The sequence below is a fragment of the Moschus berezovskii genome, chromosome 3 (assembly GCF_049115385.1).
Source record: "Moschus berezovskii isolate FMDL1 chromosome 3, NW_MosBer_1.0, whole genome shotgun sequence".
Lineage (NCBI taxonomy): Eukaryota > Metazoa > Chordata > Mammalia > Artiodactyla > Moschidae > Moschus > Moschus berezovskii.
The window spans coordinates 45,255,979-46,409,411 of record NC_142462.1 but is presented as its reverse complement, the minus strand read 5'-3'; the positions used below and the strand labels follow the sequence as shown (position 1 = coordinate 46,409,411).

Here is a 1,153,433-nt window from a genome sequence, read left to right as displayed (position 1 = left end):
TTGCAGAAAGTTCTATTAGATAATGTTGATCTAGTCTAAGATGTCATTTAAATGTGATTATAGGCTCAAACAGAGGGGTAGAGTAAACAATGACTTTGAAAGATGTAAGAAAAATAGAATACTAAAAAATAATCTGTATGTTGGTGACATTTATTGATACTTTGAAAGCCCCCCACTTTCTAGTAGTATTTTATATTGTTGGAACAAGTATAACAGGACACCAATTACTTTATCTTTTGAACATAAAATAGCTATGACAGAAGACAGGTCGACAGCTCATTGTTTGGAGAATATGTCAGCCACACAGGACAGACACACACACAGAAAAATTTGTCATGCGAAAAACTTTTAAAATTAGGTATATTTTTAACAAGACACCTGTCTACTATGGAATGTGATACAATCCACACATACTGAGAAAGTGGCAAGCTTTTGTCTATTACTCTTTTTTTAATGACCTAATTGAAAACGACTGGAAGGACTTAATGATACATTATAGATGTAATGTAAGGTGTTTTAAATTAATTCAACAGCGCTTAACCACTAAAATGATTAATGATTACTCAATCAAATCATACACTCAACCCTCACCCCAATTTTTGCCATCCTCCCAGGAAATCTGTTGCCGAATTTGTGGTAAGACCAACCACAAGGCAACATCCAGAAAAATGACAATAACATTGTCCAAGGTAGGAATTGTCAAGTGTGTAAAAAAGCAGTGTTATTTTTTTCCTCTAGAAATGTGTCATACATCACTTTTCTTCGTGAAGTTCATTAATGTCTATAAAGCAATAGCACAGTGGATTAAAAACATTCTTCTAAAATCAAAGGATAGTCATATGATTAGAGCTGTTCCTTGTCTTTGGGGAGTAAAGAGAAGATAGGCATTGAGAACACCCGGAAATCTGAGCTAAAACTAAACTCTATGATGTTGCATTTTCAGTTTTGTTTTCTGAGCCACGAGGGGCCATTCTTTGAATCTAGGGGGCCTAGTTAACTAACACTCATCACCTTGTGCTCAGAGGCCAGCTTTTATGTATTTCCAGGTGTTGGCTGCTTTGTTAAATCTGGGAGTGCCCCCAAACTTATAAACCCTAAGCATTCCACACCTGGGATGTTGGATACTAGTATATTAGTAAAATGTATGAATTTAGGGAATCCATGTCTTTTCTCTGAATTTAGAATCCAACAATGATTAAATTATAGTGTAAATAAACTGAAATATTCACAACGAGGTATTTTTCAAAGCAACTGTTTAATCCATTTATTTTACATCTTAAAAGTCACGTAATAAAATTGAGGTTTCCTTTTTTATTATATATACACGTTGCATGTTTATTGTGGTCTTGGGGATAACTGGGGGCAACTCCATTTACCAGATGGCACTCGATACCAGGAATTACATTTCAAACTAGAGAGAAAAAGTCTTCACCTAGCTGAGTACTGCTTTTGTGTGAATGTATATGTGGGCAGGTGGGTGGGGGTGCTTGTTTGCTTAAACTATACTGTAGAGAGCTCATCTGGTCTATTGACTCTGCTTATGAATTACTTAAAGAGATATCTAACTAATGCTATAGTAGCATAGTCCCATATGACATACTAACAGTAATCTTTTTAATGACTGAATTTCTATCTAATTTGGTTGTAAGGCAGTACAGTTTAGGTTGTTAAATAAGCTTACCCTTAAATTCCTAATCTATGAGCCTGGGACTCCATTCTGTATATGGTGGGGTCCTTGGCTGATTTGCCTCTCTCAAGTTTGGCAGTATTTCGACCCCTACAGAATTTATAGAGCCAAGGGACTACCATATCCATCAGAAATATCACTTTTCACTGGCCACACAGTGTTGAATGAATATGTGGAAGCAATTCAATTTATGGTTCCTAAAACTATCTATATTCTTTACTTGTTTAATCTAGCTAAAATGTACATGCTTTTTCAATTAACAACAATGTTTGGGGGAAATAGCAAAATTATGAAAAATCCAGGCTTAAAGAATAGATGAAGAATGTTACTGGATGTTTTAATCTAATACTGAATGAAGGGAGAAAAAACAATTCTAGAGTGAACCAAATGTTGTCACCCTGAAACTCTAAAACAGATTTCTACCTCAAATATTGAATAGGTGATGACATTCAGCAGAATACCCATAATGGAGAAAACTAGATTGTAGTTATTTTGAACTTTTATTTTTTATGAATAAGAGAGGTTATAATCTTTTAAAAATAAATAAAATATTTTCTTTATTCCATCTACCCTCCCCAAATAATATATTTATTTTAACATTTCTTATGTTTAAATATTTTATTTTTCAGGTTTTAGGTTTTGGATTTTTATTTTTTTTCCCTGTGTTTTTGCTCAGAAACAACTTCCTGACTCTTTAAAGTACTCTTTCACATTATGGTTATTCTGCATCATCTGACAACTTATCAGGAAAAAAAAAAAAAAATGTGTCTTGCTTAATTTTCAATTTACCATTTCTTGTTAAAGATTTATTTAATTCTTTCTTAATGTATGTCAACAGTACAAAGTCAAGACTAGCTAATTGAAGTCCTAATTATCTAACTTACTGAGCAAACCTGGAAAAATTAATTCACTTTACTCATTGGCAAAATGATTATAGTAAGGGTTGTAATAATTTATTTTTAAGTGAAAACAAATTTATTCAGGAAGATGCACACTTCATAGATAGTGTATGGGCCATCACAGAGGGTGAGAGGCCTGAGACATAGAGTGATTAACTTTTATGGGCTGAGTAATTTCTTAGGCTAATGAGTGGGAGGATTATTCCAACTATCTGGGGGAAGGGGAGGAGATTTCCAAGAATTGGATCACTGCTCACTTTTTGGCCTTTTATGGTCAGCCTTAGAACTGTCCTGCTGCCTGGGGGTATGTCATTTAGCATACTTATATATTACAATAAGATTGAAGTTCTACTGGAACTCAGATCTACCACTATCTTGGGCCTGGTTGATTCTAATCAGTTTTTGTCATATCCTCAATGGCTAATAGTTGTGCCATGCTGACTTCCCTCCTGTCTCATTCCTCGCTGGAAGATTTTACTCCCATAATTTTATAGGAAGCAGAAGGACAATGGTTCATTAGAGCCCACAACATGTCTGAAGTATCCTAGTGACTAACAAAAGTTATTTAGATTCTGAATACGCTTTATGAATTTTTACCTAACATATAGAAAAAATTTTGATATTTTTCTTTAAACAGCATGACAAATAGTAGTAAATTCACCATTTAATTTTATGCACTTCAGTTCAGTTCAATTCAGTCTCTCAGTCGTGTCCGACTCTTTGCGACCCCATGAACCACAGCTCACCAGGCCTCCCTGTCCATCACCAACTCCCAGAATTCACTCAAACTCATGTCCATAGAGTCGGTGATGCCATCCAACCATCTCATTCTCTGTCGTCCCCTTCTCCTCCTGCCCCCAATCCTTCCCAGCATCAGAGTCTTTTCCAGTGAGTCAACTGGTCGCATGAGGTGGCCAAAGTATTGGAGTTTCAGCTTTAGCATCAGTCCTTCCAATGAACACCCAGGATTGATCTCCTTTAGAATGGACTGGTTGGATCTCCTTGCACTACAAGGGACTCTGCACTTAGGCACACATATACACATGACTACATTAAAAGGGCAATGGCAAGCCACTCCAGTACTTTTGCCTAGAAAATCCCATGGACAGAGGAGCCTGGTGGGCTACAGTCCATGAGGTCGCTACTAGTCGGACAGGACTGAGCGACTTCACTTTCACACATTGGAGAAGGAAATGGCAACCCACTCCAATGTTCTTGCCTGGAGAGTCCCAGGGATGGTGGAACCTGGTGGGCTGCCGTCTATGGGGTCGCACAGAGTCAGACACGACTGAAGCGACTTAGCAGTAGCAGTAGCAACATTAAAAAAAAAAAAAATTATGTAGGCCAAAACTACCATAAACTCCTCTAAGGAAAGTCAGGTTACCATTTAATAGGCCACTAGTTTTTTAAGTAACCCAAAATCTATCATTTTACAGAAAAGAAATTTAAGCTGAAAGCAAAGTTCTGCTTTTGTAGAATACTGAAAGATCCCCTATTATCTGACATACAACTTTAGACATTGATTTATGATAAAAACACAAGATCTATGTCCATTGATACTCTATTGAGATTGATTTCAGCTCTAATAAATACTATCTTAATAGTATGTGACCTGTAATAGCAAAACTTAGAAACTATTTACATGCATCAACATTATTTTTGATAATTTAACAAAATCCAATGGTTTATTTATAGGTCTACTGTTGCTGTTTAGTAATTAAATTGTGTCTGACTCTTTGAGATCCCGAGAACTGTAACCCACCAGACTCCTCTGTCTATGCGATTTGCCAGGCAAAAATACTGGATTGGGTTGCCATCTCCTTCTCCAGGGGATCTTCCCAACCCAGGGATCAAACCCTGCGTTGGCAGGCAGATTCTTTACCGATGTGACATTTATAGGCCTATACTTAAAATAAATTTGAAACTGATATATCTGAATCTTTAGATTTGAAAACTTTTGCATCAAACAACTATATATTTCTGTGGTCATAGCCAGGTCTTATAAATGTATGTATACTGATGTCGCTCAGTCGTGTCCGACTCTTTGAGACCCCATGGGCTGTAGCCTACCAGGCTCCTCCATCCATGGGATTTTTCAGGCAAGAATCCTGGAGTGGGTTGCCATTTCCTTCTCCAAGGGATCTTCCACACTGAGGGATTGAACCCGGGTCTCCCGCATTATAGGCAGACGCTTTACTGTCTGAACCACCAGGGAAGTCCAAATTTATGTATAAGTGATGTCTATTTCCAAAAACTGAAACACATTTTTTTTTATCTTTATGTGCCTTTCTATTCATTCATTGGTTCAAAACGTGTATGGAACATTCTGTTAGGTGCTTACTATATCACAGGGATTATATATGTTTAGTAAACAGAAGAATACTTCAGTATTCTTGCCTTGAGAACCCTATGAACAGTATGAAAAGGCAAAAAGATAGGACACTGAAAGATGAATTCCTCAGGTCAGTAGGTGCCCAATATGCTACTTCAAATCGGTGGAGAATTAACTTCAGAAAGAATGAAGAGATGGAGTCAAAGCAAAACTAGCATCCCGTTGTGAATGTTACTGGTGATGGAAGTAAGGTCCAATGCTATAAAGAGCAATATTACATAGGAACCTGGAATGTTAGGTCCATCAATCAAGGCAAATTGGAAGTGGTCAAACAGGAGATGGCAAGAGTTAAAATAAAATGGACTGGAATGGGTGAATTTAACTCAGATGACCATTATATCTACTGCTGTGGGCAAGAATCCCTTAGAAGAAATGGAGTAGCTGTCATAGTCAATGGAAGAATCTGAAATGCAGTTGTACGCAATCTCAAAAACGACAGAATGATCTCTGTTTGTTTCCAAGGCAAACCATTCAATATCACGGTAATCCAAGACTGTGCGATGACCAGTAATGCTGAAGAAGCTGAAGTTGACAGTTCTATGAAGACCTACAAGACCTTTTAGAACTAAAAACCCAAAATGATGTCCTTTTCATTATAGGGGACTGGAATGAAAAAGTAGGAAGTCAAGAAATACCTGGAGTAACAGGCAAATTTGGCCTTGGAGTACAAAATGAAGCAAGGCAAAGGCTAATAGAGTTTTGTCAAGAGAACGCACTGGTCATAGCAAACACCCTCTTCCAACAACATAAGACAAGACTCTACACATGGACTGTAGGGCGCAGGCTGAAAAAAGACACATGGCAAAGGCACACCCATAAAGATAGCGCCTGACCGATGTCAGGAGGGCGCGGCCCCAAATAATCACAAAAAATTGTGATTGGCCCCTGAACAATTCCCCTTGCATGAACAGTGCATGATCACCCTAGACCTCTGTTGTGACGTCAGCACGTGACAACCTGACCTTTAATGTGATTGGAGCAGACCGCAGGAAGTCCCTTGCAAAACCCCCACGCTCGCCTTTATATGACAGAACCCCCGCTGCCTCTGAGTGTCTTTCTCTGGGCGAGGAGGGCTGTGGGGCGGGCAGCCAGCTCACCCTTCCCCTGGGGTTTCTTCCCCACCGCTCAGGCGCGGGGAGGCAAAACGGGCTCCACATCCAAGGCCGAGGACTCGCTGACACCTTGCTCTCCCCCGCGGCACCACTGGGGGAGAAACAAGGGGACCCTACATCTGGCGCCGTGACTCGGATTCCTTCAGAGAAAGAGAGCCCTCATCGCACGGTCTTGAAAGAGAGACGACGAAAAGGTTCCACAAGCCTCTGTGTGACGCTCCCATCGAGGAGTGCAACCCCAAGGCAAGTGTATTAAGGTTGAAAAGAAACCTTCAAGGATGAGGGCTATAATCCTTCTCTCTCTCTCTCTCCCCCTCTCTCTCTCTCTCTTACTCGGGGAGTTCAGTGAACGGCAATCAGTTGCTGGTGTAATTGAGGCTACCTGCCCAGGGCACTCCCTGGGGGAAGCCAAAGACCCCTCGAGCTGAAAGCTTAGTAACGGGAGCCCAATTGGGTGAACCCCCCCTTTTGTTTCCCTTTCTTTCTCTCACTTCTTGCTGAGAGTAAGGCCAGAACCCCTGTGGGCACGGGATGGGCACTTAAAAGCCGATAGGGCGCCCGCCACTTGAAGACTCCCGTGACAGGATAAGGGGGTCACGGAACGGGCTAGAGGCCCCTAGGGCGCCCGCCCCCATCAAGAAAATTTCCGTGCATCGACAAAGGCACATGGTTCCATAAGAATCACACAGGCCCAATCACTCAGCCACCACTGCTCCCGATAGGACCTTTCTCGGTGGACACTCTCGGCAAACATGCCTTCCTCTGTCTGCTCACCATGGGGACTGCCATTAGCAAAACCGATGAGCCCGCTCTAAAGGCTCTGAAGTACATGCTTAAAAGTAGAGGACTTGAAATCTCCGACACCCAGGCTATCAAAGTCTGGGGGGCTATTACCAGATTGACCCCATGGATAGATTCGGCCAACCTATTCTCATGGGATACCTGGGATAGGGTCCAAACCCTAGCTAGAAAAAGGGAAATCCAAGACGGAGAGGGGCCACCCTTGGGGTTCTACCCCACAATCTCCGCCCTTAAGACCTGTTTCACCCCTGAAAAGGGACAGGTAAACGAGGGAGAAACCACCACCCATGATACCAAGAGGCAATGGGAACAATTTGACAATGAACAAGCCACCGTAAATTCCGGGGAGAAAGAAGGAAAAACCACTATAGCCAATAATTTATGGCCTCCCTCGGGGGAAGAAAAAAGCCCCAATCAGACTGAAGACTTCCTTAGCACTCCCAGCACCCCAGAGGCCCCAACTCATAAGTCTAACTTGTATCCTCCTCTAGCCCTCCATTTCAAGAGGGGACTCAATAACGCCCCCCCTACCCCCGGAGACTGGTGGAATCCCCATGGAGAGGAAGGACCTACTCTGAAGACCCTTGGGGGACACCATCACCATTTAATGCAGACTCAATACAGGCCTTCCCTGTAAATGTAAACCCCAGGGGGAACCGGCCGGCAGCCTGGTACCCTTGGGAAGCCCAAGACCTAAGAGAGCTCAAGAAGGCGGTAGCAGAAGATGGCCCCAATTCTCCATGGGCAGAGACTATTCTCCAGGGTCTAGCTCATCAGCCTTGCACGACCCAAGACTGGAAAATGCTATGTAAGGTGATACTCCCCAGTAACACCTACATTAAGTGGTGTGCCTTTTTCAAGGAGGAATGTCATGCCCAAGCGGAAAGAAACCAAGCTGCTAACCCCGTCATCCCTGTAACTTTCGGGATGTTATCTGGGACGGCAGATCAATGGAGCACAGGACCCCAACAGACCACTATCCCTGCTCCTTATACGGACCAGGTGTGAACCATATGCCTAGCTGCCTGGAGAAAATTAGCTGAAGGTCCCAGCGAACCCCCCATATCCGGCATTACCAAAAAAAATAACGAGGACCTCTCCACCTTCATAGATAGAGTAGAAAAAAGCATGCAAAGAAAATTCCCCCCAGATCCCTTAAGAGATCAATTTGTCAAAATGCTGGTATGGGAAGGGATGGATTCCGACCACAAGGTGGCCTGCGCAGGGCAGAAAGATTGATCCATGGAACGACGGGTGGTAGCCACCAAAGATATTGGGACACAGCAACACCAAACTCAAGCAATGGTGGCTGCAATGGAGGCTCAAACCAAGGCGATAGCTGACGCCCTCGCCTCTGCCTTCAGCAAGATGTCCATGGCCCAGGATGCCTCCCCTGAAGGGACCCTCAAAAATCAAAAAACAGGCAATTGTTTCAATGTAGAAAGGAAGGGCACTTTAAAAAGGACTGCCCCTTGAGGGCCAGGAGAATTGGAAATAGAGGGCCATCTACAATCCCCAGTCCACACTGTAAAAAGGGATACCACTGGAAAATAGATTGTAGGTCCAAGTTTGATAAAGACGGGAAACCTTTAAACTAAATGAGGGGCACTCCCCAGCCCTGTCATCCCAAGGGGAAGCCCCAAGCCCTCCTCCCAGGGTATGCCAGCCTGAGGTTACTGAACTCTCCCAAGAGATGTCTGATAGATTAGAAAAGCCCTTCCCCGGGTGCAATTCTACCAGGAGGCCCCCTTACCAACTAATGGGCATTAATAAGCCCCTACCTACCAGGCAAGAGATCAAATGGACTGTCCCTATAGTACCAGGGCTGAGACCAAAAATGGATATAACAATAGGAGGAAAAAGATTTAGATGTCTAGTAGATACCGGGGCAGACAGAACTATACTGAGGCAAGAAGAGGTTCCTCCCGCGTGGCCCATGGCCGAGGGACCTCAACTATCGGGCGTCGGGGGCGTTACATCCTCAAGAATCCTCTAATTGGCTCAAATGGGAGGATCCTGATGGCTCCGAGGGCCTAGTCAAGCCCCTAATCGCCACAGGACTCAATGCCAACCTATTAGGGCAAGACATTCTAGGGCAAGCCAACGCCTATATAACCACTGACTATCAGGGTTTTTACCAAGATTTATTAGATGAAGAAGAATATCAACAGCAATTCCAACCTCCCGGAATCCCCAACTACCGGGGGGATCCAGAATTTGAAAAGATAAGGAAGGAAGAACCACTGACTTGATGGAAGCCTCACCCCAATCCTAAGGGCCACTGCTCCCTCGGTGCCTCCTATCGTTTGAACGCCAGGACCCTCTATATGGGTGGAGCAGTGGCCACTTCCCCTTCCCAAACTCCAGGCATTACAATCTTTAGTAGAGGAACAACTTAAATTGGGACATATCCTGCCATCTAACAGCCCTTGGAATACCCCCGTCTTTGTTATCAAAAAGGCCTCTGGAAAATGGCGCCTCTTGCAAGACCTCAGAAAGGTTAATGAAAGGATGAAAATTCAAGGGACACCCCTAAGAGGGATACCCTGGGTCCCCGCCATTCCCGTCGCCCTGCACCTCCTGATAATAGATATTAAAGATTGTTTCTTTTCAATACCTCTGGACCCACAAGATTATGAGAAATTTGCCTTTTTGGTACCTTCTGTTAATTACAAAGGTCCGGACAAATGATATGAATGGGTTGTCCTGCCTCAAGGGATGGCTAACAGTCCATCCTTCTGTCAACAATATGTGGCTAAACTTATTCAGCCCGTCCGACTGCTATCTAACATCTTATCATACTTATATATGGATGATATCATTCTTGGGGCGCCCAATACCACCGAGCTTACACGGGCCTCCAAATTACTATTTGATTGTCTTGCCAGGGGGCAACTCATAATCTCTCCTGACAAAATCCAGCATGTCCCGGCTTTCAAAGTCCTGGGGACCCAACTTACCCTTGAGGTGGTCTCCCCCCTTAAGCCACAGACAACTATCAAAGAAACTTATTCCTTGGTTGAGCTCCAAAAATCAACTGGCTACGGCCCTGGATCCCCATATCCACAGGGGACCTAATACCCCTCTTTAATTTACTAAAAGACAGACTCCCCCATGAAAAAATCACCCTGTCCCTGCCCCATAAACAGGTTATTAAAAGGGTTCAACAGGCTCTCAATACTGCTCAACTTTCTCGCTACAACCCCACTCAAGAGCTTCAATTATGGATCTTGGCCTCCCCAGAAACACTCCTGTCCGTGCTAATACAAACAGAAAAACCCTTACAATGGATCCATGTCTCTCTGGGGGGAGGACCCCGAGTCTACACCTGCCTAGACCAGATGGCTGATCTAATACAAAAGGGAAGGGACACTTCAATCAGGTGCTTTGCCCGTGAACCCAATAAGATTGTTGTCCCCTACAGATTGGGCTTCCCTGGTGGCTCAGAGGTTAAAGCGTCTGCCTCCAATGCGGGAGACCCGGGTTCGATCCCTGGGTCGGAAAGATCCCCTGGAGAAGGAAACGGTAACCCACTCCAGTATTATTGCCTGGAGAATCCCATGGACGGAGAAGCCTTGTAGGCTACAGTCCACAGGGTCGCAAAGAGTCAGACATGACTGAGCGACGGAACGGAACGGAACAGATTAGCTGACTTCCAATGGATCCAGAGAAACAACAACCGAATGGCCTTAGCTTTCGAAGGGTTCTTGGGAAAGATTGACTGTCACTATGGGCCTCACAAATGGGTTGCCGCCTTTTGCCGGTTACCCTGGAGGGCACCTCAATTATTTCCTTCCAAGCCCATAATAGATGCTTCCAACGTCTTTACAGAAGGAGGAAACCACGGTGCAGCCATTGTCATCTTTGAACCCTCCTCAACCCCTACTGGCGCCCCCCACTGACACCATTGCCCATACCAGGGCTCAGCACAATACAAAGAACTCTTCGCCGTCATTCTGGTGCTCTCTAAGGTCCCAGGTCCCATGAATCTTTTTCCCAACAGTCTCTATGTGAAAAATCTGCTCCCTGGGTTTCCCCAATCTCATATTCGGTTAGATGATAATCCTATTACCCCTCTTATGATACAGGCACACACGCTTCTTCAGGCAAGGGATCAACCTATCTATTAACATCACCTCAGAGGCCACCAAAACCTGCATGGAATGCTATCATTAGGGAATTCCATGGCAGATCAGCTGGCATCTACCCATGTATACACACTCCAACAGGCACAGGATCTCCACAACCTAACCCATATTAATTGGAGAGGCCTGCACCAAAGGTTCCCACAAATACCTATCAAGGATCTAAAGAGGATCATACATACCTGCCAGTCCTGTATCCCATTCTTGCAGGTTCCTCCATTGCAATCACCAGGGGTTAACCCTCGAGGACTAAAACCTAACGTAATATGGCAAACAGATGTCACTCACTACGCTCCCTTTGGTAAACTAAAATATATCTTTGTATCTGTAGATACATAGTCCCATGCCTGCTGGGCCACCGCCCATACAGGAGAGAAGGCACAACATGCCAAGAGTCACTTTCTCCAATGTTTTGCTACTCTGGGCCTCCCAGCCCAAATAAAAACAGATAATGGCCCTTGCTTCGTAAGCAACTATTTGCAAGATTTTTTTAAACAATGGAACATCCAACACACTACAGGCATACCCCATAATCCTCAAGGACAGGCTATAATAGAACGCCAAAACAAAACTTTAAAGCTGCAACTACAAAAATAAAAAGGTGGAATAAACCCTCATCAGCAGTTAGGAATAGCCCTTTTTACTTTAAATATTTTAAAGTTTTCAAAAAATGAACCACTCACTCCATTCCAGAGACACTGGTCCAACCAAGAGCCAAGACCAGAGATAACAGTTAGATGGAAAGATCTCTTTACAGGGTTATGGAGAGGGCCAGACCCACTCTTAACATCAGGAAGAGGGTTTGGATGCGTGTTTCCCACAGGGGAAACAAGACCCATCTGGATATCAGCAAGGAATCTTAAATATCTACATGATAACCACCAATCAGCCCAAGAACCATGAAAGTTCATGAGGCCGCCTTCTACTTTTGATATCTTACAGATTGGCAATGTCTTGCTTGCTGCCTCTTCAAATCTAACTTGCCTTCTTAATACCTAGTCCTCTAATACTTCCTATTATAACGACACCCACTCTTGCACCTCATGGGCCCCATGGAACAGTACAAGCAACTGCACCAGCCCTGGGATCTTTCTCCTCTGTGGGACCTATGCCTATTTCCTGCTTCCCTCTGGACCCTACAGGGTGCATCTTGGTTTTCTTAGCCCCAGGACTAATCTTCATCAATGAAGGGGATATGGATAAAATCATTGACCATCATGAGGGGTTACCAACAAAGCCTCCTCACAGAGGACGGCGGGCTATCATTGCTCCTATCCTAATCAGGCCTGGCATAGCGATGGCCCAAGGTGCTGGGATCGGGGGCATTTCAACTTCTGCTCATTTTTATTACAAATTGTCTCAGGAACTTAATGAAGACATGGAACAAGTGGTAGAGTCCCTTGTGCCCATCCAAAGATGGATTAGTTCACTGGCCACAGTAGCCCTACAAAATAGACGGGCCCTTGACCTCATCACTGCGGAAAAGGGGGGAACCTGTCTCTTCTTGGGGGAAGACTGTTGTTACTTTGTTAATGAAACAAAGCATAGTCCAAGGAAAGGTAAAAGAGTTAAGAGATAGAATTGAACGCTGGAAAAAGGAATTGCAAAACTTTTACAACACCCAAGGCCTATGGCATCAATTCCTCCCCTGCTGCTCCCCTTCCTGGGACCAATAATGATCATTGTTATACTTCTTTTAGTTGGACCCTGCCTTGTCAACCTTTTCCAGAAGTTCCTGCAGGAGCGGATTCAAACCATTTCCCAGGAACAAGTGAAGACCATTTTTCTCGCTCAAATGTGGGCGACAGACCCAAAGTCCCAAAAGATCCCTAACAACCGTCTGCCAATAGGTTACAAGCCTAAGATGGGGGGCACTCCAGCTGCCCAAACGAGCCAATCTACTCGCCCGGGACATAAAGGGCCCAAGAAACTCAACACATGATGGGTCTAGGGCCCAATGGCACTTGCGTAAGGCCCTTTACTAGTCCTACTCCTGTCTGATACAATATACCTCCATCCAATGCCACCCCAAAGATCGGTTATAGGCCAAGTCCCTCGCCACAAAGCTTAAGTCCAGCCAGCCTTCCAAAAGGCCTTCAGCCAGGTCTTAAGCCACCAGGGCCTATGCTTGACTGGATAGCCAATGACGGGTAAGATCCCCAGAGGGGGACAACCTAAGACAGGCACAGTCACTGAGTCTCTGGCGAGGCCATGCGGGTGGCCCCTGATGGCTCCCAAAAGAGACCCCACAAATAAATAAATAAATAAAAGGGGGATATATAGGGCGCACGGCTGAAAAAAGACATGGCAAGGGCGCACGACTGAAAAAAGACATGGCAAAGGCGCACCCATAAAGATGGTGCCTGACGGATGTCAGGAGGGCGTGGCCCCAAATAATCACAAAAAATTGTGATTGGCCCCTGAACAATTCCCATTGCATGAACAGTGCATGATCACCCTAGACCTCTGTTGTGACGTCAGCACGTGACGACCTGACCTTTAATGTGATTGGAGCAGACCGCAGGAAGTCCCTTGCAAAACCCCCACGCTCGCCTTTATATACGGAGAGCTTGTAACAATAAAGCGGAACTGCCTTGACAGAACCCCCGCTGCCTCTGAGTGTCTTTCTCTGGGCGAGGAGGGCTGTGGGGCGGGCAGCCAGCTCACCCTTCCCCTGGGGTTTCTTCCCCACCGCTCAGGCACGGGGAGGCAAAACGGGCTTCACATCCAAGGCCGAGGACTCGCCGACGCCTTGCTCTCCCCTGCGGTGCCACTGGGGGAGAAACAAGGGGACCCTACAATGGACATCACCAGATGGTCAACACCGAAATCAGATTGATGATATTCTTTGCAGCCAAAGATGGAGAAACTCTATACAGTCAGCAAAAACAAGATTGGAAGCTGACTGTGGCTCAGATCATGAACTCCTTATTGCAGAATTCAGACTTAAATTGAAGAAAGTAGGGAAAACCACTAAACCATTCAGGTATGACCTAAATCAAATCCCTCATGACTATACAGTGGAAGTAACAAATACATTCAAGGGACATTAGATCTCATAGACAGAGTGCCTTAAGAACTATGGATGGAGGTTTGTGACATTGTACAGGAGACAGGGATCAAGACCATCCCCCCCAAAAAAAATGCAAAAAGGCAAAATGTTTGTCTGAGGAGGCCTTAAAAACAGCTATTAAAAGAAAGAAGTGAAAGGCAAAGGAGAAAAAGAAAGATATACTCATTTGAATGCAGAGATTCAACCAGTCCATCCTAAAGGAAATCAGTCCTGAGTGTTCATTGGAAGGAATGAATGTACTTCGTAGCAGTACTGCTGCAAAGAACTGACTCATTTGAAATGATCCTGATGCTGGGAAAGGTTGGAGGCAGGAGAAGTGGATGACAGAGGATGAGATGGTTGGATGGCATCACCGACTCAATGGACATGATTTTGAGCAAGCTCTGGAAGTTGGTGATGGACAGGGAGGCCTGGCATGCTGCAATCCATGGGGTCGCAAAGAATCGGACACGACTGAACTGAGACAGAAGAATTGCTCCTAAAGATGTCTCTGTCCTAATCTCTCAACCCAATGAATATATATAGCAAAAGAGATTGTTTATATGTGATTAAGGTTAAGGATATTTTTATAAGAGATTATTTTAGATTATCAATGTGGACAATTTCTCATGACATGTCTTTTTTTTTCCTTTGTGACTAAAGTTTTTATTTTTTTTTAAACCTTTTATTTTATAAAATACTTTATATTTTGTAGCTGATTAACAATACTGTGATAGTTTCAGGTGGACATCAAAGGGAGTCAAACATACATATACATGCATTCATTTTCCCCAAACACGTAAGTTCTTTAAATCAGAGACACTTTCCCAGCTGTTTCAGAGAGAGCCTTGATGACTGATGAATAATCAAAGAAATGCAAATTGCTGACTTTGATGATAAAGGGAATGGGACACAAGCTAAGGAATTAGAACAGACTCTCCCCTAGAACACCAAGAAAGAACATTTCCCTATTGTTACCTTGATTTTATTCTAGTGAAACCCAAGTCAGACTTCTGACATACTAAGAAGATAACTAATTGTATTGTTTAAGCCAAGATTTTGTAGTTTATGGTTTGTAGTTATTGGTTACAGCAACGATGAAAACCAATACATATGTGTATGTCTAACCTCCCTGAGTCGGAGAAGGCAATAGCAAGCCACTCCAGTACTCTTGCCTGGAGAATTGCATGGACTGGGGAGCCTGGTGGGCTGCAGTCCATGGGGTCGCTACTAGTCGGACACGACTGAGAGACTTCACTTTCACTTTTCAATTTCACACATTGGAGAAGGAAATGGCAACCCACTCCAGTGTTCTTGCCTGGAGAATCCCAGGGACGGCGGAGCCTGGTTGGCTGCCATCTTTGGGGTCGCACAGAGTCGGACACGACTGAAGCGACTTAGCAGCAGCGACCTCCCTGAGTAGTTTGTAAAGTCTTTAAAGGTAGGAGTTGAGCCTTACATTTCCTTATTATCTTTCCAAATTAGCTTTAGAAAGGTAATTTGAAGAGATGCTTTCACTTAGTATTTTCACTTGGTAAGTATTCAAAATGTTTTGATTGAATGATATAATAAGGAAGTTAAAAAAAAAGTTTGTACTAACCAGTTTGTGATGGCAATCTTAACCTCACTGTGGTTTCTGCCTTGCCCTTTGCAATGATGCACTACTTGCTCTCTGAGAGAAACATTTTGCAATGTGCTGTTTATTCAAGTAATCAGGATAAAGGAAAAAAGACAGAAAAAGTCACACTTGACATTGCAGGAAGATTAGCAAACAATAGTGCTGTTTTGAAAGACAGAGATCTGTATCTTTGAAAGGGGAAGTTGCAAAACTGTCTTTTCCTTTATCTATTCAGATTCCTAAGGAAGGAGGATTTTACAACTAGTCTTATCCTTGTTGTAGACTCTTGAATATGTCTGGCACTCTTCCAGTCCAAGTTTATCTGATACCCTAAGACTTCCCAGATGCTCCTCTGGGATGTAAATCCAAAGTTCTTGTGCGAAAAATAACTGAAAAATGGATGTAGCAGTGCAAAGAAAAAGTCAAATAATTCATTTTAAAGGAGCAGAAAAATAGTTATAGGAATTACACGAAGTCTGTCAGACACAGGTGGGTTTTGCTAAAACTCCTGGCCACCTAATCTAAGACCTGTGGGTATAAAGTGGGTAATTGAAAGTACTTTTATCCCCCAACCTCATTGGCCCATTTACTTTTCTTGGATGACTGTTGTATTTACACATCTTATTACTAACATAAATCATTTATTAAAACCTACTCCAATTCTTGCACCTGCTGGGAAATGACATTAATAATCGTTGAGTGCCCAATGTACTAATAAATGTGAGATCATACAAAGGAATAGGAGACATGATCCCTTCCAAATGATGGATTATCTACCAGTAAGCCTAATAATGATAACCTGAGAGAGCCACTGAAGATATACTGTATTATTTCATGTATTTTTATATTTAATTTTGTGTTTCCATTCTTTGTATTACATTTCTTGTGATTTTTAAACTGTTGAGTAAGCAAGTAGAATTAGGTTTATTTTCTTTGTTTCTTTCTCACTTATCATAGATTTTGGCGATGATGATCATTCATTGCCAGTCTTATTATTTTTACTGTATTTTCTAATTTAAAAATAGCTAGAAATACAGTTTTCACTAATTTAAGAAATGTGCCTGGGAAATCATCAGGTTATCTCCCTTATTGATTTTGCAGGAAATAATTTAAATGCATTAACTCCAGATCATAAATAATAGTAAACATTTATGGGAGCACTATTCAATACACAATGTATATTTTATACTTTTAAAATATCTTTTAAAAAAAATCATCACAACAGAGATAGGGATAGGTACTATTGTTATCTCCACTTTACAGGTGAAGTTCTGAGTTTTACGATATACAGCTAGTATATGGCAAAGATAGGATTGGTACCCAAGCATTCTGCTTCTGAAGTCTGTAATGCTAGCCTGTCTCTGCAAAAAAAAAAAAAAAAATAGAGGAAAATACTGCACGGTAGCCTAAGGACAGAGGATAAAGAGTTTCCTCTCATTTGAATTTGAATTAAGGATGGAAAATAGGGAGAAACCTGTCCATTAATATAACTGATATCCCCATCTGGTAGGTGACAGTATGGATTAGTCACATCTCTTAATCGTTACTCAGGACTGCCTCACTCCTGTATACATCTATATAACTTTCCTTTTTTTTTTTTTTTCCGAAGTCTTTTCATGGTTACAGTTTTCTCAGATATTAAAATAAAATATTGATTTCAAATTCCTAGTTGCCCTTTCTCTCAAATGACATATGAACTACTAGTCACACACTCTTATTTCCTCGAAGACTAGAAATCTACCATCATTTTAAGTAGCTCTTTCTGTTGTTTAGCATTTGTACTGTTAGATAATTCTCTATCATCTTGATCTGAAGGCTACCAACTTATAACTTTCATGTATTTGGCCCTATTTCTGCCTCCCAGAATGGGAAAGACTAGAAATCTCTTCAATAAGATTAGAGATACGGAGGAAACATTTCATGCAAAGATGGGCTTGATAAAGTACAGAAATTGTATGGACCTAGTAGAACCAGAAGAGATTAAGAAGAGGTGGCAAGAATACACAGAAGAACTGTGCAAATAATCATGATGGTGTGATCACTAACCTAGAGCCAGACATCCTGGAATGTGAAGTCAAGTGGGCCTTAGAAAGCATCACTACGAACAAAGCTAGTGGAGGTGATGGAATTCCAGTTGAGCTATTTCAAATCCTGAAAGATGATGCTATGAAAGTGCTGCATTCAATATGCCAGCAAATTTGGAAAACTCAGCAATGGCTACAGGACTAGAAAAGGTCAGTTTTCATTCCAATCCCAAAGAAAGGCAATGTCAAAAATTCTCAAACTACCACACAATTGCACTCGTCTCAAACGCGAGTAAAGTAATGCTCAAAATTCTCCAAGCCAGGCTTCAGCAATATGTGAACCGTGAACTTCCAGATGTTCAAGCTGGTTTTAGAAAAGGCAGAGGAACCAGAGATAAAATTGCCAACATCTGTTGGATCATGGGAAAGCAAGAGAGTTCCAGAAACATCTATTTTTGCTTTATTGACTACTCCAAAGCCTTTGACTGTGTGGATCACAATAAACTGTGGAAAATTCTTAAAGAGATGGGAATACCAGACCATCTGACCTGTCTCTAAACATCTATTTCTGCTTCATTGACTATGCCAAAGCTTTTGACTGTGTGGATCATGATAAACTGTGGAACATTCTGAAAGAGATGGGAATACCACACCACCTGACCTGCCTCTTGAGAAACCTGTATGCAGGTCAGGAAGCAACAGTTAGAACTGGACATGGAACAACAGACTGGTTCCAAATAGGAAAGGAGTACGTCAAGGCTGTATATTGTCACCTTGCTTATTTAACTTCTATGCAGAGTACATCATGAGGAACGCTGGGCTGGAAGAAGCACAAGCTAGAATCAAGATTGCTGGGAGAAATATCAGTAACCTCAGATATGCAGATGACACCATCCTTATGACAGAAAGTGAAGAGGAACTCAAAAGCCTCTAGGTGAAAGTGAAAGAGGAGAGTGAAAAAGTTGGCTTGAAGCTCAACATTCAGAAAACTAAGATCATGGCATCTGGTCCTATCACTTCATGGGAAATAGATGGGGAAACAGTGTCAGACTTTATTTTTGGGGGCTCCAGTATCACTGCGGATGCTGATTGCAGCCATGAAATTAAAAGATGCTTACTCCTTGGAAGGAAAGTTATGACCAACCTAGATAGCATATTAAAAAGCAGAGACATTACTTTGCCAACAAAGGTCCCTCTAGTGAAGGCTATGGTTTTTCCAGTGGTCATGTGTGAATGTGAGAGTTGGACTGTGAAGAAAGCTGATTGCCGAAGAATTGATGCTTTTGAACTGTGGTGCTGGTGAAGACTCTTGAGAGTCCCTTGGACTACAAGGAGATCCAACCAGTCCATTCTAAAGGAGATCCATCCTGGGTGTTCATTGGGAGGACTGATGGTAAAGCTGAAACTGCAATACTTTGGCCACCTCATGCGACGAGTTGACTCACTGGATAAGACTCTGATGCTGGGAAGGATTGGAGGCGGGAGGAGAAGAGGATGACAGAGAATGAGATGGCTGGATCATATCACTGACTAGATGGACATGAGTTTCAGTGAGCTCCAGGAATTGATGATGGACAAGGAGGCCTGGCATGCTGTGATTCATGGGGTCACAAAGAGTCAGACACGACTGAGCGACTGAACTGAACTGAACTGAACTGAATGCTGTGTATTGTCACCCTGCTTATTTAACATATATGCAGAGTACATCATAAGAAACGCTGGGCTGGAAGAATCACAAGCTGGAATCAAGATTGCCAGAAGAAATATCAATAAGCTCAGATATGTAGATGACATCATTCTTATGGCGGAAAGTGAAGAGGAACTAAAAGGCCTCTTGATGAAAGTGAAAGAGGAGGGTGAAAAAGTTGGCTTGAAGCTCAACATTCAGAAAACTAAGATCATGGCGTCTGGTTCCATCACTTCATGGGGAAACAATGTCAGACTTTATTTTGAGGGGGCACCAAAATCACTGCAGATGGTAATTGCAGCCATGAAATTAAAACTCTTACTCCTTGGAAGGAAAGTTATGACCAACCTAAATAGCATATTTAAAAGCAGAGACATTACTTTTTCAACAAAGGTTTGTCTAGTCAAGGCTATGGTTTTTCCAGTAGTCATGTATGGATATGAGAGTTGGACTATAAAGAAAGCTGTGCACTGAAAAATTGATACTTTTGAACTGTGGTGTTGGAGATAACTCTTGAGATTCCCTTGGACTGCAAGAAGATCCAACCAGTCCATCCTAAAAGAGATGGGTGTTCATTGGAAGGACTGATGTTGAAGCTGAAACTTCAATACTTTGGCCACCTCATGCGAAGAGTTGACTCATTGGAAAAGACCCTAATGCTGGGAAGGATTGGGGGCAGAAGGAGAAGGGGATGACAGAGGATGAGATGGCTGGATGGCATCACCGACTCGATGGACATAGGTTTGGGTGGACTCCGGGAGTTGGTGATGGACAGGGAGGCCTGGCATGCTGCGATTCATGGGGTTGCAGAGTTGGACACGATTGAGTGATGATCTGAACTGAACTGAACTGCCTCCCAAAGTCAAAAAATTAAGTAAGTCCACTCCCATTCAAGCACACAAAGATGTGTACTGCATAAGTGATATACCTCATCCCAGTCCTTTCAAACACTCACTTCAGCTTTTTCTTAAATTCGACTGCCCTCTTAAATCACTAAGGCCAGAGGAGAAAGAAATACCATAAATATGATCTAATCCACACAGAGTGAAACGCAGATTAACTCTATCATGAATTAAAAACTAAAGAGATGTAATTGGATCCAATTCTTATAAAGCATCAATTGACAGATTATTATATGTCTAGAACTGGGAAATGGAGAAGGGAATGGCACCACACTCCAGTACTCTTGCCTGGAAAATCCCATGGATGGAGGAGCCTGGTGGGCTGCAGTCCATGGGGTCATGAAGAGTCGGACACGACTGAGCGACTTCACTTTCAATCTTCACTTTCATGCATTGGAGAAGGAAATGGCAACCCACTCCAGTGTTCTTGCCTGGAGAACCCCAGGGACGGGGGAGCCTAGCGGGCTGCCATCTATGGGGTCACACAGAGTCAGACGCGACTGAAATGACTTAGCAGCAGCTGCAGCAGAACTGGGAAATAAGTTTGTTAACACCATACAACTTAACCCTCATAACAATAGCAAGAGATAGATACTATTGTGGGCATCAAAGCATACCATTTCTATCCAGATGCAAATGTTGCTTCCCCACATTTTGTTCACTGTGATCTCTCAGTGTTCACTCAGTGCCACTTTTCAAGCAGTTTTGTGAATATTCACATATTCATGGATACTTAGGAACAATTAAGTATAAAATGTACATAAATATATTTATAGGAGCGTTAAAATGATGTAGTAAAGCTTTTCCCACATAATAAATCCTCATAAATTTTAAACTGTTATTTTCCCATGTAATCCATTATTTAACTCATGCTTATAAGGTTATGTCAGCTTGTATATTTACATATGATTTGATTATTTAATATTTACAGATAAATATTTGGTAATAGAATGTTTATCTTTTTTTCAAAATTAAAATTCATTATAATAGGAAAAAATGCATGTCATTAAGTGAAAGCTGTTTGAAACATAAAAACTAAAACAGCTATGCAAAAAATATTCATAAATCATAAAGAAAAGCCTTTGAAATATTTGCTGCTACTGCTAAGTCACTTCAGTCGTGTCCGACTCTGTGTGACCCCATAGACGGAAGCCCACCAGGCTCCCCCGTCCCTGGGATTCTCCAGGCAAGAACACTGGAGTGGGTTGCCATTTCCTTCTCCAATGTGTGAAAGTGGAAAGTGAAAAGTGAAAGTTAAGTCGCTCAGTCGTGTCCGACCCTTAGCGACCCCACGGACTGCAGCTTACCAGACTCCTCCATCCATGGGATTTTCTAGGCAATAGTACTGGAGTGGCTTGCCATTGCCTTCTCCGTTGAAATATTTACCCACATTTAAAACTAAATATTCTGCTTTTTAACTGAAATAAAATTTAATTATGATACCATTAGGATCAGGAATAACTGTCCAATAATGTGTTTTAAATTAACCAAATGGCACCTTACACTCTTTCACATCTACTCTAGGAACCCCTGATCTTCATAGTTCACAAAAATATAAACAGACTTGTCAGATCTCACTAAATTTATTAGTGAGGTTTGGCAGAATGCCTGCAGGAGAAAAAAATTATATTGCAGAATAAATTTTAAAATGAGTAAGAAAAATAACCTCCTGAAAGTAAAGCAGCAAAGCAAAGCAGGTTGAAGCTAAATGATGAAATAATGAGTTCCTTTAGTGTTTATCTATCATATGCTTAACATTCCTTTTGTTTTATTTATTTTTTAAAATAAAGTTCTAAAATAGATTTGCTGCAACCTGAATTCTACTCATTCTGGTAAACGTAATCAAAATCTTACTGAAGTAAATGTGTCATGAAAATGAGTGAGAAAGATGAATATAAGCATATTAACTAGATGATTCTGTCACATACACTGATCTCTTAAATTTGTTTTCACCTAAAAGTTGAATTTATATAGAACCTGGGTATATAGAACTTTGATCACTCTTGTATTACTGGACTTTAGGCATGGAATATTAGGCTGTGACTTTTTCAAAAGAAACAATAAAACAATGGATAAGAAGTATTTTTTAAAATTTATAGAAATAAAATGCATCTAATTACCATTCTTTATTAAGAAAACAAGAAAATATTAATGAAACATGAATGCGCATATGTAAATATTTTAAATGTGTGCAGAGAACTTACTGTGTTGCTTTTATTTACAAAGATTTTGATAGCTATTCATTAAAGATTTCTGGAAGTATAGTATTTTTAAAAGAAAAATACATTTTAAAATTTAAAAGTGATTCAAAATATTTAAGAATGAATTGTTGTCAATAGGATAAAAGTTACCCAAGGCCTTATTGATGTGGTACATTAACTGTGTTCATGATTAACCTAATTTTCTGCTACTATGGTTAAAAGTGTATACAAGATATAGTTATATAAATAGAGAATGTTAACCTTCTAGATGGACCTATAAGTGATTGTTAATGACAGAAAGGAAAATGACTTTTAAAAAAATAGAAATGTTTTAGAGATTTTTTGTTTTATTTTAATTCTTGAAATAAAAACAAAGAGCCTCAATTTTTTTCACTTTCCATTGAATATATCATAATAACAAAAACATTCAAGATAAAATAGTCAAAACTCAAACAAATTTGGAGACTAAACTATTAAGTACACGATACCCCATGAGCTACAAATTGAGTTTAACTTTAACTAAAATAAAAATTTTAGTGGTAGTAATTAAAATGTAATTTTAATTTTCTGCCAAGAGAAATACTGTTTTCATTCTTGCTAATCTTTTCCAGCTATTGAACTAGCACTAATGTTACACTTATCTCCAAATAGGGCCACTGATTTCAGAGGAAAATGATGATTATGTAACAGGCCAAATAATGTGTTCTGATGTAGAGAAGGATAATTCCATTTAACTGTTCAGATGTAGCAACTGTTTTCTATTGTTATTAAATGCTTATTATACTATGTAAATGTGATCTAAAATCACATACAAATTTGTATTGCAGATATCACCATTGAAATATTTCACGAATGTTTGGAGCAAAAAACCAAATTACTATACATTTTTAACGTATTGGGTTGGCCAAGAGTTCTTCTGTAGGATGTTATGGAAAAACCTGAATGAACTTTTTTACTAATCCAGTATTATGTTTGAATAAGACTGAAAGATGGAAGGGTAGAGTTAATAAGATAGCATCTAACTAGGCCCTACATATTTTTCCTATCTCTGAAATTAATCAGTGAATACAATTTAATTTGTTATCCTATTATCACAAATATTCACCACAATGAATTTTCTCGTTTGGTTTTTATATTATTTTATCAGATTCTTATTATGTGTTTTTCATTTTCTTTTTCCTTGTATCAGTTTTGTCTCACACACCGTATCTTTGGCTGCTCTCCAGAGTTAAGTCTTTCATTTTGTCTTTATAGCTAAATACTTTCTCATAGAGAACTGTTTTACAGTCATGGCTTAACTCCTTAACACCAAGTGATAAGCGTCACTAAATTATGAATTCTCAGTATTTAACTCCGAGACATGCATACATTTCAGCTTAATTACTTGCAGTTATTCCTTCTTTCACTTTTCTTTTGTATAAAAATTTATTCATTGTCTACTTCCAATAAAAGTTCTAGGCTCTGAAGATACACTGGTAAACAAGATAAGCAAAGGCCCCTGGTCACCTGGATATATTTTAATGGGAAAAGATAGCAAACAAGTAAATAAAAAAATGATTAAGGCTATTTCAGAAATAATAAGTGTTATGAGAACATAGAACTGTGACAGATAGAAATGTAAATTGAATTAAGGGATACTAAGTGGGAGAGGTAACAGGAGAGTTAAGACTAGAATATCTAAAGGAAATAGGAGGTATAATTTTAAAGCTGTATGTCCAGAGTAAGCTTGTCATGTGACCTACCCTCTTAATTATCTTTAGCTACCTTCTGGTCATCTCAATAAATATTTGATGTCAACTCAGAGTCAGTTTAACAGACCACCTTATTAACTTCCTCTTTAAACTTGCTAACCCTTTACCTTTAAAATGGTTTTTGGTGATGTTACCATTTTTGATATCAAGTTCAGAATCTTGGGGCTTCCCTGGTGGCTTAGATGGTAAAGAATCTGCCTACAATGTGGGAGACCTGGGTTCAGTCCCTGGGATGGGAAGATTCCCTGGAGAAGGGAATGGCAACCGACTCTAGTATTCTTGCCTGGAGAATCCCATGGACAGAGGAGCCTGGCAGGCTACAGTCCATTGTGTCGCAAACAGTCTGACATGACTGAGCAACTAACACACTTTCAGAATCTTGAGTTAGCTGACACCCACTTCCTTTCTTTTCAGAAATCATCAATCAATATTCTTTGGTCGTGCTCTCCCATCTCTTTCTTCTTACTTTCCTGCAGGCATCAGCCTAGACTAATTCCATGACTTTCTTAAAACAAATTTACTTCTGTAAAGCAAAGGTAATAATTGTATATACTTGTAGAGGAAATAACATGGGCTTTGGAAAGAGGCAAACAAATTTAAAATGTAGCTCACCACTTATTAGCTATGACCTCAGAAATGTAATAACTTAGTTGTTTTTTTTTTTTTTGCTTTTTTTGTGGTAACTTATTTACTTTTTAATTTTTTTCTTATTGAAGTATAGTTGATTTACAATGTTATGTCAGTTAAACATATAAGTTTATCCATTATTTTTTAGATTCTTTTCAAGAATAGGCCATAACAAAGTATTGAGTAGAGTTTCCTGTGCTATACAGTAGGTCCTTATTAGTTATCTATTTTATGTACAGTAGTGTGTACGTGTCAATCCCAATCCTCCAGTTTATCCCTCCGCTTACCACCCACCCACGCCAGTAGCTATCAGTTTATTGTTTATATCTGTAACTCCATTTCTGTTTTGTAGATAAGTTCAGATTTTAGCTCTCTTTAAGATCATGCATATAAATGATATCATATGGTGTTTTTCTTTCTCTGTCTGCCTTACTTCACTCAGTATGACAACTCTACGTCCATCTATGTTGGTATAAATGGCATTACTTTATTCTTTTAAGGCTGAGTTATATCCCATTGTAAATGTGTACCGCATCATTTTTATCCATTCCTCTTTTGTTGAACTTTTAGATTGCATCCATGTCCTGGCTATTGTAAATAATGTGCAATGAACATTGGGGTGCATGTATATTTTCAAATTATAGTTTTCTCTGGATATATGCTCAGGAGAGGGATTGCTGAATCCTATGGTAGCTCTATTTTCAGTCTTTTTGAGGAATCTCCGTACTGTTCTTCATAGTGGATGTATAGGTTAATATTCCCACAAACAGTGTAGGAGAGTCCCCTTTTCTCCACACCCTATTTATGTGACAACTTACTTTAATCTCAGTTTCCTTATCTTAGAGAATTCATAAAATAGATATGGTGTACTTGCTTCACAAGAATTTTGTAAAGGATAGGGGAAGATATCACACGAAAAACCGAACAAGTATTTAGCTAATGTTAAGCAAACTTCCTTGTCCCTTTTGATTGTGGAACTGAATGATTTAAACAACTACTTTATTGATGATATAAAATATTTTGTCAACTACTTTGTTGTTTTCTTTTTTCTTTTTTTTTTTTTTTCTTGTTCTTACTTTCCTAATGTCACTATCTGATTCAAATCCTCATCTCTTCCCAGTTGAATTTTTCTCTAATCTTTGGCTAAGTGAAAAACTCAGAATCCTTCTGTCTTTACCTCTACTACCTAGCGAATGGAAATTGTTACACTGGAGCATACAGCCTGGAGATTTGACTAGGATTGATTATAGGAGATGAAAACTGTCATTGAGAAGAGCTGTGACAGTTCAAGTATTTGATTTCCCTCTACCAGAAATAGTCCCTTGGGAATGAAGGCCTAAGTCTGTGCAAGTTAGAAAGAGGATTTTAATCTCCATCAGAAGGAGAAACTTCTCCATTTAACTGTGACTCCTGGGTGGGTCAAAGCCAGGTCTTATTCAGTATCCCCTCAGTATCCCCTGTGCCTAGTTTCTAGCATAATTCCTAGAACATGGTAGGTGCTTAAAATGTTAAAATGTATTTATTTTCAAATGATGCTAATATAATCTTGAGTACGTTTTCAAATAAGAGGGGGATATATTACTAAATATGAAACTTCCCATGATTGAGTTTCTAAGGGTGCAGAGATTCACATGGGGAAATCTGTGACCCCTGGCACTGTGTGGTTTGAGTGACTGGTTATTCTGAAAGGATTGCAGTCATTGAGCCAATTGGGAAGGGAGTCCTCGTCTAGTCCTGTAAACCCCACACCACCCCCTGTGATCAGGAGCCTGGCAGCTTACTCTGCAGATTTTGCCAACAGAGTGACTATAATATCATAAAGCAGGTCATAGCCCTCAAAGATCAAGAGAGAATCTCTTTCTGAAGCTATCATTCCTTGCACTGGGAGGTCCAGCAAAGAGGGTCTTTTGCTGTGGTTGCTTTATTTGGTTTTGGTTTTGTTTTGATTTTTTTTTTTTTAAACCAAGTTCAAGGCCAAAGAAGTGTATCGCCCATAAAGTAACCCCAGAACTTCATGCCAGAGGAATTTCTGACAAAATGAATGGTTTCAAATGCAACAGCTTGCTACCAAGTTCCCAGCTTGCGATCTCCCTGGAATCTGCAGTTTCAGATTAACCCTCTGCTAAAAGCCCCTCATTCTGATGCCTCTGGCATCCAATTGTCTGCTCCAACTCTGGGGACTCTCCAGGCTGGATAAGCTAATTTGGACAACTAGATGTTTGGTCATCCTTAAAGGCCATTTTGTTCTATTCCTTCCAAATATATATATATGTTTGGTTTTTTTTTTTTTTTTAAAGAATGTAAGGAAAAAGTGCAAAGCCTCTTTAAATAAATTCAAAACACAGCAGATGGAATACAGGAAGTTTTACCAAGTAATTGAAGTGATTACATGCAAAGCCCTTTCCCATAATCAAGGAGTTTCAAAGGAGGGTAGAGAGTGATTGACAGTGTTGGCCACCCTTGAAACTACATCCTGATTGGAGGAAATAATTACAAACAGGGAAAAAGGGACCCAGTCTCTACATTCTTTATTCTCAGATCTAGTCTGGCAGAAGAGAGCCAATAGTGGAAAATAAACTTTGAAAAGTTTGAAATCTTGTTCTTGGGGAATAAGCAAGCGGGAATTCCTGATATACCTATGACAGATTTCCTTTTCCTTTTTCTTTCTTTATTGTTCCTTTAAAATTCATTTACTGAACATCTACTGTGTTCGATTGTAAGAAAGATGAAAGAATATGATGCCATGAAAGCTATTCATGTGAATTGTAAACCTAAAAACAGACATAAGCAGTCAGTGTGACTATTAATTTTTCAAATAAAGTGATTAGGGCAAAGAGACAAGCTGTAAGGATTATTTGTTAACTGTCTGCTGGAATGTACATGTATACACAAATAGTGAAAATAGGTGCAGAGCAACTTCATTTGAAGCAGGCATGTTATTACTTGACTCCAGGAATTTCAGAGTTCAGGAGAGCACTTGGAAGCCACTAGGCTAGAAGAGCGTTGATGCATCTGTCTGCTCTTGATAATCTGAGACTTCAGAAGGAACAAGGCTCTTTTCTTGATATCTTTTAAATGCTTCCTCCTTTTCCCCTTTCCCCTCTAACTTATTCTTCCATTAAGTGCTCCCACCTTCAATTCTTAAATTTTTTTCTTTTCTTCTTTTTTTTTATTTTCTAAAAAATCAAAAACCTGACCATCTTCCCTGAAGATTCCCAGATTCACATTTACCTTTTGATTTCCCTCATTTGTCTGTGGTAACTATTAAACTCATCGGACTTAATTTATTACTTACTCAATGCATGAATTCTGGTAAGTCCCAAGAAGGTCATGAGATAATTACGTATACCTTTTTGAAAACTTATCACACGTGCCCAATCTTTGGAGTCAGCTTGCAAATACTAGAATCCTGGCTCTACCACTTAATTGCCACTGCCCTGTAAGTAAGCTACTTACCATCTCTATGCTTCATTTTCTTCATCTATAAAATGGTGATAATACCAGCATTTGATTTTTATGGTTGTTTTAAGTGTTACAATAATAAATGTGCAGTGTTTAGCATAGTGCCTCGCATGTACTACATACTCAGTACATTTCAATTACTATTGTTATTATCAGCATTGTGATTATTTTCTCAGGAAAATCAATCAAACTAAATGGAATTCTGTTGAATAAAAATTAGAATAGGTCTAATTTCCACATTCTTTCCCAAAGAGAAAAATGGAAACTTTTCAGAATGTCACCCATTCACAAAAATGCATTGCTGCAGCCAAATGGGAAGGAACTAGAAAATCCTGAATGGAACTGGCTAAGCAGAAAGTATGTTAGGCTAAAAGCGAGACTGGTGATGTACAGGAATAAGCCATTAATACAAAGAACACTGGCTTTGAAACCCCTGGTCACCAATGGTCACACTGGTAGAGCAGGAAGTGATGTGGCTCAGCTGCCTTCCTCACCGCAGCTTTGTCCATGATGCAATCATTTTCTTATCATAGACTGAATATCAACAGTATTTAATCCAACTCTCAGGTATTCCATTCCATTTTACAATTAATCATTCTCTAAGGTCCTTAGTGGACTTTTTTAAGTAATTATAAGTGGCAGAGGTTAATTGGTCTAGAACCAAATGTGGAACTTGGGTGTTTTTAGAGAATCAGATAACCAACTACACTCAGTGAAGGAACTGGACCACCAGATCTGCTGAGTGCTTTTTAATTGTAAGAAAGTTATGAACCATTCGTGCTGAGCAAAATTTTACATATACCAAACAGAAAACAATATGACATTTACAAAATGAAATATTTCACAAAAAGCATATACAATGAAGCACCTTAAAAGGATATATCTTTTTAATCATATTTAAATAAATGATTTAATCTTGTACATTTTTATAATTCGGTTGACATACTTTCAGAAATCTTGTTAGCTAAATACCTTATCTATTGGTCCAACACCATCTTATGTGTGAAAAAAGCTACTTTAAAAATAACGGATATTTTAATTATGTCATCCTATATGTGGCATACATATAGGATTAAAAAGCAAATTTTAAAGTAAATAAGCTAGCTATGAATTGCATCAATCAGTCAGTCAGTTCAGTCACTCAGTCCTGTCCTGCTCTTTGCAAACCCATGGACTGCAGCACACAAGGCCTCCCTGTCCATCACCAACTTCCGGAGCCTGCTCAAACTCATGTCTATCGAGTTGGTGATGCCATCCACCATGTCATCCTCTGTGCCTCCTTCTCTTCCTGCCCTCAATCTTTCCCAGCATCAGAGTTTTTTCCAATGAGTCAGTTCTTCACATCAGGTGGCCAAAGTATTGGAGTTTCAGCTTCAGCATCAGTACTTCCAATGAATATGCAGGACTGATTTCCTTTAGGACTGGCTGATTTGATCTCCTTGCAGTCCAAGGGACTCTCAAGAGTCTTCTCCAATATCACAGTTCAAAAGCATCAATTCTTCAGCGCTCAGCTTTCTTTATGGTCCAACTCTCACATCCATACATGACTACTGGAAAAACCATAGCTTTTTGTTGGCAAAGTAATGTCTCTACTTTTTAATATGCTGTCTAGGTTGGTGATAGCTTTTCTTCCAAGGAGCAAGCATCTTATAGTTTCATGGTTGCAGTCACAATCTATAGTGATTTTGAAGCCCAATAAATAAAGTCTGTCACTGTTTCCATTGTTTCCCCATCTATTTGCCATGAAGTGATGGGACCAGATACCATGATCTTGGTTCTTTGAATGTTTGAGTTTAATTCACTGAATACATTAGTGCTCTTAAAAGTAAGTAATTTCCCCAGACTCAGTATATAATGGACATTAATGGGGGCAGAATAGAAGAGATAGTATTTTTAATTATTATTTTTAATAATTTCAGTTATTTTCCCTATTTTTAGAAGCCAAAGAATCAGGACAGAATTCAACCACTCATTTAACATATTGTTGAATACCCTCTATGGCTCTAACAGTTATAATCCTCTGGTATGCAAAAATTTATTTATGTTTTATTATATATACCTATGGTGTGTGCATGCTCAGTCACTTCAGTTGTGTCTGACTCTGTGACCCCGTGAACTGTAGACTGCCAGGCTCCTCTGTCCTTGGAATTTTCCAGGCAAGAATGAGTGGGTTGCCATTTCCCACTCGAGGGGATCTTGCCAACCCAGTGATCGAACCAATATCTCTTGCATCTCTTACATTGCAGAAGGTCTCCTGCATTGCAGGCGAATTCTTTACCGATGATTCATCAGGGAAGCACTATATACATTTACATGTATATATATGCATATATGACCCTTGTGACATGAAATATATGTGTATAAAACATAAAAATACATGAAAAGTGAAAGTCGTTCAGTCACGTCCAACTCTTTGCAACCCTATAGACTATACAGTCCATGGAATTCTCTAGGCCAGAATACTGAAGTGGGTAGCCTTTATATATTTATATATAATAAATATATATAAATAAATATTATATATATAACTAATATATATATATATATATATCAGCAAGCAACTACAGAGCTCTTTTTATGTTTCTGTGTGCTGGAAATTGCTCAGAGCACTTTACTCACTAATACTAATGAAATATATATTATCTCCCATTTTGTAGATGAGTAAACAGACACAGATATTAAACAAATGTCCTAAAGTCATATAACTATTCCGTTCCGTTCCATTCCGTCTCTCAGTCGTGTCCAACTCTATGCGACCCCGTGGACTGTAGCCTACCAGGCTTCTCCCTCCATGGGATTCTCCAGGCAAGAATAACTGGAGTGGGTTACCGTTTCCTTCCCCAGGGGATCTTCCCGACCCAGGGATCGAACCCGGGTCTCCCGCATTGGAGGCAGACGCTTTAACCTCTGAGCCACCAGGGAAGCCCCAAATATAACTATTAATGCCTATAAATTTGGATAATATCTATTCACAGAAGATGGATGAATGGAAGAACCTAACTGTGAAAAAAAGTTTTAACAAGGAGAAGAACAGAACAGTACATTTGTTTTTGCCAAGTTCTTAGCTGTTGATGGCAAAAGTTTCCTTTCTTCTGAACTTGAACAATAGGAGTTGATTTTCAAGAGAAACATTTTAATCATTTCTGATAAAGCTGATTTCTCTTCAGTCCTTAAATCATTCTTGAATTGGTAGTATAATAGAGAGAGGTCTGGATCATAATATTTGCCATTTACATATAGTTTATTAAAGATTATTTTTAATAGTTGTAACATTCCAAAACAGAATTTTTTTAAAAAGATTCTTCAGCTCCAGTTTGAAATTTTACTTGCTTTTATTTTTTTTTCATTACATCAAATTATTTTCCAAGCAGCAAGGCAAATGTCATTTTGTCCATTTAACAGTTTCAAAGATTGTAGTATAAAGAGGTCAAGGAACTGGAAAAATCCCATTACACCAAACTGAGATGAGTCCTAAAGTCAAATCTCTTCATTTCTACTCCTGTTGTCCAGCCACTTCATGTTTCCTTCTCACATCAACTTGTGCCTAATATTCCAGAAACAAATGATAGTTAATCACTGGGTTTAGATAGTTAGGATGATGTTGTCCTCCCACTCAGCATGTCCCTTCTCATCCACCCATCCACTGTGTAATTTCGCTATCAGTGTTCAGCATCTGTGACTCTTCATCTGAGGGTGACTGCAAGGGCTTAGAAATTGTTATCGCTAAATGGTAAGCAATACTGAAAGTTTCCAAAGCGCCCTTGCCTGAAGGAAAAACACTGAGACAAGTCTTAAACTTCTGAGTTCCTCTACAGCGTCATGGTGAAGCTACCCTCTGGAGGGTTTGCCTGAGATGCTCCTTAGTTTGGCTTATTCCCCTTCCCTGTTTTGCCTCTCCCCTCCTTTCCCACATTACCTGGGGTGACTCCTTCATAAATCACTCATATGTTTATCCTTGTTTCAGAGTCGGTCTCTGTGGAACTTAATTATTAATATTATTATTATTCTCTCTTTTTTTTTTTGCTTTCTGTACAGCCCAGTGAGTGCAATACTGTTATGTCACGTCTCTACCTCTTCCTGAGATCTAGATTTGAGCTGGTAATTACTGAGCACCATCAATGTGGACATTTTGAAAGTCCTTCAAATATCCAAAAGGGACTTCATTATCTTCTCCATACACCCTCCCTGCCTTACCATCTTATCTCCAGTAGTGGGAATTTTTTTAAGGAAGAAACAGCGATTATTTTCATTTTTTCTGCTTTGTTTAACCTTTTCGTATTAAATAAGTCCCTGCTATCTACCTGTTGGCTCATATTTTTCAAATAACCTTTATTACTCTTTTTTTCTTATTTACATTCTTATCACCTTTTTCCTTGTACTACTCTAATAATGTTATAAATTTCTACAGTGTCTCCATTATCTATCTCAAATTTATTCTACACCAGAATGATCTCAAAATATGGTCATGACATTTATTTGCCTGAGAAATTGATGTGAATGTTGTTACTTTTGCTTTAACAGACCACAAGTTATGATCAGCTTTCAGTGAGTATGGCTTCAATGTCAGCTCCTTTTTCAAAGCCTTTTCAGTGCTAATCTCATCAGCTCCATGGATGTATCACCAGTGGCCAGCCTGCAGTCTTGGTGGTGGTCTGTCTCTTAATTCAGCTCTCAAAGTGTAGCTGGCTGTTAGAGTCACATGTACACTTGGTGGTGAACCCAACCCAGTTCCAATCAAAGTCTCCAGTTTCATCTCATGGCAAATTTCTCCACTCAAGGAAATGTCAAAGCTCACCAGAACTATTGGCAAGCTTTATAAATGTCCTGTGCACTTAACCCAAAAATGCCCATGGAGGACCCCCTCTACTTGGAACATACTTTTCCCAGTTTATCTACCTCATAATCATTCATCATTCCATCTTATAATCCAACACCTTTACTGAATTCTCTGTCTTCACCAGACAAAAAGTAGTTCCTTCCTCTTGATTTGTACATAAACTGAATAAAATATTTATCACATGACTTCTCTCTCACTTTTGGCTCTTAGCTCCTTGAAAGCAAAGCCTTTATTAACATCGTGTATTTTTAGTTTGAAGAACATACTAGAGGAACAAATGTTGAAAGAACAAAGAATGTTGAAAGAACAAATGCTAAATATTTTGTGAATACAGATGAATATATGTTTTAAAGTTTCCTACTAATTCTGAGGCATAGGTCAGTAGAACTGCTAAATTACTTTCTTGAATTCAGAAGCTTGTTGAACTCACGTGCCAATTCCAGCAAGCCCATAAACCAGTGTCCCAATTATTCATGGTTTGTCCACAGTCTGCTTGGAGACAATATTTTGGGTTTAATTTCATTGCTTGCAAATGGGGATAATTATATATATCTTACAAATATTATGTGAAACAAACAAAAAAATTCAGACATTAATCAGATTTTACAAATTCAGATGTTTAGTGTTGGCACTAAAGAGTAACAGCAAGAGAAGAATGACCATTGAAAAAGGGCCCATTGGAAAGCCATTCCCAAGATTTGTCAATTATATTTGAACAAACCCCTTCTTTTTTGAAAAACCTTTAAGTCCACATTACAGTAAACAGTGCTCAACCTCTTAAATTGCTAATGGAAATGTCATACGGTACGCTTTCAAAAGACAAAAAGTTAACACCTCTTAAGCCTCCAGAATCTTTCAGTTCCGTTCAGTCACTCAGTTATGTCCGACTTTGCAATCCCATACACTGCAGCATGCCAATCCTCCCTGTCCATCACCAACTCCCGGAGTCCACTCAAACTCATGTCCATTGAATCAGATATGCCATCCAACCATCTCATCCTCAGTTGTCCCCTTCTCCTCCTGCCTTCAATCTTTCCGATCATCAGGGTCTTTTCAAATGAGTCAGCTCTTCTCATCAGGTGGCCAAAGTATTGGACTTTCAGCTTCAACATCAGTCCTCCCAATGTATATTCAGGATTGATTTTCTTTAGGATGGACTGGTTGGATCTTCTTGCAATCCAAGGGAATCTCAAGAGTCTTCTCCAAAACCACAGTTCAAAAGCATCAATTTTTCTGTGCTCAGCTTTCTTTATAGTAGAACTATCACATACATACAGGACTACTGGAAAAACCATAGCCTTGACTAGACGGACCTTTGTTGACAAAGTAATGTCTCTGCTTTTTAACAGGCTGTCTAGGTTTTTCATAACTTTCCTTCCAAGGAGTAAGAGTTTTTTAATTTCATGTCTGCAGTCACCATCTGCAGTGATTTTGGAACCCCAAAAAATAAAGCGTGCCACTGTTTCCACTGTTTCCCAATATATTTGCATGAAGTGATGAGACCGGATGCCATGATCTTAGTTTTCTGAATGTTGAGCTTTAAGCCAACTTTTTCACTCTTCTCTTTCACTTTCATCAAGAGGCTCTTTAGTTCTTCTTCACTTTCTGCCTTAAGGGTGGTGTCATCTGTATATCTGACGTTACTGATATTTCTCCTGGCATTCTTGATTCCAGTTTGTGATTCATCTAGCACAACATTTCTCATGATGTACTCTGCATATAAGTTAAATAAGCAGGGTGACAATATACAGCCTTGACAACTCCTTTTCCTATTTGGAACCAGGCTATTGTTCCATGTCCAGTTCTACTGTTGCTTCTTGACCTGTATACAGATTTCTCAGGAGGCAGGTCGGGTGGTGTGGTATTCCCATCTCTTTCAGAATTTTCCACAGTTTATTGTGATCCACACAGTCAAAGGCTTTGGCATAGTCAATAAAGCAGATTTTTTTTTTTTAATTCTCTTGGTTTTTTGATGATCCAGTGGATGCTGGCAATTTGATCTCTGGTTCCTCTGCCTTTTCTAAATCCAGCTTGAACATCTCGAAGTTCATGGTTCACATATTGTTGAACCCTGGGTTGGAGAATTTTGAGCATTACTTACTAGTGTGTGAGATGAGTGAAATTGTGTGGTAGTTTGAGCATTCTTTGGCATTGCCTTTCTTTGAGATTGGTATGAAAGCTGACTTTTTCCAGTCCTGTGGCCACTGCTGAGTTTTCCCAATTATCTGCCACATTGAGTGCAGTACTTTCACAGCATCATCTTTTAGGATTTGAAATAGCTCAACTGGAATTCCATCACCTCCACTAGCTTTGACGCTTCCTAAGGTCCACTTGACTTCACATTCCATGATGGCTGGCTCTAGGTAAGTGATCACACCATTGTGATTATCTGGGTCGTGAAGATCTTTTTTATACAGTTCTTCTGTCTATTCTTGCCACCTGCTTCTGCTGGGTCCATACAACTTCTGTCCTTTATCGAGCCCATCTTTGCATGACATGTTCCCTTGGTATCTCTAATTTTCTTGAAGAGATCTCTAGTTTTTCCCATTCTATTGTTTTCTCTATTGCTTTGCACTGATCACAGAGGGAAGGCTTTTTATCTCTCCTTGCTATTCTTTGGAACTCGGCATTCAAGTGGGTATATCTCTCCTTTTCTCCTTTGCTTTTCGCTTCTCTTCTTTTCACAGCTATTTGTAAGGCCTCCTCAGATAGCCATTTTGCTTTTTCTCATTTCTTTTTCTTGGGGATGCTCTTAATCCCTGTCTCCTATACAGTGTCATGAATCTCCATCCATAGTTCTTCAGGCACTCTGTCTATCAGATATGGTCCCTTAAATCTATTTCTCACTTCCACTGTATAATCGTAAGGGATTTGTTTTAGGTCATACCAACAAAAGTCCGTCTAGTCAAGGCTATGGTTTTTCCCGTGGTCATGTATAGATGTGAGAGTTGGACTGTGAAGAAAGCTGATCACAGAAGAATTGATGCTTTTGAACTGTGGTGCTGGAGAAGACTCTTGAGAGTCCCTTGTACTGCAAGGAGATCCAACCAGTTCATTCTAAAGGAGATCAATCCTGGGTGTTCATTGGAAGGACTGATGCTAAAGCTGAAACTGCAATAGTTTGGCCACCTCATGCATTGAGTTGACTCACTGGAAAAGAGTCTGATGCTAGGAAGGATTGGGGGTGGGAGGAGTCGGGGACGACAGAGAATGAGATGGATGGATGGCATCACTGACTCGATGGACATGAGTTTGAGTGAGCTCCGGGAGTTGGTGGTGGACAGGGAGGCCTGGCGTGCTGTGATTCATGAGGTCTCAAAGAGTCGGACACGACTGAGCGACTGAACTGAACTGAACTGAATGGTCTAGTGGTTTTACTATTTTCTTCAATTCAAGTCTAAATTTGGCAATAAGGAGTTCATGATCTGAGCCACAGTCAGTTCCCAGTCTTGTTTTTGCTGACTGTTTAGAGTTTCCCAATCTTTGGTTGCAAAGAATATCATCAATCTGATTTCGGTGTTGACCATCTGTTGATGTCCATGTATACAGTCTTCTCTTGTGTTGTTGGAAAAACTCTGATAGCCTTTGCCCTGCTTCATTTTGTACTCCAAGGCCAAATTTGCCTGTTACTCCAGGTATTTCTTGACTTCCTACTTTTGCATTCCAGTCCCCTATAAAGAAAATGACATCATTTTGGGTTGTTAGTTTTAAAAGGTCTTGTAGGTCTTCATAGAACTGTCAACTTCAGCTTCTTCAGCATTACTGGTCAGGGCATAGTCTTGGATTACTGTGATATTGAATGGTTTGCCTTGGAAACAAACAGAGATCATTCTGTCGTTTTTGAGATTGCGTACAACTGCCTTTCAGACTCTTGTTGACGACGATGGCTATTTCATTTCTTCTAAGGGATTCTTGCCCACAGTAGTAGATATAATGGTCATCTAAGTTAAATTCACCCATTCTAGTCCATTTTATTTCCCTGATTCCTAAAATGTCAACATTCACTTTTGCTATCTCCTGTTTGACCACTTCCAATTTGCCTTGATTGACAGACCTAACATTCCAAGTTCCTATGCAATATTGCTCTTACAGCATTGGACCTTACTTCCATCACCAGTCACATGCACAACTGGACATTGTTTTTGCTTTGGCTCCATCTTTTCATTCTTTCTGGAGTTATTTTTCCACTCTTCTCCAGTAGCATATTGGGCACCTACTGACCAGGGGAGTTCATCTTTCAGTGTCCTATCTTTTTGCCTTTTCATACTTCTCATGAGGTTCTCAAGGCAAGAATACTGAAGTGGTTTGCCATTCCCTTCTCCAGTGGACCACATTTTGTCAAACTCTCCCCCAATACCTGTCTGTCTTGGGTAGCCCTACACGGCATGGCTCATAGTTTCATTGAGTTAGGCTAGGCTGTTGTCCATGTAATTAGATTGGTTAGTTTTCTGTGATTGTGGTTTTCAGTCTGTCTGCCCTCTGATGCAGAAGGATAAGAGGCTTATGGAACTTTCCTGATGGGAGAGACCGACTGAGGGGGAAACTGGATCTTATTCTGATGGCCATGCTCAGTAAATCTTCAATCCAATTTTCTATTGATGGGTGGAGCTCTGTTCCTCCCTGCTCTTTTCCTGGGGCAAACTTGGTGGAGGTCATGAAGATAATGGTGACCTCCTTCAAAAGATCCCATGCGTGCACTGCTGCACTCAGTGCCCCCAGCCCTGCAGCAGGCCACCACCGAGCCACGCCTCCGCTGGAGAGTCCTCAGCACTCACAGGCAAGTCTGGATCAGTCTCTGGTGGGGTCACTGCTCCTTTCTCCTGGGTCCTGGTGCACAAGGTTCTGTTTGTGCCCTCCAGGACTCTATTTCCCAGTCCTGTGTAAGTTCTGGCAGCCCTATGGTGGGGTTAATGGTGACCTCCTCCAGGTGGGCTTTTGCCATACCCAATCTGCTGCACCCAGAGCCCCTGTCCCTGTGGCAGTCCACTGCTGGCCCGTACCTCCAAGGGAGATGTTCAAACACAGTTCTGTTTCAGTCTCTGTGAGGTCCTTAGGTCCTGGTGCATACAAGGATCTTCAGGGACTGTCAATTACTTTAGATTAAATCATTCAGGATATGCCATTAGATGACCAACAGGGTTACTGTAGATTTGGTTGTTTCTAGATTTATTATAAGTAATTCTACATTAAATATCTCATTTCTAAAATATTTTTTCATTAAGAAACAGGTTAAACATTGTAGATTATTTCTTCTGTAATGTGATTCATGTCTAACATGATATCATTGCTTCTAAATATTCTTTGGCTTCATGTAATTATCTGATCCCATAAAAGAGATTGAATGTTGAAAAGCTCATGAAATTCTCCAGACCAGAATACTGGAATTGGGTAGCCTTTCCCTTCTCCAGGGGATCTTCCCAACCCAGGAATTGAACCTGGGTATCCCGCATTGTGGTTGGATTCTTTACCAGCTGAGCCACAAGGGAAGCCCCAACAAAGGTCCGTCTAGTCAAGGCTATGGTTTTACAGTATTCGTGTATGGATGTGAGAGTTGGACCATAAAGAAAGCTGAATGCCGAAGAATTGATGCTTTTGAACTGTGGTATTGGAGTAAACTCTTGAGAGTCCCTTGGATTGCAAGGAGATCAAACCAGTCCATCCTAAAGGAAATCAGTCCTGAATATACATTGGTAGGAATGAAGGTATAGCTGAAACTCCAATACTTTGGCCACCTGATGAGAAGAGCTGAAACTCATTTGAAAAGACCCTGAAGCTGGGAAAGATTGAGGGCAGGAGGAGAAGGGAATGACAGAGGATGAGATGGTTGGGTGGCATCACCGACTCAATAGACATGAGTTTGAGTGGACTTCGGGAGTTGGTGATGGACAGGGAGGCCTGGAGTACTGCAGTGTATGGCGTCTCAAAGAGTCAGAAATGACTGAGCGACTGAACTGAACTGAAGATAGAGATAGATGTACAAATGTGTCTGTACATATTGATTGCAAGTACACATATATGCTTTGTTAATTCAAAATGCATAAGAACGTTTAAAATTTCCAGATTTAAATCCTGGTGTATTTAGTCATGCCTATAAGATTCTTTCTATAATCCCTATGTCTGATTTAAAAGAACTTTAAAATGTATGTATTTACAAATACTTAGATACTGTAATAAAATTCCCTGATTGATCTTTATCTCCCTAATAATACCTTAAGGAATTGTATTTCATTGTTTCAAAGAATGCAAATATTTTCAGGTGAATCCTATAACGCACATTGTCCAGTGATATTCTTGAGCTGGTATAAATGGTAAGAACTTTAAATGACTCCTGATGGAAATGTAGATATAGGGTAGAAAATGGTCAAGGCTCAATAGGAAATATGTTTACCTTAAAATGTAGTGTGTATATTTCTTTATGTTTGAGAAAATAAGTAGGAGTTATTTTCTTCATTGTGTTATAACCCTATGTTGAAAAGGTTTCTAATAGATTCTAACTATTAGATAATGGCTAAAAAGAATATTTGTATAGAATTTTAAATCCATTTACCAGTGTTGGTTAGAAAATCTCCACCTCTATTGCCAATATGTGAAATCAAAATGTAAATAAAGATCAAAGGCTTTGCACAGCTGGCGATGGTGGCCACTCAGTTCACACCAGGCCTCACTGAGCAGTTAACAAAGTCATGTTTAATAGTTATGCTGAGTGTCAGTGTCACCCCCAAAGCACTGTATAGTTGGAGATCAGGGAAGGTAAATGGAGAGGGGGTTGTAAGAGAAACTGAAAATATTGGCAAAATCCCCAGGAAAAATTTGCTCTACAGAGAAGAAAAGTGATTTGGGCTTTAAAATTATTTCATCTTTAATAAGCTGATTAATTTTATACATACTTTTCCTAAACTGTTTCTTGAACTAGTAAATATTTTGATTTTCAAACAAAACCACAGGACACTATCAAGTAAACTTAAATAAGATTTGACACACTGTACATCATCAATTCCTCTCTTTAATTCAGGCATGCAAATTCCAAGTCACTTGCTAGAGATCAGGAGTGAATTATGTCTTGCTTGTATAAGGTTGCTCTATGCACAGAATCTTCATTCATGATTTCAAAGAACATGATGATGAATATGAATTGAATTCTTCTAGAATGAGATTATTATGCAGAGCAACAGTGGCTGGATCCCACAGTTTGAGAAATGGATCATTCCCCCACAACACCACCCCAGCCAATTTCTCTTTATAATGCCCTTTAAAGTCTGTCTATAATACATCTGGTGTTTGTTCTCCTAGACCGAAAATAACTAGTAGACCACCAGTAATTTAAATTGTACCCTGTTCCAAGGATATTTGACATGTGGTCCCTTTGGAAGAGCTAATGCAAAAAACTGGCTCTAACCCTGGAAATAAGGTTACCATAGACTCACAGAAGGTTGCAATTAACCAATATCAAGAAGGTTAACCTGCAAATTTTTCTCTCAAATACATACTAATCTCATTTGTAAACCATTTTATGCAGTTGCAAAGAATGAAATAATAAGGGTTATAATGTTTAATTCTAAATTTGATTTCTTTTCTCTGAAAGGAAAAATAAGAAGGAAATGTCATATTAAGTTAATAGTTACCAGTCTACCAAAGAACACACACATACACAGTGAATTTTATTCAATGCCTAAAATCTATAGATAGATCTGAGAGCCTTCTGAAGACCATGAAAACTGTTTTATTTCTATTTAAACATGTTTAAAGGAAATAAATAAAACTATATAGTTTGAAGTCTTTCTCATCATTCTCCATCATTGTGATTTCTTAGTGAGGTGGGGAGAAAGAATAGACTCATTAGAATATTAGAGCATAAAGAGTTAGAAATTATGTAAATTAACCATTGCACTTTGTAGATCAGGAAACTAAAGTCCAGATCACTGAAGTGATTTGCTGCAGTGTGTACTGACAGTTACTGGCAAACATGAGCTAGAGATCTGTTTTCCTGATTCAAAGACCAGAACACTTTTTTACAATTCCATAGTGTCTCTCATAAAATATTCTGCATGTATATCTGTAATTGACCAAATGTGTGCATATTTAACTAGAGGTTAAAATGGAAGCATGTAAAACTAGGTGACAAATTTAAATAAATTCTTGTGGAAAGAAGTTTTCATTTTAGATATATTTTTTTTAATGGAGTAGAGAAAAGAGTGTGAATTTCTGATAAAAAGAAGTAACCTGTTTATTTGATCCTTATTAAATAAAAGAATCTGATCACGAAACAATTAAGACTTACGTGTACTTTAAAGAATTATTTTAGTTTTGTGTTGACTAATTGGAACAAAGTCCATAAACTGAAATAGGGAGGAACATTACTATGTACCCTTTGAGTTGTGATGCTATCCATCCATGCACAATAAGATCATAGAATTCCTGTGATATTTTTTCTTTTTTTACCTCTGTTGCTTAAGAAAGCATGTTGCAGAACCACACACCAACTAAAAAAAGCAAAATAAGATAAAAATTGAAATGGACATGAAGTATTAATTTATAAGACAAAAATAGATTTGTCTATAAAATAACAGAAACTATTATATAATCATCCCGAGAATAAGTAAGTTATTGATTATTTCAGTCATTTAAATTTTCCCTATAGCCCCGCAGCACCATCTTCCCAGTGACCACTCTCTTATGCCCTCCAGCTCTCTTTTCCCTTGGCTGGTTTATCTGTGGAAAAGTGGATCTTTCATTTATTTCTTCTATGTGAGTATTAAATACTGAAACATAACTCATAACACCACTAAATCCGAAAACCTTAAATACTGTTGCACTAAAGTCATTCTTTATTTATATATATAATATATTCAAAATAGACAAAACTGAAAAACAAAGTTGACACTAAAAATGTGAACAATTTGACTGAAGTGCAGACCTTCAAAGTGGGAAAGGAAGCAAACATTTGAAGAACTTGAAACAATGTCACTGACAATAAAGTGAATAATGGAAATAAGCTCAGCAATATCTACAACTGATACTTTTACAAAGGGAAATGAAAAGAAAAAAAACATTATTTTGCAAAGTAAAAATGTTACAAAATGTTTCTTTCTGATCATGAAATTGTGACATACTCTTGACAAATTTACTCCTGGAAATTTGATCTTGAAAAGTATCAGAAAGTCAGGAAAGATATCAAATTTGAATAAAAACAGTATTCAGCAACTCCTTCATATATCAAGTTAATTTACAAAATAAGCCTAGGCCACAAAGGAATATATCAAATTTTATCCTCAATTTCCCTTCAAAGTCTAGAAAGAAAATCTTGTAGAAAGTAACGTGAAAAAGTAGCTATGAAACCACAGCGATTATCAGTGTGATTCTCTTTGGTGTCCTGAACCACACTTTTCTCATCTGAAAAATATGGAAACTTACAAATGTCTTGCAGAGTTGTGCTGAGTTTCACAAATAGCATGTGCAAAATGCCTGATGCAGAAGAGGAATTTAATAAATGATAGCCTGTGCTACTTATGTGATTAGGACATAGGTCCGACAAAGCATGGGAGAAACTTCAGACAGAGGATAGGAATAGAAAACGCCACAGTTTTCCTAGGTTTGGCTCTATTTAATATCATCTTGGCAAAAGCAAATAATTTGTACAGTGCAGGATTTTTTATGCAGGTGCAAATGCATGATTTATGCTCTTGTAAGTAAATCTGGCTTTACACATGGCTGACTATATATATAAAATTGGTCTTTTTTTTCCAGAGAATTGTGATCATGGTATTTCTGTGTAAAAGAAAGTGGAATTATTGAGAACTCATAACAATAGGAATTGTGGAAATGATGTCAGGAAAAGACTGAAATACTCGCATGTAATTCTTTTAAAGCCATTATACCCAAGCTCCTGTTCATGGTTCATGTTTTAGAAAATAATATCTAAAAGAAGCTCAAAATTAAATCATAGGCAGTGTGCTATCCATAAAGATCTATATGGAGGGGATTGCTAAACAAGAGGTAAATTTTCAGTTATTCACTTGCTATTTGTTGGGCCATAGATAAAACACTGAAAACATTGTTTTATTAACAATAATGCAGGTCAGTGTCTCACTGGCTTTTTATCATCTTATTTTATTTAATTGTTTTTTTGTTTGTTTGTTTAATCATCAAATCCTTACTTCAAAAGATATCTTACTCATATGCCTGATATCTAAGAAAAATAAAACTCCATCTTCTCTGATTGAAGTGGAGATGGTACCTTGGCATTCTTCCAGCTTTGAGCATAACCTACATACTTCATCCCAATCATCTTACCATTTTAATGTACTGTGGAACCCAGTTTGAAACAGTCTTTTCAGGAATTTTTTCATAGTTTTTTTTAAAAAGTCTGGTCCAATGAATCCTTAATAATGACTACACTTTTAAGTAATCTTTTCCATTTATTTAGCAAAATATTTGACGTGAGTCATCCATCAGTTCAGTTCAGTTCAGTCGCTCAGTCATGTCCGACTCTTTGTGACCCCATGAACCGCAGCACACCAGGCCTCCCTGTCCATCACCAACTCCCAGAGTCCACCCAAACCCATGTCCATTGAGTCGATGATGCCATCCAACCATCTCATCCTCTGTCATCCCCTTTACCTGCCCTCAATCTTTCCCAGCATCAGGGTCTTTTTCAATGAGTCATCTCTTCACATCAGGTGGCCAAAGTATTGGAGTTTCAGCCTCAATAGTGGAAAATTCTGAAAGAGATGGGAACACCAGACCACCTGACCTGCCTCTTGAGAAACCTGTATGCAGGTCAGGAAGCAACAGTTAGAACTGGACATGGAACAACAGACTGATTCCAAATAGGAAAAGGAGTATGTCAAGGCTGTATCTTGTCACCCTGCTTATTTAACTTATATGAAGAGTACATCATGAGGAAACTCTGGGCTGGAGGAAACACAAGCTGGAATCAAGATTGCCAGGAGAAATATCAATAACCTCAGAGATGCAGATGACACCACTCTTGTGGCAGAAAGTGAAGAACTAAAGACCTCTTGATGAAAGTGAAAGCGGAGTCATCCATAGTTATCCTGAAAACACATGTGGTATGAAATAACAGTGGATTTTGAGAAAAAAAATCTGGATTGGTTCTGTTTGCCTCCATTTTCAGCATGGGTGACCTTGGCAAAATCTAACTACTCTGAGCCTCTGTGCTCTCAAATATCTAATGTGCATAATGATCTCTACTTATCTCAAAGGATTGTTGTGCGTTTCCAATAAGATAAATATAGAAAAGTGTTTGTAATATTTATAGCATTCACATTATGTGCTATGGCACTGATTTCCAGATTCAGGTTATGAATTTTTATTCAGTATTCGAACTGGTTGCCAATTTACTTCTCACTTTAGGTGTTTGAAAGAAACTACATTTCTCATGAAAATGCAAATTTATACAAGCGTCATTAAATATTACAGCATTTTTACACTTGTAATAATAAATACATAGTTATACTTAAATTACTAATAGAATTCAACATATGAAATACACAAGAATCTTTTACTCCAAAAGCAGTAAATACTCAAATGTGAAAAATAAATCTGAACTGGAGGGGCTGTTACTTTTAGTGACATTGATATGCCAATTAAAGTTCATGGGAACTCAGTTACTTTTCAAATGCACGCATGCTCAGTTGCTCAGTTGTGTCTGACTCTGTGACTCCAGGGACTGTAGCTGGCCATACTCCATGTCTATGGGATTCTCTAGGCAAGAATACTAAAGTGGGTTGCCATTTTCTCCTCCAGGGTATCTTCTCAACCCAGGGTTTGAACCCGCATCTCCTGCGTTGGCAGGCAGATTGTTTACCCCTCAGCCACCTGGGAAATCAACTTTTCATATACAAGCTGAGAAATGCCAAAATGACAAGGAAGCTTCACCTTTTTGACTTTCCAAAAAGTGAGGTTGAAACCAAAGCCAATTAGCAGAAGTAGGCCAAATAAAAAGCTGAAGGAAAACTTTGGTGCATCTCTCAGTTAAGTTCAGTCGCTCAGTCGTGTCCAACTCTTTGTGACTCCATGGACTGCAGCACACCAGGCTTCCCTATCCATCACCATCTCCTGGAGCCTGCTCAAACTCACATCTTTTGAGTCAGTGATGCTATCCAGCCATCTCATCCTCTGTCATCCCCTCCTCCTCCCACCTTCAATCTTTCCCAGCATCAGAGTCCTTTCTAATGAGTGAGTTTTTCGCATCAGGAGGCCAAAGTATTGAAATTACAGCTTCAACATCAGTCCTATCAATGAATATTCAGGACTGATTTCCTTTAGGATGGACTGGCTGGATATCCTTGCACTCCAAGGGACTCTCAAGAGTCTCCTCCAACACCACAGTTCAAAAGCATCAGTTCTTCGGTGCTCACTTTCTTTATAGTCCAACTCTAACATCAATACATGACTACTGGATAAACCACAGCTTTGACTAGACAGACTTTGTTGGCAAAGTAATGTCTCTGCTTTTTAATATGCTGTCTAGGTTACTCATAACTTTTCTTTCAAGGAGAAAGTGTCTTTTAATTTTATGGTTGCAGTCACGATCTGCAGTGATTTTGGAGCCCAATAAAATAAGTCTCTCACTGTTTCCATTGTTTCCCCAACTATTTGCCATGAAGTGATGGGACAGAATGCCATGATTTTAGTTTTTTGAATGTTGAGTTTTTGCCAGCTTCTTCACTCTCCTCTTTTACTTTCATCAGGGGGCTCTTTAGTTTCATTTCACTTTCTGCCATAAGGGTGGTGTCATCTGCATATCTGAGGTTATTGATATTTCTCCCAGCAATCTTGATTCCAGCTTGTGCTTCATCCAGCCCAGCATTTCACATAATGTACTCTGCATATAAGTTAAATTAGCAGGGTGACAACATACAATCTTGATGTACTCCTTTCCCAATTTGGACCCAGTCTGTTGTTCCATGTCCAGTTATAACTGTTGCTTCTTGACCTGCATACAGGTTTCGCAGGAGGCAGGTCAGGTGGTCTGGTATTCCCATCTCATTAGGAATTTTCCACAGTTTGTTGTGATCTATACAGTCAGAGGCTTTGCCATAATCAATAAAGCAGAAGTAGATGTTTTTCTGGAACTCTTTTGCTTTTTTGATGATCCGACAGATGTTGGCAATTTGATCTCCAGTTCCTCTGCCTCTTCTAAATCCAGGTTGAACATCTGGAATTTCACAGTTCATGTACTTTTGAAGCCTGGCTTGAAGAATTTTGAGTATTACTTTGCTAACATGTGAGATGAGGGCAATTGTGTGGTAGTTTGAACATTCTTTGGCATTGCCTTTCTTTGGGATTGGAATGAAAACTGAATTTTTCCAGTCCTGTGGCCACTGCTGAGTTTTCCAAATTTGCTGGCATATTGAGTGCAGCATTTTCACAGCATCATCTTTTAGGATTTGAAATAGCTCAACTGGAATTCCATCACCTCCACTAGTGATGCCTCTTAAAGCCCACTTGACTTCACATTCCAGGATGTCTGGCTCTAGGTAAGTGATCACACCACCATGATTATCTGTGACGTGAAGGTCTTTTTTGTACAGTTCTTCTGTGTATTCTTGCCACCTCTTCTTAATATCTTCTGCTTCTGTTAGGCTCATACTATTTCTCTTCTTTATTGTGCCCATCTTTTCATGAAAAGTTCCTTGGTATCTCTAATTTTCTTGAAGAGATCTCTAGTCTTTCCCATTTTCTTGTTTTCCTCTATTTCTTTGCATTGATCACCGAAGAAGGCTTTCTTATCTCTCCTTGCTGTATATCTAAATGTATTTAAACATCTCCTTGGTTCATCTCTAAATATATTTAAACTTCATGAGTTCTTTCTTGTCTCCTATTTTTTTTCCCTTTATTATGTCTTACTGTTGGTTTGTGGAACTGATTATCATTTCAAATCTCTCTAAGAGTAGCCCATAAAGATTTATTCAAGTTGTTTCTGTGTTTTAAACAAGAAGGGCCTGCTTCATGGGTATGCAACTGTGCATATCACAGAGCCCTGTCCTTAGAAGATGTTTCGTGACCTCATGCTCTGCTATAGCCATCTAAAATCTTTAATAATTTTTAAATAAAGGGCCCCCAATTTTTTTTCACTGGGCCCTGCACATTATATGATTGTGTTCCTGATCTTAAGTCTGCTCTTCCTTCTTGGGTCAGTTTTATTCTCGTTGTTTGCCTTTTCCTGCTTCTTTTCTATGACTCTTCAAACCTCTTTGGTTGCTTGTCCAGTGTTTTTAAGATGAAAAGATTAAAAATGGTCTTGGTATTCCTGTGTACACAGACAAGGACTTTGCTCTGTCTTAAAAGTGCTCAGGTAAGGAGCCATCCCCTTCTGCAGGGACTTAAAGCTTGTTCTTGGGACATTCAATTTCTACATGGAACAAATTTCTAATTAAGTATAACCTGATAAAATCACCTTTCAAGCTAGAGTCACACCAAGGTACAAATGAAAACAAACCCATCTTTATCTTTCCCACATGTAGCAGAATACAGCTATATAAATTATTTTCCCAGAAAAATCCATCTTCTCTGATGATCTTCGTATAATCTTATCATCAAACATTTAACAAATGATTCACTTCAAGAGTTAATAGAAAATTTTACAGTTGACTTAATGGAAGAAATGCTGTTTGAGTAGCTAAAGGACACTCTCATTATATGAAGTTGGTTCAGGCATAGAAGATAACAAGGGAATTTCAAGATAAGATTTTTTAATGTTTATTGTGAACCTGAGAAAATGTTAATAAGGCCTGTGTGTCCAATACACACATATGTGGGTATTTCATCCTCTATAATTTTAATTATAGAAAGAGCTGGCGCATTAATAAGAGTTAGAAATATTCAGAAAATCCTATCAATACCTAGAAAAATTAGTAAAATCAAGTTTCATTTTAATTGTCTCACTGACACCCATATCATAATCAAAGTGTTGGTAATTTTAAAATTTGAAAAATAACCCAAAGTGCAATTTTTCTAGTAGTAATTTCCAGTCAGTAATTTTTCTCAAAATGTACTCAAAAGAATAAAATATCACTGTATCATTTCAATCTATGTGACAGAAACACAACTTAAATTTGTAGCAAAATAAAATATGATTTTGCATTATTAATATAATATAAAATATACATAGTATATATAATCTATTATATATTGTATATTATAGTATATTATCTAACATAGAATATATATGGACATCATTGCCTATAAAAGTCATATTTCTTGGTTTAATTTCTCAGTACACATTTGTATAAATCAGTTTAGTTCAGTTCAGTCACTCAGTCATGTCTGACTCTTTGCAATCCCATAAACCGGAGCATGCCAGGCCTCCCTGTCCATCACCAACTCCCGGAGTCCACCCAAACCCGTGTCCATTGAATCGGTGATGCCATCTAACCATCTCATCCTCTGTTATCCCCTTCTCCTCCTGCCCTCAATCTTTTCCAGCATCAGGGTCTTTTCCAATGAGTCAGCTCTTCGCATCAGGTGGCCAAAGTATTGAGTTCAGCTTCAACATCAGTCCTTCCAATGAACACCCAGGACTGATCTCCTTTAGGATGGATGGTTGGATCTCCTTGAAGTCCAAGGGACTCTCAAGAGTCTTCTCCAAAACCACAGTTCAAAGGCATCAATTCTTCAGCGCTCAGCTTTCTTTATAGTCCAATTCTCACATCCATACATGACCACTGGAAAAACCATAACCTTGACTAGCCAAACCTTTGTTGACAAAGTAATGTCTCTGCTTTTTAATATGCTGACTAGGTTGGTCATAACTTTCCTTTCAAGGAGTAAGCGTCTTTTAATTTCATGGCTGTAATCACCATCTGCAGTGATTTTTGGAGCCCAGAAAATAAAGTCAGTCACTGTTTCCACTGTTTCTCCATCTATTTGCATAAACTGATGGGACCGGATGCCATGATCTTAGTCTTCTGAATGTTGACCTTTAAGCCAACCTTTTCACTCTCCTCTTTCACTTTCATCAAGAGGCTCTTTAGTTCTTCTTCACTTTCTGCCATAAGGGTGGTGTCATCTGCATATCTGAGGTTATTGATATTTTTCCAAGCAATCTTAATTCCAGCTTGTGCTTCCTCTAGTCCAGCGTTTCTCATGATGTACTCTGCATATAAGTTAAATAAGTAGGGTGACAATATACAGCGTTGACGTACTCCTTTTCCTATTTAGAACCAGTCTGTTGTTCCATGGGAAATAGATGGGGAAACAGTGGAAACAGTGTCAGACTTTATTTTTTGGGGCTCCAAAATCACTGCGGATGCTGATTCCAGCCATGAAATTAAAAGACGCCTACTCCTTGGAAGGAAAGTTATGACCAACCTAGATAGAATGTTCAAAAGCAGAGACGTGACTTTGCCAACTAAGGTCCATCTAGTCAAGACTATGATTTTTCCAGTGATCATGTATGAATGTGAGAGTTGGACTGTGAAGAAAGCTGAGCACTGAAGAATTGATGCTTTTGAACTGTGGTGCTGGAGAAGACTCTTGAGAGTCCCTTGTACTGCAAGGAGATCCAACCAGTCCATTCTAAAGGAAATCAGTCCTGGGTGTTCATTGGAAGGACTGATGCTAAAGCTGAAACTGCAATACTTTGGCCACCTCATGCGAAGAGTTGACTCGCTGGAAAAGACTCAGATGCTGGGAGGGGTTGGGGCCAGGATGAGAAGGGGACAACAGTGAATGAGATGGCTGGATGGCATCACCGACTCGATGGACATGGGTTTGAGTGAACTCCGGGAGTTGGTAATGGACAGGGAGGCCTGGCGTGCTGTGATTCTTGGGGTACAAGTGAGCGACTGAATTGAACTGTTATTCCATGTCCAGTTCTAACTGTTGCTTCCTGACCTACATACAGGTTTCTCAAGAGGCAGATCAAGTGGTCTGGTTATTGTGACCACACATCAAAGGCTTTGGTATAGTCAATAAAGCAGAAATAAATAGGTTCTCAAATTTTAAAAAAGACTAAATTAAAATGAGAAGTCTTACCATAAAATTGCCTCTTGAGAAATCTGTATGCAGATTTCTGTATGCTTCTTCAAGAAGCAACAGTTAGAACTGGACATTGAACAACAGATTGGGACCAAATTGGGTAAGGAGTACATCAAGGCTGTATATGGTCACCCTGCTTATTTAACTTATATGCGGAGTACATCATGCAGAATCCCAAGTTGGATGAAGCACAAGCTGGAATCAAGATTGCCAGGAGATACATAAATAATTTTAGATATGCAGATGCTGCTGCTGCTGCTAAGTCGCTTCAGTCGTGTCAGACTCTCTGTGACACCACAGAAGCCCACCAGGCTCTGCCATTCCTGGGATTCTCCAGGCAAGAACAGTGGAGTGGGTTGCCATTTCCTTCTCCAACGCATGAAAGTGAAAAGTGAAAGTGAAGTTGCTCAGTCGTGTCCGACTCTTCGAGACCTCATGGACTACAGCTACCAGGTTCCTCTGTCCATGGGATTTTCCAGGCAAGAGTACTGGAGTGGGGTGCCATTGCCTTCTCCGGATATGCAGATGACACCACCCTTATGGCAGAAATGAAGAGGAACTAAAGAGTCACTTGTGAAAGTGAAAGAAGAGAGTGAAAAAGCCGGCTTAAAACTCGACATTCAAAAAACTAAAATCATGGCATCCAGTCCCATCACTTCATGGCAGCTAGATGGAAAACAATGGAAACAGTGACAGACGTTATTTTCTTGGGCTCCAAAAGCACTGCAGATTATGACTGCAGCCATGAAATTAAAAGACGCTTGCTCCTTAGGAAAAAATCTGTGACAACCCTAGACAACATATTAAAAAGCAGAGACACTAGGAAAGGAAATGGCAATCCACTCCATTATTCTTGTCTGGAAAAGTCCATGGACAGAGGAGTCTGGCAGACTGCAGTCCATATGGTTACAGGACTGAGCACGTATGCATGAGGAGGGTGGAGGGATATGAAACTGAAACTGAAGTCCCTCAGTCATGTCCAACTCTTTGCGACCCCACGGACTGTAGCTTACCACGCTCCTCCATCCATGGGATTTTCCAGGCAAGAATACTAGAGTAGGTTGCCATTTCCTTCTCCAGGGGATCTTCCCAACCCAGGGATCGAACCCGGGTCTCCTGTATTGTAGGCAGACGCTTTACCTCTGAGCCACCAGGGAGACCCTGGAGGGGTATGGGTTGGTAGCAATAAACTGGTAGAACTAAAAAAAAACAAGAAAGCAGAGGCATACTTTGTTAACAAAGGTTCATCTAGTCAAACTATGGTTTTTCCAATAGTCATGTATGGATGTTAGAGTTGGATTATAAAGAAAGCTGAGCACCGAAGAATGATGGTTTTGAATTGTGCTGTTGGAGAAGACTGTTGAGAGTCCCTTGGACTGCAAGGAGATCAAACCAGTCCATCCTAAAGGAAATCAGTCCTGAATATTTATTGGAAGGAATAATGCTGAAGCTGAAACTCCAATACTTTGGCCACCTGATGTGAAGAACTGACTCATTTGAAAAGACCCTGATGCTGAGAAAGATTGAAGGTGGGAGGAGAAGGGGATGAGAGGAATGACAGAGGATGCAGAGATGGTTGGATGACATCATAGACTTGATGGACATGACTTTGAGCAGGCTCTGGCAGTTGGTGATGGATGGGAAGCCTGGCGTGCTGCAGTCCATGGGGTCACAAAGAGTCAGACATGACTGAGTGACTGACCTGAACTGAACCATAAAACTATTGTCACTAGAATGACTTTATTATACAATTAATGCCCCAAATCACTTATAGACTTGTGGGCTGTACATATGTCTGTTTGAGTCTGATGAGTCTGTGTTCGTGTGTGTGTGTGTGTGTATTTTTCCCCTGAAAAAAGGAGACAAAAAAGTTTCAGAATTATCAAATCCTCCATGGATATGAATGTTGGCAAAGTTTGAAAATCATTCTTTTTTATGAAACTAAGAATACAGAGCAGTGACAGAATTTGGGGAAAGTAGAGGGATATCTTTCTTCAACTTTTTATCCTTGCCACTCCAGTAATTTGATTATCATTGTTTTGGAGAAAAATGATAGATATGTTTAAGATTTGGTGATATAAAATTTCAATTAATAGGTTTCTCTGACTCTAATTCTGAGGTAGAAATCCCACAGCCATCGCAGAGTCTGCCTGTTTTATTGTGAACAAGAGTGTTTTTAAAAATGACACCTCCTACTGTTTTCATCTAGGGAATGGGACTGGTAGAGGATTTGGGCATCAGTGACAAGGAACTTTTTCTTTGAAAGCAAGGAATATGTGACTTTTTATTAAATGATTGGCAATGTATTTATTACTGGTTTTGCTTTTAAAAATACACAAGTAGCAAAAACAATTAAATTACGCTATTTAGATTAGAAAGATATGTTTTCAGAGAAAGCTATTTTAAATTCTCTACCATAAAAAATTATTTTTCTAAAATAATACTGACCTTCATCTATAGCCTCATATACATAGCCTTATTTTTGTTATGTACTTGATACTACAGAATTTTAAAAATAATATATTTAACATATATTTTTAGAATACATTTGAGTACACATTATTTTCAAAGATCTCTGATTTTATATTTATTTTTATGAGAAGCAGCTGTATCAAAGCACTTTCTGCATCTGTTTTAAAACAGCTATTAATGGTGTCCATAGGGATTAATAGCATGAATCCAGAGGTAGGATATGAATTCTAATACCATCCCTTATCATCTGAGTGTCTCTGGCAACTCACTTATGAAAATTACAGTCATCAATTGGTATCCCATCTTCGTAGGGAAATTGTGAGGATGAACAAATGTAAAGCATCTCAAACAGTGCCAGACAGATAAAAGGCCCTTACTGAGTGTCAGGTTAGCTACTCTTGCTGTTGTTCTTGCCACTGCCACGCATGATGAACAGTGATACATTTGGATTGATTGCCTAGCAATCCATTTCCCCTTTTTAAAGACAATACTGACCTTCTGTTGGGGAATTTCCACTCCCACACTTTGTGTGGCTTGAAGAGATTGTAAATTCAGCTCCTTCTTTCCCACTAGGGAAGCCAGTGTGGTCCCTGGAGGCTCCTTACCTCAAAGCCTTCTTCACTCTTCCATATAGCAGTTGTAAGTGATTGTATGTCACCAAACTCAGCAAGCCACTCCCTAATGGGACTTTATCCTGAGCTCCTTACCCATATGAAGCCATTAAAAAATCTATATCCAATATGCTTTTTTGCTTTTGTGGGTGCAGCCTTATATCTCTCCTTCCCAGAAGGCGATAGGTTTCCTCCCTCCCACTTTTTCCTTCTGCACTCTGGTCAGGGGGTAGGAGTGAGGAGGAACAAGACTAAGATTCCCATTTAAAGTGTTTCATTTTCTCCTGAAAACTTCCGTCTCTGGGAGCAATGACCTGTAGTCTTATCAGATTACTAAATTTCACTCTCATTTCAGTGCAGTATTCCCTCTCCCCTCAGAATAATTTGCTTAACCATATTTATCTTGACCTGACAGGGCTACTAGCTACTGGCATAATGGGATGGGGTGGAGGTTGACATTGATGGCAAGAGAAGGAAAGCAGTTACAGAGTTCGAGTGACTGCCACAATTAAATGCCTGTTACAAAGGCAAACGTAATGGAAAAGTTGGACTCGTTCATTAGAGTGATAGTGCCTGGGAGAAACTGTCAAATACTTTCTGCTATTGAGACAGGAGTCACCTTGTTATAGTAATAGACTCAGGGAGAGCAGGAAAGTGGGACTTACTGAACTGTTATTGCCTGAGAGTGACTGTCAGATCATTCCAGCTGTTGAGACTCTTAAAAGTTTGCTTCCTCTTGGGTCCAAGTCTAGTTTTTTCTACTGTCCCTTTGAGTCTGCAAGCTGCATCATATCTTTTAGAGAATTTCTCAGGTTACCCAGAGGTGGTTTCTGCTGTTTGAAGCTGAAGACTAACAATCAGTGATGTAGAGTGTCACTTATGAGATAAACTCCTGAAAATTAGTGGTAGGAGAAAATGTGCTTTCCTGGCATTCTGTCTCACGCTTCCCATGAGATAATTTATTCTATTTCTCTTTTTGCCTAGCCACTAGGAACTTTAGGACCAGAAATAGTTCATGACTATAGTGGTTATCTTTAAGCTAGGATTTGGGGGAAAATAATAATGTCTTTTTTCTGCTATTAGTACTTCTTTACCTTATTTTTAAGTTTTTTTTAAACTTACTTTAAATTTCAACAAAGGTTTGCCTTGTATTCCAAGTTGCTCCCGTTATGTTTAAAAAATAAATCAAAAATAAAGATGGTACTTATCTTTTATTTCAGACTCTAAAGCATTTTCATCTACTCTGCTGCTCTCCTATACATAGCCCAAAAGAATCAAATGGGAAGACATAAATTTTTACTCGACGTAATAAATCAGTCTTTAAATTTGTTTTATCAGATTTCCTTTAAATCTGAAATTTGCTTGCAGGTATAGTTATGAAACTTTAGTATCAGTAAGACAGATTATCATGAAAATTTGCAAGATTCTTTTTTCCTCTGATATTTAATGTCATTGGATCCTGTTCTTTATATTTAAACTCCTCAGTGACACTCACTAATGATTAATGACCCACTGGCTCGTGCTGCCTTATAACATGAAAGTCACCGAAATGCCTTTTCCTCAGAGAGCAATTATTCTATGGAACAATATCCCCTACCTGGTGCACTGAAGTCCCAAAGGCTGGCTGTTAAACTCGCAGTTGTAATTCGTGAAAAAGTCCAGAAAGCCAAGTTTTGAACTGCTGGGGATTTTATGCACAGTTTCATTTTACTAGAACAATTTGTTTCTTTTCTGCATTTTCTTGCAAAGATTTTGAATAAGTGGCAAGAGTGGCAAAGACTTGGTTTAGGTATTTTTCTATTTAAGTCCAAGGATACCTAGCCAGGAGCTGTGTATCTTCCAGCTTTTTGATTCATGACAATATACTGCTGACATGAAAAAAAAATGCAGAAATTCAGCCATGTGTATGTGTTCAGATGCTCATCCATTTTGATATTTCAATAGGGAAAGACAATTAGAAAGAGGATGCATCTCAGACATTACAGTTACATTTTAAAATACCAAAGAATGTCAATATGTAATTCTGCCTATAAATCTCTGGTCCATGAAATAAACAATGCATCTTATTCTGATACTTCACTTGTCAGTAGAATATTCAGAGTAGCTGCCTCAGGATAAGTATTATAAATAAAGTCAAAATGGTTAGACTTGTAAAATCTAAAGAAGTCACTGACCTCTTTGAGATATTTGATACTGAGGGATACCTTGCCAGCTTTTCCTACCTGCTTATAAAAAATAATAATGTATGTTTAGTGAATTAGCCAATTATTATAATATCACTTTTATGTGACTTGAATTGTTTTGGTGCTATGAAAAGTGCAATTAACATTAGTTCTACACAATAAGTATGTATGGTCTCTTTGGTAAAATAAACACACCATATCCATTAGAGCACAATGAAGGCCCAAAGTAAATGATACTGATGAGAATCATGTGAATTCAGAAAATGGAAACATCATTATGAACTTCCTTGATCATAGAAGATATGGGACAGTGATTTTGAGGTGGCCTTCCAAGTGTGGTTACAGTTTTAATAAAAGAAAGATAAGAAGGAAGAAAGATAAAGTATTCAAGCTAAAGTTTTGAAGGAGAAAGAAGGTGACTTTGTGCGGGAGAATGTGTGGAAAATGGCTTCCCTTGAGCTGAGAGTAAAGGTTAAGACTTTCCTAGAAAATAAACTTAGATTAGAAAGGTCCCAAATCCCAGAAGAAGTGTTTGGACTAGCTAGTGGCTGTGCATATTGACGGGCCACTGATCTGAGGCCAGAGTGGCAGGTGATGGAGTGTAGGCAAGGGAGTCATCCTGAAGGCTCTTTCAGTAATTTAAGCCTGAGGTGATGAAAACCCCTAGTAGTGAGGTAGCTGAGGGGATCCAGCAGGGGAGGCAAAGATGAAGGTATGATAACTCTTGGGGACAGATTGAAATTAGATGATGAAGGAGCAGAATGAGTAAAAGATGTCTCCAAAATTTCTAGTTTCGTTCAGATGACTAGAAGAGTAATAGTATCTGTGAGAGATATGATGCAGTTAGGACTTGATAAACTTAATGCAGTGGCAAACAGTTCAGTGTCAATACCCTAAAAGTGGTTGGAAATATGACTCAGGAGAACTGTTGAAAGTTCTGATATATATATCTCTTGAGATAAAAGTGTTTATATATCTCTTGAGATATAACTGTTTCTATGACACTCAGATGCATACCATAGAAATTAGTAAACAGGAAACTGGGAAACAAATTAATTTCCATTCTGGTATGAGTAAAAACAAAATGGTATATGAGGAAATCCCATTTATTCAAACTTACTATCTGTTGACCCCAGATAAGTGCTCCAGCCACTTTGCATATCAGTCTCCTTATCTGGATGTTGGAGATAATAACCTTGGCCTTTCCAAGAACATATATCAAAAAGACATACATAATTTTTTAATCTAAAAATTCTTTATATTTACTTTTTTAAAAAATCTCTAGTTAGTCAGTTGCTGTGCTGTGCTGTGTTCAGTCGTGCCTGACTCTTTGCAACTTCATTGACTGTAGCCCACCAGGCTCCTCGATCCATGGAATATTCCAAGCAAGAATATTGGAGTGGATTGCCCTTTCCTACTCCAAGGGATATTTCCAACCCATGGATGAATCCCATGTCTCTTGTATCTGGTTAAAAGTTAGCCAATAAGTAAAAAAAATTATTTTGGTTTTTTTTTTTTTGGGGGGGGGTGTGTATTTGTTTGTTCTTATCTCTTAGTGACATAAAGATATTTGCATAAGATATAAAATATATATGCAAATTAATTTCTGACTACTACGCACATCTGTGTTGGCTATTTACTGATAGCTACCTCAACAAGCCAGCCAAGGGGCTTACCCTATGTATTATTATAAAGTGTAACACTAACCTTACCCATCTGATGGGAAACATGACCCGACTGATGTCTAACAAGTCTACTGCAACCCACCACAACTGTCTAACACCATTTCTTTCTGCTTATCTCATTCTAGAAGCCCATGGGAGCAGTGGGACATGGCTGCCCTGACAGTTGAGTGAGGAGAAGGGAAGCCTGAGAAGAGTGTCCTGTGTCCTAGATGTCATTAGGTTGTTAGTAACCAGAGTATTCTACAGCTCTCCTGCTGCAGCAGAGAGGAAGTGAAAAGGAAAGAGGACAAAAAAGAAGCCAAGAGTGAAATTGAGAAGGAGAGCATAACATGGGAAAAAAGAAAACAGAGTAATTTTTAATCACCAGCAAATGTTCTGGTGAAGCAAAGTGAAAGTCACTAAGTTGCACCCAACTCTTTGGACCCTTTGGACAGTAGCCCACCAGGTTTCTCTTTCCAGTGAGTTCTCCAGGCAAGAATACTGGAGTGGGTTGCCATTTCCTTCCCCAAAATGTTCTAGAACCCCTCTTGAATGCTTCACTCCTATTTCTTGGTCCCTAACTTCTGATAGTCAAGGCTGTATACTGTCACCCTGCTTATTTAACTTATATGCAGACTACATCATGCCAAACGCTGGGCTAGATGAAGCACAAGCTGGAATCAAGATTGCCAGGAGAAATATCAATAACCTCAGATATGCAGATGACACCACCCTTATGGCAGAAAGTGAAGAGGAACTAAAGAGCCTCTTGATGAAAGTGAAAGAGGAGAGTGAAAAAGTTGGCTTAAAACTCAACATTCACAAAACTAAGATCATGGCATCTGGTCCCATCACCTCATGGCAAATAGATGGGGAAACAGTGAGAGATTTTGATTTCTTAGGCTCCAAAATCACTGCAGATGATGATTGCAGCCATGAAATTAAAAGACACTTGCTCCTTGGAAGAAAAGTTATGAGCAACCTAGACAGCATATTAAAAAGCAGAGACATTACTTTGCCAACAAAGATCCATCTAGTCAAAGCTATGGTTTTCCCAGTAGTCATGTATGGATATGAGAGTTGGGCTATAAAGAAAGCTGAGCACCGAAGAATTGATGCCTTTGAACTGTGGTGCTGGAGAAGACTCTTGCAAGTCCCTTGGACTACAAGGAGATCCAACCAGTCCATCCTAAGGGAAATCAGTCCTGAATATTCTTTGGAAGGACTGACGCTGAAGCTGAATTTCCAATACTTTGGCCACCTGATATGAAGAGCTGACTCATTTGAAAAGACCCTGATGCTGGGAAAGATTGAAGGTGGTAGAAGAAGGGGACCACAGAGGATGAGATGGTTGGATAACATCACTGACTTGATGGACATGAATTTGGGTAATCTCTGGGAGTTGGCGATGGACAGGGAGGCCTGGTGTGCTGCAGTCCATGGGGTTGCAAAGAGTTGGACATGACTGAGCGACTGAACTGAACTGACTGAACTTCTGATACTTGAATTCTGCTGTGTCTCCTCCAGCCTCTACCTGGAGTCCTTTCCAGAATCTCTAGGTCCAGAGTCTTGCAGACAGTGCCATTGGCCTACAGTTGGGGTAAGTGTTCTTTATTACCATTTCTCAGCATCTAGCAGGACATAAATGGGATAGAACGGTAAGAAATGGGACAGTTTTCTGCCTTTACATTGTTGTGCCATCACAATGGTGACCTTTTTGACCTCAAAATTCACTATTATGAAAAGAAGTTGATGTCATTGAAGGTAAAGATTTTATATTCCTTTTCCTTTCCTGTCATGATACACAATGCATTTTCAAAGATTTCTTAACATTTAAGCCTTGGGAATTATATTTTCCATTGTTCTGTTCATAATGTGTTTGTTGTAATTTTTTAATTTCTAAGTGAGATTCAGTCAATGATATTTCTGATTTCTTGATTTTTTAATGAAATATTTGAGAACTTCTCTACATTTTTGTATGAAAAAAGCGCTGAACTAAAATTTTTGTTTATTTAAATTTTTTTTCACTCCAAGCCACTTGCAGAATCTTATTTTCCTGACAAAGGATCAAACCCACTCTTATGGCAATGATAGCACTGAGTCCTAACCATTGGACCACCAGGGAATTCCCTGAACCAAATTTTTTTTTTTTTTTAATCTTATCCCAATTCTGCTTCAGGGGACTTGGGCAAATCACACTGATTTCAGTCTTTTTAAATATATGTCATCTCTGAAATTTAGTTTCCTCAATGTAAATTTGAGATGATAATATTCATCTCACTCAGCTCTTGTGACCTTTAAAGTAAGTAATATACTTAGAACATTTGTTAACTACTAGTATTTGGAGATAGCTTTGAAGTTCTATTTTTTATTACTTTTTAATGAGAGAATCACAAATGTTTTGCAATATGGGATGACATCAGTAATAGATTGCATAATGAAATTTAAAAAACAAGTTGTATAATGAATTAAACATTTTTGAATTATGTTTAATTCAAAACTCTTGATTTTATGAAGATTTAAATATCTTTTTCAAATAGAGAAAAAGGTTGCATTTTAAAACAAAGGGAAGTTGGATAAAAATAGTATCAATAGATGTTTAGAACTTCAAACAAGTAGACAGACACGTGTGCTGTTGAAAGATCAAGCAGTCCCAACCCACTGACAGTTTGCCACTGGCAGAATTTTCCTTACCCAATTGCCACCTACACTGTATCTAAATAATGTTTTAGGCTCATCATCAAGGCAGTGTCAGGAAAACAGGTATGGAGGGAATCATCCAGGTGCCTACTTTCACAGACATAACAGAAAACAAGCACTGACGATGCTTATAATGCTATTGCAAATAAATTTGTGAATATATATTTTAATTTAGCTTTAGTTTTTATTGATTATTAGAATCATGAAGATTAAATAAAATTTTTAACTTTAACAAAATACAACGTCACACTAGAAATAGCTTTAAAGATTTATAACTTGCATATTATGAACACATCTCTTTTCTTTCATTATATATTAATCCATTTGGGCACTAAGCTTATTTTATGCAAGTGAAATTATAAATTGCATCTGTATTCAATTGAAATTTAAGTAAATATTTTAATAATAGAGCAATATAATATATGTGTATTTTCCATTTTAAGAAAATTTTCCTCAATTTTGATAAACTTATGAACTTCCTACAGGCATTTCCATGTTTAATTAATGAAATGTAAAACACTATGTTTAGTCATCTGAAAATCAGTGATATTTTTCTCTATTCACTCACATTCTGAGGGAAACTCTAATGTTTTGTGTTGTGATTCCTATCATAAAGATACTATACAAATGATTCATAAGAATTCTGCTGTATTCCCTGGCACCAGCAACCTTCAGTGGAAAAGATTCAGTTTCCTTTATTCCAGAGTTTGGCGTGTAGAATTTTTTTCATAAAATGCTTTTTAGTTTCAGAGACTTGGTCTATACCATACCCAGAGATAACATCAAATGTGTCTAAACACTGAAATAAGACAGTTAGTCAAATATCGGCTCAGCTTCCAGGACAAGTCATTTCATTTCCCTTTGCCTTTTCTATGAAATAGGACTAATCAGGCCTTTCTTTCTAGGCTTTTAGGAACAATCAGTGAGGCAACCCTTACAGAGACAACATAAAAACCTAGTAAAACTCTTAAGCACCCCCACCATGCTTGGCACTGTTCTGGGAACAGAGGTTAAGGGCATGAGCTTGTGTACATGCAGCACACACACACACACACACACACACACACACACACACACACACCACTCTTCTTCTTGGGGCTAAAAGATACAAATGGCACTGTTCTGAAAAGTCTCTGTTTATTGTCCTCCAACAAAACCACAGTTTATAAATACAAGCTCGGTGCACACTAACACGAATTGCAATAGAGATGAGTCCATATTCTCTCTGGACCTCGAGTATGTTACTCTGCCACTCACCACTCAAGAGAACGCAGTGGGGACAAGGTTTACTCTCTACCCTGGACTGCACAGCTGCAAGGAAGCATCGTCTCAGCCTCCCATCAGCTGGTTTATAACAATCCCCACTCAGGTCTCACTTAGAAGAGCTCAAATCTAAGGGAAAGTCATTCTGTTTGAGACACTTCCCAAAACATTAAACTGAGCATTAGAGCAAGTTTTAAAGGGAAACGAAATCTTAGAAGCCCAGCTTGAATGCCTCTTTGCTATGCTGCTTTGGGGTTATTGGCAGCCTGTTGCGAGACACCTTACATGCTCATGAGAAAAACTTTCTTAGATTTTCTTTAAAAGTTTCATCTATAATTTGATCCCGTCAGTCATAAGCACCAAGTGGGGGAAGTGAAGTTACGTATGTGGTCACACCAGAAATACCAAAGTTAATTTAGGGAACTTAGCAAGAGTTTGTGACACAAATATATTTATAGTGGTATAATCTTTACATTTTGATACTTTCCAGAGTTGGTATCGCCAGGCTTAAGAGAGCTTGGTTTTAACTAAACATTAGAGCAATGGCCCTTTACAGATGAAAAGAGAAGCAAGTGATACTGTCTTCAGAAGAAACCTTAGTCGCTTAGGGATCTGGAATGAAGAAAGACTACAAGCCTTGCTTACAGTGGTCAGTGAAAGACTCTGAACGCCCCACCAGTCTACATGGTCATGTGGTCCACCAGAGTCTTGTGCTGACAACATGGGGATTGCTTGCTGAGGCAGCAGGATTATTTTTAAGCCTTATTTAATGGTCTTGAGTTCATTGTTGTTGTTTTTTTTTTTTAAAGCAAATGAGAGAAAAATTCCTCTTTTTTTTCCTAAGTAAGGCAACACATACATGGAGACTCTGACCAAATCACCAAGACCTGATGCAGCAAAGTTAACCATGTGAAATAAAGTTCCACTTCTCAGCGGACTGCTTGGCACCACACAAAGCCTACTTTAGAGACAAAGAAAAGGCAGCAAATTCTGTAATATCCATCCAAGAGTCTTCATTTCTGAAATTACTATGCAATACTTTGTGAAGAAAACCAGACACTGAATGAATAGGTCAGCCCAGTAGACCTTAATATTGAGTGACTCTAACTGAAAGTACATGTCTGTAAACACAGGACATGGAGTCACTATGGCCCACACTGCTGGTCTTTGGGGATAAGGTAACTACGGTGAGATTGGGTTTGGCCAGCTATGTGACTTTCTAAAAGGCTTCACAGTTTGACAGTTCCCTAAGGGAGTTATACAATCTTCATAATTAAAAAGTGTAGAAATTTTAGTCACCACACCAGAAGTGGTTCAAAGCAAATATATTAATCTTGTTCACAGTAAACTCTGGGTAAACCAGAATGACAATTATCAATCTACAGCAAGAAATACAGTTGTATGGGAAATTGAAAACCTTGCCCATGTGACCAGCTCATTTTCTGCATTTGAGAAACTAGCATGGGCATCCAAACAAATATTCATGGTGAAGCACAAAATCTGAACAGAGAGAATTACATTGGCAGCATCTGGATCATAAGCTCAAGAGCTTGCTAAAAACATAGATTATCTAACCATTCTCTGGAGATTATGGGTGGGGAATGGGAATTGTACTTTGAAAGTAGCTCAAACAGTTTTGGCACCACTTTGCATGTGATGTAGAGATCATCCAACGTGCACTGGACTCGCTCTACGTCAATCAAATGTGCTGACCTCCACATCAAACATATACCAGCCTCTGACTAAACAGCTCATCTCCTTTTCTCCTGTCCCCTGGCTGTAAGTAAATGAGCACTGCCAGTGAAATTTCTTCTCAAAATGTCTATGGCTGAGTAACTGCTTTGTTAAAACCAACACCCTCTTTGTTTATATACATTGCTACCTCCCTTTGATTTTGGTATCAACTGGGATCTATTCTGTTTGCTCAAAGGCAGATGTCTCAGATAATAGTTATATTTACGGAGCACCAATTTATTATGTACAAGACCTAATTAGTTCACACATATTTTCTCATTTAATTTTCACATTTGTCCTCATAACTTACTCCTATTTTACTAATAATGAAAATTAATTTAAGAAAATTTAACTGATTTGCCCAAAGTAAAACTAGTAGAAAAATGTGGTGAGACTGGAAATCAAATATATTTTGGGTTAATTTAAATCTCAGTGTCACAACCACTAGGCATGTTTCCTTGTACTTAGTTTTATACTTCAAGTCACAAAGGATATTGCAAATCCAAACAACTGCTGTCCTCTGACTGTTTTCTTTTTCTCAGACTTGATATCTGAGAAATGTCTAACAATGCATTTGCCTGGTTCGGACAAAGGATTCTGAAATTTTATATATTTATTTATGTTGTCCCTTTCTTCATTCTACTCATAAGTTCAGTGAGAAAATATTTCAGTTCTACTAATGAGCACACCTTGATTTTAATAGAACATTGGAAGATGTATAATATCAAGGAAAAGATCTTAAGTAAATTTTTATTATGGGATTTAATAATATGTAGTAATTTTTATTAGGAGAATATGCACACGTATGATGGAATAGGAAATGGCTAATAAATATTGAAGAAAATACACTCTTAATTCACCATAGGATTCTTTAAACACATACATTTCTTAACTTTGAAATTCAGGAGGTCAGGATACTTCCCTCCTCGTTTTTGTCCGTTCCCTTCTCCACCCATGGTGTTAAGATGAGGGCAGGGGATATCTTTGGTAAGGGGAGGACTATACCAGCAAAGGCAAAGTTTACTTAGCTTTTGTGATGCTCCAATTGTAAATATATGAAATATTTTAAACCTCTTCCAGCAATGAAAGGTAAGGCACCCCTAGCTGCCTTCAGGGAGCATAACATAGAGTCTTCATTATTGGAAGGATAGCTCTCCTAAGTCATGAGCTAGGTGACTTGACAGAGAAGTGAAAAATGTTGGAAGATAATGAGAAGAGAGAAGACAGTAAGAGAATAAGGTCAAAAGATTTTAGAACATGGGAAAAGTCCTAATTGGGCTAAAAATTAACTCAATAGGAAAAGGAAATAAATGTTTAGACATTGGGTGGCCTCTAGATTTCACTAGCATTCTGTGTCATCTAAAATGATTTTTTTGTTTCAAGCAGAAGACTATATCTACATGTCCTGCTGGATGCTGAATATATAATGAAGAGATTAGCTTATTCACATTTTCTTCTAGCACCTTGTCCAGAAATTAAAATAATGTCATTAAACCTCAGATTCTTCCAAAGTCCTCATCTTTAATATTGCAAAAAAAAAACATCGTAATTGGCAAATGTTCATTCTATCTCCTCCATAATTTCATACTTGATTTGAAAATTGTTTAACTTTTATTCACTCAACAAACTTTTATTGAATAAATACTACCAAGGAAATCAGTCCTGAATATTCATTGAAAAGACTGATGCTGAAGCTGAAACTCCACTACTTTGGCCATCTGATGTGAAGAACTGTGTCATTGGAAAAGATCCTGATGCTGGGAAAGATTGAAGGCAGGAGGAGAAGGGAATGACAGAGGATGAGATGGTTGGATGGCATCACCGACTCAATGGAGATGAGTTTGAGTAGACTCCAGGAGTTGGTGATGGACAGGAAGGCCTGGCGTGCTGCAGTCCGTGGGGTCACAAAGAGTTGGACATGACTGAGCAACTGAACTGAATTGAACTGATCAGTCTGCCTGTGGATTAAAACTTTACCAGTTTTGTTGTCTTGAGTTCATAACAAATACCATCCCAGGCTGTTTAAAGCTTCTTTACTTTCCACTCAAGGTCTGTCTTCTTGATGTCTCTTCTTGCATGTCTTACTACAATGGTATAAAAATTAAACATCTTCTTTATATTTAAAACTCAGGCCTAAATTTACCTAATCTCTTAAGCCTTTCTTGACCCCTCCCATTGCTCTAGAATTCCTGACACCAATTCCTTTGTGCTCTGATTAAGCTCTTCTCTATTTCTATAATAATACCTAAGTTACATAGCAAATCCTTAAAATATTCATCACAAACATCTTATTTTACCTTCTTAGATACTTTGTGGAAAATTATTTCTCCTCATTTTGGTCGCTACAGTTCGGACTGAACTGATTCCACCTTCCTGCTCACAGGATAGACACACAAGCTAATCATAATACAAAATCCCTCTGGCCACAATGAATAACTGAGGAAGAACAAATGACCCAAGTGGTAAAAGCCAGATTTCAGTTTAAAATTGATATTGATACTTGAAAAGAAAGGCCTCTTTTCTGAGACTGCAATTGCTAGGCATCATGTAAATTTGAGGGTCGGATTTTCCCCCATTTGTTGGAAGCATGCCTGAGAGTGAGTTATTAAAAAGTAAAGAACAATCAAGAAGTCAAGAGGAAGAGAATGAACAGTAAAATGCTATTTTAGTGCCAGGATTTAGCTTTGGCTGAAGCCATTTGTACCCCCTGGATATTCCAGGTATGCTTGCTAATGGACATTACTCCCAGCTAGTTTAGGCTGAGTTTTCATCATCTGCAACCAGAAGAGTCTGCATTATTACATCATGTCTGTGTCTGTCACTACACTGTGATGTAGAAATTGCCTCTTCTGTTCTATGACAGGACTTGGAACAAAGTGCGAGTACTCGGTTTATTTACATTTAAGAAATGAAGAGATGAATGGATGAAAGAAAGAATTAAGTGAAGTGTATCCTAGGAATACAGGAAAACACATATTTTTGTTGTAGTTCCAGCACACCAACAATTTGGTGCCCTTCTCGGAAAAAAATTCCTGAGTTAAAGTTATTTTCAAACTATTGTACTGCATGGTGCTGGGTGACGGTGATGTCCGATTCCGAGAAAAAACATTATTAAAGTGGCTTACTCAAGTTTGATGGATTTAGTAAATATCTCAGGATAATCAAGCCCTTTATTTACTTCTTAACACCAAATGACATCATCCAGGTCCTAAAGTTATTTTAAATGACACATGAGATGGCGTCTCTTTCAGTCCCCTTGGGATTGAGTTTCATGGTTTAATCAGACTCACCATTAACGATCTTCTCCTGGACAGAAATGGAGCTAATATAGTGTGATGAGAGAGTGTTGGCCAGTGGCTCAACCAGCTCTGCAAGTCTGCACATGTGGATTCTATTTTCAAACCTATGATTGATTTACTTTCTGACCATGGCAAACCACTTCATTCTCCCATATGATGCTTATCAACAAATGGTGTCTGCTCAACTCATTTATTGAGAAAATATAACTGCATTTCAAAAATTGGAGATTATTTCCCGTGAATAATTTTAATTTTTTTTTTTTTTACCGCATTGTTATTCTCCATGTGTGATTTACTACTTGATCAAAATACAGTTATTTGGGGATAGGGATTTAAAATTTTAGGAATTCATTATTTCCTTTTAATAAAGTTATTGACCTTTGTAGATAATTTATTATTTCTGTTATCTCAATTTACATGTCATTTACAATCTCTACTGTAAAAAAAATACTTTTTGAGGATACATTCTTTTTAAATGTTCTCCAATTGGATCTCTACAGATTGGAAACTACTTAGAGAGGAATGGGTGTTCAACAAATATTTGTTGATTTGACTTACTGACTTGAACTTGATGCAATAATCATCAGTTTCACATATTCATATGCAGTGATGTGTGTGTGTAATCTCCAAATGCAAATCACTAGAGGGAAGGACTGTTCACTTGGGATTCATTTTTCTTTTGATGTTATACAAATTTGAGTCGGCTTGTGAGCTTGTGATGGGAGAAATGGCATGGGCTGTGAAAAATAATTATAGATTCTAAAATACTGCTGTACCTTACACTCAAGAGTTGGGACAGATGACTTAAAGGGAGTAATTTTGTTATTTGAAAACTGATACTAGACAACAGGAGAGATTATCTAAGACATTCTCATGCATAAATTTTCTTTAAATTTTAAAAAATCTGTATGTGAATTTATGTTCAGAGTTATGCTATTATACTTACTTGTCTCCATGTTATGGAGCACACTAAATATCAGCATTGTCTATTCCTTCAAGGATTGAAAAGGAAAAGTTACCTGGGAAATTTTATCTAAGACTGACACTGCAAGAAATATTAACCCATGGCAATTTGTTTCCATGGTTAATTGTTTACTCAGTGTTCTCTTTTCTAGGATCACATTGGTATTGTTATTTTGTTTTTGTTTTTTAGTTGATTATGTAGTAGTATTAGACGCTCAGTAGTGTCTGACTCTGCAATGCCATGGGCTGTAGCCCACCAGGCTCCTCTGTCCATGGAACTCTCCAGGCAAGAGTACTGGAGTGGGTTGCCGTTTCCTTCAAGTTAATTATGTACTTTGGCTTTTATTGCAGAAAATCTTCCATTTCTTCTGTTTCTGCATTCATTTACCTTTACTTTTGCAAAATAGGGCACTAAAAATTTTTTACCTCTGTGTCTGTGCCTTTTTACTTTCCAGGTTTTATGATTGTGTAACTATGTTTTGTTTCTTTATATAAATTATTTTATCTAAAAAATTTGGTTCTTCACTGTATTTTTTCTATTTGTAATTAATGTATTACTGCTTTTAACTCTATTTGTTCCCTTCATTAATCTTCTGTTAGGTTTATTTTGTGATCTATTTTGTTGTATTAAATGTTTAATCTTCTCCATTATTATATATCAAATTAAGTAGCATTAATCTGTAAAGCTCTAAATTTTTCATCTAAGACCCAAGTTTAGCTCTTATCATATATTTTGTGTATGTGGTGATTTCAGTTTGGATATTTTCTATCTATTCTGAACATTAAGTATATTCACAAACACAAATATCTTTCTATATATTTATATGAGAATGTTATCCAAAATATACTATTTTTTTGGAAATGTTATAAAATAACAAGGAGTCTTACTTTAGTGTACAAATATTTTTTCATACATATATTTGGATCAATCTTATTTACAGCTATGTACATTTATGATGTTTATCCACCTGTTTTGTCTGGGATTACAGAATTTCTTGAGTTACTCTCTTATTTGTCCTGTTTCTATAGATTTGTCTTTGAAAATCTACCATTCTTGTTTGATATATAGTTGACCCTTGAACAATATGTAGATTAAGAGCACTGACCTTCTGCATGTCAAAAAATCTGTGTATAACTTAGGCAGCCCTCTGCATCCATTCGAAGATTCAACCAACTGCAGTACTATAGTATTTATCATTGAAAAAAGTCTGTGAATAAGTGTAAGTGGACTTTGCAATTCAAATCTGTATTGTCAAGGGTCAGCTGTATTAAATGATTCATTCTCTAGTTCAGTAACATTAGGGACATCTCTTAGTTTAGTTTTAATTCTGTGCCCAATATAAGCTATCTTTAGCTGTGGTTTTTTTTTTTTTTTTTTTTCAGTCTTCCCTGGTGGCTCAGACAGCAAAGAATCTGCCTGCAAAGCTGAAGACCCAGATTCAATCCCTGGGTCAAGAAGATCCCCTAGAGAAGGGAATGGCTACCCACTGCAGTATTGCTGCCTGGGAAATCCCTTGGACAGAGGAGCCTGGCAGGCTATAGTCCATGGGGTTGCAAAGAGTTGGACATAGCTGAGTGACTAACACTTTTACTAACTATTTTCTATGTCTTTTTTTATGTCATTATTTTAGGTTTTAGGTATGCATGTTTATTTTTTCCTAGTAGTCACTTATTTGTTCATTCTATAATGATATGTTTTGATTCTCAATTTGTTTTCTTAATTCCACCATTTCCACATATGTCTGTCTGAGGTTTCACTATCTTAATCTTGATTTATTTTTTGTTTTATTGATTTCATCTTTCTTAGCAATTCATCTGAATTTGAGAGTATTTTTTAAGAGTCTTTTTCAGTATTTGTATAAATTCCATAAGAAGTGTTTTTAAGCTTGTATTGCATTTTATCTTCTTAAAATTGTGGTGGCATTTTTTTTTCCATAGTGGTCAGTGTTTTTCTTTCCATCTTTCTCATCTTTAAAGTGGGTAGTTACGTCTGACTATTTCTCTTCAGGTATAGTTTATATAATTCCCTGTGATTCTTTTACTTTCTTATCTGAATTCTTTTGGTGTTCACCCCAGACTATCATGAAATTTGAGGGCTGATTATTTTTGCTTTGTGTTCTGTCTGTACTTTTGTTCTCTTGTTTTACATAGGAGGCATGGATTCATCAGGAGAGGCTATGTGTTGATATGATCAGTACATTTGTTCTCTGATTTTTTTTTATTAAAAGTTTCATGCCACCTACTTACAGGTTTCTCCTAATGCAATAGGAGATACATTTGCATATTGAAGTCAAATTATGAAGACTCCATCTCTCAAGGACTCAATCAGAGGAGCTGAGTTCTGTACTTCTGCCAAACTTTCCCCAACAGCTGTCCACTTCCTTTCTTAGCCAGAGGAGAGAAAACTAGACAAATTTTGTAGAGCTCAAATAGAGCTTCCTGTGAGGCCCTTCCCTTGGGTTCTTACACAACCTCAGAGATTCTCATGTAAGTTACTTTCTCTCTTGTGTTTCTGTCTGGAAAATTCCATCTTTATTGTTGCCTCCCTGCCCTTCTACCTGTAGGAAGACAAACTCATTCATCTTCAGTGAATAATTCTTATGATAATGATGACATTTGCCTTTTCTTCTTTTTAGCCATCTGTCTGCATATAAAATTAATTATTCTGGAAATGAGGTTTGCCAATTATTTAGCCTGAAGTAATCCCATTTTCCACAGCTCAATCAAAATTCTGGGAGGTAGGTAAAACTTCTGAAACAAATGTTCTTCATATCAACTATGATCAGTCCGCCAGAATACTCATTTTCTTCTGAAAATATTCATTTTTACCTTTTGTAGTTCCATAATGATGATGAGATAACACAAATTTTATTAAAATTTTTATTTTTTAAAATTTTAATATTTCTATTCCTTGTGATTTCTGCAACTAAAGACAAGGCTATTTCTTTAGCTTTGCCACATTAATTTGTCCTGGTCAGGCCAAAATATCATTTTAGTTCATGTGGTATTTAATTGTGAACAGCAATGGCTGGAGGATTTTAAGGGTCACTAGGTCCAGATGTTTGGTCATTAGTCACCACCATATAACCCACCTTCAATATAATAAATATGGATAAAATAAGGAAACACTTCAGCCGTCAACAAGATTAGTGTTCAAGACTAATAGGAGCCTGATTTCTGCTTTTTAACTTTGTTAACATTTAACCCTTTGAGGGCAGAGGATTTCACTTGAAGTAAATCTCTCCTCACACACTCTGCTCTTATTTACTGAAGTTTATATATGTTCATTAATGACACGTCCATTCACCAAAGAAGTGCAGGCATGCTTTTAAGTACTTTAATACTTAACATCACACTTCATATCTTTTTCTTAACAACATATTGGAATGTTTAAGAAGGTGGTTTTGTTGGACAGTCAAGTAATTGTCTGATAAAGTGACCTATGTCTGTGGCTATGAGCAGCCTTTTTAGAAGAATTTATTGGACGTATTTGGCTGATCTGGACTCCCACAAACAATAGAGATTCTTTCAAAGCCTTCTTTGTATGTTTACTTTTCTTTTTTGTATTTGTATAGAATGAATACCAAATATATTATTTGTTTTTATTTCTAATGTATTGAATAGTATTTCTCACCTGCTGCAATAGAAGCAAAAATGTGCAACCATATGGTGCAGACCTTGGATTCTAGCTGCCCTGGAAGTCAGCAGGTTCCCCTGCAGAAAATTGGGAATAATAATACTAATCAGGTAGAGTTGTTGTTTGGTTTTAATCTTACATAAGTAAGCTTTCAATTAATGTTAATTCTGTCTTTCTTATTTGCATAGGTGTCATGCAATATTCTGACATATATACTTGCAAATCAAATATCTACGAGGAAAAGTAGATAAGAATATTGTCCACAAGGTCAAAGTACCCAGATTGGATACTTTTGCTAATATTTTTCTGGCATTTTGGCATTATGTACTTCTTACAATTTCTATTATTTTATATCTAGCCCTTTTATAAAAATTCTTATGCTATATTATCTGATTAGATATCTTGTTGATTCCATATTAGGGTAAGTTTTTCCTCCTGTCAAATTAACCCTCATTGTGTACTATTAATATGTTGCTTAAATTCTAGCTTTATATTAAAAAGCTTTTTAAAAAATAAATAAAAAATATATACCTCTGGCTAGTTGATTCAGTTTATTAGCATGTATTTTTAATAAAGACAAGATGGCAATAGTGATACCCCCCCTTGAGAACAGATTATTTTTGTTCCATTCCATTGCTCCTTAATCCTAGAGCTGGCCCTGGTAAAATCATAGCTTGCCTCCCCCAGGACTTTGAATCCCTTTTTCCACTTGTCACAGGAACAAAGTGGCAAAACTCCAGGTAAAAATAATAATTGTTCAACTGAGGAAAGCAGTGGGCAAACAATGGATCTCTAGTCCAACCAAGAAGTGGGGGTCAGTTGATTCAATCGTAAAACGGTCTCAGAAATTCTTCCTCTTTTTATGAATTGTATAGTTTTCTGTTTCCTGCTCTCACTACTCCTGCTTCCTCTTTTCTCTCTTTCTAAAATTTATTCATTCCTCTGTTCCAAACATTAAGAAGATTAATTACATTCCATATGGTCTATCCTCACATTCCATTTTTTTGAAGACAAAAAACAAGCAGTTTATTTATATACAAATTTTGTGATCATAAAAAGACAAATTTTTATAGCCATCTATGTAATAACTATCTGAATTATTCACTTTTTATTGAAATATTTTAATTTTGAAAACTCAGCTTTTGGTTTTATTTACTTAGTTGAATGTTAACTTACCCATAACCTTTATTTTTCAAGATGAATTCTCAATCAAAATATATGAAGTGGCTACATTTAGCATGTGTGTGTAGAACATGCATGAATAACTATTATTGAATAACTTTATGCTGTTCATACCAGTATATACATATGTGCACCTAAATATGCAAATTAATATGTGTATTTGGATGCATTTGCTCCTGAAAAATCTAGAAATATGCTTTACAATTCTTATATCTATCCCTATTGAATCTGGGAACAGTATCACAATTTATGTCATACACTGCTATGAGGCTATGGAGAAAATATCCAATTTCTTTTTCGAATGTCGACCAAACACTTTACAGACTTTTTCCCTCCATCCCCTCCTGTAACTCTTTTAGTTAAATTAGCACAGCTGTCTAAAAACTTAGATGTAAAGCCTTCAAACATTTTCTTGGTTTTAGAACAGATGCCTCAGGAGACTTTCCACCAGGAAGGGTACTTTGGATTAGCACAGCCTGTTTTCCTACTACATTCTTTAAACATAACTGGCAGCCCCAAAATAAGAAGGACAATTTATTTTTAGGACATGTATGGAATTTAAAGAGAGAGCATATTTTCACCATACCAGTATGAATGAGACCAGCATAAGTTTTTTAGGAAACAATTTCATACCATTTCAATGAACAGTAAGAGGTCAGATAAAATACTTAAACGTGGCAGGCTTCTATTAGTAAAATGGATGCTTGCAAAATGAGAAGAAAGGTTTGATGGTGAAGAAAGTTAGTGTGTCAGCTTAGAAGAATTATCACTCCAGGCATAATTCTGTGCTAAGGATACTTGACATATGATGGCATTCCTGAGTGTGTACTTTATGATCTGGTTTTATTGGAATACACACATCAATAGAAGCCATGTTTATTGATTAGGCAGAAATGAGACATCATGAGATCTGAGACAGAATCTGCTACCCCTCAAGAAAAGAATAGGTTTAGCAAAGAATGCAGCACCTGCTGCTTGTCACCAAGTGAGTTTAAGGATTTTTTTTTCCTCTTAACACTGAACTGAGAAAGTAGACTTTGATAATACAAGAAAATTAGAAAACACAACTCCAAGCTGAAAGGTAAAGTTATGTCACAAATTATAGAGAGCTGACTCATGAAAAATAAATAGGAAGTACAAGCAAAACAAAAATAATTTTCTTGCACTCCTCCAATTATGTGTGTGTGGGGGGGAGTGAGTCTGAGTATAAACTTGTGATTTGAGCTGCAATGCTGTTCCTTTTCCACCAAGGGATTTTCCATCAGGGAATAGTAGCTTTTGTATACTGCATTCTAGTTTCTGACTTACGTTATACAGACACTGGTTATGCTAGTAATGAGACACTTCCCTACACAGTGAAGACCAACAATTCCCACACAAACAACCTGCACATCTGTTTTCACTTTATTATTTTAATAACAAAGTACACATTTTTAAAGAAACCTTTTTATTTTGTATTGGGATATAGCTGATTAACAATGTTGCAGTAGTTTCAGGTAAAGAGCAAAGAGATTCAGCCATATATATACATGTATCCATTCCCCCCAAAATTCCCCTCCCATCCAGGCTGCCACATAACACTGATCAGAGTTCTATGTGCCATATAGTAGGTCTTTGTTGATTATCCATTTTAAATATAGCAGTGACAAAGTGCACATTTTAATACATGTGAGGCAAAAATGCACCTAATTATGACTTTTCTAATTTTATATTTTAGAAAGTTATGCAAAATAGAATAATTTTATTTAAAGAAACAAAATGGTAGACCCTCAACAACAAAATAATTCTATATATGGTAAAGGTAAAAAGAAAAATATAAAATAGATAAGAGACACAATATTTGTTGAGTATTTAATATAGGCCAGTTGAATTTTGATTTCTGATCCAACATGGCAACAGCTTGGTAGTCATCATTCACATCCAGGCATGCTGCTGCTGCTGCTGCTGCTAAGTCACTTCAGTCGTGTCCAACTCTGTGCGACCCCATAGACGGAAGCCCACCAGGCTCCCCCGTCCCTGGGATTCTCCAGGCAAGAACACTGGAGTGGGTTGCCATTTCCTTCTCCAATGTGTGAAAGTGAAAAGTGAAGTCGCTCAGTCGAGTCCGACCCATAGCGACCCCACGGACTGCAGCCTACCAGGCTCCTCCATCCATGGGATTTTCTAGGCAATAGTACTGGAGTGGCTTGCCATTGCCTTCTCCGCCAGGCATGAGAAAGGCTAAACAAACTGAAAATCAAGAAATCTTAGATACGTCAGAGAACTGAGGCTGTAGCTCTGTTACTCTGACCACTAGAAAGACAGACAGACAGATACAGAGAATCACTACTTAACCTGAAGCAGACTCACTGGAGCAGAATCTGTAATGGAGCTAGTATCAATAGGAATACTTTAAACTATGATTAATGAATTGCTGGAGGCACAGTGAGATTTAAAAACAGAGCTGGGGGCTTCCCTGGTGGTCCAGTGGTTGAGTCCACATTGCAGTGCAGAGGACACTGGTTCCATCCCTGGTCTGGGAAGATCACACAGCTCTTGGAACAACTAAGTCCGTGCACCACCAAATACTGAACCTGCATTCTGGAGCCCATGAGCCACAATTACTGAAGCCTGAGTGCCTAGAGTCTTGTGCTCTTCAACTAAAAAAGCCACCAAAATGAGAAGCCCATGCACCACAACAGAGCAAGCCCCACTCACCTCAACTAGAGAAAGCCCACATGTAGCAACAAAGACCCAGCACAGAAAAAAATAAATAAATACTAAATAAAATAAAGAAATAGAAACTAATCTTCATTAAAAAAAAAAAAAGAAAATCAAAGGTGGCACATTCTCTTGGGAGAGGAGCATGCTTTCATGATTTTTACTCCCAGTTGCCTTATCCAATTCTGTGAAGATTCAAGAAAAATTACTTCATGTTTGCAGCAGGGGGCAGGAAAAAGTAATCTTTCTAATATATTTTCCGAGTTCTCTGTTCCTGGCCCCAAAGAAACTGTTTACCAAAGTCTAATTGATTGAGATTCTATCAGAGGCTACCCACCTGGAGGAAAATACCCAACTCAAGCCTCATCTAGCCTTTGACATTAGAGAAGGGAAATACACAACTGAGACTCACTTTTAAAAAGAGAGAGAGAGACTTAATTATGGTACTAGAGACAACTTTTCTTCCCCTACACCTTACCACCATATCAACAGGGTTCCTGTATAATAGCAAGAACACAACTAAAAGAAGTTCAAACCTCAGACACTATTAAGAAGTCTCTAGGAAAACTCAGAATCACAGGAGAGGCAAAAACATAGACAGTAAATGTTAGTCTCTGAAACTATGGTTACAGCAAGCATACACACAACCTAAGGCCTGGACAGAAAAGTCAAGCTACCTCATTTCTTTTACCTGATAGTCATGTCTAGCTTTCAGCAAGAAAATCATAAGGTCTGGTAAAGACAAAAATACACTCTAAGAGGCAGAGTAAGTGTCAGAACCAAAGCCAGATATAATGGAGATTTTGAAATTATCACACTAGGAATTTTAAGTAACGATGATTAATATTCTAAGGGCTGGAAAAATTGGACAACATGCAGGACCAAATAGGTACTGTAAGTGAAGAGATAAAACTTCTAAGAAAAAAATCAAAAGGAAATAGTAGTGATCACACGGCTAACAGGAAAAAGAATGTCTTTGATAGCAATCTCATCACAAGATTGTACATAGCTGTGGAAAGAATCAGTGTTTAAAGATATGTCAACAGAAACCCCCAAAACTGACCTATAAAAAAAATTAAAGAAAAAAAAGCTAGCCCCATGCAAGGCTTCAAAGATTGTGGCCCCAGCAGTCATCTTTCCTGCAATTTCATGAGAGACCCTCATCAGAACCTCTCAGCTAAGCAGGTCTCATAGATCATCTTTGCTTCTTCAACTCCCAGTAAGTCTTTCCCAAAGATAATTTCCACTAGTTTTCTTTGGGCTATTTAAGTGCTTGTGCGTTTTACTTGTGATATGAATTTACCTTTTGGATATACAATTCCCAAATTAAGTTAACATCCATCTTCTGGAAAATCACTTGCAAACAAGGTCATTTGAATCAGAATTTGAAAAAAAAAAAAAGAAAATGATGGAACAGACTATCCAACAACTGATGAATGATTATAAAAATTGTAACATATGTATAATGGGAATTCCAAAAGAAGAAGAAAAAAAAAGTAGAAGAAAATTTTGAAACAAAAAAATGAATGAGAATTTTCCAAAATTAAAGGTAGTCACCAAATAACAGATACAGGGGAAGCTCAAGAAACACCAAGCAGGAAAAATGCCAGAAATTCTATACCTGAGCTCATCATATTCAAATTTAAAAAATCAAAGACAAAGAGTAAAACTTGATAGAAGCCCAAAGAGGAGAAAACTGCGTTACCTACAGAGAAAGAGAGATAAGAATTGCATTGGACTTCTCTTCAGAAACTATGCAAGCAATATGAGAAATGGAACGGAATATTTAAGGTGCTAAGAGAGGGGAAAAATGACAACCTAAAATTGTGAATCCAACAAAATTATCCTTCAAAGGAAAGGAGAGTACTTCGGTGATTTTGATGTGTCTGTTTTGGTTCACCATTGTAACAATCATACCACTCTAGCAGGAGATATTGATAGTAGGGGAGGTTTTGATTCACCTCAGTTTTGCTTTGAACCTATAACTGCTAAAATATAAAGTCTTTGAAAACATTGCATTTTTATATTTAGAAAAAAGTGAAGCAGAAATACTTTCTCAAACAAACAAAACTTCAGAGACTGTTGCCACTGGATTTGCCTTGCAAGAAATATTAAAAGAAGTTCTTCAAAAAGAAGGCAAATTATACAGATTAGAAACTCAAATCTACATGAAGAAAGAAAGAGTATGAGAGAAGGATAAGCAAAGGTAAAATACCTTATTTTTCTATTCCTAATTGATCTAATAGATAACAGTTTATTCAAAATAATGACAACAACATATTTGGTGATTATAGCTTGTGGATAGGTGAAATGAATGATCGCCATGGCTTAAGGGAAGGGAATATTCTGTTATAGGTACTTGCATTGGGGCTTCCCTGATAACAGCTGGTAAAGAATGTGCCTGCAATGGAGGAGACCCTCATTCGATTCCTGGATTGGGAAGAGACCCCGGTTCTATTCCTGTGTTGGGAAGATCCCCTGGAGGAGGACTCCAGTAATCCCCACTCCAGTAATCCTGCCTGGAGAATCCCCACGGACAGAGGAACCTGGTAAGCTATAGTCCATGGGGTCACAAAGAGTCGGACATGACTGAGCAACTAAGCTCAGCACTCAGCACAGGTTCTTGTATTACCCATTGGGAAATATAGTATTTGCATATGAATTTGGATTAGTTGTAAATGTGTATTGCAAACTGTAGGCAAATATGGATCAGCTCCCATGATTCCTTCAACTCTGTAAATACTGGTGTTCTATTACAGATGTGAAAATTAAACATAGTAGCAAAAGCAAACAGATGTGAAAATTAAACATAGTAGCAAAAGCAAACTAAATATTTTGTAGACGAGAAAACTAAGACTCATAGAAATTAGTTAAATCACATCAACAGGACTCACAATTTTAACCCATTTCCCTCACCTTTCAAATCTTATAATTTCCACACAGTTCATGATGCTTCTCATTTGTGAGCCATCTTTAAAATATCAAGGAGCAAATTCATAATTAAATGATCAAAATGAAGCAAAATAATAATATTTTTCTTAAAAATTTATATCAATATAAGAAATATGTTTGGAAGTAGTAAATCTGTTTGCCACATTAAATAAAGGATGGAGAATGATGAGAATACATATGATTGAGAATACATATCCAAAGAAGTCTTAACTTTTTTACATTCCTGAGACAGTACTATCATCAACCAACTTAAAGGTATATGTATTGTCAAAGAATGGAACACTGATGTCTTCCTATGTCCTAGAGAGGCATCCAAGTCTTATCCCCCAACCCAATTCAAAGGTTTATTTATTCCTTCAATAAATATTTATCCACCAGGTGCAGCATGCCTTACACAAGAAGATGCTCTGATGTTTCTGTGTCAGAATAGCTCTAACCATTAGAAAGTCCTTTATTACATTGTACAAAAAGCTGCCTCATTAGTCCTAATCCTGTTTTTCAAATAACCATTACATTTTCCACACAGTAGTCTTGGACATATTTGAAGTATGTCTCATGACTTGTCTGGACTAAACATTATGGTGTTTGTCCTTTCTGGGGAGAAAAGTCACAACTTGAATTCTTCTAAAAGCTACCCTGAGGAACAGTCCCTTGTGTGCAGAATATTTTTCTTGGCCCATTACATAGCTAAAAGCATCAGCTGCCAAGATTAAAAATCAGAAGATAATAGATACTAATAAATATATCTCACATTTTGGTAAATACTTGAAGATCTCAAGATCAAAGACCCTTGGAGTGGTAGCCCCTTAACGGGTCATGCACTACACAGTTCACCACATGCTTTGCCTGTTCTAATTTCCTGAGGGTGGCCAAACGCTAGTTGCCATTTAACATCTTGCTCTCTCTTTCTCTTTGTTCCTCGCCACCCCTTTTCCTCCTTCCTCCTTTGCTCCCTTCCTGCCTTCCTTTCTTCTTTCTTTCTGTTCTAGGTCCACTTAACTTCTTTACAATACATACCTGGTACCTTAAGCAATTAAATTTGTTCCTAAATTATATGTCATTAGCCCTCATAAAACTTTACATCCAGAACTAAGCACAATACAGCACTTTTTAGACCACTCTTATTGATCATGATGCTATATTCTTATATGACAACTGAATTATATTCCTAGGTATCCAAAATTAATTTATATTGAATTCTCAGTCAAGTAAAATTCTCAAGGCTGAAGCAGCACTCTATATAGCTGGAATTCCTTGCAAACCACCCGCAGACTCAGTACTTCCTTACATCCTAGAGGGATACTTGGAGCTCTTGCTGACTATCAGACTAAACAGAAGTCACCCCTGCAATGACCCACAGCTATGTTCAAATAACTCAGCTTTTACCTTATTCTCACTTGAATCTCTATTCTAACTGCATATTTACCTGTGCAGAAGCTCCTGCTTGGAACATTGCCATTCCAAACCATATGCTTGGACCCTAAGCCCTAGCACAATAACTGATGCTATTACTGACTTTAGACAAATGGTAAGTTGCTTGTGTCTCACAAAGAATCTGGCTATTGTGTTTCCCTGCTATCCCAGCATCCTCATTTGTAATTGTTCCTTTACTACCTGTTGCATTGATTTGTGTGCTTCTGCTTAGGCTCTGGATCCCTTAGTGTCAACTCCATAAGAAGACAGGGCCAGATTCAGGTCCCACTCCTGGTGATCTACATGATCTGCTAAGTATTGATAAGTCATAGCCACTTTTATCTTTTTAAATGTAAATAGTAGTTAACTGAGTGTTGTGTAACAGTTTGAATTATTTTTAGTCTTAATAATAGTATTTACTACCCATATAATTAATGATGTAAGTATGTGACCATTTCTAAATTAGCATATAGTCCCAAAACATTCACAAAGGGCCTTTCGAGTGTTCATGTTTTCTGTTTGTTCTTTCCTTTTGGTTGCTCCATGTTGCTTGCTTTAACAATAAACTGTAAGTTATAGTTTACTTTTTGAACCTCAGTATAGAAAACCCAGGTGCTGCTGGTGGTAAAGAACCCACTTCCCAGTGCAGGAAACCTAAGAGATACCGGTTCAGTCCCTTTGTTGGGGAGATCCCCTGAAGGAAGTCATGGCAACACACTCTAGTATACTTGCCAGGATAATCCCATGGACAGAGGAGCCTGGCAGGCTGTAGTCCGAAGGGTCACAAAGAGTCAGACACGACTGAAGTGACTTAGTAAATAGAAGACCCTGAGCTTCCCATGTGGTGCTAGTGGTAAAGAACCCACCTGCCAATGCAAGAGACCTAAGAGACCCAAGATCTATCCCTGGGTTGGGAAGATCCTCTGGAGAAGGAAGTGGGAACACACTCCAATAGTCTTATCTGGGAAATACAATGGACAGAGGAGCCTGGCAGTCTACAGTTCGTGGGGTCGAAATAACTTAACATAACTTAGCAACTAAATAACAAAAATAGAACTTCATTAATGTCCATACAATAAACTGGAAAATTCTGAAAGAGATGGGAATACCAGACCACCTGACCTGCCTCGAGAAACCTATATGCAGATCAGGAAGCAACAGTTAGAACTGGACATGGAACAATAGACTGGTTCCAAATAGGAAAAGGAGTATGTTAAGGCTGTATATTGTCACCCTGCTTATTTAACTTCTATGCAGAGGACATCATGAGGACCGCTGGGCTGGAAGAAGCACAAGCTGGAATCAAGATTGCTGGGAGAAATATCAATAACCTCAGATATGCTGATGACACCACCCTTATGGCAGAAAGTGAAGAGGAACTAAAAAAGACTCTTGATGAAAGTGAAAGAGGAGAGTGAAAAGGTTGGCTTGAAGCTCAACATTCAGAAAACTAAGATCATGGCATCTGGTCCCATCACTTCATGGGAAATAGATGGGGAAACAGTGGAAACAGTGTCAGACTTTATTTTGGGAGGCTCCAAAATCACTGTAGATGCTGATTGCAGCCATGAAATTAAAAGACGCTTACTCCTTGAAAGGAAAGTTATGACCAACCTAGATAGCATATTAAAAAGCAGAGACATTACTTTGTCAACCGAGGTCCATCTAGTCAAGACTATGGTTTTTCCAGTGGTCATGTATGGATGTGAGAGTTGGACTGTGAAGAAAGCTGATCACTGAAAAATCGATGCTTTTGAACTGTGGTGTTGGAGAAGACTCTTGAGAGTCCCTTGGATTTCTAGGAGATCCAACCAGTCCATTCTAAAGGAGATCAGTCCTGGGTTTCATTGGAAGGACTGATGCTAAAGCTGAAACTCCATTGATCTATATTCCTGTCTTTATGCCAATACCATACTATCTTGATGACTGTGGGTTTGTAGTAGAGCCTGAAGTCTTTGATTCCCCCAGTTCCATTCTTTCTCAAGATTGCATTGGCTATTTGAGGTTTTTTGTATTTCCATACAAATTGTGAGATTTTTTGTTCTAGCTCTGTGAAAAACACTGTTGGTAGCTTGATAGGGATTGCATTGAACGTATAAATTACTTTGGGTAATATATTCATTTTCACAATATTTATTCTTCCAATCCATGAACACGGTATAATTCTCCATCTATTAGTGTCCTCTCTGATTTCTTTCACCAGTGTTTTATATACTAAGATATATTCTTAAGTATTTTATTCTTTTCGTTGCAACGGTGAATGGAATTGTTTCCTTAATTTCTCTTTCTATTTTCTCATTATTAGTGTATAGGAATGCAAGGGATTTCTGTGTGTTGATTTTATATCCTGCAACTTTACTATATTCATTGATTAGCTCTAGTAATTTTCTGATAGAGTCTTGAGGGTTTTCTGTGTAGAGGGTCATGTCATCTGCAAACAGTGAGAGTTTTACCTCTTCTTTTCCAATTTGTATTCCTTTTATGTCTTTTTCTGCTCTGATTGCTGTGGCCAAAACTTCCAAAACTATGTTGAATAGTAGTGGTGAGAGTGGGCACCCTTGTCTTGTTGTTGACTTTAGGGGAAACGCTCTCAATTTTTCACCATTGAGGATAATGTTTGCTGTGGGTTTGTCATATATAGCTTTTATTATGTTGAGGAATGTTCCTTCTATTCCCGCCTTCTGGAGGGGTTTGATCATAAATGGATGTTGAATTTTGTCAAAGGCTTTCTCTGCATCTATTGAGGTAATCATATGGTTTTTATTTTTCATTTTGTTAATGTAGTGTATTACGTTGATTGATTTGTGGATATTAAAGAATCCTTGCATCCCTGGGGAAAAGCCCACTTGGTCATGATGTATGATCTTTTCAATGTGTTGTTGGATTCTGATTGCTAGAATTTTATTAAGGATTTTTGCATCTATGTTCATGAGTAATATTGGCCTGTAGTTCTCTTTTTCTTTTGTGGCATCTTTGTTAGGTTTTGGTATTAGGGTGATGGTGGCCTCATAGAATGAGTTTGGAAGTTTACCTTCCTCTGCAATTTTCTGGAAGAGTTTGAGTAGGATAGGTGTTAGCTCTTCTCTAAATTTTTGGTAGAATTCAGCTGTGAAGCCATCCCAGAGATAAATCCATGTACCTATAGACACCTTATCTTTGACAAGGGAGGCAAGAATATTCAATGGAGAAAAGACACACTCTTTAACAAGTGGGGCTGGAAAACTGGTCAAAAACTGTATAAGAATGAAACTAGAACACTCCCTAACACCATACACAAAAATAAACTCAAAATGGATTAAAGATCTAATTGTAAGACCAGAAACTATAAAACTCCTAGAGGAGAACATAGGCAAAACATTCGCGAACATAAATCACAGCAGGATCCTCCATGACCCACCTCCCAGAATATTGGAAATAAAAGCAAAGATAAACAAATGGGACCTAATTAAAATTAAAAGCTTCTGCACAGTAAAGGAAACTATAAGCAAGGTAAAAAGACAGCGTTCAGAATGGGAGAAAATAATAGCAAATGAAGCAACTGACAAAGGATTAATCTCAAAAATATATAAGCAACTCCTACAGCTCAATTCCACAAAATAAATGACCCAATCAAAAAATGGGCCAAAGACTTAAACAGACATTTCTCCAAAGAAGACATACAGATGGCTAACAACACATGAAAGTAGCTCAACATCACTCATAATCAGAGAAATGCAAAACAAAACCACAATGAGGTACCATTTCACGCCAGTCAGAATGACTGCTATCCAAACGTCTACAAGCAATAAATGCTGGAGAGGGTGTGGAGAAAAGGGAACCCTCTTACACTGGTGGTGGGAATGCAAACTAGTACAGCCACTATGGAGAACAGTGTGGAGATTCCTTAAAAATCTGGAAATAGAACTGCCATATGACCCAGCAATCGCACTCCTAGGTATACACACCGAGGAAACCAGAATTGAAAGAGACACATGTACCCAAATGTTCATCGCAGCACTGTTTATAATAGCCAGGACATGGAAGCAACCTAGATGTACATCTGCAGACGAATGGATAAGAAAGCTTTGGTACATATACACAATGGAGTATTACTCAGCAATTAAAAAGAATACATTTGAATCGGTTCTAATGAGGTGGATGAAACTGGAGCCTATTATACAGAGTGAAGTAAGCCAGAAAGAAAAACACCAATACAGTATATTAACGCATATATATGGAATTTAGAAAGATGATAACAATAACCCTGTATACGAGACAGCAAAAGAGACACAGATATATAGAACAGTCTTTTGGACTCTGTGGGAGAGGGCGAGGGTGGGATGATTTGGGAGAATGGCATTGAAACATGTACATTATCATATGTGAAACGAATCGCCAGTCCAAGTTCGATGCATGATACAAGATGCTCGGGGCTGGTGCACTGCGATGAACCAGAGGGATGGGATGGGGAGGGAGGTGGGAGAGCGGTTCAAGATGGGGAACACATGTACACCCAGGGCAGATTCATGTCAATGTATGGCAAAACCAATACAATAATGTAAAGTAATTAGCCTCCAATTAAAATAAATAAAGTTAAAAAAAATAAAGCTGAAACTCCAATACTTTGGCCACCTCATGTGAAGAGTTGACTCACTGGAAAAGACTCTAATGCTGGGAGGGATTGAGGGCAGGAGGAGAAGGGGACGACAGAGAATGAGATGGCTGGATGGCATCACCAACTCAATGGACATGAGTTTGAGCAAACTCCGGGAGTTGGTGATGGACAGGGAGGCCTGGCATGCTGTGATCATGGGGTCGCAAAGAGTCGGACTGGACTGAGCGACTGAACTGAACTGAATTGAACTGAACATTTGCCTAGTTAGATACATCATTTCATTTCATGTTTAAACACCTTTTCAACTGTAAGTTACACATATGCATTCTAGTTTTAAAGCTTCTGAAAAAAATAATAATTATCCCCTTATATCTACTAAATTAACTGAAGCAAACTTTGAACAAGTCAAGAGTAGAGACTTGTAGCTCTTTTATATAGACAATTCTCTGAGTTAATATATTCTTTGATTTACTAAGTCATTAGTAAATCTATGAGTTTTAGCCCTTCCTTTCTTGCTGCTATAACATTGAAGTTGCTAGTAGTTGTAAAATATTCAACAAATAAATGTGTATTTAGCATTTAAAATTCATAGTTAAAATTTCTTCTTCATTGGTAAAATACAAATATTCCAGGTAGAAACAGTAGGTATCTGATATAAGAGATATTAAGTAAATAGTTGAGTGTAGAATCTGCAGAACTTGGGCTAATTCAAAGTGAATTTTTAAAAAGGGAAAGCAGAATCTGTGTTGTGTGTGATGGAGTATATGCAGCACCACAGCTAACAGAGGATGAAACTTAGGAAGAGGTACCTACAACAACAAATGATATTGTAGATGTGTGATGTGTCAGGTTACGGTGGGATATCCAGGCATGGATGCAGAAAGCATAGATAGATATGCTAATCTGGAGCTCTCGAAAGTCTAGAGAGGAGAAAAAGATTTGGAGTTCATTAGTAAAACAGGCATGATGTGACACCATAGGGAATGATGTACTTAAGAAAAATGTGTAGATGAGAAAGAGGAGCATGCAGAAGAAAGAATCATAGGAGAGACATCTATGGGAGACATCACAGGACTCAGTTAATCGTGATATTAACTACCCAACTGGAAAGATAATATTTTAAAAAACTGAACAGCTTCCTCCAAACTCCATACAACTCCACATGAGGTACCAAATTCAAGTGGTTCACAGAGAAGTTTCACAAACATTAACATTTTCCAAATTATACACCAGAGGATTTCAACCAGGGAGCAATTTTTTTGCCAGGAGATATTCATCATTTTTGGTGATATTTTTGATTGTCACAACTGGGAAAGGGACTGGTGTAAGGAGAGTATTCTATTGGCCTCTAATAAGAAAAGGTCAGTTCAGTTCAGTCACTCAGTCATGTCCAACTCTTTGCAGCCCCATGGACTACAGCACGACAGGCTTCCCTGTCCATCACCAACTCCAGGAGTTTGTCCATACTCATGTCTATCGAGTTGGTGATGCCATCCAACCATCTAATCCTCTGTCATCCCCTTCTTCTCCTGCCTTCAATCTTTCCCAGCATCAGGGCCTTTTCAAATGAATCAGCTTTTCGCATCAGGTGGCCAAAGTATTGGAGTTTCAGCTTCAACATTAGTCCTTCCAATGAACACCCAGGACTGATCTCCTTTAGGATGGATTGGTTGGATGTCCTTGTAGTCCAAGGGACTCTCAAGAGTCTTCTCCAACAACAGTTCAAAAGCATCAGTTCTTCGGCGATCAGCTTTCTTCACAGTCCAGCTCTCACATCCATACATGATCACGGGAAAAACTATAGCCTTGACTAGACGGACCTTTGTTGGCAAAGTAATGTCTCTGCTTTTTAATATACTATCAAGGTTGATCATAACTTTCCTTCCAAAGAGTAAGCATCTTTTAATTTCATGGCTGCAATCAGCATCTGCAGTGATTTTGGAGCCCGAAAAAACAAAGTCTGACACTGTTTCCACTGTTTCCCCATCTATTTCCCATGAAGTGATGGGACCAGATGCCATGATCTTTGTTTTCTGAATGTTGAGCTTCAAGCCAACCTTTTCACTCTCCTCTTTCACTTTCATCAAGAGGCTTTTGAGTTCCTCTTCACTTTCTGCCATAAGGGTAGTGTCATCTGAATATCTGAGATTATTGATATTTCTCCCAGCAATCTTGATTCCAACCTGTGCTTCTTCCAGCCCAGCGTTCCTCATGATGTACTCTGCATATAAGTTAAATAAGCAAGGTGACAATATACAGCCTTGACGCACTCATTTTCCTATTTGGAACCAATCTGTTGTTCCATGTACAGTTCTGACTGTTGCTTCCTGACCTGCATACAGGTTTCTCAAGAGGCAGGTCAGGTGGTCTGGTATTCCCATCTCTTTCAGAATGTCCCACAGTTTACTGTGATCCACACAGTCAAAGGTTTTGGCATAGTCAATGAAGCAGAAATAGATGTTTTTCTGGAACTCTCTTGCTTTCTCCATGATCCAGCGGATGTTGGCAATTTGATCTTTGGTGCCTCTGCCTTTTCTAAAACCTGCCTGAACATCTGGGAGTTCACGGTTCACGTATTGCTGAAGCCTGGCTTGGAGAATTTTGAGCATGACTTTACTAGCGTGTGAGATGAGTGCAATTGTGCGGTGGTTTGAGCATTCTTTGGCATTCCCTTTCTTTGGGATTGGAATGAAGACTGACCTTTTCCAGTCCTGTGGCCACTGCTGAGTTTTCCAAATTTGCTGGCATATTGAGTGCAGCAGTTTCACAGCATCATCTTTCAAGATTTGAAATAGCTCAACTGGAATTCCATCTCCTCCACTAGCTTTGTTCGTAGTGATGCTTTCTAAGGCCCACTTGACTTCACATTCCAAGATGTCTGGCTCTAGGTCAGTGATCACGTTATCGTGACTATCTTGGTTGTGAAGATCTTTTTTGTACAGTTCTTCTGTGTATTCTTGCCACCTCTTCTTAATATCTTCTGCTTCTGTTAGGTCCATACCATTTCTGTCCTTTATTGAGCCCATCTTTGCATGAAATGTTCCCTTGGAATCTCTAATTTTCTTGAAGAGATCTCTTGTTTTTCCTATTCTGTTGTTTTCCTCTATTTCTTTGTATTGATCTCTGAGGAAGGCTTTCTTATCTCTCCTTGCTATTCTTTGGAACTCTGCATTCAGATGCTTATATCTTTCCTTTTCTCCTTTACTTTTCGCTTCTCTTCTTTTCTCAGCTATTTGTAAGGCCTCCTCAGACAGCCATTTTGCTTTTTTGCATTTCTTTTCCATGGGGATGGTCTTGGTCCCTGTCTCCTGTACAATGTCACGAACCTCCATCCAGAGTTCATCAGGCACTCTATCTATCAGATCTAGTCCCTTAAATCTATTTCTCACTTCCCCTTATAATCATAAGGGATTTGATTTAGGTCATATCTGAATGGTCTAGTGGTTTTCCCTACTTTCTTCAATTTAAGTCTGAATTTGGCAATAAGGAGTTCATGATCTGAGCCACAGTCAGCTCCTGGTCTTGTTTTTGCTAACTGTATACAGCTTCTCCATCTTTGGCTGCAAAGAATATAATCAATCTGATTTCGGTGTTGACCATCTGGTGATGTCCATGTGTAGAGTCTCCTCTTGTGTTGTTGGAAGAGGGTGTTTGCTATGACCAGTGCGTTCTCTTGGCAAAACTCTATTAGCCTTTGCCCTGCTTCATTCCGTGCTCCAAGGCCAAATTTGCCTGTTATTCCAGGTGTTTCTTGACTTCCTACTTTTGCATTCCAGTCCCCTATAATGAAAAGGACATCTTTTTTGGGTGTTAGTTCTAAAAGGTCTTGTAGGTCTTCATAGAACTGTTCAACTTCGGCTTCCTCAGCATTGCTGGTTGAGGCATAGACTAGGATTACTCTGATATTGAATGGTTTGCCTTGGAAACGAACAGAAATCATTCTGTCGTTTTTAAGATTGCATCCAAGTACTGCATTTTGGACTCTTTTGTTGACCATGATGGCTACTCCATTTCTTCTAAAGGTTTCCTGCCCACAGTAGTAGATATAATGGTCATCTGAGTTAAATTCACCCATTCCAGTCCATTTTAATTCACTGATTCCTAGAATGTCTATGTTCACTGTTGCCATCTCCTGTTTGACCACTTCCAATTTGCCTTGATTCATGGACCTAACATTCCAAGTTCCTATGCAATATTGCTCTTTACAGCACCGGACCTTGTTTTTATCACCAGTCACATCCACCACTGGGTATTGGTTTTGCTTTTCCTCCATCCCTTTATTCCTTCTATAGTTATTTCTCCACTGATCTCCAGTAGCATAGTGGGCACCTACCACCCTGGGGAATTCCTCATTCAGTAGCCTATCATTTTGCCCTTTGTCACTGTTCATGGGGTTCTCAAGGCAAGTATACTGAAGTGGTTTGCCATTCCCTTCTCCAGTGGACCAAAATCGGCTGTGGTCCATGTGATCAGATCGGCTAGTTTCCTGTGACTATGATTTCAGTATTTTTGCCCTCTGATGCCCCCTCCCAATACCTACCGTCTTATTTGGGTTTGTTTTACCTCGGTCGTGGAAAATCTCTTCACAGCCGCTCCAGCAAAGTGCAGCCGCTGTACCTTACCTTGGATGAGGGGTATCTCCTCAAAGCCGCCCCTCCTGACCTTGAACGTGGAGTAGCTCCTCTCGGCCCTCCTGCCCCCGCGCTGCCACCGCCTGTTGGACGTGGGGCAGCTCCTCTCAGCCGCTGGCCCTGGCCTCAGGCGTGGGGTATCTCCTCTCAGCCGCGCCTCTTTGCCTGGTCGGTTGCGCTGGGGCCGGCGTCTCTAGCGTCTGCGCCACCGGGGCCAGCGTCTCTAGCGTCATAGCTACTGGAAAAACCATAGCTTTGACTAGATGGACCTTTGTTGGCTATGTAATGTCTCTGCTTTTTAATACACTGTCTAGGTTGGTCATACCTTTTCTTCCAAGAAGTAAGTGTCTTTTGATTTCATGGATGCAGTCACCATCTGCAGTGATGTTGAAGCCCAAGAAAATAGTCTGTCACTGTTTCCATTGTTTCCCATCTATTTGCCATGAAGTGATGGGACCAGATGCCATGATCTTCCTGTTTCGAACGATGAGTTTTAAGCCAACTTTTCACTCTCCTCTTTCACTTTCATCAAGAGGATCTTTAGTTCTTCTTCACTTTCTGACATAAGTGTGGTGTCATCCACATATCTGAGATTATTGATATTTCTCCCAGCAGTCTTGATTCCAGCTTGTGCTTCATCCAGTCCAGCATTTCACATAATGTACTCTGGGTATAAGTTAAATAAGCAGGGTGACAATATACAGCCTTGATGTACTTCTTTCCTGATTTGGACCCAGTCTGTTGTTCCATGTCCAATCTAACTGTTGCTCCTTGACCTGCATACGGATTTCTCAGAAAGCAGATCAGGTGGTCTGGTATTCCCATCTCTTTCAGAATTTTCCACAGTTTGTTGTGGTCCACACAGTCAAATCTTTGGCATAGTCAATAAAGCAGAAGTAGTTGTTTTTCTGGAACTCGCTTGCTTTTTCAATGATCCAACAAATGTTGACAATTTGATCTTTGATCCCTCTACCTTTTCTAAATCCAGCTTGAACATCTGGAAATTAATGGTTCACTTAGTGCTGAAGCCTGCCTTGGAGAATTTTGAGCACGGCTTTACTAGCATGTGAGATGAGTGCAGTTGTGCGGCAGTTTGAATATTCTTTGGCATTGCCTTTCTTTGGGATTGGAAGGAAAACTTTTTCCAGTCCTGTGGCCACTGCTGAGTTTTCCAAATTTGCTGGCATACTGAGTGCAGCACTTTCACAGTATCATCTTTCAGGATTTGAAATAGCTCAACTGAAATTCCATCACCTCCACTAGCTTTGTTCATAGTAATTCTTCCTAAGACCCACTTAACTTCACATTCCAGTATGTCTGCCTATAGGTGAGTGATCATACCATCATGTTTATCTGGGTCATGATCTTTTTTGTATAGTTCTTCTGTGTATTGTTGCCACCTCTTTTTAATATCTTCTGCTTCTGTTAGGTCCATACCATTTCTGTCCTTTATTGTGCCCATCTTTGCATGAAATTTTCCCTCGGTATCTCTAATTTTCTTGAAGAGATGTCTAGTCTTTCCCATTTTATTATTTTCCTGTATTTCTTTGCACTGATCACTGAGGAAGGCTTTCTTATCTCTCCTTGTTATTCTTTGAAACTCTACATTCAAAAGGGGATATCTTTCCTTCTCTCCTTTGTCTTTAGCTTCCTTTCTTTTCTCAGCTATTTGTAAGGCCTCCTCAGACAACCATTTTGCCTTTTTGTATTTCTTTTTCTTGAAGATGGTCATATTCTAGTAGGAAAAGGTATAGGTCAAAATACTGTTAAATATCCTACAATATACAGGACTGCCCTACAGCAACAAATTATTAGCCCAAAATGTCAAGAGTGCCAAAGTTGAGAAATTCTGGAATAGAAGAAAAAGTTGCAAAATGCAAAAAGCTTATTCTTGGTTTGTATTTAAAGGGAAAAGAAAATTGAAAACTATCAAAGATAGTTGTGATAAAATTATTAATAAAGCTTGCTTCCAGTGGTTGATGCAGTTATTCCAATAAAATATGAACAAGGCCTACGTTTTTATTAAAATAATACACATGACAGAGAAGGCTTTTTTTCAGAAGTGTGTGGCTGATTCAACAAAATCAAATCTGGCAATATTTAATATAAAAAATAATGTAGAATAACTGCATTTCAACATATCCCAAATAGTATTCAAAAAATTTAATATCCAATCCATATAAAAATTATAATCCTATTCTAATGAATGAAAGAAACTTTCTTGGCTTGGTAAAATGTATATATTAAAACTTTTAAAATCTTATTCAACAGTGAACTACTAGAGTTATTTCTAATAGAATTTTGAAAAAGAAAAGCATGACATACATCACCATGTTGGTTTATTCTCTATATTATAATAACATAAGAAAAGATCTAATAATACATTTTCAAATGGAATAAAGTAATTATTATATATTTTGAATGCTTAGAGAATTAAATAAAATGAAAAATATTCAAATTTCAGAAAATATAGAAAAATTTTTAAAGCAAGATTTAAAAACAATTTAATATCAGAAATAATCAGCTAGTCATCAAATTAAAACTGTTATTCTAGTCACTCTAGTATTAATGATAATAAGCTTAAAGTAGAGTCTACTTTGGTTTTTGGCTACCCACTGTCTCTTCCTCCTTTTCTATACAGCAGACTCCTCACTCTATGGTGGGCATCTGGAGATGTCCATTACATGCTACTGTGTGGGTCCCCAGAGTTACTCTGGCCATCTGCTTTTTCTGAATCCATTAATTTTTGTTTGTTTGTTTTTACCCTATAAAGGTTCAGTTGATTTGAAATGGTTTGTTAGAGTAGTTTTATTGCTGTCAACCAAAGAACTAAAAAACTAGATATAAAGGACCAAAAGAAAGAAAAATTCAATCACAAAGAAAAGAACATGTGAGCAATTAGGTATGGGTTGCTCCTGGATAGAGAAACTCAATCAGTAAAGATGTAAGTTTTCTTCCAAATTAATTATTATAATTCTCTGCAATCATGATTCCACTGTAAGGATTGACTCAATCAATTTATTTGAAAAACAAGAAAATAGGACAACTTTACAACTGGAGTTCAGTGGATCATCCCATCAGTTAAAAAAAAAAAAAGACAACAAATAAGCTGTTTATTGTAGGAAGGAACAAGAATAAACACATGAACAAACATAAAAGAAATTCTGGCAATAGCTTCATAAATGATAAAATTTGAATTGAAAACTAGTAAAAAGTTATTCAAACAAGTTATACCCTCCCCCCCCAGCCATATTATAAACACACACTCACATGCTCCAGTTTAATTAAAGGTGTAAATTTAAAGTATAGAACCATAAAAATTTAAGAAACATTTAAGAGACTATTTTCATCACCTTGGTGTAGGGAGGGTCTAGGTTTAGAAAAAAGCTTTTAACAAACATCATAAGGGAAAAAACAGATATATTTGTTTACATAAAACAATAATAAAAGTTACTACATAGCAAAAGCCACCATAAATGAAGATTGGAAATTCATTTGACAAGTGAATATGTACTTTTCCTTATTAATATTCCAAGAACTGCAATTTTAAACAGCTAGTCAAATTGAGAATGATTGAAAGACCTGTTGAGAAGGAGGCTCCAAACATTGGATAGAGATAAGTATATTTCTGATGGGCAATTTGGTAAAGGACCTTAAATTATAGTGAAGTGAAAGTCACTCAGCTGTGTCCACTCTTTGTGACCCCATGGGCTATACAACCCATGGAATTTTCCAGGCCAGAATACTGGAGTGGGTAGACTTACCCTTCTCCAAGAGATCTGAATCCAGGGATTGAACCCAGGTCTCCTGCATTGCAGGTGGATTAAGTGCACAGCAATTTCAACTCACCAAATTTACTTCTAGGAATTTATTAAATGGAAATATTTTGACAAGTACAAAAATATGACATATATTTGATCCTTTGAGCATAGTAATAATAACTTGGAAACAACCTGAATGATCAACAGTGGTTGATTATTCACACACAAAAAAATAAGCAAAACCATGCAGGAAAATATTTATTATACAGTCATTAAATATTCTAAATTATGACTAGAAATAAACAGATATTCATAAGACATCAAGTAATATAAAGCAGGTTACTGTCTATATTCAGTTTGTGTGTACACTATGGAGTGCTGGAGAAGACTCTTGAGAGTCCCTTGGACTGCAAGGAGATCCAACCAGTCCATTCTAAAGGAGATCAATCCTGGTTGTTCATTGGAAGGACTGATGCTGAAGCTGAAACTCCAATACTTTGGCCACCTCATGCGACGAGTTGACTCACTGGAAAAGACTCTGATGCTAGGAGGAATTGGGGGTGGGAGGAGACGTGGAAGACAGAGAATGAGATGGCTGGATGGCATCACCGACTCGATGGACATGAGTTTGTGTGACTTCCGGGAATTGGTGATGGACAGGGAGGCCTGGCATGCTGTGATTCATGGGGTCGCAGAGAGTCGGACACGACTGAGCGACTGAACTGAACTGAACTGAACACTATGGAGTATAATCCCAAAATATTAAGACAAAGTCTAAAACAAAGTCTAGTAGAATATACATCTAAGAATTAGAATGATCTCTGGAAGATAAAAAATTTTAAATTTTAGATTTTTACCTCATATATTTTTGTACTGCTTGCAGTTTTCACACAGCTCAAATATTTTTATGATTATAAAACTTTAACATAAGATCAATTTTGGAAGAAAAGTTGGATCAGAAAAAAGTCATATATTTGGACCCAATAATTTCACTTATTCTAGCTAATCCAAAGAAAATAATTCAAAATAAGAAAAATCTACAGAACTAGTTTATTTATAAACTATAATTTATGATTTATAATTGTTAAATATTAAAAATAGTATATGTGTACAACAATAAGAGAATATGCTATTTGATGTGAAATTGTACAGCCATTAAAAAGTAATTATGAACCTTTATAGGAACTTGACAGAGCATATTCAACAAAAATAACAAGTGAAAAAGCAATATCTAAATTGTATGTGTTTAATAAATATCCAAGTGTGTGCAATGGAAAGTAGATTTAAATGGGCACTAAGTTCAATAGGATTCTTCTTAGTATGTATGTATGTTTAAATTTTAAACTATTAGCAATATTATTTAATTTTATTTCATGAAAATATTTAAAACGAGCATGCTTTGTTTCTTTCCATTAAGTCTCCTTGGCTGTTTTAGTTAATTCCAGGAGGCAATCAGTTTGTTTTACCATTGATTCTTCACTGCTATTTCATATCATTTATCACAGTTTGTGATAATTATTTGGGTATTTACTGGTTTTTAATGCTTTCAAGTTTAATCATATATTCGTAAGTTCCATTTTTTCCCATTTTTCTCACTAAATTCTAAGGAACATGAGGGCAACTACCACGTTTATTTATACTCTTTTCTAGTAAATATATTATAAAGGTTCCACATTTACCCCTAAATTTTATTAACCTTTCAGAAAATAAAAAGCTGCCCAGATATGAGAAATATATCTATAAAAAAGGTAAAGCGGGAAAGGACAATACACAACACTTACACAGTCCTTTCTTAGGTGCTAGGCACTGTTACAAGCACTTTACAAACATCAACTCCTTCAATCCAGATTGTTCACCGTCTGAGCCACCAGGGAAGCTCAGTGAATCTATGAAGTATGTACTGTTGATAAACTATTTTATAGATAAAGCTAAATTATAAAAAGTTAAGGACTACATAAATCCTGGATATGAACTTAGGCAGTCTGGACATACTGGCTCCAGAGTCTGCAATGCTTTACCACTAGTGTTATCTAACATGGCTCTTTGGTACTCTTATTAAATGTATCAACTAACTAGTGGAGGACAGGGAAGACTGGCATGTTGCAGTTCATGGGGTCACAAAGAGTTGGACATGACTGAGAGACTGAACAAAAAAATCAACTAATATCATGTGATACACACATTGAATAATTCATTTACAGAATGAATGATACTCAGGCTGAAGGATGGAGAGGGATTTTTTCTCCCATTTCAAAATGGACTATTGATAGCTATACTTGCTGCTGCTGCTGCTGCTAAGTCACTTCAGTCATGTCCGACTCTGTGTGACCCCATAGACGGAAGCCCACCAGGCTCCCCCTTCCCGGGGATTCTCCAGGCAAGAACACTGGAGTGGGTTGCCATTTCCTTCTCCAATGTGTGAAAGTGAAGTTGCTCAGTCGTGTCCAACTCTTAGCGGATGGTCCTATCTCATCTAATAGTATTGTTTTTGGTACATTTGACAATAAGGTACATAGTTATCATTTTTATAGACTTGGCAATGGTACTGTGAGACATTAACAATCAAAAAAAAAGCAAAATACTTAAAAATGTCATACCTCTCTTAGGTCAAGCAAAAGGATAATAATGCTCTACTGTTTTGTGATATATGGCAATTTTTGTTTTTTCTTATTTTTAAGTGTCCCATGGCTTTATAGAGAGTGGATCATACTCCTCAAACCGTGAGTGTAAGACAAGATAATATATGTAAAATCACCATGGAAAGTGTAAACTAGGTATTCTTCTTCATCATTCTTACATCTTTTTTTTTATTATATTACATCTCCCTCTCCCCATCCTTCAGCCTAAGTATCAAAATGCCCTCCTTTCATTCCACGCAGGGTAGATTTCTGACTAGTTATTAATCAATGAAGCCATTATACAGAGTATGGTCAGGAAACTTATCTCATATTCCAAAATTTTAATTTGCTGTTTAAACAATGGGAAGATTTGAGCTATCAACTCACCATAGTGCCATTTTAAAAATCCAGCATTTCTAGTTAAAGTGTTTGTGATCTGATACTGCCTTGTGGGTCTTTAAATTCCTATCTCCTCTTCCCTCAAATAGATCCTAGTTAGATTCACAGTAGGAAACATCAGGTGAAATAAAACACATGAACTCTGGAATCAGTGGAATCAGACAGAATTGGGCCCCCATTCCTACTTTGTTATTTTGTGTTTGTGGGTTTACCACTGAACTCACCATTGAACTATGTAATCTTTCTCAATATCAGTGTCCTTGGCTGTCTAGTGAGGACAGACATGAAAACTCTTAAATTGTTATAAAGCTTAATATACAACCTACTACATTTAGTAAACTCTCTATGTGTGAGATTTAGTACATTTTCCTATAACAATTAAGGTCAATTTGTATTTGGAGAGCTATTTATTTTTAAGTGTTTTTTAATGGTACCCATGTCATGTACAATAATATTGTCTTGCTATGGTGTACACTTGAAAACTAATAAAATATTGTCAGTCAGTTAGACTTCAATTTGAGAAAAGTGGGGAGGGAGAGAAACTAGGATGAGGAAGAGGAACAGGGGAGGAAGAAAAAGATGGATTGCCTTGGGGGGCAGGAAGAGAAAGGATAGAGTGGACACAACAGTCAGGTGAGTGCAAAGGGTAAAGAAAATTAGGCCAACAAATACACTCCAAATGGTGGTTTTGTAAGTAAAATATCAAGATTTGGTTAACACGGTGTCATCAAGCACACGATGACACACAGGCCTCACTTGACAGGGGAGTTCAGGACCATCAAATGACCCTGAAAGCTGAAGCTGAAAAAGAAGTCATCATTTTCATCCATGGCTGAAAAATACCATGGTCCCATGACATTCAGAAATCCTATAAAAACATTTAAAAACTCTCTTACTCACCGTTAAAAATGTAGAGAACATAAAAGTAGTGAAAAGTATGGTGGATGGATGGTAAAGGATCTGCCTGCAATGCAGAAGACCTGGGTTTGATTCCTGGGTCAGAAAGATCCCCTGGAGAAGGGAATGGCAATTCACTCCAGTATTCATGCCTGGAGAATCCCCATGGACAGAGGAGTCTGGAGGGCTATAGTCCATGGGGTCACAAAAAGCCAGACACAACCGAGCAACTAACACATACACACATGTAATAGGAGCTATAAACTCTTTGCCTCTTTGTCTTAACAGGGGTGGCCAAATTATATGTAAACCAAATATTCTTAAAAGTTCAAAGTGATATGGTATTTGTTTGAGAATTAGATGTATCTTACAGACTAATTTGGATTCTTGATGTTTAGTTTCCGCTTTCATTCTGCTTGCAACCCAGATGATAACTGAAAAGAGATATAAGAAATGTTTACAGTTTAGTTTATCCTCTCGTGTTCTGCGTTAACTTACTGTGGGTGTTCTTTTAAAAGGCCAAGGTTCACGGTTCTGTTTTTTAATTGCAATTCACTCTTTCCCACTTCTTGCAGGAGCTTCAGCTTTATCATTGCTGTGAGATTTACAGCGCTTCCTTCCATCGTCAGCTTGCTAATAGGCAGTGGTTGAACTCCCAAGAGTCTAAACTAGGAAATATGAGCAGTATATAATTGCTATGGCTGGAATCGCATTCCACTTCAGAAGCTTCTTAACAGCATTCTCAGATGTGTGAATATACATTAGTGACCCAAGGGGATTATGCCCTGGCACCAAGTTTACCTTTATGAGGGGCCTGGATGATGAGACCTTCCCTCCCATAAGCAGAAGGTAAGGAGAGGCAAAGGGCTCTGATGAATTCAGAAGAAAATGTGTGGGAAAAGAGAATGCTTTTAAAAGACAGGAATTCAAAAGAAAAACTATAAAATTTTGCCTTGGGGTATGAAAGTTTAGTATTTATATTGAGTAAGTAGCTAACATGTTTATCAAAACATCCAAGGGCAATAAGGCTAAGTAACATGACTTGATCTTCCTGTGTCTGTTTATGTGGATGGTAATTGACAGTAACCAACACTGAACTTTCACTTCCTGTTCGCTGTAACTAGGACAGACAATACTGGGAGGATGATTCAGTTGCTCCAGCAGTAACTGCCCTTTGAAGAAAAAGCTTCCTGATTTCACCATGTCTCTTTTAAAATATTTCTGCCCTTCCTGCCCACCCCCAACACCTCTTCAGCTTCTCTTTTTTGCAACATCTCTAACCACTGTCCCCTAGAGGCCATAGCAATCAGAAAGGCTACCCTTCAGTTTTTAGAGCAAAGAATTTTTTTGCATGGATGTGCCTATTTCACAGAAGAGGGTCACAAGTTTTCTTACAAAAACAATGACATTATCACATATGCACAATCAGTGTGAAAGTCTACTGTACACTCAAGTAATATGTACAGTAAAAGGATAAGCAAAAAGAAAAGTATAGGGTTAAACTGAAAAAAACCATGATATCAGCAAAGTGAGGAAAGAGCTCATTCAAAATATCAGACTCTGGAAAGTATCTAGCCACATTGTATAGCTTTTCACAACTCCTAGTAGAAATCTTTGGTTTTAGTAATAAATACACTATTTATTGTTAGTACAACAAATACAGGATTTAATAACATATGGTTTAAAATTATAAATTTTGAATGTATGTATGAATGAGTGAATAAGTAAGGATAATTTAATTAGAATTAGAAATTTCCTAGGCCGAAAATAATGGCTCATATAGTTCACGAACATTTGGGTATTCAGATTTCATCCATTAGAGTGCATTTCACAACCCTAGTTATACATTAGAATCACCTAGGGAGCTTTTAAAAAATGCTGCCCGAGTCCCACCTCCAGAAATGCTGATTTAATTGGTCTGTGGTGGGCCTAGGCATGGGTATTTATTGAAAGCTCCCCAGGTGATTCTAATATGCAACCATGGTTAAGCATCACACCATTACAGCCTCATAGGTAGGCTTTTGGAATAACTTGCAGATTATAGGAATGAATATCTCTCACTGATCTCTTAGGGTGAGGGAGCTGTGGAAGAGAGAAAGAGGGAAGGATGTGGAAAAGGAGAAAGAAAGAGAAAGGAAGGAAGAAAGGGAGTAAGAAAAGTAAATTCTGGCTATTCCACATTAATATTGAGTTCTTACTGGATATCTGTTAAATATTGACCCTATAATAATGAATATAAACAGACTATTGTGGAGCTTATAGGCTATTGACAGAAAACAGACATAAGTAAAACAGAAATGCCTATAAAATTATAAACGAAACCTTGAAACAAAAGGTACATAGTGCTATAGGAAAGTTTTTCTCTACTGTTTGGGAGGCACGGGTTTCTCAATGAAGTGATTTTGAACTGAGATCCTAGTTATAAGAAAAGATGAGGGAATGAAGTGATGTAAGACAAAGGGAGGGGCTTCCCTGGTACCTCAGCTGGTAGAGAATCCCTCTGCAATTCAGGAGACCCTGGTTCAATTTCTGGGTCAGGAAGACCCCCTGGAGAAGGGATAGGCTACCCAATCCAGTATTCTTAGGCTTTCCTGGCAGCTGAGATAGTAAAGAATCTGCCTGCAATGAGGGAGACCTGGGATCAATCCCAGGGTTCGGAAGATCCCCTGGAGGAGGGCATGGCAACCCACTCCAGTATTCTTGCCTGGAGAATCCCCAAGGACAAAGGAGCCTGGTGGGCTACTGTCCACGGGGTTGCAAAGAGCCGGACATGACTGAGCAACTAAGCACAAAAGACAGAGGGGACTGCATGTGCAAAGGCTCTGAGTCTCCGCTCTTTACCGAAAGGAAACCGGTAAGGTTCCTTTATAGAGACTTTCAGTCTCTCCACTGGAGGATCAGTTCAGTTCAGTTCAGTTCAGTAGCTCAGTCGTGTCCGACTCTCCGCGGCTCCATGAATCACAGCACGCCAGGCCTCCCTGTCCATCACCAACTCCCGGAGTACACTCAAACTCATGTCCACAGAGTCGGTGATGCCATCCAGCCATCTCATTCTCCATCGTCCCCTTCTCCTCCCGCCCCCAACCCTTCCCAGCATCAGAGTCTTTTCCAGTGAGTCAACCCGTCGCATGAGGTGGCCAAAGTATTGCAGTTTCAGCTTTAGCATCAGTCCCTCCAAAGAACATCCAGGATTGATCTCCTTTAGAATGGACTGGTTGGATCGCCTTGCAGTATAAGGGACTCTCAAGAGTCTTCTCCAACACCACTGTTCAAAAGCATAGATTCTTTGGCGATCAGCCTTCTTCACAGTCCAACTCTCACATCCATACATGACCACGGGAAAAACCATTGCCTTGACTAGATGGACCTTGGTTGGCAAAGTAATGTCTCTGCTTTTCAATATACTATCAAGGTTGGTCATAACTTTCCTCCCAAGGAGCAAGCGTCTTTTAATTTCATGGCTGCAATCAGCATCTGCAGTGATTTTGGAGCCCCAAAAAATAAAGTCTGACACTGTTTCCACTGTTTCCCCATCTATTTCCCATGAAGTGATGGGACCAGATGCCATGATCTTTGTTTTCTGAATGTTGAGCTTCAAGCCAACCTTTTCACTCTCCTCTTTCACTTTCATCAAGAGGCTTTTGAGTTCCTCTTCACTTTCTGCCATAAGGGTGGTGTCATCTGCATATCTGAGGTTATTGATATTTCTCCCGGCAATCTTGATTCCAGCTTGTGCTTCTTCCAGCCCAGCATTCCTCATGATGTACTCTGCATATAAGTTAAATAAGCAAGGTGACAATATCACTGGAGGATACAGAGCTTTATTCATCCTTACATCCATTGCAAAGCTTGATAGAATATCTTCCACATAGTAGATTACCCTAATAACTGAAGTAAGGAGTCCATCATTCAGTTCAGTTCAGTTCAGTCGCTCAGTCGTGTCCGACTCTCCGCGACCCCATGAATCACAGCACGCCAGGCCTCCCTGTCCATCACCAACTCCCGGAGTTCACTCAAACTCATGTCCACAGAGTCGGTGATGCCATCCAGCCATCTCATTCTCTGTCGTCCCCTTCTCCTCCCGCCCCCAACCCTTCCCAGCATCAGAGTCGTTTCCAGTGAGTTAACTCTTCGCATGAGGTGGCCAAAGTATTGCAGTTTCAGCTTTAGCATCAGAGTCCATATGTAGGACTAATTTCCCAGAGGTGGTTAATTTCACCAATTCTTACTCTCACATCTCAGGACAATGGGAAGCACAAGATGAAAATAAAAAGAACAGTTGTAGTCAACTTTCCAGGAGTGCTCACAGCCACATATAAACCTTCAAACAAGGTTCAGTTACAGTTTAGTTCCAACCAATACATTTGAAAGTGAGTTTCTTTTGCTGCAGCCAGTGCTCATTCTGTATAAGCCAAGTCCCTGATTTTAGTGTTTTCCCTGATTTTATAGTACCTATAGTTTCAGGGTCCTAAAACTGTTAAGCTTTTTATTTTTTATCCTGCAGAAGTCAGCTATGGAACCTACTTTAAAATTGAAAATGTAGAATTGCATATCAAAATATATTTTAAATATTCTCTAATACTCTTGCTTTCTGAAATATTTTAGGTAAATGAAAAAAGCATTTATATGCTAAGGTATGCATATGCTAAGTTATAGCATTGAGTCCCATCACTTCATGGCAAACAGATGGGGAAAAGTAGAAGCAGTGACAGAATTTCTTTTCTTGGGCTCCAAAATCACTGTGGATGATGACTACAGACATGAAATTAAAAGACACTTGCTCCTTGGAAAGAAAGCTATGACAAATGTAGACAATATATTAAAAAGCAAAGACATTATTTTTTGACAAAGGTCCATATAGTCAAAGCTATCGTTTTTCCAGTAGTCATGTACAGTTATGAGAACTGGACCATACAGAATATTAAGCACTGAAGAATTGATGCTTTTGAATTGTGGTGCTGGAGAAGACTCTTGAAAGCCCCTTGGACTGCAAGGAGAGAAAACCAGTCAATCCTAAAGGAAATCAACTCTGAATAGTCCCTGGAAGGACTGATGCTGAAACTGATGCTCCAATATTTTGGCCATCTGATGTGAAGAGCCAATTCATTGGAAAAGACCCTGATGCTGGGAAATACTGAAGGCAAAAGGAGAAGAGGGTGGCAGAGGATGAGATGGTTAGATAATGCCACTGACTCAATGGACATGAATATGAGCAGACTCTGGGTATAGTGAAGGACAGAGACTCCTGGCAAGTTGCAGTTCATGGGGTTGCAAAGAGTAGGTAGGATACAACTTAGTGACTGAACGACAACAACAAAAATACATAAACTATTTAATAGAAAATAAAACAGAAACTTCTAGTATATTCATTATTAAGAATATAGAATTTTTTATAGAATATAGGATAGGCATTTCTGAGTTATGAGTAATACTCAAGTATGTTTACTATCAATCAAAAAGAGGAAAGGAAAGGAAAGAAAGGAAAAAATAGATATTTGTAGGATACAAGGAAAAAAGTATGTTTTTATGTATATTCAAATACATGTGGAATTTTATGGAAAAGTGATATATATATTTGGGTATAATTCTGCTGCTTATATTCTTCTACTCTGAAATAAACTAAATTATATGGATCTAGGTAAGAAGGTACTGGGACAAGTTGCCAGGAATTGAACCTGTTCTGCTACCATTACCTTAGGAAATTAATTTCATGTAGGTTTCAATTTGAAAAAATGACATAATAATAATACCTACTACAAAGTGTTGTTCAGAAATTCAAATTCTGGTTCAAATAGAGAAGTTAGCATAGCACCTGAATCAATAGTGGCCCAAGCATCTAAAACTTATATAAGAATATTCTGCAGTGTAAGGAATTATTATTCACTTTTAGTTGTCATAACTATATTATGGTCATGTTTTTGTTTAAGTGTATGTGTCTTTTAGAAATTTATTGATATACGTACAGATGAAGTAATATAATGTCTCAAATTCACATGAAAATAATTTGGAGGGATGCAGGAGATAAGATAATTAGATATATTACTGAAATTAGAATATACATACAAGGGTTCCATTTTACTATTCCATTCATTTTTGTATGAATTTCAAAAAATTCACAATACAAAAATAGCCAATAAGATTAATTGATTGAATTATACTTTCTTGTGCTTTAATTCTAGTTGTTAATGGCAACCCACTCCAATGTTCCTGACTGGAGAAGCCCAGGGGCGGGGAGCCAGGTGTGCTGCCGTCTATGGGGTCGCACAGTGTTGGACACAACTGAAGCGATTTAGCAGCAGCAGCAGCAGTCTCTGGAAAGCCCAGCTCTCAAGTAGGCAGCTGCCTTGCCTGTATATCCACAACATCAGTGACTGCCAGGATGTCCAAAGTTTCCTGAAAGGTGAAGAAAATGCTTGATTCTGGAGCACCCTCCTAATAGCAAGTACGTTTATTCCCCCTCCCTGTCCATCAGTTCAGTGCAGTTCAGTTCAGTCGCTAAGTCATGTCCAACTCTTTGCAACCCCATAAATCGCAGCACGCCAGGCCTCCCTGTCCATCACAAACTCCCAGAGTTTACCCAAACTCACGTCCATTGAGTCGGTGATGGCATCCAGCCATCTCATCCTCTGTCATCCCCATCTCCTCCTGTCCCCAATCCCTCCCAGCATCAGGGTCTTTTCCAATGAGTCAACTCTTCGCATGAGGTGACCAAAGTATTGGAGTTTCAGCTTCAGCATCAGTTCTTCCAATGAACACCCAGGATTGATCTCCTTTAGAATGGACTGATTGGATCTCCTTACAGTCCAAGGGACTCTCAAGAGTCTTCTCCAATACCACAGTTCAAAAGCATCAATTCTTCAGCGCTCAGCTTTCTTCCCAGTCCAATTCTCACATCCATACATGACCACTGGAAAAACCATAGCCTTGACTAGACAGACCTTTGTTGGCAAAGTAATGTGTCTGCTTTTTAATATGCTATCTAGGTTGGTCATAATTTTCCTTCCAAGGAGTAAGCGTCTTTTAATTTCCTGGCTGCAATCACCATCTGCAGTGATTTTGGAGCCATGAAAAATAAAGTCTGCCACTGTTTTCCCATCTATTTCCCATGAAGTGATGGGACTGGATGCCATGAACTTAGTTTTCTGAATGTTGAGCTTCAAGCCAACTTTTTCACTCTCCTCTTTCACTTTCATCAAGAGGTTTTTGAGTTCTTCTTCACTTCCTGCCATAAGTGTGGTGTCATCTGCATATCTGAGGTTATTGATATTTCTTCTGGCAATCTAGATTTCAGCTTGTTCTTCATCCAGCCCAGTGTTTCTCATGATGTACTCTGCATAGAAGTTAAATAAGCAGGGTGACAAGATACAGCCTTGACATACTCCCTTTCCTATTTGGAACCAGTCTGTTGTTCCATGTCCAGTTCTAACTGTTGCTTCCTGACCTGCATATAGGTTTCTCAAGAGGCAGATCAGGTGGTCTGGTATTCCCATCTCTTTCAGAATTTTCCACAGTTTATTGTGATCCACACAGTCAAAGGCTTTAGCATAGTCAATAAAGCAAAAATAGATGTTTTTCTGGAACTGTCTTGCCTTTTCGATGATCCAGTGGATGTTGGCAATTTGATCTCTGGTTCCTCTGCCTTTTCTAAAACCAGCTTGAACATACGTACATACAAATAAAGGAAAATTGTATGCAAGTAGCATTATTATATAAGAATGAACTGATTTCTCAGTAAATATGAGTAAGAACAATACTTTTTTGAAGCTCAACGATTCAAAAGCCTAGTGGATTTACTGTAGAGTTGTATGTATAGTTGTATAAACTCTGTATAGTTGGATGAAGCAAATCTATATATGATAAGACAGGAAGGAATAAGGCAATTTCAGGATTAAGTTATATCAGAGTATAGAAAATATGCTAAATGTTGGCCATATGACAAATTTTCCATGGCTATAAAAATGTGAATCCTTTTCCAAATTTTTCAAGCCCACCCTTATGGAAAACCTTTCTAAGTAACAAGATATGTTCTATGAGAATCAGAGGGAAAATGCAAATATAACAATGAACTTCATTTAGCCTAACTAAATCCCACATAATTGATAGAAAGCAGTTTTCAAGAAATCTCAAAATAAATAAATTTATCTCAAGATAAAAAAGTATACATGCATTTGTTCCACTTAAATCTAATTTTGGCAGCCTTCCTTATTGGTTAGGTTTTCATTATAATTATCAGAAAAAGATTGCTCTTAATCTTAGTAATTATTTTTCGTTTAATTCATTGTTAGATCATTGTTGTGATGAAGGCAAATGTTTGACTCCAAATGAATTTTTATGATAAGGAGGTATTGTACTTCAGAGTAATGTTGTAAAGTGACTTTGGTAACGGCTGTGCTTTAATTAGACCTACTCTTAAAAATGTCTTAAAGAAGCCTAAATTTGTTTGGTTTTATCCTTTAAAAATATTTTTATCCTTTAAAAATATATGACTTACTGACATCCAGATACTGGTAATTAAATATAGACCCGGTGTAAACATGAGAAGCCATAAATCATATAGTGTCTTTTCAAAACTAGCTGAGCGCACCATGGAGGCATTTCAGAAACCTGAAGCACCTCAAGCTTGCTCAAGAAAGCAAATAAAACCCCACTTATTGCATTTGAATTTTATTGTTTTTACTGTATGGTGATCAAGAAAAGCAATGGAGACAAACTTCTGATTCAGGAAAACTGAGGGGGAAAAGCCCTCAGAAAAACTTGTTCTGATTTATCATCTAATCCTGATGATCAGACTATTGAAAAGGAGTCACCTTCTGTTAAAAAAGAAAAGGTTATGCTGAAATGTCATTTTTTAAAATAAATAACATTACAGAGCATGTGCTTTCAGCTGAATTTATTGATATGCATGAACAGAATTCATGGCATTTTTCTACTTTAATGATTATTTGCATACGGTTTGATTTTTGTGCAAAGGATACATTTAGAAACCACACAGGTTATCACTTTTTTATTAACCTTGCATTCTTAAGTTTACGGAAAAAATATTTAGCATCCACAAGTATTTTCCTCTAATTTTAAGCTTATGCTAGCAATGTGTGAAAGGAAGTAAAATATGTCCAGATTAAGTCTCTAGAAGAAAATGCTTCAGGTTTTACAGTTTGGGGATACATCTGCCTTTTTTTTTTGAAATTTACAAAAAGCCTTCCTTTGCTCACATGGAATTATTATAGGAAGTTACTGACCATTGGTGATAACCCTTGACTTTTGTCGTGCTGTCAAGTGGTAGGCTGAAAAAACAAATAGATTGTGATACGATTGAACACTTTTCAGCTGGATTTAGAAAGTATTCGTGTTAGGTTACATTGCATTCATCATGATGACATAAATACGAATGATGTAGTATAGGAAAAGACACTTGACCCAAACTTCTGAACTAAGAGTCATTCTCCTTCTCCTGGGTGCTTCTTGATCCGTGCTCTAAATAACAGATCAACCCTTCAGTTTGCCTGACATGCTAATCAAACCTGAGCATACAAGTGCATCAAATGTCTCACACTACATTTCAAACTTTTTGTATCTTACATTTTAAATTGTATTTTATTTTGTATTTCATTAAGTTACATTTTTTTTCCTTTGTGTACATATCTCCTGATATGAATTGCTATTTGGAGTAGCCCCTGAAATCAAAGTATGTTCTCATAATAGAAGGAAAAATTGGCCAAAATGTATTTTGCATTTGTCATAAGCATATTTTAAAGGATAGGGAAAGGGAGAGGGAGATGTAATACAATAAAAGAGACAAAAATTATGACATAGCATTTAGGTCCATATGAGTCTTAAAGAAAATACATTACCACTGATATGAGAAAAATGTTATTGCTCTTTGCTTTTTCTAATAGGTGAAGTATGTTTTCTAAGTTTTATGAAGCTCTCAATACAGGAAGGAAAATATGTAATATATTCTGGATTTTTTAAAACTCAGATTTAGAAATAGTATTTTTAAGGAAATTTTGCAAAAGAATCGAACAGACATATCATATGGACTATGTAAGCCTATGATCACTAGATTATACAAGCAGACATAAATTTTAAGGTATAAGTTTAACCAACTGTCATCATAGCCCAAAGGATTATTGCACAGTTTTGCAATATGATTGGCCTAAGTATTTAGTTTTAGTGCTAAAACAATGTGACAGAAGAATATATTTAATAGATATAAACTCTATGAGGTTACTAATGGTATGATTATTGATCAGAAGTTATTCATTTGTTTCATTTTAAACCTATAATTCTTCCTCTCTATCCCTCCGACGGAGAAGGCAATGGCAAGCCACTCCTGTACTCTTGCCTAGAAAATCCCATGGATGGAGGAGCCTGGTAGGCTGCAGTCCGTGGGGTCGCTAAGGGTCGGACATGTCTGAGCGACTTCACTTTCACTTTTCACTTTCACACATTGGAGAAGGAAATGGCAACCCACTCCAGTGTTCTTGCCTGGAGAATCCCAGGGAAGGGGGAGCCTGGTGGGCTTCCGTCTATGGGGTCACACAGAGTCGGACACGACTGAAGTGACTTAGCAGTTAGCAGCAGCATCCCTCCAAGGTGTGAATAATTTTTCAGTTTTGATATCTACTGTGGGTTATAAAGGGAGTAGGTGTACCAGTGGTTTTCATAAATCCAAGAATAATTTTTCCATCTACAACCTTGATATTGGTAAGCCCTTTCTTCAGAAAATATGTTTGTTTTTTTTCAGTCCAGTCCCTAGTGGAGAATAACTCTCTAGAATGATGAAATTTTTATTAGGGCTCAAAAGATCATAAATAAAATTTAAAATATATTAAATTTAAAACAAAGCATGGAATCACTTTCTTGCTTTAAACATTTTAAATTTTATTGAAGGAAATTCTCATTTACTACTTAGATACTTTACAAATATAAGTATTATACTACTTATTAACAAAGTAGTATAAGGAGTCATGTAATTCTAATGAAGATATATTATCATTAACATTTTAGGGTTGTGAATTCTAGACTAGAATTATAGTGAGTTACATGGTGGCAGTCAAAAGATATGATTGTATCCTAATCCCAGAACCAGAGAGTGTGATCTTCTTTGAAATAAAAAGTCTACTAAAATAAGGATGTCAAAATTAAATGATTAGGCATTTATCGGGATGGGTCCTAAATCCAGTGATAAGTGTTCTTAGAATAGACACACAAAGGAAAGACATACAGGGAAAAGGAGAAAAAACAGGTAAAGATAGAGTCAGAAATCATGGTTCAGCAGCCACAAATGAAGGAATGTCAGTGGCATCAGAAGTTGGAAGAGGCATGGAAGGATTGTCCCCTAGAGCCTTTTCAGGGAACTTGGGTCTGTTGATACTTCAGTTTTACACTTCTGACGTCCGAAATTGTGAAAACATACATGCTGTTGTTACAAGCCACCTACTTTATGGTAATGTATTTTGGCTGTAGGTGCTGTGTATGCTCAGTCATGTTCCACTCTTTGTGGCCCCATGGAAAGTAGCCCGCCAGGCTCCTCTGTCTTTGGAATTTCCCAGGCAGGAATACTGGCGCAGGATGTCATTTCCTCCTCCAGGTTGTCATTTGCTCCAGACCTTCCCAACCTAGGGATAAAACCCATGTCTCTTAGCAGGTGAGCTCTTTACCACTAGCGCCACCTGGGAAGCCCAATTTATTTTGGTAGCCCTGCTGCTGCTGCTGCTGCTGCTGCTAAGTCACTTCAGTCGTGTCCGACTCTGTGTGACCCCATAGGCGGAAGCCCACCAGGCTCCCCCATCCCTGGGACTCTCTAGGCAAGAACACTGGAGTGGGTTGCCATTTCCTTCTCCAATGTGTGAAAGTGAAAAGTGAAAGTGAAGTCGCTCAGGTGTGTATGACCCTTAGCGACCCCATGGACTGCAGCCTACCAGGAAACTAATATAGTATCCAAGGTTACAAATTAAAGAAAATACACCCTTCAGTTGTGATTAGTTCAGTTCAGTTCAGTTCAGTCGCTCAGTCGTGTCCGACTCTTTTCGTCCCCATGAATCACAGCACACCAGGCCTCCCTGTCCATCGCCAACTCCTGGAGTTCACTCAAACTCATGTCCATCGAGTCGGTGATGCCATCCAGCCATCTCATTCTCTGTCGTCCCCGTCTCCTCCTACCCTCAATCGCTCCCAGCATCAGAGTATTTTCCAGTGAGTCAACTTGTCGCATGAAGTGGCCAAAGTATTGCAGTTTCAGCTTTAGCATAAGTCCTTCCAATGAACACCCAGGATTGATCTCCTTTAGAATGGACTGGTTGGATCTCCTTGCAGTCCAAGGGACTCAAGAGTCTTCTCCAGCACCACAGTTCAAAAGCATCAATTCTTCGGTGATCACCTTTCTTCACAGTCCAACTCTCACATCCATACATGACCACTGGAAAAACCATAGCCTTGGCTAGATGAACCTTGGTTGACAAAGTAATGTCTCTGCTTTTTAATATGCTATCTAGGCTGGTCATAACTTTCCTTCCAAGGAGTAAGCATCTTTTAATTTCATGGCTGCAATCAGCATCTGCAGTGATTTTGGAGCCCCAAAAAATAAAGTCTGACACGGTTTCCACTGTTTTTCCATCGATTTCCCGTGAAGTGATGGGACCAGATGCCATGATCTTCGTTTTCTGAATGTTGAGCTTCAAGCCAACCTTTTCACTCTCCTCTTTCACTTTCATCAAGAGGCTTTTGAGTTCCTCTTCACTTTCTGCCATAAAGGTGGTGTCATCTGCATATCTGAGGTTATTGATATTTCTCCCAGCAATCTTGATTCCAACCTGTGCTTCTTCCAGCTCAGCGTTCCTCATGATGTACTCTGCATATAAGTTAAATAAGCAGGGTGACAGTACACAACCTTGACGTACTCCTTTTCCTATTTGGAACCAGTCTGTTGTTCCATGTCCAGTTCTAACTGTTTCTTCCTGACCTGCATACAGATTTCTCAAGAGGCAGGTCAGGTGGTCTGGTATTCCCATCTCTTTCAGAATGTTCCACAGTTTATTGTGATCCACACAATCAAAGGCCTTGGCATAGTCAATGAAGCAGAAATCGACGTTTTTCTGGAACTCTCTTGCTTTCTCCATAATCCAGCGGATGTTGGCAATTTGATCTCTGGTTCCTCTGCCTTTCCTAAAACCTGCTTGAACATCAGGAAGTTCACGATTCACATATTGCTGAAGCCTTGCTTGGAGAACTTTGAGCATGACTTTACTAGCGTGTGAGATGAATGCAATTGTGCAGTGGTTTGAGCATTCTTTGTCATTGCCTTTCTTTGGGATTGGAATGAAGACTGACCTTTTCCAGTCCTGTGGCCATTGCTGAGTTTTCCAAATTTGCTGGCATATTGAGTGCAGCACTTTCACAGCATCATCTTTCAGGATTTGAAATAGCTCAATTGGAATTCCATCACCTCCACTAGCTTTGTTCGTCATGATGCTCTCTAAGGCCCACTTGAGTTCACATTCCAAGATGTCTGGTTCCAGCTGAGTGATCACGCCATCGTGATTATCTTGGTCATGAAGATCTTTTTTGTACAGTTCTTCTGTGTATTCTTGCCACCTCTTCTTAATATCTTCTGCTTCTGTTAGGTCCATACCATTTCTGTCCTTTATCGAGCCCATCTTTGCATGAAATGTTCCCTTGATATCTCTAATTTTCTTGAAGCGATCTCTTGTTTTTCCTATTCTTGTTTTCCTCTATTTCTTTGTATTGATCTCTGAGGAAGGCTTTCTTATCTCTCTTTGCTATTCTTTGGAACTTTGCATTCAGATGCTTATATCTTTCCTTTCCTCCTTTACTTTTCGCTTCTCTTCTTTTCTCAGCTATTTGTAAGGCCTCCTCAGACAGCCATTTTGCTTTTTGCATTTCTTTTCCATGGGGATGGTCTTGGTCCCTGTCTCCTGTACAATGTCATGAACCTCCGTCCAGAGTTCATCAGGCCCTCTATCTATCAGATCTAGTCCCTTAAATCTATTTCTCACTTCCACTGTATAATCATAAGGGATTTGATTGAGGTCATATCTGAATGGTCTAGTGGTTTTCCCTACTTTCTTCAATTTAAGTCTGAATTTGGCAATAAGGAGTTCATGATCTGAGCCACAGTCAGCTCCTGGTCTTGTTTTTGCTAACTGTATACAGCTTCTCCATCTTTGATTGCAAAGAATATAATCAATCTGATTTCGGTGTTGACCATCTGGTGATGTCCATGTGTAGAGTCTTCTCTTGTGTTGTTGGAAGAGGGTGTTTGCTATGACCAGTGCGTTCTCTTGGCAAAACTCTATTAGCCTTTGCCCTGCTTCATTCCGTGCTCCAAGGCCAAATTTGCCTGTTATTCCAGGTGTTTCTTGACTTCCTACTTTTGCATTCCAGTCCCTTATTATGAAAAGGACATCTTTTTTGGGTGTCAGTTCTAAAAGGTCTTGTAGGTCTTCATAGAACTGTTCAACTTCGGCTTCCTCAGCATTGCTGGTTGGGGCATAGGCCTGGATTACTGTAATATTGAATGGTTTGACTTGGAAACGAACAGAAATCATTCTGTCATTTTTAAGATTGCATCCAAGTACTGCATTTCAGACTCTTTTGTTGACCATGATGGCTACTCCATTTCGTCTAAGGGATTCCTGCCCACAGTAGTAGATATAATGGTCATCTGAGTTAAATTCACCCATTCCAGTCCATTTTAGTTCACTGATTCCTAGAATGTCGACGTTCACTGTTGCCATCTCCTGTTTGACCACTTCCAATTTGCCTTGATTCATGGACCTAACATTCCAGGTTCCTATGCAATATTGCTCTTTACAGCATCGGACCTTGCTTTTAGCATCAGTCACATCCACAACTGGGTATTGCTTTTGCTTTGGCTCCATCCCTTCATTCTTTCTGGAGTTATTTCTCCACTGATCTCCAGTAGCATAGTGGGCACCTACCGACCTGGGGAATTCCTCATTCAGTATCCTATCATTTTGCCTTCTGATACTGTTCATGGGGTTCTCAAGGCAAGTATACTGAAGTGGTTTGCCATTCCCTTCTCCAGTGGACCACATTCTGTCAGACCTCTCCACCATGACCTGTCCGTTTTGGGTGGCCCCACACGGCACGGCTTAGCTTCAGAGAGACGCCGGCTCCGGCAGTGCAGACGCGCGAGACGCCGGCTCCAGCGCAACCGACCACGTGCAGAAGTGAGCGTGGCCGAGAGGAGCTACCCCACGCCCAAGGTTAGGGCGGTGGCCGAGAGGAGCTGTACCATGTCCAGGAGGCGGTGGCTGCTTGGGCACCGGAGGGCCGAGAGGAGCTGATCCACATTTAAAGCAGGAGGGGCGGCCTTGAGGAGATACCCCTCATCCAAGGTAAGGTACAGTGGCTGCACTTTGCTGGAGCAGCTGTGAAGAGATACTCCACGACCAAGGTAAGAGAAACCCAAATAAGAGGGTAGGTATTGGGAGGGGGCATTAGAGGGCACACACATTGAAATCATAATCACAAAAAACTAGTTGATCTGATCATATGGACCACAGCCCTGTCTAACTCAGTTGTGAATTACAGACCATTAAATAGGCGCTGCTGCTGCTGCTGCTAAGTCACTTCAGTCATGTCCGACTCTGTGTGACCCCATAGACGGCAGCCCACCAGGCTCCCCCGTCCCTGGGATTCTCCAGGCAAGAACACTGGAGTGGCTTGCCATTTTCTTCTCCAATGTGTGAAAGTGAAAAGTGAAAGTGAAGTCGCTCAGTCGTGTCCGACTCTTAGCGACCCCATGGACTGCAGCCCACCAGGCTCTTCCATCCATGGGATTTTCCAAGCAAGAGTACTGGAGTGGGTTGCCATTGCCTTCTCCATTAAATAGGCGCAGGCACCACCAAATGCAGAAAGCCAGGCACCTAAGAGGTGCTCAATAAATATGTGTGCTAAGTGGCATCTAACTTCTCTTTTAATACCATAATTCATGTAACACAAATCATGTAAAGGACAAAAAGCAAAGCAAAGATATATCCCATGGGTTTTTAAATTTTCATTAATGTGATGGGGAAGCAAAGTTTTAATATTTCTAATGTTAACATGGAATCAACATGAATCAAAAAGCCTGAATGAGAACCTCACTCCTGTCCTTCGTGAAAATACATTGTGCAATGTGTATCTTTTTCATGAAGGGAAAGTTTCATTTGAAAATATTTGTGATTTATTATACCTTGCTTTTCCCACAAAACCATGAACGAAACAGCACAACAGATTTAAACTGTTTCTAGGTAATAGGACGGAGAAGGCAATGGCAGGCCACTCCAGTACTATTGCCTAGAAAATCCCATGGATGGAGGAGCCTAGTAGGCTGCAGTCCATGGGGTCGCTATGGGTCGGACACGACTGAGTGACTTCACTTTCACTTTTCACTTTCATACATTGGAGTTAAGGAAATGGCAACCCACTCCAGTGTTCTTGCCTGGAGAATCCCAGGGATGGGGGAGCCTGGTGGACTTCTGTCTATGGGGTCACAGAGTCGGACACGACTGAAGTGACTTAGCAGCAGCAGCAGCAGGTAATATGAGATGCATACAAGAGAAACAAGTATTAAATATTTCATATATGGTATGAAGCACAGTGAGACTTCCCAGGTGGGACTAGTGGTAAGAACCCATCTGCCAGTGTAGGAAACATAAGACGGGTGGGTTCAATCCCTGGGTCAGGAAGATCCCCTGGAGGAGGGCATGGCAACCCACTCTCATATTCTTGCTGGAGAATCCCATGGACAGAAGAACCTAGCAAGCTATAGTCCATGGGGTTGAAAAGGGTCAGAGTAACTTAGCACACACACATGAAGCACAGTAAAAGAGCAACCATGAATCCCATTCCCCGCTTCATTTAAGACTTAGAACATTAAGAATAAGGTAGTTTTTACCTTATTGTCTTTCTTGGATTCATAACCCTTCCTCTTCCATCCACTCCACCTGTTTTATCTTTCTTTTGCTTCAGAAAAAAAATAATAACCAACTTAATAACTTAGAACAATGCCCATGTATTATCTCAGAACTTGAGTCCTCTGCCTCATGAAAAGATTTAAGTCACCTAGCATCATTAATCGGAGAAGGCACTGGCGACCCACTCCAGTACTCTTGCCTGGAGACTCCCATGGACAGAGGAGCCTGGTGGGCTGCAGTCCGTGGGGTCGCGGAGAGTCGGACACGACTGAGCGACTTCACTTTCACTTTTCACTTTCACACATTGGAGAAGGAAATGGCAACCCACTCCAGTGTTCTTGCCTGGAGAATCCCAGGCATGGGGGAGCCTGGTAGGCTGCCGTCTATGGGGTCGCACAGAGCCGGACACGATTGAAGCGATTTAGCAGTAGCAGCAGCATCATTAATGGAGAAGGAAATGGCAACCCACTCCAGTGTTCTTGCCTGGAGAATCCCAGGGCGGGGGAGCCTGGTGGGCTTCCATCTATGGGGTCGCACAAAGTCAGACACGACTGAAGCGACTTAGCAGCAGCAGCATTAATAAAAAGTTGCTGTCTCCCTATACAATTAATTGGACCCAAAATGCTAGTTTTCTTAAGACTGTTTCTCAAGTTTTCTGACCCAGCATGCCAAGGGTATACTAAACCAATTGAGAAATAGATACAAGGATCAGATGGAACTTCAACTTTTCTCTTTTATTTCCAGTAGAGCTAGATTAGAAAACGAGATTCAACTGCCAAACAAATTCAGAGGTCATGCTATTCCTTCTGCAACTGAGTTAACCACCCAGCCAGAAGGAGCAAATGATAAACAGCAGAGCCCATCAACATAAGTTTACCATGAAGAACAGAAAGCATTAGGAAGCACACAGCCTGTGAAAGGCAACTTATCGATTTACCCCAGAGTAGAGTCTTTCAACTTCTTAACTTTCCTTAATAGTATGCTGCTTCTTGCATGTCCCTGGCTCCTTCTCACTGCCCGTTCTCACACTGGTATCTGCACTAACTGTTGCCTTATCTTAGCCTTCCCGCCTCCAAACAAGTTTACTGTAATGTCACCATCCTCCAGAGCCTCAGCCACGCAAAAGGTCCTGTCCCTCAGTGTATTATAAGAAACTTGAGCTACAGCATTTAGACTCTGAGAGTGTGATTGCAGACTGAAAGCCACGTTGAAATGTGGGTAAAATATAGTAGCCACAAATGAAGAAGCACTCTCAAATGTCCTTGTAAAGAGAGAAGATATTGAAATATTCATTAATTTGATACATTCCTTAATATTTGATTGCTTTTTATTCCTTAACAGATTGCTAGCACTTTGCTCAAATAGTCATTGTAGCAATTATGTTGTATTATATATATATTTGGGTTTCCCTGGTGGCTCAGTGTGGTAAAGAATCTGTCTGCAATGCAGGAGACTCAATCCCCGGGTTGGGAATATACCCTGGAGAAGGAAATGGCAGCCCACTCCAGTATTCCTACCTGGGAAATCCCATAGACAGAGAAATCTATGGGGTTGCAGAGGAGTTGAACATGACTTAGGGGTTAAACAACAACGATACATACATTTACATATCTATTACTCTGATTATGAATATTTCAGAATAAGACATCATTCTTACTCATGTTTCTCTTTATAGTACTCAGTGTTATTGCTGGCTCTATAGGCACTCAAACAGTTTTGAGAAATGATTTATTATGAGCTATGAAACTTTATAAGTGAACTGGAAGAAAAAAATCTTAGCTACAGTGATTAGGAAAAGATTATGCCAATGTTGTATTAAACCAGTTTGGAGAGCTGACCTAGAGAATCTCTTTGATTAAAGAAGATGCCCAGCAGACCCAATTCTGTGATCCAAATGGATATGATCCACGTAGGTTTGATTTTGACTGGCCTTTCTATTGAAGGTAGCCTGATTTGGTGGAGGAAAGCCAAATAGCTGAAATCCTCAAGGAATCATATTACTTTGAGTAGGGGGCAATGTTATTGATCAGGATATCAGTTCAGTTTCAAATAGTGTGCCAGTCAGCAAATGAAAGTACAAAGAGTAGAGCGTACAGGACTCATCTTTCAACCCAGATGTGGGCCTCTGAGTAAGCTTTAAGTCTAATGAGGAAATTGCAGAGCTAATTAGCAATTGGAAAAAGCTGAGTTGTAGGGAATGACTAAGAGGATAAAAGAAAACTCTGGATTAGTGGGTTTTCTTGGGTGCAGAGTTCAATCACAGAAACTTCTGTACATAAAAGTTTCAATATTAAATAATAGTAAGCATTTTATAAAGCTAGCCTCGGCCAGGAAGCTTCACTTTCAGGTTAAAAGCAGGTGTGTATAAATTTCAAGGATACTTTAAAAGATGAGAACAGAATAGAACACTAAAAACTTTAGAAGAAACATCAGTAACTTACAGCAGCATAATATTTAACTCCTTTAAGAAATGGCAATATAAAATTACATTAGTCATCCATTGTTTCATAAACCTGCATTACTGAAAGAGAATTATGTTTTTTCTGTGATCTTAGTTTTCCTTTCAACAAGGCAAGATAAAACATGAGATATATTTGGTGGTGGTTTGTTTCTGAATATATGCCATTTGTGAACTCTTAATTTCTTGCATTCCTCTCAGCGCACAGATTTAAGGAACTTTACTATATTTAGCTATAGATCTCTAGAGAACCTGTAAATACAAGGACATAGACACTTTATTAGCATCCCCTGGGGATCTTCCTCACTTCACCTATTGGGACACAGCCTGATTACTCGTATCTACTTCTCTTCCTAGGAATCTAGGAAGCTTACATTTCCAAGATCCCTTCAAATTAAGTTTGGACCAAGTGACTGGCTTATCTTGCATTGGCTGCGGCCTCTTTTAGGCCTTTGTGTTCATCCTCACTCCACCTATTTCAGTAGTGATCTTGGAGGCCATATGATCAAGGGAGCAGGATCACAAGGTGAAAGAACCTGGGCCCCTGAGTCACCACTTGCCCAGACTATTATCTTTTCTATTATATGAGAAAGAAATAAACCTTCATCGTGTTAAACCATTGAATTTGGATGGCTATACATTACAATCACATGCATTAATTAACTTGAGTAATACTTCTAGCCTGAGTTTAACGTCCTCCATTTCACTATAGTAGCATCATATTTGTGCATCTCATAACTTTTGCCTCAGTAACTCTCCCCTTGCCTCTCTCTCTCCCACCCCCACGTTTTGCTTGAGATATAAACATGAGCCAAACTAGCTAAAAACATTAACAAGTAGTAACTACTATGAATGGTTGAGTTTTGTTTTGTTTTGTTTTAGCATAGCTGAACTGTAAAGAAAATGAAACTTGAAGCTTTCAGAAGGAAATTTGAAGCTTCATTTCATTCCAGTAATGAAGAGGGAATGTCAAGGCAAATGGAAAATTCACTAGTTCATGCTTCAGCAAGAGAATTAGGCCCCAATATAGAATCTACATCTAGAGAGCTGCCATTTTATAAAATTAACAAGAGAAAAAGTGGTATTGAATCTGAATTAAGTGTAGAGTTGAAAATAAGACTTCAAAATACATCTGGAATTCACAACGTTTGTCCACTTAAGACAAAGAAGAGGGCTTAGAAAAAATAATTCTCCTTGTCCCAGGGTCACAACAGGGAAATTTTGCCTATGTCAGGATTTTGGTATTGAAAACAGTCTTTCAAACAAAGTAAGAATTCCACGCTTTTACATAGTTCTGTGCACATGGCATCCTTTGGTGAAGGGTTGGGATTGTGATGGGGGAAACTCACAAATAAAAATTAGAAAGCCACAGTTAGAAAATATCTGCCATAAAGAAGAACCAGTAAATTAGAGGTCTGTCACAACAGACCCTCAGATCGATCTGTCAAAGCAGACATGCCAGAAAACAGCTGCTGCTGCTGCTGCTGCTGCTGCTAAATCACTTCAATTGTGTCCAACTCTGTGTGATCCCATAGATGGCAGCCCACCAGGCTCCCCCGTCCCTGGGATTCTCCAGGCAAGAACCTGGAGTGGGTTGCATTTCCTTCTCAAATGCATGAAAGTGAAAGTGAAGTCGCTCAGTTGTGTCTGACTCCTAGTGACCCCATGGACGGCTCCTCTGCCCATGGAATTTTCCAGGCAAGAGTACTGGAGTGGGGTGCCATTGTCTTCTCCGAGACAACAGCTACTCTGCCACAAACATGAGGAAAATGGCTTATCCTCACTAGTATTGAGAGATATATATCTTTAAAAGCCTATGTAACTATAGACATTTCTTTTTAGGTATTTATTGTATTACTTTTCCAAGGTTGCTGTAACAAATTGCCACAAACTGGTTGGCTTAAAACTACAGAAATTTGGAAACTTAGTTTAGGAGTCCAAAATCAAGTTGTTGGCAGGGCCATGATCCGTCGAATGACTGTAGGGGAAAATCCTTTCTTGCCTCTTTTAGTTTCTGGTGGCTCCTAGCGATCCCTATCGTTATCTTCATTTGTGGTAGCCCAGCTCCAGTCTTTGCTCTGACTAAAGAGGACCTTATACCCTGCTATCCTCTGTATCTCCAAAGCTCCCTCTCCTTATTAAGAAATGAGTCATTGGATTTAGGGCCCTCTTTAATCCAGTATGACCTCATCTTAAATTCATTAATCTGCAAAGGTCTTATTTCCAAATAAGGTCACATTCACAAATACCTGGGATTAAAGCTTCAACATGTCTTTTTGGGACACAATTCAACCCATGGCAGATATATACATGCTTGTGATGTTCAAAGAAACAGACATTTCATAATGTGCTATCAAAGATCTGGCAACATTTCTGGAGGAAATTTAGCAGTAATTATTGAGATGTAAAACGTTCATATTTTTGGCGCAATGATTTCACTTTGAGAAATGTATTCTCTAGAAAATAGTTGGAAGTATGTAAAAGAAAAGTACAAATCTATAAAGGCATCATTTATAATAAAAATTTAAGTACATATTATTTACATAGTAATAAAGCCTTTATGGGCTTCCCTAGTAGCTCAGTTGGTAAAGAATCTGCCTGCAATGCTGGAGATGCCAGTTTAATTCCTGGGTTGGGAAGATCCCCTGGAGAAGGGATGGGCTACCCACTCCAGTATTCTTGGGCTTCCCTGGTGGCTCAGAAAGTAAAGAATCCACCTGCAATGTGGGAGACCTGGGTTCGATCCCTGGGTTGGGAAGATCCCCTGGAGGAGGGCATGCAACCCTCTCTTAGCATTCTTGCCTGGAGAATCCCCAAGGACAAAGGAGCCTGGTGGGATGCAGTCCATGGGGTCCCAAAGAGTTGGACATGGCTGAGTCACTAAGTAGCAGCAGCAAAGCCTTTATATTAAATAATTTTTGATTGATAGTAAAATATCAATAAAATAGTTAAAATTATGTACCACAGTTTTTTGAGGTATTCATTTGTCAAACTGTATTTTTCTAGATGCCACTTTTTTTTTCTTTTTACATATTTATCTTTTTTTTTTTAATTTTCTCTAGTAGTCATACCCATGTGTTACTATTGCAAATCAGGAAAAAAAATAAAACAATGTTATTTCAAAACCCACCTATTCTGTGTTCATTTCAGCTGTAGTGACCTCTCAGTCTGCAGTTATAATAGATAATATCTGTTCATCTGCTTTTTTTGTCTTTTGTTTTTCTGAATTGTAATCACATCTTTCCTCAAACTCTTTTGATCAACATTGTTATCATTTTTCATATCCTACTGAAATAATACTCTACTGGTGTGATCACAGACCTGCTGAGGTAAATAGAAAATGATTTTGAAAAACAGCAACTTAAAAAAATAAGAATGCTACAAAAATCTCTCAGCCACCATTTAGCAAGTTACACAACACTCTAAAACATGCTGCGAAGTTATGCTATTTCACAAATATAGCAGAGAACCATCAGTAAAAAGGTAGTAAAGTAACACTACAAGGAAAGAAAAGGAAAAAGAAAGTCATAGTAATCCAGAACTCAGAAACTGAACGACTGAGTGGCTAAGACACACCTGGAATTTTCACATTATTTCAATGTAACAGAGGATTTCCAATCTTGTTGTGTTATCCTTGTTTTAATAAAAGGTATATCCTACCATGGAGAAGGAAATGGCAACCCACTCTAGTGTTCTTGCCCGGAGAATCCCAGGGATGGGGGAGCCTGGTGGGCTGCTGTCTATGGGGTCGCACAGAGTCGGACACGACTGAAGTGACTTAGCAGCAGCAACAGCAGCAGCAGCAGCAGCATATCCTACCAAGCAGACTCTAAAATTCAGAAATGAGCACATGCTTATAATTCTTTAAAGCCCAACGTGTGTTGAGCTCTTCTGCTGCTGCTGCTGTTGCCAAGTCGCTTCAGTCGTGTCCCACTCTTAGCGACCCCATGGACTGCAGCGCACCAGGCTCCTCCGTCCATGGGATTTTCCAGGCAAGAGTACTGGAGTAGGGTGCCATTGCCTTCTCTGGTGTCGAGCTCTATGGAGACTTAATCGGTCCATCCATTCTATTGGCCTGTGATGTAGGAATTTACGATCTCATCAGGAACAACCACTTGACATTTAGAACACTGCAGAAAATGTTAGATTAACTTTGAAAATAACCTTTCAGAATATGAAAATAATATAAAGTGATGAACTGAAAAGAGAGAAATTAGACCAGAGATCATTAATTTTAAGTTGAAAATTGAGGTCAAGAAAAGCACCAAGAAAAAGTCAGGAGGTAGAGAAACTTGAAGGGAAGAATAAGCTATAGCCCAATAATATCTCTGGTGTAAATATGTGTCTTGATGACATCCAATGGAATGAGACTGAATTGTTGATATACTTGATATATCAGTAACAGAGGATTACTGAAACATCTTTGACTCCATTTGACTTCAGTCTTCCTCTAAAATCCTCATGGATGATAAAAGTTTTCAGAATTGTATATATAATATTTTAGTGAACTGAAATCATATGTGGGTGTTGCAGAGATATGTGATCGCGCTGAGGTGCCACTATTTATTAATCTGTTATGCACTTATTCTTACATTAGGTTTTTTTTAACTACAAGCAATTATCAGTAAGAAAATTATTTAAAACAACATGCCTTGCTATTTTTCTTATATCAATTGTAAAACCAACAAAAACGACTGTCCTGAATGTTGATCAGTACATGAAGAAATATACATTCTCATGTGTTTTTCTAGGATTTGTGAGTTGGTATCCAGTTTCTAGAGGGAAACTGCTGTTTCTGTTGACCAGGCCTACCTAAGAATTTTGCTTCTGGCATTCTCCCCAAGGTAATAGGAGGATACCATATAGTAATATATAAATAAATATGTTCATTCTTATTTTTAAAATGTCTAAGGAAAAAAGCCCAATGTCAAAATGTGCTTACTAACTGTGAAAAATTTTATATAACAATAATAATTTAAAACTAAATAGCTATAAATATAATCCTTTAAAGAAATTAATAAAAAATAATATAGATACAGATTTATTGATATGGGAAAGTATCTCTACTATATTATTTACTAAAGAGAAATTACAAAGTAAATTTTAATTACTAAAGATTATCAAGAATATTTCAATGATCCTGTTTTTATCTAGTGTGTGAAGTACACACCAACAAGTTGTTAGTTGTGTGTGAGCAATCAAATGTAAGGATATTTTTGCTTCTTTATTTTGTCTAAGACTATACAATAGCCATGTGATGATGGATAATAGCAAAATAAAATTCGGAGGCAGTATATTCAATTCTTCAGCCATCTGGCCCACTAATTTGGATTGTTCTGTATAGTCATTGGCTTTTTTAAAATCTTAACATACTAACTTTCTGCTGCTGCTGCTGCTGCTAAGTCGCTCCAGACGTGTCCAACTCTGTGCAACCCCATAGATGGCAGCCTACCAGGCTCCCCCATCCCTGGGATTCTCCAGGCAAGAACACTGGAGTGGGTTGCCATTTCCTTTTCCAATGCATGAAAGTGAGAAGTGAAAGTGAAGCTCAGTCATGTCCGAATCTTTGCGACCCCATGGACTGCAGCCTGCCAGGCTCCTCCGCTCATGGGATTTTCTAGGCAAGAGTACTGGAGTGGATTGCCATTGACTTCTCCAACTAACTTTCTAATAAGTCTTAATACACAAGAGTCAAAAAAAATGGGTACATAATTGTTAAAAATTGTTTAAATATGTTGTGAAAACATTTTATTTTAATATTAGGTTGTAAAGTTGTCATTGTAATTACAGCAGAATATATGTACAGGGTCTCCCTTTAGCCCTTGGACAATTTTTGAGTAATTGAACTGAAGCTGTGCCTGAGAATTTCATCCAACAAATATCCATGGGATGCCTATTATATACTAAGCCCTACTCTAGGCACTGTTCAGTTCAGTTGCTCAGTTGTGTCCAACTCTTTGTGACCCCATGGACTGTAGCACGCCAGGCCTCCCTATCCAACACCAACTCCCAGAGTTTACTCAAACTCATGTCTGTTGAGTCGGTGATGCCACCCAACCATCTCATCCTCTGTTGTCCCCTTTTCCTCCTGCCATCAATCTCTCCCAGCATCAGGGTTTTTTCCAATGAGTCACCTCTTCACATCAGGTGGCCAAAGTATTGGAGTTTCGGCTTCAACATCAGTCCTTCCAATGAACACCCAGGACTGATCTCCTTTAGGACTGGTTGGATCCCCTTGAAGTCCAAGGGACTCTCAAGGGTCTTCTCCAAGACCACAGCATCAATTCTTCTGTGCTCAGTTTTCTTTATAGTCCAACTCTCACATCCATACATGACCACTGGAAAAACCATAGCCTTGATTAGACGGACCTTTGTTGGCAAAGTAATGTCTCTGCTTTGTAATATGCCATCTAGGTTGGTCATACTTTCCTTCCAAGGAGTAAACATCTTTTTAATGTCATGACTGCAGTCACCATCTGCAGTGATTTTGGAGCCCCAAGAAATAAAATCTGCCACTGTTTCCACTGTTTCCCCATCTATTTGCCATGAAGTGATGGGACTAGATGCCATGATCTTAGTTTTCTGAATGTTGAGCTTTAAGCCAACTTTTTCACTCTCCTCTTTCACTTTCATCAAGAGGCTTTTGAGTTCCTCTTCACTCCCTGCCATGAGTGTGGTGTCATCTGCACATCTGAGATTATTGATATTTCTTCTGGTAATCTTGATTCCAGCTTGTTCTTCATCTAGCCCAGTGTTTTTCATGATGTACTCTGCATATAAGTTAAATAAACAGGGTGACAATATACAGCCTTGATGTAATACCTTTCCTATTTGGAACCAATCTGTTGTTCTATGTCTGGTTCTAACTGTTGCTTCCTGACCTGCATACAGATTTCTCAAGAGACAGATCAGGTGGTCTGGTATTCCCCTCTTTTTCAGAATTTTCCACAGTTTATTGTGATCCACACAGTCAAAGGCTTTGGCATAGTCAATAAAGCAGAAATAAATGTTTTTCTGAAACTCTCTTCCTTTTTCAATGATCCAGCAGATGTTGGTGGAGAAGGCACTGGCCACCCACTCCAGTACCCTTGCCTGGAAAATCCCATGTACGGAGGAGCCTGGTAGGCTGCAGTCCATGGGGTCGCTAAGAGTCGGACATGACTGAGTGACTTCACTTTCACTCTTCACTTTCGTGTATTGGAGAAGGAAATGGCAACTCACTCCAGTGTTCTTCCCTGGAGAATCCCAGAGAAGGGGGAGCCTGGTAGACTGCCGTCTATGAGGTCGCACAGAGTCGGACACGACTGACATGACGTAGCAGCAGCAGCAGCAACAGATCTTGGCAATTTGTTCTCTGGTTCCTCTGCCTTTTATAAAACCAGCTTGAACATCTGGTGGTTCATGGTTCATGTACTGTTGAAGCCTGGCCTGGAGAATTTTGAGCGTTACTTTACTAGAGTGTGAAGTGAAGTGAAATGAAGTCACTCAGTCGTGTCCGACTTTTTGCGACCCCATGGACTGTAGCCTACCAGGTTCCTCCGTCCTTGGGATTTTCCAGGCCAGAGTACTAGAGTGGGTTGCCATTTCCTTCTCCAGGGGAATCTTCCCAACCCAGGGATCGAACCCAGTTTTCCTGCATTGCAGGCCAACACTTTACCATCTGAGCCACCAGGGAAGCCCACTTGCCTGTGAGATGAGTGCAATTGTGTGGTAGTTTGAGCATTCTTTGGCATTGCCTTTCTTTGGGATTGGAATGAAAACTGACCTTTTCCAGTCCTGTGGCCACTCTAGGCACTGAGAATAGAGCAAAACAGGGAAATTCATGAAGCTCTCATTATAAAAGAAGAGACAAATAATAAGCAAAATAAGTAAGTAAACTATAGTTTATTAAATATGACAGTGTTATTTGGAAAAAATTAAGGAGGGAGTGTGCAGATTTTAATAGGGAGGTCAGAGTTCAAAAAGGATGCTAGTTACATCCCTTTTGCCTGTTTAGATCCATTCTTCACAATTTTGTGTCCTGTCTTGTGCCCCAGGAAAATGATCACTATGACTGTATCATCTAGTTCTCTTGTCCTCTGGATTTCTAGTTGAATTTGAGCAAAGAAGTTACCAGTAGGAGATATGAAGTGAGAGAAGTCTGATTATTTACTTCCCCCAACCAGCCACTGTGTTTCATTTCTTTGGTGCACTAACCTAACCATGGTTACTGTTGGGAAACTTGTATACTATGGAGATAGCTCTCAAGTTTCTCTTAATAGTTTCCTACCTCTGTCTGTCAAGCCTAAGTGTTTTAAGGGATTCTCATCAGTGAATCTTTCTGGGTGCAATGCCATCTGCTATTGCTTCTCTTTGGGCTTCCCCTGGTGGCTCAATGGTAAAGAATCTGCCTGCAATGCAGAAGCCACAGGAGATGTGGGTTTGATTCCTGGGACAGGAAGATTCCCTGGAGGGCATGGCAACCCACTCCAGTATTCTTGCCTGGAAAATTCCATGGTTAGAGAAGCCTGGCAGGTTACAGTACATAGGATTGCAAAGAGTCAGGAACTACTAAAGTGACTTCGCACACATGCATTGATTCTCTTTATTGTCCTTCAGTTCAGTTCAGTCGCTCAGCCGTGTTCGACTCTTTTCGACCCCATGAATCACAGCACGCCAGGCCTCCCTGTCCATCACCAACTCCCAGAGTTCACTCAAACTCATGTCCACAGAGTCGGTGATGCCATCCAGCCATCTCATTCTCTGTCGTCCCCTTCTCCTCCCGCCCCCAACCTTTCCCAGCATCAGAGTCTTTTCCAGTGAGTCAACTCGTCGCATGAGGTGGCCAAAGTATTGCAGTTTCAGCTTTAGCATCAGTCCTTCCAATGAACACCCAGGATTGATCTCCTCTAGAATGGACTGGTTGGATCTCCTTGCAGTACAAGGGACTCTCAAGAGTCTTCTCCAGCACCACACTTCAAAAGCATCAATTCTTCGGTGATCAGCTTTCTTCACAGTCCAACTCTCACATCCATACATGACCACGGGAAAAACCACAGCCTTGACTAGATGGACCTTTGTTGGCAAAGTAATGTCTCTGCTTTTTAATATACTATCAAGGTTGGTCATAACTTTCCTTCCAAGGAGTAAGCGTCTTTTAATACCTACCTAAATTGTTTCTCCACTAAACTGTTGAAATACTGTTTTGAGTGTATTGTGTCCTGCTTGGATAATTTCTAATATTATAATTTTTAGAAAATTTTGGCATCCCCAAATAGACCTTCTACATTAGATTTGGAACTATTGCTCACATATTGAAAGATGCAAACCAAGAATCTCCTTGTAGGAATAAATAAGACACAATTTGTAGCTTGCATTGTATTAGCATTACTCAGATTATCACTGGTAGTGACATGGTATGGAAAGCTGGTGGAGAATAAAGCATTTGCAAATTTTGCAGTAGTAAAGGGTTCAGTTACTCTGATGATGATGATGATTAAGAACTGTGGGATGACCTAGTCATTTCTGAATAACTCAAAAACATGAAAACAGAGAGATATACTGAAAGCCCCAGTATATAGTCAAGACCTAGCATAATCCAGAGATTAGGCAACATAAGTGAAAATTATTTACAACAGTATAAGAAAAAGTAGGATCAAATATTGATTTATTGATTTTGGCTGAACTTAGGGAAACTGGGATGCATCTTACATGTTAGCTTGAGCACTTGGTAGTAGAGTTAACAGTGGCTTGATTCATTAACCAAATGAAAACTGAACTTTGTGGTGAAATGCTATCAATGAAACTGAAACGACAACACTACGTGGCATGCCAAAGGAATGAGCGTGAAAGCCTGAGGGATGTCGGAGTGGATCTATATGCGCTACTCATGTAAGTTGCTCAGCCACATCCTGTCTTCTTTGAAACCCAGAAGCTATGCTCTTTTCCAAAGTATTAGCGAAAGCTGTGGGATGACGATCTTCTGTAGACCATATATAATGAAGGAAATGAAATATTTGAGTTTAATTTTAATACAAAACTCCTGGTCAAATGTGCCAGAAACAGGCCTAACCATTAAAGACAATAGACCATAAGTATTTGAAAAAGGACACTGCAATGTGGCCACAAGTTATACCATGACTCTTTCTTTCAGTCTTCTCCAAATTGAGGGAGGGGGTGGTAGAACTCTCTACCAGAGAAGAAAATGCAGTGTTTTCAGAAGGCTACACAGAGGCTCTTGACTAAAACTAATCCCTACAACTCCAAAATGCCACTATAGCTACAGCTTAGAGTGGAGCTTTATCAAAGTACAGTGATAGATGGAGTCTTGATCTGAATCTGTCTCACAGTGAAACCAATAATCCATCCTGTGGTTATTTGTCTAGTCCAAGCATGCTCGGTAAGAATGCATATACTAATTAGCAACTGGCCAAACTCCCCACATTAATTACCTGACCATGGAGTAAGGGCTATTATGATTAAAAAAAAAACAGTCCAGTGGAAGCCTCTATAAATGTTGCTCTACACCCAAAATGGTACATTCAAAGCAACATTGTATCTCTAGGAGAATTACACAGATTAGCACTATTATTAAGGTCTTGAAAAATGCATGGTTTGTAATTCCTCACAGATCCCTGTTTAACTTGTCTCTTTAGCCATTATAAAACCAAATGCTTCTTTAATAATAACCGGATTTTCTTGAGGATGGTCAGTAGCCTGGGATAATTATAGCTGCTCTTCTTGATATAATTGCAGCAAATCAGTTCTTGGTACCTGATATACAGTTATTGATGAGAAAACACTTTCATTTCAGTTCTCACCAACAAAGAGAAGGAGCTGACTTGCACCTGGAAAGGTGGAAGATTTGCTTGCTGCATGTGACATGCAAGCACATTAGGTACACTCTAATAGTCTGGTAGGATGTAGTTATAATGAGCCAGGAAGATGACTGTGGTTCCTCTGGACTGTAATACAACAGAGAGACGAGCTGGCATAACCCTGAGGTAAGCAGTGAGAACAGACTTCTGATTTTTCCAGGTGCAAGTCAATTACTTCTACTTATATTTCTTGGTGGGAACTGACTTTTAAAATGCCAATTTTGTGGCATGTAAAATATTTTGCCGGTACGGTTATTATTTTTTTGAAAAACAGTAGATTCTGGGAGTGGGGAAGGGATGAACACCTGTGATTATTTGTCATTTTACCCATCAGATCTAGTCCCTCTCTTTGTCCCCACTCTGCGCTTTTAGAGTATATATCCAAGATGTCCTCACTCTTTGGCTTTTATTGAAATACAGCAAATGTAAGATCCCACCAGTAAGTTATAGAATGAAAAGAAAGAGAAAGTGAGAGGTCAGCATATTTATTTCCCCTTATTCTCTCCCTGATGAAGTATAGTTTGTTAGCACCTTTGTTTTTATATTTACAGGTGCAAGCTTCTGTCAGGTAAATTTCCTCTTAATTTTACAGCTCTTACTACTTTCAGATAAGAGTCTCTCTCCTTGGTGCTTTCACCCTAGGGATGGTAATGGCTTACAGCTGTTGCTAATTTTTGGCTGCTTCACCATCATTTTGTAGTTTGCTTAAGCCTTTACACAGCTTTTGCGAATAATCCCTGATGATCACAAATTTGAGCTACCAACTCATTTCTGCCAGGACGCCGGACAACATGGAGGTATGAGAAGGTAAGATTTGCAAAAGTATTTTAAGAGGGAGCTAGCAATATGAATATGTTTGGAAAGAGGGTTCTGTATTGAGATGAGAGAAACACTAAGGCCTTGAGTCAAGAGTATGACCATTTTCCTTGCTTAAGAAGCAGCAAAGAGATCAAGTTTTGATGAAACGGTATAGGCAAGGTTACTTTTATGACTGATTAGCATTCCTGTGTGTGTATGTGTTTGCCACATCTTTATTCATCTATTGATGGACACTTATGTTGCTTCTATGTCTTGGCTACTGTAAATAGTGTTGCTCTGAACATCGGGGTGTATGTGTCTTTCTGATATATTTTTGTTTCTTTTCAGATATGTTACATATTGTTTTATTGTTGTTGTGTAAAGATTCTCTAGGTCAGCAGTCCCCAACCATTTTGGCACCAGGGACTGATTTCGTGGAAGACAATTTTGGGGGATGATTTTGGCATGATTCAAGTGTATTGTGCACTTTATTTCTAATATAATGCCATCACTGATCTGACAGAAGGTACCAGTCGACATCCCTGAGGTTGGAGACTGGTGATCTAAGAGAAGTAGTTGAATTTTTCACAACTTAATTTATTCATTTTAAAATACACATGTTTTCATGCTTTATTTTCATAACACAGTGTAAGAAGCTATATAAACCGAAAACTAATTTTTTGATAATGTCTACTCAATGTTTAGAATCATCCTTTTTCCATGTAAATAATATATTTATATTACTTAGAAAATGAAAGCATTTCTGGGGAATGGCTAAGACTTCAACAATCATAAAATATACTGTCAAGGACACTGTAAAAAATGTTGCAAGAGAAAAATAGTACATGTGGTTAGGTCACTGGCGTCAAAGCAATGATGTGTCTTACAAGTACAGCTGTAGGGTTTTTTTTTAATTGCTTAAATTAAACTGTTTTCTTAGGAGTGTTTCAGTTTACAGTAATTAGAATCTGATGTTTAGTTAAAAGAATCAGAAATTATTGTTATAACTGATCCTACCATTTGCATAAGATAAAAACAAACAATATCAATGAATTGTTAAGATAGTCAAGACTCTATATATTTTTAAAAAGGACTTATTGAAACTTACAAAGAGAATTTTATTAAGTTTTTATGCAGAGATAATTTAAGGAAGTTAAACATGACTAAACAAATAGTCATTCTCCAAACACGGATGCATTAAGGGAAAATGCAAAGGGAGAGAATGTTGCCTTTGATTCCTTTCAGTGCAAGCTTTAATGTATTCATTTTCCTCTGGAAATTATTCCTTTAGAGAACTATTTCAATGATAGGCAACTGAAAGACTGTGTCTTAATCTTTAAAATTTCAAATGTAAACCTGACAAGGGCAAAGGTCGTAGAAAAATTCATATCTGAATGTCTGCAATAATAGTAATGAGTAAAAAAATCACCATTCCAATGTTTACAATAGCGTAGTATTTAATTAGGACTTCAGAATGATGATGCCTTTCATAATTGAAATTATATTAATTCATGTCTTTCTAACAATGACCCCATGGTGGGCAATCTAATTAACTTGTGCATATGTGCACCACGACTTGTACTTCCCTGGTGACTCAGATGGTAAAGAATCTGCCTGCAGTGTAGGAGACCCAGGTTCGATTTCTGGGTCGGGAAGATCCCCTGGAGACTGGAATGGCTACACACTCCAGTATTCTTGTCTGGAGAATTCTATGGATATAGGAGCATGGCAGGCTATACAGTCCATGGGGTCACAAAGAGTTGAACATAACTGAGCAACTTTGACTTTTCACACCATGACTTAGATTACAAAAATTCCCTGGAAGGGACTTAGAGTGGTGGGTTTTTGAGGACTCAGTATCTTTTTAATCTTTCTCTGTGTATAGTCTTTTTTTATAGTAACCTGCCTGATGGCATTTCCCAACTGTTGAAGTTGACCAAGTATTAGTCATTCTTTCTTCATGTCTCTCTAACCGACCTATGCTTATCTTTGCTCCTTATTTCTCCCAGCCTCCCAAACTCTACCTCTAGAATCCAAATCCCAATGAGCAAACACACCAACAATGAAACAACCCCTCTGCCCTTTGTCTCAGTCATGCTGATTTCCTCGACCATTTATTTCCTGAATCGACCACACTCCCCCTCCTTGCCTCCAGTCTTTGTACATGCTTTTGTCTCCACCAATTTTTAGAATAATTTAAAAATTACCTTTCAATAAGCATTGTTAGACCCTCCTGCCTTTTTAAGGACTGGTTTAGATGGTCCTCTTGTCACATCATAGCATCCCCATCTATTAATCATTTTATTTGTCTCCCCTATCTAATTGGAAGCTGCTTAAATATGTTCTGTATTTTTATTCCCAATGCTTAGTGGATCCCCCATCTAAAACATAAAATTGATTTGATGCAATCAAATTTAAATTTTGTGGAAAATTTATTTTATTTGAACTCATCAAATAAAAGTTGCTAGCACAATAGAGACTAGGCAAAAATTAATATATTAATAATTACAATTGTTGGAGTCCCCCATTTCACTCTGCAGACCTGCTCACCTAACAGTAGTCTTAACACAATAGATATGGGGCAGTTCCAGAGATAATTTAAAACAAAAGTAAACTGTTTTACTTCTTACATAGTCTGTAAAGATTTCTATGATCCAACCCCATCTCCTACCACTATCAGGGCTGCTCAAGCCTCTATAGCTATCTTGGAGATTTCTGGACACTGGATCCTTTCCTTAGTTCCTTCTACATGGAATTCTCTCAGTCCCGAGTTACTTGCACAACCCTCCTCCCTCATTGAGGGCTTGCTCAAACAACACTCAAAGAGAACAGGCTAATCTGGGCACCATGTCTAAAATATCAGCATCTTATATATCATTACTCTCTTGCTTTATTCTAATAGCTGTGCTTTCTTAATAACGCTTTTCAATATCTGTTTTGATTTGCATTTTTGGATTTATTACTCATCTAATTATAAGCTCAATGATAACAAAGATTTGTCTTATAAACAGCTCTATTTCTAGCACCTGGACCAGGGCCTCACACTGGGTATAATTTCAATGAACATTGCTGGAAGAAAGGATAGATTAAAGATCTTAAACTCCAATACTTTGGCCACCTCCTGCGAAGAGTTGACTCACTGGAAAAGACTCTGATGCTGGGAAAGATTGGGGGCGGGAGGAGAAGGGGACGACAAAGAGTGAGATGGCTGGATGGCATCACCGACTCGATGGACAGAGTTTGAGTGAACTCCGGGAGTTGGTGATGGACAGGGAGGCCTGGTGTGCTGTGATTCATGGAGTCGCAAAGAGTCGGACACGACTGAACGGAACTGATCTGAAAGAACTTAAACTGTTAATTTTCAAGAAAAAAGTTTATTCATTGCTTCAAATCAAATTGAGGAGATGACATTCTCATATACTCAAACTAGGCATGTAGTCATCTCTGTCTTCAGTTCAGTTCAGTTGCTCAGTCATGTCTGACTCTTTGTGACCCCTGAATCACAGCATGCCAGGCCTCCCTGTCCATCACCAACTCCCGGAGTTCACTCAAACCCATGTCCATCGATGATGCCATCCAGCCATCTCATTCTCTGTCGTCCCCTTCTCCTCCTGCCCCCAATCCCTCCCAGCATCAGGGTCTTTTCCAGTGAGTCAACTCGTCACATGAGGTGGCCAAAGTACTGGAGTTTCAGCTTTAGCATCAGACCTTCCAATGAACACCCAGGATTGATCTCCTTTAGGATGGACTGGTTGGATCTCCTTGCAGTCCAAGGGACTCTCAAGAGTCTTCTCCAGCACCACAGTTCAAAAACATCAATTCTTCGGCGATCAGCTTTCTTCACAGTCCAACTCTCACATCCATACATGACCACGGGAAAAACCATAGCCTTGACTAGACGGACCTTGGTTGGCAAAGTAATGTCTCTGCTTTTTAATATGCTATCTAGGTTGGTCATAACTTTCCTTCCAAGGAGTAAGCGTCTTTTAATTTCCTGGCTGCAATCAGCATCCACAGTGATTTTGGAACCCCAAAAAATAAAGTCTGATACTGTTTCCACTGTTTCCCCATCTATTTCCCATGAAGTGATGGGACCAGATGCCATGATCTTTGTTTTCTGAATGTTGAGCTTTAAGCCAACTTTTTCACTCTCCTCTTTCACTTTCATCAAGAGGCTTTTTAGTTCCTCTTCACTTTCTGCCATAAGGGTGGTGTCATCTGCATATCTGAGGTTACTGATATTTCTCCCGGCAATCTTGATTCCAGCTTGTGCTTCCTCCATCCCAGCATTTCTCATGATGTACTCTGCATAGAAGTTAAATAAGCAGGGTGACAATATACAGCCTTGATGTATTCCTTTTTCTATTTGGAACCAGTCTGTTGTTCCATGTCCAGTTCTAACTATTGCTTCCTGACCTGCATATAGGTTTCTCAAGAGGCAGGTCAGGTGGTCTGGTATTCCCATCTCTTTCAGAATTTTCCACAACTTATTGTGATCCACACAGTCAAAGGCTTTGGCATAGTCAATAAAGCAGAAATAGATGTTTTTCTGGAACTCTCTTGTTTTTTCCATGATCCAGAGGATGTTGGCAATTTGATCTCTGGTTCCTCTGCCTTTTCTAAAACCAGCTTGAACATCTGGAAGTTCACATATTGCTGAAGCCTTGCTTGGAGAGTTTTGAGCATGACTCTACTAACGTGTGAGATAAGTGCAATTGTGTGGTAGTTTGAGCATTCTTTGGCATTGCCTTTCTTTGGGATTAATCTCAAATAGCAACAACAGATTGATTAAATGGTGGATTTAGTGATTATGTAGGAATAATCTTGTCAGAATTAGTAGAAATCATCTAGTACATTTTAATTCCTTGTGACTACAGAGAAAATTTATATATATACATTGTAAAAGTACAATAATTACAGTTTATCAACACAAAATGTTTCTTAAGTACTTGGGCTTTTTTCGATGTTACTATTTTAACAAAGTTGTCTTTGGCATAGTAATTCCATAAATACGTGTTGGGAATTTTAAGGCACTGGAGACAGAGCAGGAACTCCAGCTTTATCACAAATGATATTTTATTCTCCCAGCCGTAGTGGTTCATGTCAAAAAATGACCCAAATTGGCCCTTTTGAAAAGCAGATGGTTTTTAAAGTTGTTTTTCTATTATAAGCATTTTTGAAAGTATTTGGGTACAGAGTTGTAGATGGCTACCTCCACCCCCATCTTGTAGAGAAGTCCATCTATGGTTAAGACAATAAAGGCGACCCACAGGAAGAAATAGAAACCAGTGACAGCCAAAATCTTACAGCAGGTTGTTGTGTGGTTTGCACTGGTCTAATTTTGAAGCTGTCTTCTCTAGGGTTTGGGTGTTTAACTTTTCTTTCAGGTCTCTGTGCTACCACTATATATGTCTAATACATTGCTTTTTATTGATTAAGCTATTACCAATTGATTTCTGTCTTTGCAACTAATAAAATTTCTAACCAACATCATTATTCATAACAAAATACTTTTTTTGAAAATTCTTGTACTTGAAACTTATGAAATTTTATAATGCTGTTAAAGAAAATAAAGACACATAAATATTTGGAATTTGCCTCAGTGCATTAGAAGAACAAATTAAAAATAGCTTATATCATAAGATACCATTGGGGCTGGAGGCTGAGAATATTGAGGGGGAAACTTTATACATGGCATATTATAATTTTTGGTCATTTAACAATATTTGTTATGTTTATATTTTTAATAAGAAATGTAGAAATATTTTAAAAGTAAAAAATAAAATTTAAAGCAATTCAACTCAGACTGAGAATACTAAGCCTGTGTCTATACTACTAAACCATGTTATGTGTATTTGTTAGGCTAAATTTTTCTCTTGTCTTTAAATTAGGAGTATACTAGTAATCTGATTTTGGAAATTTTTTTGATTGCTATAAGCCACCAGCCATGATAAGGCAACTTCTTAGGTATAAATCATGTTTCTAAGATCAAGTCAGTGCTTATTCAAGTTGTTTTATATATTACTATACTGTAAGAGTTTAACAATATGAAACAAAAGATACATAACAAAAGAAAAAATCTTTCTATAATTAACTGAGAGAGGAAACACAGAGCTACTGTTACAAATAGATTATTTTGTGTAAAGAAAAATTTTGGACCAATATCCTTTAACTGTATTATTATAGACAGAGAATGAAGCTGCTAGCCCTATGGTTCACCTGCTCTGTGGTTTCGTAGCAACAGACACAGAAGCAAGAATTGCTCTACACTTTAGATCTAGAGTCCCACAGAAATATGATGTGACTTTCCAGCTGCTGGAATGTATTAACTTCACATAGAATATACATGATTCTTCTCCTCACATCAAGCACTGATGTCACATATGTGTTACTTGAACTAATTTCTGATTCAACATTGCCTGGATCCTTTTCATCACGTAAAGATGATGCATCATAGTGGAAAAGAACAGGACTTTTGAGTCATTCAAATCTGGGTTTGAAATCCTAATTCTCTTACTTACAAGCCTTGGGATTTAGGCATATTACTTAACTGTTTTATGCACAATTTCCCAATAGGAGAAATGGGCTGCTAATGTTGAACATACAGATTTTTTGTTAATTGTGAGCAGTTTGACACATAATGTTGTTGTTCAGTTGCTCAGTCATGTCCGACTCCTTGCAACCCCAGGGGCTGCAGCACACCAGGCTTCCCTGTCTTTTACCATCTCCCAGAGCTTGCTCAAACTCATGTCCATCGAGTCAGTGATGCCATCCAACCATCTCATCTTCTGTCGTCCCCTTCTCCTATAGTATCTCAATTATTTATAGGCATTGTTACCATTACTCTATTCAACATCCAGCTGTCACACCAAAAAGCTGTTTGAATAAAAGCCTTATAACAAATAATGACAGAATAGAGGGAAAGTCTCTTGTAATATTTTGCTATGAGCAATTAATTTAACCTTCATCAAATAGAATCATTGTTGTTATTTTAAAATACACTTTGCTCAGACTATTAAATCATCCTGTGTCAGTTCTAATAACAATATAATAAATTCATTATGACTATAATAAAATCAGCATAAATCCTAAACTCTCAGGGATGATGTGTATAGTGAAATTATCTGTAATTGCACACATAAAAATATTCATTCTCTCTGGAGTGTATCTAAAATGAACTGCCCAAATGTACCTGTAAGATTTTATGGAAAGTTTATTCCAATGTATACTTTACCCTATAGTCATGGTTAACCCTTAAGAATTTACAAGGTTTAAGCATTCTCTTGAGAATAAAGATTAAAAATAAGGTGAATTGATTAAGCAGCAAGACAACAAAAGACATTTTTTTTTTTTGAGACTCAGGAAATTTTAACCCAAGTTTCTTCTGAGTGTTTGCTATAATGTAATCCTAATTGTTGTTTAGTTGCTTAAATTGTGTCCTACTCTTTGTAACCCCATGGACTGTAGCCTGCCAGACTCCCCTATCCATGGGATTTCCCACTCAAGAATACTGGAGTAGATTGCTGTTTCATTCTCCAGGTGATCTTCCTGACTGTTCAAACCCGTGTTTTCTGGACTGGCAGGTGGATTCTTTACCACTGAGCCACCAGAGAAGCCCAATCTAATTATGTGAGTTATATGATTTTTCCATAACTTCTGAATTTGCACAGACAACAAAGCCACCAAGTGTGATTTCCTTAAATGTACAGATAAGGATATAGTGTCGATTTTGTGAGTAACAATTGATAGTAGAGGACAGAACAGATAACAGACCAATAATGGGAAAATAAAAAGTGGCAAATAGGGTTTCCAATGCCTCCATTGGATCAGGCCAACTTCTGATTAGTTCAACTGTATCAACTTCTGATCCTTTAAATTCAAATATTTCAGTAAATGTTGTAATCCGCAGGCATATTTTTTTTCTTATTAAGAAAAATCTTTTTTATTAAGAAATAAAAGAAAAATATTTTATAAAATATTTTTTATTTCTTAATAAGAAAATCGATGGTGATCCACAAGCCATCCTGGGAGAGCTTTTCATTCATATGTTTTATATAACATTCAGTTCAACTCTTTGTTTACAAACTTCAACAAATATTTGTTCATTCCACCGTATATCCCTGAACAGATCTAGAAATGAACTTGCCTCTCTGCTTCCTCTAATAAATTGAGAGAATTATTCCCACAAGAGCTTTTTGGATACTAGATATCAGCAAAATATACTAGAGTATTCAGAATCTCAATATTGTATGGCTCTAATACATCAGTATCTTACCTATACAGCACATTTTAAAAATGAATTGCAATATGTGATAATTAGGAAATACAAGATGAAGTCTTATCTCCTACAAAATAATAATAGTGGCAAAATCTAGATTTGTTCAGATTTTTAAGTATAAATTATGAAAACATACTAAAAGGAAATACAATTAAAGCAAATCTGCATTCTAGCAGTTGACCACACAAAAACTGAATGTATCAAAAGCCTTAGAAAGATCGTCATTTAGGACCCTATGATTTTGCTACAAGGAATTTATTATAAGTGAGTTATCAACACTATATATATATACAATTTATTGTACAGAGATGTTTATTGCAAATAGATTGATATTAGTAAAAAATAAAAACAAAACCTAGAAATCAACTCTAGGTCTAACAATAGAAGAATGACTAAATTTCATTTGTTATAACATAAATAATACATTTTCATACAGTTTTAGGAGTTGGGATAATGCTAATGATACAATAGTAAATGAAAATTTGACACATACCCTATGCAGTCCCATTGATGGAAAACAACAAAAGGAAATATTTATAACTATTTGGATGATTATTCTCTTTCTTTTATTTTCAATTTTAAAAGATCATATAGTAAGTTCTGATTTTAAAAAATAATCATCATAAAACTAAATAATACAGAGAGATGGCATATATAAGACTACATATGACTGAGTAAAGAATCCACCTGCAATGCAGGAGACACAGGAGATGTGGATTTGATCCCTGGACTGGAAAGATACCCTGGAAGATGGCATGGCAAAACACTCCAGTATTCTTGCCTGGAGAATCCCATGGACAGAGAAGCCTGGTGTGCTGCAGTCCATGGGGTCACAAAAAGTCAGACACAATTGAAGTGACTGAGCACTCATGCACATATGTCTAGCTTCCTTTCATGTATGTGAGGAAGATGCTCTACATCTATTTTTGTCTTTCCAGTTCGCATTAGCTTTTTTAATCTTCAGTTCAGTTCAGTCACTCAGTCGTGTCCGACTTTTTGCGACCCCATGAATCACAGCACGCCAGGCCTCCCTGTCCATCACCAACTCCCGGAGTTCATTCAAACTCATATCCATCAAGTCGGTGATTACATCCAGCCATCTCATTCTCTGTCATCCCCTTCTCCTCCCACCCCCAATCCTTCCCAGCATCAGAGTTTTTCCAGTGAGTCAACTCGTCACGTGAGGTGACCAAAGTTTTGGAGTTTCAGCTTAGGCATCAGTCCTTCCAATGAACACCCAGGATTGATCTCCTAGAATGGACTGGTTGGATCTCCTTGCAGTCCAAGGGACTCTCAAGAGTCTTCTCCAGCACCACAGTTCAAAAGCATCAATTCTTCAGCGATCAGCTTTCTTTACAGTCCAACTCTCACATCCATACATGACCACGGGAAAAACCATAGCCTTGACTAGACGGACCTTGGTTGGCAAAGTAATGTCTCTGCTTTTTAATATGCTATTTAGGCTGGTCATAACTTTCCTTCCAAGGAGTAAAAGTCTTTTAATTTCCTGGCTGCAATCAGCATCTGCAGTGATTTTGGAGCCCAAAAAGACAAAGTCTGACACTGTTTCCCCATCTATTTCCCATGAAGTGATGGGACCAGATGCCATGATCTTTGTTTTCTGAATGTTGAGCTTCAAGCCAACCTTTTCACCCTCCTCTTTCACTTCCATCAAGAGGCTTTTGAGTTCCTCTTCACTTTCTGCCATAAGGGTAGTGTCATCTGCATATCTGAGGTTATTGATATTTCTCCCAGCAATCTTGATTCCAGCTGTGCTTCTTCCAGCCCAGCGGTCCTCATGATGTACTCTGCATATAAGTTAAATATGCAGAGTGACAATATACAACCTTGACGTACTCCTTTTCCTATTTGGAACCAGTCTGTTGTTCCATGTCCAGTTCTAACGGTTGCTTCCTGACCTGCATACAGATTTCTCAAGAGGCAGGTCAGGTGGTCTGGTATTCCCATCTCTTTCAGAATTTTCCACAGTTTATTGTGATCCACACAGTCAAAAGCTTTGGCATAGTCAATGAAGCAGAAATAGATATTTTTCTGGAACTCTCTTGCTTTCTCCACGATTCAGCAGATGTTGGCAATATGATCTCTGGTGCCTCTGCCTTTTCTAAAACCTGCTTGAACATCTGGGAGTTCATGGTTCACATATTGCTGAAGCCTGGCCTGGAGAATTTTGAGCATGACTTTACTACCGTGTGAGATGAGTGCAATTGTGCGGTAGTTTGAGCATTCTTTGGTATTGCCTTTCTTTGGGATTGGAATGAAGACTGACCTTTTCCAGTCCTGTGGCCATTGCTGAGTTTTCCACATTTGCTGGCATATTGATTGCAGCACTTTCACAGCATCATCTTTCAGGATTTGAAATAGCTCAATTGGAATTCCATCACCTCCACTAGCTTTGTTTGTAGTGATGCTTTCTAAGGCCCACTTGACTTCACATTCCAAGATGTCTGGCTCTAGTGTGAGCGATCACGCCATCGTGATTATCTTGGTCATGAAGATCTTTTTTGTACAGTTCTTCTGTGTATTCTTGCCACCTCTTCTTAATATCTTCTGCTTCTGTTAGGTCCATACCATTTCTGTCCTTTATCGAGCCCATCTTTGCATGAAATGTGCCCTTGGTATCTCTAATTTTCTTGAAGAGATCTCTTGTTTTTCCTCTTGTGTTGTTTTCCTCTATTTCTTTGCATTGATCGCTGAGGAAGGCTTTCTTATCTCTCCTTGCTATTCTTTGGAACTCTGCATTCAGATGCTTATATCTTTCCTTTTCTCCTTTGTTTTTTGCTTCTCTTCTTTTCACAGCTATTTGTTACCTATCCAAGAAGAGTTTATTCATAGTTAAAAAAAATTCAAACAAAAACTAAGAAAAATTCCTATAAATGCCCATTAAATTATCAGTGAGATTAATGAGGTTTGCTCATAACAGCTTTCTCTGAGGAAATTGTAACATACAGCACATTTTACTTTTGATCATCATATATGATTATTTTCTGAAAAATAAATAATTTGATAACAGTAGTACATATGGGGTAGTTTTTGAATATTATATATAAATATGTATATATAAGAGCCTTAGAACAATATCCCCTTAAATGGAAATAATACAGGATTTTGTATGCTGTCTTGCTCAAGAATATCCACTTGCCTTCCAGGGTAAAATGATGTTTGTTCTTCCAGTATGAAACAATATTTTTTGGCAATACAAAAGTATGGGAATATAATACAAACTTTAAATCTTTTTAAAAATATTTTATGTCATATTGGAGTATAGTTGATTTACAATGTTGTGTTAGTTTCAGGTGTATGGCAAAGTGAAAGTGAAGTCGCTCAGTCGTGTCAGACTCTTTGCAACCCCGTGGACTGTAGCCTACCAGGCTTCTCTGTCCATGGGATTCTCCAGGCAACAATACTGGAGTGGGTTACCATTTAATATATACATATCCATACATATGTACATATATACATATCAATTCTTAAATTATTTTCTCATTTATACTATTCAGTTCAGTTCAGTTTAGTCACTCAGTCGTGTCCGAATCTTTGCAACCCCATGAATCACAGCACGCCAGGCCTCCCTGTCCATCACCAAGTTCCGGAGTTCACTCAAACTCATGTCCATCAAGTCGGTGATGCCATCCAGCCATCTCATTCTCTGTCGTCCCCTTCTCCTCCTGCCCCAATCCTTCCCAGCATCAGAGTCTTTTCCAGTGAGTCAGCTCGTCGCATGAGGTGGCCAAAGTATTGGAGTTTCAGCTTTAGCATCAGTCCTTCCAATGAACACCCAATTACAGAATATTTAACATAGTCCCCTGTGTTGTACATTAGGTCTTTGCTGGTTATATCAATCTCAAAATCCTAATTTGTCCCTCCCTTGACATTTCCCCTGTGGTAAGCAAAAGTTTCGGAGAAGGCAATGGCAAGCCACTGCAGTACTCTTGCCTAGAAAATCCCATGGATAGAGGAGCCTGGTAGGCTGCAGTCCGTGGGGTCGCTAAGGGTCGGACACGACTGAGCGACTTCACTTTCACTTTTCACTTTCCACTTTTACACATTGGAGAAGGAAATGGCAACCCACTCCAGTGTTCTTGCCTGGAGAATCCCAGGGATGGGGGATCCTGGTGGGCTTCTGTCTATGGGGTCACACAGAGGCGGACACGACTGAAGTGATTTAGCAGCAGCAGCAGCAGCAAGCAAAAGTTTGTTTTCTAAATCTGTGTGTTTCTATTTTTTAGATAAGTTTATTTGCATCATTTTTTATATTATGCATATTAATGATATAATATGATATTTAGCTTTCTGTGTCTGACCTATTTTACTTAGTATGATAATCTCCAGGTCCATTCACGTTGCTGCAAATGGCAATTTTTTTTTCATTTTTCTTTTTAATGGCTGAGTAATATTCCATTATATGCATACACCACGTCTTCTTTATCTTTTCCTCTGTTGATGGACATTTACATTGCTTCCAGGTCTTGACTGTTGCCAGTCATGCTGCAGTGAACATTGTTGTTGTTCAGACACTCAGTTGTGTCCAACTCTTTGTGACCCCATGGACTACAGCACATCAGGCTACCCTGTCCTTCACTGTCTCCCAGAGTTTGCTCAAACTCATGTCCATTGAGTCAGTGATGCCATCCAACCATCTCATCCTCTGTCACTCCCTTCTCATCATGCCCCCAGTCTTTCCCAGCAGTGAACACTGGGGTGCATGTATCCTTTCGAACCAAGGTTTTCTCCTAATATAGGCCCAGGAGTGTGATTGTCAGATCATATGGTAGCTCTGTTTTTCGTTTTTCAAGAACTTCCAGGGCTTCCCTGGTTTCAGTGGGTAAGAATCTGCCTGCCACTGCAGGTGACACACATTTGATCCCTGCTCTGGGAAGGTTTCATTTATGGCAGAGCAGTTAAGCCTGTGCACCACAACTACTGAAGCCTGTGTGCCTAGAGCCCATACTCCAAAACAAAAGAAGATCCCACAGCAAAGAGTATCCCTGCTCTCTGCAACTAGAGAAAGCCCTCATATAGCAACAAAGATCCAGCACAGCCAAAAATAAATCTTTTAAAAAAAAAAATCTCCATATGCTTCTCCATAGTGGCTGTACCAACTTACATTCCCATCAACAGTCAGAGGATTTCCTTTTCTCCACATTCTCTCTAGCATTTGTTATTTGTAGACTTTGGGATGATGGACATTCTAACTGGGGTGAGGTGACATTGATTTGCATTTCAATGACACCCCACTCCAGTACTCTTGCCTGGAAAATCCCATGGACGGAGGAGCCTGGTGGGCTGCAGTCCGTGGGGTCGCGGAGAGTCGGACACGACTGAGTGACTTCACTTTCACTTTTCACTTTCATGCATTGGAGAAAGAAATGGCAACCCACTCCAGTATTCTTGCCTGGAGAATCCCAGGGACGGGGGAGCCTGGTGGGTTGCCGTCTATGGGGTCGCACAGAGTTGGACACGACTGAAGCAACTTAGCAACAGCAATAATTAGCCATGTTGAGCATCTATTCATGTGCCTATCGGCCATCTGTAATACCTTCTTTGGAGAAATGTCTATTTAGATCTTCTGCCTGTTTTTTTAAGGATTTTTTTTTTTTTTAATTGAGCTTCATGAGTGGTTTGCATATTCTGGAGATTAATCCCTTGTCAGTCACCTAATTTGCAAATATTTCTCCCATTCTTTGGATTGTCTTTTCATTTTGCAAACACACACACCTGTGGTAATCAGTCAGCGATAAAGGAAGCAAGACTTTACACTGGAGGAAACAACAGTCTCTTCAGTAAATTATGCTAGGAAAACTGGACACCTGCATGTAAAAGAATGAAGCCAGAACATTTTTTTTAACACTGAACACAAAAATAAACTCAAAATGGATTAAAGGGTCTAAGTATGAGGCATGATTCCATAAATGATAAAACAATTAGAGGAAAAACATAAAATAATTGAGGAAAACATAAGAACACTCTTTGATGTAAATTGCAGCAATATCTTTTTTGATCCATCTTCTAGAATAATGGAAATACAAAACATAAATGGGACCTAATTAAGCTCAAAACTTTGAACAGTAAAGTATAAATCTTTTCTATTTAAAATCTTCCCTTACTCTGAGAATCCATTCCATCCAATTGTTTACACACTAACCAGATCTTCCACTCACAGTACAATGACTGATTTTCTTCTTTTATAAGCACATTGTAGTGATAGAATGTTTAGTGTAATATTTTTAATTGAGGTAAAATTGGTATATAACATTATATAAGTTTCTGGTGTCAACGTTATGATTTGACCTATATATTCATTACAAAGGGTCATCACCAAATTCTAGTTACCATACATCTGCATAACTTGATGCCCTGTTGTTGTTCAGTTGCTCTTCACATCAGGTGGCCAAAGTATTGGATTTTAGAGCCCAAGAAAGTAAAGTCTGTCACTGTTTCCCTTTTTTCCCCGTCTATTTGCCATGAAGTGATGGGACTGGTTGCCATGATCTTAGTTTTTTCCATCTTGTCAAAGCTATGATTTTTCCAGTAGTCATGTATGGATGTGAGAGTTGGACTATAAAGAAAGCTGAGTGCTATAGAACTGACACTTTTGAACTGTGGTGTTGGAAAAGATTTTTGAGAATCCCTTGGACTGCAGGGAGATCCAACCAGTTCATCCTAAAGGAAATCAGACCTGAGTATTCATTGGAAGGACTGATGCTGAAGCTCTAATACTTTGGCCACCTGATGTGAAGAACTGACTCCTTGGACAAAACCCTGATGCTAGGAAAGATTGAAGGTGGGAGGAGAAGGAGACAACAGAAGATGAGATGGTTGGATGGCATCACCAACTCAATGGACATGAGTTTGGGCAAGCCCCCAGAGCTGGTGATGGATGACATGCTGCTCTCCATAGGGTCACAGAGTCAGAGCAACTGAACTGAACTGAACTTTCACTCTACCCTTTTACCTTCGTCAAGAGGCTCTATAGCTCCTCTTCACTTTATGCCATTGGGGTGATGTCATCTGCATATCTGAGGTTATTGATATTTCTCCTGGCTATCTTGATTCCAGCTTGAGCTTTATCCAGCCTGGCATTTCACATGATGTACTCTGCATATAAGTTGAATAAGCAGGATGACAATATACAGTCTTGACATATTCCTTTTCCAATTTTGAACCAGTCCCTTGTTGACCCCCTAAATCATTTATAAAGGGAATTTCAAGACTAATGACATCTTTTGATAGCTTAATGTAGGCCATTATTATGAGACAACACAAATGATAGATACTATATAATTTTTACCTACATTAAATATATATATATATATATATATATATGACAATAGGTTTCCAGATGTGTTTGTGTGTGTTTCCTACTCTCATAACAAACGTGAGTTTCTGCCATTAGTATGCAACTTCCCTCAATCTTCTATGAAGTAATGAAGACAGTGACACCTATAAATGTAAGTTTTATTAGGAAAATAAGCAATGAACTGTTCAGGGGGACATAATAAATAAATGAGATAAAAGTGATTCATCCATCAGGAGACTATTAAGATAATATGACTGGCTTTCAGAAATTCAACCCTAGTATAATAGAAAAAAAAGCACAGGCTTGATTATACTTCATACTCTATCCCTTCCTAACAGTGTGGATGTGGGAAAAATAATAACTACCCTTCAGCAAGGAGTTACCCTCTCAGGTATCATAAATATATTTTTCCTAATCATTAAAAGTAGGTAAAAAACTTATCAGTGACTAGCATAGAGTAGGAACTTAACTAAGTATTTATTATTATTAGTTTTAAATATTTATGTAGGTTCGAAGAGAAAGTCTCACATGACACATAAAGATATCAATTTCACCTGCCAAGTCAAACATGAACAAATGTGTTTTATACAAGTGTGTTTAAAAGAGGCAGTAACATTTCAAATGTTCTCTTCAGCTCTAAAAATTGTCCTGTCTTTCTTGTGGAATCTTTTGGCCCTTGAACAGGTCTAGTAATGTTATTATGGCCTGTCCTCATTTCACTTTCTCCCCAGGGCTAGTGGATACCATCACACCTCTCTGTCAACCATAGATTTTTCTTTGCCTTTAGTCGTTTTACAAAATCTCCATCTTCACAATTCTCACAACAGCTCCTTTTGACAGTCTAGTTCTTGTACCACAGCTTTTTGCTGTTTAGTCACTAATCATGTATCCAACTCTTTGTGATCCCATGGACTGTAGCCCACCAGACTCCTCTGTCCATGTGATTCTCTAGGCAAGAATACTGGAGTGGGTTGTCATTTCCTTCTCTAGTACTACATCTTAGAATCAGGAAAATAGGATTAAGTATAAACTGACCACTGAAACAATTTTCATTATTGAAAACCCAAGATCTATTGGAAACTATGGGTGTTACTGAAGAAACCCACAAAGATGGTACTCATACTAGTTGCAGAATGTTAAAAGACTTTTCTTCGGTCTTGCACTTTTTCTCATATGCATGGTCCACAGAGGCAGAAAAGTCCATATTTCATCTATAAACCTACAGATAAGTATTTTCAATTTTTCTCTATAGCTTAAAAGCAGAGAAGTTTTTAATTTGATGCCACTATTTTGTTTTACATGATCAAAGCTGTTGACAGGAAAGCTTATACTGCCATGCTTGTTAACCTGGTCCCAGCTTACCTACAGTCTTTCAAGTTTTCATAAGACACCAGTTTCCTGGTCTTGTGGAAGTATTGTTTCTGCAGCACAAAATATACCCACCCTGATCTCTGTTAGGCTTGATGTTGCCATGATTTCTCCACCCTGTCCTTTGGAGAATCTCCATAGAGGTGACTTTTATATGGCTCTTCAGATTTCTTATAAGCAGTATTAACATTCATGTATAGTGATATTCCTCAGGTTTTCCTTCCACATGACTTTTGTTCAATGCTCTTCATTTTCTCACTAATTTGGTCATACCAAATTTTTCACAGCTTCCCTCCATTTTCTTTTCACAATCATAGTCTTGGGCTCCCAAATCCAACCTGGATAAGAGGTCAGTCAATATGAAAGATAGCATCATTCATTCTAAAAAGCAAATCTAAAACTGTAGATAAAGCTCTGAATATATCAATAAATCTCTTCCCGATGAATAATTAATTCCCACTTGATCAATAAAGAAATTGAAGCACAGAAATGTTAAGAAACAAATCTACCTAACAAGCAGAAGTAACACTGTGACCCACTGCCAGACCTTAATTGATTTTACAGGCTCTGCTCTCACCAGCCAACAGCTACCATCAGCAACCACGTGACATTCTTAACTTTCTGAACACTGACCCCGGTCTGGGACAGATGCTAATGGACCCTTTCCAGCCAAATCTGAACTTAACTCTCAATCTTTCTCAAAAGGAGTTTGCACACAAGTACTAGCAATTGGTTTTAGAAAATCCCATTGGTGGAGGAGCCTGGTAGGCTGCAGTCCATGGGGTCGCTAGGGGTCGGACACAACTGAGCGGCTTCACTTTCACTTTTTCCTTTCACACACTGGAGAGGGAAATGGCAGCCCACTCCAGTGTTCTTGCCTGGAGAATCCCAGGGACGGGGGAGCCTGGTGGGCTGCCGTCTATGGGGTCACACAGAGTCGGACACGACTGAAGTGACTTAGCAGCAGCAGCAGCAGCAGCAGCATTCAAACACAAAGCTATTTTCTATCACAAAGGTAGAATGCATTCTCTCCCTGAAATAATTTAGGTGTTTGTTTACCTATCTGCAGAATGGGAAATTTGAACAGGAAAATCTCTAAACATTCTGCCACCCTGAAATTATTATGAAGACCACCAATCTATATGTCCCCAGAGATTACATAATTTAGGAATTCCTAGGTGTTTTTTATTGAAAATATATTTGGAACACAGTATGTTTACAGAAAAGTAGTTTTACCCATGAACTTACATTCATTTTGCACCCTTCAAATATTTTTCCTCAGGCTGGAAATTTCTCATGCTTGATCACAACCCAAAGATAATTTGGTCCTGGAAAATACACACACCATATCTTTATTCATCTAGAAGGTCTATCCTGTATGTGAAGAAAACGGAAAAAAAAAATGAAGAGCCACACACAGTTGAAATATTCCATGTGTCTGGTCTTCACTGAGGTATATTCTCTTGAGAATAACCATTTGAAATATGTTTTACAAATTGAATTTTTAATGGAATATATGTAGTATGAGGTCAGGAGAAATTCTTTGTTATTTCTTTGAAGTTTAATGTTTTTAAAATGAGCCAATACAGATTTAGGAATCTTTCAAAATTACATAACTGTGGTTTAGTCTTACTTTTTAACCTAGAGGTAAAATCTTTTTTTTCCCTTTTGAAAGACATCAGCAAAGCATTGCTTTGAGAAATCTCTCCCTTTTCTACCCTCTTGCCTTTTGGCCAAAATCATGCTCGCATCTGTCCAGAGCAGAGGAAGTCCCAGCCACCACACGCAAGCCTTTGTGCTTTCAGCCTGCAGCCCAGGAAATTACTACCTGTGTGGGCAGATCCTCAGTGCATAACTGTGAGGTCCCACAAAACTGAGGACTCAGCAAAAAGAAAGAGGGGGAAGCAGAGGCCGGGGGCAAAGTGGAGAGAGAGAGAAAACAGGAAAGAAAGAATTTTCTGCCTCTTTCACCAAAATACCATCTTTTAGGGTTTCATAGCCAGAGCTGCACACAAAGCAGAGAGCCAGGAATGTATTTTCCCTTATAGGTGAAAACAAAAAACACAGAGCACCCTTAATGACATTTAAGAATGTTTTTACAAAAGTAAAAAATATTTATGAAACGAACGCTCTGTGCCAGAGTTTACCTATTTACTCATCACCTCAAGTCTATTTACTACAGATTGTTATCTCTGCTTTGTACATGAAGAAATTGAGTCACAGAGAAGTTAAATAAATTATCCAAAGTTCTAGGGCTTAAGTAGTGGTGCTGGGAGTTGACTCATGAGTCTCCAACTTCCACAAACTAGGACCCTGGCCTGTGCTGTCCCATCACTAGAATAGATTTATACATCTTTTTTAGAACCTTCATAGTACCATAGATAATAAAGTATTATAATTACTTTTTTTAGTTTTTAATAAAAGAATATGGAAGGGATCTGCTGTTTTGGGGGCCCGTCACTTACACAAAGTTTTCAACCCTTAGCACATACTATTTTAGAAATTCCCTGTCATTTTCTCCTCAGCGACAGCCCAAGACTCCCTCCTCTATAAGCCAATGAGGTGCCATATGACTCAGCCTTTTTCATTCTCTCACTGTTTTACAACTAATCAGATGATTTACTATAGTACATGGCAGGGCAATGATACTGAATCTGGAAATTCTCTTCTTTAAAGACCCTGCAGTGCCCAACATCGCATAGCATATTGGATGGGTATGTTCAGGGGAAGGAGCGTGACAGACATGTGGAGAATAATCACTGCGTGTCATTGTTAGTGTTATCCCTAGAAAACATTCTTTCCAATTTAGTATTCTGCTGCTGCGGCTGCTAAGTCGCTTCAGTCGTGTCCGATTCTGTGCGACCCTATAGATGGCAGCCTATCAGGCTCCTCCGTCCCTGGGATTCTCCAGGCAAGAACACTGGAGTGGATTGCCATTTCCTTATAATAAAATTCTTTGAGGAATGTAAAAGCAGTATTGTGCAGTAGTCCAAGTTGGCATTAATATATTTAATATATACTTAAGTAGGATGTGCAAATATGATGTTTTCCCACTTTGCATATGGAGCACTTACTAGTTTAACTCTAGTTTAAATATCTAAATAGTCAGCGTTAATCAGCCTCAGAGGTATCTTAAAAAAACAAAACAAAACAAATTTGTCTCGATCATTCTAGAGTTTTTCCTCCTCCCTTCCCTACACTGGAAGTGTTCACACAAAGGGTGGTAGCCTACCTTCCAGGACAGTAATAGAATACCTATATTAACAGAATTTGGATGAGATAGTTCAAGAGCACATCCTGTTATTAGCATTTATGATTCTGGGATATTATATTGTATTTCTATATTAGGAATATAGAAAAGCATATAAATCTTAATTATGAGTCCCAAATTATTTAGAATATAATTTAAACCTAAGCCAATTTCCATGTGAGTGGTGGTAAATTGAATTAGGTTTTAAAAAAATACTCTGGCTAGATTCCCTGCAGCTAATCTATATGGTTATGCCATGTGGTTGGGAACAGGAAACACCTGTCTCTCTGCTTGCTAGCACTCACTTAACATGATCCCTGGCAAAACAGTTTTTTCAGCCCCAGTCCAATTCACCAGAGGTCATTTCAGTATGGACTATTTCAACTTGCATTACAAACCATCAGTGTTTAACAATTTTCAAGCACTTTCTGGATATGAATCATTATATAGTCACAAGAGCTTTTTAAACTATTGTCCTGAGGTCCTCTGAAAGAGATCATTTGCAAATTCCAAATTCATTGGGATTTCAATACATAAAATACCTTATTTTTACATTTTTATTGTCATAGAGAGACTGTATCTCACCTTGCAAAATGGAATGTGTATTTCTAGTTCTTTGTTTCTAAAAAGCATATTAAATAAAATCTATTGTAAGAGTTTCAAATGTCAGTGCAATATATTTGTCTTAGGGCTTTTAGTTTCTTTTTTTGCCTTTTACAGTGCTTGAGAACAGAATCCTCATATTTAATATCCCACTCAAGTTCTGGCTTTGAGTTTTGCAATGCAAAGTTTGACAGTTACCACCATACAGATGCTTCAGATATGCTAGCAATTTCGGCTTTGGGAATGGATAGCTAGACTTTTTTCCCCCACATTTCCATGGTTTCATAATTGGCAGTCTGCCTGGGCTGACCAAGAAAGCAACAAGTTTGGGCATTCACTCTGGCTGTGAGTATACTGATTTTCAAAAGAAGGAGATTAGAATAAATAGATTAGACTTGCTTTTTTCTCCAGCTTGGAAAGGTTAAGAGGCAAATACTGACTTACAAATAGCAAATTGCTGAATATATGTTATAAAAAACGGTCCACAAATATTGTGCTATTTAGTCAGTCATTCTGTAGAACTATGTGGTTGCTTAAGAGAGCTGTTTTCTCTGATGTAACTGCTTTTTTCACCTGTGCACCAGACAAAAATATTTGATATCCCAAATAAATACTATATAGGTCTGGCTCTGAGTTATTTATGCTGCTACCTATCTTAACCCCTAAATTATAATCTGCTCTATATCATATTTTACAATCTGTTCTGTTAAAAGTCAATATGACAAACATCAACATAAGAGCAAGTATCTTCAATGGAAACAAAAATAAATTATACATCTAGATTAAAATTTGGATGCCTACCTGTGCATGGTTTATGGTCCATTTACTTGCCTTTATATACAGGTACTGTATATAACTAGTTAAACATAGATTAAGTAATCAGGCAATAAGGCAAAACCAAGACCGAGGGTTGATGTTGTTTAGTTGCCTAAGTTGTGTCTGACTCTTTGTGACCCCTTGGACCTTAGCCTGCCAGGCTCCCCTGTCCATGGGATTTCCCAGCCAAGAATACTGGAGTGGGTTGCCATTTCCTTCTCCAGTGATTGATGAGGTAGGTAGAATTAGAAATACTGGGAGAGGGCCACCCCTTTGTAATATCACTAAGCTGCATGCCATCTTCACTCCTCAGTACCTCGAGAAGTTTTTGAGCCATCAACTATTCCAGTAATGAGGTTCAGTTCAGTTCAGTCGCTCAGTCGTGTCCAACTCTTTGCGATCCCATAAATCACAGCAGGCCAGGCTTCCCTGTCCATCACCAACTCCCGGAGTTCACTCAAACTCATGCCCATCGAGTCAGTGATGCCATCCAGCCATCTCACTCTCTGTCATCCCCTTCTCCTCCTGCCCCCAAACTCTCCCAGCATCAGAGTCTTTTCCAGTCAGTCAACTCGTCACATGAGGTGGCCAAAGTATTGGAGTTTCAGCTTTAGCATCAGTCCTTCCAGTGAACACCCAGGATTGATCTCCTTTAGAATGGACTGGTTGGATCTCCTTGCAGTCCAAGGGACTCTCAAGAGTCTTCAACACCACAGTTCAAAAGCATCAATTCTTCGGCCATCAGCTTTCTTCATAGTCCAACTCTCACATCTATACATGACCACTGGAAAAACCATAGCCTTGACTAGACGGACCTTGGTTGGCAAAGTAATGTCTCTGCTTTTTAATATACCATCTAGGTTGGTCATAACTTTCCTTCCAAGGAGTAATCATCTTTTAATTTCCTGGCTGCAATCAGCATCCGCAGTGATTTTGGAGCCCAAAAAAATAAAGTCTGACACTGTTTCCCCATCTATTTCCCATGAAGTGATGGGACCAGATGCCATGATCTTGGAGGCTACCGGCAACAATGTATCAGAAACAGCTGCCAGTCATGAGTTCTCTGGGTGTAAGTCCTGCCTATGCATGTAGAAATACGCAGCCAAATGTTAACTTGTTTTCAGGAATCTGTTTCTATCAGTGGAGATATTTCTCTAGACTCCAGGAATCTCTGACAACTCTAAATTTATTGTGTAACTTTAAGAAACACATTACACTTTGGGAGCCATATTACCAAGGGAACTATAATTCAGGTCAACAGGTAGCTCAGGAGAAGAAAAGTAGACTTTTTCCTTAAATCAAGAATTTACCAATTCCTATATAGAAATATATCAAGATTGAAATTAATTCTTAAATTACCCCTATTCTAGCAAAATTCATAAAAATCTGTTTCCTGAAATACCCTTTAAACTATAAGTGAAGTTTCCTTGTCAGGATGACTCAGCACATTGTAGCCAATCAGCAATGACCTAAGTAAACTGCTTGTCAAAACCAATGAGAATTAAGTTCTATGAACTTCCTTTTTTTATACTCCATAAGCCTTATTGCAACCTTCTTGAAACAAACTTCTTTCCAGTTTTGATTTTGAAACCTCCTTGTTCAAGAACAATTTGTCTTTCATCCAATAAAACAGCCATATCCTTAATTTTCTTTTGACACCTTTTATGCGTAAAAATCATTTTCCAAGTATTTTAAACTCTTTATTATGAAATGTAGTGCATGCTCAGGAAAGTGCAAAGCATAAATGAATTATCACAAAACAACCCATAAGCAACCACCACAACTGCAGTACCCAAAGAAACTTATAAACTCCTACAAATCCTGTCAAAGTAACTGCTTTCTGAACTTTTTTAAAATTCTTTTTTTTTAATATTTCTTCATAGGCATGCATCTCTAAATAATAAAATACCTTATTACCTGTATTTTGAATTTTTTATTAATGCAGTTACACAATGTGTAATGTTTTGAATCTGACTTCTTTCACTCAGCATTTTGTTTGTAAGATTCACCCATGTTATTGAATATAGCTCTAGTCCATTCTTTTTTATTAATTCAAGTATAGCTGATTTATAATACTATATTGATTTTGTGTTTAGAAATAGTAATTCAGTATTTTATGGATTATACTTCATTTAAAGTTATTATAAATTATTGACTGTATTCTCTGTGCTGTATAATATATCCCTGTATCTTATTTTATACATAATAGTTTATATACATCTTAATCCCTTACCGCCATTTTTCCCCTCCCCCACTCCTTCCCCCAATGGTAACCATTACTTTGTTCTCTATATCTGTAAGTCTGTTCCTGTTTTGTTATTCTTATTGGCATTTTTCTTTTTTTTGACTCCTCATATGAGTGATAACATACAGTTCTCAAACGTCACTAAGCATAATACCCTCTAGGTTCATCAATGTTGTAGCAAATGTCAGAATTTCATTCTTTTTCATGGCTAAGTAATGTTGCATTATATATATGTATATATATATTTATACTTTATATATATGATTTCAAATCAACTATTCCTGTATAAAAATATAGCTACCATGTGATTCAGAAATTTAACTCCTAGATATGTACATATAAATGAAACAAAAACATTAATTTGAAAAGATATATACACTGTTCAGTTCAGTTCAGTCGGTCTGTGCGACCCCATGAATCACAGCATGCCAGGTCTCCCTGTCCATCACCAACTCCTGGAGTTCACTCAAACTCATGTCCATCAAGTCGGTGATGCCATCCAGCCATCACTGTAAAAATCTTAATTTGAAGACAAGAAGGGAAAAAGGGAAGAAGAGCCAGGAAGGTAACACATTTTATGGGAAATTTGGATGAGATAAAAATAAAATTTTGACTCTGATTTGTCTTCAGTGATAGCCTGAACAACTCGAGCCATCTCCCTGAACAGAAATTTAGTGAGATTTTCCTGTTGTTGAACATACTCCAGCCACAGGAAGATTATAAAGACACAGAAATAGTTAGCTTATAATTATTTTCCCTCCCAAAAGATTTTAGGAAGGTATTTTTTAGGTCCTAATAATAATTGTCCTAAGTTTTATTTTTTTTTAAAGATCCAACTAAAATTCCTCCTTCCCCCCAGTCCTAACCTTTTCTCTTCTCTTCTACCACCTCTCACCATGAGTTCACCAAAAATGGAAGCTCTTGTGAGTAAAATTTCATGTTGATTTTTAATTGACTGATTGAATGTCTCTTAAGTTAGTTTTAGAAATCTGTTCAAAATAATCTGATTTCTCTTGTGAGGGAAAAATAAGTCAGAACATTTTCTCAGTGGTGATTTCTCTAAGCAAGTCTGGCATGTTAAAATCCTTGTTATATAGTTTTGAAATAACTGGGAAACATGCTTCATATTGTAATTTGAAATCCAGAAAAAAGTCTACCAAGCCAAGAGTTCTGGGGGCCTTTGTTTAAAGTAGTGGAATATTTTAATCTAATTTTTGTGAACTCTAAAAAGGTCTTAAGAAAGGAAGAGCCATCAAAGACAGCATAGAGACATAAAGGCAATTTTTTTTAAGTCCTTCTCATGGACAAGTTTCTAAAATGACTCATTCCAAGAAGATTCCTGCAGAACTCTAAAGGGACAGTTCTCTGTCACTTACTAAATGAAGTTCATATGGGCAAAGGCATAAAATTAAAATTGGGTTGTGATGGGTAAAGTTGGGAAAACTTTAGGCATCTCTGTATTAACTCTGTTATGTACTATTTGTATTTGCCCCAGAATAGTAACATTTTCACCTCCTTTCCCCACAACATAATATGAAATTTCATGAATATACCATGGGGCAGGGGATATATTCTTTCTGCCTCATCTTTGCATAAAGGAGGTAAAAGCTGAGACTGTAGCTGTAGTTTGGGAGCAAGGTATTTTATCAGAGAGGGTACGACTAATGCTTGCTAAATAGCTGAGACTATCGCCAGAAAACTCTAAGACTGGTAAACATAGGTAAATGTCTGTTCTGTAATCTATCCCAGGATACTTTCCAGAAAAATGGGGTTGTGCTTCTCTCCCTCCTGCCACTAAACTACTTGAGGTCAGTTTCTTTTCCAATTAAGTGTTCACAGAATTCAAAGGAAATTCTCCATTTTCTGAACTGATTCCACTTAATGTGGGATTTTTTGGTGGATATTTTTGCCTCGGCCTTAGAGGCAATATTATGGACTCTCCTAAAGTATTTAGTTTATTTATATAAGTTGCCACTCAAGGAGGAGATGGGAGATCAACAGTATGTGAACTTTCCAATGCTGGAACTATTTCTGCAGAACAGAATCAGGAGTCTATATATCAATTTCACTAACAGCAAGAATCTGAAGACACATGGGAACCCTGCAGCCTTCTTTTGAAGATAACTGCTGCTCAGACAACCTCAGAATTGAAATGTGGATTTCTTTATTCATTTCTTGCCTGACAGAGACAACATCAGTAAGGTATACCTTGCCAAAGATGATGTCAGCCTTGAAGACGAAAGAAAAGATTTGACATGATTTCAAAGAGATGTCAGAGATTTCTGGGTTTCCTTAACATAAGCTGCCCTTACCTGGAGTATTGGCTATGAGAATTCACTCTGTTTCTGTTTGCTAACACATACTTTTACGAATATGGATTTTCTGCAGTTTTCTGTTAGATAGAAAATGGTCGAAATTAATTGCTTGTCAACAATAGCATGTACATTACCATGTGAAAGACAACTCACCAAATCAAATTATTATTCATACCCACAATGGCAGTCTTCATATTGAGAGTTACTTGGAGCAGAATTAAACTGATTTGCACAAGCTGAACTTAGTGACATTTTTAGGGAAAATAGCTGTAAGCTTTGTAGCAAAATTATTGGAGAAAGACCTTAATTTTTAAAATAGGATTTTTTAAATTTCCATTGTGAAATTAAAATTAATTTCTAATGCAACACAATTAATCTTAAGTAAGTTTTTTACTACAAGTGTTTGTACATATTAGAATAAGCAGAGAAGGAAGTTTTATAGATTTCTTCAGTCTTAAAAATTTTGAGTCACTTTTTCATAGGTTGCTTCTTTTATTGTTATATTTTTTCAGTGTTTAGCAGTCTATATATTATACCTGCATGAATTTAAAATTTCTCTTTTTTTTTGATGAGCAATGACAAATCTGACTTCCCTGTGTGTGTCAGTCACAATCATGTCCAACTCTTTGCAACCCCATGGACTCTAGCCTGCCAGGCCCATCTGTCCATGGGATTCTCCAGGGAAGAATACTGTACTGGGTTGCCAGTTCCTTCTCAAGGTACATAAATATTCAGTCACAAGAAAGGATAAAATTTAATCATACATTAGATTCATTAAAATAACTCCTGAGTGAATTAGGAAATTTCAAGTAGTCAATCAACATGGAGAGAGTAGGAGATCTGCCTAATGCCAAATGCCTGGTTTCCTAAGGACTGTCAATGATTTTTGTCAGTATTTTGTCAACGTTTTTTGTCAGTCACAGAACTACAAAGGGCATGTGTGATAAAAGGTCTAGCAAATTATCACTTTATTTCTACAATTCATTTACTTTTCATTATTTAAATTTATGTCCTTTAGAATACAAGTATATCACATTTTTATCTTTTATCTATTACATTACAATGTAATGTATTTAGACATTACAAAGGTGATTATTTTTCAAATATGTTCTACCCATTCTTATTTGTACTCTAAAATGAGACTTTGAACAAGCTTTAGGATAGTAAAATAAAGATACTGTTTACTGTAATTCTGATGAACTTCCCTCTTCTGCAATAACAGTTAACAATCATCTGAGCAGTGATGATACATCAAGCATTTTGCTAACTGCCTTATGTAGCCCTTGCATCTGTGCGCTGAGCTAGTAATTCATGTAACATTCATTTTCCAGTCAGAAAAGTAAAGCACAGAGAGTTTAAGTAACTTACTTGTTCATAATAGATGGTAATAGTGGAGCAAGGATTTGAAAAGTGGCAGGGCTGCCTGAACTTATCACAACTACATTAGCCCTACTCTCTGTCTTAATTAAACATCTATTAACTCACTCATTAAATATATATTTACTGAATGCCCTCTGTACTCCTCAATAGAGATACAGAGTTCCTAGACTCAAGGGGTGACAAAATAGGAAGCACAACAACACTAGAAAATGTCACTTCAGTTGTAATAAGAGCTGAAAAAAAGAACTTTAAAAAAGTTTAAGCAAAAGAAGAAACATTAAACCTAGAGACAAACTGTGGAAGGTAGAGAGAATGAGTTGGTGGTGCATATCAAAGAGACTAAAATCTGGAAAGGTTTTGTGGAAAAACCATGTGTAATGATAAGTAGCTAACCTGTTGAAGAATATAATGAAGGGTGTTGAAGATCATGACACAGTGTGTAGGCATTCAGGAAAGCTAAGTGTGAGCCCCTCTAGAGAAGGAAGAGGAGAAGCAGAGGCTGTGCTGGAACACAGACTCAGTCTCACTTTGCAAATAATGAGAATTACATCCTGAAGCAGAAGGGGAATGAGTATGGAACTTAAGGCTGCTGTTGTTTAGTTGCAGAGTCATGTCCAACTCTTTTGCGACTCCATGAACTGTGGTCTGCCAGGCTCCTCTGCCCATGGGATTTCCCAGGCAAGAATACTGGAGTGGGTTGCCATTTCCTTCTCCAGAGGATCTTCCAGTCCCAGGGACTGAACCTGCGTCTTGGGCATTGGCAGGCAGGTTTTTACCACTGAGTCACCAGGGAAGCCTTATGGAATTTTGGGTAGGAAAATGAATTTTTTAAATCTGAAAAGGATTACTGGCAGTAGTATGGAAAATGAAGTGAATCAAAGGGCAGTGGGAATCTAAAGCAAGAGGACACTTAGAAACACAAGTCAGAAATGATAGAGGCATGAACTGAGGTAGTGATGAGAACCAGGGCTGCTGCTGCTAAGTCACTTCAGTCGTGTCCGACTCCGTGCGACCCCATAGACGGCAGCCGACCAGGCTCCTCCGTCCCTGGGATTCTCCAGTCAAGAACGCTGGAGTGGGTTGTCATTTCCTTCTCCAATGTGTGAAAGTGAAAAGTGAAAGTGAAGTCGCTCAGTCGTGTCTGACTAGTAGTGACCCCATGCACTGCAGCCCACCAGGCTCCTCTGTCCATGCGATTTTCTAGGCAAGAGTACTGGAGTGGCTTGCCATTGCCTTCTCCAGAGAACCAGGGCAAGACTTCTTTAATGTGCTTTAAAAGGGAGATCTACAATGAGAGAAAAACTCTAAGTAAGGCATCGTATATTCTGTGCAGGATATAGTGTCCAAAAACATTAGTCAAGGACATAATGATAAAAAGTACTGGCTCTGAGAAATGACATCACTTTATAAAAAAATCTGAAATATATCAATGAATATTTTAATATACAAAACAAAGACTACCAAAAAGAGTCTGGTTTGACATATAATACTAGTATACAAAAGAAGTGTGCATTAATGCTGTCAGTATATTTCATATTAAATCCTTCTCCACTGTTTTTCCTTTAATAAATCCTATGGTCCGACATAATGTATCATATGACTTTTATACTAGAAATAAAATATACTTTCTGTTTATTCTCCAGACACTTGCAAGGTTTTAGAGCAGATTCCCTGAAGCTACTGAACCTTGAATTTAGTATATTCCCATATGGCTAAGAAACATGAAGTCAAAATATTTCTTAAGTGACAGGGTTTTTTTTGGAAAGGAATACTGTTCTTCCCTTACAACTCAATTTGATGAGTAGCTTTCAGATTATATTAAAACTAGCTATTTTATAAACATAGTGTGTGTGGGTGCTAAGTCGCTTCAGTCATGTCCATCCCATTGTGACCCTATGGACTGTGGCCCGCCAGGCTCCTCTGTACATGGAATTCTTCAGGCAAGAATACTGGAGTGGGTTGCAATGCCCTCCTTCAGGGAATCTTCCTGATCCAGGAGTCGAAGCCATGCATTTCCTGCATTTCAGGTGAATTATTTACCACTGAGCCAGCTGGGAAACCCCAAACATAGTATATAAATACTTAAAAACACTTAAAATTGGAGCCAAATAGTTATTTCCTCTATTGAGTGTATTTTTCACTTTTAGATTCTGTTTGTTACGAGTTGACTCACTGGAAAAGACTCTGATGCTGGGAAAGGTTGGGGGTGGGAGGAGAAGGGGACGACGGAGAATGAGATGGCCGGATGGCATCACCGACTCTGTGGACATGAGTTTGAGTGTACTCCGGGAGTTGGTGATGGACAGGGAGGCCTGCCGTGCTGTGATTCATGGGGTCGCGGAGAGTCGGACACGACTGAGCGACTGAACTGAACTGAACTGATACTTTTAAATATCTATATGAAGTATAAAGGATTATTTTTGTAGTTGACCTCCCACTTTGCAATCATATTTATTAAAATTATTATTCAGAACACAATGTGGTTAAATGCTTCAATATCTAACTGCTAGTGTTTTATTGTCCTGTTTTTAAGTATTTTTTATATGTTGAGAATATGTGTTAAATCATTTGAGCCATTTTCATATCTGAGAGAAACTTACTTCAATTCCAGTTTGATTTTTGTTCAATTTTGAATAATTTTTACTCTCCTTTAAATGTACATTGCAGAATGATATAAAAATTTTTATTATATTGCTTTAACTTAAAATGTATTTGCTAAATTTTCACAACATAAGGAAAGCCTGTTAGTTTTCTGAATAGCTAAGTATCTTCTTAAGTATAGAGTTCATTATATATTTTGTTTTGTTGTTAATGCATTTTTATATCATGTATAATTTTGTTACTTTATCAAGAATTCTCACACACTGATTCCTCTTCTATTCTCAATATGTGTATTTTTTTTCTTAAGTGTAACCTACTTGTCTATTTACACTTCATTATAACACTACACTTGAAAAATTTCTTAGATTTTTTTCTCTACTTAATTTGTATGCTATCTACCGTATTTACTGCCTAAAATATAAATTTTTACACGGCTACCAGTATTTTACTTGTTAAAAGATTATTTTAAAAATCTTATCAATGAATAATAAATGTTTTACACAGGAAAGAATATCCTTGCTGCTGCTGCTAAGTCGCGTCAGTAGTGTCCAACTCTGTGCGACCCCATAGATGGCAGCCCACCAGGCTCCCCTGTCCCTGGGATTCTCCAGGCAAGAACACTGGAGTGGGTTGCCATTTCCTTCTCCAATGTGTGAAAGTGAAAAGTGAAAGTGAAGTCGCTCAGTCGTGTCCGACCCTTAGCAACCCCACGGACTGCAGCCTACCAGGCTCCTCCATCCATGGGATTTTCTAGGCAAGAGCACTGGAGTGCCTTGCCATTGCCTTCTCCGTTAAATAGGCGCTGCTGCTGCTGCTGCTAAGTCACTTCAGTCATGTCCGACTCTGTGTGACCCCATAGATGGCAGCCCACCAGGCTCCCCCGTCCCTGGGATTCTCCAGGCAAGAACACTGGAGTGGGTTGCCATTTCCTTCTCCAATGCATTGAAGTGAAAAGTGAAAGTGAAGTCGCTCAGTCGTGTCCAACTCCTAGCAACCCATGGACTGCAGCCTACCAGGCTCCTCTGCCCAAGAGTACTGGAGTGGGTTGCCATTGCCTTCTCCGAGAATATTGTTACGTTGCTTCTTATCTTAGGAGGAAAGTACTTGGAATTTCACCACTATGTATGATGTTTCCTTTGGGTTATTCAGAGATACATTTTATCATATTGTGCAAATTTCCTTGTTACTAGTTTGTTAAGAGTTGGTGTTATGAATTGTTGTATTTTCTCTCTTCTTTTTTTAGTTTATAACTTTTTGATCCAATTTTATTCATTTCCCCTACATTTCATGCCCTGTGCTGACAATCTTAAATCTGTTCTCTGTATTTATGAATTCAAGGTGTTCTTTAAAAAATTCTGTATATAAGTAACAGGATAAAGTATTTGTCTTTCTCTGACTTATTTTTCTTGGCATAACATCCTCAATGTTCATTCACATTTTGCATGCCAAAATTTTATTCTTTTAATGGCTAAATAATATTCCAGTGTGTGTGTATGTCACATTTTCTTTACCTATTCATCCATTGATTGACACTTGACTTGTTTCAGTGTCTTAACTGTCATACATAATGCCGCAATGACCATGGGACACAATTATCCTTTTGAGAGAATGATTTTCATTTATTTAGATTAATATTCAAAGTGGAATTGAAGAATACTATGGGAGTTCTATTTTATTTTTTGAGTAACCTCCAGACTGTTTTCCATAGTCACTATTATTCCTATCATCAATTTACAACAGTTCCTTTTTCTCCGTATCCTCACCAACACTGAATATTTATCTTCTTGATAATAGCAATCCAAACATGAACGAGGTGATATCTCATTGGGGCTTCGATTTGTATTTGCCTGATGAGTAGTTGTGTTCAGCACCTTTCATTTACCTGTTAGCCATTTGGGTGTTTTCTCTGGAAAAATGTCTATTCAGTTCCTCTGTCCATGTTTAAATTCAGATTGATTTTTTTTTTTTTTTTGCTGTAAAATTGTATGAGTTTTTAAAAATATATTTTGGATATCCACCCTTTATCAGATATGTGATTTGAATATATTTTCACCCATTTAATAGAATAGCTTTGTTTTGTTAATGGTTTCTTTTGCTGTTTAAGCCTTTTAGTTCGATGTAGTCCCACTTTATTTTTGCTTAACTTGCCTTGTTTTTGGTGTCAAGTCTAAATCATTGCCTGCACCAATGTCAAGGAGAATACTACTGTGTTTTCATCTAGGAGTTTAATGATTTCACGTCTTACATTCAGTTTTTAATGTGTTTTGAGTGGATTTTTGTGTATATGGTATAAGATAATGGGCCAGTTTCATTCTTTTGCATTTTTTCCACTCTTTTTGCACCTTTTGTTACTGTCCATTTTTTCCAACACCATTTACTGGAGAGACTGTCCTTTCCCATTTTATTTTCTTGCTGCCTTTCTTGTAAATTAACTGATCATACACATCTGAGTTTATTTCTGGGCTCTCTATTCTCTATTGATTTATGTTTGTTTGTTTTTTTTAATGCTTTACAAGATGTTGTGGTGTTCTGTCATACATCAGCAAGAATCAGTCATAGGTACACCTATGCCCCCTCCCTCCCAAACTCCCCTCACATCTCCCTCCCCATTCCACCCTTCCAGACTATCATAGACCCCATGTTTGAGTCCCCTGAATCACACAGCAAATTCCCATTCAGTTCAGTTCAGTCACTCAGTCGTGTCTGACTCTTTGCAACCCCATGGACTACAGCATGCCAGGCCTCACTGTCCATCACCAACTCCTGGAGTTCACTCAAACTCATGTCCATTGAGTCTGTGATGCCATCCAACCATTTCATCCTCTGTCATCCCCTTCTTTTCCTGCCTTCAATCTTTCCCAGCATCAGGGTCTTTTCTAATGAGTCAGTTCTTTGCATCAGGTGGCCAAAGTATTATTGGCTATCTATTTTACATATGGTATTGTAAATTTCCACGTTACTCTCTCCATACCTCCCACCTTCTCCCTCCTCCCCTCCCCCTGTGCCTATAGGTCTGTTCTCTATGTCTGTTTCTTCATTGCTGCCCTGAAAATAAATTCATGAGTACCATCTTTTTAGATTGCATATATATGTGTCAGTACAAGATATTTATATTTCCTCTGATGATTTACTTCACTCTGTATAATAGGTTCTAGGTTCGTTCACCTCATTAGAACTGACTCAAATGTGTTCCTTTTTATGACTGAGTAGTGTTCCATTGTATATATATACCACAACTTCTTCATTCATTCATCTGTCTATGGACATCTAGGTTGCTTTCATGTTCTAGCTATTGTAAATAGTGTTTCAATGAACACTGGAGTATGTGTGTCTTTTTTAATTTTGGTTTCCTCTGGGTATACGCCTACGAGTATGATTTCTAGGTCATATGGTGGTTTTGTTCCTAGTTTTTAAAGGAATCTCCATACCATATTCCATAGTGGCTGAATCAGTTTATATTCCCACCAGGAATCCAAGAACTTTCCTTTTCCCCCACACCCTCTCCAGCATTTATTGTTTGTAGACTCGTTGATGATGGCCATTCTGACTGGTGTGAAGTGGTATTTCATTGTAGTTTTGATTTATGTTTCTCTCATAATGAGTGATGTTGAGCAGCTTTTCATGTGCGTATTAGCTATCTGTATGTCTTATGTGGAGAAATGTCCTTTTAGGTCTTTTCCCCACTTTTTGATTGTGTTGCTTGTTTTTGGTATTGAGTTGTATGAGCTGTGTATATATTTTGAAAATTAATTCTTTGTCAGTTATTTCCTTTGCATTATTTTCTCCTATTCTGAGGGTTGTCTTTTCACCTTCTTTGTAGTTTCCTTGCTGTGCAAAAGCTTTTAAGTTTAATTAGGCTCCATTTGTTTATTTTTGTTTTTATTTCCATTGCTCTAGGAGGTGGGTCATAGAAGATCTTGCTTTGATTTATATCATCAAGTGTTCTGCCTCTGTTTTCCTCTAAGAGTTTTATAGATCCTGGTCTTACATTTAGGTCTTTAATCCATTTTGATTTTATCTTTGTGTATGGCAAAGTTTTACAAGCACCACTTATTGAAGAGGCTATCTTTACCCCATTGTACATTCTTGTCTCCTTTGTCAAAAATAAGGTTACTCATAGGTGTGTGGGTTTATCTCTGGGTTCTCTATCTTGTTCCATTGGTCTATATTTCTGGTTTTGTGCTAGTACCATACTATCTTGATAACTAGCTTTGTAGTATAGTCTTAAGTCAGGAAGGCTGATTCCTCCAGCTCCAACTTTCTTAAGACTGCTCCAACTTTTTTCTTAAGACCTCTTTCTTAAGACTGATAGTATCCCAATACAGTATACTAACGCATATATATGGAATTTAGAAAGATGGTAATGATAACCGTGTATACAAGACAGCAAAAGAGACACAGCTGTATAGAATAGTCTTTTGGACTCTGTGGGTGAGGGCAAGGGTGGGATGATTTGGGAGAATGGCATTGAAACATGTATATTATCATATGTGAAACGAATCACCAGTCCAGGTTTGATGCATGGTACAGGATTCTCAGGGCTGGTGCACTGGGAGGACCCAGAGGGATGATATGGGGAGGGAGGTGGGAGGGGGGTTCAAGATGGGGAACATATGTACACCCGGGGCAGATTCATGTCAATGTATGGCAAAACCAATACAATATTGTAAAGTAATTAGCCTCCAATTAAAAAAAAAAGACTGCTTTGGCTATTTGGGGTCTTTTGCGTTTCCATATGAATTGTGAAATTTTTGTTCTAGTTCTATGAAAAATGCCATTGGTATTTGATTGGGATCGCCTTGAATCTGTAGTTTGCATTTGGCAGTATAGTGACTTTCACAATATTGATTCTTCCTACCCAGGAACATGGAATGCCTCTCCATCTGTTTATGTTATCTTTGATTTCTTTCATCAGTGTCTTATAATTTTCTGTACACAGGTCTTTTGTCTCCTTAGGTAGGTTTATTCCTAGATATTTTATTCTTTTTGTTGGAATGGTGAATAGGATTGATTCCTTAATTTCTCCTTCTGATTTTTCATTGTTCTTATATAGGAAGGCAAGTGACTTCTATGTATTGCCATAGCTAGGACCTCCAAAGCTATGTTGAATAATAGTGGTGAGAGTGGACACCCTTGTCTTGTTCCTGATCTTAGAGTGCTTTTAGTTTTTCATCATTGAGTATAATGTTTGCTGTGGGTTTATCATATATGGCATTTACTATGTTGAGGCAGGTTCCTTCTATGCCCATTTGTTGAAGCTTTTTTATCGTAAATGGGTGCTGAATTTTGTTGAAGGATTTTCTGCATCTATTGAGATGATCATATGGTTTTTATCTTTACATTTGTTAATATGGCATATCACATTGATTGATTTGTGTATGTTGAAGAATCCTTGCATCCCTGAAATAAACCCAACTTGATCATTGTCTATGAGCATTTCAGTGTGTTGGTGAATTCTGTTTGCTAGCATTTTGTTGAGGATTTTTGCATCTATGTTCATCAGTGATCAGACAGTTCAGTTCAGTCACTCAGTCATGTCTGATTCTTTGCAGCCCCATGGACTGTGGCACGCCAGGCTTCCCTGACCTTCACCAACTCCTGGAGCCTGCTCAAACTCACGTCTATTGAGTCGATAATACCATCCAACCAGTTCATCCTCTGTCATCCCCTTTTCTCCTGCCTTCAGTCTTTCCCAGCATCAGGGTCTTTTCCAAGGAGTCAGTTCTTCACATCAAGTGACCAAAGTATTGGAGCTTCAGCCTCAGCCCTTCCAATGAATATTCAATACTGATTTCCTTTCGGATTGACTAGTTTGATCTCCTTGCAGTCCAATGGACTCTCAAGAGTCTTCTCCAACACCACAGTTCAAAAGCATCAATTCTTCAGTTCTCAGCTTTCTTTATAGTCCAATTCTCACATCCATACATGGAATACTGGAAAAACCATAGCTTTGAGTAGGTGGACCTTTGTCAGTAAAGTCATGTCTCTGTTTTTTAACATGCTGTCTGGGTTGGTCATAGCTTTCTTTCCAAGGAGCATGCGTCCATTGTTTACTAGCCTATAATTTCTTTGTTTTGTCTTGTCTTTGCCTGGTTTGAGTATCAGGATGATTGTGGCCTCATAGAATGAGTTTGAAAGTTCCTTTCTCTGCAATTTTTTGGAAGAGTTTCAGAAAAATTGGCATTAACTTGTCTCTAAATGTTTGATAGAATTTCCCTGTGAAGCCATCTGGCCCTGGATTTTTGTTTTTTAAGAGATTTTTGATCACTGTTTTGATTTTAGTGTTTGTAACTAGGTTTCATAATTTCTACTTCTTCCTGGTTCAGTTTTGAGAGGTTGAACTTTTCTAAGAATCTGTCCATTTTCTTTAGGTTGTTCATTTTATTAGCATATAGTTGCTCATAATATTCTCTTAAGATCCTTTGTATTTCTGTATTGCCTGTTGTAACCTTTCCTTTTTCATTTCTAATTTTGTTGATTTAGTTTTTCTCCCTTTTCTTCTTGATGAGTCTGGTTAGTGATTTGTCAATTTTATCTTCTCAAAGAACCATCTCTTAGTTTTATTAATCTTTGCTTTTGTTTCCTTCAGTTCTTTTTCACTTGTTTCTGCTCTGATGTTCATAATGTCTTTCCTTCCACTGACTTAGGGGGTTTTTAGTTCTTCTTTTTCCAGCTGCTTTAGATGTAGAGTTAGGTTGTCTATTGATGTTTTCCTTGTTTCTTGAGGTATGATGGTATCACTATAAACTTCCCTCTTAGAACTGCTTTTACTGAATCCCATAGGTTTTAATATCTTCCCTGTAGCTTATATGGTAAAGAATCTGCCTGCAAGGCAGGAGACTTGGGTTCGATCCCTGGGTCAGAAAGATCCTCTGGAGAAGGAAATAACAAGCCACTTCAGTATTCTTGCCTAAAGAATTCCATGGATAGAGGAGCCTGGGAGGCTATAGTTCATGGAGTTGCAGAGTCATTCATGACTGAGTGACGAGCACACCTACTGCTATAGGTTTTAGGTTGTCATGTTTTCATTGTCATTTGTTTCTGGGAATCTTTTGATTTCCCTTCTTATTTCTTCAGTAGACTCTTCTTTATTTAGTAATGTATTCTTTAATAAGTTTGCATTTTTAATGCAGTTTTTTTTTCTTTAGTTGATACCTACTCTCATAGCACTGTGGTCAGAGAAGATACTTGATACAAATTCAATTTTCTTAAATTTACTGAGTCTTGATTTGTGGCCCAAGATGTGGTACATCCTCAAGAATGTTCCATGTGCAGTTGAGAAGAAAGTGTACTCTTCTGCATTTGGATGGAAAGTCCTGAAGATATCAGTTAGGTCTGTTTGGTTGGATGCTTTATTTAAGATTTGTGTTCCTTATTAATTTTCTGTTTTGATGATCTGTCATTGGTGTACGGGGGATGTTAAAATCCCCTACTATTATTGTGTTACTATAATATCTGTTAGTGTTTGCCTTATGTTTTGAGGTGCTCCTATGTAAGACTCTGATGCTGGGAAAGGTTGGGGGCGGGAGGAGAAGGGGACGACAGAGAATGAGATGGCTGGATGGCATCACCGACTTTGTGGACATGAGTTTGAGTGAACTCCGGGAGTTGGTGATAGACAGGGAGGCCTGGCGTGCTGTGATTCATGGGGTCACGGAGAGTCGGACACGACTGAGTGACTGAACTGAACTGAATGTTGGGTGCATGCATATTTACACTTGTTATATCGTCTTCTTGGATTGACCCCTTGATTATTATGTACTGTCCTTCTTTGTCTCTTACAATATTACTTATTTTAAAGTCTATTTTGTCTGCAATAAGGATTGCCACCCTGGCTTTCTTTTGGTTTCCATTCACATGGAATCTTTTTCCATCCTTCCATTCTCAGTCTCTATGTGTCTCCAGGTCTAAAGTGGGTCTCTTGCAGTCAGCAAATATATGGAGCTGCTGGGTCCATCTCTCCTGGAGACTTCAGGCTTCGTTTGAACGTTTCTTCCTCCAGATCCAATCTGGAAACCTATGTGTCTGTTTTTATGACAAACTCATACTGTTTTAATTGCTGTAGCTTTGTGGTATAGTTTAACATCAGGAAATGTGGTACATCTAACTTTATTATTTTTTCTCAAGATTGATTTGGTGATTCTAGTCTTTTGTGCTTCAAAACGAAGTATAGAATTTTATTTCGATTTTTGTGAAAAATGCCAATGGAATTTTGTTAGGGGTTACATTGAATCTTTAGATTGCATCTGTTCTTCGAACTTTCAGGTTACAGGTTTTTTTATCTCCTTGGTTACATTTTATCCTAACATTTTTTATTCCTTTTTAAAATTTAGTTTATTGAAATACAGTTGATTTTGTTTTTTAGTTGCTGAGTCATATGTGACTCTTTTGTGACCAAATGGACTGTAGCCTGCCAGGCTCCTCTGTTCATGGGATTTTCCAGACAAGAATAGTGGAGTGCATTGCCATTTCCTTCTCCAGGGGATCTTTCCCACCCAGGGATCAAATCTGCATTTCCTGCATTGCAGGCAGATTCTTTACCACTAAGCCATCTGGGAAGCCAAAACAAAAAAAGATCCCATGCTTTCTGGGGTACAGTCTGCATGCTTGAGGCCTTTCAAACATAAAGAGCCAGTTTTGAAATCAATCCATTTTCTTTATTTAGGGCAACAGCATTCTTTCTTAGCTGGCTGTATCTCAATAGGAAAGGTGTGTAGTCATCAGGATTCGAACCTGTGCAAGGGAACCTCAATGGGTTTCTAGTCCATAGCCTTAACCACTCAGCCATGGCTACTTAGATATAGTCAACTTACAATGTGTTAATTTCTACTGTACAACAAAGTAATTTAGTTATACATATATATGTATATGCTCTCTTTTGTATTATTTTTCATACTCTGTATGGTTTGTCACAGGATACTGAATGTAGTTCCCTGTGCTGTGCAATAGGACATTGTTGTTTATCCATTCTATATATAATAGTTTGCATCTTCTAATCCCAAACTCCCAGTCAATCTTTCATCCACATCCTTTGCCCTTTGGCAACTGCAAGTTGTGCTCTATCTCTCTTGAGTCTTTTTCTGTCTCATAAATAAGTTTATTTGTGTCATACTTTAGATTTCACATAAAAACAATATCATTCTTTTTCTGAGTTATTTCACTTAGTATAACAATCTCTGACCTTTATTATGGTGAGATATGTTCCCTCAATAGCCACTTTAATAAGAGATTTTATCATCAATGGATAAAATTGGATATTAAATTTTATCAAATGCTTTTTTCTGCACTTTTGAAATGATCTTTTTTTTTTTTTTGTCTTTCTGTTTGTTGATGTGATGTATCACATTGATTTGTATATATTGAACCATCCTTGTGACCATAGGATGAATTCAACTTGGTGGTGGTGGATGATCTTTTCTGTGTGTTGCTGGATTTGCTAGTATTTTACTGAGAATTTTTATATCTATACTTGTCAAAGAAATTGGCCTCTAATTTTCTTTTTGGGTAATGTCTTTGTCTGGTTTTGGTATCAGTGTGATAATAGCTTCATAGAATGTCTTTGGGAGTGCCCTTTCCTCTTCAATCTTTGGAAGATTTTGAGAAGGATCAGTATATGTTCTTTTGTAAGGTTGGTAGAATTCACCTGTGAAGCATCTGGTACTGGATGCTTATTTTTATGGAGTTTTCCCCTTAAAAATACAGATTTCATTCCATTTCTAGTGATCAGTCTGTTCAAATTATCTATTTCTTCCTAATTCAATTTTGGTGGAGAGTATGTTTCTAGAAGTTTGTCCATTTCTTCTAGGTTGTCAAATTTATTGGCATATAATCATTCATAGTATTCTCTTATATTTTGTAATATTTCTGCAGTATCAGTTGATACTTCTCATTTTTCATCTTATTTGGGTCCTCTCTCTTTACTTCTTGATAACCCTGGCCAGAGGATTTCTTTCCCCTGGTCAAATTTCTTTCCCCTTTCAAAGAATCAGCTCTTGATTTTATTGATTTTTTTTTTCTATTGTTTTGTGGATCTCTATTTTATATATTTCCTCTCTGATCTATGTTATTTTCTTCCTCCTGCTGACCTTAGGTTTTGTTCTTCTTTTTCTAATTCTTTTCAGTGATAGGTTCAGTTCAGTTCAGTTCAGTCACTCAGTCGCGTCCGATAGGTTAGATTATTCATTTGAGAGGTTTTTTGTTTGTTTGTTTTATGAGATGGGCGTGTATGGCTGTTACTTCACTGCATTCCATAGATTTTATATGGTGTGTTTGTATTCTTTTTGATATAATTATAAATGGGATTATTTTCTTAATTTATGTTACTAATACCTCATTGTTAGTGTATAAAATGCAATCGATTTTTGTGTATTCATTTTATATTTCTGACACCTTTACGAAATTTGTTAGTTCTAACAGCTTTTCAGTAGAGTTCTAAGGATTTTCAATATGTAATACCTTGTTATCTGCAAAAAGTGACAGTTTTACTTCTATTATCATTTGGATGTATTTTATTTTTTTATTTTGCCTAATTGCTGTAGCTAGGATTTCTAGTACAATATTGAGTAAAGGCAGAAATGGTAAGGATCCCTGACTTGTTGAGGATTTTAGAGGAAAAGCTTTCAGTTTTCACCACTGAATATAATGTTAGCCACAGGCTTGTCACATATGCTCTTTATTATGTTGAGGTACATTACCTATATACTCACTTTATTGTAATTTTTTAAATCACAAATTGATATTGAATTAAGTCAAGTGCTTTGCATCTATTCAGATTATGTAATTCTTACCCTTCATTTTGTTAATATTGTATATCACAGTAATTGATTATGAAAAATAAATAACGCTTGCATTTATGGAATGTATTATTCTCAATAATGTTATATGACCCTTTTAGAGTATTATTAAACTTGGTTTCCTAACATTTTGTTGAGAATATTTGCATCTGTGATCATGGGCATATTGGCTTATTATTTTCTCTTTTTAAATTTAGTTTTTATTTGATATTATAGTTGATTTACAATGTTCTATTAGTTTCAGTTGCAAAGCAAAGTGATTCAGTTTTAGATATGCATATATCCATTCTTTTTCTGATTATTTTCCCATATAGGTAGGTTATTAAAGAATATTGAATAGTTCCCTGTACTATATAGTAGGTCCTTGTTGATTATTAATTATATATATATAGTAATGAGTATATGTTAATCTCAACCTCAATTTACACCTCCCTCCACCTTTCCACATTGGTGACCATAAGTTTATTGTCAAAGTCTATGAGTCTTCTTTGTAAATAAGTTCATTTATATCATGCTTTTTAGATTCCACATATAAATGAAATCATATGCTATTTGTCTTTTGTCTGACATACATCACTTATGATCATCTCTAGGTCCATGCATGATTCTGCAAATGGCATTATTGCATTCTATTTTATGGCTGAGGAATATTACATTGTATACATGTATTACATCTCCTTTATCCACTCATCTGGAAATGGACATTTGGGCTGATTCTATGTCTTAGCTCTTATAAATAGTGTTGCAATGAACATTGGAATGCATGTGCTTCTTTGAATCATGGTTTCTTCCAGATATATGTCCAGGAAAGGGATTGCTGGATCAAATGGTAGCTTGATTTTTAGTTTTTGAAAGAATCCCCATGCTGTTCTCCATACTGGTTGTACCAATTTACATTCCTACAAACCGTGCAGGAGGGTTTCCTTTAATGAACCCCTTTCCAGCATTTATTATTTTTAGACATACTGATGATGGTCTTTTTTTAAAACTGGAGAATAATTGCTTTACAATATTGTCTTGGTTTCTGCCATACATCAACATGATTCAGCCACAGGTATACACATGTCCCCTCCCTCCTGAACCCCTCCTCCCATCTTCTACCCCACCTCACCCCATGTGTATGAGATCTAGAAAGATGGTAATGATGAACCAATTTGCAGGGCAGTAATGGAGACACAGACATAGAGAACAGACTTGCAAACACAGTGGGGGAAAGAGAGGGTGGGATGAGTTGAGAATAGCGTGAAAACATATACGTTACTATATGTAAAGTAGATAGCAAGTGGAAATTTGTGACACAGGGAGCTCATTGAAGTCTTGATTTACATTTATATAATAATGAGCATTGTTAAACATCTTTTCACATGATATTGGCCATCTATCTGCATGTCTTCTAGTGGTTTCCTGGTAGCATCTTGAGGATTTTCTATTAATATGTACAGTCTCACGTCATCTGCAAACAGTGACAGTTTTACTTCTTCATTTCCAATGGGGATTCCTTGCATTTCTTTTTTTTCTCTGATTGCCTTGCCTAGGACTTCAGAGAAATTTAATAAAAGTTGTAGAATGACCATCCTTGTCTTGTTCCTGATCTTAGAGGAAATGCTTTCAAACTTTCACCACTGAGAATGATGTTTGCTGTGGGTTTGTCACATATGGCCTATGTTATGTTGAAGAAGATCATCTTTATGCACTTTCTGGAGAGCTTTTATCATAAATTGATGTTGAATTTTGTCAAAAGCCTTCTCTGCATCTGTTGAGATGATCATATGGTTTTTATTCTTCAACTTGTTGAGGTGGTGTATCACATGGATTCATTTGTGGATATTGAAAAATCCTTACAATCCTGGGATAAATCCCAATAGATAATGGTGCATGATCCTTTTAAAGTATCACTTCACTTCAGTTCAGTCGCTCAGTCGTGTCCGACTCTTTGCGACCCCATGAATCACAGCACGCCAGGCCTCCCTGTCCATCACCAACTCCCGGAGTTCACTCAAACTCATGTCCATCGAGTCGGTGATGCCATCCAGCCATCTCATTCTCTGTCGTCCCCTTCTCCTCCTGCCCCCAATTCCTCCCAGCATCAGAGTCTTTTCCAGTGAGTCAACTCGTCACATGAGGTGGCCAAAGTATTGCAGTTTCAGCTTCAGCATCAGCCCTTCCAATGAACACCCAGGACTGATCTCCTTTAGAATGGACTGGTTGGATCTACTTGCAGTACAAGGGACTCTCAAGAGTCTTCTCCAACACCACAGTTCAAAAGCATCAATTCTTCAGCACTCAGCTTTCTTCACAGTCCAACTCTCACATCCATACATGACCACGGGTAAAACCATAGCCTTGACTAGACGGACCTTTGTTGGCAAAGTAATGTCTCTGCTTTTTAATATACTATCAAGGTTGGTCATAACTTTCCTTCCAAGGAGTAAGCGTCTTTTAATTTCATGGCTAAAATCAGCATCTGCAGTGATTTTGGAACCCAAAAAAATAAAGTCTGACACTGTTTCCACTGTTTTTCCAACTATTTCCCATGAAGTAATGGGACCAGATGCCATTATCTTTGTTTTCTGAATGTTGAGCTTCAAGCCAACCTTTTCACTCTCCTCTTTCACTTTCATCAAGAGGCTTTTGAGTTCCTCTTCACTTTCTGCCATAAGGGTGGTGTCATCTGCATATCTGAGGTTATTGATATTTCTCCCAGCAATCTTGATTCCAGCTTGTGCTTCTTTCAGCCCAGTGGTCCTCATGATGTACTCTGCATATAAGTTAAATAAGCAAGGTGACAATATACAGCCTTGACGTACTCCTTTTCCTATTTGGAACCAGTCTGTTCCATGTATAGTTCTGACTGTTGCTTCCTGACCTGCATACAGGTTTCTCAAGAGACAGGTCAGGTGGTCTGGTATTCCCATCTCTTTCAGAATGTTCCACAGTTTATTGTGATCCACACAGTCAAAAGCTTTGCCATAGTCAATGAAGCAGAAATAGATGTTTTTCTGGAACTCTCTTGCTTTCTCCATAATCCAGCGGATGTTGCAATTTGATCTCTGGTGCCTCTGCCTTTTCTAAAACCTGCTTGAACATCTGGGAGTTCACGGTTCACATATTGCTGAAGACTGGCTTGGAGAATTTTTAGCATGACTTTACTAGCGTGTGAGATGAGTGCAATTGTGCGGTAGTTTGAGCATTCTTTGGCATTCCCTTTCTTTGGGATTGGAATGAAGACTGACCTTTTTTAGTCCTGTGGCCACTGCTGAGTTTTCCAAATTTGCTGGCATATTGAGTGCAGCACTTTCACAGCATCATCTTTCAAGATTTGAAATAGCTCAACTGGAATTCCATCACCTCCACTAGCTTTGTTCATAGTGATGCTTTCTAAGGCCCACTTGACTTCACATTCCGAGATGTCTGGCTCTAGGTCAGTGATCACGTTATCGTGACTATCTTGGTCATGAAGATCTTTTTTGTACAGTTCTTCTGTGTATTCCTGCCACCTCTTCTTAATATCTTCTGCTTCTGTTAGGTCCATACCATTTCTGTCCTTTATCGAGCCCATCTTTTCATGAAATGTTCCCTTGGAATCTCTAATTTTCTTGAAGAGATCTCTTGTTTTTCCTATTCTGTTGTTTTCCTCTATTTCTTTGTATTGATCTCTGAGGAAGGCTTTCTTATCTCTCCTTGCTAGTCTTTGGAACTCTGCATTCAGATGCTTATATCTTTCCTTTTCTCCTTTGCTTTTCACTTCTCTTCTTTTCACAACAATTTGTAAGGCCTCCTCAGACAGCCATTTTGCTTTTTTGCATTTCTTTTTCATGGGGATGATCTTGGTCCCTGTCTCCTGTACAATGTCATGAACCTCTATCCAGAGTTCATCAGGCACTCTATCTATCAGATCTAGTCCCTTAAATCTATTTCTCACTTCCACTGTATAATCATAAGGGATTTGATTTAGGTCATATCTGAATGGTCTAGTGGTTTTCCCTACTTTCTTCAATTTAAGTCTGAATTTGGCAATAAGGAGTTCATGATCTGAGCCACAGTCAGCTCCTGGTCTTGTTTTTGCTAGCTGTATAGAGCTTCTCCATCTTTGGTTGCAAAGAATATAATCAATCTGATTTCGGTGTTGACTATCTGGTGATGTCCATGTATAGAGTCTTCTCTTGTGTTGTTAGAAGAGGGTGTTTGCCATGACCAGTGCATTCTCTTGGCAAAACTCTATTAGCCTTTGCCCTGCTTCATTCCGTGCTCCAAGGCCAAATTTGCCTGTTACTCCAGGTGTTTCTTGACTTCCTACTTTTGCATTCCAGTCCCCTATAATGAAAAGGACATCTTTTTTGGGTGTTAGTTCTAAAAGGTCTTGTAGGTCTTCATAGAACCTTTCAACTTCGGCTTCTTCAGTGTTACTGTTGGGGAATAGGCCTCAATTACTGTAATATTGAATGGTTTGCCTTGGAAACAAACAGAAATCATTCTGTCGTTTTTAAGATTGCATCCAAGTACTGCATTTCGAACTCTTTTGTTGACCATGATGGCTACTCCATTTCTTCTAAGGGATTCCTGCCCACAGTAGTAGATATAATGGTCATCTGAGTTAAATTCACCCATTCCAGTCCATTTTAATTCACTGATTCCTAGAATGTCTATGTTCACTCTTGCCATCTCCTGTTTGACCACTTCCAATTTGCCTTGATTCATGGACCTCACATTCCAAGTTCCTATGCAATATCGTTCTTTACAGCATTGGACCTTGCTTCTATCACTGGTCACATCCACAACTGGGTATTGGTTTTGCTTTGGCTCCATCCCTTCATTCCTTCTATAGTTATTTCTCCACTGAGCTCCAGTAGCATACTGGGCACCTACCGACCTAGGGAATTCCTCATTCAGTATCCTATCATTTTGCCCTTTGATACTGTTCATGGGGTTCTCAAGGCAAGTATACTGAAGTGGTTTGCCATTCCCTTCTCTAGTCGACCACATTCGGCTGCGGTACATGTGATCAGATCGACTAGTTTCCTGTGATTATGATTTCAGTGTGTCTGCCCTCTGATGACTCCTCGCAATACCTACCGTCTTAGTTGGGTTTCTCTTACCTTGGGCGTGGGATATATCTTCACAGCTGCTCCAAGAAAGCGCAGCCACTGCACCTTACCTTGGATGAGGAGTATCTCCTCAAGGCCGCCCCTCCTGACCTTGAACGTGGAGTAGCTCCTCTTGACCCTCCTGTGCCCACGCAGCCACCGCCACTTGGACGTGGGTTAGCTCCTCTCAGCCGCCGGCCCTGGCCTCAGGCGTGGGGTAGCTCCTCACTGCCACGCTTCTTTGCGTGGTCGGTTGCGCCCGGCCGGCATCTCTCCCGTCTGCTCCGCCGGGGCCGGCGTCTCTCACGTCTGCGCCACCGGGGCGGCGTCTCTCTCGCGTCTGTTGCTAGTATTTAGTTGAGAATGTTTGCAACTCTGTCCATCAGTGATATGAGCCTGTGATTTTTTGTGTGTGTGTGGTATCTTTGTCTGCTTTTGAAATCAGGATGATGGTGGCCTCATAAGTTTGGGAGAGTTACTTCTGTTTTTGGAAGAATTGAATAAGAATAGGTGTTATCTCTTTAAATGGTTGATAGAATTCAATTGTGAAGCCATGTAGTCCTAGACTTTTTTGATAGAAGTTTTCAAATTTCACTTTCAATTTCAATACTTGTGATTGGTCTGTTCATATTTTCTTTTTCTTCTTGGTTTAGTCTTAGACGATGCCTCTTAGGTACCTCTCTAAGAATTTGTCCATTACTTCTAGGTTGTCCATTTTATTGGTATTATAGTTGCTCATAGAAATCTTGTGATGTGATGTCTATTTCAACATCTTTTTCATTTCCAATTTTACTAATTTGAGCTCACTCCTTTTTATTTCCTAATGAATATAGCTAAAGCTATATCAATTTTGTTCATCTTTTCAAAGAACCAGCTTTTAGTTTCATTGATCTTTTCTATTGTTTTCTTAGTCTCTATTTCATTTATTTCAGTTTTGATCTTTGTGATTTATTTCCTGTCACACAGAGTCGGACACGACTGAAGTGACGCAGCAGCAGTAACTTTTGGTTTTGTTTGTTCTTTCTCTGGTTGCTCTACATGTAAAATTAGGTGAATTATTTGAGATTTTCCTTGTTTCCTAAGGAAACACTGTATTGCTATAAACTTCCCTCTTAGAACTACTTCTGCTGTGTCCCATATGCTGTGGATTGTCATGTTTTCATTTTCATTTGTCCCTAGGTAATTTTTATTTCCTCTTTGATTTCTTCAATGATCAATTAATAATGTATTGTTTAGCCTCCATTTTCTTGTGTTTTGTTGATTTCTAATCTCATAGTATTGTAGTCAGAGAAGATGCTTAATATGATAAATATCCCAAGGTCTGTTTTGTGGCCCAGCTTATGATCTATCTTGGCAAATGTGTATTCCACTGGTTTTGGATGGAATGCTGTATAAATATCAGTTAAGTCCACTGGGACTAATGTGTCTTTTAAGGCTTTTTTTTCCTTATTGATTTTCTGTCTGGATGATCTGTCCGCTGATCAAAGTGGGGTGTTAAATTATTGTGTTACTATCAATTTTTCCTTTTATGGCTGTTAATATTTGCCTTATATATTAGGGTGCTCCTACATTGGGTGCTCCTACATTGGGTGCATATATTTAAGATTGTTTTCTTGGATTGACCCTTGATGATTATGTAGTAACAGTATTTTGTCTGATATGAGTATTGCTACTCCAGCTTTCTTTTAATTTTACTCGCATAGAATAACTTTTTCCATCCCCTTACTTTCAGTCTATATATATCCCTAAATCTCAAGTGGGTCACTTGAAGACTGCATGTATACAGGTCTTATTTTCATATCCATTCAACCAATCTATGTCTCTTGGTTAAAGCATTCAATTAGTTTACATTTAGGTAATTATCAATATGTATGTACTTATTTCCATTTTTTAAATTGTTTTGGATTTGTTTTTGTAAGTCTTTTTTCTTCTTTCCTCTTTTGTTCTCTTCTCTTGTGATTTGATCACTAACTTTAGTGTTGTTTGGGTTGCTTTTCCTTTTTTGTGTATCCACTGGTGATTTGCAGTTTGCATTTACCATAATTCTCTGATATAACTGTCTATATATATACATTGTTTTAAGTTCCTGGTTTCTTAATTTCAAAATGCATTCCCAATATTGTACATTAGAAGTTTCTCTTTTTCTCACCATTGCTGATTTTGGTATCATACTTGTGTGTGGATGATTACCTTCTTTAACTGTATGTTTGGTTTTACTAGTGAGTTTTTCCATTCATAATTTTCTTGTTTATAGTTGTGGTCATTTATTTTTCATCTAGTGAAGTTCTTTTAACACTTGTAAAGCTGGTTTGGTGGTGTTGAATTCACTTAGCTTTTATTAGTCTATAAAGTTTATGATTCCTCTGTCAAAACTGAACAAAAGCCTTGCTGAGTAGACTATTCTTGGTTCTAGGTTCTTCCCTTCTATCACTTTAAATATATCATGCCACTTCCTTCTGGCCTGTAGAGTGTCTACTGGAAAATCAGCTGATAACCTAATGGGGATTTTCTTGTCTTTGTTCCTTTTAATATTTTCTATCTGTCTTTAATTTTTCTCAGTTTGATTAATACGTGTCTTTGTGTGTTGTTTCTTGGATTTAACCTGTATGGGACTGCTGAGCTTCTGTCTGCTGTGTCCCTGTTTAGCTAGTTGCATGGCCTGAGGCTTCCCAGTACCGATGCCAACAGACTGGTATTGGGGACTGGTTCCTGGTGCTAAATATGCTAGAAGCAAGATTCCAAATGGCACTTGACATCAATAGTGTCCATGTGATAGAATGAGCTTCCAGAAATGGCACCAGCCAATGTCTATGTCATTAGGGCAAGTTCTAGTTGCTTCCTCCTTCTCCAGGATACCCTCTGACATCAGCAAGTAGGTCTGACCTAGGCACCTTTCAAATTATTGTTTCTTCCCTGGGACCTGGAGCTTATGAGATGTTGTATGTGCCTTTTAGAAGTGAAGTCTGTCTCCCACAACACTCTGCACCTCTCAAAAGTAAGCCCTTCAAAGCCAATCATTTTTGGAGCTTTTCTTTCTGTTATAGGACCCCTGGTCTGGGAAACCTGACATTTGTCTCAGAACCATTGCTCTTTAAGGAAAACCTCCGTAATTGTAATTATTTTCTTATTTGTAATAAGGATCTTGACTATACTGTGACTTTGTCCTGCCTCATCTCATTGTGATTCTTTTTTATGTATTTATTTGTAGAAGATTTTAGTCTTTCTTATCAATATATGCTCTGTACATATTTGTAAATTTAGTGGGCCTATAAGTGAAGGGGATCTTTAAAAGACATAGGACTATTTGGCTTATCTATTTCTTCAATTTTAGGTGTTATGTGTCTTTCAAGGAATTTATTGCATCTAAGTTAGTGAATTTATAGGCATAGGCTTTTGGGGGGAGGGGTAACATTTTTTTATTATTCTTTTAATCAGTAGTTTTATCTCCATTTGATTCATGATATTGGTTAGTTTTGTTTCCTTGCTTTTTTTCCTGAGTAGAATTCCTAGATAGAATGTAGCCCTCACCTAATAAGACAGTGTGATTTATGGAGAGATACAAGGTACCAGAGATACCAGACTTCCCTGGTGGCTCAGAGGTTAAAGCATCTGCCTCTAATGCGGGAGACCTGGGTTCGATCCCTGGGTCGGGAAGATCCCCTGGAGAAGGAAATGGTAACCCACTCCAGTATTCTTGCCTGGAGAATCCCATGGATGGAGAAGCCTGGTAGGCTACAGCCCGTGGGATCACAAAGAGTCGGACACAACTGAGCAACTTCACTTTCACAAGGTTTTAATTTATATTTTTCTCTAATAAAGCAGGAAGATAATTAAAGATATAGGCCAATATAATTAAGAAAGTAGATCTAATTTATATACATCAAACTTTGTGTTATAAAAATGAAGAAATTATCTTCTTTTGCAGAGTTCATAGAGTAGTCATAAAAATTGACTATATTATATTTCACAAAGAAAATGTTCTAAAAGTACTACTTTTATAGTAATATTTTATATAGTATATTATATACTACCTATATGCTAGTACTACTATATGCAACATTTTCTGGTTACACTGCACAAAAACCAAATGTTAGTTAATGACAATTGCCATAAATGACTATGGTAGTAGTTCTAGTTTTATTGGATTGTAAGCAAGCTATAGAAGAAACTGGGTAAATCAACTATATTTCAGTAAAAAGGATAAGAAAAATCTAGAATTGTCTTGCCTTGCAAATAAAGGCAAAATGAAACTAAATAAAGCTAAAAAAGATATGCAGCTCCCCTTTGAAAAATTACTAACTCAAACAAAATGGTCCTGGTACATGGAACCATGTAAAAATTGCTGTGTGCTAGTAATGAATAGCATGTTTCAAAATTTTAAGTTCTTCTTACACATTTTTTGTTTAAGAAAGTCTTTGCACAACATCTCTTGGTTTGTTTCATGACTACATAATGCTTTTTTAAAACTTTAAAAAAATTATTCATTTTTAATTGAAGGGTAATTGCTTTACAATATTGGCTTGATTTCTGCTATACATCAGCATGAGTTAGCCATTGGTGTACATATGTCCCCTCCCTCTTGAATCCCCCTTCTACCTGTACCCTTTCCCACCCATCTGAGTTGTTACAGAGCCCAAGTTTAAGTTCGCTGAGTCATACAGCAAATTTCCATTGGCTATCTATTTTACATACAGTAGTGTATATGTTTCCATGCTTCTCTCTCCATTCATCTCACTCTCTCCTTCCTCCACCCTGCCCTTGTCCATATCTGTTCTCTATGTCTGTGTCTCCATTGCTGCCCTGCAAATAGATTCATCAGTATCATCTTTCTAGATTCCAAATATATATGTTAGTATATGATATTTGTTTTTCTCTTTCTTCCTTACTTCACTCTGTATAATAGGCTCTAGGTTCATCCACCTCATTAGAACTGACTCAAATGTATTCCTCTTTATAGCTGAGTAGCAGCAGCTTTCGGAGAAGGCAATAGCACCCCACTCCAGTACTCTTGCCTGGAAAATCCCATGGATGGAGGAGTCTGGTAGGCTGCAATCAATGGGGTCACTAAGAGTCCGACACGACTAAGCGACTTCACTTTCACTTTTCACTTTCATGCATTGGAGAAGGAAAGGGCAACCCACTCCAGTGTTCTTGCCTGGAGAATCCCAGGGACGGGGGAGCCTGGTGGGCTGCCATCTGTGGGGTCGCACAGAGTCGGACACGACTCAAGCGACTTAGCAGCAGCAGCAGTAGCTTCTTTATCCATTCATCTATCGGTGAACATCTAGGTTGCTTCCATGTTCTAGCTATTGTAAATAGTGCCACACTGAATATTGGGGTTCTGTTCTGTTCAGTCGCTCAGTCGTGTCCGACTCTTTGCGACCCCATGGACTGTAGCCTACCAGGCTTCTCCATCCATGGGATTCTCCAGGCAAGAATACTGGAGTGGGTTACCATTTCCTTCTCCAGGGGATCTTCCCGACCCAGGGATCGAACCCGGGTCTACATTTGTCTTTTTCGGTTTTGGTTTCCTCAGTGTATATGCCTAGAAGTGATATTGCTGGGTCTTATGGTGGTTTTATTAAAAACTGTTCACTGAAGAAGGCCTTCCTGTCTCTTCTAGCTATTCTTTGAAACTGAGTTTAATTGAATGTACCTTTCCCTCTCTCCCTTGCTTTTCTCTTCTCTTTGTTCTTCCACTATTTGTAAAGCCTCCTCAAATAACCACCCTGTCCTCTTGCTTTTCTTTTTTTTTTTTTGAAATGGTTTTGTTTGCTGCCTCCTGTACAATATTACAGACTTCGGTCCATAGTTCTTCAGACACACTGTTGTCTAGATCTAGTCCCTTGAATCTATTTATTACCTCTACTGTGAATTCATGTGGGATTTGATTTAAGTCATACCTGGCTGGCCTAGTGTTTTTCCTGTTTTTCTTTAGTTTAAGCCAGAATTTTGCTATAAGAAGCTGACAATCTGAGCTACAGTCAGTTCAAGGTCTTGTTTTTGCTGACTGTACAGAGCTTCTCCATCTTCAGCTGCAAAGAATATAATCAATCTGATTTTGGTATTGACTGTTTGGTGATATCCATATGTAGAGTCATCTCTTGTGTTCTTGGACAAGAGTGTTTGCTATGACCAGTGCATTCTCTCGTCAAATTCAGTTAGCCTTTGCCATGCTTCATCTTGTTCTCCAAGTCCAAACTTGCCTATTATTCCAGGTATATATTGACTTCCTACTTTTGCATTCCAATCCCTGATGATGAATAGAGCATCTTTTTTAGGTGTTAGTTCTAGGATTTCTTCTAGGGCTTCATAGAACTGATCAACTTCAGCTTCTTTGGTATCAGTGGTAGGGGCATAGATTTGGATTACTGTGATGTTGAATGGCTTGCCTTGGAAGTGAACTGAGATCATTCTGTCATTTTTGGGGTTGCACCAAATACTGTATTTTGGATTCCTTTGTTGATTATGAAGGTTATTCCATTTATTCTATGGGATTATTGCCCAGAATAGTAGATATAATGGTCACATGAGTTAACTTTGCCCACCAATGAACAATGTTTAACAATAGAAGAAAACAACAAAAGGGGAAAGACTAGAGATCTCTTCAGGAAAATTGGAAACATCAACAGAGCATTCTGCCCAAAGATGGGCACAATAAAGGATAAACATGGTAGAGATCTAGTAGATGCTGAAGAGATCAAGAAGAGATGAAAAGAATACACAAAAGAGAACTGTATAAAAAATATCTTATAACCAGATTACTACAATGGTGTGGTTAGCCACCCACAGCCAGACATTCTGAAGTGCAAAGTCAAGTGGGCCTTAAGAAGCACTTCTTTAGTAAAGCTAGTGGATGCAATGAAATTCCAGCAGAACTATTCAGATCCCTAAAGGAGGATGTCATCAAAGTTTTTCATTCATTATGTCAGCAAATCTGGAAGACCCAGCATTGGCCACAGGACTGGAAAAGGTCAATTCTCATCCCAACTCCCAAGAAGGGTAGTTTCAAAGAATGTGCTAATCGTTGGACAGTTTCACTCATCTTCCATGCTAGTAAAGTCATGCTTAAAATCTTGCATGCTGGGCTTCAGCATTATGTGAATAAAGAACTTCCAGCTGTCCAAACTGGGTTCAGAAAAGGAAGAGGAACTAGAGATCAAATTGCCAACATTTGCTGGATTGTAGAGAAAGCAAGGGGATTTCAGAAAACCATCTATCTGTGTTTCATCAACTACACTAAAGCCTTTGACTGTGTAAATCATGACAAACTGTGGAAAGCTCTTGGAGAGATGGAATCACCAGAACATCTTACCTGTCTCCTGAGAAACCTGTGTGTGGGTCAAGAAGCAACAGTTAGAACCCTGTGTGGAACAATGGATTGGTTCAAGATTGAGAAAGGAGTATGACAGGGCTGTCTGCCATCACCCTGTTTGTTTAACATATACTCTGAAAACATCATGAGAAATGCCAGGCTGGATGAGTTATAAGCCAGAATCAAGACAGATGGGAGAAACATCAGCAACCTCAGATATGTGAATGATACCACTCTAATGGCAGAAAGCAAAGAGGAACTAAAGAGCCTCTTGATGACAGTGAAAGAGGAGAGTGAAACAGCAAGGTTAAGACTAAATATTAAAAAAAAAAAAAAAGATCACTGACACAACGAACATGAACTTGGGCAAACTCTGGGAAATAGTGAAGGACAGGGAGGTCTGTGTGCTGCAATCCATGGATGGGGTCACAAAGAGTCAGACATGACTGGGTGATTGAACAACAACAACAATGGTGGTTTTATTCCTAAATTTTTAATGAATCTCCATACTGTCTTCTATAGTGGCTGTATCAATTTACTTTCCCATCAGCAACACAAGAGGGTTCCCTTTTCTCCACACCTCTCCAGCACTTGTTGTTTATGGATTTTTTGATGACCATTCTGACCAGAATGAGGTGATATCTCATTGCATTTTGACTTGCATTTCTCTAATAATGAGTGATAGTAACCATCTTTTCATGTGTTTATTAGCCATGCATATGTCTTCTTTGGAGAAATGTCTATTTACATCTTCTGCCCACTTGTTGACTGGGTTGTTTGTTTTTCTCATGTTGAGTTGCATGAGCTGCTCGTATATTTTGGAAATCAGTCCTTTGTCAGTTGTTTCATTTGCTGTTATTTTCTCCCATTCTGAGAGCTGTCTTTTCACCTTGATTATAGTTTCCTTTGCCATGCAAAAGCTTTTAAGTTTAATTAGTCCCCACTTGTTTATTTTTCCTTTTATTTCCATTATTCTAGGATGTGGGTCATAGAGATCTTGCTATGGTTTATGTCATATGGTGTTCTTCCTATGTTTTCTTCTATGAGTTTTATAGTTTCTGGGCTTACATTTAGGTCTTTAAACCATTTTGAGTTTATCTTTGTATATGATGTTAAGAAGTATTCTAATTTTATTATTTTACATGTAGTTGTCTGATTCTCCCAGCATCACTATTGAAGAGACAATCTTTGCCCCATTGTATATTCTTGCCTCCTTTGTCAAAGATAAGGAGCCCATAGGTCTGTGGGTTTATCTCAGTTTTCTATCTTGTTCCACTGGTTTGTATTTCTGTTTTTGTGACAGTACCATACTGTCTTGATAACAGTAGCTTTGTAGTATAGTCTGAAATCAGGTAGGTTGGATCCTCCAGTTCCATTCTTCCTTCTCAGGATTCCCCTGGCTATTCTTGGTCTTTTTTGTTTCCACACAAATTGTGAAAATTTTTGTTCTACTTCTGTGAAAAATGCCATTCATAATTTGATAGAAATTGCACTGAATCCATAGATTGCATTTGGTAGTATAGTCATTTTCACAATATTGATTCTTCCAATTCAGGAGCATTGTATATCTCTCTACCTGTTTATGTTGTCTTTGATTTCTTTCATCAGTGTCTTGTAGTTTTCTATATACAGCTCTTTTGTCTCCTTAGGTATATTTATCCTAGGTATTTTATTCTTTTATTCCCATGGTAAATGTGATTGATTCCTTAATTTCTATTACTGATTTTTTGTTGTTAGTATATAGGAATGCAAATTATTTCTTTGTATTGATTTTGTATCCTGTAACTTTACTAAATTCACTGATTAGCTCTAGTAATCTTCTAATAGTATCTTTATGGTTTTGTATGTACAGTATCATGTCATCTGCAAATAGTGAGAGTTCTACTTCTTTTGAAGTCTGGATTCCTTTTATTTCTTTTTCTTCTCTGATTGCTGTAGCTAGGCATTCCAAACCTATGTTGACTAATAGTGGCAAGAGTGGGTGCCCTTGTCTTTTTCCTGATCTTAGAGAGAGAGCTTTCAGTTTTTCATCATCGACAATAATATTTGCTGTGGGTTTGTTGTATATGGCCTTTATTATGTTACGATCAGTTTCTTCTATGTTCATTTTTTGAAGAATTTTTATAATAATTGTTGAATTTTATTGGCAGCTTTTTCTACATCTATTGAGATTATCATATGGTTTTGATCTTTCAGTTTGTAAATGTGGTGTATCATATTTATTGATTTGCTTATATTGAAGAACCTTGCATCCCTGGGATAAACTCAAATTGATCATGATGTATGAGCTCTTTAATGTATTGTTGAATTCTGTTTGCTAGAATTTTTTTGAGAATTTTTGTATCTCTGTTCATCAGTGATGTTTGCCTGTAATTTTCTTTTTTGTGCAGTCTTTGTCTGGTTTTGGTATCAGGGTGATGATGGTCTTGTAGAATAAGTTTGGAAGTGTTCCTTCCTCTGCAATTTTTTTTTTTTTTGCAAGAATTTCAGAACGATGGGCATTAGCTCTTCTCTAAATATTTGATAGAGTTCACCTGTGAAGTCATCTGGCCCTGGCCTTTTTGTTTTTCAGGAGATTTTTTAATCACAGTTTCTGTTTCAGTCATTGTAATAGACTTGTTCATAATTTCTATTTCTTTCTGGTTTAGTCTTTTAAGCTTGAACTTTTCTAAGAATCTGTCCATTTGCTCTAGGTTCTCCATTTTACTAGTGTATAGTTGCTCATAGTAGTCTCTTATGATCCTTTGTATTTCTACATTGTCTGTTTTAGTCTCTACTTTTTCATTCCTAACTTTGTTGACTTGATCTTTCTCTCTTTTTTCTTGATGAGTCTGGCTAACAGTTTGTTGATTTTGTTTATCTTCTCAAAGAACAGCTTTTAGTTTTATTGATCTTCGCTATTGTTTCCTTCATTTCTTTTTCAATTATTTCTGTTTGATCTTTATGATTTATTTCCTTCTACTAAATTTATGGGGTTTTGGTTCTTCTTTTTCCAGTTGTTTTAGGTGTAGAGTTAGGTTATCCATTAGATGTTTATCTTGTTTCTTGAAATAGGATTGTATTGCTATAAAATTCCCTCTTAGAAACATTTTTGCTGTATTCCATAGATTTTGAGTCATCATGCTTTCACTGTCATGTTTCTAGGAATTTTTTTGAAAAATTTCCCTTCTTATTTCTTCAGTAACCTGTTCAACACTTAGAAATGCATTGCTTAATTTCCATGTGCTTGTGTTTTTTACAGTTTTTTCCCTATAATTTATATCTAGTCTCATAGTGTTGCTGTCAGAAAAAATGCTTTATACAATTTCAATTTTCTTAAATACACTGAGTCTTGAGTTGTACCCAAGATGTGGTCTGGATATGTTCCATGTGCACTTGGGAAGAAAGTGTATTCTGCATTTGGATATAAAGTCCTGAAGAGATCAATCAGGTCCATTTGGTCTAATAATTCATTTAAGATTTGTATTCCTTATTAATTTTCTGTTTTTATGACCTCTCCATTGGTGGGGTGTTAAAGTCCCATACTCTTTTAGTGTTTGCCTTATGTAGTGAGGTGTTCCTACATAAGGAGTATGGCTGATGTTTCCATTCAACCAGTATGTGTCTTTTCATTGGAGCATTTAATCCGTTTACATTTAAAGTAATTATTGATATATATGCTTTTATTGGCATTTTCTTAATTGTTTGGGGTTTGTTTTTGTATGTCATTCCTTCTCTTGTGTTTCCTGTCTGTATAAGTCTCTTTAACATCTGTTGTAAAGCTGATTTGGCAGTGCTAAATTCTTTTAACTTTTCCTTGTCTGTAAAGCTTTTGATTTCTCCATTAATTTTGAATGAGATCCTTGTCATGTAGAGTAATCTTGGTTGTAGATTTTTTTTCTTTTTCTTTCAGTACTTTAAATATATCCTGCCATTCCCTTCTGGTCTGTAGAATTTCTGCTGAAAGATCACTTGTTAATAGTATGGGTTTTTCCTTGTCTGTCATTCATTGCTTTTCTCTTGCTGCTTTTAATATTGTTTCTTAGTGTTTAATCTCTATTAGCTTGATTAGTATATGTCTTAACGTGTTTATCCTTGGGTTTATCCTGTATGGGGCTCTACACTTCTTGGACTTGATTGACTATTTCCTTTCCCATGTTGGGAAGATTTTCAACTATAATCTCTTCAAACATTTTCTCAGACCCTCTATTTTTCTCTTCTTTCTCTGGGACTCCTATAATTCAAATGTTGGTGTATTTAATATTGTCCCAGAAGTCTCTGAGGCTATTCTCAGTTCTTTTCATTCTTTTTGCTTTATTCTGCTCATCAGCAGTTATTTCTACCTTTTTATCCTCCAGCTCACTTTTTCATTCTTCTGCCTCACTTATTATACTATTGGTTTCTTCTAGAGTATTTTTAATTTTGTAATTGTGTTTTTTGTCTCTATTTATTTTGTCTAGGTCCATGTTAATTGTGTTCATTGGTCTTTGCATTTTCTCCACTCTATTTTCAAGGCTTTGGAACATTTTTACTAGCATTACTCTGAATTATTTTTCAGGTAGCTTGCCTATTTCCCCTTCATTTATTTAGTCTTGTGAGTTTCTACCTTGTTCTCCATTTGCACTATATTTCTCTGTCTTTTCTTTTTTCCAAACTTACTCCATTTGAGGTCTTCGTTTCCCAGGCTTTCAGTTCAGTCGCTCAGTTGTGTCCGACTCTCTGCGACCCTATGAATCACAGCACGCCAGGCCTCCCTGTCCATCACCAACTCCCAGAGTTCACTCAAACTCATGTCCACAGAGTCGGTGATGCCATCCAGCCATCTCATTCTCTGTCGTCCTCTTCTCCTCCCGCCCCCAACCTTTCCCAGCATCAGAGTCTTTTCCAGTGAGTCAACTCGTTGCATGAGGTGGCCAAAGTATTGCAGTTTCACCTTTAGCATCAGTCCTTCCAATGAATACCCAGGATTTAGGGTTGGTCTATTCCTTCTTCCTTTTGGTTTCTGCGTTTTGGTCCTTACCCACCACAAAGTGGTTTGTGTTGATTTCCTTTTGGGGGTGACTTTTGAGTGTGTTCCAGTGGGAGGGGGTATTTTCTTTTTTCCTTCTGAGGGGCAGGGCTGTGTGAGGTAGTATATTTTGGAATGTCTGTAGGAATTCTGTCTGCTGAAGATTGGTTTTGTGCTTTTTGCCTTGCTTGTTGTTTGGGTGAGGCATCCTGCACTAGGTGCTGTCAGCAGCTGGGTGATCCCATGCTTTGTATACAGGTGTAGGCCTTTGTAGAAGATGTCACTAATTAATACTCCCTGGAATTAGGAGTTCTCTGGCATTCTGTGGTCCTGGACTCAGTGCTGCCACTTCAATGGCTCAGGCCCAATCCCTGGTCAGGAGACCAAGACTCCACAGTCATTTGCTATGGTATTAAAGGGGATTAAAACAAACACATGAAGACAAAAAGCAAAACACAACAAACAAAGGATGAACCCAGACAAATGGTAAATATAAGATCAGACATATAAATACAAAAATAATGGTATATACACACAAATATAACCAAAATATTCCAAAGAAAAGAAAGTACAAGAGATTGACTTGGTGAGCAAGGAAAGCAAAAATTATATTGACTAGTTAAAAACAGAGCTAACTAAAACTTAAACCAGGAAACTGAGCCAAAGCAGAGTGCCAACTGGGGAATAAAGCAAAGAATACAAAACAAGTTAACAAACATGATGAAAAAAGAAAGAGTGAAAGAAAAGAAAGAAAAAGGGAAAGAAAGATGAAAACAGCAAGGGAAGGATGACAAGAAAAAAATAGAAAAGCAAAGCTAAATAGAAGTATATATAAATGATTTATATGTGTATATTAAGGAATAACTGCAACAGGAAAAGGACAATAAGAAAAACAGTCAAACAGAACAAAAAACTTGAAAAAAGAAGAAGAAAAATTTTAATTATTTTTCAAAAGAGAAAATCTATAGCATCGCAGAAGGCCAATATAGAGGTAGAAGTATGTAAAGGGAATGAACAGTGTGATTTTTAAAAAAGATAAAATTTCCCAAGGTTATAGTTCTTCTTAGTTGTGGTGTCTGTCCCCTGTGGGTGGAGTTTTACTAGTACTCTGTGATGATTTCCTGGTTTGGGGGACTTGTACCAGTGTTCTAGTCAATGGGGCTGGATCTCATTTCTCTGAAGGGCAGCACTGTGTCCAGTAGTAACTTTTAGGGTGTCTGTAGGATTGGTATGACTTTGGGCAGCCTGTCTGCTAGTATGTAGCATTGTGTTTTTATTTTGTTGAAGGATTGGCATGGGGCTATCTGGGCACTGGTGCTTGCTGACCTTTGGTTGGTCTTGGTTTTGGTATTGTCATAGAGACCTTTTGGAGGGCTCTTGCTATTAATGTTCCCCGGTGTCAGGAGTTCTCTAGTGGTTCAAAGTCTTGGGCTTCTCATCTGAGGAGTTCAGGTTCAAAGCGAACCGAAACTCTAAGACCTCACAAGCCACACAGCACAAAATACAAGTTCCTAATATTCTCAGTGAAGGCAATACTCAGCAGCCCAGAACACCCAGAGGCTTACACCAAAGTTCTCTAATATTTCTAGGAAAGTCTCTGGACCTGTTGTGGGAACATGGGGTCAGTTCAATTTCACATCTGATCTTATTCCAGCTTGTAGTTGCTCCTAAGGTTCACAGTTGCCCCTAGAGTCCACAGTGTGTTCCCCAACTGTGCAAAGGCCAAAGTTCATTAGGACTCACTAGCTGTCTTGGGCTGGGGAGAGAGGAGGAAATGGCGGCCACAACTGGGATGTACTGGGGAGCACCTGGGAGATAGAGACCTGTTGGAGTTCTTACAGTCTGGATCAGGTTGTGATTTCTCCCAGAGAAAAAGGCCCCAGGTCGTGGGTCCCTAGAAAGAGCTCAACTACTTAAACTCCCAGCAAGGTGTGGGCAGTAACTTGTACCTGCTCATAGCCTGGTGGTAGCTGCAACCTCTGGCATTAGGACTGCATCAGTGGTGTTTTGTTCACTGCCTCTGGCACCATTCTGAGCTTTGGCAGTGGTAGTCATGTGTATTTCTGCAGCCATGTTGAAGCAGCCCTCTCAGCACATCCTCATGGCAACCAGCCCCCTACCTCTTACTGGAATCTTTGCTGGAGCCTCCACCCCGAGTCACACCCTCTGCTGCAGGCCTAAGCTTGCTAGCCACTTCTCTCAGCTCCCCATCCCCACCCTCTGGTCTGGGCTGAGGCTTGTGAGCTGCTTATGGGCTGAGAAGTGCTATTCTGAAGCTTTCTCTGTATTTTGCCTTTTGAGTCCCCACTGTTGCATGCCATTTTGAGGTTCCACAGCTCGCCCTTGGTCCCACCTGTGAGGGAGTTTCCTAGTACGTGGAAAACTTTTCCTCCTTCATGACTCCCTCCCTCTCTTGGGGCACAAACTCCTGTCCTAAAGTCCTCTTTTTTTTTCTTTAATTATTAATGTCTTTATCTTTATCCTACCTCAATCCAAAGAGATTAGCTTGTCATTTTGGAGTCCTGGTGTCTTTTGCTATCATTTAGAAGTTGTTCTGGAGAAGTTGTTCCATATTTTGATGACTTTTTGATGTATTTAAGGGAAGCCCACTTTCTTTTCACCGAGGCCATCCTAGAAACACTGGGAGAAGTAATATGTTTTATTAATAGTCTCAGGTGGCACTAGTGATAAAGAATCTGCCTGCCAGTGCAGCGGACATAAGAGAAGCAGGTTAAAACCTTAGATCAGTAAATCCCCTGGAGGAGGGCATGGCAACCCACTCCAGTATTCTATTCTTGCCTAGCAAATCCCATGGACAGAGGACCCTGGTGGGCTACAGTCTATAGGGTCACAAAAAGTCAGACACAACTAAAGTGACAGGCTGGCATGACATTAATAGATTCCATGCTGCTGCTGCTGCTGCTAAGTCACTTCAGTCGTGTCCAACTCTGTGTGACCCCATAGACGGAAGCCCACCAGGCTCCCCCGTCCCTGGGATTCTCCAGGCAAGAACACTGGAGTGGGTTGCCATTTCCTTCTCCAATGTGTGAAAGTGGAAAGTGAAAAGTGAAAGTGAAGTCGCTCAGTCGTGTCCGACCCTTAGCGACCCCACGGACTGCAGCCTACCAGGCTCCTCCATCCATGGAATTTTCTAGGCAATAGTACTGGAGTGGCTTGCCATTGTCTTCTCCAATAGATTCCATAGCTTATCTTAAAATATATCCACATTTGTATTCATATCATAATGGAAGCATTTGCAATTTATGTAATTATTATTACTTTTTTAATGACTTAGAGATAATGGAGATCCATGTACTAACTTGAGGTCAAACAATTTTTAAGTCATAGTACACCAACTCTATGGACATGAGTTTGAGTGAACTCCAAGTGTTGTTGATGGACAGGGAGGCCTGGCGTGCTGTGCTTCATGGGGTCGCAAAGAGTCAGACACGACTGAGCAACTGAACTGAACTGAACATGTATTTAATCCTGTATATTGAAAAATGTTAATCTTAAAATACTGTAAAATTTTTCTAATCAAAAAGCTATCTCCCACATGTTAAGACTTATATTGGATGACATATGCTACTGAAAGAAAAGTAAATCTCTCCAGCTTGCTAGAATTTTATGTCTGAAGAGAGTTGATGATATGTTCATTTCATGTTTGATACACTTATAGTGAATTTTCATTCTAATTAAAAATTTTACCATTGACTTAGTATTTTATTTTGAAAGGTTACAAATGGTATCAAGAATAGATCAGTAGTTACACTAAGAAAATCTGTTTGAAGCAGGATGATTGAATAATGTATGGTTACGACAAATAATTCAGACCTTACTGTCATCGTTATGAGACTATTGAGACTGAATAAAAAGATTTTCTATTGCAAAATTAAAAAAAAAAAATAAAGGTTTCCTGTCAATTTCATACTACAAATCAGTGATGACAATTGCCTCATTTAAGTTTCCTCAGACTTCTTTAGAGGCTGTTTGAATCCTACAGATTTTTCAATGCAAATGCAAATTTGGAAGAGGATCAAGAAGCAAAACAAACCCAACCTTCCCCTATATCTTTTTACAGTTATTCTCTGAAAAACACATTGACTCACTAGTAACATAACATGCTTTTAATGCCATTATCTCAATTCCTGTTTAATTCATTAAGGTTGGTTTCTGTCCTTACTTCATTGCAGTCACAGTCATTAAGGTCAGTCGTTTGCTGTCTTATACCTACTTTGTTTAATCTCATCAACACCATTAACCTATTAGGTTACTTTTTAGTCTCTCCCACACCCCACTCCTCTCTTCTTTCTGTTCCTCTTTTTCATGGCACTTTTCTGATATTGGGCATGAAATAAATCTTCAGTGAAAAGTTAAAAATGATAATTTGCCATTTCAGATAAACTGTATGTGCTGTGCTTAGTCACTCAGCCATATCCAACTGTCAGGGGAGTGTGTAATTTCCTCAGTCTGTCTTGCTGCAGAAAAGATTTGAAAAGGTGGACCAGTGATACAGCTCTGTTACAGCTCAGAGTTTTATTCAGCAAGCAAAGGAAAATACACCCTCAAGGCATGAGAGTGGGCCAGCCCCAAAGGAGAGGCCTTAATCCGTCTTGGCTTCCTCCTTTTATACACTTGTCTCCTCCCCCCACCTTGAGCCTGCCCTATGCAAATTGGGCTAGCTATGAGGGCTATTTGTTTCACCTGAGGTTCTCACGCTGGCACTCAGATTTTCTTTTGTTCCATTTTCATGGGTTTTTTCCTTTCTTTGTCTTTTAGTCACCGCTGTTTTGGACTCCTTTTTTGTATTCTAACTACCTAACATTCCCCCCTCAAAAGACGGGAGGCCCAGGCCCAATTCTTTGGGAATAGGGGCGTCGAGGTCTCTCTGGCTACTTCCCGCTGAGCTGGGATGGCAAGGGGCATTGGGCATTTGTTACCTGTGACAAGTGAACTGGCTGGAGTGGGCTGCTTCAGTCCTGTTGAACCATTGTGAAGGAAGGCTTGGCACTTGACCTTGAGGCTCTTGGGTCCCAAGGGCACAGTGCCACCCAATGTCCCAATTGATGGCATTTGTAGCAAGCCATTGTAGGAGACTTATCATGGTTTGGACACTCTTTGGTCCAATGTCCCCCCTGTCTAAAAATTAGGCATTTGCCTCGTGCCTTGTCCTTCAAGAACTAGGGATTTGCCATAGGGCTTCCCTGGAGGGCAGCCAGCATCTGGACATGCTTTGTCTCTCTCCTTCTCTCCCTTTCCTGGGCCTTGGCCTACCGCTGCTGTTCTGTTGCAAAAGAGAGGCTGTCTGGACCATCTGATCTAAAGAGGCAGCAGGGTCCTTCTGCTGTAGCTGTTGTAACTTTATCCTGATGTCTGATGCATATTGGGACAGGAATTTGTCCTTTAAAATCACCTGTCCCTTGTAAGACAGTATATTAAAAAGCAGAGACATTATTTTGCCAACAAAGATCCGTCTAGTCAAGGCTATGGTTTTTCCAGTGGTCATGTATGGATGTGAGAGTTGGACTGTGAAGAAAGCTGATCGCCGAAGAATTGATGCTTTTGAACTGTGGTGTTGGAGAAGACTCTTGAGAGTCCCAAGGAGATCCAACCAGTCCATTCTGGGGGAGATCAATCCTGGGTGTTCATTGGAAGGACTGATGCTAAAGCTGAAACTCCAATACTATGGCCACCTCATGCGAAGAGTTGACTCACTGGAAAAGACTCTGATGCTGGGAGGGATTGGGGGTTGGAGGAGAAGGGGACGACAGAGAATGAGATGGCTGGATGGCATCACCAACTCGATGGACATGAGTTTGAGTGAACTCCGGGAGTTGGTGATGGACAGGGAAGCCTGGCGTTCTGTGATTCATGGGGTCGCAAAGAGTCGGACACAACTGAATGACTGAACTGAACTAAACTGTCCTGTGTAAGAGTCTAAGTCCAGATTGGTAAACTTTTGGAGGGCCTCTTTTAACCTTTCCAGAAAGGCAATAGGGTTCTCATAGGCCTCCTGAGTTATTGCTGAGACCGGGCACAATCTCTCAACTAATATTCTTCCTTCTGTTTCCATGGGTGGACTTCCTTAGAGGTGAGTCTTTCTGAAGCTTATCCTACCCACTACTGTTGCAACCTGAGAGCCAGGCGTCCCTGGGTCAGGGTGCAGATCCCCAGGCAGGTTGAGGTGTGACAACCTCCTGGAGATAAAATCCCCGGGCAGGATGAGGCATGTCAGCCTTCCAAGAATTGGGTCCTTGGGCAGGTCGAGGCATGTCAACCTCCTGGGACCCCAGGACTGGCGGATCCCTGAGCAGGTTGAGGCATGACAACCTCCTGGAGACCAGATGTCAAGGCAGATCTACTTCCTGGGACCCCTGGACTGGTGGATCCCAGAGCAGGTTAAGGCATGAAAACCTCCTGAAGACCAAATCCCTAGGCAGGTCAACCTCCTGGGACCCCAGGTTGGTGGATCCTCAAGCAGGTTGGGTCATGACAGCCTCCTGGGGACTGGATCCCTAGGCAGGTCGACTTCCTGGGACCCCCAGGCTGGAGTTGGGCACCCCCAAGTTCTCTGGTATGACTAGTGCTGGGTAGGATTAAGGGGTTGTAGTCTTAACTCATTGCTGGTTTGTCCACTGCGGATGGGAATAGATATCATGATGTAAAGCAGTCCAAGCCTATGCATTGAGACTGGGAACATGGTGAAATAGCTGTATCCTCTTATAGCTCTGAGGTCATATAAGTCACTGATTTCCTCCCCTAGTCCTCCATAAGAGCAGCTTAGGGGGTTTCCAATGGTAAAAATTTCATTGTCATAGACAACTCTAGGTAATAACTGAAGTAACGACAAAGGAGTGGGTTATTTGGTACTATTAGGGGATTTAAGGACCCGACTGAGCAACTTCACTTTCACTTTTTACTTTCATGCATTGGAGAAGGAAATGGCAACCCACTCCAGTGTTCTTTCAAAGAGTATTTTAATAATAAGCGGGGTGGAGCAATGTTGCCTACAAGGGGGCAGGGTCCTGGTTGTAGGAGTTAGTAAGTGGCTTAAGAACAAATTGATGAGAGGCAACAGACTAGATGTTCCATAAAAGTGGAGTGTATATTTGATCCAGGGGATATGTTTTTAACTTTAGGAGAAGGGTGGTAAGGGTTTGGGCCCAAATGGCCTGCTGGGCTAACCCCCAAAATGGCAAACATTGTCCCTGGAAGACCAGTTGCCCTTGAAGGGATGCTACCAACAGATTGACTTCTAGCAGGCATTGTGTTCCTGTCACTCACCCTAGCGGGTTCACTAAGAGATACTGTTGACACACATGTTGTACGAAACATAGAAGATGAAGGCCTGAATATCTAGAGGGATTGGATATTATACAGTATTTACCTCCCAAGGGCCAGCTATTTTCTGGTTGTCCCTCCAGAAAATTGTAGAGACAACACTGTGGGCCCAGACGGGGCTCAGGAAAAGAGCACGAAACAGGAGGGAAGGGGGCCAGGCACAACTTTTGAAAGAGTGACATAGCCCAAGTGAATAACATAAACTGATTAAAATCAAATGGGTCCAAAATGGCAGACAAGTCAAACTCAGCAAAATCTTGGTCCTCAGTCTTCAAGCTAAATAACACCAAGAGGTGCCATGAAAGTTCCAAGGCACTATCAAAAGTCAAGGAGTGGGTGATTCCCCAATTGTTGGAATGATCCTCCCACTCATTAGTATATGATTTCACCCAGCTCACAAAAGGTAACCACACATTTCATGGCTGCCACATATACCCTCTGTGATGGCACATGCTCTGTGGACTGTGCTTCTCTCTGAATCCAAACAAATCTACCTGTTACTTATCACTGTGTCTCTCACTGAATTTTTCTGCAATGAGACCTCAAGAACTGAGTTTCATTAGGTCCTAAAACCAGGCACTGTGGGTTTTGACTGGGCTCAAGTCCCAGTCGGACATGACTGACTGACTAAGCATGGCACAGAGTCCCTGCCACATGGGTTTGAGTCCCAATCTTAGGTAAACAGTTTCAAACACAACTTTCAGAAATGGAAAGATGATGAGCTGCCCAATACTTTGTAAACAGTGGCATAGATGGAGAGAGGAGCTGAAGGACAGGAGGAAAAAGCAGTGAGAAAAATGTGCTGAGGAACCCCTTTCATAACTTGCTGGAAAAATTGCTAAATGCCTGACCTGTGCCCACAAATTTCATTGGCCTGATCCTTGGCACAAAGGAGGTTAAGGAGAGAAGAACCCACTTGAGCAACAATTACTAGGGCATAGCTGATAGTGGAGCCTTTGGGACACACTGGGGAGCAGTCCCTGCCAGAGTCCCTCAGTTACACACACTGCCACTCACCTGTTCAAAGGAGATTTGAGGAAACAAGAAACAAGAGATTGTAAAGGGATTAAGATTTTGTTAGCCATATGTCCTTCCAGCCATAGGGGCGAGGACCTCCTACCTTAACCAGAGGTCTTCTGGAATCTGAGACTGAGCAGTGTGAGCTTTCTACCAAGTTTGTTTTTGTTGTCCCAGTTTCCAGCACCCTGGGCTTCTTATCACTTCCACTGCACTTGGGTTTCCTTCGCGTCCAGCTCCCACAGTGTGAGCTTTTGCTGAATTGGGCTTTCAACCTTGGTCTCCACCTTGCTGGGACCAAGCCGAGGTTGTTTTAGCTAGGTTAAATCCAAGACATGGCACCAGATATGTTGGGGGCATGTGTAACTTCCTCGGTTCTGATGGACCAGTGTTACAGCTTGGTTACAGCTCAGAGTTTTATTTGGTGATAAGCAAAGTACACCATCAAGGTGTGAGGGTGGGCCAACCCCAAAAGAGAAGCCTCAATCTATCTTGGCTTCGTCATTTTATACAATCGTCTCCTCCCCCTACCTTGAGCCTGCCCTATGCAAATTGGGCTAGCTAGGAGGGCTGTTTGTTTCACCTGAGGTTCTCATTCTGGTGTTTAGATTTTCTTTTGTTCCATTTTCATAGCTTTATTCCTTTCTTTGTCTTTTAGCCATCACCATTTTGGACTCCATTTTCCTATTCTAACTACCTAACACAACTCTTTGTCACCCCATAGACTGTATCCCTTCAGGCTTCTCTCTCCATGGGGCTTCTCCAGGCAAGAATACTGGAGTGAATTGCCATGCCCTCCTCCAGCAGATCTTCCCGACTCGGGAATCAAACCAGGGAGACCCTGCATTTCAGGCAGACTTTTCACCACCTGAGCTACCAAGGAAGCCCAAACTCTGTGTACATTGTGGCAAAAATATTCCAGAGGTGTAAAAAACTTTTCATATAATCTTAATGCCATTTATAAAATTCATTTGAAATAACATGCCTTTTCTAAATTATATCATAAAATGCACTTCAGTGATAAATTAGCTATATTGCTCAAAGGGTGTAAAATGAAAAACTTCTGAAACAAAAATGAATAGATACAATACAGGTGTTTTGTTAATTTACACATCTTAAATGTCATTTTTCAAACTGTTTCAGTGGCCTGGAGCCAAATTCTATGCTTCAGATGAATAGAAATCTATCCTTTTTAAATGAACATTATAGGGTGACAGTTCACTTAGAGGAAATAAATGTTTAATATATTTTCTCTACTATAACTATCAATAATGATATAGATAAACTATAAAATATAAAAGAACTTCTTTGTAAAGCATAATCTTTGTGTCACCCCTGTATGGATATATATGCAGTTTGTACTCACAGAAAAAACATAACTTTAAACTAAAATGTAGTACCATGTCACATTAGTCTTATAAAGCTTACTTATGTCTCAACCATATGGATGAATATCAGAAAAAATAATGTCAACTAGATATATATTTTTAGCAAAAAAAAAAATTGTGTTTTCATTTTCTGACTTAAAATATTGCTGTTCTAGATGTTTTCCCCAAAACTCATGAATATACCATACATCTGAAGTAATACAGTGAATTATGAAACTGTAAACTAGTCAGTGTTTGAATAAATTAATAATGGATCTAAAAGTATGGAATAAACCCATGTAGCATGCAGCACACAATTAACTCTTCACAAGCTAATAATTTTTAAAATTCTGAAATGAGATTATTTTCCAATAAAACATGTCATAACAATTTATTTGATTGTGATAAGGACATTCAGTTCAGTTCAGTCACTCAGTTGTGTCCGACTCTTTGCGACCCCATGAATCACAGCATGCCAGGCCTCACTGTCCATCACCAACTCACGGAGTTCACTCAAACACCTCCATCAAGTCGGTGATGCCATCCAGCCATGTTATTCTCTGTCGTCCCTTCTCCTCCTGCCCCCAATCCCTCCCAGCATTACAGTCTTTTCCAGTGAGTCAACTCGTCGCATGAGGTGGCCAAAGTATTGCAGTTTCAGCTTTAGCATCAGTCCTTCCAATGAACACCCAGGACTGATCTCCTTTAGAATGGACTGGTTGGATCTCCCTTCAGTCCAAGGGACTCTCAAGAGTCTTCTCCAACACCACAGTTCAAAAGCATCAATTCTTCGGCGATCAGCTTTCTTCACAGTCCAACTCTCCCATCCATACATGACCACTGGAAAAACCATAGCCTTGACTAGACGGACCTTGGTTGGCAAAGTACTGTCTCTGCTTTTTAATATGCTGTATGGGTTGGTCATAGCTTATTCAATAAATAGTGATGTCATCAAAGTTCTTTGAATCAGTATGTAAAGACAAGCAACAGTGTTCTTACCTTCATTACAGCAAATATAGGAATGCTTAATAGTTTCAGTTACAGTTAAATAGAATGGATTCAAGTCTTGTTTATCTTAGAATCTACAGGAAGGAAATATAATTATTTGGAAAACTGGTGGAGGGAAGAAATGAGGTCAAGGTAGGGTAAACTTTAGGAGATAGGAGGAAGGTCTTAGGAAAAACTCAACGATGAAAAATGTGGGTCAGATCAGAAGACTACTGGTGTTATGTTGTGTTCTAAGGAAGTGCAAAGTTTTATCAGATTTGGTAAGAAGAATGAAACTGATGAACTACATAAATGCCCCCTATATCAAATAAACCTTGAAAGCCTGGTTTTTATATGTGGATTTCTGAGGAAGAAGTGGTCAGACTTCTGTCTGATTCATCTGTGATGGAATGACTACTAGTCAGTACCTTCATCCAGAAGACAATTCCTGCCTGGACAAAAGTCCCACTTTTTTTCAAGCTGTCTCTGCTAGGCTCCGTCACATCTGACTCTTCACAATCCTTTGGACTGTAGCCCACCAGGCTTCACTGTCCATGGGATTTTCCAGACAAGAATACTGGAGCAGATTGCCCTTTCCTTCTTCAGGGGATGTGCCTGACCCACAGATGAAACCTGCCTCTCCTGCATCTCCTGCATTGGCAGGCAGATTCTTTGGGGCTTTGTCACCTGGGATGCCCCATGTTTTTCAGTCTTTTCTTTTCCTTGATATAGTCTTTTTTAGACAACCAAAATAAGATTCTTAAAGTAATTTTCTTGTTTTAGCTTAGGAAAAATTAATATTATTACAGGTATCATTGTCCTTATGAACTTTAAAATTAACATGTTTAAAAAATGAATTCCTATTACATTTTTTGTGCTAATTTAAAAAATTAATTTAGAGATAACTGATGTCTTTATTACAGATTTTCTAATCATGCTCAAAACACACTTTTCTAATTATTCATTTAAGTTCTTTTGTAGTATTTATTTTTAAACATATTTTTCCACATTTCCTATTATATTTTTCCCCTAGATATTTAATCTTTTTATCCCTACCTTCCAGTGTATTGTTTGTATTGAGGAAGACTCCTAATATTGTATATTAATTTTGCACCTGTGAATTTATTATATAACTTAGTATTTGTGTTATTCTCTAGAATTTAACTATTACCATTTCATCAAAAATAATAATAAGTTTATCTTCTCCTTTCCAGTTTTTAAACTCATGTACTTCTTTCTTTCTTGTTGCATTATTTATATGGTATTATTCAAGATAACGAGTTAAAATGTTATAATTTCATTAGGTCATTTTTCAGTTTTTTGTGAAAGAATGTTTTGAAGGACTGATAAACAGAATAAATGAGAATGTAACTAATGGTAATATTTTGTGAGAAGCTTCTGAAGTGGAACAGATGACTGATGGGGACACTGAATGTAGCAAAAAATGATTCGTCAACCTCATATTGCTGATGTAGTGATCACAGCAGAAGTAGCATCTGGCTTTTACTTTTTGTTGTGGTTTATCTGGCATCATCTGGTTTGCTTTTTTCTCCTAAGCAGTTTCTAATGCTGATAGTATATATAGTGCTCAGGCACTCACTCAGTCATGTCTGACTCTTTGTGGCCCATGGCCTGTAACCTGCCAGGCTCCTCTGTCCATGGAATTTTCCAGACAAGGATACTAGAGCAGGTTTGCCATTTCATACTCCAGGGGATCTTCCCAACCAAGGGATCAAACCCACATCTCTTGCGTCTCCTGCATTGGCAGGCAGATTCTTGAATACTACTGCCACCTGCAAAGCCAAATAGGGGTCCTTCAATCGACTCTGGCCATCACCTCTCTATACTCTGTGGTCTTTCTTTAGTACTGAGGGCTAAGTGTGGTCATCTCAAATGTGCTACCAGTTACATGTGAGATCTACTGTCCACTTGGTTCCACTGGTCACTCATGTTAATCCTGGAGTGATAGCTCTGCCTACCCTTTGTTCTTTACTCCTATTACTGAAGCTTGACTTCACTGAGGGGACTGAACCCCAGTGCATTGTCCTGTGACCTGCTACTTCAAGGACAAAACTTTAAAATGACCATGTAATCCATTAGTTCCCAATCTTGAATGCATATTAAAATTATCTGTGGAGCATAAAAAATGTATACATGTCTCTGTTTCAACCTCAGATGTCTGGATTTCAGCCTTAAATATCCAATTTCAATAATCTGGAGTGGGCTCAACAACCATGTGGTAGTTTGACAATTGTGATCCTATTTGACTGTAATGAAAACTATGATCTTATGATCCTACTTTACTGTAAAATATCTGCCCATCTTCTCTGTGTAAATGACATTCTACCAGTACTTGGACACCTATAGGGGACTGGGGCCTTAGATAAGCCTGAGTTTATCTAATTTTTTTGAACACTGTTCTCTGTATTATCTCCCTGGTAGATGCTCTTTTGTTACCCTGTCTCACTTGTCAGCCTATTGAACTCTGGCAAAATATTTCCTCTCTCCATATGTAACCTAGGCTGTAGGGAGCCAGCATAATTTACACTTAAGTGTTGCTTACATTAGAAGTTAGCAGTAAGGCCAGGGCCTACAACCAGGTGTACTGACTTCTAGACATCTGTTCTTTACATTATGCCTGAATGCCTTTAATTTAGTTCATTATTTACTTTGCTGTGTTCTAGATTCTCCCTCTTTTCCCACATTTGGGTCTAGTACACTCAATAAATATAGATTAGTGATTATTTATATTTTTTACACACTTTCTCCCTTTGTACACGTATCTCATTTTAGACAATGCTGAAAAGATCATGATTCATTATTCCACATAGTAACTAACAGCTGGAGTCAATTAAAGTGAGTCTAACTCATATACCACATGGTACAGAAGCTGGATGAAGTTTTTACTGAAGATAGACACTGGTAATGTAATATGTAATGTATATTGACCCTTTATCACGTTTCATTTCACATTTCCTTGAACTTAGATATAAAAAGGCATGATCAGTTGATGAGAAATTATGATTTTTTTCCCCAAAGGCAAAGGTTCCCACAACTATGTTTTTAAAAAATTGGTAATACAAATTACTTTTCACATTCTAATACTGAAAGAATCTTAATATAAAATAGCAAGAATGTGACTTAAATCATTGGTTACTGATGTATCTTATAAGAAGTCATAATGTTCATATCTTTTTTCCCTCTCTAATTTTTGTCATTGATATTAGTCTTTAAAACCATTCTTAAGGATCATATTTCTGTAAATAAAGCTGTCATACTAGATATGCACATCACGTTATAGAGTTTACCCTTTGACAAGTAAAAATTTAAAGAAGTATCTATTTCCCCTACAAGAAATAATAGCAACGGTTGTGTTTTCAAAGTTATGTTATCAAGTACAGGTGTACCAAAATGAAAAAAATCATAAACTTTACATTTTAATCATAGGAAACCACATTAAAGTAGCTTTATATGTGAATCCCAGAGACATTTATAAATTTTAAGATCAAAACAGAGCCTTAGATCACATTCTCTAAGTATCAGGTTACATTGAAGACTGAAGTCTTATTCTTATCCATTCATTGATCATGGCATTTGTCTAAATGATGGAGAGTAAAATTGTACCCACCACATATGATTCAGCAGTGGGATCAAGATCTTTGGAAGAGACTAAGCTTAGAAAAGGAAAGATATAAGCATCTGAATGCAGAGTTCCAAAGAATAGCAAGAGGAGATAAGAAAGCCTTCCTCAGTGATCAATGCAGTGAAATAGAGGAAAACAACAGAATAGGAAAGAAAAGAGATCTCTTCAAGAAAATTAGAGATACCAAGGGAACATTTCATGCAAAGATGGGCTCGATAAAGGACAGGAATGGTATGGACCTAACAGAAGCAGAAGAGATTAAGAAGAGGTGGCAAGAATACACAGAAGAACTGTACAAAAAAGATTTTCGTGACCCAGATAATCACGATGGTATGATCACTCACCTAGAGCCAGACATCATGGAATGTGAAGTCAAGCAGGCCTGAGAAAGCATCACTACGAACAAAGCTAGTGGAGGTAATGGAATTCCAGTTGAGCTATTTCAAATCCTGAAAGATGATGCTGTAAAAGTGCTGCACTCAATATGCCAGTAAATTTGGAAAACTCAGCAGTGGCCACAGGACTTGAAAAGGTCAGTTTTCATTCCAATTCCAAAGAAAGGCAATGCCAAAGAAAGGCAATGCCAAAGAATGCTCAAACTACCGCACAATTGCACTCATCTCATACGCTAATAAAGTCATGCTCAAAATTCTCCAAGCCAGGCTTCAGCAATATGTGAACCATGAACTTCCAGATGTTCAAGCAGGTTTTAGAAAAGTCAGAGGCACCAGAGATCAAATTGCCAACATTCACTGGATCATGGAGAAAGCAGGAGAGTTCCCGAAAAACATCTATTTCTGCTTCAGTGACTATGCCAAAGCCTTTGACTGTGTGGATCACAATAAACTGTGGAAAATTCTGAGAGATGGGAATACCAGACCACCTGACCTGCCTCTTGAGAAACCTGTATACAGGTCAGGAAGCAACAGTCAGAACTGGATATGGAACAACAGACTGGTTCCAAATAGGAAAAGGAGTATGTGAAGGTTGTATATTGTCACCCTGCTTATTTAACTTCTATGCAGAGTACATCATGAGGAACGCTGGGCTGAAAGAAGCACAAGCTGGAATCAAGATTGCTGGGAGAAATATCAATAACCTCAGATATGCAGATGACACCACCCTTATGGCAGAAAGTGAAGAGGAACTCAAAAGCCTCTTGATGAAAGTGAAAGAGGAGAGTGAAAAGGTTGGCTTGAAGCTCAACATTCAGAAAACAAAGATCATGGCATCTGGTCCCATCACTTCATGGGAAATAGATGGGGAAACAGTGGAAACAGTGTCAGACTTTATTTTTTGGGGTTCCAAAATCACTGTGGATGCTGATTGCAGCCATGAAATTAAAAGATGCTTACTCCTTGGAAGGAAAGTTATGACCAACCTAGATAGTATATTAAAAAGCAGAGACATCACTTTGCCAACCAATGTCCATCTACTCAAGGCTATGGTTTTTCCAGTGGTCATGTATGGATGTGAGAGTTGGACTGTGAAGAAAGCTGAGTGCCGAAGAATTGATGCTTTTGAACTGTGGTGCTGGAGAAGACTCTTCAGAGTCCTTTGTACTGCAAGGAGATCCAACCAGTCCATTCTAAAGGAGATCAGTCCTTGCTATTCATTGGAAAGACTGATGCTAAAGCTGAAACTCAATACTTTGGCCACCTCATGCGACGAGTTGACTCACTGGAAAAGACCCTGATGCTGGGAGGGATTGGGGGTGGGAGGAGAAGGGGACGACAGAGAATGAGATGGCTGGATGGCATCACCGACTTGATGGACATGATTTTGAGTGAACTCCGGGAGTTGGTGGTGGACAGGGAGGCCTGGCGTGCTGTGATTCATGGGGTCGCAAAGAGTTGGACACAACTGAGCAACTGAACTGAACTGAAGCTTAGAATAAAAGTTTCTTCTCAGTGGAAATGCCTAAAATTATATGCTAGTCTAAATTTAATTTTAATTGATTTTTATAAATAAGCTTGCTTTCTCTCATTGATTCTGTGCAAAACTTTAATTTCTTTCATCTCTAAATCTAGTTAGCATGTTTCACCAGTCACATAATTGATTTACACACCTTTAGTATGTACCCAGTACATAAAAGCATGCTTGCAACTTAGTGCCAAAGCACAGTTGCAGCTTAGATATTCTTGGCTGTCACCAACATAAAGAAGACTAGGAAATTTCTGAGTGTAATGCAAAATGTAGTTGGTTTTCTGAACCAGTGTGTCTGCTGAGAATTCATGGTGGAATGAGGTAAAAGGATCTTGTAGCTGAGGCTATACAAAGATAGTCCAGGCTGCACTGGGAGGTGGCTGAGTTTAGAACATCAGTCTTTGCAACAAAGACTAAGATGAAACCCAGATTGACAGGAGGAGAACCAAAAAGCGCCAGTTCAGAAAAAATAGTGTACTTTTCTTATGAAATTAGACACCATAAGTTATTCCATCTGGGAACAAATTATTGCAATGGAGACAGTCACCAACATCCTAGGCCAGACACAGGAGGCTATCAAGGATAGACATCAGCACTTGGAGCAGACATAACTCTCTTACGTACCTCCTGTTCTCACTAATCCCTTCTATTAACCAGAGAAGCAAGATAAGAGTCTCAAGAGCCCAAGGTTAAAAACCCTAAATATCTGAGTTACTGTGAATGGACATATAGGAATTTCTAGTGCCAAACACTATTTGGGATTCATGAGCTAAAAACAAATTTCAGTTTGAAAGAAATATGGATACTCTATGGACACTGCAATTATGTTCATTTCATAACTGTAATCATTTAAAGCATATTATAAGCTCTGAGTAATTGCCATACTCTCTTCTCATATTGAGAATTGCTCTTTTAGTCTGAAAATTATTGTCATCAACACTTATTAACAACTTATTCGATCTAAGCACTGCACTAATCACTTTAAATTCTCACTCATAAACGATAGAAACTATTACTCCCTCCATTTTATAGTCGAAGTAACTTAAACACAAGTTAAGTTGAATAAGTTAAACAAGTTACCCCAGTCACATGGTTAGTAAACTTCAGCTCCTGACTCTAGACCTCATTGCGTACATACTACATCACTCAGACTCATGACAGGCATTTTCTCATTGCTTTCTGATTGGCTGTAAAAAAAAAAAATGTCTTTAGAAACTTTTAATATATTCTCCTTTATTTTTATGTATGAGTCCTTTAAAGAGATGGGCATCCGATGAACCCCTTTGTTTCTAAAAAGATGGCCCAAGTGGTAAAGAACCCTCTTGCCAATGCAGGAAACTTAAGAGATGTGGGTTTGATCCTTGGGTCAGGAAGAACCCCTTGCCTGGAGATTCTCATGGACAGAGGAGCCTGGCAGGCTACAGTCCATAGGGTTGTATAGAGTCAGATATGACTGAAGCAACTTGGCAAGCACTCATGCATCTCCTCTCCATCTTTTCTCTCTGTTTCGTGTGAGCCTCCAGAAATGGGATTGATAAGGGCCAAATTCCAGGGTAAAATATCCACAATAAAAGTCTTGGATTCTCCCTCCCCCACCACCAATGTTTGGATAGTACAATACGCCAAATAAAATTAGTTTAGATTTTGCTGAGGTAGCAGACAAATCAAAAATTTTTAGTGACGTTAGCAACAGTAGAGACTGGTACCATTGTTCCACATCTCTTCACTCTGGGTGTAGGCTGATAAAGCCACCAGCATCTCAATGTTGCTGACCTGTGATTGATGGATACAGAGTACTGCAAGGGTAACAACTAAATGGTCTTGTCCTCAAATGGACACATAGCACTTTCTCTGATAATTCATTGGTCATAATTAGTCACATGATCCTGCCCAACCAACAATGAATTTGCTTGGGAATGAATATGTATTGCTTATAATTTGTGTGTTCAAGATTAGAGAAAGGTCAGTTATTCAAAACTGACAATTTCACTAAATTTTCACCCTATTTTATGTTTCAGCACAACTCCTCACTCTAATGTGAGAGCTTCTGGTAGTTTCTGTATGAAAACTTGCTCCCTCCTTCTTGCTTCCCTCCTAGTTTCAGTTGCAGCTTCTCTTCCTCTTCAACAAAAGTGTTGATCTTTCTCCTTGGTCAGTGATGCTCATTCTACTCTTTTTTTCTTAGTGTTATATTTTTTCTTTTTTTAAATTTAATTTTTATTTTATATGATAGTTCATTTACAATGCTGTTTTAGTTTCAGGAATACAGCAAAGTGATCCAGTTATACCTATGTATTTATCTATTATTTTTCCATTTTTTTCCCTCTTCGGGTTGTTATATAATATTGAGCAGAGTTCCCTGTGCTATACAATAAGTCCTAGCTGGTTATCAATTTTAAAATAACTGTGTGTGTATGTCAATCCCAAACTCCCTAACTAACCCTTCCCCCACTACCCTTTTCCCCTGGTAACCATAAATTCATTCTCTAAGTCTGTGAGTCTGTTTCTGTTTTGTAAATAAGTTCATATGTACCACTTTTTTTAGACTCCACATGTATGATATCTTAAGATATTTGTCTTTCTCTGACTTCACTCAGTATGACTATCTCTAGGTCCATCCATGTTGCCCCAAATGGCTTTATTTCATTCTATTTAATGGCTGAGTAATACTCCATTGTGTGTATTTTGCTGATCCATTCATCTATCAACAGATACTTACATTGTTTCCATGTCTAGGCTATTGAAAACAGTGCTGCAGTGAACATTGGCATGCATGCATCCTTTCGGACCATGTTTTTCTCCAGATATATGCCCAGGAGTAGGATTGCAGGATCATACTGTAGCTCTCTTTTTAGTTTTTTAAGGAGCCTCTATACTATTCTCCAGAGTGGCTATACCAGTGTAAGAGCATTCCTTATTCCCCCTACAGTGTAAGAGCATTCCTTCTCTCCTCTCGCAATTATTGTGGATTTTTTGATGATAGCCATTCTTACTGGTGTGAGGTGATATCTTATTGTACTTTTGATTTATATTTCTCTAATAATTAGTGATGCTGAACAGTTTTTCATGTGCCCCTTGCCATTTGTATGGCTTCTTTGAAGAAATGTGTCTATTTAGATATTCTACCCTGTATTTGATTTGGTTCCTTGTGTTTATGATGTTAGCTGTGTAAGTTGTTTGTGAATTTTGGAGACTAACGCCCTGTCGGTCACATCATTTGCAAATATGTTCCCCCATTCCGCAGGTTGTCTTTTTGTTTTGTTTGTGGTTTTTTTGCTGTGCAAAGGCTTTTGCGTTTAATTTAGAGCCCTTTTGTTTATTTTTGTTTTTATCTCCATTACTCTGAGAGGCAGCTCATAAAAGATATTGCTGCAATTTAGGTCAGATGGTGTTCTGTCTATGTTTTCCTCTAAGAGTTTTATAGTATCCAGTCTCAGATTTAGGTCTTTAATCCACTTTGAGTTTATTTTTATGTATGGTGTTAGAGTGTTCTAATTGCATTTTTTTTTTACATGTAGCTATCCAGTTTTCCCAGCATCATTTATTGAAGAGACTGTCTTTCCTCTATTGTATAGTTGATTGGCACTTACAGTGCTTCCATATCTTGATCATTGTAAATACTACTGCTATGAATAGAGTGGTGCATATATCTCTTCCACTTAGTATTTTCGTTTTCTTCTGAAATACACCCAGGAGTGGAACTGCTAAGTTATAAGGTAGCTCCCTTTTCAATTGTTGGAGGATTCTCCATACTTTTTCCATACTGGCTGCACCAATTTGCATACTATCAAAAGGCTTCAGCACAAAAGTTCCCTTTTTACATATCCTTCCCAACACTTGTTATTTGTCGACTTTTTGATAATAGTTAAATTATGACAGGTAATATCTCATTGTAGTTTTGATTTGCATTTTCCTGATGATTAGTGATATTGAAAATCTTTTCATTTCATTTGGCTGATGATCATCTGTATGTCTTTGCAGGGAAAATATCTATTCAGATTCTCTACTTATTATTTAATCAGACTGTTTGTTTCCTTGATGTGGAGTTGAATGAGTTGTTTATGTATTTTGAATATTAACCCCATATAAGTCTCATCATTTAAAACTATATTTTCCCATTCAGTAGCTGGTCCTCTTGTTGATAGTTTACTTCACTGTGCAAAGGCATTACAGGTTGATGTAATCCTATTTATATTTGCTTTTGTTTCACCTGTGTGAAGAGACATAATCCCCAAAAAAGATAAATACTGTGAAGATTATTGTCAAAGAGTGCAAAAACATATTGCCAGTTTTCTTCTAGAAATTTTATGGTTTCATTTGAATTTATTTTATTCATAGTGTGACAGAGCAGTCCAGTTTGACTCTTTTAAGTGTGGCTGTCTAGTTTTCCCGTTGCCATTTGTTAAAGAGTCTCTTTTTTCCCCTGCTGTGATTTATGTCAGAGAGTGTTTTGCCTACGTTCTCCTCTAGGAGTTTTATAGAATCTGGTCTTACATTTAGCTCTCTAATCCATTTTGAGTTTATTTTGGTGTATGGTGTTAGGAAGTGTTCTAGTTTCATTCTTTTACAAGTGGCTGACCAGTTTTCCCAGCACCACTTGTTAAAGAGACTGTCTTTTCTCCATTTTATATTCTTGCCTTCTTTGTCAAAGATAAGGTGTCCATAGGTGCGTGGATTTATCTCTGGGCTTTCTATTTTGTTCCATTGATCTATATTTCTGTTTCCATATGTTCTTCCTTCTTTGTCATAGATTAGTTTTCTATATGAGTTCATTTCTGGAATCTCTATTTGATTCCATTAATCTATATGTGCTTTTTGTGTGTTCTACTATAGTTTTGATTACTGTAGCTTTGTATTACAGTTTGAAATCAGGAAGTCTGCTACCTCCACCTTGGTTTTTCCCTTCTCCAGATTGTTTTGGCTAGTCAGAGTCTTTTGTGTTTCCGTACTAATTTTGGAATTATTTTTCCTAGCATTGTGAAAAATGCCATTGGTATTTTGATAAGAATGCATTACCTGAGGTAGTATGGTCATTTTAACAATATTCTTGCAATCCATGAATATAATATATTTTTTCCATTTTTATTTTATACTCAATTTCTTTCATTTATGTATTAGAGCTTTTGGAATACAAGAATTCTACCCCCTTACTTAGATTAAGTCCTAGGTTCTTTATGATGTCATGGTAAATAGTATTATTTTCTTTCTTTTTATTTATTTTTAATATTTATCCACATTTTATTGTAATAGAAATAAGTTCTGGTTAATTCTGTCATTCACTAAACTTCAGAATTTTATTTGTTTCTGAAACATCATATGCAATAGTAATTTAATATGAAAATTACAAAAATGCTAATTTGAAGATTATAAATTAGGGTAGAATAGCATTTGGTCAGATGAGAACACATACATGTTAGAATTCAGTAAGATCTGATCTATTGAGTGGTTGAACATTGTTCTTCATGACTCTTTTAATTATAATTCTGAATCTACTACATAGACTGTACTACTGTGGAAGGACTTGTTAAATGTTTGATAAAGGTAAAAAATTATAAAATACTAATGAAAGAAATAAAAAATGACCTAAACAGATAGAGAGATAGTCCATGTTCCTGGGTAGGAAGAATCAATATTGTGAAAATGACTATACTACCAAATGCAATCTACAGATTCAATGCAATCCCTATCAAGTGACCAATGGCATTTTTCACAGAGCTAGAACAAAAAATTTCACAATTCATTTGGAAACACAAAAGACCCTGAATAGCCAGTCGAGAAAACAATGGAGCTGGAGGAATCAACCTTCCTGACTTCAGATTATACTACAAAGCTACAGTCATTAAGACAACATGGTACTGGCACAAAAAAAAAAATAGACTAATGGAACAAGACGGAAAGCCCAGAAATAAACCCATGCATCTTGGGTACTGTGGGTACCTTATTTTGACAAAGGAGGCAAGAATATGCAATGGGGCAAAGAGAGCCTCTTCAATAAATGGTGCTGGGAAAGCTGGACAGTTACATGTAAAAGAATGAAATTAGAACACTTCCTAACACAATACACGGAGATAAACTCAAAATGGATTAAAGACCTAAATGTAAAACCAGAAACTATAAAACTCCTAGAGGAAAACATAGGCAGAACACTCGACATAAAACAAAGAAAGATCCTCTATGACCCACCTCCTAGAGTAATGGAATTAAAAACCAAGTAAATAAGTGGGACCTGATTAAACTTAAAAGCTTTTGCACAGCAAAGGAAACTAAAAGCAAGGTGAAAAGACAACCCTCAGAATGGGAGAAAATCATAGCAAATGAAACAACTGACAAAAGATTAATTTCCAAAATATACAAGCAGCTCATACAATTCAATGCCAGAAAAACAAATAACCCAATCAAAGAGTGGGGAAAAGACCTAAACAGATATTTCTCCAAAGACATATAGATTGCTAACAAACAAATGAAAAGATGCCTCCCATCACTCAATAGAGAAATGCAAATGAAAACCACAATGAGATATCACCTCACACAAGTCAGAATAAGTAAGTAAGTGTTAGTCGCTCAGTTGTGCCTGACTCTGCAACACCATGAACTGCAGCCCACCAGGCTCCTCTGTCCATGAGATTATCCAGGCAAGGATACTAGAGTGGGTTGCCATTTCTTCTCCAGGGGATCTTCCCAACCCAGGGATCAAAACCGGGTCTTGGGCAGTACAGGCAGATTCTTTACTGACTGAGCTGCAAGGGAAGTCCCAAGTCAGAATGGACATCATCAAAAAGTCTACAAACAATAAATGCTGGAAAAGGTGTGTAGAAAAGGGAACACTCTTGAACTGTTGGTAGGAATGTAAATTGACACAGCCACTATGGAAGACGGTATAGAGATTCCTTTAAAAGCTAGGAATAACGCCACTATATGACCCAGCAATCCCACTCCTAGGCATATACCCTGAGGAAACCAAAATTGAAAAAGATACATGTATCCCATTGTTCACTGCAGCACTATTTACAATAGCTAGAACATGGAAACAACCTAGATGTCTATCAAGGGATGGATGGATAAAGAAGTTATGGTACATATACACAATGGAATATTACTCAGCCATAAAAAGGAACACATTTGAGTCAGTTCTGATGAGGTGGATGAACCTATTATACAGAGTGAAGTGAGTCAGAAAGAGAAAGATAAATATCATATTCAAATGCACATATCTAGAATCTAGAAAAATGGTACTAAAGTATGTATTTACAGGGCAGCAATGGAGAAACAGGCATAGAGAATAGACTTATGGACATGAGGAAAGGGGAGGAGAGGTTGAGATGTATGGAAAGAGTAACTTGGAAACTTACATTACCATATGTAAAATAGATAGCCATGGGGAATTTGCTGTATGGCTCAGAAAACTCAAACAGGGGCTCTCTATCAATCTAGAGGAGAGGGATGGGGACGGATATGGGAGGGAGGTTCAAAAGGAAGGGGATATATATTTACCTATGGCTGATTCATGTTGAGGTTTGACAGAAAACAACAAAATTATGTAAAGCAATTATCCCTCAATAAAAATTTTTTAAAATGACTGAAATATATTTTTAATCACTACAAATTTTCACATTCTAGATTTCACTTTCCACGTTCTTTTTTAATCTTCATACATACATGTGTGAATTTTATATCCTATAATTTTAGACTACTCTAAATTTAGACTACTCTAAAATTATAATTTTAAAGTATAATTTGCAATTTCTAATTTTTTGTGTGTATAGTTGATTTACAATGTGGTATTAGTTTCATGTGTACCACTAAGTGATTCAGTTATTCATGTATATATATCCTATATATATATATATAATATATATATACTTTTTCAGATCTTTTCCCATGTAGATGACTACAGAGTATTGAATTTATTTCCCAGTGCTATACTTAGAACCCTTTTGATTATCTGTTTCATATATAGTTGTGTACATATGTTAATCCCAAAATCCTAATTTATCACTTCCTGACATGTTTCCTCTTTGGTAACTATAAGATTTTTTTAAAAGTCTGTGAGTCTATTTATACTTTGTAAGTGAGTACCTTGGTATCATTTTTTATATACCACATATAAGCTATATCATATATTTGTCTTTCTCTGACCTACTTCACTTAGTATAATAATCTCTATGTCCATCCATGTTGCTACAAATAGCATTATTTCATTTTTTTATGACTGTGAAGTAATCCACTGTATATATGTACCACATCTTCTTTAGCCAGTCCTCTGTCTATGGACTTTTAGATTGTTTTTAGGTCTAGGCTACTATCAATAGCACTGCAGTGAATACTGAAGTGCATTCATCTTTTTGAACTATGATTTTTTCTAGATATATGCCCAGAAGTGGGATAGTTGATCATGTGATAGTTCCATTTTTAGCTTTTTAAAAGAACCTCCATATTGTTCTCCATAGTGGTTTACCAACTTACATTCCCATCAACAGTGTAAGAGGAGTCTCTCTCCACACCCTCTCCAGCGTTTATTGTTTGTAGACATTTTGGTGACAGCCATACAGACTGGTATGAGGTGATATTTCTTTGTAGTTTTTTTGCATTTCTCTAATAATCAGTGATGCTGCCCATCTTTTCATGAGTGTCTTGGTACATCTGTATGTCTGTCACTGCTTTTTGAATGACTTTTTAAAATTGTCTGTGAAAGTGAAATCGCTCAGTTGTGTCTGACTCTTTGTGACCCCATGGGCTGTAGGCTACAGGCTCCTTAGTCCATGGAATTTTCCAGGCAAGAGTACTGGAGTGGGTTGCCATTTCCTTCTCCAGGGGATCTTCCCAACCCAGGGATTGAACCCAGGTCTCCCGCACTACAGGCAAACGCTTTACTGTCTGAGCCACCAGGGAAGCCCAGTATCTTCTCTTTGTTTTTCTAAAGTGTAATGAAAATACATCTAGGTTTGAGCCATTTAAAGTGATGAGTATTTGATAAACTCTTCATTCTAAAAATGTATCTCCTATCAAATTTGTTTTTCTCCTCTCATTTGTGTGAATTTCCAAATACTAGAATTATAACGGATAAATACTGGGGTTACCAATATCCACAGACAAAGCTTGGATTTCCCACTCCCACCACCCCAGCTTATAGATAAGATGACAGGCAAAATAAGAAAAGATTAGATTTTGCTGAGATAGCAAGCAAGCAAATAATCTTAGTGACTTTAAGATAGAGACTGAGATCTTTGTCCACATATCTTCACTCTAGGTGCAGGCTGATAAAGCCACCAACATCAAATGTCTCTCTTCTGTAATTGACGGACAGAGAGTCTGGAAGGGCGGTAATTATGATCCAGCCTGCCAAAGTACACATGTCATTTTTCTGATTGTTCATATGTCATAACCAATCACATGGTCCTGTGCAAACGTATGGACCAGTTGGGAGTGAACATGGATTGCTGGTGATTTGAGTGTTCAACCTTGAAGAAAGACGAATGAGCTAAGGACGGTTATTCCATACTGACACTTCCAGTGAACTTCAGCTGTTTTTCATTTCCATGCTTTAGCATACCGCCTCACTGTCAGGTGAGAGTTCTGGAGAGATTCTCCGTGAAAACTTGGTCCTTCCTTCTTTCTTCTAGCCTATGCTCGGTTACATCTTCTATTCTACTTCAACAGAAGTGTTGATATTTCTTACTGGTCAGTAGAGGAGCCTGGTAGGCTATAGTCCAAGGGGTCACAAAGAGACACGACTGAGTGACTTCATTATGTATTATCTGGCATCTCAATCTGAAGCTGAATAGCAATTCTACACACACACACACACACACACCACACACACACACACACCACACACACACACACCACACACACACACACCACACACACACACACACACACACACACCACACAGGCCGCTCCGTTCAGCCTCAGGTTTTATTCTTTCACTGAAACACACTTAAATGTATGAGAAAAAATACATACAATGCTTTATGATCACCTCTTTTTACACATCAAAATTATATTATGAATCTGTTCTTACTAGATTTATGGGACCAATATCAGGTTTTTAATTGCTGTCACAGTGAGATTACAAAAATAACCTGCTCTTGTTTGGAAGAGCTCAGAATTCATCAGGGAAGGATGAGAAATAAACACAAATATACAGTGTTATTATTTTAAAATAGCAAAACAACTAGGAAATTAGAGAATATATATATAAATTCCTTTTCCTGTTAAATGAATGAGAGGCTGCATAGGAGAAGTAATATTTGAAATGAATATTCCTCCCCTTCTTTTCCCACCCAGTCCTTTACTTCTCTTTCGTATTCTGGATTTTTCCACTGCTATAAGTTCATTTAAGCCAAGTATGGGACACATTCAATTTCTTCATAGGAATTTATGAAAAATCCTACTCAGTATTTAGTGTTTACTTATTTAATCTAAGACCTCAGATATAGCTTCTCTATAAATTTACCTAAACAATGAGAAATTACGAACATACCTGTGAAAATGAGCACCTTTCTTTAAAGCATCCATTAGATCCTTTAAAATTCTACCTTTGTAAGAAATTTAAATAAATAAGATTGGCACAAACTATAGTTTAAAGTGAAAGCATTCATTACAATAAATACATGCTTATGGCCAAATATTCTTTTTATTTGCCTGGCTTTCCACATGCAAATTGATGACCTCAAGTGGTATTTATAAATGGACCCCTATTTATAATATAAAAAATATATTTTATAAAATATATATATTTTCCCTATGCATTTTCCCACTGACTCTTATACTACAGCTACATGATACCTTGTTATCTCTTGGGCACATATAACAAAACCTTGCCAATTGAACTCACGGTTTCTCCTCCAATCCCTCTCTTGACTTGCCTTACTTAGGGAATGGTTCCATCATGTGTCTAGAATCATGGTTCAACTTAGTCCATTTGTTTCCATTAGGGTTCTTTTGCTTCAAGAAACAAAGGCTGACTAAAATCTGATGAATTCTTTAATTATTATTTAATCAGTGTCTTTTTAACACACTGGTGAGAGAGGAGTTCACCAGTCTTGAGTTATAGGGATGTCTGTACACAACCTCCAACCCTGGGCAGATGAGACTGACAGCAGTTCACTTGATTAGTCACATATACCCACAGCCTGGGTTAGGAGGACACAGTACACACTGGGAGTCCACCTGGGGATTACACTTGAAAATACAGTGTACCGCCAGACATTAGAGAAGGTTTTGGGGTATCAGGAAGATAAAATCTCTATATCCAATAGCAAATGTGATTGGCTTCCTTGAAAAATTCCATGTGCTAACAGTGAACTGAAACTTGTTACAAAGGTATCTGCAGAAACTGTTCCTTTTACATGTGATAAAGAGACATCTTATCCACAGGAGTAGAGTTGTGAGAAGTTCCATTGGGCCGTTCCAGTTTCAAAGGTCAACCTGGCACTTAATATTCAGACAATTTTAGTTAGGCCTTACACACCTATTGTGTGTTCTTTTTTCTTCCAGTAATATTGAGATATAATTGACATAGAATTTGTATAAGTTTTATAAGTTTATGATGTATAGCTTAATGATCTGACTTACATATGTTATGAAGTGATAGTCACAGTAAGTTTAGTGAATATTCATCACCTTGTATAGATACAAAATTAAAGAAATTCAAGGAAAAAAGATTTATTTGCCTAATGAGAGCCCTAGGATCTACTCTCTTAAAAATATTCATATGTAATATAGGGCAGTATTAGTTATATTTATCATGTTGTATTAATAGATTACATGCTTGGGACTTATGTGTCTTATAACAGGAAGTTTGCACATTTTGACTTCCTTCAGCCAATTCCTACCCACACCTCCTTTCTGATAACTGCAAATCTAATCTCTTTTTCCCATGAGATTGTTTGTTCATTTATTTTTGAAGTATACTTGATCTTCACACTGTGGTAATTCCTGATACAGAACATAGTGATTTAATATTTCTGTATCTTGCAAAATGATCACCACAATAAGTCTCATTATGATACATCACCATATAAATCTGTTTTATAGTTTACCTGTATTCCCATCACTGTACATTTCATACCTGTAACTCATTTATTTTGCAATTGGAATTTTGTACCTCTTAATATTTACCTACTTCTTTCCCTTCCATACCAGCCTCTCCTCTGTTTGTTCTCTTTATGATTGTTTCTGATTTATATTTATTCATTTATTTTGCTGATTTATATTTCACATATAAGTGAAATCACACTATTTGTCTCTCTTTGACTTTTTTCACTTAATAGCATACACTATAGATTCATCCATGTTTTTATGAATGGCAAGCTTTCATTCTTTTTCATGGCTAAGTATATTATCTTTACCCATTCATTTGTTGATGGGCACTTAGGTTGCTTCCGTATCTTGACAATTGTAAATAAGGCTGCAATGAACATAGGGGTGCATATATCTTTCCTCCTCAGTGTTTTGGCTTTCTTCTGATACAGCCAGGAGAGGAATTTCCTATGTTTATATGCAGTTCCCTTTTTAATTGTTTGAGTAATCTCCCTACTATTTTCCATATTGGCTGCATCAATTTACATACCCCCCAATCCTCCAGCACAGAGGTTTCCTTTCTTCATATCCTTACCAACACTTGCTATTTGTTGCCTTTTTGATAATAGTTATTCTGACAGGTATGAAGTGATATTTCATTGTGGTTTTGATTTGCATCTTCCTGATAATTAGTGATGTTGAAAATCTTTTCATTTGACTGATGACCATTTTTGTCAGAAAAATGTCTATTCAGATTCTATACCCATTTTTTTAAATCAGGTGTTTTGTTTCACTACTGTGGAGTTGAAAGAGTTGTTTGTATATTTTGTGTATTAACCTCATATAAGTCACATCACTTAAAAATATTTTCTCCCAATCAGTGACTGGTCCTTTTCTTTTATCAACAGTTTAGTTCTCTGTGCAAAGGCCTTATAATTTGATGCAATCCTGTTTGCTTATTTTTGCTCTTGTTTCAACTGTGCAAGGAGACACAGCAAAAAAACAAATAAAAATATTGTGAGAACCAGTATCAAAATATGTATTGACAGTTTTCTTCTAGAAGATTAATGGCTTCATTCTGCATTTAGTTTTGTCATAGTGTGATAGAGCAGTCCAGTCTGACTCTTTTGCATGTAGCTCTCCAGTTTTCCCACTGCCATTGGCTGAAGAGTCTGTTTTCTCCCCATTGTATATTCTTGCCTTCTTTGTCATAGATTAATTTTCTATATAAGTGTGAGTTAATTTCTATATTTACTATTTTGTCCTATTAATCTATGTGTTTGATTTTCATGCCCAGCACTGTTTTGTTTACTCTATTTTTGCATTATAGTTTGAAATCATGGAGTGTAGTACTTCCAACTTTGATTTACTTCTCAAAATTGTATTGTTTTCTCTTTTGTGTTTCCAAACAATTTTGGAATTCTTTGAAAAATGCCCTGATATTTTGATAGGCATTTTATTGAATCTGTACATTGCTTTGGGGAGCATGGTCATTTAAACGATATTCTTCCAATTTAGGAACAGAGTTTATTTTTCCACGTTTGTGTCGTATAGAATTCCTTTCATTAGCTTTCTAGAGTTCTTGGAATACAAGTCTTTAACCTCTTTGGTTTGATTATCCCTAGGTGTTTTTTTCGTTTGTTTTAGTCTGATGGTACAAGGGATTGTTTCCTTAATTTTTCTTTCTTTTTTTAAAATTTTAACTTATAACCCTCATTTAATAATAGAATAAGCTTGAACGAAATTCTGGGTGATTATGTCATTCAGTAAACTTTGGAATTTTCTTTATTCTACACTGAATAAAGGACATCATTTACAATAGTAATGGAAAACTTTTTCTATTATTTAATTTTCATTTTATATAAAAATGAATTTATATATATATTTCATTTGTCTTTTTCTTTAATACTTTATATTAAAGTATAGTTGATTTACCTTATGATATTAGTTTCAGATATATAGTTAAGTATTCAGTTACACAAATACATGCATTCATTCTTTTTAGATTCTTTTCCCATATAGTTTACTTAAGAAAATTGAGTAGAGTTTCTTGTACTGTACAGTAGATCCTTGTTGATTATATATTTCATATACAGTAGTCTTTATATGTTTATACCAATCTCCTAATTTATCCCTCTCTCTCCTCCAGGCTTCCCCTTTGGTAACCGTAGATTGTTTTTAATGTCTGAGTCTGTTTCTGTTTTGTAAATAAGTTCATTTGCATCTTTTCTTTTAAGATTCACATATAAGTGATGTCATGTGATATTTATCTTTCTGTGTCTTACTGACTTCATTTAGTATGATCATCGTTAAGTCCATCCATGTTGATACAAATGACACTATTTCATTCTTTAATATGCTGAGTAATTGTCCTTCGAATATATGTACCATATCTTCTTTATCCAGCCCTCTGTCGATGGACTTTTAGGTTGCTTCCAGGTCTTGACTATTGTCAATGGTGTTACAGCAAACATTGGAGTGTATGTATCTTTTCAAATGATGTTTTTCTCCTAATATATGGCCAGGAGTGAGATTACTGGATCAAGCTGAAACTCCAATACTTTGGCCACCTCATGCGATGAATTGACTCACTGGAAAAGACTATGATGCTGGGAGGGATTGGGGGCGGGAGGAGAAGGGGACAACAGAGAATGAGATGGCTGGATGGCATCACTGACTCGACGGACATGAGTTTGAGTGAACTCTGGGAGTTGGTGATGGACAGGGAGGCCTGGCATGCTGTGATTCATGGGGTTGCAAACAGTCGGACACAACTGAGTGACTGAACTGAACTGATGGCAGCTCTATTTCTTAAGGAAACTCCACACTGTCCTTTATACTGACTATTCCACTTCACATTCCCATCAACAGTATAGGAGGGTTCATTTTCTCCACACGCTTTCCAGAATTTATTGTTTGTAGACATTTTCATGATAGCCATCCTGACCAGTGTGATATAATACCACATTGTATTTTGGATTTGCATTTCTCTAATAATTAGCAAAGTTGATCATCTTTTCATATGCCTCCTGGTCATCTATGTCTCTCATTGCTTTCTGACTAGCTTTTTAACAAATGTCTTTAGAAGCTTTTAATATCTTCTCCTTTGTTTTTCTGAAGTTTAATGAAAATATGTCTAAATGTGAGCCTCTTCAAATTACAGTGATGATCATTTGATGAACTTTCATTTCATTTTATTTTATTTTTATACTGCAAAAACTTTATTGTTTCCATTTGGTCCAAGGCTTGAGAGAGGGCTCCAGGGTGTTAAAAAGCTGCCGAGTGGCTGCAAAGAGAGGCTTCAGGCAGCCCTGATGTTAGGTGGGTTCTTCAAAGATCACTGGTCTCCAGAAGCTCCTAGTCGTGCTTTGAGGGTGAGCCTTTCGAAGAGATACTCGCCCAACCCAGCCTGGGGACCAGCCAGCCTGCGGAGGTTGGTCAGGTGGTCACCCATCTTCTTGATGAGTTTCACTTCCTCATCTAGGAAGTGGTTCTCCAGGAAGTCACAGATGTGGGGGTCTCCACAGGCAGAAGTCAGGCCATGCAGATCCAACAGGGTTTGATTCAGGTTCTTCTCTACTAGAAGGGCGGCTTCCATAGCATCCTGGGTTTTACCCCCCTCATCTTGAAATGGCTTCTGCACGTCCAGGAAGAGGGCGCAGCTGCCACGCTGGTTTTGCAATTTCAAGAGATGCTCCACGCCCTCGCACTTCTCCTTGGCCAATTCACGAATAAAGTAACCCACACCCTCCAGGGTCACATCGTCGCGGTCGAAATAGAAGCCCAGAGAGAGGTAGGTGTAGGAGGCCCGCAGTTGCATGTTAACCAGGTGGTTGAAGGCGGCCTCCACCTCGGAAGAATAATTCTGAAGAATCTGGGAGCTCATGATTGGTTGGTAATAAGGAGTTAAAAAATGCTGGCTGGTCCCTGCGATCACGGACAGTTGAGTGGCTGACTCCTGAGGTTGTGACTGGAAAAAAGGTTGGAGGGTGGTCGGAGGCTGGAGCAAGGGGCGTCCCTGGGTCTGTTCCATCCAAGCACTGTTGAAGCAAGAGACAGATCCGCGGGGCGCTGAGCGCACTTCCTGAACTTTCATTTTAAAAGCTGTGTTTCATGTCAAGTCTGTTTTTCTCCTAGCCATCATGTTTCTGTATTTTGTGTGAACCTCCAAATAATAGAATGCTGCTGCTGCTGCTAAGTCACTTCAGTAGTGTCCGACTCTGTGCGACCCCATAGACGGCAGCCCACCAGGCTCCCCCATCCCTGGGATTCTCCAGGCAAGAACACTGCAGTGGGTTGCCATTTCCTTCTCCAATGTGTGAAAGTGAAAAGTGAAAGTGAAGTCGCTCAGTCGTGTCCCACCCTTAGCGACCCCATGGACTGCAGCCCACCAGGCTCCTCCGTCCATGGGATTTTCTAGGCAATAGTACTGGAGTGGGGTGCCATTTCCTTCTCCGAATAAAAAGGGGTAAATTCTGTGGTACAAATGTGCAACCTAGACAATTGTATTTTCCACTCCCCCTCCAAATTTTGCATAAAATGACAGGCAAAACAGGAGTAGATTAGACGTTGCTAAGATAACAAGGCAAAAAACTTAATCACTTTAACAATAGTAGAGACTGGGTTCTCTTTTCTTCATCTCTTCACTCTGGGGTTAGGCTGATAAAGTCACCAATATCTCAGTGTTGCTGGCCTGTAACTGATAGAAGAGCTCTGGAAGGGTAATAGTTAAGTGATTTAGCCAACAAAAGACACAGGATATTTCTTTTGATTGTTCCTTCATCATAACTAATCACATGGTCCTGTACAAGCAACAGGACCATTTTAATTCCTTGTGATTGGTGTGTTCAAGTTCAGAGAAAGGTGAATTGTCATCAAAGGACAGTTACTCTGTACTAACACTTCAGCCCTATTTGTCATTTCTTTGCTCTAAGCATACATCCTCACTCTGAGATGACAGCTTCTGACAGTTTCTTTGTGAAGACTTGCTCCTTCTTTCTTCCTTCTAGCCTATGCTTGGTAGCGCCTTCTCCTTCTTTTCATCAAAAGTTGAACTTTCACATTGATCAGTCAGCTGTTCTTGGGGTTCTACTGTTTTCTTCCTCATAATTCATTCCATCTATTCCAGAGGAATCTGACAGAGAAGGGATACAAACTCTATGGATGAATTGACATCTTAAACTGGATTCAGAATAGTTTTTTCCCCCCATTTATTTTTTTTTTATTTTTTTTTATTTATAATTAATTTATTTTTTATTGGAGGCAAATTATTTTACAATATTATATTGGTTGGTTTTGCCATACATTGACATGAATTCGCCCCGGGTTTACATAAGTTCCCCCTCCTGAACCCCCCTCCCACCTCCCTCCTCCCTTTATCCTCCCTCTGGGTCATCCCCGCATGCCAGCCCCGAGCATCCTATAACATGCATGACCCTGAACTAGTGATTCGTTTCACATATGACAACATACGTGTTTCAGTGCCATTGTCCCAAATCATCCCACCCTCCCCCTCTCCCATAGAGTCCCAAAGACTGTTCTATACATCTGTGTCTCTTTTGCTGTCTCGTATACAGGGTTATCATTTGCATCTTTCTAAATTCCATCCCCCCATTTAGATTTGTGTTTTATTCTTTCTCTGAGACACACACACACACGGAAAAATATGAGTGCTTTGAGATAACCTCTTTTTATATATCAAAAGTATATTATAGATATGTTCTTACTAGATTTATTGGACAAGTATCAGACTTTTAATCTTCCTGTCAGAGTGGGATTACAAAGATAACTGGCCCTTACTTTGTGGATGCTCAGGACTTATCAGGGTGTCAGGGTGGGAAGATACATAAGTAAAAATATAGAGTCTTTTTTTTTTTAACAAAACAACTAGGGAATTACAGAAGACAAATAAATTAGTTTCACCTGTTAAATGCAAGAAACATGTACAGAGGAGAAGGAGTATTTGAAATGAATGTTCCTCATCTTCTTTACTCACCCAGGCATTTATTTCTCTTTCCATATTCTAGATTTTGGTGTGTTTTTTTTTCTGTCTCATAAATTTATTTAAGCTAAGTGTGAAACACATTCAGTTCCTTTATCAGAATTTGAGAATATTCCTACTAAATATTTACATTGTGTTTCAACTATGATCCAAGACCTCAGACATAGATTTGTTGTCAAACTTAATTAAAATGCAAGAAATTATTTGCAAATTAACACCTTTCTTTGAAACATTTGTTATATGCTTTCAAAATCTAAAATTTTAACAAATTTTTATATATAAGATTTCCACAAAAGAAAGTTCAGTCAAATGATTCATTAGAATAAATACATGTTTTATTGCCAAATTTTCTTTTTATTTGCCTGAACTTCCACATCAAAACTGGTGACTTCAAATGCTGTTCACATACTGACACTCCACATATGTCTACTTTCCTATGAATTTTCCTGCTGGAATGTAGACTCATATCCTACAGCTAACATATACTTGGTTCATTATGTTTCGGTTAGTTGCATTAGTTTCAGTTAGGGTTCATTAGACTCATAAAACAAAAATTTAAAGTATTTATAATTGTATCTTGTGGTTATTGTAATTGTTGCTTTTTACCACACTGATGAGATGAATTCCCATGCTAGAGTTTTAGGGGTGTCTGTACACGACATCCAATTCTGGGCTGATGAGACTGACAGCAGTTGGGTAATCACATACACCCACAGCCTGGGGTAGGAGGACTCGGCACTCACTAAAAGTGCACCTGAGGGCTGCCCTTGAGAACCGCATGAACCACCAGGCACTGGGGGAGGCTTTGGAGTATCAGGAGAGTAAAACGTCCTCTGGGTTCATTGAGTGATTATGATTGGCTTCCTTGAATAATTCCATGTATTAACAGGAAACCGAAACTTGTGACAAAGTTATAAGCATAAACTGTCCCTGGCATAGTTGATAAAGAAATATCTTGTTTACAGGAACATAGTGGGAAAGGGAACTTGCAATTGGGCCATCCCAGTTTCAGATGTCAATGGAGTCCTTGATATTCAGACAATTGTAGTTAGGCCCTACACAAATATTAAGAGTTGTGCTCTTTTTTCTTCCAGTTGTATTGAGATATAATTGACACATAGTTTGTATAAATTTAAGGTATACAGCTTAAGGATTTGACTTACATACATCAAGAAGCGATTATCACAGTAAGTTTAGTGAATATCATCTCATAGATACAGGTAAAGAAGAATAAAGTTTCTTTGGTTGATGAAAGGCCTTAGGATTCACTCTTAATAACATTCGTATATAACACAGGGCAGTGTTATTCTTATCATTTTGTAGGACTTAAGTGTCTTATTACTGGAAATTTGTACATTTTGACTGCCTTCATCCAATTCCTTCCAAAGTCCCCCTTTCTGGTAAACACAAATCTGATCACTTTTTCTAGGATCAGATATATGTTTGTTCAGACATTTTTGGAACATAGTTGGCCTACAACATTGTGTTAGTTCCAAATACTGAATATATGATTTGATATTTTTATGCATTTCAGAATGATCACTGCAGTAAGTCTAGTTATACATGTGTGTGCTGCTGTGCTCAGTCATGTCCGACTCTTTGCAACCCCATGGACTGTGGCCCATCAGGCTTTTTTGTCCACGGAATTTCCCAGACAAGAATACCAGAGTGGGTTGCCATTTCCTGCTCCAGTGGAGCTTCTCAACTCAAGGATCAAACCTGTGTTTCTAGTGTCTCCTGCATTGGCAGACAGATTCTTTACCACTTTACCGCCTGGGGAGGCCTTCAGTTCAGTTCAGTCCAGTCACTCAGTCGTGTCCGACTCTTTGAGACCCCATGAATCACAGCACGCCAGGCATCCCTGTCCAACACCAACTCCCAGAGTTCACTCAGACTCATGTCCACAGAGTCGGTGATGCCATCCAGCCATCTCACTCTCTGTTGTCCCCTTCTCCTCCCGCCCCTAATCTTTCCCAGCATCAGAGTCTTTTCCAGTGAGTCAACTCTTCGCATGAGGTGGCCAAACTATTGGAGTTTCAGCTTTAGCATCAGTCCCTCCAATGAACACCCAGGATTGATCTCCTTTAGAATGGACTGGTTGGATCTCCTTGCAGTCCAAGGGACTCTCAAGAGTCTTCTCCAACACCACAGTTCAAAAGCATCAATTCTTCGGCGATCAGCTTTCTTCACAGTCCAACTCTCACACCCATACATGACCATGGGAAAAACCAAAGCTTTGACTAGACGGACCTTTGTTGGCAAAGTAATGTCTCTGCTTTTTAATATACTATCTAGGTTGGTCATAACTTTCCTACCAAGGAGTAAGCGTCTTTTAATTTCATGGCTGCAATCAGCATCCACAGTGATTTTGGAGCCCCAAAAAATAAAGTCTGACACTGTTTCCACTGTTTTTCCATCTATTTCCCATGAAGTGATGGGACCAGATGCCATGATCTTTGTTTTCTGAATGTTGAGCTTCAAACCAACCTTTTCACTTTCCTCTTTCACTTTCATCAAGAGGCTTTTGAGTTCCTCTTCACTTTCTGCCATAAGGGTGGTGTCCTCTGCATATCTGAGGTTATTGATATTTCTCCCGGCAATCTTGATTCCAGCTTGTGCTTCTTCCAGCCCAGCGTTCCTCATGATGTACTCTGCATATAAGTTAAATAAGCAAGGTGACAATAAACAACCTTGACGTACCACTTTTCCTATTTGGAACCAGTCTGTTGTTCCATGTCCAGTTCTAACTGTTTCTTCCTGACCTGCATACAGGTTTCTCAAGAGGCAGGTCAGGTGGTCTGGTATTCCCATCTCTTTCAGAATGTTCCACAGTTTCTTGTGATCCACACAGTCAAAGACTTTGGCATAGTCAATGAAGCAGAAATAGATGGTTTTCTGGAACTCTCTTGCTTTCTCCATGATCCAGCGGATGTTGGCAATTTGATCTCTGGCGCCTCTGCCTTTTCTAAAACCTGCTTGTACATCTGGGAGTTCACGGTTCACATATTGCTGAAGCCTGGCTTGGAGAATTTTAAGCATGACTTTACTAGCGTGTGAGGGGAAGCCTTAGTTCTGATATATTATCATACAAACATTTATATAATTCTAGAATATATTTCCATCACTCATTTATCTTGACTCATTTATTTTGTAACTGGAAATCTGTACATCTTAAACTTCTTTACCTATTTCTTTCCTCCCTTCAACATCGTTTCCTCTAGCAGTCACCTGTTTTTTTTTTTTTCTCTGTAACTATGACTCTGTTTTATACACTCATTTGGTTTGTTTATGTAGATTTCACATCTAAGTGAAATCATGCCTGATTTGTCTTTCTTTGTCTTATTTATTTCACATAGCTTAATACCATATAGGTCCATTCACATTGTCATGAATTGCAAGATTTAGCTATTTTTTCATGGCTAAGTAATATTCCGTTGTATATATAGAGCATGTCATTTTCACCCTTTCATTTATGGTTGAGCACTTAGGTTGCTTCCATATCTTGATGATTGTAAATAAGGTTGCTATGAACATAGGTGTGCATATGTGTTTTCTACTTAGTGTTTTGGCTATCTTCTGATATATACCCAGGAGTAACATTGCCTATGTTTATATGGTAGTTCCATTTGTAATTGAGGAATCTCCATACTATTTTCCATATTGGCTACACCAATTTACATACCCTCAAATATTCCAGGGAGAAGGTAATGGCAACCCACTCCAGTACTCTTGCCTGGAGAATCCCATGAACAGATGAGCATACTTAATTTTCATTTAAGTGTGTGCTCATTTGTGGGAATTATGTTTTGTTGCATTGTTCTATGTAGTTTTTTTTTTTTTTTTGTACCTTTGTATTATAGTGTGAAGTCAGGGAGTATGCTACATTTAGCATTGCCTAATCATCTCATGGTTGTTTGTGCTGTACAGGGACTTTTGTCTTTCCAGATAATTTTGGAATTCTTTGGTTACAACTCTTTGAAAAATGCCATTTATATTTTGATAGGAATTTCATTAAATCTGTAGATTGCTTTGGTTTTTATGGTCATTTAAACAATATTCTCCAACTTATGAACAGACCATCTTTTTTCCCTGTTTGTGTCATATGCAGTTTTTTTTTTTCCTTTTGTCATGTCTTAGAGCTTTTGGCATACAAGTCTTTCAGCCCTTTAGTTAGATTCATTCCCAGGAATTACAAGTTTTTATGATGTGATGGTAGGTAGGAATTCTTAATTATTTTCTTTATTTCTAATTTACAGTCCACATTTTACTGTAGTATGTTAGAAATAAGTTCTGCTGATTATGTCTTTTACTAAATTTTAGAATTTGTTTACTATATGGGATATCATTTAAAATACTAATTTAATATAAAAATTGCAAAAATATTATAAATCAAGGACTGTAAATTAGGATGGAATAATATTTGTTCTGACTGTTGCTTCATGACCTGCATACAGGTTTCTCAAGAGGCAGGTCAGGTGGTCTGGTATTCCCATCTCTTTCAGAATGTTCCACAGTTTATTGTGATCCACACAGTCAAAGGCTTTGGCATAGTCAATGAAGCAGAAATAGATGTTTTTCTGGAACTCTCCTGCTTTCTCCATGATCCAGCGGATGTTGGCAATTTGATCTCTGGTGCCTCTGACTTTTCTAAAACCTGCTTGAACATCTGGGAGTTCACGGTTTACATATTGCTGAAGCCTGGCTTGGAGAATTTTGAGCATGACTTTACTAGCGTGTGAGATGAGTGCAATTGTGTGGTAGTTTGAGCATTCTTTGGCATTGCCTTTCTTTGGGATTGGAATGAAGACTGACCTTTTCCAGTCCTGTGGCCACTGTTGAGTTTTCCCAATTTGCTGGCATATTGAATGCAGCACTTTCACAGCATCATCTTTCAAGATTTGAAATAGCTCAACTGAAATTCCATCATCTCCACTAGCTTTGTTCCTAGTTATGCTTTTTAAGGCCCACTTGACTTCACATTCCAAGATGTCTGGCTCTAGGTCAGTGATCACGTTATCGTGACTATCTTGGTCGTGAAGATCTTTTTGTACAGTTCTTCTGTGTATTCTTGCCACCTCTTCTTAATCTCTTCTGCTTCTGTTAGGTCCATACCATTTCTCTCCTTTATCGAGCCCATCTTTGCACAACCTCAGATATGCAGATGACACTACCCTTATGGAAGAAAGTGAAGAGGAACTAAAAAGTCTCCTGATGAAAGTGAGAGAGGAGAGTGAAAATGTTGGCTGGAAGCTCAACATTCAGAAAACAAAGATCATGGCATCTGGTCCCATCACTTCATGGGAAATAGATGGAAAAACAGTGGAAACAGTGTCAGACTTTATTTTTTGGCGCTCCAAAATCACTGCAGATGCTGATTGCAGCCAGGAAATTAAAAGACGCTTACTCCTTGGAAGGAAAGTTATGACCAACCTTGATAGTATATTAAAAAGCAGAGACATTACTTTGCCAACCAAGGTCCGTCTAGTCAAGGCTATGATTTTTCCTGTGGTCATGTATGGATGTGAGAGTTAGACTGTGAAGAAAGATGATCCCCAAAGAATTGATGCTTTTGAACTGTGGTGTTGGAGAAGACACTTGAGAATCCCTTGGACTGCAAGGAGATCCAACCAGTCCATTCTAAAGGAGATCAGTCCTGGGTGTTCATTGGAAGGACTGATGCTAAAGCTGAAACTCCAATAGTTTGGCCACCTCATGCGAAGAGTTGACTCAATGGAAAAGAGTCTGATGCTGGGAGGGATAGGGGGCGGGAGGAGAAGGGGACGACAGAGAATGAGATGGCTGGATGGCATCACCAACTCTGTGGACATGAGTTTGAGTGAACTCCAGGAGTTGGTGATGGACAGGGAGGCCTGGCACGCTGTGATTCATGAGGTCATGGAGAGTCGGACACGACTGAGCAACTGAACTGAATATTTGTTCAGACTAGAGCACATACATGTTAGAATTTCAGTCAAGATCAGATCTATTGAGTGGGGAAACATTGTTCTCCATGATTCTTTTAAAAATAATTTTGAACTAATTACATGACTAGTACTACTGTGGAAGTACTATTTAAACGTTTGATAATGGTAACAAAACTGAAATATATATTTTAGTTGCTATAAATATGAACATTCTAGATTTCATTTTTCAACATTCTCTTTAAAATTTGACCTTTACATGTTTGTATTCTATATCATAGTCATATTAAAGTATAATTTGAACTTTCTTTTAAATTTAATTTTTATTATATATTGGATATACAATGTTTAATTTCAGATATAAAGCTAAGTGATTCAGTTGTACATACACACATATCTATACCCATTCTTCAGAATATTTAGTAGAATTATCTGTGCTATGCAATAGATGCTTATTGATAATCTATTTATATATAATAGTGTGTGAATGTTAGTACCAGTTTCCTAATTTATTCTTCCCTTTACCCCCTTGTTTCAGTTCAGTTCAGTTCAGTCGCTCAGTCGTGTCCCACTCTTTGCGACCCCATGAATCACAGCACGCCAGGCCTCCCTGTCCATCACCAACTCCCGGAGTTCACTCAAACTCATGTCCATCGAGTCGGTGATGCGATCCAGCCATCTCACTCTCTGTCGTCCCCTTCTCCTCCTGCCCCCAAACCCTCCCAGCATCAGAGTCTTTTCCCATGAGTCAACTCGTCACATGAGGTGGCCAAAATATTGGAGTTTCAGCTTTAGCATCAGTCCTTCCAATGAACACCCAGGACTGATCTCCTTTAGAATGGACTGGTTGGATCGCCTTGCAGTTTACCCTTTGGTAAACATAAGATTGTTTTTTGAAGACATTGAGTCTGTTTTGTAAAGAAGTTCATTTGTATCTGTTTTTCAAGATTCCACATATACGTGCTTTCATATGATACTGTCTTTCTCTGTCTGACTTACTTCACTTATTATGATAATATCTAGGTCCATCCAAAGAGCTGCATATGGAAAATTCATTCATTTTTTATAACTGCGTAGAATTCCATTGTATTCTATGTATTGTGTTCTACGCATTGCATATACCACAGTTTCTTTATCCATTCATATGTCAATGGACTATGTCTTGACTATTGCCAGTTGTGTTGCAATGAATGTTAGGGTGCATGTATCTTTTCAAATTATGGTTTCTTTGGGTATATGCTCATGAATGGGGTTGTTAGATAAAAACTCAGTTCTAATTTTAATTATTTGAAGAACTTTCATATTGTTCTCTATAGTGGCTGTACCAGTTTACATTCCCACCAACAGTGTGGGAGGGTTCCCTTTTCTCCAAACCCTCTCCAGCATTTATTGTTTGTATACTTTTGGGTGATAGCCATCCTGACAGGTGTGAGGTGTATCTCATTGTAGTTTTGATTTGCATTTCTCTAATAATTAGTGATGTTGCCAATTTTTTCATGTGCCTATTGGCACAGCTATATTTCTCTCATTGCTTTTTGAGTGACTTTTTAAAATCTATCTTTAGAAGCCATTAATATCTTCTCTTTTAATTTTCTGAAGTGCAATGAAAATATGTCTAAGTAGAGCCATTAAAGTGATGCACTCTTTCATTCAAAAAATTGTATCTCCTCTCAGATCTGTTTCTCTCCTCTCCTTTGTGTGAATTCCTAATACTAGATCAATAAGGGATAAATGCTGGAGTACCAATAGCCACAGAAAAGGCTTGGATTTTCTATTCCCCCTACACCAACTTGAATTTGGCAATAAGGAGTTCATGATCTGAGTCACAGTCAGCTCCTGGTCTTGTTTTTGCTAACCGTATAGACCTTCTCCATCTTTGGCTGCAAATAATGTAATCAATCTGATTTCTGTGTTGACCATCTGGTGATGTCCATGTGTAGAGTCTTCTCTTGTGTTGTTGAAAGAGGGTGTTTGCTATGATCAGTGCGTTCTCTTGGCAAAACTCTATTAGCCTTTGCCCTGCTTCATTCCATGCTCCAAGGCCAAATTTGCCTGTGACTCCGGGTGTTTCTTGACTTCCTACTTTTGCATTCCAGTCCCCTATAACGAAAAGGACATCTTTTTCGGGTGTTAGTTCTAAAAGGTCTTGTAAGTCTTCATAGAACCATTCAACTTCGGCTTCTTCAGTGTTACTGGTTGGAGCGTAGGCTTGGATTACTGTAATATTGAATGGTTTGCCTTGGAAATGAACAGAGATCATTCTGCCATTTTTGAGATTGTATCCAAGTACTGCATTTTGGACTCTTTTGTTGACCTTGATGGCTACTCCATATCTTCAAGGGATTCCTGCCCACAGTAGTAGATATAATGGTCATCTAAGTTAAATTCACCCATTCCAGTCCATTTGAGTTCATTGATTCCTAGAATGTCTACATTCACTCTTGCCATCTCCTATTTGACCACATTCCAATTTGCCTTGATTCATTGACCCCACATTCCAGGTTCCTATGCAATATTGCTCTTTATAGCATCGGACCTTGCTTCTATCACCAGTCACATCCGCAACTGGGTATTGCTTTTGCTTTGGCTCCATCCCTTCATTCTTTCTGGAGTTATTTCTCCACTGATCTCCAGTAGCATATTGGGCACCTATCACCTGGGGAATTCCTCATTCAGTATCCTATCATTTTGCATTTTCATACTATTCATGGGGGTTCTCAAGGCAAGTATACTGAAGTGGTTTGCCATTCCCTTCTCCAGTGGACCACATTCTGTCAGACCTCTCCACCATGACCCGCCTGTCTTGGGTGGCTCCACACAGCATGGCTTAGTTTCATTGAGTTAGACAAGGCTGTGGTCCATGTGATTAGATCGACTAGTTTTCTGTGATTATTATTTCAGTGTGTCTGCCCTCTGATGCCCTCTCGCAATACCTACCGTCTTACTTCGGTTTCTCTTACGTTCGTCGTGGGGTATCTCTTCACGGCTGTTCCAGCAAAGCACAGCCGCTGCACATTACCTTGGGCGAGGGGTGTCTCCTCACGGCCGCCCCTCCTGTTCTTGAACGTGGAGTAGCTCCTCTTGGCCCTCCTGTGCCCGCGCAGCCACCGTCACTTGGACGTGGGTTAGCTCCTCTCTGCGCGAGGTAGGTTGCGTCTGCACGCTCAGAGCTGGCATCACATCTTAAATTGAATAAAGTGGGGAAAACCACTAGACCATTCAGATATGACCTAAATCAAATCCCTTATGATTATACAGTGGAAGTGAGAAATAGATTTAAGGGACTAGATCTGATAGAGTGCCTGATGAACTCTGGACGGAGGTTCGTGACATTGTACAGGAGACAGGGACCAAGACCATCCCCATGAAAAAGAAATGCAAAAAAGCAAAATGGCTGTCTGAGGAGGCCTTACAAATAGCTATGAAAAGAAGAGAGGTGAAAAGCAAAGGAGAAAAGGAAAGATATAAGCATCTGAATGCAGAGTTCCAAAGAATAGCAAGGAGAGATACGAAAGCCTTCCTCAGAGATCAATACAAAGAAATAGAGGAAAACAACAGAATAGGAAAGACAAGAGATCTCTTCAAGAAAATTAGAGATACCAAGGGAATATTTCATGCAAAGATGGGCTCGATAAAGGACAGAAATGGTATGGACCTAACAGAAGCAGAAGAGATTAAGAAGAGGTGGCAAGAATACACAGAAGAACTGTACAAAAAAGATTTTAACGACCAAGATAGTCACGATAACGTGATCACTGACCTAGAGCCAGACATTTTGGAATGTGAAGTCAAGTGGGCCTTAGAAAGCATCACTACGAACAAAGCTAGTGGAGGTGATGGAATTCCAGTTGAGCTATTTCAAATCCTGAAAGATGATGCTGTGAAAGTGCTGCACTCAATATGCCAGCAAATTGGGAAAACTCAGCAGTGGCCACAGGACTTGAAAAGGTAAGTTTTCATTCCAATTCCAAAGAAAGGCAATGCCAAAGAAAGGCAATGCCAAAGAATGCTCAAACTATCGCACAATTGCACTCATCTCACACGCTAGTAAAGTCATGCTCAAAATTCTCCAAGCCAGACTTCAGCAGTACATGAACTACTTCCAGATGTTCAAGCAGGTTTTAGAAAAGTCAGAGGCACCAGAGATCAAATTGCCAACATCCGCTGGATCATGGAGAAAGCAAGAGAGTTCCAGAAAAACATCTCTTTTTGCTTCACTGACTATGCCAAAGCATTGGACTGTGTGGATCACAGCAAACTATGGAAAATTCTGAAACAGATGGGAATACCAGACCACCTGATCTGCCTCTTGAGAAACCTGTATGCAGGTCAGGAAGCAATAGTTAGAACTGGACATCGAACAACAGACTGGTTCCAAATAGGAAAAGTGGTACGTCAAGGTTGTTTATTGTCACCTTGCTTATTTAACTTCTATGCAGAGTACATCATGAGAAACGCTGGGCTGGAAGAAGCACAAGCTGGAATCAAGATTGCCGGGAGAAATATCAATAACCTTAGATATGCAGATGACACCACCCTTATGGCAGAAAGTGAAGAGGAACTCAAAAGCCTCTTGATGAAAGTTCAAGAGGAGAGTGAAAAGGTTGGCTTGAAGCTCAACATTCAGAAAACGAAGATGATGGCATCTGGTCCCATCACTTCATGGGAAATAGATGCGGAAACAGTGGAAACAGTGTCAGACTTTAATTTTTTGGGCTCCAAAATCACTGCAGATGCTGATTGCAGCCAGGAAATTAAAAGACGCTTACTTCTTTGAAGGAAAGTTATGACCAACCCAGATAGCGTATTAAAAAGCAGAGACATTACTTTGCCAACCAAGGTCCGTCTAGTTGAGTCTATGATTTTTCCAGTGGTCATGTATGGATGTGAGAGTTGGACTGTGAAGAAAGCTGAGCTCCGAAGAATTGATGCTTTTGAACTGTGGTGCTGTAGAAGACTCTTGAGAGTCCCTTGGACTGCAAGGAGATCCAGCCAGTCCATTCTAAAGGAGATCAATCCTGGGTGTTCATTGGAAGGACTGATGCTGAAGCTGAAGCTCCAATATTTGGCCACCTCATGCGACGAGTTGACTCACTGGATAAGAGTCTGATGCTAGGAAGGATTGGGGGTGGGAAGAGAAGGGCACGACAGAGAATGAGATGGCTGGATGGCATCACCAACTCGATGGAGGTGAGTTTGAGTGAACTCTGGGATTTGGTGATGGACAGGGAGGCCTGGCGTGCTGTGATTCACGGGGTAGCAAAGAGTAGGACAGGACTGAGTGACTGAACTGAACTGAACACCAACTTAGAGATAAGCTGAAAGGCAAAATAAGAAAAGATTAGATTTTGCTAAGATAACAAGAAAGCCAATAATCTCAATGACTTTAAGAACAGCAGAGATTTTTGTCCATATCTCTTTGCTTTGGGTGTAGGCTGATAAAGCTGCCAATGTTGCTGGCCTGTCATTGATGGAAAAGAGCTCTGGAAGGGTAATAATTAAGTGATCTGGCCTGCCAAAGACATGTCATTCTCTGGTTGTTCGTAAGTCATAACCAATCACACAGACCTCTGCAAACATCTGGACCAGTGCTTGGGAGTGAACATGGATTGCTAATGATTTGAGTGTTCAACACTGAAGAAAGGTGAATGACCTTCTGAGGCCAGTTATTCCATACTGACACTTACAGTGAATTTCAGCTCTGTTTTCCATTTCCATGCTTAAGCATACCACCTCACATTCAGATAAGAGTTTTAGAGAGACTCTGTGAAAACTTGCCCCTTCCTTTATTCCTTCCAGCCTATCCTTGGTTGCATCTTCTACAACAAAAGTGTTGATATTTCTCATTGGTCAACAATTCTCCACCCTGCCTCCTATTCTCCTGGGTGTTATACTTTTTTCTTCCTTGTAATTCATCCCATGTTTCCCAGAGGAATCTCACTGAAATGTGGAGAAAACTCTGTGTGTTATCTGGCATCTCAATCTGAAGCTAAATAGTGTTTTCCCTTAATAGTTTATAGTTCGGCCTTGTATTTTAGTCTTTGATTGGGACACACCTAAATATATGAGGAAAAATAGATCAAGTGCTTTCCGATCATCTCTTTTTACATATCAAAGCTATGTTGTAGATCTCTTCTTACTAGATTTATGGGACAAATATCAAACTTTTCATCTTTGATGTCATAGTGAGGTTTCAAAGATAACTGGCCCTTGTTTGGAAGATCTCAGGATTTATTAGGGAATGGTGAGAAACAACTATACAGTGTTTTTTTTTTTTTTAAGATAGCAAAACAAGTAGAAAAATTACTGAATAGGAATAAATTCCTTTTCCTGTTAATGCAAGAAAGTCTATATAGGAGAAGTCATATTTGAGATGAATGTTCCTCCTCTTCTTTTCCCACCCAGTCCTTTGCTTCTCTTTCCATATTCTTTAAGTCAAGTATGGGACATGTTCAATTCCTTCATAGGAATTTATGAAAAATCCTTCTCAATATTTAGTGTTTAGTTCTTATTTGATCTAAGACCTCAGACATAGCTTCTCTATAAAATTTACCTAAAATGTTAGAACTTATGGACATACCCATGGAAATTAACACCTTTCTTTAAAATGTCAGTATGATTCTTTAAAATTCTACCTTTATAAGAAATGTGAATAAATTGGCATGAATAGTAGTTTAGAGTCAAAGGATTCATTGCAATAAATACATGTTTATTGCAATTTAAAAAAAAATTTGCCTAGCCTTCCTCATGTAAACTGATGACTTCAAGTGGTATTTATAAATGGAACCTTCACATTTGTATATTTCCCTGTGCATTTTTCTGCTGAGATGTAGACTCTTATCCTACAAATACATGATACCTCGTTATCTCATGGCACATATAACCAAATCTTGCCAGTTGAACTCATGGTTTCTCCTTCAATCCAGTCCCTCTCCTGACTTCCCTTACTTCCATCATGTGTCTGGAATCATGGTTCATCTTAGTCCATTTGTTTCCATTAGGGTTCTTTTGGTTAAAGAAAAAAAGGCTGACTAAAATCTGAAGAATTCTTTGTCTTATCTACTTGATTGTTTGATTGCTGCCTTTTTTCCACACTGATGAGAGGAGTTCACCAGCCTAGAGTTATAGGGATGTCTGTACACAACCTCCAACACTGGGAAGATGAGACCAACAACACTTGACTAGGCGCATATACACATGGTCTGTGGTAGGAGACACAGTGCACACTGAATCCACCTGGGAGTTGCACTTGAGAACAGAATGAACCACCAGACGCTGGGAGGGGCTTTCGAGTATCAGAAAGGTAAAACCGCTTCTGAGTCCAATGGAGAATGTGATTGACTTCCTTGAGTAATTCCAAGTGCTAACAGTGAACTCGGAGAAGGCAATGGCAAGCCACTCCAGTACTCTTGCCTAGAAAATCCCATGGATGGAGGAGCCTGGTAGACTGCAGTCCGTGGGGTCGCTAAGGGTCAGACACGACTGAGCGACTTTACTTTCACTTTTCACTTTCACACATTGGAGAAGGAAATGGCAACCCACTCCAGTGTTCTTGCCTGGAGAATCCCAGGGAAGGGGGAGCCTGGTGGGCTTCCGTCTATGGGGTCACACAGAGTCGGACACGACTGAAGTGACTTAGCAGCAGCAGCAGCAGCAACAGTGAACTAAAAAGCAGAGACATTACTTTGCCAACCAAGGTCCGTCTAGTCAAGGCTATGATTTTTCCCGTGGTCATGTATGGATGTGAGAGTTGGACTGATCTCCGAAGAATTGATGCTTTTGAACTGTGGTGTTGGAGAAGACTCTTGAGAGTCCCTTGGACTGCAAGGAGATCCAACCAGTTCATTCTAAAGGAGATCAATCCTGTGTTCATTGGAAGGACTGATGCTAAAGCTGAAACTCCAATACTTAGGCCACCTCATGCAACCAGTTGACTCACTGGAAAAGACTGATGCTGGGAGGCATTGAGGGCGGGAGGAGAAGGGGACGACAGAGAATGAGATGGCTGGATGGCATCACCAACTCAATGGACATGAGTTTGAGTGAACTCCAGGAGTTGGTGATGGACAGGGAGGCCTGGCGTGCTGTGATTCATGGCGTCGCAAAGAGTCAGACACGACTGAGTGACTAAACTGAACTGAACTGAACAGTGAACTGAAATTTGTTACAAGGGTATAAGCAGAAACTATTCCTTATATATTTGATAAAGAGACATCTTATCCACAGTAGCAGAGTAGGGAGGAGAAGTTCCTGTTAGGACATTTCAGGTTCAGAGGTCAACCTGGCACTTAATATTCAGACAACTTTAGTTAGGCCTTAGACACCTGTTATGTGTTCTTTTTCCCTTCCGGTTTATTGAGATGTAGTTGACATAGAGCTTGTATAAGTAGAGAATGTATAACTTAATGATTTGACTTACATATATCATGAAGTAATTATCACAGTAAGTTTAGTGAATATTCATCATCTCATAGTACAAAAAAAGAAATAGAAAAAAATATTTCATCTGGTAAGAATCTTAGGATTTTCTCTCAGTATCATTCATATTTAACACTGAACAGTGTTAGTTATTTTTATCATGTTGTACATTATATTCCTAGTACTTATTTACTTTATAATTGGAAGTTTGTATATTTTGACTGACTTTATCCAATTTCCATGTACTGTCACCCTTTCTGGTAACCACAAATCTGAACTCTTTTTAAGATTATTTGTTTAAGTATAGTTGACCTACTGTACTTATTTTTCAAGTATAGTTGACCTACAATACTGTGTTAGTTACTGACACACAACATAGTGATTTGATACTCTTGTACATTTCATAATGATCATCACACTAAGTGTAGTTATGATGTCACCATATAAACCTGTTAAATAGTTGTGAACTACATTCCCATTACTGTACATATTATACCTGTAATTCATTTATTTTGCAACTGGTGGTCAGTACATCTTAAATTTCTTTACCTACTTCTTTCTTCTACCCACTATTGTACCTTCAGGTAATCATCTGCTTCTTTCTGTAACTATAATTCTGTTTCTGTATTATGCTTACTCATTTGTTTTGTTTATGTAGATTTCACATGCAAGTGAAATTATGCACTATTTTTCTTTCTTTGATTTATTTCACTTAGCATAATACCCTTTAGATCCATCCATGTTGTCATGAATGACAAGATCTGGTTCTTTTTAATGACTAAGTAATATTCTAGTGTATATAGAGACCACATCTTCTTTACCCACTCATGTATTGATGGGCACTTAGATTATTCCATACCTTGACAATTGTCCATAATACTGTAATAAATAGTTGTGGTTGTTTTTGTTCAGTTGCTAAGTCATGTCCAACTCTTTGTGACCCCATTGACTATAGCACATCAGGCTTCTCTGTCCTCCACTATCTCCCAGAGTTTGCTCAGATTCATGTCCATTGAGTCGATGATGCTATATAACCATGTTATTCTCTGTCACCCACTTCTCCTTTTTCCTTCAATCTTTCCCAGTATCAGGGTCTTTTCCAATGAGTCATCTCTTTGCATCAGTTGGCCAAAGTATTGGAGCTTTAGCTTTAACATCAGTTCTTCCAGTGGCTATTCAGGGTTGATTTCCTTTATGATTAACTGTTCTGACCTCCTTGCAGTCCAGGGGACTCTTGAGAGTCTTCTCCAGCACCACAGTTTGAAGCATCAGTTCTTCAGCACTCAGCATTCTTTATGGTGAAACTCTTACATCTGTACATGACTACTGGAAAAACCATGGTTTGACTATATGGACCTTTGTTGGCAAATTAATGTCTCTTGTTTTTAATGCACTGTCTAGATTTGTCATAGATTTCCTTCCCAGGACCAAGCATCTTTTAATTCCATGGATGCAGTCACTGTCTGCTGTGATTCTTTGAGCCCAAGAAAATAAAATCTCTCTCTGCTTCCACTTTTCCCCCTTGTATTTACCATGAAGAGATGGAAACAGATGCCATAATCTTAGTTTTTTAATGTTGAGTTTCAAAACAGTTTTTTCACTCTCTTTTTTCACCTTCAGCAGGAGGCTCTTTAGTTCCTTTTTGCTTTCTGCCATTAGAATCGCATCGTCTCCATATCTGAGGTTGTTAATATTTCTCCCTCTTAACAATTTTGATTCCAGCCTGTGGTTCATCTGGCCCAGCATTTCTCATGATGTACTCTGCATATAAGTGAAATAAATAGGGTGCCAATGTACAGCCTTGTACTCCTTTCTCAATCTTGAACCAGTCAGTTATTCCATGTCCCATTCTAACTGTTGCTTCTTACCTACATATCAGTTTCTCAGGAGACAGATAAGACAGTCTGGTATTCCCATCTCTTTTAAGAATTTTCCACATTTTTTTGTGATCTATACATTCCCAGTTGGCACTAGTGGTAAAGAACTCACCTGCCAATGCAGGAGACAGAAGAGACATGTGTTTGATCCCTGGGTTGAGAAGATTCCCCTGGATGAGGACATGGTAACCCACTCCAGTATTCTTGCCTGGAGAATCCCATGGACAGAGGAACCTGGCAGACTACAGTCCATGGGGTTTCAAAAGAGTCAAGCACGACTGAAGGAACTTAGTATGCATGCCTACACAAAGGTTTAGTGTAGTCAAGGAAGCAGAAGTAGATGTTTTTCTGTAATTCTGTTGCTTTATTCATGATCCAACAAATGTTAACACTTTGATCTCTGGTTCCTCTGCCTTTTCTAAACTCTGCTTATACATCTGGAAGTTCTTAATTTACATGCAGCTAAGCACTATGGATGCTGATTGCAGTCATGAAATTAAAAGATGCTTACTTCTTGGAAGGAAAGTTATGACCAACCTAGATAGCATATTAAAAAGCAGAGACATTACTTTGCCAACAAAGGTCCATCTAGTCAAGGCTATGGTTTATCCAGTGGTCATGTATGGATGTGAGATTTGCACTGTGAAGAAAGCTGATGGCCGAAGAATTGATGCTTTTGAACTGTGGTGTTGGAGAAGACTCTTGAGAGTCCCTTGGACTGCAAGGAGATCCAACCAGTCCATTCTAAAGGAAATCAGTCCTGGGTGTTCATTGGAAGGACTGATGCTAAAGCTGAAACTCCAATACTTTGGCCACCTCATGCGACGAGTTGACTCACTGGAAAAGACTCTGATTCTGGGAGGAATTGGGGGCGGGAGGAGAAGGGGACCTCAGAGAATGAGATGGCTGGATGGCATCACCGACTCGATGGACATGAGTTTGAGTGAACTCCAGGAATTGGTGATGGACAGGGAGGCCTGGTGTGATGTGATTCATGGGGTTGCAAAGAGTTGGACATGACTGAGCGACTGAACTGAACTGAACTGAAGCATAGCTTAAAGGATTTTGAGCATTACATTTGCTAGCATGTGAAATAAGCGCAATTGTTTTGTAGTTTGAGCATTCTTTGGCATTGCCTTTCTTGAGATTGAAATGAAAACTGACCTTTTCCACTGCTGAGTTTCCCAAATTTGCTGACATATTGAGTGCGGCACATTAACAGCATTATCTTTTAGGATTTGAAATAGTTCAGCTGGAATTCCATCATCTCCACTAGCTTTGTTCATAGTGATGTTTCCTAAGGCCCACTTGACTTCGCACTCCAAGATGTCTGGTTCTAGGCACATGACCACATCACCATGGTTATCTGGGTCATAAGACCTTTTTGGTATAGTTCTTCTGTGAATTCTTGCCACCTCTTCTTAGTCTCTTCTGCTTTTGTTAGGTCCCTACCGTTTCTGTCCTTTATTGTGCCCATCTTTGCATGTAGTGTTCACCTGACATCTCCATCTTGAAGAGATCTCTAGTCTTTCCAATTCTATTGTTTTTCTCTACTTCTTTGCATTTTCCATTGAAGAAGTCCTTCTTATCTTTCCTTGCTGTTCTCTGGAACTCTGCATTCAGTTGGGTGTGTCTCCCTTGCCTTTCACTTCTCTTCTCAGTTACTTGTAAAGCCTGCTAGACAACCACTTTGCCTTCTTGCATTTCTTTTTCTTTAGGACTGCATCAGCCACAGCTTCCCGTCTAATGTTACAAACCTCTGTCTGTGATTCTTTAGGCACTCTGTCTACCAGATCTATTTCCTTGAATCTATTCATCACCTCCACTGTATAATCATAAAGGCTTTGATTTATGTCATACCTGAGTGGCCTAGTGGTTTTCCCTACTTTCTTGAATTTAAGCCTGAATTTTGTAATAAGGAGCTGATGATTTGAGTCACAGTCAGTTCCAGATCTTGTTTTTGCTGACTGTATAGAGCCTCTCCATCTTTGGCTGCAAAGAATATATCAATCTGATTTTGGTATTGACTATCTGGTGATATCCATGTGTAGAGTCATCTCTTGTGATCTTGGACAAGGGTGCTTGCTATGACCAGTGTGTTCTCTCAACAGAACTCTGTTAGCCTTTTTCCTGCTTCATTTTGTACTCCAAGACTAAACTTGCCTGTTACTCCAGAAATCTCTTATCTTCTACTTTTCCATTCCAATCCTCTATGATGAAAAGGACATTTTTTTTTTTTTTTTTTGGTGTTAGTTCTAGAAGGTCTTGAAGTATTCATAGAACCAGTCAACTTCAGCTTCTTCAGCATTAGAGGTTGGGGCATAGGCTTGGATTACTGTAATGTTGAATTTTTTGCCTTGGAAACAAACAGATCATTCTGTCATTTTTGAGATTGCACCCAAACTGCATTTCTGACTCTTGTTGACTATGAGGGCTACTCCATTTCTTCTAAGGGATTCTTGCCCACAGTAGTAGATATAATGGTCATCTGAATTAAATTTGCACATTCCTGTCTGTTTTAGTTCACTGATTCCTAAGTTGTTGATGTTCACTCTTGCTATCTCCTGCTTGACCATGTCCAATTCATCTTGATTCATGGACCTAACATTCCAGGTTCCTATGCAATACTGTTCTTTACAGCTTCAGACTACTTTCATCACCAGACACATCCACAACTGTCATGTCTTCTTTGACCCAGCCACTTCATTCTTTCTAGAGCTATTAGTAATTGCCCTCTGCTCTTCCCCAGTAGCATATTGGATACTTTCCAACTTGCTGGGCTCATCTTCCAGTGTCTTTTTTTTTTTTGTCTCATTTATATTCTTCCTGATGTTCTTGCGGCAGTAATACTGAAGTGATTTGTCATTTCCTTCTCCAGTGGACCACGTTTCTTCTCTATGACCTGTCTATCTTGGGTGGTTCTGCATGGAATGGTTCACTGCTTCATTTAGCTGTGCAAGCCCTTTGCCACAACAAGGTTGTGATTCGTGTAGGGGGACCATGCACCAATTTACATACTCACAATCCCCTAGCATGAAATTTCCATTTTTTCATATCCTTACCAGCACTTGTTATTTTATGCCTTTCTAATAATCATTATTCTGACAGTGTGAAGTGATATCTCATTGTGTTTTTTTAAAAGATTTTTTAAAATGTGGACCATTTTTTAAAAGTCTTCATTGAAATTGTTATAATACTACTTCTGTTTTGTGTGTTGGTTTTTATGGCCATGAGGTATGTGGATATTAGCTCCATGACTAGGAATTAAACCCACTGACCCCTGAACTGGAAAATGAAGTTTTAACCACTGGACAACCAGGGAAGTCCCTTCACTGTGGTTTTGATTTGCATTTCCTTGATGATTAGTGATGTTGAAAACTTTTTTATTTGTTGACGACCAAATATCTATTCAGATCCCCTGCCCATTTTTTAATCAGACTTTATTTTGTTGATGTTGTGTTGTATAAGTTCTTTGTATCTTTTGGATATTAATCCTGTATAACTCACATGATTTACAAATATCTTCTCCCATTCTGTAGCTGGTCCTTTTGTTGATAACTTATTTCTCTGTGCAAAAGCTTCATAGTTTGATGTAATCCTATTTGCTTATTTTTGCTTTTGTTTCACCTGTGCTGGGAGACATATTAAAAAAATATTGTGAGGACCAATGACAAAAATTGTACTGCCATTTTTTTCTAGAAGTTTTATGGCTTCATTTTTTAATTTATTTTTGTGCATGGTATGATAGAGCAGTCCAGTGTGATTCTTTTGCATGGAGCTGTTCAATTTTCCCATTGCCATTTGTTGAAGAGTGTCTTTTTCCCCATTGTATACTCTTGCCCTCTTTATCATAGATTAAATTTCTGCATAAATGTGAGTTTGCTTCTGGAATCTCTGATTAGTTCCATTAATCTGTGCGTCTGTACTTTTGTGCCAGGACTGTTTTGAACACTGTAGCTTTGTAGTAGAGTTTGACATCATGGAGTGTAATCCTCTCATTTTATTTTTCCTTCTCCAGATTGTTTTGGCTATTCAAGGTGTCTGGTGTTTCCATATAAATTTTGGAATTATTTTTCCTAGCTCTGTGAAAAATTCCATTGGTATTTTGATAGGAATTGCATTGAATCTCTAGTTTTCTTTATATAGTGTGGTGATTTATACAATATCCTTCCATTTTATAAATGAGTATATTTTCCCATGTTTGCATCATATATAGGTGTTTTGCTTTTTTTTTTTATTCATGTCTTAGAGTTTTGGGAGTACAAGTATTTTATCTCTTTAATTGGATATGTTCCGAAGTATTTTGTTCTTTTTGATGTGATGGTAGATGGAATTGTTTTCTTAATTTTTCCTCTCCTTTTATTTAATATTAATTTCTAATTGACATTTTACTGGAATGTGTTATAAATGAATTCTAGTTGATTTTGTCATTCACTAAATTTTAGAATTTTTGTTCAGTATCAGTTCAGTTCAGTCGCTCAGTCGTGTCCGACTCTTTGCGACCCCATGAATCACAGCACGCCAGGCCTCCCTGTCCATCACCAACTCCCGGAGTTCACTCAAACTCATGTCCATCGAGTCGGTGATGCCATCCAGCCATCTCATTCTCTGTCGTCCCCTTCTCCTCCTGCCCCCAACCTTTCCCAGCATCAGAGTCTGTTCCAGTGAGTCAACTCGTCGCATGAGGTGGCCAAAGTATTGGAGTTTCAGCTTTAGCATCAGTCCTTCCAATGAACACCCAGGATTGATCTCCTTTAGAATGGACTGGTTGGATCTCCTTGCAGTCCAAGGGACTCTCAAGAGTCTTCTCCAGCACCACAATTCAAAAGCATCAGTTCTTCGGCCATCAGCTTTCTTCACAGTCCAACTCTCACATCCATACATGACCACAGGAAAAACCATAGCCTTGACTAGACGAACCTTGGTTGGCAAAGTAATGTCTCTGCTTTTTAATATGCTATCTGGGTTGGTCATAACTTTCCTTCCAAGGAGTAAGGGTCTTTTAATTTCATGGCTGCAATCAGCATCTGCAGTGATTTTGGAGCCCCCCAAAATAAAGTCTGACACTGTTTCCACTGTTTCCCCATCGCTTACAGCTAAGTTATTCAGTAAAACAGATACATGTGTGCTTTCTCTTTCAGATTCTTTCCTTTGAGGCATTCCAGTGCTGGAACCTGCAGGCTGTTAGATGGCACCTGGTCTCTGTGCTAAAATGCAGACCTTCAGGTGAGCTCAAGCATATCACTGTTTCCTGGGGCCTCTGCCATCAGTGTCCTTGTCCCTTCAATGAGCCATAGCCAACTATGACCTCCCCAGGAGATGCTCCAGGACTCAGAGGTAAGTCTAACTCTGTCTCCTATGGAGTCACTGCTTTGTGCTGGCTTCCAGTGCATGTGAATTCTCATGTGTGCCCTTCAAGAGTAGAATCTGTTTCTCCCAGTCCTTTTGGAATTCCTGCACTCAAGCTCTGCTGGTCTTTAAAGCCAAATATTCTGGGATCTTCTCCTCCCAGTGCCAGACACCCAGGCTGGGGAGACTGATGTGTCACTCAGAACTCTCACTCTGGTGGGAGAAGCTCTATGATATAATTATTTTCCAATTTCTGTGTTGTCCACCCAGTGGGTATGGGGCTTGATTACATCATGAAAATGCCTCTGCTGTTGTCTCACTGTGGCTTCTTCTTTGCCTTTGGATGTAAAATATTTTCGGTTGATTCCAAGTTTCTTTGTTTTTGTTTTTAAAATTTTTTTATGTATGGTTGTTCAGCATCTAGTTGTGATTTTGCTGTTTTTGTGAAAGGAGGTGAGCTCAGGTCCTCCTAATCTGCCACCTTGTCTGCAATCGAGCAGCTGCTTTTACTTTGGATGCTTGCTGACTCTTTCCTCAGTGTGTCCCAGCCATTATTCCTTTGATATGGGTTGTGCAGGTGTGGCAGCCAGTTCCTGCTCCCCAGAAGGCCTACATATGCCTGCTTTCCTGTCTGTTAGTGGCGGCGCTGCTTGAGCTCTCCCAGGACAGCAGGGTCAGTCCTTGGTGTTGCTCATAGGTTCCTAGCAGAGGCAGTTGCCTGTACCCACTCCCCGGAGCTTCTGTAGGTGGTATCCTGTTTCTTGAGAGCACACACGCAGGGAAAGAATCTCCTAAGGTGGTCTTGCCCTCTCCTCATGCCCACCCCTTTCCCCTCCCCCACAACAAGGGCACCTTTCTACTCTGACCCCTTCTGGCTGCACCCTTATTGAAACACTGCAGCCTCGTCAGCCTGTCTCTATGCAGCCAGCCTGAGTCCTTTCCCTGGGTCTCATCTCCAGAGACTAAGCTTCAGCCCCCATCCACACCCATGGGGGAACATCCCAGGCTGGGGAGTGTGTGGTGGGAGTGCTGGCCAACAGGTCAAGTGTTTTTACCATTAAAGGGTGTTGTATTGTTGTCAAATGACTTTTTTCTACATATATTGAGATGATAATGTGATTTTTATATTTTATTCTATTAATGTGATGTATTACATTTATTAACATGTTTAATTATCCTTATATCCCAGGAAAAATCCCAATTTGTCATAGGGTATTATCCTTTTAATGTGTTCTTAAATTTAGTTTGCTAATATTTTATTGGAATTGCTGCATCTATAGTCATCTGAGATATTGGTCTAGTTGTTTTTGAGATTTGGATCAGAATACCCAGGACAGTTTGGGTCTTCCTTCTTCCCAGTCCTGTAACTAGTTTCCATCTGGCCTTGTTCTCTAGTTTGCTATTTGTCTCTTATTACCAAGATCTTTTATTGCAATGATTTTTTAGAGTTAGTAATAGTATGTTTATCTATGTGAATTTTTGGATGAATTTTCTCCCCACAGTCTTCTATAGCTTTTGCTGTTTGTCTTTCTCATCAATGTCATCACTGTATCCATACTGTCCAGCAAGTAAAAAAATCTGAAGTTCTGGCAGTATCCCTCACACCTTAGAGATCCTCTTAATGCCAGTTTCTCAAGGCACTCCTGAAATCATCAGCATTAGAATGATTGAGCTTCTGAAACAAGAAGCAGAGGCTGGACAGCAATTAGATAGTGCCTATTAATTTTATACACAAATATTTGTGGAGTCAATAGAATAAATAAGACTGATATGTAACAGTTAGAGATGTTATATAACATGCACATGTGGGGGAGCTGGGATGTGACCCAGGTAATCTAACTGTAGAGCCTGGTATCTCTATCATACACCTAATGGCCTTGCTTCAGTCAGAGCTCTTTGAAGTTCTGTGGAATAGATGAATGGGGCAGTCTGACATCAATCTGAAGCACTTATATTTTTAGTGGATTTTAAAAAGTTTTGCTTAGCTTTTTATTGGGGAAGACATCATTTAATTAAATATAGTATCTATAAAAACCAGATTGTTATAATATTATTTCCTAATTTTATTCTGACTTGCAGTATCATTTCCATAAGAATGAACCTTATTGATGGAGTTCTCTGATAGTATTTATAGAAAACTGTGGTTCAACTCTGAGACAATTGATATCATCAATATGACTAATAGGAATAGAATTTTCTCTGGTAGGAATCGTCTTAATGATGGTCTTGTTTATCAACCACAATCAATGAAAACTTTATTGGTTATCAGCTATGTACAGCTATAGAATCTGGATTAGAAGAGAAAATAAAACATTAAAAAGTATAGTCCTCAGAAAAATTGCAGTTGAGTTGGAATCTTAGGTTATGTTGCCAAAAAAGTGTTCAAAAAGGGGGTTAATTTAAAATTGAGCCAGTAACATACATCTGAATTGGGTTTTGAAAAGTCTAATTCAGAAATAATCTGCACCAGAATTGTCACACCTGTCATTTAACATGCCCCCAGCTGGTGTAATGGTGACTGCACACTAGAAAGAAATACCTGAGATTCTGAATTAGAGTGGATCCTGAGTCAGCATTTTAAATAAAACAAACTAATTAAACTTCCAAAAAGGATTTCTAAATGAGTCCATGTTAAGAATCATTATTCTGGAGTATACATTCCAGGCATTAGAGAATGTATTGTCTTTGTATCCTCAGCAACTTACAAAAGATCACTGACAATATTTCTGAAGAGGAAGCCCTCATTTTCTCCTCTGGACTTGTTCCACCTGTCCTTATTTCTAGTACCCTCCATTCTTTCCTAACTTGGGGTACTGTATCACTCCACACAATATTAAACTTCAAAAACCTGGGAGTAATTGTACATTTTGTCCTTTGTTTTTAGTACAAGTTAATCATGAAATTCTCTCGTTTTCCTTCTGAATACTTCTAAAATCAGTCGGCTTTTTCTATCTAGCTTCCTATATGCCAATCAACAAGTTTCTCACCTTGACAAGAGCCTCTTAATTGGTTCTTTCCTGTAGGTGTTCTACCAATAACCCATATTTCATCCAGTGTTTTCCCTGAAATACCCATCTCATCAAACTGTTTTCTGCTTTAAAACCTTCAGCAGCTGCCAGTTACCTAATCCCATGTCATCTGGAGGGGGTTCCAGGCTACGGCCTTTTTATCTTCAGCGTCATCTTCCACTTCATCTTGAGCTACTTATCACCCTCCCCACAAGCCATACTGAACTCATAATCCGCTCCCTCCAGTTTCTTGCCTGCACCCCTCAGCTTTCACACACTCTCCATTCTTGTAATTGTACTGCTACCTCTTTCTCTTAACTCAGAATCATGGCAACCTCCTCTGGCCACTCAGTCTAGCTAGGTTATCGTATTGTAACTTCCCACAATATGAAATAATTCATTTCTTATTTGGATAAGAAATAAATGTGGGAGCAATCATTTCTTATAGCACTTTATCGTAAATTCTTCTTAAATTTTCAATATTGCTACCCAGCAGTTCCATAAAGGAAGGTGCTGCTTTTTATTTTAAATAAGGCTCTACTTCTAACACTTCAGTTGAATAGAAAATCAGTAAATATCTTAAATGACAAATGATGCAGATAATTAGGATCTGAAAAGCTCTAGGTCAAAATGATGATGCTGGCTGGGAAGATGATTGTGGTAACAATACATAATACTAATGGAGAGCTTGTTGATAGCTGACAGTCTGGGCCCTATATATTAATTATATCATTTAGTCATCATTACCATCCTACTGTGCAGTTACTATTACTTTTTTAAGGATGAGGAAACTGAAGCTTGGAAACATCACATAATTTGCACAGGGTTACACAGCTAGTAAGTAGTAAAGTCAGAAGCCAAATCTAAATAGCAGATTGCAGTTACTACTTGGCACACTGCTCTCATGATAAGGACTATCGAGATTTAGGATCTCTCAGATTTAGGAATTTTACAGATCAGTATAATTTTGAAATTAAAAAAGGAGGGATTAGAGTGCAGATAAAATGATATCTAAGGAAAGTTATGACCAACCTAGAGAGCATATTAAAAAGCAGAGACATTACTTTGCCAACCAAGGTCCATCTACTCAAGGCTATGGTTTTTCCAGTGGTCGTGTATGGATGTGAGAGTTGGACTATGAATAAAACTGATAGCTGAAGAATTGATGCTTTTGAACTGTGGTGTTGGAGAAGACTCTTGAGAGTCCCTTGGACTGCAAGGAGATCCAACCAGTCCATCCTAAAGGAGATCAGTCCTGGGTGTTCATTGGAAGGACTGATGCTAAAGCTGAAGCTCCAATACTTTGGCCACCTCATGAGAAGTGTTGACTCACTGGAAAAGACACTGATGCTGGGAGGGATTGGGGGCGGGAGGAGAAGGGGACAACAGAGAATGAGATGGCTGGATGGCATCACCGACTCAATGGACGTGAGTTTGAGTGAACTCCGGGAGCTGGTGATGGACAGGGAGGCTTGGTGTGCTGTGATTCATGGGGTCGCAAAGAATCGGACACGACTGAGCGACTGACTGACTGAACCTAATTTTATTAACAATTTCACTATTTACAATAGTTATCAGCTATCCCATAATTTCACAAAAGGTCATTTTTTCTTAAACAATCTGAGAAAACAGTTCTTCTCAATATAGAAAATTGCTATTGTTTCTCCAACCTTGGTACATTATATTTTGTCCTTATATCAGTGAATATGTTTTACAAGTAAACTTTAAAGATATTTTAGGGTCCTGAAATACTAAAAAACTACTATGATAAAGTAGTTTTGAGAAACTAAACCCATGCATCCAAGAAAACTCAAACTTTGAAAAAATTTTCACGAGTATGCAGTTTGGTAAATATGTTTTAATCCACTACTACTTAAAATGTGTAATCAGATAACTGAGTCCAGATTTAATCTTGAAAACATTCATGGCAGCAATAGAGAAACTGCCTAATTTATCATTACAATAAATGTGTTGAAGAAATGTTAAATCTAGCACACTTGACACTGGTGCATGCTATTTTTAAATTTCTTTATAATAGCTATGAACGCGTGACATGATTATTAATTTTAGCAAATTATATTGGCTTTCCAGTTACACAGTAATGTTAAATTTCTTTTTTAAAATATTCTTATTTAAAAGAATCTATTAAATAAAAATATTATTATATAGTATTGCTGATTATATACCAATTTATAGAAAACTGTATTGGTGCTTTGTGAATAATAACCCAACTTTAATATATAAAGAATTTGAGAATCAAGAAGTGCCCAAGACCTTGAAGTTATCAGACCTTCATACCAGTAACTTAAAATTTTCAGCGGTCACCCAAAAGGTCAGAGATAACAAGCTTTTCATATCTAAAATTCTAAGGCCTTCTTGAGATATTGCAAAGAATAAATGTTAAATACGCACACATGCACACACACACATTTTTAGGGTTATACTTGAGGAAGTAATGGGGCAACTGTGCAGCACTGGATAGTTGATTTTACTGTCTTAAATTGTTGTTTAGTCACTAAGTTGTGTCTTAAGTAGAGGTGTTCTGAATGTGTTTGCAGGTAGAGGGAAGAAAGTTTGTAGAAAAGGGAGACTGAATATGCTTGAGAAAGGAGAATTGATGAGGCGTGGTCCCCAGGGAAGAGGTGGGGATGGGATCAAGATGATTGATAGAGGAAATGAGGGTAGCAGGGAGTAAGAGGATTGATTGAGGGGATAAATTGGTTCAGAATGAAGCCAGATGTTCAAAAAGCAAATGTTATTTACCTTACCCTTTTTAGTAGTTTCCCTGTTAAAAGGCCTTGATCAGAAACAAGGGGTCAGATTTTCCAGTAATCACCATCATTGGTAACCCACATACTACATTCCTCTCCTGTGTAGCTATTCTTGCTCTCTCTTAAAGAGTTCCCAAAATGAAAAATAGGCTTACATTGTATTAGATTCTACATAATACCAGGCTCATTACTTATTAGGTGAGCATGGGAGGGCAGGTGGTAAGCTGGTCTAAATGTAAAAGGCAGATACAAGTTAAAGAATTCTGTGTCAGCTTCTATTTGCTATAACATAGCTATCAGCTAGGAGAGATATTTGTGTTAATCACATGTATTAACAGTTATGTGCATTTTATATATTTCACTTATTTCTTTCAAACTATTTTCCCAAAGTCTTTAAAGAAGCATAGAAACATTATTTTTGTATAGAAAAGAATTTCTTACATAAGTCAAAAGTTTGTTTTAATAAGTTCCTAACTACCTTGATGGCAGAAACACATGCGAGAAGGGTCAGAGTTGTGTAAAGGAGCTGCAATTAAATTTGTTTGTGAGTTGAGGTTGAAACTGTAAAAGCACTTTTGTAATGCCAGATTTTATTTTCACAATCTAGAATCCTCTCCACTGGAAAGCCTGCTTTCTTAAACTGTATGTATGACAGAGACCTCTGGTTCTTTGAACTGAATTTTAAATAAATAATCAAAGCTGGTGACTTTAAATGATAAACTTTTATTCTGAATATACTGTTTTTGCACAAGATTTAACACAACATTTTCTGGGATTATAAATATTTTTATAACAGTAATATACAAATTTTTACAAAAATGTTTTTATCAGGCTAATTTCCACAAAAGTGTCAAGAGAACATAATAAAGGGGAGAAAGGATCTTTTGTTCACAAAGCCACTTGGCCTTTTTCATGGATGCACACTGAGCATTTCAATAAAAGTATCCCTAATAGTAATGATCCAACAACATACAGCACAACAAAAAAGACAGCTCTGTCAGGTCACACTGTAGACTTGATTGGCATCTTTTCAAGACAGTATCCCATTAGTCTCAGAATTTCTTTGAGTTAATCTTGTGAATTAGAAATAAAGTACTTGAAACTGTTGGTAAAAGTTTTCTAAGACTTTAACATTCTGGAATTTTTTCAAGAAATCAAGAAACTTCATACCTTTGCTTTATTGATTTGTTCTTTACAGAAATGTACATGGAATAATAGCAGTATTAACATTCTATACTATGGGAAAACAACACAGGTTCCAGTTCCAGATATATTTGAAACTGTGGGCAGGTGAAACCATCATTCTACTGTATCCTCCGAGTCACAACATCCATTTTGTTTCCCTAGGTCAGCCTCTGTACCTCTAGACACTTTAATGTCAACTAACATGATTAATGGAATAGTTCAGAGTTTAAATTAAGACATAGAATTTAAGCTTTGGTGGAGAGAAAGATTTAAATGAGATGTAAAATACAAAAGAGCATCAAATAAGCAAGTAACACTTGGGTTGCAAAGGTCACTTAAAAGGGATACTGCCTATTTGAACCCAGTAAGGCCAGTTTTAAAGTTAATAAAAGGAATATTATAGGAAAACTTACAAATGGCAGCAACACTGTCTAGATTTTTCCAAGTTAAGCAATAATGCCTCAAGCATTAGAAACATGAATAAAGATCATACTAAAATCTTATTAGACCCAGGACCTAAAAATCTCTTCAGTCAAACTTGCTAACTATGTCATGTTAAAAACCTGTTACAAATATGGACCACGATTGGTGTCTGGCAGTAATGCTGGTTGTTCAAATGAAGAAAATATAAACAAATCACTAATGCAAAATCCATTCCTGTTATTCAACACCAATACAAGACTCATTTTAATTTTGTTTTAGTGAAAACTACACAGCTGCATGAGCATAGCAAAAACTTAGGTGAAGCAAAAGGAGTTTAAAAGCTTTTTTCTTGATCTCTTGTATTATTTAGTCTTTGAAAATTAATATTATAACAGGCTGTGATTTAAGTTATTGTCCAAAAATCAGAACTCAGAAAAATCCTAAAGTAAAAATAACAATTGATGGGATGAATGTTATGGTCTTTCAAAATGCATAAAGACTAGTGTTAGGCCTGAGGACAATTTTCAGTCAGAGAGGATGTTCTTACCCAATTTATTAACATATATGTGGCTGTCATAATATATGTTCAATTTATAACAGAAAATAAAGGACTCATGCACATAAATATATTTTGATGGCAAATGAAATCAAATAGGACCCTGCCAGGAGATGCCAAGTTTCACTGTGATGAACACAACAATGTAGTTAATGAAAACACACTTCGGTGACATTAGCCATGAAAATATATTTAATAGATTTTAAAGATAATTTTAAGGTAGTCTGTTGTATGCTGGAAGCAATTTGCTTGTTTTAATGTGCGTCGTTTATGTACACAAGCTAACATAACTATATTTCAATATCCCCTTCTCAACACTTTCATGATTTAAAATATTCTAGCAAAAGTTAACAATAAGTTTTAAATATTTAATTAACAAACAACATGATTTAAACATATTGTTACTAGAGTGAGAAGTTCCATATTTTTTTAAATCACTTTGGTGTTTTCTAAAATGTCAATACCAGTTACAAATGAGACTACAAAATCACAACAATGTATTAGAAATGGTAACTGATGTCAACTCTTAGAACAATAGTTGGCAAAGTGATTCCATTTCACCCTAGCCCCGTTTTTAAATAAAAAAATATTTTAAATAAGGAAATGTACACAAGTGGTACCTAGGGTATATTAGTGGTGAAGGGAATTACAAATGTGTGCAAAGCTAAAAACAAAACAAATATATCTTTTAAACTATGCCAAAGAATTGGTTATATCTTTGATATATGAAGCATATTAAAGCATACTGGATAATGTTAATAAGATTTTTACTTAAAAATCATATATAAGAAAATTTCCAGCATAGATACATACCAGTTTCTGGCATGTTTGAAAAAAGAACAAATATCTGCATACTTCCAGCCTTCAGCAGAATTATTCCCTATAATTGTTACACATTCATTGTTTTTATCCTTTCTTCAAATACTGTTTAACCCTGAAAATAATCTTTAAAAGCATAAATAAATTCTACCATATTACTCTATAATGAAATATCTGATTTAATACACTAACCATTTTCACTAATGAGGTTGTATAAAAACAATTTTGATTATTCACAATCAAGTATTCATGTGCATACATAGAGATTCAAGGTTTCCTATTTGTTCAGATTATTGTAAAACCCTCATCAAACTGTATGGAAATTTTGGTCAAGTGCTCATATCATTTAAAACGGAGGCAACAAAAGCAGCAGCGAATTTGGGATTGTACGTGCTACTATTCCAGTGAACAGAGAGGAAACCTAGGATGTCTCTTCACTGAGAACATATATGTACTCTTCAAAAAATAAATGTGTCAAATCTGATTTATGTACTTAAAATATCTGTACATAGGTTTTCAGGCAAAAGCACGAATCTGTATAAAATCCATTAATTCCCATTTCACCATTTACCTAATCCAATCATTCAGCATTTACATTGCACAGTATATTCAGAGTAGTTTAAAGACATTTTAAAAGATGACTTAAGTGCATTACACTGCAAGGTTCAGATTCTTACATAACAATAATGTCACTCAGTTAACTTTTCAATGGACTATACTCTACAGTAAGAGAGAAACAAACCAAAAGTTAAAATAGCAGCAGCATCATGCAAAATACCCTTGGTAACCAAAGTTCATTTATCACAAGAAAAAACATTTCCCCTCCCCCCAACAAGCTTTTCTTAAGAGCATTTTGAAGTATCTGGCTAGCACTACGGAACTTTACTGTGAACAAAAAGGACATTACATCGAAGCATTTATTAAGGGCTCACATTTATGAGGAAATATGTCACATATTAATTCTACCCTCAAGCACCTTTAATTTCTTAGTTATTATTTTCAAACAACCAATTCATTATACCCACCAAAACTTAGCCATCATTTGTGTTATATTTCTGGCAGAGAAGCCATTCTTCATAAGGCATTTTATTCATGACATTTTTTTTTTTTGTAGAAAATAAGCCATTATTTCTATTTTGCCAGATTATACCAATGTTAATTCTTTCTCCCTCTGTCTCTCTCTATATATTTCCAATAATAACTACTCAAACAGGAAATAATTTTTAACAGAATAATAAGTGAAGGAAAAAAAAGCAACTCTTTTCCCCAAGAGATTTTCTTGGTAAAAGAACAAGGATTGCAGCAAGTCAAAATCAAGACAATTTGCATGATCCATAAACAACTGTGTGGGGAGCCCTTTAACATGTAATCACCAACAATGCAACAACAAATTTTTAAATTTTCCAATAGAGCATGTATAGAATTTTGCTTCGATGTTATACATAGATGATGCAGCATTCACACAAGTTGAAGGATCTGACACCCTGACATGCAGCCAGTGGGTGCCTTATGAGTCTGTGTCTTAGATGGATGCCATGTGGTGGGCCCAGCTAGTGGTCTGCTGAGTTCGCAGTTGACCCTATTTTAATGCAGTTGAGGGCTCCTGTTTCAGCAGGGTCTGGAGTTTAATCTGCAGATTTGGTTTGAGAAGGTCATAACTCGTGGTGTCTGCTGCCAGATAAAAGCCAAAGTAGTACACACTGGATGCCGATGATGGACCACAGGGAGGGGTTTAATCCAGAGACACCACCACAGTCGGTATAATCCTCCTGTTGGAAAGAAAAGGGAAAAAACTCCTGAAAAATATTTAGTAAGACATCTTTCCAAGCACCCTATGTTTAGTCCACTTCTGAACTCACCTTATAATGCTGCTTTGCTTTGAATCCAGATAAATTACAATATCCTATATTTTCCTATTCAACAATTTTGGATTAATCAATTTTCCCAGTACCATTTGAAGAATGCTTTACATTTTTAGTTGCAGAGTCTGATGATTATTAAAGGAAATACTTTAATAATAAATGCTGAGTTGAATGACACACCAATTTCTAAAGTAAAAAAAAACCTTTCACAGTGTTAAGCATCCTTATATATTTATAAGATATAAAAATGTAAGTCTGTTTTATAATTCCAAAGAAGATATTAGCAATTATGCTATATAAGGCAAAGTTTGAGACTGGTAAAATAAAATTTGAAAAATGAGCATTTATTTTCCATATCCAGTTTCAAAGGTTGTACATGTAGCATCTGGACCTTCATCAAGAATTAAACGAACAATAATGTAGTTGAACCCTCAAGGAAGGACACTTTGAAACTTATATCCAAAATAAAGAGCTAAGCTAGCAAGAGAGATTTGTTCTGTTTAGAGAACCATGAAATATAAGCTACCAATTTGCTCATTTGGATACCCCACAGTCTACTGGTGGTTCATTAGATTCCTTGGTAACACAAAATTACTTTTATGCCTAGGTTCTGTATTCTGTAATATTTTTTGCATTCTTTGATTCCTTTATGAATTGCATTAAAAAAAAAAAACTTCCTACCTTATTAAGAGGTAAAATGACTAGGTATAAGATAAGCTACAAGGATATATTATACAGCATGGGGAATGTAACAATATTTTATAACTATAAATGGGATAAAAACCTTTAAAAGTTGTGAATCACTAAATTTTACACCTGGAACTTTAATATTATAGGTCAATTATACTTCACTTAAAAAAAAACTCCACAAGAAAACCCTTATCTCATTATTTTCCTAAACATCTTTTAAGAATTCACTAATCCAAGGTTCATCTTCCAATAAGCAGAATAACAGATTATGAAAGAAAATACATTTTATAGTCAGAATAATTTTACAAAGACTCTGAGCTCCCAGACACTAAAACAATGGCTTTTTGCTCAGTAGGGTTTAATACAGTGCCTGTCACTGAGCATATAAAATTTCTTCTTGAATTGTATTTTAAGGCAGTAGAAGTCTGTTAAAGGTAAATCTGAAGAAAAATAATCCATTAAAGAACATTTTGTTTTTCACATCTCAGAGGTGGGATTCCTGGATCATATAGTAATTCTATTTTTAACTTTTTGAGGAACCTCAATATTGTTTTCCGTAGTGGCTGCACCAATTCACACTCCCACCAACAATGTGTTTAAAGATAGTCCACATCCTTTTATCTACAGCCTTGCCAGCATTTATCTGTCATTTTGATAACAGCCATTCTAACAGGTGTTAGGAGATATTCCTGGTTTTGACTTGTACTGTTCTGATGTTTAGTGACAGTAAGTATCTTTTCATTGCCCATAAGTATCTTTTCTATTGGCCATCTGTATATCTTCTTTGTAAAAATGCTTATTGAGATCCTTTGCTAATTTTAAAATCAGATTTATTGAGTTATATGAGTTCTTTATAGATTTTGGATATTGGCCTCTTATCACATACACAATTTGCAAACACTCCCTCCCATTCTATGGGCTGCCTTCTAATTCTATTGTTTTCCTTTGCTGTACAGAAAATTTTAAGTTTGATCTAATCCCACTTTTTTGTTGTTGCCTTTGCTTTTCCATGGTGGTCCAAACAGTCATTACCAAAACCAGTGCCAAGGAGATACTCCCTGTGTTTTCTCCTAGATTTATTATGGTTTCAGGTCCTCAAGTCATTAAACCATTTTGAGTTGATTTTTGTGTATGGTGTTAAGACAGTGGTCCAGTTTCATTCTTCTGCATATGGCTGTTCAGTTTTACTATTACTGCAGCTGTAATATAGTTTCAAATCAAGATGTATCATGCATCCGACTTTTTCCTTCAAGATTGCTTTGGATATTTGGATCTTCTGTAGTTTCATATATATATTTTAGGATTGTTCTAATTCTGTGGAAAATGTCATTGAAATTTTGATGGTGATTGCATGGAATCTGAATTACTTTGGGTGGTATGGACATTTTAACAATTCTTCCAATCTATGAGCTCTGAATATCTTCCATTTATTTCTTTCATCTCTGCCTTATAGTTTTCAATATAGAGGTCTTTTACTTCCTTGGTTAAAATTATTCTTACTTATTTTATTCATTTTGATGCAATTGTAAGTGGAATTACTTTCTTAATCTCTCTGAGAGTTCACTGTTATTAGACAGAAGTGTAAATGTTCTTTGTACATGGATTTTATATTTTGCATTTTTACTGAGTTTATTAACTGTTTCTTGGTTGAGTCTTTAAGACCTTCTATACATAATATCATGCAGTCTGTAAATAAAGACGGTTTTAATTCTTCCTTTTCAATTTGGATGTCTTTTACCTCTTCATGCCTATTTGCTCTGTCTAGCACTTTCAGGAATATGTTGAATAAAAGTGGTAAGAGTGGGCATCCATATCTTGTTCCTGATCTTAGAAGAAAAAGCTTTCAGCTTTCACCGAATATGTTAGCTGTGGTCTTATCAAATATTGCCTTTATTATGTTGATACACATTCCCTTTAAATCGACTGTTTTGAGAGTTATCATAAATGGGTGTTGAATTATTGTTGAATGCTTTTTCTGCATCTGTTAAGATGATCATATGATTTTTAGCCTTCATTTTGTCAATGTGTGTATCACATCAATTGATTTTGTGGTTTGTGAACAATCACTGCATTCCAGGAATAAATCCCACTTGATCATGGTGTATGACCCTTTTAAAGTACTGTTGAATTAATTTGATAATGTTGAGGATTTTTTCATCTATTTTCATCAAGGATATTGACTTGTAATTTTCTTGCAGTGCCCTTGTCTGGTTTTGGTATCATGGTAATAAGACTGGCTTTGTAGAAATGAATTAGAAAGTATTCATTTCTCTCTTATTTTTTGGGAGTTTGGAAGGACAGGTATTAATTATTCTTTGAATGTATGGTAGAATTCACAAGTGAGGCCATCTGGTTATGGGCTTTGTTGGAAGGTTTTTGATAACTGATTCAATCTTCTTACTAGTAACTGGTCTGTTTAGATTTTCTGTTTCTCCATGAATGGGTCTTGATAGGTTATATGTTTCTAAAAAATTATCCATTTCTTCTAGGTTGCTGGATTTTCTTGAAATTTTAAATTGTATTATTATTTCTTCCTTTGTTAATATTTGCTTTATATATTTAGGTGCTCCTATGTTAGGTGCATGCTGCTGCTGCTGCTGCTAAGTCACTTCAGTCGTGTCCGACTCTGTGTGACTCCATAGACGGAAGCCCACCAGGCTCCCCCGTCCCTGTGATTCTCCAGGCAAGAACACTGGAGTGGGTTGCCATTTCCTTCTCCAATGTGTGAAAGTGAAAAGTGAAAGTGAAGTTGCTTAGTCATGTCCGACCCTCAGCGACCCCACGGACTGCAGCCTACCAGGCTCCTCCATCCATGGGATTTTCTAGGCAATAGTACTGGAGTGGCTTGCCATTGCCTTCTCCGTGTTAGGTGCATAAATATTTACAAATGTTTATATCATTTTGTTGGATTGACTCCTTTATTATTATGTAATGATCAGGATTGTCTCTTGCTACAGTTTTTGTATTAAAGCCTATTTTTCTATGTATATACCTACTCCAGCTTTCTTCTGGTTTCTATTTGTATGGAATACCTTTTTCCATTTCTGTCTGTGAATGTCTGTAAAGTTGAAATGGGACTCTACAGTTATTATAACTGTTATAAATATAACATGTTTATTTAAACCTCATAATATTTAGTGCTATATATACAATAAGTTGTAACATCTTACCGACTTATTTTGAGACTTAAGTTCAAATGTTTTCTAAAACTCTACTCTTTTCTCCATGTTCTATGCTTTTGATTTCACAATTTACATATTTTTACTGTGTAACCACTGATTATTGTATGATAGTTAATTTTACTATATTTGTCTGTGATTAACCCACTGTCATTACAATATTAGATTATTCTGAATTTAACTATTTTTACCAGTGAGATTTATATGTTGATATGTTTTCCTGTTAATAATTAGTGCTGTTTTGTTTCAGTTTAAAGGAGTACCTTTAACATTTCCTGTAAGGTCAGTCTAGTGGTAATGAACTCCAATATTTGCTTGTCTACAACTCTTTATCCTTTGAATTGGAAGGGCAGTTTTACTAGATAAGAGTATTTTTGGTTGGTAGGTCTTTTTCTCAGTACTTTACATACATCATGCCACTCACATCAGGCTCGCACATTTTGGTGGAAAGATACTGGTAGTCTTAAAGGTCTCTTTGTAACAAGTTGTTTTTCTTGCTGCTTTTAAGATTCTCTCCTTATCATTTACTTTAAAATTTTTTAATATTTATATAAGAATATAGTTGATACACATTGTCATGTCAGTTTCAGGTGTGTACTGCAAAGTGATTCATTTATCAGTTCAGTTCAGTTGAGTCGCTCAGTCGTGTCCAACTCTTTGCGACCCCATGAATCACAGCACGCCAGGCCTCCCTGTCCATCACCAGCTCCCGGAGTTCACTCAAACTCATGTCCATCGAGTCGGTGATGCCATCCAGCCATCTCATTCTCTGTCGTCCCCATCTCCTCCCGCCCCCAATCCTTCCCAGCATCAGAGTTTTTTCCAATGAGTCAACTCGTCGCATGAGGTGGCCAAAGTATTGCAGTTTCAGCTTTAGCATCAGTCCTTCCAATGAACACCCAGGATGGATCTCCTTTAGAATGGACTGGTTGGATCTCCTTGCAGTCCAAGGGACTCTCAAGAGTCTTCTCCAACACCACAGTTCAAAAGCACCAATTCTTCGGCGATCAGCTTTCTTCACAGTCCAACTCTCACATCCATACATGACCACGGGAAAAACCATAGCCTTGACTAGACGGACCTTTGTCGGCAAAGTAATGTCTCTGCTTTTTAATACTATCTAGGTTGGACATAACTTTCCTTCCAAGGAGTAAGCGTCTTTTAATTTCACGGCTGCAATCAGCATCCGCAGTGATTTTGGAGCCCAAAAAAATAAAGTCTGACACTGTTTCCACTGTTTCCCCATCTATTTCCCATGAAGTGATGGGACCAGATGCCATCATCTTTGTTATACATAGACATATATCTACTTTGGGGGATTATTTTCTTATATAGATTATTATAGAGTGTTGAGTGGCATTTCCTGTGGTTTACAGTAGATCCTTGTTGATTATCTTTTGTAGGTATATTAGTGTGCATATGTTAATCCCAATCCCAAAATGTATACCTCCCCTGACATTTCCCTTTTGGTAACCGTAAGTTTGTTTTTGAAGTCTGTGAATCTGTTTCTGTTTTGTAAATAACTTCATTTGTACCATATTTTTAAATTCCACATATAAGTGATATCATATGCTACTTGTCTTTCGTCTGTGACTTTACTTAGTGTGATAACCTCTAAATCCATCCATGATATTGCTGCAGACGGCAATATTTTGTTCCTTGATGGCCAAATAATATTCTGTTGCATATATGTACCAGTTTCTCTATCCATTCCTCTGATGACTGACATGCAGGTTGCTTCCATGTTCTATTGTAGAAAGTGCTGTGATGAACACTGGGGTGTATGTCTCTTTTCCAATTAATTATAGTTTTCTGCAGATACAGGCCCAAGAGTGGGAGTGATAGATCATATCGTAACTCTATTTTTAGCTTTTAAAGAACCTCCATATTGTTCTCCATAGTGGCCACATTCCCAGAAACAATGTAGGAAGGTTCCCTTTCCTGTGCACCCAGTGCTTACTGTCTGTGGACATTTTATGACAGCTGTTCTGATTGGTGCAAGGTGACACCTCATTATAGTTCTGATTTCAATTTCTCTAGTAATTAGTGATGTTTAGCATCTTTTCATGTGCTTTTTGGCCATGTATATTTTATTTATTTATAATTAATTTTTATTAGTGTATAGTTGATTTGCAACATTGTTGATTTTTTCTGTATAGCAAAGTGAATCAGTTATATGTGTGTATATATATATATAGATAGATAGATAGATTCTTTTCCCATGTAGGTCATTACAGATTGAAAAGAGTTCACTGTGCAAACAGGCTTTTAATATTTATATAATAATAATAACAAGTATAAATTATTTTATATACAGTCTATAAATGTCATTCCCAATCTCCCAATTTACCCTTCCTGCCCCACTTTTCTCCCTTAATAACCATAAGTTTGTTTTCTATATCTGTAACTCTATTTTTTTTAATATACTATCAAGGTTGGTCATAATTTTCCTTCCAAGGAGTAAGAGTCTTTTAATTTCATGGCTGCAATCAGCATCTGCAGTGATTTTGGAGCCCAAAAAAATAAAGTCTGACACTGTTTCCACTGTTTTTCCATCTATTTCCCATGAAGTGATGGGACCAGATGCCATGATCTTTGTTTTCTGAATGTTGAGCTTCAAGCCAACTTTTCACTCTCCTCTTTCACTTTCATCAAGAGGCTCTTGAGTTCCTCTTCACTTTCTGCCATAAGGGTGGTGTCATCTGCATATCTGAGGTTATTGATATTTCTCCCAGCAATCTTGATTCCAGCTTGTGCTTCTTCCAGCCCAGCATTCCTCATGATGTACTCTGCATATAAGTTACATAAGCAGGGTGACAATATACAGCCTTGACGTACTCCTTTTCCTATTTGGAACCAGTCTGTTCCATGTACAGTTCTGACTGTTGCTTTCTGACCTGTATACAGATTTCTCAAGAGGCAGGTCAGGTGGTCTGGTATTCCCATCTCTTTCAGAATGTTCCACAGTTTATTGTGATCCACACAGTCATGTATGGATGTCAGAGTTGGACTGTGAAGAAAGCTGATCGCCGAAGAATTGATGCTTTTGAACTGTGGTGTTGGAAAAGACTCTTGAGAGTCCCTTGGACTGCAAGGAGATCCAACCAGTTCATTCTAAAGGAGATCAATCCTGGGTGTTCATTGGAAGGACTGATGCTAAAGCTGAAACTGCAATACTTTGGCCACCTCATGCGACGAGTTGACTCACTGGAAAAGACTCTGATGCTAGGAAAGGTTGGGGGCGGGAGGAGAAGGGGACGACAGAGAATGAGATGGCTGGATGGCATCACCGACTCTGTGGACATGAATTTGAGTGAACTCCGGGAGTTGGTGATGGACAGGGAGGCCTGGTGTGCTCTGATTCATGGGGTCGCGGAGAGTCGGACACGACTGAGCGACTGAACTGAACTCTATTTTTGCTTTGTAAATAGGTTCATTTGTACCATATTTTTAGATCCCACCTATCATCTGTATATGTCTTTGGAGAAATTTAGATCTGCCCATATTTGATTGGATTGTTTATTGATATTGAGCTGCATGAGCTATTTGCATGTTTTGGAGAGTAATCCCTTGCCATTTGATTCATTGCAAGTATTTTCTCCCGTTGTGTGCACTGTCTTTTCATTTTGTTATGATTTCCTTTGCTGTGAAAAAACTCGAGTTTAATTAGGTTCCATTTGTTTGTTTTCATTTTCATTACTCTAGCAGGCTGATCCAAAAAGACAGTGCTGTGATTAATGTCAAAGAGTATTTTGCCTGTGTTTTCCTCTAAGAGTTTATAGTAACTGGTTTTACAATTAGGTCTTTAATCCATTTTGAGTCTATTTTTGTATGTGGTATTAGAGAATGTTCTAGTTTCTTTCTTTCACATGCAGCTGTCCAGTGTTCCCAGCACCACTTGTTGAAGAGGCTGTCTTTTCTTCATCATAGATTTACCAGAGATTGTCTTGCCACCTTTGTTATAGATTTACTGTTGATAATTTAGAGACCCATACAAAAACACATTAATTAAAATATATTTGAAATAAAACACTGTGTAAATTTAAGGTGTACAAGTTAATTTGATAATTTATGTACTGTAATATAATTGCCATTGTGATAATTAGCACCTCTATCGTATTATAGCCTGGCGTGCTGTGATTCATGGGGTCGCAAAGAGTTGGACACGATTGAGCGCCTGAACTGGACTGATATGCACACATAGGCATAAATTCCACCTCTTGTTTATCTGTTCACTGGTTTACAGACATCTAGGTTATCTCCATATCTTCGTGACCATTGTGAATAATGCTACAATGAATTGGGAGTATGGTTATTGCCTCAAAATCCTGTTTTCATGTCTTTTGCATATATACCCAGAAATAGAATTGATGGATCATAACCCACTCCAGTGTTCTTGCCTGGAGAATCCCAGGGACCGGGGAGCCTAGTGGGCTTCCGTCTATGGGGTCACACAGAGTCGGACACGACTGAAGTGACTTAGCAGCAGCAGCAGTAGCAGCAGCAGCAATGGTAGATTTATTTTTATTTGAGGAACCTCCATATTGGTAGTACTAATTTACATTTCAGCCAATAGTATGTAAATGTTCCCTTTTATTCATATCTCACCAATACTTGTTGTCTCTCATCTTCATGATGATATCCACTCCAACAGGTGTGAGGTGACAGCTCACTGTAGTCCTGTGTTTCCTTGAAAAAAGGTCTATTTAGTTTTTCTGCCTGTTTGTTAGTTGGATCATTTTGTTTTTGAGTTTGATAAGTTTTTTATATATTTTGGATTTTGGATATAAAACCCCTTATCTGATACATGGTTTGCAAATTTTTTTTTTTTCTTCAATCTGTTGCTTTTTCATCTGGTCAGTTGTTGTTTTTGCTGTGGAGAAGCATTCAAGTTTGATGTAGTCCCATTTGCTTATTTTTGCTTTTACTGTATATACTTTTGGTGTTACCTCCAAAAATCATTGCCAATAACAATGCTGAGGAGCTTCCTATGTTTCTATTAAGTTTTACAGTTATTAGGCTTTATGTTTAAATCTGTTATCCATTTTGAGTTAATTTTTGTGAATGGTGTAAGATAGGGGTCCAATTTCATTGTTATGCATGTGTTTATCCCATCTCCCCATCATCATTTGTCAAAGAGGCTATTATTTCCCATTGGGTGTTCTTGACTCCATTATCAAATATTAGTTGACAGTGTATGCAGGGATTTAATTCTGGGCTCTGTTCTGTTGGTCTCTGTCCATTTTAATGCCACTACCATACCTTTTGAAATAATTTATTATTACTGTAGCTTTGTAGTACAGTCAAAAACAGGACATATGATACCTCTGGCTTTGTTATTTTTTCTGAGAAATGCTTTGACTATTTGCAGACTTTGTCACTTCATATAAATTTTGAGATTTTTTTTTCTATTTCTGTAAAGAATACCATTGGTATTTTGTTGGAGATTGTGCTGAATCTACAGTTGGCTTTTGAGTAATATAGATTTTATAACAATATCAGTTCTTATGATCAGTTAACATGGGATGTCTTCCATCTGTTTGTGTTGGCTTCCATTTCTTTCAGGAAAGTCTCGTAGTTTTAATTGAATAGAGAACTTTCATTATGTGGGTTAAAGTTATTTCCAGATATTTCATTGTTTTTGATGGCATTGTGAATGTGACAGTTTCAGATGCTTCAAGAAATATAACTGATTTTTGTATGTTGGCTTTAGACCCTGAAATTTAATAAAACTGTTGATTAATGACAGTTTTACCTCTTCCTTCACTATGAATTTGGAGGTATTTCCTCTTCCTTACTTGGTTTGGGTGTTATTTGGATACCTCTTCGCAAAGAGTCGGACACAACTGAGCAACTGAACTGACTGACTATCTGTAACTCTCTAGACTTCCTAGATTTGGATAGCTGTTTCTTTTCTCAGGTTAGGAAAGTTTGCAATCATTATTTCTTCAAACAGTTTTCTACCCGCGTCTGCCTTTCTTTTCCTTCTGGGATACCAGAATGTGAATTTCAGTCTACTTGATGTTGTCTCTTAAGTTGCTTTAGCTATCTATCTTCACTTTCGTTATTCTTTTGGTTCCTGATGGAATGAATCACTGCTCTGTTCGTGAGTTTACTGATACTTTCTTCCACTTCATCTAGTCTGCTATTTGAACTCCTCTCTATTGGCCTTTTCAGTATAGTTATTGTATCTGTCAGCTCTGTGACATTTGTTTGATACTTTCTTGTATATTCTTTGATGAAATTCTCAGTTCATGCATTCTTCTCCTGATATGGTGACCATCTTTATGACCATTTTGAACTCTTCCTCATGTCAGCAACTCTTCTCTGTATCATTAAGGTCTGTTTGTGGAGTTGTTTTTTCTTTTAAAACATATTTTTCTGTTTCTTCACTTTCCTTGACCACCCTGTGTTGTGGTTTCCCTTTGGATCCCAGTAGCTGAGGGTGTGCTAACATCTGTCAGTGTCCCAGTGGGGAAGATCTCAGTCAGCACCAGAAATAGGCTGATTGGAGGCTGGATCCTCAGGCAGCTGCTTCCAAAGTATGTGAAAACACCTCTTTCAGGGAAAGACTGAGGGATGGGCATTTCTGTCTGCTCCCTCTGTGCTGAATTCTGAGGGGCTGGGCAGTTGAGAACTATTTGTTTGCTATGGTTCTAGGTCCTTTGGTGGATGTGAATGCGAGCCCTGCTGGCCCTCAGAGCCAAGTAACAAAAGGGTGTGTCCTTTGGGAAGCTACCTCAAAAGCCAAGGTGCCAGATGGGATCACAAGCTTCTTTTAGGAAGATACCACTGACCTGGAGAGAGTCAGAGGGTCAGTGGGCATAGTCTACCCCTTAGCCTGTCTCCAGGGAGTCTTGAGGTAAGTCCCTAAATGTGAGCCTAATTAGAAGCCTTACTTGCAGGCAATCTTTTAAAGTACGCAAATAGCCTCCCTAAGGGAAAGGTTGGGAGAAGGGCATTTCTCTCTGTTCCCTCTTCTGAGCTTTGGAAGGCTAGCCACAGGGAGTCCTTGCAAATCTGTTAAAAATTGTTTCTCTGTAGTTGTAGTCTTGTCGGTCTTATGGACACGAGCCCCATTAGGCTTTCTTAGGGGGCCCATCCCTCAGGTTAGAGTCTTAAAAGTTGGGGAGAAGTTTTGTACATATATACAATGATTCCATTGCTTAGCCATAAAAAGAAAACTGAGTAAAGTAAATCAGAAAAAGGAAAACAATTATCTTATATTGATGCATATATAAGGAATTGATAAAAAGGGTACCAGTGAACCTGTTTTCAGGGCAGAAATAGAGATGCAGAATGGATTTGAGGACACAATGGAGGAAGGAGAGGGTGGGATGAATTGGGAGAGTAGCACTGACATATATACACTATTATGTGTAAAATAACTGCTAACTGATGAGAAGCTGCTGTACAGCACAGGGAGCTCAGCTCGGTGCTCTGTGATGACCTAGATGGGCAGATGGGGACAGGGTGAGTGAGGCTCAGAGGGAGGAGGGGATATACGTATATTATCTATAGCTGATTCATGTTACACAGGAGAAACTAACAATACTGTAAAGCAATTATCCTCCAATTAAAAATAACAATTTTAAAAATTAAAAAAAAATGGGGATGTTAGATGTTCAGCCTAAACCCTGCACTGCTCAGGTTGAAGCTGGAAGCTGTGAGTTCCTTTCTAATTGTATGTTGCTGTGCCAAGTGTGTGGTTTATGGAGACAGTGTTCCTCAGCTTTTCCTACTCATTTGGATATGTATTACATTCACTCAGTGCAAAAGAGTTGCTCATCTACTTTCTACATTTCTCTCAGAGGGTATTGCTCTTTTTATAGCTGTAGGTTTGGTAGGTCTGTGGGTTAAGGTGAGTTTTAAGTCTCCTCTGTCACCATCTTGAACCAGAAACTCAATAACTCACGCTTCTAAACCTTTACCCTGAATGCTCCTCTGAGCTCCACATGCACTGAGCACTACCACCTCTCCTTTTGATTCTCAGAACTATCTTAAACTTGCCCCTAAATATTATTTTTCTGAATGATATTTCTAGGAGTAATGAAGCAGGTCAAAGACAACAAATCATCTGTGAGTCTTCCTTTTTTCAAATCTAATCTATCAGGCTGTCCTCTTAACTCTAGTTTCAAAATATATCCCCAGACCTACTACTTACTATGTCATGTCCAGGTTACTATTGCTTCTGGCCTACCCTCTTGCAAAAGCTGCCTCGCTTGACTCACTGCTTCTACTCTTGCTCTTTAATAATTTTCTCTCCAAAAAGCAGCCTTCTTAAAACCAAATCCTTTTATGCCCTTCTTGAAATTTCTCATAAAGGCCTACAAAGCCTTATGTGGTGTGCAGCTTGGCTGCCTCTCCGTCTTCCTCTTCCTCTATTCCTCCCCGCTTCACACTGCTCCAATAACACTAACTTTCTCTGCAACAGATAAAGGTATTTGTTATCTTAGGACCTTTGCATTTCCTCTTCTCTTTGTTCAAATACCCTTCCCTCTAGGTAGATTAACCAGGTGAAAAAACAGGATGCTGAATTACATGTGAATTTGAGATAAAAATTTACATTTTAGCATAAATGTATCTTAAATATCTCAGGCATATAATAGTGGCCTGACACATAGTAGGTGTACTACAAGTACTTGATAAATGAGTGAAGTGAAGTGAGGTCGCTCAGTCGTGTCCGACTCTTTGCGACCCCATGGACAGAGGAGCCCACCAGGGATTTTTCCAGGCATGAATACTGGAGTGGGTTGCCATTTCCTTCTCCAGGGGATCTTCCTGATAGTTTCAGTTCAGTTCAGTAGCTCAGTCGTGTCCGACTCTTTGCGACCCCATGAATCGCAGCATACCAGGCCTCCCTGTCCATCACCAACTCCCGGATCACTCAAACTCATGTCCAGTGAGTCGGTGATGCCATCCAGCCATCTTACTCATACTCAAATAAAGCAGTGGTTGGTTGATTACTTAGGAACACTACAAACATAAAATACTAACTTAAAGGCTTAATTGTCACTTCACTAGGAGAGCTTCGCAGTTCTGGTTACATATTAATTTGATAGAATGCAAAATTAGCAAACATACAAGACCCGTTGATGTATTAACACAAAATACATCTGTATGTTCTAGAAATGTTATGGAAAGAAAAATATTCTTTCTGGCTCTGCTGCCATTGTTTTTATATTTCCAATGTTTTTCTGAGGGGGGGGTGCGTTAATTTCCTCTGTGTGATGATGAGATATGTCTGTTTCAGTCTGAGAGGTGGTAGTTCAGATAACTTATTTGGAGTCCCTGAAGTCTGCATGTTGATCCACACTGAAAAATCTGTCCCTTCAGTTTCCTGATCGTGTTTTCTCAAATGTTTTGCATGGGCAACCACATATACCAAGACTTGAAATTATTATATGAAAATAAATTATGAGATACGTTCTAAAAACATTCTAAATCACAAATGCATAGATGTGGGAGAAACCTCAGCATTTTTTTTTCCTGTCTGAAAGAGACCAAATCCCACTAACATCATAACCAGATAAATCAGTCTGATTTTTAAAGGTTAGTGGAGTAGATAACAGACTGGTACCTTGTTTCAGCTTTAAACAGTAAAGGCACAGAGTGCCAAAATTATTTACATATATTTTAAGATATGAAAGAGTAATTTTAATTTCCTTCTAGGGATCTATCTCAAAATACTCTTAGTAAAGATAGCGACTAAGAATCCCTCATTCTTTTTTTTTTTCTGTCCCATTACTACTCAAGGAAAAAACATCTAAACCATGTTCTTGCCCTGAGGCTTACTTTTTCATGATTTTGCCCCGAGGCTTACTTTTTCAGACCAGATATACCAGTAAGTAAAAATCTCTTCATTATTCTCTTGTTAGACAAGTATTACTTAACTCTTACTCTTCCTGTCTTTTCCCACCCAGAACCTGGGGTGACTGACTAACTGCAAAGAGTAAAGGCTCACTGTGTGTGGATACTTGGTAGTGTCCGACTCTGTGCGACACTATGGACTGCAGCCTGCCAGGCTCCTCTGTCCATGGATTTTCCTGGCAAGAAAACTAGAATGGCTTCCCCTTTCCTCCTCCAGGGAGTAAGAGCTCAAATCATTGGTAAAAAGCATCCACTAAGTAAGAGCTAACTCTGGAATTTAGATAGGTCTATACTTACATCACCCACAGCAGCTTCAAAGAAAATGCATATTTAAAATTATTTACACAGGTAGATACCACACATTACTCTCTCAATAGGAATAAGATCCCTAACAAATCATTTCCTACATAGCACCTTATTACACTTACCACATTCAATCATGTATCAATGTATGCATACACACATATTTATTCTACATATTCATTTTTTGTGTTCTCAATAACATGCATTTACCAATTATGTTTGCATAAAATAATGAACTTCCTCAACAGTACATGTTATTGATTTGCTTTGTTTTTTTTTTACCACTTAAATCTTCAAAAGCATTATTATCCCAGAACATTCTGACACTCCCTCTGCTATTCCACTTTTCTCTCCTTCTGATGAGCTCACTCTTCAGTAATGGCCACATCTCCATCTAGTGGTTTCCTAACCAAAGACTACCTGGACAGCAATGAAGAAAGAACATAACAAATGCTGTCCAGTTACAACATTCAGGATTCCAAAACATGAAAAAAGAAACTGTAATGGAACTCTGACTATAAACTCAGGCCCTAAAATATCTATTCAGTCGTACTGAGTATGTAATTCAGAAATTTGTCAGAGAATAACAAATAATGATAATGCTAGCCTAGATAATGTAAATAATATTAAGTAAAATTAACTTAGAAATTAGAAGCACTTAGTGATACTAAAATAAAATATTTTACTAAGAACATCAATATCTAAGAAATGCTGTTTAGATAATATCCATTTACATAGGAAGGGAAAAATTACGATAATGAGCTTAGAAGGTACTGAATAATGCTTGATAAAACTGAAATATTTCATTAATTTTATGTTAGCAACTTTTGAAACAAAACTTATGACCGTCTCTAATAATTGTCCTTAGGGTATTTCTAAGTAAAAGTAAGACATCGTGAAGAATGTATACTCTTTTTCCATGTTGACTTAACCTTTAGTAAAACGTTAAGAAACATTTCCAGGGAATGGGGTGCCATTCCCTTCTCCAGGAGATCTTCCCATAAAAGACATTACTAATTTTTAACTAATTATAGGAAACTGATATGCTCTATTCAGGATTAGAAATGTGTAATATTTGAACGTTGTTATTTACAAAACAACATTACTACTGGCATTTTAATAACCTGGTTTCAGGACATTTATTGTAGTGGATTTAGGGATATGGATTACTTTTTAAAATTTCAAGCCAAACACAAAAACAAAGAAAAATTAGAGAAAGTGACTGACCATCCACACCACATGAAAACTTGCAGTAAAATGAAGATAGGAGTTGACATCATGGTACAGGCACGACTCGTTGTGCATATAAGTTGATCCTATTAATAACGGGCAAAGTAGCAAGTACAGGAAAAGGAAAGAAAACACAGAAAAGAAGACATACAAGATGAGATTTCATGCAATTTGCTGGCAGTTAGCAGTTTATGTGAGCCTCCATTCAGAGCAGATTCACAGTGACCATTGCAAATAAGCATTACCAAAATATTCCAGTGCTAAAAAAACACAAGACATTATTAGCACATTAAGCTACTGAGCAAGAGTTGTACTTTCACACACAATCCATTTTACAATTTATAGGAACCCTATTATTGGAAATTCCTGTCTTTGTAAAATCTTCTTGTGATCAAAAAATACAGTTTCTGATGGTGAAAATATTTTGGGTAATAGGTTTTTATATGATCTTGGAAGTGCACCTGAGTAAATTTAATCTGTCTTTGGTGATAAATAGTTGACATGTGAAGTTTCCCTAATGAGTGACACGAGTCTTGGGTCCAAAAATAACATTCTTCTAGAAATGCACATTACTGAATAAATGATCTACATATTTTTAGAATAAGCAATTCTGAAGATGATAATGCTTTGTTTGCAAACCTTCATGCAAAGAGACATGAAGACTAGAGAACTGAGAAATATTGAAGAAGTTTAGTTTTTATAAGCAGTGAGCACCTTTTATATGGGGTTTCATTCAGAATAAAGCTTATTAAAAATTAAAATAATTTGAAAAGTATAAAGCTACTTATATATACAGTAGTTTGGATAGTGCTTATGAAAGGAAGACAGCTAACCTATAGGAAAAGGACCACTCATCTCAGATAACATACATTACATATGGTGTGTACAATTTTATCAACTTAATCCTGTGTTACTAACCTAGTTTAATTTCAAACAATATAAAAAATAATTAAGAAAAATAATACAAAGATAATAGGTGACAGAATTAGAAACCAAGTAAAAAAGTAGAATTACAAAATAAGGGGACAACAGCAATTGAACAAGTTTTTAAATATACTGAATGAAGACTAAACAAATCAATAAAATACTATAATAAAAACATATCTTCAAGATTGGAATATAAATGAAGGTAGGCAACTCATATACTATTAGTAATATTTACTGTCAGTTACTATTTATTAGAAAGCCTTTAAAATCACTGGATTTATGATCTTGGAACATTAGTAAACTGGCATTGTGTTTGAAAGTACAATTTCTGTGGAAAGGACAGATAGATAGATAGAAGAAGCAACTGTTAAGCTTACGCTCACCATGAAAAAATACTGAAACGAAAAATCTATATACCAGCAATTATGTCATGTTAATGAGAAATACTATGGTTAAGACATTATGTTGGAATTAAAACTTTGTCCCCTGAAATTCTTTGGACACACTTACCAAGGCATTGTTATCAAAGCAGACATCAGGCCCTTTTCGGTATCTGGGTTGCTTCACCATATCACAAGGATCTGGACCATCAGCTAAAAAATCTTGTTAAGGGATATGAAGTTACTTTTTCCCCGCCACAGAACTGAAAAAATACAATGCCATATATTTATTTCTCAAAGCAATCAGGAGAAACCTATGACATTATTCTAGTACCATACACTACTATAGGATTTAAGGAACTAAACTGTCACAAATTTTCTTTTGTTAGTCTAGGGACTGTGTGAAGAGATCAACCTTTTATCTGTACTGTACACAGCATGGTTGCTGGCACAAGAAAGTACTCTGTAAATATTTGTAGAATATAAGTGGTTGAAATGTGCAAATGACGCACCTATAAGACAGTCATTCACATAAGACCATAACGGAGGACCTTGGTGCCTCCTATTTAGCACGACAGAAACAGAAACTAATTCTAGTAATAAACGTCAGTTCCAAACATAACATAACATATGGGAGGACTGTCTTCCCAGAAACAGCAAAAACCAGAGGCAGTCTACCAAAATTCGGCCTGTAATGCTTGAATAGTCACTGCATTGTTATTTAGCATATTTACCCGCAGAAGTATTTTGAGCATTGCTGCCATCGCAGTTGTAGCATATGACAGGACTTACCTTCTTTTAAAGGCTGAATAATATTCCATTGTGGGTATAGACCACACTCAACTCTATTAATGATGACTGGCTGTTGACAGCTTTCAAGGCACAGCAGGCCCTTTTTCCCTTCTGTTCTAAACCTGGGTGAGCTGACAGGGAAGACAGAGTACTCCCTCATCTGGAACCGTGTGGAAGTTTGGGCCAACAAGCCCCAGGGAGCACTGGCAGAAACCCAGCATCCTCCCAACCACCACCAAACCCCAAGCCAGGTATTCCCTGATGCTCTCTAGCCATTTTCAGAGCTACTTGGGAATCTGCATTGCTCTCTCCACGAAGACTCCCTGTGCAAGTGAGAAGCCTGTCGCCTTCTCTGAGTGCACGTGTAGCATCATCAGTCTTGACATCCAAATGAAATTTTGTGTGACGGGTCCGTGCTGCCTCTGTGAGGTGCTCTCAGCACTCTGTGGTATTTTTCTCTTTCTGTGATGCAGTTAAAAATGAATGGCTTTAAGATGGAATTTTCATTCCAAACGTCTCCCATGTGAAAGGATACAAGTCTGCTCTGCTTGTATGAGCAACCGTGTGTCACAGGGACAAGTTCCTTTGCTCTCAACCATTATGAATATTAAGTTGGTGTTCATAAGTTTTTCTACATGGAAGATTCTGTAGAATGAGTATTATCAAAGATTAGAGACAATGTCATTTGAGAAAAAAATAGTTTTCAAAGACTGTTACGTATTAAAAAGAAAGAAAAAACTTTTTGAAACAAAGCATCACATGCACAAACAGTAAAACTGAATGAGAATGATTTTTGAAGAGAAAGATTAACATGGACATATTATCTCTCAAATGAATACTAACAAATTCCAACAGATGTTTAAGTGATAAACCTCAATGCAAAATAAGTACCACTCTGTTGTTTAGACTTGTAAGAAATGTTTTATTTTACCTGTTTAAGGAAGTGTGGTATTTATCACTGAAAATGTCTCAGAGTTGCCTTATTTTACAGTGAAGGAAACTAGGAGTGTAAAATGACTCAGCATTTGCCCAAGCTCATGACAGGCTGAAGTCTAGATCAGGCTATTAAACAAACCTTCTGTGAAGATAGACATATTGTCCACTTTAACCAATATGGTAAACAAACACTTGCCACAGGATGCTATATTGAGCACCCGAAATGGTGACTAGTGTTACTGAGGTACAAAATTGTAATATTAATTAGTTGCAATGACTAATGATTAGATGACAGAAATTGCCATCTGTGGCTGGTTACTACTGAATTAGGACAACACAGGTCTACACAGAATTAAGGGCTTTGAATTCCATGTAGTGTTTTTTCCCCACATCTTAAGCTGTTTCTACCTTTCGCAATAAAAATGTAGATCTGTTGTTAAAGAGTAATTGAGTTTTCAAGGAAGTGGGGTTTTCTTTTTTTCTTAACCTGTTTAAGTTGGGACACAAGCATAAAGCAAATCAAAAGTAACCATGGTTCAATTTATTATACTGGTCTTTAAAAATGACTAAGTTAAACTGTAATGTAAAGTATACATTGCTACTCTTGGACATCAATTAATGAAAGACCGAAGACTCTCAACTGACAAAACCACTTAACTTGCCACAGTTCTATTTTCTGAAAGTGATGTCCTTATATTGCTAATCTCTAAACAAGATAGTCTGCTTTTTGCTGATTACAAGCCTGATTCCACCCCTTTCCTCTCCTCTGCATACCCTCCATCTCCTCTTAGGACATGGAGGTTTAATAAAGTAAGTCATGAAATCATATCACATCGATTAAAATTTTGTGCTTGTTGCAGTTAACCCCTTCCTGAAAATACTTAAAAAATAAAAAAAACTTATAAACTTCTTTTCCAAATTCCCTAGCAACCAACTGTTCCTGCCCTATCACCTGCTCAGATTACATCACCTCCTCATATTTCCTCTTCTCTCTGTTAACATTTCTTCTAGAATAAGCTGTCCTCAGTTACTAAAAACAAAGTATTCCAACTGTGTGCCTTCCTGCTCTGTTCTCAGGGATCCTGGGACATAGATTATCCCTTTCCTCTCAAAACTTCAAATCTCCACCCTGCCATTTGTTTTTTCTCTCGATACAAATAAAATTTTCCATTTCTTCCAAAAAGTTTTCAAAGTATTTTATGGACAGTGATGACTAACACTGACCTTGACTTCAGGAACTATGTTTAGTTTTTCCAGTTTCAAATCAAAGATAAGTGAATACTACAACTAAAACAATTTCCTTCCCAAGGATATGTCTGTTAATCTGTTTAGTAACTATAATTCTATCTTATCAAAATTAATTTCTGAAACTATCTCTACATTAGAAAAATTTTATTATGGATTCTTTCAGACAAAACACAAATTCCTTTATATTCTGCCTAAAAGTGGGTATCATTTTCTTGATTACATAATTACTAAAATAAGTTGAAGGAATTACAACTTATTAAAGTCAGAATTAATGTTAAAAACCTTCAGAGAAATCGAAAATCTGTTGTGTTTTCAACGTAAAATAGTTACTCATCTCTCTCATACTCAAATGATAATCTCTGTTATTTCCTGTAATGATTATAAAAGTGAGTACAATTTCTTAGGGAAATAAGACTAGTCCAGAATTGAAGAAACGGATTACCTGGAACAGTTTCCACAATCTAATACACCACTAAATGATTTACTATCATTGTCGAAAAAATACTGAGTTTGTTCAGTAATGCAACTCTGCTTTGACAGAGAGGCAGTAAAGTCATCATCTTCCATCTCAACTGTGGGGAAAACAAAGACCATTATTATAAGGGGTCTCTCCAGAGCCTCCATTTCTCAAAGAGCAAAACAGATCAATCGGTATAAGGGCAGGCACCATAATTGGCTACTTACTTCATGAGGTATATTGGCAGCTCCTAAAGGTACCCAATAACTATCATTAGAATAAATGAATTTGAATACATAACAGCTATAAAACAGAAATCAATGTGACCTAGGAATGTTTCTAAGGCATTAGGAAAGTTGTGACAAAAAGAATTTAACCTACAGAAGTGTCAAACGGTCGATCTCTCTCTCTCTCTCACACACACTCTGAATTTTGAACTCAGCACACCCAAAAAGAAAATTTTAAGTTATTATGATAGCATCTGAGCTAATACATACCTGCCTCAAGAAGTCGTGGAAAGGTCAAACTCAAGAGAAACTGCTGTAGAATAGACCTAAATTTTAAATACGAAAAACTATTGATAAAAAGCTAGGTGTTTTGTTTTATAAATTATATCATAAAAAACACAGTATTTTTGCATGTAAAACACAGTATTTTTGCATGTACACATAAACATATTTCTTTTTTCATCTTTCTGGAAAAACTGAGAATTTGCAAGCATTTTTATAGAAGTGTTTTTTAAATTATATAAGACATTGTAAATGTCTTTCTGTAATAGAAGTCATGAAGTCAGTTGTCTTCAGGACCCTGTGTGGGACAGGTAATGTGTGAAGACACCTAATATAAAATCTGAGTGAGGAGAAGTGATAAGTCTAGGGAGAACATCATCATTTTAGTGCACACTTTTGACATTCAAGATTTTATCCTTATTTTAGATATTGAAGCTGTATGGTAGGGAAAAAAAACAGCACAAAACAAACAAAAATGACTGTGTACCATGGGTTTATTAACTATTTATAAAATAAAATGCATAATGTGGCATTCATGAAATATATCTATAAATATATCTATTAAATGTGGCACATTTCAGTTTTACAATAAATGACAATTGAACCAAATACTGTTAAAAACTCATCTGGAACTGAGTTTAGTTAAAACAAAAGTGGGGAGAAGGGAAGGGGAAGTTGAGGAGGAGGGATTTTCTGGCCAGAAAATAGCATAAAAGCAATTAAGTATTTCAGGATGACTATTAGATGTAGAAAACCTTTGTAAGCTTATCTAAAATAGCATTTTTACAACAGAAAGTACTATTTTTCCATTTTTCATAATTTTTAAGAAAAAAAATCAGATTTTTAATCTAAAATCTTTGCTACTTTAATAAAATGGCATAATCATTTAATTTTAGCTGGGAAACCCTCAAAATCAAGTGAATGTTATATATTAATCTATACGGAATAAAACTTACACAATACAGTAGGGAAATGATACAAAAGAGAAACAGGGAGGAAGGGAGGGAATGGACCCAGACGTAACAGGAGGATTAGTTACTTGACTGACCAGACCCAAACAATGACAAATTTGATCTTCCAGACTTTCCACAGTGCCTCAATAAGCAATTTAAATGTCTTCTTTTCATTGGTGGCAGGATATAGGTAGAGGGGGAAGTGGGAGGAAGGGTAGAACCAGTGAAAAGAAAGAATTAGATCCATTTCAGGAATATGATGCCTCTAAAATGAGGCCAGCCTTTGTATGAAAAGTGAAGAAGTAGAAAGAGAAGTCATCATGTCATGAACCTGATGGATGAAGACATTTAACGTGGATATTTAAGACAATAACTAGTAACTTTCTGTCGATCAATGTGATGCCTAAAATTTAAGGACTGAGTACAATATAAAAACAAAATACCAGTGAAAAGAATGTCAACAGATCCATAGATAAAAGAATCCCCTGAAGAGGCTGAAGTTTGCATAAAACTATTTTCATAGAAAAAAGCTGAATAACTGTAATGGTTTTACACTGATCATTTAAGAAAAAAATACTTATGACTGTTAACAATATGTGCTGTAGGAAATAATGTAGTTCCCATAATAATTATCTACATGTCTGTATTCTCATCAAATTCTTTCCTATTTTACAACACTTTTTTCTCATTACCAATAAAACTAAAATTTGGACTTACCAGGCAGCAGCAGTGGCCCACCAGCCAATGTGTAATATGTCGGCTATTGATGGCTATAAAACAGGGTAAGAAAGTATTACACTGATGAACACTGCGTGTCCCTCTGACACAATGGGAAGGCGAGTGGATATTACTGACCACGTATGCTGAGCGATGCCCTGCTCCTTGTTTTGGTGCAGCTCCTGGCTCACACACTGACTGATAATCATAAGACTTGTTATAAGCATAAACTGATATATTAACCAGGTGTCTCATCAAACTTGGATCAATCTCTCCAAAAAATCTTCCAATCTGGTACAGAAAAAAATAATCAATATTTGGCTTACATTTGAAACTTTATTAACACTTGAATCAGTACAAAGAAAAGAAATGATACAAAGAAACTGAACTAAAACCACTGAGGAGCTTAAAAACAAAGGCAAGTAATAAATGAGTATATGAGACTTTGAAAGAACTCCCATGAGATTAGGTGTTCTCATTACTGAATGGCCCCCAATGCTATCTGTGTAAGAAATGGACAGTTTACTATGCACTAAGTCACAATCAAATGAGATAAATGGTGAAATTAGGAAAAGAAACTTGTGGGGTCTGTGATGAACTGGATTAAGTCCCATCTACAGGGACAACCTCGAACTCATCAATTCCAACCCATAAATAATGTTATTTAGGAAAACAGTCCAGGACTGAGAGATTTTTTGGTTTGTTTTTTAAAGAGAAGCCAGATATATCAATTCAGAAGTGGAATTATTTGGCAATAAATTCTACTTTGTTTAAAATCCTCTATGAACCAAAGAGCCTACATTGACAATTGGCAAATTTGGCGCTAGAATCTTCATCTGTTTCAAACCAGTTTGTATTAAGACTCATATTATCAACAGACTAATATGTGAAAATTTTCTAAATTCCTGAGAGATCAAAAATAAAAGAGTTCATATCATGTTAAAATCTTTAGCAAATAAGTTTTAACAGAAACAGTACCAGAAAGTAAAACTGATTAACAAGTAAAACTATTTTTAGGATGTATTTTTTTATGGTTTATATTACATTAAACACTTTGGTTATCAATTTTTATAGTGCTATGGAGGAGTTTCATAATGTTGATCAGGGAAACACACTTTGGTAACTCTACCCCTTCCCAATCTAGGTACATACCTGGTTAGTATAATCATCATGATTTGCCATCAAAAGGAACCCACCATCATCTAGAATAACACAATCCATTACCTATCAAAATAAACATAGCAGTTAATACATTTTTAAGGGTGGTTAAGTTACATTATGACTCCATTTTATGTAGATGATTATAAAAATAAAAATAGGAGAAAAGCTTAAATAACTACATCTTATCTTGAAGGTATGTGCTCAGGAGATTCTGATGAAATAAGGGTATGCATAGATTGCTATCAAACCATCAGGGCTTGAAATTCCACCACCATCCAGCCATTAAAATTGACAACTCAGTCTGAACAATACATAAGAACAAATCAGAAAAAATCCTTTTGTCTCTGTGGTCATGTTAATGAACCAGGAAACTGGATAAATCAAATATTTCATAATATGTAATAATTTTTTATTATTATATTTAAACACATACTTAAGATTTTGACAAGAAAGACATTTTAAAAAATCCATCTGGGGTACTATCCATCACAGACTTAAAAAGAAAAAGCAAACCATGAGGTTATTTATAATTGTTTTATATTACAAACATTTGGGTAATTTGGGATGTAAAAGCAAGAATCAAGAGAAAAAAAATGCCTTTAAGGAAAAATAATCATATACCCTAAAATGTTCCCAGTTTAAATTATGCTTAAATACTTGAATCAATTTAATAGTTTTACTGTATGAAATTACAATTAAAAGCACTGTTTTCAGAGTTCAGGACATAATGCATTCTGTTTTCCTAATATGGAAGAAGCTTGCTAAAACCTTTGCTCTAAAAACAGCTGATACAGAGTCTATGTAAAATGAATGTTACAATAATAATTAAAATTACTGGCTTATTGTTTCTCAAGATTTAGGAGTGATAAAACGATACGAAACTCCTGCTTCCCTTGGAAACATATAGACATACATATGAGGATGAGGACTCAAAGAAAATAGGGGAATTCATCCTTCTTATTGAGTATAGGCATAACTTATCTAGTATCATTCATACAACATCTTAAACTGGAAACAAAAGGTTCGTATTAGCTTTCTCAATTTCTCAAACAAAAATGGAAGTAATAGAATCCAATCCAGGCAAGTAAAACTTTTTTTATAATTCTAAGTTCAGTTAAAAGAAATTTTCTCACCGTTATAAATACAGCACAAAAATATTCAGATAAAATGCAAAAGATGAGGGATGACTGCATTGATAATAAGTATGCTTCAGTTAGAAACCATGGTCAGAAACAAAGCCGAAATAAATATATGCAAAAGAATCTAACACAAGTGGGTCCAAAGAGAATATAGTTCATATTGATATGGCTTTTAAATGAAAATTTGTAAATGCTTCTCAAGTTTAAATTTATGAATTAAAAGCATATAATTCAAATTCTCATCAGTGAATAAGTTCACAGTTCCATACAATATTATTTTGGTATCTGATGAAAACTTCCTGCATTTTTATTTTACCATTAGTCTTAGAAAGAGTAACACAAAAAGTTGTATTTAAAAATTCCATTTTAAAGAGTTTTCTTACATCACTGTTTCTTTTACAGTCACAAACTGGACCCGCACACTGAAAGACAGAAAGTACAATTAGCACCTCACATTTTCTTAATAACTGAATTTTAATTATATCATTTTAATTATTACCATATTATAATAATTTAGCTAGTATAAAAGATTGATAGTCTAATCATTAGTTTTACCTTACCTTTATAAATAAGAGAATATCAATAAATATTTAAATGGGCATTTTAAATTCTTACATTGATATTTTTATTATTGGTTGACTAAACAAAAAAAAAATCTCTAAAAAAAATAGGAATTCATAATTATGCTTCAATGTAGTAGCATTAAAAGTTGATTTTGCCACTGTATTTGACTTTTTGAGACTAGTAAATGTAACATAGGAATTAAAAAAAAAAATCTTACCGGATCCCTGATTGATGTTTTGGTGAAATTCTCTATCCAGGAATTTACATCAATTTTAATTCCAACAACTGAAAAACCATGTAAAGAAAAATTAACACAAAATTTTTAAGAAATATAGCCATAATTGTCACTTATCTTTCCTCTCACATTTGAAAATTCCTAAGGAGGCAAATGTAAGTTTCTTAAAAAAAGAATATCCATTTAATTGCAGATACACTGAGAAGTGCTGATTCAAATTCATGTAAAAGGTTACACATTTAATTAGTTAGATATATATTTTGCTATATGATAATTTAGGTATTTTATAAAATAGTATTAAATTGAATATAATGTTAAAATTAGAGATATATTTCTTGAGGTTCTCATTAAGAAGTAATATTAATAGCTCTTAAACTACTACATAAACTTCTTTATATTCATAGTTTATTTTCTATAACCTTACCAATTAATACAATAAGCTTAAAAAATTGATAGTGTCAGGAATAGATTTTATTTTTATTTATTTTTATTGGAGGCTAATTATTTTACAATATTATATTGGTTGGTTTTGCCATACATTGACATGAATCCGCCCCGGGTGTACATGAGTTCGCCCTCCCACCTCCCTCCTCCCCTTATCCTCCCTCTGAGTCATCCCTGCACACCAGCCCCAAGCATCCGTAACATGCATCGACCATGAACTGGCGATTCATTTCACATAAGACAACATACATGCTTCAATGCCATGCTCCCAATTCAGCCCACCCTCACCCTCTCCCACAGACTCCCAAAGACTGTTCTATACATCTGTGTCTCTTTTGCTGTCTCGTATACAGGGTTATGATTTGCATCTTTCTAAATTCCATATATATGCGTTAGTATACTGTATTGGTGTTTTTCTTTCTGGCTTACTTCACTCTGTATAATAAGCTCTAGTTTCATCCACCTCATTAGAACTGATTCAAATGTATTCCTTTTAATGGCTGAGTAGATGTCCTTTTCATTATAGGGGACTGGAATGAAAAAGCAGGAAGTCAAGAAACACCTGGAGTAACAGGCAAATTTGGCCTTGGAGCTCGGAATGAAGCAGGGCAAAGGCTAATAGAGTTTTGCCAAGAGAACGCACTGGTCATAGCAAACACCGTCTTCCAACAACACAAGAGAAGACTCTACACATGGACATCACCAGATGGACAACACCGAAATCAGACTGATTATATTCTTTGCAGCCAAAGATGGAGAAGCTGTATACAGTTAGCAAAAACAAGACCAGGGGCTGACTGTGGCTCAGATCATGAACTCCTTATTGCCAAATTCAGACTTAAATTGAAGAAAGTAGGGAAACCACTAGACCATTCAGATATGACCTAAATCAAATCCCTTATGATTATACAGTGGAAGTGAGAAATAGATTTAAGGGACTAGATCTGACTGATAGATAGAGTGCCTGATGAACTCTGGACGGAGGTTCATGACATTGTACAGGAGACAGGGACCAAGACCATCCCCATGGAAAAGAAATGCAAACAAGCAGAATGGCTGTCTGAGGAGGCCTTACAAATAGCTGTGAAAAGAAGAGAAGCAAAAAGCAAAGGAGAAAAGGAGAGATATAAGCATCTGAATGCAGAGTTCCAAAGAATAGCAAGGAGAGATAAGAAAGCCTTCCTCAGCGATCAATGCAAAGAAATAGAGGAAAACAACAGAGGAGAGATATAAGCATCTGAATGCAGAGTTCCAAAGAATAGCAAGGAGAGATAAGAAAGCCTTCCTCAGCGATCAATGCAAAGAAATAGAGGAAAAACAAGAGATCTCTTCAAGAAAATTAAGATATCAAGGGAACATTTCATGCAAAGATGGGCTCGATAAAGGACAGAAATGGTAGGGACCTAACAGAAGCAGGAGATATTAAGAAGAGGTGGCAAGAATACACAGAAGAACTGTACAAAAAAAAGCTTCATGACCAAGATAATCACAATGGTGTGATCACTCACCTGGAGCCAGACATCTTGGAATGTGAAGTCAAGTGGGCCTTAGAGAGCATCACGACGAACAAAGCTAGTGGAAGTGATGGAATTCCAGTTGAGCTATTTCAAATCTGGAAAGATGACGCTATGAAAGTGCTGCACTCAATATGCTAGCAAATTGGGAAAACTCAGCAGTGGCCACAGGACTGGAAAAGGTCAGTCTTCATTCCAATCCCAAAGAAAGGCAATGCCAAAGAATGCTCAAACTACCGCACAATTGCACTCATCTCACACGCTAGCAAAGTCATGCTCAAAATTCTCCAAGCCAGGCTTCAGCAGTATGTGAACTGTGAACCTCCACATGTTCAAGCAGGTTTTAGAAAAGGCAGAGGCACCAGAGATCAAATTGCCAACATCCGCTGGATCATGGAGAAAGCAAGAGAGTTCCAGAAAAACATCTATTTCTGCTTCATTGACTATGCCAAAGCCTTTGACTGTGTGGATCACAATAAACTGTGGAACATTCTGAAAGAGATGGGAATCCCAGACCACCTCACCTGCCTCTTAAGAAACCTGTATGCAGGTCAGGAAGCAACAGTTAGAACTGGATATGGAACAACAAACTGGTTCCAAATAGGAAAAGGAGTACGTCAAGGCTGTATATTGTCACCCTGCTTATTTAACTTCTATGCAGAGTACATCATGAGGAATGCTGGGCTGGAAGAAGCACAAGCTGGAATCAAGACTGCTGGGAGAAATATCAATAACCTCAGATATGCAGATGACACTACCCTTAGGGCAGAAAGTGAAGAGGAACTCAAAAGCCTCTTGAGGAAAGTGAAAGAGGAGAGTGAAAAGTTTGGCTTGAAGCTCAACATTCAGAAAATGAAGATCATGGCATCTGGTCCCATCACTTCATGGGAAATAGATGGGGAAACAGTGGGAACAGTGTCAGACTTTATTTTTTTGGGCTCCAAAATTACTGCAGATGCTGATTGCAGCCATGAAATTAAAAGATGCTTACTCCTTGGAAGGAAAGTTATGACCAACCTAGAGAGCATATTATTAGAGACATTACTTTGCCACAAAGGTCAGTCTAGTCAAAGTTATGGTTTTTCCCGTGGTCATGTATGGATGTGAGAGTTGGACTGTGAAGAAAGCTGGTCACCAAAGAATTGATGCTTTTGAACTGTGGTGTTGGAGAAGACTCTTGAGAGTCCCTTGTACTGCAAGGAGATCCAACCAGTCTGTTCTAAAGGAGATCAATCCAGGGTGTTCTTTGGAAGGACTGATGCTAAAGCTGAAACTCCAATACTTTGGCCACCTCATGCGTCGAGTTGACTCACTGGAAAAGAGTCTGATGCTAGGAAGGATTGGGGGTGGGAGGAGACGGGGATGACAGAGAATGAGATGGCTGGATGGCATCACCGACTCGATGGACATGAGTTTGAGTGAACTCCGGGAGTTGGTGATGGACAGGGAGGCCTGGCGTGCTGTGATTCATGGGGTTGTAAAGAGTTGGACACCACTGAGCGACTGAACTGAACTGAACTGAATACTCCATTGTGTATATGTACCAAAGCTTTCTTATCCATTCGTCTGTAGATAGACATCTAGGTTGCTTCTATGTCCTGGCTATTATAAACAGTGCTGCAATTAACATTGGAGTACATGTGTCTCTTTCAATTCTGGTTTCCTCGGTGTGTATACCCAGGAGTGCGATTGCTGGATCATATGGCAGTTCTATTTCCAGTTTTTTGAGGAATCTCCACACTGTTCTCCATAGTGGCTGTACTAGTTTGCATTCCCACCAACAGTGTAAGAGGATTCCCTTTTCTCCACACCCTCTCCAGCATTTATTGCATGTAGACTTTTGGATAGCAGCCATTCTGACTGGTGTGAAATGGTATCTCACTGTGGTTTTGATTTGCATTTCTCTGATTATGAGGGATGTTGAGCATTTTTTCATGTGTTTGTTAGCAATCTTTATGTCTTCTTTGGAGAAATTTCTGTTTAGTTTTTTGGCCCATTTTTTGATTGGGTCATTTATTTTTCTGGAATTGAGCTGCAGGAGCTGCTTGTATATTTTGGAGATTAATCCTTTATCAGTTGCTTCATTTGCTATTATCTTCTCCCATTCTGAAGGCTGTCTTTTCACCTTGCTTATAGTTTCCTTTGCTGTGCAGAAGCTTTTGATTTTAATTAAGTCCCATTTATTTATTTTTGCTTTTATTTCCAATATTCTGAGAGGTGGGTCTTGGAGGATCCTGCTGTGATTTATGTTGGAGAGTGTTTTGCCTACGTTCTCCTCTAGGAGTTTTATAGAATCTGGTCTGACATTTAGCTCTCTAATCCATTTTGAGTTTATTTTGGTGTATGGTGTTAGGAAGTGTTCTAGTTTCATTCTTTTACAAGTGGTTCCCAGCACCACTTGTTAAAGAGACTGTCTTTTCTCCATTTTATATTCTTGCCTCCTTTGTCAAAGATAAGGTGTCCATAGGTGCGTGGATTTATCTCTGGGCTTTCTATTTTGTTCCATTGGTCTATATTTCTGTCTTTATGCCAGTACCATACTGTCTTGATGACTGTGGCTTTGCAGTAGAGCCTGAAGTCCGGCAGGTTAATTCCCCCAGTTCCATATGAAGTCATTTGAAGGGTGAGCTTGAAGGGACTTCCCTAACTTAACCAATGCATGCAGTAGTTGCTGAATATTTTTTTTCCTTACAATACTTTACTTTTACAATACGTTTTTTCCTTAGCTTTTATTTATCTGTTTACTCTAGCCCACTTCTAACTTCTACTGATGCTCTTTTTAAGAACTTTGCATTTGCTTGACACAGTTTACCAAAAATTTCATATTCTTTATTCTAAGCTTTTAAAAAAGATCCTTACTTTTTAACAGATATATAATATAGATATGACATAATTTATCTTTCTCAATGATGGAAACAACTTTTTATGTTTAAAATATTATAGACATTTACATCCTTTGTGATATCTACCCTGCTACATGGCATGTGAGATCTTAGTTTCCCAACCAGGGATCAGACCCGTGCCCTGTGCAGTGGAAGCATGGAGTCCTAACAAATGGATTGCCAAGGAATTCCCTCTACTTTTGTTTATTTGAAATACTTTATAGGTTAGATTTCTAGAGTGAGATTGCTACATCAGTCAACATTTAGAATTTTGATATATCGTATAAAATTGACTCCATAAATTTGTGTCAACAGTGTATAAACATATACACACTTCTTTGAAAAATTTGTCAACTCTTTATAGTATCAATTTAACCCCAACTCATAGGTAACTGTGTCTCATTTTATTTTTCAAATTTGCATGTCTTTGACTGTATTTTGTTTGAAGCTTACTGATAGGCTTCCTGATAAGCACTGCTGCTGCTGCTGCTAAGTCACTTCAGTCGTGTCTGATTCTGTGCGATCCCATAGACCGCAGCCCACCAGGCTCCTCCGTCCCTGGGATTCTCCAGGCAAGAATACTGGAGTGGGTTACCATTTCCTTCTCCAATGCATGAAAGTGAAAAGTGAAAATGAACTCACTCAGTCGTGTCCTACTCCTAGCAACTCCATGGACTGCAGCCTCCCAGACTCCCCTGTCCATGGGATTTTTCAGGCAAGAGTACTGGAGTGGGTTGCCATTTCCTTCTCTGCCTGATAAGCACTGCCAGTTGATATTAGAAACAGTAGGTCACATTTAATTTCAGTCCTGTGTATGTGGACAGTATATATGCTTACCTGCAGGTTTAAGAAGTTTTCCTTGGATGTAAATTTCTACAGCTTTGCTTACCATAATGCCTGATTCATAAGCACCAGGTCCACTTTCTAAAAAAAAAAAAAGGAAACAAACTGCTCTAGATACATCAAATAATATTATATTTCTTTTAATATATATAGGAAAACAGTATTTTGCATAAATATTCTAGCATAAATATGTTATCAAGGAGTGGGTGGTCTCATCTTCCCTTTTCTTCCTTTTTACACCAGGCTAACTGGAGTATCCATGAATTGACTTTGCATTAATTGACTTTGGAATGGGACTTATTTAGCTTCGCTGCATCACTCTCACAAGTTAAAGGATGGACACCAAATCTCTGGTTTATGATACCTGCTAAAATAGAGGAGGCTGCTGAAGTGAATCAGAAAGATTGATCTTAGATTCATGGCACTGCTGTAAAAGATACATGTCCCTGGAAAAAACTGAAATTCCCTGAACTTCAGTTTCCCCATTTGTAAAAATGATGGTAATAGTAAAGCAATCATCAATCAATTAAAAATAAATAAATATTTTTAAATGATGATAATAAGCCCAACCTCTAGAAAGGCTGAAGGATTAAAATAGAACATTTTAGGGAAAGAACCCAACAGAATATTTTAAAAATATAGACTAGTAATAATTTATACAAATATTATTCAACTAATACTGATTCAAGTGGAGTAAACTGATTAATTACATTTTTAAAAATTCACTAAACGTTCTTTAGTGTATTTGCAATTTGTGAAATTAGGGATTATCTGCATGTGTTTCACTGTACCGTGCATGCCTGTAGATATGCTGTATTCACATTACTGGTTGGCTGATTTCCTGTAGATGCATTTCACTTCTTCAACTAAATGGATACTTCAATTTTTCCAGTGTCATGCATATGGTATATAATTAATAATGATTGTTCCAAGCAACTATCATAAAATATATTGTTTGGGAGGAAAGCAGGTAGTAGCAATAATTTATTTCAAAAAGGGGAATTGAGATGAATGAATTGTAAAGTAGTACTTACTGTTAAAGTAGGGAGCAGTGAAAACATAGTTATCGTTATCTAAACTTCTTTTATAGAAGCTGTCCTCATATGTTTCTGGGTTTTCTTGCCAATTTTCTCCAGCCCTAAGGAGGAAGTGGCTCATCATTTTTATTTTTTAATCTATTTGATAACTTACTTTTCCATTTGTGGACATCACTGAACTTTACAGATATGTCTGCATCTCTGGTACATGTAAGGAAGTTAGTGGTAATTGATGGTGTAAATGACATTCATTACTAAGCAATAGATCAGCACAGAGTTAAATTAAGGAGCAGAAAAAGCTGACTCCAAGTTTTACTCTGACATTTACTAGCCAGGTAATTATGGACAAGTCAGTTAGTAAGTCAATTAATATTAAAAAGCCTACAGAGCCCACTTTATGGACTCTTCTGAAGATAAACACAGATAAAATCCATACATGAGTGAAAATAATGAAGTGCTATGCAAATATTGCCAATAGTCATATTCATAATAACATTATGTTCATTTAACCAGGTTAGTTATGTCAACAAAGAGAAAAATCTCTTTTAAAACTTCTTAAATTTTGTGATATAGGTGACAAGGAGAAATACAACTGAAGAATCATAGCATGTTTTTCAAGAATGGAGTTTTTTTAATAATTAAGTACTTTAAATAAACTCTTTAATAGTGATCAGTTTCTCTGAAGAATAGCTTCCTAATACAGTAATGCACAGAACCTTGGAGTAGTCCTCTGTAATGTACTAACTTTTACAGATGTTATTTGAACTTACTCTTTTGGATAAACTCTGGTAATCCCACCATCAGTCACAACAAATCGTGCTTTCACTCCCTTGCTGAAACAGAAGACAGAAGAAGGAAAGTTTCATTTAACTGAGTCTTTGTACGATATTTAGATGTTGGTGGTACAAAGAGAAATAAAGTGGGTTCCTAAGACAAAGCTGAAACTCCAATACTTTGGTCACCTGATGTGAAGACAGAACTCATTTGAAAAGACCCTGATGCTGGGAAAGATTGAGGGCAGGAGAAGGGGACGACAGATAAGATGGTTGGATGGCATCACCAACTCAATGGACATGGGTTTGGGTGGACTCCAGGAGTTGGTGATAGACACAGAGGCCTAGTGTGCTGCGGTTCATGGGGTTGTAAAGAGTCGGACACAACTGAGCGACTGAACTGAACAAGACAAAGCAAGCCAAGGTAAATATATCCATAGATGCACACTACAGTTTAACAGTTAAAATACCTAAGAAAGTTAAAGAGAGGATCTTCGAGGAAGACATTTCATAAGAGACAATGATATAGTTGCATTTTGAAGACAAAATGGGACTTAACAGAGATGATAGGAAGACACCACATGTAAAGCAATGAGTACATGTGAGGGGAAGCTAGTGGAGAGTGGTAGCGTTTGATCGTGCACAAAAGCGTAAGGCATGAGCTCAGAAACAATAGGAAGTGAAATTCCAAGTATAAGCTTCTGAAGAATGGTCAGCTCATGTATGATCCTGAAATCCAAGCTGGAGAGCCTGCTTCACCTTTATCCTGAAATTAGGACTTTTATTTTTATTTTTTTATGTTTTTTGTTTTTTAATTTATTTCTTTTAATTGGAGGCTAATTACTTTACATTATTGTATTGGTTTTGCCATACATTGACATGAATCTGCCCCAGGTGTACATACGTTCCCCATCTTGAACCCCCCTCCCACCTCCCTCCCCATCCCATCCCTCTGGTTCATCCCAGTACACCAGCCCCGAGCATCCTGTATCATGCATTGAACTTGGACTGGCGATTCGGCTCTGTTTTAAAAGTGAGACTCTGGCAAGTCTGCGTGGAGAATAGATGGGGAAGGGCTGTGGGCAGAGAAATCAGAAGCACTAAAGGCAGAAAAATCACCTGCTGTGATTTCTTAGAAATGGAAAAACATTAGAACCTTGAGAATGAAGACGTAGAGGAAAACTTTTTTAGAAAAAAATATTTATCGTTTGGTGGTTGATTAGAAATGGAGTGGAGAAGAGACTGGAACAGAACTATCGTCAGATTTCTCAATTTCTTGTCTGGGTGTTCTGCTGCTGCTGCTAAGTTGCTTCAGTCGTGTCCGACTCCGTGCAACCCCATAGACGGCAACCCATCAGGGATCCCGCGTCCCTGGGATTCTCCAGGCAAGAGTACTGGAGTGTGCTGCCATTTCCTTCTCCAATGCATGAAAGTGAAAAGTGAAAGTAAAGTTGCTCAGTCGTGTCTGACTCAGCGACCCCATGGACTGCAGCCTACCAGGCTCTTCCTTCTATGGGATTTTCCAGGCAAGAGTACTGGCGTGGGTTGCCATTGCCTTCTCTGTGACTGGGTGTAGGGCAGTACTATTAGAAAGCTAACTGAACATGCACTAGAGATCCTATTTTACCTCAAACACTGAGACACATGCAAGCATATCAATTTAATTTGGTTATTCACAGTGCCCTGTGTAAATGTGTAAAGCTGAGTAATGGCTGATGTTAGTCCTGACACACACCCAATACTAAAAATTCAACAATTGCAAAATGGTATTCTTGAGAAACTGTTATTAAAGATAATAAACTTTAAATTTATGAGGCCAATTTCTCCCAAATTTCCAAGAGTTGCTAAACTGAAATACAGAATATATATCTTTTTATTAATAAGAACAAATACTTACATGTTTTTCTGCTTACTCCAGTAATTTTGGACAAGTTCATTTGTAAAGCCTGCATCCAGCAAGACTCTATTAATCAACTCTGTGTTGCCTAACACAGAAAAAGGAGAGGCTTAATTATATCTACATAGTTTAATTAGGATAATAATGAAACAAATGTATTTTTAAATTTCCAAAGCAATTATTTCTATGAATTTAAAAATGTACCCTTATTAATTATCTGCATTTTTATGTGTGTTCCTCTTCCTCCCAGTTTTCAGGATATGGACATAATTAGAAGTAGAAAAGCCAATTCTAAATGAGGCAAGTTATTTTCTAAATGTTATAAAAAATTGGGATTTCAAAGCATCATAATTTTATAGACAAATTTATATAGAATTATAAAACTGTATAATATAGTTTGTTTTCTGGCCAAGGAACAGAACACATTGAAATCTACTGGTATTGATGAAAGAGCATATGCCTCAGGTTGTCATTTCTGACATTAACTGAAGAGCATATTAGCCCAGTTCAAACAAAGGTAGTAGAGGGAAGAGATAATGAGGCCCAAGGGTCGATTCATACACATTCTTAACAAAACATGTTGTCTTCCCTTTTCTTGGGTCCTCTGTTCTAAACCCATAAATAAAGCTCCAAACTAACCTGTAAGTACTCTCTGAAACTTCACACCTATGATAAGATTTCATTTTATTCACATAAGGAATATATGGTCTTACTTAATATTGTATTACTATAAGAGCTGGGGGATGGATAGGCTAGAAAACATTTTAGTTCCTTTTAATTATTTTAACTTAATATATCTTACACTAAAGATTAAAGGATCAACTTAATCCACGTTAGACTTCAATTCACTCTAGGAAGTTTTCTATTACATTATTTTAAAAATAATTACTATAAAAAATAACCCATTTGGAAAGTGAATATTTTAATTCTTGAACCCTTTTAATTATTAAATACTTTTGGGTAAGACAAAAGAGACCATTATTTTAATCTATTATATATATATAAATCAATGCTGCAAGTAATTTCATAATTTCTTTTATATTTTCATTATGTTCTAAGCCTAAAAATGGTTCTTCCTCTATATTTCCTATGCTCTCTGAATTTTCTGCTGATATTATCTTTTAATAACTAGGGTATTTTTAGGAAAAAAAGAATAGTTAAGATTTTGAAATGTTTTAAGAGCCAAGAATCCATAAATCTCTATGAGGTTTCATAGTAAAAGGATGTAAATTTATCTAAAGACAAATAAAATGGTTAAAAACTAAGTAGTAAAATTTATCTATTCCAACTTGATTTACTTCATAAAATGGAGAATTACAGATCCATACTTTTTAAGATTAAAGTTAACTGTGATAAAAACAGAATATCAAGAATAAAGTTATTAGGTGTTATATCTTTTATTTAGTTTTGTATATATACTATCCATATTAAAACTCATTATATGAATTGGAGGATATAAATAACTTGATAAAATTGTGTTGTGTTTTCTTCTACATACCAAGAACAATGCAATGAAAAAAACCTTCAAAAGATCATTCCAAATTAAATTCCTCAAATTTGAGAGGAGTAAAGGTAAGCCTATCTTATTTACAGCTAACCACTTGTAAGTATTTAATACCTGGCTTTGAAAATTAAAGTTTATTTAATAATAGCATGAAATGTCTTTAATATATGCAAAAAATTGAGTAAAATTATTTCATTTTACCATTAAAAATTCAAAAAGTTAATAAATAAACCAGCATAGCAACAAACTGAACTGAACCAAGATTTGACCATTTATAATATAAACACAGTGAAACAATGATTGCATATAAATGCATACTTACATGATGGGTTGTTTGGAGTTTTTCTATCAATAAACTCATTAAAATTTAAAAGAAATTCGGTGTTATTATCTGATATTTTAAGGTCATTGCAGTAATCTCTGAAAAACATATTTTAGGATATTAGGTGTTAAAATCAGAACTTTAAAAAAATGTTCATAGCAATCATAGGTAGTGGAAACAATTTTTTTATTTTTAGTTTTATTTTTTTAGTTAGTGCATGATTTGTAAGCTGTTGAATTGATATCTCCATCTCCTCATCTCTATAATAGAACAATATTTTTTGATTCAGTGCTAAGGATTATAGACAATATATATTAAACTTTTGACTTGTGGACCAAAAGGTGCTCAATAAAAATTAGCTTCTGTTATTCCTGTGGGTTTGGTGGTTAAGTCACTAAGCCACGTCTGACTCTTGTGATGCATGGGACTGTAGCCCTCCAGGCTCCTCTGTCCATGGGATTCTCCAGTCAAGAATACTGGAGTGGGTTGCCACTTCCTTCTCCAGGGGATCTTCCCAACCCAAGAATCGAATCCAGGTCTCCTGCACTGCAGGCAGATTCTTTACTGATTGAGCTATTATTGAATGTTGTTTGTTAGTAATTTACATTTAGAAATTAATATCAAGAAATTAAAAAGCATTTATTTATTAAAGATCTCAATAAACCCATCACATGATAGCACTTGAATGAGAAATTACTGAATTTTCAGAAAATAATCAAGTAAAAACAGGTGTCATTGATGTGCTTATTTGCAAATTTCTGTAACTCCTGACTTAATAGAAGACAAATGTTACTCTGCATTCAATTGACTTCAAGATTGTTCTGGCACATGAAAAACATCAGTCCTCATACAAATAATCAGTTGGAATTGAGAGAATTATTTTACTTGTCTTCTCAGATAACTGTCACTATGCTTTAAAATAACACTAAAACTTGATTATTTGTAATTTCTTGCTTTGTAATGTGTGATACAGAATCTGAAACAATACCAATAAATTTCTCTACCCTGTTATATTAAAATTCAATGCACCATCTTACATTTTGAGTGACTCTTTCACCTACCCATGATTTTCTAACATCATAAATTGGTTATTTGGAAAATGTGAATAATGTAGATCTTTCAAACAATGACACATTATACTATACTGAAAATTCACATTCATAAATTATTTCACTGATCTTATTAGATAAGTCTATAATTACTGCAAAGTAGTCCTGTTTATATTAATAAATATAACTTTCCTAAAATTCTAACTTCTGTTTTAAAGTTCAGATTTTGTCATTGGGAACAATTACTTTCAGTTGTATTCTTGAAAGTAAAAGGCTCACTTAATGGATTTTTGAGAAAATGCCTGCCATCCCAAGTCTGAATAACCATACTTCATCTGTCATTCCTTCTTTCTAATAAAACATTTCATGAAAAAAATCAAGATGCTCCTATTTTAACTCTCAATTCAAACAATCACACAAGTGCTTTTCTTTCTTTTTTTTGGAGACAGCCAAGTTACTCGAGTATACAGTAAATTTCCATTTTCTTTATTCAGAGTATGAAAAGATACATGCTCGAGGATATTTTAAAGTGACACTGGCTTTTTCCCCAATGCGGTGTCTTGCATTGAACATTCAGTGACTACCAGTACACTTTAGTACTACTGCCTTGATTGCCACTGCAGTAACAGCTCACCATTGCCTTTGTACTGTCACAGCACTGCAAATATCAATATGATGAAAGACAAATGCCATTTAACATAGGAAAATAGCTTTGTCCTTGAGAATTCTTGGAAAGAGTGTTTGGAAACCGTTGTTTCCAACCATTGTTTGGGCTTCATATTTGAAAACTGCTGTCCTAAGTGCTTTGAAAATTCAGAATAAATGTAAGGTCCCATAAACATAAGAAGATGCAATCATAATATCTAGGTTAATACAACTAACAGGCTAAACAATCAAATATTCAAGACAAAAATGTAATTAAAAAGTAAACATTTTCAGATGCAAGCCCATGCTGTAAAACACAAAGCCTCAGGGAGCAGAGAGCAACAGAATGTCATAACTCCTTGGTTCACTGAAAATTTTAGTTTGGAGGCAAGGTTTAAAAAGTTTTCATAATTAATACTCAGTTTTTGACAGAGCTAAAATCGACTTCTTCCCACAAGGTTATGCTTTTTGGGAAATAACACTAGCCTGCAAGTCAAAAGGCCAATATATTGAAGTAGCATCTCACAGAATTAGAAGCTGATGGCAAGATTTTAGAAGGATTAAGTAAAATGTTGTAGAAAGACTAAATAAAATAATTATTAATAAAAATCAATTCCATGTTATTTAAAAGGCATTTCTAAAATTATCTTTGCTCATTTAATTCTAAAAATAACTTTATCAGGAGATAATTTAATATTTTAATGGTGAGGAAACTGAGATGTAAAGATGTAAAAAGATTTATCCAAAGGCACCTAACTAACTGGCAAATGGTCAAGCCCGGAGGTGAAGACAGTCTTCAGATCCCAAATTTGTGTTTTAACACAATATACAATGTGCTAAACTTTTACTTCATGAGCTTTTATACCCACAAAGCTTCAAACCAAAAGCAGGTTCGACCTCTATCAACAGAAGGCTGTTGTGAGCAATTAATTTAGACAATGTCATAATGTTTTGCTTTTGTTTTTATCCTTACTGGCTGGGTTATACCCAATTTTGAACTAGTCTCAAGGTATTATTGACTTGTTGATGTATTCTAATGGCAAAGCAGTGAAAGTGTTGGAGCTGTCATTAAGGAGAGAAGCTGAATTAGGATAGGAGCAGAAGTAAAAAACATTAAAGAACAGAAATGTGAGAAAACAAAATGTTGACTGTGTCAGAAGAAAGAGTTGTCCAGTAATAATAATGATCCTGGACAACAGAAAGTCACCCACCAGGCAGTAAGCAATAAGCAGCAATAGCCTGACTTAATATCTGAGGTGTGAATGTGTGGCTAAACAGACAGCATCAACATCAGTTGCCTGTTAGCCTACTGATTGTTTAGCACAGGGCTGGGAGCCTGACAATTGAAGATAATCACCACTTCTTGTTCCAGAGGAACCACCCCAGGCAAGTCTGTGACAGGCAACATACTGTGGTTACCACAATTGCTGACTTCCCCTTAGGATGCGTTGGAAAACTTGCTGGTAAACTTTCTATGATGCTCTGTTTTTAAGAGACCTGGTTTACACACTTTGGATCACTATTTTTCTGAGGATTTTTTTTTTTTTTCTTCTTCTAAAAAAGATTAAGTAGCAAGATGGAGAAACCTCTGGATAGGTTTTGACCAATTTCCATTTCCTGAAAATACCTTCAGGATCTAAAAGCTGTATAATCTCATTTACTCACTTTGTGTTTCTGACCAAATGTAACTTAAATTACTTTGCAACTAAAAGATCTTTGGTATTAGAAATTTGCCAAATTATTTCTACAATACTGTTTGTTCTCATTCTATTTCATTTACATAGGTCATACATCACAAATTAGTCTTTAACTACTGGGGATCACATACTTTTATTTCTTTCTCATTCCAACATATCTTTGAAGTGCTTTCTTATTTCTGATTATTCCAGAAAGATTGAAAAATTAATTTCATGTTTCATCCCTCTGATGGTAATTCTCATAAAGGGAGAAATCATGCTGCATGCATCTGTATTCTCAATGCTTCCCTTTCCAGTAGTCTTAAGACTGAAGGAAACGTTAAAACTGAGTACTAATCAGGATCAAATAGTATAATTATTTAGGAATTAACAGAAATGGTCTGTCTCTAAAATTTGCAAGCTTTTGCCTTTAAATTATTTTGAAAATAACTGCTTTTTAACATTCTTTGTTAAATAGCACTCCCTCCTCCTCCTACCTCTACTAGAACCATAAATAATAACTAACATTTATTTAGAGCTCATCTCTCACCAAGAACTATAATAAGTATTCTACATGTGGTATTATCTCATTTAAAGCTTATAAAAACTCTATAATATAGAGTCTAATATAGGTATAATTGTTAGCATTATTTTGCTAGTAAAGAAACTAAGATACAGGAAATCTGAGTAACAGCCATGGCAATGAGGATCTGGGAAACAGACTCTGATCATGTTGCTCTAATTTGCTTCACTGTTCCCCATTAATAATAGTGACAAAAACATATGCCTGATATTCTGGGTAACATAAATGTCTGTCTTTCCTCACTATTTTTTTTTTCTTTTTCCTAATTCTTATCAGTTTATTTTCCACAAATCTTTGAATATACATTCAATGCCGACTTTCACAGGAAATGTTCCCTACAAATATATTTGCTCAGCTGTACTGGATGTTTTTTTTAAATTCCCTAAGTATTTACATATTCACTGTAGATATTTGTACCTTAGAGTAGCAAGGAAATGGATTCAAATCCCATATTATTTACCACCTCTAAAACTGTTTCTTAATCTGTGAAATAGGATAATAGTACTAATTTATTATATTCTTCTGAGGGGTAAATGTAATCATAGCATGTAAAAGGCTTAACATGTTAACTGAGGGAGACACTCATTGATTTATCCTATAAGCTACAATGTGTCTTTCTTTCTCTGGTATTTACTCCTTCCCTAAATATACAGGCAAATTCCACTCTTCCAGCCATAATGCTGAATACACCTAAGGCTGCAGTAATGGTCCATATGCTAATCTTCGCTGAACTAAACAAAATCCATTGCCTACAAATTGGGATTGAGAGATATATTCATCCTCTTTGGGAGAACTTGGACATTTACCATGCTTTCTACCTTGTTTAAGGGTGAAATTGAAAAGGCCAATCTGCATGGTCTGCTATTTAAAAATTAAGAGAAATGAGTCAAGAAGCTACCCAGAGAAAATCACATATCTGAGCTGGAGGGATAGTCTCATCAACAGAGCACACTCAGTATCTCAATGCTATTTCATCTCTGTGCTATATAGTAATATTCTGCTTTCCATCTCCAAATAGTTTCAGCAGTTTGTTGTTCAAAGTTACTTGTAGCAAAAAATTGCTTATAAGATTTACATGCATTATTAACATGATTTTAAAAATACTTTTCATGTATTTATAGATTCCCCAGTCACTAAATATTTACAAAGCCACTACAGTGTGCCAGGCAGCAGATGTAATATTGAATATTGAATGGTAAGCCAAAGAGATGCCATCATGTCTCGGTTGGGGAAGTAAGTAAAATGAAATGTGGCCAGTGCTCTAGTATGGGAAATATAGGACTCTGTGAGGCAGTCAGCAAGGATGTCTAATCCCGTGAGGACAGGAAAGAAATTCCCAGTCGGAGGAGCTGTGAAGTTGGAGTCTGGAAAGGACTCGTGGTGCGTATGTTCGATCCAGAATAGAAGATTAATGTAAGGAGGATAAAACACATTTAGGAACTAAGAAAAGTTTAGTGTTGCTGGATTTTAAAGCAGAGGTTGGTAGACTGCTTCTTAAAGGGTAGGAGAGTAAATGATTCATGTTCTATGGGCTGAAAAGGTCCAGGTCACAACCAGAGATAGTACCTCAAAAAATGGCCATGGCTATGTTCCAGTAAAATTTCATGTGTAAAAACAGGCAGCCAGTATGCAGGCCAATTTGTCAGCCCCTGATTTAGAGCATGGGGTACCACACTGGTAAACTGGTTTCTAGTGACAGAACGTTTGAAAGCCATCCTGTGCAGAACAGATCATCATGAGGACAGTGCTAAGCCACTGGCTAGTATTTAGCAGATGAGAACCAAAACTTTATTGAAAGTTTAGAAACTCCCTCTAGTTACAAAAAGGAGACAGAAATAGGAAGTAAGGGAGAGATACTGGAGGCAGGGAGATCAATTAGGAGGCAGCCTTACTAGTTTAGATGCGAGAAGACACTGGCCTGAACAAAAGCAGCAGAGTCTGACAGACATACTGGATACTCATAAGATAAATCCTGCTTGGCAAGACTTATTGATTGACCAGAAGTTAGACGTCTTTGCTCCCTTTCTTTATATCTATCAGCTTTCAAGACGGGCATTTAGGGAAGACAGTATTTTTGTTACTGAGACATGGGAAGAAGAGCTCCCCCAAAAGAAGACAAATGTTCAGGAGATAATGAATTTGAAGCACCTTGAAGAGAGATTCCCATCAGTTTCCACAAACATGAATGTCTCATATTGACACAGGTAGGGTATACATGAAGTCTAGAAATAGGTATACTGTTTGATCTTCTAACATAAGGTTAATAAACCACTGCTGCTGCTGCTAAGTCACTTCAGTCGTGTCTGACTCTGTGCGACCCCATAGACGGCAGCCCACCAGGCTCCCCCATCCCTGGGATTCTCCAGGCAAGAACACTGGAGTGGGTTGCCATTTCCTTCTCCAATGTGTGAAAGTGAAAAGGGAAAGTGAAGTCGCTCAGTCATGTCTGACTTGTAGCGACCCCATGGACTGCAGCCTACCAGGCTCCTCCATCCATGGGATTTTCTAGGCAAGAGTACTGACTGGAGTGGCTTGCCATTGCCTTCTCTGTAATAAACCACATGTTATGTCTATTGTGTTTCTGGATGATATGACCATCCTGGAGACTTGGGAGCTGTCATCCCAAACCAGAGCACAGAATACTTGAGAGTCTGTGGTGTATCTATCGATGCACAATATGAAGATAAGAGGGACTAGGCCAGCAGCTCATGTGAATGATGTGCACAAGAAGGGAAGTTCGTGGAAGAGACCGAGCATGCAGCTGGGGAGGGAGGGGGAAAACTGGAACATGTGTCAACAAGCAAGAGGAGGCAAGTGTCGAAAGAGATGGGATTGGCAGTGTCCACACTGAAGGAAATCCAAGCAAGAAAGCTGCTCCAGGACAGTCACTCACAAAGCAGGAATATGCTTTGTTAACACAGATTTCTGAAAAAGTTTTATATATATGTGTGCGTATATATATATGCATATATTCCTTATTTTCAAGAAGAAGAGAAAATTCAGATATGCTTATGCAGAAATAAAATGAAAGAATAACTGAGACCAATTTTTAGGAATCTTCTGAAAGGAATTTAAGAAGGAAAAAATGAGAGAAGTCAACACTACAAGCTTCTGAATGTATTTTATTCAATAATTTAGCCTGGGGTAAAGAAATTATGTTGATGTGTACTATTACATGTGTCTGCTAGAGGCTGGGAGTCAAAAACTAAGGAAAGAAATAGGAATAAAGGATAATCTTGGATTCATGAATGGAGTCCCAAATAATTATACGAAAATAGAGGTAGAGATGAAGATGCGCAGAGACAGGAAAAGGGGGGATTACATGAAAGAGAAGTAAAATTGTGAAGGAGGAAAAAGAATGCTTATCTTAAAAATTATCTCAGAAAATCTCACTATACTAAAATATATTTTCCCAAAATTTGTGTTAAATCAATAATGAGGTTAGTCATGCTCTGAGGTATACACATTCTTCTTGTATACACACACATACAAGTATATATCTGTACATATCTAGCTGTATGTGTATATGTATACAGAGCTGTATGTGCATACACAGTCACAAATGCAAATATGCAACTCTTCGTTTTTGTTGAGTACACTGTTGGCTCCAACAAAAACAGAACCTCCATCTCTCCTAGTCACCACTGGATCCCCAAGCCGGCATACTGTTTAGCACAGTGAAGCTGCTAAGTACCTGAATGGGTGAATGAATGAATTAACAGAATTTTCCTTCAGTTTTAAACTTCTTGGTTCCATAATCTGACATGGAATAACCCAGAGCAGTCTTGACCCCCAACTCTGACCTATTCTTGAAGGCCTATACATCCACAACGAGCCTTAAAAAAGAAAACAAAACCTACCTTGGTGCTATGAACGTATAGCCAGATTCTTCAAAATTATCCGGTTTCAGAGTTTCTGAATCTGAAAACATAATATTATAGGGTTAGATAAGAATCAGAATACGCATCCTGAGATGTTATGTCAATAAGGCGTTAGAAAGAGAACCTAACAAGGAAAAACACAGACTTTCATCCTAAATTGAAACACATAAAGATTCCCCAATACTTCACAGTAATAAAATCTATTTTAACGTCATAACATGGATTACAACGGTCATATCAAAGACAATGCTAGGTCTATAATTTTCCCATTTACTAACTAACCCTACCGTAACCAAGATATCCTTTAAAAAATGACTTAGGTCAGCGTTACACCAGAGGTATTAATTTAAAATATCAACATAAATATTTTACCTATATTATAATAAAATGATTTCAATAAACCCATTATTGCCCTAGTGAATTAATGGCATTCTTCATATTAGTATGAATTAGTAAGTGGAAGGATAAACACACAAGTATCCAAGTTTAGGAAAAAACCAGAAAGTAAAACAGGTTATATATGAAAACACAAGTGTATTCTTTCCCCCTCTTCTGCTACTAAGGTCTGAGTGATCATGGAGGAAAATCTAGCAAATGAGAAGCACAGAGGATAATATCCAATAGGAATGAAAATATCAGTGGAAATGTCAAGTGTACTAAAGAAAAAGAAATTGAGCAACAAGAAAATACTTGCCCTTCATTCTGCCCTTTTTGGCTGTGAAAATCCATCAGAAAGAGAAAGCAGGGAAACAAAAAAAAAAAGAGGGTAAAGCAAAGGGGGTCACAAACAATATTTTATTCAATGACTTTCTTGAATAAAAATATTGTGCATAGATCAAAGGTTTATTTATGTACAGCTGTAGTTCTGGAAAAAAAAGACACATATTTTTGAAGACTGGAAAGTATGTCCAATTACTACTAGAGCACCCTCTCTGTACTGTGGTTATTTCAAGGGTCTATTTTGCAAAGTGGCTAATTCAAGTGCAATCCCAATGATGCTAGCCTATACACAGAAGCATTTACCAATCAGAAGCATTTACCAATCATCAAAGACCCACTAGTCATCCCTTCATTTATCAAGTGACAAACTAGCTCATGCAAAGTCAGTGGTTGTTAAAAGACCATCATATCTATCAAGTGAAAGTAGAAATATAAATGTCTACCACAATTTACAATGAGAACTAGGACTGCGGAGAGCAAAAAAAGAACTGACATAGAAACAAAAGAAATTGCAGTTTATGTAAGGTTAGATATAAAAAGTATATACATATATATATACATATGTATATTTTACTTTATCATAACAGGAAAAATTTTGGTGGTCAGGAATACTTGAGTGATATGTAAACGATATGATGGTCATTTTACTTTGCTAAATCTAGTCACTCAAAACAAAATAAAGATCAATAATGACTTGAAATATGCACTAGTGTTAATAATTACTCCACATTCCAAATGATGTTTGTTTTTTTTTGCTGAGACTTTTATGAAGTCTCAAACTTAACTTTATTTTTTTTTAATTTTTTTTATTGGAGGTTAATTATTTTACAATATTATATTGGTTGGTCTTGCCATACATTGATGTTTTAAAAAAACTAATCCATTTAGGTTACTTAAGACATTAATTTGGATAATCAGAAGGGAATTAATCACTAAACCAAAGCCAAAGACCAGTGCGATTTATTCAATGTCGCAGATGTGGAGCATATCATTTTTGCTGAATGCAAAAACAAGAAGAAAAGAAAGAAAAAAAAGAAGAAACTTTACTAGCAGAGTGCCATGAGTAGAGACTATGCGAAACATTTTGCGCCAGTTAGCAGACCCTTAAAACAACAGCAACAGAGGACAAGAGCACTGCAATGATTCTGTGAGCACAAAGCAAGGCAGGGGAGAGTGGTGGGGACCACCAGTGAGACTGGAGTACCTGCTCATATTCTATCCATGTAGAATATTTCTTGTTCCTTGCATGTTTGGAATGGGTTAGAATCATTGCTGTTGATTTGGTAATAACACCTACTGAAAGGTATAAGCCTTGGGTATTCAAAAGTCTAGATGTATTTAAACCTCTGGTACTAGGAGATAACAAATAGACCCTGAAGTCACTTTCACAGTACTTACATCTGGCCTGAGTTATTGTCTCTTCTATTTTGGCTTTTATATAGTAAAAACTGTAGGTTGGTAATACCAAGGCCAAACTGCAATAGAAACAAGAGAAGCATAAACACAAACAAACAAAAATGAAACATAACTTAAAAAAAATAAAAAGACACATCAAGTTCACGGGAAATCCAAAGATCTTCCTCATGGAAGGAAAAGACATTACTTTGACAGGAAAATGCTTTCAGCAAATAAGGTACTTAATTTGTCTTGCCATCCAGAGTTATCCAGTACTCTACATTGTAGGGAATCAGAATAGACACAAGGAAAATTAGCTACTAAGGGTGCCCATAAATTAGCTGAAGAAAATGTCATGGATACTATATTTCCAGAAAAGTATATTAAAATACTTTGTGAAAAAATAATAGAAGAATAGTAGGGATATGTTTAGGCAAAGTAATTGCATCATGCACACTGGCTATATCCTCCCTACTGAATTATACATAATGTTACAGTACTTGCTAGCAAATGTACACTATTAACAATAACAAACGTCATAAGTATTATTAGTATTATACAATGCATACAATCATTTGAAATATTTTCTTTTGAAGGATTAAATACCTACTATTATAGAACTCATCTCTTTGCAATTTCCCCTTTGTCTTTTGAAGGGGAAATTCAGATTCCTTTGCTCATCCCATTGGTTTTTATTCAACAGTATAACTGTATTTATTTCAAGTTCATTAACTGTGGATATCCCATATCATTTGGTAGATTGTTATTAGGTACAATAGGAGAAACATCGTGATTTTTATAGTTTACAAGAGCCACGGGGCTACTCTAGTCTTATGGTAGATGTACATATTGAAGGAAATCTCCAGTGCAAATCTTAAGCAAGATTCAGAACATTTTAGACACAAAGACTGTCAAGCCTGTCATCTAACCTTGTCTTAATATGACTGTACAAATTAAAAAACAGACAGACAGGTAACCCTACTCATTTTGATGTTGCCAATTAATGAACATACACACAAGAATTGTTAAAAAAAATCAGAATATTATGCAGTTTCCTGTAACAACTGCATACATGCAATTCTTCTACTCTCACAAGGGCTGATACACATGTGCAGAGCATAATTATTCCTTATCCATACTTACAGTTGCAAAAGACCTTTGCTATCCTTTGAATACAGAAGTAAACTAATGCCAAAAATGAGCTAATCTCTTAAGATTTCCAATTAAACTTATTTTAACATTTTTAAAAAGTGATGCTTGATTAAAGTGACCAATTGAGTTGTTCAGATTCATTTTTACAATTTAACCCCTAATTTAGCAATACACAGAAAAATGTGTCCATTTCTAGGCTTCTGAGATTTCTAGGTATTTGTAGAAGATCATCTTTTACATCACTCAAGCCTCATGTTTCCCAGGTTCTGAATATGGATGTAAAAACTGTAATCCCATTATGCATTTTTAATGACAGTATTGAACAGGACAAAATATAAAATTCCAGGTTTTTCTTCTTATGAATATATGTTAAAAATTCATTCCATGAAGAGGAAAAAAGCAAGGGCTGATTTGCTACAATTTAATTATGCAGTCAAGATAGCAAAATAATTGGATGCTTGTTACCTCCAATTCCCAAATCTTTCTCCATCATTAAGTAATTCACAGACTTCCCTTATGGGTAAAGGTCAGAGAAACAAAATGTTATATAGATCTAATGAAAATCTCTACATTCATTTTAAAGGTAACTTCCTTTAAAGTAGAAGAAGAGATTAAAATAAAAAAAAAAACAGTGCAATTAGTCTGAAAGTAAGATGACCTTTCATGATTCACTTGCCATTTATAAAATGTAGCACAGAATTAGTGAGCATTTTCTCCCACAAATTCCTCTCAAGGGAAATTAGGACATTTTAATGCCCCATCAGCATTTATTACTAAGAGAAACTTCAAATTAAAACTGATAACAATATATCATGTGGCTACTACAGTGTCACACTGCAAGCTTGGGTTACAGCTCACGTACCATAAAAATTAGTGTGGAAACCCATGAGGAACACAATAGAAATTTTAAAATTGACATATCAAATATACATTTTATTGGCCTGCAAGTATCAGGTTGCTATTATTATTAATAAAGTATAGTATTATTCTATACTTTATTTTATAGAAACATAAAGTTACACATAATGATTTTTTGTCTTGAGGCAATAGTTATTTTTTCAACCTATAGCAGATAAGATCTTTAATCAACATTTCAAGTTAATGATGCTGCCATATGCAGTCTTTGTTGTCTTTCTCCATATAAAACCAATAGACTAAGGCTGCTTTATTTTCTCCAAGGGATTAAAATCTAATAAAGGCAGTGGCCACCAGATGGATGGTACAGCCCAAGCAATATTTTTGCAACTCCCATAAACATGGTTAACTTAGTTAAATGGAATATAACACACTTTTCTATTCCATCATTTATATCATCATAAAATCACTCTTCATTAAAAAGAAAATATTAAAATAATTTCTATACTTCAAAATACGTTATATCAAGTTATATCAAAGCTTAAGGAGACAGAAATCACTAAGTAAAATTTGATATCACATACATTACATAAAAACACTTCCATTTTTTTCAATTTAGATGTAATGTTTTGTTCTACTTTGTTATTTGTGAATTTCTTTGCACAGAGATTCAAGGGAGTACTTACAATGAAAATAAATTTAATCTGTCCCAAAGTTATAGATTTGTGAAGGGAATGAGTGAAGAAAACATGCAAAGATGATGAAGTTGAGGCTTGTTCAGAGAATAGTGGTTACTGTGGGGAAGACAGTGGGGGAAATGACAGGGCAGAAAGGTAAGGCTAGAGATGCGTGATGTGAATTTCAAGCTTGTAAGTCTGAACTCAAATGAAAATGGGAAGAGACTAAAGTTCTGTCAACAAGGAGAGAAATACTCAGAACTGAAGAAAAGAACATTAATCCGGTTACCTGAGTTACGACTGGGGGTGGGAGGGGATGGGGAGGAATATCGGAGACATTTGTGAGATTATTAAAAAAATTTAAGGATAATAATTTATAATTCCCCCGGAGTGTAATTATGACTGCAGTAGGACCAACCATCAGAATGACTCACTCTCAGGGTCAAAAAGAAACTGTTTTTTCTAACTTGGAATTTATTTGTCTAACCAACAGAGGCAAAGAGCACATTCCTATCATGAAGTCATCTCTAAAGACACAGGACTCCCAGATTTCCTCTTGGCTATTACACCCTTTGTCAAGTTTATCCAAAAACATCAAGCTGGCAATAACCATGGAAGAGGAAGGAAAAAAATGACCTATGTATATCCTGATACATAGAGATGGTATATGTATAAAGAAATGCCTAATAGCAATGAGAGAAATCAAGAGATACATACAAGTAAAACAGTCATACTGGTATTTTTCAGTAGATTCAAAATTATGTGAAAAACTAAAACAATGGAGAAATATTGGCATGTAGTGGTATATCGTGACATTACTATCCATGGGCTCCTCTTCTAGATTGAGTCTCCATGCCATCCTAGCAACACAAAAGGCAATGGTCCCCTGTGATAATATTACAGCTTTAAGAGAATCCCAGCACTCTAGATTCTCTGGCAAAGTTAGGTGTATGCTCTGAGGCAGAGGCAGGAGGAATACAGTTTGGTTTTATTAGGAAATGAATGGTTGAGTCCACCACAGTCTATTAATTAAGCTACATATTAATCATACATTAACATATAGTCAAAGAATCCTTCATATTTGAGTATTTCAATGGAAGTTTAGACACTATTATTCGAATGACAGAAATTCAGGTTAAGTAGAAAATCTACTTTAACTGTCTAAAGATATACAGAATGGCTACTGTGTGCTCCTGTCTTATAATCTGAAGATTCAAAAGTAAATGAAGCAGGCAAAAATCTTATAACCTCAGAATTTAACAGTCCTAGAATGTTGCTTTCTTAGAATTTAATAGTGAGGGGGATACAAACAATAAACAGTAGAAATAAATTTCTTTATATATGCTTCATATATATGTGTGTATGTGTACATACATATATATAATGTGAAATGATGAGGCACTTTACATTCTAGAGAGAAATAAGTTCACGTGCAAAGGTCCTGAATCAGAGTGGTTACAGGTTTATGAGGAGCAGCAAGGAGGATGGAGATGAAGGTGGTTCAGGGAAGAATCTGAGATGACAACTTCAGAGAACTGATGGTAAATGAAGTCATATGCTGTAGGGCTTCTAATGGCTGTGGCAAACCTTAGATTTTATAGATATTAAGACAGCAAATTATTGGAGTATTGTGGGTAAATAAATGAAACAATATAACTCAAGTATTAACACTATGACTCTTGTGAAATATGACCCTTATGTTGTAAAAAGAAATAGAGATATAAGATGGAGAAATAGATGCAAGTAGTTATGTTCTATGGTGGTAGAAGGTCTCTTTTGATTGCTTCCTACTTCACTGAGAAAAATAAAGGTTCAAATCAACAGAGAAAATGGATGGGAAAGAGATGGGTTTGAGGAGTGAAGCTATCAAAAGTCATCTAGATGCCTCCTAAATTTATTGGAATATTGAGATCAGCAGGCACCCCTGAAGTCTACTTGAGGTTTAGAGGCTTTAGACATTATTAGTCAAGGAATATTTTATATTTCCCATCTGTAGCTGTGCAGATGCTGTGTGGTACTGGTAATAATTTAACTAGGATTGAAATTGGTCAAACTACTCTTTGCCACACTTGAGTACGAGTTGATGGCATTAATATAAGAGAGTGAACGTAATAAGATCCAATGAATTTATGCTGAAACAATGGGTACATGCACATGAGGAAGGCAAGGACAATGAAAGGTCTCAGGAGTTGATGGATTTCAGGTCTCAACTGAGTCAAAGGATTGCTGCAGTTGGGCTATCAGAAGGGTGGGATGGAAAGCTAAAATGTAGTCATCTGACAGTTGGATTGAAAAAATATATCTCAAATTAAGACTACAAAGGACTTGCAGTCTGAATGTTAGAGTTGTAGGACATGACTTTGAAGCAGGTAGCTAAGACTGGGGATTGACAAGATCATCAGAGAGGAGACAGAAAAACCAAGAGTCCAGGTACCAGAAAAATCATCTATGCCAGTGGCATTTAAAGTCTGTCCAGGGAGCCTGGCCCATTTGCAAACTACCCATTACCAGGTCATGATTAGTTAAGTACAGAAAATGAAAGTAAGCATTTAGAAATTTTTATAGTAATCTGACAGACCAATTTTATGTCTATGAAATCCAATAAAAACTGTTGTCCACTTGACTTTCAACTTTCAGTGTTTATTTTAGTAAACAATTTTTGTTTTATATAACTGTGGGTATGTCCCAAATAGTTTGAGACACAGTGATCCACGTGAATGGCAGAGAGGGTGGCAACCAGCCCAGGAATCAAAATCCCTGAAATGATAAAGGGATGACTATTTAAAGGGAGGAATGGTAGGCAGTATTGTCTGGTGACATGAAATCCAAAGGTGGGGATGTGAAGGAGGAGGCAGAGAGAATGGGTAAGAATACATAATTGTATCAGCTTCAGTATTACGAGGCTGTAGGAAGCAGGACCACAGGGAAAGAGGTGACTTTAAAAGTTAGAGCAAGCAAAGAAAATACTCAGCAAGTGTTGAAGAATGAAGAATTTCCAAGAAATTTTAGAGTATTAGTCTGTCCAGTTTTTCAAAGTCCAGTCAACTGGAAGAATCAGTATATTACAGAATTTCTACTCATGGGGTTAAATTATATCAGTTGAGCATTTTATATCAGATTATATGATGGTGTGAGAAGTTTTAAGTTAATGTGCAACCTAAATTTAAGTACTGTAAGCTACATAACAATTTAAATGAGGAAGTCAGTGGAAGTCATGTCTACAAAGTAAGGGGATTTTGTCAACTTTTACTAACATAAATATACAAAATATCAAATATATGTATATCATACAAATTTTCATTTCTAAATTTTATATTTCTAGCTTTTCCCCATCTTACCCATTTTGAAAATAATAATGTATGACTTTACTGCATTTTAATGTTGGAAAGGATAATATTTCTATTTTAATTACATTGAGAACAGCTTGAGAATATATAAAAACATTCATCTGCTGGAAAAAAAGATACTAAAAATAGGTAAAAGACACTAAACTGAATATTTCTTTATAAGCACACATATAAATATGGTTAATTACCTGTAATCTGTGCCATTGACAGGCGTCCATGTATATGTCCTGTTTCCTTTGTCAATATATCTCTAAAAAAGAGTTGGACTTGATTATGAACACTTTTTATCCAATGTTAATTTATAAGAACAGCAGAACATTAGGCTCTATTTATAAATTCAGTGGTGATTCAATACTCTTCTTCACAAATGCCTGATCTATTCCACTCTACAATTATTTATTTTGTTATGTATGTATGTAAAGCAAAATTTTAGGAAAAAAAGTACCCACATGAGAAATTTTAAGGACTTTTAAGTGGAAAATCTTAATTTAAAATTAGTAATTTATGCCAAATTATTAACGTCAAAACTTTAAAAACATGTCTTAAAAAATAAATTTTAATAATGAAACATAATTGAAATATCACATAACACTCAGGTTATTTCCATAATAGAGTTAAGATAAATTGGTAATATCACGATAACCCTGTATACGAGACAGCAAGAGAGACACAGATGTATAGAACAGTCTTTTAGACTCTGTGGAAGAGGGCGAGGGTGGGATGATTTGGGAGAATGGCATTGAAACATGTATATTATCATAGGTGAAACAAATCGCCAGTCCAGGTTCAACGCATGATACAGGATGCTAGGGGCTGGTGCACTGGGATGAACCAGAGGGATGGGATGGGGAGGGAGGTGGGAGGGGGGTTCAAGATGGGGAACACATGTACACCCGGGGCAGATTCATGTCAATGTATGGCAAAACCAATACAAATGTAAAATATAAATATACATATATATTAAAAAAATAAATAAATAAAATTAAACAAAAACATTTCAGATACAAATAAAAAAAAAGAATTATTTTACTAGAACAGCTTATCTTCTAATGTATAGAGAAAAACAATAAATATATTAATAAGTAAAAAAAAGAGATAAATTGGTAATATCAGGAATTTAAAGCAGTGTCTAGATCCAAATGTATGATTAGGATATTACTCTTCTGATTAAGGGTTTCCCATGTGGCTCAGTGGTGAACATGTGCCTGCCAAGCAGGAGATACAGGTTCCATCCCTCGTTCAGGAAGATACCCTAGAGAAGGAAATGACCACCCACTCCAGTATTCTTGCCTGGAGAATCCTGTAGACAGAGGAGCCTGGCAGACTACAGTCCATAAGTTTGTAAAGAGTTAGACACAACTGAGCGACAACAGCAGGATTAGCAGTAGCAGTTCTTATTAAGCTATTATTACAGTATTTATCTTAGATACTAATTACTTAATATTATTGAAGGTTAGAAAAACAACTATATCCACCAGGAAAAGGAAGAAAAAGCTAAATGACTTCATAGATATTGAATCTTTCTTATGTAGCTATTTAAGGGTAGTAAAGAAATTATCATTCCTTCTTCCATTAGATTTAGTACATATGCATCTTTTAATATTTTCAGTTATCTCCAGTGTTATCATCCTCAGCAGAACAATAATATTCACTAAAGTTATTACTTGATATTAGGCAATATACAAAAGATTTTACAATCATTGTCTCATTTAATCAACCCCCTGGAGTAAATGAAATACTATTCTTTTCCACAATTTACTGATTTGGAAAATGAATCATCAACCGAACTTTAACTGGCAAGATGAAGGAAAATGCATGATTCCAAGTTCATTTTATAACAACTACACAAAGTTGTTTTATACATCAAATATCCCCATGGCTTTATTTATATGTGTGGAAGATGGGGGAGAGAGGACAGGAAATGCACAGGAAGTTTCTGGATTCATAAAATTCTTAAAAGAATTTAAAAAAAATAATGTTTACATATTTACTACTAGTCCTAAAAAACCAGGGCAAGCTAGTATTGTTCCACAAGTTATAAAAAATAAAATATCAAAAACAGTATCAGATTAGAGAAATAAAGACATAAGACACCACTTTCTTCAAGGTTATTAATATGAAAAGTCTATGGGGGGATATTGGTCAAAAAAAAGAATTTACAGTAAGTTGGAGGAGAAAAATAAAAAAGTGACTTAATAGAAACAAAACTGATTTATAAGTTGAAAAAAAGAAGGTACAGGTCAAAGAGTTCTTTTTGACAGATCAACAGTGAGAAGTTGGCAGAATTGCTGAATGGTTTACCTCTTTTCTCAGAAAAGTGAAGGTATAAACAGCATGGTTAAAGTCTAAGTAAACAGAGCTGACATTTCAACAAAACATTTCAAATTTCAAGCCTGACACTGATGTATACCCCCATGTGTTCTGGTAATAGGGACTCTTGATTAAAATGAGAAAGGGCAGGTGCTAATGAAGTACTATGTTTGGATCCTGGCTTCATCTTAGGGAAAAAATTCTGCTGATTCAGATTCAGGAGACTTGTTACACTTAAAATGGAGTTAACAAACTCAGGAGGATCGTTACACTTAAAATGGATGAGATTATGAGGAAATAAGACATAAATTATACATAAAAGCTTAAGTTAAATTTCTAGGCTCAAAAGCTTGTGGGTTCTATGTATTTTTCAAATACCCAAATATACAAACACATGTCCCCATGTGACTGATAATGGATAGACACACTTCTAATAAACAAGGAATTTTCCAATGTCATTATAAAACAATACAAGCATTACATAGTTGTACCAGTGATTTTATGGTGGTAGCTATGTTTTCTCAATTTAATTTCAAATTTAAATGCAGGGCAATCATGCAAAAAGAGTAAAAGAAAATAAACTTAGCCAGAAACAAGTAAACAAGAAACAAAAAAAATTAATATATGGAACTCAACAATTAAAACATCTGCATGCACAAGCCATACAAAACATATAGCTCTTAAGTACTAACTTCAAATTCTATGACTGAAATGGCCTAAAAGAACATGGCAGGACATTATATTGTGTGTTCTATTTCTTATTGTGATAGGAAAAATGGAGACATAAAATGTAAGTTTTGAAAATGAACCAGGACCTACTGTAGAGCACAGGGAACTACATTCAATATTATGTAATAACCTATAAAGGAAAAGTATCTGAAAAGAATATATATGTATGTATAGCTGAAACACTATGCTATATACTTGAAACTTATATGATATTGTAAATCAACTATACTTCAATAAAATTTTAAAAAATGTAATTTTCAAGAATATATTATTAGCGATGTAAGAATACAGTAAGAAACCTATAGCAACATTATTTTACAAAAGTTTCAGATTTAAAAATCTTACTGAAAATACCCCTCCAGCAAAGAGTGCTTTAAATTGTTTACTAGAAACATCTCTGTTTGATAAATAAATATTGCTTTATTAGATCAGACTGACCACTAATGTCACTTATTATTATTAATATATACATTTTATTTAAGAATAAATCTGGCTTAATTCTTACCTCATCTTGAGATTTAACCAGAGTCCTGAATGTTTTTTCTCCGCTTTCTCCATCTATCATTTTATTTCGAATCTAAGGGAAATTGAAACAGTTACTTTATGCAGACACTCAACAGACCAACCAAGTGTGGAAATATTCTTTTAAATGTTACTGCATTATTGTTATTTTAGGTTATCCTGTCAGAACACTTTACAACAGATATTCACTGTTTACCTAAAATATCACAGCACTATGCCTCAGTCTAAAGTAATTATAATAAACAGACTTTATTGTTCCACACTGAGGGAGTAAATGTGTAAAATGTGGAAAGCCAAGTACAAATGTGTGACAAACTGTAAAAGAAATACGAGAGTCTTTGAATAGATAAGAGACAGAGTTAATCCACTTGAAAGAATCTTAGAAATCTCTGCTCTGGAGCATGAGAGCCAGGTTCAAATTCTGGTTCTGCTACTTACTATTAATAGCTGAATAACTGGAGATAAGTTATGTAAACTCTTGTATCTCAAATAGATCATCAGTACAACAGATATAATAATAATGATAGTAATAGTAGTAATAACAACAAAAACAATGTACCCATTTCAGGAGCTCTTGAAAAGCCATGACTGACACACATCACATACTCAATAAGTGTTGTTATTAATATTTATCTTGATTATTATGGAGGGCTTCCCTGGTAGCTCAGATGGTAAAGAATCTGCCTCAAATACATAAGACCTGGGTTCGATCCTTGGGTTGGGAAGATGCCCTGGAGAAGGAAATGGCAACCCACTCCACTATTCTTGCCTGGAGAATCACATGGACAGAGCAGCCTGGTGGGCTATAGTCCATGGGGTTGCAAAGATTTGGACACAACTGAGTGACTAACACTTTCACTTTATTATTATGGAAGGTCCCCTCAGAGGAAGTGGCATGCAATGTTGCTTTTGAAATAAAATAGAAATTTTCTGACAATAGAGTACTAAGAAAAACATGGCAGCTTCTTTCCTCATGTTGGTTATTGAGTGGTTAAATTCTCTGAAAACTTTCTTTCAATTCTATGGCAACATCCTCCTCCCTATGTTTTTTTAATTGAAATTTACAAGTTATATTTGTACTGAAATACACAACTCTACCTGTGGAAGGAGAAAGAAAGAAAAAACTAAGGTCACACCCAATTTTAAATATTTATTCCTTTTCATATGATCTTTTGGATGAGAGAGCCTAGGATCTGGAAATTTTTAAAGACAAAAAACAGTCATCTTTGTGTATATAGTCCAAAGTGACAACCAACACAATGAAACTGCTCAACAAATCCTGTGGACTGGAAGAATCCCAGCATCTGATGGGAGGGTGTTGTTCAGGCCGACTGCACTTACCTCCACTTTAATATCGTTCTCTAATTCTGCATCAAGGAAATCCAAAGTTACTGGCTCCTGAGATTTGGGGTTCTACACAGAGAACAATTAAGCATATATGTCACATTGTAAAATGCTGTATAGAGAATAATTCAATGGATATTTAAATATATAATTAATTCCAGAAAAGTTACTTACCTAAGATATATGAAAAAGCTGACTAAATAATTGTATAAATGTAGATTCTTTCTTATATATTTTAAAGTAATAACAAGTAGGCTAGGAATTTGAGCTTTAATTGTGGCAAATTTTGATTAATCACCAACTGAAGATACTTATATTTTGAGTCCTGTGTTAGATGGGACATTTATAGTCACAAATCCTGTGGGAATATGACTTCTGAAGATCCACTTACAGCTTTTTTCTTTAATCAGGATGTGAAGGGAGCAAAATATAGCCATTCGGATAATATATTTGGCAATAAAACAAAGGCAACATGTAAGTAATGTACATTGTTTGTATCCCATAAAAAATAAGAAATTACATGAGGGAAAATATTTTTTAAACATTTGAAGTTGCTTAACAAAACAGACGCTTCTAAATTTATTCTTCCATCTTAAAATGCATAAAGCAAAGATACAAGTTGATTCATGTATTTGAATCTCAGAAATTTTAAATTTTGATAATGTAATTATTAACATTATAAATAATAATTATATTATCAATTTTAAAGATAAAATTTATGATCAAGTCATAAGGGTTCTAATAAAGATCAGCTATGGAAATAAAGATCAGCTATGGAAGTCTAACTTGAAAAATAACCCACAGGTTCACTAATACTGTTTTCCTACTTAACATGTCCTACTGCTACTCCTTGCTAGTGTGTAATAAGAAATCAATTCACTATGAAACAGACAAATTATTTATTTATATAAATATATCAAATGAAAGTGTTAACCTGGTAAACTGACCTCACGTGACATTTAAAAATTTTCTTAATCATAATGTAAGAACATCAAAATATTTGATAAACAAACATATACTATTTAACACTATTAACACTAGTAATGCAACATGTCATAGTAGAATTTCAAAGTTCACTAGAACATAAAATCACAATACATGTCTATAATTTTACAACTTTAAAAATTTTTAGAGACTGGATTTTAATGTTATAACAAATTTAGATAGAAGTAATAGAACAAATTATGCCATATTAGTGCAAGGTCACTAGAATTTAAAAAATTACAGCCTCACAGGCTCTTCCAAAATATATTTGAATCATTATTTTAGACACTGTTTTACACCTGCTAACTACCAAAGACAATGCCAAAAAGGAAATGTATCAAAGTTAAATATTCATATCAAATGCTGAATAACACAATATACATAGCATGTATTCATTTTAAAATAATTACAGAAATGCCTTTAGGGAGTAATTCCATTTAAATAATGAAAAATATATAACTCCCATGGGTTTTGATGAATGGGAATTCTTAAAGAAAGAACAAAAAAACCTGTGCCTGGCACTTCTATTAAAAAAAAAATCACTGCTTATGAAACTGATATCTAAATTCAGAAGGTTCTAGAATATTGAAAATAAGTATTGGATTGTTTAACAGGTTAAAATACTGATTTTTGTTTAGGCAGCATTTTACTAGTTCAGAAGTAAATACTCTTTTGAAAAGTAACATGTTTCAGAAGAAGAAAATAAAAATCAGCATTGAAAATAATTCTAGTCCTTTGCTTAAAATATGAAATTGAGCACATTTCTATCAAAAGGAGACTCTAAAGTTGACAATGTTATTGTAAATTTCTTAAAGTCATATGAAATAAATTATCTTTACACAAACACCCTATCAGCATGACAATATTAACTCACTGCAAAACAAAGTCAAAATAAAATGATAAAATATAAACATAAATAAGAATATCATCTTACATGCAATGGATAATGCATAGCATGACCAGACCCAAACAGCATGCATGGAGGAGGCATTATCAGGAAGAATTGGCAATATGAAGATCATGTCCCAATCCAACATATAAAGACACAGAGAGGAAAAGGAAATCATAAAAGAAAAATGTCAATGCATCACTTGTACTTTGTATATGGCAATCTGGCTGACCATTTTTTAAAAGACTCATCACAGGTACAGTGACAGAAAAATTCAAAAGAAGACTCATACCGAAAAGTATGCGTCAAGAGACGCATGAGAACTGAATCCAGTCCCTGCGATCCCAATACTTTCATTTTTAAAATATTTTTCATTTTTTAAATGTTTTAAATATCCAACAATCCTCATTTGAAAAATTTAAATGTCAACTAATATAATGATTAATACTATTTGTGGAACTAAAATAAAAGGCAGAATGTAATGTTGTTAAATGTTAAATTGAAATAATTAACAGCATTATTAAAAATACTATAGAGTTCAAAAAATATTTTCTAAATTTAGAGTCTTGTGTGGTTGCTAGTTTGCCATTTGAAGTTTCCTTAAAACAAAAATAAATAAACCATTTTCCAGGTTGTTTTTATAAATTATATCACAATATTTACATGCAATATTTGAAAGTATTGCAAAACTAAAAATTCACTAAAATGCACATGACTGCAATGAGTATAATTTAAGGTAATACACAAAAAGAAACATGCAAGAGGAGTAACATAAAACAATTTAATAAATCAAGAAAAGACAAGTTTTAACTGTAGAGGAACCATAAAAGATACAAAGATTGACAAAACAACATGAAATTCGGATTATCACAGAATTTTAGAGCTAGAAGGGAACTGAAGCTTTTATTAATGCAAAGGCTCTGTTCTTTCGAATTCCCTGGGAATCTTTAAAACTATTCATAAGCCTAGGGCCCATCTCTGGCCAAATTAAGTCAGAATGTTCAGGAGATGGAACTGGGGATCTATATCTATATTTAAACTTCCTCAGAATATCCTGTGTAGCATAGGAAATAATTATTAGTTTAATCTTCCCATTTTTCAGATGAAGAAACTGAAGTACCATGGGGTTTAGTGAACTACTCAAGGAAACAATGTTGGTTATAAGTAGAACAAACTGGAGTTCAGTTCAGTTCAGTTCAGTCGCTCAGTCATGTCCGACTCTTAGCGAACCCATGAACCACAGCACGCCAGGCCTCCCTGTCCATCACCAACTCCCGGAGTTCACTCAAACTCATGTCCATTGAGTTGGTGATGCCATCCAGCCATCTCATTCTCTGTCGTCCCCTTCTCCTTCCGCCCCCAATCCCTCCTACAAATTCAGTGTAATGATCCATTAATATCACACTACCTCTCCATTACAATATCACCAATTTTTTAAAAGAAATAGGCGTACATATAAAACCTTAAGTCATACTGAACTTTCTTCAAAATTTTGAAATGCTCTTACTAAACTTTACTAAACTATAGGAAGAATCCTTTCATGGTGATTATTTTTAGTGTTAATGTTTAAGTTATTTTCTCACCAGAGGAAAGATTTTACAAATGAGTTTTCCAGACAATATTAATTTGCAATTTTGGACATTTTTAATTAGGTGACATGAACTTTCTCTAACTGCTAACCCGAAAATATGCTTTTAGAAATCCCCCAAAATTTTTGCTTAAATTGTATGATTCATAGAAACTAGACATCAGAATTGTATTTTTATTTCCACTTAGAAGTTAATTTTACAACCAGTTGTTAGGATTACATGGATTTGACACTGATTTCACAATAATATTTAATAACAAACCTAATTTTAATTTTATGATTATTCTGATTATTATCATTGTTACATAATTTGCTAGCAGTCTTTAGTCAGCAAATGCATACCCTCTGCCATCATTAATAACATTTTTGCTCCAATTTATTGAGAAATGATGCTCATCTCCATCTCATGCTCTAGAAGCTTGCTATCAAGAAAGGCAGCATTAATCATATGCTTTTAGGAAAAGAAGCTTGATTGCAACTCTGATTTAGCAAATTTGAAGGCACTGATAACTTCAGTTACCTGAACATTGGGTCTCCTTTTTCTTAAATTAATTGTTGGTATACCTATGCCAATAGGCTGAAGCAACAGAAAGATGGCAATTCATCATACTATGTATCAACCTGGGTAAAGGTTCTTCCTTATTATCAATTTTGGTCAGATATTTCCTCATTCAGAAACAGGTATCATCAAGTTCATGATGAGTTAATAAATGAAAGTTCAAAAATACTTTTAGTGAAAAAATATGTCAAGCTAGTAAAATTACTTAAAATTGTTCAAAGCAAAATTACTAATATTTTCCTTTTATTCCTAACAAAAAAGTAATAAAGTAGGAAAGGAGAAAGATGCTTTCTCTCAGACAATTTTTATGCTGATTTATTTTCACATGCTGCATGGCTTGCAGGATCTTAGCTCCCTGACCAAGGATTGAAACCAAGCCTATGTCAGTGAAAACATCAAGTCCTAACTACTGGATGGTCAGGGAATTCTCTATACTGTTTTAAAAATAAAACAAACAAACAAAAGCACAAAAGAGAAATATTTTAGAATGTATATGATTCATATATGTTAAAATATAAATATATAGGATACTGAACAGCTTTAATCTTAAACGCTTAAACTTTGTGGCCTTGGGGACTTGACTTTCCTGGTGGTTCTGTGTTAAGACTCCATGCTTCTACTTGCAGAGGCAATAGAAGTTCCCCCTAGTCGGGGAACTAAGATCCTGCATGCTGCATGGAATGGCAAAAACAAACAAAAACCCCCCAAATCTGGGCCTTTGTTAGTGACATCAAATATTGTATCTATGGAACAAATGGTGAATTCAATCATAACACTGTAAGTTTATTTTAAATATTGACTTCTAAAAAGTAAATTATTCACAATTTCCTATACAATAAATATTTCTTAAGACTGATAAAAAATGAGATACGTAGTAAGTATACCTAATCTGATTATGTCAATGAAACAAAATGGAGGAATTCTAAACTCTATTTTGGAATAAAGGAGGATACATAATTCAGCACTTGTCATGGTGGAGACTTTGAAGAGTCACATTGAGAAGATAAGTAATGATTCCTTAGAAAATTAGATATGCAAAAAATTCACAGCTATTTTATTTTCCATTATTCTTGGCTTTAGGATACTTTTTCTGCCTTCTAAAAACTTCAGAATTATACTCAAATAAGTTGAATTAGGGCTTCCCTGGTGGCTCAGAGGTTAACGCGTCTGCCCCCAATGCGGGAGACCCTGGGTCGGGAAGATCCCCTGGAGAAGGAAACGATAACCCACTCCAGTATTCTTGCCTGGAGAATCCCATGGATGGAGAAGCCTGGTAGGCTACAGTCCACGGGGTCGCAAAGAGTCGGACACGACTGAGCGACTGCAGAACAGAAGTTGAATTAAGATTCCAGTTTCAGGAGGAAAACACAAGGCATTCAGCAAAGAATGCCTGCGTAAGATTAAATGTTCATCTTGCTAAATAATAATGGGTACTATGGAACATGGCATTATTTTTCTATATTTTCACTGGTGAATTCTGAAGGAAAAAATTAAGATTAATTTTGCTAGCATGCGACTCTAACCATGTTGGTCCTTTGTATTTATCGATTTGTAAACAACTGTACTACGCTGTATTATCCTTTATCAGATTCTTGTATCTATCTGTATAACCAGCACCATCACCCACAAAAAGAAATATAATATCTAACCTGTTAATAGTGAGAATAAGCATATTTAATTCAAAAGCATGAACTTCTGAAAAAATACACTGATAGTTCAAACATTTTAAATGGTTCTCTAAAACTATTCTTTTAATAATTTCTCATATAAAAACATGAAAAAATAACATAATCCTGAAGAAAAATCAACCACTTGGGCTTTAATATGAATTTATAAATAATTTATATTTTGTTTGTAGCTTTCAGAATTTTAGTAAATTGATTATACTAAGTATGAGCCAGAAACATGTTTAAAGCATTCAAATAGTAATAAAACATTTTCCACATAAATACAGGTTATTAGTACAAGAATGTAGAAAAGGGGAAAAACTTCAAATAATTACCTCTAAATGATGGATTTATATATTTACATATATTCACTATTCACATTATTCTTCTTTATTATTTTGTCTATATTTTAGTTCCTTTTGGGGAAGGAGTTTAGACTTACAATCATAAAATGTCCAGCTACATAAAAGTAGGGGTCCTTCATACCCTTCAGCACATTGTATTATTATCACATTTAAATCATGTTACTTATGGGAATATAATTTAAATATATTGGCTATACAACATAATATAAAATATTACTATAAAGTCTTTATAAATCTTGAGTCAGAAAGAAAAATTTTCAATTATAAAAAAATCATGTTAGTCAATCGTTAACAACTCTATTATAAGAAGCTTGACATGTTTTTAAAGAGCTGTGACAGACTAATGATAACATGAGAAATGCTTATCTCATATTTACATTAAAGTAACAACTTTAAAAATAATTCAGGGTGATCAGTATCTACAAATAATTAGTAAATATTTAGATAATGATGGATTTTGTATGGAAATAATTTCCAGAATGAGAAATAAAATGCAGACATTAGTTATAACAATTCAATATGTTTTAATATTCAATATCAATGGTTCTTAATTATTACTTTTTTGAATAATTTTTAATGACCCCACTTGATATCCTAAAATATCTCTAACATTAAATATCTATGCCTGGAGGGGAGAAAGAAATAGTATGCGTAAGTCTGCATAGATTTCCCTGAAGCATGGCTTAAATTATCTTTAATATTATCTTCAAAGTTAAATAATAACTTGAAGCTGCTTATAAATAAAAATAAATAAGGTTTTGCCAGCTTTACTTATAGATACATAAGTGTTTTACCCGTGAAGCATTAATGAAAAGTGAAATGAATTGGATGAGATATTTAGGAAAATATTTTATATCCTGGGAAAATAGGAATAAAGATTAGGATAAAATCTTTAATGTATGGAATTTTATAACGTTCATGTAACTCACTGATTAATAACCTTCCCAGTTAATAAGTCCATCTCACTGAGTTTTACTTACTGCATTTCATACATATCTTTATAAGCCCAGGAGATGGAAAGGAGAGATAATTACCAGAAACAAAGAGAGAAATGGCCTATGCAGAGAGGAAATCAGGTTTACACCCATCCAGGCAACTGCCTTTACCACCTTACAGCCTAATTAAAACACCAAGGAGGATGTGGGAAGCTCAGGCCCAGGAGGTGATAATGACTGCCTCTGAGACAGGACTACTGGAGAGGAATATTGCACGGCTAAGCTGGCAAGCGAACATGAAAACTGCTTTCACATCTTCGCATAAACTGTAGCCTTGTTGTGTATTAACATTACACATAAAATGCTTTTTTATACTTAGTGCTATATAGTGAATTTAAAAATGATGAACCTAATAAGAACACTGATCATTAATTTTACAGAACACTATCACTGTAAACAAATTATAGACATACCTTTGGCTGAAGATTTGGATGTAATAAAACATAACCATTAGGATCAATTGCAAAATAATAGCCATTGGGGCACAACTGAAAAATAATAATAATAAATTCTTAAATACATATTTTAAAGCATAAAGAAAAGTAACATGATATAACATTCTTTTAAGAATTCTTTTAAATATTTAGTAGTTTTGCTAAGATAAATGTACAATTTTTGAGAATTTAAGTGCTTAAAGACAAGCTAAATTAGTACAGTTTTAAAATAAAAAAGATATCAAAAGAGAAAATTGCATCTTACTGTAAAACGTGGTGTTAGTCTTTTAATATCTTCCAAAGACACATCAACTCCCATCACACCGAGAATCAGCTGATTCTATAATAAGATAGCAAAAAGGCAGTGTATTTTATACCAAAAATTTACACATTTCTATACAAAATTATAACATACATTCATCCTTTTGCTCGACAATGCTTGTATTTCATGTTAGGTTAAATATATACATATATATTTATGTGTAAGGTTGAGGCACTTAAGCCATCAGTTTGTGGTGATTCTCAGCTGTGATTTTTCTTTTCCCTCAACTGTATTGTTATTAGATTAAAAGTGAAATCTTGATTAGTACAGCTAAAATACAAAAAATATATGAAATTTTAAATTTGTTGCTTTTTGTACTAATTACCCCTATAGTTTAACTGATACTGTACAGTCAACAGCTGTAAGTGGGGGTTGTATGTGTATTTGTGAGTATAAACTGACTTTGTGCTATAATACAATTCAGAAATCACCACTTAAAGTTAGACAATACCAAATTAAAAAACCATGTATTTTTGCTGCTGATAATACTAGTGTATATGTGAAAAGTATGTGATCTTACGTGTAATAAAATGGAAATTCTCACAACACTATTTCTGATTGCTGTTCACTTCTAAATACCAAACAATGGGCATCATAGTTTTAGTTGCAAATCAAAGAATTCATGTGGCAAATTGTTATCATAGTCCTTTATGGGACATAAGGATGGGAATGGTGTTAAAATTTGGAATCAGAAATCTGTTTAAATACAATTACATAAATTATAAAATAATCAAAATGTTACACAGAAAGTCATTAAATCCAGTCAATAGTTATTATAAGCACATTGTAAATCCTGTGCAGGCACACACAGAATGAGAAAGTTAGGTCACAACTATGCTGTTTTCCCATGAACCAATGCAGAGCCAACTCAGAGCATGTCCCCAAATTTAAGCAATCCCTTACACAGTCTATATGAGGAGTTAGAGAATTACTCCCTTCATGAGTTAGGATAATTAGAACCAGAAGATATTTAAGAATGGTAATGGCCCCTCAAAGAGGAATACCAATTTTTTCTATGGCCACATTATGAAAATAAGGAGTTCAACTGAAATTTATAATAAGTGAACAAATAATGCTTAAGTGCAACATTCATTATATTATAAACTAGAAGTAAATTTCCCTTAAATCAGGAATGTCAGCCAAAATATAAAATTAGTATTTAGTATTTAAAACTCTTAACTCTCTTAGATTTTTAAATTCCTTCTATTGCAAGCTAAGACACAGGAATGCAAACCTACTTTAAATCAAAAGTATTTTTTAAAATGAGATAATTTAACAAGCACAAGATATATATTTTTCAACATTTGTAGAACTTTAGGTTGGTGCATTGACAACGCCAGCGCTATAGAAGTTAAGTATTTTTATAAGACTCATTAAGCATTTTTCCCTCAATCTTAAAAGAGAAAAAACAGAAAGAAAACTATTCATTTAAATCATATCCTTAAGTTACATGATAATTAAAAAAAAAAAATTTCTTGAATGGGACTTGGAGGATGAGCAATCCTAAAAAGGTACCTATATATATCTGATATAAACATTACCATATTATTTTTTTTCCCTTTGGATTTTTTTTTTTTTCCTGAACTCCATGGGTATCTTAGACGCATTTAAAAATGTGCACACAGTAGTACTGCCCATTTATCATGTATTCCATAACATCTTATGGGAAAGCCAAATGAACTTTCTGGTCCAAGCAGTAATTACTCCCAGATCCTGAACTTGTGTTCTTGTCAAGTCACAGTTGAATAGAGTTAAGCTGAATCTTGTCTCTGGGGGAACTGAGAACTTTTCCTGCATTTCCTTTTTCCCAAGTGGTTATCACACAGACAGCTGCTGACTTTTACTTTCAGCCTCATGAGACAGTTACGTTGTATGTATTTCCTTATAGAAATATCTTATCCACACTGAGCTTCAACGTCATAGTTTATCATTTATTATTATTAATTTTATCAATTAACTTTTAACCTTTAAGTTTGTCTTATTTTCATTTTGGCCGGTTATGTTGAAGACCGGAAGAGTTCCAGTAATGACAAGTCCCAGTTCCTAAAAATAGATTCACAGAAAAAAGTCAAATTCAAATAACAATTTAAACTTTGTCATTATGCATTAGTTTTTCAATATCTGACACTTTATTTTAGTTGCTTTATAAACAGTCATAAAAATTAGAAATTGATTTTGAAAGCTTATTTAATGAAATAAATGTCTTAGAAATTAGTAGTATCAGTCAGTTCTTTAAGCATGCAACATCTAAAATAATACTCTTAAGAGAGAATTGCAATAACTTGAAAAGTCAAATTACACTAAACCTTGTAGTAACCCTGTACATCCACTCTCTTTTTTTCATAGTGAGTCTACCTAATATCAGAGGCCACTATGAACAGAGTGATATTAAAATATTGTTTCAAATGATTTAACTTTTATTTTTCAGCTCCATTCTTAAATTTTTTCATGCCCTAAGCCAAAGGCTTCAGGCTAAATCACAGATGTGTAGCAGAATAATATTATAAACAGAAGAAACATACTACTGATAATACATTTCTAGGATATTCTAGGTAAGCATTATGATGTTCAAAAGAAGCAACATTTCTATATGCTCTCCAAAAATGAATGTTTTGACAAAGTGAGATGATGCAAACAGGTGCAATAATCAAATATGAAAGTCCAGTCATGAAGCAGTTTAGTAGAACAAAAATTATCACACAGTATTAATCAGCATGTAGATAATTTCATATGTTACATGAATCCACAGAGATTAGTTGGAAAAAAATGATTTTCAGGTCAGAGGTTGCATTTTATGATTGTCATCTGCAATAATTATATTTATGTTATAAATATTTCATGTCAGAACTACTTTTTAACAAAATTACTCTTTAAAGTTATTTTAAAATTATTGTTGAAAATTCTGAATTTACTGATAAATTATTAGTAATCTTTTTGTGAATAATGACCCCAAATCCAAATCTATTGACTCTTGTTCTAATTCTAGAAACAGCACAGTCTTATAAAGAAAATGGTTTAGGCTATGGCTTATTATTAATTATACACATGGGAAGCTCAAAAACAGTAGAAACTGAATTAGTGGAAAAGGACAATCATACACTTTCAGCAGAACAAGATATCAAATTATTTGGGACCAAGAAAATTAAGGAAATGACGACATATAGTTGGCTGCATGATAGGCATGGTGACTTTGTATTTAGTATGAAGGAAGAAAATTTGACCATGAAAACATTCTTAATTGAATATGTGAATTAATATCTGCAATGAAAAATTTCCACCTCAAATAGTGTCAGATTATAGATAATTTATAAACTTAGTATTCAAAGACACCAAAATCCACGGATGTTCAAGTCCCTTATACAAACTGGGTACTACTTACATATAACTCATGCTCATCCTTCCAGACTTCAAATCATCTCTATATAACTTATAATACCTTTTACAATGCAAAAAGGTAAAGTAAAGTAAAGTGGAAGTTGCTCAGTCATGTCCGACTCTTTACAACCCTATGGACTGTAGCCTACTAGGCTCCTCAGTCCATGAAATTCTCCAGGCAAGAATATTGGAGTGGGCTGCCATTTCCTTCTCCAGGAGATTTTCCTGACCCAGGGATTGAACAGGGTCTCCTGTACTGCAGGCAGATTCTTCACCATCTGAGACATCAGGAAAGCCCCTTACAATGCAAATACCATGTAAACAGTTGTAAATACAATGTAAAAGTTATGTAAACATTATGCCAGTGTCTGGCAAAATGAAGTTTTGCTTTTTAGAACTTTCTGAATATTTTTCCTAAATATTTTCAATCTGCAATGGTTGTCCCTATACACACAGGACACAGATATGGAGGACCAACTGTGTATATATTGAGTATACGCACAATCTTAGCAATGGTAACATGGCATAAATAGAAGCAATCTTTTTCTTTGCATCACTTTAATATTTATACAGAATACCATAAATTTTTTCTAAATATGGTAATATATGCTCCCAAATGAGATACAAGGCTTCTAACATATTAGACAAACTTATAAACTGCACTCAATTCCAAGGCACTGTGCAAGTTTCTGGAGAACTAAGAGAAATAAAACAAGATATCTTCTCTCTTGGAATTTATTTGATATTTAGTTTCCAGAGTGCAATTCTTTTCATCTAACATAAAGAATCTTACTTTATCTCCCAAATAAAATGAACCCTCCCCAATACTGTCCCAGTCTTGGTATCTTCCATTATCTGCAAAAGTGACCAAAGTATCATCCTTTCAATATACATAGCACTTGTCCAATTTTCATACTGCTAATCCTTTCTGTAATTTCTCTACACATCACCAATTGTAGAAACCTTACCTAGACTCATATATTTAGCTAAAATAATACCATCTGTTTAACCTTATTCTATCACCAAATATGTGGCCTCTTTCTTCTGATTTTTAGAATTCTTTCCATTTTTCTCATTATATTTATTATATTTTGTCTTGCAGTACTTTTACCTTTTTTTTTTAAAATAACTGAATCTGACCAGATTATTTTTTGAATGTGCTATGTGCAAAGACTATAAACAAGTAATTGGAAATAAAAGATGGTCATGTTTGAGTCTTAAGTTAGAAGAAAGAATGCACTATGTATCCACTGATGACCAGTCAATTAATGTGTCTCATTTTTGTTCTTTTTTTTTTTACATTTAGTCTCAGCTAGCAGAACAGCAGACTCAGAACCAAAATCGCTTCCTAAAGTCATTTATGCTATCTGCAAGAACCTTACCAACAATGCAGACAAGCTGGTTAATGAACTTCTGGTTCATAGGAAATACAAGAGGGAATAATTATTGACTCCTCCTATCATACTCTGTCCTGTGATGGATATGAATGCGTGAAACATTTTGACCACAGCTTCAGATGACCATGTGACCTTAAATAAATATGTGATGTCAAGAAGGAACATTGGACAGTAATTTTAGCAAGGGCTTGAGGTAAGCAAGCTTCATTTTATCATTCTTACGTGCAAGGCTGCTGCTAATAGTGCCTGTTTTTCTCCTAAACTTCCTGTATATGTTTATTTTACAAGAACCAAATGATAAGTAATTCTTTCTAAATAGATTGCATTCTGCCCTGTGGGTTCATCACTGTATTCAGGAAAGTAGTATCAGCATATAATTAAACTCCAAGTAGGAAAAGGGGTCACTGAATCAGCATCTATTTTTCAGGGCTTAGTATTTTAAGTCTCTCGGATGTTACACTAGCAAAATTGTTAATTAAGTCTTCTCTAATTAAGTTAAGCATATGAATAAATCTTATTACTATTTATAACTTTCATATTAGGAAAGAAAAAGTTATACTAAAATATTACTTCTTAATTTCAGCCCTATTGACATTTTGAGCTGAATAATTCTTTGTTCTGTGTGTGTGTGTGTGTATGTGTGTGTGCGCGCGCATGAGTGTATTGGGGATGTGTGTGATTCTCTTGTACATTATGGGAATGTCTAACAGCATCCCTGACACCTATTCATTGGATGCCAGTAGCAAACTCTATCCCAGTCATGACAATCAATAATACCTATAGATATCTCCAAGTGATCTGAGGGGCAAAACTGCCCCCAGTTGAGAAAGAACCACTGCTCTGAAATATGATGGCATGTACTACAATTCCCATTGTACAGTGGACAACTTAACATGTTTTTGTTTTTCACATCAGACTGAATCACTTCAATGGGCTATTTCCATAAATATTTGGGGTTGACTCTAAAGCAAGAGGAGATCCAACCAGTCCATTCTAAAGGAGATCAATCCTGGGTGTTCATTGGAAGGACTGATGCTAAAGCTGAAACTCCAATACTTTGGCCACCTCATGTGACGAGTTGACTCATTGGAAAAGACTCTGATGCTGGCAGTGATTGGGGGCGGGAGGAGATGGGGACGACAGAGAATGAGATGGCTGGATGGCATCACCGCCTCGATGAACATGAGTTTGGGTGAACTCTGGGAGTTGGTGATGGACAGGGAGGCCTGGCGTGCTGTGATTCATGGGGTCGCAAAGAGTCGGACACGACTGAGCGACTGAACTGACTGACTAAAGCAAGATATTATAATATGAAGAAGTGATTAGGATTGTGATTGTTCCAGGGTGGGGTAAGATATTTGTTTATCTAATTGCAAGTACTTCTGAGTTTTGTTGAGTCTGGTTTGAGATATGGACGCTATCTCAAATATGGAGGAGACAGCAGACAGACTCCTGTTAGCTGAAAGTGTGGAAGTGTTAGTTGCTCAGTCATGTCTGAGTCTTTGTGACCCTGTAGAGATTCTCCAGGCAAGAATACTGGAGTGGTTGCCATGCCCTCCTCCAGGGGATCCTCCCAACCCAGGGATCGAATCTGGGTCTCCCACTCTGCAGGCAGATTCTTTGCCATCTGAACTACAAGCTTCTGCTAGCTGAAATCTACTTTAAAAATACTTTCTTCACAATTCTTGTTCAAAATCTACTAATTCACGTGACTTTAGGATTTTTTTTTACATAAAACTTCACAAAGTTACTAGAATGATCTTAAATTCAAGATTTGAGGTTTGAAACTCTATATCCTCAATGACAACTGAAAAATAACACTTTACTTCTCTGGTTCTCTACTGCACACAAGTCTAGATTTTTAAGTAAATTATGTAAATTCTAGCAAAGAAGGTTGTGATAGAACGAATTCTGAAAGGGTTTCATGAAGAGAAAAAGAGAAATGGCAGCTAGAGAGAAATAGAAGTTAGCTGTGTGCTTTTGTTATAACAGTCTTTGGTTGAACAGCCTAGCTTACCAGTGCATCCAGGTATACATTTGTCCACTGGACTTGCTTAGCTTTGTCTCCAGCTAAAACCATTGGTCTTCCCAGAACATCCAAATATTCCTATATATAAACACATTAAAAAATTTAAGTGGCTGATAACTAGGAATGCAGTTCTAAAAAAAAAAAAAAAAACTCCACACAGAAAAATTTACTTGGAGGTAAAAGTGAAGATGGAATTAAAATTATTAAGAGTGTTAAGCATATAATCATTCAATTTCTACTTTGGGTACTCCATAAATGGTATGTCTGCATACTCAGAATTAACAATATTTGACCTGTATTATTTATACAATGTATCTACCCCAGTTTTTTTTTTTCCTCCTAACAAAACATTTTCTTTCTGAGGTATAGCCAAGGATAAGTGAAATAAGTTCCCTGTGAATTGTTTTATGTTAATCTATTTAAGGCTCTGCGATTTACTGGATGGAACTGAGCAAATTTGAAATAATAAAGCAGCCACATACTTGTTTTCATATCACAGATTGTTTGGCTGAAATTCAAAACTACATTTAAACATATCAAAAATAAATGAAATACTGTGCCAAAACTAGACATCAGGCTTGAATGCAGCTGCTGTTTCATTTCAAACCTGAACATATTCAGTATTCATTTCCACAAAAGCCACGTTATTTGGGCTAAATTTTGACTTAGCTATTTTGTAGACTTTCAGTTGTGTTTAAAACTAAAAAATGATTTTAAACAGCAATTTATGAATATTTAAAGATAATATATATTTATTAACTTATTGGTTCAATCTACCTATTTAACAAGAATGTTTTCAACTGAATGGCTGTAGAAAAACCATCTTCTGTTGTAAGTTGCAAATAATTATTGTTTAATTTTCTTTGTTGAATCTATAATTTGAGGAAACTCAGTTAAATGATGTGCCATAGAAACAAGTTGAAATTATATGATGAGATTGTTAGTAAACTGATTTTATTTATTTTCAATGACGTTTTTAAAGTAGGAGAAGAAAAACAGAATTATACATCTTTGAGTTTCAGATATTTAAAAATACTTGGAACTTTAATGAAATAAAAACCAATACATTACCATAATACTCATTATTTTATTACAAATGTAATAGTATGAATTATTCATTCATGTAATACATCAATCATTTATTCATTTTTAACTATTTTCTTCATATTTAGCATATTTAAAGGAGCACAGAAATATCTTAGGTTGAAAAAGCACTTTAAACAAGTTTTAAATAACCATACCTGAGTATTGATTCTTATTGCTCCAATGGAAGGAATTTCATAATAATAACCTGAAATACACACATATATACACAACAGATTTATATGTTTACATATTATGATATAATAAAAAACACAGAACTATTTTATGGCTTTCTAGGAGAAACTGAGTACTTCTAATTCAGCAAACACTAAAATATCAATACCACTGATCAGTTTGGAAAATGTGTGATTAACGTAAATTCATAGCAAATACACAAGCTTTATCAGAAACTTCACTACATTTCTTATATTGTATAAAATAAATGTCATTTTTCTAGAAAGCAGTAGGAAACCTATTATCATCTAAAATTATTTTCATTGGAGAAATAATTAAAAGTATACAATGATGGATATCTAATAATTTTATATCTGCCAAAATATAACTTTGAGAATAAATCTAGGCTCTTGCTATTGTCATGTGTCATTTTTCAAATAACATTTTTTTCTGAGTATAAATGAAATATAGGTTCACTATACAAAGTCTGAATTATCTAGGAGTGTATAAGACATTTAAAAAAATAATTTAGCCACTCAGAAAAAAAGTACATATGTTACACTTTCTGATATCTAAGTTTTACACAATTCAGATATTATTTGATTCTTAATTCTTCATGCAAAGTTATATTTGATCAGAATCACTAGTAAAATTCAATAAAATATAACACTATAATGTCAAAGTAATACTATAATGTAATGTAACACTGATGTCAAAGTTTCTTGTGTGTTTTCTCTAGAGAAAACATCTTCTGCATCTTATTCTTGCCTCGATTTAAAAATTAGCTACAACTTTAGAGTATTTTAAATGATAATATGTAGAAGTAACAACTACTAAATTCATCTCTTATAATAAAATGTGGTCATGTAAACAGACTTGTTACCTTTATTTTCACAGGCCATCCACTGAATAGGTCCTCTGTCATAATTATGTTGACCAACTGAAAATGTGAATACACGGACCTAATGAATTTAAAAATGGGTATCTGTTAGGCTGCATAAAATTTAATTGAAAGGCAAAACAAAAGAGCTAAAATAAAAGATAAATAAAAGCATGTTTTTCAGTTAATTAATGTGACAAGAAAATTGAGGCCTCTAAATCACTTAGGAAGGCACCAGAGAGAAACCACATAATCTACTATAAATATAGACTTTAGTTACTAAATTTAAGTTAGTACTTGGGTGCTCTGCATCATATCCCAATTCTGTGGCAGGATCATGACTAAGGTTTCATTAGCAGAAATGGCATCTTTCAGATTCAACCCAACATCAGCTGTCTCACCTGGTTAAAACATATTATGCACATATCTATCTAGTCATTGCAAAAAAAAAAAATCCTACTTAATAGGTACAAGGTTACAAAAATCTATATAGAAAGTAAAATCTACGTTTACTTGCTTAGAGCATTATACTTAATGATAGTTTCACTACTTTTCACATCATGAAAATATTTAATATGCACATGTATGAGTATGATGTTAGTCATATGACTTACTTCTATAAAAGATGACTGGAACATATAAATAAATATTTTAAGCTAAGGGTCCGACACGACTGAGCGACTTCACTTTCACTTTTCACTTTCACACAATGGAGAAGGAAATGGCAACCCACTCCAGTGTTCCTGCCTGGAGAATCCCAGGGACGGGGGACCCTGGTGGGCTTCTGTCTATGGGGTCACACAGAGTCGGACACGACTGAAGTGACGCAGCAGCAGCAAGCATTTTTTAAAAGAATTAAAATATTGACTACTTCTAATATGCAAATATGTTAAAACGTAATTGCGATACTGTTTAATTATTTTAATTTATATATTCATTGAAAGGCGCTGAATTTAAATAGTATAAAAGTATAGAAAATAAATTCAATGAGGTCAACAAACATTTAATAGAACGGTTACTTGACTTATACTGATTTTTACCAATTTAGTAATCAGAGTAAACCAATACTCTAAGTTCAACAGTTTAGCTTTTTCTAAAGATAAACATGCAGAAAAGCACTTTTCCATGAATTCATGGTCTGGTTTGAACTATGTTAAGAGCTTTTCCCTAATTCATGTCGATTGACTGCTTGAATTGACATTTACTAATTGTTTCATCTGTTTCATCTTTCGCACATGATTGCAGAGCACAAATCTCAAGAGATTCCACATCTGGTCTCTGTTCTTTTGCTGGTCTTGGCCACACAGAGATCACATCATAACAACCCTTGCCCCAGAAAGTACACTGGGGAGGTTGTTGTTTCACTTGTAAAGTTTCACTCAAGCCATTCATCCAGGTTTGCCTTGGCTAGTTATGCAAGAAACCATTTGGTGAACACATCAGAGTTTTAATCACCCCAAACTGTAAAGACAGGTGACTGGTTCTAGCTTAACAGAAGTTGGTGTTACCCTCTCTTGCTCCCCAAGTTGGTGTTACTTACTACCCTCTCTCCCTTAATCCTTCAAAATGCAAAAATCTAGTTTCATTTCCTAAAATATTCAATTGGTCATTTTGGGGGATATGCATTTTAGTGGAATGTTACTACTTAACAGAGTTAAAATTACTCCTAAATGGATTATTTTTATGAACGGGGTTGGCCACTCTACTGATAATTCAATTTAATTGCCATACCTTAAACAATTGTCATGTGAATTCAGGACATGGAAACAATCCAGATGTTCTAGAAAGCACCTGGGGATCACTTTCATGATTAACATTTGAAAGCATGTCTCAAATTTTCAATTTAAAGCACTGCTCTGTCTGTTGTTTCTCTTACCACACAGTATTCCAATAAAATGGTTTTCATAAAGTACTTTTCAGTACAAGGACATAAATGAATAAGACAAAATGAATTATTATTACATATCTACATCCCTAGAAATCAAGCATTTCTAATAACACGGAGGCTAGACATACATAGACATACACCAGGTGAATATTTTGACTGATGTTATTCAAACAGTCCAAATAAACACAACACAGGCAAAAAACACACTAGTAAAAAACAACAAAATGTATCGCTTTGTTTTACTACAGAAGTTTTGCCTGACCCTAATTGTTGGCCTACATGGAAACCTCAGACAGATATTGTTCAAATTAAAGAACTTAGAATCAGAGCTGGGTGTCAAAGGGTACACTGTCATAATTAATTATAATTTAATAAAAGTTTAATACACAATTTTTTAAATTTACTTTTTCTTCTTATCTTTATTCATTTATCACATAGGTCCTTCCTTGGCTATTTGAATACAGGTAGGATGCATTACCGGAGAAGGCAATGGCAAGCCACTCCAGTACTCTTGCCTAGAAAATCCCATGGATGGAGGAGCCTGGTAGGCTGCAGTCCATGGGGTCGCTAAGGATCGGACACGACTGAGCGACTTCACTTTCCCTTTTCACTTTCACACATTGGAGAAGGAAATGGCAACCCACTCCAGTGTTCTTGCCTGGAGAATCCCAGGGACGGGGGAGCCTGGTGGGCTGCCATCTATGGGGTCACACAGAGTCGGACATGACTGAAGTGACTTAGCAGCAGCAGCAGCAGCGCCTATTTAACGGAGAAGGCAATGGCAAGGCACTCCAGTACTCTTGCCTAGAAAATCCCATGGATGGAGGAGCCTGGTAGGCTGCAGTCCGTGGGGTTGCTAAGGGTCGGACACGACTGAGCGACTTCACTTTCACTTTTCACTTTCACACATTGGAGAAGGAAATGGCAACCCACTCCGGTGTTCTTGCCTGGAGAATCCCAGGGACGGGGGAGCCTGGTGGGCTGCCGTCTATGGGGTCACACAGAGTCAAACACAACTGAAGTGACTTAGCAGCAGCAGCAGCAGGATGCATTACGGAGAAGGCAATGGCAAGCCACTCCAGTACTCTTGCCTGGAGAATCCCAAGGACAGCGGAGCCTGGTGGGCTGCCATCTATGGGGTCACACAGAGTCGGACACGACTGAAGTGACTTAGCAGCAGCAGCAGCAGGATGCATTATTTGAAAAGACCCTCATGCTGGGAGGGATTGGGGGCAGGTGGAGAAGGGGACGACAGAGGATGAGATGGTTGGATGGCATCACTGACTCAATGGATATGAGTTTGGGTAAACTCCAGGAGTTAGTGATGGGCATGGAGGCCTGGCCTGCTGCGGTTCACGGGGTCGCAGAGTCGGACACGACTGAGCAACTGAACTGAACTGATTGAATCATTCCCATATTACAAATGTATAATTTTTAATCACTTTGCAAATTATATTTGCCTTATACTAGATGTTTTTAAAGACATTTTTCTGAAAACATCCTCCCAATGGTTACTAAAATCTTAAAAATTACAAATTCAACCTTTCTATAGTTTCAGCAACTGTCTTACTATTACAATAGTTATAAAATCTTTCTAGTATATCTAAAATACTTATTTGGTCTCTTGGTAGACATACATACACCCAAAACATATGCATGTAAATAATTAATGATTTTATAGATTATTTTAGAATTTTCTAAAATGACTTGATAAATATATATATATTTGATTGAGAAAAGTTTAAATCATATCAAGTATAAGTTTAATATAAATCAAATATAAATTTTTAATTCTTTCTATGACAAAGAAAAAAATCCACATTAATATTACTTAAATCTCAAATAAAATATAAAAAGTTTAATATAAATTTTTAATTCTTTCTATGACAATGAAAAGATCCAGATGAATATTATACTTCAATCCCAGGTGCTGTACCCACGCTGACTTTTGTCTTTGCTTTAAACATGTGAACTAACTATGTAATAAGATTTTAACTAGATTGATTTCATAATCAGTTGTGATATCCAACATTTCATAGTACATATATACAATGAATTGATGAAGTTTAAAAAATAATTTTTGAACTCTAACCTTCCACTTGGGGAGTTTTATTTTCATTTCTCCTCTTCCACACTATATGACTGCCACCCTGTGGAAGAGTTAATGAACTAACTCCAATGCCAAGTTTTCAGAGAGGTTTGCTGTCCCCTCAGTCTGATGTTTTTCACTTCTTTAGCTATAAATTTGGGGAAATAAAATAATAAAATGATTCCTTGAAATAGGCACAATTTAGAGATTAAGGTAAATTACATTCTCAAAGATGTGTATTTTCAGAGGTCTTTTCTTTCTAGTGTACTTACGTGGTCTTACAGAAAAAACAAATAAAATGACATTAAAAAAAAAAAAATAACAACAAAACCTTGAAACACTTAATGTGCAGTCACACAAGCTAAATATTTCATCTAAAGTTTCCATTAAGTAAATTACTTTAAATTGGGCCTCCATGAAAGCAAAGTCAGCTTTTGTGGAGAAAAAATTCCTTTACTTATGCCTAGTAGTACATTTATAATCACAACACTAGATCCATAGAACAAGTACATACTGCAGACTCACTGTTCTAAGTGTAATATTCCTAGAAAATTTGTTAAATGATCCTGAACTGGTTGATATTATATATGCCATGTTTTAGAATGTTCACTTCTGTGAGGGTCATATATGAAATACATAGCTATAGATGGCTTTGAAAAATATTTTTCACATTGCTGGAGTCCAGGTATCTAACAGAAATAATATGGGAAGTTAGAAATTGAATAAATATTGGACTGGGTTAAAACAGTTTCAGGATTGCACTATTGTATCTATTTTAGTACTTTATATAGATATGAAAATAAATATTAAATGAAAAAAAATTAAATAGCTAAATGAGTGGTCTTAATGATTTCCCAGAGGGATATAAGACACACTTTGATATCATCTGATATATAAATTAGTTCATTATAACAGTAGAGCCAAAACCAGAGTGATAGAAGCCTTGTATTCATAATTATGGGTTGTTTCATTACACTTATATCATGGTAAATGCATAATCTTTTTTTTGTTGTTGTTACATAGTCTTTTTAATGGAAATGAGCAAATTTCTTCAGGCAAGTGTGTATAATACACATCATTTATATGCTGTATTGTTCTTAGAGAATAAAAAAAATAATTATTGACTCATGTTTAGTTATATAAGAATATTCAAAAAAGAAACTGCAATTTGAGAACATATTTAATAAAATTAAACTTAACTAAAAATCAATCTCTAATATTAGTTGCAATCTATATAATTTGGCCTTCACTTGGTTCAAAAATCATTTTTTCTCTGAACAGAAAATTATAATTCCAAAATGTAAATTTGAATTATAATTTACATGTTAAGCCTGGCCTATGTGACCAGAGAAAACTTTTAATTACCAGCAAGTTGGGTTACTGATTTGCTTCTTATAATACGCTACTGATGTATCCTTTAGTTCTAGACTTCTGTTACTCTGCTTTTTATTTTGTCTTGTTTGTTGAAGACAAAAATACTTGTCTTCAATTAAGATTTTTCCAAAACCACAGGGTCAACCTATTTTAAAAACCATAGGAATTTCTTGTTTCCCAGCAGAACCCAGTTACTGGAAACTGTCACCTCAACAATTATCAGTTACCCAGAGTTCAAGTTTAATTTACAATAGGCAAATCTCCAAGGAATAATGGAAATGAGACTATGAAGAAAGAAAGCCAATAAAACTAAAATAAAAACTTCAGCTATCGAATCATGTTAGAAAAATGATGTCAGAAACAGGTTTTATTAATTTACTGTGTGTACTAAAATTTTTGGCAATAAGCCTATAAAAATACTAGATTGGACTGAATATTTTAGGAGAAAATTCTACAGTCGTTTTCATAATTCACAAGTATACCAGGATCCACAGCGTTTAAAATAACCCACATCTCTAGGTTTATAGCATTATGACATAAATCCAAATGTACCTTTCACACTTAATTTATTTTATAAAGCCCAGTGATCTGAAAGGTTCTTGTAAGTCTGCAAAGATTTGATGGCTTAGTTTAATCCATTTTAGCCTCTTAAAGCTGTGAGAAGCATGTTCCTTAGTGGTGAAGTCTTCCTATCCGACTAGAAGGAAGGATCCTGGGTGGGCAAATGATGACTGGCATGGCCCCAAGGCTGCCCTGGAGAGAGAGATACAGGACTAGCCAGCACACTCCACATGAGGTTACGAAATTTGGACTGCAAAACATTTAAATGATTGATTTTGCCACTTAGTAGCTGTATAGCTTTCAGCAAGCTCGTTAACTTCTCAAATTTTGGTTTTCTTATTTCCAAAATGGGGATGATGTTGATGGTGATAAAAACCTTTTTATCATATGGCTATTACAACTGTGAATGAAGTGATACATGAAAAGCTTTTGTATTATATGGAAAATTATAAGCACAATAAATATTAGCTACAGTAATAAAGATGACATGATGATGACTACTATGTCTTCTATAGTCAAACTATCAGAATTCAGTGAGGTAACATTTTCCATTTTCATACCTCAAAAAGAACTTAACTTGAAATAATACCTTCCCAGAGGGACAAATCTGGTTTGCTTTACTGCACTTAAGAATAAACTCCAAAGAAAATGATACTGTCTAAATGCCGCTGTGTCCATATAAGATATGCCTGTATGGAATTTCCCAGGGCCTGACAAAGGAACAAATTTAGTAAGTGATCAGTGAGTTTAAGTAAATCACACCAAGCAACTTTAAAAAGGAAAACAAAATGCAGTCATTTTTGCTTACATGATCTTAAAGACCTAGCTGATATCTTACAAGTCTTGCATGTGGGTACACAACAAAGATACATGCCCTTGGGATTATGTTGGTTTTTAAAAATGTTAACAAGTACAATGAATCATCCTTGCATATTAAGATTATAAGGGAGTAAGTTCAGGTTCCCCTTCTATCTGCATGCACTGACAGGATTTGATAACAGAGGAAGAAGCTATGGATACATTTCATTTCTAAGCAATTTAGCTCTGCAGAGACTATTGTCAGCTGAGAGGTCACAACATAAGTGATATACGTATTTCAGATGTTCCTCTTGGGTAATGCTAAATACTTCACTGACACAAATAATGAGAATACTCATGAAAAACTATGTGTTGGACTGATTAGTATGAAAGGAGAGGTGGCATCAATACAATCATTTTTTATATGAACTTCAGTTCAGTTCAGTCGCTCAGTCGTATCTGACTCTTTGCGATCCCATGAATCACAGCTGCTGCTGCTGCTGCTGCTAAGTCGCTTCAGTCGTGTCTGACCCTGTGTGACCCCATAGACGGCAGCCCACCAGGCTCCCCCGTTCCTGGGATTCTCCAGGCAAGAACACTGCTGCTGCTGCTGCTAAGTCGCTTCAGTCGTGTCCAACTCTGTGCGACCCCATAGACGGCAGCCCACCAGGCTCCCCCATCCCTGGGATTCTCCAGACAAGAACACTAGAGTGGGTTCTCCCTAATTCTTACAATGACATATGCAAGGGTGGAACATTAATTTTACTCTACATTCCACTTTTGCCTTCTCACGCTGTTTATGGGGTTCAAAGAATGTTCAAACAGAACTCATTTCACATGCTAACAAGGTAATGTTCAGTCCTCCAAAGCTAGGCTTCAACAGTAAGTGAACTAAGAACTTTCAGATGTACAAGATGGATTCAGAAAAGGCAGAGGAAACAGAGATCAAATTGCAACATCTGTGGGATCATAGAAAAAGTTAGAGAATTCCAGAAAAACATCTACGTCTGCTTCATTGACTATGCTAATGCCTTTGCCTGTGTGGATCACAACGAACTGCAGAAAATTCTTAAAGAGATGGGAATACCAGACCACCTTTCCTGCCTCCTAAAAAACCTGTATGCAGGTCAAGAAGAACTGGACATGGAACAATGGACTGGTTCAAAATTGGGAAAGAAGTATGTCAAGGCTATATATTGTCACCCTGCTTATTTAAATTCTATGCAGAGTACATCATGCGAAACGCTAGGCTGAATGAAGCACAAGCTGGAATCAAGATTGTCGGGAGAAATAGCAATAACCTCAGATATAAAGATGACATCACCCTTATGGCAGAAAGCAAAGAAGAGCTGAAGAGTCTCTTGATAAAAGTGAAAGAGGAGAGTGAAAAAGCTGCCTTGAAATTCAACTAAGATCATGGCATCTGGTCTCATCACTTCATGGCAAATAGATAGGGAAACTATGGAAACAGTGACAGACTTTATTTTCTTAGGCTCCAAAATCACCACAGATGTTGACTGTAGCCATAACATTAAAAGACACTTGCTCCTTGGAGGAAAAGCTATGACAAACCTAGCAACATATTAACAAAAAGACATTTCTTTCCCAACAAAGGTCCATCTAGTCAAAGCCTGGTTTTTTCAGCAGTCATGTATGGATGTGAGAGTTGGACCATAAAGAAGGCTGAGTGCCAAAAAGAACTGATGCTTTCAAACTGTGGTTTTGAAGACTCTTGAGAGTCCGTTGGACTGCAAGGAGACCAAACAAGAAAATCCTAAAGGAATTAAACCCCAAATATTACTCATTGGAAAGGCTGATGCTGAAGATGAAGCTCCAATACTTTGGCCACCCTGATGAGAAGAGCCAACTCACTGGAAAAGACCCCGATGCTGGGAAAGACTGAAGGCAGGAGGAGAGGGGATGACAGACGACGAGATGATTGGATGGCATCACTGACTCATTGGACACGAGTTTGAGCAAACTCCAGGAGATGATGAAGGACAGGGAAACCTGGGACACTGCAGTCCATGAGGTTTCAAAGAGTCGGACACAACTCAGCAACTGAACAACATTCCACTTATAAGGAAAAAATATAATTTTAAATTATTTTCTTGTAAAAGGTCAAAGTTATTGAGTATCATATATGAATGTTTCATATATAGTTTACTATAGGAGATTATTTATTGCACATTTACATTTATTCATTTATGTTGGGCATCTTCAGTAATTACTCAGCAACCACTGTGCATCAAGCCCTTCTTAGCCTCTAAGGAGTCAATGGCAGGTTTACAAGCTGATATAACCCCTACCTCTTAGAGCTTTTAATAGAAGAGAGTTCAAGATAATGTAAATAAGTATATAATTAAAATAACTTTTTTAAAATGGTAATCTGGGAGAAAGAAAACAAAGAGGAAAGATGGTACTGAAATAGAGAATAATGAAGTGTGTAGGAAAAGGGGACCACTCTAGAAAGTCTGAGCTGGAGAGATCTCTGTGTGGAGTTACATGGCAAGCAGAGCTTTCAATCTGAGAAGACAGCCTCAGGAAAAGCAGAACAGAACGCCCTTCCTGGCATTGTGACTTCACATCAACAAAAGGCAATCCCAATTTTAGGTGGCACAATTCTACCTAGAAATTATTTCAAGTGTATTTGTGGCACTCTTTGGCCTATGTCATGTAATATACTTTGTGTTTAATGTAATACTTATTCTCACTTTTCAATGGATTTGTTCTAGCCATCAAATTAAGGACTCTGTAAAATGTATGGAAGTACTCAAACCCAAAGAAATTGTTCCTTAGTTTAGGTAATGAATGATCAATACTAATTTCTTCTAAGAACACAATGTAAACAAATCTATCAGAGAAGGACACTACACAAATGCACATGACATGAACTTTAAGTTGATCATCTATTAGCAGGGCCAATATTACTTAAAATTATTGTTTTTAGTTATACCTTAACTCTAGCACAAGTAATATATTTGGTGTTTATGAACACAGCTATAGTTCCCATTATAAAACTGAAAATCCTTTGGAAATGGGTGAAAGTGCCAAATTACATGAAAATTTTTAAAAGCAGTGCATTTCTAAACAGTATTAAATATTCTACAAGTCTGAATATCCTCTATTATCAGAGGTTTCAACATTCCTTCCAAAGGCTTCATTCTTGCCTGATGGAGAAGCTAGGCAGAGACTACCAAGAAGGCAATGAATTATTTCCCATGAATTATTTTTCCTACCATGTGTTGAAAAAGTAGTTGATGATTTTCACTTTTACTGTATAAAACACATATACAGATTTAGCCATTTGTGATTTGCTTTCGATTTTTGTAGGCTACAGATTATTTCTCTTCAGGATGTGACAAAAAACAGAAAAGACTGCCAATCATTTTTGAAAGAATATAAAAAATTAAAGCATCTATTGTCAGGCAATTATAATTTTTTAGCTATGCATTCTTTATTTTACAAAATTATTCCACATCTATCATATGTGTTTTTTCATTTGTTCTTCCCATTTAGTTTACTAGCTATTTTCAAATTTTCATTTTATAGATTTTTTAATGTCTTTTTGATTAATTCTGAGAATTAACCTAAGAATCCAAGAACAATTTTATAGCTGAGACTATCTTAACTGTATACTGCTAACCAATCTCTCTGCTAATCTATAGAACATTAAATATCTTTACTTTTGCTAGACCTGGGAATTATCTTTCAACTCTGTGTCTGGTGTCAGTTTCCTCTGTTCATTTGTTTGGAATCTATGATAGAGTTCATTTTGGTTTTGGCACCATTTTTAAGGCAGTCTCATGCACATGGTTGAGCCCTAAGGAATGGCAGAGTTGCAGGTAAAGATTAGAAAGTGAATGCATTTTAATGTGGAACAGCTGTGTGAGGAGATTAACATGGACTCAGTTTTACGCTGTACCTATCTATAATCAGGTATATTAATTCCCAAGAGTAATACATTTCAAAAGAACCGAAACATTTTGTTCTAATTCTCAAACCTTTTGGCCTCATTAAATTGTGCTCTGTATCTGCAGGCTCACTCATCAGCTCTATGGGTGGATCTCATCACACCTATCTGGGTTGCTCGGAGTGATTTCTAAAGTCACCTGGATGACAAATGGGCTTAAATGAAGCATTCAGTCACAATCATGCCAAGCAAGAGGGATGGGGAATAAGTAGGATTCAAAAAGAGGTTTTCAGATTTTTTTTCTTTAAAAGCTCTCCAAATTTTCTGACTTTGCAATTTCGATATTTTTAAGCTACAAGTGAATGTCTATCTTAAGGGGCATGTTTGAAAGTAAAATTATAGTTGAATATAGAATTTTACAAGTATTGAAAGTTTTTATTTTCTGAAATTTTATCAAATTTCAGTTTTACATGTTGGCCATTTGAAAGAAACTGTAGCTAGTTAAGTTCTGAGCTGATAAATTTATTGCATAATAAATATGAATTTTGCAGGTAAATAACTGCAAAATACACATCCTTAGATGACACAGATAGACAAGGATCTTCCATGCATCCACAAGTCTGAGGGTAGCAAATTTCTCACACTGGGTGGATGAGTGGAAGGTAGAGAAGTCAGAATAAGCAGGGAAAGTGAGAAAGGGTTTGACAGTTCATCCCAAACCATTTGAAGACATACTGAAGATGGTGGAAAAATCTCTCTTATACACACTAGTTGCATACATACACCCTTGGCATAAACAATTAACTGTAATGTTGTCTTGACAAAATACAAACACACTCAAAAACATAAGTGACTTAAAAATTGTCTGCTATCATCACTGTTAGTGGATAAGAACATGCAAATACCAAGAGACAAATTTTTTGTCTAACATAGTTTTCCACATTAGAAAATTTAAAAAGCCATTGAACTTGGAAGCAGAGTACAATGAAATGTGGCACAACAATGTTTTCAGAAATATAATTCCTAATTGTCGAATTCAGAAATCTGTGCTCTGTATCTCTCAATCCCTCCTCTTTGAAGGATCTCCATCAATTATCCTTTCTCTGTTTTGTATCTATAAGCTTTCTCTGTCTGGATATCCCTTTACTAACCTTAAGTTAAAATAATGACTTAGCTCTTCTACTGTTAAAAACACATGTATGCATGCACACGTATGTGTGCAAAACTTCACCCAGAGTTGACAGTCTTAATTTTTCCTAATTTTTCTTAGCAAATTTTGCAAAGATTTTAGAAAAAATTTAGTTTATGTTCAGATTTCTATTTCCTCATTCCTTGATCACTTTTTAACCACTTGTCAATGGTTGAAATTTACTCATAGCACTTTACATAAGAGAGCTAAACCAAAGTTCCACACATGGTCCCTTGTTTCTAGAGATATGATTGACAGAATCAATGTCCATTTAAAACAGATACAAATGTGTTTTCATATACCTGTGTATGTAAATATGTACACATGTATAAGAGTATGTATCACAGAACTTTGCTACAGCCCCTACGTTGCTGCTGCTGCTGCTGCTAAGTCACTTCAGTTGTGTCCGACTCTGTGTGACCCCATAGACGGCAGCCCACCAGGCTCCTCCATCCCTGGGATTCTCCAGGCAAGAACACTGGAGTGGGTTGCCATTTCCTTCTCCACAGCCCCTACATTGCTGCTGCTGCTGCTAAGTCACTTCAGTCGTGTCCGATTCTGTGTGACCCCATAGACGGAAGCCCACCAGGCTCCCCCGTCCCTGGGATTCTCCAGGCAAGAACACTGGAGTGGGTTGCCATTTCCTTCTCCACAGCCCCTACGTTAGACTCCCATTAAAAAAAAAATGTAGTTTCTAATTCCAAGGCCATCTTAATTTTTTTTAGCTAACTATACATTTATTTTAAAAATTATAGAAGGCACTGACTACTTAATTTTAAAAGTTTCTTTGGAATTTACAAAAATTCTATGTCCTTAGAAGTATGTGTCCTTACAGCAGAGAGATATTATTAATAGGCAAAAAGCAAGATTGTTGAGTAAGATTAGATTCATCAGTTTTAAAAAAGTGAATGTAATATGAATCATTTCTTATGTGGTTTAGAATGTCACAAAATGACTTTGTTTAAAACGTGGAGTTCCTATAAAAGGTGAAGGAGATGAGAAGCAGTATTTTAACATAGTAATATTTAGATTGGACATTTTTTGGATATATACATAGAAAAATGGCTTTCAACTAGTAAATTTTTCATTTATTCAACCAACTAGACAATTTGTGAAAATGGAGGGTAGGATACAGTTGATTTCCTTATGACATACAATCTCCTTTATGGAAAAAAAAGAAAATTATGATATGCCTCCAAGACATGTTATTATGTTACTTTTGCACACAAAAAGAGTTTTCGGAGAGGAAAAATTAAATAACAAGTTTATTGTTTTTCTCTTTGTATACATTTAAATTCTTTTATTTAAACTTGTTAAACTTTTTGTACTCTGAAATTAAACTATATCACTGGCACAAATTGCAATACAGAATGCAATATTCATTGCCATATTTAAGAACTTCTTCCTTTTTGAAGAAAAATATTCAGAAGCGAGTGATATTCCTGCTTATTAGTTTGGATGACATCAAAATCAAAGAAAAGATGATTTAATTAAACTTATATTCATTAAAAAATGAAAAGCACTGGGGCTTGTACTTATGCACCTCTATCATAAGATAATAAAATATACTTAAACTTATGACTAGAAGATGCTAAAAAGTCCTTTCTAAATTATCAGTGTATGACTAATTAGAAGAATACTGAAATGTATTATATTAATAGAAAATAATTTAGATTAAATTTATTTTATTACATTTGAATTCTTCAAAACATGGTAATTTCATATCACTGAGAATATTGAAATAAGTGAAATATTCTTTAACCCAGATTATTTTTTATGATTATGAATTTGTTCTATAACAGAAATCATGCTTCCAACTTTTGTTAGACACTCTCAAGTTCTATTTATTGCTCTGAATCTGTGCTTCTTATAGGATGTTGAGAGTTCATAGTTAAACAACACAAAGGCCTAGTCATGTGGGACCTTGTCATCCAGAGGGTGAACAGAGAAAAGATCTCATGGGTAGGGTAAGTGTGAAGAGACTTGGAGGGCTCAGACACTGTGCTGCAGGATCAAAGCACAAGCACCTGAACAACCATGAAGTGGAAGGAAAAGATGTCAGGGACTTCCTCCAAGGGGTGGTGACTGCCCTGAATTTTGAACAATGAGTAGTAGTTACTAAACAAAGTAAGAAATGTACATTATATCTTACTGCATCTGTATTTTCCCATTACTTTTCATTCTAATGATATTTCTGAAACAAATATTCACAATAACATACCACTCAAAATATTTATAGGCTATTAACAGTTCAGTCCATTTATCAACTTTTTCAAAAGGAATGGCTCTTCTATGTAATCAGAGTCACTAGATGTTTAAAAAAAACTTAACCCTCACATTAACTTATGTCATATAACATTATACTTTTTTTTTTTTGCCTTTTTATTTTATTTTATTTTTTTCTTTGTGGGAATTTTATTTTACATACTCATTTATATAATTTTTATATATAATGGTTAATACCATCGATATTTTTATAAGACATTTGTCCACACTCACTAGTAATTTGTTTAGCATAATGTGATAATGATACATTGACATATTTGCCCAAACTCAAATTTTCTGGATTGCTATGTAGCAAACACACAACTTAATGATGACTATCACTGTATCATTTTTGAATAGGATGCTACAATGGTCTATTTGCTTCTGTTGCATGTGAGACTTTTCCTCAGCTATATCTCTAGGCAAAGTTAACACCATGATTTTTTATTTTTTTTATTTTATTTTTTTCAGTTAAAAGCATTTTTATTGAAAAAGCACAAATGCAAAGAAATGAACAGAGGAAAATTTATGCGTCGAACCTGGACTGGTCACTTATGATAATATACATGCTACAATTCCATTCTCCCCAATCATTCCACCTTCACCCTCTCCCACAGAGTCCCAAAGACTGTTCTAAATGCCTATGTCTCTTTTGCAGTCTCTTATACAGGGTTCAGGTTATCATTTTTCTAAATTCCATATATATGCGTTAATATACAATATTGATGTTCTTCTTTCTGGCTTACTTCACTCTGTATAATTGGCTCCAATTTCATCCACCTCATTAAAACTGATTCAAATGCATTCTTTTTGATGGCTGAGAAATACTCCATTGTGTATATGTACCAAAGCTTTCTTATCCATTCATCTGCAGATGGACATCTAGGTTGCTTCCATGTCCTGGCTATTATAAACAGTGCTGCAATGAACATTGGAGTACATGTGTCTCTTTCAATTCTGGTTTCCTCGGTGTGTATGCCCAGGAGTGCGATCGCTGGATCATATGGCAGTTCTATTTCCAGTTTTCTGAGGAATCTCCACACTGTTCTCCATAGTGGCTGTACTAGTTTGCATTCCCACCAACAGTGTAAGAGGGTTCCCTTCTCTCCACACCCTCTCCAGCATTTATTGCATGTAGACTTTTGGATAGCAGCCATTCTGACTGGTGTGAAATGGTATCTCATTGTGGTTTTGATTTGCATTTCTCTGATGATGAGGGATGTTGAGCATTTTTTCATGTGTTTGTTAGCCATCTTTATGTCTTCTTTGGAGAAATGTCTGTTTAGTTCTTTGGCCCATTTTTTGATTGGGTCACTTAGTTTTCTGGAATTGAGCTGCAGGAGCTGCTTGTATATTTTGGAGATTAATCCTTTATCAGTTGCTTCATTTGCTATTATTTTCTCCCATTCTGAAGGCTGTCTTTTCACCTTGCTTAGAGTTTCCTTTGCTGTGCAGAAGCTTTTGATTTTAATTAGGTCCCATTTGTTTATTTTTGCTTTTATTTCCAATATTCTGGGAGGTGGGTCTTGGAGGATCCTGCTGTGATTTATGTCGGAGAGTGTTTTGCCTACATTCTCCTCTAGGAGTTTTATAGTTTCTGGTCTTACATTTAGATCTTTAATCCATTTTGAGTTTATTTTGGTGTATGGTGTTAGGAAGTGTTCTAGTTTCATTCTTTTACAAGTGGCTGACCAGTTTTCCCAGCACCACTTGTTAAAGAGACTGTCTTTTCTCCATTTTATATTCTTGCCTCCTTTGTCGAAGATAAGGTGTCCATAGGAGCGTGGGTTTATCTCTGGGCTTTCTATTTTGTTCCACTGATCTATATTTCTGTCTTTATGCCAGTACCATACTGTCTTGATGACTGTGGCTTTAATAGCATATGCAGTATCAAATAGTTGAGTATCAAAGCATTTTGTAAACAATTCAAAGTTATACAAATGTATGCTGTCAACTCTGAAAGTACTGGTATTTTTGAAGTGTTTTTAAAAAATTTTCATCAATACTCTACCCTATTATCCACAGTATTTTGCCTGCCAATATATATAACTTATGTATATTTACCTAAATGTATTAATTTACATTTTTCCTTCTTTTTAATGCTTCACACACACATAAAACAATTCTTTAGCATTAATGATGAGTCAATGATGAAAGTTCTAATTAAAAGCAAAGTTGATAGGCATTTTACCCTGAAGGGTGCCTTGTGAAATATATAATTTCTGTTGAAGTTCTGAAAGCATAAGATGTAAGCTATAATTTTTCATTACTTATTTATGGATCCTTGGCATTTTAGGAAACTAAGTTGAGAATCATTGTCCTCTTATAAAATATGGAGAGTATCAGATAATTAAAATAAGCTGACAGTAGGAGTGATAGAAAAAATAGTTACATTTGATATCTTCCACAATATCAATAGGTTCAGCTACACTGATGAACTTTCAAAACAGGCCTTTGTACAATACTTTTCTCGGCAGTAAAACAATCAAAGAAACAAATATATTCTATACAGGCCTCTATATAGGCCTCTACATAGGTTCAAATTATTTTATTAATGAATTAGTCATAAAGTACTTGTGAATTTCACAAAAGATATTTAACATTTAATTCAGTGATTGGCATATAATCCATGAGCTGTATGGCTTTATAGTCAGCACAGTAATGTTTTAACCAAAAACATCTTCCCTCACCACTCTTGCCGTACTCTCTCTTAAAACCACCTAAATTAATATTAAATTTAAAATATCAGAAAAATTACACTCACCTTTTTGTCTTTGTTGTATTTGGTAAATATCTCCTGAGCTCTCTCTTCTCCTCCATCCGTAAACAACATGATAATCTTATTGCAGTTGGCTCTAGACACATTATACTGTAAAATATTTCAATAAAGTTGTATATCATTCATAGTAAAAGGGAGAAAGTATAAAAGCAAAATGGAAAGAGTGTGCAGGTTGCAAGTGATGACTGAAGTATCTGCTCAATAGTCAATTCTAAGAACGGGTTCCTGGATCAAGAAAAGCCTGTGCCTCCCTACACAGGGCTCTGCCTCATTTTCAACACCCACTGCTCTCCCTTTCTTTGGGTTTCTGATCAAATGTCACCTGGCCTTTGAGGACTTTCCTGACAACTGCATTTTAAGTTGTAATATTCACTCTCAACCTGTATTCTTCTTTACAGCATTTCACATTTGTTTATATGCAGTACATAATTTGTTTTTTATTATTGACATCCCCCAATAGAATATTAAGTGCCAAACAGGTATAAAGTTTTGTCTTTTTAGTTCAATAGTTTCCTTGTCTGAACGAATGCCTAATACATAATAACCTCTCAGGGATTAATTAATACATGGGTTTTAAAGTGATTAATGGACACGGTATCAATTCTATACCTCTATAATATTTACCAGAAACAAAAAATAATATTAATAAAACATACATATCCTTTCATGTATATTTTCAATCCATTTACAAATATTTGTTCCTCTTTTACTCCTCCTTCCTCCTACTTTATTCAGTTTACATTTCTGAAATTATAATGCTGATCCCAACACACAGTGCTCTTTCATATTTTGGTAAATGTCGACAGCTATTTCCAGAATATTGTCTTATTTGCTCTCAACCTGCCACATATATTCTAATTCTGAAAGGCTCAATTCCAATGTTAAATCCTCTCTTACATTTTCCCTCAAAGAGCTGGACTTAGGAAAACAATGGATTAGCATCAAAAACTCACATGAAATATACAAAGTTGAGCTTCTTTGAGGCCTGAAATTATAATCTCAGCCTTCCTAATGTTGTAAAATGTGTTTGCAAAATTGCTGAGAATAAAAAAAAATAAAATCACACTAATTTATGACTGCTCAGCTTCTTTGAAAATGTCAACCCTCTAGTGGTATTTAAAGGTGATAAGAGGAAGAGTACTAGGCAACCCACTCCAGTGTTCTTGCTTGGAGAATCCCAGGGACGGGGGACCCTGGTGGGCTTCTGTCTATGGGGTCACACAGAGTCGGACACGACTGAAGTGACACAGCAGCAGCAAAGGTGATAAAATCTGAAGCTAATTTGTAATTTTATCCCTCTAATGGCCAGATTAAAAAATGTAAGAAGAAATATCTGAAATTTTAATAATAATAAATTTTATTTAACTCAGTCATTCAAAAATAGTCAATTCAACATCAAAATCATATAAAAATTGAGAAAATAAATTTTTTTAAATTTCATAGTAAATTCTAAAATCTCAGTGTATTCTTATAACACATTTCAGTTGACTATGCACATTTCAAGCACTCAACACCCACATGTGATTATGGTTATCATACTGGACAACACAATCTAAAAATCACTAATTCTCCAGTAGTGTTTGAGTTTATTGAAGGTCCTTATTTCTATTTTTCAAAAAAGGTAAATCACATTTCCTGTTGGAAAAGGTAATGAGGACAATATGTTGTTTTAACTGCTGAAAAATTCCTGTTTCATATATTTTCACTCCACTGACTAGGCCATTAGCCCAGTGGCGGTTAAAGCTTTTAAGTAAGCATTGTGAAAACTCAAGTATTGACTAATTCTATTTATCACATTCAAAACCCGTTCTTATCTTGGAAGGCAATTATCTGAAAATTTGACCATGAAATAGTTATTACATATTTTATCATCAAAATATTTTGTGAAAGCTGTTGAAATCCCTGAATCTAAAACTAAATTCTCTGATGACTTATCTCTTCTATCTGCATATGTAAAATGGGCAAAATAATATTTACTTAAAAGACTGTCTCAAAAAAGTGACAGTTTTTAGCACAGGACTTGGTTTCATTTTTTAAAATAGTGGGGGTATTATTATTATTATTATGGAATATAAATATCACAGTTAGCACACTGCATCTTGCTGATCATTTTTAGCACACTCACAAAAGGAGAACTGAAGAAATGCTTGTTTTCAACATTTTTTCTCTAAGTAGACTTTTCAGGATTTGTGGTAGAATAGAGTCTACCTCAGCAAATTCTCACTGGATTTTCAACTATCTAAAGAATCACACTGTCACAACAATTATACAAAATTGGCTTGGAAGGAATTAAGGTAAGGAAAAACTTGATTATGTCAATAAAAATACAATGGCTAGGGTTGGTAATTTACTTTAGTGTGGTGTTTCATAGCACACTTTGCTGTATCTCTGTAGCTCTGCAGCACAGCATCTATCATATACGCACTCAAAAAATTTTTTTTAAAAATCCATCTCATATATTTGTCAATATTTTATGAAATGTGAACTGAAGACTAATTCAAATCAATGTCTAATTCTTTTGGACACTTGATTCAGGGATCTTAAGGGTAAACCATGCCAGGAAAAACAGAAGATAAGAAATGGTATTGTGTGTAAGAAAAAGACAAAACATGCTTCAGCTCAACAAGGCATTTTGTGCATTTGGGAAAATTATTTTTAAATGAAAAATTGTAATACCTAAGGGACATGTGGAAAGCAAAACATATGAGATTTACTACAGGAATAACTAAGGACATGTTAAAAATCATTTACAACTTACAAAGGCAGGAGGAGAGGCCAATAGAAGTTAGACCATATTTTATAAGTAACTAATAATGAATGTGGGAGTTAACCTGGCCTCTGTATTGTAACTGCCTCTGAAGTAGTACATCAGGCTTGAGACTCCTCCTCCTCATTTCACAACAAAAACTTGAATATGAGGAAATGAGTGAGGCCAACTGACAACACTAAGAATAATTAAAATGCCAAGATCTAAAAAACTTGATTACTGACTCAAGAGAAAAAGAAGTTATGAAAAGCCCTCACATTCCTTTACTACAGAAAGGATATATCCTAGTCTAGTAATCACCTGTGCTTGAATTTCAAAAGTTTTGAGTTTTCATTTTTATTAATGCACATACATTATTTATTAATCACATGAATTTTACCAAAGATAATTTCCCCTGAAAACTGCAGTGCTGAATTTCTTTGCTTATCTAATTGTACCTAAGAAAAATATTACTTCAAACTCCAAATAATCGAAAATTCTACCCTCACATTCATGTAGACTCCTGGGCCACCCTCCACCTTGTTTTCCAGCTCAGAGAACTTGGAGTCACCCCCATTCCCTTCTACCACCCCAACCCCTCCTAGCACTGCAATAGTTACTAGGTCACTTCCTTAACATCACTTCTAATTCAACACCAGGATTTCTAAAATAGCTTCTTAACTTAGAACACTCTTCAGACCATATCATTCTCCTACTACACACTTTCCATTTGCTCTTACATACCTTACTAAAGGATAGCTCATGGCCTTTCCATTCCCATCATTTCTTCTCTACTGCTTATGGCCCAGCCATGCCAACGAACCTGCAATTCTTTCAATGTGCACAACCTCTCACGCTTCTGTGCTTTTTTAATCTCTGGTGTTCTTTTAATCTGAAATTATTTCCCGCCCCCCTCTTCGTCTACCTAGACTTTACTCATTCCTCACAATCCCATTTTCAAGGAAAAGCAACAACTTTCTGACTTCTTTGGGTAAGTTGAGCCACTTCCCCGAGATACTCTGAGCAAACACGCACTACATGTTATATGAGAAATGATGACTTAGCAAGTTATGTTAGACTTTCTTGACAGCAAATGGTCTTTCTTGTTTATTTCTATTGTTAGGAGCCCTAACATCTGAGTAGCCAGGATAGGCCTGAGACCTTGTTTAGGCCTAAGTTTTGATTTCCTGGAGAGAGGGTGGAGGCTAAGTCCACAGAAAGTCCTCCCTAAGAAGATCCCGCCCCGCAGCGCCAAAATTAAGAAACTCCTCCCTAGAAAAGTCCCGCCAGCGCCAAAAGTCGGGCCAATCAGAGTAAAAAGGGAAATCCCCCAGAAAAACCCCGCGTGCGTATAAACTGGCCAATGAGCTTCCGTGCGTGCATGAACTGGCCAATGAGCTTCTGCCAGCTTGATCTTTTGACCAGAAATAGGTGTTTATGTAACCTGAGATTATAAAAACCGCCGTGACCTGGGCTCGGGGCTCTTGTCCCACTCCACTGCGCTGGAGGAGGCGTGAGCCCTAGCTCGAGCTAGAAATAAACCCCATTCTTGCTTTTGCATTGCTGCGAGTGTCTTATTCTACCAGTATGGGGGAACCGGACTCAGGGCATAACACTATAATTTCATCAATGTGCTATGACAGGAAATTGTGAGGCACTGGGTAAATATTGGCTGAATGAACAAATGAATGAATCCAATCAGAGACCTTGAAAACTGTTTTAGAAGACACATGCAGGAAATGACAAAATCAAATTTGCAGTAAAGACTAAATATAAGAGCTTATTCAATGACTTAGCAAATTTGACAGGAATTATAAGTTGATTCTGTACCAGCCTCATGCTATTTATGTATCAATTCTTCATCAGCCCAATAACTACACTCTCATGTGGTTGGCTATATCTGCAGATTCTATGGACATTCCTTCTACAACCCCAGTGAGGGGACCAAGGCAGAGAGAGGTTAAATCTGTATTCTCAACCACTGCAATAATATTGCTTTATGAGAGATATAAATCTGAATGATAGCTCCTGCTTTCAAATAGTTCAAAATGAAACAGACAACACGACCATCTGAAAATATTAGTCTGCAGTATGAGATTCATGCTATAATACTGTTCTGATATGGGGCAGGGAGTAGGTGTGGAGAGTATAAAACACTAACTATAGACATCAATGACTCATTCAAAGGAATTTTCACTTTGGAAGGAATCTCTGCTCTGAGAGTTATCCTTCTGTCCACTTTGATGTTTACCATTTGGACCTTTCTATACATTTAGGAACAACCTACAGACTCAAAACCTGATGTTTAAAACTAAAACTAAAATATTTCATCAGAAACCATTTGATGATTGAAAGCACGTTTCCAAATAAATATAGTATTAATTGAGATAAGAAAAAATAAATGATATTCTAAATGTGTCAACTAAGTTTCCAGTGCTTATTCTAAATTAAATAACCCAACAAATGTGTTTTTAAAATATAGTTTGGGGAAAAAAAGGACGGAAGAAAAGATATAAAAGAAAAAAAAATCTATATTTGAATTTTGGTTTTAAAAAATTTTTAAAAAGCTCAAAAGATTTCTCAAACCTGGAGATATATGCTTTCTAAATGAATGAAAAATAGCACTATTACTTAATCCTACAGAGCTGTAACTACCAGGATATTGAAATTCAGATACTATAACTCAATAATAAAAGACAAAGGGGACAGCATTGATACTTACATTAAGCAGCTGTTCAAATGCAAAACTAAATCCCTTCTTATAATCTGTGATTCCTTTTGCTGTGATATTATTCACTGCATCTTTCAGCACTTTCTTATTTCTCACATTTGCTTGGACGAGGTGCTGAAAACAGCTTACATCCTGGGCATTGCTGTTAAACTGCAAAAAATACAAAGGTAAATATATAAATGAACATTAAAATCAATCATGTCATTTTTACTGAATTCATGTTATACTTCTCAAGCCTATACACTGCTTTCTCTTTCAGAAAGAAAAGTGAGTAAACTGATAACAAAAGTGCACTAAAGATCAAACAGTAATTTCATCTAATCCCCAACTCCTACTGTAACAGTAATTAAGCCTCTCAGTTACATCCCTGAAGCTAGCTTGGTTTCCCTGATGATAAATTTGGGATTTGAGTTATGTGAAGCCCCGTCCAGCTCTCAAATTTTATGAGCATTTAGATGAAAAAAAAAAAAAGACTCAACAAACAATGAAATAAATTCAGAATCCAGAAATGATATGATGGTGCCTGCAGAGAATACAAGGAGAAACAGCATTTTACTTGCCTCGCATAAGGAAAAGCTTAATGGAAATACAGTACATGGAATGATAGGAACAGAGGTTTAATATATTTGAAATTTGATGGTAGTCTCACCATGAGAGTTAAAACACGAAAGTAATCTGAAAGAATCAAGAACAAGAGGTTATACAAAGAAAACAGTTGAATCATGGAGCAAGAGCACAGGCAAGCAGGTCACTGCAGAGTTACTGCTGTGAGCGACAAGGGCCTGAAGTACAAAGAGGCTGCCAGAGGAGAAAACAAGCTCTAACAATATCTGCCTCAAACTGAAAATTTAAGAATGATCACCAAAGTAATTTCACCAACCATATACAAAGTATTAATATAGTTCACAGGATATTTCCAAAAAGACAGAAACAATAAGATTTCAGCAAGAAGACTAGGGAGCTGCTTATGAGGGGGATCATCCTATCATTTATTACCTCTACTGTGAGAATGAGATGGCTGGATGGCATCACCGACTCAATGGACATGAGTTTGAGTGAACTCCGGGAATTGGTGATGGACAGGGAGGCCTGGCGTGCTGTGATTCATGGGGTCTCAAAGAGTTGGACACGACTGAGCGACTGAACTGAACTGAACTGTGTATACAAGCACCTTAGGCTCTTGGGGCTAGACTGTCATATCTGCAATAGAATAATAATAATAAAAACATTCTTGCCAAAAGGGTCTAGACAGATCAAATATTGAAGATATTCTCAGATCCAAAACATAGGTGTGGGAGGGGGGAGGGAGGCTCAAGAGAGAGGGGAGATATATATATATATATATATAAAATTATGGCTGATCCGTGTTGTACTGTAGAAGCAACACAATACTATAAAGCAGTCACCCTCCAATTAAAAAATAAATTTAAAAAAGTGGATCATAAGCCAAAACATAAATTTTACATAGTGATTATATATTCTTACAAATATCATTCTTTTTTCTCTGAAGGTCCTCCCTGAACACTAATATGATGAACTGTACAACTCATCACTCTATGAAGCAAACATTCACTGGCAGCCTGTTGTGTGTCCCGGACTGTGTGTGCCAGGTGAGAGCCCTGTGCCTTCAGACATGAGGTAAATTATCCACACACAGACACAAGGTTTGCTTTGCGCTGCATTGACTATTTTCTCTACAAATATTACGCACTTCTGCTTTTAAAATGATCTACAATTAAGTTATTACTATCCATGAGAAACCTTAAGCATAGTTAAAAGACTTGCCCATACTCACATGGGAAATAATTAATAGAGAGTCACGATTCAAACCAGCACTGTGGCAGGAGTCTGGGATTTTAACTACCTGTGCAGCACCTCTCAAAATATTACAATAAATCATGATGTGTTCTGTAAAGCAATATGATATTAAGCTCTAAGATATAATGGGTTCTAATTCAGACTGTGAGCAGTTGGAGGAAAGTTTCCCCAAGAAATGGCATTTCCTGAGATTCCAAAGAAATGTTTCCTTGAGGACAGTAGAGGAAGAACATTCCAGACAAATAGAACACATGCTAAAAGGCCCTTAGGTGACAGAAAAAAAAAAAATCCCCTCTTAGGGAAACAAGAAAATGGAGAGCTTAGCTCAGTCATATAAAAATGACCTCAGGCACGAGGCAGGGATGGACTGTGCAGTGTCTATTGGAAATGCTGAACAATTAGGAACATATTTTCTGTTGAACAGCCAGTCACAAAAAGTTTTAAGCCAAATGTAAAATAATTTAACCTAGAACTTAAATAGCTCACCCTAGCTGCTGTTGGGGAAGTAGTTTTAAGGTTAGCAAAATGTAAAGGCTGAAAAATAAGCAGAAGGCTACTGCAGGAACCTAGCTTACTAGACCAAGGGATTTTGTTATTCATGGAAGTGGTCAAAGAGAGCGATTCAAGACTTATTTTGAAGATAGAATCATGAGGCAGTGGTGGTGGAGAGTAAGAAAAGAGTGGTGTCTTGAATGCCTGCCAGGTTTCTGACACGGGTATCTGGGTGGCCGGAGAAGGGATGGGTTCAGGGACACTTGAGGATTAGAGAAGAGAGGCAGAGAGTTCAAGTGCGGGTGAGATTTCAATATATGAGATACACAAATGAAAATGTCAAGAAATCATCTTGTTAAAAGCAACAGGCTCAAAAGAAGTCTTGATTAAATATAAAAAAAAATGGAAAGCTTCAGCAGAAAAATTTGGTTTAAAACCATGTGAATAAAAGTGAAGCAGACGAGGAGTCCTTGAGAAAACTGAGTAGGAGTAAGTTCCCATGGAGGCAGGAAGGAAATCAGGAGATGGGACCATCTTAGATGACGAGAGGGGAAAAAAAACCAATGGTCTCAAGTAGAACATATTGTGGTACAGAGACAGAAAAGATGAGGACTTAAAGGAGCCCATTGAACTCATCCAGTTACACAGGCAGCATCTGGAGGCGGGGTGGAACATAATTGGAACGATGGAATGCACTGAACAACAGTGAGAAGGATTAGCCTGTGCAGAGGCAAGTGTTCAGACACCTCGGTTGAGAGGCAGAGAAGGAAAAGGGTGGTCCCTACGGGGACAAACCAGGGTCAAGGAAAGTCTTCAAAGTGAAGGATCATCAGAGCAAGAGAGGATTTATATTGAAGAAAAAAGGAAGAAAATGATGCGGGAAACAGAACAGAGGTGAAAAAGCTCTTGCAAAGACAGGGAAGGATGCGATACAGATGGCTTGTAGAGGAACAACCCTTTAAGAAGCCATGTACAGTATCCCCTTCACTGCTCTAGGAAAGAAGACTGAGGGCTGAATACAGACATTGGGTGTATGGAAATTTGATGTGGGAAGATGACACTGTTGCTTGTGGCTTTTGTCTCGAATGGACAAGGAGGCAAGGCCATAAGAAAAAAGGCAGGTGGAAGGTTTGGAGGGACTACAGATAAGACAGGAAGTAAAATGTCATCATTAGAAAAGACCCCGATGCTGGGAAAGGTTGAAGGCAGGAGGAGAAGGGGATGATAGAGGGTGAGATGGTTGGATGGCATCACTGACTCAATGGACACGAGTTTGAGCAAGCTCTGGGAGATGGTGAAGGCCAGGGAAGCCTGGCATGCTGCAGTCTATGCGGTCCCAAAGAGCTGGCCACGACTGAGTGACTGAACAATGACAAAAATGTCCTACACAGATAAATACTCAGTTCTTTGTCAGTTTTACTCTGAACGCTATGTTCAGGTACATCAAAAATATGAGAACAAAGCTCTGAAATACTTGTTTTCTGTTTTTAATAAATTCAAACATTGAAAATTCCATATCTTTTATTATTATTGTCTGTGCCACAGAACATGTGGGATCTTAGTTCCCTGACCAGGTATCAAACCTGTGTCCCCTGTAGGGAAGAGTGGAGTCTTAAACACCGGAACAACAGGGACCAAGTCCATGAAAATTATCTTCATATCTGAAATGCACTGCCTTTTTTCTCACATTATGATAATCTGACACATTTTTAATCTACATATTCTGTTCTGAAAGTAGAAGAATGTGAGAATTCCCATGTTAGAAAGTAAAAATGAAATAAAACTAAATAAAGCAGAAGTAAACAGTAGATTGTCAATACATTAATAGTAAAATGTCTGACCTTAAAGAATAATTAGAAATTAGTACAGGGAATGTTATTATGTGATTTACTTAAATCATAAAACTTGATAAAGTTACAAGTTATGTAAAAAATGAACACTGAATAATGTACTGCCCTGAGTCTTTCAGTTGACCTTGACCTGCTTTTAACACAGAAAAGCAAAGTATCTCATTAAGTCACTTCAACACAAACGGATTAAATGTAAATTTGATTCATTAAATACAACTTCAGTGATGTCTAACAGAAATACCACAATGAAAAATGCATAAATAATGCAGATAAAAGAATAACTTACAAAGTATAAGTCCCTATGGCAAATTTTATTCTCAAAGAAAGAGATGAGAAATGTGAACAGTTCCAGCTTAGGTACGTATATATTTCACAGATATCTTAGGCTTACTTGCTTTTAGAATAGAAAAAGAATAACAGATTTACTTTCAAGAACTGAAATCTCACAACTTTCTTTCAACTGAACAACTTTACAACTGAAGAACTATCACTCACTCACTCATAAAGCTTTGAAATACTACATAGTATTGAAAACATACTTAAGGAGTCCTGCTTTTGCCATCTTTTAAGAAAATATTTATTTTACATATGTACACTTAACTAACCAAAAAAAGTGTGTTAGTTGCTCAGTCATGTCCAACTCTTTGTGACCCCATGGACTGTAGCCTTGCCAGGCTCCTTTGTCCATGGAATTCTCTAAGCAAGAATAATGGAGTGAGTTCCCATTCCCTTTTCCAGGGGATCTTCTTGACCCAGGGATCAAATCCAGGTCTCTCTTCATTGTAGGCAGATCCTTTACCACCTCAGCTATCAGAAAAACCCTAACTAACCCGACAGAGACTCAAATCCAAACTAACACCACACTCATTCCTTTCCTGATCCCAGAAAATTCAACTAAGTAGGTTCCTTCCTAGAAGTGCTGAGAAAATCTGCTAGCACACTGAGACAGGAAGGAATGTGGGTTAACGTGAGCATCTGGGGTAGAAATCAGGAGGGATGCGTCTCTCTGCCCCAGAACTCAGACGTTCTTTTCTTTTCCTCTTTCATATACTCTGCTCCTTCCGCTTATTCTTTTCTTCACTTGCTTGTCCACTTACCTCAACATTCTCTCCTTATAAAAGGCTTTCATGATCTTCCGTGACTAGGTCAAATCATCCCCATTAAAACTTCTCATAGGCCTAGATGTACCTTTTATATGGAATATATCATGTTCATAATTGTATATTTCTTTGTATGATATTCTCATTAAACTGTCAACTGGATTAAAAGCCATGGTCAAAGAAAACAGCCATCCTACCACTGTAATTGACACAGTATGCATATAGTTGGTATACAATAAACATACAAACAATATTTACTGAATGGATATGTGGAGTTTAAGAAAATTAGAAAACAGGGCACAAACATCAATTATTGAGCTAAAGGCTTCTAAGTTTATGAACTGTATTTTAGTTCTCCATTGAATGTGTACATCTGTAAATATACTTTGTCCAAACAGATACTACTAAAATATCCAAATGAAGATGTATGCAGAACACCCAGCATGGAACCCAACACACAGTATATTTTAAATCAACTGTAACGCTATGGTTTTAAACAGTATTTTAGTAAAAATGTTAGTATACTCCACATGATGAAATAAGAATGGATTCCTATATTCATGAGACAGATTCATATAAGTAATATCAGCTTTAGTTAGCTTTACATAAAGTTCATTAGTGTAATGATACAAGTGTCCCTCAAACATTAGTTTAGTGCTTGAAACAGTCTGAGCATAACCATGAACAGTAAATGCCAATGCTTCCAATGAACTTTTTTATTAAATATCACATATCACAGTCAAATACACACACCAAATTAAAAGATACTTTAGGGACCAAACAAATTGTTAATTTCTCAAATGAAATATTTTAAACCCTTGGTTTTGTAAAGGCAATATCTGTTTTTTCGTTTTGATATCCTATTCTGAATAAGAAAAAAAAAATTCTGAGAGAGGAGGCTCTCTGGCTCATTGGATTAATTTAGGATACAAACACTGAAAGGCTGGTATTGCCTGATACACACAAATCAAAGAAGCATCAAATTCCTAGAAAGCAACCCTGTTGAGGAATAGCAACCCAATAATAACCTTCAGGAAGCACAAAAGCTCACCCTGAAGAGGATGGTGGGCTCAAGCAGTTATCCTTTGCAATGCTGATGAAGCAAAGGGAAAATAAACCCCAAACTGACATTTTTCTACTTCGAACTGAAGAGAAAAAGTGGCCTATTTAATCACTGTCGATCACTCAGTATGCCTTGGGCTTCCCCGGTGGCTCAGAGGTTAAAGCGTCCGCTTCCAATGCGGGAGACCCGGGTTTGATCCCTGGATCGGGAAGATCCCCTGGAGAAGATGGTAACCCACTCCAGTATTCTTGCCTGGAGAATCCCATGGATGGAGACGCCTGGTAGGCTACAGTCCACGGGGTCGCAAAGAGTTGGACACGACTGAGCGACTGAACGGAACGGAACGGATGTATTTCAAATTATTTCTTCTATTGCCATGGAAAAGTAATATAGTGTAAAATTGTGGGCTCACACCGTGTAGATAGTCAGCAAAAACAAATCAAATTCAGACTGGCCTGCCTTGGAACATGGGTATTTTTTAAAACTAGAAAATATGTGTAAAATACTCTACATAGTTGACTACTATAAATAGTTTATATAATAAATTTATGTTATATAAAATAATTTAAATGGAGTATCTAAGTTAAATAAACTGCATAAAATTTTGCACGTCAGGCATTAGTTACAAATTATGGTATCAGAAGCTATCCACATTCTGGACACCAGATGGCAATACAGGAAAAGGAAAGCAAAGTGAACGGAGGCGGTGATCTTTAAAGTCTAGGTTGTTTTATTCCTACCAAATATCTTCCCTTTATTTTGATTTTTCCAGTTTTTGCAGGAAACTAGTAAATATTATAAAGAAACAAAATGGTTATCCTAAAATCTGAGAAAATAGCTCACAGTATTTACAATATGTATATGTACCTACGCTAGTAAAGTAATACTCAAAATACTCCAAGCCAGGCTTCAGCAATATGTGAACCGTGAACTCCCAGATGTTCAAGCTGGTTTTAGGAAAGGCAGAGGAAACAGAGATCAAATTGCCAACGTCCGCTGGATCATCAAAAATGCAAGAGAGTTCCAGAAAAACATCTACTCCTGCTTTATTGACTATACCAAAGCCTTTGACTGTGTGGATCACAATAAACTGTGGAAAATTCTCAGAGATGGGAATACCAGACCACCTGACCTGCCTCTTAAGAAACCTGTATGCAGGTCAGGAAGCAACAGTTGGAACTGGACATGGAACAACAGACTGGTTCCAAATCGGAAAGAGAGTACATCAAGGCTGTATAGTATCACCCTGCTTATTTAACTTCTATGCAGGGTACATCATGAGAAACGCTGGGCTGGAGGAAGCAAAAGCTGGAATCAAGATTGCTGGGAGAAACATCAATAACCTCAGATATGCAGATGACACCACCCTTATTGCAGAAAGTGAAGAGGAACTAAAGAGCCTCTTGATGAAAAGTGAAAGAGGAGAGTGAAAAAGTTGGCTTAAAGCTCAACATTCAGAAAACGAAGATCATGGCACCTGGTCCCATCACTTTAGGGCAAACAGATGGGGAAAAAGTGGCTCACTTTATTTTTGGGGGCTCTAAAATCACTGCAGATGGTGATTGCAGCCATGAAATTAAAAGACGCTTACTCCTTGGAAGGAAAGTTATGACCAACCTAGACAGCATGCTAAAAAGCAGAGACATTACTTTGCCAACAACGGTCCGTCTAGTCAAGGCTATGGTTTTTCCAGTGGTCATGTATGGAAGTGAGCGTTGGACCATAAAGAAAGCTGAACACCGAAGAATTGATGCTTTTGAACTGTGGTGCTGGAGAAGACTCTTGCGAGTCCCTTGGACTGCAAGGAGATCCAACCAGTCCATCCTAAAGGAGATCAGTGTTGGGTGTTCATTGGAAGGACTGATGCTGAGGCTGAAACTCAGACCCTGATGCTGGGAGGGATTGGGGGCACTAGGAGAAGGGGACAGCAGAGGATGAGATGGCTGGATGGCATCACCGACTCTATGCACATGAGTTTGGGTAAACTCCAGGAGTTGGTGATAGACAGGGAGGCCTGGCATGCTGTGATTCACGGGTCGCAAAGAGTCGGACACGACTGAGCGACTGAACTGAACTGAATGAAATGAAACTTTTTTTCATAAATTAGTTGACATAAACCTGTGAATTGTAAGTTCTACTTTTTCCAGTTTATTGTTTACCTTTTAATTTTAAATTTTGAACCTGTATTTTATGACTTCTTAAAATATTTTTACACTTAGAAAACTATCTACTATTAAGGTAAATGCATTTCTGTGCTCTCTACTGATATTTGATGCTTTGTTTGCTTATTTTACATTTTGGTGTTCAGTCATGGTGGAAATTTTTACCCCCAATATTATGAATGACAATAAGATTAAAATGGTTTTTCACATAGTCAATTTCTCTTTTATTGAATAATTTTTCATTCCTGACCCATCCTGTATAATAAAGATTATGGATACATTTCCTTTAATAACTGTAAATGTATCCCTTTACTGTTTTAATGATTTTACTGGCTTTTAACTTTTTAATAGTAATAATTAAAATATTAGCTAACATGTACTGAGAAGCACAACTATGCCAGTCAAAGACTGTCACATGTGTTAATTCACATAACCTTTACCAAGCTCAAGGTCTTAGCTGTAACATGTTACTTTTTTCCACTGTTCAGTTGAGGAAATGAGACAGAGTGTCAAAGAAACTGCTCAGAGTCACGGAGAAACCAAGGTCGGAACTCTGCTTCAAACTCCAACACTTGAGACTTGCTCCGTGGGGCCTCATCACTTTCAGTTTATACCAGGAGTGTAAACTGCCTTTCTCTGTCATGTTACTTTTGTCATTGATCTTCAGAATTATCTTCCGACAAAACCACATTTAGCAATAATTTTGGAACAAACTGGTATATTCACAAGAATCAACTTTTCAATCCAGGAAGAATTCTACATCAACTTCAATATATGTATACATATATTTCAGATAGTCGTCTCTCTTTCTTAAAAAGCAAGGCATCAATCAGGATGATCAATCAAGATCACAGAGTAAGAGGACATGGATTGCACCTCCCCTGACAAACACATCAAAAATTTATTTATGTGTAGAACGGTTCTCACTGCAACTCACTGAAAACTGGGTAGGAAGCGAAAACAAGTAATGGATAGGGACCTATGCCCCTCGGAAGGGACTCAAAGGAAAAGGGAGATTACACAGGTGGAGCGCCATAGAATGGGTGCCCTGATACTGGAAACCTACTCAGGGAAGATGAGACCCTTTTTCTGGTTGGAAGGCTCCTGGGAAGAACAGGAGGGCTGTGAGAGGCCTGGACCCCACTTGTGGGGGGCATGCATGAGTTAGCCTGCCCCTAAATCAGGGTGGAGAAGGTGGAGAGAGACTTCTCTAGTGGCTGGGGGTTTCCCACAAGCACCCTGCTGCTCACCTCAGTCCAAGCTGAGAGGACACTCTGGCCCCACTCACTCTATGTCACACTGGGCACTGGATCTAGGGTGGTCACAACCGAGCAGACTCATCCCAGGGACACAAAGGTTACTCTGTCCCCAGGCAGAGCCTGGGTGGGCTGGCAGCAGCCACTGCCAGCACTTACTCAAGCAGTGCCTCAGAAGAAGCCTGGGTTTATGACGGCAGCTGCTTCATCTCCATCACACCTCATGCCCCGGTACACTCTGAGAGTCCAGATGGGCCCTGCCTGCCCTGCGATGTGTCTCTAAACAGAGTGGGGAAAGCAAAATCTTGGGGTTGTGATCAGCTATGAGGGACAAAAGGGACTTGCAGCCAAGGCTGTGTCTGAGCAGAGCAAGAAAACAAGAGCAGGTGCCTGAAGGAGCAGCTCACTGGAGACAACTCAGATCTCTGTCTGCAGATGAGATAAGCCAAGAGGTCACTCAGGTCCCCCCTAGCTTGAGCACCCCTACTTCTCTGAGGCAAGGATCCCATCCTGGGGAGAGGGGAAAACCCAAAGAGAACAGAAACAGCTCAGGCTCACTGACCATAAAGGCTTTTCCCCCAGAAGGTGGGATCAGACCCCACATCCAATAGGGCAGTGGTATCCACTGAGCAGAGGGGAAGCCTCGCCTCACATCCAGCTCCAGCTTTAGCCCCTCTGTGTGCAGCCCCTCCTCTACCAAGGTGACAGATGTCAGCATATCCTGAAAAAAGATGTCACATGCATTCACGTCAAACCAGCTCTCCCACGAAAGCGCAAATGAGCACACGCAGTCTGTATAGGGACAGACTGCATCCGCATAAGAACACACGTTTAAGACTGCAACAGGGAATTGTTTCACCTAAATCCACAGAGACAGAGGAATTTAAGCAAATTATAAGGCAGAAGAACTGCGCTCAACTGGAAAAGCAAGAGAAAACCCACGGAAAAAAAAGAACGAATGAAACAATTTACGAGATAAAGAATTCAAAGCACTGGTAATAAAAATGTTAATTTATTAAGGAAAACAATAGATGAATACAGTGAAAAATTTGAGAGATCTAGAAAATAATATAAAGATCCAAACAGAAATGAAGAATCCAATAACTAGAAAAAGAAAAAATGGAAAACCAATACTGTAAGTAATGAGTAGGAGACTAAGTGATACAGAAGGATGCATAAGTGATCTGGAAGACTGAATAATGAAAATCATCCTTCAGAAGAGCAAAAAGAAGAATTTCAAACACGAAAACAGTTTAACAGCTCTTTGGAACAATAATAAGTATACCAGTTTTTGTATTATCGAGGTCCCAAAGGAGAAGGGAGAGAAAAAGGCATCTAAAATGTATTTGAGGGACCTATGGAGTAACAGGCAAATTTGGCCTTGGAGCATGGAATGAAGCAGGGCAAAGGCTAATAGAGTTTTGCCAGGAGAACACACTGTTAACAGCAAACACCCTCTTTCAACAACACAAGAGAAGACTATACACATGGACATTACCAGATGGTCAACACCGAAATCAGATTGATTATATTCTTTGCAGCCAAAGATGGAGAAGCTCTATACAGTTAGCAAAAGCAAGACCAGGAGCTGACTGTGGCTCAGATCATGAACTCCTTATTGCCAAATTCAGACTTAAATTGAAGAAAGTAGGGAAAACCACTAGACCATTCAGATATGACCTAAATCAAATCCCTTATGATTATACAGTGGAAGTGAGAAATAGATTTAAGGGGCTAGATCTGATAGAGTGCTATCTGATGAACTTTGGACGGAGGTTCGTGACATTGTACAGGAGACAGGGATCAAGACCATCCCCATGGAAAAGAAATGCAAAAATGCAAAATGGCTGTCTGAGGAGGCCTTACAAATAGCTGTGAAAAGAAGAGTAGCGAAAAGCAAAGGAGACAAGGAAAGAATAAGCATCTGTATGCAGAGTTCCAAAGAATAGCAAGGAGAGATAAGAAAGCCTTCCTCAGTGATCAATGCAAAGAAATAGAGGAAAACAACAGAATAGGAAAGACAAGGGATCTCTTCAAGGAACTTAGATGAGTCTGGCTAGTGGTTTGTCAATTTTATTTACTTTCTCAAAGAACCAGCTTTTGGCTTTGTTGATTTTTGCTATGGTCTCTTTTGTTTCTTTTGCATTTATCTCTGCCCTAATTTTTACGATTTCTTTCCTTCTACTGACCCTGGGGTTCTTCATTTCTTCCTTTTCTAGTTGCTTTAGATGTAGAGTTAGGTTATTTAGTTGACTTTTTTCTTGTTTCTTGAGGTGTGCCTATATTGCTATGAACTTCCCCCTTAGCACTGCTTTTACAGTGTCCCAGAGGTTTTGGGTTGTTGTGTTTTCATTTTCATTCATTTCTATGTATATTTTGATTTCTCTTTTGATTTCTTCTATGATTTGTTCATTATTCAGCAGCGTGTTGTTCAGCCTCCATATGTTGGCATTTTTAATAGTTTTTCTCCTGTATACGAGACAGCAAAAGAGACACAGATGTATAGAACAGTCTTTTGGACTCTGTGGGAGAAGGTGAGGGTGGGATGATTTGGGAGAATGCCATTGAAACACGTATGTTGTCATATGTGAAACGAATCACTAGTTCAGGGTTGATGCATGTTATAGGATGCTCAGGGCTGGCGTGTGCGGATGACCCATAGGAAGGATAAAGGGAGGAGGGAGGTGGGAGGGGGTTTCAGGAGGGGGAACTTATGTAAACCCGGGGCGAATTCATGTCAATGTATGGCAAAACCAACCAGTATAATATTGTAAAATAATTTGCCTCTAATAAAAAATAAATTAATTACTTCAAAAAAAAAAAAAGAAACTTAGAGATACCAAGGGAACATTTCATGCAAAGATGGGCTCGATAAAGGACAAAAATGGTATGGACCTAACAGAAGCAGAAGAGATTAAGAAGAGGTGGCAAGAATACACAGAAGAACTGTACAAAAAAGATCTTCACGACCAAGAGAATCATGATGGTGTGATCACTTACCTAGAGCCAGACATCTTGGAATGTGAAGTCAAGTGGGCCTTAGAAAGCATCACTATGAACAAAGCTAGTGGAGGTGATGGAATTTCAGTTGAGCTATTTCAAATCCTGAAAGATGACGCTGTGAAAGTGCTGCACTCAATATGCCAGCAAATTGGGAAAACTCAGCAGTGGCCACAGGACTGGAAAAGGTCAGTCTTCATTTCAATCCCAAAGAGGGAGGCAATGCCAAAGAATGCTCAAACTACTGCACAATTGAACTCATCTCACACGCTAGTAAAGTCATGCTCAAAATTCTCCAAGCCAGGCTTCAGCAATACGTGAACAGTGAACTTCCAGATGTTCAAGCTGGTTTTAGAAAAGGCAGAGGAACCAGAGATGAGATTGCCAACATCCGCTGGATCATAGAAAAAGCAAGAGAGTTCCAGAAAAACATCTATTTCTGCTTCATTTACTATGCCAAAGCCTTTTAACTGCGTGGATCACAATAATCTGTGGAAAATTCTGAAAGAGATGAGAATACCAGACCACCTGACTGGCCTCTTGAGAAACCTACATGCAGGTCAGGAAGCAACAGTCAGAACTGGACATGGAACAAGACTGGTTCCAAATAGGAAAAGGAGTACGTCAAGGCTGCATATTGTCACCCTGCTTATGTAACTTATATGCAGAGTACATCATGAGGAACGCTGGGCTGGAAGAAGCACAAGCTGGAATCAAGATTGCTGGGAGAAATATCAATAATCTCAGATATAAAGATGACACCACTCTTATGGCAGAAAGTGAAGAGGAGCTCAAAAGCCTCTTTCTTGATGAAAGTGAAAGAGGAGAGTGAAAAGATTGGCTTGAAGCTCAACATTCAGAAAACTAAGATCATGGTATCTGGTCCCATCACTTCATGGGAAACAGATGGGGAAACTGTGGAAACAGTAGCTGACTTTACATTTTGGGGCTCCAAAATCACTGTGGATGCTGACTGCAGCCAATGAAATTAAAAGACGCTTACTCTTGGAAGGAAAGTTATGACCAACCTAGATAGTATATTAAAAAGCAGAGACATTACTTTGCCAACAAAGGTCCGTCTAGTCAAGGCTATGGTTTTTCCAGTGGTCATGTATGGATGTGAGAGTTGGACTGTGAAGAAAGCTGATTGCCGAAGAATTGATGTTTTTGAACTGCGGTATCAGAGAAGACTCTTGCGAGTCCCCTGGACTGCAAGGAGATCCAACCAGTCCATTCTAAAGGAGATCAATCCTGGGTGTTCATTGGAAGGACTGATGCTAAAGCTGAAATTCCAATACTTTTCCACCTCATGCGAAGAGTTGACTCACTGGTAAAGACTCTGATGCTGGGAGGGATTGGGGGCAGGAGGAGAAGGGGACAACAGAGAATGATATGGCTGTATGGCATCACCGACTCGATGGACATGAGTTTGAGTGAACTCCGGGAGTTGGTGATGGACAGGGAGGCCTGGCGTGCTGTGATTCATAGGGTCGCAGAGTCGGACACGACTGAGCAACTGAACTGAACTGAACTGATGGCTGACAAGTAGGCCCCTCAGTCTAAAAGACAGGGCATGATACATTCAAAGTCCTTAAAGGAAAAATTCTGCAACCTAAGAAACTCTAGCCAAGATTATAATTTCAAATAGAAGCATAGACAAAGAAATTCTCAGACAAGCAAAAAGTAAGAGACCATCAATACTAAACACAGCCTAAAAGAAATGTCAAAGGGTCTTCTCTAAATGAAAAAGAAGTAAAAATCTATATGAAAGGAACAATCCTACTAGGAAATGCAAATATATTGAAAGTACTAAGGATCAACCACTTACATATGCCAATATGAAGATTAAAAGACAAAAAATTGTAAACGCAAACGTGCGTACATGCTGAGTTGCTTCAGTTGTGTCCAACTCTTTATAACCCTATGCACTGTAGCCCGCCAGGCTTCTCTATCCATGCGGATTCTCCAGGCAAAATACTGGCAGGTTCTTTACCACTAGCACCACCTGGGAAGCCCCTAAAATAATCATAACTATAATAATTATGGGATAAACATGAAAATGTAAAATATGACATCAAAAACACAAAATGTAAGGGACAGGAATAAAATACAGATCTTTTAGAATGTGCTTGAAAATAATTAGATACAGTTATAGGTCAACATATGTGAACCCCGAGATAATCACAAATCAAAAACCAACAGATGCAGAAAATTTTTTTAAAAAGGAACACAAGCATACTAAAAAAGAAACTTAGCAATCCAAAGGGAAAAAACAAAAAAAGAAAAAAATGGACCAAAAAGAACTACAAAAACAATCAGAAAACAATAAAACAGCAATAAGTATAAACCAACCAATAATTACTTTAAATGTACATTTAATCCAAGAATACACAGAAAGGATCATACACCATGATCAAGTTGGATTTATTCTAAGGTACAAGGATGGCTCAACATATGAAAAGCAATTTGACATACCACATTAACAAAACAAAGACAAAGACCACAAAACCATCTCAACAGATGCAGAAAAAATCCATCATCCAATTGTCCATTTGACAAAATCCATCATCCATTCATGATAAAAACTCATCACAGTGGGTACAGAAGGAACATACCTCAACATAACAAAGGCTATTTATGACAAACCCACAGTCAATGTAACATTCAATGCTGGGGGTATAAATTGTGTGTCACTATGGAAAACAGTATGGAGATTCCTCAAAAATCTAAAAAAGGAACTACCATATGACTCAGTAATTCTACTCCTAGGTTTACATCCAGCAAAAACAGAAACACTAATTCTAACTGATACATGCACCTCAATGTTCACAGTAGCAAAGATTTGGAAGCAATCCCAGTGTCTACCAATAGGCAAATATATAAAGAAGATATGGTATACATGCAGTGGGATATTATTCAGTCATTAAAAATAATAAAAAGCTGCCACTTACAACAATGAAGATGAACCTAGAGAATACTATGTGTAATGATATAAGTCAGAGAGACATTTAACATATCACTTTTATGTGGAATCTAAAAAATAAAAAATGTATATAGTAAAACAGAATTACAGATATAGAAAAAAAAACTAGAGGTTACCTTGGGAAGATGGAAAGGGAGGGACAAGCTAGGGGTATGGGATTAAGATACACATACTTCAGTGTATAAGATAGACAAGCAACAGGGCAATATTGTAAAGCACAGGGATTATCTTGTAATAACTTTTAATGAAGTATAATCTGTAAAAAGTACTGAATCACTATGCTATATACCGAAAATTGAGAAATAATTTTAAATATTCCCATTAACTTGAATCATGACATGCTCAAAATTCAGTCTTTTAAATTTTGTCAAAATGTTGAATGAATTTCTGAATAAGTTTCAAGCATCTTTTTTAATATATTCAATTTACATTTTGAGACAGAAAACTTTTAAACCTCTCTAATTATAGGCATTTAGAAGAATTTCAAACAAGCATATGCTATTCTTTTGCTCTAGAATTAATTTGTATTTAGCTTCCTTACTCATCTCTCCTTGATACTTGTATTTTCTCAAACAGCTTTACAATTAACCAGTGTACAATTCTGATTCCAGAGCACTCACCCAACTAGAAATATGGACAGCTGTCTCCCCTACATTGTCGAGATACAATAATCATATCAGTATTATTCCTAACACAGTATATTTTCATAGCCCTTTGGAAATTTGAGTGCCGGCTCTCAGATGAAGCTTTACTGAAATGAGCAAATGATCACGTATCAAGTGTTCTCACTCAAATTATCACTTTCTCTTCACCAACACATGATGCAGAGCTGATCAGTATGCTTAATATTTTGGTGGTCCTGAAGCTGATTACCTGGAACATCTTACCTAGTTGAAAAAAGAACTTTTGTGATGATGGTTGGATTTGCCTAAAAGAACACAATGAGAAAGAACATCTAATGCGTTTACAGAGCAGAGATATGTCATACTAACAATGAATCAGGATGACTCTGGTCACTTACAAACACAAAACTATTTCATCACTGATTCAAATTTACTATAAAATTCTGACATCTATGCAGAAATTTTTCCTCTAGCAAACTTTACTGTTTTCTTATTTTAAGAAATTGCCAGCTACCCCAACTTTCAGCAATCACCACCCTGATCAGGCAACCAGCGGTCAGCATCAAGGAAACACCCTTCATCAGCAAAAAGATTAAAACTTACTTAAGGCTTAGATGATGACTAACATATTTTAGCATTAAAGTATTTTTTAATTACGGTATGTATTTTGGTTTTGCTAGACATAATGCTATTGCATTCTTGATAGACCACAGTATAGTGAAAACATACTTTCATATGTATCAGGTAACTAAAAACATTCGTGAAACTTGCTTTATTGTGTTGCCTGGAACTGAACCTGCAAAATCTCTGAGGTACGGCTGAACTTTGAAAATTGTACTCATAAATGCTGATCTGTTCTTACTGGATGTGAAGTCTTTTCGTAATTCTTCTAGCCTTAACAAACAAGTCAATAATTCTCATAGCTTTTAAAAAGCTACAGTTCAATCCAAAATGAAAGTATTTCCTCTGCCTCACCTTAAGAATTACTTTGCTATTTCAAACTACAAATACAACTAATTTCTAATTACCTAAAACTATCTACATGCAATAAGTGCTGGAGAGGGTGTGGAGAGAAGGGAACCCTCTTACACTGTTGGTGGGAATGCAAACTAGTACAGCCACTATGGAGAACAGTGTGGAGATTCCTCAGAAAACTGGAAATAGAACTGCCATATGATCCAGCGATCGCACTCCTGGGCATACACACCGAGGAAACCAGAATTGAAAGAGACACATGTACTCCAATGTTCATTGCAGCACTGTTTATAATAGCCAGGACATGGAAGCAACCTAGATGTCCATCTGCAGATGAATGGATAAGAAAGCTTTGGTACATATACACAATGGAGTATTTCTCAGCCATCAAAAAGAATGCATTTGAATCAGTTTTAATGAGGTGGATGAAATTGGAGCCAATTATACAGAGTGAAGTAAGCCAGAAAGAAGAACATCAATACCGTATATTAACGCATATATATGGAATTTAGAAAAATGGTAACCTGAACCCTGTATAAGAGACTGCAAAAGAGACATAGGTATATAGAACAGTCTTTGGGACTCTGTGGGAGAGGGTGAAGGTGGAATGATTGGAGAGAATGGAATTGTAGCATGTATATTATCATAAGTGACCAGTCCAGGTTCGACGCATAAATTTTCCTCTGTTCAAAAAAAAAAAAAAAACTATCTTTAGTTCATCCTATAATTAATGGAAAATATATTTATCATACTGTCAACACCTTCTTATAAACTTTCCTTATACTTGCAAAGCAATTAAATTATCCTCTGGTATTCTCTCTTTTTAAAAACTAAATAACCTTGATTATTTGCCCTGTTGTTATTCCTAAATTTATCCTTTATATCAGAGTCTTTTCTGCACAGCCTATAATTTTTATGTCTTTTTAAATGAAGAAAATTTTAAGAAGAACTCATTTTTTCTTTTGCCTTAACAAGCAAACTTTTAATTTCCAAAGTATACAAGCAGCTCACACAACTCAATAGCAGAAAAACAAACAACCCAATCAAAAAGTGGGCAAAAGACCTAAACACACACTTCTCTAAGGAAGACATACAGATGGCTAATAAACACATGAAGAAATGCTCAACATCAATCATTATTAGAGAAATGCAAATCAAAGCTATAATGAGGTATCATCTCACACCAGAAAGAATGGACATAATCAAAAAAAAATACACAAACACTGGAGAGGGTGTGGAGAAAAGGGAACCCTCCTACACTGCTGGTGGGAATGTAAATTGATACAGCCACTATGGAAGATACAGATTCCTTAAAAAACTGGGAATAAAATCACCTATGACCCAGCAAGACCACTTCTAGGCATATACCCTGAAGAAACCAGAACTGGTAAAGACATGTATCCCAATGTTCACTGCAGCACTATTTACAACAGCCAGGACATGAAAGCAACCTAGTTGCCTGTTGACAGATGAATGGATAAGGAAGCTGCAGTACATATATAAAATGGAATACTATGCAGCCACAAAAAGGAATGCATTTGAATCAGATCTAATGAGGTTGATGAACATAGAGCCTATTATACAGAATGAAGTAAGTGATAAAAACAAATATTGTATATTAACGTATATATATGGAATCTAGATGGAGAAGGGAATGCCAACCCACTCCAGTATTCTTGCCTAGAAAATTCCATGGACAGAGCAGCCTGGAGGGCTACGGTCTATGGGGTCCTAAAGAGTTGGACTGGAGGAGGAAATGGCAACCCACTTCGGTATTTTCGCTTGGAGAATCCTATGGACAGAGGAGCCTGGCAGGCCACATTCTATGGGGTCGCAAGAGTCAGACACGACTGAGCCACCAAACACAGCACTGCACACGGAATCTCGAAGGATGGTACTGATGAACCTGCTTAAAGAGCAGCAGTGGAGACGCAGGCATAGAGAACTGACTTATGGACAAGGGTAGACGAGAAGAGGCAGAGGGTGAGAGGAATGGAGAGTAGCAGGGATGCATACACGCCAACATATGTAAACAGAGAGCCCGTGGGAATTTGCTGCATGACTCATGGAACTCAAACTGAGGCTCTGTAATGACCCAGATGGGGGGAATGGGCAGGAGGTGGGAGAAAGATTCAAGAGGGAGGGGACATATGTACACCTATGGTTAATTCATGTTGATGTATGACAGAAATCAAACGAACATTGTAAAGCAGTCTCAGTAAAAATAAGTATCAAAAATTGATATATATTTGATTTACAATATTGTCTTAGTACAACATTGTACAAGTACTTATACAAGTACTTACTTGTATACTTGTACTACGTACAAGTGTACAGTACAGTGATTGAGATTATTATTTTTTCCCTTGAAGTACAAGCATATAAGAGAGAGAAAACTTTGGTTCTTTTAATGAACATAATTCTACTCCTTCTTTCTGCTCTTTTTTAATACTTTCCTCCAAAAAGCAAATGGATATAAAATAAAATAGTCACAAATTTCCATTGTACTAGTAATTATGATTGCAAAGATGTCAAACTCTAAGACAATGATAAACATGATTAGTCATAAAAAGGCCCAGACAAATGCATTGATAGTGAAGTCCAATGACTTCGCTCACAGCACCTCCCTAAAGTATACCCTGATTTCCTCATTGCTTAATAAACACTTGGGAGGCTAGCTAAATGCAGATTCTGGCTCCTTAAGTCTGGGGTGGAGTTCGAGATTCTGCATTTCTTACAGGCTGCAGGTGCTGCTCAGGCTGCTTGGCCAGAGACCTCACTTTAAGTAGGAAGGGCATAAACCACAATATTCCTGTTCACTGACATAAATGAGATATGAATCAACATCAAGTTTTCCTAGATGGATGACTATTTTATAAGACATGAAATGAAATCACTCTCCTAAAATTCATTTGTCATATAATTGCACTGGCATACTAAATGTCTTTTATTATACTTGAATAATGGCAAAATAGGCTTGATTTGCAAGGGTGGAGAAATCACTTTTAAATTTAAGTTTTATGCCATAACCAACAATTGTGCTCACTGTCACATACAGAGAAGGAAAGTTCCTATCTAAGAAAAGCATGCCCTTGTCTAGGAACACTTAAGGATATTTTAGAAAAAAAAAAACCCTGAAATTTAAATCACATAGGAAAGTGAACAATCCAAATCATGTCTTCCTTGCATATACACTGTGATTTGATATTTAAACAAACCCCCACTCTGACATTAGTTGGTGTTAAACTGTCAAGCCAAGAACTGGGAAGTTTCTAAGATTTTATCCTTCTTGCAAGTTAACAAGTAATCCTCCTATAGCTTCACAGATACTGGCAGAAAAATGGAAGCCTTTTGGGTCAGAGAGCAAAGACTGCTGCTTATTACTCACAGCAATACCAATCGCAGTACCAGTAGCCAGAGTGCCATCTTAAATCCCCACAGAGGAATGGGAAGATGGCCGGGGTCATGCATAGGCAGTAGGTGTATTTCAGGCGAGGGATTGCAAGATGAGGAAGTCCTGATTTTATTCAGGGGCTGCTGACAGCTGACCCACCCCTCCTTCCCACAGACTGACGATATCGTAATTACCAGGCATTGTAAATCTTTACTGAGGAGGGAGACATCTCTATCTGTACTTACCCAATAATATATATAAATCTGAGCAAATTTATTAATGCTCAGACTTGAAGAAATGTGACATATTCACAAAGAACTGTCTGCTAATGGTTGGTAGAAAAGTGTTGGAAGATAACAAAAATAATAACCAGAATAATGGTTACAATAAAAAAAGCACTTTACATGTTATTCCATTTGGTTCTCAACAAAGGGTGGCAAGAAAATATTATTCTGTCCATTTCAAAGAGAAGGAAAAGAGCTAATCTCTTAAGCCTTAAGTTAATTGTATAAGCTCACATGGTGATGGTGGTTTAGTCACTAAGTCATGTCTGACTCTGTGACACCATGGACTATAGCCCACCAGGCTCCTTTGTCCATGGGATTTCTCAAACAAGAATACTGGAGTGCATTGCCATTTCTTTCTCCAGGGGATCTTCTGAGCCCAAGGATCAAAGCTGGGTCTCCTGCATTATTGACAGATTCTTTACCAGCTGAGCCACCAAGGAAGCCAACTGTATTATCTCTATGCAATTCTATGAGTCCATCTAAGAGGCAGGATTGTGGGAAGGTTGGGACAGAGGACACTGAACCAGAGGTGAACCTGATTACTGTTACCAGATCCTTTCATCATGATCATCCCTGCCCAGCCTCCAATATGGCGATGGGACCTCACATCTTATTTTGCCCTGGCGTTTACAGATTGTCACCTCTAGAACTATTGCTTCATGACTACAACTGGGAAAAGAATAGAGTTTATTTATTTATTTATAAAAGGCTATCTTGTACAACTAATAGCAAATATAAGGAACTATATTTTGATTATCTTTTTGATGAGTAATCAAAGATACCATTTTATAATGACCATAAATTAGGAGGGCTTCCTATAAGAAAACTGACTCACAGATTTACTAAATCATAAATAACATTTCTATCTAGTCCTTAAATAAAAAGATTTTTTTTTTAAACACAAGACCATCTTCTTCAGTTGTTAATTTTTACATATTGCCCACCATCAGCTTACATTTTCCTTTCATCCTTCACTGGCTTGCAGTATTTTACTCCTAAAGTGTCAAACTTGCTCAGTTTCATAAACAAATTCCCCTCTTTGTGTCAACATTTGATATTTTGCCTGTAAATCAGAACATGCTGTGACTGAATTGCTGCTCTTACCATCTACCACTTACTTTTATCAAAGCATATAACTGGATTAGTGGGAAAACAGCTACATTATGTGTGCATTAAAGCTTTGCCTAACAGCAGGCTTCCTTTCTGTAACAAAGAACAGCCCTGGAGATAACAGAAACACTAGGAAATGATGCAATATTTGTTTTGACATCTTATGTGTGATTGAAGCACAAAAATTACCAGTCTCAAAAAAAAAAAAAGAAACTTAGATATATAAGCCTAAAGGTGAGAAGCTGCTTGATTTTTCTGTCTGGTGGTTCTAGGCAACACTGTAGCCTAGACAATTTGTAGCGTTCATACAAATTGCATCCTAATTCTGGATGGCAGACATGATCTCAGGTATGAGGATGAAGAGAAACGCATGCCGGCTTTGTGGGAAGATTACTGTCAAAGTTACAGAATCACTACCGTGTTTCCTCAGTGCCTCATTATTATGCCTCCCTGAAGTTACAAAAGCTGAAAGTTATAAATATCTCTTTCTTAGACTTTCAAATAGTTTCAGAAAGAAAAACATATACAGGCACATCTGTGTGTGTACACACACACAGAGTCCAGGAGATTATAACTGTGTTAGTAGGTTGTATTTCCTGTTGAATCTCTGCATCGTTAGATTGTTACATTTCTATTTAACGAGAAAGGCCTATCTGTTAAAGACAGGAATAGGATTTCACTTTCCTTTGACCCAAATGTTGCATAAGAATTAATTCTCTTTATAGGTATTGCTTTCAGGTATTTTATTTTCACCTAACTAATAAAACTGAAGAATTTATTTTAAATTATGAGGTTGATATTTTTGACATTAAATATTATATAAATGCAAATAACAATCTAGGTAGTTTGACTTAAACAAGAGGACATATGATAAAGGAAGTAAATAAATTTATAAAAAGATACCTAAGCAAAAGGTACAATCCAGATACAATGTCTAAGAATTTATTTATAATTATAATAATCCAATTCATATATGCTTTTTCAAGTCAAAATAAAGCAGATTTCTTAAAAGAATTCCTCTACCAAAACAAATAATTTTCTTCTTCAAAAGTAATAATAAATTTAGATTTAAAAGAAGCATTTCTCCTCATTTTTATAACCTAATCATACTCTACTTTTTAATTTCTAAGAATTCTAATAGTTGGGAGTTTTACTTAAATACATCAGATATGCACTAAAATTAGTAAACTTATTTTACAATTTCCTTCAGGAGACAGTCACATAACTTTGTGGATAAATCTAGACTAACAAATGAAGATGGCTATTCTCCAATCCTGGCTTCTCCCTTATAAAAGCTACTACAAATAAAACCTTGAGCACCAGGAGACCCCACAGAGACTGAGCCAGACTTGCTTTTGAGTGTTTTGAGTGTCTCCTTCAGAGGCATGGGTCAGCAGTGGCCTGCCACAGGGGCAGGGACTCTGGGTGTAGCAGACCTGGTGTGGCAAAAGCCCTCTTGGAGGAGGTTGCCATTTCCCACCATAGAGCCACCAGAATTTACACAGGACTGGGGAAACAGATTCTTGGAGGGCATAGACAAAACTCAGTGCACCAGGACACAGAAGAAAGGAGCAGTGACTCCACAAGAGGCTGACCCAGACTTCCCTGTGAGTGTCCAGGAGTCTCAGCGGGGTGTGGGTTGGCAGTGGCCTGCTGCAGGGTCGGGGGCACTGAGTGTGTACATGGACCTTTCGAAGGAGGTAGCCATTATTTTCATTACCTCCAACATAGTTTGGCCTCAGGTCAAACAACAGGGAGGGAACACAGATCCGCCAATCAACAGAAAATTGGATTAAAGATTTACCAAGCATGGAGCAGCCAATCAGAACAAGACCCAGTTTCCCCCTCAGTCTCTCCCATCAGGAAGCTTCCATAAGCCTCTTATCCTTATTCCTCAGAGGGCAGGCAGAATGAAAACCACAATCACAGAAAACTAACCAGTCTGATCACATGGACCACAGCCTTGTCTAACCCAATTAAACTATGAGCCAGGCAGTGTAGGGCGACCCAAGACAGATAGGTCATGGTGGAGAGTTCTGACAAAATGTGGTCCACTGGAGAAGGGAATGCCATACCACGTCAGTATTCTTGCCTTGAGAACCTCATGAACAGTATGAAAAGGCAAAAAGATATGACACTGAAAGATGAACTCCCCATCTCGGTAGGTGCCCAATATGCCCCTGGAGAACAGTGGAGAAATAACTCCAGAAAGAATGAAAAGACGGAGCCAAAGGAAAAACAACACCCAGTTGTGGATGTGACTGGTGATGCAAGTAAAGTCCAATGCTGTAAAGAACAATATTGCATATGAACCTGGAATGTTAGGTCCATGAATCAAGGTAAATTGGAAGTGGTCAAACAGGACATGGCAAGAATGAACATCAACATTTTAGGAATCAGTGAACTAAAATGGACTGGAATGGGTGAATTTAACTCATATGACCATTATATCTACTACTGAGGGCAAGAATCCTTTAAAAGAAAAGGAGTAGTGCTCATAGTCAACAAGAGAGTCTGAAATGCAGTACTTGGATGCAATCTCAAAAAGACAGAATTGTTAGGTCGTTAGAATAGGAAAAAGGAGTCCAAAATGGTGGTGGCTAAAAGACAAAGAAGGGAAAACCCTGAAAAAAATAGTACAAAGCAAGGTCTGAGGACCGGAGTGAGGAACTCAGGTAAAACAAACAGCCCTCCTGGCTAGCTCAATTTACATAGGACAGGCTTGGGGGAAAAGAAAAATATATATAAAAAGAGGAGCCAAAATTGAGTCAGGGGACTGTCTTCTCTTTGCGTCTTTTGGGTCAGCATGCCCTCATGCCTCGAGGATGTATTTTCCTTTACTTTCTAAATAAAACGGAGCTGTAACATGGAGCTTTAACACTGGTCCGTCTATTGCTTCAAATTTTTGTTGCGACAACACAGAACCAAGGAAATTTCAAACTCCCCCAACAGAATGATCTCTGTTCATTTCCAAGGCAAACCATTCAATATCACAGTAATCCAAGTCTATGTCCCAACTAGTAATGCTGAAGAAGCTGAAGACCTACATGACCTTCTAGAACTAACACCCAAAAAGGATGCCCTTTTCATTATAGGGGACTGGAATGCAAAAGTAGGAAGTCAAGAGATACCTGGAGTAACAGGCAGATTTGGCCTTGGAGTATAAAATGAAGCAGGGCAAAGGCTAACAGAGTTTGGCCAAGAGAATACAATGGAAATAGCAAACTACATTTTCTATTTCTTTATAAAGCTTAGGTTAGTAATATTATCTCCCTCACAAGGTTGTTGTAGAGTCGAATGAGTAACTATTAAAAACACTCCCTGCATCATAAGCAGTGTTAAGAAAAATTAATAATTCACTATGATGTGATTAAATTGAAGATTAATACATAAACTGGATAAACAATGAACAAATATCTACTTTAGATCTTGTTTGTATTTATTTTCTGAAGAACAAATCTATATCTGGAATAATATGATGTTATTATCATTTAGTGACTTTTCAATTCTGAAGATATACTAATTGTTTTTCTCAGATAACAAAAGCAAACAAAAATATACAGTTAATAAAAAATCAGTGTATAGTTGACAAAAGTATCTCCTCATGGTAAATAAAAGCCATAAACCACTAAAATAAAGTAAGTTATACTAATGAACCTCAACCAAACAAGCCATTATACTAGGATCTAAGACCACTAATAAATTTCTCCAGGAGTAGAGAGTGAAATCACTATGACTTCATCTTCCAAATATTTTTTGCAATATTCACCTTAGAACTTGCACGAATTGTACATCTTTTAATATCACTCTTCTCCCCTATTTTTAAATATGTAACTGAGATATTTCCGTAATTTTAATCTGAGATATTGAGATACATTACTTCCATATCACATGCAGGCAGAGTTCTTTTTAAAAGCAACATATTCACTTTACTTACATGCTTTTGGTCACATATTCAAGCTACATCATGTGAGCATGCCCCAGCAAGGATTTACTGTGAGCTGTCAGAGAGCTGTCAATGCATCAGTAAAGTCTGTATTAACCTGATTCACAGAGATCACAATACTTTGGCCACCTCATGCGACGAGTTGACTCACTGGAAAAGACTCTGATGCTGGGAAAGGTTGGGGGCGGGAGGAGAAGGGGATGACAGAGAATGAGATGGCTGGATGGCATCACCGACTCTGTTGACATGAGTCTGAGTGAACTCCGGGAGTTGGTGATGGACAGGGAGGCCTGGCGTGCTGTGATTCATGGGGTCGCGGAGAGTCGGACACGAATGAGTGACTGAACTGAACTGAACTGAACAGAGATCACAAGGAAACATCTTGTAATTCTGTTTCAAAAGAACTTAGTTAATAACTCTCTTTAAAGAAACACACATTTGACAACTATAATATTTTCAGGAAAAGCAAAGGTCAATCACAATTCCATCTAAGTTCTTTATTTTAGTTAGGGAAGAATCATTAGTTGCTGGCTAAATGTTGAAAGCATAAAATTCATTCAAATTCATTTCTATTGTTTAGTCAGGAAATCTTTTAAAACATACTTTTAAAAGTATTGTTCAGTTTCAACCTAAGTAGATGCTACTGGTGCCCCACCCATATTCCCATACATGTTATCCCAAATTTAACTGCACAAGGTTTCTGGGAGCCTTCTGCTTGTGCCCAGGGTGGCCTGGGAACACTAGGAAATTAACATTCCTTGGGAGCCATCATTAACTTCAAATGCTCTAACATATCGTCCGCTTGGAGAAAAAGAATAATTTCAATTCATGCAATCTACATTGGTTCTCAGAATTTCTGAAGATTAGCTCTATTCACTCTGAGTGGTAACTTATTTGGTAGTCCATTGTGTATTAGTTCTCTTCTTTTTTGGTTTTATTTCTTACGTTTGTCTAAATCTTTCCCAGAATTACTTTCCATACAAGCCATTTGTACTTGAATCCTACCTCATGAACTATTTCAAAGGAAAGTCAATATAAATTGATACTAGCACAAATATTAGGAAACAGATCATCAGGATGGGATGATCCAAATAATTAAATCATTCACCAGCCATGTGGCAACAAATATTCCACTGGTAACTGGCTGTGCCTCAGTGATAAATGGAGCAAAACCCCTCAGAGGTGTTTTTTAATCTGCAGTAACTAGAACAACAATATAGATCACAAGAGAGTATTTGAGAAATATGGTGATAATAGTAATCATAAGGACTTGAGGTTGGTTAGTTGTTGTTAAGGGCTTCCCAAGAGGCCCTTGTGGTAAAGAACCCACCTGCCAATGCAGGAGACATAAGAGACTTTGACTCAATCTGTAGGTCAGGAAGAACCCCTGGAGGAGGGCATGGCAACCCTCTCCAGTATCACTGAAAAAAATGATAACCTCAGATCAGCTAACTATCAACTAAGGGCAAAGTGTGAAAGCCTGAAGACATATAGCAGCCAATAAAGACAACCTAATGCCCTGATGTCAAGTCAACATGCGCGAGAAAGAGGCACAGAATTTGCTTTTGAAAGTGACATAATTGTAAAGGAGGCCACATTCACAGACATGGCAGGATTCTATGCAAGAGTGAGGACACCGATAGACACAGGATGGGACCCTAAGAGGAGAATGGCGACATCCAGTGAATAGGACTGAGAACACTGAACTTCCAGGTTCCCCTATATCCGCTGAATAGGCAGAAGTAACCTCTTCCCTTACAGCATAGTAGTTTTTCCATGCTAGAGACCATACATGATGAAGCCTGCTATCCTCAAGATCTGAGCTCATCTTCCTCATGGTTCTAGGCAACAAACAGACCAGGTCTCAACATGGCTTACCTGGAAAAATAGTCTCTGTTCCAGGGTAACTGAAGAAGAGAATATGCAACAAAAGAGATGCAGTATTTGTTTAATATGAATCAGGAGATAGTGGGAGAACATGCCAGGGAATGGATGTTGATAGATTTTGAGGCAAAACCCACCTGGGCATTAACTTGGTGTGAAGGAGTAAGCATACTGAGATAAGAAAACATGTGGACTCTTGCACAGTGGCAAATGGCTTTGCTGGTTGGCCAAAGCCCTTGAAGAAACAAGACTGCAAGACCTTCCCCAAAGAGTTCTGGAGAAGAAGCATAAGGATGGATCTATGGGAGCAGACATCAAATGTGCAGATGTCCGTTTGAAATCAATCACCACTGGACATTCATTACAGAGGAGGTACTAAATAATGAGGAGGATAGGAGGACTTGTTCACTGGAAGTCATCCAGCCTTTGTATGTAGAAACCGCAATAAATGCAATAACCAGGTAGCAGAGACAGAGGGAATTTATGTGGACCTAAAAATATAGGCTTTTTCTCACATAGCATGTATACCTATTGCCACTAGTGAATGGCCAACCCACTGGAAATTATGCAATGCTGAGAATTCAACACATATTACTCTTCAAAAAGACATTTAACAACTTGATATCAAATAGGTTAACCAGTCTTTATAATTCTGGAATGGGGTAAGGTCAATTTTGTTTTACTTGTTATTGATACATATTTCAGTTAAGCATTCCTTTTTCTGTTTACATTTCCTCATCCACTAAGATAATCCTCTGAACTGTCTGATTTATCATGAAAGGTTATCATTATAGAATGTTGCATAATCTCGCTTCAAATCAAGCAATCTATTTTATGGTAAAGGAGGTCCAAAAACAAAGAAATGACCACAGAATCCTCTGGGTCTATGATATAATGCATCACTTGGGAACTGCCAGTCTGGAAAAAAAAAAAATTTGGGATAGTCTCTTATATGTTAAAGCTCCAACTTGGAGATTACAGTCTTTGAATTAAAATGCTGTCCATCAAGATGCAGTTTACACTTTGAACCATGGCATGAAGTCCACTGATGTCCTGGCACAAGACTGTATCCATTCATAAAAAAACAATGGTTACCTTGTCAGGAAATTTTAAATGGTAAAAGGATCAATTCAACAAAAGAATATAGCACTTGTAAATAACTATGCACACAATTTAGGAACACCTAAATACATAAAGCAAATATCAACAGACACAAAAGGAAAGATGACTTTAATAGGATTGAGTTCCATTAAATTGCTTTAATTGGTTTCCTTCCTTTCCTTGTCTCACTTCCTTTAAGTGGTTGTGTTTCTTGGGATCATGTCACAGCTAAATCCATTTACACTGGAATCCATGAGTAAGAATCAGGAAGAAGACATATTAAGACATTAATCATATTTAATGTCTGCTGGTTTTATATAAATTTCATTTGATATGCCAAATCTGTACTGAATTTAATGTTTTTACAATTTCCTCTTTTGCTATGCCAAACATAACATTTTGTTAACACCTTTGCAATGCAGTTGTAATAAACATGTCTCAGTTCAGTTGCTCAGTCATGTCTGACTCTGTGACCCCATGAACGGCAGCATGACAGGCCTCCCTACATGACTGAAGAGTCAGACATGACTGATCATGGCATCTGGTCCCATCACTTCATGGGAAATAGATGGGGAAACAGTGGAAACAGTGTCCGACTTTATATTTTGGACTCCAAAATCACTGCAGCTGCTGATTGCAGCCATGAAATTAAGAGACGCTTACTCCTTGGAAGGAAAGTTATGACCAATCTAGATAGCATATTAAAAAGCAGAGACATTACTTTGCCAACCAAGGTCCGTCTAGTCAAGGCTATGGTTTTTCCCATGGTCATGTATGGATGTGAGAGTTGGACTGTGAAGAAGGCTGATCACCGAAGAATTGATGCTTTTGAACTGTGGTGTTGGAGAAGACTCTTGCGAGTCCCTTGGACTGCAAGGAGATCCAACCAGTCCATTCTAAAGAAGATCAATCCTGGGTGTTCATTGGAAGGACTGATGCTAAAGCTGAAATTCCAATTCTCTGGCCACCTCATATGAAGGGTTGACTCACTGGAAAAGATTGATGCTGGGAGGGATTGGGGGCGGGAGGAGACAGGGACGACAGAGAATGAGATGGCTGGATGGCATCACCGCCTCGATGGACGTGAGTTTGAGTGAACTCCGGGAGTTGGTGATGAACAGGGAGGCCTGGCGTGCTGCGATTCATGGGGTCGCAGAGTCGGACACGACTGAGCGACTGAACTGAACATTAATCAGAGCTCTTATGCAATATCAAACTTTACTAATAATATCAAGGATATAACAAGCTAGGGTTTCCCTGGTCGCTCAGATGGTAAAGAATCTGCCTACAATGCAGGAAACCTGGGTTCCATTCCTAGGTTGGGAAGGTCCTCTGGAGTAGGGAACAGCTATACAATCCAGTATTCTTGCCTGGAAAATTCTATGGACAGAGAACTCTAGTGGGCTACAGTCCATGGGGTCTCAGATATGACTGAATGAATAATACTTTCTTGGATAAGCTAAAGGACTGTAACTGTTCAGATAAAACATAGAAAGAACTGGGCATGGAGGGCAGTTCCTAGGTGTTACGAGCTGAAATGTTTTCCCCTCAAATTCGTAAGTTGAAGTCCTAATCCATACTATCTCCAAATGTAACAGTAAACATAGGTAATTTTTTAAAGAGGTGACAGAAAACAACAAAATTCTGTAAAGCAATCATCCTTCAGTTAAAGAACAGATAAATTTTTTAAAAAGATGGAGGGGACACATGGAAAAAAAATTAGACCATCAGGGTAAGAGCATATGACACCAATATCACTGGTGTCCTTATAAGGAGAAGAAGAGAAATCAGTCTGCACAGAGGGATGACAAAAGGAAATGGCAGCAAGAGGGCAGCAGTTTGCAAATCAAGAAAGTGGCCTCAGGAGAAACTGACCCTGCTGGCACCATGATCTTGGACTTCCACCCTCCAGAACTGAGAGAGGAAAATTTCTTCCGTTTAAGCCACTCAGTCTGCGTTATTCTGGTTAAGTACTCTTAGAAAACTAATAAACCAGATCCTCCCTTACTGTATCGAAGACACTCTTCTGGGGCCAGATGAAATAAGTCTCAAAAGAGGTTTGAAGGGTTCCTCGTATAGTGGGAGTATTTAAACCATGAAATATTTCCAGTTTATTACCCAGAGTGTTATATTACCTACTAGGTATTTTTAAAGCCATCTTGCCACACTGATCTTAGAGTTCTATTTATGTTACCCTTGTGTGTGAAAGGCTCTCAGTTGTGTTCAACTCTATGTGACCCCATGGACTAGGCAGTCCATGGAATTCCCAGGCCAGAATACTGGAGTGGGTAGCCTTTCCCTTCCCCAGGGGATCTTCCCAGCCTAGGGATTGAACCCAGGTCTCCCGCATCGCAGGCAGATTCTTTACCAGCTTAGTCACAAGGGAAGCCCTATGTTACCCTTAGCTAGGGATATTCTGCTAAAACCATTTTCAAAGTAATTTGTCTTCCCCTTAGTAAACAATTTATCTAGCTACTTGAGGCTCTGGTTGACAAGATTAACTCAGTTCCTTTGACTACATTTTTCTTCCAGTGGTGCCCTTCCAGTGAAGGGAGTAAACGGACTATAAACCACCTGCTTTAACTTTGTCCCACGTGGTTTCAGAGACAGAGCCATTCTCTTATGTTCAATACAAAATGACCTCACCATAATTACTTCTTCTTTCACTTTCATCGCTATGAATATAACCACTTCAAACATGAAATTAAATCAACCAGTGCAGAGTCATGAAATTTTCTGCCAAAACAGTATGAATTAAAATGAGATACAGTAACATTCATTCTATCCTGCTTTACTTGCTTCAGAGTTCAAAGCTCTCTACTTACGAGAAGAAGGTCTAAAATGGTTCCTGGAAATAAGACTTTTAAGAAAGCACATTCAAATATCTATTAGTTCTCATGTTAATAATAATAATAAACTTTAAAAACATACTACATTATGGACATATGTCCAGTGTGAAAGTTGAGAATTATAACAAACAGAAAAGAGTCCTACAATTATACTGCAAAGTCAATACTTATTGGGAGTTACAATGACATCAATGAGTACAGGGGTGCGTGTCAGCTTTTTAAGCTCCTCTGAGTCAAAGAGAATATATGTATAATGTTTTCCCTTCATATTCACTGCTTTAATCATTTCTCCATGGGTACAAACACTGAGAAAGGACCTTGGTGTGGAATTATAGGAGAATGAATAACAAGAGAGAACAACTTAGTAAGACAGCCTTGTAACAGGACCAGAAATATCTCATCCCATCTATGACAAAACACAATCAGACACTTAAAATCAGAGAGAGATAAAAATTGCAGATTTAACTCAACAAAAATGCAATCATCATATACTTACTGAAGCTACATTCACAAAATCGTCATCCGAGAGGGTTTCCAACATTTCGGAGACAGATGTTCGGATCAGTTTAAGTGTCAATCCACTAACACTTCCACTCCTATTTTAAAACAAAAAACGGATCCACACATGTTAATGACTATGCATTTAGTCAACATCAGACACCCTAAGGAAATGCAACTTATGCACTGACACTATATAATATTAACATAATTTTGTCTTTAAAATATCAGTACTAGAAAAAGTCCTATTTTTGATACCAAATAGAGATAAATTACAAGAAATTTTGTCTTTCTTTGTTACAAGCATCAGAATGTATTTATTTCTAATTACAACGATGAAAATTACATTTCAAGTGATAATTTTAAGAAACTACAGATACTCATGGCATATTCATTTTTTCAAGAAATATATACTGAATATCAGCTTTATTACCCAAGTTAGAAGTGAGGCCTACAGAGGTTAATAAAATGCAGTAATTGCCGTAAGAGCCCATTATTTGACTTGATTAAATAATTATTATGTAGCAGCATAAGAATTTGATAATAGATTTGTAAACACAATGCCTTGTTCTATTCCTAAAGTAGATATTCTCAGGGATTTAGCCATCATTTATCTTGTCTTTACATGTTTTATGATCCTGGATGACCTCATCTATTTGTGTGGCTCATCTCCAGGCAATTTGTTGCTGTTGTTCATTTACTAAGTCATATCCAACTCTTTGTGACCCCATGGAATACAGCATGCCAGGCTTCCCTATCTTTCACTGTCTTCGTGGAGTTTCCTCAAATTCATGTCAATTGAACTGGTGATGCTATCTATCTCATCCTCTGCCGCCCCCTTCTCCTTTTGCCTTCAATCTTTCCTAGCAACTGGGCAATTAACTTTCACTATTGTATCTTTTGTATTCACTTTTGTAGCTCCCAACTTTTCCCCAGTTTTATTTTTCTAGCTGTTTGTTAAATGAACTATGGGTTCAATGTCCAAAATGACACATTAGTCTGAAAACTTATTTTTCTTTCCTACATATGTCCTTGATAACAACCACACTGGATCTCAGTCATTCAATCTCATTCTCCCTCTCAACCTTCCTTCCCATTCAGACAACCGCTCACTTAGTGTACTTTACAGTATTCTCTCCATCCTCTTTCCATTCTAGCTTTGTGTTTACCACCTCAAGATCCAGAGCCAGAGTAACAACCATTCATCTCTTAGTTCCTTCTCTGCCTCGTGCTAACAGGTGAAAATTCTGGCAGCATATCTTCATCCACTTCTGTTATCTATAAAATGTTGCTGTTTAGTCACTAAGTCGTATCTGGCAACTCTGCAAACCCCATGGACTGTAGCCCGTCAGGATCTCTGTACATGGGATTTCCCCGGCAAGAATACTGGAGTGGGTTGCCATTTCCTTCTCCAGGGATTCTTCCCGACCCAGGGAGTGAACCTGTGTCTCCTGATAGCAGGCAGATTCTTTACCACTGAGCCACCAGGGAAGCCCTACCTACAAAACAGTTACCTCCGAAACATTCCAGAATCTTAAAAGCCTTGCATTCAGAAAGTTTCACTGTCTTCTCTTTCTCCTACCTCCACCTTCTATATACTCCCTCTAGATGTTCTCAACAATGTCACTTTGCTTCTATCAATTCTCCCACCTGAAATTCCACTCTTTCTCTCCTTTGCATGCCTGCCTTGTTAAATCTTAGCTGTAAGGATTCATTTCTAATTTTATCTCCTTAATGAAGTCTTTCCTGACACTTCAAATTGAAATGTGCTCTCTCACCTATGTATTCCTTCAGTGCTGTGTCATCTTCATATCTCGCACTTTCTGTAATTGTTTTAAGTTATTTGTGAATATGGTTTCATTTCACTAATACATTTGAATCATCTTTGAGAGGAGGAACTGTGTCTTAATAATCTTTGTCTCTATATCATCACATTGTATATAAGATACTCTCAGTTTAGTTCTGTTGAAATAATTTTTTAAAATGCCATTACAACCTCATGCACATTTATTTTTAACTTTAGTGGACCTTATGCATTCTAAATATTTTAATATAAGAAATTATGTCTGGACATTAGCATATATCCAATAGGATTAGAACATATTGCATTCCCATTAGATTTATATTTCAGAAGACTATCAAGGATTAGCAAATATACAAAATCTATAATAATTTAACTTAAAAAGATGAAGTTTAAACTCATTTTAACAAATGAAATGAAATTTAATATTTAAGTTATATTTGTTGACTTCAATTATCTTCTCTTTCTCAGGCAAGATTATAAGATTTTAAACTTGTTTACTTCAGGTTATAATGGAGAAATTTTCAAATGCTGACAATATCCTGTGAAATTAATTTAGTTGCCTATAAAACATGGAATTTTGTTACTTCCAATGGCAAAGAACAGATGAAAGTGAAAGTGTCAGTTGCTCAGTCATGTCCAAATCTTTGTGACTCCGTGAACTGTACCCGCCAGGATACTGTGTCCATGGAATTCTCCAGGCAATATTGGAGTGGGTTGTCATTCCCTTTGCCAGGGGGTCTTCCTGATGCAGGGATTGAACTCGTCTCCTGCACTGTAGACAAATTCTTTTTGCACCACCAGGGAAGTAAAGAACAGATGAAGATATAATCTTTTTCTCTCAGGGAAAATAATAAAAGCTTTTATACCTCATGTTTTTAATTCTGTAGTATTGCTCTTAAAAACTGAATCTTCTTGTCAGGATATAGTCTTCTCGCTGTCCACAGTTTCAAATTTCAATGTCAATCTTATTGGAAGATTACACACACATACCTAACTTGAAACAATGTGACAAATAAATAACCAATATAAAACTAATGAATTTTTTTCTTGTATTTCTGCATTTCCCTTGAGAAAGTTCCAGTATGGATGTGTAATGTATCTAGTAGTAATCTATTTTGTGATCAATCCCTAAAAGATATTTGGATCAATACTGATTAAGTGCCATCTAAACAATTCTACATTTTTGGTAGCAGAAACTGATTGGTTTTAGCAAACATGTACTTTAATACTATTTAACAAGCGAAAAACTGGAAGCAAATTAATACTTTTTCCAAAAGCTTAGACTTCAGAACCAAGTCATAATTTTCAATTCTGATAAAGATCCTCTCATTTTCAACAGGAGAATTTTTGTTTGTTTTGTTACTGTCTTAATTTGACTTCTTTGTCTGGATACAGACAAAGTCATAATAATTATTCTTTGGTTTTTTTTCTTCCCCACCTATTTCTAGTCTCAAACTATTACTGCTACCAAAAACTCTTCCTATAGTCTCAGTATATAAAAGATAATGTATGTTTAACTACTTACACATCAACCAGAATAAGCATGTCTTTAGGAGATGCAGCTCCTTGGATGTACCTGAAACAAAAATACTCAAATGAGTATTTTTTTTTCTCTTGTAAAATCTCAAACACTGATATTTGTTGAATTGCTATTTACTGATCTCTGAGACATTTTCCAAGCATGGCTCTATGTCCTTCCTATCTGGGTAGATAATATTATTTAATTCACGATTCAGCAACATCAACTTAAAAACTCAATATTTAACATAATAGAGATATCAGAGGTATAATATTTAAATTACATTTTACATGTATTTATAACAAAGGAATAAGACACGTGCTTTAATACTAGGAGTACGAGAAATTAACTTCTGGAAGAGTATTTCCCTAAGGGTGGAAAGAAGTTATCCTAAATTCCATTTTACTGACCACAGTTTTCAAAACTCACTCTAAGGAATAATAAAAATAAATAATAAGATTGTGTCATTAATTTAAATATACACACATAATTCCCACAAAAATAAATAGGTAGTCTAGGAATGTGAAAAAGCAGTATCAATACAAGGGTATACAAAGGGACAATAAAGTAATTAGAAACAGAGCAATATATAATGTTATTTCCAAGAGTTTCAAGTAGTGGTTTTCAAACTTTACAGTATCTAAAAGTCATCTGGAGAGTCAGTTCAAAATGTTGATTGTCACACTAAACCCCAGTCCAATAGATTCAGATTCTCTGTGTATGAAAAGAAACTCTAGGAGAATAGCTTAGTGACTGTATACATAAAGTTAACTAAAGGTGAATAATCCCAAAAGCTTATGGTGCCTGTCTGTACACTGATGGGAACTAGGGGCCTGCTTTTGTTAGGGCCTGCCTAACAAAAAGACCTGAGTCTGAACTCAATGTTCTACTTATCATTCACCACTCTAAATCTAACTTCTCAGAAGCTTTCCAGATAACTTGCCAATTAGCTTTCAGACAACATTCAGATTATACGGTCATGGAACAGAATTTTTAGCTTGCATTCAAGTTTGCTTCTCTATCAGAAGGTAAATGGCAGGGTTTCTGGGTTATTTCAATGAAAGGCAAATCTAGTTCATGTCTAGCATTTTGACAAATAGTCCTGGCGTGTGTCTCCATGGGAAAATGAGAGGACAGAATTTCATCTGTCTCCTCTGGTTGGGACCTAATTTCTAATTTTCTGCCAAAACAACTGGTTCCTGAACCTAAATCACATGATGCCAGAGGGTTTGCCTTCATTCAGCAACCTATGGCTCCATAGCCACTAACTTGGAGAAATATTAACAAGAATAATATGTGGATTAATAGCATCTGGTAATATTATACATGGTTGGTATTAATGTAAATTGCTACCAGGACATTTAACAGAGCACTTAAAAAGCTTTAAATATATTTCTTTGAATTGACCATTATGTGTCTTAGAATTTGTCTGAATCCTAACAAAAAGTGAGAAATAACCTATATGTCTATTAAAAAGGGACTTTTAAAATGACTTACCATTTAGTCTTTCTTTTAAAATGTTAAGTGTGTTTCTCATGAAAAGGTACTCAACGGTATTGATATGAAATAGTAGCTTACAAAGCAGTATACTGTATAATAACATGCATACCCATTAAAAAATATATAGCCACACATGACATACATTTAAAAAATCAATTAAATACATAAGTTTAAGAATTATTTCCCAATGAGGGTAATTATTACTTTTTTTGGTATTCTACTTATATATTAGGATAATGAGTTTCTTTAGAAGGAACAATTAAACTTTCTTTTTGGAAAAATGAAACCTAAGCAATATGTCTATAACTAGGGGTAGCTCTTTCCTTGGGGCTAGTTCTCATTAATTCACTGCCAGAGGCAAACTACCGTCTACTGTATCTGGACACTTTGTTAGAGCCCTACTACAAGGAAGTGGGAGTATTTCACTAGAAATCCCCAAAAGCTAAACGAGATTTAGAGATGACATTAACTAAAAACTTAAAGGAAGTCCACTTCAAATGCATTTGATGAATCAGTTCAACAATATTCATTATCAGTGCCTACTGAACTCATCATTTTCATTTAAGTATTTTTAAAAGTAGAAGTGTATAGAAAATACAAATGTATAGAAGAGAAAAAAATGTATTATAGAGCTCTATAATAATCAGACAATACTAACACTAATAATACAATGAGTCCCTCCAACTTTTATACCAAAAAATGAAAGAAAAAGAAATAAAACCTATTTTGTCTTTTTTATCTTTTCATTATTACCCAAATGTTCTTACCATGGTCTCCTGCGTACATCATAAAGGTCAATCTTGTTTGGAGTTCTACTGTTATCAACCCATGGAGAAGCTTTAAAAAAAGAGAGACAAAAAATTAGAAAGGACAAGAGAAGTTAAATTTAAAATAGAGAATTGAAACCAAAATATTAGGTATTATCTAGAAAGTAACATTTTTAAAAGTTACAAAGCACTAAGGACACATTCCACTTATCCAGAGCAATGTTAAAATGGGAGATACCAGAGTTTTCTGTGCCTTTAATCTTTTTCTTTTTTAAATGGAAAACAACATAGCAATACAGAAGAAACTGGCTTAAGTCCATTTTTTTTCATATTATTTCAGAAATAACCTGTAGGCATAGGGATGTTCAGAGTGCCCATGAGTATGTTTCGCCAAGTGTCCAGAAAATATACATTTTCTTTCCTCTCTACTAACAGAAAATTTATTTGCCACTAATGAAAACTGTACTTTAAATTATTTGATCCTTTTATTTTCATTCAATGTTACACTATCTTGGTCTATAAAAAGACTGTTTTTCTTGGATTGTTATCACAAAATAGCATAATTTTTTAACCTGATTGTTGTGTTGCTCAGTCACTAAGTCATGTCCAACTCTTTGTGACCCTAGGAACTGCAGCATGCCAGGCTTCCTGGTCCTTCACTGTCTCCCACAGTTTCTCAAACTCATGTCCATTGAGTCAGTGATGCCATCCAACCATCTCATTCTCTGTCACCCCCTTCTCCTCCTGCCCTCAATCTTTCCTAGCATCAGGGTCTTCTATAATGAATCAGCTCTTCCAATCAGGTAGCCAAAGTACTGGAACTTCAGATTCAGTACTTTTTGTTGTTCAGTCACTCAGCTGTGTCCAACTCTTTGTGATCCCATGGACTGCAGCACATCAGACTTCCCTGTCCTTTACTATCTCCTTTAGTTTGCTCAAACTCATGTTCACTGAGCTGATGATGCCATCTCATCCTCTGTTGCCCCCTTCTCCTGCCTTCAGTCTTTCCCAGCATCAGGGTCTTTTCCAATGAGTCAGTTCTTCACATGTGATGGCCAATGTATTGGAGCTTTAGCACCAGTTCTTCCAACTAATATTCAGGGATTACTTCCTTTAGGATTGACTGGTTTGATCTCCTTGCTGTCCAAGGGATTCTCAAGAATCTTTTCCAGGACCACAGTTCCAAAGTATCAATTCTTCAGAGCTCGTCTTTCATGGACCAACTCTCTCATCCATACATAACTACTGGAAAAACCATAGCTATGACTATATGGACTATATGGACTTTTGTTGGCAAAGTGACGTCTTTGCTTTTTAATATGCTGTATAAGTCTGTCATAGCTTTCCTTCCAAGGAGCAAGTGGCTTTTAATTTCATGCCTGAGGTCACTTTGCACAGTGATATTTCAGTCCAAGAAAATAAAATCTGTCACTGCTTCCACTTTTTCCCCATCTATTTGCCATGAAGTGATGGGACTGGATGCCATGATCTTTGTTTTTTGAATGTTGACTTATAAGCCATCTCTTCTACTCTTCTTTTTCACCATCATCAAGAGGCTCTTTAGTTTCTCTTCACTTTCTGCCATTAGAGTGGCATATTTGATAATGGCTAGTTCATTTAAAATTATAACTTAAAAATTAAACTATACTTAACATAACTGCACCGAAAAAAAAACTTTTCCTGATATTTACTCGAATGATGTGAAGTAATTCAAGTACAGATTTAAGAATCTTCTATTAACTAACAGATGTTTCAGTCTTTTCCATTTTCAATAAATAGAAAAAAATATGTTTAACTGCTTTTAAAATGTAATTATTTTCTACTATTCCAATTAACTCTAAACTTACTTTAATTAAAATACTTTACAAAGTTTTACACATACACATACACCCCTTTGACCCAATGGAGAACAATAAGTGCTTATGAATTGGATGATAATTTTATGCCGAAGTCCTCCTCTCCTTGAACACACTTAAACATGTAACTCTTGGGAAAATTCCCAATAATACTTCATATGATGTACATCTCTCAATGTATTTTGCCCTTTTTTGATAAATGATGAAAATTATGTAGAACTTTTCTGAGAATCATGTTTATTAGCTGACTGAGATAATTTGGCTGATTAGGATTTGTCAAAAATATATATTACAGAGCCTCTCCTTGACTGTGAAATTGCTTTCTTATTAGCACCTACATAAGAAAATGATTTATTCATTTAAAATAACTAATCACATTTATAAGAAACAGTTGAGTTTAAATATAGCACTCTCCCAACAATATGCACTGATATAGTATGCTACTGAAATGGCAAATTTACTTTAATTATTCCCATTTTACATCATGTAGAAACTTAGTGAAATAAACTATGACATTTTTTTTTTCTTTTTGCTGTCAAGCACACAGGCAGACATTTCAGTTCACATTCAACTATTACATAATTCCTCAAGTCTGGGTCTTTGTAATAACTTCAAATCATCGCATTCTTCTTTCAGTAAAATCCTGGGCTGGTTGTACATTTATTCCCTCTTAACTCCAAATTCACTCTTTTATCGTGTGTTATGAAAATGTCTCTTGGTCCCTTAAATATTTTACCTAACAAAGACAATTTATGCTTTTTCAGCAGATGATGAAAAAAGACACTGTGAGAAAAGGATTTCTACATCCCGGTCTGGTTTGTTTGCTCCAAAGCTCTGGCAATTAGTGCAGCTTTCCTGGTGTGGCTCTGGCAATACATATTCTCCAGAGCTCATGCATAGCTTCTCCAGAACAAGGCTTATGGAGCGTTGTCTTGTTCTCCAGCAGGACCCTCGGGTATTTTTTGTGGAGAGCCTCTGATGAGACACCTGCAACTCAGAGGGTGAACTTCCAGCAAACTCTGTGACACTGCAGTACCTTCTCTGCCATTTGATGGGCCAGAACCATGTCTTCTGTAAAATGATCTGCATCTCAATCCAGGGGCACTAGGGAAACAAACTCTCTTCCTTTGGCTATCTATTTCTGCCCTACAGGTGGTATTCATACAATATTGTATCTGGAATTACTGCATTATTTAGACTTATCCCTACTTCTAGCCAATTCCTCTTTAATCCCTGCCAAAGTTAATAATTCTTTATTAAAAAATTAACTAGCCCTGTTTAAAATGTTGTATTATCTCTTTTCTGATTCAGACTGATATAAATATTTTCGTGAGAGAAGAACTGGGATTGGTTACCACTGACAATAAAAGTGATCACCATGAGTTGAAAGTGATCAACCAGTGTATTTGAAAATGGTTAAAAAAACAGAAATTTGAAAGTCACATTTAAATTAGATTTCTGCCATAGTTGTACATATGTTCCCTATGGTTGATACATGTTGATGTTTGACAGAAAACAACAAAATTCTGCAAAGCAATTATCCTTAAATTAAAAACTAAATTATTTTAAAAATTAGATTTCTGAATTCTTGACAGAGTACATTCAACTGCTAACTGAAATGAACTGTGATATTTATTAATATGTTCCATAAAATTTCTTTAAAGACAGAAAAAAGGGTCATAATTTACAATAGGATTCAGACATTAAACTGTAACATGTTTTATAATTTTAGATGGCTTCTATTTAAAAGTATTAATATTGTTCCCACAGAGGTCTGCAGAGATATTTACTAGAGGGAAATATCCATTGGTATTTTAAGATGTTTACATTATGTTAAAATTAAATAATGTACTTTCTTCTGTGATACTAATTAGTTGATTGTAAAATCCCATTGTGGTACTTATATGGTACATTATTTACACAGGCTCAGAAAGAAGGAAGGTCAAATAGTAAAAAAAGATAATAACCATACATTGCAATTCCCTGGAATAATCAGTTTCATAATAAGGTTCAATGAACACTGCGTAAAAGAAAATCAGAGTTTCTACAAACTTTGCAAATAGTGAAATGTTGCTCATTTTAAAAGTCCTTTTGCTTTCCAATAAAATTTTGGAATGACAGGATAAAGAAGTAGAAATGAAAGCCTACAACGTGGGCATCTCATTTCTGAAGGCCATCATTAATGGTAATAATGATCACTTGTTTTTTTATCCTGATAAAAAATGAACTGTGGGTGTATCTTTGACTAAATCTACCTGATGGCATTTCTACTTTACATGACATTTAGGGTGTGCTATGTCAGTGATCAAACCATTGATTTGAAGTGTTTACCTATATATTAACTCAGAATACTGAAACATTCTTGAGAAAGTATGCACACTTTTGAGCCATTTCTAGTAAATATGCTTAAAAATAAGAGTATGAGTTTTTCATTTCTGCTAGGAAGTAATAAAGTACAAAATTATGAACTGAGGGCTAATTCTCTGGTAAAAACACCATTTTGAATGACATCTAATTGAATGTTCAATTAACAAGTTAAAATGCACTTTTAAAATTCAAAAAGACTTCATATTTTTAGTCTCATGGAAAGACAAAAAAGTAAGTTCTCTCATACTAAAAAATGCCTGTAAAAGCCAACTGTCATTCTATTGCTTGGATCTTTCTCTCTCTCTCACACACACACACACACCACTCACACAGAGTTTACCTGCAGTTGCTTACATTGCCATGCATTTTTTAAAAGGGCATATGCAAATAAATTCTGAAGAAAGATAAAATTTGACAGCTGTTGTAACCTAGATTAAAAAACCAGTTCTCTGAGAGAACAAAACAAAGAAAGACTGCTCTGGGGAAAGCCAAATGTATTCTATTTGGAATTATGGATAAGTTGTATATGACTAGAAATGGGGCTCTGGGATCAAAGCATTTAGGGATAGGAACAATGGGGCAGGTTGTAGAAAATAAAACCAAATAAATACTAAAGGGGGGAAAAACAATTTGGAGTACATGGAGAAGATTTAACTGTACAATAAGAGGTAAAACTCAAAATGTAGATTAGGTTAGATTCTTTGGATGGCCAGATGCCACATTAAATGAGCCAGCTGTCATTAAGTGAACAGTCCCAGACAGCTGCATTTTAGTAAAGAAGTGATAATCTAAGTTAACTCCAGATAACTTTTTAATAAATATACTAGATGTCTCTTTGCATTGCATGCTAATGTGCTTAAGACATTTCCTGTCTCATGTACCTGTGAGCTTCTTCAGAGCAAAATTCTCTCCTATTTGTACCTAAATCCTTAGGAACCTCAGGTCCTTCAAAAACAGCAGTTTTGCTAGTTCTTATGTTTTTCTCCTTCCAACTTACACTTGAGTATATTGACATATTGAATCAAATTCTTTTTAGATTTTTTAATATTGTTTCTAAGAAATGAGACTTGATGTTCAATGATAGTATCGTATTGGTTTGAGAGTGCCTTTGACATCTGTATGGAGAAGGAAATGGCAACCCACTCCAGAACTCTTGCCTGGAAAATCCCATGGATGGAGGAGCCTGGTAGGCTGCAGTCCGTGGGGTCGCAAAGAGTCGGACACGACTGAGCGACTTCACCTTCACCTTAACCTTGACGTCTGTACGGTCATATGTCCAGAACACTTTTCTAATTTAGATAAATAAACATTGGAAACTCAAACAGATATAAGGTATTACAGACAAGGATAAATCATCATAAGTTTTAAAAATTAAAGCACTTGTTACAAAGCAATTTGCTGGTATTTCTGCATATATCAGACAGCCCATGTAAAACATTTCCATTTAACAAGGATTATTTGTCAGCAGAAGTAGCAGATAACAAGGACATGCTGTGAGATTAAATGAAATATTCAATAAAGTAAATGGTACACGAAGACTTAATCATTTAGATGGTCCATATGTTATTATTAGCTGTAGCACAAAAATAAACTTGCACCAACAAGTTCTATTAAGTAAAACATGAAGAGAATTTTACTGGAAAATAATTTCAGATGTATGCTAGGCAGAGAAAAATTGAACTCTGACAGAGAAAAAAGTTTCTACTTTTGTAAGCAAATAAATCCAGTTAGGTGATAATAGTGACACAGTTAAAAAAGTAAATTGTGATTCTATAGGAACAAGATTCTTATTTTTATAACTCAATAATCTTTTTAGAAAATGGGGCTAAAGAATGTATTTCTTACAAATTTTATATTTGGTGTATCTGAGAGAAGTGCTTAAAAAGTTGTCTGAATTTTGACAAAAATGTTTTAAATTTTTCTTAATAAAATATACTGAACACAACTTGAGCTGCACATCAAAAATGGTTCTATGTATCTAGAAATGGACAGCAAATTTAGCAATGTATCAAAGAAAAAGGAATAAATTGAACTACTTTAGAACTTAAAAAGAGCTAAAGATTTTTAACAATACTTATGCACGTATTTAGGGCTTCCAGGTGGTGACAGTGGTAAAGAACCCGCCTGCCCATGCAGGATACCTGAGAGGAAGTTTAATTTTTCCTGGGTCTGGAAGATACCCTGGAGGAGGAAATGGCAACCCACTCCAGTATTCTTGCCTGGAGAATCCCGTGGACAGAGGAGCCTGGTGGGCTAAAGTCCACAGGGTCGCACAGACCCGGACACGACTAAAGCAACTTAGCACAGACACAGACAGATGTACACATTTTACATACAGTTTTATCCTCCATCAAATTATGAGCACATCCCAGTTTCATATCAGGATCTTACTTAACTGTTTTCACTTGTGAAATGACTGGACCCATAGTTGACTGCAAAGTTAACAACTCTTCCAGCCTTATATGTGAAAAATAAGACAGATTTGGGTAAGAGATGCGGTCACATAAAATGAAACAAAAATAAGGTTACAGAATTACCTCTATAAATTGGGATCATGTGAGAATTTCAATAATATATTATTTTGTGTGTATGTGTATGCATTTTTATATATATGATGTTTTTGCAAGTAATACAACTGATCAATGGTATACAAAAAAGCAAATTGTATAATTTACAACATAAATTGAAGGTAAACTATGACCATGAGACCACTGAACTCTGGCCAGTGTTGCATAAGAGGAAAGGTTTTGTGTGATTTCCAGAAAGTGCCTTAAAAAGAGAGGAAATGGTATTCTTTGTGCCTTAAGGAAAAAACACAAGTAACAATGGTGGATACCGCAGAATATATACTCAGAGAATGTCACAGAAATAAGACAGGAGTGTAAACCCTTGTATGTGAAGCTTCCTTATCAGCCCTGGTCTCTATACCTGATATTCTAGACTGAGTAAGAAATAAACCTCTATAGTGTTGAAATCACCATTGTTTTGGATTTCCTGTAGGAGCTAGTTTTATTTCCTAACTGATGCTTGGACTCTAATCATTATTAGTATAAAAAAACAGTAAGGTAATCATTTCAACTTAAAGTGTATTTATACAGTATTCAACAAATATAATTAAACATATTTACAGTTAAACTTCATATCCATTCACAAATATCAAAGTAAAAAAATCAGGCTTTTTTTTTTTTAAGATAACTGATCACTGAAAGCAGTTATTCTTTCATAAATACCTCAAAATGCTGAGGCTCCATTGCTATCATGTTTTCTTCAAATTAACCAGAAATCTAGCAAATGCTCCCTTTATAAATAACTGAAAAAGTATTTTTTGGACTGCGCTGTCATCTGTTATTTGCTGTTTAAAACATTTTAAAGGTATTTTTCAAAAAGAGTTAATCAGCTTAAGAATAACTGGCTATACACATGGCAAAAATATGTCCCTCTGCATATACTCTGCACACAGGTTCCTTCCCATTTTATGTTAGTAAAATCCTAGCAGATCCAACAAGAAAAGAGAAGCATCTCCATAAGGAATATTTAACACTAATTCAACATAAACTAGGTTCCTGTTCTATAAACCCATGTTTTTGAAATAAATAAATGAAAGAGAATGAAGAAAGAACAAATGTTTGAAAAGACATTTAATTAAACAATTAACTAAAAATGTAACATGAAGTTTAAGAGATTTAAGTTTTTTTCCTTTTTTTATAAGTGGAACTAATTACCTAAAAAGAATAAGTACTGTCTATACTGGCATTCTGACAAGCCAGTAACTTCTAATTACAGTCCCAATTATTGCAGTAATTGGTACAATTTCAAGAGACACTAATAGATGAAATGTGTTGTCTATACCCATAGTTTTTATGATGCATAAAAATTCAAACAGTTGATAGCTGTTGAAAGCAGTTGGGAAGGATTGGGGGCAGGAGGAGAAGGGGACGACAGTGAATGAGATGGCTGGATGGCATCACCGACTCGATGGACATGAGTTTGAGTGAACTCCGGGAGTTGGTGATGGACAGGGAGGCCTGGCGTGCTGTGATTCATGGGGTCGCAAAGAGTCGGACACGACTGAGCTACTGAACTGAACTGAAGGTTAATTTATATAAATCAATTAAGGGTTTCTAAAGGAAGTGAAGTGAAAGTCGCTCAGTCATGTCTGCTTCTTTGCAGCCTCATAGACTATAGACCATGGAATTCTCCTGGCCATAATACTGGACTGGTAGCCTTTCCCTTCTTCAGGGGATCTTCCAAACCCAGGAATTGAGAAAGCACTCATAAATTAAACTGATTGTCCAGTCAGCACACATTCAACAAGATGTCATCAGATATGGGTTCCAGCTTCAACTCTGCCATGACAGGCTATATGACTAGAGCAAGTACCTCTAGTTTATCCTACAAAGCACGGACTGTGGTGTAGCAAATGAGGTCTAAATGCAAAAGTAAATAAAGATAGTGCTGGCCTTGGAAATCACCTTCTTCAATCATCCCAAGTTACTGGTTAAGAAATAGGTTCAGAGATATGACTTAGCCATCAAAGTTTTAATATGAATCAAGAACTCCTCTCTATACAATGTTCCTCCTTCTGTTAATCACAGAACCTACCTATCTGCTAAGCTGGAGAGGAGAGAGGCGAAAAAGGAGAGGTGGAGAAGGAAGAGGAAAAGGAGGAGAAAAGGGGAAAAAAGAAGAAAAAGACATACAACAATTTTTATACTGTATTTCCATACTTATCAACCAAAATTAGAAAACAGACAAATTACTGATAATCAATCTACGGACAGATGTTAGAGGTCAAATCCATCCCCACTCACATCAAACTGCTATCCAGAATTGGCTCTGCTGAGGTGCCCTTATATTATGTCAGCTCTAGAGCCCTCTGTGTGTGGAGGCAGTAGTGCCTCCATGCAGTTTAAATAACCTGAAAAATGGAAATAAGCAGAGTGGCTAATCATCACTTGCTTTTTCCTAAGTGTCTTAGCAAATAAGAAGCATTTAATTGTTTTCTCCTCTTAATTCTACTTTATCCTTTTTGTTTAACAGCTCAAGTCTGTGAATATTTCCCCAAGGGTACCATGATATCAAGATATGGCAGTGAGACTTAAACACTGGCTATCAGATTAACCCTACCTGGTTAACCCACTCACACTATTAACTCTGCTTTAAGCAGCATCTTCATATTTCACAAGAATACATTTTATTTTAGACCCTATATTGTGAGTTAGAGGATTCTAGTTTCTACAAAATAAATCATTTACAATAATATGGCAAAAAGGCTTTAAAGGTAGCTTGTAGAATTAAAAAAAGAAGAAAAAATAGAAATTCTGCATTTATATTAATACATGAAATAGATTCTTGGATCCTCACAATGCCATGAGGTAATAGGAAAGTTTATTTCTCATATTTTCTCATAAACTCAGTGCTGGAGAGATAGGATTAATAAATTTAGGAAAAGGAAATTAAGGACATCCAATTAAATTTCAATTTTAATTAAAAAAATTTTTTTAGAGTAAATACTAAGTACTTTTTAAGAGTAAATATTTCTCAAACATCATATACTTACACTGAAAAATTCTTTATTATCTGAAACTGAAATTTAACTGGGCATTCTTGAGAAGTGACTTAACTAAGGTCATAGGTTAAAATCTACATCTTCTGACCAACTCCACTATGTGGAGTTACTGCAAGTACTTTTCATTATATTATCTCATCGATCACAACTCTTGGGATAAATTGAAACATTTGTTGTTGTTGTTCTTTAGTCACCAATTCATGTCTGACTTCATGGCCCCATGAACCATAGCCCACCAGGTTCCTCTATCCATGGGATTTCCCAGCAAAATTACTGGGGTGGGTTGCCATTTTCTTCTCCAGGGGATCTTCCCAACCCAGGGATTGAACCTGTGCCTCCTGCATTAGAAGGCGGATTCTTCACCACTGAGGCACCTGGAAAGCCCCAAGACTTCAGTTTCCCAATTAGGGATCAAACCTGGGCTATCCAGTGGCTCAGTGTCCTAACCATTAGACCATCGAGGAACTCTAAAATTGAAACGTTAGTGCTTATATTTATTTTTAGATTTGATGACTAAGGCTCAGAAAATTTAGAAGACTCATCTATTTCTCACAGTTAGTAGGGAGATCCTAGCCTGAGGTCCAAATCCTGCCATGTAAAATCCAACTAGGTAGTATCTATTCTATTTCAACTCACAAGTAAGATAATTAACAATAATTAAAGGCTATTTTGACCTTTGCTTTAACAGACGGTAATCAGGGATGAGCTGTTCCACATTTTGTTCAGTATCAAAATGGAAAGACTAGAATCAGAGAGGAAAGTATGACTTACTAAGAAAGTTTTAAAAATCCTTCATTTTAAAAACTCTTTAAACCTGAAAAATATGTAAAATGTGTTGAAAGCATGCCTTAGCATACATAGAAATATAGAGATCCACTTTTAGATTATAAAAATGTCTTAGTGTCTTTTCTAAAGACATTTGATTCTATTAGAGCATTATTATCACGAAGAGCAACTCATTTAGCCTTCAGTTCAGTTCAGTTCAGTTCAGTCGCTCAGTCGTGTCCGACTCTACGCGACCCCATGAATCACAGCACGCCAGGCCTCCCTGTCTATCACCAACTCCCGGAGTTCACTCAAACTCATGTCCACAGAGTCGGTGATGCCATCCAGGCATCTCACTCTCGGTCGTCCCCTTCTCCTCCCGCCCCCAACCTTTCCAAGCATCAGAGTCTTTTCCAGTGAGTCAACTCGTCGCATGAGGTGGCCAAAGTATTGCAGCTTCAGCTTTAGCATCAGTCCTTTCAATGAACACCCAGGATTGATCTCCCTTAGAATTAACAAAGACAAAAATCCTGCCATTTGTGACAACATGAATGAACCTGAGGGATATTATGCTAAACAAAATAAGCAGGCACAGAAGGACAGGCACTATATGGTTAGTTAGTTAGAAGAGGAGAAAGGAGTCCAAAATGGTGGTGGCTAAAAGAAAAAGAAAGGAAAAGCCTGCAAAAATGGAACAAAAGAAAATCCCAGGACCAGACTGAGAACCTCAGGTGAAACAAACAGCCCTCCTGGCTAGCCCAATTTACATAGGGCAGGGTCAGGGGAAGAAGAAAAACCAAACAAAAAGAGGAGCCAAAATTGAGCCCTGTCTTCTTTTGGGTCAACCACCCTCATGCCTCGGGGATGTATTTTCATTTGCTTGCCAAATAAAACTGAGCTGTAACAGAGAGGTAACACTAGTCCATCATTTCAAATTTTTGCTGCAGTGAGACAGAATAGAGGAAATTAAACCCGCCCCTGACAATATGATATCACTTACACGAGAAATCTAAAAAATCAAATTTATAGAAGGAAAGTAGAATGGTGGTTGCCAGGGGAAAGTACAAAGTGGGGAAGTATCAGTTAAAGAGTACAAAGTTTCAGTTATACAAAACCAGTAAGCCCTAAAGATCTTCTGTATAGCACAGAACCAGAAGGTAACAATAAAGTATTGTACACTTAAAATTTTGCTAAGAGGGTATGTTGGGCTGTGTTCCACAGGCCTGCAGCTTTAAGGCTAAAGAGCCTGGAGACAGTGACGGAGACATCAATGGTTTAAAGGACTGGGGGATCTTATGGGTCTGAAGCAAGGTCCTGAAGCAATACTCCACATGTGTGGCTGCTGGTGGGCAGAAATATAGCCCACTCTTAGCTGGAAGTGGAGAGTGGGGAGGGAATGAGGGAAGGAAGGAGGGGAAGTTTCCAGTTATAGGGAGAACTGACACTGATCTCAGCTTAGCTGATAGGTTACCAGTGAAAGCAGCAGAGAGCATGCCCCTCACTGCTCTTTGACAAGCTATCAGGTATATAAAGCTGATATAAAGCTTAGAATAATCACAAGCTGGGGCTGGGAGCAAGTATGTAGGCATTTATTAATTAGCTTCTACCTATTATTAAGAGTGAAGGTCAGTCAGGTGAATAGATTGTAGCTGAAGCAGGGACTAGATGAGTGAGGATGGACAAAGAACAAGAGAACAGTCATCTTGGCTGCTCATGCCTTCCTCCATACAGGCTAGGTCTTATATTAAGTGTTTTTATAACACAAAATATAATAATAAATAAGAGAGTAGGAGGAAATTTTTCCAGATGATAAATAGGTTGATGACACTGATTGTGGTGATGGTATCACCAATGTATACTTATCTCCAAATTCATCCAGTTACATATGTTAACTATGTATAGCTTTTCATATCTCAAACAATTTTTTTAAAATAAAAGAGCACCTACTTATCTCCAAATTCATCCAGTTACATATGTTAACTATGTATAGCTTTTCATATCTCAAACAATTTTTTTAAAATAAAAGAGCACCTCATCAACATACTCACTAAATAAACTCAATGAAATTTCATTGAGTGTACTCCATAGCAATCAAGAGAGCCATTATGAGACTCAGAGATAATATGTTGAGTCAAATCTTAAAAAACACGATATTATAGGAAAGTCCAGGGTTGCTTCCACAACTAACATTCTGGGGAGACCATATGGATTCAGCTAAACTAAATCTTTATGGAGTTCTTCCAAGGTAAAAGTGGACAAATGTCAACATGTTAGGAAGTATATGCTTAGGATTAAAAAAAAATTAAAGCCATAATCCCTCAATTAGCATTTAAAAGAAAAGTTATTGGTGATTTACTGGTATGCTTAAAAGTTAACTACTTGTAAAAAGACTCATCTTTAAAATATGTACATAGTAGGATCTATCTTTCCTCCCACCTCTTGACCCCAATGTTCTCTCTCCCTTTCTTATACAATCTTTCCTTCCATTCTCCTTCCTATTTCTCTTTTATAATAATGTGTGTTTTTTCTTTTGCAGCATTATCAAATTCCCTGTTGTTCTGGGCTCTAGGTTTCTCATTATTATCATATTTTCTCTTACTTATATTTTTCCTCCTATCCTCAGCTGCTCATAAATGGAATTTTGTATTGAGTTAATACATTTTAAAGCTACATAATGCCGTAAGTTATTGATAAACATAAATAATTATATTCATGTACTAGTGTTATTGTATACTAATTATAATTATAAATGTACTTTTATAAGACCTGCCATAATATTAAGGTTTATTATATTAGGTTTACTATGTACGTGAGCAATAAATGCCTTTTCCTTTATACTACATATGAAAGTTTTCAAATTCCTGATATATATCAGTAAGAGTATTTTAGAAGAAGTTTTGTATTATACTGAACAGTATTTCCAAGTAGAAAATTCATCTATTATAGCAAGCTATGGGATATCTCCCCGACATCTCTGAACTGAACTGAACTGATGGGATATCTCCCCGACATCTGATATTAATGTTTACATTTCGGTAATGCATGAATTTTTTTCAACAATGAAATACCAGTACGCCTTTCCTAACCCACTGGATTTCTGCAAAAAGTAATTGTCAATGATCTTACTATCTGGCACTTACTGCAAGAAGTTATATATCTTTACCTTATTTTAGAGCTATTTAGTTTGATGATGCCCACATACTTTTATTCACAAAGACATACATTATCTAATTTCTAATTCACCCCCTTTTCACTGTTGTGACTTTTTATTGTTAACAACTCTAATGTTAAATGTTTAAAAAATGCAAGTCTAAATAAACTCTAATATATGCTGTGTTTTTTAAAGCCTAATGACCTAGTATGTATCCCATAACTCAGTCACACTTTGAGAAAGAAAACGCATTTGTGCTTGTCAACTTGCTTGGAAAGTTGGTCAAGTTAAAAATACCAACATACATTTCACTTAAAGTTATTTCAATAGATTCTCAGTATGTACTAGTGATTAATCTTTCATTTTCATTATAAATTTATTTCCTCTTAAACTTTTATATAAGAATAAAGGACATTACACAAGAATTTATTCATGTTAATTTGTAAAATATATTCATCTTCTCATTTTAACAAATCCACATTCACTGATTAAGGAAAAGCATCAGTACCTTTCATATAAACACACAGACTTAAAATCTGGAAAGAGACCTTTCAATTAGTTTCTAAAATTTCTATCCAGTCCTCTAATGTGATTCACAACTTGGCTATGCAGTTGGATTCTGAGAACTGTTTTAGGATTCATGACAACCTCCTGTTCCAGATCCACAGATACCTGCTCACAGTCTCAACAGCAGCCCAGCCTGATTTCACATGACAATGGTTCCAGCTGCTTCTCAGGTATTTTGACTTAAAGTCATTTTCATAGTTAAAGAGCCATGTAAGGAGAAATGTCTTTTCTTACAAAAGCCATCTGATAACCATCTTTTACCAAACAGGAGAAGGTAACAGAGTGTTTTCAAGAAAAACTAAGTCTAGTATTTACAATTTTACTTGATACCTATTGAATCACTAAGTACTTACCTGGATAATATCGGGCCAGGCCTGTGGCACTGCCAAACACCTGCCACAATAATGAAGGATCTTCTTCTCGATTTTTCTTGAAAACTTCATCTAAGGCACTTGTCCAGTTGAGTTCATTTAATACAATTGTTGCTACCAAAAGTGAAAGAATGGAAAAATCAATCAATTCATATTTGCAATTAGTAAGTGAACCTGTTTTCATATATGAGTAATGTTATATATATTTCATTGCTTTATCTATAAAAGCACGCTGATCTGGTGGTAATCGAAAAGTTTAGACATGGAATCATTTCGTCAAACAAATGTTTATACGATGGTGACCCTACTGACATTTAGGGGCTGGGTGACTTTTTTGTATTGGGAGTTGTTTTGTGCTTTGTCGGAGAAGGCAATGGCAAGCCACTCCAATACTCTTGCCTAGAAAATCCCATGGATGGAGGAGCTTGGTAGGCTGCAGTCCGGGGGTTGCTAAGGGTCGGACACGACTGAACGACTTCACTTTCACTTTTCACTTTCACACATTGGAGAAGGAAATGGCAACCCACTCCAGTGTTCTTGCCTGGAGAATCCCAGGGACGGGGGCCCCTGGTGGGCTTCTGTCTATGGGGTCACACAGAGTCGGACACGACTGAAGTGATGCAGCAGCAGGTGTTTACAAGCATCTCTGGCCTCTACACCCTAGATGTCAGTACCGTGTTCCCAGTTGTGATATGCAAAACTGTCTTTAGACAACATCACATAAGCCCTGGGGAGCAAAATTATTTTCTGCTGAGAACCACTGTGACACATAGAACAGGCAATAGTCAAGCTCTGCTGGCTGAGAGGTGGTGGGAAGCATTCCTCCAACTGAGGCAGTTCTGTAGAAACCTATAGGACACCTTAGGACAGAGTTTGATGACTACTTTCCTCAACTATTGATGATTCTCTGTAATATACTAACATGGTTTGATCTGTTACTTGAGTTAAAAAAAAATAGATGTCTGTCATTGAGCATAGCTTATTAACTGTATTTCTGTAACAACAAAAATGCATACATGTTGATAAAGAAAAACTCATTCAGAGGCTTGACAACATCAATAATAGAAGTAAGATGTAGCTGATACCTTATCACTAGCTTTATGAACAATAATTTCCTTTTCTCTGGTTAGTTCAACTAACAATTAGAGTGTGGTGCTAACAAGGGACAGGGCATTGATTTTGATACCTACTTATATAATGACTGACTGATCCTGCATAGGTATCACAAACATATGCCAGTCATTATAATGAAAGAGGAACAATTATAATGTAGGATATAACATGGGCTATATATAGTTTATAATTATGGCTCTCCATGATCATAGCAACCTATGTCTAACATGATAAAAATTTAATTGGCTTAGAATATTATTTTCCCTTTACACAAAAAAGGTGACACACAAGATAATCTCATCTTTCTTGGAGGGTCTTAATATATGTAAACTATGAACCATGTCCCCAGCAGATTAGCAGATTGGAAAAGCTTGCATTGGAGAATATATGTCCAAGCCTAAATAATGGACATTAGCTTGGGATAATGACTAGAAATACTGCCTAACTTTTTTTCCATTCATTTCTGTGACCATAGTAAGTAAAAGAAACAAATACAATCATGGTTAAAAAATATGCAAGATGTTTTGAAGGCAAAAGAACAAAGAACTTCTTTCAAGAAAGATGTACAGCATATGTGTTTGTATTTTAAGGTTTATCATTCATCCAAAAAATGAAAACAAGCATACTGCAAATTGTTCTGGGACCAGCATCCTAATTCATTTCTCATTATTGGAAACTAACGAGTTTCCCATCTTTATGGATGTGATTACCTTCAGAAAGATCAGTTGTGTGTGTAAATATTCATGAGCTGGGTCAGATCCATAGCACATCTGAGATACTAGTGAATTCAAATTCAAAAGCATGATCCAATGAACATTGAGTGACCAGTTATATGAAAATTTATATTCACATAGATAACCTAAACTGATACTCACTATCCATGAATATTTATGGTACTACACAAAATAGCACAGAAAAAGAGGGCCATCCTCTACCTTTTTTTTTTAAACATTCATGAATTATACAGTTATATTCTACTCAACAAAATAATCATGTTTATTTATGTTCCAGATACTTAGAATAGATTGGGGATTAATGAAGTCTGTCTCTTCAGTTTCCTTGGTTCTTTAATTCACATTAAGCAACAACTGAGATCTAATTATTTTTAATGAATTTTTTTGTTTTCAGAGTCTTACTCAGTTTTATTATCTAACAACTACTAAGTATTAGGCTCTGATACACTGATAATGAATTATACTTTTATATATTTGGGGAAAAGGTCAAACTCTGAAAGGTTATCATCATGGCAATCTGTTTTAAAGTAGTAGTTTATATGTTTGAAAATTCTTTTTCAGATAAGACACTGCAAAATGATTTCCACAAAAGCTGTTCACATGAAAATGAACAAAGTACAAAAAGCTTTTTCAGAATAGACACCTGAAGTGATTTACTCAGAATGAAAGAAATGGCATTGTGCACTTATCAAATAAGCAAAGTTTATAAAACTTGATGAGGATGTGTCGCAAGAGAGCTGCATTTATTGTTGTATATTTATAAAGACTCGAGTGCAATCATTATTCTTGTAGCCACAATTTTTATTTGAATGTCTATCACAAGAAAAAAATTCAAAGCATTGCCATGGGAGTACAAAATTAGTGCAGAGGAGAGTTTAGCAAAAGTTGTCTATCAAAATGCCGTCATTAATCCAACAATTCTATTTGAAAGAATTTATATTATGGGGAGACTACAGATATTCAGTCCTGAGGCAGAGAATTTTAGACCGAGAATCATTCTTTCAACTATACTGTTCAAATTCCTTAAAACACGAAAATAAATTGCTGCAGTAGGAAATATTTTTTCTCAAATTACACTGGAAACAAGTTAAAAATGTAAAAGGAGATATGTAAAATATAGAAGCAAACAAATAAGTATGAATCCTCTTTTATATCCATCTTGGGTAGAAGAAATGGCAACCCACTCCACTATTCTCGCCTGGGAAATCCCATGGAAAGAGGAGCCTGGCAGACTACAGTCCATGGTGTCACAGAGAGTTGAACAAAACTGAGCAACTAACACAATAAACATATATTACTTTGGCATTCTATGATAAATAGATTTTTACCTTCTTAACCTTGTAAACAGAGAAGGCAATGGCACCCCACTCCAGTACTCTTGCCTGGAAAATCCCATGGACAGAGGAGCCTGGTAGGCTGCAGTCCATGGGGTCGCTAAAAGTAGGACACGACTGAGTGACTTCACTTTCACTTTTTCACTTTCATGCTTTGGAGACGGAAATGGCAACCCACTCCAGTGTTCTTGCCTTGAGAATCCTAGGGATGGGGGAGCCTGGTGGACTGCCATCTATGGGGTTGCACAGAGTCACTCACGACTGAAGTCACATATCAGCAGTAGTTAGCCACCTTGTAAAAACTAAATATTAATCCAGAAATTACTAAAGTGCCCAACATTTCCCCAATTCTATGTTATCAGCATAACTAAGGAAAAACAATACTGAAGTAACTGGGTCATTTACAAATGATGGCATAAAAAACTAATGCAGAACACTGGCAATGCTGAAACTTTTCAAATGCAATTATTTTTTCTATAAAGCATAATCTTTGTATAAATATCCTGAGCAAGAAATCAAGACACAAAGGATTTTCTTTAAATGCATAATATTGATATAAACTAGTAGCTCACCAATATTTTATGTAATAACACCAGAATAAATCATCTTTCTAAAAGGCCTTGAAATACTTCTTGTCCACCAATAAAACTTAGCTTTCTATTTGGACAAATATACTCAAGAACATAGGGAATAGTTCTGATTGGTTTTTCCATAAGTCATTTGGCAGTCTTTAAATTTATATTGTATTTTATTTTCTCAATTATATACTGGATATGTATGGCCTTATTTAATATAGTATATTCTATATGCACCCACACCTTTCTTATCTGCCTCCTAAAGTAGTAGTAATGCTTTACATTCACACATTCAAATCTCTAATTTCTTGCTCAAATGGAGTACATGGTGTACACAGAAGTACATGAGTGGCTTGTGTATTTTTCACTGTGTAAGACATACTGGTCAACTGTGATCTAGCGTTGAACGTGCTGCCAGTTTCTAATGAACTTAGCCATCTGTCTTATGGCTTCTTTAGGAGTAACATGAGTACTGATTTTCTGTCAACTTTTAAGAAATGAAGATTTTTATCTTTGAAAATTAGAGTTTGTGAAAATAAATCTTTCATAGATATTCAAGGCTAAGTTTATTAAAAGCAATGAATGCTGGGAAAGCAAACCTTGACTTTGGGGCCTCTAATATGAATGGTATAAAAGGATTTTACCGCTAATTGATTCAGAAAGCCAAGCATAGGTTTCTTTCTATTCTTCTTATATTTAGTTTTCAAAAACATGGCCTTGGTGTTCAGCAATTCTCTCTTGTAGAGGATCCTTTTGTTCAGTTTGGCTTCTCAAGGGAAGAAGAAAAATCTAATTTGTAACAGCATAAAAAAAGGACCTTACATTTGCTACTAATTCTTCTAAAATATATGACATAGCTGTATCTTGTTTATGACATGAATGTGGAATCGTTAACAACTTCAGAATCCAATTTTCTTCTGCGAACTTCAGCCAAGAAGTACTCCACTATTGCTCCCACTTAAGTCTGAATTTATTTTCTTGACTTATTCAGGGTTCTGGGCCTACCCATGTGTTGAAGGCACTTTATGACTATTTGAAAAATCTTAAGATTATTTATAATATCAACTATAAATTAAATGAAGCAAAAATATGCTAGAAAAAAAGAGAAGCAACTTTTATGATTTACTGAAAATATAAAATAACTTTGGTAAATATGTATCACAAATATACTTTATAAAACATAAAATACCTTGGCAGGTCTTTCCTGAGACTTGTAAATCTTAAAGTTATATAAGGGAATGGATAGTAACAATTATTTTTAGCAATACTAAATATGATAAAATTAAATAATTTAAAAAAGAGAACTGTCCAAAACATCTACTACACTACTGCCATTTAATCATACCATTATCATAGACTTGCACTAAGATAAAATTAGCATGAATTATTTAAACTATTTCCACTGATAGTAACAAAGTCAGTAATATTGTATTAAGAAAAGCAGGTAAGTTAAATATTTTCTATCCACTATCACATTTAACTAAAAATGACACTTGAAACAAGATACTATTATGTTGGTACAAAAGTAATTGTGGTTTCAGACCATGAATCTTAAATCATTATAACTAGGCTCCTGGAAAACTCAGCAGTGGCCACAGGACTGGAAAAGGTCAGTCTTCATTCCAATCCCAAAGAAATGCAAGGCCAAAGAATGCTCAAACTACCACACAATTGCACTCATCTCGCAGGCTAGTAAAGTGATGCTTAAAATTCTCCAAGCCAGGCTTCAGGAATATGTGCACCATGAAATTCCAGATGTTCAAGCTGGTTTTAGAAAAGGCAGAGGAACCAGAGATCAAATTGCCAACATCCACTGGATCATAGAAAAAACAAGAGAGTTCCAGAAAAACATCTACTTCCGCTTTATTGACTATGCCAAAGTCTTTGCATGATCACAATAAACTGTGGAAAATTATGAAAGAGATGGGAATACCAGACCACCTGACCTGCCTCTTGAGAAACCTGTATGCAGGTCAGGAAGCAACAGTTAGAATTGGACATGGAACAACAGACTGGTTCCAAATAGGAAAAGGAGTACGTCAAGGCTATATATTGTCACCCTGCTTATTTAACTTTTATGCAGAGTACATCATGAGGAACGCTGGGCTGGAAGAAGCACAAGCTGGAATCAAACTTGCAGGGAGAAATATCAATAACCTCATATATGAAGATGACACCACCCTTATGGCAGAAAATGAAGAGGAACTAAAAACCCTCTTGATGAAAGTGAAAGAGGAGAGTGAAAAAGTTGGCTTGAAGCTCAACATTCAGAAAACGAAGATCATGGCATCTGGTCCCATCACTTCATGGGAAATAGATGGGGAAACAGTGGAAACAGTGTCAGACTTTATTTTTCTGGGCTCCAAAATCACTGCGGATGCTGATTGCAGCCATGAAATTAAAAGATGCTTACTCCTTGGAAGAAAAGTTATGACCAACCTAGATAGCATACTAAAAAGCAGAGACATTATTTGCCAACAAAGGTCCGTCTAGTCAAGGCTATGGTTTTTCCCGTGGCCATGTATGGATGTGAGAGTTGGACTGTGAAGAAAGCTGATCACCGAAGAATTGATGCTTTTGAACTGTGGTGTTGGGAGAAGACTCTTGTGAGTTCCCTGGACTGCAAGGAGATCCAACCAGTCCATCCCAAAGGAGATTAGTCCTGGGTGTTCATTGGAAGGACTGACGTTGAAGCTGAAACTCCAATACTTTGGCCACCTAATGCGAAGAACTGACTCATTTGAAAAGACCCTGATGCTGGGAAAGATTGAGGGCCAGAGAGGGGAACGACAGAGGATGAGATGGTTGGATGCCATCACCAACACAATGGACACGGGTTTGAGTGGACGTCAGGAGTTGGTGATGGACAGGGAGGCTGTGGTTCATGGGGTTGCAGAGTCGGATACGACTAGCGACTGGACTGAACTGAACTAGGCTCAAACATATCTTCATTTACAAAATAAGAACCATTAACAATGAACACATTTTTGCCACCGAAAAATGTTTGTTTGTTTTTTTTCCTGTAGCACAAAAATTTGTGCTTCAGGATTTGATGAACTCTTGGAAAGCATTGTCTGCCTCCTGCTGCTTATGGAAGCATTCTCTCTGCAAAAAGTTTTGGAGATGCTTGAATAAGTTGGTGAGAGGTCAGGTGAATATGGCAGATGCAGCAAAACTTTGTAGCTAATTAATTCAGTTTTTGAAGCAACCGGTTGAGCAATGTGTGGTCAAGTGTTATCATGGAAAAGAACTAGGGCCTTTCTGGTGACTTTTGCAGCAACTTAAAAATATTACTCCTTTTTAGATGATAAAAATAAAATCTAGAAGAGCAATTTACCAAAATTCATACAGAGGCAGTCATAGACACAGCACTCAAATGAGTCACATTTCAAGATCCTCACTGTTTATGAGCTATTTATTTCTAGCTTTCATTATTTATGTAGCTCTAATTTAGAATTTCAAATCTGAAAAAATAAAAATCACATATGCATTTGTAAACATTGTTTCTCAATCAATTGAGATTGTTCCTTTCAGCAATATCTACAGACATTTTTGATGGTCAAGACAGGTAGTATAGTCTGAAGTCAGGATGGTTGATTCCTCCAGCTCCGTTCTTCCTTCTTAAGATTGCTTTGGCTATTTGAGGTCTTTTGTGTTTCCATATGAATTGTGAAAATTTTTGTTCTATAATGGTTCTGTGAAAAATGCCATTGGTAATTTGATAGGGAGTGCACTGAATTTGTAGATTGCTTTTGCAGTATAGTGATTTTCACAATATTGAGTCTTTCAATCCAAGAACATGCCATATCTCTCCATCTGTTTATGTCTCCTTAGATTTCTTTCATCAGTGTCTTATAGTTTTCTGTATACAGCTCTTTTGTCTCCTTAGTAAGTTTATTCTTAGATGTTTTATTCTTTTTGTTACAATAGTGAATGGGATTGCTTGCTTAATTTCTCTTTCTGATTTTTCATTGTTAAGTGTATAAGAATGCAAGAAATTTCTGTGTATTGATTTTGTATCCTGTGACTTTACTAAATTCACTAATTAGCTCCAACAGACATTACTCCAAAGACATACTGATCGCTAATAAATTCATGAGAAAATTCTCAACATTGCTTATTATGAGAAAAATGTAAATCAAAACTAAAATGAGATATAACTTCACACTGGTCAGAATGGCCATTATCAAAAATCTACAAACAATAAATGCTGGAGAGGATGTGGAAAAAATTAACTCTCTTGCACTGCTGGTGGGAATGTAAATTGATCAGCCACTAGGGAGAATAGTCTGGGGATTTCTTAAAAAACTAGGAGTAAATCTACCATATGACTCAGCAAACCCACTACTGGGCATATACTCTAAGAAAACCACAATCCTAAAAGATACATGTACCCCAATGTTCACTGCAGCACTATTTACAATAGCCAGGACATGGAAGCAATCTAGACGTCCATTGACAGGTGAACGGATAAAGAAGTTTTGGTACATATATACAATGGAATATTAGTCGTCATAATAAAGGAACACATTTGAGTCAATTCTAGTGAGGTGGATGAACCTAGAGCCTGTTTTACAAGTGAAGTAAGTAAGAAAGAGAAAAACAGATATCATATATTAACACATATCTATGGAATCTAGAAAAATGGTACTGATGAACCTATTTGTAGAGCAGCAAAAGAGACAAGAGAACAGACTTGCATACACAATAGGGGAAGGAGAGACTGGGACAAATTGAGAGTAGCATTGAAGCATATATATTACCATGTGCAAAATATATAGACAGTGAGAATCTGCTGTATGATGCAAGGAGCTCAACCTGATGCTCTGTGACAACCTAGAAGGTAGGAGGTGCAAGGGAGTTTCAAAGAGGGAAGGGACGTATGTATACCTATGGCTAATTTATGCTGATATATGGCAGAAACCAGCACAACATTGTAAAGCAAGTATCCTTCAATAAAAAATAAAGGAAAAAACAAAAACACTAGTAGGAGGCAGGACTTCACTGAGGGTCCAGGATTTAAGTTTCTGAGCTTCCAATGCAAGGGGTGAGGGTTTTATCTCTGCTCAGGGAACTAAGATCCCACATGCTACAAAGTAGGGCCAAAAAAATAGAAAAGAAAGAACTAGGAGTTCTATTGGCATTTGTTAGGTAATGACCAAAGACACTAAATATCCTACAATGCACTGGACAATCTCCACAACAATGAATCACCCAGCTCAAAATGTCAGTAGGGCACAAGTTTAGAAACTTTGCTCAAGTACAAATATAAACAAAAGATAATCAATTCACTTTGTAAAAAATAATATTCCCAAAAAATTCTGTCCACAAAAAGCCATAACAAAACTTCTTCAAATGAAAGCTGATACATTTAAAAATATTATTGTTTCACACTAAATTATGTCAATATTTCAGGCTATATTTTGACACTCTTTGGGTTGAGAAATTTCCATTTCAGTCCCAGAAATTCTAATACACTATTCTCATAGTTGAAGAAATAAGTAAGGATTTCAAAGCCATGTTTTTAGTACCATTAAATGAAATATTATACAGCCACAAAAAGGAATGAAAATCATAAAGTAAGTTAGAAAGACAAAATATTACTATACATATGGGTAATCCAGAAAAATGGTATAGGTGAGCTTATTTTCAAAGAATAAATAGACACAAGGACATACAGAACAAACATATGAATACTAAGGGGGAAAGATGGGGTGGGAGGAATTGGGAGATTGGAATTGACACATATACCCTACCGATACTATGTATAAGAAGTTAACTAATGAGAACATACTCTATAGTACAAGGAATCTACTTAATACACTGTGGTGAGCTGAATGGGAAGGAAATCAAAAGGGAGGGGATATATGACTATATATGGGTGATTCATTTTGCTGTACAGTAGAAACTAATACAATGTTGTAAAGCAACTATACTCCAATAAAAATTAATTAAAAATTAATATACCAACTAAATAATAAAATGAATAAATTAATAAGAGGCCATGTACTTACTGCTACACTCTTCACCAAAAAATGTCATCCTTCCCTCTTCCTGTTCTTAGATATTCATAAAATATTATGAGTTTTGCTTTTTTTAAAAAATGATTTAACACTGTATGATTCTAAACTAAATTTAATTTTAGCTTTATAGCAAATGTTCATTTTTATCCCACAGTATATAACATAGTCATTAAAGGAGTTGCATTTAGTCCAAGAGCTGAGCCAGATGTCACTAATTTAATTCATCAACCTTAATCTCGAAAAAGAAAAATGTTAATAAGAAGAAACCCACTGATCCAATTAAGCACACAAACAAAAAGAATCCACTTTAAGGAATAAGCAGTGTTCATAAATATTAAAATGAATGAATCTTTTCGGTGGATTTGGCTAAAGGAATCTAATCTAATGCCAGTGTAAATGAAATATTAATAAAGTACAGGGAGATGGGAAGACCAAATCTAATCTCTCTAATCATATCTCAGGCACCACCACACACCTCCCACTGTGGGCCCTGATGAGGAGATAAGCCTTATTCCTACCGTTAATTTGGTACAAATATTAAAATGTTCTTGTCCTTGTCAATTCTCTAACCCCTGTATTGCTGAGATTTCTGGTCTCGCTCCCAATGTCTAGCTTCCCATAGACTGAGCACCTGGCTAATACCCAGAACACAGCTGCTCTGCTTTAAAAAAAATATGCAAATTGCGAAGCACATAGAAGCAGCTCAGGAGAAACCACTTTTATAAAAGAAAATAAGAATAAGGCAAGGGGAATAGCAGACATTCAGACCTAATGGGTTTGTTAATTGAGGATTTTTAATGTCATTTTCAATAAAATGATAATTACTTGCAAAATTTTTCTTGAAGGGGTAGAGGTATTATGCACAAGAATTTCATAAGATTAGGAGGCAGAATGTTTATCTTGCAAGCATTTTAAGTTTCTCTCTCATGGGCACAGCCTTAACTTCAAACTAGTCATTTAATGTTCTTATACTTTTGTTGTCCTTTCATCTAAAAAAATAAAAATAAACACATTAAGGGTGCCAGACAAAGTTAACATGAATGTGAAATAAGCCTATGAATAAAAGGATGTCAGGGTGCATGATATTATTATAGTCCTTTCCTTAGCTGGAATAAACATTTGTAAGATGCACATCTCCTTTAGATGTCACATAGAGAACAGGACCTTTTTACATCTTGACATAAAATTTTGTCAGTTATTTTCTTTTACTTGAACAATAACTTCTTTCAGATATAGCAACTAAAATATAACTTTATTTACATTCCTATGTCCACCCTCTATTTATTTAAAACCTCTCACATCATGAGATACTCTTCACTGGAATCATATATTGAAATACTATAATTTTACATTTTGGAAATACTGCATAATTTGTAAACATGAAGTGGGAACTTTACAGAAATTACCTGAGGAAGACAACACAATTTCCTCCATTGATACTATTTCACAAAGTCATTTTCATCATAAATGTGACTATTTGTAACTAAAATTTATGGAAAGATTGTTAAATATCTATTTTATACATTAGAGCAATATTTAGTTTAATACAGCTTGCTGCATTATAAACCAACAAAAAACAGACAAAAATGTTCTAAACCTTTTTAAAATTTAAACTTTAAAAAAGGAAATAAAATATACAAGTTTAAAAAAGAAATCAGAAACTATGAGAACGCAGAGGTGAAGTCAAAGCCATGTAAGAATAAATGTACAATTAAGACCACATATAAAGGACTTCAAATTGAGGTGCTGTTTTTAGATGCCTACTTATTTTGCTGATGATGTTTTTTCCTTTAAATAAATCGGCATTTTAGAATTCAGTTTATGCATGGCTTCCCTGGTGGCTCAGATGGTGAAGAATCAGCCTGCAATGCAGGAGACCAGGGCTTGATCCCTGGGTTGGGAAGATACCCTGGAGGAGGAAATGGCAACCCACTATAGTATTCTTGCCTGGAGAATCTCCACGGAAGGAGAAACCTGGCAGGCTACCGTCCATGAAGTCACAAAGAGTTGGACATGATTGAGGGACTAAAACAGCACACCACATATGTATGTATGCAGTATGAGCAAAGAATATTGTCACTTACTGTCCTCCCACCGAAAGGCTGAGTCTCTGTGAAGTATCCATTTGGCCTTGGGAAAGCATTTTCTCCTTTCTAAACCTCATTTTCCTTGCCTGCACAATGGGGATGACAATAGTGTTTGCCTCACAGATCTGTGCTGAGGATTACATGTACTTAGAACACTTTTGTCACTTAGTAACTGCACAATAAATGCTATCTGCCTGTATCATTATTTTCTTATTTACCTTTTAATACTCAACATTTAAAAGATTTTTTAAAAATATATATTTATGGAGCCATTCTGACCATGCTGCTAAAATGCTAGGATGAGTGATAAAAATCTAACATCCTCTCTTTTCCTCAAAGAATCTTTGTTCTTTCCTTGGCCCTAAATTAATGTCCAGAAATACTACTTAATTTTCTTGTTATAAATCTCAAGAAGAAAACAGCTTGTTACCCTTCCCAAACCACATACATTGTACAGAGAAGGCAAAAAGAAAAAGAAAAACCTCTGTAATGACAGTATGTAATGTACTGTATAATTTCAGTGAAGATAATTTTTTCATATGGAATGTTCCCAGTGCTCTTGAAAATAAACCACGATGTTGACTGTGAACACATACTGGTGAATACAACATGAAAACATTAAAACTCTGCAAGGGGATATTAAATTATATAAGACCTAATATACATATCAGACACACACAGGCATACACACACAAATGCACACATACACATGCACACACACACACACAGAATGATGGGTACACAGTTCTTTTAAGGCACAGAGGAAATTCTGGCCAAGAATTGCAGACTAAATTAGATATGGGAAATCTCTTGCCTTTGCTCTGAGACTGCCTAACTGCATAGGGAATTTAGTGTCTACATACAAATCTGGACTACTGAATTCACAAAGAAGGATCAAAAAGTATTGGAGCTGACTAATGAGATACAGTTGGAGAAGGATAACAAGGCTCCTGGGGGCAAGGGTGATACTGTCAATGAGGCACAGACTGCTTAGTACTGAAGAGTTTGTGTCAACTAGTTTCAGAACAAAGAGTTGCCTGGTGATTTTAAGATGGAATGATTAGATGCACTGAAATACAGCACAAAGTAGATTGCTATAATTAAGAACAATCGCTTAAACACCATGCACTGCTTCAGAGTGACATTAAACAAAAAATAAATCTTTGGTACTACAGATCACTACTTAGCGAGTTATGTTCCATAAAGGCATGGATGAAATCTAATTCTGTATCTAAGACAACATTAGGTTATATCCTTGTATCTTTAGTTGCATACAAATAAAGAATTGCCATATGCAAATAAGCATACATGCATACACAGCACTCATAACTTATTTTGTCATTTATAAAGATAGACATCTATATAGAAAAAGAAAAAACACATCAACTTTATCAGTTTTCAGGATGTTTACAACATAGTGAGCATTACTTGTTCAGATTTTAATATATTTGTTATAGTTATTGATGTTGAATTTATATTTATCAGTCTTAGCTACTGCCAGTTCAACAAATACCTTAAGAAATAATTATTTTTTTATTCCAATAAATCATGTATTTTTAATTTTCATGCATAACTTAATATCCCACAAAAATTTACATGTATCAATCAAATTGGTTGAAGAAATTCAAGTTATTCTGACATAGCTTTAAACTACTGTAAAGGATTCCTCATAAAATCATCATTTAGTGTAACTAGGAAATTAGAGTCATATGTCTCCTCAATGGCATCAAATGAATTCTTAAGTTATCACCCTGTATTCATTTATTTGGTCTTTTACCTAAAGAACAATGTTCAAAAGAACAAGTAAACCTTTTTGTAAAGTAAGAAAAAAATATTATAAAGGACTCAATAGCTGATCTAAACAAATAGTCTGCACACAAATTTTTACAAGTGGCTTAAAGGTTTTTGATCTGATGAAAGATCATAAGAGATGGTAAATGACCAGGTCACACTGGTTCTAGATCTGTGTATCTCTCAATCTTCTCTCACTCCAAGGCCAAACTCACTTGTCTCTCACAACAACCTTTAGTCTCCCTGCCTCCAATTTCACCTTATTTTAAGACATTTTTTCCTACCACCACTGCCATGGTGTTCTACATGGCAAATGACTTCCTGAATGAAAAGTCTTCAGTTAAGTCTCCATAAAAGTTGGTCTTTTATGGCTCCTTCTACCCCATCTCCAGACCTCCTTTCCCACTGTTCACCTTATTAATAGAAAGCTTTAGGATCTAGTGCAGTATTTCAAAGATAAATCTCACACAATTTTGCTGCAACACCAAAACATCCAAACAAAAATACATGGCACAAAAGGAATACTGTGACATTAAAAATGGTTTGGGTCTTCTTACTGTAATAGATTAAATTCTAGAGGTCTAATTCCAGCATTGTATTCAGTCCCTCAAAGCACATTAATAACCCTTGACTATGCTCTCAAAACTAAATTGTGACCATTCTTCTCAGTTTGCCCTACATCTAATGGAGGATGAGATATAAAGTGTCTTACATCCAATTTTGCTTTTGTATCATACACCCTATTAAAAACAGTACTGCCTCTCAGGAAGTGAGCAAATGTTTTGAGAGTCAAAAGGTTGGTCTTCAAAAAAGACTTCCCTGAGGAAGTGGTACAGTTTTAAAGAAGAGTAGTGAAGTGGTAGGACAGCTGGGTGACATTCAGTGAAAGCCTTGTGCAGAAAACAGAAGCTGAAACAAACAAACAAAAAAAAAGCATAAGGCACTTCAAGAACTCTACATGCTTCAAAATGGTTGAATAAAAGAAGAATATGGGGGGAGCCTGGCATGCTGCAGTCCATGGGTAGCAAAGAGGTGGACATGACTTAGCAACTGAACTGATGGCCCAAAGTGCAAAGTTAAAAGTACAGACCTACTGTTATAATGATACAGAAGTACTAAACAAAAATAATTGTATTCTGAGAATTACAGAGTCATAAAAGCTAAAATACAAAATAATCATATTTGTACTTGAGGATTCAAGAAGCCAACATGGAAGAAGACTGAAAGTGGACTGGGGAAAAGCCACATATGAATAGGGAGAAGAAGACAAAAAGCTAGAACAGTCAGGCTGGAGAGGAATGACAATGGTTGGAACTAAAAAACCAATGCTGGACATGGGGTGGAAGAAGATTAAATAATCGACAGACCGTAATGACAGATGGTGGGCAGGGGGAAAGAAGAGCCCTGGTTTTCTGCTTGGACCTGGCTGATACTATTAACAAAGATATGAACGTTGGAGGAGAGGCATATTTGGAGAAATTGATGTCATAATGTGAGGTGTGTGGGCCTTTTAATCAACTGAAAATGGTTATCCAAAAGACAATCAGAGAAATGAATCTGCAGCTTAGCCATGGATCCATACGGAAGAGTCAGATTAGGAAGGGACTGTTTCAATGACAGTCAAAACTGAAAGATGTTCCCGGTTACTGACATCAATAAGTGTTACAGATCCTTAAGTACTAAGGAGGCTTTACCTAGCTGAGAGAGATTGCCAAAAGGAAATAACATGGACCTAACACTCATAACTGAACACTCATAAACAAGAACACTGTTTCCCATGAAAAGTAACCAGGGCATAGTGTGCTGCGATACATACCTATTGTTTTCATTTATCAAAAACCACAAAATATGCCTTTTGAATATATTTTTTATATGTGCATTAAAACAACTGCACTGAATTCAACTGCACAAATTCAGTGTATCTGTGCCCAACTCAGTCCATCAAGAAGAAATAAAAGATATTGGAACCAATAAAAATCCATTATCTTCTAATGCACTGTTTTGAATTTTGCCTTTTTAAAAGAGTTATTGACTTAAATGAAGTACCCAGGGATACAATGCCTGAAACACTTGTATGTAGAGCACTTTATGCTTGCTGTGTACTTGAAGAATAAGCAATTGCCCTTATGTTCAGTTAGAATGATAAGGCAATCTATTGTGCTTCTATACTTACACAGAGCCCCACGAGACTGAAATTTGATGATTACATGGTCATATAAGACCATAAAGTTCTAGCACAGGAGTCATATACATATTATAAAGACACTTCAAATAGCCGACCATGCTATTCTTACCATCATTATGTAGCTATCTTCGGCAAATTGCTTGTGCCTTTGACTTTCAGAAATGATTTAAACCTGCATCAGTAGCTCTAAATTAACAAGTGCCAACCACCCTCATTTATCCCATACACAAGAGTGACAAGATTTAATTACTTAACAGCATCTCAGATATTTATTTCTAAAAACAAAACTTCAATCAACCTTTCAGTAAAATTTAATATCAGAAGGTTACATACAGATGAAGACTTCAAACCTTCTATTTCATAAAACATCAAATCAGGCACATGTAAAGAGGTAATATACAGCCTTGACGTACTCCTTTTCCTATTTGGAACCAGTCTGTTGTTCCATGTACAGTTCTGACTGTTGCATCCTAACCTGCATACAGGTTTCTCAAGAGGCAGGTCAGGTGGTCTGGTATTCCCATCTCTTTCAGAATGTTCCACAGTTTATTGTGATCCACATAAAGAATTTGGCATAGTCAATGAAGCAGAAAGATGTTTTTCTGGAACTCTCTTGCTTTCTCCATGATCCAGCGGATGTTGGCAATTTGATCTCTGGTGCCTCTGCCTTTTCTAAAATCTGCTTGAACATCTGGGAGTTCACGGTTCACATATTGCTGAAGCCTGGCTTGGAGAATTTTGAGCATGACTTTACTAGCATGTGAGAAGAGTGCAAATTGTGCGGTAGTTTGAGCATTCTTTGTCATTGCCTTTCTTTGAGATTGGAATGAAGACTGACCTTTTCCAGTCCTGTGGCCATTGCTGAGTATTCCCAAATTGCTGGCATATTGAGTGCAGCACTTTCACAGCACCATCTTTCAAGATTTGAAACAGCTCAACTGGAATTCCATCACCTCCACTAGCTTTGTTCGTAGTGATGCTTTCTAAGGCCCACTTGACTTCACATTCCAAGATGTCTGGCTCTAGGTCAGTGATCACGTTATTGTGACTATCTTGGATGTGAAGATCTTTTTTGTACAGTTCTTCTGTGTATTCTTGCCACCTCTTCTTAATATCTTCTGCTTCTGTTAAGTCCATACCATTTCTGTCCTTTATCGAGCCCATCTTTGCATGAAATCTTCCCTTGGAATCTCTAATTTTCTTGAAGAGATCTCTTGTTTTTCCTCTAGTGTTGTTTTCCTCTATTTCTTTGCATTGATCACTGAGGAAGGCTTTCTTATCTCTCCTTGCTATTCTTTGGAACTCTGCATTCAGATGCTTATATCTTCCCTTTTCTCCTTTGCTTTTTGCTTCTCTTCTTTTCACAGCTATTTGTAAGGCCTCCTCAGACAGCCATTTTGCTTTTTTGCATTTCTTTTCCATGGGGATGGTCTTGGTTCCTGTCTCCCGTACATGTCACGAACCTCCATCTATAGTTCATCAGGCACCCTATCTATCAGATCTAGTCCCTTAAATCTGTTTCTCACTTCCACTGTATAATCATAAGGGATTTGATTTAGGTCATATCTGAATGGTCTAGTGGTTTTCCCTACTTTCTTCAATTTAAGTCTGAATTTGGCAATAAGGAGTTCATGATCTGAGCCACAGTTAGCTCCTGGTCTTGTTTTTGCTAACTGTATACAGCTTCTCCACATTTGGCTGCAAAGAATATAATCAATCTGATTTTGGTGTTGACCATTTGGTGATGTCCATGTTTAGAGTCTTCTCTTGTGTTGTTGAAAGAGGGTGTTTGCTATGACCAGTGCGTTCTCTTGACAAAACTCGATCAGCCTTTGCCCTGCTTCATTCCGTGCTCCAAGACCAAATTTGCCTGTTAATCCAGGTGTTTCATGACTTCCTACTTTTGTATTCCAGTCCCCTATAATGAAAAGGACATCTTTTTTGGTGTTAGTTCTAAAAGGTCTTGTAGGTCTTCATAGAACCGTTCAACTTCGGCTTCTTCAGCGTTACTGGTTGGGGCATAGGCCTGGATTACTGTAATATTGAATGCCTTGCTTATTTAACTTATATGCAGAGTACATCATGAGGAACGCTGGGCTGGAAGAAGCACAAGCTGGAATCAAGATTGCTGGGAGAAATATCAATAACCTCACATATGCAGATGACATTACCCTTATGGCAGAAAGTGAAGAGGAACTCAAAGGCCTCTTGATGAAAGTGAAAGAGGAGAGTGAAAAGGTTGGCTTGAAGCTCAACATTCAGAAAACAAAGATCATGACATCTGGTCCCATCACTTCATGGGAAATAGATGGAAAAACAGTGGAAACAGTGTCAGGCTTTATTTTTTTGGGCTCCAAAATCACTGCAGATGCTGATTGCAGCCATGAAATTAAAAGACGCTTACTCCTTGGAAGGAAAGTTATGACCAACCTTGATAGTATATTAAAAAGCAGAGACATTACTTTGCCAACAAAGGTCCGTCTAGTCAAGGCTATGGTTTTTCCCCTGGTCATGTATGGATGTGAGAGTTGGACTGTGAAGAAAGCTGAACGCCAAAGAGTTGATGCTTTTGAACTGTGGTGTTGGAGAAGACTCTTGAGAGTCCCTTGGACTGCTTGGAGATCCAACCAGTCCATTCTAAGGGAGATCGATCCTGGGTGTTCATTGGAAGGACTGATGCTAAAGCTGAAACTGCAATACTTTGGCCACCTCATGTGACAAGTTGACTCACTGGAAAAGAGTCTGATGCTGGGAAAGGTTGGGGGCGGGAGGAGAAGGGGACGACCGAGAATGAGATGGCTGGATGGCATCACCGACTCTGTGGACATGAGTCTGAGTGAACTCCGGGAGTTGGTGATGGACAGGGAGGCCTGGCGTGCTGTGATTCATGGGGTCGCGGAGAGTCGGACACGACTGAGTGACTGAACTAAAAGAGGTAATAAATTCCATTTAATTTTAAAAACATAGCTACCATTTTCTGATATAAACATGAATAATTTATTAAAATGTTTTTACCATTCCTACCAAAACTGTAGTTTCCTAGAAATTAATCTTTTTCATGATTTTGAAACAAGACTTTACTTCCTGTCACTTTGTGTTTCACGTCAGACTGATAGAATCCAGTATATTTTACATCATTTGTCAAGTTCTCTGGCCTCTCAAATAAATTTGAAGCGAAGCTTTTTGATTTTGTATGTAATTTTTTCATATGTATTCCACTTAAGTATCAATTTCTCCCCGTCTTGTCCTTTTACCTGCTATTCCTAAATGTGACATCTCCAATATTTTTTTGTTTAAAAGCGAAAGTCTTTGCAGTTTGTTATTTCCATATTTTTTTCTATTTTTAAAATTACATGCCCTTAAACAAGGTAGCAATATCTTCTTAGACAAGAAGGTAGCGATGTGTGTGTGTGTGTGTTTGAATCACTGCGGGCACCAAATCACATAATTTAGTTCTCTATTTAAAATGATACATGCTTACGATGGGTTTCCAGGTAGCATTAGTGGTAAAGCACCCAACTGCCAAAGCAGGAGACATAGAGAGTGGGTTTGATTGATCCCTGGGTGGGGAAGAGTCCCCGGAGGAGGGCATGGCAACTCACTCTAGTATTGCTGCCTGGAGAATCCCATGGACAGAGGACCCTGGTGGGGTATGGTCTATAGGGTCATACAGAATCGGACACGACTGAAGTAACCTAGCATGCATACACGCTTATGATACACATAACCAATAACATAATCCATTTAGAAGCATTTATATAACAGCTCTTCTAGACACTGCCAAAACTGAATATAAATATTTTCAGACAGGATAAAGAAACTTTATGGCTTTGAAAAGTGCAAATAAACTGAGATTGAGACTGGATTTACCGTTTCTTTATAATATTCTGAATTTTCCTTTGTAATTTTCTGACTTTTCCTAAGTGCACATTTATTCCCACACTTTCAAAGTTATGCCTAGTGTTGGAACCCATATTACTATTTTATAGGAAATTTACTTTTAAAAAACTCATTAAAAACCTCATCTTATTGTCTAGAATTTAGTATCTTTTATTAAAGTTAACCTTGCACAGGGATTATCAGTTATTTGGGGAGTATAAATATGTGTTCATTAAAATGAAAACTTGCCAGAAACACATGAACATTGTTATTGTCATTTATAAACAATTTTCTTTTTTCCATTAGCTCAGAATAATTTGAAACTTATGCTATCAACATCAAAATACAGACTGGAAGCATACCCTTTTTCCTAGTTTAAGGTATTATTATCTGAAATTTGATTCAATGAACAGCTTACTGGGAAGAGTTCTATGCTTGAATAATATACATACATGAGATATATACATATGTGTAACATGGGGATTAAGTGGAGACCTGAAATAGTATCTTAAATATTTGAATTCTCAGAAAAATTTTCACCCATTTTTTTTTTCAAACTACTGTTTTTATTTTGGATCAAGACTGATTCTTTAACCTTTTTATACTTTTTCTGGCAAATGCTTTAATGTCATTTTCTAAGAAGAGTTCACAATTACAGTTTTTTAAATGTAGCTTGTGTTTTTGAAATGTAGAGAACCTGTAAATGTGATTTTTGGTATGTATAAATCATACTCAAGATCATGAGTTTGTAGGTAAATTTCTGAATTGAAACAGATTACTTGGCAGTATTTTATATTGAAATCTAGACCTTACTATTTATACCAAACACAAAAGTAGATGCAAACATGATAAATGTGTAAGTGTAATATTTTTTTATCCACTCCTTAACATGGAGGATTCTTATATATTATATAAAGAGATTAAATTTCTAGTAACTATAAACTAACAAAACATGAAAATCAAAAGAAGAAATCAACTATGCACAAGTACCACTCAATGTTACCAAAAGATTCTAAAGTTGGAAATTAACAATGTCTCAGTCAGAACAGAATTCTTAACTTTCACTGTTAAGATCTGCCAGTCCCTTACTACTATAAAAGGTCTGAACTTTTAAGTTTGGCCAAAATCTAACCAAGATAGATCAGATGATGGTCCACAACTTCTACATTATTTGCACAGAAAGTCAACCAATTAAAACCAGTAAATGTCAAATGAGACACTGAATTCCTAAGACAAACAAAAATCTAAAAATTCCAAAATAAAATTTCTTAAAAAATGTACCTTATTGTTAAACAGAAAATCAGCAAGGTATATAATATTGCTCTTTGACTGCAAACCTGCAATTTCATTAAAATTTTATGCTTCATAAAAATTAATGGAAAATATTTAAACTAAGGTGAGTATAGCAATGTCATACTTATAGTAATGGTATTATAATATATGGACACCTGTAATGCAAAAATGTTATGTTTTTTAATTTATACATTTATACAAAATGCACATTACTGAACTGAACTGAAGTATATATAATTTACATATCATTTATGTATATATTTTATACAGTAAACATATTTATATATATACAGTATACATATTTATGGATATACTTTATAGCTTACTATCACTGACTCGATGGACATGAGTTTGAGTGATCTCCGGGAGCTGGAGATGGACAGGGAGGCCTGGCGTGCTGTGATTCCTGGGGTCGCAAAGAGTCGGACACGACTGAGCGACTGAACTGAACTGAACTGAACCCAGGTTAAATTCAAGTCTCTTCATTTGAATATGTACTCTAGCCTAGTGATTAAAGAATACATGTTTAGTTAATTTTATTTTCTCATATATTACAAGCAGTATAATTCTTTCAGTGGGAAGGCAGTTAACATCACATATTGTGGATAATAGTTTAATGTTGAGTTTTATAAAACAAACTAATAAGTTTGGAGACAGTATTTTTTCAACATGTACAATTTATATATTTTTGTACTAGTTTGCTGACTTGGAAATGAGCACAAATGTAGATTTTAAATTGTTGGAGTCTGAAATCAATCTATCATCCAACCTCCTAAGAGAATAAGCAGTGAGTTTTTGTTTTCCCTAAGCTGTCATAGTTTTAAAATCTGATTCAAGAGAAAAAAAATGAAAAATTAAGAATAAGAGAATGGAATCGACATTTATTTCCTAGCTCAATATAAATCTGTTTGATGAGGGCTTTAACACTTAGCAAATAGTAACTCTTAACATTTATTTTGGAGACAAAATTTTAGATTGAAATTTTCAGTTTTTAAACATTTGGGGAGAAAATCCTGAGAAACTGAGAAAGTCAGATTAGTTGTTTTGTAAACAGAATGATGATGTAAAGATAATTAGATGAAGAATGATATGTTAGGAAAATCAATTATATAAAACTATTAGAATATTGGACATGAGTTTGAGTGAACTCCGGGAATTGGTGATGGACAGGGAGGCCTGGCGTGCTGTGATTCATGGGGTCGCAAAGAGTCGGACACGACTGAGCGACTGAACTGAACTGATTAGAATATTATTTGTTAAGTGAGCATGTATGTGTGCATTTAAATGTATATAATTTCAGTGGTTTAAATACCCAAGTAGTTCATTTGTCTATCTTTTGTCTATCTTTTGTTTCATTTGTCTCATCCTACAAACCCAGAGCTTACTGTTGGTGGAATCCAGGTATGGAAGAGGGGGTAGTCTCTAGTAGTGCTCATTCACCCTAGGGATGTAAACCGACAGAAGTTCCTTCCACGTGGTTCTACCCATCTGATCTTGGGGCAGGAAGAGAGTTCGAGAGTCTACTTCTGGCAATTTTAAATTCACCAACTTGAAAGTCACAGATATCACTTCCATCAGAACCCCTGGCTAGCACTAACCATGTACCTCCACCCTGGTAGAGGTGGAAACAGGTATAATTCTCCTACATGTCCAAAAGAGAGATTCAGATGCAGTGAAGCACTGCAGTATATACTAAGCCTTGTCATATAGCACAACACATTGAGGAAGGCATATTGGTTGAATGATGATTTTTAATTTCATTAAAAAAACCTATAAACTAGACTGTAATGGCTTTTCATTTAATAATGACTTTATGTAGAAGAATACAACAGGATCAACCTAATAAAAGACTGGTTTGGACCAAGCACTGAGAATAGGTTGGCCACTTTTTGAAATTCTTGAAAGGTAAAATGAATATCATGATTATACCATGTGACATACAGCCCTAATAACTAGTCTTTGTACCTAATTCTTAATGTTTACTATATATAATTTATACTATATATAGTCTAGAATGATATTATAATACACCAAAATACACATGAGCTTCAATCATCCAGTAGCCTTACTTATACATTTATAGTCTGATTTTCTTATGTTTGATATATAAATTAATACTAGTTACACAATTAGATCCCCATAAATTAGACCCTTGGATACATATTTTCAGACTTTTTTTAGAATACAAAAATAGAGATTGCTTCTAACCTCAACACATTATTTTTGAGACACATGAGAACAATATATTTGATGCCCTATGAGTAAAACACACTTAATCCTCAAATATGTATAGTTAATTCTATTCATTCATAATAACTGACTTTATGGAAACAAAATAATATTTTGTTTTTATTTTATGAGCAGTAAATTTAAAATTGAAACCTTAAAAACTCTAAAATATATTACTTGATTACAAGAAAAGGAGACTATAAATTAGTAAATTAATGATCCTCAAAATAAATATGCTTTCATATACAAATATTCAGATTCAAAATATATTCTTTAAAATATTAAAACACATCTCAAAACTATCAAAAAAACCTCATGTTCACAAGCTACTTACTATGATACCATAACAAAGAACTGAATACAGAACTATACCTGAACAAAGAACATAGAACCATAGAGAGATGATAGAACCATATCTGAACCAAGAACTATCAAAAGAAACTAATCATTATCAAATATTCTGAATAACTTAAGTTGCATTTTAAAAATTCCATAATTCTTCAATATTTGTTAAAATATCTTTCTTCATCAATGAAAAAAAATGTGTACACGTTCTCAGTTCTATGTTAAGAACTTCTAGTATATGACAATATTCTCATTAGACTCAGATAAAAGAGATTTATATTAAAAGACTGCAAGGAGATCAAACCAGTCAATCCTAAAGGAAATCAGTACTGAATAGTCATTGGAAGGACTGATGCTGAAGCTGAAACTCCAATACTTTGGCCACCTGATGGGAAGAACCAACTCATTGGAAAAGACCCTGATGCTGGGAAAGACTGAAGGCAGGAGGAGAAGGGGACAACAGAGGATGAGATGGTTGGATGGCATCACTGACTCAATGAACATGAGTTTGAGTAAGCTCCAGGAGTTGGTGATGGACAGGGAAACCTGGCATGCTGTAGTCCAAGGAGTCGCAAAGAGTTGTACACGACTGAGAGACTGAACTGAACTGAATACAGTTTCTCAGAAAAATAAAACCTGCTGATATATGAGGTAGATTTTAGTTTAATATTCATCAAGGAGTGTTCTAGTTATTTTACATGTTTTTAAAATTTTCATAACAGTCCTTTGAGGTAAGTAAGATATATATTAGATTAGTTTGACAAATGGCAACTTTCTCATGTACTGCTGAAAAGCTGTTTATCTAAATATTCACTGACATATCAACACTGATAACTGAAGAGGATAAAAGAATTACATTACTCGGAATAAATATGTTCTATGAGTCAAAGAAACCCTGTGGCTTAAAACAGATGGAGATTAAATAGAGAGGTCATTTTCAGTTTGAAAGAGACCATCCTTATACATTCATTTTTTTCAAAAATAGTCTTTCACCAATTCTCCTGGGGAGTTACACTCTGTACCTAATAATAATACTGATGTATTTTTTTATATAATGGGTAGTGACTACCAACAGTCATGTAAAAAAGTACAGAAAATACAGAAACAACAATTGGTCTTCACAGACCTGGCAGGATAGTCATGTTCTAGTCTGGATGAATGTAAGATAAAAAAAGGCCCCACCATGAACTGCCCAACAGCTTCTAGTTGCTATCATTTGCAAGAAACGATTAAAAACAAAATGATTTTTATGTAAGACTGAAATAACCAGCAAGGACTGCAGTATTTTTTGTCATGTATTATTCATTAGGGTAAAATTGTATATGACTTGATATGCTCTAATTAAAAAAATACTGACTAAATTCCATCTCAATGCAAGCATAACTCATAGCTCCATACTTTAAAAATCTGATCCTGTATCTTGTGACAAAATAGCTTTGAAATCTTTAAGCCCATTTAGAATCTTTCTCTTTGAATAATTGGATTTTAGAAATATCTTTTAAAAGCCTCTTTATCTCTGGGGAGAAATCTGAGTAAGATCTTATCCATGAAGCAAAATGCCAGATGATTAAAAAATTCTCATCTCAAATTCCAGACCTCTATTTTCTCTTCAGTTGTCAATCCCTTTTTAATTTGCGGCGAACAGTACTGTCAGTCTGTTTTGGAAGCTGTTCTAATTTAATATTTCATTATCTTTCTTCTTCAGCCTTTGAATGGCCTGTCACTTGTTATAGCCATCATAAAAAGCTAGCCAAGTAAACGTCTGATCTCCAGCTATCAATTTATAGAGATTCTGAATTGTGCACACATCCTTTTTGATGTCTTCCATGTTCCCTTTTTAATATCTTTTTATAAACAATGAGACAATGGATTTTTATTTGTATTCTCCTCTAAACAATTTTTTAAAGTACAGCAATAAACTGACCTTTAACAAATCCTTGAATATCCTTGTTCAGTAATAGATTTTACAAAATTAACAGAAAAAAATTTTCACAACTTCTGATAAAATACAAAAAATGAATAGAAATTAAGGAAGTTTAATAATCATATTATACAATATCTGAGGGCCCTCTTCCTTAGCAACAACACTGAGACATATATTTCATCTCCAAGAAGTTACAGAAAGATCTGCGATTTTTCTTTAGTGAGTTATGGAGGGTTGGCACCTAACTGACTTACCACATGGACATTAATATTATTAGATAAGACACACTGATGCCATACCAACAGTAACCATGTCTTTTGACAGAGATCCTTGAAAAACTTTTCTGGACTCACCAAACAATCTTCATGTGGCTCCTAGGAATAAAAGACTTTCCGGTGGCCCTTTCTTAAATATTTATCGAAATATGCAACAATATAGGAGAAACTTTGCAATGAAAAATAGTAAAAAACATACTGTAAAATATTAAGAATGATGTAACATTTTATGTCCAAATTTTGGCTGACTGGGTAGCATCTGCTAAGCCTGCCATGCAGCATGAAGAATGCACTATTCTCTTATAGTACCTTAGGTAGATCTGAGGAGACAAATCCAAAATGACACCCAAAGCCACAGAAACCGGTAGCAGAACATCTTCACATGGTATACAGATATGTGTCTGCTGGTTCAAAGGAACTACGGAGAGGATGCCCACGTAAGAAATTTCTAAATAACCCATACAATCTCTCCCCAAGAGAAAAAGTTAGTTTAAATTATTTACCACATAACTACATCTACCTAGCCTTGGCAAAGTCAGCCAGCCAGATACCAACCATTCTATGTCCCCCCTTGCCCTCAGCACTTCTACCTGGTGGAGGCAGAATACATACAGCTAGGAAATACCCCATCCCTTCTGTCTCTTTTCCACTGTAGGCTTCCATTAGCCCTAGTCTAGGGTGCAGGGTGGTAGAGCAGAAAGGGTTAATAATAAATCAAATTTGGAATTGAGACTTTGCTTTGTTTTTTATATACTGTATTTATGTCTGAAAGTGACTGAGGCCATCTTATTAACTGTTACCAGGAAAGTCATCTTTATCCAGTCATTTACTGAAAAAGTTTTAGTCTAACAAAATAAAGTTAAATCTTTACAAGAAACTGCCTGGCACAGTTGGACAAGGTGACTCAAGGAGATAACAAAATGAGTTGTAAGTTTTATCAAAAGTATTGTGGCACTTGCCAATAATATAAAAATTTTTGAGTAGTGTTATTATTTGAATTAAATGAAATATATGCTTATAGTATGTTGATATTACACAGTAATAGAAATATGAAAAATTAAATAAAATTTAGTCATTTTACTGATATTTCTAGCATAATTTCTCTGCACTTTTAAAGGTTAATAAGTACCAGACCACCTGACCTGCCTCTTGAGAAACCTGTATGCAGGTCAGGAAGCAACAGTTAGAACTGGACATGGAACAACAGACTGGTTCCAAATAGGAAAAGGTGTACGTCAAGGTTGTATATTGTCACCTTGCTTATTTAACTTATATGCAGAGTACATCATGAGGAACGCTGGGCTGGAAGAAGCACAAGCTGGAATCAAGATTGCTGGGAGAAATATCAATAACCTCAGATATGCAGATGACACTACCCTTATGGCAGAAAGTGAAGAGGAACTCAAAAGCCTCTTGAGGAAAGTGAAAGAGGAGAGTGAAAAGGTTGGCTTGAAGCTCAACATTCAGAAAACAAAGATCATGGCATCTGGTCCCATCACTTCATGGGAAATAGATGGAAAAACAGTGGAAATAGTGTCAGACTTTGTTTTTTTGGGCTCCAAAATCACTGCAGATGCTGATTGCAGCCATGAAATTAAAAGACGCTTGCTCCTTGGAAGGAAAGTTATGACCAACCTTGATAGTATATTAAAAAGCAGAGACATTACTTTGCCGACCAAGGTCCGTCTAGTCAAGGCAATGGTTTTTCCCGTGGTCATGTATGGATGTGAGAGTTGGACTGTGAAGAAGGCTGATCGCTGAAGAATCGATGCTTTTGAACTGTGGTGTTGGAGAAGACTCTTGAGAGTCCCTTATACTGCAAGGAGATCCAACCAGTCCATTCTAAAGGAGATCAATCCTGGATGTTCATTGGAGGGACTGATGCTAAAGCTGAAACTGCAATACTTTGGCCACCTCATGCGACGAGTTGACTCACTGGAAAAGACTCTGATGCTGGGAAAGGTTGGGGGCGGGAGGAGAAGGGGACGACGGAGAATGAGATGGCTGGATGGCATCACCGACTCTGTGGACATGAGTCTGAGTGAACTCCGGGAGTTGGTGATGGACAGGGAGGCCTGGCGTGCTGTGATTCATGGGGTCGCGGAGAGTCGGACACGACTGAGCGACTGAACTGAACTGAACTGAACTGAAGTACTAGGAATCTCCAAAGACGAAGCTATACAACATTTCCCAAATTTGTTTGGCCAGCAAACCATTACCCCAATTAAGAATCCTGTTATAATTTCATTACCTGTAAAAGAATTGAGAAAACATGGCATGGTTGAATGAACAATGTCAATACACGATACAGAAGACGGATACAATCACCATGATAGATGTTTATATACAAGAACTGAGTCGATCTTGCAGTAGAAGCTATCACAAAGGCTAATGTACCACTTTATTTTCAATAAGATCTAGGTTTTTTTTATAGACCTTAAATATAATTGTGGTTTAAAATATCCCTCAAATTTCAAATAAGAGACTAGAATGCTTCACAAATTCAACCAGGGAGAGTATTCTAATCACCTTGTAATATACACAGGACAACGTTTACTGAACAGACAAGAAAAAACTTGTCAGAGGGACTCTGGCACCATTTTGGACACAGGATACATGATCAAATGAATGGACAGTCAGTCAAGTTGTTACAATGTTCTTTTGCCCTCTCTTAAAAAACAACAAAACAAAACCACACTTCAGTAACTATAAATCTTAGGCTCTATATCTGCAGAGCCTATGGACCTATAAATTTAGGGAATTATAACTTAGGGAATGTTCCAAGAAAACAAATTATTACTGCTATATATACCTAGAATTACAAATTAACTGTCTCTCCAATAAATAGGTAAGTCTATTCATCTATTGAGTTGGCAAGCATTAACTGATTTCCACAGCACAACTACTTCAAAGGGGAAGTACAGAAAATAAGATTCTAAATTAAAATGCCAAAAATAGTTTTGCAAATCCAAATTTAAACAGCCAAATACTTTATATTCTAATGTATATTTAGAAGCATGACATGATCAGCTTAAATTTTCAGCTCATTATGATTCAGTTCAGTTTAGTCACTCAGTCATGTCCAACACTTTGAGACCCCATGGACTGAAGCACGCCAGGCTTCCCTGTCCATCACCAACTCCCAGAGCCTACTCAAACTCATGTCCATCATGTCGGTGATACCATCCAACCATCTCATTCTCTGTCATCCTCTTCTTCTCCTGCCTTCAATCTTTCCCAGCATCAGGGTCTTTTCCAATGAGTTGGTTCTTCGCATCAGGTGGCCAAAAGTATTGGAGTTTCAGCTTCAACATCAGTCCTTGCAATGAATATTCAGGACTGATTTCCTTTAGGACTGACTGGCTGGATCTCCTTGCAGTCCAAGGGACTCTCAAGAGACTTCTCCAATACTGTTTTATATATATATTTTTTAATTTATTTATATAAATATATAAACTTGAGTTTAAGCCTATTTACAGATATATATAAATATACACACTTGAGTTTAAGCTTATTCCAATTTTTCCCTGGAGACAAAACTGTGTCTTAGCCAGCTTGGGTTGCCATAATAAAATAACACAGACTAGGTATTTTCTCTGAGTTTACAGGCTGACAAGTCCAAGATCAAGGTGAGTGCCAATTTGGTTCCTGGTGAGAACTCTCTTTCAGGCCTGCAGACTGCTGCCTTTCCTGCTGTCTCCTCACATGGCCTTTCCTGTGCAGGAATACCTCTTCTTATAAAACCACCAATCCTACCAGATTAGGGCCCCATCCTAATGACCTCATTTAACCTTGACTGCCCCCTAAAGACCCTATTGAAATATAGTCAGTCACCACTGAGGGTTAGGACTGCAACATGTGAATCCATGTGGGACACAATTCAGTCCATAGCAATTTACAAGATCCATAAAACTGTTATTGCTAATTGGTCTGTTATTCTATAATTCTGAATGAATTAAAGGGCTAGTATCTGTAAGATCTGAAGAATACTATATTCTTTGGCATTTGGGTTTACTTTTGGTCAACATTTTTCTATCAGAAAATGAATACTATATTGCATTTATAAGAAGAATGTATTAAACATTGAAGTGCAAACTTTTCCTCAGAAGTGTAATTTCTTCTCTTTGTCTCATACTTATTAAGTATGATCAAATTATCCTATCCTAAAATTTTATTAGTACCTCATGTCTTCTCATGTTTCTACTATTTCATTGCTATGCTCTTAATGAGGAGTAATGCTAATTAATTAAGTCAAACCTTAAACACACACAAATGATGATCATTTTGTTAGAGAATCAATGGTACTTTTTAAAAGTGTCCGTTTTTTTTAGCCCTTACCGGACTTCTGGTTTCATGGCTTAGGATCATGTTTTTATGATTTAAATAGCATTTTTAAAGAAAAAAGAAAAGCTACTTTGTTAATATGATAACCATGATACTATTTTAAAGTCATTCACTTTTTTAGTCTTTTAACACACAACTCTATAGCATGGAATGACGTATCACCTAGAATTTCAAAAACTTTGTTTTTGGTAATTATCTGGTGAAAAAACTTAACACAAAACAATTTATATTATTGTAGACTAAACCAAAATCATATTTGTAATAAATAAAAGCAAGGAAACAAATACTCTAAAAACAAACAGGTATAGAAGTAGTGGGAATTTCTCAGTTCTCTTTAATCACTAGAGCAGTTTTTATCATTGGTAGGAGTATTTTGATAAGATTTTAATTAAAATGACTTCAATTAAAAATGAATGTAAATTTTTTCCATTTCTTTAATAATAAATTATGAGATGTTCACTAAATCTACTGTGCCAATCATTTCATGATACATGTAAATCAAATTATATTCTACACCTTAAAATTATATAGTTCTATATGCCAATCATATTTCAAACTGAAAAAAATAGGTAAATGCTTAATTCACATCAATTGATATAGAATATAAAAGCATTATTAGACATCTAAAATACTCAATTATCAAGTCAGTTGTTTTGTTACCAGGCATTATTCTTTCATTGCTACTTCGCTTGGCAATGTTTCCATTGAATTTTTCACTATTATTCATAAAGTAAAACTGGCTTATGATTTTTTCTTTTTTTGTGCTACATCTTTTTTTTATAATGAAGCGATATGATTTACTGAACTTTTCACATTTCTAGAAAAGAATTCAAAACTTAAAAGTATTTATTTGAAAATTTTATAGAAATGACTCAACATGAAGTACTTACTTTGGCCATTAATTTGAATGTGTTCCCAATTTATTTTATGATTACTGAAATATTATTGAGTTGATCTGATTTGATTTTATAATAAATCATCCACTCTTCTTACACATTATAGCACTTTACTGTAAAGTTGCCCCTAATGCCCTTTCATGGTTTTAATCTCCATTGTCTGGAGTTATACTTTTTACATTTAATATTTTTCTCTCATTTTCCAACATGGTTGACAATCTCTTTTTAAAGCTTGTGATTTTATTGCTAAAGTACACTTAAACACGTTTTGCTACTTGAAATTTTAAATGTATGCATTTATCAAACAAAGTTCAATTAAGCATAATCACTAAATTCAGGCTAATCGGTAAAAGTAAAAACTTTACAATATATGTTGTGAAAGATCTAGCATGTGGGAAAATCAGGGTAATTTCTAAACAAGTTTGTTACCATCCCTCAGGCAAACTGCTGCTACACTTCGTAGTGCCCTAGTATTTTATTTTACATAGTAATGGAACCTAGTGTTGAAGAAATAAACATATGACATTAATGCTGAAAAAAAAGGCAGTAAACTATTCCAATATATTATCAATATTCTACATAATCTATAAAACATTAATTAAAAGATAATAGTGTCATTGACAAATTGGAATTAGAAAGGAACTACTTCATTGAAGGTATAAGCTAATTTGGTACTAACGGGTAATATCAAGAAAATTTATCAATAGTTTTGTCCTTTTAATATCAGTTCTTATTTTATCTTAAGGTGATAATGAGAAATACAGAGATTTACTTATATCCATGATAAAATGGAAACAACCTAAATATAAATTAGTTATGGAACATATAACACTAAAATGTTATCCTCAAAAAGTATTATTAAATATATAATAATACTTTCTGATAAGGTAAAAGGTCAGGTATAAACTTTGTAGGGTTTCAGTATATTTGCTTAGTAATTATATATTTGCTACTAGTATATTTAATGAACACATACACAGACATACAGTATCTGTATCAGTGTAATTTTACATATTTTCCTTTACACTAGTTTGCATTTCATAAAATCATCATATATTTATTTCATAGTGAGAAAAATAAGCATTTTAATGTTATATTTGCCTCAAGAGCAATTGTAAAAATCGTAAGATGTTTAACAGGAACACATATGTTATTCCAATCAAGATTCTGGAAATGGAACAACCCTATTAACATTTTACTTCAAAGAAATAGATCATGCATTAATTCAAGATTATTTGTTTTGTTCAGAAAACAAAAGCTAAAACACTACCATGCACATACCTGTACATCAACAGTTACGAAGTTCAAAACTTGCCAGTACTGAGATGTGAATCCAAAACCAGAAGCCTATCACGGAAAATATTCCTGGCAAGTCTGCAAAAAGCTCAGCCGTTTGCACCAATGTAGGGATGTGTAAGGGTTTATGTAAACAGGTAAAATGAAATTTGTCTATATATTTTCCCTCTGTTTTCTGTAGGATTACTATCCCCTGTTTCTAACTTATAACAATGAATGATGAGGAGGAAACTAACTTGCATGGAATTTATTTATCTCGAAAAGAAAATTTAAAAGTTGTGAAGATAGACACAGAAAAAAGGTCTTGATATTCTACTGAACTTGAATTAATTCACCACTCTTTAAAGATCTCATTAAATTCATCTTAGTTTATTAGTTTTCAACTAAAAGTGTTTTTATAATGTTTATTATGAGGATAAAATTTGTCTGCCACACTATTTTGAGATAATTAAGTTAACTGAATAGAATGTCTCCATCATATAAAATTAGAAGGAAAAATATATATCTCAAAAACAGATTTACAATTTTTTAAAAATTAATTTTTTTTAATTGAAGGATAATTGCTTTACAGAATTTTGCTCTTTTCTGTCAAACCTCAACATGAATCAGGCATAGGTATACATATATCCCCTCCCTTTTGAACCACCCTCCCAATTCCACCCCTCTAGGTTGATACACAACCCCTGTCTGAGTTTCCTGAGCCATACAGCAAATTCCTGTTGGCTATCTATTTTACATATGGTAATGTAAGTTTCCATGTTACTCTCTCCATACATCTCACCCTCTCCTCTTCTCTCCCCAAGTCTACTCTCTATGTCCGTTTCTCCTCTGCTGCCCTGTAAACAAAAATCCACATATTTTAATGGGAATACTTTTTTGAGCTACAACCTTGGTCCACGGTCCCATTATTCCACCTCAATTCTTGCCTTTTATGTCTGATCTCAACCAATGATCCAGCATCTACCTTTTTATGAAAGTGCAATTCCATATCCAAAGAACACCTCGGAGTTCCCTCTCTGTTATGTACTCAATCTCTGTGTTTTCCCAAAACCTGTATGCTGAACGCCTAATCTGCAATGCAACAGTATTAGTAAGTGGGGCCTCTGGGAGGTAATTGGGCATAGATGAGGTTATGAGGGTAGAGCATTTGTAGTGGAATTAGTGTCTCACCTTCATAATCAGATTGCTGTCATATAAAAAGAGGAAAAAATACCAGATCTCTCTCTCTCTGCACGTGCACAAAGAAGTAGTCATGTGAGCATATGGCAAGATGGTGGCCATCTATAAAACAGGAGGCCCTCTATACTTCACCAGAAACAAACCTGTCAGCAACTTAATCTTGGACTTCCAGTGCCCAAAACTATAAAAACAAATATCTATTATATAAGCCACTCTGTCTACAGCACTTTTTTAGAGCAGTCCAAACAGAGTAAAATAATCTCAAAATAAAAATCAAAGTCTTTTGCAATGATCCACAAGGCTGTATACAATGAGGCCTCTGCTGCTACACCTGCTCCTTCCCACCTGCTACCTCAGCTATGCCCACACTGGTCTTCAGGCTCTTTGTGAACCTACCAGGCTCAAGATCTTGGTGCTTTCTCTTCCCTCTGCCTGCAACAGTATCTAGAGAATTTCAACTCTCATGCTCACCAACTACAAACTATGTTTTCTTATCCACAAAGCCTTCCCTATCTCCATGTTTTAAATATCAACTCCCCAACTCCTAACCCAGGAACTGCCTATGCTGTGCTGTGCTTACTCGCTCAGTTGTGTCTGACTCTTTTCACCACCATGGACTGCAGCCCACCAGGCTTCTCTGTCCATGGGCATTCTCCAGGCAAGAATACTGGAGTGGGTTGCCATGCCCTCCTCCACGGAATCTCCCCAACCCACGGATCAAATCCAGGTCTCCTGCATTGCAGGCAGATTCTTAACAGTCTGAGCTACCAGGGAAGCCCAAGGATACTGGAGTGGGTAGCCTATCCCTTCTCTAGGGGAACTTCCTGACTCAGGAATCAAAACGGGGTCTCCTACATTACAGGCGGATTCTTTATCAGCTGAGCTACCAGGGAATAGGGAAGCCCAGGAACTGCGTATAACCCTCTATTAATTTACTTTTATCTCAAGCTTTTATTATGTTACAATATATACCATTATTTAACTCTTTATTTTATACCCTATCTCAATCAGAATGTAAACTCTGTGAATACATGGATTTTTATATCTGTTTGTTCAGTGCTATATTACCATTATAAACAGATTTTTATAATTTTATGAATAGATTTTTAGTAAAAGTAAACTATTAGCACTCTAATTAAATAGTGCACATGTCCTGAAATAGATTAGTTGCTTATGAAAGACTATCACACAATCATCAGAAAAATCCTAGCAGTTTTCTCTTCTGTAATTTTTACACTAACATCATTTTATGTACAGTAGTTACATTTTCTATGACAAAACAAATGAATAAGAGAGGCAAGATAGAGATACGAACTAATATTTATAAAATAAATAAGCTACAAGGATATATTGAACAGCATAGGGAATATAGACAATATTTTATAGTAACTATAAATGGAGTATAACCTTTAAAAAATTGTGAACCACTATGCTGCACATGTGAAATTTATATAATACTGTGCACAAACTATATCTCAATGTAAGAAAAGATAAATTAGAACACAGTATTAGTAATTATAGATAATTTATAAAAAGTATTTTTGTTAAAGTACTTCAGACCTCCAAGGATACTAATACAACTCCAGAAAATTCTCCTGTCTTCCTCAATCAAAATCAATGTACCTCTGTGACAGAAGTATGTTCGTTTTTAAATTTTAAAATAGAAATTATAAATTGCCTAATTTACCTCAAAAGGTTGTATAAGGACAAAAGCATCTAGTACCTGAAAGTTACATACGTTGGAATTCCTTACTGTTTTCTCTTAGTAATGTATATTTTTTACAATATATTATAATTCTACAAATAAATATTAACATACATTTCTAATGACAATTGACCAAAGTATTCTATAAAACCATTCCCTATACTTGAGTCTAAAATAATTAGCACATTAATAAAGCTCTGTGATTAAAACAAATTGTCAGAATATTCAGCCCTTTCTATCGAGTTCACTATTTTAATACTGAAATAAATCAATTAGATTAAAAAATTAAGTGCAGTTTGGGTGACCTATAAATTAACCAGTAAAATCCTCAAAACTAAAAGCTTTCAGGCAATATTTTAATTAAATACATTATTTGAAAAATTTACATATATCATGGAGCAAAAGCAATCACACTGAATTCAAGAGAATTTCAAAAGTAATAACCTTTGGAAAATTAGAACACAAGATATCTTATGAGAATTCAGAGACACAAACTGTCTTTGAATGAAAGAAGAGGTTGTTCCCTTCAGTTAAGCCTTCAATTAAAGTATGCTTTTCCATTTATTAAATTCAGAATCTAGAATGATTCTGTATATCTGATATTTTTGATGAACTGCATGAAAAATGCCGGTAATTATTAAATTTTCAAGATCTTGTTGACATTTCTGATTTTACTCCTATATCATTTACTCACATAGCTCGTAACACCAGATATGAATTTCAAAGCAGTGCAGGCCAGGCAAGGTCAAACTTACTGATGAGATTTCGGCAAAAAAGAAGAAGCCAATATTAAGATAAATAGGACTATTAAATACACAATCCAAAGACAGAGCTTCTTTATCTTTTTTTAAATTATGCCATATACCAAAATTGCTTAAAATTTCTGAAGACATATATTTCAATATAATATCTTCCTGATTTTCAAAGTAATCAAAGTAGTACTTTTCAGCCTCTGAGACTATTAAAATCATCCTTTGTAAATATCCACTAACAGTTTTATTAAATTAGAAAGAAAAACATTTACAAAAAGTCAAAACTCTTCTGTAGGATTTTAAAAGAAGATATGTATACTATGTGACATCATCATCATCAAGTATCCAAGGATACTTGGATTTACTTTATGTGTCAATTTTATGTTTGTTCCAGCATAAAATAGATGCAGACATTAATGAATGTGACTTCAATGAAAAAGAAAGAGCAAAAGAAATAAGAAAATGAAGATTCTAATGCAAAATCAGTACATTAATAACTCCTGTGGAGTTAGATCTTGGCTCACAAGTAATATGAGTCAAAATTAAGTCAAAAGAAAACATTAGAAATGTTATCTATTACAGTACTGTAAAGTATAAAGTTTAGAATTAGAATTTATATGAAACTTGACTCCATTTTTTACTAGTGATGTGGAGTTTCATTAAAGACAGCTTGAGTTTCCTCTTCAAAATATTTTAACAAAGTTACAGTAAATAAATGAGATGCTATAATTTACTGGTGTATAATTTACTAGACTGGTGAATTAGGTTCTAATGATTTTAGGTTCTAATTACCTAGGGGAAAATATATTTTTCACTTATTTATTCAATATCACTTCATTGAAAATTTAATCAAAGTTATTTTGCTTTTCGATTCCCTGGGTAACCTACTCCTAAAGAGATCCCTTTCTCCTCTCTATTTTCAACCTTTTAATAGTTTAACAACAACAAACCTCTCTACTATAAGTGAGGCAAGCAGAACAGATTGGTGGGGAAGCAAGTTGAAAAGCAATATGAAAAAAATCCCATGTGGATTATTTCATTAGTTTGTGTTTACATTTAAATACATATTTTATAAGACTATGCCCCAAACTGTTAGTCATGATTAGCTTCAGGAGGTGTTATTGTTCGAGACCTTCATTTTCTATTTTAAACATGCATGCAATATTAAAATTTCTTCTACTGTGGTAACACAGCTTTTAGAAAAAGAAATTTGTTTTTAAAATGTGTGAGGTTGCTGTGGCCCAAAGTAGCCTGCTCCAAGATATGCCTCAGTGGCATATTGATTATTCTGAATTAAGAGTTATGTGAGAAACAGCCAATGGAAAATAAATGATAAAAAGATAAAACCATGTCTCTCTTACCCTCTAAAAGTAGGAAATACACCTTCCACATGAAGGTATGTACTCCTATCAGCAGAGGAAAGGAATTCAAAGCTAAGCAAGCTGTACAAACATGTCGTTCCTTCGTTAGTCAGCTATCCTAAGCACAAGCTGCCTTGTCTTATCTCTTCACATATTGTTTTTTTTGTCTAAAATGATATGTATTTGGCCTGCTTTGGACACTGTGAGGGTACCATTTTTATGACTTGGTCTGCTCTGATCTGTCGTGTCTGACTCTTTGCAGCCCCATGGACTATATCCTGCTAGACTCCTCTGCCCCTGGGATTCTCCAGCAAGAATACTGGAGTGGCTTTCCATTTCCTACACCAGGTGATCTTCCCAACCCAGGCATCAAACTCGTGTCCCTTGTGTCTCCTGCACTGGCAGGCAGATTCTTTACCACTAGCACCACTCATACATGCAAACCGATTTTAAATTAATCTATTAATCTGTCTTCTGTCAATTTTAGACCAGCCAAAAAAACTCAAGAAGAACGGGAAAAGAGGGAGATCTCTCTCTCCCTGGACAAAGTTCTGTTATCCTTCCTTGAGAATTTAATGGAAAGTTTGAGGATATCTGGATAATCACTATTGGCAACAAAACAGAAACACAATCATGAAAGTCTGCTAACAAATTAAAAAAAACACAAGCTGGAATCATGTTTGTTCAACATAGTAATATAGACCAGATAACAGTGACATGATGACCAGAGTATTGAAAAAATATGCTTTGACTAAGAAATTTTATATCCAATCAGTTTCTTCTTCTAAAGTGAATTCAAAAGAAAGATATAATTTCAGAGTAATAAGATTATTATCTTGTTGACATACCCAAAAAACAACAGGTGATAACAATTTCTAATAGAAGTGGATGAAACATTATTTTTAAAAAATGAGAAACACAACCATACAGCTCAGTATTATCTGATAATTATTGTTGTAAGTTATAAAATTTAATTGCAAACATCAAAAATATTCTCGAAAAAAGAAAGCAGCAAAGTAAAAACAAAAAAAATATAAAAATCAAACCTGGATCCTAGTTATTTCTGAAAGGACTTAGAACCAATAGGGTTAAGTTATAAAGAAATGAAATTATTTAACTACTTACATACACCATATTGTTCCTATCATACAGCCAAATCATATGTTTAATATCTTTAAAGAAATGACATGATGAAAACATGTACTTTTTAAAATACTAAAAAGGTGAAACAAAAAGAATGAATAAAATAAAACAACAGAAGATGAGAGTTATATTATGAAACTACTCAGACATGTACTTAAAAATTTCCTTTCAAGCAACAATCTCCGAGTGAATCCAGAGAACAAAAACGAGTTTCTTGTGTTAGTCCTGTACTTAATTCTTTTCGACTAAACAAACTCTAGTCTTCCCTGTAGCTCAAACAGGAAAGAATCTGCCCGCAATGCAGGAGACCCGGGTTCAATCCCCGGTTTGGGAAAATCCTCTGGAGAAGGGAATAGCAACACACTCCAGTATTCTTGCCTGGAGAATTCCATGGGCAGAGGAGCCTGATGGGCTACAGTCTGTGGAATCGCAAAGAGTTGGACACGACTGACTGACTAACATTACTACTAAATAAATTTCATTTGTAATTAGTCATAACAGCAAACACTTATATAATGCTTACTTTGAGTTTAACACTATTGTGCAAACTTAAATATATTAACTTACTTTATTCTCAAATGAACTTTTGGGCTAGTAATTTTATCCCCATTTTACAGGTGCAAAAAATGCTCGCCCAGAAAGTTAATAAATTTGCCCAGGGAAATACTGCTAAAATGTAGGTTTGAAATTTAACTTAACCTAGGCTGTCTGCATCCAGAATCCAGGCAATTATGTATACACTCTGGACACTCAATATACTTTATAGTGTTTTTAATTAAGGGGACTATTAGAAACACACTTTTTAAAATCTCAAGTGGTTCTTCCTCCTTACCATTTACTTATGTGAAAGGCAGGGTACAAGCAGGAAGGGTAGTTCGGAACCAGTTAGAAAAGGATAAGATCTAAAACCAGAGTTGTGATTGAGCAAAGACTCTGCTTTCTGGGTCACAGCTCATCTTCCTATGCTAGTAGGTTGCCCTCAGGAGAATTCCTAGTTAAAACTGTCAGGCTCTGCCCTTATTAGCACATAGGGTGTCCAACGAATATCACTGCCATAAGCTTCCTCCCCTGTATCTTCCTAAAAACTTACTCCCCTCCCTTCCTTGCAGTGAAGCCTTCTCACTCAATTTGAAGTTTTTCTATTTCTTTAGGGATATCATTTATTCCTTTACCCAACCCTTTTCTACCTTGAGTTTACAATAAACTAAGAAGGAGGTACCTTTACTCTACATCATACGGTAAGTCAGAGATCAGAGAGAGAGAGACAGGTAAAATACAGTAAGTTGTGGTAAGAACTGGAGAGTCTACAGTGTACATTGCTCTTTCTTTACCAATTTGGTGTCTTTGTAAAAATATTTGTGTGCACTAATGCTACATAGTTTTAATTTTTTATAAATGCATGTATTACTTTGGAAGTCACTGATACCAACTGGAAAGGCAGAATTATTTGTTAAAAGAGTAGGATACCTCCACGGCTACAGGCTCTCCTGCAATTATTCACATAGTGAGGCCGATGACAATATACTGCTCATGGAAATTAGGTTTCTTCTTTTGCATAAATCAGAGTTTACCACAGACTCTTAAATAACATGTAAATGAGAGCATCAAATTTGCTCCCTTTTTTTTTTTCAAAAATAAGATACATAAGATAGATTAAAAACATGGTATTCCAAGAGTTGTTCACATCCTTTTACTTACAGCCCTCATAGATGTCAGTGGGAATATGAACGGCTGCGTGCTGATAGGATATTTGTCGCCCAAAATTAGCATCATCGATAAAAACAGGTTTTATCCTCTGGCTGCCTGGTTCACTATCATTCTTTTCTGGCTATAAAGAAAAGACAGACAATAAAGAGAATATTACAATGTATCCTAACACAGATATTCTCACATTCACTTCTTCATTTGCCAAATGCATATTCTTGTAAGAATATTTTAAAATATTCCCATGATAATATCAGATGCCACAAATTTCCATTCAGCCACTAACATTCACACTACATCTTCATGAGAGGATTCACATTATAACCTAACTTCTATCCTAATTTCCTCAACATTGGGGTCACCCCAGAATATCCTGAGAAGACCAGAGCTTTCCCATGTATGGCACTTATTAAAGTGTACACTTAAAGAATAGAATACCACCAAATTAAAAGTTCCCCCTGGAAATAAATTCACCACTTATGCTACAACTTTATATAATTCTTGATTTGATAATTATCTTACACATGAACACAAAAACTAATAGCAATGAAGGATTATTTTGTCATATTTCCTTGATATTTTCATGTTTTCCAGGTATATCTATTTTTGCTTTAAAAAGGAAAGTACAAATGCTCAGAAAGAAGAGATCTATTGTAACTCTAAGTACAATTGAATCCTAACTTCAACCAAGTTGTCTCCTGAGGTAGGAGCAAAGATTCAATCAATACTGATTCAAGAAAATCCCATAAGAGTTTAAGGTTGAAGATTAATTTTGGACCTATTTGAACTATGCTTCTGATTATTAAATTACTCTGGCAAGGTAATTCAGTTACTCCTCTGGCAAGTAACTAAGAATCTCAGTGATTTATCCAAAATATATATCTCTAAATGTATTCCACTTTCCTAAGATAATTTCCACAAAACAAAACTGAAAAAAGAACCACAACATTTGACTATTTTACAGCACAGTGCAGTAATACAACTGATAAACAAGAGAAAGAAATTAAGAGGACAATCTCATAAGGGTGGTAAGATGTGGCAAAACAAACTTTACAAAGAAGTGATAGTGTCTATCTTTCTAGATGGCTCTGAAAATTTGTACAACCAGATAACCCATTAGTACCCCAAGATATTTCAATACTCTCTCTCTCTCACACACACACACACACTTCCTTGCTTCCCTAGGGAAGTTGCAACATGGGAAAGATTATTTAGACACAAATATTAGCAAAAGGGCTTAAAAAAATCAATGATTTCTAAAGCTTCAAGTCCAACTCATCATTATGTAATGAAATCAATTTAATACGTCATGACCAAACTATTTTTCAAATGAAACAACGTTGAAAGAAAACATGAAAATACACTCTCTATAATAAGGAGAAGGACTATATTTGGCAACTGTGGTTTAGTTAGATATGACTCTGTGTGTATGTGTGCACATCTGGGTATATGTCATTGGGACTGTAAAATTTGTTATCGATAAGCAGAGTTAAAGAAGGATCATTACTTATAACCCATGTGAAAGCAACAAAGATATAATTGCCCCTCCAGTAACAAACTGAATATACAAAATTATTAAACAGTAGTGCTGAAAGTCTAAAATTTGAAAAAAAGCCTACATGCAGAAATTACTAATTTGCATTATTTTCTAAAACAAAGGTTAGGTGTGTTCAGTGTTAAGGATAAGAAAAAGAAAGAATGATAAGGCAAAGAAACACCACAGAACAAAACACTTAACCTAACACATCTACCATGATTCCAACTGTTAATAAAGGAAAGAATAAAAATAATAACTGGGATTTGGTCCTGGAATCAGTTATGAATTTTCTTATAATTTAAAATTCATCCTCTGTTCTATGATTATCTATGGGCACAACTGACTTGCATAAGAGGATGGAACATTAAAATAAACTACTTCCATTAATAATATGAATGTAAAGAGGGTCTCACCAAATAAATGATGTCATTATGTTTCTCCACTGCAAACATTCTGAATTAGTAAAAAGCCTCAATATTTATTTTAAAGCAGAAGCTTCTAACAGTTTAGTCCTTGAAGAAGCAATATCACCAACCACTGAAACATTTTAGAATGCAACTCAGAGGTTTCACCCTAGGCCCAGTTAATCAGAAAGGTCAGGAAAGTGGTGTTAGTCGCTCAATCGCGCCTGACTCTTTGCCACCCCATGGACTGCAGCCCACCAGGCTTCTCTGTCCGTGATATTTCCCAGGCAAGGATACTGGAGTGGGTTGCCATTTCCTTCTCCATGGGATCTTCCCAATCCAGGGATCAAACCCAGGTCTCCTGCATTGCAGACAGATTCTTTACTGACTGAGCTACAAGGGAAGCCCCAATGTCAGGAAGGGGACCAGCAATTTAGTAATTCAACAAACCCTCCAGGTGATTGTGATACACTTTAAAACTGCAAGTTCACTGCTTTAAAATATCAATACTTTAAATTAGAGACACAACTTTTTTCATTAAAAAATGAGAATTGACTAGCAATAAGCATATTAACCAGAGAAGGCACTGGCGACCCACTCCAGTACTCTTGCCTCGAAACTCCCATGGATGGAGGAGCCTGTTAGGCTGCAGTCCATTGGATCGCTAGGAGTCGGACACAACTGAGCGACTTCACTTTCACTTTCATGCATTGGAGAAGGAAATGGCAACCCACTCCAGTGTTCTTGCCTGGAGAATCCCAGGGAGGGAGGAGCCTGGTGGGCTGCCGTCTGTGGGGTCGCACAGAGTCAGACACGACTGAGGTGACTTACAGCAGCAGCAGCAAGCATATTAACGGATGTCTGAATTTTTCTACCCTCCACAAGGCAGAAACAGTGTTTTATTATTACTGAATAACAGATGAATGCACATAGCAATATGGCCAGTAATGTTTGTCAAAGGATATTTGAAAAGAAAATAGTCCCTGCAGATTCTATAAGGGTTGGCTGCAACTTAAAATAAGTTGAGGTAGTAATACTCTTCTACTCTTCCATTAAGGAAAAAACAAAGCACAATGGCACATTAAAACTCTGAGATAAGCTCCACTAAAGAAAATAATATTTACCCTCAGTGTTCTCAAGTTCATGTGATGCTGATTGTTTGTTTTTTTCATATAAAACCTATTACAAACCACATACGTACAAAAAACCACAGAAAGGCTTGGTAGAAAGTAAAGATATCAGAGAGTTGGTTTTCCTCAGTTGTATTTAATAATGTCTTGGACTGTTTCTTGGACTTCAGCTTTCTGACTTAGGAATGATGCTGGGCTACAGGTGTGGTACCTATTCCCTGGGGCATATCAGAATCACCTGGGAAGCTTCTTCCCCCACCAATAAGCAGCAAATCACAGTGGGGAGGATGTTTTTGGAAAGAAACTCTCAATTAATTCTAATATCCTCTCCTACCTAAATTAAGAACATTCAAACTAAAGAAACTATAAAGCTATTTTCAGTTATGGAAAAATTACAGTTCCATTTCTACAATTTTAGAAAACATTATGTTAGTTTTTGCAAGCACATTTTTCCCAGAAATCCCATTTATATCTTGAGAAAAATTTAGATATATGAAAAGTAGAAAGATCAGGTGATAGATAAGAGATAGATAGTGAAGTACATATCTGAATTAGTATTAGGAACATGTGGATAAATGCAAATATTTCATTCATTCACTCAAAAATATTTATTGGTAGAGTGGAGGAGAGAGGATTTAATGATAATTCTTATAGAAATGTCATTTAATATTTAAATCTTGAAACAAACGTGCAACAATAGTAAAATGGTCACAATAATCTATTATGACAAATGCAATTTAATGTTGTTATTAAGTAATATAAAAGAGTGATTACATCAAGAATTACATATATGCTGTATTTGTTTTTAAAAGGTTTTAGGTTTAAAAGTAGATGTTAAGCACAGAGTAGGAAGAGAAAAACAGCCTATATTTTTAGAGGGATGAGAGGAAAAGAGAAATTAAAAGATGAGTACATTGATAACATTATCAGCACTATCATTAGTTTTATAGTTTTAATGGTATTCATCTTTGAGCTTTCTTGTTGTTTCCAATATAATACAATAAACATGTATTATACTTGTAATTAAAATATTAAGTTCTTTCTAGAGTACTATTAAGCATTATACAATTATCTTACTAAGGTAAAAGTTGCTTCTATTTCCTCTGAATCATTTCACACTTAAAAAACTGTGCTTTAAATGCATTTTAATAAAATGTTTGCACTTTTAAACTGCCACGCAGGGAATTCCCAGGTGGTCCAGTGGTTAGACTCGGTGCTTCAACTCCTGGTACTTGGTTCAATCCCTGACTGGGGAAATAACATCCTGTGGGCTATATGACACAGCCAATAAAGAAATTAAATAAATCATCATATAAAGGGCTTTGAAGAGTAACTGAAAATAATGTACTTCTCAACTTACATATTCATGAATCAAGTCTAGTTTTATTGTGCAGCTGCTAAATATATTAAGAAAAAAATCATACTGCTGTTGTCCATGGCCCCCGTTAATTACAGTTTTAATAAACTGCAATAAGTTCATGAAAATATTAAACTTTCTAAATACAACTCATTTGGTCAAATGTATGAAATTACTGTTTCTGATATCATAATCCATCTTTACTTGTCTTGGTATACTATGTAATTACATAGTATAGTTAATACACAGCAAATACCGGACACAAAGAAATTGGCTAAGAAAAGGAATGTGAAGAAAAGCTACTTAATACATATTGTTTAATGTGTTAGTTAAAAATGTCAAATAAATGCTCCCCCTGGAATTAAGATTTCCTTGTTTACCAGATCATATATTAAAAAAATTAAGTTAAAGTGTCTCTTTTCAACATGTTTTTCCTAAAACATATCTTCTTGATTCTCCACACTACCCTATGTAAATGCATAGAGACACTAAGGAGGTAAATTCCAAAATGTACTCAAATTTGCTACACATAAGTAAAACATGAGAAGCACGTTCCTCGGGCTAATCATCTAAATGTAACTTCAGTTGTTAAATAACCGATAGGGTACTCAGAAACAGAGGTATCATCCAGTGCTGGGTGGGTCATTCAGTTTTACAAACAGTACATACTACTAAAATTAATTTGGAAAGTCATAATAACTCTATGACACACACAAAATAATTTTGCATATTTAATATATTTTTCAAATGAAACACTAATAATTGATTATTATAATAAAAATTTGTTTTTTTTAATTTTGTTCTCTTTTAATGCTAAAATTATTTCTAACAACAGGAGATCATTCAGAAATTTAAAGTTTATATATTTCACATAATTGCAGTAGAAACTAGCTTAATCACTATGCACAATACAAACTAAACATATACACTAAAATCTTTGTTCACAATCACATTATGGCTACGTTTAACTCCTCCTACTCTCTGTCATTTTTTGTGTCCCCTAAAACCAAGAGAAAATGAAAGCAAGTGAAGGTGAAAGTGAAAGCCACTCAGTCCTGTCTGACCTTTTGAGACCCCATGGTGTATAGTCCCTGGGGTTCTCCAGGCCATAATACTGGAGTGGGTAGCCTTTCCCTTCTCCAGGGGATCTTCCCAACCCAGGGATCAAACCCAGGTCTCCCGCATTGCAGATGGATTCTTTACCAGCTGAGCCACAAGGGAAGCCCAAGAATACTGGAGTGGGTAGCCTGTCCCTTCTCCAGTAGATGTTTTCGACCCAGGAATCCAACCAGGGTCTCCTGCATTGCAGTCGGATTCTTTACCAACTGAGCTATGAGGGAAGCCAAGAGAAAATGAGTTAATACTAAATAAGAGCTGAGACTCTCCACAGAGATATCACAATTGTTATTTTTATCTCGCTAGTGAAGGGGTTGGAGAAGACAATGGCACCCCACTCCAGTACTCTTGCCTGGAAAATCCCATGGATGGAGGAGCCTGGTAGGCTGCAGTCCATGGGGTCTCTAAGAATCGGACACGACTGAGTGACTTCACTTTCATTTTTCACTTTCATGCATTGGAGAAGGAAATGAAAACCCACTCCAATGTTCTTGCCTGGAGAATCCCAGGGACAGGGGAGCCTGGTGGGCTGCCGTCTATGGGGTTGCACAGAGTTGGACACGACTGAAGCGACTTAGCAGCACCAGTGAAGGGGTTAAATGAATGGGTTTTTGTATACTGAACCAAGTTCTTCAAAAGTCAAAGACTACAGACTTGTATAAAATTCTCCAAAGTCTGTATGTGGATATTTTAAAACTTCCACCTCCAAATACATCCTAAATACATCCTTCTCTTTTTTACAATTACTTAATAAATATTATTTACAATAGGGCCTTGCCACTTTCACAATACAGATATTTTTGATTCTTGAAAATTTTTGTCACAGTTGTATTCCCAATATCAAATAAAATTTTAGATATATAATGTGCCTCTAGGCATACTATCACCTAATGAAAATAATAATAATAGATGTATGATATTTACAGTAGACTTTCATAGAGACACCAAGACGAAAAGGCTGCTCTATACTGACATGTTGCTATCAGCTCTATGGATTAAAAGATAAGATTGGCTCTGTAACCACTATTTACCAGTGGAATCTAAGCATTAAGGCTGGTTACCAGTTCTGACTGATATATAGGAAAGCCTCCCTTTTAGTAGATCACTTGCATCAATAAGCAGTGGAGATTCATCAGGGCAGCTGCAGCTGCCCATGCCTAGTTAATGAATAATGAATAGAGGGAAAAAGATGCTGAGCCTTCAGCCAGTTATAATTTTTCTGGTCAGGGTGTTAGGCCATGATGAACTGTAAATAATGAATTCAGTTATGTTGCAATACGGATACCGTCCAGTCTCCTGAGTTAATTGGTTGAAGCTGCAATTTTTCTCCTTGAGGACATATGATTCAAAGATGCACTGAGTAAATGAATAGAGCTGAAATGGAAATATGAGTTGGATGACACTGAATATATGACACTAAAATGATACTAATGATTTTGATATAATCTTTATACATATGCTTTATTGAATCCCAACAATAAGAAAATTAAAAAAAAATAAATTATAAAGAAATGAATAGCATATTATCCCCAGAAATAAAGATGAGTTCAGCTAATCATGTCTGATGAAGAAATAAGTTTTCTTCTAAATTCAGAATATTTCTCCGGGTCTCCAAGTAGTTAAAATTTTTAACTCCTTATAACTATAACATGGATTCCTCAGAGGCAATTTACTCAATATATTAAGAAAAGAATGTCTCACAGTTAATATAAAAGATACACATAACATCAGTGGTCAGAAGAAACTTGAATGAATAATTCTATTTCTTAAAATTAGATGCACTGTTCAGTTTTCATGTGTTCTTCTAATACAATTATGATAAATAAAATAGAAGAAACAGTCTGAAATAACCTGACTTTGGTGGCAGGGAAAACAGTAAGCAATTGAAACTGTACAATTACACAGAGGAAAAGTTTAAAAACACATAGGGGATATTAAAGCAAAAAATATATACATTTTTTAAATATGATGAAATGATTCAAAGATAAATACAAATATGAAACATAAAATTGAACTAAATTGTCAAAAAGGGATAGTGATCATTGGAGCAACTTGCATATTAAATTTTAAAAGCAAAGATAGGCATTCTTCAAATAAAACTTACTGAGGTTGCTGATGAAAATTACAATGATAATGTTTTGTGCTTAGTCGCTCAGTCATGTCCCACTCTTTATGACCCCAGGACTGTAGCCCACTAGGCTCCTCTGTCCGTGGTAATTCTCCAGGAAAGAATACTGGAGTGGGTTGCCAAGCCCTCCTCCAGGGGATTTTCCCAACCCAAGGATCGAGCGCAGGTCTCCTGCAATGCAGGTGGATTCTTTACCATCTGAGCCGCTAGGGAAGCCGATAACATTAAGTAGGAATACAGGATCTGAGGATATTCTCAAAATGAAATTGATGAATTTTTATTGATAGTTTCATGCTTGGATGAATAACCGTGAATCACCCACCCAGGACCTAGCACACAGTGAGCATGAAAGCCATCAAAACCATAGTACAGGAAAGTGTTATGACAAGAGCCAGAAGCTGATGTGAACTTTGTGAGCAGTACAAATTTGCAAATTATCAGATTTGAAAGGAATGTAATACTCTAAAAACATATACATATCTATTCTATATATAAATATGTAACCTAAATTTTAGGGAGTGACAGAGAGGGTATATTCTCTACTAAGGGACTGTGAAATGGTTTCTTGCATATGAAAAGCACTGTATGATTTCAAATAGTCTAAAAGTTCGATAAAGCATTCCCACTGAAAAGCAAATAGTGGTATACTTACATTGCATTATGAAAGATTTATGAGGCCAATCTATTTCTAAAAAAATTAAAAGTAAATTTTTATATTGTGAAGATAATGACAGACAGACAAACTTTAAAAAAAAATACTGTCAGGGCAAAAGAAGTTTAAAAAAATTGGTAGGGTAGAAAGATCAATCATTTATCTTTGACATCTGAGGCAAAGACTAACACTTTACAACTAATGTACAAACGGCCCAGACTAGGAAACCAAAATCCTACCATATTTATAAAGAAATGGAAACCTCTCAAGGGCTCACAAGCCTCCAAATGATCTACTTCTGGTCTGACTCTTCATCCACATCTCCTGGCTGTCCTCCCTGTTCATCGTGTTCAGGCTGCACTGGCCTGTTCTTCTGCTCCTCACACACAAATCATGCTCTTCCTGGTTTAAGGTACTCGTGCTTGTCGTTCCCATTGCCTGGTATGCTGTTTCCTGGTCTTTCTTAATAGTACCAATTCTTCAGATCTCAGCTGAAAAATACTCTCTTGGAGATTTTCCCATCTAAATTACTGCCCACAGAATCATGGAAACATTACATCACATTTATCACCTTCAGAACAATGTAGATGTGACTGATTTTATGGAATTTCACATTCAGTTCAGTTCAGTTCAGTCGCTCAGTCGTGTCTGACTCTCCGCGAGCCCATGAATCATAGCACGCCCATGAATCATTGCACTCAAACTCATGTCCACAGAGTCGGTGATGCCATCCAGCCATCTCATTCTTGGTTGATCCAGCCATCTCATTCTTGGTCGTCCCCTTCTCCTCCCACCCGCAACCTTTCCTAGCATCAGAGTCTTTTCCAGTGAGTCAACTCGTCGCATGAGGTGGCCAAAGTATTGCAGTTTCAGCTTTAGCATCAGTCCCTCCAATGAACACCCAGGATTGATCTCCTTTAGAATGAACTGGTTGGATCTCCTTGCAGTACAAGGGACTCTCCAGAGTCTTCGCCAACACCACAGTTCAAAAGCATCAATTCTTCACATTAAGGTTTGTCAAACATTCATTAACACACAAAATTTAAGTCATATCCTAAGCTATAACCTCAGGCTATATCTTAACATGGACAGAATTTGGATAGATGAATAGATGGCAGGACAACCCTTTCAAGATAAAAAATATAAAATAATAGCTGTGTATAAAATGTAAACAAAAAAAAGGATAAAGATTGGTTACATAACTGCTTTGGTGCAGTTGCCTCTAATTTCCATTCTGTCTTACATAGATTGTACCAAATTTGACTTTAGAAGCAATAATTTTACCACATTTTATTTTCAGATATCTTTTAAAAATCAAATTTGTAAATGCAACAAAGCTCATTCAATGATCAGAATTCTCTGAATTAAAATAATAAATTTGTCATCAACACATTGATATTCGAAATGGTGATTAAGGACTTATGGATGTGTAAGAATGTTCAGTTCAGTCGCTCAGTCGTGTCCAACTCTTTGCGACCCCATGGACTGCAGCACTCCAGGCTTCCCTGTAAATCACCAACTCCCAGAGCTTACTCAAATTCGTGTCCATTAATTCAATGATGCCATCCAACCATCTCATCCTCCATCGTCCCCTTCTCTTCCTGCCTTCAATCTTTCCCAGCATCAGGGTCTTTTCCAATGAGTCAGTCCTTCGCATCAGGTGGACAAAGTATTGGAGTTTCAGCTTCAGCATCAGTGCTTCCAAAGAATATTCAGGATCGATTTCCTTTAGGATGGTCTGTTTGGATCTCCTTGCACTCCAAGGGATTCTCAAGAGTCTTCTCCAAATCCACAGTACAAAAGCATCAATTCTTTGGTGCTTAGCTTTCTTTCTAGTCCAACTCTCACATTCATACATGACTACTGGAAAAACCATAGTTTTGACTGGATAGACTCTTACTGGAAAAGTAATGTCTCTGCTTTTTAATATGCTGTCTAGGTTGGTCATAGATTTCCTTCCAAGGAGCAAGTGTCTTTTAGGAATGTTACCAGCCATTTTATCTGTGCCATGTTTGCCGTCTCAATACACTAAAAAAAAATCACCATGAGGGCAAGAGAACTCATTGACACTGTTCAGTTGTGGCCCTAGCACCTAGCAAATTGTTTAGAACTGTATCTGCTTGCCCTATTTGTACTATTTGTTGAGTGAAAAAAATCAGCTTGAATCTATATTTCTTACTCCCCAAATTTATGCTTTTTCTACTTCAATCTGAAGCAAGGACAAACACTGGAAGCAGCCCAGTAAACTGACAGATAGCACCTAAGTCAGGAATTCAGCTTCTAATTCTCATTCCAATTCTTTGTGTTCTTGCTATGGCTCCTCAGGGTTTTTTGTTAGTGTTAGTGTTAGTTTTTGCTTGTTTTTTTAAAGAAACAGAGGAAAATAAAATCTGCAAGGCTCCTTCTGGCTCTGAAAATTACACTTCTGAAATCTATGAACTTTAACTTAAAGAGATTTGTTTCCAACCTTTTTTTTCCTAAATGTCATGTAACTACAAAAACATGTAAATGACGGAAGGTGGGTATAAAGAAGCATTTACCAAAGGATTCTCTAGGTTTCCAAACCCCTTGGCCTTGAGAATTTACATTTTAATTTGTGATAATGCATTCACAACATAGTTACATATGTCAATCAGTCAAACAGACATTGTGTAGGTGAACATAGCTTAGAACATTAGTTGGGCTTTTCACTTCAATTTCACAAGTAGAATTACTTCAATTACTTCCCTCAAGTGACAACCAAGACTTTCTCTCTATGAAGAACTTAAATAAAACTTAACACACCATGTGCCCATGGTCCCCAAAAGAATTCATAGGAAGGGTGGAAAAAAACATTGGAACTTACAGTTACACCCATTTCTAGTAAATGAGATTTTAAAAAATTAAATTTTACAAATATTTACTAAATGGAGTGACATTAGCACTCCTTCTACCCTGGCCTTACTAAATGTATGTGAGTTGGTCTCAAGTCATCAGTCATCCTCCAGGTACAACAGGAGAAAGGAAGGCTTACTTCTTACAAAGTCACTTTCAATGCACACTCTATGTGTGAATCACATCACAACAAACTATGGAAAATTCTTAAAGAGATAGGAATACCAGACCACATGACCTGCCTCTTGAGAAATCTGTATGAAGGTCAGAAAGCAACAGTTAGAATTGGACATGGAGCAACAGACTGGTTCCAAAAAAGGAACGGAGTATGTCAAGGCTGTATATTGTCATCCTGCTTGTTTAACTTCTATGCAGAGTACATCATGAGAAACGCTGGGCTGGATGAAGCACAAGCTGGAATCAAGATGCTAGGAGAAATACCAATAACCTCAGATATGCAAATGATATCACCTTTATGGCAGAAAGCAAAGAAGAACTAAAGAGCCTCTTGATGAAAGTGAAAGAGGAGAGCGAAAAAGTTGGCTTAAAGCTCAACATTCAGAAAACTAAGATCATGGCATCTGGTCCCATCACTTCATGGCAAATAGACAGGGAAACAGTGGAAAACGTGACAGACTTTATTTTGGGGGGCTTCAAAACCATTGCAGATGTTGACTGTAGCCATGAAATTAAAAGACGATTACTTCTTGGAAGAAAACTTATGACCAACCTAGACAGCATATTTAAAAGCAGAGATATTACTTTGCCAACAAAGGTCCATTTAGTCAAGTCCATAGGAGAAGGCAATGGCAACCCACTCCAGTCTTGCCTGGAAAATCGCATGGATGGAGGAGCCTGGTACAGTCCATGGTGTCTCGAAGAGTTGGGCATGACTGAGTGACTTCACTTGCACTTTTCACTTTCATGCACTGGAGAAGGAAATGGCAACCCACTCCAGTATTCTTGCCTGGAGAATCCCAGGGACAGAGGAGCTTGGTGGGCTGCCGTCTATGGGGTCACACAGAGTTGGACACAACTGAAGCAACTTAGCAGCAGCAGCAGCAACTAAGTATCTAGATAAAACTTTTTGCTTTTTTCTGGCAATTCTTATTGTGAAATGCCACTTAAACCAACACTTCATAAAACTTCACTTATCTTAAAAATTTGGAAGTCTCTTGGGAGGTTTCTCAGCATATCATTTCAGGTGTGTTTTTTGTGTGTGTGTGTTCACACATAATTTATAAGTAAATAGGTGAGCTTTTTAAACTGATACATATATGCAAGCAAGAAAAGGTTGAAGATATCATTCAAAGCAATCCAGTCCCCATATTTGTTTACCCAATATTGTACATAGGGTGAGTAGATAATGCCCACATAATACCTCCGAATTTTCCAAAATTCAGTGAGTTCTAAATAAATACACCATACACTACCCTCTGTAAAGTAAGAATTCCGTGTGGAATCTAAAAGAGAATTATGCATGCCACCACTCCAAAGCAGCTTAGGACCAATGTTTTAACTATCCTTGCAAAAGCAGCACATGCACAAGTGTACAAAGCATTACAAAACATTAAAACAGACCCGATTTTTGGAAGAAGGAACCAAAAACACATGGCACTATTCCTACAAGAAATAGACTCTGAAATAATCTTCCTTATTATCAGTTTTAACAGTTCCCCCTAAAAAAAAAAAATAAACAGTTCCCCCTCCCATGAATTCTAATAAGGCAATATTTCACACAAAGGTACATGCATTAATTTTAAGGTGTTCATGGTATATATGACTGGGAATGATGGATCAGATCAGTGAAGATTTCTGATTTAAAGTCTAACCATCTTTTTTAATCACAGAGATTTTATTTTACCTACTTGCAAGTCACTATTAACAACACAGTCAAGGATGAAGCTGGCTAGATAAATACAAGCCATATACATCAAAATTAAATATGGAAAGTATGATGGATAGGTATAATAAATTAAAATTTTAAATCAAAACCATCTTCAAAAATTTTAATTGAAAATCTTGATTTATAACAGCTCCATCACAGGGTCCTTCCTGTGCACCATGGATGCCCATGGCATATGCAGGGCAGCACAGCACAGTGACACATGGCTCTTGCTGTGTATCACTCTGCACTTTATTCAATTCTCTGCTCTTCCAAATACACATATGTGACAGGGGACAAGTCACTTAAGCTCACTAAATTTTACTGACATTTCTGAAAATTATTAAAATAATAATATGTGTCACAAAAGATAACTATGAATGATAACATTACCTACAAAGCATTTGTTTCCTAGTTTAGAGTAAGTATGTGCATGCATGTTAAGTCAATTCAGTCATGCCCACTCTGTGCAACCCTACGGACTGTAGACCACCAGGCTCTTCTGTCCATGGGATTCTCCAGGCAAGAATACTAGAGAGAGGTGCCATGCCTTCCCCCAGGGGATCTTCCCAACCAGGGGATGAAACTCAGTTTCGTATGCTTCTGGCAATGGCAGGCGGATTCTTTATCACTAGCACCACTTGGGAAGTCCATTAAGCTAACATAAGTTTGAGCGACTATTATTATGTATATTATAAAATATAATTATAACTATTATTATAATCTAATCTAAACAAAGAGCACTGAAAATATTCAAACCACTTATTTTAGATTCACACACAAAAAAAGGCAACTCTGATTATAACATATTACTGAAGCAATTAATATTCTATCTATGTACTATCTCCTATGAGGATTCAACAATAATCATTAGCAGAGCCTCAAATAAAGGCCACATACTATCAGAAAATTTAACAAAAGAGAGAGAGACCTAGACTTTGATTCCTTCTTTAATAATTATAACATATTTCATCACTGTTTGATACATACTGCTTTTGGTTCATTCTAGAAACAGAGTGATATTTCTATAAAATGAAATGAATGATTGGCCTTTTAAAAAGACATTTAGAAAGGACATTATGTTGGGATTAATTTTAATGTAGACAAGGCCAGTAAGAAAATAAATAGCAACATAAATATGCAAGGAAATTCAGCAGACTAGCCAGATGTCCCAGACAGGTAACATTTTTAACGTAATCAATAAACTAAAATGTAGCAAATAAATCAACCTAATTTATCGACATGGGAATTCTGGGTTGAATTTATTTCATTTGGATTTCAGTCCAAAACATAGATCTTAGAATTAGGTTAATAAGGGTTTGCAATGATCTGCTTTCTCTTTGCTTGCTTTATGCATTAAGAAAATAGTGCTGCATGCTAGCACAACTCAAGCCTTCTGCAGAATCTACTTCACTAAACCTTTAGGAAGTTAAGGATTTATTGGGACAGATGTCTCTAAAAACCTAAACAAGAACCTAAATAAATTTCAAAACTAAGGAGAGGGCAGTTCCTCACTGGTATAGTGGTATCTCCAGCCATCAAAACTAAGGAGAACCTGAATGTGGAATTTCATAACTAATTGATGCATTGTTAGCTATTTTCCATTTTATTTAGACATTTAATTAACTTTTCTAATCTGGATATATAGCACTCACAAGGATTTTACAACAAATTTCTGCATTGCAGTCACATGCATTTCTAAATGTGTTTTAGAAAATTCTATTTCAATTTTTATTTTGTTAAGCATTTTCTTGAGTTTTTCACACAAACATAAGGATATTCTTAACAATAAAATAATTCAAATTAGTACTCTTTAATTATTGTTAACACACCCACATGCATAAATGTGTACCCATGTGGAACTAAAGTCACTTCAAATCAATATTAAATGTATTTTAATAATATTAATAATTATTAATTTTAAAAATTACACTAATATTTCTAGATTGCCTAATGTAAGACAGGGAATGTTCTAAACACTTTATATGCATTAACTAATTTAATTTTCACAGTAACTGTATGAGGTAGGTATCACTATTACCTTTATTTTTCAGGCCAAGAGGGAAAAACAGAGAGGTTAGGTGATTGCCAAATCACCACGCTAGAAAATGGCACATTTGGGATTCAAATGCTTGCACTGGAACTCTGGAATATAATCTCTTAAGTATCATACTCTATTTCCTCCATATAACAATGTACTGATACATAGTAATTATACATGTATGTATTGTTATTAATTGGGGAAAATAGTTTCACATGGAAGAATTTAGGAGTGAAATATCATATCTCTATTTTATCTTAAAATATTTAAGCAAATAATAGATACAGAAACTATGGAGACTTGGTTTACTATTCTTTCTTTTTTATATTTAAAACACTTTTCCTGATAAAAAGTTAAAAACTAATCTTACATTAAAACATTATATGCACATTAATGCTGTAATCTCTCTGAAAATGAAATTCAGCAATTTACTCTTATTAAATTAGACAACATTTAGTTCAATGGACTAATAGACTTGATTTCACATTTCACAAAGATTCATAAAAACTTAGCTATCAGGTCTCTTCAGTATTAGAACCAAAATTTCTGATCTTATATTACTTGTAGTAACTGCCTACAAATATTCTAACCCTAATACTTATTCTCAACTTGAATCAATTTTAGACATAGGGCAAAGCAGACTGGCTGTCTTTACAGTCCTCATGACTGAACCAGAGGCTAACGGGAAGAAGGAACACATGAGTGAAAAGGAAGGAACAAGGTCCACTCTGTTCCCATCTTCAAATGTCTATATTAAAAAAAATTAATTCAAAGACAGTCCACAGTCAAAGCCAATCTTGCCAATCCTCTCTTAGTCTTATTTCCACCCAACCTTGAAGCAAAACAAACATTTTCTTTTCTACCATGCTTGCAAAGGGTTTCCTATTTACTTTGCAAATACTGCTGCTGCTGCTAAGTCACTTCAGTCGTGTCCGACTCTGTGTGACCCCATAAACGGAAGCCCACCAGGCTCCCCCTTCCCTGGGATTCTCCAGGCAAGAACACTGGAGTGGGTTGCCATTTCCTTCTCCAATGTGTGAAAGTGAAAAGTGAAAGTGAAGTCGCTCAGTCGTGTCCGACCCTTAGCGACCCCACGGACTGCAGCCTACCAGGCTCCTCCATCCATGGGATTTTCTAGGCAATAGTACTGGAGTGGCTTGACCCCCTAAAAAGTAAACAATCTTCATGAACACTATGTAAGCAACTGGGGAACTGAAGCACATAACCAACTATCCAGTTTAATAGCATGATGTCAACAATTGCTCTAAATCATTAAAGAGAGAAAGAGTAAGATCCTTATCTCAAGACATAAACATTTTAATAAAGAAGACTATATAAAAATACTACAGTGTGTGGTATTAGACCATCAAAACCAAAAATGTGGAACAAGTTATTTAGGGTACTCAGAAGAAGGAAATACCATTTGCTATCTAGAAAAACCAAGGCAGGCTTCAAGAGTAGGTAGTATTTGAATTAGTTTTTAAAGAATACTTAGCTCAAAAAATGTAGGATATTATAATCAGGTAATTAGAGGAGAGAAGATGCTAATATTAATAACACAAGGGACAGAAATGATTATCTTACATTTCTAGCATGGCTATGTACTGTATGTACCTTATGTCTACCAGGAGAATTGTGGCTAACCAAATAACCAAATAATTTAGCCCAGTAATACTTACATTTTGAAGTTCCAAAGCAAAAATCTGTGTGAATGACTATAGTCATAATTTTTATGTAATATTACACAATCCTAAGGGACATTACTTTTACCCTTATTTCATTCACCACTTTAGCTAAATCTGGCTGTCACTAAGTTTTTATTTTTATACGCAGAAGGTGAATATAAATAGCATTGATCTAGAGTAGCATGGAGATTATAAAATGCCCCTGAGGAACTGTCTTATATCAAAGTCCTTGAAAAGCTTACAACGTGACAGCTCTCCACAAACCAATTCAGATGTAGCTAATAGAAAGTAACACTCCAAAGAGATAACTGATCACCTTTAAATGCTTGCTTTACCTTTAAGTGAGGCCATGTATCATCATTATAATGAACAAAATCAATAGATTACACTTGAATATGTCATTCTTTATATTCAAATCTTAACTTGGTGATGGACAGATAAAACAAACATGGAAGAAAAATAGGAACAATTAGTCTTTAAGTCAACATCAACTAAAGTTATGCGCTTTTACATCTGATTTACTTCTATTATGAAAGCTACTTTTTCCTCATTTCCATCTACTCTTATTCTATACACCCTACCCTGCCTTCAAGACCTTTCCTTAATGGTTGGTGCACTGAGGATTCTATCCCTGTATTAGGGATATTAAGGCAATTCTACATTATTTTTTATGTGTGTAGATATGTGATATAGACAGAGAATAAGACAACAAGGAGAGTGGAATTGGGGCAAGCTGGAGAATGTATGACATCCAACGGCAATCAAACTCCTGGGCTTTTGTGTCAGCATATCAAAAGATGTTTACAGTTAAATCTGGCCTACCTATTTTTTATAGCTTGACATTACTGGCAAGATTTCAGCCCCTTGGTTTCAAAGTCCACTCATAGGTTAAATATATAACTATTCTAGAAAATAGAAAATTTATTTAGATCTCAGGTATTTATATCCCATTCAAACATATGAGGACAAATTTTTAAATGTATAACACTATTTCAATATTTAGCATTCCAATTAGTTCCTGTGTTCATTAGCTATTAGATATTGATGTATGAGATTATAAGCTCACATCATATAATTGCCAGTTGCCAATTTTTCATAATGAATATGGCTTTGTAGAATTTGAGCAATAAAAATATACAACTAAATTGGTCTATGTTAGTCTCTCAGCCATGCCCGACTCTTTGTGACCCCACGGACTGCAGCCCGCCAGGCTCCTCTGTCCGTGGGTTTTCCAGGCAAGGACCTAGAGTGGGTGGCAATTTCCTTCTCCAGGGGATCTTCCCAACCCAAAGATCGAACCTGGGTCTCCTGCACTGCAGGCAGAATGTTAACTGAGCTACCAGGGAAGCCCTAAAATGGTATATAGAAAAGTGAAGCAAATCACAGTGAGAGTAAGCCAATTCAAATTAAAGCAAAATGGCATTATGGTTGTACAAACATTTGATAAATAAAAATATCATTACACATATTAAGTTGGAGTATAAGAACCAACTAAAGCCAACTATACATTGAAAAATGTTTGGTGAGGGTGAATGAATTTCATCATCTATATAGGTCCAACTTCATCTGATAAGCAATTATCTTAAGAAAAAAAAAGTAGAACCACTAAAAGTCCTAAAGTGAATATCAAAGTTCAGTATTTACTTACACTTCTTAACTGTCTTTCATTTTCTTAAAAAAATAGGAATAAAATCACCATATGACCCAGCAATCCCACTCCTAGGCATATACTCTGAGGAAACCAAAATTGAAAGAGAAACATGTATCCCATTGTTCACTGAAGCACTATTTACAATAGTTAGAACATGGAAGCAACCTAGAATGTCCATCAACAGATGAATGGATAAAGAAGTTGTGGTACATATACACAATGGAATATTACTCAGCCATAAAGAGGAACACATTTGAGTCAGTTCTAATGAGGTGGATGAACTTAGAACCTATTATACAGAGTGAAGTGAGTCAGAAAGAGACAGATAAATACCATATTCTAATGAATACCTACAAAATCTAGAAAAATGGTACTGAAGAATTTATTTACAGGGCAACAATGGAGAAACAGCCATAGAGAACAGATTTATGAACATGGGGAGAGGGGAGGAAAGGGTGAGATGTATGGAAAGAGTTAAACTTACATTACCAAGTATAAAATAGATAACCTACAGGAATTTGCTGTATGGCTCGGAAACTCAAACAGGGGCTCTGAATCAACCTAGAGGAGTGGGATGGGGAGGGAGATGGGAGGGAGGTTCAAAAGGGAGGGGATATATGTATACTTATGGCTGACTCATGCAGAAAACAGCAAAATTCTGTAAAGCAATTATCCTTCAATAAAAAATAAATTAATTTAAAAAATAAAGACTATATATTTCTATTCCAGAAAACATTTTGGTCACAGTGATCAAAACATATGCATTAAGAACTAAATAATACTAAATACAGCACAAAATGTTAGAATCATTTCACTATAAATGAGAATTTTTGCTCAATTCTAAGTTGAAGAATTATATTAATATGTTTATAGAAGTCACTCAATTGAAAGGGTAGATGTGGGCACTAACTTCAATATGCCAGGAAGAGCAAATTGAAGTTAAGTATAGAAACTACTAATTAACTCCCAACTAGTATTCTCTCTATTCTCTCTTTGGTAATAGAACCTTATATTTTATTGCCTACATGCTTATGGGGAGGTGGAAGGAGGATGGGGAATTACACTGCACATCTTCTGGCAACTAGGTAACACTAGTAACTAAGTAGTAGACAACAGGTGCAGACAGATGTGTCTTCTATAATTTCCAGAATATGACCTTCAGAGCCATCTGACTCCTTTCTGATGTGCAGAATGCAAATATCACTGTGGATATTGCAGCATCCATTTTGGACCATAAAATGGAAAAGCTATTTTGAGGAAAGGAAAAAAATCACGAGAGAAAGATTTGCAGGACCTGGATTATACAGTTGCTCTATTAGGCCTTGTACACAGAAAGTGCCATTAGAGAGGAATAATCTTTTGTTTTGCTTTAGCATTTTCAGTTTAGCATATTTCAGTCTCTCTGTAATAGCTAAACCAATATACCAATCATAAAACACAGTTTATTATTCATTCACCATCTAAAGGTTTACAAGAGCAATACTATTAACATATCTAAAGCACTTTAAACTACCCCAAAAAGTTATAATGAATCGTAAAATATATTATCTTACAATTCTTTACAAATTCTTAAAAATTTTACATGAAATGGCCCAACTCCAGCAAACCTGATGAAGTTAGCAGGATTTGAAGAATATGTAGAATGGAAATGAAATTTTTGGATCACAGAATTAACTGTAGCACGTCTAAGATGACAGAAACAGTTTGAATGTAAATAGGTGTTAATGCTTATAAGCAACGACAATTTTAAAGCTGGATGGGAACATGAATCCAACTAAATGTACTACATGGTCAGCTTGTTTAGAAAGCCATTCACCTGAGTCAAGTTTAGCCTGTAACGTAAAACTTTTAATACTCACATCAAGATCATCCTTTGCATTGTAGTAGACAACTTCATTGCTCTATGAAAAAAGGAAAAAGGAATGCTTTACTGATTTGATTAAAAACATAAAAACATATTGGATCAAACATTAAGTATATTTTATTCACATATGAAATAATAAACCTCACATAGAATTCCTTTTATGATATATTCCACAAAGATGCATAAATATTAGTCAATATTTTCTACAGGAACATATTTAAACACTAAATCAGTGACATTAGAAAAGCACATCTTGCAACAGGGCAAAATATCTCAGTGCAAATCTGAGGTCAATTTGTCAAGAAAAAATTGAAAAATCCTTAACACAAATAATTTATACATACACACACACACTCTTTCTGTCTCTTTCACCTAAATCATGAAATGATAAGAAAAATCCTAGACAAGTAAATAACTGGCTTGTTAAAATTTGGCTAAAACCATGATGTTTAAAAAATTATAAAGTGTTGAAATTATTCTTTGAAGAAAAGTGTAACTGCATGATATTGGCAGGAATTTCTTCAGGAGACTCAGATAAGGAATCAAGATTGTCTGTGAATTTAGACAGCAAAAATATCAGATAATCCAACACACTAATGGTCTCATATTCCACTAAAGGAGCAAATGAGCATTAACTTTTCAAGAATGAATGTGTGTAGACATTTCTACTAGCTATTCAATGTTGCTGAGTATTTTGTAAGTATAAATTATGGACATAAATTGTGTTACAGAGGAAAAATGGAAAGAAAAGTGGATAAAACAACTGTCAAGGAATTTAAAATTCTTGTTCTATCTACAAGGCTAGTTCTACGCAATTTAAAAATAATACAGATATACTGATTTCTTTTTTATTTCTTTTCCTGAACTGATTGAAGATGCGTATTCTTCACCTTCTGTATGTCTTTTGCATTTTGAGTATCATGTAAAAGTGTATTTTCTCTGTCTCTTAAACATTTACAAACAAGGACCATCCAAAAGTTTATTAACAAAAACACAACTGATAGAATTTTGTTTAATTACTTGGGGAAAATAGACTAAATTAGTACTCCTTAAGCTGATCGCCGAAGAATCGATGCTTCTGAACTGTGGTGTTGGAGAAGACTCTTGAGAGTCCCTTATACTGCAAGGAGATCCAACCAGTCCATTCTAAAGGAGATCAATCCTGGATGTTCATTGGAGGGACTGATGCTAAAGCTGAAACTGCAATACTTTGGCCACCTCATGCGACGAGTTGACTCACTGGAAAAGACTCTGATGCTGGGAAAGGTTGGGGGCGGGAGGAGAAGGGGACGACGGAGAATGAGATGGCTGGATGGCATCACCGACTCTGTGGACATGAGTTTGAGTGTACTCCGGGAGTTGGTGATAGACAGGGAGGCCTGGCGTGCTGTAATTCATGGGGTCGCGGAGAGTCGGACACGACTGAGCGACTGAACTGAACTGAAAGTATGTTCTAAAGAAAATTACTAGTTCTTACAGATGTAATAGATTTTTTATAGGCAAAACTATTCTATGGTCATGATTTCAGAATAAATGATAAAGTTAAAATTGTCTCTTTTCAGCAGGAATTCATACAGCTTCAGTGTATGAATGCACATTATAATCTCCAAAAGAGATTGAGATCTTGTTTTGTTTTGATTTGGGCTTGGAAAGATCTCCTGGAGAAGGAAATGACAAGCCACTCCAGTATCCTTGCCTGAAAAATCTCATGGACAGAGGAGCCTGGAGGGCTGCAGTCCATGGGGTCACAAAAGAGTCGGGCACAACTGAGCAACTAACACACACAGATTCTGCCTATTTTTTGATTTGAGAAACATACTATGATAATGAAGATTTATAAAATACAGATCTCTCTAAAGACCAAATAACCAACCAAACACTACATACATAAATATAAGAATATATGATTTGTAATACTGAACGAAACTTGGGAGTTTTAATTTCAATGAGCATCATTAACATTTTTAAAATTACCATTTAATATTAGTTTTTTAAAAAAGAATAAGTAGCTAGAGAATTTTCACACACATAAAACTTCTCTGACCTGGAACATTTCTTACTTACAGCATTAGGTTTGTAACAAAGGAAAAATACAAATCAGAACTCATCACATACATAAATCAAGAGAATCTCTGGAATTCTCCTGAGACTCAAATCCAATTACTAGTTTATTGATCCCTCATGGAACCCTGTAATTTATACTTAGGAGACAATTTTCAATTTAGATTGTGGATTCTATAAAAAGTTAAAACACTGAATAAGTTTACTTCATTTTAGATATTGTGTTTGTCAACTGATTACTTATATTTACCAAATTGGAACATGTGGAAAACCAGGTAAAATAGCATTAAATTTCACGTGGTTCAGTAGCATCCTTTCAACACTCATTCAACACCTATTTGTAAATACATCTGTGCCAAGAAAGACACAAAATAAGTTAAAGATACCTACCTCTATTTTTAGGTAAAATAAAATGTTCAGGTAACTATATAAAATAATTCATTTATCTAGGATTACACTTAGTCCATGGAACCAGAGCTAATGGACTACAATGATTACTTAAAATCTTTTCTTATGTGTGACACGTGGTCACAGTAACAAAGAGAATTTACTTATTATATAAGATGACGAGTATCACACATAGTGTTAGAAGAGGGTAAGGTGTGATAAAGAAACACTAGTTTTAACTCAAGCTAAGTATTTGACTCTTTTAAGATAGAAGCTCTATATTGCTGCTAAAATTGTTATTGAAAATGTGTATTGCTAACTGTATGTAACTTTAATGTATGGATTTACAGACAATTTTCTGGAAATCAGGAGACTTATAATGCAAACCTGGCTTTTTTAAAAAGAATTTTTTAAGCAAACTGAAAACAAAATATGATAGGCATAAAGTAATACTGCATGCCAAACATCAGTACTTCTTGTGACTAGGTATTTTATATTTCTACATTTAAGGAGCTCTTTCCTTATACAAAGCCCAAGTCTAACATGGTCAAAATATCAGTTCAGTTCAGTAACTCAGTCGTGTCCAACTCTTTGCAACCCCATGGACTGCAGCACGCCAGGCCTCCCTGTCCATCACCAATGCCCAGAGTTTACTCAAACTCATGTTCATTGAGTCGGTGATGCCATCCAACCATCTCATCCTCTGTCGTCCCCTTCTCCTCCCACCTTCAATCTTTCCCAGCAGTAGGGGCTTTTCAAAATAGGAAAAGGAGTACATCAAGGCTATATATTGTGACCCTGCTTATTTAACTTATATGCAGAATACATCATGGGAAATGCTGGACTGGATGAAGCACAAGATGGAATCAAGATTGCCGGTCAAAATATAAATGCAAAGAAAAACAAGTGTGTCCTTTTTACATGACAACAACATATCTCAGAAGTACTGATCAAACACATTTGCTTAGACAGGCTGTCACATTTCAATAAGAGTAGACAGACCTGAATGGAATGTGCAACTGATTATGTCCACTATATTAAAACAAAATTTCTTCTCTTCAATAAACATGACATTGCTTTTGGCTCAGAAGGTTTTCCTTAACCTTTTTAAGTACACTTTCCTTTCTCAAACCTCAGACTCTGCATTGATAGCATGTACACTGCATTATTCCCTTTTTTTGCTGCTAAATCACTTCAGTCGTGTCCAACTCTGTGTGACCCCATAGACGGAAGCCCACCAGGCTCCCCCATCCCTGGGATTCTCCAGGCAAGAGTACTGGAGTGGCTTGCCATTGCCTTCTCCATTATTCCCTTTTTTTATCTAACAGAAAAGCTAAATTGATCAACATTAGTAAAGATAAATCACCATAGGGCATCAGGATTTGGGAAAGCTGTAACTCTGTATTTAATCTGTCAACCTAGTCCATCTACATGGAAGCATGATGCTAAAATAATATCTATGCAACCTTTAAATTGTGTAACCATATAAAAAACATTTTAGGTCACAATTCATCATAATTGCTTCTGGAAAATTGCAGTGACTTGCTTCACTGTGGCTTTTGTTTACATAACTTCAGAATTCTTTGATTCACAAATAATTTTGAATATAGACTCGAGAAAAATCATAATTTTAAAATAATGATACTCTTAATTCTCTTTCTTATCACATTCATTTAGAGCCATCTCTTCTGCCTCATAGAGGTACATATTAGCTCTGCTATTATATATATGTGTGTGTGTGTGTGTGTGTATATAAATATATATATATTTTTTCAGATGTGTGCAGCTACATTAAACTAAGTCAGTCTGAAATCAAATCACATAAATCACTGAGTCACCAGAATAAATCCAGAAACAATCTTTAGATGATTGGGTTAAAGGACAATTTCCAGGAATAAAGCACAATTCACAGTGAATCAGGCCTGCTTCTATGTCCTGATGTTTACATAGGGATAAATTTTGGTTAAAATGAACTCTATGCTAAAAGAAAATTAGGGAAAGATACTGTTTAAAAACAGCTAATAGTTAATGGTCTGTGTGGGGGACATTGGAGGAGAGGCAAGAGTATCAATCAGCTGAGTTCCTTCTCCCTTTACCCTGCTTCTGCCTCCATCTCACCTAGACTTTGTACAGGAAGATATTGAGGGCTCATGACCAAGAGATCAAGCTACACACCCCACTCATTCAACAGTACTCTTCTGACATCACTCTGTGCTAAATGTTGGGGAAACAAAGATGAAGACTATTAACACTGACCTAAGAGTCAGGTTCTGGCTCTCCTGATTCACATGTGACAAGATGTGGAGGCAGTTGGGCCAGTTGCTTCAATCTGCTATAACTGAAGAATATCTTTTTTTTTTTTTTGAAGAATATCTCTTTTCATACATGGATGGTATGACCATATAACACAAAACCTTCCTAGACATTAAAACAAGTGAGAGTTAAGAATTTCAGATATTTGAGACATTCCTCCTCTGTTGATCGACTCAAGCATATGTGTTTGCACATGTGTGTGTATGGTTCTTCCTAAATCATTTACCTATCCCATCACTCAAAATTCTTTCAGTCCCTTTTCCAGAAGGTACACAGTTATATCAGTATCATTTAAGACTACAAAACTATAGCATATAAACTAATTATCACTGGCACAGATTATAGAATTGAGTCATCTTCTTTCCCTGGTATCCTTCTAGTTGAACATTTTCATGCAAATTATTAAATATCATCATCTTAGAAGATATTTTACACCCAGACACGGGGGATATCCATGGATTTCAGTGCATTATGTGCAATCTGATAGGATAAAGCTAGCAAGAGCCTCAAACTAGATTCATAGATTAGTTACACCTTTAGAGAGCTATTTTTCCTAATTTAAGCACCACCAGATGACAGGAACAAATTGTTTCTGATTTTTAACCAAGTAGTTTAGTTATTTATTATCTCCTTGAAACAAATTTACCCAAATTGTTCATGCTAATACAATACTGCTGTTTACTGAAATTTAAAACATCCCCTAGCAAGCTGACAGATAAATGACTTTAGTTTCCCAATGTCTACTGGGAGTCAAAAATTCAATCTGGAAAAATAGACCATTCCATCATAAAAACATACTGTGAATGACAGTAACTTGCAAGCCACTTGCCTATAAAATGCAATCTCTGATGAATAGTTCATGTTAAAAACCTGAACCGTAAGTACAAAGCTTCAATCTGGGAATAAGATGTTGCCAAGTATAAGACTTACGCATAGGAACCAAAAATTAGGATTTTATAGCCAATATCTGAAATATATGACACATTTAAAACTCAAATAGATATTAACATCCTGTCCAAGTTACTAATTTTATTTTCTGGGTTATACACTTGACTCTACATATGATCCACAGGATGAAAAATTTGGGGCAAATGTATTGCCTGCTAAATCACTTTCAAAAAAAAAGAAACTCATTTTCATTTTATCTTTCTTTAGTTCCAAATATGAACTCAATAGGATAAACATTAAGGAAGTGTGTGTGTGTGTGTGTGTGTGTGTGCGCTCAGTTGTGTCTCTTTGTGACCCTGTGGACTGTAGCCCACCAGGCTCTTCTGTCCATGGGATTCTTCAGGCAAGTATATTTAACGGTACCATTTCCTCCTCCAGAGGATCTTCCAGATCCAGGGACAGAACCCATTCCTCCTGCATTGCAGGTGGATTCTTTACCACTGAGCTACCAGGAAAGCCCAACATAAAGGATACTCTATGTTACAAAGGAGTTGTGTTAATGATTCCTGCCAAACAAGAACCACAGTTTAGTTCAAATCATTTAAATTTCACATTTTTTTGATTAACATATCGTAGTAACAATTTGACCTGGTAATCAGAACCAACCTGCAAGTGAAGCAGACATAAGAGACATGGGTTTGATCCCTGGGTCATGAAGAAACTCTGGAGGAGGGCTTAGCAACCCACTCCAATATTCTTGCCTGGAGAATCGCAGGGACAGAGAAGCCTGGTGGGCTACAGTCCATAGGGTCACAATGACTGAAGTGACTTCGCATGCATGCACACAACCAGACACACCACTATTATTGACCGTGCCCCAATCAACCATGGTACATGAGATGGGATAACCAGCAGCACTGATTATAGCACTGTGTGAATAAAACAACACTGAAAGATGTTTTGGTGGGCGGGGTGGGGGGGGCGGGCAGGGAAGAATGTGTATGATTTTTGTGTATCTTCGTGTGTTTGGGAGGTGGTGTGAATGTAAGTGAAGTTTCCAAAATAGCTAAAAGTAGCTGAAGCACTAAAGACAGTGGTTTTTTAAAAAAAATTTTTTATGCCATTATATCTGTTTGGTGTTTGAAATGATGAAAATGTTGTTAATGAAGAGAAAAAAAGAAAAACATGGGCACAGATCCATTTAAAGATCTGTTCCCAGATCACTAGATTGAAAGCATGTGATAAACCTACATTGATTCACATTATTAACAGGCAATAAAGAATTGACGTCAAGTGCTGAACACAGTGCCTGTGTGGGCCCCCTACAAATTATCAGCTATTGTTTTACAAATTGAAACATAAAAATCAGGAATATCCATAGAATTTATCTATTAGCTTTATCTGGTAATTACATATGAATTAAAGCAAATGTTTACAACTTTATGTTCTTAGATCACATACTATGCTATGAGTCTATTTAACTCATGTAAAGTCCCTTCTTCAAAGATTCCATATAGCAGAATGGTATTACTAGCTGTTATTATTTTTAACCTGATAAATGAGGGGATTTATAAGAAAGTGTGCAGTCCATGGGGTCAAAAGAGTCAGACACAACTGTGCTACTGAATAATAACAAGTCTACTACAAAGGGTAATTGTTGGTTCTCACAATCCTGAATATTCATTGGAAGGACTGATGCTGAAGCTCCAATAATTTGACCACCTGATGTGGAATTGACGCACTGAAAAAGACCTTGATGCTGAGGAAGACTGAAGGCAAGGAGAAGAGGACAACAGAGGATGAGATGGGTGGATGGCATCATCAATTCAACGTACATGAGTCTGAGCAAACTCCAGGAGACAGTGAAGGACAGGAAAGCCTGGCCGGCTGCAGTTCATGGGGTTGCAAAGAATCAGACACAACTTAGCAACTGAACAATAACAATATGCAATCTGTCCATTTATTGCGTTCCTATGATCCAACCTTCTCTGTGATCTAAGCATACTCTTTCTAACCCCACAGCTCCTTTAAACATCCATCCTCATCTACCCGTCTAGAAAAATTCCAACTTTGTATTAAACCCAACATTTGTTTGTTCATCCTAACACCTAAACTGTGGAATCTTGCTGGCAAAAATTATACATGCTGTCCTCACATCAAGAAGGTTGGTGGTTCTTGCTTTGAAAAACTACAGTAGACATGTGGGTTTGCTTAGGTCTGTAATTTTTGTTTGTTTGTTTTTCAGAAACTCTTCTATCTTTGGGAAACTATTTCTTTCAATCACGTGATTCTGATAGCTGGCAAATCATACCATCCTATTTCTCTGATCACAGAAATTAACAGGTGCCTAAGTATATCCAAAAACAGAATCTCATCTCCTTATTCTTTTTCATAAAAATACAATTCCCTAAGAGTAGTTATAACTACAAATGCTGTAATGCTTAAAGCCTTAGTCTTTATGTGCCAGAGGCTACATCTATCTGATGGCTTCTTAATTACAGTCAATAGTATTTTTTTCCTTAAGCTTTTTAGAATGTGTTTTCTAACTCCTACAACTGATAGTACCAATACAAATACACTGTGCTTTTTTGTTCAGATTTTCTGTTACTAACAAGCAATAGTATTTACTTGAATTTTAATTTCTGCTGGTGGCCTTATGAGACTATAACTGTTCTAGAACGAACTCCCCTCTCCATGTCCTGGATGTGAGCCCCGCGTGCAACCAGAAAGATACCATTCCTTCATCCCTTGTCTTTCCTGAGTGTCCAGCTTCTCTTTAATAATATTCAGTGGTTTGCAAAGATTTATGGGATAAAAATCCAGAAGTCTTATGGCATAAAACTGCTTTTTTGGTCTAGAATTTAAAATTCCAGCAGAAGATTAAAGCAAAAAATCGAAGCAGCCAAGAGATGAAAATTTTCTTAGCTCATACATAAAGAAAAACCATTAATATTTTTCAAACATTTCTCTAATGAATTAAAGGTCAAAATCTCTTAGTGTCAAGTTAATACTTTGTGAGACTTAAGTCAGTAAATAATACTTATCTTTCAAAAAATGTTTACCAATTTCTTTACATCAACTCACTAGCCTTTAGAAACTAGTTGCATCATACAACATGAAATGACTATAATTTTTGATTATATGCTTGAATACCACAGTTTCTATCAAAGAGACAAAAGTAGCATACTATTGCTAAGATACTGTTCAATGACTGTAATGAAGAAACAAATTATTTAGTCCTTCTCTGAACTCAACATTCATTCGGAAGAAGAAATATATATTGAGCTTTGTACACATTCCAAGTTCTATGCTAGAAGCCTAAGAAAATGTGCTTTTTTAGGGAATGTAAAGTACATCATGAGGAACACTGGGCTGGAAGAAGAACAAGATGGAATCAAGATTGCTGGGAGAAATATCAATAAACACAGATATGCAGATGACACTACCCTTATGGCAGAAAGTGACGAGGAACTCAAAAGCCTCTTGATGAAAGTGAAAGAGGAGAGTGAAAAGGTTGGCTTGAAGCTCAGCATTCAGAAAACAAAGATCATGGCATCTGGTCCCATCACTTCATGGGAAATAGATGGGGAAACAGTGTCAGACTTTATTTCTTTCGGCTCCTTTTGGATGCTGATTGCAGCCATGAAATTAAAAGACGCCTTCTCCTTGGAAGGAAAGTTATGACCAATCTTGACAGTATATTAAAAAGCAGAGACATTACTTTGCTAACAAAGGTCCATCTAGTCAAGGCTATGGTTTTTCCCGTGGTCATGTATGGATGTGAGAGTTGGACTGTGAAGAAAGCTGATCGCCGAAGAATTGATGCTTTTGAACTGTGGTGTTGGAGAAGACTCTTGAGAGTCCCTTGGACTGCAAGGAGATCCAACCAGTCCATTCTAAAGGAGATCAATCCTGGGTGTTCATTGGAAGGACTGATGCTAAAGCTGAAACTGCAATACTTTGGCCACCTCATGCGACGAGTTGACTCACTGGAAAAGACTCTGATGCTGGGAAAGGTTGGGGGCGGGAGGAGAAGGGGATGACAGAGAATGAGACGGCTGGATGGCATCACCGACTCTGTGGACATGAGTGTGAGTGAACTCCGGGAGTTGGTGATGGACAGGGAGGCCTGGCATGCTGTGATTCATGGGGTCACGGAGAGTCGGACAGGACTGAGCGAATGAACTGAACTGAACTGAATTGTTAAGCTTAAATAGTGAGTAAGATACTATCAATCTCAATTTTGTATATTCGAAAGCCAAGACTAACAGCAATAAAACCAGTCTAACAGAGGTCTTCTTATACCTAATTGAGTACTTATTCCTCCCATGTCCTGCTATATGGGAATGCAGAATGATCTGCTTCTTAAGGACAGTGAGTCCTTTATATATGCAATATCCACATTTTAATAGATTATTTAATAATCATTAAAGCATACTTAGCTGTCTTATTTGTTCTTTTAACTTTGCTTTATCATTTGCTTTAAAATGTGAATGGAATTTAATACTAATTTCTGTATCTTACTCAAAAAAACTAGAAACTAATTTTGGCGTTTTTTTTTAAAGAAAGTTTGCTTCTATTTCTTGTACTAAGCACCATTTTACATTTGTTTGTCAGGTAATTGGTATTAGATTGCATATTTGCAGTACATATTTAACTTGCCACTATGAAGCCTATAACTTAAAGTATTACTTAAGACCTGGCATACTACATGAATAGATCAACAAGCATAGTCATATAAGAGCAACCTAAGAAAAAGAGAACAAAGATCATGGCATCTGGTCCCATCACTTCATGGGAAATAGATGGGGAAACAGTGGAAACAGTGTCAGACTATTTTTTTGAGCTCCAAAATCACTGCAGATGCTGACTGCAGCCATGAAATTAAAAGACGCTTACTCCTTGGAAGGAAAGTTATGACCAACCTAGATAGCATATTAAAAAGCAGAGACATTACTTTGCCAACAAAGGTCTGTCTAGTCAAGGCTATGGTTTTTCCCATGGTCATGTATGGATGTGAGAGTTGGACTGTGAAGAAAGCTGAGCACCAAAGAATCGATGCTTTTGAACTGTGGTGTTGGAGAAGACTCTTGAGAGTCCCCTGGACTGCAAGGAGATCCAACCAGTCCATTCTAAAGGAGCTAGATTCTCGGTGTTCATTGCAAAGAGTTGACTCACTGAAAAAGACTCTGATGCTGGGAAGGATTGGGGGCGGGAGGAGAAGGGGACGACAGAGAATGAGATGGCTGGATGGCATCACCGACTCGATGGACATGAGTTTGAGTGAACTCCAGGAGTTGGTGACGGACAGGGAGGCCTGGCGTGCTGTGATTCATGGGCTCGCAAAGGGTCGGACATGTCTGAGCAACTGAACTGAACTGAACTGAAGAAAAAGAGAATAACTTCAGGTGTCTTACTACGTTTAATGACCTAATTACAAGTTCGTTCAAGTATTCATGCCCCAAGCAACACTTAGTATGATGCTCATGACACAACTGGAACTACATCCTAGATGAAAAAACACATAATGTTCACAAAAGGAAATGTTCATTCAGTTCAGTTCAGTTCAGTCACTCAGTTATGTCCGACTCTTTGCGACCCATGGACTGCAGCATGCCAGGCCTCCCTGTCATGCATGTCACCAATGCACGGAGTTTACCCAAACTCATGTTCATTGAGTCAGTGATGCCATCCAACCATCTCATCCTCTATTTTCCCCTTCTCCTCCCGCCTTCAATCTTTCCCAACATCAGAGTATTTTCAAATGAGTCAGCTCTTCTCATCAGGTGGCCAAAGTATTGGGATTTCAGCTTCAGCATCAATCCCTCCAATGAACATTCAGGACTGAGCTCCTTTAGAATGGACTGGTTGGATCTCCTTGCAGTCCAAGGGACTCTCATGTGTCATTTCCAACACCACAGTTCAAAAGTATCAGTTCTTCGGTGCTCAGCTTTATTCACAGTCCAACTCTCACATCCATACATGACTATTGGAAAAACCATAGCCTTAACTAAACAGACCTTTGTTGGCAAAGTAATAATTCTGCTTTCTAATATGCTGTCTGGGTAGGTCATAACTTTTCTCCCAAGGAGTAAGCGTCTTTTAATTTCATGGCTATTGTCACCATCTGTAGTTATTTTGGAGCCCCAAAAAACAAAATTTGTCACTGTTTCCATTGTTTCTCCATCTATTTCCCATGAAGTGATGGAATCGGATCCCATGATCTTAGTTTTCTGAGTGTGGAGTTTTAAGTCAACTTTATCACTCTCCTTTTTCACCTTCTTCAGGAGGATCTTTAGTTCTTCACTTTCTGCCATAAGGGTGATGTCATCTGCATATCTGAGGTTATTGGTATTTCTCTCAGCAATCATGATTCCAGCTTGTGCTTCATCCAGCCCAGAGTTTCTCATGATGTACTCTACAAAGAAGTTAAATAAGCACGGTGACAATATATAGCCTTGACATACTCCTTTTCCTATTTGGAACCAGTTTGCTGTTCCATGTCCAGTTCTTACTTTTGCTTCCTGACCTGCATACAGGTTTCTCAAGAGGCAGGTCAGGTGGTCTGGTATTCCCATCTCTTTCAGAATTTTCCACATTTTATTGTGATCCACACAGTCAAAGGCTTTGGCATAATCAATAAAGCAGAAATACAGGTTTTTCTGGAACTCTCTTGCTTTTTTGATGATCTAGAGGATGCTGGCAATTTGATCTTTCTAAAGCCAGCTTGAACATCTGGAAGTTCAGTTCATGTGCTGTTCAAGCCTATCCTGGAGAATTTTGAGCATGACTTTCCTAGCGTGTAAGATGAGTGCAATTGTGCAGTATTTTGAGCATTCTTTGGCATTGCCTTTCTTTGGGATTGGAATGAAAACTGACCTTTTCCAGTCCTGTGGCCACTGCTGAGTTTTCCAAATTTGCCGGCATATTAAATGCAGCACTTTCGCAGCATCATCTTTCAGGATTTGAAATAGCTCAATTGGAATTCCATCACCTCTAGGAGCTTTGTTCATAGTGATGCTTCCTAAGGCCCACTTGACTTCACAGTGCAGGACATCTGGCTCTAGGTGAGTGATCACATCATCATGATTATCTTGGTCATGAAAATCTGTTTTGTACAGTTCTTCTGTGTATTTTTGCCACCTCTTCTTAATATCTTCTGTATCTGTTAGATCATACCATTTCTGTGCCCATCTTTGCATGAAATGTTCCCTTGTTATTTGTAATTTTCTTGAAGAGATCTCTAGTCTTTCCCATTCTATTGTTTTCCTCTGTTACTTTGCTTTGATCACTGAGGAAGGCTTTCTTATCTCTCCTTGCTATTCTTTGGAACTCTGCATTCAAATGGGTATATCTTTCCTTTTCTCCATTGCTTTTTGCTTCTCTTCTTTTCACAGCTATTTGTAAGGCCTCCTCAGACAGCCATTTTGCTTTTTTGCATTTCTTTTTCTTTTCCTATGTAAATGTTCATTTCATCTACATAAAAATGCAGTTTTTTAAAGCAGGAAATTTAAGTTGTTTTGATTTGAGATAATGTTCTATTATGTGTATATTCAATGCTACTGTCTGAAATATATGAAGGGCCACTGAACAGACAGATAATGGATAAATGACTATCACAAGCTTATAAAGAACTATTAGAAATTCTGGAGTAAAAATAACAAAATGCACATACACATAAATACTTGCAGAAACATACACACATACACTGCATCAGAGTAGAGAAACAGTATATAACTGCTAAAAAGCCTAAAATGAGTTAAGATAGAGACCACTTTCACTCTTATAAGAAATCAAGGTGGAATTCCAAGTGGACTGTGATTTCAGAGTTTCATGTTTTTGAACTTCGGAGGAAATCAATTCCTATTAAACATTAAGTGCAGCAACTTATTTCTTCATCTGGTAAATTTTAATAAGAATCTGCCTGTAAGCTTTTTTAGTGTTCCAAGGACATCAATAAATACATTATTTAAACTATAGGATAAAAGCCAAAGTAGAATATAATGTTAATTATGTTAATTTCATCTACTAAATATCCCAGGAAATTTAGACCAGAACTGAAGAAACATCTAAAATGCTGATGACCTAGCTTTAATTTCCTTTAATCTATGAATCTAATGAAGCTTGGGATATCATCAACTAAAATATTAAATTTTAATCCACCAAAATATTGCAGTTTCTATACTTCTTCCTACTGATTTACGCAACTCACAGATTTTCTTGACTCATGACCAAAGTTCACAGCACTTGATCTTAACAGCATATGATGCCTAGCAATAGATATGTATTGATTTTTCCAAAGGTATTACTGAAGGAGGAAACATACAGAACAGGCTTCATCTTGAAAGCAAGACTCCATCTTGGGCTGGACTGTGGACAGTGTCTATGGAAATGACATACCAACTGGAAAAGCAGACCCCTGGATGGAAGAGCCCCAGGGCTCGAACCTAGACTCTCTGAAACCTAAAAGAATACCCTAATTATCTGTGTAACTGAATAGAATCATAAATTCTATTATGCTTTTTGGGGTATGACCACAGGCCTATTGGTAATTGTCCACTGCTAACTACCTAGTCTTAAGGCATATGAATCACGGGTTAACTCTGATTGTATCTTTCTTTACCTTTGTTCAGACTAGTTTCAGGGAATTTGGGGAGGTGAGTTTGGGCACGTACACTTAGGGTATATAAGGTTTTCACAAAAACTGGTCGGGGTCCTTGGCGAGAAATTCTGGAGCAGACCAGAATTTGCCACCGTTCCTGAGATTCTGGAATAAATTCTTTCCACACTTAAATTATAGCCAGGAAGTTTTCTTTGTTGTGGACAACTTCCCCAGCTTTTCTAATTCAAATCAAAGTTAGGTATCCCTGTTAATGTTTCTCACAGCAGCTTCTGATATTTTTATCCTCTATAAATCAGGAAGAACAACAGTAGCTACCTTACTGGGTAATGCATGGAACTAATGAGTGAAAGTCTGATCCAAAGATCAGCTACAACCCTTTTTACAGTCTGAGCCCTGTGAGGGGACAGTCTCCATCACTTTTGCACTCCACATGTGGCTGGAGGTTCATCACAGTTAGGTGCCTATGACTCTTGAACAAGCCTGTCCTCCTCTGCTCAATGATCCTTCTCCTCTAGAGACAAGGTCTTTAACAACAGGTTTCTAGCACTGTGTGAGCAGACACTGAAACTAGGTTTAATTAGGGAAGTGATCCCAGAAAATACTGCTCGGAAAGTGGGGAAGTAAGACATGGCGGTGGAGAAGTAAGACATGGTATTAAAGCAATTCAAAACAAGGTGTGCTAGAGCAGACAACCAACCAAGTTCCTCCAAGAATGCTAGGATGCTCTCAAACATGGCTCAACCTTGTTATACCCAAAGACAGAAGATTGCTAATATTCACCCACATCAGTCATCACTGGTTGAAAGTGTTAAATTCTGTGAATTTCTGACTCCATAGAAAGCCCTCAAGCAAAGATCTATGGATGTTTAGAGTAGGAAGCTAGACAACTCTGTGTGTGCTCTGAATAGCTGCGGGCAGGAAACCAACATCAACCACAGTAACATAGTGTGTATATCAGAAATATTTACTGAGCACGTGGCTAAATCAACAAACGATTTTAAACACAGACTAGCTGGCATTGTGACTTCCTGAGGCTTCCATTCTTCAATTTTAAATGAGTCAGTGGACAGCCAAGGTCTCTAGAATTCTTCCATCTATATATTTTGATGTGTCCACTAAGTAACTGTTTTTCTTTAGATTACACAAGCCCCAGGAGCTGTCTGCCATTTATTTTGCTCAATGAGGCTTTGACAGGTTTGCTTCTCTTCTCATCTGAACATCCAACAAAACTCAATTGTCTTTCAATTCTTTTAAAACAAAGACAAAGCTATTTCTCCCCCACTTCCCCTCAACCCCATCCCGGACCCCGCCACACTGGAAATGTCTCTGACATATTTCTCTAGAAACATGTAAAAGCATAAGAAGAATTTCTATACTGTTATTTTTCTTTACGTCTTGAAACGTCAAGTCAAAGTATATTCATTCATCTATGAAAATCAGTAACTGTTTCTGAGGATGGATGTTTTGAGATAGAAGTTGATCCCCAAACTGGCTTAAATCAACCCCTTGCCTCCTACCATACCTATTCTGGCACTCTCTTCATTATGGTAGAAATGAACTGCTCTAGATCAACTGCTGCTACCTTTCATTAATATAATGGAATGCCATTCAGTTTTACTTAACTGGAGTAGAAATCAGTGTTTTTCTAGGGGATAAATTACAGCTTAAATAATTTGAGCTACCTCTCTGTGAAAATAATTTTGCTCACAGTACAAAAAAGAAAGGTTACTGCAGAAGAAATAAATGAAATAATTTCTGACATTTCTAAGCACTCCATTCCATCTGAATAATATATTACTGCTTTGGAAACCAACAAAAAATTTCCTAGTAGCATATACTTCATTAGCCTAGTTTTAATAATTGCATTTAATTAAGTCATAATTCAAAGAGCTTTTTTAATTCAAACTGTTCACTGATTCAGATATAACTTATCTCTAATTAAAACATGTATGATTGTTAAAATATTAATTTATGAAAGTCACAATCCAAAAGATTCTCAAATAATCCCAAAGACTCAACACATTCCTAAGGAGTATAATGCATTTCATCTGTTGTTCAAAATTTTTTAAAGGAGGGACAGGGAAAAGGAATTCTGTCGACCATGCTTGGTTTCTCAAATATGATGTTCTTTGAGATTGACTGGTTTGATCTCCTTGCTGTCCAAGGGACTCCCAAGAGTCTTCTCCGGCACCACCAATCAAAGGCATCTAAACAGTGCTTTTAGCATTCTATTCCTTTGTTCAATTCTTAGTCTGTGGCAGCAAACAAGTAAATTGATACAGCCAAAGTTGTTTTGTCATCTCATTTATTAGCTAGGCAAAGAACTCCAGCTTCAAAGGGTTGCAATAATAAATTTAAGTTCTGACTTATTTGAAAGAACTTTGAAATTTTAAGATATATATAGATAATATATACTACTACTTCCTAGTATTCAAATTATTTTAGGACTATTTTATGCAATTATAATCAATGCCATTACTTAAGTAACCAAAAAATATTTGTTTTAGAGATGTGATTATATAAATAGAAGAGACTAAGAGAAGGTTGAAACAGAAATAAATATTTCCTGAAAATAAAAAATGCACTCAACTTGGTTAAACATAAATAATGATTTTTGTTGCTGCTGTTGTTCAGTCACTAAGTCACGTCCAACTTTTTGAGACCCGTGGAACTGCAGCATACCAGGCCTCCCTGTCCCTCACCATCTCCCAGAGTTTTCCCAAGTTCATGGCCATTGAATCAGTGATGCTATCCAAACGTCTCATCCCCTGCTGCCCTCTTCTTTTGCCTTCAATCTTTCCCAGCCAGCATCAGGGTCTTATCCAATGAGTCGGCTGTTCGCATCAGGCAGACGAAGTGCTGCAGCTTCAGAAATTCCAGTAAATGTTCAGGGTTAATGTTATTTGAGATTGATCACTGGTTTGATCTCCTTGCTGTCCAAGGGCCTCCCAAGAGTCTTCTCCAGCACCACATATTGAAAGCATCAATTATTCAGCACTCAGCCATCTTTATGGTCCAGCTCTCACATCCATACATGACTATTGGAAAAACCACAGCTTTGACTATATGGACCTTGGTTGACAAAGTGATGTCTTTGCTTTTTAATACACTGTCTAGGTTTGTTATAAAGGTTTTCTTTTCAATAACAACACTTAGTTTTTAAACAAGAAACTGAGGGAAAACAGAGATTGATCAGCTTAAGTACTTGACTAATTGAAGTTATTTTAATCACAAGAGGCTGGTGTCTCTTCAGTGAAGACCAGAAATCTTGCAAAAAGACAAGCCAATTACAGAGTTGTCTACATTTTAAACTATGCTTCCAGATGTGTTACTGAACAAAGGAACACACAGACATACTTATCTTTTGATCAGAATCACTTCTCTCCTAGCACATAAGAAACTCAGTATGAAAAATATTTTACATTTAAAGAAGAAAGAAATTTCAAAGTTAATATCTAGGTGAGAAGTAGGAATGGAATATATTAGCAGCCAATTAACCTTTACAGACACTATTTCTTCCCTAAAAATATTAGAAGACTGTTTTTTTCCTCCAATCTGTTGCATATTTTGGCATCTTTCATGGATTGTTAAAAATAGCTCTTCTAGAAACACCCAAGAGAAGAAAGTAAACTGAAAGCAGATCAAGTCAAATTATCCTCTATATTTCATATTTTAAAAGTAAATTTGTCAAACTATATATAAACAGAGTACAAGACAAAGCTAAAAATTATTAACCAAGCTGATAAATACTAATATACATAATGTCCTTCCCATTCACCAAATAAATGATATAAAAGTTAGCTATATGATTAGAACTAGTTAGCTATATGATTAGAAATCATTCTGAGATTGTGCAAAAACAGACATAAGCATAGAAAGTTGATGAAAGCTTGAACTAAGAATTTTCATTTAAGAGCTTAATACAAGTATTTATAATACAATTTTCCAGATAAAACAGAGGACAATCAATTAAATTTGAATTTCAGACAATATTTTTTAGTAAAAATATGTTCCACACTTGCAATAAGAGATATATGTTATTTATCTGAAATTCAAATATAACTGGGAATGTTGGTTTTTCTTTTTAATGTGCTAAACATGGCACCCCTAATTTACAAGATAGTATTATATAATTTAAGTATATTTCATATTATTACCAACACTTTAAAAATTAAATGTTATTGCAGGAATTTTTGGAGGGGAGAAGGATGCTGTATCATTAAACATTACCTTTGAAATGAAATTTGGAACAACGATCTCAAAGGAGTGATATCAAAATTACAAACTGCTCCAGTCTTTAGAAAACTACCATAAAGGCCAAGGGATATTTGCTTTGCAAAGTTGGAATAAATGCTTAATCAAATGTATGGTATTGTCAATTTTAAACATATATTTACCTGATATTATTCATTTAATTCTCATTTTGAAATATACTAAAAATCATCAAAATGTTTATATTGGTAACTTAGTAGCAATGTGTTAAATTTTGAAGGCCATCATATCTACGATCGCGCAGACCACCTAAACTGATAACCGTGACCTGACAAGTCAGGTACATACACACTTACATTCCAACTACAGATTATTTGATCCTCCCACATTAGGTCAAATGGTATAACTTTCCCAGACAGAGGACATTCCTGTTATCAAAGTACAAAATTCTGACATCTTGGTAGAACCTGCAAACTATTTTAAGTGATGCCTAACTTGAAATTAAAAGACTCTTACTCCTTAGAAGGAAAGTTATGACCAACCTAGATGGTATATTAAAAAGCGGAGACATTACTTTGCCAACCAAGGTCCGTCTAGTCAAGGCTATGGTTTTTCCCGTGGTCATGTATGGATGTGAGAGTTGGACTATAAACAAACCTGAGAATCAAAGAATTGATGCTTTTGAACTGTGGTGCTGGAGAAGACTCTTGAGAGTCCCTTGGACTGCAAGGAGATCCAACCAGTCCATTCTAAAGGAGATCGATCCTGGGTGTTCATTGGAAGGACTGATGCTAAAGCTGAAACTGCAATACTTTGGCCACCTCATGCAACGAGTTGACTCACTGGAAAAGACTCTGATGCTGGGAAAGGTTGGGGGCGGAAGGAGAAGGGGACGACAGAGAATGAGATGGCTGGATGGCATCACCGACTCTATGGACATGAGTTTGGGTGAACTCTGAGAGTTGATGATGGACAGGGAGGCCTGGCGTGCTGTGTTTCATGGGGTCGCGGAGAGTCGAACACGACTGAGCGACTGAACTGAACTGAACTACTGTCCATACTGCTCCCACCAATCCTTTTGGTTCTCCCTGTCACCAAAGCATGACAAACACTAAAAAATACAGTGGGCAGAGATCTTCAAAGGTATTTTCTGAAAAAACACAAAAAGATTCTTTAAATATCCACTCTCTTGTCTTCCTCCCTCTCTGTTCCCATAACCTCCATCAATAGTAAGTATTAACATATTTGCATAGAAAGACAATAGACAACGATCTAATATCATTCTTTCAAGATTGTTTTTACATTTCTCAGCACAAAAGTGAAATGTTTTCTTAAGAAATGAGTTTTGTATGTATACAAAGGAAAACCCAAGAATCTGAGATTATCAGCACTCATTTCTAATTCCAGTAAAAGAACAACATAATACATAAAACATATATGCATGCTCACATAAACACTGAAAAGACCTGCACTGAATTTAAGGAGGTATAAAATATGATTCAAAGAATAAATCCCAGTTAATCTTTGTAGAGCTGTCTTTTGTAAAAACAGGTTACGAACAATAATAATGATAACATTATGTCATTTTACTGATAATTCAGTATATAAACACACTATCTCATGCAGAGCTCATCTCAAATATTAAAGATATGTATATTATTATAATTTACAGATGAGAAAATGAAGGTTTGAGAAGGTAAGCCAATTTCTCAAAGTTACTTAGTAAGAAGCAACACAGAATTAGAATCCAGATATATGTTAAAGCTTCCATATTTTCCTCAAGAGCAAATGAGCACTCTTCTTTCACTTACTAATTTCACATCCATACGCTATATATTTTAAAACTGTGAATATTTAATAAATATAAGAAACCAAACAAGCATCTTTAATATGGAAATATCAAATACTAAATCTCTCAATTTCTGAAAAACAATGTTCCCTTCCAGTGAGCTTCTGAAATGGTATTTTTTCCCATTAGCAAAAGGAAATCAGCTTCACAAAGCTAGACTTTTCTTTAAATTGGTCTTTGTGCTTCTTCAACTCTCCCTCACTAATTACTGCTAGCAAGTCAAATTATTGATATAATGCAGGTGATATAAAGACAAAGAAAATGACAAAGGGGGAAAGGGTACAGAAAATAAGGTTTCAAAGACAGCTCAAAGACTGTCTTTATTACTGTTTTCATTACTTGTTATTTCACTAGAGGGCAGCCTAAACAGATAGCTAAAAGTTAAGGAGAAACAGAAATACAGAAGCAAGACACAATTATATTTGGATAGAAACATATCCAGGATGGTATATTTGCTTATATCCTATCAGTATCATGTATTGTAATATTTTATTTGCTCCCTCATCTAATTCTTAAAACATTTCAATTCGCTTAAAAAAAAAAAGTCAAGTTTAGAAACAAATGAATTTTGCATCATTAAAGACTTGGTGCTAATATGTAAGATTTAAATGTTAAATGTATGCCAGGATATCATTACAAAATACCTATTGGCAAGATGATAAAAAATAATTTTACTCAAAATGTGTTGACACACTACACAGACAAGTTAATTGCCCACACATTTGCTTTAATTCAAAAAACCTTGCTTTTAAATGTAGTGACAATCAATGCCAATAAAGCCTATTTAGTGACCTATTTTGTTGTCATCTCTTTACTTTTGGTTTCTATTTACTTTTGGGATCAGGTGTCCCAGCAGGAATCTGCTTGTCACCAAACTGTCTGGTACAAATAAAGCTGCAGGGAAGCTTGAGAGCAGTTAAGCTCCTGCCATACCTCACTTTTTAACAAGGGAGAAGCTCGGAAATCAATCTACAAGCAACTTAGGCAACAGTTTGCCCAATTTTTCCAGGTAATCAACTTGCCCTTTATAATTCCAAATAAATACATAGCCACGCCAATTTTTCTTAAGAAAATATTACATATATGTATAAAATGGATATATATGTAACATACATACATATATTACATTTTTCTTAAGAAAAATTATACATATGTAATGAATATATATAATATTCATTTCACATTTACATTAACTGCACCTCTGAAAAAGTATAATAGAAAAAGAACCATGATTTTTAGTAAAAAGGTAAATAAACCCATACTTCTCAAAGGAAAAAAAAGATTCATGTATATAATCTCAAGTAACAGATAATAACCAAACTATTCACCACTAAAGGGCTTCCCAGGTAGTGCAGCAGTAAAGAATTTGCCTGCCAGTCCAGAAGATGCAGGAGACATGGGTTTGATCTTCTGGGTCAGGAAGACTCCCTGGATGAGGAAATGGCAACCTACTCCAGTATTCTTGCCTGGAAAATTTCACGGACAGAGGAGCCTGGTGGGCTACAGTCCATGGGCTCTCAAAGAGTCAAACACAGCTGAGCACACACACTTTAGTCTTCACTGCTAATCACTTAGAATACTTTTTCTTTCTCCTTTTATAATTGGATGGAGAAGGGGAGTGGAAGGAAAGCTAAGGAAATTTCACTCTTTGATGAAAATATGCTTGTGCTTTATAATCAGTTGTGAAAGTTTCTTATATTGTATAGTTTCTGTATTAGCAAATTGACTAGTAAAACATGATTCAACAGACTTTCTCTCAAACCACACAATAGATGTTTATACCTTTGAAGTCTAAGTATTTGATGAATTTAATTTGCTCAGCAGTAACCTTGAATTTTACATCTCCTGAAGAACTTGAAAGCTGTTGAAAGATATGATTCCTTGGCACTCAAGCAGAGCTATGAATTATAGCACAATTGCCCATCTTCATTCTGAATTCACAAAGCTTTCAACATGGCCAAGCAGTGCTTTCATAGCGAGACCTTGGCTTTTCTTGTCATTGCTATATTTTTCTGAGTCACATGGCATGACTCACACAATTCATAATCATCAATGAAATACCCTTGACATTTCACTGAGGAAGGAAACAAGAGCTAGTAAGCCAGACAAAGCTTCAGATGCCAGACAATCCAGCATTCTATAGTTCCACAACTCTTGGTGCTTATTCTGTGGCCGTTCAGATGAGAAAATAGAGTTTGATGAAAATGGTGTATAACTCATTTACAGATTAAAATTATTCATGTTTCCCACCACTTGTCCTTGCCAACACAAGCTGGTAGCTCACTATGAACCGAAATTTAAAACTAAAAGCCTGTAATATAGAAGAAACCAGAGATTAAAATCTAGGTCATCAAATGAATGACTTTCTGAATCAGAATTTCAGAGAAAAACCTGTAAAAGTTGCAGACACTTCCCGGAAGCCTTAAGATTAACATCTATGATACTAAAATAACAGAAACATTGATATTTGCTGTCACGTAGTTTCATTTCCCTTCGAGTCAAAGAAATGGACTTAAGTCAGCTTGAATATACGATGGGGTCATTTTCACTCAGCACAAATATGATGAAAGAAAATTTAGCAGTCAAACATATATTTTAGATTTATTACAACTTAAATTCTGTAATCAATTCTCTCCGGAGTATACTGCATGTTCTTATTTCACAACCAAAAGCCCTCTGAACAAAGAAACATTAATCAACATGGATATTTTGTACTGTTTACATTATTTACTGTCTCTTTTTTTTTAAATCTTTACAACCATGTTTAAAGGGAAACAACACATTTGCAAGCATAACTGATCTCAATTAAAAGGACTAATTATGTATATGTGAAGGGTGTTTCAAGACAGCATGATGCTGTCCACTTGAAACCAAGTGGGAAGAATACAAGTCATGTTTTTAAAGAAAACTAAACTGGATTTCTAAGCAAATTTCAGCTATCTCAAATGCTTAAATCTACTGTCAAAGACCTGCGTGAAGGGTTCCATGCATAATTTTCATTAAGTATCAAAATTCTGTGCTAACAGTTCCAATATTATCCCTTTTTTTATTGTTACAAAAACTGTGGTTTAGACATTAGTTAGCTAAAAATCACATAATAGGAAACAACCAAACCAAATCTTTCTGGGACTTTGGTCAGCATTTATTATTGTTTGCCACTTCTAATATCATAGGTTTTGATTGTTTCATGGCTCAAAAAATAATTTTAGACTGAACGTTATGCAACAAAATAACCTACTGAATGAAACAAGAAGTGCATTATAAGCTGAGAATCAGTAATTCTAACGTGCAAATGGTAACCTTAGGGTTTCTTATTTAGAGTATGTTCTGATTTCTCTACCTTAATAATGGTTTACATTATATTTTCTAACAATATATTTAAAAGTGGAATTTATGATATTCAGCTGGCATCAAGTGAATAATTATAGGTACATATTAATATTTGCAGGAAAATATGTCAGACATTCCCTATTATGACTCTGAAAATGTTATTAATCCAAACAAGTTCTACTGAAAACCATAAAACAAAATAAATCCTGGTAAGAAAGAGAAATGACAATCATCATATTGATTCAAGAAAAGCCATGACTTAATTGTTTTTACCATGTCTTATAGACTTCTTGAATGTTAACAACTGGCTGACAATGTACAAAGGAGCACAGCGAAGACCGTTCATCTTAGTGGAAAAGTCCTACGAGCAAAAGGCCTAAACTCTCTCTAAACTATCTTTGGTTCTCTCTTTTTTTAAAAAACTTTCATCAACTTCTATCAAATCATTACTTAATGCAAAGATTCTGGAACCTGCACATAGCCATTTTGGAAAAGGGAGGGAATATAGGAAAACTACCTTAACATATGAAATTCTAAAATGAAAGAAAGAATTAAGATCCATGACTCTTGAGAGGGTCAGAGAAACTGTAGATCAATTCTTTAAATTAAAGGGTTGAGGGAGAAGGCAAGGGGGAACAAAAGAAAATAAAAGAGGAGTTCAAAATATTAGTTAATAAACCAACATAAGTTGGCAAAGAAGCTGCCAGAACATAGAGAAAAGTGAGAGATACAAAAAAAAGATTATTTAGTGAAAAAAGACACAAGAAAACAACGAAAGCACAGATGCAGGTGAAAAAGCCATCATTCTAGACAGGCTTCAGAAAATCATATCAAATAAAATGTAATTGAATTAAAATGTACTTTTTTAAAACTGTAATAGGGAATATACAGTTATGGAAAATAGAACTAGAGATCCAACTTACACTAAATAATATTATTGAAAAACCATGAAAAATTACACACAGAAATATTCAAAACTATGCTGAAAGTAAACATAAACATCTCTGAAATGAAATTACAACTTTAGTAAGAAGACATCAAACAATTAACAATCAGATGTAAACCAGAGGCTAAAATCAGAATAGCTGTAGGTAGGGAGGGTGGGTGTGTGTGGGGTGTGTGTGGGTGTGTGTGTGTGGGTGTGGGTGTGTGTGTGTGTCTAAAATCAGAGTGTGTGTGTGTGTGTCTAAAACCAGAGTGTGTGTGTGTGTCTAAAATCAGTGTGTGTGTGTGTCTAAAATCAGAGTGTGTGTGTGTCTAAAACCAGAGTGTGTGTGTGTGTGTCTAAAATCAGAATAGCTGTAGGTAGGTAGGTAGGTGTGTGTGTGTCTAAAATCGGAATAGCTGTAGGTAGGTAGGGGTGTGTGTGTGTAGCTATAGGTAGGTAGGGGTGTGTGTGTGTGTCTAAAATCAGAATAGCTGTAGGTAGGTAGGTAGGTATAGGGTGTGTGTGTGTGTGTGTGTGTCTAAAATCAGAATAGCTGTAGGTAGGTAGGTAGGTAGGTGTGTGTCTAAAATCGGAATAGCTGTAGGTAGGTAGGGGTGTGTGTGTGTAGCTGTAGGTAGGTAGGGGTGTGTGTGTGTGTCTAAAATCAGAATAGCTGTAGGTAGGTAGGTAGGTGTAGGGGTGTGTGTGTGTGTGTGTGTGTGTGTGTCTAAAATCAGAATAGCTGTAGGTAGGTAGGTAGGTGTAGGGGTGTGTGTGTGTGTGTGTGTGTGTGTCTAAAATCAGAATAGCTGTAGGTAGGTAGGTAGGTGTAGGGGTGTGTGTGTGTGTGTGTGTGTGTGTCTAAAATCAGAATAGCTGTAGGTAGGTAGGTAGGTGTAGGGGTGTGTGTGTGTGTGTGTGTGTGTGTGTGTGTCTAAAATCAGAATAGCTGTAGGTAGGTAGGTAGGTGTAGGGGTGTGTGTGTGTGTGTGTGTGTGTGTGTGTGTATGTGTGTGTGTCTAAAATCAGAAGAGCTGTAGGTAGGTAGGTAGGTGTAGGGGTGTGTGTGTGTGTCTAAAATCAGAAGAGCTGTAGGTAGGTAGGTAGGTGTAGGGGTGTGTGTGTGTGTGTGTGTGTGTCTAAAATCAGAATAGCTGTAGGTAGGTAGGTAGGTGTAGGGGTGTGTGTGTGTGTGTGTGTGTGTGTGTGATTTAGTCGCTGAGTTGTGTCTCTGTGACCACAGGGACTGCAGCTTGGCTGTCCATGGAATTCTTCAGGCAAGAATATTGGAGTGGGTTGCCATTTCCTTCTCCATGGGATCTTCCCAACCAAGGGATTGAATCCTGGACTCCCACACTGCAGGCAGATTCTTTACTGTCAGAGTCACCAGGGAAGCCCCTTAAGAATTCTTGATGGCCACGAAAACTGACAGAAGACGGTAAAGCAATGTCCCAAAATTTTGAGTGGGAAAAAATGCACACTTAGTCAAGGTTTTCAAGCCGAAAATGAAACGCTCAGATATTCTCAATCACACAAGAACTCAGGAATTAAGGAATCTCACAGCTCGTCTTGATCTAATTACTTCACAACAAAATGCATTCAACCAAATTATGAAATTAAAGAGAAAAAATAAGGGCAGTAATGGGAGAATTATCATAAAAGTTATACTGATAGCATTTAATCCATTAAATTATAGAAGCAGTATTAAACACTTTGGTTGTAGAAGTAAGATGAATCTTAAAAGTAATAGTTTAAGAAGATTGGGGGATGTATGAAGAAAGTGAGAGAACACATGAACATGTTAATTTACTCAAATAGAACATACTCTTTGATTGCTTAAGCCTGCCTGGCTTGGAGAATTTTGAGCATGACTTTACTAATATGTGAGATGAGTGCAAATGTGTGGTAGTTTGAGCATTCTTTGGCATTGCCTTTCTGTGGGACTGGAATGAAGACTGACCTTTTCCAGTCCTGTGGCCATTGCTGAGTTTTCCAAATTTGCTGGCATATTGAATGCAGCACTTTCACAGCATCATCTTTCAGGATTTGAAATAGCTCAATTGGAATTCCATCACCTCCACTAGCTTTGTTCATAGTGATGCTTTCTAAGGCCCACTTGACTTCACATTCCAAGATGTCTGGCTCTAGGTCAGTGATCACGCCATCGTGATTATCTTGGTCGTGAAAATCTCTTTTGTACAGTTCTTCTGTGTATTCTTGCCACCTCTTCTTAATATCTTCTGCTTCTGTTAGGTACACACCATTTCTGTCCTTTATCGAGCCCATCTTTGCATGAAATGTTCCCTTGGTATCTCTAATTTTCTTGAAGAGATCTCTTGCTTTTCCTATTCTGTTGTTTTCCTCTATTTCTTTGCATTGATCGCTGAGGAAGGCTTTCGTATCTCTCCTTGCTATTCTTTGGAACTCTGCATTCAGATGCTTATATCTTTCCTTTTCTCCTTTGCTTTTCGCTTCTCTTCTTTTCACAGCTATTTGTAAGGCCTCCTCAGACAGCCATTTTGCTCTTTTGCATTTCTTTTCCATGGGGATGGTCTTGGTCCCTGTCTCCTATACAATGTCACGAACCTCCGTCCATGGTTCATCAAGCACCCTATCTATCAGATCTAGTCCCTTAAATCTATTTCTCACTTCCACTGTATAATCATAAGGGATTTGATTTAGGTCATACCTGAATGGTCTAGTGGTTTTCCCTACTTTCTTCAATTTAAGTCTGAATTGGGCAAAAAGGAGTTCATGATCTGAGCCACAGTCAGTTCCTGGTCTTGCTTTTGCTAACTGTATAGAGCTTCTCCATCTTTGGCTGCAAAGAATATAATCAATATGATTTCGGTGTTGACCATCTGGTGATGTTCATGTGTAGAGTCTTCTCTTGTGTTGTTGGAAGAGGGTGTTTGCTATGACCAGTGCGTTCTCTTGGCAAAACTCTATTAGCCTTTGCCCTGCTTCATTCCGTGCTCCAAGGCCAAATTTGCCTGTTACTCCAGGTGTTTCTTGACTTCCTACTTTTGCATTCCAGTCCCCTATAACGAAAGGACATCTTTTTTTGGTGTTAGTTCTAAAAGGTCTTGTAGGTCTTCATAGAACCATTCAACTTAGGCTTCTTCAGCGTTACTGGTTGGGGCATAGGCCTGGATTACTGTAATAATGAATGGTTTGCCTTGGAAACAAACATAAATCAGCCTATCATTTTTAAGATTGCATCCAAGTACTGCATTTTGGACTCTTTTGTTGACCATGATGGCTACTCAATTTCTTCTAAGGGATTCCTGCCCACAGTAGTAGATATAATGGTCATCTGAATTAAATTCACCCATTCCAGTCCATTTTAGTTCACTGATTCCTAGAATGTCTACGTTCACTCTTGTCGTCTCCTGTTTGACCACTTCCAATTTGCCTTGATTCATGGACCTAACATTCCAGGTTCCTACCTAGATAGTATATTAAAAAACAGAGACATTACTTTGCCAACCAAGGTCCGTCTAGTTAAGGCTATGGTTTTTTCCCGTGCTCATGTATGGATGTGAGAGTTGGACAGTGAAGAAAGCTGATCGCCGAAGAATTGATGCTTTTGAACTGTGGTGTTGGAGAAGACTCTTGACAGTCCCTTGGACTGCAAGGAGATCCAACCAGTCCATTCTAAAGGAGATCAATCCCGGGTGTTCACTGGAAGGAATGATGCTGAAACTGAAACTCCAATACCTGGCCACCTCATGCGAAGAGTTGACTCACTGGAAAAGACTCTGATGCTGGGAAGGATTGGGGGCAGGAGGAGAAGGGGACGACAGAGGATGAGATGGCTGGATGGCATCACCGACTCGATGGACATGAGTTTGAGTGAACTCTGGGAGTTGGTGATGAACAGGGAGGCCTGGCGTGCTGTGATTCATGGGGTCGCAAAGATTCGGTCACGACTGAGTGAATGAACTGAATTGAACTGAACTCTCTGATTATAAGTCTGTACATTCTATTATATTGACTATATCAATGAATTTTTGTATATATATCATGAAAAAATGCATGAAAAAAGTATAAACAGATAAACTGAACATAATGAGACAATGTAAACAAGGAATAAACCTTGCTATGGAGTTTAGGCAAGATTTTAAGTTTTCTTTTGTAATTATTCTAATTTTTAAATACTGATACTAAAACTCTTATAAAAACAATTAAGGTATTACACTTTTAGGGAAAAAGTGATTGCACAGCCCTGATTATGACTGTTATTGCTATTTTGTTATTAACTAAACCCAACTTCATAGACTTCTCAGGTGGTGCAGTAGTAAAGAAGCCACCTGTCAATGCAGGGAATGCAAGAGACATGGTTTTGAGGAGTAGAAAATTCTGCTCTAGAATGCTTGTTTGAAAATTCCACGGACAGAGGAGTCTGGTGGGTTGCAATCCATGAGGTCACAAGAGTTGGCCATGACTGAGTAACTGAGCAGCAGTACTACTCAGTTTTTTAAGAGCTCTACTTGCTTATTATAATTTTCTTTTCTACCTCAGGTCTATTTACCATTCAGTCCATTTTTTCCAACCTTTAGAACTGCATTTAGACTAATCATATTTATTTTCATAATTAGTAAGACTTCCAGTTAGTGTCTGTCAAGGTTTCTTCAGTTTTAAGACCCATGAGACAGAAATCACGTTCCAGTTATTTACACTGGCTCGCTGCAGAAGGACTCTCAATGTGTTGACTTTACCTCACAGGATGTCACAGAGAACCTTATGGCGAGAATGTAATAAAAGACTTGGTAAAACAAAAAAAGGATTCCACTTGATTCATATACGATCCCTAGGAGATCATACATAGTACACACACTGGTGAAACATTATAACAAAGTAGCTTTTGCTACTTTTATAATTTTGGAATCTAATAATTAACATATAATATATAATATATCCCATGGCACACAATACTACAATTCCCATGACAGCTGATTCTTACAACATCCAGCAATTACAAGCTCTCTTGATTACCTTCTCTCTTGGACTATAATATCTTCTAACAAAGCAGAAGTAGGCACTTAGAAATTGCTATTTTACAACCAAATTCATACAAAACTTCATATTTCGTATCATTAATTTTGGCTAGAAGTAACATTTGGCTTATTTTCCCTCTTTTGGTTACTTGTGCTGCCTGGATTTTACTGTTGTTACTGCTACATACAAACATTTTTCATGGGTAGTTTGAGAAAAGCAGCAGTTAATATTTCTATATTCAGCTCTGTGTTATTCAAACTACTCTATTTTGATATTTGCCTGACTTACTAGTTTAAAATTTGTACATCTTGTTCATCTTCTTTGCTGTCAAAAATGTTTGTATCAGAAGGATATATAAAGCTTCATTTCCCACCATCTTATAAAATTGTGGTAATTCTTTTAAAAACTCTCATTCTCTTCTATTCAACTGACAGTCTAAAATCTTATTTAATTATGTATGTGCTGCTGCTGCTGCTGCTAAGTCACTTCAGTCGCGTCCGACTCTGGTGACCCATAGACGGAAGCCCACCAGGCTCCCCCGTCCCTGGGATTCTCCAGGCAAGAACACTGGAGTGGGTTGCCATTTCCTTCTCCAATGCGTGAAAATGAAAAGTGAAAGTGCAGTTGCTCAGTCGTGTCCGACCCTTCGCGACCCCACAGACTGCAGCTTACCAGGCTCCTCCAACCATGGGATTTTCTAGGCAAGCGTACTGGAGTGGCTTGCCATTGCCTTCTCCGATGTATATCCTGGGCCACTAAAATTCCATAAAACAAACCTGTGGATTCCCTAGGACAGTGGAGTAGACTTCTGATTCATAATTTGATTAATAATTTCAAGATTATTCTGCCTGTGGTATCCCAGTAATTCAAATAAACATGGTGGCTGTAAAGAAGAAATGAATGGTTGCATGATATACATGGACTTGGAACAGAATTTACACACGAATTACAGTATGTGAGCAGTCGTGGCAGAGGGAGAAACAAAGTATTGTATGTGTGCGCATATGCTCAGTTGCTCAGCCGTGTCCAACTCTTTGCAACCCCATGGACTACAGCCCACCAAACTCCTTTGTGCATGGAAATTTCCACACATAAATAATGGAGTGGGTTGCCATTTCCTACTCTACGGGATCTTTCTGATCCAGGGATTGAATCTGTTTCTCTTATGTGTCCTGCATTGACAGGCACCACCTGGGAAGTCCTGAAATAAAGGATTATGACTTAATTTTGGATAGATGAAATGGGAGAACTTGATCTCACTTGAGGTGGAGAAATTAACAGATGATCAGGATACTGGGTGGTGGTGGCGGGTTGGCAGGGGTGATTGGATGGAAACAACAGCTCTTCTGGGCATGTTAGTGCCATGCAGGTGAGACATTTAAATGGAATCAGCAAATGATCAGTTGCATAAATGAGCCTAGAGCTCAGAAAAGAGATTTGGGTAGAAGTCTATATAATTTCAACAAAATGGATGCAGTGTCCTATTCCTTAAACTTAGAACAACTCTAAGACTGTTCCCTAAATTTAAACTGTTCCCTAAAATTACAGCTACAGTACAGTACTAAAAAAGGAGATTAAGAAAGAATAAATGGTGAGAAAATAGGAAAACCAGAAAAATGGAGTTTCCTGAAAACTAACAGAAGAAACGTGTGCTTGATGAAAGAATAAGTAGGAAGTGGTACACTAAAATGATAGGAAAGAACCAAGTACAGAGATAAATTAAAAAGTCCATTAGATTTGACAACCTGAGGTAAAAGTGACAACTGAAAACAATTTCACCATGGGTGAATTTTGTTGTTAGACTGGAGTTGGCTGGCCACTGGATGAAGATGAAAATGAAAAGATGGAGTAGGTCTACTTTTTTCTATTTTTTCTTTTATTTTTTGAGGCTTGAAGAATAAGACAGCAAAGAAATGTGGCAAAACTAAAAGAAGTGACTTTTTTTTAATGATAAAAGGGAATCAGTTTGTTATGCTGATGAGAAAGTAAAACTTAAAAATGTTGACAACTTAGAGAGAATAACATGAGGAATAAAATCAATTGACAAACTGACTTGTAAGGTTAAGAGAGGACACAAGCATGAACTTTAAAGAAGAAAGCTGATTTGCACGAATGGAAATAATAATTTCTCTAAATTTTCATAGTATTTTCCTATATGTAATCAAATCCCTCACTAAGTCCAATTAATATTTTTTCAGTCATGTGGATCAATATTCCCTAGGTTTCATTGTCTTTTCTTTTAAACTTATAAATTCAATGTAAAGACCTTTTTAAAATGTCTTCTGTCTACTTAAGAGACTTACTTGATAGACTTCTCATTGTAATATCCATTCTCTCAACATTATCCAGACCCACGTTTCAATAGTTTTCACGTATTCTGGACTCACATAATCCCTCCATTGAAACACAGTCCTCATGGTCATTTTCCAGGTGATGCCCAAAGTCAAATGTATCCTACTAGTGACTAAACCCCATGACTGTATATTAATTGCCTGCATCTTGTCACTTTGCTTCTGTATAAAAATTTCCAAATTTCATCACTGTAGTGTCAGTCCTTCAGGAACAAAAGCTCTCGATTCCAGTTCTTCAATTCCTGAAGCATTCTCTTTCCCATGGCAATATGAGCAAACAGTAACATATCTATCATGCCATTAAAGTGAAACTATTTCAACATTCAATGCTGCTGCATTTAAATCAACATTTAATACTGAAGCGGATTGCCATTTCCTTCTCCAATGCATGCATGCTAAGTCGCGTCTGACTCTGTGCGACCCCATAGATGGCAGCTCACCAGGCTCCTCTGTCCCTGGGATTCTCCAGGCAAGAATACTGGAGTGGGTTGCCACTTTTTTCTCCTACATCTAATGCTATTCTCAATATAAAAATTATCTCTGAGAATAGAGTTGTTACCCTACGTTTGATCATAAAGGATCTACAGTAAATAGAAATATGTATTAATCTCTGTACTTCCCAAGGATATCTTTAGATAAAACTGTTTTTTAATTCTACTAAGGTCTGAAACTCCAATACTTTGGCCACCTCATGCGACGAGTTGACTCACTGGAAAAGACTCTGATGCTGGGAAGGATTGGGGGCGGGAGGAGAAGAGGACGACAGAGAATGAGATGGCTGGATGGCATCACCGACTCGATGGACGTGAGTTTGAGTGAACTCTGGGAGTTGGTAATGGACAGGGAGGCCTGGTGTGCTGTGATTCATGGGGTCGCAAAGAGTTGGACAGGACTGAGCAACTGAACTGAACTGAAGGTCTACCGGGGGTGTTTTAGGCAGTGAATAAACCAGAAATTCATACAATCATAAAGACAAATATCAGTAAGAACAAAAAAAATTTCTTAGTCTCATGCTGAGTACTTGTCACTTCCAAATGTACTGATTTTTCATAAATGGAATATAAGTAAAATGGATTCAAGTCAATTTAATAAGCAATCATCTACTGTCTATTATGGGCAATACATAATTTCCTTCTTAAGCAGATATACCCAGCCACACTTAATCATTAAGAAGTAATGAGAACTTCTTCGAAGGAATAATGCTTGAAGAAGACAGTGCCTCCTCTATTAAAACTACCATTTTTGAGACCTTCCAAAGTGCTAAGCATAGTCCCATAAATTATCTAGTTTAATTTCAAAGAGCTTTTTGGAAATATGAATGTATTTAAAAAGAGAGGACATTCAGAATGAACAAGAACTATGATAATATAGGAAGAAAGCTGAAAAATTATCAGAAATCTATTTTCAAGCATTCGATTCCTGGAGGAGGACTGTTTTCTACAAAAGGAGAAAAACATAAAGAAGAGTTCACAGGGATATTTATAAGATGAGGATAAAGTTCAGTCCCCTCAAAGACTTCTAAGGAAAGGTGTTTCTGCCCTATTTGAGAGAAGAATGAGATAAATGGGCTTTTCTGGAGGCTCAGACGATAAAAGAATTTGCCTCCAATGAGGGAGACCTGCATTTGATCCCTGAGTTGGGAAGATCCCCTGGAGAAGGGAACAGCTACCCACTTTAAGGCCTGGAGAACTCCACGGACAGAGGAGCCTGGCAGGCTACAATCCATGGGACTGCAAAGAAACAGACATGACTGAGTAACTTTTACTTTAAATAAATGGGAATATAAGAACTAGCTCCACAGTCTGATGATGAGAAAGGCCTCATGTTGTTATTTTTGTTAATGGGTTGCATGGGCTTCTTATATATTTTGGAGATAAACCTCTTATCAGATAAATGGTTTGTATTTTCTCCCATTCTTAGGCTGCTTTACACTGTGGTGACTGTTCCCTTTGCTGTGCAGAAGCTTTTTAGTTTTGTGTAGTCTCATTTGTCTATTTTCGGTTTTGTTGCCTATGTTTTCGGTGTCACTCCATAAAATCATTGCCAAGAATAATGTCATGAAACTTTTCTGCTGTGTTTAAATATAAGTGTCTTACAGTTTTAGATTTTTACTGTTAGGTCTTTAATGCATTAGACAACTAACAAGCATTGGTGAGGATGTAGAGAAACTGCAACTCTTGCAAACTACTGGTGAGAATCCCAAATGGTGCAATCATTACACGAAACAGTATAGTTTCTAAAAAGAATTAAAAATAAAAAACAAAACTATCATTTAATCCAGCAACCCCATTTCCAGCTATGTGTCCAAAAGAATAAAAATCAAGATCTAGAAGAAATAATAACACTTTCATTTTCATTGTACCCTTATTTAAAATAGCTAAGATATGGAAATTAAGAAACTTGTTTGTAGTGATGCTTCCTAAGGGCCACTTGACTTTGCACTCCAGCATGTCTGGGACTAGGTGAGTGATCACACCATTGTCGTAATCTGGTCATGAAGATCTTTATTGTATAGTTCCTCTGTGTATCCTTGCCACCTCTTATTATTTTCTGCTTCTGTTAGGTCCATTCCATGTCTGTCCTTTATTGCGCCCATCTTTGCATGAAATGTTCCCTTGGTAACTCTAATTTTCTTGAATAGATCTCTAGTCTTTCCCACTCTATAGTTTTCCTCTATTTCTTTGCATTGATCACTGAGAAAGGTTTTCTTATCTCTCCTTGCTATTCTTTGGAACTCTGCATTCAAATGGGTGTATCTTTCTTTTTCTCCTTTGCCTTTACCTTCTTTTTTTTTTTCCTCAGCTATTTGTAAGGCCTCCACAGATAACTATTTTGCCTTTTTGCATTTCTTTTTTTTAGTCTTGATCACTGCCTCCTGTAGAATGTCACAAACCTCCATCCATCGTTCAGGCACTCTGTCCATGACCAACCCAGACAGCATACTAAAAAGCAGAGACATTACTTAGCCAACAAAGGTCTTTCTAGTCAAAGCTATAGCTTTTCCAGTAGTCATGTATGGATAAGAGAATTGGACTATAAAGAAAGCTGAGCACCAAAGAATTGATGCTTTTGAACTGTGGTGTTGAAGAAGACTCTTGAAAGTCCCTTGGACTGCAAGGAGATCAAACCAGTCAATCCTAAAGGAAATCGATCCTGAATATTCATTGGAAGGACTGATGCTGAAACTGACATACTTTGGCCACCAGATATGAAGAACTGACTCATCAGGAAAGACCCTGGGAAAGACTGAAGGCAGGAGGAGAAGGGATGACAGAGGATGAGATAGTTGGATGGCATCACCAACTCGATGGACATGAATTTCAGTAAGCTCTGGGAGTTGGTGATGGACAGGGAAGCCTGGAGTGCTTCAATCCATGGGATCACAAAGAGTCAGATACGACTGAGTGACTGAGCTGAACTGAAGACATGGAAACTACCAAAACATCCATTGACACATGAATGGATGAAAAAATTATGGTATATAAATACAATATATTATTATTCAGCCTCTCTAAAAAGTAGAGGGCTTCACCGACAGCTCAGCTGGTAAAGTACCTGCCTGCCAATGCAACAGACACAGGAGACACAAATTCGATCCCTGGGTTAGGAAGATCTCTGGAGAAGGAAATGGCAACCCTCTCCAGTAATCTTGTCTGGAGAATTCCATGGATATAGGAACCTGGGGGGCTACAGGCCATGGGGTTGTAAAGAGTTGGACATGACTAAATGCACACACACACACACACAAAATAAAGATTCTACAATAAATACAACAACATGGATGGATTTCGAAGACATTACACTAAGTGAAATAAAGAAGACACAAAGACAAATACTACGTGATTCCACTTATATGAAATAACTAAAACAGTCAACTTAATAAAATCAAGACTGGAATGGTGGTTACCAGGGTTTTGGAAAGAGGAAGAAATGGGAGTTAGTAATCAATGGCATAAAATTTCAACCAAGCTAGAGAAACAGCTATGGGGATCAACCAAACAACACTCCCCTTAGGTAACAACGTATTGTACTTATACTTTCTTAAGAGGATAGATCTCATGTTGTGTTCTCATGACAATCAATTTTCTGTAAAGAAAAGTAACTTTGATATTTTGTTCATAGGGGATGTTTTGTATGAACTTTGACTTTTTTAAATGGTACATTAAAATATTATTTATCTAGCAATGGCAAGCCACTCCAGTACTATTGCCTAGAAAATCCCATGGATGGAGGAGCCTGGTAGGCTGCAGTCCGTGGGGTCGCTAAGGGTCGGACACAACTGAGCAACTTCACTTTCACTTTTCACTTTCCACTTTCACACATTGGAGAAGGAAATGTCAACCCACTCCAGTGTTCTTGCCTGGAGAATCCCAGGGACGGGGGAGCCTGGTGGGCTTCCGTCTATGGGGTCACACAGAGTCGGACACGACTGAAGTGACTTAGCAGCAGCAGCAGCAGCAGCAGGTTTTAAAAACTGTCTATGGTTAGGAATAAGGTCATTTAACCTCTTTCTGCACAGAATACCCTAAGACTGCAGTTCAAAGGCTTTACAGTTTTAGGGATGCACCAGCTGATAGCAGCCTGAGCAGAATGGTATTTCTTTCATTAGAGCAATGAAAAGAGATCAAGTACCAGAGTCAAGGCAGCTGTGAGATGCTCACTGGACTAGAGAAACAGCCATCACAGGTCTTGCACCAACCTGGATGTTCGCACCTGAGATGCATCTCAAGGTTTCTAGTAAATAGCTTCTGTGTTATGGAGCTAGGGAGGGCACAGAGCATCTCACAAAAATAATTATGCCAGTGGAGACAACAGAACCAAGAGTTTCTATATAAAGAAATTAATATCAAAAGATTGCTATTTTTCTAAAATTGCATTGCAAGCTAGTGGGAAAGCCAATACTTAAAAGAGATTTGCATACCTCCAAGCCCAGTGTTCTGTAACTATACCACAGCTGTGGGCAAACATATTCAGACATTAAAAATGTGCAGTTTCAACCAACTTTAAAAATTATTTCTCCAGTAAAATTGACAATAAATGTTTAGAGTAAAAAATAGATATCCTAGTATTTTTAATTTAAAAATTACTTACAGACTACTGTCTATTATGTACTGCTGCTGCTGCTGCTAAGTCACTTCAGTCGTGTCCGACTCTGTGTGACAACATAGATGGCAGTCCACCAGGCTCCCCCGTCCCGTCCCTGGGATTCTCCAGGCAAGAACACTGGAGTGGGTTGCCATTTCCTTCTCCAATGCGTGAAAATGAAAAGTGAAAGTGAAGTTGCTCAGTCATGTCCGACCCCTTAGCGACCCCACGGACTGCAGCCTATCAGGCTCCTCTATCCATGGGATTTTCTAGGCAAGAGTACTGGAGTGGCTTGCCATTGCCTTCTCCCTATTATGTACTAGACTATAGTTATTTTGGTTATACTTTAGCCAAAGTTTTTTGATCCCCAAGAAGTTTACATTTCAGTGCTGCAAAAATGTGGTAAAAGGAAAATTATATAGGGAGTATATACCTGAATATGCATACATACTCAGCATTAGAGGACCACATAAAACAAACAATGAATCCAAGATTGGTATTTCAAAACCAAAAGGAAACTGGGGAGAGATGAAAGATTCTAGGCAGAAATTTTCGAAAGGTGAGCAGAGGAAGGAAATATTGTCTAAGGAAAACATCAAGTAGTTTACTCTGCTTCAAAAGTGAAAGTGAAGTCGCTCAGTCCTGTCCCACTCTTTGGGACCCCATGGATTATAGCTTACCAGGCTCCTAAGTCCATGGGATTTTCCAGGCAAGAATACTGGAGTGGGTTGCCATTTCCTCAGAATTTCAGGGAAAGAGTAATACTACTGGAGAAATGCTGCAATGGAAAACTTACTAAAGATAAGATGGGGCAAGATCATGAAAGGCCTGGTATACCATTTATTGAAAATGGAAAGTAACTGCAGATTTTTAAATAAGAAAATGAATCAGATAGAAGTTATAGAGCAAATCTTTGTAGACTCTACATTGATTTGTAATGCTGATACATTTTTCTTCATCTTTTCATTTCTTTTGCAGCGGTTGAGAAATTAAGATAGTATACCTCACCTTAATGCAAATAAGGGGTATCCAAAAACTGTAATAAAATGCAGTTCAGCTTATAGAGAAGTTAATGAAACGGGTACATTCAAAAGCTCTCTTGTGACAACTATAATTTAATATCTGCCGATGATAATAACTGACTCTAAATTATCAATGAGGATGATTTTGTGTGTTCTTCATGGTTATAATTTTTAGAACATGGCAGTAATTCCAGGAATCTCCCCTTAATGTAGTAATGTAAAATCAGCTCAATCCTGGAATACAGAGGCAGCAGATTAGCTTTGAAAATTATATAAGACTACATATACCTCCCCATTTCCTAAATCAGACACCTGTCCCAAGTTCTCTCTACCTTCCTGAGAGGACGGGGAAAAAATACTATTTACCAAGCTCCAATTAGATCTAAATATGCATTATTCCAGCACATATTGTCATGATGCTTTACTTGTGGGAGTTTTACTGTATCATCTTATACTATCATGTGACTTTGGCTTCAAAAGAAATAATAGTGAGGAGGACAGAATAACTACTAGAATATATTAAAAATTATTTTAAAAAATCAGTATTGGCTAGCTAGGTAAATAATGAGTAAATATGTTGATTCTTTTTTTTCCAATATAAGAAAAAAAAAGGGTTATCAAGATAATGAATCACTTAAAGCCCCTGGGTAGTATTTTCTACTCTGGTGTCTTACAGTCATGGGCTTTTATGTGCACGCACAAACAAAGAGTCAGACAACACATATTTGTCTGGATCTTTTCTATTAAATTGGTTTCCCACAATTTGGGGGTAAATCAGTTTTGCACTGTGGCTCCTTTTCATCTGTCTTGATGATGAGGAGAAAATTGATAAGACTCTAAAAAGCAGTAATAAAAAACTGATTACTTCCCTATGTAAGAAGTGTTGCAAAAATATACTGAAATATGAAAGCTCTTGATTCCAAAAGAATGACTCTACCAAAGGCAGAAACTAAGAAAGACTAAATCCAGCTACTGACTAAAGTATCTTGATAATCGATTAAATTCATTCATTCTTTCATTAAGACAAAATGCCACCTTGCCCTCCATTTTTCATCTTTTATTCCTAGAAAGTCAGCACTTTCATATCCAGCACCTGCACAAATTTAGAACAGTGTTTCTCTTATACATTGTAACCAAAATAAATATAGCATGATTTCATAGTTGCCATATTCACAACTGTTTGTGCTGCAATCAATAGAGGTAAGGCTATTTCATGAAATGATAAGGATAGATGAAATAATAAACATACAATGCCAGTGCTCATTAATTTAACTCATATAAACACAAAATTCAACACAGCACAACTTTTAAAGCAACATTTGAAAATATCACTAATAATAGCCTTACATGAAATAGCCTTACTCTACAGTAAGGTAATTTAAAAAAAAAAAAAAATATATATATATATATATATATAATTAAAACTAAATTAGCCTGATTAACACTCAATAGCATTCAACTTCACTAGAAAAATTTCTACTGTCTAATTTAGTTTCTCTGTGAAGCTAGAGCTAAAAGGAGGCTCGTCAAATGTTTTATTTACTGACCAATTTCTAGCCTGTCTGTACTCAGCCTTCACAGTAGCAAGCTGATGCTAATAAGCCATACATAAAGATCCCACTTATTAAAATACAAATTAGGTACCCCTTATGTTTATACATGTGTAAGTACAATTAATATTGCAGGCTTAGTTGGAAACAAAATTGCTTTAGTTAACCAACCATTGCAATGCAATCAAATGAGATTTCAGAAGCAATTGGAAAAGATCTGTTCAGTAGAAATAAAAGCTATTATTTAATGTGGAACAATTAATTTTCCAAGCTCCTTTTGCTTTCTCCCACCTGCCCTTAATAAAATAATTTGCCCCATCATACATGACATAAAAAGTCCCCTTTAATGCCAGTAACTTGCATGCAGACCTGAAAGGAAGCTGGTAGACACAGCTTATTTACAAATATTGGTTTGAACTTGTAAATGCATGACCGCATAAATCTTAATCCATTTAGAGTATACGCCTTTTGTTCCCTCAATGGTACATCCAAATGGGAATTGAGTGGAGCTGAGGGAGAGCGTGAATTACAGGAACCCTTTCTTGTTGCCAGCATTTTAGTGCTTTGCCTTTTGTTCTTGCTGTTCTTGAGATTTCTCTACTGTACAGACTACAGAATGTTAATCAACATTTTGCCTAAGTAATGTTAATGAAACCACCCTACTTATACTGGAGGGAAGAACTGGCATATTATATTTCTTTTTGAAATGTTAATGTACCTTTTAGTAAATTATTTCTGCCTTCTAAATCATCCTAGTGTTAAATTATTAAAGGGTGGCATTAAAGAAGTATTGCACTGATGCAAATAGTTAATCCCTTAAAAGATAAAAGGTTTATAAAGTTTAAAAGAAGGATCTTTTGGAGTATGGAAGCATTTAACGTCAAATTAAACATTTTTAAATGTTTGGTTGAGAAATTGATAAAATTTGCAGTTGTTTTGTCTGTGTTCACAAAATAAAGGGAGATTTAATGTCGATTTCTAATTTCCAATCACTCATGAAAATGAACTTGATTTTTTTCACAGTCTTAAAGGATTTGTTCATCCTTGCTGCTGCTGCTAAGTCACTTCAGTCGTGTCCGACTCTGTGCGACCCCATAGAGGACAGTCTACCAGGCTCCACCGTCCCTGGGATTCTCCAGGCAAGAACACTGGAGTGGGTTTAACCTTACTGTATGTAAATGAATTGTAGCACTGTCTAGTTTATCAGAGAAGAAAACAACCAAAAAGGAGGAAAAGGATCTCCTATTTTTGGAATATTTACTTATTTGAATCTGAAGGCAATCTTCATTCAGGTTCTATTCTTCAAATATAAGACCACTATTGTCTCAACAGTCCCTCACCTGTGTTATTTCAAAGGGCAGGGCTACTGTAAAGACTTCATGGAAAATATCAATTCTCAACATGCATATTGTGACAGGTATGTGTACTGTGAACACCATTTATAGTTCATCAAGAAGGGTACTCAGGAAATGAGTTGACAGGGCTCTAAAGTGCTCTAATTTGCTTTCCCTTTAATGGTCTCTTTTAATGACAATTACTATGTTTATAGATCTTGAATAAATTGTGAATTAATTTAGGGGGAGATTTAGAACTGAATTTGTTCAAAATTCTCCCACGCAGTGACGACTATTTGCTAAGAACTACTAACATTTACTGGGTAAATCATTTATTTTCCATTTAACAATAGAAGATCTAGTGATGGCATTACTGTCATTGTGGAACTGACTTGTTCTCTTGCATGACTTTTCCTAGCCATACTTCTGTATGGATACAGGCACTGAAAGAGTAAATTTTAAAAAGCTATATTTCAAAGTAAATTTTTACACATTTTGATATCCGAAAAGTATAACTATTGCTTTAATTTGTTGATGTATCATAATTTGATTGGTTTCTTTTTTTTCCTTCTTAGTTATACATAAATGGTAAAGTGCAATAGATGGTTTAGATTAAATGAACAAGTAATGGCTAGAACACATTTAAAGAGTTTTCATGTCATCTATTAAGAGTTTTCATGTCATCTACAATGGTCACCCATTACTTCTATAAGGAAAAATAAATCATTGCCATAATGTTAACTTAGTGTTAATGAGTCAACATATCTGGGAAAGGAAACTTTATATACTACATGCCTACTTGTAAAGTTATTTTTATACAGCATTTCTCCCTAGAAAATTTGAAAAGACATACCATTAATAAATGACTGAAATATTACCAAATTTCTTTATTGCAAGAGAAGCTTTTGAATGAACTTACAATTTTTAGATTCTCAGAATTACTCATGATTAAAACTAAAACAGCACCGACTTACTGTATCAAGACTAGGCAGGCTACAAGGCCTAACTTGACAACTATTATGCTTTTACTATGCCACTTCTAAGAGGGGAGGAAAATAAATTGCATTAATTATCAGTTCATCAAAAGAATATTTGGCTATTTTTGGTTTATTCAAGCCACACCAAATAAATGCAAGTTTACTTTCCTTTTATGTAACAGCAACAAACTGCAATGTAAAATCTTCACTGGATGAGTTTAAAATTTCCCCTCTATATTGAAAAAGATTGTTTTAACTTAATCACTAATTTTTTTCTTCATATATATTTTATGTATGTCATATTGACCTATGCACCTATAATAAACAATTGTGGATTAAGCCAGTATCTACATGATACCAATAAATCAAGCAATATGATCAATCCAAATGAAAGAACTGAACTGACAGTAATCAGAGTCTAAACTGAGTAGACCAGGAGTTTGCTTAAGAAATATAAATCAGTAGAAAAGAGAGTAAAAGTAAATAATATTAGAACTAATAAACACAAAAGAGTATTTAACTATTACCCTATAAGTAAATGAAGTGTGGTTTACTACATTTTCCTTTGATACACAATATAATCACAGAAGCACAAAGTAAAAGTGCTAATTTCTAAACCTTAAACCTCAATTCCTAAACACTAAACAAGTTTAGTGCTGTACTGAAGCACAACTTTCTTACCTTCAAATTTGAGATTTTTGATTTTCAAAACATTCAAAAACAAATGATCAGTATAAGCTATCATTCTTACTGTAATCATATTAGAGTAAGTTACTTTAAATGTGGGGAGGACACAGTTAACATTCCCCAAATGAGTTGTCTGGAATTGTTCTTTAATCAGAAACTAAAGAAATAAATATTCACTATAAATGAAACAAGTCAAATATGTTTCAGAAGTCTTTTAACTATTAAGGTCAGACTTTTTCAAGGACATAAGGAGATAAGACATAGCTAGAGGTGGGAGGAAGGAAGGGAAGGCAAAAGGGAGGGAAGAGGGAGGGAGAGAAGGAAGAAAGGAAAGAGGGAAGGAGGCAGGGTGGGAGGGAGGGAGGCAAAAACGAAGGGAATTCATTCACAAGAATTTCTGAGATTTGTATAATTAACCCCAATGACTCTTGAAGCACAAAACTAGTTTATCAAAAAGCTCAGACAAAAGTTAGTATTATCTGCTATTTGTAAAAGCAAGTCAGAGCAGACAAACAATAATGTCTAGCTAATGGGGAACAAATTAAAGAAACCTTAATACATTTATTCTAACTTCAATTGTATTGCCCACCAAAGTGATTACATTATGAATGTCATTTCTTAGAAAATGCCACTTGTTTTTCAACTATTATATTTTCATAATACATACAAAGATTATTCAAATATTACAGTTTAATGTTATTTTTCTGTTATTAAGTTTATAAATATCTTGGAGTATGGGAGAATATTTGAAGGTATTTTTTTAAATGAAGTATAGTGAACTGTTTTTTCGTCCCAAAGTCCATCACTAAAAATATATTTTAAATGCAACCATTTAGTTATCAAAACACAATACGTTAATGTAAATATTAATTCAAGTAGTTAAAAAGGGTGCTTACTGCAAAATCCTCTCTCCACTGGTGGGCTGCTTGAACTTTCTCTGCTTCCAAAGCTAGACGCTGAAAAGGAAACAAGATTCTTAGAATTCAAATGACCACATGATTATATAATTGTTATATAATGCTTGGGTTTTCAAATCGATTATTAAGACATGAAAGAGACATTCCTTATTTGTGACTCATAAATTCTAAATGATTTAATAACCTAATTTACTAAAGTTGATATATATGTATTTACTCTTCAGTAATGTAAATAGCATAATAACACTCTTGAATACCATTAAGTTTACTACCTCTGCCTCTGCAGTAGTGTGATGCTATCTATCAATGACTAACAATTATTTAAGAGAAAAGCTTTGATCACAAGAGTATATTAATCTTGATAAAATCTTGCTTTTAATGAATACCTTTATAACATCTATTGGAAACAAATGACATTAGGAAATCAATAAATATGGGCTAAATTTTGTACATGCACCTTCTTAGTAGCATTTTTGGCTTTTTTTTTTTTAACCAAAAAAAAAAAATTGTAATAATTTTCTCCTTGCTAAAATACATTCTTAAGAGTTTATTCAGATGCCTGTGAGGAGCAAACTATCAATCCACACACTCGAAAATGGCTTTATTTCCCCTTCTTTCTTGTATTCCAAAGTCATTAGAGAATTCTAGCCTGATTTATTTACCATTAGCACTTTAAAAATGTTATTTCATTAGGTTTAGTTGGAGATGAAATACCTGTTGTCAGCCTGCTAATGATTTTTTGCAGATGAATTTTTCTCCTTCTCTAACAGTTTTTATATTTTCTCTTTGTATTTCCCACTGATGCGATCATGTTCTCCATTGGGCTAAGTTTTCACAAAAGACAGTAACACTTAGTGATCAAGAACAGATTCATAACTAGACTGTTTGGTTTTAAATACTAACCCTGCTGCACATTAGCTATGCAAACTAGGGAAAAGTTAAGCTTCTCCTCTTATCTTCTAATGGGAATAGTGTCAAAATCTACCTCATGGCTTGCTGAAAGAATTAAGTACTATACTATACTATACATAAACTGCTTAGAACAATGCCTGCAGACAGTAAGCAAATATATACATCAGCTATCTAATTGTGAAGGATAATTATGATTACATTTGTACTCTATGTCACTTCATCTGTATCCTTCCCCCTAGACAGCTAGGAGACAAGCAAAATGGGATAAGTTTAACAGTAAATATATGTATTAAGCTAATTTATTTAGAGAGAGAAATGATCAAGTTAGGTTTCTGAAAACTGTAAATCTCATAGTGGTTTGCTGGTTCATGTTTTTGATCTTTCAGTGCAAACTATACACTTCAGTGTGTGCTCTTTTTGTGGAAGTCTAGCCCAGACTAGGAATGGAAACATTCTTTTAGATAAATTTTATATTAGTATTTTGGCTTGTGAGTGTGTGTGTGTGCGTGGGCTCAATCGCGTCTGACTCTTTGCCCCCATGAACTGTAGCCCACGAGGTTCCTCTGTCCATGGAATATTCCAGGCAAGAATACTGGAGAGGGTTGCCATTTCCTACTCCAGGGGATCATCCGGACCCAGGGATCAAACCCACATCTCTTGCATCTCCTGCATTGGCAGGCAGATTCTTTACCAGTGTGCCACCTGGGAAGACTGCACTGGCTTTAATATAATACTGTGAGAGTGAAAGTGAAAGTCACTCAGAAATGTCTGACTCTTTGCGACCCCATGGACGATATCACCCATGGAATCGAACCCATGTCTCCTGCGTTGCAGGCGGATTCTTTACCAGCTGAGCCACAAGGGAAGCCCAAGAATACTGGAGTGGGTAGCCTATTCCTTCTCCAGCGGATCTTCCCAACCCAGGAAACCCACCAGGTTCTCCTGCATTGAAGGTGGATTTTTTTACCAACTGAGCTATCAGGAAAGCTCACCGAATCACTTTAAAAGAAAAATTCCCCAGTGTGCTTAAATGACAATGGTTCCGGTTAATCAACTACTAGGCAGTGATGTAACTTAAGAGAATCTAATAAATGTTAGAAATTGTACCAGGGAGAGTAATCCAAAAACGGTTCTTTTTACCTAACAGCGCCAAAATGCTAAACAGAGCAAAATCATGGGAAAAGTGTATTCATTTCAGTCACACTGCATCACAATGCATTTAGAAACTCACATACAGCATAAAAATGTTCCTAAAAAATGAATAAAATGGTAAAAGAAATGGAATTGGTAGCAATTTCTTTATAAGAAAACTTTACTAGGAAAGATAGAAAAAAGAAAAGACAGAACGAGGGGGAAAAAATACATATACTTTAGAAAATTCAGAATGTATGTCTTCCCCCATTTTTAACAATCCATATAAGAACTAAATTACTCATACAAATGGGGCCAATAATAAACTTAACCATTTTGTGAATTTAAACAAAATACTGGATAGAATATAAATAAGTTATATAATTTTTAGGTTAAGAAATATTAGAACTCTAACATTTCTTAAAGAGGGATATTAAGATTTTTCCTTTCAAGACACACACAAGGGGCTGCCAATCCAACAAAACACATTGGGGAACAGTCACCCACAGTGCCATACATGGTTTTTAAGGCACCAGGTCTCACTCAACCATGCTAGCCTGTACTCTGATCTAACTCAGAATCACATGGTTCATAATGTGAACTTAATCCATATTTAATAAGCCATAGTGATAGTAATCATCAGCCAATTATTTCTAGAAAAAAACTAAACAGGGATGAACAATGGTCACAAACTATAAGACGATTCTCTTAGAGGGCAGAAAGTCCAAATAATCTTTCTTATACACATATATATGAGAATTTTATACATATATATATATACACACTAATTTTATGAAGTAAATGCCATTTATTGAAAAATTCTGAAATAGCTTTAGAAGCCTAAAGACCTGTATTTTTGTATAAGCAAAAAAGTATTTTAAAACGTTAGTTGGGAGCTGAAAATTTGCTGAATTTTATATCCCCAGCTTGGAAATCAAGAGATACATATTATGAAAGTGCACTACAATTATCTCCTTTTAAATTAATAATTTTTTTACCTAGCATTTTTCATGAGAAAGCAAAATACAGAACTTTAGCTACTTAGCATATCTTGGGAATTGAAACAAATAGTTGCTGATGGTGCCCTTTCTTGTGGCAAAAAACCAGCTAGTTATGACTCACAGAAAACAGACATGTCATCTAGACACTGCAAGTCCCTAATTAGCTTTTATTCTGGTAAAATGACATTTTATATTTTAAAGCCTATGATCTACCATTAAATTCCATGGGGAAATTGTGCTAAGACTGATAAAATTCCTACCTAATAAAATGTGAATGTTTGCTTAGTAGGAAATCCCTATTTTCATATATATATATATATATATATATAACCTGTAACAATAACTTGTTCAATCAAAGATCAAGTTGCCAACATCCACTGGATCATCAAAAAAGCTAAAGAGTTCCAGAAATACACCTACTTTATTGACTATGCCAAGGCCTTTGACTGTGTGGATCACAATAAACAGTGGAATATTCTGCAAGAGAGAGGAATACCAGACGACCTGACCTGCCTCCTGAGAAATCTGTATTCAGGTCAAGAAGCTACAGTTAGAATTGGACATGAAACAACAGACTGGTTAAACATAGGAAAAGGAGTACATCAAGGCTGTATATTGTCACCCTGCTTATTTAACTTATATGCAGAGTACATCATGAGAAATTCTGGAATCAAGCTGGAATTAAACTGGAATAAAGATTGCCAGGAGAAATACCAATAACCTCAGATATGCAGATGACACCACCCTTATGGCAGAAAGTGAAGAAGAACTAAAGAGCCTCTTGATAAAAGTGAAAGAAGAGAATGAAAACATTGGCTTAAAACTCAACATTCAGAAAGCTAAGATCATGGCATATGGTCCCATTCAGTTCAGTCAGTTCAGTTCAGTCGCTCAGTCATGTCTGACTCTTTGCGACCCCATGAATCACAGCACGCCAGGCCTCCCTGTCCATCACCAACTCCCGGAGTTCACTCAAACTCATGTCCATCGAGTCGGTGATGCCATCCAGTCATCTCATTCTCTGTTGTCCCCTTCTCCTCCTGCCCCCAATCCCTCCCAGCATGGCAAATAGATGGGGAAAAAATGGAAACAGTGACAGACTTTATTTTTCTGGGCTCCAAAATCACTGCAAATGGTGACTGCAGCCATGAAATTAAAAGTCGCTTGCTCTTTGGAAGAAAAGTTATGACCAACTTAGACAGCATATTAAAAAGCAAAGACTATTTGCCAACAAAGGTCCATCTAGTCAAAGCTTTCGTTTTTCCAGTAGTCATGTATGGATGTGAGAGTTGGACTATAAACAAACCTGAGCATCAAAGAATTGATGCTTTTGAACTGTGGTGCTGGAGAAGACTCTTGAGAGTCCCTTGGACTGCAAGGAGATCCAACCAGTCCATCCTAAAGGAAATAGTCCTGAATATTCATTGGAAGGACTGATGCTGAAGCTGAATCTCCAATACTTTGGCCACCTGAATGCAAAGAACTGACTCATTGGAAAAGACTCTGATGCTGGGAATGAATGAAGGCGGGAGGAGAAGGGGACGACAGATGATGAGATGATTGGATGGCATCACTGACTCGATGGACATGAATTTGAGTAAGCTCTGGGAGTTGGTGATGGACAGAGAAGCCTCGCATACTGCACTCCATTGGGTCGCGAAGTCAGACATGACTGAGCAACTGAATGAACAATAACTTACTTCAGAAAAAGAAAATGTATCTCTTCTCATTTACAATACAGTGAAGTACAGTATCAAACAATAAAACCAGAGCAGGCACCAGACAGAAACAAAAAACCAAGATCAGCATAAATATCTACAAGAAAAAAACTGAAGATTCTGTCATATTAAGATAAGCCAGAAAATTTCATTAAATGGATTTATTATAAGAAAAATAGCACATATGGATTTTAAAGTTCTTTGGGTATGGAATGATAAGTATAGATACAATGTCATTAAAGTACTAATAATATATACATCCCTACCTACCTATCAGTTTGAGCATGTAAAATAAAAAATCATTTTAAAGATATATTTTAAGAACAACTTTAACAAAATGGACTTGAACCTAAGCCTTCCAACTCCAAACCTTATTCTTATTCCACAAGACCAATCTTTAGTTCCCACTAAACCTATCAAAGTGTTACTATCCCTCGGCATTCATAGAATATACGAAGACATAGTAGAATCAAAATTAAAAAAAAAAAAAAACACAAGCAGAAAACTATTTAAGGTTAATGGAAAAACACCCAGTACTTTTTAGAATTTACTAAAGATTACAAGAAAAACAGCGCAGAATGTCATATGTCAGTTTGGATACTATCTTTTACTTTGGTCTTGCCCTCAAATCCAGAGAGAATGTTGCTAATCAGGGAAAAAGCTTTTGATATGCAGCGATCTGCAAGGAAAAAAAGAAAAGAAAGAAACAGATAATGGGAGAGGTTTTATCAGATCAGAGAAAGATCAGCTCCCTTGAAGGTTTATTCATTCTCAGCCTTCACCTTTTTGTCATATCTTTTTCTACTAGCACTGCATTCTATCAAGTGATGTGCAAGTTTAATAAAAGCAGTATGATTATACAGCGTACGAAGAAATAATTCTATCATTCTCCTTAAAAATATCTAAAGATATTTTTTCTTGGGAATATTTTCCAAACCTGTAAAAAATTTACTTTCTAGACTGTATGCTAATTGCATATGAAAGATAAAGTTCTCTGAAACATTTAATTACAAACAATTTTCCTTTGATAGCTTTGAAAGGAAATCTTCAGGGATCAAATGGTATTTCTGCTAGAATCCAATAATGTTGATACTCAATGTTAATAATATCAAGAACTGAAATAGAATTCAAATAAACAACTAATTCAAACCTATTTCTTTGAAAGATTTTTCTTTCTAAAAAGGAAATATTAGTTCTCTACAATAGACACTTTGGTAAAAAATGCAAGTGTAATATAATCAATGTTCAAATAGTCAACAACCTATAAGAATGAGCAAATAATTGTATTATGCCTCTGTTGAAAAGTTTTCCCTATTTTCATCAAATGTTCTTAAGATACCTAAAGAATCAGGATAATCACTTGAATGATCTAACAACATCTACTGAAAACAGCAAACAAGTAAAAGAACAGACTTCTGTGTTCTAAAGAAAAGCATACAGGTGCCATTGATAACTCTGGAGAGTGACAGTGTTAGCTGCTCAGTCGTGTTTGACTCTTTGCAACCCCATGGACTGTAGTCCACCAGGCTCCTCTACCCGTGGAATTTTCCAGGCAATAATACTGGAGAATGGCTACTGTGTAGCCATTTCCTTCTCCAGGGGACCTTCCTGACCCAGGGATCAAACCCGGGTCTCCTGCATTGCAGGCATATTCTTTACGGTGTGAGCCACCAGGGAAGCCCTAATGTTAAAATAAGTTAAATAATTAAACAATTAAAAAATTGTTAATATAAGCATGCACTTTTGAATCAAACAGATCCAGTTTCCATCTGGTGCTGCTATTCACTAACTATGGAATCACAGGGAATGGACAACATTTTTTCAGCATTTCACAATATCTACTTTATCTATTTTCTATTGATATTTCAATATCTACCATATGATAAACTCAATAAACTTTTACTTTCATTTGAATCTTACAAACACAACTACATAGGACAGAGTATGTTAACACTGTAATCACTGATAACCATTTCAATGTGTAATGTGAGTGAAATGAATGAAAACATCTTAATGGTCCCTAAGTATTCATTGTATTCTGATCTGTAAGAAAGCTCTTATCTGTGAAACTACAGGGTGTACCAAAAGCAAACACAATTTAGGGAATATAGCAGTTTAACACAGTAGTCAATAAAATGAGTTCTTCAGTTTTATTTCATTTTATCTTATAATAAATGAAATTAGAAACAAGAGCAGATCAGTATATGAACTCCATTTTTCCTTTCTAGTGTAAGATTTAAGGGAGTATCACATAAGCAAAACATGTTAAATAAAAGTTGCTGAAATCAAGCCAGTCATTATTTATTCTTTTACTTGTGGCCCAGTGAAAATGAAATATTTTGGAACATGGCTTCTGGATCTTGTTGTATAGATTTCAGCCAGGATCTAACATATTCAGGAAATGCTTTTGAAATTAACTACAAAGCTTCAAGTCTTAACATTCCAAGATGCAATTAGCTCCAAATAAATTGGCAGACTCTTGGAATATATAAGCCAGGGTAAAGGAGATGTCATCTGGTAAGAATAGCAAAACTCCTTTTAGCAATAGTGAAAGTAAATAATACACAACTGGCAATTATCACTATCTTTTTTTTCGGCTCTGCAGTACAAAAAATAAAAAGCTGTTGAATGGAAAGTAATTTCTACATCAGCTCTTTGATACCTGAAAGAGCTGATACACACCTCTTTGTTACACTTTGATATCAGAAAAGAATCACCAGATGAACCGGTTCAAATCACCTAGACCACATACAAACCCACTCAACTCTACAACGATCTGAAGATTCTGATTCTGGTATCATTCCCAGAAATCTACTTTGTTTCATACAGAACACTTTTTCCACAGACTAAACCTTGAAAGGGCTCCTCTAGAACAGCAGTCCCCAACCTTCTTGGCACCAGGGACCAGTTTTGTGGGGGACAATTTTTCACAAACTGTGAGAGTGTGTGTGGGGGGTGGAGGTAGTTCAGGATGATTCAATCACATTACATTTACTGCGCAGTTTATTTCTATTATTATTACATTACCTCCACCTCAAATCATCTTAAATCATCAGGCATTAGATCCTGGAGGTTGGGAACCCCTGTTCTAGAAGGTAATATTTTAGCTATACTAGACATATGAACTTTATCACTTTGAAAAACACTGTTTGGAAACAGTAGCACAAGCTGATAGAGAAACAAAAATAACCCACCAGTTCCCGAGCCTCACACTATCCTGACCCCCATCACATATTTAACTCTCTCCATCTTCGTTGTCTTCCCCTCGGCTTCCCCAATTCCCTTTTCCTCTCTCTTTCTGTCTCAGACTTTCAATAAAACACTAACTGCAAGTTCACTAGGCACAGGACAGATTTCCTTCATGTCTGTACCCACCAACATTTCATGCCGTGTGTAGCAGAGAACAGATACTCAATTACTGTGTGTGGAAATGTATAAATAATCACTTTTAAGTACTGTCAATAGTATCAGGATTCACTGCTAGGTTCACTACATTATTATCATTCATTATCATGATACTTCAGGAAGTCACAAAACTCGTTCCCACGAGACAAACATATTCCTAGATCAATATATCACTATTTCATTCTTAAAACTTGCTGGATCAATTCTTCACCGCATGATCCTTAAAATTTAGTAGAATTTGGCTATGAATGTGATATGGATACAAACTAATCCATGTAATTCTAATTCCACTCTGAGATTCTAAAACCAATTTATAATCAGTTGCCTTATTCTTCAAATGTTGAATACAAATGCCAATTCAGAACCCCAAGACATAATATCCCTAATGGCCACCAGGTCCATTTTGGCTGCCTGAACCTCAGCTACTCCACTTTGATTTTTAAACAATCTTAAATATGTCATCACTGTTCCCTATGAACTAATTCTATATCCAGTCACCATTTGGGAGACAATTCTCTCATGTTTATGCACATCCTGTGAACAAAGTTGGGGTAGATTCTGCTCTAAATTATCTTCTCAAGAATGTTTGTGTAGCAAACACCGTTGGAAGAGACAGTGTCTCCCTACAGGGCAGAGACAGATTTATCCATTCTTCAGGTAAATAAAAATAATCCCATGGGGCAAAACTTGGGCAGACTTCCTTTAAAAGAGGGACATTTCCCAAGCTCAGGGCTCCTCAGCTGTGACACAAGCTCAGAGCATAGGCACAATGTATCTGGGCAACTCTGAAATGGCCTGCCCTGGACTTGATGGTAAGGAGTTACCTGTGCGACCTCCCATGCTGGGATTACCAAGTCCATTGTGTCTGACTCAGGGAGTCTCCTGAACCTATGAAATGGTAGTTGGCTAGCTTGTTAGCTTGCATGAAAAGTAAAATCTCAGACCCTTCTCACTTCGCAACAAACCATATCTGATTGAGTCTGCTTCTATGAAAATGCTCACTTGTTCATCTTCCTATCTTTAAACTTTCACCATCACGTAACTGATGTCATCTTTATTTTCTCTTCAGTTATTTCCTGAGCATGCATTTTGCACCCCTTTCAAATTATTCCTATATTAGTGAGGTCAGAGTCACCTGGGAATAGGTTAGATACCCATATTGTTAGATCCGTTCTCAGCCCTGTTGAATCAGAAGCTCTATCGATCTGTATTTTACCAAGACTTCCCTTTGATTCTTTATTTTTTAATTTTATTTATTTTAATTGGAGGCTAATTACTTTACAATATTGTAGAGACTTTCACCATACATCGACACGAATTAGCCACGGGTGTACACAGGGTGGAATGATTTGAAAGAACAGCATACATTGACATGAATCAGCCATGGATGTACATGGGTTCCCCATCCTGAACCCCACTCCCACCTCCCTCCCCATCCCATCCCTCAGGGTCATCCCAATGATGACCTTGCGGAAGGGCCCTGAGTGCCCTTTCTTATGCCTCAAAACTGGGCTGGCGATCTATTTCACATATGATAATTTTACATGTTTCAATGCTATTCTTTCAAATCATTCCACCCCCGCCTTCTCCCACAGAGTCCAAAATTCTGTTATCTCTGTGTCTCTTTTGCTGTCTCATATATAGGGTCATTGTTAATATCTTTCTAAATTCCATATATATGCATTAATATACCATATTGGTGACTTTCTTTCTGACATATTTCACTCTGTATAATAGGCTCCAGGTTCATCCATCTCATTATAATGATTCAAATGCATTCTTTTTAATAGCTGAGTAATATTCCATTATGTAAATGTACCATAGCTTTCTTATCCATTCATCTGCAGATGGACATCTAGGTTGCTTCCATGTCCTGGCTATTGTAAACAGTGCTGTGATTGGGGTACATGTGTCTCTTTCAATCCTGGTTTCCTCAGTGTGTATGCCCAGCAGTGGGATTTATGGGTCGTATGGCAGTTCTATTTCCAGTTTTTTAAGGAATCTCCACACTGTTCTCCATAGTGGCTGTACTAGTTTGCATTCCCACCAACAGTGTAAGAGGATTCCCTTTTTTTCGCACCCTCTCCAGCATTTATTGTTTGTAGACTTTTGATAGCAGCCATTCTGACCGGCATATCTCATTGTGGTTTTTATTTGCATTTCTCTGATTATGAGGGATGTTGAGCAGCTTTTCATGTGTTTGTTAGCCACATGTATGTCTTCTTTGGAGAAATGTCTGTTTAGTTCTTTGGCAAATTTTTTGATTGGGTCATTTATTTTTCTGGTATTGAGCTGCATGACCTGCTTGTATATTTTTGAGATTAATTCTTTGTCAGTTGCTTCATTTGCCATTATTTTTTCCCATTCTGAAGGCTGTCTTTTCACCTTGCTTATAGTTTCCTTCATTGTGCAAAAGCCTTTAAATTTAATTAGGTCCCATTTGTTTATTTTTGCTTTTATTTCCACTACTCTGGGAGGTGGGTCACGGAGGATCCTGCTGTGATTTATGTCAGAAAGTGTTTTGCCTATGTTTTCCTCTAAGAGTTTTATAGTTTCTGGACTTACATTTAGATCTTTAATCCATTTTGAGTTTATTTTTCTCTGTGGTGTTAGAAAGTGTTTGAGTTTCATTCTTTTACAAGTGGTTGACCAGTTTCCCCAGCACCACTTGTTAAAGACATTGTTATTTCTCTACTGCATATTCTTGCCTCCTTTGTCAAAGATAAGGTTTCCATAGGCATGTGGATTTATCTCTGGGCTTTCCATTTTGCTCCATTGATCTATATTTCTGTCTTTGTACAATACTGACTTGATGACTGTGGCTTTGTAGTATAGTCTTAAGTCAGGCAGGTTGAGTCCTCCAGCTCCATTCTTCTTTCTCAAGATTGCTTTGCCTATTCAAGGTTTTTTGTATTTCCATACAAATTGTGAAATTATTTGTTCTAGTTCTGTGAAAAACACTGCTGGTAGCTTGATAGCAATTGCACAGAATCTATAGATTGCTTTGGGTAGTATACTCATTTTCACTATATTGACTCTTCTGATCCATGAATATGGTATATTTCCCCAACTATTTGTGTCACCTTTGATTTCTTTACAGTGTTTCATAGTTTTTTATATATAGGTAGATTTATTCCTAAGTGTTTTATACTTTTCATTGCAATAGTGAATGGAATTGTTTCCTTAATTTCTCTGTTTTCTCATTGTTAGTGTATAGGAATGCAAGGGATTTCTGTGTGTTAATTTTATATCCTGCAACTTTACTATATTCATTGATTAGCTCTAGTAATTTTTTGGTGGTGTCTTTAGGGTTTTCTATGTAGAGAATCATGTCATCCGCAAACACTGAGAGTTACACTTCTTCTTTTCCAATCTCGATTCCTTTTATTTCTTTTTCTTCTCTGACCACTGTGGCTAAAACTTCCAAAACTATGTTGAAGAGCAGTGGTGAGAGTGGGCACCTTTGTCTTGTCCCTGACTTTAGGGGAAATGCTTTCAATTTTTCCTATTAAGGATAATGTCTGCTGTGGGTTTATCATATATGACTTTTATTATGTTGAGGTATGTTCCTTCTATGCCTGCTTTCTCGAGGGTTTTTATCATACATGGATATTGAATTTTGTCAAAGGCTTTCTCTGCATCTATTGAGATAATCAACCCATGACTCCTTGTCGAGTCCCTGCTCACTGGCTATGGCGGACCTGAGTGTCTGGGCTACTTCTTCACTGGCAGTTATGGTTAGGCACGTATTCTGTGGGTTTTTCTTTTTCTTTTTTCTCTCCCAGTTATGTTGCCCTCTGAGATTCCAAAATTCCCCACAGACCCACTGGTGAGAGGGTTTCCTGCTGTTTGAAAACTTCTCCCCCTTCACAACTCCCTCCCCAGGACAGGTCTCTGTCCCTAACTCTTTTGTCTCTCTTTCTGTCTTTTCTATTTTGTCCTGCCTCCTTTCGAAGAGAATGGGTTGCCTTTCTGGGTGCCTGGTGTCCTCCGCCAGCCTTCAGAACTTGTTCTGTGGAAGGTGCTCAGCATTCAAATGATCTTTTGATGAATTTGTGGGGGAGAAAGTGGTTTCCCTGACCTATTCCTCCGTCACCTTAGGACCCTCCCTGTGATTTTTATGTGAACTAAAGTTTGAGAAGCACTGTTCTACTGAAGTCTCTATTATCTTAACTGTAAGCTCTTATAGCTGTAAGAAATAAAACAAGAATAAACTGTTTGTTCTAAAGTCTTTTTCTAAAACAATAAACTTTGTAAATCAGATATACTTGAGATGAATACATGAGGCATAAATCCCTGATTTGATTAACCCCAATCACAAGATACCAATTCAGAAGTCTACTTGTAATTTAGAGCCTTACTTTTACTGATTAATATAGTTTATGAACTTTGTATCTGAGATCATTAACTTTAATTTCAAAGCATTAAAATACTGAAAATAATACTTGCCAGTTTGAAAAATACATAAAACAACTGCATAATGTTACAGAACAGAATGTTAAATGTATATCAGAAACTGGAGAAGTATCTTTGAATCTTCAATAAAATATACTAAAATTAATGAATTGAAATTAATAAAATTGAACTTTATAAATGTCTAAAATTATCTTACTATTTTTCTTTGAATATGTTATCAAAACACACTGCCTTAATTTATAGTCTCACAATTCTTTCTTTCTTCCCTTACTTCCTGCATCCTTCCCTTCCCATTTCCCTTTTTTCTTGTATAAGGACACTGAATGGGCTAAACTTTCTTATTTCTTTAAAGCCCACCACTCACAATTTGCAGGTACTTTTATAGGCTGCAGGGCTTCATTTTGGTTTTTATATGTTGGTTGCCAAATACAGCATAAACCACAGAAGTGTAGACAAGTGAGAATGGGGGGAAAGGCAGTACTTCTAAAAAAGGGATCAAATTTTGTAGGAAGCAGGTAATACAGAAGAACTGGTGAAGTATATAACCACTTTAAAAAGAAGGAAAAAGATGTGGAAAGACCACTTTTCACTGTCTTATGCTTTGCCTGAGGCTCTGCTTTCCTACAAATCTAGGAATGCACCAAAGTTCACTTGAGTTTTACTAGTCAATGAAAATAACAAAAATACTATTTAATTGAACATGATGCAAATTGACATAATTTTTTAAAAGATGTAGTATAATAGGTAAGAAGTACCTTACCTATTTCTTGACACTTTATTTTGACCTTTTTGTTAAAGAAAAAAAAAAAACAGAAGGTGGATCTAAAGGATTCAACTCTCTTCAAAGACCATAACTAGAAGAAGGAATAGAAATAAATACACCTGGTCAAAGAATATATGTTTATAATTTATCTTTAGTTTTATATATGCATATCAATAAGTTTACATACTTAGCAGTAAACTGATACTAAGTTGGGGGGGGGCGGGGAGAAAAAGATTATCAAGAAGTAAAAGTCGCTCAGTCATGTGTCTGACTCTTTGCAGCCCCATGGACTATACAATCCATGGAACTCTCCAGGCCAGAATAGTGGAACAGGTAGCTGTTCCCTTCTCCAGGGGATATTCCCAACCCAAGGATCAAACCCAGGTGTCCTGCATTGCAGGTGGATTCTTTACCAGCTGAGCCACAAGGGAAGCCCAAGAATACTGCAGTGGGTAGCTTATCCCTTCTTCAGGTGATCTTTCCGAACCAGGAATCAATCCCAGGTCTTCTGTATGGCAGTCGGATTCTTTACCAGTTGAGCCAGTAGGGAATCCCTATCAAGAAGGGTGGACTCAAAAATCTATCAAATTTTCTGTGATATCCTATACTGAAAAATTAACAAGCTTATCCTATTAGTAAAGGATAATTTCTTTTCAGATAAAACATCTTTCAGCAATTATAACCAATAAAGCTTTTATAATTGTATTTTCCTTGTAATAATTAAAGAGTTTTAAAACAGCCTGAATTATTAACCCTCTAAATCAACTCACAGACGGACAGAAATTCATTACCTGCCATTGCTCTAAGCTGCTCTTTAAACAAATAACTAGAGATGGTAGCTACCGCACATAAATTTAAAGTTAACAGTAAATGCAGTAGCTTCATAATATTAACACAGTAACCAAAGATATTACAGAAAGTATTCAGCTATTCTGAACTTAATTTTGAGGTTAGTTTAAAAACCACCACAATACTGTAATTAGCCTCCAATTAAAATAAATAAATTAAAAATAAAATTAAAAAATAAAATATGCCAAATGGTCAAAAACAAAAAAAAAATTTGTGCAGGGCTTGTTCAAGAAGAAATCAGGAAACCATAAAAAAAAGTATTGACTTTGAAAATATGGGCCAAGTTATTTAATTTCTCTGCACTTCTGTTTCTTCATCTGTAAAACAGGTAATAGTAAACTTTCGCAGAATTGTTTAGGCATTAGATAAGATTTTTGCTAAACAAGCAGAGCAGTGAAAGATATCCTTGTCAACAAAAGCTTTTAGAAATTAAGAACATGAACAAAGAGCTTTTTCATTTTATTGAAGTATAATCAAACAGTTATATATCACAATAGTCTAAATAAACTGCAGTGCACCCAAGATCCTGTCAGATTACAGCTGCTTCAGCACCCTCTATCCTATTAATTTTACAATAATGATTTGCCAGCTTCAGCTCTTCTTCTCCAACCACTCTCCCTTTGGTTCTTCTTCTGTCAAAGGAGATTTTCTTCCTTTACTGCAGGCTACTCTCTAACTGCTTGTAAACTATTTATCATTCCTGCTTATGCTATCTTAATTTCTTTTACTTTTAAATAATCTACCTTTGAGTTTAATTAACTCACAGGCTGCCAATTTGGTGGGTGGGTTGTTGGCTGAGAAGAGAAAATAAAATCTGATCTTAGACAGCAGGAAAATTTTGTGTTTTAAGAATGTTGCTACAGAAATACTCATTTTATCTTCTGCTTTTGCTACTACATTAGGGGTGAATGTATCACATTGTGTGGTAGATAAAACTGCATGTTGTGTGCTCCTCCCCCACATGTATAATTTTTCCTCTAAGGATTTGAAAAATCACTATGATGTGTACATCAGTCAATCAAATTGGCAAAATACCCAATTTACTAGTCTTTATTTTTTACCATATCAGAATCATCCACTACTAATATGGAAAAAAAAATGCCATATCTCAACCTGGAGAGAGGGGATATGGGGGAGAAGGGATACATGTATACATATGACTGAGTCCCTTTGCTGTCAACCTGCAACTATCACAACATTGTTTTAATTGGCTATACCCCAGGAAAACATAAAAAATTATAATAAAAATTTTAAAAATTAAAACGCCATCCCTGTTCCTCCCTTTTCCATAGAATGTTTTTAAATGGCTGTAAAAAAATCAGATGTGATTTTTCTTTAGAATTCAAATTATTTTTCAGTTCAGTTCAGTTCAGTCGCTCAGTCGTGTCCGACTCTTTGCGACCCCATGAATCACAACAGGCCAGGCCTCCCTGTCCATCACCAATTCCCGGAGTTCACTCAAACTCATGACCATCGAGTCAGTGATGGCATCCAGCCATCTCATTCTCTCTCATCCCCTTCTCCTCCCGCCCCCAATCCCTCCCAGCATCAGACTCTTTTCCAGTGAGTCAACTCGTCGCATGAGGTGGCCAAAGTATTGCAGTTTCAGCTTTAGCATCAGTCCTTCCAATGAACACCCAGGACTGATCTCCTTTAGAATGGACTGGTTGGATCTTCTTGCAGTCCAAGGGACTCTCAAGAGTCTTCTCCAGCACCACAGTTCAAAAGCATCAATTCTTCGGTGATCAGCTTTCTTCACAGTCCAACTCTCACATCCATACATGACCGCGGGAAAAACCATAGCCTTGACTAGACGGACCTTTGTTGGCAAAGTAATGTCTCTGCTTTTTAATATGCTATTAAGTTATGAATTAAAAATTTACAGTAAATAAATGAAATGATGGGAACCATAAATTTTATCACAGATACATTTCAAATTAAGCAATTTAAAATGAATTTATTATTTATTATTAGCTAAACCTGCCTTACCTTGAAAAAAAAATTCTGTTACAGAATAGGAAATCAAATAGTGTAGTGTCCAACTACAGGAAATTGCCATTTTTGGACTCCTTATTAAATGATAAAGTCAGAGAAGCAAAATTTTATAACTTTAAACCTTAGAAGCCAAAATAATATTGTTATTCATATTCACAGAATTATCTTCACAATAATATAGTACTGCTCTTGTTCTACGCATGGAAAATTCAGCTTATCGATTAGTTTTTCTTTATCCTGAATGTGAGCCAATGGTTAATTGCTTCATATCCATAACTGTATCAACTTTGAATAAATTGTTTTAAATAAAAAATGTGTTCTATGACACAAAGGTGATTAATTACTAAGAGACAATAGCAATCCTTTGCTATCAATCAAACAGGCAGAAAAGCATGGCCACCTAATGAGGATTCAGCTTCATTAACTTTCCTCAAATCTCATTTGTAATATAAAAGACCACCATAGATTCAATTCCCAGAAAGGTAAATTTAATCAACCCAACAGTGTGTGGATTTGTTTACACCACTATTACTCATTATCTAACTGCAATCTCCTGCTCTCTTCAAATTGTAATATCATCTTATTAAATATTCTCTTCTAGTACCCTGGACTATTTTCAATTGAATAAGGGAATCCTCTAACATGCTAAACCCATCACCATGTTCTTTTGGCATTATGATAAAATATCAAGCCATAAAATCTTATGTTATTAAAGATTGGAAAGGATTTTAGAGGCTATTCATCTCACAAAGGAATGACAAAAACAAATTAGATAAAGACCCTTCTGTCTGGGCACTGAATAAGGCAACCCCAAAAGGATTTTTGTTAGAAAGGAAGGTATGCTATTGAATGATACCACAAAATTACAAAATCTGTTCCACTATATTTACAGGCAAATGATTCACATTTATTAAGTATACTGCTAATGAGGGCAATAATAAACATATGCTTATAAAGATCAAGGTTTTATGTACAACTCAATAAATCTAGTATCTTACAGAGATTTGCTTTTCTTTCTTCATCCAGATCTCCATATGACCCCCTTCATATATAATTACTAAAGATTTGTAAACAAATATCAGAGAGCTAAGGGATCCAAAAGTTACCTTTTAAGTTAACTCACCTTAACTACTACTAGGAAATATATACTTACACTTTTACTGACTGTATATTTCATACATTTTGAGACATATTTTTGCATCAAATCAATGAAAAGATATCCTAGCAGGCATATTTATTTAAATATCTTTATAATCTATTTCCATCCTGGGAAATAATTTTTCAAAAGCTATTAATTTAGAAGACTTTTGCAGTATTAGTTTTCTGATAAAAGCTTTGAGAGCTTCCCAAAGCAATCTGAATTTATTGAGTTGCTTTTCAGCAAAAAGGTGTTTAATTAGGTTGTCTCACACTTTTCTAAATCTGAAAACCTAATCATCACCTTCAAACTCAAAGAACATAGGCAAGCTGCTTTGAATATTATCCTGCACAAAACTTTTGGTTTTTCTTTCCACTCATTTCTACCTTCTATCCAGGAAAATTTTGACTTTAAAAGTATTCCATATCTTTTAAAATCAAAGAAAAAAATGTAAAACATCAAAGCATGAATAAACCCAACTAATTTCCTTTTCTCTTGTTAATGGAGCATACATATGTGTGAGTGTGTGTGAATGTGTGCCTGTGTAATAATCATCAAGCATAAATGGGCATTTGAAAGCAGCTAATCAAAAGACAAGGACAAAGAAAAGTAAAGAAGATGAAAAAGCTGAATCACAGTATTAATGAATATATTTCAAAGGACAGATTGCAATAAACAACTTTAGTCAGATATGATTTTCTCTCAATTTGGACTCACATTCATCTTAGAAACCCACAGAAAAATTATCACTACTTACTGAGAGTTTAAGCCCCACAACTCTCCAAAACAATCTCACCACATACTATAAGGAACTTCTTAAAGTCATATTTTCAGAAATTCATGTAGGTAAAAAAGCGTGAGTCTTCTTTACCCAAATCCACTTTGTTCTGAGATATATGTACATATCTTTAAGCACCAAGATATAGTTCCTGCCCTCAAGAATTTCACGATTTAATGTAGAGAAAGAGAAAAGGAAAAAAAGTTTAATGGGATGATTAATGGAGTATACTAAAGACACTTAATCAACACTGGGGTTCCAAAGAAAAAATAAGGTGATTTTTAATCTCTTAGTGTTGAGTGCCAGATATGGTTCTAGATAATCTCCCAATAACCCCATCAATGGTGTTATTAGCACCATGTTCAAAGTGTAAAAACCTTTTCCCAGCAGGCCTGAGGTCTGTTACGGAACAGGAAATAGAAAAAAAAAAAAATACATATATATATATAGTTTCATTTACAATCAAATACAATCTTTAAAAATGGAGAATATTTTTTTAAGAAATGATGGTCCAGATAGTGTTTGCTTCATAGGAAAGAAGACTGAAAAAAGTTAATTTCAATTTCTAAATCAAAATTGAATATGGGGACTGCATTGGGAAGTAGCAGAATAAGTGTGGCTGGCACCACAAAAATTATTCCTAGAAAAAATGAATATTTCCTAAGGAGACTAAATCCTACAAAAAAGAAATGCATTTTGTTCTGCTGTGCATCCAGTTGGCTTTACATACACAAGTTCGGGAATCAAGCTAAGAAAACCAGAATTCTTCTCTGTAGGTAAAATGAAATTACAGTTCTGAGGAAGGTAGGTGAGGAAGGAAATTCTGGAGGGTATTAGGAAGGAAAGAAAATACTTCAAGGTCTCATGTATATGTAGAGCAGATAGAATGAGAGACCAGGGGAAATTTCTCATTTGGGGATAGTCAAAAATTTTTTTTTTAAATTGAGAAGCTTAATTTTCAGTTTAGCATGACTTTTGTGGCAGAGTCAATCCCTTATTATAACTTTCCCCTGAAATCTTCAGTATGACACACATGATCACTTTGGGAAATTGAAGAAACATATTTAGCTTCTTTGGGGCAAATAGGTATATAAGAAAAAGGCTACAACTGTGGAAGCAGAATTTCAACGCAAAAATAACATTGTTGCTTTTAAAGGCACAAAACCTTGAAGAAGTACTTTCTGAGGGGAACATTATCTATTTGGTTTGGGAGTTGGGGATTTTGAGATATACAGTGGAATCTGGAAATCTGAGTAAGATTTTAATGTTGTGGAATGAGGAACAATAGCTTAAAAATGCAGTATTTACTTGACGGCCATCTTCTTATCTGTGAAAATATTAAATGTGATCCTAGAAGGAGACTATAAACAGAATGGCAAAGAGAGTTGAGAGTTAATCTTTGAGAAATATCTATTTCTTAAGTACAAGGATCAATAGAATCAGTAAAGAAAACAGAATGTCAGCATCCAAGATGATTCAAAACTGATTCCAAAATGGAAAGGTCACAAGCTGAAACAATGGCGGTCTAAGTATCAAATCATCTCCCTTTGGCAGAGGCCAACTCCCTGATAGGTTTTCTTATTTCTTTTATTCAGTATGCTCTGTTGTCTATGCATTTTCTACATAGATTTTTGAATGCCAGAAACTTGAGCAGTCATTCCTTTTTCAAAACATTTATTTCAACATCTGAATACTGTGTGTGCACACATGTGTGCAAGCACACACACATACACACACACAACCATACAATGACATCTGAAATCCTGACCTATATAAAAAATACTAGTTGATTAATGATATTTTAGTCATAATTTTCTTATTACATTAAAGGTATCAAGTTTACCCCTGAATCAATAAACTGGAACTACATTCCTAATCTAATTCCTAATCCCTTTTGTGTGATGTTTCTTCTGCCCAACTATATTGGTGAGTGATACACTGATCTCAAGGGTGTACAAATTTTATCATGAAGTCTTTCAGCTAGATTTGGTTAGAGAAAGGCATTAAGTAGAACAGCCTCTAACTCCTTATAACAAAATATCAAACAAGGCCAAACAGGTAAGAGAAGTGTTTGAATAGTATTAATGGTAGACACAGCTGGCAATTTTTCTGAAGTAATTTCAAACAATACACATTTATACGTTATCGAGTTGTTTCTTTTTTTATGACTAATGGCCATATGACAATAGAAAATTATCTCTTCTAACATGTGTGTCCAAAATAGACACAGGCAAACTGACAAATATCTGGGAAATTTTAGCAGTGTTTGGAATTAACAAAAATTGCTTTCATTGTAGTTTGCCAAATTTTTTTAGATGTGTGGGTTTGTAGGAGCATTTTTAAGTCTAATAAAGATTCAGCATGGACAAAATGAAAAATCTGGTTTCTATAGTACATTAAAACAATGAATCTTCACAAAACATGTACTATCCCTGAACACATCGTAATGCATAATACATTGAAATGAGTACTAAAATTAATGCACTGCATTTCATAGTTAAGAGTTTTAAAAATCACTTTAGCAATGTTTTGGAACACTTGGAGAATGCCTGAGTTTTTATCCTTTCAACGTCACCTAATTCAACATGGGAACAGTACATATTATTAATACTAAAAACAAATTTAGCATGATAGCTAATAATGCTATTTATTATGTTTAACTTTATCTTTAACTCGCTGCTTTAGTTCAGTTCAGTTCATTCGCTCAGTTGTGTCCGACTCTTTGCGACCCCATGAATCACAGCACGCCAGGCCTCCCTGTCCATCACCAACTCCCGGAGTTCACTCAAACTCATGTCCATCGAGTTGGCAATGCCATCCAGCCATCTCATTCTCTGTCGTCCCCGTCTCCTCCTGCCCCTAATCCCTCCCAGCAACAGAATCTTTTCCAGTGAGTCAACTTGTCGCACGAAGTGGCCAAAGTATTGGAGTTTCAGTTTTAGCATCAGACCAAAAAAATCATTTGATGTTCCTAAATAAAATCTAAGAATAAATATATGCTGCTGCTGCTGCTAAATCACTTCAGTCGTGTCCGATTCTGTGTGACCCCATAGACAGCCTCCTACCAGGCTCCCCCGTCCCTGGGATTCTCCAGGCAAGAACGCTGGAGTGGGTTGCCATTTCCTTCTCCAATGCATGAAAGTGAAAAGTGAAAGTGAAGTCGCTCAGTCGTGTCCAGCTCTTAGCAACCCCATGGACTGCAGCCTACCAGGCTCTGCCGTCCATGGGATTTTCCAGGCAAGAGTACTGGAGTGGGGTGCCATTGCCTTCTGCAAGAATATATATATATATACACATACACTAATATGTATAAATGCTTTGCAAGCATTCCTTATATTTATGCATGTTTTATCACTTTTATAACTTTTTTTAAAGTCACATTTGTACAAGTAACTGCTTTCAGATTGGGCGGGACTATCACTATAATAAATTTGGCATCAAAATGAGGAGACTACATTGCTGCTCTGGTAGCAAATCCCCTTAAATAACAAATTTTGTTTTCCATTAAATCTCTAAAACTAACCAACCAGCAGGATTTCAATGCATGTGCTGAAAGCCCTATGTGTATCCACAGAGGTTGGTACCAGTCAATAGCAGAGTCTCTGGTGTTCTTCCATAAGCTGCTCAGAGGACCTGGGTATTTGCTACCACAAGCAATGTCCATTTGGGTCTGCCTTTCCAAATGATTCTGGGGTCATGTCAGGGCACAAAGGCTCCTGTGACTGCCACAGCTCTGTCCTTCAAGATGACAACTGTAATTATGCTTTGTGCAAAAATAGCAAATAACAAGTAAATAAACTTTCTCAAGTTCACATAGGATTAGCAAACATGTCTCTACTTCCTATACTGGAACAGCTAAAAAAAAAAAAAAAAAATTCATCCTAAAATGGTTTGCATGCATAGGTGTTTTTGCATGTGGAAAAAACATTCAATAGTTGAGGTATTTACACGGTGGATCTCATACCTATGTTTCCTTAAGTCTTTTTTTTTTTTAATTAACTGCAGCTAGTAAGCTACAGTTAAAGCAGAAGCATCAGAAATCTTAATGAGAAGATGAGGCAAATAAAACTACATGATATTTTTATTTGATATATACTATGGCAATTTTAATAGAAAATTAATTTCAAAAACATGTTCAGATCACATTTGGAGAAAAGGCATAATAACAGTGTTTGGCAAAGGTCATATCGAGACAAAGAAATAAAGAGAATAATATTCTCTGTAAGAAAGGGCGGCAAACCTATGATGAAAAGCATCTCTCTAGTGTATCTGGAGTGTAGAGCGAGATAAGATACAGCGAAGGTGCTGGATAGATGGACGGTGAGCAGCGCTGCAGTCCTGTATCTGCTCAGCACAAGGAGTGAGACAGAATGAGGGTGAGGGGTAGGGAGAGCAGCGACACCAGAAATAATACAAAGGTAACTTTTTGAATTTTATTCTTATCTTATACAGAGAATGTGTTTGCCCCGCAATTTTTAAATGTTTCAATTAGTGAACGAGACTCCATGTATTTCCATGTATTTCTTCAGATTTATAATATATCTCAATTCAAAAATGCCATTAACAATTAATTTTCATTTAACAACAACAGCAACAACAAAAAAGACACTACAATTGGTGTCAGGGATGTAAATACAAAAGAGAGTCTGTGCATTAAATTACATAGTCTCTTAAGGGAGAGAGACAAAACCACCATTATCCAGGTTGATGAGAGATTGGATGGGAGTAAGTAAGGGGCCAGAAAAATATAAATGGGAACATCTAATGTAAAACGAGGTGGGGTGTGACATTAGGGGAAGTGCCCTTGAGAAGGTGATTCCTGAATTGTCTTAACATCATATGGGAGTTAAGAAAGGAAGATGATGATGAAGGGTGTTCAAAGTGTTTTGATAAGATAAAGAGTTTGGTTTTGAAGGATTGTTAGACTTGGGCAAAGTAGAGTATTATTTCCCTGAATCAGAAATAAAGGAGATGGATGAATACGGCTACAGGTGAGAAAAGGCTGGGCAAAGAAATTGAGGACGTTCCCACCTGACATCCTCTATTTCATATCTGAATTAAAAAATGTCAGGAGTTTGAAAATCAAGGAAAATATGGTAGAATGGGAGGAAAGGAGCAGAGAGATGGAATAATGCATTTCTTTTGGTGATTTGTGTAAGAGCATTACATGGGAATAAATAAATTTACTGTATAATTCTCAACAATTTTTTTAAGGAAAGATATCCTTGTCTTAATGAATTGTAATATTCATTGTAGAAACTGTAGAAAACCTCAGTACCAGATAAAAACAGTCAAGGAAAAATTATGGCTAATTAATTAAGCATTTAACTATCACATAAATAACTTTATTATAACACAAAAGACAATAGATTATTTCATTAGGGATTAAAAATTGTATGCCAATAAATCTTTACTAAACATAATTTAATTTAAAACACTGTCCTGTGGCAGGATATAAAAATTAGGAATGCTCAAAGAGAAAATCTAAAATTTAAGAGTAATTTATGAGGTGACTGGAAATGGGATATTTTTCATTTTATCTTATCTGAATAATTTCTGATGTCTTAGGTGCTTCAGAATACATTGCTAAAATAAACTGAGTTTTACAACTTAAAAACACTAGAAATATTTAGCATCATGTATGTGTTACAACTTTGTAAACCATAAATCAGAATATATATGTAAGGCAATCTACTGCAAAGATGAGAACTGACAGGCATATCATTTTCTAATACACTGGACAGAAAACTAAACTGGATCCCATGACAAACACTTTAGTATGAACCACACCACAAAACTGGTCTCCCGTTAGGGATGGGGTTGACCTTTTGTCTTCCCATGTGCAATACTCATTGGCTGAAGAATGCTTGAAGGAGGGAAGGGGAGCAAAACCTCTAGGGAGAATCTGGTCACTTGAGGGAATTCAAGTATATTTTTTGCATTTTGTGTCTCATAATTCTAATCACATTTGTTTTAATCACTAGAGATTATGTTATTACTCACAAAAAATACTTCAAACAATATATTATGACTCTGAATAATCTGACCAGTATACAAACTCACAGATTCTCCCTAGAGGCCTGAGACCTAAGACAATTATATGTGTGTACATGTGTGTACACACTCAGTCATGTCTGACTCTTTGCAACCCCATGGACTGTAGCCCGCCAGGTTTCTGTGTCCATAGAATGCTCCAGGAAAGAACACTCAAGTGGGTTACCCTTTACTCCTCCAAGAGATCTTCCCGACCCAGGTATCAAACACATGTCTCTTGCATCCATTGCATTGGAAGGTGGATTCTTTATCACTGCCCACCTGGGAAGCCATTCTCTCTACATATATACATACATGCATATATATATAAATTTAGTAAAAATTTAGTCAATATTCTTCTCCACTCTAGTAGAAACGGTCTTTAATTTTAAATTGAAGTTTAATTTACAATGTTGTTAGTTTCCAGTATACAGCAAAGTGGTTCAATTATATGTGTGTGCATAATTATTAAACTATATTTATGCATATTTACAGTGTGGATATATATAAATATGTATAGTAAATGCTGATTTATAAGACTTGATAGAACTGTTAGCTCATCAAGACTGTTTCCACTGGACTCAGACATAGAATAAACTTACAGTTTTCAAACGGGATACAAGGGACAAGGGAGAGATAAATGAGGAGTTTGAGATTAACATACACAACTGTATAGAAACTAGGTAAACAACCTATACCTACTGTATAGCCCAGGGAACTATACTCAATAGCATGCAATAACATTTAATGGAAAGAAATCTGAAAAAGTATATACATGTAAACACACATACACACACCCACATAACTAAACCACTTTGTTGTGCACTGGAAACTAATACAATACTGCAAATTAATTATACACACACACACACACACACACACACAAAGACCACTTCTACTAGAGTGGAAAACAATACACACTAAATTTTTACTTCCTTCCTGCTAACTATTGTTCGGAACTAAGTGATCTCTCATTCCCTGTAAGTGGGAAAATACTATTACAATGAAAATCTTAAAAATTAACAATAACAAGCAGCCACCAACAATTTATCAAAACAAACTTATACAGGTTAACAAATTTATTCCACAGTATTCCATTTTCTAACCTCTTGGTATTGTACATTGCTTATTTTGTCACTCATAATTTAATATAATACACCTCTGCTATTTTAAGTTTCCCCCTCAAGTAATTTATCCTTTAACTCTGCTCACTGTAATACCCCTCAGTGAAATTCTGATATTAATTTCTGGGAAGTTTGTTCTCTACAAGCAATTGCAATAATAACTAGGATAGCATGACTATGTCTTTCCACAAGTGGAAGAAGACAGAAGTGAAATAAGAAAATAGTCATACTATACATCCTTCTTAAGAAACACCAACTAATTTTCAAGTCAGAAATGATTAAAACCCAAATATTTATTCTATGTTACTAGAAGAACGCAGGTAGTCACAATTACTTTAATATTATATGTCATTTCAAATAACAAGTTTTCCTTAAAAAATCTGATTTGTAAAAACCGATCTACACAAATATAAATTCAACTCATATAATGTGTAATTATTGATGCCTTGAAGTATTAAGAGGTTTAACCACAGAAACCATAGAGCTATTGTGAACCCTGAAACAGAACCCATAAAAAAGACTAAATCAAATTCAACCAATTCACTACAGTAATTTCAATATTAGCCATGGCTTTTCTAATCTTCTTCATTTTGATAGATAATATTAAACATTTTTATTTTAAAAATCAGCTAATTAAAAGAAAGATACAGGCACCAAGAATGTGCTTCAAAATGGAAATTTCCCATTAATGTCCAAAGAAAACTTTGTTTCTGAGGTATATTGAACTTCTATTAATCCTGACCTAAAAATATGTATTTAATAAAATATGAATGTGAATTTTATGGGTTCTTTTTAACTTTCTTAACTAAATCTTAATCTGTTGCTTCTAAAAGCATATTTTAAAACAAGAGTCAATTAATTCCATACCAGCCATATATATTGTTATTTATTGGCATATGACTGTATTACATATATATTTTTTTATTCAAAAACTATGCTATTACACAGTAAATTGTCAAAAATTTACCAATTTTTTAAATCTCTTTGATGAATGAGGAAGATAGAGGATGTAAGTCTACAATAACCATAAAATTAAACATTCATCTTTTTTTTTTTTGCTTGATAAGATATTCATTTAATTACATTACACATCCCTTTTACAAACATACTAGATTGCTCAGAACTTCCCATAATTTAAAATTCCCAGTAGCTGTTTCCTAATCTTCCAAACTCATTGATCTCATGAATGCTGAAAATATTCTTCAAGGACATGACATTTTGAATAATATTTTCCAATTCTATATCCGACTAATCATTCTATTTTGTGTGTGTGTGACTTTCTCAAAATTTATTTATTTATTTATTTTTTTATAATTTTTTTTTTTCTTTACAGTTAAAAGTGTTTTTATTAAAAAAGCACAAATGCAAAGAAATGAACAGAGGAAAATTTATGCGTCGAACCTGGACTGGTCACTTATGATAATATACATGCTACAATTCCATTCTCCCCAATCATTCCACCTTCACCCTCTCCCACAGAGTGCCAAAGACTGTTCTAAATGCCTATGTCTCTTTTGCAGTCTCTTATACAGGGTTCAGGTTACCATTTTTCTAAATTCCATATATATGCGTTAATATACAGTATTGATGTTCTTCTTTCTGGCTTACTTCACTCTGTATAATTGGCTCCATTTTCATCCACCTCATTAAAACTGATTCAAATGCATTCTTTTTGATGGCTGAGAAATACTCCATTGTGTATATGTACCAAAGCTTTCTTATCCATTCGTCTGCAGATGGACATCTAGGTTGCTTCCATGTCCTGGCTATTATAAACAGTGCTGCAATGAACATTGGAGTACATGTGTCTCTTTCAATTCTGGTTTCCTCGGTGTGTATGCCCAGGAGTGCGATCGCTGGATCATATGGCAGTTCTATTTCCAGTTTTCTGAGGAATCTCCACACTGTTCTCCATAGTGGCTGTACTAGTTTGCATTCCCACCAACAGTGTAAGAGGGTTCCCTTCTCTCCACACCCTCTCCAGCATTTATTGCATGTAGACTTTTGGATAGCAGCCATTCTGACTGGTGTGAAATGGTATCTCATTGTGGTTTTGATTTGCATTTCTCTGATGATGAGGGATGTTGAGCATTTTTTCATGTGTTTGTTAGCCATCTTTATGTCTTCTTTGGAGAAATGTCTGTTTAGTTCTTTGGCCCATTTTTTGATTGGGTCACTTAGTTTTCTGGAATTGAGCTGCAGGAGCTGCTTGTATATTTTGGAGATTAATCCTTTATCAGTTGCTTCATTTGCTATTATTTTCTCCCATTCTGAAGGCTGTCTTTTCACCTTGCTTAGAGTTTCCTTTGCTGTGCAGAAGCTTTTGATTTTAATTAGGTCCCATTTGTTTATTTTTGCTTTTATTTCCAATATTCTGGGAGGTGGGTCTTGGAGGATCCTGCTGTGATTTATGTCGGAGAGTGTTTTGCCTACGTTCTCCTCTAGGAGTTTTATAGTTTCTGGTCTTACATTTAGATCTTTAATCCATTTTGAGTTTATTTTGGTGTATGGTGTTAGGAAGTGTTCTAGTTTCATTCTTTTACAAGTGGCTGACCAGTTTTCCCAGCACCACTTGTTAAAGAGACTGTCTTTTCTCCATTTTATATTCTTGCCTCCTTTGTCGAAGATAAGGTGTCCATAGGAGCGTGGGTTTATCTCTGGGCTTTCTATTTTGTTCCATTGATCTATATTTCTGTCTTTATGCCAGTACCATACTGTCTTGATGACTGTGGCTTTGTAATAGAGCCTGAAGTCTGGCAGGTTAATTCCCCCAGTTCCATTCTTCTTCCTCAAAATTGCTTTAGCTATTCGAGGTTTTTTGTATTTCCATACAAATTGTGAGATTATTTGTTCTAGTTCTGTGAAAAATATTGTTGGTAGCTTGATAGGGATTGCATTGAATGTATAAATTACTTTGGGTAGTATACTCATTTTTACAATATTTATTCTTCCAATCCACGAACACGGTATATTTCTCCATCTATTAGTGTCCTCTTTGATTACTTTCACTAGTGTTTTATAGTTTTCTATGTACAAGTCTTTTGTTTCCTTAGGTAGATATATTCCTAAGTATTTAATTGTTTTCGTTGCAACAGTGAATGGAATAGTTTCCTTAATTTCTCTTTCTATTTTCTCATTATTAGTGTATAGGAATGCAAGGGATTTCTGTGTGTTGATTTTATATCCTGCAACTTTACTGTAATCATTGATTAGCTCTAGTAGTTTTCTGGTAGAGTCTTTAGGATTTTCTGTGTAGAGGATCATGTCATCAGCGAACAGTGAAAGCTTTACTTCTTCTTTTCCAATTTGTATTCCTTTTATGTCTTTTTCTGCTCTGATTGCTGTGGCCAAAACTTCCAGAACTATGTTGAATAGTAGTGGTGAGAGTGGGCACCCTTGTCTTGTTCCTGACTTTAGGGGAAATGCTTTCAGTTTTTCACCATTGAGGATAATGTTTGCTGTGGGTTTGTCATATATAGCTTTTATTATGTTGAGGTATGTCCCTTCAATTCCCACTTTCTGGAGGGTTTTTATCAAAAATGGATGTTGAATTTTGTCGAAGGCTTTCTCTGCATCTATTGAGATAATCATATGATTTTTATTTTTCAGTTTGTTAATGTGGTGTATTACGTTGATTGATTTGCGGATATTGAAGAATCCTTGCATTCCTGGGATAAAGCCCACTTGGTCATGATGTATGATCTTCTTAATGTGTTGTTGGATTCTGATTGCTAGAATTTTGTTAAGGATTTTTGCATCTATGTTCATCAGTGATATTGGCCTATAGTTTTCTTTTTTTGTGGGGTCTTTACCAGGTTTTGGGATTAGGGTGATGGTGGCCTCATAGAATGAGTTTGGAAGTTTCCCTTCCTCAGCTATTTTCTGGAAGAGTTTGAGTAGAATAGGTGTTAGCTCTTCTCTAAATTTTTGGTAGAATTCAGCTGTGAAGCCGTCTGGACCTGGGCTTTTGTTTGCTGGGAGATTTTTGATTACAGTTTCAATTTCCGTGCTTGTGATGGGTTTGTTCAGATTTTCTATTTCTTCCTGGTTCAGTTTTGGAAAGTTGTACTTTTCTAGGAATTTGTCCATTTCTTCCAGGTTATTCATTTTATTGCCATATAATTGCTGATAGTATTCTCTAATAATCCTTTGTATTTCTGTGTTGTCAGTTGTGATCTCTCCATTTTCATTTCTAATTTTATTGATTTGGTTCTTCTCCCTTTGTTTCTTGATGAGTCTGGCTAGTGGTTTGTCAATTTTATTCACCTTCTCAAAGAACCAGCTTTTGGCTTTGTTGATTTTTGCTATGGTCTCTTTTGTTTCTTTTGCATTTATCTCTGCCCTAATTTTTATGATTTCTTTCCTTCTACTGACCCTGGGGTTCATTTCTTCCTTTTCTAGTTGCTTTAGATGTAGAGTTAGGTTATTTAGTTGACTTTTTTCTTGTTTCTTGAGGTGTGCCTGTATTGCTATGAACTTCCCCCTTAGCACTGCTTTTATAGTGTCCCAGAGGTTTTGGGTTGTTGTGTTTTCATTTTCATTCATTTCTATGCATATTTTGATGTCTCTTTTGATTTCTTCTATGATTAGTTCATTATTCAGCAGCGTGTTGTTCAGTCTCCATATGTTGGCACTTTTAACAATTATTCTCCTGTAATTGAGATCTAATCTTACTGCATTGTGGTCAGAAAAGATGCTTGGAATGATTTCAATTTTTTTGAATTTACCAAGGCTAGATTTATGTCCCAGGATGTGATCTATCCTGGTAAACATTCATCTTAATTGTGATAACTTTTTAGAAGTAACAACCCTATATATTTTATTTCCTAATTTGTCAAATGGTAACAATACTACCACTATTAACATTCCATAAACCAAATTAGATACTTAGAAAATAAAATAATTAGCACCCTTCAAATCAAATGTTAAATGCATGCCAAAAAAAAGTGTAAATGTAATAGTTAACAGGATAGTTTCTGTCGCTTCTTCAGGGAAAGCCTGAAGCTTATCACCTTCCCTCTCAATCTCAGAACAGCAGGAGCAAACCACAGCATTTGGTAATATAGTATAATAACGGGATACCAAATTTAAAAGAGGGTAAAAATTACTGTCCCAATAATATCTCTAATTTGGAAGAATAACAAATTGAGTATATTAAAATGTATAGAAAGATATAGATATATTTTATGTGTATGTATTATAGCTAAATGTCAAAAGAGGAATGAGTGATTATAATTATTCATGTTATTTTACTAGTTCTATTTATAATATTCTTTAGAGAATACACTTTTTTTAACCATACAATCTTAGACTTATTTATTAAACACATGAAAACAGGAATTTAAAAATACATATAAAATTATAAGAACCACTTTTCTGGCATGTGCATGACTGCAAATGTTTCTCAAGAGAGGCATTACGTCTAGGTAGAAAAAGTCCTGGTTGTGTGGAACTATCCTTGGGCCTGCCCGCTACACGCCAGCAGCTGTTATATTATGATAATCAAAACAGTGCCACACAAAAACTGTCTTGCTGGGAAAGCAGAGGGAGAAAGTGTGATAGGAGGGGTATTACATCAACCCCTGGTTGAAAACATGATCAAAGGGGTCGAAATGAAACAGACAGAATTCAGTAAACCTGATCCTAGCAGCTCTGTGATCTTAGGCAAATTACCGCTCTCTGTGCCTTGGTTTATTCTTCTGTGATGTGGATTAACAAGAGTCGTCCTCAAGCCTTACAAAATTCATTGTATGGACAGAAGGTGACAATGACCTGAAAAAGCTCTGCGTAATGTCAGTGCCACACAAAGTTAAAACATCTGGCTTCATTTAACAATTATCCGGTGTCATACTTTTCAGGGTTCATTAAGAAAGATTTGAAGAAGAAAAAAAAAGTATGTATTACCAGTATTACTGTCTAATTTGAACACAAACACTAATTTGAAGGCTCTGATTTTTTTCAGTTATCCAAGCCAGAGGCAATTTCGCTCCTGACCTTGTGTTACAGCCTTAATGAGGCTGCAGTCACCTGCAGGTAGCTTTCTTGCAAAGGAAAAGAAGCAGGTACTTAGTAGGAATTCAAGAACCTCTTTGGGATTTACTCTGAAAAAAACCCATTTTTTTAAAAAACAACAATATGCCCATATTAACTTACTTCTATGGATTTAGTAAATTACAGACTTTTCCAGTACATAGTTCTTATTTTTATTTTTTTGCCTCCAGTATTTTTACAAATATATACAAAAAAAAAAGAAAAGAAAAAAAACACAGTACACTATCAGACAGGGGATTGTGTGTGAGTGCGCTCACACGTCCCCGCACAAAACCCTCTCTTTTCTTCATTACTGAAGAAAACTCTCAGCCTCATAAGGAGCTTCTAAAGCTGACTAAGTTTTAATGGGAAAAAGCAATGTCACATTCTAACTTGCTGTGAACTTGTGCCATATGCCTTAAGGGTGAGAAAAGGTGGCTGTCACTTTATAGAAAGAATGGTGCTTCTGTAATAGAGTAACAAAATTCACAGTCTAACTGTGATAATGCAAGAAATACTAAAAAAAATGACTAATTTTCAGATTTGTTCCCTAAAATTACTTCTCACTTTTTAAATGTTCAATAATAAAACATATTATATGTATGTATATAATACACATGAAACAGTACTTAGAGTCTATTCTATGACATAAGCTTATTCCATAGCATTAATAGTTTGATATTTTAATAATTTATAATAAATAATAGAATTTACATTAAAAATAATACAAGTATTTAATCGACCCAACAATTTTTTCTTTGCTATTTCTATATCACATGGCATAAATCCAAATAGCTCAGATTCAAATAATCAGATTAACTCATCCACAGGTAACTTCATGTGCTTTTCAATAAAAACTACTTTCTTTGAAGAAAATTTAATCACTTAAAATGAGTGACCTATTCTTATCATTCAGATTCTATTAGTTATATATATATCCAAGAAAATCCCAAATTATAAATAAAAATTATTTCCAGTGATTGCTTTATAAATAATTTCCCATATTTTTAATCAGTGAAGCAGATGCACATTCTGACACACAGGGGCATGCACATGCACACATCACACACACACAGAGAGCTTTAAAGAAAATCCTGCAGGACACATTTCAACCAAATGTATCTGGGGAAAAATTAAACTGGGAAATAGAGACCATTCATGGATTTTGAGTATGCTAAGCATACACTCCCTGCCACTACTTTTCATTTGTGAAAGCTGTCATAAATCTATGTCCACTGATCCACTTGTATTTGGCAGAAGGGATTGGTAGATTATTTATCGAAGGGATTTCTGTCAGGCTGGGATTAAGATGTCCTAAAAATTCCCAAATGGGCAATTCATCACAACACAATTTTAGAAAGCCACAATAGACCTTGGTACCTAAGTGGAAGTGAGTGATAGGTGAACCAAAACCCTCAGCCTGATCTGAAGAAAGCAGAAAACATATACCAGCAGTGTCAATCAAACTGCCTCTGAGCAGCTTCATGAATATGGAAGGAAGGAACAAACAGATTGGTTTTTCTTTTCTTGTTCCCAACAGTTATAAGAAGATATTACAACGCTAATGAGCTCATTTCTGTACATATGCCAGGAAAGTTCTAATTCTTTCTTGTAGTCAACGAAATAAAACAGGCATTATTTCTGAAATAATGGATGTTGTGAAATGGTTTGCTGTTGCCAAATTGCTCCTTATATAGCCAGTGCCACATTTTTGCACAGTACGAATCAAATAAACCTTGCCTCTTAGCTTCTATAAATGAACAAATTAAGGTATATTTTTGGTACATGCAGATCAACATTTACAACACAATCTAAAAATATCCTCAAGGTAAGTGTAAGTCTTAAATCATGTTAATTGGGAACTTAAAAATTTTTTTAAAAAGAGAATTGCCATCTATAAAGCAAATGACCTTATGCACCAGAATTCTATGAAATCAGTAGTCATTTAGCTAAAATTTATCAAACATGAAATCAATTTGTTTCACAGAAGCTAATGTAAATAAAATGATGATACCCAAGAACCATGAATGGCATGAACTGTACAAGTCTTCGTGTACTGATGCATTGAGAAGGTAATTAATAATGGATTCACTTTTTGTGTATTAAGTTCAGAATTGGTCTCTTCAAGATTCTGTTAAATTTGCAACAGTTTGAAGTTTTAATTCTAATATAAGTATTCCACATCTATTTATTGCCTTGGGGAGATACATTTTTGCCCATGTTAATTGATATGTATAAAGTCTGGATTGGTTTTACAAAGAACGATGACTTACAGTTGGCAGATTTTTAAAAATGCAATATTATCCTGTGTCCTAAAATGGAGGGGACATCCCAGATTTAAAGAGAATTTTTGAACTTAACATTTCTCTGACATCACTCTGAACGTTGGCCATGTTAACTGACTAACATCCACCATTGGATTAACAGTTTATTTCCTTGTATTACAATTTTGCCTGTATGTATTGTCTTCTAGATGGGTCTGTGAGAGATTCTTAGAGCAGAGAATATTCTATAATGGTATGAGCCACACACAATTGTTCTACATCTAATGATTAACTTGAAGACCAAATAATTAGTTAACGTTCAGTTTGGAACCTTCTTTTGCCTTTCTGTCCTAATCTGCATAAAACTTCATAGTCTTGGATCAGCACAATCTGCTATCTTTTCTGCATCTACAACACTTACAAACTGCTACATGTTATAGTACATGTTCATGTCCCCCCAAAATTCATGTTGAAATCCTCACCTCCAACGTAAGGTGTTTGAAGTTAAGAGTTTTAGGGAGGTAATCAGGTCACGAAGGTGCAATCTTCAAGAATGGCACTGTTGCTCTTATAAAAAGGAGAGAACCCTAGGGAGCTGCCTCTCTCCCTCTCCCACTTTCACTATGGGAGGAAAAAAAAAGAATGTGGCACTTGACAACCCAGAAGAGAGATCTCACCAGAACCTCAGCAGGCTGGTACCATGAGCTCACACTTCCAGGCTCCAGAATCATGAAAAAGTAATTTCTGTTGCTTATTAGTCACCCAGTCTACGGTATTTTGTTAGAGTTGCCAAAACCAAAGACAGTACATAATCACAGTCAACCAAACTCGCATTAATGTTTGCCTTTCAATTTATTGATATTTGCTACAACCCTCTCCTCTTCTTCCAGCTCAGAGGAAAATATTCCTTTATTTTGAAGGAATTAAGGAATTCAAGAGAGATTAAGAGATGAAGGAATTAATCTCTCCTGGCCTATGTTTAGCAGCCTCTCTTTGATTCTTTTCTCTGTCAGCTTATCTACAGGCCTTTTCTCCCAGCGTATCCTCAAGGCTTCCCTAACCAAAATAAAATTCTGTGTGCTTTTCCATGAATATGTGAGTAGCAAGGGCTCTTTCACAGCCTGGTGAGAATTAACTAATGTTAGTCACATGCTGAGCAGTGAATAAATGGACATTACCACTGGTATTAGGTCCTAATATTATTAACAGGATAAAGTGAGACACTTGGTCAAACAATGCATAACTATTATTTCACAGAATTATAATTAAAGAAATGAAATACAGAGTAAAGACAACATTTCACATAGGTATCCTCCTCTACATAAATACACTTACATTACGAAAATATTAGATAAGCAAAGCATAAATTCGAGAATATAATGAAATTCACTTTCTAATTGCATGCCTCTTGCAAGGTATTATTTCCAAACACTGGAAGGAAAACTGACACACTAATATGTTTTTATATGTTGCCCTGTATGTTTATAAAAGTATTCTCGAAATTACATTTTGTAGGTGGCAGCTAGTTGTGTCATGATTATTCTATTTATCAATTTAAAAATTCAATAATAAATTTTCATTATTATTTGCTTTCAGTTCAGTACAATTCAGCCACTCAGTTGTGTCCGACTCTTTGCAACACAATGGACCACAGCACGCCAGGCCTCCCTGTCCATCACCAGCTCCCGGAGTTTACCCAAACACATATCCATTGAGTTGGTGATGTCATCCAGCCATCTCATCTTTTGTAGTCCCCTTCTCCTCCTGCCTTCAAACTTAGCCAGCATAAGGGTCTTTTCAAATGAGTCATCTCTTCGCATCAGGTGGCCAAAGTATTGGAGTTTCAACTTCAATATCAGTCCTTCCAATAAACACCCAGGACTGATCTCCGTTAGGATGGACTGCTGTAATTCCTTGCAGTCGAAGGGACTCTCAAGAGTCATCTCCAACACCACAGTACAAAAGCATCAATTCTTCGGTGCTCAGCTTTCTTTATAGTCCAACTCGCTCGCACATCCATACATGACAACTGGAAAAACCATAGCCTTGACTAGATGGACCTTTGTTGGCAAAGTAATGTCTCTGCTTTTCAATATGCTGTCTAGGTTAATCATAACTTTCCTTTCAAGAAGTAAGTGTCTTTTAATTTCATGGCTGCAATAACCATCTGCAGTGATTTTGGAGCCCCCAAAAATAAAGTCTGCCACTGTTTCCACTGTTTCTCCATCTCTTTGCCATGAAGTGATGGGACAAGATGCCATGATCTTAGTTTTCTGAATGTTGAGCTTTAAGCCAACTTTATCACTCCCCTCTTTCATTTTCATCAAGAGGTTCTTTAGTTCTTCTTCACTTTCTGCCATAAGGGTAGTGTCATCTGCATATCTGAGGTTATTGATATTTCTCCCGGCAATCTTGATTCCAGCTTGTGCTTCTTCCAGTCCAGCGTTCCTCATGATGTACTCTGCATATAAGTTAAATAAGCAAGGTGACAATATACAACCTTGACGTACACCTTTTCCTATTTGGAACCAGTCTGTTGTTCCATGTCCAGTTCTAACTGTTGCTTCCTGACCTGCATACAGGTTTCTCAAGAGGCAGGTCAGGTGGTCTGGGATTCCCATCTCTTTCAGAATGTTCCACAGTTTATTGTGATCCACACAGTCAAAGGCTTTGGCATAGTCAATGAAGCAGAAATAGATGTTTTTCTGAAACTCTCTTGCTTTCTCCATGATCCAGCGGATGTTGGCAATTTGATCTCTGGTGCCTCTGCCTTTTCTAAAACCTGCTTGAACATCTGGGAGTTCACGGTTTACATACTGCTGAAGCCTGGCTTGGAGAATTTTGAGCATGACTTTACTAGCGTGTGAGATGAGTGCAATTGTGCCGTAGTTTGAGCATTCTTTGGCATTGCCTTTCTTTGGGATTGGAATGAAGACTGACCTCTTCCAGTCCTGTGGCCACTGCTGAGTTTTCCAAATCTGCTGGCATATTGAGTGCAACACTTTCACAGCATCATCTTTCAAGACTTGAAATAGCTCAACTGGAATTCCATCACCTCCACTAGCTTTGTTAGTAGTGATGCTTTCTAAGGCCCACTTGACTTCACATTCCAAGATGTCTGGCTCTAGGTCAGTGATCACATTATCGTGACTATCTTGGTCGTGAAGATCTTTTTTGTACAGTTCTTCTGTGTATTCCTGCCACCTCTTCTTAATATCTTCTGCTTCTGTTAGGTCCATACCATTTCTTTCCTTTATAAGAGATAAATTTCAATCTCCTTTAGAGAGATGTGTGAAACAATTTAGGATCCCCTTTTGGCTGGTTTGCTACATGTGGTGGTTTAGTCGCTAAGTCGTGTCCAACTCTTGCAACCCCATGGACTGCAGCCCACCTGGATCCTCAGTCCAGGGAATTTTCCAGGCAAGAATACTGGAGTGGGTTTGCCATTTACTTCTCCAGGGGATGTTCCCAACCCAGGAATCAAACCTGGGTCTCCTTCATTGCAGACAGACTCTTTACTGACTGAGCTATGAGGGACACCCATTTCCTACATGTACACACAGTTAAAGCGTGAATGAAACTCCCTAATGTGGGTCCACTCAGATCCCTGTTATGGAGAATTTTAGCTGAACTTTTTTCTTTAACAGACAAAGCTAAACATCAATACAACTAATCTTCCTTGAAGTTCCTCTGTTATTTTAAAAATTGCAATCCTCATTAATTTCTCATCAGTCTTCTAAACAAAAGAACTAGAAAGAACTGAAAGTGAGGAGAATAATTCTTTGAACCTCTAGATTAAGGAAAGGAGATCAATGTGGTCAACTGGGATGGCTAGAGATTATATTTCCACTTCAAAACAGTCATTTGAGCAACTTTAAGACTCTGGTTTTTCTCTAATATTAGGTTTATTCTGATAGGGCTTTCCAAAGTAAATTTTCTATCTAGTTTATTTTACCTGCTCTGTGAAGGACAAATTGACCTCAGAAGGTTAAAGATATACCGGAAGAAGTTATCAGAGAAGCATAAGTAGCTCTGGAAAAAGAGTAACAACACTGAAGTTTCAAGTCCCATGAATCGTCTCTAAACTGGAAATTTTGTGTTGGGTTGGAAGGTGAGAATGTCTCTCTCAAGCCAGAGAACTACAGAAACTAATTTTTAACCTTGATCTGTTCCTTCACTAGTAAGGAGTCATATGAGCTGTGAACTAGATTGAGAGTTTAGATATCTGGATGGTCTGGTTATTGGAAATAGCGCTGAATCTGTGGATAGGGGGAGACAAATAGCCTGACTTTGGAACATGGAAACTGTAGAGCTATAAACTGACAGTTCAACACAAGTAACTGAAGATTTCAGAACATTCATTCCCCCTCAGCTAGTAATTCCTCTCTGTTCCTAGGAAAATTTTCATTTGGGGTAGGAGTGGAGGGGAAGTCAAAGGAACAAAGATGTTTAATAGAATTATCTCATCATTCTCCTTTTATGTCTTTTATTCCTATTCAGATAAAGCATGAAAACTGAAACAATATTGACGTGTTCAGTACATATTTGCTGAATGAATGGAGTCAATACTTAGGTATTAGAATTACTAGAACAGTAATAGTATGTACAGTGGAAAGCACTTACTGAGATTTTCTATGTGCCAGGCACTGTGCTAACAGCTTCAAAAGGATTATTTATGATGGAACCTCCTCGGGAGTTCTATTAGATATCAGTTTTCTAAAACATTTTTATTTGTGTATATTTTTTGGTTTTCTATATGCACATGATAAAACTAGCACTTCAATTTTTGTAATAAAATTACCTTTCTCCCTTTCTCGATCGCTTTGCTTTAAGGTGGGAGAGTTTAGTTAAGAAGGTACATACCCAGGCCTAATCAACACTCTACCACCCTGAACAGAGTTATGGGTTCAGAAATTGATAGGTTTCTAAGAAGGGTTATCATATCTAGCAAATAAAAATACAGGATATCCAATTCCAGCTGACTATCATATATACAGAGAAATTGTTTCTTAATATAAGTGCATTCCACACAATCTTTAACCTAAGATTTTAAAAAATGATTCATCATTTATTTGAAATTCAAATACCAAGACTTATACTGAACCATCAGACAAGAAGCACTTCATATTTTCCTGGTAAGGCTAAATTTGTAGTACATAAGACTATCATTGGGTGGGTGACATCCTTGGCTAAACACGGAGAAAATCAGCCTAGGAATGAAACCTTTACAGAGTAGAGTAGAGACAAGGTTCTGATGGTATCACTTGAATCCCTGGAATCAACATTGCCTCTGCACTTTGTCTCAACAGGTACAATTCAAAGTTGCCAATACATTTTTATCACTGAAACATGAATTTGTTTTCTGTCACATGGCAATGAAATATTCTAACCTAATACGACACTGTCATTCTCATAAAGAAAGAAATCAATTATTATTTTGATAGATTTTAGATCTCAGAGTAAGTATGTGGTAGATTTGGGATTGAAAACAAAATAGGAGCATAATATCCTAGTTCTTAATATTCTACACTGTCTTTATAAAAAATAAGTATGTAACATGATAAACTGCAAAGAGTTCTTTAGAAACAAAACATAACAAAAAAACACTTACACACACTCCAAGACAGACGCCCTCTAGAGAAGGGCCTAGAGAAGGGCCAGTCCTACTTAGGCTGGCAGGTTAGAGGACTCACCCTGGGCTGTATACACATGGCTCATATAACCTGAGGCACATGTATATCTCCAAACTGGACTCGAGAAACTCAGTCCTCCCTCCTAAAAGGCTGTACTTCTGTAAACACTCTGCTCTCTCTCTCACCCCAAACCACTTCACAGATTCAAAATCCAAGCTCATTAATAGCCAAAAAAAATATCTAAAACATAACCTAACTATAATTCAAATTACAGAGGAATACATACCTAAAACACAAACTTGATCATGGCAGTACCCTGCTTACTGGTAAAGCATATTTCCCCTTTACTGACAAGCAAGAATTGTCATTCTCTGGGTGTTATCCATTTCCATGTCCGAACAACATTCTTACTTGTATCTGTTGATCGGTCATGATGAAATTCTGGGAATTCCATATAGAAGCCATGCTTTTTAGTTTAACGTCCAAATACTTATGCTATTCTGTATCCCTAGAATGCCCTGCTATTGGTTGAAAGGTAAACTAATATAACTCCTCTGAAAAAGCCTTCTTTGATTTGTTTGTTCAGTTCAGTCGCTCAGTCGTGTCTGACTCTTTTCAACCCCATGGACTGCAGCATGCTAGACTTCCCTGTCCCACACCAACTCCCAGAGCTTACTCAAACTTATGTCCATTGAGTTGGTGATGCCATCCTACCATCTCATCCTCTGTCATCCCCTCCTCCATCCTCCTTCAATCTCTCCCAGCATCAGGGTCTTTTCCAATGAGTCAGTTCTTCCTATCAGGTGGCCAAAGTATTGGAGTTTCAGCTTAAACATCAGTCCATCCAAAGAATATTCAGGACTGATTTCTTTTAGGATAGACTAGTTGGATCTCCTTGCAGTCCAAAGGACTCTCAAGAGTCTTCTCCAACACCACAGTTCAAAAGCATCAATTCTTTGGCGCTCAGCTTCCTATATAATCCAACTCTCACATCCATAAATCACTACTGGAAAAACCATAGCTTTGACTAGATGGACCTTTGCTGGCAAAGTAATGTCTCTGCATTTTAATATGCTGTCTAGGTTGGCCACAGCTTTTCTTTAAAGGAGCAAGCATCTTTTAATTTCATGGCTGTAGTCACCATCTGCAGTGATTTTGGAGTCCCCCCAAAAATAAAATCTGTTACTGTTTCCATTGTTTCCCCATCTATTTGCCATGAAATGATGGGACTGGATGCCATGACCTTATTTTTCTGAATGTTGAGCTTTAAGCCAACTTTTTCACTCTTCTCTTTCACTTTCAAGAGGCTTTTTAGTTCTTCACTTTCTGCCATAAGGGTGGTGTCATCTGCATATCTGAGGGTTACTGATATTTTTCCAAGCAATCTTGATTCCAGCTTTTGCTTCATCTAGTCCAGCGTTCCTCATGATGCACCCTGCATATAAGTTAAATAAGTAGGGTGACAACACACAACCTTGACGTACTCCTTTTCTTATTTGGAGCCAGTCTGTTGTTCCATGTCCAGTTCTAACTGTTGCTTCCTGACCTGCATACAGATTTCTCAGGAGGCAGGTCAGGTGGCCTGGTATTCCCATCTCTTTCAGAATTTTCCACAGTTTATTGTGATCCACACAGTCAAAGGCTTTGGTATAGTCAATAAAGTAGAAATAGATGTTTTTCTGGAATTCTCTTGCTTTATCGATGATCCAGCAGATGTTCGCAATTTGGTCTCTGGTTCCTCTGCCTTTTCTAAACCCAGTTTGAACATCTGGAAGTTCACGGTTCATGTACTGTTGAAGCCTGACTGGGAGAATTTTGAGCATTACTTTGCTATTTGTGAGATGAGTGCAATTGTGCAGTAGTTTGAACGTTCTTCTTGAACATTCTTTGGGATTGGAATGAAAATTGACCTTTTCCAGTCCTGTGGCCACTGCTGAGTGTTCCAAATTTGCTGGCATTGAGTGCAGCACTTTCACAGCATCATCTTTCAGGATTTTAAATAGCTCAACTGAAATTCCATCACCTCCACTAGCTTTGTTCATAGTGATACTTCCTAAGGCCCACTTGATTTCACATTCCAGGATGTCTATCTCTATGATTTGTTACTACCCATATTGGTGATATAATGCTCATCAACTTATAACAGAAATCAGTTTGTAGGGTGCCTCTTTCACGCTATATTTAACCTCTGAGTAACCAGTCATTCACTGTAGGTCTTGTCTGAGGAGGGGGCACGACTTGAGTGGTTTTCTCTAGTTGACAACCTCAACTACCAAAGCTCTCAGTAGCTGACAAAATAAGGAAAATATCCTGGTACCCTAAGAAGCATTTATAAATTTCCAAAGGGTTTAACCATTAATTCTTAACAGAATATGTCATTCCAGCTCTATCAATTGTCTCTTCCTTTCCAGAAGTATCTGAAATAAATAACTGAAATTAACAATCCCGAGAACAATTAAAAGAAACTTTATAGAAAGCAGTTAGCCATATACTTGAACCATAGTAGCAAGTAAGAGAGGTTAAAATTTTGCTCCAAAAACATCCAGAATCTGAGCCTCACACTTCTATTTCACATTCCAGAAAAAGAAATACTAGTTTCTCAGAATGATTTAGCAATAAATGACACTATATAACACATAAAGTCTAAATCAATTTATATATGATCTCTTTTATAACTGTTTTTTAAAAATTTCTCCTGTTAAACCATTTCATTCAGTATGTTCTGATATATAAGGCATATAAAATAATTTTATCCAATTAATACTCTTTTAAAAATTTCTCCTGTTAAACCATTTCATTCAGTATGTTCTGATATATAAGGCATATAAAATAATTTTATCCAATTAATACTCTTTTAAACTCCTATGCCATAGTCTTTTAATTATATTTCTTCTTCGTCATGAGTTAGTCTTTTATGCCAAAATTTCCTTGACAGCAATCATTTTCTTAAAGCACTAAAATTCAAAATTTGCTTCAGCTAAAAATAATGTTTTTCTGATTATTCCTACTAATATCTTTGCATCTTTTTCATAATAATCAGATTTACTCTGTCATGAAAAATTCTGTGCAAAATAAACACTTCATATAGTCCAATTTAATCAGACGTTTAAAAAATATGCAAAATAAATTCTGATTGTACCTTTGATTAACCAGTCAAAACACATTTTACCTCAAATTGAGGGTTTGTGGGTTTTTTTTTTTTTGCTTGGTATATTACTTTTTTACTTTATCACAGATTCCTTAGCCATACTATTTAATTATAAAACTGTGCCTCTTCATTTTCCAGTATGTGCTGTCCTCAGCATTAAGAGATATTACATTGTGGCCTTCAAATAACTGGACCTCTTTATCCTAAAGAGTTATATATGGAGTCAAAAAAGCTTTCTAAATCATCTCAAATGAATGCTGTGGATGAGGGAGCTTTTCATAAACAACATGTCAGTCTAGAACCAATTCATTCCCAAGTTTGGAATAATCCATTGAAAGGTCATAAGAAAACCAGAAGTGAGGGCCCATCAGAACAGAGATCCACAAACTATTTTCTGATCTTGAACATAGGCTTGTTCTTGCAAAGCACTGCTATACTGAATTTGTTCTACTCTGTTTTAAAAGTAATGGGTTCTTTTTCTTTCTTTCATTCTCCTTAATATTCATACCACTTTTTTTGTTTTCAAATACATTTGTTTCCAGTATATTTCTTATATTGTTTTAATTTCTCACCACACAAAGTAAAATTTTCTAGACAGAGAAGTAACAGTAGAATATGAAGAAGTTTATCAAAATCAATTTGATTTGCTACATATTCATGAGATATTTCATAATAAACATTCTAAACTTTCCTTTTCTAAAAATTAAACTGCTGATTTATTCTTAATTCTATGGAATATTCTGGAACTTAAAGCATCATCATAATGAGACATTTTACTCTTAACAATTGTTTTCTTTTATCAAGTATTTCAGTTACAAAAAAGATCAGATTTCTAGCAAAATTAAATAATTAGAGTTCAAAGGATCCAAAAGCAAAATACAAAAAGAAATCATGTCCCAAATGTCAAAGAAAACTCCATAAACAAGCAACCAAAAAACCAGTAAATACACTAATGAACAATCTCTTGATCTTCACACTAGTTATAAGCCTAAATGAATATCAAGAAAAGTTTGATGGCTGAAACACTTGAAAAAGAAAAACATAAAAACAGGAAAGAAAGAAGAAAAGGAGGGAAGAAAGAAAAAGAGATTCAAGGAATACACATCTTTTTCTAAAAGATAATGTTGAAGACACTTTAAATCACAATATATGATATCCTTTTTATGTCACACCAGTGGAGAATTATTTTGCAGTCACCTACTTTAAAACTGCTATTTTCTTTTTCTTTAAAACATTTTTGACCATCTCTATTAAGGACAGAAGCTATCACCTGTCTGAGTGGCCTAGCACGTGAGAGATTCTGTGAGTCAATTTGTTCCTCTCAACAATCTTTTTTTCTGAACTCTTTAAACAATATACTTTGAATTAATTGCAAGTCACACACACAACATCACAGTATCCTGAAGCTATAAGACATAATCTACAGAAGATAATCAGAACAACTAAAAATCTAGATTTGTACCTTATTTTATGTTGATGTCTGTTACCGCATGTGTTTGTTTTTGTTTTAATATCAGGAAAAAACATGCCTTTGACCTAAAGAAATTTAAAAGCCAGGTTCAAATAAAGCTGATGCATTTCCAAACTCACCTAAAAATTTAAACCAAATTAAAGAGAGACAGGAAATTTCAAGTACAGATAAAATTGCAATCATTTTATGGCAGCTATTATATTACTGCCACAAGCAAGATCTACTATCAGTCATGGTGAAGTTTCACACACATACAAAATAATATTTTTATCGTAGAAATATTTTATCAGGCTGGTACATAACCATATGTCTATCTCATTAATTTCAAATGAAAAGAAAGGAAAAATAAATTTAAGGATATTAAAATGCAGAATAGTTTCAGGAGCAAAATATCACTAATATTTCATTTTGAACATTTGTCCAGTTCTTTCTTCATCATATTTGACACCATCATCATATTCAACATCAATCAAGCTTAAATTGTTTTTTTCTAATGTGGGAGATATTATGCTACTGCTTTACCGAGACTATTATTTAATTCTCAGATAAACTCTTACAGAAGGTACTACTTTTATCCCCACTTAAGAGATAAGAAAACTGATGCTTAAGGATGCTCACTCACTGAAGTTCAGACAGTTAGTAAATGCTGATCTTATAATAGAGAAAATTTTCTCTAGACCTAGGTCTACAGTTGAACACAACTGAGCGAGTAACACGGCTCAGACCCAGAATTATTAAGACTGCAGCATGCTGCTTCTCCAGGCAATGGCTAGGTTATCTGCAAGTATTTTTTCCCCAAAACTTTAAACGTTATTTAGTATCGGGTTATATCCAATTAACAATGTTGTGGTAGTTTCAGGTAAGCAGCAAAGGAACTCAGCCATACATACACAGCCATTCTCCCCCAAATCCCCTTCCATCCAGGCTGGCACACAATACAGAACAGAGTTCCATGTGCTATACAAAAGGTCCTTACTGATTATCCATTTTAAATATAGTAGTGTGTATAAGACCCTCCCAAAGTCCCTAACTATACCTTCCTCCCATCAACCATAAGTTCATTTTTTAATTCTCTGAGCCTCTTTCTGTTTCACAAGTAAATGTACTTCTATTTCTTTTTAGATTCCACATATAAGGGATGTCATAGAATATTTCTCCTTCTCAGTCTGACTTACTTCACTCAGTATGAGTTCTATCCATGTTGCTGCAAATGGCATTATTTCATTAATTTTAATGGCTGAGTAATATTTCATTGTACATATGTATCACATTTTCTTAATCCATTGCTCTGTTGATGGGCATTTAAGCTATCTTCAAGTCTTTACTCCAAATTGTTTTCTACTTGATAATATCGCCAAGGATGCCCTATTACACAACAGGAGTGTAGGATTTTTGGGCAATGCAAATTTATAGATTTATTTTTGTTTCAAATTTATTAATCACCAAGAAAGAAATGATCAGAGGAGGAAGGTCCAACTTCTGATACTGATGCAAAGCTTCATTTTCTCTGTAGCAGCTGAGAACCAGACACAATACAGGTACACCTGAGTTTCATATCTTCACTGTCTTCTGTTAGAATTTTGTTCTGTTAATATTCTGCTAGAATATTTTTCTCAAGAACTCTCAAGCAAGTGGCTTATGATATGAGCCAATCAAAATTCTGAACAGTTAGATACTTTGGATTGCCTGCATTTTAATTTATTTTTAGTTGAAGGATAATTTCTTTACAGAATTTTGTTGTTTTCTGTCAAAGTTCAACATGAATCAGCCATAAGTACACATATAAACCCTCCCTTTTGAACCTCCCTCCCATCTTCCTACCCATCCCACCCCTCTAGGTGGATACAGAGTCCCTGTTTGAGTTGAGACATACAGATTTTTTTTTAACATTTTAAAATAATCAGAATAAAGAAATTAGCCTATAGTTGTTAGAAAGGAACCAGGGTAGGCAAGCTTTCCCTAAATGGCCTTCATAGGATCCTCCATTTCAGGACAGATTTGTTTCTCTTCTGTGGTGCTAAAATTAATTTTCAACTGAAAATATTCATCAAAAAAGATGTTTCAAAAACATATTCAATTGTAAAATGACAGTGTAAGATCCCCTAAAAAAATTACAACTGTGTTAATTATTTACTTAATATATACTTATCTAAAAAATATAAATGGTTTTGGTTCAACAAAGACTTACTATGAGAGACCTATACAACCTATAACCATTTGGATACAGGTAGAGGTAAAACATTTTTGATTTAGTAAGAATTTCATAAGGGATTTGATTTAGGTCATATCTGAAAGGTCTAGTGGTTTTCCCTACTTTCTTCAATTTACGTCTGAATTTGGCAATAAGGAGTTCATGATCTGAGCCACAGTCAGCTCCTGATCTTGTTTTTGCTAACTGTATAGAGCTTCTCCATCTTTGGCTGCAAAGAATATAATCAATCTGATTTTGGTGTTGACCATCTGGGGACGTCCATGTGTAGAGTCTTCTCTTGTGTTGTTGGAAGTGGGTGTTTGCTATGACCAGTGAGTTCTCTTGGCAAAACTCTATTAGCCTCTGCCCTGCTTCATTCCGTGCTCCAAGGCCAAATCTGACTGTTACTCCAGGTGTTTCTTGACTTCCTACTTTTGCATTCCAGTCCCCTATAATGAAAAGGACATGCCTCTTGAGAAACATGTATACAGGTCAGGGAGCAACAGTTAGAACTGGACATGGAACAACAGACTGGTTCCAAATAGGAAAAGGAGTACGTCAAGGCTGTATATTGTCACCCTGCTTATTTAACTTATATGCAGAGTACATTATGAGGAACACTGGGCTGTAAGAAGCACAAGCTAGAATCAAGATTGCTGGGAGAAATATTAATAACCTCAGAAATGAAGATGACACCACCCTTATGGCAGAAAGTGAAGAGGAACTAAAAAGCCTCTTGATGAAAGTGAAAGAGGAGAGTGAAAAGGTTGGCTTGAAGCTCAACATTCAGAAAACAAAGATCATGGCATCTGGTCCCATCACTTCATGGGAAATAGATGGGGAAACAGTGGAAACAGTGTCCGACTTTATTTTTTTGAGCTCCAAAATCCCAGTGGATGCTGACTGCAGCCATGAAATTAAAAGACGCTTGCTCCTTGGAAGGAAAGTTATGACCAACCTAGATAGTATATTAAAAAGCAAAGACATTACCTTGCCAACAAAGGTCCCTCTAGTCAAGGCTATGGTTTTTCCAGTGGTCATGTATGGATGTGAGAGTTGGACTGTGAAGAAGGCTGATCGCTGAAGAATTGATGATTTTGAACTGTGGTGTTGGAGAAGACTCTTGAGAGTCCCTTGGACTGCAAGGAGATCCAACCAGTCCATTCTAAAGGAGATCAATCCTGGGTGTTCATTGGAAGGACTGATGCTAAAGCTGAAACTCCAATACTTTGGCCACCTCATGCGACGAGTTGACTCACTGGAAAAGACCCTGATGCTGGGAGGGATTGGGGGCGGGAGGAGAAGGGGACGACTGAGAATGAGATGGCTGGATGGCATCACTGACTCTGTGGACATGAGTTTGAGTGAACTCCGGGAGCTGGTGATGGACAGGGAGGCCTGGCGTGCTGTGATTCATGGGGTTGCAGAGAGTTGGACACGACTGAGCGACTGAACTGAACTGAAGAATTTCATTGTTTTACTGATAGCCACATAGTGCATACTTCATAAAAATTATTTTCTATAGCTTTTCTTAAAACCTGGAGAGAATATATAATTATTTTTTTCAGTTTCTTTGTCACTTATATAACAGTGTCATGATGTACCTCAAGAATTTTATGCTTCCAATAGTAACAGAAAATCATAAGCTTTTCATTATTATTTTTGCTATTTATATGTAATACTTACTAACAAAAGACTAACATCTGTTGCATTTATTTTTAATTAAAGAATTACAACAAGAAGTAAAAGTTACCTTATATTTTAATATTTTAGGAATATCTTCAAAGGAAAGTTATTTTCTTTGAATAAAAAAGAGATATTTTCATAGTTCCCCTGCTATAAATTTTTATAAATAAGAAAACTGTTAGAAAAGTTCACAAAGTAACTTTAAATCTAGTCATACTTAAATAAAAAGTACAAAGTGGATCCTAAAATTAAAACTACATTTTAGTTACAAAAATACCTGAACAACATTCTCATCTATGTTTTATGATTAATTTCATCTTATTTTGATGAGAACATTGAAATATCAATATAAAAGGTACTTACCAAAAATAGAATACCCATACAAAATATTTTAGACATAGGAAAAGTCTACAACATTGACAATTGATTTTCATATGTAGAATCTTTATGAAAGGATAACTTCCCATTTAATGATATGAAGATTACTGAAGATTTGTTTATTGGTTTGTTCTTCAAAAGTAGTAAGCATGGCTTCTGAGAATGGCAGAAGTCACAGCCATTAATAAAAAACTTTTATAAGCATCTCTTACACTTTGGGTTGCTATAAAAATTATTGTGCACTAGGTGGCTTAAGTAACAGAAGTTAAGTCTGGAAGGCTGGAAGTCACAATAAACATTCAATCTCATGATGTGTTTATACTCTTAAAAATTACTGAGGACTCCAAAAGGTTTTGGGTATGTGCGTTATATATGTTAGCACTTATTCTATTAGCATTTAAACTAAGAGTCTTTAAACTAAAACCTACTGGTTCTTTTAGCAAAAATAATAATCCTCATATTATATGATTAAATAACATAGTTTCAAGAAAATAAACAGATTTTTTTAGAAAACAATGAGAAAAGTGGCAAAGATACATAGTGTGAAAATAAAGGAATATTTTAGTGTGCTTTATAGAGAACTGTGGATAAACTTTTGTGATACCACATCATAACTCAACAAATAGAAATTTCTAAAATTTCTTAAAGGTTAGTGCAATGAAAAATCTGAAACCCGATCAATGAACATTTCCTTCTGTATTACACTGAAACGGATTATTGGGATATTTTACATGTGAAGTACATTTTTTACTCATGAATAATGTGTAACTTGCACTCCCTCTCAGAGGGGTCTATAGAGTCCCAGATGAGCCTGAACCACACTTTAAGAATCAATGATTCTGAATTTTTAAATACAGACAACCTCTGAAACACCTTCACATTATACACATGCCAAATAAATATTACTTCAAGTTTGCGTATTACACGTAAGACTCACTCCCAACACTTTGTCTACAATATATTCTTGGAATTCCTACCAGAGCTAGGACATGGGCTTAGATTTCTAACCTCAGGGTGAAACAACGATTTGTTGTTAAATCAGCCCACTTTTAGAATAATATTAAACTATTTACAAATGCTAAGAGTACATCAAAATTACTGCCAGACAAGTTACAGAATAATTTCTATAACAGTGCTTTTATAGTCAATACTATGATTTTGATACAAAGAAAAATCCTTACTGTCAAAAGAGCTGAACAATTTTGAGTAATGAAAGGCCTGACGGCTGTAATAAAAATAAGGGTTTCCTTTCAATCTCTCTATAATACCAATTGTTTTTACCACTATATGAGGAATCACAGCCCCTCTTCAAAATCAGGACCCATTTCTTTAGGTGTTAGTAGAATATCATCCTAATATGAGCAAAATAATTAATAAAGGAGGAAACTGAAAGTTGCTCAGTTGTGTCCGACTCTTTGCATCCCCATGGACTGTACAGTCCATGGAATTCTCCAGGCAGAATACTGGAGTGGATAGCCGTTCCCTTTACCATGGGATGTTCCCAAACCAGTGACTGAACCCAGATCTCATGCATTGTAGGTGGATTCTTTCCCAGCTAAGCCACCAGGGAAGCCCAAAAATACTGGAGTAGGTAGCCTATCCCTTCTCCAGCGGATCTTCCTGACCCAGGAATTGAACCAGGGTCTCCTGCATTGCAGGCACATTCTTTACCAGCTGAGCTATCAGGGAAGTCCCAACAATGGAGTGGTGGATGGAAAATAGAGTCGCTGCTGGCCGCAGAATAGAAAGAGGCAGTCCAAAGATGAAGTTCAAATTGAAAAACAACAATAACTTATAAGAGTCATTATCAGAAGCTAATCTTTCATGGTCAGTGGAGATCTGGGTGGCCAGAAACAGCTATTCTAGGCTACAGATACATTAACTATAGTGACAGGGACCTATGGCTAAAGTTGTATGACTTTCTATACTGAAAAGTGAAAATTTTTATTCCATGAATCAAGTGAACTTTTCCATTGGGTCCAATCTAACAGAAGAGATTATTTATCAAAACTACTTTCTCCCCTGTGACAACTTCCCTGCCATCCTCAAGACACATACCTGCTTACTGATTTCTGGAAGGTGAAACTGTGTCCAATTGTGTTGGACTCTTTGTGAGCTCATGGACTCTAGCCTGCCAAGGCTCCTTTGTCTAATGAAGTCTCCAGGCAAGAATACTGGAGCAGGGTGCTATTCCCTTCTCCAGGGATCTTCTGACCCAGGGATCGAACCCGGCTCTCTTGGCATTGCCAGTAGATTCTTTAATATCTGGGACACCAGGCAAGCCCTTCTACTTTCTAGAGAACACTTTATGGTTTCTTTTAAGCTATTATCATTTAGCATACAGTTAAGCTCTTGAGGGCAGATATCATGTCTTACTCTTCTTATTAAATGTCAAGCTTCTAATTGCCACAGACTAGATACTAAACAAGTGATAAACAATAATCATTACTAAGCAAGTAATGATTATTTACTTATTAAATAAATATCCCATTAAAATTTAAAAGGTTTTTCAGGATTTTTTATTGTTCCTAGCTTCATTTTTGTACTCTGCTTCTAGTGCTTTATCTAAAATGCTAAATTGTCACTCAGCTTATTCCGAAAATAGGATTTTACTTTCAACACACTGGATCTCTAAACATCAAAAACTCCAAAACCCACTGTACAACGTTTTCCATTCTCTTCAATCTGTCAGCCTTACAACCTTTCCTCAAAGTATCCACTACTGAAAATATCTATGGTAGTCATGAGAAGTTTACTTAGCCAGGCAATGTAATCAACGTGCAGTACTTGTCCTTTTTCTTTTCTCCTTTATGTCTAGATGGAGAAATAAGGGAACACAGTGAGCATAGTGCTATACTTGTACTTCAGTTCAAGGACCTTGTGGGAAAATCATACCCCTGAATGGTACTGATATTTCCCTTTTAGGGTTATTGTGTGGATTAGACAATATACATGGAAAGCATCCCACGCATAGTAGGTATTTAACACATTCAGTTCAGTCAAGTTTAGTTCAGTCCCTCAGTCGTGTCCAACTCTTTGCGACCCCATGAATCACAGCACGCCAGGCCTCCCTGTCCATCACCAACTCCTGGAGTTCACTCAAACTCATGTCCATCGAGTCGGTGATGCCATCCAGCCATCTCATTCTCTATCGTCCCCGTCTCCTCCCACCCCCAATCCCTCCCAGCATCAGACTCTTTTCCAGTGAGTCAACTCATCGCATGAGGTGGCCAAAGTTAACACATTCCGTTCCGTTCCGTCCGTTCCGTCGCTCAGTCGTGTCCGACTCTTTGCGACCCCGTGGACTGCAGCCTACCAGGCTTCTCCGTCCATGGGATTCTCCAGGCAAGAATACTGGAGTGGGTTACCGTTTCCTTCTCCAGGGGATCTTCCGGACCCAGGGATCGAACCCGGGTCTCCCGTATTGGAGGCAGACGCTTTAACCTCTGAGCCACCAGGGAAGCCCAGTTAACACATTACTGAGCCTTAAATAAAAAACAACCTCCACTGTCATCAGGCTTGTCCAAAACACCATCATTTCTACTTAAACAATTGCAACTGCTCCTATTTGATTTTTCTGATTCCATGTGTGTCCCCCATTCCCAATACATGCAGTGATCCTTCTTACGATATAAATCTGATGTTACTCTCTTGCTGAAAATCGTCCAATGGCTTCCCTCTCACACCTATTATGAAAGGTCTGAAGTAATGTGCATTCCACTCCCACTACCAACCTCATCTCCCATGGAGATATTCCTAACACTACTTTGCTGGCCGCCTTCTGGTTCCGTAAACAGACGAGGCACACCCTGGCCTTGGAGACTTATTACATCTAAAGATCCACTGCCTGGAATACTCTTCCTTTCACTTCCCTTACTTTACTTCAATGGTCTACCAAAATATTTCCTTATCATCACCCCTTCCTAGCAACCTCCTTCAACTCCACTCCTGTCACTCTGTTTCATACAGTCCTACCTGCTGAAGATCAAGAACAGTGTCTGCTACTTGGAGGCCCCTCAAAAATATCTGCTAAATGAATGAATATGTAATTAATAATAATTCTTAAAAATTCCAGATACATGCAGAATTGTAAAACTATGGAAAAACATTTCTCATGAACTTATTTTGTTTAGCTATTATTACAGCTTGTTTTTTATTTTTTAACTTGGAGGATAATTGTTTTATAATGTTGTGTTGGTTTCTGTCATACAAAAATGTGAATCTGTCGTAAGTATATACATGTCCCCACCTTCTTGAACTTTCCTCCTCATCCCATCCCACCCCTTTGGGTTGCATGACTTTTAATTTAAAAATAAGAATAGCTAGTATTCATTGAAAGCTTATTTACCATACATCAGGCGTTAACTAATTTGTTCCTCACACAAAACTGATACCGTAGGAATAATCATTGTCCCAGATGAAACAACTGAGGTTCAACAAGCTATATAACTAGCTCAAGGTTACACAGCAAAGGAAGGAATCTGATTTTTAACTCAGATATTCTGGGTCCAGAGTCTATCTGATTCAACACACTAATTTCCAAGAAGAACTTCACAACAGAAATATTTTAAGTCTTACAACATTCATTTTCTTGTAGGGTTCATAAAATCATTTTGATCTACTGTTACTATGTGTCAAATGATTTGTTGCGATTCAAGGAGCATTTTTTCCTGTCATGTTGGGAAGGGTAGGAAATAAGACAGGACCTATTTCTCAGTCAGCCCACACTTGATAGTTCACAGAGGTCTGAGGAGATGTAGCTCCCTGTCTCAACAGAAACTGTATGAACTGCTCCTGTTCATCAATCATGCAGTGGCTGTTTACTCATCCCCAGGCCACATTTCTCTCCACATGGCATCTGGGTCTTCCTCTCAGCAAAGCTACAATGTGCAATGACAGATGAAATTCTGCTCCTATTTGGATGTGAAATTCAAAACTAACTTGGAATGTCTCACTGTTGGAAAACAAACTTAGATCACTAATGAGACACAAAATTCATGCTTGATAAGACTGTCCAATGTAAAAATATATTCACTATTTCAAATTCATAATGAAAAGTTAATACATAGAACTATACAAAAACCATTCTCTCTTAACTTTCACTGTATTCTAATTTATAGATTAATTTTTGTCTAAGTGACCCTGCTACTTAGATGAGAGAATTGTTCAAATGTAGAAAAATAAATTGACAGACATTAATGCAGGGAGCAGTAAGAATTATGACCAGAAGTATTATGCTATACAATATAGAACCTATTCTATAGGCTTTGCCAATTATGGAATTAAATCACTATGAATACAGCTAGAATGCTAATATAAGAATTAAGAACTAGGCTTTTTTTTCTTTACAGAAAGTAGCTGACTGGCTTACCTACTCTATACTTCAATAAGCTCACTATAAAATTAATGTAATCACTTAGATTTTCTGCCTGACTCAAAGTTCAATGAAGAATGGTGCTGACTTTGAGATTCATGAACCGCCTACCAGAATTAGATTTATCAATCTCTAGAAACTGTCCACAGTATTTTGTGTAGGCATTTATATGTCAATTTTTCTGTAAAAACTTCCACATCTTACACAAATTTTTCAAGGGAATCCATGTCTTAACAGAGTTTAAGAAAAAATAGCCTACTCAATATAATCATGACAAATAGGTGCTCTTTGATATTTGAGTATTTTATATGCATATACATATGCATATACAAATACATGCAAGAGAAGTTTTATAAGACCTGCAACCAAGATTTCTGTTTGGATTTAAGTCAACCTACATAAAGGAATGTCAACTCATCCTCTACCAGAGCACAGTTTTTAAACTGCTAATTTAATAATGTGTTGAATAGACAGAGGTAGTCCTTCTGATCCTATTTTCTATCAACATAAGTGCATTTCTAAAATGGCTGACAATGACCCATTTAACTGAGCACGCATGCATATTTATCATGGCTCTCCATGCAAACACAGACTTGAAATAGGTCTAAGGTTTATAGAGAAATTAAGTGCTATAAAGAATAGTTTATTCATCATTCAATATGAAACCAATTCCCAAATGCAAAACATATGTTAAAAGATCAATCATAATTCTACTTTAGTGTTGTTTCAATACAAAATATATAATTATATTTAAAGTTATATTTAAAAAGTTATGTCCTAGGTAGTTGTTTAGTTGGTTTACTAGGTGGTCAGTCCTTAGACATCTTTTGAAAAGTACAGGTAAGAGTCCATTCAGGGCCAACTGACTTTCTTCCACCAAAGACTCACTGATTCTCATTGATTTAAGAAATATGAACAGCTCAAAATGCCGTCACCAACATGCCAACAATCGCCTCCACAAATCACCAGCCACCATTTATTGAGAGCTGACGCACACTCTGCTAGGCGTTTCACACATACGTTCTCATTTGTTCTCACAAGAGATTGACAGGAAGGCTACTGAAGTGCATTTTAAATGAGGTAAAGGATTATTACCTACACCTCCTTTCTGGGTCAAAGGCTTTTACTATTAGACATTCTTTTTGGAGAAAGGAAAGAACGGATTTAACTTTTCAGACAAGTGTGCAGACTCTGAGACATTTTGTCATTCTGCTAGCATATTATCTCTTCAGAGGGATCGATTAAAAAACAGCTGAGTTACAGGGACAATGGAGCAGGCTTTCTGAGTACAGATAAGGAAAGGATCCCTTCAATTATCCATCATATTAGAAATTAGAACAGATTCATCGGACACAACTGAAATGACTAAGCAGTAGCAATAGACCAAAAAAAAGAAAAGAACATCCTAAAGGAAGAAGAAATACGAGATTCAGGGGCTTACTCCTATAATATTAGATGGAGAAACTATCTTAACTATTATTCTGCACTTCTCATTTGACTCCCAAATTGTATATGTTTATATACCTCATTATATACTAGATCTTTTAGTCCTTCATTTAGTCCTTCTAAATGAAGAATCACTTGAACCACAGATGCAGTGCTCAGTTTAACCTGTAGTATAAAAACTATTTTAGGAGGTTTTCACTTTGCATTATATAAGACACATAAAATAATTACAATTCTTATCTGCACAGGACAATGAAAAATTTTAAACTATCTTGGAATGATTTGCTCCCAAAATTTCATTCTAAAAATTAAAACTACCTTTAAAAAAAAAAAAACTTCAATACAGATTAATAAAATTGAAAGATGTTGCTCTAGAGCTAAATACAGTCTCTAGGATATAAAGAGTTGAAAAAATAATAAAATAGTGTCAAACTTATTCATACTAAAAGAGCTGAGGACCTTTGGTCTGAAAGGTTGGAAGAAGTTAAAAATGACCCAGCCAAAAATACGTCATCATCTTACATGGCTCACAAAGAACAGGAAAAGGTCTTTAAATGCCGAGATATACAAGTACAACTGATCTTCCAAAAGTATGAGAAAATAAATTCTATAAACTACAAAGTTGAGAGTTTGCTATTGATTCTGGCAAAGGCTCCAGGATAGGTTTTGAGTCCTGAAAAGATTAAATTGCATTAAGTATCTGACTGGTTATTGGTTTAGAAAGCTATTAAGTTCTCTTCTGAACCAGAAATTACAGGCCTATCAGTAATAGGGACTGGTTTGGGTTCTCTGGATAAACATGTTCCTAGAATGATGAAGAAAATGTATTAGATTCACACAACTTAATAAAAACCTCACATGATAGCAGTATATGGCCTAGTGATTAAGAGGGATTCCTCTGGATCTGATTATATCTGATTCTGTTCTTATTCCTGTTTCATAATCCTTTATCTGAAAATTTCAGGGCCAGAGTTTAGAATTCAATACTTTTAAAAATTTTACAGAGAAACTGTATAGATGAATATATACAAATGAATATGCTATTACATTAAATTTCCCAGCACCCAATATTAAACACAGTGAAATGTCAATTGCACTATGTTTAATACTGGGTTATGGGAATTCAGTAAAAAAGAGCTCTCTATAAATAAGGGCTCATGTACCTATCATTTTATGACTTCACATTAATTATTCAATTGCTACAGGCAAATTATTTAGTTACTATGAATTTCAGTTCCCATATCTTGAAAAACAAGGTAACAACAACTATCTTAATGGATGCTGGTGATAATTTAATAAAAGAGTGTATGTAAAACACTGGATAGAAAATCAGGAATTACCATGACACATCTAGAACCAGACACTCTGGAATGCAAAGTCAAGTGGGCCTTAGGAAGCATTTACTATGAACGAAGCTACTGGAGGTGATGGAATTCCAGCTGAACTATTTCAAATCCTAAAAGATGATGCTGTGAAAGTGCTGCACTCAATACAGCAGCAAATTTTGAAAACTCGGCAGTGGCCACAAAACTGGAAAAGGTCAGTTTTCATTCTAATCCTAAAGAAAGGCAATGCCAAAGAATATTTAAACTACTGCACAATTGCACTCATCTCACATTAGCAAAGTAATGTCAACATTCTCTAAACGAGGCTCCAACAGTACGTGAACCGAGAACTTCCAGATGTTCAAGCTGGATTTAGAAAGGGCAGAGGAGCCAGAGATCAAACTGCCAACATCCATTGGATCATAGAGAAGGCAAGGGATTTGCAGAAAAAAACATTTACTTCTGCTTCACTGACTACTCTAAAGCCTTAGACTTAAGAGTTGTGGATGGCAACAAACGGTGGAAAATTCTTAAAGAGATGGGAATACCAGATCGCTTTACTTACCTCCTGAAAAATCTGTGTATGCAAGTTAAGAAGCAACAGTTAGAACTGGAGATGGAACAGACTGGTTCCACCTTGGGAAAAGCGTACAAGACTGTATAATATTATTTAACTTCTATGTAGAGTTTGTTAGTTGCTCAGTCATGTCCGACTCTGTGACCTCATGGACCTCATAGCCTGCCAGGCTCCTCTGTCCATGGAATTCTCCAGGCAAGACTATTAGAGTGGGTACCCTCTCCCTTCTCCAGGGGATCTTTCCAACCTAGGGATAAGACCTGGGTCTCTCGCCCTACAGGCAGATTCTTTTATCATCTGAGCCCCCAGGGAAGCCCCCAGTACATCATGTGAAATCTGGGCTGGATGAATCACAAGCTGAAATAAAGACTGCTAGAAGATACATCAATAACCTCAGATATGCAGATACCACCTTAATGGCAGAAAGCAAAGAGGAACTAAAGAGTCTCTGAAAGAGGAGAATGAAAAAGCTGGCTTAAAACTTAACATTCAAAATACTAAGATCATGGTATCCAGTCCTGTCACTTCACGGCAAACAGATGAGGGGAAAAAAGGAAACAGTGACAGATTTCATTTCCTTGGGCTCTAAAATCACTGTGGACTGTGAGTGTAGCCATGAAATCAAAAGACGTTTGCTCCTTGGAAGAAAATCTATGACAAACCTAGACAGCATATTAAAAAGCAGAGACATCACTTTCAACAAAGGTCCATACAGTCAAAGCTAAGTTTTTTCCAAAAGTCAGGTACAAATGTGAGAGATGGACCATAAAAAACGCTGTGCACCAAAGAACTGATGCTTTCAAACTGTGGTGTTGAAGAAGACTCTTGAATGTTCCCTGGACAGCAAGGAGATCAAACCAATCAGTACTAAAGGAAATCAACCCTGAATAATCATTGGAAGGACTGATGATGAAGCTCTAATACTTTGGTCATCTGATGCAAAGAACTGACTCACTGGAAAAGACCCTGATACTGAAAAGGATTGAGGGCAGGAGGAGAAGGGGACAACAGAGGATAAGATAGTTGAATGGCAATCCACTGATCACCGACTCAATGGACATGAGTTTGAGCAAACTCTGGGAGACAGTGAATGACAGGGAAGCATAGTGTGCTGCAGTCCATGTGGTTGCAGAGTCAGACATGACTTAGCAACTGAACAACAACAAATTGTTGATTTTGCAATCTTTGCTCTAAACCAATGGTTTAGTGGTCAATGCTAGCCACACTAAAAACAAAAAGGAATCTTTTTTAAAAAAAATAGTAATACCTGGGTCCCACAATATCAGTTGCACTGGTATCTCTCTCTCTGCTGGTATGACCAGGAACATGACAGTTTTCAAAGCTCCCTCTTGATTCTGATATCAGAGAGATTAAAAACCACTATTCCAAATATATCATCACTGGGAATCCTGGATGCTACTGCTGCTTTGTTTTTTTTTGTAGCATCTAACAACTCTCTGAACAAATTCATCATCAAAAAAGGGAATGACCAATTGTTTAAGAAGATATGTCTGCCAGTTTACATAAATAGTCTTTCCATTAGAAATTTCTTAAATTAATTCAGTGTGTAAGGACTTAGATTACTAGGTGGTTGGTTTCTCACAGTCTACTAGTTTGAGGAAAACGTCTAGCCCCACAAATACAAGAGACTAAGGCTTAGATCCAAAGTGCACCAACTGTGAGGCTCTGGAAGAGCACACCACTTTCCTTGTACCCTGTGTGTAATGATTCCACTTGCACATGGCTCCTTCTATGATGAGACCCTCTCAGACTCTGTATGACAACAGAGCTCTGACTCACAACTTCTGAAGCAACCAACTTGGGAAACCACACTACAATTCTGCAGCAACTTGCTCAGCACTGTCAGAACTTGGTCAAAGTTCTGCCAGCATCTTTATACTCTTGCCCTGTATTGCAACTCAGGATAGACCAAAGAAAGCCATCTATGTGCGGAACCAATCACATAAGATGCCCACTTCTGGACAGTCCTCCGTAGCTTCCCCTTGCCAACATCTTCCTATCACAGAACACTCTAAGCCCTTCCTCTTTTTTTTTGTAATTATGTCCCACTCCCCTCCTTGCCCCTGTGTCTAGGCCAAGTACAAGTGATAGTGGCTGCCATAAAAAGCTCAGAATAGACAGCCTCTGTCTTTTCTAACAGGCAAGGTCTTCATTTACTTCCAGAGTTCGGTGGATGAGTAGCATAAAGGCTAGGAACACAGCTCCATTTCCTGTTACATTTTTCTATCCATTCATTTAAACTTTGTGTGGAAGGACAACACACACGCAGAAAGTCTTATCTCCCAAGCATAAAACTCAATGAATTTTCATGCACCAAAGCTATGGATTTTCTAATAGTCAAGTATGGATGTGAGAGTTGGACCATAAAGACAGCTGAACACTGAAGAATTGATGCCTTTTAATTGTGGTACTGGAGAAGACTCTTGAGAGTTCCTTAGACTGCAAGGAGATCAAACCAGTCAATCCTAAAAGAAATAAACCGTAAGTCTTCATTGGGAGGACTGACACTGAAGCTCCAACACCTTGGCCACCTGATGCAAAGAGCCAACTCATTAGAAAAGACCCTGATACTGGAAAGGACTGAGGGAGGAGAAGAAGGGAGCGGCAGAGGATGAGGTGGTTGGACGGCATCACCGACTCAGTAGACAAGGGTGTGAGCAAACTCCAGGAGCTGGTGAAGGACAGGGAAGCCTGGCAGGCTACAGTCTATGGGGCTCCAGAGTCAGAAACTACTTAGCAACTGTACAATAATAATAAACACACCTGTGTAACGAGCTCTGAGGTGAAAAAACTCCATGTTCTGAGCAGCCCCCAAATACCCTCCTTTGCACTCCCTTCCAGGCACTAGAGTTTCCCCCAGAGTAACTTCCATACTAACTGCTAATCCCAGTGCAGCTTGGCTTGCTTGATATTTTACTGATATGGAATTAGGGAACAGTTACCCACTGTGGTGCCCAGCTTTCTTCACTCAAGGCTATGTTTCAGTTTGTCCTTATTATAGCATATTTTCACTGTCACATCATATTCCCATGTCATAAATGTACCACAGTTTATGGTTCCATTTTTACTGTTGATGGACATTTGAGTAGCTTCCAGTTTGGTGCTATTAAAAATAGTGCTGATCACTATTTACAATAGCCAAGACATGGAAACAACCTAAATGTCCATTGACAGATAAATGGATAAGGAAGATGGGGTACATATATATGCAATGGAATATTACTCAGCCATTGAAAAGAATAAAATAAAACAACACTATTTGCAGCAACATGGATGGACCTAGAGATTACTTAAACAGTAAGTAAAGTAAATCAGACAGGGGAAGACGAATACGAAATAGTATCACTTATATGTGGAATCTAAGATACAACACGAATGAACATATCTATGAAAGGAAAAAAAAATAGACACAGATATAGAAAACAGACTTTTGGTTGCCAAGGAGGAGAAGTGTGAAGCAGGGAAGGATTGGAAGTTTGGGATTAGCACATACAAACGATTAGATACAGGATGGATAAACAACAAAGTCCTACTGTAGAGCACAGGGAACTATATTCACTACCCTGTGATAAACCACAATGGAAAAGAATATGAAAAAGAATCTACGTATACATGTATAACTGAGTCACTTTGCTCTACAGCAGAAATTAAAAACCACATTTTAATCAACTATACTTCAATAAATTTTTTAAAAAATAGCACTGCTATGAACATTCTTGCACTCTTACATTCTTATATTCATGTAAGTGAAAGACAGGGAAGCCTGGTGTGCTGCAGCCCATGGGGTCGCAGACAGTCATACATGATCTAGTGACTGAACAACAATAAATATCGCAGTGTATGTCTTTTGGCAACCTATATATTTCTATCAAGAAATGTATCTAAGAACTGCAAGAATATAGTGTATATATATGTTTCACTTTGATAGATACAAAAGTTGGTCTCTAATTTAAAAAATAAATCATGGAAACCATGTACTGGTTCGCAATTAGAACTAAAGGAAGAAGCTGAGTGTCTGAATTGATACCACCCCAACCTTGTATTCTCTATCACGTTATTGTTATTTGAAAAGATTGCTTTAAACTTTTACTTCTAAAAAAAGAGAAAGAAAAACGCTGCAGATATTATACCAGTTTTACTTCTAGAAATATACAGACTAGCTTTTGTGAAATAAAATAATTTACATCTACTGGAAATACATCTATCCAAGAATACCAGTATAATAAAAGCATCCTTGGCTTTCTTTTAATATAGTATAAAAAGAAAAGAAGCTGCTTCCATTTTAGAGAATCTTAAAATTAAGCAGGACAATCTTCTCCCTTATATAAGCTACTTGAGGGAGGGACCAGGTCAAATTCATTTTTATATTCCTACATTTATACCTCCAGTACATAGAAGGCTATGGTTCAATGCTTATAAAATAAATGAATCCTCAAAAAGAAACATTAGCAAATGTTCCCCTTGAAATGTTCTTTTAATGAAGAGGTAGGACACTCGATATAATTAATTAAATCTGCCTCCCCAGCTTGCCTCTTGTTGTTTGTGCTTCAGGCCCCAGTGCAAAGTATAAAGACCCTGCCAACAGGGCACGCCCCACAACGGAAGGCTGGAAAGGACTTGAACCAAAAGAAGCAGCAAAGTAATTGCTTGCACTTTAGCCACTCTGGTTACACAGACTGCTCACCTATGATGTGTGTAAGAGCCCTCCAATCCCAAGGCTGGATGGAGGGAGATTCTGCTTAACATCAATGTAGCTAAAACCGGGCACAAGAAAGAGAAGTCAGAAATGCAGGTGAGTCACCAAACCTGGAAGCTTCAATTCACATTTGTTTCCACATTAACTGTGTTTATTAAATAACTGGCACTAATCTTTTACATTTGCTAAGAGATGGTAGCTCAGAGGGTAAGGAGTCTGCCTGCAATGCAGGAGACAGAGTTCGATCCCTGGGTTGGGAAGATCCCTGGAGAAGGAAATGGCAATCCACTCCAGTATTCTTGCCTGGAAAATCCCATGGATGGAGGAGCCTGGCAGGCTACAGTCCATGGGGTCGCAAAGAGTTGGACAGGACTGAACGACTTCACGTCACTTCACTTCAAGAGATGGTTAGGTCAGATTGCCAATAACATGTTTTTGGGAGAACCAGAGAAAGAACCCTGTAGCAAAACACTTCAATTTTGTCAATATACTAACACCAAAAAACAAAACTACATTGTAAGATAAATAGACACCAATGTGACAAGAAAAATGTGATTGGTCTAATTAAAAAGCAAGTGCTCTGAAGTTTACTACGTACTCCTGCTCTCCACCTGATCCTGCCCAAGTGGAAACAGTGAAAACAACAATGATAAAGGAACATTTCACCTCTAATTCCACAACTTTAGCCCAAGAGATGTTTGCGTTTTTCCTAATGCTTATAGTCTTTGTTAAGTTGTACAATTCTAATAAATCATGGTGTGCATGTACATACACTTTTAAACTTTTACTTTATTCCATGACACCCTGTCTCTATTAAAACAAATATAGTATTTTTTTGTAAAATATAAAATACTCTACTCACTAAAAATTAAAATGATAAATATTCTATTACTGTGTGATATTTAAATTTTGAACAACTTTCTACTATTCTGTGTTTGTGCCTTTCTAGCCCCTTTCCTCAGAGAAGGCAATGGCAAGCCACTCCAGTACTCTTGCCTAGAAAATCCCATGGATGGAGGAGCCTGGTAGGCTGAAGTCCGTGGGGTCGCTAAGGGTCGGACACGACTGAGCGCCTTCACTTTCACTTTTCACTTTCATACATTGGAGAAGGAAATGGCAACCCACTCCAGTGTTCTTGTCTGGAGAATCCCAGGGACGGGGGAGCCTGGTGGACTTCCGTCTGTGGGGTCACACAGAGTCGGACACAACTGAAGTGACTTAGCAGCAGCAGCAGCCCCTTTCCTACTTTATAAACAATTTTTTGAGGACATATACCCAGCAACAGGAATATGAGGCCAAAGAAATTACATGTTTTATTTCTAAAATACTTTTGCCAGTATTACAAATTTAAACTGTCCTAATGTTAAAATTTAAAACAAAGGAGGACCTCAAATTATGATACCATATTCATTTAGCCCCAATTCACATCACAATGATACATATCACCTACAACATAAAGATTTTTTCATCTGACTAATGCTTTCATAAAGTGATATATGTTTTAAAGTAACAAATGTTCCCTTCTTTGCGTTGCCAGCAAATCAGATAATCCACACATTTCTTGAGATAAGATATCCATGGGGAAAAAAAGAATATACAAACTTTATTGAAAACATATCATGTCCCAGAACTACTGTTATAGACTTTCTCATGTGTTATCAAAGGCTGCAAAGCATATTGTAACCGCTCTCATTTGTACAAAATTCAGGGTAATGCACAGTACATTTGGTTTCTATTATAACATCACAAATACACACGGAAAAGACTAAAACTAATATATATGCTTCAGGATTGCTTTCAAGCAGAAATCCTGAAATATTTAACATCAGGTAGGTAATTTCTTACAACATGGAAGCAATTAATTTAGACGACAACTTTTTCTTTCCTGACTTTAAGCTACGTATAGAAAAGAAACCCTTCATAAAATTTTTCTTAGATGAAAGAACTAATTCTAGAGCATCTTAAATTCATCATAAAAGTATGTTCCAGAAAACATTTTATCCCTAACATATCAATATTTTAGAACACAAACATTTCCAGAATTTTCTTCAGGTTTTCACAAGTATTTTTTCCCTTTTTAAGTTAGTTTACTGTTGAAAAATAGTATCCATACAGAAGTGTATCAAGTATAATGATTTGAACAAGAAGGAAGTACTCATGATGCATTCACATCAAAACCAAATCACCAGCATCTCAGAAATGTCCCTTGTGCTCTAACTTCTAACACCAGAGATTAGTTTTGCCTTCACAGATATTTTTTAATCTAGCAAAGCTCTGATAAATTCTTTGTGACCTTTATTGAAGTATTCATTTAATTTCTGCTAGCTCTTTCATTTCTTCACTGAAGACAGAAATTTATCCCTTGAGATCAAGTAAAGCAGACCTGGTGAAAATAGTAATATCAAATTGGCACTGATCGGGACAGCCTTTGAAAGTCTATCATTGGCACATACTATACATTGGCAGGTTCTATTTTTCCCTTCCACTCTTACAATCACATCAAAACCAAAAAGATTATGTTTCACTAAAACAACTCAGAGATAGTAGTTATATTTGCATAACATGATTTATTCCTGCTTAGTTCACTACCATCTGTTTTCATATTTTAAGTAGAAAGATTTATACATGTAACAATCTTACATAACCTTTCACATCTATTTTAGAGAGCAGTTGGCCCAAATCTAGATAATTTTTTCTATGTATAGTCATTTCCAAAAGGTAGGACACAAACTCTTCATGTCAGTAAATGTTCTCAGTATAATTTAAAGCCTCATTACACTGTGATAAGAACAACTGCTTGTTCCATTTACAATTAATTATTAACTGAAATATGCATTAAGATATATTAAAATAATGCATATATTAAGATGATATGTTAAGATAAATCATGAATATATTAAGATGCCTCCTGATGTTAACCTCTTGAATCCTTTTGTAAAACATAAAACATACACTAAAAATTTACTTTTCTTAATGTTTAATTTCTTAGAAATGGTTCAAAATGCTTCTCCTAATCAATGATAAAATAGGATTATATGAGAAACTAAATAATTCTTTTAATTAAAATGTTAAGACTTAATTACCAAAAGCATATACATATGCTGTTTCACATCCTACTATTAAGTTTTTAAGTATTAAGTAATATATAGCTAGCAGATTCATCATCATGTGAGACATACTTTTTAAACTACCTTATTAATATATCTAAACTAAAATATCACAGAAGGTGGAGTAAGGAATGTAATTATCCAGATATTACATTCACATAAGCATCAACAATTAACACTTACATATAAAGATATGTAATATATTTGTATTATTAATATATAAAAATTTAATATCTGGCCATATGTTAATTAAATATATATTCAATGAATTTGTGTCTTTATTATCCATCAAAAGTTTTTCAATAATAATTGTTTTTTTTTTAGAAAAAGATAGCTATTCCTCAATCTTGAAAAAAATTTTACATTATTTCACCACAAGGGGGCCGTAATAATCTTTGAATTTTTCAGACAACACACAGAAAACTGAAAGGGAGTCAATCAATCAATGAAAATTAACTAGTTAAAGAAACGTTTATTAATGCAAAGTATGATTTTTGAAAGTGAAAATGAATACAAATTAATTTGCTTTGTCCCATAGATACTATGCATTTGAAGAGAGAAACTTTTTATTACTTCTCTCTCCTAAACAGGCATATCCCCTTGCCTCTGGGCTCATAATACAGTTTTACTTTAAAAAGGAATTAGTATTAAATATGATGGCCTTTGAGAATAACTAATAAAACTGTTACTACTTAACTGCTGCAACATATCACATGACAAATATTAAACTCTACCCAATATCCAATGCAGTGAGCAGAGGAGAAACTTGGGAATGAGTAAAATTACTAAAACATGTTCACCAGGCTAAACAAGCAAACTAAAAGATGAAAGTAATGTCTAACAATGGTATGCTTTAATTCTGTCCCTCTTCCTTTTAATTAAAATTACTTACTAAACAGATGGACTGGTAAGCTATATAAAGCAACTAAACATTTTGCTCAAATATTCTCTGTGGTGCAATCGGCAAAAATCAACTCCGCTCTGCAGATAAAAATGATATAATGCTTGTCTCCTGAAAGAACAGTCGAACCAGTGCTAAACGTAAAGTGGAACTAAACCAATTATATTTTAGCCCTTTAGCTGGTGCCTTGGGCCAAGTTATCCAGAGTAACCACCAAAGGCAAATGCACTTGAATTAGAAAGACAGGGATGCTTCCTTCCATGCACTGGCAACATTATGAATTCGCTATTGCCAATGATCCTTTTAACTGCCAGAAACTCCATCCACTCTCACACATCACTTTAAATTCTGTTAAACCAGAGAAGTGAAAAGTGATGATGATGATGATAGAAATAGCTGAATAACCAAATATTAATCAGAAGAATACTGATAAAAGATCTACTGATGATTCTTCTAATTTTATCTTTTTTATTCATTCTCACAGATTTTGCCTAAGATGCCAAGAAACACACTGTCCAGTGACTCTGGTGGTTGGACTTTTAGCTTTGGAGCGATAGAGACATGATAATCAGTGGGCAACAGTTAAAGAAACAAGGTGTATTCCTAAAACGCCACTGTATGTGAGGCCCAAAGATGTCTCTAGACTAAGGAGATATTTCCGTGTCTCAATCCCCTCATCTCTCTAATGAAAATATACTCCCCACCAGCCCTACTGATGACTGACTTGTGCTAGGAACTAAGTAAGAACTTTCCATGAATGAACCCTACTAACATTCCCAAAAACTTATGTGAAAGGCTAAGAAGAAAACAGAAACAAGCAGACTAACAACTGCTAACATTCTCAGTTGTGTAGCACTGTATTAACAAAAAGACACCTGCTTCCTAAGGAAAACCAAGATTTGAGGAGAAAACTGCAGCACTGAGAGAAAAGGCCTCTCTGGAAACTCTGCTGTTACTAGGTAAACCCCAGACTTACGGAAAGGGAACACCGACCTCCTAGGCAAGAATGCTGCTTCTAAGCAAATTTTCTGGGGCTTTGGATCCATTCCAAAGCACAGGCTCATTCGGCTCGAATAGAAAATAGAGATAGCATCATTCCAAGAGCCAACCTGCATTAAAAACAGTGCAGATCAATAGTGTACTTGGCATCTGTATGCCAAACTGGTAGGTGCTCCAGGCATGCATAACTAATGCGCAAAGTCTTACTTGTTTTTCAAAAGACCTTCAACAAGTTGCACTTGACATTCACAAAAGAGCACATTCTCGGTGATAATGCTATTTCTCTCTTTGGTTTTAAATTAAAGGTGACACTCAATAATTTAATCTTTACACTAACCAATTGTATATCAGAAAAATTGACTCTGAGGAAGCCATTTTCTTCACTGATTTAAGTTACAAAGAGGAATTCAAATAAAGTTACCAGAAGCCTTCTTCTCCTCCATTTCAGCTTTTTCTAAAAGTACCCAACTTGACAATATAACAAAAGCAGAAGAGAAATATTATTTTTAAGTTCTATTTGACTTATGTTCTTAACAATGTTTCCTCACTAATGGAGTTCCATGACATAAAACTAATTTACCATCTACTGCAGGTGATTTTTATTCTGAATTCTAAAATTTTATATTGAAGAGTGAAACAAAATTACAAATAACCCAGTTGGCTAGAACTTGTAAAAGGAAATCTGTTTCCTCAGCAATGGTGGAATCCACTTACATTTCTAACTAGGTATTTTAAATATTAAATTATAAATATAATATAATATAATATAAATATATATTAAATTATAAATATAATATAATATAATATAAATATATATTAAATTATAAATTTAAATAATCTTTATTTTAATGGGTTCACTTGAATCGTATACTAGCACCTGTAGAATTGAAATTTGTCACACTAATTCTATAACACTGTGATTATCATGAATATATTTTAAAGTGTCTAATAGATGAAAACTTATCGAACACTTTTTTAAATTACGAAGAAACTCAGAATCAGAGTATCCTAAATCCTAAAACTAAAGTTCTTATTTTCCTACTCTTAATAAATCTCAATAATAATAGTCCCTTCCCTTTATAGTGTTTTAAAATTTGGGGTAATGTTAGGAACTAAACAGAAAATTTAGTAACTAGAACCTCTAAAACTAGCTCAGTGAATAATTACTCAACACAACATATCAGAGTTGTATGTGTTTTTGGCAAAACATCAGAATATACAAACATATCTTTCTGTCTTTTAGAGTTTTGTTTTTCCTCCCCATGTCTCCTGATATTTTTTCTGCTGTGATGCTCAGGTATGATTAGGTTGTGTCAAATCCTATGCAATTAAGTACTTTTAATTTTACAACCAAATCATGAGCAGGTATTAACCGCACTTAAATATTCTGATCTCTAATGGAATTTCTTTCCAAAGTCAAAGCAATTGATCCAACCGGTGGCTTACATGGAAACCAATTTAAAATTGTCTGCAGATGTCAAAATTGCTGGAGATGTCAATTTAAAAAATAAAGAAATATGAACCAGACTTACGGTGATGTAAGCATTAACCACTGTTACTGTTATTCTCAGGTATTTACTGTTATACAGTAATGGTAATTTTTTTCACACACTATCTCCTACATAATATGCCATCATGTTCTCCACCATCCCACATTTTAGATAGTATAGATACTATCTTCTTTGGGGAGTAAGGAAAGTGAAATCACACAACAAATTCACACTGGAAACAGAATATTAATAAGGATTCAGGATTATCTGTCTAAAAGTCCAGCATTCAACCACTAAAGTGTGTCTTACAGAACCAATATTTCTTGTGTTCCTCACTAGCAGGTAGGCTTATGCTAATCTTTTGAGTAAGTTCTTATTATCACCAAAACTCACTTAAATCAAGTCTAAAAGGAGAGAAGAAAAATTACATCACACCAGTGAGCATTCCCAAATACATGATGGAACTATTAATCAGTCAAGCCAGCCATGATCAGAACAGATCCAGTCTTCTTTTTCTTCTTCCAGTTTTACTGAGATATAACTGACATAAAGCACTATGTACATTTAGGGTGTACAGCATAATGACCTGACTTAAATACATCAAGAAATGATTACCACAATAAGTTCAGTGAACAGCCATCATTTCTTATCAGTTCAGTTCAGTCCAGTAACTCAGCCGTGTCCGACTCTATGCGACCCCCTGGACTGCAGCACACCAGGCTTCCTTGTCCATCACCTACTCGCAGAGCCTACTCAAATTTATGCCCATCGCATCAGTGATGCCATCCAACCATCTCATCCTCTGTCATCCCCTTCTCCTCCTGCCTTCAATCTTTCCCAGTATCAGGGTCTTTTCAAATAAGTCAGTTCTTCGCATCAGGTGGCCAAAGTATTGGAGTTTCAGCTTCAACATCAATCCTTTCAATGAATATTTAGGACTGATTTCCTTTAGGATGACCTGGTTGGATCTCCTTGCAGTCCAAGGGACTCTCAAGAGTCTTCTCCAACACCACAGTTCAAAAGTATCAATTCTTTGGCGCTCAGGTTTGTTTATAGTCCAACTCTCACATCCATACATGACTACTGGAAAAACCATAGCCTTGACTAGACAGACCTTTGTTGGTAAAGTAATGTCTCTGCTTTTTAATATGCTGTTTAGGTTGGTCATAGCTTTTCTTCCAAGGTGCAAGTGGCTTTTAATTTCATGGCTGCAGTCACCATCTGCAGTGATTTTGGAGCCCCAAAAATAAAGTCTCTGTTTCCATCGTTTCCCCACCTATCTGCCATGAAGTGATGGGACCGAATGCCATGATCTTAGTTTTCTGAATGTTGAGCTTTAAGCCAACTTTTTCACTCTCTTCTTCTTTCATCAAGAGTCAATAAGCTCTTTAGTTCTTTGCTTTCTGACATAAGGGTGGTGTCATCTGCATATCTGAGGTTATTGATATTTCTCCCAGCAATCTGGATTCCAGGTTGTGCTTCATCCAGCCCAGTGTTTTGCATGATGTACTCTGCACATAAGGTAAATAAGCAAGGTGACAATATACAGCCTTCACATACTCCTTTCCCGATCTGGAACCAGTCTGTTGTTCCACATTCAGTTCTAACTGTTGCTTCTTGACCTGCATACAGATTTTCTCAGGAGGCAGGTCAGGTGGTCTGGTATTCCCATCTCTGCAAGAATTTTCCACAGTTGTGATCCACACAGTCAAAGGCATTGGCATAGTCAATAAATCAGAAGCAGATACTTTTCTGGAACTCTTTTGCTTGTTCGATGATCCAGCAGATGTTGGCAATTAGATCTCTGGTTCCTCTCTTTCTTATAGATACAAAATGTCTTGCTGTTTAGTTGCTAAGTCGTGTCCAACTATTTTGTGACCACATGGACTGTAGCTTGTCAGGCTCCTCTGTCCATGCGATTTCCCAGGCAAGAATACTAGAATCAGTTACCACTTCCTTCTCTAGGAGATCTTCCCAACCCAGGGATCAAACCTCCATCTCCTGCATTGGCAGGCGGGTTCTTTATCACTGAGCCACCATGAAAGCCCCAGATACAAAGTAAAGGAACAGGAAAAAAATATATTTTCCTTGTGATGAGAATCCTTAGGACTTACCCTTTAACAACAGTGTTAACTATATTGTGTTGTACATTATATCCTTAGTACGTACTTACTTTAACTGGAAGTTTGTACCTTTTGTCTGCCTCTATCCAATTGCCTCTCCCTCCGCCTCCTGCCTCTAGTAACCACAAACCTGATATTTTTTTCTATGATTTTCTTTGTTTTTAAGTACAACTGCCCTACAACACTATGTTAGCTCTTGTTGTACAGTATGCTGCTGCTGCTGCTAAGTCACTTCAGTCGTGTCCGACTCTGTGCGACCCCATAGACAGAAGCCCACCAGGCTCCCCCGTCCCTAGGATTCTCCAGGCAAGAACACTGGAGTGGGTTGCCATTTCCTTCTCCAATGTGTTAAAGTGAAAAGTGAAAGTGAAGTCGCTCAGTCATGTCTGACTTGTAGCGACCCCATGGACTGCAGCCTACCAGGCTCCTCTGTCCATGGGATTCTCCAGGCAAGAGTACTGGAGTGGCTTGCCATTGCCTTCTCCATAGTGACTTGATATTTCTATACATTTTAAAACGATCACCACAGTAAGTCCAGTTATGACCTGTTACAATACAAAGATATTACATAGTTACTGACTGTATTTCCCACACTAGACATATCATATCTGTCACTTGTTTATTTTGCAGTTAGAAGTTGGTACCTTTTAACCTCCCTTATCTGTTTATTTCCTCCCCTCTAGCAACTACCTGTTTGCTCTCTGTATCTATAATTATTTCTATTTTGTTTGTTCGTTATTTTTTTTGATGTCATATGTAAGTGAAACTACAAAGTATTTTTCTTTCTTTTTCTGACTTATTTCACTTAGCTTAATACCCTCTAGGTCCATTCATGCTGTTCCTTATGCCAAGATTTCATTCTTTTGTAATGGCTGAGAAATATCCCATTACTAGATACCACGTCATTTTCTATTTGTCTTAGGCTGCTTCCATATCTTGGCTACTGTGAATAATGCTGCAATGAACACAGTGGTACATGTATCTTTTCTAATTAGTGCATTTGTTCTTCAGATAATACCCACAAGCAGAATTACTGGATCATATGGTGTTAATATCTCCATTTTTAACTTTTTGAGCAATCTCCATACTATTTCTTACAGTGGCTATACCGCTTTCTCACCAGCTATACAAGAGGTTTCCTTTTCTCCACATCCTCACCAACATTTTCTATTTCTAGTCTTTTTAATAATACACATCATGACAGATGTGAGTTGGTGTCTAACTGTTGTTTTAATTTTCATTCCACTAATTTTGATAAGTGATGTTGAGAAAGCAGATCAGGTCTTAGGAGAAAACTTCAAAGACCAAAGTCACTGGACTTGAAAATGCTTAAGGATCCTAAGACTTTGAAAATAACATGGACTACAGGTCAAGAGTTAAAACCATCAGGAGTTTATGATCATATAACTAGAGGCCAGGTATGGATACATTAGTCCCGCCTCTAAAGGTGATTTCCAAAGTCTCTGCAAACTATTCTTCCCATCAAAATATCTCTCCCATAACAGAGCTCTTAGTATTTACGAATTAGGAAAATAAAAACAAAACCTGCAAGGAAATAAAAAATTCATTGAAATGATATACTTTTTTATTTATCATTATGTATCTATGGTAAACATGAGATTCTTCTGAAGAACCAAATTCATAGGCACACAATACTTTGATATATATTTCACTTTTTCTATATTCTTTCTTTTATAATCTGTTCATCTTTAGGAATAAGATATGCAATTTTTAGACATCCATTAGATACGAACCTAGGAAACTCTCCATTAAGCTTAATTGAAAAAGTGTATGGAAGAAAAATTGAGGAAAGGTCTTTAATAAGCCCAACATAATTAAAGATCATCTCTAACAACCTCGGGGCAGGGGTACACTCATCTGCCAAAAAATGCCTATGGGAAGGATCATGTCACGGTCTCCTTATATTCACAGAGCCCTGGAAATGAAAGGTACTTGGAGAAATTCAGTTGAACAAATAGCCTGCCAACTGTGAACACACAGCCATCCGGCCATGGGTCCTTAGCAGTGAAGTATCCTGTTAATGAGAAATCGTCTGGCCTCTGGCCTTAGTCCTTTCCGGCTTGCACTCCTGGAGTGTTTTTGTTGTTGTTGTTAGAAAACAATGTAGTCCATTTAAAGTCTCTTTATAGCTGCATGTCATTTTCAAGAAAAATCCCAAATTCTTTAACATGACAGTCTGTGTTTATGGAAAGAATAGAAGAAAAATGTTTCTACCATGGTGTTTCTCTGCTGCTGCTGCTGCTGCTAAGTCACTTCAGTCGTGTCCAACTCTGTGCGACCCCATAGACGGCAGCCCACCAGGCTGTCCCGTCCCTGGGATTCTCCAGGCAAGAACACTGGAGTGGGTTGCCATTTCCTTCTCCAATGAGTGAAAGTGAAAAGTGAAAGTGAGGTCGCTCAGTCATGTCCAACTGAGTGACCCCATGGACTGCAGCCTACCAGGCTCCTCCATCCATGGGATCTTCTAGGCAAGAGTACTGGAGTGGCTTGCCATTGTGTTTCTCTAGTCCCATCAAATTACTATTTTGTAGTTACTGGCAAGCACGTTTCTGCTTCAGCAATCCCTAAATCAGGTAGTAGCAATACTTTTCTTACTCTGAGCCCAATACAAGTAACCACTCATTTCTCTGGGCTTCCCAAAACCATGAAGGTGATTCTAAGAGCCATCGTCAAAACAAACCATATACTTACACCTCCACTTACCAGAAGTCTGAGTTTTTTTAAATGTACAGTCTAGACTTAGACACATTTGTATCTTCAAGGCTATCACTATGCCAGTCACACGATAAACACTCATTAAATGCTTGCTGAATTGAAAACTGTCATTGCTTAATAACACACATGTAGTTGACTCTGATGGATCTGTCTTTATGGACAGACCCAGAGACGGTGAAGCCTGGTGGGCTTCCGTCTATGGGGTCACACAGAGTCGGACAAGACTGAAGTGACTTAGCAGCAGCAGCAGCAGCTGTTGCTTAAGGACAACCACAACAAACTCACTCATCTCATTATTTTCAGAACTCATTACAATATCCAACACTAAACAGATGGGAAACAAACCTTTATAGATTAAAAAAAAAAAAATTACTCAGTAGATGATGTATTAGGATAAGGACATTATGAGTAAACTAAAATATTACTAAGTAATAATCCTTAGGAGGCTCCTTACAATATGTTAGGAACCAATACATTAAACTGATAAAAAGATATATAATATTGTAAACTAATTCAGTTCAGTTCAGTCGCTCAGTCATGTCCAACTCTCCGCAACCCCATGAATCACAGCACGCCAGGCCTCCCTGTCCATCACCAACTCCCGGAGTTCACTCAAACTCATGTCCACAGAGTCGGTGATGCCATCCAGCCATCTCATTCTCTGTCGTCCCCTTCTCCTCCCGCCCCCAGCCTTTTCTAGCATCAGAGTCTTTTCCAGTGAGTCAACTCGTCGCATGAGGTGGCCAAAGTATTGCAGTTTCAGCTTCAGCATCAGTCCTTCCAATGAACACCCAGGATTGATCTCCTAACCTCTAATAAATAAAAATAAAACCAAAAAAATAATAAAATAAAGATATCAATAGCAGCAACCCGACAGAAGCTCTAGTAACCTGTGTTCAGTTTTACAGCAGTATTTTAGTTAAATCCATCTCTTTACCCCTTTTCTCTCATTTCTTTAAGAGCAACAGAATATTAATTTAAAAATAATATCATGCCAGGAAAATAAAAGACACTAAAGAGTATGCTACAGCAGAAAGCTAAATCTTATTGCCTCTAATGCCAATAAGTTGGTCAAATAAACCTATATGTGGGCCATATGTGATAAATTCAGAGTATGCTCCCAAAAAAGATCAGGCCTATATAAAAACACCATAAAGTGAAGTCGCTCAGTCATGTCCGACTCATTGCGACCCCGTGGACTGTAGCCCACCAGGCTCCTCCATCCATGGGATTCTCCAGGCAAGAATACCGGAGTGGGTTGCCATTTCCTTCTCCAGGGGATCTTCCTGACCCCGGGATTGAACCCGGGTCTCCCGCATTCCAGGCAGATGCTTTAACCTCTGAGCTACCAGGGAAGTCTCAGAGAAACACCATAAGGGAACTAAAAGTTAAGCTCCACTCAATCATGATTCAATGAACTAATAATTTTAAACTATTCAATAGGCCAGATCCCCTCCAAACATCAAAACAAGCAAACAAACAAACAAAAAAATGCTACAATAGTGATGCTGTCCTTGTTTTCTCCAAGTTTCTCGTTAGTAATTACAGCAGCAGCAGCTAAAAATAATTATGTCATCTGGTAATTTTTTCTAGTAAATTAATTTTTTTTTTCTTTAAGACACATTTATGTAGCTACAAAGCTTTTCACAAAGACAAAAAAAAGACAAATAGTAATATACCCAATATCTACGATAAAGATATCATAATTTATATTGTTGAAGTCAGTGCCAAAGCTTTTCCATAGAAGATTAAGTCTAAATCATTTGCTCATTTTAAATTATATTCATTTCAGTTCAGTCGCTCAGTCGTGTCCGACTCTCCGCGACCCCATGAATCACAGCACGCCAGGCCTCCCAATTATATTAGAAGCTTAATAAATGCTAAAAAAAATAAAATAAAATAGCATTTTCCTGCCTAGCAAATGACTTTGTCCAAGGCAGGAAAGCCTGTTGAAGTATTTAGCCTGTCCACAAGGTCTACCTGAACTTGTCTATGTGCTTATGATGTGTAAACATGCACGCACACGCGCGCATGCACACACACACACACACCCCATCACCATGGAACAGTTCCCAATGTCTTGACATATGTACAAGATCTCATCCACACTGCTCAAACTCTTTCCACAGTCCACAGTAAAAAAGATAAACACAGTAAGCGTAAAAAAGTAAGAACAAATGTAGATGTTACATGTTTAACTAAGAATAGGAATATCAAAATTGAAGCTAGGATTGAGCAATGAACATGAACTACAGTTTCAGACTCTGTGGAGCGTATGGAACAGAAAAAAGATCCTCATCTTTGGAGCCATACAGATTCAAATTTAAATCCCACCCTTCACCCTCACCCACCTACCAGTTATATCACTCAGACAAATCAGTTAATAAGCCTGTTTCCTCCTCTAGAAAACTATAATAATATTGCTGACATCCTAAGTTTACTATGGTTATTAAATCAAATGGAATCTCTAAAACAATAGGCTCTCAATATATGTTATATTCCTTCTCCATCTACTAATTTACAATAAACTTCAAGAGAAATTGAATTTCATTCCTGAGCTAATAATTTCATATAAAACTGAGTTTAGAAAAAATATTACCCTTTCATGACAATGCAAAACATATTAACACGATGATCTTTAAAATCTCAAAGTTGAACAAGAAATATAACTATATTATAGATCTGGTAGTGTCAATGCATCAAAGAATTCTCACAAATCGTGTATCTTTAATTTTCTGTTGCCTTAGATGCTAATTAATTCAATTATTTTAATAATTTTTCTATTTAATAAAGTATTCTTCCTAAATTTTACATAAAAGGCACCTTTAAGGTTTTGCATAAAAGGTGTTTTAGATTATCGTTATAGAATCATTTAAAAACCGCAGTTGAATTAATTAATAGTAGGCAAACCAAAGAATCTAACGCAGTCCTAAAAACATCTTCAATTTGGTTATTGGATCAGTATTCCAATGCTATCAGTTGTATAGTAAGACTGATGTAACTCAAATATATACTGAAAATAAGTTTTTAGATTTTCTCAATAGTTATAGCTCAATTATGAATCACACATCTTTATAAGCTTTATTAATTAGATTAATGAATGCTTACTTATTAAAGATAAACTATGTTTCTTTATTTCAAGATTTGACCTAAATACTTTTTATTCTATATTTTGCTCTCAACACTAGGAAGTAGCTTCAGAAAGAATCATGCTAATCTAGACTACATTTTGAATTAATTCAGGGACTTCTTAAACTCCAGGGAAATGCTTTTCAACCTGCTTAAGGTCAGACAGCTGAAGACAAGCCAATACCCCACAAGGAAACTCTAGCAACCCTGGGAATACTCACTTCATCTCTGTGGCATCAATTTGGGAACTCATGGGAAAAGTGTTCCCAAGAGTTCTACTTATACCAACACAATCTCACCTTTTAGATGTTAATCTCCTAATCATTCTAGAATTTCGAGACTGAGAGATCACTGGGGAGAGGGAGTGTGTGTGTGTGTGCCTGTGAGAGAGAGAGAGTATGTATGTGTGTGTGTCAGAGAGAGAGAGAATGTGTGTAAGGAGAGGTGGGGAGACCAGGTCAGGAGAGATAATGCTGGAGCCAAGTAAACAGAAGTGGAAATAATTCCTTATTTAGTGCTAACATTGCTGTATCAACAGTATGAACTTACATTCAGTGGCAAGTTTCCAGAAGGAAAAAAAAATGAAATTAAATAAAGTGGCATGCTAATAGGAGAAATATTTGTTACTACTTTTAATTTCTCTAGGAGTAAAACTGACTAACTATGCATAGTACTGGTCTACTAAAAATCTTAGTACAGGAAAAAATATAACATCCTGAGCTGTAAGAGCAGAATTACGCTTGTACCTCCTTAAGTACATTTAATCTCAAATATAAGCATCAAAGATTATTCTTAAAAATCTTCCTCACTCTCTTCACCTTTTTAAAGAGGATATATCTGTCATCCAAAGTCTGCTATGAGGCTTGAATAAGACAAACTTATTCAGTTTGTGACCTAGGGATTAATTATTGATTAATTAATATTGCTGCTAAGTCACTTCAGTGGTGTCTGACTCTGTGTGACCCCATAGACGGCAGCCCACCAGGCTCCCCCGTCCCTGGGATTCTCCAGGCAAGAACACTGGAGTAGGTTGCCATTTCCTTCTCCAATTAATAATTAATTAATATTATGTGCATCTAAATAGTCTTGAAGTAACAAGTGAATTTTATTGCCAAAAATAATACTATCAGAAAGTAGCATATGATACTCTAAACTAAAATAACCAGAATTATCTAATTATCTGAAATATTATTATCTTTAGAAGTGAACATTCTAAGATGTAAAACTCTGGAAATTTAAAGTACAGTTAACAATAGACATAGCTATTATAAGCAGTTCTCATAATGTTAAAATAAACATTATTTACTCATATTCAAATTCACTGCAACTATTTCACTTTTCTGTTAGACAAATAATTTTATTTGTGGATCTTAAGTACTTTATATTCATTTCTCCTGGTAAGATTTTCTAGGTTGCATCTTTTTAAATAAAGTCTACTTTTTCACCCTCATACCCTAACTGACATTAAGTTTTTTGTAGTAGTAGTCACTGAGAGAACATGGCTTTCTTAAATGCAAAAGATCTTACTCAGTAAATCAAGTAACAAGGAAGAGATTTTCATTATATAAAATAGAAATTTTTTTCTGTGGTAAATGAACTCACTGCATTCATTTTTTTCTTGATTTGGTTTTGGATTTACACATCCATACATTATAAATCAACTTTTTTTAGTTGGCTCATTCCGAATTTATTGAAAAAAATACTTTGCAAAAGCAAGAAAAATATATCCTGTTCATATTTTATTAAGACTGTGTCTTAAAACCACAATTAGTGTCACAGTCAGGAAACAGTTCATCATATTATGAAAGTCAGTCTTCTTTTAAAATCACAAATTAAATGTTCAAGAAAATCTTTAAAGCATCAAAAATTTGTATATTTAACTTTGGATTGCTAGGATACCAAAACATTTTGTTATATGTTAAATAGATATTTAATTAAATAATTATCTATTTAAAGTTTTGCAGAAAAACATTTTAAACTGTGCTGTTCTGATCTTTTGTTTTAAAATGAAAGCAAAGCTTTAAATATGGTATATGGAACTAAACCGTTGACTTCTTTTTTTATTTCAAGTCTGCTCCATCTTTCACCCCATCATCCCCTCTACCATCCCATCTTCCACAAGCACCATTAAACAACACATTTTATTCATATTCTCCCAAAGAAAAGAGTCCTGGCTGATTTTAGTTATAGATAATTTAAAAATTCAATCCCACAGTGGATTTCATGCTTTGTAAACATTTTTTAAAAAACAGCTTGACATATGATTGCTTCATCTTTTCCTGAAATAGGCAAGTAAAATTCCCAATTAGAACAAATTAGCTACACAAATATTTACTTGTTATTGTCAGTTATTACTATCAAAGTACTATTAAAATAGCCAATTGTTAATGAGTACTGGCTATCTGCCACACAGATATGTTGTATTTCATACAATATCTCATCCAATCCTCATGACAAATCCAGGAACAAGGTGTCATGATTCTCCTGCAGAGGTGAGAAAGCTGAGGTACCAAAAGGTCACATCTCTTACCCACTCTCACCCCACATACTGCATCGGTGCAGCAGAAGAAAACCCAGGACTCTGGATCCCTAAACCTTCATCTTTATTCTATATAGCCTTCAATAGTGAAATCACAGAATTATTTACATTTTCACTGAGGCTTTTGAGTTTTTTTTTTTCCAAGTACTGATTTTATTTGTTTTTTCTTTTTTTCTTTTTTTTTTTTTATTTTAAAATATTATATTGGTTGGTTTTGCCATACATTGACATGAATTCGCCCCAGGTGTACATCAGTTCCCCCTCCTGAACCCCCCTCTCAAGTATGATTTGTGGTTCTTGCATTTAAATATTAAAATTCCCATTTCAAAGGTGACCAGACATTTCATGCTAGCTTCAAGAAGGGAATAAAGACAAAAGACTTTTAAGAATTTTCAGGACTGAGCTCACTGTTCTTTTGACAGACTAATTTAGAGGTGTAAAGCCTTTCATATTTCATCTTGATTTGTATCTGTAAATGAGAGGGAAAAGTGTTGTCCTTCATTAATTAATGTGCACATCAGTGAGATAATTTGTGGGTTTTGTTATTTTTTCAAAGGCATTGAGCCTCTCGAGGGAAAACATTTCATAGAAACAAAATACACTCTTTGTTACTGGAACTGCCATTTTATCTCAATGGATAAATATTTCATATGTATATTCATTTATTAGGATTTTAATTAGCTTTACGTTCAAATCCTTCATGACACTAAGGGATGAGTTATCCAAAGGTACATACAAATCCTTTTATTTATCAAAGTGGTTTCTACAATCCCGTAAGATAAAAGAGTGAGCTTGAGGAAGAAAGAAATCTAAAATAACTAGTGATCATAATTTCTTTTGTAAAATGGTCTTCACAGACATTTTTTGAGATACAAATTGGAATTTAGCTTTAATCTTAGTTGTCTACAGTAGACCACCATCGCTAACCTACACTAAACTGAACCAAGCAATAACTACCAGGAACTGAGCTTAAAGTCCATGTAGAAATAACACAACAGGCCAAATGCCTGCACATCAGTTGAAATAAAAGGAAAATGAAATTAAATGAAGAAAAAATAAACAAAAATATTTTCCTAATACTATCAACTTTCCAACTTTAACACATATAAACACAGTTACTAGTATTATTTTAAAGATATAATTTTAACTATATCCCAGTACTACAGACAAAGGCAATGTGCTTTCCATCAACATCATATGAATAATACTTGGGGAAAAAAATCTGTGATCATTACTGCCTCTCATGCTTGGGAAAAGTATAATAAAATTGAAAATGTAGCAACAGCTTAAAGCTGATTTTCTAACAAAGCTTAAAGCATCCTCTAGCACATACACTTAAACCCAGGGAATAGCAACAATTCTAACAAGAACTAGAATATGTAACCTTGGCAGCATGTCCATGGCAAACCTTAGGCCAGCCATGGAACATCAATATTTCATACTATCCCTGATAACTGCTTTACTCTATTCACCTTCACCACAGGTGAAACAAAATTCTCCGAATCCTCTCAAGCTTACAGACTGCTCAGCTCTGCACTGATGCATAATTTGTTTTTGTCTTGAATAAACCTCTGGATAATTATCTACTCATGCAAAAGCGAGAATTTTTTAAAATACTAAACTCTTCATTTTGGTATTTCCCAAGGTGGAAGAAAATTCTTATAGTGGAATAACTAAACATTATATACAGTAAGCTTGGTGAGGATAGCTGTTCTACAAATAGAAGGGAACATCAAATGTAAAAAAGCCAAGCATTCTTAAATGTTCAGTTACCCAAAATGTTGCAAATTCTTTATCCAGCCACACACACACACACACACCCAAAAACCCTTCAGTTTTGTAAAGTTCACTTCAAAGAAAATGTTGTCAAGTCTTCACTTTCACATCACTTTAATTTTATTAAAGACTGTTATTAAAGAATAAAATATATATTGATGGCTAGTTATAAAAGCCCTGATAACTTTACCTTCTGGCACAGCATAAGTGAAGTCGCTCAGCGTGTCCGACTCTTTGTGACCCCGTGGACTGCAGCCTACCAGGCTCCTCCGTCCATGGAATCCTCCAAGCAAGAATACTGGAGTGGGTTGCCATTTCATAGCATAAACTATGTTTATATTTAAACATCCCTCTATGATAGTTTATCAGTATCTTACTTACTGCTATATGTTCATTCTATGTGTGTATATATCAGTAAGTCTGTGGCCTCATCTCATTAAAAGTCAGATGTTAGTTGTGCAAAGTCTCTGCTTGAAGCCTGGTCTGATCTGTAGGGTATGTGTATTTGTGTGTGTTAGCAGGGCGAGGAAAATGCCAGTGTAGGGAGCAGGGCTGTAAGAAACAGCTTTATTCTTTGATCGGCTGACACGGTAGTTGACATATGAATTACCAGTTGTTTCATAAAAGTATCTAAACATATTTGGGGGGAATATTTAGACAGTTTTGATCTTTATGAAGAGGGCAAACCATCTCTGGCTGGTGATACAGACACAGAGGGCTGGGAGAGAGGGAGGTGGGGTTCTGGGGCCCTTTTGACTTTATTCTGATAGTTTTATATATCAAGATACTCTACATTCTCACCCCCTGTGCACTGCTACCTCACAAATATACACACATACACAGAGACACGGTCACACCACGGGCACACGAGGTAGGGATGGTTCCCACTCCTAGTATCCTGTTCCAGGTAACTCAGACCATCACTTATCTACCAAAGCAACAAGCTCTGAAAAGAAGGGAAGCCACAATGTGCTGCACTGAACAAGAGGACAAGTTTAGGACTGCCAACCCTATTAGCTTGCTTTCTCTTTTATGTTTTAAAATAAGGATCTGAAGTGGAAAAATAACATTTCAATAACTAATTTGGAATTAAATCATACTGATCTTTTTCAAGCCTATCTGAATGTGTAATTTAACCTGTAAGTGGCACTAATCCCATCATGAAGGCTCCACCCTCATTAATTCATCACCTCCCCATTTTCCCCACCTAAACCACCACGTTAGGTATCAAGTTTCAGCACATAAATGGGGGGGAGGGTAGCCTACAAGCATTCAGACCATAGCTGACAGTTTCCCTAGAGCTGAGTCTTAAAAAATAAATGGTAACTGGGGATTGAAGAAACATGATTAAATGATTTTAGGTAAAGGGTCTTGAAGAAAAACAGGAATTTGATGGAAACAAGAGTATGGGACAATCTGGAAATTCTCCACAGATCATTCAGCTAGGTTAAAGAATATAGCAAGGAAGAGACTGGAAATGAGGCTGAAAAAGTGTGCAAGAATCAGCTAATGAAAGACTACTTTTGCCACATTAAAGAAAGAAAAGACACACCTTTAGCTTTGACCTTCTCCCTGTGTTAGGGTTAGTTTTAGCACAGCATCTTCAGCTTTGCCAAGCTCATTGCTACAAAGTGAAAGTGAAGTCTCTCAGTCGTGTCCGACTCTTTGTGACCCCGTGGACTGCAGCCTACCAGCCTCCTCCATCCATGGGATTCTCCAGGCAAGAATACTGGAGTGGGATGCCATTTCCTTCTCCAGGGGAATCTTCCCAACCCAGGGATCGAACCCGTGTCTCCCGCATTGAAGGCAGATGCTTTAACCTCTGAGCCACCAGGGAAGCTGCAAAATGACCAGAAATTGCTGAAATCACACATTTTTATCCAGTGGGAGAACAGAGGTCATATTCTCAAAACAATTAAACAATATTCTGAATCCTAACAATTAGAACACTCTATAATTAAGCACAGATCTTGTACTGACTGATATGGGAAGATTTTATCTCCAATCCTGAACTGAAGTAGTTTAAACAATCAAAATCCACTCATAAGTGATGGGTTCTGGGCCTAGATCAGTCCAACCTAAATCTTTTGACTGGGTACTATAGGAAAACCTTGAGAAGGGAAAAGGTAGGAAATAAATTGTAAGTAGGCAACTAGCAAATCAGTCTCTAAACCTCCCGTGAAGTTCCTCTGCATTAGAAAAAGAAAAAAAAAAAAAAACTCCTTAATAAAATCACCAGGGAAATAAAAATCAAAACCACAATGAGACATCACCTGTCAGAATGGCTATCATCAAAAATAATACAAAGAAATGTTGGCAATGACGTGGAGAAAACAGAATCCTCATACACTACTGGTTCTTCAAAAAACTAAAAACAAAACTACAGAACTACCATATGACCCAGAAACTCCACTCCTGGGTATATAATTGAAAAAGCAAAACATAAATTCAGTAAGATACATGCATTATTTATAATTGCCAAGATATTGAAGCAACCTAGGTGCCCATCAACAGATGAATGGATAAAGAAGATGAGTGAATGTGTGTGTGGAGAGGGCGGGGGTGGTTTCGGTCATATCCAACTCTTTGCAACCCTATGGAAGCTAGCCTGCCAGGCTCATCTGTTCATGGGATTCTCCAGGCAAGAATACTGGAGTGGGTTGCCAGTTCCTTCTCCAAGTCACAGAAAAGAATGAAATTTTGTCATACATTAGATTCATTAAAATGACTCCTAAGTGAATTAGGAAATATTAAGTAGTCAATCAGCATGGAGAGAGTACGAGATGGGATGCAAATCTAGACCTGCCTGACGCCAAATGCCTGATTCCCTAAGGATCTTTAACCATTTTTGCTAATGTTCTGTCAACATTTTTTATCAGTCATAGGACTACAAAGGACATATGTGATAAAAAGTCTAGCAAATCATTACTTTATTTCTATGATTCATTTACTTTTCATTATTTTAATTTATGTCCTTAAAATATAAATATATCACATTTTTATCTATGACAGTTCATTTATTAGACATTACCATAATGACTATTTTCCAAATATGCTGTACCCTATTCTTATTTGTACTCTAAAATGAAATTGTGAGCAAGTTTTGGGAGAGTAAAATAAAGATACTGTATACTGTAATTCTGATAAACTTCCCTCCTTTGCAATAACAGTTAACATTCATTTGAGCTCTGATGACAAAACAAGCATTTTGCTAACTGCATTCTGCCCGTGCACCTATGCTCTGAGCTAGAAATCTGTGTAACATTCATTTTCCAATCAGAAAAGTAAAGCACAGATAGTTTAAGTAACTTACTTTTCATAATAGCTGGTAATAGTGGAGCAAGGACTTGAAAAGTGGCAGGGCTGCCTGACATTCTCACAACTACATCAGTTCTACTCACATGTATTAACACTCATTAAATATATATTGACTGAATGCCCTCTGTATTCATCAATGAAGATATAGAGTTCCTAAACTCAAGGATTTTCAAAATAGGAAGCATCACAGCACTAGAAAATGACACTCCTGTAGGCATTCAGGGAAGCTAAGTGTAAGAAGCTCCAGAGAAGGAAGAAGGGAAGCAGAGGCTGTGCTGGAACACAGACTCAGTCTGACTTTGCAAATAATGAGAATCACATTCTAAAGGGGAAGAGAAATGAGTATGGAATTTGCTGCTGCTGTTGTTTAGTTGCTGAGTCACGTTCAACTCTTCTGCGAACTCTTCTGGATTCTTCTGTCCATGGGATTTCCCAGGCAAGAATACTGGAGTGGGTTGCCATTTCCTCCTCTAGACCATCTTCCTGACCCAGGGATTAAATCCACATCTCGGGCATTGGCAGGGAGGTTCTTTACCACTGAGTCACCAGGGAAGTCTTATGAAATTTGGGACAGGAAAATGAATTTTTTTAATCTGAAAAGGATGACTGGCAGTAGTATGGAAAGTGAAGTGAATCAAAGGGCAGTGGGAATCAAAAGCAAGAGGACACTTAGAAACACAAGTCAGAAGTGATAGAGGCATGAACTGAGGTAGTGATGAGGACTAGGGCAAGACTTCTTAAATGTGCTTTAAAAAGGGAGACCTGAAATGAAAGTAAAACTCTCTAAGTATGGCATCATATATTCTTTGAATAATACTATGTACAAAAACATTAGTCAAGGACATAATGATAAAAAGTACTGGCTCTGAAAAATGACATCACTTTATAAGAAAATCTGAAATATATCAATAAATATTTTAATACACAGAACAAACACTACCAAAAAGAACCTGGTAAGACATATAATACTGGTATACCAAAAAGAAACGTGCATTAATGCTGTGAATGTATTTCATATTAAATCTTTCGCCAATGTTTTTCCTTTAATAGATCCTATGGTCCTACATAATGTATTTATCATATGATTTTTATACTAGAAATAAAATATACTTACAGTTTATTCTCCAGACACTTGCAAGGTTTTAGAGCAGATTCCCTGAAGCTACTGAACCTTGAATTTAGTATATTCCCATATGGCTAAGTAATATAAGGTCAAATATTGTTTTAAGTGGCAGGGTTTTTGAAAAGGAATGTTCTTCTTCCCTGACAAAATGTGATGAGCAGCTTCACCCTCCTGCTGATCTGTGCTTGGGGAGTATTTCTGATCTGACTTAAAAACAAAACAACTTCAAAAGTTGACTACATAAACATATTATTCATCTAACCTTTAGTTTAATCGACCAATAAGGATATACAAAATATATTTCTGCTTTGCTACTTACTAAATGTGTGTGTTAGTCACTCAGTGGTGTCCGACTCTTTGTGAGTCCATGAACGGAGGTCCGCCAAGTTCCTCTGCCCATGGAATTCTCCAGGCAAAGATACTGGAGTAGGTTGCCATACCCTCCTTCCAGGGGATCTTCCTGACCCAGGGGTTGAACTCTGGTCACCTAAATTGCAGGCAGATTCTTTACTGTCTAAGCCACCATGGACACCCACTTACCAAAAGGGGGCTATTAAAAAGTAAATTATATGTCACTATGGACTTAAAGTTCCAATCCCTAAGAAAGGCAATGCCAAAGAATGCTCAAACTACTGCACAATCGCACTTATCTCACACACTAGTAAAGTCATGCTCAAAATTTTCCAAGCCAGGCTTCAGCACTATGTGAACCGTGAACTTCCAGATGTTTAAGCTGGTTTTACAAAAAGCAGAGGTATCAGAGATCAAATTGCCAACAACTGCCGGATCATCAAAAAAGCAAGAGAGTTTCACAAAAACATCTATTTCTGCTTCACTGACTATGCCAAAGCCTTTGAATGTTTGGATCACAATAAACTGTGGAAAATTCTGATAGAGATGGGGATACCAGACCACTTAACCTGACTCTTGAGAAACCTGTAGCAATAGTTAGAAGCAATAGTTAGAACTGGACACGGAACAGTCCATGACTGGTCCCAAATAGGAAAAGGAGGACGTCAAGGCTGTATATTGTCACCCTGCTTATTTAATTTATATGCAGAGTACATCACGAGAAATGCTAGGCTGGAAGAAGCACAAGCTGGAATCAAGATTGCCAGGAGAAATATCAATAACCTCAGATATGCAGATGACACCACCCTTATGGCAGAAATTGAAGAAGAACTAGAGAGCCTCTTAATGAAAGTGAAAGAGGAGAATGAAAAAGTTGGCTTAAAGCTCAACGTTCAGAAAACTAAGATCATGTCATCTGGTCCCAACACTTCACGACAAATAGATGGGGCAACAGTGGCTGACTTTATTTTTCTGGACTCCAAAATCACTGCAGATGGTGATTGCTTCCATGAAATTAAAAGATACTTAGTCCTTGGAAGGAAAGTTATGACCAACCTAGACAGCATATTTAAAAGCAGAGACATTACTTTGTCAACAAAGGCCCGTCTAGTCAAGGCTATGGTTTTTCCAGTGGTCATGTATGGATGTGAGAGTTGGACTATAAAGAAAGCTGAGTGCAGAAGAATTGATGCTTTTGAACTGTGGTGCTGGAGAAGACTCTTGAGAGTCTCTGCTAGGAGATCCAACCAGTCCATTTTAAAGGAGATCAGTCCTGGATGTTCATTGGAAGGACTGATGTTGAAGGTGAAACTCCAATACTTTGGCCCCCTGATGCGAAAAGCTGACTCACTTGAAAAGACCCTGATGCTGGGAAAGATTGACGGCAGGAGAAGAAGGGGACAACAGAGGGTGAGATGGTTGGATGGCATCACCGACTCTATGGACATGAGTTTGGGTGAACTCCGGGAGTTGGTGATGGACAGGGAGGCCTGGTGTGCTGTGATTCATGGGGTCGCAAAGAGTCGGACACGACTGAGAGACTGAACTGAACTGATGGACTTATAAAGATCATATTCTCATTCCTCTCACCTTTTTCCATGTCTAGAATTCAACTTGGCTAGTTCTTATTCCATCCCTTCAAAAGTGAATATAAAGCAAACAAGTTAGTGGTATTCAGCATAATTTCCATGGATATCCTGTGTTTTCCTGAAATATGCTTAATTGATGGGGAGTGGGAGCACAAGTAGTATAATTTGTAGGTAACTGAGATAGAGAAGCTATAAATGATTGCTTGTTTATGTATATAATTTTTTTATTGACTCACTTTTCTTTTGTTGGCACTCTGGTTATAATTCTTTGTGTGCCTTTTATTAAAACTTTGACATGTACACACTACTATCTGTATTTATTGATTATATTTATTTACTATTTCTTATTCTCAGCACTGGGTCTTTGATGCTACATTCAGGCTTTCTCTATTTCCAGAGAGCAGGGGCTACTCTCTAGTTGCTGTGTACAGACTTCTCACTGCAGCAGCTTCTCTGGTAGAGCACAAGCTCTAAGCACGCAGGCTTCAGTGGTTGCAGCTTGCAAGCCTAGGACATGGACTCAGTAGCTATAGTACACAGGATTCATTGCTCCATGGCATATGAAATCTTCTAGGACCAGGGATCAAGTCCATGTCCCCTGCATCGGCAGGCAGATTCTTATCCATTGTGCCACCAGGCAAGTCCCTTCATGTGTCTAGTAGCGGAAGGCAGGATGTATTTAAGATCTAGCTGTAAAGCAGCATTTATGTCTCTTTAGGTTGCATGGTCTCCCTTTGCCGAAATAAGTATATCATTTTCTGTGTTATCAATATAATATCAGTCCTACGATTTAAAACAGTAAGGGTCAGAAGTAGGACATTTTACATAGCACTGTTGATATGTGTAACGTTATGCTTATCATTCATGGTATTGCTAGAATATACAGGAAAAGTCTACAGGCTCAGGTTGTGAAAAAAACTGGTCTCAAAAGATTTAACAGGCTCTAGTTATTTATTGTATTTAAATTGACGATATTCCAGAATCAGGCTTTCAGCTTCAGAGATTTAAAATCTTGGTTTCATTAGTGTACTTGAAGTAGATCTGAAAAGATTCTGCTTAGTATTATATACCCCTACCTTTACCAGCTTTCTTTGTTACTAAAACTCTAGTCTGCTCAGAACTTTTGGTTTTCTCTGCTTGGAAAACTGTTCTCTCACTTGCTAAATAAATTCTCTGAGCCTTTATCTACAGATTCCACTTCTCCCTCCCTTTCTCCAAAAAACTCCTTCTCTCTCTCCCAGTTATTCTGTATTATATCATTATGTTCACTACCTTTATTGTGTTTTTCTCACTGAGAATGTATCTTGTCTACCTCACCATTCCACAGTATAAGTTTTCCAAGGACAAGCAACTTGCCTGTTTGTTTACTGATTTCTCCTGAGTATGAAATACAGCTGACCTATTAACAGAATCCTGATAAACACTTCACAAGGGAAAGAACTAACTTGGTTCACAAAACTGTGCATGTGTGCTCAGTCACTTCAGTAGTGTCCAACTTTTGTGACCCAATGGACTGTAGCCCACCAGGCTTCTCTTTCCAAGGGATTCTGCAGGTAAGAATACTGGAGTGGGTTGCTATGCCTTTTGGGGGATTGAATCTGCTGCGTCTCTTATATCTCCTGCACTGGCAGGCAGATTCTTTACCACTATCGCCACCTGGGAAGCCCCAAAAAACTGTGGTATAATACAAAACCATCAATTACTTCTAAGAAATATCACCTTCTGGATCACCATTGTTGGCATAACCTATAGAGTAATTTCATTGCAGGTAAAACTTCTTAAAAAGCCAAATGATAAAAAACTTTTGATCATGTAAGAAGAGTAAGGGGCCTTAGATGAATTAAATAATTAAGGGGAATGGTGAGAATACATTATGCATCTAGGAATAATCTTGAGAATGGTACCTAAATGTCAATAGTGATGGTGTTTCATGCTTAGCCCTGTCCAACTGTCTGCGACCCCATGGACTATAGCCTACCAGGCTCCTCTGCTCCATAACCAATGGATAAGTGTCTCCCTCAAAAGGTAATGTTTAGACATGGGAAAGGTTTTCTTCATAAACTTCCTTCTCTCTTTACTTGAACTACTACTGATCAACTAACTGGCTCACTTAATTAGTAAGTCAGTTAACTAACTTAGCACTTTTATTTTTGAAGTAAGTGAATACATTCAGTCAAGTTATGGAAGCATTCTGGTTTCAGAGTTCTAAGACTCATGCTTCAGCCATCCACTGAGTATATGTGTCTGTGTATATTGATTAAAATTTGACTATTGAATTTTGATCTTCTTTCCAAGTTGTGAGTTGCTTCAATTCCAGTTTCCAAGTTCTGATAAGAATATATAAAAATATAAATTTATTCTCTATCTTCCATAATTCACTGTGTGTGCTTTCTAATATATTTTGCTATAATCACATTAAATTTAGTCACACAATAATACTGATTATGGAGAGCATGTAATCATTATATGCATTTATAGATGCAGGGAAATAAAGACATATACTGCTATTTTATACATCAAAAAGAGAATAAAGAATACAGAATTATGAGAACTGCTTTAAAAGTAGATTTGAATCTTTCAGAGTGACTTTACTGTCCTATTTAGAAAACTTTAATTAGAAATGGCAACCCACTCCAGTATTCTTGCCTAGAGAATCCCATGGACAGAGGAACCTTGCGGGCTACAGTCCATGGGGTCGCAAGAATCGGACACGATTCGCTCAGTCATGTCCAACTCTCTGTGACCCGGTGGACTGTAACCTACCAGGCTCCTCTGTCCATGGGATTCTCCAGGCAAGAGTACTGGAGTGGGTTGCCATTTCCTTCTCCAGGGGATCTTCCTGACCCAGGGATCGAACCAGGGTCTCCCACATTCCAGGCAGACGCTTTAACCTCTGAGCCACCAGGGAAGCAACCCCTCACAACCTACAATGAAGACCCTTAATCAAACCATCCATTAAAAGATGTTATGAAAATACTGTGACAAAAGAAAAGCACAAAGAACTGAAGTAATCTGAATCTGTAAGTCACTTAAAATTTGAAGCAGAAAAACTTAAATAAGATATATTTCATAAAAAAAATACCTGACTTAGTAGATGCTCTGATTACCATCATTGGTAATAATATATATTAATATATTGGAAGTTTCCAAAATGTAAAAACCTTACCCATAATAAGTTCAGATAATTGATTAGGGTTGATGCCAACAATGAAGTAGGAGCAACAAATCTAACTTGAATTATCACAATTGGGAAGTATTTTGTCAGTACTTCCCCATACTAACCAGATAGATTATATCAGATTGTTATTTGTATTTGTGTTAACCTTTAATACTTTTCACTACAAAGACAACTATGAGTTTCAGTCCAAAAAATAGTTCATTCTTCCCTCCTTTAAAGAAACTCAGTATGGCATCTTACATATGGCATTTTAGTTGAGCAGATCAGCTCCAGTCAGCTCTGCTCCTCGAAGGGACTGGCACAGAATACGAGACAGGATTCTGGCCCCAAGCCCACAGCAGTCTATATTTTACCACCAATCATATATATTACCCCTATCTTGACACTGAAAACACACAGTCTGTGCCAATCATCTATTTTCAGGGAAAACGCATATGCATCTTGGGATAATTCCCATTTACAAGTGGCAACACAATCCAAAGAATTAAATCACATTCCTTGTTTGATTCAAAGCCAATGTAGTGATGCCTAAAATCTAAATACAGGCACTGAATTGCAACAATATCACAATAAAGAAATGAAGGAATTAATGAGAGCATAAATTCTATACTCCAGGACTATGTAAACCTTAAAATAAGTAGTAAGAATAGAATAACCTCATTGGAAGGACTGATGCTGAAGCTGAAACTGCAATACTTTGGCCACCTCATGCGACGAGTTGACTCACTGGAAAAGACTCTGATGCTGGGAAAGGTTGGGGGCGGGAGGAGAAAGGGACGACAGAGAATGAGGTGGCTGGATGGCCTCACCGACTCGATGGACATGAGTTTGAGTGTACTCCGGGAGTTGGTGATGGACAGGGAGGCCTGGTGTGCTGTGATTCATGGGGTCGCGGAGAGTGGGACACGACTGAGCAACTGAACTGAACTGAACTGAACTATGTCCTTCTTCCTTTATGGTGTTATTAATACAAGATGCTCTCTTTGATGAAAGTTGTGAGATATGGTAATTGTTAATAATTTAGATGAATTCTTACATTTAAAAGAATATACTTGTCTGTGAAATCTAAAAATCTGGAAAGTTCTGGTAAAATCTGGCTATAAAGAAGAAATATTTTAATTAAAAGGAACATAAACTTTAAATTGGAGAAGGCAATGGCACCCCACTCCAGTACTCTTGCCTGGAAAATCCCGTGGATGGAGGAGCCTGGTGGGCTGCAGTCCACGGGGTCGCTAAGAGTCGGACACAACTGAGCGACTTCATTTTCACTTTTCACTTTCATGCATTGTAGAAGGAAATGGCAACCCACTCCAGTGTTCTTGCCTGGAAAATCCCATGGATGGGGAAGCCTGGTGGGCTGCCGTCTAAGGGGTTGCACAGAATCGGACGCGACTGAAGCAACTTAGAAGCAGCAAACTTTAATAATAACTGTTTTGTTTGTAGATTTATCCTAAAAATATGGGAGAGATTAGAACAGGTATAAACTCGTAAGCTTTGAGCCAAGAGACAGCAAAATGGAAGAGACTGAAAATAAAATAGGAACACAGATTGTGGAGGGAAACCCCAGTTTTGGGAGAGATGGGAAGCAAATGGTTTTAAAAACAGGCCATGATATTAACTTCTGACAGAGAAAAGGACATGTTTCTGGGTTGGAGGGAAACAGCTTCAGGTGGAGATAAAGTCTGAAGATATTAGAGCTGAAAGAAGAAGAAAGTCTGACCTCCACTCTCACAACTAAAGTAAATCAAATATTCTCCATTCTGAAGAGTATATACTCATAATGACTTTTCCCCCTCTCCAATTCCTTTAGAGATTACAGTCCTGTAGTCAGACTGACTTACTCCTTTCTCCTTATGAAGAAAGAGGAAAAACAGTGCTTCTATGAGTTTCATCCAAGATTTCCTGGTCAATCTGAAAACATATAAGTCTAGTACAGTTTACACCAGCCTTATGCAAACTTTACTGAGTCAGTAGGGTTTAGAGGACTAAGGGTCCCAAATCATATCCTCTAGTACTCAGGCAAACAATGAATTTCTAGTTTAAAATCTGGAGTGTCACTCGAAACAGTTTCAGATGACAAGATAAAATGCAACACCAAGAAAGCTCCATTGCAGGTATTTAAATATTAATCACATCCCTCTCTTCCAAACACACTGTTCTCTCTTCACCATATATTGAATCATTCATCTGAGCCAACAGAGGAACACACAAGCCAATACTTCTGAGTGTTTCCTGCTTATTAGAAGAAAACTATAACTACCCAAATTATAAAATCCTATATCTTATTCCTGAATAAACACTGAGATACATATAGATAGAATGGTAGATTATTATGCAGATTTACATATAGACAGATATAGATGGATAGATTGTCGATTAGACAGACAGACTGACATGCTTAGTATTATAGGCTCTTTGAGGACTGTGTCATCTTCCATCGAAAGGACCATTATTGTCTGGCCTCAACACAAAAGTTTAGGTGGTGATAAGGTTAAAATACAAAATGTACCTTTAATTTTATTTTAAATAATAGATATACCAGTATACTTTTATAAACATGCTTGTAACATTCACAAAAGCAATCTAAAGCTTTAATGTGAACCTCTTTGCAATTTTCTGTGATACACATTTGAGTTATTTAGGCCACCAACTTAAATTTGAATGCAAACTATTCAGTCGTTGACCTTAACTAAAGGCCTCTTTTGCTACTTACTATCACAGCTTCCCAATCTTGTTGGGGCAGTTATCAGTGTCCTCCTTTATAAATGAGAACAATTAGGAATTGAAATGGCAGAACACTCTACAGATTTTGAGATTCCAAAGATTCTCTGGAATATATATTATATATAATATATATTATTACATAATATATATGAAAGTAAAGTTGCTCAGTCATGTCCAACTCTTTACAACCCCATGGACTGTAGCCTACCAGGCTTCTCCATCCATGGGATTTTCCAGGCAAGAGTACTGGAGTGGGGTGCCATTGCCTTCTCCAGGGAATCTTCCCGACCCAGGTATCAAACCTGGGTCTCCCACATTGCAAGCAGATGCTTTACCCTTCTGAGCCACCAGGGACTCTTACAATTAATAATAATAATATTAATATATATTATTATTACCATTATTATTATTATATTATCTGGAATATATATATATTGTCAAATGGCTAGTGAATATCACTTGAATAACTATTCAGAGAATTTTAGGAACTTTTTACAACATGAGAAATACAACAAGTCCTTTCCTATAAATGCCTACTGGAAGATAACATATTGGTAGCAGAACATCTCTGAGAATCATTCAGCTGATAAATTTAGTTCCAAGAAAGCAAGTCTAGAGGTGTGTTGTTTGGTTTGATCAGCAGTTAAGGGATAAAAGATAATGAGAGCTCTTTGATTAAATACTTATTAAGTACACATTAATTCAGTCCTAAATGCTAAAGGGGTTGAAAAGCAAATAGGGAGACACAGTCGCAAAAATCCAGCAATACTGATACTGGAAGGATAAAGAACTGAAAAACTAGAATTGCCTTGGGTCACAAGCTCATGCAGGTGGGAAATGAGGACAGGGATCTGCACAAAGCCCTTTCTCTCCACATACTGCAGTGGTTATGAGCCTAGAGACTGGAGGGACTTCCCTGGGGGTCCAGTGGTTGAGTCTGCACTTTCACTGCAGAGGGCATGGGTTCAGTTCCTGGTCAGGGAATTAAGATTCTGCATGTCATGGAGTGTGGGGAAAAAAAAAAAGCCTACACTCTGAAGTCCTATTCATTGGTTTGACTGCTAACTCAACTACTTATTAGCTTTGTGACCTTAAGTTACTTTTTTAATCTCTCCCTACTTTTGCTTTTTGGCCCATAAAAATACATATATAGATACATTCACCCCCGTAATAGCCAAATAATATCACGATGCTACATTACATATATACATATGATATCATTTGAATATAGATGAAACACTGGATTAAACAAACTTAAATAGGTCTCCTAAATGTAGGACCTTTGCTGTTGCTGTTTAGTCGCTCAGTTGTGTCCAATTCTTTTGTGACCCTATGGGCTGTAGCCCACCAGGCTCCTCTGTCCATGGGATTTCCCAGGCAAGATTACTGGAGTGTGTTGCCATTTCTTTCTCCAGGGATCTTTCTGATCCAGGGATCAAACCTGCGTTTTCTGCATTGGCAGGAGGATTCTTTACCATTGAACCACCAGGGAAGCCTATTATATCACATATATACATATGATATCATTTGAATATATATGAAACACTGGACTAAACAAACTTAAATAAATCTCTAATCCCAGGGTTTAACGAGTCCATGACGATACATAAAGTATGTCCAAAATGTAATGGATCATGGCCCCATTTTTTTAGAATCTCTCTAAACCTGGGTACTATGGAATACATTTTGGCAAATGCTGCATTGTGTAATTACCGTTCCTCTCCTTAGCAGCAAGTATGGCTCTAAGAACTTCATTATCTATAAACTTCTCAGACTACTCTTTTTTCTTTTTTCCCACATGACTGGTGTGACTGAGGCCACTGGATCAATTTCCTTTTACAAGTGCTGCACTACTGGTTCTTAATTTTTTTATCTCCAGATTCTAATTTATGCTTTAGGCAAAAAATTATGTATGCCCAGGATTTAAAAAAAAAAAAAAAAGTATTTCCATTCTAATAACCCTCCCTTAGGCTGATGAAGTCTCCTTTCTGGTACAAATCAATTATGGGATAAGGACTGGTGAAAGGAACACTCTTCTAAGCATTTTTGAAACAACATCATAAAGGTAGCCTCTCTACCTGTATGTAAGGATAGTATTCTACATAATCATTTCTAATAAAAAAATCATCTTATCACAAACATGATAAACATCTGTATAAGGAAGAAAGGATATTATAAATAGAAACAATAGTTCATTGTAAGTGGAAAAACTTGAGACAAATGATATTTCTGTGTTGGTAAAGCTCAGGGTCTTACTGGTACTTTTCTTACAATGACCTTTGCACGCAAAGAGTTCAAGTAAATTAAACTTTATTTGTTGACTACTTACTTGGAGGTAATGTCCATTCCAAGTGCTAGTGAGGAAGACGACCAACCTATCCTCTCCATGCAATGTTTCTATGCTAACAAAAAGTAATAAGCTTTTCATTATTATTACTGTTGCTGTGCTACTATTATTTTATCATGTAATTCACTGAACTACAAGTGAAAATCTGCTGAAGATGATTCAAAACCTTATGTAAAAGAAAGAACACAAGAAGAGAGAGAGGGATTTGTTACTCTTACATACATATATCAACACGCTGCAGAAAGCATCATGCTTTGGTCATTTGGCTGCAGACCAACAGCCTAAGTTTAAATGATTAAACCTGGATGCTATTATTTTTAAAACACTGCTACCAAGTTTTTTTTTTTTTAAAGCCTAGTATTTTTCCTTTAAAAAAGAAACAACAACAAAAAAGGAGATTGATCTTATCCACAGAATTAACTCTGAAATTACAAATGAATATGACTGAAAAAATATCAGATAAGAGTGATTATCTTAATAGAGCATTAAAAAAATTGTTTAGTCTTACAAGAGACACCAAAAATGAAATTAAACATATGAATATATTTAATGTTCTTTCAGTTTTAGTGTTATTAGAACTAAATTGTTGTGGGCCATTTCTCATGAACAAGAATAAAACCAGAAAAGCAAAGGTGTTTAATTTTCCTCTTAATGGTATGAATAAATCTACACGGGTATGGTAAACAAAATAGAGAGGCTTGCTTCAATCTCTACAAATGAAACATATCACAATATGCTGCTTTTCCCCCATGACTAGGATAAAGCTATAAAGAAGCACATCATATGGGAAATTTTTTCTGTTAATTTGGAGAATATTCTAGTTTGACATTATTATGTAGGCTCTCACTGTTTTCAAAAATTGCATTAGGCCCATAAACTCATTCTAATGGGCAGATTTTTAAAAATGATGTTTATGTTTACAGATCATAATGCTTTTGAGAAAACAGACACCCATTTCCATTTCTTTGCTTCTCAACACGTCGCACTGGTGACAGATGTTTCTGAACTGTTTCAATGTCCCTATCCAAATATAAAATGCACACTTAATGATACCCATGTGTGTGCATTTATACTTCCAGTCATATCTTTATATCTACAAAAAACCTCTTCCCCTTGGTAATTATATTTCTATTCAATATTAATGAATGACTGGTCAAGAAATGTCTTGTATTTATATAAAAAGATGTTTTTGCACATTAAGATGATTATAGATACACACTTAGGTTTGCTTTGGTGTAAACTGCCACAATGTTTTGTTTTTCTATTTTAAAAGCTTCAACCTCAAGTGCTAATTTTCAAGGCATACAGTATCGTTTACTGTGAGAAAGTAAAAGAAATACAGCTTAGTGTCAGTTCTGCTGTCTTTGACTAATCTGCAAGCCACCCACTTTAATGGCTCTTCATAAATAATTCAAATTTTAATTATGCTGCCAGTCTCTGACCTGAAGAGAAATGGAGAAAGTAAAGGAAAAGAATAGACAAGGGAAAGCATATCAGTTGAATCAAATTTTGTATCCAGTTTATGACTTGGTGTCTCAAAGCTCCACTTTATTACTCAAGATGCACCTGCTCACTCACCTAAGATGTTCTAAAATAAAAGTAGTGTGATGCAAGACACAACATTAATGATGGAGTAACTCACTCTAAAAAGAGGCATTTTAGCTCTTATTTTCAGGAGCTTTCTATCTATCACATGTGTGTACGTACGTGTGTGTACAGACACACACATACACACACACACAGATCCAAATATATACCTACATTACAGCAGTCTCTCCCAATTAGGTCTCTCATCTGTGTCTAATTTCAATCTCTCTCTTCTGTCCTGAAAATCCAGTGAGGTTCACTGTATTATTAGGCATGTTCCTATCACTGCAGTGACACATCTGATCTCTGTTATATTAAAAAAGGGACATATAAGTCTTCTCCCAAACCCAGGTCTTACAAGTTATTGTTAGAAGGACTGCTGCCAAATTAATGGCTGGCTGAACAGACTTAGGAAAATCTAACTGCATCTGTCGTGTGGAAAGCTGGCCAAGGTAGATCTGACAGGCAATACAAGGCTGAATGATCTCCTCCCACCTAAAAACATCTTTTAATTGCATCAGGTCTCTCAATACACAGTTGAGCATCTGCTCATTAGAAACAAAGCACTATTTCTTGAATTGAAATGCTAAATTTCACTACATCATTTTTTTCTAAACATTGCCTTACATTTTTCCTAAAGCAATGCAGACCCAGTAGTATTTAATCTAGGATCTCTGGGGCCAAACCTAACCCATACATATGAATGATTAATTTTTTTCATTTTTTTTATGCCTGTAGAGTTTTCATCCCTTTATTTAACAATGAATACATTTGGATTTCATTCAACAATATCCCCAAATCCCATTTGTAATAGGTCCTTTTGGCTTATTTTATCAATGTACAGATATAAATCTAGAAATTTAATCTGCCTTGAGTTCCTTTTCTTCTCTGAATATCTGCCTGTTACTGTAAGCCCTAATGAAAGATTTGGAAAAGGCTTCTGGGCTCCATGTGAGAGTATAATATAGCTAGTCTCAAGAGTAAATTTATCTTAAAACTGCATCTCATACTTCAACAACATGCCATTATTTGCAGCCCATTTTCCATTTTTTATATATCAAACTTTTGATTTTTTCATTCTCCTCTTTATTTTCCTTCTCCATTATCCAGGATTTGATTCTGAGAAATGAAAGACAGAATCTTACATTTTTGGTTAGCTGTTTTTTAATAGTTCTAGCTCTGTCTATATGATGTTAAAAGAATCAGATGGAAATATATTGTACCTCATTAAACAATCTATTAGATCTACATGGTAGTATATTTATTTGTGTGTGTGCATCTAATGCACATGTATAATTTTTTATGAAATTATACAGTCTTACCGTGGCCATTCAATTACCTTTAAAAAGCCACAAAAGCATTTCCATTCAATAAGCCAGTTTCGAAAATGAAAGAGAAATTGCCTGGCCTTTAGATAATAATGAGGTACATCTCCTTTGCCTACGTGAAATCCAAGGTTTGAGTTAAGATTTATAGGTGCAAGTTGCTACTAGTTATCAGCAGACAGACTCCTTCACCGATCACTGGTATTAAAAATACACATGTACTTCCATTGATTTAAGTAAGTATGGTGATGGTGGTGATTTAGTTGCTAAGTCGTGTTCAACTCTTGTGACCCCTTGGACTGTAGCCCACCAGGTTCCTCTGTCTATGGGGTTTCCCAGGCTAAAAAATGGAGTGGATTGCCATTAATTATATGCTTCTCCAAATACTCTTAAGTTAGTTCAGAAGAACATACAGTGATAATGGATCTGAGTTTATTCTCATCTGCATCTGAAATATAATAAATCATATCAGTTGTAGAAAATCAACTAATAAGTACTATCTTATAAAATCCCAAATATATCAGGTCAGTGCCTGAAGCTTTCCATCACTGTCTGTTGGTAGAAAAGGTCTTTGACTAATTCTTAACAGAAATATGTTTGACCTTTTTCCTTATCCAGATAAACTGTAAGGAGAACTATACTATCCCAAAGAAGAACCCATCCAGGATGTATTCTATTTGTTCTATATCTACATTTCAATCACAGGACAAACTATTTCTGAAATATATTTTCATCTACCAGATTCATCAACTAGATGCTTCCAATGAATGTATACAGAATCTGGCTACCTTTAAAATTAATAAATTAATTTAGACTCAAATAGATTCAAGGTAAATATCAAAATCCCCAAAGGTCCCTATTAAAAATATTTAAAATAGACATGGAGAAAAAGGATATATCAATATTTTGACTCACATTTCTCTTGGAGAGAACAAGCACTTTCATATTTAACTGGTGTGGGAGTGTATGGGAGAGGCAGTGTGTAATAACTTTTCTTTTACATTGCTTTTCTTTGGATTGTTTATTTTTTGCTAACTGATATATAGAAGGCATAACTTTTTGATAGGCTCATGATACAGTCCCTAAGTGTCACATTTATTTATGGCCCAGCACCAATTGGTATTACATATCAAAATCAAGAATATATCTTAGAATAATTCGTTTGCTAACAATTCATCTTAAGATATTCAATTATAGCACCTAAACATGTACTGTGGTCCTACTGTAATATTATTGGCACTCATCTGTTTCTCCCAATACTCTGTAAGTTTCTTAACTACAGGTACTAAATAACATTCCTGGTATAACCACCGGCTCACGCTTTGTGTTGCTGAAAAGCAACACAACATGTGATTTTCCTACGGATTTGACAAAAGTAAAGATTTTAAAGCTAACAGGAGGTGGGATAGATTGGGAGTTTACAAATGACTTGTTCACACACTATATTTAAAACAGATAACTAACAAGGACCTACTGTATAGCACTAGAAACTGCTGAATGCTCTATAACCTAAGTGAGAAAAGGATTTTGAAAAAGAATAGATCCATGAACTTGCATATCAGAATAACTTTTTTGTACACCTAATATTAACAAAACTGTTGATAAGATATTCTCCAGTATAAAACAAAAATTAAAAAAATAATAAAGCCAACCTCTTTATACATATAGAATCTACAAGCTACCTATCTGGAAAACAGAAAAATCAATAAATTACTAAGTAAAAACTCTTTTACTACTTGTGGAAAATTAAGTCACCTCAATGTTTTATATAAGCAGAGGGAATCTAGTGGGTTGTTTTTTTTTTTATTTTAGTGAGTTAGTTAATGAAAGTCATTCAGTCATGTCCGACTCTGAGACCCCATAGATCATACAGTCCATGGAATTCTCTAGGCCAGAATACTAGAGTGGGCAGGCTTTCCCTTCTTCAGGAGATCTTCCCAAACCAGGGATCAAACCCAGGTCTCCCTCATTGAAGGCAGATTCTTTACCAGCTGAGCCACCAGGGAAGCTTTTTTAATTTTAGTAAAACAAAAATGGAGAAAGATTGAAACTGATCAAAAGAAATAAATTGCTATAATTACACCAAAGTTAAAATTGTCTTGCAAAAAAATTTCATCATAGATGGCTAAGATTTAATGTTTCAGATATAATTTCTATAAATGCTCAATAAGTACATTAGTTGAAAGCATTCATAAAATATAATAAATATGAAATTAACTTCTAATGGTTCTTTCACAAAAACAGACGAAACAACCAATGACCTACTGATAACACGGAGAGAACCTGAGGCATACTGTTTGGGGTTTATTTAATCACAACCATGTATGGACATCACCCAGTTATTCACTCTCCCTCCAAACAAACATGGTTTACCCTGATTTTTCTATACTCCACCCTATTTTTTAACCAAAATCAGAAATACCCAAAAATAAGAGTTACTGGCTAGAGTCGTGTGGACCATGTTTGGACAAAAAGTTGAAAAACCAGTTTTGCCACAAGGAGCAAGGTGTCTTACATAGCGGCTTAAAGGATGCAAAGCAAAGATGAGCTATAGAGAAAGTGGGAATGAAAAGAGGACTGGAGAGACTGCTGAGCCAAAAAGTAAGAGGAGAAAATAAGGAGAGTGAACAGACCACTATGACAAGGAACCTTTCCAAGATGGTAAATCTGAAGAGTCTGCTAAACACCTTAGAACAGGAAAAAGACAAAAAGAGGGTGTCAGGAAGCTTCAATCCAGAGTTCCTGATCTGTATAAGAAAGTGAAGAGCGGAACTTGAAAAGCTGACATTTCCTCAGGACACAATTACAGCACAAGATGAACCGGCATGAAAAACTGCCACAAAGTAGTCTGCGACAGAAAGTGGATGGCCCCTGTACACTCTCCCAACTGAAAAAGACCAGCGTCCACCTGATTATCAGAAACATAAATATTTTTTCTCAAAGGTCACATTCAGAGACTCATCATGAAGTACATATTCTCCTCTTTTATCTCACACCACCAAGTGTAGTCATTCAGTCCTGTTCAACTCTTTGTGACCCCATGGACTGTAACCCGCCAGGCTCCTCTGTCCATGGGATTCTGCAGGCAAGAATACTGGAATGGATTGCCATTTCCTTCTTCAAGGGATCTTCCCGATCCAGGGATCAAACCTGGGTCTCCAGCACTGCAGGCAGATTCTAACATCTGAGTCACAAGGGAGGCCTTCTACATTTGCATTCGAACAGTTTTCTTTCAAAATGTCTTCACTTTCTAGGATTTCTAGGGCACTGGTCTTCCCCAATCTGATTTTGAAATCCTCCAGCTCATATAGTGCTAAAGCTGCCAACATGAATTTAAAATAATACCAATACTTATTTTCTTTTTTAGTCATGAGAGGACTACCTTCACTAAAACAGCAGCAAGCATGGATTTAAGCCTATAATTCTCACAATGCTTTAAAATGGACATTTTCTCCATCTTACTGGTTAAGTCTTAAAATTCAAGTCTAGATGTGTCCACTTTCAAGTGTAGAGGTTTCCCAGGGCACAGGCCATACAAGCCCCATTTATTATCTGGCTTCTATGGGCTTTCCTCATAACTCATTTGGTAAAGAATCCGCCTGCAATGCAGGAGACCCCGGTTTGATTCCTGCATCAGGAAGATCCACTGGAGAAGGGATAGGCTACCCACTCCAATATTCTTGGGCTTCCCTTGTGGCTCAGATGGTAAAGCATCTGCCTGCAATGCAAAGACCTGGGTTTGAGCCCTGGGTTGGGAAGATCCCCTGGAGTATGGAAAGGCTACCCACTCCAGTATTCTGGCCTGGAGAAACCAGGGTCACTCAGAGTCGGACATGACTGAGTGACTTTCACTTCACTTCACGAACTTCTCTGGTCTCACATCTCATCATTATTGTGTACCATCTGAAATTCTCTTAAGCTTTCTCTTCACCTCAGGAGTCTGAGAATTGTTCTCCCCGCTTCTATGGTATTTGTACATCTATCAAAATTGTTTGTCTAATGGATAAACAAGGTCATACTGTATAGCAAAGGGAACTATATTCAATAATTCTGGTAATAAAACATAGTAGAAAAGAATATAAAAAAGAATACATATATATGTGTGTGTGTATGTATATATATAAATGTATGTATGTGTGTATGTGTGTGTGTTTAACGGACCACTTCACTGTACAGCAGAAATTAATAAAACACTGCAAATCAACTATAATTTTAAAAAATTTCTTTTTCTCTACTTGACAGTCTACTTCTAACGGACTGTAAGTTCCATAAGGCAAACATATCATCTTTAAATAGTATATCCTTAGTACCCAGCTCTGGAGAAGGAAATGGCAACCCACTCCAGTATTCTTGCCTGGAGAATCCCAGGGACAGAGGAGCCTGTTGGGCTGCTGTCTATGGGGTCGTACAGAGTCGGACATGACTGACGTGACTTAGCAGCAGCAGCAGTACCCAGCTCAGCTCAATGTCTAGAACATAAGAGGTACTTACTAAAAATTTTCTGAGCTAAGAAATGACCGAGGCCTAACAGATATCAGGAAGAAAGTGGCAGGAAAGAACTAACCTCTTCATTTACATTCTCCATTCTTCCCAGCTCACAGCCTTAAACTGGGACTTCTAAGAGACATAAAAAGCAGGCAAGCGAGACTCTATTGTTTTACGTTGTTATATAGTTCTAACTGTTGTTCTGTCTCTCTGGTTTCCATATCTTAAATTAAAGATCCATCATTGGACTTCCACTAATTAAGTTCTTAACCAGTTCTCTTTAGCTATTTCTAACTTTCCCAATTATTTCTTACTTTTTCAGGCTTTATTCACATATATTTATGCTCATTTGAGTCAAGAGCTATCCTCCCCTGTCTCCATGCCTGAGGTAACCACCATTCTAACCTTTGTTACTACAGATTACTTTTGCTTGTTCTTGAACTTCACATATATCAAATTATGTAGTATGTAGTCTTTTTTTGGTCTGGTTTTCTGGGCTCTTATCTATACATGGGAGATTTGTAACTGCTGTTGTGTGTAACAGTCCTTCTTTCTTTTTATTTCTGTGCAACATTCCAAAGTATGAATTCACTAAAGTTTATCCAAAAATGTCTTTTTTTGAAGGACATTTCAGTTTTCAGACAAAAACTATTACGAATAATTTTACATGACTATTGGTAGACACATGCACTCACTTCTCCTGGGTATATTCTAAGAATTGGCTGGGTCATAGCTTTCAGTTCAGTCACTCAGTCTTGTCCAACTCTTTGCAACCCCATGGATTTCAGCACACCAGGCTTCCCTATCCATCACCAACTCCCGGAGCTTGCTCAAACTCATGTCCATTGAGTCGGTGATGCCATCCACCCATCTCATCCTCGGTTGTCCCCATCTCCTCCTGCCTTCAATCTTTCCCAACATCAGGGTCCTTACAAATGAGTCAGCTCTTTGCATCAGGTGGCCAAAGTATTGGATCTTCAGGTTTAGCATCAATCCTTCCAATGAATATTCAGGACTGATTTACTAGGGTAAGTATTTACTCTCAAAAAATTTTCCATGAAGTTTGCTACAAAAATGGGAATCCTTACATCTAATGTATTTACATTCCAGAAACTGGCATGGTGAGTCTTTTAAAAATCTTTGGCATAGTGACTCTTCTGAAAAATTTGACATAATGAAACTTTTAAAAAATTTTGACCATTCTGGTGAACTTGAAAAAACAGACTTCTTTACTGTCTCCATTACTCAATTCCTTTTAACTACTTCTTTAGGTCTCACTCACGCTTTTACTTGTTTCCTTACATCCCTGCCTGATTACTCTAATATCTACATTTTGTAACTCAACTGTATGTTTTTTCATAATCACCTACTTAAACTGAATTTCTTAACTGCAAACTCCTCCCATCACTGTACTGAACATGTTAATTTCCTCATTCCTGTGCAACGCTGGCTCTATTCCCTACTTCCACTTTATAAATATCATATTTTCACTACAGATTCAACCTTCTGCTCTTGCTTTTCATGTCAACTGTCACCATATAAAACTACATCTCTATTATCATCCTTTCTCTCAGAAGTATCAATCCTCTAACTTCACTGGCTGTTAACCGGCTAAAGCAAGAAAGACTACCTCAAATTCACTCTGTAGGAAAGTAAAGCCACTGTTTTCTCTAGAACCTAGCTTCCAATCTAGAGTTTCCTCTTACTACTCAAAAAATACCATTATTCACCCAATCATTCAATCTCAAAATACTGAGTCATTTATTTTTGCTCTTGTTTCTCCCCTATAATGTAGTCTATGAATTATCTTGATTCTCTCTCAAATTTTATTTCCATTCTTTATCCCATAAAATATACTCATTCTATTAAGATGGAGATTTTAACTCTAACTTTATGTATCTTTTTCCATCCATAAATTAATGCATTCCAATTGGCCAGATTTCACACAAGTTTGCTAGTTTTCAATCTGCTGATTTTGGTCCTCAGGCAATCACCACTATCACCACCACTAAGAAAGCAATAGCTAAACTAATATTACAAGCATGCTGTGGATATAAAGCTCATTTATTATCCATATTTAGAAGCTGAGCAATATTGAAATTTAGAGAGAGAGTTATTAATTAGAACCAAGGAGATAAAAAGGCTTCAGAATAAAGTAACTGGCTAGAGTAAGGAATGCAGTTAATTACATTATAAAACTCTAAATCATTTTCTTCTTTCCTATCTTAACCTATTTCAAATAAATAGGATTTATAATCCTAGATATATAGACCAACAATTCAAACAGTACACACAAATACAAATTATAAATTTATACAAGTCAAAACTCATTTAAGCAGAAATCCAAATAATGAGTTTATGAATCAAAATGTATGACAGAATTTTTCCCCTAATACAATCTCTAAATGACAGGTATTCTAAACAATATGAATATAACCTAACTTGTAGCATTCCAAACATTTAAAAATACATAATTTTGACAGCACGGGAATTGGAATATAGGATAAGCATGTAAAATAGCCCTTAATGAGTAAAATTTGTACTACAGACAGGGAGATGGTAGCATTGGTTGTCCAGTATTAACTGTAGTAATACTGTCAATGTCCTATAATATGCCAGTGAGAAAAAGGTAAAATCTATTGAGCAACTTTAAACAATGTCTACAAATTCTTTGATAGTCCCTTCTTCAAGTGCTGAGGCATGACTTCGTGACGACATCTAATACACAGAGAAAGAAATTCATCTAGTGGAGAAAAGAATAAGGCAATGTCACGTTGTCAGAGCTCTTCTAGAATACCATGTGTCATCCAACCCTTGACTGCCTCTCTGAACTCTTCTTTGAAACTCTCACACTTGTTCATTAAGCTCCAGTCATCCTGGCCCTTCTGTCCTGGGACCACGCAAAGCTCCATGGACCTCAGGGCTTTTGCACTTACCATCCCTGCCCTCTTCCTGGAGCAGTACCTTCATTCCTGAGCATGGCTCCTTCTTCCAATGCATTTTCCTCTCACATCAACACAGAGGCGCTTTACTGACTGTCACATTCTGCCCAGGCAACAAATTAAGAATTATGTCCCTCTGGTTACCAATCTTCAGAACCATTTTGTTTTTCAGAGTACTTTTTACTATTAAAAAAAAAAACAAAACTCTTTTTTACTTTCTTGTTTGTTTATGGTCTATCTCCTTTAATTTATAAAATATAAGATTACAGCAGGAAATTTGTCCATCTTGGTAACTGCCATACTCCTAGTCCCTGAAAATATGCCTACCCAATAGCAGCAATTCAAGCAATATTTTCTAATGAAGGAGGGCTAGAGTGAACACCTTGCTGACCATTACAGTCTTCATACTGTCTCCCCTCTTGGCTTATATGGAGGGACTTTACTCTTTTTCCTTCTTCCTTTCTACTGTTTCCTCATTCACTGAAGTCTGTTACTGCTTGTTTATCCTTACTAAACCACAACAAAGGGTTAAGCAAGGTGGAAACCACCGGACCTACTTCAGTCACAATATGTGGGCAGTCCTCTCAATGCAACAACATTGCCACATTCAAAGACTACTAGAATATAAGCTCCATGAGGGAGGTGATAGTTTCTGTTTGCTATTTCTAGCCCGTAAATGAACACCTGATATAAATTAGACACTCCAGAATAAATAAAATTGTTGAATACATATATTTATGTATTATTCAATGAGGGATCACCAATAAATTTTATCACCTGCATTAGAGAAAACATTGACTGAAATTGCCCACCCTGGCTAGGTACCATAGTAACCATCTGCATGAGTTGTTTTACTACAGAAGGTCCTGGTAAGGAACACGGACCTAATAAGAGTTCAGGAAAGGTCAAAATGAGACACCACGTGTCCTACCACCTCTCAGAATCCTTCTCATTGGAATCCATCCTGGCAGAGCAATGCGTGTTCCACCAGAAAGGACCCTGAGTCAGAATGATTGGCCAGAGACATCTGGAAACTAACCCCATCACCATGAAACCCAGGACTGTGAGTCACATGGCTGTGCAATTCTCCTGAGTTCCCTTACCCTACTGGTCTCTGCCTGGGTGTCCGTGCTCAATAAAGTCTCTTGCTTTGTCAGCATATGTGTCTCCTCGGACAATTCATTTCCAAGTGTTAGACAAGAGCCCATTCTCGAGCCCTGGAAGGGGTCCCTCTTCTTGAAACACCTGCATCCATTATAAAATGACATTAACTTCAGGGAATAGGAAAAACAAGACAAATGTAATTCTGTGCAAGGACATACACGCTGTGGCTTCTAGTGTGTAGCAGTAAAACTATAAAAGTATACAGAATGAAAATCACTTGTTCATGAACCAATCTCACGTGCAACTGTTAAGTAAGTTTTATATGAAATATATACACTGCTATACAATGCAAGCTTCTTTCATTAAGCAGCCAGTTGTCTGGTGCTACCAATTAAGTCACAGTTTATTATTACTTCATTAAACATTAAAATTTACCCAAGACCAGCAAGATCTTTAGCTCTGTCATCTAGTTCCCTGAAAAGACCCGGAAACAATACACATTTGAACTGCTTTCCCAAGTAATCAAAATTTCAAAAGTATCCCTACCACCATTTATAATACTTCTTTAAATTCTGTCCACCTCAGAGCCACATATCCAGCAGCATGTGCTCATTATTTAACACTTTCTTTAAACTTCCCTGATCTTCCTAAATAGCTGGCACAGCTGTGCCCCCAAGGTGAGGGCAGCACCCCCTATCAGGTTGTTCTCTGACTCGATCAGTTGCCAAAGCAGCTCTATCATTATCTCTGGAAGGGGTCTTTCTGCAGAGAGCCCACAGTTTGTATACACTTCCCATGTACTCTCCAGTGTGACAAATATCATCTAGCTGGTTTTACACTGTCATTTCCATTGAAAGCCTGTAATTACTTTCCACAAGCAACACTTCATCCTGCCAGGCTGATTAAAGGAAATACACACTGGAAGGCAAAGATCAACAGTGCTCATGCAATGCATATTGTGAGTGTGTATCTTGTAAAGCAACAGTGCAGTGGCATGCACACACTAAGCACTAAATAATTGTTTGAGAAGATATAACATTTTCCCTTTGACAGACAGTGTAATTACTGATTTTCTGCTGAAACATAATAGATTTTTAAAGAGCAAATTGAGCAGATCACAATGGGCTTTTGAACTGTCACTTATTATATATATTCCACCATAAAGGATATGCTCTTCCAAGGTCTCTACTCACATTATCTCATTTACATCTATATTACATCTATACCAATTAAGTAATTGTTTAACTGTTCTAATTTCCTGACAGGCAAACCAATCAAATAAGCAGTTTTACTTTATCATGTTCTTGAAATGAGTTGAGTCTATTTTGCCCAGGCTGATTAAAGTAATCACGGAAACCTAAATGTCAAATTATTTCGACCGAGGCATGTTTAGAGATACTTAATTGCAGTAAGCTAAACTTTACAACTGGAGAAGGAAATGGCAACCCACTCCAGTACTCTTGCCTGGAAAATTCCATGGACGGAGGAGCCTGGTAGGCTGCAGTCCACAGGGTCGCTAGGAGTCGGACACGACTGAACTACTTCACTTTCAAGCATTTGAGAAGGAAATGGCAACCCACTCCAGTGTTCTTGCCTGGAGATTCCCAGGGACAGGGAAGCCTGGTAGGCTGCCGTCTATGGGGTCGCATAGAGTCGGACACAACTGAAGTAACTTAGCAGCAGCAGCAAACTTTACAATTGCAGCCATGAAATTAAAAGACGCTTACTCCTTGGAAGGAAAGTTATGACCAACCTAGATAGCATACTAAAAAGCAGAGACATTACTTTGCCAACAAAGGTCCGTCTAGTCAAGGCTATGCTTTTTCCCGTGGTCATGTATGGATGTGAGAGTTGGACTGTGAAGAAAGCTGATGGCCGAAGAATTGATGCTTTTGAACTGTGGTGCTGGAGAAGACTCTTGAGAGTCCCTTGGACTGCAAGGAGATCCAAGCAGTCCATTCTAAAGGAGATCAATCCTGGATGTTCATTGGAAGGACTGATGCTGAAGCTGAAACTCCAATACTTTGGCCACCTCATGTGACAAGTTGACTGACTGGAAAAGATTCTGATGCTGGGAGAGTTTGGGGGCAGGAGGAGAAGGGGATGACAGAGAATGAGATGGCTGGATGGCATCACTGACTCAATGGGCATGAGTTTGAGTGAACTCTGGGAGTTGGTGATGGACAGGGAGGCCTGGCGTGCTGTGATTCATGGGGTCGCAAAGAGTCGGACATGACGGAGCGACTGAACTGAAACTTTACAATAAGCTAAACTGTCTCATTTTACTTATTTGTTTTCGACACTCTATGTTTAGAGAATGTCTCAAGATACAAATTACGCTGGGAGGCAGTGCCCACATCAAGTACAGAAATCAAAAATCTATTTTGTCTATTTTCTTTGCCCCTAAGTTTTGACCAACCTCTTTGATTCAGCCAATCTGATGGACCTGTTCTGGATTTTGAATGAGGCTTGTCACCCAGAGAAGCAGGAACACTGACACACTCAACCTGGCTACAGCAGCAACATCCAGTTTCAGAGGCAGCAACAACAGCCCCAGGTGACCCATGCTAATGGAACCAGTGTAAGCCATGGTACCCGTGTTTGGGGTGGTGGCAAATGTGGCCTCCTCAGCCTGGCTCTGTACACAATGTCCTTCTGTGAATTATCCAGTATACTCATGCAATAAATATGTCTGCTATTTAAATCGGCTTGCCATTCTCTGTTACTTGAAACTTAAAAATGTCAAGAGGACAACTTTCAAGGAATGGACCCTTTGATAGGTTATAGACAGACACCATCTTTTTTTTTTTTTAAATCAACTCATTTGACTATTTAGAGCTGATTCAAAGTGCTACTATCTAAGAGCCAATGCTTTTATTGAACAGTATATTCATATTTGTCTGCATAGCAGTGTCAGTAGGACTTTATATTTGAACTCTTAACTGCAGTCCCCCCTTTTTTTATTTTATGCAATGATTTCAGACTGGTAAAGTAATGTGGGGGATACTGGGCAAAGAATCATTAATATGATTACATTAATAGAGTTTGGACAATGATAGGAATTTGACCTAACAAAACTGACCTATCCCTAACGTCAACTGGAGATTATGGAACTATGAGTGTGTGTATATACCCATGTATACATACAAACAAAATGTTCAGAATTATCCTTGAAGCTTACATCATAAAAAGGGCCTACCAGGGGTTTCCCTGGTGGTCCAGTAGTTAAGAATCCAACATGCAACACAAGGGACACTGGTTTGATCCCCGGTATAGGAAGACCTCACATGCCACAGAGCAACTGAGCCCGTATGCCACAACCACTTAGGCCATGTGCTGCAGGGCCTGTGCTCCTCAACAAGAAAAGATACCACAATGAGAAGCCCATACACAGCAACCAGAAAGCAGCCCTGCTCGCTGCAACTAGAGAAAGCCCTTGTGCAGCAACAGAGACCCACCAAAACCAAAAAACAAAATAAATAAAAAAATTTTTTAAAGAACATAACAGAAATTTCTATATATTTTTAGTTCTTTGACAGCAGGGCTTTTCTCTCTCAACATGTATAACTTTCATACATTCTACTTTTAGTAATGTATCACTTACAAACATAGGAGATTGCTGTCAACCTCTTATTATGTTAATACAATTTATACCACAAATGGAACAAAATTTACTAATTTTTTTAAACATCACTGATAGACCTAATACACTGGTATCAACGAACAAAACTGTACATCTTTCCTACACGAAGAAATTCCCATCTTTGGATGAAACCAAGTTCCAAAAATGAAACTTGGGTAAAATTTGTTATAAAATGCATGAATTATCATCTCTCCTTTCTTTCGAGTAAACAATGTAACAATTCAAATAAACATTAATGATAAAGTACAAAACTATAGTTTAATTTCCACGTTTAAAGTTTTCTTAGTTTCATTTGAATAAGCATCCAAAATTTAAATTAACAAAGGCATTGAAGGGAAAATAGGTCATAAGACTTGAAAGGCAAGCATATATAAGTGTCCTGTGTGTCAACGGAACACATGAGTGGGTTCTCAGTAATTTTCAAAGCTTTCTGGAAATCTAAACAAAACCCAGCTGACTTCCTTTCCAGCTCTTGACACACTTTAAAGCCTCCAACCAACCCTTAGCTACCTGTCCCAGTATTTCCATTTACAAAAACTTTGCAGAAAAGTCAGCTGCAAAGTTTTCTTCCCTTTTCATGAAAACTTTGTTGTATGTCGTGGGCAATTACATGATCTTCATATTTGAAGAGAAAAAAAAAAAGAATCTTTCTTTTAAGGTAATTCCCTTATGACTCATTTACCTATTCCAGGAAGAATCTGCATGTTCAAAAATGAGCAATAAACTGAACTGTGTATGTTTTGGAAAAAATAAATCATTACAGGGCCTTTTGTGCTCCTCTTTTCTATTCCAGGCTGTAACCTGCCCATTTCCAGCAATAAAACAGATTGCCAATGAACAACTATTTCTGAAATGGAGCGAAAACAAACTATATATTTTGCAGTTCATATACAGGGCCTGATTTTCAACCAAAGAGTCATTGTTTCTTAGAAACTAAAATACCTGGCCAATAATGGTCCCTGTTTCCTCAGAAACAACACAGAAATAAATACCTCTTCTCCAAGTTTATTTTCATCTGAATGTAGACAAATCTACATGAGGCTGAAACTAAACAAATTGCTTAAATAACACCCAACCTCCTCTTCTGAGAGTTGCTATCATCTTAGGCATCGGGTTTCCATACCTACTGCTTCTTTAATAGCTCTTTTAAAAACCTCTTTGTTCATAGGACTTGGAAAAAGTCAGGTTTCCCTGAACAAATAATTATTATATAAAATGCTTATTATCTGTACCTTGAAGCTTTGTATTTAATTTTTTAAAAAAGCATTAAAATGTTATTAGATTGTATCTTATGACAAGAATAAATTTAGTCCAAATAATTTTCATGGGATGTAGTCTCTGTTCACAGCCGATAATATCAAAAGTAAATTGTTCCTGGATAACTGTAAAAACACAAACAAAATTTCTTGTAATAGTCACACATTTTTTCATATCTTTAAGCACTATGAACAAAGTCACAGGGATTAAAAAAGTAAAACATGACACCTGGCATCCACTTAATAAAATGAAAGTAAATCCTTGAATTAGAGAAAGGTCAGGAATTAAAGATAAATTAATTTTAAAATAAAATAATGTAACTTATCCTGAATCACAAGTGAAAATAAATGTTACCTATAATTATATTTTTAATTACTAGGTTTTGGCTAATTTCTAATTTAAGGCATTACTCAATATGCAAAATATGGACTAGGGGTTCAGGATTAACAGATGTAAACTATTATATAGATATAATAGATAAACAACGAGGTCCAATGTATAGCACAGGGAACTATATTTAATATCTTGTAATAAACCAATAGAAAAGAATATGAAAATTATATATATGTACGTATAACTGAACTAATTTTCTATTCAGCAGAAATTAATCAGATCAGTTCAGTTCAGTTGCTCAGTCGTGTGGGACTCTTTGTAACCCCATGGACTGCAGCACACCAGGCCTCCCTGTCCATCACCAAAACCTGGAGCTTGCTCAAATTCGTATTCATTGAGTTGCAGATGCCATCCAAAAATCTCATCCTCTGTCTTCCCCTTCTCCTCCTGCCTTCAATCTTTCCCAGCATCAGTCTTTCCAAATGAGTCAGTTCTTCCCATCAGGTGGCCAAAGTACTGGAGTTTCAGCTTCAGCATCAGTCCTTCCAATGAATGAATATTCAGGACTGATTTCCTTTAGGATTGACTGGTTGGATCTCCTTGCAGTCCAAGGGACTCTCAAGAGTCTTCTCCAACACCACAGTTCAAAAGCATAAATTCTTCAGTGTTCAGCTTTCTTTATGGTCCAATTCTCACCTCCATACGTGACTACTGGAAAAACCATAGATTTGACTAGATGGACCTTTGTTGGCAAAGTAATGTCTCTGCTTTTTAACATGCTGTCTAGGTTGGTCATAACTTTCCTTCCAAGGAGTAAGCGTCTTTTAATTTCATGGCTGCAATCACCATCAACAGTGATTTTGGAGCCCCAAAAAACAAAGTCTGACACTGTTTCCACTATTTCCCCATCTATTTCCCATGAAGTGATGGGACTGTATGCCCATGATCTTAGTTTTCTGAATGTTGAGCTTTAAGCCAACATTTTCACTCTCCTCTTTCACTTTCATTAAGAGGCTCTTTAGTTCTTCTTCACTTTCTGCCATAAGGGTGGTGTCATCTGCATATCTGAGGTTATTGATATTTCTCTCAGGAATCTTGATTCCACCTTGTGCTTCATCCAGTCCAGCATTTCTCATGATGTACTCTGCATTTAAGATAAATAAGCAGGGTGACAACATATAGCCTTGATGTACCGTTTTCCTGATTTGGAACCAGTTTGTTGTTCCATGTCCAGTTCTAACTGTTGCTTCTCGACCTGCATATAGATTTCTCAGAAGGCAGGTCAGAAATTAACATAGCACTGTAAATTATCTATACTTGAAAAAAATAAAGAATAAAACATGTAAAAACTGTTTGCATTTTGTGTGTGTGTGCATACACTTGCACACATATCTACACATTCATATACAGGGGAAAGAAACACGAGTGACAAAAGTACTGAGACATCACAATGTTCAAAATCCCAGAGACAAAGGATTCCAAAGAAATAAAACTCAAAGCTCATGTAATCAATAAGGGAATTCTATGACATTTGTTGTTCATGTTAATATCCTGCCAGATCAACTTTGTATCATCTTACTATACCCCAAAGAGTACACAGGCCTACCTCCTAACCTCAAGGTCTGTAGTTTTCTCACAAGAGCTTAGAGGTTAATGATCTTCATCATCAACCAAAATTCAGATTGTGCTTTATCCCCCCAACTTTTTAATTCAGAAACCAATTTAGGATCACAGAATTTTAGAGTTTTAGAGCTAGAAGGAGCCTTTTATGTCATCTTATCATACCCTTTTACATAAAAATAACTTACTTGAATGAGGCCAAACCACAAGTAAATGGAAGAGTTAAGAAAATTTACGCTTCTGATTTGGAATCCAGTTCAGTGCTAATTCCAAGACAAATACATCAACCCAGAAAATGGGTTTTCTTTCATCCGCAAATAACTGAAAACTTAAATTGGCCTCATCAGAAAGGGATTTATTAGATTGTGGCACAGGGAAGTCCAGATGTAAGATGAGAGTCAATGTTCACCAAGGATTCAAGATCTTACCATCCAATGGGTCCTCATATGTTCTTAGAAGAACCAGATTCCAGATCAGAAAGAGAAATGTTCTCTTCCTCACATAACTACTGAAGAAGAGATTTGAGCTTTGCACTGAAGGGATCATGTGTTAATTAACTGAGCCCTGGGATGTTACAAGAACCAGTCACTGTTTCAAGAGAGACAATGCCATGTGAATGACTGGTCACTGCCATCCAAACTAACTGGATGTTACACAAAGAAGCGGAGTAAACTAGTTGCTAAGAGTCTCAATGCCTACTACACAAGACAATGGGGAAGTTAACTCTTCCCATCAACAGTTAGTACTACTTATTATACTTTAAACTATGAACATTCTCAATTATATTGACCTGAGATTTACATAGATTACTAAGTAACATTCTCCTGAAAAGCTTTCTAGCCTTAGAACTGATCCCCTGCAGAAACTGAGGGACCTTTGGATAAGTGAAGAAAGCTAACTGCAAAATACTGTGTGTGTGTATGGTATGTCATAAAATTCAAGCTCATATATGTATGTAAATCTCTTTCCATCTATCTATCTCCCTCCCCAGTCCTCATAACTAGCTATAGTCTACCTCAGACTTTAATCTTCATCTCTACCCCATTCAATCTTTAATCTCCCACATGGATATCCTGCCTCTTACCCCTCTTCCAGCAAGATACATGCTTAGATGAAACATACAAAAATATTAACACTAGCTATCTTTAGGTGGAAAAGAAGATGTTTTCCCTTTATATTGGAAATTTCCAAATTGTTTATTAAAAAAAGCAAACAAAGGTTTTTTAAATGAGTTAAGTAAAGATGATGATATCGGGAAGTCAAAGAAAAAAGTAGCACAGTAATTTGCAGACGCTTGCTCCTTGGAAGGAAAGTTATGACCAACCTTGATAGTATATTAAAAAGCAGAGACATTACTTTGCCAACCAAGGTCCGTCTAGTCAAGGCAATGGTTTTTCCCGTGGTCATGTATGGATGTGAGAGTTGGACTGTGAAGAAGGCTGATCGCCGAAGAATCGATGCTTTTGAACTGTGGTGTTGGAGAAGACTCTTGAGAGTCCCTTATACTGCAAGGAGATCCAACCAGTCCATTCTAAAGGAGATCAATCCTGGATGTTCATTGGAGGGACTGATGCTAAAGCTGAAACTGCAATACTTTGGCCACCTCATGCGACGAGTTGACTCACTGGAAAAGACTCTGATGCTGGGAAAGGTTGGGGGCGGGAGGAGAAGGGGACGACGGAGAATGAGATGGCTGGATGGCATCACCGACTCTGTGGACATGAGTTTGAGTGTACTCCGGGAGTTGGTGATGGACAGGGAGGCCTGGTGTGCTGTGATTCATGGGGTCGCGGAGAGTCGGACACGACTGAGCAACTGAACTGAACTGAAGAGCTGAAGCAAAGTGCCTATGTCTGAGTATACTAGAAGATTGCAAGAAGGGTTAATGAAAAAGAAAGAAGAGATACATGTAAGGACATTACCAGGAAGTATCATTACAATTACTACAGAAATGCAAAACACTCAGTTCAGTTCAGTTCAGTCGCTCAGTCATGTCCGACTCTTTGCGACCCCATGAATCACAGCACGCCAGGCCTCCCTGTCCATCACCAACTCCTGGAGTTCACTCAAACTCATGTCCATCGAGTCAATGATGCCATCCAGCCATCTCATTCTCTGTCTTCCCCGTCTCCTCCCACCCCCAATCCCTCCCAGCATCAGAGTCTTTTCCAGTGAGTCAACTCGTCGCATGAGGTGGCCAAAGTATTGCAGTTTCAGCTTTAGCATCAGTCCTTCCAATGAACACCCAGGATTGATCGCCTTTAGAATGGACTGGTTGGACCTCATTGCAGTCCAAGGGACTCTCAAGTATGCAAAAGGTTATTATTACTAATGTTACCAGGGCTCTAGTACCCCAGGCCAGTTCTAAGCACCCAGAGACTGTAAAATCTCTATTCCTCTATTACAGAAAAGACAGAAGGTATTTAACTAAGTAAATACTCGGGCAAACTCTAAATAAACCTAAATTTATAAAACAACCAGAGTTTTGCTGGCCTTAAGTTATACCAAGAGTTGTACCAGGAAAAACACAAGACTAATGACCATCACAGTAATGAGTCTGAGAGGGAGCAGTGGTGACATCATTGCTATGTATGTGGAAAGAAGTGTTTTAGAGGTGTAACTGATACATAAGCAGTCACTGGAGTTGTCCAAGTATTTGCTATTTTCTTTCTCACTGTGGGGGTTAATAAAGATCAAAGTTGTTTGGATTGTCTCGACATAACACTAGGCCCAGAATGGTCCCGTCCTTCATTCAGTTGACTCTGGGAAACTGCATGGATCAGTTATATAAATGAGCCAAAGACAACCTCTGTATGTTGATCCCTAGGTTGCTTATATCTTCCCAGAAGACTGAGTTCTGTGAGCTCAAAAGTCCACTAGCACCAAACTCAAAATTTATACAAGCATTTAAAAAATAACCCAAACAGATGTTTGAAGCCTTTTAGTACCTGCATCCCTTGCAAACTCCCTCAAAAATCCTACCCTACATGTGCTAGTAACAACTAATTGTTAGACCCTAAGGAAGTGAAGAGGAACTCAAAAGCCTCTTCTCCATCCATGGGGTTTTCCAGGCAAGAGTACTGGAGTGGGTTGCCATTTCCTTCTCCATGAAAGTGAAAGAGGAGAGTGAAAAGGTTGGCTTGAAGCTCAACATTCAGAAAACAAAGATCATGGCATCTGGTCCCATCACTTCATGGGAAATAGATGGGGAAACAGTGGAAACACTGTCAGACTTTATTTTTTGGGCTCCAAAATCACTGCGGATGCTGATGGCAGCCATGAAATTAAAAGACGCTTACTCCTTGGAAGGAAAGTTATGACCAACCTAGATAGCATATTAAAAAGCAGAGACATTACTTTGCCAACCAAGGTCCGTCTAGTCAAGGCTATGGTTTTTCCTGTGATCATGTATGGATGGGAGAGTTGGATTGTGAAGAAAGCTGATCACCAAATAATTGATGCTTTTGAACTGTGGTGCTGGAGAAGACTCTTGAGAGTACCTTGGACTGCAAGGAGATCCAACCAGTCCATTCTGGAGGAGATCAATCCTGGGTGTTCATTGGAAGGACTGATGCTAAAGCTGAAACTCCAATACTTTGGCCACCTCATGCGACGAGTTGACTCACTGGAAAAGACTCTGATGCTGGGAAGGATTGGGGGCGGGAGGAGACGGGGACGACAGAGAATGAGATGGCTGGATGGCATCACCGACTCGATGGACATGAGTTTGAGTGAACTCCGGGAGTTGGTGATGGACAGGGAGGCCTGGCGTGCTGTGATTCATGGGGTCGCAAAGAGTCAGACACGATTGAGCGACTGAACTGAACTGAACTGAAGGTCTACATGAAGACCCTGAGGTCTTCATGGCTCAGAGCTTAAGACAACAACACTACTGCCATTCAGAGCTCTGTGACATGGAGGCTCCCTGCAGTACTGCCAAGCAACACCACCCAGATATGGAAATCCTTCTCTGATGCCCCTCTTCTCCAGGAGTTCCTTTGTCCCGCCCATTTGGAAGGTGCTCCTTTTCCCATAAGCTTATGGACAGTCACATGCTATGGATTCCCCCTTTTCATGCAACCTTGTCCAAGTGCCACCCAATAAAGTTTGCTGTATTTTACTGCTTCCCATGGTCATGACTTTTTCCTTGATCAGGTCCAACTCCTTCAAAACTCCTACACAACCCAGCTCTAGATAATCTTGCAGTCCTAGCCAAGGAACAATTGTAGATGGCAAAGTGTCACAGTATGTAATAGCTACTTTTGAAATAGTTATTTCCTTATATGCTCTTAACATTCAAAGAACTTTAAATATCTGCTAACTTCAGTCTTTTAAGAGTTATATAACTTTCATAAGAAATCTTAGGTCCAATAAGGGGGTGATGAGAAAGTCTCAGAGACAGGCCTGTAGACATATTATGACAGTTTTGGCTTGGAGTTCATTGAAGTAGACCATATAACATATCATTTAAATGGAACTCTTTCAAAAAGAGTAAAATTGAGTGGTATATATAAATGCACTGGATAACAGACAAAATCAGGACTTCCTTGGGCAACCGGAACAGAATATATTATAACATATTAATGAATTTGGGATGGAGCTCACAGGACCCTCTATGGAGAACACAGTTTACAAAGAATCTCTCCCACTTTATGATGAGTTAAATAGGTTAAAGAGGTTCAACAAACATAGTTTATAAAATACAACAGTATTTGAATAAATAATTAGTTCCATTATTTGCAGGTCAAAGATGAAAAAAGCCAGAGTCTACTAAATTACTCCTTAGAAGAAGAGAGCACTTTCAAAGGCAATCCAACAGCAGTGTTTCGCTGTTCTCCTTTTGTCCTGTCTTTTCGTCCTTCTTCCTTCACTGCTCTCCATGCTTCTTATACCACACCATCATTTCCTACTCTTCCTCCTGTTTTTCCTTCTTTCCCATGTCTTATGGGGAATATCTTACAGCATTCTTATGTCTGTAATAGTGTTCATGGATACTACGTGCCAAGCAGTAGGCCTAGTCATCCAGAGAGCAACAGGAAACACGGGAAAATGGATCCCGGCTACTGAGAAACTGCACGGTGAGGGCCAGATAGAATGGCACTTCCCAGGAGTCTCTGCTCTTCCTACCTCTTCTCGGCCCCATCTAGGCTGTTCCTCTCCTTCCTGACTCTGCCAGTCCCCACACTACTTATCTTCTTCTTATACTTCAAAGGAAGAAGTGGATTTACAACCACTCACAGGAAATTTTGATCAAGTTTTACTTACACACACATATACTCTACTCAAAAAAACAAAAAAAAAACCCTCACTGAAATAGACACAAGGTTCACTCTAAAAAAAAAAAAAAGGCAAACATCCTACAACTTTTTACAATCTAAGATAACAAAACACAATATTATAGAAACATATCAAATTTTTTTCTCAAAGTCTTAAATTTTCTTGTTTGACTCCTTTCCCTAACGTTTCCCTACTTTCATATTCTGACAATTGACTCTGGTTATTGATGCAGCACAGCAGGGTCAGAGGAGGGCAGATTAGATCATGTCTCAATACTTCATCTGGCCTTAAAAAGCTTTAGTTTATTCTGATAAGAAAGGAAGAAGGAAGCAAAAAGAAAAATGCCTTATTAAAAAAAATTTTCCCAATAGGTTTTTAACTATCTTAACCACCTTACTTTATCTTGCTGCCTTATGTGTGTGTGTGTGCGTTTGTGTGCGCGCGCGCGTGTGTGTGTGTGTGTGTCTCCATTTATGAAGATAAAATGGACTCCATGGGCTGCTGGGAACATATTTGACTTGTCTTAGAGGTTTCAAAAGCACAGCATGTCCAGGGCATAGAAAAGGCGGGCAGGCACTCTCTGCCTCCTGCACCATTTAACAAGCACATACAGATTAAAAGAGTAATTTCCTTGTGTTTTAATCATCAGCTGGTCTAATTTACAGTTCATTTACAATTTATTATCACTGTCTTTTGAACATTCTTTTTTTAATAACCTATGTCTTCAACCTAGGGCAGTGACAATTAGCACCAATGTATTTTCTTTTTTATGGATTTCCAGAAAGTAGCTTCAAGACCAACTGTCTGGTTACTAACATACAAATTAATTAACACATGAGAAGTCTAGCCTGGACTCTTTACTTGTCTTTTTGCACACTAGAGAGTCTCTCATTTATTTCTAAAAACCAATTTCTTATAAACTTTAATTTTATTTTGACAGACCAGGTAAGTTGTAAGGTCAGGGGCCTCAAGAATGGATGCTACAACTGGCTGGGATGTTCTGGAGAAATAACCATATTGGATTCCATTACATCTCTTCCCAACCACATTCCATTCAACAGTTGTGTTTGTTTTTCAGTTTTCTTTCTCATACACAACATCTGTCCTATACACTTCAATGCAGTGTCTTTTCAGTGAGAAAAAAAAATTGTAGTTGAGAAAGAAAATGAATATCAAATTCAGAACTCCCAGGAGTACTGACCCAAATTCTCAAACGATAGCATTAAAATTCACTTTCTACTTTCAGATCTAGGATATCACAATACAATTCTTTAATGATTCAAATGTCATGTATTTTGGCAAGATATCTTTGAGAAGCCTTTTTTAAAATGGTGCAGACAATTAAAATAATGAGAAAACAAACTATAAACTATCTAATGCCATTATTATAAAGGAGTATAGCTCCAAGAGATACAAAGACTAAGAATAGAACTTGTTTATATTCTTACTTTTACCCTGGTTACAGGCTTTCACAGTGTAATGCTTTTCTCAGCTCACATGTGGAGCAAAGCACTGGATGCTGGGAGCCTGCTAAAGTTGTCTGCTGTATGAAATATTATGAATGCTTCAGGTACAACATTCCCAAGTATTTTATATAGGTCACCGAGTGTCAGAGTAAACATTTCTGCAGTTGTCATCGGTACCTCCATTCCAATATTAGAAGTTGTTTTTGATATTCAGTATTTCTTTGAAAAAATGCTTTTTCCTCATTCCCTTTGGTCTCATTCCCATCTTCCAAAAGTTATTCTATGAATTATTTTAAAGAAATTGAGGGGAGGGAGAATTGCTTTGAAGGTTAAGATAGAAGAAAGAACATTCACATCAAAACCTTAGGCTCCCTACCTAATGAATACACGCACACACACACACACACATGCGCGCACACACACACGCGCACACACACACATACACACACATGCATGCACGCGCATACACACACACACACCAGAATGCTTAGCTTCTTTACCAACACACATACACACACCAGAATGCTTAGCTTCTTTACCCAGTCACTGAATTGAAAAACTTTGTTGAATAGTCTAGGCAGATTAAAAATTAGTCCTACTTAAATATTTGCATCTCATAAATACACATCTGTCTCTTCCAGACACTAGTTTAATATTCCATATCTGTAAGGAATCTGATGTTAACTGAGCAGGCTTTCTTCTGGTATTAATTTTAATTATTTAGAGCAGCATGAAGCTCTTCGTAATTTCCCACCTGACAACTGGGACCCAAAACAGCTGCCTATGGTTTTATGCTACTATGAACACACTGGTTATCAGAGAGTCAATAAGCTCAGGCCTGCGTTCTCTGTGTGTTCCGCTGAGGTTATGAAAATGAACCCTCATGGAGAGAGGGCTCTGAGAGATCTGCAACTATGAACAATGTCCACGCCACTGTGCAAAGTATGATGACAGTGAGAGATCTCAAAGGAGCTGCAGGAAGAGAGGCTCCCTGCTGAAATGAACACAGCCCGTGGTTAAATAATAAATCACAGCCATGTAGCCAGCCACTACCATCAGAAGGGCATCATGATCACACAGCACAAATATTTAGTTCCACACAGTTGTACATCTTGATAGGATCCAACTAAAATAGTTATCTATTTGTCTTTTCTAAAGGAAAAGATGAATACTATTTGTTTATGGTGATGTGAGAACTGAAATGATATTATTTAAATGTATTCAATGCAGAAAAGGACAATGAAATCTAGTTATATATCCCCACATTTAAATATACCCCCTAGTATGACTGTAAGAATCAAATGCTCAACATGTAAATAATTTAACACAAACATCGTTTGACACTTCACATTTTCTTTCTCCTTTTGCAAAAGAACAAAAGGCTTCCTGTACGAACACACAGGATTATATTTGCTTTAAGATATGCCGATTCAGGATACAATGAATCAGATGAATTATTCATTTTGAAATTGCAATTGTTTGTGGATGGAAGTGTGCAGAGGCCCAGAATAAAAAAGTAAGTAAAAGTGAGAATAGAAATGAATACAGAGAAAGAGGGCACACCATTCTCAAGAATGTAACCAACTACCTAATTTATTTTTAACTTTGACTTATGATAATTGAAAACCTTTGATTAAAAAATAAACATTATTCTCAGTGAGTAAAAGCATAAGAGGGAAAAAGAACCCCCACTTAATCTACCACAGGTGAAATATACTTCAATGATCCTGACTCTCTCTTGGCAAATACTTAGCCAACTATTGGCTCTGAAACCCCAGTCATTTCTGTGAAAATGCTAATATTAACTGTTTTTTTTTTTTCCAATGTGGTTGAAAAGAGAGGGGATTGTCTCTAATCTTTATAACCCTAGTAGCTAGTAGAGTGTCTGATCAATAATCAATAAATATTGTTGAGTGAATAACCTTATCACTGGCACCAAGAACAGTGACTTTTTAAAATGCCTATCCTGAGATAATTAATTTCCAATGAAAATATTTTGCATCATTTTCCCCTTAATTCTTTTTTGTTTACTGAAAGAACTTGCATCCCTGTAGTGATTACTGCAATTTAACCTGTAAGCACTGTAGAACAAATTAAAGAATGAAAAGAGTAGGTGAGTAGAAAATCATTTCACAAGTTGTTGCTACAAAACAGGTATGAAGTACTAAAAATCCAGGTTAAGATAGCACCTATAAAAAGAAGACTCAAGAACAGAGGTAAGCATAACACAGAAAGATGCAAATGCTATGCTGTGCTATGACAAGTCACTTCAGCCATGTCCAACTCTTAGCAATGGACTGCAGCCTGCCAGGCTCCTCTGTCCAAGGCATTCTCCAGGCAAGAATACTAGAGTGGGTTGCCATGCCTTCCTCCAGGGGATCTTCCCGACCCAGGGACTGAACCCAGGTCTCTCACATCTCCTGTGTTGGCAAACGGGTTCTTTACCACTAGCATCACCTAGGAAGCCCCAAAGGATGCCTCATATATCTAGGTGCTAAGGCACAGAAAGAAGAGTGATAAATTGTTGCTATTTCATTCTTACTAAGTGCAAAAATACAGAATTTCAAGAAGAAAATAGATATATCTTTCAGCAGTTTTATAGTGCCTAAAACTATACACACGTGTTACAAAGATACAAGTGTCCAAGCTAAATGTGTGGGGTAATACATAATTTTATAGAAGCAATACAAATGCAGTATATTTATTTCCAATTAGAAAATGCACAGAATATTTTATTGCTAATTAAATTTTATTTTCCCCGAATAATACAGATGTTTCATTTAAAAGTCAATCAGGGGCTTTCTTGGTGGCTAAGTGGTAAAGAACCCACCTGCCAATGCAGGAGACACGGGTTCAATCCTTGGGTTCCAGAAGATCTCTCATGCCATGGAGCAACAAAGCCTGTGCACCATAACGACTGAGCCTGAACTCTAGAGTCTGGGAGACACAACTACTGAGCCCAATGCCAGAACTACTGAAGTCCCCATCCCCTACAGCCCATGCTCAACAAGAGAAGTCACTGCAATGAGAAGTCCATGAACTGCAACTTTAAGAGTAGCTCCGCTTGCCATAACTAGAGAAGACTCTGCACAGCCAAAATAACAATAAACATTTAAATGTCAATAAGCATTGTAAGTCTTAAAGGAAAGAAAAAGATTTTTTAAATTCCTTTTTCAACTCAGTTGATCCCCCAAGTCAAGCATTTTCAATCATATTGTCTTTCTTTTGTTATATACCTCCATTTAAAAATGACATACTGATATCCATAAAATTCTATGAAAAATTACATCGACAGTGACTTATGTCACTTCCCTTTCCCTACATACATACACACACACACACACACACACATTTTCTTCCTCCATCAATTTTACCAGTATAGTCAGATTTTTTAGATAATTCAATGCTCAGGGTTAATACAATTATAATGTAGACATTACACAAAGCTAAGCCATGTAGTGTACTGGAAAAATATTTTGTTTTTCTTACAACCTTGTAATATCCCTGGAGTTGCATGTTGCCAGGCTGTCTGAAGGAAAAGTCAATCCTTCCAACAGGATCAACACACTGAGCAATCTAAAACTCATGTTTTCTTTGGAGACCTCACTGTGGACTTCACCACAACCCTGCACATGTTTGAACTGAAAACTCTTGGCCTGTCATTCTGTCGACATGTAGTTCACTACCTTTTCTATTCTCATTTCCTTGTTTTTTTAAAACATCCATGCATTCCTTCTGTTACTTGTTTCCTCATTTTGTTGGGAGTATTTACAGCAGTAGCTTCCTGAGAAAGAATGCATGGAAGAACAACTTTATAAGAATTTACTTACCCTATCTCACACCTGATTGATAGTTTGACTAGATATGCAGTCTTGTTTAGAAGTTATCATTTCTCAGAATTTGAAAACATTTCCCATTGTCTTTAGCTCCCAATGTTGTTCTTCCAAAGTCTATTGTCTTTTGACTATTATTCCAATGTAATATCCCTGATTTTTCTCTCTGGGTCAGAACTATCATCTCTAATGTTCTCAAACCTCTTGCCAATGACTTCTTTCTTATACTTCATACCTAGTGAGTCTCATCAAACTGGGTTTCTTGATCTTCAGTTACAGGGAATTAGGGTTTCCCTGGTGGTTCAGACTGCAAAGAATCTGCCTTCAATGCAGGAGAAAGTGTTAGTCGCTCAGCTGTGTCCAACTCTTCACGATCCCATGGACTGTAGTCAGTCCACCAGGCCTCTTTGTACATGAAATTCTACAGGCAAAAGTACTGGAGTGGGTTATCATTCCCTTCTCTGGGAGATCTTCCCAACCCAGGGATAGAACCTAGATCTCCTACATTGCAGGCAGATTCTTTACCATCTGAGTCACCAGGGAAGACCAACACAGGAGACCTGGGTTCAATCCCTGGGTTGGGAAGATCCACTGGAGAAGGGAATGGCTACCCACTCCACTATTCTTGCCTGGAGAATCCCATGGACAGAAGAGCCTGGTGAGCTATAGTCCATTTCACCATCACACATAATGTAAATACATAAATATTTATGAATATATGAATATATATGCAAAATGTATACAAAATTCATAAGAAAAAGCATACACATAAGTACATATCATTTGTTCCTATCCATTTTATTTTCTCTTTTTTGGAACTCTTATTTCACTACAGACCTCCTAGACTAATTTTCTAAGATTCTATCTCATTTCTTTTGGCCTTTTTTCCTAAGTGCCCTGAACTTTACGTTCCTTAACTTCACATGTTTTTGTTTCTCTTACAAATTTTTACAAGTTCTCTGAACATAACACTCCAGTCTTAATTCAGAAATGAAAGATCTCTTTTCTAAGCATATTTATTATCACTTAATTGAAGTTTTCTTTTGTTTCCTGCACTGTCTTTGTTGTCTGTTTTGCTTTTGTCCTCTTTTTCCTTTTTATCCTGTTTGTCATTTTGATGTTCTCATTATATTCAAAGCTTTCCTCAAAGATATGTGCTGTGTCTATTCCATGGACAGATGAGCCTAGTGGGCTACAGTCCACGGGGTTGCATAGAGTCCGACATGACTGAACAAACACATTCAATAAATAAGATTCTAAGATGTTAAAAGGATTTCTACATGAAATTGAGATTATATATCTCCAGAAATTCTTCTATATTTCAGGGTCTAGAATACTATGTTTCTTCACTTAAAAAATAACATTAAATGCATTACCTACCCCATTTAATAGTTTAAGAACAAGCTTGATAATAGATAATGTGACATAAATGTCTCCTGACAACTAATACTGACTAAAGATACTTTCTTTAGAGAGGTGAAGGTTGAAGACAATCTACCACTGGTTTTCCATATGTAACTGTGTCTAATTAGACGTGCATTTCTTCTAATCTAATTATAAAAGCAGTAATAGAAGGAATGTACAGAATTTGTGTGTGTATCCTTAGTCGCCCAGTTGTGTCCACTTCTTGCGACTCCATGGACTGCAGCCAGCCAGGCTCCTCTCCAGCAAGAATACTTGGAGTGCTAGAAAACCTTAAGTAAGGTCAACTTTCATTCTCAAAGGAAATTAAAATGAAAAGAAGGTTCATTATGATTACAGAATAAGTAGGATCCTCATTAAAAATAATAACAACAGATTTCTAAAATGTTGTGGCTACATTTATTCCTGCAATTACCATCAGGTTTTTAATTTAGCTTTGAGGGCATGCTCATCGCCTCAGTCATGTCTGACTCTGTACAACCCCATGGATAGCTCACCAAGCTCCTCTGTCCATGGGATTTTCCCAGGAAAGAAACCACCAGGGAAGCCCTAATCTAGCCATGGTCTTCACCAATATCTGTTGTCTTTCAGCATCGTTCAGTTCCTTCTGTATAACACAAATTCTAAGGACTGTGTTATTTAAGGTGCTGAAAGCAAGTAATAAAGAATTTTACTATCTAACAGAAGAAGTAATAAGCAATCTTACAAATAATTATGTCTTCATTCACCGTCCTAACAACCTTGTAACCAAATGAGACACAAACATAATTTTAACAATCACTCTTGTAGTATGGATATCTCAGAGGCAGAATTTATTGCAAAGGGGCAGTTTTAATTAGAATCAAGTAGAGTATAATTGGAGCTTTAATAATAAGAAAAAGATTTTCCTAATTAAATACATTAAAAGAAAATGATAAAATGCTTGATTAATTAGAAAATTAGAAAATTTGGGCTCCAAAATCACTGCAGATGCTGACTGCAGCCAGGAAATTAAAAGACGCTTGCTCCTTGGAAGGAAACTTATGACCAACCTAGACAGCATATTAAAAAGCAGAGACATTACTTTGCAAACCAAGGTCCTTCTAGTCAAGGTTATGGTTTTTCCCGTGGTCATGTATGGATGTGAGAGTTGGACTGTGAAGAAGGCTGATCGCCGAAGAATTGATGCTTTTGAACTGTGGTGCTGGAGAAGACTCTTGAGAGTCCCTTGGACTGCAAGGAGATCCAACCAGTCTATTCTAGAGGAGATCAATCCTGAGTGTTCATTGGAAGAACTGATGGTAAAGCTGAAACTGCAATACTTTGGCCACCTCATGCGACGAGTTGACTCACTGGAAAAGACTCTGATGCTGGGAGGGATTGGGGGTGGGAGGAGTCAGGGACGACAGAGAATGAGATGGCTGGATGGCATCACCGACTCGATGGACATGGGTTTGAGTGAATTCCGGGAGCTGGTGATGGACAGGGAGGCCTGGTGTGCTGTGATTCATGGGGTCGCAAAGAGTCGGACACAACTGAGAGACTGAACTGAACTGAACTGAATTAGAAAATATTATTCTAATTTTCAATTCAATACAAAGAAACATGTACTGTCAGTGCAGTACCATAAATATTACTTATAATTACTAAATAATATTTATTGTGAATTTTTTAAGTGTTCTAGTATTAAATAATGGCAAATATTTATACAAATAAATATCTGTATCACATATTTTCTATAAACTGGAAATCTAACAGAAATGTAGACATTCCCACAGACTACTCATCTTTTTATTTGATTTTACTAATAAATAATATTAGAGAAATGGACTATAATTTTAATTTTCACTAAAAGATACACTATATTAGAGTCACATTATGAAATCCTCTGATTCCATTGTCTTCCTTTCTCATATGCTTATATAATACAAGAGTTGTCATAATTCAGGTTATTCCATTCCCTTCTATAATACTGTTAACATCTGAATGACAGTTATCTTCTATCTTTAAAACTACAGACTAGAACTCATGAACTAGTTTTCTCTCTTTAAAGTTCATATTTATAGCTCTATCACACTATGGAATTTATTTAAACTGAAGGGTCCTATAAATGTCTTTCACAATGATGCAAGTTATGGTAGGCACAAATTAATAAGGGAAAATAATGGTAACAGAGAAACTATTTTTTTCTGACCTGTGAATTGGAAAAAAAATATCCACCTGTTATATAGACATATGGCTAACATTAAAGAAATGCTACAGATAAAATGAAAGATCATCTTACAATAAACTACTCTCAGTAGTTTTTGCTTTGTTTTGTTTTTAGAGGGGCTAGGTTAACTTAGGAACTTTTATTGGTCATTTTTGCTTACTTTTGTTTTTTTTTAATCATGATATTCTAAGAAATAAGAGCAAAGATCATTTAATGTAAAAAGTAAAAATATGCTTATATAACATCAAAGTCTCCTCACTGTTACTTCATTCAAACTTAGTTTTATTATTATTTGAATAGCAATAAAACATGATTCAAAATCATTCCTATAGCTCTAAAGGATTATGACTATAGCAAACCAGAAAATATTAGAGAGATCATAAAGGAAGCAAAACTATATTTTAATCATGAAGGAACTTAAACATTCAGAAAATATTGACTTAATATTCCTCATACATCAGGTATTACTAGAGGCACTGCAGATACAAGATTAATAAAAACTGAAATGAACTCTAGTGGACATTATTGCTTAGAAAGACAATTAAAAAAAAACAAAAACTTCCATAACTACCAATTTGTGATCACTGTTTTAAAGGTAATATAGGAGTCTCAAATTCAGAATGATAAAATATAGTCAAACATGGATATTTTGACCAACTGACCTTCCCGATGAGATCTAAGGGATAAAGCACTAGGCTGAGGAAGGAAACAGAATACAGAAATACTCTTAGGTAGGAATTAAGATAAAGACCCATGAACTGAAGCAGTATGAAAAGACAAGAGCAATGAAGAAAACCAAAGAGAAGGAAACAAGCCAGATGTATAAAGGCTCAAAGGCACTGACAAGAATACAAACTTTATCTAAATAAATAATAATTGGTAATATTTAATATGTAAGTGGATGAGAATTTGAAAGTTCTTGTATGACTTAGCATACAGATCATACATACAGTTTTCCTTAAGCAAAACTGAAAACACTGAGTTATTCATAAAATTAGAGTTTTACACACAATATATATTAAAAGCCCCAGTGTTTTGCTATATTTTCTATAATTATGCAGGAAATACCCTTTTTTTGGCAGTAATTATTCCTATCTTCTTAAGTATAAATACAAGCAACCACACTTTTCGACAGAGGACCATAACTAAGAGTCAACCAAAAGAAACCTTTTGAAGTTAGAACATTTAGCATACTGAGATGAAGGCATTCAGAATATTGATAATTCACATCTAGTCCAGGTATCTGTCTTTTTAATAGAATAAAAATAAAACAGAAAATGACCTTAAATATCATAAGTATATATAATATAGTTTCTAAAATTAAAAAACCTATCCCTATAATCTCATCCTTGAATAGATATACGAATTAATCCAATATAGTGATAAGGAAGTAGGATCTGGATGACTGGTATTAGGAATTATAAAGAATAGATGACAACTTCCAAATTTAAATGTTATAAAAGAAAAATCACCTGATAAACAACATCCAATATGAACAGTGACTGCAGCCATGAAATTAAAAGATGCTTGCTCCTTGGAAGAAAACCTATGAGAAACCTAGACAGTGTATAAAAAACAGAGACATCACTTTGCCAACAAAGGTCCTTATAGTCAAAGTGATGGTTTTTCCAGTAATAATGTATGGATGTGAGAGGAGGACCATAAAGAAGGCTGAGTGCCGAAGAAGTGATGCTTTTGAACTGTGGTTTTGGAGAAGACTCTTGAGAGTCCGTTGGGCAGCAAGGAAATCAACCTGAATATTCATTGGAAGGATTGATGCAGAAGCTAAAGCTCTAATACTTCGGCTACCTGATGCAAAGAACTGACTCACTGGAAAAGACCCTCATGCTGGGAAAGACTGAAGGCAGGAGAAGGGGATGACAGAGAATGAGATGGTTTGATGGCATCATCGATTCAATGGACATCTGGAGCTGGGAGATGATGAAGGACAAGGAAGCCTTGCATGCTGCAGTCCACGGGGTCGCAAAGAGTCGGACATGACTGCCTGAACAACAAAACAACATTCAAATTTAATCACTATAATTTAATTTACATATTAAAGTTTTCTTATACTTGCATAAACATTGACATGGTAGGAAGGTGAAAGGTTAAAGGAAGTTTGTTAACCTAATAAACTGACCTTTTATGATTATGGGGCACAAACTTTCAGAGCTTAAGGAAATGTAATAAAAAGCCTTGAAATGTGTACAGACTCAGCTCCATGATACCAAATTCTTATAATTCACTTAAGGAAGTAATTCAAAATTTGGGAAATGTCTACCTACAAGGATATGCATGCCAGTATTATTTATATACAGACAAACACAAGTCAAACCTAATTGTCCAAAAATAGAAGACTGTTAAGAAAATGGCATTATATGTTCAAGATAGTTTCAGTCCAATTCAGCTCAGTCGCTCAGTCGTGTCTGACTCTTTGCAACCCCATGAATTACAGCACACCAGGCCTCCCTGTCCATCACCAACTCCCGGAGTTCACTCAAACTCATGTCCATCGAGTCAGTGATGCCATCCAACCATCTCATTCTCTGTCGTCCCCGTCTCCTCCCGCCCCCAATCACTCCCAGCATCAGAGTCTTTTCCAGTGAGTCAACTCGTCGCATGAGGTGGCTAAAGTACTGGAGTTTCAGCTTTAGCATCAGTCCTTCCAGTGAACACCCAGGATTGATCTTCTTTAGAATGGACTGGTTGGATCTCCTTTAAGTCCAAGGGACTCTCAAGAGTCTTCAGCACCACAGTTCAAAAGCATCAATTCTAGTTTAGACAGTAATAAAAGCCATGTTATAAAGACACAATCAATAATAATAGAAAATGTAGGAGGCATGGTGATATGCTAGGGAAACAATACAATATAACTTGTGAGACAGTCAATTGTTTTCAGTTTCAAATGATCTTGACTCTACCACTAACTATTGTTGTGATTTTGGAAAATATATTTATCTGAGTTTCAGGTAACTCCTCTCTAAAATGATAACTGTGAAGATTAAATGAGATAATACATTGGAAATATTTTGCAGAGTCTGGTGAATGCATATACAAGCATGTAAAATATATTGGCATCAACAGTCCAGAGAACATTGTATTTTTACTTTTAACTTTTAAATATGTATACAGAAATAATTGAAAAATAAACACCAAAAATGTAAATCATGGTTGTCTCTGGCTAACAGGATTTAATGTATTTCCATTTCTCATATTTTTTATATTGAACATGTTTATTTGTGAGACCAAACAAAAAGTTACCTTAATAAGTACTAAATAAAAAATAAAACTATATTACATCAATGATTTCTACCAATAGTTTAAATATTTTTAAGGAAAAGTAGGATACATTATTTTCAACAATTTTTATTTATATCCAGTGCGGCTTTGAAAAAAACACAGGCTTTCTAAAAGAATCAGATGAATAATACTTAAATGACATCATATTTTCGATATTAATAATCTTTGGTTTCTTTTATATCTGAATCTCAAGGGATCAAAGGATGCCAAGGCACACAGGTTACTTTGGTTTGCTTGATTTCATTTTTTTCTATTTGTTATATTTTCCATCTTAGGTTTGTTAAAAAATGAAGAAAAAAGATTCATTTGTAACTTCATTGTTTTTTTTACAGATACTAAAGGAACTGTAGTTGTTTTCAAAATGCTAAAACCATTTATTCTCCTAGTCAGTTATATGTGCTGTTCATTAAAGAATGTAAGAAAACCAGATAATACTGCTTTTGTCCAATTTTTCAAAAAACCAGGATAATGCGACTTCTGGCAAAATTTGTATTCTAAGTTATTCCTGTAGTCAGCATATCAAATAAACATAGTAATATCAACAATATGTAGGAAGAACTGTAAGAAAATACAACATGGGCTATCTTAAAGCTCCTGAGAGAAATTATGCTGCTTGAACCTCTGCATGCCACCTTTGCCTTTAAGAAATACAAAAGTCTTAATTTATATGGTTCAAATTTGGCTAAGGAATAAATATTCACCTATTTTAATTAGTGATTTTAAACAGCAGGCATTCTTTCCCAACTCGAAAAATGTCCAGTCACCCTAGCAGCAGTAATAATGACATTTTAATGTGGTACAGAAATACATGAGATAATCTTGTTCATCATTATACTCATAATAATGAGATGATTCAGAGCAGGTATGACTATAGTTATCAAAGGCTTCAGCACCCTCTGTTTCACCATTCCACTTCATATTACACTGTAAGGGAAAAAAAATGAATAATAGCTTTGTTTCTCTTGTTCTAGATTTTTTACCACACTATCTTCTTATATAATATAATCAGTGAGATACAATGAGGTATCAACTCACAGGGGTCAAAAGGGCCATAATTAAAAATGCTACAAATGACAAATGCTGTAAAGGATGTGGAGAAAAGGGAACCCTCCTACACCATTGGTGGGCATGTAAATTGGTGCAGCCACTATGGAGAACAGTATGCAAATTCCTTAAAAGACTAAATATAGAATTACCATATGATTCCACAATCCCACTCTTGGGCATATACCCAGGAAAAAAAAAAAAAACTATAATTCAAAAAGGTACATGCATCCTTATTTCCATAGCACCACTATTCACAATAGCCAAGACACAGAAACAACCTAAATGTCCATCCACAGATGAATGGATAAAGAAGACAAGGTAGATATATACAAAGAAATATTACTCAGCCACAAAAATGAAATAATGCCATCTGCAGCAATATGGATGAACCTAGAGATTATCACACTAAGTAAAGTCAGTCAGAAAGAGAAAGACAAATATGATATCATTTACATGTGGCATCTAAAAGATGACACAAATGAAACTATCTGTGAGACAGAAACAGACTCACAAGGACACAGAGATCAGATGTATGGTTGCCAAGGGGTAGAGAGTTGAGTGAGGGATGGACTTAGGGAGTTAGGGTTAGTAGATGTAAGCTGTTTTATACAGAATGGATAAATGACAAGGTCTTACTGTAAAGCATAGAGAACTATATAAAATATCCTATGATAAACCATAATGTAAAAGGATTTTTTTAAAAAGAATGCATTATACATATAACTGAACCACTTTGCTGTATAGCAGAAATTAACACAACATTGTAAATCAACTATTGCTGTTGTTTAGTTGCTAAGTCACGTCAGACTCTTGTGACCCCATGTACTGTAGCCCACCAGACCAACTATACTTCAATTAAAAAAAAAAATCCTCAGCCTTGTTTGTTCTAACTTCTTTTTCCCCACTCCTGACTTCTTATAAAGAGAAAAATCCAGTTCCTTAAAAGGAAAAAAAAGAGAAAAGAAAGCTGCTCATTCATGTCCAACTCTTTGCGACCCCTTGGAATTCTCCAAGTCAGAATACTGGAGTAGGTAGCCTTTCCCATCTCCAGAGGACAGTCCCAGCCCAGGGACTGAACCCAGTCCTCCTGCATTGCAGGCAGGTTCTTTACCAGCTGAGCCACAAAGGAAACATGCCCTTAAATTATACTTACTGAGAACCTCTTTGATAATGAGAACTAAATATAATGGAATGATTTCCTATGACCAGAAAACTAAAGCAACTGAATCAGGATCTAATATATAAAATCAAAAATATCTAATTCAATAATACTTGAACAGGTAACACCACAAAGGGAACCAAAATAGGGTATACCAACATCATCAAGGGCACATTAGCAGACCCCAGTTTTTCACTGGTCAATGTCAGTTGAACATTATCCAACTTTTCAACATCAGCTGTACCACACATATGACTGGTGTTTACATAAGCTCCCAAGAAGTGTTTTGGAGCTCAATGTTTCTTAAAATGCAAACATTATTTTCCTTTTTAAACACTGTCACTAAATGGAGAGGTTGGAAATTACTACTGTCACACAAACACAATAAAAATGTTTTCTGCCAGCTACTTCTGTAATGGACGCCTACTTAGTTCAGTTCAGTTCAGTTCAGTTCAGTCATGTCCGACTATTTGCGACCCCATGAAACACAGCACGCCAGGCCTTTCACTCAAACTCATGTCCATCGAGTCGGTGATGCCATCCAGCCATCTCACTCTCTGTCGCCCCCTTCTCCTCCCGCCCCCAATCCCTCCCAGCATCAGAGTCTTTTCCAGTGAGTCAACTCGTCTCATGAGGTGGCCAAAGTATTGGAGTTTCAGCTTTAACATCAGTCCTTCCAATGAACACCCAGGATTGACCTCCTTTAGAATGGACTGGTTGGATCTCCTTGCAGTCCAAGGGACTCTCAAGAGTCTTCTCCAGCACCACAGTTCAAAAGCATCAATTCTTCGGCGATCAGCTTTCTTCACAGTCCAACTCTCACAATCATACATGACCACAGGAAAAACCACTAGACAGACCTTAACATGGCAATAAAACACTGGCAGATCACAGGACTGATTTTCTTGTGTGTGTGCAGCTGAGAGCAAAAGTATGGCCTGCCTTGACAGGAACTGCCTTTAAGTCTTTAAACTGTCTTTTTATTCAGTGTGCCTTCTACCAAGCTGAGAAAAGCTGTTTCAAATCAGCGTCTGAGACTCTTCCCGGAGAGCAGCTGAGGAACTTCAAGGTGACTCAAACCTGGAGACTTTTCTCAAGACAGGCACTGGATGCCACTTGCTGCTTCTTGATATGCTGATTTAGCTTCCATCAGCAATGGAGCAACTGGTGTGAAATGTCTGCTAAGGACTAGACACTACCATTTAGTGAAGGGAAATTTGATCACAGAACTGCAGCAACAGTAAGCAGCCCTGATTTTCCTGGCCAGATGACAAGCAGACATTTAGCATCACTGAAATTAAAGAAACAGGTATCCTCCTCCAAATTCCCAACTGATAATATCACTTCTGAATTATAAAGCAACGGTTCAGTTCAGTCACTTAGTTGTGTCTGATTCTTTGTGACCCCATGGACTGCAGCACGCCAGGCTTCCCTTCCATCACCAACTCCCACAGCTTACTCCAACTCATGTCCATTGAGTCGGCGATGCCATCCAACCATCTCATCCTCAGTCGTCCCCTTCTCCTCCCACCTTCAATCTTTCCCAGCATCAGGGTCTTTTCCAATGAGTCAGTTCTTCCCATCAGGTGGCCAAAGTATTGGAGTTTCAGCTTCTGCATTGGTCCTTCCAATGAATATTCAGGACTGATTTCCTTTAGGATGGACTGGTTGGGTCTCCTTCCAGTCCAAGGGACTCTGAAGAGTCTTCTCCAACACCACAGTTCAAAAGCATCAATTCTTTGGCACTCAGTTTTTTTTTAAATCCAACTCTCACATCCATACATGACTACTGGAAAAACCATAGCTTTGACTAGATGGACCTTTGTTCGCAAAGTAATGTCTCTGATTTTTAACATGCTGTCTAGGTTGGTCGTAACTTTTCTTCCAAGGAGCAAGCCTCTTTTAATTTCATGGCTGCAGTCACCATTTGGGGACAAAGGAATGACAGACAGTGAATATATTAAACATCTATACATTTGAAGAATAATGAAAAGTCTAGGAGTTGATTTAGGTTCTTTGTATTTTACTAACTCAGCTGGCCTCCAAGTTCTACCTTTCTTTTTCCCATCATGCCTCTTTCTCCCATGTAAAGGAGTGATTTTGCCTTTTCAATATATACCATAGCCCTACCTTTCTCACAACTTTTTTAAGAAATGCTGACTGCCACATGCAGCACCTCATTTGGGTGTGTCTGGAGTTCTGGAAGCTTGACTACCTGTTCTCCTACAAATACCCCATTACAGCACTTTGGAGGTTCTAGCAGGTGAGTGCAGCTACTCTTGAAACCTTCACCAAAGAAATGTCTACCTCTTTCAGAAAAGGTCATCCTCTTCTATCAGTGTACAGCTTCAGGGGTGATGCACTTGGAGCAATGAGGAAGGAGGGGATACCACTCTGTCCACCAGATCAGCAGAATCAACCCTAGTGATCAATGGGCTGACAGGTGTCCAAAGCCAGAGGGACCTCATATCCAGTTTCTATTTATTATAATTGAAAGTTGGTTAATTTAAGAATACCTAAGGTTGAAACATGCAAATAGCCCACTTAGCTCTGCATCTCTGCCTTTAACCAATGTTTATAAGATATTAAAATTTACTCCTTGAAATACCAAGTGAGGAGCACAGCAACAAAAAAAGTGTTGTTGGTTTCATTGGTTACAATAAGAGAGTGTATATCCACATAGTATTGAAGCTCGGGTTTAGAAACAAGAACCTTTCTAATTTTTATCTTTAGACCACAACTCTATATGCTGCACCAAGTATACCACGAGTTTCCCTAAAACACTCGCAAAATATATCCACTTATTAGAGTAACAGCCACAGCAGCCTGTGGCTTGTAGATACTCTAAATTGTTGGTTTTCAGATATAAGCCAAAGTAATTACACTGAGTTTAATAACACTTTTGGATCTTAGTAGCTCTATCTCCATCAGCAGACAACCACATATTTTTAGGTAAATACTTAAGGCAAGACAAATAACATTAAGGATAGGGGCTTCCCAGGTGGCACAGTAGTAAAGAATGCAGGAGACACAAGAGACATGGGTTTGATCCTTGGGTCAGGAAGATCTGCTGGCAAAGGAAATGGCAACCCTCTCCAGGATTCTTGCCTAGAGAATCCCATACACAGAGGAGCCTGGTGGACTGCAATCCATGGCCTCGCAAAGAATTAGACATGACTGAGCAACTCTTTCACTTTCACTACTTCTTTTATATAGCACATCTTACATAAAATAAAATACATTAATGTATAATCCTATTTTGGAACAAAAATACCAACATAGAGCAACATGACCTTGGATAATACACTTAAAAGTTTTCTAATTTTATACTTCCTTTCCTGATCATATTATATGCTCATTACAAGAAGCTGAAGGTCAAAGGAGGAGGAAGAGAAGTGGAAGAGAAAGAGGAGGAACGGGGAAGAGAAAGAGAGAAGTTATGAAACAGAAAATACATTCAAAATACTCAGCAGATAAGTGCAAAACCACAATTATAAAACTTGGCAATGAAATGCATCTGGTTTCAAATCCTTGGGGAAAATATATCTGTTGAATAGTAACAATATTACATGAAGTGGAAGCATGTTGTAAGAATTAAATAAGTAAATACAAATAAAGTCCTTAGCACAGGGCCTAGTATATCATAAGCACTTCATAAAATATTATTACTATCCCTCAATATAAGATGTCATATAATGCTATTTACAAAAACAATTTAATACTTAAAGATGCTATCACTCTCTAATGAGAATATGTGATAATCAATTTCATTTCAAATAATATAATTAGTCAAAACATAATCATTAATAAAGGCATCATAAACTATACACGTGATTAATCTATTTTGATCTCTCAAGTTAAAAAATACCTATTTCTGAGGGGAGAGTTCATGTAGACAATATTATTTAATGAAAGTGAACGAATATTTTGCAAGAGTCAAACCCATTACTGTGAACTGGCTGCAAGCAAAAAATGACTACTGAACATCACATTTTAAAGAAACATCCAAAGCACACAAATACCATACTGGATGATTTATTTAATTATTTTGCTTTTTAAGAGGTCATATTATGTTGTTACACTAGGGAAAAAATGGTAGAGGCAGTGATGTATAGGGCAATAAATTCTTTGTAAACCCTCTTGGAGAAAATGAGTCATTATTATTTATTACAGGACTTTCAAGTCGGCTGACCTAAAATTTTTTATAAAAGCCAGTGTAAATAATCAGGGGTGATTGGTTTGTCAGGCAACAATAGACCAACATTTCTAGGAGTAGCTGTAAATGGGGAGTAATGAGTCCTGGAACTAAATGAATAAATTTAACCAGAGAAAGGGTAGACAGAATCCTATAACGAATACCTTGGCTGTCAAAGACACAACTTGGACTTTGCTCTTAACTGGGCCTTGATGGTGTCAGCTGCCCTAGAATACAAGGTTTGTGGGCAACAGGATCACGTATCCATGCAGCATTTGGCACTCTGCCTGTGGCTGAGATAATGCATGCAAGTTAGAGCATATGAGCTGGTATGTGTAATCAGCAACTGCAACTCTTAGGGAGAATTTTTTTTTTAATAAATCTGGAAGACAGATGTTTGCCCCAGCCAGCCTGTTAATTCTGAACTGATTATGTTGCCAACAAAAAGGCAATAATCTGTAGAGAACAGTATGAGTTTTTGACATTATTATAATAATTAAAAATATATATATCATTTAAAATTAAGTTCTGTGTACATATTTTACTGACTATACTGGGCCAAATGCAACCTAGTCACTCCTACCTAAGTCAATCAGAAGTCCTGCTATTTAAAAACAAAGAAAAAGGAGGGAAGAAATCAGTGGAAAGATTAAAGATTTCTATTTCCTTAAAAAATATATATAAATAATATCCCATAAGCTTTTTTACTCAACCATTCCATTTATATGTCTTAATTCGAATAATCAGTTTTCCCATAAACAAAGGTATGACATAAAGAATATTAAATATTGTCTATATAAAAAATATAGAAATTATCAACAGGAGACTGGTTAAATAAATAATATATATACAAAGCCATAAGAAGCAATTATGTATCCATATCCACAGACACAAAAATCTTCTTGAAATACTCATAAGTAACACACACACACTGAAAAGAGTCCTAAAGGGTAGTCACAACACTATAGAAGATACTGTTTATAACTCATAGGGAATTTTTCATTTTATACTGTTAAAATTATTTACAAGAATATATTATAAATTTAGCAACATAAGTATAACATATATCAGAATCATCTAACATTCACAGTGGTATCATCTAACACACAACCCGCAGAGAATAAAGCAGTTTTCACTGTACCTGGATCACGTGACAAAAGAAAAATGGCGAACCTGTTATACTATGCTTTATCAGATTACTCCTTTATAAAAGCACCACCTTCGATTGTATCCTCCATGCTTTAACAAAGTTGGAGAATATCTGATAATTTCCAGAATACAGAAATTTAAAAAAATAACCAAAAACATGTCTCTATAGGGGAGTTAAATTAGAGTTCATTAGATTACAGAGTACAGCATACTGTCAAAAAAAAAAACAGAGGCTTTAATTTAGCAATCAGGGATACCTGAGTTGAAGATCTCTTCTCCCTGCTGCTGAGATGGTCAATTTTGTTAGGTAATACCTCTATCTTTAGACACAACCTCAACACAAAACACCTACCTCTTAGAGTTGTTCTGAAGATTAAGAGTTGTTCTGAGAATGTGTGTAAAGCATTTAACACTATGGCTGGCAATAATGATTGCTCAGCAACTGAGAATCATCAATATGGATCTGCCAGGAATACTCACAACACTCCCCCCACACACACAAAAAGAGACTCTTGTAAGAAAGCCAAACAAATTTTAATGTATACAGGGAACAGAAAACAAAATAGATTTAAATTAGACAAGGACATCCATGTTAGAAATAATTTCCTGACTACTAAGCTAAGCAATAATAATGAGATATTATAATTGTGGAAGCTTCATCACCAAAAATATCTGAGAAAAGAAACAGCTATCATCTCAAACTTGGTGGTTTAGACATTCACCTATTTATGAGAAGAGGACCAGAAAACTGAATTCCCCAATTCTTTCAACTTTCATGTTTCTATGATACGTCAATTAAATTAATAGGACATTCCATCATTCTCCCAATAAATTGTGTCAGGGGGTTTTAAGCAAAGCACAGACAGCTCATCTTTGCAAATGCAGTTCGTGATTTTACAAACTCTAAAAAAAATTATTGCAAAAGATTTAAAAGAATTCCTGTATATACAAAAAAAAATCTGGATGGCATTGGGTATCTCACAAAGGGCTTCTGCTGCTTTCTGTTCTCCATTAAAGATAGAAAATTAATTCAGAAGAAGGTTGAGAGTTTATGTATTTCTGTAGGAGGATGACAAAAGGGTTAATGGGGGCAAGGGGAAAACTAAATATCAAAAGATTAAAAAATATAGTTAGTAAGGACTCAGATAAAGTTAAGAATCTGAACACCATGGAAGGCTGAACTCTATAAACAGCTAAAACAGTGTTTACCTTCCGTCAGCTAAGACTACTTGATCAGACTGTCTCCAAATGTACAGCATGTTATGAAGTTTTATTTAAAGATTCCATTATATGAATCAAAGATGGTAACCTTGGATTAGCACTGCTTCTCTATATTTATTTTTTCCTTGTCAACATCATTCACTAACACATTTAGATCAGAGCATGTCTATTGTTCTGCTGGGTTCAGTTTGCAATTTTCTAGAATAGAAGTGGAATGAAATACGGATCTTACTTTTACAATTATCATAGGTTTTGGAGGCTCCTAAGTTTCCAGGTAAAGTTCAATGATTATCACTGTAGAAACAGCACAGCACACATGATTAAGAATCCCAAGTCCAATTCCAGTTCTGACTCTGAACACCTGGGTGTGAGGGCTGGCCAGCTCCATGGGTGTGTGACCTGTGCAATCACCCAGCTGGATCCCACAATTGGTCTAAAGCTCTGCGGCTGCCGTCTTTAAATTCTGAATAACTTCTTTCAAGAGGTGCCCCACATTTTCATTTTGGACAAGACCCCACAAATTACATAGTTGTTACTGCCTGTATGAGATTTCCAATTCATCTATCTAATTCTCATTATCCTTCACGTGATCAACAACCCAACATGCCCTCTTCCCCTAATTTTTCCAAATGCAGTGCTATCTATCAGAGCATACATTACGTTTGTTAAATTGTCAACACAATAATACTGCTGTGTTAACATTACTTTCTGATCCTAAATAATTAAGCCAACTCAAGTCTATGAAAATCATATTCCCAAAAGAGATATTATTTTTTAGTAGAAAGAGACTATCAGCGTTGCCCAGAACCTTTCCTTTTCTGAACACCTTTCATGAGAAAACTTTTCACTTTACCATTAATTCTACTCTCTGCCTTAAAGGTGTATTGGGAGCTATCTTTGTTACAAAAGTGCCTTTGCTCAGACAATTCAGTGCAAACACTATTTCATGGAATGGACGAGAAAGAAAGTACTGCATAGCAGAGAGCGATTAACAGCAAGAAATGTTAAAAAAAAAAAAAAACACCTTGCTGCTAACCTTTAAATAATATAAATAACCTTTAAATAATTAGAACAGAATTTTATAAAAATTAAAGTGCTGAGTGTGGTAGTGAGTAGCAGCACCGTTACGAGCATATGGATCTGTTTACTTCTTAGGGTACTTTAAGAGGTTCCAAAGACAGCACTTAGTGTTTGCCCATTCCTTCTGTCTGACCCCAAATTTCGATCATTATCATTACTTGAGATTTAAAATCCATAAAAATGCTGCTAAAGTATAAAACTTGAGATAGGAAATATGCTGTTGTACCTGGAGATTTTCATTTAACACATTTACAAATGGTATCAAGAAAGACAGGCATTTCCCATTTAAACCTGTCATCTACTTCAGAAAAATCATATGTTCTGAATGAGAACTACCACATCATGTATTATGTTTATTTTGTTAAAAAAAATACCTCATGCATGTATCCAACCACATTCCCATATACATATACGGAAATGAATTCTTTGCTATGTAAAGTTGAACAAATTTTTCAAAATTCCTTGAGTTTTTACTTTTCAACTGTAAAAGGAGAACAGTTATACCTATTTTGCATAATGGACAGTGTGTTAGAAATATATAGATAGAATCTAGCAAACTGCTTGGAATATAACTAACATTTAATATATGTTAATGACTTATTTGTTCCTATTATAACTCCAGAGACTCATTCTTCTCCATCGAAGAAAACTACTCATTCATTCATGCCTCAACCTTATCACCCAGAACTCTTAATTTCTTTCATTTCTATTATTTATCAAAAATTCTTTACTCACTGTTCACTACAAATTATCATAACAATGTTTACTCTTTTGAACTCACAATTTCTAACCATTACCAGATCTACCCATGGTTCATGATTTCAAATATTTCAACTATCGTTGACTAATTCTCAAGTACCCATGATATTTAAACAATTTACTCTTCCGAGTCTTAAAACATGGATTCAACAGTCCTTCATTCTACTGCTGTTCACACTGTGCCAAGTCTTGTTAGAAAAGCTGATTTGACTACACATGCAATCATATATTTTCAATAAAATATTCTTACAAAATGGGACTTTATATAAAAAGCCAAAGAAAGCAACATTTTCCTTCCCCTCCTCAGCTTTTTCAAAATGAATTTTCTCCAGACTTTCTTCCCTAGAACTCACATTCAATCTTGAAAAGATCTGATGCAGACACTGGCTGGCTGGATCCACATTTTAATTAAGACTACCACAATTTTGTAGAGAGGTGGTGTCCCAGCTAAAAAAAACTCCATCTATTATTTCCCCTTGCAGCCAAGGGTAACCCAGTGGGATGAACAGAATGAGTTCGTCTGGAAATCTCTTGAGCTACCTACATCCAGGTTTCTTGCTTTGAGAGAAAATAAACTTGCAATCTTTTTATATCACTCTAGTTGGCTTATGCAACATTGCTCTTTACAGCATTGGACCTTGCTTCTAACACCAGTCACATCCACAGCTGGGTGTTGTTTTTGCTTTGTCTCCATCTCTTCATTCTTTCTGGAGTTATTTCTCCACTGATTTTAAGTAGCATATTGAGCACCTACCAACCTAGGGATTTCATCTTTCAGTGTCCTATCTTTTTGCCTTTTCACACTGTTCATGGGATTCTCAAGGTAAGAAAAGAAAAAGGAGTATGTCAAGGTTGTATATTTTCACCCTGCTTATTTAACTTCTATGCAGAGTACAGCATGAGAAACACTGGACTGGATGAAACACAAGCTGGAATCAAGATTGCCAGGAGAAATATCAACAACCTCAGATATACAGCTAACACCACCCTTACAGCAGAAAGTGAAGAAGAACTAAAGAGCCTCTTGATGAAAGTGAAAGAGGAGAGCGAAAAAGTTGGCTTAAAACTCAACATTCAAAAAATGAAGATCATGGCATTCGGTCCCATCACTTCATGGCAAATAGATGGAGAAACACTCACTGACTTTATTTTTCGGGGCTCCAAAATCACTGCAGATGGTGATTGCCGACATGAAATTAAAAGACGCTTACTCCTTGGAAGGAAAGTTATGACCAACCCAGACAGCATATTAAAAAGCAGAGATATTACTTTGTCAACAAAGGTCAATCTAGTCAAGGCTATGGTTTTTCCAGTAGTCATGTATGAATGTGAGAGTTGGACTATAAAGACAGCTGAGTGCCGAAGAATTGATGCTTTTGAAATGTGGTGTTGATGCTTTTGAAATGTGTTGGAGAAGACTTGGACTGCAAGGAGATCAGTCCTGAATATTCACTGGAAGGACTGATGTTGAAGCTGAAACTCCAATCCTTTGGTCACCTGATGGGAAGAACTGACTCATTGGAAAAGATCCTGATGTTGGGAAAGATTGAAGGCAGGAGGACAAGGGGACAACAGAGGATGAGACAGTTAGATGGCAACACCAACTCGATGAACAAGAGTTTGAGCAATCTTCGGGATTTGGTGATGGACAGGGAGTCCTGGCGTGCTGCAGTCCATGGAGTCACAGAGTCGGACACGACTGAGCAACTGAACTGAACTGATTCAAAGTACAGGACCAGGACCTGTACCAGGACCATCACCTGTTTACTTAGCAGAAATTCAGTATCTTTGGCCAGATCTACAGAATAAAAAGGGGATTCCCAGGTAGTATAGTGGTAAAGAATCCACCTGCAATGCAGGAGACACAAAAGATGCAGGTTCGATCCAAAGGTTAGGAAGATCCTCTAGAGTAGGAAATATCAACCCGCCCCAGTAATTTTGCCTGGGAAATCCTATGGATATAGGAACCTGGAAGGTACAGTCCAGGGGCCAGAAAGAGTCAGACATGACTGAGCACACGCACACATACACATACTGAATAAAAATGTGCATTTTAACAAGAGCCAGAGGTGAACCACAAGCACATTAAATTTTGAGAAACCCTGGCATATACTGCTTGTTAAATACGTTTTTGGGAGAAAGTTAAAGGAATATTCAAAGACTGCATTTCCTTACTGAAAAATGAGACTACTAATGGTATATAGTGCACAGCATTATTATGAGAAATAATCAGGTAACATTACTTGATAAACACTCAATAACATGTAACTGGCATTAAATTTGATCATCTACCTCAAATCTGTATAGTCAAGATATATTTCCAATGTATTTATTTATGCAATTACATTGGTACCCCACGCAGATAAATTAAAGCTCCTTTAATACAGAAGTCCCCCTGAGTATAAACCTATAACAAAAGTAGAAGTAAATTAATAATATAATCATTAATAATATAATAATCTTATATTCTTATATAATATTATTCTTTCATATTCATCTTATATGGATGAATTATGAATATGAATAAATTTATGAATTTTTTCATGAATTCATATTCATCTTATATTCATTTACAACACAATGTTGAACCTATTTTTTAATTACCCTCAAAATATTTCTTTCAAGTAATGTATTTATTTCCATATATTCAAAAAGTTAAATAAAAAATTTAGTTGGAAAGCAAACATGAATCTTTCTCCCTCACATAAAATCTAACAAATTCTACATTTCATTAGTCATTATGCTTTCTGTACTCTCCCATCATGTGCCTGATGTCCAGTGATCCCACAGGACTCAAATAATATACCAGGTATCTAGACCTTCAATTCCAAATGATAAAAAACAAAGTCTCATTAAGCTCCCATTTTAATCCAGTTAAAGCAAGATACATCCTACTTCATCTACAACCTTCTTCTAAGGACTGTGATGACCAGATTATCTGTTTCCTACATCCAGGGCAAAAAAAAATTTTAGCTGATAGAAATCAATATAAATGGAATCATTTTCAGTAGTCATTAGTGAATATTAATCACTTAAGAAGAAAGTAATTTTTAATAGATAAACTTTTAATGAAAATATATTTACATCTACAAATGATGCTTTAAAGAGGTATTCATATAACAAAAACTGAAGATAATGTTATGAATCTTCTAATCATGAAAGTGTGCCTTACCATTATACATTTCTTAAAAATTGTGCTTCACAGAGGACTCTGTAGACACTTTTCCAAAGAAGACATACAGATGGCTATTAGGTTCACGGAAAAATGTTCAAAATTGCTAATTATTAGGGAAACGCAAATGAAAACTACAATGAGATACCACCTCACACTGGTGAAAATGGCCATCATTAAAAAGTCTACAAATAAACACTGGAGAAACTGTGGCAAAAAGGGAACTCTCATACCTGTTGGTGGGAATATATGTTACTACAGCCAATATGGAGAACAGTATGGATATTCCTCAGAAAACTAAAAACAGAGTTACCAGCAATCCCACATCTAGGTATTTACCCAGACAAAACTATAATTCAAAAAGATACATGCATCCCTATGTTCATAGCACCACCATTCACAATAGTCAAGACATGGAAGCAACGAAAATATCCATTGACAGATGAATGGATAAAGATGATATGGTACCATATATGTAATGGAATACTGCTCAACCATCAAAAGCAACAGAATAATGCCATATGCAGCAACATAGATGCAACTATAAATTATTATACTAGGTGAAGTCAGAAAAAGAAAGATAAAAGCCACGTTATCAATTATATGTGGAATCTAAAACATGACACAAATGAACCTATCTACAAAACAGAAACACACATATAAGAGAACAGGCTTGTGGTTCAGCCAAGGGAAGGGAGTAGGGAAAAGTAGATGCAAACTACTACATTTAGAATGGATAAAAAACAAGTCCTACTGTGTAGCAAAGCAAAATATATCCAATCTCTTGAAATAAACCATAATAGAAAATAATATTTTAAAAGAGGGTATATATGTGTATAAATGAGTTACTTTGCTATACAGCAGAAACTTGCACACTACTATAAATCAACTATACTCCAAAAAAAAAAAGTGTTTCAACTTCTGGCAATGTGGCATACCAAATATTCCAAAAGATCCTCTTATTATGTTACAAGATCCTGGATATTTTAAGATACATAGAAATGTATAAGGGTCAAAAACAAAACAGACAATTTCTGAATGCCAAGAGATATGTGTGTGTGTGTATATACATACATACATACATATATATATATATAAAGTTAAAAATCTGAACTGTAAGTGATTAGTAAACAAAGAATTCAGAGTTATCCTAGAACAAACACCTGCAACACTGCTGAGAGTTGTAGAATAAGGAGTTAAATTCCAACATTACATCTAACAAAAGATATATAAGAACTTTATAAACAAATTTTAAAATGCTATAAAGCATTTTATAATTATATATATATATAATTTAATTATAATATAATGATAATTATTAAAAAATGGCATAAAAAACAGCTAACTGAAAAAAAGTCATGTATATAAAGACAAAAATCATAATATCAATTCTTCCAAATTTTGTCTTAATTTGGAATTCAATGGAATATCATTTAAAATCCCATTAAAGATTGTTTCAGATAAAAGAATGCTGAATCTAAATTTTAAATACTGTGTGAAAGTTCAAGACTAGCCAAGATCCTTTTGAAGTATATGGTGAGAAGCTGAGCATACTAGCTTGATAAATGGGGCTTTATCAAGGGAAGGTAAAATATTTAATATATGGTCTCAGGAGAACTGATCAGAAAAAAAAAATCATTTGTATTGTGACCTAAAACTGTATATTGATATTACCTACAGGTGGTTTAAATAGATCTGAAAGAAATGGAATCTTTTACAATAAAATACACAAAAATATTTAGAACATCAGGGTAGGAAATGATTTTTTAAACAAAGCATACACCTCAAAATATTATATTTTTAAAGTTGACTCTGACAGCATTAAATTTAAGAACTTATTTGATCAAAATATACCATAAAGACAATAAAAAGACAAGTCACAAACTGGAAAAAGAGATTTGCATCACATGTAACTGAAATGAGCTACCATCAAGAATACATAATCTACGAACCAATTTAAATGATTAAAATGTGTTAAAGATATGAAGAAATATGTCATTGAAGAGGAAACAAGAATATTCAGAACACAAAACAGATAACCGTGTCATGGGGATAAGCAGAGATGCCATATGGCACTCACTCAGCTGCCTATAGTTAAGTGCCACCTCATGCGACAAGTTGACTCACTGGAAAAGACTCTGATGCTGGGAAGGATTGGGGGCGGGAGGAGAAGGGGACGACAGAGAATGAGATGGCTGGATGGCATCACCGACTTGATGGACATGAGTTTGAGTGAACTCCGGGATTTGGTGATGGACAGGGAGGCCTGGCGTGCTGTGATTCATGGGGTCGCAAAGAGTCGGACACGACTGAGAGACTGAACTGAACTGAACTGAATATATACAAATAAAATAATAATTAGAAACAAGCTAATGCATTATTTCAAGTACACAATGAAAACATGATCTCATCTTTTATGAACATATATTAGATAAACAGTTTCTCAGATAAAAGAAGCATACTAAAGAAAACCTCCAATTAAAGCATGAAAGATAAATAATAAATGAGTAATATAGAATAATAAAATGAGTAGATACAATTTAAACTCACCACCAGGGCTTTAGATCTGTTGCTCAGAAGTTTTTCAATATCCCTGGCTGCAATTTCCACCAGCTGGCGTGCATTATTTGGCTCCACAGTATACAAATCTTGGTATTTCTCATAAATCTGTATGAGGAGGAAATAAAATTAGTATGAACAATAATTGCTTATTTGGTTCCTGTCCTCACATTAGAATGGATTTAAAACCATAAACAACTGATTCGAAAGACAAATCTGTTCCTTGCTTCATCTTGATCTTTTTGGAGTTCCAGTGTGTTCAAAATATACATATATACACACATATATATATATATATATATATGTTGATATAAATATCAATTAACTGTAAGACCACAAGCTCACCAAAACAGCATATCATGTGAAAAGGTTGTAAAACATCTTGTAACACAACAATTTGTGTGTGCAATTTTGCAAATTCAAGTTGTACCTCCAACCTCAAAATGAAAAACTGAAAGTGAAAGTCACTTTGTCGTGTCCAACTCTTTGCCATCCTGTGGACTATACAATCCATGGAATTCTCCAAGCCAGAATACTGGAGTGGGTGGCTGTTCCCTTCTCCAGGGTATCTTTCAGACCCAGGAATTGAACTGGGGTTTCCTGCATTGCAAGCAGATTCTTTACCAGCTAAGCTACAGGGAAGCCCCAAATCTGTTATTTACTGCCTTCAGCATTTTAAAGAAACAGGGAGGCTATTTTAAAAAATAGAAGAATTTAAGCATGGGACATCAAAACTGGAGGATGTATGCACTGAACAAAAGTCGGGACAAGGGAATAAGATACTGCACTGAGTGAGACTCTCATCTTTTCCATCACTGAAGCTAAAGACGTATGCTGCTAAATAGGCTTATAACCAAAAAGAGACACACAGAGAATGAAGACCTTCCCCTCCTCAGGTTCATCCTGGTGGCACAGGGAGCTTCACATTTCAGAGTGAAGAACAAGGTCGCCGAGGTCTACATTAAACTTTGGTTGAAGCTGTAACAGTATAAGCATTTATATTATGAAATTGAATTTTTTAAAAAACTCACTGAATAAGACTATAATGAAAGTAACCTAGACAGCAAGAGAAAACAATTACATTTCTGGCTCACATCAGCATTTATGGAAGGATTTCCCTAGAGTAGCGTAAGATGCACCTGGTTTATCAAGCGTGTATACTCCTGGCAGGAAATAAAGATTAAAAGAAAAGTGGCAGGGCGGGGAGCGGTGGGGGGGGGGGGGGCACCAGGGAGGAGCACAAAGGCAGTGACCACGCCTGTGGCTGAAGGGCTGGGCTGAAAAGGAAATCCCTTATTCATCCAACAGATGGGTTGCACATGCATGACTAAACCATCTTCAAAGCCAGGGACTGGCAGGTTTTTACTGTCTTATGAGAAGTGAATCCAGGCACAAGCAGGAACCAGTTCCACCCTGCTTTTTACTGGCATAATGCCAGAATTCTGGTTACTACCAACAGGTTCTACAGCTTGGTCCCAGCTGACCATGGATGCTGCTGGTAAACACTGGTTTCAAAAGGAGCAATACACATAGGCTAATATTTATTTTTTGAAGTGTGTTGGCTTCACATAAAGTTTCACAGTTTTAAGTGATTTAAAATATATCAACATTTTAATTAAGAAGTTAAAATAATTAACTATAATAAAATTAATTATCTAATAAATATTTTTAAAGATTTAAATCAAATTTCTACTGCTAAAATTGTTTATCATTTTCAAACCATGTGGCTTTTCCTCACACTTCGTATTTTGACCTTGTAGGTTCTCATCCCAATTATTCAAGACACAGTAATTTAGTCATATAAAATCCCAAGAGTTAATGTCATTCAGGATTCCTGCATATTACTGGATTTTTTTTCTACTTTTTACTAATGGACATATTATTGTGACCTATTTTTAAAGACCCAGGTTGTACATGAAGGATTCCCTCCAGTTCAAAGCTATCTCTTTTGTTTCATCCTAAGACCTCATCCAGGAACATGAACTCCTAAACAGATTGATTTGAGGTACAAACAGATAGAACTCAACATCACTTTAATTGATCAAGGATATTTAGTTCTTTGCAGAAAAACCAATATAACTAATTGCGGTGAAAGGCAGGTGTGCTTTGTATCATGAATATCTTGCTCATTTCTGTATAAAGTCTAACCTCCTTCCTGTGGTATTGGGACTCTAATAGAATTGAAAGTAGGTAAAGATTTGTTCAGGATACACAGTCTCTACTTCATATTATGTACTACAGCTAACGGCAGTTATAAGTCACTATCTATGTATGCCAGACATATTAAATGCTATAAAGGATGAATGAATTATAAATAAGAAAAAACTAGTTCAAGTATATATATTTTTTTCCTCAGAGAATATTCTCTCAAGTTCAACTTATACAGTAATTTTTAAAAGCTTAAGATCCAGAATGCAAATAAACTTTAATAAATAAAGTCAATGAAGCTTAAGTCTACAGCCCCAATGTAAATGCCCTGCCATACATTTTTAGGTACAATACCACATTTGAAATGTTTTCATTGTAATAAAACATAAATTAGAATCATGTAACAGCCACCACCAAAAGAAGTGGACTTTGCTTCTGGTTTCAAAGAATGCAATCTTGGTTTTTTTGTTGCATGAGATATTGCAATGGCTCTCAAAGAGAGAGCTTGGTGCACGTTTAGTGAACAATTTTCAAAGTAGAAGGTTTCAAATGGATTTTTAAGATACTATATTTCCATAACTTACAGGTATTTACAATTCATTCCACCAGTAAAATAAACCACATTTCTATAATATTTAACATGCTAACATGAATATTTTAAGGAGTCTTAAATACCTTTTCTTCTTCTTCCTAGTTTTTCTTTTCCTTTATAAAAAATTAATTATCTGCTTTACCACTTTATCCAATGTCTTTCCTGACAGAAAAACAGCATGATGAGAATAACATGAGTTTCTGGCACCAGACAGAGCTACATTCAAATCACACATCAGTTCCTCATATGCTATGTGACACTGGCTTCCGTTTCTGCTACTAGAAAGAATGGAGCACGTAAAGGGAATTCAAGACAGGATCTTTTTCCTCCTGACTGATAACACTAACATGCTTTTAATTTTTCCTATAGTTCAAATCTTCACACTGCCACCCTTGACACTAGTCTTGACAAAAAGAATATTTGTCGCCTTGTACATTCTTTCCTTCTCATCATCTTAACTAGCTGGTTTTAATATTCTTTCACTACAAAATTCACAGGCCAAGATTTGCTGTGATAACAGAAACCACGGTTTCCCTACCTTTTTCACTGAAAATGTCCATTAAGTCTCTTTGCTCGATAGTTAAGCCCATGGTTCAGCGATAATTTTCAGAACAATACATTTAAAAATAACTCACCTGCAATTATCTAAAAAGTAACATCACTCACTGACACAATCGCTAAACAAACATAACTAATGAAATGTTTCAGAAATCATATTAGTATCACACCATGGAATTATACCATGAAATACAGTAATTCCCCTACATATGAATGAACTCCCTTCTGAGAGCACATTCATAAGTCTAATTAGCTCGTAAGTTCAACAAAGTTAAAGGTACCCAACTAACACAATCGGCTACATACCGCTGCTTTTACATTTGCTTTCAGATATCCTGGGCTTGAAATAAAGGTATTGTACTACTGTACTATACTATAAAGTACACAACAGCACAAACACCTAGAGAGGATGCATGAATGTAATGATGAATTTCACATGTGTGAATTAATTTGTGATTGAACATGAGAATGCACTTTTGCATCTTTGAAAGTTTGCATTTTGCAGGTTCATATGTAGGCTGTGCTGTGCTTAGTCTCTCAGTCATGTCGAACTCTTTGCGACCCCATGGACTGAAGCCTACCAGGCTCCTCCGTCCATTGAATTTTCCAGACAAGAGTACTGGAGTGGGTTGCTGTTTCCTTCTCCAGGGGATCTTCCCGACCCAAGGATTGAACCTGGATCTCCCACATTGCTGGCAGACATTTTACCGTCTGAGCCACCCAGGAAGCCAAAACCGTCCACCACTTTCAATTAATCATTTTATTAGTGGGAACAGTGGGTGTCAGACTTCGGAATGTAAGCGTGGAGAGATTTTAAGTCCCATTTCACATCACTCAGGAGCAAACCACTGCCCAGAGCGGAAGGAAATGAGATCCTAATGTATCACAGTTATGCAAAGGGAATCTGAGCACCACTCTCTATCTGGGACCTCCCTTTGTTTCAGCAGGATGTGCAGAAATATTCACAAAAAAGCCCCTTGGGATGAACAAGTAAGGAGGCTGGAAATTAAGGATAATTATCTCTTCTAGGAGATGACCTTGGTATGAGTTCAAGGGGATCCCAATGCAGACTTAATGGCCAGTAGGAAGCAGAGGTCCAGCTGAAGAATAATGGTGAAAACTATCTGGAAAGACTGACCAAGTTCTTAGGACCAATACCATTAATCTCCATGTCAACAGAACAGAAGACAGTAAATACACCAGATATCTTGTCATGTCAGTTTCCCTTGTACCCAGAGGCCCAGGAGAAAAGTCAAGAAAATCAGAGAATACTGAAAAGGAGTTATAACTCTGACTTAACTGAATATAAAACTGGTCGCAAGAGACTGTTTTAAACTGAAAGAGCCTAACCTTGAAATTATGAAAATAATTTTCCCCCATTCTGGGAGAAAGAATGACAGCGCAGTTAAGCTGTTGTTGGCAGTAAGTTAAGTTCCCTAAGATAAACACAGTCAAACTTCTGCATAGTTAATCAAAATATGTACATTTTGATAGCCCCTTCAATAGTTGAACATTTACTTCCCTCCATTGGAACTTGTCCTGGACAAGCCATCGAGACCTCTGCCATCTTTCTGAGGGAAGTCTTCCCTTGGAAGTCCCTGATGAAACAGGAGTCATAGGAGTTTCCTTACAAATGGGTAGCAATATTTTAATGTAAGACCTTGCCCTTGGCCCCTGCCTAATAGCATCAGGACATATCAGACCTATCCTAAAAACAAAGGAGAAAAGGAAAGATATATTCATTTGAATGCAGAGTTCCAAAGAATAGCAAGGAGAGATAAGAAAGCCTTCCTCAGCGATCAATGCAAAGAAATAGAGGAAAACAACAGAATAGGAAAGACAAGATCTCATCAAGAAAATGAGAGATTCCAAGGGAACATTTCATGCAAAGATGGGCTCAATAAAGGACAGAAATGGTATGGATCTACCAGAAGTAGAAGAAATTAAGAAGAGGTGGCAAGAATACACAAAAGAACTGTACAAAAAAGATCTTCATGACCAAGATAATCACGATGGTGTGATCACTCACCTAGAGCCAGACATTCTGAAATGTGAAGTCAAGAGGGCCTTAGGAAGCATCACTATGAACAAAGCTAGTGGAAATGACAGAATCCCTGTTGACCTATTTCAAATCCTAAAAGATGATGCTATTAAAGTGCTGTACTCAATATGCCAGTAAATTTAGAAAACTCAGCAGTGGCCACAGGAGTGGAAGAGATCAGTTTTCATCCCAATCCCAAAGAAAGGCAACACCAAAGAATGTTCAACTACCACACAATTGCACTCATCTCACACGCTAGCAAAGTAATGCTCAAAATTCTCCAAGCCAGGCTTCAACAGTACATGAACTGTGAAATTCCAGATATTCAAGCTGGATTTAGAAAAGGCAGAGGAACCAGAGATCAAATTGCCAACATCCACTGGATCAACTGAAAAACAAGAGAGTTCTCGAAAAACATCTACTTCTGCTTTATTGATTAAACCAAAGCTTTTGACCATGTAGATCACAACAAACTATGGAAAATTCTTCAAGAGATGGGAATGCCACACCACCTTGCCTGCCTCCTGAGAAATCTGTATCCAAGTCAAGAAGCAACAATTAGAACCAGACATGGAACAACAGACTGGTATCAAATTGGAAAAGGAGTACATCAAGGCTATACATTGTCACCCAGCTTATTTAACTTATATGCAGAGTACATCATGTGAAATGCTGGGCTGGATGAAGCACAAGCTGGAATCAAGATTGCTGGGAGAAATATCAGTAACCTCAGATACGTAGATGACACCACACTTACGGCAGAAAGTGAAAAGGAACTAAAGAACTTCTTGATGAAAAAGAAGAGTGAAAAGGTTTGCTTAAAACTCAACAGTCACGAAATGAAGATCACGACATCTGGTCCCATCACTTCACAGCAAATAGATGGGGAAACAGTGACAGACTTTATTTTCTTGGGCTCCAAAACCACTGCAGATGGTGACTGCAGCCATGAAATTAACAGATGCTTGCTGCTTGGAAGAAAAGCTATGACCACCAACCTAGACAGCAGATTAAAAATCACAGACATTACTTTGCTGACAGTGGTCCGTCTAGTCAAGGCAATGGTTTTTCAAGTAGCCATGAATGGATGTGAGAGTTGGACTATAAAGAAAGCTGAGCACTGAAGAATTGATGCTTTTGAACTATGGTGTTGGAGAAGACTCTTGAGAGTCCCTTGGACTGCAAGGAGATCCAACCAGTCCATACTAAAGGAGATCAGTCCTCAGTGTTCATTGGAAGGACTGATGGTGAAGCTGAAACTCCAAAACTTTGGCCACCTCATGCAAAGAGCTGACTCTTTTGAAAAGACCCTGATGCTGGGAAAGACTGAAGGCAGGAGGAGAAGAGGGCGACAGAGGATGAGATGGTTGGATGGCATCACTGACTCGCTGGACATGAGTTTGAGCAAGGTCTAGGAGTTGGTGATGGACAGGGAAGCCTGGCGTGCTGAAGCCCATGGGGTCGCAAAGAGTTGGACACAACTGAGCAACTGAACTGAACTCATATTGGACCTGGAAGCAGCTAATTCCTGAATTAGTAATCTGTGAGGAATCAGATAGAAAAGATATACATGAACAAGGATAATATATTGAACCAATCAAATTTTCTCCACATAGGATGACAGATGGATCAAAGTTAAAAGCAGTAGCAAAAGTGAAAAGACTAGCAGGAGAAAAACAGTCTTCAAATACTTCTATTGCGATAAATGATGGCTACGGTAGGTAGAGTAATGACTTCCCAAAGATAAACACATCCTTATCTCTAGAACCTGTGAATATTTTGTTACATGGCAAAGAGGGATTAATTTTGTAGATGAAGTTCTGCTAATCAGTTGCATTTAAAGAGATTATCCTGGATTGTCCTGGAGAGTCCAATGTATTCACAAAGATCCTTGAAAAAAACAGAAGAGGAAAACGCAACCATGCAAGAGAAAACCAAATGGATGATAATGTGAGAAGAAATTATCTTGTGTTGCTGGCTTTGAAGAGTGAGGGAAATGGGCCATAAGGCAAGGAAAGGACTTCTCATCCATAGCATTGTAAAATAATAAGTGTGTTATGTCAATAACTTTAGGGTAATTTGTCACACTCACAATAGAAAATGAACATAATGAGTTAGCAGTGGAGACAATGCTAATACTCAGCCTCAGGGGCTGTCTTGGCTCTAGACCTTCCCTCCCACTGCCCAAACTATCTTCCAAATGCCTTAAATTCTTGCTGAAACCCAGATTCTTCCTGAGTTCACTTAAATGTGGTACCATTATATTTCTTTTACATGTAGTCCTACAGTAGATTCCCCAAGTGATTCACTCTACAAAAACTAAAAATGCTAAGAAGTATTTTTCTAAGTATCGATTAACATTGTTTATTAAATACACTTTGAATGTCCTTTTCATTAGTCATCAGACTCTCTTCACTGAAATGAAAAAAAAAGCTCTATTGTGAGAAATGTACAATTTCCATTAGACTTTATGAAATAATGAAGCTATCTCAGGACTCCCATTATAGCCTTCATAATTGTTTAGGAGCCTGAAAAGAAATATTAGAAAGAGGAGCTAAAAATATAAAGAATAGATGGCACACACTGTACAAAAATATATATGAATTAGGTGAATAAATATGATTCTACCTCATAATAATGAAAGGTGGGGGTAAGAGAAAAAGAATATACAGCTCACCATCATTCCAATTTCACTATCTTTATTGACTAAATTCATGTATCTTCAATACTGATGCAGGCAGGAAAAGAGGTTCACTATCCCCTCAACAGCTTTAGATAATCATAAAATCAATTTCATTTACTTTTAGTTGAATTCTGCAGTTTGGGATTTTTTTTTTTCCTTTGTAATAGTGTTCTGTGGGCTTTTGAATTACTTGTTTCCTAACAAGAATGTCTTCTTTCTTAAAAGATGCAGTAACACAAAAGTATGATATAATTTTTTTTCTTGGTCACTTTCAAGGATGAAAGTTCCCTTGAGAAATTTTTTACAATTCAAAGGTCAGTCTTCCTTTAAATTTATTATAAATCTCATCATCATCTAAGCTGGTCAGCAGAGACAGCCATTAAGATATGTGAAGAGTCCTTCATCTAAGGTAAAGAGTAACTACCGACACCAAATCTGAATTGATGTTGGAATATATTTTATCAAAAAACCAAACCAAAACAAAACCGTCCTTCCTCCATTGAAAACTAGTTGAATTTTAAAAGGTGAACTTTGCCATAAAAAATATGAAGTATTTCCTAATTAACCCCCTAAACTATTCAAACTCTTCCCTCTTGATTTAAAAAGCAAATAATGCAATCAAACAAAAGTCAAGCTTTTAAAATGTGCTGTATCAGCTAACACAATTGGATAAAAAAATGAATGCCAACATCAATTGTATATTAATCCAACAGAATTTGTGTAAATGTATGAAGATATAAGCATTCATAAGCTGAAAGAATATGTTAATAACATTAAACGAATCAGATTTGATTGTATACAACTTCATTTTAAGTAAATTATAGTTCCTTTTTTCTTTCAATAACCTAGTTTTTTGAGATAGGATACTGCCTTTGAAATTTTTACAGTTTCTGTTCTCTGTATTTTTGCTACTTTGAGCATATGCAAACATCATTAACATGTAAGTATCATGTTTATTATGTATTTCCTACTTCTCTTAATCACAGTGTTAGTATCAAGAGGACAGATTTTTGTCCATTTTGTTCACTGGTTCAGCCCAGCACATAGTACAGTGCCTGGCAATGTGGCAGGCACTCAATAAATACTGATGACTTGAATCAGTGAACCGACCCTGATACTGCTACTACGTTAGGCTTTTCCAGCAATGTGAATGTTTAGTTAACAAACTCTTCCTTATATTTTAAAAATGCATAGCTATTCTGAACCCCCCAAAAAGGCTACATAAGGTGTTTTACAGTTATATAATGAAATAAAAGCAACACCTAAATGATAATTAGATTCTAATAATAAATACACAAATAAGGTATTGATCAGTATGAGGAAGAGTATTATTACAGTTCCATTGAAGAGGCACAGAAAATTTGGCTATCAGAATTCAAAGAAAAGGATGATCACATGGGTTGTGACAGTCAAAAGATGGGATTACAGCCATGTTTCAGAGGAAATATGCATTAATAGGAGTGAAAGATATACGAATGAGTGTGATATAAGGAATTATTGGACAATATTGAAAGGCAAACTGGAACACTATGATGAAAAGCTTTAAAATTCAGGATATTGGTTTTCATTTTACCATGTAGTCAAGTCCAAGCTATTTTAAACTGACTCCTAGAACGTCTAGTGCCTATTATAACAATTCATACATAAGAATAATTTAAAATATAACATAGGCTTGTTTATTATAAACATGATCCAAATATATATACATGCATGTATATATATACATACTCACACGTTAATCATGTACATATACACACATATGCATAAATACACATATACAATATGTCGTATTCTCACTTCTACAGTGCATGTTTTTCCTGTCATAATTACATCAAACAGGCATTCTAAAATCAGACACCAGAGTTTGATAATATTTTCCCTACTTCCCCTACTCATTCCATTTGATACGACACGGCGTCTTAGCTGGGACAGGATCACATTTCAACTGGGACATTATTTTGAGGAAGAATATTAAGAAAGAAGTCAAAATTAGTGACTCTTCCACAGCATACACTCCTTCTTGCCCTAATTCCTAGTAACAAGAATTTTATGGTGACACTTTTGAGCAATGTATTTAAAAATGTAAGAAAGAACAGAACAAGTGACAACCATAAATATGCCTGTCCACATCACTTTCTCCATACTACACATAGGAATCGGGATTATTTTTAACAAAAAATACAAGTGAAATACCAGGGGTCATTTCTGGAATAAGGAAAACAACTCTAACAAAGACTAAGATGAGCATGAAAAAGATCCAGATCAATTCTTCAGTTTCTAAGGTTGGAGACATCGCCCATATATGGTAAGTTTTAAGTTTCTCTTAGAATAGTTAAAATTAAAACAAGAAAAATATTAAGATATGTATAAAACCTACCTACTTAGTTTTCTGTTTATTTTTAATTCCAGAAATAACTTATTAAACTATTCTGTTTCCCTTTGAATGTCTGGAGCTATATATGAACTGTGTATGTGTTTTGACCAGAAAATTTATATGTAATTAAAAGAGATCATATTAGATTTTATAAAAACTAAATTAAAAAAATAATTAACCATAGGCTGAGTGAGAGGCTCTTTTAACGTCCCTTACCTCAAACGACCTAAATTCATTTCACTGCCAACAAAAGAATTTTAAAGAGGAGCAGAGTTTAATTTGCCCTAACCATAATACTTTATTAACAAGCAGTTTTTTGGAAAGTAAAACTGCTAGCCAGCGATGCTGAGATCCAATTTTTACAACTTTATATTAATCTAAAGAATTCTAGGAGATTTATCCTTGCCTTAAATTCTTCAGTCCTTCTAGAGCAGTTTTGCAAACTCAGCACTGCACTATGGACATTTTTACTGGATAAGTCTGTTGTGGGGTGATGTTCTTTGCATTATGGGATGTTCAGCAGCATCCTCAGTCTCCACACTAGATGCATATAGCACTCACCCCTCCCCCGCCCCTGGCTGTGACAATCACAAACGTTTCCAAGCATTGACAAATGTCTCCTGGGGGACAAAACTGCCCCTGGCTGAGAACCACTGCTCTGGATATAAAGACGTTAATGACAGACGTCTTCAGGGGGGAAAAAAGGAGCAGCAGTAGCTCTGTGTTGCATATTCAGAGAGTGCAGTAGTAAATCATCGTCTTTTATACCATTCATCTTCATTCTGGAGAAGAAGCCAACACTCGGATATAACACTTATGAGCTTTTAGTTTCCCTCTTTTTGGGAAGCTCAGAGACAAGCAAGGAACACAACTACTATACATTACTCTCACTGTAATTATTATTACCAAACCATTTGATTGCTATTTGGAGAAACAATAACAAATCATTCATCCTTCAAGTACTAGCATAATTTAAAGTGTTAATTACTGATTGACAATGGAACAGATTTGTAAGGTAGAAAACATCTGTAATAATCCTTCACTGTTCATGTGTGTGAAATAACAGTACTTAAAAATCTGTTAATAAAATATTGAAAGTCACCTTAAGATTAGAAATTCCCTTAGTGTATTTTGTATCTTTGAAAATGAATGTAATTAACTACAGTCTTAAAAAAGAAAATAGCTTCTTACTTTAAAATCTCCAGTAGTTGGGTAAAGGGGGTCCACAGTCTCTACTAATAATACAGTCCATTCTGCTGCTGCTGCTAAGTCGCATCAGTCGTGTCCAACTCTCAGTGACCCCATGGACTGTAGCCTACCAGGCTTCTCTGCCCATGGGATTCTCCAGGCAAGAGTACTGGAGTGGGTTGCCATTGCCTTCTCTGAATACAGTCTATAGTCAAACAGAATTCTTTCTCCTAAGAGAAAAAAAGTGTTTCACCCCTAAAATCATAATAATCTCAGGTGCTGACATGCAATGGTAACTGATTTAATTACAAAACTTCATCATTGAGGGAATAAGGCAACTCTAAATAAAACCAGGACATATGAAACGAAAATAAATAGCTTTGTTTGAAAAGTAATTATATTACCTTTATAATCATTATATGGCCTTTATAATTATAAATAAAGTATATTGCTTTTACAAAGTAATACAAAGCTACATTTTTTAAAGTAATAAGAATTTAACTTCTTCACTGCATCTACTATTGTTTTCACAATTCATGTTATTTTCCTTTTACCCTTGTAAAATTTCTATATGCCTCACTGGACAAGCAGGTAAATAGAAATCTAGCATCATGCTACTACTTAACAGAATCACCTAGAGTAGAAAAGAAGAGTCTCCAACCTGTTGTTGCCTCTGCATCTTGCTGATTTCCTAGTCACAATCACCAATAATTAATTACATTCTGATCCTAGAAAATATTTTATTTACATAAAGATGGCATGACCACAGTGTCAGAGCATCAGTCTGTTAATCCCATAAGTAACTAATGAAAAGAAAATTTTCACTTAAAACAGTTTTGTAAATACTAACTTAATTAAGAGTTCTGAATGTTCAATATTTAGACACATTTTATATTTACATTATTGAGAGCATATTAAAATATGAAGATATTAATTTCAACATAACTTTAAATTACGAAATCATAACAGTGAATCAAAAGCCAGGAAATTCTATCATAATGCCTTTGTAGCCTCAGTCTACTTCAAGAATAAACTTCCAGGAAAAATTAATCAGTAAATTTCTTAACTGTGTTTGCTTATTCTAGCCTAACATGTTAGAAATCCAGACAGAATTTACTTTTAAGAAGTATGTCTTATAAAAACAATGTGATAAGCATCATTTCAACTCTCTTAGATAACAAGAGGAATACAATAGTCTCTGTCAACAAAAAGTTGAATTTCCCTAACATCCTTCATTTTAAGAAGATACAACACATTAGCATTGAAATATAGGGGAAGTAGAGAGGAGTGTCCAATAATGGGGTAAAAATTTCAAAACGCACATATTGTTAACACTAGAGGAACAGCCACTGTAGCTTACACTGACATAACAAGAGTCGTGGAGGTTTATAAAGCGTCAAGTAAGTACTCTTGCCTAGAAAATCCCATGGATGGAGGAGCCTGGTAGGCTGCAGTCCATGGGGTCGCTAAGGGTCGGACATGACTGAGCGACTTCACTTTCACTTTTCACTTTCACACACTGGAGAAGGAAATGGCAACCCACTCCAGTGTTCTTGCCTGGAGAATCCCAGGGACAGGGGAGCCTGGGGGGCTTCCGTCTATGGGGTCACACAGAGTCGGACACGACGGAAGTGACTTAGCAGCAGCAGCAGCAAAGCTGCAAGAAAGACCTAACATTATATGTTAGGAAGAAATGCACAGGGAAGAAAAGGTAGCCTGGAATTCCTGTGATGTTCAAAGGCTTAAATGCCTCTCCGTTGAGCCATGGGGAGCAGAAGACGCAGAGCAGGTCAGGCCTTTACTGTTCCCGGGCCCCAGAGCTAGGACAACGGTGAGGCAACAAAATTTTAGGAGCCACTCACTCACTGAAGATCATACAAGCTTCAGACTCTCAGGATGAGTGAGCCTCCCTGAATTCCCCACCCTCAGGACGGCACCTTGTTCCAGATTCTGCAAATCCCCCGTCCCCACTCAGTCCCTGCCAGAAAAGACGGACCTTGGAATGAGGAGAAACTCTACCTCTTCCAAACTGCAGCCTTCACGCCTGCTTTCTTATTATTATACCAAATATGTTCTGCTCAGGAATTAAAGTGAGTAAACAAAGACTTAAATAAGCAAGTGTAAGTGATAACTATCCATCCCTTCCTTTTGTAATAAAGAGGAGGGAATATGAAACTCTTGGGCTCCTAAAGGCAAAAGAAGAGGTGTGAAGAAAACTGCACAAAGGAGACGACAAAACTCCTGGATGACTGTAATTTACTTTACCGATGGGGTTTGTTTTCCCCAGGGTAGGGGCAGTCAAGCGCAACAGCTGAGCATTTCTGACAGCAGATTTCTCTTTCCTTTTAATATAATTTTTTGTAGATTCAGAATGGCATTTTATAAAATAAAGAATGGTTTCTAATCAATTTATTTTTAGAAATATTTTAAATAAACCAAAATTTATTGTTATAGAGGCGATTCATTTAGAATATCTGATCATTTAGATGTTGGTTGAAATTTAGCTACAATTTTATCATTAAATGTTTTCTCAAATGAAATTATTAAATTTATTACATATTAAGTATTACTAAATTATATTATATTTAATATTTTAATAAATAACATTCAACATTGTGTAATATATAATTTAAATACTATAGTTAATGACAGTATATATATAACATATATATTAAGTAATATATAGTATATATATTAACTATAGGATTAAATTATATATTACTCAGTATTGAATGTTATTAAAGTATTAAATGAAAAAATGGTTGCTAGAGAATGTTTTATAAACTTTGTTTCCAAGAATATTAAGACAAAATATATTCAAAGAATATTAAGACCACTTTAATTTTTAAAATGTCATCTATTTATTAATATGGTTATCAGCTTCTTCATTTGCCAGCATGATAGTAAAAAGTTTGTGTTTGTGTGTCTGTATATGAGTTTAAAAGTTATTAAATGTCTTTACTGAAAGAAATTAGAAAAGACACAAACAAAAGGAAAGATATCCTATGTACACGGAAGAATTAAGATTGTTAAAATGGCCATAGCACTATGAAATGGAGTATTTCCTGTCATATCAATAAACAAAGATATCACAGCCATCAGGGATTCCAGCCCTCCAAATGTGAGTTTCTGAGCCCAGGAAGAACAATGCCATTGAGCTGCCACCACTCCTTACAATAAGAAAGGAACTAAGGAAAGGAATAATAAAATCAAAGGATGCTGACCCTAGACATATGAGATACATATGAAAGGAATGATTTCAGTAAGCCCAGACTCTTGTATCTTCCCATACACAGAAAAGCACTAAATTCCTTAACTTGAGATATCTGGCTTTCCTTAATTAACAGTAATCTTTCAATGGACAAACTACCTGCTTTCTTACAAGTTTCTATAACCTAAATTCTCCCTGTACCTGCTCAGAACAGTTCTCTCAAGGTTACCTGAGATGCTGTCTCCTGGTCTTGAATTTCTAAAAAATCCCATTAAATAAAACATCTCTCAACTTTTAGGTTGTGACTATTTTTTAACTTAACACTACCCAAAGTTACCTTTAGATTCAACACAATTACCATCCAAATACCAAAGGCATTCTTTACAGAAGTAGAAGAAACAATCATAAAACGTGTGTGGAATCACAGAAGACCTCAAATGGTCAAATCCATTCTGAGAGCAAAGAACATAACTAGAAGTATCACACTTTCTGCTTTCAAACTACACTACAAAACCATGGTAGTGAAAAAAAAAAAAAGTACACTACTGGCAAAAAATACATACACAGACCGGTGAAAGAGAATAAGGAGCCCAGAACTGAATTCCAGTACAAGTGTTAGTCATTCAGTTGTGTTACTCTTTTTGACCCTATATACTGTAACCCACCAGGCTCCTCTGGCCAAGGAATTCTCCAGGCAAGAATACTGGAGTTGCCATTCCCCTTTCCAGGTGATCTTCCCCATCCAGGATCGAACCTAGGTCTCCTACACCGCAGGCAGATTCTTTACCATCTGAGCCAACAAGGAAGCCCTTAAATTCCAGGACGTACAATCAACTAATATTCAACAAAAGAGCCAAGAATACCCAAGGGAGAAAGGATAAGTCTCCTTGAATAATGCTGGTAAAACTGGAAAAACACAAGTCCAATACATAAATTGGACACCTATCTCACACCACTTGCAAAACTTGACTCATAATGGTTCAAAGACTCAACCATAAGACTTCATACCATAAAAATCCTAGAAAAAAAAACACAGGTGAGAAGCTCACTGATATTCTTTTGGCAATGATTTTTTGGACAATGCCAAAAGCACAAACAAGTAAAGCAAAATCAACAAATGATACTGTATCAAACTAAAAAGCTTCTGCAAAGCAAAAACAAAACAATTAACAAAATGAAAAGGTAGTCCACAGAATGGGAGAAAATTGGCAAACAGTCTCAGAATAAGCAAAATATTTTTAATTTAATTAGCAAACTATATTTAAAACCTAAACCAACAGAATAATAATTTAAAAATGACCCAATGAAAAAAATTGGCATTAGAAATAGAAACTTTCCCAAAGAGGTCATCAAAATGAGCACAGGCACATGAGAAGATGCTCAACAACACTAATCATCAGAGAATGTAAATAGAAACCACAGATATCACTTCATATCTGTTACGATCAGATCAGATCAGTCACTCAGTCGTGTCTGACTCTCCGCGACCCCATGAATCACAGCACGCCAGATGGCTATCATCAAGTAGATGCTGGGATAAATAACAATAATCTCAGATATATAGATGACACCACCCTTATGGCAGAAAGCAAAGAAGAACTAAAGAGCCTCTTGATGAAAGTGAAAGAGGAGAGTGAAAAATTAGGCTTAAAGCTCAACATTCAGAAAACTAAGATCATGGCATCTGGTCCCATCGTTTCATGGCAAAGATAGGGAAACAGTGGAAACAGTGACAGACTTTATTTTTACTGGACTTCAGAATCACTGAAGATGGTGATTGCAGCCATGATATTAAAGGATGCTTACTCCTTGGAAAGAAAGTTATGACCAACCTTCTGCTGTTGCTGCTAAGTCACTTCAGTCGTGTCCGACTCTGTGTGACCCCATAGAAGGCAGCCTACCAGGCTCCCCCATCCCTGGGATTCTCCAGGCAAGAACACTGAAGTGGGTTGCCATTTCCTTCTCCAAAGAATAAAAGTGAAAGTGAAGTTGCCCAGTCGTGTCTGACTCTTATGGACCCCATGGACTGCAGCCTACCAGGCTCCTCCATCCATGGGGGTTTCCGGACAAGAGTACTAACCTAGACAGCATATTAAAAAGCAAAGACATTACTTTGCCAACAAAGGTCCATCTAGTCAAAGCTACGGTTTCTCCAGTGGTCATGCATGGATGTTAAGAGTTGGACTATAAAGAAAGCTGAGCGCCGAAGAATTGATCCTTTTGAACTGTGGTGTTGGAGAAGACGCTTAAGAGTCCCTTGGACTGCAAGGAGATCCAACCAGTTCATCCTAAAGGAAATCAATCCTGAATATTCACTGGAAGGACTGATGCTGAAGCTGAAACTCCAATACTTTGGCCACATGAAGTGAAGAGCTGACTCGTTTGAAAAGACCCTGATGCTGTGAAAGGTTGAAGGCAGGAGGAGAAGGGGGCGACAGAGGGTTGGATGGCATCAGCAACTCAGTACATGATTCTGAGTAAACTCCGGGAGTTGGTGATGGACAGGGAGGCCTGACGTGCTCCAGTCCATGCTGTCGCAAAGAGTAGGACATAACTGAGCGACTGAACTGAAGTCCTGACACATACTGGTGAAAAGGTATTCTTCATACCCATGGGGTAGTATGTGAGTTCAAATACTATGAAAACAATATGGATGGAAGTGTCTCAAAAAGTTAAAAATAGATCTACTGTATGGTCCAGCAATTCTACTTCTGGGGATAATCCCAAATTAAAGAACACAAAAGTTGGATGAGACATATGTTCCTTCCTATTTACTGCAGGACTATTCACCACAGCCAAGAAATAAAAACAACCCAAGACCCTATCAATGGATGAATGAATACAAAAGATGTGGTATATATACAACAAAATATTGCATTTCAAGCCATGAAAAAGGAGGATATTCTGCCATTTTCAACAACATGGATGGACCCTGAGCACACTATGTTAAGTGATACAAGCTGGAGAAAGACTAGTACTACACACTATCACTAATAGGTGGAATCTACGAAAATTCAAACATGAGAAATCAACAACAGAGTGTAAACTAGGGGTTACTGGGGATAGGGGGCAATGCGATAAGATTAATGGCTTCAGCAGTATGTAAACCGTGAACTCCCAGATGTTCAAGCAGGTTTTAGAAAAGGCAGAGGCACCAGAGATCAAATTGCCAACATCCGCTGGATCATGGAGAAAGCAAGAGAATTTCAGAAAAACATCTATTTCTGCTTCATTGACTATGCCAAAGCCTTTGACTGTGTCGATCACAATAAACTGTGGAACATTCTGAAAGAGATGGGAATCCCAGACCACCTGACCTGCCTCTTGAGAAACCTGTATGCAGGTCAGGAAGCAACAGTTAGAAGTGGACATGGAACAATAGACTGGTTCCAAATAGGAAAAGGTGTACATCAAGGTTGTATATTGTCACCTTGCTTATTTAACTTATATGCAGAGTACATCATGAGGAACGCTGGGCTGGAAGAAGCACAAGCTGGAATCAAGATTGCTGGGAGAAATATCAATAACCTCAGATATGCAGATGACACTACCCTTATGGCAGAAAGTGAAGAGGAACTCAAAAGCCTCTTGATGAAAGTGAAAGAGGAGAGTGAAAAGGTTGGCTTGAAGCTCAACATTCAGAAAACGAAGATCATGGCATCTGGTCCCATCACTTCATGGGAAATAGATGGAAAAACAGTGGAAACAGTGTCAGACTTTATTTTTTTGGGCTCCAAAATCACTGCAGATGCTGATTGCAGCCATGAAATTAAAAGACGCTTACTCCTTGGAAGGAAAGTTATGACCAACCTAGTTGCATATTAAAAAGCAGAGACAACACTTTGCCAACAAAGGTCCATCTAGTCAAGGCTATGGTTTTTCCAGGGGTCATGGATGGATATGAGAGTTGGACTGTGAAGAAAGCTGATCGCCGAAGAATTGATGCTTTTGAACTGTGGTGTTGGAGAAGACTCTTGAGAGTCCCTTGGACTGCAAGGAGATCTAACCAGTCCATTCTAGAGGAGATCAGTCCTGGGTGTTCATTGGAAGGACTTATGCTAATAAAGCTGAAGCTCCAATACTTTGGCCACCTGATGCAAAGTTGACTCACTGGAAAAGACTCTGATGCTGAGAGGGATTCGGGACAGGAGGAGAAGGGGACGACAGAGAATGAGATGGCTGGATGGCATCACCAACTCGATGGAGGTGGGTTTGAGTGAACTCCGGGAGTTGGTGATGGACAGGGAGGCCTGGCGTGCCATGATTCATGGGGTCGCAAAGTGTCGGACACGACTGAGTGACTGAACTGAACTGAAGGGTACAATCTTGTAACAAGTACTAAAATAATGATTCAGATTTAATGAATGGTTTACTGACCACAGATAAGAACAGTGTCCTGTAAGTACAAAATATGATAAATATCATTACAATGGCAGGCAAACTAAAAAATATAAAGGAGTCAAAGTAACATAATGAATACCTTAAATTTATATAATGTCAAATTTATCCAGTAGAAAATAAATAAAAGTATTACAATGTATTCAAAAATTCTATAACTCAAAGTGTTTAAAAAATACACATCTGGAAAATGGTAGAGGAATAGGATGGGGAGACCACTTTCTCCCTGACAAATTCATCAAAAGATCATTTGAACGCTGAGCAAATACCACAAAACAACTTCCAAACGCTGGCAGAGAACACCAGGCACCCAGAAAGTCAGCCCACTGTCTTCGAAAGGAGGTAGGAAAAAATATAAAAGATAAAAAAAGAGAGACAAAAGAGTTAGGGATGGAGACTTGTCCTGAGGAGGGAGTAGTAAAAGAGGAGAAGTTTCCAAATACCAGAAAACCCTCTCACCAGCAGGTCCGTGGGGAGTTTTGGAATCTCAGAGGGCAACATAATCGAGAGGAAAAAATAAATAAAACCCACAGATTACACACCTAATCGCAACTCCCAGCAGAGAGGTAGCCCAGACACTCACTCGCGTCTGCCAGCAGCAAGCGGGGGCTGAACAGGGAGGCACGGGCTGCGTTGTTTAGGATAAGGACCAGGCCTGAATGGCCTGAGGACAATCTGAGGGAGCTAAGGTGAGATAGCAACCCAAACTGTGGGAGAGCCAGAGAGAGGAAAAAAAAAAAGAGAAGAGAGAGCACTTTCCTGCGAAAAGCCCTTACCTAAGGCACTGCCAGGCTGCTCACAGAACAAAGGACTGAGCAAATACCAGAGGGGGCTAGCCAGCTGCAGACTGGCCCAAGCCATGCCGGGGGCAGGCGACAGCCAGAGCCGGAAGGCAAGGAGCAAACTCGGCCCCAGAGACGGCATCCTCTCCCAAACTGTGAGCAGGCTCCCAGTTGCTTAACAAGTCTTCCTGGGATCCTGGACAGATGATATCCACCAGGAGGGTCACAGCCAGAGATCAGCTCCCCAAAGGAGACAAGACACACCTGAGATGTCGTGCCTGCTGCACACCCGGGAAACCGAGCAGCCGGAGGTGAAAAAGGTGATAAGACTCACCGCCCCACCTGGGGAGAGTGCACTCGCCAAGCGCCTGGTCACCTGAGCTGCTCGGACCTGGAGAGGGCACAAAACGCACACCCGACCGAGTCTGTGCCTTTGTGGGGTACCCGAGAACCTGAGTGGCTTAGGCCTGGGAAGTGCACACAACCCAGGGCCCACTTTAGACAGATCCCCTGCAGAGCAACCTGGAGCCTGAGCAGTGTAGACCGGGAAAGCACACATGCCGAGAGCAGGGGCAAACCCAATGTGGCCCAGAAACTGTGGGCACTCCCCACACATGCCAGTGATATTTGTTTGCAGTGTTCCTCCCTCCCCTCAGCACAACTGAACAAGTGAGCCTAAATAAATGACCACCTTCACCCCCTTGTGTCAGGGCGCAAGTTAGATACTGAAAAGACTTGAAAACAGAGGAAGTCAAAATAAAGAAGAGGGAACCACTTTGGAAGTGACAGGTGCAAAGATTAAAACCCTGTAGCATTGACTACATCGGAAGGGACCTATAGACCTTGAGAAGAAGTATAAGCTGGAACAAGGAACTATCTGAAACTGAACTGACCACACACTGCAATCAACAGCTCCAGAGAAATTCCTAGATATATTTTATTATTACTATTTTTTAATTTTTCAAATTTATTTAATTTTTTCATTTATTATTACTCCTTTAATTTTCACTGTTAAAACCTATTACCTTACAAAGACCCTATGTTTAAAGCAAATTTCATATATACTTTTTATAACTTCTGTGATTTTGTTTTGTTTTTGTAATATTGTATTTTTGAGAGTCTAACCTTAACTCCAGACTTTTAATCTTTGCTTTTTGGTATGTGTTATCAATTCTGTACCTTTAAGAATCCAGTCTTCAGTACCCATTTTTACTTAGGAGTGTGACTGGTGGCTTGATTGCTCTCTCTCCTTTTGACTCTACTTTTTCTCCACCAGGTCACCTCTATCTCCTCCTTCCCCCTCCTCTTCTCTACTTAACCCTGTGAATCTCTTTCGGTGTGCCAGGCTGTGGAAAACACTTAGGGAATGGATCCCTGGCTAGATGGGTCTCTCTCCTTTTGACTCCCCCTTCTCTCCTTGTGGCCACCTCTATCTCCTTTCTCCCTCTTCTCTTCTCATGTAACTCTGTGAACCTCTCTGGGGGTCCCTCACTGTGGAGAATCTTTTCACCATTAACCTAGATGTTTTATGATCTGTGCTGTATGGATGGAGAAGTCTTGAGGCTACTGTAAGAATAAGACTGAAAACCAGAGGTAGGAGGCTTAAGCGCAAAACCTGAGAACACCAGAAAACTCCTGACTCCAGGGAACATTATTCGACAAGAGCTCATCCAAAAGCCTCCATTCTTACACTAAAATCAAGCTCCACCCAAGAGCCAACAAGTTTCAGAGCAAGACATACCAAGCTAATTTTCCAACAACACAGAAACATAAACCTAAGCACAAAAATACAGGCAACAAAAAGTCACACCATACCCATAGACACCTCAAGACTGACTACTGGACACTTCATCGCACTCCAGAGAGAAGAGATCCAGCTCCACCCACCAGAACACAGATGCAAGCCTCCCTAACCAGGAAAACGTGACAAGGCACTCGTCCAACCCAACCCACAGGGAGGAAACTCCACAATAAAGAGGAACCATAAACTTACAGCATACCAAAGGCCACTCCAAACACAGCAAACTAAACAAGATGAAAAGGCAGACAAATGTTCAGCAGGTAAGGGAACAACATAAAAGCCCACCAAACCAAACAAAAGAGGAGGAGATAGGGAGTCTACCTGAAAAAGAATTCAGAATGATAACAGTAAATGTATCCAAAATCATGAAAACAAAATGGAGTTACAGATAAATAGTCTGGAGACAAGGACTGAGAAGATGCAAGAAAAATTTAACAAGGGTCAAAAAGAAATTTAAAAGGGTCAATCAATAATGAATAATGCAATAACTGAGATCGAAAGCACTCTGGAGGAAACGAACAGCAGAATAACTGAGGCAGAAGATAGGATAAGTGACGTAGAAGACAGAATGGTGGAAATAAGTGAAGCAGAGAGGAAAAAAGAATTAAAAGAAATGAGGACAAACTCAGAGACCTCTGGAACAATGTTAAATGCCCCAACATTCGGATCATAGGAGTCCCAGAAGAAGAAGACAAAGAGAAAGGCCATGATAAAATATTTATGGAGATAATAGTTGAAAACGTCCCTAAAATGGGGAAGGAAATAGCCAACCAAGTCCAAGAAACCCAGAGAATCCCTAACAGGATAAACCCAAGGTGAAACATGCGATAACAGTTGATCTTTCAATAGAATTTCTTCAAGCCAGAAGGGAATGACAGGACACACTTAAAGTGATGAAAGAGAAAAACCTACAATCCAGAATACTGTACGCAGCAAGGATCTCGTTCAGACATGAAGCAGAAATCAAAAGCTTTACACACAACAAAAGCTCAGAGAATTTGGCACCGCCAAACCAGCTCTTCAAGAAATGGTAAAAAGGATCTCCTCTAGACACCAAACACAGAAAAGGTTTATAAACTCAAACCCAAAACACAAAGAAAATGGCAACTGGATCAAACTAATCAATAATTACTTTAAATGTAAACGGGCTCAATGCCCCCAAAAAAAGACAAACACTGGCTGAATGGATACAAAAACAAGACCCCTATCAGTTCAGTTCAGTTCAGTCGCTCAGTCATGTTCGACTCTTTGCAACCCCATGAATTACAGCATGCCAGGCCTCCCTGTCCATCACCAACTCCCAGAGTTCACTCAAACTCATGACCAACAAATCAGTGATGTCATCCAGCCATCTCATTCTCTGTTGTCCCCTTCTCCTCCTGCCCCCAATCCCTCCCAGCATCAGAGTCTTTTCCAGTGAGTCAACTCTTCACATGAGGTGGCCAAAGTATTGCAGTTTCAGCTTTAGCATCAGTCCTTCCAATGAACACCCAGGACTGATCTCTTCTAGAATGGACTGGTTGGACCTCCTTGCAGTACAAGGGACTCTCAAGAGTCTTCTCCAACACCACAGTTCAAAAGCATTAATTCTTCGGCGATCAGCTTTCTTCACAGTCCAACTCTCACATCCATACATGACCACGGGAAAAACCATTGCCTTGACTAGACGGACCTTGGTTGGCAAAGTAATGTCTCTGCTTTTAAATATGCTATCTAGGTTGGTCATAACTTTCCTTCCAAGGAGTAAGCGTCTTTTAATTTCATGGCTGCAATCAGCATCTGCAGTGATTTTGGAGCCCAAAAAAATAAAGTCTGACACTGTTTCTACTGTTTTTCCATCTATTTCCCATGAAGTGATGGGACCAGATGCCATGATCTTCGTTTTCTGAATGTTGAGCTTCAACCCAACCTTGTCACTCTCCTCTTTCACTTTCTTCAAGAGGCTTTTTAGTTCTTCTTCACTTTCTGCCATAAGGGTGGTATAATCTGCTTATCTGAGGTTATTGATCTTTCTCCTATAATCTTGATTCCAGCTTGTGCTTCTTCCAGCCCAGCGTTCCTCATGATGTACTCTGCATATAAGTTAAATAAGCGGGGTGACAATATACAGCCTTGACATACTCCTTTTCCTATTTGGAACCAGTCTGTTGTTCCATGTCCAGTTCTAACTGTTGCATCCTGACCTGCATACAGGTTTCTCAAGAGGCAGGTCAGGTGGTCTGCTATTCCCATCTCTTTCAGAATTTTCCACAGTTTATTGTGATCCACAGAGTCAAAGGCTTTGGCATAGTCAGTAAAGCAGAAATAGATGTTTTTCTAGAACTCTCTTGCTTTTTCCATGATCCAGCTGCTGCTGCTGCTGCTAAGTCACTTCAGTCGTGTCCGACTCTGTGTGACCCCATAGACGGAAGCCAACCAGGCTCCCCCGTCCCTGGGATTTTCCAGGCAAGAACACTGGAGTGGGTTGCCATTTCCTTCTCCAATCCATGATCCAGCAGATGTTGGCAATTTGATCTCTGGTTCCTCTGCCTTTTCTAAAACCAGCTTGAACATATGGAAGCTCACGGTTCACATATTGCTGAAGCCTAGCCTGGAGAATTTTGAGTATGACTTTACAAGCGTGTGAGATGAGTGCAATTGTGCAGTAGTTTGAGCATTCTTTGGGATTGCCTTTCTTTGGGATTGGAATGAAGACTGACCTTTTCCAGTCCTGTGGCCACTGCTGACTTTTTCACATTTGCTGGCATATTGAGTGCAGCACTTTCACAGCATCATCTTTTGGGATTTGAAATAGCTCAACTGGAATTCCATCACCTCCACTAGCTTTGTTCATAGTGATGCTTTCTAAGGCCCACTTGACTTCACATTCCAAGATGTCTGCCTCTAGGTCAGTGATCATGCCATTGTAACTATCTTGGTCATGAAGATCTTTTTTGTACAGTTCTTCTGTGTATTCTTGCCACCTCTTCTTAATATCTTCTGCTTCTGTTAGGTCCATACCATTTCTGTCCTTTATCGAGCCCATCTTTGCATGAAATGTTCCCTTGGTATCTCTAATTTTCTTGAAGAGATCTCTTGTCTTTCCTGTTCTGTTGTTTTCCTCTATTTCTTTGCATTGATCACTGAGGAAGGTTTTCTTATCTCTCCTTGCTATTCTTTGGAACTCTGCGTTCAGATGCTTATATCTTTCCTTTCCTCCTTTGCTTTTCGCTTCTCTTCTTTTCACAGCTATTTGTAAGCCTCCTCAGACCACCGTTTTCTGGAGAAATGACTCCAGAAAGAATGAAGGGATGGAGCCAAAACAAAAACAATACCTGGTTGTGGATGTGACTGGTGATAGAAGCAAGGTCCGATGCTGTAAAGAGCAATATTGCATAGGAACCTGGAATGTTAGGTCCATGAATCAAGGCAAATTGGAAGTGTTCAAACATGAGATGGCAAGAGTGAACATAGACATTCTAGGAATCAATGAACTCAAATGGACTGGAATGGGTGAATTTAACTCAGATGACCATTATATCTACTACTGTGGGCAGGAATCCCTTAGAAGAAATGGAGTAGCCATCATGGTCAACAAAAGAGTCTGAAATGCAGTACTTGGTTGCAATCTCAAAAATGACAGAATGATCTCTGTTCATTTCCAAAGCAAACCATTCAATATTACAGTAATCCAAGCCTATGCCCCAACCAGTAACACTGAAGAAGCCTAAGTTGAATGGTTCTTTGAAGACTTACAAGACCTTTTAGAACTAACACCCAAAAAAGATGTCCTTTTCATTATAGGGGACTGGAATGCATAAGTAGGAAGTCAAGAAATACCTGGAGTAATTGGCAAATTTGGCCTTGGAGCATGGAATGAAGCAGGGCAAAGGCTAATAGAGTTCTGTCAAGAGAACGCACTGGTCATAGCAAACACCCTCTTCCAACAACACAAGAGAAGACTCTACACATGGACATCACCAGATGGTCAACACCAAAATCAGATTGATTATATTATTTGCAGCCAAAGATGGAGAAACTCTATACAGTTAGCAAAAACAAGACCAGGAGCTGACTGTGGCTCAGATCATGAACTCCTTATTGCCAAATTCAGACTTAAATTGAAGAAAGTGGGGAAAACAACTAGACCATTCAATATGACCTAAATCAAATCCCTTACGATTATACCATGGAAGTGAGAAATAGATTTAAGGGACTAGATCTGACAGATAGACTGCCTGATGAACTCTGGACGGAGGTTCGTGACATTGTACAGGAGACAGGGACCAAGACCATCCCCATGGAAAGACCTCTATATATGCCCCTATATATGCTGTCTACAAGAGACCCACCTCAAACCCAGGGACACATACAGACTGAAAGTGAAGGGCTGGAAAAAGATATTTCACACAAATGGAGACCAAAAGAAAGTAGGAGTAGCAATACTCATATCAGATAAAATAGACTTTGAAATAAAGGCCGTGAAAAGAGACAAAGCAGGCCACTACATAATGATCAAAGATCAATCTAAGAAGAAGATATAACAATTATAAATATATATGCACCCAACACAGGATATAACAATTATAAATATATATGCACCCAACACCTTACACAATATGTAAGGCAAATGCTAACAAGTATGAAAGGGGACATTAACAGTAACACAATAATAGTGGGGGACTTTAATACCCCATTCACACCTATGGATAGATTAACTAAACAGAAAATTAGCAAGGAAACACAGACTTTAAATGACACAATGGCCCAGTTATACCTAATTGGTATCTATAGGACATTTTACCCTAAAACAATGAATTTCACTTTTTTCTCAAGTGCACACGGAACCTTCTCCAGGACAGATCACATCCTGGGCCATAAATCTAGTCTTGGTAATTTCAAAAAAACTGAAATCATCTCAAGCATCTTTTCTGATCACAACGTGGTAAGATTAGATGTCAACTGCTGCTGCTAAGTCACTTCAGTCGTGTCCGACTCTGTGTGACCCCATAGACGGAAGCCCACCAGGTTCCCCCGTCCCTGGGATTCTCCAGGCAAGAACACTGGAGTGGGTTGCCATTTCCTTCTCCAAGACGTCAACTACAGGAAAAAAACGATTAAAAATACAAACACAGGGAGGCCTGGCGTGCTGTGATTCATGGGGTCGCAAAAAGTCGGACACGACTGAGCGACTGAACTGACTGACTGACTGACTGACTGCTGCTGCTGCTGCTGCTAAGTCACTTCAGTCGTGTCCAACTCTGGGCGACCCCATAGATGGCAGCCCACCAGGCTCCCCCGTCCCTGGGATTCTCCAGGCAAGAACACCCGGAGTGGGTTGCCATTTCCTTCTCCAATGTGTGAAAGTGAAAAGTGAAAGTGAAGTCGCTCAGTCATGTCTGACTCGTAGCTACCCCATGGACTGCAGCCCATCAGGCTCCTCCGTCCATGGGATTTTCTAGGCAAGAGTACTGGAGTGGCTTGCCATTGCCTTCTCCATTAGTAGCTGTATAACTTAGAAAAATACTTTAACCTTGCAAACAGTTTCTTCCTGCATATTAAAGATGATGATATTCATTTCACAAGGTTGTCCTAAAGATTAATAAAATAATGGGTGAAAAGAGCTTAGGACAGTACTTGGAAGTAATTTAGAAAGAAAAAAAAATGTAGCCTCTCCGTTGTATTTAAAAGGTTCTAATATTATTAAGAAAAAGTATATTTATCTCTTTATCCTTATTTTTTCCTCAATTATTTAATCTACTTTTATGGATAATCATATGCAATTGAAGGACATATGTATTTTTCCAATACATTATTAGAAATGGAAAAATCCAATAAAAGATATCTTAGAAGTTGAAAGAATCAGGGCTAACAGTTTCATGTAGGCCTATTCACTGTGATCTTTAACAGAAATTAGGTAGGTATCAGAACTTCCCAGGTGGCACTAGTGGTAAAGAACCCACCTGACAATGCAAGAGACTCAAAAAACATGGGTTCAATCCCTGGGTTGGGAAGACCTCCTGGACAAGGGCATGGCAACCCACTTCATTATTCTGGCCTGGAATATCCAATGGACAGAGGTGCCTGGCAGGGTACAGCCCATGGGCTCACAAAGAGTTAAACATGACTGATGCTACTTAGCATGCATGCAGGCAGGCAGGCACCTGGCAAAATCTCTAACTTTTTAGAGATTTACTTTTAAGTTAAAGTACTGCATTTATTCAATACTATTTATCAATCTCTGAGCTAATATTTCATGATGCCATAAAGTAATCTTTATAAAATTGCAAAAATATCCTGTTTAGCTATGTTCACTCCTTGTGGTTGAGCCTGCAGGTAATAAGCAAGATGTGTCCTGTGAACTCAATAAAAACTAAATTTGATAATTTTGGAAGATCCATCATTTAAAAATATTGAATTTCAACCCAGAAACCTGCTAAATTCCTCTATTTATTCAACTTTTGCCCAAAAGAAATGCGCCTCTTTTGTCCCCGTCATGTACCTTTTCTCTGGATCAAAGGGAAAGGCATATAGACTCATTCATTTATCTTCTTGTCCCCTAATACTTAAATTCCAATAGTAAAGTTTGCTCTTTCCCTCCCTGTTACATACATATGATTCTTCTGTCTGTATTTTTCCTGTGATTGTAACAAGGTACATGTCTTACAAAAGCAACATTGTAAGAATTTTCTTGCATCCTGTCAATTCTCTTTTGTTATCCTCATTAAGACAAGGCCATTTCCTCATTCATCAGTATTCACACTCTTCTTAGTAATCCACACCTCATAAAGCATAATGAAAATAAGATGACACTTATTTTTTCCCGTAAGGATTCATTGAAAACTGCAGATTTGGTGAGAGAGGGTCCACATATTAACACCAGAAGTAAAAAAGAGGTCAGCCAAGAAGGTGGTTTTTGAGGCTGGAGAAACTGCAGGAGTGAAGGAGAGCCCCCAAGAGCAGCTTATTTTTAATTTGTTTGTCATGAAATTTTTAACCAGAATCTGTCAATTCTCATTTATTTTTTCTTATTCTACTAACACCATGCCTTTCATAGAGGCTTACTTATTGCCCTCCACATTTTCATATTTCAATTTATTCCCCCACAGAAAATCACTGCAGTTCCCAAACATCAGCTTACAATAGCGTTCAGGCATCTTTGCGCCTTCAAAATGGAGATTTTTCATTACTAGGTTGTCAGTTCTCTGAGGAGAGGAACTGTGTCTCCATAAACCCTTGGTACCCTCACAGTGCCTGGGACATAGTATGTGTTCAGTAAGTATTCATTAGAATTAAGTGTGATAATTGTTATTAACAAAGAACACTTTTCATTTCAAAGCATATTCCTATGTCATCTCACAGATATTTAAGTTTTCTCAACATATTCAGTTTGAAAACTACAATTGTTTTATAAAGAGATTCTGGGATAATATATTGAAGTATATGCCTAGCATGTTTTCCTTATGAATTGCTAGTAATTCACAAGGTAACCAACCATTCATTCTAGTTTCCCCCAGAAAGGAATATTCACATATTAAAAAAATACTCATATATCATACATGAAACCACTTTTACACCTTTTCACTTCACTGATCCCACCACTTTTGGAAAACAAAATACCTCACTGCATCACCAGGAACACAGATGAGATACTTTCAAATTATTAGATTACTTACATTGAAATGGAAGCAGTGAGACTCCAAAGAAATGACATTTAATTTTTAATAAATCTTACAGAAGCTCTATATGCATATGCTCTTACCCAAGGAACATGATCTATTTAAGATGCCACACAAGTATTTATATGTTGCTATCGTTTTCAAAAATCATTTTAGAGTGACATTCATAGCCATTTCATAATCATAAGAAAAACTATCTTTTATAAAAGTGTCTCCTTCTCTTGCACAAAAGTCTGTATTACCCGTCTCAGTGATACGCTCATGTCCTCAGGCACGGCTGTAAATACTGGAAACCACCTCCAAAAATAAAATCTACCTTCCAAGAATGAAGATATGTTCCCACTGAAGATATTCAAAAGAATCCATCACAAGCCTTAAAGTAAACACTACATGTGAGATTCTAATATGCTCTGAAGGATGGAGGAAACAGGACATCCTGATATGAATTGCAGGAATGAATATATATCATGTGAACTCATGTAAGTGAGGGCTGTATATAAACACCTCGCTAATTATTAGAGATGATAATAACTAGCAATACCAAGAGTTTCTCTCAGAACTTCACCATCATATCCCCATGAAAAATTATGTACTATTTAAAACATAGAAATAAAGTTTCTTAGAAAAATGGCACTCAAATTAAAGAAATGATTTGTAAGTTTGGACAGACTTTACTCACATCGACAAGCTGATTGACTCCACTTGCTGTTTTTGCCAGGGTGACAAGGTCTTCTTGCATCTTATCCACCCATGACTTGATACTGCAGAAATCAGAGGAAAGAATCTTCTATCAAATCTCTGACAAAGTAAGGTCATAGACTGACATTTGATATGTACAGATTATCCACAGATAATTCTTAAATTACCTTTAAATATTTCTCCTCCCTCCTAGCTCCTACTATGCCTACACCTCCCCAGCCCACTTTTAAGTTAAGACCAATGAACCTTTAAGGGCCAACCGATGCTTAAAATATCAACAACTCAAACAGAGAAAAATTATAAATATATACTTAATCTTTATGAAAATTCCATTAAAATAAGTTAATAAGTGGAATATCCTAAATTAAATTTTATCATTTGGCTTACAAGTCTTCTTAAAGTGAAGTGAAAGTCAGTCATGTCTGACTCTTATAACCCCCATGGACTGTAGCCTGCCAGGCTCCTCTGGGCATGGAATTCTCCAGGAAAGAATACTGGAGTGGGTGGCCGTTCCCTTCTCCAGGGGATCTTCCCAACCCAGGGATCAAACCCACATCCCCCGCATTGCAGGCGGATTCTTTACCATCTGAGCCACCAGGGAAGCTCAAGAATACTGGAGTGGGTAGCCTATCCCTTCTCTATGGGATCTTCCTAAACTAGGAATTGAACTGGGGTCTCCTGAATTATAAGTGGATCCTTTACCAGCTGAGCTACCAAGGAAGCCCAAGTCTGAACTCCCAGATGTTCAATCAGGTTTTAGAAAAGGCAGAGGCACCAGAGATCAAATTGCCAACATCCGCTGGATCATGGAGAAAGCAAGAGAGTTTCAGAAAAACATCTATTTCTGCTTCATTGACTATGCCAAAGCCTTTGACTGTGTGGATCACAATAAACTGTGGAAAACTCTGAAAGAGATGGGAATCCCAGACCACCTGACCTGCCTCTTGAGAAACCTGTATGCAGGTCAGGAAGCAACAGTTAGAACTGGACATGGAACAACAGACTGGTTCCAAATAGGAAAAGGAGTATGTCAAGGCTGTATATTGTCACCCTGCTTATTTAACTTCTATGCAGAGTACATTATGAGAACGCTGGGCTGGAAGAAGCACAAGCTGGAATCAAGATTGCTGGGAGAAATATCAATAACCTCAGATATGCAGATGACACCACCCTTACGGCAGCAAGTGAAGAGGAACTAAAAATCCTCTTGATGAAAGTGAAAGAGGAGAGTGAAAAGGTTGGCGTGAAGCTCAACATTCAGAAAACAAAGATCATGGCATCTGGTCCCATCACTTCATGGGAAATAGATGGGGAAACAGTGGAAACAGTGTCAGACTTTATTTTTTTGGGCTCCAAAATCACTGCAGATGCTGATTGCAGCCATGAAATTAAAAGACGCTTACTCCTTGGAAGGAAAGTTATGACCAACCTAGACAGCATATTTAAAGCAGACACATTACTTTGCCAACCAAGGTCCATCTAATCAAGGCTATGGTTTTTCCACTGGTCATGTATGGATGTGAGAGTTGTACTGTGAAGAAAGCTGAGCGCCAAAGAATTGATGCTTTTGAACTGTGGTGCTGGAGAAGACTCTTGAGAGTCCCTTGGACTGCAAGGAGATCCAACCAGTCCATTCTGAAGGAGTCAGTCCTGGGTGTTCATAGGACGGACTGATGCTAAAGCTGAAACTCCAATACTTTGGCCACCTCATGCGACAAGTTGACTCACTGGAAAAGACTCTGATGCTGGGAGGGATTGGGGATGGGAGGAGAAGGGGATGACAGAGAATGAGACGGCTGGATGGCATCACCGCCTCGATGGACATGAGTTGGGGTGAACTCCGGGAATTGTTGATGGACAGGGAGGCCTGGCGTGCTGTGATTCATGGGGTCGCAAAAATTCTGACACGACTGAGCGACTGAACTGAACTGAACTGAACGGTGTGATAAATGAGTATTTGAAAAATTCAAGAAAATAATAAATATTTTAAAATTTATTATAATTCCAATGCCCAAGGATAGCCACTCTTAAAATTTTGATGTACTCCCCTCCAGGTCTTTTAAAAGCATTTTGTATAGTTGAGCACATATTATGTAAAATTCATGTCTTTGACATCAGTCACTTGATAATCTTCCATGTCATTACAAGTGTTTTATAAATACTGAATTTTAATGGCCACCTAATATTCCATTATCTCTAAATCACTTAATACACTTGACCATACTCCCTTTTAGAAAAAATAGATACATACATAGCTAGAATGTCATCAGCTTTAACCACTAAAAATTTCACTGCAACAAATATCTTAGTATATAAAATTTAAAAGCTTAGTCCTTAGCTAGACTCAGACTTGGAAATACTGGATCAAGACTTAAGTTTTAAAGAATTGGTTTTGAGCATTAAAATTATGGATGAAGGATCCAGTTCAAATCCTTTCCATGTACAGTTGAGCCTTGAACAATGTTGGGGATTAAAAGTACCAAGCCCCTAGAAGTTGAAAACCCACAAATGATTTCCAGTCATCCCTCCATATCCATGGGTTGACATCCACAGATTCAGCTAATGATGAATCAGGCAGTACTGTGCATTTACTGAAAACCAATCTACTATAAGTAGACCCACAAAGTTTAAACCCATGTTGTCTGAGGGACACTTGTACATACTTTAATGTAACAGAGATCTTAAAATAGGAGGTATGGATCTAGAGATCTTAGAAAAATTTTAAACTGATGGTCCTATTTTTCCCACTACTGCTGCTGCTGCTGCTGCTGCTAAGTCACCTCAGTCGTGTCCGACTCTGTGTGACCCCATAGACGGAAGCCCACCAGGCTCCCCCGTCCCTGGGATTCTCCAGGCAAGAACACTGGAGTGGATTGCCATTTCCTTCTCCAATGTGTGAAAGTGAAAAGTGAAAGTGAAGTCGCTCAGTCGTGTCCGACCCTTAGCGACCCCACGGACTGCAGCCCACCAGGCTCCTCCGTCCATGGGATTTTCTAGGCAAGAGTACTGGAGTGGCTTGCCATTGCCTTCTCCGTTTCCCACTACTAGAGACTACCAAATACCACACAATTTTCCCCATTCTAATAAATTAATTTGCAATCCCTTCACATATTTTACTTATTCATCCTCATATTGCAATCAGTGTGTATTCTTTCTGTCCATTCAAATAGAAATAAAACACTAATAAAAACAACAGGAAATAATGACTTATCAGTATTTTAATTTTATTTTTTCTCTATATATATGACATGTGTAGCTATATGTTGCTTATCTCTTCTATTCTTTGGATTTCATTGGCACTAAATGTATTCCCTCCATTTTTTTTTTTGATTGAGTGTTTTCTTTCCTTTTTCTTTTGACAGTGTGATCCAGTTTCATTATACTGCAATAGCAAATAATTCATACATTTAAAATGTAACTCTTACATATGTTCATCTTAGAGTGAACATAAACTCTCAAACAAATTTATGAAATAGTAACAGACTCACAGACATAGAGAATAGCCTTGTGGTTGCAAAGGAGAAAGAGGGGTGGGAGAAGGAAGTATTGGATGTTTGGGAACTGCAGATGTAAACTAGTATATATAGAACAGATAAGCAACAAGGTCCTACTGTAAAGCACAAGGAACTATATTCAACATCCTGTGAGAAATCAAAATGAAAGAATATATATGTATGTGTGTATATATATATGTATGTATATGTGTGTGTATATTTTAGTTTAGTTCAGTCACTCAGTCGTGTCCGACTCTCCGCGACCCCATGAATCACAGCACGCCAGGCCTCCCTGTCCATCACCAACTCCCGGAGCTCACTCAAACTCATGTCCACAGAGTCGGTGATGCCATCCAACCATCTCATTCTCTGTCGTCCCCTTCTCCTCCTGCCCCCAATCCCTCCCACCATCAAAGTCTTTTCCAGTGAGTCAACTCGTCACATGAGGTGGCCAAAGTATTGGAGTTTCAGCTTTTGCATCAGTCCTTCCAATGAACACCCAGAATCGATCTCCCCTAGAATGGACTGGTTGGATCTCCTTGCGGTACAAGGGACTCTCAAGAGTCTTCTCCAACACCACAGTTCAAAAGCATCAATTCTTCGGCGATCAGCTTTCTTCACAGTCCAACTCTCACATCCATACATGACCACAGGAAAAACCATAGCCTTGACTAGATGGACCTTTATATACATATATATATATAATATATACTTCCCTGGTGGCTTAGCTGGTAAAGAATCTGCCTGCAATGTGGGAGACCAGGATTCGATCCCTGGGTTGGGAAGATCCCCTGGAGAAGGGAATAGGTACCCACTCTGTTCCGTTCCGTTCCGTCGCTCAGTCGTGTCCGACTCTTTGCGACCCGGTGGACTGCAGCCTACCAGGCTTCTCCGTCCATGGGATTCTCCAGGCAAGAATACTGGAGTGGGTTACCGTTTCCTTCTCCAGGGGATCTTCCCGACCCAGGGATCGAACCCGGGTCTCCCGTATTGGAGGCAGACGCTTTAACCTCTGAGCCACCAGGTACCCACTCTAGTATTCTTGTATTCTGGCCTGGAAGATTCCACGGACTGTGTAATCCATGGGTTGCAAAGAGCTGGACACGACTGAGCAACTTTCACTTTTCACATATTTTTATACACACACACACACATATATAACTGAGTACTTTGCTATACACCAGAAATCAACACTGCAAATCAACTCTATTTCAATTAAAAACAATTTTTTTTAAAGGTAACTCTTCTATCAGTAAACTAATTCAAGGACTGAAGCTGGTCTGCCCACATTAGCAATGACTCTGGCCAGTCATCATTCACACCAAACTCAGCCGGCCCCCTCCTGACTACTAGCCTTCTCAATGGAATGACAAGAGGCATTGGCTTTGAAAATGTCTAAGAGCAGACAACATCTCTGCTGATTCCAGTAGGAAACTCTAAACAGACGGATTCTTTAAAATGCTAGAGAATGAGCTCATCAGTGGATTGACTCTGTAGAAGATAATAATCCTGGTCCCTCTCCCTATTCTCCAGAAGTTTGCAAGCAGCTTTCAAACATTTCAGAAAAATTTCCCCTGAGGAAAATCACATTATTCATGATTAGTATCTAAAAGGAACTTAACTCTCATTTTCACATAGGAAATAGAGTGACAAAGAGCAACACTGAACCACTGTCTTACTCTGACTGACCAACAATCTGAATTTAAAATGGTAGGCGGCTACACCACCTCTATCAAGGGAACTGGTTCCCATTATTTCAAAACCCAGCCATGTTCACTGGTTTCACTGCACTAGTTTCCATCCTCCTAGAATGCAATAGAAAAGTGCTGTTTTGAAAATAAACTTTGCATTTCACAAGTGGAAATCACAGGAATTTAACTTAGCATGCATGTCTTAGACAAAAATTTCGATAGAACTACATGGTCATAAATATTTTTCAGCTAATTTTGAATGGAACAGTATTAAAACTCAAATGTAGAAGTCTAACTTCTACATGGGAAAGGGATTTAAATTAGGTATATACAGGAGAACATATAAAAGAATAATGAGCTGATTAACTAAAGAGGAACAAGAAAAATTGAAAATCAATCACGAAAGAGGACGGAATGCCTTAGAGGAAAACACAGAGGTTTGATTTACATGTGAAACAAAATAGGTGGTAAATGAAATACATAAAAACAAGGGGTACTTTTCATACAAATGAAAGTAAGAAAGAATATTTACTGAATTATGCTGTATGAGTATGATTTTAAAAATGATTATCAAGAAACAAGAAATATATAGCAAAAGGGTGTAAAATTAAGAAAAAATTATAGATGCACACCACTTTATTAGAATAATAATATACTTTGCACTACTTACAAGATGGTGTATATATTTGAAAAATATTATAAATGCTAATAATTCTTACTTCTCTATTAAGTAAGTATAAATCCACTTTTACATCAAGAACAAAAAATTACAGTAGGGGATGGGTAGGAGAAAAAAACATAGATATCATCTTCTAAATTCAGAGAAACTATTTCATTTCTCCAAGCAATTACTGAAGAAGTCCTAAAACCCAGAGAAAATGAATCACATATTCTCAAATATAATTCCCAACTTTGACAAGAGTTCCCAGCAAAAAAAGAAAAAAATAGACGTGTTATACAAGTCTTTGGTTGGGAAATTGAGAGACAAAGACTATATATGTAAAAAACTTAACTCCAGAATTCTGATTTATGCTAGACTGATACAAAACGTGCTTTCTATCTTGACATCTGAGTCTACTGTCACTGCCAGTGTTCACTGGGGTGAACCTGTTTTGGCTGAAAAGTAATTCAGGGTCCGTCCAGTCTTCTCTGTCCCACTGACAAGCTGTCAAGAACATTTTATAGGAGCAAAGATTATTTTTTATAGACATAGGTGTTACCTGGCTTTTCTAAAATGTATAGGCACTTTGCTTTTCAAAACTGGAATTAGAAAATAATAATGGCACTTCATGGGAAATAGATGGGGAAACAGTGGAAACAGTGTCAGACTTTATTTTTTGGGGCTCCAAAATCACTGCAGATGGTGATTGCAGCCATGAAATTAAAAGATGCTTACTCCTTGGAAGGAAAGTGATGACCATCCTAGATAGTATATTAAAAAGCAGAGACATTACTTTGTCAACAAGACAACAACTTGTCTAGTCAAGGCTATGGTTTTTCCAGTGGTCATGTATGGATATGAGAGTTGGACTGTGAAGAAAGCTGAGCGCCAAAGAATTGATGCTTTTGAACTGTGGTGCTGGAGAAGACTCTTGAGAGTCCCTTGGACTGCAAGGAGATCCAACCAGTTCATTCTGAAGGAGACCAGTCCTGGGTGTTCATTGTAGCATAGCACTCCATGAGGAAGAATGTGTTGTTTCTTCTCTGTCCACCCATATAACACAGAACTGTTGGAAAAGATACTAAAACCTGGAGAGGTAAAAATGAAAGATACATGACTTACTATCTGGTTGAGCTTTAAACTGAGTCTGACAGGAAGGAGGCAGAGGAGAAAAAGAATAAGGTGAGGGAGAGGAGGAAAAAGTATCTTTTTCTTCCACCTTTCTAAATCTTGGCTGAGAACCTTGTAACAAAAGATTAATAAGTGAAATGCATACAAATTTATCTAATTTAAGTTTTATATGACACGAGAGCCTTTATATGGAAATGAAGATCCTCTCAAAAAACAGTTAAGCCTAATCAAAAAATGGTTAAGCATAATATCTTTATGCTAGATTTGATGAAAAGCAGAAAGATATGATGGGGATTTCCGGGGCAGTCTAATAGGATTCTGCACTTTCACTGCTGAGGGCCCGGGTTCAATGATATGCCGTGTGGGAAACTAGGATTCTACATAACAGTGTGGCCAAAAATTAATTTAAAACAAAAGATACGCTGGGACAAAGAATATCAGCTTAGTAAACTGGGGAAAACAACACATTTCTATTTCTGCCCCATGTCTTAAAAGATAAGGATGCCCTTTTCTTCCAAGTACAGGAAAGACAACGTTCACCAGAGAGGAAGGTCAGGAGGTCCTTCCCAAACACACCACTTCCCAACCACCTTCAGCTTAAAATACTCAACAGGCCATGTAACCATATTTTGGGGTAGCATATACTCAAGCGCATCAGTACAATATGAGAGTCCCTTAAAGTTGACCAGACAGTTGTGTGGGAGGGTGGATAGAGGAGGCTTTCCACACTAGCTACTTAAGATACGAAATACAAGTGGGATTTGACAAAATTGAGAAGGGAAGGAAGTAACAACAAAGGCAGAGGGGATGTAAACCATGGCCTAGTCAGCAACCACAAGTAGCCTGTATAGCCAGAGTCCAGGGTTGGCTCAACAAATTATAGAACAGAGGTAGGAATGGTCGAGAAGAAAGTCAAGCATATAGTTGCCAGACCCAGGGTCTTAAATTACATTCTCAAGCATTTAAACTGTATCCTCAAAATAAAGGAGAGATGACGGAAAATGTGCAGTTAGTAAGTAACAAGATCAATTAAGTATATAATGACATTATTAAATAATTCCTGTGACAGCCGAGTGGATGGTAGCTTAAAGAGAAAACAAAAAGCAAGGAGGGAAGATCAAGACAAGACATAAGAAATAAGTAGTATTCAAAACAGCTCACTATTAGCGAGTAGAGAGGGAAACAAAACGAAGACCAAGTAGGGACTTTCCTGGTGCAGTAGTTAGGGACACTGCACTTCCACAGCAGGGGGCACAGGCTCAATCCCTGGTCAGGGAACTAAGATCCTACATGTCAAGCCATGCCATGCCATAGGAGTGTCCAAAAATAGAGAGGAAGAAAGTAGAAGAAACCAGCTCAACAAAATTCCGAAGGATGGCCAACAGGGTTTCAAGTCTTACTTGATTTAAATAGTGAATGCAGATGACTCATGGAATTTCTCAGTTAGACAATGACAGTACAAGTTAGAGGGATATTGATGAGTTTGTTGCTATTGGTTGAGGTAGAGATATTTTTGAGATTGAGGCATAGAAACTCAGTAGCAACTGAATACACACAGATTTGAAGCTCTCATAAGTTTCCACAGAATTGAAAGATCTGGTTGTTACAAAGGACAAAGGTAAACTAATGCATGATTCCCATAGGAGAGGTTTAGAGCGGGGAAGAAAACACACGGTAGCTAGAACTCTGTAAATAACACTAAAAGAGGAGACACAGGAATCCAAGTAGTGGCAAGAGAGAAGGGAATCCAAGAACAATGGTATCCAAAGAGTCAGGGAAGGAGACTTTCCAAAGAGTTACCAAAGAAGATGAGAGAAATTTATCAATCTTCTATGTGAGAGAGCGAGAGGGAACCTAGGAATAAATGGAGAACAAGTAGTTTAGTGCTCTTTTTTGTTTGTTTTTCAGCCATGTCACACTGCATGTGAGATCTCAGTTCACTGACCAAGGATCGAACCAATGTCCCCTGCACTGGGACACAGAGTCTTAAACACTAGATTGCCACAAAAGCCCTTTCTTTCTGTTTTTTAATCAGAGACAAAGACACGGTTTCATTGAAAAGGAGAAGGCAGGGAGAAAAGGAGACATCAGAGAGAGATTTCAGGAGAGAACATGTAACTAACTGACAGTGCAAGTTTTCAAAAGACTCCAAATTCATTCAGCCTTTTCTTGATCACCCCCTATATTCCAAATATGATGAGATGACGGATGAGTGAAGAGATAAGCAGAACACAGGAGGAACTTAATCCATGGCTAGAAGGCGGGTTACTTCTTCCATGGAGACTGAAGGGAAAATGTAAAAGGTTTTAAGTAAATGGAAATAACTGTAACAACTAGGAAAAAAAACTGGAGACAAGTTCTATTTTTTTCTTTTTAATGACAGAAACAGAGACACAGTCCTCTGTTCAGAGAGAGGCAGGAGGTTTTAAGGTAGGGTAGTTTAAAAGTTGCAGGTTTGAAAAGAACAATAGCTGGAGAGTAAGGACCAGTCCTATACTGGAGGGCATCAGTTTTTAGCAGTACTAATCAGCTTAACTATGAATTTTTCTACCAGTACTAAGCTAAAGAGGGCAAGATGGGAGAAAAAAAGGCATTCAGATGACTATGCAGCAGATACCAGCAGATGGGGAAATAAAGGACTAGGAAAAGTAAATTGAAGGACCTGAAAATTTTAAGATCTCTACTAATTCTAATAACAAAGACCACCAAAAATAGTCATTAAAATGTTACAGTATTATACTCATATGCAATGCTTATTTTCTTAAACACTTTTCTTATGGAACCAAAAATACTATTACAAAATTTCTGGGAAAATGTGAAAATACTACATTACCAAATTTCAAATTTCTCATCATTTGGGACATTTTTAGACTTAATAATCTCACAAAATAATATGCTGGAAGACTAAATGAAGAAAGTAGCCTGAACACATATCTCACTTTAAGTCACTTGAAACAACATATAATTTCTAAAAGAAAAAAATTCTTAAAATTCCTGAAATAAAACGGATTACTCTCAGAAAGCTTATTTCTCTTAGAAATAAATACACAGTACAATATCTGAGCAGTTCAAAAAAAGCTGAATCATTGTATTTCTGGTTATATAGACAAAACAGAACTTGACTAATAGGTAATAGTGTTTCCATGAGAAAATGCACAGGATTTTTCAAATTGTGATGTCAGGAACACACTTACTCTGCTCATTAGAAATGTAACCGTGTCTTCAAGTGTTAAGTGGTAACAGAGGCTTCAAGGTAACAAGGATAGGACTGGAGCATGATCTAATCAGGAGAGTGAGAATGCATGACATTTACAGAGGAAAATGGTGAGAAGGTCCAGAGACTGGGTATGCAGTCAACCGCAGGATGTAACACAACTACTTTCTCTCTGCTACCCCGTCTCCCAATTTTCCAATGCTTTTTGAAACCCTGTGTTTTTCAAGCTTCTACAACCCTAAAAAGTCAAAATCTCATGACTTCAATTACCACCTTTACATATGAAATTTGAGCTCCAGTTCTGTCTTAACTGTTGCCAGATTACACCCTTTTGATTTTCCACCATTTTTCCCCAAAAATCTATAAAACTGAACTCAAAATCTTTCCTCCCAATAGCACTAATCTTCCCTTGTTCCTTCTACTTGTTGACCAACCATATTCTCAGTCATCCATGTCCCTGCCAGCAATTTCATCACCATATCCCTTCTTCAATCAATCCTTTCTATCTCAGTGTTTTTCCAACACACACTCGATAGCTAAATGCACTGAGATCTTATTTTCTGCCAAAATTCTTGCCTAAGTATTTAACATTTTCTCTCAGTCATCAGAAAAACAGTGCTCACGTTTCATCGATGAGAAAACGAAGTTTAGAGAAATTGGAAATCTAACTGTCCAGCCTTCTAGCTTCTGCTTTTCTAAGCCATTTACTTCCACCAACCTCCACATTTCCATGTGCATAGACTGTCCTTTTTCACATACTGCTTTTGCTCTATAACTTCTCGCTGAAATTAAGCCTCTACCTTCATTGTGAATAAATTTCACAAATACTTTAATATCACCTTTCACAAACTCTGAAACTAAAAATATGCTTTGTGCTTCTTTTTCTGAAGACTCTCATGAATAGTATACTTTTATTCTCATTTGTCACTCAGTTAATATTATACTGCCTTGCATATAGCAGGCACACATATATTTCTTGAATAAATAGAAAAGTGTATTGAAATGAAATGTAATTGTAATGTTTTTTAAAATGTACAATTATCTTTACTTAATGCATAGAGTAAGTGATTTACTAAATTCCCTCTTCTCTCCAAAATTCACATGAGAAAAACATAATCTGCTGAATCCATGTTTCTATAAAGCACCCACTTTTCAACAAGTAGAAGAATTGTAAAATATGACTTAACAGTTTAATTTTTTTAATCTCTAGCATGCATATACCTTACAATTCTAGATCTTTCAACTGGATATTAAATTTAATTGGAAAAAAATTGTCTTGTAATCCTCTAACTCTACAATAACTCATTACAAAATCAAGTACCAGTATATGCTTCCAATTGTTTTATGATGTCTGCAGATCCAGTGTAATTTGGAGAGATCGCTAAAAATTGAGGCAAATATTTTATTGAACAGTTGAGATAATCTTTTATATCCTCTACTTCACTTTATTGTACACAAACAGCACAAATTCTGAAAGCAAATAATATAATCAAGTTTTCACTAAATTTGAAAAAAAATACTAGTCATGCAATTAATACTGTTCCTTTTGAGATGACATTTGCCTGTCAGATGGCTTTCAAAAGAGTATTGCATAGTTCAGAAAACTTTATTTAAAAAAAAAAAGAGAGATGGTAATTCATTTCATTTTGCATGCATTTGAGGAACATCAAATTCAGAACAGCACAAATTACACCCTGCTCCATCTATTGTAAAGTGTAGCAGTCGAGTACAAAGTGTCAAGTTTGTATAGTTATCTATTTAATTGTTTTAAATGCTACAGAGAGAATTTGCCTTTTTACTGGTTGGACTAATAGAGCCAAACTGATAGCTAAGAAATGTTGTAACAGGTCCTACAGAGACTGTCTTCCTTCCTACACTCACACAGTAAGTCCTCAGTTAAAAAAGAATGTGTGACCTTCCTGCTATTAGTAATAGAGTATTGAAACAGACATCTTTTTCCTACATCCATCTTGAATTATCCTACTAGTAATTATAAAGAGGAGAGCAAAAAAGGAAAATATTGGTGTGTATATGTCAATCTAAATCTCCCACTTTATTCCCCCTCCCCACCCCCACTTCCCCCTTGGTAAAAAGAAGTTTGTTTTCTACAAAAGAACCTACTGAATAGCACAGGAACTCTACTCAATACTCTGTATGATCTATATGGGAAAAGAATCGTTAAAGAAGTGGATACATGTATATGTACAGCTGATTCACTTTGCTGTACAGCAAAAACTAAAACAACATTGTAAATCAACTATACTCCAATAAAAATTAATCTTTAAAAATCTTTTTAAGTTATTGGACAGAAAATAAATGCAAACAGAAGAGGGCTGGTACAGTATGAGATTGAAGGAAGAAGAGGAACAGGAGAGTGAGAAGCCCATGCCCTCTGGGGTCCTTGTCCTAAGGCAATTCTCAGCCTACGCTAATATTTTTAAGAAATAATTTTATTTTTAACCCAAGGAAATCAGAAACAAACCTGCCCTGTGGGCCTGGGAAAACATAAAAATATCACAAGGTCTAATAAACTGACCATTTCAATTGTGTTGATATATAGCTTATTCATAAATTTAAAGTAATAAGACCATATATTTCAAAACTGTTCCACTTGCTATAAATAGCCCACCAATGCCAAACTTTTCCCAGTTTTGTTATATAATAAACCACCCACAGTGTTCTCATAGTTGGATAAAAAATAACATAAGTAAGCCAAAGATTTAAATAGCCTACACGTACTATTTTATTAAATATCCATTTCTTATAACATGGATACTGTATTATGAAATACTATGTGTGTATGTGTGTGTGAAAGGAACACTTGGTATCTACATTAAACATAAAATTGCTTGTGAGATGCATGTCATGACAGGAACTTAGTTCCTGAAATTATCCTCTATTTAAACCATTTTCAATAACACTGCTGCTCTGTTTTTAGAAAGCTGTTTAGACTTGTGAAATGTCTTACTATTTCATTTTTGTCTAGAGTCAATCCCAAAAGAAATGCAGAGAAGGATGTGATCGTGCTAATCAGAGTGGAAAACTAAAGTACTTGAGAGTAGAAGCAAAAAGGTTTTACCACTAAAAACGGATTCTTACGCTGTTATGGTCCTCTGCTTTCATTTTCTGTTTGCTTTTTGCTGTCGTGTGTGTGTGTTTAATCTGCTTTACACATATATATACTCATAATACAAATATATACAAATATATATACTATACATATTACTATAAGTAATATATATACTATACACATATAATACAAATATATATATACTCATAATTCTCAAAGACCAAAGATTCTTCATGAGATCTACCTTTCCCACCATCTTGGATTGATTTTTGTTTTATCTCAGGATTTTCATTGTGTCTTTATTTAGCTAATATTTTTGCCTCAGCTGCAGCAATGCGCTGCCAGCTACCAAGACAACAAATAAGCAATACACTTCAGGGTTGTAGTTCCCTGGATTAGCTAGAGGCAAGAGGGTTCTTATACAAGGGATTTGCTCCCTAGAGGCCTGGAGAGCTTTGTTTTTTTATGCTTCCACCTCACCCTTAGTTACAACCTGCAGCATTGTCCCTCCAGCCTGGTGGCAAGGGAGGTGTCCCAAATGGCCACACAATCTGCTGCTGGTGTTTCTATGAACCAAATGAGCTGAATTTCTAATTGCACATTATAAAATCTCCACTCACTTTCTTGAGGATCTTCTCTTTCATTGTTTATCTATATTTTTTCTTAGGGATTGCAGATAGTTCACAAAGTTTATTTTAGCCTAATTCAAGCATGTAAAGATTATTTAATGTCATAATCAAATTATCCTCATTTCCTTTCTCCTCTGAATTATTTACTGCACCTCCACAATATGTCCAATACTGCAAAATCCTTAAATATTTATTATGCTCAGATTCTGACTTAAACAGCCATCTACTTCCCTTCATAGATCGGTATTTGAAGTGAGGCCAGTTGTAGAGTTTCACAAACATGTCAGTTTTGTCATGTTATTTAATCACATTTTCCGCTAGCCTCAAATGACCTCTCTAAGTCTCTTCAGTTCCTGAAAATAATTTTTCAAGTCAATACTTCAGTTCTTTCTTCTGGGCAAGTCCTCAAGCCCTCAGAAATTTTCTTTTTTCTAAGTTCCTAAAAATAGATATAGCCTGTCCTACAAAACATCATACACACTGATATACTGTCTTATATTAGTATTATTTTTCCCCAACAATGCTTGATTTCCCTGAGTGGATGGGCCACAGCTTCTAGTTCTGTATTCAGAGAATATCTAGCACATTTCTGAACAGACAGTAAATGCTCAATAGACAACAGACAGCATCTATCATACATCTATGTGCCAACAGCTGTTCTAAACACATTATGTGGACAAACTTTATTTCTCACAAAAATTCTGAGGCAGATACTATTACAAATCACACTTTATATATAAGGAAACTGAAGCATAGAGAGGTTATATTACTTGTCCATGGTCACAGAATTAGTAAGTGACAGAGCTGAGCAATTTACCCTTAGAAGCCAATAGTCTACCATCTTAATAAATGCTAATCGATGTCATTTGAAACATGGCTTGCTCTCATCTCTTATCTCACCAGAGAGCAGTCTCTAATTCTCCTCTCGTCCTAACTTACAAAAGTCTTATGTTTTCACTTCTACAGACTTTCATAGGCCTAGGTTCTAAGTGTATTTCATTGATATAAATAGAGGAAATAACAATTACCAAAGTTTTATTTTTATACAGTTAGAATTATATTTAGAAAATAACAATTTAAAAACTATAACTGAGAAAACCCAGGCATCTTCCTAAAAAGAAATGTGTGACTATTTATGTAACAATTTTTCCTCAAATTAAGTTTTATCCATATTATCAAATAAACAAGCATTTGTTGTTGTATTTACCATGAATTTTGCTGCTTTCATTAACATAATGTCATGGCTCCTCAGCATTAGGTACATAGCCAGGCTCTCATATTATACACAACACGCACAAGGATTTGACATGGAATAGGTGGGCTTCCGTCTATGGGGTCACACAGGGTCGGACACGACTGAAGTGACTTAGCAGCAGCAGCAGCAGCAGGTCAGATGTAGAGTCAGCCCTGATGTGTTTTTAAATATAAAATATTCTAGAAGCAACATTACATCCTTCAACTATGAACGGAAAATAAGACTCTCTCAGCTGGCCTTCATTGTGTTCATACTGCAAGTTCAGATTGCAAACAAATGCAAGAATACAAAAGTCTGGGCCCAGACCAACTTGTATGATGCTCCATTTAAAGACAGCTAATAGTGTAATTTGTCTGATAGCTATTCCAGGACAAAGTTAATTTATCAATCAAAAAGATTTTCATGCAAATTTATTTATTAATGCACAAATTAGAAAAATAATAACTTTCTTCCTGAAGACCATCAGAAGGAACATTTTAAAAGTAGCCCATTTGTAACATTTTTATTCCTGAATATTTAAGCACAGGATTCTAGAAAAATAAAATTGTTTTTCAAATGTGAAATAGTACATATCTTCCCAGCTCAGAAAATACACTACAGTTTAACTGCTTTCAACCTTTTTGTCCTCACAGATACGTGGTTCTCTTTGACCCTCTTTGCCTGAGCAGTATGTTCACTGCCTGGCACACCTCTCTGATGATCTGAGAGCACCAAGTATTCCAAGTAGAAAATTGCTTCTTGGGTAGAGATTACAACCAGTTGCCCTTCCTGATCTAAGCTCAACAGAAACACAAAGCTGAACTACTTTTTTTAATCAAATAGCTTTTCTTTCATTAACGTAGTGAAATTAACAATGCGAACTGAGTTTAACAATGAATTTATGCTTATTGAACAGTGAAAGAATCACAACTTTTGGCACTATCAAATAACTCCTTGCAAAGACTGTCAACCATTGGTGAAAATTTTACACACACGTCAAAAAAATACAGGAAAAGAAATCATTTTCAGTCCCTTGCTCACAATTTTGAACATGTATTATTCAAATAATTTTCCAAATTATGTCATAATTACTATTGTGTAATCAACAACATTGTAAGATTATGACCTTTGATGCAGTATATGTGGAAAGATGAGTCAAAATCTAGGCAATTAAATAGAAAAAATATTCAAGAGGAAAAAGTTTGCACTTTATATAATGAAATCCAATTGAAACTTCTTTGTCATACATTTAGTAAGTTTTAAAAACATATGGAATTCCCTGGTGATGCAGTGGTTAGGATTTGGCACTGGCACTGCTACTGCCGTGGCCCCAGTGTGATCCCCTGTAGCAAGGAACTGTAAGCTGTGCAGTGACGCCAAAATACATTTTAAAATGAATGAAAGCCAAGAAAAGAAAAAAAAAAAAACACTATAAAGCATGATTTATGTATGAACAGTTATTAGAAGTCCAATTTAAATACAAACTAAAAATAATTTTCTAGTTAAAATCAATCTTTATTATCAGATAATTCACATTAACAAAAAATTTAAAAAATCAAAGTCTTAGGCATATTTTCCTTTATCATACAGTGAAAAATGGTTACTTGAATTTAAATTATTTCTGTACATATAAACACTTTAAAATACAACGGTCAATCTCTTCAAAGTCTCATTTGTGCTGAAGTTTGTATCTTCCAGGGCTTTCCTTCCTGGTGGCTCAGTCAGTCAAGAATCTGCCTGCAATTTGGGAGACCTGGGTTCAATCCCTGGATTGGGATGATCCCCTGGAGAAGGGACTGCCTAATTATTCCAGTATTCTTGCCTGAAGAATTCCATGGACAGAGGAGTCTAGTGGGCTACACTTTGGGGTTGCAAAGAGTAAGACACAACTGAGCAACGAATACTCACTTTCACTTTGTATCTTCCACATTTGAAATACTCATTCTGCAATCAGAAGGGAAGATGAGAAACTGATCTCATTCAGTCATTTTAGAAACAGGGAGGAAGCATTTCATAAGCCCTCACGCAAAGAGGTAACTTTGGCTCCAGAGGTCTACGGTAAGATGGCACGTCCATGGAACTCATCATCTTCATGAAACAGGAAGGAATCACAAAGCAGCCAGTAGCATGAATTGAAAATCAACATTCCGAAAGAGCTGTTGCAGGCTTCTAATTTTTTTCATTAATAGTTACTCTGTTAATGTTCCTCATGCTCCATTTAGACACCTCAATGTGGATTTCAACAAGCAGTTTTGAAACAGACCATTCTGTACTATAATACAAAAATCTAAAGATTTCTGAAGCCAGATCTGTGAATCATATGTGACTCAGCAGCCTCCCACAGGCCTGACATCTCGTATATTTTCCCAGAAAATGTTCCTTCTGTAAAAGAGAGGCTGAATGGACTCCCTTATTACTATTCAGAAAACACAAAGGAATTTGAGCTCAGGCGCTCCATTAGAATTCACAATACCACTATTAGGTCACTGTAGTATAGAGGGGAAAAAAGGAAAAAAGAAAAAGCCCATTGCCACATCCCTTGCTATACAGAGAACTGTCTTTTCAACTATTCATATTATATTGCCCTCAAGTTCCAGATCATGCTCTTTTATCTCTTGATCACACCAGGGAAAGAGTAACCTCATAGGCATTTATATCACCTTGTGAACATCTTGCAACTAAATCTTTAACTCAAGTTATTTTTCCAGTTAATACAGGCAATACATTATTTCAGTTCTAAAAACTGAAGAAGAATACACCTCAGGCCTGAAGTCCAGTTTCCTACTTAGCGGATGATTTTCATATCATTACCGATAAAAAATGATCATGTCAATTCACCCAAATACTTTCTGGAGTAAGTGTTCATTATTGTAAGTCCCCTACATACTACAGACAAGTTCTCTTCCAAGAGCCTGTTCATAAGTCCAATTTGTCCTATGTCTAACAAACTTAGCCTAAGGAGCCCAACTAACACAATCGGCGATACAGTACTATAAAAGATTTATAGGACTTTTGACACAAACAATACATAAAACCAAACAAAAATTTAAACATCTTTAATCTTACAGTATAGTACCTTGAAAACTACAGTAGTTCAGTGCACCTGGCACACAGAGGCTGGCACTGAGTGAACAGACAAGAACTACTGAATGGCGGAGAGAGGAGATGGGAGATGGCAGAGCTTAAGAATCATCAGCAACAGGAGACAATGGGCAAGGTGCAACTTCACTTATGGCTCATGTTGATGGCACAGGTTCCCTGCGATTCAATTCTACCTACCGTCTTGAAAAATGTGATCCAGTGATGCATGAGTAGTAGCTCTTTTTTTCTCATCATACATAACACAGTAGCACTGGACTGCATTCTGAATAACCGCTGCAACCTTCATATCATTCTAAATTCAGGGCCTGTGATTCAAAAAAACTCTAACAGTGCCTCCTCAACTAAAGAAAATCCCTTTACCACTTCCTGTGTCGTGAATCTGTTCAGTTACTTCTTCTTCCTCTTGCCTCTCTTCATCCTTTCTCTGGCCTCCAATTCCATCAGGTTAGTAATCTCCTCGTGGTGTAGAACAAGGATTCCCATGGTCATCCACTTGCAGATCTAGCTCCAGCTTCTTACCGAGGGTCACTAAGTTGCTGAAGACCTCTCTGAACTACTCATCTAACTTCTCAAATTCACAAAAATCATGAACAAAGCTCAGGCAAAGGTTCCTCCAAATCCCATTCTTGGTGACAGCCAAAATCGCATGCCAAGCAAAGTCAATATGTTTTATGGCTTTGTAGATGTAATAATCCTTCCAAAACTGTCACAAGGTTGTTCATGATTCATCACTTGCCTTTACCACCTAACAAAAACTGCAATGCAAACGGTATTTCTTGAAAGTCACTATAACTCCTTGGTCCATTGGTTGAATAAGCATGGTAGTGGTCGGTGGTGGATGCACTACTTTGATGTTGGCGTGAAAGCTGTCCATGAATGGGGGGTGGCCCAAGGCACTGTTGAATAGCAAAAGAATGTCGAGTGGGACATCGTTCTCCAAGCAGTATTTTTCTACATCTGGGATAAAGCAATGGGAAACCAGTCCTGGAAAATGGCCTGTGTAACCCATGTTTGGGGGCTTACTCTTCCACAAAAGAGAAGGAGAGCCCTTGGCTATGTTTTTAAGGGCTCCTGGGTTCTCTGAATGATAAACTAAGCTTCAGCTTTATATCACCAGAAGTACTGCCACCAAACAACAGAGTTAGCCTAGCCTTTGCTGCTTTACAAGTTGGCATCAATTTTTCTTCCTTACTGATGTAACTTTGGCCTAGTATCCTCTTCCAGTACAGTCCTATCTCATCCACATTAAAAACTTGAACAGAATAAACTCAAAATGGATTAAAGATATAAATGTAAGACAAGAAACTACAAAACTCTTAAGAGGAAAGTATAGGCACAACACTCTCCGACAAAAATCACAGGAACCACCTCCCAGAGTAATAGAAATAAAAACAAAATAAACAAATAGGACCTTATTAAACTTAAAAGCTTTTGCATAATAAAGGAAACTATAAGCAAAGTGAAAAGGCAGCCTTCAGAATGTGAGAAAAAAATAGCAAATGAAACAACTGACAAAGAATTAATCTTCAAAATATACAAGAAGCTCATGTAACTCAATACCAGGAAAAAGAACAATCCAATCAAAAAGTAGATGAAAGAACTAAACAAACATTTCTCCAAAGAAGACAAAGAGATAATTAATCAACACATGAAAAGATGCTGAATGTCACTCATTATTCACTTCAGTTCAGTTAAGTTCAGTCGCTCAGTCGTGTCCGACTCTCCGCGACCCCATGAATCACAGCACGCCAGGCCTCCCTGTCCATCACCAACTCCCAGAGCTCACTCAAACTCATGTCCACAGAGTCGGTGATGCCATCCAGCCAATCTCATTCTCTGTCGTCCCCTTCTCCTCCCACCCCCAATCCTTCCCAGCATCAGTCTTTTCCAGTGAGTCAACTCGTCGCATGAGGTGGCCAAAGTATTGGAGTTTCAGCTTTTGCATCAGTCCTTCCAATGAACACCCAGGATTGACCTCCTTTAGAATGGACTGGTTGGATCTCCTTGCATGAAAATCAAAATCACAATGAAGTATCATTTCACACTGATCAGAATGGCTGTCATCAAAAAGTCTACAAAGAAGAAATTCTGGAGAGGGTGTGGAGAAAAGGCAACCCTCTTACACTGTTGTTGGGAATGCAAACTGGTACAACACTGTTCTATGGAGAACAGTGTGGAGGTTCCTTAAAAAACTGGAAATAGAACTGCCAAACAACCCAGCAATCCCACTGCTGGGCATACACTCCGAGGAAAGCAGAAATGAAAGAGACACGTGCGCCACAGTGTTCACTGCAGCACTGTTTACAATCAATTGGACATGGAAGCAACGTATGTGTCCACTGGCAGATAAATGCATAAGGAAGTTATAGTACATATACACAATGGAATATTACTAAGCTATAAGAAGGAATACATTGAGTCAGTTGTAATGAGGTGGATGAACCTGGAGCCATTTATACAGAGTGAAGTAAGTCAAAAAGAGAAACACCAATACTGTATATTAATGCATACATATGGAATTTGGAAAGATGATAACAATGATCCTATATGCAAGGCAGCAAAAGAGACACAGATGTAAAGAACAGATTTTTGGACTATGTGGGAGAAGGAGAGGGTGGGATGATTTGAGAGAATAGCACTGAAACATGTATATTAACATATGTAAAATAGATGACCAGGACAAGTTTGATGCAAGAAGCAGGGCACTCAAAGCCGGTGCTCTGGGACAACCCAGAGGGATAGGGTAAGGAGGAAGAGGGAGGGGACTTCAGGATGCGGGGGACACATGTACAACCATGGCTGATTTATGTTGATGAATGGCAAAAACCATCACAGTACTTTAAAGCAATTATCCTCCAATTAAAATAAATTAACTAGTTTAAAAAAAATCTTGCTTAGGTAAATACTGTACATGCCTCATCAAAAATTTCTCAAATAGGTTCAGGAAATTCCCGGGCAACTACAATATCTGCACTCGCTTCCTCGTCACTTACTTTTACGCTATGAAAGATGGCTCCAGCCATGAACTGCTGAAGCCAGTCATCAGTTCAATTCAGTTCAGTCGCTCAATCACGTCCAACTCTTTGTGACCCCACTGACTGCAGCAAGTCAGGCCTCCCTGTCCATCACCAACTCCCGGAGCTTACTCAAACTCATGTCCATCTAGTCAGTGATGTTATCCAACCATCTCATCCTCTGTCAAACCCCTTCTCCTACTGTCTTGTATATTTCCCAGCATCAGGGTCTTTTCCAATGAGTCAGTTCTTTTCATCAGGTGGCCAAAGTAATGGAGTTTCAGCTTAAGCATCAGTCCTTCTAATGAATATTCAGGACTGGTTTCCTTCAGGATGGACTGGTTGGATCTCCTTGCAGTCCAAGGGGGTCTCAAGAGTCTTCTCCAACTACTACAGTTCAAAAGCATCAATTCTTCGGCGTTCAGCTTTCTTTATAGTCCAACTCTCACACCCATACATGACTACTAAAAAACCATAGCTTTGACTAGACGGACCTTTGTTGGCAGAGTAACGTCTCTGCTTTTTAATATGCTGTCTAGTTTGGTCATAGCTTTTCTTCCAAGGAGCAAGCGTCTTTTAATCTCATGGCTGCAGTCACCATCTGCAGTGATTCTGGAGCAGAAGAAAATAAAATCCATCACTGTTTCCATTGTTTCCCCATCTATTTGCCATGAAGTGATGGGACTGGATGGCATAACCTTAGTTTTCTTAATGTTGAGTTTTAAGCCAACTTTTTCACTCTCCTCTTTCACTTTCATCAAGAGGCTCTTTAGTTCTTCTTCACTTTCTGCCATAAGGGTGGTATCGTCTGCATATTTGAGGTTATGGATATTTCTCCCGGAAGTCTTGATTCCAGCTTGTGCTTCATCCAGCCTGGCATTTCCTATGATGTACTCTGCATATAAATTAAATAAGCAGGGTGACAATATACAGCCTTGAGGTACTCCTTTCCCGATTTGGAACCAGTCTGTTGTTCCATGTCCAGTTCTAACTGTTGCTTCTTGACCTGCATACAGATTTCTCAGGAGCCAGTCATAGGAGGCATTAAAAAGTGTACCCTCTGCTTCTTTGCTGTGTTCCTTCAACTCTTCAGAAACGCTTTTAGCTTTCCCTTGAATCAGCATTAAGCTGTGTGGGACTTGACACTGATGCTAATCCTACATCCACACACTGAGAATTTTCTCCATCTCCTCCATCACTTTTCCATCCTTCTTCAAAATTACAGTTGACATCACTGGTTCAGCAGACTTCACATGTTCCATGGTTGTGTCCTTTAAAACCATGCTGATGGTTGAAAAGTTCACGTTAGAAGAAAGAATAATGTCTACCATCTTTTCACCTCACTCCACTCTCTCAATTATGTTCACTTTTGTTCCCAATGTTATCACTTGGCACTTCTTAGCAGTATGAGCTACATCAGCACTACTTTTATGCTTGCTTCCGGACATCCTACGCTTGGAACAAAGATACTATAGTACTGTACTCTATACAGAACTGTAAAGTACACAAAAGCACAGCCACTGGGAGAGGATGCAGACACGTGAACTAACATGACTAGACATGTAAATGCACACTCGCATCTTTGAAAATTTGCAACTTGAAGGTTCGTATGAAGGGGGCTTACTGTATCTTACTGACAATCTTTTTGTTTTAAGGGCAGAACTATTAGAAAGTTCTTCTGGTGAAAAAAAATCATGGTATATTTATCTTATAAAATATTAGGCAACCATCCAAAATACCTTTTATACACGTTTCTATATGGTTTGATTTTTATTTATCATCACTTTGAAATTTACAAATAAAATTATAAAATTTTCAGAAAAACAACTGTCTTCAGACATGCAATTCGTAATGCCTAGCATTATGATGAATGCAGTTAACATAGCTGTGGCCATCTGACAGCCCTACTTGTATTTGTCTTTATACTAAGATTTAAACAAAATAAAAAAGGAAAACAAAATACATGTATGTAAAGGAAAAAATGAGAATTTATATCTTCTCCTTCCTATTAAAAGAAAAAACAATCAGCAACTAAAGGCAAACAGGTAATAATGATTATTGTACATCCCATGTAAGTTTAAAAGAAATAGTTTTCTGGTCAAATGGTAAGTTCTAGAACCTGGGTTTGGGTTTAGGTGTAGACTGAGCCTGGCTTCAGTCAGGTTCTTTGGATTATGGATGTTAAAGAAGAGCCAGCAGCCAGTGTCCACAAGGAAAGTTGGAGCTAAGAACCAAAGAAGTTGCCCATAGAAATAAAGGTTCAAGTAAGCTGGGTAAAAAGAGAACAGGGGCTCGAGGAAGAGAATAGCAACTGGAAACAATAATACAGCAAGAGACAAAAATAGAGCGTGACTGGGGATCAAAGGACTAGTCCAATAATTTCACAATGTGGTTAAGGACTTATCTATGGAATTCCTCTGTTCCTGCCCATCTGTGGATTCAAAGGGACCTGCTAAAAGCCCTGACTGGGCCATGGTCATGAAAGTTTGTTTCAAGACCTCTACTATCTTTATAAGGGCTTCCCTGGTAACTCAGCTGGTAAAGAATCTGCCTGCAACGAAGAAGAGCCTGGTTTGATTCCTGTGTCAGGAAGATCTCCTGGGGAAGCGATAAGCTATCCACTCCAATACTGGGGTTCCCTCGTGGCTCAGATGGTAAAGAATGAGCCTGCAATGTGGAAGACCTGGGTTCAATCCCTGGCTCAGGAAGATCCCCTGGAGGAGGAGATGGCAACCCACTCCAGTATTCTTGCTTGGAAAATCCCCATGGAACGAAGGGACCTGGTGGGCTGTGGTCCATGGGGTCTCAAAGAGTCAGACATGAGTAAGCAACTAAGCACATCTATTTAAATTCTTACTCTGAGATCCCAAAGTGCATCACGCAGAATGTCACTACAATAGGAAGTTCATTTGGTTTTACTTTTATTTTAAACAACTGAAGTTTAAGAAGTAAATATACTCATCTCTATGTTAATGCCAGAGCTCAAATTAGAACCTTATTCTTGACTCCCTCAATCAATTCTTCCTGCTGGATTTTTCGAAAAGGCCAAGGGACTATCTTTGGATAAATTTAAGAATAGTATATATACTTTCCATCTAAAGGAAACACTTCTATCAGGACTATGGTTAAGGTGTTCTCATTTCCATCCGAGCTGGTCTTATTCTCTACATTCACTCCTCTGATTTGACAGGAGAAGTGTGTGCGATGAATGGGCAGGCAAGAGAATTAATGGAAGAGACTCCATTACACCCATCACAGTATTTCTACTCTTCATTAGAAAAATCCAGGAGTGCACAGAACTGGGGAGCCCAGGGGAAACAACATGCTCCTGATTAACCAACTCTCCCTGAATTTGTAACATGTCGCCTGGTAGTAGATATGATTAAAGAAAAATGAAACAGAAGAAATTGAAAGAGATTCAATGGATTCAAAGGAAAAGAAAGAAATCACGAGAAGAAATGAGGAATAGGGACACACAGAATTTGGGAAGAGTGAGGAGGAGAATATACAAAAAGAAAGGATATTAAAAATATCTGCATATTTCTAAAAATCAATTGAATTCTCCTAAAAAGATGAAAATTTACTTTTGCACATCTAAAAACTTTGGTTTATCACCAAAAACTTTAAGCATTATTTATATTATTTATATGATCACTGAAACTTTTGAGATATACAATTAATAGCCCTATTATGGGATATATGATTGTTTTGCTCTACTTCTCATGGAATTAAGAAATCAAATCACTTCTAAGATTATATTCATTTATATGAATTCTTGTTTACATTCAATTTATTGTCAGGAAAAAACAGTGTTCATTCATTTGCTATTCAAGTATACATCTTTTCAGTGTGGACAAATATTCGAAAAATGTTGATTTTTGCTGTGTAGATCATTGACATACCAATAAATGAATGATAATTTGTTTACAGCAATCATAAAATTGGCTCCCTGCAGAGAAGTGGAGCTCATATTTGTGCATCTTCACATCTTAGCTACACTCATATCTGAACATATCTGTGAAAGACATAAGTTTTTTTTATTGCACTAAATACTGAAGTGCCATAGCATATGCTACTTCTACACTTTTGGCCACCATCTTTCACCTTCTCTTTAGGAGGTCTATGTGGTTAACAAGGGAGATTCGAAGAAGGGCTAAGGAAGACTCTTGAGAGTCCCTTGGACTGCAAGGAGATCCAACCAGTCCATTCTAAAGGAGATCAATCCTGGGTGTTCACTGGAAGGACTGATGCTAAAGCTGAAACTCCAATACTTTGGCCACCTCATGCGTCGAGTTGACTCACTGGAAAAGACTCTGATGCTGGGAGGGATTGGGGGCAGGAGGAGATGGGGACGACAGAGAATGAGATGGCTGGATGGCATCACTGACTCAATGGAGGTGGGTTTGAGTCAACTCCGGGAGTTGGTGATGGACAGGGAGGCCTGGCGTGCTGTGATTCATGGGGTCAGAGAGTCAGACACGACTGAGCGACTGAATTGAACTGCACTGAAGGTCATATTGGTTGATTTGCATAACCATCCATGTTATTTTCTATTGAACACAGTGGATGACACAGGATCTAGGAAGTCAAGCTACTATGGGGAGGTAGTCTTGATAGTGCTTTATAACCTGGCTGGGGGTTTTACTCCCTATCTTTTCAGCTAATGAATTGGAGATTTTTTTAGCACTTGGACCTTCAAAATGGAAAATGAACTCAAATGCCAAGTAACTCCTAAGCCAACTCTTCTCCTAGATAGCTCAGTGCTATAGCAGAGATATAAGAGACTTAGGTCTCAAACTTGCCACTCTAGAATTTGACACCATCACTGAATAGCAAGTTCGTATCTACTCTTTCTTCTGCCTACCAAATTTCCATTCCATGGCTTCTCATTTTTCCTCATTCCTTTAAAACCCAGGGCAAGGACACATTCACAACCACACTAGCTAAACCACCTCTTCGTCCCGCCTCCTGTCCATATCAGGCTCTTATTGTTTCTTAAGGATACTCACAATTAATAGAATGGAGAAGATTAGGTAAACATAACGCTGGCTGACACAGATACCATAAAGTTTCTATTAAAGTCACAGGGGAAAAAATTACATTTCAGATGTCTGAATTTTCATACAAAATGTCCATAAAATTATGTCAGGTCAGTTTTGAGTGAGAAAAATAAAAGGATCATTGTTTTCCTATAGCAAAAAGTAGATAATCCAACTGGGATGATGCCATTGTATCAGAAACGGCAATGCAATCAGAGTAACAATTTCTGGACACTGTCCATCTCCACCAGGTGGGATCCAGCATTGCACGCCACTGTCAATCTGCCCAGCTACCTAAACTTCAACTGCTTTGATAGTGGGAATGTTTATCACCATTTGCAGAAACTTCAACACAAGGGACAAAGGAGGGCTTCCCTCGGATGGGAAAAAGTCTGCCTACAACGTGGATACCTGGTTCAAGCCCTGGGTCAGGAAGATCCCTGGAGAAGGAAAAGGAAACCCACTCCAGTATTCTTGCCCGGAAAAGTCCATGAATGGAGAAGCCTGGCAGACTACAGTCCATGGGGTCGCATAATCGGACACAACTGAGTGACTTTCACCTACATACATACTTTCCCTATGAAGTTGAAAGTACTGGCATATGAGGGTAATTTTTAGATTATTTGGAGAACAGCACCTACACAAATTGTGTAGAAATACAATGAGGTTACTATTTAATATTGTCTGGCTTTGTCAATGGCTAAAATTACTTCTAAAAGCTCATTAAGTTCTATGAATCAGGAAAGTAATGATACCATAGCTGATATCTTATTCACTCAAAAGCAGAATCTAAAATTAAAGTAGAAACAAAATATCTCTATTCTGCATTTTTAGACTTTAAACAAATCAATGTACCATTTTTATTTAAAATTTCTATTGACTATTAATTCCAAGGAATGCATTATTTTGCATATTTCACAAATGCTTTAATCCAGTCTCATTTCCCCAGGTAGTTGCTTTGTGATTGGCATTCAATTATTATTGAATAATAGTAACAATAACAAATTAAAGCCTTACAAATTTGTTACTCAGAATAACCAGAACTTATCATTTCACTCCTTGTCCATAAATTTCCAGGTATATCCCATTTATTTACATTTTAATATTTTATGAGCAGCTTCCACAAACCAGCACCTCCTATATTTCCAATCCTTTTTCTATCAATATTTTCTCTTTTGCTGTACATAATAATGATTCTGATATCATCCTCATTCCAGAGTGAGTTCAACAAAACATCTTTTTGTACAAAAATTCAGAAAGTCAAAATAATTTAGGTATAGCACATTACTAACAACATCGCATACTCTTTTTTCCTAATGTACAAACTCTGCATTCTACTTTCTCTACTGGAAACATCTCTTCCTTTAAATCTTTCTCCTGGAAAATTCCTTGTAAGGCCAAATTCAAATACTAACTTCTCACCAAATCTCTCCTGGATATCATACACTTCACTTATAATATTACAATGGTATTAAATTTCACAGTAATTATTTGTCAACAAGCTTGCCAGTAAACTCTTAGCTTCATGGCAACAATCAAAGTGACTATCCTGACAGCTAGTATGAATTCATTAAATGTTTAATGAATTAATGTTAATTCTATTAAATGATTATCTCTCCGCCATCCGTTCCTCCTTTCCATTCTCACTGCCATTGTTTTTAAGGACTTTCCATCTAGTGCACAGACTATTGCAGTAGTCCCCTACCTGGTCAGACTGACTATCTTCCTCTGTCTTCCACTAATTGTAACTTCAAGTTACCACATAGGGATTAATGTACCCTTTATACACAGCCCCTGTGAAAAATCACTTGTTCTATATAAGATTAAAAAAAACTAACTTTCATTATAATGAAATTCTAGGAGATGCTTAATATGCAATTTCATTACAAGGCTACAGGCCTGGAATGTTGTACAACAGTTTGTCATTTTCATCCTTTTATTAAAATCCCCCTCAGTACTTTTTCTATGTTCAATAAACATTTTATTATTAGAAAAAGAAAATGAAATAAACTGCTCTTCAATTTTATATATTAAACAAATTAATAAGATAAGAAGCTTAAAAACTGTAGTTATTTGATTTGTATTATTATCATTAGAATGTATTTTTGTATATTATAAAAAGTATGCTCAGTTACAGCATTAACTTATATTTAACTTCTATTCTAAGACAGTATTCTCAAAAATATATATAAGTATTAATACAAAATAAACTATAAATATTAAGATATTATAAGCCAAATCATGCCTCAAAAAAATTTGTTCAGTCTTCTGGAAATTAGTGTGAGATTCCTCACTGCGTTTAAGATGTGCAAAAATTAGTTCTCTAAGCAATAACTTACAGAACTGATATAAGAAAAAAGAAATAAATTCAGTAAGGCAAAATCTCATTCAGTATAAAATTATGGCAATATATGATACAAAGTAGATTTTTATTTTCCAATCTTACCTAAACAATAAAAGAAATAACCTTATCCAAACTTAGAATATAGTTTACAAATAATATTCCTGAGCACTATTTATAAAATCTGAAATATTGATTAAATTTGTGAAAGGGAGGACTTGTAAAGAACCTACAATGGATGATTAAATTTTACTGTGTCCAGAGTTAAGAGATGGCTTATAGTTTCCTTTATATATTCTTATATTTTACTATCTTAAGATATAGTTAGAAAAAAAAATTACTAATAAGAATAATACCAGAGAACTGACCAGACCTGAGAATTGTTGGATTATTACTAGACTGCCTTAAACCACATGACTCTTTTGGCAAGAGGCTTTTAACCAAAGTTACTACAATCAACAACTCTTTATTCATTTCCTGAATATCATATTAACCTCCTTCTCCTTTGTTATGGAAAACCACAGTTCACAAAAAAAACACTCCAAACACTTTAAACAAGATCAATCTTCTAGTCAAGCAAGCCTTGACTATCATGATTCATTTTTAAGAATTTAATTTCTGTGCTGTCAATTCTCCCTTTTTAATTGTTATACGATCTCATACATAATACATAATTTTATCAGAACACATCATATTGCCTTGTGACATAGCATGAGCTGTCAAGTAAAGCGTAATAATCTTTGGCCTCAACGCACCCACTGACATCAATAAAAAATGAAAATTACACCTGCAAGTTGGCTAAAAAGGCTTTTATACTGTGGTACTCTCGTAACTCTCCAGATAATGTAACAAATACTACTCAGCTCCTTAGACACTCTCCATTATACCACAAATCTTTTCCTGTTTTGTTCTCAAGAGTTAGATTTATAAATACTCACTATTATTCACTGAGTAAACCTACACATTAGTCCATCTATATTCTAGAAATAGGTTCAGTATGATCTTACCATAAAAAAAAAATGCAATTGGTCTTTCATTTGCTTATATCTAAATACACCTAGAAAAAAAGCAAGCTATATTTTAAATAATACAACATCAACTTTATTCGGGGCAATATTTTCTAATGAAAACCTCCCAGAGAAAAGATGGCTATTAAACAAAAACTGTATTACCCATGGGAAGCTCCCCTCTGTTGCCAGCTAAAGGTTGATAAGGGTCACTCCACATGAAACTGGACATGAGTGACACACATGGCAAACCAGTTCCAATACATACAGCTCACTTGCTAGGGAACATTACACTTCTCCAAGACAGTGTAAATATTTTAAGGTCAAAAGAACATAATGCCTGTCAAAGTGTTCTGTGTATGTTAAAAAGACAGGTAATTTAGGAAGCGTCTCTGACATTTAAAAGGGAATCATGCCTTCACGGTCTCCCTCTCCTCCAACTTGACACCTAATTAAGCATCAATACAAAACAATATAATTGAACAGATGTACTAGTCATTAACAGGAATTACCCATTCTCCTATCAAATCAGAATGTACAGATAGGGCTCTATTTGTAATAGGTTGACTTAATTGCCTGGGAATTCCCCAGAGAAATATACAAATGGATCAAGACATCTCACATGCACACACACAAACACTGCCCACAGACAAACACAGACACTCCTTCTAAGCTTTGTTCCATGTTTTAGTCATTGCTACATCCATCTCTGCAAATGAGAATTTATGGTGGCTGCATTCAGTACTTGAAGATCAGATAAATAGATGGAAAAATTAAAAAAGCTAAATGAAAGCTAACATAATTCCGATTCAGGAATACCTTACTACAAATTTCTTATACAGCAATGCTTTTAATAAAATAGTTGTTTTCAAAAAATTACTAAAAACAGAGTACAATAAACAAAAGCATCCAACAAAGCAAAACAAAAAACATACACACAATATACAGAATAAGTGCATCTCCTGGCAATTAACTGTGAAGCATTTGTTTCGTCACAAGAACCTGATTCACAATTACTGCAGTTGCAGGGTTTTTTGAAGCTCAGAAGTCCTGAAATATGCCAAGCAATTCTCACATCTTCATGCAAAGCAGGGAATCCAGGAAGTTAACACAATTATGTTTTCTTGTCCTTCTGATTAACAGCCCTCTTGGAGATGTATACAGTATCTACTGACCAAAATAACTCACTTTACCATAAGGAAAGTCTCTCTCAACCAAAAGCATTTAAAAAGGAGGAAAATAAGGCATTTTCATAACGGCTTAAAGATGTAGCTGGATTTTAGAATTCACAAAACAGATTCTAGTCATCTAATCCTCAACAAGCTAAGGGCATTAAATTGATGGAATATAAGAGATTTATCCCTAAGAGTATCATATTGGATCTAAGTTTTGTGGGATAACTCAAATGAAAGATTGGGGTCAGAGATATATAAAATAAAAACAAGGAACAGAAAAGAGGTAGAAAAACAACTCCAAACTGAATGCTCCTAACACACACACACACACACACACATTCAGAGCAGTTAGGTTTGCCACTCTTCTGCTATATCCCATCATCCATAATGAGGTCTGCAGAATACAGAAAAGCCTCGCCTAGCACCCCATCACCCTACGTCATATTTCAGGCCACTAGAGAATATAAAGGCACTTATTTCAAAGACTACTTGCATTTCAGATTCTAGCAATGCCACGTCAGAATTGTTCCTAGCCTTTTCAGTGACAGAGAGATACCCTAGTGACATCATAAAATCTCTCCTATTGCAACTGCAAGCGTCCGACTAAATTCCCAGCCATACTGATCACAAGAGTGTGGAGACATGGGAGTGTGTGCTCTGCTCAAGCCTTTTCCCCTACAAAATAATTCCCAGTTGTTACACCTCCACGGCACCACCCTCCTCTCTTTCCAATTTCTTATTATAGAGTTAATAAGCTGCCTGTGTGTACTTTCTCATCCACAAAGATGCAGATTTTTGCGGGCAGGAAACAAACACATGTGGCACAAAGCTTATAAATATACTTAATGCCCCCCCAAATATTATTGATTTCACTATAGACTGTCTTAATTGCCTACAGCCCCAAATGCCGTGTCTGTGCAGTCTCTGGGGTGAAAAATCAAGTTACGGGTGATTGCCTTGGGCTCTCTTGGCTTCAGGAGCAAGCTTAATGACTAAAAACACTGGCTGCCCGTCAGTGGAACAAGGCCACATGTCACTGAATTTGTGTGTCAGCCAGAGCTAGGGGTACAGAAAATAGATGTCACAAAGGAGAACTGCAGGGAATTGAATGCCCTATCATCTTGTAAAATATAGGAAATCTGTGTTTCTTGCCTCAAATCAAAACAAACAAAAATGTACGGTTGATTTTGTCCAATTCACCAGCATGGGAGGTTGGTAAGAAATGTAGTTGTATCCCACACACTGCCAAATTTAGTTTTGAATTCTTTAAAAATATTTTTCAAGGGGCTAGGAGCTTTTAATGAATATTTTTCCATCTTGCTGTATGTCTTAAGCAACTCAATAAATACCTGTCATTCACAAACTAGAAATGAAACAAGCTTTAATGAACATAGCACTACTCTTACAGTTTGTCCTATTGTTATAAAAAACATGAAACAGCTGAAAACTTGACAATGCCAGGGTAACACTCATGATTTCCAGTATATGTTGTCCTTGCTTGACTTCCTTATTCAAGGCTAATATCCCTTTCAAAAAGAAATGACCACGGGGTAAAATATAATCTTTGATTTTGAACCATATATTCTTGTCACAGTTATAAATAGTAAACAATATATATTCCAAAACAGCAAGTATCTTAGTTCAATAATGTCAGCAAAGGTTAAAATCTTCTCATCTGAAATGAACAGTTCCATACTTCTTTTCCAAATATATACTTCTGTATCTAAAAGAATTAATGTGGGTTAGACTCTTAAATCTATATATGCACAGAATTTCCATATACTAGCTAGGCTGATTAACTTTTTCCCTTGTAACTAGCCTTCCTAGATACTGATAAGTAAAATATTTCACTTTCAACAGCACTGAGCTAACCGTTGAGGGAAAGTAAGCTGTAACAAGCAATGTCAGGCTTATACTTTTAAGACAATCTCAAGTGATGAGGGTAAAAGGAAATGAAACCAACACAACTTAGAGGAAAATGCTGAACAATTAAATAGAAGGTTATTAATTTTCTGCCACTTGAAGATTGTTTTCTACCCGTTCACATGCTGAGATAATTATATACACATGACAGTATTATACGCACTGTTTGCCTACTTAAAAACTGTTCTCCAACGCAGTATTACTGATTGAAGCTTCTTGTGCATCATGTTTAAGTCACACACACACAAAAAAAATTGCCCAGTTTCCACTGCAGCTAATCCATTATTCAAATTTTGTCAAGAAAATTTTGGATTACTATGCAAAACTGCCAGGCTACATTCCTTTTTTTTTTTTTTAAACTATTTATTCATTTATTTGTCTGCACCAGGTCTTAGTTGCAGCATGTGGGATCTAGTTCCCTGACCAGGGATCGAACCTGGGCCCCCTGCATTAGGAGCTCAGAGTTTTAACCACTGGACCAGACGGGGAAGTCCCCAGGCTCCATTCCTAATAAAAATTGATCCTTTTTTAATTGGGTCATGTAGTCAGTTTCAAAATTCTAACATCTCTTCTTTTGCCAAAACCTAACATTCCAGCTATTGATTAAAGCTTCAGAGTTGCTTTGGAAGGTATCAGATTCTCTCTTTCATTTAGATCAGGATTGCAATACTAGACCAAGGTTGTGGCCATCTGTCAGATTCAGCTATTCACATCGGCTTGTCTCAGTCCATAGTTTATCTACAGTTACTACAACCAGTATGACTCTTAGGGAGTTTGGCAAAATTGTCAAGAATGTAGGCAAAAGAATCCAAGTGAGGGAATATTTTTGCTTTCTTTCCACTGCTTGAAATATTCTTCTCCATCCTCCTGAATGGGATCTCACCCTCTCAGTCTTTCCTACCCAAAAGAATTTCATAATCTTACTGCTTCACACTTGAAACAGTAATTCTCCAGTGACTATTAGTAATAATCAGCAATCACTATGGTTTCAAGGGCAAGGATTCTTTAAGAGAAAAGATCTCTCTCTCTGTTGCACTGTCTGCTCTTTGCCACATGATTATCTGACCTCAGACTACATCATTCTGCTTCTCTTCCTGTTTCTAAGAATTTGGATGGAAAAGAAAGCAGAAGTACCCTCTGTGTATCAAGCTTTCTTATTTTGTTGTGCTTCAACTCTCACTGTTTCCACAAGCATAGTGGGCTCGAATTTTAGATACACAGAATTTTATTTACAGCTAAGTCATTAGCTCCAAACATTGTATGAGGCTATCAATCACTTTGTGAGCACCCATGATAGATAGTACTTTTGCCCATGAACTAGGTGCCTTTATAAAAAACTTCTCTGAAAAAGCAAAAAAAAAAAAAAGTTTGGCAGGAATTCATGCATTTCTAGATCTTTCTTTGTACAACCACTGAGTAAGACCAAAATACTTTTTTCTAACTCCCAACATGATAACATCCAAACTCCACTAGGTAGCAAACAGGACTGACCTTCCTACCCTCTATCATTAAATAAGGCAACTGTAACTATTAACAGGTCATATCAATCTGGTTCCAACGTAAGATTGAAGAAAATCATTAAACATGTACTTAACATTAAAAAAAGAAAAGAAAACCACTAATGTTATCTAACTCAGATCCTCTTCCAAACATAAGTAACCTAAGTATATTAAACTATGACTTCATCTCCTTATTTGGGAGTTCAAAGTTCAGAAGAGCTGAGATTTGATTCCCTGTCATGTACAGCCTGTGAGATCATAAGCAGGACAAATAATCTTGAATGTTTATTTTTCTCAGCTGTAAGATGGAGTTATTTACCCATACTTTTCTTTCAGGTATGTTGTAAGGATTAAAAAAATGACAGATTAAAGGGATTTAAAAGTGTTTAATATATAAGTTCTCAATAAAGAACAATTACTATAATTGTATCAAACATGATTAATGACAAGTTCACTTTCCTGAGAGTTTTGAAACCATATTCTGCCACCCTGTAACTTTCACACAGTAGCCTAAATTTCTGATGCTTTCATTATATCTACTTCTGTCATGAACTCTTTTGGTTTGTTTAAAAAACACCAAATTATTAGAATATGATTCCCTGCCACTTGAGCACCCTAGTCTCCTTGAAAATAATCTAATTTGTCAATCAGCTTATTAAATAAAATTTCAACTTTGAGACCTGAAGCCAACGTACAGGATAGAGTTTTGGGATGATATGTTTTGCTTATCGTTAGCTGGTTACTGATGCTGCTGGAGTGTGTATGTGTCATGTATGTTAAACTCAGGTGCTGCACCTAAGCCAGTTCTTCTCCACTCTGAACTACAGACAGTAAACTTACATTAAGAATTTGTATTTTACTTGTGAAACTATTTTTTTTTTTAATGAGTGAGAGAGAAGACCAGGGAAAGTGGTACTATTTTTTAGTGATCCGTACCAGTTACTTTTTATTCACAGTTTCTCAAAGTGTTTTCTCCAATCATTTGCATTATAATAAATTAGATGCCTTTAAAATTAGCGCATCACCGAGGCCGAGAAGAATGAGCGCGCACAAGCTGCTGCCTCTGACCAGTGAGCTGTCCCAGGCCAGAGACGAGAACAAGAGGACCCACAACGAGAAGATGCGGCAAGGCCGGGACAAGTACAAGACGCTGCGGCAGATCCGGCAAGGCAACACCAAGCAGCGCATCGACGAGTTCGAGGCCATGTGAGCGGCCGGGCCTCGCCCGCGCAGCGGCCGCCCATGCCCCCAGCCCTCCGCCGCCGCCCCCTCCCCACTCCGGGTCCTTCACCGAAAGAGCAGTTCGCGCCAGTGGAACCGGCGGGAGTTTCCCTGGTTTATTTTTCCCAATTGTATCATAGTGCCAAACAGGCCTGATTCTTATTTTTATTTTCATTGAATCACTTCCTGTTTTTATTTTGCTTGGAGCAGGACGAAATCAACTAAGGAAAGATGCCTGTAAAGTCTAAAATAACTAACTCCTCCATGCTGGCATGTGTGATACGAGATTCAGTATAATTAAAACCACACCGTGGCTTATAAAAAAAAAATTATATATTTGTTATACATATACAAGGGAGTATTATTGAGCCATTAAAAAGAATGAAATATTGCCATTTGCAGCAACTAGAACGGACCTGGGTATGATCATAATACGTGAATAAGTCAGAGAAAGACAAGGAGCACATGATGTCACATATATATGGAGCCAAACAACCAAATACAAATGAAGTTATTTATAAAACAGAAGTAGGCCCACAGACATAGAAAACAAACTTTTGGTTACCAGGGGAGAAGAGTTGTGGCGGGGGTAGGGGGGTGCAGATGATAAACTGAGAGTTTGCCATTGACATGTACACACTTCTATATTTAAGACAGATAGCCAACAAGGACCTACCACATAGCACAGGGATCTCTGCTCAATATTCTTTAACAACCTAAATGAGAAAAGAATTTGGAAAAGAATAGATAGATACACGTATATGTATAACTGAATCATATTGCTGTACACCTGAAACTAACACACTGTTTTAATTGGGAAAAAAAAAATGTTACATGCTTCCATTATTTATCAAGATACTTTTTAAAATGTTTTTCTAGGGAGAAGTAAATATATAACTTTATGAGAAAAATGGTTTTTGAATTATGTTTCCATAAATCCCTTTGGCCCCTGCTCTGAAATTCATTATTTAGCAGGCATGGAGCTGGACCAGCAAATGTGTAATTTTTTTTAAATTTTTATTTTATATTGGAGTGTAGTTAGTTGATTAATATAAAATAAAACTTTAAAAAATTAAACACTTGCTGGTTCAGCCCCATGCCTGCTGAATAATGAATTTCAGAGCATGAGTCAAAAGAATCCATGGAAGCATAATTTACAAACCATTTTTTCTCATAAAGTTATTATTTACTTCTTCCTAGAAAAACATTTCAAAGACAATCTTGATAAATAATAGAAGCATATAACTTTTTCACCATTTAAAATTAATAAAGCACTTTATCATACTCTTAATTACCTTTATAACAACTGTATAAACCGATTTTACCAAAAAAAAACATGCTTTTGTAATTTATTTACACTTATCTGAATTTCTCTCAAAATCGCATTTAGGAAAATGTGTGTGTTAAGTATTTGTATTGTCTTCAGACACGTTAAAATACTATTAACTACTCAGAAAATCGGAGAAGGCAATGGCAAGCCACTCCAGTACTCTTGCCTAGAAAATCCCATAGATGGAGGAGCCTGGTAGGTTGCGGTCCGTGGGGTCGCTAGGGGTCGGGCATGACTGAGCGACTTCACTTTCACTTTTCACTTTCACACATTGGAGAGGGAAATGGCAACCCACTCTAGTGTTCTTGCCTGGAGAATCCCGGGGATGGGGGAGCCTGGTGGGCTTCCGTCTATGGGGTCACACAGAGTCGGACACGACTGAAGTGACTTAGCAGCAGCAACTCAGAAAATGGTCTGTAGTTTCACACATAATATATCCAGTGAATTGCTCATCACCTCTTTGAAAATATAAAAGTAATGCATGCTATGGAAAGTTATAAAATTAAAAGCAAATGTTTCCTCCCATTCCCTACCCAGTTTTTTCCATGGAAGCACAATTATTTTCTCTAGTTTCTCTTTATATGCCTCGTTTTGGTCATGTTCAGAACTTGAAATAATCTGTTTTCACTTCCATTTCTTGATTTTTCAGCTGTAGGGAGAACCACTCACTCTTTCGATGAGCTGCATAGAAATCAGCTCACATGTATGCCTTTCCTCTCCTCCACCATAAACCCATCTATCTTTTTCTCTCCCTTCTTCCAACTTCTGCCATAATTTGACTTTTAAATTTTCATTATTTTCATTTCTACAATTAAATAATACCCTAATTAGTATTATTATTATTGACACTGGAGAGATGGATTGGGATTCAAGGATTAGAACATGCATTGAAAGATAGATAGATGTGGCTAAAGAACAAGATCCTACTGTATAGCACAGGGAACTATATTCAATATCCTGTGATAAACCACAATAGAAAAATATAAAAAGAATGTGTCTGTGTATGAATAACTGATCGCTTTGCTGCACAGTAGAATTTAACACAACATTGGAAATCAACTATACCTCAAAAAAATAAGTGTCTAAAAAAAAAAAAACTCTATTGGACTATCCATAGGCTTTAGGCAATATTACTCAGACCCCAAGTATTAGAAGTGAAAACATTAGTACCATGCCACATCCCTCCACCACCTAACCCCCACTCATAAGCCAGATTCTCTCCATCACAGAATTACTTTTAAATTGTCAGCATTTATTACATTTACATTCTGTTCTCTAACTGTAATTGTCTTCCATTACATTACCCAAGAAACAGAATGCTTCCATTTGGCACTACAGCATGGTTCTACTTAAATCTCAAATATAAATAAAATATTTAAATAGAAAAAATTAAATAAAAAATAAAATTTAAACAGAAAAATTAGTTTTATGAGTAATTAGAAAGGGATAAGTCACCTCATATCTCAGAGCCACTTGTACCTTCAAAGAGGTACTGCATTCTGCCTGTGGAATGTGTATCTTTATAAATAAACTCACTTTAAGAAAAAAAAAAGAGGTATCAGTCAAATAGGTCTACAACTCTAGTTTGTGCTTTCTGATAACTCATACCAACTTTGTGTCAACAGTTTCTATGTATCAGAAATTTAAAAAAAACCATAACTCCATGGTTATTGGTTATTTCAAGAATTGTCATTCAATCACTAAACTGTGTCTGACTCTGAAATCCCATGGACTGCAGCATGCTAGGCTTCCCTGTCCTTCACTAATTCCCAAAGTTTGCTCAAACTCATGTCCATTTGTGTCAGTGATGTCATCCAACCACCTCATCCTCTGTCGCTCCCTTCTCCTGCTTTCCATCTTTCCCAGCACCAGGGTATTTCCAGTGAGTTAGCTCATCCATCAGGTAGCCAAAGTACTGGAGTTTCAGCTCCAGTTTCAATGAATATTCAGGATTTGTTTCCTTTCAGATTCACAGGTTTGATCTGCTTACTGTTCAAGTGATGTTCAAGAGCCTTCTCCAGCATCACAGTTTGAAAGCATCAATTCTGCGGCACTCAGCCTTCTTTATGGTCTAACTCACATCTGTACATGACTACTGGAAAAACCATAGCTTTGACTATATGGACCTTTGTTGGCAAAGCAATGTTTCTGCTTTTTTAATACACTGTCTAGGTTTGTCATAGCTTTTCTTCCAAGCAGCAAGCACCTTTTAATTTCCTGGCTGTAGTCACCATCTGCAGTGATTTTGGAGCCCAAAAAATAAAACCAGTCACACTTTCCACTTTTTCTCCATCTATTGGCCATGAAGTCATGGGATCGGATGCCATGATCTTAGTTTTCTGAATATGGAGTTTTAAGCCAGGTTTTTCACCCTCTTCTTTCACTTCATCAAGAGGCTCTTTAGTTCCTCTTAGCTTTCTGCCATTAGAGTGGCATTATCTACATATCTGAGGTTGTTGATATTTCTCCCTGCAATCATGATTCCAGTTTATGCTTCATCCTGCCTGGCATTCTTCATGATATACTCTGCATATAAGTTAAAAAGCGGGGGTGACAATATACAGCCTTGATGTACTCCTTTCCCAATTTGGAACCAGTCTGTTGTTCCATGTCTGGTTCTAATTGTTGCTTCTTGACCTGTATACAGGTTTCTTCGGAGACAGGTAAAATGGTTTTGTATTCCCATCTCTTCGAGAATTTTCTACAGTTTGTTGTAATCCACAACAGTGATCACAGTCAAAGGTTTTAGTGTAGTCAATGAAGCAGATTTTTTTTTGGAACTCCCTTGCTTTTTCTATGATCTAAGGATGTTGGCAATTTGATCTCCAGTTTTTCTCCCTTTTCTGAATCCAGCTTCTGAAAGTACATCTGGAAGTTCTCAGTTCACGTACTGTTGAAGCCTATCTTGAAGGATTTTGAGCATTACTTTACTAGCATGTGGGGCTTCCCTGATGGCGTGTGAATTTTTAGAGACTACATAATACCCTGTGGCTTACATACTGCACTCAAACTATCCTCGCCTCTGATTCATATTTACTCTTTTCCTGTCTTTTTAACTTTGTATTATTTTCCTATTTTACCAAATTTTTATATTCTTGTATTTCTATAAATACAAAACATTAATAGATATATGTTTTTCCAAATAGATTTTGACCATATCACAAAAGAGAAATATTTAATCAAACCATACATTGGGGAGAGACATAAACTAACTTGAAGAATGCATCCTCTCAATAAAGATACTTTGAAAGCCATAGTAAGAGCAATAATTTAAACCGAAGCTGAGTTGTATAAGCACAGGGTTCTAGAAAGAAGGAAGATATATATGATGAATAGCCCCATATAGGATTCATTTAAATGTAAGGAAATTTTCTTTCAGATGACCAGAGTTTTGTCTTTCATCTCTAAAATGCACTAGAAGTTGAGTGAAAGGAAAACAGAAGCAACTAGTCCTTGTAGGCATTCTCATCCTGGAGCCCTCCTCTGTCAAGTGGGTGATTTAGACCCTAAAGTGTTCCTTTGTTTTCTTTGTCTGAAGTCATTCCCAGATTAGTGTGAGACTGGCGTGCACATGTTTCCCAGCAGTGATTCTGGGCTGTCCCATTCACTTCTGACCTGCACCTGCTCTTTTCAAGTGTTGCACCAAGAGTGCCTGAGGCCTAAACAGAAGCGTGCGGGCCCATTCACTGAGACTATTCAGAGAAATGTTAGGGGAGGGGCAGTGGGCGGGGTGGTGGCCCTCCACGGAAGAAAGGAAAGTGACCCCTTAAATCAGAAAATGACCTCCTATTTGTCATTGGGTGTCTAAGTAATGTAAGGGAACCACCTCCTCTATAATACGCTTTGTGATACCGTAAATGTTACATGGCCTAAAATGGGGCTTCTGAAACGATTAGATGAATTATTGGTATTTAAAACTAATCAAGTGACATGCTTAGATATACAGAAAAAATACAAAATCTATTATATAGCTGGCATTCATCAATATTTACTATGTTTGTTCCAGAAATAAAACAGCAAGTGTAGTGTATCTAAGACTTTTCTGCCTGAAAACATATAATGGTATTAAGGGATATGAAGAAGACTTAGGTCTCCCACTATTTAACTGCATTTATTAAAATGATACTCTGATTTCTTCCAAATCATCAGTTCCAGAGTGGTAGAAGAAATATTCACACTGATAGTTTACCTAGTAACGTAAAAGTCAATAGAGATTGAGAAATAAACCATTAGGGATATTTACACATTTGTCATTTAGAATACAGTTTTGATCAGAAAATAGATCATAATTGATACTGCGGATTTTTCCTCCACTAGAGTTTACAGAACTTGTGCTGCAGCATCTTTTATTGAGATTTTTGGGCCACTGATCTATTCCAAAACAGAAGAATTAGCCCTAAGGCTAAACTATTCCATCCCAAGGATGTTTGTAGGCAAGACAGCCAGCTAGAACACTGACACTCTGAACTAAAAACTAGTTGCCGTTCAATTATTCATATTCAGCCCTTGTTGGGAAGAGAAAACAATAAGGAGAAATAGAGCAGCAAGTAAAAGAAGGAAGGAAGAGGATTTATAACAGTTATGAGGGAAAGAAGCATCACAGAAGAAAGGTGATACTGAAACAAGGGACACAATGTCCTCAGGAATTCTAATAAAAATAGCATCCTTGGTCTTCATACATTCAAACTAAATTAGTAGCAAATATATATGGAAAAGTCAAAGAAATGCTGAATGAGCCGAGGCTTCCAGAGTAGGAACAAGCACAGTATTTATATTACTTTCTGTTTTTCACCTGAACTCGACTCTTTCTGCACACGTCATTTTCACATATTTGAAAAACAAAATGATTTATTTAAAACTAAACAAGCCAAAAGCAGCTTCTGGAAAAATTTGCAAGTCTATATGAAATATAGACTTACCATGCATAGCCAAATGAGTGCTGAAAATATGAAATAAAATATACAGAAAAAGTATATAGCTCCTTTTCAGTTAGAGTATACACTTGAATGTCTCATTTCTCTCAAGTTTCACTTGACAAAAGCACTAGAGAATTAATGCAGCCATTAAAGAAAAATCAGGGTTGTTGCTGTTGTTTTCAATTTCAGTGGTGTGGACTAAATTGTGAAGCCCTAATCCTTAATGTGACTGCCTCAATTTGGAGACGGGATCTTTGGAAAATAATTCAGGTTAGATGAGATCATGTAGGTAGGGCTTTTATGATGGAATTAAAGGCTTTACAAGAAGAGGAAGAGAGAAATGTTCCCTCCTTGCCATGTGAAGACACAGCAAAAAGGTTGCAAAAATGGAAGAGGGTTCTTGCTGCTGCTAAGTAACTTCAGTCGTGTCCGACTCTGTGTGACCCCATAGACGGAAGCCCACCAGGCTCCCCCATCCCTGGGATTCTCCAGGCAACAACACTGGAGTGGGTTGCCATTTCCTTCTCCAATGTGTGAAAGTGAAAAGTGAAAGTGAAGTCGCTTAGTCGTGCCCGAACCTTAGCGACCCCACTGACTGCAGCCTACCGGCTGCTCCATCCACGGGATTTTCTAGGCAAGAGTACTGCAGTGGCTTGCCATTGCCTTCTCCGAAGAGGGTTCTTACCAAGAACCAAATCTATCATCACCTTGATCTTGAACTTCTCGGTCTTCTTCCATGAGGAAAAAAAGTCTGTTGTTTAACTCACCCAATCTGTGGCCCAAGCAGACAAACACAATTAGTTGTAAAATATTTTGAAAAAAAAAAAAAAAAAAGATGACTGACAGTCAAACTGAAAAAAGAAAAAAATATTTTTGCCCTAGAAAGAATTATATTTTATGGTATGAAATAAATGCTGCATTCAAATACTCAAGATAAAAGAAATGTAAAGTTATTTGTTAGCCTTATATATAAATGATAAAAATGCCTGGCTAGTTGAGGAAGAGATTTTTCATATAATCTGAAATCAGTAGAGGTTAGCATAGAAATCAACAGAAAGTAAGTATATTTCACTACTGGAAAAAAAGCAAAGATGGACTTGTTTTCAACTGCAAGACTCAAGGGAAAATGGGGCATGATGTAAGAATCAATTAATGCATGTAGATAGAATATAAATCACATTAATGTATTGAAATGCTCCTGCATTCTTATCCCCTACTGAAACACTGGGCTTTGCAAATCTTTCTCTTCTGCCGGCATTACTAGCTTCCTCCTCCTCTTTTCAACATCTGCAAAACTTCACTATTTCACAAGACAACAAATCAAAGAACCTTCTGCCTGCCCTCTGGATCACAAGCTCCCTGAGGCACAGAATCACATTTTGTTCAATTTGTCCTTTGCTGTGTTTCCCTTTCCACTCCTGCTACTGTTGCCCAAAGAGCTGGAGAGTGTCTTCTCTCCCACTGCTGGAAAAAGGAAGATAGTTTAGAATGTCAAACTGAAATGGGCAAAAATCTACCATGAGAGGATTATTAAATCTTTGAAGAAAGGCAAAGAAAGATATCACACAACAAAAAGAAAATTGCAGGCCAATTCTCACTGATGAACATCGATGCAAAATCCTCAACAAAATACTGGCAAACTGAACCCAACAATACATTAAAAGGATCATACACCATGATCAAGTGAGATTTATCCCAGAGATGCAAGGATTTTTCAATATCCATAAAACAATCAGTGGGGTACACCACATCAACAAATTGAAGAACAAAAAACTATATGATCATCTCAATAGATGCTTGAAAGCTTTTGACAAAATTCAAATCATAAATACCCATTTATAATAAAAACTCTACAGAAAATGGGCAGAGTACCCAGCGTGCTGTGCTCAGTCGCTCAGTTGTATCCAGTCTTTGCTGCCCCATGGACTGACTGTAGCCCTCCAGGCTCCTCTGTCCACGGGATTTTCCAGGCAAGAATACTGGAGTGGGTGGCCATTTCTTTTTCCACCCGATATTCCTGACGCAGGGATTGAATGCATGTCTCCTGCATTGGCAGGTGGATCCTTTACCACTGAGTCATCTGGGAAACCCAGAGGGAACATACCTCAACATAATAAAGTCCATGTATAACAAACCCACAGCTAACATCACACTCAACAGTGAAAAGCTGAAACTATCTCCTCTAAGATCAGAAATAAGACAAGGATGTCCACTCTCACCACTTTTATTCAACATAGTCTGGAAGCCCTAGCCATGGCAATCAGAGAAACAGAGAAAAGGACTTTTCCAAATATATTTATTTTGCCCTCCACAACTTCATCATTCATTCAAAGTGCTTATGTGTCCCCCACTGATGTTCATAGTGAGTAAATGAGCAAAAAAACCTGATGGTGAAATAATTTTTTTGGTTCAAATGGGCTTTACAAACTGAGATGGGAAATTACTGCTTTTATGATAAAATATATGCTCATTTTCCGAAGAATATACTTACAAATTCTGGAACACTACAGAAAGATACCACCTATACTGGATATACTTTCTGACTTTTCATTTAAGTTTGTTTTTTATTATATAACATTAACTACATGCTGGCATTTATATTTAGGTTTAGAATTACCAACACATTTAGAAATAAGTGAGCTAAGATTTTTTCAGGCAATTTCAAAATATTTTTGGTTCATGGAATGACTATGTATCCTTGAAATCTTTTGCAAAGTCCCCTAGAGACCACTTGCTACCATTAAGTAAGCAGCAGGTTCTGCTTGTTTAAATGGCAATGACCATGGCAATAAACACATTCAGCAAAGGTGAAAAAATTTCTAGAGTATTGAATATCTCTCTGCTTTAATCAACCAGATTCCCATTTCTTATTTTGTGCTTTATTCTCCAGTGGAAACTTTTATATCAAGTGCAACTGTACATCATGAGAAAGAGAAAAATACATAAGACAATATGTTAGAGATACATTTCCACATGAGACTGAGGGAAGAAATTAGTTCTTGTTTCAAACTACATTTTAACATAATAAAAACCTTTTGAAGCCAAGGGAGCATCCATTGAGAACCAGTATTTCACAGAAATACACATGCAGGTATGAAGAATGAAATAAAATACACTACTACACCTATTCAAAGCCTCTAAATCCACTATTGTTTCAGTGTAAAAACATACTATGTTAACTGGGCTTTTAACAATGAATTTAAAATTATTATAAAGCAATTAGATTAGTACCCTCTACACACACACACACACACACACACACACAGTGTATAAAGTGGTAGCAACTTAGAGTATTTATTGGGTGGTTAAAGAATAATGTGGCAATTAATTATTGCACTTAAGATATTTCTTTGAAAAAATATATCATTTGTAATGGCCATATGTCCTTTAATAAATGCCCCTACTATGAGGGTTAGTATAGGAATCCACAGTTAGCCCTTCCCCAGACTTTTTTCTTTTGTATAATACACAACCATAAGAAGTAATACTAATGAAGAAAGAAATTTTTTTTTAAATAACCCTTGAATATAAGCATATAGGCACTCTCACCCTTCAACTTTTAAACCATTCTTTGTTCCGATCTGTCAGCATGAGTTCATGTGCCTAGCATGCCATGAGGCCAAATACACCAAAACCTTGGAGTTTGGAGCAGAGAAAGATTTACTTCAGAGCCATTCAAGGAGACTAGAAAGCAACTCCCCACCCCGCCACAACACCAAATAAAAAATCTAAAGAAATTCTTTAAAAAAAAAAAAGAGGAGGACTAAAAGGTCCTGAGTTCCCCCAAAGGGTTTTGGTAAAGTATTTTTAAAGCCAGATGAGGGAAATGGGTCTCAGAGTCAAGCAGTTCATGTACAATTCTCTGACTGTGATGGTGCAATAATAGAATGGAGTCACATGAGTTAACATTATCAGTCCTTAGGCTCCGGAAAGCCTGGAAGTATGGTCACCAAGTAGTCAACATCTTTTATTTGGTGGGAGGGGTTTCATATCTGTAAAACAACTCATGAAATGTGCCTCAAATACTGCTATGTAGCTGGGTACTTCACAGAGGCACTAAAGAAGAGGATATGGTGGAAGCCTCATAGGGTCCTGCTCAGTAACACATCCCCAACTTAAACAGCGTTTTCTGGAATATTATCCCCTTTGTGAAACTGAATATCAATGCTAGATCAATGAAGACCAGATCTGAGTAAAAAACACATATTTTTAGTAATACTGTTAGTTTGTTCTGTACTGCCAAATTTAATTAATGTTTCCACAAATTCACAAATGTTTTCTGATGCTCAGAAGTGCAGAGGATGACAAATCTTATTTACAACGTCACAATGTATTGATACAATGATCCAACAATGAAAAATACCATGAAAATTTTAGTTTTCACATTGCAAATGAAATTTTCTGAGCTATTAATTAAATTTTCTGAACTATTCAGATAATCAAGAGGAAAAATTTTAATCAAAACCTGCTTTCCCATAATATATCACATATTTTTCATTTCACAATACCTGAGAACACAGTATGAATGCTTCTGCTCTTTTCTTAGCTAAATGCAAATAAGTAGCAAAGAAAATTAAAATATATTAGAATACCATAAAGCATTCCAGGTGAAGATTCCTCAGTTCAAATCAGAGCTAATCTCTAGATCTGACTTTCCACAAGCAGCGTTATCTTCTCTTTACAGGAAAACAGAGAAGTATTGATTTTCTACCTATAAATTCACTTTCAGTCTACGAATCACCAAATATTCTAGAAGTTTCATTATACCTTGTTAGGTAGTTAGAATAGGAAAACAATACAAAATGGCAGTGGCTAAAAGACAAAGTAAGGAAAGAGCCCACAAAAATAGAACAAAGGAAGGTCCGAGGACCTGAGTGAGAACCTCAGAAGAAACAAACAGCTCCCCTGGCTAGCCCAATTTAAATAGGGCAGGGTCAGGGGGAGGAGAAAAACATGTAAAAAGAGGAGCCAAAATTGACCCTGGGGCCTCTGTTCTCTTCATGTCTTTTGGGTCAGCCCGTCCTCATGCCTCGAGGATGTATTTTCCTTTGCTTGCCAAATAAAACTGAGCTGTAACACTCTTCCGTCCATTGCATTAAATTTTTGCTGTGGGCAAGACAGAACCGAGGAAATTACAAACTCCCCTGACATATATGGTGCCGTTTCACGGATTTAACCTGGCTGAAACAACCTCAGTTCGGCCAATGCAAGGTGGAGGCCAAGCACAGCAGAAGCCCAACTTGGCGCAAGTTCCCACAGTGGAAGCCGAAAACGAAGAAAACCCAGGGCAGTGGAAGTGACAAGAAGCCCAGCATGCAAGAACCCAGGCCAGCAAAAAGAAACAGCAGAAAGCTCATGCAGCTCAGTCTCAGATTCCAGAAGACTTCCAGTTGGAGTAAGAAATCCTCCCTCCTATGGCTGGAAGGACATATGGCTAACAAAATCTTAACTCCTTTACAATCTCTCGATTCTTGTTTCCTCAAACCCCCTGGGAACAGGCAAGTGACAGTGGGTGCCCCAGGGTGTCCTGAAGGCTCTACTATCTGCTATGCCTTAGTAGCTGTTGCCAAGGTGTGGGAGTTCTTTTCTTAATCTTCTTTGTGACAAGGATCAGGCCAATGAAAACTGTGAGCACAGGTCACGTATTTAGCAGATTTTCTGGCAGGTTATAAAGGGGATTCCTCAGCACATTTTTCCCACTGCTTTTTCCTCCCATCCTTCATCTCCTCTCTCCATCTATGCCACTGTTTGATTGGTCAGGTCATCATCTTTCCATTTCTAAAACTTGTGTTTGAAACCGTTTACCTAAGATTGGGACTCAAACCCACATGGCAGGGACTCTGTGCTATGTTTAGTCACTCATTCGTGTCCAACTGGGATTTGAGCCCTGCCAAAACCCACGGTGCCTGGTTTCAGGACCTAACGACTCTCAGGTTCTTGATGTCTCGTTGAAAACGCTCAATGAGAGAAGGAACAATAGGTAAGAGGTAGATTTGTTCAGATTTAGGGAGAAGCACACTCCACAGGGTGGGGGCCATCACAGAGGGCAAGTGCAGAGGCCATGGAATGTAGTGTTGTTAGTTTTCCAGAACTGGGTGATTTCACATGCTAATGAGATGGACAATCATTCCAACAATTAGGGAACCACCCACTCCTCAGAATTTTGACAGTGCCTTGGAACTGTCCTGACACCTATGGGTGTGTCATTTAGCCTGCAGATTGAGGATCAAGGTTTAGTTGAATTTGACTTGTCAACCAATACCCAGTTGTGGACATGACCCATGACAGAAGAAAAGTCCAGTAGTGTAAAGAGCAATACTGCATAGGAACCTGGAATGTTAGGTCCATGAATCAAGGCAAATTGGAAGTGGTCAAACAGGAGATGGCAAGAGTGAACATAGACATTCTAGGAATCAGTGAATTAAAATGGATTGGAATGGAATTTAACTCAGATGACCATTATATCTACTACTGTGGGCAGGAATCCCTTAGAAGAAATGGAGTAGCCATCATGGTCAACAAAAGAGTCCAAAATGCAGTACTTGGATGCAATCTCAAAAATGAGAGAATAATCTCTGTTCATTTCCAAGGCAAACCATTCAATACTACAGTAATCCAGGCCTATGCCCCAACCAGTAACGCTGAAGAAGTCGAAGTTGAACGGTTCTATGAAGACCTACAAGACCTTTTAGAACTAACACCAAAAAAAGATGTTCTTTTCATTATAGGGGACTGGAATGCAAAAATAGGAAGTCAAGAAACACCTGGAGTAACAGGCAAATTTGGCCTTGGAGCATGGAATGAAGCAGGGCAAAGGCTAATAGAGCTTTGTCAAGAGAACACACTGGTCATAGCAAACATCCTCTTCCAACAACACAAGAGAAGACTCTACACATGGATATAACCAGATGGTCAACACCGAAATCAGATTGATTATATTATTTGCAGCCAAAGATGGAGAAGCTCTATACAGTTAGCAAAAGCAAGACCAGGAGCTGACTGTGGCTCAGATCATGAACTCCTTATTGCCAAATTCTGACTTAAATTGAAGAAAGTAGGGAAAACCACTAGACCATTCAGATAGGACCTAAATCAAATCCCTTATGATTATACAGTGGAAGTAAGAAATAGATTTAAGGGACTAGATCTGATAGAAAGAGTGCCTGATGAACTCTGGACGGAGGTTCGTGACATTGTACAGGAGACAGGGACCAAGACCATCCCCATGGAAAAGAAATGCAAAAAAGCAAAATGGCTGTCTGAGGAGGCCCTACAAATAGCTGTGAAAAGAAGAGAAGTATAAAGCAAAGGAGAAAAGGAAAGATATAAGCATCTGAATGCAGAGTTCCAAAGAATAGCAAGGAGAGATAAGAAAACCTTCCTCAGTGATCAATGCAAAGAAATAGAGGAAAACAACAGAATAGGAAAAACAAGAGATCTCTTCAAGAAAATTAGAGATTCCAAGGGAACATTTCATGCAAAGATGGGCTCGATAAAGGACAGAAATTGTATGGACCTAACCGAGGCAGAAGATATTAAGAAGAGGTGGCAAGAATACACAGAAGAACTGTACAAAAAAGATCTTCATGACCAAGATAGTCACGATAACGTGATCACTGACCTAGAGCCAGACATCTTGGAATGTGAAGTCAAGTGGGCCTTAGAAAGCATCACTACGAACAAAGCTAGTGGAGGTGATGGAATTCCGGTTGAGCTATTTCAAATCTTGAAAGATGATGCTGTGAAAGTGCTGCACTCAATATGCCAGCAAATTTGGAGAACTCAGCAGTGGCCACAGGACTGGAAAAGGTCAGTCTTCATTAATCCCAAAGAAAGGCAATGCCAAAGAATGCTCCAACTACCGCAATATTGCACTCATCTCACACTCTAGCAAAGTCATGCTCAAAATTCTCCAAGCCAGGCTTCAGCAATATGTGAACCGTGAACTCCCAGATGTTCAAGCAGGTTTTAGAAAAGGCAGAGGCACCAGAGATCAAATCGCCAACATCCGCTGGATCATGGAGAAAGCAAGCGAGTTCCAGAAAAACATCTATTTCTGCTTCATTGACTATGCCAAAGCCTTTGACTCTGTGGATCACAATAAACTGTGGAAAATTCTGAAAGAGATGGGAATACCAGACCACCTGACCTGCCTCTTGAGAAACCTGTATGCAGGTCAGGAAGCAACAGTCAGAACTGTACATGGAACAACAGACTAGTTCCAAACAGAAAAAGGAGTACGTCAAGGCTGTATATTGTCACCCTGCTTATTTAACTTATATGCAGAGTACATCATGAGGAATGCTGGGCTGGAAGAAGCACAAGCTGGAATCAAGATTGCTGGGAGAAATATCAATAACCTCAGATATGCAGATGACACCACCCTTATGGCAGAAAGTGAAGAGGAACTCAAAAGCCTCTTGATGAAAGAGGAGAATGAAAAGGTTGGCTTGAAGCTCAACATTCAGAAAACAAAGATCATGGCATCTTGTCCCATCACTTCATGGGAAATAGATGGAAAAAGAGTGGAAACAGTGTCAGACTTTATTTTTTTGGGCTCCAAAATCACTGCAGATGCTGATTGCAGCCATGAAATTAAAAGACGCTTACTCCCTGGAAGGAAAGTTATGACCAACCTTGATAGTATATTAAAAAGCAGAGACATTACTTTGCCAACAAAGGTCCGTCTAGTCAAGGCTATGGTTTTTCCAGTGGTCATGTATGGATGTGAGAGTTGGACTGTGAAGAAAGCTGATCGCCGAAGAATTGATGCTTTTGAACTGTGGTGTTGGAGAAGACTCTTGAGAGTCCCTTGGACTGCAAGGAGATCCAACCAGTCCATTCTAAAGGAGATCAATCCTGGGTGTTCATTGGAAGGACTGCTAAAGCTGAAACTGCAATACGTTGGCCACCTCATGCGACGAGTTGACTCACTGGAAAAGACTCTGATGCTGGGAAAAGTTGGGGTGGGAGGAGAAGGGGATGACAGAGAATGAGATGGCTGGATGGCATCACCGACTCTGTGGACATGAGTTTGAGTGAACTCCGGGAGTTGGTGATGCACAGGGAGGCGTGGCGTGCTGTGATTCATGGTGTCGCGGAGAGTCGGACATGACTGAGCGTCTGAACTGAACTGAACTGACTTGTCATCTTAGACCCATTTGATTTTAGTCAGTTTACATTATGCCCTTGGGCTATGTCATTCTTTCAAAAGTTGTGCCCTGCCCCCTTCCCTCCTGTTTCATGCTCTTTTCCTGAGCCCCATCCAGGCCCACAATGTTGCCTGTACAATCTTCTGGAGGGACAACCACAAAACAGCTGGCCCTTGGGAAAGAATACTGTATAATATTCATTCCCTCAAGATATTCAGGCCTTCATTTTCCATGTTTCCTACAACATGTACAACAGCAGCATCTCTCAGTGAACCCGCTAGGTCTGGTGACAGGCACACAATGCCTACTAGAACTCTGTCTGTTGGTGGCATCCCTTCAAGGGCAATTGGGCTTCCAGGGGTAATGTTTGCCACTTTGGGAGTTAGCCCTGCAGGCCGATTGGAACCAAACCCTTACCACCCTTCTCCTAAAGTTACAAACATACCTCTGGATCAAATCTCCACTCCACTTTTATGGAACATTTGGTCTGTTGCTTCTTATCAATTTTTTCTTAAGCCACTTACTAATTCCTACAACCAGTACCCTGCCCCCTTGCAGGCAGCATTGCTCCACACCACCTATTATTAAAATATTCCTAATGGCCCTAACAGAACCAAATCACCCACTCCTTTGTCATTACTGCTGTTATTACCTAAAGTGGGTCTATGACAATGAAATGTTTACCACTGAAAACACCCTAAGCTGTTCTTAGGGAGAACTAGGGGAGGAAGTCAGTGACTTACATTCCCTCAGAGCAATAAGAGGAAAAGGCTTATAGCTGTTTCACCAAGTTCCAAGTCGCAGGGCACAGATATGGATTGCTTTACATCAAGTTATCTATTCACATCTGCAGTGGACAAACCAGCAATGAGTGAAGATTACAACCTCTTACTCCTACCCAGTACTGGTCACATTGGAGACCTTGGGGATGCCCAACTCCAGTCTGGGGGTCCCAGAAGGTTGACATGTCTCGACCTGCCCAGGGACCCAATTCTCAGGAGGCTGACCTGCCTCGACCTGCCCGGGGAGTCGATCTCCAGGAGACTGTCACACCTCAGCCTGCCTGCGGATCTGCACCCTGACGCAGGAATGCCTGGCTCTCAGGTTGCAACAGTATTGGGTAGGAAAAGCTTCAGAAAGACTCATCCCTAAGGAGTCCACCCATAAAAACAGAAGGACTATTAGTTTTTTTCTTTTTTCTTTTCCTCCCTGTCATCACTGTCTTTCACATGGTAAATAACCAATCCACTTCCAGACAGACGGCCTTGAGATGCATCCTTGATAACTGGAAGCTGTTTGATCCTCTAACTCTAAGGAGAAGTTGCTTAAAAATCTTTCGTACCATTGTGTGGCCACAGTACACTCTGGGAGACAAGGAACACTGGCCTGAGGATGGGAATTTAAATTGCAATACCATCCTGCAGCTAGACTTATTCTGCAAAAGACAAGGGAATGGACAGAGACCCCCATGTCCAAATTTTCTTCTGGCTAAGAGATATGAAGGAACTGTCTTAAGTATGGGTTTGTTATATGCCCTAAAAGTGAGCCTACTAGGCAAATGGTATTAGGCACAGACAACCAAGAGAAGAAGGCCCCCTGTGAAGGCTCACCTCCCATGGCTCCCGAGTTGCCTGGTGCTCCTTCCTTGTATACAAATGTGCCTCCGTATCCAGGAGCACCCCCTCCACAAAAGCCAACTCAAATTTGTCCCTTAGTTGAAACTGAGGGAGAACTGGGACCAACCCGGGTCCCTAAACCTTTCTCCCTCTTAGAACTAAAGACCTGGGACGCTATATGAATGACCCAGGAAAACATATAGATACATTCCAACACATTACCTTGACCTTTGACTTGACTTGGAAGGACATCATGGTCATATTTAGTCAAACTTTACCTGACCCTGAGCATGCTAGTGTCTTAAAGGAAGCCAGAAGGTATGCTACAGGGCTTCACATGTCAAGCGATAAATACCCAGGAGGGGAAACTGCCATCCCCTCCTCAGATCTTAACTGGAATTATAATGACCTTGAGCACATCTGGGAAAGAGATCATTTTCTGATCTGTGTAAAGGACTATAAGCAGCCTAGCAAAAAGTAATAAGCTATGCCCGGGTCTCAGCAATAACTCAGGAGCCCAATGAGAACCCCATTACCCTTCTGGAAAGACTAAAAGAGGCCCTCCAAAAGTTTACCAATCTGGACTTAGACTCTTATAAGAGACAGGTGATTTTAAAGGACAAATTCCTGTCTCAATGTGCATCAGACATCAGGATAACGTTACAACAGCTACAGCAGCAGGACCCTGCTGTCTCTTTAGATGCGATGGTCCAGACAGCAATCAATACCTTTTACAACAGAGAACAGGAGAAGGAGGTCAAGGCCCAGGAAAGGAAGAAAAGGAAAGAGACAAGGCATGCCCCAATGCTGGTGGCCCTCCAGGGAAGCCCTATGGCAAACCCTGGGTCCTTGAACAACAAGGCATAAGGCAAATGCCTAATCTGTGGACAGGTGGGACATTGGGCCAAAGAGTGTCCGAACCGTGACAGGTCTCCTAAAACGGCTTGCTACAAAGGCCATCAACTGGGACACTGGGCAGCACTCTGCCCTCAGGACCCAAGAGTCTCAAGATCAAGCGCCAAGCCTTCCCTCACAATGGTTCAACAGGACTGAAGCAGCCCACTCCAGCCAGCCCGCCTGTCACAAATAACCATCACAGGGCTGGAGTCAAGGGTTCAACTGGATGTGGAAGGTAGGTCCGAGAATTTCTTGATTGACACAGTGGCTACATACTCTCTCCTGACCTCCTACTCTGGAGACTTCTCCTCCCAAACCTGTACCATTTTGAGTGCTACAGGAAAAACAATTACAAAAAGATTCACCCAAGCACTTCTTTGTTGCTGGGATAGACAAATCTTTTCCCACCAGTTTCTGGTGGCCCCTGAGAGTCCTATTGCCTTATTGGGAAGAGATCTTTCCCTGCCTTCAAAATCCTGTAGCTATTGAGGTTCTGATAGAATATGTGTGAAAACTCTTTTTTGGGGGCAAACTAACTATTTTTACTAGCCACCAAGTGAAACAACTCCTGAATGGGAGAGGCCACTAATGGATGTCTGATCAAAGAATCCTCAGATATCAAATAGTGCTGATAATCCAGGCCTACAAAACAAGAAAACTACAGGCCAATATCAGTGATGAACATAGATGCAAAAATCCTTAACAAAATTATAGCAAACAGAATCCAACAACACAATAAAAAGATCATACATCATGACCAAGTGGGCTTTATCCCAGGGATGCAGAGATTCTTCAATATTCACAAATCAATCAATGTGATACACATTAACAAACTGAAAGATAAAAACCATATGATTATCTCAATAGATGCAGAGAAAGCCTTTGACAAAATTTAACATCCATTTATGACAAAAACCCTCCAGAAAGCAGGCACAGAAGGAACATACCTCAACATAATAAAAACCATTTATGACAAACCCACAGCAAACATTATCCTCAATGGTGAAAAACTGAAAGCATTTCCCCTAAAGTCAGGAACAAGACAAGGGTGCCCACTCTCACCACTACTATTCAACCTAGTTTTGGAAGTTTAAGCCACAGCAACCAGAGCAGTAAAAGAAATAAAAGGAATCAAGATTGGAAAAGAAGAGGTAAAAATCTCACTGTTTGCAGATGACATGATCTTCTACATAGAAAACCCTAAAGACACCACCGGAAAATTACTACAGCTCATCAGTGAACACAGTAAAGATGCAGGATATAAAAGTAACACACAGAAATCCCTTGCATTCCAATACACTGAGAAAACAGGAAAGAAATTAAGGAAACAATACCATTCACCATTGCAATGAAACGAATAAAATACTTAGGAATAAATCTACCTAAAGAAATAGAAGGCCTATATATAGAAAACTATAAAACACTGATGAAAGAAATCAAAGATGACACAAATAGATGGAGAAATATACTATGCTCATGGATCGGAAGAATCAATATAGTAAAAATGAGTATACTACCCCAATCTATAGATTCAATGCAATCCCTATCAAGCTACCAATGGTCTTTTTCACAGAACTAGAACAAATAATTTCACCATTTTTATGGAAATACAAAAAACCTCAAATAGCCAAAGCAATCTTGAGAAAGAATGGAACTGGAGGAATCAACCTGCCGGACTTCAGGCTATACTACAAAGCTACAGGCATCAAAACAGTATGGTACTGGCACAAAGACAGAAATATAGCTCAATGGAACAAAATAGAAAGCCTAGAGATAAATCCACGGACCTAGGGACATGAGTGTGAGTGAACTCCAGGAGCTGGTGATAGACAGGGAGGCCTGGCGTGCTGTGATTCATGGGGTTGCAAAGAGTCGGACATGACTGAGCGACTGAACTGAACTGGATGGACACCTTATCTTTGACAAAGGAGGCAAGAATATACAAAGGAAAAAAGACAATCTCTTTACCAAGTGGTACTGGTAAAACTGGTCAACCACTTGTAAAAGAATAACTAGATAGAACACTTTCTAACACCATACACAAAAATAAACTCGAAATGGTTAAAGATCTAAATGTAAGACCAGAAACTATAAAACTCTTAGAGGAAAACATAGTCAAAACATACTATGACATAAAACACAGCAGGATCGTCCATGACCCACCTTCCAGAGAAATGGAAATAAAAACAAAAATAAACAAATGGGACCTCATTAAACTTAAAAGCTTTTGCACAATGAAAGAAACTATAAGCAGGATGAAAAGATAGCCTTCAGAATGGGAGAAAATAATAGCAAACGAAGCAACTGACAAAGAATCAATCTCAAAAATATAGAAGCAACTCCTGCAGCTCAATTCCAGAAAAATAAGTGACCCAATCAAAAAAAGTGGGCCAAAGAACTAAACAGACATTTCTCCAAAGAAGACATACAGATGGCTAACAAACACATGAAAAGATGCTCAACATCACTCATTATCAGAGAAATGCAAATCAAAACCACAATGAGGTACCATCTCACACCGGTCAGAATGGCTGCTATCAAGAAGTCTACAAACAATAAATGCTGGAGAGGGTGTGGAGAAAAGGGAACCCTCTTACCCTGTTGGTGGGAATGCAAACTAGTACAACCACTATGGAGAACAGTGTGGAGATTCCTTAAAAAACTGGAAATAGAACTGCCATACGACCCAGCAATCCCATTGCTGGGCATACACACTGAGGAAACCAGAATTGAAAGAGACACATGTACCCCAATGTTCATCACAGCACTGTTTACAATAGCTAGGACATGGAAACCACCTAGATGTCCACTGGCAGACGAATGGATAAGAAAGCTGTGGGGAAAAGGCCCTCCAAAGATTACTAAAAATGTCCTTCAGAGGAACAGGCCTCCAGACAACTATCAGGCAGGCAGTCTCCCCCTGTCTCACTTGCCAGTTAAACAAACCCCAAATAGCTCAAAGACCCCAGACGGCCCATCCAATCCAACAACATGGGACCTACCCAGGAGAGGACTGGCAGATGGACTTCACCAATTTCTCAAGGGTATAAATACCTGTTAGTCATGACAGATACATTCACAAGATGGATTGAAGACTTTCCCAGACTGAGAAGGCTGAGGAGGTGGTTAAAAAAACTGCTCCATGAAATCATTCTGAGATTTGGTCTGCCCAAGTCATTACAAAGTGACAATGGGACATCATTTACTTCTAAGGTCACTCAAGTGATCTCTAAAGGACTGGGCATTATTTATTATCTCCATTGTACCTGGAGGCCTCAGTCTTCAGAAAAAGTAGAAAGAGCTAACCAATTCTTAAAATCAGTGATTAAAAAAATAACCCAGGAGACCTCTCTCAGATGGAAGAAGGCTTTACCAATAGCTCTCCTCCACACCATATTGCCCGAAGGAACAGGATGGTCTTAGTCCTTATGAGATGCTGTATGGGAGACATTTTGTTTATGTCAGTGACCTCTTCCTATATCCAGGGGCTCACACTCTCCAGGCTTATGCCATGGCCAATGGGCAATTCCAACAGGATATACGCTTGTTGGGTGTCAACTAGCACCCAAAAGATTCTAAAGAGTCACCACTATATGCTTCAGGAACTCAAGTCCTAATTAAAATCTGGAAATACGGGCCCGAAAGGCTCAACTCCAGCCCACATGGAAGGGCTCCTACCCTTTCCATCCCCATAGCAGTCAACGGACCAGGACACGACTCCTAGATTCACTACTCACGAGTCAAGTTTTGGAAGAAAACAAAAGAGGACACTCAATATACACCTGTGAGCCCCTGGGAGCTATCAGATACCTATTCTGGACTACAAATGAGTGTCATTCTAATGAACACCCCCATAATTAAGTTTCTGGGGATACGATTTCTCAGGACACAAACACAGTTCGGCAGTTTGGTTGTACTCCAAAATAGACAGGAGATAGATCTCCTGATCCCTGAACAAAGAGGGACTTGAGCCATCTTGAATGAGATGTGTTGTTTCTGGGTAAATACCTCCAGCTAAGTTAAAGAAAGTCTCATAGTCCTCAAGAAAAACATTCCAAAGCCTACAGGACCTCAAAGAACAAGCTGGAGAGTTCTCAGGGTGGCTACAATCTCTCTTTAGGAGATCATTCTCCTGGCGAGGGGGAATTTGGAGTCGGCTAATGCCCCTACTAATCCTTGTTATCACCATATTGATGCTGCTTATGAATGCTCCACGTATTATCAACTGTCTAACCCACTTTGTCTCTGCCCAGGTCAACAAACTACAACATGCAGTGCCAGTTCAACAAGGATATATAAAACTACAGCCAACTAGAGAAAATATCAGTCACCCTTAGATGGACACCACTATGAGGACTCAGGCTTGAGACTAGCAAAAGGGGGAGGCCCAATGCCCCTCGCCATCCCAGTTCTGCAGGAAGTAGCCAGAGAGACCTCGACACCCCTATTCCCAAAGAATTGTGCCTCCCATCACCTGAGGGGGAATGTTAGGTAGCGAGAATAGGAAAAAGGAGCCCAAAATGGTGGTGGCTAAAAGATAAAGAAAGGGAAAAGCCTGTGAAACTAGAACAAATGAAGCTCTGAGGACCTGAGTAAGAACCTCAGGTGAAACAAACAGCTCCCCTGGCTGTCCCAATTTACACAGGGCAGGCTCATGGGGAGGAGAAAAAACATGTAAAAAGAGGAGCCAAAATTGACCCCGGGGCCTCTCTTCTCTTCATGTCTTTCGGGTCAGCCTGCCCTCATGCCTCGATTTTCCTTTGCTTGACAAATAAAACTGAGTTGTAACACTTGTCCGTCCGTTGCTTCAAATTTTTGCTGTGGCGGGACAGAACCAAGGAAATTACAAACTCCTCTGACAACCTGATATTCAAAAAAGCAGGTTATGTTTTAGCTTTGTGTTGGCTTACTTTACTAGTGGTTAAGTGGAGGTGTGATGAGCTCTTAAAGGACAGATTAGAATTCTAGATGCTCCAGCCACCACAGTACTCTGTTCTGAGAGCAAAATTCACAGAACTGTGAAAATCAGTTCAGGTGGATTGCTCATTTTGCGCAGCATTTTCCATTTCACATACAGTCCACGAAGTCAGAGGCCCTGTGCCCTATGCTTCATGAGGGAATAAGCCATAGGATGTTTTCTGAGAGGCCAGAGAGCAGCCAAGCAACATTCAAGGCCATCAAAGTTCACCAAACTTGAGGCTCACTGGCTTCTCTAGAGCATTATTTTCTCCTCAGGGGAAAAAAAAAAAAGCAAAAAAGATTTGTTTGAAATAATTGTGAGCCCCTGTATAGTGTGTACCTTTTGAAGACTGGAAAGAGCAATTCTTCTTTTGGGGTCTTCACCTGCCTGTATCAGAAAGCAGTCACCAATCTTTACCTGTGTGCTAATATCCCTGTTTTCTTGAGTAAAACAAAAGTCTGCTGGGAAAACTAAGTCTTCTCCCAGGGCTCAGGTAACTGTGCGAACATGGAGGTAAATTAGAGTTGAAGCTTCACAGACTCTTTAGGGATTCCTGAAGGTCTCAAGGACTACATCATCAATAAGAACTAGCCAATTAACAATAAAATAACAGCAGAGGTACAAAATACCACTTCTAGAAAAGGGATTTATTAACTGAGAATGTGTACAGTTTCAGAGAACTGAGGAAGCCTGGTCCCTATCTTTTTTTCCCCCTTGAGATGTTTACAGTCATACATACAAAAACTATGTCTCTAATGTAGAAAACGCTAATTACTGAACAGATTAACAGAGTTCTAAAAGTGAAACAAATTAAATGCTTATCACAGAAATTATTGTGAATGTAGTATTATTTTCATTTTTAAAGAACTTCATTGAGATAAAATATACATACAATTTCTCACTAAAAATGTAACGTTTAGTGTTCTTTTTGAGTCAAGTCATAGGATTGTGCAACCATTACTACTATGTGATTTAAGATCACTTTTGTACCCCCTGAAAGAACCTATGCATTCATTAGTAAGCAATTTCTGTTTCTTCTACCTGTCCTCCCCCATGACTAAGTCCAGAATTGTTGCTAATCTACTGTCTCTGTAACTTGTCTATCTTTTAAATTTTATACAAATGAAATCATACACTACGTAGTCTTCTTTGCCTAGTTTATTTCACTTAACATAAGGTTTACAGAATTCATCTTTTCTCTTATTTTTCATTTTTAAATATTTTTCTTTTTTTTTTTAATTTATTTTATTGGAGGAAAATTACCTTACATTAATATATAGGTTGGTTTTGCCATACACTGACATGAATCCGCCCTGGGTGTACATGTGTTCTCTTTCTTGAACCCCCCTCCCACCTCCCTCTTCCCCATATCCTCCCTCCATGTCATCCCCGTGCACCAGCCCCAAGTATCCTGTATAATGCGTCGAACCTGGACTGGTCACTTATGATAATATACATGCTACAATGCCGTTCTCCCCAATCATCCCACCTTCACCCTCTCCCACAGAGTCCCAAAGACTGTTCTATATGCCTATGTCTCTTTTGCAGTCTCGTATACAGGGTTCAAGTTACCATCTTTCTAAATTCCATATATATGCGTTAGTACACTGTATTGATGTTTTTCTTTCTGGCTTACTTCACTCTGTATAATTGGCTCCAATTTCATCCACCTCATTAAAACTGATTCAAATGCATTCTTTTTGATGGCTGAAAAATACTCCATTGTGTATATGTACCAAAGCTTTCTTATCCATTCGTCTGCAGATGGACTTCTAGGTTGCTTCCATGTCCTGGCTATTATAAACAGTGCTTCAATGAACACTGGAGTACATGTGTCTCTTTCAATTCTGGTTTCCTCGGTGTGTATGCCCAGGAGTGCGATTGCTGGATCATATGGCAGTTCTATTTCCAGTTTTTTGAGGAATCTCCACACTGTTCTCCATAGTGGCTGTACTAGTTTGCATTCCCACCAACAGTGTAAGAGGGTTCCCTTTTCTCCACACCCTCTCCATTTTTAAATATTTTTCATAAGCCTAAATGTAGGACTTTATATTCAACCCTATATAATTTCATCTTTTTAGTTATGGCTCATGTTCTGACCTGTCAAAAATAATTTTAAATTACAAAAATCCTTCACATAGTTATTATTTTACTAACAAAAAACAGTGACAACATGGTCACTGGTGGGGGATAACAAAAATTGAGAGAGAGAAAGAGATAGTAATTACCACTTATGGGTGCTCAGTCACTCAGTCATGTCTGACTCATTGTTACCCTATGGACTGTAGCCCACCAGTCTCCTCTGTCCATGGGATTTTCCAGGCAAGAATACTGGACTGGGTTGCCATTTCCTTCTCAAGAGGATCTTCCCCAGGAAGGTATGAAACCTCAGTCTCCTGTACTGGCAGATGGGTTCTTTACCACTGAGCCACCTGGGAAGCTTTATAAAGCAATTAATTCATGCTAATGAAGTTGCTCAGGTGTGTCTGACTCTTTGCGAGCCCATGGACTGTAGCCTACCAGGCTCCTCTGTCCGGGGGATTCTCCAGGCAAGAGTACTGGAGTGGGTTGCCATTTCCTTCTCCAGGAGATCTTCTCAACCCAGGGATCGAATCCAGGTCTCTGGCATTGCGGGCAGACGCTTTACCATCTGAACCACCAGGGAATCCCCCTCTAGAATAATTTGCGCAATGGCAAGCCACTCCAGTACTACTGCTTAGAAAATCCCATGGATGGAGGAGCCTGGTAGGCTGCAGTCCGTGGGGTCGCTGAGGGTCGGACATGACTGAGTGACTTCACTTTCACTTTTCACTTTCACATATTGGAGAAGGAAATGGCAACCCACTCCAGTGTTCTTGCCTGGAGAATCCCAGGGACGGGGGAGCCTGGTGGGCTTCCGTCTATGGGATCACACAGAGTCGGACACGACTGAAGTGACTTAGCAGCAGTAGCAGCAGCAGCACTATCCACGGACAAGGCAATGGCAAGCCACTCCAGTACTCTTGCCTAGAAAATCCCATGGACGGAGGAGCCTGGTGGGCTGCAGTCCATGGGGTCACTACGAGTCAGACATGACTGAGTAACTTCACTTTCACTTTCACACATTGTAGAAGGAGGTGGCAACCCACTCCAGTGTTCTTGCCTGGAGAATCCCAGAGACGGGGGAGCCTGGTGGGCTGCCGTCTATGGGGTCACACAGAGTTAGAAACGACTGAAGTGACTTAGCAGCAGCAGCAGCACTATCTATATAACAACAATACTCCATTTTATAAACAAACTAATGCTTAAACCAAGAAAGTAATTTGTTTATGCTCACACAGCAAGGAAACTGTAAGTCTGGGGTTCAAATCCAGATCTTTCTGATTTTCTGAAGCCCATACTTTAAGCCAGTAAAATCCATGATCTCCCACGACATTCTTTAGTTCACAGTTACATAATAATATCCAGGGACATTACTATGTACATTTTCTATACATGTATTACTTCATCCTAGTAAATGGAAAACATAATAAAATGGATATTGTGATCTTCAGTGTACATTGAAAGAATCTTAAATTCAGAAGGGTTAGGAAATTGGTCCAAGTGTACCAACTAGTGTGTGACAGAGCTGGTGTTTATATACATTCTTTTTCATAATGTAGCAACTCCATTTACTAACAGTGGTCTCACCTAAGGTTGATGCAATCCTGATACTCACCTTTTCTACCCATGAAGAAACACAAAAGAATCTTTGGATTCTTTCTTCCTTCCCAGGTACTCAGTATAGAAAAGCAGTAGGGTAAAAAGGCCAAAAACTCTCCCCAAAATCTGTACTTCTAAGGAAGACTACTGGCCCATTAACAAATGTCTCCATCAGTATCTTACCATCTGCTGTTTGTACTGTACTTGTCAATATTGAGCATCACTTACAGTTCATATGATCACACAAAATCTCAGAAACCACAGAGTACCAACGTGAAAAAAAAAAGCTAATTCAAAGATGGTTTTAGAATCGGATAACACATTCACTGCACAAGTATATAACTAGATGGAAACAAGTTATGTCCTCTGCATGTTTTCTATGTCCATGAAAAATTACTCAATTTCTAGCACTAGATTGAACAGGACTGGCAAATTACACGGTGTAATCTCCACTTCTGCTGACCCACTTGACGTTTTTCCCACTCATCTAATTCTGAAGTCTCAGATTATTCAAACTTATCTGTTTAAATTCAAAATACAATGAAATTTAATTATCCATGTCATAAAGGGTACTGATATTATGGCAGACTAAGGTAGACTACAGCACAAAAATATTATATTTGGCCTTTAAATACCTTAAATATTTTCACATAATAGATTTTTTTAAAGCCTTCTTTTGTTCCCTTGTACAGATTCAAACCAAACAGAAGGTAAAGTTGGTAGTCCCATATGGCAGCATTTAAAGGGAGCTAGAAAGATTAACTACCTTCCCACCTGTAATTAGTCATTCCTAGTTTTATATAAACTTTTCTCCCTTTCCTGAAATGTTCTTTTATTTCAGAATGCCCCTGTGAGGGGTGACATATTAAAGCACTATCAGCTGAGAATAAATGAATTTATTATGATTAAGAAAACAGATAAAACAATATTTTTGAACACTAAGTACCTCAGAGAAAAAGAAGATCATCACTGGGTTCTATCCCATGTCAGTGCAAAAATTCTGATTATAAATATTACCCCTTAGATGTAAAGGTTCAAGTGTCTCTGTAAGTCATCAGGAAACAGCAAAGATAAGAAATAGATTTATTATCTTTCATTGTGCAACATAGTGTTCCCCCATCCAAGTAATAAATATTCTAGGGTGATAACAATTTGATTGTATTATCAATAATTTCCATGAATTTTGTAAATATAAAGTTGTAAGTAAGCAGTCTTCAAGCTCAGTGATAAAAGATTCAAATACAATAAAACGACAGACTACAAAAAGAGCAAAGGGCAGTATTCTTGAATTACCTTGAAACAGCATCTGCATGTAGAACTTTTACCTATATACGGAGATGAACTATTTTTATGCAATAGAGAAATGCTATTTCAGAAAGAATAATGCTGCATATGTTCTCACATGGAAAGTATATGTATAATCAAAGCTAAATGCTACACAGATGTGCTCATTATACAATCAACTCAAATAATAGTACTGTATCTATATTAACAAAAATATAGCTAATAACATATATATTTACATTAGAAAATGGAATGAAAAATAAAACTTAATGCTTCCCTCATGGTCCAGTGGTTAAGAATCCACCCTGCAATGCAAGGGACACAGTTTCAATCACTGATCCTAGAAGATTCCACATGCCTCGGGGCACCTAAGAACATGCGCCACAACTACTGAGCCCATGTGCTTCAACTGCTGAAGTCTGTGTGCCTTGAGCCTGTGCTTCACAAGAGAAGCCACCACAGTGAAAAGCCCGAGCACCACAATGAAAAGTAGCCCCTACTCTCAGCAACTACAGAAAACCTACTTGCAGCAACAAATACTCACCACAGCCAATATATATATATAAAAGAAAGAAAGAAAGAAATCTTTAAAAAAAAAAAATCATTTGAGTATTTTATTTCAATGTAATAAGCAACCAAAAAAGATGTACTTTCTGTCCATTCTTAAATTATTTTAATATAAAAAATAGAAACTTGAAAAAACATTTCCAACACATAAAATCCATTTATCAGAATACCTGATAATGAATGATCTATCTTAGGCATAGCTATTAAATGTTGCGATGTGTGGTGCTACTGGTAAAGAACCCGCCTCGCTTCAAAAGCGTGACATGTAAGAGACGGCAGGTTTGATCTCTGGGTCAGGAAGATCCCCTGGAAGAGGGCATGGCAACCCACTCTAGTATTCTTACCTGGAGAATCCCAGGGACAGAAAAGCCTGGCAGACTATGGTCCATACAGTCTCAAGAGTCAGAAATGACTGAAGTAATTTAGCACACATGCCGATTTGCAATAAAACTTTCACTTGAGTCTGACATAAAGAAGACTAAGAAAAATAATTGTAAACAAATATTTATTCTTGATATTCTAAAATGTAAAATCATCATATAAACATAAAATAGATACCTGACTTGCTGATATATGTACATATGTTTGTGTACAGGTAACTTGTATATTTTATTTATAGATAATCTTATACATCTTTAATACAATACCAGTGGAAAAATAGCAGAAACTTAGAATCAGAAGTGAAAAAAAAATTCTGCTAAAGGTCAGAAGTAAAACATAAACATCTACTGAAGCTTTGGTACGTGCCAAGTATACAATATAAGGAATGGCACTAAAAAAGATTTAATTCTTACTCAGATAATAGAGAAAATAATACATTAAAATAAATTAAGTATAGTAAGTACATCAATAAAGGCAAGTACAAGTGCAACATGACCTAGAGGAGGGTTTGATTAACTCTGAGGTGAAATGGATTTAACTTATATGCAAAGTACATCATGAGGAACGCTGGGCTGGAAGAAGCACAAGCTGGAATCAAGATCGCCAGGAGAAATATCAATAACCTCAGATATGCAGATGACACCACCCTTATGGCAGAAAGTGAAGAAGAACTCAAAAGCCTCTTGAGGAAAGTGAAAGAGGAGAGTGAAAAGGTTGGCTTGAAGCTCAACATTCAGAAAACAAAGATCATGGCATCTGGTCCCATCACTTCATGGGAAATAGATGGGGAAACAGTGGAAACAGTGTCAGACTTTATTTTTGGGGCTCCAAAATCACTGCAGATGCTGATTGCAGCCAGGAAATTAAAAGACGCTTACTCCTTGGAAGAAAAGTTATGACCAACCTTGATAGCATATTAAAAAGCAGAGACATTACTTTGCCAACAAAGGTCCGCCTAGTCAAGGCTATGGTTTTTCCCGTGGTCATGTATGGATGTGAGAGTTGGACTGTGAAGAAAGCTGATCCCCGAAGAATTTATGCTTTTGAACTGTGGTGTTGGAGAAAACTCTTGAGAGTCCCTTGGACTGCAAGGAGATCCATCCAGTCCATTCTAAAGGAGATCGATCCTGGGTGTTCATTGGAAGGACTGATGCTAAAGCTGAAACTATAATACTTCGGCCACCTCATGCGACGAGTTGACTCACTGGAAAAGACTCTGATGCTGGGAGGGATTGAGGGCGGGAGGAGAAGGGGACTACAGAGAATGAGATAGCTGGATGGCATCACCGACTCTATGGACATGAGTTTGAGTGAACTCCGGGAGTTGGTGATGGACAGGGAGGCCTTGCATGCTGTGATTCATGGGGTCGCAAAGAGTCAGTCACGACTGAGCGACTGAACTGAACTGAACTGAAATGGATGATGAGTGGATTTGAAGTGGGCGCTAGAGCAGAGGTCCCCAACCTCCAGGATCTTATGCTGGATGATCTGAAGTGGAGCTAATATAATAATAGTAAGAGAAATAAAGTGTAGAATAAATGTAACGCATTTAAATCATCCCCAAACCACCCCTCCTCAACTCCATCCATAGAAAAATTGTCTTCCAAGAAACTGGTCCCTGGTTTCAAAAAAGTTGGGGACTATTGCTCTAGAGAATACATCTACCTGAATTTAAGTCAGAACTTAGTGATTTTATCATTAACACCTTCAATCCTCTTTATAGAGGATAAAAGAATAGAAAGAAGGAAGGCAGGAAGAAAAAAACTAGAAGAAAGGAGATAGGAAGGAAATGAGGAAAGGAAGGAAAAAAATTAAACTTTCCATGCTGAAATCTAACATGATAGATAAGAGCGCTTGAGTGTCAGGTTATCAGTAATCAATCACCTGTCAGCTAGTTTGCTTCACAGACCCTTTTTTGAAAGCAGTGTATCCTGCATAGAGAACATGGAATAAGAGACCACTCTCAAAAAAGCAACATGCATAACATATATCTGGGGGGGGTTTAGGCGCTTGTTTGGTTTTGCTTGTTGGTTGTTGGCTTATTTGTGCTTGTTTTCCTAGAATACTTCCTATTTAAAAAAAAAAAAAAAAAAGGAGATTTCTCCAAAAAATGACAAATATCTCAAGCTATTAACGTTTAGTATATTATAAAAAGTTCCTAAGCCCTTATAATATTGGACTAGGCCCGTGACCTTCCAAATTAGGTTTACATTTGGGAGAGGAAAATTATACACTAGTCATTAATTTAATTAGCTACAGCTATTGCATATGAAAGCATGAAGAGAAGAAGTGATAGGGAAGAGAAAAATGGAGCCACGACACCAATGGTTTAAGTTCCAAGTCTCAAATACTTGATAAAACCCAACCATCAGAAGTAAAAGAATCAAAGACTGATTACCTGTGAAAGGAGATGAAAAGGATAACTAGAACAGAAGAAGAAACTGAGAGGGTCAGGGCCACTTGAAACCTTTATTAGTCGGGACTTGCATAAAGCCATCAGCCTCCTCTCTGTTTCACTAAGTAGAATCAATCACCAGACACTTTACCAGAATGGAGTCCTTCCCCAAAACACTGGCTCTCTTAGAACAGTCTACAATGTCTCGTCTTTTAAACCTCCTTCACCCTCAGGCACAATAATAGACACTAATAATGATAATGATGATAATAAGCATAGCAGAAAGAAAAGAAGGCATCTCCTATTTGCCAAAAGCTATGGTAAATGGCCTACTTTGAAAGCAACTTATGGGTAGATAATATAGTCAGTCCTTTGCAAATGTATTTTTAAAAATACTTATTGAATGTTTATTACACGTAGGACACTAGACATTCAGAATACAATATTGAACAAAAAACATAAAACATAACTCTGATAGATTACACAATCTGGCTGAGTAAACTGAGCTACAGAGAACTTAAATGATATTTGCCCAGCACTGAACATCAGGTAAGTGACAAGGGCCATGGCCAAGCAATCTGATCCGGGACCCACTTCCTCATACCATGGACTTTACTGCTTTGGATGTAAGAGTACACTGGCCAGGGTTCAGACATGGCACTCTGCTTTTCAGATTTTATATTTTTCCACCTAATACTGTATAAGGAGTAATTCAATTGTAATACAGTTACATTTTATTGAAAAAACAGAACCTCTAAGCACAAAACTCAAAAAGCAGGCAAGGTGAAAATACTAACTCTAAAAGTGTTTGAAGAACTAAACTGAATATTATAATGGTCATTGATACATATAGTTGATTACAATTAATAGTTTATATGAGTTCAATCATACTCTAAAGGAAGTTAGAATAGCATGCATATCTATCTATACTTACAATACAACATTTAACATTTTGGTCAATGTTTTGTAGTAAGAGCATATTTTCTCAGCCTAAAGAAATATTCTATAACAGAAAGAAAGTTGCAATTAGAGTCAAGCAGATGACTCTAACTGCTCTGAGTCTCCATCGATGTATTTAAAAATAAATAAATAAGTAATGGATATAAGATACATTCTTGGCATTTTTTTGATAGGCTTAGGTAAGATAAATGTAAAAATTGCTATGCAAACTAAAGAATGCAGTGTTCTTTATCATTCTCTCTTCACAGAACTACAGAATTATTTGGACTTCCCAATAACCTCAGATATGCAGATGACACCACCCTTATGGCAGAAAGTGAAGAGGAACTCAAAAGCCTCTTGAGGAAAGTGAAAGAGGAGAGTGAAAAGGTTGGCTTGAAGCTCAACATTCAGAAAACAAAGATCATGGCATCTGGTCCCATCACTTCATGGGAAATAGTTGGGGAAACAGTAGACACACTGTCAGACTTTATTTTTGGGAGCTCCAAAATCACTGCAGATGCTGATTGCAGCCAGGAAATTAAAAGACGCTTACTCCTTGGAAGGAAAGTTATGACCAACCTAGATAGCATATTAAAAAGCAGAGACATTACTTTGCCAACAAAGGTCCGCCTAGTCAAGGCTATGGTTTTTCCCGTGGTCATGTATGGATGTGAGAGTTGGCCTGTGAAGAAAGCTGATCCCCGAAGAACTGATGCTTTTGAACTGTGGTGTTGGAGAAGACTCTTGAGAGTCCCCTGGACTGCAAGGAGATCCAACCAGTCCATTCTAAAGGAGATCAATCCTGGGTGTTCATTGGAAGGACTGATGCTAAAGTGAAACTCCAATACTTTGGCCACCTCATGTGACGAGTTGACACTGGAAAAGACTCTGATGCTGGGAGTGATTGGGGGCAGGAGGAGAAGGGGACGACAGAGAATGAGATGGCTGGATGGCATCACCGACCCTGTGGACATGAGTTTGAGTGAACTCCGGGAGTTGGTGATGGACAAGGAGGCCTGGCGTGCTGTGATTCACGGGGTCGCAAAGAGTCAGACACGACTGAGTGACTGAACTGAACTGAATATACTCTTTTACTTTGGTAATTATTAATCTTTGCCTATGTACAATTCCAAATAAAATAATCTTCCTTAACTCCTTAACCCAAACTCAAGTTTTAGCAACCATTATTTCTGAGTTTATAGTACCTTCTGAACTACCGTATTGCTTCCCTTACTCTTCAAGTTTTTTCTTTTCCACTTTCAAGTTCTATACAATTTTTAAGCAAAGCAGAGTGCTAGGTATAACTATATAAATCCCATAATCTTGGTCTTTAAAGATGAAGATATTTGGATAATCTTAAATCAGCTAATATCTCTTTCATGTTAGCACTTCTCAGGGCTGATTCACCACTTAGTGGCTTCCCTGGGGATTCCTTGTACTTGCTACTCCTTTACTTCTGAATAATTATTCCTCAATTTGTAATATGTGCGTGTGTTCTTAGTCCCTTAGTCATATCCGACCATTTGCGACCCCATGGACTGCAGCCAGCCAGGCTCCTCTGTCCATGGGGATTCTCCAAGCAAGAATTACCCTCCTCAGTTTGTAATACTGCCCTTCAATTTTGTTCATTGTGTAGAACCTTTTATGTAAAACTCACTATTTTTCTGAAGTTTGGTTTTCCTGGGAGCTATCTTGCTGCTTTACGTATCCAAAAATGAAGGAATGGTATCACTTACATGTGGAATCTAAAAAAATGATATAAATTTTTTGCAAAATATTAATAGGCCCCCAAACAAAGACGACAAATGTATGATTACCAAAGGAGAAAGGCATGAGGGAAGGATACGGAATATATTTATAGACTTTATATATTTGTGTTTATGGGACTATTTTAGATTGTAAGTGATCATTTCTAATAGCAATATTCATTCTGCATAGAACTGAGCATTTGAAAATGTAAACATCTATGCTGATGGAGCCCACAAACTAGTGCAAGAAACACAGGGCAAAGGAATGATAACAATATAATGCAGGTAAGAGTTTTTTTAATGAGGCATCTGACAATGAAAGGGCAATATTAGTATTGCAGGCAACAAACTTTCCTCTGACTGCCAAATTTACTGAACATACACTGCCATATTATAGAATGTACTAAGCCCAAATGACTTCATTTAATCATCATTGCTGTGTTCTGTGACAGGTGCTTATATGGATGAGACACACAGAGTTTAAACAACTTACCAAAGTAATACAGTAGTGGAGTCAAGATTCACTTTCACGACAAAACAGGGTCTTGAAAGATGAAATGTTTTTCATTAGGTGATAAAAGTGGGAAAGAGCAGGCCAGTGATGGGAATAAAATGTATTAACAGCCAATAGTCATGAGCACGTGAAAGGGCTGGTGAGAGACACCAGAGGGACAGGACTGGACAGGTGATGAGAGCAGCCCAAGGCCAGGCCTCATAAACAGGCTGCCTTCAACTGCTTTTCTACCTAAATATCTATAATGATGTCATTCTTTGAACATTACGTCTATAGGAAACTCAGGTTAAACCACAACTATCAACATACAAGAAAGAATGATTCAGCAGCCTTAGAGCCCCAGACCTAATAAATACTTAGGAGAGAGACTCACAGACAGTAAAGAAGAAAGAATACTGAGCTGGGAGAAAAGGATCAAGATCTCCTCTTGATTTTTACTCCAGCAAGTCAGCTGATTTAACTGTCTTTGCCACAGTACAGACATTATTCCATTTACAGACACTTATTTTAACAATGGAGTTTTCAACACAGAGTCTGTATGTTTTAATTCTTTATTATGTACTATGCACTGAACAATTACATAAATATATGCTTGTGTACATGTGTGTGTGTACTTATCTATTCACACTACAGTACTATACCCAGAGATGCAACATGCTATTAGACACCATGAATAAAATAAACAACATTTTAGAATTGCTCTACTCATTTCTGAGTGAGGTTTCACTGAAAAATCACAGTAGTTTGTCTCTTTCCTTCTTTACTTCTATCCTCCTTCCCTTTCATCCATTTTTGCTTTTTTTTTCTTGTTTTGTTCATCCTTCATTACTTCTTTGAATTATTAACTAGGAGTGATTTTGATATTGGAACAGAGAACCTTCTACAATTAAGTCACCCTTTCAAATCAGACCAATACGGTCAGTCACCAAAATCTTACTGGACTGTGACTACTATGAAATTGAGTCAAGTTTTCCATCTCATAACATGAAAAGGCACTCTTGCTTCCACTCAATTCTGTTTGTCTCCATTGTGATTTAACAATGCTTTATGTTTTAAATAGCTGTGTAGGAACTGAACTTTTCCACCAGATAGCAAAATAATTTAGAAAAAAAAATGCTCTTAACAATAGAACAAGTTTAGGTTTACCATTCCCTTTTATAAACTGGTAAAACTTAACAGTTTTATTTGTAAATGGGTAAAAACTAAAAGCTCTATCTCCCACTTACCTTTTCTTTCCATTTTACACCCTCCATCTCAAAAAAAGACAAAAAAAAAAAAGCCCAAAATAACAAAATGAAGAGTTACCGTTACAATTCACATCCACTTTCTCTAAAGCTAAATGCACATAAAGTACGATAGAAAACCCTCTGTATTTAATTCACAGTCTTTCAATTTTCAGGTTTATAGCATCACTCATTCATTTATTCAGACAACTGTTTTATGGTACCTAAGATATGCCAGCTTTTGTGTTAGGCATTAAAATAAGAGATATATAAAATATTCATTCATTCATTCATTATGCTGACCACAAAATCAGCATAAAAGAGAAATATTTTCTTCCCTACTTACTGAAAATAGTCTTAGACATCATTCTAACCATCTCTATCATTCCCAACCCTGTCACAAGGGATGGAATTACACTGACTAGCATGGAATGAGGGCTGACCCAAACTATGTAGATGCCACACAGTGGGTGAAATGGAATGAATGATGAGGAAGTAATTCCAGTGTCCTGCTCAACTGCCATCCAAAGCTGACAGTGGTTGTTATTATTCCATTTCCTTAAGGGAGAATCTCACATCCATAGGGATGTGAGAATTGGAAAGAAAGCTGAGCACTGAAGAATTGATGCTTTTGCACTGTGGTGTTGGAGAAGACTGTTGAGAGTCCCTTGGACAGCAAGGAGATCCAACCAGTTCATCCTAAAGGAAATCAGTCCTGAATATTCATTGGAAGGACTGATGCTGAAGCTCCTGTACTTTGGTCACCTGATGCAAAGAACTGACTCATTTGAAAAGACACTGATGCTGGAAAAGATTGAAGGTGGGAGGAGAAGGGGACAACAGAGGATGAGATGGTTGGATGGCATCATCGACTCTATGGACATGAGCTTGAGTAAGCTCTGGGAGTTGGTGATGGACAGGGAAGCCTGGCATGCTGCAGTCCATGGGGTTGCAAAGAATTGGACACAACTGAGCGACTGAACTGAACTGAACGGAGAATATTTTTCAAACATCACATTGAAGAGAAAGTTATTTATCTATGATTTACGGGTTTTTTAAGGATTGATTAAGCTTCCAGTATCACCCATATTCAACCATACTCCCTTGCCAAATGTAACGACAATAGAAATATTCCAACTCTATGAGGAAAATATATTCATACCGCAAATACAGAATAGGTTTTAATATGTGGAAAGGAATTTTTTTAAAAAGGGGGATTTCCCTCATAGCTCAGTCAGTAAAGTGTCTGCCTGCAATACAGGAGACTCGGGTTTGATTTCTGGGACTGGAAGATACCCTGGAGAAGGAAATGGCAACCCACTTCAGTATTCTTCCCTGGAGAATCCCATGGACAAAGCAGGCTGGCTGGCTACAGTCCATGGGGTTGCAAGTCTTACACAACTTGGTGACTAAACCATTAAAGGGATAAAACCTACTGCAGTGAACTGAATTCACTTTCTTCCCCCATTCTCTCTCCTCCACTCGCAACCCCTACACTGAGTCAGTAGCCAAAGGAGGACACCAAAGCACAAAGATGAAAGAAAAGAGTCAAATTCTTGGATGAGAGTTCTAAGTACTTGAAACCCTGGCCAAGAGAGATGTGAAAGTGGCTGAAGCCAGTGACCTGAAGGAACCTCAGGGTCGCAATAAGGAGGACAAGAGTGACATGTGGAGGAATATGCATATCTAAGTCTCTGCAGCAGGGACAGAGGCCAAACTCGTGTCACTTCAAAGAATGTTAGATAAAACCTTCCTTTCCAAAGCCAGAGAAACTACTTAAGTCATCCTCAGATCTTAAACTGCCAGCTCTGGTTCAAATGGGTTCAAATTGGTTGAGGTTAGTTATAAGTAACTAGCTTAACTTCTCTATCATTACTCTTAAGGCTCCAATTTCAAATAAAGTTCAATCATAGGGGAATAAATTTTATCATGTTTCCTGTATGCTTGCTTTTGTATGTATCATAGAACTTTCACTTAAAGCCAAACTTTAATTCTACATTTGCACCACAAGATAACTTTTAATTAAGACTACTTCATTATTTCTCACCCTTAGTCAGTGCTACTAATTTTACACTCAGAAAAGAAAACCAGGAGCCTGTTGCCCTATGTCTCACATAGTTTCTCCCTCTGGTGTCAACAGAAAAGATATTTGCTAGATCAGTAAAGTCCAGAGAGTGCAGTGATTTGCCAAATATGGTCCACTGGAGCACTGAGAATTTAGGGTTAGGTTTCAGCATTTGTCGCTGTCACTCAGATACTAAATCTATATTTACTTGGGGCAGTGAGTGAAGATTTAAATAGAAAAATCCAAAGCTTCCAAGGTACTTTCCTTTCCTGACTTAGCTGTTTTTGAGAGTTACTCTCATGGAGCTATAGTCTTTCAAAACTGGTTAAATAAAATTCTACTGGTATCATCATAAATTTTGTAGAGGATTAGCAAAAAAAAATTAACTTTCTCTTTACCATTTTATGATTATCTGACTAGTCAATTCATGTCACTGTTCATGGGGATTTCAAACATAAAATATGACCAATGCCGAAATACAATAAGTGCTCTCAATTTAAAAATGAAGATGTATGTCTAATTATGATAATAGTAACCTGAGAATAATAGACCATTAATACATATTACTTTTAAATATATTAAAATTTAAATATAAAATTGTATATTAAAATTTAGCAGAATGGTCTGAAGACAAAGAATTAAGGTTTAAAATCACCATATAAATTCAGATGTACAGATTAGGTAAACAGAATCATATTTCTAAAACTGGGGAAATTATTTATCAGTAAAGGCAATACAACATTCCTGCCCAACCCCTAAAAAAGTCAAAAAACAAAACCTGAATAAGATATAGAAGCTGGTCAGTAGGAAAATAATGGCTGAAGTCTAGGAATTCACACTGTGGCTGGTGGGCCAGTAGCAATGTTGTAGGTGGAATGTAGAAGGGGATTCCAAAGAACATGGCTCAGCATGCGTTATACAGCACAAATTATCAAGTCTGTATAATTGGAACCGTTTTGCAAGTGTGGGGACTGAAGTTTGAACGGTGTTGGTTGGAAGACACCCCCCAAACTAACATCACAGAGCGTCACATCCTTAAGCATTCCTATCTTTGAGCAATGGTTTGGATTCTTGTGCTTTATGTAAAAGGAAAAGGATGCTGACACTGAAGCTCTGCACATGTTGGGGCAGGAGGGAGATGGGAAATCAATGTACTACTCTCTTCTCAATTTTGCTGTGAACATAAAGCTACTCTAAAATATAGTGTAGTTGCCCAGTCGTGTCTGACTCTCCGTGACCTCATGGACTGCAGCCCCCCAAGCGCCTCTGTCCATGGGATTCTCCAGGCAAGATCACTGGAGTAGGCTGCCATTTCCTTCTCCAGGACTCTAAAACATAAAATCTCTTTTAAAAATTCTCATTTTGGAGAAAACCTGGCTCAGAAATCGTAGCTTTAGTGTTCAACACATTGCTTTTCTTTTCTGTAAATCCTTACCTATTTTAATCTTGGAAGCTTCCCCCCGCCTCTACTTTGTTAATTTTAGACTTTCCACTTTCTTTACAACCTCACCAGCTAATCACTTTTAAATTTTTTTCAGAAATTATAATGAATTAAGGGTTATGTTTAAGCAATTTCAAATGATAGGTCCATACATATAAAAACTAATGTCAACAATCACATATTCTATTTACTATTGCTGGGAGAAATATAAATAACCTCAGATATGCAGAAGACACCACCCTTATGGCAGAAAGTGAAAAAGAACTAAAGATCCTCTTGATGAAAGTGAAAGAGGAGAGTGAAAAAGTTGGTTTAAAGCTCAACATTCAGAAAACTAAGATCATGGCACCCAGTCCCATCACTTCATGGGAAATAGATGGGAAAACAATGGAAACAGTGGCTGACTTTATTTTTGGGGGCTCCAAAATCTCTGCAGATGGTAATAGCAGCCATGAAATTAAAAGACACTCCTTGGAAGGAAAGTTATGACCAACCTAGATAGCATACTAAAAAGCAGAGACATTACTTTGTCCACAAAGGTCCGTCTAGTCAAGGCTATGGTTTTTCCAGTAGACACATATGGATGTGAGAGTTGGACTATAAAGAAAACCGAGTGCAAAAGAATCGATGCTTTTGAACCGTGGTGTTGGAGAAGACTCTTGAGAGTCCCTTGCACTGCAAGGAGATCCAACCAGTCCATCCTAAATGAAACCAGTCCTGGGTGTTCATTGAAAGGATTGATGTTGAAGTTGAAACTCCAATACTTTGGCCACCTGATGCAAAGAGCTGACTCATTGGAAAAGACCCTGATGCTGGGAAAGATTGAGGGCAGGAAGAGAAGGGGACAACAAAGGATGAGATGGTTGGATGGCATCACCGACTCAGTGGACATGGGTTTGGGTGAACTCTGGCAGTTGGTGATGGACAGGGAGGCCTGGTGTGCTGCGGTTCATGGGGTCGCAAAGAGTCAGACACTACTGAGCAACTGAACTGAACTCCTCTAAAAATATTATAAGGAGTCCAATAAGGCAGATATGTTAACGGTAAAAGTATTCTGCCAAATTGAAGAATGTGATTGGCACAGACAGAAAACTCTAGCACAGCTTAGTTTAATACTTGCCTGACAGTTGTCCCCAGTTCTTTGTTCAAGTATCTTCTGAGGGATCTGCCTACCACCCTAAGTAGTGTGAACACAAAGAGCACACACACTAGGTGTGTGAGCTTACTTTGCTAGAGCTATGAAAATGTATTTGAAATTTGAAGAGGCAATGGGAAATGAATTTGACATCCCTATTAATGTAGTTTTACTTTGGTGAGAGTTTTTCATATCACTAGATAAATAAAACATGTATATGCAAAATGTCTCATATTTCTGTACCTCCATAAAATATACATTCCTGTATCCCCCAAATATTGGAAAAGTACTGCTATTTTAATATACTAACTTTTTCTTGATAATCTCCACATTGGCCAAAAAAAAAGACTAAGAGCTTGCTGCTAGAATTTTGAATCAGGGTTCCTTTTAACAAAAAAGAATGGCACGTGTCCAAATATCTATTGAGAACACCAACACTGACATACAGTTGAGAAATAGCAATAATTATTATATGACAGATTTTTATGTCTACACTATAGATAATGTGTGGTGTCCATAGGGTTTTGACAGGTTTCTTGCCTCTGCTTACTTAAAACACATACACTAGGTCAGCGCTTGTACTAAGGAAGACCAGGAAGAGGGTTTAATGCTACAATGAAGTAATTTTACTCTGTACTCTAGACATAATATTGACACCTAATGGTATTTACACAATTTTTCTTCAAAGAGTATCTGCCATCAAGAAAGTTAAAAAAACACGTTGGTCAAATTCAGTAAATTATTAGATCTTTGCAGGAAGATTATATAATTTAATACATAATTTTTCTCTTGCTTAATATAATCTTTCTTAACACAACATGTCAAACTGTGAATTCTCTTTTGCTATAAAGAAACATGCAAGGAGTGGTATCTCTCATAGTCTTACATGTCACACATTTCATAAAGAGAAAGTTATATAACATAAGATGAACTTATTTCCACGCTGAAAGTCAAAAATTGATAATATTTGGAACACTAGGGCTTCCCTGGCGGCACAGTGGTAAAGAATCTGCTGGCAAAGTAGGAGACTTGGGTTCAGTCCCTGGGTCGGGAAGATCCCCTGGAGTAAATGGCAACCCATTTCAGTATTCTTGCCTGGGAAATCCCATGGACTGAGGAGCCTGGCGGGCTACAGTCCATGAGGTCACAAAGATTCGGACATGACTGAGCACAGCACAAATACACGATGTCACAGTATGCTACATATTAATTCATGGTGACAGAACTTTTAAGAAATTTGTTTGAAATAAAACATAAAGGTTCAAGAAACAAAGTAGACAGTAGAGAAACATTTTAAATGCCCACTCCTCTATTTTGGCAGCTTTATGTGAGTAGATGGGAAATTTTAAAATGTTACCCAGACCAATCCTACTGACACTGTCTCTGTCCCTACTTTTCCCATATGTATCATGTAACTAAATTCTGCCTACTCTTACAGTTATTTCTTCTTTCCATACTTCCATTTCTTTAACCACTTGAGTTGAAACTGTCCAGACCACTACAAAACCCTGGTGATCCCTGTTTTACCTTCCTCTCCTGGAAGCCATCATTGTTACAACTGGGCACGCAAAAACACCAACAAGGACCCAATTATCCAAGAGGCTAGTTCAATCCCAAGACACGTAAAAGGTAGATGCTGTGTCATATTTCTCTCTCTCTCCAAAGTGTGTAGCACAGTATATTACATAGAGAGTTCAGGATTAAAAGCACTCACTAATGCAACTCCATTCCCAGAGACTACATACAGAGTAGAACACAATATGTATTCAACAGAACAGGTTTTGAACTAATAAGCATTTTTATTGAACTAATATAACCTATACATTCTTGCCAGATAAGCCTTCTAAAATACCTAACATATATTCCCACTTCAAAAATTTTCAGTGGCTACCTACTTCCATCTGGATGAAATCCATCGAAGGCATTCCACAACCCACTCTCTTCCTGGTACTTTCCTTCTGTCTCTGCTCATTAATCCTTTATAGAAGGCAACGTGGCAGAGTAGAAAGGGCACTGCTTTTGATATCAGAATGGTTACTGAGTTATGTTTGAGTCTTCTTGACTTGATGGCTTACTGATGTATGATATTATAAAGTCTTTGAACCTCACATTGTACTAAATAAAAGTAATTACTACCTGGTAGAAGTTGTAAACAAAAGATAATAATCAAAATACACTTAGCAGATAGGGCACAGGAAGGAAGAACTGTATGAACTCCGCTTCTACTGAAGTAATGTTTCTTTCTCAATCAGATTATATATGCTTAACCTTTGTTTCCACGGTTACCCCATCTATTTCCCATGAAGTGATGGGACCAGATGCCATGATCTTTGTTTTCTGAATGTTGAGCTTCAGTATATTATATAGAACCTTTTCACTCTCCTCTTTCAGTTTCATCAAGAGGCTTCTTAGTTCCTCTTCACTTTCTGCCATAAGGGTGGTGTCATCTGCATATCTGAGGTTATTGATAATTCTCCCGGCAATCTTGATTCCAACTCGTGCTTCTTCCAGCCCAGCGTTCCTCATGATGTACTCTGCATATAAGTTAAATAAGGAGGGTGACAATATACAACCTTGACGTACTCCTTTTCCTATTTGAAACCAGTCTGTTGTTCCATGTACAGTTCTGACTGTTGCTTCCTGACCTGCATACAGGTTTCTCAAGAGGCTGGTCAGGTGGTCTGGTATTCCCATTTCTTTCAGAATTTTCCACAATTTATTGAGAGTTGGACTGTGAAGAAAGCTGATCGCCGAAGAATTGATGCTTTTGAACTGTGGTGCTGGAGAAGACTCTTGAGAGTCCCTTGGACTGCAAAGATATCCAACCAGTCCATTCTAAAGGAGATCAATCCTGGGTGTTCATTGGAAGGACTGATGCCAAAGCTGAAACTCCAATACTTTGGCCACCTCATGAGACGAGCTGACTAACTGGAAAAGACTCTGATGCTGGGAGGGATTGAAGGCAGGAGGAGAAGGGGACGACAGAGAATGAGATGGCTGGATGGCATCACCGACTCTGTGGACATGAGTTTGAGTGAACTCCAGGATTTGGTGATGGACAGGGAGGCCTGGCGTGCTGTGATTCATGGGGTCGCAAAGATTCGGACACGACTGAGTGACTGAACTGAACTGAACTGACTGAACCTTTGTTTAGTTATGTTCCTCCTGATAGCTGAAACAGAGAATTCAACCTACTGTTACTGACACCTGAACTCTGTTCATTCTGTAAGGCCAGCTCAAAAGCTACTCTTGTCTTACATAAGCATCATATTCAAGCACTAAGCAGATGTAAACACAATTGGTAATCAGCTAATTAAGGGTGGGCCCAAGATAATGTTGTTATTCAATAAGAAAATAATTATCCATAAGGGAAGAACAGATAGGTCTAAATTAGTGATCTGAGCTCAGAACTTTAAGCCACCAACAAAAAGTTCCCTCTCAGTCTCTGGGGCTTTAAAAGAAAAGCTGTAATGGGGAGGATTGCAAACCAGCAACTTGGTAAACGTTGCAAGTGTCATACCTTCTATGAACTCTCTCCCTCTCCGTGACAGCATAAGCCCAGAGTTGTTACTCTTTCTGTATTCACTGTAGCACTACCGTACACTGCTGGAAAGCACACACAGCTTTGGAATGTTAAAATCTTCTTAAGTTATATCTATTAGTTCACCAGATGACAAATTCCTTCAGAACAAAATAATGCCAGATTCTTAGGCTTTCCATCAGTGTTTTCTACACAGTAGCTATTCAACAAATATTTGAATGACCATTATATGTAGATGGTCAGGTAATGAAAGCATTGTGATATTTCTTTTTTAATTAATGCTAGTACATTTAAAGATGTTATTTTCTACAAATCATGCAAGCCAAATATAAATGGTCGCATGTAATTCTGAACGCACCTTACACAGCTCTCCAGTTTTAAAATATGTTATTTCTTCTAATAGTCCTTAATACAGGACACTGACATAGTGAAGTATGGTACCCAAGATGATGTCAGCTCAGTTCAGTTCAGTTGCTCAGTCGTGTCCGACTCTCCGCGACCCCATGAAACACAGCAAGCCAGGCCTCCCTGTCCATCACCAACTCCCGGAGTACACTCAAACTCATGTCCACAGAGTCGGTGATGCCACCCAGCCATCTCATTCTCTGTCGTCCCCTTCTCCTCCCGCCCCCAACCTTTCCTAGCATCAGAGTCTATGTAGATGTTGGCAAAAGCAGAACTAATTGCTGAGTTCTCTAAGTCAGAAGCCCTCAACCCTGGCCATACAATAAAATCATCTGGGGAAAAAAAATTTTTAATACCAATACCAAGCCAATTATTATAGTCTCTAGGATAGGAAAAAAATAATGGTTTTTTGAAAACTTCCCAGGTAACTCAAATATGCATCTGTGCTTAAAACCACTGAATCATGCTTAATTTCAATGAACAACATGAATTGCTGACAGTTTCTGAGAAAGTCACTAAGATCTCTTCTGCTCACTATTGTTTCCTGGGTTTTAAATATTTAAGTATTTGAAACACATACTCTTTATTAAGTATTTTTCCACCACTCTTGCACCACGATCTGTCCTACACCCTTTTATTCTGATTACCTCAGCTTTAAGAAAAAAGTAATGCATGTTAACAGTCAGATAAAAATTACCTCTCTTATGAGCTCAGTGAGTGAAGAAGCAAGCTACCTCAGGGTGGCTGACGACAGGTGACTGGTCTGCAAATTTAGGAAGTCCCTTACACCTGTCGAGGGAGGCAAAGATTGCAAGAGAGAGGCTGAGTCTGACTGAGCAGGCGCAGAAGGGCAAACAATGCTCCAACTACTGTTGGCAGAGCTCTAAAAATAAAACTACAAAAGCAATGGGAAGGCAGAATGAATTCCTAACACTTGTTCTCTTCTATTTTAGTCTGTTATGAAGCAGGTGACCTCAGCACCAAGCAATGAGTCTTTTAACTTTCTGTATCCCTCACTTTCAGAAATGATCCTCAGTTATGTTTCCATGACTGAATTCATTCCAACTGTTTCATATTCATAATCATAAAGAGAATCTTTTTTTAATCTTTCAAGACTGCTCTCTCGTAGGATTACACTCTAAAATAAGCTTCTTTGATATTCATTTGCCTATCTTACTTTTAAGATTTCTTTCACATGTATTATTCTGGGGAAAAACTGTTTATCTGTTAGTATTTTATGTATTCTTTCCGGGAATCTTGGTCTAAGAAGCAAGAGTTAAAAGAGTTATTAACACATCCAGAGAAATAGCAATTTAAATGTCTTCCACTGAAAAATCACTGGCCCAGAGAAAGGAAAATTACAGACTTCCTAATAACATATTTCATGAGCTGAATAAGGTCATCCTTATTTTAAATGCTATTTTAAATGTTTGGTCCAGAATAGTTCTGCATGAGAAGGTAATAAAATGTTGAGGAGGAAAGCAAGTCTGGAATCAGCTCAGAGCTGCATTTCCTGTCCACTGTTGCTGGTCTGAAGCACAGAATTCAACTGCTCAAGACCTCAGCTTCTTCATTTATGAAAGATGAAAATAATGTCTATCCCTGTTTTATAAAGTTGACGTCAGAATTAAATAAGACAGTATCAGCAGGACACTAGCTTACTGTCTGGCCCCTAGCACTCAATAAATACAACAGATGATGGTTACTAGTGACAATAATCTATTGATATTAGTCAATGAGCAGCAGATGATCGAACCATCAAGAAACAATACCGTTTTAACTGCTGCTGATGTTTTTAAGTAGGCACATACTATTTACATCTAAGAATCCAGAGTCTCAAAGCCTTTTTTCTAAACGGGTTTGCCTCTTCCTGTTTTTCAGGCAGAAAGAGCATAAGAGAAGTGAAAAATATCTTGGGGAATTTTTTTTTCCTGGGAGGTAAACTTTGCCAGAGGAAATTTTGCATTTTGGTACATTTCTCACAACATGCATATACTAGAGATGCCTATATTTGATGAGAAGTTGAAATTATTTCATAGAAATTGATAGTGCCTCAAAATGTTAAACTCCTAAGCTCAAGCCAAAACTACACACACACAATCCTTTAATATAGATCCCAGAAAAATCTTGATTCATGATTAATCATTATCACTTTACCTAAATCTCAAACAATGTAATTGAGTTGCCTCCCACCAAGGTGTCATGGAATACATGAGAAGTCATTTTAAAAAGTAAACTTCGATCAAAATTCTGGGTTCATCTCACAGGCATCACCCCTGGACTCTTGATCTGTCCTCCCAGAGACTGTTCACATGTTACACTTTTGTATTTGTATCTGAAGCTATCTGTGTGCTGTTTCAGACATTTTCTCTAGTTTGATTCTCAAAGAAAATAGAAACCAGTTATAAATCTGGTGAAAACTAGTTTTATTTTTTAAACAGTATATATACTAAGTTGCTTCTCACCTTATTCTTTAGAACAGAAGTCATTAATTATTGGTATAAAAGAGGGAAATTATGCAAAAATCTATGTTAAAAATACTTGAAATTCAGAAGGTCCATTTAGAGTAAACATCATATACCTCCCTTGAGAGTAACAAGACATTGTATTAAACTCAGAAGTAACTGAAATATTTCCCAAGTTCTTTCAGATGTAAAATGATGAGGGGAAAAAGTTCCAAAATGCTTATAAACTACTAGCAAGTATAGAAGTATAAACTAGAAGTTTATACTTACTTCTAAGTAAGTATAACTAAGTACGTTTGAGTAAGGTATTTAGTTTGCTAAAGTATTTTAACTATATTCAATGTATCTAAAAAAGAAATAATACTATTTGAATTAGTTCACATATCTGTTATACAAACGAAACAGATTCACACAGCCTACATGAGTATTTCTTGGATAACTTTTCTGAGCATTTCTTAAGTGGATATTTCTCAATCACTTTTTTTTGACTGCAGAACCATTCTTATGTCTGTACAAGAGGAACACTGTATTGACTTATTAATTTTCCTTCTATAATATCCAACATTTTCCCAAAGGAAAAGGGATCATCAGCAAGTTTATTTATACTCATGCTCTGATTTCTCAGCCAAATAAGTGACGGTCTGCACTTTCAGGCCTGGGCTGAGACTTTTTCTTCAGACGTCTTCCCATCTCTATGACTTACTGGTCATATCCTTATGACCAGCATGTCCCTGAGGGGCTCCAGAACAATGTCTGACACTGATTTTGGCTAGAGTCTCATTATTCCTTAGAAAAATAAATGGAGCTTATTCTATCGTATGGGCAGTTTACAAAAAAACTGAGTATATTATTTTTAATTCTTGATTACAACCAAAACACTTGTTAACCCAAAATAATCTAGAAAAAATAATAAAAGTAAAATAAGTATTAATAAATAAAAATAAGTATTAAGTATTCTTATAACTGTCCTATGAATTATCTAAGATATGATCTTGCTCAATGCCTTTGTTTCTTCAAGAACTAATATACTGCCTAGCTCATGATTGACAATGTTTAGTTATTTTGCTGTTCAGTAGCTCAGCTGTGTCCTACTCTTTGTGACCCCATGGTCAAATATATATATATACATATATATATATTATCTTACCAATCTAATTAATTATTATATGGTACATATATACACATATTTACATCAGTTCAGTTGCTCAGTCGTGTCCGACTCTGTGACCCCATGGATCACAGCACACCAGGCTTCCCTGTCATCACCAACTCCCAGAGCTTGCCCAAACTCAAGTCCATCAAGTTGGTGATGCCATCCAACCATCTTATCCTCTGTACCTATATATTATATAGATGCAATACATATGTGATACATGAGATACATGATGTGTATTGCATCTATAGACACAATGCATATTTATAGAAACATTACACTGAATATTTTACTCATGAGGTTATATTATCATGAATGGTATTTATCACAATCTGGACTGCAAGGAGATCCAATCAGTCCATTCTAAAGGAGATCAATCCTGGGTGTTCATTGGAAGGACTGATGCTAAAGCTGAAACTCCAATACGTTGGCCACCTCATGCGACGAGTTGACTCACTGGAAAAGACTCTGATGCTGGGAGGGATTGGGGGCGGGAGGAGAAGGGGATGACAGAAAGTGAGATGGCTGGATGGCATCACCGACTCGATGGACATGAGTTTGAGTGAACTCCAGGAGTTGTTGATGGACAGGGAGGCCTGGCGTGCTGTGATTCATGGGGTCGCAAAGAGTCAGACACAACTGAGCAACTGAACTGAACTGATATGCCAGAAATACTAGAATACCAATGAAATACTAAAATGATAACCCAAGACACAATTGTAACACAGTCATAATTTTTAAATTATAGAACAAAAATGCTAGTGTCTAAACAAGACGGTGGGTGTCTATGTGCATGACAAGTCACTTCAGTCATGTCCGACTCTACGCGACGCTATGGACTATACAGCCTGCCAGGCTCTTCTGTCCATGGGATTCTCCAGGCAAGAATACTAGAGTGGGCTGCTATGCTCTCTCTTCCAAGAGATCTTCCCGACCTAGGGATAGAACCCTGGTCTTTTATATCTACCTGCATTGGCAGGAGGGTTCTTTACCACTAGCACCATCTGGGAAGCCAACAATGCTCTTCAAACATAAGATGAGCACAGAAAAAACAAGGAACAGAACCACCAATCTTAATGAAGGGTTTAATATTCTACAAATCCAACACACTGGCTTAAATGATGACAATGAATAGCCTAACGTCACATATCAATATTGTGCTCTACAGCTCGTTCAAAGTTTTCCATAATATCACCACATTTGAATGTCACAATCACACAGTGAGCTTAGTAAGATAGATCATTTGAAAGCATTTTACTGATGAGGAAACGGAGACGAAGTGTCAAATACTGTAAACATTGGCCCATGAATAGCAAGAAAGCCTAGGTCACAACTGACCCTACACATATACTATAGAGCTGGTTACTGGAACCATCAAACAAGCTTCAGGAAAAATGACAAGTGTGAAGAGCTACTAAGCATAATAACAATGAAATACAAAGTGTTAGTCTATTGTAAGTAAGAGTAGCAATGAGTGTTAGAAGCACATATCAAGCATCTATACAGGGAGACCAGGGTGCAAAGAGCATCAAATCTTGAAAGAAGACACATGCAGTATTGATGCCACAGACAAGTGGTTGTGACCCACTCTAGGGAAGTGTCTGTGTCCAAAAGGTTTATTATAACACTGTTTTCTTCAAGAAGCTGGACACAGTACCAGCGCTGATAGTTCACAGTGAGCCCCACCTCCGATTCTATGAGACTGTACACCCTGGCAGTGTACACCTCAGTGAAACCGTGTGTTTAACATCCTGGCGCTAGCTATCCATTTATACTTATAATCACATCATCAGCATCCTAAAAATGTACACAGTAACAAATTCATGCTCTTCTAACATAAAATGTCCCAAACTAGAAGGTATTACTATATTATTTTATGAGAAGAAATAAAAGCTTTCCAATTTGGCCTCTGTTTATTTTTTTTAATTAAACTAATCTTTAAAGGCCTAAGGGTTCTGTTTCCTTGGGAAGTCTGTCTGGCAAGAATCATCCTATTCATCTATCACATATTTTCCTAAATCTGGAGCAGACCTATTGGCGTTGTGCCAGGGAGGAGTACAAGCATAATAACATCAGAAAGAAGTCTCTCTTTGTAAGAGAAGGCCAGAAAAATGCCTTCCGCATGAAGTCTAGGAGCTGCATGAAACTCCCTAGAATTTTTACCTCTGAGATCTCAAAGACAAGCTCTGTTGCTGCATACATCTTATTTCTAGTCAGGTAGGTTTTGCATGACTCTTACCCAATGCACAGGCTGTGCAGGAATATGCAACAGTAGCCTTTGAATATTTTTCCTTAGCTTAAATGTATTGCACTTTATCTTTCATTCAGTTCAGTTCAGTTCAGTCGCTCAGTCGTGTCTGACTCTTTGCGACCCCATGAATCACAGCACGCCAGGCCTCCCTGTCCATCACCAACTCCCGGAGTTCACTCAAATTCATGTCCATCGAGTCAGTGATGCCATCCAGCCATCTCATTCTCTGTCGTCCCCTTCTCCTCCTGCCCCCAATCCTTCCCAGCATCAGTCTTTTCCAATTAGTTCAATCTTAATTTTTAAAAGAAAAAGCATCTCAAAGACAAGCCAGTTAGCAGGCAACCATATATGTGTATAGCTAGTACATGATGCTGAAGCTGAAGCTGTAACACTTTGGCCACCTGATGGGAAGAGTTGACTCATTGGCAAAGACCCTGATGCTGGGAAAGATCAGGGAAGGCAGGAGAAGGAGGAGATGAAAGAGGATGAGATGGTTGGATGACATCACCAATTCAATGGAAATGAGTTCGATCAAGCTCCAGAAGATGGTGAAGGAGAGGGAAGCCTGGTGTGCTGCAGTCCACGGAGTCGCAAAGAGTCAGACATTACTGAGTGACTGAACAAGTACATATATACACACCCAGTAAAAAAATACTGGGAGTATAAATACATGAAGCCTTCATAGTTAAATGTACTACAGGAATTATTTTTAATGATGTCTCATTTAAAATGAAACCACTGAAATAATTATGGTATCTGATGACAATCTGAGCCACCAGATACTGAATGACTCAGTGTGATATCCTGACCTCCTCAGCAGAGCAGCTCAGACCTGGTGTCTGTACTACTGTACTGAGGCTGCCATAAAGCAAAGCACCACAAAACGGGGTGGCGCAGAACAGAAATCATCACCTTACAGTTCTGAGAGTTAGAAGTTTAAGATCGAGATGTCAGCAGGGCCACGCTCCCCCTGGAGGCACTAGGGAAGAACTGTTTCAGGCCCCTGCCTAGTTTCTGGTGGGTCCCTAGCTTTTGGCAGCACATGGCACTGTCCCTATGTTTGCGTCAGGGTCCAAATTTTCTCTTTCTATATGGATACCTGTCATAGACTACAGCCCACCCTCCTGCAGCTTGAACTAATTTAAATTTATTACAGCTGCAAATACCCCATTATAAACTAAAGACACATTCTGAAGCAAAGGTGGTTAGAACTTCAACACAGGGATTCTGGGAGAACACAAGTCAACCTACGACAGTGTCCCATGCAGGGACTCAAAAGCAGTGTCACACCTAATACATAAGTTAAGAATGTTCTTCATATTAATCGTTTGCATAGCTTGATAATTCACAGCTGCATAGAATGTTTAATACTGTATGTGTATATATATAAGAGCTTTTCTATTAGGCTTGATAAAGGTTTGAGAAAGAACATCAAAAGAAGAAAAGAAGAAGAGATGGAGAAATTGGAAAACATGAACTAAATGAAATGGGAGCACTGAAACTGAAATAGAGAAAGTGAAACAAACGAGATGAAAGAAGACCATCATAACGATTATAGTAGATATACTTTAGAAGACGTGAATTTCTGCCTAACTGAAGACTTTATGACATGCTGATTCTACTTGTTTGACTCAGTATGAATAGAATGTTAGATTCTTATTTAAAAAAAAATACACAACAAGCAACAGGTTTACTGTTAGCACAGGGAACTATAGTCAATATCTTGTAATAACATAAAAAGGAAAGTAATTTCAAAAATAATTTATGTGTATAGTTAACCATCTTGTTGTATACCTGAAACTATCCTTCAATAAAATATGTATCTTAAGAAAAAAAAACGGATAACCAACAAGAACCTACTGCATAGCACAGTGAACTCTGCTCAATGTTATATGACAGCCTGGATACTAGGGGCGTCTAGGGGAGAATGGATACATGTATACATGGCTGAGTCCCTTCCCTGTTCACCTGAAACTATGATAACACTGTTAATTGGCTATACCCCCAACACAAAATAAAAATATTTTTTAAAAAGATTAATATTGTGTGATATATAATAAATATCCCAATTCTCAATGTATTTAAGGAAAGCAGATATTCAGGATAAGAAGAAGCTAGAACAAGTATGTCTCAACTATTTTGTTTTTGTTTAGAGTTGATATAGCTACTATCCAGACATACATATATTAGTTTATAAACACTCAATATTTTACTATATGTTGCTGCTGCTGCTGCTGCTAAGTCACTTCAGTCGTGTCCGACTCTGTGTGACCCCATAGACGGAAGCCCACCAGGCTCCCCCGTCCCTGGGATTCTCCAGGCAAGAACACTGGAGTGGGTTGCCATTTCCTTCTCCAATGTGTGAAAGTGAAGTCGCTCAGTCGTGTCCGACCCTTAGCGACCCCATGGACTGCAGCCCACCAGGCTCCTCCATCCATGGGATTTTCTAGGCATGAGTACTGTATGTTACATATACATTAATAATATACAACCTAAATTTCCTACTAATGATACCATATACTGCAGTGCATGATAAGGCATACTGGTGATAGAGCCTGAGCACAGCATGACTATATAATCTGGTGTCTGAACCTGGACACTTTGAAAGTGACAGTGTAGTATTAACAAGCAGGGTGGGTAACAAGCAGAAACCAAAAGGATCCTGGTCAAGCCCAACATGAAGATAAGTAAGAAAAAGAACTGGGCTGAAATAAAATGCTAGAAGGTAGATATCTTTTCCTTTATTAGTCTGTAGTAGAGCATGGGAAAGGTAGTGATTATTCTGCTCACGTAGGAATACCTATAAGAAGAGAGAAAATGTGAGGAAATGCACTAGATTTTCCATAGTATCAGAGTATAATACATATTTGTTTTGTGAATAAAATGATATGCCTGAGAAAAGTATGAGTGGACAATATGAAAAGGAAGTATTGTTAATCACATAAAAGGAGATCTTTCTAGCCTCTCCTACATTGATCAGAGTAGAAAATAGATCTGAATTATTTCAGTTCAGTTCAGTAGCTCAGTTGTGTCCAACCCTTTGCAACCCCGTGGACTGAAGCACACCAGGCTTCCCTGTGCATCACCAACTCCCGGCGTTCACTCAAACTCATGTCCATTGAGTCAGTGATGTCATCCAACCATCTCATCCTCTGTCGTCCCCTTCTCCTCCCGCCTTCAATCTTTCCCAGCATCAGGGTCTTTTCGAATGAGTCAGCTCTTCACATCAGGCGGCCAAAGTACTGGAGTTTCAGCTTCAACATCAGTCCTCCCAACGAATAATCACTGTGATACTGAATGGTTTGCCATGGAAACGAACAGAGATCATTCTGTCGTTTTTGAGATTGTATCTAAGTACTGCATTTCAGACTCTTCTGGGGTCTTTAATTATTTCAAGAGCCCCATTTAAGCCAATCAACTAAAAAGGTAAACTATTTGTATTTTTTTAACAGAAATAAAAGAAGCAAAGAAATTTCTTTTGACTGAACAACAGGAAAAAAAAAAAAAGAGTATCTTGGACCAGAGATTCTGGGTTTCCATTTTCGCTTGTGTAATAGCATTCCCTCCTAACCAATGTAGACAGTGGTCACTGGGATTACTGTTTCTATACTACACCACTCTGTGTTGCCATTCTTGTAAGTGCACTGTCCTAAAAGAACAAACAGCATGTAGCCATTCTCCATTTACAGAAAAAAGCAGATGAGCAGAAACACCTGGTATTCATTTCATACTCATCAAGATATTTTTGGTGTGTGATCAGTTGAGACCAGCACTATAAAATTTCAAAGCTCCATATAAGACAGAACACTATGCAGCATACCTACAAACAAAACTGAGGAGTGCCGTGACTTTGTCCCAATAGTATCTGTACTGTTTCAGGGACTCTGTCAATTGTTCTCCCCTGAAGAAAATGGAGTACCTTCAACCAAGAAGAATCTTCATTAGTTTACTATGCCGCTTTTCCAGGTGAAACAAATACCCGTAAGGAAAGGGTATGTCCATGCTAATTACAGTTTGCCCACAGGCCACCTTGGCAACTGTCCAGCAATTCTGGTATCTACAAAGCATTTTATTCAGTGTGCATAAGGACGGGAGAGATTGTCTCATTTCCGCTCCAGAATCAGCAGGAAAGAGCAGACACCAATATGCTTCTGTTAAAGACAAGTTTCACTACAAAATTTTCCTTCAGGAAATTCAGAGATCTCCAGGAACAGGAGAATTTTACCCTTGCACATGTGACTATATGTTAAATAATTACACATCCTGCTTCACCAAGCACTAAATTTAACAGCTTAATTTAGAGAATATTTTGAACTAGCTAATTTACCCTTTTAATGGCATACTTATTATCAGGGGTTAATGAATAAAACTCACTGATGTGACAAAATGTTAGCAAAATGCAAACAACACCTAAGCATTGTGGGAGTGAGCCAAAAATACACATCATTGGCAAGAGGAATACATATCAGGGGCCAATTTATTGTGCAGATTTCATCTAGATCAGTGGTTCTCAACCAGGAGTGATTGTGCACCCAAGAAGACATCTGACAATGTCTGGAGATGTTTTTTTAATACTATGACTTGGAGAATTGCCACTAGCCTCTAACAGGTAGACCGAGGATGCTGTTAAGTTCATAGACAGACCAATGTCACAAAGAACTATCTAGCCCAAAATATCAACAGTGCCAAGCCTTAGAAACCCAGCCTTACAATGTATGGGAAAATTAGTGTTTTTTTAAAATAAATTCCATGTGGTAATACTACTTTTCCTAGGTACATTTTAATAGACTTCAATAGTAATTTTCAGTGAAGCTTCCTTGATTTGATTTTTCTAACTTGTCAAAATTATAATTCTGAATTATTCCCAAATACTATAAAATTATTATGAAATGCTAAGAAAAATACTATAAAATTAAAATAGTCTAGCCTTTATCATACTGTCTGAATTTAGGAGAAATGAAGATTGGTAAGAAATATAAATGAATCAAAACCGAACTGCATGTAATATCAAATGACAACTTTAAAAACCTCTTAATTTCCAGTTTTCACCTCATAACCAACTCATGGTTTGGTTTCATTTTTATAAAACACTGCTTTTAACCCACCACATCATTACGGCCAGAAACAGAACCACGCTTGTTGAAAGATAAAAGAATGAGAAACGCTTTCAGAAATGTACCTAAATGAATATAAAGAGGAAATCTATTGCGATATCTTGAAAAATGCTAGAATATCTTCTCTGTAATATACTTTACAGAATAATTGCTTTAAGGAGTTTGAGGTTCTTCTTTCCATATTTAAACAACAACAATTTTTGAGAATACATGCCTTTGATAAATTTGCATTATGTTTTACGTGGAGCAGATTTTCAATCTTCAGTTCAGAATGTATGCAGAAAAATCAGAGTAAAAAGAAACTCATCAGGCCATAGCTTCCTCTAACACTGGCTGTATCACTTATTTCTTTATGATTCAGTTATCCTTTATACTTCTTCAAGTGCAAGTCCTTCAAAATATCTTTATCTTTTTATTCCAGTGGTCTTCCCCTCTTAATCTACCACACTGGTATTCCACTAATCATAATTATGTAAAATAGCACACTTGCTTCATTATTATAACATACCACATATATTCAGAGTAGTTCTATACTAGCTATGTCCAGCTTCTTATCAGCACTTTATTATGTGCCACTGATCAGTTCAGTTCAGTTCAGTCACTCAGTCGTGTCCGACGCTTTGAGACCCCATGGACTGCAGCAAGCCAGGCCTCCCTGTCCATCACCAACTCCCAGAGTTTAGTCAAACTCATGGCCATAGAGTCAGTGATGCCATCCAACCATCTCATCCTCTGTCATCCCCTTCTCTTCCTGCCTTCAATCTTTCGCAGCACCATTTCAGCTTCAGCATCAGTCCTTCCAATGAACACCCAGGACTGATCTCCTCTAGAAGGGACTGGTTGGATCTCCTTGCAGTCCCCAGGGACTCTCAAGAGTCTTCTCCAACACCACAGTTCAAAAACATCAATTCTTCGGCACTCAGTTTTCTTTATAGTGCCACTGATAACTATCTACAAAGATTTTAGAATAGTATTCTAAAGGCTAGTATCTGAAGTTACATAGAAAACCCTAAGAAATCATGCTCTCACAGCTTTTTCCAGGACTCTATGGCAAAACATTGTGAGAAAACTTTCAGAAGCAGAAAGCCCAGATGATATTTACCTGACAGTGTTTGACAGCTGCAATCACAAAGTCAAAGCAGAACCAGAAAAAACTCCTCCCTTAAACTACAATTTGCATTTATATGGTCTACATAATGAGGATATACCACTGGTAATAGACTCCCTTTAAAATCACCTCTCTGGAAAGATTCTGTTTATCCCATGTTTCAGAGAGAAGAGGTCCTTTGAACTTTTTTAAAAGGAGGGGCGAGTCTCAAATGTTGGATGGAGCATAAACCCAAAGAAGAGCTTGTGCACACCTGTTCCATCAGGAAAGGAGTAAATATAGTGGCAGAGGGATAGGGAAAGAGGCAGATAAGACACAAAGGCACATTTCAACACAGTTGGTTACTGCCTCCATAGTATTAAATATGAGTCCATGTCAGTTCCTTTGGATAGCCCGCCTGTGGGTTAAAGGGGACTTAGTTAATTGTGCTTCTAAAGACTTTCACTTACGGTATATTTTCTGCGCCTTTTACACTCTTATTTCTCCCTACCTACCCCACATCCCAAATTACTTCTAGAAAGACAGGTATTTCACAAAAAGGCTTACATACGGAACTTGAAGCACAGGAAAAGACAGAGCCAACAGAATGAAAAATAATCATCTATTTTTCACTGTTTAATATCACACCTGCCTTTTCCTTTTTGCTTAATAAGCATTCTTTGTAACCTTTGGACTCCTTTCATATCCCTAAGTTTTATAAAGCACATATACATACATAATATAGCAGTTTGGCTCAAAAAAAAAAAAGCACAGCAGTCTTATTTTAACTCAATCTTAGAACATCAATTTAAATAAATGGCCTCTGGTAAATAAACCTAAAACAGCATAATTATCATTAAACAGATTCAGTGTTAGGGTTGCTGCTGCTGCTAAGTCGCTTTAGTTGTGTCCAACTCTGTGCGACCCCATAGATGGCAGCCCACCAGGCTCCTCTGTCCACGGGATTCTCCAGGCAAGAACACTGGAGTGGGTTGCCATTTCCTTCTCCAATGTTAGGACATTTCTAAATAATAAAGAGAGGTGATTACCAGAAGGATAAAAGGTGTTTTCTTGGGTGTTATAGAAGGAAAGAAGACTGATTTGACATGCTGTAAGTTTCTTAAGTGCAAAAAAACCTTGTCGCTATTTACTCAAATGCACCTGAATATTGGGGGTTTCAATATTCACTCACATAACAAATCACCAGTCACAGCCATAAATTTCTGCAAAAACTTCCTGGTCAGTAATGTGTTAAGTCAGGCAAGTTCCAATTTCATTCAGAAAATAAATTTACAGTGAAAAATCTGTGCTCATAAATTACTATATAGTGCACTTCCTGTCACATTCTTTTCCTATTAGTAGTTTTTAATACAATAAATATTTTGCTACACCAAGGAGATCCAACCAGTCCATTCTAAAGGAGATCAGTCCTGGGTGTTCATTGGAAGGACTGATGATAAAGTTGAAACTCCAATACTTTGGCCACCTCATGCGACGAGTTGACTCACTGGAAAAGACTGTGATGCTGGGAGGGATTGGGGGCAGGAGGAGAAGGGAACGACAGAGAATGAGATGGCTGGATGGCATCACCAACTCGATGGACATGAGTTTGAGTGAACTCCGGGAGCTGGTGATGGACAGGGAGGCCTGGCGTGCTGTGATTCATGGGGTCGTGAAGAGTCGGACACGACTGAGTGACTGAACTGAACTGATGCCAAAAACACAGAAAACTCTATGATTAATATGTATATGTGAACATCTTCAAACCCAGAAACCATCATAACATAAACAAACGTGGGCTCTCATATGCAAACCTCTTAGGAAAGAAGATTCACATAGCATTATCAAAATATTTTTAAGGTTGAGAATCACAAAACTATCAAAATGAAAACTGTTGAACTTGAATGCTGGAAACTCTGGTTCATTACAGTCTTCCCTGGAAGTAAGCACTTTTCTAACCAGTTTCTGGTACTTCATTTGCCCTAAGGTATCATTTTTAAAATATGTTCTGAGGTGTTTCTACCTACACTGGATCTCCCACATCTAAGTCAAACTTCTCAAAGTAAGCTGCCAGCTAGTTACTCTTAAAAGTTGTCCATAACTCCATAATTTTAAACATGAAAATTCATAAGCATCACCTGGCAGGGCTGTTAAAAAGCAGATTCCTGGGCCCACCTTAGAGTCTGAGTAAATTCATGACTGATGCAGATGGTCTGTGGAGCACACTGACAGATGCTATATTCTTCAATACAGGCTAGAGTAATGTGGAATCACACAACAGAAAATTCTACAAGAATCAGACTTTCTCTAATTTCCATACAAGAGTAACTTTTTATTTTGTTTAATTTTGGGGTTTAAGTTTTATTGCAGTATAGTTGTTTTACAATGCTGTTGTTTCTACTATACAGCAAAGTGAATCAGCTGTATGTATAAATATACCCCCTCTTTTCTGAAAGGCATAAGTTTATTAAAACAAAGACTGAAATAAAACTTGAAAAGACATTTTTAAAAGGACTCCAACTTCATCACATCTTCTCCTTTTATTTTCATTGAGAAATTGTGCACGGTTAAGTTTACATTTTTCTAGGTTCTGGCTTAAGACAAGAACCAGGCAATCTCATCTTCATTTCTGATTCTACCTCTAGAACTTCAGGATCACTAAACAGATGTTGAAACACACCACTTTAAACACAAGTTTTAAAACCAGTTTATCTGTAAATAAAACTTTGCTCTGTCATCAAGAAATACACCTGTTCCATCAAGAAAGGAAGAAATATAGTGGCAGAGAACAGCAAAAAAGAGGCAGATGGACACAAAAGCACATTTCAACACAGTTGATGACTGCCTCCATACCAGTAAATATGATGCTTGTCAGTTCTAAGAAGCTCACCTGGAGGAAGGGCTGGCTCAGATTTAATCGGATCACGTGTGCATAGGTATGCCTTAAATGAAATCTAATTTAAAGCTTGAGGATGGTCAGGGAGAAGAAAGAATACTGCAGAGACTTTCATTTCTGGGCCATCTAAGGTCAACAGAATAACCTCTCAGATAAAAATAAAATAAAAACTTTATTTAATTTTAGGCAGCAAAGGTTCTGTTTTTCTTGTTCATATAGTCTTTAACCATATTTTCCCTACCTATTGTTTCATGCAGCTCTAAGAAACAGCCCTAACTAACCCCTAACCAAAGCTGCTCACTACGAAGATAATACTTTATTTTCAGATGTGACATTTAAAAGGCAATGACATCTGGATCTAAATTTCTACCCATATTTTTGGCCAAATTGCGAATATATTAAATTACATTAAAATATTCCTGTATGAAGGTCATCTTGGCAAGATATTTTAAATGATATGCACATAAAATGTAATAATTGATATTTTATTGCAATAATTAGCTATAATGGTTACCAAGGTGCTGGACAATTTCATTGGTAAGATTTCAGCTGATTTCTTAAAATCAATGGCCTTTGTAATGTGTTGAATTGAATATCCTTTTTAAGAAATTTTTCTTCAAACTACATAGAAACAGCTACAATTTTTGCTATGTAAAATCCATGAAGTTTCAAGATTTGTCAACAAGGTATTTTCTGTGAGCTTATCCTGAAAGTCATTTAAAAGAGATTACCATTCTGGGAAGTTTACTGAGAGTTTGTCTAGCACTGTTAAGACTGGTATTGTTCTTGACCTGACATCCCAAGTATTAGCTGAAAGAAGCAACATCTTTATAAAAAGATCTAATGTAATTCAATTCGTTTTAAGTAATCCACTAAAGAACAGAGTAAGAATCCTTTAAGACATTCGTAAAACATATAATTCTGACTTTTTTGGAAACTAGTTTCTCAGCAGTCTGAAAAAAATCATATAAAAATCCTTGAGATAACTGTTCAGGAATAAGTGTGTAGAGAAAGATACTACTCAGAAGGACTGCAAAAAAAGACAGAAAATAAAGAGCAGCTAATCTTACTGTTCATTGGAGGGACTGATGCTAAAGCTGAAACTCCAATACTTTGGCCACCTCATGAGACGAGTTGACTCACTGGAAAAGACTCTGATGCTGGGAAAGGTTGGGGGCGGGAGGAGAAGGGGACGACGGAGAATGAGATGGCTGGATGGCATCACCGACTCTGTGGACATGAGTTTGAGTGTACTCCGGGAGTTGGTGATGGACAGGGAGGCCTGGCGTGCTGTGATTCATGGGGTCGCGGAGAGTCGGACACGACTGAGCGACTGAACTGAACTGAACTGAATCTTACTGTGCCAGTCTACTGATATAATTTAATACGCCTCAGTTTTGTTAGGTAAAATCATATATGTAACTTAAGGACATCTTTGGTAACAAACTGTCAGAAAAATCTCTAACTGAACCAACGGAAAGCAAAAATATTCTTGTCCAATAAAGCTTTTTAATATACATGTCAACTTTAAAGTGCACAGATGCATACGGAGTAAGTGAATTCTACAAAATGAAAAAGTTCTTGAATTCTCATTACTTACTAAGTGAACATTTGAACCAAAGATAAATGGCACATTGCATTCTTTGAAAAAAAATATTAATTGGCTTTTGCAAGAATCACTTTGATTCTGGATGTTATTCAACACAGTGAAAACGTTTATACTTTTATACTTCAGCAGACACTCTGAAATCTGAGAAATAGGTAGACATTTTTATATAGCCTCAGCCTCAGAGACCAACTACACTTTATACATAAAATTTTTTAAAGACAAGGTGGGGTGAGGGGGAAAGGAAAGAAACCTCACCTACCTCAGGCATGTTTAAGATGTTTTCATGGGACATAAGATGATTCTGGGACATAAAATCTCTATGGAGTAACAATTTTGTGTCCCTCTGTTTTTGAATATATCCAAATAATTCCACAATCCATCAAAAGGGAATACTAGTTATCTTCACATGAGTCCTGACTTACTGAAATGGTCCTAAAAATGGTATGCAGCCCATTTAACTTCATTACAGTACCAAAATATTTGCTTTACTGATAGCAAATGTTTAGACCTATGGCAAACAGTGAATGTTATAAAGAAAACACATTAAAAGTCATAAATTTGCTTGTGAAGAACATAAAATTCCGGTAAGGAACTATATTATGTAACAATGTGAAACTGGCAGCTCCTTCCAAGCCAAAGTATTACGATGACTTCGAGAAAAAATGCCATTTCTATCTAATAGCCAAAATAAAAATAAGCATTAAAGTAGGACATATCACTTAAAAAAAATCTTTTAATGTGAAAACCTTCAATTTTGGGAGTTTTGTTTCTTTTTATGCCACTTTAAACTGAAAACATTTAGTTACCTTACATAGCCAAATCAATTTAACTAGAGTTACTCAGATTACGCTCTGCAAATCCAGCTCAGGTGAAGTACAGAAATGGAGGGTGTTTAGACACTTTGATAACAGTCCGAAAAAGTAATGTTATGACTACTGAATATAATTACTTAAAAACAAAGATTCATACCTCTCTAAATCTTATTTTTCTACTGATTTTCATTGTATGCGACAAAAATACACATTTACAATGAATATGAAATTTACTAAAAATATACTTAGCACAGTTAGTGTGAAAAGCACTGAATCAGATAGACAATTACTTTGGCCAGAATCCCGTCACATTAGCAAATTAATTAGTGCTAGAGGTGTGCATGTGTGTGTGTGTGTGTGTGCTCAGTCATGTCCAACTCTTTGCAACTCCATGGACTGCAGCCTGCCAGGCTCTTCTGTCCATGGGATTCTCCAGGCAAGAATTCTGGAGTGGGTTGCCATTTCCTCCTCCAATGTGCTAGAGGTACAAGACAAATCCTGAATAAATCAGACAATCAGCAGTACTTCTAAAACAAAGTCAATAGGCATCCATGGTACAGAGCAAAGGCACACGTACATGCAAGATAAGAGGGGCCTTTTTTTTTTTCCAGGTAAACTTATTGAGTACCCAGTACTTAGGTACTGTGAGGAAGTATCTTATAATACTTTCATTGAAAAGCAGAAGCCACAGCTATTCACCTGAATCTAGTCAGTGACGAGAAGAAATCACATATGGATGCTTTCAGTTACATATGAACATTACTGCATTAATACTCTGTAACTGGGGCATTAGTTAGAAAACATGACCATACCGTAAATACATATAAGCAAAACTAGATGCTGATTAAGTTTACAGAATCACCTAGTTTATACAGGCAGGGAAAGGGACACAATTTAAGGAGAGATCTAAGATTTCATGAAGTGTAACCTTAATTTAGAAGTAACTTGACCCTTTACATTACAAAAGAACTGTCTTACAGTTTTTCCACACATTTATTAACAATAATTGTGTAAACTGGCTTAAACCACAGTACAGAGAACTCTTTTCTTTAAGAGAGTGAAAAGTTCAGCTAACTAACTGGTAATGAGCAGTTAATGAGCTTTTGGGATTTGCTTTCCTGACTCCTAATGGGATGGATCAGCACCAATGTGGCAAAGCACAGATCGCCTGAGACAAAAATGATGATAGTCATCTGAGTGCTTCTTCAAAGTTTTGAACATCTTAAGTGAAAAGAAGTAGGTTTTCCCGTTTTCTAGTTTTTAGTGTTTATATGATGGTTGTCTAATAATAAAACTCAAGGGAAGAAGAATTCTAGGACAGCTTGCATGTATCATCCACTCTCCTGGTGTAGGGGTGGGTCCTGGGATCGAGAAGGGCTGTCACTTCCATGATTGTTATATGGCTAAAGTGAAGGGATTCTACAGATATAATCAAGACTGCAAATGGTCTAACTTAACTAATTGAAGGTCCTTAAAGAGGGATTGGGACCCCTTTCTGATCAGAGATCTTACTGCTGGCCTTGAAAGAGTAAACTGCCATGTTGTGAGAAGACCTTTGAGAGATTCCTGTGAAAAGAAAGTGAGTGGCCTCCAAGAGCTGAAAACAAACAGGAAGTGGGGAGGTAGTCCCACAACCACAAGTAAGTATCCACAACCACAAAAGCCTGAAAAAGGAGCAGAGAGGAACCCTGGAAAGGAATACAAGCCAGTCAACACCTTATTGCAACCATGGGAGGCTTTGAGGAAAGGAACAAGCAAAGCCATGGCTAGACTCATCACCATGGAAACTGTGAAGAAAGAAATGTCCATTGTTTGAAACCACTGAATTTGTGGTACTCACAGCATAGAAGACATCAAACTAAAATAAACAAATGAGTCTAGATTACTTAATTCTAAACAAAGGATTCATTTTCTCTCTCAATCTTCACATAAAATGCCTTTACAAAGATTCTGTATGGTTTGTTTCATTCGCTATACTTCAAACCAGTGGTCATGGTCAGTGTTCAATCTCCTTTGTACAGTCTGATTCACATCTTTATTGCATAAATCATGAGGATTTAACTGTTTCTCTAACTTCTCTCATTTAGGAATTTCCTTACTATGCTGCTGCTGCTAAGTCACTTCAGTCGTGTCCGACTCTGTGCGACCCCATAGACGGCAGCCCACCAGGCTCCCTCGTCCCTGGGATTCTCCAGGCAAGAACACTGGAGTGGGTTGCCATTTCCTTCTCCAACGCATGAAAGTGAAAAGCGAAAGTGAAGTTGCTCAGTCGTGTCAGACTCTTCGCGACCCCATGGACTGCAGCCTACCAGGCTCCTCCGCCGCTGGGATTTTCCAGCAAGAGTACTGGAATGGGATGTCATTTCCTTCTCCATTCCTTACTAGGAAAGCTAATCAACTGGGCACGAGGAAAGGCCATACTTCATGTGATTCTACACACATACCTCTTTCAAACTTTAAGATGTATAATGAGCTCTAATATTAATTCTCCTTGAAAAATTAGATATTTTAAACAGCACAATATAATTGAGTTCTACTCTTCTAAAAACACTCGTAATATTTATTTATTCCATGGGTAATACGTGATAAGGTGGTTTTTGCTCATTTTAAAGAAAAAGAAAGCACTATTCTATGCTACACACAATTATTACTGATACTTTAAAGTTACCATTTTCAGACAGTTTGCAACCATTACTAGAAATATATTATCAAATGAGAACATCTAGGGCCTCTTTCACAGAACCAAAACCTTATATGACAATAGGCCACTAACATTATTTCTCTGCACACAAGAATGCAAGGTCACTGACCTCCTTATATATTTCTTTGTGGGCCCTTCAATCAAATAAAGAAAGGACTCTGAGACCATACCACGATTAAGTACAAGTGGGGATAGCATAGAGAGTTAAAAAAGGAGGAAAACCTCAAATTTTACCACTTTTGCTGTCAGAAAGATTATTAGAGAGAAAACTAAAATGTGGGGGCAGGAGGTGAGACCTCTTCAGAAGCATCCTTACTGGCAGTGGAATACCTGGGCACCAAGAAACATCTCATTTATGCTCAACAGACACGTGAATGCAAATGCGTGACAACTAAGACCTACTTGTTCAGAAATGATTGGGTGCTGAGTAATTATAGAAAGAGCTAAAGCCAGGAGTCCTTCCTTTCAGGATACTGGTGGAGGCAAAATGGAATTCAAGTCAGCTGACTCCACTAAATTCTCTTGCTTCTAGTCAAATTATATTTTCCAGTGCTCTTTTTGTGTCATGCTTCTTATGAAATAGCAGCATTCTTAATTCTCACAACAACCTTATGAAGTTTTAGCAATGAAAGAGTTAACTTGTTCAAATGGTAGAGCTGATCTCTGAACCCACACTATTGGCCAACCAGGCAAATTCCAGGAGGGAATTAAGCCCTAATGTTCAAAAGCATCCATTATTAACTTCACACTATGCCTTTAGAACGGTACTAATCATGAAACATTTAGAAAGAACTGAAAAAAATTGTCACTAAAATCATTATCTGTTCTATGGTTCAGATGAGGAAACCTGGCTAGGAAGGCTACAACCACACCACAAAAGATCACTTTCTAGAATTTAGTAGTACTTAATAGTCACCTCAAAGAACACAGCTTCAATGGCACTCAGCATGGAACCAACATCTAATATTTATAAACTATGTATATATGTGTGTGTTTATACACATTTAAAGTTTTATATATATATATAGCTGATGCATTTCTTTGTAATTAAGAAGAAAGATTAAAATTCAATACAGAAAAATACAAAAGAAACATAAAAATGAAATTGAAAAACAGACTGAGCAACTTTCTGAACTCAGGTTTTAGATCCTTGTGTTTATTATAAAAGCAGAAAATCCCAGGAGCCAATCTACATCACTTATAGGAAAAAAAAACACACAGAGGTGTAGGACCAAATGCAAAGTCTGCAACCTTCAAATCACCCCTCTGTCACGATCATTTATACCCAGGGTCTCAGCTGGCTTTTACACAACACAGACAGGTTGCGTCACCTCTGATAATTTAAGGAGATAAATGACCTCATCTAATTATCATGCATGGTTTGCTCCGTGATGAGTTACCATTCCCCTATGTTTATTTATTACCATCAAGTATTACAATAAATTTTAAACAATTACTCACTAGCAGATCTTAACACCATGGATCAACCCCCTGGGAACTGAGCTACACAGGCACAATAAAATTTCACCTCATGAAAATTAATTTTGGGTTCTACATTTACATCGACAGGAAAATCAGGTGTTTTGAGAGACAACCAAGCATTCTACATGTTTAATTTAGAGCAATCTGCACACCCCTCATTGTGCCCATCCTCCTGAGGCTTCACAGAGCCCATTTGTTTATCTTTCCAAACATTTTCACAGATGCAAATTTAAGTCAATTCTAATGTAATGTAATGGCAAAGAAGCGTTGGTATTTTTAAAGTGACAGACAGCATAAGAATTTTACACATTCCTTTCTGTAGCAAATGTCAAAATGACTGCCATAAGAAGGCAGGTTCCTGGCACTGGAACGCTTACTGCTTCAATGGTTATCCTCAAGTTGTTCTCATTAGTCGTTGGTATTAAAACACAGTTTCAGCTAAAGCATCTCTTCCCTCCACAAATTGATCAGAAATGTGCAGCAGAAATTTAAGTGTTTTATTTCTACCAAAATGAGAAAAGTATTTGTGAAAGGCTAGGCTCCGTTTATATTGTAAAGTGAACGGGTGGGGTTCAATGAGTTTAACTAATCATCAGTTGGATGAGTCAGATGAAAAATATTGGCCTTTTTCAGTATGCTCTTGGCAGATTTTTTTTTTTTCTGACTTCTGTGTTGGTTGCTAAAAATGCAACTGGTCTCAATTTTACTATTCTGTGCTCGTTCAGTTTTCAGGGTTGTCTGGAATCATTGCTATAAACATCATAGCTAGACTGCTTTATTCACTTTCAAATATTCTGTCTTGAAGCTGATAACTCCCATCTTTGACAATGAGAGGTTATCAGTGGCAAAATTATGACTTTTAAAAATAGACTCAACCTCCTGTGGCACAGAACTCATACAACAGGTGCTGGCTGAAATGCCAAGATGAAGCACATCAAATCCCTTGAGGTCCAGCTTTCTTTCGGTCCCTTTTAAGATATAGGTTGTGTCCTGAACCTAGAGACAAAACACTTGCCTCACTGGAGTCCACTGCATCTCTTCTCATTTCCTCTTTATCATTTAAGGCTACACAACTTGTAAGAAGAGACATTTTTAAGGCCAGCTAAGCATCCCTTTTCTCATTCATTTCAGATTTTTCTGTTGGCCCAAATGATGTATTAGTACAATAACCTAACTCACTAATCCTTAGGCATCAATTCATGACCTCTTGAAGGCAGAAAAAATAATATGTGGTACAAATAATAAAGCCTGGCTCTAAAATGGTCCTTCAAGGTTCCCAATGCATCCTCTCATGTGATCCCCATAATGGAATACCATGATTCAAGATTAGTTTAATATTACCCTTGATCTGCAGAGAGAGGAACTGGACTTATTGTTCATTCTGCTCTACTTTACACTGACTCCTTTTCCCCCTTGGACTCCTTGCTAGAATATGCAGCCAGCCACAAATTGAAAAGGTGAGATAATGGATGCAAAGACATCCAGGGTATTGCCAGGGAAAGGCAGCAAAGTATAGCAGGTAAGTGGTAGGACTCTAAAATTAAGCTGCTTGGGGTTAAACTTGATTCCTAAAAAAACTCAGAAAACTCCTTCATACTCAAAACTTAACATTCCTCACCTATAAAATAGGGATAATATTTATCTTAAGGGAGTGACGTAAAGGTTAGATGGATTAAGAAATAAGCAGAGTATTAATTCACAGTGCCTGGCATTCAAGAGCTCAAAAATTACATTATAGAAAGCAATATCACAATAACTGAAAGATAGCTGTAATTATTAGTGTCCAGACATTCTGCAGGTAGAAACATCAAAATTAGTTCCCACAAACTGTGACTACCTATGGAAGAGAAAAAAGAGTAAAGTCACAAAACGGAAATAAATATGCACCCTGATTCTCCGCTTCTCTTGTTACAGACCACAAGGGTAGTTTTTTCCCACTGCAGTGGGACCAATGAGATCAAGACTGATTCTTAGATCTGCCAGCATTTGTGATCCTAACCATTCATTCAGTCATCTCGGAAACTCAGAGAACTGCTGAGACAGCAGCTGCCAGTGATTTTCAGACCTTCAAGAGACCTGGTTGACCAGGGACATGCTCTGCTGGAATATTCTGTCAGTGGTTTGCTGTATTATCAAATGCACTTTTTTTTAAACAATCTTGTTTCAATTCAAATTTCTGCCCTCTGCTAAAGAATGGACATGGGGTTGGGAGGTGGAGGGAAGCACAGGAAGAGCAGGGCTGTAAACCAGCTGTAAACTATTCCTATCTGCCAAAAAAATCTATAAGTGAATAATGGTAAATTGCCCCAAACAAGAACTATTTGTTTTTGTTTGTTTGTTTCCTCTTCCTTGATATTTCTGAAACATCTATCATAAGCATATACACTTATTAAAACCAATGACATTTTGCAAAACTACATGGATCTTCAGGATGATAATCTCTACTTTAAAAAGAAAAAGAAACACAAAAAATAAACAAACATTGCTGTGTCCAAAGGAAACACAGTGACATACTAGAGTCTTGTTACTACCAAGAAAAGGAAAACTCTGGTCTGTATATCTCAAATATGAACATTACTAATGTGCATTTATTACATTTCTGAATGTCATGTCTTCTTGAGAATGGAATATATAATTTGGAACAATCCTCCAAAAACATCTCCAGTATATTAAAAGTGCATCTATCCTGTACTCCAACCATCTGTTTTAATTCTCAGGGCTGTTTCATATTTCAAAAGTTACTTTGTAAGACATTGTTTTTAGTCTTGATCCCTTTCTCACCTGCCTTAGTCAGAACATTCACCCATCAATCATGGCCTCTCTCATCCCTTTCATCTCTCTGCCATTTGGTCTCCTCTGATATGCTCAAATTTCCCTCTGGTAACACTTATTTAGTTGTCTCTACAACCTCTCCCACCCAGCAGATGCCTTTTTATAAGAACTGCCTCTTCCTCTATCCATGGTACTAGCAATTAGCCTGTTGCAATGCAATACCTCCTAACAAGATTTGACCAGGATGTGAGAAGTGACCCAAGCTCAGGCAACCAAAACCTTTTTAACTCCCATCTCCTGATCTCAAATGAATGGGCTATTGATGACTGCTAAGTCACTTCAGTCGTGTCCGACTCTGTATGACCCCATAGACGGCAGCCCATCAGGCTCCCCCATCCCTGGGATTCTCCAGGCAAGAACACTGGAGTGGCTTGCCATTTCCTTCTCCGACTACTTGACCCATATTCAGATTAACGACACATCTTCCTTAGCAGGCATGTTTTGTACTAGGATTCTAGTCTCAAGCTGGTTCAAAGTTTCAATGGGGAAAAAATGAAAACCCTTACAGCCATTCAACAAAATGAGGTCCAGGAAGCAGATAAAGCCTTAAAAGGGAAAGGGAAGAGTAAGAAGTCAAACAAAGAAAACCAGAGGCTAGAACAAGAGATGATCCTGGTAACAACTCCACCCCTTTCTGCAACTGGGGGCATATTCCTCCTGCTGATTCCCATGACTGAGCATCCATATTTACTACCGTTGAAAAATATTTCTCTTTTCGGTTCAAGATACTCCTGTAGTTTTCTACTACCTGCAATCCCAAGTAACCTATTATAATTCCTACTCTTTAGGCAAAACAAAAGAAGGCCAAATCCCTTCCATCTTCCTCTAAAGTTGCTCTCTCTCCCTTTCCTCACATTGCCAAGTTCCTTGAAAGAATCTGCACTTGCTGCCTTCATATTCTCACTCTTCATGGCTTCCCTGGTGGCTCAGACGGTAAAGAAGCTGCCTGCAATGTGGCAGATCCAGGTTCAATCCCTGGGTCAGGAAGATCCCCTGGAGAAAGAACAGGCAACCCACTCCAGCATTCTTGCCTGGGAAATGCAATGGACAGAGGAGCCTTGCCTGGGAAATCCCACGGACAAAGGAGCCTAGAGGGCTACAGTCCATGGGATCACAGAGTCAGACATAACTGAGCAACTACCACACACACACCAATTCTTCAAGAGAGTTGAAGCCATGCTTGCACCCAAAACATGCTACTGAAATTGCTGTCATGTCAGCAAAGGTCTGGTGACTTCCTTAAAGGGCCCATTGTCGACCTCGCTGCAAAATGAAACTGTAGTTCAAGATTCATCTTTTGAAACTCACAGTACCTATCATAAAAGATACTAAATAGGTATTTTCTAAGTAAATGGATGGATCTATTTTCAAAGATACTCATTTTGCCTCCAAATCCCCTTCAGATAGATATTTCTAACAGCTTAATAGTCACCTATAGAGATGCCTCAATGTCAAAATGCCCAACAGTGAGCATGTTACCTCACTCACCATCAACCTGGCTATTCTTTCTGCATTACCTTTTAAAGAGCTTGGAGGACTTCCCTGCTGGTCCAATGGTTAAGAATCCCAGGGACATGAGTTCAATCTCTGGTCCAGGAAGATTCCCACATGCCGTGGGGCAAGTAAGCCCAAGCAGCAGAACTACCGAGCCCAAGCTCTAGAACCCATGCACCACAACTACTGAAGCCTGTGCATCCAGAGCCCATGCTCTAAGACCAAAGCGCAGCCCCCACTCACCGCACCTTGAGAAAGCCCACGGACAGCAGTGAGGACCCAGCACAGTCAAACATAAATAAAATTTTAAAAATAAAGACCTCAGAGCCATCTCTAACACTACTCTCTTCCTGATCCCCCCAACCCTATAACCAATAGCACCTGAATATGTACCTCTACATTACACTTCATCCCTGCTTTGCTTTCCCACTGCCACTATTCTCTGTCTCAGCCTCTCTCGCTCTAGGATGCTGCAAGAGTCTACTAACTGCTCTCATTGTCCCTTTGAATAATGGTCCTCTTTAATCCATCTTCCACATACTATGATTTAAAACCTATGACTTTTATTTTTAATTACAAAGTCTTAGGATGAAAACCAAATTTGTTTGAGAAAACAGAGCTGGGCTGCCACACTGCCCAACTCCCCTTCGGGTCATGTGAGAAGATAACTCTGATGCAAAAAGTGTATAACCTAGCTTCAGACTGATGGTTCAGTCTCAACCTCTCTTCACACCCAGGAGTCCCATGCCTGATGTGAAACAACCCATGGGTACTTCTTCACCACGCTATGTGTCTTTCCCTGGTCATGCTCTGTTAGATTCCACCGCTTCACAGTCAGCCTGGAGTTGGGAATGTCTTCCTTGGGTATGCTCTCTCAATTTGGATTCCCAGCATGTAACTCAGTGAAGTACATAATCTGCTCTGGATAACAATAACTGCATTAATTGTTGAATTAAATTACATTTGATGTTAAAAATCTGTGAAGTTGTTAAAAGAGACAGCACAAATCAAAATTATTCTTAAAAAATAAGATGTATTATGTATCAGAGGTCTAAATAGTCTTCACTGTATTACCCAGAAGCCTATAACCTTCAAGATACTTTATTTCTAATAACCTAATGGAAGAAATTTACTAAGATAATTTTCTTGATCATTAGTATTTAAGCTTTTGATAAAGTATTACACCAATATGTCTTATCCAATGAACCCCATTTTCCCAAGGTTCTATTAAAAAAAAATGTTTAATTGCTTCTATTTTTTAAAATTTAGACAATTTTATTGTCTTTGGTTTCTCAGGTGAATTTCCAATATATGAATATTCAGGTCAGTAAAATCAAATATGTGAGGTAAACAGCATTTCCAGGATAACCAAGCTAACATGGAAAATGGAGGGGAAAAGAAGAAAATAAAAGCAAAATAAAATAATCAACTGCCACCTTTAGCGTCTTTAATGTAATTTCACACCTCACATATCTGAGGGCTCCTTTGTCTTCCTCCACTTAAATACATACCATTCCTCACGGCATATTCACCAAAACGCCTTTTGATTACTTTTTTAAAACAGATTTTTTTTCCCACTATGCCTAAGTGCATTTATTTTTCTGAGCCATTCCTCCTTTGACCCTCAAAATAAAACATTATTAATGTCTGACCATCCTTTTATATAGACTGACAGTATGTACCTTAGTCAGAGAACAATCTCATCAGCTCTTCTCACTCTTTTCCCAATTATTCCCAGAGTATATGGGCAAATGTCAAAAGCAACAATAGTCCAAACCATCTGACAATTCTGATGAAACCACTTATAATGTATCACAGATCTATCTATGCATTGAAACCTCTAAACAATATCCCTACAGAGAGAAAAATCTAGTAGTAAAAGGAAGTCCCCTGCAACAGAGAGTGAAAATTCAAATCTGAAGGCCCCAAAATTGAGGTCTGATTACAGGTAACCTGATGGAAAACAAATAAACTTTTTTCTCCAATTGATTTGACATTATGTACAAATAAAAATCAAGTATGACTAATACTAACTGTGTGTAGGGGGGTAAGGAAGAGAGAATTAGCAACTAATTATCTGAATAAAAGAATACAGGACTTGTTTTTCATAATTTGCCAGGAGACTACTGCAATAAAATTTTAAGTACTCAGGGAAAAGAACTTCAGATAAACAGATTATTCCCAAATCTGAATCATTTAAAATGGGCAACACCATTATTTTCCATTGCCATCATTTCTAGCTTAAGTTGTTCTTCCATTTATGATATAGAATTTAAAACGTATCCTAATTTTTTTAATCCAACAGAAGCATATGGTTAAAAAAAATCAGCAGAAGCAAATGTTAAAATAACATTGAGCCAGAAATATCCCACATTCATATTCAAAGAGACCTTTAAATATTGCTTCATATATAACAGCCTGATTCTGTATTATTGAAATTAACGGTAAAAGTGTGCCAGTTTGTTGAGGCCACAGTGTCAATCTTTTCCTTAAGATCTTGTTAGAATCTATGTAAATGGAAAATTTTAAAGGAGCAATGGAATTCAATTACCACAAATTATATAAAGCCTATAAGAAAGAAAAGTTTAGGTTTTACGAACAAAATTTTAAAACTTATGCACATTTATCCTTCACTCCTAAAACACGGGGCGCCAAATGTTTAATTCTTAAAAATTTCAAGTATCCTATATCTAAATGGCAGAAATAAAATTGCTTAGCATGCAAAGACCTTTTAATAAGCACTCAACAGTTCAAGTGCAATAGTCTCTTCCTCCTTTTGTTTTGTCTAAAAGACAAAAGCCTATCTTTAGAACCACATTTCTTTTGTCACTCATCAATTGTGTTAATAACTCGTCTAATAGGACCTGAAAATTTTGAATAGTTTATCTGATTCTCTTCATGAAATATTTTTAAATGCTGCTGTTATAAAAATATTCTGAATGAGATTTACTCCCTATGAACAGTTGTGGACTGGCAGGGAGCGTTCAGCATGCACCTTTGTTGATAAACTTATCTTACTGAGGTTCTTCTACCCTTCAAGTGGCTTACTTGAAGAATTAAGGAAAAAAAAAACAGGTGTGTATACACACATATAGAGATAAACAGTTACATAAAGATATAGACAGGCATAAAATACAATGTATTAAATACTATAATAAGATAAACCATACAAATTGTATAATGATGCAATGCTAATATATTTTAAACCCTCAAAAAAAAAGTGGTAAATATAGTATTTTTCACAAAATGCTACCATTTTCATCTCAATTGACACTGAATCATTATTTTTTCCTTAAACTCTGTAAACAATGACACAGTAATTTCTAAGTTTTGTGCACACAGAAGAAAACAAACCATGTGTAAGCTACATGGCTGACTATCTCGGTGCAGTTTCAAGTTTATTGGAAAGCCACCATATGAAAGTCTAGGGAACAGTTGTAGTACAATGCATAAATAGTCCAGGAAAAGAAAGACTGGCTGACACAGTGTGACACAGTGCCTGATACATACCATATGCCTTAGGTAAAGGTGCAATAGATGTCATAGAACAGAGATCAGTTACACATTACCAGCAACTTACATGCTTTTTGAAATACTAGGACAGACAGTTCTTTTATTACAAATGATGGAAGCTGTCACCTGAATAGCAATGAAATGTTACTTTTTAGAAATACTGAAACAAATTCTGACTTTTTTTCCCAAACTTTCATCCAAATATGCTCATGTGAGGGTTGATTATGTCCATACATGGAATACACTGAAAGAAATCGATAAACTGGACAATTGCCTAAAATATTTCAATTTAACCACTTAAATCTCCACTTGAAGGTTCTAAATAGCTTGACGACACACATTAGGTACAAGATATGAACTGAGAAGAACAGATTACTTTCTTGGATATTTGCATCAGTACTGAAAACTAACAAGAAATTTCTGTGTATGTGTTGTATATAGTGATACTTCAGAGAACACATTAATTAAATAATACAGTTTGTTATGGGCATAATTTCTGTATTAATTTTAAAATTTCTAAATGCATTGTTATTTATTATGAATGTATACTTCTAAATATAAACAGTAAATCTGAATACATAATTTGCATGTGTTAATTATGTTTCTGCAAAACCTTACAACGTACCAATGTAGGGGAAACATTGGAAAGTTGTCTACAAAGCAAGATTTCTTTGAAGGAAGAGAATGGAAAAATTTTACCCATTTTCACAATGAACAATTTGCTATAGACTCTGATTTTATTTTATTTTTTTTTTAATTAAAATTGGTGAAAGCCAAAGAAAAATAATAAAGGCTTATTTTATTTCCTTTTATAAACCATAAGCTTAGATTCTTGTACCTTTCCAAAATGTTTAGATTATATTCATTTCAACCTGTCTAATGTATATTCAAATGCCAATCCAAACAACTACACATATACCCACTAAAATTTACTATGTTACAACTCATCTGGAAAAATGTATCTACTGTTGCATACTTTAAAGATACACCTGTGGACAAATATTGTCATGTGATGAAGCTGATGAGAACAAATCAAAGATCTGAGAAAGGGATTTATTAATGTTCACTGTTTTTAGGTTTTATTTTACAATCTAACATATTAGCTCATATTTTATCATAAGGTACATTTTGTTCTATATATAGTATACAAATTAAAATTGCTAAGCCCAAATAAGAATAATTACATCACTTCTAATACATGAAAAAGATATCCATTCCAATGAAAATATTTTTAATAGCCTTTAAATATAAATTTGTCTCATAATAGATAAAAAATTTATAAACTAAGTACTTAAACTGCAAGGTACTATTCTTTTATGAGATGCTATATTTTCTATAGATCCTGTAACTCTTACCAATATATTTATCCCATTATATAGTTTAAATATATTAAAAATCCCCATATGACAATGGGCTCTCAGCCAATTATTATGGACATATTGGCATTTTGATATGATGAGATAAAAGTTTAAAATGAATAGTAGTTATGTTTCTTTTTTAAAAATTGGATATGTAAATAGCTTCTAAAATTAGAACTGACAAATTCAAATTAACATTACAATACTGGCTACCATACATAATACTCTGAGTTTTAAAATAGAAGTGTTTTCATATATGAGCCAAATTATTTCTAGAACAAGGGAGAACTCCCTTTTAGAAAACTACATTTTAAACTATCAATATAACATGTGCATACTGTAACATGAAAATTATATATTTTCCATTTATATACAAACCAATATGCATGAGGTGGCTGCAACCATGTGGCATATTTATGTTTCACACCTTACTAAAACAATCATTTCCAAAAGAAAAACCTAAACTAGAAAAAGAACTGTATCAAAATGCCTCCTTTTGTCTGAAAAAAAAAAAAAAAGCTATTGTAGTGTTAACCCTTAATCACTATTTTAATTCAGAATATGCTATATGAGAATGTATGTTAGACCAGAGAAAATTAAAGAAAATATTTAGAATGACATTTATGTTTTTATAATAATATTTAAGCCCTTATTGTAAAAATTCTAAAACAAAACAAAAAACTTTGTATTACTAATTCTAATTTAGATCCCACTCCAATGAGTGCATAATGAATTTTATACTGTTAATAGCATATTTTTCCTCTTCTGATAAAAAATTTCTTTAATTACATTTTTCTGGAAAAACTAGAATGATCAAGAAAACCAAAAGAATTTACTAATGAAAAATGTATATAGACAAGCACAATAATTTGTCTTTAGTGATGCTATAATCTTTGTACTGAGTTTTTAATGAACTTGGAATTTTTCCCAAAGATTTGAGATTTATCCTGATAAATATGCCATATGAACTCTTTTTGCAAGAAAAGCAAATGGCACTGCATTGTGATATAATTAATGCTACATTTTTTTAATTTCATAAAGTTTATTCAGAAATCTAACATGAAGTACATCTTCCTCAGAGGATAAGGAGAAATGACTGACTTTTCAAATTAATAATTAAAGATGCAGAAGCCTTATAAAAATAGTATTTCCTACAAGAGACTGATATATACAAAATCTTTTAAGTCTTTTTTTACAAAATAATTAGTTTCAAATTATTTGAAAATACCTCAAATTTTCATTGTTAAAAAATAAATTTAAAATCCTTTGATAGAAAAGAAATTGTGGCTTTCTAATTCCTATTTTTGCCAACTATTCACTTTCTTTCTTATCTTTAGTGAATTTCTGACCATGAAAATTTAGCTATTTTAATTGTGGAAAAACACTTATTGCAGATGTCCTTCTTACAACCAGGATTTTTTACATTAATATTTTACCACGGTCTGTTCAGGAATAAAAGATTGTATTTTGTTGTATCTTTAAAAGTCATAGCTTTCCCCTATGGTGTGATGATGCATTCACCCCAAATGATAGAAATATTGATAAACTGCCAGTTAAAAATAACACTTTAAAAATCTGTAAACTGAACACACTGACTCCTTTTTAAAGCGCCACTTCTTTGACACAAAACGCAAGCGACTCACTTCAGTTTTCAATTTACAGGCCAAGCTACAAAAAGACTTAAAAAAAAATAAAAGTGTAACTTCTTAATGAGTGAATAATATCGAAGCATCTTTAGTGTAATTCTTACTGCTTTCATGTTTCAAAATATCCGCTTGGAATATGCTGCCAATTAAAGGAAGATCTACAGATGGCATTTACCCTTTTGCTTCATAACAAAAAGGATCTGTTATTATTTTTATGGAAGATTATCTAAAAAAGAATATGACTGTAAATCATGACGAAAATATTAGACACTCCCCTTCTCCAGGTTAGAATGTGCATCCTTCGGGTTCTTGCACTGACACCTAATGCAATAAATACTTTAAGCTGAATCTTAAATAATAACTGCAGGGTTTCAACTGGTGAAGATTTAAGGTCAGTATCCACCAAAAACTCCAGTTTTCAGCACTCTGCCAACAAAGGACAGCAAGTAATTCCCAACAGCAAAAATACCGGGAAGGCTACCTTGGGCTTTGTTTTTGTTACGTAAAATGCATTAAAGTGACTCATCCACTTACCATTACCTACTCTTACAAGCTTTAAAGTAGCTTCAACAACCAAAATAAATGCTTTCCCAGAATGCCTAATAGGCTATTCAGCACATTTAAAAATATGTATATATTTTTTATGTGCCACTGACTTTGATTCTTTTCTCTAGCACGAGAGAATTATTATTTTTCACTCCCTTCCTGCCGTCTGACTATACAGCTACCTTCAAACACTCTATTTCCAGAACAGCAGCGAGGTTTTCTTAAGCTATTTTAGAAATGTTAAAAATAAAGAGAAAAATTGCTGGAGACTCTGGAAAACGCTCAGTCCCTCCCCCACTCCCCCCCAAGGAATAGAGGGTTCTATTCATTCTAACAACAGGAACCGCGTGTCTGCCGGCACTGTTTCAAATAGAGGGTGAGGGAGGTTGGATGGCAGGGTCCCAATTCCTGCGAGCCCCTGGGGTGGACAGCACCTCTGCCGCGAGGGTAAAGCACTCCTCATATCAGAAAGGCTGTCAAGTGCGCCCAGTCATTTGGGAGCTAAACGAGTTTGGATACCACAGCAATTAGCATCTCAGGGGCCAAGTACGGGGGAAGTCCATGCTACCCAGGCCAGCCTGCAGTTACTTATTTGCAAAATGCCCTACCCAAACACAACTTTTTACTGGTGTCGTATGATGAGAGCGGGTATGTAGCTGGAAACTTTTTCCCACAGTGCAACTAAACTCTTTTAAGACCAAGGAATCCTTTTAGAGATGGGCTGAGGTGCCGCAAGTCGTCAGCAGACCTTTCCTGGGACAGCCCGGCCCCGCCGAGGCTCCCCAGACGCCGGTTCCGTGCGCATTCCGGCGAAGAGCCGTGCGTACCTCCATCTCGGCCTCTCCAGATCCCAGCCCGGCTCGCTCCCCACCCCCACGGGCAGAAGAGCCCCTCAACTCGGGAACCGAGCCTCCGTCCTACTTCCACGGCACCCCTTGGCCCGCACTCTCCGCCCGGCTGGCCCGGCCCGAGCACTTACGTGACGGCCGAAGGGAACGGCTCCTCCGACGAGGGGCCGATCAACAAAGATTGGAAAAGTGTCAGAGTCAAGGCCAGCAGGCAGCCAGCAGCCATCTTCGCGATCGAAGATCAATCTCGCTTCCCTCCCGAGTCGGGGGAAGGACCGGTGCTGGAAACCGCGGGAGGAGAAGGAGCAGGGTCCGCCCGGACTACAGGCGTCTGCGGGCCGGCGCGGCCGAGGCTGGGGCGCGGGCGCGGGCTGGCGTGGGGGTGCCGCAGGGGCCAAGCCCGGCGCGGGGGAAGGGGCGGCGGGCGGACCCACTAGCGCGCGTCGGCAGCGCCGCGCCGCAGCTGCCTCGCCTCAGCCGCCATCAAGGGCGACTTTGGAAACAGACCTGGGCGAGCCCGCCGGCGCTGGCGCGCTCTCGCTCCCTCTCGGTTTCCTCCCTGATTTATTCCCCCGATTGCCGTGGAGAAGGCGGGGGGCGGAGGCGGGGGCGGAGAAGGGGTGACGGCACTGGGGCGGGTGGGGGTGGCTGCAGGAGTGGGGGAACGGCAGGCGGGGAGACTTGTGGCAGAGAGAGAGGCTTCGTCTGGCTTCTCCCGGCAAGTCAGAGGGAGGCGGCTGGGGGTGGACAGCGGGAGGGCTGGGCGTCAGAGCACTCGGGCGGAGACGGGCAGGAGCGGCCCTCCATACAAGGCAGAGAGGAACTCCCAAAGTCGGCGCCGGCTTGCTCCCGCCACCCGGCGCGCGGAGCGAGAGCGGGGCGGGCCCCGCGGAGCTCCCAGGGGACCGCTAGCCGCCGGGTGGGTATCCACAGGCAGCCGGGGCTCCGGCCCAGATCTTGGCTCGCGCCTTCGGGGTTATTCTTCCCAGGCAGGCAGTGCCCCCCCAGCCCTTCTCCCAGGCGCAGAATCCACTGCCTGCCTGAGAATCGTGGGGCAGTGATTTGACAACGAGTGTAGGAGGGGTTTATATCTGCATTTTAAAGCACAACTTTTGACTCCCTACCAGGTGGCACTATTTATTTGCCCTGGAGTGCCAGAGACTAGAGCCTCCGGCGTGGCTGAGTGCCAACCGTGGCAGCGCGGCCCGACGCCCAGGTACCTCTCACCTGGCAAGACAGAGCAAGACAGACCTGGCAAGGTCCGGGCTGAGGACAGTCAGAGAAGCACCCGATGCCGTGAAATCTTCCTAGTCTGGCCGTGTGTTAGGTAGGACCGAGGGGTGAAAGGACAAATTCTATACCCGAGGAGCACAGTGCCGCGAGAAAAGCATTGTACCGCTTCCAAAAGTCCCCCAAATGCCCTGGTCTGGCCTGTGGTCTGCCCTGCCCTGACAAGGTTGCTGCAAAAACAAGTTCACTTGGTCCGGATGAAGGCATGAAAAGGGTAAGCAGAAACAGGTGGCAAAACGCGCCTAAAATATGGAGGAGGAATTGAGGGAGAGAGCTAGGGAATAGCACTGCAGTACAGACTAGTTTCACCTGCATCCGCAGGCAGGCGTACCCAGGCCTTCTATTAGAAAAAAACAGGTAGGTCTTGCGTAGGCCTCTCGACCACACTGGCTTCCTTCAGGAAGGAGCTGGTGCACCAGATGAAAAGGTTTCCCTTAACACCTTAAATTATTAAGCCCCCTCTAGTAGTGTATTAGAGCACTTTGACACCATTTCTGATTGGGAAAAAAAAAAAATCACCATCCTGCATATGCCTAAAAGTTGTCATTATGGGGAGGGCTAGGATTTTTAATTAGCCCTTCTCTAGTTTCTTGAGATTGTGAAAACAGAAAAACCCTTATTAATTCGGAATAGCCATCTCTCTAAAGGCAATCTGCTCAAACAGAAGACTATTAATACTTAATAGCAACATTTTAAAATGTGATGTGATTTTATGATTCTTGACCCAGTGATGTTTCCTTCCTCCTAACCTCTCGTGTGTGTGCACCAGCGTGCGCGCGCCTTATTTGTTTTCTTTAATTCTGTACATATCTATCTTGCTCTCTGTTTCTTTCCTCTTATTCTGAGTGACCTCACAAAAGGCACCCCACCGTGACTTGACTTAGTTTGTTTTATGCTAAACCAAGATAATGTGGCAGCAGGAGCGAGCAAATGAGTGGTGAAGTGGGATGGGATGGAATAGGATTGAGAGCTCACAAAGATAGTTTATATAACCATAGATAGCTTTCCACTCCAAAATTAGATAACTAAATAGTAAAGTCCATCTTTTTTTTTCTAATTCTTAATGATTAAAAAGCAAATATTCTTCCCCAGCATGGGAATTAAGAATGGCAGAATCAGATGCCCATTACTGTCTACATGATATGTTGGTATAATAGCCACACTGCAGAAAAATATTTTAATAAATTCTGAAATAATTATTTCAGTAATGACTTCAGACTTCCTACTAAGGTACACCATTTCCAATTTTATATCTTTAAGAGAAAGAGCTTAAGGAATAAAAGAATGTAATAAACTTCTCAAGAAGGTAGTCAGCCTTCATTATTAACTTCGTTGGCCTTTGAGCCAAATCTCAATTCCTTTGGATCACTCTGATGAAACACTGTGCTCTCTCATTTCTGAAGCTGTTGAAGAAAGATATTACATCTACAATTCTTTCTGACTTGATTGTCAACTGTAAGCCTAAATCATTGCTTAATCCTCGGTTGTGTTAATTGCTTTTTATCAGTCTAGACCTTTTTAATGATGATATTCAAAATGTAGCTTTTGTTTCTTTTGTATGAAAACTAAACCAAGACCATTTTCACAATATAGCATTATGTGTCAATTAATTAACCACAGCATTCTATAATGTACAGTTTTTGTCCAGTTCTGTTATTTTGGAAATGTTCATGAATATTAGATCATAGCCTATCAATTTTAATAAAATTTTGTTAAGTCACCAAAATTTTCATTCAAGATAAAATGTTTATATACTATAAGGATTAATGATAAAACTTGAATTATGGGCTTTAAATGAGCGAGATGTAAGAAACCAGTATCTAGTATTCATTTAGGAGGAAATATTCTAAAAAGAAAGGAAACATTAATGAAAAGTTAGATGTCTGTATTTAATCATTCCTTTAATAACGTTTAAAGATTTTATGCAGAGCACTTTTACTCATAACGTATTTATAATCTGTCACTTTCAGCTAACCATCAGTTGCTATAATATGTATATGTTTAATTTGTTCATATACATTTCATTTTTATTAAGAATGAACAAAGAACAATATGAATAGAACAGTCATAAAATGTTCCCTCTTTCTGCCTTTTTGTTTTACGTTATACTATGTGTATTGCTAGCATAAAATTCTGGAGAAGGAAATGGCAACCCACTCCAGTGTTCTTGCCTGGAGAATCCCAGGGACGGGGGAGCCTGGTGGGCTGCTGTCTATGGGGTCGCACGGAGTCGGACACGACTGAAGCGACTTAGCAGCAGCAGCAGCAGCATAAAATTCTATTTCTGTTGGATGTTCCTATATTGTTTCTATGTATGTATGAGCATGTTTTCTATTGTTTATTCTTCAGTAAGTCAAATCTAATTTCTTCAACATTTGAGATTAGGAAAAGGACAAATAAATTCTAAAAATGGCCTCTCCTCCCCTCACTTCCCCCCTCTCATGTACAAACACTAGAAAGAAAAATAATCCTCCTTAGTTAGAAAAGTTTTAAAGGAAATGAATTTTTAGTTTTTTGTCATTTCTTTAGAAAACTAAGGGAAAAATTGTGACAAAAGACCTTCTTTTTTATATGGAAATAGAGTAAAAGACCTGGTTCTAAGATCAATATATATGGAAGAATCACATCAGAAATACTTCTGATTTGAGGTCCTGTCATGCTGCCTTGCACAGATGTGTGCTGAGGAAAGCAAAGTTAAAGACAAATGGAAAGAAAGCTTCCGCTATTTGTGTCCTTGGGGAATGTTTTCAGGAGATGGGAATACGAAAGAAAGCAACTCAGAAGCATCAATTCCCAGGAGAATGGTTAAGAGAGTGTGTAGTGGTTTTTAAGTCAGTGTTCACATTCAGTACTTTTAAACTGAAGCAGCACATAGAGGCCATGATACAAAGCAACATGGAACAGACACTGTCTTAGATGAAAAAATACGGTCAAATATTTCCTAAAATCAAGACAAATATTTAGAAGACATTTTTCCTTGGCCTAAATAATACACCTGTTGACAGATAACCACATTAAGCTTTTGAGAAAATACCTTTTCTAAAATGGACACAAAATAACAGTTAAAAGTATTTATTGGAAGTTTATCATTTGCCTACTGGGGTCTCTTGCTGGCAAATTTATGCTAACTGAAGTATGTAGAAAAATAAGCTGTTGTATTTAAAATACCATTGTATCTTCAACAAGCAATAGCTTTAGGCCATTCTGTTTTTCAGTCTCTGCTAATCATAGAATTTTTCATTCATTTTTGTTTTATTTTGCTCTTCCTCTCCCTCCACCATTAAACTCAAACACATCTCAGAAAAAGCATCTTTTAATGACTTTCCACTAAAAAAAAAACAAAACTCAGACTCCAAAATCTAGATTTCATAGTAAGATCCTTCTCCATAAATAGAAGAGGAGTTTATTATTTGAACTATAATTTATCACACAAATTATATAGAATCCATTTACTTAGGCCTACAGAAACAAAGGAATGTAGACAATTCAGTCATTTAAGTATTCACTAACAACAAAAACACAATGTGAAGTGGTTAATGAGAAGTAGATAGTCACATTTGACATAATCAAAGCTAATAACTTGGTGCTCTTTTTTTGTTGTTTTTTAATTTCATGGATGTAGCCTTCCATGGGAAAGAAAGGAAAAATCGTTTTTTATATTATTTTTCTGACACTAGGTTTTTTAATATACTTTATATAATAGAACACCATTATAGCCCAGCATATGTCTATAAACATTTGGGTATGTTAGGGATCAAATTCACTTTATGTACACATAACATAATTAATTAGATGAGTGTCCAAAGAAGCACCACAAAAGGGTGTTGCTAGGAATTTCTCCTGCTGAAATAATGAGCATGGGATAGAAAATAAAAGATCAATCATTTGACTTTGCAGCCACATATTTCAGATTTAGGTGATTAAAATGCCAACTGTTAGTACAAAGAAGATAAACTTAAGAGTTAAAAATCCCATATTCCATTGACAAACAACAATGATACGATGTCTTATTTACACCCTTATTACAAATGGGAGATATAAACTTCTAATTTGGGTATCAGGAAACATTGGAAAATCAATAGAGCAAACATTTTTATATAATAACAGTATTTTCTTCAAGATATATAAGGTGGTAGGATATAATAGGGTTTATGATAATTTGGGGAAGAAATACTGTAATGCCTAATAGACTGAAGGATATTATCATGTGCTATCAAATATTCTATTGTTTTTTCATAATCAGTTATATTTAAACATTTTATACCTCTAAAACTAAGAACAGAACAATACTAAAGATTTGTACTGTGTACAACTGGAATTTATATAAATTGATTTTTATTTCTTATTCAAATTCCTTAAATTTTATTCTATGGTAACTTGTTATTAAAGAATATAGTACTCTCAGAATGTCCATAACCAGCTAGAAGAAGAGAATTGATTTCATAAATTTGCCAACCTGGGTGATGATAGTCCAAAGTAAAATAGTAAACTAAATTCTGAGTTTCAAGCTGAGCTTATTTATTACCTGGACATTACTGCCAGTCTTTCTGTTACACAGAGATCAATCTATCTTTTTCCAGGATATCATTCATTTTATGGATAGAGTTAATGCTGTCAGAATACATGCAGATTAATTTTTTGTAAGTTAAATGCATAATTTTAAAATATCAAATGAATAACTTCAAAATAAAGATCTTATTTTTATAATATTTTAATAACATTTCATAATCTAGCTGCCATTGATAGTGAAATACTTTAATTATGTCATCCATGTAGTTAGTAATCATTTGTTTAAAAACAAGCATGTTTTGGTTGAGAGGACTATGTCTATTTACTCATCTCTATATCTTTCTCTGTTAGTATCTGAAAATTCTTTATATTCAAGACCTGATGGTTTTCAAAGATTATGAGAGTACTTTTGGATTTCCTACTTATTGGCCTGATTTCCTTTAAATTTCCTTTTTTTACATTTCCTTTAAATTTCCTTTTTTTTCACCCTCAAAATGTGTACAGTGTTTCCCTTTCAACTACAACAAAATACTTACCAAAGATGAACTGTCATCATAAACTTAGTTACAACTTGGTGACAAAACTTCAATTCAAGCCTTAACAAACGTCCATGATTCACCCCTGTGCAGGAACAGAACGAAGTTCTGCTATTTTTTCCCCTTTTCTTCCCCAAGTCAACCAACCAGCCCCACTCCGCCCCTTCTCCACCCCGTCTTTTGATCTTTTTTTCTTCCCCCACATACAATAGTTGACTGTCTTTAACACAATACCACAAGAGGGACTTTCTTTTTTTTAAGTAACAAGGAGAAAAGTGGAAAAAAATCAAGCAAAGAGAAATTATCCAGAGAAGAGAAAAATGGATGCAAGAAGAAGAACAATGTGAAAGGAAGAATGGGTTTATTCCTGTAACACAGATGAACACAATTGCAAAGAAAGAAGCAGAGCAGAGACAGAATCATAAAGGCCAAAACTGGGAATGAAACTTGTAGCATTCATGACACAAAAGAGTAAGGCAAATCACTGATTTCAATATTTAATCGTCTAAAATTGTTATTGCTAAACAAATATGATACATCACCTTCAATATCTCCCTATGAATGTACAAAAATATGAAAAACAAATTTAATTCCTTTTCTATTTTTTTTCTTTTTCTACTTTAAAAGTAGCCAAGTTATGGACTTCCCTGGTAGTCCAGTGGTTAAGAATCACATACCAATGGAAGATGTGCTCCGCAACAAGAGAAACTACTGCAATGAGCAGCCCAAGTGGAGGGCAGCCCCCGCTCACCACAACTAGAGAAAACCTGGGCAAGGCAATGAAGACTCAGCACAGCCCAAAATTAATTAATTAATTTCGTTAAAAATTATTTCAATAAATCAGTGATTTTCAAGGGTCAATTTAGGTAGGCAAATATGACTGGAAAAAAATGGGAAATATATGATAAGGTCTTTATTTCCCCCAATTTTTTTTTAACAGCTTTACTGATAATAACAAATCATATAATTCACCATTTAAAGGATATAATCCCACACAAAAAAAGAAAAACAGAAATACAGATCAATGAAACAGAATAGAAAACCTAGAGATAAACCCACATACCTATGGTCACCTAATCTATGACAAAGGAGGCAAGAATATACAATGGAGAAAAGATAGTCTCTTCAATAAGTGGTGCAGGGATAACTGGACAGCTACATGTAAAAGAATAAAATCAGAACACTCCCTAACACCATACACAAAATAAACTCAAAATGGATTAAAGACCTAAGTGTAAAACCAGATACTATAAAACTCCAAAAGGAAAACACAGGAAGAACACTCTGACAGAAATCACAGCAAGATTTTTTTTGACCCACCTCCTAGAGTAATGTAAATAAACAAATGGGCCTAGTTAAAAGCTTTTGCATAGCAAAGAAAACTACAAAGACAACCCTCAGAATGGGAGACAATATTTGCAAATGAAGCAACTGACAAGGGATCAATCTCCAAAATATACAAACAGATCATGAAATTCAATATCAAAAAATTAAATAAAAAATGGGCAGAAGACTTAAATAGGCATTTCCCAAAGGAGACATACAGATGGCCAAGAGGCACATGAAAAGATGCTCAACATCTCTAATTATTAGAGAAATGCAGATCAAAACTATAATGAGGTATCACCTCACTCCAGTCAGAATGGCCATCATCAAAAAGATATACAAACAATAAATGCTGAAGAGGGTGTGGAGAAAAGGATTCTCTCCTACACTGTTGGTGAGAATGTAAATTAGTACAGTCACAATGGAGAATAGTATGGAGATTCCTTAAAAAAACTAAAAATAAAGCTAGCAAATCACCAAACAACCCCACTCCTGGGCATAAATACCCTAAGAAAACCATAATTGAAAAAAATGCACGCATCCCCTTGTTAGCACTATTTACAATAGCAAGGACATGGAAGTAACCTAAATGGTTACATGGAAGGTTACATACATAGGTTACATGGAAGTAACCTAAGTAAACCTAAATGTTTACCAAGGATGGATAAAGATGTGGTGTGTATATATATATATACACACAATGGAATATTAGCAATAAAAAGGAATAATATTGGGTCATTTGTAGAGATGTGGATGGACATAGTGTCTGTAATACAGAACGAAGTAAATCAGACAAAAACAAATATTGAATATTAATGAATATATGTGTAATCTAGAAAAATGGTACAAATGAACCTATTTGCAGGGCAGGAATAGAGATGCAGGTGTAAATAACAAGCTGTGGACACGGTGAGAGGAGAGGGAAGAGGGGAGTGGAATGAATTGGGAGACTGGGACTGACATCTGTGCACTGCCATTTGTAAAACAGATAGCAATGGAAAACTGCTGTATAGTGCAGGGCGCTCAGCCGGTGCTCTGTGGTGACCTTAGATGGGTGGAATGGGGGCATGGGGTGGGAGGGAGGTTCAAGAGGGAGGGGATATATGTATACATACAGCTGATTTACTTTGTTGTACAGCAGAAGCTAACACAACATTGGAAAGCAACTATACCCCAATTTAAAAAATAAAAATGGCTTCTAGTTTTATAGAAAGGTTTTCAGTATCATTTCTACTTTTTAAAATATCAATCATTACATATTTAGGAGAGTATTTTATGAGATCTGCAAGTATTAGCTATGTAGACATGTACCAAATGTTAAAGTAACATTAATGTTAAATTTTAACAACCCTGATACTTGAGTTATACAAATTACTGATGACTAGAGTATTTCCAAATATAAAACCTTAGCCTGTATCTTTCACATAGTCCACCTCAAGCAACTAATCACTATAAAAGTTTCTATTTAAACTTAAATGATAAAAATAATCACTTTGAGCTTACTCTGATAGATTCATATAAAAACAATAAAATTATAATTCAGATTGGCATATGCACCTACTTCTTCATTTCTATCATTTAAGTATATACTATACAGTTCATTTTGTATTACTATCTTTACATTGAGAATAGTATCTATGATATTGAAGGATATGAGGCTGTAAATGGCATTTGCATTCATCAGATACATCAGCTCTGCTTCTACATTGAATCTCAGGCTAGAGCTATTTATTGCTTTATGTACTGTTTTTCCATAAACAGCAAAACCTCAGTAGGACACCTTCATAATACTGATTTTTGAGCCTTTCAATGGAGAGGAGAAAGGCAGAAACATTTTATACAGATCAAACAATCTCACCCTGATCAAGTAAATAAGAAGCTTTAAAAATTGAATATGAAAATACCAGAAAAATAGATCAATAAAATTCATAACTAAATGCATTTTATTTTGATAATTTCTATTAGATCTCAAATCTACCGTATGTGGAGGATTTGTCATTTTATTGCTCAATAAAATAGTAACACTTACTGAATTGAGTCCTTTCTCTTAGAAGTTTTGTCAAAAACTTAAGTAAATGGCAAAAACCACTAAAATATTGTAAAGTAGCCTCCAATTAAAATAAATTAATTATTTTTTTAAAAACTTAAGTAAAAATACTTTCTAAACACCATTATAGTAATAGTAATCTGAAAATGCAGTCAACTTATAAATATGTTTCAAACAATTACTTTTATATCAGTGTTTTGAAACCCAGGTTGAATTGTCTCATAGACAGATGTGAATTTTAGTCAGCAACCTGAGCATGTATTTAAATTCCTACTTAGCTTCAAATGCTATGTATAGAATTACCATTTCTAGTCATAAAATCTAACAGACCTCAAATACAGTTAAATTAATAACCTTGGAAGTACCAATTGATTAATGTGGATCTATTTTCATCACTTAATCTCATTAATAGCATTAAGAGTAATTTACCCCCATTCACCCGGAGAAGGCAATGGCAAGCCACTCCAGTACTCTTGCCTAGAAAATCCCATGGATGGAGGAGCCTGGTAGGTTGCAGTCTGTGCAGTCGCTAAGGGTCGGACATGACTGAGCGACTTGACTTTCACTTTTCACTTTCACACATTGGAGAAGGAAATGGCAACCCACTCCAGTGTTCTTGCCTGGAGAATCCCAGGGACAGGGGACCCTGGTGGGCTTCTGTATATGGGGTCACACAGAGTCGGACACGACTGAAGTGATGCAGCAGCAGCAGCAGCACCCCCACTCACCACAACTAGAGAAAACCCACGTGCAGCCAAAAATAAAGAGTAGTTTATTATATCCCATTAAGAAAAAAAGCCATGTCTTCCCTTTCACACATGTAGCATATATACATGAGTACATAAAGAACATAGTATATTGTTTGATGTAAACTAGAAACTTAGATGTGTCTTTACTAATTTGTTCATATTTTATTCTTTCAGTCAGTCATATATTTGTCATTAAGAACTTGCTAAGAGCTATATATTCTAATAGGAATCATAAGCTTCATAAATTTATATATATATATGTTTCTATTCACCATATAGAAATTGAGTGAAATATGTGTGTGTGTAGGTGATACATACATATTAGATGAGATATCCACTTGTTTTCTAGCCTTAAGGCAAGGTACATCATGCCCTTTGGTACTAAAAACAAAGTTTTAGAACTTGAAACTTATATCCAGAATACCAGGTCAAAAACCATTGTAAATTACACTACGGATGGGCAACAGCTTTGGAAAAGGTTAAGCTTAGAGTTACCATATGCCCAGCAACTCAACTTCCAGATATTTATCCAAAAGAGATGAAAACTTATGTCTGCAGAAAAACATGTACCTGAAGTGTTCAGAGCAGCAACATTTATAATAGCCAAAAAGTAGAAACCAGCCAAATGTCAATCAACTGAAAAACAGAGACATAAAATGTGGTATATCCATTCAATGAAATATTATTTGGCAATAAAAACTACTGAAGTACTGATCATACTAAACATGGATAAACCCTGAAAATATGTTAAGTGAGAGAAGCCAGTCACAAAAGGCTAAATAATGTAATTCTATGTATTAATACATGACATGTCTAAAATAAGCAAATCCATAGCGGAAGAACATTACTGTCACTTCGCATTACAGTCGGTTGTTAGGTGAAACGGGGAGTGACTGCTATTTGGTATGGGGTTTCTTTTGGAGTGATGTAGAACATTTGATTGATTGTGGTTATGGCAGCCAACTTTGTAAATATACTAAAAACCACTGAATAGTACATTTTACATGGGTAAATGGCATATCACCTTGACCTGAATTACAGCTCATATATACTATATAATCTCTGTGTGTGTGTATGTATATTTACTACATTGCAAATTTTATACACAGTACTGCCTTTTGTTAAGTACCTGGGCTGTGAAAGACACTCTATGCCTATATTATGAAAGAAGCAAAACAGAAGGTAAATGAACCAAAGTATTACATGCAAGAAAAACAAATCAAAATTTGGTATTCTGTATATTTAAAGTAAATCTGGCATATCTGAAATTTCTTCTAAATATCCTCCTAAGAACCAAGATCAATTCCTGGGAGGTGTGAATTCATAGAGAAGAGGATTTATCCCTCCTAAGCAATTTCAAAGGACATATTCAGTCCATAATCAGTTTCCTGAGATAGAGACTGGACTGAGATGTTACAGAGAAAATAAAATCCTAATGACAGGAGAAAGCTATAGTGGTAACACTGAAGGTTCTGTGCCATTCACACAAATCAGTGGTTCTCAAATTTGATTATGCATCATAAACACCTGGAAGACCTGTTAAAACATAAATGGTTCCAAGCCCTGAATTTTTGATTCCATAGACCAGAATGGGGCCTGAGAATCTCCATGTCTAACAAATTCACAAGTGATAGTGATCTTGCTGGTCAGAGAAATTCTGCTGCTTACTCATAAATTAAATGTTTGTAAGTGGGAAGTGATGTGAGGTGAGTCAGGGAAAAGTAGAGAAAGGGGATGACATACTGAATACAAATTCTGTAAGTTGATAAACCAACTCAGAGCAAAGTTGCCAACAGTGGTGGATTATCTTGGTACCTGGTGAGAGGGATGATTCAGTGATTACTACCAGATGATACACTTAATACCAATTCCTGAGCTAAATTGCCATCAGATCTCCTGCTTCCTTTCATGTTTCAAATTAACTGATATTGGCATGTCCCTATAACAGCTCTAGCAACATGTGAGGCCAAGTTGGAAGGTCACCCTTCAGTATGAGAGCTGGAATATGTCAAAGACCTCACTCTTCCACAAACATGTACCCTAAAGACCACCTCCCTCCCCGACTTAGCTTAAAACACTGTTATGAAATTTATTCCATTAGGTTAATTAAGAAGTATATTCAAATGCACAAACTATTAAGGTGGAAATACCACTCCCATTGAGAGGTAACAAATATTCATTTGTCCTTATCAAAAATTGTTTTATCAGCTGAACTAGTTATCTCCTTGAAAGGAGATTTCCAGGCTTTATGAGAAATTATTTCGGTTTTGGTAAGGAAAGTCAGTACAGATTTAAATCACTGCAGCCATGTCACTCTGAAATGAAATGATTAAGATATTTTATTTAATTTACCATGAAAATAAATTTGTAAAAACAATAATCAACAATAAACATTATTAACAAAGAATACTTTAAACATAATCTTATTATTAGCTGTTTCTCAAATCTACTTTATGTGACCGTAAAGGACAATTTCACTGTTTTTAATAAGACAGAGCCAAGGAGATCCAACCAGTCCATTCTAAAGGAGATCAGTCCTGGGTGTTCATTGGAAGGACTGATGCTAAAGCTGAAACTCCAATACTTTGGCCACCTCATGCGACGAGTTGACTCACTGGAAAAGACTCTGATGCTGGGAGGGGCTGGGGGCAGGGGGAGAAGGGGACGACAGAGAATGAGATGGCTGGATGGCATCAGTGACTCGATGGACATGAGTTTGAGTGAACTCTGGGGGTTGGTGATGGACAGGGAGGCCTGGCGTGCTGTGATTCATGGGGTCGCAAAGAGTTGGACATGGCTGAGCGATTGAACTGAACTGAGAGCCTCATATAAATCACAAAATCCTTTCAGAGAGCAAAAACTAAAAACAAAATCCTTATTGGATTAAAAAAAAAAAAAATAGGAACTGTCCTTAATGTCTTGGGCAGAAAAATAGTCTGGATGCTCCAGAGAAAACATGGTTATGAAATTAAAAGGATTCGATAAAGTACAGAACTGGAATCCAGTCTTCCACTTCCTTCAGTTCCCCAGGTTTTCCAAAGAAATGTGTGTCATCTGGAGATAGATATTTGTTCCCTACTTGTATTATGTCAATATGAATAAAGAGATAGGCACACTAATATGGAGACTGGCACTGTCATGGATTGGGTTACTGTAAGATTTGGAAGTTTAAATTGGATTTTGTGACTTTTGAAAACCATCTGCAAAACCAAAATATATATATATGTTTTAATTTATAAGAAATAGAGCACTGTAACTGTAACTTTGATTATTCACTATTACATTTAATATGCATTATGTGACTCAGCAAGGTAATTCTTTGGTTTAAATTAAACTATAAATAAAGTATCTTGATATCATTTAAAAAATTGAACCCCTGAAATGTTAGTGCTATTTTAGTTTATAAAACTGAATAGGTTAATTCTTACTATGATATACTCAACATTTCAGAGTGTTATCACCTATGAAATTTGATTCTGCTTACTTCTTTTATATAAAACAATAATACTGTTGTTAATAATAATACACCCACACATATATAGATATGTTTTCCTTTAATACAAAATTTTTCACAGAATGTTGGAGTTGATATGATAGGATCATATTCACATATATCTTAATATAACTAAGGCCCTTAAAAATATAAATTGGGGATCATGCTAGATTCCATCAATGTATTTTATCTTATTCTTACTTTTAAAGGACTATTCAACAGAATAGGCATTTTTGTACCTAAATAATCACATATTTAGCATTCATTAAAATAGTCACAGAACTAATTATCTATGAAATCATGCTCTGTAAAATTTTGGTGTTTCAATGGGGGGAAAAATGAACATCCTCTTAAGTTAATGTTTTGGTTTATAAGATTAAGGTGTATTTTCATTTTGTTTTTTTTTTGTTTGTCTTTCTAACTAATTATATAGGTAATTCTATATTAGGTTAACATTGATTTATGTGAGAAATATAACTTTACATCTAAGGACTTTGTTTTGTTTTTGCTCATTTAGTAATCCATTGCAATGCTTGCTTGTCACCAAGCAGATTGTGCTTAGTGGTAACTAAAGGAAACAGGTTCTTTTCTGCTTATAGCTCTTGTTACCCAGAGCCCTGGAGTCCTCTGCATCCAAACAAAAGAAGAAAGGCAGACTGGATAAGGAATCTCCACTTCTTAACAGCTTCTTCTCTCATTCCTTTGTGGTAACTAGTCCAATGGCCCTGCCTACATGAAAGCAGAGGTTGACAGATGAAGATTTCTGTCAGAGCAATGAAGTGAAGTGAAGTGGCTCAGTCGTGTCTGACTCTTTGTGAACCCATGGACTGTAGCCTACCAGGCTTCTGAGTCCATGGGATTTTCCAGGCAAGAGTACTGGAGTGGGTTGCCATTTCCTTCTCCAACAGAAGATGGAGCACAAATTTTGGTGACCTGTCTCTCCCGCAAGAGAGCCAAAGTCAAAATAATGAAGAATGAGAAAGATTTGACCATCCACTGGTAGCTTTTAAAATGTAAGAAGAACATGCGCTAAGGAATGCAAGGGTCTCTAAATGCTGAAAGCGGGGGCTGGGGGGTGGAAACAGACTGTCTCCCAGAAGGAGTTTAGGCTTACCAGTATTTTATTTTAGTCTAGTGAGAGTCATTTTGGATTTCTGGCCTCCGAAACTCTAAGATAATAAATTTGTGTTGTTTTAAGTCTCTATATTTGTGGTAATCAGTTCAGTTCAATTGCTCAGTCGGGTACAACTCTTTGCAACCCCATGAACCACAGCACGCCAGGCCTTCCTATCCATCACCAACTGCTGGAGTCTACCCAAACCCATGTGCATTGAGTCGGTGATGCCATCCAACCATCTCATCCTTTGTTGTCCCCTTCTCCTCCTGCCCTCAATCTTTCCCAGCATCAGGGTCTTTTCAAATGAGTCAGCTCTGCGAAGAGATGGCCAAAGTATTGGAGTTTCAGCTTCAACATCAGTCATTCCAATGAACACCCAGGACCGATCTCCTTTATATTGGACTGGTTGGATCTCCTTGCAGTCCAAGGGACTCTCAAGAGTCTTCTCCAACACCACAGTTCAAAAGCATCAATTCTTCAGCACTCAGCCTTCTTTATGGTCCAACTCTCACATCCATACATGACTATTGGAAAAACCATAGCCTTGACTAGATGGACCTTTGTGGACAAAGTAATGTCTCTGCTTTCTAATATGCTGGCTAGGTTGGTCATAGCTTTCCTTCCAAGGAGTAAGCATCTTTTGATTTCATTGCTGCAATCACCATCTGCAGTGATTTTGGAGACCAAAAAAAATGAAGTCAGCCAGTTTCCACTGTTTCCCCATCTGGTTGCCATGAAGTGATGGGACCAGATGCCATAATCTTAGTTTTTCTTTGTTGAGCTTTAAGCCAACTTTTTTACTCTCCTCTTTCACTTTCTTTTTTTTTTTTTCTCTTTCACTTTCATCAAGAGGCTCTTTAGTTCTTTACTTTCTGCCATAAGGGTGGTGTCATCTGCATGTCTGAGGTTATTGATATTTCTCCCAGCTATCTTGATTCCAGCTTGTGCTTCCTCCAGCCCAGTGTTTCTCATGATGTACTCTGAATATAAGTTAAATAAGCAGGGTGACAATATACAGCCTTGACATACTCCTTTTCCTATTTGGAACCAGTCTGTTGTTCCATGTCCAGTTCTAACTGTTGCTTCCTGACCTGCATACAGGTTTCTCAAGAGGCAGGTCAGGTGGTCTGGTATAGCAGCAATAGATTTTGGATCTCAATTTCTATTACGATAAATTAGCAGGTCATGGAAACGGCAAAAGAATTTTTTTAGGCCAGGCTCATGTTTTGTTCTTAACAGTAAAATTCTCTAAAAATTTAGAGACTTCAGATCTAATTAGTTCCATCAGTACCCAAGTTACCATTACCATACTCAAAAGTTCTTACACATCATATTCAAATCAGCTTTAGTCCTTTTCTTCTCTTCCTTCTCTCTTTATTTCTCTCTGTCTTTCCTTAATATAAGTTGCATTAGGACCACATGACCACATGAGATCATAAACATCTCTGAACTGAAATATTCTTAATCTCTGCCATATGACTGAACTTTTCATTCTGTTCTTTCATGAGCCCTTCTTATAAAATTCCTTTAAGTCACAGAAGAACCATCTATTATCTTTATTATGGGGTGTTTTTTCCCCTATTTCTTTTCTAGAAAGAACTATAGGTCTGGTAGCTATGTAGTTCCCTTATTAAATTTTGCTAGTGATGCCCTGATGAAATCTGCATAATATGCATCTCTTTTCCTAGTCTGTTAGGTCAGTTTCTTTGCTGACCACCTCCTGACCACTGAACCAATGCTGCATATTTTAGGCTTTGGTTCTGTTATCACCCCAGCTCAAAGAATCCATAATTGCATTAGTTTGAGAATGTTCACTGTCTTACCAATAACCCCATATGTTTCAGTGGTTCACCAAAAAAAAAAAAAAAATGGGCATTTTTTTTTTTCACTCTGCTAACTGTACAATATGGGGATTCACCTATATGTTTTCAAGTTGTGGTCCCAACCTCCCTGAAACTCACAGTCACCAGCAGGAGATGGAGAGGAAAAGGCAGGGCTTTTTTTTTTTTTTCTAAAAAGATTTAGTACAAGAGCACATCACAGAATTTCTGTTCACTTTCCAGTGGAGAGACATGATCTTCTCTAGATGCAAATAGGCTAGGAAGTCTAGTCTCTTTTCATAGCATGGTCTCTCTAAAGTCAGTTTTATACTATGGAAGGAGAGCTACACATTTTGTTAGACAGTGAACTGTTTTTGCTACTAATACATATTCATCATATTCGAAAAAGAGTATTTTAAAGTTTTTCTTATTTATAAAACTTTGCTAACTAGGACGATGTCCTCAGCCAGGATGGAAAACCACTGGTTTTGAGGTATTATGCTACATCTCAGAGGAGAAGTAGCAAGCAAAAATGTTGATTCTTTGGAAAATGGAGTACTTGAATATGTACTGATAGAAAAGTCAGGAAAACACAAGGACTGTAATAGATTCTGGGGGAAAAAACACTAAGAGAAAAAGCACAAGGATCCCTACCCTTTTGGACCTTACAGTTTTGTCAAGGAAAAGCATTAAATAAGTCACACATACAATTACAAGAGTTGAGAAGTGCTACAGATGAAAAATCTGAAGTATTATAAGAGAATCCAACAATAAGGCTTAATACTGGTAAGTCATTTCTCAGAGAAAGACATACAGAAGAAGAATGATCGTTAGGTAAAGAGTGGGTCAGAGACATCCGAAGGAAAGGATACTTGTGTGACGGCGTGGAGGCACGTTTTCCATTCTGATAGAATGAGGCAGCTTGTAGCATACCAGTCTCTTTTAAGAATAACTTAAAAAGTCACATAAAATGTTCAGAAAGCACCAAAGATCTTCAAAATCAACCATGATAAAGAGGCCAGAAGTTGGAGAAATGGGAACTGTAGAGGGGTGAGCTAATATTCCTCAACAAATGTCCAAGAATATGGACTTTTCTGAAGCAAAAGATGACTGCTGAAGGATAGGGAAATGACAAGAGATCTCAGCAGTCCTGTAAGGCTGGGGGGAAAAAAGGAGATCTCTGGGGCTAAGATCAAAGATCCTGATAAGAAGAGAGGTTTGGAGAATTGTTCTTGACACATGATCAGTTTAATAAACTAAGACAAATGCTTCTGAAAACGCTAAGAGAGGTTTCAATAGTTTCACTGTGCCTAGAGGACAAGAATTAGAGTTCTGGACTGGCAGAAAAAGATCTCAAACATTCATTTTAAAGCCCTAGGGGAATATGCTCCAGGAGAAATCCAGAAGTCAACAAAATACCATCAGAACTTCAACCCATAAGTCTGTGATTATATTGAGGAGATCAGTCTCAATATTTTTCTTAGAAAAGAAAAGATAACATAATTTAAAGTCTTCATTTTTTTCAATGCCTAATGTCCAATATTTAGTCAGACATTCTAGAGATGCTGTAAGATCAAATCATATAACTAAACATTTAGAAATTTTAAGAAAATACAAACAGATTTACAGTGCTCTAAATAGTGGATAGATCAGACAATAGCATTCAAATATTATTAATGTACTCAAAAAAACAGAGAAGAACATGCATAATAAATTAAGGTTCAGAAAAATTTTTCTAGAAAATAAAAAACTAAAAGAATCAAATGAAAATTTTATAACTGAAAAAGAGATGCATTTAACAGCATATTAAATATGCAAAATACAAAACTAAGGAATTGGAAAACAGATTTATGGAAACTATCCAGGTTAAAAAGTATGTATAGACATGCAAGACAGAGTGAAAAAGGTCTAACACACATGTAATTGGAGTCTGAAATGGAAAGGACAGGGAATGATTGAGAATGTCTAAAACTGTGGAAAGATATCAGCTCAGCTATCTAGGGGAGAAGGCAATGGCAACCCACTCCAGTACACTTGCCTGGAAAATCGCATGGACGGAGGAGGCTGGTAGGCTGCAATCCATGGGGTCGAGAAGAGTCAGACACGGCTGAGCGACTTCACTTTCACTTTTCACTTTCATGCACTGGAGAAGGAAATGGCAACCCACCCCAGTATTCTTGCCTGGAGAATCCCAGGGACAGAGGAGCCTGGTGGGCTGCTGTCTATGTGGTCGCACAAAGTCGGACACAACTGATACAACTTAGCAGCAGCAGCACCTATCTAGGAAGCACTGTGAAACTCAATTAGTATAAAGGAAAATCACCTTTAGGTACATAACAAATTGCTGAAAATAAAAAGCAATGAGACATTTTTGAAATCAGTTCAATGAAACAGGCAGAAAGAGTTTGTCACATTCAAGGAAAAAAAATGTTAAAGCTAAATTTGTTGGTCTTCAGTCAGTAAATAAATAAAGAAGTGATTCAATATGAGGCTGCAAAAGGAAGAAATAGGAAAAGTTATAGAGAATCTTGAAGGATTTTAGATTTTACCTTAGTATAATGAAAAGTCACTGAAGGACTTAATTGGGGAATTGAATGATCAGATATGCACAATTAAAAGCTTTACCTTTGCAGTTCTAAAGAGAATGGATTGGCAAGTATAAATAGGGGAGATCAGGAATCTGGTTACCAGAATTAAGAACAAAAAGTATTAAGGTAAGATGGAGGCACCTTGGGAACAACTAGGCACAATTTCGAAGAACAACTACAAGCAAAGTCTCTATGTATTGAGTGAGATTTTGTAAAAATGCCTCTAACCAGTGTTGTTAGGATACTGACAAGGCTGAGATTACCTGACAGGGTCCAGTGATCACTGATGAAACCAGTGGGAAATTAAAGGCTGCCAAGGTGAGGATCTAGCAATGTAATACTGCTCACAGATCCTTGGAAGATATTTTGTTCATTATTTTGTTTTTATCTATATAATTTTAGAGATGTTGAGGTTACATATAGTTACTATGGAGGGGAAATCTAAATGAATTAATGGAAGGTAAGGAAACTAATCTATTTGCCTTTTCAGTTTTCATTCCAATCCCAAAGAAGGACAATGCCAAAGAATGTTCAAACTACCGCACAACTGCACTCATTTCACATGCTAGCAAAGTAATGATCAAAATTCTCCAAGCCAGGCTACAACAGTATGTGAACCGAGAACTTCCAGATGTTCAAGTTGAATTTAGAAAAGGCAGAGGAACCAGAGATCAAATTGCCAACATCCACTGGATCATAGAAAAAGCAAGAGAATTCCAGAAAAACATCTTCTGCTTCATTGACTACGCTAAATCCTTTTACTCTGTGGGTCATAACAAACTATGGAAAATTCTTGAAGAGATGGGAGTACTAGACCACCTGACCTGACTCCTAAGAAACCTGTATGCATGTCAATAAGCAACAGTTAGAACTGGTTGCAAATGGGAAAGGAGTATGTCAAGGCTGTATATTGTCACCCTGCTTATTTAACTTATATGCAGAGTACAGCAGCAGTAGCAGCAGAGTACATCATGCAAAGTGTCAGGCTGGATGAAGTACAAGCTAGAATCAAGATTGCCAGAAGAAATATCAATAACCTCAGATATGCGGATGACACTACTTTTATGACAGAAAGTGAAGAGGAACTAAAAAGCCTCTTGATGAAGGTGAAAGAGGAGAGTGAAAAAGCTGGCTTAAAACTCAACATTCAAAAACGAAGATCACAGCATCCAGTCCATTTCATGGTAAATAGATGGGGAAACAGTGGAATCAGTGACAGACTATTTTTGGGGGGATCCAAATTCACTGTGGATGCTGATTGCAGCCATGAAATTAAAAGACGCTTGCTCCTTGGAAGGAAAGTTATGACAAACCTAGACAGTGTATTAAAAAGCAGAGACAGTACTTTGCTGACAAAGGTCTGTATTGTCAAAGCTGTGGTTTTCCCAGTAGTCATGTATGAATGTAAGAGTTGGACCATAAAGAAGGCTGAACAACAAAGAACTGATGCTTTTGAACTGTGCTGTTGGAGAAGAATCTTGAAAGTCCCTTGGATTGCAAGGCAATCCAACCAGTCCAACCTAAAGGAAATCAGTCCTGAATATTCATTGGGAGGACTGATGCTGAGCCTGAAACTCCAATATGTGAAGAGGTGACTCATTGGAAAAGACACTGATGCTGGGAAAGATTTAGGGCAGGAGGAGAAGGGAGCGACAGATTGTTGGATAGCATCACTGAGTCAATGGATGTGAGTCTGAGCAAACTCTGGGAGATAGTGAAGAACAAGGAAGCCTGGAGAGCTGCAGTTCATGAGGTCGCAAAATCGGACATGACTGAGCAACTGAACAACAACAAAGGAAACTAACAAGTATTCAAGTCATACACTGTGTTGTGTGTATGTTCAGTTCAGTTCAGTCGCTCAGTTGTGTCCGACTCTGCGTATCTATGTCAATTCTGCCATAGATCTACACACACACACACACACACACACATATATATGTCATCTCACTGAATTTTCACAACCACCATATGAAGGAGGTCTTTATTTCCTTACACAGGTGAGAAAATTGAAACTAAGTTTAAACTATTTGTTGAGGGAAACAGAGATTATGAAACTTGTTTAGCAAGGCACACTGTCAAATAGCAGCACTAAAAATAAACAGAGGTTACTGACTTAAAGCCAGTGTGGTGTTTTTACTCTTATCTTGCTCTTTAGATCTTCACATTCCTGTTCACACTTTTCAGGAAATACTAAAGAGGGAATTTAGGTTCTAGAGGAAGTTAGACTGGTAAAGGCATAATCATTGCCTTTAATCCCATTGTAGATGGGTTGTAGAACCACAGGATAGAATAATAAAGAGAAGGTGACTTAGTTTCAGTGATTATTATGATTATTTTTCCCCAACTTAGTGAGTCACATATAATTTTATGATGACTTCTGCTAACAACACTGATAAAATATTAATAAACATACATAATTCCACAGAATAAGGTCATCACAGTGATAGAAGAAATGAGACAGTTACAACACATAGTGACATTTTGGAAAAATATATAGAACCTTGTAATTCTTCTTTGTAACAATTTGTAATTGTTTCTGTGTATAAATCTCTAAGCTTGGCATCATCCTGAGGGTGAGGGTGGGATGGTTTGGGAGAATGGCATTGAAACATGTATATTATCATATGTGAAACAAATCGCCAGTTCAGGGTCGATGCATGTTACAGGATGCTCAGGGCTGGTATGCGGGGATGACCCAGAGGGAGGATAATGGGAGGAGGGAGGTGGGAGGGGGGTTCGGAAGGGGGAACTCATGTACAACCGGGGTGGATTCATGTCAGTGTATGGCAAAACCAACCAATATAATATTGTAAAATAATTAGCCTCCAATAAAAATTAAAATAAAATAAAATTCAGTGTTATAATCCAAAAAAAAAAAAGAAAATAAATAATTCTTTTCAATATAGTTATGCCACCAATCAGAGTTACAGTTAGGTTCCATTGGTTTGGGTTTTTTTTCCAATTTTCAGAGATCGCTTTCTTTATACTTAGTTTTGCTTCCTGGGTTTGTAAAATATTGCATGATTCCAAAGTCAAAGCTGAGAGGAGCCTCACTCAGAACTTGCCTGTGTGCTCCCTCTCCTTAAGGATGCTCTACACGGGGCCTGGGCTCTCTGCTGTTGCCTTTGTGTAGATGCAGCTCGTGCCTGGGCACTTCCCTGGTGGCTCAGATGGTAAAGAATCTGCCTTCAGTGCAGGAGACCTGGGTTCGATCCCTGGGTTCGGAAGATACCCTGGAGGAGGAATAACAACCCACTATTCAAGGTTGTATATTGTCACCTTGCTTATTTAACTTATATGCAGAGTACATCATGAGGAACGCTAGGCTGGAAGAAGCACAAGCTGGAATCAAGATTGCCGGGAGAAATATCAATAACCTCAGATATGCAGATAACACTACCCTCATGGCACAAAGTGAAGAGGAACTCAAAAGCCTCTTGATGAAAGTGAAAGAGGAGAGTGAAAAGGTTGGCTTGAAGCTCAACATTCAGAAAACAAAGATCATGGCATCTGGTCCCATCACTTCATGGGAAATAGATGGAAAAACAGTGGAAACAGTGTCAGACTTTATTTTTTTGGGCTCCAAAATCACTGCAGATGCTGATTGCAGCCATGAAATTAAAAGACGCTTGCTCCTTGGAAGGAAAGTTATGACCAACCTTGATAGTATATTAAAAAGCAGAGACATTACTTTGCCAACCAAGGTCCGTCTAGTCAAGGCAATGGTTTTTCCCGTGGTCATGTATGGATGTGAGAGTTGGACTGTGAAGAAAGCTGATCGCCGAAGAATTGATGCTTTTGAACTGTGGTGTTGGAGAAGACTCTTGAGAGTCCCTTAAACTGCAAGGAGATCCAACCAGTCCATTCTAGAGGAGATCAATCCTGGATGTTCATTGGAAGGACTGATGCTAAAGCTGAAACTGCAATACTTTGGCCACCTCATGCGACGAGTTGACTCACTGGAAAAGACTCTGATGCTGGGAAAGATTGGGGGCGGGAGGAGAAGGGGACGACGGAGAATGAGATGGCTGGATGGCATCACCGACTCTGTGGACATGAGTTTGAGTGAACTCCGGGAGTTGGTGATGGACAGGGAGGCCTGGCGTGCTGTGATTCATGGGGTCGCGGAGAGTCGGACACGACTGAGCGACTGAACTGAACTGATTCTTGCCTGGACAATCCCATGGACAGAGGAGCCTGGTGGGCTCCAGTCCACAGGGTTGCAAAGATTTGGACACAGCTGGGCGACTAACACAGACACGCACAGAGTGTGTCTCTGTAACACATGGTGCCTGGTGTGTGTACACCTGTATGTGTGGGTGTTCCCGGCCCCTCTCACACAGCAGGGTGTTGTGTGCACATTGACTCATGACTCTGACTTGATGGCCTTCCTGGGCAGACACTTTGCACGTCCAGAGAGCCTCTTCCTTTGCGGAGTGCTCCACACCTGTGGGCTGGACCCAAGCCGTGCTCCAAGGCCGTCCTTCAGGCCTCACTGCTGGGCACAGGGCGCTGCCTCCCTCTGTGGCTGCGGCCATCCAAGCTGTGTGTACTCACTCGTCACCCTCCGCTTGAAAGTGGCTGGGACACCTCCCGGCAGAGGGTGATTGATTCCATGGTGGACGGATTCCTACGGAGGTGTACAGCTGTGGGGCCTGTCGCCTGAGTCAGCCCTGAGCTCTCCTTCCTTCTGTTGTGGAGGCTCTTCTCAGGAGGCTTCCTAGGCTGTGAGTCTCTCTTTCCATTGTCTTTAAGCAAGCATATATTCCATTTTTCTGTGTGGGTGTATACACACAGTGTATGTAACATATACATACATGTGAGTTATCTATGCGTCTATATGTAAGCGTACACACATGTGTACCTATGTATCTCCCCATCATATGTGCTTGTTTGTGTATATAAATATAAATATATATATATTAAAAAAAGACTGAGATAAAATTATAGGAAATAGTTTTATCCAATTTTAACCTTTAATGAAAGATTATGTGACACATAGAAAATCCTATACATTACATAAGACTTACTCTTTGTTTCGGAAGAAGGAATTGAAATAGAGAAAAATACAGTAATGCACAAGAATGCCTTTACTATAAGTGATCTAATACCTTTGCTACAGATTCCAAATTCAGTATCTCATGAAAATGACTAGTCTTGAGAAGGGGCAGGAAACTGTAGAATTTCTTAAAAGGTGAAAATAGAAGCTTGAACAGACTTTTAATCTTATAGCCTCTCAAAAAATCTACCTAAAATATATTAGACCAAACAAAATTCCCATGAATGACCTAGTAGAGTCTAGGACAGACTGAAGGAGTTTCATGGAAGTGTTTCCAGATAGACTATGAAAAATCAACCACTCATCTGGAGACCATGATTCTAGAAGTCATTATGATGTTAAGAAATTTATAACTATGTCTGGTAAATAGATGGTTAACTAGACTTATTGTGATGATCATTTTACAATATATACAAATATTGAATCATTATGCTATATACCTGAAACTGACAGATTAAATGTCAATTAGATCTCAATTAAAACAACCAAAAAAGAAAGAAGCAGCCCATCTGGAATGGGATTAAAATCCCCCTTCTGCCACTTATCAACGTGAAACCTTTTCAAGTTTACGCGGATTTTATTTGCTTAGTTTCAGTTCAGTTCGGTTGCTCAGTTGTGTCCAACTCTTTGCGACCCCATGAATCACAGTTTAGCAATGTAAAAAAGGGAAATAGTAGATGTATCCCATGAAGTTTTGGAAATCATTAAATGAATTAATGTACATAAACTGAGAACACTGTCTGGAAAATAACTACTACTCCATAAACATTAGCTACTATATCATCATCGTCACCATAATTTTAATTTTATTGTTAATATGTCATCATGACCAACATTTTCCTGTTATTTTCAACTTTCCCTTTGGGATTTCTGTTTGCTTAGACTGCTCAACTAATTTACTCCTCTCTTGGTCATTATTTTTCATCTTTATTTGTCCATGCTTTTTCCTTCCTCTCTCACGTGCTTCTTTCTTTTCCTTTATAACTCCATGTTTTAAATTATTTTAAATTTAATATTTGATATGCACAAAATAGTAAAACATTTATTATGGATTTTAAGCTAAAATCAGTAATAAAAAATTGAACACTTTCATTCCTGCCACTCAGGTTAGGAAACTAAGTATTACCAGAATATCTTGAAAGCCCCTCCTTGTCCCATTCTGCTTCCATCAACCCTTCTCACTTACTATGAATTCACAATTCTCTAACTTTTAGTTTGCCATATTTTTTTCTCTAAGTTTTTGTTTGTTTGTTTGTTTTCTTAATTTGGCCATGCCATACAGTTTGCAGGATCTTAGTTCCCCAGCCAGTAATGGAACCTGGGCCCTTGCAGTGATAGAGCTGAGTCCTAACTACTAGACCACCAGGGAACTCCCAATCTCTATGTAATTTTATCTATGTCTTTATTTAAAATCAATGTATTGTTCTATGGTACATGTTTAAATTTTATATAAATGGAATTTTACTGTATTTAGTCTTCCATATCTTATTTCTCTATTTAATCTCATGACTCCAAGGTAGATTCATGCTAAGTTTAGCTAAAAAGAATTCATTTTATTGCTAGTTAACATTCCATTGCATAAATGTATCACAATTCTTTGAATTATTTTATTGTTGATAGATCCTTATGCAGCTCCTAATTCTTTATTCTCACAGTGTTTCTGTGGACATTTTTGCACCTGTTTCTTGCCTCATGTATTTGAGAATTTCTTCAAGATACAATCCTAAGAATGAATTGTTGAGTAGCTGGGAATGCACAGTTTTACTAGATAATGTCAAATTATTTTCACAGTAGCTATCATGCTTTGTGACCGAACTAACAATGTGTAAGAATATGGGATATTCCAGAGCCTCACTTACACTTGATAGTATCATTTTTTTCTCCTGATACAGCAAGAGCTTAAAATGAAATTTACCTAGAATTCAAAATCTAATGGTCTATAGTATTTTGCTAAGTTTAAAGACATGTATTGTTTTATCACAGCCAGTTAAGTTTCATCTTTGAAACTTCTCATATTTTTACATAGATGAGAATACTGGAAATAATAGTTTGCAAAAACTTAAAAGTTTTAAAAGTTTTTGTACCATACCATAATTGGCCCTCCCATGATCAAGCACATAAAGGAAAAAAAAAAAGAGAGATTTGACACAGTGGGTTATATGGTTAGACAGTTGGAAACATATCATTGCTATATGAAGATGTTGTCAAGCTGGAGGACATTCTCTATTAAAAGATTAGGGATCAAGAATACAGAGATGACATTCTTTTGCCATGACTTAGGAAACAGTATTGAGTCATGCCACAAAGCTTGGTGTGAAGGCTGACTTCTCTCAAACCATTTGCATTCTGTGGCTCTTCAATTCCAATGACAATGGCTAAAAAATTCAGATGAAATAAGTTGTACTTTCTATCGAAACTATCTGCATATATGATCTTAATAATGCTTGAGAAAGAATGAAATCTATTTATCTATATTTAATATTCTTTATCATAGAAATTCCTGTAATATCCAATGTTAGAAAAGTATAAAATCTCATCTCATTAGCAAAAAAATATATATATATATATACACACACACACATAGATATATATTTATATTATATATATATATATAGGGTAGGTGAGGGTAGGCAAAGACTGTTTGGGAAGCAAGAGTCTTACAAAAATGATCAGGCCCACAAAAATTCCATTTGGGCTGCCAAATTTGCATTAGTCCCGCCCACAGTTTGAAATGTCACCCCACCCTCTCTTTGCCATCTGCACCACCACCTACTGATTCCTATGTCTCTAGTCTTAGAGAACAGAAGCATCTGCCTATGACAGGCACATTTAGATTTGCCCCCCAAACACAGATTCAAATGAAAAATTTTAAAAAATATATTAAAGAAAAGTCAGGATGTATATTTATTTTAGAGTCAGAACTGTACCATCATAAGGGTTTCAGGGTAGTTTCTTTTTCCCTGATTTCTTTCTTTTCATAAGCATAAAAAAGAGAATATTATCATGATGGATTTAAAATTACTTTGCTGGATTAGTAACATACAACTTGTGCAAATTTCTTTACTTGTTGCTAATTAAAGAATGCAGGTGTTTTCTACTGATTCAGTTCAGTCGTTCAGTAGTGTCCGACTCTTTGCAACCCCATGAGTCACAGCACGCTAGGCCTCCCTGTCCATCACCAACTCCCGGAGTTCACTTAAACTCATGTCCATCGAGTCGGTGATGCAATCCAGCCATCTCATTCTCTGTCGTCCCCTTCTCCTCCTGCCCCCAATCTCTCCCAGCATCAGAGTCTTTTCCAGTGAGTCAACTCTTCGAGTGAGGTAGCCAAAGTATTGGAGTTTCAGCTTTAGCATCAGTCCTTCCAATGAACACCCAGGATTGATCTCCTTTAGAATGGACTGGTTGAATCTCCTTGCAGTACAAGGGACTCTCAAGAGTCTTCTCCAACACCACAGCTCAAAAGCATCAATTCTTTGGTGATCAGCTTTTTTCACACTCCAACTCTCACATCCATACATGACCACAGGAAAAACCGTAGCCTTGACTAGATGGACCTTTGTTGGCAAAGTAATGTCTCTGCTTTTTAATATGCTATCTAGGTTGGTCATAACTTTCCTTCCATGGAGTAAGCATCTTTTAATTTCACAGCTGCAATGAGCATCCGCAGTGATTTTGGAGCCCAGAAAAATAAAGTCTGACACTGTTTCCACTGTTTCTCCATCTATTTCCCATTAAGTGATGGGACCAGATGCCATGATCTTAGTTTTCTGAATGTTGAGATCACTTGCCATTTATTAGCTGACTCCTTCAATACATATTTTGGCCATATGATAACATATTTATGATCAATAAAATGTTTTCTCTATTCCTGAAGTCCATGGTCTACAGTAGTAGCAATCCAAAGGAGTATATATGAACATTTTAAATTTTGCAGTAGCCAGGTTAAAGGGAGTAAAATTAGTGAAATTAATTTAAATAATATACTTTATCTCAATATATTTGAGATGTTATAATTTTAATAGGTAATCAGTATACAAATTTTATTGTGATATTTTATACTCTTTTTGGTACAATGTTCAAAATGCAGTACATATTTTACATTTACATCATAATTCAACCTGGACTAGCTACATTTCAATTGTTCATTAGTCACATGTCATTAGTGGCTGCTGAACTAGGCAATTCAGTTAGCAGATAGATGCTATTCATTCATTATTTCAGCCTGAGGAAAATAGCAAATAAAAACATTGCAATCAAGGTGTGATGCAAGTGATCAAGGGTATTTACAGAGAGACCAGCTAATTTTAAGAGACTGAGAAGGTTTTCCAAAAAATTTTTAAGCCAAACAGAGAAGCACAAAAAGAGACAATTTCCAGATCAAGTGAATAATGTGTGATACACTGGGGCTCTTAAGTAAGTCCAGGAAAGGGAAGGACATGGACTAGATATGGCAACTGATTATATATAGAGGATGAATGTTCAAGATGCAATAAAGAAAGGTACGATTATATGGTTAGGAATGAGGGCAAAATTTTAATCAGAACATGAAGAATGAATAGTTTTAAAAATGGATGAGATTGGGAAGAAGAGGAGGTTTCTCAGGCAAGGTATAAAGCTTAAAGCTGTGAAAACAGCATGGCAACATGGGAAATATGACGTAGTTCCTTTAGGCTGATAATTAGGGTGTTTCTGGAAATGGCAGGAAATGAATCCTGAGTGCTTTTGGGGCCAGATCACAAAGCACATTGTTTGCCAGGATTAGTATTAACTTTGTGCCACAGACTTGCTGTTATTGAAGAAGCAAGCCAATGTCATGATTAGGTTGGTACAGTAGAGCCATCACTCTGCATTGGACAGGTCCTATCAGTGGGCAGGAAGACTGTAGGGAAATGCCATTTAGTAGGCCCATGATCTCTCAGAACTGCCTTATTTCTGTTACCTGGAGAATTTATGTAGTAATATTGGAATTCTTATTTGACTCTTGTGGGCTTCCCTGATGGCTCAGATGATAAAGAATCTGTCTCCGAGGCAGGATTTGATCCTGGGTTTGATCCCTGACTTGTAGGTAGCTCCCTTCTTGCTATGTCCTCTCATGGAAGAGAAAGAGATCTGATGTCTCTTCCTCTTCGGACCAGGACACCAATCCTACTGGATATGGGCTCTACCCTTAAGAACTTGTTTAACCTTAGTCACTTCCTTAAAGACCATCTCCAGCACAGTCATATGGGGAGTTAAGGCTTCAACATATGAATCTTGGGCTTGGATCCTAGATACCGCCCTGTTTCCTGGCAGGGTGACAGGGAAAGTCCAAAATCAGCATGTCAGCCTCAAACCTATCTCAAATCTCTAATTTTTTCCCTTCATAAACCTATAAAGTGTACTGTTACATTTTCTTATACACCAAGCTATCATATTTTAGTTTCCAGAGTCTTGTAAAACAAAGAAAATTCTTGCTTCTTCATCCCTATATTGTTGCCTTGGTAACCTGGTACTTTATGACTTTAGCCTTTGTCACTTTGCCTTTTCTCATCTTAAAATTCCAATGAAAACCAATATTTTGATAATAGAACCTAGTATCCTAGAAGCTGGACACACATGAACACTTCTAAGTATGTTTGCAATTCATTACTTGGAGCTGATTGATATTTAGGTTCTGACTAGGTCTTGATAAACTGTATGAATCCTTCAAGGTCTGTTTTATTTGCCATCTACTAAGTATTTTTCACATTTCATTTATTGGAAATGACTTCTTTTACATTTGAACTCTACATAACTTACTGGTATATTTTAAATAATAAAAGCTTTCATTGTCTAAGTTTGTCTTATATTTTCTATAACAGGATTGCAATTTGCAATTGATACTCTATAGTCTGGTTGGCAGTGAAAAGAATTTTAAAGGGAAAGCTTAAGTTTTGGCATTATGGTAGTAAAAATATATATGTTTGCCCTCCTTTGATAGAGGTCATAAAGGAGCTTGCTGATGAAAGGACATTTGATCAAAGAACTCAATGAAGTAAGTGAGCAAGCTAAGGGACCACTAAAAGTCAAACCCATAGAATGGGTTCTTAGACCCTAATGCAGGCATATCTTATCTTGACAAAGGAATAATCATGAGGTCAGTGAGGCTCTAGCAGAGTGAGCAGTAGTTGGTGAGTGCATCAGAAAGTACTAAGGACCAGATAAAGAGTAGCCTGCTAGACCACAGTGAGAGATTTGGATATTATATTGTGAGCGCACTGTGAAATTATTGTAGGGCTTAAGCCTAGAGACATAATATGACATATCTTGAAAATATATTGACAGATGTGTGTGTGTGCAGAATAGACTTAAAGTAGGCAAAACTAGCATCAGGAAAAAACAGTTAAGACATTATCAGGCAAAAGATGATAGTGGCTTAGATTCAAGTGGGAGCAGAAAACATGGATGGGAAGCAATCAGATTTTGAGTGTGCTTTAAATTCAGAGATGGTCAAACCTGGTAATGGACTTGAAATTAAGTATTAATTAAAGGGTGGAGTCAAGAATGAGGCTGAAGACTTTCAACTGAACAAGTGAGTAAGGTGAACATTTATTGAGATAGAAAAAGCAGGAAGAGGAATAAATGCAAGGGTAAGGAATATGATTTCCATTTTAGGTACGCTAGTTTTTTTTATTTATTTATTTTAATTGGAGGCTAATTATTTTACAATATTGTAGTGGTTTTGCCATACATTGACATGAATCAGCCATGGGTGTACATGTGTTCCCCATCCTGAGCCCCTCTTCCACCTCCCTCCCCATCCAATCTAGGTATGCTAGTTTTGAGGGGGCATGTTAGTTTCAAGATTTCAATTTGTCATGCAAATGGAAATGCTGAGTAGACAATTGGGTATGCATGTTAAAGTTCAAAAGTGAGGTCTGGACTACTGATAGACAGTTTTGAGATTTGGACTATGGATAGACATTTGTGGCAAAGAGGTAGCCACAGATTTATACACTGTTCGGAGGATCCTTACTGGCTTCCACTGTGGGTCGGTTGGTCTCACCATATTTCTAGTGAGATGGACTCTGATCCTTTGTTGCACCCTGCTGACACTCTCTAAAGCTCTGCATTTCAAGCATTTGTACTTGCTTGTGGAAAACCTCTGTTTCTACCTTTCACACCAACCTTCCATTCCCCTGGGGCACCTCCATCTAGACACCTCCCTTCCTTCTATGCTTGGGATGGATCACATAGGAGAATTCTCCAATTATCTTTCAACCTTTTCCATGACTGCCCAGAAAAGTGAGCTATTGATTTCAAATATTTTCCATTTCCTCTGATACTTGCCTTGATATATCTACAGTGTTTTTCACTCACACAATCTCATGGAGAATAGGAAAATGTTTTTCTTTTTTCTCTCTTGTAATTTCCCCTTGCTGCCTACCTTCAAAACCTCTTTAAAACATTTTCTTCCACAAATGCCACTTCACTTTCTTGATGTTTCTCTATCTCACAAGAGCTCTAACACTCCAGCTGAGAGGGCTGAAATCTTAGTATGCTTACAGACGCTTTAAAAATATAGACAATCAGGACTTCCCTGGTGGTCCAGTGGCTAAGACTCTGTGTTCCCACTCCAGGGGGCCTGGGTTTGATCCCTGGTCAGCTAACTAGATCCCACATGCTGCAACCTGACACAAATAAATAAATAAAATCAATATTTTTAAGAAAAGAACATATAAATCCCTTTCTTTGTCAAACACTTGGAAAAAAGAACAATAAAATCCCTTTCTTTGTCAAAACACTTGGAGATTAGACAGTTTCTTGCAGGACAAATACCCCACAAACTACTTTTGGTCTTAAAAGCTGAGTAGTAATGTCTTTTTCTTTCCTTAACAACCCTAATTCCTCACCCACCTCTACCCTCCCTGCCCCAACCAACACACACAAAAATAGCTGATGAGGAGATTACAGAGCACAGAAAGGTAAAAGAAAAAAGCACTGTAACATATTTTATAGGATTTTACATCTGTCACATGAGTGTGTATGAAATTGTTTCAAATTCCTTTTAATATAAGTTCCATTGAACATTGATTTTGTTTTACTCTTTTTCTTTAATTTAAAAATATTTACTGAGTAACTACTATGTTAGGCACTATCCCGGGTGCTATGCAAATAAGGATTAACAAGATAAAGATTTCCCTAGCCTCACTGAGAAAAGTCCTAGGAAGAAAACACAGGACAATGGGTTATCTAATATAGCAGTCAGGATGTTTCTTGTCTCAAGTTACCAGAAAAAAATTTTTTGGTCAGTAAGGACATTTATTATCTCACATAATATGAAGTCAGGGGCTAGAAAAGTTCCAGGATGATTAATTCAAAAGCTCAGTTGCCTCATGATTTATAGAAATGCTTTCCTCTTTGCCATTTTCAGCACGTTTGCCAGTATTTTTGCCTAGATATCTTCAGGATTTCAAAATAGCTGAGAGTGTCTCAGATGTTAGATATCCTGGGGTAGTAAAGGGAGCATTCTTTTTTTTTTTTTTTAAGAGATACAATTTTCTAGAAGCACAATTCCTTGCCCCCATCCAGAGCTTCCTGTGAATTGTTGGATAGGCTTATGTTTTAAAATAACTGAGTCATGCCTTGGCATTGGAAGAGTCCAGTCTCCCTTGAAGACTGTTCTAAAAATTTTCGTGAATGTGAAGGTTCTGTTACCAAAGAAGAAAAACTTCGTAATAAGCAAATAAGAGTGTCTGCTACAGTGAATGGCTAGTTTGCAAGGAGTGGGAGCTCCAAGAAATCTCTCTGAGATAAAATTGAACCAAGATGTGACTGATGAGAAGGACACAGCCACATAGAAATCTAGGGGAAGAGTATTCTAGGCAAAGTGAAGACCAAGAGAAATGTACCCAAGATGGGGAAGTTTGATGTGCTTGACAAACATATGAAAGACAGTGTAACTGAAGTTCAGAGAATATCAGGGAGAATGCATGAGAAGAGGACCAAGAAATAAGCACTAACTAAAGCTACAAGATCTTGGAGGCTACTAGGGGTTGGTTTTATGTCTATTGATAACTGGAAGTCATAGTAAGATTTTTAAGCCTGAGAAAATTTTAAGCCATTTTTAAATAGCCAGGATCACACTGTTACAACCCCAGCATTTACTTAGTGCAAATATTGATACACAATATTGTGGAAGGTTCCTCTATCCACAAAAATATTGTAAACTTTGTTTATTTTATTATCATGACTAACATCTTGTCAAATGTAACATTTAGCTTTTAAGGAAAAGGTGAAAAGTCAAAGTGTTAGTCGTGTCTGACTCTTTGTGACCCTCTGCACGGTAAGCTGCCGGACTTCTCTGACTATGGAATTCTCCAGACAAGAATACTAGAGTGGGTTGCCATTCCCTACTCCAGGGGATCTTTCTGACCCAGGGATCAAACCCAGGTCTCCTGCATTGCTGGCAGAGTCAGAAACAGAATCTACATCTTTCATACTTAATCCAGTGTCAAACTGGTTGCCATATAGGGATGAATTACAGTGAGCCAAGAGTAAAAGCATTTTAAGAAGCTGATGAACAGGCAAGAAATTATAATCACTAGGATAATAGTAGTGTGTGAAAGATGGTTAGAAGCAGTCAGATGACAGGTTTATGTTGGGATGATGCTGATGTGATTTACTAATGGATCATTTGTCAAGGATATGGAAAAGAGAATCCAAATGTAACTTCTGAGTGTGGTTAGAGCTTGAGCAAACGAGCTGATATTTGTAGGGAATTATTAAGAAGAAATTGATCCCGTTGAGCTGGGGTTAATTAAAAACTCTTTTTTGGACATGCCTATTTTGACATACCAGTTGTATCCCAGTAGAAATATAAATAGAGAGTTGGATATACAAGCCTAGATATCTAGACAGGGTTCTCAGCTGGCAATTTTAATTTGGGGGACTGAGTGAGATCACCTCGGACAAAGTTAGATGGAGAAGAGGGTTAACAACTTTATCCAAAGTCATGTAAATGAAAAATATTGCCAGCCATATCAGTAAACAAAGGATGTTGCAGACATCAAGCCATCATGTTACAGCTGCCCTGATGGTGAACCCTGATGGAACCCAGGATGGAGACAATGGGCTGCCCACTGCCAAGTCCATCTAGCGGTCGGCCACTGCAACCACCCTCGATGGTGCACCCTGAGGAAACTCAGGATGAGAAAACACCGGATACCTGCCCCAGATAGCTTAAGTGAATATCAAAAGAATAATTTCAGTGAGTCAAGAATCTTGTATCCTCCCATACGTAGAAGAGCACTAGATTCTTTAACTTGAGATATCCAGTTGGCTTTAATTAACAGTAATATTTTGATGTTCTGGCTACCTGGTCTTTTTTTTTTGCAAAAAAAATTCTATATATCCTGACTCCCTCTACCTTGTCTCTTTGGAGCAGTCCCTCAGAATAATCTGAAAGTTTTATCTCCCAGGACTAAAGTCCTCAGAATGTCCACCAAATAAAACATAACTCTCAACTTTTCAGTTCAGTTCAGTTCATTCGCTCAGTCGTGTCCGACTCTTTGTGACCCCATGAATCACAGCACGCCAGGCCTCCCTGTCCATCACCAACTCCCGGAGTTCACTCAAACTCATGTCCATCGAGTTGGTGATGCCATCCAGCCATCTCATTCTCTGTCGTCCCCATCTCCTCCCACCCCCAATCCTTCCTAGCATCACACTCTTTTCCAGTGAGTCAACTCGACTCATGAGGTATTGGAGTTTCAGTTTTAGCATCAGTCCTTCCAATGAACACCCAGGATTGATCTCCTTTAGAATGGACTGGTTGGATCCCCTCAACTTTTAGGTTGTCTTTTTTTGTATCAGCAGACAGGCACACTAAAATGTAGAGTTTTGTCAGACGAATAAAGTTTAATAAAGTAACTTAGTAGCTACCAATAAGGTAAGAGTAAAATCAAAGTATTGTAACATCTTGGATATCTTTGAAGGAAGTGCTTCAGGACTGAGAGGTAGGCAACTTTGTCAGTGCTGTAGAGTGGTGGAGTAAGAGAAGCAATTTGGATTGACCGATGATTCAGCAAAATGAAGGTTGTTGATGACGTTGACAATATAGTCAACTCTTATTTGAAGAGTTGAGTTAAAACAGTATTTTGGGTTTGCTTTATTTTCTACCTCACTATTATCCCAAATTCCAATTATGATTGACATCTGAAAGGTAAACAGTTTTAATATAACACAATACATATTTTTACTGTATACGGCTTTAATGATTAGTCACTCATTAAGTGAAGTGAAGTTGCTCAGTTGTGTCCGACTCTTTGCGACCCCATGGACTGTAGCCTACCAGGTTCCTCCGTCCATGGGATTTTCCAGGCAAGCACACTGGGGTGGGTTGCCATTTCCTTCTCCAGGAGATCTTCCCAACCCAGGGATTGAACCCGGAACTCAGGCATTGTAGGCAAACGCTTTACCGTCTAAGCCACTAGGGAAGTCACTCATACACAGTTTGATTTAATATATAGATGGGAATAATTCTCCACACGTCTCTTTGGTTTCTGCACATCCTGACAGCCTTTGTTCCGAACTATCTTCCCAAAGATGTTTGAACACACAGGGAATAATCTTTGAAACTGAAGAGTCTCCCTCTGGAGCAAAAATCTGATTTTCTGTTGCATGCAAATATACATAATGTCTCCTACTGGGGCAAAGGTCAGTCAGACTTAATGTTCATTTTAAAGGACTTGTTCCCTATGCTCAGGAGTCCTCTCAGTAACGTAACCCATAATGTATATGAATAACACTTGTGCTCAGTTGCTCAGCTGTGTCTGACTCTTTGCAGCCCTATGGACTGTAGTCCGCCAGGTTCCTCTGTTCATGGGATTTCCCAAGCAAGAATCCTGGAGTGGGTGTCCATTTCCTACTCCAGGGGATCTTCCCAACCCAGGGTTCATGCACTGGCAGGTGGATTCTTTACCACTGTACCATCTGGGGAGCCCATGAATAACATCTACCCTGCTTCAAGTCTCCCTATTGAAATTGGAAAACAGACATAAATGTCAATACTCTAATATTAGCTCATATAACAAGGAATAAAGTCCTCTGTCTTTGACACAGAAGTCTCATGTCTCTTGTCAGCAACCATGAAACTGTGGCAGGCCAACTTGTATACTTGAAAGTATGATAAGATTTCCAGTCTATTTGATACATATATGTACCGCAGTGATCTAAGCTAAAGGTCATGAAAACAATGATTTCTTTTTAGCTTTTAATATTTAGTCCCCAATAATTCTCCATTTAAGTTTTTGCTCTATGAAAACTTAGAAAAACTCAGCACTATCAAGCCTTAACTAAGTGATTTTAACTGTTATTTCTTCTAGAAAAAGAGCTGTTAGTTGCAAACATTTGGTAAAATGAGGTATCTTGAAAAGACACAGGGTGTATATTATAATAGGATTTTTAAAACTCTCTAGAGATTATACAATGTTTGGGGTTTATATTCTACTTTTTTTTAAATTAGAAATACAAATTAAATTATTATGCTTTGAAGTTAACACATTCGTTTCTGTGAAGGAAAAAAAGTACTGCCATTCTGTTGTAACAAATATTGCTTCAATAATATATGATGATTTATTTTATCCATTCTCACATACTCAGAATAATAAATTACAGAGCTAGAAGAACCTCAGAGAGCATAATTTCTAACTTCTACTTTTGCATATGAAGAAATAAAAATTCAGACATGCTAAGGGACTTGCTTTTGTTGGTTATAATACAAGAATGAATTGAGACTTCTGATTTTCAGGTAATTTCCCCTTCCACAGGTTGTTCCCTCTTTCCCCTCTTAATCCCTTAGTGCTAAGAAAAAGGAACATTTTGAAAAACAATGTATTTTGAAGAGAGAAATAATGCAGCAGGAAAGTAAGAGGAAAAGGTTAAGACTCCTCGGTCTCCACTGGCCTGCTATTTCCAGCAAATCCTATTTAAAACAAAAAACAAAAAAACCCACTCATCTGGAATTTCACAATTTTGCTTACTTAAAAAAAAATCCTACTGGCTAGGAATTCAGAGAAATCATGAGCAAATCATCAAAACATAAGGGACGTTGGACATGTTACTGGCCTTGCAAAAATCATTTATTCCTTTGATTAGTTCCCTGGACTGGTCAATTGAAAGAAAAAGCCAAATTTTTGATTATTTAGGATAAAAACGTAGGTGCTTGATATATGCACATTTTTTTTTCCTTTATAACATGTTTTTAGGCTTACATAGACATAGAGTAAGAATTATTTTCCAAGTGGAGACACTACAAGACGTTTTAACAGACTGAATCAATTTAGATTGGGTCTAGTTTGTCTACATTTAATTTTTTTTTGCAGAGAAGATACTAATTTAAAATTTATATTTTTCTCTTAAGCACAATAACAATCTTTTATTTCATGTTCCAAAGTTGATTACAGTTCCTCTTGAATCCACTGAAAAGTGTGTCAAGAAACTTCCACATCAGTTTTTCCTTTTATGTGTACTCTTGTTTACAACTCTGCTTGTGGAGCAGCATGACTCTAAGAATAATTGATTTCTATCTCTAACCAACCTGAAGAATTTGATTTTAAATCAACTCCAAAGAGTTTCTAATTTTACTCATACCTCAGAGCTGTAAAGCTACACCATCTAATCAGCAACAGAAAAAATATTATTTCACAAGTTCTCAATACTTGGCTGGTAACTAGCAGGTTCATCCACTGCCAGGTAAACAGTGAAAACGATTTTTTTACAGACATCAGTCATTTCCATGTTTAAATGAGAACCAATAGCATGGAGAGTCTGAGCACAGGAGTGAACAGCTGTTATGACAGAGACAGTTTTTCTTTAAATTAGCACCACCAATATATCCTATTGCTAGTGAAGACCACTTCTGGTGTTTCCTAGTTTCATAAGACTTTTAAAGGTATTTAAATTCGTATAGTTAGGAAACCATGAGTAATCAAAGATTTCCTTATCTAAACCAACATATATTTGAACTCATCCTGATTTCTTTAATCAGCTGATCTTTCAAAGAATATGCAGAATAAATAGTCACACTACATCTAACAGAGTTTGAGACTATCAATTGTGTTTATTCCGAGACTGAGTATACCAACATGTTTATTCCTTAACTTGCCAATAGATGTCACTTATTATTCAATAAGTGAGATTCAGTTTCACAGCACAGCTAAACTTAGATGTGGTTTTGTTAGGGGAAGCAAACTGACTGAAACTGTTGACCCTGGCTAGGCACCATAGTAACCATTTGCATGAGTTGTTTTAGGACAGAAGGTCCTGGTAAGGAACACGGAACTAATAAGCCACCACCAACCAGAAGAGTTCGGGAAAGATCAAAAGGAGACACCACATGTCTGAGCACCTCCCAGAATCCTCGCTGGCATCCATCTTGGCTGAACAAGGCATGCACCACCAGGAAGGACTCTGAGTCAGAATGATTGGCTAAAGACAATCCGGAAACTAATCCCATCACCATAAAACCTGAGACTGCAAGCCACAGAGCAGTTCTCCTGGGTTCCCTTACCCTACTCTTCACCTGGGCGCTCTTTCCAATAAAATCTCTTGCTTTGTCAGCACATGTGTCTCCTCGGACAATTCATTTCTGAGTGTTAGACAAGAGCCCACTTTCAGGCCCTGGAAGGGGTCCCCTTTCCTTCAACAATTTCATTATTCATGAAGAGACAAACCAAAATGGATTTCTCAGAAAGTGTGAGTTAAAGTGAGTCTCTTTAAGTTCATCATACATTATCCTTCCATCTTAAAAGCTGTGACAGAAAGTGCAGTGTTCTGTCTTGTGGCCACTTAATTCAAAGGTTTGCTTATTCTGTCTTATAAAGTGCCTTGCTTTCTTGATTGTATTTTGATGTCTCACTCCCAAGATAATCTTGCCAGCCTGTCATTTCTTTATGATCAAATATAAGTGAAAATACCTTAGTAATGTTTTTTCGGCTTTCTTTAGGAAAATCTATCCAGAACCGCTGTTTTTATACTCTCATTCCCTTCTTAGTTGCTGTGATTCACTCATGTTGGTTTGATGCCATTATACTATCCAGAAAAAAAAAAAAATCCACAGTATGTGTATTCATATTCATCTTTTAATATTTTGTATATTATGGACCATTTTTGTATTGAAGTAAATAAGGGTTAATCTCTTATTAAATTATGCTTAGATTTCTAAAATATTGATAGATGATAAATATATAGCACTTAATCAAACACTGTTACTCACCTGTGGAAATATAAGGGTTTTTTCAAAATTAAATGATCAAGGGAATTCCCTAAAATGAGAATTAGGAAATTATCTTAGCAAAACTATTTACAGTTTACCAGGATCTTAATAGACAATTATCTACTCTAGATAACTTGCTTTTAAATTAAGCCTAAGTTATCTGCAATAAACTCAAAGCCTAAATTATGTGCAATAAACTCAAAGGATAAAATAAGGATAAACTCAAAAAACTCAAAGTTTATTTATCTACAATAAACTCAAATTTACCTATTTTATTTAAACTTACTTATTAACCTTAGAGGAGGGCATGGTCACAAAGAGTTGGAGCGACTAAGTATAGCACAGCACTAATCTTAATTTTCAAGTTTGAAGCAAATTATTCAGTTAAACTGTCTTTGCAAAAGCACGCAGGCATTCTTTATCTCGTACCTGTGCTGAGCTGTTCTTAGTCGCTGAGTCATTTCTGACTCTTTGCGACCCCGTGAAATGTAGCCCGCCAGGCGCCTCTGTCCATGGTGATTTTCCGGGCAAGAATACTGGAGTGGGTTGCCCTGCCCCCCTCCAGCGGATCTTCCCAATCCACGAGTCGAACGGAGGTCTCCTGCGTTGCAGGCAGATCCTTTACCAGCTGAGCTACCAGGGAAGCCCTACCTGCTCTTCTATAATTGGCCTTCTCCTTTTCACTCCTAGTAATGTTTGTCCTAAACACTTCTGTAAAATCAATCTTAAACTACAGGTATTGTACACTGAAACTCCAATAATTTGGCCACCTCATGTGACGAGTTGACTCACTGGAAAAGAGTCTGATGCTGGGAGGGATTGGGGGTGGGAGGAGAAGGGGACGACAGAGAATGAGATGGCTGGATGGCATCAGTGACTCGATCTACATGAGTTTGAGTGAACTCCGGGAGTTGGTGATGGACAGGGGGGCCTGGCGTGCTGTGATTCATGGGGTCGCAAAGAGTCGGACACGACTGAGCGATTGAACTGAACTGAACTGATTGTACATTATTCTGTGGGAAAGCATTCTGTGAGTCAGATTTTCTCTTAGATGAAGGACAAAAGTCTTAGACATTCAAAACCCTTCATAATCTGAATCCAACCTTCTTCAAAACTTATTCCCTTCTGTATTCTTTCATGGATTTTAATAGCTTACAGAACTAAACCGCAAATTATTTGCTACAAATAGTTATTATAAGCACATGCTCCTTTTTAATCTTTTGATATATGTTTGTTTGAGGTAACACTAACTGAAGCAGTGATAACGAACACACCACTGCACTTTTTCCAATTTGGAAAAATGTTGTCTAATATATAGTTATGCTTTATTTCTTAAAAACTCTGTGATGGGACTACCATAGTTGGAATTATCTTCTGTTTTTACATCAAGAAACTGAAGCTCAAAAAGTTACATCTGCTTGGTATCACTTAAGTGGCAGAGTCAGAATCCACATCTTTCATACTTAAAACAGTGTTTGTTTTTTTCACACTAGGAAACTGCCTCAGTATCATGTTATCATATAAACACCTTTTAGCATCATCAACCTTCCTACTAATAAAAAAGAAAAGACATGTGATGAATCAAAATGTAAATGTAAATCAAAATATCACTAAGTCACTTATATAATTAAATATTTACTAATATAGCTTTAACAGAATAGCTAAAGCAAATATGAAAACAGATTAAAAATAAGTCAGTCAGTTCTTCTGACCACAGAGTAATATATACTGTGTAGATGTGGCATGAAATTAAAAATCTATATGGTTTGATAATTCAGAAAACAGGATTTTTAGATATGTCATATCACTGGGAAGCTTTACAATCCTATGAATTTAAGAAATAGAAATGAATAATAAATAACCAAAAATGGGCATAAACTTTAAGACTGTATGGTAAGATATGAGAATTTGATGACTTTTAACAGTGTGTTGTTTCCACGTAGCAGAACTTAACTGCTTCTAAGTAACTGAAGCCAAGGGGCTTCCCTGGTGGCTCAGCGGTGAAGAATCACCTGCCAGTGCAGGAGACACGGGTTCCATTCCTGGGTCAGGAAGATCCTTTGGTAAGTAAATAACAATACTCCAGTATTCCTGCTTGGGAAATTCCATGGACAGAGGAACCTGGTGTGTTACAGTCCATGGGGCCGCAACGAGTTGGACATGACCTAGAGACTAAACAAAAACAAATTGAAGCCAAAAATTTATCAGTGTATGAGCAGCTAAACTTCCTAGGTTAAAATCTTGACCTCACCACATACTGGCATGAGATTTTGAGCAAGTTAATGAATCTCTTTCTTAGTTTATCTGTAGAACAAAGACAACAATACTACCTACCTCGTAGGTTTGTTTTGAGGACTGGATGAGTTAATTCATCTGACACACTCAGGATAGTTTTTGGTACATTTAAAGAGATCATTATTGACTCTAAACACTGCCTCATTCAATAATCCCAGTCATCAGCACTGTCATCAGGTTCATCACCAAAAACAGTAATAAGTCTATGAAATAAATACTTGTACAATTTGAAAAGGAAGCATATACCTAGAAGATTACAGATTTTCTAACAGCAGCTTCAGGTTAAAAATAAAATAACTAAATGATACCTGGCCACAAGTCTTAATCAAGTCAAATTTAAAACATCTAATTTGTGACTAAAGTGGAGACACTCTGAAGAAACCTGTAAGCCTTTCTGATACTTATAAAGTAAATTTAGGGTTTATCATGAATTCCAACCAATCTACCATTTTTCACAAGTGTATTGCCAGATTTCCCTTCAACCACAGAGTGCATAGTTATCCTTCAAACATTTAACGTAATTACTGGTTTATCTTATTAAATTGACTCTATTGGATTTATCTAAGTAATAAATAATCAAAATAACTAAAACATAGCTTTTGGTTTGTTTTCACATAAATCCCTTTCAAAATAAGGAACAAAATGTTTGTCACACTAACAACAAAGGAGAGCTATATTTCCAATTATGTGGCTCAAAACATTAAATCATCTGTGTTTATAAGTTATCTAAGTATGACTATTTTCCTATGATAAAATTCTGTGAAGGTAAATAATACTTTAAGGTGTAATAAATGGTCATATATTGATTAAATAAAGTGTTGTTTTGCAGAAATGTTTTCATATGGAATTGTGACTGTTTTTCATTTCACCCTCTAGTGGCCTTATTCTAACACCACGTTATCTCTTTTGGTCAATTCACAGTAATCTCTCCTGTCTTTGGCAAACAATTGTTCAATGTTAAAAAAACATCTCTAGATTCATGCATAATAGCTTTTTAGCATATGCTAAAATACTACTCTTACAGCCATAGAAAGGAAATTAATTTATTTTATTGTCTTAGCGATGTTCATCTACTCACACTTTTCTAATTAAGTGTTTTTGTTGAGTATGCCATACCTCCAAAATTTGCTCTGAAGATCCTCATGGAGGGAAAAATAATTGGCTTTCTCCCGAATATTCCTCATCTTTAACTCAATTTAAAAACCATAAGGTGCTAAAAAAGATCATTACCTTGAAAAAGAAGGATAAACGCACACCTTTTACCAATCTAATTTGTAAGTTTGAAATATATATCAGTTTCTACACAATGGCTAGCCGATGAAAAAATGTGCTATTTTGGTTTCTGTCTTTAAGATTAACCATTTACGTTGATATGATGTGTTTTTATTAAAATGTCAACTAAGCAAATGTGAAATAGTCTTATTTGAATTATGGATTCCCTCAGTGACACTGAATGTATGTAAAAAATGTTTGTAAACAAACCATGCAAGTAACTTTTCATTAAGACCCAGTAAGGAGAAAATTATGGTCTATGGGAGATTTTTTAAACTTGTGAAGTAGCACTCTTTTTTCTCCCAATTATTTTATGGGAGAATTCAGAATTCAAGTATTTTATTATTTGATAGCAACACTGATAACATTATCAGGTCACAATATATTTTTCATGGTTTTTGGATTAAAAAAAATTTTTTTTGTGGACCATTTTTTTTTTTCAATATTGTTTCTGTTCTATGTTTTGGTCACCAGGCATATGAGATCTTAGCTTCCTGACCAGGGATCAAACCCATATCCCCTGCATTGGAAGGCAAAGTCTTAACCACTGAACTGCCAGGGAGTCCCTATTCCTCATGTTTTTAAATATCCCTAAAGTTTGCCCACCTTTAATTATTACATAATAAAGTTTGAATTTTAATGATTTTTCTCATCATTTGTTTGCTGTTCTGACTGAAAGGAAATTAAATATTGCCTACAAAATTTGTGGTTAATACTTGATAACTACATACATAATTTTTGGAGCAAATTTAATCATACAGAAGACTACATTATTGAATCTTTGCTTATGTGCTCTTGGCACAGAATCAAGACATGACAAGAAAAAAATAAGCAGTTTTAGAAATTAGCTGGAGTTTCACTAAATTTGATGAACATCTAATAAGAGTCAAAGCAGGCAAGACCTTTGATTTCAGGTATATTCTATTCTTCTAATGTATAGAATAATAATATCACTAAGGATATGACTACAAATTCTACAATGAAGGAAAATTAAGGATATGTTGAAGATCAGAATTATGTGATTTAGATTTGGACAGGTAGGTAAGATTTTGCTCAGGAAATAATATTCAAACTGAAACCTGAAAGGTAAGAATCAGAAGAAAAGTGAGAAATAAGCTTTTCAGGCAGCAGAACTTAAAATTCCTAAGGTAGGAAACACTTAGATTGGTAGGAGTATAGGATACTGTTGGTAGGAATATAAACTGGTATGGCCACTATGGAAAACAGTATGAAGGTTTCTCGGAAAACTAAAAATAGAATTGCCATATGATCCTGCAATCTAACTCCAAGGCATATATCCAGACAAAACTATAATTTGAAAAGACATATGCACTCCTATGTTCACAGAAGCACTATTCACAACAGCCAAGACATGGAAACAATCTAAATGTCCATCAACAGAGGAATGGATAAAGAGGATGTGGCACATATGATGGAATATTACTCAGTCATTAAAAAAAAGATAATGCCTTTTGCAGCAACAAGAATGCAACTATCGATCACACTAGTTGAAATAAGTCAGAAAGAGAAAGACAAATACCATATGGTATGGTATAACTTATATGTGGAATCTAAAATATGACACAAATGGACCTATCAATGAAACAGAAACAGACTCACAGATACAGAGAATAGACTGTGTTGTCAAGAGGGAGGGGACTGGGGCAGGGATGGACTGGGAGGTTGGGGTTAGCAGATATAAGCTCTTATATATGGAATGAATAAACAACAAGGTCCTACTGCATAGCACAGATAACCATATTCAGTATCCTATGGTAAACCGTAATGGAAAAAATATGGAACTGAGTGTGTGTGTGTATATATACATATATATCTATATATACATAAATGCATATAAAACTGAACCATTTTGCTGTTCAGCAGAAATCAATACAACTTTGTAAATCAATTGTGCTTCCTTCATTGAAAAAAAGTCTTTCCTAGGTTAAAAAAAGCCCTAAAGGTGGAAAATAGCTAAAAAGTGAACTACCAAGTCATATTTACAATTAATCCTTATACTAAAAAACTGTACTTTTATTCTCTTCATGGTTTTTTGTGGAATTTTTTTGGTCTATGAACATTCCTATATTATCACATAATTTATTCACAATATCTGTGTAAACTGGGTAACTCAGTAAGTGAAAATTATGATCAGTATTTATGTATATGTATACACATATGTATGTGTGTATATTATATATATTTGTATATTTGTATGTATATATATGGTAAGTAAGTGTTAGTCGCTTTGTCGTGCCCTACTCTCTGCGATCCCATGGACTGCAGCCCACCAGGATCCTCTGTCCATGAGATTTTCTAAGCAAAGATACTGGAGTGGGTTGCCATTTCCTTCTCCAGGGGATCTTCCTAACTCAGGGATCAAACCTGGGTCTTCTGCACTGCAGGCAGATTCTTTACCAACTGAGCTACAAGGGAAGCACTATATATATGATAGGCATGGTTAAAAGAATTTTACTATTAAAAGGACTTTTTCAACTTTTCTGTTCCTTAAAAAACCCAGAGTACTACTGACCTATATAGAATGCAACATATTCAAAAGAATATGGCCTGAGTATGGGCTGTCTCATACAGCCAACATGTTTTGGAGAGCATCAGCGAGACCTTTTTGTCTTTGTTGGTGGTTTGTTGCTCCTCTATTACTTCATAGAGTAACAACCTTAGCAATAATGTTTTAATCCAGAAGACTTGAACTATAAGGTCAGATAAATTCCCAAGATAGCAAACCAGCACTCTGGAATCTTAGAAGTGGCACATTCAAAATTTTGTAGAAAGACATGATTGTTCAGTGACGAGCCCATTCTTTCTTACTTCTTAAAACAAAGGAGCCTAAATACAAACCAGAGCTTATTATCTAAAGTTTTTTTTTTTTTTAACACAAGATATACTAAAAGTAAGAGTAAGAGCTATGTCTTGGTCTTTACTGCGATTATAGCTAATTTTTAATGATGCCCTCTCTGACTCCCAGAAGTGTCCCAGATTAAGATCATGAATTACATCGTTACCTTACCTACAAGACATTAATGGATCCAAAGCATAACCCATCAACAATAGCATATCACACCGAAATCCCCTATTATTAGAAATTGCCTGCTACCAGTCAATGTCATGAGTTGCAAGCCACAAAAACTCTGTGGGAAAACTTAAGCAAAAAATGAATTTCTTGGAAGCATATTATGAGAAAACTGAAAAGCCAGTGTCCTAGCGCCCAGGAAGTAGAACAGCTCCTGGAGGCTAGGTTACAGAAACTAATGAACTATCTTTTTAGGGTGCTACAAATTGGGGTATTTTGCCTCAGAGTTCCAGAGTTGGTGGCACTCTACCAAGATTTCAGTTCCAAGGACAGGGAATCTGATTCATTTGGGTCATGTGTCTCTCTCAACGTTAGAGAAGGTCAGGGCACTTTCAGTGGCAAATCCCCTACGATGGAGAATGAAAAACAGGAGTGAAGTCAAAGCAAAGGGTGCTGGGCAGGAAAACCACAAAAACCTGTTTATATATACTGTTGGGTAGCACCGAAGAATCATCACAGGGGATGTTTTAACAGTGAGAAATCCTCTTTCAGAGACATGAATTCATTAAGATTGATAAAGATGTTCATGTCATTTTAGCCAACTGTTTAAATTTTTTACGTATTTGCTTTTGCAAAAATCTCTTCTCAGGTCAAAGAAAAAAGGCATGTAATGAACAACTGCTGTTTTCAGCTAAACAAGTTCATCACTTTTTAACTGATCCGGATCTTAAATTTATGTTTTATGAATGTAGTGACTCAGAATCCAAATGAAAATATTAATACACTGTTTGAGATCCACACTTCTCAATCTGGCATTTAATATCCTCCACAAGAAAACCCAATCTCACTTTTACTGCTTTTTCACATATATTCAAATATCCTGGGAAATATATCAACTTGCCAATTCCAAACACGCATAGCCCTTGTCTGATCATTTGCCGATACCACCCTTCTCCTTGTCATATTCAGCTGTGACATCTCCTTGTATGTCAACATGCATTTACTGTGAACAACTTGATTTGCCCATCTTAGGTTAGAGATATTTATCTCATGCCCTAACTGCCTGGTAATTGCACTGTCTTGCATAAATTATATATCACTTGAACATGTCTTATACTTTCCATAGTATCGTAAATTTCTTAAATGCAGAAATTATTTATCACATATATATATTTATCCACACCAGTGGACCTTGACATTTGCAGATTAAATACTAGTCTAGATTTCAAGTAGCAATAATCAATGTCCAGATAAACCTAAATAATTGCTTTACTCCCTGAGATTTAAATATATATGTTCAAAATATAACATTATCCTACCTTCTTTAGTAAGTTTATTTTTAGAAAGTCTCCATACCTTTTAAATAACACTGGGATCTAAGCCAGTTAGGCCAATTAGCTCATATCTGCTTACAGATTCAGACTGAGTACACACCTCTTGCATGACTCTAGTTGATGTAATTCAATATACTTTTATGACCTAAAAAGAGAGTGATGGTAATTTAAAAAATGACTAGTCCTGTGAATCCAGGCATTTGAATCATTCAGTTAATTTCACTATTTGTATTAAACATAATACAAAAAAGCACATTCCTCCAGATAGCTTATAACAGATGAGCTCTGTATACTGCTGCTAAATTTCTTACAATATAGAGTTGTTGACAAACATCAAGCTTTTGGCTGGTTTTATATAAATCTTTGAAAGAGCTTGGGAAAAATTCAAAAGCAACATGCAATTCTTTTATTAAAAACATGTATTACTGCCCCAGATTTATTCCTGTAACTACAGTCATGGTATCTTTGTGTTCTAGAATTTTTTGTGCTAAAATATAGTACTATATTTGGTGAAGAGTCCTTTCTGCCACCTATAATGGAGTTTTCTGGTGCCTCAAAACCTCTTGTATTCTACATACACAAACATAGCTCAAAGATTGAATTTAGCTTAAATTTAATATATAAAATATATATACATATATATTTTTATATGTATATAAAATGTATACATATACATGTTTTAAGGCCAGCTTTATATATATATATATATACATATGCCATAACTTTGCCCTCTGCTCTGAATTGGTGATTATAACTTTTACAGTAGTAAATTTAACATGACATTGAAAATCTATAATTTTTATCCTAAGTTTCTAGTGTTTCTTTATCAAATGCTATTCCCATGGCTTCAAGAATTTTTCAGTTAAAGTTTTAAAGTCTAAATGAAGTCTAAGTTTCTGTCTAAATTAAGATCTACAGATCCTTTGAAGCTATATGCACTTATTTGAACATCCCTCTAACCAGTCACTTCATATAAGTATACTTCTTTGTGATCTGACATATACACATGGAACTGTTTAGAGCTGTGGCATTGTCAGGTCAAGAGTGTCCCCAGTTCTATAAATGTAAGTGACAGTGTAGGTATTGGAAAGTATAGTACTCATTTAATCTTCTATCAAAGCAAATACATATGCTTTAAAAGTCCAAGGTACTGTAACATGCAGAAATGTAGCCAAGATCACACCGTAACCACTCCAGTATTTACTAAGTGCAAATATTGATACACAATATTGTGAAACGTTTCTCTATTCACAAAAATATTGTAAACTCTATGTTTATTTTCAATAACATCTTGCTTTAAGGAAGGTGAAAAAAGTCAAAGTGTTAGTCATTCAGTCATGTCTGACTCTTTGCGACCCCCTGGTCCATAAGCTGCCAGACTCCTCTGTCCATGGAATTCTCCAGGCAAGAATACTGGAGTGGATTGCCATTCCCTTCTCCAGGGGATCTTCCTGACCCAGAGATCAAACCCAGGTTTTCTGCACTGCTGTCAGATTCTTCACTGTCTGAACCAATATGATTCTCCAAACATCACAGCATCTTACCTGACCTACCCAAAGGGTGCCCAAGTAGCATTTGTTTTCTTTTCATAAAATCTCTCTGTGCACATCACTGTATCCATGCTTTGGTGTTCAGCTCTTGTGTGTGTCTGTGTGGGGGTGGGGTGGGGTCCTTATAGGTATGATTGATTGAATCACTTGCCACATGACTGAATTGATTCACCAGAGCCTTCTCCTCCCTAGGGGTCAGGCTAATGATACGTGGCTCAAAGCCTCAATCCTCCAATCACACAATTTGGTCTCTATGGCATGAATTGCCACCATTCTGAGTCATCTTGCCAGCTTAAACTATGCTGGAGCCTACTATAAGTCACCTGATTGGAATAATTATCACGGCCCAACATGAAAACAAAGACAGTCCTATCACTCAGGAAATTCCAAGAATTGAAAGTCTACTCCAAGGAACCAGGGATGAAGACCAGTCAAAATTTTATCATACACCCCCTTAGCTCAAATAGCCAATATCTCTTGCCTGGACTATGCAATGGCTCCCCAAATGGTATTCCTGTTATTCTTCTACTTTCTTTCAGCCCATTCTCCAAACATTAGTTAAAGTATCCTTTCAAAACTCTAGTGGAATCATGTGATTTCTTTGCCCCAAACCATCCAATGGCTCCTTAGTTCACTCATTGTAGAAGTTAAGGTTTTACATGGTAAAGGAGTCTGACATGACTGGCCCCTGGTCACATATCTAAATTCATCTTCTATCTGTCTCTTCCTCCTTCACTCTTTCCCAGCCATGAAAATTTTGTAACTACTCCTCAAATTTTCAATACAGTCTTAGAAAAAAGTTTTGCACTTATTCCCATGGCTCTCTTCCTTTATTTTACCTTCACATATGTCTCATGTGTGGTATAGTTACAATCATTTGCATGTTGCTCAGAAAAATTCCACTGGGTACTGCAGAGTCTGAACACAATACTACAGTGCTCCAACTGAGATTTAAAAGTATCAGCAATTCAACAAATTTAAAATTTTAGATTCAACATGTTTTAATAAAGGGGATTAAAAAAATTTGACTTTCCAATTAATACATCTATTATTTTCTTTAACTCACAATACTGAATGTACCACACTAACAAAAATTAACCTAAAAATATTTACACCAATAAACGATTGTTTAAATGGCTAAAGACTCCTTTATTAACCAAATAATGAATTATTGAGGATAGTCGCCAATTCTTCTTTGCAATAAAAATATTTCACACTTCTCATTTCCGTTTCTGGGTTGGATTAACATACTAGTATCATGAGAAGGTAAAGTGAAACTTGTAAAGCAGGGGTTGGCATGCTTCTTCCTCTAAAGATACAGAGAGAAAAAATTTTCAGTGTCGTATGCCATAATGTTTCTGTCACAACTATTCAACTCTGACACTGTACTGCAAATGTAGCCACACACATGTTAAAAAATTGGTGTGACTGTGAGCCAATCTAACTTTGCTTACCAAAGCAGGCAATGGGTGAGATGTGCCCTATGAGTCACTGGAGAAATAAAAAAGGATATCATGGTAACTCCTTATTTGTGTCAGGCAGAATTTTCTCACTACAAGGCTAAAAAAAACTATGAAAATAAACTGGATGCTGAAGGTCATCTGAGACTTCCATCAAATAGTCTCACTGTCCTCACTAACAAAATTTATAATAAATAAAATTTATACATTTAGATATATAAAATAAATTTCTTTTTGAATTTCCACTTACAGGAAGATGGAGTAGATTCTTTTTCACATATCTCCCACTAATTACAACTAAAAATCATGGACATTATATATAAAACAAAAATAGCAATTCTCAAAGGTAGAGAGAAGAGGCAGATCAACTAGATATCTTGGGACCAGAAAAAAAAGCATGATATTAAAAGCACAGGTTTTCTTTCAGCCTCATATATCCCAGACTACATGCTGGAAAAGTGGCAACCTGGAAATACAAATAGGGGCAGACAAAAATAACTCCAACAAAAGCTTGTGTCTCCAGCCCAAAGATCAGGAAATGGGCAGCTTAGCCACAGAGATATATTTTAAACAATAAATAACTACTCCAGCCAGACATCAGAGAAAAAAACTATGGCTCCAACTCAGCCTCTGACCCCAGCAAAGGTTGAAGAAAGAAAGGTTGTCTGTAGACTGTAACAAATTTCAGTAACCCACTTCTGGAATGGTGCCAGAGAAGACCAAGTTGGAAGCTAAGATTTCATCCCCACTGAGCAATAAAGAACTCCTTTCCCACAGTATCCATGGAGACCATGGGGAAAAGGGTCTCCCACCACTACCTGCCTTAGCTAGGCATCCCTTCTCCTCCCTACCAAGGTGAATGGCAGGTGAGGATTGAGAAAAATTAGGACTTTCCCCAAAACCCAGTGATAATGAGGTCACTCCTACCCTGATATCACTGGAGGCTAGGATGCCCACTCACACTCTGTAGACAGGAAGCATTCCTAGGCAGGGTCATGTCAGCAGAGACCTAGAGGGGAACTGGAATTCCACCCCTACCCAGCAGGAAAAGACACTCCCCAGTCTCCCTGGAAGCTAAGTAGGAAACTGGACAACTACTTGGCAGTTATAAGAGGGCACCTCTTTCTTCCCCTGTTCTAGCAGTGCCAGAGAAAGCCAACTTCTTGGCAGAGATTGAGTGAAATCCAGAGTTTCATAAACTTAATACCTTAGATGTACAGGTTTTAAGTTTTTAAAAATCACATCTCATATTGTGAAACAGGAAAATCACAATTTGAATTTAAAAAGAAAGTAAATACAAACATTGAAATGACACATTAGCTAAGATTTTAAAGAAGGAATTTTTAAATGCTTCAACAAGCATTATAAAAATGTTGGAAACAAATGAAAAAATGGACAGTTTCAGAAAAGAAAGTCTCAGCAAAGAAATAAAAGGAAAAAAGAACCAAATGGAAATTTTATGGCATGCAGTAACTGCCATAAAGAAAACTCAACAGCAGAAGAGAGAGGATTGAGGAAAGAATCAATGATGTCTAAGATGGAATGATATATATTACCTGTTGGAAAAACAGAAAGAGAATAGACCCCATGTGATCCAGCAATCCTAATCCTGGGCATACATCCAGAGAAAACCAAAATCAAAAGGATACATACACCCAATATTCACTGTAGCACTACTTACAATAGCCAGGACATGGAACCAACCAAAATGTTCATCAACAGAGGAATGGATAAAGAAGTGGGATACATAAATACATGGTACAAATGAGCCTACTTACTAAACATAAGTTGAGTCACAGATGTAGAAAACAAACTTGTGGTTACCAGGGGAAAAGGTGGGGAGAACTGGAGGGATAAATTGTGGGATTGAGTCTGACATATACATACTGCTATATATAGAATAAAGAACCTAGTGAATAGCCCAGGGAACCCAATTCAATGCTATGTAATGACCTTCATGGGAATGGAATCTAAAAAGAGTGGATGTATGTGTACGTACAACTGACTCACTCTATTGGACAGCAGAAACACAACACTGTAAATCAACTCTACTTCAATTTGTTGTTGAATGGCTAAGTTGTGTTCAACTGTTTCTGTGCAAGGGATTTCCCAGGCAAGGATTCTGGAGTGGGTTGCCATTTCTTTCTCCAGTGGATCGTCTCAACTCAGGGACTGAACCTGTGTCTCCTGCATTAGCAAGCAGATTCTTTACTTCTGATCCACCAGGGAAGCCCATACTTCAATATAACATTTTTTTTTAATACACCCCCCCCCAAATCAACATCACCTTGGGAACTTGTGGGATAATAACAAAAGATCTAACATTTCTATCATTCCCGGAGTCTTGGAAGGAAAGGAGAAGAGAGGGCAGGGCTGAAAAAGTACTGACATAATGACTGAAAAATAGGATCTAGAATAACAAGGAACTTTCAAAACTCGATAGCAGAAAGCTTAATAACTCAAAAAGAAAATGAACAAAAGACATGAGAGCTAAGTTAAGGTAAGTCTCAAATAGTTTAATTTCCTCCCAATCCAGCTGGAAGTCTGAGAGTCCATAAAACAAACAGAGGAACTGCTTCATTCATTTTGGATAACGTGGAGTTTTTAAGCTCATAGAAACTGTACTCATTCAAATATACCCCCACAGGGTAGATACATGACTTAAAGAGCTCTCTTTCTGCATGTCAATTACTTTTGGTAACAACACCTTTAAAGTGGGCTGCTTTCCTCTGTGTTTCCTTTTAGAGGATTGCATTTATTGACTATAAAAGGCTGATGACAATACCAAAAAGAACAGTGGTTCCTACCATCACATTTTGCTGTGACTTAATGGAAAAAAAATTACTAAGAAATCTTTATTTTATACAAGAATACCCAAGACTACATGACACAGCTCTGGTTTTATGTCATGCATGTATCATATCAGTGTGAATGCAGAGCACTGCTAGAGACTGCATGGCAGGGTGATTCTTGTGGGGAGCAGCTATTTGTCATATATTACTTAACACAGATTTCTTTGGTTAAATTCAGTCATGTATTTATTTCTACTGACAACTCAGTGTATAGCAGCCTTGATAAACTCTGTGGGAGGTAAATGTTTGTGTTTCACAAACATATTCACAAACATTATCAGGCTAAATAAGTCCATAAGGATTCTCTGACAATATTCTTAAAGTTACTACATATAATTATTTAGAATTCAGCTCTAAACAACAATTTAGTTAACAAATACACAGATAGTTTTTCCTTATTTATAATAAATGGTCTAAGTTAGAAGACATATTTATTATATATATGACCAAAATATACGTTTTTTTAAGAGACAATCACTGTCTCATATGCAACTACATACTCATTCCCCTTTGGGCTACTGAGAGTTCTTTCCAGCTACTCAATACTCAATATATTTGTCAAATGAATGAATTTGTACGAGTAATATTCACTTTCCTTGCAATATTTACCCTACATTTAGTTACCACTTTTAAGGACTATATTCTGCAAATTTACCATGGGAATGAAAAGTAACTCACTTCTTACTATGCTTTGAGCCTTGATTTAAAAAAAAAAATGAGGAAGAGAAAAGCAGTCCTAGGCGGCCTAAAATTGGTCTGACATTGACGGGACTTACTGTTGTCAGAAACTGGCCTGTTGAATATTAAACATCTTATAGAACATCAACATCAGACAAGACCACACTGAAACAAAACAAGGTCACTTTATAATTTTATTTAAACAGACCCAACAAACTCTCTATGTCACCCACAAACTAGTAAACACCTCCCTTTTCCAAGAAATATGAGTAACTTTTTTTTAACCAATTACTGTTTTATTATTCTAATTGGCTCTCACTATAGATTTTTATTGAGATATTCCATTTTAAAATTGTCCCCACTTTCCTTTTTCTAAAATCATCTCTAAATCAGATGTGTCCTGGATTGTCAGGGGACTTGAAGGTGTTCGATAGCACCTCTCTTTTACCTTTTGAAAAACTGTAAACCTACCAAACAGTTGAAAGAACAGAACAAAAACAACGATAAACCCTCCGTCTAGATTCAGCTGTTCTTAACATTTTGCTACATTTGGTTACCTGTGTATTTATGGTTGTGCATATGCATATATATTTTTAATATATACATACATATATATATATATATATTTAAACTGCAGATATATTCCTAGTTAACTATGATTCTCCTAAGAATAAAAAGAATTTCCTAAATAACCACAATACCATTGAGTTAAGCAAAATCATGCTTCCCTTCTACCCCACCATTCCAAAGTTCTACTCTTAGAATTTATAAATAATTACCTAACAGTGAAAAAGAGACTTTGCAGATGTGATTAAATTAAAGACCTTGGGATGGGGAGTTATTCTGGTTAATCTGAGTGGGCTCAGTCTAATAATATGGATCCTTAAAGGTACAAAGCCTTTCCTGTTGTGGTCCGAGGCAGGTGTGACTACAAAAAGAACAGTTAGAGCGATGCAGTATTTGCTAAATCAGAAGATAGAAGAAGACAGCTCCCCAACCATTGCATGCTGGTGACCTCTAAAGGCTCAAAGAGCCTCCAGAAAGGAATGTAGTTTTATCAACACTTTGATTTTAGCTCAGCTAGACCCATGTGGGACTTCTAACATACAACTCTTTAACATAAAGAATACGTATTATTTTTAACCAAGGTTTGGGCAATCTGGTACAGTAGCAATTTTAAAAATTCCACCATTTTCAACTGTAAAATATTAACAATAATTCCCTGTAATCAATACATAGTTCACATGAAAATTTTTTCTAATTATCTCCAAAATGCCTATCAGAGCTTATCCCCATGCAGATCCAGGATCCCATGAAATTTTACAAGTTAACAATATTGTTTTTTCTCTCTAGTCTCCATTATCTAGAACAATAGCCTTGCCTTTGTTTCTCCTAACACTGACTGCTTTACTGAAGATTCCAGGTCAATTGTCCTGCAGAAGGTCCCTCATTCTGGATTTGTCTGGATCATTTTCACATGACTGGATTCCAGTTAGATAACTTTTGGCAAGGATTCTTCATAGGAAATGACATGTACCTTCTATTGCTTCAAGTCCTTGCAGGGATTAAGTCATTTAATCTTCATAATTGTCCCATGAGATAAGGACCACTATTTTCCCTATTTTAAAGAAAAGGAAACTGAAGCACAGAATTAGTAAAGGCAACTTCTCAAGGCCACAAAGAATTTATAGAAGTCTTAGGATTCAAACGCAGGATTTTTGAATCTAGAGCTCTTATTTTTAGCCATCACTCTCCTACAACCCATATACTCTTAAGACAGCTAGGGTGATACAACAGTTCCTCCAGAAGCTGGAGGATGCAAGGAATATTCTACCAAGAGCTGGTACAAAGGAATTCAACCCTGTCCATATCTTGGGCTTTAGTCAATGATACCCATTAGACTTCTATAAAACCGTCGATGATAAATTTCTATTGTTTATAAGACAGGAAATTTGTTATAGCAGATAAAGAGTTCATACAGAGATTAAGGGAGATGTGTTAAGGCACTGATCATAGTGCTTATCTGAAGTACAGGCCTATTCCCTAAATATATTATTATTATTATTGCTTTTATTATTTATCATTAATGATGTCATTCTGAAAGTCTGAGAAAACTTCAAAGAGAAGTTGTAGCCTGAATTGGTCTTGAAATATTGATAAGCTGTGCTGCTGCTGCTGCTAAGTCACTTCAGTCGTGTCAGACTCTGTGCGACCCCATGGACTGCAGCCTACCAGGCTCCTCTGTCCATGGGATTTTCCAGGCAAGAGTACTGGAGCGGGGTGCCATCGCCTTCTCCGACTGATAAGCTATAAATACCAGGAATTTCTAGGTAGAAGGAAAAATGTTGGCAAAAATATGACAACAGAATAACACAGGGTTTACTAAGTAGGTTTTGTTGGTCCTTCAATAACAAACTTCATCCTATTAGAAACTTTTACAGTTGTTGTTATGTTGGAAAATTTGTTTTTAAGAGTTTAATCTGCTATGTAATTAATTGACAGAGGAAGTTTAAGAAAAAGATACTAATGCTAGTACTGAGATAACAGCATGAACTAAGGGAGCAAGTGGAGTGAGGAAGAATAGGATGAAGAATACAAGTTCCTGAAGGCCAGCATTGTGCCTTCTTCTCTTGGGCATATCTAAGAGAGGGTGCAGCCATACTGATCATTGAATATATGCTAGTTTAACAAGTGGAAAAAAAGTAGGAAAAGAGCTTACAAAGATATGGCACATCTCCAACTTAATTGTAAATCTTCCAAGTTTTTTTTAATTTACAATCTTCCAATTGTAAATCTTGAGCATCAGTCCTTCCAATGAATATTCAGGACTGATCTTCTTTAGGATGGACTGTTTGGATCTCCTCGCAGTCCAAGGGAGTCTCAAGAGTCTTCACTAACACCACAGTTTAAAAGCATCAGTTCTTCAGTGCTCAGCTTTCTTTATAGTCCAAATCTCACATCCATACATGTGAGAAACCATAGCTTTGACTAGACGGACTTTTGTTGGCAAAGTTATGTCTCTGCTTTTTAGTACGCTGTCTAGGTTGGTCCCTGGTGACTCAGAGGGTAAAGTGTCTGCCTGCAATGCAGGAGACCTGGGTTCGATCCCTGGGTCAGGAAGATCCCCTGGACAAGGAAATGGCAACCCACTCCAGTACTCTTGCCTGGAAAATCCCATGGACAGAGAAGCCTGGTAGACTACAGTCCATGGGATCGCAAAGAGTCGACGACTGAGCAACTTCACTTTCACTTTTCTAGGTTGGTCATAGCTTTCCTTCCAAGGAGCAAGTGTCTTTTAATTTCATGGCTTCAGTCACTATCTGCAGTGAATTTGGAGCCCAAGAAAATAAAGTCTGTCTCTGTTTCCGTTGTTTTCCCATATAGCATACATTGTATATTATATGTATACTATATACAATGTATAGTATACATTGTTTCCCCAAATAGCATACAGTATACATGTTGAAAAACTGTGAATGTATGACCCAATGATTTCCATGGCTTCCCAGAACCTGAATCTCGACCTTCTCACTTCTTGACCAGTGTATTTATGCAGTACCACAGTTGTCTAATTAGAAATATTAAGCAACTAGTATTTATTAACATTTTTTAACCAGAAAATACATCTATCTCCAACATTACTGTGCTTATTAACCAAATGTGTCTTATAATGTACATCTCAGAAGGCAGACACTGAAGATATGAAAGTATTTGAAATAATTCAGAAAAAAATACAATTTCTATATCAGCAAGGATTCATATCCTTTTATTTGTTCATAATAAAAGAATCATGAGCTCTTTCCACCCATTAAATCATTTGATTTTATACTCAGTCCTGTAAAAGTTTCCAAATGTCACTGCAGCTTTAATATGGTATTTGTTTGTGTGCATGTGCATATTTTGGGAAAGGTGTATTTGCTAATAAATTTAAGACAGCATGGCTGCATTTTATATGGCATATAACCTGAGAACTGTGAAACATTGTCATGGTTACCTGCAAAGCAGCAGGATGTATGTGGGTGAGAGACAAGGTTCAAACAGTGTAAGAATAGGCTCTTTAACAGAAACCAAAAATTATGGACAAAGAGAGGAAAATGGAGAAAGGTAGCAGCAAGTGTGAGCAGACCAGGATTCAGCTGATTTAAAATAAGGCATTGATTAAATAATTCTTTTCTATAGTTATGATCTGATAATTTTGTGTATATGTGTGTGTGTGCTCAGTCGCTCAGTCGTGTCCAACTTTTTGCAACTCCCTGGACTGTAGCCAGCCAGGCTCCTCTGTCTTTGGGATTTTCCCAGGCAAGAATACTTAAGTGGGTTACCAATTCCTCCTCCAGGGAATCTTTCCAACCCAGGGATTAAACTCGCATCTCCTGCATTGGTAAGTGGCTTCCTTACCACTGAGCCACCTGGAAAGCCAGATCTGATAAATATTTGCTTCAAATCACCACATCTCAGAAATTGCTTTCCTCACTGAACTGAAGAATGTGAGAGTAAAATTAAAAGATACTAAAGTTAGTATATTGTCACCCTGCTTATTTAACTTATATGCAGAGTACATCATGAGGAATGCTGGGCTGGAAGAACCACAAGCTGGAATCAAGATTGCCGGGAGAAATATCAATACCCTCAGATATGTAGATGACACCACCCTCATGGCAGAAAGTGAAGAAGAACTAAAGAGCCTCTTGATGAAAGTGAAAGAGGAGAGCGAAAAGGTTGGCTTGAAGTTCAACATCCAGAAAACTAAGATCATGGCATCTGGTCCCATCACTTCATGGGAAATAGATGGGGAAGCAGTGGAAACAGTGTCAGACTTTATTTTTTTGGGCTCCAAAATCACTGCGATGCTGATTGCAGCCATGAAATTAAAAGACACTTACTCCTTGAAGGAAAGTTATGACCAATCTAGATAGCATATTAAAAAGCAGAGACACTACTTTGCCAACAAAGGTCTGTCTAGTCAAAGCTATGGTTTTTCCCGTGGTCATGTATGGATATGAGAGTTGGATGTGAAGAAAGCTGGTTGCTGAAGAATTGATGCTTTTGAACTGTGGTGTTGGAGAAGACTCTTGAGAGTCCCTTGTATGGCAAGGAGATCCAACCAGTCCATTCTAAAGGAGAGCAATCCTGGGTGTTCATTGGAAGGACTGATGCTAAAGCTGAAACTGTAATACTTTGGCCACCTCATGAGACGAGTTGACTCACTGGAAAAGACTCTGATGCTGGGAGGGATTGGGGGTGGGAGGAGAAGGGGATGACAGAGAATGAGATGGCTGGATGGCATCACTGACTCGATGGACATGACTTGGAGTGAACTCCGGGAGTTGGTGATGGACAGGGAGGCCTGGTGTGCTGTGGTTCATGGGGTCGCAAAGAGTCGGACACGACTGAGCAACTGAACTGAAAGTTAGAAAAATTTTTTTAAGAAAATGATGAATGTTTTCATTATGGTCCTCTTCAGGTATTTTGAGATTATTAATCCATTTTACAAACAATTCCTTCCAAGAATATTGTCAATTTTTTCATTTAAAGTGTTTTGCAATGATAACTTGTTCTTTATGAATATTCTCCTGAAAAATAAAATTTCTTTCAATACAGTTGAACTTTGTTGACCTTTGAATAATGCACAGATTAACATGCCTACAGTTCATACTTGGTCCTGGTATCCACATTTCCTCAGCATCTACAGAGTCAACCAACGTTGAATGGTGTGGCACTGTAGTATTTACCATTGAAATATACCCATGTATAAGTGCACTCTTGCAGTTCAAACCCATATTGTAAGGGTCAACTTGTAGTTATTAAACGTTATTTGCTTAGATTCCTCAAAATCTACTCTGATATGTCACTTGTAGAAATTTGTTTCATTTTGTTCCTTACTTTTTGATGCTTTCATTGTGGTGCTGGAAAAGGCCCTTGAGAGTCCCTTGGACAGCAAGGAGTCACTCCTAAAGGAAATCAACCCTGAATATTCACTGGAAGGACCGACAATGAAGCTAAAGCTCCAATACTTTGGCCACCCGATGTGAAGAGCTGACCCACTGGAAAAGACCCTGATGCTGGGAAAGATTGAGGGCAAGAGGAGAAGGGGGTGACAGAGGATGAGATGGTTGGATGGCATCACTGACTCAATGGACATGAGTTTCAGCAAACTCTGGGACATGGTGGAGGACAGGGAAGGCTAGTGTGCTGCATACAGTTCATGGGGTCGCAAAGAGCTGGACATGACTTAGTGAGTGAACAATAACAACAACTTTTCAGCAGCTTGGTCAAAGTGAAATATTCTCTTATTATTTTTACAGTCCTCTATGAATTTACAAGAAAGAGAAAATGATTAGAAAGATCTAGCTTTTAAAATCTAGATAACTCAATATTAAATTCAACAAATATCTATCTAGCCCTTCAGTTCAGTTCAGTTCAGTTCAGTCACTCAGTCGTGTCCGACTCTCCGCGACCCCATGAATCACAGCACGCCAGGCCTCCCTGTCCATCACCAACTCCCGGAGTTCACTCACTCATGTCCACAGAGTCGGTGATGCCATCCAGTCATCTCATTCTCTGTCGTCCCCTTTTCCTCCCACCCCCAACCTTTCCCAGCATCAGAGTCTTTTCCAGTGAGTCAACTCGTCGCATGAGGTGGCCAAAGTATTGCAGTTTCAGCTTTAGCATCAATCCTTCCAATGAACACCCAGGATTGATCTCCTTTAGAATGGACTGGTTGGATCTCCTTGCAGTACAAGGGACTCTCAAGAGTCTTCTCCAACACCACAGTTCAAAAGCATCAATTCTTCGGCGATCAGCTTTCTTCACAGTCCAACTCTCACATCCATACATGACCACGGGAAAAACCATAGCCTTGACTAGACGGATCTTGGTTGGCAAAGTAATGTCTCTGCTTTTTAATATACTATCAAGGTTGGTCATAACTTTCCTTCCAAGGAGTAAGCATCTTTTAATTTCATGGCTGCAATCAGCATCTGCAGTGATTTTGGAGCCCAAAAAAATAAAGTCTGACACTGTTTCCACTGTTCTAGCCCTTAGCAAGCACTAATCTAAGTAGTGGAACAACACAACTAATAAAATATGATCTCTGACATCTGGAATCTCACAAGACTGAGAAAAATGTCACATGCACAAAAAACATGAGCAGACAAACAAAATAAGGCCCAAGCTAGGCTGAGGGACAAAGGGATTTGGGGCTAGAATAAAAAAAGCAATTAAGAAGAGACTAAGTTTATCAACAAACAGTATTCGAAACATAACTAGGACACAAGATTTCTTGAGTATTCCTACAACAAATGTGAGAATTGGTATTTAAAATACTTTTCTAAATATCCTACTTTAGTAACAACAGACAACTGGAAACATCACGTAACCCAAAGAAAGCAGCAAATCTTTTATGAAAGATGTCGATCTCTTCAATCCTGTTGTTCTATTTTAACTTGCCTAGTTCTGCAAATAATCTTAATTTAAATAATTTTAATGACTGGAAATTATTTTGTTTCTCTTCCCATAGATTTACAATTAAAAAATATATAAACATAATGTAAACATAGGTTAAATTACTCAATACAATGAAAACAAGTTTTCTGTCAAATATACAACTTCATGACATAGGATCAGATTTATGAAGCTGTTATTTTCATGAAGTTTAGTTGTCTTTCCTTCTAATAAACATTTTAATATCATCTCTGTGGTTTAAATTGATGCTAAAATATATAAGAATAAAACTGTTAAGAAAGGAGCCATGGTTTTCTTATTCCCAGAAGAGAACCTTCAAGCTGAAGAAGCACAGTTTTTCCCCAAGATCCAATTAAAACAGAGTCAATCATGTTTTGTGATGTATCCTTGCCTCCTTCCAATTCTTCTATATGCCCATGAAGTAAAAGTTTCCACTCATCTGTATCAGAATTTACTAATGTGGATTCCATATAGTGTTTCACCAATCAACAGCACTTTAGCTCCAAGGGTGAAATGAGAACTAAAATGTGTTTCACTGGGTTTTCAAATAATATCACTTTTATGACATGTTAAAGAGCAGGCACTAACTCAGATTAAGTTAGGGAGCTCAAAGTAAGAACCAATAAAAGTAAACAGCCTCAAACGACGGTATAATTTAGCTCATAAAAATATTACAACTGCCCTTCTCTGTCCATTTCCCTAGAATTAAAAAATAAATCTTTTAAGAATATGAATCTAAAATCTAAGTCTGCTGACCCCAAATCTGTAAAAGTGTTGTGAATATGCTGTGAACAAAAGCAAATCTATCGACTGCACAGGAGGTACTCTCTAATTTTCATAATTGGAAAAAGATTCAAGAGCAATATGAACATTTGCAAAGGAGAGAATCTTTTCTTATAAGCTGTTGGTGTGGCATCTCTTTAAAGCAAATTGAGCTGTCATTCTTTTATTCTATAAATAAAACCTTACTGTTTTAAAACCAGCTGGTTTACCCCCTCAAAATACAATTTATAATGGAAAAAGGATTCTTTTCTTGAAGAATATTTTCTTATTTAATAACACTGTCTTCTAATTCTTGCTTTGTCTTTCTAGAATATGCAATAAGAAAGCATTCTATGATAACCAGAAGAATTTTTTTCAACTAATAAATATTTTACAGTATACTTGGTATTAAAATTTTAGATGTGAAAGAAATTTAGAACTCTCTTGATCTAGATGCTCAATTTTACAGGTATTAAGTTTGAGGTCTGCAGAAGTTCATTGGCCAAGATTTCCTGTGAGAGTCAGAAATGACACCAGGACTGAGACCTGTTAAATTTTTATTTCTTTTTAGAGGTGGAAAACACTTGAATCAAATATTTGATTACTTTTAAAAATAACAGAGCAACAATATCATAATGATTCTGGGTCAACAGGGTAAACTAAACACTTATGCTTAACTTCTCTCTCTCCCCATAAAACAGAACAATGATACTAATACAATTCTTAAAAGTGTATTCTACTATATGAAAGTAAAGCAGACAAGAGGTTTAATCAAATATCTGGAAGACAGTAAATGGATTAAAGCATGCCAACAGAGAGAGAAATCCACTGTACAATTCTGACAGAGGAAGTGAAGAGGAGGGAGTCAAGATTTGAACATGGAAATGTCATGAATTACTGAGCACTAGGTATTTGACACCCCTTTCCCAAACTTCCTCATGAACAGCCTGCTGCTAGCTAGTACCCAACACAACATCTAACAGAGTAGAGTGCTCTAAATAACTTAATAGAATTCTACTGAGAAGTAAAACAAATATGATTATTGGCATCCCAGCACAAATTTCTTCTAATCCTGGAATTCAAGGCACACATAGCATAAATGCCAAGTCCCTGACACTACCTTTAAAAGAGTCAATCAATACAATATATGAATATATAAAATGTGCCCCTTCTTCTTTCTTATAACTAGGAATCAATACCAAGATATTATCCACAATATCGTTATGAACTGATAAGCAAGGTGTTTGAAAGTAAAAGATCAAAATGAAAAATAAAGACTAACTTGAAGGAGACTAATTTGCACAACTGAAGATAACATTTTAAAAAATTGTTTCTTGTCTTTAAAGACATTCACAAAGATATTGCATCCATGAAAAATAATCAATATTATGGGAAAGTAACAAAAAACCTTCTGGAAATAAAATGTATAATTGATGAACATAAATCGTATATTAAATTTGGAAAATAAAGTAAATAAATTATCCCTGATTGTAGATCAAAAGAATGTAAAGCAAAATAAATAATATGAAAACTCTAAGACAGAAATGATTAATCTAAATGTCTCAATATCTGATGAAACTTAATTCAGATTGAGTCTAAATTAGAGAAAACAGAACTGTTGGGAATAGAGGGAATAATGAAAGAAAAAACATACGCCAGGGACAGACAAATGTCCATATAAAATACTCCCTCTGAGGGTTGATGCAGTTGAACGAAAAAAGATTTAAGAATAAAGGTAAGATATTTGATGCCTGTCGGTGTGTGTGTGTGAGATAGAAAGAGAGACTGTATTAGCATAAGAATAAGAGAGATCAATTAAAGGATATACTTTGGCAAAACAATGGATTCACTAAACTAGTTCCAAATTGGGAAAGGAGTATGTCAAGGCTGTATATTGTCACCCTGCTTATTTAACTTATATGCAGAGTACATCATATGAAATGCCGGGCTGGATGAAGCACAAACTGGAATCAAGATTGCCAGGAGAAATATCAATAACCTCCCATACACAGATGATACCACCCTTATGGCAGAAAGCAAAGAAGAACTAAGAGCCTCTTGATGAAAGTGAAAGAGGAGAGTGAAAATGTTGACTTAAAACTCAACATTCAGAAATCTAAAATCATGGCATCCAGTCCCATCACTTCATGGCAAATATATAGGGAAACAATGGAAACATTACTTTATTTTCTTGGGTCCCAAAATCACTGCTCATGGTGACTGCAGCCATGAAATTAAAAGACACTTGCTCCTTGGAAGAAAAGTTATGACCAACCTAGACTTTTAAAAAGCAGAGACACACAAAAAAATAAAATAAAATAGAAAGCAGAGACATTACTCTGTGGACAAAGATCTGTCTAGTTGAAGATATTGTTTTCCCAGTAGTCACGTATGGATGTGAGAGTTGGATCATAAAGAAGGCTGAGCACTGGAAAACTGATGGTTTTGAACTGTGGTGTTGGAGAAGACTATTGACAGTCCCTTGGACTGTAAGGAGATCCAACCTATCAATCCTAAAGGAATCAGTCCTGAATATTGATTAGGATTGATGCTGAAGCTGAAGTTCCAATACTTTGGCCAACTAATGCGAAGAACTGACTCATTAGAAAAGCCCCTGATGCTGGGAAAGATTGAAGGTAGGAGAAGAAGGGGACATCAGAGGATGAGATGCTTGGAGGGCATCACCGACTCAATGGACATGAGTTTGAGCAAACTCCAGGAGATGATGAAGGACAGGACAGCCTAGTGTGCTGCAGTCCATTGGATTGAAAAGAGTTCAACATAACTGAGCGACTGAATAAGAACACGAATGGTTACGAAACTGGCTCCAAAAAAGTGTGACTAGAAGTAAAGGCAGGTCCTAAGGTGACAGTTATACAGCAGGCCTAAAAGTCATAAAAAATTAATAAACAGAAATCATAAAAGAGTAAGGGGACTAGAGCTACGAGGTCTCACACCCAGCTACAATATAGAGCCCAGTAGGAAGAAAAAAAACTTCCCTGGCAACGACTCAGCCAATGAAAAGCCATGGATTCTTTGTTTATGGGGTCTTCTCAACTTCCTTTTCCATCTATAAAACAGTCCTCCTTTTTCTGGTAACTTGCACATTCACCACAGTGGTGGTTTAATCCCTGAATTGTGTCTGACTCTTATGACCCCACGGGTATAGCCCACCAGGCTCTTTTGTCCATGGGGTTTCCCAGGCAAGAATACTGGAGCAAGTTATCTTTTCCTTTCTCAGGGGATCTTCCTAACCCAAGGATTGAAACCATGTCTCATGCTTGGCAGGAGGATTCTTTACCACTGAGCTACCTGAAAAGTCCATAACTATAGGTCTATAAAGGTACATCTTACATACCCATTCTTGTTAAAGTGTCTATGAAGCACATATAAAAACTGACTATAAATGGTTTTCATAGTTTGAAATCTCCAGAAGCAGAAGATGAGACGGAAATTTGGATGCCTGTCATTTATTGAGGCAGTGCTTCTCAGAAGCAAGCTCTGCCTGGTTACCCCTTCTTGCACTGCACCCTGGTGATTCTCTCCAGGCAGTAAGCTAGAGCTATTGCAGAGCTCATCTTGTTTGTTTTCCTTGTTGTTAATCCTCCGTGGCATATCTACATGCTCTGTGACAGTTTTTGTCCTGGACTATATTTTCAAAAATGTTTGTATAACAATGAGATCGTTTTCCCTCTGGGGCAGAGGAGAGATATCTGACCAAGATAATAAATACAATGTCTTCCTCTAGGGCATGGGTTGGCCAGGCTTGGAGTTTCCTGATATGATTGGGAGTCTCCTAAGTTCAAGATACTTCTCCCTAGTGTAATGCACCACTAATGGGTATACAGGTAACACTTGTAGGAACTGAATTCTGGAAAATCAGTTCTAACTTGTTACTGTTGTTATAAGAATCACACTGTCCAGATCCATTTTGGCTCACTGTCTTCCTTTCTGTGGCAAATCAACCTAGCAGCTGCCACCATGCCCCTGCTTTAGGAACTGCTGGACTATGTGACAGCTCCTCTCTCTAGTGTCACCTTCCTGTGCTGTCTGATGTCAAAAGTCTGAAGATCATTGTTTAATATATTTTACATTGATTTTCAAATGTTTCAGATGTGAGAGTAAAACCAGTTCCTATTACTTCATAGCAGTCAAAAGCAAAAGTCCCCTAAGATAAGTTTTTCAAATAAAACTAATAATAATAAAAAGAGATACTTGGCAAACCTATCGAAGCTAAGTCAGAGAAAACACAAATTCAAAGAACTAGAAATGAGAAAATGTTGTAATGTGTCCAAAGAAGACTAAGCATTATATATAGAACAATACTCAATGGTGGATACTTTCTTGGTTGACCTAAGATATATTCTCAAACTTTTGCTCTTAGGCCCTAGGGCAGTCTCTGTGACAATAAGTGGTTAAGTGGAAGTTGGCTTGGCTAGTGCTCCCAGGGGGAGAAAATGTTTTTTTCTGGCAAAATTAATGGTCCCATCCATTGTTTTTTCTCTTCTCTCATTTTCCTATCGCGTATATACTGATGATGCCTATACTCTGAGAATAAACCATGCTTGAAAAGGTGACAAAGCAGAGAAAAAGAAAGAATCCAAATCATGATGATTCTTTAGCAACTGCATTATTACTGCACCACTCATCTTAAGATTTTTATTTACATATTTATTTATTATAGAAAAACAACTTTTTATTTTAGCCAGTAATATTTAGACTTTCTGCTATTTGCAGTCAAATGCATTTCTTATAATAACTATAAAATATCTAATATGCTACCCTTTTTGCAAGCTCAAAGTAATGCTGACAGTTTCATAGAAGTTGGCAGAAGACACAAGACTGCTAAGTTATAGACAAAGGATAGCTGATTACCCCCAGCAGCATCAGAAGCTAGAGCATCATCATTTTCTTGTGCCAATTTCCTAAGTTCCCATCTCCCACAAGTGTTAGGATAAGGGTTCTCACCACACAGCGAGTTGTGTTACAAGAGAGAAAACCTCAGTCTTCTATTATATGCTGCAAGCATATTACACTGGGTAGCAAAAAGAAAACAAAACTGTCCTCTGCTCTGAAAGAATCTCTGTCATCCAAAGCTGTTTGTTAAGTCTAAGAAAAAAAGATAGTCTAATGAAAAAAGACAACAACTCACAATTCATGTAGAAACATTATGAATAATTGCCAGCGAATGCCTTTTCTTACAAGATGTGTACAACTGTGATATCAGACAATTGTTTTTCAAAGTTTGTAACTGCTGTGGCTTAGAATTTTGTCCTCTTTATTCTGTGCTCTGATTTTTGAAATGACTAGATCTCTTTGAAAAAATTTATACATTAAATTTTCTCAGCCATCAAAAAGAATGCATTTGAATCAGTTTTAATGAGGTGGATGAAATTGGAGCCAATTATACAGAGTGAAGTAAGCCAGAAAGAAGAACATCAATACCGTATATTAACGCATATATATGGAATTTAGAAAAATGGTAACCTGAACCCTGTATAAGAGACTGCAAAAGAGACATAGGCATTTAGAACAGTCTTTGGGACTCTGTGGGAGAGGGTGAAGGTGGAATGATTGGAGAGAATGGAATTGTAGCATGTATATTATCATAAGTGACCAGTCCAGGTTCGACGCATAAATTTTCCTCTGTTCAAAAAAAAAAAGAAAAAATTTATACATTAAATAAGTTTAAACTTGAAATTATTGGAAAGAAGACTATTGGTACAGGAAAGTGAAATCAGTTATTGAAATATTATCCACTCTTTTTTTTTCCCTTCCCTTCCCAAACAACTTGGTTCCAGGTCTACTAGGTGTGGCAGAGAAAAGTAGGTGTCTGTATTGGAGTGGGAAGGGGAGAGGCCCAAAGTGGGGTGTCAATCCAAGCAGCTATAGGAGTTGCTCACCTTGGGAAGTCAGAACCCAAGCAGGGGAAGGAGGATATCACTTCACGGGACTGTGGCCTGGAATGAAGTGTCAGAACTGAGCAAAATAAAGATGGCATCCGTATAGGAGTGTCACCTAATAAGGTAGGGTGTCACAGCCCAAGCTGGGTGTGGAGGGTAACGATACATTAGGCTCAGACAGGTTGAGTTGACATTCACTCCAGGGAAATGGGGAGACTGCTGTGAAGAGTTAGATGCAAAAGGAAGAGGGATGCTTCTATGTGGGGGAAGGGTGGCAGGGAAATTCTGAAATAGGTCATGAACAGGGGGTCAAATAAGTAAATATAGTAAGTACCATGAGAACCATATTCCTCAATATCATAGAAGAGAGTTAGGGGTACGGATGGGGAGCAAACGAAAATGTGATGTTGACCTGGAATTGCATGTGTTAGTGTTAACCAAGAGTTTCCAATATAGAGACACAGACACACAAAGCAATAAATAGAGTGCACATTGTGTGTGTGTCTGTGTGTGCGTGCATGTGTATACAAACATACATGCATATACTCTGTAGCTCTGTTCTCTGTCTGGAAAAATGATATTTCAATAACATAAGCAAACAGAGCTCAGATTTGGCTTCTCAAAACCATTTGTACTAAAAGCAACCAGGGCTCCTGGAAGAAATGGTAATATCATGTTTTGATCAAGGAAATTACAAGATAAATCTAGAATGTCTTGTGCCAGAGACTAGGTATTGCTCAAAGAATGATGGGAACATGTGAAGAAAACACAGGAGCTGGCTTGGTGGCTCCCATTGGTCTCATATATTCAGAAAGAATATAAACAATTCAATAGTGAAGTTTTGAATTATACCGTGAAAGTGAAGTCACTCGGTGTAGGGCCCCCTTGTTTCTCGCCCGGTGGCGCTGAGGTGGAGAGCAAGGCGTCGGCGAGTTCTCGGCCTCGGATGCGGAGCCCATTTTGCCTCCCCGCGCCAGAGCGGTGGGGAAGAAACCCCAGGGGAAGGGTGAGCTGGCTGCCCGCCCCGCAGCCCTCCTTGCCGGGAGGAGGACGCTCAGACGCAGCGGGGGTTCTGTCAAGGCAGTTCCGCCTCATTGTTACAAGCTCTCCCTATACAAAGGCAAGCCTGGGGGTTTTGCAAGGGACTTCCTGAGGTCGGCTCCAATCATTTTAAGGGCCAGGTTATCACGCGCTGGCGTCACAATAGAGGTCTAGGGTGATCATGCACTGTTCACGCAAGGGGAAGTGTTCAGGGGCCAATCACAAATTTTTGTGATTATCTGGGGCCGCGCCCTCCTGACATCCATCCGGTGCCATCTTTATGGGTGCGCCTTTGCCATGTGTCCTTTTTCAGCCATGCGCCCTATAACTCGGTTGTGTCCAACTCTTTGCGACCCCATGGACTGTAGCCCACCAGGCTCCTGCATCCATGGAATTTTCCAGGCAAGAGTACTGGAGTGGGTTGCTATTTCCTTCTCCAGGGGATCCTCCCAAACCAGGGATCAAACCTGGGTCTTCCGGATTGTAGGTAGACGCTTTACTGACCATAAATCCATACCCCAAATAAATTAATAAATATACCGAGAACATATTTACATGGCCTTAAACTATCGCCACACAAAATATCTACTAATTTAAAAAGAAAGGGTAACCTGACAATGGACAAGTCTGGTAGACATCACCTTATCAAGGGGTCAAATTGAACCACCAACAGTAAAGGGAAAAATTGAAATCATGTGTCACCTGAAAGGATGCTAAGAGGAGGATGCAGCCACTTCCATTACAGTCCTGTCAAAGATCCATACATGAAGTCAATCATAAGAGAGCATCAGATAAATCCAAACTTTTTCTTTTCTGTTAAGTTGTAAGAATTTATTTTAAATAACCTACAGTTGATTAAAAGGGAATTCATAATAAAAATAGAAGATACTTGAAGAAAGTTGTGGGAAACGGACTCTGCATACACGCTAAACTAACAATGCCTCTAAAAGCAATGATTATAGCAAAAAATGTCTTCACATTAAAATTCTGCTCTTTATGTGTTTTCCCCCATTTTTTACACAATTACAAAAGAAAAAATAAAAGCCCTAAGATCTTGATTATTTTTCCTTTTTTTTTTTGGACCAAATACTCACTTTCTGCTAAATTTTTTTACCTGTGGAACTTTTAGACAATAAAATCTTTCAAGTGAAAGACTGGGGTTTTAAATGGAAAGGATGGGTATCTGAAAGGGCACAGAGAATGTTCAGCACAAAGGATGATGGGAAAATGGTTTCAGTCATTGATTATTTATCATCCTTAGGCTCACTCACCTCTCATCCCTCCCCAGCCCCAATCTACACGATCTTTTAAGATCAAGAAAAAGGTTTAAATATTTTAAAATAATTAAAAAGAAATAAAAATTCACATTTAAAAAGGAACACTCAAGTAAGGAAATATTGTAAACTACCCTGATGGCTCAGATGGTAAAGAATCTGCCTGCAACACAGGAGACCCAGGTTTGATGTCTGGGTTGGGAAGATTCCCTAGGGAAGGAAATGGCTACCCACTTCAGTATTCCTACCTAGAGAATTTCATGGACAGATAAGCCTGGTGGGCTATAGTCCATGGGGTTGCAAAGGGTTGGACATGATTGAGCGACTAACGCTTTCACAGCAATACCAAGTCACCAAAATCAAGTAAACATTGAAAAATTCTTCCAGAGTGAAGAAGATTAAAGAGATATGAAAGCTAAGTGTAGCCAGTAGTTACAAACTGAACCATTTTGTAGAAAATATATTTTTGGAACAACTAGTGAAACTTGAATGGTATCCAAGGATTAGATGATTATGTGTTCGTTTGGATAGGGGGGATGTTTTTGTTTATAGGAATTACACAATATGGTATTTGAGGGTGATATGCTATCAGTTTGACAAACGTAACTTTTAAATCATTCATTATAAAGTCTCACTCTTCTAGTCTGAGAAAGATAACTATCATGTGCTATCACTTAAATGTGGAATCAAAATTCTGATACAAATGAACTTATTTACAAAACAGAGAAAGACTCACAGACACAGAAAACTAACTTAGGGTTGCTAAAGGGGAAGGAGGAGAGGAATAAATTAGGAGTTTGTGATGAATAGATACATACTAATACATATATGTAAAAGCAGATAAACTATAAGGTCCAACTGCGTAACACAGGGAATATATTCAGTATTTTGTAACAAATTAAAATTGAAAAGAATAAGAAATATATATATATATCTGAATCACTTTGCTATATACCAGAAACTAACACATTGTAAATCAACTATACTTCAACAATAACAAAATCTTACTCTTTTGTAAATTTTGTGATTTTTCACAATAAAAATATTAAAAACATAAAAATATGTTGATTCAGAAATATTCGTAAAATTATTCTGAAACCATGAAGTTTGATTCCACACTTTCAAAATAAATTATATCATATTTTAATGGAATATGTGATCTTCACACTGTAACTGGTACAGAATCTAGGCATAATAGTTCAATTTGGTTTATGAAGCTAACATTCTGACTCTCAAATGTCAAAATATAGTATATATGACAGAGAGAAAACATTTCTGTGAATGTAATACAAAATCCTAAATGAATACCACCATTCCAAATTTCAGAGTACATCATGAGCAATTAGGGTCAAGAGTAAGAATAGAAGGTTTATATAAAATGTAATGATGAAAAGCATGGGCTAAAATATGAAGTAAAATATCATGGCCGTGAATCCTTGAGCTGGCACTTGGTAACTGGGTGAATTTGGCTAGGTTCCCAAACCTCTTTAAACCTCAGTTTCTTCCTTAAAACCTAGTTCATAATGTTGTGGGAAATCATTCAAATAAGCATACACACACACACACACACACACTCACACGTGCACTAATTATTTTTAAAAGTAGAAGATACATCAGTAATTATCTAATCAGAAAAAATTAACAGTAGCTGCCTTTGCTTCTAAAAGAACACTTAATGAAGTATAATACCTAATACGCCTAATCTGGGACAGAATTCTCTTTCTCACACACACTCCCAGCAATAAAACATTTTTTCTTTAATAAAATAGAGAATGTAAGACTATATTAGCCACCTGTTGCTATGCAGTAAATCACTTCAAAATTTAGTGGCTTAAGACAATAATAAACTTTTATATCACTCAGTTTCTGTGGATACAAAATTCAGAAGAGATAAGATAGAGCAGTTCTGCCTCAGATCCTCTTGTGTCATGGTAACAAGATGCTCTTTGAGGTTGTAGTCATCTGAAAGCTTAAACAGGGTTCAAAATTCTGTTTCCTGTGTTGCCAAAACATTATGGCTATTCAGATGAGACTAGCAGTTAGAGAAAGCCATAGTTTTGTCTACTTGAGCCTCTCTTTAGCGCTGTTTGAGAGGTCTCATGACATTGTACATGGCTTCCACTGGAGTGAGCAATCCACGAAAGCAAGGCCAAAGTTACAACATCTTTTATTAACTGCCTTAGATATCATTCCATCACATTCACAGTATTCACATAGAGCAAACCACTCACGGTGGAAGAGAATTACACAGGATGAGAATATCAAGAATGAAGGACTGGAAGCTATCTTGGAGCCTGGCTATCACAGAATCTTAAACCAATAACCAATACCCCATTTAGGATGACACCTGGAGTGGACAACTTTTGGTTGACTACACAGTCCTCCCATGAACCTCCTTTTTAAAGTGACATCCATGATCCACAAATAAAGAAAGATGCATCAGATACTTCTGCTTACTGGAACTGACTCAAGGCCATGACCACATTTATTTGGTCACATGACTCCGAGTACACCAGGCAGTATTTGCTGCCTATAAATTTGCCTTGGGAGAAGAACTTTCTAATGTAAGCCTGGCTATCTTTTTGAAGGAAGTATTCTAAACTCTGTTCTGGCAGCCAGCAGTCACTTTACAATGTAAGAGACAGAGAGAGAAAAAATGAAACTCTGAACAAAGAGAAAATGATGGGAACAGGAGAAAGACTATATGCTGCAGTAGTTACTGGTTGGCTGCCCATGGAACATCTACTTTCTCTTTCTGAATTATTAGCACATCTATGTCTCCTTTAGGTGGCATGAGAGATGCTCCTATCATTCCTGTCTTATGAAGCCATATAATCAAGGCAGGGCTGATCATCACATTCCATCTTCTGGAAATAAAAATGGCCTGGCGCCTTATGAGCAGGGTAAGCATTTGGTCTCAGTGAATCTCAGATTTTTAAAGACACTTGTTCTTTCTTAAATGAATAAGGATGCAGGTAGCTTTGGGATGCACTGCCACATTGGAATCAGGCTTAGCATCAAGCTGGCACTGAAAAGGCAGAAGGTAGTAACAGGAAAAACTTGAGAAATTATGGTCAGCTTTATATGAATCCTTACCCATCTCTAGACTTCTCAGTTATATGAGCTAACAAAGTATCTTTATTTTTTGAATGCTAGAGGCATGTCTATTTTGCAGTTATTGGAATGTAATAACACCTTTTTCCCCCAAGATTTGCTGGGATGCAACAACAATAATTCCCAGATCTCTAAAAGTAAACTAATGTGAGAATATTTTTAGATCTGGCAGTGTTTTTAAACATTTCTTTTCTTTACAGAGCTTCTTTCTCTTTTATGGTTTAGCAGAAAATTTAGGGCTCTAATTATGTAGGCTTCACCTACAGTGGGGATGCTTTTCTATTTATATGATCATCAACCTAACAAAAAGTCTTCATTCTTCCTTCTGGCTTTCTTAATACAATTTGAATTCATGTCCACATTTCACGTAAGATGGTTTTTTGGTATTTCTATGTGTTTTTTTCCTCCTCAAACTTTTAATTAAAAAAAAAATTCAAATCTACAGAAATGTTAAAAGAAATTACAAAGAATACCCCTAAACTCTTTACCTAGATTACTGACAAACTGTTACTGCTTTGCCACATTTGTTTTCTTCTCCCTGTGTGTGTGTGTTAGTGTGTGTGTGTTAGTGTGTGTGTGTTAGTGTGTGTGTGTTTGTGTGTGTATTGACACACATATATCCATAGGCTCACACAGATTCTGTTTCAGCTATCTACTGCTGGAATTGGCATACCCCAAACCTTAGGGGCTTAAAACACAATTGATTATTACCTTTCATGATTCTGTGGGTTGCTGGGCTCAGCTGGGTGGTTTTTGTTCAGGGTCTTTTATATGGCTGAAGTCAGTTGAAGTTTTCAGTTAATTGAACCCTCGAGATGGTCCACTCACATGGTTATCATTCATTGGCTAAAGTAGCCTCCTGTACTAACTATATTTTCTTATTTTCTGTATTCTCCATCTCCCACAGCATTATTAATCATTTATTTATCAAGAGAAATTATTCTTTAGCCCACGTACTCATAGTTCCTAATTTCAAGGTTCAGGAACACAGGTCAGTGGCAAACTTCCATGAAAGCAACCCAAAGAAATTCTTACATTCAGAATCACTTTGAACTCTGAAGGATACCAGCCTTCCTCATCTCCTCAAAATCGTCTATGGAATCATAATTTCTGTAGAAATCTGCATATGCCTTCTTTCTTGGCTCAGCCACAGCAATCTTATAGAAAACTGCAATCTACTGGGAGAATACAAATGCTCTTGCCATGACTCTGAGGCCTCATCAAAGAACCAGAAGCCATGGTAGTTATTCTCTTGAACAACAAGGCTTTTCCAGACTGATGGAGAAATAGAACATTTTCTGTATTATTGGTATACTGGCCTCTGAGGCATTGTCGACTGGAGAGAGAGAGACTGCTACTCCCAGGGCTGGCCAATTCTGGGAGACAGCTTATGACTCACAAGGAAGCATGCCCTTTGTATGCAAATGACTGATCTAGCGCCCATATTCTTTACTGCCTCTTCTATACTGGCTCTTCTACTCCAGGAGGCAATCTTCCCTCTGGTCTAATCATCCCAGCACCAGTATCAGATCAGTAAAGACAGTCCCTAGATGACAAAGTCTGCTGAAATTATTCAAACTAGCCAATCCTAAAACTTCTTACCTTGTTTGCCTTGCCTTTCCTCTGGAGATCATAATAAACATTCCATCACTTTATCATACTTTTCTGTCACTCCTTCTGCCTCCTGACCCACCCTGGTGAAACCCCGTGTGGCCCTGAATTGTACAGTGTATCTTTTCCTCTTGAGAATTGTGAGCAACAAACTTATTTTTTTTCAAAGGTAGCTGTTTCCTGAACTGCTGGTCTTACCATAGCTGAATAATAACCAAATCTACACTTAAAAACACCTCTTAGGTTTCTCACAGCATGGTGACTGTCCATAGGATGTAAAGTCTTCCAGTCTCTTGATGCTTGGGTCCAGAAACTAGCACTGTACCACTTCTGCCATGTTCTATTGGCCAGAGCATAGACAGTCTTCCTGCATTCAAGGAGATGGTACACAAACTTCATCTCTTACTGGAATGAACAAAGAGTGTGTGGCCATCATTAGTCTGCCCTAGTCCATCTTAGGTCTATAAATTATTTACATTTCTTTCATATGAAAATGTACTTAGTATCTTTACCATCCCAAGAACCCAAAGTCTCATGAGTACAGCATTAGCCTAAGGTCCTGTCATCTAATTCAGGTCCAGGTGCCTGTGAAGCTACACGGATGATATATATTGAACATGACTACTTTCAATCTGAAGGTCTATCAACTAAAGAGAGGATTTACCTGCTGTCCACAAACCCAGAACGGTGAAGCTGAGATACAATAATCACAGCAGACACTCCCATTGAAAGGGAGGGGAGAGTGGGAAACAGAATCTTAGTACTAAGTTACTCATCCTCTGCAATCCTCAATGCCTGCTAAGCATTTGTTTCCATTGATTAGAATCTAGTCCTATTCCCTGGGAATAATTCTACAAAACTCCTGTATCCATCATCTGGGCTCTTGCCTGGCTCTATTGCCTGAGTCATCTTGTCATTTTGATAAGAAATAGCCTGTACTTGCAACTGAATAGATTTCTGGATTTTCTACTTGTCCTTGGAAAGTTCAGGAACCAAAAGGCTGTTTTCACTTTGTGGTATCTCTGCTCGTACTTTTCTATGAATCACAATGGGATTCAACCTATTATTTAAAAGTCATACTTGCAGATATCTTCAGACAAGCCTCTCTTTATTTTGTATCCAAAGTGAAGCTTCTGGGGGACAGTGCCCTTAAGGTTCCCAGAAATCTATTGTTTAATCAAGAGGGACTACAAGGAAACGTCTCCAGAACCTCAGAAAACTGTTTCACTGAAACAGTCAACTTGTTCTTTCTCTTACAGAAACAGACGGTCCTCCAGGGGTATCATGGATTGATCTTTGCTCCGAAGTCCTGTTTTATGTTGTGATTTTTTTTTTCTGGGAAAGGTTGGAGATATGAAACAGTTTTATTTTTAAATCCAGAATGTCCTAGCTCCTTTATGTTATTTTATAGATTCCCTAAAACCAAACAGACTCTTTGTTAGTTCATCCCTTTATTCATTTGTTTATAGACAGTATATTAGTTTCCTTGAACTGCATAATAAATTGCCACCAACTGGGTGGCAACAGAAATTTATTCTTTCACAGTTCTGACGGCTATAAGTACAAAACCAAGTTTTGGTAGGGGATCATGCTCTCTCAAAAGATTCTACAGGAGAATCTGTTCCATTTCTTTCTCTTTGCTACTGGTGTTGCCAGCAGTCCATGGTGTTCCCTGGCCTATAAACACATCACTCCTATATTTGCCTCTGTTGTAACATAAGATTTTCCTTGTGTATCTACCTGTTTATGGCTCTTCTCCTCTTCTTCCAAGGACACTAGTCACACTGGACTAGGGCCCACCCTGATAACCTCATTTAACTTAATTACATTTGAAAACACTTTATTTCCAGATAAGGGCAAATACACTAATTAGAAGTTAGTACTTTAAATATCTTTTGGGTATGGGGACGCCATTCAACCTATAGAAGGCAGCCACAAACAGCCAGTTGCTGCTTTCTCAATTCTTCTTGGAAATCTTTGCAGCCAGATCAACAAACTAACTAGGTACACGCTCTATTTATTTTTTTAATTGCAAGTGCCAGTATTACCAAACTTTCCTTTACACTACAATAAGGTTTCCCTTCTCTCCATCTCACACTATTATTTTCAAGCCCTTACTAACCATCTACTTAAGGCTCTTCCAATTTTAACCACTCATTCCCAAAGTCAGTGCCACATGTTTGGTGCTTTTTGGTAGAGCAGTCAGTCTCTCTCTCCTCCACCATACACTCACAGGTGCACTGCACACACACTTACACAGTAAGAATAATTTTCAGACATCATGACTCTGCACATCATCTCTCAGTACTTTGGCAAGTTTTTCCTAAGAAATGGGCTGTTCTCTTTTATTACCACAACTACTTAATTCAAGAAATCTAACTTTGATACAATCTGTTTACTTAATATATTCTTTTGTAAACTAAAATTATGAAGAGAAGAAAGGTATCTTATATCAGTATGCCAAGTCCTATCTAGCAATGTTTTGAATGAGCTGATTTGACTTCTGATACTTTATGATTCCTCTAACTCCAAGTGTATTGCTGCTGCTGCTGCTGTGTCACTTTAGTCGTGTCCGACTCTGTGTGACCCCATAGACGGCAGCCAACCAGGCTCCCCCGTCCCTGGGATTCTCCAGGCAAGAACACTGGAGTGGGTTGCCATTTCCTTCTCCAATGCATAAAAGTGAAAAGTGAAAGCGAAGTCGCTCAGTCGTGTCCGACTCTCTGCGACCCCATGAATCACAGCACGCCAGGCCTCCCTGTCCATCACCAACTCCCGGAGCTCACTCAAACTCACGTCCACAGAGTCGATGATGCCATCCAGCCATCTCATTCTCTGTCGTCCCCTTCTCCTCCCGCCCCCAACCTTTCCCAGCATCGGACTCTTTTCCAGTGAGTCAACTTGTCGCATGAGGTGGCCAAAGTATTGCAGTTTCAGCTTTAGCATCAGTCCCTCCAATGATAGTGACTACCTATTGTTGATTATACTACTTCATTAAAAATGCTAAATAAAATGTCATTTATAAGCTTCAGTTTTTAAATATTTGGCATGTCAAAACTCCAATTTTTCATGTAGTAACTTTGAAATGAGACAATTAATCTATATGCAAGTTTATTCACTGCAGATTTCTCCTATAGGGAGAGTGTGTGCATGTGTACTAGGTTGCTTCAGTTGTGTCTGACTCTTTGCAACCCTAAGAACTGTAGCCTGCCAGGCTCTTCAGTCCAGGAAATTCTCCAGGCAAGAATACCAGAGTGGGTTGCCATATACTCCTCCAAGGGATCTTCCCCACCTGAGGATCGCACCTGAATCACTCACTCAGGCGGGTTCTTTACCACTAGCACCACCTGATTAGCAAAGATTTTATCTAGTTTTGTTTCACACTATTTTCTTGAATGAATGGATGGCAAAAAGAATATTAAATTATATATGTACATTGAATTTAAGAAATAAGACATATAGCATTTTATAAAATTTTTACCATATAATTAAAAAACTAAGTTGCATCTCATATCAAGAAAACCTCAAAGAAGGTAAAATATGTCCAGATGAGGAAGGGACCTCAAGTCTTAATATTTATCTTAATATTTAATATTCCTTCATATTTTTATTGAATCTTCATAAAGGAAAGAATCAATAAGTAAATGTAAGTCACTGTAAAACTAAAAGACTCAAATAGTACTCATTTTTCATAGAAAATTTAAATCATAAATACCCATGATAATGCACTACATTTTTTTTTTTCTGAATGTTTATTTCAGAAAGTTAGAACTGGATGCCTGCAAACAATAAAACTAATCATATATTAATACATCATGTTAATAACATACAGTTGGTCATTCTTTTTCCTATTCTAACATAGCTAACTGACTGGAAATCAGTTTTAGTAACTACTAAAACAGTGGAAAGAGTGTCAGACTTTATTTTTTTGGGCTCCAAAATCACTGCGGATGCTGATTGCAGCTATGAAATTAAAAGACGCTTACTCCTTGGAAGGAAAGTTATGACCAACCTTGATAGTATATTAAAAAGCAGAGACATTACTTTGCCAACCAAGGTCCGTCTAGTCAAGGCTATGGTTTTTCCCGTGGTCATGTATGGATGTGAGAGTTGGACTGTGAAGAAAGCTGATCGCCAAAGAATTGATGCTTTTGAACTGTGGTGTTGGAGAAGACTCTTGAGAGTCCCTTGGACTGCAAGGAGATCCAACCAGTGCATTCTAAAGGAGATCAATCCTGGGTGTTCATTGGAAGGATTGATGCTAAAGCTGAAACTGCAATACTTTGGCCACCTCATGCGACGAGTTGACTCACTGGAAAAGACTCTGATGCTGGGAAAGGTTGGGGGCGGGAGGAGAAGGGGACGACTGAGAATGAGATGGCTGGATGGCATCACCGACTCTGTGGACATGAGTTTGAGTGAACTCTGGGAGTTGGTGATGGACAGGGAGGCCTGGCGTGCTGTGATTCATGGGGTCGCGGAGAGTCGGACACGACTGAGCAACTGAACTGAACTGAACTAACCTAAGACCCTCATCAATGAGTAAAGATATATAGGAAAATCCATAATATATCTAAAAAACATCAAAGATAAAATGATGATTAAAAGAAAATACAGTGACATCTTAGTTGGTAGAAGAAACAGGATGATTATGAAAACAAAGACCATGATCACGAACAGGCCATGGAAGCCTGTGACTGTCACGAGTGTTGACTTCTCCTTCACCTGAAGTTGTCAAAAGTGCACTACATTTTTGATAAAGTATTTTTAAGTTCAGTTTTTCCTTAAACTTACCCTTCAAGTCTCTATGGAACAAGAATTACAGGTAGAAACAAATAAATATATATATTCTTGCATTAATTCAGCTCCAATTTAGGGGAGCATTTCAGACATGCTGAATTCATTAGAAACCCATTTCCATACAGCTAGCCCATTTTAGGTTAAAGTTTCAAAGCTTACTTTCTTCCAAGCCTGAGACCTAAGACCTTTTATATTTAATCTTCAGAAGGGACAAAAGCAAATCTGGAAGAATATATGTCTCAGAGAATGCAGAGATTAAAATGGAATTCACAATATCCATATAGAAAGGTATTGTTGCATGATGTCTGATCATTAGTCTACTGTGTCTTAAATGAAGCAGGAATAACACTGAAGGTTATTAATCATTCAATTATCACAGCAGTGCACCAGCATGAATTTATTTAGCACAGCCACTTCCACTGTTTTGATACATTAGGAAAAAAACTTGTTCTGTCTAACTGGCCTTCAGACCCCCACTTCCACCAAGATGTTAGGTTCATCTATTATTATTTCATATGATATGGGCTATATGGTGAAGAGTGAACACAGCCTGGTTTCAGACATACTAACGAAGTTCCATTGTGTCATCCATGTATTCCCTTTAATCACTCTCCTCTCCTTCTACAGCTACTTTAAAAGGATACATCTTCAAAGAAGGTAAAGAAAGACATTGCATCTACAGTAGCATTTTCTACATAAAGCCACTGTGGAAATCTCACTGTCTGAACAGCTGATAGTTTTGAAGGCTGAGATGAGAGGCACAGCGCCCTGTGGCAGGAATGTCAAAAATACCTTTTTTTTCTTCATTTGATTATCTCCAAGTAAGAAGATTCATTAGAGTATGACTGAGAATTGTTCACTGCCCAGATTCCCTCAAGATAAGATGAAGTCAAGATAAAGTAATTTCACAGGAAAATAATCTAACAAACATGGTATCATTCCCTTTAGAACCACATCACAGCCTTCATTAATAAATAAACATGAACCCAGAGCCTGTTCACAGAGTGAAGTCAGAAAAACAAGTATCATAAATTAAAGCATATATACGGAATCCAGAAAAATGGTACTAATGAACCTATCTGCAGGACAGAAATAGAGACACAGATGTAAAGAATGGACTTGTGGACACGTTAGGGGAAGGAGAGGGTGGGACAAACAGAGATTAGCATGGACATATGGTGGCTCAGACAGTAAAGCGTCTGCCTACAATGCGGGAGACCCGGGTTCAATCCCTGGGTCAGGAAGATCTCCTGGAGAAGGAAATGGCAACCCACTCCAGTATTCTTGCCTGGAAAATCTCATGGACCGAGGAGCCTGATGGGCTACAGGCCATGGGGTTGCAAAGAGTTCAAGACTGAGCGACTTCACTTCACTTCACTTTATATACACTACCATGTGTAAAATAGACAGCTAGTAGGAAGCCACTATGTAATACAAGGAGCCCAGCTTGGCATTTCCTGATGACTTAGAGGTGTGGGACGGGAGGGTAGGGCAGGATAAGGGGATGGGGTGGAACAGAGGTTCAAGAGGGTGGGGATATACAGACACTCAAAGCTGATAAGCACTGTTGTATGGCAGAAGCCAACCAAACTTTGTAAAGAAATTATCCTCCAATTAAAATATATATATAGACAGATGCTTTTACTTAGAAGAAAAATCCAACCGAAAAGCACTTTCTGGGTTTCTAGGACCATTTTCTATTTCTCTTTTCTTTTCAAACTTCTCCCAGTTCCTCACTGCGTCTTTAATCTTACTTACTCTCTCACCTTTTATGTGGCTTGTGAAATAAGAAGCCTTCACTGATGAACTCTGAATTCCTCCCACAAGTAACCTACCTACATCTGTACACAGACGCACCACCTTCACTGTTGCTGTGGATGAAACTTCCTTGCTTTGATCAAGGATGAACTTTAACTTCTCTGCTTGAGTTCTGGACGCCATCACCTCTCAGCTCAGCAACTTTGTGCCCGTCATTACTCCTCTCCTTCTATCAGTGGTTTCTTCCTATCTACTGGATAGTTCCGCCAGCAGGCAAGCATGCTTGAGTACCACTTAAAGTCTTAAAATAAGTAATCTCCTTTGTCCCACATCCTTCCCAGCTGCCTCACAGTTTCAGTTTTCACAACAAAACATCTTGAAATAGATGCCCAGGATCACTGTCTCCACATAGTTATCAACATTTATTATTGGCACTTTTGCCCTTCCTGCTTCTTCTAATTCTACTCCCCCCCGCTTTTTTATTTCGCCAACAAATTTCAAAACAAATCTCAAACACCATTCCCTATTGTTCATACTTTCCAAGACCTCTCAGATAGTCAACTCTAAGTAAATATGCTATTAATTCTATACTTAACAAAATAACAGTCATCCTAAATGACCTAATACCCCATTACTGCTCATTTTTTTTCAGTTGTATTTAAACAAAAAGTGTTCCTTTATCCTTTTAAACTGCTGTTTTTTTGATGAAGCAGTTGGATCACATATACCATGGGTTTTAACTAATTACATTTTCCTGGTTTCATTGATGAAGAAATTTAATTAGATTAGCTTTGAGATATATATATATATCCTTTTTTTTTTTTCTGGCTGAAGTGTTAATATTGGCTATGCTGGTAACAGGATTCCCACCTCAAAAAATAAAGTCTCCCCCCCCCCACCCAGTTCTCCACTTTAATAAAATTTATTTTTTGAGCTCTTAACCATGCTACTTCTCCCATCTTTTATGTTCAACAGGTATCTTCTCTGCTTCGTCAGACTGAAAGTTCTTAGAAAGAAAACCCCTCAATGTTCTGCCAGTGGCTTAGCAAATGTTCCCAAATAAACACTTGGACATTTTGTTTCTGTTAAAGTTGGAAGTGATGTCATTTTTCCTACCTGAGACTCTTCTATCCCTTCTCAGAGAAATTGCTGCATTGATCTCTCTATTCTAGTTCAATTTCTTTTTTTTTTCCTGCCTTTATTCCATTAGTATTTAAAAAAGGTTCCATTTAGAAAATAATGAAAGAACTCTCTTTTAGTTCCTTAACCCTCTCCAGCTATCTTCTTCATCATGATTCATAACAAAACAAGTTGAAAGAATTTTCTACACTTGCAATGAATTCTTTCTTAACCTCCCACCCACTTCTCAACCCATTGCAATCTGGCTTCTTCCTATCAATAATCTCATTGAAATTGCAGTTGCCAAGGAAATCAATGACTTCCCCAGCACTAATCAGAGGAACACTTCTTAGTTCTTATGTTGATTTAGTGCCTAGAAGTACTTGACAGTCTTGATGGCTCCCTTCTTGAAAACTTTCTCTATTTTGTTAAAAGACAAGGTGACCTTGGCATTCCTAGAAAAGCAACAAATAAAATCAAGCACTCTCAGCTACTCAGGAGCCACCTTAAAAGAAATGATTTTACTAATTGCCACTTCTCTTGGTGGGACACAATAACCACAGGAGATATAATTGCTACTTCTGGAATATAATGAGAGCAGAGGTCCTAATGCCCACTTTCTTTGTAGAGAGAGTTTTAATCAGACAGTTAACTACCTAGGGCTTCCCACATGGTGCTAGTGGTAAAGAACTTGCCTGCCAGTGCAGGAGACATAAGAGACACGGGTTCAATCCCTGGGTCAGGAAGATCCCCTGGAGAAGGAAATGGCAACCCATGCCAGTGTTCTTCCCTGGAGAATCTCATGAACAGAGGAGCCTGGCGGGCTACAGTTCAAAGGATTTTAAAGACTGGGACATGACTGAAACAACTTAGCATGCAACTCCCTAGGAGGTGAATCAGTTTTAAAAGAAGTATGCTGCAGCTGCTGCTGCTAAGTCACTTCAGTCGTGTCTGACTCTGTGTGACCCCATAGATGGAAGCCCACCAGGCTTCCCCATCCCTGGGATTCTCCAAGGAAGAACACTGGAGTGGGTTGCCATTTCCTTCTCCAATGTGTGAAAGTGAAAGTGAAGTCGCTCAGTTGTGTCCGACCCTTAGTGACCCCACGGACTGCAGCCTACGAGGCTGCTCCAGCCATGGGATTTTCTAGGCAAGAGTACTGGAGTGGCAAGAAGTATACATATCCTTTTTGACTCACAGACTTAAGAAACGAATTTATGGTTGCCGGGGTGGGGGGAGAGAGAGAGTTAGGGAATTTGGAAAGGTCATGTATACACTGCTATATTCAAAATAGATAACCAACAAGGACCTACTGTATAGCATGTGAAATTCTACTCAATGTTATGAGCCAGCCTGGATGGGAGGGGGATTTGGAGGAGAATGGATACATGTATATCTATGACTGAGTCCCTTTGCTGTTCACTTGAAACCACCACATCATTGTTAATTGGCTATACCCCAATACAAAATTAAAAGTTTAAAATTTGAAAAAAAAAAATTAAAAAAATAAAAGAAGTATACTCTTTTCATTTTGTTCAGGGCAAATAATACCTCACATTTTCTGTCTATAAAGCAAGCTAATTAGAAAAGTGAATGGGATCTGCAAATAAAATTCCTGACCACCATATTGATATGATAGTCTTTAAAAAAAAGAAAAAAACAAACCTTGAGCCCCAAGGAATTAATTAAAAGTGGATTATAATAAAGAATACCAGGGCTAGATAGGTCTTCTTTGGCAAATTATTTTTATAACAATTAGCTAAACTCCAATAATTCTACTATACACTAGCATCCTTTTTCTCATTGCTCATTTGTAAGTAGAACATTTTCTAGTCAAATTCATTAATTTATTAAAAAATATTACTGAACAAAATTTCTCAGTGAAGGTACCTTGTGATTTCTTTTTATATAAATATATTCTAAAGAAGTGGCACTGATACCAAAAAATAACTAACACAATTTCAATTAGATTCTAGATAATGATTTGCCATCCTTGTTAAGTTTGTTGGATGAAGACTTTGGTTTTAGCTCCACAGCATTACAGAGAATTTTATCAATGCAATAAACATAGACGTTACTGTCTAGACTTTATGTCATGTATGACCTGACAGCACACACGATAATACATTGATACTAGAGAAAAGTCTAATTTTTAAATATTACCTGCTAGCTATCATAGAAAACTTGGCTAAAAGTCAAGGTAAGTATTACTTATAATATATGGTAAGACCAGTTCTGTTTTTTTGTGCATAAATTAACAAAATATTTGATTATTACCTGGCAGCACTTTCTACTGAGTTTTTATTAAATGGGTTCAAAATTGAAATCTTTTGGATCAGTTATTTCATAACTGGGCAAATTATTCTTATAACACAGTAAATGGTACAGCTAACCATAGCTATTTCAAGTCTTGAAAGATGATGCTGTGAAAGTGCTACACTCAATATGCCAGCAGATTTGGAAAACTCAGCAGTGGCCACAGGACTGGAAGAGGTCAGTCTTCATTCCAATCCCAAAGAAAGGCAATGCCAAAGAATGCTCAAACTACCGCACAATTGCACTCATCTCACACGCTAGTAAAGTCATGCTCAAAATTCTCCAAGCCAGGCTTCAGCAGTATGTGAACCGTGAACTCCCATATGTTCAAGCAGGTTTTAGAAAAGGCAGAGGCACCAGAGATCAAATTGCCAACATCCGATGGATCATGGAGAAAGCAAGAGAGTTCCAGAAAAACATCTATTTCTGCTTCATTGACTATGCCAAAGCCTTCGACTGTGTCGATCACAATAAACTGTGGACCATTCTGAAAGAGATGGGAATACCAGACCACCTGACCTGCCTCTTGAGAAACCTGTATGCAGGTCAGGAAGCAACAGTCAGAACTGTACATGGAACAACAGACTGGTTCCAAATAGGAAAAAGTGTACGTCAAGGTTGTATATTGTCACCTTGCTTATTTAACTTATATGCAGAGTACATCATGAGGAACGCTGGGCTGGAAGAAGCACAAGTTGGAATCAAGATTGCCGGGAGAAATATCAATAACCTCAGATATGCAGATGACACTACCCTTATGGCAGAAAGTGAAGAGGAACTGAAAAGCCTCTTGATGAAAGTGAAAGAGGAGAGTGAAAGTTTGGCTTGAAGCTCAACATTCAGAAAACAAAGATCATTGGCATCTGGTCCCATCACTTCATGGGAAATAGATGGAAAAACAGTGGAAACAGTGTCAGACTTTATTTTTTTGGGCTCCAAAATCACTGCAGATGCTGATTGCAGCCAGGAAATTAAAAGACGCTTGCTCCTTGGAAGGAAAGTTATGACCAACCTTGATAGTATATTAAAAAGTAGAGACATTACTTTGCCAACCAAGGTCCGTCTAGTCAAGGCTATGGTTTTTCCCGTGGTCATGTATGGATGTGAGAGTTGGACTGTGAAGAAAGCTGATCGCCGAAGAATCAATGCTTTTGAGTTGGAGAAGACTCTTGAGAGTCCCTTATACTGCAAGGAGATCCAACCAGTCCATTTTAAAGGAGATCAATCCTGGGTGTTCATTGGAAGGACTGATGCTAAAGCTGAAACTGCAATACTTTGGCCACCTCATGCGACGAATTGACTCACTGGAAAAGACTCTGATGCTGGGAGGGATTGGGGGTGGGAGGAGAAGGGCACAACAGAGAATGAGATGGCTGGATGGCATCACCGACCCTGTGGACATGAGTTTGAGTGAACTCCGGGAGTTGGTGACGGACAGGGAGGGCTGGCATGCTATGATTCATGGGGTCGTAAAGAGTCAGACACGACTGAGCGACTGAACTGAACTGAACCATATTATTAAATTCTATACCTTGAAATAGATATATCTTTACTATTATGTATACTAAAGAAAGATACAGTGGTTATATAAGATGTACATAATATATAACCCATAAATGCAGACTGAGGATTCTGAAAGCCCAAGGATCTGAGGGCTTTAAAACGTAAAACTGAGGACTTTCCTGGAGGCCCAGTGGATAAGAATCAGCCTGCTAATGCAGGAGATGCAAGAGACATGGGTTTGATTCCTGGTCAGGATGATTCTCTGGAATAGGAAATGGCAATCCAGTCCAGTATTCTTGCCTGGAAACTTCCATGGGGAGAGGAACATGGTGGACTGCAGCTGAGTAAACACACACAGTGGGATAGATTTCAGAGCACAACCATTTAAGTGACCTCTGCTGTAAGTGCAGTAACTGAAAACCATACAGCCTAAACAGCTGCTCAGTTTCATTAAATGGGCAAAGCAGGAGTAAACTGAGAAGGCAGTGGCACCCCACTCCAGTATCTACCTGGAAAATCCCATGGACGGAGGAGCCTGGTAGGCTGCAGTACATGGGGTCTCAAAGAGTCGGACACAACTGAGCGACTTCACTTTCTCTTTTCACTTTCATGCATTGGAGAAGGAAATGGCAACCCGCTCCAGTGTTCTTGCCTGGAGAATCCCAGGGACAGGGGAGCCTGGTGGGCTGCCATCTATGGGGTCGCATAGAGTCGGACACGACTGAAGTGACTTAGCAGCAGCGGCAGCAGCAGCAGGAGTAAAACACATTGTTTCCTATTTTAGTACACTTCCATATCTCTGAACAGGCGACCATTCTCATACATATTCCTGCTGCTGCTAAGTCACTTCAGTCGTGTCCAACTCTGTGCGACCCCATAGACAGAAGCCCACCAGGCTCCCCCGTCCCTGGGATTCTCCAGGCAAGAACACTGGAGTGGGTTGCCATTTCCTTCTCCAATACATATTTCTAGGTAAATTCTTTTTCTTCTGCTAAATTTATGTTTGTTCATAATATTTATACATGTTGAGGTGGAGGGTAGTAACAGATTCAATACAAATAAAAGCAGCAGGAAGTGAAAAAAAAGGGAAGCCCTTGCACAAGTGTAACTAATGATCCAGTGTTTGAAATTTCAAAGTGAACTACATGTCACATGAGTGAGAGGGTCACATCATCAAATGACAGAGGCCAGTGTACTTCCTGTCCCGATGGTAATACAAATGACATCTAAGTAAGTAAAACTCTGGGTCATGTTTTGCTCTGAATTTTAAGAATGGCATCAAGAGCAAATCACATGAAGGCTAAAATACTTCATGTGTTCTCTGTTTATTGATTTTTATGTTAAGCACACAATGACATATGGTGAAGGGGGGTTATAGTACCATTTTCTTATTTACTTACCTTGGGGTCTAACAGTACAGATTTTCTTTACAAATACATTTCTCTGAGTCATTTGTATAAATATACTTTACAACATTATAAAAAAGACATCTGTTTTAGGTTTTTTTTTGAGGTTTTTTTTCCTTTGAGGTATTTGTTGCTTTCAAATATCAGGGGAAATACTCAAAATCAATTATATTTCATTGCAAGACATAAAAGGACAAAAGATCTTCTGCATGGTTTCAGAGTGCAGTGATTTTTCTATAGCAATGCTGTATGGCCTCTTTTGATCTGGTCATGTATAAATTAAGACTGAAATTCCATTACATATTTCTCTGTATTTCCTAGTCCAACCATACTGAACCACTAAGTTATTATTTAAGTTGTACTTTGCTAAGCACTTTACATACATAATATGAAACTTAAAAAACTCTATGATAGAGGTATTATTATATGACCATTTCACTGCAGAAGGAACAGAAATCTAAACAAAATCAGGCAAGGCTGCAGTATCACTGTTAGTAACAGATGCAAGAATTCCAATCTCCATGTGATCCCAAACCGACAGAATGTGGTCCACTGGAGAAGGGAATGGCAAACCACTTCAGTATTCTTGCCTTGAGAACCCCATGAACAGTATCAAAAGGCAAAATGATAGGATAGTGAATGAGGAATTCCCCAGGTCGGTAGGTGCCCAGTATGCTACTGGAGATCAGTGGAGAAATACCTCCAGAACGAATGAAGGGATGGAGCCAAAGCGAAACAAATACCCAGTTGTGGATGTGACTGGTGATAGAAGCAAGGTCCGAAGCTGTAAAGAGCAATATTGCATAGGAACCTGGAATGTTAGGTCCATGAATCAAGGCAAATTGGAAGTGGTCAAACAGGAGATGGCAAAAGTGAACATAGACATTCTAGGAATCAGTGAACTAAAATGGACTGGAATGGGTGAATTTAACTCAGATGACCATTATATCTACTACTGTGGGCAGGAATCCCTTAGAAGAAATGGAGTAGCCATCATGGTCAACAAAAGAGTCCGAAATGCAGTACTTGGATGCAATCTTAAAAACGACAGAATGATTTCTGTTCGTTTCTAAGCCAAACCATTCAATATTACAGTAATTCAAGTCTATGCCCCAACCAGTAATGCTGAAGAAGCCGAAGTTGAACGGTTCTATGAAGACCTACAAGACCTTTTAGAACTAACACCCAAAAAAGATGTCCTTTTCATTATAGGGGACTGGAATGCAAAAGTAGGAAGTCAAGAAACACTTGGAGTAACAGGCAAATTTGGCCTTGGAGCATGAAATGAAGCAGGGCAAAGGCTAATAGAGTTTTGCCAAGAGAACACACTGGTCACAGCAAACATCCTCTTCCAACAACACAAGAGAAGACTCTACACATGGATATAACCAGATGGTCAACACCGAAATCAGATTGATTATATTCTTTGCAGCCAAAGATGGAGAAGTTGTATACAGTTAGCAAAAACAAGACCAGGAGCTGACTGTGGCTCAGATCATGAATTCCTTATTGCCAAATTCAGACTTAAATTGAAGAAAGTAGGGCAAACCACTAGACCATTCAGATATGACCTAAATCAAATCCCTTATGATTATACAGTGGAAGTAAGAAATAGATTTAAAGGTCTAGATCTGATAGATAGAGTGCCTGATGAACTCTGGACGGAGGTTGGTGACATTGTACAGGAGATAGGAACCAAGACCATCCCCATGGAAAAGAAATGCAAAAAAGCAAAATGGTTGTCTGAGGAGGCCTTACAAATAGCTGTGAAAAGAAGAGAAGTGAAAAGCAAAGGAGAAAAGGAAAGATATAGCATCTGAATGCAGAGTTCCAAAGAATAACAAGGAGAGAGAGATAAGAAAGCCTTTCTCAGCGATCAATGCAAAGAAATAGAGGAAAACAACAGAATAGGAAAAACAAGAGATCTTTTCAAGAAAATTAGAGATATCAAGGGAACATTTCATGCAAAGATGGGCTCAATAAAGGACAAAAATCGTATGGACCTAACAGAAACAGAAGATATTAAGAAGTGGTGGCAAGAATACACAGAAGAACTGTACAAAAAAGAGCTTCACAATGAAGATAATCACAATGGCATGATCACTCACCTGGAGCCAGACATCTTGGAATGTGAAGTCAAGTGGGCCTTAGAGAGCATCACTACGAACAAAGCTAGTGGAGGTGATGGAATTCCAGTTAAGCTATTTCAAATCCTGAAAGATGATGCTGTGAAAGTGCTGCACTCAATATGCCAGCAAATTTGGAAAACTCAGCAGTGGCCACAGGACTGAAAAAGGTCAGTCTTCATTCCAATCCCAAAGAAAGGCAATGCCAAAGAATGCTCAAACTACCGCACAATTGCACTCATCTCACATGCCAGTAAAGTCATGCTCAAAATTCTCGCTTCAGCAGTATGTGAACCGTGAACTTCCAGATGTACAAGCATGTTTTAGAAAGGGCAGAGGAACCAGAGATCAAATTGCCAACATCCGCTGGATCATGGAGAAAGCAAGAGAGTTCCAGAAAAACATCTATTTCTGCTTCATTGACTATGCCAAAGCCTTTGACTGTGTGGATCACAATAAACTGTGGAACATTTTGAAAGAGATGGGAATACCAGACCACCTAACTTGCCTCTTGAGAAACCTGTATGCAGGTCAGGAAGCAACAGTTAGAACTGGACTTGGAACAACAGACTGTTTCCAAATAAGAAAAGGAGTACGTCAAGGTTGTATATTGTCACTCTGTTTCTTTAACTTATATGCAGAGTACATCATGAGGAACGCTGGGCTGGAAGAAGCACAAGCTGGAATCAAGATTGCTGGGAGAAATATCAATAACCTCAGATATGCAGATGACACCACCCTTATGGCAGAAAGTGAAGAGGAACTCAAAAGCCTCTTGATGAAAGTGAAAGAGGAGAGTGAAAAGGTTGGCTTGAAGCTCAACATTCAGATAACAAAGATCATGGCATCTGGTCCCATCACTTCATGGGAAATAGATGGGGAAACAGTGGAAACAGTGTCAGACTTTATTTTTTTGGGCTCCAAAATCACTGCAGATGCTGATTGCAGCCATGAAATTAAAAGACACTTACTCCTTGGAGGGAAAGTTATGACCAACCTAGATAGCATATTAAAAAGCAGAGACATTACTTTGCCAACCAAGGTCCGTCTAGTCAAGGCTATGGTTTTTCCAGGGGTCATGTATGGATGTGAGAGTTGGACTGTGAAGAAAGCTGAGCGCCAAAGAATTGATGCTTTTGAACTGTGGTGCTGGAGAAGACTCTTGAGAGTCCCTTGGACTGCAAGGAGATCCAACCAGTTCATTCTAAAGGAGATCAGTCCTGAGTGTTCATTGAAAGGACTGATGCTAAAGCTGAAACTGCAATACTTTGGCCACCTCATGCGACGAGTTGACTCACTGGAAAAGACTCTGATGGTAGGAAAGGTTGGGGGCGGGAGGAGAAGGGGACAACAGAGAATGAGATGGCTGGATGGCATCACCTACTCGATGGACATGAGTTTGAGTGAACTCTGGGAGTGGTGATGGACAGGGAGGCCTGGCGTGCTGTGATTCATGGGGTCGCAAAGAGTCAGACACGACTGAGTGACTGAACTGAACTGAACTGATATAGCTTACTACTCACTTCTCATAATCCACCATGCTGTTTAACACACTCATGTCTTTACATACTCAATTTCCCTAACTAGAAATATCTTTATTCTTGTTCATCAGAAAAATTCCTGTATATCCTTCCATTGAAGTCACAGATCAAGCTTTTCCGGTCACTTCATTCTCCACCATGATACTTAACACAGGAAGCTGTAATTGCTTGATTTTCCTTGGGGTCTGAGTTCCGTGAGAGTAGAGATCACGTATTATACATCTTTGATAATACAGTCTATCACAGAGCTTAGATCTGGAAATGCAACATAGAATAAACACCCACAAGAACACGGCATCATTATGCATCTCTGACACTAAACTCTACTGCATAAAGAATGGCTGCTATACTTCATAAGTGAAATATTTTCTTGTTAGCTCACTGAACTCATAATTAAATCCTGTAAATATTAAAACTGTTCTTTACACTTCCTCTTTTCTTCCCCTTTTCTTTTCCTTTTTAATTTTAGGTGCAAACAATGTAATTTAACCCTATTGAATCAACATGGTGGGAGATTTGAGAACAGTTTTTCTGAGATATCAAACTGGTCCCTGTTGGGAAGTGGGCCTGTAAAGGCAGAGAACTCCATGCACTAGCTGCCTTCTCTCTTTTTTGCTTCTCATCAACTTCTTACCCTATAAATCTCCTAAGGCCCTGCCTTCAGCTTAGGATGGCAATAAATAACCACTTGATCCTTTTCTACTCTGGGAAGAGTGACAAGGGAGGAGAGCTCATGGGGCTTAAGGGCTGGATAATGAGGCCTGGAGGAACAGGAACCTCTGTGGTGATCACAGCACCAGAGGTCGTATCAAAAATTATACTTCTCATGCTGGAACAATTAGTCTCCTGTTAACATATGTTTTGTACATTATGTTAAAAGGATGCCCATATCTAGCCAAGATCTTATACAAAGTTGCCCTTTGTATTAGTTTTTGGGCTCCAGAATGTGGGAGTAGGAGATAAGATAGCAAATCCCTACACGCTCACAAAATATTCCTTACTCTACTAGGTCTCCTCCTCTAAAAACTGCCCAAACTGGCTGGTCATTAGAATCACCTGAGAAGTCATCTTAATTCTAATTCAGAACATAAATATTGATGCTATGGAAACTTTATTTTTTAAATAAAGCTTCCCAATATTCTGGTAATGTTATAGGTTTGGAGGCATTGTCTTATATCCTGAGAGCAACCAAAATATCAGTGTTTACTACTTCTATCCCCTATATTAAAACATACTTCTTCCATCATTTATTCTGAGACACTATGTCTCTTGAATTATGTTAGTAATAAGGATATAATTTGTGGTGAGAATACTGAAGTGGTTTGCCATAGTAGACCACGTTTTATCAGAACTCTCCACCATGATCAACCCATCCTAAGTGTCCCTGCATGGCACGGCTCATAGTTTCACTGAGTTAGACAAGGCTGCGATCCAAGTGGTCAGTTTGGTTAGTTTTATGTACATGTGGTTTCCTTTTTGGCTGCCCTCTGATGGATAAAGATAAGAGGCTTATGCATGGACGCTAGGTGGTCCTCAGAAGTTGGAAAGGGAGTTCAAGGAGATGGGTTAGATGTGGCTCTGGGCACCTCCTCGGGGTCACGGCTACTGCCATCATGATGAGTATAGTGAAGCTGCCACTCTGGAGGATCTGTGAGTGTCTAGGAGCCTCTGATAGAGGTGTGGATCCAAGAATACTTAGTATTCTTGAGAACCCCATGAACAGTACTTTTAAAAAAGCAAAAAGATATGATACTAAAAGATGAACTCCCCAAGTTGGAAGGTGCCCAATATGATACTGGAGAAGAGTGGAGAAATAGCTCCAGAAAGAATGAAGATGCTGAAACAAAGTGAAAACAACGCTCAGTTGTGGATGTGACTGGTGATGGAAGTAAAGTCCAATGTTGTAAAGAACAGTATTGCATGTTACTGTTGGAACACAGCATGAAATGTTAGATCCATGAATCAAGGTAAATTGGAAGTGGTCAAACAGGATATGGCAGGAGTGAACATCAACATTTTAGGAATCAGTGAACTAAAATGGACTGGAACAGGAAAATTTACTTCAGATAACCATTATATCTGCTACTGTGGGCAAGAATCCCTTAGAAGAAATGGAGTAGCCCTCATAGTCAACAAAAGAGTACAACAAATGCAGTACTTGGGCACAATCTCAAAAATGACAGAATGATCTCTGTTTGTTTCCAAGGCAAACCATTCAATATCACAGTAGTCCAAGTCTATGCCCTGACCAGGAATGCTGAAGAAGCTGAAGTTGAATGGTTCTGTAAGACCTACAAGATGTTTTAGAACTAACACCCCCAAAAGATGTCCTTTTCATTATAGGGGACTGGAATGAAAAAGTAGGAAGTCAAGCAATACCTGGAGTAACAGGCAAATTTGGCCTTGGAGTACAAAATGAAGCAGGGCAAAGGCTAATGGAATTTTGCCAAGAGAATACACTGGTCACAGCAAACACCCTTTTCCAACAATACAAGAGAAGACTCTACACATGGACATCACCAGATGGTCAATACCAAAATCAGATTTATTATATTCTTTATGCCAAAGATGGAGAAGCTGTATACAGTCAGCAAAAATAAGACTGGGAGCTGACTGTGGCTCAGATCATGAACTCCTTATCACTAAATACAGACTTAAATTGAAGAAAGTAGGGAAAACCACTAGACCATTCAGGTATGACCTAAATCAAATCCCTTACTATTATACTTACCTGGTATAAGAGGAAATCATGATACACTACAGAAGGCATGTCCTCACAAAGAAGATGATATTTAGCTAGGCTTTGAAGAATGGGTAGATTCTAAATAAGTATACTGAAGCAGAAGAAAACAGTAAAGTTTGGGAACATGATATGAGAGTCATATTTACATGTATTTATTATCTTAAATTCAGTGATAGTCCAATTAATAGTTTTCAGATTAAAAAAAAAAAGAACACCTGATTAAATACTGCTTCTTTGTGTGGTTAAAAGTAATCAATCTGGACTAAAAACATTGTAACTGTTTTAGATTCCAAATGACTTTCAGGCCTCTAAATTACATCCAATAGAAGATTTAGTATATGTGTTATTTCATTGTAAGGAAAAGTAATGAGAGAAAAAAAAATACTGTAAATAGACATACACAGAAGAACTGTGTGTGGCTGGCAGATTCTAGTGTTTATAAAAGTAGACATTTAATTGGTGAAACTCTTTGCAGAGATAAAAAGAAAAATTGAATCAGGGAGGTTCATAGGAGATCCTCCTTTGACATTTGCTTGGAAATAGGTATTGTGAAATTTCAGTACCTTATGAGTATAACATAATTAGTAAGATTAAGCATTTTCTATACAGTCAATAGATATAACTTCTATGTCAACAATGAAAATATAAATATGGCACAACAAGAAACAGATAGTTGAAACAGAAGCCTATGAGCTACATATCTGAGTAAAAATAGAAAACGCATTTAACGAGGGAGACTAGTGATGTTTGTTGGAAGAATTGTTCTATACTTTTATCCCAATTTTAACTGTAAAACACTCTCATTTTAAAAAAGACACACACATGCAAATAAGACATAAACATACAATATTAAAATATTTTCTTATATTCTTTAAATTGAGCTCCAGTTAATATCAGATTATCATTACTTATATTTAGTACCTTTTCTGAGAACGAGCTTCCTTTGCACATGTAATTTATACATCACTCAAAGAGAATTCTAGGCTTTTTAATAATAATTTATGTTGCTCTTGGTGATACAACAAACACTGAATTCTTAATAAAGACCTTTCTTGACTTTAATAGTTGCCATAAAAATTAGGAATACTTTAGTTACTTGTGTCCCACTTTTAAGTCATTCCTTCACAGGTATTAAAAATAAATCTGTAAAGCAATCACAGTCAAAACTATTATGTTTTTCTCTTGAAATCATTAGATCTAGTTGTTCCTAAGAGGGAAAGGGAGCTGGAATGAACTTCAAAGGATGGAGCACGTCTGACATATATATATGTACTACCAAGACTCCCTGTGGTTTTAAAAGAAATTTTAATGGCTGGTATTAATTCTTGACAGTTTTATTTCTAATGTCATCTGGTTGACATAAAAGAGCCACTGTCAATTTAGAAAATGAGGAAAGTAAAATGAGAAAAGCAGTGTAATCTAGGAATGAAATCTAATGCACTTAAAGGTGGTTTTTTTTTTTAATTGAAAGGAAAAAAATAACTTGGTCTCTGAAAACACTGACTTTCCAAATTTCAAATTAATAGTAAATACGTATTTTACATCTTTTTCCCCTATTTTACATAAAAATGCAGTAATGCCTCTTTAGAAGCTCTCTTGTTGATGAAACATTTTATTTTTGGCACCTTTGATTACATGAGGTGATGTGCCTGACAAATAGATTTCAGTTTCTCTGACGTGCAAATAGAATCCATTTCTACTTTGCTCTTACACACTTTTTGCAAAATCATTAACAGTAAGTGAGGGTGGTCCGAGACACCTTAGGTTCACAATGAATAGTCAATGAAACAATATGGGTAGGTCATTTAATACAGTTGTAATCGATTGCTGCTGTTGCCTTTCTGGCCAAGCTGTTGTGCAGGAACAGATTTTTAATTAAATAAATAGCTGGGTCGACAGGCAGGTGCGCCTGGGCAAGCAACCTGCCCTGGGATTTGGTTTGCAGCAGTTGCTTGGCAACACAACACAGGCAGTCTCCGAACAACAGCTGCACCCTCTGTTAACAGCGAGCAGATGCTCACACCTCAGAGAATGGCTTCAGAAATAATGATTTGTGAAGAATAGTATATGGAGCTCTCTAATAAATAGGAAAAAAATACCCAAATGATAAAGGTCAAAGATATTCTGGTCTGTTATAATGAACATGAATTTGGATCTAGTGAAATTATCAGAAAGCAATAAAGACAAATATTATCACAGCTAAAAAATAAGCTTCTATTTTGTATGAGATAGAGTGAGAGGTTTTTCATATACATTATCTTATTGAATTCTCAAAAAAGGGGAGTGTGGCTTCATTTCAGCAGATGAGGCATGAAATTTCAGATAATTTAAATAACTTAAAAATGTAAAGATTTCACTATTATTTTAGTGTGCTAATTTAAAGTTGTGCTGAAAGTAGGAACTAAAGTTGGAATGTTTAACATATCACGAGAGAAAATACACAAAATATAGTAACTGTTACTACTAGCAACTGGTGGCCATGTCTGTTTATAATGACATTTCTCAAGCTGTGTCTATAGGCTCATGCTTGAATTTAATATAACCAAAAGTTTCAGTAATTTGATTTGCTATGGCCAAATTAAAAATAGTATAAAAAGAAGATCTGGAAATTCTTAATTTCTGTACTCATAAGGTTGTATAATTAGGTTGTGACAAACCAGAACCTCCTACTATTTTATTCTTATCTGATTATTCCGTGTCATGAACACATGGCTCCAATTTTAATGTTTCTCCTGGTACAAATTCAGTAGAAGGGAATCATTAGAGGGTTGTCTATTTGCATTTTGATAGAATTTTAAAATTGCTTCAACATTTATTTTAAAATTTATAAGATCTTTATTTTACAAGAGGCTTAACAATTTTTTTCAGGCAGTTTATGAATAACATTTTTCCAGTCCAGCATCCTATGCACATATGGGATATGAGGACCAAAGTACAGATATAAATTACATAATCACACAGAAAAACCTGTCTTCTTTCACTTCGGTGCCCATATGTACAATGTGTTCCTCTTTTCCCTTACCTTACAAGTAATGAAAGTTGAGTAATGAGGGAATGCTATAAAAATAGTTAGTCAAAATTTTCATTTTGAATGGTTTTCTTTAGAAAATAAAGTATATTTTCCTTCAAAGATATGTTTAAATATAAAAACACATCTTCACAAATTTTCTTTGATCATCCTAATATTTATCTGTGAACATTTGGATGAAAGATTTTGACTCATTTTCCCTTTCAAATCTTTAAAAATGTAAGTTATCAAAACAGCCTTTTATGCTTTATCACATTTTTGAATAGGTACAGTTCTTATAGAAGAAAATAAAAACAAAAAAATCCCACCCCAACAATTAAATATATAATTTTGTGCTACAGCAATAAGATTAATTTAATATAGAATAAGCATACTAAATTAATCCTAACTGGGTCAACAAATAAGTTTTGGGTAATCTAGATAGTAGTTATTTCCTATTCTTTTCCAAGACACAAACAAACATAATGAATGAGACAATATACATATGAAAAGTTGGATGCCCTTAAAATTAAATTCCTAAGAGAATAGTACTGTTTTTATTTTTTAAAGAGGGCAAGGTATACTGATTAGACACGTTGTTGAATTCCAGAAAAAAAAACCCACTCTCATTTATCCTTAAGACAGACCTACACAATGACTGTCATCCAAAAATCTTCAAATAATAAATGCTGGAGAAAAGGGAACCCTCCTTACACTGTTGGTGGGAATGTAAATTGGTACTATGTAGTCACTATGTAGAACAGTATGGAGGTTCCTTGGAACTAAAAATAGAACAACCCCGTGTGACCCAGCAATCCCACCCCTGGGTGTATACCCCAAGGAAACCACAATTCAAAAAGATACATGCACCCCAATATTCTTTGAAGCACTATTTGTAATAGATATAAAGCAACATGCTGCTGCTGCTGCTAAGTCACTTCAGTCGTGTCCGACTCTGTGTGACCCCATAGACGGAAGCCAACCAGGCTCCCCTGTCCCTGGGATTCTCCAGGCAAGAACACTGGAGTGGGTTGCCATTTCCTTCTCCAATGTGTGAAAGTAAAAAGTGAAAGTGAAGTCGCTCAGTCGTGTCCGACCCTTAGCGACCCCATGGACTACAGCCTACCAGGCTCCTCCATCCATGGGATTTTCTAGGCAACATAAATGTCCATCAACAGATGCATGGATAAAGAAGATGTGGTCATATATACAATAGAATATTAGCCATAAAAGTGAATGAAATAGTGCCATTTGCAGAGATGTGAATAGACTTAGAGGCTGTCATACAGAGTGAAGAAAAAAATATCATGTAATATCGCTTATATACGGAATCTAGAAAAATGATACAGATGAACTTATTTGCAAAAGCAGAAATAGAGACACAGATGTAGAGAATTTATGGTTACAAAGAGGGGAAAGAGGGGAAGGGTGGGATGAATTGGGAGATTGGGATTGACATAGATACACTGCTATACATGTGTGTGTTAGTCGCTTAGTCGTGTCCAACACTTTGCGACTCCATGAACTGTATAGCCCCTTAGTCTCCTCTGTCCATGGAGTTCTCCAGGCAAGAATACAGGAGTGGCCCTCAGAATGGGAGAAAATAATAGCAAACAAAGCAACTGACAAGGAATTAATATCCAAAATATACAAGCAACTCATGCAACTCAATACCAGAAAAACACAACCCAATCAAAAAGCGGGCAAAAGACCTAAACAGACATTTCTCCAAAGAAGACATACAGATGGCTACTAAACACAAGAAAAGATACTCAGCATCACTAATTATTAGAGATATGCAAGTCAAAACCACAATGAGGTATCATCTCATGCTGGTCAGAATGGCCATCATCAAAAAGTCTACAAACAATAAATGCTGGAGAGTGTGTGGAAAAAATTCAACACTCTTACACTGTTCATGGGAATGAAAACTGGCACAGCCACTATGAAGAACAATGTAGAGATTCCTTAAAAAACTGCCAATAGAACTGCCATGCGACCCAGCAATTCCACTGCTGGGCATATGCACCGAGGAAACCAGAACTGAAAGAGACACATGTACCCCAGTGTTCACTTCAGCACTGTTTATAATAGCCAGGATATGGAAGCAACTTAGATGTTCATCAGTAGATGAATGGATAAGGAAGTTGTGGTACATATACACAATGGAGTATTCAGTTCAGTTCAGTTCAGTCGCTCAGTCGTGTCCGACTCTCCGCGACCCCATGAAGCACAGCACACCAGGACTCCCTGTCCATCACCTACTCCCAGAGTTCACTCAAACTCATGTCCACAGAGTCGGTGATGCCATCCAGCCATCTCATTCTCGGTCGTCCCCTTCTCCTCCCGCCCCCAACCTTTCCCAGCATCAGAGTCTTTTCTAGTGAGTCAACCCGTTGCATGAGGTGGCCAAAGTATTGGAGTTTCAGCTTTAGCATCAGTCCTTCCAATGAACACCCAGGATTGATCTCCTTTAGAATGGACTGGTTGGATCTCCTTGCAGTGCAAGGGACTCTCAAGAGTCTTCTCTAACACCACAGTTCAAAAGCATCAATTCTTCGGCGCTCAGCTTTCTTCACAGTCCAACTCTCACATCCATACATGACCACGGGAAAAACCATAGCCTTGACTAATTACTCAGCTATAAAAAGAACACATTTGAGTCAGTTCTAATGAGGTGGATGAACCTGGAGTCTATTATACAGAGTGAAGTGAGTCAGGAAGAGAAAGACAAATACTGTATATAAACACATATATATGGAATTTAGAAAGACAGTACCAATGATCCTATATGCAGGGCAGCAAAGGAGACAAACATAAAGAACAGACTTCTGGATTCAGTGGGAGAAGGCAAGGATGGATGATTTGAGAGAATATCATGAAAACATGTATATTAGCATATGTAAAACAGATGAACATTACAGGGCAGGTCACCCAAAGCCGGTGCTCTGGGACAACCCCGAGGGACAGGGTGGGAAAGGAGGTGGGAGGGGGGTTCTGGATAAGGGGGGAGGGGCGTACATATACATGTGGCTGATTCATGTTGATGTATGGCAAAAACCATCACAATATTGTAATTATCCTCCAATCAATAAAATTAATCAATTAAAAAAAAAAAGAATCCTGGAATGGGTTTCCAGTATTTCCTCCTTTGGGGATCTTCCCAACCCAGGGATCAATCCCAGGTCTCCTGTATTGCAGACAGATTCTTTACCACTGAGCCACCTGGGAAAAGAGGTAACTAACAAGAACCTTTCTTTCGGATTGGAATGAAGACTGACCTTTGCCAGTCCTGTGGCCACTGCTGAGTTTTCCAAATTTGCTGGCATATTGAGTGCAGCACTTTCACAGCATCATCTTTCAAGATTTGAAAGAGCTCAACTGGAATTCCATCACTTCCACTAGCTTTGCTCATAGTGATGCTTTCTAAAGCCCGCTTGACTTCACATTCCAAGAAGTCTGGCTCTAGGTCAGTGACCACGTTATCATGATTATCTTGGTCGTGAAGCTCTTTTTTGTACAGTTCTTCTGTGTATTCTTGCCACCTGTTCTTAATATCTTCTGCTTCTGTTAGGTCCATACCATTTCTGTCCTTTATCGAGCCCATCTTTGCATGAAATGTTCCCTTGATAGCTCTAATTTTCTTGAAGAGATCTCTTGTTTTTCCTATTCTGTTGTTTTCCTCTATTTCTTTGCATTGATCACTGAGAAAGGCTTTCTTATCTCTCCTTGCTATTCTTTGGAACTCTGCATTCAGATGCTTATATCAGGCTTTAGCAATATGTGAACCATGAACTCCCAGATGTTCAAGCAGATTTTAGAAAAGGCAGAGGAACCAGAGATCAAATTGCCAACATTCGCTGGATCATGGAGAAAGCAAGAGAGTTCCAGAAAAACATCTATTTCTGCTTCATTGACTATGCCAAAGCCTTTGACTGTGTGGATCACAAGAAACTGTGGAACATTCTGAAAGAGATGGGAATACCAGACTACCTAACTTTCCTCTCGAGAAACCTGTATGCAGGTCAGGAAGCAACAGTCAGAACTGGACATGGACCAACAGACTGGTTCCAAATAGGAAAGGGAGTACGTCAAGGCTATATATTGTCACCTTGCTTATTTAACTTATATGCAGAGTATATCATGAGGAACACTGGGCTGGAAGAAGCACAAGCTGGAATCAAGATTGCTGGGAGAAATATCAATAACCTCAGATAAGCAGATGGCACCACCCTTATGGCAGAAGGTGAAGAGGAACTCAAAAGCCTCTTGATGAAAGTGAAAGAGGAGAGTGAGAAGGTTGGCTTGAAGCTCAACATTCAGAAAACAAAGATCATGGCATCTGGTCCCATCACTTCATGGGAAATAGATGGGGAAACAGTGTCAGACTTTTGGGGGGGCTCCAAAATCACTACTAATGCTGATTGCAGCCATGAAATTGACGCTTACTCCTTGGAAGGAAAGTTATGACCAACCTAGATAGTATATTAAAAAGCAGAGACATTACTTTGCCAACCAAGGTCCGTCTAGTCAAGGCTATGGTTTTTCCCGTGGTCATGTATGGATGTGAGAGTTGGACTGTGAAGAAACCTGAGTGCCGAAGAATTGATTCTTTTGAACTGTGGTGCTGGAGAAGACTCTTGAGAGTCCCTTGTACTGCAAGGAGATCCAACCAGTCCATTCTAAAGGAGATCAATCCTGGGTGTTCATTGGAAGGACTGATGCTAAAGCTGAAACTCCAATACTTTGGCCACCTCATGAGATGAGTTGACTCACTGGAAAAGACTCTGAAGCTGGGAAGGATTGGGGGCAGGAGGAGAAGGGGACGACAGAGAATGAGATGTCTGGATTGCATCACCGACTCGATGGACATGAGTTTGAGTGAACTCCGGGAGTTGGTGATGGACAGGGAGTCCTGGCGTGCTGTGATTCATGGGGTCGCAGAGAGTCGGACACGACTGAGCAACTGAACTGAACTAGAACCTACTGTGTAGCACAGGGAACTCATTATTCTGTGGTGAGCTAAATGGGAAGGAAATCTAAGAGAGGATATATGTATACCTATAACTGATGCACTAACACCACATTGTAAAGCAACTATACTTCAATAAAAATTAATTTTAAAAAATCTTCTAAGGAATTATGACTATAATTCAGCAGATGAGACATGAAACTTCAGAGAATTTCATTCACTTATAAATGTAAAATTGTCACTATTATTTTAGTGTGCTAACTTAAAATTGTGTTGAAAATAGGAAGCAAAAACAGAATGCTTAATACATTACAAGAGAAAATAATATAGTAACTGTTACTACTAGCAACTGGTAGCCTTGTCTGTTTGTAATGACATTTCTCATCCTGTGTCTATAGGCTGATACTTGAATTTAATATAACCAAAAGTTTCAGTACTTTGATTTGTTATAGCTAAATAAAATATAGTATAAAAAGGTCTGGAAATTCTTAATTTCTGTACTCATAAGGATGTATAATTAGGTTGTGACAAACCAGAACCTCCTACTATTTTATTCTTATCTGATTATTCCATGCCATGAACACATGGCCCCAATTTTAATGTCTGTTTTGGTACAAATTAAATAGAATGGAATCATTAGAGACCTGTCAATTTGTATTTTGGGAGAATTAAAGATTGCTTCATAATTTATTTTAAAATTTATAGGATTTGCATTTTACAACTAATACTCAACAACTCAACTTATTTGCTCATCAGTGTCACATGTGAATTGAGGACAAGGTATAAGAAACACCCTCTCCGATTGCTTGTTCAGGCATTTTTAGATTAAGTGGATCGTGTAGAGCTTTCTTCAGCATCAGAACCAGATCCTCTAGGTTATGCAGGTAAATTTATTAATAATTTGTAAGGGGATTCACTGTCCTCACAGTTAACCTTCTTCAAGGAGATCAATATGAATCCTTGACATATAAAACCAACAGAAAAAAATATAATATAATAAAGGACTTTATTATATAAGGTTTAAAATGTCTAATGTGAATAAGACTATCACTCCGAAAGAGAAAAGTGAAAATATGACTTTGTATTATAATTTAAGGAGTTCTGTGAGTATATCCTAATGCGAGGTAATGAGCATACTCTGGTATTACTGCTAAAAAGACAGTTCAGTTTAACCATAAAAAATGTAAGATAAAGTGAAATTGAGGGATATTTCCGACATAATCTACCAGCATCCTTCAAAAAAGGTCTTGAAATAAAAGAAAGACCAAAGAGTTATTCCAGACTTAAAGAAGATTACAAGGAAATTATAATTAAATTCAATGTGTGATCCTTGATTAGATCCTGGACTAGAAAAAAGACATCAGTGGGGGAGTTGAATAAGGTCTATGATTAGAAAACATGAATAGTATTGTATCAATATTAACTTCCTGATTTCTTTCATTTTACTGTGGTTTTATAAAATGTCAACATTTAAGAAATCCAGTGGATAAACAGGAATTTTTTAGGCTATTTTTGCCTAATTGTATATATGATTAATTTCAAAGGAAAAAATTTAAAAACTAGCTTCTAACATCAAGTCATTGTTGGATACAAGTCAATATCTATTAAGAAAGAGTCCTATATTAAGCTCTTTTTAGCATCAATATCAATTTCTTGGTAATGATGACTGATGTCACTAAGGATAAAAGGAAATGTATATATACATGTGGATTAAACCAGATTTTCTGAAAGTAAAATGGGGAGTTATAAGTATTGGTACAACAGGAGTAAACAGGGAGTGTTCAGAGCAAGCTGGAGTGTATGGTTATCCTATTTAGAGAAGAACTTTCTGGGTTTACTGAGAAACACACTGTAATAACAACAACTCATCCATCTTACCCATTTTTGTATTCCAACCACTTAGCATAGTGCCTTGCGTATACTAAAAAGCCAATACATGTTTATTGAATCACACAGAGGCTTGGCAAAGAAGTCAGCTTCCTATGGGGGGAAAATGGCATATTTTATCTGTTTCACAGTTTAATGTGGGACTGGCTGACTTTATTTACTGAGTTAGTAAACGAAGTTTAGGAAAATGTCTTTCTTACTCTATTATATTTTTAGAATTATTAACACCCTTGGTATTTATTACCACATATTGATAAAAATCCCAGACCCAGATGACCCTGTCAACTTAGCAGGAGCCTCAGAAAGAAAGGAATGAGCAGTAGAACATTGAGTAGAAATGCTACAAATTTCTGTGTTTTATTTTTTTTAAGGGTGTTTTTTGTTTTTTTTTTAAGAGGAAGCATAAGCAACGAGTCATTATTGAATAGAGAAACTACTTTGTAGAGGGCAATCTAATTGTTGAATGTGCCTGCTGGTAGTGCAAATGAGAAAATCTTTGAACACTACTAGTCCCCAAATTCTCTCTCATGACACATAAACAAAAGCCTCAATATTCAATCAAGCAATTCATTCAAAATCCAGTGCTGTGTCAAAAAGATGGCCAAATGCTACCTATTAAACTGTTACTATCTTTCAGTAATTAAGAATATGTTTTCCTATGTTTCCTCTTAGTAAAAAACATATTGTCATATATTTCTTTCTTTAATTAAATGTAATTAAATTTATTTCTAAATTAAAAAAAAGTAAAATATATTTATTTACTATATTTCTGTCTTTCACAAGTAATACCAGCAAATCTTTGGGCTGCTTTAGACTGCATGAAGACAACACAGTTCATACCCCCGGACAGGTTAGCATTCTCAGGCATGAATTCTATGTATAATTATTACTAATTTGAAGGAGTGGGTGCCACTTTACCCTCCCTGACTAAGAGTCTCAGATTAAGGAATAATTAATAAAGCTTACATAATTGTGATAACATTAAATAATGAGAATGGGCAAAGATTTTTTTTTTCTATTTTCACCATTTGAGCCAATAATGTTATATTCCTCTAAGTGTGAATATTTATTTATTTAAAATACAAAATGATTAATGGAAAGTCTGGGTGAGGATGGCAGGGTGTCATTAGACCATAGGAGCTTAGTAAAACCTTTACAAGAATTTAAAAATTTTATTTAGGAAAAGTCTCTTAAAAACACAATAAAAGAAATATAAGTATTTATACACTACTTGCTCAGATACTTAGTCATCTCCAACTCTTTGTGACCCTACGGACTGTAGCCCCCCAGGCTCCTCTGTCTATGGGATTTTTCAGGCAAGAATGCTGGAGTGGATTGTCATTTCCTCTTCCAGGGGATCCTCCTAACCGATGGATCAAACCCATGTCTCTTGAGTCTCCTGCATTGGCAGGCGGATTCTTTACCACTAGTGACACCCGGGAAGTCTGTTTAGACACTGCTGCTGCTGCTGCTGTGAAGCTTCAGTCGTGTCCGACTCTGTGCGACCCCACAGACAGCAGCCCACCAGGCTCCCCCATCCCTGGGATTCTCAAGGCAAAAACACTGGAGTGGGTTGCCATTTCCTTCTCCAATGCATGAAAGTGAAAAGTGAAAGTTAAATCGCTCAGTCTTGTCCACTCTTAGCGACCCCATGGACTGTAGCCCACCAGGCTCCTCCATCCATGGGATTTTCCAGGCAACAGTACTGGAGTGTGGTGCCATTGCCTTCTCCAGTTTAGACACTAGGATTATATTTATCTGAACTATGAACATAGATTGCTTATCACAGACTCTAACTAAAAAATAAATTTTCAACCATATTTTTACATTTAAGAAAAATGGCTTCTCATTTCCCCAAGGAAAAAGAAATCAGAAAACAAGCTTAAATGTTTATTCTCTACCTTGAATAAGCAGATCTCTAACTGAAATTGATAGGAAAGGTAATATTTAAAGACACTTTTAAAGAGATGGGAATACCAGACCACCTGACCTGCCTCCTGAGAAATCTGTATGCAGGTCAGGAAGCAACAGTTAGAACTGGACATGGAACAACAGACTGGTTTCAAAATGGGGAAGAAGCATGTCAAAGCTGTATATTGTCACCCTGCTTATTTAACTTAATGCAGAGTACATCATGCGAAACGTTAGGCTGGATGCAGCACAAGCTGGAAACAAGATTGCCAGGAGAAATATCAATAACCTCATGTGCAGATAACACACCCTAATGGCAAAAAGTGAAGAACTAAAGAGCCTCGTGATGAAAGTGAAAGAGGAGAGTGAAAACGTTGACTTAAAACTCAATATTCAGAAAACTAAGATCATGGCATCTGGTCCCATTACTTCATGGCAAATATATGGGGAAGCAATGGAAACAGTGAGAGACTTTATTTTCTTGGGCCCCAAAATCACTGCAGATGGTGACTGCAGCCATGAAACTAAAAGATGCTTGCTCCTTGGAAGAAAAGCTATGACTGACCTAGATAGCATATTAAAAAGCAGAGACATTACTTTGCCAACAAAGGTCCATCTAGTCAAAGCTATGGTTTTTCCAGTAGTCATGTATGGATGAGAGAGTTGGACTATAAAGAAAGCTGAGTGCCAAAGAATTGATTCTTTTGAACTGTGGTACTGGAGAAGACTCTTGAGAGTTCCTTGGACTGCAAGGAGATCCAACCAGTCCATTCTAAAGGAGATCAATCCTGGGTGTTCATTGGAAGGACTGATGTTGAAGCTGAAACTCCAATACTTTGACCACCTCATGTGAAGAGTTGACTCACTGGAAAAGACTTTGATGCTGGGAAAGGTTGGGGGCAGGAGGAGAAGGGGATGACAGAGGATGAGATGGCTGGATGGCCTCACTGACTCGATGGGCATGAGTTTGAGTAAAGTTGGAGAGATGGTGATGGACAGGGAACCCTGGTGTGCTGCGATTCATGGGGTCACAAAGAGTTGGACATGACTGAGCGACTGAACTGAACTGGAAGTTGGAGTGGAGGGATGGCCAGAGACTGTTAATTATGCTACACAAATTTTCCAAGACATGAAGAATGGTCATTCACCAGAAGCAATGCAACTGAAGGTTTTTTAAAGCAAAATATTTTCTTAATTATTTAAGATGTCTTCAAAACCTTACTCTTTTTATTCATATATTTCTCAGAAAGCATAGCATATCTGTGATCCTAAGCACTAGACAGTAGTTGAGGGATTGAGCATGGTAAGAAGGGAATAGAAAAAGGAAAGAAGAGTTGGATATTATTTCTTCCTTCTTTTTAAAGCCCAGACAAAAAGGAGAGTTGCGAGTTTGAAAGAGTCTATATTCCTAGAGATAGATAACGTGCAAATAAACAGTATTTTATTGCTATTAAATTTTTCTGGGCCAGGTACAAGTCATGTATGGAAAACTGTTCCATTTTACTCACAGTTTAAACATGAAGAAACAGTTAAAACTGGGTCATCTGTTATTTAAACTTAAGTGCCTTCACTTTTGCTGCCATCCATTTCCCACATTAAGGATAGTCATAGTCTGATGAGACAGAGCCCCACCCCTAGTCTTAGTAAATATCAACTGCAACTTAAATGTATAATATATCACAATGGGTTGTCTTTATAAGCTTTTAAAAGCATTATTTCCTAGTGATCATATTGCCGAAGCACAGAAACAGAGGATTTGAAATGAGTTGCCTCTTGGATACTCAAGGGCTTTAGCCAAACAGGTGCTTGTTTGTTTACATAAACCACAGAAATCACCTATAAAGCTTTCAAAAATACTGATGTCCAGTATTGTTTACTGGACAGACCAATTAAATCAAAGTCTCTGGGCTGGAACCTTTGAAACAGTATTCTTTAGATTTTTTAAAATTTCTGAGATGCTCGTATTGAGCACGGGTTGAGAAACAGTGATGTAAATGCTTTATTAGGGATTAGGCTCTCTTAGTAATGAGTTCTTGGCTCCCCGCTTGCCCCCACACCCTAGGTGTGTGATCTTTGCCTAGTGTCCTCATTTATAAAATAAGGATGGAGAAAGAGTGACTACGTTATGGGACTGCTGAACAAATTAAATAAGTTGAGATTTGTAAAGTAATTAGGACAGTAGCCATGACTCTGTAAATTTCTATTAAATAAGAAATTAAATTTCTATTGATTAAATAGAAATTAAGAAGTTAAATTTCTATTAAATAAATGTGAAAAATAAATCACCCTTTGGGGGTTAACGGGAAGAAATTCCATGACAGCAAGGGAGTCAGAGTAGCAGCCTGAAGTCCTCAGAGCTTTCAGAGCAGTTATAACATCATTAAAGGTTTAGCTTGGGCTTGTTCAAGAAATCCAATCAAACAGAAATGGGAATATTTTGTTGCTTTATCTAGTTGTAAATGACTAAAATTGACTAAAGAGTACTGACACACATAACTGAAAAGACTAGTGGGTTCAAACGAAATGAAGATCTGGAAACACTTTCTCCTCTTTCTTGACCTCACTTTCCTTTCCAGGCTTCATCCTGAGGCACACTGATTCTCTTAATGGCAGGAGGTCCACCTTCCATGCATTCCACTTGGTGGCTCAGAAAACAGAGATATTTCTTCCCCCGTAAGTCCAGGCAAAGTCCCAAGATTGAGTTTCACTGGCTCTAGTTTGTCCCCCTCAGAATGTTGTTAATGTCTCTTTGTTTTCCTTACATCAGAGCCTCTTGGTTTGAGGCTAATGGTAAATAATCACTGAGCTTGGGGGAATTTGATGCTCTGATTAATTAAATTTAAATCACAGGCTCATTTTGGGAGCCAGAGTTAGAATTAACCCTACACAAATCAGAAGAGTAAGGGACTGACAATCCCTTACAGAAAAATAGGATGCTATTCCCAAGAAAGGTTAAATGGATTTGGGACAGGTTAACAAGAATAGGTGTCACCATGTATGTATGCTAAGTTGCTTCAGTTGTACTCAACTCTGTGCAAACCTATGGACTGTAGCCTGCCAGGCTCCTGTGCCCATGGGATTCTCCAGGCTGGAGTACTGGAGCGGGGTGCCACTTCCTCCTCCAGGGGCTCTTTCCGACCCAGGGACTGAACCTGCATCGCTTGCATCTCCTGCATTGGCAGACGGGTTTCTTTACCGCTAGCACCACTTGGGAGTCACCACACGTCACCAGGTGTTGCCAGGTGTCACCATGATTCAGTTCAGTTCAGTCGCTCAGTCATGTCCAACTCTTTGCAACTCCATGGACTGCAGGACGCCAGGCTTCCCTGGGCATCACCAACTCTCACAGCTTACTCAAACTCATGTCCATCAAGTCGGTGATGCCATCCAACCATCTCATCCTCTGTCATCCCCTTCTCCTCCCACCTTCAACTTTCCCAGCATCAGGGTCTCTTCAAATGAGTCAGTTCTTCCCATCAGGTGGCCAAAGTATTGGATTTCAGCTTCAGCATCAGTCCATCCAATGAATATTCAGGACTGATTTCCTTTAGGATGGACTGTTGGATCTCCTTGCTCTCCAAGGGACTCTCAAGAGTCTTCTCCAACACCACAGTTCAAAAACATCAATTCTTCAGCACTCAGCCTTCTTTATAGTCCAGCTCTCACATCCATACATGACTACTGGAAAAACCGTAGCTTTGACTAGATGGACCATAATTAAGGTATAATATTTCTATGTCCCCAGAGACTTCTTTATTAAATTTCTATGTTTAGCTAGATTTGAAATCTATGGACTGGCATATTTAGAGACCTGGGAAGGATCGTCTCCCACTGTCAAGTCTTCCTGCTTTCTAATTCCTGAAATTCTTCAGAGAGAATGAAGAATTTATGCTAAGACTTAACAAGCAAAATAACCCTGGGATAGAGAACACAGGTAAACTCAAATTAAAATATAACTGACTGATATGAGATACTCTCTGAAGTCTTTTTTTTTTTTTTTCAATGGTTTTAATGGCAAGAGAGGAGAGAGAAATCAAGGAACAATAAACAGGCCCAGAAGGGTGAAGCCTTGGACACTCTGGGCAAACAGCCTACTTCCCGTGGCTGCCAAAGCTGGCCATGTCCCTTGTCAGAACTCTAAAAAACTAGATTCTCAGCACATTACATTCTGACATCTTGGAGCACTAAATGCAGTTCAAAATTTCACAATCTGCCTAAAGTACCTTTGATTCAAAATCAATTTTTTGGATGGTTATAGATGGGATGGATTGCAGCTGCCAAAATAATCCCTCAATTCAGTGACAGACTTGATTGTTTGACTTAGGTAGATTAAATAGTGTGGTTATTGACTAATTTCTTTCACATTTAAAGCCGCTGGGACATCATGTAGACAAGCGAGTTTTATTTTTAGTTCAAGCAACTGCCAGAAATGGTACTGTAACTTTACGATTTAAACATTTTTATCTCATCTCGGAAAACTGGCCATCCGAAGACTATGTCAGATTTCCCTTTCCACACACCCTCTTTGGAGTGCTGTGCTTGCCTGCCCGCCTTTTGACCTCCATCTGTATTTACTCTTGGTTAACAAGTGTCTACTAAGTGATAACTACACATCTGCCCAGTCCTCCAGGAAGACTAATAAAGTGATTTTTTAAAAAAATCAGCATTTTTGTGACCTCTGAGGTGAACGTGTTTAAATCTCTGTCTTTAAATTTGGTTTCCATTTTTTTTCCTGTGAATCTGGACTGTTGATTTTATCCTCCTATTTCTCTAACTTCCGCTTCTGTTTCTTCACTTTGCTGTCTGGAAATATAGGAAGGTATCTTTGCTTCTATGACATCAGAGTCCTTGGGTTTCCCCTAACTCCTTTCTGTTGGCTCCTTTTCCATGTTCTTGATCTAACATGTAAGTGTTCTTTTAATCAAATTTATGTATCCTTCGAAGCATGCTAAAGCTGAAACTGCAATACTTTGGCCACCTCATGCGATGAGTTGACTCACTGGAAAAGACTCTGATGCTGGGAAAGGTTGGGGGCGGGAGGAGAAGGGGACGACAGAGAATGAGATGGCTGGATGGCATCGCCGACTCTGTGGACATGAGTTTGAGTGAACTGCGGGAGTTGGTGATGGACAGGGAGGCCTGGTGTGCTGTGATTCATGGGGTCGTGGAGAGTCGGACATGACTGAGTGACTGAACTGAACTGAACTGAAAGCTGGCTTAACTATCCCTTCTATGTGTTCCCATAATACGAGAACTAATTACACTACACTGAAGTAAGTTGTTTACATATTAGTACCCTTATTGAACTTGAACTTGAGAAAGGAAATCACTGTTTGAACTCTACTACTCAGCCCCACAAGTACAACTGCAAATAACGTCTTCATCCATGACATAATATATGCAAGACACTTTGCCTGAAGGAATTGCATAACAGGGAACTTCAGGCCACTCCGGGTATGCATTATGGTAAAGTTAGATCTGATGCTGTGTGGTAGCTGTTCCTCAAACTAGAAAATGATGCTCTTCTTCTCTAGGCCTATGGAATCAGAATCTGTCAATCACCATGTATTTGTGATGATGTGCACACCAAGTCAGGTCCTTATACCTAACACATTTAAAAGGAAGTTAAATCTCAACACAGATGGATTCTGATGCTAAGAAAATAACTATAGATCAGGGGGTATATGAATGTGCATGGATAGTGATAATTATTAAACCATTTCAGTAAAAAAAGATTCTGTGCATCCTTTAAGAAGTATATATTCACCTGACCAATAAACTTCCTTCCAGAAAGATGAATGCTGCTGAGAATAATAAAATATGGAGAAAACAATCACATTGGAAGGGAGTATTGCTGAGAAAATATTCATGGATAGTCGAGAACAGATTGGGTCTGGCACAAGTAGATGGGTTGGCCACTGTTAAAAGCACAAAGAGTCTTTTGTGTAACAAGAGACAGGCACACTCTGGGCAGAGACATAGGTGAGACTGCATAAATCTTTCTCCGTTTGCTTCTGTTTTTGCACTGGAATAAGCATAAGGTCATTAGTTGAGGGTGAGGAGGTACTTGAAATTTGAAGACAATTCTCAAATATGATAAAGGATTTTCTAACAGGATGGGACAACAGTTAATGACTTCCACCTTGCTAAATCCACTGTTGCACAATTTGAATGACAGACAGCAATTTACATAGTATACCACTCCTTTCCTCTTAAGATATTGCCTTGATATACTTTCCTGATTTTCTCTCAGCTTCCTGACTATTCATCTCAGCCTCCTTTGCTGGCCCTACAAACTCTATGAAGTGCCCCACAGCTCAGATCCGTAAACTCTTCTATTTAACACTCCCTGGCTAGTAAAGTCATGCTCAAAATTCTCCAAGCCAGGCTTCAGCAGTATGTAAACCGTGAACTCCCAGATGTTCAAGCAGGTTTTAGAAAAGGCAGAGGCACCAGAGATCAAATTGCCAACATCCGCTGGATCATGGAGAAAGCAAGAGAGTTTCAGAAAAACATCTATTTCTGCTTCATTGACTATGCCAAAGCCTTTGACTGTGTGGATCACAATAAACTGTGGAACATTCTGAAAGAGATGGGAATCCCAGACCACCTGACCTGCCTCTTGAGAAACCTGTATGCAGGTCAGGAAGCAACAGTTAGAACCGGTCATGGAACAACAGACTGGTTCCAAATAGGAAAAGGAGTGCGTCAAGGTTGTATATTGTCACCTTGCTTATTTAACTTATATGCAGAGTACATCATGAGGAACGCTGGGCTGGAAGAAGCACAAGCTGGAATCAAGATTGCTGGGAGAAATATCAATAACCTCAGCTATGCAGATGACACTACCCTTATGGCAGAAAGTGAAGAGGAACTCAAAAGCCTCTTGATGAAAGTGAAAGAGGAGAGTGAAAAGGTTGGCTTGAAGCTCAACATTCAGAAAACAAAGATCATGGCATCTGGTCCCATCACTTCATGGGAAATAGATGGAAAAACAGTGGAAACAGTGTCAGACTTTGTTTTTTTGGGCTCCAAAATCACTGCAGATGCTGATTGCAGCCATGAAATTAAAAGACGCTTGCTCCTTGGAAGGAAAGTTATGACCAACCTTAATAGTATATTAAAAAGCAGAGACATTACTTTGCCGACCAAGGTCCGTCTAGTCAAGGCAATGGTTTTTCCCGTGGTCATGTATGGATGTGAGAGTTGGACTGTGAAGAAGGCTGATCGCCGAAGAATCGATGCTTTTGAACTGTGGTGTTGGAGAAGACTCTTGAGAGTCCCTTATACTGCAAGGAGATCCAACCAGTCCATTCTAAAGGAGATCAATCCTGGATGTTCATTGGAGGGACTGATGCTAAAGCTGAAACTCCAATACTTTGGCCACCTCATGAGACGAGTTGACTCACTGGAAAAGACTCTGATGCTGGGAAAGGTTGGGGGCGGGAGGAGAAGGGGACGACGGAGAATGAGATGGCTGGATGGCATCACCGACTCTGTGGACATGAGTTTGAGTGTACTCCGGGAGTTGGTGATGGACAGGGAGGCCTGGCGTGCTGTGATTCATGGGGTCGCGGAGAGTCGGACACGACTGAGCGACTGAACTGAACTGAACTGGATGATCTTATCCATTCTTCTGATTTAAAAACTATCTAGGTGCAGATGGCTCTCCAATTCATATCTCCAGTCAGAATTCTCCACTGAACTCCAGGTTAATATAAGCAATTGCCTGCTTCATGTCTTCACTTGGAATTTTGCTCTACCTCTCAAGCTTAACATGTTCAAGATGGAATCCTTGACATATCTCCACTTGCTACTAAACTTCTCCTCCTGTGTTCTTTCCAATCTTAGAAGCTGGCAGCTCTAGTCTTCTGAGTCTTTTGATTATTCATACACAAAACTTGGAGTTACGCTTGACTGGTCTCTTTCAGCTCACCTCATTTACAATTCACCAAAAAATTTTTTTGTCTGTAATTTCAAAATATATCCAGATATCCAAATACATCACGTTTTTCCCAGACCAATTGCCACCACTCTGATCTAAGCTACTGTCCACGTTAGCTTTTTAATTAGCTACTTTTTTTAGTTTACTCTTTCTCTTCAATCATCTAGAATATACTAGGCATGTTCCCAATTTAGAGCTTTTGTACTTACTATTTTCTCTGCCTTTAAAACTGCTTCACTGTTCTCTTTGTTAGCCATATGGCCTACTCCCTCACTCTCTTCAAGTCTGTATAGATGTATAGAAAAAGTATGCAAGATTATATATCAAAGTGTTATCTTTACATTTTATAGAATACACACATATTAAACTAGTTCTCTTCACATGGTGGAATTTAAGGTGATTTTTAAATTTATATTTGAATACCTAAATATTTTCTTAGTTTACTCCAATGATAATAATGAAACTAACACATTTCAAAAAATGTTTTTTTTTTTCCAAATGGAGTTAAACAGTCTCATGAATTATAAAGCTACTATTCACTTCCACCCCCACTGATTTAACTATTTGTGATAAATATTATCTGCTTTATTCCCATCCCTCTAAACTTCTCTCATCTATTACTCGATGCAACTTTGTACATACGTCAGTGAAGATTTAGAGATGTAACACTTGAGGTCTATAATTGCCTTTTAAATACTGTATTCACCTTGTACTGATTTTATAAAATAGTATAAGCACATCTGGAATCACTTACACGGCAATGACTACTGCAGGGATGACTGGGACGGACAGCAACAGTGGTAGTAACAACTGACCCCACGAAGGTTCCTCAGACTCCATCATGAGCAGTATCTTATTCAACCTCAGACTAGCTCCAGAGAAGAGGGAGTTGGCAATCCCTTTTTAAAGACAGGGAAATCGAAATGCAGAGATATTAGATAAGAGATTAATCAATTTGCCCAAGATTACATAACAAGTAGGACTTCCCTGGTGGCTCAGATGGTAAAGAACCCGCCTGCAATGCAGGAGACCTGGGTTCAATCCCTGGGTTGGGAAGATTCCCTGGAGAAGGGAACAGCTACCTACTCCAGTATTCTAGCCTGGAAGAATTCCATAGACTGTACAGCTCATGGGGTCATAAAGAGTTGGACATGACTGAGAGACTTCCACACATAACAAGTAAATCATTTTGAATTCAAAATGAGAACTGACTTCAATGGTCTGAACACTACCGTGCTTCGCATTAAATTGCTTTAGTCGTGTCCAACTCTGTGAAACCCTATGGACTGCAGCCTGCCAGGCTCCTCTGTCCACGGGATTCACTAGGGAAGAATATTGGAATGGGTTGCCATGCCCTCCTCCGGGGGATCTTCCCAACCCAGGGGTTGAACCCACGTCTGTTATGTCTAACCTGCATTGGCAGGCAGGTTCTTTACCAATAGCGACACTTCTACAACAAAAAGGTCATTTCTGTGATAATAGCTTCCAAAAGAGGACAAGGAGATTAATTAAATCCAGAATCAGGCAGTAGAGAAACCTATCAGAGGGATTTTTTTCACTAGGCACCAGAACACTCCTAAATCTCCTAAGGTTTCCTGTTAAAATGAGCTGTAAAATGATTGGTTAAAGACACAGAATACAAGGCAATATGAACAAGCATTAACTTCTGGCCCTTTTTATTTTACCTAGTTGTGTATAATTTTTCAAGAAGTCCTTTCTATATCACAGCTTTTCCATTGTAAAACTAGTGGGTTTTGATTGATTGTTCTCTAATAACACTTTCAATTCAGCATTTAAAAAATATTTTATAAATGTTTGCCTCAACTGTTGAAACACACACATGACAATTCTGTATTCTAGTTGGAGTCTCAACTAATTTTATAATAAATTATTAAAAATATGTGATTTGATAAATAAATTTCAGATTCCTATAATGTCCATAAGAGTAGTGGTAAAGGCTATCACGTAAACTGAAGTTCCAAGGGATGACTTTACATATTTTCAACAGATAATGCTTAAACAAAAGCAGGCCACCAGGACTCTGATAATTACTACTCTTTCTCTTAAAATGAGGTTAGAAGAATGGAGTGGCTTGTCTTTAGAAATATTTGTCTTATGTAGTCAAAATCTCAAGAAGCAGATTCTTAAGAGTTATAAAGGGAATGTTGAATGTTCCAAGCTTTTTGTAATGTTAGAGTATTCTATCCAATGGAGAACTTTGACCATAATGAACACTGTGAACATGGCACCACTTGGCTAACCAACATCAAGTTGAATGTAGACAGAGATTGGCACTGCTATAGTAATACATTGTGAGCTGATGTACTGGGGGAGTCAAACTAAACTTTCCTTAAATTTTTAAAATTGCTATCATTATTAAAACATTTAGAAAAGTAAATAGAATGCAAAATAAACTTTAACTAGTCTAATGGCCAATAAAAGTTATCTGAACATGCAGGTTGAAGAATTTAGCATTTAGAAGAATTTGGCATTACCGCAAGGAGATCCAACCAGTCCATTCTAAGGGAGATCGATTCTGGGTGTTCATTGGAAGGACTGATGCTAAAGCTGAAACTGCAATACTTTGGCCACCTCATGCGATGAGTTGACTCACTGGAAAAGACTCTGATGCTGGGAAAGGTTGGGGGCGGGAGGAGAAGGGGACGACCGAGGATGAGCTGGCTGGATGGCATCACCGACTCTGTGGACATGAGTTTGAGTGAACTCCGGGAGTTGGTGATGGACAGGGAGGCCTGGCGTGCTGTGATTCATGGGGTCGCGGAGAGTCGGACACGACTGAGCGACTCAACTGAACTGAACTGAACTGAAAAGTCAGGAAGTTTTATCAGCCCTAATAAGGAAATAACATCTTTAAAAACAGTGAGGAAGAAGCATTCATTCTAACTACAGCAAAACCTGCCATAACCAAGAAGTCTACCTTAAAAATACAACTGAATAAAACATAGGTTGCTTTCTCTCCCGCCTCCAAGTGCCCAGGCCTGACTACTGAAGCTAGCCCGTTTCCAGCCTTTCGCTGCAGAAGCTAAAGCCATCCATTCCCATCTCTGCTATGGTTTGGCGCCACCTGGTGGAAGCAAAGCTCTCTGTTTTAAATGGTCAAAAGAGGATCATTGGAGAAGGAAATGGCAACCCACTCCAGTGTTCTTTCCTGGAGAATCCCAGGGACGGGGGAGCCTGGTGGGCTTCTGTCTATGAGGTCGCACGGAGTCGGACACGACTGAAGCGACTTAGCAGCAGAGGATCATTGCAAGCGTCATTTTCCATTTCAGAACTGGTGAAAGTCAAAGAAGCCTTTTCAAATACTGAAAAAAATTATTTAAATAAGAAGCAAAGCATAGAGACCTATGGCCTAGGCCAACACTTTAGAAATCTGAGAAAGTAAAGTGTGTGTTAGTCAGTTTGGGCTACTATGACAAAATAACACAGAATGAGAGCTTCCCTGAAAGCTTCCCTGGTAGCTAGCTCAGCTGGTAAAAAATCCACCTGCAAAGCTGGAGACCCTGATTCAATTCTGGAGTCGGGAAGATCCCCTGGAGAAGGGATACGCTATCCACTCCAGTATTCTTGGGCTTCCCTGGTGAATCAGATGGTAAAGAATCTGCCTGCAATGCGGGAGACTTGGGTTTGAACTCTGGGTTGGGAAGATCCTCTGGAGGAAGGGCATGGCAACCCACCCCAGTATTCTTGCCTGGAGAATCCCCATGGACAGAGGAGCCTGGTGGGCTACAGTCCATGGGGTCATAAAAAGTTGGAGATGACCGAGTGACTAAGCACACACAGAATGAGAGGTTAAACAGTAGACATTTACCTCTCACAGTTCTGGAGGATAGGAAGTCCACAGTCAGGTACCAGCACAGTGGAGAAGTTCTCTTCTTTCGTGTACACAGCTGCCGTCACACTCTCTAGGGCAGGGGGATGCACAAACCCCATCATGAGGGCCCCAACCTCATGACCACGTCTAAACCTAACTACCTCCCAAAGGCCCCATCTCCAAATACCATCATATTGGGGGTTGGAGCTCCAAATTAGGAATTTTGGAGGGACACAATCATCTGGTCCCTAACAGAGTGAGAAGTATCTTACAAATTGGACTTCTCTGTCCGGACAAAATAGCAGTTGTGGTAGTGAGTATTTTTTTTTTTTTCTATTCAATTTTTAAGAAAACTTCAGACTAGCTAAATATAGAAAGCAATGATTGCCATTTAAAATCTTGTATATGTGGTTAGACAATGTACTGGAATACATAGATTCTGGGCAATATTGGTTTGTGTCTATTTTCAAGTTTCTTTTTATTCCACCTTTATGGGGAAGCTTTGCCTCACTTCACTCCACTAGGTCTCAGTTTTCTTATGTGTAAAATTACAATGTTAGATACTCTGTGTTCTGTCCTAGGGTTAATACCATAATAACTATACTGTCATCACTAATAACATATTTGGACAACACTTTATGCTTCAGAAAATGCTCCCTTGTGTTATCAGTTAAACTCCCAATAGCCTCAAAAGCCAAAGTTTGTAAGAAGTCATTTTACAAATAAGAGGAAACAGGCTTTAAGCAATTTTTCTATGTAAGAATAATTGGTAGGTGAGGGGGCTAAGATTCAAACCTGAAATTTCAGATTCCAAATTTCATGTTTTCATTACCAGGAGGTCAAGTATTTCCTCATCTGGGAAGTCAGTGATGTATCTAATTTTCTACTCTCAAAACAATCCTCAGTACACATGTGGGATATTCCACATTGCTCTGCTCCCACAGTCTCTCTCCTTTGAAAGTGGCAAGTTTCTGAGCTATGGAAAAGGTGCCAAGGGTCCTATTCAAGAGAGATGATAGCAGGGATTCTAAGCAAGTAAAATCAGGTTTGTACAATAGCCTAATTGCTAAATTAGCCTCCTACCTCCAGAAAGGAGGTGATGGAGAAGACTCTTGAGAGTCCCTTGGACTGCAAGGAGATCAAACCAGTTAATCCTCAAGGAAATCAACACTGAATCACTGGAAGGACTGATGCTGAATCTGAAGCTCCAATACTTTGTCCACCTGATGTGAAAAGCCGACTCATTGGAAGAGATCCTGATGCTGGGAAAGATTGAAGCAAAAGGAGAAGGGGGCAGCAGGGGATGAGAGAGTTCAATAGGATCATGACTCTGTGGACATGAATCTGAGCAAGATCTAGAAGATATTGGAGGATAGAGGAGCATGAGCATGGTGTACTGCAGTCCATGGGGTCACAAAGAGTCGGACATGACTTAGCAACTGAACACCACCACCTCCAGAAAGGTCCAAACAACTTGAGAGATGGAGGAGAGATACCAGGAGAGGTAGTCAGAGGACTATTCCAGCACGACTGCAGGCTTTGATACCACATGAAACTGAGTTCATGTCATGCCTTCCCCTAACAAGGTATGTTAATCTTGCTTAACTCTGTTGACTGATTAGTCTAGATCTTATCTGCAAAATACCTACAACATGTGGTACTGGGGAGGTTAAAATGCCACAAATGTATAAAAAAACACCTAATTCAGTGTCAAGAGCATTGATAACATCTGACAATATTAAGTCTATTTATAGATACCAGATTGTTAAACTGAAATTAGTTAATTAAATCTCCACGTGCATTTACAATTCTGTCATCTAAAAACATTCTGGACTACCATTTTTTTAAAAAGTTTTAATGTCACCAGTACAATAACATAAGTAATCATAAATAATGTTAAACTATATGCTTTGAACTTAGAAATCCAAATATGCAGTGAAGAAATCTGTCCATTCAGCAAATATTTATAGAGCATCTACTAATGCTCAGTGCTGGGGAACAAAATAGATTTTTTTGGGTATCATGTAGTTTATATTTTATTTACACTTTTGCTTAATTATCTACATATAGTAGAATGTACTTTTTAGAAAAATCTTGCCATTGATAAGTCCAAATTTACTTTTAACTTTGGTATAAACTTTACTTGACAACTCTAACTCCCATGAGTATAATAAGGCAATAGATATGTTTGGCAGAGCAACTATTTATGTCCTGTCTTCTGTGTTGCCAGGGTGATGGTAGCAATATCGAAAACATTGGAGGTGGTTGTTATTGGCAAGGATCCTAACTTTCATTTCCAAATGGAAGAACTGTAAAAAGCAAAATGTAGGCTGGGATGTGGGCTGTAGACTGGTCATGGCTATACATAAACTAGATGAATGGATTATAGGTGATTAACCAAGTGTGGATGCTATTCTTGGAAAAGTAATAGCGATTGGCAATATTTCTTTAATATTTAAAAATTAGTGAAATTTGGTCATTACATCAAATACTTGTATTAAAAGCTAATACCATATCATTGCACATTTTCAAATATTATATTTTTTGTCCATTTTTCTGTCTTTTCATGGAAAACATTTCAAAAGGTTTACTGAACTTTTGGTTCCTCAATATAAATAGAAATGTTGCTATGGTTCAAATTCAGTTTCTAAAGGATTTTTTAAACATATTGATTATATACTTTAAAGGGAATAAATGATTATATACTAACCCTGAAAGAAAAAGTTATCTATTAAAAAAAAAAAAAGAAAAAGTTATCTATTACATTGGCTGAATTTTTTGTCATATTTGAAAGCCCCAGGGAGTAATTGGTGACTTCTCTTCTTCACCACCTATTTCAATCTTTTAACTCCAAGCCAACTAGTACACTGGCAGTGAATTAAAAAAGAAACTTTTTGTAATGGATGCTGTGCCTTGATCCCAACTCTGGGTGGCAATAGAAAGTATGGTGTGGAGAGAAAGAAGAGGAGGTCAAGATTGAACAGACAGAAACCAAGACTACATTTCTTTGGCTCCTTTGCTGCTTGGTTTTTTGTTTGCTTTCTTTTTTAGGTTTCAAATGTATTTCCTTTCTTCAATTATATTATAATGAGCAGCAGAGTGCTTAGATGACAAATTGATTTAGAAATAATTCTGTATTAGAGCAGTTGTAATGGTCGCTTATCTCTCTACCCCTTTAGGATGTCTCTGCCAGGTTCCATTCTATTCCATCCTGTGATAGCAAGCATTCGTATGACAACACAGAAAATGGTTCTGCTAGCTACCACACCATTACCATATGTGTCATGGAAATCTGGTGAGTATTTTAAGTGGTTCTTTCTTGCCATAACTTTCTGAATGCTTAGATTTTTGAGACTACAGTTGACCCTTGAACAATGAGGGGATTTGGGGTGCCCATCCTCTGTGCAGTCAGACATCTAGGAATAACTTATTGTTGGCCCCTCCTGTATATGGTGTCCCCATCCAAAGATTCAACCAGTCACAGATCTTGAGTACTGTAGTATTTACTACTGAAAAAGAAATCCACGTATAAGTAGACTTGCACAGTTCAAACCTGTGTTGTTCAATGTTAATTGTACTTAGTGCATTTCTGGCCAAGGAAAACATCATCAAGGTATGATATAATTGCAATTGATTGCATCTGTAAGGAGACCTGGTAGGAACTGTGAAACTCCAATGTTTTCCTTTTAAAGTTCAAGATTCTGCTTCTATTAAAAATATACATTTCAGGAAAAGCCAAATGGAACACAGGCATAAAACAAAGTACGAGTAGGTGGGGGGCTTCCAGACCCCCTGTGGTTGCACCAGCACATCCCTGTGTTCACCAACCTAGAAGCTCCACTGCTGGTTTTCTTGATGCAAATTACATTTTGCCTATTACATGCAATGTTGTAATATTTGAAAGGCAGGACTAATATAGAGACATTTTGTATGTTTGACTTGGTTTGTTTCTGCCACTAATCAAAGTCATATGGATACAAAGTTTGGCAGCAGCTGTAAAACTTTTCTGGCAGAGTCTTAGTGTCTACTTACTAGCTTCTTGAGTTTTGAGAAATATTGTGCAGCCAACTCTGAAGATCTAGGCTGGTGTTCACTTAGTAAACTGTTTCAACAATTTTTCAATTATTAAATCCTCTGTTAAGTCACTTTCTGTGCAAAATACCTAAGGTAATTTTGGTTTTCTATATCAGCCTGTCGAATATACTCTCATGTTCTTCTCTGCTTAAACGCTTTAATATCTAACACTCTTTATGGGAATCTAAATACTTACCATTACATGAAAGGGGCTGTATAATGATAAATTTCTCACAATTATATATGTATCTTTTATTTTTTTATAAAGTCCCTTCTTTTTATTCCAAGATTCATTTATTCACAATCCTGGTTAGATGATCATAGGAGGTTTATCATATAAAGGAAGATAGATAAATCTGCCTTCCTTCAAATTCTCATTCTAATCCACCATTATATGATAAACCTCCTATGATCACCTAACGAGAATTGATCTCATTCTTCCCTAGCTGAACTCATCAGCATTTGTGTTTCTTTAGGATCTTATTAACCCAATAATCAATACCATTCAATTTCAACTGAACATTGAGAAATCTCTCCCCCAATTTACATCATTCATTTATTTACCCCCAAATTATCAAGTGTTTAACCATAAGCCGGTCATCAAGCTAGACACTAGAGTGAGATGCGAATATATAGTCACTGCCGTATTAAATTTTTTACCTTAATAAGGTAGAGAAGTATTAAGTAGACCTAAATGAATATTAAAGTGTCAACTCTGATAAGTTCTATAAAAAGAAGTGCTATGTGCCTATATAGGAGATATTATCTGGTTTGAAGGATAAGAAAAACTACCTATGGAAGTGACACTGGAGGTAATACCTAATGCTGGTTAGACATTAAGTGGAATAGGAAGGAATACTGGCAACATGGCATGTCAGTAAGTCTTGCTAAACGGGCACTTAAGAAGGAAATGGAGTCCCTGCTCCTTCAACAGGCAGCCCTCATCTCTGTGTGATTCTTATGAACCTGCCTTAACTTCCTTTGGATGTGGAGGAAACACCTTTCCTCGTACAGAAAGAATGCCATCAAAGAAAACACTTTCCATTCCACAGGGCTTGCTACCCCCATGCTGTCTACGTGTCTCTTCTCCACGTTTTACACACACACACACAGCCGCCCACATGTACATGCACCTGGGAGAATGGTTGTATTAACTATTAAATGTATATAATACACATTTATTACTTATCTAGACCCAGCTAATTTTCCTGTTATCTATGCCTGAGCTGGCCTTTAATCTTCACAATAATCCTATGAAGTAGGAATTTGCAAAGGAGGACACTGCAGCACAGAAATTATCCAGTAGTATCACTAACTGCTAGGTATAAGCACATTGAGCATTTACAATGTGCTAAGTTTAAGTGTTAATTGCAGCCATGAAATTAAAAGACGCTTACTCCTTGGAAGGAAAGTTATGACCAACCTAGATAGTATATTAAAAAGCAGAGACATTACTTTGCCAACAAAGATCCGTCTAGTCAAGGCTATGGTTTTTCCCGTGGTCATGTATGGATGTGAGAGTTGGACTGTGAAGAAAGCTGAGCGCTGAAGAATTGATGCTTTTGAACTGCGGTGTTGGAGAAGACTCTTGAGAGTCCCTTGGACTGCAAGAAGATCCAACCAGCCCATCCTGAAGGAGATCAGTCCTGGGTGTTCATTGGAAGGACTGATGCTAAAGCTGAAACTCCAATACTTTGGCCACCTCATGTGACGAGCTGGCTTACTGGAAAAGAGTCTGATGCTGGGAAGGATTGGGGGCAGGAGGAGACGGGGACGACAGAGAATGAGATGGCTGGATGGCATCACTGACTTGATGGACATGAGTTTGAGTGAACTCCGGGAGTTGGTGATGGACAGGGAGGCCTGGCGTGCTGTGATTCATGGGGTCACAAAGAGTTGGACATGACTGAGCGACTGAACTGAACTGAAGTTTAAGTGTTGTGAACACTATTTTCTAGCTATTATTATTCCCATTTTATTGGGGAGGCTGCAGGGAAGGGAGATTAAGTAACTTGCTCATGAACACACAGCGTGGCCAGACCTGGATTTGAAGCAAGTTAACTCAATACAGCACCTGTGCTATTAATACTAACCACTCCGTAGCTTTCCTGGAGAAGGCAATGGCAAGCCACTCCAGTACTCTTGCCTAGAAAATCCCATGGACGGAGGAGCCTGGTGGGCTGCAGTCCGTGGGGTCGCTAAGGGTCGGACACGACTGAGCGACTTCACTTTCACTTTTCACTTTCACACACTGGAGAAGGAAATGACAACCCACTCCAGTGTTCTTGCCTGGAGAATCCCAGGGACAGGGGAGCCTGGTGGGCTTCCATCTATGGGGTCACACAGAGTCGGACACGACTGAAGTGACTTAGCAGCAGCAGCAGCTGTAGCTTTTCAGGGCTGGTTCTTATCCTGCCTGGTAAACCCTGAAGAGAGGATTCTGAACTCCATTTTTGGAGTATCTTTTCAGAAAGTGAGTACCTCTTCAAATGCAAGCTTTGGGTTCTAGTCACCAATTCTGGAACAATTGGAAAATGCCCAGTCGGTCATCCTATTATATATGAGAAATTTCCTCTGACATTTAATAAACTTCTGAATTTCTGCCTCTTCTAGGGTAATATATGCTGAGAAATGCATACAATTTTATATTAAAAGTAAATAAAATACAATTAGGGTCTTAAATTGTTTTAAATAAGTGTATGTAAACAACTGAACCTTATGAATAATGTATTATTTTAGATGACTCACAACATCACTTACTTTCATTAGTTTGTACTAGTGAGAATCAAATTATACTCGAAAGATAGAGTTAATACATTTGTATCAAGAATGAACAAGAAAATATCACCAAGGTGATGTTGCTAGCAAAAAGACCAGCATGATGAAAAAAAGAAAATCTGTTGTAGAAGTGACTTACAGAAAAATGATCTTACCACTCTTTTATTGATTCCTTTGCCATTACATGAAAATGTAGAAGCAGAGGTTTAAACAGGTCCTGAATTGGATCTTAGAGATGCCTCTGGAAGAGTACTAAGGTGTCAGTAAACACCCCTAAACTTTATGTGAAATTTGTGTTCATTTGTGTGCATGTGTTTTTTTCTGGGGGAAAGAGTCCATAGCTTTTTACCAAGTTTCCAAGTGGTCCCCCCAAAAGGTTAAGCAACACTGATGCAATACAGTGATATAATGTAATTGTCAATATTAAACAGATTCAAGATAATATATTCTACTTACAATTACTAAAAGAAATCACTCATCACTCTCTATTAAATAAGAAAATTGTGGTTTTAAAGATGGACTATATAAAACACTAAAATAAGCACTGATATATACACCTCTGCACTGGATGAAGATAAGGTGGGCCTCATGCAGATGGATTACATGGAACTGATTTCCCAGCAGCAATTTTTCCTTCTATCAGTAGTCTATTTTACCTTCAATCTTATATCCTTAAAAAAAAATCTGAGGTGATCACAAGTGGTATAAAGTTCTGAGATCTATTAACTTTTCAAGTTTAAAATGTTCTTATAAATAAATAATTAATAAAGGTGAATTCTCCTTTCTTTCATCTGACTACCAGAGGGCATAATTACTGGAGTCTCACTGGTCATAGCAGAGATATTGCAACAGAATAATCTGATGGATAGTTACCTTCATTGCTCAAAACTGGTCCTTCTTCCTTAGGCAGTGTTAGAAGGTCAACTTATAATCATATTGTTGGTTTACAAGGTTATTTTTTTATTGACTAATTTGTATGAGTCTAAAAAACTAAACTTGTATGATTTAGAACTTTAAAAATTAAAGGCAATATGTACATACACAAAAATATATAAGAAATTTTTAACAATTTAATACATTTATATAGTTAATATCATATTTGTCTGATAATACACTTATTTTAAGAACAATTTTATTTAATGAAATTTTAGAAAAATAGATCAACTTGGATCACACACTTGATCATGTATAATATACTTGCATTTTCTTATCTCTGAATAATCTGCCTAGCATTTGGATTATGTTGCTAAAAATGTCTTCATATACTTAATGCACCTTGAAGTAAAACATCCTTTGAAAATCCCAGTATTAGAAGATTTTCTAAAAAACTGAGGGACTACCCAAAATATAAGAAAATTAATTGACTTTAAACAAAATAAAACAAACACCAAAAGGGAAGGAGAAGGAAACGGGAGATGAAGAGTGCAGCCTTTGTTGCAATCTGCTGGTGGTCCTCTAATTCTGTACTTTCATCTTGATGTATGACTGGTCTATATTTCTCCAGGTCTCTAGAGACTGGTTTATCTCAAATGGAATGGGCTGGAAGAATTATATGTCAACTTCTAGCTTCCCTGGTGGCTCAGAGGTTAAAGCGTCTGCCTCCAATGCCGGAGACCTGGGTTCGATCCCTGGGTCGGGAAGATCCCCTAGAGAAGGAAATGATAACCCACTCCAGTATTCTTGCCTGGAGAATCCCATGGACGGGGAAGCCTGGTAGGCTACAGTCCATGGGGTCGCAAAGAGTCGGACACGACTGAGCGACTGAACGGAACGGAGACCTAAGTTTTCAGACCCCCACATTCTCCTGCCAATTCCACTCAGACTGGACCATGATCATAATATCAGCGTCACAGAAAAAGAGCTTTCAACCTGTAACCTAAGGGCCAACGCTAGATAGAATTCAATGTGCTCATGATATTTGGATAGTGAAAACTTTTATCCTCATTTTTATTTAAGGCTTTCTTTGGTTGAAAACAGAGACAATACACTGAAGTACATGCAGCTTTGGCAAAAATAGAAATTACAGATATATTCAAATCATTACAGTCATTGCAGATATTTTAAAATATTGTTTATGTCTACCATTGCTTCAAAATTATGGTATTTATACCCATAATACAGACATTTTACATCAAAATTTAAACTTTTAAGGAAGTATATATTTATATATTTTGATTATGGTGTTTTAATGTAATTTGTTCCCTTTTAATCTGATACATTTTATTTCATGCATTTATGATAAGTAAGTCCATATACTTCAGTAGATTACCAAAGAGGTCCATGGCACAAAAAAGTTTGAGAACCCTGACTGCCCTGGAGAATGGGAGAAGCAAGAACCTGGAAGGAACTCGAGCCCCTGAATGGCCACAAGAGAAAAATAACTCCCTGCAGAACTTCTTGGCAGCCTAAAAAATGCAATTCAGATTTTTCCATGAGGGAAAGAAACATCTCTGCCATATAAGTCAATCTACTTCTCAGTCCTTTTTGTGGCAGCACTCTGCACAAAACTAACATATCCTTTACTATCAACTTCTGTTTAGTTATTACAGGAAAGAAACACTTTATAACTTTTTACTAAGAATTAAAAGAATAAGGAAAAATATTTTTAATAATTAAAATAGCAATTATTTTTTATATAGAATCAAAGAGTGTTCAGGGCTTCCTTGGTGGTTCAGAGGGTAAAGTGTCTGCCTGCAATGCAGGAAACCTGGGTTTGATCCCTGGGTCAGGAAGATCCCCTGGAGAAGGAAATGGCAACCAACTCCAGTACCCCTGCCTGGAAAATCCCATGGATGGAGAAGCCTGGTAGGGTTCATGGGGTAGCAAAGAGTTTGATATGACTGAGTGACTTCACTTCACTAAAGAGTATTCAATGTTTTAATACAATAAAATACCTATGCAAACATTAAACTTCTAGCTATAAAAACTAAGCAAAATCTTTAATCCATTTTATTTTGGTATATACTGTTAGGAGATGTTCTAATTTAATTTTTTAAGATGTAGCTTTCCAGTTTTCCCAGCACCACTTAAAAGATACTATCTTTTCTCTAATGTACAGTCTGGCATGGCTTGTCATAAATTAATTTACCATAAGTGTATAGGTTTGTTTTTGGGCTCTCTATTCTATTCTACTGATCTGTAAATCTGTGTGTGTGTCTGGGCCAGTGCCATACTGTTTTGATTACTATAGCTTTGTAGTACAGTCTGAAGTCAGGAAGAATGTGACTTTCAGTCCTTTCTCAAAAAAATTGTTTAAAGTTTTTTAAGGTCTTTTGTTTTTCCATACAAAATTTTAAATTAGTTGTTCTACTTCTGTGAAATTAATCTACAACAAAATAGGCAAGAATATATAATGATGACAAAAGTTTGTGCAACAAGTGGTCCCAAGAAAACTGGACAATTACATGTAAAAAATGCAGTTAGAACGTTTTCTCACAGCATATACAAAAATAAAATCAAAATGGATTAAAGACTTAAATTTAAGAACAGAAACCATAAAACTCCTAGAAGAAAACATAGGCAGAATTCTCTTTGACATAAACTGTAGTAACATTTCTGGATCTTCTTTCTAAAGCAAAACAAAATGAAACAAAATAAAACAAAAACAAATGGGATATAATTAAACTTATGAACTTTTGGACAGCAAAGGAAACCAATGACAAATGGAAAAGGCAACCTACTGAATGGGAGAAATCATCTGTAAATGATATGACCCATAAGAGATTAATATCCAAAATATATCAATGGTTCATACAACTCAACGTAAAAAAAAGCAAACTCATTTGAAAAATGGGCAGAAGGCATGAATAGACATTGTTCCAAAGACATATAGATGGCCAATAGGCACATGAAAAGATGCTCGACACTGTTAATCAGAAAAATGCAAATTAAAATCACAATGAGATATTATTTCATACCAGTCAGTATGGCTACTATCAAAAAGAATACTAATAACAAATGTTGGTGAGGATGTGGAAAAAGGGAACCTCTGTATACTGTTGGTGGGAATGTAAATTAGTGCAGCCATTGTGGAAAACAGTGTGGAGTTTTCTCAAAATACTAAAACCAGAATGAACACATGACCCAGCAATTTCACTCCTATCCAAACAAAAACACTAATTCAAAATGAAACATGCATCCCAGTATTCATAGTAGCATTATTTACAATAGCTGAGCTACAGAAGCAATCTGTGTCTAAGGACCAATAAATGAATAGAAAAGATATATGTATATATACACATGCACAGTGGAATATTATTCAACTAAAAAAAGAATGAAAATTTTCAATTTTCAACAACACAGATAGACTTGGAGGGCACTATGCTAAAGTGAAACATGTCAAAAAAGACAAATACTATATGGTATCCCATAGTTCAGTTCAGTCCAGTCAGTCAGTCGTGTCTGACTCTTTGAGACCCCATGGACTACAGCACGCCAGGCCTCCCTGTCCATCACCAACTCCTGGAGTTTACTCAAACTCATGTCCATTGAGTCGGTGATGCCATCCAACCATCTCATCCTCTGTTGTCCCCTTCTCCTCCCACCTTCAATCTTTCCCAGCATCAGGGTCTTTTCAAATGAGTCAGTTCTTTGTATCAGGTGGCCAAAGTGTTGGAGTTTCAACTTCAACATCAGTCCTTCCAATGAACATTCAGGACTAATTTCCTTCAGGATGGACTGGTTGGATTTCCTTACAGTCCAAGGGACCCTCGGTGTTGACCATCTGGTGATGTCCATGTGTAGAGTCTTCTCTTCTGTTGTTGGGAGAAGGTGTTGGCGGTCAACACCGAAATCAGATTGATTATATTTTTCGCATCCAAAGAGAGAGAAGATCTATACAGTTAGCAAAAACAATACTGGGAGCTGACTGTGGCTCAGAACATGAACTCCTTATTGCCAAATTCAGACTTAAATTGAAGAAAATAGGGAAAACCACTAGACCATTCAGATAGGACCTAAATAAAATCCCTTATGATTATACAGTGGAAGTGAGAAATAGATTTAAGGGATTAGATCTGATAGATAGAGTGCCTGATGAACTATGGACGGAGGTTCGTGACATTGTACAGGAGACAGGGACCAAGCCCATCCCCATGGAAAAGAAAAGCAAAAAAGCAAAATGGCTGTCTGAGGAGGCCTTACAAATAGCTGTGAAAACAAGAGAGGCGAAAAGCAAAGGAGAAAAGGAAAGATATAAGCATCTGAATGCAGAGTTCCAAAGAATAGCAAGGAGAGATAAGAAAGCCTTCCTCAGTGATCAATGCAAAGAAATAGAGGAAAACAACAGAATAGGAAAGACTAGAGATCTTTTCAAGAAAATTAGAGATATCAAGGGAATATTTCATGCAAAGATGGGCTCAATAAAAGACAGAAATTGTATGGACCTAATAGAAGCAGAAGATATTAAGAAGAGATGGCAAGAATACACTGAAGAACTGTACAAAAAAGATCTTCACGACCCAGATAATCACGATGGTGTGATCACTGACCTAAAGCCATATATCTTGGAATGTGAAGTCAAGTGGGCCTTAGAAAGCATCACGACAAACAAAGCTAGTGGAGATGATGAAATTCCAGTTGAGCTATTTCAAATTTGGAAAAATGATGCTGTGAAAGTGCTGCACTCAATATGCCAGCAAATTTAAAAAACTCAGAAGTGGCCACAGGACTGGAAAAGGTTAGTGTTCATTCCAGTCCCAAAGGAAGGCAATGCCATAGAATGCTCAAACTACCGCACAATTGCACTCATCTCACACGCTAGTAAAGTCATGCTCAAAATTATCCAAGCCAGGCTTCAGCAATACGTGAACCGTGAACTTCCAGATGTTCAAGCTTCTTTTAGAAAAGGCAGAGGAACCAGAGATCAAATTGCCAACATCCGCTGGATCATGGAGAAAGCAAGAGAGTTCCAGAAAAACATCTATTCCTGCTTCATTGACTATGCCAAAGCCTTTGACTGTGTGGATCACAATAAACTGTGGAAAATTCTGAAAGAGATGGGAATACCAGACCACCTGACCTGCCTTTTGAGAAACCTATGTGCAGGTCAGGATGCAACAGTTAGAACTGGACATGGAACAACAGACTGGTTCCAAATAGGAAAAGGGTACGTCAAGGCTGTATATTTTTACCTTGCTTATTTAACTTATAAGAGTACATCATGAGGAACGCTGGACTGGAAGAAGCACAAGCTGGAATCAAGATTGCCTGGAGAAATATCAATAACCTCAGATATGCAGATGACACCACCCTTATGGCAGAAAGTGAAGAGGAACTCAAAAGCCTCTTGATGAAAGTGAAAGAGGAGAGTGAAAAGGTTGGCTTGACGCTCAACATTCAGAAAACTAAGATCATGGCATTTGGTCCCATCACTTCATGAGAAATAGATGGAGAAAACAGTGGAAACAGTGTCAGACTTTATTTTTTTGGGCTCCAAAATCACTGCAGATGGTGACTGCAGCCATGAAATTAAAAGACGTTTACTCCTTGGAAGGAAAATTATGACCAATCTAGATAGTATATTAAAAAGCAGAGACATTACTTTGCCAACCAAGGTCCATCTAGTCAAGGCTATGGTTTTTCCCGTGGTCATGTATGGATGTGAGAGTTGGCCTGTGAAGAAAGCTGATCGCCAAAGAACTGATGCTTTTGAACTGTGGTGTTGGAGAAGACTCTTGAGAGTCCCTTGGACTGCAAGGAGATCCAACCAGTCCATTCTAAAGGAGATCAATCCTGAGTGTTCATTGGAAGGACTGATGCTGAAGCTGAAGCTCCAATACTTTGGCCACCTCATGTGAACGTTAACTCACTGGAAAAGAGTCTGATGCTGGGAGGGATTGGGGGCAGGAGGAGAAGGGGACGACGGAGAATGAGATGGCTGGATGGCATCACCGACTCGATGGACATGGGTTTGAGTGAACTCCGGGAGTTGGTGATGGACAGGGAGGCCTGGCGTGCTGTGATTCATGGGGTTGCAAAGAGTCGGACACGACTGACCGACTTAACTGAACTGAATAAGGGACTCTCAAGAGTCTTCTCCACCACCACAGTTCAAAAGCATCAATTCTTCTGCACTCAGCCTTGTTTATAGTCCAACTCTCACATCCATGCATGACTACTGGAAAAACCATAGCTTTGACTAGACAGACATTTGTTGGCAAAGTAATGTCTCTGCTTTTTAGTGTGCTGTCTAGGTTGGTCATAACTTTTCTTCCAAGGAGCAAGCATCTAATGAGGCATCATGAGTTTCTTTACAAAGAAGTCATACCACTGTGTACTCCTGGAAGTAATGTATGTTATCAATTGTTTCACATCCTTGCTGTTATTTGAAACTGTTTGTCTCTACTTTTTGTCAACCTGATGAATGTGAAATGATGCTATGAGTTTAACTCAAATTTTTTATTACTAATACAGTAGGTATTCTTATTGAAATTATAAAGTTCTTAAATATAGTATAGTTTCCTTTTAAAATCTTGATTAAAAAGTTTGCAATTTTTGCCATTTTAAATTCTGCTTAAGAACATCTTTCTTACCCCAGTTTAATGAGGGTATTCTCTTATACTGCTATCTTAAATATTTTGTCCTGTAAGTCTTTTCATTTGAAATTATTTCTGAGACATGTGAAGTATGTATCTATTCCAGGATTGTTTATTAAATAATCCATCCTTTCCTTGCTTATATGGTTTCCATATCTCTCTATTTATGAATTCTCTATTCTCTCCCTTTGTCTAACAGTCACCAATACGATACTGCCATATTAGTATAGCTTTAATATAGTCTTAGTATCTCTTAGAGAATCTCTCTCTAATATGTATGTATTCTTCAGTACTGAGTTAGTTTTTTTTTTTCGCTCACTTGTTCTTCCACATACATATTTTAGAATAAAACTGATTTTAAAGAAAACTTCACTTAAAAGTGCTGTAACCCCCTATCCACCATTTTAAATCATTTTCTTGCCTCTACTTTCTGTTCACAGTAAAGGATTATCTTCTAAGATAATACATGGTTTATTTATTCATATGCCCATTGTTATTTTTTCTCCCTCTCACTTAGCCATCTCCCACCAGCTAGACTATAAACTCAAAATTGGCAGGGTTATTTTTGGATTTGTTCATTGGTACATCTCAAGTGCCTAAAATAAATTTTGCCTGAGTAAAGATATGTACTCAGTAAATATTTGCTGAGTGAATGAATTTAACTTGAATTTGTGATTTATCTGAAGAAAGCTGATATCTTTATAACATTCAGTTTTTTGATCCATGAATGTGATGGCTCTCCTCATCTGTAAAGATTTTTTCTAAATTATTTTAATAAGGCTTAAGTTTCCAACAATTAAGTTTCACACAATTTATTAATTTATTCCTCTAAACCTTATACATTTGCTATTGTTGATACTGTTTCTATATATGTAATGTAATTGATACATATTTTTGTCTAGTCTCTATTAAATGTAAATATAAATATATTTAGTATTTATAATGATATAAAGGTCAATATAATATCTGTGTAAATATTTTCTGTCAGGTTTATTGAGGTATAGTTTTCATACTGCAAAATTCACCGTAAGTACATAATTCAATGAGCTTTGATAAATGTACATAGTTATCACCACCACAATCGAGATACTGAAAATTTTCAATCACTCCAAAAAGTTCCTTTCAGCCTCACTGTGGTCAATTCCATTCCCTTACACCTAGCCTCTGGCAAACTCTGATCCATTTTCTATTACTACTATTTTGCCTTTTCTAGAATGCCATATAAACAGAATCATATAGTATGCAGTATTTTGTGTCTGACTTCTTCAGTGTAATGCATTTGAAATCCATCCATATTGTACCTTTTAGCAGTTCTTTCCTTTTTAATGCTGCTCACATTCTATGGATTTAATCCACATGCCTTTTGATAGACATATGAATTATTTCTAGATTTTGGTTATTATGAATAAGGCTGCTATGAACATTCACCTAATGGATTTTGTTTTGATTTCTGTTGGGTTAATTTCTAGAGTGGAACTGCTGGGACATGTAAGAAATTCTTTAGTTTTGTAAGAAATTAAAAAACTTTTCCAGAACATTTGTACCATTGTTTTTTAATTCCCACCAGTACAGTGAAAGAACTCCAGTTGTTCTACATTTTTACCAGCAGTTGGTGTTGAGTCTTTTCCATTCTAGTGGGTATATCGTGTTATCTCATAAAGGTTTAAATTTACATTTCCCTAATAGCTAATGCCGTTGAGCATCTTTTCAAGTTCTAATTTGTCATTCATATTTTCTGCTCTTGTAAAATATCTCTTGAAGTCTCTTGCCAATTTTTAAATTGAGGTTTTGGTTTCTTATTATTGAATTGTGAGGGTTATTTATGTATTCTGGATATAAGCCCTCTTCTTCACAGCTCCACAGTAGCCTTGAAAATTATCAGCCTCAAAACCACAGAGCTATGAGAACCAGAAGACTTGCAGTCATTGGACGGGGGAAGACCGGTTTTGAGGCTTGGCAAGAAGGTCTATGGCTGAAGAACTGTTATTAGGTAACCTTACAGCTCCCTGGAGAATAACTGTCTATAGAGTGTTGTCATTACTTGACCTGAAATGGAACTCACTTGAAGGATATATCTGGTATGGGACTTGTATCTAGAACGTATAAAAATAACCTACAACTCAATAGTAAAAAGACATTCTAATTAAATTTGGGTAAAGAATTTGCATAGACATCTGTTCAGAGATGATATATAAATGGTGAATAAGCAAACGAAATGAGTATCTACATGAACCATTAGGAAAATATAAAGAGAAACAACGACGAGAGACCACTTCACATCTAGTAGAATGACTATAACCGAAAATACAGAAAATAAGTGTTGATGAAGTTGTAGAGAAATCAGTCTTCAGCCACTGGGGGTGGGAGGGTAAAATAGTGAAGCTACTTTGGAAAACAATTTGGTAGTTCCTCAAAATGTTAAATAAACAGAGTTACCATATAATCCAGCAATTTCACTCCTAAGTATATACCTAAGAGAAATGAAAATGTGTGTCCATCCCTGGGTGGGGAAAATCTCCTGGAGGACATAGCTACCCACTCAGTATTCTTGCCTGGAGAATCCCACGGATAGAGAAGCCTGGCAGGCTACAGCACATAGGGTTGCAGAGTTGGCCACAACTGAAGTGACTGAGCATGAATGCACATCCATATAAAGTCTGGTACACAAATGTTCATAGCAATATCATTCATAAGAATCAAAACGTGGAAAAAATTCAAATGTCCATTAACTGAGAAATGGATAAACAAAGTGTAATATATCCATACAATGAACTATTATTCAGTAATATAATGAAATCAAATACTGATCCATGTGAACACTGACAATCCTTGAAAACATTATGCTAATAGGAGCCAGTCATAAAAGATCACAAATTGTATGCTCTCGTTTATATGAAATACTCTGATTAGACAAATCTATATAGACAAAAAGTACTGCCTATGACTGAGCAGAAGATTATGGAGAGTGGCTGCTAATACGTTCTTTCTGGAGTGATAAAAATGTTCCAAAATTCAGTTGTGTTGATGGTGACATAATTGTGAATATGTTAAAATTCACTGAATTTCATTCTCAAACTTATAAAGAATAAAATACCATTTTAACTAGGCTGGCAAATTTTAAAAGTCTGCTAATGCTACCAAGATCAGGGGACATCCAAAGCCTAGTGAGCACTCCCATTCACTGATGGTGGGAGTATACATTAGTGAAGTCACTTAAAAAAGCAGTTTTGCGTTTAGCTATATTTTGCCTAGATATATACTGCAGTGAAACTTTTGCACATATCCACTAGAAGAATCACACCATTCATAAGAGCCTTGGTCTTATGAAATTAACATGGAAAACAGAACAAATATCCACAAGAGAATGAATAAATACAACCACCGTATACCTACAATGACATACTATGTGCCTGTGTAAATGACTGAAATACACCTCACATGTTAAAATGGATGATTACCTAAAATATCTTTCAATGAAAAATTAAGTCACAAAGTACAGACTGAACAGTCATGTAAAGCAAGTAGAAAAACAAAATGTTTCTGTGGAGAAATATGGTGAAAATGGTCATCTGAGTTAAATTCACCCATTCCAGTCCATTTTAGTTTGCTGATTCCTAAAATGTCGACATTCACTCTCACCATCTCCTGTTTGACCACTTCCAATTTGCCTTGATTCATGGACCTAACATTCCAGGTTCCTATGCAATATTGCTCTTTATAGCATCGGACTTTGCCTCTATCACCAGTCACATCCACAACTGGGTGTTGTTTTTGCTTTGACTCCGTCTCTTCATTCTTTCTGGAGTTATTTCTCCACTGACCTCCAGTAGCATATTGGGCACCTACTGACCTGGGGAGTTCATCTTTCAGTGTCCTATCTTTTTGCCTTTTTCTACTGTTCATGGGGTTTTCAAGGCAAGAATACTGAAGTGGTTTACCAGTCCCTTCTCCAGTGGACCACATTTTGTCAGAGCTCTCCACCATGACCCGTGTGTCTTGGGTGGCCCTACAAGGCATGGCTCATATGTTCATTGAGTTATACAAGGCTGTGGTTCATGTGATCAGATTGGTTAGTTTTCTGTGATTATGGTTTTCAGTCAGTTTGCCCTCTGATGGAGAAGGATAAGAGGCTTAAGCTTCCTGATGGCAGAGACTGACTGAGGGGGAAACTGGGTCTTGTTCTGATGGGTGGGGCCATGCGCAGTAAATCTTTAATCCAATTTTCTGTTGATGGGTGGAGCTGTGTTCCCTCCCTGTTATTCACCTGAGCCCAAACTATGGTGGAGGTAATGAAGATAATGGCGACCTCCTTCAAAAGATCCCATGCGGGTACTGCTGCACTAGTGCCCCCAGCCCTGCAGCAGGCCACCATCGAGCCACGCCTCCTCTGGAGACTCCTGGACACTGCTGGGCAAGTCTGGGTTAGTCTCTTGTGGGGTCACTGCTCCTTTCTCCTGGGTCCTGGTGCTCCCAAGGTTCTGTTTATGCCTTTCAAGAGTCTATTTCCCAGTCCTGTGTAAGTTCTGGCAGCTTTATGGTGGGGTTAATGGTGACCTCCTCCAAGAGGGCTTATGCCATACCCAAGTCTGCTGCACCCAGAGCCCCTGTCCCTGTGGCAGTCCACTGCTGACCCGCCTCCACAGGAGATGCTCACACACTGTTCTGTCTCAGTCTCTGTGGAGTCCCTGGGTCCTGCTGCACGCAAGGTTTGTTTAGGCCCTCTGAGCATCTCTGGCAGGAATGAGGTTTGAAAATAATATGGAATTCAAGTTGAGCTATTTAAAATCCTGAAAGACTTGAAATTCTCCAAGCCAGGCTTCAGTAAAACCATGAACTTCCAGATGTTCAAGCTTCTTTTAGAAAAGGCAGAGGCACCAGAGATCAAATTGACAACATCCGCTGGATCATGGAGAAAGCAAGAGAGTTCCAGAAAAACATCTATTTCTGCTTTATTGATTATGCCAAAGCCTTTGACTGTGTGGATCACAATAAACTGTGGAAAATTCTGGAAGAGATGGGAATACCAGACCACCTGACCTGCCTCTTGAGAAACCTGTATGCAAGTCAGGAAGCAACAGTTAGAACTGGACATGGAACAACAGACTGGTTCCAAATAGGAAAAGGAGTACGTCAAGGCTGTATATTGTCACCCTGCTTATTTAACTTATATGCAGAGTACATCATATGGAACGCTGGGCTGGAAGAAGCACAAGCTGGAATCAAGATTGCTGGGAGAAATATCAATAACCTCAGATATGCAGATGACACCACCCTTATGGCAGAAAGTGAAGAGGAACTCAAAGGCCTCTTGATGAAAGTGAAAGAGGAGAGTGAAAAGGTTGGCTTGAAGCTCAACATTCAGAAAACGAAGATCATGGCATCTGGTTCCATCACTTCATGGCAAATAGATGGGGAAACAGTGGAAACAGTGTCAGACTTTATTTTGAGGGGCTCCAAAATCACTGCGGATGCTGATTGCAGCCATGAAATTAAAAGACGCTTACTCCTTGGAAGGAAAGTTATGGCCAACCTAGATGGCATATTAAAAAGCAAAGACATTACTTTGCCAACCAAGGTCCGTCTAGTCAAGGCTATGGTTTTTCCAGTGGTCATGTATGTATGTGAGAGTTGGACTGTGAAGAAAGCTGATTGCCGAAGAATTGATGGTTTTGAGCCGTGGTGCTGGAGAAGACTCTTGAGAGTCCCTTGGACTGCAAGAAGATCCAACCAGTCCATTTGAAAGGAGCTCAATCCTGGGTGTTCATTGGAAGGACTGATGCTAAAGCTGAAACTCCAATACTTTGGCCACCTCATGCGATGAACTGACTCACTGGAAAAGACTCTGATGCTGGGAGGGATTGGGGGTGGGAGGAGAAGGGGGCAACCGAGATTGAGATGGCTGGATGGCATCAGTGACTCGATCTACATGAGTTTGAGTGAACTCGGGGAGTTGGTGATGGACAGGGAGGCCTGGTGTGCTGTGATTCATGGGGTCGCAAAGAGTCGGACACGACTGAGCGACTGAACTGAACTGAACTGAACCATCTTGCTGGGGCTTCTCCTTTGCACTTGGGCATGGGATATCTCCTTACAGCAACTCCAGCACTGTGCAGCCACCTCTCCAGTGCCTACCGTTTGCTGATGTTTCTCTGACCTTGGACGTGGAGTATCTCCTCAAAGCAGCTCCAGCACCTCGCAGCCACCACTCCAGCACCACGCACACTTAGAAGAAGTGGAGTAGCCATCATAGTCAACAAAAGAGTCAGAAATGCAGGACTTAGATGCAATCTCAAAAATGACAGAATGATCTCTGTTCGTTTCCAAGGCACACCATTCAATATCATGGTAATTCAAGTATATGCCCTGACCAGTAATGCTGAAGAAGCTGACGTTGAATAGTTCTATGAAGACTTACAAGATCTTCTAGAACTAAACACCCCCAAAAGATGTCCTTTTCATTATAGGGGACTGGAATGCAAAAGTAGGAAGTCAGGAAACACCTGGAGTAACAGGCAAATTTGGCCCTGGAGCACAGAATGAAGAAGGACAAAGGCTAATAGAGTTTTGCCAAGAAAACGGACCAGCTATAGCAAACACCCTATTCCAACAACACAGGAGAAGTGGCTACACATGGACATAACCATATGGTCAACACTGAAATCAAATTGATTATATTCTTTGCAGCCAAAGATGGAGAAGCTCTATACAGTCAGCAAAAACAAGACCAAGAGCTGACTGTGGCTCAGATCGTGAACTCCTTATTGCCAGATTCAGATTTAAATTGAAGAAAGTAGGGTATACCAGTACACCATTCAGGTATGACCTAAATCAAATCCTTTACATTATACAGTGGAAATGAGAAATAGATTCAAGGGATTAGATCTGATTAGATCTGACAGAGTACGTGATGAACTATGGATGGAGGTTCGTGACATTCTACAGCAGACAGGGAGCAAGACCACCCCCAAGAAAAAGAAATGCAAAGAAGTAAAATGGCTGTCTGAGGAGACCTTACAAATAGCTGTGAAAAGAAGAGAAGCTGAAGGCAAAGAGAAAAGGAAAGATATACCCATTTGGATGCAGAGTTCTAAAGAATAGCAAGGAGTGATTAGAAAGCCTTCCTCAGTGATCAATGCAAAGAAATAGAGGAAAACAATAGAATGAAAAAGACTAGAGATCTCTTCAAGAAAATTAGAGATATGAAGGGAACATTTCATGCAAAGATGGGCTCAATAAAGGACAGAAATGGTACAGACCTAACAGAAACAGAAGATATTAAGAAGAGGTGGCAAGAATACACAGAACTATACAAAGATCTTCATGACCCAGATAATCACGATGGTGTGATCACGCACCTATAGCCATGCATCCTGGAATGGGAAATCAAGTGGGCTTTAGGAAACATCACTACCAACAAAGCTAGTGGAGGTGATGGAATTCTGGTTGAGCTATTTCAAATCCTAAAAGATGATGCTATTAAAATGCTGCACTCAATATGCCAGAAAATTTAAAAAACTTAGCAGTGGACACACGACTGGAAAAGGTCAGTCTTCATTCCAATCCCAAAGAAAGGGAATGCCAAAGAATGCTCAAACTACTGCACAATTGCACTCATCTCACACGCTAGCAAAGTAATGCTCAAAATTCTCCAAGGCAGGCTTCAGCAGTACATGAACCGTGAACTTCCAGATGTTCAAGCATGTTTTAGAAAAGGCAGAGGAACCAGAGATCAAATTGCCAACATCTGCTGGATTATCAAAAAAGCAAAAGAGTTCCAGAAAAACATCTATTTCTGCTTTATTGACTATGCTGAAGCCTTTGACTGTGTGGATCACAATAAGTTGTGGGAAATTCTTCAAGATATGGGAATACCAGACCATCTGACCTGCCTCCTGAGAAATCTGGATGCAGGTCAGGGAGCAACAGTTAGAACTGGACATGGAACAGCAGACTGGTTCCCAATTGGGAAAGGAGTACGTCAAGGCTGTATATTGTCACCCTGCTTATTTAACTTCCATGTAGAGTACATCATGAGGAACGCTGGGCTGGAAGAAGCACAAGCTGGAATCAAGATTGCCAGGAGAAATATCAATAACCTCAAATATGCAGATGACACCAGCCTTATGACAGAAAGTGAAGAAGAACCAAGGAGCCTCTTGATGAAAGTGAAAGAGGAGAATGAAAAAGTTGGCTTAAAACTCAACCTTCAGAAAACAAAGAATGGCATCTGGTCCCATCACTTCATGGCAAATAGATGGGGAAACAGTGGAAACTGTGGCAGACTAACTTTTGGAGCTCCAAAATCAGTGCAGATGGTGACTGCAGACATGAAATTAAGACACTTACTCCTTGGGAAAAAAGTTATGACCAACCTAGATAGCATATTAAAAAGCAGAGATATTACTTTGCCAACAAAGGTCCATCTAGTCAAGGCTATGGTTTTTCCAGTGGTCATGTATGAATGTGAGAGTTGGACTGTAAAGTAAGCTGAGCGCAGAATTGATGCTTTTGAATTGTGGTGTTGGAGAAGAGTATTGAGAGTCCTTTGGACTCAAAGACATCCAACCAGTCCATCCTAAAGATCAGTCCTAGGTGTTCACTGGGAAGACTGATGTTGAAGCTGAAACTCCAATAATTTGGCCACCTGATGTGAAGAGCTGACTCATTTGAACAACCCTGATGCTGGGAATGATTGAGGGCAGGAGAAGGGGATGACAGAGAATGAGATGGTTGGATGGCATCACCGACTCAGTGGACATGAGTTTGAGTAAACTCCAGGAGTTGGTGATGGACAGGGAGGCCTGGCGTGCTACAGTCCATGGGGTCCAAAGAGTCGGATACGACTGAGCGACTAAATTGAACTCTACTGATTCTAGATGTATTTCAACAACACATTTATACATATATATTTGAAATATATATGTAAATAACATATTTGAAAAGATATTTCAGATGTCTTTTTTAATGTGTTTGTGTTCAGAGCAGTGTAATTAGCATTATTTAAATATTTTGCTGAGAGAAATAAAAACATTTCAAATTTAAATGCTGAAATAAATGAGACTATTTTTATGTCATTTCCTATTACACCTTTTATTCCTTCTCTTGTCTTTTAGAAGTTAAATATTTTCTTGATCATTACTGATTTTTATTTCCTATTTTTTGTTAAGGAATGACTGTTGTTACATATGGATTTTTTGTGTTTTCAGGTTAAAACTGCACTCAGTGAAATATTACTTCTCTCCAGAGTTAAGTCAAAAGGGGAAAGATCAATCTCTAATAGAATGTTGTAGAGAAACCCTGGCTGGAACATATCTGGCAGCAGAAGCAGAAGTGCCTCTCTGAGGGTTAAAGGTTATCTTTTCTCACCAAGCTATATATTTTCTACCACTAATGAAATTGAAAAAGAACCTTTTAAAACTACTTTCCATCTTTCTGATATCAAATTATTTATACTGATGTTAATAAACATGGACATTTAATATATATGTAAATATTATTATTTAATAATTTTGCTATTGAAATAGTGACTCCATGCATAAATTAAAGGTGTGCAATAAGATCTTAAACAATTTTGTCTCTTCTTTCATAGACCTATTCTCTCATTGTGTAATTAGAATAATGGAATTTTGAGGACATCTTCATTTCCATTTGTCCATCCATTTAAAAATTAGTAATGTATTTTTAGTATTTTTCATTAATTTACTCAACCATCTATTTAAAAAATGTATTACTTATCTCTTCCCTGACACTATACTTATTTCTGGGGATACAGTAAGAACCAGTCAGTTCAGTTCAGTTCAGTTCATTTCAGTCGCTCAGTTGTATCCGACTCTTTGCAACCCCATGAATCACAGCACGCCAGGCCTCCCTGTCCATCACCAACTCCCGGAGTTCACTCAAACTCATGTCCACAGAGTCGGTGATGCCATCCAGCCATCTCATTCTCTGAGGTCCCCTTCTCCTCCCGCCCCCAACCTTTCGCAGCTTTACTGCCTCCTCAAAATCTAGGATCTGTCTCCAGAGACAGATAATTGTGATTATCACTTATACATTGTATTGATAACTAGTGCTACATTGTGGTGAGTGATACAAACAGAGGTGTTTGGTGGTTGGATGAAGAGCTTTGGGTAGAACTCAGATGAGTGGGCGTTAATGAAGGAGAGAAACATCAAAAGCGGTACAGTAGAAGCACTGTAGGTATAAGAACAGAGGGAGGCTTCAAGAAAAAGAGTAAGAAGGAATGTGATATAGTGAACATAGAAAGGCTAGGAGATTTCAAGTCAGGCAGGACTTGATTAAACTATGGATAAAACACTAGAAAAACACTGAGGCATTAGGCAATAAAGACATTACCTGACTTGCGTTTTGAGATCACTTAGCTGCATTTTTCCGCACGTGTTTTGCAGTTATTCAGTCTTCAACACTTTTAGTGAGTTGCCATTTATCATCATAACAGCTGCAGTGTTCCAAAAATCCACCTCCATTATCTGCCTGCCCTCTTGTATGCATCTGTGTTTCAGAACTCAGAATAGAATTTAAGTTCTTCTAAGATGCATTAGACTTTAAATTCTTCTAAGGTCTAATGGGCAATAAATACCTATGAACACCCACTTACCATACAACATGGTAAGAGCTCAAGAAGAGACATAAAGTGCAAAAGGAAACAGCAGAGAGTCAATTAACCCACCTGGAGAGATATGGAAAGCATACAGAGAAGAGAGAGAATTTATTCTCTAAGATGTTTCTAAGAGGTTGCCTTGTTTTGTTTTTTAAATAAAAAAAATGGGAACAGCATTCTGAGAAAAGAGAAGTTTGTAAAATCACAGAAATTTCCTGGGTGATGAGGAGAAACTTGATATATGGGAAAGGACAGAGGGAATTTGGGAAAGAAGTTCAAGATGGATTCTGAGAGATATTTTATGACAAGATAAAACAGAGATTTCATCCCTAAGGCACTAGGGAGCCAAAGGCAGGGTTTAAACTGGGAGTGACTTTGAAGGTTAATCTTAGCACTGTGATGTCTGCTTACAGGATTAGAATTCATCTTTCTGATGTAGCTGCCAAACCTACTTTGTGGTCAGCTCCCAGCTTAACTCCCAACTCTCACAAAGAAGGCTGAGTACCGAAGAATTGATGCTTTCTAACTGTGGTATGGGAGAATCTTGAGAGTCCCTTGGATTGCAAGTCACTCAGTCTTGTCTGACTGTTTGCAACCCCGTGGACTGTAGCCCACGAGGCTCCTCTGTCCATGGGATTCTCCAGGCAAGTATACTGGAGTGGGTTGCCATTTCCTTCTCCAGTAAAAAAAAAATCAACCCTGAATATTCATTGGAAGGACTGATACTGAAACTGAAGCTCCAATACTTTGGCCAACTGATGCAAAGAGCTGACTCATTGGAAAAGACTCTGATGTTGGGACAGATTGAAGGCAGGAGGAGAAGGGGACAACAGAGGATGAGATGGTTGGATGGCATCACCAACTCAATGGACATGAGTCTGAGCAAACGCCAGGAGATGGTGGTGAAGGACAGGGAAACCTGGCGAGTTGCAGTCCATGGAGTCACAAAGAGTCAGACATGACTGAGCTACTGAACAACAACAACAACAACAACCTACTTCATATTGTGTGTACAGACCACCACACTTACATGCTCCAGTTCAGATACCATCAGTTTTGCTCCTTGCATTTCCTCCTCATTCCTATTAGCAGACTAGGCATATGGAACAGCATTGATGCTGACCTAGAGGCCATGCTTTCTTCTCTAGTTTGACTTCCAAGTTCAAAACATTTTGGCCTTCTCTAAAAACCAAAACTTTCTGCTTACCCAAACATCTAACCCTAACAACTCAAACATACCTGTATTTCTGTGAGATCATATTTCCTTTCATACTTAATTAATTGTAATTTAAAAGACACTTGGCTCATAAACATATATTACCTATTTTATTAAGATAAAATAAGTATAACTTCTAAGAAAATAAGATGTAAACATTGATAGAATGGGAAAAATGAATGTTCTAGCACAAGGGCAAGTGCCAGGTTTTGAATTATATATAGTGATGATTCATGGGCATAACCATCAATCTTAAAGAACAGAGCACATCTGTCTTGGGGGACTGTCAGGAGCATATGGAACCTTCAGGGGCTGCAGTGACTAATGAGTATTCCGTTGGAGTGAAATTCAGCTTAATGCCTATGTCTACATAAGTACGTGACAAAAACTCCCATTATTGTGGCATTTTTCCCCCACTAATTTGTTATGAGTTCCAAAAGATAAAATTATTGCTAAGTAAATCAGAGATGGTTAGACAGCCTCACCAACTTCATGGACATGAGTTTGTGCAAACTCCAGGAGATAGTAAAGGACAGGAAAGCCTGGTATGCTGCAGTCCATGAAGTCACAAAGAATTTAACACAACTTAATGACTGAACAGCAATCCGACATCAAGTGATTTATTTAAATATTCAGTTCAATTCAGTCACTCAGTTGTGTCCGACACTTTGCAATCCCATGGACGGCAGCATGCCAGGATTCCCTGTCCATCACCAACTCCCAGAGTTTACTCAAACTCATGTCCATTTAGTTAGTGATGCCATCCAACCATCTCATCCTCTGTCATCCCCTTCTCCTCCTGCCCTCAATCTTTCTCAGTATCAGGGTCTTTTCAAATCATCTTTTAATTTCATGCCTGCAGTCACCATCTGCATTGATTTTGGAGCTCAGAAAAATTAAATTTGCCATTGTTTCCCCATCTATTTGCCATGAAGTGGTAGGACCATATGCCATGATCTAAGTTATCTGAATGTTGAGTTTTAAACCAACTTTTTCACTCTCCTCTTTCACTTTCATCAAGAGGCTCTTTAGTTCTTCTTTGCTTTCTGCCATAAGAGTGGTGTCATCTGTGTGTCTGAGGTTAATGATATGTCTCCCAACAATCTTGTTTCCAGCTTGTGCTTCATCCAGCTTGGCATTTTGCATGATGTACTCTGCATATAAGTTAAATAAGTAGGGTGACAATATACAGCCTTGAGGTATTCCTTTCCCAATTGGGAACCAGTCTGTTGTTCCATGTCCAGTTCTAACTGTTGCTTCTTGACCTGCATATGGATTTTTTAAGAGGCAGGTAAGGTGGTGTGGTATTCCTATCTCTTTAAGAATTTTCCAGTTTGTTGTGATCCCCACAGTCAAAGGCTCCGGCATAGTGAGTAAAGCAGAAGTAGCTGTTTCTCTGGAACTCTCTTGCTTTTTTCAAAAAATAGAATGATCATAAAAATTACAGTCTGTGTGCACAGGCATGTCTACACCTGTGTGAGTTTAATGTACGCAATGGAAATCTAGTGAATCTCCTGTGCTTTTGTGAACATTTGAACCAGTCTTTTTCTTTTTTGGTATTGATTTATAAAACACAGAGATGATTTTTTAAAAAGTAATGAAATTAAAAGACGCTTACTCCTTGGAAGGAAAGTTATGACCAACCTTGATAGTATATTAAAAAGCAGAGACATTACTTTGCCAACCAAGGTCCGTCTAGTCAAGGCAATAGTTTTTCCCGTGGTCATGTATGGATGTGAGAGTTGGACTGTGAAGAAAGCTGATCGCCGAAGAATCGATGCTTTTGAACTGTGGTGTTGGAGAAGACTCTTGAGAGTCCCTTATACTGCAAGGAGATCCAACCAGTCCATTCTAGAGGAGATCAATCCTGGATGTTCATTGGAGGGACTGATGCTAAAGCTGAAACTGCAATACTTTGGCCACCTCATGCGACGAGTTGACTCACTGGAAAAGACTGATGCTGGGAAAGGTTGGGGGAGGGAGGAGAAGGGGACGACCGAGAATGAGATGGCTGGATGGCATCACCGACTCTGTGGACATGAGTTTGAGTGTACTCCGGGAGTTGGTGATGGACAGGGGGGCCTGGCGTGCTGTGATTCATGGGGTCGCGGAGAGTCGGACACGACTGAGCGACTGAACTGAACTGAACTGAATGCTTAATAAAAGAGGAGGCTGGACAAAAAGAGAGAAAAAGATTTCTGATATGGGAAGATGTTATCTGACCCAATATCTCCAGTTTTGAGCTGGATAGCTTCCTATGAGCTTGGTTAAACATAAAAGGTTCAACCTAGTACAGAGGCTGGTAAGGAATAGTGAGGATGAGAACTAATTTAAATCCTTCCATGTTTCTAACACTCTTACATGGCTAAGAAAGAAAGCCCATATTTAAAAGCTGATGTAGTACTTTCCCCCTTCTTTGGGAAGCAACGGCACTCTAATCAAAGTGAAAAGGAAAAGAAAAGTTCTTCCTTGCATCTAAGGAAGAGATGGACCATGGGCAACAGACTCTGCTGTGCTGCTCTGTTTTCAGTAAAACTGAGCTGAGAGAAAACTGCCTTGGTCTTTGTTACATCAGCTCCACTGGATCCCACTTGCACAAAGCTTTTAATATCTAGCCAGCCTTGGGGGACTGCATTTCTCATAGCTACTTCAGGATCATTCTTTGTACTAAACCAAACAGGTTACTTTTAAGTCTTGAGAGCCATGGTACCAGGTGGGGAGCAATAAAAGAGTGAAGGGTCAGACTCCGGGAATTTTCAGATTCAGTCACTAAAAGCCCACTAAGCAGAATTAAATACATCCATCTCCTAAATTTTAAAACATGATTTAAAATACTTTACTTTAAAAAAGACCTTTTGGAGTTGTTTTGTATGCAGAGAAATTCCGAAAACAATGACCAGAAAAAAAAAATTTAAGCTCTCATGGTGGATTTGAAAGCTCACATCTATCATGTTTAATTCTGTCTGCTAGGAGGAAGGCAGACTGTTCTGACAGGCACAGCACAGATTTTATTTGGCCTCTTCCCATTTTCTTCTATGTGTCTACAATTTGATTTTTGCTTATTTCTCCCAGGGATTTTTTTTCTTAATGAACAATTAATTATAGTCTATGTCGATTTTCCATGACTATTGAATTCTGTAGAAATCTTCCTACAATAAAGCTTTTGATCTGTAAAAAGTGATTTGGTACATATTCTGCTTTTCTTGTAATTTTAAGGTTGTCCAAATCCATATGAGATTTGTCATTAAAAACTCAATTAGGTATCACAATTAATCCCTGATACCCTTTCCTTGTTACACTGTCATTTTTCTCATTTCAACCAATACTCAAAGAAACTGTTACCATAGTTTGAATAGTTAATGTTTTATTAATTTGAGTATGATTCACCAGCCACTTAGCCCCCATGATATACTAGGTTATAAAAATATGTAGCTGTGGTCTGTTCTTAGGAAAATTTAACCTTTATTTTATGGAACATTCTAATAATTTCTGTACTTAAAAACAGCACATAAATAAATGACTGTGTAAGTAATAAATCAAAGATGTAAAAACAAAACTGAAGAAAACACAAAATCCATTTATGTTCAATCCTTGCTCTAATATTTGGTGGATGATTTTGCAACTTTCCTCAATCATCGCAAATACTGATCATTTGTACATGAAGAATCAGTTCAGTTCAGTCGCTCAGTCGTGTCTGACTCTCCGCGACCTCATGAATCACAGCACGCCAGGCCTCCCTGTCCATCACCAACTCCTGGAGTATACTCAAACTCATGTCCACAGAGTCGGTGATGCCATCCAGCCATCTCATTCTCCGTCGTCCCCTTCTCCTCCCGCCCCCAACCTTTCCCAGCATCAGAGTCTTTTCCAGTGAGTCAACTCATCGCATGAGGTGGCCAAAGTATTGCAGTTTCAGTTTTAGCATCAGTCCCTCCAATGAACATCCAGGATTGATCTCCTCTAGAATGGACTGGTTGGATCTCCTTGCAGTCCAAGGGACTCTCAAGAGTCTTCTCCAACACCACAGTTCAAAAGCATCGATTCTTCGGCGATCAGCTTTCTTCACAGTCCAACTCTCACATCCATACATGACCACGGGAAAAACCATTGCCTTGACTAGACGGACCTTGGTTGGCAAAGTAATGTACTCTGCTTTTTAAAATACTATCAAGGTTGGTCATAACTTTCCTTCCAAGGAGCAAGCGTCTTTTAATTTCATGGCTACAATCAGCATCTGCAGTGATTTTGGAGCCCCCAAAAATAAAGTCTGACACTGTTTCCACTGTTTTTCCATCTATTTCCCATGAAGTGATGGGACCAGATGCCATGATCTTTGTTTTCTGAATGTTGAGCTTCAAGCCAACCTTTTCACTCTCCTCGTTCACTTTCATCAAGAGGCTTTTGAGTTCCTCTTCACTTTCTGCCATAAGGGTGGTGTCATCTGCATATCTGAGGTTATTGATATTTCTCCCAGCAATCTTGATTCCAGGTGGTGCTTCTTCTAGCCCAGCGTTCCTCATGATGTACTCTGCATATAAGTTAAATAAGCAAGGTGACAATATACAACCTTGACGTACACCTTTTCCTATTTGGAACCAGTCTGTTGTTCCATGTCCAGTTCTAACTGATGCTTCCTGACCTGCATACAGGTTTCTCAAGAGGCAGGTCAGGTGGTCTGGGATTCCCATCTCTTTCAGAATGTTCCACAGTTTATTGTGATCCACACAGTCAAAGGCTTTGGCATAGTCAATGAAGCAGAAATAGATGTTTTTCTGGAGCTCTCTTGCTTTCTCCATGATCCAGCGGATGTTGGCAATTTGATCTCTGGTGCCTCTGCCTTTTCTAAAACCTGCTTGAACATCTGGGAGTTCATAGTTTACATACTGCTGAAGCCTGGCTTGGAGAATTTTGAGCATGACTTTATTAGCGTGTGAGATGAGTGCAATTGTGCGGTAGTTTGAGCATTCTTTGGCATTCCCTTTCTTTGGGATTGGAATGAAGACTGACCTTTTCCAGTCCTGTGGCCACTGCTGAGTTTTCCAAATCTGCTGGCAATTGAGTGCAGCACTTTCACAGCATCATCTTTCAAGACTTGAAATAGCTCAACTGGAATTCCATCACCACCACTAGCTTTGTTAGTAGTGATGCTTTCTAAGGCCCACTTGACTTCACATTCCAAGATGTCTGGCTCTAGGTCAGTGAATAGTTTCATTCAAAACCAGTATATTCCATATATTAAAAACAAATTATCCTTCCTCAAATAGTTTTTTTTTTCTTTTTGTTTTAAGTATATCCTTTTGGGGTCACTTTTAAACAATTTCTTCTTGATTTTGACCTTTGTAAACCACTAGACCATTCAGATATGACCTAAATCAAATCCCTTATGATTATACAGTGGAAGTGAGAAATAGATTTAAGGGACTAGATCTGATAGATAGAGTGCCTGATGAACTCTGGACGGAGGTTCGTGACACTGTACAGGAGACAGGGACCAGGACCATCCCCACGGAAAAGAAATGCAAACAAGCAAAATGGCTGTCTGAGGAGGCCTTACAAATAGCTGAAAAAAGAAGAGAAGCGAAAAGCAAAGGAGAAAAGGAAAGATATAAGCATCTGAATGCAGAGTTCCAAAGAATAGCAAGGAGAGATAAGAAAGCCTTCCTCAGCGATCAATGCAAAGAAATAGAGGAAAACAACAGAATAGGAAAAACAAGAGATCTCTTCAAGAAAATTAGAGATATCAAGGGAACATTTCATGCAAAGATGGGCTCAATAAAGGACAGAAATGGTATGGACCTAACAGAAGCAGAAGATATTAAGAAGAGGTGGCAAGAATACACAGAAGAACTGTACAAAAAAGATTTTCATGACCAAGATAATCACGATGGCGTGATCACACACCTGGAGCCAGACATCTTGGAATGTGAAGTCAAGTGGGCCTTAGAGAGCATCACTACGAACAAAGCTAGTGGAGGTGATGGAATTCCAGTTGAGCTATTTCAAATCCTGAAAGATGATGCTGTGAAAGTGTTTCATCAATATGCCAGCAAATTTTAAAAACTCAGCAGTGGCCACAGGACTGTAAAAGGTCAGTCTTCATTTCAATCCCAAAGAAAGGCAGTCCCAAAGAATGCTCAAACTACTGCACAATTGCACTCATCTCACACGCTGGTAAAGTCATGCTCAAAATTCTCCAAGCCAGGCTTCAGCAATATGTGAACCGTGAACTTCCAGATGTTCAAGCAGGTTTTAGAAAAGGCAGAGGAACCAGAGATCAAACTGACAACATCCACTGGATCTTGGAGAAAGCAAGAGAGTTCCAGAAAAACATCTATTTCTGCTTTATTGACTATGCCAAAGCCTTTGACTGTGTGGATCACAAAAAACTGTGGAAAATTCTGGAAGAGATGGGAATCCCAGACCACCTGACCTGCCTCTTGAGAAACGTGTATGCAGGTCAGGAAGCAACAGGTAGAACTGGACATGGAATAACAGAATGGTTCCAAATAGGAAAAGGAGTACGTTAAGGTTGTATATTGTCACCCTGCTTATTTAACTTATATGCAGAGTACATCATATGGAACGCTGGGCTGGAAGAAGCACAAGCTAGAATCAAGCTTGCCGGGAGAAATATCAATAACCCCAGATATGCAGATGACACCACCTTTATGGCAGAAAGTGAAGAGGAACTCAAAAGCCTCTTGATGAAAGTGAAAGCGGAGAGTGAAAAGGTTGGCTTGAAGCTCAACATTCAGAAAACAAAGATCATGGCATCTGGTCCCATCACTTCATGGTAAATTGATGGGGAAATAGTGGAAACAGTGTCAGATTTTATTTTGGGGGGCCAAAATCACTGCAGATGCTGATTGTAGCCATGAAATTAAAAGACGCTTACTCCTTGGAAGGAAGTTATGACCAACCTAGATAGCATATTAAAAAGCAGAGTACATTACTTTGCCAACAAAGGTCCGTCTAGTCAAGGCTATGTTTTTTCCAGTGGTCATGTATGGATGTGAGAGTTGGACTGTGAAGAAAGCTGAGTGCCGAAGAACTGATGCTTTTGAATTGTCGTGTTGGAGAAGACTCTTGAGAGTCCCTTGGACTGCAAGGAGATCCAACCAGTCCATTCTAAAGGAGCTCAATCATGGGTATTCATTGGAAGGACTGATGCTGAAGCTGAAACTCCAATACTTTGGCCACCTCATGCAATGAGTTGACTCACTGGAAAAGACTGATGCTGGAAGGGATAGGGGGCGGGAGGAGAAGGGGACGACAGAGAATGAGATGGCTGGATGGCATCAGTGGCTCGATGGACATGAGTTTGAGTGAACTCCGGGAGTTAGTGATGGACAGGGAGGCCTGGCAGGCTGTGATTCATGGGGTCGCGGAGAGTCGGACACGACTGAGCGACTGAAATGAACTGAACTGAACTGAACTGAAACCATTTAAAGCTTCGATTCCTTCCTTAGATGAGAAATTGAAACTGAGTCCAGTATGCTGCTGCTAAGTCGCTTCAGTCGTGTCTGACTCTCTGCAACCCTTTAGATGGCAGCCCACCAGGCTCCCCCTTTCCTGGGATTTCCAGGCGAGAACACTGGAGTGGGTTGCCATTTCCTTCTCCAATGCATGAAAGTGAAAATTGAAAGTGAAGTTGCTCAGTCTTATCCGACTCCTATCGACTCCATGGACTGCAGCATACCAGGCTCCTCTGTCCATGGGATTTTCCAGGCAAGAGTACTGGAGTGGGGTGCCATCGCCTTCTCCAGTATAGGTTCAGTTGATTCTGAGGAGGAGACACTGATTCATTTCATCACTGTCTCACTGACTTTTCCATACAGTTGAATATACAGTGGTACTGACTTGGATTCAGTTAAGCTCATTAAAATATGCAGACTCTCATCTTTTTTGTTATCATTATGTTTTTTTTTCCTGATTATTTCTCAAATTTATTAATATTGATAACAATCCTGATATTGTTAAAACATTGCTATATTTACTTGGAATTCACAATCTTGCACTCTTTCATTTTTTCTTACATTAACATACATAGAGATAAGTTATTTTCCCTGTGACCTCAGTTTTCCTCTCCCTCACCACTACTTTCTCCCTCCTCCTCTTATTCTTTTCATTTTTTACCAAAATAACTCTTGCTTTTTTTCCTAACTTCCATAAAATTTTTCTTTTAGTGACCATTCTGAAGTAAAAGCTCAAATTGCTAACATTTTATAGCAATCATTTGTTGTGTAAATTAATTTGACTACGCTCTCATTCAACAAAATTTCTTGAGCACCTATTATTTGTCAGGCAACACTGAATAAAACAGAAACAAATCTATGTCTTAAGGCGGCTTATAGTCTAGTGAAACAGACCTAAAACAACAACAAAAAAACCCCACAGCATATTGAAAGGTAAAAAGATCAATAAAACAAGGGAAGATGACAGAGACTGAATTATGGGGATGTGGGTTTTGATTCTATTTTATTTTTTTTTCCTTGGTTTCCTGTCAAGTGCCACCTTCTCAAACACAAGATCATTTTGAACTGAATGTCAGATTACATATGAAACATCATAGAATAATTTGAGGCTCTAATTATAATCTCTGTGAGGGCTGATCTGTTTTCATGCTACTCTTATTAAAGGACAAGATGGCCTTTTAGGTTGTGAATAAAGCCTCAGCAAGTCTTGGAGTCCTCTTTTAACTCCTCTGCCCTGTGAATCAGTCAGGATTTCTGCTCAGCTTCTAAGCATCCCAGCTGCCGCTTGCAGACCCCACGTAGAGTACCGTGCTTGGAAGTGAAATGGGCAGCAGGTGGGAGTTGCTGACAATTTTAAATAGTTGTCAGAGGCCCCTGCACCGACACTGCTATAAAATGCAGCTTCTTAGATTTTTAAGCAGCAAAATAATCTGTGAAACCCTGATAAAATAGCTGGGGCTTCCTTGAAGGACTCATGCTTTTTCAGCCAGATCTTAGACTCTGAGAGGATGGTCACCTCCTAGCTGCAGCTGTTACTCTGCAGTCTGTTCAGGCCTTGTGGACAGAGGTCAGATGCAGGAACTCCTCAGTAAGGAAGTGCCAACTCATCGAAGTCATTTAAAACTGCTGCTTCGTGCCAGTCCAGGTTTGATGCATGATACAGGATGCTCGGGGCTGGTGCACTGGGATGAACCAGAGGGATGGGGTGGGGAGGGAGCGGGGAGGGGGGTTCAAGATGGGGAACGCACAGATTCATGTCAATGTATGGCAAAACCAATACAATATTGTAAAGTTTAAAAAAAACACACACACACACAACTGCTGCTTCTCATAAACTTTAGTTCTCTGCTCCACACCACTTCAAGTAAAAATGAGTATCTACAACTAACTTCTAGACACTCCAGAAGGTAGGAAAACCCCCTTGTCCACTGTGATTCTCTTACCTTATCTAGTGACCCAGGCCCAGTTGGAAGAGTAAAACCTATTTGCCATTTCTTCTTCTACTGTTAACTGGTTTTTTTTTTTAAAGAGCAGTTGAAATTTTATTTTATTGTATTCTATTTTTTTTTTACAAAGACTATATATTTATTTTGTTGAAGTATATTTGATTTACAATGTTGTGTTCATTTCAGGTATACACCAGTGATTCACCTCTACACATAACATATATACAAATATACAAACTTTTTTAGGTTCTTTTCCCTTTTAGGTTATTACAAAATATTGAGCCTAGTTCCCTGTATTGTACACGAGGTCCTCATTGGTTATCTATTTTATATATAGAACTGTGTATTTGTTAATCCCAATATCACTCCACCACCTTTCTCCTTTGGTAACCGTAAGTTTATTTTCTATGTCTGTGGATCTATTTCTGTTTTATAAAAATGTTAGTTCACTTGTATCTTTTTAATTTTTTTTTAGATTCTACATGTAAATTGCTACAGCCACTATGGAGAACAATATGGAAGTTCCTTAAAAAACTAGAGTTACCATATAATCCTGCAAACCCACTCCTGAGCATATATTCGAAGAAAATTAATTCAAAAAGATGCACGTCATTTCAGCACTAATTATAGTAGCCAAGGCACGGAAGCAACCTAAATGCCCATCAACAGAGAAATGGATAAAGATGTTGCACATATATACAGTGGAATAGTAATCAGGTATAAAAAGAAACAAAATAGGGCCATTTGCAAAGACGTGGATAGACCTAGAGATGATCATACTATGTGAAGTAAGAGAAAGACAAATATCATATGATATCACCTACTCTGGAAATCTTTTATCCTTTCCTCCTTCCACAGTTTTTCAGGACCAGAAAAGACAAACTTTCATTTTCCTTGACAGTATCTCTGTCAATTCCCTGCAAGTGATCTCTATCACTTCTCTATGGGGCTTCCCTGATAGCTCAGTTGGTCGAGAATCCACCTGCAATGCAGGAGACCCCAGTTCAATTCCTGAGTTGGGAAGATTAGCTGGAAAAGGGATAGGCTACCCACTTCAGTATTCTTGGGCTTCCTTTGTGGCTCAACTGGTAAAGAATCTGCATGCAATGTGGGAGACTTGGGTTCAATCCCTGGGTTGGGAAGATCCCCTGGAGAAGGGAAAGGCTTACCACTCCAGTATTCCAGTATCCAGAATTCTAGAGAATTCCATGAGCTGTATAGTCCATGGGGTCACAAAGAGTCAGACACAACTGAGCCGACTTTCACTTTCATCTCCATCACAGGCATTATGTCCAAAGAGTTGGGCGCGGTCTGTGGAAGAAACCAGGTCTTCCTATTTAGCAAAATATTTCATCATAAAACCAAGTCTTGAAAATATTATCCTGTATATTGTCACCTTGCTTATTTAACTTATATGCAGAGTACATCATGAGGAACGCTGGGCTGGAAGAAGCACAAGCTGGAATCAAGATTGCTGGGAGAAATATCAATAACCTCAGATATGAAGATGACACTACCCTTATGGCAGAAAGTGAAGAGGAACTCAAAAGCCTCTTGATGAAAGTGAAAGAGGAGAGTGAAAAGGTTGGCTTGAAGCTCAACATTCAGAAAACGAAGATCATGGCATCTGGTCCCATCACTTCATGGGAAACAGATGCGGAACCAGTGGAAACAGTGTCAGACTATTTTTCGGGGCTCCAAAATCACTGCGGATGCTGATTGCAGCCATGAAATTAAAAGACGCTTACTCCTTGGAAGGAAAGTTATGACCAACCTTGATAGTATATTAAAAAGCAGAGACATTACTTTGCCAACCAAGGTCCGTCTAGTCAAGGCAATGGTTTTTCCCGTGGTCATGTATGGATGTGAGAGTTGGACTGTGAAGAAAGCTGATCGCCAAAGAATTGATGCTTTTGAATTGTGGTGTTGGAGAAGACTCTTGAGAGTCCCTTATACTGCAAGGAGATCCAACCAGTCCATTCTAAAGGAGATCAATCCTGGATGTTCATTGGAGGGACTGATGCTAAAGCTGAAACTGCAATACTTTGGCCACCTCATGCGACGAGTTGACTCACTGGAAAAGACTGATGCTGGGAAAGGTTGGGGGCGGGAGGAGAAGGGGACGACGGAGAATGAGATGGCTGGATGGCATCACTGACTCTGTGGACATGAGTTTGAGTGAACTCCAGGAGTTGGTGATGGACAGGGAGGCCTGGCGTGCTGTGATTCATGGGGTCGCAGAGAGTCGGACATGACTGAGCGACTGAACTGAACTGAACTGAACTGAAAAGGCAACATATTTTTACTGCCATCCTCCACCCTCTTGTTATCTTGAGTGATAATCCTCAAGATAGGCTTTACAGATGGATCCTTATCTAATAGGATCCTTATCTAATGAGGGAAATTGAAACATCAGCTTAATCTTTGCAAAGATAAAGTAGGAAAGCTCTCTTACTAAACAATGCCCTCATAAGTATGGCTCTGTGTGTGTGTGTGTATGTGTGTTAGTCACTCAGTTGTGTCTGACTCTTTACAACCCCATGGACTGTAGTCCACCAGGCTTCTCTGTCCATGGAATTCTCCAGGCAAGAATACTGGAGTGGGTTGCCATTCCCTTCTCCAGGGGAACTTCCCGACCTAGGGATTGAACCCTAATATTCTGCGTTGCAGGTTGATTCTTTACCAAATGATTAAGCTTGTTCTGATTTTGTGATTTGGACTCAAGGGACTATTTCAACAATTAAATGCTAATACCCTGTGTGAAAATTTAGCACCCAGTGCAGATTTTTTTTTTTTAAATCACCAAAGGTTAGTCAGAAAGCAGTAGTTTAAAATAAAGCACCATTGTGTATATGTACCAAAGCTTTCTTATATACACAATGGAGTATTTTTCAGCCATCAAAAAGAATGCATTTGAATCAGTTTTAATGAGGTGGATGAAATTGGAGCCTATTATACAGAGTGAAGTAAGCCAGAAAGAAAAACATCAATACAGTATACTAACACATATATATGGAGAAGGCAATGGCAAGCCACTCCAGTACTCTTGCCTAGAAAATCCCATGGACGGAGGAGCCTGGTAGGCTGCAGTCCATGGGGTCGCTAAGGGTCGGACATGACTGAGCGACTTCACTTTCACTTTTCACTTTCACACATTGGAGAAGGAAATGGCAACCCACTCCAGTGTTCTTGCCTGGAGAATCCCAGGGACGGGGGAGCCTGGTGGGCTTCCGTCTATGGGGTCGCACAGAGTCAGACACGACTGAAGTGACTTAGCAGCAGCAGCAGCAGCAGCAACACATATATATGGAATTTAGAAAGATGCTAACCTTAACCCTGTATACGAGACTGCAAAAGAGACATAGGTATATAGAACAGTCTTTGGGACTCTGTGGGAGAGGGTGAAGGTGGGATGATTGGGGAGAACAGCATTGTAGCATGTATATTATCATATGTGAAATGAATCACCAGTCCAGGTTTGACACATGATACAGGATGTTTGGGGCTGGTGCACGGGGATGACCTGGAGGGAGGATATGGGGAAGGGAGGTGGGACGGGGGTTCAAGAAAGGGAACACATGTACACCCGGGGCAGATTCATGTCAATGTATGGCAAAACCAACCAATATATTAATGTAAGGTAATTTGCCTCCAATAAAATAAATTAAAAATAAAATAAAGCACCAAGTGTTTAGTATTCTAAAAAGAATTGCTTATACAAACATTTTTTTCCCCTATCTGATTCAAAAGATTTCATAAAACCCCACTTAGTATAGCTTGGTACAAAGGAATTAGATGCCTTATACTGACTGATTTGTCTTCTACAACCCCTAGGACTGTGAAGACTGGTCACTGGCAGAAAGCTGGTGTTAAAGGTAGACTCACCACATCTTTTCAACAAATTTTAATCATGTCTTTCCTATGGACAGTGGAGTCTGGTGGGCTACAGTCCATGGAACTGCAAAGAGTCACATGACTGAGCGCACACACACTACCCTAATGTAATATTAATCCCCATGACACCACCCTTATGGCAGAAAGTGAAGAGGTCTCAACATTCAGAAAACAGATCATGGCATCTGGTCCCATCACTTCATGGGAAACAGATGCGGAACCAGTGGAAACAGTGTCAGACTATTTTTCGGGGCTCCAAAATCACTGTGGATGCTGATTGCAGCCATGAAATTAAAAGACGCTTACTCCTTGGAAGGAAAGTTATGACCAACCTAGATAGCATATTAAAAAGCAGAGACATTACTTTGCCAACAAAGGTCTGTCTAGTCAAGGCTATGGTTTTTCCCGTGGTCATGTATGGATGTGAGAGTTGGACTGTGAAGAAAGCTGATCACTGAAGAATTGATGCTTTTGAACTGTGGTGTTGGAGAAGACTCTTGAGAGTCCCTTGGACTGCAAAGAGATCCAACCAGTCCATTCTAAAGGAGATCAATCCTGGGTGTTCATTGGAAGGACTGATGCTAAAGCTGAAACTCCAATACTTTGGCCACCTCATGCGAAGAGTTGACTCACTCGAAAGGACTCTGATGCTGGGAGGGATTAGGGGCAGGAAGAAAAGGGGACGACAGAGAATGAGATGGCTGGATGGCATCACTGACTCGATGGACATGAATTTGAGTGAACTCTGGGAGTTGGTGATGGACAGGGAGGCCTGGCGTGCTGTGATTCATGGGGTCACAAAGAGTCGGACATGACTGAGCGACTGAACTGAACTGACATCAAGAATTTATTGTTTAAACTTGTTATGGGGGTAATAAGGTACCCATAGACTTTGACATGAAATAGACTAAAATTAAAGTGACATTTGGGAAACTGGGCAGTGAGACTTGGGAAGTAATAATTCTGGGGCAAATGTGTCATGGGATCTAGTGATTTTTGTGAAGAGATGTACCCTTTCCATGTTACTTTAAGGACATGGACTGAAATAGACTGCCTGTATTCAAATGCCATCTCAGTCATTTTCTAGCTATCACAAAATATTCATTGTGGTACAGAACTAGAGATATTCTCTTAGTGATAATAGCCTTGTAACTGCGGCTCCTTAAGATTGTTCCAATCATGCCATTTCCATTTAGGAAATGATTTCACCAATCATATTTTAATAGGTTCTGGGAAGATCTAGATTTAGTGCAGACTTCTATTTTTATTTTTCTCTGTTCCCCAGTTCCCTCTCTTGTAAATTGGAGATAATGATAATGACTGTCTTATTGGGTTGTTTGAAAGATTAAATGAATGTTTAATGTTTGTAAAAGCACTTAGAAGAGCCTGGAACATATTACATATTGAATAAATAAAAAAAAAATCAACATATGCCCAGAAGCTACATTTCTATTAAAAACTCAGTATTATATAAAACACTTTCTATTTCTATAGTGGAGAAGACAGAATTAAACAGAACAGAGCTGAAAACAGAAGACAAAGCTAAAAAATATATGAAGAATATATACAATTTCTTTGATGATAAACTATAGAAAGAAAGTCTCAGGGGACCTTGTTAACATTCTCTTAAATTCTAGGAATGCACAGATTTTCACATCGCTAGAGATAAAAATAGACAAAAATTCTGTACACAAAGTCTAAACTGTAAACAGTTCTCTCTGCAATTGTTAGTAAATACCATGGCATCAAGCACCAACTACACCAATGCAGACAGAGCAGAATATGAACCTCATGGGACTTTGAAAAGGCCAGGAGGTTGTGCAGAGTTGAAAGATGAAAGAAGATAGAAATCTGAGTAGGAATAGCTTGGACAGCTTTGTGTTTTCACCAGATCCTTGTGAGAAGCTTGCAGAAGTTAAAACCACATGTATGAGTACTTCTGGTTTGAGATATATGTATGTATGTATACAGACACAACTTGGCAACTAAACCATCACCACCATATGAATATATACACACATCAACATACACACACACACACACACACATACGATTAAATGATTTTCATCTCATAGAACCCTTTAGTCACTTTTAGTAAATTCTCTTGAATAACCAACATTAAAAAGTAAATTCTTATACCTAATTGCATAGATAGGGGTCTGAATTAGGAAAACTCTAAAAACAGACAGTCAGACACATGCATGCTTAGTCACTAAAACATATCCAACATTTTGGGAGTCCCATGGACTGTGGCCCGCCAGGTTTCTTTTTCCATGGGATTTTCCCATGGCAAGAGTACTGGAGTGGTTTGATATTTCCTCCTTAGGGGATCTTCCCAGCCCAGGGATCAAACCCACGTCTCTTTTACTCCTGCATTGGCAGGTGGATTATTTACCACTGAGCTACTTGGGAAGCCCAGATAGTCCAAAGCCCAGACTTTATAAAATTATGCTTTTCTTAATAATAACAAGTAATATCATGTGTAATTATAACATTGTACATGTTCATAGGAACTTTAAAGTATAGGAAGGGATTCATGGAGCGGTGGACTCTGAAATCAAAAAAATATTTTTTTCTTGAGCATTAAACTATTTGTCAATTTGATGTTAGTTTTTAAACAATTATGTGTGGCTATGGTTAACTCTTCAAACCTGGTGGCTCAGAAGTTAAAGTGTCTGCCTCCAATGCGGGAGACCCGGGTTCGATCCCTGGGTCGGGAAGATCCCTTGGCGAAGGAAATGGTAACCCCCTCCAGTATTCTTGCCTGGAGAATCCCATGGACGGAGAAGCCCATAGGCTACAGTCCATGGGGTAGCAAAGAGTTGGACACTACTGAGCGACTGAACGGAACGGAATGGATGGTTAACTCTTCAAACCCCTTAAGTGGAAGACATGCAAAGAAAACCTCAAAACTCATTAAGTTTACGTATATGCACCTTCATCAACAGTCAGCACCACAGACTAAATATCTTTGTTCTATTTTCCTGTTTTTGCATATTCCTTATATCATTGTCCAGTTAGAACTGGACATGGAACAACAGACTGGTTCCAAACCAGGAAAGGAATATGTCAAGGCTGTGTATTGTCACCCTGCTTATTCAACTTATATGCAGAGTACATCATGAGAAACACTGGACTGGAGGAAGCACAAGCTGAAATTAAGATTGCTGGGAGAAATATCAGTAACCTCAGATATGCAGATGACACCACCCTTATGGCAGAAAGTGAAGAAAAACTTAAGAGCCTCTTGATGAAAGTGAAAGAGGAGAGTGAAAAAGTTGGCTTAAAGCTCAACATTCAGAAAACTAAGATCATGACATCCGGTCCCATAACTTCATGGCAAATAGATGGAGAAACAGTGGAAACAGTGTCAGACTTTATTTTTTGGGCTCCAAAATCAGTGCAGTGGTGATTGCAGCCATGAAATTAAAAGATGCTTACTCCTTGGGAGAAAAGTTATGAACAACCTAGATAGAATATTAAAAAACAGAGATGTTACTTTGCCAACAAAGTTCCACCTAGTCAAGGCTATGGTTTTTCCAGTAATCATGTATGGATGTGAGAGTTGGACTACAAAGAAGGCTGAGTGCACAATAATTGATGCTTTTGAGCTATGGTGTTGGAGAAGACTCTTGAGAGTCCCTTGGACTGCAAGGAGATCCAACCAGTCAATCCTGAAGGAAATAAGTCCTGAATGTTCATTGGAAGGACTGATGCTGAAGCTGAAACTCCAATCCTTTGGCCACCTGATGTGAAGAGCTGACTCATTTGAAAAAACCCTGATGCTGCGAAAGATTGAGGGCTGGAGGAGAAGGGGATGACAGAGGATGAGATGGTTGAATGGCATCACCAACTCAGCGGACATGAGTCTGAGTAAACTCTGGGAGTTGGTGATGGACAGGGAGGCCCGATGTGCTGCAATCCATGGGGTCGCAGGGAGTTGGACATGACTGAGCAACTGAACTGAACTATATCATTGTCATTCATATTTTGACAACCTTTTAGAGATTCAGTGATATCATTTTGATTCTTTCAAAGAGTTCAGTAATACTCAGAGAGCCCCATGCATGCTATGAATTGTGAGATCTTGAGCACAATACAGAACCTGTGTTTCAGTTTCCACTTGTAAGACAGGAATGTTAATAACACCTAACTCACAGGAATACTGGGATTCCCAGGTGGTGCCAGTGGTAAAGAACCCTCCTGTCAATGCAGGAGACTTGAGTTCTATCCCTGGATTAGGAAGATCCCCTGGAGTAGGAAACAGCAACCTCACTCCAGAAAATCCTATGGACAGAGGAGCCTGGTTGGCTATAGTCCATGGGGTTCCAAAGAGTTGGACACAACTGAGTGACTAAGCTCACACATGTATGCACAGGAATATTAGAGGGATTGAATGAGTTAGTATACTTTAAGAACTGAAATATTTTAAGGGCTATTGTTACTATGAAATATTATTTGTTAATACACAATGTCTGTCAATCACTTTCTTCATTCTCCTTATATTTGATTATTTTTTGTGACAACTAATATTGATTACGCCTTCCTATTTTTCTTGTAGTATCTACTTTCTCTGCACTATTTGATTTACTCACTGTTCTTTGTGTTTATTCTTCCATTAAACAGATACAAACATTTTTATACTTCTAAAACACACATAGAATGTAAAAATAATACTATCTATAAAAACGAATGCTCTGTTTTACTACATATTAAAGTGAATGAAAGAACTCCTAATTTCCTATTCTATTCACCCTAATTTTCCTGGATCATTATCTTCCCACACACTTGGAAATAACTTTTCTCTTGACTATTGTTATGTTCAGGCCCTTTTATAGATTCACTGTGCTCCACCTGTCATTTTCATCACCACTGTAATCAACATTTTCATTTTTACTATTATTTTATTGTTCAAATTATAAAAATTGACCATTAAGAGCTGGTTTAAGTTAGGCATTGATTCTTTTTAGCACTGCCCCTGAAAACTTTGAAGGGTCTTTCAGAGAATGATCAGCACTATCCTGATAGTTTCTGCACTGGCACAGGTAACCAGTCATCCTCCAAAAAGCACTGAATCCTTAGAGGGGTGAAAATAGGATAGAACCAAAAAGTGGACACTAGAAGTGCACTGGAGGAATTGGAGTCAGAAGAAAGATGTACAGAAAGAAAGATACAGCTCTTGGCCTACTAGTTACAGCACAACTGGAATACTATTTCCATAAGGCCAAAACTTCTCTCTACGGCTATGAGTTTATACCGCTCATTCCATTTTTTCCCAGTATGTTACACTGCCATCCCGTACTTCTAGTACGTATCTTCTAGTAGATACTTCTGGCATCTACTACCAAAACTTCCTTCGGCTCTGTTAACAAAGTAAAAATTTTCAATATATTTTAAAAATCCATGCCCTTAGAATATTTATTGCCCTAAAGGCATAAGCTGCATTTTTGGCCATCAGTCTACTAGTGATAAAAAATTTTTCTTTGATGTAGTTTCAGTTTTAAATTAAAGAAACAAAATGCAGAGAATCTCCTTTCTAATTAATTAATGTAAAAACCTTTTGATCTTATTTAATATTAACATATAAAATGGTCAAACTATATATTACATTAAACATTTTTTGCTTCTCTTGCTTTCCTTTTATCATAAGCTCAAAATCTTTCATGTTCTAAATTGATATACCTATTTTTGCCTTATTAAAGAACTAAGGTATTGTTGATGGATAACAAACTATTATATACTAAAGTGTACATACACTAATACACTCAGTCTCACTGATACATGAAACAATCCAGAGATGTGACAAAACCCTCGAAAAGAGGGTCCCAGTTTGTCTGAAAGTCCAATTCTTAGCAAAATTTTCAATATTTTAAGGCCCTGGAGACAAACTAGCATATAAATTCAGAGATTTTGAATGTAAGCTGTAAAGTGAATCTGTAAGTTAGTTCCTATGAAGAATACTGCCCCACAAACCTGTATCTAACCATTTCCTTTTTAAACTTTAATTGATTAATTTATTTTTGGCTGTGCTGGGTCTTCACTACCATGCAGGCTTTTCCCTAGTTGTGGTGAGCAGGGGCTACTCTCTAGTTGCGGTGTGCGGACTTTCTCATCTCAGTGGCTTCTCCTTTTGCAGAGCACGGGCTCTATGCACATGGGCTCAGCAGTTGTGACACACGGGCTCAGCAGTTGCGGCTCACAGGCTGTTGAGCACAGGCTCAGTAGTTGTACAGAATTTAAAGGCTCAAGAGACAGTTTTCTATGACAGGTTAACCTGGGGTATCCTCTGCTGCTGCTACTGCTAAGTCACTTCAGTCGTGTCCGACTCTGTGTGACCCCATAGACGGAAGCCCACCAGGCTCCCCCGTCCCTGGGATTCTCCAGGCAAGAACACTGGAGTGGGTTGCCATTTCCTTCTCCATCCTCTAATGCACATTAATTAAGTCTCTTTTATGTCCAGTGTTCTTGCCTGGAGAATCCCAGGGACGGGGGAGCCTGGTGGGCTTCCGTCTATGGGGTCACACAGAGTCGGACATGACTGAAGTGACTTAGCAGCAGCAGCAGCAGCATGTACAGTTGGGTAGGTCCCATGGAGGAGGAAATAGCAACCCACTGCAGTATTTTTGCCTAGAGAATCCCATGGACAGAGGAGCCTGAAGGGCTATAGTCCATGGGGTTGCAAAAAGTCAAACACAGCTGAGCTAATGTCAAACTAATACTACGACTAAGACTCAGTTGTTGTGGGGCACAGGCTTAGTTGCTTTGCAGCATGTAGGATCTTCTCGGATCAGGGATTGAACCGTTCTCCTGCACTGGCATGTGGATTCTTTACCGCTGAGTCACCAGGGAAGCCTTAATCATTTTTATTTTAAATAAATTGCACGAATTCAGAGTAAACCTACTTACAAGGTTAAGTATGAAAACTATAGTACCTTGTTACATTTCCTTTAGGGAAATGTACTTTTGCAACATCTCTGAATGAAAATTTGGTAAGATTATTACTATAATAAATACAGAAAAAATTTCTTTCAGTATAACAGTTTGGCAGCAATTAAAGAGCTAATTACATATCAGAAATAAGAGCCTTAAAATCAGATTTTAATTAAAATCCTGGCTGTATCATCCACATCCAGTAAAACTCAGGGCAAGTTTACCTAACTGCTACAAGATTTGCTTTCCTCCATTTGAAACAGGAATAATGTTTGCCTCTTAGATTTACTGTGAGAATTACATGAGATAACATTTAAAGCAACAGTGAACATGACTAACTAAAGTTATTACTAAATGAGTTTTCTTTATAGATGTATTGTATGGTTCTAAAAGGCCCTTCTTCCTTGGAGTAACAGTATTATTACATGTAGGTCTTTTCTTGATGTCAAGTGAACTGTGATGTTCCTCAAGACCTGGCATTTTTGGAAACAACTAATGCTCCTGGAAAGAGCAGAAAATAGTATTATAAACCAACTATCCTATGATTAAAAAAAAAAAAAAGAGTCTGTAGGTGGTGGTGGAGGAGGAGGATTTTGAGAACTCCACCTATATCTCACTATATGGCTAGCTATAGCTGCTGCTGCATCACTTCAGTCGTGTCCGACTCTGTGTGACCCCATAGACGGAAGCCCACCAGGCTCCCCCCTCCCTGGGATTCTCCAGGCAAGAACACTGGAGTGGGTTGCCATTTCCTTCTCCAGTGTGTGAAAGTGGAAAGTGAAAAGTGAAAGTATTGAGCAGAGTGGAAAGACACATGGGACTATTTGATCTTCAAACCAGATAAAGCCTTGAATAGATAATAGTTCATTATTCTCATTTAGGGCTTTTCAAAACTTAGACAAAGAATTTCTTGTTTACTGAGATTTAGTAAGATGTTGCAACTTGAATTTATGGAAAAGCTCTTTAATAATGTTATTATTAAGGGAAATTAAATGACATCAATTTCTTCAGTTTAGTTCAAATTTCAAGGACCACCATGAACCTTTGTTTTGGGGAAATATTTATTAAACAGTGATGGCCCCCATTAAGATCATAATGAAATGAAATTATACTGGGAAATAATACCTCAGGTTTGATCATTAAATTCTTAATTCTAATCTAGAAATGTCATGTTAAACACATGGCCCTGGCGCCCCTTAGCGTACAAACGGATTATTACAGTTACACTGATACTCTCCCTCGTCCCTAACTATAAGTGAATAAATCTTTCAGATCTTTGAGAAAAAATGCTAACGTATAAATCACAATATATACATGTTAAGAATATCTGCATCACCACTCACTTTGTGATGTATTTAACAATCTTTACTGTTTCTGTATTGACAGACTTCTATTCAATGAACCTGATAAATTTAGAACCTGATAAATGCTGCAGTCTGGAACAACCTTGATGCCATATATTAGCATTACTGCTATGCCATGTGAGTAAACCAGGATAAAATAGATTTCCTCACTGTATGAATGTGGTCTAAACTGTTCATGCTATTCAAAGCCATAATTTTAAGGTTTTTTTTTCCCGTTATTTGAAATACGTGGTCCTAATTTAGGTTGAAAATGTTCTACTGCGCTTTTCTAATTAAAAAATCAGATTGTGATTCTCTGTGATCAGTAACAAGTAAACTGGATTAAGAAGAAAATGTAAAATCTTGGCAACTCTGTTTAAATATTTTTCAATTCCAACAGCTTGTTGGAAATTTAGCCAAGGAAAATCTTATCAGTTTTTAATTTATCTCAAATCAACAATAAGTTCTTATTGCTCTGATTTTTCCAATTGATTTACATTGTTCCTTATAATTCTTATTAATGCTCTTCATCAAGTATTTCCAGTGCTCTGAACATGCACAATTGGAGTTCTCTGATCCAGTGAATTTAGGCAGTGGCTATATATCTTGCTTTGGCCACCGATGTGTGGGTAGAATTACACATTTTACTTTGGGAGGTAAAATTCAGGAATAAATTACTTAATTCCCCTCTCTTTTTTTCTTTCTCCCCTCACAACCATGGAGAAAGTACTCCAGATGGAGGCTGCCTAGTGTCCCAGGAGGAAAATGATGCAGGGTAGAGACCTCAGATGATCTGTTTGGACATGGAGCACGAATGAGAATTTAAAACTTTCTAACTTTAGACCATAAAGATTTGGAGGTTGTTCCAGACTGCAGCATCGTGTAGCCTATCATAACAGACATACTTCTCTTTTTAGATGCACTTACTTTTTAAACTGACTCTTTCGGTAAAATTACTATGAATTACTGATAGCTTTTGTAAAGTATGCTTTAAAATAGAATCTACAAGAGAGAAAAAAAAGTGCAGAAAAAATAATAACCCCACCTCTTGTGAAATATATAAATTTATAGAGCCAACAGAACTCAAGCTTTAAGCAAAATTTGTAGGCAGGAAGTAAACGGTCCTATTTGGAAGCTTCTGGAAACAAGAAGAAATTAAGAAAAAAAGATACAAAAAATACACAGCTGATTTAAGCAAACCTTGACTGCATACAATAAAAAATAATGCTCTAATGTATTAAAAGACAGAATGAAATGATATGATGACAATAAATTATAAGTTTAGAAGGAGTCAAATACTCTATGGGAAGAGGGAATATTTTCAAATGCTAAGTTTCATATGTAGGTAAATATTGAAATAATAGATACACAGAGTATAATCTTCATAATAGGAAGGGAGATGAAAAATATGACAGGAAATAATCAACTTAGAATTCTATAACCAGAAAATGTATCATACTTAGGTAAATTTCACATACAGGTATTTTCAGATAAGTCAAAATATCATCCCCACTCCTAATCGTCCCCTATTTTTTATTTTTTTAATTTCAAAAAAAATCTAGAAAATGTACTCTGCCTAAAAAATAGTGGGGTGGGGAGGCAAGAAAGCAAGGACACTACATGGAGTTGTATTAGTTTACTGGGGCTTTCCTGGTAGCTCAACGGTAAAAAATCCTCCTGCCAATGCAGGAGACACAGGTTTGATCCTGGGTCAGGAAGATCCCCTTGAGAAGGAAACAGCAACCCACTCCAGTACTCTTGCCTGGGAAATATCATGGACAGAGCATCCTGGCAGCTACAGTCCATGGGGTCCTAAAGAGTCCGACATCACTTAGCAACAGAAGCAACAGTAAACAATTAGTTTACTGGGACTGCCCTAAAAAGATGGGTTAGCTTAAACAACAGAAAAATGCATTTTCTCACAGTTCTTGGAAGCTGGAAGTCCAAGAGAGAGAGACAGAGAGTTGATTTCCTCTGAGGTCTCTCTCGTGTTGCTGCCCCTTCACATAGCTGTCCCTATGTGTACATGTGTCCCTGGTTTGTCTCTGTATCTTTATCTCCTCTTCTGATGAGGACACCAGTCAGATTAATGAGGGTTAACTTTAACAAACTTATTTTCACTTGACTACTTCTCTGAAGGCCCTATCTGTAAATACAGCTATATTTTGAGAAACCAGAGTTCAGGGCTTCAAGATAGGAGTTTTGGAGGAACACAATTTAAACCACAGCAGGGCTGTATGGAACAAGAATAGTAAAAAAAAAAAAATTCTTCTCAGGGATGATACTTTAATGAAACTCCCAGTATGACAGCTTCAGCAGGCCAGAGAGTATCCAGTTCATCTTGAAACAGGAAGATACAAGATTCCCACAGTGATTTTCACAGTAGAAACAGTAAAGTCAGATTTTGCTGAAGTGCTTAACAACATTGAGAGGATGTTACTCTTCTGCCGATATCTCAAGGTGAAGCAGTAATATGTACACAGAAAACTAAGCAAATAAAGAATGTGGCAGTGATAAAATCCCTGGAGAAGAAAAGAGTTGCACAAGAAAGGAAACATTAGCATAGCATAGTACATGCCTAATTATGAATAAGATTTCCAGAGCTATAGTGATAAAAATACTGGTTATTTTTTTAATGAAAACTGACATAACTATCAAAAAGATGAACAGGGAACACGTTAAAGGAAAATTCTCAGCTTTTGTAACAGAAAGTCAATATATAATACCTAAAACTGAAAAAAATTTCAACAAATAGTTGTATAGCATGTTGTTAGATACATAAAAAAACTACAGTGTTTAAAAAGTTTACTTCTGGGAATGAAATAAAGGTGATAACTAGAGATAAGTAGAGGTGAGCTTCCCTCATAGCTCAGTTGGTAAAGAATCTGTCTGCAATGCAAGAGACCCTGGCTCGATTCCTCGGTCAGGAAGATATAGTCCATGGGGTCACAATGAGCAGAACACGACTAAGTGACTTTCACTTTCACTTCACTTCAAGTGAAAGGTGAGGCAGGACACTATCTTTGCATTAATAGAAATTTTGATTTATTAAACTATTGAGGCTGTTGTTTTAGTTGCTAAGTAGTGTCCAACTCTTTTGCAACCCCACAGACTGTAGTCTGTCAGGCTCCTCTGTTCATAGGATTTTCTAGGCAAGAATACTAGAGTGGGTTGCCAATTCCTTCTCCAGGGGATCTTCCCAACCCAGGTGTTGAATCCAAGTCTTCTGCATTGCAGGTTGACTCTCAACCACTGAGCTGCCTGAGGAAGTCCCTGTTATACTATAGATGTATCACAAATTTTTACATAATTAAGATTCAAAACAATTTCCATTTAAGAACTCTATGCCAATAATTGTCAAACTAAATTCTAGTTCAAGTATCTCCCTGGACCTGTATTACTGCTTTTTGACATCCGCACTGCCTGGTTAATAACCGCTTTCTTATTCTTCAGCCTGCTGCTGCTTGCTCAACACCCACACCTCCCCTCTTACATTATTTTAAAGCAGGAAGTAGCACAGTTATTCAGCCAATCACCCAACGCAGGAAACCAAACATAATGATTCTCTGATTTACTCCCAACATATAACCACTGAATTTTATCAATCCTACCTCTTTATAGTATTTGAAATCTGCTTTATTTTCTCCATCTCTGTTGAATCTTACTTAGCCCTGGTATTATTAAACTCAGAGTTAGATATGAATGTGTCGAGTACTCTCTTGTCTTGAGTTCTAATCACACACTAATCCTTCTGCTTGGGCGAATTTTCTGTCTTTCTCTTTTAGGGATCAGCAAAAGCACTGGCTCTTCCAGAAAGCTCTTCCTGATATATTCATCCCATTACTTGTTTTTACCTAGGTATTTTTATTTGTGTCCATCCTAACTACTGACACAAAGGAGATACTTAACTTTGTTTCAAGAGTGAATAAATATACCATATGATCCAGCAATCCTACCCTGGGCATATATCCAGACAAAACTGTAATTCAAAAAGACACATGAATCTTCACATTCACAGCAGCACTATTCACAACAGCCAAAAAATGGAAATGACCTGTATGTCCATCGACAATGAATGCATTATGATATGGTACATATATACAATGGAATGCTACTTAGCCATATAAAAAAATGAGATAATGGCCTTTGCAGCAACATGGATGCAACTAGAGATTATCATACTAAATGAAATCATAATGAGAAAGACAAATACCAAATTGTATCACTTATACAGTATGTGGAATCTAAAATATAACACAAATAAACCTATCTATGAAACAGAAACAGAATCACAGACATAGAGTAGACTGGTGGTTGCCAAGGGGGAGACGTGTTGAAGAGCCATGGAGTGGGAGTTTGGGATTAACAGATGCAAACTGGTATATATAGAACAGATAAACAACAAGATACTATTGTATAGCACTAGAAACTGTATTCAATATCCTGTGATAAAGCATGCTAAGTCACTTCAGTTGTGTCTGACTGCAACTCCATGGACTGCATCCCACCAGGTTCCTCTGTCTAGGCAAGAATATTAGAGTGGGTTGCCATGCCCTCTTCCAGGGGATCATCCCAACGCAGGGATCAAATCCACATTTCTTACATCTAACCTGCATTGGCTGCTGGGTTCTGTACCACTAGCACCACCTGGAAAGCCCATGATAAAGTATAATGGAAAATAATATGAAAAGGAAAGTATACATATGTATAACTGAGTCATTTTGCTGTACAGCAGTAGTTAACACAACATTGTAAATCAACTAACCTTAAATTAAAAATTTCAAAGAAAGAATAAATAAATGGATCAACTAAATTGGAATTCATAAATTCTAAGAGAACAGGTCTTTTTCTTTGATCACTGGGGAGCAGTCATTTCTAGGTTACTAAGGTACAGGAAGAAAACTGCATCTCTTTTCCACCTAAGTTCTATACTGTCCAGAAAAATTTTAAACTATTTTAACGAGAACTCCAAATGTTCTATCAGCTGCAAATTCAAACATGGCTTTTATGTGAAGTTGGAAGCTGACTGTCAGTGTAGGTGTTTTCTTCTAACACATAGATATTGTGAGAGAAACGACTTTCTGCTAAGGAGGTTAAACTTAGTGGAAGCACACTGTCTGCTTAGAAGACAACCATCAGAGATTTAGCTGTGCCTTTCCCCCCTTTCTTAGCTTAGTGGAGCAATTGTCAGTTTGCCAGGAAAGACCTCAACCCCTGCTCTTCTAGGATGTCAGGGAAATGCATATTCATCTAAGATGGCTAGGGACAGGGTGAACTTGAGTGGCTGCATTTATTTTTAGAGGAAATTTATTTTAAGATAAAAAAAAATTCTCCCTTACATTATGATATAATTTTGACAGCTCAGCGGGTAAACAGTCACAAGAGGTTGTTGAGTGGAAAAATTCTAGTAGAGCTAACTTGAGGGAAGAATTTTGAAAGAAACAATTGTTGTATAAGCAACGTAATTACCTTTGTCATCTCCTTCAACTTTTCAGAACTGGAACTTTCTAGCAGCTGAGCACGTAACTGGAATGAATCTAATTTCCTCGTATGTGTCTCTAAGTAGGAAGTGGCAAAATACAATTATGCTGTTGTGTATTGACCCCATTTTGTTTTTCTGTGAATGTGATGTGGTAGAAAACAACTGCACTGGGAAACAGAAGTTGTCTGTTCTACCTAGGTTCATTCCTTACTTTGTGACCATGAAACAAATTATTTCAGCAATTCAAAGCTCAATTTCAATTTCTACAAAATGAAGATAAGACGTCTTAGCAAATACCAAATTTTAAAAAATATATCAAATTTATATGGAGGGGTATTACAACTATAAAAGGTACTTTACAAATGTAAAATATTATTTCTTGGATAATACATAGATTACTATTTTGAGAACATTTTAGTAACAAGTACTATAATTATATATCATAATCAATTTATAATTTATAATATTTTATCAATAAATTAATATATTTATTACATATAATTTGATATGTTAAATTCATATTGTATACATTATAATTACACATTAAGTTATATATAATTATATATTTATTATTAAAATTTTCAAGTAGAGGGATAAGCTAGTTAGAGAAATATCGTATTCAATAGAGATTTATTGTTTACATGGTTTGCATATTGTATAAGAATAGTGAACACAGAGTAGAATAACTCTCTAGAGCAGGTAGGGTTGTGCTATTAAAGTGCTTAATACTATGATTAGGAGTTATGACATGATTTGCTGTCAATAAAAAAGAATCATTTTTATTCATGCTTTTATTCATTGTCCGACTCTGTGTGACCCCATAGACGGAAGCCCACCAGGCTCCCCCGTCCCTGGGATTCTCCAGGCAAGAACACTGGAGTGGGTTGCCATTTCCTTCTCCAATGTGTGAAAGTGGAAAGTGAAGTCGCTCAGTCGTGTCCAGCTCTTTGCGACCCCATGGACTGTAGCCTACCAGGCCCCTCTGTCCATGGGATTTTCCAGGCAAGAGTACTGGAGGGGGTTGCCATTGCCTTCTCCGAAGTAATTAGCTCTGTGTTAGATACTGAGAATAAAAAGATAAGGATCACTCAGTCTCTGTTATCTAGCCATGCACAGCCTAGCAGGGATAAGAAAAAAATTGCAATAAAATACGCATGCTATAGCATGTTATAAAATCATAAATTCAATATCCTGTGATAAACCATAATGGGAAATAACATGAAAAAGAATGTATACTTATGTATAACTGAGTCACTTTGCTGTACAGCAGTAATTAACACAACACTGTAAATCAACTATGTAAGAACTTTGAACAGAGAAAAGACAGGTCAGAAATGAATGCGACAGAAGAGAAAGGCCTAAAATGTGAAGGATAAATAAAGGGGAAAGGTGAAATAAAAAGAAATCTAAAGTGATAAAAGCAGAGTAGCATAAGTGACATAACTAACTCTGGGTCTGAGAAGCTGGCTGGCGCCCAGAGATCAGGGAACATGACAAGGAAAAACTGATGATCAGTGAAGAAAGGGAAGCAGATCGTGAAGAGCCTATGATGCTAAGGCACTTAAACTTTATTCTGCAGACAGTGGACTATCCCAGAGAGTTTCAAATACACACGTGTTCAAATCAGATTGTTTCTGTGTGTGTGTAGTGTGGAGAATTAATGTGAAATCTGAAAGCAGTGTGGAGAATTAATTCCAGTATGAGAAGAATAGGTTATTGTAACAGATTTTTGAAACATTGAAGCTGTGAAATAAAGTGATTTTCAGGGAGAATGATTTGGGTGAACATTTTAGGATTACAGTAATAAAATACTAATGAAATGTGAGGGGAAAGTCAACATCCAAGGTGGGTTTGAGGTATGGCTATTACTGGTGAACAAACAACATTTAAGATATGTTGAGTTTTACCTTTAGATCATTTAAAAGGAAGTTTTAACTAAGTTACATAAGTGTTTAATATTTAAGTCTCCAGTTGAAAAAGCAAGGTGATAATAAGTTTGCTTAAAGTTTTAAAATTGTACAACTTCATAAAAATCCCAAATGTCGGAACAGAGGACAGTCTGAACAACAAATAGCAATTACGTGTCTCTAGTCTGCCCAGATGCTCACAGCCTGTCCACTACCCCGGGTTGCCAATTATTCTGCTAATTGGTAAGATTTCACCTTGTTCTATAGCCTGAAGAATTCTCTGTCCCCAAGGATGGTTGTTTGGTGAGGTGTTATTTTCTGTATTTTATCAATCTAGATACTGATGGCTACAGGGCTTAAGTGACAGGGCTACCTGCTCGATCAATGTCAAAATGGTGGCTAAAATGAATACTAGCAGTTCAGCAAGTGACTACAAATCAGAGTGACTGAATCTATTCATCACATCCAATTCTGTTATAGGAAATAGGCTTGATGAAAGGCAGTAACTTAATCCACCAAAAACAATGTGCTGTATCCATCAAGCAAGACATCACCTTCATATTTTTCCTTTGCAAACAACTCAACTTCCATATAGAAACTTTCTAGATTTGTCTGAACATCTCTTTGTGCTTTGCCTCCCTGTAGACTTGTGTTGATCTCATTTAGGCATTTAAGAGAGTACCATATTAGATTTTCATCCACCAACTGTAAACAAGATTTGGAGGTTAACATGAATTTACACGCACATTTGTATTGTGCTCATTAGGCATGGTTTATTAACTATTATCATGATAAGTGTACTATCTAAGCTTACAGAGGTGTTTCAGTGTTATGTAGGCAACTGCAAACAGTTTTAACAGGCTCTATTTTGGAACCATCTCTCTGCTACATTTTCCCACTTATGCAAAGACATTATATAACAGGCATCATCTTAGATGTATATTATGCAACCAGGTCACTACTCAAGAACTGAAAATACCACAGAGATGAAAATAAATTTCAGAGTAAAAAATGCGTTAGGATGTGCCAACACTTCCAATTCCCCAAGTGCCTGTGCTTAATCACAATCAGCTCTGTAGTAGAAGACCGAAGGACAATTGCAGAAGTGTTGTTTATCTACTTGGAGAGGATTCATTACCTCCAACATTATTTGACATGAAAACAGATGTACCTCTGTCACTGCTTTGACCTCTCTAATAAGATGAAAAACTAGGCTGATACAGTTATTGATCAGAGTGAAACCCATTCCACCGGAAATAGACGTACATGTACAGCAGTATAAATGAGGATTTAACATCTGTTCCCAGTAGATTGGCTATTAATCTGGAATCTAAAATGGCACAACTAGCTGTTTGGCAGTACTACCTCTTATTGTAGGTAAACAGATAAAACCACTTCTTGTATTGCTCAGGAGGCAATGTTTTATAAATATGGGTAACTATATATGAAAATTATAAATCAAATATCCCAAACTTGGTTGGCATTCTAAGTGTGTTGAATATTGAAAGTGTTTATCATTTTGCAATTAACTTGTCTTCTTTTCTAAAGGTAACAAGAAGCATTTATGAATATTAGTGGGTACCAATAAGTATTTTATACTGATTCAGATGATCTTTCAATATTGTTAATATCTATATAATATAACCTTACTAAAAGTGTTACATTAATAAAATGTCAAAATAAAGCCTGCATGTAATGGGGTACAAACAGCATTTTGAACAAGTGTTTTAAACAAACACATGACTTTGTTTAAGTTAGCTAGAGGCAATTTTATAAACTCTGACAGTTCTAAATCTTTTCCAAGTTCTTATATGGTATATTTTTTCAAGACTCTTAAGTACTAAAAAAATTAAAAAGCAACTAATGAATATTTAGTACAAATCATATATATATAGATGACTAGGTAAGGACCATGGATCATTCAGTACCGAGTCTAATTCAATTCATAAGGCATGTGCATGTCTTGGGGAAAGGACAGTGGGAAAGCAGGACAGAATGATGGGGTCTGAATATATTTCCATTCCTCCTGAGTGACTCTTTCTATCATAAAATAGAAATAAATTCATGTTTTAAAATTTAAGTTGGATGAATACCACACACACATATACCTCAAACTGTACTTTCTGTCCATTTAGTCAAACTTATAAAAGAGAAGAAGAATGTGTTTTCTGAGGCAAATAATTTGTACCAGAAATGCACAAATCAATAGATTTTTAAAAATGATCTCAATAGAACTTCTGTGCCAACTCATATGATACAAATATTAGATGTGTCATACTGAAATTGCTTTTTTCCCATAGAGATTTACTGACAAATTCAAACCCTTAGACATTTTAAATGTAGAGTTTATGCAGTGATAAATGTTGTTAACCATTCCTCTGTTATTTGGTTCATCCATTTGTCTATGGATCTATGCCCTTTTATTAGATGTCATAACAAGAAGAAAGTTCAATTTGTTCCTCTTAGCTTAATTGTTTTTCATACAAAAGAAACAAAAATTGAATTAAAAAATAATTTTTAAAAAATGGTAAAAAAGAACTAAAAAATAGAAATGAAAATTGACTAATTGAAATTCCATATGATGAAATTGTTTATAAAGTTTTAAATTAAAAAATGAATGAATTATAAAGACAATGCCCTCAGACTCAAAAGGTCAGTGAAATCTGGACACAGTTGAACATTTAAGAACAACTTTTGGATGATTTCCTCATCAGTAACAATTATTCTACCTTTTAAAAATAGTCCATTAATTTGAAAGTATAACACCGATTACATAATGACTACGACATTACAAATGGACTAAAGAGATATCACCCCTGTGCAAGTCCAACATACTCGTAGCACAGCCAATTTATTATCAATCTTCTTAACTACGGAAATTCTTCTTACAGTTGCTTAACTGTAGTGTTTGCTAAAAATTTTAGGAGCTTCCCAGGTGGCTCAGTGGGTAAAGAATCTGCCTGCAATGCAGGAGACACAGGTAGATGCGAGTTCTAGATGCGAGTTCAATCCCGGGGTCCAGAAGATACCCTGGAGAAGGAAATGGCAACCCACTCCAGTATTCTTGCCTGGAAAAACCCATGGACAGAGGAGCCTGGTGGGCTAAATAGTCCATAGGGTCCCAAAGAGTCGGACCTGACTGAAACAAGTTAGAGGTGGTAAAAAAGAATTGAATAGAAAGAATGCTAAAATATCCTTTGGTCCTTTTCTTTCAGATAAAGGCATTTGGGTCATAAACCAGATATAGTATCTTGATGTTATCAGGATTATTACCAACCACTTGTAATGATTAATATACCTATACCACATTAGTGGAGAAAAAAGTTTTCATTTACATTTCTCATTTGATATTTAAACTGATCTTAATAGGTAGATAGGTAAATAAAGCTATTTCTCATCATCAATTAACAATAAGGAAAATCAATTTAAGAGACTTGTCCAAGATCTTAGGTTGAGCAGCAGGAGAGCAGAAACTCAACCATCAGATTGGCTTCTGATTCCAACTACGGTGTCTCTCCCTATCACGCTAAGCTGCTAATACAGTCAATTCCCAAATTCAGTTTATCTGCCTTCCGTTCCGTTCCGTCGCTCAGTCGTGTCCGACTCTTTGCGACCCCGTGGACTGTAGCCTAACCAGGCTTCTCCATCCATGGGATTCTCCAGGCAAGAATACTGGAGTGGGTTACCGTTTCCTTCTCCAGGGGATCTTCCCGACCCAGGGATCGAACCCGGGTCTCCCGCATTGGAGGCAGACGCTTTAACCTCTGAGCCACCAGGGAAGCCCCAATTCAGATATTGCTCTCACTTCTGCCAGACCTTCATTTCAATAACATTCTACCACTTTTAAATTCAAGGAGTCATTTGAGAGAACCTGTGACATTTGTGACTATTAAGCAGAGAAAAGTCAGGTGCAACGAAAAATTTCAGAATACTACTCTATTAATATTACAAGTCTAGATTTTGAGCCAGGATCTATTAGAAAGCTGAAGTACTTGGAATTTATACATTTTCATAATTTTACAGAAACACCTAGATTATTATTGAAAAATTTTTTCTGATCCCTTCCCCATTACCAGTTTTTTGGAAAAGCTATTTGTTGAAATCCTCTTTTGACTTTTCCTTCACTTCCACAGAAACTTTTTAAGCTCTCTTACTGCAATAGCTCCCTCACAGAAGCTTTGTTAGTGACCAAATGCACTACCTGGACAGGCTAGAAGGATTGCTGATAATAGGCTGAAATTCAGGGAAAACATCCCCCGAAGATGGCATTTTATTGATCACGAGCATCATAAATACATTATATTCAATTTTATGTTCTCAGTGCCTAGCAGACTGCCAAGCATATATTGAAATAATAGTGAATGTTTACTATTAATGAGTGAATACGTAATAAGTCATAGAAATTGCATTGGCAAGAATCAGTTAGTAACTGCCATAAAAATTACAAGATATTATAACAGAATCCATAGTAATAGCATAAGCAAAATTTGAACTGACCATTTTCTTTCACTTTTTCTCCTGTGCATATCCCATGCACATGAGTCAATAAATTATAGATTTTTATCACAATAATCTGACATTTTGAGAAGTTGTTTCTATGACTATATCCCTAAACATTATTTTCTATGTCTGCCTAATGGTCCACTGAAAGGGTACAAGGATTTACCTCAACATTTCTCCATTAGATGGCATTTAGGCCGCTTCAATTTTGTAATTTTTAAAATGACTATCTGTTTACAAATATATATGTTTAAAAGCTTGGATTATTTCTTTAGGATAGATTCCTAAGAAAATAATTTAGAGTAGAAGGAGAAAAATTTTTTAAAAATCTAGTTCAATTTAATTTTCATAAGTAGTATTCGAATACACCAATTTCTCTGTTCACTAGCTATTATCATCTTTATTATGTTACTGTGATGTAAAAATGTCAGCTTATTCAGTTAATTGACCTGTCTTTTATTCTTTTGAGTTCGAACATTTCTGTTGACTAATCAATTGTCAATATTTTCTTTTATAATACAATGTCTTTCATTAACTTATTCAATAATATTTACTGAATGTTTATTCTCTATCAAACACTAGTTAACACTAAGAATTTAAAGTTGAAAGGAAAGTCCCTACTTTCATACTGTTTGCAGTCTATTGCATACATAAAAGCCAAAGGGAGGCAAAAATTAATGCTAGTGTTCATCTTTTTCCTTTTATAATTTGTTACTAAGTAGTTTCCATGATCTGACAAAATATAACCCAAGAACTTTTTTCTTGAAGTATAGATTAAAAAGTAGATAAAGCACACACTGTTAATATGAACTGCAATTATAAAATGAGCACAAAGGTGCTGAGATACAAAGCACAGTCAGTCAGTCAGTCAGTCAGTTCAGTCGCTCAGTCGTGTCCGACTCTCCGGGACCCCATGAATCACAGCACGCCAGGCCTCCCTGTCCATCACCAACTCCCGGAGTTCACGCAAACTCATGTCCACAGAGTCGGTGATGCCATCCAGCCATCTCATTCTCCGTCGTCCCCTTCTCCTCCCGCCCCCAACCTTTCCCAGCATCAGAGTCTTTTCCAGTGAGTCAACTCGTCGCATGAGGTGGCCAAAGTATTGCAGTTTCAGCTTTAGCATCAGTCCCTCCAATGAACATCCACGATTGATCTCCTTTAGAATGGACTGGTTGGATCTCCTTGCAGTATAAGGGACTCTCAAGAGTCTAGTACAGGAATTTGATAATGTCTAATGAGCCACTTAATAAAACAACATTGCCTATATACGACTTAAAAATGCAGATGATTAATAATCTCTTCTCCTTTATAAAATTTCCAAGTCTTCTTTTGTGACATTTGATTAAAATAAATTATTTTTTCTGCACAATATTCTTTCTTTCCAAAATTCTTGACTATTATTACATCTGTTTAAAATAACAACCATCAGCATTCTATTCATTTTATTCAATGATCACTCTTAGGACACTGTCATTTGACAAGTTAGGATAATTATGTAACATATTTAAGTCCATGGATCAATTTTGGAACCCATTGGAGCTAATACTTAACATTTGTGTCATTGTCTGTAATTTACAAAACACACTCAGAATAATAACATCTTGGAATCTGCAGCAAGACTTGGGAGGAGAGATGATGCATCACAATCCTCTTCCAGCAATACTGTCATGGAAAGAGCTGGAAGCCTCTAGCAAGACATATAACACTCAAAAGAGTTATCATAAACTTTCTTTCCACCTGTGCTCAGTCTTTTCTCTCTAAATATCTTTGTGCCTCACAATCACTCTTTCCTCTTCAATTAACATCTTCACTACAACTGACTAATTAGAAAATTTCTACCAATATCTAATGTCCCTAATGTCCCCCCATATTTTTCCTCATCTCTACCTTCCTTCATGCTCCGGGCAAACTCATTTCTGTTTGTTCCCACAGCATTCTGTAACTTCCCTTACACCATCACAAACGGTAATACTGTTATAAATTTTTTGTTTCTTCCTGTCTTTCCCTCCATCCCCACTCCCCCTTCAACCCTGCCTGGCCAAGAATTCAGCACCTAGGACCACTCCTGATGTGTGCTGGGTGCTTAAGTGACTGTTGGCGGCAAGTATGAATAACTGAATTGATTATACAAGTTTGGAGCACTGCAGGTTAGGGTAGAGACAGTTCATGTGAACCTGTCTGTAGTACTGTATGTGTTTAGTTGCTCAGTTGTATCTGACTCTTTGCGACCCCATGGACTGTAGCCCACCAGGCTCCTCTGTCCATGGGGATTCTCCAGGACAACCCACTGGAGTGGGTTGCCATGCCCTCCTCCAGGGGATCTTCCCAACCCAGGGATCAAACCCAGGTCTCACACATTGCAGGCAGATTCTTTATTGACTGAGCCACCAGGGAAGACCTAAGTGTACAGATTCTGGGGAAGATAGGAAAAGAAAATGGAGTAGGCTCACCAATAAACTTAATTAGGATTCCATCTTTAGGAGTTTGTCTGAAAAGTTCTAAGAACTTAATTATCATTAAGTCCCTTTCATTTTATCTGAAATTCCATTGTGTTAACTTGTTCTACAGGGTATTTAAACATACCTCATAATTTGAAACATTTTGTATGAATATAATAAACATAAAATATTTTATTCCTGTGAAAGTGAAGTTGCTCAGTCGTGTCCAACTCTTTGCAACCCCATGGACTGTAGCCTACCAGTTTCCTCTGTCCATGGGCTTTTCCAGGCAAGAATACTGGAGTGGGTTGCCATTTCCTTCTCCAGGAGATCTTCCTGATGCAGGGACTGAACCCGGGTCTCCTGCATTGTAAGCAGACGCTTTACTATCTGAGCCACCAGGGAAATCCTTTATTCCCCTATAAAAGGAAGTTTAGTTTTTATCACTACTTTTAATTTTTGATGAAGAAATAGTTGTTTACATTGCACTTACTTTTGTACAACAGAACATTTAAAAAGTGGAGGAATATTTTATAAAACTCTGGAAAATTTATCTTACCTTAGACTATAGATGATTACTATTAAAGGTAACAAAGTAAATCTATCTCATATATTTGTTCTATGGAGAAAAATTCTAACAAAAAGACAGGTCCGTAATACCTTTTCAGAAATTCCAAGAGTCTTATATATTTTTGAACTCAGTATGGCTTGGATTTCTGAAAGGTAAAATATTGATAATACTCAGTAACACTTAAGTCCTCAGTCGGGTCTGAAGCAGCACTCCATAATCAAGTGCATTAATACTTGTGCAATGAATCATGTATTCAAAATAAATAATATAAATAAAAACTAAACAGACTTTATTTTCTTTTTTTTTTCCTGACAAAGTTTACAGCTGCATGATCTATGGAAAAAATTTTGACTTTCAGGACTCTCTTAAATTTTATGACCATGGATAAGAGATTATAAAATTGAACTGTTTAAGCTTGTATTATAGACTGTTTATGTGAAAGTTGAAACAAACAACAGTGAAACATAATTCCTAAATTTATATACATCGAGCTTAATATCTTAAAATCTCTGACTAGGTACCATATTGAACTGTCATAGTTTCTAACCTTAAACTTGAATGAATAAGCTTGCATGCATAAAAAGTTTCTATTTGCCAATGCTTATAGAACATTCACATATATTGATCCTACATTGGCCATGAGATGAATATCAATGTATTACAAGGCTTACAAGCTGAAGAGAATGTTTATTGATCATGTTTGACACTAAACTAGAAACTACAAAAAGAAACCCTAAAAAAAAAATTCCTATCCTTTTAATCAGTTCAGTGTAGTTCAGTCGTTCGTGTCCGACTCTTTACATACAACCCCATGGACTAGGGCATGCCAGGCTTCCCTTTCCATCACCAACTCCAGGAACTTATTCAAACTCATGTCCATAGAGCTGGTGATGCCATCCAACCATCTCATCCTCTGTAGTCTTCTCCTCCCACCTTCAATCTTTCCTAGTATCAGGGTCTTTTCCAAGGAGTCAGTTCTTTGCATCAGGTGGCCAAAGTATTGGAGTTTCAGCTTCAGCATCAGCCATTCCAATGGATATTCAGGACTGATTTCCTTTAGGATGGACTGGTTGGATCTCCTTGCAGTCCAAGGGACTCTCAAGAGTCTTCTCCAGCACCACAGTTCAAAAGCATCAATTCTTCTGCGCTCAGCTTTCTTTATAGTTAACTCTCACATCCATACATGACTATTGGAAAAACCATAGCTTTGACTAGACGGACAGACCTTTGTTGGCAAAGTAATGTCTCTGCTTTTTAATATGCTGTCTAGGTTGGTCATAACTTTTCTTCCAAGGAGCAAGTGTCTTTTAATTTCATGGCTGTAGTCACCATCTGTAGTGATTTTGGAGCCCCTAAAAATAAAGTCTCTCACTGTTTCCATTATTTCCCCATCTATTTGCCATGAAATGATGGGACCAGATGCCATGATCTTAACATTTTTATTGTAAAAATATTTCCCTAATAATTCTTATGGCAAAAAGGAAAAAGCAACAAGAAATTACAAATTTTCTATAAAAATGATATGAATCTGGGAATATAGGAAACTATAGCAGAGCTTGATGAAAAAGATATAGTCTAAAAGTCACTGAACTAATGAAGAAAATGTTAAATGAATTAAAACATTATATCTAAATAGAAAAAATAATAAAAACAAAAGTTAAAATAAGCAAAGGGTATAATCAGTAAAGATAAGAAATTAGATAATCTATAGCAAATAATCTGGGAAATATCCTTTTTCATGAACAGTAAAATTATTTATAAATCTAGTTAAAAATAAAAGGAAGCAAATATACAAAATAAGGAAGAAAATGGATATAAATGTACAGTGGGCATTAACTATGAGTTATTACTTTTCCAAGTTCTCTAAAAACATATTGGAAAATATAAATGAAAGGATAATTTTCTAGAAAGATACTAATAAAACTGACTACAGAAGAGATAGAAATTCAGATCAATTTTTATAAAAGAAACTGAGAACATAATCAAATAATTCCAATTCTCTCAAAATGTGAAACATTGAATTCTATAAAATACTTAAGGAAAAAACTCGATAGACTTTTTAAACCATTTCAAAGCATAAACAAAGGAAAACTTCCCAACTCTTATAAAGGAACAGACACAGCTTTAATATATAAAACATTACAAAAAAAGAATAAAGTTGGAGAATAATTTTATCTATTAATGAAAAAATGAAAACCTAAATAAAATACTAGGAAAAATAATACAACCAACTGAAGCTAATGTTACAAAAGTGAATTTGCTTCACCACTAGAGAAAAATCATAGAATCTTCTGCATTGACATGCAAAGGCATCTGAACATTTAATGTGCATCTTTAATAACAAATAAACAGGTAATTTCTTAATATACCACAATATTCAATGATCAATATTGAAAAAAATTTCTTTAAAATGAGCTACTAGAGAAGAATGTCTATCATAACCTCATTTAAAATTGTGAGGGCTATACTGGCAGACTTTATTAGAAAAGATGAAATGAAACTATATTTCATGAAAAATTGATCCTTGCTGTCTTTTGGAAGACATACTCTAGGATTATCCCCAATGAGTCATATTCTTTTATACTTTCCTTCACTCAAGTGCAGGCTTGAGACGTAATCTGCTTCTAGTCAAGAGAATATGACAAAGGTGAAGAGATTCTGTAGACAGAAAAAAAGTCCCAAATCAGCTGATTCAAAGCTAATCAAAAAGGATCCTGTCCTGATTGGACCTGACTCTAAAAATCTGCCCTAGACATAGTTGCCATGTTTTAAGGGGCACAAGGAAATACAGGTGGCTTCTGATAACTGTGACAGGCCCCTGGGTAAGAGCTGACAAGAAAATGGAGACCTCAGACCTGGAGCCATAAGGAGCTTGAGTTCTGTTAACAGACACAAGAGCTTAGAAGAGGACTCCAAAGTCCAGGAAAGAATTTAGTTCCACCAACACCCTGATTTCAGGCTTATGAGACCCTGGCGAGAAGACCCAATTATGCTATGCCTGGACTTCTGACCTGTGGAAACTGTAAGACAAGTGTGTGTGTGGTTTTAAGCCACTTAGTTTGTGGCAATTTAATACACATGTAAGAAACGAATAAACAGAAACTTTCATTAAATAGAGTTGGAAGACAATTTTCCTTTGTTTATGCTTTGAAATGGTTTAAACAGGAGGAAGACTGCTCTTCTTTCCTGGTAAGGACTCAGCCAAGGAAAAGTCCTAGGCTCTTTGTTTACTTCTGACAAAGCCTTAAAGCAAGCCTCAAAAAGGTTTTTACTGGGTTTTATTAATGTAACTGCTTCCCAAAACAAAACGCCAAATGATTTTAAGGAACACAACAAAAGTCAGCAATCAACAACAACAGTAACAACAAAACCCACAACATCAACAACACAATAGCTGGTATCCAGTAAAAGAAAATTACCAGGTAGGTAAAAGAAGAAAACGTAAAATATACTCCATAATTAGGAGAAAAAAAAAATCAGTAATAGAAACCAACTCTGTAATAACAGAGATGGTAGATCTGTCACACAGACAGGCAGGCACTGAAACAGCTGTTGTACATATGCTGTGTTTGTTCAAGGAAGCAGAGGAAAACATGAGCACAATGAGTGAAATGAAAGATATTTTAAGACACAATGCAACCTCTATAAATAAAAAATATGATCACTGAAATGAAAAATATATTGAATTAGGCAGTGCAGGAAATCATATCAGTGAAACTGAAGAAATAGCAACTGTTTAACACTAAGCACATGAGGAACTTGGTTCCTGGTAAAAAAAAAAAAATCCATGTAATTTTTCAGGTCTGACCACAGGCCATTATGGAGACAAGCCACATTGGGAAAACTGTCCTTCCCACACCAGACTTGGGCATATTCGTTTTTGAAAAGAGTTGAGGTCAAGAACTCAATTGGCTGGCCATGCTGTTTGCATATTTCCATTCCCAGTCCAGGTACTTTCATTCTTAGATATCTTTATCTGGGGCCTTGAGCAGAGGTCTTCAAGTACTTCTGCTCAGTCCTCCTTTCAGGTCAGGGGAGAGATTGAGCCTTAAGGACAGAAGAAAACATTGAAGAAAACGGAGAAGGCAATGGCAAGCCACTCCAGTACTCTTGCCTAGAAAATCCCATGGACAAAGGAGCCTGGTAGGCTGCAGTCCATGGGGTTGCTACAAGTCAGACATGACTGAGTGACTTCACTTTCACTTTTCAATTTCACACATTGGAGAAGGAAATGGCAACCCACTCCAGTGTTCTTGCCTGGAGAATCCCAGGGACGGGGGAGCCTGGTGGGCTGTCTATGGGGTCACACAGAGTAGGACACAACTGACGTGACTTAGCAGCAGTAGCAGCAGCAGCACCCTCTACTCCAGTACCCAGTCCTCCTCCACCTCTAGCCCTTCCCCCTTGCCTTCTTTTCTACCCCAGTAAATTGCCTAGGCCTTTTGTTGTCTATGTTGTGCGCGGAGGCGGGGGTGTAGGTCAACAGTGAGAAAACAAGTCTGCATTGATCCAATCCACTTTAACCTCCGAGAGGTGTATTCTATGGGAGATAATGAACAGAAGTGGAAACTTTCTCTGGTTTATCCTTTTGCTTACACCATCACAGTAAGTGTTGAAGGCATAACTCTTATTTTGGGCTGGTTGCTTTCATGAGCTACTCCAACACTTGTAGCTATCAGCTCTCTTCCAGCTCAGCAGAGTTCCTAACAGCACAGAAATAAAAAAGACTGAAAAATAATGAAAAATATCTATGACCTATGAAAAAATATCATACAGTTTAACATCATATAATTGGCAACCCAGAAAAAGGAGTAGAGGATGGTATACAGGAAAAAAAAAAATAATAGCCCAGATTTTCTAAATTTTAAAGAAAATTATAAATCCACAGATCCAGAGTTTGAGTCCCAAAAAATTTTGTAAAGGAAGATATAAATTATCATTTGTAAATAATATTATTTTATACTTAAACATTTGATGAAAATGTATTTTAACAACATAAACCAGTAACATGTTACACAATTAAAAATTAATAGCTATATATTTGGAATAAAAAAATTTTTACAGTAGTAAAAAAATAACTAAAGTATCTAGAAATAATACTTATAAGATTTTACAAAACCTAACTTCTGAAAGTGAGGAAAAAAATATTGATTCATTCTAAATATATACCTTATTATTCTACAGAATATTCTTGAATAGAAAATCTGTTATATAGTAATGCCGATTTTCTCTAAATGAATTCCAATGAAATACCAAAATAGTTTTTAGTTGATAAGAGAAGATCACTAAATTTCATAAAAGATATGGAACACATGGGAAAATAAGTAAGACTAGTTCTATTATTGCATAAAGCCATATGAATTAAAAAACAATTTCATACTGAGGCATAAACATACAGTCAGAAATGGAGATTTTAAAAAATAGACATAAATAATTAGTATGTGGCAAATAAGGCATTTCCAATCAGTGGAGTAAATATTGATCAATAAATGGTCTCAAGGAAGTGTATAAACTCTTAAAGGTTGAGGGGAATGACTATAAAACAAGCTGGATCTTTTCCATGTTCCTTTTGCCTGTGAGAATCCCAGAAGAGTCAAAGATTTAACTGGGAAAAAATATCTTCTAAAAATTTTTTAAAGATTAAAAAGATAATTATGAGAATGAAGTTCTTTCTAAACATGACTCCGAATGTTAGACTATTAAAGAATTAATTTGATCACCTAAAATTCGTAATGTATGTATAAAATGAATATTATAAACATAAAACATGCCTCTATGTGTTTTGTAAAAAGCATGTATTTCACAAAAAGAATGATAGAGTTTTATAATATATTAAAAAGTTCAAACATCAATAAAACTACTAGTAAACAATGGGAAATAAAGTACATAAATAGGCACCATATTCTTTAAATTTATACATATATATGTATATATATCACCATATGCCTTAAATTTTTAAAAATATCTTGAAAAACTCTTTGTAAATTAGTAAATTTCAGATTAACAAAATTATTCAACATTAACCAGCACAATGGCTGAGAGTCATTCTTATAAAGTAATTTATTTTCTAAGTACAATAGAATTTTGTTTTTTGATAACTAATTATAGGTTTAAATATGAGTTATTTGGAAAGCCCACTATACATGTGATTTATAATCTGAAATTCTAGTTTGAATCAATTAACTTATTTATACTGAGCCTAGCTATCTGCACAGGATTTACAACTTTTATTTTGATTCATTGATTCCTAATTTATTTAGCTTACCTATTAACTTAATAGTGGGATAAAACTACATGAAACGTGTGTGTGTTTTTGCATAAACTATTGCCAGTGATACAGAAGAAATCTAAGAAGCTACAACTTGGCAATTTGGCCTTGGCTAAAAACTTTTCCATGTCCTTACACTACACATAGCATTGTCTACTCAAATTTGGGGGATTCACGAGCATTTTGAATTCATCTTTAACACTTAGTTTTTTGTCCCTCCTGTATCAGTTCAGGCACTGTTTCACTTCTTGGTTCTCTGAACTGCTTTGTTCATCTGCCTATAGAGTGAACGCTTGTGAGGAAAGCACCAGGCTTTAACACTTACTTTTTTGTCCCTCCTGTACCAGGCACTGTTTCACTTCTCGGTTTTCTGAAGTGCTTTATCCAGCTGCCTATAGAGTGAATGCTTATGAGGAAAGCACCAGGCTTTTCTTTACATAGTTTGAGAATCATCTGATGGAAGCAACAGAGTATCTCTCTGGAATCAACAAGTTTAGATGTTCGATTAAAATACCAGTGCAGAAAGATCACTAAACATATAAGTAAAACACTTGCTATCTTAAGGCACTCTTTCATACATAACAATTTAGCAAGAACAAATTCGGAATGACCCAGTGCTGCCGTAGCTACAGCACAGTGAGCAGTCCATACCAACCACTACACGGCACTGAGATGCCTTCAGTCCTAGCAATGTGAAGAATGTAGCTGTGCAAAGTAAAATTATTTGATGCATGACAATAACATTACTGAGCATTTATGTATTGAGTAAAAATAAAAAAAGTTTATGAATAAAGGTACTCACGGTAGCATTACTTACATTATTTTTTTAGAAGCTGGAAATAATCTAAGGAGATGAGTCAATAATCATAGAACCTCAATATAATGTAACATTGTATAAGCCTCTTAACATGGAAACATTTATTTTGAAATAGTAAAAAACAAAAGCATACATAATGGTATTGACCACAGCTCATTAAAAAACTGAGGCATCTCCATGATCAAAACGCGTACTTAGCTTTACTCTCAGAAAGAAAGGAAAGTGAAGTCACTCAGTCATGTCTAACTCTTTGCGACCTCATGGACTGTAGCCCTACCAGGTTCCTCCATCCATGGGATTTTCCAGGCAAGAATACTGGAGTGGGTTACCATTTCCTTCTCCAGGAGATCTTCCTGACCCAGGAATTGAACCCAGGTCTCCCTTGTTGTAGGCAAATGCTTTATTCTCAGAGCATTTCTTCAATATATATGGCATCTCAATATATAAGAGTTGGTGTATTAAGCAATACTTATACAGACTAGACAGAAAGATACAGTCAACCTATTTTGTCTCCATTTTATTGCTGTAATTTAGTGCTTTGGAGAGGTACTACTGCTGAAGGTCCACCTTGGGCATGAAATATACTTCACGTAAGAAGTAGACTATAAGACTAGGTAGCTTCACAGACTGCTGATGATGTAATTCCATCTTCACCTTCACACCAGTTTAAGTGTGCCAAGTAGCAAAAACAGTCTATACACATCACCTGAAGTAACACTGCTACTGAACATGAAAACTGAAATCTGTATTCAGATAAATTTGGATCCAAATATATGTTTTACCAAATAAATGTCACAAGGAATCCTCAGGTCTTCCTTAAAAGGCAAACAGCTAATGCGTTTATCATTAATCCACTGGAAATTTTGGTTTAAACAAATTTTAAACTGAACTTTTACTCCATATGTTACAATATACCTGTGCCAAAAGTAGTTTGAATTACTCCAAATCATGCAACTGATCATTTTTCTGTTCAAGCTCAACAAGTTTATTAGTAATTTCTTCTTAAAAGTGTGTTTGCTCTTACGGAACAAATAATGACAAGAATTTTGTGCTACTCCTTCAACAGGTATCCTCGGAATTGAATCTGTGATTTACATTTTAGTCTTTATTCTCTGGCCTCTCAAGTACAATTTGCTCCTCGGAAGAAAAATTCTTCCTGTTCCTCATGGGCCAGTGTCTCATAAAACCCCGTATCAGAGGAAATCTGTGACCCACCATGGTCTGGCCATAGATCAACCTCAACACACCTAATAGCTACTCTTTCACCTTCATCCTCACCAGAGCAGGGCTGCCAGGGCTGCCAGAGAGTCTCCCATGAGTGAGGCAGCAGAGGAATCCAGATCCGACTTTTCAGTTGAAAAATATGTGCCTCAGCCTCTTAGCTGCTTAGTTACAGAGGCACAGATGCCACCCTGAAAGCTTAACAGAAGGTGGGAAACTTTATTTTAAAGCTTCATCTGTGCAGGAAAACAAAGAAAGAAGACACAACCCTTAGTTTATTAAGTTTGTTTATTAAATTAAGCAGAGTGGCGAAGGGCTGAGTTAAAAATCCTCCTAGAAGTTTGCATTGTATTCTATTTACCAATTATTTATAGGTTGTTCATTAAATGGACATGTTGTTCAGTTGCTAAGTCGTGTTGGACTCTTCTGCAGCCCCATGGATTGCAGCCCACCGGGTTCCTCCTTCATGAGGTTCCCAGGCAACAATACCAGAGTAGTTGCATTTCCTTCTCCAAAAGGAGCATGGACTCATAGATTTAGGAAAGATGGTCTCCATTTAACTTATTAGGTCTTAATTACCAATGTAATAATATTTTATTACCTATATTCTAGTAGGATAAATTCAGTTTTTCTTATTTAACTGCACCTCCACTATATATATATATATATCAGCCATTGAATTATAGTCAAAAGGCTTGTACATTTTTTCACTGCTTTTTTGAAAATTATTAAATGTGTAAGTAAACTATATAGTAAACATTTGTTTTTGATGGAAAATGGTATGATGTTTATGCCTAATGATTATGAATTTTAATTTTTAGTATAAACTTCACAATATTCTGCCTATATCAACATTTTTGTGTTTGACATTTTAGTAATGATGTGTAAGGAATGAGTAATTGGGGGAGAAGGGCATCTGCCTGGCCAGATGCATCAGATAAACTCATTCTGGCCATAAAAAAATAAATAGAATAAAATTTTACAACTGGATCATCTCACCTTTTAACCAGCAATGAGATCTCTAGAGTAATAATGTACAGGCTAGCATATTTATTCCATGTATTTTATTGAGCATCTGCTCTATGGTAGACACTGAATAAGATGTCAAGATTTTGAAAGACCGCATTCCTTTCCCATTGAAGCCAAGAGAGTCTAGTGGGTGGACCTAATAAAATCTGCCAAATAATCATGAAAATACAGTATCACTGGCAATGTGATAGAACTAGGTACAGTTTCCCAGAGGATTATAGTTAGTCATTCATTGCTTCAGATAAGTTAGGAACTTACCATCCCCTCATATCTATGATATTTGTTTCTGGATAATAAATAGAGATGCTTCCATGTGACCTAAGGAGGAGATAGGTATTTCACAGAGGACAGAATTTATGCAAAAGCAAAGAGACAAGAAGAGCGACATATGGTCTGAATGTTCACAGTGGCCTGAGTGCAGAGCCCCTCTGTGGGTATGATGAGAGGTGAGGTTCTTTCATGAAAGGTTAATACTTAAACAGTCTTACACATCATATCAAAGAAATTAAATTCATCTTGCAGAGGAATCTACAAGTTTGGAGAATGAATGAACAGACCCCTTTTTGAAATGTGTTCAGAAATTGGAGAAAGTGTATGAGAGCGGGACTGACTCAGGAAATGAGCTAAGAGTTAATACTTGTCAGGATTCCAACAAATGACACACTCAACCTAGGATAAACCAGGAAGGGCGTGCACAGGGAATAACTTCAAAGGCATGGGCAGAGCATAGGGGCATCAGGAAGGATGACGCATGAAATAAGCACTTTGAGCAGAAGGATGAGGAGAATGAAAGGTTATAGGAACCTGGACAAAGAGTTGTGCAAAGTGGCTGGTTTGAAAAAGGAGCAGTGATCTGTTGTCACAACACAGGCATCCTTAAGGACATGGAAGGAACCAGGAGATTCAATACCCTCAATCTCATTCTTCCCCAACTAAGGTTTTCTATAGCCAAACCCAACTGAAACTAGGGGGCATAGCCTCCCTGGCACAAGGCCAGTAGAGAAGGCAAGGAAACGGATATTTGGAGGATAAACGAACAATATCCAATATTGTAGTGATATTAATTTAATAACATAAGCAAAAGTCTTGGGAATAAAGAAGATGGTAGCTTTTGAAAAATATATAAAAAGCATAATAACCAGGATGTGACCTAATGGTACTAAACGAAGCCAAATAGTCAAATATGACTCTAAGACTTCTAGTTTGGGTACCCGAGGAGATGTAAGTGATGGTATTAGTGATGTATTTCCACACACCTCATTACCCCCGCTGATTTGGACAATTTTCACTCCTAATTCTAGACTGGTACTCTCCCATCTTCTTCAGGCTCATCTTGTTTTAAAGTTCATACTAGTAATCCAGCTATAACTCTTCTTGTTCTATAATCTAGTAATGCTAATGACCTCCCAGTCACTCCAACGGGTCAGTGAACTCTGAGTTCTAGCCTGCACTTAAATCTGCATGGATTAGACTCATCAACAACTAAATCTAATATCAGCTATTACATCTCTGGATGATACCTGGATCATGGCGTCATCCTGTACTTTTGTAGTTTAGAAAAACCCTTAATTATATCCTCTTAATTACATCTAAGAAATATTGTACAGAGCTAACTGACAAGCTCTTCCAGTCCTTTCCTTGTATATGTCTTATGTATTTGTCTAAATACATTAATTAAACTATGTACAGTGGTATCTCAGAGGAAAGAGTTTTTTTTTTTTTTTTCTGCTTATCGAGGTTGCTGCTGCTGCTGCTAAGTCACTTCAGTCGTGTCCGACTCTGTGTGACCCCATAGACGGCAACCAACCAGGCTTCCCCATCCCTGGGATTCTCCAGGCAAGAACACTGGAGTGGGTTGCCATTTCCTTCTCCAATGTGTGAAAGCGAAAAGTGAAAGTGAAGTCGCTCAGTCGTGTCCGACCCTTAGCAACCCCACAGACTGCAGCCTACCAGGCTCCTCCATCCATGGGATTTTCTAGGCAATAGTACTGGAGTGGCTTGCCATTGCCTTCTCCGTTATCGAGGTTAGGCTTCACAAAGAATGTCAATGTAATACATAACTCAAACACTGAAAGATTACAAGTCTGTTAGTCTCACAAAAAGCAAAAGGGTCTTCTATGAAGAGAACACTATGATCAATCATATAAAGGTATAAATACTGTGTATAGTAGGAATTGTAAACAGTTCATTGCTAGATAGGATGATAAAGTGAGAGATGACAGAATCTTAAGGTAGAAACAGTGAAGAAATTTTATATTAGGTAAATATTACTACCCCACGCCTGAGGCCAGGGCCGGTGGCCGAGAGGAGCTACCCCACGTCCAACAGGCGGTGGCTGCGCTGGCGCAGGAGGGCCGAGAGGAGCTACTCTGCGTTCAAGGTCAGGAGGGGCGGCCTTGAGGAGATACCCCTCGTCCAAGGTAAGGTACAGCGGCTGCACTTTGCTGGAGCGGCTGTGAAGAGATTTTCCACGACCAAGGTAAGAGAAACCCAAATAAGACGGTAGGTATTGCTAGGGGGCATCAGAGGGCAGACACACTGAAATCATAGTCACAGGAAACTAGCCGATCTGATCACATGGACCACAGCCGAATGTGGTCCACTGGAGAAGGGAATGGCAGACCACTTCAGTATACTTGCCTTGAGAACCCCATGAACAGTAACAAAGGGCAAAATGATAGGATACTGAATGAGGAATTCCCCAGGTATGTAGGTGCCCAGTATGCTACTGGAGCTCAGTGGAGAAATAACTATAGAAGGAATAAAGGGATGGAGCAAAAGCAAAACCAATACCCAGTTGTGGATGTGACCAGTGATAGAAGCAAGGTCCGGTGCTGTAAAGAGCAATATTGCATAGGAACCTGGAATGTTAGGTCCATGAATCAAGGCAAATTGGAAGTGGTCAAACAGGAGATGGCAAGAGTAAACATAGACATTCTAGGAATCAGTGAATTAAAATGGACTGGAATGGGTGAATTTAACTCGGATGACCATTATATCTACTACTGTGGGCAGGAATCCCTTAGAAGAAATGGAGTAGCCATCATGGTCAACAAAAGAGTCCGAAATGCAGTACTTGGATGCAATCTTAAAAATGACAGAATGATTTCTGTTCGTTTCCAAGGCAAACCATTCAATATTACAGTAATCCAGGCCTATGCCCCAACCAGTAATGCTGAAGAAGCCGAAGTTAATCGGTTCTATGAAGACCTACAAGACCTTTTAGAACTAACACCCAAAAAAGATGTCCTTTTCATTATAGGGGACTGGAATGCAAAAGTAGGAAGTCAAGAAACACCTGGAGTAACTGGCAAATTCGGCCTTGGAGCACGGAATGAAGCAGGGCAAAGGCTAATAGAGTTTTGTCAAGAGAATGTACTGGTCATAGCAAACACCCTCTTCCAACAACACAAGAGAAGACTCTACACATGGACATCACCAGATGGTCAACATCGAAATCAGATTGATTATATTCTTTGCAATCAAAGATGGAGAAGCTGTATACAGTTAGCGAAAACAAGACCAGGAGCTGACTGTGGCTCAGATCACGAACTCCTTATTGTGAAATTCAGACTTAAATTGAAGAAAGTAGGGAAAACCACTAGACCATTCAGATATGACCTCAATCAAATCCCTTATGATTATACAGTGGAAGTGAGAAATAGATTTAAGGGACTAGATCTGATTGATAGAGTGCCTGATGAACTCTGGACGGAGGTTCGTGACATTGTACAGGAGACAGGGACCAAGACCATCCCCATGGAAAAGAAATGCAAAAGAGCGAAATGGTTGTCTGAGGAGGCCTTACAAATAGCTGTGAAAAGAAGAGAAGTGAAAAGCAAAGGAGAAAAGGAAAGATATAAGCATCTGAATGCAGAGTTCCAAAGAATAGCAAGGAGAGATAAGAAAGCCTTCCTCAGTGATCAATGCAAAGAAATAGAGGAAAACAACAGAATAGGAAAAACAAGAGAGCTCTTCAAGAAAATTAGAGATTCCAAGGGAACATTTCATGCAAAGATGGGCTCGATAAAGGACAGAAATGGTATGGACCTAACAGAAGCAGAAGATATTAAGAAGAGGTGGCAGGAATACACAGAAGAACTGTACAAAAAAGATCTTCACGACCAAGATAGTCATGATAACGTGATCACTGACCTAGAGCCAGACAACTTGGAATGTGAAGTCAAGTAGGCCTTAGAAAGCATCACTACTAACAAAGCTAGTGGAGGTGATGGAATTCCAGTTGAGCTATTTCAAGTCTTGAAAGATGATGCTGTGAAAGTGCTGCACTCAATATGCCAGCAGATTTGGAAAACTCATCAGTGGCCACAGGACTGGAAAAGGTCAGTCTTCATTCCAATCCCAAAGAAAGGCAATGCCAAAGAATGCTCAAACTACTGCACAATTGCACTCATCTCACACGCTAGTAAAGTCATGCTCAAAATTCTCCAAGCCAGGCTTCAGCAGTATGTAAACCATGAACTCCCAGATGTTCAAGTAGGTTTTAGGAAAGGCAGAGGCACCAGAGATCAAATTGCCAACATCCGCTGGATCATGGAGAAAGCAAGAGGGTTTCAGAAAAACATCTATTTCTGCTTCATTGACTATGCCAAAGCCTTTGACTGTGTCGATCACAATAAACTGTGGAACATCCTGAAAGAGATGGGAATCCCAGACCACTTGACCTGCCTCTTGAGAAACGTGTATGCAGGTCAGGAAGCAACAGTTAGAACTGGACATGGAACAACAGACTGGTTCCAAATAGGAAAAGGTGTACATCAAGGTTGTATATTGTCACCTTGCTTATTTAACTTATATGCAGAGTACATCATGAGGAACGCTGGGCTGGAAGAAGCACAAGCTGGAATCAAGGTTGCTGGGAGAAATATCAAGAACCTCAGATATGCAGATGACACTACCCTTATGGCAGAAAGTGAAGAGGAACTCAAAAGCCTCTTGATGAAAGTGAAAGAGGAGAGTGAAAAGGTTGGCTTGAAGCTCAACATTCAGAAAACGAAGATCATGGCATCTGGTCCCATCACTTCACGGGAAATAGATGGAAAAACAGTGGAAACAGTGTCAGACTTTATTTTTTTGGGCTCCAAAATCACTGCAGATGCTGATTGCAGCCATGAAATTAAAAGACGCTTGCTCCTTGGAAGGAAAGTTATGACTAACCTTGATAGTATATTAAAAATCAGAGACATTACTTTGCCAACCAAGATCCGTCTAGTCAAGGCAATGGTTTTTCCCGTGGTCATGTATGGATGTGAGAGTTGGACTGTGAAGAAGGCTGATCGCCGAAGAATCAATGCTTTTGAACTGTGGTGTTGGAGAAGACTCTTGAGAGTCCCTTATACTGCAAGGAGATCCAACCAGTCCATTCTAAAGGAGATCAATCCTGGATGTTCATTGGAGGGACTGATGCTAAAGCTGAAACTGCAATACTTTGGCCACCTCATGCGACGAGTTGACTCACTGGAAAAGACTTTGATGCTGGGAAAGGTTGGGGGCGGGAGGAGAAGGGGACGACGGAGAATGAGATGGCTGGATGGCATCACCAATTCTGTGGACATGAGTTTGAGTGAACTCGGGGAGTTGGTGATGGACAGGGAGGCCTGGCGTGCTGTGATTCATGGGGTCGGGGAGAGTCAGACACGACTGAGCGACTGAACTGAACTGAACTGAAATATTACTTTATAAGGGCTACTAGAATAGTATATCAGGAAAAGTAATTTATATTATCAATTGAATGAATTCAATAATAGATTTTTAATAAGGTCTGTAATTGCCATTAATATATAGAGAGGTGTATATAATAGTAGAATATAGGAACATGATCTTACCTACTGTATTTTTTCAGCTCATAGACTGGGTGCTTTAAAAACTGAAATTTATCTTCTCAAAGTTCTGAAGACTTGAAAGTCCACGAAAAAGGTTTTGGCAGGATTTGGTTCCTGGTGAGAGTCCTCTTCCTGGCTTGTAAATAGATAAATTTTAGGTGGCTTTTCCTCTGAGCATGAACAAACACAGCAAGAGCCAACTCTCTAGTGTCTCTTCTTATAAGGACACTAATCCACTGGGATCAGGGTCGCAGCTTTATTATCCTATTAAAATTAATTATTACTAATTAATTATTACTATTATTTACTTGAAGTCACATTGGAGGTTAGGGCTTCAACACAAACATTCAGTCCATGACATTTCACTCCAACCCCCAAATTCATGTTTTTCTCTCAAGCAAAAGACATTCATTCCATCCCAACAGCCTTAAAAGTCTTATTCCTGCATCAACTCTAAAATCTAAGGTCCAAAGTGTCATCTAAATATCATCTATATCCAGTAGGATGAGAGTCCCAATATGATTTAACTTGAGGTGAATTGCCTTTCAGCTGTGAACCTGTAAAGACCAGGCAAGTTGTATGCTTCCAAGATACAATGACAGAATGGACAGGCACATGGTGGACATTCTCGTTCCAAAAGGGAAAACTTAGGGAAAAAAATGGGGTGATAGATCTCAATCAAGTTGAAAACCTAGCTAACATGAATTCCAATAGATCTTAAGGCACCAGAATATTCCTCTGGCTTGATGTTCTGCTCTCCAGACCCACTGCAGGGGCAACATCACCCCTTTGGCTGTGGAGCAGCTCTGCTCTGGTAACACTGGGCCAGGTCCTTGCCCTGAGTCACTCAATATAGCCCCACTACTTGCAATGAAGGACTCAGCCTTGTCCCCAAGTCCTGGAGGAAGTGGTGGGGGCAGTAGCCCTAAGATCTCTCAGTCCCCTTTGTATCATTCTTTTTCTTGAAGGATAAAGTATGTTTAAAGCTGAAGAGCTCTATGGTCTCATCCAGTAGACTCAGTCTACAGCCTTTCCTTTGAGTATGCACAGAGAATGTGAGCTCTGACGTGTTTTTCAAAGGACACTATCCTAACAGATCAGGCCCTACCTTTATGGCCTCATTTATCTTCATTTCCTCACTCTAAATACAGCCAGACTGCAGGTGGGGGCTTCAACATTTGAATTTGGGGGATACACAGCCAGTCCATATGTCTTTCTATATCTAACCTATTGAAATAGTGAAAACAATTATTCTACAAAAATAATCAGCCACTCAATTGGGCACATCAGCCAATTCTGTCAAATACTAAATCTGATTGTCAGGTTTACTAAATAGAAAGTTTACTTTTTATTGTTTATGATCAAAGCATATAGAGTTTATTTTCAAATTTCTTGCATTCTTTTTTTGCACAGCTGAATTCTAAATGCTTTTGTTATTTTAGTCAAAAAATTTCCTTAGCAGATGTCCACAACAGATTGTGCAAAATGAGACCACTGATAAGTGCATGCTATTGAGCAGAGGAGCGCTGCTCTTCCTAAAGAATTTGCCAGACCAGGCGGCCGCTGAATGAGTCCATTATGAACAGTTTAAGCCTCTAAAGTGCTGAGCAATGCTAACAGCCCTAAAACTTATAGCATATAGTCTTACAAATAACTAGAGTTTTATAAAATGCAAGGATAGCTTTCATTTTTCTCTTTGTACCAGAATCACTGAATTTCAAATCAGACACACAGCATCACTACTACATCATCCTCATCTCATCGATTTAACTGTGGAGTGCTGTGGGCTATTCATCTTGTATTTCTCACTATAAATTCACCAAACTTACTTGAATGAAAAATGTATTGTCTACTATAGACTAGTCATTCTGTCTTGCAAGCCAAGCACAGCATTTAATGCCAAATGTGGAGCTCTGATTGGAGCTCAGTGAGGCTTCAACATCAGCTTCTAGTTTATCCAGATGGAGCTAGTTTCACCCAATGTGTCATTTTTATATTAAATGAACCATTTCACCATTAAGTGCCAAAGGAAAATGAACTTGCTTTTATTCCTTTGTGAATGAATTTATGGCTCCATGATGCATTAAAAAAGTGTGTGGAAAAATTGAGGGGGTTCAGGATCAAGATACTCACTTTCAGAGGATATTCTAATGTGTCATTGTGGAGAATAATTTCTTATATTTTAGGTTTGTTTTTCCTATTTTTATCTAGTACAGTAACTTCATGAAATTGCCCATTAAACATTAAGGTGGCTTTTTTTTTTTTTTTTAGTCAAATTAGAATAACTGAGCACAATTTCTCCTTTCAGGAGATAAATGTTGTACTCACACAGTCTCTCCCCTGGTGGAAATTCTGGAGTTCAGAAGTGTGGATTAATGATTAATAATCATCCAGGAAGTACTTCTAATCACTGCTAATGAGGTCTCCATGCCTCTTTCGGAGCACCTTAATCATGACACTGTCAACTTTACACTTGTCTCCACCATTAAATAAATCTCTTCAGGGCAGGAATATGTCTTATACATCTTTACATTCCTAGGTAGGGCCTAGGGTATTTATCAGTACATAGTGAAGAGCACGGAGAAGGCAATGGCAAGCCACTCCAGTACTCTTGCCTAGAAAATCCCATGGACGGAGGAGCCTGGTAGGCTGCAGTCCGTGGGGTCGCTAGGAGTCAGACATGACTGAGCGACTTCACTTTCCCTTTTCACTTTCACACATTGGAGAAGGAAATGGCAACCCACTCCAGTGTTCTTGCCTGGAGAATCCCAGGGACGGGGGAGCCTGATGGGCTGCCGTCTACGGGGTCACACAGAGTCGGACATGACTGAAGTGACTTAGCAGCAGCAGCAGCAGCAGTGAAAAGCAAACATATTTAATTTTAAGAACCAATATTTAAAACTGTTCAACAACACTTTCTTCCAAGTTAAACAGACCTAGATTTGAGGACAAGCAAGGAGATCCAACCAGTCCATTCTAAAGGAGATCCATCCTGGGTGTTCATTGGAAGGACTGATGCTAAAGCTGAAACTCCAATACTTTGGCCACCTCATGCGAAGAGTTGACTCACTGGAAAAGACTCTGATGCTGGGAGGGATTGGGGGTGGAAGGAGATGGGGACGACAGAGAATGAGATGGCTGGATGGCATCACCGACTCGATGGACATGAGTTTGAGTGAACTCCGGGAGTTGGTGATGGACAGGGAGGCCTGGCGTGCTGTGATTCATGGGGTTGCAAAGAGTTGGACACGACTGAGCAACTGAACTGAACTGAACTGAACTACTGGATAACTGTGATCCTAGGCAAATGTAGGCAACATCTTTGTTTTCATTTCTACCATGATTCCCCCTTCTTTCTGTTGTGGAACCCTGAATTTTTCCCTCCTATGGGAGAAAGAAGATATTCATCAGATGCTCTGACACCACCCCTAGTTGGAAAGATGGTCACATGACCCAGGCTAACTAACCTGTACTTGTCTCCAAAACAGATGCACCATCCAGACTTTTCCAGTTAAGCCTGGGGCTTCTTAAAGCTATTGTGGAAGAGGGAACCTCTTGTCAAAAGACAAAACTAAAACAATTCAGTAACAAGATTGCTGTCCTTTATTCCTGGGAAAATGATCCATAGATTGGGAGTACAATGCCTCACAAGTTGCAGAATCCTGTTCTCAAGGGATTTGGGGCAAGAGTGAATGTTACAGAGAGTTAAAAGAGGCAACCTCGAAAGAGAGCATGGTTTGGCCAAGAGTTTGGGGATCTTCTTCTAAGGGTGCCAGGTCCTGTTTTCTATAGCAAAGGAAGCTAAGCTAAATTGGAAGATTGTGTTTGGTGTATGTTAGGATTCCTTGACCATTGTTTCCCATTAGTACAGGCTGACACTGGTTTAGAGTTGTGATATGGACCAGACCACTAGGGCACCCTCCATTTTGTGCGTCACAAGAACCAACTTTATCATTCTTTTCAGATAGGAGTTAGCAGAAAGCGTGAGGCAGAGACAGGATATACAGCTGTCCTCCCAAAGTAATGACATAGAAATAACACAGGTCTTGACATCATTATTTGAACTCCATGAATACAGACCTTGCCTGGATCTATCTCTAGAACTTTCAGCTATGCAAGTCAGTAAAATCCATTTTTTAAAAAAGCACTACATCTGTCATTTATAATTGAAAGGACCCTAATTTATCAAGTTTTTTAAACTCTTGTAGATACAGTGTCCACATATATAAAAGGAGGGTAATACAAAATTTACAGTTGGAGTAAGAAATCTTAATAATACAAAATTATACATTATATATTCATAAACATAATAGTCAACACTTTTAGAGCTCTATTTTCCAGATGTGTCTGAAATGCCTTACACATATTAACACATTAATCCACTTGACAATTCTTTGACTTAGGTATTTTGCAGATGAAGAAATTAAGGCACAGAATTTAAAGAACTTATTTACAGCCCAAGAGGTCTTAAATGGTAAGGGTGGGGATTCAAGCCTTAATGTCTGGTTCCAGAGTCTATGCTGTTAATCACTGTGCTACCTTGTCCCTGGACAACATTTATAAAGCCCAGTGCTTTTCACAAAGTAAGGATTTCACAGGCTTATTATCATTGCTCTATTTTGTAGGTGTCCAGTGAATACTTCATTTCTACAGCCACTGTTTCACCTTCCCACAGCTGATGTTACTTTAAAGTAATGCTTATTAGTTGGAGCTTGGCATCCAAATCACCTGGAAGGCTTGTTGAAACTCTGACTGCCGGACCTACCCGGAGAGCTTCTGATTCCAAGTAATTAGCAGTTTTAATCAATGTTATGTGTTGCTGAGACAGTTGATCCACCCACCACCACCTATATCCTCTGAGAACCACTGCTGCAAAGTTGCCTTGCAGACTTTCGTGTTGATTGTTTCCAGGAAGAGGAGGGATTTGGGGAGACAGTTCATCTTATAACTAAGGGGAACTCATTTTAGTACTTCTGTGACTTGAAGGATTTAAGCAGGTTCCTAAAGTTTCCTAAATAACTGAATTCAAAAAATTTCACAGGGAGCTGCAGCAAGCATATGTGTATAAAATACCAAACATGAGGTCAGAGTTCATGCAATAACAAAAGCAATATTATTCAATAGCAATTAAAGGTTTTAGGGGCATTTTTGTTTGCAGAATAGAACTCCAGTTCTTTTTAAAAAAGAAAAGACTTACTTATTTTTTTCCCACTAGGATATTTCTCTGGAAACAGTGTAACTCACATGACTCATATAATCTAGATATGGATGTCTTAAAAACACATTCCATACCCTAGGAAATTCTCATTCCAAATTTCAATAAATTTATCAGAACTTAACATCTGTATTTTATTTCATGTCTGTGCTTTCTGAATCCCTCAATTCCACATTATATCCCCCAGTTTCGTTTTGGCTTTAACCCAATTGTGAGACTCAGTCTGTTTTCCTTAGATTGACCAAAACCAAACAGAAACAGTCACACAAATGTATGTATGAACCTGAGCAAAGACTAAAAGAGAAAACTTTACATTTTAACCAAAGAATTTGTTTACCAGTTTCTCACTGGCTATCAGACTCTCTTCACCACTACAAAATCAAAGTGTCCACTCTCATTACTTGTGTGTGTTAGTCTCTCAGTCAAGTCCAACTGTTTGGGACCCCAAGGACAGTAGCCCTCAGCCAGATTCCTTTGTCCATGGAATTCTCCATTTCCTTATCCAGGGGATCTTTCAGGCCTACAGATCAGACCCGGGTCTCCTGCATTGCAGGCAGATTCTTAACCATCTGAGCCTCCAGGAAAGCCTGCTCTCGTTACTTAAACAATTTCTATTTTCTTTTCTCCTGTTCTGAGACAGAAGCAGGCAAATTAAGAGAATGAAAAAGGATGAAGGAGGTGAAATAATGGCAAATTCTCATTCTCTTATGCAGCTTTTTGATACGACACTAAAACTTCTTTAATTGGAACTTCAACTTGAATTCCCAAATAATGGGTATTACTAACGGCACATCAGCTTAAATTCATGCAAAGATACAAATGACTACACCTGTATGCCCAGACTTTACAGCACTATAAACAGAAAAAGATCTAGCCACATAAATAGCCCCAAATTCCTCTTTTGACACCAACCTGCACAGTATGACCTCCCGTTCCATGAACTGCTCAGTTTTGCAAAGATTGGTGGGACTTCCCAAAAGTGAAAATAGTGTACACCCTCAGAAAGAGCACCTTCTGAGAACTCTCACTTTTTTCCAACATTGCTGCTGTCCCATACATCTCTCAAATATTCAGTTCTCCTGTTCTCGGAACATAAGGGAAGTAAAGGGAGTTCACATAGAAGAAAGTAGGTTCGCCTTTCATTAGACACTAAGCCAACTGTTATCACCTGAACACCAGAGTAACAACACTGTTCTCAGAAAGCCTCATGAAAACAATGACCATATATTCTGCTCTAATAGTTCTTTTTTGTTTAAATTTATTTATTTTTAATTGGAGGATAGTTGCTTAACAGTATTGTGTTGGTTTCTGCCATGGATAGGGTGGGAGGTGGAAAGGAAGTTCAAATGGGAGGGGAAATACCTGTACCTACAACTGATTCATGTTGATCTATGCCCTAATACTTTATCTTACAGAGTGATTCCCAATGGGAACAGAGAAGAAATAAGACACATTACTCTAGGAAACTGCAAGCTGTGCCCACCCATCTCCTTACTCTGAATAACAGAGAAGCTTCTGTGGGCAGTGTTACATTCCTCAGGAGTGCACGAGCAGAAAAACTACAACAACACTAGACTCCTTTCAGGACAGTGTTTCTCATACGTGTCTATAGAGTAAATTTACCTGAAGAGCTTTCAAAAAATACTAATGGCCTGAGAACAAGACCAATTAAATTAGAGTATCTGGAAGTGGGAGTGAGCCTGAGATTTTGTTGTTTGGCTTTTCAAATTTCTCTTAGCATCTGCATTCATTATCTCAGGATGCTGTAACAAAACACCACAGTCAAAGTAGTTTAAACAACAAAGCTTTCTTACCATTCCGGAGGTTGAGAAGTGCAAGATAAACCTGCTAGCAAGGCAAGTTTCCTTCAGAGGCCTCACTTCTCAGCTTGTGAATCGTTGCCATCTTGCTTTGTGCTCACGGGACCTCTCTGCACATGGCAGGTAGGGAGAAAGCGCTCGGGTATCTCTTATCATGAGGGTGTGCCTGCGTGTGTGCTCAGTTGCTAAGTCATGTCTGACTCTTTTGTGATCCAATGGACTGTAGCCCACCAGGTTCCTCTGTCCATGGAATTTTCCCAGCAAGAATACTGGAGAATAATGGAGTCTCCTGCACTGGCAGATGGACTCTACCACTGAGCCTCCAGGGAAGCCCTTTCATGAGCACAGCTATCCAATTATGAGGGACCAGCCATGGGACTTTATCTAACCCTAATTACCTCGCAAAGACTCAGCTCTGAATACCATCACATTTGGGAGATGGAGCCTCAACATATGAATTTGGAAGGAAAATACACATTCAGGTCATCACAGCTTCCCAGGTGATTCCAGTATGCTGCTAGAATAAAATGACTCTTGTAGGGATGTCAAGCCAACTATTGAATTGTTACATGTTTTTAACTCTTCTTTGGCCCCTTAAAACATGCAATACAAAGATTCACCCGAGGAAGGTACTTCACACATATTTGCTAAATAACTAAATTGTGCCATATAAAAGCAGAGGCCTTATAATATTCTTGGCATGGCTTTACTACTTAATGAAAATCACTAGCATAGAATTTTGACTCTTACTCTGGGCTTCTCTAATTTCACTAAATAATTTCCAAAAATATAATTTTACATTACTACAACCATAAATAGAAACATCAAACAAAATTGTCAGCCTTGTAAAAGGCAAATTTAGTGTTTGGAGAAATCATGACAGTTACACATATGTCGACATGATTCACAGATCAGTGAAAAACAAATTTCAAAATCATGCTCTCATTCTTGAGTGGTCTAAGAAATATCACATAAACATCACATAGACCACAAATATTACAAGAAGAGAGGAAAAGTATCCATACCATTATTTCTCAAATGAGCATTTTTTTGGTATATTTAAACTAGAGTTGGCTTTTAGTGTATCAGAGGTTTCTTGAATTGTTTCTAAACACCATGATTGAGGGATGCTATATTTTAAATCTTGTCCATTAAGTAACTAGGGATGGCTTAGTGTGTCTCTCAGTCATATATGGGAGGCTCATAAGATGTTTGATACTCTTTCCTGAGCCTAGCAATGCTGTGATGAAGAAGTGACAGCAAAAGGCAGGTACTTTATGAACCCAGTATTTTGGTTCCTGGTTTTAAATAATTTCTGCTGCAAAATATTACCTTCCTCCAATTAAAAAAAAAGAGAAAACTATTAAAAACTTCGGATATGAATTTCAGCATTATTTTTAGCTTCCTAAAAATTAATATATTGTTTTAATAAACTCTTCCTACTACGGAATGCCACTATAAAGAATTATCTGCCATTGTTCACTCGTTCAAAAGAATGTATTAACATTTATTACCACAAATGTCCTCATTAATATTTTATAGAATGGCTGGCATAGAAAGTGGCATTAAATCTCTGAGATGGTGCTGTCTTGTTTATTCTATGCCTTTACTTGAATTTTGAAGCCACAGTACAGGATCAAACCTTGTAGGTGATTCCATTGAATTTTAGACAAATTCAGACAACAGTCAAATTTTTAATTTATTCATTGTTACCTTCCCCCTTCTAAATATAAAATATGTTAATTAGTGAGGAGATAACAATATTTGAGCTTCAACAAAAATAGATAAGTAATTATTAATCTTTTAAAAGAACCCTTGCACACTGATCCTCCCTATGTTAAACACTGTTGGCACTGTGGAAGTTTAGCAAAACTTCTTCCCCACTGTATGTCTATACTATAGAGCAGCACTTTAAAACAGAAAGTTCTGTGATGATGAAATGTCCTGTGTCTGCTGCACAGAGGATTATGGGAGCTGCTATGCACATATAGCTTTGAGCACTTGAAACCTGCCTACTGAGACTTTGAACTAAATTTTGAATTTTTTAACTATTTGCAGCAATAAGACTGGCCCTAGAGATTATCATACTAAGTGAAGTAAGTCAGAAAGATAAAGACAAATAGCATATCATACCCACTTATATGCAGAATCCTAAGAAAATGGTTCAAATAGACTTACTCACAAAAGAGAAATGGACTAACAGAAAACAAATTTGTGGTTACCTAAGGGGAAAGGTGGGGGGAGAGATAGATCCGAAGAGTTTGGGATTAACATATACACACTGCTGCTGCTGCTAAGTCGCTTTAGTCGTGTCCGACTCTGTGCGACCCTATAGACAGCAGCCCACCTCCCCCGTCCCTGGGATTCTCCAGGCAAGAACAGTGGAGTGGGTTGTCATTTCCTTCTCCAATGCATGAAAGTGAAAACTGAAAGTGAAGTTGCTCAGTCGTGTCTGACTCTTCGCAACCCCATGGACTACAGCCTACCAGGCTCCTCCGTCCATGGGAGTTTTCAGGCAAGAGTACTGGGGTGGGTTGCCATGTCCTTCTCCGATATACATACTACTATATATAAAATAGGTAACCAAAAAGGACTTACTGTATAGCACAGGAAACTCTACTTAATAGTCTATAATAACATAAATGGAAAAGGATTTGAAAAAGAATATATATATATATACTGAATCATTTTACTTTATACCTGAAACACAACATTGTAAATCTATAGTTAATTTAATTAATTAATAATTAATTTAAATTTACATTTAAATAATCACAAGTGGCTTAGGGCTATAAAATTGGACAGGCTGGCTATAGAAGTTAAAAAACTAAGAATTCATTTTTTCTGTATCCCTTTACAGTTGAGTGTGGCCATGTAACAGTTATGATTAATGAGACTGTATCTCAGAGTGTAGTCATGAGAGCAGAACCTCTTGATATATAATAACAGTGATGATAATGATATGATGATAATAATAAAATGATGATGATGATAATGGTGATACACAATTGTTGGAAGGGCTGAGTATCCTAATTTATCAGTTAGGAATTTATTCTACAGCAAGAAACAGCTTTCAGGAAATCTATAAAGGAGGGCATTATTATCAATGGAATAGATCTGCCATTGAAAAAATGACAATGATTCCTTCTATTCCTTTCTATTTGAATCTCAAATAGGAAGAATTCAAATAATGAAGAGATGAATCTTCCATTTACAGAATCCTTTTCAATGACAACTTTCCATTTCATTTTGGACCTGCTTATGTTAGGTTTAGGAGAAGGCAATGGCACCCCACTCCAGTACTCTTGCCTGGAAAATCCCATGGGCGGAGGAGCCTGGTAGGCTGCAGTCCATGGGGTCTCAAAGAGTTGGACATGACTGAGCGACTTCACTTTCACTTTTAACTTTCCTACATTGGAGAAGGAAATGGCAACCCACTCCAGTGTTCTTGCCTGGAGAATCCCAGGGACGGGGGAGCCTGGTGGGCTGCCATCTATGGGGTCGCACAGAGTCGGACACGACTGAAGCGACTTAGCAGCAGCAGGATGTTAGGTTTATTGTTGTTGTTATTATTTCTCTTGCTGCCATTATCTTTCTCCCTGAAATACTGCCTTAGTGAACCATCACTGGCTACATTGTAACAAGAAGGAAATAACCAGCTAATGATATTCAATAAGAGAATTCTCTAGATTACTTTTAGGATTATAACTAATCTCTCAAAGTAATAAATTCAATTAGAAAAGGTGAATGTTGGCTTATTAGAAGAACATAATATTTTTTGAGTTTGTTCTGAGAAATAAGACATTCAGACACAGCTGAACATCTTTAAATAATGTTTCAAGGGCATTAGGCTTCTGAAGAGTCAATAGGTATGGACAGTCAATGACCAAGTGGATAATTTAGGACATTGTCACTTTCCTGATTAGAAATGTTTGATGGGTTCCCTTTGACTAAAAAGATAGATCCTGAATTTCAAAACATATGCATCAATATGTCCTTAAATTATCCATAGTATCTCCTTTTCCTGTCTCTTCACCATTAAAAGAAAATGTCCCATGCTCCCATGTTTCCCTGCCTTACACTTCCTTTAGCTTGATTCTTTTTCTGCCCTTCTGTTCAGGGTTTTAATTCTAAGAGGCTCCTCACTGTTCCCTATTACCGCTTCTATCTCAGTGTCTTATGTTTAATACCATTTTTCCCTTCTCTACCACTGAAATCTTTGTTCTAAGACAGCATGGAAAGTTTTGCTAATCTCTTCTATAGCATACTGTTTGGCATGTGATGTCTGTTCAAGAAATGTTTGATAAATTACTTTATCAATTACCTATACCAGAACATGTTCCAGTTAAAAACTGAAATAAAAAAACCTAGAGGACTCATTCCTTCTAGACAACCAAAGCTTTATTCCTAGGTCAAGTTATATGTTTATCACAGGTCATGGTTCTGTTCCATGTCATCTTCATTCTGAGGGAACAGGTCCTCGGCTTAAGGAACAGGTCCTAGGCTTAAGGAACAGCTTACCTGAGACATTGCTGATTTCAGGAGAGAGCCAGTGTAGAGCTACTAGACCCTCACAATGGTTCTTAAAGCTTTTACTAGAAAGTGGTTCTTTCACTCACAGTTCATTAGCCAAAGAAAATCATACAGGAAATCCATAGGATGAAAATATAAAATCTTTTTATAGAAAGGAAAAACACTTTAAATCATAATACAGTTTAATACAATTACCCATAATAACCACAAATTGTTAATCACTTAACATATATCAAGCATAGTGCTAAATATTGTACTTTATTATTGTACTATTATTCCACAAAGAAATTTGAATGCCCCTTAGAAGTCAAACATGACTTAGCAACTAAACAACAGCAACAACAAAAAGAGGTCAAGTAATTTGTCAGGTCACACAGGTATAAATGGCAGAGTCTAGTTTCAAAGATAGTTTAATATGAAGACTAAACATTTGAGGCTTTGTATTGCTTCCCTGGTGGTTCAATGGCAAAGAATCCACTTGTCAATGCAGGAGCCACAGGAGACATGGGTTCGATCTCTGGGTCATGAAGATCTCCTGGAAGAGGAAATGCAAACCACTCCAGTATTCTTGACTGGAGAATCCCATAGAGGAGCCTGGCTGGCTACAGTCCGTGGAGTCACAAAGAGTGGGACATGTCTGAGAATGCATGCATTGCTTCCCCATAAAAATTAATAAATAACTATAATTCTCTTGAGATAGAGCAGAACTAATAGCAGCTGTCTGCCTATTTAAATCATGGATTTTATGGCTAACTAGATGATAAATTAAGACTTCCCTGCTAACTCAGATGGTAAAGAATCTGCCTGAGATGTAGGTGACCCCAGTTCGATTCCTGGGTTGGGAAGATCCCCTAGAGAAGGAAATGGCAACCTACTCCAGTATTCTTGCTTGGAGAATTCCATGGACAGAGGAAAATGGTGTGCTACAGTCCATGGGGTCACAAAGAGTTGGACACAACTTAGTGACTAACACTTACTTAGATGATAAAGTACAGGTTCTGATACAGTTTTCCACACATTTTTATCTAGGGCAGTGGATCTCAGCCAGGGCTAATTTTGTTACTACTGGCAAGGGGCAGGCTGTTGCTACTGCCATCCAGTGGGTAGAGGCTGGGGAATCTGGAAAACATTCTGCAATACACAGAACAGCCGCACAACCAAAACACCATTTAGCCCAAAATGTCAAGAGTGCCAAGGCTGAGAAACTTTGGTCTAGGGTACAGATAAAAATATAGGTCACCCTGGGATATGAAAAGCTTTATTCTTCAAGTAAATAATTAAAGAAAGTCATTTTCTGCCTTGATTAGAAACTTATTAATTTGTCCTTCATATCAATGTAAACAACCCCTAAATTTTTGTGTTCATATTTTTCTATAAATTATCCACGGTTGATTTAGAAGCAATTCTAGCTCAGTACAAGTTCAAAAGGAAGAGATCATTCAGCAGGAATGTGACATTTGGAGGAAAGGCTTGGAGTACCACAGAATGGAGTGGCCAGTCAAGGAGCAGAAGAGGCAGAGCTGCTGAGAGTTCAGTTGACTCTTGGAATTTAATCACTTTGGATATAGTCTAGTGACATTTGCCCTCTCCTGGTCTCACAAATTGCACTTTATGTTAATTGGCTAATGGCTCAAGTGTTTTAGTAACAAAAATTCAAATAAATAATCAGTTCCATCAATGTCCATTAGTCCTCCTCTTTTGAACAAGAGTAACTTAAATTTGCATAGTACTGACAGTATTATTTCCTTATTACATTAGACTCATTTTCTTATTCGTGATATACCCTTTGGATATTTCTAAAAATTTTCACATTATTGCAAAGTTTAAAAGAGCGTTTTCTAAGGTATTTTATGACACATCTAGGCCTTATAAATATCTTCACCAATTTTCAATTTATGTTCTGATTTTTCTCTTATTTGTTTTTATTTACTCATCAAGTGAGTCAAGGGGTATCATCAGATAACGACAAAATTAAGGACAAGTTTTAATAGTGCTGCAAATGTTTTTACATGGTGACAGGAGTTGAAGAATCAAGTAGTCAATATTGAATCAATGTCCAAAATCCTTACCTGGCATGTTGTTCATACAAACAAAATTGATCTGTTTATGCAGGCAGCTATAGTGAGGTTTTGAGAAAATACACTAGTACAAGGGTTGTCAAGGTTTTTCTATAGACACAGAATTTTTTTCAGACTTTTGGGGTTTTATGCAGCTAATTAACTCAGCCATTATAGCACAGAAGTAATCACAGACACAATGCAAACAAATGAGGCTGGCTGTGTTCCCATCAGTTCAGATCAGTTGCTCAGTCCTGTCCAACTCTTGGCAGACCCATGGACTTCAGCATACCAGGCTTCCTTGTCCATCATCACAGAATTGACTCAAACTCATGACCATCGAGTTGGTGATGCCCTCTAACCATCTTATCCTCTGATGTCCCCTTCTCCTCCCACCTTCAATCTTTCCCAGCATCAGGGTCTTTTCCAAGGAATCATTTCTTTGCATCAGGTGGCCAAAGTATTGGAGTTTCAGCTTCAGCATCAGTCCTTCCAATGAATATTCAGGACTGATTTCCTTTAGGATGGACTGGTTGGATCCAGTCCAAGGGACTCTCAAGAGTCTTCTCCAATACCACAGTTCAAAAGCATTAATTCTTCTGCACTCAGCTTTCTTTATAGTCCAGCACTCACATCCATACACGACTACTGGAAAAACCATATCTTTGACTAGATGGACCTTTGTTGGCAAAGTAACGTCTCTTTCAGTTTTTTAATATTGTGTCTTGGTTGGTCATAACTTTTCTTCCAAGAAGCAAGCGTCTTTTAGTTTCATGGCTGCAGTCACAATCTGCAGTGATTTTAGAGCCCCCCAAAATAAAATCTGTCACTGTTTCCATTGCTTCACTGACTATTTGCCATGAAACGATGGGACTGGATGCCATGATCTTAGTCTTCTGAATGTTGAGTTTTAAGCCAACTTTTTCACTCTCCTCTTTAAATTTCATCAAGAGGCTCCTTAGTTCTTCTTCGCTTTCTGCCATAAGGGTGGTGTCATCTGCATATCTGAGGTTATTGCTATTTCTCCTAGCAATCTTGATTCCAGCTTGTGCTTCTTCCAGCCCAGCATTTCACATGATGTACTCTGCATATCAGTTAAATAAGCAGGGTGACAATATACAGCCTTGACGTACTCCTTTCCCAATTGGCAACCATTCTGTTGTTCCATGTCCAGTTCTAACTGTTGCTTCTTGACCTGCATACAGATTTCTCAGGAGGCAGGTCAGGTGGTCTGGTGTTTCCATATCTGCAAGAATTTTCCACAGTTTGTTGTGATCCACACTGTCAAAGGTTTTGGAATAGTCAATAAAGCAGAAGTAGACGTTTTTCTGGAACTCTCTTGCTTTTTCAATGATCCAACAGATGTTAGCAATTTGATCTCTGGTTCCTCTGCCTTTTCTAAATCCAGCTTGGACATCTGGACATTCATGGTTCACGTACTATTGAAGCCTGGCTTGGAGAATTTTGAGCATTACTTTGCTAGCGTGTGAGATGAGTACAATTGTGCTGTAGTTTGAACATTTTTTGGCATCGCCTTTCTTTGGGATTGGAATGAACACTGACCTTTTCCAGTCCTGTGGCCACTCCTGAGTTTTCCAAATTTGCTGGCATATTGAGCACAGCACTTTCACAGCATCATCTTTTAGGATTGATATAGCTCAGCTGGAATTCCATCGCCTCCACTACCTTTGTTCATAGTGATGCTTCCTAGGGCCCACTTGACTTTCCATTCCAGGATGTATGGCTCTAGGTGAGTGATCACACCATCATGGTTATCTGGGTCATGGAGATCTTTTTTGTATAGTTCTGTGTATTGTTGCCACCTCTTCTTAATATCTTCTGCTTCTGTTAGGTCCGTACCATTTCTGTCCTTTATTGTGCCCATCTTTGCATGAAAAGTTCCCTTGGTATCTCTAATTTTCTTGAAGAGATCTCTAATCTTTCCCATTCTATTGTTTGCCTCTATTTCTTTGCACTGATCACTGAGGAAGGTTTTCTTATCTCTCCTTGCTATTCTTTGGAACTCTGCATTCAAATGGGTATTTTTCCTTTTCTCCTTGCCTTTAACTTCTCTTCTTTTCACAGCTATTTGTAAAGCCTCTTAGACAACCATTTTGCCTTTTTCGTTTCTTTTTCTTAAAACAAGAACCAAAAAACACTGGTTGGTAGAAACTGGTCTGTGAGAAATACTGGAAAACGTTCCTCTGATAAAATCATACATATATCACAAGCTCTCTAGGCAGGTAGTCAAAGCTCTCTACTGTCTAACCCAACCTCTACTTTGAGTTTTTTCTTTCTCCTATGTTTCTTTGCATACTTCACATGCTAAATCACTTCAGTTGTGTCCGACTGTTTGCAACCCCACAGACTGTATGTAGCCCACCAGGCTCCTCTGTCCATGGGGTTTTCCAGACGAGAATACTGTAGCGGGTTGCCATTTCCTTCTCCAGGTGATCTTCCCAGCCCAGGGATGGAACCCTCATTTCTTATGTCTCCTGCATTGGAAGGTGGATTCTTTACCACTAGCACCACCTGGGCGGAGAAGGCAATGGCGAGCCACTCCAGTACTATTGCCTAGAAAATCCCATGGATGGAGGAGCCTGGTAGACTGCAGTCCGTGGGGTCGCTAAGGGTCGGACACGACTGAGCGACTTCACTTTCACACATTGGAGAAGGAAATGGCAACCCACTCCAGTGTTCTTGCCTGGAGAATCCCAGGGATGGGGGAGCCTAGTGGGCTTCCGTCTATGGGGTCACACAGAGTCGGACACGACTGAAGTGACTTAGCAGCAGCAGCAGCAGCACCACCTGGGAAGCATACCTTATTAGCAACCTCAATGAACCAGTCTCTGATCCCTATGAAATTTATTAATTCCATACCTGTTTTTCCTACCTCCCTTAATATTTATCATTATTCCACTGTAAAATCTTGCTGTCTAAGTGATGCTTAATACTGGAGGATGATCCTGTCATCATTTGTCATTAACTCTGTCGAGTAGTTTTATGCATCTAACACTGAAGAGTCATGGTAAAAGAATGGAATTTGGGGTTGGACATATATAGGTTTGAATCTCAGCTTTGCCACTTATAAGTTTTATGACTTTGTACAAAATACTTTTCCTTTTTGAAGTTTATTTTTTTCCATCTGTGATACTGAATAATTAACGCCTGCATAGAAGTATGGTGGTTAGGAATAAATTAAATAATTCAATGTGGCAAATTGAACAATTCAATGAGATAGTGAATACCGGTGTTCAGGGAAAGTCAGGTGTACCTCACCTCCTCCCACTTCTAGGGTGTCATAATTAAAAAGTTAAATAAATAAATAAAATGTTTCTTAATAAACATTTACTTATGTTTATAGGAGAATCACTCAATAAAATGTACCTATTCTTATTGAACATACTTAAGGTAGTAAGGCAGAGGAAATAAAAGGCCAGGGCTATGAAACAGAAAAGAGATTTTTAAAAAAAATATACAGACCTAAACACCTAGGGAAATTCAATAACTAGATTAATGGTAATTGTGGCATATCAGAATTTTAAGTACAGGGTTTCCCTGGTGACTCAGTGGTAAGAATCCACCTACCAATGCAGGCGACACAGGTTGGCTGCAGAGTAACTAAGCCCATGCACCACAACTCCTGAAGCCTGCATGCCCTAGATCCCGTGCTCCACACAAGAGAAGCCGCCTCAGTGAGAAGTCCACACACTGCAACCATGACCCCACCAGTGGCAACTAGAGAAAAGCCACATAGCAACGAAGACCCAGCACAGCCATAAGTAAATAAATGTTTAAAAAATGTATCATTCAATAAGTGGGATGAAAACTACTGCAAGTTGGAACAAACAATCAAAAAAGATGTTTCCAATAGCATAAAGGAATAAACATTAAAAAAAATGAAGTTATAGGGACGATTGCAGCCATGAAATCAAAAGACGCTTACTCCTTGGAAGGAAAGTTATGACCAACCTTGATAGTATATTAAAAAGCAGAGACATTACTTTGCCAACAAAGGTCCATCTAGTCAAGGCTATGGTTTTTCCCGTGGTCATGTATGGATATGAGAGTTGGACTGTGAAGAAAGCTGATCGCCGAAGAATTGATCCTTTTGAACTGGGGTGTTGGAGAAGACTCTTGAGAGTCCCTCGTACTGCAAGGAGATCCAACCAGTCCATTCTAAAGGAGATCAATCCTGGGTGTTCATTGGAAGGACTGATGCTAAAGCTGAAACTCCAATACTTTGGCCACCTCATGCGACGAGTTGACTCACTGGAAAAGACTCTGATGCTGGGAAAGGTTGGGGGTGGGAGAAGAAGGGGACGACAGAGAATGAGATGGCTGGATGGCATCACCGACTCTGTGGACATGAGTTTGAGTGAACTCCGGGAGTTGGTGATGGACAGGGAGGCCTGGCGTGCTGTGATTCATGGGGTCGCGGAGAGTCGGACACGACTGAGCTACTGAACTGAACTGAACTGAACTGATAGGGACGAAGATAGGATAAGGGATAGTTAAGGAGTTTGGAATGGACATGTACATGTAGCTGTATTTAAAATGAATAGCCAAAAAGGACTTACTATGGAACTCAGCTTAATGGTACATGGCAACCTGGATGGGAGGGGAGTTTGGGAGTGAACATACATATATTGTTGAGGCCCTTCACTGTTCACCTGAAACAATCACAACATTCTTAATCAACTATATCCCAACACAAAATAAAATGTTTAAAAGATTTTTAAAAATTGACAAATGAAAGCTAGGTTACCAGATACATAAGGTTGTGCCTTAAAAGCTGCTTTACTCAAAATTATTATGAATATGTATTTCTGCTTATTACTCATAATAAAAATAGAAATAAAATTGGAAATTATGGGGGGAAATGAGGCTATTAAAACAAATGAAGAAAGTGTGAGTGAATCTAGTCACAATACTGGCACACAGAAAGGTTTTCTGAATAGCTTTAACTAAAGGATTGAAAAATTTGATCTTATAAAATTAACAACAAAACTTCTGGAAGATAATAGATTTCACAACCAAAATTGAAAAATTAATATTTAATAACAATGTAAAAATAATTTTATGTATATAATCAAATTTTCTTAATTTATGAAGAACTTATGCAAATCAATAAGAAAAGATGAACAAACCAAATTCTTAAAAGAGAAAGGCATTTTTTCAAAAAATACAAATAACAATAAATTGCATGTAAAAAATGCTCAATTTCAGTATCAATGGAAAAATGCAAATTGTGAAAAAGTATTCGTTCGTTGGTGAAGTCACTCAGTCATGCGCAATTCTTTTTGACCCCATGGACTATACAGTCCATGGAATTCTCCAGGCCAGAATACTGGAGTGGGTAGCCTTTCCCTTCTCCGGCCTTTCCCAACCCAGGGATTGAACCCAGGTCTCCCATATTGCGGTGGATTCTTTACCAGCTGATCCACAAGGGAAGCCCTTGTGAAAAAGTATATTATTCTGCTATTACACTGTCAAAATTTTAAATACTTTTGATTTTTGCATTGGTGGCCAGGGTGTGGATAAATGGTCTGTCGCATACTTTTTTGTAGGGATGTAAATTGCTCCATTCTTTCTGGAGGACAATTTCACAATATCTATCAAAATTTAAAATACAAATACCTTTAGCTCATTGTTTGAAATTTAATCTGTTAATATCCTTACAAAAGCCTGTCAAAATTTATGTACAAGGATATTCAGTACAGAAATTTTCATAAGAGCAAAATGCTAAAAACAAACAAAATGCTATTTATCAGAAGAGGATAGATTAATATATTACAATATAGGTATATGATGGTACACTCTACCATATGATAAATAATAAAATATTGATATGTTCTAGTGTGAACAGAACTCTAAGATACATGTTAGCGGAAAAAAGAAAGATACAGAATTATATATTAAGATCCTTTTTGTGAAAGTAAATTCAAAACTAATTATGTGTATGCGAATAATATATATTTTGGTGAGGGGAAGGAATCATGTTTTTGTTTAGTCACTAAGTCGTGAATGACTCTTTTTGTGACCCCATGGACTGTAGGCCACCAGGCTTCTCCATCCATGGGATTTCTCAGGCAAGGATACTGGAGTGGATTGCCATTTCCTTCTCCAGGGAATCTTCCCAACCCAGGGATTGAATTCTCATCTCCTGCATTGCAGGTGATTCTTTACTGCTGAGCCACCAGGGAAGCCCAAAGGAATCATAAGAAACTGTTAATAATGGGTGTTTTGAGGGGAGGAACCTATGGTAAGCATTTTGCAGTTTCCTGGAAAACATAATTTTCTAACTTTATGTAATACTTTACATTACTTGTCATAGGAGTCAAGAGGGTAAGAATATGGTACTTGAAAGTTACTGAGAGTAGATCTTAAGCATTCTCACTATCAAAAAAAAAGTTAGCTTTGTGAGGTATAGAATGTGTTCATTATATGAACCTTGGTAATCATTGCATAATATATATGTGTATTAACTTATCACATTGTATACTTTAAATGTATACAATTTTATTTGTCATTTATACCCAATTATTACCCAGTAATAAAAAATAAAATGGTAAGAATTTGGGCGCCTTTAAATATTCTTCTGTAATTTGAAAAAAAGATACACACATGTTTTTAAAGGTTAAGCTAGTCTCAAGAAAATTGTTTCCAAGGAGAGTATGTGGTTTGTATCAGAGTGTGTTAAATACAAGGTAGACAAAGAGAGAACAAGAGGCCAAACTCCAAAAAAATGACCATTTAACAGCTCACTTTATATTTTAGATTTTTGGTCAATTTTTCTCCTCTCAACAACTATTTCTTAAAATATTTATGAGCTCCCAAATGTATTTTGTTGAGGAATTACTAGTTCTACATTCTATTTTTTTTTTTTTTCATTTTTGTTCATTTTGTAGGACTCCATTGAGGAAACGTGGTGTTTTATTCTATACTTTTGCTTATTTATATTTATTCCATGTTTTCTTCCAGAAGCATTTAAGGCAAGATTCAAGTGTATACATGGTCAACACCATAATGGGAAGGGTGGAAATAACCTGTTCATTGATCTGTACAGTATATTTTAACCAATAAATGGATTGGGTAGTTTAAACCATCAGGTTGGTATTGTGACTAGAGACAGAGTTCCAAAATTGCATATTGCAAATTTAACTACGTTTTATACATGTAATCAACACTGCTTTCAAAATATTTTTAAAAGGCCAGTTGTATAGCTTGCTGTAATGCTGCAAGATGCTGGTGAAAATTATAGGGCAGATTCAGCCCTACTTATACTTTTCTGTGGTGCTGGTTCAAACTATTGTACTTGTCTTGTCACTCCCCCCCCACCACTTCCTACATCAGCTTTCCTAAAGGCCATTATATTTCTTAAAATCTTTATATTAACATTGGTTACATTTTTTCTCAGAAAATGGACAGTCTTCTATTAAGGGAACTTAAAGTGGGGTAGAATGGGGAGAGGATAGATGAAGTCTATGTGAAGTTAAAATTAATTAAAAATGTAACTTCGATCAGTATGCTAAAAAAAATCTTTTCGTAATAGAAATTATTTTCCAAGACTTCAAATATTTTCTCTAACAGTTCTATCTCATTTCCAAATTTCCTTTGATCAAGAAAACTCCTTTTATAACTGTTGTTATAAAAGTTTCATTCATGATTTCATTTTCTTTGTTGCACTTGAAAATTGAAAGTTATAAAGCTATAACCTTAAGATACATTGATGCTGTCAAACTGAAGGCCATGTAATTTATTCTTTGCATTCTTCCGTGGTTCTTAGCATGTCAAGGATGACTAGTCACTTTCATTAAGCACTATGACTCGGGTATGAAAATCCAGATATTGCAGGGCTTGTCAAAATAGCTTGGCTCATTTAGCATCTTCTGTGCCATTTATTTTAAAGTTTAAGAAGTAGAAGCTCAGTTCAGTTGAGTTGCTCAGTCATGTATGACTCTTTGCGACCCCATGGACTGCAGCATGCCTGGCCTCCCTGTCCATCACCAACTCCTGGATCTTACTCAAACTCATGTACATCGAGCAGGCGATGCCATCCAACATCTCGTTCTCTGTCATCCCCTTCTCCTGCCTTCAATCTTTCCCAGCATCAGGGTCTTTTTAAATGAGTCAGCTCTTTGCATCAGGTGGCCAAAGTATTGGAGTTTCAGTTTCAATATCATTCTTTCCAATGAATATTCAGGACTGATTTCTTTTAGGATGGACTGGTTGGATCTCCTTGCAGTCCAAGGGACTCTCAAGTGTCTCTTCCAACACGACAGTTCAAAAGCATCAATTCTTTGGCGTTCAACTTTCTTTATTGTCCAACTCTCACATCCATACATGACTAATGGAAAAACCATAGCTTTGACTAGATGCACCTTTGTTGGCAAAGTAATGTCTCTGCTTTTTGATATGGTGTCTATGTTGGTCATAACTTTTCTTCCAAGGAGCAAGTGTTTTAGTTTCATGGCGGCAGTCACCATCTGCAGTGATTTTCAGTTCAGTTCAGTTCAGTCGCTCAGTCGTGTCCGACTCTTTGCGACCCCATGGATCACAGCATGCCAGGCCTCCCTGTCCATCACCAACTCCCTGAGTTCACTCAAACTCATGTCCATCGAGTCGGTGATGCCATCCATCCAGCCATCTCATTCTCTGTCATCCCCGTCTCCTCCCACCCGCAATCCTTCCCAGCATCAGACTCTTTTCCAGTGAGTCAACTCGTCACATGAGGAGCCCCCCAAAATAAAGTCTGTCACTGTTTCCATTGCTTCACTGTCTATTTGCCATGAAATGATGGGACTGGATGCCATGATTTTAGTCTTCTGAGTGTTGAGTATTAAGCCAACTTTTTCACTCTCCTCTTTAAATTTCATCAAGAGGCTCCTTAGTTCTTCTTCGCTTTCTGCCATAAGGGTGGTGTCATCTGCATATCTGAGGTTATTGCTATTTCTCCTAGCAATCTTGATTCCAGCTTGTGCTTCTTCCAGCCCAGCATTTCACATGATGTACTCTGCATATCAGTTAAATAAGCAGGGTGACAATATACAGCCTTGACATACTTCTTTCCCAATTGGTAATCATTCTGTTGTTCCATGTCCAGTTCTAACTGTTGCTTCTTGACCTGCATACAGATTTCTCAGGAGGCAGGTCAGGTGGTCTGGTGTTTCCATATCTGCAAGAATTTTCCACAGTTTGTTGTGATCCACACTGTCAAAGGTTTTGGAATAGTCAATAAAGCAGAAGTAGACGTTTTTCTGGAACTCTCTTGCTTTTTCAATGATCCAACAGATGTTAGCAATTTGATCTCTGGTTCCTCTGCCTTTTCTAAATCCAGCTTGGACATCTGGACATTCATGGTTCACGTACTATTGAAGCCTGGCTTGGAGAATTTTGAGCATTACTTTGCTAGCGTGTGAGATGAGTACAATTGTGCTGTAGTTTGAACATTTTTTGGCATCGCCTTTCTTTGGGATTGGAATGAACACTGACCTTTTCCAGTCCTGTGGCCACTCCTGAGTTTTCCAAATTTGCTGGCATATTGAGCACAGCACTTTCACAGCATCATCTTTTAGGATTGATATAGCTCAGCTGGAATTCTATCACCTCCACTACCTTTGTTCATAGTGATGCTTCCTAGGGCCCACTTGACTTTCCATTCCAGGATGTATGGCTCTAGGTGAGTGATCACACCATCATGGTTATCTGGGTCATGGAGACCTTTTTTGTATAGTTCTGTGTATTGTTGCCACCTCTTCTTAATATCTTCTGCTTCTGTTAGGTCCGTACCATTTCTGTCCTTTATTGTGCCCATCTTTGCATGAAATGTTCCCTTGGTATCCTAATTTTCTTGAAGAGATTGCTAATCTTTCCCACTCTATTGTTTTCTTCTTTCTTTGCATTCATCCCTGAGGAAGGCTTTCTTATCTCTCCCTGCTATTCTTTGGAACTCTGCATTCAAATGGGTATATCTTTCCTTTTCTCCTTGCCTTTAGCTTGTCTTCTTTTCAAAGCTATTTATAAGACCTCCTCAGACAACCATTTTGCCTTTTTGCATTTCTTTTTTCTCGGGGATGATCTTGATCACTACCTCCTGTACAATGTCATGAACCTCCATCCATAGTTCTTTAGGCACTCTGTCTATCAGATCTAAACCCTTGAATCTATGTCTCACTTCCACTGTATAATCATAAGTGATTTGATTTAGGTCATATCTGAATGGGCTAGTGGGTGAATTTAACTCAGATGACCATTATATCTACTACTGTGGTCAAGAATCCCTTAGAAGAAATGGAGTAACCATCATAGTTAACAAAAGAGTCCGAAATGCAGTACTTGGATGCAGTCTCAAAAATGACAGAATTATCTCTGTTTGTTTCCAAGACAAACCATTCAATGTCACAGTCATCCAAGTTTATGTCCTGATCAGTAATGCTGAAGAACCTGAAGTTGAATGGTTCTATGAAGACCTACAAGACCTTCTAGAACTAACACCCAAAAGAGATGTCCTTTTCATTATAGGGGACTGGAATGCAAAAGTAGAAAGTGAAGAAATACCTAGAGTAATGGGAAAATTTGGCCTTGGAGTAAAAATGAAGCAGGGCAAAGGCTAATAGAGTTTTTCCAAGAAAACCCACTGGTCATAGCTAACTCCCTCTTCCAATAGCACAAGAAGACTCTATACATTGACATCACCAGATTGTCAATACCGAAATCAGATTGATTATATTCTTTACAGCCAAAGATGGAGAAACTCTATACAGTCAGCAAAAACAGGACTGGGTGCTGACTGGCTCAGATCATGAACTCCTTATTGCCAAATTCAGACTTAAATTGAAGAAAGAAAGAAGTACAAACCAGGGAGTTATTGAACAATAGCACAATTATAGTTAACAACTGTAAACAATAATAAATTGTCCTTGGTGTTTAGTAGTGTTTATATGAAAGTCAGCTTGGAATATGAGGCACAAAATTAAATATCAAAGTTAACTTGGCAGGTTTTGTAGCTAAGTGAACCTGAACCAGGTTGAACTTAGTAACTGGGAGGACTGAGGTAAATAAGATCGTAGTTATGGTCTGAAGAGGTTGTCACTGCTCAGGAGGAGTGAACTGTTGCCTTCAAAAATGGTGGGCTCAGTGTGGCCAGATCTGATTTTTAAAAAGGAAAGCAGAAAACAGTTTGTTTGAATTCTTCTGAAATTTAAATGTTGCCAAATATATCAAATTTACTTAAAAACAAATTTACCTAAAGATGATACTTTCAGGGATTATTTCTACAGTTCGTTCCTAGAGAAGTTTCTCTGAACATGTAGAGTACTTCTGGGGGCTTCCCTGGTGGCTCATCTCTGGTGGTGGTAAAGAATCTGCTTGCAGTGCGGGAGACCTGGATTCAATCCCTGGGTTGGGAAGATCCCCTGGAGAAGGAAATGGCAACCCACTCCAGTATTCTTTTCTGGAGAATCCCATGGACAGAGGAGCCTGGTGGGCTACAGTCCGTGGTATCACAAAGACTCAGACACGATTGAGTGACTAACACTTTTACTTTCACCTAAAAACAAAACTAAACAAAAATGTGTGAGTCAGTGTCAGCTCACTCACTGGTTACTGGGTGCCAACTGGTTAAAATCTATTAAGAAAAGAAGAGTTCATCCCCACAATATGGTTTCTGTACAATATATTTGCATCAAGTTTCCAGGACTAAACATTATTTTCAGCCACATTTGTAGTTAACTGCATATTTTTGTGAAAACAAATGGACTTTGACCAATGATCACTATTTTCTTTACATTTAGATTACTAGTTAAGGCATAAAGACAGAAATATAGATCAATGGAACAAAATAGAAAGCCCAGAGATAAACTCACGCTCCTATGGACACCTTATCTTCGACAAAGGAGGCAAGAATATAAAATGGAGAAAAGACAGTCTCTTTAACAAGTGGTGCTGGGAAAACTGGTCAGCCACTTGTAAAAGAATGAAACTAGAACACTTCCTAACACCATACACAAAAATAAACTCAAAATGGATTAAAGATCTAAATGTAAGACCAGAAACTATAAAACTCCTAGAGGAGAACGTAGGCAAAACACTCTCCGACATAAATCACAGCAGGATCCTCCAAGACCCACCTCCCAGAATATTGGAAATAAAAGCAAAAATAAACAAATGGGACCTAATTAAAATCAAAAGCTTCTGCACAGCAAAGGAAACTCTAAGCAAGGTGAGAAGACAGCCTTCAGAATGGGAGAAAATAATAGCAAATGAAGCAACTGATAAAGGATTAATCTCCAAATTATACAAGCAGCTCCTGCAGCTTAATTCCAGAAAACTAAGTGACCCAATCAAAAAATGGGCCAAAGAACTAAACAGACATTTCTCCAAAGAAGACATAAAGATGGCTAATAAACACATGAAAAAATGCTCAACATCCCTCATCATCAGAGAAATGCAAATCAAAACCACAATGAGATACCATTTCACACCAGTCAGAATGGCTGCTATCCAAAAGTCTACATGCAATAAGTGCTGGAGAGGGTGTGGAGAGAAGGGAACCCTCTTACACTGTTGGTGGGAATGCAAACTAGTACAGCCACTATGGAGAACAGTGTGGAGATTCCTCAGAAAACTGGAAATAGAACTGCCATATGATCCAGCGATCGCACTCCTGGGCATACACACCGAGGAAACCAGAATTGAAAGAGACACATGTACTCCAATGTTCATTGCAGCACTGTTTATAATAGCCAGGACATGGAAGCAACCTAGATGTCCATCTGCAGACGAATGGATAAGAAAGCTTTGGTACATATACACAATGGAGTATTTCTCAGCCATCAAAAAGAATGCATTTGAATCAGTTTTAATGAGGTGGATGAAATTGGAGCCAATTATACAGAGTGAAGTAAGCCAGAAAGAAGAACATCAATACCGTATATTAACGCATATATATGGAATTTAGAAAAATGGTAATCTGAACCCTGTATAAGAGACTGCAAAAGAGACATAGGCATTTAGAACAGTCTTTGGGACTCTGTGGGAGAGGGTGAAGGTGGAATGATTGGAGAGAATGGAATTGTAGCATGTATATTATCATAAGTGACCAGTCCAGGTTCGACGCATAAATTTTCCTCTGTTCATTTCTTTGCATTTGTGCTTTTTTAATAAAATTCTTTTTTAGAAATAAAAAAAATAAATAAATAAATAAAACACACACACAAAAAAAAATAGATTACTAGTTAAATACCTAATTAATATTTCAGTCAGTCTTATTCAGTAAGTTAAAAAATGATTGAGAGAATGTATAGTATGTGGGGTAAGAAAGAGCAGGTGGAGGAAAGCCTTATTATTTTTAAAATCAGGGATATTGATGTCAAGGACATTACAAAAGCACTGGAAAAAGTGAACATTCAAAGACAAAAGTTAATATAATATACTAAGCAATCCATCACTGCAAATTAATAAAATGTAGTTAACTGTTAGGTGAGGCAGGTTTTCATTAGCATATCAAAGCAAGTTCATTTTTAAGGAATGCAATGCTAGTGATAAATAGAAAATACAAAAGAGGAAATCTTTCACAATGTTCTGGATATAAATATACACTTGTGATTTTATATGGATGTGTGTTATATATTGATGAATGACTTTCATATTCATCACCAATATAATAAAAAATGACATCAGGTTAATCACTTAGGCTACAGTCATACTTCCTGGCCTTACAGGTCAGCTTTACTACTTGTGGCTTGTGGACTTAAGCTTGTTACTTCAGCTATCCCGCAGTTTCCCCAAATCATCAGGTTGTTAGTGGGAAGATATAATAAGCACTTGCAGTTGGGAATGTCACATTGTAAGCACTCAATAAATATTAGTAAAGCATTTCTCAAAAAAGTGTATCATGATTGGCTGATGGACCGCTTCATTTCTTGAGTCTCCAAATTTTTTATCTACTGAAGTAGATAAGTATTAGCTGAAGATGATGCTGTGAAAGTGCTGCACTCAATATGCCAGCAGATTTGGAAAACTCAGCAGTGGCCACAGGACTGGAAGAGGTCAGTCTTCATTCCAATCCCAAAGAAAGACAATGCCAAAGAATGCTCAAACTACCGCACAATTGCACTCATCTCACACGCTAGTAAAGTCATGCTCAAAATTCTCCAAGCCAGGCTTCATCAGTATGTAAACCGTGAACTCCCAGATGTTCAAGCAGGTTTTAGAAAAGGCAGAGGAAGCAGAGGTCAAATTGCCAACATCTGCTGGATCATGGAGAAAGCAAGAGAGTTCCAGCAAAACATCTATTTCTGCTTCATTGACTATGCCAAAGCCTTTGACTGTGTCGATCACAATAAACTGTGGAACATTCTGAAAGAGATGGGAATCCCAGACCACCTGACCTGCCTCTTGAGAAACCTGTATGCAGGTCAGGAAGCAACAGTCAGAACTGGACATGGAACAACAGACTGGTTCCAAATAGGAAAAGGTGTATGTCAAGGTTGTATATTGTCACCTTGCTTATTTAACTTATATGCAGAGTACATCATGAGGAACGCTGGGCTGGAAGAAGCACAAGCTGGAATCAAGGTTGCTGGGAGAAATATCAAGAACCTCAGATATGCAGATGACACTACCCTTATGGCAGAAAGTGAAGAGGAACTCAAAAGCCTCTTGATGAAAGTGAAAGAGGAGAGTGAAAAGGTTGGCTTGAAGCTCAACATTCAGAAAACGAAGATCATGGCATCTGGTCCCATCACTTCACGGGAAATAGATGGAAAAACAGTGGAAACAGTGTCAGACTTTATTTTTTGGGGCTCCAAAATCACTGTAGATGCTGATTGAAGCCAGGAAATTAAAAGACGCTTACTCCTTGGAAGGAAAGTTATGATCAACCTTGATAGTATATTAAAAAGCAGAGACATTACTTTGCCAACAAAGGTCTGTCTAGTCAAGGCTATGGTTTTTCCCGTGGTCATGTATGGATGTGAGAGTTGGACTGTGAAGAAAGCTGAACGCCGAAGAATTGATGCTTTTGAACTGTGGTGTTGGAGAAGACTCTTGAGAGTCCCTTGTACCGCAAGGAGATCCAACCAGTCCATTCTAAGGAAGATCGATCTTGGGTGTTCATTGGAAGGACTGATGCTAAAGCTGAAACTGCAATACTTTGGCCACCTCATGAGACGAGTTGACTCACTGGAAAAGACTCTGATGCTGGGAAGGGTTGGGGGTGGGAGGAGAAGGGGACGACCGAGAATGAGATGGCTGGATGGCATCACTGACTCTGTGGACAAGAGTTTGAGTGAACTCCGGGAGTTGGTGATGGACAGGGAGGCCTGGCGTGCTGTGATTCATGGGGTTGCAGAGAGTCGGACACGACTGAGCGACTGAACTGAACTGAACTGAATTAACCTTAAAAGCTTCTGCACAACAAAGGAAACCATAAACATAATGAAAGACAACTTCAGAATTTTCTGAAGACTCTCTTTCAGGTTATAATACTCAAGTTGGCTTGAATAAAATTTTCCATTCTTTTCTTCAAACCATTGATTAAACTTTTTCATTGACAATATAAAAACCACCTTGAGGGTTAAAGAATAAAAAAGAAATTTAAATTTTAATATTCATTCAGTAGAAGCCCTTAAACACACCTGCTTGATGCATGTTGGTACTATAGCAATCTTTGTTTCAATGAAGAAAATTTGCAAAGATCCTTACAAAGGCTTCCTTTTAGAAATGCAGATAGAGCCTAGCCATTCAGTTGATGACTGGGGGTTGTACTTCCTATGATTTCCTTGTTACTACTGGCTACCTCTGTCTTTGGTGTGCCTTTCAGATATTCCACGGAGACTTGTTTATTCAAAGTGTGGACCAAAAACCAATAGTTTTGAGAATCGCTTGAAAACTTGTTCAGTTCAGTTCAGTCGCTCAATCGTGTCCGACTCTTTGCGACCCCATGAATCACAGCAGGCCAGGCCTCCCTGTCCATCACCAACTCCCGGAGTTCACTCAAACTCATGTCCATCGAGTCGGTGATGCCATCCAGCCATCTCATTCTCTGTCGTCCCCGTCTCCTCCCACCCCCAATCAAGAAATGCAAAATCTAAGGCCCCACTCAAGGCCTGATGGACAAGAATCTGCATATTTAACAAGATTGCTCGGTGATTTATTTGCACTGAGAAGCACTGTTTTAAGCTCTTGAGGGGCTCACCAGCCACCTCCTTCTCATTGCCCTTTCTGTTTGAAATCAACTATTTCTGAAAGTATTACTTCGCTCCTCTACTAAAATTACTGAGTTCCAGTTTCCCTTCTGTGTGTGTGGTTTTTTTAAAATTAATTTTTAGTTTTTGCTGTTGCTGCTCAGTGGTTTCCTCTGGTTGTGGCAAGCATGGGCCACTCCTCCCTGTGGCGTGTGTGCTTCTCCCTGAGGTGGCTTCTCCTAACGTGGAGCACACGCTCTAGAGAGTGGCTGAAGTAGCTGTGTTGCATGGGCTTCACTGCCTCTTGGCATGTGGGAACTTCCTAGCCCAGCAAGTGGATTGGAAGACAGATTCTCAACCATTGGACCACCAGGGAAGCCCCCCTTCTGTGTTTTAAATTTTTCCTTCTATTTATACACTTCCAGAAGGAACGGCCTCTTGAATCCACAGAGTGTTGAGGTGGGGAGCCCCCAACCACTTCACATTTGTTTCACATATGATAATATACATGTTTCAATGGCATTCTCCCAAATCATCCCACCCTCGCCCTCTCCCACAGAGTCCAAAAGACTGCTCCACACATCCGTGTCTCTGCTGTTGTCTCGTATACAGGGTTATCATTTTCCTCTTGCTATATTCCATATATATGTGTTAATATACTGTATTGGTGTTTTTCTTTCTGGCTTACTTCACTCTGTATAATAGGCTACAGTTTCATCCACCTCATTAGAACTAATTCAAATGTATTCTTTTTAATTGCTGAGTAGTACTCCATTGTGTAAATGTACCACAGCTTTCTTATCCATTCGTCTGCGGATGGACATCTAGGTTGCTTCCATGTCCTGGCTATAATAAACAGTGCTGCAATGAACATTGGAGTACATGTGTCTCTTTCAATTCTGGTATAAATTAGCCTGGGATAGAACCTGCATGCTGAATTTACTAATTAAGAAATGAGAAACCAGAACTATAAAGATGGCATAGAAATACAAGAAACCATTCTTAAGTAATCTTTTAAAACGTTGAACAGAGTTACAGATTTTACCATTTGTGATAAACTGGTATATATAATTTAACCAGAACCAAAAGAAAATTAGTATTGTGTGAACTCTGAAGCACTTTCAACATGTTGTAGGAATAATGTGGACTTTCATGAGTAAAATAAAATAAAATAAAATTTTCCTTCTAAGTTGCTGTGTTTAAGTTTCTTCTCCTGGAGAGTAAGAAGGATGACATCAAGGTACCTTGAAAGGGGGCTAAATGACCTTGGGTTCCTTGGACTCTCAAGTTCCAATTAATGTTTTTTCTCAAGTATCTATAATAGTAAACATATATTGGACTTTGAGAATTATTTTCCTTCTGAAACCCCCAGTTTGTCTATATTAGACATGATATTCCCATTGTGCACATAATTTAGACCCTATTTTACTAAAAGAGAGTTTCCACCTGACTCTACCCCCAAAGATATAAGAGACATGGGTTTGAATCCTGGGTCAGGAATATCCCTTGGAGGAGGGCATGGCAATCCACTCCAAAGAGGAGTCTTTGGAAGGAGTGGTTACTTACATGATGAGTTTCTTCAAATGCTTCCTTTTCTGGCACGTTTCTTCCAGTTTCATCATATTAAACTGTAGAAAAGCCCTCTTGAATCCAGTAACCTGTAATTATGAAAACAAATTGAGTTTTAATGACTTACTGCCTAAGAGAACACCTTATACTGACAATTCAAAATGGCAGCTTATTAGGAGAATGAGAGCAAGCTTGTACTGCTTATCGCACTGAACACTGAAGTTCTTAGAGCAGGATATCAGAAGCAGGGTGTGCCTCTGGATTGGCTAATTTCTTAAAAGGAGAATGGATGGAAGTGAGGTGAAATTCTAAGGGAGGAAAAACTCTTACGAGAGTCGTTAGACACTGTGCAGGTGTAATCTCAAAATCGATGAGACAGGCGATTCTCTTTCTCAGGAAGATGGAGAAGAAAGACAATGAAACTAAAATGTCACACTTTTCACAAATTAAAATTTCTCTTCTGCAATTATTTTTTGTATGAATTATACATCAACAAAACTTCAAAAGCACAAGACAAAATACCAAATGAAAAGGCACCTTGCCCTCAACAACTGAAAGCTCTGTTAAATCGGTTCTATCCCTGTACTATGTGTTTTTGGAAACAACTTGTTTTCACATGACTGAAATATTTCAGAATAGGAAGATAGCTATATAAATCCTTCATTTAATGGATGTGAAAAAGAGAAAGAAACTTTCTATTGTGAATCTGTTTGTTTATTCTTTCCTTTGTATACTAATGGCTACAAGTTAGTACTCACAATGCCCAGATCTGAGTTTACCATGGTGCGCAGCAAAACCAGACTCAGCATGTGTTTTCCTGTAACATCATTTCAAGGGTGAGACACACATAAGTCAGATAGTCATACAACTGGATATATAATTATAAACTGTGACAATGCTGCATTTTACTGGATCCCTGTGATAATGGAAAACAGCATTGGTTAAAGAAATCTTTGACTCCTTCGTCTAGGAAACTGCTTACTGCAGAGAACCATACTTCCTCAGATGATTCTGATAAGATTCATGGATGTACTCCAGTGTTTACCCACATCAAAGCCAAATATAGATGCTCCAAATTCCTATTCTTTGCCTCAGAAATGATTAGCTGAAGTGCTTGTCCCCACTGATGAAGGAGAATAAAATGATTGTTAAACCTTGTTTCAGCTTCTCGTCTTCCTTCATGCACCTGAACTTTGACCCATCGTCAGCCTCATGCAGCATACAACGTGTCTTAAAAATATATTGGCCTCAAGGCAAACAGTCTTTGATGTGCTATCCAACCAAGTCACCTTTCCACTCTTCTTCCCCACACTGCTTCTTTCCAGCCTTGTCTGTTGCAAGTGTGCTAAGTTGCTTCAATCATGTCCTACTTTTTGAGACTCTAAGGACTGTGGCCTGCCAGGCTCTTCTGTCCCTGGGGGCTCTCCAGGCAAGAATACTGAAGTGGGTTGCCATGACCTCCTCCAAGGGATCTTCCCAACCCAGGGATCAAATCCACATCTCTTATGTCTCCTGCACTGGCAGGTGGGTTCTTCACCACTAGTCCCACTTGGGAAGCCCTATTTCCTCTTCATTGTAAAACAAAGACCCTTTTTGCCTAACCCTAGAGAACCTAGGGGTTTGTTTTGAAGCTAGGGGAGAAGGCAATGGCAACCCACTCCAGTAACCTTGCCTGGAAAATCCCATGGACAGAGGAGCCTGGTAGGCTGCAGTCCATGGGGTCGCTAAGAGTTGGACACGACTGAGCAACTTCACTTTCACTTTTCACTTTCATGCATTGGAGAGGGAAATGGCAACCCACTCCAGTGTTCTTGCCTGGAGAATACCAGGGACGGGGGAGCCTGGTGGGCTGCCATCTATGGGGTCGCACGGAGTCGGACACGACTGAAGTGACTTAGCAGCAGCAGCAGAGAAGCTAGGTTTCAACAGTATGTGAACTGAAGACTTCCAGAGGTAGAAACTGGATTTAGAAAAGGTAGAGGAATCAGAGATCAGATTACCAACATTCACTGGATCACAGAAAAAGGAAAGGAATTTCAGAAAAACATCTACTCTGCTTCATTGACTATGCTAAAGCCTTTGACTGCATGAAAGTGAAAGTGCTAGTCATTCAGTCAGGTCTGACTATTTGTGACCCCATGGACTTTAGCCCACCAGGCTCCTCTGTCCATGGAATTTTCCAGGCAAGGATACTGGAATGGATTGCCATTCCCTTCTCCAGGGGATCTTCCTGACCCAGGGATTGAAACCAGGTCTCCTGCATTGCAAGTAAACTCTTAACCCTCTGAGCCACCAGTGATCACAACAAACACCTGTAGAAAATTCTTAACAGCCTGGGAATACCAGATCATGCTACCTGCCTACTGCGAAACCTGTATGCAGGTCAAGAATCAACAATTAGAGTTGGACATGGTTCAAAATTGGAAAAGGAGTACGACAAGGCTGTATAATGTCACCCTGTTTATTTAACATCTATGCGAAATGCTGTGCTGGATGAAGCACAAACTGGAATCAAGATTTCCAGGAGAAATATCAATAACCTCAGATATGTAGATGACACCACCCTTATGGCAGAAAGTGAAGAACTAAAGAGCCTCTTGATGACGGTGAAGTTCAGTTCAGTTCAGTTCAGTCCCTCAGTCATGCCGACTCTTTGCGACCCCATGAATCACAGCACGCCGGGCCTCCCTGTCCATCACCAACTCCCGGAGTTCACGCAAACTCATGTCCATCAAGTCGGTGATGCCATCCATCCATCTCATTCTCTGTCGTCCCCATCTCCTCCCGCCCCCAATCCCTCCCAGCATCAGACTCTTTTCCAGTGAGTCAGCTCGTCGCATGAGGTGGCCAAAGTATTGGAGTTTCAGCTTCAGCATCAGTCCTTCCAATGAGCACCCAGGATTGATCTCCTTTAGAATGGACTGGTTGGATCTCCTTGCAGTCTAAGGGACTATCAAGAGTCTTCTCCAACACCACAGTTCAAAAGCATCAATTCTTCGGCGATCAGCTTTCTTCACAGCCCAACTCTCACATCCATACATGACCACGGGAAAAAGCATAGCCTTGACTAGACGGACCTTGGTTGGCAAAGTAATGTCTCTGCTTTTTAATATGCTATCTAGGTTGGTCATAAATTTCCTTCCAAGGAGTAAGTGTCTTTTAATTTCATGGCTGCAATCAGCATCTGCAGTGATTTTGGAGCCCCAAAAAATAAAGTCTGACACTGTTTCCACTGTTTCCCCATCTATTTCCCATGAAGTGATAGGACCAGATGCCATGATCTTCGTTTTCTGAATGTTGAGCTTCAAGCCAACCTTTTCACTCTCCTCTTTCACTTTCATCAAGAGGCCTTTGAGTTTCTCTTCACTTTCTGCCATAAGGGTGGTGTCATCTGCATATCTGAGGTTATTGATATTTCTCCTGGCAATCTTGATTCCAGCTTGTGCTTCTTCCAGCCCAGCGTTCCTCATGATGTACTCTGCATATAAGTTAAATAAACAGGGTGACAATATACAACCTTGACGTACTCATTTTCCTGTTTGGAACCAGTCTGTTGTTCCATGTCCAGTTCTAACTGTCACTTCCTGACCTGCATACAGGTTTCTCAAGAGGCAGGTCAGGTGGTCTGGTATTCCCATTTCTTTCAGAATGTTCCACAGTTTATTGTGATCCACATAGTCAAAGGCTTTGGCATAGTCAATGAAGCAGAAATAGATGTTTTTCTGGAACCCTCTTGTTTTCTCCATGATCCAGTGGATGTTGGCAATTTGATCTCTGGTTCTTCTGCCTTTTCTAAAACCTGCTTGAACATCTGGAAGTTCACAGTTCACATATTGCTGAAGCCTGGCTTGGAGAATTTTGAGCATGACCTTTCTAGCGTGTGAGATGAATGCAATTGTGCAGTAGTTTGAGCATTCTTTGGCATTCCCTTTCTTTGGGATTGGAATGAAGACTGACCTCTTCCAGTCCTGTGGCCACTGCTGAGTTTCCCAAATTTGCTGGCATATTGATGAAGCACTTTCACAGCATCATCTTTCAGGATTTGAAATAGCTCAACTGGAATTCCATCACCTCCACTAGCTTTGTTCGTAGTGATGCTCTCTAAGGCCCACTTGACTTCACATTCCAAGATGTCTGGTTCCAGGTGAGTGATCACGCCATTGTGATTATCTTGGTCGTGAAGATCTTTTTTGTACAGTTCTTCTGTGTATTCTTGCCACCTCTTAATATCTTCTGCTTCTGTTAGGTCCATACCATTTCTGTCCTTTATCGAGCCCATCTTTGCATGAAATGTTCCCTTGATATCTCTAATTTTCTTGAAGAGATCTCTTGTTTTTCCTATTCTGTTGTTTTCCTCTATTTTTTGCAATGATCGCTGAGGAAGGCTTTCTTATCTCTCCTTGCTATTCTTTGGAACTCTGCATTCAGATGCTTATATCTTTCCTTTTCTCCTTTGCTTTTCACTTCTCTTCTTTTCACAGCTATTTGTAAGGCCTCCTCAGACAGCCATTTTGCTTTTTTGCATTTCTTTTCCATGGGATGGTCTTGGTCCCTGTCTCCTGTACAATGTCATGAACCTTCGTCCAGAGTTCATCAGGCACTCTATCAATCAGATCTAGTCCCTTAAATCTATTTCTTACTTCCACTGTGTAATCATAAGGGATTTGATTGAGGTCATATCTGAATGGTCTAGTGGTTTTCCCTACTTTCTTCAATTTAAGCCTGAACTTGGCAATAAGGAGTTCATGATCTGAGCCACAATCAGCTCCTGGTCTTGTTTTTGCTAACTGTATAGTGCTTCTCCATCTTTGGCTGCAAAGAATATAAACAATCTGATTTCGGTGTTGACCATCTGGTGATGTCCATGTGTAGAGTCTTCTCTTGTGTTGTTGGAAGAGGGTGTTTGCTATGACCAGTGTGTTCTCTTGGCAAAACTCTATTAGCATTTGCCCTGCTTCATTTTGTGCTCCAAGGCCAAATTTGCCTGTTACTCCAGGTGTTTTTTGACTTCCTACTTTTGCATTCCAGTCCCCTATAATGAAAAGGACATCTTTTTTGGGTGTTAGTTCTAAAAGGTCTTGTAAGTCTTCATAGAACCGTTCAACTTCGGCTTCTTCAGCATTACTGGTTGGGGCATAGACTTGGATTACTGTAATATTGAATGGTTTGGCTTGGAAACGAACAGAAATCATTCTGTCGTTTTTAAGATTGCATCCAAGTACTGTATTTTGGAATATTTTGTTGACCATGATGGCCACGCCATTTCTTCTAAGGAATTCCTGCCCACAGTAGTAGATATAATGGTCATCTGAGTTAAATTCACCCATTCCAGTCCATTTTAAAAGAGGAGAGCAAAAAAGCCAGCTTAAAACTCAATATTAAAAAAACTAAGATCATAGCCTCCAGTCCCATCACTTCATGGCAAATAGATGAAGAAAAAGTGGAAACAGTGACAAGTTTTATTTTCCAGGGCTTCAGAATCACTGCGAACAGTGACTGCAGCCACGAATTTAAAAGATGCTTACTCTTTGGAAGAAAAGCAAGGACAAACCTAGACAGTGGATTAAAAAGCATAAACATCACTTTGCTGACAAAGGTCCACATAGTCAAAGGTATTTCCAGTAGTACAGCTTTTCCAATAGCCATGGATGGATGTGAGAGTTGGACCATAAAGAAGGCTGAGTGTCAAAGAATAGACACTTTCAAACGGTGGTGCTGGAGAAGACTCTTGAGAGTTCCTTGGACTGCAAGGAGATCCAAGGAGTCAATCCTAAAGGAAATCTACCTTGAATATTTATTGCAAGGCCTGATGCTGAAGTTGAAGCTCTGATACTTTGGCCAGCTAATGTGAAGAGCTGACTCATTGGAAAAGACTCTGATGCTGGGAATGATTGAAGGCAGGAGGAGAAGGGAACGACAGAGGATGAGATGGTTGGATGGCATCACCGACTCAATGGGCATGGGTTTGAGCAAACTCCAGGAGATAGTGAAGGAAAGGAAAGCCTGGTGAGCTGCAGTCCATGGGGTTGCAAAGAGTCGGACATGGCTTAGTGACCGAACAACAACATCTTATATATTAGCCATTCATTGCTGAGTAAATTCCTTTGTATGATTTTGGCACAGTCCAACTGAAATGTATCCAGTTTTTTGTTATAAGATGCTTTGAACATTTTTTTCTTGGCCATGCTGCAAAGCTTGCACAGTCTTAGTTCCTGACCAGAGACTGAATTGAACCTGGATCACTGCAATAAAAGCACAGAGTCTTAACCACTGGACTGCCAGAGAATTCCCTGAACAGTTTGCAGAAGACTTTTCATGAATATGTTTTTGCTTGTGGGTTATAGGTGAAATCTAGGTTAATTACTATGACGATGTAAGAATTAGCCAGAGCATTTTTAAAGTAGCTATGACATGCATTATCACGATGGTGTGGTTACTCACCCAGAGCCAGACATTCTGGAGTGTGAAGTCAAGTGGGCTTTAGGAAGCAATGCTGCCAATGAAGTTAGTGGAGGTGATGGAATTCCAGCAGAGCTATTTAAAAATCCTAAAAAATTATGCTGTTAAAGTGCTGTATTCAATATGTCAGCAAATTTGGGAAACCCAGCAGTTGCCACAGGACTGGAAAAGGGCAATCCTCATCCCACTTCCCAAGAAGGGCAGTATTAAACCATTGGATGGTTGCTTCTTGGCAGGAAAGCTATGACAAACCTAGACAGTGTGTTAAAAAGCAAAGACATCACTTTGCCAACAAAGGTCCATATAGTCAAGGCTGTGGTCTTCCCGGTGGCTTTGTACAGATGTGAGAGCTGGACCATAAAGAAAGCAACGCACTGAAGAATTAATGCTTTTGAACTGTGGTACTAGAGAAGACTCTTCAGAGTCCCTTGGACCGCAAGGAGATCAAACCAGTCAATCTTAAAGGAAATCAACCATGAAGATTTATTGGAAGGACTGATGCTGAAGCTTCCAATCCTTTGGCCACCTGATGTGAAGAACTGACTCATTGGAAAAGACCCTGATTCTGGGAAAGATTGAAGGCAGAAGGAGAAGAGGGCGACAGAGGATGAGATGGTTGGATGGCATCACCAATTCAATGGACATGAACTTGGGAAAACTCTGAGAGATGGTGAAGGACAGGGAGGCCTGGAATGCCATAGTTGATGGGGTCTCGAAGAGTTGGACACAACTTGGTAACTGAATGACAGCAACAGTAATGCCATTCTAATACTCCCACTAACAATGTATGAGTTTGTGTTGTTCCACACCCTGTCAGAATTTGTTAAGTCACTTTAAAAAATTTTAGCCTCTCAAGTAGGTCCACCCATATTTAATTTAAACAAAAATTATACAAATTTACTTTTTAATTTCTTATTTAATTTTCCATTACTTATGTGTACCTCTTATATTTCTATTTCTAAAATCTTCCTTAAGTAGGCTTGGAAATAATACCACCATGTATTAATATATAGGCAAAATGTACCTTATTTGTATAAAAGTGAGACTTGGTAAATTAGGGAAAACAACACTTCTGTATAAACACAACAGAATCTTCAATTTATCACTTTGGAAAGGAAATTAGGATTCTTGCTCTAAACCAGAATCCTTTCCAAAGCAACACTGATAAGCAGACATGTATATTTCACTTCACCACCACCAAAACAAAATTACCTACTTTACATGGCAACCCATTCCATGTTTTGATGTTCATGTTTAGTTGTTGAACAACTTCAATATGATTTTAAGTTTTTATGATCTAAGGTTGATGGACTTAAGACTTTATATATAAAGCAGTAATTTTTAAAATTTGGTGTTGCTCAGTTGCTCAGTCACGTCCGACTCTTTGTGACCCCATGGACTGCAGCATGCCAGGCTTCCCTGTCCTTCACTATCTCCTGAGTATGCTCAAACTCATGTCCATCCAGTCAATGATGCAACCCAACCCTCTCATCCTCTGTCACCCCCTTCTCTTTCTGCCCTCAATCTTTCCCAGCTTCAGGGTCTTTTCCAATGAGTCGGCTCTTTGCATCAGGTGGCCAAATTATTGGCACTTCAGCTTCAGCATCAGTCCTTCCAATGAATACTCACGGATGATTTCCTTTACAACTGACTGGTTTGATCTTATTGTACAATGAACCCTCAAGAGTCTAGCACAGTTCAAAAGTATCAATTCTTCAGAATTCATCTTTCTTTATGGTCCAACTCTCACATCTGTACATGACTGCTGGAAAAAACCATAGCTTTGACTATAAGTTTTAAAAATTTAACAATTTTTAAAATATTTACTATCATATAATAACAATGCCCATTAAATATGAACATAATTTAGTTTTCTGAGACAAGAGTGTTATTTCCTAATATCCTTTTCCACTTACCATGCCTAGCATGTTAAATACTTTTAAATTAAAAGTATTTAATTTAAATAAATTTAAAAATTCCCTGAAATGGGAGTGGTCTTCTAGTTGTTAGGTGAGCTGCTGCCCAATTCTTGAATCTTTGAAAAAAGCCAATTAGTTTTTCTGAAAAAAGAAAAAAAGCCTGAAATGCCAATGCTTTGCTTGTTAATGTTGTACTCTTTGCAGATTAAAAGTATATTAAAATGCATTTTGTATGACTTGTCTTGTGTTCTGTCAACATATTTATAACAGCTGAGTTAAAGTCTTTGACTGGGAGGTCCAACATCTGAGCTTCCTAAGGTATAGCTTCTTTTGGGTGCTGTTTTTTGCGTGTCTTTTTTTTTCCTTCTGATGTTCGGACCACACTTCTCTGATTCTTTACATATCTAAAGTTTTTGTTAAAAGTAGATACTGAAATAAAATAATGCACCACATCTGGAAATTAGATCCCCCTGTCCCCACACAGGTTTGACATTTTGGTATTTCTCCTTGTCATTGTTTTTACTTTTCCTTAGAAAATTTCCAGTATTAATTCTTTAAAGTCTATATCCTTTGTCATGTGTGGCCACTGAAATTTCTGTTATCAGCTTAGTGTCAAGGAATGACTGAACAAGAGTCCCTTAAATGATGTGAATGAGTAAATCCCTCCAACATTTCTCAAGGGTGTGTGTGTGTGTACATATGTTTCTAATGCTCCAGCAAACAATTTACAAGGGGTGCGTGCGTGTGTGTGTGTGTGTGTGTGTGTGTGTAGGTATGTTTCTAATGCTCCATCAAATGATTTACAACTGCTCCTTAGTCTTCACTTCCAGTCATGCGGAGCCCTCGGGGTCAGCCAGAGGGGAGAGATTAGACCCTTCTTGGGTCTTTTTTGATCACACACACAGCCCCAGCTGTGCATGTGGACATAGAAATCTCCAGGAACAAATCAGTCTTTCACAGCCCCTAAGGACTTCCAAGTTCTCAATTTTTACTTTCAAGATTTTTTGGGCAGGGTCTCATTAGCCCCAACCTGCAATGCTACTTCAGGTAGTTCCAATGTTTAACAATTGCCACTGGTTGTTTTCTGCCAATGTCCTGGGGTTAGTGCTATTCATAGAGGGATTTCAGAGTTGGGTCAAATGAAAACAAGCCCAGAAAATGGAGCTGCTTAGCAAGCCACCAGAGATGTCAACAGTGACAATTTTGAGGGAATTGGGACTTTGAGACAGTCCAACCTTATGGGTTTGCTTTTTATAAGGCTTGTGAGGCAACTGATTTTCACAATTATTGTAGCTTTTCATTTCCAAGATTACCACAAAGGAAGGGAGAAATGATGGGATTGGGCCACACTGAATGTTGTAAAACTCACTGTTCCTACTAAGTTTCAACACTTTTTCTTGAATAAACAGTCCTCAACTTGTTGCATAAATTTAATTAATTTCCAGTGCCGGGAGCCAGTGAGGGAAATCCTACCCGTGGCAAAGGTCAATTGGGGAAGAGGCCTGATGGGCAAAGGCTAATCAGGACTCGAGGAACCCCCTGGACTTACCTGAGCATCTACCCCAAAGAAAACCGGAGTCTGACTGCCTTACTATCTTACGTCTCTTACCAAGTCCTCTAATACTTACGGGGACCTCCCCCCAACCACCTTTCTCTGAAAACATTAATTCAGAGCTGTAGTTAAAAAGTTCTCCTCGGCTTAATAGGAGTGTTCCAATCCAAGCCCCTCTGATAGCTTTCTAACTTGCCTGACAAGTTTGTCCCGGCTTTTACAATTATGAATGTGACTGTTTACAGCTTCCCAGCCATGCAAGGACAGAAAGCCTAATATTCTAAAATACAGGAATTTGTTGAAGAAATTAAAATCATTAGAATAGTACTAAAAAAGATTTCATTGTTGAATCAATGCTTGCTGCAAAGTTTCCATATTTTCTATCTATTGTATCCTTGGAGATATATTAATCACATATAGAGAAAATAAGTAGTATTCTTTGATTTAACCACATCAGATCTTAAGTTAATAAATTCCTTTCTTGTAGCTCACTACACCCTTGCCTTATAGGAATGTAACCTTGTCATGTGTCTTTGGAGAATAGCGCCTGACTTTAGGAAAATCACCTTAAAAGAATATAAGCCTTTTTCTAGCTAACTAACCTTTGTTAGGAGAGAGGGCCATAAACTGTTAGCAGGCTTCCTGGCCAGAAGATGATGTAAACCACCTAAAACTTTTGTATATCACGAGACATACAAAAATAAGCCCTGATCCTGATAAGGGTCAAGACTGCTGACCCCGCGTGATTTTGGCATGACTCTATACCTCCCTTTCTCTATTTTTTATGTGCACAACTTAGGGTATAAAAGCAGCACTGGAAAATAAATTTTGGGGCCTTGCTCACTGAAGCTTGGTCTCCCCATGTCGTTCTTTCTCTTTTTCCGTCCTTTTTCTGGTTGAGATCCTTGGAGCGCTGGGCCCTCTGTGTTTACTTATCTGCCTGGGCTTCTAAGACCCACTCGAGGGGGTGCCCTGGTGGGGTGCCTCCAGTGATTTGAGAGGGCGCCTGCGGCCTACGTAAACAGAGCAAACCCCGTGCTGGGGTTTTACTGGTTTCCTGCATAAACCAAGGAATCATCAGCCTCTGTCTCTCTCCCTGACGCTGTTCATCCCGAGGATACCCTGGGTCCATATCTAGGCAGGTCCCCGATATTCCAGAATTCTGAAAATGTTTATTTTTGACAGTTTTGGCCAGTGTTCTCACTGTTCCGATGGAAGAGTAGATTTTCTGGAGATTTTAATTTGCCATTCCAGAAGATAGCCTTCTTACTTGCAAATATCATTATTACAAGTTGAAAAATACTACCATCTCATGACATTAACAAATCAATTTACATTTTTCTGAATGATCTTCTAGTTCTCACTCTTATGAATGCATTGCTGGGAGGGATTGGGGGCAGGAGGAGAAGGGGACGACAGAGAATGAGATGGCTGGATGGCATCACCAGCTCGATGGACATGAGTTTGAGTGAACTCCGGGAGTTGGTGATGGACAGGGAGGCCTGGCGTGCTGTGATTCATGGGTCGCAAAGAGTCGGACACGACTGAGCGACTGAACTGAACTGAACTGAATAATATCGAACTTGGGTCTTTAGAAAAAACAAAGCAGCAGTCATGAACATTCTGTGTTCTAAACTTTCATCCTGTAATATAGACATCTTATAATTTCAACACTCCTTTACTTCTCAGATTGTCTCCAATTGTTTGATACTGGGAAAAAAAGTCTGAGGTATTATTTTTGTGTATATAACATATTTCTTACTCTGGATATTTCTGCTGTGAAAAATTCCCAGGAAGCTGAATCAGCAGATCAAGGGAGTCTTCTGTAACTTTTTAAAAGTACAACATGCTGTACAAGTCAGGACTGTGTCAATAGTTATTTATTATTATATCTTTCCTATTTTAGTTTTTGCCTGGGTGCTTGTCTTGTAAATATCTCTCATATCTTTTAATTTTATGAAGCTAAAAGACACATCAATTACAATTTCTTTGCTGTACACTTCATATGCATTCATACAACTTATCTAGTTTAACTTTTTGTAACATTTGTAATATGACCACTAGGATTAAGCTGATTGAAATGTTTTACACTACTTAGACTAAAATAATATTTATTAATATAATATCTATATTAAAAGCTTCACTCAGTAATTGTAAATGTCCTTAAGACAATGTTTCTAAAACTTTATTTTGGTTGTTGTTCAATTGAGAAATCTTGTTCAATTGCAGATTCTGAATCAGCAGATCTGGAGTAGAGCCAAGAGTCTGCTACTCCAATAAGTTCTGCAGGCTGTGTACTATGCTTTGAATAATAAGATGCTAGGATACTTGTCTGCATTTGTATTACAGACCAGACCTTTAAGAGGATGAATTTAGTCATGTCACTTGTTTTGGTCCTGGTCTAATCTTGTCTTGGAAATCTTCACCTTTGTTGTGGAAATATACAGGAATTAGGACCCAAACAGAGAATAGACATTAACAATGATTCCTGGTGTGTCCTTGTGGATCAGATATCCTCATTAGTCCGCTTCTTATACTTCTAAAGACAGCATTTTTACTTTTTCCCATCTCTCTGCTCTCTAGTAGCCTATTTTAGAAACCATCACAGTTGAAAACTAGGAAAAAAATCTTCTTATTGTTCACTGGTAGTTAAATTGTGTCAAGAATATAAACTGTTTCAAAGAACAACATATTTTAGTATTAACACTTACTTTTCTCTCTCATTTTTAAACTTATAATTGAAACTGGGATCATAGGATACTCCCAGGAGGTACTTGCCTCAAAACAGAAGACAGTGTTTACACTTCCAAAGCCTTTTATATATGTTCATAACCTTCTATTCTTTTTTTAAAAAAATGCAGACAGGTAGCTATTTATGTTTAATAAATGGATTAAAGACATAAAGTACATTTATCAGGATGTTAATTATCAATAGGATTTAGAATAATAGTTTATTCACTGTTTAATTTCTGAACCATTACATTAGAATTATTTTTAATGGAACTAAATATTTGAATTAGATTAAATAATTTCATTTTTAGTTAAAAAATAATTAACTGCTTTGTATGGCTGAATAATATAAAGTAAACATTGCAGTATTAAGTAGGTCACATACATCCATTTCTAAGTAAACTACAAGAACTTCACAACCACCACATTGGATACCGAAGGTCTAAAAAGAGAACATCCAGAAATAGCATATTCTAAAGGTTAGACTGAACTAAGTATGGAACAGATAAGACAAAATTAGTTTCCTAAAATTTCCTAGGACATCTCAAAATTTTGTGACCTTTATCTTAAAGTAGTCCTAAACTGATGACCTTCTACACATGACAGAAGCAAATAAGGGAAGTTATCTTATTTACTATAATGATTTCTATAAATAAATGTTTAGGTACAATGGGGCTTTCCTTGTAGCTCAGCTAGTAAAGAATCTTCCTGCAATGCAGGAGGTCCTGGTTCAATTCCTGGGTCAGGAAGAACCACTGGAGTAGAGAATGACTAACCACTCCAGGATTCTGGCCTGGAGAATTCCTTGGATTATTTAGTCCATGGGGTCACAAAGAGTAGGATACAAATGAGCGGATTTCACTTTAATTTTTCACTTTAGGTACAAAACCAAAACAGGAAAAAAAAAAATCAAAGATAATTAGGCAGAAAAAATAAGTGGATCTCAGGAGTGAAAAACAGCAAAAAATAAAAATAGCAGCAGTGCCACAAACTGCCCTTCAAATGCTCAAGATACTGGGATTATCATATTCAAATCAAACAGTCATGTCAAGTATATTTAAAGAAGCAATAGACAGGCTTGAAGATATCTGCTGGAAACAGGAAAGTAACCAAAGTGACACAGAATTATTTAAAATGAACTGAAAACTTATGGGAATAAATATAAACAAATATTTTTTAAAAAATTTTTTAAACTTTTTTTTTTAATTTTAGGGAGGAGATCAAGACGGTAGAGTAGGAGGACATGGAACTCTCCTCCCACCACAAATACATTAAAAATACATCTATCTGTAGAATAATTCTCACTGAAAACTAACTGGCAACTAGCAGAAGGACTCTTGAACAAACAAGGCTGTAAGAAAGACCCACGGAGAATCAAGTAGGAAGGGAAGAGAAGCGATGAAGTTGGATCCTGAGTCCCTGGCCAGTAGTTTCCCACAGCTTCCCTGGTGTATGTCGCAAACTGAGTCGTGTGCCCACCTTAGCCCTGCTTCCTTCACAACACCGTTCCACACTCAGGCGAGGGCTCCCATGGCCCAGGGGAGAGCTCATGGCTCTCTTAATGGATCAGTCTCTTAAGGTTAAAAAAACCCCACAAAACTAGAAAACAAAGCAGGGCTTCCCTAGTGATTCAGTGGTTAAGATTCCACCAGCCAATGCAGGAAACACGGGTTCAATTCTTGGTCCAGGAAGATCCTACTTGCTTCTGAGCGACTAAGCGCGCGCCACAATTATTGAGAACGTGCACTGGAACTCCTGAAGCCTGGGAGTTTGAGTCCCTGTTCTGCGACAAAAGAAACGACCTCAGTGAGAAGCCTCCACTGGGCTGTAACTAGAGGAAGCAAAGCCGCAGCAACAAAGACACAGCACAGCTTAAAAAAAAAAAATTAATTGAAAAAAAGAAACAGAAGCAAAAATAAACTGAAAAGCTTTTACATGGCAATGAAACCATCAATTAAAAAGACAACCTATTCATTAGGAGAAAATATTTGCAAATGTTATGACCAATTAGGGGTTAATATCCAAAATATATGAGAAGCTCATACATCTCTGTTTAAAAAAAACCTAATTATAAATTAGCTGAAGACATGAATAGATGTTTTTCCAAAGGAGATACAGAGATTGCCTACAGGCACATGAAAGAATGTTCAACATCATTAACCATCTAAGAAATGCAAAAGAAAACCAGAAGAAAATGTCATCTCACACCTGTCAAGATAGCTGTCATCAAAAGTCTACAAATAACAAAAGTTCCCAAAATGTGGAGAAAGGAAACTCTAGTACACTCTTGATAAGAATGTAAATTGATGTACCCACTATGAAAAGCAGTATAGAGTTTCCTCCGAATACTAAGACAAAAAAAACAAAAAACGACAACACGATTTAGCAATTCCATTTTTGATTATATACTGAAGAAAATAAAAACAAGAATTTGAAAAAAAAAACATGCCCAACAAAGATCATAGCAGCATTATATACAACAGCCAATATATGGAAACAAATTAAGAGTCCATCAAAAGATGAATGGATAAAGAAGACATTAGATACACATACACACACACACAGAGGCATATTCAGTTCAGTTCAGTTCAGTTTAGTTGCTCAGTCGTGTCCGTCTCTTTGCGACCCATGAATCACAGCACGCCAGGCCTCCCTGTCCATCACCAACCCCCGGAGTTCACTCAAACTCATATCCACAGAGTCGGTACAAAGCCATAAAAATGGATGAAATTTTCCCACTAAAAGAAACATAAATGACATAGAGATAAACACAGTAAGTGAAGTAAGTCAATTACAGAAAGACAAATACCATATGATGTAACTGACATGTGAAAATAAAATTGTTACAAATGAACTACATTTGAAAAACAAAAAGAGACCCACAGATTTAGAAAATAGGCTTAGGGTGACCAACAGAGAAAGGGGGACAGGATATTAAGTAAGGAGGTTGTAACTAACAAATACACATGAATATACCTAAACTAGGTAATAAACAAGGACCTACTGTAAACCACTGGAAAAATCTATTCAATATAGGAATAAGCTACATGGAGAAAGAGAATGAAAAATATTAGATGTATCAGTTCAGTCGCTCAGTCGTGTCCAACTCTTTGCGACCCCATGAATCACAGCACGCCAGGCCTCCCTGTCCATCACCAACTCCCGGAGTACACTCAAACTCATAGATGTATGTCTGCATATAAATAAATCAAGCTGCCATATACCTTAAAAAAAAACCCACAAAAGCCTAAAGCAAATATAATCCAAAAAAAGTATACTCCAATATAAAATTGAAGTTAACAACAAAATTAAAACAAACAAACAACAACAAAAAGAAAGCCTACAATAATTCTTCCCGCATAGGAAATCCAGGCTTGTTCATATTCTGGAGACTAATCATACTTGCTTCCCAAGGCAGGAATACCATGGAGCTGAGGGACTGGGCAGGATGTGCCAGTTTATAGGCTTCCCTTGGACCTGCAGTGCCTGGTCCCCACTGAAAGGGCAACAATCACTCCAGGATGATTCAGGACCTACAGCGGTCAAACCAAGCATAATGCACCCAAAGAATGGTGGCCCAAAGAGCACTGAAAAGTCACCCGGTCCCAAGGACTCCTTGGGGGTCCCACCTCCAGGCTCTTTCCTAAAACTCACTGACCCTGTGGCAGAAAGAAACCTCAGGACATCATTAGCAGGTCTCAGACTTGATAGAAGGGTGTACTTTACCGGGGAAGAAGGAATGAGCCGAAAGATCTCGAGTGTCTGTTCTCGTGACTCTCATTTAAAACCCTGTAAAAGCACTGTCACCAAGGTTCAGATTACCCAACACCTTCCCTGGTGGCTCAGACGGTAAAAACGTTTCCCTACAATGAGGGAGACCCGCGTTCGATCCCTGGGTTGGGAAGATCCCCTGCAGAAGGAAATGGCAGCCCACTCTAGTATTCTTGTCTGGAAAATCCCATAGACACAGAAGCCTGGTGGGTTACAGTCCGTGGGACCGCAGAGAGTCGGACATGACTGAGGGACTTCACTTTCACTGAGTGGGTGAAGAAATTCTGCCACCTAGTGGACACATGTGAGAACTACAACTTAGAAACCAAGGCCTAGAGGCGTTTACTGTTCCCAAGCTCAGTTCAGTTCATTTGCTCAGTCCTGTCCGACTCTTTGCGACCCCATTGACTGCAGCACGCCAGGCCTCTCTGTCCATCACAAACTCCCCGCGTTTACTCAAACTCATGTCCATTGAGTCGGTGATGACATCCAACCATCTCACCCTCTGTCGTCCACTTCTCCTGCCTTCCATCTTTCCCAGCATCAGGGTCTTTTCAAACGAGTCAGTTCTTTGCATCAGGTGGCCAAAGTATTGGAGTTTCAGCTTCATCATCAATCCTTCCAATGAATATTCAGGACTGATTTCTTTTAGGATTGACTGATTGGATCTCCTTGCAGTCCAAGGGACTCTCGAGAGTCTTCTCCAATACCCCAGTTCAAAAGCATCAATTCTTTCACTCAGCAAAGGGGATGCAAATGATACATGAAGAAATGATCTGTGGATAGGTAATCCAAACAACACTGAGTAAACGGCACACATTAGGGAAGCCACCAGAAAAGGTAAACTTGATCCAAAAAAAGTATAAAAAATAAAAAAGGATACACAGAAAGTAGTATCTCTTTCAAACAAAAACAGACTAATTGATTTCTAAAGCAAATTTTGGTGAACAGAAAAGAAATCCGCTTGACTGACAAGACAAATTACAAAGTGAGAGTTCCAACAAACTCAAATAGCTACAACTGACAACAGGAAGAATCTCCTGTAAACTGCAGGAAACTCTAGTCACTATGCTACTATTTAATATGGAGTAAAATCTGAAAGACATTCAGGTTAAATAAATATACCTGAATTCAGCTATTTTATACCTAAAATAATGCAACACTTTTAATCACTGGAGAACAATATAATGTAAACATTAGGTGAAAAAAGACAAAAAAAAAAAAAGAGCTTCCATTCTGAAAAGTCGGCCAAGAAAAAAGATCCATTTCTGATTCCTACAGAACTAGTAGTATATTTTTCCTCCACAAGACTGGCATGAGGCTGAGGAACCTGGGCAAGATATGCCCACATAAGGCCCCATGGCATCGACAGTGCCTGGTCCCCTCTGCATGTGGGACAACATGCCCAGGAGCAATGGGTCACTAACAACTCAAGACATAAAACATAAACAAAAACCAGGTTTTAATTGGTACCGATCAGAAAGGCCAAGTGAAATATGGGTAAGATGAAGAACTTGCAGAGGGGGTGTGGGAAAATGGGAACCCTGGTTGGAGTTCAGGCACTTGATCCCAGGTTGTATGAGACCACTGCGGGTGGTCTCAACATCCAGGCATCAACAGGGAGTGGTTCATAGAATCACTGCATACGGAGTTTGAGGAAATATTTGGAGAAAACCATAGTCAAAAAAGACAGACTCCAGCCTTCTGTGCAGAAGTAATTGCAATCGTCAAAAACACACAACCATCAGAATGTCCATGGTGGCATGAATTGAGGAAAAAAATGTGTAATCCATAGAGTACAGAATCTTCTGATCCATGGAAAGGAATGGAATATCGACACTAGCAGCCACTTGATTTCACTTGCACCAGGCCCTACAAAAGGAAGTCGATCAGGCAGAGAAAGAAAGCAATACTTAAAGTCATCACTGAGAGGTGGAACCTAATATTTGGTACACATAAAATACACCCTTCAAACAGAAACAGACTCACTGACAGAGAAATCACATTCGCGGTGACCGTGGAGGACATCTTGTTGGGAATGAGGATAAATGAGGAGGCTGGGTGGACACGCACACTCCTATATCTGAAGGACCGAATCCACAAACCTCTGTCAACCACGGGAACCTCTACTCAGCACAGTAAATATCTGCCTGGGGAAAGAATCTGAAAAACACCAAAGATTCATCCATTTTATTGAGACAGGCTAGTGTACAGCTAAACAAACCAAAAAAGGTGAAACAACTGATGATCAATATTATCCCAATAGTGGGTGAAAGGATAAAAATCAAACAAACAAGAAAAACGCAGGCCACCTGGATAAACCTGGGCCAAGGATATCTGAGACGGTTGCCGTTCCTGTCAAACGAGCAGCCGGGTTTCTCTAGACAGAACTGGTCTGGGCTTGAGGATGTGCCACCTAAGAAGGTCCCAGGAGATGTGGAGGGCCGGCTGGACGGGACCTCTCTCCACTATTTGGGAGGAACTCTGGCAAGTACTAAAGAAAGGGATCATGGATGCTCTACACCCTAAGACCTTGGAAAAGTCAAGTGGTATCGAGGAATTCTCTTAAGGGTCCCACCTTGAGCCGCCTGCTTGAGCTTCAGTGAACTTAAGACCCAAAGAAACCCCTGGACACCTTTGGCACTGCCAGGTTAATCGATAGTGTGCTTTTTGACCCAAAACACATAAAAGTGCAGAGCACTTCAGGGGGCTTTTCTCCCATCATCCACTCTGATTTCCAACGCAGGAAGAGGATGGTCTCCAAGTCTCTGCATCTCCCAGGAATGAGTGAGGTGGAAGAAATGCTGCCTTCTTGTGGACACTCTTGGGAACTACAACTTGGAAACGCTACAGTGCCTAGGGGCTTTTCGCGTTCACAAAGCCTGTGAACACTTCTATATGTGCCCTGCGGGAATGTCCTGCTGGGAGGTAACCCAAACAGCACTGAGAAAATAGCACCTGTTCAGGAAGCCACCCGCAAAAGGGAAACTTCACACACTTGCTTAAAATGTAAAAAAGACAAAGGACACACTGAAAGGTGTATTTCTTTTAAGCAAAAGCAGACTTCCTGATGTATACAGCAATTTCAAGGCAACCAGAAAAAAATATGCTCGAGTGTCAAGACCGCTTACTTACTCAAACAGCTACCACAGACTATCAGGAAGGACCTCCTGTAAACCACAGGAAAGTTGAGTCTCTATAGTACTATTCTATGTGGGATCAAATCTAAAAGATACTCTGGTTGACCACATATAACTGAATGCAGCTATGTTACACCTACAAGAAATAAAACAATTTAATCACTGGAGGACCATATAATTGAAAAATGAGGTGAAAGCTCGGAAAAAAAAAAAAAAGAGCCATTCTCGCCTAAAAATTGGGCAAGGAAATCCAAGCCTTAGGATCCCTGTAGGCTTCAGTTCAGTTCAGTTCAGTCGCTCAGTCATGTCCAGCTCTCCGCGACCCCATGAATCACAGCACGCCTATTTTTCCTAGACAGGACGGGCACGGGGTTGAGGATGCTGGTCAGGATATGCCCGCTTAGGCCCCATCGCATCGACAGTGCCTGGTCCCCTCTGCATGGGGGACAAATGCCCAGCATCAGTGGGTCACTAACAAGTAGAGACATGCAAATTGAAACAAAAACCAGGGTTTAATCAGAGAGGCCAGGTGAAATATGTCTACACGGAAGAATTCTCAGAGTGGGAGTGGGAAAATGGGACGCCTGACTGGAGTTCAGTGCACTGGACTTGGTCCCGGCTTGTATGAGACCACTTCGGTTATTCCCTAGGAATCGAAACCGCCTGGTACATAGAATCACTGCATACTGAGTTTGAAAAAAAATTCGGAGTAAACCATAGTCGGAAGAGACACACAGAGTCTAGCCTTCCGTGCGGAAGTTATTCCAATTGTCGAAACCGGAAACCACCAGAATATCCGGGGAGGGGGGTGAAATTCGGGAAAAATCGTGCTATACATAAAGAATCTTCTGATCTATGGAAAGGAATGGAATATCGACACCAGTAGCCACTTGATTTCATTTGCACCAGGTCATACGAAAGGAAGTCGATCAGGCAGAGAAAGAAAGCAATACTTAAAGTCATCACTGAGAGGCGGAACCTAACATTTGGTACACATAAAATACACCCTTCAAACAGAAACAGACTCACTGACAGAGAAATCAAATTCGCGGTGACCATTTAGGACATCTGGTTGGGAATGAGGATAAATGAGGAGGCTGGGTGGACACGCACACTCCTATATCCGAAGGACCGAATCCACAAACCTCTGTCAACCACGGGAACCTCTACTCAGCACAGTAAATATCTGCCTGGGGAAAGAATCTGAAAAACACCAAAGATTCACCCATATTACTGAATCAGGCTGCTGTACACCTAAACAAGCCAAAAATTGTGAAATAACTGGTGATCACTATAATCCCAATAGTGGTTTAAAGGACAAAAAGAGAAAGAAAAAAGAGGAATGGAGACTGCCTGGATAAACCTGGTCCAGGGATATCTGAGATGATACCCATCTGTGGGAAAGGAGCAGGCTTGTTTCCCTAGACAGAACTGGTCTGGGCCAGAGAATGTGTCACCTAAGAAGGTCCCAGGAGATGTGGAGGGCTGGCTGGACAGGTGAACTCACCCCAGCATTGGGGCGGAACTCAGGCAGCCACTAACGCTTATGGCACCCAGGGATCGTGGATGCTTACGCCCTAAGACCTGGAAAAGTCATCTGGTCTCGAGGACTTTTTCTCTTAGGGGTCCCACCTCGAGCCGTCTACTTGAGCCTCAGTGAAGAATAGCAAGGAGAGATAAGAAAGCCTTCCTCAGCGATCAATGCAAAGAAATAGAGGAAAACAACAGAATAGGAAAGACTAGAGATCTCTTCAAGAAAATTAGAGATTCCAAGGGAACATTTCATGCAAAGATGGGCTCGATAAAGGACAGAAATGATATGGACCTAAGAGAAGCAGAAGATATTAAGAAGAGGTGGCAAGAATACACAGAAGAACTGTACAAAAAAGATCTTCACGACCAAGATAATCACGATAACATGATCACTGACCTAGAGCCAGACATCTTGGAATGTGAAGTCAAGTGGGTCTTAGAAAGCATCACTACGAACAAAGCTAGTGGAGGTGATGGAATTCCAGTTGAGCTATTTCAAATCCTGAAAGATGATGCTGTGAAAGTGCTGCACTCAATATGCCAGCAAATTTGGAGAACTCAGCAGTGGCCACAGGACTGGAAGAGGTCAGTCTTCATTCCAATCCCAAAGAAAGGCAATGCCAAAGAATGCTCAAACTACTGCACAATTGTACTCATCTCACCCGCTAGTAAGGTCATGCTCAAAATTCTCAAGCCAGGCTTCAGCAATATGTGAATCGTGAATGCCCAGATGTTCAAGCAGGTTTTAGAAAAGGCAGAGGCACCAGAGATCAAATTGCCAACATCCGCTGGATTATGGAGAAAGCAAGAGAGCTCTAGAAAAACATCTATTTCTGCTTCATTAACTATGCCAAAGCCTTCGACTGTGTGGATCACAATAAGCTGTGGAAAATTCTGAAAGAGATGGGAATACCAGCCCACCAGACCTGCCTCTTGAGGAACCTGTATGCAGGTTAGGAAGCAACAGTCAGAACTGGACATGGAACAACAGACTGGTTCCAAATAGGAAAAGGAGTACGTCAAGGTTGTATATTGTCACCCTGCTTATTTAACTTGTATTCAGAGTACATCATGAGGAACGCTGGGCTGGAAGAAGCACAAGCTGGAATCAAGATTGCTGGGAGAAATATCAATAACCTCAGATATGCAGATGACACCACCCTTATGGCAGAAAGTGAAGAGAAACTCAAAAGCCTCTTGATGAAAGTGAAAGAGGAGAGTGAAAAGGTTGGCTTGAAGCTCAACATTCAGAAAACGAAGATCATGGCATCTGGTCCCATCACTTCACGGGAAATAGATGGGCAAACAGTGGAAACAGTGTCAGACTTTATTTTTTTGGGCTCCAAAATCACTGCAGATGCTGATTGCAGCCAGGAAATTAAAAGACGCTTACTCCTTGGAAGGAAAGTTATGATCAACCTAGACAGCATATTAAAAAGCAGAGACATTACTTTGCCAACCAAGGTCCGTCTAGTCAGGGCTATGGTTTTTCCCGTGGTCATGTATGGATGTGAGAGTTGGACTGTGAAGAAAGCTGATCGTCGAAGAATTGATGATTTTGAACTGTGGTGCTGGAGAAGACTCTTGAGAGTCCCTGGACTGCAAGGAGACCCAACCAGTCCATTCTAAAGGAGATCGATCCTGGGTGTTCATTGGAAGGACTGATTCTAAAGCTGAAACTCCAATACTTTGGCCACCTCATGTGACGAGTTGACTCACTGGAAAAGACTCTGATGCTGGGAAGGATGGGGGGCGGGAGGAGAAGGGGACTACAGAGAATGAGATGGCTGGATGGCCTCACTGACTCGATGGACATGAGTTTGAGCGAACTCCGGGAGTTGGTGGTGGACAGGGAAGCCTGGTGTGCTGTGATTCATTGGGTCGGGAAGAGTGGGACACGACTGAGCGACTGAACTGAACTGAACTGAAGACCAGAAGAAACCCCCGGGCACTTTTGCCACGGCCAGGATTGATCAGTAGTGTGCTTTTTGACCCAAAACACACAGCGGCGCAGAGAACTTCAGGGGACTGTTCTCCCACGATCCAGTTTGATTTCCAATGCAGGAAGAGGACTGGTTCCAAGTGTCTGCATCTTCCAGGTTTGGCAGTGTGGTTGAAAATCTGCTGCCGCCTTGTGGACACTGTTGGGAACTACAACGTGGAAAACAATGTTGGAGCAATTCCCTAGTCACAAAGACTGTGAAGATTTAAATAATTATTTTTGTGTCCTGAAGTTTTGAGCTGCTGATATGTAGTCTAAACAACATTCAGTAATCGAGGAAGGCACCCTAAGATGGTAAACTTTACACACAGTCCTTTTCAAAAAAGAAAAAATTAAGACAGAATTATGTTTCTCTTTCAAACTAAAACAGACTGACAGATTTACAAATAAAATTCATGCTGACTGGAAAAGTAATCTACTTGAGTGCCAAGGCAGATAGGAGATTGGATTTCCATACACACTCAAATAGCTACAATAGACAATCAAGAAGGACCTTCTGTACACCACAGGAAACTCTAGTCACTATAGTATTGTATATGGGTTAACCCATATAGATGGGTTAAGAATCTAAAAAATACCCCAGATTCACTACTTATAACTAAATCCAGCTATTTTAATGCCTAAGAGAAATACAACAAGTTGAAGTCATCGTGGACAATATCATTGAAAAACTAGACAAAAGAGGAGGAAAAAAAGAAATAAAGCAATTCCACTATAATAAACCTCGGCTAAGGAAATCTGGCCACCTCATGCGACGAGTTGACTCACTGGAAAAGACTCTGATGCTGGGAAAGGTTGGGGGCGGGAGGAGAAGGGGATGACAGAGAATGAGATGGCTGGATGGCATCACCGACTCTGTGGACATGAGTTTGAGTGAACTCCGGGAGTTGGTGATGGATAGGGAGGCCTGGCGTGCTGTGATTCATGGGGTCGCGGAGAGTCGGACACGACTGAGCGACTGAACTGAACTGAACTGAAGGAAATCCATGCTTTTCTGATGGAGACCTGGAAGCCTGAGTGAGTCCTATAGACTTAGAAGCCTATTTTTCTTATATAAGAATGGCTTCGGCTTGGGGAAACTGGGCACGATTATGCCTGCAAGTATATTCTCATGGGATGGACAGTGCATGGGGACATCCCCAGGATCAGTGCATCACTAACAAGTAGAGACATGCAAATCCAAACAAGATCCAGGTATTAATCGCCACTGACCAGAGAAGCCACAGGAAATCTGTCTATGATGAAGAATTCCAAGAGTGAGTGTGGGAAAACGTGAATTCTGACTCTGTGTTCAAGGTACTGGAAGTTGGTCACAGTGTGTATGAGGCTACTATGGGTATCCCGCAGGACACAAAATGGACGAGTACATGTAGTCTGCGCATCCCAAGTTTGAGGATATATTTAGAGAAAACTACTGTTGGAAAAGGCATGAACTCCAACCTTTGCTGCAGCCTTAATTACACTCACTTAGACACACCAGAATGTCCATGGTGGGAAGTATTGAGGAAACGTTGTAAAGATAAAGAATCTTCTGGGTCATGGAAAGGAATGAAATAGTGACACTTGCAGCAGTGTAACTGCACAGGCAGATGGTCATACAAAAGGACTTACATCAGGTAGAGAAAAACAAATACCCAAGATGATCACCGTAAGGAGAAACCAAATATGGTACCAGTGAAGTACATCTTTCAGACAAGAGACTCACTGAATTAAAATTAAATTCATAGTGAGCACAAAATAAATCCAGTTGTGTTCCACACAAATTGGGAGGTTGCTGTTGACATGCACACTCATATACCTGGAATACTTAACAAGAAGGACCTCTTGTAAACCACAGGAAACTCAACTCTAACACAGTACCATTCTAATTGGGAAAAAAATCTAAAAAATACTACCTATTGTCTCCATATAAGTGAATGAAGCGGCTATATACCAAAAAAAAAAAAAAATCCAAATTGGTGAAATAACTGTAGTCCAGTATATTAAGAAAATGTTGCCATCTCAGGCAACTGAATCGCCTTGTTTTCTTAGTGAGGACTCTTGTGGGATTGAGGGACCTTGGCAAGATATTCTGCCAAAGAGATCCCACGGGACCCGTTGGGCCTGGAACCCTCTGGACAGGTGATGATCTCTGAAGGATCAGTGGGAAAGTCTGGGAGCTAATAAAACCTAGTGCACCCGAGGATTCTTGTTCCTCTGTGCCCTAAGATCTTTGAAAAGTCTTCTAGTCTTTAGGGCTTTTGGTGCTAAGTGACCCACTTCAGGCCTCCTCGTTTGACTCACTGAACCTATGGCACCAAGAAACCATTGGACATCTTTCGCACGCCTTGGCCTTACTAGTAGTATATTTTTAAACAGAAAACACGTAAAGGGCCAAAAGACTTCGGGGGGCTGTTCTCACATGGTCCACTCTTGTTTACAACACAGAAAGGGGATTGTCTGCAGCGCCTTGTGTCTCCCTGTAAGAGAGGAGGTTTTAGAAGTGCTGCCCCCTTGTGGAAATATATGGGAACTACAACTTGGAAACCGGTGTCTAGGTGCATTTCCCATTCAGAAAGGCTGTGAAAATGTAGTTTATACTTGAGCTTTAAGAATGTCCTGCGGTAGATAATCGAAACAAAAGTCACTAAAGAGCACAGTTCTGAGAAGCCACCTACAAATTACAAGATTCACATACCTTTGTTTAAAAAAAAATCGACATAGAAATGTGCTTAAGGTTGCTTAGCAGTAAAAGTGAAAATGCTTGTTGCTCAGTTGTCGAACTCTTTGCTACCCCATGGACTGTAGCCTGCCAGGATCCTCTGTCCATGGAATTCTCCAGGTAAGAATACTGCAGTGGGTAGCCTTTCCCTTCTCCAAAGGATCTTCCCGACCCAGGGTTCAAACTCAGGTCTTCTACATTTCATGTGGATTGTTTACTGTCTGAACTACCAGAGAAATGCAAATCTAAGCAAGAACCATGTATTCCTTGGCACTGATCAGAGAGGCCATGATAAAAATGTCTAGAAAGAAAATTACAGGAGGGGACGTGGACCAAAAAGGAATCCTGGCAAGCTATTTAGTGCGCAGGAAATTGGTAACATGCACTGTGAGAACACTTCGGAGTTTCTTTAAAAAACTGAAAATAGAGGTATGTATGATCCAGACATCCCGCTTTTGGGCATATATCCAAATAAAACCATAGTTGGAAAAGTCACATGGGCACCAGCCTTCACTGTGGCCCTATTTATAATAGCCATAATAGGCAAGCAGAATCCATGGCTGGATTCATTTTGGAGACATATTATGTATATAGAGGGCATATTACTCAGCCACAAAAATAATGAAGTAATGACATTTGCAGCCCTATGAATTCACTTGCTGATGATCATACTAATTGAAGTAGATCAAGTATAGAAAGATATAATGTAAGACATCAGTGATAGGTGGAAACTAAAATTTGGTACAAATGAGCTCCATTTTTCAAACAGATTTCAAAAAATGAATTTATGGTGACAAGAAAAGAAATGTTGGTGGGTGTCTGGAGAAATTAGGAGTTTTGGATCAACATACATAGGGTATTATGTACAATACATAATCAGGCATGCCCTATTGCAAACTATAGAAAACATGACTCAACATTGTAATAACCTGTAGGGGGAAATAATCTGAAAAAACAGTAGAAATATGTCTCCATATACCTGAATCAATCTTCTGTAATCCTAGAACAAACACAACACCATAAAACAACTCTAGTCGAATATAATTTTAAAATGAAGTTAAATTACATGAAAAAAAAAAAGGAATGCCTACTCTATTCATCTTGGGCCATAGAAACTCATGCTTGTTCATATCCTTGGAGCCTGAGCAGCTTTGTTTTCCAAGGCAGGACATATGGTGCTGAGGAAGCAGGGCAGAATGTGCTAGTGAGTGAGCTCCCATTGGACCTGTAGTGCCTATTCCCCTCTGGATGGGTGACAGTCTCCAGGATCATTCGGGATCTCTGGCAGCAAAACCAAGCACAGTACACTTAAAGGATGGTGGACCCTCTAGGCCTGAAGAGCTCTGAATGGGCACCTGGTGTGCCTATGACTCCTGGTGTTGAGGGTCCCACCGCCAACTCCTTTAGACTCATTGCACCTATGGTCAAAAGCACCCTCAGGACATTGGCAGTCTTTGGACTTGTTGAGAGGGTGTCCTTTAATGGGGAAGAAGTAAAGAGACACAAGGTCTGGGGTATATATTCCACCACAGTCCATTCTCCTTTACAACCCAGGAAGAGGACTTTCACAAAGGCTCTGGTTACCCCAGGGATGGGAAATGGGGTTGAAAAAATTCTTCCACTTTGTGGACATTTTTATGGAACTACAACTTGAAAACCAGTTTCTTGGGCTATTTTTCTTTCACAAGGCCTGTAGGATGTAAAAGACACCTCAAATATCCTGGGAGTAGGTAATTGAAACAGAACTCATTAAAGGGCACACTTTCAAGAAGCAACCTGCAAAAGGTGAAATTTACACACACTGGTTAAAAAAATAAAGGACACTGAAAGATGCTTGAGGTCACTTAGCAGTAGAGAAATGCAAATTGAAACAACAATGACGTGTTACTTGTCATTGGCTGAAAGGCCACCATAAGAAAGCCTACAAAGAAAAACTGCTGGAGAGTATGTGGATAAAAAAAAACTTCACTTGATTTTCGTGGGACTGTATATTGGTAACAGGAACTGTGAGAACACTATGGAGGTTTCTTAAGAAAGTAAAAATAAAACTACCATCTGATCTGGCCATCCCACTCTTGGGTGCATCCAGAGAAAACCATAGTTGGTTAAGACAAAGGACCCCAAGTTTCACTTTAGCACTGTTTACAATAGCCAAAACAGGGAAACACCAAACTGCCCATGGTCAGATGCAGAATGGTACATATATAGAAGGGAATATTACTCGGCAAAAAGAACAAATGAAATAATGCCATTTACAACCACATAGTCCACTTGCAGATGAACATACCATGTAAAGTAGATCAGGTAGAGAAAGACAGTGTCATAACAAATCACTAATAGAAGGAGACTAAAAATTACTACAAACGAACTACATTTTTCAAACAGAAACAGACTCATAGATTTAGAAAATAAACTCATCATGATATAGAGGAAATGTTGGTGGGTATTGGAATAATTTAGGAGGTTTGGATTAACATATACACAGTCAGGTGTATAAAACAGATAATCAACAAGGACTTTCTATAAAGTACAGGAAACCCTACTCAACAGAGTAATAACACATATGGGAAAGTAATCTGAAAAGTAGTAGATCTATATCCACACATAACTGCATCAGTGTACTGTTTGTGTAAAGTGTACACAGTGTGTACCATAAATGAAGGATACTGTAATATAAACTTAAGATTAAATTTTTAAAATACCTGTCTATTTTCCTCCTGTCTTGGCTGTCATCCCTGGAGCCTGAGTGTACTCAGTTCCCAAGGCAGGACTGTTATGGGGCTGAGGGAGCTCAGAAGGAAGTGCCAATAAATGAGCTTCCCTTGGACTATTAGTGCCTGCTCCCCTCTGAAATTTGGATGCCAAGTTGCTTTAGTCATGTCTGACTCTTTGTGACCCTGTGGACTGTCGCCCATCAGGCTTGCAATCTCCATATCCAGGTGAACCTCCAATAGCTAATCCAAGCCTATGCACCCAAAGGATGGTGGACTTTCTGGTCCTGAAGGTCTTTGAAAAGTAACCTGGTCTCCATATTTCTTGGTGCTTGGGTTCCTTCCTCTAGCTCCCTACTTTGAGTTGCCCTACACAGGGACAACATCAGTGTCAGAGAACCGAGACAACAGCAGAGAAGACCTGCAGGAACTGTGATCTGTTCAGGATTAGGGGGTGAAGTGTAATGGAGGAGTAATAAGACAGAAGCCCTTGAGTATTTGTTGTGGCGCACTGCAGTCTCATTCACAGCTCAGGAACATGCCTTCCCCTAAGGCTCTACTTATCACAGTAACCAGAATGGGCTTGAAGAAATGCTGCCTCCTTGTGGCTGTTTTCCATAACTACAACTGTAAAACCGGAGCATGTGAGTATGTTCAGTTGCTTCAGTCCTATCCAACTCTTTGCGACCCTATGGACTGTAGCGTGCCAGGCTCTTCTGTCCATGGGATCCTCCAGGCAAGAACACTAGAGTGGGTTGATTTGCCCTCTTCCAGGGTATCGTCCTAACACAGAAATCAAACCCTGGTCTTCTGCATTACAGGTAGATTCTTTACTGCTGAGCCACCCCAGAAGCCCCTTAAAACCACTGCTAACAGGTAAATGACACCTGTTCTCAAGAAATGGCCTGGGGTAGGCAGTTGACTAAGAATTCAAAACAAGTCAGGTTTTTCAAGAAGCCATTTTAACAGGTATATTTTACTTACACTTTTTTTTAAGCAAATGAAATGAGACTCAATATCATTCATTATTGTTGTTTTTGTTTAGTCGCTAAGTTGTGTCCAACTCTTTGTGACCCCATGAACTTCAGCATGCCAGGCTTCCCTGTCCTTCACTATCTCCCAGAATTTGCTCAAACTCATATCCATTGAGTTGGTGATGCCACCCAACCATCGCATCCTCTGTCGTCCCCTTCTCTTCCTGCCCTCAATCTTTCCTGGCATCAGGGTCTTTTCCAGTGAGTCAGCTCTTTGCATCAGGTGGCCAAACTATTGGAGCTTCAGCATAAGTCCTTCCAATGAATATTCAGGGTTGATTTCTTTTTGGATTGACTGGTTTGATCTTCTTGCAGTCCAAGGGACTCTCAAAAGTCTTTTCCAGCACCATAATTTGAGAGCACCAATTCCTCGGTGCTCAGCCTTCTTTATGATCCAACTCTCATGTCCATACATGTTTACTCATTATTAGAGAAATGAAAATCAACACTACAATAAGGTACCACCTCTTATTCATCAGAATGACCATCCAAGGTCCACACACAATAAACGATGGAAAGGGTGTGGAGAAAAGGGAAACCTCCTACATGACTGGTGGGATTGTAAATCAGTAACAGTCACTGTGGAGAACAGCATAGAGGTTCTTTAAAAACCTAAAGGAAGAGGTTCCATATGACCTGGCAATCCCACTCCTGGGCATATACGTGGAGAAACTATAACTGGAAAACCCCAACATTGATTGCAGCACTACTGACAAAATTCAAGTAATGGAAACAACAATATCTGCCACCAGATAGGTAGATATAGATGATGTTTTATACCTAAGTAATATTCCATTATTAAGTATAAAACAGATGAAATTGTGCCACCTTCAGCAAAGTGGGTGATTCTAGAAGATATTATGCTGAGTAAAAGAAGTCAGGCGGAGAGACAACATTCTATGTTATCATTGATATATGGAATCTAAAAATAAAAGAAATGAATGTACTTAACAAAACAAACAGACTCACAGCTATAGAAAAGAAACTAGTGGTTACCAGTGGGAATACACAGATGAAGCCACCCTTATGGCAGAAAGTGAAGAGGAACTAAAGAGCCTCTTGATGAAAGTGATAGAGGAGAGTGAAAAAGTTGGCTTAAAGCTCAACATTCAGAAAACTAAGATCATGGCATCTGGTCCCATCACTTCATGGCAAATACATGGGTAAACAATGGAAACAGTGACAGACTTTATTTTTTGGGGGGCTCCAAATCACTGCAGATGGTGACTGAAGCCATAAAATTAAAAGATACTTGCTCCTTGGAAGAAAAGCTATGACCAGCCTAGACAGCATATTAAAAAGCAGAGACATTACATTACCAACAAAAGACTGGTCAAAGCTATGGTTTTTCCAGTGGTCAAGTATGGATGTGAGAGTTGGACTATAAAGAAAGTTGAGTGCCGAAGAATTGATACTTTTGAACTGTGGTGTTAGAGAAGACTCTTCAGAGTCCCTTGGATTGCAAGGAGATCCAAGCAGTCCATCCTAAGGGAAATCAGTCCTGACTATTCATTGGAAGGACTGATACTAAGCTGAAACTCCAATACTTTGGCCACCTGATGCGAATAACTCATTTGAAAAGACCCTGATGCTGGGAAAGATTGAAGGCAGAAGGAGAAGGGGACGACAGAGGATGAGATGGTTGGATGGCATCACTGATTTGATGGACTGAATCTGATTAAGCTCCGGGAGGTGGTGAAGTTCACGGGGGTTGCAAAGAGTTGGACATGACTGAGCGACTGAACTGAACTGAACCCTAAAATATTGAGTCTCTATGTTACACACCTGAAAATAATACAATACTGTAAAACAACTATACTTCAGTTAAATAAACAAAATAATACTTTTGTTTAATAACAGATCAGACATAGCTAAAGGGAAAATCAGTGAAATAAAATTTATATCAGAGTTAAATATTCAGAGTTTAGTACAGACTCTGTGGCTCAGCTGTTAAAGAATCTGCCTGCAATGAGGGAGACCTGGGTTTGACTCCTGGGTTGGAAAGATCCCCTGGAGAAGGGAAAGGCTACCCATTCCAATATTCTGGCCTGGAGAATTCCATGGACTGTTTAGTCCATTGGGTCGCAAAGAGTTGGACACGACTGAGTGACTTTCACTTCACAGACACAAGAATGAAAATACAAAAAAGCAGGGAAGTGATATAGAGAATATGAGGAGAAAATATGAGTTTAATTAGAATCTCAGAAGGAAAAAAGAAAGAATAGAATTAGTCAATATTTAAATTATAACAGCTGAGAGTTTTCCAGTATCGATGATAGATGAACTCACAATATTAAGTAGCAAAAAAAACCCAAATCCAGGCAATGAAAGGAATTCTATATCTAGACACATCATGAAAAAATTGGAAAAAAAATAGAAAATCTTTAAAGCTGCTAGACTAGAAATGACAGATGACTTTCAAAGGAGCATCTGTTAGTTTAAGAGAAAGCAAGTTATTTATGGGGAAAGAAATGAGATCTTGAACATATACAGAGCAACAAGTCTTTGAATGAAAGAACATGTTCTCTGCTGTCACAAGAAAGAATAGCATGGTCGTAGTTGAAGGCATGCTTATAGATTCATGGGGGTGGTGAGAAAGTTCCCATCAATGAAGTATAAGTCAGAAAGTAGAAGACTGGAAAATACATAATAGGATTGTAAGCAGTAATGGGAAATTGTGGGAAAGTGATATATTAGATTACAACCGTCACTTGAGTAAAGCAGATCCCTGGATTACAGAAGATTTGAGATATTCTTGCAGTGGAGTGGAGCAAATGACAGGAGGCAGGAAGCTGTTTGAACTGGTAAATGCCTATCTTGATGCATTTTGGAATATGTTCAACTTTTTCGTCAACTTCTACAAATCCTTAGGGAGGGGAACCTGGTAAAATATCATGCTACTCGCAATCAGAATTTCTGGAGCTCTGTTTCCAGAAAAGTCTTTAATTCATTTGTGATTTCACAGACTGGTTGAATACAAGATCTCTAGTTTACATGTGTAAGTAAATATGTACACAGGAATGCAGGCTATATTCTCTGCTACTCTCACTCATTAATTTCAGACTCCTGTCTATATGGACATAGATCTGCTCTATAACATTGTCTTTCCCATGCCTGAAGAAAGTCAGAAAGTTTTATCACATTTCATTTCAGATTCATCTTTAATGTAAAGTTGTGGAGAAGATCAAAGGCTATGTGTCTGCATGCTAAATTGCTTCATTCATGTCCAACTCTTTGCAACCCTAAGGACTGTAGCCTGCCAGGCTACTCTGTTCATGGGATTCTCCAAGCAAGAATACAAGAGTGCGTTGCCGTGCTTTCCTCCAGGGGCTCTTTCCCACCCAGGGATCAAATCCGTGTCTCTCATGTCTCCTGCCTCGGCAGGCAACTACTTTACCACTAGCGCCACTTGGGAAGCCCTTAAAAGCTATAAGAAAGGCTCAAAGTCCATTTCTTGGGCATCATTTTACTTACTTTCTTTTATGAAAAGGCAATAGTCAAACACATTAGAATATCTGAATTAATCTATTGATATCACTAGTTTGAAAAAGTTTTTTTATGAGCCTATATTCTAGTTACAGCTTATATTTGAACAGCTGGGCAAACAGTTCTTAGCAGAATTAAAAAAAAGAGATAAAGGGTAATTAATCACTGAAAAAGTGGTATATAAAGTAATAGTGGCAGTTTTTACATCCTAATGGAGGATGTAAAGCAAATGCAATGTTAGTGTAATTAGCCTTGAGTTGCCAAGGAAGAGAACCTTTTGATATATGATGTAGTTCCAATCGGGGACTAGACTGAATTGTCACAAATCCAACAATCCTCAAGGTAAAATGGGGCTTCCCTGGTGACAGTAAAGAAGCTGCCTTCAATGCAGGAGACCTGGGTTCAATTCCTGGGTCAGGAAGATCCCCTGGAGAAGGGAAGGGCAACCCATTCCAGTATTTTTGCCTGGAGGATCCCCCATGGACTGAGGAGCCTGGCAGCTCCAGTCCATGTGGTTGCAGTGGATGCAACTAACACTTCCAAGGTAAAATATCATTTAAAAGATCAGTAACCAAGTTTTCCCCAAGTTATTTTTTATTATTGTGATATTTAGATTTTTGCTGAACATTCAGCTCATACACACATTTAGAGTTGTTCAAGACTCCCTGGTGTCTTCCTATGGGTTGTAAAACAATATGTTTGTTACTCTGCACAGAGTAGTTCATCAATAATTAATATCAGTTTCAGGGCTGAATGGAGTTATTATTTCAGTGTTTTATTCATTGTTGTATTTCTAGCATTTAGATCAGTGTCAGACCATTTAGACATGTAATAAATATTACTTAAATTATTATATGTAGTTTAGTCAAATAAAGACCCTTAGAGACAAAGTTTGGAGCATAAAGATTTTAAAAGATCTTTACCTAAAATTGGAGTAAAAAATGACTGCCGTGCTCTATATTATTATTTGTATCTGTGTAATAGTATTCTCTCTACATAATCCCTATATTATACAATTTAGTGTGGCTCTTCTGTTCTGTTCAGTCGCTCAGTCGTGTCCGACTCTTTGCAACCCCGTGGACTGTAGCCTACCAAGCTTCTCCGTCCATGGGATTCTCCAGGCAAGAATACTGGAGTGGGTTACCGTTTCCTTCTCCAGGGGATCTTCCCGACAAAGGGATCGAACCCGGGTCTCCTGCATTGGAGGCAGACGCTTTAACCTCTGAGCCATCAGAAGCCTTATTTGTCACTATGTCCAAGACTTGTCCTCAGTTTTTAAAGACTTTTAAAATTAAGTTTTGGCAAGTAATTAGATTTGGAGGTTGATGCATTGTAGCCAAATTCTCCCAGAAGTGTGTGTCTGTATGTATGTGTCTGTGTGTGCACTGTATTTGATGTATCATTTACAAGAAATATAACTGTTAAAGGAAGCTTCACAATTTTTGAATGGGGAATAAAGGTGTTTTCATGTTGATTTCTGCTTGGTGAGTATTGGATTTAAATTAGGGTATCACTTTTGCTATGTTAATAGATAATTGTATCCAACCAAAGTATCTTGAGTCATCATTTCCTTTTAAAGGGAAAATAAGGCAATGGCAAGCCACTCCAGTACTACTGCCTAGAAAATCCCATGGATGGAGGAGCCTGGTAGGCTGCAGTCTGTGGGGTCGCTAAGGGTCGGACACAACTGAGCGACTTCACTTTCACTTTTCACTTTCACACATTGGAGAAGGAAATGGCAACCCACTCCAGTGTTCTTGCCTGGAGAATCCCAGGGACGGGGGAGCCTGGTGGGCTTCCGTCTATGGGGTCACACAGAGTCGGACACGACTGAAGTGACTTAGCAGCAGCAGCAGCAAGGCATAATTGTTTGAGCAACAGAAGCAGAAATAAGTCTAGAATAATTATCTAATCTCTTCTTTCTAATTCTGTTGATCAGCAAATGATACTGAAGTTGAAGCTCCAATACTTTGGCCACCTGATGCAAAGAACTGACTCACTGGAAAAGACCATGATGTTGGGAAAAACTGAAGGCAGGAGGAGAAGGGGACAACAGAGGATGAGATGGTTGAATGGCATCACCGACTCGATGGACATGACTTTGACCAAGCTCTGGAAGTTGGTGATGGACAGGGAAGCCTGGTGTGCTGCATGGGGTCACAAAGAGTCGGACACAACGGAGGAAACTAACTGAACTGAACTGATAGTGAGTTCAGTGAAACCAGGTCAGAAATAATACCTTATATTCACAAAACATGTTCTATTTTACAAAGCGTGTGTACAAACATTACCTCGATTTAGCTGTTAGTCCAAATCTTCTTGACTGGGATTAACCCAGTTTTATACTGTGTCACTGAGGCTGAGAGATTAGGTCATAGTTAGTAAAAAGAAAATGTGAAGAAGTCCCAGGGCTGTTGATCATTTTCTGCTTGTTAAGATGAATGCCATGGACAGTAAAGTTGAAAGACCTTGTCTGTCACATAGAGTTAGAATGTATTTACAATAAAGTGGGAGTTTAGAGAATTGCCCGATGTTAGTGGCTCAGACAGTGAGTGAGAAGGGTATAAAGCAAAGTTGCAATAGGAATGTAATGGAGATAAAAGCGGAATGAATCACTTTTCTAAAGATTGCTATTTTTGAAGCTACACAAAATGAACTTTATCAAAGTAAACTTAAGGATAACCGTTCTTAAAAGTCGTGTCATATATATATTTATTCTTTGACCCTTAAAATGTCCTTTATCTATTTCAACTGAACTTAAATATTCTTTGATGCTGTAGCTGAATTAATGGGCATTCAAATTTTGCCAGCTCCATTTGTGATTTTTCTTACTCATATTCTAAACATAATTTTCTTTTGACCTTTTGTTTATGAAATAAATATCCAGCATGAACTTTGGAAAATGAGTTTGGGTTCAATTCATATTCATCAACTAGATCATACTTTTATTGGTGCTGTGGTGTTCTGTTTTTCTCACAATTTGTGAGTGAATGCTATCATAGATTATTCAAGACATTGACAAGAAGATGAAAATACTATGAGACTATTCAAGAGCATTTCAGAGCTAAGTATCATTGTTATAATTCAGATCTAAATTGTCCCAAATTCTCCCTCAGAAAAGTAATCATTCCCTAATGTTCTAAATGCAATAATTCCCCAAATAGAGCATTAATTTATATGATAATTTTATAAATCTTTCATGAGGCAAGTCTTCCCTCTCAAAAAATAATTCCTGAATATGTTTCCAATTTGAGTAAAAGTTTCAAGTCTCTGTAAAAACACTTGAATTGAAATCTAATAAAAGAATATTCATGCATCAGAGAGTTTCTGAATATTTTTTATTTCCCTTGATTCCAACTTATACTTCTAGTGTAAATACTATGAATAATTTGAAGGGTTAGAATTTTTAATAGTATTTTATATCTCAGAATATAATTATCTATTATTAATAGATAATTTGCTTACCAAAGTCTATCTAGCCCAGTATTGTTTTAAGTTAATTTCTTACCATAAATTGACATAAGAATAACTATTATGGAACAAAGAATTTTATAGGCAACAACTGAAAGTAGACTTGGCCAAGTACTCTTGAGGACTGAATACCAGTTCCACTATATCATTACTTATTAGTGAATAAAACCTTGGGAATAATTCAGTTTCCCACTAAAAAAATTTATGTCTATATCTATATATAGATACATATTTAGATATAAAGAGATATGGATATATTAATATGTATATCTCAAAAAGCTTATATCTCATAGATTTATTGTAAAGACATCTGAGATAATATATCTGAAGCACCCAGAATATTCTAGGCAGTTAATAAATGCTTGTTTTAAAATAGCAAATATAATGCTGCTGCTGCTGCTGCTAAGTCACTTCAGTCGTGTCCGACTCTGTGTGACCCCACAGAGGGAAGCCCACCAGGCTCCCCGTCCCTGGGATTCTCCAGGTAAGAACACTGGAGTGGGTTGCCATTTCCTTCTCCAATGTGTGAAAGTGAAAAGTGAAAGAAGAGTCGCTCAGTCGTGTTCGATCCTTAGCGACCCCATGGACTGCAGCCTACCAGGCTGCTCCATCCATGGGATTTTCTAGGCAACAGTACTGGAGTGGCTTGCCATTGCCTTCTCCGGGCAAATATAATAGCTAATCTTTATTAGATGTTAAAAATGTGCCTGGCCCTAGAGACACAGTGATGAAAAAAACAGTCAAAGTAGTTCACCTCTAGAAGTTTATATCTAGTAGGGAGTAGAGAGATAATAACCAGATAAAACAATTAAGAGGATTTAAATAGATGATCTGAGTGGTTCTTCTATAACATATAGAAATGATGGAAGAAATGCTAATAGAAGAAATGCTGAAGATGGGCAAGAACTGAAGGCTCTTCTAAGGAGATGCCATTTGTCTAGAAGCTGAAACAGTAAAGAGTAGACTACATAAAGAGCTTGCATGAAGATCAAAATGATTTAGCTGGCTTGAGTAACCAAAAGCCAGTTTGTTTAGTTGCTCAGTCATGTCTGATTCTTTGTGACCCCGTGGACTGTAGCCCTCAAGGCTGCTTTGTCCATGGGATTTCCCAGACAAGGATACTGGAGTGGGTTATCATTTTCTCCTCCAGTGGATCTTCCTGACCCAGGGATCGAACCTGCATCTCCTGCATTGCAGGTGAATTCTTTACCACTGAGCCACCAGGGAAGCCCCCCAAAGCCAGTTTGACTCAAGTGTTGTGAATGAGGGATTGTTTTACAAGATGAGATCTGAGGGAACAGCAGGAGCCAAGTTACACATATTGTGGTAAATTATAATAAGGAAGTTGGGGTTTTATTAATATTCTAGATTGTTTGGAAGCCTCCGAGGGTTTCTAAGTAGGAGGGGTATTGTGATCAGAATTTGAGTTTACTCTGAGTGCTGTATGAAGAATGAAATGTAAGGAGGTAAGAGAGGAAGCAGGAGATCCGCCTGGAATTATTTAAAATTGTCCTGGTTAAATATGATGGTTGCTTGAATTAGAACACTGTCAGTAAAGACAGAATAACCAAATGGATTCCAGGTACATTTTTTTTGTTTGTATTTGTTGTTTTGTCAATGCTTTATTTATTGATTTTTAATTAATTATTTGGCTGTGTCAGATCTTAGCTGTACATGTGAAATCTAGTTTCCCCACCAGAGATTGAACTGCAGCCTCCTAAATACAAGCTTGGGGTTTTAGCCACTGGACCACCAGGGAAGTCCCTCCAGGTACATTTTGGCTGTAGAGCAACATGAACTGCTGATAAATTAGCTATAGGGGAGGGAGGTTGAGAAAAAGAGAGAAAACAAGAATGGCTTACATATTTGTGGCTTGCACCATTGGATGATTGATGGCTTGATTCTTTAAGATGGAGGGTTACTGGAGGAGAAGAGATGGGAAAATTTAAGAGCTTTTTTAGTATCAACTAAGTCTGAGATATCCACAAAGGATTCAAATAGAGATGTCAAGTGAGACATACACAGTAGAGGGCAAGAGTCTGGGTTAAAATTTAAATGTGCAATTCGTTAACATGTAGATGCTATTTAAAGCAGCAGGACTAGATACATTTACCTAGAGAGGGACTAAAAAACTTTTTGTTACTGATATAATATAGTGTATTGTGATTTCATACAATACTGTACTAATACAAACTCAACTACTTCCAGAGCTTAACTGGGAGGATGGGAGGTACTCTACAGAAAACAAAACATGAAATTATGAGAGGAAGTAGTTGCTGGTTGAACTCACAGAAAGGAATTGGTTTGCCAAATAAGATTCACTAAAATTAAGTATCTTACTATTAAGCTTCATATAAATAATGAAGAAGAACGGGGAAAGCAGAAATTGTTCTGGTATCCAGAGTATAGGTCCTCCACTTCTTCCTTCATGTCTGATCTGCCTTTCAGCCCAGAGTAATAGGTGAGCAGTCTGAGCAAGCTGTGTTGGTGACCTCACACAATAGGAAGCATTTTAGGCTCTGAAATATGCCCATCTGTGTAACTGCATGGGTACATAGTTTATATAACATTCTCGAGGAAGCTGTGCCTGATAAAGTCATAGACTGAAGCTTATTCTGCCAAAAGTCTCCATTAGATAAGGATTTTATGTCTAGAATACAACAGTGATTTGATCATTAGTCAAGTATTAGCATATTTAACTGACTTTAGACAAAACCATCTGAGATCTTTCTTTTCTGATAACATCTCCCACATACCCCCAGTAAAGAAAGAGAAACTGACCACAGGCTAGTGGCTCAACTCTTTCCTTGCCACCGGTATCTTCAGGAAACAAGGTGTGACCATGGGAATGGATGATACAGGTGAGACAGAGGGACATTCTTTTGGGGAGAGGGCAAACATGTAAAGCAATGAGGAGGGTAGGGTGCTGGCTTTGTCATTCATGTGACTGAGGTTATGGGAAATTACGAGAGAAGCAGGATTAAAGTGAAAGAGGACAGTAAGGGTCTTTTATTAATGAGGTTGGAAAATGGTAAAATTAAGGAGCTTAAGGAAAATTTGGGAATGTAGATGACAGGGACAGATTATGAAGGAGAAGCATGGGTTGGAATAGCTGGCTAGTTCTTTTTTGTCAGGAGGGTATTTAATACTGTTACATTTTGATAGGATTAGTCTTGAGATCCTCTTAAAAGGCCAGTGATCCATTTTAGTTTTGTCCCTAGATGGGGAAACAGTGGAAACAGTGACAGAGTTTCTTTTCTTGGGCTCCAAAATCACTGCAGATGGTGACTGCAGTCATGAAACTAAAAGATGCTTGCTTCTTGGAAGAAAAGTTCTGACAAACCTGGACAGCGTATTAAAAAGCAGAGATGTTATTTTGCCAACAAAGTTCTGTATAGTCAAAATTATGGTTTTTCCAGTAGTCACATATGGGTGTGAGAATTGGACCATAAAGAAAGCTGAGTGCCAAAGAATTGACTGTGAACTGTGGTGTTGGAGAAGACTCTTGAGAGTCCCCTGGATTGCAAGGAGATCAAATCAGTCAATCCTGAAGGGAATCAACCCTGAACATTCATTGGAAAGACTGATACTGAAGCTGAAACTCCAGTACTTTGGCCACTTAAGGCAAAGAGCCACCTCATTAGAAAAAACCCTGATGCTGGGAAAGATTGAAGGTTGGAGGAGAAAGGAATGGCAGAGGATGAGACGGTTGGATGGCATCTCTGACTCAATGGACATGAGTTTGAGTAAGCTCCAGGAGATGGTGAAGGACAGGGAAGCCTGGCGTGCTGCTGTCCATGGGGTTGCAAATAGTCACACATGACTGAGCAACTGAACAACAGCAGCAAGAACAAGGGCCTTGAGGCAACTTTACTTCTACTATATTGAATTTAAGCAAGGAGGTTAAGATGAAAGAAAATTGCTATTTAACATGTCATGTGGGCTTGGTTTTTTGTTTGCTTCTTTTTGTAACATTTGTGTTTACTCTAAAATCTCACTTAAAGGTGATGAACTTTTAGTTGTTTTCTAAAAAATATTTGTGAACTTTCATTTACTACTTCAATTAACACAATGGGTCAAAAATTATAAAATACTCATAACACTTTGCTTAGAAATTACTTTAGAGTTTGAAATGCATTCTTTTTAATTAGAAAAAACTCACTTATGAAAATATCAGAAGCTGAAAGCCATTCAAAAATAAATCTAGTTAATAAAATATGAAATCAAAGTGAATGATACTGTTTATAAGGGAAATAAAATGTGACTATAACAGGGACACTTTAAAAAGAGATGTTGAAGAAAATTCAAAAAGAGATACTCCAAAAATATTTTTAGAAATTATAATATTAAAATAAATGTTTGGCAAATTAAGAAGAAAAAAAGTTAAAGTGTTAGTTGCTTAGTTGTGTCCTACTCTTTGTGACTCCATGGTATGTAGCCCACCAGGTTTCTCTGTCCACAGAATTCTCCAGGCAAGAATACTGGAGTGGCTTGCCATTCTTTTCTCCAGGGGATTTTCCTGACCCAGGGATGAAACCTGGGTGTCCTGAATTGCAGGTGGATTCTTTACCATCTGAGCCAATATGTACTTAAATAGAAAACTTCTAGAGTTTGTTAAAACAAACATGGACATTAATTTAATGCATGTGGCATGAATGATGTCCTCAAGTCTGTATTTTTTTTACAATCTCAAATTTTAATCTGGTAAACACTCAAGTGGTTCTTTAGGAGCAGTGGGCTGGTCAGCTTACCACACTTCCATTTATTTGTTTGGTAAGGATAAAACAAGCCCACATGGCTTCACATGCCCATTTTTAAGGACACAACAGGCAGCATAAACTTCTGTTCCCCTTGGTTCCCATTCCCAGTTCTCATCGTCCCTTCCAGGCAATGCGGAGGTAGGCAAATATAGATTCTATACTCATGGTAGAATGTGTGAAGGAAATAACCTTGAGACTAAGGAGATCCTGATCTTGTGTAGGGGCTACCGGCAGACCTGCATCTGTCTCCTGCCTTCTAAAGGGGGACATTATTTTCAATACCTTGGATGATCTCTAGGGAGGGAGACTTTTAGCTTTGTTACCCAGAGATGTAAGCCAGCCTGGTGCCTGCTTTGGAGCAGTTTTCCAAACATCCCTGAAAGAAGCTGCCCATGGTTTTTGCTCAGCAGAGCTGCACAGAGACCAGAATCAGCTCCCACACACCTATGAGGAAAATTTTAAAAGAAGGCATAGCTGGAACTTAAAATAGTCCTGGGTAGAGTATCTCCTTGGAAGGAAAGTTATGACCAACCTAGATAGCATATTGAAAAGCAGAGACATTACTTTGCCAACAAAGGTCCGTCTAGTCAAGGCCATGGTTTTTCCAGTGGTCATGTATGGATGTGAGAGTTGGACTATGAAGAAAGCTGATCACCGAAGAATTGATGCTTTTGAACTGTGGTGTTGGAGAGGACTCTTGAGAATCCCTTGGACTGCGAGAAGATCCAACCAGTCCATCCTAAAGGAGATCAATCCTGGGTGTTCATTGGAAGGACTGATGCTGAAGCTGAAACTCCAATACTTTGGCCAACTCATGTGAAGAGTTGACTCATTGGAAAAGACCCTGATGCTGGGAGGGATTGGGGGCAGGAGGAGAAGGGGATGACAGAGAATGAGATGTCTGGATGGCATCACCGACTCGATGGACATGAGTTTGAGTGAACTCTGGGAGTTGGTGATGGACAGGGAGGCCTGGCGTGCTGTGATTCATGGGGTCGCAAAGAGTCGGACACGACTGAGTGACTGAACTGAACTGAACTGAGAGTATCTCAAACTACTTCAACTTTAAAATTTATTACACATCTAGTGTGGAAAAGAGTCTGATGCTAGGAAGAATTGGGGGTGGGAGGAGATGGGGACGACAGAGAATGAGATGGCTGGATGGCATCACCGACTCGATGGACATGAGTTTGAGTGAACTCCGGGAGTTGGTGATGGACAGGGTGGCCTGGCGTGCTGTGATTCATGGGGTCGCAAAGAGTCGGACACGACTGAGCGACTGAACTGAACTGAAATGAACTGAGTGCTTTTTAAAAACCATGTTCCAGTCCCAAACGAAAACAAATTAAAAAATGTGACAAAAACACTAGAATTAATAAAAGGAATGCTATTGCTTTAAATTATTGATGGATATACAATAATTCAATCTTTCTAACATTGTCAGAAAATGACTCATTCCCCTTCAGTGAGTTTTCCAAAAATTAAAAATGAATGCTTCAAGAATAAAATATTTCTAGACATTTCTCAAAATTTAGATTATTTTAGTTTCCTGTTCTCTTTTTAATATTTAACAAAACTGGGACTTTAACTTTCCCATGGTTTTAGGCTCATAAGCTTCTAAATGTATGAAAATGAATGAGGTAAGTTTCAGAGATTTTATAAGGCTTTTGTACCATCTCCTTGGATGTTTAGAGTTTTTTTTCCATAAATTCCTGGATTTGATAGTGGTTTACAGAGGGCTGAGTTTGCCTCTTTACCTGAATAGCTCTTTCCAGATGTCATATTCCCTTATTGTTTTTAAACACTAAGACTCATCACTTCTCGGCCTTTTGGCTAAGATCAAGTGTAGTATCAAGACTCTTCAATATTTACTTAAAAGATATAAGAAGCTGTTTAATTCATGGAGAATGGCTAGCAGCCACACTGAATGATTAACGTAGAATTACTTATCCAGGAAGTTAAGTCTGCTGCAGACTAAGCAATACCACACCCTCTCACAGGTCTTTTAAACTAGCCTCTACTATATCAGGCAATAGAAGACTTAAGATTACTTTTTTAAAAAATTTATTTTTAATTTTTAAAAATTCTTAAAAATTTTTTAAGTGGCGTATAATTACTACAATGCTGTGTTAGTTTCTGCTGTACACAACATGAATCAACTATAACTTCAGACATTCTCTCTCTCTCGAGCCTTCCTCCCACCTCTCTAGGTTAGCACAGAGCACAGAGACGAGATCCCTGTGCTATACAGCAGCTTCCCACTAGTTATCTATTTTACATGTAATAATGTATATATTGCTACTGTCTCAGTTCATCCCACCCTCTCCTTCCCGCTCTGTGTCCACAAGATCATTCTCTTCACCTGTATGTCTCTTCATGCCCTGCAAATAGGTTCACCAGTACTGTTTTTTCTAGAATCCATTTATATATACAAGCGTGCATGCCTAAGTCTCTTCAGTCATGTCCGACTCTGTGAGACACTATGGACTGTATACCCACCACGTTCCTCTCTCCATGGGATTCTCCAGGTAAAAATACTGGAGTTGGTTGCCATGTCCTCCTCCAGGGGATTTTTCCAACCCAGGTTTCAAATCCGCATCTCCTGCATTGGAGGAAGATTTTTACCGCTGAGCCACCGAGGAAGCATACATATACATTAATATACAATATTTGTTTTTCTCTTTCTGACTCACTTCACTCTGTATGACAGAGTCTAGGTTCATCCACATTGCTACAAAGGAGCCAATTTCATTTCATTCTGTGGCTGAGTAATATTCCACTGTATATATGTACTACAACTTTATCCATTCATCTCTCAATGGACATCTAGGTGGTTTCCACATCCTACCTATGATAGATAGTATTGCAGTGAACATTGGGGTATATGTGTCTTTTTGAATTACGGTTTTCTCAGGTATATTCCCAGTAGTGGGATGGCTGGGTCAAATGGTAGTTTTATTCTCAGTTTCTTAAGGAAACTTCATACTGTTCTCCATGGTAGTTTTATCAATTTACATTTCCACCAACAGTGCAAGAGGGTTCCCTTTTCTCCACATTCTCTTTAGCATTTATTTACGTATTTTTTCCTTTCATTTAATTTATAGATTTTTTGATGATAACCATTCTGATTGATGTGAGGTTATGATTACTTTTAAAACTAACATCTATTATTTTTTTTCTTCTATAAAGATGCATCGTAACAGATTTGAAAATTAAAAGAATAAGCAAAGAAATGAAATATCCACCCATAGTCCTATTACCCATATAGCATCATTGTTCACATTTTGGCTTAGTTTCCATGATAGGGTTTTCTCTTCTTCTCTTTGTAAGCATCTGTGGATATAACATTACTGACATAAAGCTCATGTTTTGCATCCCATCTATCTCTTTTTTTCATTTATGATATCATGACCATTTTCCCGTGTCAACATTTTTTAGTCATTTTCAATTCCTGAACTTTCTTTCCATTTCTGTGCTTTTAAATCCTTTCTTTCCTGGTCATCCTTCTAACCCAGGTTGAATTGACTGCCTCCTTGTGTTCCCCGGTCTCCTGCACACAGGAGAGTGTTTGGTCAGAATACTCAGGACACTTCAGTTTGCTACTTCTGTTCTCTGCTGTTAGAGGTATACCTTTTGAAGTCAAGATCAAGGTCCTTCACCTCGGTATCACACACATTTTACATGAAGGGAGTAGAAGATCACTAAAAGTGTGTTGAATGAATGTAGAATTGATAACCATTGTTTCAAAATCTGTTCAAATATCATCTTTTCACAATAATTGCCTCCATGGCAAAATACTGTCTTCCTTTTGGGGACTTCTGTATCACTTTTCTTTTCATGATAACTGCTATTTATTTATGCATTTTTTCCTTATGAAAATAAAAGCTTCTTGGGCAGAGGCAATGCTATCTTTAACATCACAGCCCTCTTCTCAGGGCAGGGTAGAAAATCTACATACAGGAAATTATCAGGCATTTGAATTGAATCAGGAGGATATGACCTATCAAATTAAATCTTGCCTATGAAAATCAGTAATTCAAACATATTAATTTTATTATGAATACTTATTGTCTCAAATGAGGACATCTAGAGGGAAAAAAAGCCATAAAATAAACAGCACCATTTAAAATTTCTATATGAGTAGATTTTCATAAAGATTTCTGGTATAACATTTACATAATATATTCAAAACTTACATATTTAGAGAAAATATTGTTCTTTGACTTCATGCATGCTAAGTTGCTTCAGTTGTGTCCAACTCTGTGCAACCCCATAGATGGCAGCCCACCAGGCTCCTCTGTCCACAGGAATCTCCTTAGTATCTTACTTTGTCATCACCAAACATGTCAACAACATATATTTTTGTGAGTGATTGTGATGGCATGTCTGTTTATATATTTTAAGAAACTCTAGATCATTCTTCAAAAGTCACTTTTCCAAGAATCTTTCATGACCACTTAGGTTTCCTTTCTTTCTCCTTCTCTGTTTTTTTTTTTTAAATATTTTTAATATGTGTTTACTTATTTGGCTGCATTGGGTCTTCATTGCAACATGTGGGATCTATAGTTGCAGCATGTGGCATCTAGTTCCCTGACCAGGGATCTAACCCAGGCTCCCTGTATGGGAAGCGTGGATCCTTAGCCACTGGACCACCAGGGAAGTCCTCTCCTTCTCTCTTTTTATAAAGTCAAAACAAAGGTATTATTTTGGCCAGATTTTTAGAATTTATCCTCTGAAAGATAAGTGTAAGTTCATGCCAGATTGCGTGATTTTTCTCTCTTGTTCTACAAATGCACATTTTTGAACCTGTAATATAAATATTATGATTCATAAAAACTGAAAAAATATGGCACTCTTTTGACCTGTTTTTCTTTTTCTAAAAATAACTCATATTTATTACCTTTTCTTATTGAAATTTTAATATCTGAGTATTACAGTAGTAAAACTGTTCACTACATATGCAATGGGTGATATCGTTATGTTAACTGCCTACTTTATATTACAGTTATACATAATTTTGACATCCATAAAGGTGATTGAATATCATAATAATGTTTAAAGCAGTTATACCATTTTTCAGTTTTATTTCAGGTAACAGAATATTTTGTTCCAGGCATGTGATAACCGTAATATTTGAATATCTAGTCCTATGTATGATATTCAGGCTGTCCTGTGCCAATAAAAACATCCTTGAACTAGAAATTGAGGTTTTTCAATCCAGTTTCACTATTATATCAGAAACCATTTGAATGTAAGCAAGTGTTTATTCTAAATCTAGCTGCTTTTTCTGTAATACTCCCTTCAAATACTTGATAACTATTTCCTAAGGCTATGGTTTTTCCAGTGGTCATGTATGGATGTGAAAGTAGGACTGTGAAGAAAGCAGATCCCTGAAGAATTGATGCTTTTGAACTGTGGTGCTGAAGAAGACTCTTGAGAGTCCCTTGGACTGCAAGGAGATCCAAACAGTCTATCCTAAAGGAAATCAGTCCTGAATATTCATTGGAAGGACTGATGCTAAAGCTGAAACTCCAATACTTTGGCCACCTCATGTGACGAGTTGACTCACTGGAAAAGACCCTGATGCTGGGAGGGATTGGGGGCAGGAGGAAAAGGGGACGACAGAGAATGAGGTGGCTGGATGGCATCACCAACTTGATGGACATGAGTTTGAGTGAACTCTGGGAGTTGGTGATGGACAGGGAGGCCTGGTGTGCTGTGATTCATGGGGTCGCAAAGAGTCGGACACGACTGAGTGACTGAACTGAACTGAACTGAAACATCTGGTATATTCAAAACGCTGTGAACAAAGGGTTTAAAGTACAAACTCTAACAGAATAGTGGTGTCAAAGTAGAATTTTCAAGAAGTTAAATGTATAACTTTCATATGAACATAAAGTGAGCACATGTCAAATATTTAATTCACTAATGAATGATAGAACTTGCATGATGGTAAGGATGGTTCAAAAAGATTTAGAAAGAAGGAAGTATTCAGAGTAGCTAAAGAAAATTAATGCTTAAATAAGAATACATATTTGGATAGAAACCTGGTTAATGTCCTATAGGGCAATAAAACTGCATTGGTATAGGACAAGCATCATACAAGTCTACCAGTTATGACTATCCTTGCTGCTAAGTCGCTTCAGTTGTGTCCGACTCTGTGCGACCCCATAGACGGCAGCCCACAAGGCTCCGCCGTCCCTGGGATTCTCCAGGCAAGAACACTGGAGTGGGTTGCCATTTCCTTCTCCAACGCACGAAAGTGAAAAGTGAAAGTGAAGTCACTCAGTCATGTCCGATTCTTCACAACCCCATGGACTGCAGCCTACCAGGCTCCTCCATCCATGGGATTTTCCAGGCAAGAGTACTGGAGTGGGGTGCCATTGCCTTCCAGAGTTGTAAATTATCTAAACTAATAGTAAAATAGCAAGTTCAACAAAGGCACATACTCTAAGAAATCAGATAATCCTTGGCTTGGCCTGATATGCTCAGCAAAGACACTGAAAGAAACCACAGCAATTTCTTTACTTTATTTATAAGTTTTGGATAGTTTTCTTAGTGAGAGGAAAGAGAGATAAATTACTCAGATTAAAATATGACCAGTACTTAGTGCAGGCAGGAGTAAGTTACTATCAAATCACACTAAAACAGTACTAACAAGGGACAGTAGGACAAGAGGAAAGGTCTTTTCAAGGAAGATGCTGAAATGCTAAGAACAATTTTCTTGAGATCTGAAAAACAGGTAACAAGGCAGTAAAAGATCCTTCAGGAATAGAAACAGATTCACTGATATTCTGCCTTTGATTCTTGAATGTCTGATGTGTGTTGCATATGAGACAAAAAAACCCAGCAGGTAAAAAAGAAATTATTCTGAGTAATTAGCATATGCAGGGGTAGGAAGCAGACTTTTTTTTTTATTAGAACGATTAATCCAACTCAGAGAGTCTGGAGGAAATAGAAAACAAAGAACAAAGCCTTCATATCAGGAAGAATGCTCCTAGTATCTTGGGAAAGGCAATCGACTGGAGAACAATTTTGGACCTCATGACCACATATTACCTTGCCATTTTCATAAGGTAATAGTGCTGGTACTACTTATGATTAACTTCTCTTGTCATGGTTTCCCCACGGGAACAGCGATTACAGTTTGATGGCTTGATTGTAGATTCCACAGGGGCATTTTATCATATATACAAGTGTGCTTGGTAACAGACCAACAAAAATTCATCATCTGACTCTAGTGTAAGAGAGGAGAATGCTTAACCCCATTTTACACTTTCCTCTTCAATCATAAACCCTGGAATAACCATTGATATCATTAAATTTTTATTTGATTATATTTAAATCACTATAATTTCTGTTATTTTCAAATTCATATTTTTTAAGTCTTTTTTCTAACATGAGAAAAAAAAACTTTGTTGAAATTCTTGCTACGCCAATTTCTGGCAAAAGAAACCTGAAAATTAATAATGTAATTAATAATTATGTAACTAATTAAATCATGTAACTAATAATTAATAATGTAATTCTTTTGTTTCAAATATCTCTTATTATCTTTTAGCCTAGGACTTTAGAAAACCAAGCCAAAAAAAAAAGTTAAAAGGTATATAGTCACATGATTGGATAAAACTATATTCATTTATAATGGTAGCTTATGTAAAATTATGCATAATCATCTATACATTTTATATAACAAAGTCCTTAGAGATCATTTTCAAATCCAATTTGATTAAAGATGTGACTTTAATATTTAGTCTTGCCATAAATGAACATATCTACAAAACAGAAACAGACACACAGACATAAAGAACAAATTTGTGGTTGCCAAGAAGTGGAGGAGGAGGAGGGAAGGAGTGGGAATTTGGGATTAGAAGACTCAAACTAATATATATAGGATGGATAAACAACAAAGTCCTACTATATAGCACACGGAACTATACTCAGTACACTGCGATTCATCACAATGGAAAAGAATTTGTAAAAATGAGTATATGCGTGTATAACTGAATCAATTTGCTGTTCTGCAGAAATTAACACAACAGTTTAAATCAACTACACTTCAGTAAAATGTAAAAATAAAAAATAAAAAATTAATTAGTCTTGCTTATTTAGAAAATCATCTATGATCTTATTCGTGTATATTTTTTCCTTCTCATTTGTTTTCCAAGCTTTCCTATCTCTCTATTATGTCTCCTAACTTATTTCTTATGAGAAAGAGAAATGTGACCTCTGACAGCTAGAAGCTGCTCTTGAACCATCAGTTAGACCCAGGTCTTGTTAGCTGCTGATTTCATGTCTTGGTATTCTCCTCCTGATTATAAACAATTTTATAGGACACCAATCAGACAATGACAAAGATGTCACTAACATATGTTACTATATTGGATGAAGACAAAATAAGACCATTCCATACATATGTCTGCTGCTGCTGCTGCTAAGTCACTTCAGTCGTGCCTGACTCTGTGTGACCCCATAGACGGAAGCCCACCAGGCTCCCCCGTCCCCGGGATTCTCCAGGCAAGAACACTGGAGTGGGTTGCCATTTCAACACAGATAAAAACATGAACATAATCAAAAGGACAAAAATGAGCAAATATCCTCCCTTACGGGGTAACATGAATAAGTGCTGCTTCTATGCTAATCAGAATTTTAGCCACAGTCTACTATTCCATCATTCCAGATAAGATTCTTTAAAATACCTATAGCAGACCCACTCCAAAATGGCCCACTTATCCTACCTTCTAGTTCTCACCCTTATGTATTTCTTCTCTTGAATGTAGGCAGAATCCCTAACTTTCGTTTAACCAGTGTAATATGGTAAGGATAATGAGATTTTATTTCCATGATTACATTTTATAAGATGGCAGAAATCCCCATCTTACCAGCAGACTCTATTTACTAACCGTCCCTACTGACTTTGATGAAGTAAGTCGCCATATGGAGAAGCCTGCATTGCAAGCAACTAAGGTGGCCTCTGGTTGACAACCAGTAAGGAACTGAGGCTCTCAAGTATCAGTCAATTCCGTCATTCAGTCGTGCCTGACTCTTTGCGACCCCACAGACTGCAGCACGCCAGGCTTCCCTGTCCATCACCGACTCCTGGAGCTTGGGCAAACTCATGTTCATTGAGTTGGTGATGCCATCCAACCATTTCATCCTCTGTCATCCCCTTCTCCTCCTGCCTTCAATCTTTCCCAGCATCAGGGTCTTTTCCAAATGAGTCAGTTCTTCACATCAGGTGGCCGAAGTATTGGAGTTTCAGCTTCAGCATCAGTCCTTCCAATGAACAGTCAGGACTGATTTCCCATAGGATGGACTGGTTGGATCTCCTTGCTGTCCAAGTGACTCTCAAGAATCTTCTCCAACACCACAGTTCAAAAGCATCCGTTCTTCAGTGCTCAGCTTTTTTTCTAGTCCAACTCTCACATTCATACATGACTACTGGAAAAACCATAGCTTTGACTCGACAGACCTTTGTTGGCAAAGTAATGTCTCTGCTTTTTGATATGCTATCTCGGTTGGTCATAACTTTTCTTCCAAAGAGCACACGTCTTTTAATTTCATGGCTTCAGTCACCATTTGCAGTGATTTTGGAGAAATAAATAAAGAAAATAAAGTCTAGTGATGCTTCCAATGGCCCTTGACTTCATATTCCAGGATGTCTGGCTGTAGGTGACTGTATGACAAACCACAAAAATCTGAATCCCACCAACAACCATAGGAGGAGCATGGAAAAGGACCCTCTCTCTATCAGGCCTTGAGATGAGATCACATTCCCAGGTAACACCACATTCCCAGCTGACACCTGGATTATAGTCCTGTGAAAAATTCTAAAACAGAGAATCCATCCAGTCTGTGGCTAGAGTCCTGACTCACAGAACAATGAGACAAACGTGTGTTGTTTTCAGCTGTTAAGTTTGTAGCCATTTGTTACTCAGCATTAGCTAGCTAATACAATAGCCAGTTGTAGAACTGCCTCCAATTCATGACAACATTCAATCCACAGCAAGCTGTCCTGAATCACCTAATATAAGCCTCAATTTTACAATGCATTCCAAGCTCATTTTCACTGAAACATACCCACAATTCTTCCTAGTGTGCATTTTCCCCTGTTGCAAAGACTACAATCCTCCCCAAATTTGTTCAACCACAGATGTTTTTGTGGTGGTCTTGGGCTATTAAGCACTGACACTTGTCCTCAGTCTTTCAGTATTGAGCTGTTTTTATCATTGACCATTGACCTGCCAAAGACCAATAGAGGCACTTACTGATTAAAATGAAACCAAGTTTGTTAGTCCTACAGCAAAACCCTTGCTTGATAGAATCTTAGTACTATATTAAAGTGAAAATTTAGGGGAATAAATTTCACTCCAGTGTTCTTGCTTGGAGAATCCCAGGGACGGGGGAGCCTGGTGGGCTTCCATCTATGGGATCACACAGAGTCGGACATGACTGAAGTGACTTAGCAGCAGCAGCAGCAGCAGGGCTTTGGCTATGTGATTTTAAAGTGGCTCTTGCAAGGTGCAGAACTTGTTGGGACTTGGGTGAGTTTCAGTTCAGTTCAGTTCAGTTCAGTCACTCAGTCGTGTCTGACTCTTTGCGACCCCATGAATCACAGCATGCCAGGCCTCCCTGTCCATCACCAACTCCCAGAGTTCACTCAAACTCATGTCCATCGAGTCGGTGATGCCATCCAGCCATCTCATTCTCTGTCGTCCCCTTCTCCTCCCGACCCCAATCCTTCCCAGCATCAGAGTCTCTTCCAGTGAGTCAACTCGTCACATGAGGTGGCCAAAGTATTGGAGTTTCAGCTTTAACATCAGTCCTTCCAATGAACACCCAGGATTGATCTCCTTCAGAATGGACTGGTTGGATCTCCTTGCAGTCCAAGGGACTCTCAAGAGTCTTCTCCAGCACCACAGTTCAAAAGCATCAGTTCTTCGATGATCAGCTTTCTTCACAGTCCAACTCTCACATCCATACATGACCACTGGAAAAACCATAGCCTTGACTAGACGGACCTTTGCTGGCAAAGTAATGTCTCTGCTTTTTAATATACTATCAAGGTTGGTCATAACTTTCCTTCCAAGGAGTAAGCGTCTTTTAATTTTATGGCTGCAATCAGCATCCGCAGTGGTGAGTTTATGGCATAATAATTTTGGATTGATACATACAAAAAGACAGAGCTCTTAAAATGAGCCTTGAACAAAGCTTTTTGTTTTGATAATTATGCAATTTAAATTTATTCTTTGTTATCTTTTATTAGCAAATATTTCCAGGATCTAATATCTAAATTGCATTTACTTTTCCTCAGTATTATTCAGCAGAGGGACAAGGAATTAAATAGGTTTCAGATTTTCAAATCATTCTATCATGATCCTTACTGCTAGTTGTAGGTAATGATGCACTTAACAGGACCATCAAATTTCACTTTTAACATCGATTCAATCTGTTGTCTTGCTGAAGAGGATTGACCTAACCTAGTTACCCTGTATTTAACTTGTATTTACATCTCTTTCCACTTCTTTCATTTCCTACTTTTATCATAGGGTCCTATGAAAATGGAGCAGGTGGAAACACAAAGGAAAATTTCTTAATCTGTTCTTTTTTGGGGGCAGGATCTTGGTCTTAAGATCTTGGTCTAAAGATCTGAGTTGTGAGTGCACTTCTCCCTGGGCAGAGCACGCATGTCCTGTTTCTTTTGAGGAATACTATTAAAAATCCTTCCAAGGGGCAGCATTTTAAAGAATAACCATTTAAAAACCTCACATTTTTTATCCTATGGTTATACTTAAAATTTTCTCATATTGAAATAACAGCCTATTTGACAATGTAGGACATTTCCCACCAATTAAAATCTCATTTTTTTAAAAAATTCTAAACAAGACTAAAAATCTTTCAATATGCATTGTCTTGTGATAATGTGTCAAAGGCATGTCCTCTTAATAGCAAACCAGTGTTGCCTTCATTCAAGGCAGGGGCTCTTCTTTCTGTCCTACAGCTTTCAGTTTTACCAAATCCCTATCTGCCTCTCCTTTGGAACTTTTCTTTTCCACTTGCTGACCAAACATAGAAAGGCAGTGTCTTCCCTTCCTAGTCTAATCAGGAAAGTAAGTGCAAGCATATAAAGTGTAATCTATATATCTTGATTATAGGGACAATGCAAAATATCAAAGTAACCTGAGATTTATATTAACCATTGGTTTAAGGCACAGTAAATGCCAAGAACAGACACACATAGCATAAATCACAAATTTGAAGCAATCAGCTGCTTTAACTCAATGCCAACCCAGGAAATGAACCCACATCTCCTGCATTGCAGGTGGATTCTTTCCCTCTGAACCACCGGAGTATCATCATAGGTATACAATAAATAGTTGATTCAAGTCAACAAACAAATAAATTCAAAAGATATGATTACATGCCTATTACATGCCAGTCACTTTTATAGGTGGCGTGCTGTGATTCATGGGGTCACGGAGAGTCGGACACGACTGAGCGACTGAACTGAACTGAACTGAACTGATGATATATCAGTGGTGGGGGGAAGAGATCCCTGCCTCGTGGAGATTAAATTTCTAATAGGTAGAGCTAGACAAAAAAATAATAATAAAAACATGTAGCTTGATAGAAGGTGATCAGAACTATTGTCAGAGAAAACAATAGCTTGACAATAGTTAAAGTAGTAAAAACAGATTTTATTCAGAAACTATTGTAATTGAAGAAAAGAAAATCCCTCACTGTAAGTTCAGTTCAGTTCAGTCTCTCAGTCGTGTCTGACTCTTTGCGACCCCGTGAATCACAGCACGCCAGGCCTCCCTGTCCATCACCAACTCCCGGAGTTCACTCAAACTCAGCTCCATCGAGTCGGTGATGCCATCCAGCCATCTCATTCTCTGTCATCCCCTTCTCCTCCTGCCCCCAATCCCTCCCAGCATCAGAGTAATTGAAGAAAAGAAAATCCCTCACTGTAAAGCTGGCTGTAGTTCTGAGTACTGCAAGGAAAGTGGGAATTTATAGTCAAGTAGTACTCTTGCCTGGGAAATCCCGTGGATGGAGGAGCCTGGTAGGCCGCAGTCCATGGGGTCGCTAAGAGTCGGACATGTATTTCCATACAAATTATGAGATTATTTGTTATAGTTCTGTGAAAAATATCATTGGTAGTTTGATAGGGATTGCATTGAATGTATAAATTACTTTGGGTAGTATACTCATTTTTACAATATTTATTCTTCCAATCCATGAGCATGGTATATTTCTCCATCTATTAGTGTCCTCTTTGATTACTTTCACTAGTGTTTTATAGTTTTCTATGTACAAGTCTTTTGTTTCCTTAGGTAGATATATTCCTAAGTATTTAATTCTTTTCGTTGCAACAGTGAATGGAATAGTTTCCTTAATTTCTCTTTCTATTTTCTCATTATTAGTGTATAGGAATGCAAGGGATTTCTGTGTGTTGATTTTATATCCTGCAACTTTACTGTAATCATTGATTAGCTCTAGTAGTTTTCTGGTAGAGTCTCTAGGGTTTTCTGTGTAGAGGACCATGTCATCAGCGAGCAGTGAAAGTTTTACTTCTTCTTTTCCAATTTGTATTCCTTTTATGTCTTTTTCTGCTCTGATTGCTATAGCCAAAACTTCTAGAACTATGTTGAATAGTAGTGGTGAGAGTGGGCACCCTTGTCTTGTTCCTGACTTTAGGGGAAATGCTTTCAGTTTTTCACCATTGAGGATAATGTTTGCTGTGGGTTTGTCATATATAGCTTTTATTATATTGAGATATATCCCTTCTATTCCCACTTTCTGGAGGGTTTTTATCATAAATGGATGTTGAATTTTGTCGAAGGCTTTCTCTGCATCTATTGAGATAATCATATGATTTTTATTTTTCAGTTTGTTAATGTGGTGTATTATATTGATTGATTTGTGGATATTGAACAGAACTAGAACAAATAATCTCACAATTTATATGGAAATACAAAAAACCTCGAATAGCCAAAGGAATCTTGAGGAAGAAAAATGGAACAGGGGGAATTAACCTGCCGGACTTCAGGCTCTACTACAAAGCCACAGTCATCAAGACAGTATGGTACTGGCATAAAGACAGAAATATAGATCAATGGAACAAAATAGAAAGCCCAGAGATAAATCCACGCACCTATGGACACCTTATCTTCGACAAAGGAGGCAAGAATATAAAATGGAGAAAAGACAGTCTCTTTAACAAGTGGTGCTGGGAAAACTGGTCAGCCATTTGTAAAAGAATGAAACTAGAACACTTCCTAACACCATACACCAAAATAAACTCAAAATGGATTAGAGAGCTAAATGTAAGACCAGAAACTATAAAACTCCTAGAGGAGAACGTAGGCAAAACACTCTCCAACATAAATCACAGCAGGATCCTCCAAGACCCACCTCCCAGAATATTGGAAATAAAAGCAAAAATAAACAAATGGGACCTAATTAAAATCAAAAGCTTCTGCACAGCAAAGGAAACTATAAGTAAGGTGAAAAGACAGCCTTCAAGCTCCTTCAGCTCAATTCCAGAAAAATAAATGACCCAATCAAAAAATGGGCCAAAGAACTAAACAGACATATCTCCAAAGAAGACATAAAGATGGCTAACAAACACATGAAAAAATGCTCAACATCCCTCATAATCAGAGAAATGCAAATCAAAACCACAGTGAGATACCGTTTCACACCAGTCAGAATGGCAGTTATCCAAAAGTCTACATGCAATAAATGCTGGAGAGGGTGTGGAGAGAAGGGAACCCTCTTACACTGTTGGTGGGAATGCAAACTAGTACAGCCACTATGGAGAACAGTGTGGAGATTCCTCAAAAAACTGGAAATAGAACTGCCATATGATCCAGCAATCGCACTCCTGGGCATACACACCGAGGAAACCAGAATTGAAAGAGACACATGTACTCCGATGTTCATTGCAGCACTGTTTATAATAGCCAGGACATGGAAGCAACCTAGATGTCCATCTACAGACGAATGGATAAGAAAGCTTTGGTACATATACACAATGGAGTATTACTCAGCCATTAAAAAGAATACATCTGAATCAGTTCTAATGAGGTGGATGAAACTGGAGCCTATTATACAGAGTGAAGTAAGCCAGAAAGAAAAACACCAATACAGTATACTAATGCATATATATGGAATTTAGAAAGATGCAAATGATAACCCTGTATACGAGACAGCAAAAGAGACACAGATGTATAGAACAGTCTTTGGGACTCTGTGAGAGAGGGTGAGGGTGGGATGATTTGGGAGAATGGCATTGAAATACGTATGTTGTCATATGTGAAACGAATCACCAGTTCAGGGTCGATGCGTGTTATAGGATGCTCGGGGCTGGTGTGTGGGGATAGGAGGGAGGTGGGAGGGGGGTTCGGGAGGGAACTCATGTACATCCGGGGCGAATTCATGTCAATGTATGGCAAAACCAACCAATATAATATTGTAAAATAATTTGCCTCCAATAAAAAATAAATAATTAAAAAAAAAAGAGTCGGACATGACTAAGTGATTTCACTTTCACTCTTCACTTTCATGCATTGGAGAAGGAAATGGCAACCCACCACTGTTCTTGCCTGGAGAATCCCAGGGACGGGGAAGCCTGGTGGGCTGCTGTCTATGGGGTCGCACAGAGTTGGACATGACTGAAGCGACTTAGCAGCAGCAGCAGCAGCAGTGAGGCAGAAGGGCCTTGGGTGGCAAATTACGAAGAGGAAATATCAGGGATAAAGGGGGATTTCTGGCTAAACCAACTTGACAGGATTCTTGTTGAAGTCAGGCTATTGATGTCAGATATGGTTATAGATGTCAGATATAATCTGGGGGATGGGAGAAGATGAGGAATTTGATCAGATATTGAGGATGATCAGTTATTGATGGTGGAGTATTCTTGCTAAACTGTCTTAGCAGGATTCTTGATAAAATTGGGCTCTTAAGGAAATAGGGCCTAGTCGAAAAAGGGTTCACAGGAATCTGGTTTTTTTTTCTTTTAGTTTTTGGCTGCACCAAATGGCTTATAGGATCTTAGATCCCGGACTAAGAATTCAACCTGTGCTCCTTGCAGTGGAAGTATGAAGTCTCAACCAGTGGACAACCAGGGAATTCCCTGGAAGAGCCTGTTTCAAGTTTCATCAAGGAGGGAGTCTTTGTCAGTATGTGAAATGAAGACAGTAGAGAAAGGTAAGAGGAATGAGGTGGTGGGAGGGAACAGGAGGGAAGATGTTACTGTATTAAAATGGTCAGCCATCTATAAGAAGATAGAATTTGCCAAACTGTATCTTCTGCTTTAGCTCCTCTCTGAAGCACCTAGATAACAGTATCTGATGCACATTTCCTGAGTTATTTTATAGTGTGAAATCCTGCCCCTCCCCCAACCCCCACCAGATGAAAGATGTGAACTATGTGATGACCATTGGCACATAGCCCCTAGGCCTTCTGAAACCCAACAGTTGATAGTGTTAACCCCTGAGACACTGCCTTGTTACCTCACCATCCATCAATCAGAGACTTGTGCACGAGCTGATCATATGTCCTGCGACATCTTTGCTTCACCTGGCTTTTTAAAATGCTTTACCAAAACCCTTCAAGGAGTTTGGGATTTTGGGGTAGGAGCCACCCATCTCCTTGTATGGTTCTGCAATAAATTTCTCTCTGCTCCCAACTCCAACCTTTCAGTTTGTTTGGTTTCATTGTGAGTTGGACACATGAACTTGTGTCTGGTAACAAAATCATAGCTCATAAGAGAGTTTTTTGTCAGAAAAAACAGCCATAATAATGTTTAAGGATAATTCTCCGCATGTTAGAAAACTTGCAAGAAAGCCAGTGTGGCTTGAGGAGAGCAAAGGAGAGAGGGGTGGAAGCAGTAATAGAAGTGATTTCTTCACTCATTTGCTTCTAGAGTTAATAACTTCTCTGATCAAATTTTTCTATTTAAAAATTCCCTTCCATGAATAACAATAGCTGCATGAATATAGGAATTATTTTGATATTTCTTATTTTTCATAGTAATGCTAATGATAAATGACATTTATATTATTAAACATATTATTCCATGATAAATGGATCTTATTAGGAGTTATAAAAGATAAATGGACAAGATCCAATTATATGCTGCATATGAGAGACTCACTCCACTTTTAAGGACACATATAGACTGAAAGTGAAGGGATGAAAAAAGATACTCCGCCCTAAGGGAAACCAAACAAAAGCTGAGATAGTGTACTTAGAAAAGACAAGACAGGCTTCAAGACGAAGACTAACAAGAGACAATGAAGGTCATTACATATTGAAAATGACAAAGGGGTCAATCCAACAAGAGGATGTAACATTTGTAAATATTTATTTACCCTAAAAGGAGAAACTAAATATATAATATTAATGAACCAAAGGGGAAAAGGACAGCAATACATTAATAGTAGGGGACTTCAATATTGTACTTTCACTAACAGATAGATATAGAATATCCAAACAGAAAATCAACAAGGAAACATTAGACTTAAATAACATTTTAGACCAGGAGGACTTAACATACATTTACACACTATTCCATCCAAAAGCAATAGAATACTCATACTTCTAATTTACACATGGAACAGTCTCTAGTATAGATTATGTATTAGGCCACAAAACACATTTTAATGAATTTAAGAAGGTTGAAATCGTAAGGAGATCCAACCAGTCCATTCTAAAGGAGATCAATCCTGGATGTTCATTGGAGGGACTGATGCTAAAGCTGAAACTGCAATACTTTGGCCACCTCATGCGACGAGTTGACTCACTGGAAAAGACTCTGATGCTGGGAAAGGTTGGGGGCAGGAGGAGAAGCGGACGACCGAGAATGGGATGGCTGGATGGCATCACCGACTCTGTGGACGTGGGTTTGAGTGAACTCCAGGAGTTGGTGATGGACAGGGAGGCCTGGCGTGCTGTGATTCATGGGGTCGCGGAGAGTCGGACATGACTGAGCGACTGAACTGAACTGAATGATGTGAAACTAGAAATCAACTACAAGAAGAGAACTGGTAAATTCACAAATATGTGGAGACTAAATAGAATGGTACCGAACAACCAGTGGTTCAAAAAGAAATAAAAAAATATTTTGAGACAAGTGAAAGTGGAACTACAATATACCAAAAACTTACTGGAAGCAGCAGTAGCAGTTTAAGAGGGAAATTTATAAGGATAAACACCTACATGAAGAAAAAAGACAATCTCAAGAAAACAACCTAACTTTGCACCTCAAGGAACTTGAAAAAGGAGAAACTAAGACAAAAGTTAGTGTAAGGAAGAAAATAACAAAGATCAGATAGAAATAAATGAAACTGAGACTAAAAAGACAACAGAAAAGATTAATGAAACTAAGAGTTGGTTCTCTGAAAAGATAAACAAAATAGACCTTTAGCCAGACTCATAAGGAAGAAAGAGGATTTGAATAAATAAAATCAGAAATGAAAGAGAGGATGTTACAATTGATACTGCTGCTGCTGCTGCTGCTAAGTCACTTCTGAGATATAAAGTCTTATAGGAGACTCCTACAAAAATTGTATGCCAACAAATTGGACTGTTAAGAAGAAATGGATAAATTCCTAGAAACATACAACCTACTAAGACTGATTGATGAATTAATAGAAAATCTGAGCAGGCCAATTATTAGTAGGGAGATTGAGTCAATAGTCAAACACCATTCCCAAAACAGAAGTCCACACCCAGATGGTTTCACTGGTGAAATCTACCAAATATTTAAAGAAAAATTAATACCAATCTTTCTCTTACCAAAAAGAGGAGAGGAAACAACACTTCCAAACTCATTCTATGACACCAGGATTACACTGATACTAAAGCCAGATAAGGAATCTAAAAGGAAAGAAGTTTACAGGCCAATAGCCCTGATGAATATCGATATATATAAATGTTTCATATGGGGCCCTTATTTATTTACTTAAAAATATTTTATTTCTTTGTTTATTCATACATTCATTTGTCTGCACCGTGTCTTAACTGCAGCAGGTGGGATCTTCGATCTTCACTCAGTGAAGAATCTTTTTGGGATCTTTAGATGCGGCATGCAGGATCTTTAGTTGTGGCACTCTCTTAGTTGCAGCATGTGGGATCTAGTTCCCTGACCAGGGATGGAACCCTGGCCCCTTGCATTGGGAGTACAAAGTCTTAGCCACTGGACGACCAGAGAAGTCCTAAGGCACTTATGATTAAAGCTGCTATCAGTATTTAAAAAAGAAGAAATTAACTTTGAAAAATCCAATTTCAGAGTAAACGTTAAACAGATAAATTACGAAGTTCTAAAAGTAAAGTTCAAGGCAATGAAAAACATCCTGAGACCCCATGCTACTGCTCCCATTATAGGATCTCCGTTAATGTTGGCTAGTTTCAGATTTAGGTTAAGTTTTTCTGGTGATTAGTGCATCACCGACTCTGTGGACATGAGTTTGAGTGAACTCCGGGAGTTGGTGATGGACAGGGAGGCCTGGCGTGCTGTGATTCATGGGGTCGCGGAGAGTCGGACACGACTGAGCTGAACTGAACTGAGTGCCACTTAGTGGCATCTCTTGGTCGGACACGACTGAGCGACTGAACTGAACTGAACTGAAATGAACTTTCTGGTGATTAGTGTCATCTAGTGGCATCTCTTGGTATAGCACATAAAAGTTTTAAAACTAGATGTATCATCTTAGGGAAATATCATTTGTCAAACTGGTATAAAAGGAATAGGAATTATAGGTGCATTGGCAACACATAATAATTAATTAAACAGCTTAAAGTTTGTTAAAATATTCCAAAGGTAATAGGATATTTTTCCTCTAAGCAATTTTAATCCAGTTAGGTTTGGGGAGTGTCAAGGAATCTAAGATAGAAGGTTATATCACCACCTTGAGGCAAAACAACTAGAGCAAACAAAAAGTTCTTTGGAAAAATGCAAAAATGAAAGTCCTGATATCTGATATCTAGGATGAGAGAGATCTGAATACACAGAGTACATTTTAGCCATAAAGGAAAATATTCTGGTAGCTGTTGCCCCTAGACTTTAGTACTTTGTTCATGTTTAAGTTTCAGGGGGGTAGAGTTGGTGATGTGAACTATTACATGCCTTTTAAAGAGCTGAGATCAGTTATTTTGTAAGTGATTTTACTATTGCCATATAATATTTGAATTGTTAATAGTTTATATGCATCACTAACATATACATTAGAATTTTTAATACTTTAAAATTGATAAAGCATTTTATATCCATTTTACTATACTGTGTAGCCTCGATTTCACTTAGATATTCTGTAACAGCACAAAATAAATTCTCCACATATTTTTTTAAATAATAAAATGAAAAAGAATTCACCTCTTTATCATCTGCCCAGATCCTCAAAATCACGGTGAAAGTAGTACTGAAGAACCTGAATGAAGATTTTATTTTAATTTTAGAATCTTGACTTAAAAATCCTGAGGTAAAAGAGGCAGTGCTGAAAATAGGTGATTTTAAGCATCTTTATAAGCAGAGCAGTTAAACTATCAATTAGTAGTTTTTAAGCTTGTTTAACAGTAAAAAATCAAAAGGGACAGTTTACTCAGTCCCCATTTTAGACTCATGTAATTAGAAATTTCAGGTTAGGACTCTGAAAAATTATTTTTTATGAAAATGTACCCCCTAGAGATTACTATCGGAGAAGGCAATGGCAAGCCACTCCAGTACTCTTGCCTAGAAAATCCCATGGACGGAGGAGCCTGGTAGGCTGCAGTCCGTGGGGTCGCTAGGAGTCAGACATGACTGAGCGACTTCACTTTCCCTTTTCACTTTCACACATTGGAGAAGGAAATGGCAACCCACTCCAGTGTTCTTGCCTGGAGAATCCCAGGGACGGGGGAGCCTGGTGGGCTGCTGTCTGTGGGGTCACACAGAGTCGGACATGACTGCAGTGACTCAGCAGCAGCAGCAGAGATTACTATCCTGCTACCCCATGAAACATAGCTGTAATTCAAGTATAAAACCTAATAAAATACACAGCATTAAAAGATCAGGTAAGTAAATATCCCTGTTGATCTAAAGTGTTGGTTCTTGTATCTGCAGAGGGTAGCTGTAATTGTATTTAAGTAATGACTATGCCAAAGCCTTTGACTGTGTGGATCACAACAAACTGTGGAAAATTCTTAAAGTAATGGGAATATCAGATCACCTGACCTGCCTCCTGAGAAATCTGTATGCAGTTCAGGAAGCAACAGTTAGAACTGGACATGGAAAAACAGACTGGTTCCAAATCAGGAAAGGAGTACATCAAGGCTATATATTGTCACCTGGCTTATTTAAGTTATGTGCAGAGTACATCATGAGAAATGCTGGACTAGATGAAGCACAAGCTGGAGTCAAGATTGCTGGGAGAAATGTCAATAACTTAGATATGCAGATGACATCACATTTAATGGCAGAAAGCGAAGAAAAACTAAAGAGCCTCTTGATGAAAGTGAAAGAGGAGAGTGAAAAGGTTGGCTTAAAACTCAGCATTCAGAAAACTAAGATCATGGCTTCTGGTCCCGTTACTTCATGGCAAATAGATGGGGAAACAATTGAAACAGTGACAGACTTTATTTTGGGGGGCTCCAAAATCATTGCAGATGGTGACTCAAGCCATGAAATTAAAAGACACTTACTCTTTGGATGAAAAGTTATGACTAACCTAGATAGTATATTAAAAGGCAGAGACATTACTTTGCCAACAAATGTCTGTCTAGTCAAAGCTATGGTTTTTCTGGTAGTCATGTACGGATGTGAGAGTTGAACTGGAAAGAAAGCTGAGCACTGAAGAATTAATGCTTTTGAACTGTGATGTTGGAGAAGACTCGTGAGAGTCCCTTGAACAGCAAGGAGATCCCACCAGTCCATCCTAAGGGAAATCAGTTCTGAATATTCATTGGAAGGACTGATGCTGAAGCTGAAACTCCAATTCTTTGGCCACCTGATGGGAAGAGCTGACTCATTTGAAAAGACCCTGATGCTGGGAAAGATTGAAGGCCGAAGAAGGGGATGACAGAGGATGAGATGTTTGGATGTCATCATCAACTCAATAGACATGAGTTTGAGTAAGCTCCATGAGTTGGTGATGGACAGGGAAGCCTGGCATGCTGCAGTCAATTGGGTCTCAAAGAGTCGGACACGACTGAGTGACTGAACTGAACTGTATGACAGGACAGTGAGCATTGAGTCACTGTATGTAAAACACCTCACATGGTCCTTGGCACAAAATATGGCCTTTGATAATTTTAGCTGTTATAACTGCATTTTATCATTATTATCACAGAGTGATTTCTATTCTTATAATTTATGTATCATTTAAGAAAATTCAAATAATAGTAAAAAAAGAGAAATTCATTCACAATAGATGTCTAATTTATACAGTTATTAAAACTGTACAGAAATTAAACTGTGAAACAAAAATAAGCTGCACTCATACTTTTTATAAATCTTGAACACTTTTTGATTTTTTTTTTTTTTTCACTCCAAAGAGTTAGACTACCACCTTGTGGCAAAACGACTGTAGAGCAAACAACCATTTACCAGCTCATACCTTAGTCATCATGGAGTAAAAAATTACTTATAAAAGTGAGGAAATAAGTGTAATTCTACAAATATTCATCAATAAATGTAAACATGTGAATAGATAAATGAACAAACAAGGAAACTCATCCTTAAACATAAAAGTAAAATTGAGAAACACAATTCTCACCTGAAAATTGCAAATCTTTTAGAGATATGAGGCTGCCAACTTACTGTCTTGTCAGATATTCAAGTTGTGCTGGACCCACAGAGCTAAGTGAAGAGCCAAAAATCGAGCTTTGAAGAGTCAGCAATGTCATGGCACTGGGTGTCTGGTCCAGGTTAGAGGCAGCTCCTGCCACATCTCAGATAACTCACTGTAGGTAGGACAGTGGGCAAGTGTGCCAGTCAATTGATGCTCACCAAGGAAATGGCAACCCACTCCAGTGTTCTTGCCTGGAGAATCCCAGGGATGGGGACCCTGGTGGGCTTCTGTCTATGGGATCACACAGAGTCGGACACGACTGAAGTGACGCAGCAGCAGCAGCAGCATAGTATATCTTTCAGAATGTCCCACAGTTTATTGTGATCCACACAGTCAAAGGCTTTGGCATAGTCAATGAAGCAGAAATAGATGTTTTTCTGGAACTCTCTTGCTTTCTCCATGATCCAGCGGATGTTGGCAATTTGATCTCTGGTGCCTCTGCCTTTTCTAAAACCTGCTTGAACATCTGGAAGTTCACGGTTCACATATTGCTGAAGCCTGGCTTGGAGAATTTTGAGCATGACTTTACTAGCATGTGAGATGAGTGTAATTGTGCGGTAGTTTGAGCATTCTTTGGCATTGCCTTTCTTTGGGATTGGAATGAAGACTGACCTCTTCCAGTCCTGTGGCCACTGCTGAGTTTTCCAAATTTGCTGGCATAATGAGTGCAGCACTTTCACAGCATCATCTTTCAGGGTTTGAAATAGCTCAATTGGAATTCCATCACCTCCCCTAGCTTTGTTCGTAGTGATGCTTTCTAAGGCCCACTTGACTTCACATTCCAAGATGTCTGGCTCCAGGTGAATGATCATGCCATCGTGATTATCTTGGTCATGAAGATCTTTTTTGTACAGTTCTTCTGTGTATTCTTGCCACCTCTTCTTAATATCTTCTGCTTCTGTTAGGTCCATAGCATTTCTATCCTTTATTGAGCCCAATAAACTGTGGAACATTCTGAAAGAGATGGGAATATCAGACCACCTGACCTGCCTCTTGAGAAACCTGTATGCAGGTCAGGAAGCAACAGTTAGAACTGGACATGGAACAACAGACTGGTTCCAAATAGGAAAAGAAGTACGTCAAGGCTGTATATTGTCACCCTGCTTATTTAACTTATATGCAGAGTACATCATGAGGAACACTGGGCTGGAAGAAGCACAAGCTGGAATCAAGATTGCTGGGAGAAATATCAATAACCTCAGATATGCAGATGACACCACCCTTACAGCAGAAAGTGAAGAGGAACTCAAAAGCCTCTTGATGAAAATGAAAGAGGAGAGTGAAAAGTTTGGCTTGAAGCTCAACATTCAGAAAATGAAGATCATGGCATCTGGTCCCATGACTTCATGGGAAATAGATGGGGAAACAGTGGAAACAGTGTCAGACTTTATTTTTTGGGGCTCCAAAATCACTGCAGATGCTGATTGCAGCCAGGAAATTAAAAGACGCTTACTTCTTGGAAGCAAAGTTATGACCAGCCTAGATAGCATATTAAAAAGCAGTGACATTACTTTGCCAACCAAGGTCCGTCTAGTCAAGGCTATGGTTTTTCCTGTGGTCATGTATGGATGTGAGAGTTGGACTGTGAAGAAAGCTGATTGCCGAAGAATTAATGCTTTTGAACTGTGGTGCTGGAGAAGACTCTTGAGAGTCCCTTGGATTGCAAGGAGGTCCAACCAGTCCATTCTGGAGGAGCTCAATCCTGGGTGTTCATTGGAAGGACTGATGCTAAAGCTGAAACCGCAATACTTTGGCCACCTCATGCGACGAGTTGACTCACTGGAAAAGAGTCTGATGCTAGGAAGGATTGGGGGCAGGAGGAGACGGGGACTACAGAGAATGAGATGGCTGGATGGCATCACCGACTCGATGGACATGAGTTTGAGTGAACTCCAGGAGTTGGTGATGGACAGGGAGGCCTGGCGTGCTGTGATTCATGGGGTCGCAAAGAGTCAGACACGACTGAGCGACTGCACTGAACTGAACTGATAGTACATCTGCAGATAGCTGTGTTATACACAGAAGGGACATTCCTGAAACCCTAAGTATGTTTTTAAAATCCCTTACAAATGTATTTCTGAGTAATTTGACATGGAACCCCATCTTTCTGGGGCTTCCCAGGTGGCACTAGTGGTAAAGAACTCACCTGCAAATACAGGCGACGTGGGTTTGATCCCTGGGTCAAGGAGATCCCCTGGAGAAGGGCATGGCAACCCAATCCAGGATTCTTGCCTGGAGAATCCCATGGACAGAGGAGCCTAGAAGGCTACAGTCTATAGGGTCACAAGGAGTCGGACATGACTGAAAAGACACGCATGCATGCCTATTTTTCTACCTCCCCTTCCCATCTTGACCATTTTCAAAATGATGGGATAATTGATTTAGAATGTCAGCACAACTTTCATAAGATTTTATTTTTTAGATTATTTCACTTTTGCTGTTTGAAATGAATGTTCAAAAAACCAGACATTTATCTAATCTTCCACAAATGTGAAACATATCACAATTTATTTCTCCTCTGACAATTTTTTCCAGCTCAAGTGTAACTTCTACTGCTTAGCAACTTTTTCTGACTAGAAGAAATTAATTTTAAAAAGTCATTTTGTAAGATCAGCATTTTCCTATTTTTTTCTCTAGTGAAAATTCTCTGAACTCACCTTGACATTTCCTACTTAATTTTCACCCACTGTTATTCAATTATCACTCTGTTAACATATACACCCAATAATGGCTTCCTTAATTTACTCTACCATGCTAATAATTAACTGAACATTACTCATGAATGTAGGGATGAGGAAGGGAACATTTACTAATATAAATTTCTGAATTTAGAGAACGATGATAGTTCATAGAATAACATAATTAGGAAAATTTTTTCATTAAAAAATGCATCTTAAAAAGTAAAATACAGGAAGATTAAACCTACTAAGAACATGAAAAAGGAAATACTGTATAGCATAGGGTACTATATTCAATATCTTATAATAACCTATAATGGAAAAGAATTGGAAAAAGGACATATGTATTATGTTCTTTTATAAATATATATAAAACAATGTTAATATATATATATATATATATATATATATATAAAACTAAACCATTCTGCTATACACCTGAAACTAATACAGCATTGTAAATTAACTATACTTCTGTAAAAAATAAAAGTATATTACAGTCATTAAAAAAATAACATGAAAGACTCCGAGCTGTTATATTTGGTTATGTGATGATACAAGATTTCAAGGCTTCCCTGGTGGCTCAGTGGTACGTAATTCACTTGCCAATGCATGAGACGTGGGTTCAATTCCTCAGTTGGGAAGATCCCCTGGAAGAGGAAATGGCAACCCACTGCAGTATTCTTGCCTAGGAAATCCCATGGACAGAAGAACCTGGTGGGCTACGGTCCATGGGGTCGCAAAAGAGTCGGACAAGACTTAGCGACTAAATGACAACAGCAAGGCTTCAACAAAGCTTATTACTCAAAAACAATGCACTAAGCCATCTATGTATACTGCTCAAGTTGTACCTTAGAAATGTGGTCTTTAATGAGCTTCTCAGATAAGAAGAAGAAAAAAAATGTTATGGGATCAATTCAGTGCATAAGTAGCAACTCTGAGGAGATTTAGAGACAGGAGAGGTTATTTTTGAGAGTAGTATCACCCCCTGCTACTAGCTCATCTCTTCTTGACAATCACTAGTCAGCACAGTGTGACCCCTCTCATTGTCTAGAAATTTCTTCATTCTTGTCTATACTGACAGCCTCTTACCTGGTTACTGTTAGTCACTCAGTCATGTCCGATTCTTTGCGACCCCATGGACTGTAGCCCACCAAGCTCCTCTGTCCATGGTGTTCTCCAGGCAAGAATACTGGAGTGTGTAACCATTCCCTTCTCCAGGGGATCTTCCTGACCCAGGGCTCAAACTCAGGTCTCCTGCATTGTAGGCAGATTCTGTACTATTTGAGTCACAAAGGAAGCCTCTGGTTACTGAAATAGGGATGAAAAACTGTTGTTTCCTCTACCCTTCTAAGTTCTTGACTGAGACTCCTTGGACAAGAGACAGGTTGACAAGAGAAAAGCATACAAATCGGGACTTCTCTAGTGGTCCAGTGATTAAGAATCTACCTACCAGTGCAGGGGCTGTGGGTTCAATTCCTGGTTGGGGAACTGTGATCTTCCATGCAGTAGGGCAGCTAAGCCAGCACACCCCAACTAGAGGGAAGCCCGCACACTGCAAGAAAGATCTTGCATGCCACAACTGAGACCTGATGTAGCCAAATAATTTTTTTTTAAAGCAAACCTTAAAAAAAAAAGCATGTAAATTTGTCTATTCTAAGTTTCATGTGACACTGGAAATGTCACAAGGAAATGAAAACCTGAAGAAGTAGTTAAACCTGAAAGTGTTTAGGTTAAAACCTGAAAGTGTTTGGTTAGAAGCAGAGAGGAAAGACTTGTAAAAATATGATAGGACCAAAAGGAGTATGAGTTGAACATGGTAAATTAGGGGGGGAAGCAAAGCCTATTCAGTTTAATTTCTCTTGACATCCTGGAGACTAGAATGGACCTTCCCTCTAGGTATAGAAAGGGCACACCCTCACATAAGGGTCTTATCATCTCCTTCAGGGGTAGGTCAGAGAGTCCCTTCTACACATGCTATTTCTCTGATTTCTTCAGCTTAAAATATTTGGTATGCCCTGGTGTCATATTTGGGATTAGCTTTTCCTGAATCCCACCAGTAGTTTCACACAGTTTCATAACAAAATGGCATTTAATTGGCAGCTCTAACTTCCAAAAGTAAATTGTTCTGTACACTTCTTCAAGGACACTGAGGATGTGATTTGAGATGAAATCTACAAGGTGATTATTAGATGGGCAAAGGGAAAAACCTTGGCAAATGCTGTGGGGGTAACATGGAAACAAGGGTGATTCAAGATACTGCAAAGTCAGCGTGGCTGCAGCAGAGAAAAGGAGGGGAGAGTGATGAAAGGAGAGGTGAGGCAGGGACCCAGCTGCATCAGCCTTTGTAGGATCCTTCCTAAAAGCAATGGAAGCTCTATTTTCATTATTTTTTTCCAAGATATTTTTAAAATTAATTTTTATTGAATGATAATTGCTTTACAGAATTTTGCTGTTTCCCGTCGAACCTCAACATGAATCAGCCACAGGTGTACATATATCCCCTCCCATTTGAAACTCTCTCCCGTCTCCCTCCCCATCCCACCCCTCTAGGTTGATACACAGCCCCTGTTTGAGTTTCCTGAGCCATACAGCAATTTCCGTTTGGCTATCTATTTTACATATGGTAATGTAAGTTTCCATGTTACTCGCTCCATACATCTCACCCTCTCCTCCCCACTCCCCATGTCCATAAGTCTATTCTCTATGTCTCTTTCTCCATTGTTGCCCTGTAAATAAATTCTCCAGTACCATTTTTCTAGATTCTATATATACGTGTTCAGTTCAGTTCAGTCACTCAGTCATGTCCAACTCTTTGCGACCCCATGAATCACAGCACGTCAGGCCTCTCTGTCCATCACCAACTCCTGGAGTTTGCTCAAACTTACGTCCATTGAGTCGGTGATGCCATCCAGCCATTTAATTCTATGTCATCCCCTTCTCCTCCTGCCCCCAATCCCTCCCAGCATCAGAGTCTTTTCCAGTGAGTCAACTCTTCTCATGAGGTGGCCAAAGTATTGGAGTTTCAGCTTTAGCATCAGTCCTTCCAATGAACACCCAGGATTGATCTCTTTTAGAATGGATTGGTTGGATCTCCTTGCAGTCCAAGGGACTCTCAAGAGTCTTCTCCAACACCACAGTTCAAAAGCATCAATTCTTCGGCGATCAGCTTTCTTCACATTCAACTCTCACATCCATACATGACCATGGGAAAAACCATAGTCTTGACTAGACGGACCTTTGTTGGCAAAGTAATGTCTCTGCTTTTTAATATGCTATCTAGGTTGGTCATAACTTTCCTTCCACGGAGTGAGGGTCTTTTGATTTCATGGCTGCAATCAGCATCCACAGTGATTTTGGAGCCCCCAAAAATAAAGTCTGACACTGTTTCCACTGTTTATCCATCTATTTCCCATGAAGTGATGAGACTGGATGCTGTGATCTTAGTTTTCTGAATGTTGAGCTTCAAGCCAACTTTTTCACTCTCCTCTTTCACTTTCATCAAGAGGCTTTTTAGTTCCTCTTCACTTTCTGCCATAAGGGTGGTGTCATCTGCATATCTGAATACAGTATTTATCTTTCTCTTTCTGACTCACTTTACTCTGTATGATAGGTTCTAAATTCATCCACCTCATTAGAACTGAGTCAAATGTGTTCCTTTTAATAGCTGAGTAATATTCCATTGTGTATGTATACTACAACTTCTTTATCCATTCATCTGTCGATGGACATCTAGGTTGCTTCCATGTTCTAGCTATTGTAAGTAGTGCTGCAGTGAACAATGGGATACATGTGTCTCTTTCAATTTTGGTTTCCTCAGGGTATATACCTAGGGGGAGTTGGTGATGGACAGGGAGCTCTGGCGTGCTGTGATTCATGGGGTTGCAAAGAGTTGGATATAACTGAGCGACTGAACTGAACTGAACTGATGGTGGTTTTATTCCTAGTTTTTAAAGGAATCTCCATACCGTCTTCCATAGTGGCTGTATCAATTTACATTCCCACCAACAGTGCAAGAGTGTTCCCTTTTCTCACACCCTCTCCAGCATTTATTGTTTGTAGACTTTTCGATGAGGGCCATTCTGACCAGTGTGAGGTGATATCTTATTGTAGTTTTGATTTGCATTTCTCTAATAATGAGCGATGTTGAGTATCTTTTCATGTGTTTGTTGGCCATCTGTATGTCTTCTTTGGAGAAATGTCTGTTTTGTTCTCTTTCCCACTTTTTGATTGGGTTGTTTGTTTTTCTGGTATTGAGTTGTATGAGCTGCTTGTATATTTTGGAAATTAATCCTTTGTCAGTTGTTTCATTTGCTATTATTTTCTCCCATTCTGAGGGTTGTCTTTTTACCTTGCTTATAGTTTCCTTTGCTGTGCAAAGTCTTTTAAGTTTAATCAGGTCTAATTGTTTAATTTTGTTTTTATTTCCATTACTTTAGGAGGTGGGTCATAGAGGATCTTGTTTTGATTTATGTCATCGAGTGTTCTGCCTATGTTTTCCTCAAAGAGTTTTAGTGTTTCTGGTCTTGCATTTAGGTCTTTAATCTGTTTTGAGTTTATCTTTCTGTATGGTGTACTTCCCTGGTGGCTCAGACAGTAAAGCATCTGCCTATAATGCAGGTGACCTGGGTTCTATCCCTGGGTTGGGAAGATCTCCTAGAGAAGAAATGGCAACCCACTCCAGTATTCTTGTCTGGAAAATCCCATGGACAGAGGAGCCTGGTAGGCTACAGTTCATGGCGTCACAAAGAGTTGGACATGACTGAGTTACTTCACTTTTACTTTTGTGTATGGTGTTAGAAAGTGTTGTAATTTAATTCTTTTACATGTAGCTGTCTAGTTTTCTCAGCACCATTTATTGAAGAGGCTGTCTGTGCCCCATTGCATATTCTTGCCTCCTTTGTCAAAAATAAGGTACCCATATCTGTATGGGTTTATTTCTGGGCTTTGGATTTTGTTACATTGGTCTATATTTCTGTTTCTGTGCCAGTACTATACTGTTGTGATATTTGTAGCCTTGTAGTATAACCTGAAGTCAGGAAGGCTGATTCCTCCAGCTCCATTCTTCTTGCTCAAGACTGCTTTGGCTATTCAGGGTCTTTTGTGTTTCCATATGAATTGTGAAATGTTTTGTTCTAGTTCTGTGAAAAATGCCATTGGTATTTGATAGGGATTGCATTGAATCTGTAGATTGCATTTGGTAGTATTGTCCTTTTCACAATATTAATTCTTCCTACCCAGGAACATGGAATATCCCTCCATCTGTTTATGTCATTTTTGATTTCTTTCATTAGTGTCTTATAATTTTCTGTGTACAGATCTGTCATCTCCTTCGGTAAGTTTATTCCTAGGTATTTTATTCTTTTTGTTGCAATGGTGAATGGGATTGATTTCTTAATTGCTCTTTCTGATTTTCATTGTTAGTACATAGAAATGCAAGTGATTTCTGTGTATTGATTTTGTATCCTGCAACTTTGCTAAATTCACTGATTAGCTTTAGTAATTTTCTGATACTATCTTTAGGGTTTTCTATGTACAGTATCATGTCATCAGTTAACAGCGAGAGCTTTACTTCTTTTCTGATCTGGATTCCTTTCATTTCTTTTTCTTCTCTGACTGCTGTACCTAGAACTTCCAAAAATATGTTGAATAATAGTGGTGAAAGTGGACACCTTTGTCTTGTTCTTGCTCTTAGGGGGAATGCTTTCAGTTTTTCACCATTGAGAATAATGTTTGCTGTAGGCTTATCATCTATGGCCTTTACTATGTTGAGGTAGGTTCCTTCTATGCCCATTTTTTGAAGAGTCTTAATCATAAATAGGCACTGAGTTTTGTCAAATGCTTTTTCTGCATCTATTGAGATCATATGGTTTCTATATTTCAATTTGTTAATATGGTGTATCACGTTGATTGATTTCCATATATTGAAAAATCCCTGCATCCCTGGAATAAACCCAATTTGATCATGGTATATGAGCTTTTTGATGTGTTGCTGATCTGTTTGCTAAACTTTTGTTGAGGATATTTGCATCCATGTTAATCAGTGATATTGGCCTGTAGTTTTCTTTTTTTGTGTTGTCTTTGTCTGGTTTTAGTATCAGGGTGATGGTGGGCTTGTAGAATGAATTTGGAAGTGTTCCTTCCTCTGAAATTTTTTGAAAGAGTTTTAGAAGGATAGGCATTAGCTCTTCTCTAAATGTTTGATAGAATTCTCCTGTGAAGCTATCTGGTCCTGGGCTTTTGTTTTTTGGGAGACTTTTGATCACAGCTTTAATTTCAGTGCTTGTAATTGAGTTGTTCATAATTTCTATTTCTTCCTGGTTCAGTCTTGGAAAATTGAACTTTTCTAAGAATCTGTCCATTTCTTCCAGGTTATCTATTTTATTGCCATATAGTTGTTCATCATAGTCTCTTGTAATCCTTTGTATTTCTGCATTGTCTGTTGTAACCTCTCCTTTTTCATTTCTAATTTTGCTGATTTGATCCTTCTCTCTTTTTTTCTTGATGAGTCTGGCTAAAGGCTTGTCAATTTTGTTTATCTTCTCAAAGAGCAGTTCGGATCTTTCTGATTTCTTTCCTTCTACTAATTTTTTTCCACCTTCCTTTTCCAGTTGCTTTAAGTGTAAAGTTAGGTTGTCTATTCAATGTTTTTCTTGTTTCTTGAGGTAGGATTGTATTGCAATAAGCTTCCCTCTTAGGACAGCTTTTACTGCATCCCATAGATTTTGCGTTGTTGTGTTTTCATTGTCATTTGTTTCTAGAAATTTTTTGATTTCCAGTTTGGTTTCTTCAGTAACCTGTTGGTTATTTAGAAATGTGTTGTTTATTCTCCACGTGTTTGTGTTTCTTACAGTTTTTTTCTTGTAATTGATATCTAGTCTCATAGCGTTGTGGTTAGAGAAGATGCTTAATATGATTTCAATTTTCTTAAATTTACTGAGGTTTGCTTTGTGACCCAAGATGTGGTCTATCCTGGAGAATGTTCCATGTGAACTTGAAAAAAAGGTGTATTCTTCTGCATTTGAATGGAATGTCCTGAAGATATCAATGAGATCCATGTCATTTAATGTATCATTTAAGACTTGTGTTTCCTTATTAATTTCCTGTTTTGATGATCTGTCCATTGGTGTGAGTGGGGTGTTAAAGTCTCCTACTATTATTGTGTCACTGTCAATTCTAAGATTATTTTTTAATGTGGGCTATTTTTAAAGTCTTTATTGAATTTTGTTACAATATTGCTTCTGTTTTTTGTTTCGGTTCTGTTTTGTTTTTTTGGCCAGGAGGTATATGGGATTTTAGCTCCCAACCAGGGATTGAAATCGCACCCCTGCTTCTCTTGTAGCTCAGTCAGTAAAGAATCTGCCTGCAGTGCAGGAAACCTGGGTTCGATCCCTGGGAGGGGAAGATCCTCTGGAGAAGGAAATGGCAACCCACTCCAGTATTCTTGCCTGGAAAATCTCATGGACAGAAGAGACTGGTGAGCTGCAGTCCATGGGGTCACAGAGTTGGGCACGACTGGACAACTAACACTTACTTACTTACTTACTTAAATTAGTAGACAAAGTTTTTTGTTTGTTTTGGGGAACATCCGTACTGTTCTCCACAGTGCTTATACAGATTTACATTCCTATCAACCATCTAGTAGGGTTCCCTTATAGAACTGTGACAAACCTAAGCAGCATATTAAAAACCAGAGACATTACTTTGCCAACAAAGGTCCATCTAGTCAAAGCTATGTTTTTTCCAGTAGTCATGTATAGATGTGAGAGTTGGACTATAAAGAAAGCTGAGCGCCAAAGAATTGATGCTTTTGAACTGTGGTGTTGGAGAAGACTCTTGAGAGTCCTTTGGACTGCAAGGAGATCCAACCAGTCTATCCTAAAGGAAATCAACCCTGGATAATCATCCAAAGGACTGATGCTGAAACTGAAACTTAAATACTTCAGCCACCTGATATGAAGAACTGAGTAATTGGAAAAGACCCTAATGTTGGGAAAGATTGAGGGCAGGATAAGGGGATGACAGAGGATGAGATGGTTGGATGGCATCACCAACTCAATGGACATGAGTTTGACCAAGCTCTGGGAGTTGGTGATGGACAGGGAAGCCTGGCATGCTGCAGTTCATGGGATCACAAAGTTAGGACATGATTGAGCAACTGAAATGAACTGGACTGAGAGCTACCATATGATCCAGCAATCCCACTCCTGGACATATACCCAGAGAAAACTGTAATTCAAAAAGACACATTTATGCCAACCTTCAGTGCAGCACTGTTTACAGTAACCATGACAGAGAAGCAACCTAAATGTCTACTGACAGAGAAGATATGGCACATATATTCAATAGAATATTCAGTTCAGTCGCTCAGTCATGTCCGACTCTCCGCGACCCCATGAATCACAGCACGCCAGGCCTCCCTGTCCATCACCAACTCCTGGAGTTCACTCAAACTCAGGTCCACAGAGTCGGTGATGCCATCCAGCCATCTCATTCTCTGTCGTCCCCTTCTCCTCCTGCCCCCAACCTTTCCCAGCATCAGAGTCTTTTCCAGTGAGTCAACTCGTCGCATGAGGTGGCCAAAGTATTGGAGCTTCAGCTTTAGCATCAGTCCTTCCAATGAACACCCAGGATTGATCTCCTTTAGAATGGACTGGTTGGATCTCCTTGCAGTATAAGGGACTCTCAAGAGTCTTCTCCAACACCACAGTTAAAAAGCATCAATTCTTTAGCGATCAGCTTTCTTCACAGTCCAACTCTCACATCCATACATGACCACGGGAAAAACTATAGCCTTGACTAGATGGACCATTGTTGGCAAAGTAATGTCTCTGCTTTTTAATATACTATCAAGGTTGGTCATAACTTTCCTTCCAAGGAGTAAGTGTCTTTTAATTTCCTGGCTGCAATCAGCATCTGCAGTGATTTTGGAGCCCAAAAAAATAAAGTCTGACACTGTTTCCACTGTTTTTCCATCTATTTCCCATGAAGTGATGGGACCAGATGCCATGATCTTTGTGTTCTGAATGTAGAGCTTCAAGCCAACCTTTTCACTCTCCTCGTTCACTTTCATCAAGAGGCTTTTGAGTTCCTCTTCACTCTCTGCCATAAGGGTAGTGTCATCTGCATATCTGAGGTTATTGATATTACTTGGCCATAAAAAGAACAAAATAATGCTATTTGTAGCACCATGAATTAACCTAGAGATTATTATACTAAGTGACATAACTCAGATAAAAACAAATATCATGTGATATCACATATGTTGAATCTAAAAAAAAATGGTGCTGCTGCTGCTAAGTCGCTTCAGTCGTGTCCGGCTCTGTGCGACCCCATAGATGGCAGCCCACGTGGCTTGGCCATCCCTGGGATTCTCCAGGCAAGAACACAGGAGTGGGTTGCCATTTCCTTCTCTAACGCGTGAAAGTGAAAAGTGAAAGTGAAGTCGCTCAGTCATGTCCGACTAGTAGCGACCCCATGGACTGGTACATATATGAGCTTATTTACAAAAGAGTCACAGATGTAGAAAACAAGCTTATGGTTACCAGATAGCAAAGAGAGGGAGAGATACCTTGGGAGATTGGGATTTACATATAAACACTGCTATGTATAAAATAGATAACTAATAAGGACCTACTGTATAGCACAGGGAAATCTACTCACTACTCTGTAATGACCTAAATGTGAAAAGGATCTAAAAACGAGTGGATATAGGTATAAGCATAATTGATTCACTTTATAGCAGAAATGAATACAACATTGTAAATCAACTATAATCCCAATAAAAATTAAAAAACAAACAATGGAAAATGATTGGATCTTAACTTTAGGGAAGAAATGATGAGAGTTCCCTTCCAGGTAAAAGTTTTTCTTCAGGTTGTTCCTTCAACTGCAGCCCATCCCCAGTTGTTTTTCCTCCAAAAATCATTGCTCACTGGGAAGGTGACCAATGAACTGGGTGAACAGGCTTATTAGGATTAGCTAGACCAAACTGATTCACTTTCCTAAGAATTTAAACTAATTAAAAATAATATTCCAACTATTAGAATGGAATATAAGAAACTATCATGGTGGTTGGGGATCTATCCTGAGAAACCATTAATTAGTTATGAGATTCATAAAATTATTATAGATTTTGACTTGGAAATAAAATTAGGGAGTCTTATAACTATTAAGTCATCTAAAATCACTGCAGATGCTGATTGCAGCCATGAAATTAAAAGACGCTTACTCCTTGGAAGGAAAGTTATGACCAACCTTGATAGTATATTAAAAAGCAGAGACATTACTTTGCCAACAATGGTCCGTCTAGTCAAGGCTATGGTTTTTCCCGTGGTCATGTATGGATGTGAGAGTTGGACTGTGAAGAAAGCTGATCGCTGAAGAATTGATGCTTTTGAACTATGGTGTTGGAGAAGACTCTTGAGAGTCCCTTGGACTGCAAGGAGATCCAACCAGTCCATTCTAAAGGAGATCAATCCTGGGTGTTCATTGGAAGGACTGATGCTAAAGCTGAAGCTCCAATACTTTGGCCACCTCACGCGACGAGTTGACTCACTAGAAAAGACTCTGATGCTGGGAAAGGTTGGGGGCAGGAGGAGAAGGGGACGACAGAGAATGAGATGGCTGGATGGCATCACCGACTCTGTGTACATGAGTTTGAGTGAACTCCGGGAGTTGGTGATGGACAGCGAGGCCTGGTGTGCTGTGATTCATGGGGTCGCGGAGAGTTGAACACGACTGAGCGACTGAACTGAACTGAACTGATAGGGTGGTCTCTTAGACTTACCAGCAGACATGCTACCTTTTTATTCAATATCTGAAGCCACAGATTTTTGTCTATTCTAAAACAGAAAAATATTCAATATGAGTAAATACTTCTACTCAGTGAGATTTGTACTCTTTTTTTTCCTTCCCTTCATACGCTGACAAACTTCCTGCTCTATTAAATAAATGTGAATTTCAGGGACACAGTGAAGGATGTGGGTGTGTCAGATCTGTATTTTTGGAAACTCACTATTTGGTATTCTGAACACTCTAGTTCTAATGAGTGGAGAGGATGTTTCCTACCACCAAGCAGTTTTCTGAATGCCAACTGGGTGTCCTGCACTTTAACTCAATTCTGATACTACATTCCTGGAAGCAGCACCAGATTCCACAGGCTATGGGGTCAGTTCTACCACACTGCATGGCCACCAACAGGCCCCCGCCTCCTCTCTCTCTCACACACACCCTTCATACATGAATCACAAACCCAGATTATCATCTGTGCTTCTCACTGGCCATAGATCAACAAGCAATTATAATGACCCCTCCTTGATTTGAGGTTAATTTGTTTTAGTGGTTCACAGAGCTCAGAGAAACCTTTTACTGATCCAGTTGTGAGTTGACTATAAAAGGATATGATTCAGAAATAGTCAGATAAAAGAGATTCCCAGGACAAGGTATGGGAAAGGTCATGGAGCTTCCTTGCCATCTTTGGTGAGACACTTTCTCCAGGTCTCCAGTGTTCACCAACCTGAAAGCTCTTGGAACCTGTCCTTTTGAGTTTTTATGGAGGCTTTGTGACATGATTGATTAAAGCACTAGCCACTGATGGCTGAACTCAATCTCCAGTCCTATCGCCTCTCCTGACGTTGGAGGCTGAGGGGTGGAGGGAGGAAAGTGAAAGTTCCAACCTTCTAATCAGCCTTCGTAAACACATAAACAATAAAATATTAAGGACATCATTAGAAAGACAAATTCCATCGAGATAAATTTGAACTGTTCGCCATCTCTGTCTCCTGGTAATCTTAGTGTCTTTTACATAAATCGTGTTCAAGTGAGAGAATGTAATTTTAATAATAAATCATAGAATTGGATGTGTGTTAGCAACCTGGGAAAAAAAAAGCAATTTCCCCAAGTAGCAGCCAGAAGGGTTCCCTCCAAACAGGACAGAGGAATCTTTGCTGGGGAAATTGAGCAGCCCTGGAGGAAAGCTTTAAATATGCCAACACCAGGATTTCCACTAGGAAATGTTCCAGCCAAATGTACAGGCCAGAATTGAAAAGCCTCATCAGCTCTCAGAGCTTCCATTTGGGTTCTTAATGTACCACTCTTAAATATGAGCAAAAACATAAGCAAAAAAACAGGTAGGAAAAAAGAAAGAAAATGTGAGTTAAGCAGAGAGAAGAAAAAAATCATTTAAATAGCATAAATATCATTGGAGCGAAAAGAAGTTATTGAATTCATAAACTAAAATGAATGCTTTGAAAAATAACATTCAAAGACTAAAAGAGATATTTTTACAATTGAAAATATAAAAGCAGAAATGAAAAATTGAAAACAAAACTTGGAATATAGTTAGCAATTCTCCCTTGTGTGTGTGTGCTTAGTTGCTCAGTCATGTCTGACTCTTTGTGACCCCATGATCTTCCCGTCCCAGGAATTGAACTGGGGTCTCCAGCATCACAGGCAGATTCTTTATCAGTTGAATTACCAGGGAAGCCCAGCAATTTTCCTATAAATTAGGGCTCAAAAGCCAATAAATTGGAAATGGGTGGGGGGAAGCAGTTAAAGAGAGCTGAAAAAATTTTCCAAAAAGAAAAGTGCATAGGGAGGACAAAATCATGAATAAAACAATTTTCAAAAGATTAGCAAATCTAGAGAACATGAGTTCCCACTCAAAAATGATTCACACTTAGAGTGCCTAACATAATGGATGGAAACATTCAATCAAAGTGAAATGAGAGGAATATTGACAAGGAGGAAGCTAGGTTTCAAAGACAAAATCAAGAATTAGAATAATTTTAGTCATTTCTGAGCCTAGAAGACAGTGGAGAAATACCTTAACAATTTTGAAAGGCACTGATTTCCAATCTAGTATTCTACGTTGCCAAACTATTAAGTGCAAAGATGATAGAATAAGAGAATATTCACAATGCAAATTCTCAAAAAAAGTTCCACATGCAAAGCTTTATTAGGAATATGACAGAAAATATACTCCCACCCAAGCAGGAGGCAAAGAAGTAAATACTTACTTCCCCCCAAACAGAAGATGGGATCCAGGAGAAAGGAGATCCTACAAAAGAGAGGTAAAGGGAATGAATACGATAGTGAAGAGTGTCCAGGACCAGAGGTGGGCATGGTGAGGAATCAGTTCAGATTATAGCAAGTTGGAAGATCCCAGGAAAGTTATTTTTTAGTAAGAAGAGAAAAGAAGTTTATTATATAAAAGAGGGAGCAATTGGGGTTAAATGAGTGAAGAGTATATAAATGAATAAATAGAACTCGAAAGAGATAAAATATTAGCTCAAAGTTAAAATGTTGTACAAAAACAAAAAGTGATCAAGAGTCCGTCCACAATGCAGGAGACCTGGGTTTGATCCCTGGGTTGGGAAGATCCCCTAGAGAAGGGAAAAGCTATCCACTCCAGTATTCTTGCCTGGAGAATTCCATGGACAAAGGAGCCTGGCAAGCTACAGTCCATGGGGTTGTGAAGAGTTGGACACAACTGAGCAACTTTCATAGTATGCTGGGTTCAATCCTAAAAAACAAAACAAAATTTCACTTTTACTAAATTGAAAGGATGCGTGTTATTTGTGTGTTAAGTGTAGAGAAAAGGTTGAGAAAAGATATATCCTTATCTTTCCAAAAAGGGACTCAACAGATAATTTCAATTGGAAAATATAGAAAGCAGAAACATGAATAAAACATGTTACATGGAGATGAAGAGGTAAATTCAAAAATATCAAACTGAAAAATTCAAAGTGGTTGCCACTTGGAAGCAGAAAGTGGGATAGTAGAAGCTTATTGTACCAATTGTTTTGTAAATAGCAATTTCAAATAAAGGTAGGAAAGGAAAAGGAAGTAAAAATAGAAGAAATTGGGAGACTATAACAAAACAAAATGCTCTGCCTTTTTCTATGGCTTGAATATGTAGCAACAAAGTTATATCATATTTATAAATAGAATGCTTTAAAAATTAAATATATACATAAATAATGCAAGCCCCACTGGCCTAGCCAACCTAGGTGACACTTCACCCAGGTAATGGTGCTGTTAAGTATCCTCACCTAGCTATAATGAAGATACTAACGGCAGCTTTGGACAAGTCTGAGGAGGGAAACAAACCTTACTGGTGCTTTAGCTTTATCATTATAGGATCATACTTCTTTTCCTTTAAAATATGTTAAAGATACAGAAATTGTCTCCTACTACTGTAAATACTATGCTCCTCTCTTTTCCTTTCATATGACAGTGACATGCTTCAATGATCATGGTGATTTGTGTACTTGAATAAGTATTGTTACTTAATTGCCTGATTCTGTTCATGATTCTTCTTTTTAAAATTGGACTAGTTTTCTCATTTGGGAGGAATTTTCATATTCTCTACATTTCACTCTTTTGGGAGTATCAGAAAATTACAGTCTTCCTATTTTATTGTAGACATAGGCTTTGGAACATGACTAGACAGATTTAAATATTAGCTCTGCCACTCAGTAACTGCACAACACTGCTCACATTATGTTGTCTTTCTGAGTTTCAGTTTCCTCATTCGAAAATGGCAATTATAATGCCTACACTGTAGGAGTTTTGCAAAGATAATACTTTTTATAGCATACTAAGTACTCAATAAATGATTACTATTGCTATTGCTTTAGGTTAGCTGGGAAAGGGAAACAAATATATCTTATTATATCCAAATTTTCTAAAAGATCTTTCAAACTGATAGAGGTTGTGTTCTTTTTTTTTTTTTTCACATAAAATACAGTGGAATAGTATTTGGGGTGTCCTTATTGAACTGCAAACAGCCTATTTCCTGTTTTCCACGGAACTCCTTTGGGGATGTTTTAGTACAGCCTGAGTGGCATATTGGTGGTGTTAAAGGGTATTAAGCACTGATTTTGAATTACATTAAATGCAATTTTCTTTAAACAGGGGACCTCCTCCTTCCATGCTCTCTAGGTACACTCCTTGCATAAAGACAAAAGTCTCCACAAAATATTGAGAGGTAGCAGTGGGGAAGGGTCCATTTGTATGGGATGGTTACATCTTTTACCTGTGTTCAGTTCAGTTCAGTCGCTCAGTCATGTCCAACTCTTTGCGACCCCATGAATCACAGCACGCCAGGCCTCCCTGTCCATCACCAACTCCCGGAGTTCACTCAAAATCATGTCCACAGAGTCGGTGATGCCATCCAGCCATCTCATTCTCTGTCGTCCCCTTCTCCTCCCGCCCCCAACCTTTCCTAGCATCAGAGTCTTTTCCACTGAGTCAACTTGTCACATGAGGTGGCCAAATGAAGAGAAAACTAAAGCTCCTTAAATCTAGATTTTGCTATTAAGGATAAGTGATGCAAGAAGAAAGCTGAAGACCCTAAGCTGTCAGAAAAATCTGTCTCATTAGTCATTTAAGAAATAAATCACAAATAGATCACAATAAAAAGGTTCTCGTCTCTGAGAGACTGCTGAGCATACACTTTGAGCACCTTCTCCATTAGCGAGAGCATCACTGATGAACAAGTTCTTGGTGCACTCAGTATAACCATGTAGTATTGATCATACATCCTTAAGCCGAAGCTGTGGGGCTCCAGCAGGATTCACAAAGCCTGCAGCGGGGAAAGTTTTCTCTGTTATATCTATTTATTCATTTGTCTGTCTGTCTATCTATCTAACAATCTATTGTCTATGTATCTATTTAGAGATGGATCTGAAATTTCTAGTTTGTTTCAACCTCAGCTCCCCTCCCTTTTGCAGTGAGCTCAGTCTGGTAGTTTGCAATGCAAGCAAATATAACATACTTCATGCTTTTTACCCCAGAAGATGGCAGTGAGAAACAGGAAGCTGGCTTTCCACAGAGAGATTTATTATTGAATAAAGTGTTTTAAAATGAAAAATGATTCTTTTGTTAAATTGTTTTTCTTTAAAATACTTGGATATGTTTCTTCTTTATGGATATGAGCTGCCTTATTGAGTCTAGAATGTATAGGGGGGAAAATCATGTTTTTTAATGCCAAGTTAGCAATCTATCTTAGGAAGGAAAAGTGTCTGCAGTGAGGAAGCACCCAGAGCTTGATAAGAATTCTTAATAATGAATTCTAAACACCACACACACACACACACACACTCTCACACACAGACTCAAACCCAATCACGGAATAACAATTAGCTTTGCTTCTCAGGCAAGTATCTTAAAATATATATGTTGTACTTTAAAAATATTTCCAATGTCAAAATATTCAAGGAATGTGAGGAAACTGGAGAAGGAATGGAGGGACCAATGTCCATCAGCAGGATTTCTTTATCTCCTCAAAATCTCCTGACCTCAGAGCAGTTTCCATACAAATGTCCCTCTGTGGGTGAGGTCAGCCTGCCCCTCTCCCCCACCCAACATCCAGGTTCAAGTGAGGCTAAATTTCATGATGAATGGAAGAAAAATGTCCCCGTTAGCTCTCTCTCTGACTTAAGATCCCACCTTTTGGTTTTGATGTTTCTGAAAAATATGGGTTTGAGTTTTTGGTTTTACCTTGTATTTGGCCCCTAGCCCTGAGTCAGTCCTGTTGTATTAATACATAGGAGGCTGCAGATATTAGCTCCGGTTGGATAACATATAACATATTGAAGGCAAATGATACTTTTAATAGTGACTTTTGATAATGCTATTAATGATAGCGATGAAAAACAACACTGTGCAAATAGAAAAAGAAAGAAAAATATAGGAAAAATATATGAATAGAAAGGCCAATAGGCTAAATAATATGTTTCAACTGAGGTCCTAGATCTTAATTAAAAAAAAATTCATCTCAAGTAATTTTGGGTTGCACCTCGCAGGCCTGGAATTCTTGCACTTGCCCAGCTTTAAGACTGAAGAAAGAGCTCAGAGTTTGAAACAGAGACGTCTGTTACATCTACCTTTAAGGCAGCAGTCCCCAACCTTTTTGGCACCAGGCACTGGTTTTGTAGAACACAACTTTTCCATGGAAGCGGGTGGGGGGATGGTTTTGAGATGATTCAAGCACACTATATTTAGTGTATACTTTGTTTCTCTTATTATTACATCAACTCCACCGCAGATTGTCAGGCATTAGATCCTAGAGGTTGGGGACCTCTGGTTTAAAGGATGGGGGAGTTCATAAGTCTGAAACAGGGTCCTAGAGCTACATCCCACCATGTGCAACACAGGACAGGGTGGCAGTGTTCTTTCCTGCAGGGGCAAGGGGGAGAGGAGAATGCCCATTAGAGGGGAGCTTAAGTCAGGAGGGCCCATTAGGGAAGGCAGCAGTTTGATAAGAAACTGCTGATTTGATAATCCTTACCACCTGTTTGATAGGGACAGTTGCTAGCTGGAGCCTGAGGCAAGCATGTGGAAGTTCAGTCTGGTGAGTAAGGTGTAGGGGAAGCAGGCACTGGTCAAACAGGGGATACAGAGAGCAAGAGAACAGCTGTCTTGTGTGACCTGACCACAGTTATGTATCTGAATGAATCTAGGCCCTGGGATCTTACTTTTACCTTGAGAGCAGATACGCCTTCACTTTCCATTTTATGAGAGTACCAAACAATTACAGAGGCAGTGGCTCGGCATTCCTTTGAAAAGTGTACTATGGAGAAATTTTAAGCTCTGCTGAAAGTCTGCTGCACCATCATTAAAAGTTAGCATTAAAATTCAGGGACCAACAGCATGTTTACACCAGGCTCAAGCATTTTTTTTCATTCCTTGAAAAGAACATCAAGGACTTCCCTGGTGGTACAGTGGAAAAGAATCTGCCTGACAATGCAGGGGACATGATCTCTGTTTGTTTACTTAGCCTACCCTCAGCTGGTCCAAGATTTTCTCAGAGCTGTTCTGTGGTCTAAGGCTCTCTTCCTTGCCCAGCCTTCTTTTTCTTCTCTGTCTTCAGAGTTGTCACCCTTCCATCTGAACCTGAAGGCTTTCCCTGCCTGCTTCTCCTCCCTATTGCCTTATCCTTCACAGGAAACACCCCAAATCCCTGGCACATCTGGTCTTGCCTGAGGGTCTACACCAGATATATCCTTCTCAGGAGACCCAAAGTGTCACAAATTGTACACAGTGTGCTTTGAGGGCACAGGTGGAGAGATGTGGTTTGGAGTTGGCAAGTGAGACCTCATCCTGAGTGAAGTGCAAGGCAAAGAACATATGAAAGTGAAAGTGTTAGTCACTCATTTATGTCCAAGTCTTTGCGACCCCATGAACTGTAGCACCCACCAGACTCCTCTGTCCATGGGATTTTCTAGGCAAGAATGCTGGAGTGGGTTGCCATTTCTTTCTCCAAGGGATCTTCCCCACCCAGGGATCGAACTTGGATCTCCTGCATTGCAGGCAGATTCTCTACCATGTGAGCCACCACAGTCCTTGCAGTCAAGTGGCAGCCCAACTGCTGATGATTTCATGAGTGGCAACCCAGGAAAATGTCCCCATGGAGAGGACTGTCATTGCTGATATGATGATTAAGGCATTTTAAAGGATTGTTTAGTACTAAATTAAACTGAGGCCTTATAGAAGGACAATGGTAAACTGAGGGCAGTTAACAAATAATTAAGTGTGACAGTTGGAGGATTGCTAGGGTAGTCTTCGTAGAGGCCTTTATTTCTTGGTTTGGAAGGGCAGATAGATGCAGTAGGAGAGTTGACCCAGATTTTGTATTTAGAACTGCAGAGCTCCAGAGATGTTTAAAAGTGCAGCAGAGACAGTACTGATACCCTAAGGTCAGAGCAGTGTTGGGAAAAGCTGGACCCTGGAAATGCTGACTGAGATGGCCTTAATGCTCCTCTCACCTTAATTAAACTTTCGATAGACTTCTTCCTGCCTCTAAGCTCCTGAACTCTCTTTCTTTGGAACATTCACTTTAGAAAATATGTAATTATACATTTTTTGCCCTTTTCAGATGTAAATCCTTTTAAAAACCTCTTGACTGCTTCACAATTCAGGAAGGTCTTTCTGGGATGACCTGGGAGCCATCCTTTTCAAATCTAGTCATCAGGGAAGCTAGTACATCATTCCCCAGGCTCTGTGGGAGGATAGAACCTAAGCTCCATAGGCATCAATTGTACAGATGGCCTAATAACAGAGAAAAACATGTGAACTCAGGAATAACGCAATGTGCTAGACACGTCCTACTGGTCAACCTGTGCCCCTGACATCCTCCATCATGCTTCCATAGCTCACCCTAGAGCTTGAAAACCCTCCTACCATTTGTTTCCATAGAGTTGATGTTAGACCAAGTTCTGATCCCTCTTCTCTATTTCAACAGCCCTGAACAAAGTATTCTTGTGCAACTTTTTGTTTTAACAACATCCCTGAGAAGAGTAGCTCTTCAGGTCCCTCTGGCCCTGGGGACTGGCCGAGGGGAGGAGGCTGCCCCCCTCATTAAGGAGCTAACAATTCTTCTGTAGAAAAAGGCTGCAAGACAACAGCTGCCCTTCTTGAATTGCCCTCTCCCAATCCTGGCTACAAGGGTGCTGATTATGATTAAATTCTAGCATTATCTAATGAGAGACATGGGGAACTTGTTAAGGAAGGAATGAGATTATGTACTGAGGAAGCTTTCGAATACCCGTTGGCTGAGGTTTTGAGGGTGTTTGATCAAGGGGGCCAGAATTAAGAACTGAACAAAAGCAATATATTGACTTGGCAGCATTTTCCTGGAACATTTGATTTTATACCTGGGTAAGGGCCCCAGAAAAAGGAACACTCACTGCTAAGCGTAACTCTTAGAAGCTAAGAATAAGATGATTCACGCTGAACAAGGTGCAAATGCCTCTGTTGCCTGACAGGTTGTAGAGGAAGAAGATGACGACTCAGGAATGTGGGCCTGATGGAATTTTTATGAGATCAGAAGGCCCAATAGAGAATCCTAGCACTTAGGGGAATGCAGCATTCAGCAGGGCAGTCAGGAATGCATTGGTAGGGGTACGAGCATCCATGAGAAGTTCAGTGACAGCTCATCCCAGAGAGACAGGGCAGAAACTAGGAGGAGTGCTCACAGAGCTGGTCTGATCAGTATCCATGAGGATGACAAGCCCTGAAGTAATTGAGTCTAGGTGGCGATGCTTAACTGCCAAAAACAAGGGGTGAAGGGGTGACTGGAGTCAGAGACAAAAGGGGCTGGACCTTCAGGGAGTTATGGAGATAGATTGTAAAACATGACACCAGGCACACACAAAATAGATAGCCAAGAAGTGTGCTGTTTGACATCTATGATCAGAAGCAAGTTAGAATGGAGGAACAGGAAGCTGAGGGCTATTGTCTCAATAAAAACTCACAATTCTCTGCTCAGTTCTCAAACCTAAAACAATCCTGAGATCCAGAACTTTCTGACCAAAGAGATGACCTTGTGCACAGGAGGAACAAATCTGTACCACCACAGCAGGTGTACACTGTTCTGAATCCCCTAATCCTCCCCTAAAGAGACTTATAGTCATTTACTCACGTGATTTAATGTACTGGGGAGAGCAAAATAACCAGAGGACGGTAAGACACAGAGTCTGAGTTGACACTGATACTAGGAGACTCAGTGTATCATCATGGTCCTCCAGTAACAGTGGGAACCACAGGAGTCATGCAATAAATGGAATCCTGCTAAAGTCTGGCTCAGAGTGGATCCACTGTGACAACAGACATAACTGGCTGTCATTTCTCTGTCTCCAAAAATATAATTGAGTTGCCAGTTGGAGGCTGGAGTGTTCTTCATTTTGAATCCTTGAATTTATTGGAAAGACCAAGTGGACAACTCCAAAATTATTTCCTTCTCCCTCCTCCCAGCCAAGATAGTAAATCAAAGCATCCCTGGAGAATAGGAAGAGATAGTAGAAATTAGCATCACATTAGAGAGCTAAAGGATGCCTGGCCCTAACTTCTTTATTCTGGCCCTCAGAGAAAATGAACGGATTGTGGAGAATGACTGTAGCCTCTGTAAGCTGAGGCAAGTAACAGATCTGGTCATGGTTGCTATGATACATGTGGTATTGTTGATAAATACTGACCAATAAGGATTCAGGTGCATGGTACACAGACATGGTTTTTGCAAATGTACTTTAAAAAACATTTTTTTTTTGTTTTGATCGGAAAAGATCAGGGAAAAGCTGCATTTGTGTAGAATAGACAAAAATATTTACCTATAGTTTTCCCCCAGGATTACATTAACTCTCCCACTTCTCTGTCATAATATATTCAAAAGGAATCTAAATCATTTGGACATGTCACAGATTATCGCATTATTGGACTGATGCCATTACATTGATGAAAAACTGGTAGCTAGTACATTGGAGGCCTTGTTAAGACACACTTGACAGAACAGCTGTTTCTGTCAAGCATTTAGTGGTCTAGTGGTCAGGGGTATTTGCAATATCCCCTGAAAGGTAAAAGACAAAATTAAAAATTCCTATAGTAGAGAAGAAACCACAACACATGGTGGGACTCTGGGGGTCTGGCTAGAAAACATTGTGCACATAGAAATACTGTTACATCCCTTAAGTCCAATGATATGGAAGGCTTTCAGTTTTGAATAAAGTCCCAGAGTAGAAAAGGGTTCTGATGCTGCTGCAGGCTATGGTACTAGTAGTCCTACTACTTGGGCCATATCATCTAACAGTTCTATATTGTTAGAAGTGTCAGTGGTGAGAAAAGATGGAATCCAAGTTTACAGCAAACCCTAGTGAGAGAATCCTAATGCCTACTCTTGGGCTCCTGGAACAAGACCATGTCACATGCAGTGGAGAATTCCACTTCATTAGAGAGTCACCTTCTGGCATGACACTTGGCCAAGGGGCACCAAGTGGGAATTGCCCATAATGAGTTGAGTTATTTTAGACCCACAACATCATAAAGCAGAAGGCTCAGCACTGTCCATGTTAAGTCAGAAAAGATGTATTTGAGATTGAAATTAAGAGTATGGGCAAGCTGCATGAGCAGGTGGCCCAGACTCTATGTCATTCACTAGTGCCCCTTTGTATGAATTTTCTATGAGCAATTGAAAAAAAGGAGGAAAAGGCCTATGTTTGATTTCTGAATGGGTAGGCTCAGTATAGGTGAAGCAGTGCTTCTTAGTAACAGTAGAGACAGAAAAATCTTTCCAGTGGGTGGAGGGGCAAATGGAGAATATGATCACCCGCTCTTTGTAGAAGTAGGACTGACCTTAAGGCAGAATACATGTTTATTTCTGTACATTTGCTAATGGCCTAGTAGAATGGTCAGGGGTATAAAAGGAAAGACCAGGAGATCGGATAGGAGAAGGTCTGGGATTGCTGTGGATGGATACGTGGGAGTTGGCTGCTGCAAGTGTAATGTTTGAATATGTTAATGCCTAACAGAAAGCATCCACCAAAGAGGCACTGAACAATGAGGTACACAAAATGATTTGGCCAACTAACATTGGTCCCTTTGTCAGTGACCATTCCAGAACTGGCTTTTAGGGCACATGAGTGGAAGAGCCACAGTCCCCACACTGGTACTTCTTGATCATGCTGCTGCTGCTAAGTCACTTCAGTCATATCCGACTCTGTGCGACCCCATAGACAGCAGCCCACCAGACTCCCCCATCCCTGGGATTCTCCAGGCAAGAGTACTGGAGTGGGTTGCCATTTCCTTCTCCAATGCATGAAAGTGAAAAGTGAAAGTGAAGTCGCTCAGTCATGTCCGACTCTTAGCGACCCCATGGATTGCAGCCTACCAGGCTCCTCTGCCCATGGGATTTTCCAGGCAAGAGTACTGGAGTGGGGTGCCATTGCCTTCTCCTTGATCATGAGCAGGGATTAAATAATGTTTATGCTCACTGCTTTGTCTTTTAATTGTCCCATTTTAATTTAATGTCTTTTAATTTGCCTATTGTGCTTAAAATCCAGAAACCAGGAATTATAATAATCACACAAACAAGTCATGAGGTTTACAAGAAAATTACCAATACCAAAATTATGTAGCAAGATAGGATTTGACCAGAAACACAGTCACAGCCACAGAAACACTCCCACAGAGAGGGAGCTCTTACTTCATTAATTGTACCTAGTTAGATTCACATATTGCCACAGACTTTGCATAAAAATCTTTTAAAATGTGGCTAATAATAGTGATTTTGGGAGCAAATGGGAGCAAGTGAATCAGCAGAAAGGTTTTGTTTAAAATGCAATTGTATTCTCAATTTTGTTACATCTGGGGAACTTTGTGGATTATGTATCATTCATTCAACCCTATAGTCAGGGAAAATAAGGCTTTGAGAAAGGATACAGTATCATGGCACCAATTAGTGATAAAATTTATGGTTCCGTTCAGTTCCGTTCCTTTCAGTCGCTCAGTCATGTCCGACTCTTTGCCACCCCATGAATCACAGAATGTCAGGCCTCCCTGTCCACCACAAATTCCCGGAGTTCACCCAAACTCGTGTCCATCGAGGCGGTGATGCCATCCAGCCATCTCATTCTCTGTCGTCCCCGTCTCCTCCTGCTCGAATCCAGCTATTCTGAAATTCCAGTGGTTTTCCACTAAGTCATATAGTCTCCTATATTTAGAATAATGTTATTTGAAAATATTGTGGTTATGTACATGAAATTCATATTCCTTGAAATAATGTCTTAATCTGTCTTAATATATCTTAATGAAGGTCCTGAATAAGTCCTGCATTTGTGTCATTCAAAAGAAAAATTAAAAATGCAGCTTGAGAAAATGGTGATAATACTTTGTATAAAAAGTGATAACAGGTTGAAAATTCTCCAAATTATGAACTTATCCCAGCTATTTTCTTACATATTTAATGCTAAATATTTTTTACAAAATATAAGTAACCTATTCTACCCCACCCCTGAACACTTTTTTGATGATCATGCACCATCTTGAGATTGTAGATTTTTCTATCCCAAACTTAATATTTCATTTAAAATTTTAATTTGCTTTTAGTCAGTTTAATGACTCAATAGCTCACTTTCAAGATTATTTCCATTTCAGATTCTCAAATTCAGATTATTTCTAGAACACTACCCAATCAGTGTTTCACACTGATTTTTTGAAACTGTTTTTTTTTTCCTGTCTCAGATTCCTCATCAATGCAAGTATTTTCATCACTGAGGTGATAATTTGGAGATCATAGGGTGACAGAAGTTTATCTGAAAATAATTTTCTCTTTCTCTATTACAAATTTAATAGTTTTTTCAAACGGATTTTTTTATTATGCAAAGCAGATTTCATGTAAGAGTGAGCATTTGTAAGAAAAAAGGTCTACTTGTCTAAGATTTGACCAAATGCTAGAACCAGAAAGTAAGTCTAACATAAAGCCAAGAAGATTTAAATGATTTCCTCCCTCTCCTATTCTTTAAAATACTGAAATTCATGAAAGTCTTCTACTGTTATATCAACACCATCTTGGCCTCAAAGTCCTTTCTCCTCTTCTTGCTTTCCGTACCACAATTTCTGACAAGCCATCCCCTCACTCCTAACCCTCCTCATTTTAAAGTCTGAGAGGGACGTAGCTCTGTCAGTTTCCCCTTTCAGTCCACCTGGTATTTATCTGTTCTCTTTCCAGAGAAAAGGAAAGTGTGTCTGTGTCTCTGTGTGTTTCTGTGTGTGTATGTGTGCCTGTGTGTGTGTCTCTGTGTTTCTGTATGTGTGTTTCTGTGTCTCTCTGTGCCTGCGTCTGTCTGTATGTCTGTTTGCATGTGTGTCTCTGTGGGTATCTGTTTCTCTCTGTATGTGCATTTGTATGTATATCTGTGTGTAAGTGTGTGACTGTGTATATCTTTGTGTGTCTGTGTATACATACGTGCGTGTGTGTGTGTCTGTGTGTGTGTGTGTATGTGTGCGGGAATCGGGGGGTGAGTGAGGAGTATGTAGGTAACCTAAATGGCCTTAACATTTCATCCATCTCTACCAAGCTTTAGACAGGCTTCTTCTGTCTCTAACTTTCCTTGTGGCTCAGAAGGCAAAGTGTCTGCCTGCAATGTGGGAGACCTGGATTTGATCCCTGGGTCAGGAAGATCACCTGGAGAAGGCAATGGCAACCCACTCCAGTACTCTTGCCTGGAAAATTCCGTGGATGGAGGAGCTTGGTAGGCTACATACAGTCCATGGGGTCGCCAAGAGTTGGACATGACTGAGCAACTTCACTTTCACTTTTCTATCTCTAGGCCCCTGACTTCCCCTTCCTTAGAACTTACTTTAATTTTAATTTCTTAATATAATCTTGATATACAAAAATACATATTTAATGGATAAGGTTCAATGAGTTTGGACGTATACAAATATGGAAGCCATCACCAAAATCAAGGTAATAAACATAAGTCATTTTCTCTAAAATTTCCTCCTGCCTCCCTTTTCAGGAGATAAGAACACCTGACATGAGCTTTACCCACTCATATTTTCAAGTGTGCAATTCAGTATCATTAGCTGTAGGTGCCACAGTGTACAGCAGATTTCTAGAATTTACTCATCTTGCACAACTGAAACTTTACACCAATAGAAAACCAATTCCCTGTGTGAGTGGGGGAACCAGACAAAAACTTGCTATTGTTCAAGTATGAGAGAGAATCAGAAAAACAGGATGAGTTTTTTCCAACGACCTGATTTTGAGGGAAAGATAAGAAAAGATGCTGTCAAGGATGTTGTCCATTTTCTTGGTATGATTTGGCAATAAGAACCACTGCGAAGTTTCAGAAGGGACATGTTACTGTCAGATACAGATTTTAGATGGGTCCCAGGTGACTGTGCAGGGATCCATTTGAAGGAGAGGAGATGGAAAACAAACCATAAAGAGGCCACGATGGGAATCCAAATAAGAGGTGATAGGGTGTAATGAGGCATAACTGAATTAAATATTCTAGGCAGCAATAATTCACTTAGTCTGCAAGTCAACTATTCAGTTCAGTTCAGTCGCTCAGTTGTGTCCAACTCTCCGCGACCCCATGAATCACAGCACACCAGGCCTCCCTGTCCATCACCAACTCCCGGAGTTCACTCAAACTCATGTCCATCGAGTCGGTGATGCCATCCAGCCATCTCATTCTCTGTCGTCCCCGTCTCCTCCTGCCCCCAATTCCTCCCAGCATCAGAATCTTTTCCAGTGAGTCAACTCGTCGCATGAGGTGGCCAAAGTATTGGAGTTTCAGCTTTAGCATCAGTCCTTCCAATGAACACCCAGGATTGATCTCCTTTAGAATAGACTGGTTGGATCTCCTTGCAGTCCAAGGGACTCTCAAGAGTCTTCTCCAACACCACAGTTCAAAAGCATCAATTCTTCGGCGATCAGCTTTCTTCACAGTCCAACTCTCACATCCATACATGACCACGGGAAAAACCATAGCCTTGACTAGATGGACCATTGTTGGCAAAGTAATGTCTCTGCTTTTTAATATGCTATCTAGGTTGGTCATAACTTTCCTTCCAAGGAGTAAGCGTCTTTTAATTTCATGGCTGCAATCAGCATCTGCAGTGATTTTGGAGCCCAAAAAAATAAAGTCTGACACTGTTTTCACTGTTTTTCCATCTATTTCCCATATTAAAAAGAAATAATTCAGTAGTGTATGACTTTCCTTTAAATATCTATAGCAGATGTGAGTAGTCCCTTTAAGGGAATATTGGAACCACTCAAAAGCTCTAATCAATTGACAATAATAACTTCTTAAATTTCAGAGGTAGAACAGAAAATTAAATCCTCCAGTTCAAGAGAATAAAGCTGGCCCCCACATAGGAAACTTTTCTTCATTGAAAGCAGAAATGTCATCTGAACCTCATGAGGTCAGTTTGAGCTTGATAAAGTATTACACAGGAAATGGAGGAAAATTGGTCAATTTTGAAAATAATCAGTTATTATCTCTGGTTCAGCTATATTTTTAAAAAAACTTTTGTGTGCAGTTCTGTACTTTTTGAATAAAATGGTAATCTCTTATTTTTGAAACATTCTTTGAAGTATAGAGACTAAAATATGTTTAGAAATATATTTGCAAAATTTTCAATTGGTAAATAAAAGGCAGAATCAGATATTACCCTGCTGGAATCGTAATACTTATTTTAGAAGCATCATTATTACCAAATCAGAATTTATGGCAGCTAATGCAGTCTGATTCTTCTGATACCATATCAGTCTCTTTCCAGCTCTTCTTTACAGGTGTAAGCTATGCTTGGGAAATACAATTTCTCAGTATTTTTGAAATAAGCAATGTGTTTTCACAATACTTGTTTACAATATTCCCTTAGCCTTAACACTTAGTCTCTCAGTTCAACTAGCAAATTCTATTCCCCTTCGAAAACTTTACTCATGGGCCCCTAAAATTTCTCTTATTTTCCTAGGAAGAATTATTCTATCTTAATTTTTTACATGTTTCTTTTCCCCAGTCAAATGTATTTCATTTTAACTTCCCTCCTTAACAATTATACCTTCTAAAGTCTGGCATTTCAAGTCAACTTGCCTGAGACCTGCACTCCCTTGCATGTCTGTCTTTTTTGTCTAATTCATCTAATTAAAATATACAGTGTCTATTCTCTTACAAATAAGCCAAGTCAAGACTGAGGGAAGCTGTTTGGCAAGGAAGTTTGGTGTCACTATGTGTTGTCACTAAGCTCAAAAGGGCCCTCAATATAATACTGTTTCCTTCTCTCCATGCCTACTTCCTCTATCACTTATTTCCGGGACTATATTAAACCTCGTTTAATCTTCAAACATTTAACCTCTATTCATTTCCTCTTCACTCTTAAGCAGCTAACCTCATATCTCATTGAGAAAAACACAGCCATCAGGAGGAAACACCACCACTTCCTATCAAACTTACAATCTGTCTACTTCTGTACTAATGATCTCTTTTTCTTTAGTTTCATTAAGGTAGTAGTTTTAAACTTTGGCTCCACATTTATAATAGCATCTGGGGAGTTTTCAAAAAATACTTCTGCCTAGGCTCAATCACTAGAGATGGCGGTTTAAACAGTCTGGGTTGGAACTTGACTATGTTTTTGAAATCTCTTCAGATGATTCTAATGTAGTTATGGTTGGGAATCAATCTTTGAAAATTTTTAGATTCTCTCTTCTCAAATCATATACTCAAATTCATTCATTCCTTCTTTTCTATTATGTGGAGGGAGCGTAGAGGATCACCCCCTTTCCTCTTAAAAATGAAACCAAATGAAACCAGATCGACCAGCTAACCAACCAAGCAAAAAAAAACTTAAGAAAATTTCTCTGTCATACCTGTGGTGAGGAGTTTTCTGTATCAGCTTAGCTAGGCTGTGGCAGCCAGTTAGGCATCCAAACATGACTGGGCACATTTCTGTGATGGCATTCTGTAGAGATAGCATCTCTACACAGCTGACTCTAATTAATGTGACTATCCTTAATTACCTGAGTAAGTGTGGCTGATTTCAACAGCTGAAAGTCTGAGAAACTTTTCAAAACCTTAGGCTCCAAAATGGAGAAATTCTACCTGTGGTCTGCAGTGTCCATTTTAATCCAAGAGTTTCCAGACTATGCTTGATACAATCCAGAGGTCTAAAAGAATTAAATATTAAAAAAAACACACACACAAAATAACCACACCTGGTTCAGGACTTCTCTGGTGGTCCAGGGGTTTAAGAATTCGCTTGCCAATGCAGGGGACACAGGTTCAATCCCTGGTTTGGGAAGATTCCACGAGTTACGGAACAACAAAGCATAGTCTCCACAACGTGTGTCAACAACTAGTGAGCATGTGCTCTAGAGTCTGTCCGTGAGAGTTGCAACTACTGAAGCCCGTGCTCCTAGAGCCCGCATTCTGCAATGGGAGAAGCCTGCAAACCACAAGAAAAAGTAGCTCCTGCTCATGTCAGCTAGAGAAAGCCCAAGCACAGCCACAAAGATCCAGGACAGCCACAAATAAATAAGCAAGCAAGCAAACAAACAGGTATGCCCTATCATTCCACTCAAACAGCCTACACATGTTGTTAATTAACCTTGTTTTGCAAAAACATTTTCCAAGTGGCTGTTCAATTGACACATGCTTGGGAAGTTCAGGCTTTGTTTTTTACAGCTCTGCTTTACCTACTCTGTTAGATATGAGTGTCCATTCCTGCATGAGTCTACTTGTCTCATTATTATGTTCAGTTGTTCAATTTATAAATACACATGTCGGATTTGATCAAATGTTTTCTACCATCTTACCATTATTCACTAATGTAACTCATTTTTCAATATGAAATAATCTAGCATAACTGGGCAAGGTCATAAGTCTATCACTTTTATACATTGATAGACTGGGTTTGTTAAGTTTTGACTTTTGATATTGAAAGAGCCTCTTAATGAAAGTGAGATGAGAGTGAAAGAGTTGGCTTAAAACTCAACATTCAGAAAATGAAGATCATGGCATCTGGTCCCCTCAGTTCATGGCAGATAGATGGGGAAACAATGGAAACAGTGACAGACTTTATTTTGGGGGCTCCAAAATCACTGCAGATGGTGACTGAAGCCATGAAATTAAAAGACACTTGCTCCTTGGAAGAAAAGCTATGACCATCCTAGACAGCATGCAGAGACATTACTTTGCCAACAAAGGTCCGTCTAGTCAAAGCTATGGTTTTTCCAGTAGTCATGTATGGATGTGAGAGTTGGACTATAAAGAAAGCTGAGGGCTGAAGAATTGATGCTTTTGAACTGTGGCATTGGAGAAGACTCTTGAGAGTCCTTAGACTGCAAGGAGATCCAACCAGTTCATCCTAAAGGATATCAGTCCTGGGTGTTCATTGGTAGGACTGATTTTGAAGCTGAAACTCCAATAATTGGGCCATCTGTGATGTGAACAGCCGACTCACTAGAAAAGACCCTGATGCTGGGAAAGATTGAAGGCAGGAGAAGGGGATGACAGAGCATGAGATGGTTGGATGGCATCACTAACTCGATGGATGAGTTTGAGTAAGTTTCAGGAGTTGGTGATGGACAGGGAGGTCTGGCTTGCTGCAGTCCATGGGGTCTCAAAGAGTCGGACACAACTGAGCAACTGAACTGAACTGATTGGCATTTATGTTAATTTTTTGTACCTGAAAATGGCAATTAGGCCTTACTTCTCTTTTAATTTCCATAGGCTTGTTAATTTTCTTGATCTTTTCAAAGCATCAAATTGTTGGAAAGTCATTTTTTACTGCATAATTAATGCAAATATTCCTTAATTTTTACAAATAAGTGAAATTAAAATAAAAGTTTATTTGGAGTTAGTTGAACAGAAATAAAAATTTCAACATTTTCCAATTATAGTTCTACTGTTACTTTTAATGGCGAACTATTTTGGCTGAATTTTCTACAAAATTTGTAGACTATAGATTTTCAGCTCTTAAAAGCCTAGATAATGAATAGTCAAAAAGTCAAACTCATTAATCATTTACCTAATTATAATCTTTTAGATTTGGAATTATTAAAAAAAAGTTCCAAGATATATTTCGTCCAAGAATATTCAAGTTTACCATAAACATACTACATACTGCTCTTGACGTTAGTGAAAGGTTGAGAAGGATAGAACATTAGATAAAAGTTGATCAGTCAACTCAATGCATTCCTAAATTTAATTATTTTTATAGAGATAAGTAGGAAGAAAAATAAAAGTAAAAATTCAAGTCAGTAGATTTCCTATAATGTTTTAAGGTTAAAGAAATGATATAAAATGTCCTTGCCATAGAAAGAAAGTTATCAAATATGTAAGTTCACTCAAAGAGGGACCCACTGGCTCAAAAGGGTAAATTTAAGGCTTAGTAAGACTCTGTGGACATGAGTTTGAGTGAACTCTGGGAGTTGGTGATGGACAGGGAGGCCTGGCGTGCTGTGATTCATGGGGTCGCGGAGAGTCGGACGTGACTGAGCGACTGAACTGAACTGAAGAGGAACAAGTTCAATGAATTAAAATGTATCATATATGTTAAAAGTTCAATTTCTTGATCTGGGTGGTTGTTTTAAGAGTGTCTGATACTGCAGATGCTGATTGCAGCCATGAAATTAAATGACGCTTACTCCTTGGAAGAAAAGTTATGACCAACCTAGATAGCATATTAAAAAGCAGAGACATTACTTTGCCAACAAAGGTCCGTCTAGTCAAGGCTATGGTTTTTCCAGTGGTCATGTATGGATGTGAGAGTTGGACTGTGAAGAAAGCTGATCGCTGAAGAATTGATGCTTTTGAACTGTGATGTTGGAGAAGACTCTTGAGAATCCCTTGTACTGCAAGGAGATCCAACCAGTCCATTCTAAAGGAGATCAGTCCTGGGTGTTCACTGTAAGGACTGATGATGAAGCTGGAACTCCAATACTTTGGCCACCTCATGCGACGAGTTGACTCATTGGAAAAGACTCTGATGCTGGGAGGGATTGGGGGCAGGAGGAGAAGGGGATGACAGAGAATGAGATGGCTGGATGGCATCTCACTGACTTGATGGAGGTGAGTTTGAGTGAACTCTGGGAGTTGGTGATGGACAGGGAGGCCTGGCGTGCTGTGATTCATGGGGTTGCAAAGAGTCGGACACGACTGAGTGACTTAACTGGACTGAACTTATATAGTAATTTATTAAGTTATACATTTAATTGTTTTCTGTATTTGTGCTGTTTAAAATTTACTTTTTAAGCTGAGTGAATGAATTCATCATATAATTTTCAGAAAAAATATTCCAGAAAGTTCTATTTCTATGTTAAGTATCAATTTATCAAGTTGATAAAAACAGGCAGACAAAGTTGATATTTTCAATATTTATTAGTAAGGCTGTGGCCACAGCCTTTATACAGCACAATTTGCATAAGTTATCAAGATACATCTTGTATACAGTCACAAAACCAAGACATATTTTTACATAGAGTAAAACTCAAGACAGATTTACAAGCATTTCTATACAATTCTCATGTATTTCAGTTCAATTTATATAACCTTTAGCCCAAGAATTTTTGTTGGTTCATTAGATTTTTGAGAAATTTGTGTAGAACAGAAAAAAGAACACATTAGCAAATCACCAACACGGCATGCAACATGTAGTTAGAAACAAGACATATCTCCAAGTACTCTATTTTTTATTAAACCAATTTTATTAGGTTTTTTATCTTTTCAGACAAGAAACTTATTTCCTTTAACATCAGATGTGTTTTTGTTAGGATATCAGCACACACATTAATTGGTAGTGGGAGCACCTGAGCACATCACCAACAAATATACATACACAATCAAAAAAGAATCATGTTCACATGCTGAATGCCACAGGGAATTAATATTTCAACTTCGTCTAGTATACCAAATGGATAGTTATGTACAGGGTAAGGAATTAAGAAAAGGCTCTCAATCTACCTATCAGAGAAGGAATCATTTGATTAAATGATTTTCATTTAAAGGGAGTCTTTAATAATAACAACAACATGGAACATACAGAAAACATCAATGTGTCGTATTCAATGAGAATATCTCTTTCACTCATTCATTCTTGTGTCACATCAAAGGCAAGTTATTATTAAAGAGACAGCTCATAATTTCATTGAGCTTTCTTTTACTTCCAACTCAAGCTCAAAAAGAGGGAAAATCACTCTGTCACACATAGAGTTATAAACACATAAATAGCTGTAGTTGGCTGCTTTTGGAATATTAGACATCGTAGCAATGAAAATAAGTTTTTAAAAATATTGTTAGTTATGATTTAAATAATAAAGTAAAAAAATACTATAAACATCTTTATGATATCTTAATGAAATGAAACACTGATCAAATCATTTCTAATAAATTGGGCACAATATAGTATATAATTTCATTTTACTTCACATCACCACCAATCTAGTTCACTACCTCTATCACCATGATCATCACAACCGTTCCTATAATAAGAATCAGTATCAGCTGGTTACCAGCTATAATATTCCCACAGTATGACTATTTTAATGTGTGTGATCCACAAAATTAAATCCACTGATATGCTGAAAATATGCATTTATTAATGTGATTAATTACATTATAGCAACATTAAGGAGCAAAGACAATCACTTCCCCTTAGTCTTGGATACTCTTCTTTTAAACTGAAATGATAAATAAAGAGTTCAGAGTCACCAAAAGTCTCCTTAACCTTAAGTAAAAGAGGGAAACACAAACTTCTTAGTATTATCTATGTCTTTAATGACCATTCTAGACATCCCTGTCTTGTGTGAAAATTCACTCTGTGCTTTTGCGTCACAGCTAAAGGATTCTTGGGGACCAAATTTTAAACCAAGAAGCAACTTGTGTCTGATGACTCAATGAAATTGTGGGAAAAATTAAGATGCTCTTAATAAGGTATAAGTGCTGTAATTGGACTGATCACATGTTGTTTAGAGATTACAAACTTTGTCTCTATTACGATAAAAAAAGCTAATCCCAATAAAATAAATGAAATAAAAAGTGGAAAACCATGTGCTGTGATATATACAAAAAAGTAAAAAACACCGAGCCCTATTTGCAATTAAAAAAGAAACAGTTTTGTTGTAAGAAGGGTAATCAATATTAGAAGAAATGCATTTGTATAAGGTTCAGTGTTGCATAGAATAATTCCAGTACAACGTAGGTGTTTGGCCAGCTGCAAACTTGGCACACTTGGCAGGATCTTACACTCTCTGAAGAGGGATGCTGGTGCACAAAAAGAAGCCCTGTCATGAACTCTCTTGATTGGCCTGGCCACATCACCAGTTCTTGGAATAGAGGGGCACCTGTCATGGTAAGACTCCTACTCTCTCATGTCAAATAGCTACCAAGGTATGATCTTTGTTTTGGTGGCACCTCCTTTTGTGTATTTTAAAAGAAATGGCAACTGTAATGAAGTAAGCTAACTGGTCATGAACCTCTCACGCACACTTCTGGGTGTAAGTGGCTGCAGAAGAGGACCCATGGGAGCGAGAGTCTCCTTTTAAGGACGAACAATAGAGCCTTTTTATGTTAGAAGGAGATCTTCCTGAACCCTTTCCTTCCCCAATTATGTGATGATTATAAGCTCCCTAAAGTGCTAAATTCTGCTGGAAATATCCATGGCAACCATCAGCAGATCTAGTTGTCTCTAAAAATAAAATTCTAGCAATATCAAATCCTTAGTGATCCTCTCACCGCATGCTCATTTTATAGCAATATTCAATGATAAAATTGCATCGTCAGGGGCGGGAGATTACAAAGTAGAGGGAAGAAAAGTGACTGTTACCTTTTCTAGACTGGAAAGGAGTGAATTTATATATCTCTATGAATATAATAAAGATATGTAACATGGGGTTTATTATAAATTATTTAATTTTTAATGTCTTAAATTTAATCAATTTCTCTCAGTTTTCAAGTATGTTTTCTTTAAAAATGAGAAAACTTAATACCTGACCAATATGTTTGTAGAAAATTTCTCTAATTCCACTAAAACCTCACCCTTGAATAAAGAAGCAGTTTTTAAATTCAGAATTCACAGAGAAGCAAATTACTTTATTTTTGTGGGTTTGGGAATAGGATAAGATCAGTATAATTTATTTAATTTATGATAACCCAATTTTTAAATCATTTTTATTAAGTTTTTAACCTTTAAAATGTTTTTTAACCTTTTTTTTGTTAAATGAAAGTTTATATAAGTTCATATTTTAAGAAAAAATTGATTTTGGAGTTAATATACTGCTTTTATCCATGTCTTTGCCTGCCATTGGTTTTGAAGGTGCTTTTTCACATACAAAATTGGGGGAAAAACTGCATAATACCTATTCCTCACTTATGTATATAAAACTATATTTGGAAATGTGCTTTCATCTTTTCTCATAGATCAGTTAGTTTGATCATCTAAACATCCCATTAGGAAGGTTAGGAATATGTAATTATATTTTTCCACAAATAAGAAAACTGAGGATAATTGAGTTTAAGTGACATGTGCATGGTGACCTTTAGTAGCAGACCAAGGCCAGAAGCCAGGCATTGAATCCCAGCTGAGTTCATCTCCTCTGAGTCCATGTAACTTTCTTGTTCATGTTGTTGGTTGATGGGGAAGAGAATGTTTCATTTTAGTGACTTAGACGTTGGTCCTTTTATTCTATATTATTAAAGTAGCTCAAAGAACACTTTCACCTTAATATAACATTGATTTTTCACATATTTTCCCAACACTGATGAACTTGATTACTGTGATACTGTCATTAAAGTAGGAAAATAGAGCACTAGGGAGAACTTGAATTTGGTGTCAGGGTTTTCATTTTACAATCAGTTAACATAGTAAGGAAAAAAGAAACTGTGGAAGAGAGGAAATGACACCAATTTAATTAATCAATGTCACAGATTAGTATGATTTGTTTGCCAGAGGAAGAACTTTCTTTCTGTGCATTTATTACTCCAGAGAAAGAAAATATGTGGGATAGTACACTGATTTGCAACTTCACAAAGCACAAGTTATCATGCTTCCTAGAATATATCAATTTAATCTAGGTCCTTTTGTATGCAGATTGAAAATGTCTTGGATTAAGGGTTATTTATGGAGATTTTGATGTTTCAACCAAGGTTCCAACAGTTTATGGGACAATATTCTTTTCCATTAGCCAGTCATGGCTTTACTTCTAGATATATGTAATTCCATTTCTACTTAGTATTATATTCAGTATACATTATTTCAAATTATACAAATGTGCTTTTACAACATGAATTCCAAAATTGGTGTTGTTCACCCTTGTAACACTTAGACACAAAGAAAACTTGTACAACATGATCTAAAAGCTATAATTTCTAAATCTCTGGTTCCCCTTTCCTTAAAAACACAACCTCCTGACTTCTAGTCTGGACACACACTGTAGGTGTATCCTATGTCAGAATCTCAAAACAGTTATCTGAGAAGATGAAGAAGAAAGACTTTTGAAAACTGAGATTTGTTACATCAGTTCCTTCCTTTCAACCAAGCTCTTCTGCATAAAGGATTACTTTTGCCTGCGTTAGAAACCATATTGCTCTTTAAGTCTCAGCCTTCAGTTAGCTATAGCTCAACTGTAGCTATAACTCTACCCAAAAATGTTTTGCATTAAGTAATCAAAATTTCTCTCACTGTTTTTTGTGACAGCCACAAGAAATCCAAGGTTTCAGAACTCCTTTTTTTTCTTGTCTTCAATATATGGACTTTTTCTTTTGAGTTTTTTTCTATGTTCCACAACCATACATTTGCAAAGGTTTCAGTATGCTTTTGCTTTTTGTTCCTCTTCTCATGATTACCCCTGAAAACATATCTTAGAACCAATAATATTCAACTATAGTCGCAATTAAGATTATTTAAAGCACTTTCTATACCCTGAGCAGACAGATTTCTTCAGTGGGTTTGAGTAGGACTGACCAAAAGTTTGTGCCAGTTGACTATTCTTTTTCTGAGATCCACTTTGTCAAGCCAGATACAGGCTTCGCCAATCAAGGTCTTTTTCATAAACTTCCCTCCATTGGAAAAAAGTAAAATCTAGAAAAAATAGTCAAAATTATATATCTATTTGTGTGTACATTTTCAACTTCTTTTATGGACATTTGCACATCAAAGAAGTAACACAGACAAGAAAGGGTGAGGGTGACAGGAAGTAGCGGACATCCTTGTAGGAAAACTAATAACTAAGATGACCTCAAAAGATCTACATAATATTAATTAATTCACATCAACATTTCCGAAAGGCAGAGACCTATTCTGAAGGACAGAAGTCTAGATATGTATTATCAGGTAATTCTAACTCAGTTTATGCTTCAATTGACAGAAAGTTTCAGAAAAGAACTTTACTAGTTTATGAAAAAACAACTCGAACACAAAATTATTTGAGTGGTAAGTAAATAAGTAAGAGTACAAGGCAGATGGAACATAACATTAATTTTAAATACCATTTAATTTTACTGGGGATTTTTACTAAAGTAAGCTCTTCTAAAGTGGTTTCTTGTCATATGTAGAAATTACATTAGTTGAAATTCCATGGGATCTCAAACTCAAGAATTTTATTTTATTTTTTTTTAGGGATCAGTTGAAAGAAAGGTAGAGACAAGGTGGAGACAGCCATTAATCCTCGACAATTCTTCTCTTACGCTCTCTCTTTCTTTTTGGAATCTCCTTCAGATAATTCATCTTTATTCCTGGCCAAAATTTACTTTTATGCTTCTGACTTCAAAATCTACTCTTCTATCTTTTCAAGCTTTTGAGTTTGTGATTTCAAATTGCCTAATTATATATTTCATTTGGACCTGCCCTCATCAAATTTATCACATTTCAGACAAACTCATGATTTTTTTCTCCCTCTATCCCTTCTTTAACTACTCAGCCTCTGTGCCTGACACATCTGTTCACACAGACTTCAGAGTGTCTTTTAATCTTATTATTCCCTTTAACTCCAAAGTCAGTTAATCCTCTCAATGCAGTTTTTGCTTTGTAATAAGTCTTACATTAGTCTCCAGCACAGGCCTGTGTTTAGGTACCAGAACCATGGTCTTCTCTTCCCACATTTTCCATCATTGCCCTCCCTCCTCTATCTCCTTTCTCATTCCTTGTCTCTACATCTACCAAAGGCATACTCTGTATAAGCATTGTGCTAGGCTGCAGAGCAGAGAGCAATGAAAATCAAGCCTTGCACCAGAGAAGTTGATAGTACAGAAACAGTGGCAGGTAAGTACATAAATGGTTGCACAAAACTGGGAGTAATGGCCTAAGAAGATAAGCAAAACATGTGAATAAGATGTGATGAATTATACCTCAGTCATCAGCAAAGAGATGATTTTACATTCAAAGATGTGGAATATTGTTAGAGATGGAGAGAAATGAAGACGGGAGTACTGAAGGGGAGGAAAAATACAAGCAAACAATCCAAGAATTTGAAGATTCTGGTGTGACTGAAGTAAAGAGTGAGTGGAAAAGTATACCAAGAGATGAAATTAAATGGAATGCAATTAAATTAAATAAGTATAACCCACTTTAGAGGATTCTGAATGGGTCAGGATAAAAGTGAAACATTGGAGGGTAATCTAGTCAGTTTTATCACACTACTCTGCCAGTTTTGTGATAAAATGAATTAAAAGCTAAGATAGTGATGGCAAGTGGGCCAGGTATACTGCTGAAATGATTTGCATAATCAAGATGAAGACCCAAAGAGGATTAGTGGCAGTGAGTGTGGAAAAAAAAATCTGTATGATCAAAACTGAGTAGGTAGGATAGAGGCTAACTGGATGTGGTGAATGGGTTGCGGAATTTTCAAGGGCCCCTGGAAAGTTACCTCTAAAAATTGTAACTTGTAAAATGTCACATAGTATATGATTGGCATATAAATACTGAATAATTAAATAGGAAATAAGTACAGTATAGGTGAAAATTTAAAAATAGGAACGGTATGAGTTACCTGAAGAGAATGTCCCGCAGGACTTAGGCTGAATCTAAAAGTTTCATTGAATGAAGGCTCTCGATCATGTCTACATACTCTTGTTTTTTTCTTGATCACCTTTTTTTGGGTAGATATATTCATCACATACAGTTTCACATATAAATCTGAAAATAAGAATTCAGCTTGTTAAGTGTCCATTAACAAGTGTACATTTAAGTGTACATTTTCCAATACAATTAACATTATAATTGTATACTGAGAGCTTCCCTACATTTTACATAAAGCCAGTAGACTGTGAACAGCTTGTTTCAGACAACATAGAGCAATTAAAATATACCTAATGGAAACACACCAATTTTCTTAGCAGTTTAAATGTTTACTTGTTGTATAATAAATATATCACTCTAAGTTTGTGTTGGAAAAATATCTAATTTTTAACCAGTAAAATATTAATTTGCTCTATATAAGATAAATTAATTCTTATTTCATATTTTTTTCAGATATATTTGATACACAGTCCAAATTTTAGTTAGCATTTTCTAGGGCATTTAGTTCTTAGCTACATTATATTGCTTATTATCATAAAGTTAGATACCTGGTAAGTGATCAGGAGATTTAAATTTGTAGGTAATATTTCTACACTGTAGGATTTCAACTATTAGTTGTTCCCCATCTGTCTTCATTTCTTTCTTCAATGCAATCTTGATTTCTCCCATTACCTGAGTTTTAACTGGAACGATTTAATTAAAAAGTTAAGGAATATGTCATGTCATTTATTAACTGGTTCATTCAATAATTTTTTTGTACATTTATTTATTGAGTGTTTATCAAGAGCTAAACACCTTGTCATAACCTATGGATACACAGATGAACAGAATACAGTCCAAGCCTTTAAGGAGTAGAAAGTCTCACAGGAAAACTAATAAATTATAAACTTAAAATGAGGTATGTTAAGTATAATGATAAGCTAGTAATATGAGAAATATGGAGGAAATGCAAGGAGGTGTCACTCAACTGAAGATTTTTAGGCCAAAAGAGGGCATAGATGAGACAACAGGAGACTGCAGAAAGACAGTCATACATACAAATAATAGAATTCTAATTTATAGCAAACATTAAGTCAAGGGAAATACAAGAAGCTGTCTGCCAACAGTTGCTCACTACCTACCAGGCTTACAAAGGGACACTTACTTACACAACTAAATGTTGTTGTATATTATATCTACTTCCATTCTATTTTCTTTGTAAGAGAAGTGGCCAACAAGAATATATAGTAATAAAATTGCACTAGGGAAAAATACGAGTGATTAACATGAATTCAAGATATTCTTTTTCTAGTATTTATCTTAGATCTTTACATTACTGAAGAAGCAATTCATGCTATGTCAAATTCTATGTTGATTTCAATGGATTTTCTCTCCTCTATTGATTCACACATTTATTCACTTACTCATTCACCAACAAATATTTTATTTCCCACTCTGTGATAAGCACTCTGTTAGGAAGAATGGATACAATGGTAAGCCGACATACATATGCTTACTGGTTTTATGTTTTTTCAGTCTATTGGGAAGAAATACTTCAGTGAAATAATTTCATCAGTAAACATACAATTAGAAAGAGAGAAGATGTTCTGATGTATAAAAGCATGGTTACAAGAAAGTCTAGGAAAGGACTTCATGAACCAAAACCAGAAAATATGTAAGAATTAACTAGGTGATATGGATGGAGAAGAAAATCCTAAAGAGAAGGAACAGTGTGTCCACAAAAGGCAACATCACTGGACTGAGGAAGTAAATAAATATTCATGGGGTTATAATATACTGTTCAGTTCAGTTCAGTCGCTCAGTCGTGTCCGACTCTCTGCGACCCCATAAATCACAGCACGCCAGGCCTCCCTGTCCATCACCAACTCCCGGAGTTCACTCAAACTCATGTCCACAGAGTCGGTGATGCCATCCAGCCATCTCATTCTCGGTCGTCTCCTTCTCCTCCCGCCCTCAACCTTTCCTAACATCAGAGTCTTTTCCAGGGAGTCAACACGTCGCATGAGGTGGCCAAAGTATTGCAGTTTCAGCTTTAGCATCAGTCCTTCCAATGAACACCCAGGATTGATCTCCTTTAGAATGGACTGGTTGGATCTCCTTGCAGTCCAAGGGACTCTCAAGAGTCTTCTCCAACACCAAGGTTCAAAAGCATCAATTCTTCGGCAATCAGCTTTCTTCACAGTCCAACTCTCACATCCATACACGACCACGGGAAAAACCATAGCCTTGACTAGACGGACCTATGTTGGCAAAGTAATGTCTCTGCTTTTTAATATACTATCAAGGTTGGTCATAACTTTCCTTCCAAGTAGTAAGCGTCTTTTAATTTCCTGGCTGCAATCAGCATCTGCAGTGATTTTGGAGCCCCCCAAAATAAAGTCTGACACTGTTTCCACTGTTTTGGTACTATATTTAGAATTTCAATTTTATTTTTAGAACAGTTGAAATCCAGTGGTCTTTAACATGGATGTAGATCATTTGTTCTCATACGTTTCAATCTCAGGATTTCTCTATACTACAAAAAGAAAACACTGGTCCTCACCTCAAAGAACATTAAAGTTTCCAATTAAAAAGTAAAAGTATATATTTACAAATATTTATTCGTTGGTTCTGTTAAAATGACAAGAATATACCTGTAAGTAGGGATTTTAATGAAAAATAACCATAATTTAAAAAAACAGTGAGGCATGCCATTTTATATATTTTTTTCAAATTTCATCAGTACGTGGCTTAGTAGCGGATGGCTGAATTCTCATATTTGTTTCTACATTAAATCCAGTTCAAAATGTTGCGTTAGTTGAAATATATGATGGTCTTACATATATACATAGTTGGAAAAGGAAGGAGTATTTTAGTATCTTTTTCAGATAACTGTGGACAATCTTTGATACAACCAAAACATGAAAAGTAGTGTTTCTTTTTTTTAAAAGATTAATGGAAATGTAGAATCTGAAACCCTATCAAGGAACTTTTTTTGTACCTGAGTTTTGCCAAGAGAATGCACTGGTCATAGCAAACACCCTCTTCCAACAACACAAGAGAAGACTCTACACATAGATATCACCAGACGGTCAACACCGAAATCAGATTGATTATGTTCTTTGCAACCAAAGATGGAGAAGCTGTATACAGTTAGCAAAAACAAGACCAGGAGCTGACTGTGGCTCAGATCATGAACTCCTCATTGCCAAATTCAGACTTAAATTGAAGAAAGTAGGGAAAACCACTAGACCATTCAGATATGACCTAAATCAAATCCCTTATGATTATACAGTGGAAGTGAGAAATAGATTTAAGGGACTAGATCTGATAGATAGAGTGCCTGATGAACTCTGGACGGAGGTTCGTGACATTGTACAGGAGACAGGGACCAAGACCATCCCCATGGAAAAGAAATGCAAAAAAGCAAAATGGCTGTCTGAGGAGGCCTTACAAATAGCTGTGAAAAGAAGAGAAGCGAAAAGCAAAGGAGAAAAGGAAAGATATAAGCATCTGAATGCAGAGTTCCAAAAAATAGCAAGGAGAGATAAGAAAGCCTTCCTCAGCGATCAGTGCAAAGAAATAGAGGAAAACAACAGAATAGGAAAAACAAGAGATCTCTTCAAGAAAATTAGAGATTCCAAGGGAACATTTCATGCAAAGATGGGCTTGATAAAGGACAGAAATGGTATGGACCTAACAGAAGCAGAAGATATTAAGAAGAGGTGGCAAGAATACACAGAAGAACTGTACAAAAAAGATCTTCACGACCAAGATAGTCACGATAACGTGATCACTGACCTAGAGCCAGACATCTTGGAATGTGAAGTCAAGTGGGCCTTAGAAAGCATCACTACGAACAAAGCTAGTGGAGGTGATGGAATTCCAGTTGAGCTATTTCAAATCTTGAAAGATGATGCTGTGATAGGGCTGCACTCAATATGCCAGCAAATTTGGAAAACTCAGCAGTGGCCACAGGACTGGAAAAGGTCAGTCTTCATCCCAATCCCAAAGAAAGGCAATGCCAAAGAATGCTCAAACTACCGCACAATTGCACTCATCTCACACGCTAGTAAAGTCATGCTCAAAATTCTCCAAGCCAGGCTTCAGCAATATGTGAACCCTGAACTCCCAGATGTTCAAGCAGGTTTTAGAAAATGCAGAGGCACCAGAGATCAAATTGCCAACATCCGCTGGATCATGGAGAAAGCAAGAGAGTTCCAGAAGAGCATCTATTTCTGCTTCATTGACTATGCCAAAGCCTTTGACTGTGTGGATCACAATAAACTGTGGAACATTCTGAAAGAGATGGGAATCCCAGACCACCTGACCTGTCTCTTGAGAAACCTGTATGCAGGTCAGGAAGCAACAGTCAGAACTGTACATGGAACAACAGACTGTTTCCAAATAGGAAAAGGAGTACGTCAAGGTTGTATATTGTCACCTTGCTTATTTAACTTATATGCAGAGTACATCATGAGGAACGCTGGGCTGGAAGAAGCACAAGCTGGAATCAAGATTGCTGGGAGAAATATCAATAACCTCAGATATGCAGATGACACTACCCTTATGGCAGAAAGTGAAGAGGAACTAAAAAGCCTCCTGATGAAAGTGAAAGAGGAGAGTGAAAAGGTTGGCTTGAAGCTCAACATTCAGAAAACAAAGATCATGGCATCTGGTCCCATCACTTCATGGGAAATGGAAAAACAGTGGAAACAGTGTCAGACTTTATTTTTTGGGGCTCCAGAATCACTGTGGATGCTGATTGCAGCCATGAAATTAAAAGACGCTTACTCCTTGGAAGGAAAGTCATAACCAACCTAGATAGGATATTAAAAAGCAGAGACATTACTTTGCCAACAAAGGTCCGTCTAGTCAAGGCTATGGTTTTTCCTGTGGTCATGTATGGATGTGAGAGTTGGACTGTGAAGAAAGCTGATTGCCGAAGAATTGATGCTTTTGAACTGTGGTGCTGGAGAAGACTCTTGAGAGTCCCTTGGACTGCAAGGAGATCCAACCAGTCCATTCTAAAGGAGATCAATCCTGGGTGTTCATAGGAAGGACTGATGCTAAAACTGAAACTGCAATACTTTGGCCACCTCCTGCGACGAGTTGACTCACTGGAAAAGACTCTGATGCTGGGAAAGGTTGGGGGTGGGAGGAGAAGGGGACAACAGAGAATGAGATGGCTGGATGGCCTCACTGACTCGATGGACATGAGTTTGAGTGAACTCCTGGAGTTGGTGATGGATAGGGAGGCCTGGCGTGCTGTGTTTCATGGGGTTGTGGAGAGTCGGAAACGACTGAGCGACCGACCTGAACTGAACTTTAAAATACTATAGTCTATCTTGCACCTTGAATGGATCATTTAACTACCTGAATTGGTAACATCATATACTATTTATTTTGTAAAATAATTGTCTACTGAGTTATGTAGGTCTTCAAAACTTTGACACAATTCATACAATATTAAAAACACTTTTATTAATATCACCACCCATACCATGAAAAAAGTCTGAATTGTGAAAAGCTGTCAAGCTCAGGGAAGCAAATAAAAGTTTTTGAAAATTTCATTTTTACTTAAAAGTTGATTTTTGTCATTGACAACAACTACTGTCATTTTTTTCTTAAAGTGACAAACTCACTTTGTTAATTTTTTAGAAAATGGCTGCTGAATGTACCATTGCCTTTGTTAAGTGAATGCTGCCAAAAAAATGTTTTTCATTCAAATCTCAAGACAGGGAGCAAAACCTCATCAATCAGGGCAGCAACTCTATCTGTAAAACAGTTATATTTCTTTCCTCCAAACCCATAAGAAATGAGACAGAACTAATACTGCTCCATTCCTCAAACTGTAACTGAGATGGAGGGGAAAAAAGAGTACTCTAAGTGATAGGGAGGGAGTCAAGGAAAACACCTCAACTATTTGAAGCTAATAGGAGTTGAAGTCAGAATTGATCACATCTATTAGCATGATGAAAGGAAGAAAATAAAAACAACTAATTTTTCTGGAAAAAATTCACGGTTATAGGTGCTACTCCTCTTTTGTAGGTTCAGAAACTCCAACTTGCCAGGCGTATAAAATTTGTTGTTGTTTTCACTTTCTCACTTCTGAAGAAAGGTGGAATTAAAAACTTGTTAACTAAAGTTCTCAAAGCATCACATTGCCTATTTTTTTCTTGGAAGGTTAAATTCACATGCTTCATAGTGTGATACTTGTGAAGCTCTTGTTAACCTTTTCCTACTCAAAGACTGTTCCAGCTTGTTCTTTACTGTTTCTACTAAAAGTGAAAAGAGACATGTCTACTGAGGTAGTCTCAAAGGATGCATGCATTAATTATGAGTTATCACTATCAATCTGGTGGCTCAGAGGTTAAAGCGTCTGCCTCCAATGCGGGAGACCCGGGTTCGATCCCTGGGTCGGGAAGATCCCCTGGAGAAGGAAATGATAACCCACTCCAGTATTCTTGCCTGGAGAATCCCATGGACGGAGAAGCCCGGTAGGCTACAGTCCACCGGGTCGCATAGAGTCGGACACGACTGAGCGACGGAACGGAACGGAACGGATCACTATCAATCATGCTTATCCTTTTATAGCTACAAAATGCCTTTGTCATTGAAATCAAATGCGAGGATGGTGACAAAAACCTCTATGTCCACTCTCTTCACAGGGTGGGGGAGATTGGTGGATGGGAGGGACACTAACGCCAGATCATCTCGAGACTTTGAACCAAAGAAGATAACACACACAGAGAGGACACATGAGGGTGTTTTGTAATTTTGTTTGGAATAGAGAGCAAAGTAGCAGTAAAAATTGCTCTGACCAGCTTCCAGGTCTCTTAGGTTCCCAAAACTTCCATTTTAGCTGTATTAATAGAATAGAAATTAATCCAACTCTAGAGAAGATACTTATCCTACAACACGGCACACAGCTCTGATTAAGAGTAGAAAGAACATTGTCTTTTCTCCACTGTATATTCTTGGCTCCACTGTTGAAGATTAACTGACTGTAGGTGTGTGGATTTATTTTTGGGCTCTCTATTTGTTCCATTTATCTGAATATCTGTTTTGGTACCAATACTATGCTGTTTTGATTACTGTAGCTTTGTAGTAGTGTCTGAAGTCTAGGAGGGTTATGCCTCTAGCTTTGTTCTTCTTCCTCAGGATTGCTTTGGCAATTCTGAGTGTTTTATGGTTCCATATAAATTTGGGATTATTTGTTCTAGCTCGGTGAAAAATGTCATGGGTAATTTGATAGAGATCACATTAAATCAGTAGATTGCTTTGAGCAACATTATCATTTTAACAATATTAATTCATCCAATCCAAGAGCATGGAATATTTTTCTATTTATTTGAATTATCTTCAGTTTCCTTTATTACTGTTTTATGGTTCTTAGCGTATAAGCCTTTAATCTCCTTGAACAGGTTTATTCTACTTTAAAAGGGATTTTTTTTTAACTTTCTCATTCTGATATTCATTGCAAGTATAAACAAATGCAACAGATTTCTGTATGTTACTCTTGTATCTTGCTATCTTGCTGTTTTCATTTATCAGTTCTGATAGTTTTTGTATGGAGTGCTGCTGGGAAAGCTGTACAGCCACATGTAAATTGACAAGGTTGTAACATACCCTCACACCATACACAAAAATAAACTCAAAATACACCATACAACTCCTACAAAAGAACACAGGCAAAACATCTTTTGACATAAATAACAGTAATGTTTACTTAGGACAGTGTCCCAAGGCAATAGAAATAAAAGTAAAAATAAGCAAATGAGACCTAATCACACTTACAAGCTTTTGCATAGCAAATGAAACAGTAAACACAATTAAAAGACAATCTATGGACTGGGAGAAAATATTTGCAAATGATGCAACTGACAAAATATACAAATAGCTCATACAACTCAATAACAACAATAAGAGCAAAAGCCCAAAAGAGCCCAATAAAAAAGTGAGTAGAAGACATAAGTAGACATTTCTCCAAAGAAGACATACAGATGGCCAACAGACACATTTGCCAAAGTAAAAAGCTGTGGATGACTGGTGATGGATGTAAGTCCAATGCTATAAAGAACAATATTGCATAGGACCTGAAATGTTAGGTCCATGAATCAAGGCAAATTGGTAGTGGTCAAACAGGAGATGGCAAGAGTGAACATAGACATTTTAGAAATCAGTGAACTAAAATGGACTTGAATGGGTGAATTTAACTTAGATGACCATTATATCTACTACTATGGGTAAGAATCTCTTAGAAGAAATGGAGTAGCCCTCATAGTAAACAAGAGTCTGAAATGCAGTACTTGGGTGCAATCTCAAAAACAACAGAATTATCTCTGCTCGTTTTCAAGGCAAGCCATTCATTATCACAGTAATCCAAGTCTATGCCCTGACCAATAACTCTGAAGAAGCTGAAGGTGAACAGTTCTATGAGGACCTACAAGACCTTCTTGACCTAACAACCAAAAAATATGTCCTTTTCATTATAGGGGACTGGAAAGAAAAAGTAGGAAGTCAAGAGTAATAGGCAAATTTTGCCTTGGAGTACAAAATGAAGCAGGGCAAAGGCTAACAGAGTTTTGCCAAGAGAACACACTGATCATAGCAAATACCATCTTCCAACAACACAAGAGACAACTCTACACATGGACATCACCATATGGTCAATACAGAAATCAGACTGATTATATTCTTTGCAGCCAAAGATGAAGAAGCTCTATACATTCAGCAAAAACAAGATCAGGAGCTGACTGTGGCTCAGATCATGAACTCCTTATTGAAAATTCAGACTTAAATTGAAGTAACTAGGGGAAACCACTAGACCATTCAAGTATGACCTAAATCAAATCCCTTATGATTATATAGTGTAAGTGACAAATAAATTTAAGGAGTTAGTTCTGATAGAGTGCCCGAAGAACTATGGATGGAATTTTGTGATTTTGTACATGAGGCAGTGATCAAGACCATACCCAGGTGAAAGAAAGGCAAAATGGTTGTCTGAGGAGGCCTTACAAATAGCTGAGAAAAGAGAAGTGAAAGGCAAAGGAGAAAAGGAAAGACATACCCATTTGAATGCAGAGTTCCAAAGAATAGCAAGGAGAGATAAGCAATCCTTCCTCAGTGATCAGTGCAAAGAAATAGAGGAAAACAACAGAATGGGAAAGACGAGAGATCACTTCAAGAAAATCAGAGATACCAAGGGAACATTTCATGCAAAGATGGGCACAATAAAGAACAGAAATGGTATGGACCTAACAGAAGCAGAAGATACTAAGAAGAAGTGGTAACAATATATAGAAGAACTATACAAAAAAGATCTTCATGATCCAGATAACCATGATGCTCTGATCATTCACCTAGAGCCAGACATCCTGGAATGTGAAGTCAAGTGAGCCTTAGGAAGCATCCCTACGGACAAAGATAGTGGAGGTGATGGAATTCCAGTTGAACTATTTCAAATCCTAAAAGATGATGTTATGAAAGTGCTGCACTCAATATGCCAGCAAATTTGGAAAAGTCAACAGTGGCCACAGGACTGGAAAAGGTCGTTTTCATTCCAATCCTAAAGAAAGGTAATGCCAAAAAAATGTTCAAACTACTGCACAGTTGCACTCATCTCACAAGCTTGCAAAGTAATGTTCAAAATTCTCCAAGACAGGCTTCAATAGTACATGAACTGTGAACTTCCAGAAATTCAAGCTGGATTTAGAAAAGCCAGAGGAACCAGAGATCAAATTGCCAACATCCATTGGATAATTAAAAAAAGCAAGATAAAAACAACAACTTCTGCTTTATTGACAATGCCAAAGCCTTTGACTCTGTGAATCACAACAAACTGTGGAAAATTCTAAAAGAGATGGCAATACCAGATCACCTTACCTACCTCCTGAGAAATCTGTATGCAGGTCAAGAAGCAACAGTTAGAACTGGAAATGGAACAATAGACTGTTTCCAAATCGGCAAAGGAGTACATCAAGGCTGTTTATTGTCACCTTGCTTGTTTAACTTCTATGCAGGGTAGATCATGCAAAATGCCAGGCTAGATGAAGTACAAGCTGGAATCAAGATTCCTGGGAGAAATATCAATACCCTGAGATAGGCACATGACACCACCCTTATGGCAGAAAGTGAAGAAGAACTAAAGAGCCACTTGATGAAAGTGAAAGAGGAGAGTGAAAAAGTTGTCTTAAAACTCAACATTCAGAAAACCAAGATCATGGCATCTGATCCCATCACTTCATGGGAGATAGATGGGGAAACAATGGAAACAGTGACAGACTTTATTTTTGGGGGTCTCCAAAATCACTGCAGATGGTGACTAAAGCCATGAAATTAAAAGATGCTTGCTCCTTGGAAGAAAACTATAGCCAACCTAGATAGCATATTAAAAAGCAGAGATATTACTCTGCCAACAAAGGTCCATCTAGTCAAAGCTACAGTTTTTCCAGTAGTCATGTATGGATGTGAGAGTTGGACGATAAAGAAAGCTGAGTGCCAAGAATTGATGCTTTTGAACTGTGGTGTTGGCGAAGACTCCTGAGAGTCCCTTGGACTTCAAGGATATCAAACCAGTCAATCCTAAAGGAAATCAGTCCTGAATATTCATTGGAAAGACTGATGCTGAAGCTAAAACTCCAATACTTTGACCTGATGTGAAGAACTGACTCACTGGAAAAGACCCTGATGCTGGGAAAGACTGAAGGCAGGAGGAGAAGGGGATGAAAGAGGATGAGATGGGTGGATGGCATCACCGACTCGGTGGACATTAGTTTGAGTAAGCTCTGGGAGTTGGTGATGGACAGGGAAGCGTGGCATGCTGCAGTCCATGAGGTTGTAAAGAGTAGGACATGACTGAGCGACTGAACTAACTGAATAGACACAGGAAAAGATGCTCAACACTGCTTGCTAATTATTTAAGAAATGCACATCAAAAGTACACTGAACAGAAAGGCCACTGTTAAAATATCTACAAATAATAAATACTGGAGAAAGTGCAAAGAAAAGAAAACCCTTCTACATTGTTGGGAGGAATGGAAACTGGTACAGACACTATGAAAGCAGTACAGAGGTTCCTCAAAAAACTAAAAATAGAGTTACTGTATGATATGGTAATCCCATTCCTGGGCATATTTGTGGACAAATCTATAATTCAAAAAGATACATACACCCCAATGTTCATATCAGTGCTATTTACAATAGTCAAAAGACATGGAAACAATTTAAATGTCCATGGACAGATTAATAGATAACGAAGATGTGATCAATATATATATATAATGGACTACTACTCAGTCATAAAAATAATGAAATAATGCCCTCTCCAGCAACACAATGGACCTAGAGATTATTATAGGAAATAAAGTCAAAATGAGAAAGGCAATTACCATATGATATCACTTATTTGCAGAATTTAAAAATGACACAAATGAGCTTATTTATGAAACAGAAACAGACTCATAGACATAGAGCAATGACTTGTAGTCGCCAAAGGGGAGGGGAATGGGAGGGGGATGGATTGGGATTAGCAGATGCACCCTATTATATATGAAAGAATAAACAAAGTCCTACCATAGAGCTTAAGGAAGTATACTCAATAACCTGTAATAAAACATAAGGGCTTCCCAGGTGACTCAGTGGTAAAGAATCTGCCTGCCAAGCAGGAGATGCGGGTTCAATCCCTGGGTTGAGAAGAACCCCTGGAGAAAAAAAATGGCAACCCACTCTAGAATTCTTGCCTGGGAAATCCCTAGACAGAGAATCCTGGTGGGCTTCGGTCCATGGGGTCACAAAAGACTTGGACATGACTTAGAGACTAAACAACAACAATAAACCGTAATGGAAAATAATACGAAAAAGAAATACGTATCAGTTCAGTTCAGTTCAGTTGCTCAGTCATGTCCGACTCTTTGCGACCCCATGAATCACAGCACGCCAGGCCTCCCTGTCCATCACCAACTCCCGGCATTCACTCAAACACATGTCCATCGAGTCGGTGATGCCATCCAGCCATCTCATTCTCTGTCGTCCCCTTCTCCTCCTGCCCCAATCACTCCCAGCATCATACAACCATAAATATACATGTATATCACTTTTCCTGTACACAAGAAACTAACACAACATGCAAATCAACCATATTTCAACTAAAAAAAAAAGGAATAGAAAGAAGAGGGATATAGAGGGCATAGTTAAAAAATGAAATGACAAAATGATAGGTGGGGTGAAAATGGGGATAACAGAGGTAAAATGCAAATAATCCCATTTAAAAGCTATTAATACATTAGACACGTCCTGGGAACAAAATGAAATAAGATAGAAATCAATACTATTGACATAGAGTGAAGAAAGGGTTAGGATGATACAGAGAAAAATAAAGAGTAAAGGTGTTTCAGAATAATGATAGATATGTTAGAACCAAAAAATATGATCTGTTATAATTAATTGCTCCAGAAAAAAGTAACAACTAAATTCAAGAGAACAGAAAATAAAATCTACTTAAAACACAAATGTATTTACCCGAAACAACAGAAGAGTGAACATCTGGGTCAAAAGACTATTGTGTATTCCTGGAGATCATAAGTTCATATACTGATATATCCAACTTAAGCTACTTCATGTATACAGAAAGCGTTTTTAAAAATCCAGGGGAAAAACTAAGTTACCCTAAAAAGAAACAGACTGCTTTCCTAAAATATTTCAAAGACTGTGTAAAGGATATAGAACCTATAATAATGAGTGAAAGAAAAAGAGATGAAAGAGAGAGGAAGAAAGGGAATGAATGGAAAATTTGAAGATGAAATCCAGGAGACCAATAAATAATGGAAGAGGAAAGTGGAAGAAAGTATAAGAGTATCATTTCCTTTGGGCAGAGAGTTAATACAATTAAAATTTGAAATGTAGTATTAAAATATATAATTACTCCCTTAATATTTTCAACTTTGTTTATTAAAACTTAGTGAGATTTTTTATAGACTATGGCTAAAATATTTATTGAACTATTTTACATGACTAAAATACTTATTGAAATTAGGCTAGTCTTGTTTTTACTATATTACTTTTATTAGATTAAAAAACAATATAATCATTTTTGACAAAGAACAGGAATAATTTAATTCCATTTTAACAAAATTGTGTGTGTATCCCTTTATCTCTTTAGTTAACTGAAGTGCTCCAAGAAAGGGTAACTATAAAATTGGTTTATTTTTATCTTCCACAGCTTTCTTTTTTTTCACACTCTCTTGTGCTTTATTCACCTTTAAGATATGCAGTGTTCTTTCAACTTTTCTGTTTTCTTAAAAAAGGTTTACATATATCTTATCTTTGAAAAGCTGTGTTTTTTGCATCTGTATGGAACATTTATATGCATACTTACATCTAGATCTCCAACTAATTTGTTTTTTTAGTAAAGTATATTTTAAGAAAACATTGCAATTACCAAAATACAATCATCATTTCACAACAAGAAATAAGGTTGATGTAATCCCCATTTTACAGATAAGAAAAGAGTGGCTTGAGTGTTTTAAGTAATTTGCCAAATTTAAAGTGCTAGGCAGAACTTTAAACTTCTAGTTTTCAGCACAGGTCTCTATTCTCTCATGAACACCTTATGTTTTCTTATGAATAATACTTTAAAAAACATTGGCTCATTTATGGAAATATTCATAAAATATTAAAAAAATATTATCAGAATGAAAGAATTTTCAGGAGTTCTTTTGCTATTTTATCTTACCTGGTCATAGGACTTTAGAAAGAAAAGAGGCATAACAAACAATTATTTTAGTTGGCCCAATAACTTTGGCCACCGCACGCGACGAGTTGACTCACTGGAAAAGAGTCTGATGCTGGGAGGGACTGGGGGTGGGAGGAGACGGGGACGACAGAGAATGAGATGGCTGGATGGCATCACTGACTCGATGAGTTTGAGTGAACTCCGGGAGTTGGTGATGGACAGGGAGGCCTGGCGTGCTGTGATTCATGGGGTCACAAAGAGTCGGACACGACTGAGCGACTGAACTGAACTGAACTGAACTGATAGTCTGCCTTTACACACTAGATAAGTAATGCAGATTATTGATATGAAAGGACAAAGCAGCAGTAAATACTTACAGCAATATTCATTAATTTTATGAGATTCTATATGTAACTGGCTTAAATATACAAAGTAATTTAAAATAAGTAAATTCATTAAGAAAATATTTTTTTAGCTATGTTATTAATATTTTTAACACTTAACTGGATAGAGTGCACTCTGAGGTTTACTCTCTCCCAGAATTGTAAGCATTATGTTGCAATCTGAGCACCTTTTGGCAACAAGAGACCATTTTAGGCAACAATCTCTTTAGAAGCAATGTTTGTATTTGCAAATTTTCATTAGTACACACCACATAACAATGCTTCAGGCTACTAGTATCAGCTAATGCAGTATGAATCGGTGTTAGGCAAGATTCACATTTAGCTCTGACTGTCTAGCACCTCATAATTTGTTTCTTAGCTCCTATCACTCATTCCAAACCTAAGAAAAGTTTAATATGGAATTAAGATGGATTTAAATACTAGGAATTCTGGCTTCTAACCCCATGAGACGGCAGGCCAGTCATCAAATATATCTGCTTTGTATTTCTTCACATTATAAAGTAGAAGTATGTAATAAGCTTATTTACAGACTATTTATAATATCACTTTGCACTTTATAGAATAATATATTTTTAGACATTTTCTGATGTCATCTAAAGATTATTTAGTCCTGCTGCTGCTGCCGCTGCTAAGTCGCTTCTGTCTTGTCCAACTCTGTGCGACCCCATAGACGGCAGCCGACCAGGCTCCACTGTCCCTGGGATTCTCCAGTCAAGAACACTGGAGTGGGTGCCATTTCCTTCTCCAATGTGTGAAAGTGAAAAGTGAAAGTGAATTTGCTCAGTCATGTCCAACTAGTAGCGACCCCATGGACTGCAGCCCACCAGGCTCCTTTGTCCATGGGATTTTCTAGGCAAGAGTACTGGAGTGGCTTGCCATTGCCTAGTCCTAGCCCTCTTCTAAACATCTTCCATCCTAGATAAGTTTGTCTGTTTACTCGGAGATTCTCAACCTACTCATTACAGAAAGTCTTGATAATGTGCTGCTGCTGCTGCTGCTACTAAGTCACGTCAGTCGTGTCCGACTCTGTGCGGCCCCATAGACGGCAGCCCACCAGGCTCCCCCATCCCTGGGATTATCCAGGCAGGAACACTGGAGTGGGTTGCCATTTCCTCCTCCAATGTGTGAAAGTGAAAAGTGAAAGTGAAGTCGCTCAGTCGTGTCTGACTCTTAGTGACCCCATGGACTGTAGCCTACCAGGTTTCTCCGTCCTTGGGATTTCCCAGGCAAGAGTACTGGAGTGGGGTGCCATTGCCTTCTCTGATAATGTGCTAATACCCATCAATAACCAAAGTAGTGGTGCATATTACCTCATGTATAATTATATTGTTTTTCATTTCACTTATTTTTACCCTATCAGTTTCAAGTCTAAATGATGAGCTAAAAAAAATGTTACCACAACAAAGGTAAATTAGCATAATGCCTAAATTGTTAATTATTCAGTAAGCATTAATTCTTATTTCTCAACATTTAATGCAAAGGAAGACCAGTTTTAGAGTAATTGACAGTTTAGACCTAGCATGTGCTATCTATACCATTAGGCCAACTGCTCAATCTATTCAAAGCAAGCAAACAAAACAAAACAAAAAAATGTGTCTTGACATAGTCATATAAATCAACACTTTGTAAAAGGAAATTTCTTTAAAAAAGGGTCTTCTACTTCACTGAGTCTGTTAGAGAAAGGAAGTAAGCTAACTATAATTTGTTCTATTCAACAGTCCTCTATAATTTCCAACCATGTATATCAACCCTACCCTAGAGTCTATAATAAATTTTAACTTCAATGCTGAAATTATACCTCTCTCTTCCAAAAGTTCAAATGGTACTCACTAATTTAATGGTGGTACCTAATAATTATCTAAAACTGGCACTTCCTTTTTCTTTACACCTTGTCCTTGAGTAGCAGGGAAAAGCTACAGATCTTTTAACAAGTCTGGTAATCTTATCTGTAATGAATTTTATCTCCTAGTAAATCACTATTTTCTAGATGCTGTATTCAAGCCATTCATATGTTTTAAACTTAGTTCTCAGAAACATGTTTTCTAGACAAAGGCATAGAACATCTTACATTGTAGGACTGAACAGAAGGAGTGAAGGATTATAGTTTTAAAGGCTATCCTAGTAATTTAATGTTTGAAAGGGGGAAGAAGCAAAATGGAACTAATTTCTTCCTTCTGTAGTACATTAAATTCTATTTCAAGTACCCTCATGAAGCTGACTCTCCATAAATCAGATTGCTCATACAATGAAAATGACACCACATAGCAGCTCCGTTATCTGACTCCTTTTCTACCTCTGTATATAACTGCTGCTGCTGCTGCTGCTAAGTCACTTCAGTTGTGTCCAACTCTGTGTGACCCCATAGACGGAAGCCCACCAGATGACCCTAAATTCTTGGATCCAGTACTTTTTACAAAAACATACTATTAATAAAGTGTTTGAGAATTTCCAAGACAGGATTTGTAAATGCTTCATGAAAAGACATAAATAATTTCTTTATAAAGAAATTCAATATATTTGGTTTTCCAAACAAAATGAATCATCATCCTAAATATATTTTAAGAAATATAATTTTCTACTCTGTCACAGTTTAAGTATACACTCATTTATAACCAAATGAATAAATACTACTATGATATTTTAGATGACAATACAAACTGAATAATTTTAAAGTAACGTATGTAAAATTTAGTCACATTATCTCATTTTTCCTAAACCATTTGAAGTAGACAGAGGTGTCACATCAGAGGCATCTCCTTTCCCTTTAAAGAAAGGAGACTGTAAAGTTTAGGTTGACTAATTTGCAAAAATCACATAGCTAAAAATATGTTTCCAACAAGACACCCCAAAGTTACTGCCAAAATCCTGATTATCTATTATGTGAGTGATGATGTGCCAAATTCACGTGTATACTTGTGACTGTGTATATGTTGAGGGGAGGAAAGTCTGGATATTTTTGGGGGGAGTGGCTCAAGATTTGTGGGGAAGTTGTACTGGAAAGACCAGGTACAGACAGGGTGAGCATTTGCTCACCCATTTCCTTTCCAAAGTATTAATTTGTGACTCATATACTTCTCAATTTGTTACATGTAGGGAGTTACAATTTACTTGAATGGTATCAACAATGTATTCAATTTACTCAGTTCCAGTTTCAGTTCAGTTGCTCAGTCGTGTCCGACTCTCCGCGACCCCATGAATCACAGCACGCCAGGCCTCCCTGTCCATCACCAACTCCCGGAGTTCACTCAAACTCAACAACTCTCCTATTTCAGGCATATTAAATCTGTAGACTATTGCCACCTTTAAAGTGTGTAGACTGTGCCTTGTCTTTTTGGCCTAGAAAAGACACTTAGAATATATTGGATGTTTAATGGATGAATCTGTAAAATTTTTTCTAATCTTAACAGCAAACCTACAAAACATGTATCATTTTCATTTAGCTCTTTGGAAAGTGACTTAACAGGCTTGAGGTAAAACCCACGCTCTTCCCATTAAATTAAGTTGAGGCCATAGATTTGGAGATTCTTCTGGGATTTTTTCGAACTTATGGTTTCTCCCCAAATAAATGCTTTTTGTCAATGTATTAATTGCATCCTCTGTTTATATGCATATACAGCCTCTGTTACTCACAGTCAGGAAGAGACATCCTAGTACATGGTCATGTCTCAAGGCTGAGTGCAGCTGAAAGAGGTATTTTGTTATGTTTGCATTAAATGTTTTTTCAGAGCAGAAGAGTTCTGTAAGCTTTCATTAAGGGCTTTATTTGAAATAACCCAGACTCAAGGAGATATTTTACACAACAAGGCAGGCATTTGGGCCTAATGTGATTTAAGAGTTTTGTGAAAGTAGGACAGGACTGCATATTCTTTCCATCTTCTTACATAAAGAAAGCCTTTCTTTCTGAGACAAAGCCAGAAAGAACATCATTTTAGAAAGAAAAACATAGATTCTTCTGATTGATCTCCAGTGTTTTGGCATTTTTTTTGTCCCTATGGTACATGCTCCTTAGCATTCATTTTACTGTGACTGAAAATAACCAGAGTCCTTTAAAAATAACAACTTTTGATTAAAACCTCCCATCCATTATCTTGTATAAGACCAAAAAACAAACAAACCAAACTAAAACAACAACACAAAACATTAGCTGTGAGAGAATAGAAATTGAAAACCTAAAAGGACATTACATTTTAATTATTTGCAGTTATGAAACACCTCTCAAATGCATCAGGAAAACAAATCCTAAAAGGAATGAAATAGGAGAGCTAGTATGATTAGTGTTAGTTGCTCAGTGGTGTCCGACTCTTTGCAACCCCATGAACAATAGCCCACCAGGCTCCTCTGTCCATGGGATTCTCCAGGCAAAAAACTGGAGTGGGTTGCCATTTCCTGCTCCAGTGTTCTTTACTCACTGGAAAAGACCCTGATGCTGGGAAAGATTCAAGGCAGGAGGAGAAGGGGACGACAAATGATAAGATGGTTGGATGGCATTCCGGACTCGATGGACATGAGTTTGAGCAAGCTCCAGGAGTTGGTGATGGACAGGGAAGCCTGGTGTACTGCAGTCCATGGGGTCGCAAAGAGTTGGACACGACTGAGCAACTGAACTGAACTGAATGTTCTTTTCTAGAGATGCATTAAGTTTAAGAAGACAGGCATTGTTTAGGCCTCCCATCTAAACTTCTCTTGATCTCTGATCTAAAACCAGGATGACTGCCCAAGTGGGTATATTCTCTATTTACAGAAAAATCTTAACATTATCATGTAATGATTTTAGAAAATAAAATCAGATAATAGCATAATATTAGGGACAGTAGAAGCTCCTATGAGAAAAACAGTTTGTCTTGGTAAGAGTGAAGCTGCCATCCCGTTGTAGAATAATCTCCAGTTTCTCACAGGAGTGGATGGTGATCAGACAGGCAGGTAACCTCTGCAAAAACCTGAGAAAACCACCTAAATGACAGTTGATTGTGAGAGTCATATGCTTACATTGGCCTGCTAGGTTATTTCTATCATTTTGCTTTCTTTGTGCTTAGATTAATTCTGCCACTATTAACACACAGTAATTTTTATCCTCCTGTCAGTTTCAACTGATTCCCCACTTTAATGAACTAATGTTCCATTCTATGAAACCATTTCTCATTCAGTTTTTGCAATAAGCACTTTGTCTCTTTTGTCCTTAGCTGGCATGCTAAGCAAAAGAATATACAATAATTCTATCTCAACTTTGTATTCTCAACCTACTTGTACTATATGTGTATATATTTGCTGCTCCAATTCTCCTTTTCATCAGTCTTAACTTACTTTGCCCCAAGAACACTTGCTTGAACTTCATCACGTAATTCACAATATTGTATAAAATTCACAATCAATATTGTGATTCAGTTATACATATATACATATTTTCAGATTATTTTCCATTATAGGTTATTACAAGATATTGGATATAGTTCCCTATGTTGTACAGTAAATCCCTTTTGCTTATCTATTTTATATAATAGTATGTATATGTTAATCCAAACCCCTTAATTTTTCTCTCTCCCATGTGCCTTTCCCCTTCGGTAACCATAAATTGTTTTCTATGTCTGATTTCATTTATGTTCTGTATATAGGTTCATTTGTATTATTTTTTAGATTACACATTTAAGTGATATCATATTTGTCCTTGTCTGAATTACTTCATTTAGTATAATTTCTAGGTCCTCACTTAAGCAACAAAGAGAAAGGAGGAGAAAAGCCCTTGCATAAGGGCCTGGGGGTGGTTCACAGAGTCAGAGGAAAAAGCTTTCAGGGGTGCTGATGGTACAAAAAGAAGACTTTCCTAACAGAGTCAGGTGGAATTTGCTCCACGCATAGCTTCTTAGAAAAGTCAAGGTGAAGAGTGAGCCTCAAAGGATGAATATATGTTTTCCAAGTTAAAGCCATTTGAGAAGTAAACATCACGAGGAAATGTAAGCAATTTTGGTATTACAAGATATAAATATGGTATGCGTACACGCTAAGTCACTTCAGTCATGTCTGACTCTTTGCAACACCATGGACTGTAGCCCACCAGTCTCCTCTGTCCATGGGATTCTCCAGGTAAGGATACTGGAGTGGATTGCTGTGCACTACTTCAAGGGATCTTCCTGACCCAGGGATTGAACCTGCCTCTCTTATGTTTCCTGCATTTGCAGGCAGGTTCTTTACCACTCGTGCTACATGGAAAGCCCAAATACAGTAATGAAGTTGCTCAGTCGTGTCCGACTCTGCGACCCCATGGACAGTAGCCTGCACCAGACTCCTCCATCCATGGGATCTTCTAGGCAAGAGTACTGGAGTGGGTTGCCATTTCCTTCTCCAGGGAATCTTCCCAATCCAGGGAGTGAACCCAGGTCTCCTCCATTGTAGACAGACGCGTTACCGTCTGAGCCACAAGGGAAGTAGATAAATCCAGTATGACAGGATGTAAATATAAACGATGTAATATATCCAATCAAACACTAGAACATGCCAGGAGATAAATGGGAGAAGTCGAAAGAGGGGCTCATTGTATTATTATTTTGTTGTATTATTAATAGATTCTTTCTAGAGTAAAGTGGCTCTGTGGTAAAGAATCCGCCGGCCAATGCAGGAAACACAGGTTTGATCCTTCACTGGTTTGGGAAGATCCTCTGGTGGGGTACAGTTCATAGAGTTGAAAAGAGTTGGACACAACTGAGCACACATGAGCAATGAGAGTCAGGTAGCCAATAGGGGTCCACAGAAATTACACTGGAAAGTGAAAAAGCCATATTAGTGCTATCAAAGATGATTTTGAAGATGATGATACTGTAGGTGAAGAGAACAGTTAGGAGACTAGAAAGTTCTCTGGGTGAGATGTGCTGAAAACTTAAAATTGGGCAGTCACTGGAATGGAAAAGATGGAAGACAATTTAAAAACACTTAAGAGGTAAAATTTCAAGAATTTGGCAATTGCCCAAATAAGGAAATGAGACAGCAACTGGAAGAATACAGTGACCAAATTTAAAATATAAAATATAGGAAGCACAATAAAGGACAGAAATGGTATGGACCTAACAGAAGCAGAAGATATTAAGAAGAAGTGGCAAGAATACACAGAAGAACTGTACGAAAAAGATCTTCATGATCCAGATAACCACGATGGTGTGATCACTCACCTACAGGCAGACATCGTGGAATGTGAAGTCAAGTGGGCCTTACGAACCATTACTACCAACAAAGCTAGTAGAGGTGATGGAATTCCAGCTGAACTATTCAAATCCTAAAAGATGATGCTGTGAAAGTGCTGTACTCAATATGCCAGCAAATTTGGAAAAGTCAACAGCGGCCAGAGGACTGGATAATGTCAGTTTTCATTCTAATCCCAAAGAAAGGCAAAGCCAAAAAAAGTTCAAACTACTGCACAGTTACACTCATCTCACACGCTAGCAAAGTAATGCTCAAAATTCTCCAAGCCAGGCTTCAACAGTACGTGAACTGTACTGTTCACAAATCTGTTCTGGAATCACAAAACATTCCATATTTTCAAGCTGGTTTTAGAAAAGCCAGAGGAACCAGAGATCAAATTGCCAACATCTGTTGGATCACTGAAAAAGCAAGAGAGTTCCAGAAAAATATCTATTTCTGCTTTATTGACTATGCCAAAGCCTTTGACTGTGTGGATCACAACAAACTGTGGAAAATTCTGAAAGAGATGGGAATACCAGATCACCTTACCTATCTCTTGAGAAATCTGTATGCAGGTCAAGAAGCAACAGTTAGAAATGGACATGGAACCTCAGACTATTTCCATATTGGGAAAGGAGTACGTCAAGGCTTATTTAACTTCTTTAACACTTATTTAACACTTCGCTTATTTAACTTCTATGCAGAGTACATCATGCAAAATGCCAGGCTGGATGAAGCATAAGCTGGAATCAAGACTGCCGGGAGAAATATCACTAACTTCAGATATGCAGATGATACCACCTTTATGGCAGAAAATGAAGAGGAACTAAAGAGGTGCTTGATAAAATTGAAAGAGGAGAGTGAGAAAGTTGACTTAAAACTCACCATTCAGAAAATTAAGATCTTGGGATCAAGTCCCATCACTTCATGGCAGACAGATGGGGAAACAATGGAAACAGTGACAGACTTTATTTTTGGGGGGCTTTAAAATAACTGCAGATGGTGACTGATGCCATTGCTCCTTGAAAGAAAAAATATGACCAACCTAGACAGCATAATAAAAAGCAGAGACATTACTTTGCTGAAGAATTGATGCTTTTGAACTGTGGTGCTGGAGAAGACTCTTGAGAGTCCCTTGGACTGCAAGGAGATCCAACCAGTCAATCCTAAAGGAGATCAGTCCTGAATATTCATTGGAAGGACTGATGCTGAAATTCCAATACTTTGGCCACCTCATGTGAAGAACTGACTCATTTGAAAAGACCCTGATCCTGGGAAAGATTGAAGGTGGGAGAAGAAGGGGACTATAGAGGATGAGATGGTTGGATGGCATCACTGACTCAATGGATATGAGTTTAAGTAAACTCAGGGAGTTGGTAATGGACCAGGAGGCCTGGCGTGCTGCAGTTCATGGGGTCGCAAAGAGTCGGACACAACTGAGTGACTGAACTGAACTGATTACTTTCCTCCTTAGTGTATGCCCTGCATACACACTCACATACTCATCAGGATGCAGAAGGATCTGATTCATCAAGATTTCCACATTTGGAACAGGAGACCAATATCACTATATATAGACAAAGTTAAGTGAGTAAAATTTGTGTTCTCCCTCATTCAAACTCCATTTTACTCTTAATTCATCTTTAAAATGTACTCTGAAGTGCTTACCAGATGGCCCTTTAAAGCATAGCCAATTTCTTTCTTTAAAATTCTGTGGAATGTAGGTTTGCATTTTATTATTTCCCTTCATCACTTTTTACACTGACCTCTGTTAACACTTTTTCAGCTTCTTCATTTTAAATCACGTTTAACTACTGATCACTTACAGTGATCATCACTGTATCATTTTAGCTGTAAGATGCTAGTGCCCAGAGATGTTTTATTTGCACTTTGATTTTGAATCATTTTTTGAACAAAACCATCCATTCCTATTTGTCTTTTTAGAGAGATCTCAGAGTTGTCTATCCCCCTTTTTTCCTACTGCTGACTTTGTGTGTATTCTAGTCTTTATCCTTTCTTACTTGGACCACTGAATTGTCTCCTAACTGGTCCCCTGACTGCAGATATGATCCCTTGTAATCCACCCTTCAGAGCAGCAAATCTGATCATGGAATTTTCCTTTGCTTCCAGTTGCCTGTCTACAGCATAGAGTCTAAATCCCTCCTGACAGTGTCTGATACTTGTCAAATTATGTGAGCTGTGATTACCTTTCAAGCCTTGTCTCTCCAACACAGAGCTCTGCTATAGTCACACAGAAGTGCCCACGGGTTCACCAAGAATTCACATTCTCTCATGTTACAGAGGTTTGAACAGAAAGTTTCTTCTTATTAAAAACCTGGCTAGCCCTTCTCCTGTTAGATTACTCATTACTTTTATTTCAAGAAGAATCTAAAAAAAAAAGTATTCCTTGCCAGAGAGGCTTTCCTTATCCAACCTAAAGCAGAGTGACAATATTGACATACATCTACATCTGTCATAACTCATCCCAGTTGTACATGAATATATCTGTCTGCTACAGGGCATTGGTTTTTTCTAGGGGAGACTCAGCACTAACCATCTTCTGTAGAGTCAATGGGGCTTTGTGAAAAAAGAACAACCAATAAAAATGAGGAGTTACTAAACTTTCAAGTAGATAATCTAGTTTTTAATTGAAGCAATATCATTTCTTTGGTTCCAGGGTAGTAAATGCCTTAAAAACTTGTCCATCAACATACAGGGCTAACATTACTTTTTAAGACATTTGGGTATAGCAGGTATATTAAGAGAACCTTAAGTTTTAAGATATTTTGTATAAACCTCAATTTCAATTTCACAAGTGTATTACTAGGTTTGATTTACCCTTCTGTCTCTCAGAGTTTTAATGTCTTGACTCAAAAATGTTTATTTTGTAGGTATTTTGTATAAGTCTCTGTGCTAGACCTTGGAAATATCATAAATATAATATTTATTTTAGAGTGTTATTATGAAAATAGGGCCACCAGATTTTTAAAGATCCCAGCAAAACCTTTAGCAAATAAATGTCAGTTGTAATGTTGCTGTGGTTATAGCTGTTAAGGAGAATGTGCTGGGGTTTTTGAGGATAGGTCATCAAGTAGAATGGATATATATATATATATAAAATTCAATAGCAAGGATGTCATAATAAAATGTGTAAGGTAAATCCACATTAATTTGTTACTGTCAGTATTTCATACACCAATGACAGCTGTCTGGGCTTTAGAGAGCAATGCAAATTACAGAAATCACAATGGTGTATTATTTAGTGGATAAGAAAGCTATAGCAGTCTAAAATTTCATTTGCTTGATGCAAGAAAATACTCAAATGCAGAAGATGACTTGGGTAGATAGCAAAGCATTTTTTTAAAATAAAAGATTTAAACAAGCAAACGCTTCTTTCCTACAATTGTACTGCTGCAAAGCAAATAATAGAATATATTGATGTTTTTAGAGACTAACATCCAAACAGTAAAGAAGCAGTGTGCACTTTCCTCAGAATATATTATCTTATGTCTGTGTTATTTTTTTATCTTTAAAATTGGTTTATTTAGGGAAAGTGCCACTTGGCTGAGCAAGGACTACTTATGTGATGTATTGGTCTTTTTTTTGGTCAGTTCTACTATTTTTTTTTTTACTCAAATATTGGTGTTTTTTTTTTTCTATAGAAAGTTACATAAATTTCCAAATGACTCTGGATAAAATCAGAATGTTTCAATTAGAGAAAGTAACTAATAATCTAAATGGTGGAAAAATGAATTATCATCAATGAATTCTGCATTTTCCAAAATTCTGAAATTTTCTTTTTGTTGGCTAAATGAATAAAATGCTAAAATTACTTGGTAGTTTGAATTCTGCAGCATTTTTTTCTACAGAGATTTTGTATTTTATTGGTATCAGTTAAAGTAAGTTGTCTTAAAAGTGAAAAGCTTGCTCTATATAGCATTGGTGTTCTGAGAATATATTTAATGAGTATGTAAAATAGAATACTTAGTTGTAGTAACTATT

At 37.6% G+C, this 1,153,433-nt stretch overlaps 1 protein-coding gene and 3 pseudogenes across 15 annotated transcripts; 2 read left to right on the top strand and 2 right to left on the bottom strand.

Moving 5' to 3' along the window:
- Nucleotides 1–216,927: 216,927 nt before the first annotated feature.
- On the bottom strand, nucleotides 216,928–217,476 carry LOC129552055 (ferritin light chain pseudogene; annotated as a pseudogene).
- A 32,708-nt stretch (nucleotides 217,477–250,184) lies between these two features.
- On the bottom strand, nucleotides 250,185–796,133 carry CACNA2D1 (calcium voltage-gated channel auxiliary subunit alpha2delta 1). Of its 15 annotated transcripts, none has more exons than XM_055420634.2 (41): nucleotides 795,647–796,133; nucleotides 682,051–682,132; nucleotides 651,929–652,045; nucleotides 559,841–559,927; nucleotides 504,858–504,917; nucleotides 461,359–461,400; nucleotides 441,034–441,163; nucleotides 400,855–400,986; nucleotides 386,227–386,296; nucleotides 383,966–384,016; nucleotides 380,635–380,734; nucleotides 348,237–348,395; nucleotides 342,754–342,858; nucleotides 325,916–325,994; nucleotides 325,017–325,066; nucleotides 323,764–323,853; nucleotides 318,940–319,017; nucleotides 316,918–316,992; nucleotides 316,632–316,706; nucleotides 313,153–313,209; nucleotides 309,169–309,225; nucleotides 307,811–307,882; nucleotides 304,455–304,516; nucleotides 298,239–298,315; nucleotides 296,815–296,835; nucleotides 296,100–296,160; nucleotides 288,287–288,384; nucleotides 286,461–286,548; nucleotides 284,561–284,623; nucleotides 283,788–283,891; nucleotides 282,748–282,834; nucleotides 277,053–277,120; nucleotides 276,655–276,693; nucleotides 275,124–275,195; nucleotides 274,110–274,262; nucleotides 273,972–274,024; nucleotides 272,290–272,345; nucleotides 271,778–271,907; nucleotides 269,687–269,796; nucleotides 268,490–268,572; nucleotides 250,185–251,687 (listed from the first exon to the last, which is right to left on the bottom strand). In XM_055420634.2, the coding sequence occupies exons 1-41, from the start codon at nucleotides 795,739–795,741 to the stop codon at nucleotides 251,571–251,573; spliced, it is 3,405 nt and encodes a 1,134-aa protein (XP_055276609.2). In that variant the 5' UTR covers nucleotides 795,742–796,133; the 3' UTR covers nucleotides 250,185–251,570. The 15 variants fall into 15 exon arrangements, with proteins under 15 accessions (XP_055276609.2, XP_055276608.2, XP_055276616.2 ...); XM_055420633.2 differs by having other exon boundaries at nucleotides 309,169–309,240; nucleotides 795,647–796,132; XM_055420641.2 differs by lacking the exon at nucleotides 795,647–796,133 and adding an exon at nucleotides 762,406–764,520 and having other exon boundaries at nucleotides 309,169–309,240.
- Nucleotides 796,134–1,016,558: 220,425 nt separating this feature from the next.
- On the top strand, nucleotides 1,016,559–1,016,632 carry LOC148778317 (small nucleolar RNA U3; annotated as a pseudogene).
- Nucleotides 1,016,633–1,066,148: 49,516 nt separating this feature from the next.
- Nucleotides 1,066,149–1,066,237, top strand: LOC129552868 (U2 spliceosomal RNA; annotated as a pseudogene).
- The last annotated feature ends 87,196 nt before the right edge of the window (nucleotides 1,066,238–1,153,433 follow it).

Coding starts and splice junctions, on each gene's coding strand:
- CACNA2D1 (XM_055420633.2), bottom strand. CDS start 795,741: ATGGCTGCTGGCTGCCTGCTGGCCTTGACTCTGACACTTTTCCAATCT. Junction 284,624..286,460: donor TGGAGTAAGCAGAAAAACAT/GTAAGTATTTGT, acceptor CTTCTGTTTCAG/CAAGGGAGTGAAAGCACGAT. Junction 274,025..274,109: donor GGCATCGCTCAGCATACGTG/GTCAGTAATATC, acceptor CCTGTTTTATAG/CCATCAATAGCCGACATATT.